Source organism: Equus caballus, chromosome 3, assembly GCF_041296265.1.
Source record: "Equus caballus isolate H_3958 breed thoroughbred chromosome 3, TB-T2T, whole genome shotgun sequence".
NCBI classification, from domain to species: Eukaryota; Metazoa; Chordata; class Mammalia; order Perissodactyla; family Equidae; genus Equus; species Equus caballus.
In genome coordinates this window covers 46,528,736-47,682,168 of record NC_091686.1, presented here as the reverse complement: position 1 = coordinate 47,682,168, position 1,153,433 = coordinate 46,528,736, and the positions used below count along the sequence as shown (strand labels likewise).

Genomic DNA, 1,153,433 nt, shown 5'->3' with positions numbered 1-1,153,433 from the left:
ACATTTACACCATTGAAGTTCAAAATTATTATTGCTATAGTTGGGTCAGTATCTATCATATTCATTATTGTGTTCTATTTGTTGCCCTTGTTTTTGTTCCTATTTTTTTTCTTCTACTCTTTTTCTACCCTAGCAGTTTTAATTGAGCATTTTATACAATTCCATTTTCTCTGCTTTCTTAGCATATTAGTTCTTCCTCTTTTTTACTTCTTTTAGTGGTTGCCCTAGAGTTTGCAATACACATTACAACCAATCGAAGTCTACTTTCACAGTACGCTATACCACTTCACAGTAATGTGAATACCTTATAGTAACAAAATAATCCTAATACCTTCCTCCCTTAGTTTCTATGATTTGTTTCATTCGTTTCACTTATATATAATCATACATAAGTATAGATATGCGTTAGATATATACATAACCATGCATAATCGAGTACATTGTTGCTATTATTTTGAAAAAACTGTTATCTGTTAGATCATATGAGAACAAGAAAAATAAAAGTTTTTATTTTATCTTCACTTATTTCTTCTTGAGTACTCTTCCTTTCTTTATGTAGATCCGAGATTTTGACTCATATTATTTTCCTTCTCTATAAAAAATTTCTTTTAATATTTCTTCCAGGGCAGGTACTGGCAACAAATATCTTCAAATTTTGTTTTTGTGAGAAAGTTTTTGTTTCCCCTTCACTTTTGAAAGATAATTTCACAGGGTACCGAATTCTAGACTGGTGAGGGTTTTTCCTCAACACTTTAAATATTTCACTCCAGTCTCTTCTTGCTTGCATGATTTTTGAGGAAAAATCAGATGCAATTCTTATCTTTGTTCCTCTGTAGATAACTTTTGTTTTTCCTCTGGCTCCTTTCGGGAGTTTTTCTTTTATCTTTTATTTTCTGTAGTTGAAGATGATATGCCCAGGTGTGTCTATTTCCTTTCTCCTCTTGTCTCATGACATAATTAGTCTATCTTGGAAACAAGAGTGAGTATTTACAAGAACCTATTTTGTTGCTGAAATTTTTTCTGGTTGGAATGTATTAATAGTATCTGTGAATTTGGATTGTAAATCTGCATTAGGATTTGTAGTACCAGTAAAGTTGAAGCTGCAGGATTTTGTGCCCTTATATTTTTAATTTTTTATTATTAAATTTTGATTTACGTATAGTAAAATTCACTGTTTATGATTAAAGTTCTATAGATTTTAATAAATACACCACCACTACAGTTATGATACAGATATAACAGTTTCATTTCTCCCATTTGTAGTCAACCCCTTTCCTAGTCCCAAATCCCTGGAAAACACTGATGTGTTCTCATCTCTATAGTTTTACATTTTGGCAAACGCAATATAAATGGAAACATATAATATGTAACCTTTGGATGCTTAACTTCTTTCACTTTGAAAATATATTTGAGCTATGTCCATGTTATTGCATGAATCATTGTTTTATTCATTTTATTGCCAAGTAGACTTCAGTTCTATTGATATATCAAAGTTTGTTTAATCATTCAACAATTGAAAGACAAATGGTTTGTTTTCAGTTTTTGGTAATTAAAGTATAAAGCTGTTATACATTCAGAAACAGGTTTTTGTGTGATTATAAGTTCTCATTTCTCTAGGACCAATACCTAGGAGGAAGATTATTGGGTCATATGGCAAGTGTATGTTTAACCTTACAAGAAACTCCTAAACTGTTCTCCAACGCAGCTGCATCAGTTTACATTCCTACCAGCAAAATATGAGAGTTCCAACTGCTGCACATCCTCACCAATGCTTGCTATTGTAAGATTTTTTTTAGCTATGCTAGTAATATATACCTATATCTTATGTGGTTTTAAGTTGCATTTCCCTCATGACTAATTGTCTTAAGAATATTTTTACAAGCTTATGTGTCATTAAAATATCTTCCTTGGTGCAGTGTATATTCAGATGTTTTCTCAAGTTTTATATTGGGTTATGTTTTTATTGCTTGATTTTTAGACAACGTTGTGTATTCTAGTGCAAGTCCTGTGTCAGAAATGTGGTTTTCAAATATTTTTCCAGCGTTGTGGTTGATCTCTTCATTCTGTCAACAGTTCTTTTCTAGACCAAAAGATCTAAATTTTGATGAAGTCTAATTTGCTGATTTTTCTTTTATGTAACATGCTCCTGGTGTCTTATGAAGGAACTCTGACTAACCCAAGATCATTAAGAATTAATCACCTATGATGTCTTCTAAAAATTCTATAGTTTTACATTTTACATTTAGTCTTGACACGCATTTTGACTTAACTTTTGTAAAAGACGTGAGGTATGTGTTGAAATCTATTTTTTTATATGAATGTCTAATTGTTCCAGCACCATTTATTGAAAAAGCCATCCTTTTCCCATGGAATTGCCTTTCCTCCTTTGTCAGGAATCAGGCATTTGTTTGGGTCTATTTCTGAACTATTTGTTCTAGTCCATTAATTTATGACTCTTTGCCTTAACCAACACGGACATTGTCTTGATTACTGTAGCTTTGTACTAAGTTTTGAAATCAGGTATTGTGAGTATTCCAAATTTATTTGGAAGTGGAAAGAACATGGAGGACTGCACTCAGTGTTTTATGGGCCAGCTCTGGAGGTAGCAGAACTTATATCACTGTCAAAATTTAGTCACATGGCCACATCTAACTGCAAAGGATGCTGGTAAATGCAGGCTAGGTCTATGCAAAGGAGGACGAGGACACAGCTTTGGTAAAACAGCCAGCCAGTTTCTAGAGCAGAGGTCAATCAATATTTTGTTTCATTTTTAGTGATGAGACAGTCAGAATAAGCTAATTTTACTTCAACTCTATCTTTCCAATCTCATCTTTCATTTGCTTTGGAAAAACTTTACTAAACAGTGATACGTCCCTGAGTCTTAACATTTTGTTTTCTCCTATTTCTTCTGCTTTGTTTCTACTTCTCAAAACTCCTACCTATTACTTATAGGTTGCCTCCGATGCCACCTACTAAGGGAGATATTTCTAGATTGCTAATGATATGTATGATTTCTCCTTTCTCTGGACCTCCATAATACTCTATATTAATATTGCTGTGTTTATAAATTTTATTTTCTTCACAATTATTTATATACTGTATGACTTCTACTAGGTTTATAGTCCTTGAAGAAAATGGCCGTAGCTTATAAATATGCCAAATTCATTGCTAACACAAGAATTCAGTAAACACATGTTTTATTGTTAATGGTTCAGCCAAATGGCCTTAACCTTCTTAGTGAATTAAATTGAAGTCATCATAGGGCCAAAGCTCAGATGAAAGAACATCAGAATTCACAAGGCATTTCATCACTATGAAATGCTTCTGTAAGGGTCAAAGTGGCGCTCTCTAACTTATAACCCCCAATTCTGTCAGGGGTTAGGGAAGGTGGCTGGAGAAGAGAACGACAGGGAACTGTTTCCCAAAATCTAGACCTCTGGTCATCGTCATGACCACACATCTTAAAAGATCACAAGTTTGTTGTCGGCAAGGGAAGGAAAGCAATTCATATCTCTATTACTTTCTATTCTTTTTGTCTACCATAGCTCAGTCGGGTTTTTCAAAAGGAGCTGGAGGATGGGGAGGAACAAGAAGGAAAGAATGAAATAAGAAGCATAACCCTGAGCCTAAGGTGATCTGAAATATTCCTTGGCCTATATAAGTCAAATGAATGTCAGAGTAATAACGAAGAGAGAAGCATTTTCTGGCTGCAAATTTCATTAATTAAATTAAGGAGTGCAATTCCATTAATTAATTTAGTCTACAATATTCTAAAAGAACCACAGCATTTTTGTGTCTCATTTCTATTGTAGACGGTTCCTGTCAGCTCTGATTTCCTCCAGGTACCGTTGTGGACCATAGTTTCTATTTCTATTACAGGCAAGTGATGTTCTTAAAAAAGGTTACTTATAAATAGCCATAACAAGTATATCTGTTTCAAGCAATATTACATTTATTCTTTTATTTCTAAGAAACATTAGTATATTTGTTAATATGTACATGTAACATGTTGATGATATTTTTTGTCTTTTCCTCCCAGTTGATTATTCTCCTAGAGATTAATCTTTCCACCTAACCATCACGACCCTAGTCAGAGCTCTTTATCTTGTTGCCTAAGTTACTACAATAGCTTCATAACCCATCTCTTTTCCTCTAATCAATTAGTGACATTATACACATTGTTTCGGAATGTCAACTCACTCTCCTCCTTAAAGTTTCTTCAGAGGCTGACCATTGCCTTGTAGGATAAAATTCCCATTTCCTAGTAAGGATGCCCTTCAAAATTTTCCCTGGGGTTAATTAACCATGGGAATTTTTATCTGTTTTTAACCTGGATCCATAGAGAATTTCAGAAAAGTAACAAATGTTATATTTATGTACAATTTTCTTTTGAGAGCAGTATAATTATTTTTCATCAACTATTCAAATTGGTCCATGGCCTCCCCAAAATTTAAGGTCTGCTGTTCTACAATTTCATCTCTAATTTGCCTCCATCATTTTGTGACTTAGCCTGTTTTCCCATATTGCTATAGCTTCCAAGAATGCCTTTCCCTTCCCCCTTTATGTTTTAACCATACCTCCCCTATACAAAAAAATAAACCCACAAAACAAAGTGACTTCTTAATTACTATACAATCGTCAACCCACAGTTCAGGTACCTCTTGCTTTTTTTGAACTCTTGCTTCCACTCCAACAGATTTAATAGCTTCTCCTGTGAGCTGCTACTGTATTTTTTATACACTTTGTGGTGGGCTGCTTCTAAAGTGGCTTCCAGTGAGTCCTGGCATTCATTCTCCTGTGTAATCCCCTCCCTTTTGTGAACTAAACCTAATTACTTGTTTTAATGAAGATAATACAGTCAAAGGGATGAAATGTCACATCCAGTATTAGGTTATAAAAAGACTCCAACTTCCATCTTGCTAGCCCTTTCTTGCTTTCTCACTTACTCACTCTAATTAAGAAAGCTGCCATGTTGTGGAATGCTCCATCAAGACCGGTTTATGTGGCCAAGAAATACAGCAAACCTCTGGCCAATAGCTCATGAGGAGCCAATTCCCTCAGTCCAACAACCAGAGAGGACCTGACTTCTGCCAATAACCACAGGAGTGAGCCTGGTGGTGGCTTCACCTCCAGGAGAGCCTAGAAACTGTGGCTCCAGCTGTCACTTGATTGCAGTCTGTGAAGGACCACAGTAAAGCCATTCCCAGATTCCTGACCCACAGAAACTTTGAGATAATAAATGTTGCTTTAAGCTACTAAGTTTTGAGGTAATTAATTATTTGACAATAGATCATTGATACACACCATTATTATTTTATTTGCTTGTCAAGGGGAATGTGGCTTAGAGGACAGAAGGTAAGTTTTGGAACTCAACCAAACTGAGGTCAAATTCTACTTGTACCACATTGATAACTGAGTGATTTGGACAAGTTAAAATTAGTTTCCTTATTGATTAAATCTGATACCTATGTTGCATGGTTGTTGTGAAAACTGTGCCCCACAAATAACAGATGCTCAATATTACTGTTGTTATATTATTTGTCTATAAGAGTGACTCTTCTGCTCATGTAGATGATTCTCAAAGGCAGGGACAATTTTTTCATCCACTTTTGTGTCACAGCATTTGGCATATTGTATTCCATAATAAATTTTTAATTTAAAATTAATTAATGAAAAATATGTGTTATAATTACTGCCTCTCTTAAAAGCAAGTGTTCAGAAATATACAGTACTTTGGATTCTTAATTATTTAATGGGCACTGGAGAGGCAAGACATGGACTCCATTTCCTTATATAAAAGTTAAGAGTTTTTACTTTGCAATGCAGCTATTCTTTTTCCTTCATCTTCAAGCAACCATAGTTTTGGTGCTTGTTTTAATGTCAAGATATGTTCATTATTAATTACTTAATGTAACTCCAATCAGTAGTGAAAACAAAACTTTCAAAGCGTGCTTAGGAAGGTAAAGCAAAGAAAAGCCAAGGTAGCATCCATCATTACTGAAATGAAACCCTGTTGTTCTCTTTAATTTCTCTCTCTCTTAGAGTCCACCACTTGTTCAAATAAAATAAATAATATTGTGGATCACACTACTTTGTAATTCCCCAAGAATAAATTTTTTATTGTTTATGAGTTAACAGTAGGTTTTCACATAAAAGCTGTGAATTTTTTTGAACTATTTACCTACCTCCATTCCATATCTCATCTCTTCACATTTTTAAAGGGTGACCCTCCAACTCTCACCCCCTTCTGCATTTGTTCTTAAGTAACAATTCTTATTTCCTCTTGCGTGCCTAAAACTCCTCTCAGACTTAACACATCCCAAAACAAACTCCTGATCTTCTCCACAAATCGCCCAACTCGTCTTCCGTTATCCTCCATCTCAGTTTATGGCAAGTGCTGTGATTCTGCTTACACACTGCAAAACACGTGAGTCATTCCTGATTTGTTTTTGCTCTCACAGTCCACTTTCAATCTTGTTGGCTTTACTCTCAAAACATTTCCAAAATCTGACCATTTCTCACCAACCCAGGTTCAAACACTATGGTCTCTTGCCTGTATTAATGTTCTAGCCTCCCAGCTAATCTCCCTGTGTCTCCCTTGCTTATACCAACCAGGGTGATCTTGCTAAAATCTGTCAGGTGCTATCATTCTGCTGCTCAAAACCCTCCAATGGCACATTCTGTCAGTCATGGTAAAATATCTTAGACATAGATGTCCATTACTTCTTCACCTCATCTCCTGTTGCTCCTTTCCTTGATCTTTCTGCTTCAGTCAGAGGAGCACCCTTCCTGCACTAACACAGCAAAAATACTGTTTGCTCTTTGCTTTGCCTAGAAAGTTCTTTCCCCATTTATTCCTGTTGTCGGTTCTTTCCTTTAAGTCTTGACCCATATGTCTCCTCTGGCCACCCTTTAAAAAATTCCTGCCCCTTCCAGTAGCATTTTCTATCCTCGTCCTTGCTTTATTTTTCTCTATAAAACTTTTCTCTAACATACACTATATTTTGCTTAATTAATTTTTTGTTTATTGTCTATCTTTCCCACCATAATGTAAGCTCTCTGAGGGTAAGTGCTTATGTCTGTCTTGGAAACTTCTGGACGCCTATCATTGGGGAGAGTGCCTGGGACACAGAAGTTGCTCAGTAAATATCTGTTAAAGGAATATATGAATTAATTAGTTAATATAATAAAATATCAGAGTGTTGTCATGACTTTGGTAAGTAAGTTGTTGAACAAATAAATAAAGCCAGGCAAAGACACAATCTATATTTTCTTATCATGCATTCTTTTAAAGATTTTATTTTTTTCCTTTTACTCCCCAAAGCCCCCCAGTACATAGTTGTATATTCTTCGTTGTGGGTCCTTCTAGTTGTGGCTTGTAGGATGCTGCCTCAGCGTGGTTTGATGAGCAGTACCATGTCCGCGCCCAGGATTCGAACCAACGAAACACTGGGACGCCTGCAGCAGAGCGCGAACTTAACCACTCAGCCAAGGGGCCAGCTCCTCAACCATTCTTGTAAATTGTGGCATTATTCTGTTTTCCATCACTCAAAGTATCACATGATGAAATGTAAAACCTCTCTAGTTAACGTGAAATTAGACTCATCTCCCATTGAGAAGAATGGGGGGGGGGGAGGCGGGGAGTGACGAGTAGAAAAAAATACCTCTTTCATTCCTCTAGTAGTTGCAGAACAACTAAGTAATTGGAATAATGATTACTATTAGTTACTCCCTCTCATTGCCAAACCTATCACTATTATAAAATATTCGCACATAACTGGCAACCATAATTGTGAACAGATAATAATTATAGTCCAGAAAAAAAAGACATCACTCAACTACTCCTTCTACCCATTTTGCATAGCCTGAAAAATAGCTCTGAAACATAGTCCTTGACATATAACTGCAAATGATAATCACTCTATCAAAATTTATTGATGTGTCTCCACCAAGTACTCTCTCAAATGGAAGTTAGAGTCACACGGCCCTTCATACTACATTTATTGATACCTGGAGTGTAAATAAATTTGGATATGGTCTGAAGATTCTTTTAATTTTTTTCTATTTTCTTTCCTTTCATTTTCATATGAGCTCTACTTATTTATTTTTGTGCTAGTTCTTGAACAAAATTCCTTTTTGTCTCATACTCAGACTGTTTTCTAGAAGCTATGGGAATGTTCGCAGCACATGTAATTACAGAGGGAAACTACCAAATATCATTTTGGGGAAAACATGCACTGACTTTATCTAATACTTTGTGGGTTTTCTGGGCTCTCTCCTGAGCCTAAAATGGTTAAAAATGAATAAATAAAATTCTCTGGCTGTTCCATGTTGTATGGGAGACTTGGAGGTAACACTGTGTTGGGGACAGGAGCACAGACTCTGGAGACAGCACGCCTGGATTCAAATCCTGACTCTGGCCCTCACTAGATGTGGGACCTTGTACAAGTTATTTATTCTCTCAATGTCTCATTTTCTTTATATGCAAAATGGAGATACTAATATCATCTCCTATATAGTGTTGTGAGAATTACATTAATTAGCACATACAAAGCACTTGGAATAGTACCTAGAATATGTATAAATGCCTGTTCAATAATGTTTGCCATTATTAAAAGGATGCAAACCTTTTTTCACACAAAAGAAGCAGTATACACATACAATCTGTTGAAAAATATAGAATATTCTCTGAGGTACTAATCAATAAGTTGACACAATTCTGGCTAAAGAAGAAAAGAAAGTTTAAAAATATACTATGGAATTTGCCTCTTATTAAGGACTTCCTCTGGAATGGCACCAACAGTGTTATGCAGTGGAGCACACAAATTAAATTCAAATTCTCTATTATACAATTTAAAAATTCATTCATTTTATTCATGCAGGCAATTTATTTTTCAATAATTGTTTATCAAGGGCTTACAATGCTAGGCTCTAGAACAACAAAGATCAAAATACAGCTCCTACACTTAGATGTTTATAGTCCCAGGAAGACATAGATAAATAAACAACAGCCAAAAAAAAGTTAGAGAATACTACAATCAAAATAAACACAGAATTCTAGGAAAATACAGACAGGTCAGGGCATGGTATCCAGTATTCAGAGTGAGGAGCTTTGAGAGAGGCTTCCTGGAGGAGTTGACCCTTGAAGAAAGAATAACAATTCTCCAGGGAGAGGAGGAAGAGAAGTGGAAGCACGTTCTCATGAGATGGAATAGCATGTGCAAATTCTAAGATCAAGAATAAACATAGAGCATTCACAAAACTGAAAATAGGGGGCCGGCCCCATAGCTGAGTGGTTAAGTTCGTGCACTCTGCTGCGGTGGCCCAAGGTTTCGCGGGTTCAGATCCTGGGCGCGGACATGGCACGACTCATCAGGCCATGTTGAGGCGGCATCCCACATGCCACAACTAGAAGGACCTGCAACTAAGATATACAACTATGTATGGGGGTGGGATTTGTGGAGATAAAAAAAAAAAACTGAAAATAGTTCAATATAATACAATTATTGCTTAGAGGGACATAGGTAGAACAAGACAAGAAATGAGTCTAAGAAGATTAAAAAAGGTCAGATAATGATGAGATTTCTTCTAAGGATAGCATGAAGAATTTATGTTTTATCCTGAGTATCAACTAGAGGCAAAGACAAATTAGATTTTGGGTTTAGAAAGGGCATACTCCCCAAAACACGGTAAAGAAACTGACAGCGAGCAATGGGAACTCTGGGAGACCAGCAAAAGCATTCTTGTAGAAATCTAAGTGAGAGAGACTGAAGAAGAATGACTTGTGGGCATTTAAGAAGTCAGTCCACTATGAGCTCAATTCTGCAAACCAGAAAGCTCAAATTCTCCCCAACACCTCCTTCTCCCCACTCCATATCCAGGTCCTCAATAGGTCCTCTAAGCTTTGCTGCCTGCTATGGACTGAATTGTGTCCACCCACCCAGCCCCTCATTCATATTTTGAAGCCCTAACCTGCAGTGTGAAGGTTTTTGCAGGTGAGGCATTTGGGAGGTAATCAGGGTTAGACAAGGTCATGATAGTGAGGTTCTTATGATGGGATTGCAGCCCTTATAAGAAGGGACACCAGAAAGCTTGCTGTCTCTCTCTTTGTACAAGCACAAAGGAGAGGTCATGTGAGCACAGAGCAAGTTGGCTGCCATCTACGTGCCAAGAGAAAAGGTCTCAGAATGAAGATGACCTTGCTGGCACCTTGCTTTTGGACTTCCCAGGCTCCAGAACTGTGAGAAATTCGTTTCTGTTGCTTAAGCCATCCAGTCTATGCCCGATATTCTATGGTATTTTGTTATGGCAGCCCAAGCAGACTAAGACACTTCCTAAATATCTATTAAGTCTCTGTGCTTTGCTCCATTTCCCAATGATATCACCCTGGTCCAAGTTATCACCAGCTCTTCTCTGGACCACTAATACTAGCCTCCTAACTGCTCTACTTTGGGCCTTCCATAACCTACTCTCCTCACTGCAGACAGACTAGTCATTTTGAAATGTAGATGTAACAATGTCACATCATTGCTTAAAATGCATCAAAAGTTCTCCATCTGATAAAAGGAAAACAAAGTTCATTTGACAAGTGTTACTAGGCCCTGCTCCATCTGACTTCTATATATCTCTCAGGCCTATCTCACATCACCTACTGGTGTACAGGCCCTCTCTTGACATTATTTCTTCTTGCCATGGGGCCTTTGATAATGCTGTTCCTCCTCTTTCCTTTTCACTTGATAAGACTTTACTCTGTTTCACTTCTCTGCACAACGTTCACTTCCTTAGGATATATTTCTCTTATATCCCTGAGTTAAACTGTGTAATTTCAGTGAGATGCCCTATTATTCATAACACTCACTATACTTGAAATATTTTGTATATACGCATGCTTACAGGATGAATATTTGTGATTTTTATCCAACACCAGAATCTTAGCTCTATGAGGGGAGGAATTACCCCAATTCTTCCTCCTAGTGCTTGAGCCAGTACCTAGAACAGTGTCTGATATACTATTGGTGTTCAGTGTTTTTTAAATGACAAAGTTTGATGTTTGAAGGAGGAGGAGAGGTCAAGCGTGATGCTAAGCTTTCTGATTTGGGCAGAAGGATTGATGTGAACATAATTATGACTGGAGAGGAATACACAGGTTTGGTGTTAGGAGATAATTAATCTTGCAACATATTGTAGCTGATATGCTTGAAGACATCTGTAATGGACTAAATTGTGTCCCCTCTAAATTCATATGTTGAAGCCCTAACCCCCAAATGATATTTGGAGCTGGGATTTCTGCGAGGTAATTAGTTTTAGATGATGTCATGAGGCTGAGGCCCTCATGATGGAATTAGTGCTCTTATAAGAAGAGACACCAGAGAACTTGCTCTTGTTCTCTGTCCAGGCTATGTGAGGACACAGTGAGAAGGAAGGCAGCCACCTGCAAGCCAGGGAGTGAGCTCTCACCAGAACTTGACCATGCTGGCATCCTGATATTGGACTTCCCAGCCTCCAGAACTGTGACAAATAAGTTTCTATTATTTAAGCCACTCATGTTGGGGGAAGGTCATCAAAAAGACATCACCACCGTTTGACCCATGAACTGGACTCAGGTAATTGACAAAGGCCTTCCCCCCCCCCCACCCCCGTTTTTGGAATGTTCATTCCACTCACCTTCTCCACTCCAGGAAGCTTCCACAGGGATATGGGTTTGAGACAGTAATGTGGTGATGAGGCTATCTGGACTGAATACGTGAGTAAATCCAGTTAAGGCCTCTATATAAAATTTTAATATTTGGAGGGTGAGCATGGAAATCCACTGGTCTTATGGACACTCAAGACAAGCCTTGTAACTAAGTTCCTTGGCTTATTAAACTTGCCACCTACCAATCTGGAGTGGTCCTCTTTCTTAGGTCTCTCTTTACCCTCTGCCTATGGAATCCTGTTTCAGATTGTACCCAGAAAGCTCCTGGGGAGGTTGCATAGTAACAATCCAGTCTGTGGTGCTTGCCATGGCAGCCTGAGCTGACCTATATAACATCTGAGTGAAGGTATCCAGTAAGAAGTTGGATACACGGGCCTGACGCTTAGCAGACAAATATAATTGGACTTTGTAAAAAATGGAAATCTTCAATATATAAATTATAATTGAAACCATGGAAATGAATAATACTGCCTTTCTAATATGCATATGGAATGAGAACAGAAATAGGTGTAGACAGAACCTTGAGTTTCCCTAATATATCAATATTAAAGAGTAAGTAAAAATGTGATGGTCCTGCAAGGAGGACTGAGAAAGAGGGGCCAGAGAAGAGAAGAGGTGTGGAAGGCAAGAAAGAGTACTTCTGAAAGGGGGCCAGAGTCAGTGTCAATGACTGGCAGGGGAAGTGACAGGAAGATTGAAACCCGTAGTTTAGGAAAATGAGAAAGTGACCTGATAGACATTCAGTATAATTACTCAGAAATGTTGAAAGCTCAATTCACATTTTTTATACTAAATTTATGGTGAGAACAATCTAATTGATTATGTGAATTATTTTGCACATGGGCTGAGGATCCTGGATACAGGCACAAAGACAGATATTCAAATTCATCCAGGGTTTGAGGTTTGGCCAAATGTGGTCGACAAAAAGACACAAATGAGGCAGGGAGAGGGCAAGGATATTTCTAAGAGATAGATCGCAGAATCTAGCACAGAATATGAGTGTAGGCAAAGACAAGAAGGGCGTGATGCATCAGGGGAATTGGAGGAATGAACTGACTGGAAGCCCCAAAGAATTTGAAGTATAGATATAGCCGGAACAGAGAAAAGGAAGCAAGAAGGGGAAAAAAGTTTTGGTCAGAGAGTGAAAAGCTTGAATTTAATATTTCAGAAGTGGAGCAGCTTCAGGTTGTGACAAATATGAGGGTATGATGGAAAGACTGTGACTGAGGACTAGTATAATCTTGTTGAAAATGAGAAAGTCAAAAACCAGAGAGCCATAGTTTTGGGATGAACCATGTGTACTGGTTTGAACAATGTCTCCCAAAAATTCATTTCCTCCTAGAGCCTTTGAATGTGACCTTATTTGAAAATAGTCTTTGCAGATAAAATCAAGTTAAGATGAGGCTGTACTGGATCAGTGTGTGTCTTTATACAAAGAGAGAAATTTGGGTATGGAGACACAGAAAAACAGAAAGAAAAGCCACATGAAGATGGAAGCAGAGATGGGAGAGATGCATCGACGAGTCAAAGAGAGCCAAGGATTGATGGCAACCACCAGAAGCTAGAAGAGGCAAGGAGTGATTCTTCCCAAAAGGCTTCGAATAGAGCATGGCCCCCTAGACACCTTGATCTTTGACTTCCAACCTCTGGAATGGTGAGAGAATAAATTTCTGTTGTTTTAAGCCACTCTGTTTGAGGGAATTTGTTATTACAACCTTAGGAAACTAATAGACCATCCTTATAGACATAAAATTTACTCAGTATAATGGCAGGATTGAGATGGAGAAGAGAATTGTGAGTTTGACTCAAAGCTGAGGACCACAGGTTGATGGGCATAAATATAGACTAATGCTTACAGCTTGGTGGTTTACTAAAGAAACTTATGTTGGGTAAGTTGGACATGAGTTTTCAAAACAATTAATTCCATCAAAACCTAGTTTTGGGGTCTCCAAAAACTCAGCAAAGAATTCATTATGGCTTGAATTTATCATTCTAAAAAAATCCTAGTCCAACACAGCAGGACAGTGATTACATTAATTTTCTCCTAAGTTCTCTCCATCTATTTAAAGAAAAGCAGGCTCAGATGATTGGAAAAGCTCTTCTAGCTTCCTGAAAAATTCAGACTCATTAAAATTGATTTGGAAAAGGCAAATCTATATCAAATTTGATGTGCAAATTAAATCTCATATGTCTGGTAAGATCAATTTTACTTTTTAAAAAAAGAAAATAGCTCTTTAAAACTTATGATTATAGAAGTAGTGCGTGATAATGGTAAAAGACTTGTATAGTACTAAAAACAATAAAGAGGAAAGTGATAATTCACTCATAATTTTACTACCTGGAGAAAGCCGCTATTAACAATTCAGTATATATAGTATCATATAACTATCATATGTTTATTTTAACTTTAAATAAATATTGTAACTTTATTATAAAAGTTTCTCAATAAACAATATAGCTTAAATATATTTCCATATTGATACATGCATTATAATTTTAATTGCTACAAAACATTCTGTTATATAAAGAACTATAACTGATTTAGTTAGTGCCCTGAAGATGTTATTTTTCTAAGTATTGTTATTATAAGCATAATTTCAATTAACATTTTGTGTATATATACACTTATATATATTTATAGATTTGCAAATTTATATGTTTACCTGACTATAACCTTAGGAAAAGAATCAATGAAATAGAATTATTGACTCAGAGGATATGTTAGTAAGAATATACTAATCGCTATAACCACCAACCTCAAAATTCAGTGGCTTACCACCATAAAAGGTTTTTCTTGATCATGCAACAGTGGCAAAAATAAAGCAGATCTCCAAATGATGTTTTAGATACTTTGATGTAATATATCCATATGGTCCCCAAATATCAGTTTTACACTTTTTCCTACTTCCCCATTCTCTAAAGAGATATATTCTGAAGCCCCTTCTGGTCCCTGCGTCCAACTTGAAGTCCAGGATATCAGTATGATATGAATGTAGTCTGCTTTACTAGATCCAGATGTAGCTACTTTGGTCTGATGACCTTGAAATAGACCCTCAGCTCCCCCTACACTCAATATACAATAGTGCAGTTGGACAGGGCAACAACAGAAAATCCTATTTGAAAAGGGCAGAGTGGAAGATGTGTAGCAGTCACTGGTATGCAGACATCCAGAAATATCACTAGGCAGGCTTTGTGAAGATTCCTTAACGTGCAGTCTGGGACATTCTTTCATGAGACTATGACTTGGTCGTTGTGTGGAACTTTCTTGTCCAACGGTTATACTCACTGATAAGTTATCTCCCTCTATATTCACTCATGTAGTGGTCTGAGGTGAGCAATGAAGAATATACTCGTCTTAGGTTGTATGGCCTGTTCCTCCTGGTACAGATTCAATATCCTAAACATCATCTTATCATTTGAATGATCAGTGGCTTTCAAGTTTAAGCTCATGATTCCTTTGGCAATAAAATTCTCTCATAAATTTAGTAGATCTCTGTTCTGTTAGCTTCCAGCAAATTCCATGTGCCACTAACCACAACCAAGGCTATCTTTTAGACAAAAAAATATCAAACTCATTTCTTTGCTTCCTCAAACACAGACTGGTCTCTCAACATAGTAGCAATTACTTTGGCCAACTTAAACAATAAGTTGGAAGTCCATATGTTTAATCTGATCTTTACCACAGAAATGATTCATTCTTTTGAGCTTAGAAGATTTACAACATCTTCGAAAGTTTTTTTAATCTTATCTTTGACTGTTTAGGTCTAAAAACTGTAATTAAATAATTTTATTGCTTCAAATCTCTGTACTCTCGAAATTCCTTCTCACATCCTGTCACAAATCAGCCAAGACTTTCTTGAACTTATCACTTTCTTATAACTTGCCAAAGGCAGCCAATAATAACCAACACACATCAACACTCCAATTGTTTCCAACCATTTTCTGTAGAGCTACAAGATCTGTAAGACAAGTCATCTTCCTTCCAAGTTATCCCAGGCAAGAGTTTTACCAGATATTTCACTACTATACAAACTGAATTGCCATTTTCCTAGCCCCTGATGTCAGTTTTCTTGCTGCCAGCCACTTAACCCGATTCCTTATACATTAGGGTTTTGCTATGGCAGTACTATACTTTAAGACACCAAATTGTGTATAAGTCTGTGTTTACTACAAACAACCCCAAATTTTGATGGATTAACACCAAGTATTCATTTTCATTATGCAACTATGCAACATACGGATTCTTTGTCAGCCAGCTGTCCTGAGCGGCTCCCTTTCATGCAGTGAATCAGGCCTTCAGAAACCTTTCAACTCAGTTCCTCTCTTCTCTGGGCCTTCCAGTCCTTTACTGGATTATCCTAATCAACTGGTAGACATGAGTTAGAGAGTGCATAAAAGATCACATATGATATATTTTAGTGGTTAGGATTTAAAATACTATATGTCGCTTCTAACCACTTTCCATTGGCCAAATCTTAGTCATAGGACCATCTAACAGCAGGTCTGATATCCAACAGGAAATCTAGCTAACCCATGAGGAAAAGGAAATTGAGTTTATTGAGTGCTTAGAAGCCTCTAACAAAGTACATTTTGGTACTTGTTACCACAATATCCATTAGAAAGACACCACGTGGCTTTCCTCTCAGCACTGTCTGAGAGTCCCTGCATTTCTCACAATCTCATCAACCTTGCTTCCTGTTAGTAATGTCTTAATACCTGTCATTCTGGAATACAAAGCATGCAATTTCATAATTTTTGTAACTTGCGTTTGATTTTATGTAAGTTTGAATTCTTTATCACTTATTGGTCATCTGTATTTTTGATTTTACCTGTTCATGTTATTTGTGCATTTGGTATTATTAGGCCATTAGACTTAATCAGTGTATGTAAGTCAGTAACTGACCACAGCATGGTGCCGGAAAGCTTGACACCAGAAGCTGCAGAATTAAACACTGAGAAAGAGTCTGGGCCCATGTGTGTTTAGGGAAAGACTTTCCAACATGCCCAAATGCCTCCCTCTGTTACAAGTCAGGGGAATAACTAATGCTGATAATAATTTCCCCAAAAGTGTGTAACAGAGTTCAGAAAAATTTTCCTTTCTAAAATACACACATACATATATTCATGCAAACTTTCCCCACCTCGAATATAAACTTTGATTAGATATAAAATAATCAGGTCAGGAGTCAGGTGACCTGGCACTAGATCATTGTCAGTTGCATCCTGGAAACCTCTTCAGTTTGTCATCCTGTCACCAAGCCTCACCCTCATCCCTCATTCGTATCCCATTTCTCATTCCTAACCCTATTTGTTATTTCTGTTATTCTAAAAATGCTGAGGATATTCATGGTTAGTTTTAGGCCTTAACTGAAAATGGCTGTGTATGTGTTAAAATAACTTGTATTTTTCTAAAAGACTGTCATTAAATTAAGCATCCATTGCAAAAAAAAAATGAGGTTGGAGCCTACACATTGAGGAAGTTCCACAGGCATAGTCAGAAAAATATTTCCCCCATTGTGCATAATGTATATTGCCTCTAGAGTCGGGCGACATGTTTGTATTTTTAAAAATAAAAACACTATCAAAAATTAATGTCATATTTCTATTATTATTGCATATAGTATTTATATAACTAAGTCATTCTTAAGAATTGTTCCAGTCATTAAACTTTGTATGTCTTTCTCAAATGATCCATTTTCAGTCAATATATTCACATAAAGATATTTCAAAAAACAAGAAGTTTATTGGCTGGCCTGATGGTGTAGTGATTAAGTTAAGTTCACGTGCTCTGCTTCACAGGCTCAGGGTTTGCCGGGTCAGATCCCAGGTGTGAACCTACACACTGCTCATCAAGCCATCCTGTGGCAGCATCCCATATATAAAGTAGAGGAAGATAGGCACTGATGTTAGCTCAGGGACAATCTTCCTCACCAAAAAAAAAAAAAAAAAAAAAAAGACATGAAGTTTTACTGAAGTGAACTAATTATTATTGTTACATATTATAAATAGGAACCCCAAAATATGAACTAGCTATTTAAACTGTTTCCTGTTTAAAGATTAGTCCAAACTAGACATATATAGCACATGACTAAGCATGTAACACTTGGATTTTCATTAACATTTACTAAATGTGAACATCCTCAAGGAAAAGGGTGTTATCTTACTGCACTAGGCAAACTCTATCCATATCTGGTCTTCTCCATCACATAAATCCCAGGAGTGTGCAGTAAATTTTGCACTGAAAGTCATTGGAAATTGATTTCTGTGACTTGTCTCACTGTTTTTGATTGAGTATTGGATGAGGTCAGAGTTTTAACTTTTTGTTGAGACCCTGGAATGGAATCATCGTAGGAAATTAATATTATGGATCTGCATTCTGTGGCAGGTACTATGCTTTGTTTTTTTGCTTATTTCTGTCCCAGGCAATATCTCATTAATTCTTCACAACAATTCTGGCAGATAGAGTGTGTTAGGTCAAGTTTTGTTATAAGGAAATTCAGTCTCAGGAAACTCAGGGAACTTAAGAAATGTCCTCAAGGCTACATAGCTAGAAAATAATAATGATTAGGATTTGAATCTATGATCAGCTATCCTAAGACCAGCATCCTTTCCACAAGACTGTAGTGTAATGATCTGAAGGAATAAGAAATAGTATGTATAGGGGCCGGCCCCGTGGCCAAGTGGTTAAGTTTGCATGCTCCCCTTCGGAGGCCCAGGGTTTCACCGGTTCGAATCCTGGGCACAGACATGGCACCGCTCATCAAGCCACGGGGAGGTGGCGTTCCACATGTCACAGCTAGAAGGATCCATAGCTAAAAAAAAAATACACAACTATGTACTGGGGGGCTTTGGGAGAAAAAGGAAAAATAAAATCTTAAAAAAAAAAAGAAATAGTATGTATAATTCTCTTTAACAGAAGTAAGAGGAAAGAGAATTCAAAAATGCTGTGAATTAGAGGTCACACAATAACAATCAATTCTATAAAACATTTCTAAAATGCTCTAACTATATTCAATGTAAAAATATATTTCAAGTTGCCATTTATAATAAATAAAATCTGTTTTATCGTATAATGTTTATACTTATCCATATACTTATCATCTTTTCTTCTACTTTGAATGCACTCTGAATAAATGCAACACAATTTTCATTGTTTAGATTGTTAAAAGTCCCAAATCCTTTAAATATATTTGCAATTCATTTTTTAATTTTTTTTATTGCAGTAATATTGGTTCATAACATTAAATAAATTTCAGGTGCACATTGTAATATATTTTGAATTCTGTGTAGACGACATCAAAGACTAATTACCATCCATCACCACACGCATGTGCTTAATCACCCCTTTTGCAATCCTCCTTGCCCCCTTCCCCTCTGATAACCACCAATCCAATCTCTGTTGCTATGTGTTTGTCCTGGTTTTTATCTTCTACTTATGAGTGAGATCATACAGTATTTGACTTTCTCCCCCTAACTTATTTTACTTAGCATAATACTCTCAAGGTCCATCCATGTTGTCACACATGGCTGGATTTCATCCTTTCTTATGGCTGTGTAGTATTCCATTGTGCATTTATACGACACTTTCTTTATCCGTTTGTCCCTTGCTGGGCACCTAGGTTTCTTCCAAGTCTTAGCTATTGTGAATATTGCTGCAATGAACACAGGGGTGCAGGTATCTTTATGCATTTGTGTTTTCAAGTTCTTTGGATAAATACCCAGCAGTGGAATAGCTGGATCATATGGTAGATCCATCCTTAGTTTTCTGAGGAATCTTCATACTGTTTTCCATAGTGGCTGCACCAGTTGGTACTCCCACTAGCAGTGTACGAGGGTTCCCTTCTCTCCACATCCTCTCCAACACTTGTTTCCAGTCTTGTTAATTATAGCCATTCTGACCTGAGTGAGGTGATATCTCATTGTAGTTTTGATTTGCATTTCCATGATAGTTAATGATGTTGAACATCTTTTCATGTGTCTGTTGCCCATCTGTATATCTTCTTTGGAGATATCTCTTTTCAGATCTTTTGTCCATTTTTTAGTTGGTTTGTTAGTTTTTTGTTGTTGAGATGTATGAGTTCTTCGTATATTTTGGATATTAACCCCTTATGTGAAATATGGTTTGCAGATATCTTCTCCCAATTATTAGGCTGTCTTTTCGTTTTGTTGATGGTTTCCTTTGCTGTGCAGAAGCGGTTTAGTTTAACACAACTCCATTTGTTTGTTTTTTCTATTGTTTCCTTTCCCAAGTCAGATATCGTATTTGAAAAAATGTTTCTAAGACTAATGTCAAAGAATGCACTGCCTATGTTTTCTTTTGGAAGTTTCATGGTTTCAGGTCTTACACTCAAGTCTTTAATCCATTTTGAGTTGACTTTTGTGTATGGTGTAAGATAATGGTCTCCTTTCATTCTTCTGCATGTGGCTGTTCAGTTTCCCCAACACCATTCATTGAAGAGACTTTCCTTTCTCCATTGTATGTTCTTGGCTCCCTTGTCAAAAATTAGTTGTCTGTATATGTATAGGTTTATTTCTGGCCTCTCGATTCTGTTCCATTGATCTGTGTGTCCGTTTTTGCACCAGTACCATGCTGTTTTGGTTACTATAGCTTGGTAGTATATTTTGAAATCAGGGAGTGTGATACCTCCAGCTTTCTTCTTTTTTCACAGGATTGCTTTGGCTATTCTGGCTCTTTTGTTGTTCCCTATAAATTTTAGGACTCTTTATTCTATTTCTATGAAAAATTTTGTTGGAACTTTGATAAGCATTGCAATGAATCTGTAGATTGCTTTAGGAAGTACAGACATTTTAACTATGCTAATTCTTCTAATCCAAGAGCACAGAATATCTTTCCATTTCTTTGTATCATTTTCAATTTCTTTCAACAATGTTTTGTAGTTTTCAGTGTACAGATCTTTCTCCTCTTTGGATAGGTTTACTCCTAAGTATTTTATTCTTTTTGTTACAATTGTAAATGGGATTGTATTCTTAATTTCTCTTTCTGCTACTTTGTTGTTAGTGTAAAAAATGCAACTGATTTTTATATGTTGATTTTGTATCCTGCAATTTTACTATATTCATTTATTATTTCTAAAACTCTTTTAATAGATTGTTTAGGGTTTTCTACATAAAAAATCATGTCATCTGCAAATAATGACAGTTTCACTTCTTCCTTTCCAATTCGGATCCCTTTTATTTCCTTTTCTTCCCTGATTGCTCTGGCTAGTATTTCCAATACTATGTTAAACAAGAGTAGTGAGAGTGGGCATCCTTGTCTGGTCTCTCTTCTTAGAGTTATTGACATTATATAAAAATTTAACTTCACACAGATTTTTTTGAAAATAGAATAACTCTCCTTATTTTAAATTGTTCAACTAAGGCAGAGAAAAAAATCGGTTACTTTTTTAGAAGAGGTTATCAAGTTCTCTTTTGTACCATATTTTTTCCCTGATTTTCTCACTCCTTAAACATTCACTATTTTGTTGTTCAATATAGTCACATCATCCACTACACTGCTTTTCTCATTAGGCTCATCCCAATGGTAAATTGTTCCCTTATTGGTTGAGCTTTTAATTTTCCTTTGTTCCAAACCTCTTAATTGATCTTTTATGCCTTTTCTTGTCATTTCTAAAGGAAAGGAGTGGTCTTGTCCCCTCCATGCTCCTTGTTTGTGGCCCACATGAGTTTTCCTCTATATGGTTTGTGGTGGTGTTAGTGCTGTTGAGCAGATTCCGACTCCTAGTGACCCTGTGTACAGCAGAGCAGAAGGAAACCTGCCTGGTCTTTTTGCACCATCCTCTCACCTTCTGTTGCTATTTCAGACAAGGCTTGACTGCTATTCACAGGGTTTTCATGGCCAATTCCTTTTGGAGTAGGTAGCCATGTCCTTCTTCCTAGTCTGGAAGCTCCGTTGAAACCTGTCCACCATGGGTGATTCTGTTGCTTCAGCATCACAGCAACATGCAGCTGCCACAGAATGACAACTGACAGACAGGTGGTGTGGTTCCTTGGCCGGGAAACAAACTCAGATCATGGCAGTGAGAGCACCGAATCTTGACCACTAGACCCCCAGGGTTGGCTGTGTTGTTTACTTACAGAAAAAATAAATTGTCTGGCATTTAAAACAGGAAATTTATTCCTTTTAATGAAGATGAACCATAACATAACAGTATCATTATATGCGGCAAGCAGAGTAGTTCTAAGTTTAGAACTGCCCTGGAAGAATATCATGGAATTGCTTAGTGGTCCCTTTTGCTTGGCTTTGCTGTACAGTCATTGGTGATGCAGTATCCAGGGTCTGAAGTAAAGTATTAAAAGGAATTTAGTGGCTGGTGCAGACAATGAGAGATGATAAACAGATCTCCTTGATTTTGGAGAGTTCTTGTCTGTTATCTTTTATACATATTTTTCTTCATATAAGGTTCAGAGTTTCTTCAGAACCGAAAGTCTGCCTCTCAAAATGGCCTCTGACTGCCCATCTTTGGTCAATTCAATTATTTGAGAAAAATTGCTAACCACCAACAAACATGTAGGAGTGGGGAGTCATTATTCAGTAGATTTCCTGTAATAGGGCAACAGGAAATCTGGGATTAGCACCAGGAGGCATCAGAGATAAAGAGTTAAGATCATCAAGTGCCTAGACTTCAAGGGAGATAGGCCATTAAGCCTCTGCTTCAGAGGCTGTTCCTTCCCTTTTCCTGCTACCGGAGTGATATCCGTTCTTCAAGGCATAGCTCCAGTTTCGCTTCCCGAAGGAGACTTCAAATCCTTCTTTATTAACATCATTATTGTCATGCTCCTCCATACTTTCTTGTCACACATTTGCCATTTCTATCTGAGGAAACCCTCAGCAGCATTATTTTAGTTGTTTATGTGTCTGATTTACTCACTAGACTGTAGAGGGACTCTCCTGCCGCAATGCCTACATAGAGGAGAAACTCAATAAATGTTGAACTGACCCAAAGCATCAAAGGTGTTGTTTCAATGTGGCCACACTCAAACGCTGACAGAGTAATGTGATGCTGATCCTTAACATCAAAGGTGCTTCCATCTAAACTCTGAACTCTGCCTTAGGGTGGGGGTTTCTGCAATCACTAGGCAGGAGCACACGTGTATGTGCACATGGGCACGTGTTTCTTCTACTTACCAATTATTCTACTGCTATTTTAAGGATTAAATAGGTTGTCTATAAAATACTAAGCAGGTTTTTTTTGGTAAATTTCACAAAGTGAGTGTACTACTTCAAAGGAGTCCCTTAGGGAAACAAAATTTATTCAAATTCACTTGTCTTTGCTCAGAGCATTTTGGAAATGAAACTCCTCTTAAGAATTTGCCTTTGGAATTTACTGTGGAAAAAAATCGTTAACCTCATTACTTTATAGTCACAAGACGTACTTCCTTGGTCCCAAACCTCTGTTCTCTCTTCTTCTTCTCCCTTCCTCTAGCCTAATTTTTTGATGTCAAGTTCTTTTTGTCTTTATTCTCAACTGATTAGAAAACAGCCTGTGAGAGAAGGGTTAGAGTAGAAGGCTCAGGGAAGCCACTGTAAAGCCTGTACGGTGTAGACGAGTCATGAGTGCTAACATTTGCAGGCCATTTATGACGCATCGAGCACCTTGATAAGTGCTCTACATGAATTAACTTGTTTGTTCCTCCCCCAAAGCATATTGTATGCGTACCACCAGGATCCCCATTTGCCACGGTGAAGTAAACTGGGGAAGTTAAGTGTCTTGCCCAAAGTCTTGCAGCTGGGTAAGTGGTAAAATGCAGATGCAGACCCTGTCAGGTTGATCTCAGGACCTGAGGTCTGAGTAACTACTGTAGCTAGTTTAGATGGTTTCAGTGTAATAGAGAGACTAATCAGCATTTCTGTTCTTTTTCATTCCGCACACAACACTATTAGAGTAGTTCAGCTTGAGGTATTTTACCTTCTGTCTTCAGACCACGCTACTCAGGGACAAGCTCCATATCCATTGCTCTCAGTGCTTTTCGCCTTTCAGTTCATATCTTATGCAGTCTATGCTGTGAATGCCATTTGATTACTGGGCAATTAATACTGATTATGACTAAGACCAAAGGACCAAAATGTCCGTTAGATCCCACATTCCCTGATGCGTATGGTCGTGTGCTGAAGTCATAAGGCGTCCATAATAGGAAGATGGGAAGGAAGGATCTTCTTGGGAACAAGGTAACAATCCCAGTGTCAAGATGACTTGTGCTGCCTCTTCTAATAATTTGACTTCCACATTCCTCAGAAAATGATTCAGTGATTATGGTGATAGATTGAGAGGGGACAGAAAAGAGGGAGTAGATTATAAATTTTTTTGTGAGGAATAAGATTTCTTATAATCTTTATCAATATAGGTAAACTGTTGAGACAAACCTAAAACATGATATTTCCAGTATCCTGAGTAACTCATTGACTTGATGAAGAAAATAAAATCTATTCAATTCGATTACTTGCATCATCTTTTAAGATAACTTAATACCGCCTTGGGTTATGATAGCTAAAGAGAAGGGAGCTCCTGGGTATAAAAGGATGCCTTACATAGCACGCAGCTAGAAGACTGATCCTAAGCCTAAGTCCTTTCTATAGTAACCCTCCCTGTGGTCATCCAGATTTTATTCAAAACATTCCCAAAACAACCCATTTTATCTTTCTACAGTTTTGACTTTTAGAATTATTTTCTCTCTCTTAAATCAAAATATATTCCAATCTTGACTATCCAAAAAATACAATTCTTTTTCCATTTGAACGCTGTTTAGATTATTTTAAGGACAGCTACTCAGATGTTCTCCCTAAATCATTTTTTGTTCAGCATAACCATGTGCAGCCATTTTAAATATTTTTTTGTAAATCTCAGTTCTGAGTTCATACAGTGGTCAAATATTTATTGAGAGTCTATTATATACCAGATACTGTTCCAGGAACTCCAATACAGAGGTAAATATGATAGAGAAGCTTCTGTTTCATAAAGCTTATATTCTAGTTAAGGGTGATAGAAAATAAGCATATACACATACATGTACAAACATACGTACACAAGATAGTTTTAGACAGTATAGAAATAGACGGAATACAAAATATAAAACATAGTATTGACATAGACATTGCTAGTACTGTGAGATTAGGTATGTGTGCGTAAGGGAGATATCATTTTGGATAAGGAGTCTTTAGAAAAGTAACATGACATCAGTTTTAAATATTTGGTAAATGGAAACAAATCTAGGGTGAATACATGTAGGGTATAAGGAGGATATTATAGAAAATGATTCAAGGATAAAACCAGGTCAGACCGGGAAGGAGTTTATCATAAATTTTAAGGAGTTTGATGTATGTGCAGTGGAAGCCAGTGGAGAGTCTCAAGCAAGAGAAATATACAATTGACCCATTATTTAAAAAAGAAAACTCAAGTTTCCATAAAGATAATAGACAATGGTGGAGCACAAAAGTGAAAGCAGGAAGCCTACTTTGAGGCAATCGCAATGGGTTAGGAAAGAGATGATACAAACTTGGATTAGGGTAGTGATGGCGGAGATGATGAGAAATAGATAAATTCAAGATATATTTGCAAGTAGATCCAACAAGACTTGCTGATGAATTGCAAGTGAGGGGGGAGACAAGGAGAGGAATAAAAATGGCCTTTGGAATTTGGACCTGACCAGATTCTGGGAGATGGGCAGTGACTGTGACCTTTACTGAGATGCAGAGAAAGGAAACATCCAGAAATGGGGTGTGGGGGAAGGAAGAGTTAAAAGTTCTCTTTGGACCATGCTGCATTTGAGAAGCTTATTAGATATCCAAGTGGAGATACTCAGTGGATAATGAGAGATGCTATGGGATTGAAATGTAAAATTGGGAGTAAGAAACCCATCAGGTGCTCATGAAGTCATGAGATTGATTTAGATCAAAAAGGCGATGTATTAACAGAAAAGAAATAAGACCATGGTCAAAAACCTGGAGACTCCAAGACTTAGAGGACATCCACAGGAAGAGAAACAAGCCATGAAGACAGACTGAGCAGCAGATGAGACAGGAGAAATCATGATTGTGTTATGAAAGCCAAGAGATCAACTTTGCTGAATATTTCTGACAGGTCAATAAAATAAGAACAAAGTACTGAATCTAGGATCTGGAAAGAGATGGAGGTCACTGGTGTTCATGAGAAGAGTCTTTTCTATGAAGTAATGGGGGAAATGCCAGACACCAGCGAGGACAAGAGGGAAAGGAAGGTGATTCATCGTTGGTAGTACATCTTTTTTTCAGGAACTATCACTTCCATAAAGTTTTACTCCAAAGGAGGGTAGAAAAATGTAATGTAGCCGGGCTGGAACTTAGGATCAAGGAAGTTTTTGTTTGCTTTTAATATAAAATTTTTAAACATAAAATGATCAATAAAAAGAGGAACACATGATGATATAGGAAAAAGGGAAACATAATTGCTGAAATAAAGTTCTGAGAAGACAAATGTTATGAAGAATTTAGGACCCAATTGCGGAGTAGGTCACATTTCTAACTATAATATAAGTTTTCTCATCATCATTATCAATGTTTGATATTTTCTTAATATCAGGAAGTATTTATTTCAAATTTTTTTTTGCTAATTCTTAGGCTAAATGCATAGTTAATTACAACATATATGTATCAAAATGTTAAAAATAATTGATTTGTAAAGTACTGGCTAGTTCTAAGGTGATCTCATATATGATATCTAGTCAAATGTTTTTATAAAACCACTTTAACTTCTGAAGGCTACACAATAGAAAATTATTCATTTTAGACTGATTTTAATATTAGAAATTATGAATCAAATAAGAATCTCAGAGGAACAGAGTTCAGAGTTATCATTGTTATTTGGTGGTGGTGGTTGTTTTTCCAAAATCAAGGCAATTCAAAGAAATGTTTTATAGATTCCCTTTTCTTTGAAGAATACACAGGAGGGTAATAACTGATGGGCACAGTTTTTTTATTAGGTGTTTGATGGTTAATTAATGAATTCTCTTTCTAAGTCAGATGCATTTACTCAGTGTATTATTATCCAGCCACAGGGATACATTTTTTTGTTCAATTGCTTCTGGTAGTTGACAATGATCAAAGGTGAAGTATTGGAATTTGCATTTGTCAATGTGCACTGGTCATGTCATGGTCTAACACAGAGCCTGGTATGTGACTAAACATGAGCATGTATGAAGGAAGAGAAGAGAGAACAAGCACACCTAGGGGTGAGAGCTCAGCCCAGGCCTTAGCACTAAGGGCAAATAATGCATTTGATCTTGCTTTATATTTGCTATGGGGACGAGTCATAGGAATAGCAAGGAAACAACACAGAAAATGTTTTTGAGACAGAGTAGTTCTAGAAGACCTCTTCCCACAGCTTATTCTTCTCTCATATTAAACCTCTGAAGTCAACAGTAGAGCCTCCCAGGTAGAAACTACAGCTTTATCAGATGACATAGGAAAACTATCATTTTGCACAGAGAGAGGGGAGGGAGGGGAAAAGTGAGGGAGAGGAGCGGAGGAGCGAACAGGAGAGGAGACAAGAGGAGAAAAGAGGAGAGGAGAGGGGGATGAACACAGAGAAATAGGGACAAAACACTAGGAAAAGGCCAAAACTATTTCTATGCACTTATGACAGTCAATCCCGAATTTCATAAAGAGAAAATCAGACAAAACAGAGGGGATCCAAGACACAGCCTTATGCTAACGACTGAATGATATGAAGCAGAATGGGGCTAAAAATATACATATAAATTTCAGGGCAACACATGGCAAATCAAAGCAAAAATTCATCTAGTTCCAGGGTCCCTGAGAGCAGGCCAACTGAAGGGCCAGTTCAACTAGTTGCTAATGTGGAGAGTTATTGACTGGTTAACCAGATAAACTTGTGGAAGTTTCTTGAAGTTAACTGTACACATTGTTTACTTTTATATGCACTACATGCGAACATTTAAGTTAGAAACTATAGAGATTGGTGCAACTGTCACGTAAATAAGTAAAACCTTATTTCTCTTTCCTACAAAATGTCTGAGGGCCTGCTGTTCAGGGCTAGTTTGAAGGTTCCACATTCCTCTGGGACTTAATTACAAGTGTAAAGGACTTAACAGTTAAATATGAGTGCATTTATAGAATGCTCCTGTGTTCGACCAATTTATGTTTCATTGCTTATCTGAAAAATTTTATCTTGAGATTTAAATATTCTCAAGGTATCAGTACACAGATATTTGTTAGAATTACTGGCCATTATAGAAATCATAATTGACTAATCTTCTATTTTCTGCTCTCCCATTCTCAACATGCAGTTTCCACCTGGTAGTCAGAATTGCTGCTTGACTCTAGCTAACCACGTGGATAGGAGGCCGGCAAACAGGATCCGATCTGACAAAGAGAACTGCACTGTCTTCTTTTCAGCACTCTGACTGGAAGTTAACACAACAATCCCATGTACATTCTACTGAAGAAAATAGAGTTCTAAGGTCACAATTTGTGAGTTTGGGTGGTAGGAAAATATAGTTTATCTTCCAAATTTCTATGTGCTCAAGTGAAGCTCTGAAGGAAGGAGCAGAGTGTGGATACTGGGGGACAGCCAGCAGTTTCTGCTACACAACCACCTATACGTTTGTACGTATATATGACATATACAAAAATACATAATTAACTAGATAGAAATTGGTAAGGAATAAAAGAAGTGGATATAGGCAGATAACTAACACTTGCTGCTATGAAACCATATGTGATATAGGTGTGTATATATTTATGTGTGTATGTATAATCATTCACCCTTTAGTAATGTTTCTGGTACTTTTCTGAGTTTTATTTTATTTAATCCTAAAACCTATTCATGTTTCAGATGAGAAAATTCAGGCTTTGAAAAACTAAGATCTTGCTGAGAATCTTGCAACTTGGCTTTGACTGACTTTAAAATGCATGCTCTTTATTACGATAATGGATGGCTGGATGGGTTGGTACATGGATGGATGAATGGAATTTGAAGAGAGTGAGGATGATGGGAGATGGATGGATGCATAGACAGATCGGTTTATTAGTAGTTAAACTATATGCAAACATTTTTTTTAATTTCCTAGGACTACTGTAACAAAGTACCACAAACTGCGTAGCTTAAAGTAACGGAAATTTATTCTCTCACAATTCTGGAGGCTAGAAGTCCAAAATCAAGATGTTGGCAAGGCTGTCTCCTTCTGGAGGGCTCTGGTGAAGATTTTCTTCCATTCCTCTCTCCTAGCTTCTGGTGGTCTCTGGCAAGCCTCGGCAATCTTTGGCTTCTAGATGCATCACTCCAATCCCTGCCTCCATTCTCACATGCAGTTCTTTCCGGTATTTCTGTCGACTGTGTCCAATTTCCCTCTTCTCATAAGGACACTAGTCATTGTGATGTGGGGTCGGTGAGCCGAGGAGTCGAAAGAAAGATTTCTTAGACTCTCAAGATCTGGCAGTAGTGCTCTTTTATTTAGAGAATAGTGTGGAATAGCATGGGGACAGGACCCATGGGCAGTCAGAGCTTCTGCTGCCGCCGCTTCTGCTGCCCCCGCTGGCATGGGGACAGGGCCCATGGGCAGGCAGAGCAGCTGCTGCTGCCCTCACTGGCATGGGGACAGGACCCATGGGCAGGCAGAGCTGGTGCGTGGGGACAGGACCCACGGGCAGTCAGAGCTCCTGCTGCTGCCCTGAGTTGAGGGTTAGGGCTAATTTTATAAGGCATGGGTACGTGACTTATTTTTACTGGAAAAAAAGAAAAGATGATGTAAAAAGTCATTAAATTATTTCAGAGCAGATGGGGTCTGGTTATTGTGCGGTCATATAACTTTAGATACGAATCTGGCCATATAGATCGGCATGCAGGTGAGGATGCCCTGGGCTTCTCTCCCTGGGGCAGTCCTAATTCATACCATAAAAAAAGTCCACTGGGTCATATAGTTTGGCATGTAGGCCAGGTCACCTTGGGCTTCTCTAGCTGGGGCAGCCTTAATCCACATCAATTGGATTAGGGCTCACTCTCCCAATGTGATCTTATCTTAACTTGACTACATCTGCAAAGATGCTTTTTCCAAATAAGGTCACATTCACAAGTATCAGGAGTTAGGACTTCAGTAGCTTTTTGGTGGACACAAACCTATAACAGAAATATATTTTGATAACGCTTAGGTTGATTTTCAACAAAAATTAACACTGATTATTCATACTGATATTTTGATCTCAATTAATTGCGTTTCTTTCCTAAAATTTGAAAGGAACAATATCCTCAGAATTTGTTTATCTAGAAAAACCTGAACTCAATTAAACAGCTATATTTCCTTTACTCCAGGACCCAGGGAATATCTACTTAATCCTGTCTGATAATGTGAAATCACCTATAAAAAAAGAAAAGTTTAACGTCTGGATATTAGGAAACAAAAAATCCCTTTCTATCTAGATCTATTTGTAACTGCTTAGCCATCTCTAATTTGGTCCCTTTCAATATAAATTAAAATATACCTACATCTTGAGAAATAGTTAAATACTGTTGTTAGTTTTAAGTCAAAATCTAGATAATAGTTATAGGAACAGTCAATGCAGCTAGTATATCCCTCAATGAAAGATCAACTAGAAAAAATCCTAGAACAATTAGAAAAATCACTTTTTGAGTAATGATCTTATATCTCAGTCTTTAAAGCTTAATTCAAAGGCCAAATTCAAATGAGCCCCAGTAGATATCAAAAGCCTGAGATGTAGATGCTGATATCTTAAGCTAAAGTTATATTTGAGAAATCATATGATACATGGTTGTTTGGATCTTGACAGAGAAACATTACAGGATGTACAGTTGAAATTCATTGTGAAAGGTGAGTAGATAATGACATGATTTTTTAAAAAATGATTTAAGCAAAGTTCATCTGTCAGTTGTATGTAGGATGGAGCAGATGGAAGAGAGTGAAGTTAGAACACCTACAAAGCTCTTTGATTCTTCTCTGTGTGAGGTGATCAAACTGGGTTAGAATGTTGACAATGAAAATAAAGTGAAAAGAACTTGGATAAGAGATATCTTGAAAGAAAACTTGATAGAATTTGGTGACTAACAGGATCTTAAAAAGAAGGATTGAGATGAGTCATATATTGTTCAAAATTTGGAGACTGGATGACGAGCTTGAATCAAGACTAAGAGTTTTTCAATAAATACAGTTAACCAAAATGTCACAAGCTAGGAAGAAAAATAATTTACAATATGTTGACTTCCTCTTCATTAGAAATTGGAGAAAAATAGAACATCAGCTCAATCTGTTTTTCTTCTATCTTCAGGTGTCTAAACAAAGCCGATAGCCTCCTGCTATGCTCCTTCAATTTTCCTCTGGTCTATTCCCTCCTCCTTAAAGGACTTTTGGGACAAACGTGAAGCACTAACTGAGTCTAATAGACGTTTGTGTTACAGATCCCACTGTACCTTCAAACCACGTTTTTTCCAAGTGCAATATTGAAACTATCTAAAAGATCAAAGAAGAAAAAAGTGGCAAAGATATTTATAATGGACAGCGATATGATATATCAAAGGAAATATTCACAAAATCTGTTTTACCCCCTAGAGCTTAATCATAAATGGAGAGTTTATAAATTTCACAATTAATTTCTGGTCATGCTATCATAATTTTTTTATTTAGGTAAATTGACTGTAAAGGGTTCCAATGATTATGCTTGAATAATATTATACAAAGGGCATACTTTTATAAAGTCATATATCTTATTTCAGGAGCTTTTAAATTTGTTCTTTTTGTACTGAGATATATTTGAGAGTCACATATTAGCAATTCTTAGGAGAAGTTTGGTTAGTAAATTCCTATATTTTGCACAAAAATTGCATTTCAAACCTGATATATTAAAGTGAATGCTTCTTCTAGGAGTATCTTAATAGGTAATAGAAAACATAATTTGCATAAAGTAGATACCTTTTGGATTTTTCCATGCTTCAGTGTTCATGGTTTCAAGAAGTTTATGCAGCTCTTTGAAATTATTCTTAAAAACTTAGGACATCTTGTTATGCTGTAGTAAATTATATGATTAGCTTTTATAGTTTTATTAAAATGCTGAAAAATGAAAATAAGCAATGATATTTTCTATGAAAGTATTATCAGATCTCTTAAGGAAACAGATCTAGTATTTTGATCAAGACATTTAGTTTTAGAGACTTTGGAGATGGATTTAAGATGATCAAACATTAGATAGTCTTTGCGATATACTAAGGAGATTAAATAATTGTATTTACTTGAAACGTACTAGTCTGTGGAAGTAGTTAGGTCTCATGGTATGAAGCAAAGTTTGCATTAAAATGTCTTCACATCACACACAATGGAGCAGTGCTCATAAAAGTTCATAAAGCTCCGTTTTGTGAAATAAATAGTAAGTGAAGTTCATTTATTTTCAATTATATTATAAAGCAGTAAAACTATTTTGTAGGGCTTTTCTGTGTAGCGTTTTCTTGTATTTATTTGAAACACATGTTGTACACTAGCTAATTTATATAAGGCTGTATTCTAACAGTGACACCCTAACAAAGTGGACTGTGAGGAATTGGGTACTGATTATTCTTAACTCTGACAACACATCAAATACAAGGATACTGTCCAAGTCAATGAGGAATTGCTTGAAGCAAAAATCAAGGAACGTTACCACCTGATTGATTATCTGGCCTAGATCCATGAGTGTTTTGGAAAACAACTTGCTTTTTACTAACAGCATAAATATATTATATCAAGCAGTCATCTGATACTATTTCATGGAGAATGAGAAAGCAATCAGCATATACAAATGAGATTTGTTCACGAATAATTATTTTCAGATGCCTATATAATCTTACTATGCAAAATCTATGTGAGAATTGTAGAATATGGAGAACTGTGTATGTATGATTATGTATGAGCACATGTATGTATGCATGTATCTATCTAGAAAGCTGCCTTGAAAGTTTAAGACCTTACTTGAAGGATGGATTTGAGAACACTGTGAATTTCTAATGATAAAGAACAGATGGGATTGATTGCTAACTCAGTGTGAAACAGGAGGAAAATGCCTGCAGATACTCAAGCCTAGTATGGAACCGCTATTCCAGCCCCAGTAGCCAGGGCTTATCAGGGTGACAGAACCAGGCTGATGAACACAGGCAAAGTTTGTGCAAAAGAAGTGAAATCAGCCTAGTAATTACTTGATTACTGAAAGGAAAATATCACTTCTGGAAGGGGACTTTTTAAATGAACTAAAAAAGAAAGACATACTGGTCTCAGTAGGCTTCAATTAAAAAGTTGCAAGATTTGCTTTACTGGCACTATGAAACGCCCAGTAGTAATTTATGTTCTGGGAGGGCTTTCATACACAAAGTCAGCTCTTTTATTTCTAGACCCCCTAAGTCTCTTAAGAAAAGAAATATGCCAGTCAAATGGCAAATCAAAATCAAATATTCACATAATCCACAGTGGGAAAAATTATTTAAACACCCAGGAATACAGCAAATAGGCAGCTTGGAAATCTTACTCTATTCTACTTAATATATGAGGAAGATAAAAGAGAAAGCAAATTATTATTGTGAAATAATGAAGGACAGAAACATCTTAATTGTCATCTGAGGATGGCTAGAGAATGGACCCTTGACTCATTTTGATACAACATTTTTATCACACTTCAGGTACTTAGAAATGCATTGGATGTAAAAGCCATTATTTGGTTAATGAGATGCTAAGCCACAATTTGCGCTGAAATTGTCCAGTGTTGCTTTTCATTAAAGAGATAATGACTCAGAAGATATTTTAGGTGTTGCTACAAGCTGCTGTTTTCATTCCATTTTTATTTGGCAAATTGGGTCACATTGTATTACAAGAAGATAATCTGACCTATAATATACCCACGTTACCTGATTTTGCAACACAGAAATGATGAAACGTGATAGCCCCTTTGCACCTGGCATGCAGTCTCAGCATAATGCAATGCTGAAACAAGTCAGCAGACCTTTAGGCAATATCCTAAATTTTGCTTTAAGGCACTTTAGTGTATATTAAACTGTGCTCTTGGAAGGCAACATCTGCAACAGTTCAGGATGCTAAAGTAGACGATATCACAAAGTCTGATGGGTTAGGGCTCTTAGATTTCTCTTGAATTTGTTGACATTGCCAACTAGCGGAGAGTGTGCTCTCCGTAGAACTCATTAGCCAGAGGGAGGAAGCACCTGCAGTCACTGAAGTGACTCCAAAAGTAATAGACTTCCTTCAGAAGTAAATATAACCAAGCTTCAGGGCAATTTTCTAAACTGCCAGGCCCCTTGGTACAGAGTCTCGATCTCTCAATCTTCCTCTCAGTACAAAGTATGAGACTATCATGGAGAAAGGCAATTCATAAATGTTTTACTATCATCATACTTCTCATCACAGATGAAGGTATGATGAAATCAGTCACCTTAATTTGGGTAAAAGTGGTAATAAAAACTGCCTCTCAGAACTAAATTGAGTGATATGTCTCTAGGCAGAGCTTGGCCAATTTTTCTGGAAAAGACCAGGTAGTAGATATTTTCAGGTAATGGACTGAACTACTCAACTCTGCCCTTGGAATGTGAAAGCAGACATAGACAATATCTAAATTAATGTATAACTGTGTTACAATCCAACTTTATTTACAAGAACAGGTGGTGGGCCAGACTTGACTCACAGGCTATAGTTTGTTGGCCCCCTCCCTAAAGCCATGTAAAAGTTCATGCCTTGATCCACCAACTTTATGGCTAGGTATGTACCCTAAGGAAAATATTTACAAGAATAATTTTTTAAAAAATATTTTCATCCTAGTGTTCATTGTGATGTTATCCATAGTGCTAAAATTGTAATTGCCTTCATGCTCAAAACAACAAAGAAATAGCCAAGCATAACAAATAGAGGTAACATTATGCATCTGCCCAACTATAATTTTGAAAAATGCATGACAATATCTAAATATTTATATTTTAAATAAATGAAATTAAGTGAAAAATTTAGGCTATAAAAATTTGTACACAGGTGCTGGCCTGGCGGTGTAGTGGTTATATTTGCACGCTCTGCTTTGGCGACCTGGGGTTTGCAGGTTCAGATCCCAGGTGTGGACCTACACACCACTCATCAAGCCATGCTGTGGCTGCATCCCACATATAAAATAGAGGACGATTAACACAGATGTTAGCTCAGGGATAATCTTCCTCACCAAAAAAAAAAAAAAAAAAAAGGTACACATAAGGACAGAAATTGAACATGAACACACATAATCAAAACATTTTAAAAATTCAGAGTGTAAATGAAAGTTAAATTATTCAAAATTCATACATATAAGACAGAGGGAAATCATTGAGATATATCTGTACATTAACTCGGCAGTCTTTTATTGAACATTTCTTATGTGAAAGTCACTGTGCTAGGATTGGGGTAACAGAAATAAATGATGGCCCTCCCCTGAAAGAAACTTACAAACAATGAAATGTGACAGAGAAGATGAAATTATGACATATCCTTTCGTGGATAATGATGAGGAAGACTCTAAGAGAGATGTAACAGCCTGAAGGTCAGGAGGAGAACTTGCCATAAAAGAAGTTAGTAGTTTAGTTTGGCTGGAGCTGTTCAGCGGGTAATGAGGAAAGATGAGGCCCAAGAGGCCAGGTTATGGAGAGTTGGATAGGAGGTGCTAAGGAGTTTAGACTTTATCCAGAAGGAGACAGGGATGAGAGCAGTGGACTGAAGGGACTTAAATTCAAAGACAAATAATCTCTGCAAAAAGAAATAAATTTTGGTAGTAATACAAAGGATCTACTAAGTAAAACAAGGGCAACAGATAGGAAACAATTATAGGAAATATCACAGAAAAGTAGCGTCAGAATATCACTTGAATTCTGGATCTTTCTCTTACTAATTGTGTGACCTGCAGCAAGTTTGCGAGCCTTTCTAAGTCTCTTAGCTGTCATTTGTAAAATTGGTATAGTAACACTTTCCTTGACCTAGCATTGTAAGAATTATGAAAAACAATGTTTTAAAACCATTAGCACAGTACATGTTCTAAAGAATAAACAGGTAACTGGGAGCTGTTAGTACTGATTATTATAACATGGGTTAGAACTGTTGGAGGCTTGAATAAAACCAGTTTGAGAATAATGGAGAAAAAGGGAGCATTGTATAGACAGATTAATGAAGGCCCTGGAAAGGAGAAGGAAAAAGAGATGTCAAAATTAACCTTCTGGAGGATATATACCACTTCCAGGTATATATCCATAGGAAATGAAATCACTGTGTTGAAGAGATATCTGCATTCCTGTGTTCATTGCAACACAATAGCCAAGACATGGAAGCAACCTAAGTGTCCGTTGACCAATGAATGGATAAAGAAAATGCAGTATCTATGTATACAATGCAATAACATCCTAGCTATAAAAAAGAAGGAAATCCTGCCATTTTTGACAAAACGGATGGGGCTTGAAGGCATTATGCTAAGTAAAATAAGTCAAAAAGAAAAAGACAAACACCATATGCTCTCACTTATATATGGAATATAAAAAACTGAACTCACAGAAACAGAGAGTAGAATGATGGTTGCTAGGGTGTGAGGGCTAGGGAAAATGCCAAGATATTGGTCAAACGTACAAAGTTTCAGTTATAAGATGAATAAATTCTGCAGATCTAATGTACAGCAGGGTAGCTATAGTAAACAGTACTGTATTATATACTTGAAAGTTTCTAAGAGAGTAGATCTTAGTCTCACAATGCCAAAAAAGGAAAAGGTAATTATGTGAGGTGATGGATATACGAAAAAAACTTACTATGGTAAGCATTTCACAATATATACATGTACCTATCCTCATGTTGTACACATTAAACTTACGCAATGTTACCTGTCAACTATATCTCAATAAATCAGGAAAAAAGTTGAAAAAAAATTAACCTTCTGGAGGATTATGTCATTAAGCCAGCATGGAATTTTAGGAAAAGGAGCCAGTTTTGTAGTTAGATACTTAAGAATTTGGCTTTCCTTGGAAAGTTATTAAAATATTTGGGGTATAAAAATATTGGCATCTGGCCCAGTACTGCTATGAAAATATAAGAAATATGACTTCCTTGGAGTATACAGAATTTGTAAGACATAATGCTGTGCTAGGCTTATAGGTGTGGGAAAACATGAAGTAAATCAGACAGAGGAGAAGAGATATCTACGTATCTGACTAAAGGAATGCAGTAAAGGTCTGACCTACATTGTTTGTATATGTCCTTTGGACAGAATTTTCTAGTCATCCACTCATGTGTGAAATCCATTTTGGCATGAAAGAGATGGATTTTTTTTAATTATTATTATTTATTTATTTTAATTTTTATTTTTTTCGGATGTACATCATACTTCAAATTCTGTATACATTACATCATGTTCACCACCCGAACACTGATTATAGTGCATCCCCTCACATGTGACCCTAATCACCCCTTTTTCCCTCCCGCCTCCCCCCTTCCCCAATGGTAACCATCAGTCCAATCTCCAATGCTATGTGGTTTTTTTTGTGTCGTTTTTATCTTCTACTTATGAGTGAGATCCTATGGTATATGACTTTCTCCCTCTGACTTATTTCACTGAGCATAAGACCCTCAAGGTCCATCCATGTTGTCACAAACAGCCAGATTTCGTCATTTCTTATGGCTGAGTAGTAGTCCATCGTGTATAAATACCACATCTTCTTTATCCATTCGTCCGTTGATGGGCACCTAGGTTGCTTCCAAGTCTCGGCTATTGTGTATAATGCCGCATTGAACATGGGGTGCAAGTATCTTTATGCCTTTGTGTTTTCAGGTTCTTTGGATAAATACCCAGCAGTGGAATAAGCTGGATCATATGGTAGATCTATCCTTAATTTTCTGAGGATACTCCAAACTGCTTTCCATAGTGGCTGCACCGTTTTGCACTGCCACCAGCAGTGAACAAGTGTTCCCTTCTCTCCACATCCTCTCCAACATTTGTTGTTTCCTGTCTTGTTAATTATAGCCATTCTGACCAGAGTGAGGTGATATCTCATTGTAGTTTTGATTTGCATTTCCCTGATAGCTAATGATGCTGAGCATCTTTTCATATGCCTGTTGGCCATCTGTATATCTTCTTTGGAGAAATCTCTGTTCAGATCTTTTGCCCATTTTCTAATTGGGTTGTTGGTTTTTTTGTTGTTGAGCTGTATGAGATAGCTATTGTTGATGAAAAACTTTGTTATATTTTCTAAGGAGTTCAAAGCAAGTGGAAAATCAAGGAAATAAATTTCTAGTAACAGACCCAATTTGATCCCAATTTGTTTGAATCATTACTATTGATTGGCAATGCTAGTATCCTCCCAGCTTTCAATTCTGTCCCCTTTAGCAGATGTCTCTTTGAGCAGAGATGGCAAGTGGGCACAGCTGCAGCCCCATCTTCCATTTAGTTCTTCCTTCTATCTGGAATGCCTGTCAGTGTTCTTCACCATTGAGCATTTTTTGCTCAATGTATAATTTATCCATAAATAACTTGCTAATTTCGTGTTCTTGTCTATGATGTGGTAGCATGTCAAAGAGGCTTTTTAATCTGTAAACAAATTATGTCTATTGCTTTACCCCTGTCAAGAACTCATTGACTCTCTTGCCTGATGAAAGTTAATTGGTTTGTTAAGCCTGACACTCATCTTTCTTTTTATCAACCCATACTGTTTTTTTCATACTATCCTATACTTGCTTAAGTGCTCTCATATTGGTTTTCATGATCATTGAATCCAATATATTTCTTCTCATTAGAATTACAGTTCTCCTTTCACAGGCTTTGTCTACTGAGCTTCTGTCCATAAGAAGAAACTATCTGGCTGAATTTTGTTCAATTTGATATTTATATTGTATTTTAGCAAATGAATTTGCCCATGTTCTGACTTTGTGAAATTAACATTTGTTAAGTGGAGCACAGGGTGCCAGATGGTGAATCACAGTCGACAACAGACCGCGAGATAAATTGAAATAGAGAAGTTTATTACTCACAGGTCCTGGAGGAGCTACATGGCACACCTCTAGGGGCCACACAGGGAGGTCAAGGCAGAGAGCAGACAGAGACAGCCATAGGATCTGGGGCACATGCCTTTATTAGGGTCTATGGATGGAGTGGTTTGGGGTTCCAGGCTGAGGACAGATTGGCGAATTCATACCAAAAGAATGGGTTTTTGTAAGTTCCATAGGTGTTATCTGAGCACAAGGGAAAGGCCCTGGGAGGCTGAGAAGACTGTTCCTCACAAGGGCTGTTGGGGAGTCATATGAGGAACTTACATTTACTTGTGACTCTCTGGGCTGTTATCTAGGGCGTGCACTTGCATGAGGGGGCTAGTGTCAGTTTAAGGTCCCTGGAGGCTGCTTGGCCATACGAAATGGATGCCATGGCAACAATACCGCGGAGTAACCTAGTTAAACTCTCCACAGCCCAAAAATAGAAAACATGTGATTCAAGACAGTGGTCTCTGTTAAACGATCCAATCACAAATGAATAAAGTTCACATGAAATTAAAAAGTACAATTAAGTACTTATACATCTCTTTCCAATGGAAGAAAAGTAAGACAGGAAGGTTCTGGAATAGCCAATTTCAACTCATATCTTCACATAAGTCATGTGATATCATATTAAATCATTCTCTTCGACGGTGACATCCATTCAACAACAGCACAATCAGAATGTTCCTTTACTGTTCAATTAAGGGGAAAATGTGACTTCTAGATATATATTCTCTTAGTTATTTCACATACTAAAATTATACTTTCTAGACACTATGATTTTTATTAGGCTCTCATTTTAACTTGGTGAAATAGGATACAATATACCATTAATCCAAAAACATGACTTTATGAAGTGATCAAATGTTGAGAAGCTGTATTAAGCTTTCTATCTAGTGTGAATTATATCTGGAAAATGATATTGTAGTCATTTAGAACCAGCAAGCAGACCGAAATAGCATAGAGCAAGTAATAAGTTATGGCTGAAATGGGTAATTCTGAACAATGAAGTAAAATGGAACCATAGAATATGTATTTAATGATTGACAGGAAATCAATGAAGAAGAGACTTGGCCATTTGGCAGCATCCTGAAGCATTATAAATTTTACTAGAAATAGTACAAGGTTAATTCTATCCATTTCATAAATTGTAATTCATATAATCAAATTAATTCAGCATCTACTTAATACAAAACATAATGCTAGTTATTAGGCAGAAGAAGAAATATTTTCTCTGGAAATATTTAGTCTGACCAGAAGATGACCTATGTATGTGGTAAACGCTCTCCAGGAGATGGAGGAAGTTCTGGTTGTTCTGATTCTGACAAGTGGATTTTAGGAGCTCCAGACGTGGGGAGGAGCAACAGCTCATTTGTTGATTTAGCTCCCAAATCTCCTCATAAATTCTAAAAGCATTGTTCTAATAAGTATTCTAGCAACATCTTTTAGACCCATAAAAAGGGCAGACTTGTAGGAGGTGTTTGGCATGAGGAGCTACTGAATTGCCTGGATTGGTAACGTTTAAGGAATGCTGTTAGATCGAGGATGGATGTATTCTTTAAGGAAAGGTCAGGACTTCTGTTTGGAGTACCATAGGGGCTTGTGAAAGCATTACCCCATCTGCCTGGATGAAGTTAGCCAATCCTGTTGGCTAACCCCCTTTGAGTGCATCAACCCTGCATCTATTTAAAAGTGAAAGACAAAGAGAATATATAAGGGAAATGATTACTTAAAATAAGATATGTACCAGTAAAAACAGACTGCCATTGTTAAAATGATGATAAAAATCTATCCAGAGAAAACTGGGGTCAGGTAAAGTGTTGATCCTAAATCGAAAATAACCTGCTCTGAATGACAAGTCCGGAGGTCAGCTGTGACAATGTATCTGAAAGAGAAATTACCCAATATTGAAGTCTTAAACCAGAAACCACAAACTCTGGTCAATTTTCACTCTCAGCAGGACAATTACTGAAAGATAACTCACCTACCTCATTCACAAGAGTTACCAAGTAGAGAGATGATCCTGCGTATGGAACTTGTCTGTGAGTTAAACTCTCCTACCCCTACCCCTACTGGCCGCATAGAGCTGGAAAAGTCTCCCTGTCAGAGGAACCCTCAGCCCCCATCCCACTCTCTTAGGATTAGTGTACACACTGTAGCAGGCCTTCCTGTCTTCCAGTCCTACTCCTGCTTCCTGGCTGACAACAAGCAATCCACAGGACAGGCTGCCCAGAACACGCAACTTCTCTAAGTGCCCAAACTGGGGAGCTGTGGGAAGGGGTCAGGGTTCATCCAAGCTGCTAAAGGATTTCTAACACTGATGAATCAATGCGAATACCCAACTACATGATTTATTAGCCATGCTGATCTTAACAGAATCAGCAAGAACAACTCATTAACTCATTTACAGCACCCCAGAAATTCTCAAACAAGCACATCGAACTTACATATTAATGCAAAATCAAAAAGCGCTCTTTCTTTAGCCTTTTTAAAATTCCGTCTTGAACTTCTGCCATGATGGTCTGTGCCATATCTCAAGGTGGTCTCTATGACCTTGTAACTCCACATCCTTGTAATATAGGGAAAGTGTTAGTGCCACAGACTGCCTTTCGGGGATCCTTGGTGATGACTCTCCTACAGTTCTGTGTTCCACTTTGGTGCAAGTGTGTGTGCTAAATCTACTATCTTGTGTGATCAAAGTTACACACACAAACTGATTACTTTCCAGTATATCTCTTACTCAGCAATTGATGTTAAAATAATCTCTGTGTTTTCTACTGCCATTGTATTTTGCTCTGGTTTTGAAGTTTTCCTCAGATTACTACATGTATACTTTTTTAAATATGCTAATATATTTTCTTGTGAATTTTACTTTATAGTTCAGCTAACCAAAATAGGGGCTAACTCCAAGCATATTCCTTACAGTCTGTCTTAAAAATAAAGGCACAAATCTTAAAATTTTCCCAGTTCCCTCAATAAATTTCCATAGATGTTTATTTGTCAAGAATAATGTCAAAATTTCTTCTCTTGGAAGAGAGTTGGAAATAAGGATTTCTGAGCCCCTTATTTATAACTAGTAGTTTCTAAGATGCTATAATCATTTGGTCTCATGTAAGTGAGTACATGTAAAATCAAGTTATTTTCAGAACAATTTTTAACTAGTTGTATTGGGAAACTTTTTAACTAGTTGTATTAGTGTCACATAGAAATCATATGTGATAAAAATAAAGTTATAAATAAATAATAAACATAGTTATAAATAAAACTTGCAATCAGTTTTTTCTAGTCAACAGTCATATTTTTTTAAATAAACTTTTTTGTTGTAGAATAGTTTTAGATTTACAGAAAAATTGCTATGATAGTACAGAGTTATATATCCCCCCTCACTCTCCCTTATTATTAACATCTTAACTGATATATGTGTTACAACTAATGAACCAACATTGAAACATTATTATTAATAAGTGTCTATACTTTGGATTTCCTTAGTTTTTACCTAACATCCGTTTTCTGTTCCAGAATCCCATCCAGGATACATTATATTTAATTCTCATGTTTCCTAAGCCTCCTCTTGGCTGTGATAAAACATTTTTATTTTTTTACTAATATCCACTTCCCTCTGAATTGCTTTAAAAATGCCCTCCAAAAATATTCTCACTTTAAATATTATGATTATTCCAAAGTGTTAAATTTCCGTAGTTTATCCAGAGAATAAGCTATATCACCTTAAGTAAGAGATATATTGTATATTCCATAGTAAACAATGGTTTTCTTCCTTTTTCTATCTTTATTTTTCCTCTCTCTCTCTTTTATTCATGTTTTTCATTCATTCATTTTTCTTTCTCAAAATATTAATTGACTGCCAACTGTGTGTCACGCACTATTCTATGCTATGGGAATTCATTCAACAACAAACCAGCAGAAAACCAGATTTTAGTGAGTAGAGACAAAATGTAAAAAATAAGCATAATAATTGAATTGCATAGCACTTTAGAAAGTGATAAATTCCATGAAGGAGATAAAATAGTGCAGGGCAAGGAAGACCGGGAGAGGAGTGGTCAAGGTCATCCTCAACTGACATATGAAGAAAGAGCTGAAGGAAGTCAAAGAGTGAGCCATGCAGCTATCTGGTGAAAGAGCATTCTGTGCAGAGGCAAGAGCCAGTGCAAAGGCTCTGAGTCAAGAGCTGCCTGGAGTATGTGAGGAGCAGGTTGCTGGAGCAGGGTGAGCAAAGGGGAAGGAATAGACAATACTGTCAGCAAGATAACAGTGGGCCAACTCTGCTAGATCCTTGAAGGAATTTGTAAGGGCTATAGCTTTCATTCTGAGAAATACTGAGAAGATTTGGAGAGTTTGAGTAAAACTGTTCCATAATCCTGGTAAAACAGAATTGCTCTCACCACTCTGCTCAGCATGGTCTGTAGGAAACAAGAGTGGAAGCTGGACGCATGCTAAGAGGCTCCAGTAGTAATCCAGGCAAGAAGTGGGAGTGCTTGGAACTAGTTGAAGGAGCAGTTTAGGGATGGTCTATTTTGGAAATATTTGAAGGTAGAGCCAAGCCAATTTTCCAATAAATTAGATGTGAGGTATAGAGAAAAGGAAAAGAAGAAGAGGATTCTAAGAATGTGAGTCTAAACAACTGTAGTACAGAGTTGCCATTAATATGGCAAACACTAGAATGGAGCATGTTTGCGGGAGGGCAGAGGGAGGAGCTCAGTTTTGGATACAGTGAACATGAGATGTCTACTAGACATCCAACGGGAGAGATTGAGTAGACAGTTGAATATATCAGTCTGGAGTTCAAGGTAGAGTTACAAATCTAGATATAAATTTGATACTATTATCACATAGATTATATTTAAAGTCACAAGATTTCATGAGTCCCTCAAAAGAGTAAGTGTATAATATGGATAGGTCAAAGTACTAAGGCCCAGGGCCCTCCAAGAACAAGAAGTTTGGAAGACAGAAAGAGCTGCTAGTGAAGCAGGAGGAAAACCCGGTGAAATGGTGTCCTAGAAATAAAGTGAGGAAACAAAGGGCCTCTGGGAAGGGGGAGTGCCCAACAGACGCCATCAACACATTCACAATTTTGAATTGAAGTATTATGAGACAAAGTGAGGACATTGTATATTCACTATAAAAGCTGATTAATACACAGAGGAAAGCATGGGTTTGGGATTCAGACTCATGTAAATACAAACGTCCTCTCAGCCACTGGGAGTGTGCCATGGGCAAGTTGCATTCCCTCTTTAAACCTCGGGTTCTTGAGGAAAGCACATCCTCCAGTCTTCCCCTGAAGCTGTTGGTCAGTTTCCTGTATATCGTCAGGCCACAATAGATGAAAACATTGCTCAACAGCTATTCAGATTTTGCCAATGTTTAACTTTAGCTCTGTATATTTTACTCCAATAAACACAGAACCATATTTATGAGAATTGGGGTCATCTTTAAAAAGTCACACATTTTTGACCCCTTTTTCTTCCTGGCCTGGCCTATGTGTGTGCTCTTTAATTATATCTTGGCTGCAAGTTGATTACAGGGGTCGTATGCAAAAGCAAATGCTCTCTAAGTGCTAAGATGTGCACCTTTGTCTTTGTAACTATCACAGGTGATTTAAAATTCAGTACTTTTATCTCTCTAAATGAATTGGGAGAGAGAAAACTATGGAAACGCATGGCTGAAAAACTGGGGACCACTGGCTACAATTACAAGATGATATACTTTGCAATTGGAAAAGGGTAAGACGGCCCCGGGATCCTGACTTGAGATTCTTAGCAACGGAGGCAGCCAAGAACAGAGCAAACATGAGGAGGGTGCCTTGGGAGACAGGAACTCACTCATGCAAAATAAGCACTTTAATTGCTTGAAGTCACTGCTTGAATTATCAGGTATAATCTGCTGAATTATCAGGTAAGATTTTCAGTTTTATGTCCATACAAAATATTACAACTCACATATTTTCCTCAAACTCAGCACAAAGTAGAAGCTGTCCTGAGTGGAAGAGCAAGTCCTCACCATTCAGGAGCTTAATAAATGATGATTTATCTAAAAAGGAAAAGACCCTCCTCAACCTTAGTGATAATGTAGATTTGGGATTACAGGAATAAATGTCTTGCATGGAGAGAAGGGTGATATCCTTCAAGCAGAAATTGGAGTTGAGTAACAAGCAGGTTAGTGTGGCATTGGTAGCAAACCAAAGAGATAAGAAACTTGGGCTAAGGCAATGGTCAACATTTCATGCAGCAGGGGGAGTCACTCAAGTGGTAGTTAAGGCAAGCAAAGCAGTTAGGCTTCACATGGTTAGGCTTGCAAGAGAAGAACATAAATGGAAATCAAGATTAACCTGCCATCATCGGACCCTGCTTAAAAGAAGGACGTCAAGATATTGGAGCCTCAGTGATTCCACTGATGGGTGCTGATATTTAATTGCTATTTCCTACGCTTCTGAAGATGGGTGTTGGGAAAACCATGTTATGTTAGTGTGAACATTTGTATCAACATCTCACTTTTTCTGCTGAGTCTTTGAAGAAATCACAAAAATCATAAAGCCAACGATCTGTTTCTCTATCTCTAAACAAGACCAGCTAAATTATTTCAGACAAAATGCAAATATATTCTAAAAAGACCTCTAAGTAAACAATTCCATCCTGGGCAACTATGACTTCATGTAACAAAAACTTAACAAATATTGAATGATGAACTGAACACGTTCATAACCAACAAGCTTCAACATCAGGAAATGTTTCCTCATTGCTACCTTAATCTCTCCTACTATATTTCCTCTTATTATTATCCCAGCAAATGTAGAGAATAGTTAGCCATCAATCTCTGTATAATATCTGCTCTGTACATGAAGACTGTTATTAAATTTCCTTCATGATCCTCAGACCCACTTAGCCTTCTCTTCTGTAGGCTAAATAATTCATCTCCCTTTTTTATTTTAGACTCGTCTGAGTTTCTTGCATTAGCCAGGAGGAGAAATGCTGAAGTCACAGGGGATTTTGAATGCAACTTCCTTACATATGTTCAGAGTAATGAGAAAACTGCAGTGGTGTGTGGAGATACCTCTAATATATGATAACTAACAGAAATTTTCAAAGAAATTGCCAACATCTGAATAATTTTATAATTTGAGTTTTCTATAAGGCACAGAAGAAAATGAGGGAGAATAAAAGGTTTGTGCTTAGTCTGTATTCTTAAAATACATGTGCCCCAGTTTCACAGTTCCTTGGAACTCCTAAAATCTTAGGTTCCTACTTAATACCTACTAGTGGGTTCATTCTATAAAATGACAAATGCCTTGGAGTCTTCTTTGTGCGAGTAGATTCTTCTCTGAAGGCTGGAGAAAAGAAAAATGGTTCATAAATTCCTAATGGCCTCAGAGAAAAAAACCTTGAATTCCATTCAGAGAAGTTAAATATAAAGAATGCAAGCTATTTATCAGCCTGACACACAACGTTCAAAGGAGCAAGACATGCAAAGTTTTTAGTCATGAAAAAGTTTTGCTACTGAATTTTGCCCAACATTCTAGTCTTGTATAGTATAATGGAAGGGCACCTTGAGCTGGCTTATGTCATGAAGCAGTAGATTCAAGAGAAGTTAATTGTCTTTTCCTTCAGGAGACTGAGAATAAACTGCTGACATTACCAAACTGGTTGCAAAGTTGAAACACACGATTGGACAGCTACGATTTGGTCGCCCTGTTCTCGTGAAAGAGGGACAGCGTCACATTACAACTTCTCTGAACAATGCCTCAACTACTGAGGATTTAACCTATAATGGGATTTCTTCACTTCTAAATATTTTATTTGAGTCAAATGTAATAGGAATAGCAATCTCATATCCCTTCCAGACATATAAAGATTTCTTGCCTTAAAACTTACGGAGATTACCAGGAGAAGTGTCATCATTACAATAAAATACAAATAATACAACTCAGTCATTCACCCCAACCTAAGTTCTTAATAGTACTCCATTGACCCAAATGGTATGTATGTATCTCAATTTTAGTACTATGCCTTATTTTATAGTGCGATTTAAAGAGTCATACTCAACCAAAGTTTTGAGAGCAAGGGAGGGTCTTGGATTGTGCAGAATTGTCTTTAGTGAGAGACAGAATGGATAACTTGTTGTCTGCAAAGCATGTTGTCCCCAGGGAATGCACACATACTAGTTAATCAAGTGGCAAACAAGACACCCAGGGTTATCTCTTTACCAGCCTATTGCTCCATCAATAATGTACAGACTGTCATTAAGAAGTCATTTCTCCCTTCTGGCCTGAATTTTGAGAGGTGCATCATGTGGGAAAAAATAGGAGTTATAGTGTGAAGACTATGGGTCACACTGTAATCTCAGAAACATGCTGTGCCATTCCGCAGACAGTCCATCAAGATATGTTCCAAGGCATGCATCAGTGCATATAAAAATATATAGGCTGAGACCACCAAACTCATTTCATTAGGACCTTTCAAGGTTAACATAATAATCATGCTTCAGGGCATAAACTGATCACCAGCTGAGCTCAGGAAGACATTTTACTCCTGTAGAAAGACTGTCCCCAGTGGATCACTTGCATTGCATGTACATTGTACCTTTTGCAAATATTTCTGTAGCCATATTAAAATGTCTTTCCTGTCTTTTTCTTCATCTTGTAAATTAAAGCTAAAATTATCAAGCAAAACTGATTTTAAATAATTCCAATCTGAGGCTCTCTTTTTTCTTTTCTTATTTTGGTTGTTGCTTCCTACATTTCCAATAAGTAATACACATGTTTGTGTATGTGTGTGTTCTGTTTACTAACAAGTTTACATGAGAACTCTGTATCAAGATTAATTATAATCATCTCATAATGGAAATTTTATTTGACTAAGGACACCAAAGTACTGTCAGTAGTAGTGTTAGAACTTAACAGTATCTGTTGTCCAGAGGGTGTCTGATGTTCGGCACCAAATGCTGGATACTGCATTAGTGTAGCAGATTTCTGACAGTTGTGGTCACTAACTGTTGAAGAGCGTGAAAGACACAGACAGGATCCCATCACCAGCTCCTGCTGAGGCGCCCTACCCAGAGTGCCAGCAAAGAAGTCCTTCTTGGAATAACATCCTCCAACCCATCCATTACAGAAGCATTGAGTAGGGAGGTGAGGAAATGGAGTCTGGGCTCCACAAAGAGTCAGGCAGCAGAGGGAGGAATACGAGCATCATCAGCGCATCATTCTGTTGCTCTTTCAATAGGATTTGCCTGGAATTTCTTGCTCATCACTTGCTCCTTTTGATAAGTGCCCTCTTCCATCTCAGTTTAGGCCCTGGAGATTATTAGATACACTCAGAAAAAGTGAACCACTCTTAAGCAGGGATTTCTGATCTTCCAGTAATGCTGTCACTGAGAACTCACAGCCCTTACGTTTTCCTTTTAATCATACGAGGAATATCATCCACCTCCTGCAACCTGCAACCTGCTCTTCCATTTTACCCAGCTTGAAAAGTCACCGCGAGCCGCATCGTTAATGACTTAGCAGCAGCGCCTCTCTGCGGAGGCAGTGAAGCGCTGACCCAGACTGCCGGGTTCAGAACCCACCTTCACCACTTAATTAGGCAATTACTTAACTTTTCTTTGCTTCAGTTCCCACCCCCACCCCACCCCCAGCCACATTTGGGGATGCCCCACAAGGGCAGTGTGAGGATTCCCAGAGCTAGTTCAGGACCGTGCCTGGAATGTAGCAGGCGCTCCCTAAGTGTTTGTTGAATAAACACATGTTAAGTGCATAGGTGGACACCTGGCCTGCAGCAAGTTCTCATTTGTGTTTGTACCATTTTTATCATAACTTTATTTTAGAAATCTTGGCCTTATCTGGAGGTGAAGCCACGCAAAAGCTGCCACTCTTCTTAGAAAAATCTGACGTGCAGCGGCTTTGTGACGCACATCAGAAATCCCAGAATCTCCAGTGGGAAAGCACCTCCAGGGAGAGAATGTCAGATCGTCTCAAAGTAATTTACTTAAAATCAATTGGCGTAATGATCAATTTATCTAATGACACATTCATCTAAAAAGTTCATTTATCAAATACAACTTTTCATCTGTACCAAAACAGTGTTAGTTCAGAGGCTTTTTAGGAAACTTTCGTAGTAACTGTTTTACCTACTTCTGAGGGTTTCCTAGGCATTTCACCCAATTAAGACTAAATGCTTCAAGCTTTATAAAGTAGGTGAATAAAACCCGCTATATCTCAAAAACGCTTACAGTGGCATCTGTATATCTATGACAGATTTTAATTGGGAATAGGATTATTAGGCTAATGAGTGGCGGGGGAGGAGAGGTGTACATTAGGAGAATTGGTTTTAGGTGAACACACCTCCAATCTCTTAAAGGGCCGGGGGCGAGTGCAGTGGCATGAGTTTATGCTCCTGTCATTTTGCCGACTTCTTTCTGTGACTAGGTTCAGCTCTGTCACTACCTCCTGCCAGATCTAGTCTGACAGCTTTCAACTTTAGACCCATGACAAATTTCCAGACCTGGGTCTGCTTGCTTACCTTGGTTGGCTTCATGACAAAGGAGCAAGCCTGTATTCTGCACAGATCTGATGTGGCCACAGAAATCCATTTTGCCCTGTCTATGAACTCACAATGTACACACGATTTAATATAACAGCTTCTTTTCATTTTACCTGTTTTGATGATATATGTTTTACGGCACCCATCTCCTCTGATAATAGATATGTTTGTCACAGAAAATAGGAAAGATAATTAAGAGGCAGAGGTATGGGGAGTTTGCCTAAGAAAAGAAAGTATGGGAGAACATTCAAAAGGTATGGGGCACACGTACAATTTCTACACAAAGTAATCCTTCGTTATATGTGAACTCATAGTACCTCTTCTAAAAGCAGCCAACACACTAAACCTTCCTTTGAAATCAGTTTTACTTGCATAGATTCCAGCTCTTACACAGAAGAGTCAGCTCTCTGCTATTGCTACTTCATAAAATTCTACAATTGTCGAAGTGCTACAAAGACAAGGAATTTATGCTTTAATGAAAATGTTTAAATTTTCCTGAACTCAGAGGAAAGTATAGGACATGCTAGGTGCCCGGAGTTTGTTTAAAGTTCTGCCTGCCTGTATAATGATGCTACTGTGTCCGTCACATCATGCAGTAACTAGTAGTGTGGAAACTGACATCTGCCAACCAGTAATGGTGGTCATACCTCACTGCTGCTCCAACTGCTCACAGTCCGGTTCAGCCTGCCACCCTGAGCTCCAGCCAGCTGTCAAGACTGTCACAGCTGCCATCTTATTTACTGCCATAAGCTTTCTTGGCATTGTGGCCCCAGACACTGCTGAGACAGCGCCTGTCATTGGCTGTAAAAGGCACAGGGATGAAAGACTCTGAGGAACCCTGGGAAGGTGCAACATGTTCAAACCACCTGACAGTGGAACCAGTTGGCACTGAGGTCTCTGAGGTTGTTCTTCGTTGACTGATAAGATTGGACAAGGCACAGTAGGCCCTCCAGAACTCCTATACAGAGCTGTTTTAATTGAATGTGTCACTGACAAGGGACAATCACTCGGGCCGTGGCATCTATTCCAAATGAAACAATTGTTTTAAAGTAATTGGTCTGACAAGAAGGCTGGCAGCCATTGAGGATAAGATGCATGTGTTTCTATGAGAAGAGACAGAAAACATGCTCCCTGTAATTTTCATGGCCAAGCTTCTAAACTTTTCCCTTTATTTCTCATGAAACAAGTCCTTTCAAGACCTCTGATCTGAATAAACACTGAACAATTCTAGGGACCCACTTTGCTTTCCATGCTTTTTACACACATAAGAGACTCATTCTCAGCTTGTTTAAATTATCCAGCCCAACAATTTGCAATGGATTTAATAGGAAAAAACTGCAAAGGATTTTTTGTCTCTGAACTTCTTTGCGGATCTCACTATTAGCAACTCCAAATACAAAGCTTACAATTACACAATATAAGACAGAAGGCCAATTACATCAGCTGTTTAGCACAGGTTGAGCCAAATTTCCCCAGTATCTGTGTGGTTCCTCAGGAGATTAGCTGAGTCTGCAAGAGCCAAAGCATCTAAGCAAGTGGTGTTTAGCCATACAACGCACCGATGCAAGAATAGAATATGGAGCATATTAGAGAGAGGAGAAATGATGCGCTCTAACCCACAGTCACTGCATACACTCCAGACAGGATCATGCTCCGTTATAATGATAAAGAAAATCAGCATTGGTATAGTGTTTTCCAAAATATTCCACATGTATTATCTCATTTGATCCTCACAATATTTGAAGTAGGAATTATCTTTAGCAATTTTATATATAGGAGGAATGACTATGCAGTAGAAATTAATATGAAAGAAACAGTTTTGACTCCAAGTTCTCATTTTTCTAACACTGCAATGACTGACTCTGACTTCAACCCTCTTCTATTTTCGTTACAACTGAATATGCCCTTCTTATGAAATCACATCTAGTCTAAAGTTTTAGCTAAAATGTGTAAGTAGAGGAAGGAGAGCAAATTTACTATCCTTCTTCTAATACCTTCTTTTATGAACCAGAGTTTCCATTGTGAGTCACCAGACACATAAACATGCATATTCTTAGCGATATTACACAGGCTTGAAACCCAGATCTGACATCTAATAGCTGGAGGAACTTGGGAAATTTACTTACTTGTCTATGCCTCAGTTTCTTTAGCTATAAAAAGAGGATTCATTTATTCATTCATTCAGCAAGTATTACATACTTACAGTATGTGAGACACTCCCCCAGGCCCTAGGGATATAACAGGGAACAAGCCAAATCAAAGCCCTACTTACATTGCCAGGGAAGATAATCAGTTAACAAGTAAATGATAGATATATTCATTGAGTAGCAATACCTGTAAGGAAGAAGGAGAAAGTTGGTTGGAGGGGAGAGAGTGATGGTAGAAAAAGGAAAAGGATGCTTTCGATAGAATGGTCAGGGAAGGCATCCGTTAGGAGATTACACTTGAACAGAGATGTGTTTATGGGAGGGAATTCTGTAAAGATAATTCCAGGCAGAGGGAAGAACAAGTACAAAAGCCTTGAAGCACATGCCTGTGGATGTTCATGGAAGAGCAAAGAAGTGACCCTAGAGCAGAATGAGAGAAGTGGAGGAGGCAGGTAGATGTTAGGTCAGAGAGATAACCAGTGGTCACTCAGGTAGGGCTCTGATGGTCTTCACAAGGACTTCTGATCTAGGGCTAAGTGTGATGGGAATCAATTGGCCTCTCTTGGGGCCTGGAGATTGTCACTTCAACTGCTGTAGGAAGAATAGGCTGTAGAGAATCAAGGCAAGAGCAGGGACCAGTTAGGAGGTGGTTTCAAGCAATCCCGGAGAGATGATCACAGCTGGAATAGAAGCAGTTACAGAGTTGATGACGAGGAATGATCATATTCTCTAATGATGAATTGCACGCAGGGTTGAAGGGAAAATTAATCAAGGATGATGACATTTGGCCTAAGCAATTTGGTGAAAGGTGGGTCCAATTACTGAGCTGGGACACATAGGGGTGAACAAGTTTTAGGGGACTTAGGAGTACCTGCTTCACAGCTTTAATGTGAAAACTCAGTACAGAGCCTAGTCTGCAATAAGCCCTCAATAAACATTAGGTATTGTTATGATCATTACCATGATCATTATTATTACTAAATAATCAACTCCTGTACATCTTATTTCCTAAATAGCTCTCAGAGGCATACTTTCCCCTCTCTACTCACTGTTGGGCTTCGTTCAAGCCCTTATTATCTTATACTTGGGTTCTTGTAGCAGCCACCTAACTGAGCTTCCTGCCTACACACTGGACTATATTTAATCTATTTTCTTCACTGCAGACAGAGTGATCTTTCTGATATGTAAATCTGATCATGTTTCTTCCTGGCTTAAACACTTCAGTGGCTCTCCAGGACTAGAATGAAGCTGTAACTCCTTAATGATCTAGTTGCTGACTACTTCTCAGCACTACTTTCCTGGTTTTTTAAGACTCCAATAATATCAAAATACCTGTGGTTCCCCTAACATTATGGGTGTTACGTGCCTCCCTGCCTTTGTCCATGTCATTTGCCTTGCCTAGAATAACTTTTAGTCTCAAAGTATTTTGCAAAATTTTATTCTTCTGTTTAAATTCTAATTAGGAATAATCTTTTCCATTGAAGTATTTTGTAAACTCCTGCAGAAAGAGTGGTACTTCATTCTGTCCTGTCTTGTACATAGTTTGCTTACTGTGGATAGTATATTTCTTTTGTGTATCCAGAGTACGCTAACATGGATGTGTATGTGTGTCTCTCCTATACAATTGTGAAGTCCTTGAAGACAAGGATATGTCTTATTTACCTTTGAATGGATATATGTGCACATTGGTTGCACATATATGTACACCTTGATTTTGTAACCTAGCCTCAGTGGTTTGTGAGAAGATGGTTTCTGTTCATTTCCTGGGGTCTGGACATCAGACACGAAAAGGAGAATTAGTGCACCTCTGCAGTCTGATGCCTAAGATCATAGCTACTTCTGAGGGGTTTTAGGGTTTGACAAGACCTCCTTAGTTTATTATGAATTTTCCAATGATGCAATGGGTATTAACACTTGAGTTATGTTAAATTTGAAAACAACTATAAAAATGAAGTAAAAGTGACTGTGGAAATAAGACTTTTTCTTTGCCTATCATGCCTTTTTGATACCTTGCGTATTCATCCTTTGCTCTCATTACTACCCCAAACTATTCAAACCAAACTAGCGTCTTTGTAGATATTTCAAGATCATTTCTGCCGTGGAGCATTTACATTGCTGCTTTGAACACCATTTCCTGTTTGCTGAGACTGTAAGTCTCACACATGCAATTTATGAGTCACTGCTCCCTGGAAGTCTTTACGGTTCGCTCTGGTTTGGATTGATACCTCCCTTCTCTGAGGTTATAACACTATCTGTACAGTTTCTGTTGGCTTCTAAATATGCATGATCTTGTGTTATTTTAGTACTATTCCATTTGTGTATTTGTTCTTTCTCCAAATAGCTCTCAATATCCTCATTTGAAAATACTGGCACGTATCCCTTTTGCATCTCTCAAAGCCCACAGTACAGTTTTGACCTCAGTACAGGTGTTCAATAATAGATGTTGAAGTGAAAAGAAAGATGTGTAAAACGTGATGATCAAACCCATAATTATAATCACTTCAAGCTTACCTTAATGGACTCTTGCGTGATCTCAGATAGAATGTCTTTTTGAAGATCTCAAGGCAAAAGGTAATGAACACTTTATTTCCTTTCACCAACAATCTTATCTAGAAAAATGAACTAAATTAAAACTTAAAATTTGATCATCAGTAGGTTTTTTTGGAGTTAGAAAAGGATATTCTACTTGGAAAAGGAAAGCAAAACTCATTTTCCCTTCAATTTTTCAAGAATAATAAACTCGCAGGTGATGTCTTACTATGCAGGAATTAGGAAGTGGTATAATCAGATCTTCCAATTTCCTTTTTCAAGGAAAATGGGCCTTATCTGAAAATAGCCATAAAAAAATTTATTTATTTTTTTATGTCTTACAAGAACCAACATCACGAGGGCAAAACAAAATGGATCTGAAGACTGGGGGCCTTTCAGGCCCAGACTATCCCACCTCTGTTCTCCAGGAACTGCCAGAGAAACAACTAATCAGATTTAAGAGGGTTAAATGTTAAGTGCTTTCAAGGACCCAGTAAAATTGACGTTATTATGGTAAATCCAGTATATTATTTAACTGCATTCCATCCTTGGTTTTTACTCCTGAAACAGCGTTTTGGGGGGGGGAGATTTGAAAGTATTTCTTCCATTTGCCGCATATTAAAAAGTGAAATAAAGGAATATACACTTTTTATAGTACACTGCCTGTGTAAAATCTGGGTATAGGTTCCTCATCAGATAATTTCACACTGACTTGAGAGCCCCTCCCTCTATTACTTCTTTGTCGAAGAAATTTTAAAAATGAAACCCTGGGACAAAGGGCATTTTAAATGAATTAAAAAGTGTCACAGTTGTTCCAAGCAACCCAGGAAGATGTATAGCAAATTTAACACCCCTTCATGTTATTTTTTCTTAGGATAACCATGGGCAAGTGGTCAGCCTGTCATGACAGAGTCCAATTAAAATTATATATCATTGCAAGTTCTCTTTTCTCTGATGTCAATAATGGAGATCCTTCAGATAACCCTTTGATAGCCACTCCTGGGCATTTTAATTTCCTGACAAATCTATCATCTGAAATTTGCCATCAGGAGTAGTCAGGCTCTGAGCAGTGATAAAATAGCACAAATCCTGGTGCTTCCCTCAGCATTGTAACAAAGACAATCTTTATAGATATTTGCAGCTCTGTATTCTTATAACCTTACCTATGTCTGGGTATCAGAGTACTCTAGGATTGAAATTCAGCCATAGATTTGATAAACTTACGAAGTAATATATGAATCTATGACATCTTAGACCAATATTTCTAAATCTTCAGGATCTCCCTATTCTCTCAAATTCTCATTATGTTGTTATAAATCTCATACATATTTTGACTATGTAAACAATGTGTTTTTATTCCCTCACACAGAAAAGCATAATTTCCTAGAGTATATTGAGAATGAGTGGAGATATTTTGAAGTGGAAGATTTCTAACAGAGATCAAAGCCACAAATTTAAACAGTTAAGAATTTACTGTCTTATATGTGTATTCAATTAAACAAAGCATAATATTTTTTTCTTGGACTGTACAGAAATACTTAGGATCTAAGAGGAGCAAGAGTTTTTTTCATTTTTGAATTGCTAACTTGTTACTTGAAAAATCAAAGTAGAGGCCAATAAATTAATCTAACTTATTTAGAAAAACTAAGCTGGATTAATAGCAGGAATGATGTCAAAATATTTGGGGAAGCTCTTTAGTTTGCTTTTCGATGGTGGTGAGTTGCTATGGAGGACATTAATTGATAAACGAGAGGCTTGACTGTGAGAACTGCAAAGAGCTCAGCAACAAGGAGCAGTGTGCATGCTACATGTTATGGGCAGAATTGTGTCCCCCCTTCCCCAAAATTCATATGTTGCAGTCCTGACCCCCAAGACTTCAGAATGTGACTGTATTTGGAGACAGGGCCTTTTAAGAGGTCATTAAATTAAAACAAAGCCCTTAAAGTGGGCCCTAATCCAATCTGACTGGTGTCCTTATAAGAAGAGGCAATCAGGACACAAAAAAAGATACGAGGGATGGAGCGCACAGAAGAAAGACCCTATGAGGACACAGCAAGAAAGCAGCCATCTGCAAGCCAAGAAGAGAGGTTTCAGAAGAAGCCAGACCTGCTGACATCTTGGATCTAGGACTTCTAGCCTCCAGAACTATGAGAAAATAAATGCCCATGTTTGAGCCGACCATTTTGTGATATTTTGTTACGGCAGCCCTAGCAAACTAATGTACTAGGGAGGATCAAGACTCGTTAGAAATCAATGCAGCGGCGTCCAGAATGGAACTGAGGAAGTGATGTTTATTGGAGAAGTTTCCCTTACTCTATACATTTACCAGCAAAAGTCTGAGCACAGAGAGCAAGTTTGCCTTTGAAGCCCTGTGTCCAAGGACTATAAGCTTGGGTGATATCACACACCAAGCATCCCAGTCTGCATCCTAGGACATAGCAATAAAGGAGGCTCAGGTAATAAATCAGTTCTGGGCTGGCCAGTGGCGCAGCAGTTAAGTTAGCATGTTCCGCTTCTCAGCGGCCCCGGGTTCACTGGTTTGGATCCAGGGTGTGGACATGGTACAACTTGGCAAAAGCCATGCTGTGGTAGGCATCCCACACATAAGGTAGAGGAAGATGGGCACGGATGTCAGCTCAGGGCCAGTCTTCCTCAGCAAAAAGAGGAGGATTAGCAGTAGTTAGCTCATGGCTAATCTTCCTCAAAAAAAAAAAAATCAGTTCTGAAATGAGGCAGGGTGGTGTTCTGTGTCAGCAATTTGTCCATACAGAGAAGGACCTTCTGATATGGGCTGGAGGTAAACTAAGCAGGATTTCAATCTAGGGTCAGAGGATTGGCAGGAATTAGTGAAGTACCAGGTCCCTTAGGCACTGGTTGGGGTTTAGAGCAGGGCCACCATCCTTGGTCACCAGATAGAGTAGAAGGAAGAACGGTAGACCCCAGTGTCATGTGAAGATAGGAAATGCTATAACCCAGAGGCTCAGTGAGCCTCGGCTTCTTCCACTTCACCATTCTCCCTACCAGTACCTCTTAACTGGATGGCCACATGCAAGATAGGGGGACATGGAGTGCTGGTAGAGGGGCAGGGTGTGTTCATGCAGGTGAACAGATTTATGCAACAGTTGGTTAATCATGGTTCAGTCAGAAGATTCTAGGTCTGGTTGAACTGATCTAATCAGGTTAATCATTTTTTCATTCTGACACTCATTTAAATGCCAACATTTATAGAGAAACCACAGTAGCTGAGGCTTCTTTCTGCCACATTTGATCCAGTAATTGATGTTGGCCATAGGGTTGTGGGCAGGATGGCTTAGAAAGGGAGCCTGTACCTCAAGGTAGAACTGGAATGCAGCGAGCTAAAGGGTGACGAACCAGAGGAGTAAAGGCGTGGGTGGCATTTACTTAAGTACAACATATCCACAAATACATGATGCCCTTTTATAATGTGCCCACTTTTACACAGGATTTATTAGTGAATTCACAAAATGTTTAAAACAGAATCTCAAATGTTAGGGAATGATTCTCTCACTTAGCAGAAACATACATTTACATGAAAATATAACCTATATGGCTTCGTGGAAATGGGGAGTATAAATAGTCTTGTAGGTAATCAGGGCACAGAATATTCAATGTAGATTGAGATGTTAACTGTGCCTTACAATTGGGGTATAGTTTGGATTGCCACCAAAGAAAAAGAAAGCATTGAAGCCAGACACCCTGAGAAAAGGTTTTGAATTAGGAGAGTAGTACAGCATATTCTTTAAAACAGAAAATAAATTGACCTTACCTGAGAGAGATGATTAGTTGAAGAGCAAAGGGAATTTGAAGGTGTTCAGTCCCCAAGAAGACTCGGCGGTGAAGAGTGCAATAGGCAGTGCTCTCAAGATCAACAGCCGTGGCAGGAAGAAGGAAGAAGCAGGATTGAGCAAAGGGAGAAACTGGGCTCCGAGGATGTCTCAACAAAGGCCTCAACTGGCCCTAGAGGAAACTCTGAAGCCGAGATGACACTTTGGAGTTGCAGTGAGAGAATGCCATAGTCTTATACTGACCTCTCAATTGAGTGTTGACTTCTGAAAGGAGTGTGATCTTGGAAAAAGCTGATCTCTCCAGTTGAGGGCAATTCCAGAGAGCCCTGACAGTTGGGGGTAATCAGCTGACAGCTGGGAGACTCAGTCTTTGAGCCCTGGAAGGAGATGTGGGCAACATCACGGCATCCACTCCACTCCACTCCTTGTACCTCTCAGATCAATGTCTTTGTATAAGTTTTTGGAATAGATCTTCCAGGACTCTGGTATACCTATTTTCCTTAGGAAAACTTAGAAGAAGAAGATTAATGGATAAACTACAGCCCCCATTGCTCCAGCTTGTTCCGGGACCACAACTGATACTCATATTCTTCCCCCTATAATACATTCTAGATTTTTCTATCCTCAGCTACACTTCAGCTGGTCTAGGTGGCTTACTGGGTAATATGACTGTGATGCTCACCCCTATGGGATCTCAGCCTGTCCTTTTCAGGCTATGGTTTCTACACTAGTCCATTTAGTATTGCAGTTGAGCAAGGAAGTAACAACAGGTACCAAAGTGAATCACTTGGTGCCAAACATTTTCCTTCATCTCTCTTGTGTAACATCAGGCTGATTATTGGGGTCTAGTACTCTTGCTAGGATGGTGACTCCTCTTCTTGCTCTCTGGTATCTTGGCACAAGGAGCCCAAGTCCTCAAGGAAAAGTCACAACTTACAGTTCAATGGATCTCTTGGTCCGTGCCCAAGTGGAGGCATTCTCCCTTCGGAAATCAGACCTTTAATCCCACAAAGCCCAGGACTGCTGGAATGAGAAAGATAAATTTCCCAAGTGAGTTACTGGAAGTGACGGGGAGCAGAATTGCTCCTGCCTCCGGCATTTGGTTCCTAGATCCATAGATTCTGCCTATTGGAGACATAGCACCTTCAGTACACACTGCATCTGGGATGATGGTGCCCCATGCTCACATGGTATTGTTTATAAATTGGTGCTTTAGTTGTGCCTTCAACACACTAGTCCATCACTGTATCAGGCTGGAAACTTCTGGATGGTGTGGTATGTAATGAGAGCTGGCAGTGGGTTTCTGTTCTTAAAACTGGGCAAAGCATCATGCAATTTTATTGGAACAACTGCCCTAAACTCCTAATCATCATACTTAATTGCTTTTTGTTATTCGGATTGAGCCATACCCTTATTGGCTACCATCTGTCTTGCTCCTAAAGGAGCCATGTTCTATCAACCATCTTCATAACTCTCTGTGTGTCAAGCCGCCCCTCCTTCTCCCCTCCACACTATGACCTTGCCACTAATTACAGTAATTGTTTCCACCTAGATTCCATTTGTTAAGCCTCCCCACCTGTCCTCTATTGCTTGGGGGTCTTATCATCCCCATCGCTCTCCAAAAATGCAGTTCTGTAATGGCGTATCCTAACAACCACCTTACCTTAACAGAGAAGGGGCATAACTGAACTTCTTAGTATCGCTGATTCCCTTATCACCAACACATTCCTTATTTTTCTTTGGTAAATAATGAAAACTCCAGGTGCTCCCAAGGAACACAGTCATTGGTGGCATTTCAGACCTTACATAGTATACTCATGCTAAAGGGCTAGAATGCCCTCTTTTCTGAGGCTTTACATCCCTTCTCCTCGGTCTGCTATGACGATTTTGGCATTTCTATGTTACTTTGTGTTGTTACTTGATTCGTTTTCAGTTTCAGTTCTACAAGTGTGTTGCTGAGATCTTTGTTAGGGAGCTAAATCCTATACCCCATGACACTGCACCCATATTGATAACTTATCCAGCTTTATGTTCTTATCCTCCATTGATATATCACCCTCAGAATAAATCCCATGAGTGTCTCCTAGTTCCTACCAGTGCATGTTGCCTAGGTTTTACACCTCCTTGGGAGTAGTTATTTTTCTCCATTAGCAGGCACAGCACTTCCCTAGCTAGAATATGTTGAGACTTAGACCTAATTTTTGTCTTAATGTCTAGGAGTGCAGATAGGAGAGATTCAGAAGGGTTGGGGATGTATGTGTCATATTTTCTTGGATGCAGAGGCCTCTGTGTCTTTCTTAAGCCAGGGGAATCACTAACCCTTAATAAGGAGGAAGGGGCCATTTTGCCAGGATGAGAGTTCAGGAATACGAGGAATTCAGTATTTGAGCACCTCAACACAGGTGTCGCATTCCATGACACTGGGCCCTGACCGTTGGATAGCCAACTTGACTAGGTTTGACATGCAACTTTCTTAGGAGCTCTGCCATACTTATGATTGAGTCCTGGTCTGTAGGTTTTTCTGTCCTCAAGATTAGAAAAGTGAGTGCTTTTTTATATTCTACCAGGAGGACCCTTGACTTGCACACTTAGTTTGAATTCCAAGTTAATCCTCTCAGCTTTTCATTATCCTTTTCCAAAGCATGGATTATGTTTAGCAACACACATCTATCTCCATTATCCTTATAGTTACTACTAATTCCCCATTGTTCTCAAACATCTGATACACTGGCCCTATTAATGCAGTCCCTTCACAGTCTCATCATCCCGGGTCACCACTAGTGAAAGTTTAAGGATTGCATTGGCCACCTTATGCCAGAGGCTGTGTGCACTCTATCTACAACCAGTGATGGAGTCCTCAGAGCTGAAGGATGATCAGCTCCAGATTCCCATCTTAGCATCTGCTTTCTTACACCATTCTTAAGACCACTCATAGAACCAAATGCTGCAAGTTGGGTTCTTCTGGAAGAAGATTCTGAGATGGAGATTATCAAGCAGAAAATTTGTTAGGGCGTACTTTTGGGATCAACACCTAGTACAAGGAAAGGGATAAAGCAGGATTGAGCAAGGAAGAATTTTGTTGTACGTTCCACACAAGACTCAGCTTACCCTCTACGGGAGTTCTGAAGCTGGAATAACCATTTAGATGCAACCTGCTTGTGGCAAGGAGGCCAGACCTTTATACTCACATATTGATCAGTCATTGAGTGTAGTCTGTTTCTGAGAAAGGAATGTAACCTGGGTTGTGGCAGCAGTCTCAACCAGAGGGCAATTTCTGGAGAAGGCTTAAGGATGAGGGCTATTAGCCAGCACCACTCCTGGAAGGTGGTGAAATATGTCTTTTGATCCTAAAGAAGTATCTTGGCAATCAATTATAGTATCCACTACTGAGAAGGTCTAAAAACAGGGAATATTTTATATAGTCATTTTGAATAAAAGTCCTTTCCTCTCCCTACCACTATTCACTTTGTATCACAAAATTTATTCAATGTGACTAAATCTGAGCTATCACATGAAAGAACACGGAATTTATTGAAATTGTAAGAATAGAACCCCATCAATGCTGATTCCTTAGCAATGTATCACAGGTTATATAAAGTCAAGAATTTATGTAGCAAATTTTTTTAAATGTATGATAAACTCATAATTATATAGGCTGCCATGAAAATAAGCAAAAATACCAAAGAGATTGCAATAACTGGAATGAAGGTTGATTGGAACTCAAAGATATAAAAATCTTTCAGAAAACTATACAAGAAGAGAACAAAGAAAATATCTATATAGAAGAGTAGTCCATAGTTGTGTTGTCCACCACACAGAAGTTTCAAAGAGAATAAAACTGCAGGTTATAAAAAAAATTGATTATCTCACGGTAGGATACCACTCCTGACATTGCAAGAATCATATTGGAATACTTGTTATAAACACAGATTCCTGGTCCCACTCCAAGCCGATCCAATTCTCTCAAGTTGTGTGACCTCAAAAGAAAACTCTGAGAAAAGCATTTGAGTGCAAATAATGTATTTGGGAGGGGATCCTAGAAGCAGTGGGAAGGGAGTAAGAAAACGAAACAAAGAAGGAGAGGAAGCCAACAAGTTGCATATTACCAAGGAGGTTACCATTGAGGGTAGCTGGGATTCAGCATTGTTGAACTCTGGAACCATATAAATAGTTGTAAATACTTATCCCCCCCAAAGGGAGAGGAAGTTCCAGCTTCCATTAGTCTTTGTCTGAGGTCTATTTCTAGCAATGTGAATGTTTCATCACTTCTTGTCTGCCACTATGGCCAAGAAAGAGCATCTAGGAGGAGAGTGGCAAGTGCTTACAGTAGGAAGCAGTAAACGTGCTAGAATAGGGAGTCCAGAGTGAATATGGATGGAGCACTGGCAGTGTCTGCCAAACAAACTTCCAGAAGAGGAGGCTTGAATTAGTATTTTTAATAAGATCCTCAGGTAATTCATATGATCATATAAGTTTGCACAGAACTGCTCTATTACATGCTAGTGGAAAGCTACATAAACGTTAGAAATGGCCAACACGAAGGTGTTACCTCCATTGAGAAATAGATAGTCACAAGCTTGGAAGGGCCAAGTGATACAAGACAAATGAACACAACAAACCAACCAAAGGAATTCAAAAGCCACCTAATGAGATAGCACTTTGATGATTAATTTCCAGGTTATGGTAGTGTATTTGGAATTTTGGGAGGCATGCCTATTTAAAAGATGCTTTTGTTATTTGCTTATGTGAGTTTAAAAAGATATATTAAAGTTGATAACAAACTTTTATGCCTACTATCTATTAGGTATTTAATTTCCTGGCAATTTTTCAACACACTCTTAACAGAAAGATACTTTAAGGCAAAAATAATTAAATTGAAGGTTGTCTGAAGTTATGAAGTTAGACTCTTTCAGATGTGAACTGTACCCTCCTTCAATATTCATGATGAGTTTCATGGCCGCATTTGGTGGAGCAGAGTGATACTCTCTAAACTTTAATAAGTGGACTCATCAGCAATGGGAATATATTTGCTGCCCCAAAGATAATTGTGTTCAATCTAAAACCTAAATTATTACAGTGCTACTCCTAACGATGCGTGTTGTAAACTGAGTTTGAAAGTGAAGAAATGTAGGAAGACATCAGATGGTAGATTCATACACTAGGCTAAAAATATTAAAGAATCATTCATATTCACTTTTCTAACTGTGTTTTCTTAGGGTACTTAAAAAACTTCACAGTTTTCATTTTGAGGCTCAAAACAGTACGTTACAAGTGGTGAGCAGTGAACAAACCATGCCCAACCTTATGAGTCAGAGTCAAGAATTTAGATTATACTCTTAAGTGCATTTTTCTCTGTACTATTGAGTGATTTTAAACAAAATATTACACATATTTTTTAAAAAATAGATCACACTCAAGAATTAGAGGCAAGCAAGGATGAAGAGTTAGGAGAATACTGTAGTAATCCAGGCAATAAAGAGAAAAGACTTAGACTAGGGGTGGAATTTGATGAAGCAGAAAGGACAGATTTGAGATAAATGTTTCAGATGGAGTAATAGATCTAATTGGTGAATTGAATGTGGGGACAAGAGTACTTGGATATTTAGAGAGTATTAATAATCTCTGCCATAACTATTATTCAAGAATGAAGGCAAAGTAAAAATATTTTCCAGTTAACAGTGAGTGTTTTCTACCATTACATTCACTGAAGGCTGTTCTAAAAGCTCCATCTTAGAAATATGGAAATTGAACTTCAAAAGCTAGACTGAAATATAGCAAGGAATAATGACTAAAACTTTTGCTAGCATGTGGTAATGTGCATAAAACAATGACAAAATACTGACTAGTCTATAGAATTAGAATAACAAAATAGAATTAAAATACGGAAAAATAATGACCTGAAAAATGTCGAGGGATGAAGAGGGTTAAAGCGTTCTAATTTCCTGTAACTGTTCAAGACGAGGGTTGGGATGTGGATTTATTTCAGACTGTTACATATGCAAACTAAAAATGTGAGTATACGCTAAAAAAATAGGTAATGTATAATTTCCAATCTAGAGAAGACAAAAATCAATAAATCAAAGGGAAAAAAACCCTGATAGCAATGAAGAAGGGGAGAAAAATGTATGGAGATAGCTGGGTAAAAAGGAAGTACAAAATAAAATGGAGGGGCCAGGCCTGTGGCTGAGTGTTTAAGTTCACCAGCTCCACTTCAGTGGCCCAGGGTTTCACTGGGTTGTATCCTGGGCACGGACATAGCACCAGCCACCAAGCCATGCTGATGTGGTGTCCCACATAGCAGAGCCAGAGGACCTACAACTGGAATATCTAACTATGTACTGGTGGGCTTTGGGGAGAAGAACTAAAAAAAGAGAAGAAGATTGGCAACAGATGTTAGCTTAGTTGCCCATCTTTATAAAATAAATATACAAATAAATAAAATGGAAAAATAAATACAATTATGTTCTTAATTGCAATAAGTATAAGTGGATTAAATTCACCAGTTGAAATTCAAAGATTGCAATTTTTTAAAATAATCTAGGTGTATACTTTTTAAATAAGAGACATGCCTATAGCATAATGACAGAGAAGATTTGAAAAAACAGAATGGATAAAATACACTAGGCGTATGCTATCCAGAATGCAGCTGGTGTGGCTATATAAACATCAAATAAATGATATACTAAGATAAAAAACTTATTAGGAATACAATGCTTGTACTAAATGTTGAATGTACTAAATATTGAATGCTTCTTCAAATATATAACATCATAATTCTAAATTTGCACGTACGTAAAATGAATTGATTCATTATATATATAATATTAATTTAAAACATGCATGCTTCTAAGAACATCACTCCAAAATATTGAAAACCAAAGTTAACAGAATTATGAGAAATCAACATGTCAATTCACATAAAATATGAAAAATATTGAAGAATTTGTAGTTTTGGTTCTTGGTGTTAAATTCTTATTTCTCCTTTTTCTACTCGTCTAATGTTGTGCAGAATACCACTTCAAATCTGAGCAGCTTAAAAGGGCAACGTTTATTTTGCTCTTGAATCTGTGGTTTGAGCCGGCTCAGCAGTGATAGCCTGTCTCTGCTCTACTTAGCATCACGTAAGGTGGCTCCAAGTCCACCTGTGATCATCTGAAAGCTTGGTTACTCACATGGCTGTCAGCTGATTTTGTCATTCAGCTGAGACCTTAGCTGTGGCTATTTGTCAGAACACAAATTTTGTGACCACTACATATGGCCTGAAGTTCTTCATGACATGGTGGCTGGGTTCTCAGGGTGACCATTCGTAGAAAAAGAGAACTGGGATATGAGGGAGAGCCAGATAGAAGCTATGTCAGAGTTTATGACCTGGCCTGAAAGTTATAAAGCATCACTGCATTCTGTTTGCCAAGGCAGTCACAAAGAGCTGCCTAATTTAAGCAGAAGGCAAATGGACTCTCTCTCTTGATTGATGAAGTGGCCAGGTTCTAGAAGATCGTATGGGATTTGAAATTTTGTCATTCTCCCTTTTTGAAAAATATGATATGCCATAGCCTTATACCATAAATACATGGCAAAAAAGGAATCTTACCCATTTGACAAATAATTACTTAAACTCAAATGCTTTGCCTACTTCTCTCATTTTAGCATAGGTATCTTGAATAACCAGAGAATTCACTGCCATCTTTACTCACTTCTCTTTTAAAAGGTAAATCAATTTTTGAACTATAAGACTTGTTAAGCCACCTAAAACTTATTATCTAAAGCAATTACCTATTATCAGAAGCACTACTTTCTTCATTGATAGGTGGAAGAAGTTGAAACACTGCAAAAGAGTGGGAAACAAGGCTATTTTATATTACTTTTCATGGACTTTGCTCTGGCTGGAAACAAGAACCCCAGACCAGAAAACAGCTTATGTCAGATTGTGAGATACCCTCCAAAACGCTTACACAAAGTTCCCTAAGGCAAAAAGTTTTTACTTAGTTTCAAAGCCACATTTTTCTTAGTAAATGGGGAAAAAATCAACATACAATTATATATTGAGGCTTTATTAGCAGTGTACCTGAGAAAATCGGTTTTTGTTTGCTCACGTGTTTTGCTTTGCTCGCCCTCCTCTGAGGGATAGCATCGGTAGGTGAGGGCACACATATTCTGATTCATTCCAAGTCATAATCACAGTGATAAGGGCACTATGTGGACATTTGTGTTCCCTCCACAGCGTCCATTGCAGTGTACTCTTAATGCTTAAAAATGATCACAATTATTTCCAAAAAAATTGTTTTGGAAAATGACATACCATGAAAAATATACTAAGAGTACAAAAGATTGGAACAGCACAGTTAACAAGCTTCCACTAAAGGACATAAAATGGACATATCTATTTTCTCTAACTAATGATGTGAGAAATATAAGCACATAGGAAATTTATGATAGCTAGCATTAGCCCATAAAGTGATAAACTATTATCATTTAGTGCATGTTTTCTTAAGTACTTTATAGATTTTGGTGCTATCATAGGTAACTTTTTAATATAAATTTCACTTTATAACTTGATATACAGGAATGTCCTTTTATATATTAATCTTGTACTGGGGAAACTTGCTGAACTCTCATTAATTCTGAGAATATGTCTGGAGGTTCTCTTTGGGTCCATGTGCCCTAGGACTCTGTAGACTTCTGGAAGAGAAAGTAGGGATGTCAGGCTTGTTGGAACCAATTCTGACTTTCTTAGTGGAGGGTGGGCGCTCTGTTGTGGAGTTCTCATTCCCAATGCTTAGATTGGTGACACAGTTTCCAAGCCATCTCCTTGGCCCTCGCCTGCAAAACTCATGTCACAGCCTCAATTCAAGGCTCACACCCCAGTTTTCACATTCTAAATACATTCGATAGGATAACGTTAAGGGTTCTGAATAAGCTCTTATAAAGCAAAGACTGTCACTATATGGAAAACCTCCTTCAGAGGGAAAAATTATCCACTTAGCCACTTAGCCATTTGCCATTAATAAATTGTATTTTAACTCACTCACTCTTAAATTTAATAGATGTAAATACATCACTGACTGGCCTGCCCCATTGCTGAGCGGTTAAGTTTGTCAGGTCGGTTTCAGCAGCCCAGGGTTCGCAGGTTCCGATTCTGGGCATGGACCAATACACTGCTCATCAAGCCATGCTTTGGCAGCATCTCACATAGAAGGACTAGAATGACCTACAACTAGGATATACAACTATATACTGGGGCTTTGGGGAGGAAAAAAATAGAAAGGAAGATTGGCAACAGATGTTAGCTCAAAGTCAATCTTAAAAAAGAAAATCACTGACACATTTAATATTTTTCTTCTCTTGCTTATATTTACTATCATAAATGTCTGTGGAATTCTATCTAGGGATTATATTGAATATGCCCAAATAAGCAAAGCCTATAGTTAAATATTCTGTTTTGGTATCCTGATTCTAAAGTAATATTAAAAATATTCATAGGTGAACTATATACACCTGTTTACTTTGTGAGATTTGAGAGGTGTATTGAAGGCATCCGTCTCTACCTGAAAATATAGTTTTCAGTGGTGAGGACCTAAAATACTACAATACAATCTGAATAATTATTGTTAAAATTTTTAAAAATCAAATAATTCAAGGATATTATGTACCAGGTATTATCTGAAATTGCCCATATTTTAGTCTGCCCTATTATTCTCATAAGTAAATAAACTTAGCCTGAAAAATCAAGCTCATAAAGCATTTCTTATACACGGAGGTAACACAAAACTCATTTGTCAAACAACAGATCTGGTGTTTGGTTCAGAAAATCAGTGGCCCCTAGGTGATCATGTGAAGACTTTTTTAGTTATGAATATCTTATGAGGAATTAGTTAGATTGCTTTCTGACCATGAAACAAAGACCTTGAGGGAATGGGACATTAAATATGGACAAACATCGGTATGTCGGATGATGAAAGAATGTGAAGTCACTGTGAACGCAGTTTGCAAATGGAGAGGGGTGGAGAGTGTGTGCAAGAATCATATGAGGAAATACACTCACACTCACTTTGCCTGAGAGTAGATACTGATTTGAATGCTGAACGAATTAAAACTTTGCTTGATTATCACATTCGTCTATTTTCTTTTAAGCAATTAGATACATTTTCCGGGTCCACAGAATGACTATCAACAATACAGATCTTATTGTGAACTTGTGTAATAATATTTCACAAAAGTTGTTTTTAAATTTAAAATTTGAAGTCCAGAAGGAGGTGATATGTAATAAGATCTTTGTTTGGAAGTCATGAGAGGCCTGAATTCCAGATACAAGTCTAGGGCATGGGGAGAGGAAATATGGTTCTACACTAGTTGGGTAAATGCTAGTTGAATAAATGCCCACAAATAAATAGATAGGTTGGTGCCTTAGTTTTCTCAGTTATAAAACGACACACATAAATTTACCTAATTCTCAGGAGGACTAACAAGTTGGTGAATTTGGGATGTTTGGAGAGTAAATCATATATTCATTCATTCATCAGCCTTATTGAATGCTGATAATTTACCATCACTCGGAAAAAAATGGATGAAGTCTTGGTTTTCATGAAACTCACATTCAGGGTAAACGGAAAAATAGAATAGAATATTCCACGTGGCAACAAGCGTTAAAAAAAAAAAAAGAAAAAGAAAACATGCACCACAAGAAAATTAAATCAGTATGATCTGGGTTTCTATCCTACCTAGGGTAGTCAAGAAATAGTCTCTGACGAGGAGCCAGCTGTGTAGGGATCTGAAGGAAGCAAGCCAGTGATTGAGGTGGTTACCTCGGGAGAAAGTGATCCAGGCAAAGCAATATGCCAGGACAAGAGTCCAAGACAGAAGCACAAGCGGCCTGTGCTGAGACCAGCAAGGATGGCAGCATAGTTGAGAGACGTGAGTGAGGGGAAGAGGAAAGAGAGGTAATGAGGTCCAGAACTCATGGGGTTTTACTCTAAACTACACTGCAAGCCACAGGGGATTGTTCGAAGGAGAGGAATATGATCTTATTTACGTGTTAGCAGGAACACTCAGCTGAGTGGCAAGGGTGGAATCAAGGAAACTGTCCCATTGTGACAGACTAGGTGAGTGATCATCGTGACTTTGAATAGGATGGCAGCAGTGAAGGCAGTGAAACTTGGTCAGCTTTGGGCTCTGTGTCAAAGAGACAGCCAACAGGATTTGCTGTGGATTACATGTGGGACATGAAAGAGTCGAAGATAGTGCCAAAGTTATCATTACATTTTATAACTTAAAATGCTACAAAAAATTTAAAAATAAATAAATGTACAGCCTTAAAGTGCTTTTGTTCTCCCCCGCGTGGTTTGCGTCAGTGGTTCGCAAACATGGGTGTGTGGCAGAATCATTTGGGAAGCTACCAGAGAATCTAGAGGCCCACACATGGATGCAGGAGAGAACCTGCGCCTCGACATTTTTACCAAGTCCCCAGGTGATTGTAGCACAGGCCTGGGTTTAAGAACCACTGATTTAGATAAAGAAAATTTTTTAGGGATATTGACTAATAGCTAAAGCCCCTTTTCAGCAGAAGCCAAAAAACTAGAAATTTATTTCTTTCATTCTGTGACTAGAGACTGTTCTTTATAAGTTATTCAGCAGTTACTGGGTAGAAAATTAATCTTATTAAATTAATCACAGACTGTTTTTTCTTCTTGGCATTTCTTTTTTTGCTTAGATTTATGCCCAGACTGAATAAATTCTCCTGTTTCTCTATTGTATTTGAAAACTGCATTTATTTTTGGTGCCCGTTGCCCGTAACCAGGCAGGTGAGTGTGTAAGTCTCTTACTGTTTCCACACACACTGGAAGGAATATTTGCTGGCACAACAGAACACCGTGCTACTATTTTCTGCTTTGCCACACTCACCCTCTGGCTCTTTGGGGTTTTAAGTTTCACATTGTGCCCTCATTCTTCCAGCAGAGGAAATTGTACCACCCGCAGAGACCATGTTGTGTTTTCAAATCCTAGAAGTAATGCAACAATGGTCATTCCTGGAAATGGCGAAACCCAGAGAGAGGAAAAGAGTTCTTGTATCTGGGTCACCCCAGCTGCTGCTGGCTTAAGGAACAAGCGCAGGAAGCCCCAGACGCTTGGCAACCTGTGGTTTGTACTCAGTTTGTTTTTGCACAGCAGGCTGCCTCTGCGTGGCGGAGAGGGCACCTGATGAGATGCAGTGGAGTGATGGGGACTTCAGGGGAGAGAAGGGAACTTGGAGATAAAATATTGGACAAAAATGCAAATGAAGTAAAGGTAATGGCCAGCATTACCAGGCTCCGTTGCTTTCAATAACACAAATGCTTTCAAGAAGATCAATTCCTAGGACAAGAGAAAGACAGCACAGATACAATCTAATTGACAGAAATGTTATGGGCAACTGATTCTATTATTTTCAAGAGGCTGAATCAAAGAATCTGTTCAAACATAGTCATACCTTGTAATAATGTTCAGAAAGGGAGGATTGCATAGAGGCAAAACTGAATTTAACTTTTTCATGCTCTTTCACATAAATATCTAAAGATGCAAAGTTTCAAAATGGCCTGAAGTATAAACATGATAAATGGAATCCGTGTCATGCTAAATAATTTAATTAACATAGTTGAGACAAAGGAAAAATCAAAAGCGAAATCCTTTCAATTTGATAGTCATCTTTCATTCATTTATCTTTCAAAGATAGTCATCTTGCATTCATTCATCTTTCAAACAAAACCTCTTCCTGAAAATTCATGCATGACCCATATCTGTGGAATTATCCGAAGAGACAGATAGTTCTAAAAACTATTCTAATGGATTTTCATAAACTATTGCATCATATACTGTTTTACTACGTCTCAATATATTGATAGATATTTGTAACACCTTAAACCTGTTGACGCAAACATAAAAGATTTTTTCTTTCATTGTAAAGCCAATTTCCTAAGGTAAAGGTTTTTCTCAATTTTAAACCAGAAAGAGAATAAATTTTAGGAGATTTTTTTTGGCAATGCTCTTCCTAAAGCTATAAATATCTATTTTAAGCAGTAACCAACCAATAAAAAATCCAGGGTTAATATTTTGATTTACATCTCCATTCGTGGTCCAAATAGCCGTGAGAAAACTCATTGAACAACATCTGCATTTTAGTTTCCTTACCTGTTAAATGAGGAGAATAACAGTCCTGCTCTACAAAGTGTGCAGGAGCTTTACGAAGTTCATTGAAACTCTTAGGAGAAATGTGCTTCATAAATGTAGGGTTACTAATTTTTTTTTTAATAATTGAATTAGACATCGCAGAGATTCAGGCACACACTGTACTTGGAAGCCCCTGAAAATAGAACTGGCCTCACCTGTTCCCAGGGATATTAGTGAATCAATACTCTAGCAGCCTGGATTTCTGTTGTCTTTGAAATGAGAAAGCACTTTTTAAAACATGAAGAGCTTAGAGACCGTACAAGTTTGGGCATTGCTATTAAAAATCTCCATCTGTGTTACAGTTGTAGATTGAGGATCGCAGTCACACTGGCTCTGAGAAGAAGCAATTAAACAATTTAAGAATATATTTTGATAAGATCAAGTGAAGCTTATCCAGTTTCCTAAATCCCATACTCAACTAGGCATAACTTTACAGCAGAAAAAATATACTTAAGCTGCTGGCTCAATAAATAATTCCTTTATTTACTAAATGTTTATTATCATTCAAAGCACTTCCTTCTAAAGGAGGTGTTCATAAATTTTTGGAGTCACAGATTCCTTTGAGAATCGAATGAAAACCAAGAATTCTCACTGCCCCACTTCTGCACATGTAAACAAACTCTACCTAGAATTTCAAGAGATCTTCAAACCACCCAGGTGAAGAATTCCTCATCTCCCAAGGGACTAAGGTTAATTCATTCAGAAATCACCTATTGAACATCTACTTTCTTCTCAGAAATGCCCTATGTAATGAAGACACACAGGGAAATAGGCACTGTCCCAAGTCTAGGAGGCGAGATACGCATGTGGGGTAAAACGCGTCTCACCTAATCGTAGAAATGGTTTCATTTGGCTTCACAAAAACAAATAGGAGGTAATTACAATGGTTACTACTATCAAATGTAATTAAATAGGAAATCTAAATATTACTTTAAAAAAGTACGTTATGGCTTATCTTTGATTTAATAGCATTTTTGAGTGCCTACAATATGAAGAGCGCTACACTAGATTCTGTAAGGATACAAACCTAAATACTTTAAGGCTGTCTTTTATTTCCATCCATTTCTATGCTTTCATAATCATGTGTTCTCTCTCACTGAGCACTTGCCTTTGAAAAATGGTATTTTAACACTTGACTGTCTCTTCAGCAAAAGTCATCTTATTGAAATAATAAAACAGACTATATCCTGCTGAGCATGATATTGTGTGAGGAAATAGAGAAGGGGAATAAAGATTTGCTTAACCTGGATGAATGTAAGGAAAAATAAATAAAATGTCGAGAGAAAAGATAAATACCAAAACTTATAGATCAGTGTGTATGTTCTATGCAGGAAAGTCCTTAACAAAGAATGTGACAGTGGTATTCAGATAAGGAAACACAACAGTAAGCCATCCCTCTGTTTGTATTTTATTGTTTCTCATTTGGGAGCCAAGTCATTGGATCACGGGAAGGTAGGTGAGTGGACTGAGGCAGGCAATATAAACAGAGGCAAAATAATGGAGAAGGACCTGTTAGAGGCCCTCTGGGAGTTGTTCACGACGCAAGTGTGCTGCTAGTAGAGAGAGAGAGAGACCCAATAAAACCCTTCTATTTCTGCAACCATTCTTCACCTGGAAAGTAAAGCAAGAAGCACAAATAATAATAATAATAATAAAAGGAAAGGACAGCAGAATAACAATAACCACACACAGTCACTTTGGACCTATTCTGAAACAACAGAATACACTTTAAAAAGCAGTAAAAACAATAAAAATCCAGTCATTGTGAAAAAGGAGAGCCTTAGCTGCAATAAAGGCAGTCAATAAAGAAGCTCTCTCATTTAAACATCAAATGCACATTGTTTTGCAACACCTGTTATTCAGCCATAATAGCTTTCTTAACCTGTCAAAGTGTTTAAGCTGAGGAAAAGAAATGGGCCTCCAGCTGTGCAGTTCTGCGGAGAAAGCCTGTGCGAAGCGATATTAGTTTAATGAAATGTGTACAGATTGTAATTGTGGTAATAAGAGGGCAATTCCCTGAGGTGCAGTAGGAAGGCGGTGAGCTCAGCCAGGCAGAAAACAGAAGCTTGCAGACTGAGGGAGAAAATGTGGCCTGCTCTGGTGAGAGGGCAGGGAGTGAGCCGGAAAGCCCAGGGAAAGGGGGATCCTGCAAGTGTTCTCCCCTGACACTTCTTCAAGAAGGAAGTGAGGTCTACAGGGGGTTAGAACCCTCTCCTGGCCCCACTGCTGACCCAGAGTTAATCTGAATCAGTGTTAACTCTGTGCTGCAGGGAACTCGGGGAAACAGCTCTCAGTCTGTGACAAGATGACAGTGACCTTCCTGAAACTCATATTCAGGGTGAGAGACAATGAATAATCAAAAATAAGGGAGGTGTGAAGGGAGTGAGACAAAAGAAGAAACCAAGACTCACTGCAAATACAAACAAGCATTGCCTTATTGTCTTATTTATCTAGACATCATCCCAGAGTTTACTCTGGAAAGAACCTCCTTTAGCGTCTTCCCGAGAGAAGGAGCCACTTCTGTCAGTGACTTGATAGACAGTCAATCTGTCGTTATTTTAAACTTCCCAAATAACCTAAATGCCCAAAGGTGAGGCATGTATAGCAGGCCACCATAGACCAGGGTTATATTTCTAGCTTTTTTTCTAACTGGCCCTATGCCTTTGGGCAAGTCATAGATCCTCTCTGGATCTCCATTTCTGTATCTGTAAATCCGAGGAAGTCAGTCTAAGCAATTGCTCCGTGTGACCCCTATCAATGGTTTCTTATTATCTAATAACAACAAAGTCCATTTTAATTTTGACTCTCCTCTCCTCCTCAGGACTCATGTCCTGTCTATGTCACTGCAGAATTTTACACGATTATACCAAAATACCAGTGCTTCCTCATATACATGATGTGATTCAATTGTTTTATAACTCCACATGTGGTTTTCCCTCTCTCAAAAACATTATTCGACTGGCCCAATTCTATTTGTTCTATAAGATGAGGTTGAGGCTGCTCTTACTATGTACTCCTGTCTAGGCTGGATGTTCCCTCTGCTCCCCCCACTTTGCTGGGGCTACTCTTTCTCTTCTTTCAATGATCAGTTCAGATGTCACTTCTTTCAGAAAGCCTTCCTTGAGTTCTCAAGTCTGGGCAAAGTGTTCATCCCGCATATTCCAATAGCTTCTTCTGCTACCCACATCATGACATCAATCTGTATTGCAATATCATAGTTACTAGTGTAAAACTCCTTGAGGAAACGTTTATAGGTTTATGTTAGTATCGCTAGAGACTAGTAAATTCCCAGTATCTGATAAACCCACAATGACTATGAGTTGAAGGAATGAATAGGTGGATGGATGGATAAGGCACTAGGAGCAGCTTAGCTGGCACATCCACACAGGGCAAAGGATCCATTATATGTGCTGGCCCAGTATGTTCCCAATGACATAAATCTTCTCCGTGTCTGTGCACCTCACTCACCGGATTATTAACTTCCTTCAAGGCAGGATGCCATCTACCACCTTGCACAACATCTTGATTGCAAAGATGTTTGACAGATACTCTCTGAAGAGCATGTTCACTGCTTGAAAGTTCTGTACAGATTGTATGATAATAAGCCATTTCCCCCAAATTTTTCAATCCTAAAGGAATTTTATCCTGAATGGCAGATATTGATTAGGAAATCATATATCTAACTATCCAATATTTGCCTTCTGTTTCAGAGAGTATACATAAAAAGTTTAGAGGTGGAAAAACAAAAACAAAAAGCAAATATACCACCAGAGTTTAACAAAAATTACCCAGTTTACTTTCCTTCTCCACAGAGGGACTATGGGAGACTACAATTCTTGTCCTCAAAAAATATACAGACTGAGCATTCTTCACGTGCTTTTGGTAACCACTTCTGAATATAAAAATAAACTCATTTAAAGCTTTTTGCAATAAATTTATCTTTTTAATCCATAATATATGCCCAGGAATCACTTTTTGAAGTAAATTAGATTAATCCTTTAATACAATTTACCTGATACAGGTTGAACTCTAGAAATCATCTGTTAAATGATCTTTTCTTCTTCATACTTCAGATGCAGTACAAGATAGCTTAAACTTTAAATTAAAAATTAGGTTCATGTCCTGAATCTCCAACTTTTTGTTGGTTGGCCTGTCTGAACCTCAGGGCCTCTTATGAAAAATCAAATACTAATACATACTCTAATTTCGATTGGGTTCATCCGCCAAAGTTTTATGCAGACCTGACAACTCCACATCCACAGTTGCTTAGGGGCAGACACCTTGAAGTTCTGAGCTAAGAAAAGACGGATTCCCAGATAGCGCCAGGCAAATTCAACCCGGATTCTTACATTGTTTGAAATTTGATATTAGAACAATTTTTTGTGTGTGTGAGGGATTGTCACTGAACTAACATCTGTGCCGGTGCCAGTCTCTCTCTATTTTATGCGGGCTACCACCACAGTGTGACCTGACGAGCAGTGCTAGGTCCACGCCCGTGATCCGAATCTGCAAACCCTGTGCCACTGAAGCAGAGTGCACAAACTTGACCACTACACCACTGGCGGGCCCCTAGAACAAATTTTTAAGCACTCTTTAAGAGTTCAAAGTTATTGGGAACTGAGTATATCCTCTTTTCTCCCTTCATATAATTACTAGGCATTGAAGTCACACAGATATTTAGTTAACTACTCAGAAACCATGGCATGCAGAGCAGCATTAACTATTAATATTAACTAATATTTGCATATAGCATTGTAGTTTGTGCAGCATTTTCATGAACAGTTGCTCACTTAACGTAAGTAAAGCACTTATTACCTATTAAGTGTGCCTAAGATTCAATAAGCCCTCAATAAATGGCAAATTCTCTATAGTTTGATTGTCTTCAACAACTCTTACAAAGAGGAATAGTATTTTTATCCATGGTTTACTAATAGGAAAACTGGCTCAAAAGGCTAAGTGACTCACCTAAGTTTCTAACACTAGGAATTGGCAGGTTAGAACCTGAATTTAGGCGACAATACCAAATTGTGTACCTTTATCATTACTGTACATAATTACCTAATCTACAACCATGGGAGATGACTAAACTGTCAGGGAAAGAGGAGGATATTAGAAGTCCAAAGATTTCACACCTTACTAGTGACTCTATATATCGCAAGTATCACGTACTCTCACCAACACTTTATTACAATTTCCTTTTCAAAATGATGCATTGCTTTGACTCCCATAAGAACTATGTTTTCCTGTGACATTTTCATCACAAGTGTGTCTTGTAGACAATTAAGCTACCATTTGAAGAACACATTCTGTGTGTGAGGCCCTGCAAAGCTAGGAGGTGTGCTATCATCTTCTCATTTCATCTTCACCCCAACCTTAGGTAGTAAATAGTATACCCCTCGCTTACTAGATGAGGAAATCGAGGTTTAGGGTTGCTAATTGACTTGCCAGGTACACACACTTAATGAATAGTAAAGTTAGGACTCTGAGCCAAGTCTCTTTGAGCTGTCATCACCACACTACAGTACCTTGGGGAAATGAAGAAACACGTACAACAGCTTTTTCGTAGAATATTTTTTAGAAATTCTCAGGTTTGTAATATGGTAATGAACAAGGAGCCTCTCCAGATGAGGATACAGAATGCATCATTATTCACATTTCTTTCACAATGGAACTATTTTTTTCAGAAAATTCTGTAGAAATAACATTCTAAATCTGTACACTTTAGAAATTACTTACATGATTTCTAGTAAAACTCCCAATTCTCATATTCTACAGTTTTATCTCTAAATTTACTGATTGGATCTCTCTTCTCTTTTTATCTAGATCTGCTTCTTATCGGAGACCCGTCTCAGATGACTTCATGTGAAATTATGTCATATAAATTCAGAGAGTTGTTGTGTGACAGTCATAAGTGTCATTGCGTGTCAATAATAAAACAAAACAACATGAAGTAAAACTCATTTGTTTCCGAAAGGTAGTCAATATTGTGTAGCTTTAAGCAATATCAGAATAGATTGTATCATCAGTTGGAAAATGAAATCGTCTTTCCTAAGTGCATTTTTAAGATAATGTTCAAATAAATCAAAGAATTTAGCTAGTGTCCCATGAGATGAAACCTGAGCTGAGTTGGTGGGAGAATTCTAGTATCTATCTCCAAACTAAACAAGATCTCTGACCCCAGCTTTGTACTTTTTGTTTATGCCCATATGCTCTTTTTCAGAGAGAAAATTTTGAACCAAATGAAATTCAAGTTGTCCAGCAAGTGGAGATTTTCATCTCCAATTCATCTTCGTTTTAATAATGGGTTAGAGGATTTCTGAGACTTCCCCCAGCTGAGACCTCATCTTGCGGGGTGACAGCATCTTCTTTCATCGTCTGCACTCTTGTCTGATCTGTGATGTCGTGTGGAGCATCATGGTGGCTGGACCCTGACTCACCCTGGCCTGCAGCCAGGTGCACCAGCTGGGGAGCCCACTGAGCAACAAGCTTCAGCGAAAGGCAATTTGGAGGTTAAAAACTTGCCCTTTTTTTTGAGCACAAAATTCACATGAAATTTACCTGAGTAGCAGAGAACCTTTTCTAAATCTAAGACCAGCAAATGGTTCAGAACTGGATCAGTGTTCACTTTGAACATAACAAGATTCTGGGACAATTCTACACATATACTTTATTCTGATTTCTTTTAAAATAAAAATTAAAAGTTACCTTTTTTTCTCTTAATATTAAAACATGAAAGAAACTAACAGGCTGATACATTCTTACTAAAGCTCAAATTATATTTGGGTCATTTGATCTTAGTAAGTTTCTTAAAACAGAGTGCAAATATTGCTTTCCCATTGAATTCTATTTGAGTATTGCAAGGGAAATGATGATTTTTCTCGTGACCTTTGGGGTAGGTTGTATTTTGTGTATGCGGATGGTGGCAGGGTGTTCTCACATGGCTGTCAGCATCAGCTCCCTTCTTTTAGGCCATACTTGGTGATATGGCCAAGGGAAAAGTTCTTCCTAGGGATTAAGCTGACATGACTTTATTCCTACTCTCCTGACATTATTAAAATGTGTCTCCTTCTAAGAAGAAAGCCTGACCTCTGCGAACATCAGGATAAATGAGTTTGAACTTTGGCTGTTTCATCAACTCATCTGTTCCAGTCATCCTGAATTCAGCAGGTAAGTAAGACTCCCCATGGGAAATGCTGCTGCAAGCGTTAGAGTAGTACATATTGCCCAGTATTAAGTAACTGAACTATCTCTACATGTACTTTTTCCTACTCCTTATCATCTTCTTTCATTCAACATTGAACCTCAAGAAGTTCTCTCTTCTCTTATCTCAGCTCCCTCAATAAATAAAGTGAAAGGGATCTTCATAGTTAATATGAATGAGTTTCAGCCAATGTATTATGCTTTCATGGATATTTAGGCCATTTTCCTAATCATGGAAACAAAAATTCCTAGTACCCCATTAAAAGGAACATAAAACCTCATTGGACGGGGTAAAGGTGGAAAATTTTATGGCCTGTGGAAGCAAAATCCCCCAGAATACCTCTCCAAAAGACAATTCTGATCAGGCCAGGGTTGTACTAGAGAAGGGTTTAGTCCTTGCTCTAGGCGTTAAATCAACACACCCTCTGCTTATACAAATGTTTCTCGGTTAAGAGTAAAAGAGTTTGTTTCTGATAGTTTGCAGAATGAGGTCTATTCATAATATCATTTTTGCTGTCAGTATATGTCACCAAGGTGAGAATTGTCTATTTCTATTTTACTTTAGCCTTCAGTTTCAGCAGAAAACTCAAGGAAAAATGTATGAGAGACCTATATTGAAAGGCCTTATTCACTGAGTCTTCTGTGTCGTGCTCTCTGGACCTCTAGAAGTTTGGCAGTGTTTCATTCAAGCTGCTCAAGGTTTAGCATCTATTCATACTACTTTGAAATTGATACAGTCATAGATTTTCCGAAACGACCCACCTGTTAGGTCCAGGACTTTCTACTCCATATCTCAGGTAAAGTAATCAGGACAGCTTCCTTTTCTCTTTTCTGCACTTTATCAAGTGTTTGAAAGTCAAAAAGAAAAAAAAATACAGGATCAATGATATTCTTTTAAAATATGATCTAACTGTTTCTTGCCCACAGAAGAGATATCACAGACTTTCCCAGGGCACTGGCTGTGATGCTAGGTGAAACGGGTTAATGAGTGGATTTGAGGCTGCTTGCCTCCTCCACTCTTCATAACAGAAATTCACTTCCTGTCTTTACATAGATCCCTGCTAACACTTTAAACAGCGTGTTTGTTTCCTTTTAAGCAGAGTACACAAAACCAAGTTCAGTAGTAGCTTTAGTCACCCAGAAGCCAAACAATATTTCAAGAGCTAAAAATAGAAGAATTTTAAGAAGATCTACTAGAAAATATAAAGCATTAACTCTGGCTTTGCCTAGAATACTTTTCAAACATAGGGAACAATATTGGCTATTTGCTGTTATTATCATTGGAGATTTTTGCACCTTGATTTTAATTCATTTTGGTAATATGGCTATCAGTAATATTCCTGGTATAGAAGAATGTTTAATAAACATGGTTGAAGTAAATGGCTATTTAGTAGTTTTAACCCAAACCGAGGCCAAAAGAGTTCTCAGGCACTGATGAGTTCATGAGAAAGCTAATCGTTTTCTCTCCTTTGAAAAAAATCAGGAAGCATGAATATAAAGTTTAAGAGCACAGACTTTGGAGTCAGCTAGACTTTGCCAGTTATTAACCGTTATTTAAGCCCTATGATCCTCAATGTTCCTCTCTCTGAAGTGGGGATAGTAAGGGATGGGTGGAGATGATTCCTGTAACACATAACCTGGCACATAATAAATGCTCAATAAACTATTGATGCTGCGTTGTATTTTCTTAACATTTGCTGAGAGCATAGAAGAGTTCCTCCAAGCTTACTGAAACTGGATAATAGTTCTAGACTCTTAGACTAAAGCTTATTTAAAAACACAGTACCCGATGGATATTCAAAACATTCCTTCAACCTCATACTCTACAAGAGTGAAAGGGAACCATCAGCATGTTAAGGTTCCCTTTTATCCATTTCCTGTACCCTGAACTAAACCTCAGTCCAGGTGTGATTACTGAACAGTGAACAAATTGAGACAGTTCTGCACAGTGATTTTACTGCGTGTCCTATTTTGTAGATGCTATGGTGTTTACATCAAGCAAGGAGAACCATCTCACAATCCCAAGGGAGGATTCTCACCGTGTGGAAGATGGTAGTAATCACAACAATGCCAACCCGCAGAAGTAGGAGCCCACAGGCCTCAGTCCACTGCATCTTCTATTTTTTTTTTCATTGTGGTAACCTTGGTTTATAACATTATATAAATTTTAGGTGTACATCATTATATTTCGATTTCTGTGTAGACTGCATCGTGTTCACCACCCAAAGGCTAATTACCATCCATCACCACACACATGTGCTGTGTCACCGCTTTTGTCATCCTCCTTCTCCCTTTCCCATCTGGGAACCACAAATCTAATCTCTGTATCTATGTGATTGTTTGTTGTTGTTGTTGTTGTTGTTCTTATCTTCTACTTGTGAGTGAGATCATAAGGTATTGGACTTTCCCCATCCGATTTGTTTCACTTAGCATAATACCTTCAAGGTCCATTCATGTTGTCACAAATGGCAAGATTTCATCTTTTTTTATAGCTGAGTAGTATTCCATTGTGTATGTATACCACATCTTCTTAATCCATTCATCCATTGATGAGTACATAGGTTGTTTCCAACTCTTGGCTATTGTGAATAATACTGCAGTGAACATAGGGGTGCATATATCTTTATGCATTCCTGTTTCCATGTTCTTTGGATAAACACCCAGCAGTGGAAGGGCTTGATCATATATTATTTATTTCTATTCCTGTTTTTTTGAGTAATCTCCATTCTGTTTTCCATAGTGGCTGCACCAGTTTACATTCCCACCAGCAGTGTATGAGTCTTCCTTTTATCCACAGCCTCTTCAACACTTGTTATTTCCTGTCTTGTTATAGCCATTCTGACAGATATGAGGCGATATCTCATTGTAGTTTTGATTTGCGTTTCTTTAATAGTTAGTGATGTTGAACATCTTTTCATGTGCCTGTTGGCCATCTGTATATCTTCTTTTGAAAAAAGTCTGTACAGATCTTTTGCCCATTTTTTAATTGGGTTGTTTGTGTTTTTGTTGTTGAGATGTATGCGTTCTTTATATATTTTGGATATTAACCCCTTGTCAGACATATGGTTTGCAAATATATTCTGCCAATTGTTAGGTCATCTTTTCGTTTTGTTGATGGTTTCCTTTGCTGTGCAGAAGATTTTTAATTTGATGTAGTCTGACTTGTTTATCTTGTCTTTTGTTTCCCTTGTCTGGTGAGAAAAAGTATTCGAAAAGATGCTGCTAAGACTGATGTCAAAGAGTGTACTGCCTATATTTTCTTACAGAATTTTTATGGTTTCAGGTTTTACATTCAAGTTGTTATCCATTTTGAGTTAATTGTGTTTGGTATAAGATAATGGACTTTCATTCTTTTGCATGTGGCTGTCCAGTTTTCCCAATACCATTCATTGAAGAGACATTCCTTTCTTTATTGTATGTTCTTGGCTCCCTTGTTGAAAATTAGCTGTCCATAGATAGACGTGTGGATTTATTTCTGTGCTCTCAATTCTGTTCCATTGATCTGTGTGTCTCTTTTTGTTCCAGTTCCATGCTGTTTTGATTACTATAGTTTTGTAGTATATATGGAAGTTGGGGAGAGTGATACCTCCAGCTTTGTTCTTTTTTCTCAGGATTGCCTTGGCTATTCTGGGCCTTCTGTTGTTCCATATAATTTTGGGATTCTTTATTCTATTTCTGTGAAAAATGTCATTGGAACTTTAATAGGGTTTGCATTAAATCTGTAGATTGCTTTAGGAAGTATGAACATTTTAACTATGTTAATTCTTCCAATCCAAGAGCATGGAATATCTTTCCATTTCTATAGGTTTGGAGTCATCAAAGAGAACTCAACACACAACATGCTAGTTGGAACAGGCTTTACTCACAGAGAGGAGAAAAGATACAGCAAAATCAGCGTCTGTATAGTGTACCATCTCCCATGGACAGCAGGTCTCTCCTGATAGCTGGCACAGGGCAGTGGATTGCAACACCCCTCTTGTGCTGCAGGTGAAGACCCCTTTACGGTAGAGGGGGCAGATTTACTGGTAGGAGTGTCCAGTTGCCATATGACACATACATAAGCAATACAAGGAAATTCACAGCATACCCAGAACACAGGGAAGTTTCCTCCTAATAAGAAAGAAGAATCTCGGGCCAAGTCACAGCTCAGCACCTGTCTTCCATATAGGGGAGTGTTCCACATCCAGGGCACTGATTGGGCAATCCCAGAGAGAAGTGGCAGCTTGAGCAATGGCTGCTTTCCCAATAGTTTATTAAAAAAGAAAAGGTGCTGGAAAGACTGGAGTTCTGTGACTTAGAAGTGAAAGTCTTTGTATTAAATCACTGGCCTTTGAACCAATATTCTCCTAGACAAAAAATTCTTATCATCAAATTTTATTTTCTTTCTTTATGATTGTATTTCACTCATCACTGATTGCCCATTTCTCTCTGTTCTCATTAACTGCTTTCTTTATATCCTTTTGCTTATCAGTGCTTCGAGGAAATGTACTCTACAACATGTTTTAACCAGGAACAACTTCATATCTATTGACTCACCAAGCAATCATTAAGAAAGCATAGTATGTGCAAAGAAATGTGCTAGTAATGGGCAAATATACAAGGATAAGCAAGATAAAGTTACTGTCCTTAAAGACCTCACATTTCATAGAGAAAATAGAAAAGTACTCACACCAAAGAATAGCATAAGGCAGATTCTGATAAGTTCCATAAAGTTCTCATCTCCTTGGCTTACAGTAACTGATTTCACAGACTCCATCTTGTCTTGCTTTAATGTATATCTCATCTTGGGGTCATATGGGTCTTAAAACAACAAGATCATTGCTTATCTTAAAATCCTTCAATGGCTGCCTTTTGTTGTCAAACAAAACATCCAACTCCATAGTATGACATTCAATGCTTTTCGTGATTTCATCTCACTTAAGCTCTCCAGTCTCCCTTCTTGTCCTCATCTATTCCATCCCCCACCCCACTTTCTGTTTACTTGTCTCCATTACAGAGATGATGCCCTGTTTATCACTCTATCCTTAGCACCTAGTAGTACCTAGCTCATTGAAGCCAATTGATAAATATTTTCATTAAGGAGAAAAATGATGCATCTTTTAATAATAAATTCCAGGTCCTGGCATAATATTCAGACCAAGATATCCCACAGGTAACTGGAAATGTTGGATTAATGCTTGAGATGGAAACTGACATCCATTGTACAGAGTTATCTGCAGACATATGATCCTTTAAAGTATAGCAATAAACAAAAATCAAAAAAGACAGTTTAAAATAGTGCTAGATGTTGAATTAAAGACAAATAGATTTCTTTATTCTAGCACTTGAAAAAGAATTTAATATACTGTGGTGAATCATCAAGAAGAGGACATAATTTGTAGTATTTTCCAAATTTATTTGTCAAAAGAGCACTATCCTCATGGACCAGGATTGGTTTATAAACATTTTGAAAGAAAGTGAAAGAAAGAGAGAGAAGAAACAAAAGTGATCAGAAAAGTAGAAAGGGAACCAGGTAAATGAAACATCTTGAAAATAAAAGGATCAATTTCAAGAATAAAGTAGTGCTCAATAAATCGAGCTATGTTGGAACGTCAAGGAGGATTTGCATGGCATAAATATTTCTAACAAAATAAAATATAATCAGTTTAGAAGATGAGGTAGGGTGGAAGATAATCAGAAAAGGAAGTGAGTAAAGAGAAGCATCCACAAAAGAGACAGTGTCATAGAGGGCAAAACAGTTGTGGGACTTGAGTTCAGGCATCCTGAATTGTCCTAATGATATGACTGAAGTGAAACCACCACTTTCAGCTTCCAGCTACATGAACCACACCAACTGGGACCAAGAACTCTGAAGTCTTAATTCATTCAGTATGTATAGACACAGCCAAAAATAGGATTCGGATGTTAGTTGTGCCTGTTGGAATTATATAATTGATGGACTGTAGTTCCCAAATTGAGCCTATTTATTAATTTTTGACAGCCTAATTCATTAGAACAGGCACATTGACTATTTAACATTCCAGAATCATTTGCTAAGGGACAAATAACAAATATGACCCCAGAGAGACTGCTGAGGGCCAATATACCTGTGTTTATTTTACATCCCCATTCATTCACCTACTTCCATTCCATTTTGTGCCATGTCTCTGTTTTACTTCACTTTTTCCCTTTGGAAATAGGCTTTTGGTGAGTCTCATTTTATGCTTATTTTCCTCCCTCCTTTTTTTCTCCCTTCTCTCTGACCAAGAAATGTTGTATAGCAGACAGACTCATTCATCTCTGGAACCTTATCTAGGGGCGCACATGTTTCTTTTCTTTGAGGTCAGATTAACTATTCCTTATATGTAACACAAAGAAGAAATATGCATTGGCAGCAAATTCTGCTACAGTAAACCATCATTTCTGTCCACCACGTTAAGCCAATTTAACATGCTTAAACATGCCTTTTGTCATCAACAACAAAAGCAAAAGGCAGCTGAACTCTGCTTAATAAATCATTTTCTGAGGCAGAAAGACTGCTTGGGAAATATGATGCCAGACATTTAAGACTATTCTCTAAAGAGTTTTAGTCATGAGTTCACCCAATTTCCTTATGATTAAAACTGTTTTAACAAAGACATTTAAAAGAGCATGAGGAGTAACTAAATTTAAAAACAAACTGACTAAGTAGTGAGGCAGGGTTTTTACGTGCAAAAAGATTTATTGGATAAATTATTATTCCACAGAGAAGAGTGAGTAATGGGAAGATATTACAGAGATATTTCATGAGAATATGAATTCTAAGAGATGTTAGCTTGTATATTTCCAAAAAACAATCCAAGCCTTCAACCTTTCCCTAGTTGAGTTCCATTTTTATTAATTTAAATAAAATGCATTCATTCACTATTAACAGAGTATATAATAATAAAATTAGTGTGTTTTCTGCAAGAGTACACTGTAAAGCATTTACCATAAAAGACAGAATACCTCAGCAGGAAAAAAAATCAACTTGAAATGCTAACAAAAAAAGAGACAAATTTCTGGAGACTACATGTTCAGCTGAAATGGCCAACTATTATTTGATCATATACACACACAAAGATACTATAATGATTATGGCAGAATCTTGCCAAATGTCGGGGTCTATATTATCACTGCCAAATATTTGAGGTGAGAGCATAAACAGGACTAACTACTCACACTCTTGTATTTAATTTTACTACCCTATGAAAAACATTATGTGGAATGATTCATTCGTTCATGTTAGGTAGCGCCTGCATTCATTTCAGGCAGAACATTTTCAGGTCAGATGATATGTTTAGAAATACATCTTCAGGTAGACTGGGAAGAATTTTTCTGGCCTGATTTTTATCTTCTCCTCCCACCCAGCTGGTATATGACTTTTAGAGCTTGGTTATGCTTCCAAACTGAGCAAACTCAGAGCAAAAAGAAGTAAAAACTTTTGAATACACAGGTGCCACTGTGTGCAGAGTCCCTTGTTGCCATGCCTACTGGTGAATGTAGGGGAGTGACAAACAACCCTGGCCAGATAACATAGTCCTCTCCATTCTCTGAAAATGACATTGTCTCTCAATTAGATGGGTAACATTGCAAAATACCATCGTCCATATGGACAGATCAAGGAAAACTGGGTTGAATGGCTTTTAAGGCAATACAACAAGCTGTGCTTTGAAAAGAACTGTCTATGGCCAGTAGAGACAAGTGGCAAATCTCTGGCTAGTGTATAGCTTGTTACCATCTCTCTACAACATGCTATATTTATATAGATGCTTTAGCCTTAAAATAATTAGGACCTTAATTTAGCTAAATGGACTTATCATACCATGACACTTGTGTGCCAGTTACTGTGCAAAATGTTAAATATTCATTATGTCTCTTTTGTATGAAAACATTGAGCTGATGGAGCAAATTATTTTGCCTGCTCTTTGTGATTGTATTTTTATTAGCTTTATTTAATGGAAAAATGACCACTGGGAAACAACTTGTAAGTCTGAGGTTAGTTCTACTCCAAACAATTAATACTACCCCCAACATCTTTGTCAGAAGATATTTATTGAACACACGCTATTCTACGGGCATTTTTCTACATGCTTTACTGGTTTAACGTTCACAATAAAACCATGAAATATTATTGTCTCCATCTTACAGATGAGAAAACTGGGGCAAAGAGATATTATACATGTGATATCAGGCATGCAGAGGACTTGTATTCTGGCATTCTGGGTGTTCTTAACCACTTTAGTATACATTTTCCCTTAAAACTTTGGAGTAGCTCACTTCTCAGAGAATTTATTGCAAAAATTGATATGAGTTTTTAATAAAATAATGTTGGTAAAAGGAGCATTGTATTCTGAAAAGTGCTATGCAAATGGTGGTGATTTATTTACCCATCCATCCATTCATTTATTCATTTACTGCTTTGTTCTACTAAAAATGAAAGCATCTAAGTCAGTAAAATGCTGTTTTACCGAGTCTCTGCCTTGTTTCAGATGCTAGATTGACTTCTCACTTCCCATCTAGCAGCAAACGGTGAACAATACTGATTACAAACTATTCATTTTAAAATTACAACTTGTTAATCTAAAATTATACCTTGCAAATCCAAGTTTTACATTTACTAGCTCTTTTCTGATCACTTTCTTAGGTACGTTTCAAACACAAATAATTGAAACTTTAAACTGTATATCAATAAGATGCTCAGTTTAAAATGTGTTTTAATTTAACAGCACCTGCCTCAGTTTCTCTCAAATTCTTTATAAAGTTTGGAAAACATACTTTATTCATTAATGTAAATGTAAATATCCCAGAGAAAATAATAACAACTTAAAAGATCAACTGAGTGGGATACCTTATATAATTAAGTACAGTTTAGTCCAGGAATGCACAGATAGTTTAACATCAGGAAATATATCAGTATAACTAATTGCCTCATTATATTAAAAAAAGAAAAAATAATACTCACAGGCAGTAGAAAGGCAATTTTCAAACATTTGCCATTTATTCCTGCTCCACAGAGCAGCCAGATATATCCTTTTAAAACATAAAGCTTAATACATCATTCCTTGGATCAAAAATCTCCACTGGCTTCCCATATACTTAGAGTAAATTTCAAAGCTCTTACCATGTCCTAAGGGGTTTTACATCTGATCCCAAATTATCTCCCTGATTTCATCTCTTAAGATTTTCCATCCCATTTTTTTCCAGATGCTTCTAAGACCCAACACATTGATACCTACCTCAGGGCCCTTGTATTTGAAGTTCTTCTGCCTGAAAACCCTTTCCATTACATTTTCACGTAATTTTGCCTCCTTACATCATTCAAATTTTGCTCAAGTAACACTCCTTAGAGAAGTCTAACTGTGGGAAAGCATTTTCAATCTTTGTCCCCATATCAAGGTACTTCCCAACCCTGCTTTGTTTCCTTTATAACATGCGTATTAATGGGAAATCCTATTGTATATTTATGTACTATTTATATGTTTACCCAAAATAGAACAGTGACTGGCACATGCTAGATGTCTAATAAATATTAGCTGAATGAAGGGGTGAATTCAAACTTTATATGTGCCGTGATAAGGTATGTCCTTAACACCATCAAGAACAATTGAGGCAAATCAGCAGGCAGCATCATATTTAAAGTAAACTTCCATTTGCATATAAAACACCACATAGTCTACATGAGTTTAACTTTGAAGAGGAAGAAAATAAAAACATATATTTATGGAAGAAAAGACTTGTAGAAATGACATCTACATGTTAGCAGTGGAAGCTTTAAGCAGCAGAGCAATTACAGGTTTGCTTTTTTGTTTGTTTACTTTACTTTTATTTATTCTTTTGTTTTATATCTTATTTACAGTGAATTCCTATTATTTTTCTTCATCTGTGTGGTGGTACAGCATATCTGTGTGACAGAGAAACCATTTGGTTGGTGGTGTTGACTGAATGTTTGTGCCCACTGTAGTCGAAAATAATCCATAACCAATCTATAAATGAAAATTTGGGTGAGTTTGTTCTGAGCTTAAATCTGAGGATTATAACCCGGGAGAGTCTTTCCCCAAAGGAACAGAGCACTCCAAAGAAGTGGGGGTATACAGGGTGGTTATATACCCTCAAAGAGTGTTTGGAGAGAGACCCTCCAAGGAAGTAATTAAGGTTAAATGGGGTCAGTAGGGTGGGACCCTGATCCAAAAGGATTAGTGTCCTTAAAAGAAAAGATGCTAGAGAGCTCACTCTCTCTTTCCTCACGCAAACATCGAGGAAAGGCAATGTGAGCACATAGCCAGATGGTGGCCAATTACAAGCCAAGAGAAGAGACCTCAAAATGAAACCTATCCTGCTGGCACCTTGATCTTAGACTTCTAGACTCCAGAACTGTGAGAAAATAAATTTCTGTTGGTTAAGTCACCAGTCTGTGGCACTTTATTACGGCAGCCTGAGCAAACTGACAGTTGGTAAAATGAAAGGAAGAAGCAATCAAGTCGTGATCAAATTCTTCGCTATCAAGTTATATATTGAATTGAAAGACAAGAGCCATATAACCCTTTGACTTTCTGTAATGTTTAAATTCAGAAAAATGCAAGTAATGCATTAGCCCAACTGCTAAATATTAAGCACATGTCTTTGTATGCTACCAGATCCCTTAGGGGTGTAGAATAAAAATCTATATTTTCAGACATACAAATCAGCATTTTATGCTGACACGTAAAACTCTTGTGGACCCCATAACTCAAAAAATCCACTTAAAAGAAATGTTGAAATATTGTTGCTTAAAGATGTTCAATGCAATATCATTTATAATGGCAGTGGCTAAATAAAGTAGTAGTTTAAGGTATGGTCTTACAGTCGCAGTATACAACTAATAAACATCACAGTTAAAGAGCAATGGTATGGAAAATCATTCACAACATGAAAAATAAGGTATTACAGGAGTTAATTTTCTAAAAACTTTTCCATACCGTCAAAATAGAGTTGAAAGAAAGAGCATTATAATATTCTTTTAGATGAGGGATTGTGTTAAGAATTTAGATAATTATTCTCTTTTTTATGATTTTTACAATTTTTAAAATTAGCACAAGCAGACAAGACAACTATAATTTTTTTGAAGGACAGCCTTGCTTCTCATTATAAACTTGAGTAATTTTGAGACATATTAAAGGTTTAAGATTTTGTAAATGAAAATAACATGTGAGAAGAATACATAATGAAATATCTATGTTATGAAGTTTGAGAAGCACAGAAGTAGTGGACAAAGACACAAGGAGAAAAAGTGATACATTTGGCTACTCAAGAAAATGCACTATTTCCTCTTTCCATAAGCCAAAACCTAGCAATTATCTATAATCCTCTTCCACCAATTTATCACTAGGTTTAACCCCCAATTATTTATCAAATTCATTTTTTTCATCTTCAGTTTTTTTCCCACCTATACTGCCTTTTCTCCACTACAGTTTCTACACTGAAGCCATTATCACTTTTTTCAAAATTGATCTTATCCCCACCCCCATCTCTGACCTCAAAATTGTAATGGTTCTTCAAAGATCATAAAATAAAGACAGGCTTTCTTCCCAGTGCTGCATCATCAAATCCTGCCTGCATCCCTTGTGTGGCATTCTTCTTCCTGGTCCAATCATAGTGTCCTTGTTTCAGTCACTCAAAAGTCCCACACAGCCTCCAACCACGGAGATACAAAGAAACTCGTGCCTACCCACATGTTTCAAATCCTGGCTCACTGGGTACTTCACCAAACTTTCCACAGCTGATCAGTAGGCTGTGTTCCCTTAAAATTAGAAGCACTTTTGACAGCATGTGTCTTTCCTTCATGACGATTAGCTTCTAACAACGCATTTGTTTTTGTGATTATTTTATAAATATGGCTCTTCTCTGAACTTTAAGCTCACTAAAGCTCTATGAAATCAAGGACATTACCTGTTTTCACTCTCTATTGTGCCCCCCAGGCCAAGCAAAATGTTTAGCATAAAGTAGGTGATTAGTAAATATTTCCTAAATAAATATTTTCAGAATATTTTAAAACCCTGCAAATCAAAAATAAAATCATTAACATACTCAAGAGATAGAGAAAAGACACAGACAGAAGAAACAGTAAAACTGATCGTTAAATATATAAAAACATAGCCTTTCAAGTCACATTTACAAAAGATATAGCCTGTATTCGCAAAAACTGAAAAAGCTTCGATTAACACCTTATCATCAACAGTGGCATCTCCAGGTATCGCTGTGATAGATCTTTTATTTTCTTTGATTTACTCTTCAGTATTTTCTTGTGTAATTAATATATCAAATGTCCTTCAAAGGATGAAAGGATAAGCAAATTGCAGTATGCACATAAAATGAAATAATTTGCAGCCTTAAAAAAAGAATAAAGTACTGATACAGACTATCACATGGACGAACCACAAAAACGTTATGCTAAGTGAAAGACGCTAGACACAAAAGGTCACATATTGTAGGAGTCCATTTTTATGAAATATTCAGCATAAGTAAATTCACAGAATCAGGAAGTCAACTGGTGGTTGCCAGAGAGTGCGGGGGAGAGCATGAGGAACACAATAAAACAAAGTGCAGTCAAAGGAGATAGGCCTGTGTAAGCATCTATTAATGCTACAGCATTTTAAAAGGTACAAGTTAAATAACATGATTCAAACTAAGTTAAAAAGAATATTTATCATCTCATACAATAAGAAGCTCAGAAGTAGATAAGGTTCCCAGGCTGATAGATTCAGGAGCTGAGTTATGTTAAGAACTCAAGCTTTTAAAATCTGTTATCCTTTGTCAGCTTTCCCTCGACATGGGTTCTCATTGTCCCCAGATTGTTGACAGCATTAAATGAACCATTGTCCTTTGTTCACATCTTGTGAAAGATACAGAGAAACCTCTCACCCAGTCATGGACCGTAACTGGGTAGACACTTCGGACACCTACCGCTGGATGAGTAATGTCACCCAGGCAATGCCATGCCTTCACGGGCCTTGATAAATCAGTTTCTGGCAGCTGGATCAGTTTCCCCTCAGTCATATGGGGGAGAAGTGGATATGTGAACAAAGTCTGAGTGCTCTCACAGATGACAGAGAGGCGAGAAAGAGATGCTAAAGGGAACTAAGACTGCAGCTCCCTTTATTGGCACACATTAGGATGTTAAAAAAACGTAGAAGCAAGCAAAACATGGCAAAATATCTCTAGTCAAGCACAGTAATGTTTGCTTTATGCACATTTTGACTTCTCATAAATTATATATTAAGGGAATACACAAAAATTTTATCCCAGTCCAAATGATAAATATCAACTTTATGTCTTCCTAGATTAACAGACTCATTCGGGGTGAACAATAAAAATTTACATTTTAAAGTATACAGATCTTCTCTGTATGCTACACATTTAATTCAGCCCAGACATCCATGCAGATCTACACAGATAATAAAGTGGAATGTTGAAATGAGCATCCATTTGGTTCAACAACATGGTGCAAATAACCCAATTAAATGCTCCTAACCTCCTTTCACAGCACGTGATAAAATTGAAGCTACTGCAAAGGTTATAAGCTTGTGTCCACTTGTCTCTAATCCGCAAAGGACAGATCTTCTGACTTTACAAAATTAATACAATGGACAAGTGGCAGTATTTACAGTGCATTCACAGTGCAGCTGCACATTATAATCTCAGGAACTCAGAGAACACCAGAAGTCCAAGCAGTGTACTTCAGTATTCTAGTGTATTATACAGTTATGGATTTCCTTTATATGTAATGATATCGATTCCTGAGCATCTAAATTGGGTTGAAAGATACACATAAAAAGAGCTCTTTTTACAAAATTTGCATAGTTGCTCGTGTTGGTGGTTAGATTATTTGTGCAATGTAGTTGCTCTAAATTCTTTACGTCAATTGAGAAATTTGCCCGTTGATGTGAATAGTTGCCACTTTTTCCATTGGTGCATTTGGATCAAATGAAGGAATACTGTTGTCAAAGACAACTTTGAGATTCTAAATAGATCAATAGATCTTGGATTTTCTTGTTGCTGATTTAGGAGGAAAAAAATAGATAGTAGTTTTGACCTTCTCCTCAGGAGTTTTCCCATGTGCACAGATTCTCGACAGATTTCTCAAGGAAACTGTGTTATAGCAAACTCCGAGATTTGGATATGCTCTCAGAGCATCTAACCCTCTCTAGGTCTTTGAAGTTACAGATAGATATCTTCTGACTCTCTACGTAAAGCTTTAACATTAAGCAGGAAAATTTAAAAACAAAAAAGAATGCTTTCATTTGCGAGGACACCTAATTCAAAGAAATTTTCCTTCTTCAGGCATCACTGAGGAGTGGTGTTTCCTTGCTCAATCCACTTGGACCACTAGGTTAGTGAGCTAGTGTCCACAATGCCTCTTCCTACAGTTACATGAAGGGATTCTCTCAGCTTAGTGCTGCATGAGGAATAAAAAAGAAATCCTTAAGAAGGAATGATCTGTCATTTTGGAATGAACTGATTTTCATCTTATGTCACAAAAATACAGAAAACTACAACTACATACATCCATAGTCTCCACATAATTTTGATAAATCTAGAGAAGGAAAAGAATAAATAATCCTGTTGAGTTCTAGGAAATAACCTTAGTATATAGTAATAAACATTTTCATAAATATTCTAGCGAAAGGGATTAATATATTATACAACATATCCTTAGGCAAAAGGTTATTCTCAGCGAATTGAATATTTCTCTGCATTTTTCTGGAAGAGACTCCACTTGCCTTTTATTTTCTCCCTCTTGGGGCCTGCAATTCAAATGTGATGACACTGACGTGATGTCATCATCCTGTGAGCAGAGAGTTAGAATCAAACAAAGCTTCTTTTGTATGAGAAAGTAATAAACTCCTATCTTGTTTATATACTGCTATTTAATAAAATGTACAGCCAAACTTAAACCAACGTATGTAGTAGAGACAAGCAGAGACAGAGGAGAGAAGTGTCCCTGCCTGGGGCACACATGGGCAGTGTCCTTGGAGAGCACGCGGAAAAGACCATATCCACTCTCGGGATGCCACCCTGGAGGTGAGAAATATGCTGAGTAAGAACATTGCTTCTTTTCTTGATGTCTTTTCCTAAAATGATCTTGAAGGCGCAATAACTGGGGTTCATTTGAGTTGTTTCGAACAATAAGACAGAAGCTAATGTCACATCTGTCAGTTTGCCTGTGAAGCAGAGATCAGGTGGTCTTACAGAGTTTTCATCATCATATACTTTGTCCCCAGCGTGCTCAAAAAAGTCAACAAATACCTGTGAATTGGATTTTACTTAATAAAATAGAAGCATATACAAAATGGGAGCATATAGAAAAAAATTCACATATTCAGAAAATTTGACCAATAGAAATGACAAAACAATTTTTTAAAAATAAAGATTAATAAAGAAAAAGCATATTTTATAAACAATTAGAATCATCTTCCAACTGTTTATACAATATAGTTTATGTTAGGTAGGAAATGTTAACAAGCAAACAACAAAATGAAGTAATTCTTAGGATGTTGATTTTATTTTTTTAATTTGCTTGTTGGAATAGATGTTCCTTACATGTTCCTTAAATGCTTATGAGCTAGAATTACTAAACTATATTTTCAGTTGTGAAATATTTTACATTATCTTCACAACAATGCCTCCTCGGAAGTACTATGCATAACTTCAGCAATCACTAAGGAGGTTTTCCTGCTTTGTCTTGCCTTAATTCCATAATATATCCATATTATACATATGTATTTACAAAATCTTCTGTAATAAAAAGAAATAAAAAACAATTGTATGTTTATAAATACACAACAAGCGTGGAAGATTTCACCCTCCTTGGATGGCAGAAACACAGAGTTCAAAGGCACTGATAAAACCAGAAGAGCAATTTGATAAATTGCCAATGCAGTTTGCCTCCCTTCAGTTTTATAAATTTCCTTCTGAATATCTGGAAAGAGACAGTGCAGAAGGGTTTTCAAGGATCATCTTCCAATCGTTTTCCAAATGCCATTTACTTTCTTCCCTAGAACAAAGCTTCGATTCAGAATTGACACGGCCCCCCTGTTTAGATTTGACTTGGATACCTTCACTCTTTAAAGAGCCAGACATCTCATCCCAACAGTTAAGGATGCTGTTTGGAAAGCAGTTGGCAGAGGGGATCCTTCCCCATAGAGTTTTGAGTATGAGGGTCTATCAATGTCACATCTAATTGCTTCAGTGTTTCCCACGATTGATGGTGCTGAAGCCAACAAGTCTATAACATATCTCGTCGTTACAGCTTCCTGACTGTGGGGTTGATTGGTGCACCTGCCCATGTCTGACCAAAGGCCATTCAGATTTGATTTTTCTCTTTCTACTGCTTTTACAGAGTAGAGCTTCCTCCTAACCTGAACATGGTGTCACCTATCATTTAGACAAAACAGATTCATTACAAAATCCATAAAGAAACCAATATGACTAAATTTAAACATAATACACGCAAAAGAAAAACTGATTTTCTCTGTCTGTGACCTACAGGATGGGCATAGACTTAAGCAGTAAGCTGGGAATAACTATAAACTACTCAAACTATAAGGCAGGCAATGACTTTGATGTAATAGCACATCATGGAGTGGCAGTTAAGGAACACACACTGAGAAAAACTACAGCTCTGGTGGGTACAGAATCCGAGAGTCATCAAATTACAGCCTGAGAAGTTCATAAAGATAATTTTATGTAATATCAAATAAGAATGATAATCACTAAGCTCATTCTGTGTTCCTGGTGCTATTACAGACAAGGCAATCCCTTTGGAAGAGAATTGTACTGAGAGCAGTACACTGATGTAACTTAATGGGCAAAGCAACAGAGGTCATTTTCTCCTAGCAGAAGAATAATTGCCTATCAAGACCATATCTTAAAATGTTCAGAGAAGTCACGGTACGGTAAGAGCAAGCACAAATATGTGTGTGTGTCTGTGTGTGTGCAGTGTGTAGAGAACTACAAAATTAGCATCCTATCCCAAGACCAGGCAGCATGTAATTAATGATTTCATACATTTTATTTATTAGCCTCAAATATCTATAGATATAGGTATTTTACTATAAATGTGAACTCTAAAAATATGGCAACTTAGCAGACTACCTGAAATCATTTTCAGCATAAAAATTCAGATTGAACTAGAGTCTTACAATTTTTTCCTTTTTTTGGCTTGCAATTTTGATTTTAACATCAACAATTAATCAACATAACTTATCATGGTCAATTGGCTTTCCGTCCCAAAGGCCATTATATAGGATGGCAGTATGTTCCCTCCTGGAGACTGTGCCAGTTTCACTGTGGAGCAGATGGCAAGTCAACTGGGTTTAGGTGGGTAGTCTAGATAATGCCATATTAAGTGACATCTTTCAGCAGGAAGTCAATTTCATCGGACACTGGTGCCACCTTGACACACCACAAGGCTATCTGCTGCTTTCCATCAGACCTGTTGCCACTGCCACATAAAAGCAGAGAATCTTGGGCAGTCATTGGGGTATTCAAACAGTGCACTCCCAGAGATTTATTACAAAAACACCCCAGCTTCCAGGAGAATTTATGCCCTCTACCTCCAAACAGTGAAGGGAGTACAGTTCTACTCCACATTCTGGAAGAACTATTGGTTTAACAGGTTAGATGCATCTCCTCTACAGCATCAGACACACAAATCACAACTTCTTGTGTGGCTGAAAAAACAGTGATACTATATTCCCTTTGTGCGCTGCAATATAGTTGACACTTTCACAGTAAAATAACAAAAACGCTGATAATGCATAAAACTCCTCATCAGTATTATATTCTTATTAAATGAAAGCATGTCTGACACTCTACTCAGTCTAAACTCAGGTTAAGTTTGGCATGAATTTATACATCCTAAGAATTAGCTTTAAGCAGAAATCATTTTTTCTTCTGCTTTCCTGGAGCTCTGACTTTTATTTGACCTTAGCTCAGCACTTCCGTTTTTATACCAGCACATGAACCCTCACTGGTATTCAGTTCCTCTTAATTGGAATAATGTCTCAGCCAACAAGCAGGTTCCAGTAGGGATCATGTAACTGGCGCAGCCATGGCAGAAACAACACCGTACCCTGCCAACATTCCCGTTTCATCTGTCCTGGGTAACTTTACTGTTGTGCATGATTACGGGCATGAATCTTCTTGCCTGAAAATTATAGTACAAAAGAAGCGACTCTCTGCCTCCAAAATGAGGACTGAAGCTTTAGAATGTGGTGCCTTTGATAGAAAAATTGTAGCCGGGCAATTTACATCTTAGAGCAACGGTACCCACCTTTTTGCCAGATTGTAATCAGTTTTTAAATGGCCTCTATTTTACCAGCTGAGAGAAATACACAGATTGCCTTTCAACAGCATCTTTTAAAATTATTTCAATGCCCAACTATTTCATTATTTTTTTCAAGAAAATAAGCAAGAGTTTCCTTTCTTTCTGTGCTTAACTTTTTGTGATGTCAGTATGAAATGATGGTGAATTGGAGCTTTTGTTTTCTTCTGTCCAGTGCGCCTGAGTTCACATCATAAATCATCAATATTTTTAGGGAAAGAAGAACCAAGTGTTCTCCACTGGCATATTTATTTTGGAGTTAGGTTTAAAATCCATTTCATATATACCTCCCTATTATGACGAGCAGCCAAAATATTTTGTTCAAAGCTCAGCTCTATAGAGCATTGCCTGGTGGCTAGGGCAGATGACAGAAAGTGATAAGCAAAATTTCAGTGGCTCTGTCTCTTGCCGAGGATAGCTATGTGAACCCAGGCAACATGTGCCATGTATCTGTGACTTGTAACATGCCACTCAGGTTGGTCTGTCTTTACGCACAGGCCATGGAAACCATGCTCCCCTGAAAGAAAATGGTTATTTTGGTTTACGAGTTTCCCGATATGTACACCTCCACATTACCCTGCACCCTCAATCAAGACTTGAACTAGATTTGTTCTCTGCTTCTTCGTTTGGCCAAAGGGAGGTTAAGAGAACTTCTCAGGGCAGAGAGATGCAGACACTGTATTAGGCATTCTGTCTACATGGCTGATTTCATTCTCACAACAACCATTCAAAATAGACATCATTAGTTCAGTTTTATAGTTCAGAGAACAGAGACCAAGAAAGTTTAAGTAACTCTACAAGACTCACAATTTACAAGTAAAAACTAAGAGCCAAGATTTGAATCCAGGTCTAAATGATTTCAGAACCATGGTTTTTTCCCCATCAGTGATGGCAAAGCAGTTTTCCATCTCTGTTGCCAACTCCAAATGATTAGCTCTCCGGAAATGTGTTTTAACTTAACCTGAGGTTACGTAAAGGCCCAAGAGGAAAAAGTGCTGGGATCTGTTACTGATGCCTGAGAAAGGGGGGCAGGCAGGTTCTTTGTCACAGATGTTGTGCACTTGACGTGAAACCATTTGGTCTCCCAGTACCAGGCCTGTTCTTTAATCTACAATTTGAAAAACAAGCTTTTGTGCCTCTTCATGTTGCCACTCAGAGCTGAAGTGACACTATAGTGGGCTCTGCTATAACACTTGCTTTGAAAACACAAATTTCTCCCAGTGAGATGGATATATTAAGGACTAACTTGAGCATGATACAGATTTCATGTTTACTTATGCACAATTCATCAGTGAGAAAAGCTATTTGAAGGCAGAAAACGATGCCATGCCGAACCAAGTGTGTTGAGCCACACCTGTCCACAGCTGGCATTGCAGCATCCCAACGGCTTGCAGACACCCCTCCCTTCACCGCTTCACAGTGATGCTCAGCTGCAACTCTTATGGGCCCCTTCCAGATAAACTTCAGGTCTCTGTCAAGGCAGTGTCATATTGAATTACTTATCTATTTCTTAACCATTTAAAATGTGTAAAATTACGCTACCATTTTTGTTAGATTCCTATCTTTTTCTAATTTGTCACTGAAGAAGTTTTTGAGTATTGTGCCTCTAACCCCATTTTCCCCATAAACCCTGTGATCTGGGTTGCGTGTATTGAGAGTTTAGCTAAGCTACTCCACACCACTGCCTCCGTGTCCATTCTGTATGGGAAAGCAGCCTGCAGGGGCCCTGCACTGACACTAGCGCCTCCCTCAAGGGCGCACTCTAAATAACAGTCCATAGAGTCATGAGTGAAGGGAAGTTGCTGGCATGACTCCCCCCACTGCCCTTGGGATGCGCACTCTCCCCTGCCTCCCAGGGCCTTCTGTTTGTGCAGCCCTAAGGGAAGACCCCCCTGAAGCTAACTAAAACTCCACTCTCCTCAGTTTGAATTCACCAATCCAACCTTAGCCCAGGAACCCCAAAGCACTCTGCCCATGGACCCTAATAAAGGCATGGGCCCCAGAGGTCCTGCCGCGTTCTCCACCTGCACCCTGCCTTGACCTCCCCACATGCTCCCTGAGGTGTGCCCTGTACCTCCTCCAGGGCCTGTGAATAATAAACTTCTCTATTTTAATTCTGTTGTGGTCTTTCGTTGAACCACAGTGGTTCACCATCTGATAACCCCCAACGTGGGACTCTACTTAACAAATGGGAATTTAACAGCCACAACAGTGTGCATTTGTAGTGATTTTTAGGAACACGTATGTCTTATTGTGGCAGTACTCACTGTATATGAAATAGGCAGATTACACTTTGAGAAACAGGCGTTAAAAAATATACACCTGGAAAAAATGTAATTGATTCGGTGACAAACCAAAGTTCGGGCAGCAGGAGGAGTCCCCCAAGGACAGGCGACGAAGGGATGTGGATCTGCCTGCTTTTCCTTGTCACTGTGCCCAAGCAATCCTCAACAAAGTTAGGGGTAGATCACTCCTTCATGGAAAAGGTATTTTGATAGCCTAAATTTCAAACAATTTGTCACAGCTACTGTAGAATTTCACTAATGTCCAAATTAGTTTAACATTAGCACATTTTTATTGCTTATCCCTTTAATAAATATTGTTGTCTAAAGTTATTTCAGGCAAGTTCCAATTATACAGCATGTCCTGACTTGCGTGGGCTCAACTATACAAATTCATTTCAGGGGTAAATTCGTAGCACTTTCAAATTTTTCAAGCTCACTTTTGGTGCAGTTCATTTCTCTAATGCCTGTGATAAACCCTGTGTTTAATGAATTAGATTAAAAATGGACATATTCTTGGGTTTAGTTTGCTAGATAGAAATAAACAAATAGAGCACAGTGATTATAAAGATCAAAAAACCAGGACTTGAATTCCTTTGATTCTGTCAATCACTGTGAGCCATTTGGAGCTTTTATGTTGAAAGTGTAAAACAGTGAAAGAAAGGGGAAACTATATGACATATTTTTGTTTGGCAGAGGGAGGGTCCTACCCAAAGATATCCACGTTCCAATCCCTGGGACCTGTGAATTTGTCACCTCAAAAAGGACTTTGCACATGCGGTTAAATCAAGGATCTTGAAACGGGGAGAAAACCATAGATGTAACCACACGGCCTGGAGATGAATATAAATGACACAGGGAGGCAAAGTGTGGGAGGAGCCGTGACAGGAGGAGCAGAGGTTGGAGTGATGTGCCCTCCAGATTTGAAGAAGGAAAAGGGGCAGCTTCTGGAAAGAGGAAAAGATGAGGAAACGGATTCTCCTCCGAGGCTTCCAGAAGGAGCGCAGCCCCGCCAACAGCTTGATTTTAGCCATGGGACTTTTCCCTTCCGGAACTCAAAGATAGCAAATTTGTGGTAATTTGTTACGGCAGCTGTAGAAAACTAGTACCATTCGTTAAGTGCAATTCTAATTCACACATGAAGTATCAATAAATTTTAATAGCTTTAAAATTGAAAGTAATTGTCTTTTTAAATTGCTAGCTGTTTTATTAATAAAAAACAAATCAACCAAATAATGATTATTATTAAATATTACATAATTATTACGCAAAATAAATTTGTCACAGAAAAGAGAGGATGTTAAAGATGTCAAGTATGTAGGTATATCACAAAGCTGATGCTAAAGTACATGAATTCTGTTAGCTCTGCTCCATTCTATCACATTTATATGCTAGCTGCTTTGATTTCTTAATTTTCAGCCTCTACTCCCTCTATATTATCTTTTGCACTTTTAACTCTAACTGACTAAACACAATTTTTAAAAAACTTGTATCAATATACTTATATTACAGGAGGAAAGGGAAAAAAATAATTGCTGCCTTAAAATGAACATTCACTATGATTTCTTGGAAGGCAGAGTCAACACCTTACTCATCCTTCCTCCCAGCATCTAACACAATGTCTGGCATGTAATAGAAAAATCAATAAAGTTTGATTAATAAATGAATAATAAAAGAAAACTTCTGTATTTTGAATGTCCCTGCTACCCAGGTATCGCCTCTATAACTCCTAGGTGTCTTTTAATATTCTGCTTCAAAGCCATATGTTTACCAAAATTTTCCTAGCTACCCTCCACCCAGAACGAATTTCTTTCTTCTCTGAATTTTCATGACCTATTTGTACCACAATAAAGCTCTTATTAGGGCCTGCCACATATTAAATCTAATTACATATGATTTTGTTCCTCTGCTAGATTATCAGCCCTTAATGGTTAAGGCAGCCAGTTTATTCATAGCTGTGGTCACCAAAGAACCTACAGAGTAATTTTCATATGCTACATGATCAATAAACCATTGCTCAATTTAAGTTGAAAGCACCGTCTCATCATTACCTGTTTCATTTCTATCAATTTGTGTTTTGAAAAGTGTAGGAATGTCACATGACTTTACACACACTTTAAAACCCATACATGCAAGATCATACCTTTCCCTCATTACCTTTACTTATTTTATACTATAATGCATCAAAGGATGACATTTCCTCCAGGAAACCGATTCTTTGAGATTTCAGTATGTTACATGTGCTGGTTCATGGCCCTGGATATAAATGAGTTATTTTTCCTTTCCTTACTCAAACTGAACAGTTTAAATGAGTCTCTTTGATGTAAATTCATTTTCAAAACATTTTCTTTCCTCCTATTTCTCTTTCTAAATCCGTACCTTTCCCCTTCCCACATTGTGTTACTGCCTATCATAGCCTTATTCTCTCCATCTAAGTGGCCTGTTGAGGTTTATGGAGACTAAATGGTAATGAATTTAATAAAAGATATGATGTGAAACTGCCTTTGCAATTTAAGAGTGTGTCTCCCAAATTCTTTCCAAAACTAAAATAATCTGGGTAGTCCACCTTAGTTTTCCATATACAAAGGAGGCAGACAGCTGGAGTTTCAGTCAGACTGTCTACACTTCCCTCTGCTTTCAAGACACCCCAAGCTCAAAGCCAGTGATGCTACTACCTGCTTATGGCACTAACATGATTATACCAAAGGGCCTCAGGGAACGGCAGCTTTTCCAAAGTCTGACGAAAAAACAGCAGCAGAACAGCTGTCACAAAGAATAGTGTCCAGCTTGACTCTCTAACATTCCTATCACAAATCATCCACATCACAGTGTCTCAGATAAACCAAGTCCTGGATGTTTCACAAGTAAGTGCTCAAGTTTTAAGAAACAGTAAAGAAGTTTTTAAAGCTAACATAAAAGGAACATTTGAGAAAAATGAATTTGGCTGGAGGATACCGAGGAGAAGATAAATTCTCTCAGATGGGTCTACTCTCTGAAGAAAGAAAGTCTCAGTGAAATACAGAAAAGATATGAGCAACAAATATAAAACCTATACATGTATCTTGTCGTAAAGTTTGTTGTAAATACACACAGTGGTTAAGGGTGTGGTTTCATAGGCTGGTTTCACAGATCCTTCTATAGAATCCTTTATATAAAGATTAATATACTTCACATGACATTCGTAGATATTTTTTCTAACAAAACATTTGAGAAATAAAATATTTTGAGATTTGAGTTGTCTATAAAGGAAACACCACATCTCTCTCCAGTAATATGAATGGGAAGGGAAGTAGTGACTCTTAGAGATAATGGAACAGAGTATGCTTTTAAAATATGGACTGTGGTATGTTGGCGCCAGCTCACACTGGTTCGTGAGTATTAAGGAAATTCTGTAAATATTAAGGAATTCTGTTAGACCATTGGTAACTTAAAATTGTCTACAGGGGAGTTCTTTATACCACAGAAATTATTTGTGCATAATTATTTAGCACACGTTAATATATGGAGCATTATTTAGCCCAGTGTGAGTTATTTCATACACTTGGAAGAAGAAAGTATATATTTAATTCAGATGAGCTTACGTCTCCTTAGCTCTTATTGCAGAGGTTTTACCACACAGATTGATGGCTGTTCTGTAATTGGTATCATCTTATTTCCTGTGCCTCTGTTTCATCTCCTTCACTAGCTTCCACAGACCTCATAGTCAAGAACTATATTTCCTAGTCTATGGTCCTGTCTAAAAGACCTGCATGCACTCCTAGCTGTAAGATTACAGTGAATGCTTAATTGATGTCAAATAATGAGACACATGTTTTTAAAAAGAATTACTAATATTCTCAACAGGCAAATAAATATATTACTTTGTTCGTCTTGAGTCAAAAACAGTTTCTAAAGCAATAATGTTAAGAAAAATGTGTTTTATTATTGTATGAGATATAAGCAGGCAAACTTACCCTGTTCGGTACATAGCATCCTCATTTTACCAGGCCGTTCCTTTGAAGCGAGGCTGATACCATGTCTTTTTGACAATTTTGTATGCTAATCACCAAGGATGGTATTTTGCTATTTTTATCAATAACTATTCATTAAATGACATATTAGCTCTCTCTTAATAGCCACAGCAAGAACAAGAGACCAAAAGTCAAAGTTCTTAAGTTGACCCTGGCCAGTTTCTGTGTTCTTAGTTATAGTTTCTAGTTGCTTACCACTAGATCAGAAAAATACTAACAATATTTGTAAGATGTTTTGTATTCAACATCTCTCCTTTTAGCTTTAATAATCTGTTGATTCTGTTGTTCTTTGTGATGATAGATAATCATATCATCTGAAAATAAGAAATATTTTTCAGTCCGTATATATTTTAGCCAGACCTAAATTGTACAGTTTCAGTGCTAAAGAATGCTATTTTGGGGGCTGGCCTGGTGGTGCAGCGGTTAAGTTCACATGTTCCACTTCGGTGGCCTGGGGTTTGCCGGTCCGGATCCCAGGTGCAGACATGGCACCACTTGGCAAGCCATGCTGTGGCAGGCGTCCCACATATAAAAAGTAGAGGAAGATGGGCACAGATGTTAGCTCAGGGCCAGTCTTCCTCAGGAAAAAGAGGAGGATTGGCGGCAGATGTTGGCTCAGGGCTAATCTTCCTCAAAAAAAAAAAAAAGAATGCTATTTTGTTTCTGATCTTAAAAAATGCATGTAGCATGATGTTCGTTTAAAATGCTTTAGTAAATACCCCTTTTTTATTATAAAATTTATTTTGGACTTTATCACAGATATTGAGGTAATCATAAAATTTTAATAATTTAGACCATTTATGTGTTAAATTGCATTAACACATTTTCTGATGAACCACCTATGCATTCCAGAAATAAATCCTACTGGGTCATAATATATTGATTTTTAATATAGTGTTATAGTTAGTTTTCTAACAGGTCATTTAGGAAATGTCTCTTTTTGAGTTGAGTAGTCCTATAATTTTGTTTTCTCATGTAGACTGTTCAGGCATCCTTAGCTCCCTCAGTATCAAACCCTACATCTTCTTTGCTAATAAAATTCCAATTTATTTCCTAAGAGTTCAAGAATCTTGATTTGTTTAAGCCAACAGTTTTCAAGCCTTTTTTCTCAGGCCCTTTTACACTTTTAAAAAGTACTGAAGACCCCAATGAGCTTTTATTTATGTGGTTTTAGTCTACTGAGAAATGTTAAAACACAAAAATGCGTGAAGATACATTCCATAGCCACCAGAATATTAACATTATGATGATCATGTATCAGGTAGTCTGCAAATTCCACTGGACGCTTGTGAAAACAAATGAGAGTGAAAGAGGCAAGCAACATCTTAGTATTATCACGAAAATAGTTTTGACCTTTTAGAACTCCTGAAAAGGGCGAGTTCCCAGATCACACCTTGGGAACTACTGATCAAAGTAAATCAAAGCAGCTGTGTTCCTGTTTTTCTGACTCTCCCTATAGCCAGGTGCGCCCCTGTGATCTGATTCCACCCAAACAGGAGTTAACGAGGAAGTCAGCTGAGGAGGCTTCTGGGAGAACTCTCATTCACCAGCGAAGAAGAGCAACATGCCTAGCTCTCCATTTCTCCTTTTCTTTGTCTTAAAGGTGGTTGTGCTATGGGGAGCTGCAGTGGCCCACTTCCAGCCACGCAGTCACAAGATGGAACAACTACAAGACGGGTGATATTTTTGTGGAAATTTTGGTGGATATTACATGTTAGATATTGTATATAAAGCTGTCTCGATCTGGAGTCTTTTTGCATAGGATGTCTTCTGATAAGGTTTACCCCTTAAATTCTTACCATTTTAACTTCTTTAGTGGTTTTGATATGTTCGAGTGCTTTATTTCTTCTCATGCGAATTTTGACATATATTTTAGAAGAAATGTTTTCATTTTATCTAGTTTTAAATTCATTGTTGTTAATTTTGTATCATGTTTCTTTGGACCTCGCTATGTCTGGCATGCTTCTTTTAACCTCATTCTGTATCTTTTATTTACATCATTTTCTTTTTTCTTTATTTTTTCTTTCATTTTTTTTTTTTCTGCTGTAGTTGCAATCCCACAGACGTGGGATACTGAAATCGATGTCCGTTTTCCACCGAGGCCCGTGGAGAAGCAAGTGTGTCCAACAGCAGGTTTTTTCAGTTGTCGATAGTAAAACCAATAAGTTATTTTACCAAAGTAAAAACTCGTCACATTTTCAAATCCAGGTTTAGACAAAGTGGTAAAAATATAATTTATACAATTTCACAAACATAAGTTTCATGCTCTTTTTGAATAAGATTTCTGAATACTTAAAAATCTATGTTTAATATTGTTGCATATAAAATGTAGATAGATAGAAGATAGATAGATAGATTGTGTTTTTGTTAGTGCCCCCGAGTTGATCCCGACTCCTAATGGCCCTGCGTATGGCAGAGTGGAGCCCTGCCCAGTCACTTGCTGCCTCCTCTCCCCTTCCGGTGCTCTATCAGACAAAGCTCTGCTGCTGTTCACAGGGTTTTCATGGCCAATTTTTTCAGAAGTGGGTGGCCAGGTTCTCCTTTCTTGTCTGTCTTAGTCTCGAGGCTCCACTGAAACCTGTCCACCGTGGGTGACCCTACTAGTATTTGAAATCCTGGTGGCAGAGCTTTCAGCATCACAGCAACACGCAGCAGCCACTGTATGATAACCAACAGACAGGTGGGGTGGTTCTCTGACCGGGAAATGAACCTGGTCATGGCAGGGAGAGCACTCAATATTAATCACTAGACCACCAAGATAGGTAGATAGATGACAGACAATAAAATTGACTCTGATCTTCCCCGACATAAAATGACAAGAACACCTGTGCAGCTGGGATCATGAAGAAGGAGCTGAACTATCAAGGTGGAGAAATTTCAGCGGGTAGCAAAAGCCACACTACTTCTTATGTAAGCAACAATTCATTGTTAATAAGTTCTGTCAAGCTGGTATTAAAGAATGCATTTCCCTCAAGCAGTCTTTTAGATATGTAAAATCTGATGTTACATCTTGGTTGAAAATCTTACATAAATATAAATGAAGACAGCTCCAAAATCACTTTTATGTATGATGGAATTTTCACTCCAAGTTGCATCTAGCATGTCAAAGTGAATATTTAGATTTAATAATAAATCTAGACACCATACCTTGTAGTGCTTCTGAAATTTTTTCCTGGACAGATTCAAAGGTAACATACACCAACACATGATTATTATTCATGCACAAGTTTTGGGATGGTAGAATGCTACTGAATTGAGAAGTCATTCATTTGCTCTTCCAAAGTCTGAGACAAAATCCAATGTCAAATAACAAGTTTTAAAAGAAATATGGGAGTCACAGCTGAACTTAAGCTCATCCTTCATTTCCAGCCTCTCTTCTTCATCCTATAATTTTAAATCTGTCTCTCCTGATAAATATATTGCAGCATCATGCTTTTGATTTAACATCCAATATGAGAGTCTCTGCTTTTTGACTGTGAAATCTAACCTGCATTTGTTTATTGGAATTATTCTTTCATTGGGATTTATTTTTGACAACTTATTTCGTGTTTTCTTTTTACCTTTTGTTTTTGTTTCTGTTTTCTCCTTTCCTCCCTCCCCTTAGAAATACCATTGTCTTTACTAACAGTTTGAATTATACAATGATTTGGATTCTCCTGATGGTTATTGATAACTTATTAATGCTCAATTTGTGTTTATTCTCCTCTTAGTTGGTTGAGCTATCTCTTCCCATGAAACAAGTATCTTTGCATATTCTCACCTCCTTCTTTTTGTACCCTCCCCTTCCCGTATGCCCACATAAGAATTCTTACTCTCTTCATCTATATTCCAATACCTGGATATTGACATTTTTGAATCAATCTTCCATACCTTAAAAGGCATTCCCATCTTTTTATCCATTCCTAATGATCCTAATGCCTCTGTGACAATTTCACAACCTAATCTCCCAAGTCTTTAACTTATTTTTTGGCTTCATCCATTCTTCTTAGTGCTTTTTTATAAAAACAATAAATTTATTTAGATGTAATGCACATACCATACAATTCACCTTTGTAAAGTATACAATTCTATGGCTTTTAATATGTTCACAGTTGTGCAACCATTGCCACAATCAATGTTAAAACATTTCATCACCCCGAAAAGAAACTCCATACCCATTAGTAGTCACTTTCAATTTCCCTCCAAATCCTCAGCCCTAGGCAACCATTGATGCATTTTCTGCCACTATAGATTCACCTATTCTGGCATTTCATATAAATGTAATCATATATGTGTTTTTTGTGCTTAGCTTCCTTTACTTGGTATAATATTTTCAAGGTTATGTTGTAATATGTATTAATACTTCATTTCTTTGTATCAGTGAATAATATCCCATTGTGTGGGTATACCACATTTTATTTATCCATTCATCAGTTGATAAGCATTTGTGTTATTTCCACTTATTGTCTATTATGAATAATACTGCTATGAAGATTTATGTACAAATTTATTGTGTGGATGTGTTTCTATTTTTCTTGGATATATACCTAGGAGTGAAATTCCTGGGTTATATGCAAACTCCACGTTTAAATGGTCTGCCAGACTCTTTTCCAAAGTGCCTGCACCTTTTACATTCCCACCAGCTAAATATGATGATTCCAATTTCTCCACATCCTTGTCAGCATTTATTATTATCTTTTTGATTATAGCCATCCTAGTGTCTGTGAACTGATTTTAATTTGTGTTTTCCTGATGTTTAATGATATTAAGTATTCTTCACGTGCTTATTGGCCATTTGTATGTCTTCTTTGAAGAAAAGTCTATTTAGATCCTTTGTCCATCTTTTAATTTGGTTATTTGTCTTTGGTTATTGAATTTTAAGAGTTGTTTATGTAGTCTATCACATGTATGGCTTAATAATTAGGTATATGTTTTGCAAATATTTTCTTCCATCCTGTGAGCTGTCTCTTCATTTTTTATGCTGTCCTTTAACATGATAAAAATGAATAAATATTTATTGGATAAATGCATTAACTCATGAACCTATCTAATTATTTCTTTATTTCAATTAATATATTCTCCATTTATAAGCTACTATTTTCTTGTGGGCATATATTCCTCTGGGTGTATTAGCTACATTGACTGGTTATTAGTCACTTAGGGGAAGAGACAAACGTGGCACAGAGATTTTGGCCCTGTTGTGAGGTAGTGTGTGGATATGAGGGACCCATCTCAGGGAAGAGAGTCTCTGCTATTAGAACCTGTTCAGCCACCTCTGGTCCACTCTCCTCCCACACTCCCCTCATAAGGTTACCCTGCCTCAAGCAAAAATTCCCATACCTTGACCAACATGATATTCTTCTTTTAGATTCTATTTTGGTTAAATTTAAAATCAGTATCACAGCTTTTCTTTGAAATGATATTTTCCCAGCATATCTTTTTGATCCCTGGCATCTTTTTTTGCCCTAAGCTGCTTTTCTCAGTTAAACTTACTTAGACAAAGTGAGGAGAAGAAAATTCTCGGGAGATTGCCCACTTTCTTGCTCTGGATACTATCTGCTCTCCTCCTCACCTGGCCCCCAACACCGTACTGATGTTACCCTTTCACTTCTGGGTGGTTCTGCTATGCTACCACTGTTTTTATGTCTCAGAATAGCACAGAAACAGGCAATTATTCCCCCATGGTTAAGTAAGGGAGAGAGAAGGCACAATTCTAAAGCTCTCACCCGGTTTGAGGCATCCAATTCACTTTTGGCCTCAACTCCCAGTGTCTCCATTGCAGATGTGGTCCCAAACGTCTTCTCTATCCTCATTTGTCTCAAGTTATCGAATCTGTCAGTGTCATTTTATTTTCTATTTCTGGTTGGGTGTTTAAGGGGTAAGCCAGCAGCCATGCTAGATCATCTTGTCAGGAATCAAAAGCATTTTTCCTGTTAATTATTTGTAACTGGAAATTTCCTCCTATTTAAAAGATTCTAACTCTGTACCACCAAGCATTTTTGCTACTTTCCCTAAATACTTAATAACATTTAACTAAGACCTAGAAATAAGCTTTAAAATACTGTTTACAAAGATGTCACCAGGGATTCACTGAAGACTTGCAACCTAAAATACTTTTATTAATAATGTAGGAAAGAGAGTAAGCGTGGAAAGGGAGGGCTAGGGAGAAAAATGCAGAGAGAAATAACAAGCTCTTATCAAAGACAGGTTGTGAATAAAATTTTAACTGAAAGTACTATTTTAGGGAAAAAGAAAAAAATTGGGGGAAGTAAGGACAATAGGGCATAAAAGATTTTTAGAGAGGTTGCCCTTTCAATATCCTTCAAATGTTGAATGTTGCCTACCTTGTTTATGCAGAGTTCTAGTTCTTTTACTGCATTTAAACCAAGCCAGACAGTTAATGTCATATAAAAAAAATGAAGCTTATTTCTAATAATTTTTATTTTATAGCTGTTTTAAGAATTCTGTAATCTATAAAAAAGTTTCAGTTAAAGAATAGCTATTTTCTCGTTCAAATTATAAGTAGTATTTTATGAGTTTATTCTTTCTAATATGTTTAATTTGAAAAAGAGGCAAAGACTCCTGAAAAATGAATCCATCTCAGAGAGATTTGGGTTGTTTTCCCTATCTTTCAATGGCATATAGTGTACCTGTCAAGAAATTTCGATGCAATTAATATTGAGATAATAGGGACAGTTCTGTAGAATTATTTATGTACCATGTTCAAAAAGAGAAGAGAGGGATCTGCAAATTAGAACTTCCAGTTGTCTCCCACTATAGTAGATGATAAAGGAGTTTCAGCGTTGTAATTGTGTATTGATAAAATTGACTTAGAAACATTCTGGTGTATACAAACATAAAATTAAATCTCCCTCTTGGTATGACGTACACTTGGCCATTTCTTTACCTACCTACCAAGGCAGAATGATTTTCATTATTGTCAAAATCTTCACGTGGAAGGCACTCATCTTTGGAATCCCTCATATATAATTTCTGTGATTATTTTCGTCTGCCATAATGTGACCTAAGAATTGAAGATAACTTATAATGTGAGCATATTGAATATGGAAACTGTAGGATGTTCCACCCTAAACCACAATCTGTGTCTTTTATTCAAATGACCCCAACTTCTTCTTCTTCTTTTTTTTTTTTTTTTTTTTGAGGAAGATTAGCCCTGAGCTAACTACTGCCAGTCCTCCTAGTTTTTTTTGCTGAGGAAGCCTGGCCCTGAGTTAACATCCATGCCCATCTTCCTGTACTTTATACGTGGGACACCTGCCACAGCATGGCGTGCCTCGTGGTACCATGTCCACACCCGGGATCTGAACTGTAGAACCCCAGGCTGCCGAGAAGCAGAACAAGCAAACTTAACCGCTGTGCCACCTGGCCGGCCCCTGACCCCAACTCCTTAAATCTAATTAACATAGAAGCAAATCTTTACATTTTCCAAAACCATGAAATTATAGTAACATAGAAATTTCAAGTAATCTACACATTAAATTCAAGTTATTTCCCATTCTTTCTACTTCCAGATCTAAACACCAATATAAGCTGGCAATGCTAGTTTGTTAGTTCTTTGTTCATTAACTCAATAAAATGTTTTCATTTAGCCAGAAATTCTTCCAAATTCTAAATATTTGACAATGTATGAGATAGTTAGAAGGTCCCTTTCTCATGGAGCTTACATTTGAATGGGAGCAGCAGACAATTAACAAGGAAATAAATTACTGAGATAATTTCGGATCCTGATTGTTAACAATGTAGAGAAGAAAACAATGGAATGATATGTTGGTGTGGGTAGGCAGTCGGGTGGGTGGCATTAGATAAGATGCTCCAGGAAAGGGCTTTTAAAAAATGAGCTATTGAAACTGGCTCAACACAAGGTTGACATAAGGGAAGCCGTATTGTAGAAAAGAGACCATGTCATAACTTTGAATGACCTCTGACTAACCCAGCTGGATTTGTACCCTCCAGGAGATCCACCTGTTCTATAGATTTTATGATCCCTGCTAGAGCAGATACCTTCCACCTGCAATAAAACTATAACTTCATTCTTTTAAGTTCCGTAGGAATGTGATGACCCCCCAGAGAGTCTATGCTGATAGCCATCATCAATGAAACTGAAAGATCTGGTGTGGCGACTCCCAGTCTGCAACACCGGAGGGTCAATATTCCTAACCCCTCCCCTATAACCCACTGGCGTGTATGACTGCTTCAAGAGTCTGTGCCCCTCTTAAGATGGTTCTTTTGGACATTAGTCGGCCATCTTCCCTCTTGCTAGCAAGCTGTAATAAAATGCCCTTTCTCTGCCACCATCTTGCCTCTTGACGATTGGCTTTTGTCTTGTGGCGAGCAGATCGTGCCCTTTGTGTGGTAACACTATTACAGGTAAGATTTCAATGATAACAAGGAGTCAGCCATGTGGAAATCTGAGGGAAAAACATTCCAAGCAGTCGCAAAGGCAAGAACAACAGAGAAAGAAATCAAAGAAAGCAAACAATTAAACAAAAACTTGAAACATGATTGCGTTCAGTGATTCTCTCTGAGTTCAGTGTTCACTGAAGGCATGACCATATGTGTTTGTTTGGCTGGAGCGATCTGTGTTTATGCTTACTGCCCAAGAACAATTACCCAGAGCTCATTCATTCACTCTTAAAATGTTCTGGTTTCGGGAAGAAATGACGTAGTCACTCTCACTATAAGTCTGAGGTAATTTCTAGCTATTTATAGGACAATATTGGAAATTTTGAATATTAATTTTACTGTACTTAAACAGAACTTGGAAATCTGCTTTCACTCATTACAATCTATTGTCTTAGGAAAATTCTTTGAATTCGGAATAATCCATTTTATCTGTCATCTTTTTCCTGTGATCCTTATACTCTCCTGTTAATTTTCTAGCTAGGTCCTCTAAAGCTGCAAAAAAATGAAAACAAAACCAAATAAAAAAATTCATCTTTAAATGCCTCCATGGTTTCCAAATTAGGTTTCTTTCACTATCATTACTTTCCTGTTAGTCTTTGGAAGGTCCTTGGGAAGTGGGACTATGCAAATAAGAATTATGAATTAGACTTTTGCCATGTTCCTTCATGTGTGATCATCCACGAATTAGATCCCAGTTTCCTGCAATCTACACACAGAAAAGTCCTGTGTGATCTGAAGCCAGTTTGAAGGCTGACACCACAAATCCCCCGGGACTGGATGTAGAACGCAACTAATAGGATCTTTAATTACATCCATCAAAATAACAATTCCTTAAATTCTGTATACTACACTTTAAGAGGAATATGAACATACAGGAAAAAGGTTACTTGCAAAGAGATTTTAAAATATAGTATTTGAAATATTGAAAATATAGTATATAGTGTATGGGAAATACAATGCATGTCTAAACTTTATATATTCTAGATAATAGTCCTTTGTTAAATGTGTGATTTGCAAATATTTTCTCCCAGTCTGTAGCTTGCCTTTTCATTGTCTTAACAAGGTCTTTTGCAGAGCAAATGTTTTTAATTCTCAAGTCCAGTTGATCATTTTTCCCTTTACGGGTTGTACTAAGACTGTGTCTAAGATTTCTTTGTCTAGCCCTAGATCCTAAAAATTCTCCCCTATTTTTTTTTTTTGTGATATAGTTTTACATTTTACAGCTAAGTCTATGGTCCATTTTGAGTTAATTTTTTTATTAAGTTTCCTTTATTTATGTATGTATTTATTTAGCCTGTGAATGTCCCACTGCTGCAGCACCTGTTTTGAAAAACAATCTTTTCTTCAGTGAATTGCTGTTGCACCATTCTCAAGTATCAGTTGGGCATATTTGTGTGGGGCTACTTTGGGACTTTCTGTTCTTTTTCATCTATGTGTCTATTTTTTTTGTCAATATAAGCAGTCTTGATTACTGCATCAAATAATGTCTTCAAATTAGGTGGTGATTCTTCCCACATTATTCTTCTTTTCCAAAATTATCTTATTCTAGTTCTTTTGCTTTCCATACAAACTTTAGAATAATCGTGCCAATATCTACAAGAAACAAGCTCACTGGGATTTTGATAGAAATTGCATGAAACCTGTTTATCAATTTTGGGAGAATTGACATATTTAGTATGTTGAGTCTTCCAATCCACAAACGCAATATGTCTCCCCACTTATTTAGATTTTCTTTGATTTCTTTCATCAGCCTTGTGTAGTTTTCAGCCTACCAGTCCTGTACAAGTTTTCTTAGATTTATACCTAAGTGTTTAATTTTGGAGGCAATTGTAAATGGACTTATGCTATTAATTTTGATGTCCATGTGCTCATTTCTACTTTATGGAAGTAGAACTGATGTTTGTCTTGTTTACTGTGACCCTACTGAACCCCCTTATTAGTTGTAGTTTTTTTGTAGATCCTTTGGAGTTTTCTATGCAGACAATCATGTCATCTGAAAATAGGGACTGTAGTATTCTTTTCCTATCTGTATTATTTTTATTGTCTTTTTTGACTCTCTTACGCTGGCTAGAATGTCCAACATTTTATTGAATAAGAGTGGTGAGAATGGACGTCCTGGCTTGTTCCTGATCTTAAAGGAAAAGCATTCAGGCTTTCACCATTAAGCATAAGGTTAGCTGTAGGAAGTGTTTTTGTTTGCTTGTTTGTTTTGTAGATGTTCATTACCAAGTTGAAGAAGTTTTTCTACATCCTTACTTTTCTGAGAGTTTTTATCATGAATAGGTATTGAATTTTGTCTAATTCTTTTTCTGCATTAATTGATATGATCATGTGATTTTTCATCTTTAGCCTATTGATATGGTGGATTATACTAATTGATTTTTGCATATTGAACCATCATTGCATCTCTGGAATAAATCTCACTTGGTCATGATTTATAATTCTTTTTTTGTATTGCTGGATTCTATTTGCAAATATTTTAAAGAATTTCTGCATTTATTTCCATGAGGGATATTGGTCTGTAGTTTTCTTTTCTTTTTTATACTGTCACTATCTGGTTTTGGTATCAGGGTAAAACTAGCTTCGTAGAATGAATTCCTTTTCTATTTTCTGGAAGAGATTATACAGAATTGTTGTTATTGCCTCTTCAAACTTTGGTAGAATTATCCAGTGAAACCTCTGGGCATAAAGATTTCTATTCGGGAAATGTTTAAATAATGAATTACATTTCCTTATTTATTGGTTATAGAGCTATTCTGCTTTAGCTGTGTCACACAAATTTTAATATATTGTGTTTTTATTTTCATTGAGTTCCATGTGTTTCTTGAGTCTTTGTCTTTGACTCATGGATTATTTACAAGTATGTTTAGTTTCCAAGTGTTTAGAGATTTTCCTATTATCTTTCTGTTACTAACTTCTGGTTTGATTCCATTGTGGTCAGAGAACACATTCTGCATAATTCACGTCTTTTAATTTTGATGAAGTTTGTTTCTAGGTTGACAGCGTCTTCTACTCCAAGTCTGGGATACAAAAGGGAAAAGGAAAATGAAGGGCATTCACCACCACTATGTTCTTCCTCAGGTCTTGAGGTCCCTAGCCAGTCTGCCTTCTTCCGGAAGTGGAAAGTGAGGTCCTGTTTTATCGATGGCAGTTGGTGAGTTATTGGTTGTGTTGGTGGTGGTGATGGTGGTGATTGGTGTAAGGAAGAAGTAAACTATCTGTGTGTATTTGTATTGGCTCACACCACTTAATAAAATTCCTACACAAATTCTATATGTGTTAATAAAAGTTAATTGGAAAACTTCAAAGGATAGCATGTCACAAGAAAACATAGATTAACAGAAAATTACAGGATAGGTTAAGAACTTCCAGAAGTGTAAGTGATTGAAAAAAATCATAAATAGAAATACAGATTAACATCACTAGTATTAAAAAAGTCTTTACTTTCTATAGAAGAAGCATGCAGCATTAAAAGCAAATACTCATGTATATGTGGTGTTTATAAATAATTGTGACAAGAGTAAGATTTGAAAAGATAATTCAAAGGAGCGAAAGCATACACAAAGAATTTCAAGTAATCAAACTCTGAAAATATTTAAAAATAGAAATTAAACAACAATGATTTTCCAAATTATTTTTCTTTTAATATTTATCGTGTCTCATATACACTACACACTATATATCTGATTGGAACTTAAATTAGGCACATTTGATAGGAATTTTATGATAATAATGCAATAATTTCCTTTATGATAAGAAATAGCTATCTAGGTTCTCATTGCTGGAGACCACATTGCCAACATGGCAGTAAACATGCTGACATATTTCCTTCATCATCCATGATTATTTGCAAGTAGATAGTATGGCTGTGTCCTTTCATTTAAACTTCATATTTATTGTTAAGTTAGCTAAAAGATAGTAAAAATTTATATCCCCTTTCTGAATAATCTTTCAGCCACCCTAGTGGTTGGCAAACATTCTCTGAAATGCCAGAAACAAATGTCTTAGGCTTTGTGGGCCACAGGATCTCTGTTGCAACTATTTGACATTGCATTTGTCAGGGAGGAAAAACTTCTCCTCAACCCTCTTAGGTTCAGTCCTGGGGGGCCTGTGAATTAAACTGACAAAAGATAGATTAAAAAAAGAAAGTTTATTCATGTATATTCACAGGAAAGCTCACAAAAAACGTGGCTAAACTAGGTGGTTAGAATTTGAAGTTTATGTACCATCTTAATAGGGGAAGAGGTGGAGTATAAAGAGCATTAATGGGAAAACAATTTACTTTGAGTAAAGATAAATTGGCCCATAGGAGAATAGATGGGAGATATGATAGTTTTGTAATAATTTCTGTTTAGGTGATTTCTTATTGCAGTGCCACCTTCTCATCTCTGTTAATAGGAGACAATCCTCCTTAGTTTTGACACTCTGGGGAGGGGATTCATGACAATTGAATCCTTTTGAGAGGCTCTTCTTTTAGGCAGGTAAGGGGAGTTCAGAAAAAGACTTTTCTTACATCTCTTGACTCTCAAATGTCTTCCACTCAAAATAATCCTTATGCCACAGTGGTATGTTCTGGAGACTTTCACAGTTTTATCATGAAAGCAGTCACAGACAATATGCAAATAAATGGGATCGCCATGTACCAATAAGTCTTTATTTACAAAAACAGGCATCAGCTAGGAGGCCATGGTTGGCAGACCCCAATTCTAGACTTCATAATTTCAGGACACACACATTAAATATAGATAATACAGTTAAGATGAATTTTGTTATCAAAGAATGTGCTTTACTTAATTTCCTGTAGTTAGTTTGTCAAGAGCCTGAAATATTGTATTCCTATAGTACTTAATGCCATTTTCAGAAGAGTGAAAAATAATAGCATATAATGTTTAGAGAATTAGATAATAATTATCTATTTGAAGGAACACGACTTTGAAAACAGATAAACATTGCTCAGATTTCTGGCTCTGCCATTTACTAGTCGTAGGTCCAGGGAAAATAATGTCTCTAAGCCTCGGTTTCTTCATACATAAAAGAGAAAGAATAATATCTGTTTCCTCAAGTTATTGTGAAAATTAAATCAAAAATACATAAAAGGAGTTAGTACTCTCCCTCACATGTAGTAACCTCTAGAAAATTCATGACTAAGTTATTGTTAATAGTTTATTATGTATTATTAAATAGAGTTTTGTTGGACAGACAATGGACAGAAGCGCATTTGGGTGCTGCTAATATTCCCATAATGGATTTGATATTTGCACCTTGAAATGTTCGGTTTTAATGATGATAGTTACCACTTAAATCAACATGCTGTAAATTTCATAACCAGAAACATATCCATATCATTTTATTTTGGATCCTGAACAAAACATTACTCCTCAACCCTTTTAGGTTCAGTACTTAAGATGAAAGTACTGAAATGGTACTGATGAAATCAGCACAGTGATGCCGATTCTTCATGAAATAGGCACAAGTGGCCATCCGAAAGATGCGGAAGAGTCTAAACCAGCGTCACCATAAGGTCAGGAGCCTACATCTTGTGTCCTTTCTCTGCACTTCCTGGCTTTGTGCAGGGTGAGCAGTGACCGAATAAGATGTGTGCACTAAGCAGACTATAATGTGAGGAACAAATTGCTATCAAGCATGGGAGAAGCTGATGACATCACAGACTCAAAACATTCTCTAAAAGTCAAAAATGCTTTATTCATCCTTATCTCTCATCAGGGAGCCTTGACGACCCTAATGACATCTGAGTTTCTTTCAAACCAGTGGCTTTTGGAGAGGGTTGAGAGTTTTTTTTCTTTGAATGGTTCACAGCCCCAATTAGGAACAAAATTAGCCACTATTAGGGGATGGATGATTCCTTTCACAGAAGAATTCTTCTGAGATTATTTGAATTGCAAATATCAAAACCCCTAAAGAAAATGAAGGCAAAATAAATAAATAGTTTGAGTTTTCTTAAGAGCAGCAGTAATTTATTACCAAGCAATTAGCCTTGCAATAAGCTCCTATTTTTCAGTTTAGAATATTTCGGTCAATATTGGAAATGCAATTATGATAAAGGTTGAAGACACAGTGCAATACTCAAATGTTAACCATTTACAAACAATTTGTCTTTAATGACAGACAGGAGAGCATCTAATTACACTCAGCTTTTCAAGAAAGGCTGACTATTTGCCAAACAACACTCCATTTGATTGCCTTTAAAGTGCAGCCCTGGGATGTCAAAGAGAAAATAGGATTTTTGGCTTCAGGTAATTAATTTTCCTGCTGTTCCTTTCTTAGGCCCTAATCAAGGCCCTTTGAAGTCTTCATTACCAATGGGTATTTGTCAAAGCCAAAAAAATAATACAGAGAGCAAGTCCTTCAGATAGCAGTTTCCTTTATCATTGCTCTGTAAAACCTTTGAAATAACTAATGGTGGCCTGAAAGGTACAAAGGGCAAGCTCACTGCCTGAAATGAGGCAAGTCATCCAGCAGGACAGGAGAGGACTGCCAAAGGAAGGAGAGGAACACTGAGACTGAGGAGGAGAGAGAGGGATTATTCGACAGATAGACTCTTTCAACAAGGCTCATTCTTCAAAGCTTTGTGGGAAAGTGTAAAGAAGAAAAATGAAAGTACGAAAAGTAAAGATAAGTGAAAAAAATTAAAGCATATTTTAAAATACATACATGATCATAGGAATTCATTTTTGACTGTGAATGGGCCTATATTTAGCAGCATTTGCCTTGAAATAGGAATAAGGTGAAATCAGTCAAAAGAATTGTCAGCTCCATTTGTCTCAGAGATCACTAGGAGTATTTCTAGCATTTCTTTTTCTCCTAAGAGTCTAGCAAGTACAGAATCTATTCGAAGAGAACTCAGAAGTGCTGCGTCCGTGGACTCTTGATGAGCTGTCTGAATCACGCGCCATTGTGCCTTGGCTTCCCTAAAGCCCCTTCCTTTATTAAGGTGCATGAAGAGACTTTGAATTCCTGATTTACCTTTGTTAAGACTTCTCTACCAAGTTTCTACAGTGTCCTATTTGAGCCAAGTTTTCACAGAGCTGGTAATGAGCTCTCTAATTCTGACACATTTTGGGGTCTCGTATTCTTATATCTTTTTCAGAACATTCAGAAAAGAACAAGCATTAATGGAATACTCACTGTGGGCCACACTGTTATTTTCTTACTTTAACCTCCTAGCTTTTATGAGGGTGAAGAGATAATTTTCATTAGTTAGTCCTCTCTTGGCTTCCATTCCTGGTAACCTAGACTTGGTTTACTTAAGCCATTACATTAACACTCTCCCAACAATGATTTTAACACCCGGTGCAGATATGCTTCTCCCTAGGCAGATATTCTACTCACTAGGCGTAATCCAGACCTTCGAATAAGAGCCTTCCACTTTTCCCAGGGCCTCACTCTGTAACTTATTCCATCTGTAATATGTTCAAAAGATGTCTCTTAAAACTTTCTTCCCTTTTCAGCATGCAAACGCTATACAGTCTCTGCCATTTATAACTGTTAAAAAACAAGACAACAGGCTCAAAATGGAGTCATTTATGCTAAGCCCCGTTGCCATCAAACCAAGACTTGGCTTAATTACAGTTTCAGCTCTCCCAGAAATGGAATCTTAAACCAGTCAATCAGGAATCACCTGATGAGCACTAGTTAGGTGATCCGCTTGTTAGGACCTCTCTTAGGCCATTTTGTTAGGCCATCTTGTTGGCCCTTGTTAGGCCATCTCTTCAAGGAAAGTGACCTTACAAGAGTCAGCCTGCTTTTTGTCAAGTATAACTTCCTTGCTCCCACTCCCTTCTGCCTATAAGAGTCTTTCATTTTGCACAGCTCCTCTGATGTCCTTTCTATCTGCTGGATTATCTAATCTAGCTGCCTGATTTGAATAATTTTTACTCGAATAAATTCTTAAAATGTTCAATATGCCTCAGGTTACCTTTTAACATGATAAATCTTCTTTGATCTTGCATTCTTCTCTAGCCATCAGCTGATCTCTCCTCCCACTAGAAGCCTGTACATCAGAAAGAGTGTGAAACACTCAGTCTAGAGTGCTTCACCTGCCATTTAATTAGCCCATTGAAACCTGATTCTGTCCCTCACTGTCACAGTGATTACAGCTCACATCTTCTGTGACCTCTCAGTCCTAAATCCAATGGAGAGTTTTCATTCCTTGCTTCGGGTGGCCTCGTTGAAACTCTGTAAATATCCTTTCTCTCTTGGGTTCCAAGATCCACTGTCTCGATGTTTTCCTACCTTATGGCATTTCCACAAATCTTGTATTCTATTTTCAGAATGCATCCAGACTCCAACCGCTTCTCACACTAGTTCAAGTCACCATGACCTTTCAAATTGCTTACCGCAATCTCCATCTAACTAGTCCCTTAACATCTACCCTTGCTTGCCCCATGGTGTATTCTCCCACACAGCAGCTAGAGGGACGCTTGAAATCCTTTGTCAGATATTACTCCTCTGCTTGCAACTGACCATCAACAGGCTCACGCAGAGGAAAAGCAAAAATTCTCACAATGGCCTTCATAGCTTACATGAGCTGGTCTCCAGTTACCTCTCTGATCTCATGTCACATATTTCTCCCACTCTTTCACATTATGTAGGCAATACTGGCTCCTTTGCTATTCCAAAAATACACTTTCACCTTAGAACATATTTCCTCTGCCCAATCACTCTACTGTCAGATTATAAATATATATATATATACACACACACACATACATGTATATATGTGTAGATCTGATCTGCACATCTATATACTCATATAGATCCATAAGATCCATATATATGGCTCATTCCTTCATTCCATTCAAATGCTATGGAATGTACCTCATCTGACAACCCCAACTAAAATAACAGTTCCTTGGCCGGCCCAGTGGTGCAGTGGTTAGGTGCGCACATTCCACTTCTGCGGCCCGGGGTTTGCTGGTTCAGATCCCAGGTGCAGACATGGCACTGCGTGGCAAGCCATGCTGTGGTAGGAGTCCCACATACAAAGTAGAGGAAGATGGGCATGGATGTTAGCTCAGGGCCAGTTCTCCTCAGCGAAAAGAGGAGGATTGGCAGCAGAGGTTAGCTCAGGGCTAATCTCCCTCTGAAAAAAAAAAAAAAAAGAACAGTTCCCCTCCAATATTCCCCATCTTCCTATCCCACTTCATTTTTTTTTCACAGCGTCATCCAATGTGTCCTATATTTTGTCTTTTCTCCTCTACCCCAATAGAATGCAATCTCCAGGAGAAGGGACCTTCATTGTATTGTTCACTGCTGTGTCTCTCATACAGGGGATAATGTATAAATGAGGGAATAGATGAATAGATGAATCTGTTATCTTCCACTTTGTATCCTCCAGTCACTATAGAGTCCAGGTAAAAATGTGTTATCACACTTTCATGATTCTAAAGGCAATTTGCTCCCAGCTTGGAACCAAAGGACATTTCATTCCATAAGTTACTATTATCCAGTAACTTGTAAAAACAAGTTCATTCATTTGTTTGTTCACTTCAAGGAGCTTACATTTCAGGTGGATGCCATGTTGGGAGACCCTTCACATCATATAGTACCTTACAGAGCAGAGACAATCTTTAAATATCACACTTGCTTTTATTCTATTGCCTAAACCAATTCCATTTTAGAGAGAACCCTGAGTAACAAAAATAAGACATTAAACATACCAGGTATGTTAGTTTCCTAGCACTGCTCTAACAAAGCGCCACAAACTGGGCAGCTTAAACAACAGAAATTTAGTCTCTCACCGATCTGGGGGCTAAAGGTCTGAAATCAAAATGGTGACAGTGCCCTGCCCCCTCCAAAGCCCCTGGGGAAGGATCTTTCGTTATCTTTTCCAGCTTCTGGTAGCCCCAGGTGTTCCTCGGCTTGTAGCAGCAAAACTCCAATGTTTGCCTCTGTCTTCACGGCCATCTTCCCTCTGTGTCTGTCTATTCTCTTCTTCTAAGGTTACCACTCATATTGGATGAAAGGCCCACCTCACTTCAGCATGATCTCACTTTAATTACATCAGCAACAACCCTATTTCTGAATAAGGCACATTCTAAGGTGCTGGGAGCCGGGACATCAAGATATATTTTGGGGATGCAATTCCACCCATAGCACTAGGGAAATGAAAGCTTGTATTTCCTGCCATGGAAGTTTCTCCTTTATTCATTTCACAGACATTTATTCAGCAATTCTTTTTTGTTAGACACAACGTTAGATTCTGAGCAATAACAATGAATTAGACCTAATTCTCACCTGAAAGGAGATAGAGAAACTGTCAACCTACAAAAACAGAAACCAGTTTAAGAGGCAAAGTGTTTATTTTGGATCAAGAATTGTAATTCAGGGAGCACAGATTCAGGTAGAAACCCAAATAGATCCCCACTAGGGAGTAAAAGTCAGGGGCTTTCAAAGGCAAGGAAGGGGGGATTGTATTACAAACGAGTTTAGTTGGAGTTCGAGGCAGACAGCTAGTCTTGGCTAAATCTTGATTAACTTATTGATCCTACCTTCAGAAAGTCCACAATCATTGGTCTTTGTGAACCAGATGTCAATTCTCCTGCTTACGTCTCAGACAATTTCTTATAAAACAATTGCCATTTTGTTCCAGTCCAAAGGTTTGGCCCAGTCCAGGGTTCAAGACAGCAAAGCAGTTTCTCTGGAAAGGCAGCTCTGACTCCATTTTAAAATGGCTCCACTAAAGTCAATTTTGACATTTTTCCCTTTTGATCAAGATCTTTCTTTGAAAGCATCGCTGATCAACTATTTGAAAGAATTGCTGATCAACTATTGGAAAGCATTGCTGATTAGCCATCAAAACATCGTCAGTCTCTCGTCACCAGGTCAGCTCACTCCCCATATGCCACATCTCATGTAGGAGGGAAAGTGGTTCCCTTAGGAGCCTTAGGCCACATTTAAGCAACAAGAGTGCCAGTGCAGAGAAAAGCCTTACCATGAAGTTCCTTTAAGGGCAAACATCATCTGTAGTTCCTCTAAATTTCTTAGGTGAAAGCTTGTAAGCCTCAGCAATCATTTCCAAGACCATTACACAAGTGGTGTCTTTATAACATTGAGCCATGTAGAAGAAACAAAGTTTTATAACAGCCAGAATTCCTATAATAATAAACCAAATGCTAAGTCCAAATTGGAGAATAGATCTGAATTGGGAGGAAATTCCTGAGGGCAGCCAGCTAAAGAGAGCAAAGAACTACGGGATGTCAATGGGCACTGCACTTAGCCATTTGGCATGTGCTCAACTTCTGTCTTGTTCTGTTTTCACCTTGCCAGAGGTGTTTACCCAAGTTCAACAAGAGCTATTTACAACAGTTATAGATGTTACATCTTAAATCTCTGAAGGTTCAATTGTTTAGGCAAGAAGTTCTAGACACTTAACAAGGAACTAGGGGAGGAATGGCAGAGAGATTGGTAATTAAGTGTACTAAAGGTTTCTCTAGATTCATGTACAGAATGAGGTTTCTGTTGACAAATCCAACAGTCAGAAAGATTTCCCCCTCTTGCAATACATTGGGAGGTGTGGATGAAAGTATTGTCTTTCCAAGAAAGAGAGGGTGAAAATAAAGTAAAAAGGAACAGCAAGTAAAGGGTGTACAGGCCTGGTCTGGATATGTGAGGAAAGCTGTCTGCCTCAGATGTCGGTTGCTTCTTTTCCTAGTCCATTTGATTCGGAGGCCGCCAGCATTTGTACAAGACCAGAAGTCAGGTGGAGCCTTCTTTGACTGTGAGTGTGTCTCCAAGGTTAAATGCCTTCTAGTTCTGCAGCAGTGTCAGTGATCAGGAGAACTTGGTAAGGTCCTTTGCAATGGAGTTGGAGGGCTGTCTTCCTCTGATGATGCTTCTAGAATACTCAGTCACTAGGCTCTAGACTGTGACCAACAGGATCCCTTAATTTGGAATCCTGGAAAGCTTCTTTAACCTGTTGATGATGGGCTTGAGTACAAAATATTAGAGACTTATAGTAGTGGGTCATACTAGCATAAGACAAGAAAGGATCAGCAGAAGGTTATATACCAATAGATGTTGATCTGTTGGTGGCTATCTCATACGAAATGAGTTGATGTTTCCCAAAGAGATGCTGCAAAGAGTCGATGAGACCAAAGACAATACCTTAGGCCAGGGGAATCCAATCTGAAGGTATATAACAAAAACTCAAAAAGAATTAACAGGACAAGGATCTAATATCTACAAAAGCGCAAACATGATTTTTCTCTCTACAATTACCCTAATTTTTTTTTTACCAAATATAATTCAATAAAACTAATTTGTTTATGTTAAAAACTTGGCCTGATTAAATGAAAATAAGAATGCTCACTGAGAGTTTCTGAATTCTAGAGGGATCAGGTAGGGAGAAAAAGTAAATATTTCATCTTAGTTCATAAAGGTATATATTACCAAATTGTTGACAGCTTAAGAGAAAGGATTTCTTTAAATCTGGAAAAACAAAATATTAGAGCATCTTCCTCAGTTCATGTATTCCCATGTAATTAATATTTGTTCTTGTTTTTTGGTTAACAGTTTTATGAAGCAATCAGTTTCTCCGTTCTATAATTTCTCACCTAGTTCAGTTTTATGATCTGAAATTTATCAGAAAACCATATTCTAGAGTTTAGATATCAGAGTCTTGTCCATGAATTTCTCCAAAAGTGAAACATATTTGAAAAAGCATGAGAATAAAACAATAACTAACTGCAAATGACAAAAGATTTAAAATGGAATGGTTAAAGATTTGATTCTAATAAAATTGACAAGGAAATCTGGTTATTTCAATGGCACACATTTTAAGATAGTGGCTAGAGTTATGACTGATAACATTATAACAGGATATATCAGAATTTTAGAAATTTTATATAATTTTTAGAACACATATTAGTAACACTTAGAACACAATATAATCTAAGAAGGTTTATCATCATTTACTTGACAATGCTTCCCATTCAATTTAATATACTTAATAAGTCTAGTTGGTTTAATATTTCCCTTTTTATAGCAAGAGAGAACAAATTCAATGAGAAGTCTTATGATCCACCAGAAATTCTCAGAGTTACTTTCAGATCAGAAGAAAAAAAAGGGTTCGTTTGGGATTTGAATTTTGGGAGATTTGTCAAAAATATCAAAAATTTTTAAAACACTGGATCAAACAGGATCACAGGTCACTGTGAAATAATACTTAGTTATCCTTTTAACAAAAATTACAATTTTGCAAAGACTTTCAGGCAAATACGGAAAGTTAAACAGTTGGGAAAAAACTCAAACCTTAACTTTCACAATAGAGAGGCCTCAACTTTTTAAACATAGGAAATTATTTTGACAAAGCATAGAATTCTTATTTTCTAGGCAGACTACTATTAAAAAGAAATAAGAAAACCTTTTACTATCTCTTCAGAGCAAACCAACAGTTCAAGAAAACTGTCCTTTTAATTGAAAGAAAATCAAATTCTAATTTTGTACCAGCTTACTTTAGATATTAAAACTCACTTAATTAAATTCACCCCAATCTCAGCCAACTTGACCATGCACAAAATTCTTTTCTGACGGTTCCACTTCCATAAACCTTCTATAAGTTTCTCTTTTTGCATTCAGAATTTGTCCTTTCATCTTTCCCATGACCAGTTTTACTTTAAGACAAACTTACTTTCTTAAAAAGATCTCCATTCCTTATATATTCTTTCACTGAAAACGTACATTTTCCTAAAGGATAATTTTTTTTAATGTGGCACAAGAAATGTTTACTAATAGACCTAAACGTCTTTTAGGTTTTCTGTAATAAGAAGCCAAAAGAACATAAACCTATGTTTAATAACTAATATCTAATATTTTATCTTATTTGAAATGATCTAGATACTCAATAGATTTCTATCATTTAATTTAATTTAGCAAAACTCTAAGGTTTCAAGTTGTCAAAAAGGCTTGAGGTTATTTTTAAGTACTTATAACATACACATAATTATTGTTAAAAAGTTTACCCAAAACTTTTTATCTTACTTACATCTATTTCATTTACTTGGTCCCAATAATTATGTTTAGATTAATTACAAAAATTTCATGAGAGTTTAGACAAAGTCAGTCATCAATGTTTTTTAATGCCAACTTTTGTAGCACAGATAATGTAAATTTGTTTGACTTTTAGTAAAACCTAGGTAGAACAAAAATTTTATATTTAATGCTGATAACTCTAAAGATGTTCCTATGTCAATTACCCCAATAAACTTAAATTAGCTTTAATACCGAAGTTTCCTAGATCACACAATCCTGAAATTCATTTGGGTTAGTTTCTGTTATATTTTTGAGAGTTACTCAATTTATATAGTACTTGTTTGTGCTTAAGCCAATTAAACAAAGCTCTCTTTTAAACTAGACTTGATAATACCATCCAGAGGTAGAAAAACATCACATATTTATAACATACATTTATAGACATATGCTAAACACACAGACAGATGCAAACAGAGACCTCATGGCCTCCATTTAAAAAATTTTCCCTGGATTTTTGGTGATGAGTTCTTCCATAGAAGTGTACATCTCCAAAAGCTTCTTTTTCCCTTCAGTCTTAGGAACCAGGGAGGGTCTAGATAACGTTCCTGGAGAGGCTACAAGCTTTTTGAGATGAACAGGGGAGGTTAGTCACTTTTCAAGGACTGACATACCCATCTAATTACATTGTCTTTAATTTGTTTCTTTTCCTCTGGGTACATAGTTTTATTTATCTTAGAGAGGAGGACCTAAAAATATTCCTATCTGGCTCTGAATATCAGCTTTCAATTTGACCAAATTTCTGACCATAAGCTACTAAATCCTTTCAAATATCTTGTCAAGTTTCAGCGGGGACAAACAGCAAACATTTCTGGCAGTATTAAATAGTTCCATTAAATTTTAATTTTAGCTTCCCCTTGGCTGTTTAAGGGAATAACATAGCAGTGTGTCAGAAAATCTCTCAGAGTCTCATTAACTCTGGAAGGGGCCCATAAGGGGCTCTCCTTCCAAAGTAGATATAGGGGTGTCTGTAAAGCCATTAACTTATCAATTTTTATATAGTGTTTTCTTTTAGGTACCTCTTATATCTCAATTATTCATTGTCTATGTGCAACAAAACTTTCAATAAGGCTATTTTGGAATTTTGAAGCCTTTGCTTTAAGTGCACTTAAGTGATCTTCTCTAATTGGAACATTCCTTCTAACAGTCCGTGTAACTGCCTGGAACTGGTAGCAGTTTGGTGAGACTGTAACTACAATTGGGGTGCAATCCACGTTTCTCTCTGACCATATTTTGGGCCCCCAACCTGACAGTTACCAAACCAAGCTCTTAGGACATGAAACAAGCTTAGTAAGATTTTGCTGATTTTTGTAAATATTTATATCTTCTGGGACCATGGTTTTTAAGCAGGTGTGCCAGAAGGTGGTGAGCTTGAGTCTTTAGAAATTAAAGATTGTGTTCAATTTGTCTGGTTCATGCTTCTCAAATCTAGTGTGCAAAAAGACAAGTTTTGGAAGCTCAAAATAGCCCCAAAGTGACCACTGTAATTTTAAATTATCTTTAGTATTGTCACTGCATTGGGGCAAAAATTTACAAGAGGAAGGAGCATAGTTCTTAAATATAAACCCAGCTAGAGTTCCCAAAGGAGGAACTTTTAGAAAATAAAATTCCCATGTTAAAGAAGAGCCAGAAAAAAGGACAAAAAGATGAGATACCTATGGTTGCAAGCCCCAGGTTATTACCTGTGCTTCCAACTCACTGGCTACAGCTGTTTGAACAAACAACACAAAACACAGGATTTGAGCACTCACCAGATAAGGGATAAACCCTCAGATGGCAGCAGCCATAGCCGGCTCAGACAGAGAAACTCTTCCAGAGGGCAATAGCCATAACCCAGCTTGGAGACAACTGACTACTAGTCAATCGACTCCCGATTGGACTGTTGCCCTCAGAATCCCAAAGAGAGGCAAAGACCTCAACCAAAAGGGAGAAAGTTCAGACCCTAAGAGGACTCACGATTGGAGGAGTCAGAGTGCAAGGAAGTGGTGAGCACACAAAGGGACTTGTGTTGGCACCAAACCTGTTTTCAGGGGATGCTGGTCCATGAAGGGGAGATCCCTTCAGTTCCCACTTTGTGACACGATATATCAACTTTCAAAAACAGAAACCAGTTTAAGAGGCAAAGTTTTTACCTGGGATCAAGAATTGCAATTTGGGGAGCATAGATTCAGGTAGAAACCCAAATAGTATTCTGCTAAGGCGTAAAACTTAGGGGCTTTTAAGGGCAAAGAGGGGAAGTTATATTACAAAGAATTTTTTTTTTGGTGAGGAAGATTGGCCCTGAGTTAAGAAGATCATCCCTGAACCAACATCTGTGCCAATCTTCCTCCACTTTGTATGTGGGATACCACCACAGCATGGCTTGACGAGCAGTGTGTAGGTCCCTGTCCTGGATCTGAACCTGCAAACCCCAGGTCACCAAAATAGGAGCATGAGAACTTAACCACTGTACCACCAGGCCAGCTTCTTCCAAAGAATTTTAATTGGAGTTAGAGGCAGAGAGCTAGTCTTGGCTAAACTTTGATTAACTTATTGATTCTATCTTCAGAAAGTCCACAGTCATTGGTCTTTGTGATCAGGATGTCCATTCTCCTGCTGACATCTCAAACAATTGCTTATAAAACAGTTGCCATTTTGCCCCAGTCCAAAGGTTTGGCCCAGACCAGGGTTCAAGTCAGCAGAGCATTTCTCTGGAAAGGCAGCTCTGACTCCATTTTAAAATGGTTCTGATGAGGATTATTTTGTGCTGGTTACTTTTAAAAACTCCAGATGGGAAGGAGGCTCTGAGGAGTGGAATTTACTTGCCCTTTGTTAGGAGACATTTACGTTTGTAAGGGAGATCTCCATCTGTAGGGGTGTCTCCCTCTCTGCACCAGGAGGAAGGGGGGATAACCTTATCTCTAGAAATTCTTAACGGGGAAGGCAAGGACGTAAGTCTGCACAGTGATCTTGCTCTTGTTTATTGTGCTTGTCTGGCAATCTCATGGAACTGACTCCCCCCACCACCAACATCCTTCAGGAAGCATAGGACGTCCTGACTTAATCCGATCTGATTCTTATCTAAAGTTATAGTACCACCCAATAACCAGACCCCACCTGCACTGATACCATTTTAATGACAGTTTTTGCATATTCTTTCCTTTGTCTTGTAAAGAGATAACTCACATATCTATGCCTTAAATTTAGCCCTACCCTCAATCCATGTTGGGAGCTCTTACTGTTCACAGGTCCTGTCCCCATGCTATTCCATACCATTCTCTGAATAAAAGAGCACTACTGCCAGACCTTGAGAGTCCAAGAAATCTTTCTTTCAACTCCTTGACTCACCAAGCCCACATCAGTTCCACTAAAGTTCATTTTGCCAAAACAAATACTTAAAATATTACATTTAAATGTGATACTGGTGGTATGACAGAGTACCATGGCATAGATTAGTATGTGATTAATTCAGTCTGAGACCAGACTAGCCATTACAAAGATAAGTTTTTGAACTTAATAATATTAATGAAGGTATAAGAACTAAGCAGACAGAAAGATCAGAGGAGGCATTCCAAATGTGAGTGCATTCAGTACACATATTGAGCACCCGCTGTGTGCTAAACATAAGAATTAAGTGCTGGCATACAGACATAATTTTTGTTAATTTCTGGGGATAGAGACATTAAATTTTCCTGTCTTGATGGAATATTAATTTAGTAGGGAAGACATAAAAGTAAACAGATAAATGTAGAATGTGATAGGTACTGTGATGAGTTATAAAGGAGCAGAGGAAGTGAAATAATTAGGGTTGAATGCCATGTTAAATGACTTGGCAATATCTTGAAGACTATTACGTAGAGGAGTGACATGATTAGACATTTTGGTAAAATGAAAAGACAGGACTTCTATCAAGCATCCTGTTGAATGAAGAATACTTCAGAGACTGCAGTATCAATCTTCTTTTCATTTTAAGTTCAGATTTTTATATATCTATACCCGTATACCTTTTGCTAGGTGTTGCTTAGATGTTGTGTTTTTTATCACTATCCATAAATTAGCCACCCAGGGTCTAAAACAAACAGATAATAAGAAAGGAATACAAAGGAGGGCCAAGTTTCTATCTTTCTCTTGGGCATCAAGCTATGAAAAAATGGTAAAGAAAAGAAAGTACCAAATCTAAAATTTTTGGTAATGTAAAGTTGAATTTAAATTTTTTCTATGCATTATACGAAATGTAATCTCCTTTTGAATCACTGGATTCTATAGTAAGAAAAAAATTGGGGAAAAATTCTCATTTACCAGAGTCCACAGTTTTTACTAAACACAACATTTTCTCAAGGTTCCTTTTGTCTTAACAGTATCTCAGAAATAACAGTTTTATGAAAATGGACATATATGAAAACTATAAGGAATAAATTTATGTATGCATATGAGTATACAAGTTATAACATTATCTTTTTAAATATATATACATGCCATTCTATAATACATTGACCTCTGGAAGCCACCTAAAAAAATGTCAGAGACAACTTTTGCTATGTTGACAAAAATAATCCATAACCCATCTATAAATGAATATTGGGGTGAATTTATTATGAGCCAGATCTGAAGACTAGCTTAGCCTGGGGTCTTCCTTCCTCAAGGAAGGAAGGGCACCAAAGAAGTGAGGGTGTACAGAGTGATTACATACCATCAAAGAGCATATGTCACATATGATTGAAATGCCCCTTTTACAATAGTCACGAAATTGCTCTGTTGGCACAGCGATTGATGAACACAGCAGGTGGTAGGTCTGCTGTCTCAGTGGACGCAGCAGGTAGCCCGTCTGTTGTCTCAAGCTGGGTGGTCACAGGGTGGGTGCAGTAATCAATTCCTAGCCTAGGGAGAGATGTTTATCCTTAAGGAAATGCCATTGTGGGGGAAGTTTTACCTTTATCTTAAGGCCATTTGTTCTTGTCTTTGGGACATAGCAAATGTTTACAGCAGATATGCAATGCATGCTCAAGGGCCATGTCAGATCTTTTGAAAGAACAAGGTCAGGCCAAATTAGGTTTATACCAAATGGCTTCCTTATGTACTCCTATTGCTTGCCATTTGTTTATCAGCTAAAATTGTTAAGCGTAAACATAAAACCCTGTCTTCAAGGAAAAACTTTTCCTCTACCCTCTTGGGTTGAGTTCTTGGAGACTTGCAAATTAAAATGACAGAAGACAGACTAGCAAGAGGAAATACAGATTTTAATCACCTATGTACATAAGGGAGTTCACTGAGAAATGTGACTCAAAGTGGTGGTTAGCATTTAGGGCATATAGGGGATGGGGAGAAAGACACTTATGGGGAAACTAATTTATAGAAGGGGGCATAGAGAAAGGCACTCACGGTGAAACAAATGACTTTTTGGTAAGATAAATGGCCCCTTAGGAGAACAGACGGGAGAGAGGATAGTTTTGTGACAAGGTCTTTTAGGTGTGCTGCCCACTTGTCATTGTCTCTGGTGATAAAAATCTGTCTTTCCCAGTTGCTCTCAGGGTGGGGGATTTATGACATTTGAGTTCCTTTGGAAGGCTCTGCTTTTAGGCAGATAAGGGATTTCAGGAACTCAAATGCCTTCAGCTCAAAATAATTATTATGCCACAGTGGCATATTCTGGATCCCTCCAACCATAGAACCAAGGAAAGATGGGTACAGGGTCTCAACAGAAAAGCAGAGGCGATAGGATCTTCACTCTGTGCTGAACACATCCTTCTGTGCTCTCACTTTGTAATGAGGTGGCTGCCACATCCAGAAGAGTGTTTAAGAATGGATAGGTTTCACCTCCAAGGTTTAGCTCAGAGAATAACGGGCTGGGAGCTTTTGTTCTTGCCCCTCTCCTTTTTATTTCTCTTTGCTTTTTATAGGGAAGAATAATAAAAAGCTTAAATTAGCCAAGCTCTTCTTTGCCTCAGTTATTTTCTAATTATCTTTGCAGTTAAAAAAAATCTACTCTTGATAGTTAAGGAATTTTGATTCCTTTGGTCTTTGAAATCCAAACACAACAATACAGCCCTTTGCTGTGTAGTAACTAAGGAGACGGGAGCATCAGGTGTGCACAGTGAGCCCCAGAGTCTTGGGTCAGGAGCCGGATGGAGCGCAGGCGCTCACTTGGAGAGTGAGACACTGAAGGGGTAGCCTTCAGCCACTGGGCTGCTGAGCCTGTGCGGGCAGTGGGGAGGGGAAGGTGCTGCACAATCCCTCATTACAGTCCCTCCTCACAGGCTGATTATGACACGACTACTGTCAAACCTCCTTTTAAATTGTCTGTACTAACCACATGTGATGCAAATTGTAATCTGAAGGTTTTTTCTATAAAAATATTAGAAATGCATTTCTCTTTCTTTCATAAAGCAGTGCCGTCTTGCTCTCTACATTTCTATCATAAATTCTGTAGTTTTAGCTTCTGTTCACTTCTATTCTTTTCTATTTTTTACTCACCTTTATATACAGATGAGAGGTTTTAAAGGCATTCTCATTTGCTGAATATAAAAACTGGAGTGTAACCGAAATCCTTAGAAGAGCAAACTCTGTCTACCACGCACCATTACGTCCTACATTGTTTGTGATTACCCTGCTCGAACTTAACAAAAGGCTTTGTTAAAAAGCAAGGGCAAGATCCTACCTTTTTGAAAGAATCTATTAAACAAAACAAAACCCATGAGATGTGAAAAAAAAAAACAACAAAGAAAGAACTATCTGACCCATTTTTAGCATGCTAAAATAAAGCACCAGCACCATCTACCAGGAGATTTCCGACAATGGCAACGGCACAAAGACTTAATCCAAATGGAAAAGACGATCTGAGTCGAACTGTTGGAGTGTCTCAGAGTCTTTAATTAGTTAATTCATTAATTATTGCCCAGTTTAAACTCAAAACACATTCCTTGCATGCAAACATACAAAATACATGTGCGTGTGTGCGTGCACCTACATATACACACTGTAAGATGGGGCATACACAAGCACACATACACACATACACATTCACAATAATGCCATGCACAGGCTAGTCTAAAAGCACACACTGTAGGGAACTTTTCATGCTAAATATGGGGTCTCAGCTTTCTAATAGCAACAAAGGAAATATGATCAATTATAATATTCACAGAGGCCAAGGATTTATAAAACTATTTCAATTAAAGTATTATTTCTATTTGCACAAATCAATAAATAGCCTCACAGAGCCCATGGCTAATCAGAATTGTACTGATTGTATTATCCAGTGTAGCCAGCAAGCCTCTGTGTACTACCATTGCAATAGAGGGGCAGTGACCAAAAGTTAACATCAGAATTACTGAGGGCAGGCATGAATATCCTGGCTGTTGTCACAAATTCTAAAATGTTGATGATTGCAGTCTTCATTTGAGTCCTTTTCAGAAAATAATGCTTTGCAAAAAAAGAGTATATAACACACATAAACATAATTATTTAACTTGTAATCTGGATTAAAAATAAGAAGAATGGAGGGGTTGTTTGTTTTTACAAGCAAAACTTTTTATTATTGGCAATCTACTTCCTTTTTCATCAATCCCCTCTAAATGTCCAATTTACATTTATCTCAGCAAAAAGATACTTTATAAAAATGATCCTTGACCCAGTCTCTTATGCTATCCTGGCCTATGTCAGTGTTTTAAGGATGTGATTTTAAGTGACAAGAAATAGGTGAAAACTCTGAGATCCCAAGCCAAAACATCCTGTTCTCTCTAAGTATGAACTTCCTCTTGTCATAATTGCTGACAGCATTTGGGGAAGATGGGACAATTAGGATGACAACCCAAACAGTTACACTCTGTATAAATGTGCTTGGCTGCTGCGACATCTATTGTGGAGACTGGTTAGAATCAGCATTATTACTTTTAGAGAAAGATCAAAACACAGTCTTTGTTGTCTTACTTTGGTTCTACATTAAAAGCGAGGTATTTTATTCAGCAATTTTCCATCTAGTCGCGACACAATGGGACTCATAACGGGTGATGGACAGGCGGATGATTGAGTTGTTTTTGACATCAGAACTGCTTAGCGGAAGACTTATGGAGCAAAGCGGCCAATAAAACCATCCACAAAGAATAATGGACAGTGATGACAGAGCTATAAGCACAGCAGGAAACATTCTTAGCTCCCTTTCCTGTCATGAGGCTGTGCTTTCCTCTGCATTAGCAGGGGTTGGGTCAACACCTGCAGTATAATGCGTTTTAAATCTCAAACGCAAGATCACCCTGCTCAAGAGAAAAATGTTCTATCAGATTCCGCCTTCAGCTTTGTGGAGCACCTGTGACTGTGTAGCTATCTAACACAACACATAGAGCTAGGCATCACAAGGACAAAATAAGCAAGATTATGACAAATTCTTGGCATCTGGGAATCTCAACTTGTTTACATACAGATATAAAATGATCTAAAAAAACAACAGAGCCTTATTTCTCCGTCAATGTAAACATAGAAAATGTGCTGAGTGAGCACATTTTATTCCTAACTCCTAACTGTAGTTTCATTTCCACCATCGTAATTCCAAGTCATTATTGAAGAGAAGTGGCGAAGAGCAATGGGAGTGCAAGAGAAGTCCTGGCTTGAACTCAGCTGCTGGTACTCTTGGGTGTAACTTGGACACTTGATGAGAAGAAAAGCCTTATTTTACCAGAGACTTAAAATTTCCTGGGAAATAACTCGGGCTTAGAGACACTGACCAATTCTTTTTCTTTGGAGGGCAAGAGCAAAGAGAGTCAGTCATTAAGATTGCCCCAATGGATATGTAGTAAATGGAGCATCCCATGAATAAAAACAAAATTCTGCTTTTCTAAGAAATTGATAAGACCCGGGCAGACCAGACTGTGACATAAGAGCTCGCTGGACTGGTTTAATTTGTCACTTCTTCAAGCAGGTCTAAAACATTTTTGCACTCGATGTATTCTTAATGGGGGCAAGAAGAAATTGATTTTCTCTTTAATATCACTTAAAAAACAGGCTTGCTTATTATTTCATTTCCATTGTCTGAATCAGACCTGGTATTCTGGAAATAGTGTACAAACCATCTCACTTTTTTCTTTGTACATGTTCTTCTTTACACTCCTGTGATTTCCCAAAACTTCTTGGGGGACTCATTAAGCCATTTACTATTTAGACAATAAAAGAAGAAAATTGGTCTCAGTAAACAGCACCATGCCATGTATTATCATTTTTAGGTTTTCAGTTAACTGTGACCACTGGCTTTCAACTAGCCAATGTGTGTGACCTTGCACAAAGAATAAACAAGGCATTGCTGTTGTTGCTGTATTGTGGTGTCATTTGGTTTAGTTTTATTAACTTCCAGCCTATGGCCCAGTCAATTTCACAGAGAGTAACCACCACAATATGCTAGCAATGTTTCATTTCTATTCCATTCCGGGGAGCAGAGCTACACCCTGGCTGGCCTACTCTTTTCTCAGACTCTTCACCAGGATAGAAGTAGCAGTTCTTGGCGCCCTCTGTCTTAGAGCGATCTTTCAAGATGAGAGATCAGTTAGTCCCAAACTTTGCCTTAGAGCACTACCGTGTTAGGGGATATCCTATTCCGTTTTCCCCACGTTTATGTGAGTTTCTTCCTCCAGCTTCTCTCTTCTTCCCTTGGTTCCTCCTCTCCACAGAAAAAGGATTGACTGATCTGGTTGGTGAGATGAGGAAGAGCTGGTGCCCATTGTTCCATTGGTCCATGTTTCTCAACTGGTTAGCAGCCCATGGCCCACGCTCTCTGTCCCTGCCATCCCTGCTCAGTCGGCATGAGACTGTGATTTCCCCTTGCAGCTTATCTGTGGAAACAACCTGCATGTCTGTATTTCTAAAAGGAGTTTTCCAAGATCAGAACTCAGGCAACAGCTATCAGGAAGTCCTTGCACAATCACGAACCCAGGCTGTATTCTGTAACCTGCCTCCACTGACGACAAAGCTGATATTATAGTCTATATTTATCTAGCTCCTGTGTCTATTTTCAAATGACTCTATTCTCAAGGGAAGGGCGAGTGTGTACTATATTGGCTTTGTTTAAACTCTTAACTCACAGTTCCACCACCTCCAAAGCTCCAGGGCACTGTTCCCAGAGAAAACAATGGACCCCCAGCTTCCTAGGACCTCACACAGGGAGGCCAGAACGGGAGAAAAAGGGAGAAATTGTGGATGGCATTTGGCAGCTGATTGAGAATATTTATGAGAATGTGAGAGACATTCCTTGGAAGCTCACAGAAAACTCAGAAGGGAAAATTCAGAAGGAGATGTAGTGAACATATGAGCTGTAGGATCAAAAACAAGTCATTATTATATATGGGATTTCAGACCAGTGAATCCTGGGGAAATGCAGGTTACCTGTGCATATATCCAATAAGTTGTTATAAGCAACTTATTTGTTCAAAGCACTTTATTTTTGGTCAACGTCATTTATTCATAAGAATATATCTGTGAGGTAGACAAGATAACCATACCTTCCCTATTTCACATATAAGAATCTGAGGCTTAGAAGGCTAGAAATTACCCTATATTATATAGCTGGCAAATTAGATATTATATTATATATAGCTGGAGGGATTTAAAAATATACATGTTCTCTAATTTCTAGACTTATCTAGTAATCCATCACTTGAAATTCCTCAAGCCTATAAATTCTCCTTCACATAAATATCTGGACAAAATTTTGCATGGGTACAAAGTTATTTAGATGTAACTGGATTCAAAAATAGAGAAATACTTTGGGGCTTAGTAACTGTGATGGGCAGACATTAAGATGGCCCCTAATGATCCCTGACTCTCGATATTCACACCTTATATAATCGTCTCCTTTTGAGTGTGGATGGCACCTGTGACTTGCCTCTAGCCAACAGAATATGGCAAAGGTGATAGATGTCACTTTTGTCATTATGTTGCATAAGATTGTAGTTTCCATCTTCTAGCAGGGTATCATTATTGGCTCTGTCTCTTTCTGGCTTTAATGACCAAATTGCTGTATGAAAAGATTTACATGGCAAAGAACTGAGGGAGACCTCCAGACAACAGCCAGCAAGGAATTGAATCCTGCCAACAACATGTGAGCTGGGAAGAGGATCTTTCCTCAGTCTAGCCTCTGAGAAGATGCCATGCCTGATGGACACCTTGACTGCAGCCTCGGGAAACCCTAAAGCAGAGGCCTCAGCAAAGCCATGCCCTAATTCCTGACCACAGAAACTGTTAGGAAATAAATATGTATTATTTTAAGCTGCTAAGTTTGTGATAGTTTATTATGCAGCAGTAGATAACTAAAATAGTAATTGATCCATTTCCTTTTCAATAAAGCAAAAGGAATCCTCTTATGGGTAAAAGCTACAAATAGGCCTGACATTACTTTTGTCATCATCATCCTATTTCTTATGCCACCCTCCTTAACTTCCACCAGGTAATATATTCGGTACCTGTGCCTGGTGATCTTGTGCAGCAGACATAGTCATCTTATTGTTATCTCTTACCTCCCTGGCAGAATTTAATGCTCAGTTGTCTACTACCAGGCACTGCAAGGCCAAAATCATTTATTATAGAGTGTTTAAGAATATTTCTGTATTAACAAGTCCTTGTGACATAAACATTAATGGAAAGCATAACTCAATCTCAAGGTACCTTATGGAACATTTATCCTGAATTGCTTTACCAAGGCCTGGAAACAGGTGATCGAAATTCTCCTCGGATGATGTATGTAGCCCATGACTGTTGTGACAGAAGAAGGAAGGGAGGGAAAGAAAAAAAAAAGATATCAACTTTCTTACATTGTTCCCAGGCATTTTCTCACTTAGGGCATCTATTTTATTAAATGTCTTTTATTCCTCTTTTTCCCCATGCAAGTATTGGAAATCAGGAAGAAATTGGTTTAATCATTTTCTGAGAAATCAGCTAAATTCTAATGTTGTTTGATCACACCCAGTTGCAAAAATGTCAAGTGCATTTCCATTTAGAGTGCTTGCTTAAACAGCCGTGCAAATGGGAAACACCCGGAAATCAGCATATATCATGAGAGGGTTTTGAATTTTTTTTCAGTATACACTTGCATTAATCCACTCTGTTACTCTTGAAAATAATGCATTTTTCCAGCACATCATTCCTTAAATGAGGGTGATCCATCACCACTGGAGATTCACCAGTGAGGCGTATTAATAAAAGCAGACAGCTTCAGTTGTGTTTTCTTTGGGATGGTTTGCTCCTTGTGAGTACAACGTTTGGTTGCTTATGCCAAAAATTCAACCCAGATGTTTCTACAACTTTTATTTTCCTCGGTAGGACATTTCCCTACAAACTAGTCTATCACAAGTCTGATTCTACTCTTCATTAACGAGCTATTTATCTCAAAATATTCTATGTGATATACTGGGATGAGATTTTCTCCCGTCTTCTGAAAACTGAAGTATTAAAAAATGCCATAGCAACTGTACTAGACGTCCTACTCTCTGATTAATGCAGAGCTATAATGTGATTAATTATATAATTAATATACATTATGTGATTAATAATATAATGTGATTAATTATATAATGTTTATATATAAACAGAGACTCAGACATTCAAACACGCATTTGAATAGTAATCAGTGAGACTCGTGTAATTTAAACAAATTTCACATTTTTATCACATATTTTTCAAATTTTAAATATTTCTCAATCATTTGCTTCCTGCAAATGGGTAACAATGGGCTATACAGGAGAACCAAATATTTAAATTTGAGTATTTAATTAGATTAAGAATTAGCTAAGTGATGTTTCATGGAATGAAATTATATGGTATTTTTTCTCCTAATCAAAACCTGGTTTTTTTTTCATTCCAAAATGTATATAAGTACATCACATATTTAGAAACACTACTGACTATGCAGTTTAATCTCTAAATCTTGCCTCTGTGTTTTAGAATCTGGACTTTCCATAGAGTAGGGTGAACCCTCCAGCATAGCTACATCTTAGCTTTACTGAAAAGAAGATTTAATCTTCTCATGTTCATTTTGACAACGCCACACTTAAACTAAATATCATGATTTTAAGTTAGTGTCTATGCTTGCCGTGCTGCATCAAATATTCATTCTCCCCAATAATACCGAAAATAAAATTTCGTAATCTATAAATCATCAAATAATCAGTGCACAATTATGTTTATGAAATTTAGAGAAATATAAAAATGTAGCAATAGGATACACAGAAACTCCCTAGAGCTGATCACCTTTTTTGATGTTATTCTCAGTAAATAGACACAAGGGAATTCAATCAAGTAAAAACAGTTGATAATATATGTTAATATGTTGATTAGTCATAGCAATATACTTACATGATAGATCCATGGGGCCATGCATTATCTGAAACATAATTTAGGAAACATTCTCAGTAGAAACTGCTGAGTATCTAATTGCATGAAGTAGCAAAGAGATGGGAAGGGTTTTAAAAGAGAAGAGAATTACCATAAGACCCAAGTTTAAGATCGGGAAGAGTCACATGTCTTCATATAGAGAAAACCTGGCCTAAAGAAAGAAGAGCTACATCCCAACCAGTTGAGGAAGTCAGCACAGAGAAAAATACTCAGAAATGAACTGGAAGTTCCAAAGGCAAACACTGAGGATGAAAAGGAACATGGTGTGGAACAAGGGAGGAGCCTGGGAACAGATAAATGTATATGCTTCATTTTCCTTTATAGCTTCCTGAGTTTGGCTGCGAAGTTCATAGTGTCCCAGAGCACCACAGTTCAAATTTGTAATATAGGAATACTAATTTTTGATCACCAACTGGAGTTAGTATGTAGAAAGTCACAAGTGAGTGTCACTCCCTCCAAAGAAGTAGAGCAACCTGGGTAAGCTACAAAACGGGAGTGTAAAAAAATCAGAGAATTGAGCATGCACAGAAACTAAAATGAACTGAAATGCTGAAAGTTATGAGCGCTTGAGCAGCTGCTTTCATGACTAACAAAGAGATGAGAAGACAAGGAATCTTCCAGAGATAAGGACAAGGCACGCAGAAATCAGACCAACTTTAACGAACTTTCATAGCAGTGTGTAGACCAGTGTGACAGGTGAGAATCACAGGGCACCTCAGCCACAGAGGGAGTCTGCAGCCACACACCAAATCTTTCCCCAAGCATTCACCACAATGGGGCACTCTGAAGCCTGGAGACTGAGCAGGAAAGTTGAGAGAGATACTCCCTAAGGTGCACGGGGCTTTCCCAAGGGCCAAGCAGCCATCCGCTGAAAGCTGGGTCTGGGGAGGCAGTGATGAGAGGACTTCAGAGCACTCTGGGCTTTGCTGGCACTGCAGCAGCATGCCAAAGGCCGGGACAGGGCAGGAGGACAGAGAGAAATCCCCAGAAATCCTGGCCCTTCACCGACTGTACTGCAACAGGCCTCCAAAGCCTGAGGGCTGGGCTGCAGGACAGACAGAGATCTCCCAAGAAGCAGGACCAGAGAACAAAGAGAACTTCCAAATGGCCCAGAAAGCTGGAAGCTGGGTGCAAAAGAAAAAGCTCACCAGACACCCGCCACTGCTCAAATCTGAAGCCTTGCTAAAGGGAGGCATTTCAAGTCAGTTCCTCAGAGTACTTTAAGTCAGTGATGAGCTGCATTTAACTAAAGTGGCAAGAAAACTCAGATGGAGGTCAAATATAGACTAGGCAGATTTAGCCCTCATCACCAATGGCTGACACAAGAAGGATAGCCATTTTCAGCGGTAAATATTGTTTACCTTGGTTTCTTGCATAGAAAGTCTGTCATAAAAACAATAATAATAATAACAGACACAAGGAAATAAGCAATATGACCTTTGGTGAAGAGAGGAAATAATCAATGGAAAAAGAACTAGAATTGGCCACAATGCTGGAATTGTCAGACAGGGACTTTAAAATAGCTACGAGAAATATGCTTAGTAGAAAAGGAGGACAACATGCATGTACAAATGGTGAATTTTAGCACAGAGATGAACACTATAAAAATAAAGAAAATGAAAAATCCATATTTTCATGTATCAGAAATAATTTTTTTCTACGGGAGATTAACAGAAGCCCTAACACAACAGAAGAATCACTGAATTTGAAGACTTGTGGATAGAAACTATCTAAAGTGTAACCCAGAGAGAAAAAAAAAAACACACAGAACACTTGAGATCTGTGGAGCAAATCAAATGCTAACGTATGTGTAATCGAGGTCCAGAAGAAGAGAAAATAGAAAGTGGGCCAGAAGAACGATTTGAAGAGATTATGGCAGCGATTTTTTTCCAATTCGATAAACCATATCAATCCATAGACCGAGAAAGCTCAACAAACCCCAAGCAGCATAAATGCAAAGAAAACCATAGCTGGTTTCATCATAGGCAAACTGATGAAAAGCACATATAAAGAAACAGCTAAAGAAAAAAGAATCACCACATAGAGATATACTGGTAGCTGACTTTTCATCAGAAACAGTGTGGACCAAATATAATCAAATGACATCTTTAAAGTGCTGAACGAAAAACAAGAAAGAACTGTCAAACAAATTCCATATGGAGTGAAAATATTCTTCAAAGATGAAGGCAAAAGAAAGACATTTTCAGACAGACAGAAGCTAAGAAAATTTCTCTCTAGCAGAGCTGTACTGGATGGAATGTTAGTAGATATTCCTCAGTAATCTAGACAATGTGGAAGTCAGATATGCAGAAACAAATGTGGGCACAAGATAGGGTAAAAATATAAGGATAAAATAGCTTTTTACTTTATTTACATACACATATACAAATTTACCTTTAAATGTTTTTACAACATATCGACGTTAAAGCAATACATTTCTAGCATATACAGGTATGCTTTGTTTTATTGTGCTTCACTTTGTTGCACTTTCCAGATACTGCGTTTTTTGCAAATTGAAGGTTTGTGGCAACCCTATGTCGAGCAAGTCTATTGGCGCCATTTTTCCAATAGCATTTGTTCACTTCGTGTCTCTGTGCCGTATTTTGATATTTCAAACTCTTTCATTATTATGATGTTTTTTACGGTGATCAGTGACCTTTGATGTCACTGTTGTAATTGCTTTGGGATGCCACAAACTGTGCCCATAGAGACTGCAAACTGAGTCGATAACTGTTGTATATGTTCCCACTGCTCCACCTGCTGGCCGCTCCCCGCTCTCTCTCCCTGTCCTCCCGCCTCCCTATTACCTGAGACTCCACAATATTGAAATTTAGGCCAGTTAATAACCCTACGATAGCTTCTAAGTGGTCAAGTGAAAGGAAAAGTCATATGTGTCTCACTTTAAATCAAAAGCTAGAAATGATTAAGCTTAGTGAGGAAGGCGTGCTGAAAGCCAAGACAGGCTCAAAGCTAGGCCTCTTGTACCAAATAGTTAGCCAAGTTGTGAATGCAAAGGAAACATTCGTGAAGGAAATTAAAAGTGCTATTTCAGTGAACACAGATATGATAAGAAAGCAGAACAACCTTACTGCTGATATAGAGAAAATTTTAGTGTCTGGATAGAAGACCAAACCAGCCACAACATTCCTTTAAGCCAAAGCCTAATCCAGAGCAAGTCCCTAACTCTCTTCAATTCTGTGAAGGCTGAGAGAGGTGAGGAGGCAGCAGAAAAGTTTGAAGCTGGCAGAGGTTGGTTCATGAGGTTTAAGGAAAGAAGTCATCTCCATAACACTAAAGTGCAAGGGGAAGCAGCAATGGCTGATGTAGAAGCTGCAGCAAGTTCTCCAAAAGATCTAGCTAAGATGATTAATGAAGGTGGCTACGCTAACAACAGATTTTCAATGTACACGAAACAGCCTTCTGTTGGAAGAAGATGCCATCTAGGACTTTCATAGCTGGAGAGCAGGAGTCAACGCCTGGCTTCAAAGCTTCAAAGGACAGACAGACTCTCTTGTTAAGGGTTAACACAGCTGGTGATTTAAGTTGAAGCCACTGCTCATTTACCATTCCAAAAATCCTACGGCCCTTAAGAATTATGCTAAATCTACTCTGCCTGTGCTCTATAAATGGAACAACAAAGCCTGAAGGACAGCACATCTGTTTAAAACATAGTTTACTGAATATTTTAAGCCCACTATTGAGACCTACTGCTCAGAAAAAAAGATTCCTTTCAAAATATTACTGCTCTTTGACAATGCACCTGGTCACTCAAGAGCTCTGATGGAGATGCACAATGAGATTAATGTTGTTTTCATACCTGCTAAGACAGCATCCATTGTGCAGCCCATGCATTAAAGAGTAATTTTAATTTTCAAGTCTTAACATTTAAGAAATACATTTTGTATGTCCATAGCTGCCATATATAGTGATTTATTTGAAGGATCTGGGCAAAGGAGATCGAAAAACTTCTGGAAAGGATTCATCATTCTAGATTAAGAACATTTGTGATTCTTGGAAAGAGGTCAAAATATTAACATTAACAGGAGTTTGGGAGAAATTGATTCCAACTCTCATGGATGACTTTGAGGGGTTCAAGACTTCAGTGGAGGAAACAAGTGCAGATGTGGTGGAAATAGCTAGAAAAATAGAATTAGAAGTGGAGCCTGAAGATGTGACTGAATTGCTGCAATCTCAGGGTAAAACTTTAACAGATGAGGATTTGCTTCTTATGGATGAGCTAACAAAGTGATTTGTTGGTGAAGATACTGTTAAGATTATTGGAATGACAACAAAAGATTCAGAATATTACATAAACTTGCTTGATAAGCCTGTGGCAGGGTTTGAGAGGATTGACTCCAATTTTGAAAGAAGTTCTGCTATGGGTAAAATGCTATCAGACAGCATTGCATGCTATAGAGAAATCGTTCATGACTGAAAGAATCAATCAATGTGGTAAGTTTCATTGTTGCCTTATTTTAAGAAATCATCACAACCAACCCAACCTTCAGCAGCCACCACCCTGATGGGTCAGCAGCTGTCTATAACAAGGCAAGACCCTTCACCAGTAAAAAGGTTACGACTTGCTGAAGGCGCAGATGACAGCATTGTTTAATAATAAAGTATTTTTTAATTAAGGTATGTACATTGCTTTTATAGATATGATGCTATTGCACATTTAATAGACTATAGGATAGTATAAACATAACTTTTACATGCACAGGAAAACCAAAAAATTTGTGTGATTCACTTTATTGTGATACTGGCTTTATTGTAGTGGTCTGGAACCCAACCTGCAATACCTCTGAGGTATGACAGTATAGAAGTAAAATATATTACAATAAGAGCTTGGAATTATACTGTTGTACTTTTTGACATTGTTAATAAAGTAATATAAATAGGAACAAATATGAAGATGATAGACAAAATCAACCATAATATATTAAATTAAAAGGGACTAATCACTCTCCTTAAAAGGCCATTATGTGCTGTTTCCAAGAAACACAGTTTAAATATTAACAAAGATTTTTAAAATAAAAGCATGGAAATACACACTCTGCAACACTAAGCGCAGGGAGCCGTTGTGGCTACACTAACATCAGAGTAAATTTGAAGGCAATGATTTTACTAGAACTAAAGACATTTCATAATGATAAAGAAGTGAATTCACTAAGAAGATCCAGCAATTTTAAATATATAAGTACATAAAAACAAAGCTTTCAAGGACATGAAGCACAACTTACGCACTCAAGGGAGAAATAGGCAAAATTCACACACAGTTGGATAGTTTAAGAACCTTTTCCCAGCGATTGAAAGGACAAGTACATAAAATATTGGTGTCACAGAACAATATCATCAACTAAGCTGGCCTGATTGATATTTGTAGAACATTACACAATAGCTATAGAGACACACTTTTTTATAAGCATATGTAGAATATTCACCAAGAAGGACAATATGCAGGGGCATAAAAGAAGTCTCAGTAAATTTCAAAAGATCAAAATAACACAGAATATTGTTTCTGACCACAATAATATTAATTAGAAATTAATAATAATAAAATGTCAAGAACATCAGAAAATATTTGGAAATAAAAACACAATTTTAAATGGCCCATCGTCTAGATACAAAACTGGATCAGCCTGGCAAACTTCCAGATGCTATCAGGACACAAGATTATGAGTATACAGCTGCATATTGAGTGGACCCCTTTAAGAGCTCAGGAACTGATTAGTCCTTCTAATGTGATATGGAAATGTTCTTTCAGTTTCATGATCTCTGATAACTATCCTACTCACTGGGTCTTGATCAACTCTGTCATTCAGTTCTTTCTGAAATATCTGGAATATTCTTTTATAATGTCTCCAGAACTCCCTATTTTATTCTCCATCCTCAGTAAAACAGTTTAGAGCATTACCAGAATAGTGCAGGAGTCAGAGGTGGCAAATACATTTAGTTCCCCCAGGAGTCTGCAATGCTAAAGTTATCACTCTAACAACGGAAAGTTAGGCTGTGAGAATGAATCTGATTTACTCACATAACTAATTACGCAATGCAGCTATATTTCATAATGTGCTATAGATAATAATCAACATTTATGATAGCTATATGCTGGACATCTCTCCCAGCAGTTGATATAAATTAACTCATTTTATCTCTGTAATAACCAGCGTGTTAGATACAATTATTATACTCATCTACAGTTGAGAAAAATGAAGAGCAATGAGATCAAGTAAATTGTCCAAGGTGACATCACTAAGAAGTAAAATAACAGAGAACTTCATCCTCCTTAACAGCCGCCCGGTAGCCCAATGTATAGATGCACCTTGGTTTATTTAATTTCACATATTGATGAACATTTAAGCTACTTCTACTATTAACAATTGATGTTGCAATAAACATTCTTGTACGTATATTTTTGTATATTTGTCCATAGGATAGTTTCCTAGAATAAATAGACGAGCTACTCTCTAGGAAATTGAGGGGGGTACATATGCATGTATATATATTTTTATACATATATATATATGCATGTATATACATAATAACATAAAAGAAACACAGTTTTTGTTTTCCAAAAGATTATTGGTAACAACATGTATGGAGAAACATATTTTGATGATAAATTTCATATATGCATTTAGATATGTTATACACGTGTGTATATATATTCTTATAAATAGATTTTATACACACACATCTATATATCATGTATTGTGTATGCATCACATGCATGTCACATATATGTATAAATGTATATGTATACAAACACGAAATTTTACATCAAAGTGTATATTTCTCCATGTATACCCTTACCAATAATCTTCGAAAGAAACCCACAAAATTGTGTTTCATTTACTATTAGTGATTTTATGCATCTTTTCATAAAGTTTGTTAGCTAGTGGTTTTTCCTTTCCCACGAATATTTGATCCTGTGTTTACCGATGCTCTGGGGCTACTGTTCCACATTTCTGGTTGAAGTTGGGTAACTATGCTTCCAGGCTACTCAGTGCCCTCAAAAGGAAAGCACATGTTCCCTATAACTCATCTATGGTTGAAACAAAAGTGCCTGAGAGTTGATCTATGTGGGAAGAACACCTGCCTGGAATGCAAGGCGAATAGACACATAAACCCCATGTGAGATGCGCCTGCCTCTATTTGTAATGCAAAGTTTGTTAATAAGAGCCAGCTGTCTTACAGAGCCAGCGAGTTCCTGCTCAGAACATGTTTACTAAATGGCCCTCTAGAAATGACAACCAACCCGGCAAGTATCCTCAAGCTGTTTTTAGATAAGAGAAAAGAAGGAAAAGTGGGGTTAAAGATACAGTTTATTGAACTCCCGCTGAACAACTTCAGGAATCTTTACAATAAATTTAAGGTGGTATTCAATAAAGGAAAAACATAATTCTACTTAGAAATTGCTTTCAAGAACTTATGAAAAGACTAAGCAATTCTTATCGCCCTTAATATTCTTCATTTTTCCTTCATTTGTACCATTCCATCCAAGCAACTTCTAGTCAGTCAGTAATGATGCAGATCTCTTTACTTATTCAAAATATATGTCAATTATCCATTTTTCAATCTCATGCAAAAAGATTTAAAGATAATTATTCCTGGATCTAAAAATGAATGCCTTGAAATGACTTTTTCAAAATATAATCTTACTTTTCCCCTGTGTGTGTGTGTGTGTGTGTGTGTGTGTTTTAAAGCACTTTAGACAAAGAATAACATACATTTTATCTGGAAATATTTAGGAGGACAGTAAGGAGCTTTATTATTCATAGAGGGAAAATTATGAAAGAGAAATTAAAGTTGTTTAATGTATGGATTGGAATTTGGAATATTCTAGAAATAGGGCCTAATTGGAAGAGATCTTTCAGAAGGAATTCATGTGTTAAACTATGTCAACTCAAGCAGCATTTTACTTATTTGGAAGTCACAAATGTTGAATAGTCTAAACCAGTGATTTCCAACCTGTGGAAACTTTGCAGAATCCTATGGATACACAGTTATTGCACAAAATTGAATAAGGTCCAAATGTACACCAAAATGTAGTAAAACAGAGTTGTTACCTTACATTTAAAGACTTCTTGTAAATCAGTCCAAAGAAATGATGGTCCAAAGGAAAAAATAGTGAGCAAATAATACAAATATGGAATCGATTTTATAAAATACCAGGAGCCAGGAGAGAAACACAGATAAACTGAGTAATATATTACAGCCCGTACACCCTGGGGCACTGGGCTCCGAGGTCTGCACATTCAAGTTTAGAGAAGGCCTGGATGACACACAACTCATGAAAGTAAGAAGAACTTACTCATGTCTCCTGAAGAGCCCAGGGCGACATCCCAAATTACGCATTCATTCACTGGAACTCATTTGGAATCTCTCACACCTCACACCAATCATGCTTTCCATCCCAAGTTTCCTTTTTTTCAATTTCCTCCTCTACTGCCTGCTCTTTATCACTTTGTTTTAGCCTCTGAAATCAAGTCCTTTACTCTGGCCTGCACCCTCTCCCTGTATCCTATTTCTTCATTTACAAAATATCCAAGAAGTTAGATTTTCCCCTTGGGGGAAGGGATGGAATTATGGTAGGGAACGAGGCAGAAACATTCACAGACAATGATTCTAGTCTCTATCACGTTTCCCCCATCATTATTTGAAAATGTATGCAAAGAGATGCCCAATATTTAATTGTGCCACTATAAAGCACAAATCCCATTTGCCACATGCCTAGCCCAGAGGGCAGATCTGTTTTCTAAGCCACATGGCTTTATGGGAAGCTAATGGGCAGGCAAAGTTGTCAATGGCTATCTCTGAGGACCCCCTATTGGAATTACTTTTCTTGGTTCTCACCACCCATGGGAACCTGACTTAACAGAAGTCCAACCTCATGTCCCAGATCTGAGCTAACCAAGCATTCCACGTCAGTAGTTTCCTTCGCTGGTGACCAGACTTCAGAGAAACCAGTGGTGTGACAAAACTGGGTCTAAAGAAAAATCCTGGATTCCTGTTTTTTGTGCTTCTGCTACTATAAGAGTTTATCTACTAAGACTATGCACTGGTTCAACTCTAGTTGATTAGACTTTGCTCATATTAAAATAACTGTGGGAGAATTTTGAGTAGATTTAAGAGGGTATGGAAGAGAGGCACAGGGGTGTGAAATACTGTAGAAGCAAAAAGGAAGTTCAGCAATAAAAAATAGAAATTGGCAGCTAACTGGTAAACTTAATGGATTTTGACCATATTAAGAGACATTAAGTGGCTTGCCATAGCATTCAGTAAATATTACTTTAGAGAGTAAATATTACTTTATTGAATAAATATATTTATACCCTGTCACAGCTTAAAAGAAAATCTCTTCTTTTGGAGGGTTGCATGAATAGAATACCCAAATCTTCTGTGAAGGATTTGATGTAATTTTGCTGAGGAGGTAAAAAATAAAGATACTTGTCTTGAAGCCTCATTTAGCCTCATGATTTTATGTATAACTTTATCTTTCTTTATTTATTAGCATGTCTGAGTAACATTCTAGGAACAGATGTTGATTTGTCAGGAATTTTGTAAAGTCTCGAACCAATTTTCAAAGTTGATTTCCATTTGCATTTGTTATCAACTATGAATTTTCTGTATTTGATTTTAAAGCACAATTTTCTAACAAATAGATTATTACAAAAGAAATAATAGTTACGAGTACAGAAAATAACATTTGTTTATCTTTCTGTATCCTTTCTCTAGGATTTTACAGTATTTTAACATGTTAATTATCTCAGAACTCCACCCAATCGCACATGTAGCAAAGAAAATATTGCAAACTCTGTTAATTAGCAACCATCCAAACTATTATAAATTGATTACTCCAGCACCAGGATTTGGCACCCAGTGGGTGTTCAATAAACATTTGTTGAATTTAAATGAATTGATTCAACAAACTTGAATGGAGCCTCCTGTTGTTGTTCATTTCTCTTCACAATCCACATTTTATAAAGAAAGCAACAAATTCACTAAGAAAAGTCATTGTCCCTGAATTCACAAATTCTAGATTTTAAACTTCCTAAAGGCAGTTCTATTTTATTCATCTTTGATTTCTGGCCATCATCAAATGATTGTGTGATTACTTCAACATTTACCTAGGATTCTACATTGGTATTTCCAATACTAACCTTTTATTACAATATTTTAATTGTCACTTTCTCTTGAAAGCATTAGTATGTTTGTGTTACCGTGAATATACACATATCACTGTATAGATAGATATAGTCACAGGCATAGATATATTCAATGTATGTCTTAAAGGTACATATATTAAAGGTACAATCAGAATATTAGACATTACTCTTGAGAAATATTACAAAGACGTGATGATTTCGTGCCTGAGAAGTCCTGCCTTCTGCCTCTGAGGTTATACTATTTGGAAGCTGTTATTTGAACAAAGGTATAATGTGCATATTCTGATATTGATGATCTAAAATATTTTAAATTACTTTTTAAATTTTATCATATTCTACGTCTACAATATCACCTAAGAAAATAATTTTTAATTGGGAAAACAAATTTATGTGCAAAGATATCCATTGATCATTGTTTTTTGATAATGAAAACCTGGAAATATCCAAACTATCTTAAAAAGAGGGTAATATAATTAAATTGGTATAACCTTAAAACAAAATAGCCAGAAAGTATTTTAAGTTACGACTTAGCTGAAAAATGCAAGATTCAACTGATATACATACATATAAAACTAATTTTAAAGTATAGATAGAAACTGATTAGAAAGTAATACAGTTGAACCTTAATAATGGATTATTTTAGTCTTCTTTACACTAGGTTATCTTTTCTTTCCTTTTACATTTCTGTATTAACTACATTTCTATAATTGTTTAGCTTTCAAAATTAAAAATAACTTTAAAATCTTATTATTAAGGAATAATTGGACTACTATTTTTCAATTCCCTTAATAAAATTTCTTCAAATTTCACCTATGCCTAGTAAATTAGCATGCACATCTGCTTGTTCAATCAAGATATAGTGAGCACACTATATATGAGACAATGTGTTAGATGCTGGGGACACAAAGGCCAGGTTTTTCATGTCAGGAATCTCTCCTATGTTACTTTTTGAAATAATGAAAAATGATTTATGTGACAAGATAATTATATTTATTTTGGGGAGTTTTACTAAGATATTAAATGTCGTGTACTATCTTTTTGTGTATGTTGTGGATTAAAAATATACATAAAATTCACAATGAAGTATCAATAAAATGTATTAGCTGCAATTAAGTTCCAAATGATATTTTAGAAGTAAGCCATACTAAAAACAAATGCTACAAAGCACGCTTATACTACCTCTTTCCCCCAAAACAAGAATCAAACTAAAAGACACAAAGAGTTTAAGAAAGAAAAAGACAACAAACCAAAATCCACTTTGGAGTTTAATCCATCCGTGAACTTCTTTCACTGTCTACATTCACTCCTTAAGTCTCATCAGGTTCAGTGGATTACATCTTTAGATTCCCGTCTCCAAATCCAGTACCGCTAGTCTAGATCACTCCCTTGAATTTCAGACATATACCCAGCTCGCTCCTATTCTCTTCACTGGGATATCTAATAGGCATCTCAAACCTAACATGTTCAAACCTGACCTCCTGAGTTTCACCCAAATCTCTTCCTCTTACAGTCTTTCGCTCTATTTTCCCAGAGGTGCCTGCCAAAATCTTGAGAGTCTCCCTTACATTCTCTTCTCCTTTTCTTTTCTTTCACACCCATATCTGATCTATCAGCAAATCCTGGTGGCTCTATCTTCAAAATATTTCCAGAATCTGGCCAGTTCGCTCATCTTCCACTGCTACCCTCACCTGAATCGTGATCTCTCTGTTTCTGTCCCTAGTCACTCCTCATTCTCTTCTCAAAACAGACAGCAGACCTGAGATCTGGTCAAAATCTAAGTCAAATGCCTCGTCACTGTTTAAAACTTTCCACTGCTTTCCCATCCCCATCAGAGTAAAAGCCACAGTCCTCACAAGGCCCCCCAAGGCTCACCATGATTTGCCTCTCCTATCACCTCTGACTTCATCTGCTGTTCACCCTCACTGAGTGCTAGTTCACTCAGCTCGACCACACTGCCCTGACTGCTATTCCTTAAACAACAAGCTCCCATTTCAGGGCATCTGCACTGTGCTGGGTTCTTTCTCTTAATAGCCACAAGACTCACCCCCACTCTTCCTTCTGACCTCCCCTCGGATGTTCCGTCCTCAATAAGACCTTCCCTGGCCACCCTGTCCAAAACTGCAGCCCCACCTCCCGCACTGAAATTCCTTAACCCCCTGCCTGCTTTACTTTCCTACCCAACACCGTCGGCTCCCCAACATAAGCTTCACGAGGGCAGGCATTTTTGTCTGTTTTATTCATTGCTCCATCTCCAGTGCCTAATAGAGATGCTTGGCACATAGTAGATACATAACTAATTTGTTTTTATATTTGTTAAATTAAGCAACAAAATGACCCACGGGATGGTGGTGGTAACTTGGGTAGAAATCTGAGTAGATTCAAAAGAAAGTCTAAAGAAAGAAACATGCGTGTTTAAGAACTGGGAATGTAGCTGAGTGATTTCTCCCATCAAATGGATTAATGGATGGTGAAAATAAATCAGTATTGGCTACTTTGTGTTGTTCCACTTTCTCTACCAACTGGCCTCATTGTAAAACTGGCTCGTATCTTCAGGGACCAAATTGCTTTGGACTGGTCAGTTTCTGGCAATCTTGCCACAACCTGATTACTCTCCCAGCCAACGCGTGAGTTAGAGAGGGGGCTCTTCACAGTATCCGAACATGGGGCTGAAGTTTACAATGTCTTTGAATTTACATAATAGAGAGTTAAATTGCTGCAGAGGATAAACACAATCATTGGAATCGTTTACATTTGCAGTTACTTTGAGCTCGAAATGCTTTTGGAAAAGATATAGTATAATCAATGTTGCAGGATCTAACTTTTTCAGTAATTGGCTAAAGATGGAAACAAATAATTATAAAGTTAGATAATAGAAGTTAAACTTAGTTGTATGCTTCAGCAAGATCACTTGATAGCATTTTTGGACTGTGTTTTATAAAAATCATCTGTTAGATGTAGTAAGCTCAAGCAAACATAAATACAACCCCCTATTTCTATCTCTGAGGCCCAGTGACAATGATTCAGAAATGCCATATTCAGAATATAATTCACAGATAATTATGTTCCATATCTGTAAGGAATCTAGTACATAAATCCTTAAATGAAGCAGTTTAGCGAACTTTAAAAGAATGAACAGCTGAATGGAATTGTAATGATATAATGTAGAAGCATAAAAATTGAAAGAGTATAGTCACCATGTAAATTTCTCCATTTCATATTTATGCTCACTCCTCTATTTATTGTATCATATATCAAACGATTCAGCTTTCTTGGAAACCCATTTTTATAAGAATAGCCCGAGTGATACAGCCATGGGAAATCTGGAGTGGCAACTGAAGGATACATGACCTTCTATACACACCAGATGGCCTTGTATGATTCCTTCAATTGTTTTGAAATGCAAAGAAGCTCTATGGACATCAGTCAAATGGAGGCATTTAAATGTTCACCAACCTAAAGTTTTCTTGGGTGAAGGAGTCTGGATAAATGTGCACATTTGGAAAGCAATGGAGTCCTAGCCTCTGCCACAGCCCTGTAAAATAGCTGGTGTGAGTCATGAATAATCTGGTGAGCTCCCAAACAAAAGCAAACCATGTTGTACCTTGAACCGATCCTTCATCTTGAGTGTCAGATTAAAGTGGTTAATATATCCATTGGTCTTGGAAATATTAATTAATTAATTAATTAATAACTGTTGATCTGACTGGATTTTTAATTTGCCACCAAATTGCCCCCTTCAATCACTTTGCCATGATCTGTAAAAGGCTCTCTGCCTTTTATAGGGTGGTATCTAAAGCTATTGATCACGATGAGATGTATGAAGCATTTGGTATTACCTTGCTTAAAAGACACTTATTTCATAAAGTTCTGATATGTAATTTTCTTCTGTCTGTTACTAATAACTCCTTCAAGTGTACCGTGTGTAACCTTTACGGACTATTCATATTTATCCCTCTATCACGTATTTTTGGCCTTTCTTAATCTCATTCAAGCATATTCTTTTATTAGAGAAATAAAACTTATTAGCTTATTCACAGAGAAAGTCTTTCTTTCTTTATCCTTAAAAATAATTCAGATGTGTAAAATGTTTACAATTGAAAAGCAGTTGTATTTACAAAGCAGCCGTACTCTAGGAAACGCTTGAAGCCAAAGTACGTCTTTGCATGGCATCAATTTCACTCAGAGGTGAATACATAACAAAATTTTATTAAAGCTAATACAATATATTAAGGAGTAGAATTGAAAAGTAACATCCATTTTTCATTTAAAAAAACTGGTAATTCAAAGGAATTTTGTGTTTATGTGGCTGGTCCAGACTGAGCCCCAGAGTCCCAGGGCAACATATCCACATCCTCTGGACCTGGAGACAGACTTAGGGAGAATGTGTGAGACACATCGAACGCCTTACGTTTGCATTTTCAATCATGCTAACAATTGTGTCCGGTAGCAGGGCACACGTTTCACAATCCCATTTTATAGAAGAGGGAGCTGAGGCTGAAAGGAATTCCATGACGTGCCAGAATGATTACTAGGTTTGAGAGCTGGTCCCAGGTCTTTGAATTACAAGTCTGAATCTCTTTCTTGAATTTCATGCTCATTTTAACAATAGTGGTGAAGTACAAAGAATTATAAAGAAAAAGGTTGTGAAAACATAGACAAAAATAGACCTAAACCATCAAATCATGAATGAATTTTCTTCTCCGATTCTAATATATACTTTACCTAATTTATAAAAATTCTATTCAATAAATTTCTCAATGCAATATTTTTAATATGGTTCAATTGCCAAAATGATCTAGTATCTATCTGTATCAAGAAGTATCCATCTATCTGTCTATCTGTCTACCTACCTACCTGTCTAGTTAGCTCTATGTCTACGATGAGTGAAGTCCAAAAATAAAAAGCTAACAGGAAATATTCTCTGACCACAATAATGACTACAATAAAACTGTTCTCTGCAAGACAGCCATGGCCTGGTGTGATATGTATTGGATGCTGTAACATGAACTAAATGCCATATATTAACCAAAGGATCTCAGCAGCATATGCAGCTGTTAATTGGCAAAAATAAATTCAGCTGGTACATGAACCCATACCATGAACCACGAGTTATATTCCCACAGTTTATGTGAAACTGAATGGGGCCCACATGGCATAACAAGATAATGGTTGTTAGAAAAATTGCCCCCTCCACCACCATTTGATTTGTTTGTTTAAGTACTCCCAAGGTTTCATACTTCATGCAGACAAAGTCATTACTTGAAAGGAAATCAGTGAAGAAACAGAAAGAAAAAAATTGTAGAGGAGTTTCAATTATTTTGCAATGTCTCCTAAATAAATAAATATATGTAGAGAGAGATCGGGATTCAGTTCAATGCGATTTTAGAGAAAAATTTACTTAAAATGTGAGCTTTATGTTTGGTGTTTCTTGTAAGATAGAAATTTGTGAAATTGAAGTTTCCAAAAACTTGTGTTATGGATTAATAAAGAATGACTTAAAATGAAATGTGTAATCAGTAAATCTCTTTACAGAGCGTGTATTTTATCAGTTTGACAGGCTGGTTTATGCTACAGATACCATGTAAAGCAGATATTAATTTCGCCTGGATACTAACTTTGACCCTTGCCTGAGAATCAGGAAGATATTTCTTTTTTTAATAAAGATGAAAAATATATAAAATAAGTAATTTGTGTTGTCTCACTTTACTAGATATGCCACATCCGTTCTGTACTTAATTCTCACACACACAAAAATCCTGTTAGAAAGTAGTTTTATCTGCATTTTCTGCAAGAGTAAGTCAAGATTTTCAGCAAACAACTAGCCCCAAAGTGCACATTAGAACTGGTATTTAGTCCCAGGTCTATGTAAATACTCCAAAGTCAGTGCTTTTAACCAAAGCTTACCATATTTACCTCTAAATGAGTGCAGGAATTTAAAAAAAAAAAAAATCGACCCCGGTCTGGTTATCTTTTCATTTTCTAAGCATAGAAAAATAACATAAAATCATGACATCTTTAACTGGGTGTAAGAGACAGCCCCTGAGGTGACCCTAAAGCTCCCTGCCTTCTGGCAAACATGACCTTGCATAATCCCCTCCTTTTGCCTGTGGGTGGAGCCTGTGACTTGTTTCTAACTAACGGAATATGAAAAAGGTGATGGGATGTCACCTCTGTGATTACATTCCAGCATATGAATCTTGCTAGCCAACTTGCTTTAAGCTTCTCCTTGCTGGCTTGATGAAATAAGCAGCTATGTCGAGAAAGCCCGCATGGCAAGGCATCACTGGTGGTCTGTAGGACCTGAAGGCAGCCTCAGATGAGAGCTGACAGCCAGTAAACTGTCAGGGCCTTCAGTCACACAGCCACAAGGAAATGAATTCTGCAACAGCCTGGATGAGCTTAAAAGCAGATACATTCCCGGCTAAGCCGAATGAAACACAGTTCAGCCAACACCTTGATTGCAGCCCTAGTTCATCTTGAGCAGAGAACCCAGTCCTGTGCCAGCACTCCTGACCTTCAGAGACTCTGGGGTAAGAAATGTGTGTTGTTTTAACCACTAAGTTTATGGTAATTTTTTATGGAGCAATAAAAAGCTATCGCTCTGGATGAGGAGCAAGCTTGGCAGGAATATTTCAGAAAGGAAAAGGACATCTCTATTTCAATTCACTTGCATGTGAACCATATCTGTGTGCATTCTCCATCCCTGAGATACTTCCTCTAGACTTTTGGCATTACCTCAGTGATCTTGACCATGAGGCTTGGAGCAAATCCCAAAGTGAATAGCTCTCAGAGTGCCATCAAGTAAAGTGGACAGAAGTCCTGCTTTCTATCCAGTTAAAGTGATTTTATTCTGCAAGTGAGAAATCATCTCCTGAGTCATTATTATTCAACATCAAATATTCAATATTTACCTTGAGATTTTGCTAATGCACCAGGAAAATAATAACAATATTCATTTATTTTTCTTGTTGTCTCTTGGTTTTCTTGGGTGCCCTTTATAAAAAGTCAAGACATGCCCAGGGAAAAAGAACTCAATTTCAGAAACTTTGGAGTTATGTTGCTTAATTTCAAAGACTATCAAACGTCAGGAGACTATCTGAATGGAAAGGTGAAAATGTTTGGAAATGATATCATTTTGGTTGCTGAATAGTGTTTCAGAGAAATTTAGATGTATTTATAAGCACTGCAATATTTCCTGATTTATTATTTGTATAGTTTCTATCACTACCATAAAAGGTTACCACAAATTTATCAGTTTAAACAACACAGATTTATTGTCTCACAGTTCCCTAGGCCAGAAGTCCACTTATCTTGGCTGGCTCATCTACTCTGGGGCCCACAAGGCCAAGACCAAGGTGCCAGCAGGTCTAGGTTTTTTCTGGAGGTTCCAGAAAAGAATCCATTTCCAGATTCTTGTAGATTCCATCCATTGGCCGAGTTCAATTCCATGGGGATGTACTACCAAGGTCCCCGTATCCATGCTGGCTGTTGGCTGAGGGCCGTTCTCAGCTCCTAGAAGCGACAGCGGTCCTGGGCTCGTGACCACCTTCCTCTATCTTCAAAACAAGGAATAGGGGCTCGAGCCCTGCTTGTGTTTCAAATTTCTCTGCCTCATCGATCCACTGCCTTTCTCTTCTGCTGCATCTCCCTGACTACAGCCAGAGAAGTTTCTGTTTTTAAGGCCAGTGTGATTGGATCCAGCACACCTGGATAATCCCCTTGAGAGATCGCCTTCACACCTTGAGAAAGGGCTCCCCTCCCTTTTTCAAGAACTGTAATTGGAATCATGTTGTAGCCGCCCCCGATGCAGGAAGGGTTAATAATCACTGGAAAAGGCTTGCCAACAAACTGTGACCCAGAGGTGAGAAGGCCGGTCAGCCAATGACGGGTAAGACCTCCAGGTGGAGGCAACCTAAGACAGGTGCAGTCGCCTGGGGGCACAGATGGAGACACGATACCGATATCAGGAGCAGGAGGGGCCATTGCCTAGGAGACCTTGCCTGCTCCGAGATAAAAATATACAAGCACAGCAATAATATGATAATATCAAAACAGAGGCCGAGGGAGGGCTCCTTGAGAAATCACTAAGAATTCTTGGCATTTGCTAATTACTTCATCCAGAACAGCTGTGTATGTTTAACAGATGTAAGCTATGTATTTATTGAAACGCTAGTTATAATAAAAGAGTGGCCATCAGCCCTCTCCGCATCTATCCTGGTATGTACATTGGATTGTGACACCGACAGTTCCCTTTGCTATGTAACCATAACATATTGACAGGTTCTGGGGATCAGGTAATGGGCATCTTCGAGGCGCCATTATTCTTCCTTCCACGCTATTCTTCAGATAAGTTAAATTGCAATAGACAGCTATATAGAGCCACAAACATCTTCAAATTGAGGGAAATAGGGTCTTGAAGTTTTCGGTAGTGTAATTTCTATGATCTTTGTTTAGAATTGATCCAATCAGCCTGGAGTAGGGCAAGCAATCTTGATTACACATAATAACAAAATTTCAAAGCAGAAAAGAATATAACTTCTTATATCACTTTCTTTTCTTCCCTGTGTAGAGGCCCATTTGAAAGGCTCTCTGTTGTTAGCAAACTTAATAAACTTTTTATTCTATGTTTTTAGTATCTAGTTGTTTAACAATGACATGTTCTATTTTTCACTCTTTCTCTGAAAGTTTACTACACTGACTCTTTTTTTCAACTGTGATAACAATTACGTAACATAAAATTTTAGCCATTTTTAAGTGTATAATTCAGTGTTATAAAGTACATACACAATGTTGTGTATTGTAGGGGAGAAAGAAATTTTCCTCTACCCTTCTAGGTTCTTCTGGCTGGTCTAAGAATTAAATTGACGTTGGATCGATTATAAGGAGAAAATCAAACAAAGTTAATAACATGTGTACATGGGAGAGAACCAAGAAAACTGAGTACCTTGCCAAAACGGCCAAAGCCACCACTTTGTGTATATACTATCTTACTATCTTACTATATCTTACTATACTATCTTATTATTAAATAAATACTATCTTCAGCTAAAGACAAAAGAGGATATTGGGGGTAGTTGTTTGGGACTTCAAAAGGAAGGAAGGCAATTCACATGGAGATGGAAAAGCAAACATTTGGTAAACAAATGTTTGCCTGCTGTGCAGAGACAATGGGACATGGAGAGGATTCTGTTCTCTAAGCTCTGCCGAGCCTTGCCCACCACACTTAGCCCATATTCTTTGTAGACATCTCTGGTAACAGCTCTGTTCCTGTTACAGGACATTTATCTAAATTCTTTTAGGCAGTTCAAGGGGAGGTAACAAGGAAAACTTTTTGAGTCTTTTGTTTCTCAAACATAACCAGCCTAAAATAATTCTTGTGTTAAAGAAACTCATTTTGCAATGGCAAATTTTGTTCCCCTTTGTTATCCATCACAACTATCTATTTCCAGAAATTTTTCATCATCTCAAATAGAAACTCTGTACCTATTAAGGAATAACTCCTCACTGCCTCCTCCTCCCAGCTCCTGGTAAGAATTTCTGTCCCTAAGAATTTGCCTATTCTAGATACCTGATATAAGTGTAATCATACAATAGTTTTCCTTTGTGTCTAGCTTATTTCAGTAAATATAATGTTTTCAAGGTCCATCCATTTTGTAATGTGTGTCAAAACTTCATTCTTTTTGATTGCTTAATAATATTCCATTGTATATATACCCCACATTTTGTTTATTCAATCGTCTGTTGATGGACACTTGGGTTGCTTCCACCTTTTGGCTTTTGTGAATAATGCTGCTACGAACATGAGTGTACAAATGTATCTTTGAGACCCTGCTTTCAAGTCTTTCAGGTATATACTCAGAAGGGGAATTGCTGGATCATGTGATAATTCTATTTTTTTATTTTTTGAGGACCCACCATACAATTTTCCATAGCAAATGTACCATTTTATATTCCCACAAATTTTTAATTGTGCACAAGGGTTTCAATTTCTCCACATCCTCACCAGCACTTGTTATTTTCGGGGATTGTTGTTGTTGTTTTGTGTGTTCTTTTGATAGCAGCTACCCTATTCAGCATGAGGTGGTATCTTATTGTGGTTTTGATTTGCATTTCCCTTATTATTAGCGATGTTCAGTATCTTTTCATGTGTTTATTAACCATTTGCATATCTTCTTGGGACAAATGTCTATTTAAGTCCTTTGCCCATCGTTTAATTGGGTTGTTTGTTTTTGTTGTCATTAAGTTGTAGTTATTTAGTCTCAATATTAAACTCATATCAGGTGCATGATTTGCAAAAATTTCCTCCCATTCTGTGGGTTGTCTTCACTCTCTTGATAATGTCCTTTGATGCACAAAGGTTTTTAATTTTAATGAAGTTCAATTTATCTATTTTTTCTTTTGTTGCCTGGCTTTTGGTGTCATATTTGAAAAATCATTGCCAAATTCAAGGTCATAAAGGGGCCGGCCCCATGGCATAGTTCTACATGCTCCACGTTGGCAGCCCAGATCCAGATTCCAGGTGTAGATCTACACCACTCATCAGCCATGCAGTGGTGGCAACCCACATACAAAATAGAGGAAGACTGGCACAGCTGTTAGCTCAGGGAAAATCTTCCTGAAGCAAAAAGAGGAAGATTGGCCATTGATATTAGCTCAGGGAAAATCTTCCTCAACAACAACAATAAAAAAATTCAAGGTCAAAGATTTTCCTCTATGCTTTCTTCCCAGTTTTATAGTATTACCTCTCAAACTTAGGTCTTTGATCATTTTGAGTTTTCACTGACTCTTAAGTTTATAGTTTCCTCTTCCATTTTTCAGGATTTCAATTCAGATAGTGAAAAGCGTTGTTAACTTTTTTTTTAAATGACTTGGCAGCAGAAAGTATTTCTCCTCTGTTTTAAGTGGAAATCTAGGAAATGAAAGATATTTGATTGCTTGGTATTTTGTTTTGCTTATTTTAATAAATGTAATATAGAAGGAAGAGATAGATACTTTATAAACTATGACCACTGACCTTTTAAAATGTATGGTTTAAAACTGTACATGTGGGAATCTAAGGAGCTAAATTTTCTTCTGCTCAGTAAGAAAGTTGTTAAATTTGTGTATTTATTATTGTGTAATAAAGGATTTGGGTATTGTCTTTGAATGTTGTCACACTTTGATTCTGAGAGGGTAACACATCCCCGGAAACTGCATTTGGGACTCTCCCAAACTTTGTATCTCTCCTCTGGGCTGGTTCTAGTTTGTATCCTGTTGCTATAATAAAGGTAATTGTAAGCATGGGGCATTCAGTAAGTTCTTTGAGTCTTTCCTGTAAATTATTGAACCTGAAGGGAGTCATGGGAAACCCTGAATTTGTAGCCAACTGGTCAGAATTGACGGTGGCTCTGGGGACCCCCAAACTTGCAGCTGGCACCTGAAGTGAGGGCAGTCTTATGGAGGACTGTACACTTAACCTCGAATTTTGCCAACTCCCAGTACCCATTCTGATAAATACTGTTTGACTAAGAGAATAGCTAGCTCCCTTTGTGCCAGGACGTCTTAGTGCCTTCCTCTGCCTACCCCAAGCAACTGAAATTTCACCCTTAGAAAGAAACAACTGAAAACCAAGTATCTTCAGAGATGGTCTTTAAAATTCAAGTGTGTCTCTGACTGATAACAGATGAAAGTGTTTTTAATCACTCACATCTAAGGCCACTTAATCTATTAGATCAGTAAAAGAAACCTATAATCACAGTGTGAAGGAATAAGAGTTTCAAGAAAGGATAGTAACCTGCGATGATTATCAAGGTTGGGTTTTCATGAGGAGACCCAGAGAGCATCATGTACTCTGGAGATGTAAGTGGAAAAATGAGACTATAAGGAGAAGGGGCAAGATACTGTAAGAGCCAGTGGGAGTGTCCCCAAAGCAAACGATAAACTTCATTATTTTGCCTGGGGCTAACCAGACATTTTGAAATAAAAATCATGAGTCTCAAAATCCTCAGAAGATGCAATGCATATTTGTTTTCCTCTTGCAAAAAAACCTTCCTAAGCTCGTCCCCCCAAGACAGATAACAAGAAAATAGCAGGGCAGTCCCAAGCCATAAACCAACAATGAAACCCAATGACCTTTATTTGTTGTTGTGGACACGTGATGAATTATAGACAAATGAACTGAATAACTGAAGCAGACTCATGCGATCCACCAAAGGGAATTCTGAGTGGTGAAATCCATACACTAAATATTCATTGATCAGAACTTGTAGTTTACCCTCGTACTAAATGTTATAGGGTATTCAAAAGAAAAATCAGATTATCTTCAAGAATCTTATAATTATGTTGGGAAGACATTTCATGTTTTAGTAATAAAGACTGTGCAGTAAAAAAAAATTCATTTTGAACAAGATGAAGAGGATGAACAGGCACAGAAACATGTGAGAGTCACTAGTTCCTTCTGGGTGGGTGTTTCAGGAAAAGTTTTTCATAAGGTTATTTCTGAGAAGGAATTTATAGATAAATAGCAATTTTATAGGCAGATCTTTGCAGGATGTATGTATCAGGTGGACAGAACAAACTGTGGTATGTTTGAAGACCAGAAGGTAGTAGAAGTGTAGATTAAAAACATAGGTTACTAGCAGGGCAGTATCTAGGCACACCAACAGGCAAAGCCAATGACCTTTCTGGAAGTGTGGAGAGGATTAATCAAGGAAGTTCTCCTGTGCCCTCCTAAGTAGATCAGGCTTCATCGGATAGTGGAAGCCAAATAAATGGTTATTGGAAATAGTGATAACACTAAAAATAAAGTAGAACTCTGACTTTGGTGTGGAAGATGATTATATGCGAGTGGGATAGAGGCAGGGAAATAAGGTAGGCGGTTATAATTTTGCTAAATGATGATGAATATTTAATTGATATTATGGGAGCAGGTTGAGGACAGTGGGTGAAAGGGAGAGGAACTGAAGGTATATAAGGATTCTTTCTCAGGTATTGGGTCGATGGTGATGCTACCAAACATGAAGAGGAATATGAAAAAATGATCTTATTATTATTAGGGGAGGGGGTAAGAGGTGTTTTTAATTATTTCTATCTTAACGTGGTGTTTCAGGTATCTATGGAAAATTCAAGTGTACATGTTCATAGAATAGATAGAGATATAAGCATAGAACACAGGAGAAAAACTCCATCCTGATTGACGTCATTGAGAGTCATTATCTTGTTGATGCTAGTTGAAACCCTGGGAGTGGACAGAGTCACTCAAAGAAAGTAGATACAATAAACTGAAGACAGGGAAGGAAATTTAGAAAACCATAATCCTGGGGAACACAAATCCCAAATTAGATGGAACAGACAGAATCCAGTAAAGAAGAGTAATGTGGAGTGCTCTGAAAAGTAGAAAGAAAATAAGGAGAGAGTGGGGCAGCAGCCAAAGGAAAAGCTTTTCACAAAGCAGTGGTGGCCAACAATTCAATCACCACATGAAGATCACATGAGAAAAACACTGAAAATCACCAATTGGGTTTTAGAATTAGAAGGTTATGAGTGACCTTCTGAAATACAGGTTCAGATACCTGCTGAGGGTTAAAGTCTGGCCTCTATGACTTAAAGAAAGAGGAAGTGGAGACATCACGGGCTTCCCAGCTTGTCTGGGGAGGCCAGGGGAAGTAGGCGAGCTTGCTGAAATGGTGTGTGGTGAGAGGCTTCAACAGGTGTATGCTCTAAAGAAAAGGACGCACTGGTAAGTCTGAAGGACATTTTAATGGAAATAAACAACAACGAATGGAAGAGAAAGGAGATGGAGTCAAGGGTTCAAGTGGAGAATTAACCTTTACAATTACTGTAAACTCATGATGGCTGAATGTGAGAAAGAAAGATTACTCTGAACTTGAGGTGTCTGAGAGAACTTCTTGGACATGTCAACGCTTGTGCAGGACCTTGAAGGTAGACCAAAGTGAATGAGAGACGATGCGAGCATTCCAGGCAGGGAAAAAATATGAGCATAGTCACACAAATTTCTCGTCAATTTTAAGAGAAGCTTCATGGTACAAAGATCTAGAGGTACAAAGTAAAACTGAGAAATGGTTTTATTTTTTTCTAGAATTACTTTCCTAAATTAAACTATAAAAGTTTGACAGCCAATGGAATGCACAGAGCATATCACCATGTATTCCAGTGTATAAAAGACTGAGCATCAAAAAGAGATGATATGCCACAAAATATACCACTTAAGCTCACCACATGGAGCCAGGATACCTAGGATTTTTTTCCTTTTATTTTTGCTTGTAGGCTAAATTTGTTTATTTTTGTTATTATAAAAGTGTATAAGTGTGGCATAAAGGCTAATTTAATAAAGATAATTTAAGAAGCAAAATAAAATCATCCATACTATTTCTATCCAGAGATAATACTCATTATAGATAATATCTATACATTTTTTAGGTAAATATCTCTGTAGCCTATGCATTTTTTACATACTTAAGATATTATAAATAGAGACGAATAAAGAGAAAATTCTACTTTAATTGCATGAATTTATAAATTTACAAGTTTCCAATGTCTTCAAAACAGTCTCATAAAATATTTTGAAGTGCTGAAAAACGTACTCTAATATATTTAGCTATTTGCCTATCATTAAATATTCAGCTAGTGTTCATTTTCAAATTTCAGTTGCAAATACTATTTACATGCATAAGTCATTGTATACATTTCGAATTATTATCTTACAATTAGTATCCAGGCATTATGTTACAGAAACAGTGAGTGGAACTGAGACGCCTTATTTTGACAACCAATTTCTTTATTAAACTTCCAAAACATTCTGTTTTACATAATTTAATGAATGACCAAGAACCAAACTCATACCCTCATATACATACACAAGGGGAAGGCAAGCTTTCTCCTTTTGGGGTCTCTTTGATATTGAAATGTTAGAATGAGTTTGTGGGAAATTATTTTGTGATAGCGTTTGGTTTGTTCAGTTGAGCTGAAGGAAAAAAAATAGAATGTTTATACCAGATACCTGGAACAGTGGTGCACAGCCACTGCAATGCATGCAACTGAAATAAAATATGATTTATAATGGCATCTAGAACAAGAAGCGCATTCTATCAAGGAGCATCTGTGGAAGAATGCTTGCCAGGACTCTGAGTCTGGCTGTATCTCCCAAACCCACAGCCAAAACTAATAGAGAGCTTCTTTTTATTCAACAGCTTAATGTAAATCCCATGACCAAAGGTCGTAAGCACTCCTAGGTAAGTAGGTAAGTAGGTAGATAGATAGAAAAATAATTTTATATGTTAACTTGACTAGATTAGCGTGCCCTGTTGTTTGACAATATCAGTCTAGATATTGCTGTGGAGATATTTTTTAAATGTGATTAATATTTAAATCAATAGACTTTGAATAAAATAAATCCTTCCATAAGGGGGGTGGGCCTCATCCAGTCAGTTGAAGGCCTTGAGAGAAAAGGCTGAGGTCCATGTAAAGGAAGACATTCTCCCTCCAGAATGGCTCAGACTCAAGTCTGCTACATCAACTCTTGCTAGGATATAAGGATATATCTATATCTATATCGATATCAATATCTATATCTGTATCATCTATGTCTATATCTACTTATCCTATTCATCCTTTTTGTTCATTTATTAAAATAAATCGTTCTCTATCTATCATCTATCCATCTGTCCTCTATCTATCTATCTATCTATCTATCTATCTATCCATCTATCTACAGTCAAAAGGCTGAGGTTTGAGTCCTGGCTCTACCATTTACAAGTTGTGTGCTCAGAGAAAAGTCTCTTATCCTCTCTGAGTTACAGTTTTGTCATCTATAAAATAGAATCAATAGTAGCTTCTTAGTCCATTTTGCCAGGCTGTTATCAAGATTAATGGCAAAAATAACACAGATAATGGATGCTATTATTTATTGAGCACTAACTATGAGCCGTGAAGCAGTAATTATCTCGAACACATTATGTCATTTAATTTTCAACAAAAACTTTCAAGGTAGATTAATTTCATATACAAAGTCTCAGCTCAGACATTAGTCCGTCAGGGAGAACTTCTTGATTTTCTTACCTAAAATAGCACCCCCTCTATGCAGCTCTCACTCATCTCCCTGTTTAATATATTAGGAGCACTGGTCACAATCCAAGATTTTCTTGCTTAGATGACTTGTTTACTATTTTACTATTAACAGAGAATAGGCTGTCATTTAATACTTGAAAAATGAATGAGTGAATCAATGAATGAATGAAACTTGTTTGGGGGAGATGAAACGTATGTGGTAATTCAACATACATAACCACTAAAAATTTAGAAGTACGAGCTCTAGAGATGGATGCTATTACACTTAACAGTACCGCACAAGCGACAGGGCCTGACAGACTCATCCCCACTCTCTGTGAAGGGGCCTGAAGCTCAGAGCTCCTTCCCTGGTTCCCACCAGAACTGTCCTAGAAACTGAGGGCTGGGAAGTCACACTAAGGAGGAAGATGCACTCCAGGATGGTACTTTCACTCTGTGCAGGACTTACTCTGGAAAAGAGATTTAGTGCATAATGTTGACTTTTGCCCTCCTCCATAATGATTTATCTTTTAATGTACCCCAGTGCTTCAATAATATAGTCCCCGGGGCCTGCTTCTTGGTGTTACAGTCTTGATTTATTTGAAGGACCTAGATGACAAAGAGGATGGCCTCCACCTCTCCGCTAACTGTAGATAGCAGGCTGTACCCCAGAGAGGGGAGGAATTCTAGAAGGTGGTCAGCATTGTCACGAGGGGAGGCCCCAGCGATGCTGGACACATGTGCAAATGCAAAGTAGCCAAGGACCAGCCCCTGCATTTCCCCACCATGGTTGGGGTAAGCCAACCTAAAAACAAAACAAAACAGGGGTTTGAGGAGGGCTGTGAGAAGAGGTGTCTCAACTACGCTTCCTCTGATGGGGAAACTGATCAGACAGGCCATGAATCGCCCAGGTTTACTCACTGGTGACAGAGAAATGTCTAGAACTCTAATAATTCCTTCCACTATATGGCACTTCACTTTTTTATAACAACGAGTATTACAAAGCTTATTCTCAATAAATACATTTGAATAATAAAGAGAAGAAATAATATTTCAGAATACGATAGATGACTCTCTGCATTTGGCAAGACATTCTCTTCCCAAAGCCCTAAATAGGTTATAATTTCAAAACTTTCTTCATGTGGCTCTCTGATGTCCCTCTACTATATTTTCATGCTTCATTTCTTACCCCCCTGAAAAGGTGTTGCTTATTGTCCAGCAGCTATTATAACCAGACATCGCATCTTCCTTTTATTTTTAATTTTTTAGAAATTCTGATAGAGCTGCTCTTAATCTTTGAATGCAAAGTCGTAGTAAAAGTACCACTTTTCCATTTTCCATGCTTAATGCTCTCAAATGTAAGTTGTGAAGGGTACTTTCCACGTGGCTAGTATTTGGTGTCTTATGGGTTGAATTTTGAGATCTCATCCAGCAAAATTAAGCATTACCTGGTAGACTGGCGGTCCTCTTCATTGCGATATTGTCCTTTACAGTTGTACGAATGATTGCTGGATTGGGTCAGACCTTCAGGCTGGACGAGGCGAGCTTAGCTCAGATTGATGTGACACATGCTCCCCCTTCAGTGTTAGAGGGAAGCTTGTGAGCAGTTGGTCTCACAGAGCCGAGTTATTTATATTTGTGATGACAACTCATAATTTCATCAGCTCTTCTTCCCTAAACACATTTATATCCAGAATCCCAGAATTCTTCCTTTCTCTGTTATTTTGTATTGCTTTTGCATTATTTCTTTTGTCATTTTTCACCTCCTGGGCCTTTGCCCTCAACTTGTTCTTTTCATCATTTTTGAACAAAGAATTCACAGAAAGCAAACTTTGTTTTAATGCATAATTGACTTGGTATACTATATTTTTACAAGAGTGTAACAAATGTGGAAGCTGCTACAAAGTGTGCATGGCTTCCCATAGGCCTTAGTTATATATATCTTTTATAAGACAAGATAATTCACTGAAATGAAATTTTTCCCAGCATAACAGTGGGAACAGTAGCCATCTAACTAAGTCTCTCCCTAGGTGAGTGATATCAGGTGAAAACATCTAGATGGGCTCCAGGTAACGTCTAGTCCACTCTTTCTTTAATTTTCATTTATCTTACTTTAAATGCATATGGGAGAGGGAGTACTTATTTGTTGTAGTTTACAGACACCTGTAAAAATGGCCACCAGTGAATGAGTAAAATACGTTCCATAGAATGAAATGGAATGTATAGAAACAGCAACTACCTGCTGTTCCAACATTCCATTCAAATATGTTAATAAATAGTCTGAAACAAGGCAAAAATTATGTATATCCCATGCTCTGTACTAAGAGGAAGATATTTGTAAATAGGGCTGACTCCTGCGAGAATGTGCATATAAAAGTGGACCACGCCTGCATCAATGTTTTCAGGAAATCCTATTACGTCTCCCTTAAGACGTGCCCTGACTGTGACCAGTTCTTACCCACTTCACCGCTATCACCTTGATCCAAAGCACTGTGAACTCACACCCCAGAAAGATCAGTGGCCTAATTTCCTTGCTTTCATCCCTTATCCTTTACATTGTCTTACCAAATCAGCACTTACAGTCATCCTTTTAAAACATAAGTCAAATCAGATCAATCTTCAGCTCAAATGTGGAAGTCTCTGTAACCTCAGGGTCGAAGCCTTACAATGGCCTCAAAAGCCTTACTACATATAGAACCTGCATTCTGATTACTTATCTATCACTGCGTAACAAACCACCCCAAAAGTTAGTGGATGAACAAACTGATCACTTTGTTATTCTCTCCCATGGTTCTGGGGTTGATTGGGCTTAGCCTGGTGGTTCTCTCTCGGGTTCTCTCGTGCACTTAGAGTCCAATGGTGACTGGGCTGGAGTCACCTGACAGGCTTTCCCAATTACAGGTCTGACAACTGGCCAGGCCATCAGTGGTCTGTTAGCTGGAACCTATAAGTAGCCTCTCCACCTGGCTGCACTTCCCACAGCCTGGCAGCCATGCTCCAAGAGCAAGCATCCCAAGGAACCATAGGCAGAAAGTGTGAATTTCTGGAGGTCTGGACCTAGACACTGGCACAGAATAACTATAACCATATTGGCCACTCAGTCACCAGGCCTAGCTTCAAGGCGAAGGGACTGGGCTCTGCTCTCCATGGCAGGAATGTCAAAGAATTTGGGAATTACGTTTTAAAACCACCAAGCTGGTTACTTCTCAGACCTTATCCCTCTGCTTCCTTCCTGGCTCACTCAGTTGTAGCCATGCTCACCTCGTTGCTGTTCCTTGAACACTTGAGGCAGGCCCTTCCTCAAGGCCTTTGCGCTACTGCAGCCTCCACATCCACAAGTGAAAATGCACGCCCCTACACCACACTGTCTAAATTTGGTAGTGTTCCTGACAGCTAAGTCTAAAATTCCCCCCTTGAAGCTATGCTATTTTCTACACTGGATTATTCATTTCTTAAAGAAACTTGATCTTACTCTTCCTTTGGTGTGCTTAATTAATCAAGTCATTACTGAGTACAGAGGGAGTTGAAGGGCCATTAATCATTGATATTTACAATAATGAGTTAAGGATACAAAAATAACCTTGACTCAAAAAACTAAATTATGTTTGGTATTATGTAGTTAGTAAAGCAAGGGATTAATAGTTTAATTTTAGTAAGATTTTCAATAAGGAATATTGATATAAAGAGAAAATTCTAGTTTATTTATGGTTAACCAGAAAATTATTTAAAATATTTATTTTCTTAGATTTCTTTCGGTTCAAGTTTCCACTGAAATAAACACGTAAAGATGTATCACAATAGATGAAAGTTTGTCTTGTGTTTATCTTACGTATACTTGAGTATTATGTTCAGGTTTTTTGCTGGAAAGTGATATGATAGTTTGTTCAAAGATACATTTTATTTTTGCTATCCTAAAAAGTGCCAACAAAATACATTATAAATGGACGGACATTTTCAGACTTTTAACAAGGTAATTGAGAAATGCATGCTTTGGTGAAGAAGTCTAAAACATAGGAGAGTAACATGGTGTTACAAAAGCATCCTTTGATGAACGATGAAGGAGGAAGAGCTCGAACATAATTATGCAATGTCACCCCTCACGTCCAATTAACCGCTAAGTGCTGTCTGTTCAGTCTCTGATCTGTCCTTTCCTCTCCACCTGAGCACCAGCACCTTGAATTATGGCGTCATCATTTTGCAGTCCACCATGGTAATAATTTCCTAAATGGTTTCCAAGACTCCCATCTTGCCCCCTTAAGTTCACTTTTCACATTGTCACTAGGGTACTATTTCTTAGAACAAAGCTGAATCATGCAGTGACACAATTCCTTTCTTAAATCTTTCAATAGCTCTCCATTGGCCTAAGGGAAAGAAAAGTTTAATCCCCAGTGTGACATCTATTCCTTTTATCCCCTGGCCCCTGCTTCCCTGTTCAACTCCACCCCTTCCTCCTGCCTCCACACTCGCCATTCAAAGTCCGGTCGTTCTGAAGCAGTTCCCTGAAAAAGCCATGATTTTCTTACCTGGGAACCTTTAAACTTATAGTTCCTTCTGTCGAAACACCTCTTCACTCTCCTTTCTTCTTCTGTGGGAACGTGTAAAGATGTTACTGTCTGCCTTTTATCCAGTCCTGTCTGTACACGTGAATTGGGAATAGTGAATACAGAAAATTATGAGTGAGTTGGATGGTTCTAGACAAAGTACGACCAAGACCAGGAAGGACTGACTAACATGAGTGGTTACCCTCAGTGTCCAAGTTAAAAGAAGGCCCAACAGTGCTGCACTGGACCATTGAGCCTTGACTAGGCTGAGACTGGATTCATACTCTCTTGCCCTAAAGTGGGAATAAATGAATGTATGTGGTCTCTGGCTTATTGCTAATAAACAAGGCCAAGTGCACATGGGCTCGCTAGGAAATTCTTCTGGCTGCATTGAATTTGTTGCTTATGACTTGGGACCTTATAGCAAGACACAATTGGTGAGCAGTCAAATCTGAGTATTAATATCACCTGCTCCTGGAAGACTTTCCTTACCTCCCCCTGGCCTCTCCTTCCCAGAATACGTCAATGCCCTCCTATGTGTCCATGTTAGCCTGTGCTTATCTCTGTAATAGCACATTGTCAACTCTATTGTAAATTTCTATTTATTAATTTACTTGTTCCACCCACCTGTATGTTCTTTAAAGACAAATACTGTAAATAATTCCCCATCACTTAGCACAATTCCTGACACATAGTGGACTCTGAATTAATAAAATGAATGGTGTCCTGAGACCCTGAGGGACATCAAAGTTTGAGACTGCCAACACAGTATGTTTACCCTCAAATTTCTAGGGGAAAAAAAGAGAAGTGGAGGATAAGACTTTCCTGGATAAGAATACCTCAGTTTACTTGGTAAGAACCTGTGGTTCTAAGATATATGGTAGTATTATGCCATAACTTAGTAGTCAGAGTTGACGTCCTTCCACTATTCCCAATCTCAAAGGAAAAGTGATTAAGTATGATGTTGGCTGTAGGTTTTTCATAAGTGTGCTAAATCACACTGAAGAAGTTTCCTTTCATTTCCCATTAGCTGAAAGTTCTTATGAAAATGGGTGCCAAATTTTATCAAATGTCTGTTCTGATTCGATTGAGTTTAATTTATGATATTTTCTTCCAATGTGGTAATTAAATTGGTAAAATGTTAGTGCTCAACAAACAACATTTCTGAGATAAACTCTGCTTGATCATGGCATCTTATCCTTTTTGTGTATTGCTGTCTATGTTCATAGGTTTCAGATTTGATAACATCTATTGACCTTGATTCAGTTTCACTAAATCTTTCCCCATCTGTGCCGAGACCACATTGGCTCATCAAATGAGTTCTTCACAATTTGTATCACATATTTTCCATCCCTAGGAATCCCATTTAGTTCTTCTCTATAGTTTCCATCTCTCTCCTGTTTCCCTTAAGTTGTTCACCTTTCCTCCAGAACACTTAACATATTTCTCATAGATATTTAAAGTCTTTGTGTGAAAATTCCAACATCTGGGCCATCTCTGAGTCTGATTTTATTGACTCTTTCCCCTTCTGACTAGATGTAATTTTTTTTCTTACTGCTTTGTGTCTTATAAGTTTTCATCACTCTGTGTAAAAAAAAACGAAAAACAATAGGACATTAAAGAAATGTTGTTTGCTGCCTATAAAAGTTTATGTGTTAGGAAAGGCAGTCCCATGCTTACAGTCTTTTGACTCTTCCTCAGGCACATAAGGATGAGCGTTGGGCCTAGAACACTTCCTTACCAAGAGACGAAGAGCCCACACAGTCTGCGCAGGCTTATCACCTTGTGTTGGAATATCTTCCCCCGTTCCCCGTTTCACATTCAGTGGGTGCTCTTTGGTTCCGTTTGAGTGTGTGTGTCATGGGGCACCTGTCCAATCCCACTGCTATACCTGTCCTCCACAGGGAGGTGACAGGTTCCTTCCACTGTAGCACAAGAGGGGTGCACATAGGAGAATTGCCCTGTGTCCACTGCCAGGAGAAACCTACTGACCAAGGGGAACCAAAGTCCACTATAGAATCTGATCGTTCTCTGTCTCTTCTCTATGTAAGTAAAGCATTGTTCCATCCAGTGCTTGTCTGCATTGTGTTTTCCTTGGCAACTCCAATACCAAGATGCTCAGGGCAGAGGCGTTGGACTACTCCTGGTGTTTGGGACAGCAATGATCTTTGCATCCTCCATTTAGCTGGAGTCCTCTCCCGAGATTGGGAACCAGTGCACAGTGTTCTGCTGTACATTATGCTTCTTGTTCTCTGTCTGTTGGTATAGGGGCCTGAGTTAAGGTAATCTGTATTTTATTTTGGTCTAAGCTGTGTTATACTTTTAGTTAGATTCAGTTCACCACTGGCTTCAAATTATTTGAGGGAAAGATCATAATCTTTCCTTCAGAAGAGGTTGTGAGGATAGAAATGTACAGCACCGTTTCTGACAAGAGCATTATGATTTGGGAATGATCTTTGGAGAATGCAATACATTTTTAATGTTTTTACTGTAGAATAGATTTTTATTCTTTAAATGGACTTTTGGTGTTTTAAAAAATAAATCAAAAATCTTTGAGTGAATGTAGTTAAATAAAATTTGTGTGACCAAAGGGTAAAATGTTGTTATGATTACAGTAAGGTAGTGTGGCCACGTGATTTCTTAGGGTGTCTTATGATCTGTCCCAACGCAAAGTTCACAGCAGATTTCAAGCAATGACAGTCTCTTTAGAATAGATGTACCTCTCAAGGCAATTACTTTGAAAAAGGCAATGTACGTGAATCAGTAATTTGTTCTAGCCCAGTGCTTCTCAGCATATAGTGTGTACAAATCACCTGGAGATCTTATTAAAACATAATAGGTAGATCTGAGATGAGGCCTGACATTCAGAATTTCTACTCAGCTCCCAAATGGTGCTAACCCTCGGATTACACCTTGAGTAGCAATGGTTTGGTCTTCTAGCTCTGAAGTCAAAATGCCTGACTCCCCACAATGGTAGCTAGCTTCCAAGATGGCCCTCAGAGATCTATGCCTCCTGGTATTCACCGTTGTGTAGTTAACATTGTACTAGTGTTTTTCTGTGTGACCAAGTAAATACGGCAGAAGTGATGGCACGTCACTTTCAAGATTAGGTTAGTGAAGGCACTGTGGCTTCCGTCTTGGTTTCTCTTTTTCTCAGACCCCCCACTTTCATGAACATCCCTATGGACATCCCTATGGAGAGGCTGACCTGGTGAGGAACTGAGGCCTAATTGACATGCAGAACTAAGCGAGATTCAAAGCAGAGCCTCCAACCCTATAACCTCAGACGCCAATTTAAGTACAACCTCATAAAAGACCCTGAGCTAGACCAACCCAACTAAGCTGCTTCTGGATTCCTGACCTCAGAAACTGTTAAATAGAAAAGCTTTATTATTTTAATTTGGGGAGTAATTTCTTATGGAGTAATAGACAACTAACACAAGTTGCTTAACTTCTCTATTTTAAACTCATTAGTATCAAAGGACTAGATCAGTACTCTTCACTTTGGGTGCTTTAGTGGGTTGAATTGTGTTACTTCCCCTACCCCAAAATATGTTCAGTTCCTAACCCCTGGTACCTGGGAATGTGACCTTATTTGGAAATAGGGTTCTTACAGATGTAATCAAGTTAAGATGAGATCATTCTGGATTAGGGTGGGTTCAAAGTCCAACAACTGGTGTCCTTATAAGGAGAGACATAGAGACAGGGACACACGGGGAAGAAGGCAGTGTAGCGACGGAGGCAGAGACTGAAGTGATGCAGCTACAAGCCAAGGAATGCCAGATTGCCAGCAACCCCCAGAAGCTAGAAAGAGGCAAGAAAGGATTCCTCCCTTTCAGAGCTTTCAGAGGGATCGTGGCTCTGACGATATCTTGATTTTTGGCTTCCAGCCTCCTGAACTGTGACATAATAAATTTCAGTTGTATTAAGCTACCCAGTTTATGGTACCTTTTTATGGCAGCTCTAGGAAACTAATAAAGATGCCCATTAGAATGATCTGTGAAACATCTGAAAATATACATGCCAGCTTCCCACTGCGGACACAGTGAATAAGAATCTCAAATTCTTACCTGGGGTTCAGGTTTACATGTTTTAACTCTCAAATTTATTATAACGCATAGTCAACCTTAAGAATCACTGGAATAGAAGAATTTGAAGTCCTGCTTCTAAAATTCAGTGACGTCAAGTCCTGGTGGACTATTTTAAAAGAAAAAATAATAATGTATTAATTTATAGCCTACTTTGATTATTCATGCAAACACATGAAAGTCATTTGGAATTGTTTGCATGGATACATGCATAAGCCTAATTAACTGTTTTGTACATAGACACTGTCAGTGTTGAGTTGTTCACATCAAATTGTTTGTTTTGGAGTGAATACTAGTTTTAAAGACAGCTACATTTAAATGTTTAATGGTTTATAATTATCCCAAACAAGAACAGCATATGGTTTTGCTCCTGTAAGTGCTCCACGAAGAATGATTGCCTGTATTTTCCTGCATTTTTGAGTTGTGTGATAAAGTAGAAAAGTATCAGGATCTGGCTCTTCAGATTTTGCTAAAATAATTACTGAAAAAAGCTGAACAGATGCTGGATATAAATATATTTCATAAACAGATATGTGGAGACCTGTGGATTCTGGGCACCCCTTGTAGAGATATATGTACGATGGCCTCAATGAAACAATTATTTTGCACTTTTTCAGGTCAGTGCAGTGAGGTGAATCTCTCCTCAAAAAAAACACCATAGCAACATGGAGTCTGAATGTCATAGTTTCATCTGGCAGTAGGAGGGCAAACAAACTCTTATTCCTATATGGCCAGAGACTCAGCAGTTCTAAATTACTTCCAAAATAATTTTCTTCTTCTTTTTCTGTTCTCTACTGGCAGTGCCCAAAACACAGGAAGTAAAATTTCCCAACTGAAAATAGAGATTCTAAAATTTGTTTCTGTGACTTATAAAAGAAGAGGCAATGCCAATAGGGTAGGGCCGCTTGGATCTCAGTACACTTGGCGAGAGCTTGGTGAGAAAGACTGCCACTTCCACTGCATCATCAAGTTTATCCAAGAGAAGGATTAGCTAATTGCCACGTGCCATTACTGGGGAAGTAAATTTAGAACTCCTACCACTGCCACATTCAGAGTAACACAGGTAAAGTAAGGTGAGTGTACACAGAAACATGGAAAAGGATAAGATTAGTTTCTAACATCAGACACCTACCCGAGGGCAACTTTGGATTTCTGGTGATTTCTGCATATTCAGGCAGAAGGAGCCAGCATGCAGCAGAAGATATGATTCACATGTGGGCTTCAATTAAGGCTCTCAAAGAGCAACAAGGGAACTAGACACAGGGGTAGGAAGGTAATTAGAACTTACTCTTAACATTTCTTAATTGCTGACCTTTATCAGGAGCAGATGGTATGTGAGCAGGAATTTTGGGGAACAGCCACCTTGTTGGCATTACCTCTAACTAAGAAGGTTTTCTCAGTTATCAGAACAAACTTTGAAATCATTGTATTTTTCCCAGGTCAATATTAACTCAGAAGGTGTAATGAAGTCTGTTCCCCTTCTGTCTATCATTTACTCTAGCTGCTTCCATCTGTTCTAAGGTAAAAAGATGAACTTTTCAATGATTTTAGTCCAGGCTGCACACTCAGGGGCCCCCAGTGACTCATGAGTGTTATTTCTCACTGGATAACTTTTAGGAGAACACTATCCTAACCACACTATTGAGACAGACCTGGAAGAATGTAAAATGAGCTCTGATATGACAGAAAGCCATTATGTCATAACAAGGGAATTTGTTGGGAATTTGATTCAAAACTACAATGGGACAAAACATTGTTACTTAGAATTCAGCTTGAATGCAATACTGTTGTGGAAGAGGGAAATCATCCCAGGCCAAGACAAGACCCGCGCAGACCCGTTGAAGACATTTGTATACCTCTTCGTGAATACTACTCTTGGCTGACTCTAGGTTAAGACAATAACTCTGCCTAAAGGCCCTTTTCGTAAACGTCCCTGATATGTGTGTCTGTTAAATGCCTCTGATAAATATACCTGGTAGAACATGGTCATTTTGACAGCTTCTCTTTGTATAGAACATTTGTCAGTTACTCTATGGCAGAGATTCTCAAAGTGTGGTCCTCAAACCAAAAGCATCATCATCGCTCAGGAAGTTGTTAGTAAGGCAGATTCTCAGGCCTCACCTCAGAGCCACTGAGTCAGAAATTCTGCAGATGGGGCTCAGAAATCTGTGTTTTAACAAGCTCTCCAGTGTTTCTGATGGAAACTAAAGTTCAAAGCTATGATATTAGGGCTACACACCAGTTACTGGGTGATGTCCTATACCATACAAGAAACTTTATAAGCATCATGCTAGTTAATCATCACAATAATCACGTGATACAAGTTTTGTCATTACCGCTATCATGTAGGTCAAAAATCAAAGGCTTATCAAATGTAAAGTAACTTGATCAAAGCACCAGAGCTAACAAGTGGGAGATAGATTTCTAACCACATTCTGACCAGAATAAAGCTCATACTTTTAACCCTGAAGAATATTCAAGCAGAGATGAGGAAGATAAGATCTTCCCCAATTTTGTGCAGAGATACACTGTAGGCAGCTAGAAAAGTAAACTGTAGGCCCATAGTAGAAAAGGCTACATAAAACCTTTCAAAAACAAGGCACTGGGGGTCAGCAATTGACCCAATGCTGAAAAAAATGACCCCCTAAAAGATGCAAAAACTCCTATATTGAATACAGTAGCTGTACTTCATTTTAAAACATGATTTAAGCCTATGTTAATAATGCTTTCCAAAATCTCAGATGGGAAGCAACTAATCTGACACATAAATAATGTAAGTTATGGTTTTGGAAGTTGTGGCAGGTGGCTCCTGCATTCCATCTTCATTCTACCTAATGACCACAGGAAGGTTTTATGTAGTTTAGCTTCCTTCAGGACCATCTTTAACACATTATATTTCAGTGCTAAACATTCAATAAAAAAAAGTTGATGAGGGTGCTGGCCCTGTGGCTGAGTGGTTAAGTTCGCGGGCTCCACTTGGGCAGCCCAGGGTTTCGCTCCTTCGGATCCTGGGTGTGGACACGGCACCGCTCCTTAGGCCATGCTGAGGCAGCGTCCCACATAGCACAACAGAGGCACTCACAACTAGAATATACAACTACATACTAGGGGGCTTTAGGGAGAAGAAGAAAAAGGAAAAAAAAAAGATTGGCAATAGATGTTAGCTCAGGTGCCAGTCTTTAAAAAGAAAAATTGATGAAAGCATGTAAAAACCAGTTTAGTATTTGTTTTTTGGATTTGTGTCAAGGAAATGTGGAGTATATTATTCAATGCCCCTCCAAGGACCTACATTAAATATAACTTTAGCATGACTTTTCCATAAAGGTGATTCATGGTGAGTCATTAGTTCTGAAAGATTTTAGTGAGTCTTCCAGAAAATATTGTTCTGCTGTTGAGTAGGTCTGCAAATGCTAAATTATACCTAGTAATACTTATATCTTCACTGCGCATCTTAGAAGTTTTAGTGTGCTAATGTGCTTTGTGAATTTCCAAAGAAGTTATAACATGGGTAAAGTTCCCCAATTCGTCAAACCACGAATCTTTTTTAGATGATCATTGTGAGAGAGTGGAGTTCTCTGCAATAAGTGCTAGGACACATTTTTATAATTAAATACCAAGGGAAATCTCTTCCAAAGTGTCATTAAGCTCGATATTTGCCCCATGTTCTGGAACTGAGAGTCAAGTCAGATATGCAGTTGTGCAAAGCAGTAGCATAATGTAGAGGAAAAGCAGGGACTCCAAATCCTGTCTACCAAGGGCTCAAAGGGCAAGGCTACATTTCAGTAGTGGTGGGACTCTAGCAAGATGCACTCTCTGTGTCTCAGTCCCTCAGCTGGAGAATGTCATTTTTTTAATAACAGCAACCTCTTGAAGTTTTTAAATGGCTTAGAAGAGTACCTGGCATATGGTTAAAACTACATGAGCATTTGTTAACTAGCAATTAAACTAACTCTCGTGGCTAATACTGTTGCTTTCTCTTTTGATCCAGCTGCTGCTTGTCAGCATTTATTTCTCTTTTATTAATTTTAAGGTACCCAAGTCACTTGTGGGTGGCGTACCTTCTTGGAATTACATAAATGATATAAGGGCATGTTTCAAAATGAAGCAGCTGGGATAAAAAGGAACTTTCAAAATAAACCTGATCAGTCAGTGTTTCTGAGAACAGTCCAGGGAAGTAAGTGCTCTCGGTTTAACGTGAATATAGTTAATGGAGACCCTCCAGAGGACCCGGCTGGTCATCGGTAGGTGCCAAATTTGTGACACTCCTCTGAACTTAGTATCATCTAACTCCATATGCTCAGACCTTAGTCAGTTTCCCAAGAAAAACTTCCTACTGGGATAAATAGCTATTGTTGGAATATTCTATTCCTTTTAACAGCGTTTTGGTGTATCTTTGTTCTTTTCTGACTTGGAGTAGTGTACATTAATTTCCCAGGGTTTGAACACCGTTAGTGAATTGATAGAAGTGTGTTGATACACTGGAAAGGGTAAGAAGGCGAGCAAATTGCAGAGGAAGCTGCAGCAGAAGCAGTGCCCAGGAGCAGGAGACACGGTCTTGATTGCACTATTGAGTCAGCTCTGCTTGCATTGCTCAGGTTGGCACGGACCCTTGTTGCAGCAGGCTGTGCTTTACAAGTAGATCTGGTGATGAAGTCAGGTTATTTGAAGAAATGGAGAAAAGGTGTTTGCTGTGTAACAAAAGTACAGGTGTGAGACAATAATTAAGTCAAGATGGAGACCAGGTTTGGAGCCTGCCAATATTAATGAAGATTTATTCATTAGTGACATTTGATCAGATCTACTGGGTGGATTCCTAGATTTCATTAGTTAAAGACATGAAGCAGTCTGTCTGATTAGAGAGGGGAAAAACAGTAGGGAGCACCCATAAATTACTACAGCTCAATTAGGGGAAGACAGTTTAGTGAGTGTTTATTACTAGTACAAAGGAAGATTTTCCAATTAAATTAAAAGGTTTTGAAAACAACAGTTATAGGCATAGTGATTTAGACTGATTGCTAGAATAATGTATCCTGAGAAGCTTTATTGATTAAAAGTAAACTGATAAGTTGTGTAGTGTTCATTGTTTATCAGTAGAACCCCTGCTGTGAGGTGCAATTTACCTCATAAGATCAATGAGAGGACTGGTCTAATTTCTTCTCATTCTGAAAATTGATAAGAATATAAAGGGCAGCAAAATCACTGATGAAAATACCAACATGATTTATTCAGGTTAATCATCAAGAAAGTGACATTGCATAAATCACTGGGAATTTGCCTTGCCAGGCTGGGCCCTTCAGGCTGATTTCACTGTCATAAGTTGGGTCAAAGAAAGACAAAAAGAAGCCTTGGATTTAATCAGACAGAGCCTTTAGCCCATTGAGCTGCCATAAGCTATTATAAAACCTAGAAATGGCAAGAAATTAAAGGAAAGTTGCATAGACATATTCTCTGATAGTGACCACTAGAATTTATGACAATAATTTGGTGGGATGAAACCTGGGATGCAGGCTGGCAGTTCATGTGTCTCTTTCTCTTAAAGTATCCATATACTTCCAGGAGTGCTGAGCAAGCTGGAAATCCTCTCCATTAGGCCAAGAGGTCTTGGAGTAAGCACTTCATTGGCCACAAATTACCACTTTCCCACTACGAGTGATTAAATATTGTAGGGGAAGAAGGCATATTTCTCTATCCTCTGGGTCCTTCTTGCTGGTCTAAGAATTAAATAAACATGAGACAGAATAAAAGGAGAAAATTAAAAAAAATTGATAACATGAACACCCGGGAGAAACCCAGGAAAACAGAGTAACTTGCCAAAATGGCCAAAGCCATCAACTTAAATACCGTCTTCAGCTAAAGACAAAGGAGGATGTTGGGGGTAGTGGTTTGGGACTTCAAAGGGGAGGAGGGCAATTCACATCGAGACAGAAAGCAAATGTTTGCCAAACAAATATTTTCCATGCCTTGCAAGGACAATGGGACATGAGAGGGATTTGATCAAATGGGTCTTGCTAGGTTCCTCCTTGTCTACAACACCTAGTTTATTTTATGCTAGAGTTATCTATGGTAATACTTCCTTCCTGGAACAGGCCTTCTATCTTAAACTTTTTTAGGCAGTTAGGAGGAAAGCCAAAATATTTTCCTGAGTCTTTTCATCATAAAAATAAGCCAAAGGGACATGTTTTGGGGTGGCAAATTCTGATCCCCCACAATATGAAAAGAGAGGGAAAAAAAGCAAAGAAATGTCTCTGGATTCTGCAGATGCAAGAAATACTAATGTAGGCTACATGTAGATATCACAATGTATATTACAAAATTTCTGCATAAAGAATGTGATAAACAAATATTTGTTCCTTTAAAACTCTTGTTTTTAAAAAGTAATTTAGAAATGAGAAGTCTCCCTTTTTCATTTCCTTATTAAAGAATTCTGAATTTGTCCTTCTGATAGATTTGCCCTTTGTAGTTCTATTCTTTCTTACTCACTTTTTCTAACTTTGACTTTCCTAACTGAAATTTTGAAGCTAGAAACAGAAGTTTGAAATATCCAAAGGGCAGAATAAGACAACAAACTAGCATTCCATCTGTTATGACATTTAGTATTTGCTTTTCCTGAGAAGCTGCTTAGTGAATCAATCCTGTATTAGCATTAGCTCTTAGCTCACATTATGCACACATATCTATTTCCCCTGAGTCTGGAATCAGGCTGCCTGGTTTGAAGACTTGCACTGCTCTTCCAAGCTGCATGTGTGTGACATGGGACTAGTTTCTTGATGTCTTTAAACCTTGACTTGCTTGTCCATATAGTGGACATAACAGTGTTTAATACATATGATTGTTTAAAAGAATAATTGGGAGAATATATGTGAAATGCTCCCTGCAATAGCTGACATAGGAAGTGCTCAATAAATGTTAATTTTCTTATTTGCATTTTTAAAATTTGTCTATATCTACATTGTATACTGATTTATTGATGTAACATAAGCATGTTCCAATCTTTCACATCATATCTAAAATTTTAAGCATTAAACTAATTTGGACTGTATTTTCCTATATATGAGAGAAAAACATGTACAGAAGCAGAAAATTCACTTTCTCATTGCTTTTAAAGTGAATGTTAATAAGAGAAAAGATGCAACACTAATCTGGCCCACATGCTCAGTGGTTTAGAGGTTACAATAATCTCAAATAAGTCTTTAATATGCTGCTTGAGGAATCAGCATCTTTTGAGGGATCAATCTGGGTAACCAAGTGTACTATGTCACTTTTCACCAACTAAACAATCACTTTAAGCAGACAGAAATCAGTGATCAACAAAAGACATTAGTTTAGCCTGTATTATTTGTATACGAGCAGAAGAAAGGGGTGAAAAAGAGCTATGAACAGAAGCCAGCACAAGATTGAAAGCCAAAGACTCTGACCAGAGATCAGAAAAAAAGGGCCATTATTCAGGCACTAAATACATGAGCAAGGTGCAAAGTGAATGATTGTTTCCTCCTTGTAAACTGTGAGGAAACATGGAACACTCCATTACTGGCCTCCTGGAAGAGTGTATAACCTAGTTGAGCTGGACATCCTACTGAGCACAGCATGTCAACATATTCTCTGGTCTTGCTAGTAATCATTTTTCAGGGAAATAAGTGTCTTGCCGAAGATGGCCTAAGTTTCTCTCTACGAATGACTTCTACCTTCAAATGGAGATATTTTGACTTACAAAATAAAAACAGCACATTAGTTTCATTTCTGGTTCCATGTAAACACCTATTTAGGTTCTCAGACATTGCATAAGATCCAACCAGAACATATTTATGGAGATTTACTCTGTCAGACAGAATGCTGAGTTGTCACTACAGGGGAGGAAGACAAACTCTCTACCCTCTAGGTCCTTTTGCCTGGTCTGAGAATTAAATTGACATTAGACAGAATAACAGGAGAAACTCAAACGAAAATTTACAACATGTATACATTTGAGAAACCCAGGAAAACTGGGTAACTATCAGAATGGCTGAGGTTGTCACCTTAAATGCCATCTTCAGGTAAAGACAAAGGAGGATTTGGGGGGTAGGGGGATTCAGTTATGGGCTTATTATGCAGATTTAAGTCCTTGCCTTGCATTGACGAGAGTTTCTAGAGATAAGGTCATCTCTCTCTTCTTGGTACAGAGAAGGAGATATCTTTACAAATGGAGATTTCCCTTACAAATGAAAATGTCTCTTACAAAGGTTATTTTACTTGGTTTTCAAAGCTTTTCCCCTGTTTCCAATTTTTAAAAAAATAACCAGCCAAAAATAGTCATTATGCCAAAGAGATACATCCTGAGGTGGCATATTCTGATCCCCCACAGTCCTGCCTTTGAAATTTTAAGAAGTTTGATAGTGCAGAAACTGAGTTGGTAGATTGTTCCATTTCACTGTACACATTTCATAGTCTTGATAATAGATCAATCCAGTTAAATTCATTTTAGAAAGCAGTGATGTAGGTGGGCTCCCAAAGCTAGGCCTATATTGTGGAAGCAAGCAATCAGGTATTAAACAGTAAGCATTCCTATGGAAATAAAAAGCAAAACAAGGTTAATGGTTGCACAAATTATAAACCAATTTCTGAGCCCAGGGGACATCAAGAAGAGTTTTAGATGTCAGGGTCAAAGCATCTTTTGCAGCTAGAAATGTCTCTGATGATGTCATTGCGTGTTCAGGTATCCTTTTGAGGGGTTTACATAACAACAAGCATGTTATAATGGTGATCTTTACAAGGTTTATCTCCAGTTATCCAGCTTCAGTTTGCAGGGCTTCAGGAATAAGCATGGTTACAGTTCTCAATGATTTCAGATAAAAATGATGGAAAAAATTGAAAACATTTGGAGATTTGTAGCCAGATATTTTAGGAGACTAGATTTGAGGATCCAGTCCAGTTTTCAGTTTAAAAATAAAAACTTCAAAGACAATTAAAAGAACTAGAATTTAATATTCACAAATGTGTATTATAGTTTTTCCTGAAATATAATTTGCCTCTCTAAAATCACCCTCATTTTTACCAAAGATAGCCAAATTAAGACAACCAGTTGCAAAATAAGTCTACTTTCAATAAATGTGGCCCAGTTATTTACATAAGCACAGCAAAGATCGCAATTGATCATATAGGCTCTTTTAAACCTGCTTCACTGGAACTTTTTATAAGGAATGTCAGATTGAACTTTAGAGGCCGTTCAAGGCCAGGAAAGCCAGGGTCTTATCAGAAAAAGTCTGTAAAACCTAAAGATTTGGGTGAAGTTTTCTCCTCTTGAGGTTTCCCAAAATATTCTGAGGTTTCTTACACCTGCCAGAGAAGTGACCTTCTTTACTTACCTGGTAAAGTTGCTGGAAACTTTGTAAACAAGGTACCAGGCCAATATTTCCTGTTGGCTTTATTTCATAAAGTCCAGTGTATATTTCTCAAAAGATCTCTGGTCATATCTGAGTCTATGCATGTTTATTTCAAATATGACATTCCAGTCAAAGCTGGAAATTTGGTAATATAACCAATGTTTTCAATTGTGTCCTTTTATAAGGAGAACAGATTCTTATTGAACTTATGCAAATAACCATGGTGTCATGAAAATAATACTTACTAAGAGTTTCCAAATTCTGGGGGGATCAAGTAGGGAGCAAAAGATAAATGTTTTAATTCTGTTCACAAAGGTCTAATTTTACTAAATTACCATATGTCATTGTTTGCTTGAGAGAAAAAGATGTCCTTAAACCTGAAAAAACATTTTAAAAAATCAGCAATATTTTAAAGTCATAAAAATTATAATCATCCTCATCAGTTCATTTAGTCTGTGCAATTGATTCTTGATCCTGATCTTCCGTTAACAGTTTTATGAAGTTCTCAGTTTCTCTGTTAGAGTTCTATCATTTCTTACCCAGTTCAATTTTATGATCTGAAAGTTTATCAGAAACCTGCATTCCAGAATAAGTGTCGGAGTTCTTTCCATGAATCTCTCTGAAGATGAAACATATTTTCAAAAGCATCAGAGTAAAACAATAACTGTCTGTAAATGACAAAAGACTCAAAAATGATAATTGACAAAGAAACTTGGTTATTTCTGTGACATACAACACTTTAAGATAATAACTAGAATTGCAAACGATAACCAGGACGGACCAGAATTTTAGGAATGTCATATTATTTTAAAACAATTGCATCAATAACATTTACTCACATAATACCACCTATGGAAGTTTACTATCACTCATCTGACAATGTCTCCCATGTAATTTAACATATAAAATAAGCATAATTAGTATCTTCTTTACAGGAAGAGAGAGAGAGCACAAATTTCTTTGAATAGTCCCAGAGCTAATTGGAAATTCTCTAAGTTTCCTTTTTTTTAAGTCAAAAGAAATATTTTAATTTGAGGGGAAGTTTATAAAAAAAAGTCAGAAAGTTTTAAAACACTTGGTCAAATAGGAAACAATGCTTTTTTACCCATTCAATCAAAGTGACAACAGAACAGTTGGAAAAACGCTTAATAGAGAGACTTCAGCTTTTTGAACATAGGAAATTATTTTAACAAAGCATAGCTTTTCTGTCTTTTAGGTAGACTTACTCAAAAATAAAGAAAGACATTTTATAACCTCTTTATCAAGATCAAAAATTTCAAGAAAATTATCCTTTTGAGAGAGAGAAAAAAACACATCCTAATTTTACATCAGCTTACTTTTGATATTAAAACTTATTCACTCAATTAAATTTATTTTAATCGTAGCCAACTTGACTATGCACAACTCTTTTCTCAGGGTTCCTCATCCACAAGCCTTCTATAACTTTTTTTTTTTTTAACATTCAGAACGTGTCCCATTCCTTTTCTTTCTTTCTTCCTAATAGTTTAGGACAAACGTATCTTTGTTAACAAAAGGAACAAAAATATTTTCATTTTATACCTTCTTTACTGAAAATATATATCATACTTTCCTTGAATACAAACATCTTTTCCTTAATTTTTAGTAGCTTTAATCACATATTAGAATGTTTAGCCTTTAGAAACCTTAATTTCTAAGTAAAACCTAAGTGAGCAATTATACACTTTCTTTTTCATTATATTCTGTGGCTTCACAAATTTATAGACACTTTTTATAATATTTAGAAACACGTAATTTTGTAGTACAATCTTTGAATAAAATACAAGACATATTTACACTTTTTAGTTTCTCTGTAATAGGGTAAACTTAGACATGTTTATCATTTAATGTTTTAGTATTTTATCTTATTTTAAAATGATCTAAATACTTAATGAATTTTTATCATTTAATTTAGCCTAGCAAAACTTCAATGTTTTATGCTACCAAAGAGATTTTAGAAGCTATTTTAAATACACATATCATAAATTATAATTAATGCTAAAAGTTTATCTACAAACTCTTCTCTTATCTAAATTATTTGTTCCCAACAATTATTTTTAGATTACCCACAAAAACTTCATGAGACATTAGACAAAATTAGCTAGCATTTTAAGTTATTATGCTGACAAATTTGTAACAGGGATAACATGAGCTTATTTGACCAGTAAACCCAAGTTGCCTGTCTGTATCATTTCCAATGCCAATAATTCTTAGGATATGCCTATTTTGATCAAACTAACAAATGTACACAAGCTTTCTTTCACCAAAGATTATCTAATATCATGTTAACTTGAAAGACATTTGGGTTGGTTTCTATTATATTTAGAAATAATTTAGGCAAGCACTTACTTTAAGCCAATTAAACAGCCCTCTTAATTTTAACCATACCATCCAGAGGTAAAATATCACACATATATGACACACATATAGACACACATGAACACACAAATAGACACAGAGCCATCAAATTTTTGTCATGAATCAGGTGCAATACAAAACTCACTAGTTTATGAGAAACATTTGAATTTTAAAGAATGGCTTTTAGGTCCTAGAGAAGATAGGAACAGAAAATCTACATCATGCAGGCATAGATAAAATAGTCAAATTTTCTTCAAAATGAAGTTTCTTGGGCATATTTGCCTTATCAGTTTCTAGGGTCTCAGTCTTTTGTCTCAATCAATATCTAGGAGCATTTTGAGAGGAACAGGGGAGTCACTGGGATTGGCAAGTGAACTTTGAACCACTCTCTAGAACCATACCTCCAGCCTTACAGAGATTTGCAAGACAACGAGGGTTGCTTCCAGTTCCCCAAAGAACTGGACTGCAGTCTGCATAACAAAAAGATGTTGACCCACCCTTCCAGGTACATTTTTCCAATTGCTATTTTATATCAGGAAAAAATTTAACTTAAGAGTTGGATCAAAAGATTTTCATGTACTAAAACTTCAGGACAATATATTGTACCTTTAGAAAATCTGCACAAAGCATTTAACAAAGGCACTTTTTTTCCAAGTGTACAATTCAACCCTAGACCAATCTACCTGGGGGGGGGGAGCTTTTATTATCTTTTTTTATTAACACCTGATATTAGCCTCAATTTTTTATCTCATATAGTGTGGGAACAGGCACCATATTTACCTCCCTTTTGAAAGTTTAATTAACACTGTCTGAAGGGCATATTTATATACTGGCTTATAATCAGGCAGAGGAATCATCCCCCAGTGAGACACAATGTCTATTCCCACAATACAGTCAAGTAAAAAGAGATGCAATCACTTCACATGAAGCCTGTAAATATACCAATTTTGCTACAAACTTTTATCTGAATTCTGTCAACTCTTATACCTCTAATCAAAGCTTTCATTAGGACTTAGTGAATAGATCTTGGTCTTATAATTTTGGACAGGGGAAACATTCCCAGCCAGACATAATATCCATCTTTAAATCACATTCAGGAAAAGTTGATATAATCTCTTTATATAAAATTAGTTCAAACACTCCAACCTTTATAATCTTATCAACACTTAGATTTTTACATTTTTTAAATTTAATTGTAGCTCAAATCAGGGTCTTAAGGCTAGTCTTTATTTATTTACTTTTTGGGGGACAATTTCCCTTTTAATCTTGACTTTTCATAGGTACCAATAAAACAATTATGAAGAGAGCTCTCAAAAATTTTTTTCCAATTTAAATGATCCATCTTCTGGCCACATTTATGAGTAGGATCTTAATAACGACTCATACCAGTAAGCTTAAGCATGGACACAAGAGGCATCCCCAAAAGAGATCCAGAAAATTCACTCCTAAAAATAGTCCAAGAAAGCAAAGGCCATTGTTGCATAACAAGTAACGAAGATTGGGATGACAAAGGCCCCTTATGAAAGCAACTGGGACCCCTTATGACAAACTCGCTTGAAAGCCGACAGAGCCAGACAAGGAGAGTATGTCCTGGAACCCCAGTCTACTTGACTGGCCACCAAGATGTGTGCTGGTACATGCATCCTCCAGAAGATAGAGACCAGGAAGGTCACAAAGCCAAGCTCTCAAGGCATAGAACTAGACAAAAGAAAAACACCTCATCTTATATGCACAGTACCAGCTTTAGCTAAGCCTTGGATCTGTCGGACCCAAATACCTAATAGTGAGATGCCGTGGGGTTAGGGATTGTGTGTGTTTTACACAGTACCTCATGATTGCACAGACATTTTCTTGAAGTTGGTGGGGGACCTGTGTTATCTACCTCATTCCGTGACCCAATTTATCCTGACATGGGAGACTTCTGGTGGTAAGCACCCTAATGGCTCTTAACTGCTTGACCCAATGACTGTATTGTTTCTGTTTTCTCTGTATTCAAATCTATGATCCTAAAACCTTTTGTAAGCCACCATTTGTTCAGAGCTGTAAGTGCTGAGCACTTACCATATGTCAGACATCGTGGTGAAGGCTTGACACAGAGAACCTCATCTAATCCTCACAGTCACCCTGACAGTTAGGAGGTGACAGTGTGGATTTGCTCCTTTAATATTTAACCTAATTTCTTCCCAATGTGCCTTCCTGAGCTCAAAGGTGACAAAGCTACACAGCACTTTCTCCAGACTCTTTCCAGCCAAGGTTTCTTTGAATCATTCATATGCATTCATGCAAAATTTGAATCAGAGCTGAGTGAAGTCAAGAGAGATTCAGAAGAGGAGTTGTCCCTCTTCTACTGTGAACCATGTCAGAGATGTCCTGACTCTGGCCTGAGAGATGCATTGGTGATTTCTCCACACAGCTGTAGCCTCCTGATCTCAGCAGCAGCTTCCAGAGTGGGACAGTTCTGCAGTGTGGCTTTGGCATCATTTTTAAAAACTCAGCATGAAGACTATTTTCTTCAGTCTAGCCAATTCTTCCAAAGATCATTTAACATTCTATCGTAACTCTCTCCATGCTTAAACTAGTCAGAGTGGAATATGGTAACTGCAAATGAGCACAAAACTCTATAGGTAAATATATTTCCACTGAACATTTGAGACAGAATAATTAAATGTCCATTAAATCTATACAGATAGTAAGTAATAGTTTAGGATTCAAATCCAGGCAAAACTCTCTGAGACCATGCTTTTAACCACTATGATATAAAGCATGTGCACTTTCACTACTCCATTCTCTCCTTATAAATTCCTTACTGCTGACAAGATGAAGTCCACTTAACATTGCTTGTCATCAAAAGCCATTTTTAGCTTATCCCAAGCTCCTGTCTTGTTTTTTGTTTCTCTCCCAAATCAGTCTACACGCCAGTCATGCTGAAGTTACTGCTGGCCTTGCCCATCTATATTGTTTTTCACCCTAATTCTTTCATCTGGAATTCTTCCCATTCACTTAACTTACTCAAATTCTACCCATTTTTTGGACAATTTATTCCCAAACTATCTATTCCTCTGAAAAACTTATAGTGCATAATGATCTTTTTAAAATTTGTATCACTTACAGTAATCATTTCTTTGATAATTAAACATAGAGTATATATCTCACTTACCACTTTCTTATGTATTGAATTCTTTAACTCGCGTCCATTTTATCTTCATGGGTAGATCAGGAGGTTTTTGATGAATGGGCTTCCTCTTATAGTTTTCTAAATCCTCCTCACCAACATAGATATTCAGGTGACTTGCTTCCTTGCTTCTTGTATTTGTATAATTTTAAGGTGATGGTTTTCAAGCTGTAGCTCTCATGAGAATTCCCCAGAGAGCTTCTGAAAACATAAATTCCTGGGCCCTATCCTTAAAAACTCTTATTATTCAGTAGAGCTAGGATCTGAGAATTTTAATTTTTAACAAGTTCCCAGGTGATATAAATGCTGCTAATCCTGCACTGCATGTTGGCACTGTGGTAAGTAAGACGAATGATAATTTCTATAAAATTCACAAATTCTTTTTACAAATACCATTTTATTTAATCCCCACAATAGCTCTCTTAGATTTCTGTATTATCCCATTTTCAAAACTAAGAAAGCATATATATGAAGTTTAAATGACTCTCCCCAATCACAATGCTAGTAAGTAGCAGAGCCAGATTTGTAACTGAGGCCCACTAAGTCCCAATTCTTTTATTTTCCATGACATGATAATGCCACTATCCTCTGTTGAAACTGGAAAATAATTTACAGTAAATAATTTTTGTTATAATTTTTTATTTCTTGCCATCGTGGAGCTCAGTAGCAAAATTTTCTTGTCATAGGGTAGATGGATTAAATAATCTTTGATTATATGAATTTGATGTCAAGTGAATGAATAAAACAATAGTTCTATACAACTATGATAAAATGAAAACTCTTACAAAAGATCAAGGAAAATGAAAAAGAAGCAAAAAGAAAGCATATATTCATATCTCCCTGCTAGTCCAGAAGATTCTAGAAAATTGCATATATGAGTCAAGACTATTTTGCTTGCAAATGACAGAAACCCAAATCAGAGCAGTTTGATTGAAGCAAAAATGGAAATGTATTGGTCCACAAATCAGAGTTCTTGAGCTTCATTTAGGGCTGTATCTTGGTGCTTAAACAATACTACTAATATTTTCTTTTGCTCCTTAACCATCAGAAATTCTTTCCTCTTGTCTGGAGAGCTTAGATAAGCTATATCGTTATAGTAGTCAGAGGGTCACCAGTATCTCCAGTGATGGATTTTAGTATTTCATAAACCCCTTAGAAGAGAGAGATTGTGTTTCTCCATAGTTTCTGTTAAAGTTGTCTAGCTCACATCTATTGACTCAATTTAACTCAACCTGATTCATATACCACCCCCACCAAGAGCCAAGGATTGTGACACTTTAAAGCACAGAATATCCAACAGAGACAGGGATACTGAAAATGGTTAAAAAGTAATTTTAAAAAATTGGGGAATTATTACCAGGAGGACCCAGAAAGTTTTCCTAAGTAGGCAGAAACAAAAAATGGCTAACAGGCCACTAATATTTGGGTACAAATTATGGGAAAGAGAATATGAATCTGCATATAAGGAAACATTATGTTGGTTTGGGGAGCTGGAAGAGATTAATCATACATGTGGATAAAAGTGTGCTGATTAGACGTTTTTCAAAAAGCCCTTGATGAGCACTATTAATACTAGTCATTTCAAGATTACAAGTATGTTTTTCTAGGAGGTAAGAAACAATAACAACAACAAGAAACATAGGTGGAAATAAAAGGGTGCATCTACTGAGAGAAAAATACTAATACTGGTGTTTCTCAGTTATTAGAACTAGGATTGGTCTTTATGATTGTATTAGCTTTCAAATTATTTTCTCCCTCTTTCCTTGTTAGAAGTTTATGCATTTCTACCGTGTATCATATGACCTGCAGTGCCTTTCTATGGCAAGAGTATACTTCCTGACCTCATAGCACCATGCTAGTGCAAATGAGTTGGTTTGGGCCATCAAATTTGAGTAGGAGTGAGAATGTGCTCATTTTGAGCAGAAGCTGCAAGAGCCTTTGCACACTTTTGTTGCTGCCTACAAACATGGGTTCTTTACCCACCACGTAAGAGGGGCCAAATAAAAACTGGAATGCCAGGCTTATGGCAAGGAAAGTGTTTTTATTTTGGGTGACACCAGCTGGGATATGAGAGTGAGCCTTCAAATTTGTCTCATTTCACCTCATCTCCCTGAAAGAATAGAGGTGAGGGGTTTTAAAGTTTTGTGAGGAATGTGGCTGCTTGTAGAGAGGTGGGGGAGTCACTGGCCTTGCTGGTCAGAGCTTTCCCAGCAGTCTGCATTCGGCCTTGGGAAGCTGCTGCAGGGAGGAGGAGATGATAAGGATTACAGGTGGCTGTACTTGGCTGTGTCTGTCTCCATGGCAGATAGTGGATTCTGGAGCCAGGGAGCAAGCAGGGAAAGAGTGCTTTGGTTTTAACCCCATATATGCTGGGTTTAACGTAAGGGAACTGACATCAGGGCCAGCATCAATTCCCCCCATTTTATGTTTATTTTTTCATCATGAGAGATTTGGGGAAATGACTGATCTAGCTACTTTCTGCTGAATCAGGGCATAGGTTGTTTCTTCTTGTTGAACCAGTCTTTTCATCAGGCAGTGATGCAGGTGGGCTGCCAAAATTAGGCCTGTATTGCATAAGTAAGTAACCAGGTATTTAATAAGAAGCATTTTTAGAGAAACAAAAAGAAAAAACAAGGTTAATGGTTGGAGCAAATTATAAACCAGTTCCTGAGCCCAGGAGTCAGCCAATCAAGATTCCTAGAAGTCAGGGTCAAAGCACCTTTTCCAGTTTAAAATGTCTCTGATGGTGTCATTGGACACTCAAGTAGCTTTCTGAGTGGCTTACACAGCAGCAGGCATGAATCTCTCTTAAGTTTACATCAAGTGCTCCAGCTTCAGTTTTTAGGAAAAAGGGTAGGTTCAGTTCTCAAGGATTCCAAATGAAAATCATGGGAAAAGAATGGAAAATGTTAGTTTGGAGATTTGTTATTTCAGAAGACTAGAAGAATTCAGGATCCAGTACAGTTCACAGATATAAAACAAAAACCACAAAGACAAGTAATGGAACTAGAATCTAATATCCATGAATGTGTATTATAGTCTTTATTGAAACATAATTTTTCTCTCTAAAAGCAGCCTCAATTTTACCAAACATAGCCAAATTAAGACTAACTGGTTGTAAAATAAATTTAGTTTTAGTAAATTTGTCCCAATTATTTACATAAGTACAATAAGAATAGCAATTGATCATATACATTCTTTTAAATCTGCTTTGCGGGAACTTTTTACAAGGAATCTCAGATTGAACTTTAAAGGCCTCTTGAGGCCAGCAAAGCCAGACCAAGAGCTTGTCATTAGATTCAGTCTGCAATACCTACAGATTTGGGTGAATTCTTCTCTTCACGAGGTCCCTAAAATATTGAGGTTCCTTGTACCTGCTGGAGGGAGTTACATTCTTTAGTCAACCTTTCCAGGTCACTGGGAACCCATAAGCAAGGTACCAGGCCAATATTTCCAAGAGACTTTTTATTCCAGAAAGACAATCTTTATTCCTCAAAATCTGTCTTGTCATATCCAAGTCTGTATGTTTCTCTCAAATATGACATTCCAGTCAAAGCCTCGGTGATATAACCAGTGTTTCCAATTGTCTCCTGTTATAAGAAGAATATGTTCTTATTGAACTTATGCAAACAACTATACAGCCATGAAAATAAGAATGCTTACTCTCTAAGAATTTCCAAATTCTGGAGGGATCAGGTAGGGAGAAAAAGATAAATGTTTCAAATTTGTTTACAAATGTACAGTTTCAGCAAATTGCTATAAGTCATAGTTATCAAGAGAAAAGAAGAAAAATTTTTCTTAAATCTGAGAAAACAAAAGACAAAACATTAAAATAATCAGCAATATTTTAAACAAGAAGTCATAAAAATTATAATTATCCTCATCAGTTCATTCAGTCCTGTATAACTGGTTCTTGATTTTAATCTTCTGTGAGCAGGTTTATGAGGTCATCAGTTTTTCCATTAGAGTTCTGCAATTTTTTACCCAGTTTAGTTTTATGATCTGAAAGTTTATCAGAAACCTGTATTCTAGAGTGTTAGAGTCCTATGTATGAATTTTTCTCAAGATGAAACATATTTGTGAAGACATCAGAGTAAAATAACTGTCTGTAAATAGCAAACATTTAAAAATGGTAATTAACAAATACATTTGACCATTTCTATGATGTACAACATTTTGAGATAATAACCAGAATTATGGCTGATAATCAGAACAGAACAGATCATAATATTAGTAATGTACAATTTTTAAAAAATTTATATTAGTAATACTTACCCACATAATATCATAGGTCCCTCAGAAACAATGTTTATTTATACCTTCAACCACGGTGGCAGTTAACGAATTTTAGGCAAATACAGAGAATTAAATAGTTGTAAAAAAAAAACCCTTAGAATCTTTGATTAAGGACCTGATAAAAAACAATATAGGAAATTTATTTTGATAAAACATAAAATCCTTATCCTTCTGGTAGACTACTCAAAGAAAAAAACCTTTTGTAGTCTTTTTTTATCAAGAGTAGACTAAAAGTTTAGGAAAATTACCTTTTTTAAGAAAGAGAAGACCCAGTTTTAATTTTGTACCAGTTTACTTTTGACAATAAAACTTATTTACTTAATTGGATTTACTTTTTAATCTTAGCCAACTTGACCAGGCATAAAACTCCTCAGGGTTTTACCTTTATAAACCTTTTTTCACTTACTTTTTTACATTTAGAATTAGTCCCAGTACTTTAGACAAATTTAACTTTTTGTTTTCAACCCAACAAACAAAAATATTTCCATTCTTTATACCTTCTTATTGAAAACACACATTTTACTTTCCTTGAATACAAAGACTTTTTTCCTTATTAACTTTTAGTAACTTTAATTACATATATTAATTAGAATCTTTAACCCTTGGAAACCTTAATTTCTGAGTAAAAACCAAGTAAGCAATTATAAACAATTTTTACATTAGCATTCTTTTATAGTTTTTAGAATTATGTTACTTTATAGTAATAAAACACGAGGTGTGTATATTAATAGACCCAAACACTTTTTAGTTTGTCTGTAATAAGAAGCCAAAAATAGACAGGCATGTTCAGCAATAATGTTTCAATTTTCCAGCCTATCTGAAAATGACTCAGATACTCAATAGATTTTGTTATTTAACTTAATTTAGTAAAACTATAAAGTTTGTTTCCAAAAAGATTTTGGAAGCTCTTTTTTAAGTACACAGACCATAAAACATTATTATTGTATTTAAAAACTCTTATCCAGTTTTAACAATTGTCTATTAATTACTCTTGAAAACTTCATGTGACATTAAAGCAGTTAACCATTATCTTAAGTTGTCTTAAGTAAACACATCATAACATAATTATTGTTAAAGTTTCTCCAAAAACCTTCATCTTTTACATTTATTTAGTTTACTCCTTCTCAACAACTGTATTTAGATTGTCTACAAAAACCTCATGAAAAGTTATACCAATTCAGTTATTATATTGAGTTACTGATTTTGCTGGTAACTCTTGTAACAGAGTTGACATGAGCTCATTTGACCAGTAAACCCAGGCTATATGTCTGCGTCATAGCCAATGCTGGTACTCTGACGACATGTCTATTTCAAATCAAACCAGCAAACTTACACAGGCTTCTATTTACCACAGATCATTTTATATCATGTTACATAACTTTGTCTTTTAGAAATTTCTGTATATTAATCAAAGACTGCATTCCATGAGGGGAGATTTTGAATCCTCTCTTTTAAGGGTGACCCCTAAGCTGGACTCTTCTGAAACAGAGGCTCCCCAGAAAGGCCATTACAATTCCAAATTGTGTCAAAAGTTTACATATTCTCACTTGCTTAATTTTTAGGTCAGGAATTTCGGGGTTGCTGAAGTGGCAAACCTCAGAGAGAGAAGAGAAAGCAGCAGACTGGCCAGCTGCTGGCAGGTTTGTTTAATTATTTTTTCTTAAAGAAGCAGTAAAGTATTTCCCATTTCATTCTCGAAGCCTCAAAAGATTAAGACAGGCTTCCTATTGTTGTAGCTGGCTTTTTCCATTTGCATATGTCAGTTTGGGTAAACTGAAATTGCCCCATTTTGGCCATTTTAAAGTGAGATCTCCTTTAGCATGTTTAATTAACATCGTCTGAAGGGTGGATTTACGTGCTCTTACCATATCAGGCAGAGGAAATGTTCCCCAGTGAGACATAATGTTTATCCCCACAACATAATCTAAATACAATCAGGCAAAAGACATGTAACTATTTTACATAAACCCCATTTAAACACACCAATTTTTACAAACCTTTATCTTAATTTTTTTAACTCTTATACTTTTAATTATAGCTTATATTAGAATTCCATTAACAAGTTTTGGCATTACGACATGGTGCAGGGGAAGCACTCCCAGTTAAACGTAACACTTATTCCCAAAGAAAACATCCAGGCAAAGTAGACATAAACTTTTCATATAGTATTATCTTAAACACTTTAATCTTTACAGTTTTATTAACCTGAGCAGCCTAACTGTTGCCCCATACAATTGTTGGTCAGGTTTCTTGCTATGATTTCTGCCTCCTGATCTTTTAAATTTTTTCAAAGTGGGGTGAATAGAACAGTTTTGTCTGATCTCCTTTAATGTTGGGGGGCCAATAGAGGGGTCCCTTTAGCCCATCCAACCTTAAGCAGTGTTTCAGTAAAACCTTTGTTTTTACTTTATTTACGTCTGTTCTGTTTATCTCATTTTCCTTTTTAATAACTAGTTAAAGATTTCCATCCTGTTGGGATGAGTCCTGTGACTCTTCCCTTTCTGATTTTTCTTTGTTCACTTAATGTATTCATTAGTATCTGTAACACCACAAGAAGCAGCTGTGACCCCAAGTTTGATTAAGTTTTTAAGACTAGTCATTGTATTTTCCTTTTAATTTGGTCTTTTCATAGGTACCAATAAAGCAGCTGTTTATGACAAGAGCTCTTTAAAAATTTTTCAACTTAAGGATTCATTGGCCGTTTTTTCTCCAGAGTTTAAAGAATATTGTGGCCATGCAGTGTTACAAAAGAAAATCATCCCTTTTACACATTCGCTTATAACTATAATTAGACCATCTACTCAGAATTAACCCCAATGGGCTCTGCTTGGGGACAGACAACTTGTTTCCCTTTCTGACACACAGAGACAGACAGACACACAGATCCAGACACAGGAAAGTCAGACACCAGTGAAGCTGGTTCCCAGATTGAGGGCAGAAAGTCTTACAACCATTCCCACTCCAAATGCACGCCCAGATGGCCCATCTGTGAACAGAAGGGACCCCAGATGGTCCCTTCATGAATGGAAAGGACCCCAGATGACCCCTCCATGAATAGAAAGGACCCCAGATGGCCCTTCCATGAAAAACAGGAACCCCAGATGGCCCCTCCATGAACAGAAAGGACCCCAGAGGAGGGGAAGGAAGTTCACAGGCGTCCCTGAGGCGACTTACTCTATTTCAGAGTCCGTTGACTCCCCAGCATGAAGAATAGACAAACAAATCTAGAACCTGTTTCCTTGCCATAAGAAAATGTGCCTAGGGTCAGCCATGCCCGGCCAGACGGAAAGTACTGGGACAGTCCCTAAGGCAAATCACCCAGGCAGCTGCTGGACTGCTTCCCAGGAAATCCCAGTCAGCCTGGGGCCACAGAGCCACGGGCAAGAATCTCCTGGCTGGTTCGCCAGATTGTTACCGCCTACAAACATAGGTTCTTTACGCACCACACAAGAGGGGCCAAATAACAACCGGAATGCCAGGCTTACAGCAAGGAAAGGGTTTTTGTTTGGGGTAATATCAGCAGAAGATGAGAGTGAGCCCTCAAATTTGTCTCATTTCATCTCATCTCCCCGAAAGAGGGGAGGTGAGGGGTTTTAAAGGTTTGTGAGGAATGTGGCTCCTTGTAGAGGGGCAGGGATGGTCAGTGGCCTTGCTGGTTGGGGCTTTCCCACCAGCCTGTGTTTGGCCTTGGGAGGAGGACGAGATGATAAGGAATCCAGATGGGTGACCTTGGCTGTTTGTCTCTATGGCAGATAGTGCATTCTGGAGCCAGGGAGTAGGCAGGGAATGAGTGCTTTGGTTTTAACCCAGTATATACTGGGTTTAATATAGGGGAACTGATATCTGGGCCAGCATCTCTTTGGTTTGCTCTCCTTTCCTCTATTACAAGAATAGCATGTTCTAGATAGGGACTTCAGGCTCTATTTTTAGCCTGCATTCTGGAATATGGGAGAAAAGTGGGGCAGGAGCAGAATTACTGCAACAGGTATCTGATAAAAAACAGTAAGAAGTTAAGCAAAATAAAACCATTAGAAATCTTTGTTCTTATAGGCTAGTTAAGCTGTTTGGGAGAGTCATTTGTTACAGCAACCTAACCTAGAAAAATGTTGACACAGTCTTAGGTAAATTTTATTGAATAATCTGGAGAAAGGCCTGAATTTTTTTCCCTTCAGTTTGCAGACAACACTAAGCCATTTTGAATTAAAAAAAAGAAAACAAGTAAATTACCTGGGCGTTCGCTAAGTCTCAAGAATTCTGCTAATCGCTTTACCAGCTTTATTTTCAGCATCTCACGTAGTCCTCTCTGAAACCCTATTACAGATATTATGAATCTCTGTGCTGGTAAGGAAACTCACTTGCCCAAGATCACAGGTCTACTACCAGGCAGACCAGACTGACACCGTGGCTTCAGGTGCCTGGCTTTCAAGCATTGATGAATTTTGGAGGGTACAGGTGATACAAAACACATGTATGAAGTGGTAATCCAAACAACAGCAATGGAATTGAGGATCCTAAAAATGTAGAAATTACTCTAGAAAGGGTAAGAAAGAGCACCTGTAATATACCTCTGTAAAAGCAATTGTTACACTATAGACATTGAAAGTGAAAGCTGAAAGGGGATGCGACTGGATCTAAAAAGCCATGAAGAGTGTGAAAAAATTAATATCACCTCAAATATAAATGTCAGACTGTAATGAGTTATTATTTCTTGTTGCTTAGATAAATTTAATTTAGATTTAATAAAATTGTGTTATGCGTTGAATTATGTGTCCCCCGAACCTCAAATTCATATGTTGAAGCTCTAACCCTCAGTACCTCAGAGTGTGACTTTATCTGGAAATAGAGTTGTTGCAGGTGTAATTAGTTAAATTAAGATGATACTGGAATAGGGTGGGCCCCTATCCAACATGACAGGCATCTTTATAAAAAGGAGAAATTTGGACACAGACATGCACACAGAGAAAAATGCCATTGAAACGGGTGGCCAGATAGCCATTAATGATTAGGTGCCTGGTAACTAAAGTTTTTTCTCCAGGCAGTTGTTAACTGTAGCCTTTGGTTATTTGCCCTCCCATTGTTAGCTGGGCTGCTGATTCTTAAAAGTCATGTAAGTAAGCAATACATTATCAGACTCTGACTAGGTTCCTTATAGATAACGTCGCTGATGCTTGGATGGTGGTACCGGGTGCTTAAGTTGTTTTTCAGGAATTGGAACTTGATTCCTTGTCCAGTTCAGGCCCATTGAGACCACTTACCCATCAACTGGGCCTGTACAAATATCCAAGAGATGATCCTTTGACATCATGGGGGCCAAAAACTCCACTCTCAGATCACGCTAATGCCAGCATTTTGTGAACAGGCTTCCCATGAAGAGCCATGAAACTTGACCACACGTGCACAGATCCTCAGTTACCTCACTTCTTACCTCCAGGCATCTCTCCCTACACTTCAGAGCATGCTGCCTCTCTATCCCATGAATATGAATACCCCTAATCGCCATTTTCAGAGAGGTGCATTTGAGACTTGTTCTCCCATTTCCTTTCTTGGCTGCCTTGTGAATAAACCCTTTCTCTGCTACAAACTCATCATCTTGGTGACTGGCCTACTGTGCGGCAGGCAAACAAGCCTGGTTTGGTAGCACCAGGCAAAGATGAAGGCAGAGATGAAGGTGATGCAGCAGAAGCTAATGAAAGCTGAAGAGTGCCACCAAACCACTAGAGAATCAGAACAGATTCCTCCTCACGGCCCTCAGAAGAAACCAATCCAGCCCATGACTTATCTTGGTTTTCTAGCCTCCAGAACCAAGAGACAATGTGTTTCTGTTGTTTAACCCACTCAGTTTCTGGTACTTTGTTACAGCAGCCCAAGAAAAATAATATAAATTGATTATTGACTTAGAAAATAAGTTGTAAACTTAAAGGATACACATCACTTCAAAGTGATAAAAATCAGCTTATCAGTGGGCTAATAATAAGTTCGTATAAATTCATAATTCATAAAGCTACAGTGAGCTGTGAAGGACAATTGTGACATGTTCATGCTTCTAGTCTTTGAGGCTGACTTCGGAGGGAGGACCTGATAGAGAGCATGACATGATTTTAGTTTATTACCTGAAAGGGATAAACATTCAAGGTTACTTCAATAATTATGTATAAAACTGGAAGGGCTTTCTAGATTGAGTTTTTAGTATTTCCCAAGATTGTCTAATATCTCCTTGTAAGTTTTTAGTTACTTTAAAAATGTAGGTACAGGGGGAAGGGCAGAAGTCCTTTGGCCTCATGTGGAAATAGTCCATGCTTTCATGCCCTCTAGCACTCAGCTGAAAATAGTGCCCTGATGGCCTGAGAGAGTTAATTCACATCCCAGATACCTAACATACTCCCTGGAAGTAAATTACTCATTGGCGGGACAAAGTCATTCTTCATTTTAACCATTACTATAGCATTTTATATTGTCAAGTGCTATGTGGTTTGCAATCCTTAAAATCTCCTGATGAAGTAAAGGGGATGACAAATACAATTATGTCTGATTTACAGACTAGGGAACTGGGAATTCAGGCAAGAGACAAAGCCGTCACTGGTGAGGGCCATCCCCGAAGGCAGGAGCTCTGGCCTGGGTCTCCACTTATCACGTGGAACGAAGGAATAAACCTAAGGGATATTAGCTATGCATGCAGCTCTTAGATTTCTTGGAACTTTATCTCCCCAAACAAGCTGATTCTTGGCAGCAGCCATCTGTCAAAGAAACGAAAGTTAGAAATACAAATTGTGTGCAATGTGTTAGAATTTTAGCTATTCAGGATTAAAGATGTCTGCAAAATTAAAATGGAACACACTGTCACTTAAAGTCAAGTCCCCAAAACAGTGTCAGGAGGATTGAGGACACTCTTTACTATTTGCCACTATTTTGACAGGTGAATCCAGTTAAAAGCATCAGTAGCAGCATGTGCAGGGGGCCAGGAAAAACAAAGCTTAGAAAAAATACAAAGAACAAATATCCTATTACTTAGTGTAATTTCATCTAAAAATCCATATTAATTTGAAAAAAAAAACACTATTTCTACTTTTTCACTTAATTATGAGACCAAACCATGACTTGGCATTTATTCCAACTAGCATGTCTCACCTACTCTTGCAGCACATAAATAGCGTTTTTCAAGTTATTGCCTGTAAAACAAAGCTGGGCTTTTTTTTTTTTAAGATTTTATTTTTTTCCTTTTTCTCCCCAAAGCCCCCCAGTACATAGTTGTATATTCTTCATTGTGGGTCCTTCTAGTTGTGGCACGTGGGATGCTGCCTCAGCGTGGCCTGACAAGCAGTGCCATGTCCGTGCCCAGGATTCAAACCAAGGAAACACTGGGCCACCTGCAGCGGAGTGCGAACCCAACCACTCGGCCACGGAGCCAGCCCCCACAAAGCTGGGCTTTTTGTCGTGAGTGTCCTGGGGACCCACTTTCATATTCAAGCCCACAACCTAGGATCCCAGTTCTTGAAAACTGGTAAAAACTTCAAAGTGAAATACCTGAAAGAGCCCTTAAGAATAAATCAACACATGAGTCTCAGCTGGAAGCATGGGTGTTGGCAACAAGATCAGGGTGGCCGGCCAGTCTCTAACTTCTGAAGTTGAATGTTGGACATTTCACATCTGCCTCAAGTTCAATCTAAGATACAAGCAGCAAGAGCCGATGTGATTTCATGGAATTTAACGTTTACTTGCTTTTATTTTATAAAGTTTGAAATGTTCTAACCCATTTTCCTGCTGCCAATCAAGGTCCAGTGTTGCCCTGATGTGGCATTGATTCTAAAATCAATGAGGATGCTGCCAGTGCTTAGAAAGCATGATTGCTCTATCAAAGCAGGCTACCAGGGAGAGATGGCCCTTCTGAGTTGGATCAATTTTTCACAATGAAGTGGAAGAGTTAAGAATCAGTGCTATGACCTATTTATATTGACGTCACTCAGGTTGAGGGCTCCTCTACCACAAAGACTTACAGATGGAAATTCCAATTGGCGGCGACAAGTGTGGAAACAGCTGCCACAAATCTATGACACAGAGTACACCAAAACTTATTTTAGTGATTTGACCATTCAATAAAATGAAGTTGGACTTAATTGTATGATCCAAATCACACTCTTTAATACAATTAGAGAATTTCTTGTTTGGTGGCAAGATCATAGTATCTTCGGAGCTGCATAAATTTCTGACAGACCAAGTAAATTAATTATGATTATACGCTATCACGTGTAATAAATAAGGAAGAGTCCGCACATATTCTTTCACTCAGATTTTAAATAAAATTCCACTCATCACAAAAATTTGAAAGGAAGTTTCTGCTTTAATGAGAAATTAAACTTCAGAAGAATGTACATGATACATATTGTGGGGTATTTTCTTTCATAAATCATTTTTTTTATTGTGGCAAAATTCACATAACACAAAATTCACTATTTTAACTATTTTAAGGAGTACAATTCAGTGGCATTTTATATTCACAACATGAACACTTTCACAACCCATATGGGAACTTCCATACCCATTAAAGTCACTACCCATTCCTCTGCACCCACAAACCCTGACAGCCACTAATCTGCTTTCTGTCTCTACAAATTTGCCTATTCTGGATATTCCATAGAAACAGAATCATACAATATGTGTCCTTTTGTGTCTGGCTTAAACTTTCACTTAGCATAATGTTTTCAGCATTACCCATGCTATAGCATATATCAGTGCTTGGTGCCTTTCTGTGGCTGGATAATGTTCTACTATAGAGACATACCACATTTTGTTTATCTGTCCATCAGCTGATCAACATCTAGGTTGTTTGCATCTTTTTGACTATTCTGAATAGTGCTGCTATGAACATTTATGTACACAGTGTTGTCTGAACATCTGTTCTTACTTCTTTGGAGTATATACCCCAGAAATGGAATAGCTGGGCCACATGGTAATTCTTTGTTTAACTTATTGAAGAACTGACAAACTGTTTTCCACAGTAGCAGCACCATTTTACACACCTACCAGCAATATATGAGTGTTCCAGTTTTTCCATATCTTTACAACATTTGTTATTTACTTTTTTTTGTTTGTTTTGGTGAGGAAGATTCACGCTGAGCTAACATCCATTGCCAATCTTCCTCTTCTTTTGCTTGAGGAAGATTAGCCCCAAGCCAACATCTGTGCCAATCTTCCTCCACTTTTTTCTATGTGGGCTGCCTCCATAGCAGGGCCCATGAGCGGAGCAGGTCTGCACCTGGGATCAGAACCCATGAACCCAGGCCACGAAAGTAGAGTGCACAGAACTTTAACCACATGACCACAGGGTTGGCCCCCATTATTGACTATTTTTATTATTAGTATTATAGTCATCCTCCTGGGTGTTAAGTAGTGTTTCATTGTGTTTTGATTTGTATTTCCCAAATGACAAACATGTTAAGCATCTTTTCATGTACTTGTTGATCATTGGCTATCTTCTTTGGAGAAATGTATATTCAAGTACATCACCCAATTTTTAATTGGGTTGTTTGTCTTTTTGTTGTTGAGTAGTAAGGCTTCTTTACGTATTCTGTATACTAGATTATTTTCATATATGTGATTTGCAAATATTTTCTCCCATTATGTCGTTTGCCTTTTCACTTTCTTGAAAGCGTCCTTTGGTGCACAAATCCTTTTAATTTTGATGAAGTCCAATTCATCTATTTTTTTTCCATTGTTGCTTGTGTTTTTGGTGACAATCAAGAAACCATTGCCAAATCCAAAGTCATGAAGATTTATTTCTGGTTTATTTAGAGTTTTACAGTTTTAGCTCTGACATTTAGTTCTTTGTTCCATTTTGACTTAATTTTTGTATATGGTATGAGAAAAGGGTCCAATTTCATTCTTTTGCATGTGGATATCCAATTGCCCTCGAATCATTTGTTAAAGATACTATTCTTTCCCACCAAATGGTTTGGCATCTTTGTCAAAATAAATTGACTTTAGATGTTTTGGTTTATTTTTAGATTCTCAATTTTATTCCATTAATCCATGTGTCTATCTTTATGTCAATATGACACTCTTTTGATTACTATACTTTTGTAGTAAATTTTGGAATTAAGAAGTGTGAGTGCTCCAAGTTTGTTCTTCCTTTTTAAGAATCTCTTGACTATTCAAGGTCCCTTGCAATTCTACATGAATTTTAGGGTCAGCCCTTCCATTTCTCTTTTTTTAAAAAAAAGCCATTTAGATTTTTGATAGAGATTTCATTAATCTGTATGTTGCTTTGGGGAATAATTCCATTTTAACAATATTATGTCTTCCAAACCAAGAACATGTGATGTCTTTCCATTTATTTAGGTCTCCTTTAATATTTTTTAGAAATGTTTTATAGTTTTCAACATACTAGTCTTGTACCTCCTTGGTTAAATTTATTCCTAAATAGTTCCTTCTTGTTTATGCTATTATCAATGGAATTTTCTTTTTTTTGTTTTATTTTTTAAAGATTAGCACCTAAGCTAACAACCGTTGCCAATCTTTTTTTTTTTTTTTCCTGCTTTATCACCCCAAACCTCCCCGTACATAGTTGTATATCTTAGTTGTGGGTCCTTCCAGTTGTGGCATGTGGGATGCCGCCTCAGCGTGGCCTGATGAGCGGTGCCATGTCGGCGCCCAGGATCCGAACCCTGGGCCGCCGCAGCATAGCTCGTGAACTTAACCACTCAGCCACGGAGCCGGCCCCCTGGAATTATTTTCTTAATTTCCTTTTTGGATTGTTCATTGCTAGCGTACAGAAATACAATTGATTTTTGTGTATTGGTCTTGTATCCTCCAACTTGCTGATTTCAATTCAAAAAGCTATTTTCTATGTTATAATAGCTAGTCAAAAACAGACTAGAGAATATCTAGGTAACTTGGGTGCAATGGCTTACTACAGAGAAACCACTCCACTTTAAAAAACCAAGAGGACTATTTTCTTATCCTCTTTCTATTTTAATTGATATTACAACTGTTATCATATGCCTCTTCCTCAAAATAGTGAATTTAAGATAAACCAGTCTGGCTGTGATCAACATAGTCATAATGTGCACTGGCTTTCAGAATAATGCTTATCTATGTTAACAAAACATTGTTTATCTGGTGGGTAAATAAGAAAACTGCCAGTGCAAAACCCATGAAATACTGAAGAAAGTAAAAACGGAGGCTGGCCTGGTGGTGTAGTGGTTAAGTTTGCACAGTCTACTTCAGCTGCCCAGGGTTCACAGGTTCAGATTTGGGGCACTGACCTACACACTACTCATCAAGCCATGCTGTGGTGGCATCCCACACACAAAATAGAAGATCGGCACAGATGTTAGCTCAAGGACAATCTTCTTCAAGTATAAGCTCCTAGGTTCCTTTTTGCTTTCTTTTTTTTTTCTTTTTTTTGGTGAGGAAGATTGTCCTTGAGCTAAGATCTGTGCCAATCTTCCTCACCAAAAAAGAAAAAACAGAAAGCAAAAAGGAACCTAGGAGCTAAGCAAAGTAGATTTTTAATAAAAAGAAATGGTGAAGAGATATAAAGACCTATTTTAACATTTAAGACTTAATATATTTTTTGTGCAAATTTATCTTAAATAGCACTTTGGTTCTGGTGAGGTCATAGGTTCTCTTTGTCTATTGGTAGAAACCTCATAGTATTTACAGATAAGTTTAAACCAGAGCATCAAAAAGTCTGCCACTACAAAGAAAATAAATACACAAAATTTATGTCAGAAAGGGTTGAGCAAATTTTGTCAGTAAGCAAAAAGGATTTATAAAAAGGAAAAGCTTAGTGATGATAAGGGAGAAGTGACCACGTGCTAGGGAAAGAATCTGGCTCAGAGATAATTCTATGATTAAAAGGGTGGGAATAACTTAATTCTCTAGCCATAAAGAAAAAGAGCTGAAGCAGAAATAGGTTGGCTTGGGGATAAGATTGATCACAAAGGAAAATTTAAGGAGCTAGATGGTTCACGGGCAAATACAGTGGACAAAAACCTGGGGAAGAATCAGATTTCAAATTAACTGCTTAAGGAACAAAACAAGCAATGTGTGGAGAGCTTAAGCAGCAGAATTTGGCACCTGTAAAACCCCTATTTATGTGCTGGGAGAACCCGGGCTCTCCAGGCAGAAGTGTGAAGTAACTGGCCGAAAATATTTCAGGGCAAGCAAAAAAGATAAAGTTTATGGCATCAACGGCATGGCATTTACAGGAATTTGTTTTTAAAGTCCCAGCTTAAATTCCCTTGAGTGGTAGCAGTAAGAGCTGACCAGCGACAGAATAATAGGGAGCCACTCTTTCGAGTTTGCTCTCAGTCTGCTTCGTCATGCTGATCTAATAGTGCTTGAAAGTTCAGGGCAGCGTCCGTCAGTGCAGGAAATGACAGCATTCAAAACTTCAGAGGGCGTTCAGACGTGGAGCTGACCCTTGCCTCCAGCAAGGTCAACATGTGAATATATTGGTTATCTTAAAGCTAAAAATCTAAATTAGCTGGTGATTATTTCCTTTATGAAATAAATAATCCTCCATTTACAAAAATTTTAAACATGACATCTCATCTTGTAATTAAAATGGTTCTAATCTTTTAAAAGATCAATCCCTACAGAGTGTTAGGAGAGCACCTTTTACATTAAGGCGGGGTAAACCCGTGGGGACGTTCACTCTTCCGTGTAGTGGACCTTGTAACCCAGCACCCAGGTTCCTTCCGGTGAAGGACTTACTGCCCAGCTGCTGGAGTGCTCCGGCCAGACAGCTTTGAACTGTCAGCCCCTTCAAGAGGCACTTTGCACAAGGTCACACTCGTTCCTGGGGTGGCCCAACTCAGTGACTGATCTACGCAGCAGTTTAAAGACTAGCCATCTTAGCCCAAATTAGCACAGCTCTGAAAGTCCTTTCTATCTCCAGAGTACCCCAGGGTTGAGCAGGGCTGCTGTGGAGCCTAGATTGCAGCTCAGTTTCTCCCTCTGCTCAGTCAGCTTCCTAGCCCTCCTTTCCATAAATGTTGATCTAAGGGTCTTTTTAAAACATTTTGCATGTTAAACTGCATGCCAGAGACAGTTTCCCAAGGAGCCCAACTGCTAACATTATAGAAAACACATCAAACATGTATGTAAAGCAAAAGTATCCAGATTGTTGAATTACATTATATTTTCAGAGATAATAGAGGACTGAGGGAAAATGATAAAAAATGGGCAGATTTAGATAATATGGAGTAGAGAATTAAGGTTGAAAGTAATACAAACACAGTGGGTAAAGGGAATGTGTGTAAGTACTCTGAATGCCATGCCTTTCCATTTTTTAAAAAAATGAATATTACTGGAAGTAAAAAAGCTATTCCTCTTTCTTGCTTTCATCTATAAGAAAATAGAATTCACCTACACTTTACAGTTCATGAATAAAATAAGGAATAGTAATAAAATTGAAAACGGGCAAAAAGAATGGAAAATTGGAACAGGGAAAAATTCTATGATCATTTTACGGTTAGTTAATCTGTGGCTCTTTTTCTATTTTCACTTCCAACACTGCTCTGTAGACAGATTTTGTTTTTTATTTCACCAAATTAAAATCTGATATTGCATACAATTTTTTTTGTTGACTTTGCATCACAAACATTTGTCGCTGCTCCCAAAAGTACATTTTATTATTTATTTATTAATAACTGAAAGGTTAAACATTAAATTTATTCTTACATAGCCTAAGTAGCTAAATCGAAATTCTAAGTTTGTGGCTCACGCCTATTCTGTTAGTTTTCTAGGGCTGCCAGGAAAAGTACCACAAACTGTGTGGCTTAAATGACAGGAATTTATTGTCTCACAGTTCTGGAGGCTAGAAGTTTGAGATCACGGTGTCGGCAGGGTTGGTCCTTTCTGCGGGCTGTGAGGGAAAATCTGTTGCATGCCTCTCTCCTGGCTTCTGGTAGTTTTCTGGCACTCTTCTGTGTTCCTTAGCTTCTGCTCATCACCCTGAGCTGTTTCCTCTTCACGTGGAGTTCTCTCTGTGTGTACCCACTCAGTGAGAAGTTTCTCCCTTTTATAAGGACAGAGTCATATTGGATTTGGGTCCACCCTAATGATCTGTCTCAACTTGATCATCTGCAAACATCCTATTTCCAAATAAGGTCACTTCCACACGTACTGGGAGTCAGGACTTCAATATCTTTTTAGAGGACACAATTCAACTACATACATATGAAAGCTTCTCTTCATATGTACAAGTAAGTTCTAGTAAGATATGCACATTGAAGGTGGCCTAATATTTCTGATAACATTGCCATAATACGTAGAATATTTAGCCTCAGCAAACAGAAAAGAAAAATACCTTAATTTGCTTAGCTGCATCTCTTATTTTATCATCAATCTGGCCTGGGCAGAATTTATCTTTTTTTTTTTCTCCCCAAAGCCCCAAAGCCCCCCGGTACATAGTTGTATGTTCTTAGTTGTGGGTCCTTCTAGTTGTGGCATGTGGGACACTGCCTCAGCGTGGTTTGATGAGCAGTGCCATGTCCGCGCCCAGGATTCGAACCAACGAAATACTGGGCACCCTGCAGCGGAGTGTGCAAACTTAACCACTCGGCCACAGGGCCAGCCCCCAGAATTTATCTTTTTAAATCAACATGTATTGTCTGATTGACTATTACATGCAAAATATTTTGCTATGCACTTTGGGTGATGTGAAGAGAGACAAGTTGAGGACTTTACTTTTGAAGAGTGTATAGCATTGTACTTATAAGAACATCAAGCACACAAAGACATTTTAAGTCCGCTCTCTGCAATTTAAGAAAACGTTATAGTATACATTTCTGTACAAATTCAGTTTTGTACACTTTTCTTCACTGCAGAATTTGGTTTGTACTCTGAGAGCTGGAAGTTGTGAAAAGTCCTTGAACTTTGTAATTCTATGAATTTATACCACTAATTACATTGAAAATGACTGTAATAGAACAAGACTTTATCAATTGCTAAAGTAAATTTAAAGCATTTTTATTGCTGGATGAAACAATGATCTATTGAACAAAAGTTTCACTTGGTGGTTAACTTCTTTGTTGCTCTGGAATCAGCAGTTCACACTTATTTGACATACATGAAAAATTATCCTTAGGTATTCCTTTCATGACTTTAGTTGAGAGCAAACAGCTTTAGGCACAGGATGTGAGAAAGTAGCCTTTCTTTAGCTAAAAATTTGCTCTGTGATCCCTTAGCAGACAGCATTCTATAAGTTATCATTCTTACATCAAAAACAGAACAATTAATGCTATATTCAATTTGCTTATCTCACTATTCTTTAAAAATCATAAAAATTTAGGCAAGTAAGAACCACTCTCTAAGAAGATGAGTGTAAGTGTCATGTTCCACATAACCCTACAGATTACATAGCTCTCCATTCACTTCAGAAGCAGTTCACAAGAATAAACTCAAAATGAGACAATTCATATTTTTGGAATAGTGTCTTTCTTTTTACAAATCATTTTTCAGCAAGATTTAAGACATATTTAATCATAGGAAGAGAAGATAAGCTTTAGTAATAAACTTATGCTTCCCCTATGATATCATCTGTTAAAAATAATGTTAAATTCAACTTCAAATCTTTTATTATTTGACTGTAGAGAAAAATATATGCATAAATGCCAAGGTAAATTGAAGATAGTTCATCAATAAGATCTACCTCACGTGAAGATAAAATCATAATCCTCAGAGTATATATCATTCTGGATATCTGAATTATCTAGATAGCTAAGTTATAACCTTTGAATACTATCAATTAAAAATTTTAATTATTTTTAACAGACACATTTCTTGAATCTACTATGTACTTCACCATCATGTTAAGTAGAAGATGTTTAATGACACTTTCTTGACACTTTAGTCACTATTATGTAATATCTGTTACTTAATATAGCAAATATGATTTTAGATACAGATGTATAATGAAGAGATTTAGTCCTGAGGGGACCCTGACCAACACATGGGTCTGAAATTTTCTTTCTTGATGTCAGTTTGTTTTGTAATTATCTGTTACCTCATTATAGAAGCTGCCTTATGAAAAATTAATTGGTACCTCACGGACTGATGTTACCTTCTATGTGGTTTTCTAATTGTTCAGAAAAATCGTATTCTTCATTGTGTTAATCACCACCACTCAAAGTTTTGTCTCCAATTGAACATCTTTGGCTCAAAAGTACCCCAAAAATCTTACATTGTTTCTGCTATACTAAGTACCTTATTTTCAAAAGAGCCTAAAGAAAACATACTTCTCACCTTTTCAAGAATTAGGTAAAAAATTTGGAGAGGTAGCTTACAATAATTCAATAGATATATATACAAGAGAGAATTCTGTAGGTAAGATTCCAAGATTTCCTTAGTGCTTGACATTTATTAGAATTTTAGGTATAAGTAATATTAGAGATCATACTTAACCTACATAAATAAATATTATATTCATTAATTACGTGTAAGATTACAAATCAAAAAAGCTTTTGCTATCTTGGGTTTTATAGGTAAGACAGCTTCTAAACTATTTATTTATATTTAATTTCTAAATAAATAGTCTACGTTAAATATGTATAATTTCTCTATATAGATATGTTTTTATTTCTGAGGATTTAATACTAAATCCCAAGAAATGAAAACAGCTCGACACATTTTCTCCAAATTTAGAGATAATCTTTGGGACGATCTGATTTAAAATAAGGAAAAATAGGGCACATAAAATACATTTTCAGCAATCTTGGAGATAAAAACGTAGATAATTGTACAGAACTGCTAAAACTGAGGTACAATACCAGTTTTTAAATAGCTGCTGATTGGGAGAAAAATACTATATTAATTAATACGCCACAGAGCAAGAAACCAAATAATGTCTTTAAAATTGAGCATAGAATTAAGAGCCACAAGGGAAGGTCATTTAAATCATAAAACCTGTTTGCAATTTAGATACTTCCCACACGGGGAACTCGAGGCAACATGCCCTAGTGTGAGGGAGAGCAGGGATTTGTTGTGTCACCATGGTTAATGACAACCCTAGGCAACACAGGGGAGAACTGACCTTGTAAGAATAATAGCAGAAATCTGGAGAGGGCCTATATGATGGATCATCTTGCTCATGAAATCTCTTTTGTAATAACATTTAATATCCTGAATATTAACATATTAAGCAAAGGTTAAGTGGGTCAGTAACACTAAAGGACAAGAGATGATTAAAAAATATTCCTAAACAAAAAAACTGCCTTCTCAGAATGAACTCCATAATTATCAAATTAGAGATGAGATTCCTCAAGAAAACCTAATGTTAAGCGATAGTGATAGTTCAAGTGAAAAAGACGAAAACAAGCTAAAGTAAATAAGAGACTTATTGGATGAAATTATTGAAAGGATCAGTTGGTAGTGGGGGAAGGCTTTTCCAACTACTTCTGTTTTTCCAACTAGTTCTGGTCTAGAAAAATTTAAAACAATTTAAGATTGCAGACATAAGAATTGTCCTATTGAATAATTAATACATTATCTTAAGAGTTGTGACTAGCAACTCTCTCCCACATTCTGGATTTTCACTTTTCCTTCATGAACAGATTTTCAAATTATTTAATATATTATAGAGGAATAGACTCAAGAGGCAGACAATAAAAATCCTTCTATAAAGTTTTATCTTGGAGCCGGCCCCATGGTCGAATGGTTAAGTTCACATGCTCCGCTTCAATGGCCCAGGGTTCACCGGTTTGGATCCTGGGAACAGACCTACACACCACTCATCAAGCCATGCTGTGGTGGCATCCCACATAGAAGAACTAGAATGACCTGCAACTAGGATATACAACTATGTACAGGGGCTTTGAGGAGAATTAAAAGAAAAAAGAGGAGGATTGGCAACAGATGTTAACTCAGGGACAATCTTCCTCACCAGAAAGCAAACAACAAAAAAGTTTTTATCTTTAAAAATTCATGCAAGGATGTGGCAACATATGTAATGCACTTCAAATGCTCTTGGTCATCTGAATTTTCTGAGAGAAGAACTGTATTTTACAGGGTTCACATAACATATAAAAAAGGCAGCTGAGGAAAAAAAAATACTATAGGGATGATAGAAACCTGGGGGATTATGTAGCTAGAGTTTACCATATAAGCAATTAGAGTAAAATGCAGGTTCCAGGGCTCATTCCTGGAGGACAGATCATAGCAGTTGAGAATTGTTAGATGTGTGGAAGTTGTGTTATTTTATCAATGCATCTGGTGATTGTGAAGCAGCATCTTCTATGTTTGAAAAGGACTAATCTAGCACACCAATTCCTTTATTTTATAGCCGTAGAACAAAGAACTAGATGATTAAGTAACTTAGGGTTACATAGCTAGGACATGAGCTCAAGATTTCCTGCAACCATCAGTTCCGCGCTGTTTTCTCAATTCAATTCAATTCATCCAATCCAAATTCATTGACCATTTACTCTGAGTTTTATTGTTCCAATCTTGAATGACTAATTTTAGGTACATTCGTGGAGATATTTTAGATGAAGTTTTCTTAAACCAGAACACACTGAAAGATTTCAGGGTTACTTGAATCCTTTGAAATTATGCTAAGTTTTATTTGCATATCATTTTTCACCAATGAAGTTTCCAAAGCTTTTATCAAAATTTGAAAGAAGTTTATGCTACCTCCCAAAATTAAGAACCGTTGATCCAAATCCTTATCTCTGACTGATGTGTTCTTCAAGATTATGTTAAACCTAGTGCATTAAACTCAAAAGTCTTAGGATTTAATATTTAAGCTTATCTACCTTCCCCAAATATGTAGGCCATTGGAGAGAATTATATGTGTTGCCATAATTTAAACACTTTTTCCTTGCTCTCTCTTTTGAGAGCACATAAAATTCACACGAAGTAAAACATACTGAATATTCCTTTTACAATTTTTATTCTCCACATTTATAATTTCAGAGAACTGAAGAGTAAGAAAATAAGTCAAGTGGATGATACATACACATAATAAAGTCATTTACTTCATTTCAGTATGCCTAGTTTTTGGAAAGTAATTGCATTCTCTAGTTAGAGAATGAGATTCTAAAGTGAAAAAGAAAGGCTTTCATCAAATATCTTTATTCAGAGTTATATTTTATATGGAAACACTAGTAACATATGTTTAGAAAGAATGCAATGAATATATATACTGCTTTTGCAATAGGAAAATTTTTGAGGAAAAAATAGAGAAATGTTTGGCAAGAATAGATTTTTCTATCTCTCTAGGTTAGAAGAGCAATTCTGGTCCTTTGAGTAGCTGATAGAAGACATCATCAAAACGGAATTACTTCTTATGAGAGCACTGTCAGCTGACCTTTATATTAATAGATAATACCTTTGGAATATATCTGTGGGGAAAGCAAAGTTGTTTCTATTAAGTGGTGTCTCTATTGTACTTCTCAACCTAAGCCAAAATATTCTTTCATATTGCTCCTCTAATTATGTTACTTCAAATAAAAAAGATACAAAAATTTCACAAAATATCCTTTTTTTCTAACCAAACTAGGTGTCATTGATATCAAGTAGTTCATATTATGTCAGAACTTTGGTATTTGGATTATTCTAAGGACTCTGCTGGTAACCAAAGCTGGTTAAAAGTGTATATCAAAACATATATTATACCTGCAACTGTTTGGATGTTACATCATCATAATAGTGAATTTAATAAGATTAAGTAATTGATAGAATAGAAAAAAAATAGCAACCAAATAAGCTGTTAAAACTTTCAAAATATTATTTAATATAGTGATTTATCCATTGATGAATACTCTGGGAATAAAGCTCTTTTATAATAAAATTAGTTATAAAATGTACTCGTAACACATAAAAGGCTGTACCAGATTTCATCTTAGGAGAGATATCAAGTTTTTCACTAAGTCATGTATGTGAGACTACACTTGACAACAATATTTTATGTTCATTCCCATTATTACCAGGAACAGTTGAACAAAATGTGGCTTGCTTGACTTAAGGTAAACCTGTGAAGTCCAGAGAATTTGTTCTGGTGACGTCACCCTTGCTATTTGACATTCAGATGGTGATTCCTTCCCCATTTTCAATCATCCAACACTCTTCTGTTATCCTGCTTGCTCCTCCTTCACCCACACACGAGTGGAGCTAACAGCAGCCATTTGAACATGTTAACTCACTCATTTTGCCTTAGAGTTAGTATAGTAGCTCAGCCAAGCATTAAACTTCTCTCAATTTAATTGCGAAATAAAATAGTTTTTTCTGAAAGTTAATTAAAAGAGGGAGCCTCCAAATGACACTATACTTACTGAAATACAAAATAATTCTGAATGCAAATCTGATTTGTTTTCTGAGGTTCTCTGGTGGTAATAAGAGGAGAATGTATAAACAGAAAAGATGGAGTCAGTCTTTTTGTTTGTCTGTAAGAGTAATGTTGAACATGGAGCTAATCTGGCTTTATCTTCTGAAGGTTTATTTTACAGAGGGAGTGGGATGTGAGCGGGCACACATGGGATATGAAAACATTTTTGAATGACTTATTTTTGTATGATATCGTGTAAAAACGATTAAATAATTAAATATATAACTTTAAAATGTTTAGTTTATAATGTGACAATAATAATCTTCAAAGAAGTAAACCTGGAAGTTTAAAAAATAAATAAACATATTTCCTTAAAGAGAATATATAGTTTTAGTAGAATGATGAGTAAATAGTTACATGTCAGGATATATCATGTCTAGGAGGTATTCTTTTTAGTTATAAACGTTCATCAAAGATACGGGATTTCAAGAATTTCTTGTGAGGTAGACATGAAAGAGCTTGCTAAACTATAGTAAAGGAAGAATTTCAGATATGGCAGAGTAACTTGTTTTAGACCAAGTCTCAGAAAAATTAGGAGAATTTATTTCTATTAAAAACTGTTTAAGAGAATGGAGAGCTACACAGACAACCAGGCCTGGTAAGGACCAGGGACCTGGTGAGAAGGATGAGGAGCAACAACATTGAAGTGAGCCGTACATTCCCTTGGAGGACTCTTAGTTCTTAAGCAAGGCCAAAAGGCAGAAAAGACAACCACAAAATGAATGGAAATCTAAGATTTCTGAGATTTCTAAGATTTCTGCTGAGATTTTGCCCTTCTCAAGGCCTATAGAAACAAAGTTTATAGTTCAAGTCCAATACAGCAGGACTTAAAGGGAAAAAATCCTGAAGAAAAGAGAACACTGATGAAATTCTGGCATTGTGTCATCTTTTACCCTTAAGACATCTGCTAAATTTTATTTGATGTAGGGCCAAGAGGCTAAGAAGTAGAGTCAAAGGTAGCAGCTAAAGGTCTGGGCAGATGCACAGAGTGTTTGCAGTTTCACAGGGTGGAGGAAGAAAAAAGGAGAAGGAACTCTAGTGATCATCACTGTCTTCCTGCAATGATCCTAGAATCACAGAAAGGTTACACCCTAGGAACATGTGTGATGGGAATTAGAGCAGCTCTCACAAACATATGAAATCCAGTCTCTGAACAAGCGAAATCCTGCACTAGAAAACGTTGGTTTTCCCCATATTTAAGGTGCCTGAGAGAAAGCAAAAGGATACCTTGTCTGGAGGAATATGCTATGAGACAAAGCATCAAATTACCTCTATAATTTTTCATAAGCTATGACTTATTAGGCATGCTAGGAGATAGAATCAAAAGACAGAAACAAAGAGGATAAATAGATAATATAAGCAGATCTAAGGGAGAATCAGAGTTGGAGTTATCTATTACGGCCTTCAAATTAATGAAGAGTAAAATGCTTAAACAAATTATTGACAAGGTAGATAATCTCACCATATAATTAGGATTTATAAACAATAATCAAATGGAAATTATAGAATTGAAAATATAATAATTTACATTAAGAACTCAATAGACTTCTTTTCAGATTAGACATTTGAAGAAAGGAAAGAAAGGATTAGTGAACCAGAAGAGAGATTGTTAGAAAATATACAGATGGAAGTACAGAAAGAAAGAGGATTTACAACACAGAGAAGAACATCCAAGATACATGAGACACAGTAAAGGGATTTAATACCTGTAATTCAATTTTCAAAATAAGAAGAGAGAAAATATTATAAAAGCAATATTTTAAGAGATAATGGGTGAGAATTTCCCACAACCGATAAAAAGACACCAATCCACACAACCCAGAACGTCAGCAAACACCAAGGAGGATTGGGGTGGGTGGCAGGAAAACCTAGGATCATTAGAGTAAAATTAATTTTTAAAAATGCACAAAGACAATTTGAAAAAGCAGCCAGACAAATAAAAGACACAGTACCTTCAAAGGAAAAACATTCCATCAGAAACCATGGAAGGCAGAAGATAATGCAATGACATCTCTAAAATGCTGAAAGAAAATTAGTGTGAACCTGGAATTCTTTATCCAGGAAAAATATTCCTCAAAAGTGAAGATGAAATAAAAATATTTCCAAAAAGAGTTCATTAGACAGAAATTAATGATCCCAAAGAGAAACACAGAAATGAAAGAAAGAGTGAAGAGCAAGGGATCAAATAAATATGTGGGTAAATCTACATGAATATAACTTAAGAAATGATCGTAATAAGCTCTGTGGGGTCAAAAAAAGATATAGAATTGAAAATTATCACAATTATAGCATAAAAGGTAAGGCTGTAGTTTTAAATTAAGTAGAATAGTTTTTAAATCTTTACATTTTAAAGGAAGTGCTGTATTATTAATAATTAATTGTGATCATGAGCAGAGATAATGGGCTATTGCTCCTTGTCATAACAAAATATATAATAGAAGCAAAAGCACAATGTGTGAAATGGAACTGAAAATAAGACATTATTTTTTAACATAGCTTAATGATGTATCACTATTGCAAAATATGGATGCTCTAGACCAGCACTTTCCAGAAGAAATACAATATGAGCCTATGACCACATTAAAAAAATAAAAATAAACAGATGAAAGTAACCATAGCAGTGTATTTTATCCAACCCAATATATCTGAAATATTATCATTTCAACATGTAATAAATAAAAAATATTATAAATGAGATATTTTACACCTTTTATGTGAAACTAAATCTTTGAAATCTGGTGTGAATTTTAGATTTATGGCACACGCCAATTTGAAATAGCCACATTTCAAGTGCTCAACCATCACGTGTTGCTAGTGGCTACCGTGATGGACAGCAGAGGTTTAGACTGTAGAAAGAAGAGACTCTGATAGCATCTATATGAATTTTATCTATCGCTCCAATAAGTAGTCAAATGGTATATCAGATAATAAAATTTTCTTACTTTAATAAATAATTTTCTGTTTAGAATCCAGTTCCCTAGCAATTAATATAATCTCAGTAAATTTCTGAAATATAATGCCACTTGGTGGTATGGATACTGAAAAGAAAGGAATCTTTGTCTGGAATACAGTAACATCAAATAGTATAAAAGAAAATAAAAGTCAAATCACTGTCACAGCCATTATTATACACTCAGTGTTTAACTCAGTGTTCAATATCTACTAACTGTTTACAAAAGAATCTCTCTTCTTAACGCAAACTTACTTGATTGTACAATTTGGTTAAAAAAGCCTAGGTTTCAATGAGATGTAATCTCACAATAACTGACTAAAGCATGACATTATTTTTTATTTATTTACTTTTTTTGCTGAAGAAGATTCGCCCTGAGCTAACATTTGTGTGAATCTTCCTCCATTTTGCATGTGTATCACCGCCACAGCATGGCTGCCGATGAGTGGTGTAGGCCGCTCTGGGGAACCGACCCAGGGCTGCCGAAGTGCAGCACACCATACTTAACCAGTAGGCCACGGAGCTGGCCCCTATTTTTCAGATTTCTTTATATTAACAAAGATAGGTTAACTAAAAGAAAGCCTGTCTCCTTTACCTCATTAAGGTAACTCTTCTATCTTGGCATTTAAGACAAATGAAAAGCAGACTATAAAAATGAAAATGTAATGGCTATTCGTGACCAGATTAGCACTTATTTCTGGAAGCATGAAGTTTGTGCTCTCCTATAATCTGTTAATTACTCCTTGGGACCATAAACATAACCAATCTCTAGAATACGGACGCAAATGTATTGCTTTGAAGGCAGAAAAAAAATTATCTGACCCAGAGATTCTGTATGACAGTTAATTTATGGATTGTAAAAATGGAGCAACCATATGATTCTGTGACTTACCATTTAGAAGATTCTACTTTGCTTCGTCGGTGTTTTGGTTTGGCTTTTTGTTGTATAGTTGAAGTGTTTTCTGTCTTAATCAGGACAGAATTTGGTAGAGTGACATTAAATGTTCTCTTCAAAACAGAATGTCTTAAAAACGGACTGAGCTGTGGAAATTCAAACCAAGCAATAGTATATTTTAATTATGTCATTCATAAACTTTGAAAAATTATCTTACATAAATCATTACTAAACTCATTAAAGTTTATAACTTACCACTTACCAACACCCTTCATTAATATCTTAAACACTTAGATTCCTAGGGTTAATATCTATAAAAGTACTTTAAAGTGTAAAAAAGTTGCTAGACATGAGGTTAACTAAAGTATGTTTAATAGTTTGGGCAAAAAAAATACATACTTGAGAGAGACCAAAATCTTTTGTGAAAACTTAAACCATTTTTAAGAAGAAATATATAGCTTTTTGCATATATTAATATCAAATAATCTTTATTCTCAAAAGAAATTTTGTTTCCAATGAAGGTAGATATTGATTTCCCAGTGTGCCTTCTCTCAACATTTATCCTTTCAACAAATATTTATTAAATGCATATCATCTGCCCCAAACTATCTTTAGTACTGTGAATATGCAGTAGCAAGACAAAGTCCATTTACATTTACCATTCACATACCAAAGAAAACATTAAGAAAGACAAAAATTGGAAACAACTCTAAAAACTAAAAGAAAACTCCAGTGTCTGATTTTTTAACAGCTGTGAGAAATGTCTACTAAACTTATTGCAAAAAGATGACTGAAAAACAAAATTAGAGGAATTTTCATGCAAACAGTGTTTACTGAGTGCCTCCTGTGTGATAGCAGTCCTAACCTAGTCCTATCAATTCTTAACTTTTTCTTTCATGCCCTTTCCCCAAGAACACTGTACAATAAGATATATGAAGTTGGGAATTGAGATGAGCATTTCTAAGGGCAAATTGTTGACAATACTGCATTCTTTGATTTTTAGTTTTTCATTGTCTGCATGTGATAGAATGAGAGTTCCAGGTGTTGAGTCAGCTTCATGTAGAAAGATAAACATTAGATCTCAGTGCAGATCTGGTCTTGGATGCTTCCAAGGGCTGTGGCCTTTAGAAGATTATCTCCTCTTTCTGAACTTCTGTTTCTTCATTTTTTAAGTGGAGTCAATGCTATCTACCTTATATAGACTTTCTGGGTATTATTAATTGAATTAAAGGATGTAAAGCAGTCTTTGTGCTTGAGAAGCAATACAGCTTAGTGGTTAAAAGCATGGACTTTCCATTGATTGGAATCCAGCCCTTGCTGTTTGCTTTCTGTGTGTCTTTAAGCAACTTACTTCACCTCTCTGTGCTTTGGTTTTCACATTTGGAAAAAGAAGACTATAAAATAATACTTATTTTGTAGTATCATTTTGAGGATTAAATGAGTTAATATGTTTAAAGCATATCAAGCCTGGCATATCAAAACCATTATGTAAGTATCAAATATTATTATCATCTTGTATAGTGTCCCCCAAAAAGTAAATATTATTATCAAGTTACTTAAAAATAAATTTTTATTCTGATAGAGAGGTGTGAAGCAGGGCAGGTGGAATTAACCCTCAGTCTAGGGGTCTGCAAACTGCCGAGAGTTCATTGGGATATATTACTCCAGGAGGATAAAATTAAAAGGAAGATTATTTCCATATCAGAAGACAGAGAGCAGAGTCAGGGCAATTCACATGTCCCACTGTCATAAAATATCAATTTTTCATAGATGTCTTCTTTTAAAAGCATAAACAAACAACCATATTACACAATTTCAATGAATATATTTCAGTCTAAAGGAAAATAACATTAATTTGAATAACAGAATAAGGGAAAACTTCTAATATTTATTTACAATATGAACAAATATAAATTTCAGGAAAAATATAACATAATTAAAAGTAAATAAAACTCAATCATTCAAAAATCTAAAAAGATCATTTTAAATAACTATTGAATTAAAGAGAAATATAAATATAAATACAAGTATTTAGAAAATAATACAAAAGAACAACGAACCAACATTTGCAGAATTTCCCCCAAAGCTGCTGTCATAATCCAAAATGTTTCATGATTTTTTAAAAAACCCTAGGAAAATACCATTTATTCCTCCTTCTTTTCATTATTCATTCCACAAGTGTACATCGAGTGCGTACAACATACCTGGTGCTGTACTAGGGTCCAATGATACAACTGTCAACAAAGAATACTAACTCTACTACCAATAATCAGATAATCATAAAATAAATATAAAATCCAACCATGGTAAGACTGTCAAGAAGAGGTATACAGAGATAAACAGGAAGATTCGACCAAGTGAAGGCGGTCAGAGGCGATCCTCATTAAGGAAGTGGTGATGGAACTGAAACCTGAAGGAGGATAGACCTTAGCCACCAGTGGTGGGGAGCAGATGGGGAAGTACTCCAGTCTCAGACCAACATAAGCAAAGACCCTGGAGCATGTTCTAGTAACTGAAAGAAGACCAGCGGGCCTGGAGGGGCAGAGAGGAAGGGAGGCATCGTGAAGGCGATGCTGTGGAGGTAAACAGACCAAGTGAAGGATTCTAGTCTTGATGATAAAAGTAATGAGAGATCATTGGCATTTATTAAAAAATGGGTGAGACATGATTTTCTGATTTGCTTATTGGAAAGATAATTCATCACCATATTTTGCATTACTGTTTTTATTACACATTGAATATCGTATGTATACTTACCTAATTACTGAAATAATTGTGTATCACTAATTTTAATAGGAATTATTTATTTTTGTTTATTTTGTTAAATAAGAATTACTCAGCAAGAGCTTTTTCAGGTTAGTTACCTTCTGGAAGCAGAGAAGACTCTATAGTGTGAGACACAGAGGAGAAGACTGGGTCAAAGATGAAAATTTGCAGGTTATCTGTAGATATACACCAAGAGATTACAGCATGAGAGAAGAACCCAGGGTCAAGACTTTAGGAACTCCCACGGCCACATATGGGGAAGGACCCTATAAAAGATAAGAAAGTGGAGTAGGTAGAGAGGTAGGAGGAGTATGAGGGTAGCATGTCAGGGAAGGCAACAATGGAAAGTGTACCAGGATTCTAGCACTGTTCAGGAGTCTAATAGTAAGTGGACTGGAAAACGTTCTTCATATGGAGAGAAAAGGAGTACATTAATTAGTTTAGTTGAGGTAAACTCAAGTGAATATAAGCCGGATTGGAGGCAACTGAAAAAGAGAAGTAAGGAAGGACAGCAGGAATCAGAAACTTTTTCAAGAAGTTAGCTTCAAAATAGAAAAGAGAAAGAGAAATAGCTAGAGGTAAATAAAGAGTTTGGAAAAATTGGTTTATATTTTATTTTTTACCTTTTTAACAGAAGAGATTTGAAACTATTTAAGAGACAATGGCAATCATCCTGTAGTTGAGAATGAGATGAGATAACTGATAGTGAAATGTTCCAGAAAATACAGAAAGGATAAAATCCACAGTATAAGACATTTGAAGGTATTAGTGTTAGATAGAACAAAGGAGTGATCTTCTGTTGTAACAGTTAGAAAGGATAAATCCAGATATATATACATTTATGAATGAAATAAAATGTAATTGAAGGAATCTCCATCCGATGCCTTTTTGTTTGTTTTTTCTGTAACTGGCATCAAGTGTTCCTCCTATTCAAATTCCCATGATAACGACCAAGGAAATAGATCATTAGGGAAAATCTGTATTAATGTTGAAAAACAAGGATAGGACATTTATCTAATGAAATTTTCAAAGAAATGCTGCTAGATATAATAGTGATGAAATGGACTGAAGGGAGATTTCAAGGGCCGATTCAAGCTTCCTATTTCCCATCCTCAACCAACTGCCAAGAAAAAATATTGACTTCAGGAAGCTGAAACTTTGCCAATCTTAATCTGGAAATGAGGAAGTAATGTAGTATTATTAGGAGTGAAATACTGAAGTCAACAGCACAGTTCTGAGCGGCCCCTCGTTTTAATCCTGACACAGCACATGGAACAAACTTAGAAATGAGCAAAGCCAACTTTGTTTCTCATAATAGAGCCAGACAAAGCTGAGACATTAGCACATCTAGATTTGGGCACAAGAGGAGTAAACGTAGAGTGGAGGTATCGTGCTTTACAGCAGAGGAAAGAAACGAAACTTCCTGTGTTTATTCACTGTATCAGCTCTCTCCACACCTTTCTCCAAAGGCTTCTGGGTCTGAAAGGGTCTGAAATTGAAGGTCCTCTGAGAAATATTTAGGAGGGTGGGAGATAGTAACAGATATTATAAAAAGAATATAAATCTATAATAGTTAAAATAATGTGGCTCAAGCCCAGAAACAGGTGGTAAATTCCGTGGAAAAACATAGGCATCTAGCATATGGTAAAATTGGCATTTCAAGTCAACTGGAAAAGGACGTACTCAAAGGTCATCAGTACTAGAATAATCAGATTTTGCATGGGTTCATGCAAATTTAAATGTTTAATTTTTTTTTGATGGAACATTATAATATATAGAAGAAAACACAAGTGTATATCAGGTCTAGGATTTTATTTTTAGGAAATCATCTTGATTCTTGACAAACTGGTTACTGAGATGATATATATCTTATTGTTTTATATAATAAGAATACCAATAAAGTCTTTCAAGTTTTCTAGAAAGAACTTCTGATAATGTTTTATAAGTTATTCTCAATATAGGAAAAAATAGAATGCTGCCATAGTCATTTTATAAAGTTAGTTATATGATTCTAAAACATGGCTACTGTTCACTATCAAAAAATATGTGTACTATCCAACTTTAAGACTTCCTGTAAAGCTACAGTAATCAAGATAATGTGGTATTGATGAAAGAACAAATAAAGAGATAAATGAAACAGAATAAAGAGCCCAGAAAAAAATCTGCACGAATAAAGTCAACTGATCTTTGACAAATCAGCAAAGACAATACAATGGAGCAAGGACTGTCTTTTCAACAAATGGTGCTGGAACAAAAGGACATCCAAATGCACAAAAATTATCTAAACATGACCTTACACCCTTCACAAAAATTAAGTAAAATAAACTTAAATGTAAAATGCAAAACCAAAAAATGTCTAGAAGACAACATAGGAGAAAATCTAGATGACCTTGCATTTGGCAATGACTTTTTAGATAGAATACCAAAGGAATGACCCACAAAAGAAATAATTGATAAGCTGGCCTTAATTAAAATTAAAAACTTTTCTTCTGCCAAAGACACTGTCAAGAAAATGAGAAGATAAGCCATAGACTGGGAGAAAATATTTGTAAAATTCATATCTGATAAAGAATTGCTATCCAACACATACAAAGAACTCTTCAAAGTGAACAATCTGATTTAAAAATGGGCAAAAGATCTGAAGAAACGTCTCAGCAGAGAAGATATACATGTAACAAATAAGGATGTGAAAAAATGCTCAACGTCATATGTCACTAGGGAATCGCAAATGAAAACAATGAGATACCACTACATACCTATTTGAATGGCCCAAAACCAAAACACTGACAACACCAAATGCTAGTGAGGTTGTGGAAAAACAGAAACTCATTCATTGCTGGTTAAAATGTAAAATGGTACAGCTACTTTGGAAAAGAGTTTAGTGGTTTCTTACAAAACTAAATTTATTCTTACCATAGAAGCCACAATCCCCCTCCTTGGTATTCACCCAAATAAGAAGAAACCTTACGTCTACAAAAAACCCTACACACAGATATTTATAGCAGCTTTGTTCATAACTGCCCAAACTTGGAAGCAACAAAGATATCCCTCAGTAGGTTAATGGACTAATAAACTGTGGTAAATCCAGACAATGTGGTATTACTCATTGCTAAAAAGAAATCAGCTATCAAGCTAGGAAAAGCCATCAAGGAACCTTAAATGAACATTACTAAGTGAAAGAAGCCAAGCTTAAAAGACAACATACAGTATGATTCCAACTATATGACATTCTGGAAAAGCAAAACTATGGAGACAGTGAAAACGTGAGTGGTTACCAGGGTTTGTGGGAAGGGAGGGATGAATAGGTGGAACATAAAGGATTTTTAGGGCAGTGTAACTAATCTGTGTGATATTACAACAGTGGATACCTGTTATACTTTTGTCCAAACCAATAGAATGTACAACACCAAGAATGAACCCTAATGTTAACTATGAACTTTGAGTGATAATGACGTGTCAATGTGTGTTCACCAATTGTAATAAATGTAACACTGTGGTGAAGAATGTTGATCACGATGGAGGCTGGGGCGGGCAGGGAGTACATGGGAACTTTTGATACCGGTTCAGCACAAACTTGACACAAAGGAAACCATTTTTGTGGAAAGGGAGCCATATTGTGACTACGGATAACCTCTGAGTAATTAGCCCAGCTGGGCATACTCTGGCTTGCATGTAGGCTAGAAAATAATTAACTGAAACATAAAGAAAACTGCATGGATTATGACTTATGACCCCTGCTTAGCTTTATACCTCCCAGCTGTGATGCAATAATAACTGTGTTCTTTTGAGTTCCTTAGAAATGTAGCAACTCCCAGTCTGTGGTGCCAGATGAACAACATTCTTGACCCTCTCCTCCAACGACCCCTGGAGAGATATTCTATACTGGTGTACATCATCAATGACAGCTGAAAGGTCTGGTGTGGCGTGTCCCAGTCTAGAGTGCCAGACGGTGTGGCAGATCCCAGTATAAAGCACTAGATGGTCAACATTCTGGAGCCCCTCCTCTTTAGCCCACTAGCCCTATATAACTGCTTCAAGATTCTGTATTCTATTTAAGACGGTTCTCTAGAACATGAATACACCATCTTCTGATGATCTGGGTTTTTGCTTAATGAAAGTTCTTTCTCCACCACTGTCTTGCTTCTTGAGAGACTGGCTTTGTCTTGTGGCGAGCAGATCGTGCCCTTTGGGTGGCAACATTCTCTGTAATTTCCACTCAGTTTTGGTATAAACATAAAATTACTCTAAAAACAGTCTATTAAAAATTATGTGAGTGCCACCCAGTGGCATTGTGGTTAAATTCATTCATGCCACTTCAGTGACCCAGGGTTCGCTGGTTCAGATTCCAGGCATGGACAAAGACACTGCTCATCAAGTCATGCTGTGGCAGCATCCCACACAGCAAAACTAGAAGGACTTACAACTAGGATATACAACTATGTACAGGGGCTTTTGGGAGGAAAAAAACGATTGGCCCTGTTGCCAATCTTCCTCACCACAAAAAGTATACCTTAAAAAAAAATACCCAGAGGAGAAGGGAATAGACTTTGGAAATATTTAAAAAAAAAATTATGTGGATTGATTCTGAAATTCATCTGAAAGAATAGACAAGAAAAAGTAGATTGGTAAATTTTTTAAAAGAATAATAATGAGAATAACTTTGCCCTGTTATAAGTTAATTTAAATATCCATAATGATTAGAATAGAGACATACTGGTATGCTATTTGGCAGACAGGTTTTTGTGTGGAAACAACTTTTATCAAATTCAAATGTATCTGTGTCCTACATCTTCCATCCTAACCTCATATTTGCCAAATATGATTAATTCATCATCTTTGACTATTTTTAATGTAATTTAATCTCATATTCTTTAATATAAGTTAAATAAAAAATAGGGCATTCACGGTAAATTGTTCAAGAATGCATCTATATATTATCATCACTGAAAATACAAACTTTAAAGCTGAGGATGGTATGCATCATAAAATAAATGATTAAAAATCACTAATACTGCACGTAAATTGCAGAAAGACAATGATAAGTAAGTATATGAACAGACAGCTTACATTTGGAAAAGACTACAAAGCTGGAACCTAAATTAAACATTGTATTAAACTATAGGACATTTGAGAAATGAGGTGATGTTAACAAGAAGCTACAGAGAAAGAAAATTTAATGGCTCAAATAACCAAGATGAAGAGATAACAATGAGCAAAGAACTAAACTTGAACAATCATTACACTGTTGGTGAAAAAATGAAGTGATATGGATGACAGCACATAATCATAAATTCTTAACTGTGCAAAAACATCTTCTAATTAACAACTTGCGTTTTCTTAAATCATATGCAAGTGGGAGAAGTAAAAAGACTACCATCCTTGCAATATAGAAACGAAAACAGTTATTTGTATTCCAAGCATTTTCCACCTGAAGTTAGAATGCATAAGAGATGGCTCTTAAGTGTATTTGACCTGCAATGAAACCCTGTTCAGATTGTAGCTACCAGAATATAAAAGTATCTGAAACTACTTGTCTGCAGCAAAGAGTTGCCTAATGTCCACTTAGACTTTATATTCTGTGTTTTATGGTTTGCAAAACTGATTTAAAATTAATCTGGACTAAAGAACAGTTTATATATGCCATGTCATTGAAATTATGATGCGTATTTGAAATTTGAATTACAATTGAGGTAAAATCAATACAATGTTAAAAGCTGCATGTTTTCTTTCTCAAACTCATAATGAAATAAAAGCTAAAATGACTATATTCTAATCTGCCATGTTTATAGTTTTCATTGAAATTATAAATAATATGGTACATATTCATTATGTGAAATAAAACACACTGCCTAAGACATTTTAGTCTCAATGAGTCATTAGGGTATTTTTATTCGTATGTTTGGTGGGATAGCAACTACTATATTTCTCCTGGGGTGAGGAATGTCTTTTCAAGCCCCCGGGGAATATTAAAAAAACAAAATGCATTACATTGCTCTCTGGCAAAGAAGGATGAGAGGACAATGACCTGATAACCTTTGTATTGCTGATTAGAAGTATGCCTTTAGAAGAGAGAATAAACAAATATTGAAATTAAGTTTACCAAATAAGCTTCAAAAAGGTCCATGTCCTGAAATACAAGAAAGACTGAGGAAGTGTTGTAGATTAAAGAAGATGAAAGGAATAGGGTGATTAAAGGCAATAAATGAGCCCGGATGTAGAGTATTATTACCGCAATTAGAAAAATTAGAATAAGGACTATGTTATAGATAACGGTATTGGAACAAAGTAAAATTTCCAGGATTTGGTCACTGTTTTGCTGTTACATAACAGAATATCTTCGTTGTCAGAAGGTGCATGTTGAAGTGTTTAAAGGTGAAAGATTGTGAGATCTGGTAGATCCACAATATATAATCCCACAATAATATACTCCACCATGATAACAATAATTTGTAAATATGTGTGTATATATATGTGTGAGAGTGAGTATGTAAGAAAGAGAGACAAAGAGAAAGATAAAAAGAGAGAGAAAGAGGACAAATGATACAATATGCTGACAATTGGTGTATCAAAGTTAAAACTTTTCAAAATGTTGAAACAAAATTTAAACTCAAAACATGCCCTCTCCTCTATGACGTCAAGCGTTCCACTGCCTATTAGCTAACATTCTGGTTACAGTTCCTCTTACCCTGGAAGTCGTCTGTCCTCTACTCACTCTCGCTCCATGTGCTGCAAGGACGCCTCTTTGAAACAATATCACCATTGATCTTAGTCTCAGACTTATTTTTCTGCTAGAGATTTGTAAAGTCTATGTTACTGTTGGGTACTGTTGGGTACTGCTGGTTGGGTCCCCCTAATCATCAAGTTTATTTGCATGATCTCCATCCAACACCCTTACAAGTACTGGAAAATAACATAAGTACTGTGTTATTTCTATTGTCTTTCTGTCAGTCTTGTAAAATAGTATGGTCCTTTGATATTTTCATCTTTCAAATAATTAGAGAATGATGGTGAAAGCTTCATTTACTAAATGTATGAGAGAGAGAGAGACAGTGAGACAAAGAGAGAAGGAGAGTGCAGCTAATAACACTTGTTAACAAGTGACCTATATAGTCATTTACACAGTGGTTATACGATACCATGGCATATCCCTCAAAATTAGGTAATAGGTCACTGAATTATGATTTAACTGTAGAGAATTAGCTATAGTATTTGTAGATAGAAGTCTTACTTTCTCCTCTTCTATCAACCCCCACCGCCACATCTACCCACATATCTGCATCTGCATATTTTATCTCTTTACATTCAGTAAGCCTATCCCCGGAAACCCCACTTAAGATTTCCACATTGCTCCCCAAGCCCAAGATTTCATAGCTTCTTTCTTTGCTTTATTGTTTTTCACTTATTACCAACTTGCATATTATATATTTTATTTTGTATCTTGCTTTATTTCTCATCTTAGCTTACTAGAAGTAGTTTTTGTCTGTTTTGTTCTATGGTACTTGCAACTATGCCCAACACAGAGACCTGAGAGGTTTTATGTTTGCTTGCTTGTTTTCTGAGGACTTTAGGTCTTCATTCATTTCTGGAAAATTCTTAGCTAAGACTATTTATGTATCTCTTCTCCATTTTCTTTATTTCCTTTATCTGTATCGGACATATGTTTAATCTTCTTAAATATTCTTGATATGCTCATTTAAGTAAATGTTTACTGAAGTACAACATACATAGAGAAAAATACACAAATAAGCATAATACAATGAATCCTCAAAAAGTGAACATTGCTGTGAAAATAGCACCCAGGTCAAGAAATAAAGCATTGCCAGTCCTCCAGAAGGCTCCCATGTGCCCCCACCCAGTGACAACTGAGAGCCTGCAAGAGTCACAAGCATCCTGACTTCTAATGCCATTATTAGATAAGTTTTGCCTGATTTTGAACTTTACATAAATAGAATCACATAGAGCATCTTTTTGTGTCTGGCTTCATTCATTCAACATTATACTTGTGATGTGGATCCATATGGCTGTGTATGACATTCATTTTCCATTCTCTTTTGTATTCCAGTTTATAAATATACCACAATGTATCTTATCCATTCTACTTCTGATGACCATTTATAGGCTGTTTCCAGATTTTAGCAATTATAAATAGTGCTGCTCGTCATCATTATACATGTCTTTTGGTGCACATATGTAGATATTTCTGTTGGTTATATAGCTAGCAGTGTAACTGTTGGGTCATAAACTATATGTACTTGAAGATTTATAGAATTTATCAAATAGTTTCCCAAAGATTATGACAGTTTCATTTTTCGCCACACCTTTTCTATCACTTGGTTATCTTGTCTTTTGCACTTTATCCATGCTAATGGGAATGAAGTAGTATAATACTGTAATTTGAATTTGGTTATCATTTATGATGAAATTGAGTAATTTTTCATATGTGTATGACCATTTGGATATCCTTTCTTTTTGAAAAAGATTAGCCCTGAGCTAACTACTGCCAATCCTCCTCTTTTTTCTGAGGAAGACTGGCCCTGAGCTAACATCCATGCCAATCTTCCTCTGCTGTATACATGGGACACCTACCACAGCATGGCGTTTTGCCAAGCAGTGCCGTGTCCGCACCCGGGATCCAGGCCGGCAAACCCCGGGCTGCCAAGAAGCAGAACGTGCACGCTTAACCGCTGCGCCACCGGGCCGGCCCTATCCTTTCTTTTTTTAATGTGCCTCTTCAAGTCTTTTGTCCATTTTAAATTGAGCTGTTTGCCTCTTTTTTTCTGTATTTGTAGAAGTTCATTTCTAGACACATGTATCACAAATATCTTTACCATTCTCTGTGACTTGCCTTTTCATTCTTTTGGTGATGTCTGTCAATCAAGACAGTAATATTTTAATGTTAATGTCATCCAATTTATCATTTTTTTATTATCAGCAGTTTTTATGTCCCATTAAAGAAGTATTTGACTAGCTCAAGCTTATGAAGATATCCTCCCCTACCTTCTTTTCTAGAATCTTTACTGTTTTTACTTTGCATTCTTAGATCTACGGTACCTCTGAAATTGATCCTCCTTGTGAAGTAAGATAGCAGTCAAGATTCTTTTTCCCATATGGAAAGCCAGTTGAATGAGCACTGATTACTGATAAGACCAACTCTTCCCACTGTACTACACTGTCATGAAATATGAGCCCGTGAGATGTGCTCTTTTCTTTCATTTGTTTATTTTTATATCAATTCCACACTATTTTACCTACAGAAGCTTTATATAAATCTTGATATTTGGCAGTTAAATCCCTTAGTTATGTTCTTGTTTATAATTGCTTTGGCTATCTATTTCCATATAAATTTTTATATAACTTTAAAAGTCACCCTGTCAATTTCCTCATACACAAACTGCTGAGATTTTTAATTGCGATTACATTGACTTTAAAGGTCAATTTGGAGAAAACTGACATAATTAAAATATTGAGACTTCCAATTTGTAAACATCATAGTCCTTCATTTATCTGAGTCATTCTTAATTTTTCTCAGTAGTTTCTTGTAGTTATAAGTTTAGAGGCCTTGTCCATCTTTCATTCTATTTTTTTGTATGGTATCTTATGTTTTTTGATGTCACTGAAACATTATGTAAAAATTTTGTTTTCTAATCATCTGTTGCTGATATCCATAAGTATAATTTATTTTTGCTCATTGACTTTGCTACATTCATTTATTTATTCATGTGACTTATCTGTAGATTATCTTGGACTTTTAAAATGCATGTTATCAGCACATGATTGCAATTTTATTTCCTCTTTGTAATATTTATGCTTTCAATTTCTTTTTTCCATCATTATGGTATTGACTAAGACTTCCAGTACTAGGTTAAATAGCAGTGGTTATAGATAGTGGATCACAACATACCATCCCCAAATACTCTGCTGTGGCATATTGATTATTTTTAGCTGAAGGCAGCTGAGAGATAGCAGGCACAGGATGGGCTCTCTGCTTTCCCCCTTTCTATGTAAAATCAGGGCATAAATTTCCCACAAGAAAGGTGCCCTTCCTGTACTAAGAAGAGAAGAACATTCTTATCACCAGTGACAGGGAGTTAACTCTGAAATGAATCTGTAAAAGCAAACCTTACTGAAATAATCCTTATCTTCCATTAGTTTTCCCCATATATCTCCTAGTCACATTCCCACAATTTACAGCCCTTAGCCCAAACCTCTTTCTCCTTTGTCTTGTCACATCTTCACAATTTATCAGTCTTTGTTAAATGATATATAAGACCCCAGGTCTAACCACTTCTTTGGGGTTTTCACTTCTTTCAATGAAGCTCCCCATATCACACAAAAAATATTAATATCAAATAAAATTTGTATTCTTTTTCTCCTGTTAATGTCTTTTGTTAGTTTCATTCAAAGGGTCCCCAGCAAGAACATAAGATGGTAGAGAAAAAGTCTGTCCTCTCCCATACTAGCATCCATAGATCATTCCCAATCATAGATGGAAAGCTTCTAATAATTCATCATTAAGTATGGCTTTTAAAGACTATTCAAACTGATTATATAAGTTCACTTCTATGTTTTAATTTGTTAAAAACTTTTACAATAAATGGGTATGAATTTTATCAATTTTTTTCTGATCTATTGAGATGAATTTTTCAACTTTTTTCTATTTGCAAATGTGATAAATTTCAATTTTTCATATTTCTCTCTTGTTACTCTTGCTTTTATGAAATAGTCTCCATGTTTTCAAGAAGTGTTTAAAAATTTTCCATGTCTTTCTTTATCTCTTTGAACTGTATTCTGATTCCTCATATCTACCTATTATGTCTTTCATTCCTCAGTTGAGTACAGAAATTACAATTTTGTTTTAAATGAATTTATGTTTATGTGTATATATAAATTACAGAAATTGTATTAGTGTTTAATAAACATTTTATCTAAGGATAGCTTTAGGTTTGTGGAAAAGTTGCAAAGACAGTACAAAGAGTTCCTGTATACACCACATCTACTTTTGTCTATTTCTATTATGTTACATTAATATGGTATGTTTGTTACAGTTAATGAACCAATATTGATGCATTATTATTTACTACGTCCATATTTTATTCAGATTTCCTTAGTTTTCACCTAATATTCCTTTTTGTTTCAGGATCCCATGTAGGACAGCACATTACATTGGGTAGTCATATCTTTGTATGACTTCATAGTTCATTCCTCTTTATCGCTAAACATTATTCTATTGTATAGATGTATCACAGTTTGTTTTTCCATTCACCTATTGAATGATGTCTTGCTTTCTTCCAGTCTTTGGCAACTATGCATAATGCTGCTATGAACATTTGTGTGCAGGTTTTTCTGTGGACATTAGCTTCAAATCAGTTGGGTAAATACTTAGGAGCATGATTGCTGGATTGTATGGTAAGACTACATTTAGTTTTGTAAGAAACTGTCAAATTATATTCCAAAATAGCTGTAACATTTTATATTCCCACCAGGAATAAATTCTCTTCCTGTCCCTGTTGCCCCACATCCTTACCAGCAATTTGTATTGTCAGTGGCTTGGATTTTAGTAATTTTAATAGGTGAGTAATAAAATCTTATCATGTTAATTTGCATTTCCCTAATGATAAATAATGTTGAGACTATTTTTATACACCTATTTGCCCAGTTGCTATGCCTGATATGTGCCACTACGTAACAGTGGTGATAAATAGTGGGTGAACTGAATTACTTCATAGAATATTTGCAAGGAATCTAAATGCATTATCACTTAGGCGTCTATCAATAATTATAAAAGGTCACATTTCTGTTCACTCCAATACCTATAGCCCTTTTAACACATGTACCCTTTTAAAAAAAGTCGCTATTTTTTTCTGTGCCTCCGTCTTCTTCAGCTGGGATAAAGTTTCAGAACTGCATCAGGCAAAGCCCTTCCCCCTGGGGAGTAGACCTTTATCATGAAGGAGGCTCTTGGCTTGTTTCGCAATGGTTACTCTCCTTGCTGGGTTTAAAGGGGATCTTTCCAGGATCCTCACCAGAAGTACCTGGTGGTAAAGTAACTGGAGAGAAAGCTCATGAAACTGTGGCGGCCCTTAAGCCTGCAGCCCCCAGGACTTTCTCACTCTCAGGCTCATCCATACTCAGCCTCCAGCAATTTGTCCAACTTACCGTCTAAGTTTTCCTGCCAGCTTATGGCTCTAGTGGCTTCTGCCCCAGGTAAGTTGATCTCAGTCACTGTACCTCCCTGGATGTGCCTGTCTCTTCAGATTTCAGAGTGCTGGTTGTCTCTGCAACTTCAGTTTTCAGATGGGTCTAAGAAAAGGCATTGATTTTCGCCTTGTCCAGCTTTTTGTTCTTGTAAAGACAGGAGGGACGATTTCCATGCTCTACATGTATTGGAGCTGAAATCTGAAGCTATGGGTATTTTTAAAATCTGTAAAATCTTTGTGTATGTGTGCTTCCCAGATTTTTCATTCTGGTCTATTAAATCATTTGTTTAATCATATTACTCATATGTATTTTTTAGTCTTTTATCAGATAGCTTTATTGTGTATTGTTCTTGAGTTGTGCTAATTCTCCTATTATTTATGTATGTTTATTCTACCTCATAAAGGTGTGTGATATATTATTGTTAGCTCATTTTCAGGGGTTAGAGAAGAAAACTCTGTTCAAAAACAAAAATAATCCTTCAGAGATGTTTTGTGTTTGCTTTTATAAGATTGCAGGGTTTTAAAATAATTCTTTATATCCATTTATTATCCTACCAAAAGGTAATAGTGGACTTGCACGTATGATTTATGAGAGGCCTATGGTTTAGATTTCTCCTATTAAATACCCAGCCACAACCAACCTCCAGCCCAAGGTTGGAGAGCCCATATCTGGGGGTGAGACTTTTGAGAGTTTATACGGCCATTCTGAGTATGAAACTGATAGAAGTTGGGATTCATCTGCATCAATTTAGTTTCGAAGTATCTAGATGTTTCCTAAACATCTCTCAATGCATTGCTTTATGGGATTTGTCTGTTGTTGCTGCTGCTACTGCTTGCTCTTTTGTGTATGTTGGAATGGTTACACTGTTTATACAATTTGAGGATTTCTCTCAGGGGATCCAAACCTTTCAAAACATGCTTTAGGGCTATTTGGTATGCCATTGTGTGGTTATGTCATATTTTAGCTCAACATTTACTTAATATATATAATTTATATTGTTTTCAGTGTTTCACTTTTAAGATAGATGATTAGACAGAGGATTAATGAGCCAGGAAGAACCAGATTTATAATTTTAAGAGGCCTGATTCATACTGCTGTCTTTTTCGTCATATGCGTCTTGTCATTGTGTATCTAAAAATTTTTGCTAACTTGATTGATATATGTAGTGTCATCTAGTTCTTTTAATTATTTTGCTTTGATTACTAGTCCAGAGGAGTCTAAATTTTACCTTTGCCCAATTAGAGTTGTTTTTGGCTGAGCCTTAGAGTTAAATTGAGCTAAGACAGATCAACAGGAGAAAAGCATGCCAATATATTTAATACAAGTTTTATGTGACATAGAAGCCTTCATAAGGAGGGAAGATCCAAAGAAATGGCAAAACCTACAGGTTTTTATATTAGAGTGAACAAAGACAGGTAATTGAGGGAAAGTAGCTAAATTATGTGGGGAGGCTAATGGAAGATAACTATTTTAACAAGATCTGTTTATATAGAATTCTCTCAGTTTCAACTTCTCCTCCTTGATAATAAGAATGTTACTCTCCTTCTGGTATTTCATCTCCTGCTTTTACAAAAAAGAAGGAAGGCTAGAGTGTTTTTCTTATATTTGCCATTTTTCAAGTTCTTTTAAGTCAAAATAGTCAATATGCCCAGAGTGGCATATTTTGGGGTGGCATGTTCAGAACTCCTTCACTTGTAATGGAAATAACTGTATATTTCTTTTAAGTCTCAGTGGAGAGGTTAAGAGCATGTGCTCTCAAGCTATCTTTCTAACTTTAGAACCAATTGCTGCCTCTTCATAGTTTGGCAAATAGGGGTAAGTGCTTGGTTTCCTTCTCCATCAACAGGAATGAGCAGTTCTTAGAAGAGAGCTGGGCACACAGTAAACGATCCACATCTGTCAGTCATCTGTCCTGTTTGCTAATAAGATTTTTCTATTTCTTTCTGAAGATTTTAAATGCGTGTGTTTATTTTTCATACAAAAGTTTTTACTTTTTCGATGGATCACGTCTATCACATTTGTCTTTAGTGGGGTTCTTCCACTGCTTTTATGGTTATATTAGTCACACCCTCCTAGATTTTAACAAAACATCCAAAAAGTATCGAACAACATAGTAAAAATGTTAAAATAAAAAATAAGCATCTTTAAATAAGTAACAATGAACAAAAAAGGAAACCAGTGATCTTTTTCCATGTCCTTTCAGAAGACTAGATCATAGATTATTTGATGCCATAAATCATGCATTCAACTGTGAAGTGGGACTACCTATAAATTGAGAAATAGTTATAGAGTTTGTTAAAGATATTTGCAATAGACTTTTTAGCACCCATGCTAGTATAGTCAAAACCCACAAATGTGTGAAGAAAAAAAATAGTTAACATTTTAGTGACATTTTTTAAAAGTTCACAACATTCAAAAGAAATATTATAGCTGAGAAATGGAAAATGGCTAAGTTATCTCCGGTATCTGAAAAAGGTCATGAGAATTGCATAGCCATTGAATTTAACCCCATCTTACGGGGAGGACTTAGCTAGACGGTACTTTGACATTATTACAGATGGAGATGGCCAGATTCACTGAATATATTCAAAATCTTCCAGAATAACTATTTCTGGTTTTCACAGCAACTGTAAAAGAGATTTTTCATTTTTTAAATTAAAATGTTGAAGAGTATATGATTGAAAAATACTAAATATTTAAAATTGGTTAAAAGCTTACAAATTCTTAATTTTACCTTACTACAATCAAATAGTCTACTTCTGTTATTCATATAGCAAAAAAATTCCAAAAGCATCATTGTTCACTTACTAATGGCAAAAGTAGAATCACTAGCTTATGATTAACTAAAAGAAGTTTTCAACATTAAAATAAATTATATGTTCACTGGGCTCAAGAATTCATTTTACATTCATATAGTATCCATGTTATAAGAATAATGAAGCATATTAATCATAAAGTGATTTTTAAAACCTATTGAGGGGCCAGCCTGGTGGCATAGTGGTTGGGTTCGTGCACTCTACTTCCACAGCTGGGGTTCACTGGTTTGCATCCCAGGTGCGGACCTACACATCACTCATCAAGCCATGCTGTGGCAGTGCCCCGCATACAAAATAGAGGAAGATTGGCACAGATGTTAGCTCAGGGCCAGTCTTCCTCACCAAAAAAATAAAAATAAAACTTCTTAAAAGGAGACCAGTCTTTTAACTGATTATATTAAAATGGATTTGGAGAAAAAAATAGTGAGAAAGCTGGCAGATAGATAGGTTAAAAAAATGTAGATCATTTTGGTGACTTGGCTAGGAGACAAATGCAAACTTGGAATAGACAAACGCAAACTACTTAGATTGTGATCAAGGAACACTGCCAGGAATTCTATATTAAATAGAAGTCAGCCCATGGTTTAAATGAGAATATGGCTGATGCAGTTATTGAAATTGCTTTGTAATTTTGTTTAAAGTTAGCACTCTGTATGCTGCAGTAAGAACAGATTCTCTACTTGTTAAGGCATCTATCCAGAATATGGCAGACTATGGAGAATAAGCATTATATTACCACTAAGTAAGAAAATGAGGGGATAGGAAAAAGTGGCACTAGCATATTTAAATTATTTTACTATATATCCTCTTAAAGATTAATCCTGTGATTAAATTATACTTTAGCAGCCCATCATTAATTTCTTGTATAAACAATGAAAACTAAACGAAAAGCCTCTACATCTAGATAAATGTAAGACTCTAATAAATTAGTTTGTACATAAAATATTTCTGTCAAACTTTTTTCTTCCATTTAATGGTTTCTTTAAAGTTTTGTGACAGTCACAAATATGTATTTAGTTTTATTAATATTCGAAAGCAGTAATGAAAAGTGATTTCTTTGGATTTTAAAAATTCATATTTATGTCCAACCAAGTTTCTTTTGTTTTACTTTTTTAATTAATCAAGGATAAGCACTCTCTTCTCTTTTCTGATTGACCATCAGGATAAAAGAAAAACTCAAGTGACCTCTGTGCTCTCTGGAAATGAGAACTTAATTGGCTAGGTTGCTATAATGGATGTCATACAGAATGGGAGCCCCTAGAAGAATCAGTCTTCTCTCTTTCTGTGCTTTACACCATGTTTCTCTCTCAAATTCCTAAATATATCACATGCACTACTATATAAAGTTCTATATCTGTAGCCTTTGAGCTTTTTAAAAGAAAAGAAACTTAAAAGTGGTAATAAATAGTTCAAACATTTTCTCCGGAGGTGGTCATTATAAACCTGACCCTAGACTACTAAATTTTTTCCTCTCCCCTATAAACACTGCAGAGCGGCAAATCACCTGCCTCCTGGTTCAGCTGAATCCCATTCCTTTCGCCTTAGGCAGAGAAAGGTCTTCCTCCGGTAAAAGAGCCCTGTGGTAATTTGGCCTATGCATTGGAACTGAGGAAGGAAGAAAAAGATATTTGAGAAAAGTATTTTATTTGGTCAAGCTGCTTTCAGATTTCTCACAGATAACTAAAAAGCACAAACTCCCTTCTCTCTACCATCCAGCTTCTCTTTCCAAACAGAAACAAAAACTATAATGGAACCCACATGAAACCACATACAACCAAAATTCAATACCTTGAAAACGTTGTGGTATTCTGGTCAGGCAATTAAACCAGCTGCCTCTTTTCTAGGAAATGTGCATCAGAAACAAATGGTGGAAATACTCCCATACAGCTAGAAGCATTTTTTTTAAAAAATCAGGCAAATACATATTATTATAATATTCAGGTAGTATTATTAAAAATCTGCCTGTTTATTGGCTTAGAGTGCTCAATTTTCTCTAACAACAACCCAGAACATTTATAAAATTTTAAAAACACATGTTAATATAATATAGTAAGGAACTGAGCTCACTCTAAAGAATTTGGATTTGGAATCACTGTGGTTATTTTCACCTTGTTTTGGGATAAAATGAACCAAAACTGAAAGGATGCAATACTGAATCAAGATGGCCTGTAACATCTGGGAGAGAACGGTGAGGATTCATTGGAAACATTGAGCGGGCTGTCCCTTAGACATGACAGTGATGTGGAGGAAGAAGCCAAATGTAACCGGTAGGGTGTTGCTATGCAGCCACACATCACTTAGTGGTGGGGATACGTTCTGAGAAATCCATCGTCAGGTGATTTAGTCATTGTGCAAACATCACAGAGCATGCTGAAGGGATACAAATTTTGCCACCCCAAAATGTGTCTCTTTAACATGAGGATTATTTTAGGCTGATTATTTTTAAGAAGGAAAAGACTCAAAGTTTTTCTTATCACCTCCCCTTTGACTGCCTAAAAGAATTCAGTTTTAAAAAACCTGTCTTAGAAAGCAAGCTATTGCCTTAGTGCAACCTGAGCTAGGTGGTAGACAGGGAAGAACCTAGAAAAGTTTGTTGGACTCCCCTCTGTGTTCTTCTGCTTCTGTGTGGCCAAACACTTGTTTTTCAAATGTTTGCTCCTCTCCACCTACCTGTGAATTGCCTTCCTTCACTTTGAAGTCCCTGACTCTCCCCACCCCCAATATCTTTCGTCTTTAGCTGAGGATGGTATTAAGGTGAGGGAGGGCTTTGGCCATTTTGATAAGTTACTCCATATTCCTGGGTTTCTCCAACATATACATGTTATTAAACTTTGGTTTGTTTTTTTCCTGTTAATCTGTCTCATATCAATTTAATACTAAGACCAGCTAGAAGAACCTAGAAGGGTAGAGGAAAATTTCTCCTCCCCTACAGTACTCAAACAAGCCTAGATGTGATAGCCTACTATACACCTAGGCTACGTAGTACTAATCATATGAGACAACTGTCACATATGTGGTTCATTGTTGACCAAAACGTTGTTAAGCAGTGCATGACTATAATTCACCAACAGAAAGAATACAGTGGGAGAGCAGAGTCAGGGAGGAAAACACTAGGTTTAGTTCTGGACATTTTGAGTCTGAGATGTCTGAGGGAGAGCTGGGACAATGAAGACAGTAGGCAGTTGTACATGTAAGTCTAGAACTCACAGGGTAAGAGAAGGAAAATTTGTTGTTTCTGACCCATGATTACAAAGGAGAGGAAAATCCAGAGATGCAAGCAAAACCAAATGAAAGAGCAAGTTTAAAGAACCAAAAAGGGAGTCTGGAAAAATGCTGCATAAAGACACAGATCCAGAAGCTAAAATATCGAATCAGGAATCTCTATGTCAGGAAGTCAGGGAGGCAAGAGGCAGTGCAAGTACCCAGAAAAGGTTTCGCTATTTCTTGGCTACTTTTATGTTCTGGTCAGGTCATTGTGCAGAGATCTGACAGAATTTAAGGGAGCAATGAGCAGAAGCACACACAATTAAGGAGATTCTACTTTGAGCATGCCTCATTTCTAGGAGCTACGGGTACACAAAGAAATAGAAATTAACACGTGAGTAAAAAATACCCTTCTATAATAATAGATCCTACTAGAACCATTATATATAATAACCTATAATTGTGGGGGCATTAGGCTTGTAAAATATGTTTTCAATTTATAAAATAAAATGAAAGTAAGATTCAAGACAATTATTTTGTGATTTGGATTCAAGTCTTCTTTCTCAGGAGATAGAGAGTTAACAATAAAATAAAATAAAATAAAATAAAATAAAATACAGAGGCAATGAGATTAGGGAAATATTGTGGATGAATTCTCAAGAGTTGTGTGATTTTAAAACAGAGCTGATTGAGATCCGAGGCACATTTACTTTGCTGATTCGTGCTTCTTTGTCAAAGTTCTTTACTAAACATTCTCTGTGATTTATAATGTGGAAAAAAATTGTTCATTATTTTGCAAAAGAGAATTTGGTATGTTATATATCTTTCCTTTAATATATTATAGTATTTTCAGTATACATTTTGAAACATGTAATTCTTAATATACTTGATTTACCATAAAAAATGCATCTTTATACAATTGTTATACACTATTATATCATGTAGAACATATTGGTCATCACATAGCTTAAACTTTAGTCTCATTTATCCGAGTAAACGTCTCCTGGCCGTAGTCTTTGGTAGAAACAGTAAGAGGAAATAGTAATATTCATGTTATTAAAATAACAGGCTATTCCTGTTATTTCAATGTTTCTTAAATATTCTTCGGAATGATACAAGTCATTGAAGTGATCCCTTCATATGGCATATATTTCACCCACAGCAACATAACTAAAACACTGCCCCGGAGGCCCACAGAGGTTCTGAGAGGCTGTCTGAGGGACTGTCCTGGATGCAGGCTTTAGGGAGCAAAGGAGTGGAGCGTTAGTACAGCCACCGCCCTTCCCCCACAGCAGCTGCAATTCTATCTGTTCATCCTATTTGGCTTCTTATTAAAAAATTCATTTTAAGAGCGTGTTTTGCTGTTGGGGAAAAATGAAAACTAATATTCTAAGAAGAGGTTCATATTAGTTAAGGTTTAATATTGTAAATACAATACCACTTGAATTCGAAGAAAACATTTTCTGAGTGTTTATTGATTTATCTAAGCACTGTTATTTCTTCAGTTTCACATATAATGCAGAACCAACTTTTATAAGGCAAGCAGATCTAGACGTTAAATAAAAAGATTTCTTTCTTCCTTTTGAACTCTCGAGTTATACATGTATAAAATACACAACATACAAAATTTCACAACGGCTGATTTATTTGAGAACATTTATGTGTATATTGAGAGCATATAGTACTTTATAAAACTCAAGCTATTTGGAAAACATATGAAGTCAAGTTGTTTAATTTAATAAATGGCACAACAGAGGATAATGCATTTTTTTTTAAAGATTCGCACCTGAGCTAACATCTGTTGCTAATCTTCTTCTTTTTTTTCTTCTTCTCCCCAAAGCCCCCCAGTTCATAGTAATATATTCTAGCTGCAGGTCCTAATAGTTCTGCTGTGTGGGACGCCACCTCAGCACGACTTCACGAGGGGCTAGATCCGTGCCCAGGATCCAAACTGGCAAAACTGAGTGCCGAAGCTGAGCGTTGAACCTAACCGCTTAGCCACAGGCCCAGCCCCTAATGCGTGTTTAAGAACACTTAGAAAATGATGTAACTGAAATTTGAAATGGTTGAATTTGTTTATGTTTAGACTACATCTAAAAAGATCAGAAGAAAAAAAGTACTCTTTAGGAATAATATGCACCAAAAGACTGACTAACATTGGTTGTCCTTTTGAGACAGGAGATTCTGTAAACTTTCGTGAGGATATTTCCTTTTCTACCAGTGTGTATTTCTATTGCAACGAAAGTAGAATTTAACAAAAGTAAAATGCAGTTCATAACAATTACTATGCCACCCCCAAAACATTTATACATATGTATACACACACAAACCATTTAATATAAAATACACATTCAAAAACACACACATTCTTTGTCGATAGCAAAGGATTATCTAGAAAAAGAGTTGTCTAAAATTGAGACATGATAGAAGAAGATACAGGTTAGTAAATTACTTACACAGACAAATATTTCTTTGTTTTTACTGAGATGTAATTTACATATAACATTATATTAATTTGGTTTCTTAAGTGAAGGAACATGGAAAAGTGGTGGTGGTAGTGGGGGTGGATCATGGACACTGTGGGGGAGGGGTGTTTTCTCACTGGTATTGTTTAGAATTGCTGGCTCATAATGATAAAAATTCAACTGACTTTTAGTAGGTTTGATTATTGTTTTTAAATATTCTACAATATACTTCCCTTATTGCTTGCGTGGAGAACAAACTGTTCCTACCACCCCACCTCTTGGTACACCAGGAACATGCAAGTTATTTAAAGCAGAGGAGAAAGCCTAGCCAACGGACCAGAAGCTTTTATGATTTTAGAGAGAAAAGTCTCAATTAATATATTTTCCTCTTTATTTTATTAAATTTTTATGAAATTATGAAGTAATGAGTGCTCATTGGAATAAATGAAACAGTTGTATTTTTAAAAGTTAATAAACCACTAACTTTTCCCTTAGCAGGTAACAAATAATAACTTTTTCATGTGCATCCATCCATACTTTCTCTTTGCTCAAAAAAATACACATATATAGATTTGTCTCATATGAATATAAGGCATTATATAATATGCACAATTTTTTAACTTGCTTGTTTACATAATGATATATTATGGATATCTCTACAAGTCAATTCATATAGCATTAATTCACCCTCTTAATTAATCTATTTATTCATTTACTCTTTTCGCACACTCTTAGCATAGACACACTGCTATCATTTATTCAAACACTGCTTATGGATAGACGTGAGGGTTGCTTTGAGTGTGCTGCCTACAAAAATATTGAATAGGCATCTTTATAAATAGATCCTTACATATAATTTAATTTTATTTTTTAGGATATTTCCTGAAACATAGCTTTTGTTGGGGCAAATAAATACAAAAATACATCTTTTCCAAACATGTTGCAGCATTGGATGCTTTTATTCTTTCTTACTACTGACAGATATTTGATGAAAATGGTAGCCCATTGTTTTGACACATATTTCTCTGTTAAAGAATTTGAATTTCTTGTTATATTTATTGGTCATTTGCCCTTCCTCCACAGTGAATCACATATTTATATATTTTATCCTTTTATATTATGATTTTTAAGAACTCATTTATTTATTTATTTTTGGTCTACTAAGAATATTCACATTTTAACTAAAATGTATTAAAATGTATATTGAAAAGTTTATAATATAACGCACATATATGTATATGGGTACGTGTCTATGAGTCTTGCTTGAGTTTTCTTTTAACTACTCATCCAAATTCATCTTCTATCACACTCCCCTTCTTGTTCTGTCTGCTTCAGACACTCTTAACTGTTTTGCTCTTCCCAACCATCCCATGGACACTTCGGCCTCAGGGCTTTTGCACTTTTTGAGCCTTCTGAGTAGAAGATGTGTCCCTCAGACTGTCGTCTGTAATGATTCCTCACTGCTCAGATGCCTTTCCTGGAAGGTCCTCTTCAGAGACACTTTTCCTGACCCCTTACCTCAAAGACCAGCCCCACCGCCACCATCAGGCTCATTCCTATGCCCTTGCTTTAATTTCTTTTTCTTTATACCACTTATCACTCCCTAAAAGTGTATATTTATTTGTTTATGTATTTAGTTTCTTTGTCTCTACTATTAGTATGTAAGGCTTAGGAGGCTGGAATCTTAGCCATCTTGCTCATCCCTGCCAGGAACATAATGAGCGTTCAACAAATGTTTGTTGAATCAATAAATGTATGAATAAACATATTACATTCAATTTATAATCTGGTAGATATTTGCATGATGTTTAGTTTTCCTGTAAGGGGCTGTGGCCTGTTTTTCCATATATATGCGGGTTTTGTTTTGTGTCCTACAACATTTTAAAGTTTTATTCTCTGATGTGCTTCTTTTTATTTGATATATTATAGCATCCAGTTTTTTTGCGTCTGTAGTCAAAATTTCCTAAGTTGTTATTTTAACTTTAAGTAATTTTTCTATATATATCTTGTTCTAGTCACTTTGCAATATTCTCTACCAATGCTAATAGTTTTAATACTATTTCTTGTTATCTTTTTGCCATATACTCTTACCATTTTCATCTTTCATTTTAATTTTGTTCTGTTTATTTCACTATTTTTCCATATTGCGTTATTTAGAACCTCTGGAACAAAGTTTAATGGTAGTAGGTATCGCCATCTTCATCCCAATTTTAATGGGAATAAGATGGTGTATAAATATTTAATATTATACTTGCTATCAGGATTTTCTACACAGTTTTAAATTATTTTATTGTGCTATCAAATCCTATTTTAGTCCAGCTTTTGATTGGGAAATGTCTATGAATTTTGAAAACAATTTTGTAGAATCTTTCAAAATAATTATATTGTTCTTATCCTTTAATTTGTTGATGTAATTAATTACATTGAAATATTTTCTAATGTTAAGCCATTCTTTCATACCAGGAATAAACTCTACCTGGTTGTGAATATCATTCTTTAAATTTCTTTATTCAATAAATATTTATTGATCACCTAGTAAACACCTGACACTCTTCCATATGACATCTCTGAATGGAGATAGGTAAAATGAAGACTCAGAACTGACTGTGAGATTTAGCCAGTTTATTTTGTTTTATTTTCAGTATGTGTGTTAGTGATGTCCATGATTGTTTTCTCAAACAGCACATAGCCTACATGGTCAGAGAACAACCTACAACAATTTTAAGTTCTCTTTCCTTGGAAGGTGAAAAGTACCTAGAGTCTTCCATAGTTGTTCGTTGGCTGTACATCTGAATGTACACATGAGTCTGTGTGTGTGTGAGTATGTGTGTATGCTTGTGTATAAGCCCTCAGTAAATATTAACTACATTATTTTGTCATTGTTATTGTTTTTTATAGAAATTGTTACTATTCCTATTTACATATACAAGTCCCATTTGTTCTCTGACACATAGATCATTTATAATGACAACTCATTTTGGATAACCATTTCCCATTTTCAGTTCTGAACTCCTAATTACCTGAATGCCATCAGTTTTGTCGATTTACCTACCATTATCCTCCTAGAAAAATATGTAACAAAATTTTTTACATCATTTTAATCTACCCTCTATCATCAAGTGTTCTTTATAATCCTGTCTTCATTTTTAATGTTTACAACCTCCTCTTTTACTTATCATTATCTACTATTGCTTCTCTATATCCTTTTAAGAAATCTTATGACTAGTTTCCATCAATCCCACAGATATTTGTAAATCACCTATCATATAATAAGAAAAGGCACTTTGAGTAAATAAAGGTGAATCAGACACAGGCATGGCTTGTAAAGAATATGTGGTCTAATAAAAGAGATGGAGCTATCACATAAGTAATAATAAGACAAGGTAGAAATTAATATGTTTATAATACACAGAATGAAAATAAAGATTCAACAGGACAGGTCAGGATTTTTGCCTGGAGTGACAGGCAAGTTGACATTTAAACTGGGCTTTGAAAAATCAATTGTTTTTGTAAACGTAGAGAAGATTAAGCGATACATAAAGTAGAGTGAATGGAACAAGTAAAGTAAATGAGGTGGGAATATTGGGTCAAGTAGTATTGAGAATAGCAAGTACTTTTCTTAAGCAAAAACTTATGAATATGAAATGAACTACTAGGGAGTAATGTTTGAGAAGTACATTAGGATCAAGAAATGGAAAGCTCTGGAGTAAGTGAAGACTTTACTTTTTACAGTGATCTGGTCAGAGTTTTGCTTCAGGTGGATTAAAATGACATGAATTTGAAATACGAATTGGAAAAATTTACAACAGAGGATTGCTATAATTTTCCCATGATAATCTCAGTGACTACCAACTAGCAAGGTAGGATTTGTTTTTCTCTTGATCCCATTTTGTCCTGAGTCTACTAAAGTACTTCAGTATAGTCTCTAAATTATGTAGATCATTGATTTGTTAAATGCCACTCAACATTATTTTCTGTGCTCATTTTGTTATAGTTTAATTTTAGTGAAATTAAATAATTTTATATGTTGATTAGGTTTTCTCTCCTACTAAGATATTCAATCTAATTATGTTATCATGCCTATTACCTAATAATTCAAAGAGCTGATAGCAACCAGGATAACTGCAACAAAATGAGTAAGGAAGAGCTTGCCATAGCAGATCTCTAGACTAATGAAAATCACTAATTTATTAAACTGACTGACAAGTATTCCAATGGTGAGCACAAACTGGAGCCTAGAAACCAAGTCAGATATATATGGAAACTTGGTATATGAAAGACAAGGCATTATAAATAACTGGAGCATGGACACTATGATAATTGTTTATCTACATTAAAAGTAATTGGATCCCTACAACAACAGCTCACAAATATTAGATTTGTTAAATATCTAAATGTAAAAATGAAAACTTTCAAACTATTAGAGGATATATATAGAAGAATATGTGTGTGTGTGTGTACATGTGTATACTTAGGGATACGACATTATTACATAAACAAGAATCAAAAATTAAAAATAATAAAAAATTTCTAATTTTCTGAAGTGCTGATGGTGTGTAGGTCTAGAGGTTTTTATCAACTATAACGTCAAGGGACAAAGCTATTATTCTGAATATACTTCAGAGTGCACTTACCGTGACCACCTTATCCTCATAAAAATGCAGCAGACCATAAACGGTATAAAGTACAAAATCTTCTGTACTATAGGAATAGCATAAGAAGTTCTCAAAGTCTACCGAAAATCTTTCATTAAAAATAACCTCTATAAGGTACTACATAAAGACAAACAGTTTAGTGGATTTTGAATGCTCTTTAGCATCTGGCATTCTGAGATTAAATGCTAGATCTACTACATAGTAGTTGCATAATATAAAGAGCTACAGGATTGAGTTGCATCAATATTTCTTAATTTAAATCCTAAAAGCAATCCATTGATTTTAGACTAACTGAATTTTAGAGTGTTTAGGAAGATTTTAGAATTGGATATCCATGGTCAATATAAATTAATCAAGATGTCCATCACAGATTAAGATAGAATGACATGGACAAAATTTACCCTCTTTTCTCAACTGCTAGAAAACCAGGCAAAATACAAGGAACTGTCTTCAGATATTGGAAAACATGATCCACAGGATTGTGATCTTCAAGAGAAAAGAAACAAACAAGGCGATCCCTATAATTGAACCAGTTTATCTCCTAGAAGCAGTAATGGCCAATATTTTTTCTATATTTGGTGGAAATTATGTCTGTAGATCCAGAATGCTGCACAAATAAACACAGAGCTGAAAAAAACACCTTTGCAAATATGTAATAAAACATATCTAACAAACTAGATAAACTAGTTCTTTGAAAAAAATCAATAAAGTTCATAAACTTCAACACAAATTGATCAAAAACAAAATAGAGAAAAGAAAAAATTGCCTATATAAAAAAAAGAGAACAGCAATACAGATCCTATAGATGTTAAATAGATAATAAGAGAATGTTATAAACAGATAATACAATTGACAATTTACATAATGTAGACAAATTCCATGGAAGAAACAAACCACCAAAGCTCGCTCAAGATGACATGGATAATGTGAGTAGCCCTATATCTATTAAAGAAATTAAATATCTGTGTGAGTCTTTCCCATAAAGAAAACCACAGGCACAGATGGCTTCAGTGTTGAAATGTATCTGACATGTAAGGAAAAAATATTTCAAATTCTACTCAAACTCTTCCAGAAAAAATGAGAGATGGATAAGATGCAAAAATTATGTACCATACAATAAAAAATTGACAATCTGGGCTCCATCAAAAGTTGTTTTAAATGCTCTTCCTAAGAAATTATAAAGAAAAGTAAAAATCACACCACAGCTGGGAAAAAATATTTGAAAAACATATATCTTATTAAGAATTCTAAGCAGAATATGTAAAAAACACCTATAGCTCAATAACAATAAGGCAAAAACCAATTAAAGTGTGACAAAGATTCTATCTTGACAAAACTCTAGCCAGGCTCCTCTGAGCCCTTTCTTGACTAGCCTCGAACTTGGCCTATAAAAACTTGAACAAAACACTAACATGGTTTCTAACAGCTCAAGGCCACATCCGTAACATAACTCTAGCCCTCCTTAAGGTGCCTGCCTAAGAAAATGGATAGAAGAGTTAACTGTTTTGAGCCAGCACTAATGGCCTAGCAGTAAAGTTTAGCACACTCCGCCTTGGTGGCCCAGATTCGGTTCCCAGGCGTGGAACCACACCACTCGTCTGTCGGTAGCCTTGCTGTGGCAGTGGCTCACAGAGAAGAGCTGGAAGCACTTAAAAGTGGAATATACAACTATGTACTGGGGCTTTGGGCAGAAAAAAAAAAAAGAGGGGAAGACTGGCAACAGATGTTACCTCAGAGCGAATCTTTCCCAGAAAAAAAAAAAAAGAAGTGAATTAAAAAAAATCCTTTAAAAAAAAATAGTTTACTGTTTTGAGCGCTAGGCTGCCAAAATAATTTTCTGTTGCCTCCACTCAGCACTTGCAGATCAAGTCCATGTCTCCAGCCTCTGTGGAAGGATAGGAATCTAACTTAGTTAAGTGTGCCAGAAATCGATAGGGGTTTCACATGGACAAACACCCGCCCTGATTTTGTGATTTTTCACTTCCCTGACTCTACTGAGCCCCTGCTTACCTCCCTCCCTAGTCTCTCATTCTCCCTCTGAAACATGCAACTATCCCGGTACAAATAAAGGTGAGTTAGGTTCACGCTGGACTCTTTTCCCTATTGTAATAGCGCATTGCTGATTAAAATCTGTGCTTACCACCTTAATTATGCCTGGCTTTGTTTATCTTTGACTGTAGGCAAACTATTTGAATAGGCATTTCACAGAACATTATAAACAACAAATTAGGATATGGAAAGGTGCCTCCATATTATTAGTCACAGGGAAATGCAAGCTAAATCACACATCTACTACAATAGCTAAAATGAAAACGACAGTATCAAACATCGATGATGACAAGGAGCAGTTGGTACACATCTCTAGCAGGAATGTACAATTTTTCAACCACTGTGGAAATTCTCTGGCAGGCTTCTGTAAAGTTAAATATACACTCACCAATCTCAATCCTACTTATTTACATAAGAGAAATGAAAACATGCTCACATAATGACTTGTACTCAAATATTTATAACTGTTTCAGTCATAATAGTCTAAAACTGGAAGCAACTCTAATGCCTTGTCGATTGTTGAATGAATAAACAAAATATTATATAGCCATATAATGGAATACAACTGAAGCGCAAAAAAGAACAAACTGTTGATTCATTGAGCAGCACAGACGGATCCAAAAACTATTACACTAAGTGAAAGAAACCAGACACAAAAAACCACATATGGTATGATTCCATTTATTCGAATTTCTATAAAAGGAAAAATATAATCTCAGAAATCGCAACAGTGGCTGCTACAGGCAAAGGGTCACTGAAAGGGAACTTACTGTAAAGAAGTGATGAAGGGGGGTTGGGGGGTGAGCAAAATGAGTGAAGGGATCAAAAGGGACAAACTTCCAGTTACAAAATCAATAAGCCATGGGCTGTAATGTACAGCATGGTGACTATAGTTAATAACACTATATTGCATATTGGAAAATTGCTGAAAAAGTAAATCTTAAAAGTCCTCATGATAAGGAAAAAAAATTCTGTTTAATTATGTATGGTGACAGATGTTTACTAGACTTATTGTGGTGATCATTTTGTAATATATATAAATATTGAATCACGATGTTGTACACTTGACACCAATATAATGTTGTATGTCAATTATACCTCAACAAAAATTAATTAATTAATTAGAAGAAGTGATGGAAATGTTTCATTATATGATTTTTGTGTGGTTGTGCACTATTGAAACTCATTGAATTGAACCTTTAAATTCCATTTAAAAATTTTACATAAATCATATCTTAATAAAACTGATTAACAAATAAATTAAATTAATCCTTCTATGATACTTATATCTATTGAAAACCATTATTAGAAAAAAATATTTCATTGATTAAAAGACACCCTTTTTTTAAGTTTTTTTTCACATTTTAACATCTTTAAAACTTGACTGCATCTCACCTGGATTGTTTCTTAAAGTTAGAATGGGAAACATTTTTTCTTTCTTACTTTATGAAAAACAAAAGACTTCTCACCTGATGTCATATTAGAGTCAATGAAATATGGTAACACCAAAAAGTTAAGGGCAGCTAATTCTGCTATGTTGTGGTTATACTATGCGTGTTTCAGAGGAATGGAATACCCTGAGATATATTCAAAACTGCACTATTCCACTAATGGTACACAAGATCACTAATCTTGTAAATGTTTTTAACTACTTAGACAAAAAGCTATATGTGAGCAAAGTGCACTAATTTATAGGACAATTAACTATCAGTATATAAAAGAATATACAGATACAAAATATCACAAGTAATTTGCATTTTAATTATATATTTCAAAATTAGAGAAAATACGGAGTATAATATAATAGAAACTAATGCATTTACCATCCATAATGATCAAGATTGCCTTTTGTTTTGCAGAGGAAGATTCGCCCTGAGCTAACATCAATTGCCAATCCTCCTCTTTTTTTTTTTTGCTGAGGAAAATTAGCCCTGAGCAAACATCTGTACCAATCCTCCTCTATTTTTTTGTATGTGGGACACTGCCACAGCATGGCTGGTGAGTGGAGTAGGTCTGTGCCTGGGATCCAAACCCACAAACCTGGGCCACCAAAGCAGAGCACATGGAACTTTAACCACTTCGCCAGGCCCCCAAATTGCCATTTTTTTAAAGAAAAAAATATACTATTCCATCTTTTCTCTTTTTTCTTCTCTTTCCACAGAAATTGCTATAATCCTGAAGGTGTTACATGTTCTTCACACTCATATTCCTACACTGTGTATTCATAGTATGAAATAACCAAGTTACGGAGCTTAATGCAATGGAATACTGTCTAGCAGAAAAAAATAAGTGAACTAAATCTACATGTATCGATAGACAAAAATCTTGAGAACTTAAATTAGGAGAAAAATCAAGTAATGAATGTATAATAATAACAATACCAAAGTACTTTAGGCTGTTTTCTATATGCTAGTCACTATTCTAAGACTTTACACATAGTAGCTCATTTGATCCTGAACAGAGCCCTAAGATATCCCAGTTTACGTAGGAGGAAAGTGAGGCATGGAAAGATTAAGTCTTTTGCTAAAGCGCAAGCTGCTAGTAGTTTAGTTACACCCAGGCTGTCTGTCCCCAGAACCTGAGGCCTTATCCACTCTGTTGTGTATAAATATAGTATTGACCTAAATTTCTACAACAAACATACAATAGAAATTCTGTCTTACTCAGACAGGAGTGAAGAATAACTGCTTCATGCAGCGAGGAGGATGGGGTGAGGGGAATGGGGAGGCATCCAGCCTTTGAGGAATCCAGACTTACAGCAAACCAGACAGCTTCACAAACACTTCCACGATGTTTGTGGCAACCCTAACTGATCGTAAAAAGAGCACAGAGGATGGCGCAATGTGGATGAGCCAGGCCTGGAAGTGGCAGATGTCATTTCTACCCACACTCCAGGGACTAGAATTCAGTCATTCAGCCAAAGTAACCACATGAGAGCCCCTTTAAACAGCCTGGATTTATGACCTCCCAGTTTTCTCTTTTCTGATGTTACCTCTCCCACTTCCTGAACGCTAGTCAAGGGCAAAAAGAACACGAATAAATGCACTAAAAGGGAAGTAAATATGTAACTAAATCCCATTTATAGAGTAAGAAATTTAGCTAATATAACCTCAATTGGCTTTGCGAATAAACTTTTGATTCTCTTTCTGATTCACTAACCTAAACTTTTTGGATTTGCTTTTCTAATTATGACTCCAGGTTATTGTCTTCATTAATTCATCCTAAATCTATGGTGCGATGTTAACCATGTCTTGGCTGAGCCCTAAATACACAATTTCAAGTTTTCACAGAAAATTATCTTTCACAAATTACTCCAAACCCACCTCAGTTAGTATATCCTTCCCAGAGCGAAGCCTTCATACGCGCAATCTTTGGCTTTTGTCCCCCCGACCCACCCCCAGGTGAAATCAACTTGTTTTCAGCCTTTTGATTCCTCTCCATAAAAACTGAAAGTTCTTGAATAAGTTCTTAAGAAGAAGTTCTTAAGTTCTTAAATAAATTTCCAGCTTCTTTTTACCTCAGCCCCCAACCGCATCAGAAAGCCTACCTCAAATAACCCATTTTTTATTGTTATCAAAGATTTATTTGGTAAAATCTGTGCCCCAAATGCTTTGTGCCTGATGACAGAGTTACAGAGGTGCATGATGCCCTTGAGGAAGTAAGGATTTTAACTTATGGCTAAAAGTGATGCAAGTATGGAAAGCAAGTTAGAGAGGCAGGCAAAGGAGAGCTTCCAAGGCCTCTATATGATGGGAAAGGATGTGAAATTTCTTCTGAAAGCACTGAAGACCCAAAGGGCAATTCGAGTAGGGAGGTGACATGATCAGAGTTGCAAGGAACTCTTAGGCGGCAGTACTGAAGATGAATTCAATTGGGAATGATAATAGAGGCAAACAATTAGAAAATAAGATAGGAAAGGAAATAAACGATGGCTTACGATAAATGGGTAATAGTTGGTACAAATTTTCTGTTAAATATAAGGAATACTTTTCTAACGACTAGTATCTCTGATGGTTAATTTTATGTGTCAACATGATTGGGCCAAGAGTGTCCAGATATTTGGTTAAACATTATTCTAAGTGTGTCTGTGAGGGTGTTTCTGGATGAGATTAACATTTGAATCAGCAGACTGAATAGATTGCCCTACCCAATATGAGTGGGCCTTATCCAATCCATTGAAGGCCTCAATAGAACAAAAAGGTTAAGTAATGGAGTATTCACTCTCTCTGCCTAGTTGCCTTTGAGCTGGGACAATGGTCTTCTCCTGCCTTCAGACTCAGATTGGAACTTACACCATCAGCTCTTATGGTTCTCAGGCCTTTGGACTCAGACTGAAACTATACCATCCACCCTCCTTGGTCTCTAGCTTGCCAACTGCAGATCTTGGGACTTGCCAGCCTCTCCATAATTGTGTGAGTCAATTCCCTATAAAAAAATCTCTTCGTTATTGTATATGCATATATATATATACTTGTGTGAGCGTGTATGTGTGCGTATATAAATATAATATCTTATTAGTTCTGTTTCTCTGTTCTCTGGAGAACTGTGACCAATACAATACAGTATCCAATAATGGAACAATTTACAATAGCAATCTTCTCAGCAATAACAATAGGAAAGTCCTTCATGAGGACTTTGGAGCTATCTTTTTTGAAATATGAACATCAAGGAGGGTGACTCCCTTTCTCCCTGTCCTTTTGGAAGTTTAAGCCTAGGTGTTTGACTCCAAGATGTAATTTCCTACTTGTCTAAAACACGCAAGAAGTTTTGTGTTTCCTTTGGACAAAGACATTTAACACGTATGTAATGAATTGTATCTGCCCAGCTATGTAAAAGGGTAGATTCCTTTTTTTTGCAATCCCTTTAGAGATTGCTGGTGATGCGCATCATAGACTGGTTTAAAGCTCTGCTTTCTTTCTTTCCTATATTTTGTGGAGAGAAATTTCTGGCTTGGCAGATTTTATTTTTAATTATATTTCCCCAACAAGAAGAAAGTATATCTTGTTTAGAACACTAAATGGGATAGGCAATAAGATAGCTATAATTATAATATCTGATGACTGTAAAAGCTCAAAAGATCTATACTAATGTATTATACAATATATTTTGGAAAGTTGTATTTTCCCAATAGTCACAATAAAATTTCCCATTCCTAATCTTCTCCTGCTAAGAAGAATATATCCACACAATATCCAAAGTGCCAATTGTCTTATTTTACCCGCCCATGATAAGATGCACTAAAAGAGGAATTGTTCCATTTTCAAATAGAATTGAGTGAAAACATAAAAGAGCTGATATTTGCTGGGACCAACGATGAAATTGTTTCTCATCTGCAGTCTTCTCCAACAAACAACTATCAAAGTGAAAAAAGTGCAAAGATTGACTCCATAGTGCTGTAAGGGTAACGATCAAATCAAAGGTCTATAAGACCCTTTGTTAAGATGTCAAAAAGATTTAAGAAGGTGTCTTCTAGAGCTCTTCTCTAGACAAATGGGTTCCTAAAAATCCTAAGGGAATATCTCAATCATTCATCTAGGCAAAAAACTTTTAATAAAAGTATCCCACAATGCTCTGAATCAAAACAGAGAGCCAATTATCTCAAAGAGATTTGTGGGTATGGATATGTCAATTGGAGTGAATTTATAATTTGATACATATGAAATCCACAAGATTTTAAAAGAACTTATACATTCATGGGCTGAAAGATACAGACACTTTAAAATAATAGTTACCTCCTCAACTCCAAATTCCTTCAGATAGGTGTCATGCTGAGAAGACTTTTCAGCTGCACACAAAATCCTTTCTTACAGAAAAGGAAGACTTACTCCCTGGGCAGGGTGAAAAGCAACAAAGAAGCATTCCCAGGAAATAGAACCACCCTAATCAAGAAACTCAGAAAATTTGCCTAGCTCAGGGCAGGCCCTGTGGCCAAGTTGTTAAGTTTGCGCACTCCACTTCAGTGGCCCGGGGTTCATCAGTTCAGATCCTGGGTGCAGACCTACACACTGCTCATCAAGCCATGCTGTGGTGGCATCCCACATAGAAGAACTAGAATATCTTACAACTAGGATATATAACTTTGGGGAGAAAAAAAATAAAAGAGGAAGATTGACAACAGATGTTAGCTCAGGGCCAATCTTCCTCATACACACACACACACACACACACACAAAAGTGTTATAAAGCTTTAAAAAAAATTTTACCTAGCTGGACTTTAGAATTACTATGGACCAATGATTTCTATGTGTCTTCTGTTCTCTCTTGCCCTTATGTGTGTTTCTTGAAGCAATCCTGTCCTGTTCTCCCTCATTATATGTTAGATGAAGGAAGAGCAAATTGTCTTTCTTGTAAATCTTTGGATTAAGAGAAGATACATCTGAGGAGCTTCACCTTAGGTACCAGCCCTGAGAAGCACTATCCACAAATTGATACAGTGTAGATGATGAGATGATAGACTTCAAGCCAATGATGTAATGGGATGAGACTTTTGGGGGAGAAGTGAGGATTTTTACTATGGAAAGGATTTGAATATTTGGCTTTTTATAGCCAGAGAACAGATGGTAGTAGACTGCAATTTCAAAGATAGCTACAACAATATTTTTCATCTCTCAAACTTTTCTGCAATGTGATATTATCATTCCTGCATCACAATAATTAAATACATAGGATGATGCAAAATTAAGAAAACATGTATAACACATATTACACTGGCATCCTAAGTCCTAAATTAAACTATACCCACTGTTGACAATATGAATGAGAAAATAAAGAGGATATAAAACAAATATAAAAAAATGTTTTTGATACAGTTAATGAATGACAGTGTTTCCGTTAATCTCTATAACACAAATTTTTAGCACTCACATTTTTCTTGTTTCTGTCAGAGAATAATTGAATACTTACAGATATACAATAAGTGATACACAGATATACAGATATAATACTAATATACAGATATACAATAAGGATTTTAAAAGGCAAAGAAATTGTGACAAACTACATGCTTTATCTGGTTGAGTATTTTTACTTTTTACATGGAATATTTCTTATTCTTTCTTCATTTTTTCTTTACCTTATCATTTGTAATTGTTTATTTCCTTTTTAAAATAGTCTAATTTTATTTATGCATTTCTATTTTTCCTAGCTTCTTATCTCCATGCTTTCCATTAGTCTCACTGTGCTAAAATATGGCATAAAATCTGATACACAAATGCAAAATATCAGTTTTTAATGCTAAAACTTCAAATTGCATAATAATTATTAGGAATGAAATATTAGCCTTAAAGCAACCCACACAAATTTATTTGGTCTATTATTCGTTGATATTGGACAAGCTACTCTTTCTGGGGATTTTTCTAGTATTGTATTTAACGTTTAAATTCCATGAGGCAATATCCTATCTCTTTCTTTGATAGTAGTATACTATGCAGTCAGTGTGAAGAAAATAATTTAGATTTCAAAAACTAGGTAAATGCAGGTAGAAACTATATTAATTATTTGTATTGGCAATGTTCAAAAGAAATTCAGTCTCTCAGCAGTAAAACAATTTATTTTGCCAAATATTATACATTAAATGTTTGAGAATGGGATGTTTAGGACAAAAAAAATAAGGGAACTATAAAGTAAGCAAAATCTTAAGTTTCCATTGAATTCTATCAAGGAGTTTGGTTGGAAAATAACACAGATGAAGTCATTTAATTTATTTAGCTTATTAATGCCAGTATATATCAATAAATAGCTATTGTCCACATGAGCCGAAATATTTGCAGGCTTTTTTTAAAGTTTCACTCTTAGGAGAAAGAGAACTGATTTTTTATGCTCTCTGTAGATTTCATGGACACATTAAATAAATACTCAAAAATGATTAGTGCACACACATCCATGCACATATATGTTGAAAAATCAGACAGCAAATGTGTTTTATAAACTATACATGACTAACATTAATAAAGGCAAATTTCTTCAGTACTGTCATTTTCTAATTTCATTATTCTAAACCTAAAAATATCTTCAAAGAATCTCCTTATATGACCCAAAATGAAGACAGTGTTTCCAATCAGAATATATTGTAAAGAGAAAGCAAAGAATAATTTGCAATTTTTCGTTTGATTTTAACAATTAGAAGTTCTTCCCTATATCAATATAGAGTTTTAGCAGTTGAACAGAATATCTCCCGGCAGACAAAATAGAACTGACTCAGGGAAAAGAATTATTCAATACGCCCCCCAAGACACATGCTGAACTCAGAATTACACAGCATGCTTCTAGTCTCAAAAGATTGTGATTTGCTTTTCAGTCAAATGTTTCCTGCTGCTAGAAAAAAATGTAAGCTTTGTTTCCTGCAAAAGCTTTAACCTGAGAATTACTGCACTGCCATGGTTACCCCCTGAAATATATTGCATAATCTAGAAGGTAGCAAGAAACCATTAGGTCTGGAAAATAAAACGATCTTTCTGTTGGGAAGTCATCCACATGCCCTCTCTGCTTGTGCAGACATCTGTACAGTTGAACACGTTCTCTCAGAAACACCCAGCTCTGGAGGACGTTCCCACTGAGCAGTGCGTGTGTCCCAGCAGCGTGCAAATCATTTCTTTTGTCTAACAATCTCCTACAATACACCTGTGGTGGTTCTTTGACTTTCCTAAAAGGTGAGACTCACCATTGGGCATTCATTTGTCTGCCAAATATTTTTTCAGAAGTTGTTTGTTTTTCTGTTGTTATTCTTTAGATAGAAGGTCACGACTCCATGAGAAGAGAAAGCAACATTTATATTAAAATGTTAAGAAAAATAAAGTAAATTTTCTATATTTAATTTCATCTTTTTCAAAGAAGTAGTAGTTCTTGTGAGTGTTTTACATAGGACAAAAGAAGCATTATTCAAGATGAGTTATACAGGAAAAATAAGCATTATTTAAAATAAAAATGATGAAATAGTTTTGAAATATTCCTTATTTCCATTATTTCCCAAGTGTTAAGGATAATCCAAACAGAAAACCACACATGCAAACCTAAAAAAGCTAGAAATTAATTTAAAAAATCTGTTGATAAACATGACCCTTACCACATGTCCAATTACATCATTTCATTATTGTATCCAAGGGAACTAGTAACTTTATACATGTCAAGTATTTAACTTTATTGTTACAACAAATAAACAAAATATGTAACATTGATATAAATGTGCCACTTAAGTCCTAACACAACAGGAAAAGGCAATACTTCTCTGCCCTATCATATGTCTTCCAAATTATCTTTTAAAATTTGAGGAGTCATCTACCAAAAGAAATCTTCTAATTAATAGAAAAAGATATGTTTATTTTATTTAAAAGTCTTCAATTTTTATAAACATTCATTCTGCTAATTTCTTTCTGTTAGCTAATTAAATAAATTTGGTCTTACACTCAATATAAAATCATTACTTGGAAACTATGATTAAAAGATTGTTATGCTGAGTTAGAACTTTACAAGATTTTAGAAATGTAGAAAATAATAGTCCAAGTATCCATGCCACGTTACTTTGCCTTCTTTTTGCTGCACTCTTAGAGACCTACAGTCTGGTGTGTGTGCTAGGGAAATGCAAATGATTTCAAAATATTGATAAGGAAAAGACAAATTAGCAAGCTGTCACTATGAAATTTTCCATTATTTCCATATTCATGTACATATTTTCCTGATTCCTATATTTTTTCATTATTCCTACGTTTTCTGTGATTTATTCCATTTCTTTTATTGCCTCAATGTAATTTATCAATGCTGAGGCTTAACAAATTGTGAAGGTAACAGCAGCCTGGGAACCAATTCTTCTGACCATGTGCAGGAGGGAGCAGGAAGAAGCTTTATTGACAGCCCTCACTAAGTGAGACCTGGAGAACAGTCAGAATCCCACAGACATGTTCTCTTTCCTGAAAAGAGGGGCATATAATTACTGCATATGTTTGCTAAATGAAGGAATTTTAAGAAAGAAATACTCAGTTTAGTCCCTGCGAGTTCATTGTGGGTTAGGCACTCTCAAACATTTTCATGACTGAAGCAAACCGTGTTACCCATCTTCAAATGATGGACTTTAACTAGCAGAGAACGTGCTCCTGGCAAGTGATGTTGCTTAAGTGGGTGAGGTATTTTGGAAGGTATTTGTCATTTTCACGTAAAGTATTAAAAGAATTTTAATTAAAAGTTCATGTGCTTTAATTTTTATATTATGAAATATGAGATGAACAAACATCTCCTCATAAAGATCTGCTTTAGCATTTAAGACTTTCTTGTTCTTGATTATATGTAATATTGCTGAATGTTGCTCTTATTTAATTATAAAGACTTTTATAAATCATGAAAAAGTGCTTTCATGTATGAAACAAAAGAACAATGTAAAATCATACTGTTTAGGAACATCTTACTTAGAAATTCCCACCATAAAATCTATAACTGGAAAAATAAAAAGCAGCCAGAAAAAAATATATAATGATGGTCTTGAAACTTACAACAAATATCTGCACATGTGAACTAAAGTAAGAAACAAAGAAATAAAGACATGCTAATAGAACAAGTTGTTGATTTATTTTTAAATATTGCTGCATTTTAAAAAGTAACACACAATATATAGAACTCCTGCAAAGATGATTAACAGTATTGAAAATTCTCCCTCCCTTGATATTTAACAAAGTGAAGAAAACTAGTAAAAATAACAATAAGGAATGACATCAGCAGCATGGCAGAGTAACCAGTTTTCTTTGTCTCTCCTCCTTAGAACTACAACTAATTGGACATTCATTGATCAACAAAGGATATCAACACAGCACCTCAGGACACCTGAGAGACGCACGGCCATACATTGCCAGGTGGATGGACTTCCCCCAGGGAAGGAGGTGGAGATAGGTGAAAACACTCCAGCCCCCAGACAGCCTAGTACCTGCAAGTAACTATCTCCTAGCTGACATGCTCATAGCACCACCATGGCACTGAGGGTGGGTATGCGCATTGGCAGCGAGACTGTGGAAATATGTGACTATAGCCCTAAGGACCCCCTGATTGCTCCTTAGTCCAGTGGGAAAATCCATGGTCTCACAGTGGCCAAAGGGAAAGTCTCTGGTTGGCCCTTGTGGAGAGTCCCCACCCTCCAAACACAGAGGCTGAGAGGCCTTGGGGCAGAAGTGGCTTGGCTGGTTGAGCAACCTACCAGCTGCATTAAACACACCCAGCCCTGCTGTGGCCCCAAGGGGGCAAGGGAGCCCTAGTGGGACCGTGTGAGTTGGCAGAGACACCCAGAGCCCCAGTGTGACTGCTCCTTGGTCCAGAGGGAAAATCCAAGGTCCCACACCAGCTGCAGGGAGAGCCTCTACTCAGCCTTAGTGGAGAGGCCCTGCACATGAAGCACAAAGGCTAGGCGACCTAAGAGCAGAAGCAGCGGTGCTGGGTGAGCTAACCACTGGCTGCATTAGGTACCCATAGCTTTGCTGTGGCCTAGATTGGACAAATGAGATCCTGTGGGACCCGATGGTGGCAGAACTGTGAGTCTAGGTGAATTAGCTCCCAGCTGCTGCAAAAGCCCATAAGCCTGCTGCAGATCCTAAGGAGGGAGTGTGTCTAGGCAGTCTGTGAAAGCAGGCACCAGCCACCTAAAGCCCCCTTGTGATTGTTCCCAAAGCTGATGGGAGATCTCACAGGGCCACTGTGATCCTGAGGATGGGCCCAGGCTCAGTCAGACAGCTGATAGGGATCCTAGTTGGTGCAGATTACAGCTGCTGCCCTGCCACCTCCAGTGGAAGCAAGTGGAAGCAGTAACCAAACTTTATCTCTCTGTGGAGTCACAAATACACACTATCAAGCAGTAGAAAATAATACATTAAATTGCCAGAACAGAAGGAAAATGACAAGTACCCAGAAAACAATCCCAAAGACACAGAAATCTACAACCTAAATGACAATGAATTCAAAACGGAAATCATTAAAAACCTTGATGAGTTAAAAGAGAATACAGATAGACAACTCAACGAGTTCAGGAGCTATGTCACAAAAGAGCTTGATACCATAAAGAAGAATCAATATGAAATGTTGGAGATGAAAAAGCAATGGAGGAGATTAAGAAAAATCTGGACTCTCTGAACAGTACGGCTGATAATATAGAGGACAGAATTAGCAATTTGGAGGATAGGAATATAGAAATGCTTCAGATAGGGGAGGAGAGAGAACTAAGACTAAAAAGAAATGAAGAAACTCTCCAAGAAATATATGACTCAAATAGGAAATTCAACATTAAGATTATAGGTATCCCAGAGGGAGAAGAGAAGGAGAGGGGGCAGAAAGCCTGTTCAAAGAAATAATGGCTGAGAACTTCCCAAATCTGGGGAGAGAGATGGAAATCCATGTGACAGAAGCTAATAGATCTCCAAACTTTATCAATGTTAAAAGACCAACCCCAAGGCATATAGTAGTGAAGCTTGCAAAAGTCAATGACAAAGAGAAAATATTAAGGGCAGCAAGGTGGAAGAAAATAACCTACAGGGGCCAGCTCCATGGCTGAGTGGTAAAGTTTGCATGCTCTGCTGCGGTGGCCCAGGGTTTGGATCCTGGGTGCGGACATGGCACCGCTCGTCAGGCCACGTTGAGGCAGTGTCCCACATCTCACAACTAGAAGGACATGCAACTAAGGTATACAACTGTGTACGGAGGGGGTTTGGGGAGATAAAGCAGGAAAAAAAAAAAGATTGGCAACAGCTGTTAGCCCAGGTGCCAATCTTTTTTTTTAAAAAAAGAAAATAACCTACAAAGGAACCCCCATTAGGCTGTCAGCAGATTTCTCAGCAGATACCTTAAGGCTAGGAGAGAGTGGAATGATATATTCAAAACTCTGAAGGACAAAAACTTGCAGCCAGGAATACTCTATCCAGTGAAAATATCCTTCAAATATGATGGAGAAATAAAAACTTTCCCAGATAAAAAAAAGTCAAGAGAGTTCATCGCCACAAGACCTGCCCCCTGAGAAATCCTCAGGAAGACACTCATACCTGAAAGAAAAAAAGGAAAGGGGTACAAAACCCTGAGCAAAGGAGATAAGCAGAAAGACAAAACCAGAAAATTGCAGCTCTCCATCAGAACAGGTTAGCAAATGCTTAAGTCTAACATTAAAGATAAAAGGAAGGGAAACACCAAGAATAAATATAACCTTGTCATTTTAACCACAAACTCACAACACCAGAAAGAAGAAAAAGATCTCATGATAACAACCTAGAAGGGGAAGGGGAAAGGGATGGAATGGCTTAATCTAAGGAAATAACAGGCTATCAGAAAATGAACCATCTCATCTATGAGATGTTTGATACAAACCACATGGTAACCACTAAATAAATAAATAGAATAGAGACACAAATTAAAAATAAAAAGAAAATCAACATAGAAAACTACCTACCTGAATTGGTAATCCAAAATTCATGGGACGAGAGAAAAAGGAAATGCAGGATAACTGGAAAACTAGTGATAAAAAGACAGAATTAGGCCCCCACATTGCAATAATCACTCTAAATGTAAATGGATTGAATTCTCCAATCAAAAGGCACAGAGCAGCAGGATGGATTAAAGAACAAGATCCAATAATATGCTGCCTACAGGAAACACACCTCAGCCCCAAAGACAAACACAGACTCAGAGTGAAGGGATGGAAGACGATACTCCAAGCTAACAGTGAACATAAGAAAGCAGGTGTTGCCATACTTACGTCAGACAAAGTGGTCTTCAAGGCAAAACAGATAAAGAAAGACAGAGGCGAAGTTTAGAATGATAAAATGGACACTCCGCCAAGAAGATATAACACTTATAAATATATATGCACCCAACACAGGAGCACCAAAGTACATAAAGCAACTATGAAGAAAACTAAAAGGAGACATCAACAACAGTACAATAATAGTAGGTCCCCTACTATTACCCCACTAACACCAATGCATAGATCATCCAGACAGAAAGTCAACAGGGCAATTATAGAATTAAATGAAAAATTAGACCAAATGGAATTAATAGATACATATATAACATTCCATCCAGAAATAGCAGATTACACATTCTTCTCAAGTGCACATGGAACATTCTCCAGGATAGACCACATGTTGGGAAACAAAGCAAACCTCAACAAATTTAAGACAATTGAATAATATCAAGCATCATTTCTGACCATAATGCTATGAAACTAGAAATCAATTACAAGAGTAAAGCTGGGAAAGGAGCAAATATGTGGAGATTAAACAACATGCTACTGAACAACCAGTGGATCATCAAACTAATTAAAGGACAAACCAAATATTATCTGGAGACAAAGGAAAATGGAAACACGCCATATCAACTCATTTGGGATGCAGCAAAAGCAGTCCTAAGAGAGAAATTCATTCACAATACAGGCTCACCTCAATAAACAAGAAAAATCTCAGATAAGCAATCTTGAACTACACCTAACAGAACTAGAAAAAGAAGAACAAACAAAGCCCAAATAGAAACAAACAAAACCAAGTAGAAGGAGGGAAATAATAAAAATTAGAGCAGAAAAAAAAATGAAATTGAAACAAAAAAGACAGTAGAAAGGATCAATGAAACAAAGAGCTGGTTCTTTCAGAAAATAAACAAAATTGACAAACCCTTAGCCAGGCTCACTAAGAAAAAAAGAGAGACAACTCAAATAAATAAAATTAGAAGTGAAAGAGGAGAAATCACAACAGATACCACAGAAATACAAAAGATCATAAGAGAATACTATGAAAAATTATATGCCAACAAATTGGACAACTTAGAAGAAATGGATAAATTCTTAGACTCTTACAACCTCCCAAAACTGAATCAGGAAGAAATAGAGACTCTGAATAGACCAATCGCAAGCAAAGATTTTGAAACAGTAACAAAAACCCTCCCCAAAAATAAAAGACCAGGACCAGATGGCTTCTCTTGAGAATTCTACCAAACATTCAAAGAAGATTTAACACCTATCCTTCTCAAACTATTCCAGAAAATTGAGGAAGATGGAGCATTTCCTAACACATTCTACAAAGCCAACATCACTCTGATTCCAAAATCAGACAAGGACAAGAAAAAGAAGGAAAACTACAGACCAATATCACTGATGAACACAGGTGCAAAAATACTCAACAAAATTTTGGCAAACCGAATACAGCAATGCATTAAAAAGATTATACAGCATGACCAAGTGAGATTTATACCAGAGACACAGGAGTGGCTGAACATCCACAAGTCAATCAACTTGATACACCACATTAACAAAATGAGAAACAAAAACCACGTGATCATCTCAATAGATGCAGAGAAAGCATTCTACAAGATCCAACATCCATTTATGATAAAAAAACTCTTAATAAAATGAGTATAGAAGGAAAGTACCTCAACATAATAGAGGCCATATATGACAAACCCACAGCCAACATCATACTCAATGGGGAAAAATTGAACGCCATCCCTCTGAGAACAAGACAGGAACAAGACAAGGGTGTCCACTCTCACCACTCTTATTCAACATTGTACTGGAGGTTTTGGCCAGGGCAATTAGGCAGGAAAAAGAGATAAAAGGAATCCAAACAGGCAATGAAGAAGTGAAACTCTCACTGTTTGCAGATGACATGATATTATATCTAGAAAACCCCAAAGAATCCATTGGAAAACTATTAGAAATAGTCAACAACTCCAGCAAAGTTGCAGGGTATAAAATCAACTTGCATAAATCAGTAACATTTCTATATTCTAATAACGAACTAACAGAAAGAGAACTAGAGAACACAACCCCATTCACAATCGCAACAAAAAGAATAAAATATCTCGGAATAAATTTAACCAAGCAAACGAAAGACCTATACAATGAAAATTACAAGATTTTCCTGAAAGAAATTGATGACAACATAAAAAGATGGAAAGACATTCCATGTATATGGATTAGAAGAATAAACATTAGTTAAAATGTCCATACTACCTAAAGCAATCTACAGATTCAAGGCAATCTCAATCAGAATCCAAATGACATTCTTCACAGAAAGAGAACAAAGAATCCTAAAATTCATATGGGGCAACAAAAGACCCCAAATAGCTAAAGAAATCCTGAGAAAAAAGAACAAAGGTGGAGGCATCACAATCCCTGACTTCAAAACATACTACAAAGCTATAGTAATCAAAACAGCATGGTACTCATACAAAAATAGGCACACAGGTCAATGGAACAGAATTGAAAGCCCAGAAATAAAACCACACATCTATGAATAGCTAATCTTCGACAAAGGAGCTGAGGGCATACAATGCAGAACAGAAAGTCTCTTCAACAAATGGTGTTGGGAAAACTAGACAGCCACATGTAAAAGAATGAAAATTGACCATTCTTTCTCACCATTCACAAAAATAAACTCAAAATGGATCAAAGACTTAAAGGTAAGACCTGAAACCATAAGACTTCTAGAAGAAACTATAGGCAGTACGCTCTTTGACATCAGTCTTAAAAGAATCTTTCCGGACACCATGTCTTCTCAAACAAGGGAAACAATAGAAAGAATAAACAAGTGGTACTTCATAGACTAAAGAGCTTCTACAAGGCAAGGGAAAACAGGATTGAAATAAAAAAAGAACTCACCAATCGGGAAAAAATATTTGCAAATCATATATCTAACAAAGGGTTAATCTCCATAATATATAAAGAGCTCACGCAACTCAACAACAAAAAAATCAAACAACCAAATCAAAAACTGGTCAGGGGAAATGAACAGACATTTCTCCCAAGAAGATATACGGACGGCGAATAGGCACATGAAAAGATGGTCATCATCACTGATCATCAGGGAAATGCAAGTCAAAACTACACTAGGATATCACCTTATACCCGTTAGAATGGCTAAAATAACCAAAACAAAAAATGAAAAATGTTGGAGAGGTTGTGGGGAAAAATGAACCCTGATACACTGCTGGTTGGAATGCAAACTGATGCAGCCACTGTGGAAAACAGTATGGATATTCCCCAAAAAATTAAAAATAGAAATACCATATCAACCAGCCATCCCACTACTGGGTATACATGCAAAGAAGTTGAAATCAGCAATTCAAAAAGTCCCATGCACCCCTATGTTCATTGCAGCATTATTTACATTAGCCAAGATGTGGAAGCAACCTACGTGCCCATCAACCGATGATTGGATAAAGAAGATATGGTATATATGGACAATGGAATACTACTCAGTCATAAAATAGGATAAAATTATCCCATTCACAACAACTTGGATGGACCTTGAGGATACTATGTTAAGTGAAATAAGCCACATAGAGAAAGATATTCTCTGTATGACTCCACTCATATGTGGAAATTAAACACACGGACAAAAAAGAACAGATTAGTGGTTACCACAGGAAAAGGGGGGTGTGGGGGGCACAAAGTATGAAGTGGTGCACCTACAACACGACTGACAAACAATAATGTACAACTGAAATTTCACAAGGTTGTAAACTATCATAATCTCAATAAAAAGTTAAAAAAATGGGCAAAAGACATAAATAGAAATTTCACAAAAGAGGGCTTTCAAATTTTCAATAAATATATTAATATTTTCTCAAAAAAAAAAAACGAAATTCACAAGCAGGACCCAAACTATGAAAGGGATACAATGAAATGTCCAGCCTAAAAAGTAGTAGCCAAAAAAGACCACAGATGATGTCAGTAAGAAAAAGGATCATTCCTTTTCCCCTCTCCCCCAAAAGCCAAGGCTTACGAAACAATGGATATGGAAAATCCCGCAAATCCTCATTAATACTTTCTAATTTTCAGCAAAGCTGACTGGAGTGATTCATCAGCTCTGGGAAAATCAGGATAAATCTAAGAAAGCAAGGAACATCAGCAGAGTGAGAAATACCACCAGGAATTTCCATATTCCAGGATATTATACTGAGTTCTACGTTGATGATCTAAAAACGATGGGAGTGCCACACCTTCAGCTGGGATGAGTGGGCCCTGACATGGCAATTAATAAAACAACAAGAAAAGAACCCAGGTTACACAGCGTGGATTACACTGAGCTGCAGCTGAGGTCTTGCGCTTCCACAGTTCATTCATTCGTTCTTTTATGCATTCATTTAACCATTCTTTATTGACAATCTATTTTGTATTTGGCACTGTTCTAGGCACTGAAGAAATGGCAGTAAGAAAATCAGACAAAAATGTCTAGTTTACAGAATTTACATTATAACAGTGAGAAACAGATATTAAAAACAAATGAATTCCAAATAAGTTTACAGCTTATTAGAATATCATCAATGGTATAGAAAAAAATAAAGGAGAGAAGAGAGAGCAGCCCTTGGGGGAGAGGGGTTCCAGCTTTTAATAGAGTGGTCATGGAGGTCCTCTGTGAGAAGATGACAAGTGAGCAAATACTAGAAGGGAGTGAGGGAGTGAGTCATGTGACAGCAGAAGGTGAGATTCCAGGCAGCAGAACCAGCAGATGCAAAGGCAAGTGTGAGAAACAGCCAGCTAGACAGGGCCACTTACATGGTGTGAGCTGGGTGGAGGTTCATAGGTGTCGAAATAAAAGAGAAATTGGGTTGGAGGTGGAGGTGGTTGCATAGGGACTTATACCATTGTAAGTATTCTGGCTTGGCATAGAATGAGAAGTGAAGCCACGGAGTGTTTTGCACAGAAAAGAGACTTAACCCAACTCATATTTTAATTGGCATATTCTGACTATGGCCTTGAGAATAGACCACAGGAGGAGCAAGGGTAGAAGCAAGGAGATGCATTAGGAAGTTATGTCACCAGTTTAGAGAAAAGAGGATGACTGGTAGAAGAAGAGGTTATAAAAATAAGTTGAAATTTGGATATCCATAGAGAGTAGAGCCAATACGATTTTCTGACTGAATGGATGAGGGTGTGAAAGAGAGGAGGTAAGCCAGAAGTTTGTCTTTGGAAATCTAAATTTTGAAATGTCCATTAGACATCCAAATGGACATAGGATGTTTGGAGTTTAGTGAAGCGCCCTTGACTGGAGGTAAAACACAAGACCTTGTCAACATAAAGATAGCATTTAAAGATGTCACAAGGTTGTGGGATAAAGAGAAGAGGAAGTTGAAAAACAGAGCCTAAGAGCACTCCAAATTTAATAAGTGAGGGAGGTCAGAAGGAACCAGAAAAATAAATTAAAAATGAGGGTCAGTGAGGTAGGATGGGGTCCTGAATGTTAAGTACAGAAGTTTCAAGGAACAAGGAGTGTCAAGTGCTATGTCAAATGCTGCAAACAGGTAAGATGAGGGCTGAGAACTCACCGCTGGATTTAGCCACGTGGCAGTTATTGTTCGCCAGGACAAGAGTGGTTTCTGTGCAGTGCAGAGAGTAAAAGCCTCCTGGGTTCCAGGGAGAATGAGAGGAGAGGTGTTGGGGAGAGTGAGTATAGAAAATGTTGTAAGGGAGTTTGCAGTAAATAGACACAGAGACATATGGAAATGGCTGGAGGGCAGGAGGGGTCAAGGAGGCACTTTAAAAAATGTGATATATAAGAACTCGTTTGTCTGCTGCTGGGATGATCTAGAAGAGAAGAGAAACATTGCTGATGAAGGGGGAGAGGAGAATTCCTAGAGTGATGGCTGTGAGTGAGAAGGGACCTGATCTGGTACCCGCTGAGAGAGGAGGCCTCAGACAGGAGCAGGAAGCATTCGTGAATACTACCAAACACACCAGGGGAGAAGGGGTATAGATCAGAACATTAGCCTTTAAATATAATAACATAGAGAAAATAGTCTTTAGAAAGTGGAAAATGTGTCAAGGATAATTCAGTCACATAAGCCAGAGCAAATATAAGATCTGAACAAAGCTGTCTATTTTAAGATTTTTAAAAAATGAAAGGAAATATTATATGCAAACTCTGCAAATCTACTACAACAGGAAAAAAATAAAAGAAGGAAAAAATTAGAGGTGGGAGAGAAGCAAAAGAAAAAATAAGGAACGAAACATCATATGCAAAATAGAACAAAGAACTTACATGGAACATTATTCCAGGACTAAATGCAGATTCTCATGAACATTTTGAGATACAGAAGAATTTAATAAGAGAAATTAAGAGTCGTTTAAGTGGATAACAAAGATAAGATAAAAGAAAGCAAAATGAATTGAAACATAAGATTTCACAGCTAAGGAAATTCATTGACAGCCAATATATTCAGATTAAATGTATAGATTAGAAACAGCGAGAATCAGAACAAACACAAGAAAAAGTCAAATAAATGACTTCTATATAGGAACTATTTGAGGAAATTAAGAGAAAACAGAAACAGATACTAAAGATTCTCATTGAGAGATGATGATAAGTAGACACATTAAGATGATCAAATATATGGATAACTACTTATTAGAAATCTGGTAAGTGAAATAAAAAGTTTAAGAAATATAACGCAATCACATTTCTCTGACACGAAGAAAGAACTGAATCTGAATATGTTACGTTATACACCAGAAAGAAATTTAAAGAACATTCAGAAATGACACAAATTCTGGTTAAACAATTGTGTATCCACGATAAAGAATTCCTCAGGTATACAGGCAAAAAACGCGAGTTAACTTCAAGGAGAAAAAAATTTAAGGTAGCCTTAAATTTTATCAAGCCTCATTAAATGCCAGAATACAGTGAAACATTCGTCTTCAAATTTCTGGTGGGAAAAAAGTGTGTGAGTGAAGATTATTCCCCAGCAAGTTGCCTTTTGGATATAAAGGCAAATGGCAAATGTTCACACGCATGAGAGAACAGGTGAAAATACCCATGAGTTCATGGATGGCTAAAAAATTAACTATTTAGTTTTGAAATCCAGACAACCAAAATATTATTCAAAAATCAAGAATTGAAATAAAATTTTAAAGGATCTATTCATAGTAAACAAGTGATGGTAAACATTGAATTCATCTGGGGAACTAAGGCAAACCATCTAGAAAATTTAGGGTTGCACAGGGGTCTGTAATATAAACCCTGATCAAGAAAAATAGTATTAGCAACAGAATTGCAAAGTGAGAGGAAAGTGGGAGTCACTACATGCAGATTACATTGAAACACAGAGTTAAAAACATTTCTTTAATAGCTGTTTTCTCCACCACTACACAGTCAATAGCAGGGTTCATGCCTATTTTACTCACCAATATAGGCAGTCTCTCCCCCCCTCCCCCATTGATGCTCAAAGTCTAGATCATGAATTTATTGAAGACAGAAAAGTTGCGATAGTTAATTCTATCATTTTATATTCATTTACAGCTGAAATAATTATTTATAAGGTGACACTTATATACTATTTAGTTACCCAAGGGATAATTCAATTGTAAAAGGCTTATAAATATTTGATTCTTTCCTTTTATGTAGCTAGTTTTCAGGATGATTACTTAGATCTCTGAAATGCTAGAATGGCTCATAGCAGTTCACAGAACAATTGCTAATTTTCAGACTGTCCAACAAGTTTAAAATCAGTCATGGCTGAAGTATTTACACTATAGAAATAGTCAGATGTTATGAACAGACTTATAGATAACATATTAATTAATAATTTACATTTGTTTCTAATGAGGAGACTTCATATTTTTCAATAATGCTTACTTTAAAAATTACTCATTTGAAAACAATTAGAACAGCAGGAGAAAAGAAAACATATTTCAAAAATGTACTACCTCCCTCATCATAATTGTTGCCAATATTCTTGTATTTCTTTATTAGCTTTTAGTATGTATCTTTTCAAAAATTAAAATGAAACTTCTAATTCTGTTTTCCCTACTTTACATCGCAACATGAATATCTCCCTATAAGCAACATTTTAATAAACTAATCCAGTGTAGGGAAATAACAGGGTGCATAATTATCCTGAACTTGTTGAATATTTACATATTTTCAAAATATTCACAATTATACAAAATTATATGAGGAATGTTTTGTGCCCTTTTTTCCTGCCTATTTTCTGGTTACCTCCTTAAAATATATCCTAGAACTTGGGTTATATGGGAAAATAATATTAACTTCTTTAAGATCCTTATTAAATATAACTAAAACCAGTCTATAGTTTATACCCAGTGGATTCTGGTTTTGATGTCAAAATTACACTTATGCATTAAATAAGCTTTGTAGAATTTGGGGAGGGGGAAGAATCTGGGGAAAAAAGAACATCACTGAAAAATAATGAGAAAAATTTTAAAAGCATCCATGGGAAATAATGTGAGAAAACTAATCTCTCATAGTTTTTAAATTCTAAGTTATGGTCCATATAACCAATTATTATATTCAGTAGAAAACAAATTTTTGTTAAACTTGCTGCTCTCCAGGATCTTAAAGTCTGAATCTTCTCTTTTATCAGTCTATACTACCATTTGAAAAACAGGAAAACAACAGCTGAAATCACATACAGTGTGGCAGACTAGTAATGAGAGTGCTTATATGAAATTTACTATGGGATTGTTAAAATGTACAAAAGAAAAAAATACTGCTTGAAGTTTTAGTCAAAGAGAAATCCTTTTGCTTCACTGATAACTGAATGCCAAAAGAAAAGCCTATTATGTACCAGGGACTATTCAATGGCAACTGTAATGTGTTTTGCCTTTCACAATTCTGAAAGGAAGTTACTGCTGTCACCATGATAAAGACAAGGCAACATCAACATTCATAGGAATTAGGTTTGTCCAAAGTAACAGAGCTAAAAAATGGAAGTCAGAAGCCCAAGCACAAAAGGGCAGTGACGAATGTGTATATTCCAGAGGGATTTCCTCATTTAGATCATCGGAGTTGGATCTTCAGCCTACAAGTGGCTAATAAAGAGACTGTACTCGCACACCTCTCCAACCAAAGGTCAAGCCTTCACTAAGGACGAGCCCAAAGACGTGCAAAGGGCCGAAAGGTTGCTTCCTTTTTTTTTCCCCTTTTGGTTTTTCAAACTTTGGAAAAATCTTGGGAGTATTTTAAATGCCTTCCCTCTCCCTAAGCAGCTTTCTTCTCATTTTTATAATGATTACCCTCAGATGCTCTTTGCTCACTAGCACCCCACAATGAACAGCATCAGCAAATACATCATCTTCAAGGCACTTATCTAACCCAGAAGACGAAAATAGAAGTTGATAGTCCTTGACAGAAGAGATTTCTGGGAATAATGGTTATTGAAAGAATAATATTTGGAAAGAAAGGAAAATTACAACAAGAAAGCAAAGAGTGATTCAAGTACAAAGGATGTAGGGTGAGAAAGGCAGATTTAATTGGTTACATGCTGGAAAATGCAAAGGTCCTGAGTTCTTGATGGCCATGTTTCGACTCCTGATTGAAACTGTGCACTGATATTGTTCTAATGAGTTACCCATTGTGAATATGTCATTTCAGCAGATATTTTGAATAATCCACTTTACGTTCTATTCTTCATCTCAAAGTATAAAAATAACCGAACTATGTCAGTACTAGTGCATTGTGCAGCTCCAGGGGGCACACTGTATTCTAACTAAACGGTGCCCCTGGAGGTTGGCAATGAGCAGTCCTACCTTAGACATTTATGTTCATTTTGAAGAGATTTTTATATAAAATTGATTAACTAGTATTTTTACACATATTTTCCCCTTGCTAATAATGTACTTTTAAAGGCAATATGTTCAATGCAGCAAATAAAGTATTTCTTAGCATCTGGACTACACGTTTTCTTCTTCTGTATAGAGTGTTCATTTATTCATCAGACTTTCTTTTTAACCTCTAGCATGTTCCACTCAATTAGAACACAAAAATGAGTAGGATACCCTCATCGTCCTCGAGAAGCATCTTGACTTGAGGCTATCCAGCTTCAAATCACATAACTAATTTGCCTACTTCTGATTAGATGCTCACCAAACTGCCTTTCAATTATAATGCAGTTTCTCACACAGCACCTAGGGAGAGAACATGCTCACTAGAAGACGCGAGTGCCTGGTCTCCTACATAGCTGTATTTCTTGTTGTAAATTTATAGAATGCCATCTTGATTATAATTAGGCTTCCCAAGTAGCTTTCCTTATTTGGTACCTTTAGCAATTGTAGTTCATATTGTAAATTGACCTTTGAGTATTATATATCAGTCTCCTGAGCTTGGTTAACATGAGTCTGCTCATGAATTTTATCTCTCATTAGTGTCCTAGAAAGTAAAATTTCTGAACTAGAATAGCTGAGACTCAGGCCGTGGGTGACGGTAAATTTACTAAGGTGATGCCAGGTTTTAAAACATCTTGGGAGTCACCCAGCTAGGCTTCCCTAGGCAAGCCACCTCTTCCTTTAGATTCATTGAACCAATTACATATTTCCAGTAAACAAGTTAAAATATTAGGTTAAATACTAGGGTTTCTGAACCAATTGCAATTTATGTACACAAAATTGTAGTTCTAAAAATTTTGAGTTATTTCCTCTTAAATATTGTATATTTCTTTTGTGTAACCATATACTTAAAGCACATTTAGTTGACTGTTCCTCCCTGTCCTACCATCTACAATCCTTAGGCCTAGCGACTATTATCTTAAATTCAAAATAAGTGAAATTCTAATTTATATTGTAGTTTTTAAAAACTGTCTATTAATAAGGAGTTATAAGATGAATAAAATATGCAAGTTTGATGCAAGTATGTATTAATTTCTCAACAAATGTTTACTAAGCAGTTATGTTACTTAGTACTTTCAAAGGGCATGGCTGATACAAATATATCCAAATATTATATTAATGTGAATTTACCAAAAGAGTACATTTCTAGCAGTGTTAATAACTAAAAAGAATAAAAACTATTTTTCAAATATATTTCACTGATATTGTTTAGGCATTTACAACTTACAAGCTATAGTTCCTTTAGTCTACTTTATATGTGGGTGCTTTCTAAGCTAAATAACATAAACTATTATAGTTCAAGAACTTAGATTACAGATTACAATTTAAAATACACTTGGTAAATGGGAACTTCTATAATTCTCAATCTATCTTTGCCAGTAGTAATTAGCTATCACAATTATTACCAACCCCAACTTAATCAATCAAATACGAAATAGAGAGGTAAAAACAACTCATAAGAAAATATGCTGAATAGTAAACATAAAATAAGGCTACAAGAATAGTGTCAAAAATATCATCATGAGTGAAATTTTCTAATAAAGTAGAAGTCCTCTCTGGTAGACATTTATGTAGCTGATATAATACTTCCAATTCTCTGCCTTCCAAACACATAGGAGGATTTCGTTACCTTCCTCCTCCAGCCCCACCTGAATTAGTCGAGTCATATGATTCATTCTTGCCAATGAGTTTTAGTGGAAGGGATGTTTATTGAGCATTTAATGGTTGATGTAAGTAAGATCTTACAGAGCATTATTTTCCATCTGGCACAGTGACTGGCGATGCTCAAGATGGTGGGTCCTTTTAGTCTAGGTCCCTAAATAATTACAAAAGAAGAGGCACCTTGGAAACCTGTTACAGATATCTAAAATGTACAAGACATAATCTGTGTTTTTTATGCCAATCAAATATGGGAATTATTTGTTAACACAGCATTTCTTGATATATACATTTCAGATTACATTAAAAAATAGTTCAGATAAATACAGTTTACGTGAAGCACCCCTTAAAAGGAAAAATAGAGTAAAATAATCCAAAAGAAATAGAAATGACAATATTAATATCTGACAAATTGAAGGGCGCAGTCATTAAATTAAAGTTATGCTTCATTTTTCTAAAAGATTAAATCAACAAATATAAAGTACCTTAAACTAGATTTACCTAACAATAGTGTTTCAAGATACATGCAGCAGAAAAAAATGTTAGAAATGCAAGGAGAAATGTAAAAGCCCACTGTCATAGTTGGAGACTTCACATTATTTCCCCAAATTGGACAGAAATTAAATTAAAATTGAAAACATAATGATAATATCAGTTAAGAAAGTTAACAGATATATAGTTTTTGTGTATCAAGAGACAGTGAAAGGAAATTCTGAGTAAATCTAATGGGTTATCACTATAAGTTACCCTGATCTAATGTATGACTCCCTTGTATTTTTAACGTACACAGACACTCACAGCAGGGGATTGGGGTGGAGGGAGATGATTATCTGGAAGAGCTGCAGAAGCAGAAGCAGAGTGAGAAGTAGGGATGGAGATGAAAAGAAGAAAGGAAATTTATCCTCAATAAACGGAAAAAATAGATATTATCTTGAAACAACCATTGAAAGTTTATTAAAGTTAACAATACATTAGAACATACACATAAAAATTCCAATAATTTTTAAATAAAAAAGGAGCAATCATATAGGCCATAGTGTTATCTTTACTGAAAGAAATTTATGAACTAACAACCAAAGTAACTAACGTGACCATGAGACACTATGAGACGCCAGGAGAAAAAATTAAGAGAACAGCCAGGGAGAAAATATTTGCAATATGCATAAAAAGAAAAGGGATAACATCTAAAATATTTAAATAGTGCCCATAAGTCAACTTGAAAAAATAACACATTAGAAAATTGGGAAAAGCTAATAAAGGCCATTCTCAAAAGAAGAGATACAAATGACTAATAGACACATAAATAGACGTTCAACTTCACTGGTAATTAGCAACGTGCTAAAAAAAATAAGAAAAGATATATTTTTCTCATTATACTTGTAAACATCAATGAATTGATATTTTCTATCAATTATCAAATTGTCAAAACTGGTAAAATACTAAAACATTTATAGAGAACAATTTAGTTGTTTCTGTCAAAATTTTTAAATGTGCATATCCTATAATCCAGTCATTTCACCTCTAGCTATCTCTTAGAGATTCACATAAACACAATATTTATGGTTCATGAAGCATCATTCATAAATGTACAAAAAAAAAAAACCACTGGTCACAACCTAAATATCTAACAACAAGCAAATGACTAACTAAATTTGTTATAGTACTGTGCTTATACTATTCCCTAAGCAACCAGAATGAGGAAGGTATTTATCTAGCAATATATCCATCCAGATTTAGTCATAAAAAGATTCCTAAAAATATCAAGTGAAAAAAGTCTGTTCATGAAAAGTATATCAAATATGATCATATTTCTTTTAACTAAACACACTCACAGAGTTCTTTTTTTTGCCTGATGAGATGGCTAATAGCACATACAAACTTCCATAGAAAACTAGATAATAAAAAGATAAAGTAACAAAGAGCTGCTGAGGCAGCAAAGCTTTGAGGGGACAATCTCCCAAGACAAAGCAGCTAACTGAAGTGAACCAACGTTCTCCTGGCCACTTTTCCCTTTAGAAGCACCTGCTCATTCCTGGCACAAAGGGGTTTCAAAGCCAGGAAGCTAATAGCTGCCGAGGCAGGAAGCCAGAGACTTTGAGCAATCTCAAAGAGCTAACATAAGAAAAAATGGAAAGTGGGTCTAGGAAGATACCTAGTGCTTAAAGAGTCAAGATTCCTGAGAGAACAGAGACATGAAAAATTTAGCACAATATTTGACAGTTTTGCTCTGTGGCAATTAATAAATTTGAAAGCTGTTCAGAAAAATGAGTAATGAGCTAAGCAGAAGGTAGCTGCAACACAGAGAAGAGTTGAGACAAGAGTCTCAAATCCTGAGGAACAGCAAGAGCAGGAGACCTATAAAAGCCTCAGTCTGTTAGCTAGGATCTGCAGAAATGTAGGCATGAGCGTGGACCAGACAGAGCCTCATGTTTACAGAGACGGCCTCAGAAATCTCCTCAGGAGCATAGTCACTGAACGGGTTGAGGCAGTCTGCCCTACTTCAGCTGCCTGCATTAGAATACAGTGAATTTTCTCTGGAGAAAGAAAATTTTTATCCAGAGACGCTACAATCTTTTATGTGCAATGTCTGGCATTAATCAAAAATTACTAGGCAGATCCAGAAACAGGATCAACAGTAAAAAAGAGATAATAAAGACAGACAGCTGACAGGGACACGGGGATTACCAGACAGAAACTTCAATGTAGCAATGCTTAATATGTTCAAGAAAAAATGACAAGAAGGAGAAATTTACCAGAAAAGTAGAAATTATGAAAATAGGCAATATATTTTCAAATTATCCATGGGTCAGAAAAAATCAGAATGTAAATTAGATAACATTTTTAATTGAATGATAATGAAAACACAACACATCAACAAAAAAATCAACTCAATATTATTTTTCTATTCAAAATAGTTTGCTGTTTCCCATTTCAATAATTTGTGTCTTTCATTTGACAAGCATTTATATTCTATGTATTTCAAAATTTCAATCCATATTATATAAGTTATTAACAAATTACTTCAAAACAAGATAATATTGGAATAGGAAGAAAGTAGGAAGCTTTATAGAAAGTCCTTAGATCCTGACTTCTGATATATTTGTAATATTGCATTGTTACTCACTAAAGCCTTATGATTTGCTTTCTTTTACTAAATAACTAGTGAATTTTGTTATTTCAATTAACAAAGGGGTTTAGTAGAAAAAAATTCAGTAAGCACAATTTGACTACATGAGAGATAGGAAGTTAAAAAAAATCTACCAATTAATTCCAATTCATGAGAAAATATTAAGAAGCTTCAGATGCAAATTTAAATAATACAGCAAAAGTTTCCATTTAAGTTTTTGAGGAAGATTGGCCCTGAACTAACATCTGTGCCAGTCTTCCTCTATTTTGTATGTGGGTCACCACCACAGTATGGCTTGAGGAGTGATGTGTAGGTCTGCATCTGGAATATGAGCTCATGAACCCTGGGCCACTGAAGCAGAGCATGTGAACTTAATCACTATACTCCTCCACTTAAGTTTTTAAGATGAAATTTTACTCATCCTTATGAGCTTTAGACATCCAATCTATAAAAATCAGAATTGATGCTCTAAGTTTTTATTAGGCTCATAAAACTCTCACAAGAAATTGTAATAGTGTCCTGCCTTAAAATAAACCATAAAGAACAGTGAAGTTTTTCAGTACATTGTTCAGGGAATCATAGAGACTTTCCAAATGAGAAAGATAAGAGTGATAAAGAATAACTTAATGAGGATTTGTGTCTTACAATATAAAAAGAAAATCTAAAAGGAAATGCTTAAGTGTTGACACTAGAAAGTTACTCATAGTACTTGATTGTAAATAAAAATAAATCTGCACTTTGAATATTATGCAATATAAGGGCAAATAAAATACAAAACGCTGCCATTGTTTTCCCCACTTTAGCCATATGTTAAAGAGATAAAGGAGGGCATCCACTTTGAAGAGGGAAAACAGTAGTTTGTGCTTCAGAATTACAAATGACATCATAATAGTGTACTCCAGGTAACAAATGTTATCCAATGGGTTATTAGAATTAATTCTTGAAAATGTAAGCACACTGAAACCTTAACAATGGCTTTACATGTAACATTAAGTACATACTAAGAACAGAGCACTCTGCGAAACCCTGTAAAAGATGCAGAAAAGTGCAAATGCTGTGTTACCAGGGTAAGCTGGTAAACTTGCATCCTTCACACTAAATTATACATCAATAAGGAGAGAGCGTGGATACTGAAAACTTTTACAACAAGCTAATTTAATTATTTCAGGCAACAACTGGTAAGTGCTTTTATTGGGACCACAGAGACTGAAAGAAGGAAACGTGTGAAACATAAGATTCTAAACTTCTAATAATGTGTCCTAGCATGTAAATAACTGCCAATCATTGATTCATTCCATATGTATTCTTCACTTTCCATGCATTCAGACACAATGCTGGGGATACTAACTCTAGAAACCCTACGGTCTAGAGGCAGAGACAGATAAACACAACCAACAAACACAACCAATGTCTCCTACCCCTGCACACACACGGACATGTATATATACACAAGGGTCCATTATTATCAAATGAGAAAAGTGTTATGACAAATACAAGCACAGAGTATTACATGGTTGTGAGAACCCTAGGGAAGAACAACAGCTTCAGATAAGAGTGGGGAACTTCCACTTCTGAAGAGGATCTGGTAAGTTGTAGAAAGCCAATGCTCGCACTGCAACAACTAGCAAAACTAGGAAAATAGATAATTTGAAAAAGTCACATATTTTTTAAGATATTGGAGTGCTGAAGAAACAATAAGGACTAGATAAGCTGGTCAAAAGCTCATAAGGGTCACGGCCAAGGCACACGGATAAAGCAAAGGCGAACTGAGTCTTAACTAAAACTGCAACCCAAGCGTGGTCCTGCTCTGTCCTGGATTGAAGCGACTAGCTTCTCATGGCGAAACCCTTCCTGTTGCAAATAAATTATAGAGCTAAAGCTTTTACAGTTGTTTTATACACAGGGTCTGACATAAAATAAAAAATTACTTGTCATGCAAAGAGGCAGGAAATTGTGACCATCAATCAGAACAAAAAGTAAGCAATAAAGCATATGAATAAAAGATCCAGATTCCCAATTAAGGAAAAGATTGAAAAATTTGAAGGAAAATGAAAAATTTCTGTAAGTAATTGGAATCTATAAAGTAAATATCAAGCAGGCATTTAAAAATTGAAGAAGCACAATATCTGAAATTTAAAGCTAGTGGATAAGGTTAACATTACACTGAACAGAGAAGGTGACAGGATTAGTGAATTAGAAAACAGGTCAATAAAAAAATTTATAAACTGAAACATAGAAGGAGAAAAGCATGGAAAAAAGAAACTAGAGGGCAAGAGACATAAGGGATACAGTGAAGATTTACCATACCTGTAATTAGACTACTCAAAGGAGATGAAAGGGAGATTGTGGCAAAAGTAATCTCTGAACAGATAATGACTAAGAATTTTCCAAAACTGATTAAATGTATCAACCCACATATTCAAGAGACTCAGTGAACTATAAGCAGGATAAATAAAAGGAAGACCATAACCAGCCACATCAAGGTCAAGCTGTTGAAAATGCAAAGACTAAAATAAATTGTAAAAGCAGTAACAATAAAACTGATACCAAATTTATCAATACTAATGTGGAAGTCAGTGGAAAATAGGCTGAGCTCTGAAAGATATTTTAAAAAATATCCAACCTAGATTTTAACCCAGTGATGATATCCTTTAAAGATAAGAGCACAATAAAGATATTTTCAGACAAAGAAAAGACAAGAGAATTAGTCACCAGCTGAGATAAGTGGTTGCAATATAATAAACACACAGGAAGTTTCTCAGACTGAAAGAAAGACGCACGCAGATGGAAAGATGAAACTGAAGGAAGGGATGAAAAGCACTAGAAAGATGACTATGCTGATATATAGAAAAGATATTTACTGTTTAGAATAACAATATTATTTGTGTCTTGTACATACACATCATGGAAAGAAAAATGCCTGACAGCAATAGTATAAGAAGCGGGGACTAAATGAAGCTGGAGGGTTGTGTGGTTGAGCATTGTTTAGGGAATGCTAATGGCACTAACTGAGGCAGGCTCTAACGGATCAAGAATGTATATCGAAATCTCAAGGATAAGCACTGAAAAGGGACACAAGGAAGAAACAAGAGTATGCAACTTATTAAATATAATTAATTAATTATAATTAATATAATTAAAATTAAAGCTCTTCCTTAATAAAGAAAGAGAGAAATAAAACAACAAAACATACATGGAAGAAATAGAAAATATGTAGCAGGATAGTAGGTATAAACACAAATGTATTAGTCAATAAATAAAACTAAAATTACTAAAACTACAATTAAAAGAGAGTGACAGAACAGGTTTAAAAAATAAGATAAAACCACATGCTATTTATAAGAAATATACTTAAAATATGAGAACACAGAGAAGTGCAAGAAAAAAATGGAAAAAGATGTACCACAAAGCATTTATTAAAAGAAAGATGTGTGGCTATATTTATAGCTGATTAAGAAAACTTTAAGGTAAAAATAATTACTGGAGATAAAGGGATAATTCATAACAATAAAAGAATAAATTCAATAAGAAAATAAAACAATCCTTAGTTTCTATTTAACTTATAACAAGATATAAAGTATATAAAGAAAATTTTAACAGAGGAATAAGCAGAAATACATATATCCACAATCATAGTAGGAGATTTTAATGCAGCTCTTTCAGTAACTGGTAGAATAAACAGACAAAAAAATCAGTAACACAACTGAAAATTTGAACATCATGATTAACCAGCTTGACCCAACTGACATATATAAAACATTATGCACAATATCTGCAGAATAGAAATTATTTTTAATTGCACATAGAACATTAACCAAAATGTACCATTTGAGAATGACTTTCCATAAATAGAGAGTAATCATTAAAATAAAAACATCTAGAAAACAAGGCTTTAATGCAATTAACATGCATACCTTGTTAAGCTTTTTTTAATCCTGAGATTTTACAGGAAATAATTAAAAAATTAATGTTATATTAGGAAATCAGATTTGCGCTTTGAAAGCAAACCGGCAACAGTTTGAATCTTGAGTTAGAAGTGTGCAAGACCAAAGATAGCCCATATAGTAGGCCATTGTATTAATCTAGGTGAATAATAAGATTATGAACATGAACTAGGAAGGGAAGTGTAGGCATGGAAAGGTGATACATATTTAAGAGACAGTAAAATTAGAGAATTTCCAGGAGTAACTGATTGGCACCAATAACTAAGATAGGAAAGGGAGGTGGTGGAGCAGATGGAAGGCGAGTGGTGGGAGAAGGTCACTCAAGTTTGAACATGCTGCCTTTGAGGTGCCTAGGAAATCCCCACTTGGAAATGCTTAGCATGAAACCCAATACATAATTTTGAAGTGTGTGAGAAAGATGTGGACTGGATAAACAGCTTGAGATTTATCAGTAGCACAGCCATGATAGTGGTTGGAGCATCTGAGCTCACCAAAGAAAGAGACCGAGAAGAAGAGAGGAGAAAGGCAAGAAGAGGAGAAGATAGGGGAGGAAAGGGAAGAAAAAAGAGGAAAAGGAAGAGAAGGGAAAGATAAAAAGAGAAAGACAGAAGTAGATATGGAGAGAGAAGAGTGTCCTCATGGTTTAAAAATATTCATAATAGTGACCACTCATTGAGGGCTCAGCATGCACCAGACAGCAGAAGAGGCACTTGACTAATTTTTTTCAAAAATTTATCTTTACATCCCTATGAGGTGGATACAATTACCATCTCTATTTCAAAGGAAAAAAAAACAGTTGAGAGAGATTAGGTAATGTGCCCAGAGTAATCCAGACATTAAACAGCAAAATAGGAACAGTAAATCCAGATATTTCTGACGAGTTGCATGAATCCAGCACTCTAGGCTCCAGCACCCACCCAGTCTACGTCCCGGAACTCAGCCAGAACAGGAAGAGTCCCGGCACGGAGGAAGCTGTCACAGCGGCGAATGCTGCAAAAGCAAAATCAAACCAAACAAATAAATAGAAAGTACGAAACAGTGCTTCAAAACATGTTCCTTGGATTGTGCGTTCAAGAGTTCACTGCTGCTCTGGACAATAGCAGTTTCCCCCGATTGGTAGAAGATAGATGCGATAGGCAGAGGCATCATAGAAGGTGCACAGATAAGGACAATAAATTTGGACTCTTCTTTAGACCCTGGCCATGAAGAAAGGAAGACTGAGAGTGTGTCACAGAAGGAAGTTTTTTTGTTGTTGTTCCAAATGTCCCAGAGTCGTGAATAAATCACATGCTGAGGGGAGTGTAAGCAGCTGGAGAGGTTAAAGGAACAGGAGAGAGAAGGAATTGAATGAGGGAGCAGCGAGGAGACAGGCCACAGGGGAGACTGAGGAAGTGGGAGAGCCCGGGGCAGTCATGTCTAGCAGACTGAGATGAAAGCTGTCCTCACATGCAAGGAGAGAGGTTCTTTCTAGGAAGAAAGTGGAGGCCCAACATGTCTATAAAGGAAGAAATCACACCCTGCTATTTTCCTAACACTTCTATTTCTAATGCTAATTCCATCTATTTCCTAACTCCTAACACGTCAATTTTCTTATGGAGGAGAACAAAAGTGAGAAGGATTTTATTAGCAATAAAGATATTTTTTCATTCTGCACATGATTTAGTATGACAAACTAATAGTAAACAAAACTCTAGATCATTCATATTTCTCCTTACAATTTCTTAGTTTCAAAAGTACAGATTTTTATATACTCGGAAATACTATTTGTAGATATTTAAATAAAAGTTCCAGTTCCTTACGCCAGTTGGCTCAAAGGTTTTTTCCAGCCCTCAGTTACCTTGTACTGTTGTCTTCTTTTTTACTACCAAAAATTAGGTGCACAATCAAGTCTGAATTCCTTTAGCTGTAGCTCATCTATCCTTAACATATCATTACCTTGCAAGGTTTCACTTAAGAGATATAATATATATAATTACATATATTCACCTTAATCAATGTGTTTTCTTTCATTAGGAGGCTGGGGAAAGTGGTAACTAACTGGAATATCTTATCTGAAAGTTCACAAAATGTTATGAATAGAAACACCGATGACGATTTTTTAAAACATGCGTGAGTCTTTAAGACCAGGGTCTCAGTGAAATCAAGCTAAGTGCAAAATAATCATAACTTTGGACAAAATAAAAAACGTTTCTGGAAGATGATCTCCCCAAGGTGAATGTGAGGCATGACTAATAAGCACTATGAAGATATACAGTTATAATTAAGTGAACTACAAATCTGTTTTGCTGTGGCGTGGAACACTTTCAGAGATGAAAACCTTACTTGTACGAATTTGCACGCCTGTAAATCATGTCCTTAGTAAATCTATAGGGTTGCATTACTATAAGTAGTTATGGATATTACAAGCAAGTCATTTTTCCTTCTGGCTTTTCAGATTTAAGGTCTCGTATTCAGAAATATATAACCATTTGGGACACAGCATTCTGGAGTTTTTAACAAGATATAAAATTTCATTTTCACAGAAAGACAGCCTCATTGTAAAGACCACATATCAAGTAAATGAGAAAAGACACATACATGTGTTTGTGGGTGCTTGGAGGGGAAAAGCAGAAAAGGGAATTGAAAGAAGAAACAACTGGAAAATAATCACCCCATAAAAAGTCAACCACTGTCTCCAGAGTAGTAAATTATAAGTTGAGGGAGCAATTTGAAACAGGAAGTTAGGATAGAATGCACAGTTTGTAAAGTTAAAATATGGTAAAGTTGCAGTGAGGAATTTTAAAGTAATTTTAATGTATGAAAACATTTTGGAACTATGCCATATTGTTTTTCTTCACTTGCTTCTAAAAAATGCACTATAATACAGAGTATAAAATTTCCTATGAATTCAGCCTGTAATTGCATGTTAGAAAAAATGTTTTTTTTTTTTACAGAGGCAAACTTTATACATATATGTAATTTTTGTTGAAATCTAACTTTAAAATTTTATGTTGAATATTTCTTATATTTTGTTCCAATATTTTAATACTGTATCTTCAGCCTGATTAAAGAAATTATTTCAAAAAGTCACTGTATTTTCAACTACTTAATGAAAACGCAGATGGAATGAGGAGTGGAGGAAAGAAACGACAAATAGCACTGTCCCCCACTGCACCCTGGGAATTTTCAAGCGCTTTAGAGTGTCCCTAATACGCCCCCTGCCTTGTCACTCAGAACGGAATGAAATCCACAAGCTCTGAAGCTGCCTGTTTCTGAGCTCAGCTCATTCTCCACTGAAAAGAGTATTTCTGGTTCATTCAAAATAGCACTTTATTTGCAGTCACTTTTATATGGTTTAGCCTTGAACTTGGAGCTGAATCAGAGTCACAAATTTTAGGGTTGCACGTAATCTTTCATATACTCTAATCGAACTCATTTGTATTATGTGCAAGTTTGAATGTCAGTATCCGTGCTGTGTACCATACTACACCGTTTTATCCTTTCAACAGCTGTTCATATAGAGCAAGTTTTAGGAAATCTGAGACATATGTTCATTTTGCTTGAATAATCCTTTGTGCCATTCCTGTGACACTTATAAAAATCTGCCTTATATTAAGATCATATGGTTTGGCCCTTGAGGAAGCACACATTCCTTTGTACAAAAGTACTGATCAGGCTTTTAATTTGTGCTCTATACTGGACTTCACCTTGGAAGCCACAATGATAAGCAGAATGGGGATGTCCCCTGTTATAATGGAGCTCCCTACAAGAGAGAACACTGGCTCCAACCACAACAGAACAGTATTATAAGCATCTCTGACTGCTGTATAGAGAGCAACACAGGTACATTTTTATCTAAAACTCATAAAATGGATCAGATCATTTAGCCTCGGAACTTTGTATACTCATAGTTTTAAAATATATTTTTTCAGCTTTTAAAATCAAGACATAACTATATTTATATTTATTACACTATTTCTCATAAATGTCTATTTACGAAGCTTATTTCACTTTTCAAATATTTTTCTCTTCAATTATTCTAGGTGTCAAAAAGCTATTAGTTTGACAAACCACATTACCACATCTATTTCTATTAACCACAAAGCAATAACTTATAAGATTCAACCCATGATTAAATTGCAGTTTAAATGTTAACAACTGAATTAATTTTAACATGCTGCTACCTTGTTCGTTTTCCATTCATTGCTACTTTAACAAAAAGAACATCAACTATCTTGTCTTTATAGATTTCTCTCTTATTCAAATAACTGCTTCTCATTTACTAAAATTAAGGTGAATAGTAGAACTGAGTAGATCTGGAACTATACATCAAGGAGAAAGTTTTATAGCTTTAGTATTGCTTACAAATCAATTTCTTAGAGTTGGTTGGCCATTAGAAGCTTTTAAGATTGCCTAGAGCTGTGTCACTCACGGCTGTTTTGACACATTAATGCACTAATGGTGTGTGCAGGCTGACATAACTTCTCTCAAGTTCTATTACAATAATTATCAAGACCCTTCTATGAGACATGCAAAGTTAAGCAAGGTGACAAAGAGTATGTAAATAGTCAAGTATTCCCGGAGGATTCACTTAAAAATTACAGTGAATAATTAAGAAACTATAAAAACACTGAGATAAGAACCGTCTGCTGAGAACCTCATCAGAGGAAACAAACTATGAACAAAAGAGACAGTCGCTTAGAAATGATGGTAGGTACATTTAAGTATTCATTTTATTTTTATAAAACAAGGTTAAAAGTTATGACATAATAACACAAGTCACATATTAAACCCTATGACTTATTGGTAGTTTTATTAAATGAGTACACATGTAAGGAGCATATAATATAGTAAAAATGGAAATGTAATAAAAAATCTCTTCACTATTAGTGGGACCATTCTTCTGTGAAAAATAAAAGCATTAATATAAATTAGTAAATATGATGCACTCAGGAGGAAAAAATTGGCTATTGGCGGTGATACTTAATGATCTGCCTTCTGTAGTCTCCCGCCTTCATTTTAGCACACCCCAGGCTTAAAGAATAAAATTCCTCCATGTAACCTTCCTGTTTTGTTACTTCTGTCAAAAATATTAAATTCTTTTTTATTGTGTATCTTATCACATTAAAACAAAATTTTCACCATCCTGGCTCCCTCCCAGCTCATTCTCAGCAACATTACGTTTTACCTCCAATCTGATGCTAATGTGAGGAAATGACATCAAAACCTTTTAATAGGATTGTTTTGCATCCTCACTTTCCTCTTGTCCTGTGAATGGCCTCACTAGTTGTAGAACCTTGATGCTCCATGGGACAGCAGAACCAAAATTAGAAACATCAAGTTCTTGACTTTTAAAACATTAAAACCAACAAACAAATAAAAATGGTGGTTCAGGCTTCAGACAGAAAAGTCAAAAATAATAAGAACCACAGAGCTGCCAATACAGAAGAGATAGTAAACTAAAAGGTAGAGTATAGAAGAGATAGAGAATTGTGAAGCTTAGAATCAGATCCAGAATAGGGGACGTAACTGCTCTCTTCCCTTGCTTCCTTGGGAGGCATCAAGCTCCAGAAATTCCCCAGAATTTCTTGTCAACAGAAAACAGATTTGAGATAGCTGTGTAAAGGCGTGGGTGAAGAAAAGCCCACTGAGGCTCCCAGAATGCCAGCGAGGCAGAGAAGTGCTGCCAAATTTACCCTATTATAAGAAAGATTAAAAAAATAAAGGAAACAGAGGCAGTAGACACTGACAGGCCCGGATGATCGTAATAAAGGATGTTGCAAAGAAAAGAGGGATCAAATGGAGATGCAGACACCTATGAAAATGCCAGCACAGAGGGATGACCCCAGGTAGGAATACACTAACTCAGGAGATGATAGCTCAGAACAGAAAATAACATTAAAGCAAATATTGCTTTGCAGTTCTAGCCAGCACACTACACAGCTAGGAACTTATATTATTCTAGAAAGAATAGAGAAGAGAAAAAGGGAGAAGCGAGAGAAGAGGGAACAAGAGGTGGAGAGAGGAGAAAGGAGGAATAGATAAATATTTGAATAAACTAGTTGCGAGTTCAGATTCTTGAGTCAGAATGTCAGAGTTCAATTCCCAGTTCTACCATATTTGCTGTGTGACCTCGAGCAAGTTACCTAACTTTTCTGTGCCTAGGTGTCCTTAACTGTAAAATTGGAATAATGATAGTACCTACCTCATAGAGATGCTACAAAATTAAGTGATTCAATGCATATGAAGAGCTTAAAAGGATAAAGGTAAAGCTTTTAAGCAAGTGGAGAGGATATTCTGGCAAAGAACAATGGAATGGTTATGGGTGTCCAAGTAACAAGTAAAAGACAGGTGGTTAAAGTGGAATAATTGTATAGAGAAGAAAAGGAACTGAGTGTGGAGTACTAATAGGAAGTAAGTATCATAGGGCAGGACCAAGACTTGGGCCCAGAGCCTGTGTTCTACACGCAGAGTCTAGTATGAGTAGGTATGTGATCAACGCATGAAGAGATGGACATTGGGGAGTCAATGAAGGCCTTTAAATAGGTGGATTTACATACAAAACACGAGATTTTGGAAGAATAATCTTTCAAAGTTAGATTGAGAATAAGAGATGAGTTTTAAAGAAGTAAATATCATAGAAGTTACAGATATTTTTATAATAATATGTCAAGAACATTGACAAGAATAGTGACACTGAAAATTAAAAGGAATTTCTTATTAGAATCTAAATCAGAAAAAAATAAATATAAAAAAAGATAATGCTATGAAAATCATATACTCCCCAATACTGTAAACTTCCACAGACTAAAAAGAAAAGAAAGAAAAGCAAAGGAATATTTTGTACAACACTTAAGATATTTTTTATAGAGAGATCTAAAATACTTACCCCTATAAATTGTACACTATGGACTAGTGTCCAAGTCAACAGTATGATTCCTTGTACCAATCTCTATTTGTTGACTTTGTATGATTAAGCATGCAAGTCATATAAACTCAAATTCTAACTACCTGTGGATCATCTTACAAGAATAAAAAAATACAAATGTTGAAGTTTTACCATAACATTTAGTCACATGTCACTAAGTTAGACTCATAAATTTCCTCTGTGTATATACTGGTTACAGAATCTTTTCCAGTTCCTGGTCTAGAATATTAAGGAATGCTACCCAATCTGCCAATACAGATTTATCTGTGCCCTGTGGAGATGACAGTATTTCGGAAAAAGTAATTATAACATTTCCACTTCACAGATCTATCATAAAGTTTAATTAATCTTACAGGCACTTACAAGAAACACAAATGCTGTTACTTTTTCTTCTAATAAATTATCTTATACAGAGGATAAAAAGCTATATAAGTGAGTTGTATTTAAATTTAAATTTTATTTTACCTTTTTTTTATCTTACCCTTATTTATTTTATTTACTTGAATTTTTAAAAAGGTTTTTAGAATATGTGCAAACATGAAGTAAAAGAAATAAACTGGTCTTGGTTTGAATAGACAGATAAGTGTGGGGTCAAATTTTGCTTTAAAACAAAGAATCCATTAGGATGTCTGAAAATTAATTCCAGGCTTTTGAAATTTATGCCATTAGATTTTATCTTTTGTAATATTTCATATGTGATATTGCAATACTTACATTCTGATAAAGAAATATATAGTTAGTTCACAGTTTGTTATTATTGTGCATTATTAAACAGCATATTGAAAAGAATAAAACTAAATACATCATTTCTCTGATGCATTCCCTGATCACTGTGGAGTTTGAAATGGTCTCTTTCATCTCTAGATGATCATTAATTTTTGCCTATAGAAATAATAACTCAACACAGGTCAACAAATCCACAGCAGTGAGCCAAAGAATTTTAGGGATTAAAGAACCCTGAGAAGTTGGTTAGGCCAATCCATTAATGTAATGCATTGGAAACCAAGCCTAACACTGTTAAGTAAATTGCCCGGTTTAACACACTTAGAGAAAGAGCTAGGATTAGAAGCAAACTTTTGCAGTACTGCTCCGCTACACCACTCAGGATCATTATGCAGAACTAACAGATGAGCAAATCAATATTCAGAAATGCATTTTGGACATCATGAAATGAAAATGACAGTGAAACTGGTATTAACAACAATAACAAAGACCCATATTTTACACTATTTCAGTATCTTTGGAAGAGCTTTTGAAAAATTAAACTACTATCTCATCTTCAACAGAAATACACATATAATCTAATTTGTTCATAAATAATTTATACCAAAGGTTATATTTAAAAATTGAACCAATATTAACATGCATGCATAAGTAGGCTAGAATAGAATCCTGAAGTTAAAAACACGATGAACTGAAATTCACCTTAAATAAACGTATTTTCCATGTTCAAACTTAATTCATCATTAAAAAAGGTAAGTCCAAAATATCTAATCCAAACATACCTTATTAAAAATGTTTGTTGTAATGAAATATTTACCAGTACTAGTAAACACCAGAGTTAGTTACCTTTCCAATCTAAAGCCTGAACTTTGCTATCTCATGTAATCAAAGAATATAATTTTTTTAAAAACCTGATGCTATCTACATCCACAGGCGGGAAAATAATAAAACTTACTAATTACAAATATCTAATTAGTTGAATAACATTTACACAAATAATTTGATACATTGAGCTGTTATTCAATAATTTGATATTGCTTCTAAAACAGGAAAAGAGTATCAGTGTTAAAAAACACACTCACAGAGTTGCTGGTACTATAGTTAGATTTTCCACATTTTTTCTTCCATTGAGGAATAAAAAGAAAATGCTGCTACTTTGGCATAAACATTACTAGCTTTCTTGTGGTGATAATTTAGGAGATTTCTTTTATAAATATTTAAACTTTTATAATTTCAAGTAGCTAAACATTTTTCCCAACTTCCAGTTTTACAAAGGAATCTGGTGAAAAATCAAACAATCATATAGTAAACTTCGTTGGAATTAATTTTTCCACTGTGCAAGTAATATTCATTTAGCTACTTGATTTCAATATGTTACCATAAAAGGTTTTAATATATACTTACTTTAGGGGTCTCTACTGAGACTTGAGTCATTTATAATGACCCAAATTTCACTAGAGAAACTTGACAAGCCATCCTGCAAGCGATGTGCAGTCTTTGTCTAATCTTAAGTAATAATCTAAGCTCAGAGAAAACGGGTGATTTAAACACACACATGGAGATGCTGGTGAGCTGTCCTACATATGGACAACGGAAAGGTTTAAATTAGACTGGCAGAAGTTTGCGTTGGACAGTTGAAGAATAAATGAAATAGTAGTATGGCCTGGAGGCATTTTAAGTTTAAGGATAATTGTTAACCATCTCTACTGAATAATTTAAACAATCTTAGGACTCAAGGCAGACACTTGGAAAGAATAACCATTCGTAAGTCTTTTCAGCTATGATATTACAATTTTAATTTCTTAAAATACCATATACTATTGTACCACCTAAGATGTTTGTCACACGTGAATGGAAGAGTTTCCTCCATTATAGTTAAGTAGCTCCTTAAAGAAGCCAGCTAGGCAAGCAATTTAAAATGTCATGCTGCTTTAAAGTTGCAACTTTAATGGAATGCAAAGCATTTTTATCCACTGTATAAATAGCACATGGTATTTGACATTTTCCTACTATTTTATGGCTTTAGATACATACCCTGAAATTTTCAGAACAAAAATTTAGTTCAATATTCTAGAAGAGTGGAGAGGTTATGCAGGAGCTTTGGTATAAGATAGATTTGAATTGTAATATAAGCTCTGCTACTTACCAACTGGAGAAATATTTTAAACTCAGTCTCATTTTCATCATCTATTAGAATAGAGGCCACATCTACACTTCATGAGGTAGTTATAAAGATTAAGTAAAAAATTATTATATAACAGGCTGGACAGCACACATGATAGATACTCAGTAAAGAAAAGTTCTCTTATTTTAATATACTTCCCATATCCTTTCAAGATGGGCTATGTAAAATTAATTTTGATTATAAGCAAGTTAATAATAATAAATGATGTATGGACAATCAACAAATTTGTTTATTAGACTTGACAGTCTTCAAAGGAATGATTGTTTACTAGAAAAATAATGTATAATACTAAGTAACAGTATAACTTACTAGGTAATTATTTGATTTTCCACCAGATTCCACTGTAAAACTGGAGAAGTACAGAAATTATTGTTTAACATAGAGAAAAAAATTATTGGTCAGTGAGTTTGTCCTCTCTAGGCTGAGGTAATTCTCTTATTTCACCCAACACCAAACTATGTCATTCACTCAACATTCATTTATTTAGCACCTACTACATGGCAGTCACTACACTAGGTGTTGGCAGTACAGTGATAAACACACAGAATCAGATCCTGGGGGATGGGACTTACAGAAAGGTGAGACAGACGAGAGGAAATTAATCATAATAATGAGTACATAATTAAAACTCAAATAAGACATCATAGCCTGTAAAGGAGGAATCAGACCTGGGTTCAGGAGACAGGGAAGACTTTCTGAATGAAGGGGCCCTTGCTGATCAAGCATCCAACAAAACACGAAAGTTTTGGTGACAGGAGTAGACAACGGAGACTCCAGGTCAACAGCACGGCATACTAGAAAAGTTGAACTATAGTAAAATACCTAAACAGAGATCAATTTGCTTCACAATATAAAAGCTAGCAAAATGTGGAGCAAACGAAATTAAGATAATCTTGGCCACCAACTGTTTAATGTGCCCATTAGCATTTCTCTCTAGTAAAATTACTTCGGTAAATCCCTAAATTTATCACTGTGACTGTGCCAGACTTGTTTCTTTTTGGTTGGTGGTCTCAACTTTATAACACAGAGTAAACAAACCTGCAAATTTTTGTAGCGCTAATTTAATTTTCTTGAGAGTAAATTTCAAAATTTCTTTGTTGAGCAAGATCCATTTGGTCTTACATTGGTGTGATTCTTTTTCTCAAATTACAGGCAGCTCGCTGTTTTATCTTCCTCAATTTATTACAGCCTTCTGTTCACATTAACAGTGCCTTCCTTCTCACTGTTTTGTCAAAACTCAAAAGATCAGCAATGCTCTTTCCATAGGCATCATATTCTGCTGGGATTCCCAGAAGCCAGTCCATTATTATTTGTTTAAGGAAGGACTACGTCCCTCATCCTACAGCAATCCTCTCTCCCGGAGCATTATCTTCTGAGATTCTTCCTAGCGAGATCTTGTCTCTCCCTCTGGGTTTCTCTCTGGAAAAATTTTGTGCAGCCAATCACTGGACTTCTAAACTGAAGCAAGCTAACATTCTGAGAATCACAGACTGATTCCTCAAACTGAGAATTTTTAAAAATTTTTCTTAAATAGAGGCCTGTGTTCATGTCTCTTTTTTTTTTCATGAATTCAACTTCAGTACCTCTTGCTGAGAGAAACAGCAAGCTGACTTTCAAATTACAGACTTATCTTTGTACAGAATATGCACATTACATAAAAATTAACTATTTAACAATTAAAAACAAACTATATTTCATTAGAGATCTTTCTACATTCTCTAAAACCACATTATTGAAATGATCCATTTCTCTCTAAGTTACCAGAGTGGTCCTTTGAAAATATTATTTACAAAAGGATGAAAATTTGAGCCACACTTTTATTTTGCAAATTGTACCATGATATGCTTTAGAAAACTCAACCATAAATATTAAACTCAGCTGTGCATTTACATGAAATATTTATTTTTATTTAATATAACTTACTGCCACTTGAAAATATCAAATTTTCACTGTTTTTTAAAAACTTGCAATTGCAATAGAATTTACACATTGAAAATATTTTTAGTCAAAGGATCATCACTTACATCTATTGGGAGAGTTACAATAGGTATTTTAAAGATGGCCGTTTTCAATAGCCAACTCATCTATAAATCTTTTTTTCTTGCAATAGGGTGGTTACATTTAAGCTCATGTTGGTTTAAAAATAACGTGTACATTTTGATGACTATGACTTAGGTATAAATAACTGTAGCAAAAATGAATTATAACTGATATTTGATTTATGATAAAAAGATACAAAACAATAAAACTTTTTCAAAGACATATGAAGTATGTCTTTTGGATAGACATACTTCGATAAAAATAAAGTGAATGGGGGGCTGACCTAGAAGCATAGTGGTTCAGTTTCCATGCTCTTCCACATCCTGGGGTTTGCGGGTTTGGATCCCAGGTGTGGACCTACACACTTCCTGTCAGGCCACAGTTGGTGCCATCCCACATATAAAATAGAGGAAGACTGGCACAGATGTTGGCTCAGGGCTAATCTTCCTCACCCAGCCCCAAACACACACAAAAAATGAATGGCTAGCAACTAGTAACAGACTAGTTCTACCTAAGTAAACAGCTAAAAAGTGGAAAAAATATGAAGCTACTGTTTGCAGACATTGGAAAATAGCCTAAACAGGAATGTGACACTTGAGAGAAAGGAAACAAGTCTACCCTTGTAATTATCTGGCTTTCTGTCTGGAGGCATTACTGAACTCCAGCACAAAGAGGAAAAACCCAAGTAGAGCATGGTGGGCTCACTGAGCTTCGGACACTGACAATGCAGTTAGAGAGTCTGAGGCAGCTAGAATTTGAGCGTCTGAGGATTGGAGAGGGGAGAGCTATGGAGAGTAAAAGTTCCAAACCTCTGCAAATGAGTTGCCTTGAGTCTTCCTCTAAATAGTAATGTGTGCATGCATATGGTCATACTCCATAAACATGGGCAAAAACTACCAGAAGAGAATTATTTAGAAGCTATAACTTGAACAGCTCCCAGAGGTCGCCAAGGTTTAAGAGAAGTTTAAGTTCAGACAAGCCAGAGTGTAGAGACTTTGTTGAACACCTGGGGCATTTGGTAGAATACAGAAGGGTTGTGCCTCAGTAGTAGGAACAGTACCCTTAGAGAAAAGGCTATTCTAACCTAAAAAGGGCTTCAAAAATCCTCAAAAAAAATCCAGCTGATCCACAAGTAAATTAGCTGCTTGCCAGAATAAACCAACATATTGAAGAAAAGCAATAATATCAATGTATTAAGTAACAACAGTCACAATGCTCAGTATCCAAACAAAAGTCACTATACATGTGTATAAGCAAGAAAATTTGGTCCATAATGTGGGGAAAAATCAGCCCACAGAAATTAACCCAGGAATGTCTAAGTTGACGAATTTGGCACACAAGGACATTGAAAGAGCTATTATAAGTGTATTCAGAGATCTAAAGAAAACATAAATATAATGAGGAGTCCAAGAAAAAGGAAAGTCAGACAATATTTGAATAATTGATGGCCATGTTTTTATAATTTTGATTTAAAAATGTAAAATATAAAATCCCAGATAAAAGAACTCAAGAAATTATAATCAGGTTAAACACAAAGACACTGCAAAAGAAAAGATCGGTGACATGAAGACAGGACAACACAAATTTCTCAAATGAAGCCCAAAGAGAAAAAAAAAGATGGTGAAAAACAACAGCTCCAGTGACACATATAGCAATGTCCAGCAGTCTAACATAAATGTAACTGTAACCTCAGATGGAAAAGCGAGGGGGGGAGCATAAAAATATTTGAATAAAAAATAGCTGAAAATTTCCAATTTTCATGAAATGTAAAAGCTGACCTAAGAAGTCCAACAAACTTGAAGCAAGATGAACATAAAACAATACCAAGGTTCATAATAATAATTGTAAACAATATAAAACAGAATATCTGAAATCAGAGAAAAAAGGGCACATCGTGTACATCAGAACAAGAACAGCCATCAACTTTAGAACAGAAACAATACAAACCAGAGATAATGGAACCGCATCTTTACAGTGTCAAATGTCAGAGGTTTTCTGTGCTTGGGCAAGCAAGGGGAACAGACTGCAAAGGAGCATTTTGGAATATTTTAACATGTTATATTTGATTAGAATAGTGGTTGCAGGAGTGTTTATATTTGTCAAAACTTATCAAACTGCATATTTAAAATGTTTTTTATTGTATACAAATTATACCTCAATGAAATTAATTTAAAAATAAGGAAGATAACATGGAAAAATGTAATTTGATAAATTAAGAAATACATTTACATTCAATAAAAAGTTTGATATTCTAGGAGAGTATAAATATTAAGTTGAAGATATGAGTTTATCCTCCCACTAATTATTTTATTTATTCACTCTATGAATAGCAGTATGAGTTCCTAACATGCACTGTTCTGATTCTTTACATAATTATCTCTATTTCTAAATTCTATAAGAAAGTATGCTCAATAAGATGGGTAGTTATAAAAAGTCCAAATAATTCTTGAATTTTGCCAAACATACATTTGTTTTTACTATTATGATGTGTACTTAAACATATGCCTTCCCTAGAAAAACTGAACTTACTTTCTTATCCACTGTTTTAGTATCATAAGCATATTCAAATAAATCTAAACTAGAATGAGCATATTTTTGTATAACAAATCAGTTCTATCACTCCTTTACGTTATGTTCCATTTTCTGCCTGCCCTGTAAGGAGAACAATTAATCTATATTACATTTCAACATGTCTTCAAGAAGATCTCTTTCCACTTAGTTTTCTTAATTTGAGGAAAGCAAACTTTTATTTTGGTTATGTGGTAACAGAGCAGTTTATTTCATCTTCTTTTTGAATACTGCTTTAAATTATCAATTAGGGGGAAAAACGTATGCTTGGTTTTCCTTGAAAGGATTCAGTCATGATACTAAAAAGATCCAAGAAACAGAATTTCTTTAAAAGTGCAGGGAATACAATCCTGATTTTGTTGGTAGTAAAATAAATCAAATAAACTAATGTATTTCAAATTCTTTTATAAGTCATATGAAAATTTTAGCTGCAAATTAGATAATACTACAAATTTAAGAACTCTGACAATATAAAAAATATATTTTGAACTCTGAAATTTCAACTCACTAAAATCACTAAATACACTTCTATTAGATAAAGTAACTGCATTATTACTACTTGATTAAAATAATATAAAAGTCTCTAAAACCACAGTGCTTGAATTTTCATGCCAAAAATTATATATGAAATTATTAAGAAATACCTAAATAATATTTCCTAATAAATCTGAATTCTAAAAATTGTTAGATTTTTTTGTAAATTCTTTCTTATCTAAATATTGAAAGAGTAAAGAGTAAAGTGTAGTTCAATGAATGAGGCACTTACTCTATCTGTCAATTTGAGTTCTACATATAAAATATTCTACATTTTTTTGGTTTTTTCATATATGTAGACATATTTTATATACAATATATATGTAGATATATTTTATATATTGTATATAAAATAGGTAAATATTTTATATGTAGTACCCAAATTAGTGGATGGAGTGAGTCATTCATTGAACTGTGTATTAAAATATTATATCTTATAATAATATATAATACATGTATATGTATAATATATAATATATATATTATATATATCTGTTCTTATCAATCTTAAGTACTAGTGGGGGGATAATCAAATAAATTAATTAATAAAGCAAATAAACTATTACAGATCGTAATTAATACCATGAATAAAATATTATAGGGTGACATAATAAAGGCTACTTTAGATTGGGTTCAAAGGAAAAGTCTCTCTGAGGAATTCATAGTTGAGCAGAGACACTGAAGACATGAAGGAGGGTAGTCCTTAAAGATGGTGAGATAGGAGGCTTGTAAACTTTCCTCCTTCCATGGGCACACCGAATAAACAGCTACACATGGAGCAATTTCCTCTGGAAGAAATCCAGAAACTAGCTAAGAAACTCCTACACATTAGATGAATGAGAAAATATCCACACAGAAATGGGCAGGCAAGGCTAAGACATACTCTCACCATAAACCTCATCCCCAGCACAGCACCATATAACTGGGAGGGAACTCTCAACTCTCAGCTTCTTTCTGAAAAGCAAAGAGTTTGAACCCCACATCTAGCACCCCAACTTTAAAGACTCCTACCCAAGAGATAGGACCCCAAACACCTATCTGTGAAAGCCAGTGGGGCGTGAGTCCATGAGACCCACAGACCATAGCAAATGAAGAAGTAGTTAATGGAAACAGGCACTCTCTGTGGCTATCACCCCAGGGCTCAGTGAGAGAGGGCAAGCAAAACATGCCCATCTCCCAGTCTTTCCCTGAATACGGTCTACTTGCATGCTTTAAAAGCTGCTGCTTGAAGGTCAGGTTTCTAATCTAGCACGCATCTAGGAGCTGACTGTGATCCTCACCTGAGAACAGCAAAGCCAGTGGACACCTCCCTCACCCTCTCTCTCATACCTGTCCCAAGTCACCCGTATCTCCCTGGAAGGAATTTACACAAACTTCTTCTCCCCAGCTTTTGCAGATGCTGCCCAAGGGACAGGTTCCCAGATTGTCTAGCTCTTGTAGCCACCAGGGCTTCCATGTAGGAATCCCGTAAGACTGTAGCAAGCAAAGAAGTTCTTAATAGGCTCAAGAGCACCCCATCCCCTCGACACACACACACACACACACACACACACACACACACATATAGATATACTCCTAGGCCCAGCACAGTGGGAAAAGGCACAAACACTCATCTTCCAGTTTCCCTCAGGAAGAGCCTAACTACATACTTTCCCAGCTGTTGCCTGAGGCTCCAGATTCCAACTGCCTGCATCTAGGTGCTGACGGTGATCCACCCTTTTGGCACACCCTCAAACTACTGGGAGGCCCTGAGAACAAAGGAGGAGGATTGGACAATCATAAAGGTTTGAGAGACAACCAGGAGCACAGGCTGAGCTGATTGATGAGGTTCATCTCCTATACAAGACCACTCTGTCAAGACTAGGAGAGGTGGCTGTTTTACCTAATTCACAGAAACCAACACAAAGAGTCAAGGAAAATGAAGGAACAAAAGAACATGTTCTAAATAAAAGAACAAGATAAAAACCACAGAAACTGACCTTAATGAAATGGAGACTCATAGTGAATCAAAATAATGCTCACTAAGTTCAGGAGAACAATCCATGGACAAAGTAAGAATTTCAACAAAAAGATAGAAAATAATAAAAAGTACCAAACAGAAATTACAGAGCTGAAGAATCTAATAACTGAACTTAAAAATTCAATAGAGGAGTTCAACAGCAGACTAAAAGAAACAGAAGAAAAGATCAGTGAACTTGAGGACAGAGCAGCGGAGTTCCTTCAATCAGAGGAGCAAAAATGGAAAAGAGTAATGACAGCTTAAAGGACTGATGGAATACCCTCATTATGTGTACTATAAGGGTCCCAGCAGGAGAAAGGATGGAAAAAGGGGCAGAAAGCTAACTCAAAGAAATAATGGCTGAAAACTTCCCTAACTAGAGAAAGAAATAGACCTCCAGATCCTTTTGTATGGAAGCACAAAAGACCCCGAATAGCCAAAGCAATCTTGATAAAGAAGAACAAAGCTGGAGGCATCATAATTCCTGATTTTATACCATATTACAAAGCTTTAGTAATCAAAACAATATGTATTGGCACAAAAACAGATACGTAGACAAATGAAACACAATAGAGAGCCCAGCAATAAATCCATGCATATACGGTCAATTAATTTACAACAAAGGAGCCAAAAATACACAATGGGGAAAGCATAGTTTCTCTAATAAACGTTGTTGGGAAAATTGGACAGCCACATGCACAAAACAGAAACTGAACCCCTCCCTATCTCCTACCTTACACAAAACTCAACTCAGTCTTGAACGTAAGACTTGAAACCATAAAACTCCTAGAAGAAAACATAGTGGGTAAGCTCTTTTACATTGGTTTTGTAATGATGTTTTGGATTTGACCAAAAGCAAAGGCAAGAAAAACGAAAATAAACAAGTGGGACCACATCAAAATAAAAAGTTTCTGAAAGGGTAACCTACAGAACGAGAGAAAATGTTTGTAAATTATATATCTGATGAAGAGTTCATATCCAAAATATATAAATAACTCATACAACTCGACAGCAAAATAATAATCTGACTAAAAAATGGGCAAAGCACCTGAATAGACATTTTTCCAAAGAAGGTATACGAATGTCCACAGGTACATGAAAAGACACTCAATATCAGTAATCATTAGGGAAATGCAAATCAAAACTGCAAGGAGGTATCACCTCACACTGCTAGAATGGCTATCATCAAAAAGATGAGATAAATGCTGATGAGGATGTGGAGAAAAGGGAACTCTTATGAAGTATTGGTGGGATTGTAAATTGGTACAGCACTATGGAAAACAGTATGGAGGTTCCTCAAAAAATTAAAAATAGAACTACTATATGATTTAGCAATTCCACTTCCAGGAATATATCTGAATGGAATGAAAATACTATGCCAAAGAGATATCTGCACTCCTATGTTCATAGCAGCGTTATTAACAATAGTCAAGACATGGAAGCAACTTAAGTGTCCATCATTGGACAAATGGATAAAGAAGATGTGTTATTCTATATACAATGGAATATTATTCAGCCATAAAAAGAGAGAAATCCTGCCATTTGCAATAACATGGATGGACCTTGAGGGCTTTATGCTAACTGAAATAAGTCAGACAGAGAAAAACAAAGACTGTATGATATCACTTACATGTGGAATCTAAAAAAGCTGAACTCATAGAAACACAGGTTAGAATGGTGGTTGCCAGGTGCTGCGGAGGTGGGTACAACGGGGAGATAAGATATTGGTTAAAGAGTATAATCTTCCACTTGTAAGTTGAATAAGTTTTGGGCATTTAATGCACAGCTTAGTGATTATAGTTAAGAACACTGTATTGCATGCTTCAAAGTTGCTAAGAGAGTAGATCTTACATGTTCTCCCCACAAAAAAGAAATTCTAATTATGTGGCATGATGGAGCTGTTAGCTCATGCTATGGTGGTAATCATTTTGCAATATATAAATGTATCAAATTGACACATCATATACCTTATACTTACACGGCGTGTTAAGTCAATTACATCTCTATAAAACTGGGGGGGGAAATAAAGAAAAGGAGAGAAGTTTAAAAAAAACAAAAAGACATAAAGGAGACAGCTTGCAAAGTTCTTGGGATGAGCCTATGGGGGAGCGATAATAACTAGAAGAAAACCATTCAAAAGTCATTGTGGCTGAAACATACCAAGTGAAGAAGAGAATAATCCAAAACTAGGTAGGAGCCAAATTATGTAGAGGCTCGAAACACATGTTGAGAAGATTGAATATTATTCTAAAGTGCAGCTTCCCTTCTGAAGAGGAACATAGACAACATGGATGGCATAGCCCTGTGTCTACACAAAAGACACACCCAAGAAGTTTCCCATCATGGCGCCCAAGTGTCTTAAACGTCTCCTAGTTTAATATGAATTATCTGCCTACACAGAACATCCCTGGAAAAGATAGAAGGTGTCCTTGTTCACCTTCTCTTCTTGAGGGTAGTAGGTCCAGTTCTTCATGCATAGTCATCTGTCCCTATCCTTTGTTTTCCTAGAGGGTCCATTGAATTCTCATGTAAACATATTTCCTAGAAGTTCACTCTGGAACACAAGTCAGGTTTAAGACTCTTCATTAATAGACACTAATAAACCCCACGTCAATGGTCTAGGGCTTTCTTATACCACTTGAGGCATAGGTGTCTGGAAAAGAAATTTAGTGTACAAAAGGAGAAACTTCCTTTGGCAGACATATGTGGAAAGAAATCAATCAACGTTTCTGACTTATTAAAGAGAGGGACTGACTGCTGACAGCTTAGAAATGCATCTGTGAAAAGAGAAAGTCATGTGAGTCTGCAGAGTCAACTTTCCTACCTACAGTAGCTTCTGCTTCAACACTGAGAATACAGTTTCAATGTAGTAATAAACATAATGCTTAAAGGGTTTTTAGAAGTCGTATAGTCCTAAGTACTAATAAGTGTATAATTTATTAATGCCAGCTAACTATACAAGCCTTCATTTTGCCTGATATTTTTGTCTTTTTTATTTAGGTTACTCTATTGGTCGGCAAAATTCCAATAAGAGAAAATGTCCTGCCTAGATTTTTGTGATAATCAAAATTATACATGAATTACTAAAGCCACCATTTCTTTCATGGTTTCTGGTACACAAGATTTATGTAATTTTATTTTGTAAAATAATAAATTGAGTTTATGAACCTTAATCTTGATCCAATCTTCTTGAGATCGTAAGTAAAGTCTTCTAAAGGTTATCAAATTTTAGTAAAAATCACCAGAGGAGGCTCATTAAACACAGAGAGGGTTGGTACCAGCAGATCCTGGCAGCGCTCAAACAGATGTGGGATTAGCAGCGCCCCTGATCTATATGGTCTACTGCCCACACACTAGTATACTATAAGGGCAAACACTTCCAAAAGAGACAAAACTGAAAGGCCTTTTTGCCCAATCATAAGGTAATTCAATTTCTCTAAAAGGGAACTCTGCAAAGATGTCACAATAATCTTAAGTTAAAATTAAACATATTTTAAAATAACTTCCTAACAAATTTAACTAAGCAAATATACTTCATCAGAAAATAAATTTAAAAACAGAGCTCTATGAATAAAAAATTATAAAGCTATAACTCCAATTAATTACAAGTCAGTATCTCGGAACGCGTGGTCTCAGAACTAAAGGAACCTACAGAGCCACCCATAAAAGTATAGGGTTAAGATTCAGATAACATTACCACCGAGTCGTAGAGCTTTTCAGATTACATCTTTAGTCTATTGTGCTTTATTGTGGGATTCACAGGTTGAAAGAAGGTTAGGATAAACAGATTAATTTTTAAAAGGACAACGGGAATAGTAGAGCTATCTTCAAATATTCAGAGGACATTGATAAAGGAAACTCAGCAGCCTATGAACCGCTGTAGAGAACCAGAAAATCTGAAGAAAGCTATGAGGAGGGAATTGTGTAATATACACAGACTGCAGCAATTAGAGCTGTCCCATGAAACATCAGGAATCAAACACAGGCTGCAGAACAATCTGTCAGGAGAGGGGTTCTGGACATAGGTGTGATGTTATACTTGACCCTCATTTTCCCTTTCGAATCTGTAATCACAGTGATTTTCAGTCAACAAAATAAAAAAATAAAGGTACCAAAAATAAAGCAGTATTCTTTGCAAAGTAGCAATCCAAAAATAATAGGCATATCCTTTAGATTAAAGGAGAATTGAATTTTATAGTCATATTTTTAAAACCTCACGTGACCATAAACCTCCATTAGCTTATGGAAGGAAGACTATCTAACAAAGGCCTATATCCTCACAAACGTATATCTTAAAACAAAACTCAACACTTAGATTTCCAAATTCCAAATCTTTTCTACAAAGCGGTATGGGGCAGCAATGTAGTTTTCACTGAATATTTGCATAGAGTTATGAAAAAGAAGATACATTACCAAGTACAGAATAAACAATTTAATGATAGTTAATGATATTTCTCTTGTTTGCAAAAAAAATCCCTCTCTACTCCCAGCCTCCATGCCTCCCTCTTTCCACCCTTCCCAGCAGCTTCTAAAGTTTCTCAGGCTTGAGTCTCTCCCTCCACCTACTTATACTTCTATATATATTTTTTTGGTTTTCAGTGACGAACTATTTAACTAAATCCTAATTCCCTTGATGTTGCAACTCCAAAATTATTACTTAGCACCGTTCTGATGGGTATGAAAGGCCATTGAATGCAGAATGACTCGGAAATCCTCAGTATGACTTGTAAATAACAAATACTCTCTCTTGCTTCAATTTATTTTTTATTTCATTTATGAGCATAATTATGGTATGTATTAAATGTAAATTCACTTTTTAAAAATATTTAGTTATTTTGCATACAACTCAATTTTCTCTCTATATCAATATATATCTATATATCTCTAGTTAAAAAGCAGGCTTCCACTTAAGCTTTTGGGTTTAACTCAAAATCCACATATTCATTGGGATTGGGACTTTTGAGATAGACAATAAACTACAAAATATGAGTAGAATGGTAATAAGTTTACCAACTAAAATGCAAAGTATATATTTAAAAACGCATGCTTACTTACAGTATTTTTACATTGGGGCAAATGGTTATATATTGTGGAATCACAATCTCAACTTAAACTCTGTTATTTACAAAGACAGTATTTTTTATCTGAGTTTTCACGATAAAAGTTAAAACTAAGCGGTTCTAAAAAATATACAAGAAAAATGAAGACCAGGCAATTTCCAAGAAGCCAGAATATTACAAAAGCAGGAAATGAACAAGGCTTTTGAAATGTGCCGACACATTAAAGGCTGTGAAACACATGAGCAACACCTCACAGAGACGCCCCCGTTGACCAACATGAGCCAGGCTCCTCTGAGTCTTCTTTTTGACTAGGCCCCGACCTTGGGCTCTGTCTTGGCCCACTTTGTTCGGTTTTAGCAAGAGACCTGCTGACTCGGTTTGGTTAAGTCCCCCACTCCTGGTATGTTATCACTCTGGATATCTGACCAAATTCCTCATCCACCACTCTCAATTATCTGATCACTCTGGTCTGCCTTCAACAAAAACCCTATTAAGTTAGTCTAGGAAAAATCCCCCTAGTCTCATGCTTCCTCCCAGTAATTCTCCATTCCCTGACCCCTATCGCGCTACTTGGCTATAAATCTCCGCTTGTCCCTGTTGTATTTGGAATTGAGCTCAATCTCGCTCCCCTACTAAAAAGCCCATTGCAGTAGTCCCTCTTGAATAGGTCTTCATTACCGTCTTCCACAAGCGTAATGAATAATTTTATCTTGAACACACCAGGATAAAGGAGACATAGTGCCTAATCTCTACTTAAATCTTTCTAAAAATTATAATAGGAAGTTAAACATAATGTCCTAGATAAAAACTTCTGTCAGGAAAGGATCATTTATATTCAGCATATAGTTCAGTGCCTGGTGGAAAAACAGGCACACCATAGATACTGCAAAGCCTACATCTAGGTAAAGTGGTAAATGCTAGAGGAGAGAAGGGAGTTGTAGAAGAAACAAAATCTATAGCCGGAAATAAATAACATGCGATTGTTTTCTTACAGGGCAGTGTTTCTTAAATTGCGGTCTATAGAGTGCTTCTCAAATTTCAATGACAAACAACATCTAAGAGTATTGTTAAAATTTCAGATTCTGATTCAGCGCCCTGCAAAAAGGTCTGAGATTCTGCATTTCTAACAGACTCCTAAGTGACGCTGATTCTTCTAATCCTTGGACAAGACTTTGAGAAGCAAAGCTTAGACAACTGGGGTTCATCTAAGCTTTTTCTTAAAAGGGTAAAGTGAGTCAGCCAAACCACACCTGATTCTGTTTCAGCAGATCCAAGGGGAAGCATAGGAATCTACATTTACAACATTCTCCCCCAGTTATTCTCTACAAATTCTAAAATTTTGGAAGCACTGGCTCATAAAAAAGAGCTGAAGAGGATTTGGGAATAGGTTTGCTACCTATAAACAACTGCCTTTTTTACACAGCGCTCCCAGGAGCTTTACACTTTAAGGATGTCCTTGATGTTAACTTTCACAGGATTTTATATGAATAAAAATGTTAAGCAATGAGACTGCAAAATCACTTACTCAGATCCCGCTACCCCCCTGGGGATGGCAGAAAGCCATTAAAAACAAGTTAAGTGGTAGAAATTGAGTGGAAATAAGTTTGAAATCCTCAGGAAGCAAATAGGTTAATTAGCAAGGTTAGTCTAGGATCCAGAACTCTGTCTCCTACTCAACACTTTTGTTAATAATCTGGAAAAGAAGGTGAAGTTTTAAAAATCTGCAGAAAAAATATATTTTAATTTTCTTGAGATTAGGGAAATTGGTTGAATTCCCAAAGACCTAACAATATAGGGTAATTAAGAAACACAAAGGTTGATAAAATCAATTTAAAACATACAAAGGCAAGGCTCATTTGAAAAATAAATTCAGATCACCCATACACATTGACGAGCTCAGAACTAAATGTAATTTTCTTAGGAATAAGATTTATGTATCTCTTTGTCCAATTCAATGAAGACATTTGTTCACTGCCTAGAGACAATAAAAATGGAATGAGGTATTAAACCATATTAAAAGAGGCCAGAATTAGGACACATATATTATAATACCTCAATTTATGAATCAATAACATCTCTTTATCTTAATAGTACTATGGTAGTCATCTTAGTCATATCATCTTTAGGAGGTTGTGCGAAAAAAATGGAGAACCAGAAAGCAATGAGAAGCTATTATACTTACAAGGAAAATGAGGCACTCTTTATGATAAAAGATTAAAGGATACATTTAGTTTAGAAAGGGAAAATTAAAAGGATATGTAATAGCATATAAATTAATGAATACTAATGGAAAAACCAATTGGACTCTCTAATTTACCTATATTTCTAAAGACCATTTGCTAGTAATAGAAAAAATATAATCTAACAATATCAGGAGGTAGACAAATATTACAAATGAAGAGTTTATTTGTTCTTAACAATGTCCTTCTATGAAAAATCCATTGTAAAGCGTATTGTATTATCTAGCTAAATAAAATGACAAAATAAGATTAGCAGACTTGTTCAAAAATAATGGCTTATAGCTACATCTGAAGATGAAATGCAGTATATTAAATAATATGATCAGTTAGAAGTGGATACAAAATTTCTCCTTTGACTGTTTCTATACTTTGTAGTATAGAGCAGGAAAAGAAAGTGGAAGGAAGAAAAGATTGTTGTTTCAACCTGACAAGCAAGATGGATCTAATTATTTGCATCTAACGTTTCTAAAAACCAAAACTTTTAAAAATCCATTTACCAATTCTTATAAAGAAATAGATTTAAAATTAAGTGGATGTCATTGAAAAAGCCTAAATCAAGAGACTATAATCACTCATTCACTAAATAACACCTATTATATGCCAGTAATTGTGCTAAATGCTGGAAATAAACTGATGAGCAGGAAAGACATTGTCCCTGACTTCACCAAGCCAACCCTGTAGGCAGTTATACTTCAGTGTGAGAAGTGGTACAACAGAGGAAATAAATGAGTATATGATGATATAGGAACATATAGAAGATAGACTCAATCCAATTTAGGGTATCAGGTAAAGCTTTCTGGATCACCTGATTCCTAATATGGGGAACTAAAAGATATTATTCAGGTGAAGGGCAGCAGGGCTAGTATGTTCAACAGAATCCATTTGTGGTACATTCTTACAAATGAAAGCAGCTCAGTATATCCAAAGTAAAATGAGAAGGGAAAAGAGGCTAGGGAGATAAACCAAGACCTGGTCATGCATGCTATGATAAGAGTTTAGATTTTATCCTGAGAGAGATAAGAAACTCTCAAGTGGTTTTAAAGCAGTAGAAATGAATAATTAAATTCTTACTTTAGAAAGGACTCTGGCTGTAATGTGGAGCATAGACTATGGGTGAGGGATGATGAGAAAGACTGAACGCTGGGAGTTGATACAGTTTCTATGGAATAGATGATTATGGGCAGGTATTGACATTGAGAATTAAAAGGAGCAGAGAAATTAGGGAAATACTTAGTAGGTAGAATCAGTAAGTTTCTAACTGATTGAATGGAGAATCCACAGTGAGGAAAAAGGACAGAAGCTTCCAGGTTCAAGGCTGGTACTATTTTCTCAGACAGGAAAACCAAAGCAGAAGATAAATTGGGGGTAGGAGGGTGTAGAAATACACCAAGTTAGAGTTGCCTCCAAGTATTCCAACTGAGATGTCAGTAGGCAGTTAAATATGTGGTACTAGAAGTCAAGCCAGAAAGTTCTTTGAATGTGAACATTAGCTGTATAATGAAGGATGGCACCACAAAATATGCCACTTTGGTATAAGGATTATTTTGAGTTAAAGGCAAATGAGAAGAAGCAGATACAAGAAAAACTCCCTGCCTTCTCCCTATTTGCCTAAAAGCAGGACATATATTTTCAAAGATGTCTCTTCTCCCCTCTCTACCAGGAAGGACAAATGCTAATCACCAGAGACAGCTTTAGACCCCATCAGCCTGGAGAGAGCACCAGAGGAATCTACACAACAAACTTACTAACTAGCCTTTATCTACTATTAGTTTCCCTCCATATACATACTTTCTCACATCTTGTCACTCTTGGAAGCTTAAAACTGCTTTCCTTTGTCCTACTGTTTCTCCACAAATTTATTGTTATTGGTTGATAATGCTATATAAACCTGAATTGTAAGCCACTGATTTGAGTTAACTCATTTTTCCCTGGTTATCTTCCACGTGTTCATGAGGTAGACATGTCAATAAACTCCCATTTTTTTTTCTCTTGTTAAATGGTCTTTTGTTATAGGGGACCCAGCTGAGAAGTTAGAAGGGAAGAAGGAAAATTATTTTTTCCTCCCTTACAATACAAGTCTGGATGGACTATCCCTGAGAAAATATATAAAATGGGAAGAGAAATGAACATAGAAAAGACCTCTGAGATATATCAACCTTTACAACATGTGGTGGAAAAGGAGACTAAGAAAAGAAAGCCAAATAGATAGGAGGAAAATTAGCAAAGCATAAGGTTGATGTCATGGAGGTAAAGGAAAAAAAATAATAGAGGGAGCATCAAAATTGCCAAAGTTATCGAGAGACAAGTTAATGTCTCTCTACTAAAATGCCAGCTCCACTGGGTAGTTATCTGATCTGTTTTGTCCATCACTACATCTCCAAAGAACTAAACCATGGAGCCAGCCTGGTGGCTCAGCGGTTAAGCGCATACGTTCCGCTTCGGCGGCCAGGGGTTCGCCAGTTCAGATCCCAGGTACGGACACAGCACTGCTTGGCAAGCCATGCTGTGGTAGGCGTCCCGCATATAAAGTAGAGGAAGATGGGCATGGATGTTAGCTCAGGGCCAGTCTTCCTCAGCAACGAGAGGATTGGCAGCAAACGTTAGCTCAGGGACAATCTTCCTCTAAAAAAAAAAAAACCAAAAGCTGAACCTAAGAGAGTAAGCATTTGCTTATGATTAAAGAAGAAAGTCCTCATCATTATTTAGTGGTCTTTACTAAATTTGGAGTCCATATTTTATTTTACATTATTGATTTATGCCTTGAATCCTTACTGTGGTAGTAGGGAAACTTTTTTACAAAGGAAAATGATTTATGCATGTGTTTAGAATTTGAAGACACTTTTTGTTTCTAAATAGAAAAAAAACCACTTCACAAAGCTGATGATATTAAAAGAAACCCGATATGTTAGACATGATTTCATAATTATTTTTTATTTACAAAATCTGAGATTGTGTTGTACTTTATTGACAATTTTATTAAAAAATAATCATGTATTAAAATTTTCCTACTATGCCAGATTATAAAAAGTATTTCAGTTTAAAACTAGTCTTTTTGATTGGGAGACTTTATTGTAGTTGTACTATGTCCACCACTATAATGTTGAACGAGGTACTAGCATGGTACCCCAGTTCTATTATCAGATTCTGAGAAACCTCTGCTCCTATTAAAAACAGCATATAAAGGAGAGTCCAATTGATGAATAAACACGTGAAAAGGGCCTGTGGCAAGAGGGGCATGATGTCTTTAGAAAAACAGAAAGGGAGATTGTTTGGATGGAGTGCAAAAGACAGGATGTTAGAGGGGGGAAGGTGAGCTCAGAACCACTAGAAGTCGGTGCTGTTTAAAGAGAATTGCCACTCTGGGCCAACTGACTTTGAGAGCTTATGAGACACCTGACCTATGACTATACTCAAGATATGAAGTGGAGTAAATAGGGTTCAGATATGGTGTTATGAGTGGCTTTTGTAGGGAGCAGATCAGGGTACCAATTTCATTATACTGTTTACCAACTTGTGGCCTTGGGATATCACTTAGCCCAGCTAATGTCTCTATCCGTAAAGTTAGAATAAGGTAGACATTACACCATTGTTGTGAGAACTAAAGGAAATAATATATTTATTATATACATTCAATTCATTAGCACAATGCCTAGAGCTAGTAAAAACTCAGCGATAGTGAGAATGGCAATGTAATTTTTCTCTGACCTGCCCAAATTTAATTTTATTATATCTAAGTGGATGAAAGTCGCTTCAAAATATTTTGATCTGTCTTGTCATAAATAGCTTTCGAAGCCTGGAAATAAAGAAATAGCATTGGATTTGGAGTGTGAATACATAGGTTCAAGTCCTAGCATGTCTCTTACTAGTATATATTAATGTAGTGGGTTGAATTATGCCCTCTCTCCCCCCAAAAAAGATATCTCCACTCAGAACGTGTGAATGTGACCTTATTTCGAAAAAGGGTCTTTTCTGAGATAGTTAAATTAAGGATATTGAGATGAGATCATCCTGGGTTAGGGTGGGCCCTAAATCCAAGGATAAGGGCCCTAGTAAGAGAAGGCCATGGAGAGACAAAGAAGACCATGTGACAAGAGAGGCAGATGCTGGAGTTACGCCTCCACAAGTCAAGGAATTCCTGGAGCTACCAGAAGATGGAAGAGGCAAGAAAGGGTTCTCCCCTAGGGCTCTCACAGGGAGCATGGCTCAGCTGACACGTTGATCTCAGACCTTTGGTCTCCAGAACTGTCAAAGATAAATTTACGTTATTTTAAGCCACCAAGTGAGTGGTAATTTATTATGGCAGCCCTTGGAAACTAATACAGTGTATTTATGGCTTTGAACAAGTAGTTTAACCTAGGCAAACTTCTAATTCCTTCTCTGTAAAACAGTAAAGTTATACCGTCACATGGGGTTGTTGTGTTGATTAAACGGTATGATGTATATAAAAGCATTTTTAAACTATGAAGTACTACTCAGGCCTACATGCTTATTATGTTTTCTAATCTGTGGTATGAGGTCTTTAATAAATGTTTTGGCTTGAAAGATGTTTCAAAAAAGAAGAAAAAAGAAAGAATGGCATGTTAATATTTATAATATAGTGGAGGAAAGCTGTCATATGCCTAAGAAATAAGTAAAGAAAAAAGAAACATAAAAATTTTGATCTTACAATTAAAAACAGTGGCATATGTGAAGCAAAAAAGGGTAGAGAATAACGAAGATGTCCTTCAGTGGGTGAATGGATAAACCACCATGGTATCCAGACAATGGAATAACATTTAGCACTAAAGGGATCAGCTACTGAGCCATGAAAAGACATGGAGGAAACTTAAATGCATATTAATACACGAAAGCAGCCAATCTGAAAGGGCTACATGTTGTATGATCCCGAATATATGACATTCTGGAAAAGGCAAAACTAGGGAGACAATGAAAGATCAGCGGTTGCCAGAGGTTGGAGGGGAGAGAAATGGACAGGTGGAGCAGAGAAGATTTTAGGGCAGTGAAACTACTTCTTATGATACTATAATGGTAGATAAGTGTCATTACACGTTAATCCAAACCTACAGAACGTACAACACTGAGTGAAACCTAAGGTAAACTATGGACTTTGGATGGTAATGAGTCAGTGTAGGTTCTTTCCTGGTAACAAATGCACCACCTGGTGGGGGATGTTGATAACGGGAGAGGTATGCATGTGTGGGGCAGGGGGTATATGGAAATCTGCGTACCTTCTGCCCAACATTGCTGTGAAGCTAAAAGTACTCTAAAAAGTAAAATGTATTGTTTTAATAATAATAAATGTAATAGAAATAATAAGATTAAATAATAAAATTTATTATTTTATGATGATCATTTCACAATGCATATAAATATCAAAGCATTATGTTGTACACCTAAAACTAATATAATGTTCTATTTTAATTATACTTTAATAAAAAATAAACTTTATTAAAAACAAAACAAAAGCTAAAAAAATGATTATAAATAAATTAAAAGAAAAAAGGGTTACAGAGGACAGTGGCTTATAATATGGAACAGGCTAGTTTAGGAAAATCTTATGCTAGTTCTATATTTATTTGCCACCATGTATGGAATATCATAATGCTAATAATTGTAATTACTTGTGTTGTTAATGCTATCCACAATGAATATAGAAAAGAAGAATGTATCCTTTATGATTTCTAAAAGGGAAGTCAGTTCACTTTCAAATTAATAAAATTCCAAGTGCTCTCTGATTGCAGAATATAAGTAGTAAATGAAGCAATTTTTTAACAGTATCATTTGTACTAAGCTCTATCTTTGTGTAGCAGAGCTTTCAATTTGTTCAGACCATCTACACAACTAAATACAACATTGTACCATTTCTGAGTTTTTCACTTATAATTTCTTCTTAGAAAGTGGCCTCATAATCTCTTCTGATGAAGATTTGCTGTTGATTTTTGCAGTTTGCATTAGACTAAAACAAATTTCGATCTCTACTGAGTATCTCCATAGGAGACCTAAATTCTAGCCTCTGCTCTTTCATTAACAGCTGTATGGCTACAGTTATTATGTAAATTATAATTTCAAAATGAGGAGCTCCTACCTATGTACCTGGACAAAATAACACTTATTATTACCACAAAAATTCTTTTTCTAGCTATTTGACAGTTGACAAGTATGTAAATATTGGGTTCAGGGAAACATTCAAGCCGGTACCTAGAGTTGGTGGGTCCCTCACATCAGAGTTACTTGCTTATGGACACTTTCACTACCAGTTATAGACTGAGGTACCTCTTACTGTCCACATTAGATGAATTTAAGAAAAGACTAAAAGCTGAAAGGACTAATCAATGTTTCATGATATTATCTAGATTCTTAATACCTCAGGAAACTAGGATGACGAGATGATACAAACAATGTGAAATTCAATGGGAATAAATATAAAGACGTGTTTTTAAAGAATACAAATAGAACATAATAAGTATCTAATTAATTTAGTTTGTGTTAAAAAGATTTGCAGATTATCTACAAGCCCTACTGGTGCCAAGAATGTAGTGGGACTGGCATGAAAGAAATCTAATCTTAGGTGACATAAATAGAAGAAACATACTGTATAGCCAGTATTCAAACCAAGACTGCCTGTATTCCATTTTATTTGTACAGCTCAGACCATATCAGGGTGAACTTAGGCAAATTACTTCACCTCTCTGGGTCTCAGTTTCTTTATCTGTAAAACATGTATAATAAAAGCACTTACCACATACAGTTGTTATGAGAAGTGGATGAACACATAAGAAACACTTAGAATAGTTCTTGCATAGAATAAGCACTAAAACAAGTGTTTATAAGATAAAGAAATATATTGGCAACTAGAATCCTAATGGTATGGAAAATGATGGGACAGTGATTAATTTTCCTAGCCAATTGGTGCTCACTACTGTCCCTTCCTTGTCACATTTTGGCCAGCTCTGATCCTGACTTCCAAGTAATCCTGCTTTTCTGTGACTAGATATCATGTCAAAGGAAAGACCAATTGTTAAGTTATCAAAATGTGATTTTCCTGCTACTGAGTTCTTTTTAGAAGTAGTAATTCTAGAAAAAGAATTTAAGATATACATTAGAGAAAACCATAGATACCTGTTAAAATTTGGGATATTTTTTAGAGTGTAGATTTTTTAAATCCATGAAAAACATACAGAGAAACATACTTTTAGAAACAAACTCTAATGCAGAGAAGAACAATGAATATTGAGTTTTCAGCTATTAACACTAACATTGGAGCAAATATGAGAACACACTTGTTTCAAGTTCTCAAAAGCATGCTAGCAGTTGCTTTCCAGGATAGTGAAATCATTCTATTTGCCACTACTAATATCTGGACCCTGAGTCTCAGACTTGAGAAAGGTCTAGTCATGATATGAGTTACATTTTAAAGCAAATCAAACCAGACTGATACGCTTAACTCTTAATCATTTTCCATTAGAGTAATAACTTGCAATCATAAGGCTCTTTTCCATGGATCCTTTTTCTGAATAATCTACCTCTGTTAAAGAAGTAGATGGCAATGCTCCTCTTTATAGTTCTCAAGTGCATCTCTAATTTTCTCTGTTGTGGAAGCAGTTAATGGCTAATCTCTTTCTCTACGAGATGAATGCTAATAGCAAGCGTCTGTGAGATAAGTGACTAAATCCTAAATGAGTGGTTTTGTTGAAAACATTCCAAATCATGGCAGAAAATGAAACTGTTTTTGTTTTTTTCTACTTTCTGCCATATTGGTGTATCGTGGACATTTCATTTTTGTTACAAAATAATACATTGCTGCAAATGCTTAGGAAAACAATCACCAAACTAATATAGATACAGTGAAGACAAGCCATTCCTTTTTCATCATGATCAAATATTACTCAGTTTCTTCATGTGACACTGAGGTATAGGCTATATGGTTTTATGAATATAGGCTCTAAACTATTCAAACTGTCAATACACTCTAGGATCTCTTTTATTTAAAGATCATTACCACGTCTCCTCTTTAATTACAAATCGTCGGTGCTATGTTTTTAGGAAAAAGGATTCTGGGTATATTTGAAAGAACACTGGACTGGGTGTCAAATAACTGGCTTCAGACTCACTCTGCTACTCAAGATCTGTGATATCTTAGGAAAATCCCTGCAGCTCTCTTGAATCTCTCACCTCTGTAAGACCATGCTGTCTCAGCCGAACATCTTCCTGGTCAACAGCAGGCAGCTCTGACCAAATATCGGCTTAGCCCCCTCTCCTGGGTCTGGTTTATTCTGCCTTTGAGCCAGTCTATTCCACAGTTGCAAGCCAAACCTCATGAGAATGACAATATTTTTCTCAGTCCTGGCTCAATCTCATTATCAACCTCAAGGCTTAGGTTATTGAGAACCTTGTGGCAGGAGATAGTTCATGCCTTCAAGTTCAATCTCAACTCCCTACTTCCTAACAATCTGAGTCCTAGATTTAATTTCTTACCATTATCTTTATCTCTCCTAAAATGTCATTATAAACAACTTCTACTAAGTCTCCAACTGCTTTAGTTTCATTTTCCCATTCTTAAATCTAAGCTTCTTCTCTGTCTTATTTTCTAGTTACTTCTCAATGAAGTGAAATGAGTACAGAAATTTTTGAGCTAAGGATAATATTCAAATATAAATCTATGTGTCCTAGAATTTTAGGAGTGGAAAATAGGAAGAGACTAAGACTCCAATGCTAATACTACTATCAGATATGCTTATATGCTTATGCTAGATATGCTACCACAACTTGAGCATTCAAAGAGCTTCTATTTTTAGAGATTGCATCACTTTTCTTTAAATTAGCTTGGTTTCAAACTGTCTTTCATTTCATTTTTTCTCATTAGAAGACATTGGCTAGGAGATATGATGCAACAGGTAGGATCTCCCCAAATCTCAGTCTACCTAAGGGACTAAAATTCCTATAAGATTAATTACGCCATTAGGTTTTCTTCCCTGTGAAAGCACTGCAAAAAGAATGATGGTGAGAGGGAGGTGGAGAACACTAATATATCTGCCATTAATACATTATATTATAATATTAATATTATTTTTTAACCTAAAAAGTAACTCAGAACAGTTATTTATGATTATGCTATCATAAGAGTAAGAAGAAAGATAGTTCCAGAGATTAATTAAATTGTAAGATCAACATTACTAACTGATGTTCACTATATGCCAAGAATTCAATATGTACCAGATTCTGCCTACATAGAAGCCTGGAAGCAGGAAGTACAGGACAGATTGGGAGCAGCAGGAGAAAAGACTCCTAGAAACAGGTGGGTAAGATAGAAACCTGACACTGAAGATGGGAGACAACAAAGACAAATTCTTGCTCTGGCTAAGTCATTCTTATCACTCCATCAGCTACATCTACTAATCATTCCACAAAGGTTTTTATCACGCCATATTTTTTAAACATAACACACATCCTTTTCCTGAACATTATAAGGTGTGATAGTCTTATCTTGCTTCAGATGCCAGCATGATTTTTAAACCCCCCTAAAATGAGCGGAGTTATTATTAGGTGTGTCTTAAAATAGCTGTCTTGAGCAATAAAAATATTTTTATGGAAATTGGTAATATCTCTTACATACATCAGCAGAAATAAAGAGATTTTATCACATAACTATTAGACAAAGCACTCTTCATTTACTAAAAGATAAGCAAGAAAGTAGTCATTAGAGCAAATGATGAAGTTAGGTTTACATCAGTAATGCAGGGAATTAACTATATTTGATGTTATTGGAGGAGAATAAACTATTTCCCTAACCATAATCATCTTGATCCAATTCCATCCTTCAGAAATTTTAATTTATCTAACTTATAAGAAAATGTGTTAAACAAAGGCACTTCACAATATTGGTGCAATTTGCATGAAATGCACTAGAGAAAATTACCTAATACAATTTTCTAAGCCATTTAGTATCACGGACTTGGTACTAAAAGGAGAAAATTGCATTTTATGATTTGTAGGCTGTTGAAAACATCACACACCTGAATTCACACAATCTACATATTTTTATGCAGTTCCCTCAACAAAAAACCAAGTCTTTAATAAGCCAGAACACTAACTTGGAAATTTTACTGCATTAAACTGAAACAGAAAGCTAAGACATCTAGCTCTATTTGAGAAACAAACAGTAACTACAAAAACACTATAATCATTTCCATCCCACTTTTGAAATAGAATTACAAGTCTCTTCTTGTCTCTATAGTTATTTTTTTGTAAGACTGAAGGAATAAAAACATTAAAACAGGGACTGAAAAAACATGTGTATATATTTTATACTGTTCATACTTCAGTGAATCCAAGTTACTGAATAAAACGCCCAAAGAGAGAAGACCTATACACAAAAAAGCATATTAACTTCTCTTTTTAAAAAGTACTCATACTTTATTAGGAGGTCTGTGCCACTATAAAACTAAATTATATAAACTAGACAAAGTTACTCATTTAGAAAATGAATCTTGTAAGGAAGGCCTCTTGATTTGTGATTCCCTAGTTGGTTATCAGAGAGAGAGAGGGAGTCGAAATAAACGAAGCACTTGATATTTGGAATTATGATAAATAATAAAAGTTTCTCAGAATTTTTCAAATGAGATGAACAGATTGGCTATGATTTATATCTTATCTTCATCATGACAAGGCACATAAAACAGACACAATAAAACACTGTAAAGAGGATTATTCCTGATATTCTTCTGTGTGATGGTCTGCAAACATGGCAGGTCATGTGTCAACTTAGACACCCCAACACTGACTCATTTTGCCAGAGACAATAGAATAGAAAACATCACCTTAACCTCAACATCAGAAAGAGAAATAAGACAGCAGAAAAGACACAAGGGATGACACAGATTTCTCAGGCAAGAGCAGGAGCTGCAGGGCCAGGCAAACAGACAAAAGTCCTTCCTGAGGTTAACTAACACAGGCAGCAATCATTGTGCAGGACAGACTGGAGCAAAGGAGGCAAAGACTCTGTAGAAATCAATGTATAAAGACTGTGCTTAAAGTGACCTTTGAGCAATTGCATTAGCAAGGACTGAGAATTTCTTGCAAATAGAATAAGGATCCTGAAATTAGAGATATCAACACCAAGGAAGAAAGACACAGAAACAGGAGCAAAGTAATATACACAAAAGAGGAATCTAGATTAAAACAGAATACAGACTACTTCCTAAACCAAACTAAGCCTTTCTTACATTTCTTAGCAGGGAGTAATTGCTACTTTACATTAGAACCCTACAGTATATCTTTTAGAGTGACTGCATATATCTGTGCCTGAGGTAGCCATATGATAAAATCCATACGGTGTCATATGCACTGTCATTCCCTGGTATGGATTCAGGTGATTGCAACAAATATAGTCTATTAATTAATAAAAGTGAGAATTAACATGCCAATCTGGGAAATGTTACTTACAGATTTATGGATCATATAAATCTTACCTGATAATTAATCAAAATCCCAGACTCTGGGGGGAAAAACAGTAGGCAGCCTTCTAAGATGGCCCTAATGATCCCTACCTACTTGTATTCACATGGTTGTGTAGTCCCTTCACTTGAGTGTGGGAGGGACCTAGGAAAAAGGTGATGGGATACCACTTTTGAAAATATGTTTCAAAATGTCTGTGACATCCATCTTGCTCACACTCTGTCTCTGGCTCTTCTTGCTCATACCTCTGAGGGAAGCCAGCTGCTCCATAGAGACCCACATGACAAGGAACTGAGGCCAGCCTCCAGCCAACAGCCAGGGAGCCACTGAGGCCTCAGTCCAACAGCCCATCAAGAAGTAAATTCTACCAACAGGAAGTGGCACCCTTTCCAGTTGAGACAACTGGATGCAGCCTAGCAAAAGAGCCTAAGCCAGAGAACCGAGCTAAGCCTCACTCAGATTCCTGAACCAAAGACACTGTGAGATAATAAACGTTGCTTTAAACCACTAAATGTTGGAGTAATCACTTAAGCAACAATAGATTAGTAATAAAATATCACTCTTTAAAGAATTCTGTCTTAACCAGATTTATATCTTTGTGGTTGCGTCACATAGCCACTAAAGTTGAAGCAAATGCCTGAACAAGTAAAAATGGTACCTTTATTATTGCTAGATTTGGAATAAACTATATTAAAGCTACTGAGCAATGAGCGTCTGACCTCCATAAAGGTTGTCTTTTTTTTTTTTTTCCTATAAATTTGTGTTACATTATCAGTAGTCATTTTAACAATGAGATTTTCTTTATTTTTTTTCTTGGGACATCTACTTAATAAAAATGAGAGAAGAGGGGAAATCAGCTACTTTAAAGAAAAAGAAAAATCTAGAGGTTAAAACTATTATTTAAGCATTGCCAAAGACTAACGATTCTTAGAAAATTAGGAATTAAATATATAAATGAAATAATATGTTTAAAACAATAAAGCCTATTTTTATTTCATTCAAAATTTAATTAAATGTTTTGAGAATATAATAAACAATCAAAAACATATTTTACATCTAAATCGAGCACTTTCATTTTTACTGCTGGTAGAAGTGCTGTGCACTTACTTGCAGTAGCTTATTGCCTAGACTCACAATCACGTGATAGAGCCTAAGCCGAGTAGAGGTCAGGCATTCCCCCTAGAAGGGATGGAAGAAGGTCCCCAGTGCCTCTGTTCACCGCTGAAACTGTTGCAAACCCCCTGCTCATCTACAATCCTTGCTTGTTCTTTATTTGTCCTCTGAAAACTGCACGAGCTGTTCAGCTTCAGCTGACTTCCTGGCTGCTGCGACTATTCTAAAGTGTGACCTTGCTGACCTCTGTCCTAACTGTCTGATTTCCAAAACTTAAGTTATTCTGTGCTGATTACTGTACCGTATTTAACCTTCAATCCTGTCTCTAGTCTGGAGCGTTGACTGACTCAGTTTCAGCTCGCCTGAGTTACCTCACCCGTTTCTATTCTACGCCACCTGTAGCTCCTATCGCACTTTTGACCAAAAGAGCAAAATATTTTCATAAGCACTTTATTGCTCAACAACAAATAATTAATAAACATAAGGTAAGGGCCTTCCTTATGCAAAGCATTTTCCTTGCCTTTTCTAATTTCCTTGCCTCTTCCTCTTGCATAATATCTAAAGGGCATCAGCTCCCATGCTCCGGGCCTCACCAGCTGACGTCCTCCCAGCCTGCCGCTTCCAGTGCTGAGCCCCGGGTAACTCACTCCGCAAGGTATGGTGCAGTGGGAGTTGTTTGGTCTTGGAGGCAGACAAGCCTGAGTTAAATTTTAACTTTAACACTTTGGAATTATAAGATCTTGGGAAAGTTATTCAATTTCTTAATTATGAAAGAAAACCTCTCTCTGCTGAGATATTACTAAGAAAATGGGCCTAAATACAAAGTCTAATGTGCTCTTTCATCAACCACATTGTAAAATTTTGTGTACAGCCAAGAAGTCATCCCTCATTTCCTTCTTGGAGTGCTAAACGTGTTTAGACAAGAAAAATGACCCTTACGCGACGACGGACCTGAGGTATTGCGGACTGAGGCTCCAGCCCTTTCAAAGAGCGAGAGTTAGGCCACTTTGGAGTCCTGAGGGGATATTTAAAGGAGAAGCCTTCAAAGATGCTCGAGCCACAGAAAGTGTGTCCATCTTTACTCCAGCACTGGACTGAGGGATGAGCGTGCACTGTTGGAGCCATTGCTCCACACCCCCCTTTCGTCCACCTACAGGAGAGAAGGTAACTGCCACAGGCCCAAAACAAAGCAAAACCAAACAAAATAAGAAGTCATGACTCCAGGGAGGAGAAGATCTGGCAGCCTGGAATCAGACAGGAGGAAGATCAGAGGCCCCTCTCAAGCCCGGGGCTCAGAGAAGACGACATCTTGCACGGTAAAATGGTGGGGGCAAGGGGAGAACACTGGAATTTCAAAATGGTAATTCATAATTTTATTTAAAAATTCCATAAAATTAAATCAATCCTTATTTGGTTTATCAGGCTGGAAATCACACTATTTTTATGGCCCCAAATCCCAAAACAATAGTTTACTTTAAGGTAGTTATAATTTATATACCCTATATATATATAGTTTTCAAAATAAAACTATACTGAGAAACCATTTCTCAAGCACCAGATTAGAAAAATCTAAATCCTGGACAATGTCCTCTATTGGTTAGGCTTTGGGGAAACAGGCACTCTCATACATTGCTGGTGAGAATGCATGTTTCTGCAACCCCAAAATAGGGGAATTTACCAATATTTAATAAAACTATACATGCATTTGCCCTTTTCCCCAGTAATCTGACTTCTAAAAATTTTATCCTGGAGATAGTAGGCCAACTATAAGAAAAATGTACACTAAAATTTTAAGGCCTAAGGGATGGTGTGATGTATGCACCTATTCTCAAATGGTTCAGAAAACGTTGTGCTATTATTGCAATTTTACTGTAAGTGTAAAAATATTTCAAAATAAAAGGTTAAAAATTCAGTATAACACTAAGTTAGTTAGGCCAAAATCACATATCAACAACATAAAATGAACTTCTGGCATTGTAGAATATATTTGAAATGCAATTAAAAGAATTTTAATTATTTTTATTACCAAAAATATTAATATAACTTACCAAAAGTTTGACACAATACTGCAGGGACAACTTCTCACCAATATCAGCTGCGAGTTAGTTTTGTTACTGCACATACGTGAAACTTACTAAGTGACAGCTTCTAACCGAAGCTGGGGGAGAACAAGTATCTTTTGGCTTGTTCGGCAAGTATATGTATGATGTTATTACCGAGTTGTTACTTGATTAGTAACTGACCAAAGTGTACACCCATGCTTTTTTCAACTCTTGGACTTGACCCCCACACTGGTGAGGCAGATTAAGTGAAATAATATCTCAAACTGAACTGGGGTTTTTTTTGGAATTTTAGCCCTGAGCTAACATCTGCCACCAATCCTCCTCTTTTTTGCTGAGGAAGACTGGCCCTGAGCTAACATCCGTGCCCATGTTCCTCAACTTTATATGTGGGACGCCTGCCACAGCATGGCTTGACAAGCGATGTATATTTCTGCACCCAGGATCCAAACCAGCGAACCCCAGGCCGCTGAAGTGGAACGTGTGAACTCAACCACTGTACCACTGGCTGGCCCTCAAATTGAAGTTTTGTGCATTGCTGGAATAAATTCTTCCTGAACATTTTCAAGGTTATCATCAGACTCTTGTCCTCAATCATAATTCTTATTTTGAACACTTTTGCACATGCTTTCTTTTTTACACCATACTTGTCCCTATTTTAGTTTTCCTTGCATGCACATTTTCAATATGACCCTGGAGGCTAATGGCAGGAGGACACACGGAGAGCGTATCATGGAACCAATACCTGTGCTCTCACGGCACTGCCATCTGGTTAACATCTTCCCTGATTTCCATCAAACTATTTTCTCTGCCAGTAACCACTGCTTGTTAATCACTCTTGCTACCCGGGATTTGATAAGATTTTTTTTTTCAAGCAATAGCTTGAAAATGTTTTTTTTTTCACACGCAATATCTATTATTATATCTCAGTAGCACCTCCAATAAAAACAGCTTCCGAACTCTTTTAAGCCATGACAGAATTTCAAAATATGAAACATATTCTAAATTACATCTTCTATGTTTTCCTCTATTTGACAATGAATCTTTGGATATTAGCATAAAGGCAAATGGTGCGCCTTGTCTGTGCTAATGATCGTGTCCTTTGGAAACCTGCACGATGCTAGTCACGGCCAAGTTCAAGGATGTCAGATACAATTTTGAAATAAGAATTAGTCTATTCTATCTTCCAAAGTTTAAGATCTGAACTTAAAGCTGAATAGCATATTTTGGCTGAATACCAAAACAGAATCCAAACTTCCATTCATTTCTAGTCTACGAGGATGTCAAAGTTTTGAGAAACATGCTTCCAATAAATGTGGAAAATGAGCAAACATGGTTAGTGTTAGAGATAATAATTGTTCATAAATTTTAAATACTATTAATCAAATTCATATGTAAATGAGGTTAAAACAAATTCAGTGGGCTTTTAAACAAGTTTTATCCCACTTATAGTTAGGTATTTGATCTTTAATACTACAAAAACCCGCAGGGCAATTTGTAACTGTTCAGTCAGAAGCCTAGTTTGTTTTCTCCTCTCTGCAGTCTTTCGGTAAAAATGGCTCAGATATTTGCTAAGTCTGAATACAAATGTGAAATTTCAGCCTTCCATGTGGGTAATTTTTAATTTCCTTCTTTACTTTGAGTTTCTGAATTCCTTCTATTTCTGTAATTCTTTCTAATTTCTATAGCAAATTGCTTTTATAATTTGAACAAACCCATACACATTATGCAAAAATTTATTTTGATGAAATACAAATTGCTCTACATATTTTGAAATAGAAGCAGTAGCTAATATAATTTTTAAAATATGGTCTAAAACTCAACAGCATATTCATCCACCCAATTTGCACAAGTAATCATTAGACCAATATTGGTAATTCCATCAGATGCCTGAAGTCAAATAAAACATGAGATAGCTTTAAATCAGGACGTGGGGAATCTGAAAAGGAGTGGAGGAAAAAGTCGGAGTGCTAGTTGTGAAGGCTACAGGGCAGAAACAAGGCTTTATTATGTACTTATTAATATCATGATAATTATTTTAAAATTATAATTTAAATAAAAGGATTTAAATACAAACAAAACTAAAAGCTCTGAACATTCAATTACTATTTTCTGCATTCTACTGTTAGGGAATAAAAGACAATTTAAAACTTATTGATAACTCAAAACTTATATAAACAAATAAATGATTTTTAAAATGCCCTCAACATCCCGTGTCCATACATACTCATTATTGTTTTCATGTACCGGAAACATGGCTTAAGCAGAAATTGTATGACCTTATGAGCTAAGTGAACTACGTTTTAGTTTTCACCCTAACAAGTGAAGAGTAGCAGAATACGCCACCCCAAAATATGCCAGGGTGGCATAAGAATTATTTTGGGCCAAAGGCACTTGGAAAACAACAATGCAAAAAGGGTACCCTGACTTCCGCTATTCTTCCCAGAAGCAGGAGATAAGACTCCCATGTGAAAAATGCCCTCCCTAAACCAAGAGGACAAGGACATTCTTATCACCAGAGATGAGGAGTGAAGGCTGAGAGAAAGCTGTACAGACAAACCTTGTTAAAATAACACTTCTTTCTCTTCCTCATACATTTAGTTACTTTTCCACAATTACTACTCTCTGTTCAGCATAGTATATAAGTACATAGGCCTACGTAGCGTTTGGGTCTTCATTTTCCTGCAAACACTCCCCTGTACATATAAAATTATTAAACAAAATGTATATACTTTTCTTCTGTCAATTTGTCTCATTTCAACTTAATTCTCAGACCTAGCCAAAGACCCTAAGAGGATAGAGGAAAAGTTTTGCATCCCCTTAAAAAGTAAATGTTTTTTTGAGCTTGCCAAACATCATTAACACCACTAGGCCTCATTTTTTTCATCAATAAAAGAAAAAGTTAGAGTTAAGCCAGCATTTCCCAATTTCTGACAAATTTAATGGCTGAAAATAACACAAGTAATCTTATAGTTCTGTAGGTCCAATGTCCAAGATAGGTCTCACTGGGCTAAAATTAAAGTGTCAGTGTGGATACGCTCATTTCTGGAGGTGCTAGAGGAAAATCTACTTCCCCGTGTTTTCCAGGTTCTAGAGGCTGCCTGTAGCCCCTGGCCCATGGTCCCCTTCCTTCATCTTCAAAGCTGTCAGTGTTAAATTTCTCTTCTTCCATCTTCACATCTCTTTATCTGACCAAAGCTGGGAAAGGTTTTCTGCTTTTAAAAAGTCATGTGATTATTTTATGCACATCTAGATAATACAGAATAATCTCCTCCCCTCAAGGCCTTCAACTTTGTTTTGCCATATAAGGAAACATAGTTACAATTTCTGGGGATTAGAATATGGACATTGACGAGGGGCCACTATTCTGCCTGTGACATGGCACTTCATAAAACTGCATTTTAAGAACATGATTATTAACCTGTGGGAACAAAGCATTACGTGGTCAAATAAGCTTGTGAAATCCTCTACTAAAAGTGTCACTTTTGGGGACCAGCCCGAGGCGCAGTGCTTAAGTTCCCACACTCCACTTCACGGGCCCTGGGTTGGCCAGTTTGGATCCTGGGCGTGGACCTACATACGGCTCATCAAGCCATGCTGTGGCAGGCAGCCCACATATAATATAGAGGAAGATGGGCACTGATGTTAGCTCAGGGCCAATCTTCTTCAGCAAAAAGAGGAGGATTAATGGCAGATATTAGCTCAGGGCTAATCTTTCTCAAAAAATATGTCACTTTTGGAGAGTCAAAGTATACATTACTATTCTAAGAACTCTAAAAAGTCTCCAAAGTATTTTTAAAATTTTCTTTAATAATCGTTATATATATTTTCACATCTATTAACCTGGGAATGTTTTCTCTTAACACTATTTGTAAAGTACTTAACTAGAATATCTTGTTTGTTTCAGCAAAAATAGTCTATGATATATGAACTCAATGATAATCATGGATATTCAAATTCATGACCCCAAAGATGTTAAAAGTCCTCAAGAAAATAAATAAAGGCACAATATGTGTACAACTACAGATATGTATTCATTTCTCAGGAATTCATTGGAATTACAAATTGGCAAGAAAGACCATAGAGACATCACACCTCCTGTTAGAAAACTTCTCAAGCTAGTTTGCTAAAGAAAGGGAATTTAAAGCAAGTAAGGCGACTAAATAGGGGAGTAGATCCAGCACCTTGGCAAGGCATTTCCTTAGTCGCTACTCTCCTAACAAGCTCACAGTTGCTTAGTGACCCTGTCTGCAAGATAGGAACCTGAAAGACAGGACACTAGCTTAAATCCTATTCCCTAAAAAGTCTTTTCTACAAGCAAAATCTCAGACTCTTCTGGGATGTGAATGAAACTCAGCATCAGAAAAGCTTCATGCTTTTCTGTGTCCCCATATCTCAGCCTTCAGTTTTGCCACATAACAGCAAGCCAGTTTCCCTGCAATTTTCAACAAAAGTTGAAACAAAAAGGAGTTTCTAGCAAATGCTTACTTCATCAGAAATTCTAATCATGACAGCAGTCTTTCTTCCTCCAGCGATACAAAATTGAACTTACCTATAGTTAGCGCCTAGCTACTCGGTACTAGGGTCATAGCTACGGCATAGCCATGGCCTCCGCTGGCTAGGAACTGAACACTAAAACCCTGGGGAGACAGACGTTAAGAGTTAAGAATTTAGATGTTTTCCTATTCATTTAGCATCAAATGAACAGTATCTGTGTTACCAAAGAAATAAAATACTCATCTGTTTCAGCCAAGAATTCAGGATTAAGTGAGAAGAGAACATCCACAATAAATAATCACTATGTAATCTTTAAACTGCATGTGTCTTCTAGACAAAAGTATAATCCACTTCTGCAAAGAACTTTCATGCATTTTTAATAAGTTGACAGTAATGATCATTAGTTATGGCTATTAAATTATATTTGAATGTGTCCAACATTGATTTCCTATTAATAGAAAAGCACATATTAAGATACTCCAGAGTTTCATATTACATACATAAATACACACACACATACACACTCCGAAAATACAAAATATTGCCTACGTGAGTTAAAATATTAACTATGTTTACTATATCCTATTCAGGAAAAAATACCAACTAATACATTTTTTCTTTTGGGTACTAATATATGGCTCTTGAAAATTGAAAGTAAAATGTTACAATTGAGCTAACAAAAGCTTTAATCTTAACACCTTAGAAAAGATTTAATCCTAGGATTTGAAATATGTCCAGGTAGTAGTTTGGGAGTAAATAACACGTATATCTTTCCTTTTTCTTTGAAAGATTTTTGTGCTGCTAAATGTATTACTTCATTTTATAAGCTCTACTTTTATTTATACTCCATTTTAAAATAATTATAAGTTTAAGAGGGGATTAAAATTGAACATTTCTGGGAAAACTTCAAATTATGGCCTTTCATCTCCTAAGTAGGAAGCTGGGACCTATCTACCGCCCCCTTTACAAAAGAAACAACTTTCCGATTACTTTAACTCAGCTAGTTACTTGCATAGATCATTCTTTTGCTGTCCTTTCAAGTGCACCACACGAAGGAGATTATAGTCATTAAGCTCAGGCTTTGGTGTTCGATAATGGAGCTTGATTTTCTCTCATTTAATGAGATTTACACAAATTTGCAGACTAGTTGGGGTAAACTGCCTAATTAAACAACCAATTATATTTCATAATTGACCAAATCTTTTATTGAAACCACTATTCCCTATAAGTCATTATAGATTTACACATATGCAGCCATCAAAATTGAGTATTATGTATGAATACTTTATTTATCTATCATCAATTATAAATATCCAGTCAGTAAGATCGGGCAAAAAGATATAGTGAAAGAAAGTTTGGACTGACTGCATTCACAACCTTTAGTAAATATTAGTAAGTAACTACCACCTTTAGGAGTTAGTGTAGTAAGTATATTAACTTTTTCAATGGGTATTTAGTACACAGGTGTGTAATAAACTACACAAATAACCAAAGTCAAAATAATGCTGTTCCACATAACAAACTATTACCCTGTAAAATAATATAAGAATTATGCAACTGTTCAGCAGCAGTCAATGAAGACACTCATTACCTGCATCTGGTCTGCGATAGAGTCACATGATAGTATTCACTCACTTATTTTAGAGGATGCCCTATGAGAATCCCCAGGTGACACACACATGTAATTTGTACAGTACAAGCTATAATGATTATCTAATATAATCATTGATATATCATTAATGTAATCACCAATACAGAACAAGCTATAAAGATTATCTGATAGACCGTTACTTAGAACAGATATTGTACACCTATCTCTAATTGAAATTTACAATATTCTTCTACCTATTTACGTGACAGTTTAAGAAGGACCAATCTCTGATGGTTTCCTACATAGATAATTAGAAGCCATGATAAAAATTTCTCTTTTTCTCTGTGCGTGTTCCTCTGTGTGTCTCTCTCTATCTGTCCATCTGTCTCTCTCTCTTTCTCTCTCTCTCTCTCACACAGACACACACACACACACAAACACGTAGAGTCAATTAAATTCCTTAAGAAATTCTACTTTAATTACTAACTAAGAATAAGTGCTTCCAGATAACTACAAACTGTCTGAGAGGAAAAGGAAAGTCTATGAATGTAATCCTACTCTATACCAGGTAAGAAAATCATAATTTGATGGGGTTTGAGTCAGTTGATAAACACTTTATTCTCACTACTTCTTCAGATAGGGTGACGGAGGGTCTGATTTATTATGTGAAATATAATTAGATTTTCATAGAGATATGGTTATTTCAAATAAGCATCAAAGATCATTTTCATGCCTATATTGTAAACATATGCTTCTTTAGCATTTTCCTATGAGTAAATATCATTGTCATTTTTCTTTTTTCAGTGCTTTTGCTGTTCTTTCATTTTTTGTTTTTTTGCTTCATTGAGCTATAATTGACATGTAAATTGGGTAACTTTAAGTGTACGATATGTTGATTTGATACACTTATATGTTGCAAAATAATTACCACCATAGTGTTTGTCAACACCTCCATCACATCATACAATTACCATTTCTTTTCTGTGGCGAAGACATTTAAGATCTACTCTCTTAGAAACTTGCAAGTTTCTAAGAAAATATTATAAACTATAATCACCATGCTGTACATTAGATCCCTACATATTTTTGTCTTATAACTAGATGTTTGCACCCTTTGATGGACATTTTCCCATTTCCCCCACACCCCAGGCCCTGGCATAGAGGAAAAGCTGTCAACCTTGCACCGCTGAGTATGATGTTACCTGTCAGCTTGTCATATATGCCTTTATTATGTGGAGGTATGTTCCTTCTATACCAAATTTGTTGGGCATTTTTATCATGACGGGATGTTCTATTTTGTCTAATCTATTTTTCAAATCAGAAGAAATAAAATCATAAACAGTTTTGATTAAAAACTGTTAGTGATTAAAAGTTAAGCTTTTCTTGTTATTCACTTTATTAACTTTGGGTGTGATTGTGATGGTGGTTAATTTTTCACTTTTACAATCTAGAGCTCTGCTGTGCAACAGAGTAGACTCTAGCCACATGTAGCTATTTAAATATAAATTAAACAAAATTAAATAAAATTCAAAATTCATTCCTTCGTTCACACTAACCACAGTTTAATCACTCATTTGGTAGATAATATGGAACATCTCCATTATCTCAGAGAGTCTTTTGCACAGTGCTGCTCGAGACATACCACAAAGAGTGCAAAGAGCATATGATTGGGCGATCAGTGTTCTGAAGTGATGTGGCCAACATTCAAACCCAGGCCTCCCTCTAGAGTCTCTGCTTTTTCCACTGCCCCAGGCATTTGGCAACCAATACTACCCATTAGCCAAAGATACTCTGGTCAACAATGCAGTTTCCGTCGAATTTATAAATGTATAGTAGTGATAAACAGTTATATAAAAATTATATTTGGCCCAACTCACAGAAAATAATGCAGAAATATTTTAAAAGCAAATCAGACAATACAAACATAGGTTAATATATACTTAGCTAATAAAGATGATAGTTTCATATAAGTCTAGACTCAGCCTACTTTCAAGAACAATTTGGAATTAATTATACTGTAAAGTCTAAATACCTAGCATCTTATCAGAACATTGTAATTTAATTCATCAATTACTTTTTAAATTTAATTTTGCAGTTCACTAAGTAGAAAATAATTATTGTAATATGGTAAAAGACAAATGGAAAATGTCTGAGTCAGTTTGGGCTGCTATAACAAAAGTATCTTAGATTGGGTAGCTTAAAAAACAAACGTTTATTTCTCATAGCTCTGGAGGCTAGCAAGTCTAAGATCAAGGTGCTGGCTTTTGGGTTCCTGGTGAGAGTCCTTCTCCTGGTTTGCAGAGGGAAACCTTCTTGTTGTGTCCTCGCTTTCTCTTCTTAAAAGGGCACTAACCCCATTCAGAAGGGTTCTAACCTCATGAGCTAATTACCTCCCAAGGCCTCATCTCCAAATACCATCAAACTGGGATTAGGGCTTCAACATAGGCATTTTGTGAGGACACAAACATTGTCGACAGCCAGAAAAGGCAACCGTATGCCCTGAAACAAAATCCTTGTCTTTTTTATAAAAAATAGCTCTAATGTGTTTATAAAATTATTCAGAAATGGGATTATTTTCTAAAATGGGAACATTTTGAAGGAGCCAAAATTCCAAAGAATTGTAATTGTACTGTAGTCGATCTGATCTGGAATTCCTCATACTGTCTTTCCAGCCCGGTCATGAAGTCCTCATTTCCTAAATCTGGTAGCTTTGAGAATCTTTCCAGATACCATAATGGGAAGGTAATTATATACCATTTATTCTGTTCCCATTTATGATTATTTCTTCTTTGGCCTTATTATTTGATAACTGTTTTAAGTAGAACTTTAGACCATAAAGTAATTTTCTTCTTGCCTAGGATCTGTAGCTACAATTGACACTGGTTCCTGGAACCGTAGCCTCTGTCCCAACCCCACTTCTTATATTCAGGATCCTCCCTCACTATGTAAGGAGTCAGACACTGGCTTAGAACAAACGCTTTCTCCAGGTGTTTCCTAAACCACAAATTGTAAGACCTGTAGAATGCGCATGTACCTACTCAGTGCATTTGTCAAATTGCGAGTTGAATTAGAAAATCAATTTAGCAGATAAATAAGCTTGAAAAATAGTAAACATCAGAGTGCAACATGCGAAAATTTTGTTTTAGTTGCAAATTCCATGGCAAATGATAGTGAATGAAGACAAAAGTGAGCCAATCCAATAAGAAATAGAGGATATTGTTTCACCATTACAATAAAAATTCACTCATTAATGTTTTTCTTGCATCTGTTAATTATACTCATCATTGTCTTTTTCTCTGTCATTAATTTATGTTCTCATCAGTCATCAATAGGTCTATTTTTCTAACAATAATTAAATCTCATGATTTCTCAGGAAGGAATGTTTTTAATACATTATAGGCAAGGAAAAGCCCAAATAAAAATATAATATTTGTAACTGAGTAAAAGATAGAGTCTAGAATGATAAACTGATTGGTGGCACAATTACACCTTTAGCTATTACTGAAAGCATCCAAATGCCAGTAAAAACCCTAAAGTCTATCTGAATATGAATTTTAGGTTAACTGGATCACTATCAGGCTCTGTACTATTTACACTGCAGCATGGAGATAAATGAGGTCACTGATATGCAAACTGCTGACACAAACTGGGAGAAAAGAAGTCTACAAAGTGACAAGTATTATCAAGAATATGACAATCTTAGGGCCTGGTAGCCTAGTGGCTAAATTCACATACTCCACTTCAGTGGCCTGGGGTTTACAGGTTCAGCTCCTGGGCACAGACCTAGCACTCTTGTCAAGCCATGCTGTGGTGGCATCTCACATAAAATGGAGGAAGATTGGCACAGATGTTAGCTCAGCAACAATCTTCCTCACCAAACAAACCAAAAAAAAGAATACGACACTCTCCAGGCCAGCCCCATGGCCAAGTGGTTAAAGTTTCGTGCATTCTGCTTTGGTGGCCCAGATTCACAGGTTTGGATCCCGGGTGCAGACCTCTACTCTACTCATCAGCCATGCTGTGGAGTCATCCCACATACAAAGTAGAGGAAGACTGGCACAGATGTTAGCTCAGGACTAATCTTCCTCCAAGCCAAAAAAAAAGAGGAAGATTGGCAATGGATGTCAGCTCAGGGTGAATCTTTCTCACCAAAAAAAAAAAGATAAAGAAAGAACGAATCTGACAGTCTCCTGATGATTTTGAGACACTATAGTATGTTTATCAGTGAAACATCCCTGGGAATATATTTTTTGCATAAACATGAAATTCTTCATGCTATTGATGAAAATTCTGTTACATCGTTACTGGTGATACTACTTTTTAAGCCCTTATCATTTGCCAACTTATAAGCAAATGTAGATCTGATGATTTAGGTTGTCATCTTGCCAAGGCTGCAGACAGAGTTACAGGCAATTTCTCCCACTAGAAGAAGAGATTTAATGTCCTAAAGGCCAGTTTCACAGTGGCCAACTACCAGCTTCACTCTATTATCAGCTACAAAAACTTTTAAAGTAGCAGTAGAAAGAGGTCTTTCTAGGGTCACTCAGAACAAGCTGAAGGAATAGCAACTATATATTATTGCTCAGTTGAAAGGCCCTTTACAATGTTGGAGTAAACTGCAGAACTAGTCTAGGCATAATGCAGGTATTAACAGATAAAAGTTGACAGAACCTCTTGTAAAAAAATAACAACATTGAGCCTTCATTTTACAAATTCGGGGAACGTTTTGCTTAAGCAAAACAAAGAAGCCAAATCAAACAAATGGGCAAAAATTTTGCTTAAGAAGTATTTTTGCTTAACCAAGAGTCCCTACTGTTTTCACATGAACTAACTAATAGGAAACTATTCTAGGAGAAGGACTGGCTCTTAAAGCCAGCCTCAGAGTGCAGGCAGAATTATCCCCAGTGCCATAGGCCATTTAGGGCTATTTCACTGGAGAAAAAGAAACAAAGCATGGCGTGTTCTAGCCAGAGGGATCAGAGAAGCAAAACACAACACACTGTCTCTTAATATCAGGAAAAAAGCTAAGGACGCCTGCTCTCACCTCTTCTGTTCAACACTTTGCTAGAAGTTCTAGCTAGTGCAATCAGGCCAGAAAAAGGAATGAACAGCATCTATAATGGAAAGAAAGACGTTAAACTTTCTTAATTCACAGAAGGCATCTCATGTATGCAGAAAATCTTGTGAAATTTATAAGAAAAGTTACTGGAACTAACAAATGAGTTTAGTAGAACTGCAGGACACAAGATCAATATACAAAAGTCAATTGCCTTTCTATATACAAGCAATGAACAATCAAAAATTAAAATTTCTTTAAATATAATTTATAACAGCATTAAAAATATGAAATACTTAGGAGCCATTACAACAAAAGATGTACAATATCTATAGACTAAAATGTTTTGTAAAACATTATTGAGAGAAATTAAAGACAAGCTAAATAGTGCAGAGTCATATCATGTTCGTCAGGTGAAAGAGTCAACGTTGTTCAGATGGCGATTCTTCCCAAACAGAACTATAGATCCAACACAGTCTCAGTCAAAAACCAAGCAGGACTTTTTAAAAGTAGAAACTGAGCAACTGATTTTAAAATTTGCATGGGATGAAAAGGATTTGAAATAGCCAAAACAAGTCTGTGAAAGAAAAAATTTGGAGAACTGCTTGATTCACAACTTACTATAAGGCTGCATCCATTAAGACAGTGCGGCGCTGGCTCCACATAGTCAGAGAGGTCAGATAACGGCTACAGTGAGTTTAGAAACTGACCGACAACTGATTCTGTCAAAGGTCAAAAGGCAGTTCAGTGGAAAAGGACAGTCTTTTGACAAATGGTACTGGAATAACTGGATAAAATACTCAATAAAATGAACTTCAGCTTATAGCTCATATCATATAAAAAAATTAAGCCAAAATATATCCTAGACATAAATGTAAAACCTAAAACTATAAAACTTACAGAAGACACATAGGAGAATAGCTTTTTGTCCTTGGGTTAAGCGAAGATTTCTTAGATATGACACCAAAAATATAATATGTAAAGAGATATTGACTTTAACATAATTAGGAACTTCTTTTTGAATGGCCTTATCAAGAAATGAAAAAGATAAGTCACAAATTGTAAAAAAAAAATTCATAAAACATATCTAATAAAGTACTCCTATTCAGAATATATAAGAAACTCTCAGAACACAATAATAAAAGTCTCTTTGTCCCTGTGGGTCTGAGACTCTCCTCTCTCACCCCTGACACTAGAGTATGAAGGCATAACCAGTTAGAAGGAACCATCCGCAAAATGCAGATCAGACTGGGAAGCCTTTTTGTTGCCAATAAGCTGAGACTACCCTCTCCCTCTAAGAGACAAAGGATCGCCAGTGAACACCATCAAGGGGATCAGTCAAGAGCTCTATTAATATTAAGTGACCAGGGGAAGTGCTCTCATTTACCACCAGCACTGAGATTCATCTCACCAGACAGAAATGCCAAGGTAGATGGGACGGCACTGGCAAAAGAGATCTAGTCACTACCAGCAGCCCACAGAGAAAGCCTTCTTGACACTGTGGGTCTGAGATGCCCCTTTCTAGCACACCTAAAAGTACTAATGTGGCCAAGGGGCACTGGTAGGGAATATGTCATCCCAAGTACCCCGACTGGGAAGTGTTATAGATCTCTCGCAGACAGGGTAACTGTGCCACCTAAAGGGAGCATCTTTATTTGCACATGCCTGAGATCTCCCACCCTCTGAGAGAAAACTATAGCCCAGTCTACGAAACACTTTCTGCCTCCTCGGGCAGCATCAGAAGGGACCAGTAGGAGCACAAGTGGTACTAGCTAAACTGAAAATATCACCATAACACTGTGAAGTTTCTAAAAATTCAACTGTCTTTAGAACCATAACCCTCAAAACCAGGTCAGGAACTGTGGGCGAAACCTAAGCGGGGTGACTGCTTGCTAAAATTAAAGATTTAAATAAGACCCAGGCAAAACATAAAAAATATAATAATAAGCAAAATGTCTAGGATACAACAAAAAATCATCCATCATCCCAGAAACCAAAATAATCACAACCTTAAAGAGAAAAGACTGATGCCAAATTGAGATAAACTAGATGCTGGAATTATCTGACAAGGATTTTAAGGGAGCCAACATAAGCATTGATCAAAAATGAATTACAAATTGGCTTAAAACAAATAAAAAAATCTCTGCAAATAAATTATTAAAAAGGACCAAATGGAAGTTATAGAACTGTAAAATTCACTATGGACTCAGTAGTAGAGTGGAGATGACACAGGATAGAGTCAGTGAAACTGGTGTCAGAGCAATAGAATTCATCAAATCCAGGCAGCAGGGAAAAGATACCAAAAAGCATGAACAGAGCCTGGGGGGCATAAGGCACCTGAGGGAAATATGAAAGTGCCCAAGAATTGGCACAATATTTTTCAAGTGCTGAACGAACTGTCAACATAAATTCTATACTTAGCAAAACTATCCTTCAAGAATGAAAGGGAAATAAAGACTTTCTCAGATGGAGGAAAACTAAGAATTTGTTGCTAGCCAACATACTCTTAAGCGTCAAGTAAATGAACTTCTGCAATAACAAAAGGATCTTAGAACATCAGCAAGGAAAGAGAAACTAGAGAAAAAGAAGAAATATAAATATGTTCAGTAGACTCTCCTTTTCCTCATGAGTTTTGTAAATTATATTGGATGATTAAAACAAAAATTATAATAGAAAGGATACAGATTTTGCACCCTTATTATGTATGGCACTTGTCGATGTGGCCATATAGAGAATTTGTTTTTTGAGGAAGATCAGTCCTGAGCTAACTGCTGCCATCCTCCTCTTTTATCTGAGGAAGCCTGGCTCTGAGCTAACATCTGTGCCTGTCTTCCTCTACTTTATATGTGGGCGCCTACCACAGCATGGTTTGCCAAGCAGTGCCATGTCTGCACCTGAGATCCAGCAAACCCCAGGCCACCATAGCAGAATGTGCGCACTTAACCACTCTGCCACTGGGCCGGCCTCTAGAGAATGTTTATTGTCTCCTCCTAGTAAAACATAAGTCTCTAGAGAACTGAGTGCATAATTCATTCATCATGATATCACTGTACTATCTTTCAGAATTATTAGCACATATTGTTATTCAATAAATATAAATTAAATGGATGAATGAAATGCAGAATAGAATTTGTTTACCATCACCCTCTCTCTTCCTCTAAATACGAGGTAAATACTTAAAGTATTAAAATGATTATTATGAAAGCATTGAAAATGTGACTTACTAACAAATACTACCATCTATAATTAGGTGCCTAATTAATTAGTCAAATTATTTTGCACCAACAGGTTTCTTTGTGTTATGCTATTTTTAAGAAAACATTCAACAATGTTCCATGATATATGGCTTTATAACTTCTTGGGAACTGAAGAAGTACAAAGAGGATGTTAAAGAAATTACAAAAATATCCAAAATTTCAAAAGAGTAAGAACCTTCATTTTATCGTAAAGGCTCCCTTCTCCCATAGCCAAATTCAATGACATAGGTAACATTAAGAATCAATGTGGGTAACATAACAGTATACAAATCCTGTGGCCTTATTTTTAACTGATGGTGTTTTTGATGGAGGTCAGTGACCCCAAGTTTCCATTCTGAGATCTGGAGAAGATTGGAGGCATTTTCTAGAATAGTCCTTGTAGCCGTAAGATGTCATAAATTTCTGTCTCATATTTCCCACATCCAACCTAAGCCCCCACCCTCTATTCCTATATATCTAGCCCGCACACCGCAGAATATGAAATGTAGTAGGTGTTGGTTTTCTAAAAGAATCTTCAGGATCTTGAGGAACTACATATTAGGACTCATCCTGACCCTCCTTAACACTGAGGGAATTCCTGATGGCTGTGTACAGCAGTAAATTTATAGGGATACCTAAACGTAAATGAAAACAAATGTAATAGTCCTATTCACCTTTAGGGAGTTTTAAAGATGGTTGTGATATTAAGAGGAGATGGATCTAAGATCTCCTTTCTCAAATCAGGTAATCAAATGTATGGTATTACAAATAGTAATATGACACAAGAGGAATGTGTGTAAGAAATAAATCAGGACCAGGTTCCCCAGAAGCTTGATAAATTTGATAAAAATTAAATACTTCAATATATGAAAAATACCACAAATGCAATTGAATAACTTAAATTATTTCAGGAAAGCTTATGTTTCTCAAATATGAGAGCCGTATGAGTTTTTTCATTAATTTATGAAGGGCTCATATATCCACTAAGAAGGTGATAAACTATGCTAGTAGAAACCAGGTACAGGATATGAATAACTACTTATTAGACCAAAAAATATAATTCAACAATGAATATATGAAAAAAGTACTCCATCTTCATTATAACAAGGAAATGTAAAAGGTATCATTTCACCATTCCAACTGACAAATTTAAAAAGTTTGATGATATTTACTGCAAGCAAGGGTGTGTTGGAAAGCGTTCACACCATCGGTAAGAATATAAATTGGAGCACCATTTCTGGAAAATAATTTAGCAATATTTTTGAGAGTTGAAACAAACATCCCTTTTGACCCAGAAAACCCACAACATGGAATTTACCTTACAGATATTGACTATCAAAGTTTTTCAAGATATTATTAAAAAGACATCTTTTGCAAAACTCCCAATAGTAAAAGTACTAAGAACAATTAAAAGTGTCCAACAATAATAGTAAAAACAAAAAACTACAGTTAACACTTGCTACCCACTCTTTTTGACACTACCCACTCTTCTTAGCACTTAATTTGCATAATTTTACCTAACCCGCACAAAAATATTGGGATATTATGCCTATTTTAAAAGATGGAAAACACAAACAGGAGGCATTCTTGACCAAGTTTCCACAGGTAGGAAGTGGTAAAAGTAGGATGTAAGCCCTTGCAGTCTGATTACAGAGTGCCTACTCTTAAAGAATACTATACAGTTAAGAATAGAAGGTAGTTATGTATGTGTTAATATGAAAAGATCATCAAGAGAAAAAAGAATGTGTAAACTAAATGAAGAGTATGCTCTCAAGTGTATTAGTGTAGGTGTGTGTAATTATATATAGATTTTATTTTCTGAAAAGAATCACAGAAATAATTTAATAATTGACTAGTTAACTTTGAATTATGTACATGTATTGTTTTTATTTAGAAACATCAATAGCCATTATATAAGAAAATTATGACCTATTTTCACTAACATCTTTGTAGTTTTATATATTAAAAACACATAAATGATATATTTTACAGCAATGAAAGCAATGTTAATAATAATAATCTATGAATCGATGATTTTTAAGCTAACATCATTAAATTCACTCATTCATATTTAATTTAATCATTCATTCATTAAGTAAATATTTATTAAGCACTTAACCATATAAACAATATTCTAGGTCAGAGTTGAAAAGTTCTGAAAAGGTTAGCCTTTGTGAATCATAAGGTCTTGGTCACGACTACTCAGCTCTGCCTTTGTACTGCAAACACGCAGTAGACAATGTATATAAAAATTACTATTGCTGTTCTTCAATAAAACTTTATTTACAAAAAGATGCATCAGACCAGATTTGGCCCATGGACTACAGGTTGCCAACTCCTGTTCCAGGTGATTATATTTAGTGTCTCTGAGTGTCCTGAGCCTACAAATACCAGAAATATGTATAATTATAATAAACACATGTCCATATAATTCATCTTTGCCTACTGCACACACACACGCAAACAAACAGTAAAAGAACCATAAGAGGTTATGCCTAACTCAAGTATAAGATGAAGATGTAATATGAAATGATGTAAAAATTAATAATATCAATGATTATATACTCAACCGATACTAAAAGATGAGAATTTAGAGGAGAAAACATGATGCAGCTTAATTCTCAGATTTTGCATAAGGAAAGTAGAGGATTAACTGAAAAGCAAATTAATTGCTGTCTGGATTTACATTAAAATGCATCAAGAAAATAAGCCGCTGCTATTTTGGGATAAGTAAAAGCCACCACATATCAAAACCAGGAGGCAAAATACTTCACTGCGGGATTACATTGAGTCTGCATCTGGGATACTCACTCTAGTTGCAGCCCTCAGCATCAGAAACACACAGAAGAACCCTGCAGGCTATTTGTAGAACAGCATTAAAAATAGGTCAAAGACAGAAAAAACTGATTTTAGTTGATGAAATAAATTTGCAACTAACACATAATTGTATAACAGTAAAGAAATTTAAAACTAAAGAGAGAGCAGATCCATTTATCAGAATTTTAAAAGAATTTAAATGAAATTAAAACATTTCTATTTTACAAATTGATTTCCACTAACAAACTCTGGAATTTGGAAGCAGACCAGAAAAAAATAGTTGAATACATAACAGAAGGGTATAACATGGCAGCAAAGCATGAATATTTGCTGCTCCATTTTCCCTAACTTTAATCAGTTTACATAATAATGAAGATGAAGTTATATAATCTTATCCCCATGTGATTCAGCCCATAAACTGACTTGCCTGATTTTTGAAACAAGAGGAAAGAAGGTTTTAGCAGCTTGGAAAATTTTGTAGTTATAAATATATGGTACACTTTTTGGATAACCCAGTTCTTCCACAGATCATCACACTTGAGGATGAAAAATGATGTGAAATACGAGATAAGGTGATACAATTCTGAACAACATACTTTTATTTCTTTCAAGCACATGTTGTACCCTAGTCTGCCATGGTTCACTGCAACCAAATTGGTTTCTCTTCCTGTATCAGTATCCAAATCATGGTTCTCTCAGAGGCATCAACTAACCTTCTCATTAATCCTGTGAATGTCATCAGTCAGGATGCTGGTGGCTAATCCACGTTGCCTTCTCATAGGATGTGTATTAAGATTTCCAGAATATTATTTGTTGCAAGCAATAAGAAATGCTTTAAAATATGCTTTCAGCTAGATGAAATATATCTGTACTTTTCAATAATTCCCTAACCACACTATTCCTTTGATATAAAATTTAGAGAAATATCTGTCTTTGTATCATTTTTGTGATTAAATAAAATGTTTAAACTCAAACCTGAATTATATAAAAGGAAATATATTAAAATATACTTTTCTAATAAGCAAATTTCATTGAATAAAACTTCAGAAGAAATAGTAATCAAAAAGGGCAATAGAAAAACAATAATCGTTCTAATAAGTATAATTAATCCTTAAATAACATAAAAATAGATAAAACTTTTAAATTACAATATTGGGACTTGAGAACCCCAATTAATCTCAGCAGTTCTTTTCGATTTATTAACTAAGAGAATATTTTTATCTACTATTAAAATCTAACAAATGAAAAACAAAATATTAGAATGTTTATTTAGAAAGTATGCTTCATTAAAGCTAATTATTTAGTAGGACAATGAAATGATTATATACATATCTTTTCTATACATAAATTCATGCCAATATATTTTATGAAGTTTCAATTCATCAAGCTCAAGTAATTAATTCAAACATATAAAGTTTACTGTTACTGTGGGCATAATTTGGAATTTTTAATCAAACTTTTCTCTTTTTTGATATTAAAATATATGCTAATTGAACAAAGTTAAGAATTTAACTCAATAAAACAAATGTTTATCAAATACTCCCTATGTGCCAAACATGCTAGGTGCTGGAATATAAACGTGAAAAATAAAGTCCTTTCTTCAAAGTGCTTAAAATCAAATACTCTAAGACCAACACATAAATAGCTATAAAGCAAAAAAGTGCAAATATTTTGAAAGCGTTCAGGTAAATACGGATCTCCAATGAGGTGAATGCCTGGTTCACATTTGCTGAGGGCTCGGAAAGTTTCAGCATATTTGAAGTGGGCTTTGAAGGCTGGATGGGATTTCTACAGAAGGAGGTGTGTAGAGAGGACACTCTACGTGGATGGCACAGCATGAGCAAAGGAATGAGTCTGTGACTAGAAGATATATTGACACATACACCCCGCACCCCCAAAAATAGCTAAAGGACAAGTATGCATATGGATAGTGGGGAAAAAATTCAAAAATCAGGGTTGGAGTATTTTTATACATTTCCTAAAACCCAAGATGAAAAACTTGGACTTGGTTTAAGGAGCAATAGAAATTAGGAAGCAATTTTGGACACAGTTAACCTGAATGGGTGCAAAGGATGGATAAATTAGAATGCAGAGAGATTTTAGGCAAAGATTAATTTGGAGGTTATTTAAATAATCCAGAAAAGCGAGGATAACAACCTGAACCATGTGGCAGTCGAAGAAATGGGAGGGAAAGAATGACGTGAGAAATGCTGTCAAAGTAGAATCTAGAACATTTAGCAGCTGGTTTGATTAGGGCTGGGTGTGGAATGGATGAGATGAAGCCAAAATTGATCTTAAGATTTCTGTTGGCATCATTATTCCAGTTGTTCTGGGAACTTCAAAATAATGTGCCTTTGTCTCCTTGTGCATGTGTTCTCGTTCGCTTTTCCTCTCATTGCACCAGGACCTTGGTAGACCTTTTCAACCTGGAGATCAAGTCTTTAAATCCCGGAAGAAATATTCACATTAATTCTTCGATAAATTTCTTACCTTAATTTGCTCTGGTCACTCTTTCTGGGACTCCTGTTAGTTAGATATTTGGTCTCCCAGATTTCCTTATGTGCTTTTTGTGAATTGTTCAAAAAGTAAAAATTCTCGTGAAGATGGCTTTTATAAATTCTTCTAAAAGATTTAAATTAGGCCTTTCAAAATAAACATTTAATCTATCCAGAATTGAGTTTTGCACATGCATGTTGTAAAGATCCAATTTCTTTTTTTCCTATATTATTCATTTTTTTCTGGAACAAGTTTCAAAAAGTCCATCTTTCCCCCAAAGATCTTGAAGGCCACATCTCTGATATGTCAAATTTCTATAAAAATTTGTCTATTTTGAAGTATTCTATTCTGTTCTACTGATCTATGTCTTTCTCTCTACAGCAATATCACAATGATTTAATTACTATAGTACTATAAAATCTTATGTGGTGCAGGAATTCCCCTGCAATATTCTCCCTTGAGAGTGTCTTATATATTCTTTACTATTTCAGATAAATTTCAAACAATCTTGTCAAGTTCCTGGAGAAATTCTTTTTTTAAAGTCACTAAATTTAAAGAAGTTGGGAGAATTCAATCATGAGAAGCTTACTATTCATGAACGTGGTACCTTTCTCCATTTATTTAGGTCATTCTAACATCTTTTTTTATACTTCTTTTGTTAGATTTACTTCTATGTACCTTGTTTATATTGTCATTTTCATAGTAACTTTTAAATTATTTTACATTTTCTAATCACTGCTGGTATATAGAAATGTGATCACTTTTTGTATAATGATCTCATGACTGGAGGGTCATCTCAAATTCTCTTATGAATTTTACTATTTGCTGATAGTTATTTTATTTTGTTCTATGTTAACAATATCATCTTCAAATAATGCCAATTTTTGACACTTTTTCATTTTATTAATTTTCTATGCATCTATCACTAATGTTTCCCACATGTTCCATCAAATCCAATGCCTATTGATCTCATTTTCCAAACTCTAAAATGCGTCTGATAACCTTATCAGTCATAGTTTTTGTTCTTTAAAATTTCATCTATCCTTCTGCTTCCATCTTTATTAATCCATTCCATACCAATCTTTATCCACACTTCTCCCCCTTTTCTTATTGTTCAAGAGAGGGCCCCCATTATTCTCTTAAATAGGATGGACATATGAGACATTCTTGTATTTTTCTGAATTTGAATGAAATGCTTCTAAGATTATAACGTTGAATAGAATGTTCGTCCTGTGTTTTGGGTAAATACTCTTAATTAGATTAATGGAATTTCCAGCTATTATTAGTTTCCTAGAAGTTTTTGCTGAGGATGAGTAAGACTGCCCAATTCCAATGGGTGGGTTTTTTCCCCACATATCCAAGTAATTCTCTGATACAAGCTGGATATCCTACAATTCAACTCGATTCTGACACTATCTACCTGGAGATAGCATCAGATCCCACAGGTTAAGGGCTCAATCCTACAAGAATGCCTTCCCCACACACTTCAGATGCTAATTCTAAGTCCAGATTGTCACCTGTGCTTCTGACCAACTGGCTACAGATTGAAGATTCCAAGACCTCCTCCTTGGGTTCAGTTAATTACCTAGGGCAGCTCTCAGAACTCAGAGAAATATTTCACTCACTAGATTACTGGTTTATTATAAAAGGTTATAACTCAGGAACAGCCAGTTGGAAGAGATGGGGAAAAGGCACAGGGCTTCCATGCCCTCTCCTAGCTTGCCAGTCTACCCCAATCTCCAAGTGTTCACCAACCCAGAAGCCCTCAGAACCCTGTCTTTTTTGGTTTTTATGGAGGCTTCCCTACACAGGCATGATTGATTAAATCATTAGCCATTAGTGATTGAACTCAATCTCCAGTCCCTCTCCATTCCCAGAGGTCTGGGGGTGGGACTAAAAGTTCCAACCCCTAACCACAAGACAGATTCTCCAGCCCTTATCCTTAGTTGTTTTCCAGAAGTCACCTCTCCTCCTTAACATAGAAAAGACCCTTTGTGGCTCTCATCACTTAGGAAATTCCAAGGGTTTTAGGAGTTCTCTGCCAGGAATGGGGTGGAAAACCAAATATATATATTTCTTACTATAAATCACAATATCACAATGAGCATTGAGTTTCAGGGAACACATTGTCATTGCTGATTTTTTTTTGGATCTGATGTGATTGTCCCATGGTTTTATCCTTTCATATGCTAACATATTAATTATATTAATATTTTCTAAATTTCCATTATCTTAGTCCTTATGGGTATGACATTTTATTTCTTTATTGCATAGTGGAATTTTGGAAGGGAGACAGGTTAAACACACATGATCAATTTGCCATTTTCAACCAGAAATCCAGGGATAGTATGTATAAAATAAGGACTCAGACAAAGCAACAGGAAAAGACTAAGACTCTAAAAATCAAATGTATACTTGACAAGCACAGAGAGTTTACAAGAGACTAGCAAACATTTGGGGTAAAGTTTAACTTCACAGTTATTTTTAAAATGAATATCACTAAAACGATTGTTAAAATTAGCATCTTTTTATCTATCAAATTAGAAAATATTCTTTTTTAACCATTAGAAGATATATTGACAATGTAGTGCCTTACACACTCCGAATGGGAGTGTAAACTGACATAATATTTTTGAAAGTCAGTTTGGCAATGTATGTCTAAATCACTCATTGCAATTCTAAAAATCAAGCAAAGGAATCAGTCTTAACGATAAAAAACCCTTACGCACAAAGATGTTCAATGTAGTGTTATCGCTAAAACCAAACATTGATCATAAATTAGATGTTCAACCTTATTAGAAGGTAAAATGTAAGCCAAACATCAGAGAATACAAAAAATATTGAACAGTGTGGCTTGTGCAATAATGTTTGGGTTTATTCAATTGAAAGAAAAAAACACTTTTCCTCACATCATGAAGTCATTAAGTATACACAGGAAGATATATTTTTTTAGATCTATCTATCCCTATAGCTATCTATCTGTTTATATCATATATATGTGTGTGTATATATATGTATATATACACACTATAATTTTTAATTATACAACAGCTGGAAATTTTAATGGATAATATGATCTTCATTATATAAAAAAGTGTGGAAAAAAAGAAGAGAAGACTATACAGTGAAATATAGAGCTCTTTGCCTCTGAGTGATAAGATGATAGAAGATTTGTTCTCTTTTGCTATATTACTGTCCTATTGAAAAATGTCCATATGAAATGAATATTACTTTTGTAATCACAAAGTAAACTTTAAGAAAATATAAGTCTTATAGAGCAGTAAGCAAACTCGTTTATTATTTTAGGGTGAAAGAACATACACACTTTATGTGTTTATGTGAAGAAACACAATTTGATATAGAAATATTACATTATATGTTTCAAATCACCATTTTAGAGATTTGTGTCCTGGGAAGGCACTTTATTAGAAAATGTCTGAAAAACTGGCCAATGAAAAGGGCTGGTGACCCCCATCTTTAAAATTATTAAATAAGAATAGTGACTCGTTCCACTCTAACCAACCATTAATGATGACTGATATGCTACTATATCATAATTAGATGGAATGGAATCACAATTTTACACTGGGCTAATAATAACCTATCCAACTTACCATGTATTCAAAGTGAGTCAATGCTTGACCATAAAATGGCAAATATTTCTTTGGATGTGTATATTACCTAGAAGAAACTGGCTTCCAGAAATATTTAACAAAACTTCAAATATCTTAGCAATGACTTTGAAATTCCATAAATTATCTGACCACAAGAATGAAAACAGAGTAAAATAATAGAAAATGAATTTTTTGGTGAATTTTGATTTAGATTTTGATCCATAGAGTCAAAAGGAAAAAAGCTAGAAAAAAATTACAGATCTCTTTATTAAAAGTATTATTGCCAAAGAAAATCTGAAAATAAAGACAAAGTCAGTTGTAGCACAGGTAATGGATTTTGAGGGAAAAGCTTATATTTTTGGATGATGAAATAATCATGTCCATTCAATTCTTAGGAAAGGAGCTTTACTATGTTACATTGATCAAAGCAAAACCAAAGTTTCTTTACGACCTGGAAAATTATAAAACCAGCCATGTAGTTTGCTCTCATCTTTAAAAAGACCTAAAAAGAAGGGATGCTTCTTGACTATTAAAGACCCTAAGAGTTGTAACCTAAGGACACTTGAGTGACTTGAATATCAAAACTTGATTACCAAAACAATCTTCTACCCTCTATATACAAAATATAAAGGAGCTGCCATGTTATTAAAGTGTGACCACAGTATTCATAAATTTCTTTATAGGAGTCCTAGTTATAGGTACTACATAAAAAGTTCTTGTGCAGCAGACAAGTTGGATATCAAAACTTGTTATTTTTGCTTTGTAACAGGCATTACTACACACGAGGGGCAACGGAACTAAATTGACACATAAATTGACAAGCAAAGTACAAATGGGAAAGAAAAGCAACAGGGTTTCAAGATAGTCATAGAATAGTTTTCTTTTTTCCTTGAATTTCTCAAAAACTCATGTTTCATGTTCACTGAGGTGTATGGATGGTAGAATGACCTGTGTCCACCCCTCTATTGGTGAATATACCACAAGATCTGAAAAATCAGGACTAAGGCAGGGAAGATAAGCCGAAGTATTCCTCTCCCTCCTTCTTTCCTTTACACATTTTGGGTAAGAGAAGGCTTTAATTCTATTTCTTTTGAGCAGTTTCAAACCTCCATGGTACATTCCTAATCAAAAAAACTCGAAGAAGTAAGAAGAGGAGTAGAAACGAATATGCTTTGACATGGAAATAGAAAATAACCCAGTGACACAAAATAGGTTTCAGAAATGGATTAAATTAAATGTAATAATCACATAACATGAAAAATATGGGGAAATGGCTGTTTACTAATGTCTTAGCATAACTCTCTATATATCTCTATATATCCCAAAGAAAAATAATTTTTACCTCAAACTACACAAAAAACATGACCTTCCTATGAAGCAAAGGTATAACAACAATCTACTAATTTGAAACAATCAAGAAAATATTTTTATACCTTTGGAATGAAACATGCCTTATTAAAGAAAGAAAACCCAGGAACCATGATGTAATATATATGTAGATTTAAATATAGACCATTTAAATATTTATGAATGTAAAAGACACCGTAAACAAACAAAGAGGACCAGAATGAATCAAAATGAAGACATAAGAATAAATGCTATATATCTATTATATGATGAGCTCCTTATCATTTGTATAGTCAAAAACAAAGAAATAAAAAGTGGGCAAAGATATTCATGTAACTTTTTAGAAGAGGAAATGCAAATAAGTAATATACAAAACACAAAACTTCAGGAAAATGTAAATTCAAGCAAGGAGTTTCCTCTTTTTACTTGACTGGACAAAATTTAAAAATTGATAATATCTAATGCTAGTATTATTGTGGGGAAATGGGCATTTTTATGTATTTTTGGTGAATATATAAATTCATACCACTTGTTTGCAAAGTGTCGGAGCCATCTCTATTGAAATTAAAAACATGCATACATTTTGTATCAGTAGTTTCACTTTAAGAAACTAACCCATCAAGATTAAACACTAGCCTGTAAGTTGGATGTTCTCTGTACACTCTAAGCTTTTGTTATTTTTATCAATAACAAAAATATGGAGGCAACCTGAGTGACCAAAAATAAGCAAATGACTGAATAAATTTCGAATATTTACATTATAAATACATATAAATAGTATACAGTTATTTAAAAAATGTGTAACGTTATGGAAAAATGTTTATGATATATTGTTAAGTGAAAAAATTCAAGAGGTTTTGATATTTTAGGAAATGTAAATCATAAATAAAGGAAAAAAGAAAATAGAAATACATAATCTAACCCAGACATAATCAATATTATAATTTTGTTATAGTTCTTATTAGTTTATCAAGTTCAAAGTTTACCTTAAATTAATTTTAAAGGATGCATCAAAGGACACATCAACAGAGTGAATAAGCAGCCTATATGGAACAGAATAGAGAGCCCAGAAATAGCTCTCCATAAATATAGTCAACTGATCTTTGAGAAAGGACCGAAGACACTACGATGAGGCAAAGGTAGTCTGTTCAACAAATGATGCTGGAACAATCGGACATCCACATGCAAAATAATTAGTCTAGACACAGACCTCACACCCTTCACAAAAATTAATTCAAAATGCATAATAAACCTAAATATAAAACTTAAAACTATAAAACTAAAAGATAGCATAGAAGAAAACTGAGGTGGCCTTGGGTATAGTGATGTCTTTTTGGGTATGACACATGCATGAAAGAAAAAACTGATTAGCTGGACTTCACTAAAATTAAAAACAACAGCTTTGTAAAAGGCAATGTCAAGAGAATGAGAAATCAGGCCACAGACTGAGAGAAAATATTTTCAAAAGACACATCTGATAAAGGACTGTTATCCAAAATATACAAGGAACTCTTAAAACTCAACAATAAGAAAATAAACAACTCGCTTTAGAAATGGACCAACGATCTTAACAGACACCTCACTAAAGAAGACAAGCAGGAACCAAATAAGCATATGGAAAAGGTGCTCCACATCATATGTCATCAAGGAAATGCAAATAAAAACAACAACAACATGCCACTGCACACCTATTAGAATGGCCAAAAGCTGACAATATCAAATGCTGGTGAGGATGTATTTGAATAAAATATGTTGCCACTTACTGTTAACAATTAAATTAATATTTTGGAAATGAACCATGATTTGGAAGTGTTGTATAGAGGTATTGTTTTTTCACAGTAAATTACCAATGATAATATGAAAATTAAATAATCACAGTATGTGTAAGTAGAATCATCGTGATTCCTACACTGTAATCAGATATTGTATTTATGAACTTCAATATCTACTAGCTAATTTAGACGTTTATCAGAGGCAAATCAGAGATTTCAATTTTATTTGTATTATTACCAAAAAAAAAGAAAACTGAAGTCCATGCTAAAAAAAGAAAGACAGACTCCGGTACAAGTTCCTCAATCTCATCTGAAAACATTCCACAAGGAATCATTTGAAAAACTAGTTCACAGCTATGGCAATTTCATTGCTGTGCATTTTATATGCATCATAAAGTCTCCTCCTATGGAATTTTTAGATCTAATTTTCATTGCTAGATAAGAACTGAAAGACAAATTACTTTCAAGCAGCAGCTCAGCTCTATTCACCTTCTTCAGAATAATTTCAAATGATCTAAGACCTTCCAGAATACAGAATGTTGATGATGTCTCTTTTTAAATGTTCACTCTTCCCATCCTGGAGGCAGTATGGTATTCTGAGTTCGTGATCTCAGTGCATGACCTCTGACTGCACCATAGTATGTGTTCTTAAGAGTAGCAGTGCTCTCAAGATGGACACTATTCTCTAAATACTGTTAAATAGCCTTCTTTTCAAGTAAGTTTTGTTTATTTTACTTAAATTCTTAAATGATGCCCTTACTGAATATGAATATGCCCAGCGAGCACTTAGGAGCCGGCTCTCTAGGGCTGCACATTTTCTGCAAACCCCGTAAATGGAACTGTCTATGAGGGAGCTTCATTATGCCTCAAATAGAGAAAGTATAAAAACATTTTATTGGGAAAAAGCATAAAAATATAGGTTAAGGTCAGAGATACAAAGTCTGTGGCTATTTTCTCTTACGCATGTGCTTCAACAAGAGGACAGATTAAATATAATACCTTTGATTCATTCACTGGCTGGCTTTATTTCTGGCATAGCAATTTTTGTGAAACTTATTCTTTAAATCACAATTTACTATTGTATTATTTATAATGCAATATTGAGTCCAAATGAATTATTAAATAAAGATTGTGACAATTTATTTAACTTCAAAAGTCTTTATATCATTTTTCCTTTCACCTTTGAAAATATGTGTTTTTATTCTTTACAGAATTAGAACAAAGAACCCTAAAATTTATATGGGGCAACAAAAGACCCCGAATTGCTAAAGCAATCCTGGGTAAAAAGAACAAAACGGGACGCATCACAATCCCTGACTTCAAAACATACTACAAAGCTACAGTAATCAAAACAGCATGGTACTGGTACAAAAACAGGTGCACAGATCAATGGAACAGAATTGAAAGACCAGAAATAAAACCACACATCTATGGACAGCTTATCTTTGACAAAGGAGCTGAGGGCATACAATGGAGAAAAGAAAGTCTTTTCAACAAATGGTGCTGGGAAAACTGGAAAGCCATATGTAAAAGAATGAAGATTGACCATTCTTTTTCACCATTCACTGAAATAGACTCAAAATGGATCAAAGACCTAAAGGTGAGACTTGAAACCATAAGGCTTCTGGAAGAAAACGTAGGCAGTACACTCTTTGACATCAGTATTAAAAGGACCTTTTCAGACACCGTGTCTTCTCAGAGAAGGGAAACAATAGAAAGAATAAACAAATGGGACTTCATCAGACTAAAGAGCTTCTTCAAGGCAAATGAAAACAGGATTGAAACAAAAAAACAACCCACTAACTGGGAAAAAATATTTGCAAGTCATATATCTGACAAAGGCTTAATATCCATAATATATAAAGAACTCACACAACTCAACAACAAAAAATCAAACAACCCGATCAAAAAATGGGCTGGAGACATGAACAGACATTTCTCCAAAGAAGATATATGGATGGCCAATAGGCACATGAAAAGATGCTCATCATCGCTGATCATCAGGGAAATGCAAATCAAAACTATGCTAAGATATCACCTTACACCCATTAGAATGACAAAAATATCTAAATCTAATAGTAACAAATGTTGGAGAGGTTGTGGAGAGAATAGAACCCTCATACACTGCTGGTGGGAATGCAAACTAGTGCAGCCACTATGGAAAACAGTATGGAGATTCCTCCAAAAATTAAAAATAGAACTACCATACGATCCAGCTATTCCACTACTGGGTATCTATCCAAAGAGCTTGAAGTCAGCAATTCCAAAAGTCCTATGCACCCCAATGTTCACTGCAGCATTATTTACAATAGCCAAGACATGGAAGCAACCTAAGTGCCCATCAACAGATGAATGGATAAAGAAGTTGTGGTATATATATACAATGGAATACTATTCAGCTGCAAAACAGAACAAAATCATCCCATTTGTAACAACATGGATGGACCTTGAGGGAATTATGTTAAGTGAAATAAGCCAGTTAGAGAAGGATAATCTCTGTATGACTCCACTCATATGAGGAATTTAAAAATGTGGACAAAGAGAACAGACTAGTGGCTACCAGGGGAAAGGTGGGGTGGGGGGTGGGCACAAACGGTGAAATGGTGCACCTACAACATGAATGGCAAACATTAATGTACAACTGAAATCACACAAGATTGTAACCTATCATTAACTCAATAAAAAAAAAAGAAAATATGTGTTTTTAGGTACTTGAATTTTATCAGAAGATTCCATTCTTTCTGTTATGCCTATAATTCCAGAAGCATAGTTTACAAAGATAGTCCTAAGAGAAACAAGAAACTATTGTGCAACTTTTAAAATTAAATTTCAAGAGTACTGGCACTTATGGGCTAAAATTAATATCACAAATAATGATACAGAACTGCAGTCATCCTCCTTCTACGTAATAAAATAATAAGAACAAAACAAAGAAGTATTTATAGCAAAAACAGTTATGGATTTCTGGTTTTGCTTTCAACAGAAAGGAGTCTTTACTGAGTAACTTCACTGAGATTTTCAAGGTGCTGATTTTGCCCACAATTTGATACACATATTTGACAAATGTACATCAGCTACTGCAATGAGGCAGCAGCAGTAACAGCAGCAATCATACAATCAGCTGCTGCTACTGCTACAGACAAGTGCCTCCAAGCATTTTACCATAGCATGTTCTCTCTCTCTCCTTAGCAGCCCAGATTACATAGGTGGTGGGGATTGGGGAGTGCATGTGGGGGAATTCTTCCTAGCACATTTTAGATAGGAAAAATTTGCAAGAGTAGTGATGAAGAACTTGTTTCATGGCTCTTGGATTTACCACCCAAATCAAGGCTCCTAGAAGGCATCAGAGAAGGGAGAAGAGAAAATTGGTGGAAAGAGTTGTCCCTATACTATGACTCTCCACCCCACCCATTTAGGTGGGATGAGTACGATAAATCGTTTTAACAAGTCTAGAAAGGGAACATTGCAGAAACCACTCAAAGATTTTTGAAATGCTTTCCCTGAACTAATTAGACTTCTGCCTAAGATATTGGGCTTGGCCTATACTGCCTGGCTTTGAAGGGGCTAGAAATGCCTGAGTTTTCCTCATAAATCAGGTTCATGTTAAAAGAGAGGGAAAAGTAAATTGAAGTTGTCTTGAATGCTGACTACTGGAGCCACCTAGAATGGCAATAGGACAGCAGCAGAAAGAGTCTAGAGGTTAACCAGCGGCTGCAGAGGAGAATCAGTGGACCGCCCAAAATACATAGGTATCTGCCTGGATGAAGAAAATAGAGAAAGGTCCAAGAGAGAACTTCCAGATCCACAAAAGAGTACGGGAGATTAAGTTTTATACATCTGTCAGCCCAGAGGTCTTGAAGCCAAGCTATTATCCGGTTCAGATAAGAACTGTTCAACTCAACCTCTTTACCTTCACCCTATTCCCCATCCCTGTGAAGTCCAAAACCACAGCTAGAAGGTGGGACAGGAGAGGAAACAAAGAAGCTCAAAGCAGATGAAAAGAGATGTCAACCACGCTGGTCTCTTTCATACTGCAGGTTCAAGCTGGAGAAAGGGAGGGAAAAAAAATTGCAACCAAGTGAATTTCACAGTTTGTGGATTATAAATGGAACTGGGATATTTTAATTACTTATCTGAGACTTGTTTCAGGATGCAGTGACTACACTATAGCACTGTGTCTATTTTATAAAGGTGGGCAGAAAAGTCATGAGCCTGCTTGAGTTTTTAACTAAGGGCAAGAGAATATTGCCCCTGATTAAAGTTTGAAGGAATGGTAAAAGACAAAAGCCATGCATTGTGCTCACTCAGCACAATGTAAAACGTTAGTTACATGTGCATCTTGGTTTGCCTATTAGCCAGTGAAAATAGGAAATATTCCTTAGTATCTTAGATGGGAACTTCCCAGGGTAGTGTCTGATATGCCCTTCCAGGTCATTTGGTCATCCCCAAATCAATTGCTCTGGCCCAGGGATTGTCGTACTCTGACCAGGCATGGATCAGATTCACATTTATTCAGGAAAAGGGGCTCTGTTGCCATAAGAAAGCTGGACGAAGCGAAAGACAGCAAAGGCGGCAAGTGTCCATTTGGATAAACATCATCGTGATATCTTGAGTGTGTAGGTGAGTAGCTGGATGCTCAAGAGTTTTTCTACAGTTAGCATGGAAAGAAAAGATATCATACCCCATTCCTATGGTCTTGCTTCTACTTTCTTCTAGTGAAATGTTTGCGATGACTTATAAAAAGTGCATTTAATAAAATTACTTATAATTTTCATATTTTTCTAAATTAAAATTAAAGTTTTTCTCTACTATCAAGGGATCTCTAAAAATTTAGGGGAGCAGGAGTATAATTCAGATTATATCACATTACAATTTATATTTGAATTAACCTTATGTACATCTTGAATTCATTTCATAACCAAATGTTTGTCTTCTGTCCCTAAGTTGGTTTATATTAAAGATCATAAATAATTTTTTCCATCATGATTCATCGTTGAAAAATGTACATGCAAGACATACATATGCCGTATTGATGTTACATATGTATATACATACATAACAGAACTACTAACAGAGCACCAAGAAAACTTCCTTCAATTGAAAAAAATAATTTCCTGATGAGGTTAAAATGTTGGCTAGCTAGGAGGTCCTCATTTTTCTTCTCCAATTTTCTCACAGAAAGATATTAAAAACTAAGAAAAAAAACAAAGCCAACAAAGCACTGAAAATCAGGATAAATGGCCCCGCATCTGCCCAACTCCAGAGGGAATTTCTAGTAACTAAAGGTTAGATGGAGGCATTAGGTGGAATCATTTAGGAGAAGGTAATAAATTATGTCCATCAAACTTTAATGCATATTTCTACCTCAGAGACACGGTACCATCACGGAGGACAGCAAAAAAAGTCATTGAGTAGGAACAGTTTTCTAAGCAACTCAAAGCCATTCTCTGTTGCCCTCCACTGCTACAGCTGGGACTACAAATGCAATAATCAACAGATCCCATGACACAACTGGACTAGAAATAAGAAATTATACCTCAGAAAGAAGTCAGTAGCAAAGGGAGAGGAAAGCAGGAATAACCGTGGGATGAAAGCATATTCTCTGGGCTGTTGTTTTTATGATTGCTTCAGGTTATTCTAAAATCAATTTCTATCTACACAATGACATAGCTGACCAGGCAGTGAAAGCAGGAGTCCCAGTCCAGCATAGCTCATTAGATTAACAACTAAATAGCAAAGAACCTTTTAATTCTAGGCCTGGCAGGAAAATTCTAATAGCAACCAGGTTATTAGTGCAATAGGGGACGAGGTATCAGTGTATTCGATGACTATGAGTATGACTCTTTTCATTAAACGGTGAACACAAAAACAAGAACACGCCAATTATAAAACAAAAGAAGAGGAAAAATGCAACTGGGTCACAGGAATGAAAATATTCTTCTTGAATAACATGACCTATAGTGAATAAACATAAACTTCAGAAATCAGAAAGGTGAAATGTTTCTGCATTTATAAGATAATACTATTTACAGATCTACACTGATACATTTTAAAATTTAAATAGAATGTTTTCTGGGAAAAAACAAATTGTTAGACAAAATTCAAAAATTCATGAAAGAATTTTTTAAGAATTGTCATGGAATTTCTGCCTTTAAAAGGCTCTTAGCTCAGAAGAATTTCAACTATGAATGTTTTTAGTCTTTCAAATAACAGGTAAAGTACAAGCTCAGTAAATTTATTCATCCACTATTACCTACTATGTGATGCTAGGCTGCTGGGCGCTAAGAATAAAGTGGTGGGCAAGAAAATCATGGTCCCTGCCCTCATGGAGCTTGCAATCCAGTGCGTAGAGAGACCACAGATCAAGAGTACAGAAAAGATAGAAAACTTTAAATGTCTTCACTTGTAAAACCATGATGCAAAAACCTGATGATACTAAAACACACACACATGAATAGATAAAACTCATCTATAGAGGTTCTAAATTAAGAAAGAAAACACTAATAAACAATAACTAGGCTTTCATAATAAAATGCTATAATATGAGGAAGTTTGGTTTACTCCAGTATTAAAGTTTTGATATAATATTAGAAAATATATTAAATAGGTCAAAAATGGAAAGCCATGTATTTAGTTAAATAGATAGCAAAGTATTACTTCTGGCAAAATTAAATACACAAAAGCAATGAATAGAATAGACTAGAATTTTCTAAAATTCTCTAGAATTTTCAGAAAATAAGGAGTCAAGAAGTAATAATGTAGAAACTGGGCATTTCAAAAAATAGAATAAATTAATCTAACATAGTGTACAATAAAGTTGACATTTTAAATCAGTGAGGAAATAATTAGTCAATAATTAGTTATGAGACTATCAGTTATTTATTATCAAAAAGAAAGTTAAATCTTTACTTACCAATAGAAAACACAATAAATTTCAGAAGGGTTATAGTTAAATGTAAAAAAATGAATAATATTAAAAATGGAAGAAAACATAAAAGAATATGTACTGAATTTCAGGTTATGTTTTTCATAAGAACAAAAGTAGAGGAAGCACTCACAAAGAATAAGAGTGAATCTCTGAAATTATGTACATCATACATTGCAAATCAAGGTAAAATGCAAATAACTTATCGAATATTTGCAAAATATACGACAGGAAATGTTGCAATATGCTTAATATATCTGAAGGCCTTTAAAATCAAGAAAAGAATAACTGTAAGATACCAACTGAAAAATGGTACTAATGCAGGACTCGACACTTCACACTCAAAAAAATAAAACTGATTAATAAATATTCAAGAGTATCATTGTGATTATTTATCAAATTTGATAAACTATAAGATATATTTTCTTTGTCAATCAAACTGATAAAGTAAAACAAAAGAGAAAACAGAATTTTCAGCAACAATGAAGATATTGTGAAACAGAACAATTCATTTACTGCTGGCCGGAGTGCAGTTGGTATAACCATTCTAGAAAATACTTTGGCAATATATGTAAATTACTTTGTAAATACTCAGACTGTTGGCACTACATTCTCAAGTAAGCTGTACTAAGGAAACAAATGCTTCTGAATTTTTGGTGTCCTCTCTCTTCAGCCAGTGCTTGGAGAAAGAGTGATGAACCCACATGGGAAAGGTTGTATGGTCTGGGTCTGAAAGTGGCCTTACATCATCTCCTACCACCTCTTACCTCCTACTGCTCTAGCCAGAAGTCAGTCACGTGGCTACATCTAACTACAAGGGAGGCTGGGGAACATGGCCCAGGATGTGCCCAGGAAGGCACATCTAAAACATTCTAACAGATTTTAATGAACACAAATGAAAATTTGCCACACCATCTTTCTCATTACAAATAGTCAAGAATAGATGCAAATAGATCCAAATAGATAAAGAAACAAAAAATAATGGGAGAAATAAAACTCTAAAGTAACAATGATTGGTTGTTTTGTGATACTTGAAGTATCCTTGTTTTTCATGACCTTGAGAGTTTCGAAGAACGCCAGTCAGGTATTTTGTAGAATGCCCTTCAGAATGGGATTGCATGACGTTGTTCTCATGATTAGACTGGAGTTATGGGTTTGGGGAAAGAACACCAAAAAGGTGAAATGCCCTTCTCATCACACCACATCAGAAAGTACGTGATACCTACCACCAAGGATACGATTCTTGATCACTTGGTTAAGGTAGTGTTTGCCAGGTTTCTTTACTATAAAGTTACTATTTTTCCCTTTCTGTACTTTATTCTTTGGAAGTGAATTACTAAATCCAGCCAACACTCAAGTAAGTGTGTGTGTGTGTGTGTGTGTGTGTGTATGTGTGTGTTGGGGGGAGGGGCAAAAGGGATTATATTCCCCCTCTTGGAGGGGAGAGTACCTACATAGATTATTTAAAGTTTTTCTCTAAGTAAGATTTGTCCCTTCTTCTTCATTTATTCAATCATTAAATTATGTCAGTATGGACTCACGTGTATTAATTTTATACTCTGGGTTATAATCCAGAATGACGTTATTGATTTTATTGCTCAAATTACTCCAGTTTCGGTCTTTGGGATAGCCCTGCCTTTTTATTTTTTCAGCACTTTCTTACTTTCTGGCACCATAAGGCATTCCACTCTCTTGTTGTATTTTCCCCTGCCCCTGTACTAGAATCATTTTCCGAGGAGCTTCAGTTTCTTTTATTGAAAAATGGCAGCATTTAGAAACCAAGATCTGGATCCTAGCCTGACTGCATTTACAGCTACAATTAATTAATGCATGTTGCTGGTGATTATGGTGACATACAATGCAACATCCAGGATGGTGAATTGGTATGAAATGAATGTGTTGTGTGTGTGCATGTATGTATATATATATATATATATATATATATATATATATATATATGTAAAGAATCAATCCTTGATTTGACAATATATTGGTAATTCCTTTGATATAGTAAAATTACCTCATTTACTATTCTTTCTTGTTCACTATTTTAATTATAATCCCTTTCAAATCCTTAACCTTATCATGGTACACCATGTAATAGATAAAATATATTTTTTATTAACATACTGATCGCTTGCAGCTAGATATTAACGAAATGTTGGAATAGCTAGTGAATTATATAATGACATGCTCTGTACCACTGAGCTGGCAAGAAAAAGATGCTTAACATCCTTCAGTAGTCAGATAAAATCCACACATTCTATGTGCAGTTTTAACAGAAGATAATATAAAGGTGAGAGCTTTTGGAAAACCATGGAAAATATGAAGGTCCCTTAAAAAGTCGTAGTAATTAAAATACTCATTCAATGTTTTGTTTTTGGGAAAATTCCATATTATTTCCTATATCCTTTTAGTGAGATTAGAAAGAAAAATATATTAAGTGATACAGCCTCAATTAGCAAGGAAAGGCATGGGATCAACACTTTCTGAACTTTTTATTTTCTCTTCCTACTAAGATTTGGATTTTTATAGTCCTATTTTCACAGGCAAACTAGCAATAAACACTAACTATCCATAAAAAATTTTTATAAATAACATGATTTTCCACCTGTCTAGCCAAAGAATGCTTTCAAGTCTACTTTTAAGTTTCCTTTCCATTATTCATAACATTCTCTTGGAGACTAGGAAATCATTTTTATTTTATTATTGTTTTTGTCTTTTTCTATTTGGCATTATTGATTTGTTTCTACTCCATTTATTCCTGAGCACAGACTGCATGAGGACTGATTGTTTAATTTGTTGTTTGTCAAAAAAATCACTAGTGGTGATATAAGTACGGCTTGGGAACAGCACTTGCTAACTTGGGCTCAACTATGTGTTACCACAAAATTCCTTGCAAAAAAAACAAAAAAGACTTTAAATTTGTACAATAACGGAGGTTACTTTTTCGAGAATTATGTCTTAGTAAAAGCTTGACCAGTTTATGTCAATTCATACGTGTCCTTTGAAGACTTATTAATTATAAAATGAGCAAAAGGTAAGAGGGATCTTATTTGCAGGAAAAGAAGGGGCATACCACTTTAAATGAGTGAAGCTTGAAAACATGATTAATACAACTAATAAATCCTATCAAATTTCCTCAGACTAAAATAATTTAAGTACAATATTGTTTTAAAATATTGGTGTATGAAGCTCACTAGACAAATTAGTTCATGTTCACTTTGTAACAAAAAGTGAAGGATAGAGAAATTATTTAGATAAAATGTACACACTATCTTAATTTAAATATACATATTTTTTAATTTTAAATACCTTTATTAAAATATTATTATATTTTGTAATGATAGGGACAGGGACTCTCATTAATGAGTTTCTAAATCGTAAGGTAGAAGGTATATCAAACTTTGAGGATATCACATGAACTCATAAAACTTTATTCTGGTCGCAGTAAGATAGATCTTCAATAGATCTACTTTCAATTTTGTGATGTTATAAAAATGTAACATAGATACACAATTAAAAAAAATAAACCCAACTTTTTCATGAATACATGAGAATAAATTGTCAATAATGAATAGTTTTATCCTAGTAGAATTTTCTTGGAATTATCTTAATTTTTGTTACATCAATTTCTATTAGCATAATTACAGGCTAATTAAAGAAATTCACTGGGTTTATTTAAATAGGTTTAGAGCTTAATTGGAAAAATTCAGGAAAATAATAGTGAGTGGCTACTTCCTCTCTAACATTCTGCCTTCCCTGCCCCCTCCCTCCACATTCTGTGACTCAGAGACTATTTGGATAGGTCATCTGTTTTAAGTGGATCCACAAAAATACCTATTTGGTCTTTTCATAATCTTTTAAAAGATATATTTAGAATTTTTAATTTTTTTTCTATTTAGGTGAATTTTTTTATTTTTTTATTGGGGTAACATTGGTTTATAACATTATATACATTTCAGGTGTATATCATTATATTTAGATTGCTGTGTAGATTACATCATGTTCACCACCCAAAGACTAATTACCATCCATCACCACACACACATGTGTAATCACCCCTTTCGTCCTCCTCCATCCCCCCTTTCCCTCTGGTAACCACCAATCCAATCTCTGTCTTAGTGCATTTGTTTGCTGTTGTCTTTATCTTCTACTTATGAGTGAGATCATATGATATTTGACTTTCTCCGTCTGGCTTATTTCACTCAGCATAATACCCTCAAGGTCCATCCATGTTGTCACAAATGACTTGGATTTCATCATTTCTTATGGCTGAGTGGTATTCCATTGTGCCTATATACCACATCTTCATCCATTCATCCCTTGATGGGCACCTGGGTTGCTTCCGAGTCTTGGCTATTGTGAATAATGCTGCAATGAACATAGGAGTGCAGGTATCTTTACACATTTGTGTTTCCTCTTCTTTGGATACATACCCAGCAGTGGAATAACAGGATCATTTGATAGTTCTATTCTTAATTTTTTGAGGGATCACCATACTGTTTTCATAGTGGCTGCACCAGTTTGCACTCCCACGAGCAGTGTATAAGGGTTCCCTTCTCTCCACATCCTCTCAAACACTTGTTGTTTCCTGTCTTATTAATAATAGCCATTCTGACAGGTGTGCGATGATAGCTCATTGTAGTTTTGATTTGCATTTCCCTGATAGTTAATAATATTGGACATCTTTTCATGTGCTGTTGGCCATCTGTATATCTTCTCTGGAAAAATGTCTGTTCAGATATTTTGCCCATTTTTTAATCGGGTTGTTAGGTTTTCGTTGTTGAGATGTATGAGTTTTTTGTATATTTTGGATATTAACCCCTTATCAAATATATAGTTTGCAAATATCTTCTCCCAATTGTTAGGTTGTCTTTTCATTTTGTTGATGGTTTCCTTTGCTGTACAGAAGCTTTTAGTTTGATGTAGTCCCATTTGTTTACTTTTTCTATTGTTTCCCTTGCCCGGTCTGACATGGTACTTGAAAAGATGCTGCTAAGATCAATGTCGAAGAGTGTACTGCCTATGTTTTCTTGTAGAAGTTTCATGGTTTCAGGTCCTACACCCAATCTTTAATCCATTTTGAGTGTAATTGCATATGATGTAAGGTAATGGTCTACCTTCATTCTTTTGCATGTGGCTGTCCAGGTTTCCCAACACCATTTGTTGAAGAGACACTCCTCTCTCCATTATATGTTCTCGGCTCACTTGTTGAAAATTAGCTGTCCACAAATGTGCGGGTTTATTTCTGGGCTCTCGATTCTGTTCTGTTAATCTCTGTATCTGTTTTTCATGCCAGTACCATGCTGTTTTGGTTCCTATGGCTTTGTACAGAGTGTAATACCTCCAGCTTTGTTCTTTTTTCTCAGGGTTCCTTTGGTTATGCAGGGTCTTTTGTTGTTCCATATAAATTTTAGGATTCTTAGTTCTATTTCTGTGAAAAGTGTGGTTGGAACTTTGACAGGGATTGCATTAAATCTGTAGATTGGCTTAGGAAGTATGGACATTTTAACTATGTTAACTCTTCCAATCCAAGAACACAGAATATCTTTCCATTTCTTTGTGTCTTCTTCGATTTCTTTCAACAATGTTTTATAGTTTTCTGTGTACAGATCTTTCACCTCTTTGGTTAAGTTTATTTCTAGGTATTTTATTCTTTTTGTTGCAATAGTAAATGGGATTGTATTCCTAATTTCTCTTTCTGCTACTTCATTGTTAATGTATAGAAACGCAACTGATTTTTGTATGTTGATTTTGTATCCTGCAACTTTACCACATTCATTTATTACATCTAAAATTCTTTTGGTGGATTCTTGAGGGTTTTCTATGTGTAAAATTAAGTCATCTGCAAACAGTGACAGTTTTACTTCTTTCTTTCCCACTTAGATCCTTTTAGTTTCTTTTTCTTGCCTGATTGCTCTGGGTAGAACTTTCAACAATATGTTAAATAAGAGTGGTGAAAGTGGGCATCCTTGTCTGGTTCCTCTTCTTAGAGGGATAGATTTCAGTTTTTCTCCATTGAGAATGATATTAGCTGTGGGTTTGTCATATCTGGCCTTTATTATGTGGAGGTATTTTCCTTATATATGCATTTTACTTAGAGTTTTTTATCACAAATGGATGCTGTATCTTGTCAAATGCTTTCTCTGCATCTATTGAGATACTCATGTGATTTTCATTCTTCATTTTGTTAATCATGTTGATTGGTTTGCAGATGTTGAACCATCCCTGCATCCCTGGAATAAATCCCACTTGATCATGGTGTATGGTCTTTTTAACATATTGCATTTGATTTTCTAGTATTTTGTTGAGGATCTTTGCATCGATGTTCATCAGTGATGTTGGCCTGTAATTTTCTCTTTTTGTGTTGTCCTTGTCTGGTTTTGGTATCAAGATAATGTTGGCTTCGTAGAATGAGTTAGGAAGCCTCCCCTCCTTTTCAATATTTTGGAAGAGTTTGAAAAGGATAGGTATTCAGTCTTCATTGAATGTTTGGTAGAATTCACCAGGGAAGCCATCTGGTCCTGGACTTTTGTTTTGGGGGAGGTTTTTTATTACTGTTTCGATCTCCTTACTGGTGATTGGTCTATTCAAATTCTCTACTTCTTCTTGATTCAGTTTTGGAAGTTTGTATGATTCTAGGAATTTATCCATTTCTTCTAGGTTATCCAATTTTTGGCATAAAGCTTTTCAGCGTATTCTCTTATAATCTTTTCGGTGTTTGAACTGTCCACTGTAATTTCTCCTCTTTCATTTCTGATTTTATTTATTTGAGCCTTCCTTCTTTTTTTCTTGGTGAGTCTAGCTAAATGTTTATCATTTTTGTTTACCTTTTCAAAGAACCAGCTCTTGGTTTCATTGATTTTTTTCTATTGTTTTTTCAGTCTCTATAACATTTATTTCTGCTGTGATTTTTATTATTTCCTTCCTTCCACTGATTTAGGGTTTTACTAGTTCTTCTTTTTCCAGTTCCTTTCCAGCTCCAATGTTAGATAGTTTATTTGGGATTTTTCTTGTTTGTTGAGGTAGGCCTGTATTGCTATAAACTTGCCTCTTAGAACTGCTTTTGCTGTATCTGTAAGTTTTGGTGTGTTGTATTTTCATTCACATTTGTGTCTGGGTATTTTTTTATTTCTCCTTTGTTTTCTTCATTGACCCAATCGTTTTCAGTAGTATTTTGCTTAATTTCCACATATTTGTGGCTATTCTGATTTTCTTCCTGTAGTTGACTTCTAGTTTCATACTATTGTGGTCAGAAAAGATGCTTGGTATTATTTCAATCTTCTTAAATTTATTGAGACTTGTTTTGTGGCCTAGTATGTTATCAATCCTGGAAAATGTTCCATGAGCATTTGAAAAGAATATGTATTCTGCCATTTCTGGATGAAATGTTCTACATATATCTACTAAGTCTATTTGGTCTAATGTGCTGTTTAAGGCCAATGTTTCCTTATTGATTTTCTGTTTGGATGATCTATCCATTGGTGTAGGTGGAGTGTTAAAGTCCCCTACTATTATTGTTACTGTCTATTTCTCCTTTTATGTCTGTTAATAATTGCTTTATATATTTAGGTGCTCCTATGTTGGGTGCATAGATATTTACAATTGCTATATCCTCTTTTTAACTTTATCATTATGTAGTGCCCATCTTTGTCTCGTTACAATTTTTGTTTTAAAGTCCATTTCATCAGATCCAAGTATTGGTACCCCAGCTTTCTTTTCATTGACATTGACATGGAGTATCTTTTTCTATCCTTTCACTTTCAGTTTGTAAATGTCTTTAGGTCTGAAGTGTATCTCTGTATGCAGCATATACATGGGTTTTGTTTATTTAGCCAATCAGCTACCCTATGGTTTTTGATTACAGCATTTAGTCCATTGACATTTAAAGTAGCTATTGATAAGTATGTACTTATTGCCATTTTGTTACTTTTTTCCAAGATGTTTTAGTACCTCTTCTCTGTGCCTTTCTAGTTCTCTTGCTCTCTTCTCTTGTGGTTTGATGTCTTTCTTTAGCATTATGTTTGGGTTCTTTTCTCTTAATTTTTTGTGTTTTTATTATAGGTTTCTGGTTTGTGATTACCATGAGATTCATAAATAAATATATGTTTAAACTAACTTAATGAAAGCAAGAATTTTTGTTCATTTTGTTGAGAGCTATATCCCCAATACCTGGCAATAAATAGGTGCACAAATAAATAAATATAGCGCAGTAAGAAGTATCTTTATCCCCAAGCTTAGATAAGAAAAATATAGTACATATTTGTTAATCAATTTATTATTATGATTTAATTTTCTGACTTTATGATCTCATATGAAAAACACTAGGTATCAGATTGGAAATGATTTACTCTTGTGGCCAAGGTTAGTTATTGAAATCACTGACCTCTTCAGAATACATAAAAGGGACTTATATTCCACAGAATTGCAAGGGTACTTTTCTGGAAGATTCACTTGCATTGAAAACTTTTTTTTGTTTTTACTTAAATTATATGTTTAAGGTATACGGCATTAGTCGATTTGACGGAGATTATTTAGAAGTAAAATAGAGATAACTTCTCTCACCAAAATGTCTTTTTCTCTCACTAATTGGAGAATCAGACAGAGTGAGGATATGCCATATTGGTAGTAATAACAAGATACACAGAATGTTCCCTTCCATTCTTTGAGCCATGTAAGTCCCTTTAAGTGTTAAAGCAAGTCAGCCTAGGAAAGGAGCATTGTGAGTTAGAGACAAGCAGTGGATTTAGTCCAGGTAGTATTAAGAAAGAGTGTTGGAGTAAGAGGGAGATATGCATATTGGAAATTATGGAAATCTATATTAGATTATGAAGACCCCACATCATAGTTTATAAGGATGGTGGTTAGATAGCTTTCTTTTATCATTCAGTTTTCTCTAATTAGTATTACTAGCAAGTAATTTTAGTATAAAAATTCAGACTCACTTACGAAACCCAGGCAAGTAACCCTAAGGAACTGCAGCAGAATATATTTTCCAAAGAGCAGCCAACATGTTCTTCTGTAATGTGACCTTGCTGTTCCTCCATCAAGAATTGAAGTCTAATTCCCCTGCCCTTGAACCTGGGTTGGCTTTTGTGACTTGCCTTACTAATAGAATGTGGCAGAAGGGGTATTTTGGCACTTTCAAGTCTAGGTCATAGCAGCCTGCAGCTTGCTTGTGGGTCTCTTAGGATGCCTCTTTTGGGGAAGCTCCCTCTGAGAACCCAACTGCCATGCTGGGAGAGGCCAGCATCAACTTCCAGTCATGAGAGTGATCCTTCCTGGATATCCAGCTCAGTCATGCCTTTAGCTGATGCCAGCTCCAGCTCACATCATAGTGCAACTCAATGGGAGACTCCAATTGAGAAGTGCCCAGCTGAACCCAGTCAACCCACAGAACCATGAGACAAAAAAATTTTGTTTTAAGCCATAAAACATTTTGGTCTTTTGATATATAGCAACAGATAATACAGCAGGAACAAAGCGCTTTTAACTCATTAAGATTTCAGGGTATGAGAAACCTGGAATAAATGAGATTTTTCAGGATAGCAGCTCATTCAGAGAACAGTTCATCCATAAAAATTTTAATATCATCCAAATGAGTGACCTGAGTATAAACTCATGATTACGAGATGGACTGTATTTTTCAATAGAATGTTGATTTCTTGTTAAGTAAGTGGTTTGCATTCACTATAAGGAGCTTTCTTCCTAGAAGCAATTTGAAGACTCGTGCTGTAACAGTGGCTGTTTTACTGTGTGTTTTATATTTTCATTTGTTGTTAGGTAAGTGGAATAGCAGCGATGGCACTCATCACTAGTAAACCTTTTATTATTATAAGCTGCTACTCGACACCCATCAACAGAGTGATGCTAGATACAAGTGGGGCTTAAATTTCTATCTTCATACATACGAGAGATGTAGAACATAGCTTAATGAATCCTTACTAAATTATTTACAATCATCAGTTCAAAAGTGACATGTAACTTGACACAAGCCCTAACTAGGGAGCCTTCTGTTCTCATTTTCTTATTCCTTCCCCTGATTACAGATATTCCTTCTTACCGGTTGTGGGTACCCATCTCCCTCCTATTGAGGATGAGAGTGAGTACTGAAGACTGCCTAAAAAGCTGTTTTTGTATAAAGAACAGCATCACCTCACTGCTATCTCTGTTCGAATAGTGGTTAATGGATGGGATAAGGAAAATAATGAAAGAGTGTTTATATGTGTATTTGATGCTTATTAGCATCTTAGTAGCATCTGATTATCTCAAAACTCAAATAGAAAACCCTCTCATTTTGTCCAAGAGGAAATACAGAGAAGCAGTACCTGGACATCACTTCAAAATTCTATCTGGAGGCTTTGCTACAAAACTTCATGAAGTTATCCAACCTTAAATTTAGAAGGCTTACTCATTTGCATATGCCAATATATATGAAAGGATAACACAAGAAGATATTAGATAATTAGGAAGATAAGAGAGCAAAAGAGAAATTTGTTATTTATTATTGACCATAGATTGAGACAACTTGCCCCTGGCTAAAAAAATTCTTCTTCCAAATAGGTTCAGATATAGATTTTCCCGAAGAATTTATTTTTGTTTACTATTATCCCTAGAAATGTTAAAGGTAAAAGCTATTCATCTCAAAGGCAACAATTATCTGAAAAGTCTTTTTTAAGTAGTATCTATATATGGACCTTACAAAAGATGCTGTGAAAGATTAAAAAAAGAAAAAGTAGGACATGCTCTCTGTCCTCACTAAGATTACAGAAGAAATCAGAGGACAAAGGTGAGTTGAACTAAATAAATACTAAAGATGGACAGATCAAAAGTTATAGTGCTATATCCACTACAGTCTTTTAAATAGGAATCAAGGCTGGTTTAAGGCATAGGCTTCAGAATGCTGGAGGAGACAATCCACCACAGGCCCCGAGGATTCCTGCACATTCTTGCTGGGAAGGCAAAGAATGCAAGGCCCTGATCACTCTCTACCTGGTCCATTTTCCAGGATTTTTGTTCTTTTTGTTCTTTTTTTGAAGGGAGCAACAGTGAGGGATGAAGAAACATCTCTTCCCCAAAACAGCTTTGCTTCCACTCACTACAAAAGCAGTGAATCTCCCAAGCCCTGGTTCTCTCTCCTGTAACACAGCCCACAGTATATGCAAGCATCTATCATGGGCCCTCTAGAGCTCCCATGTGTAGCCATCAGATACAATACAGGATGTCCTGTCAAATTTGAATTTTCGATAAACAATGGATTTTTTCATGTGTCTCAAATATTGCATGGCACATATGTACAATTAAAAAATATTTATTTAACTAAAATTCAAATTTAACTGGGTATCTTGTATTTTTTATCAGCTAAATTTGGGAAGCCTATCTCCATGGTAGACGGAGAACATGGGAACCAGCAAAAACAAATATGATGCTCTGGTGCCTGCTTTTGCTGTGAGTAACAAAGGCCTTTGATGCTGACCCAGGAGTCTCATGTCTTTTCCTGGCATCTGTGGTACATTAACAGGCTAACATGTTACCTGGCAAGTATGGAAAAAGCTGAGATTCTGAAAAGTTCCTGACCCAGAGAAAGAGCTTTGTTTGGACCTGTCCATTTTATTAATCTATAGCTAAGCAGAGGAAAGGCAGGTGCTTTTCTAGGCAGGGAAACTGAACCAAAATGGAGCACTTTTGGAGAAAAAAGAAAATAAAATTGCACATTCAGAAAAAATGAGGTTATAGAAGGCGTTAAAATTGTTGAGAAACAATTCTCTAAGATCCCTTCACTTCTTATAGGCAGAGGCACTGGTTTTTTGTTTTAACTAACTTTTCAAGGATGTTTATAGAGTGAACAGCCTTGAAAGATACAGCATATCCTTCCAGAGCAAAGGGCAAATTTGTTTACTCTTCAGTGTAATAAAGATAACGTCTCCTTCTTGTGCAAAGTTCAAGCAGGCTCACTCTATCTTGTAAAATATTCAAATTCCCTAAATTTGATATTCCTTTCATGTAACGCAGCACACTGCATATGTGGGCTTCGCCTGGCCTTCATACCACCTAAAGGAATCGGGCCTTGGGGAAGCGATGCAAATGCTGATGCTCTTGTGCTGCTATTGCTGCAAGTAATGAAAGGTCTATGTCTCAGAACTAAGTGTCGCATATCTTCTTCCAGCATCCATGAACTCCGGCAGGCTAACTTGTTAGCTGGCAGGTAGAATAAAATATCAAACTCTTCACAGTTCTTAAGATTGTAGAGAGTTTTAAAGTTTTGAAGAATTTATACGTGATGTGATAGTCACTGGAGGACTATTATATGTTTTGGCTTGAGGACTGACTGGACGAAGATGATATTTTGACATGATCCCTATGCTCTTCCTCGCCTCAAGAACCTTCCTAAATACTGTTTCTCTGGCTGGAACAATGCTACCCTATCCTATTAGTCCCAATACACAAAATGCACCCCCTCACACACACACACACATATATACTTTCTCGGCTGAATATTTCTCCTTCAGTAACTGTCAGCCATTCCAAGAAGCCTTATGTGACCCCTTCAAGTTCTGCTCTTCTGTCCTTCCTAAATACTCCTAAAGTTCCTTGTACTTTTCACGTCAGAGTCTGCATCACATTGCTGTAATTTCCTTTTAAGCTCCTTAAAAGCAGGTTTTGAAGTTGCATTCTCAATGCTTAGGATGATAACTGGCATACAAAATAGTCTTAATATTTGTTGAAAGAAGAGTTTTAGAAGTTACAGAAAAATTCCCTTCATTGTGGTATGTTTGGCTTAATTTTCAAGATTATTTTTCACCACTAATTGAAAATTATGCAGCACCATGAAAACTTATTGAGTGAGAAAAGACATGGCCCTAATATTTTGGTTTCTCATTCTATTTCCAGAAAGCTTCTCCTTATTTAGTTGGCTCATTGTAAGACTTGAAAGATGTCCTTTCTATTATCAAGAATTATTTATAGTGGCTAATTTAAGTGCATATAATTTTTCCACTAAAGATGGAATTAAAATATAGTTATTAGAATAATTATGGAGAAGTAGTGGAAGAAGCCCATTCGAGATGGGTAAACACAAAGAAATATAGGTTCTATGGACCGAATTGTGTCTTCCTCAAATTCATATTTGGAAGCCCTAACCCCCAATGAGACTGCATTTAGAAATGGGCTCTTTAGGTGGTAATTAATGTTAAATGAAGTCATAAGGGTGGGGCCCTAAATTGATAGTACTGTTGTCTTTATAAGAAAAGGAAGAGAGAGAGATCACTCCCTTTACCTCCACGTGCATGCTTGAGAAAAAGACCACATGAAGACATAGTGAGAAGGTGGCCATCTGCAAAGGAGGAGGAGAGCTCTCACCTGAATCTGAACTAGCTGGAACCTTAATCTTGCACTTCTAGCCTCCAGAATTGAATAAAATGAATTTCTGTTGTTTAAGTCATGCAATCTGTGGCATTTTGTTAAGGCAGCCCGAGCAAACTAGTACAGCAGACACCTTAGAAAATGCAGCTTGATAGCTTTTAATAGGCAACATAACAATACTGGCAGATATACTTGAATGAATTTGGCTATAATAAACAGGGTTTTTATGATTAAATCAAAATGATTGCAACCGAGAATTTCTATCATTGCACCATTTAGAGGTGAATGGATGCAAGCTATCCACCAGAATCTGTTCTTCCTTTCTTCTTGGGCACAGGCTGTGACTGCATTTCCCAGTCTCTCTTGTTGATAAATGTGGTCCACATGTCCATGCTCTCTCTGATGAAATATAAATGGCAAAGACGTATGCAGGGAGGACTCTGGCTCTGGACCTGTGCTCCCCTTCCCATTAGCTGGAACGAAGATGACTGAGTGATGACTGTGACTCCATGGAGCAAGCCTCCCAGTGGCCTGAAATGTTAACCTTGAAGCCAGTTGCATACACCCTCTAGACACCCTTATCCAAATCTTTCCCACAGATATTACTGATCCTGGGTGAAAAGATGATTTTATAATACTGGGAAAGTGAGTTCTTATCATCTATATTTACATTCTTAAAGTTGAATGGCAAAGTATCCTTAACTGCTGGGAAAAGTTCATCTTTATTTGTAGGGTCCGAGGTTAATTATATGGTCAAAGTAGCCATTCCCAAATGCACAATTTATTTGAAATCTCATAAATGTTATTCTCCACTCCATAATATATTTATCTTTGGCTTAACATAAAATAATGTTTTAGATTACTATTAAAAAATTATTTTAAATATTCTTTTTCCAAATATCATTAAATAAAATTGACCTAGATATGCCAAAATGATCCTGGCTCTAGCTAGCCCTTATTGAATTACTTGCAGTTCCAACAACATACATTATGCTCTTTAACACTTTATACTTTCTATTCTTATCTGAAATATACTCTCCTCTTTATCAGTATCACAAACTTCTACATATCCTTCAAGGCTTGGAAACTATCACCTCCTTTGTGGAGTCTTCCTTAACTCTCTCCTGCTCCCACCTAAACAGAATGGTGTCTTCCAAATCTGGCACACATCACCCTTTGTACACACCTCTGCTATGTCATAATTTATGCTGGCGAATAGTCAGGACACAGATGTCTCCTTTTTAATTACGACTATTTCCAGAATAAGTTGAGTCTCATTCATTTCGGAATTTCCAAAAATATTCTAAGACCCACTGAGGATCTCAGTATTTCAAAATATATTTATTTATTTGTAATCAAAGATGTTGGGTTCCTCTTCCTCCTCTTCTTCCTCCTCCTCCTCTTTCATTTTATTTCATAGTTTTAATTTACAAATTTAGATTTATAAAGTTCAAAAAATGAGTATTTGTTAAATTGAAAAGCCCATGCTTGGGGAATTTAAGAACATATCCAGGTATCCACTACTCAGTCAAAACATAGAAGGAATCCACTCAATATTCTAGGGGTTAACGTTTCATCCCTTGAGATGCATTGCACAGCCCTATTCAATATGGAATTTTAAAAATATGGAAAATATTTGTTTTAGTAAGGCATCTGGTGTACCAAAATTGTTGTAAAACATGAAATTAGAAAGTAGCTTTTCTATGCTAACTCATTTATTTAAACTAGCACACTTAACCTACATATGCTAAACTAGAAAGAAAAGCATTGATCTGAGGAGAGTTATACATTTCTGAAACTCTTAGGTAAGATAGTGTATAGAACATAATATAAAGCATCTTGAGGGGTTTTCTTGTACATATATACTGACAGACATTCTATAATTAGCCAAATATTTACAAAAATAGGTTTCCTCTCTCTTTTTATGTCCCATAATAAAATGTTTAAAGGACAAAATTATTTATACGTACATCCATCAATGTTGTTTTCTATGCAGTGTGTAGAAGAGTCAGAGAAAGATTATTCTTTGAGGACTTTTGTATTAAAAGGCATTGCTCCTGATTTTAGCAGGATTATCAATAAGGATCTGGTCAGGTTCAATAAGACATTTTAAAACCTCCTTTTTAAGCAGGATGACAAATTGCATGCATGGGTCTATTTTCCACTAACCATTTTAGCAGCTCAAAAACAAAGCTGTGCCAGAGTGAATAATTTAAACTACATAGTTCTGGTTAACAAGTTAGATCTTCACAAACGTTCTTAGTGAATATTACCAAAACATACATTTAACGTTTACAGGAGGGGAAATCAAATATACATCCCCATTTGTGTTTCTTACTTTTCAGTAATAATACTCTAACATTTTATTAAATGTTTGTGCCAGACACCGTGCTTAGTACTTCATATGCATTACCATATTTCATCAATTCTACAAAAATTATTTTTCATATTTTAATATCTTTGAAATACATCAGTTTTATCTTACAATCACTGTTAGACCGATACCAGAATTCAGTTATGACTGTCTGTACATGCCTGAACTTGGCTGTCATTCCTAGCGGCATGACTGGATAATCGAAATCCCGCAGTCAACAAATCATCCAAGGACCATAGTTAAACTTGTAGTATATTTTTTGTTCTTAGTATATAAAATAATGGTGCAATTTACAGTACTCTCACTCATGGCCAAATTGCCTCCAGATTAATTTTTTGCTAAAAAATAGGATCTGTATTTCATCCTGATGGGCAGCAATCCCAATTGCTCATCATTTCTTAAAGTAATAGTCTCATACAAAGCTTTCCAAAGAAAAGACTTTGGAAATACTTTGTTTCCAACTAGACATTTATATCTTTAAATATCAAAATGTTATCTGATTTTGCTCTCTCACATTTACGTATAAATTTTAGCTCAGTACATTAGCCATCATAAATATGTATAGCATAGGGTGCAAAAGCATTTAAAAAATGAATTTAGAGACAGAAGATCTTAATAGTAATAATAATAAGCCTTAAAACGCCATCAATAACATGCGATATTTAAAGAATCAAATAATTATTTTAAAATGCAAATTTTACATAAGAAAGCAAACTATGAAGATAGTGTGTTAGTAAAAATCTGAGCAAAGGGCACATATAATCACTGACTCTCATTAATAATGCAAAAGAGAAAGGTTTTTATAAATCATTTTTGTTACTTGAATATATTGTGGTAAATGGTGAGATAAAAAAATGGATTCAAAGAAAAAAATATGCTATAGAAAGTTCAACAGAGGTGTGTGGAGTCCTTGAGAAGCAAAATAACAAACATAATAGGAAAGATTGGCTTTGCTCTAACACTTCGTTATAAATCTTGAACATACACCTTAAGAATGCCAGTAACAGAAAAAATAATTTCAAGAATGATCTAAGCCAATACAGTAAATTCATGAGCACATTAATTTGCACAAGGAGATATTCCATATACTAGTTGAATGAATGTCTGAAACAGTGGAAGGGTTACAAGGAACTAATCTTGCAAAGAATACACATTTGGCTATAAAATAACTTCATCTGTAGGATCTGAAAGCAGCAGCAACATTTTAAAACATGACAGGAGTAATGGCATGAAAGGAATTAGGACTGCCAAATAAACAAGATGGGAATAATCAACATGGCCAAAACAAAAGGAAATTTTGTAAGCGAAATGAAATTTGCAAAAGCACAGAAACTTTGGAAAGCTCTATGTGAAGCTGATGTGCCTATTAATCCATAGACAATGTCAAACTGTTAATCAGACAATGAATCAATCTTCCCTGACATTAATTGAGTTGTGAAGTAAATTAATAATTATCTACATATTAAGCACCAGCTGTTAGTCTATAATCCATATAAATATGAGAACATTTTCCAGCACAAAACTAGTTCAATTTATCAATGCAAAAAAATAATAGAACTCATTGGTTAATTTCAAGAACACAAAACGATGCAGTGAGATATGCAAGTTTTACTTCAGAACCACAAAATAATGCTCAGACCCACCCAAGATGGAAAACACCAAGGACCCTATTTGAATTGCTTTGCTTTCCTCTTAGTGTTGCTCTTGAGCCTGAAATAAAATAATTGTAGTTATTTTACTACACAGCAATCCATCTCAAGACAACACCCGAAGCAACTTTAGCTACTGTCACACAACTGCCGTGATGTTAAATCACAGTTAGCTACAATCCAGCAGAGACAGAGGCAGTTTAATTTTTTTTAAATGACATAAACTACCACAAAATATGTTGAAAACTGACTCTACTTCTTGGCTCAATGTTATATTCTTCTGATTTTTCATTGTTAATTATAGGAAATAACTTATTTAGCATCTCATTATTTATGTATACATTTAAATCACAATTACATCTTGCTCATACATTTTATCAGAACATTAATTTGAAACATTAAATATAAATAAAACACATTTGTCATTCAGCAAAAATAAATATTAGCTTTCCCTATAAAACTAATGGATTGAAAGCAGAAAGATCAAAATAATTAAGAATATTGTAAAAATATTAGAGTTACGAGAGAGCGCTTATTAGAGGAGGTCTTTCTTATTTGAACTCTAAGGAGAGTAATAATTTTTGCCCCATTAATCCTAAAAAAATCCTACAAAATGCAAGAAAAAATAACATTATGAAATTGATTCAAAAAAAGGCCATGTCTCCAGAATTAACAGACTACATGATGAGTATGAAAAATTAAACATGAAACACTTATAAAATCAACTATATAAAAACAATGATGCAGAATGTGACAGAATGTTTGTGCTTTTGTGATCAAGCAAGAGGCAAAGACTTTTTGGACTACACTCTCGATTTATTTAAAAATTGTAAAAATGACTGAAAATGACAGCAAGATAGAAAGACACATATTTATGTATATATTGTTTCTAAAACCAAAACATTGCTTGCCTTTTTTTAATTGGTTTTCTATTACAGTGGGAAAAAATATATCTTATTAAATCTGAGCAATCAAAAATAGAGAAGAAAAGTATTACACAGTCACTATTTTAATATGATTATTTCCTTTACAGAGAAGGGAAAATATTATTCAATATCAAATTCAGAGCAACAAAATGGGTTTAGAAATATTCAAGTGTCATAACTTGTTTAAATTTCCATCACACAGTGAGAAATATTTCTCAAAGATACTCAGACACATTTACCAAGTGACCTGAACAATGCTTCCAAGACCTCATATCAATCCTGATGTTAAATTTAGCTTTACAGCATTGAAAAAATAAATTTATGCATTAAAAAAGCTAGAGAATTAAAAATATATTCTGCAATTTTACAGCACTCAAATGATAAAATATTTAAAGATCTTTATAGTTTTTAGATAATCTTCAGGTTAGTTGAAATTAAAAGAATACTCTGTATGTTTATATTTGAAAAATGATTTTTAAATTTTAAAGATTCTTGTCCTTGATTGAATACTGAAGAAACGTAAAGCAGAAAGTTTCTGTACAAAGTTATTGCACACTAAGTGCTCTCACAGCCACCATATTAAAGGAACAAAGGCCGAGAATGTCACCTGGTCTGGGAAGAATGTTTTTGCTAGATTGTGCCAGGTTGGTTGAGTTGTCAGAATAAGATAAATGGAGCTGAGCTGTACCATTAACCTGTGACATTTCTGACAGTGCAAGGCTGTGTGCTGTGAGAAGAGAAGACTATTTTTTTCTTTGCTATTCCTCAATTTATAATAGAAATAAGAAATGATAGATGAAATGTTTTAATGAAAGACAGAAACAGATCAGAGGAAGCCTATCTTGAATAATAGATGCTTTGCATTATATATAAAAGCACATCCCAAAATCAGAATATATTAATAAATATATCACATAATTTTTGTCTGTATTTAAAGGAGATAAACATTAAAATTGACCTCATTTTTATCTAGCCATTTAAGAACAACAAAATCTATCTTTCTTTATTGACAGCTTGACTTGTACTTCTATCAAAAAAAGTCAATTAAAACTAAGTCATCACTTTTATGAGAATAAATCCCATTCCATTCTTAAAAGCACTATTAAGCTTAAAATATGCAAGCAACAGTAACTTTTTTTGTTTTCAGGTTTACTAAAATTTCACAGAAACTTTAACATGCTTATAGATTTTTATTTCTGAGTTTCCCACTGGCATGGGAAAAGTAAAATGGATAGATGATGGCTATATTTTGGAAAGATGAACTAGGAAGATACAATAAAAACTAAATACCAGTTAGTGGTTATAATAAGAGTAAAAAAATCTAATAAACTCATGAGTTAGTACTGAAATTTACTCATAATTTGGGGATAAAATCTAATTACCTAACATGATTCTATGTCTTACTTACATGTGTCAACAAAATGACCTTTTTATTGTCCTGCATCCTTGCTCTGAAATGCAACGCATACATAAAAAATTCAGTTTTCAAGGACCTGAATGTCACACATTTATTGACCCGTAGGAACCAATATCTTTTATAAAGTCATATCATAACTAATATGAGCCAACAAAAACTGCTGTACTAGTCACTGCGCTAAAGAATGATAATATGAAGATGCAGAGAAATTCAGAGATTGTGCTCAATGTGCCCAAGTCTAGGAAGCAATGTAGAAATGGCATCAATGCCTATATCAATAATATAGTGCTGAAAAGCTGGAGTGATGAGAAGGAAATATCAGCGATTCATTCAACAATTTGTTAGATGTTTACTATATGCCAGGCACTGTTCTAATTATATTTAAAAGGGGATGGATAGATAGATGGTCAAATAGGTAGGTAGGTAGGTAGATAGATAAATAGGTACAGAGACATGAATAATTTCCCCAAATATTTAAGAAACTAAGATTATTAATAATATTTAAGAAAATATGATTATTAATGCTATAATTATATATCACAATCTTTAAATCATGTTGCATACATATAGATTTGTCACGTGAAATGAGTGATCTTTTTAACAAGTACAGATTTTATTATGCTCCTATACATTATTAAGTAATTCCTGTGATCTCTCAGTTTTCAAGACCAAATGTTACATTCTTTTTTATTGTAATTTTAAAATTTTATTTAGAATCTGCTGTGGCAATTCATCTTATTAGTTTTTCTATTTTATGAATTATTCGATGATCTCACTCTTTTATATTCTGGGTTTGTATTATTATCACTTTTCTAGATTTACCTGGTCATCACATTGAGAATTTTAATTATGGACTGTTAATGTATGATTTTAAGAATAATTATCAGTGTTAGAATATAGAAACTGCTTATACTCCAACATAGCTCTTTAACTTTCTATTTTATCTCTCAGGAAAATCATGCTGCTTTTTCCCTGTTGGCCTCTAACAACACATGATGATGTTTGTTTCTTAAAACTTTCTCTTTTTTTTCCTTCTCCCTCACTCAGCTTTATTGAGGTATAATTGACAAATAAAAATTGTACATATTTACAGTGTGCAACATGGTTTGATAGACACACACACTGTGAAATGATTACCAGAACGTGTTAACACATCCATCACCTCACATAGTTTAACTTTCTGTGTGTGTGTGGTGAGAACATTTAAGACCTACTCTCAGCAAATTTCAACCCTACCATACAGTGTTAATAACTGTAGTCACCATGCTGTACATTAGATCACCAGAACTTATTCATGTTACAACTGAAAATTTGTACCCTTTGACCAATCTCTCTCCATTTTCCCCATCACCACCCCAACTCCCAGCAACCACCATTCTACTCTCTGTTTCTGTGATTTTGACTTTTTTACATTCCACATATAAATGAGATCATACAGTGTTTGTCATTTTGTCTAGCTTATTTTGCATAATGTCCTCCAGCCTCACCCATGTTGTTGCAAATAGCAGGATTTACTTTTTAAGGCTGAAAATATTCCACGGTGTGTATCTCTCTCTTTCTCTCTCCATAAATATACATATATACATATATACTTTTTGTATTCCATTGTGTATATATGTATATCTCACATTTTCTTTGTCTATTCTTTCATTGACAATTAGTTGTTGCCGTATCTTGGATATTGTCAATGACATGGCAATGAATGTGGGTGTTCAGACATCTTTTCAAGCTCCTGATTTCATTTCCTTTGGATATACACCCAGAAGTGGACCACATGGTGTTCTATTTTTATTATTACATAACGGCTATACCAATTTACATTCCCACCAAGAGTGCATCCTTGCTAGCACTTGCTATTTCTTGCCTCTTGATAAAAGCCATTCTAACAGGTGTGAGGTGATATTCCACTGTGGTTTTGATTTGCATTTCCCTGGTGCTTAGTGATGTTGAGCAGCTTTTCACATATCTGTTGGCCATTTGTATGTCTTCTTCAGAAAAATGTCTAATCATGTCTTTTGCCCATTTTTTAATCAGGTTGTTTGATTTTTGTTATTGAGTTGTATGAGTTTATACATATTTTAGGATATTAACCCCTTATCAGATATATGGTTTACAAACATTTCTTCCATTCTATGGATTGTCTTTTACTTTCATTGTTTCCTTTGTTATGCAGAAGCTTTTTAGTTTAATGTAGTCCCACTTATTTATTTTCACATTTGTTGCCTGTACTTTTGGTGTCATACCCAAAAATTCATGGCCAAGATCAATGTCAAGGAATTTTTTTTTATGTTTTCCTCTAGGGGTTTTACAGTTTTAGGCATTACATTTAAGTCTTTAATCCATTTTGAGTTAATTATTGTTTATGATGTAACATAAGGGTCAATTTCATTCTTTTGCATGTGAATATTGAGTTTTCCCAACATCATTTATTGAAGAGACTATCCTTTCCCTATTGTGTATTCTTGGCCCCCTTGTCAAAGATTAGTTGACCTATGTGGGGGTTTATTTCCAGACTGTCAGTTCTGTTCCATTTGTCTATGCATATGTTTTTACGCCAGTACCACACTGTTTTGATTACTATAGCTTTATAGCATATTTTGAATTCAGGTATGTGATGCCTGCAGCTTTGTTCCTCTTTCTCAAGATTGCTTTGGCTATTTGCGGCCTTTTGTGGCCCCAGATGAATTTTAGGATTATTTTCTCTATTTATGTGAAAAATGTCATTGAGATTTTGATAGGGATTGTATGAAATTTGTAGATCACTTTGGGTAGTATGGACATTTTAACAATATTAATTCTTCTGATCCATGAATATGGGATATCTTTCCATTTATTTGTATCTTCTTCAATTTTTTTATCAATGTATTACAGTTTTTAGCATACAGATCTTTCACCTCCTTTGTTAAATTTATTCTAAAGTGTTTTATTATTTTAATGCTATTGTAAATGGGATTGTTTTCCCAATTTCATTTTCAGAGTTTATTGTTTGTGTATAGAAACACAACTGATTTTTGTGTGTTAACTTTGTATTGTGCAACTTTAGTGAATTCATTTATTACTTTTAACAGGTTTTTTGTGGAGTCTTTTGGGTTTTCGATATATAAGATCATGTCATCTGCAAACAGAGACATAGAGGAAAAGCATTTAGCTTTTCACCATTGAAGACAATGTTAGTTGTGGGCTTGCCATACATGACCTTTATTATGCTGAAGTACCTTTCTTCTATATCTAGTTTATTTTTTATCATGAAAGTTTAGTTTTATCAAATGCTTTTTCTACATCTATTGGGATGATCATATGTAAATCAAATAACAGGAACAATAAATAGTGAAAGTTGGGAAGAAATATAGTAAAGAAAATAGTTTAAAAGCAAATTTGAGAGTCAACATCAGACTAAGTAGCATGCAATGCAATAAACACGGCACAAGAGTTCAGTTTTGTAAAAGAGGTAATCTTATCATCAATATATAACATATATGTGAAACCCACATCTGTGAAAACCTACATCGTAAATAAAGTGAAATACTGGCATCTTTCCCTCTAAAACTGGAAGAAAGTCAAAGATGTTAGCTCTTACTATTTCTATTTAATATTGTACTGGAGGTGATAACTAGTGTAATAAGGAAGAAAAAAGAAACAAAAGGCAGGGGCCGGCTACGTGGCCAAGTGCTTAAGTTCGCACGCTCTGCTGCGGCGGCCCAGGGTTCGGATCCTGGACGTGGACATGGCACCGCTCATCAGGCCACGTTGAGGCGGCGTCCCACATCCCACAACTAGAAGGACCTGCAACTAGGATATGCAACTGTGTATGGGGTGGGGGGTTGGGGAGATAAAGCAGGGGAAAAAAAAAAGATTGGCAACAGTTGTTAGCCCAGGTGCCAATCTTTAAAACAGAAAAAAAAAAAAAAGATTTACAATTCCAGAAACAAAAACAAAAAAAACAAAAGGCATAACACACTCAAAGTGAGAAGTAATTCTTCTCTTTTAGCAAACAACGTTAGTATCAATATATAAAAATCCAAGGAATATACTAAGCAACAGCTAGAACTAACAAGTTAATTTAGTAAGATTGTAAGGTTCAAAATCAACGTACACAAATACACCGTATTTCTGTATATTATCGGAAAAGAAGTGAAAATAAAATAATTCTACTTATATTTGATATTAATCATATGAATCAATCTTTCAGAATTCATGATGCATCATAGCACCTGAGTTTTTGTACACACACATGAAGAAATATATGAATATTCATGTGTGTTCATTATTTATCAGTTCTAGTTAGTATTTCTATTATATATTTAAACAGAACATCTTGGAACTAATATAAAGGGAACACATAGGGAAATACTTCTAGCTAATTTTATAATTCATTATAACTTTTACTATTATTCATTTCATCTTATCATAGATCATGACAGCAGAGCAGTTACATAAGGAGATTTTTTTTTAAAAAAATCTAAAATTCAACTTCTTTCTACTTTTATGTCCAAATAAGCAAAATGAAAGAAATTTTGAACACACATACAAATATCATATAGTACTATGATAACAAAGGAAATTTACTGAAGTCTTCTAAACAATTCATTATATTGCTTTATTTCTTATTTTCCTCCTAAATAAGCAATGTTTGTTAAAGGATGAAATGATGCCTACTAAACATCTTTCCCTTTAAATCTTTCTTTATAATTCACTTTCCTCAATATGTGGAAGTTAACATGACATAGGAAAGTTACAGGCATAATCTTTTTGAACAAAGTATGGACAATTCAGAATGCAGACACAACCTTAATTCTCTATTTCTGAATTGCTGAACTTAAAAATGAAAATATCACAGAATAAATAAAATATAAGAAAATCCATGTTACATATATGTCTTTCTTCCTATGATATACAATTATATCTTAGGTGACATTGTAATATATTAATTGAAATTTTAGGAAAGAATTAAACAATCAAAACAAGGGAAGAGAAAATTAAACCTCAAATAATAATTGTCAAATAAATTCAAAAAAACTTAACAAGAGCAGAACTTTTCAGAATCAAGGGATTATTTATCACCACTTTGAAAACTGCTTGGACTAGTGTAGTAATGAATATTTGATGAATGAATCAATCAATCAAATCGTGCAATTGCACCCTCTTCCTTGAAATTGATGAAAATCACTCTTCATTCATGCATTATTCAACAGATATTCACTGAATGCCTGTCTTGTGCCGGAAATACTAGAACGTGACCTCACGGAGCTTATAGTCTAGTATAAAATTTAATGACATAATTTTAAAAGAGGAATTTGTTTGATTTGAATACAAAAACTGTTAAAGAAATTACCAAAATTATCTCAATTCTCTACTGATGCTATTTAAATTACTAATGGAAAATCTCTTTGGTTCTGCTCTTACATTTCATGAAATGGTTTTTTTTAAACTCTTTACATGCACTTTAGACATTAACAGCTTTTTCATTGTATAGCTACATTTTTAGTCACATAACAGTTTCCTGGATCATATATCTACTTCCATCTAAGTAATTCAAAATACAGCAATTTTTGAAACAAATTTTGGTACTGTTATGGCAAAGTTTATCCTAAGCCACACATACTTATCTGTATATCATAGCACAATGCAGTGTTTTCTTCATTCATTCCTCACTCGTATAAGTAATCTTAACAATATAAACATTTAAGAGTTTAGTTCTTTAAATTACTTTAAATGGTTGTTTGCAACAATATTAAACATACAGTGGTGAAGTCATACACCAGATATATTTACTAAGTTAATGTAAGATTTCTTTGCCTCTTTTTTTATGGAGCTCTTTCAGTTGACTTTTATAGCATACACACTTAGCAGCGATTAAAGCTGTATTAGACTAACATATCCGTTCCAAACAGGATTTTGTTTCAAGACTGGCTGATACTATAAAAGAATTTAAGACGACTCCCTCTATTCCAAAGATAATTTTGGTAAAATTCACTTTATTTCCAGCTGTATTTACTTTTCTAACAATACTTACAGGCTGAAAACTGGGCCACACAAAACGAGAATCACCAGGAAATTAGATATATTGAATTTACCTCAATTTGTATTGAAATCTACTATTGTAGATGAATATCTTTAAAAAGTGTTTTTCCATATTTCCAATCTCAAGGATTTTAACATCTAAAAATCTAAATTTTAACTGACATACTAGTTCATGTCCTGCCACCCTGCGATTTAAGAGGACGAAATTTAAAGAGGATGGGATGGTTATTTGATGTGACCTTTGATCTTGTGATTTTCAAAAACCTTTGAAATATAAATATAACTTCAGCAAAATCTTTCATTTTAACATGGCATGTGCATACATTATCTAACATGGCAAGTGCATACATTATCTAAGAGAAGTAACTGCCTCACATATTTGTTTTGACAATAAAATGAGAAAATGTTTCTAAACCATCTGTAACACATAAGGCATCAGGGTACATTAGTTCCTTTCCCTTTCAAAGAAAATAAAGAAGAAACTGTCATGAAAACTCATGAAGAAAATAAGCATTCTATATGCCCTGCCTCAGTGCTTTTGACAAAAGGATTAACTTTTCTTAGTCACTAGCCCACGAAATAAGCACCTTAAAAGGAACAAACGGGCATTCCATAAAGGGATTACTTTCTCTGACAAACTGTCTGGACGTCGCGCTGGAAGAATGCGTATTATTGAATCAACTAGTTGATATGTCCTACCTTTTCATACCAAACGGAAAGAATCAGAAGGGAAGCAAACATCACGAGGGCCTGACCCCTTGTGAGGCCCTGCGGGTTAACCCTGACCCTCAGGAGACACGGACAGGACAGCATCTATTTTCCAAGGAAGCAGCGCTCTCTCCGCAGGGCCGCGGGGCGTTCAGGCACCGGAAGAGCCGCCAGAGCGTAATTAACAAAAGCGGAATATGTTTTTTATATTCTAGTTTTCTAAAGCCTCTTTATGCTGAACCTTTGGTCAAGACAGGTAAACTTACTTTGCTTCCCTTCTCTCAAGCAGATCTCTCAAGATTTAGACATTAAAGCTTTTGGTCAGTGACATTAGATTTTGGACGAAGTGCTGTCATCTTTTGTTCTCCACAATGGCATGTTTAAAATTGGATAAAGTGAACAAGCAAACTGCATGGCTCAGCAGGGTCGGAAAAGTCACAGGGACTGCAATGTGCTTTTTCTCATATCCTACATGTACAATTATGTAATTTCTCTGATAACTTTAAAAAGTAGCCTTCATCAAATATTATTTAGAGTATAATATGGGGGTTATAAATAAACTGTTGCCTCTTTAAGCAATCCAAAAGGACATAAAAGGCAGATGGAGAGCTGAATGTGGCCTATTGTTTTATATAGCTATGGTTTGAAAAAAAATCCCCACCCACAAGAAAAAGCCTCTGCTCCCTGGCAGCTGTTGAATAGAGTGGGCTGAAAGCATCTTGCTAGAAAAACAAAGAAACCAGCAGCACAATAATGTGAGTTTAGCTATGTAGTCTTCTTCAAATGAAGGACTTGAAACTTGGATTTTAAAGATAGAGTTCATGAAATAATATCATCAAGCCTTTTTATTTTGCTATTGATTTCCAACTAAGCTGCAGCTATCAGTTTCAAATACTCTAGCATTCTTAGGCTTCGCTAGCTGCATTTTCACGTCCGCCATGCGGCATGTGAATGTGGCTTGTTTAGTTAGTTTTGTGATATAATTAATAGGCATTGTCAGAGACTCCCATTTCTGATCATGGGAGGTTGGCAACGCTTTGTTGCTTTCATTCCAGGCTCTGAGAAATTGGCCAGATGGTATGTCCTACCAAACTACAATGTGGAAGACATCCTTCTTTAGCATACTCTCAAATCCTATTTGGCCAACTTCATGACTCCTGCAGAAGTTCAATTAGTTACAGTTTTAATTAATTTGGTATAGGTACATAGATTTTTTTCTGGACTCACTCTAAAATTCCATTGAGGTAAAAATGATTAGTGTAAGTAATTTAATTTTTTCTTCTATATTTGGCCTAATGAGGAGGCAACAGAAGATTCTGGAAAAAAAGTGTTTCCACTATACATAGATTCCATTCCAAGCCCTGCCACAAACAGACTTGTTGAGCCCAGAGATGCATTTCACTCTCTCTGGGTCTCAGTTCCTTCATCTCTGTGATGAGGCACTGGGCTGAATCATCTGATCTCTTCTCACTGGAAAAGTCAATGGTTCTGTGAGTCCTATGTGTAATCAATCACAAATTTTATGCTGCTGAAAGCTGACCCTTGCTTAGCTTTCACAAATTAAAAAATGTGTGGTTTTGAAGATCTGTGAGAGTCCTTGAAGTTCTATGACAAGTGGCAATTTTTATTTTGCTGAGGAACAAATTTTGTTTGCACACACTGCAAGCTTACATGCAGGAAAGAGTCAGATTTATTATAACAAAATCCAGACCTCCACCCACCATTTGTATCTCAATGAAATCTCACGTTATCTTCTTGTTACCAGCCTCAGTAAGACTCCAAAGGGGTCACTTATTTTTTTCTTTTTTTGGTATATCTTATTTCATTTTAGGGAGAAAATTTATAAGGTAATATATTCTATTACTTTGAAAAACTAGTCTTTTAGGGGCTGGCCCGGTGGCGCAGAGGTTAAGTTCGCACGTTCTGCTTCTGGGAAGCCCAGGGTTCGCCGGTTTGGATCCCGGGTGCAGACATGGCACCACTTGGCAAAAACCATGCTGTGGTAGGCGTCCCACACATAAAGTAGAGGAAGACGGGCATGGATGTTAGCTCAGGGCCAGGCTTCCTCAGAAAAAAGAGGAGGATTGGCAGTAGTTAGCTCAGGGCTAATCTTCCTCAAAAAAAAAAAAAAATAGAAAAACTAGTCTTTTATATAAAACTTGAATAACACATGAAAATTAACTGATCATAGTCTATATTGGAAACAGGAAACATAAGGACCTTTGAAAAAGTCCCATGTGCCTCCATACTTTCTATTATATCAGCATTTCCTAACTTGTCCATCTTAAGCACTCACAGATTCCAAAAGCTTTGATGCTTTATGTAAATCAATATATGCATATGCTGTTTAAAATATATTCATGTTTAGTCTCTAAATTAAAAGAATTCCATATATTCTGAAACTGTTTAATAAGCGACATAAATTATGTTGCAAATTATCCTAATAATTTCAAAGTCATTTATTGAGCTTTAGAAATGCTTGGTGTAATCTTTCATTTGGTATATCACTAAGTCATACCTCTGTCTAACCCACAATTTGACATAGAGAACTACATCAAATTTTTCTAACAATTTCTCCTGTTTAATTGATGGTCATCAGGTATCTTAATAAGTAGTGAATTTCTCTTCAGATCAACAATGTTCATAGTGTTGACTTTTACCTCAGCTACCATTAAATTAATAGCAAATACATTTAAATATTCCCTAGCCCATGTCTGAGATCCTTATAGATTCAATTTTCTGTTATAAACTAAAACATGACAATAATAAATCTGAATCGCATATTTAAAAGTATTAGACTAATCCTTCAGGTCAGGTGAGAGGCGGCATAAAGTGGTGTTTAAGAACATGGGCATGTCGCCAGGCTGTCCAAGTTAGAATCCTGCCTCTGCCATTTAAGTTTTAAATAAGCTTGCAGTGCCTTAGTTTCCGTGCCTGTTGAAGGAGGAAGACTCACTTGTGCTGTAATGGTGTCTGGCCCTTGATTTATTGTTAATATTGATGCTATTAATGCCTGTGACTAGCTGTCAGGGAGTGAATTAAATAGAGGTGATATTTAACTGAGAAGGTTGAAAACAAGGATTTGCATTCTTGGCATCTCCTGACCCCATATTACTCTCACAGACTTCTTCCATGTTCTGCTTCTTCCTCCTTTCTAAAACTCCCCACTCTGCTAGAAGACAGTAATCCTTGGGCTTTGCCTAAGGCTGCCCCAATTACCCCATCTATGGGGTAGATAGGCTCTACCAGAGATGGCTCTCTCCATTTCTGTCTGCTTTCTCAAAGTCCTACAGAGGCTACAGACTACCCAAGCACTATTTGACAATGGCTGAGGGAGGACCAGTGGTGGGTGACTACAAACGCATGGAGACAGATGGACACTGAGCATTTGTCCTTCAAGATGCTACTACTGCTTCTAACACTGACCTTTCCTTCTGGCATTTGGGCCTGCTCTGGGCAGAGGGAAACAGGAGTGCATGAGCCAGTCCAAGAGCTGCAATGAGTGCAGTGAGCCACGTGGCAGTCTAGCAGACTGGCTGGGGCCAGTGTGGTGGCTCTAAATCATGACTACTCTGAGGTCCCTGTAACATGGGACGTAGGATGGACAGGGACAAGGGAATATCCTTGAGGATTACTAGGTGGGGAGCCCATCTTGTTGCCTAAGGGCTGATCTGATAGTTTGGCCAGTGATGGCATTGACCAATGATAACAGCTGCCAACCTTAGAGAAGACGCAGAATCCTAAAGGTCCACCTTAATCCTTTAGTTGCTGGGGAGGTCTGAAGTGGTTTCAGGAGAGGTCTGGGGCAACTGGGTGGCAAAGGTCCTATCAAGGAGGAGTTGGAGAGAAAGGCTAGTTATCACCAGGTATAGTCATATTTTAACAACTAGTAAAGCCATCCCGATGTATGTTGGCTAAATACCAGTCCTAACTAGACTAACAGTGGAATTTCCACTATTTCCCCATCTGAGGCATGGACTAGTAGTCTGCTGCAATATGGGCACCTCAAAGAATCACAATGCTGGTATCTATCTGTCTTCAAATATAGCTTGGTACACAGAAGGTACTCAATAGATATTTACTGAATGAATGAATGTACCTATAGAAAGATCTCTTTCCTTGTCTTACCTTCCCAAAAAAGTTTGGACCACTTACTCTCAGTGATTATTTGAATAGATGTTATGCTTGAGGTGTGTTGAACACTCTCTTATCAACAGTGTAATAGAGAACTAGTGAAATGAGCATAGGCTTTGAAATCAGATACATCATAATTCAAATTCCAGTTTTGTTCCTACAATCTTAAGTGATAATGGACAAATCATTCCTGTTCTATGAGACTGGAAGACAATAACACTCATTTTATAATTATTAAAAATAATGTCTACTTTACAAGGCTGTTAGGAGATTAAGGAAATGTATTTAAAGTATATGTATCTAGTACCTGGAAAAAAATAAATAATAAGTAGTACCTGTTATTGTTGGTGCATATTGGTGTTGTTATTAACAAACTGCATTAGACTGTCAGCCTTCCCCTGTCTGGGGAAAGAAGTCTTAATATTCAGGTCTATCTCCCATGACTTCATCTAGCTAAATTCTCATTTCTTTTCCATCCACACATCCAGGTGATAAGTTTGCTGCAGACTTAGAACTGAAGCCTGTTTGTCTAACAATAATTCAGAACACAGTACTTGACAACTCTTTTTCACACTAAAATCTAGATGTAATTACATAATTCTGCACTAATTGTCAGGAAAATGCTTGCATTCTGATGCACACCCTGCTGCTCTGCCAAGCACCATGACCATTCTTATCACTGAAGAGTGTTAACACTTATCTTAATTATGTGTACACCTCTCTACAAGTCAGATCATTGTTTCACGCTGTGGACCTGTGAACCCAGACTACAGGTTAAAAGCTTCAGGTAAAGGTTCTTTTGTTTGTAGAATCATATTAACACTTATTGGGAAAACAGATATTCTAACACTCAGCTTTGCAAAGCATTTCTCTATCTCTAGGTCTTGAACTGGCTTGAATTTGAAATGGTCTTAACTATCACAGGCCACTTTTAGGACAAAATAATAGTTCAAAAGATTTTTACTTTTGATTCGATTTGACTGAGGGCTTCAGGGGTATGGCAAAGGGACATATTATCAAAGATGGAAGATTAGTCTCTAGCTACAGGAGATGGAAGTAGCCCAGGGAGTCACGGCACTTTGCCTGCAGGTGGATGGGCCACCACTGGAGGGGTGAAGAAACTGAATGCAGGTGTTTGAGCACATGATTGGGAGCAGACATTCAGATCTCTGTTATGAGAAAGGGACTTACTCAAGGTAACCAACTGAAATTAAAGATGGTTCTAACAGCCATGCTCAGTTGTATCTCAGTGTCATTTCCTCCTTCAAGAGAAGAAAGGAAAACAAAAGAAACCATGTATGGTGTGTGTATGTGAAATACTGTAAGAAAAGCACAAGATACTCCCATCATTTCTTGCGAAGAATGAAAGTAAAGTTACAGAGCCCCTAAAACCACTCCAATTTTTAAATCCTGCCTATGTCAATGACTTTCTGGTGTATGTGTGATTCCGGATGGACAAGTATAGTTTCCCAACACGAAGCAGAAATTATTGTTTACATCTCCTTACTTATAAAACAAAAGATTTCTAAATCTAAAATTACGAAGAAAATTCATCAATGAAAGAGAAAGCATTCTTATAAATGCTCAGCATCAGAGCATTAACACGTTAAATCACTATTATAAATCACCATTATCAATCTAAAATATAAAATAGCTCCAAACTTAATATCACGAGGAAAAGTTTTCATGAATTATGTTGCTATAATTTATGTCATTAGGCTACCTGGAGCATTTAAAATTAAAATCATCAAGGTAGTATTTGAGTTGAATACAAATTCTAAAGGATGTATACAAATGCTTGAAAAAGAAAATTTAAACATCAGAATGGTAATACATTTTGTTCAGGGAAATATATTTTAGACTTTGTTGTAACTTCTTTATTTTCTAACTAGCAAAAAAAGCACAGTTTTCCTCTCTTTTATCATTTTATAGGTAGTGCTTGAAAGCAAAGTAGACAGGTGATAAAACAGTCAAAGATGAAATGTAATTAGAGGAAAACTGATGAAGGTTGCATGAACTAAGAGTAGTCTGAATCTTAAAAGTAAATGAAGAAATGGAAGGTTAACATCATTTAAAAGAATTTTCGACATTTTTAAAAACATTGGTTGTTACATAATGTGAAATACATTTGAAGTTGCTTCACTGACTCTTAGTAAATTCATAGGAAATTACTCTTGCCATATGAAAGGGTTCACATTTTATGAATATAGTTATGCTAAAAATATCTTGAGTGAAATTTTTGGTAATGCTTATTAACATGAATTGCATTGCCTGACATATAATAAAAACAAGTGTATAATCTTGAACACATAAATGGATTCTCCGATGGTCATATTACTATCACAAATTTGCACAAGCTTAAATAGTTTTCATCTAAAAGCCTTGAGATATCATTTATGATCGTTTTATGGGGTTTATGACAAATATGTCCAGTTACACATTGTAATGAAGAAAGTGAAGCATAGAAAGACTGCTAAAATTGCCAGCATGTCCTCTACCATGGCCCACAAGGAGACTGCTTTGTCAATCTTTTACCAATAGACAAATTAAATTTTTTAAAAAAACAAGATTTTCTTATCATTCCATTTTGTAACTATTCTCTAACTTGTAAGGAGAAACATGAAAATTTGATGAAACTTTAAACAAAACTAAAAATAAAAATGGTCTTTCTCTGTATAAAGTGCACCTTTAGCATCAGCCCTCTGTGTCACTGACCACTGAATGCTCCACTCAGGGTTAAAAAACTAAGAGAAAAGTACTGGAAATTGATAGTACATGTTCTATCAGGAACAAAAATGCTACAGTTTCATACTTATTCATAAACTAATTATATTAGAATGTATGATATCTTGTAAAATGAAATATTTTTTAATTTTTTTAACTTATGTGTTTTACCCAAGAATTATAGATTAATTTCCCTACTTCATTCTAAGCTCTGCCCATTGGGAAAATAATCAGAAATAAAATTAAATCCATGCTTAAAGGATAGTAGAAGGCCATGGAAAAGATAATGCATATAAAAATAAAATAATAAAATACAACAGTAGAAATTATTCTATCATTAAAATTTTAATAAATGATAGGACAATAAATTGTTACATAAGAGCCAGAGAACATTAAAAACCAAAAAAATTATCAAAGTTGAGATCAGCCATAACTAAGCAGATTATTCAAATTTTCCTGATGCTACTAAGGTTATCCTTAAACCAAGATGGACTAAAATGATCATCACTTGCTAGAATTTATTGGGTCCTAAGAGAAAACTTTTTGTCCAAATTAACGCAATGATGCTTCATACACCTTTAGTAGAAGACCAAAACTTTTTCACAGTGAGAGTTAAATTTAAATAAGTAAACCAAAGTAGTGACGTTGGTAATGCAGTAACTTAAATCCACAATGTGATATACGTGTGTGTGTGTGTGTGTGTGTTTAACATCAGATTCACTCCTGAATGCAGGTTTTGACTCGGGTATTAAGAAACCACACAGCAGCACAGAATGGAAAGAGAAGGGAAGTGGGCTTGAGTATCCAGTTTTGTTAGTTAACAACATGGTCAAAGGCAAGTTTTGATTTCAAATAACATAATGTCTCAATGAATAGTATTGGTAAAAATAGTTACTAATATGGAAAAAAAAGTAACTTTGACTCTACCTTTCCCATCTTCCACCAAAATTCAAAATGAAAAGTAATAAAGAGTAGTAACAAAGGATCAAGAGGAGGTTTTCGCATTTTAGAGTGGGGTAAAAAAAAAAGTAAATATGGTTCTGAAGTCAAAAATTATAAAGGAAACAAATGGATACCATTCACCTAACAAAAATGCAAAATTTCTCTCTGAGAAAACACTATAAAAAAACCCACAAACTAGAAAGGCATCTATAAGCTATGTAACCGACAAATTCTTATATTATTGATAATTTAAAAGTTGTTGCAATTAAGGACAAGTAGAACTCCTGTCTGAGAATGGTGTTCAGTGTCCCCAAGCTGATACTAAGAATTCACATGTGAATAATTTCTGTGGGAAGTGCTGGGAGCTATAGCAGGAGAGGGGGAAAGTGAGACCAGGAAAAAAAGACAGCTAATAAAGGGAGCATTATCAGAGCAGTGACTACTGTGGACGACAATAGCTTAATCCTACAGGGAAATGATGTAGAACACAGACCTCAGAATTATAAATGCAAGGGGTGAGCCAACGCAACTCCTCCAGCCGTTGGTGCCAGGCCCTAAAGAGCATTAATTCTCTGACATTTGTGTCCACTATGTTGCAGGTCAGAGTGGCCTCTGTTGCTTTGGAGAATGTCCTCAAAGAAACAGATGCAGATACTGGCAGCTGGAAGTTGGCTGGCACTCACTGGCATGGTTATTCTCAAGAGAAATGGCAGAGTTTCTATGACCTCTGCTACAAGGAGCAAACAATAGTAATTCTACTTAAAATGAACTGGTAGTTAACATTAAAAATATACAAATGTTTGATAGTCACAAAAAATAAACATCAACTTCATTAGTAATCAAGTAACAAAATTTTAAAATATTTAGATTTTGCATGTTAAAATTATATGTTTATGAAGTCAAGTCATTATGCTGTACATCTTAAACTTATATATCACAGCATGTCAATTACATCTCAATAAAACTGGGAAAATGTTAAAAAATAATTTTTCTAAAAGATTGATTTTTCTATAATGTGAGAAAAATACTCACTGACACGTTGGTGGGAACGCAATTGACAAAGATTTATAGAAAATCATAAGCCAATACGTTTCACAATGTTTGATGTACCTTGACTCAATAGTTCCACGTCCAGACCATCCTATTTACAACTGCAACTCTGCCTTTCGACATGCTTCCTTTTTCTCCATAGTACACATCACTGTTTATTACATATCATTATTTATTTATTTTTACTGTTTTTCACCTTCACTAGACTGTATGTCACAGGAGGGCAGGGTCTTTTGTCTGCTTTATTTATCACCACCTAGACTTGAGAAGAGTGGCTTGCAATGAAGACATAGTCAATAAAACTTGTTGAATGAATGATTTATGGTTTTCCATGAATAGACCATTAGACAACAATAGAAAAACTAATCACAAAGATATTTAAGTGAAGTTTATCTTGATGTGGTTTATAATAGGGAAAAAACAGAAATAACATAATGACCAAAGGAAGGTGCTGTTTACGTAATACACACATATATTACACAACTTAAAAATGATAACATGCATGTATATTTTTGACATGGAAAACTGGGCCTGATATACCATTAAGTTAAAAACACAGTTTGCCAAACAGCATATTCAGTGTGACTTTGCATAAACATATATTTTTAGACTAAATCTAAATCTGAAATAATATACAGGGAAATAGTAACTCTGGTAGATAGAATTCACAAGTTGATTCACTATTCACAGCTGATCTTTCAATATTTTTTACTATGAATTTTATATAGTATGAGCTTTAAATAATAATGAATTATAAAGCAGTTTTTGTTGTGAAAGCGTTGAATCTGATATAGAAAGCCTATAGCAGTTAAAAGGCTGTATCTTTAATTTATACAAAGTAGTGAATTGACCAAACATCAGAGACAAACTCGAAAATGACCAAACGTTTGTATATTTTATGTTATGATACCAACTTGGAAATTCTTTATGTACCCTAGACTTGTACGTTAGAGTTGCTGGAGTGATGCATGAGGTCTAAACTAGTTTTACTAAATAAACCTCTCTAATGAGATATATTTATGTGTGTTTGGTAGAAAAAAATAAAACCACTAAAATTATAGTTGTTCTTTTTTACTTTTTCAGAGATCTGATAGAAATATTAAACCAAAATGTAACTTTTCACTTCAGTTAGTATCTTGATTCATATTAATGTCAATTTCTTACATACATACTTTTGATGCAATAGAGAAAATAAAATCCCAAGGGAAAAAGATATTTCCATATCTTGTTTGTTTATCAAGATCAAAAATATATAAAACCATTATAACTATATTTTAATAATGCCTAGAATATCAAATAAGACTCTTGGTATTCACTTGAAACAGCTGGCAGAAGTGTTTAATTTCCTTCTTCAATTTTTGTTTGTTTTTTTGTGAGGAAGATTGTCACTGAGCTAATATCTGTGCCAATCTTCCTCTATTTTATGTGGGACACTGCCACAGCATGGCTTGATGAGTGGTCCTAGGTCTGTGCCCAGGATCCGAACCTGCAAACCCCAGGCCACTGAAGCAGAGCACGCGAACTTAACCATTAGCCCACCAGGCCAGCCCTCCTACTTCAATTTTAATAGCACATCCATAACTGATGTCGCTGCAATATTGTAAACCAGTTTTTTTTAAAGAGCAGAAATTATGCTATATTCTTCATGTCAATGTAGTCTCTTAATCCCTTGTCATATTTTAACAGAATAAGTTAAAAAATACATTTTTAAGACCAAATAGTTATAGAAAACTAGATCTTAATTTAGGGTACATGTTTTCTCTAGTTACTAAGTAACATTTATTGTTATTTCATATTTTTTAAGATGACCTATTTGGTGGCAATCACAAAAGCTATACAAAGGTATATCTTAAAATATTACAAGATCAGCTGTCTTTAGGTGTTGGTTGCAGTAACTGCATATTAAAAATCCTCAGGACTATGCATATAACCCGCAGGAACCACCTCTGCCTGATGCCCTGTGCTTAGAGGCCTTGCATATCACAAACTCACAAAGATGAATACCTTAAAGAATGAGTGGGTGTCCTGGCCACTGGGATGCAGTGCTCAGTACTGGCACCGACGAGATTACAAACCCACTTTTATGACTAACACCATTTACCCCAGGGAAGCACTTCACATCTCGTTCCCTATGTCCTCCAAAATAAAAGGCGGCTCCATCCAAATGCCATGAAGTTTTGTGGTATGTGCTCCTGTGTCAACACAGGACATAGACGTATTTTAAAGGGAGGAGACAATTTACTTAAGTAAGAAAGGAGAAAAATTAACTAAAGGATCTAAAAAATTAGATCCTTCCTCTCAGGACAAATGCAATAAAGTTTTTAGCTTTATTGAGTTATAATTGGCAAATGACACTTTTTATACTTAAGTTATAAAATTGATGCTTTGATATATCTATACATTGTGAATTGATGGCCACAATCAAGCTAATTAACATATCCATCACTTCACATAGTTACCATTTTCTTTGTGTGTGTGTGTGTGTGTGTGTGTGTAGTGAGAATGCTTACAATTTATCCTCTTAGCAAATTTCAAGTATATAATACAGCATTATTACCAACAGTCACCATAGTGTTCCTTAGAACTACAGAACTTATTTATCTTGCATAACTGAAACTTTGTACTCTTTGATCAACATCTCCCCCCTTCCCCTAGCTCCCAACCCATAACAACCACCATTCTATTCTCTGCTTTTATGAGTTTAACTATTTTAGATTCCACATGTGAGTGAGATCCTACAGTGTTGTCTTTTCCGTGCCTGGCTTATTTTACTTAGCATAATGTCCACCAGGTTGATCCATGTTGTTACAAATGGCAGGATTTCCTTCTGCTTCAACGCTGAATAATATTTTATTGTACATATATTCCAAATTTCTTTATTCATTCACCTGTTGATGGCTATTTAGGTTGTTTCCATATCTGAGCTATTGTGAATAATGCTGCAATGAGTCCAGAAAACTCTTTGAGACACTGACTTCATTTACTTTAAAAATATACCCAGAAGGGGGATTTATGGATTATATGATAGTTCTATTTTTAATTTTTGAGGAATCTCCATGTTTTTCTTCATAATGGCTGTACCAATGTACGTTTCCATCAATAGCATGCAAGGGCTCCCTTTTCTCAACATCCTCACCAACACTTCTTATCTTTTGTCTTTTAGATAATAGCCATTATAACAGGTATGAGATGATATCCAATTGTGGTTTTGATTTGCATTCCCTGACGATTAGTGATGTTGAGCACCTTTTCATATATCTGTTGCCCATTGCTATGTCTTCTTTTGAGAAATGTCTATTCAGGTCCTTTGATCATTATTTTTTATTGGGTTATTTGACCTTTTTGCTATTGAGTTGTAGGAGTTCTTTATATATTTTGGATATTAACTTCTTATCAGATACGGTTTGCAAATATTTCTCCCATTCTGTAGGTTGCCTGTTCACTCTGTTGATTGTCTTCTTTGCCGTGCAGAAAATTTTTAGTTTGATGGAGTCCCACTCGTTTATTTTGGCTTTTGTTGCCTATGCTTTTGGTGTCATATGCAAAAAATCATTGCCAAGACAAACATCAAGAGCTTTTTCTCTATGTTTTCTTCTATTAGTTTTACAGTTTAAAATATTGTGTTTAAGTCTTTAACCCATTTTCAGTTGACTTTTGTATATGGTGAGAGATGAGTTCAAATTCATTCTTCTGCATGTGATTGTCCAGTTTTCCAAACCCTATTTATTGAAGAGACTAACATTCCCCCATTGTCAAAGATACCACAAGAAAGGAAAACTACTGGCCAATATCCCTGATGAATATAGATGCAAAAATCCACAACAAAGTACTAGCAAACTGAACCCAACAGCACATTACAAGGATTAAATACTTGACCAAGTGCGATTCATCCCTGAGATGCAAGGATGATTCAGTATATGCAAATCAATCAATGTTATGGACCACATTAACAGAATGAAGATAAAAATCACATGATTATCTCAATAGATGGAGAAAAAGAGTTCGATCATTCAACATCCATTTATGATAAAAACTCTCAACAAAATAGTTATAGAAGGAACTTACCTCAACACAATAAAGGCCATATATAAAAAGTCCACATCTAATATTATATTCAATGAGGAAAAACTGAAAGCTTCCCCTGTAAGATCTGGTACAAGGCAATGATGTTCACTCTCACCACTTCTTTTCAATTTAGTACTGGAGTCCTAGCCAGAACAATTAGAAAAAAAGAAAAAGAAAAGACATCCAAATCAAAAAGGAAGAGAGAAAATTATCTGTTTGTCAATGACATGATCATTTATATAGAAAACCCTAAGACTTAACAACAAGCTGTTAAAACTAATAAATGAATTCAGTAAAATTACAAGATACAAATCAGCACACAGAAATCAGTGCTGATTTTATATGCTAACAACAAACTCCAAAAAGAAAATTAAGAATACAATCCCATTCACAAAAGTAACAAAAAGAATAAAATACTTAGAAATAAACTTAACCAAAGAGGTGAAAGATTTGTACACAGAAAATTATAAAACACTGATGAAGGAATCTAAAGAAGAGACATCTCATGCGCATAGACTAGAGGAATAACGTTGTTAAAATGTCCATGCTACCCAAAGTGCAATCTCTATCAAAATCCCAACGGAATTCTTTACCAGAAATGGGAAAAAACAATCCTAAATTCGTATGGAACCACAGAAGACTATGAATAGCCAAAGCAATCTTGAGCAAGAAGAACAAAGCTGGAGGCATCACACTTCCTGATTTCAACATATATTACAAAGCTACAGTAAGCAAAACAGTATGGCATTAGCATAAAAACAGACACATCAACCAAAAGAACAGATTAGAGAGCCCAGAAATAAATCCATGCATTTACAGTCATCTGATTTTCACAGGAACACAGATGCAGTGGTGTTTTACATAGCAAGACATCATTTCCCAGTGGCACAGGGCATCCTTTTTTCTCTTTTCTCTTTATGTACCACAAATTGGCATGTTCATCACAATAGCTGCAGGTTACATGGCGGCCTAGGAACATTTCAGAGTACTAATAATTCATATTACTCTTCAGTATGTGTATATGTGACATACCAGGCATGCAGCATGAAATTATTTCTGTATATTGGAAACTAGATTGATATTGAATGCTGGAATTATGTATAGTTTCATTTTTATAAAAATGTTTAATAAGATTTAATTGGATTTTCAGATTATTAAATAAAAATCCTAACTCTATATAGTAAATTAAAATTTTTGATATTTGTTAGTTATGCTGTATTTGTCCTTTAATTTTAATAACAAAATTTTTGTAAGTAAAATAACTGTTAATTTTAATAATTTAAAATTTTAGAAGAAAAACATTTTTTAAAACATACAAGAAAAATAACTTTAACTATTTTACCCTTAATTTAAAATTTTGAAAATATATAAGCGTATTTGGTATGCTTTTTAACAAATAACATTTATTTTAAAATCCTAATTTAAATCATTACTGCCAATGGAATAAAATTATGTGAAATATCTTGGTTATAACAGCATAATTAGTGATCTTACTGAAATGAAAATAAGAAAAATAAATTTAATGGAATAAAGGTGTACTGATTTTGAATTTTGTATGCCTTTATTTTATACTCACGCAAACTCTGCTGGCCATTATCAGTTCACTTAGATAGGCATAGTAATGAAATTCAGTCATTTTTGATATTTGCCAACTCCAAAATATAAAAACTATAGCTTTACACATACTTTTCTTAATTTTGTTATTATAAAGTGTACCTTTTAAGGCAGGATGACAGAACATATTGTATTTAAAAGTTTATTAGCTTGACGTACAACTTGAAAACATTCGGAAATAAGGAGTGTAGGCTCCATTTGTAGCATTGTCCAAGAGTCACTTTGGGACGGGCCTGCAAACCCTGGTCCCAGGCGGTGAGCTCCCTCCTGTTTCATCTCGTTTTGCATTTGCTCAAGAGTCAACCTATGCCTAATCCCTGAGTATTAGGTCACGACAGTGGTTTATCTGCAGATTTTAGCTTTACCACATTATTTGATGTGAACTCAGTCAAAATATTACTTCAGCCCATCCAGTTTTACAGTCACTTATTTTCATTGTATGCCATGAAAGCTGATTTGTACCTAAAACTTGTCAACTATGTCACGTGTAAGGGGATTGTTATTTAAAGGCACAACCTCTAAAGCAAACTAACTAAAACAATGAAAACCTCATCTATGAACACATCTATAAACACCCATTAGTTTTCATTTTATTTTCATGTAGCAGAGCAAGGAGGCACCATGTTAACTGCTGCATATTGTGGGGGAAATGTGGCAAAAAATTCTTCTTCTTCAGAAGATGAAACTCACACAAAATGATGAAATTCTACAGGAAGAACACACATGATCTGTTTATTTTTTCCTTTTCAAGATGGATAATTCCATGATGATGGATTATTCTAAAAATCCAAAGATTTTATCACATTTCATATACAGACATGCTTTCCAACAATTAGAATGCCAATATTTTGAGACTGTAAACAGAAGATATCTGTTATAAAGTGCTTTGATTGTTGAGTCAATACTAAATACGCTATATGCCTGCAATCTTAAATTGGGGATTTTATTTTTAAGGAAACATGTACAGTAAATTTCACCCGTTGTTTTCAATATATGTCACTAATAACTTTACAACACTAGCTCCAAATACATTAAGTTGAATTGAAAACAACTGAGAGAAGCAAGAGAGAGCAGAATCATCCATGCTTGTGCCAATACCCAGAAAATACTGTCACATGCTAGTAAAGAAACAGTACAGCCTGGTAAACCACAGGGGAATGGGGCATAGGTGAGAGGACAAGTCCTCGAAATAGACCCCTGAGCCACCTTTCATGGCGGGGGAAGTTGTAGAATTACTTTACCAGCTGTTTTACCAAAAGAAAGTCTAGTCTTTTCATAGAGTTTGGACTAGAAAAGAGTATCTCAGCAGTAGTTGTACTTCCTGGGCAAGGAGAGACGTGCCAACAGAGACCGGGTACCAGGCTTGACTAAGAGAATATCGACATTAATGGGACACTCTGCACTTCAAGGAGCACTTGACCAGTAGACTGTGCAGAGAATTGCTTCTTCTAAGAAATTAACTTTTCTTTAAAAGATCACTAGACAAGATATTATTCCATATAGAAATATATGTATGGAAATATATACCAATTTAAATTTTAAATTAGCAGAGACTATTGTAGCCAAAGGGAGTACTAAGGAAATCTACACAAACATCCACAAGTAAATGCCTACGCTGCAGGAATAGCATTTTAAGACCATAAACCCTGGAGTTGTCTGTCCCCGTTACCCCTGCTGCCCTGTGCATCCTCCCTACTCACCTGACGAGGCATTCACAGCGCCTTAGGGGAGGAACAACCCAGCAGAAAAACAATGAATTAATAAATATTGAAAGAAATTATCTGTTTTAACTTCTGCAATAAATACTGATAGACATAACTCACATAAAGCAAAGCTCTTTGATGTCCTCAATAGCTGTTAAGACTGTAAAGTGGTTCTGTGACCAAAATGTTTGAGAATTACAGCTAGGAACCAAGTTGGTTCCACATCTCTGCTGAGGGGAACCGAAGAGGGCTGTTAGAGAACTTCCTTCACGGGGGCCCCATGGCCGAGTGGTTAGGTTCATGTATTCCACTGCAGTGGCCCAGGGTTTCGCCGGTTCTGATCCTGGGCGCGGACATGGCACTGCTCATCAGGCCATGTTGAGGTGGCATCCCACATGCCACAACTAGAGGGACCCACAACTAAAGTCTATTTAACTATGCACTTTGGGGGTTTGGGGAGAAAAAGCAAAGAAAAAAAAAAAGAAGATTGGCAACAGTATGTTAGCTCAAGTGCCAGTCTTTAAAAAGAAAAAAAATTTAAAAATTCAGATTCATTAATCATTTATATATTTACAACATACAACAAGTACCTTCAGTATACGTGTGCCGTTGTAATTGTTATTCAGTTTGGATTGCACATACGCAGTTGTTCGTAACTACTGCAAACCATTTAGACAGAATCTCAGCTTAATCCAAGGGTCTTACTACTTCCTTTACAAAAGTAGACTAGCTGCCTACAGAACTGGGGAGGCATCTGCTGCATAAAAAGACACGGAGCTGTCTCGTGTAGGATGACTCTCACACGGCAGTTAGCTCTAACACACTCTCGGGCTTTACGTCAGCTCATGAAGCTCGCTGGAAAGCTTGGGAATGAATGACCTTTTTATTTTTGAAGTAGCTATTCCAGATAAAGCTTTATCTGCACAATAAGGAGAGGAAAAGAAAAGTGCTTTGGCCTACCACATATACCTTACAGGTTTTAATGCCTATTCAGTGATAATTATATCACTAAATGACTATTTTTGGCTTCTGAACAGTTTACCTAGAGTGCTGGACGTGACTCCCTTTTGGTTACATAATAAATAGTAAGTAGGGGAAAAAATGTTGCCAAAGCCTAGCTGACCTAGTGCACACACATTTACAAGAATTGGAAAAGTACGTATAGCACAGTACTGCATGTTCTGTTAAATTGAGACAGAACACATCTATCATATCCCAACAACAATTCATCATAAAATGGTTCCTTTTGGCCTTTGACCAGTAATTTGGACTTGATCCTCCTAAGGGAGTGGAGCATTTGTAGATAAGGCTCCATATTATATTGATGGATCTATTAAATTAGGTTTTGCCTTGTAAGCTATCGAGCAATTGAGCTGCTGAGATTCCAGCCCCCTTGGCAAGAGCTTCTGTGTACTTCATCACACACAACTACCAGAACTAGAACACTGCAGCGGTCCTATCGAATTAAACAGGAATGTGATGCACGGTATTATGGCCTTCTTGAACTCTTCCCAGCACGGCTGAAAAAGGGTGTCCTTTATTCATACTTATTTCATGAAATACATCTACTGAATAACTGCAACATTCCCAGATCTGGGGATATTACTATACCTGTTCAATCCGCAGACAGGGCAAGTAAGATCTAGTTAAAAGATTTATTGAGCACTTAATGTGGGTCAGGCATAGTGCCAAGTGTTTTACATGAATTTTCTCACCTGATCCCAAGAAAAACATTGGTAAGGGGGTTAGTATCGTCATCCCTGTTTTAGAGATGAGGAAATGGAGATTCAAAAAGATTAAATGAATTGCTTTAAACCACATAGTTAGTAAATGGAAGAGGCTAGGTTGTTATTTTTTTCAATTACAGTTATTTCGTAGATTAACCAATGTACAAATTAATTCATTAGTCACATCCTGACTAGGGGGACTCATTTGGCTTAGAGGTTCTCATTGCTGGTAAGAACCCTGAAGCACACTTGGCCAAGCTACTGAAAATAAAAACACACACTTTTGGATGGAAAGATTATTCTCTGAAACATATTCAAAATGACTTAAACACCAATCTATAGTTAAAATGATGAAAGAAATCCTCGATGAAATCTACTTTTAGCTAGCACAAATACAGCAGTGACTCCGTGGTTAATATGGATTCATTCTTGACAGCTTAGAGAACAATTCATAATAATAGAGAGAGTTTAGTGTAGCGAAAGCAAAACAAAACAAATACAAACACAGGCTTCAGACTAGATACACCTGGCTTTGCTGCTTATGAGCTGTGTAAATCTGAGCAAGTTACTTAACCTCTCAGTTTCCTCATCAATAAAATGAGGATCCCAGTACCCGAATGTCATGGATGTTGTTAGGATTAGTGTTGTGTACTACGGGGATTGTGACATGAATCTTCACAATCCATTCCCATCATATTCTCTCATGTGAATTATATCAAAATAAGGCATTTTGCTGTCTGGGGCTGAGAATTTGTATGTAAAGAAAAGAAAAAGCCAGAATTTCAATAAAGTTGGGAATACTGAATTAGAAGACGCAGGGTACCTGTTATCAAATGTTCTTTAAAATGGACATGAAAGGGGTGAAGCCTAAATTCTCTGTACTTCTTACAATCTTAATACCTAAAACAGGAACGCTATCCACAACGTGTACTTTTAGTGAAAAGTTATATTAATGTTGGGGAAAAAAATATCCAACATGAATAAGAAAGGAAAAAAACAAACTTCTCAATACTAGGTTTGTGCCCAGACTTTACTTTTCCTAGTCTCTGCCACTTTTCCTAGGCCTGGTCTACCCGGAAAGGGTTTGGGAAGCAGTGGCCCGGAGTAGTGGACTAGAAACCCTGAATCCGGGGCTGCTGAGGAGATGCCAGTGCAGTGCAGCTCTGGGATCCTGGAGAGGTCAGCGGGGTCCGAGGTGGTTCTTCTGTGAAAGGAGAGCTTGGCCTATTTGCATTAATTCCGCAGTCTCTACCAGCTATGAAATCCAATAACTGTATACTTCTAATTTCAGTAACTGTCACCAAACAGGTTTCAGTTGGAGATAAGTGAAAAGTGGCTACGAAAGCATTTGAAGGGGATTCCAAAATATTCCCCACAAACAAGTACATTACTTGGCATATAAAAATCAAACCCACTTGTTCATAACAATTTTTAGGTATATTTTAAATAAAATATAATGAACTATACTAGGTGAAAATAAAATATAAGACAAAATTACATATTGTTAGAGTACCTATATAAGTGTAAGGTGTGATAAACCAATGAAATTGGAATTTTGATTTATATTATAGCTTGTGGAACTAGCTTCATCAGTTTATATTCATATGATTAATGTATTTTGGTATATGACAACTAGATTTCATCAGTTTATTTAGAAAATTCTGCAAATATTTGCTGAGTACCTAAATACACTGGGCACTATGCTAGCTACAAGAAAGGATCAGTGGTTAACTATTTCACATTTTAATGTGGATGGATATTAATAGCATGAACTAGCATAAGTTCTGCAAAGGAAAAGTTAAAGCTGAAATGTGAAAAATTAACATAGAGTCTGAGACAGATTGTGGATTTAGGAAGGCTTCTTTGAGGAAAGGACTTAATATATTTAAGTTGAGAATTGTGAATAAGAAGTTCCCAAAAGGGGGCCAGGCTGGCCCAGTGGCCAAGTGGTTAATTTCACATGCTCCACTTTGGCAGCCTGGGGTTCACCGGTTCAGATCCTGGGCATGGACCTAGCGCTGCTTATCATGCCATGCTGAGGTGGCGTCCCACATAGCACAACCAGAGGGACCTACAGCTAGAATATACAACTGTGTACTGGGGGATTTTGAGGAGAAGGAGAAAAAAAAGGCTGGCAACAGATGTTAGCTCAGGGCCAATCTTTAAAAATAAAAAATAAGTTGCCAAAAAAAAAGGAGAAGGAATCTGAAAAGGCTACATACTGTGTAATTCCAACTATGTGACATTCTGGGGAAAGCAAAATTCTGGAGACAATAAAAAGATGAGTGGCTGACAGGAGTTAGAAGGGAGGAGAGATGAAGGCAGAGCACCGAAGATGTTCAGGGCAGTGAAACTACTCTGTAGGATACTGTAATGGGGCCACATGTGGTTGTCTGAAAAAGGAAGGAAACAATTAGCCAAGAATAAAGAAACAGCTATCCCACATTCAAATTTCTAAATATAACTTGAGACAGCAATATATTAGAGGAGAAAGTAAATTAAATAGTGAAGAATAAAAGAAAAAAATAGACCTTAAATCGTCACAACATTAAAAGTGAAGAAAAATTAATTTATAGGACAAGCAAGAAGAACAAACTGACAAAACAATAACATTGGCATAATGAATTTTCTTCATTTTCATTTTACAAAATATCTGCTCTGAGGAACATAATTTTACTGAGCTACTTTACTGGTATTTGACAATTTTGAGCTCACAGGTTTATTTGAGAGCCTGATAGAAGCTAAATACTAATTGAAATATGTAATATTTCACTTTTAATTTCATGGACTCCTAAAAATACACAGATCACTGACTAAGGATCACTCATGAAGTTACAAATAAAAATTTTCTTTTTATAAGTTCAAAAATGATTTAACTTTCAAATTTTGAATTGTCACTTTGTTTTCAGTGGAATGGTATTTAGGTTTTAAAATGCTAGAATAACTAGAGTGCAGATCTGCAGGAAGGTAAACCTACTATGGTTTACTAACTTTTCACGCGGTCATTTTTTAGAATGCATTCATACAAATGTTCTGTCGTTGTAAATCACACCAAACGGGATCATAAATGTGTCCATCTTGCAGCACTATTGGGAGTATAAACTGAGATAAGGTAGGAGAAGTCTTTAGAAATATAAACCCAGGCTTTAAAATCTGAGATAGTGTACCAGAGAAATAAAAAGAAAATTGACAAAAGTAAATAAATTTTTAACAAATAATTACAGATATCAGTGAACTAATTTAAAATAGTGTGGCTTAAATCATTAATTTAATCAACAAAAGTATCCTAAACTTTTTTATAAGAGGGAATAAAAACTATGGTGTCACAATTTTAAATACTGTGTTTTTACAAGAGAAAAAGTAAACTTTTCCTTTCATAAAAGGGCTTTCTTCTCCAACTGTTACAAGACAACCTCTTATAGCTACATTTAAAATTCCAGAAAAGAATATATACTGAAAAGCTTAAGATGTCTTTAACCCTAACGCTGAAAATAATCACCATTAAAAAAATTACAAATCTTTGTCAACGCCAAAAATAGCTCTGTATTATTGGCCCTTTTCTGGAAGCTATTCATTAAATCTGAGCGGTGGTCGTCTTCTTCCTCTGGACCTGCTGATTCCTGGAACATATCGTTTAATGCCATTCCAAACAGCAGCCAAAAGAGACAAAACTGAAACAGTAAGAAAACCCTTGAAATGTGGTGAATTTTTACTCTTAAAATTTGCCACTAATTCCATAGTTAATAATCAAAATCACCATGTTATTACTTAATTTAAATTACAGATGACATAATGCATCCTGGATGCTAAATTTCCTGATGCTGTTATTAAATAGTATACCATGAATTAAATTGTTATTTATATGTGTGAGTACATTTGATGCGACAGTAAGTAAATATACGTAAGGCTTAGTATATTCAGATGAAACAATGGGAAGTAATAGTAATTTTTATTGTTATTTGACATATATATAATTTATTAAGAACCACTTTATAGCATTCATTTTTCCAACTTTTTCATACTTTATCTCACTATCTTCATAAAAACCCTAAATGCAGCTGTAATTATTATTCCCACTTCATAAATAATAAACCTGCACGGAGAAAGCTTAAGTATTGTCTAAAGTCACTCAGCTAAGCAGTGGAAGTACTAGGATTCAAGCTTAAAGTCTGTCTGATTCCAAAGCCCATGCTTTTAACCACTAAGCGCATTGCCTTCCACAAGGAGAATGAAATTAATGAGAATGTAATATGTGCCAGACACTTCATATTTTTTCTCAGTTTTAGAGATGAAGAAATTCACAGACGTTCAGTTACTTATAACCGTTAAAGTTCCAGAGTTCTTTCTCTACGTCCCAGTGTTTCTCAAAGTATGCTCTGTGGACTACCCATATCAAAGTCACGAGATGCTATTTTAAAAGTTAGATTCTTGAATTTTAGATCCAGAGACACAGATCTGATACATCTGGAGCAAGGCACTTTTAACAAGTTCCCCTGTGAGGTATTCCAGAGCTCTCAAGAGTGTGTGCATGTGTGTGTTTAAGTGTATCTTTCTGACGAGAAGCTTTCTAGTTTTTCATTTCAGTATCTCCTACGAGAGAATGAGATATTCATAGTCTGGCAAAAAAAAGGTGAAATGTAGTCTCTAGAACATGCAATGTTAACATGAGACTCTCTCATTGATTCACATTCAGGACAAAGAATAGAGACTTAAATAATACTTCCTTTTAAGAAATGCCTTTTAAGTTTTTTGACGTTAAAGTATCACTAAGTAAGATTTACAGAAATGAGGATAATAGGACGCCCAAATATTCCTTACATTTGGTTTATGAAACTCAGAAATCTAGAGTTTTAGATGTATCTGTTCTTCCATAGAAAATCTACCCTCAAAAATGTTGTTTACAAAATCAGAAAAGAAACAAAGCCACTTTAGGAACATATAATATTTGGCATTTATTATGTACTTACTATAGGCCAGGCATTGTACTAAGCCTTGTGAATTAGGTAAATTATTATCTCTGTTTTATAGATGAGAAACCTGACATTTAGAATGGTTAACTAACCTGAGGAAGATGATAAAGATAGTAAGTATTAGAGTTGATACTGAAACTCAGACTATTTGATTCCAAAGGCCTGAATTATGCCAGCTCCATTCCATCACCACCACCTCCAACATCACCACCACCACCATCATCATCACCACCACCACCACTGTACTACCATCAACACCATCACTCCCACCATCACCATGACCACCACCACCTCATCTTTTGCCTCAACCTGTGTTTCTGAAGAAGCCAGTTTCCAGAGCCCAGCTGGAGTGGTGGGAGTTGTGGTGAGGATAGAGCGTTAACATTCAAAATATATACCCCAGAACTACTGAATCAGAATCGTCCATAATGGCAACCAAAATTATATACTTTAACACACTCCCCAGGCAATTCTTACACAAAGTAAAATGAAAGAACCACTATGATTTGCAATAGTGCTTCAACGTATATGGGAATATTTCAATTATTAAAATACTTCAACAAATATTTTAAGGCAACAAAAATATAAATAGAAGGGTAAATTGGATAATATTTTAAACATATATGCAGTTGCTTACCCTTTTATATTGTGTGGCATTTGAAACAGCACGATCTAGTGCAATTTTCAAGCAAGTGTATACTAAGACTTTAGTGTAAAAATCAATTAGGTTTATAAGGAATAAATGATTCCCAAAGTACTGATCTATTTCCATAATTTAGTACAAAAAAAGTGATGCAATATAGATTGACTTTCAAAATTTTGTATTTGCACTTGCTGTTAAGGCATGTTAATGAGAGAGCTTTATTAGGTAAAACAGTATCACACTTTGACATGGCACAGGAAAAACTTAGATTAATAGATTTTTTTCAAACTTCTATTCTTAACATTTATTTGCATCATATAACTACATGCCAAACCAAGCATAACATGGGAATTTTGACACTATCATACTTCATACAAGGACATTTCAAGTAAAGAAAACTTGGAAAATGATGGCTGATGTCTACATTTCACCATCCTCTCATTACTCTCCACGGTTCCCCAGATTAGCCATTTGAAACTAATTCATTAATTACTTAATAATTGTGCACATGTGCTCAAAGATATAATGGCAAGATTGTTCTCTATAACATTTTTTACGGAAAGGGGAAAAAAAGTAAAACCAACCTATTTGCCCCTCACTAAAAGAATAGAAAACAGTGGTTTATTCATACAACAGAATCAGCAATTAAAATTGATTTTGAAAATCTACATGTTTTTACATGGATACATCTCAAAAAATCTTGAGTCAAAAGAGCCAGATGCAAAAGTTTACACAGGGTATGAGTCAATTTGTGTAAAAAATCAAATATGTAAAAGGGTAACATATAATGGATATTTGGGGACTGATTTAAGAATAAGGAAGAGGGTATCAGGCGGAAAAAGTAGGCAAGGCATTCAAGGAAGTAGTCAAAACCTTAGTGAAGGAAGAGAGACACAGATATATACATCATATAATAGGAATAGGCAGCAGTTCTCCATAAGAAATTTTCAGTAAATGAGACTGGAAAGACAGACAGTGGCCAGACTGTGAAACATCCTGATGGCTGCGCTAAGGAATTTGGACTTAGGTCAGAAATGGAGAGTCAGAAAAGCGATTTAATAGGAGGATGAAATGATCAGATCTATGCCTTGGGAAGATAACAGCGACCATCAGATGGAGAGGTTGGTAACATGATTAGGGGCCTGTTGGAATAATCCAGGTAAACGATAGTAAGTGACTCTCTCTGAGAATAGAAAGAATGGCATGAATTTAAGAGTAGTTGTGGACATCAAATTCACAGGTTTACAAATTCACAGAATTGAGGAATGAGAAGGGAAGAAAGAAGATGAAAGATGACATCAAGATTTCTACTTTGAAGTAAAGGGTGGGATTTAACAGGGCAAGCAGAATGCATTCCCAGCAAGTCTGCTAGGAGATCTTAGTAGAAGACTGGAAATATGTACCCAATTCTCATGAGAAAAGGGGAATTATAAAAATTACGTTAAGTTACATAAAACTGAGAATGAAATCAGGGTACCTGTGAAGAAAACAGGATAGGACATAACTCTGGCAAACATCTGTAGACAGACATTGAAGCAGCAGACAAAAAAGGAGGAGACGCAGACAGAAAGCATGATCAGAGAGGTGAAAGAAAACCAGGAGGAAGACTGGATTCAGAAACAAAGGGAAGAAAATGCGTATTTGGCAGATAAAAGAGACTAGCTAAACGTATTTTAAGGATCTTTCCAGACATTTTAAGGGCTATCTACGTGGAATTTCAGTTAAGAAAATATTTCACAAACTCTAACCTAACTAGTCAACAAAAAAATATACTCTCACGTATGTTGGTTCATGAACTCTTAAAGGTCACCAGGATGTCATAGGTTATGGTCTCATGAGCAGCATATTAAAGGTCTGAAGGAGGTAACGAATAATGCTTCTATTAAAGACATAATCTTGCAGAGTCAAACACGGAAGTAGAGTTTGGAGAATGATAAACAAACAGAAATATACTGATCAAACTTAGTTTTGACTTATATCATCACTGATGGTCTACTTAATTCTCATTGTAACTTTTCCTTTGGAAGCTTAAGTCATTATAATGCTAATGAGACTATACATATTAAAAGAGTTATAGTAAAGCAACTCTACACGTGCAGTAGTCAAATTTAATATACAAAAAATTGAATGTATTCTTAACACGTGGAAGGCTTCTCATTGTAGATAAGTGCTATGAAAAGTACATTTTTTATTATTTTCAAATCCTAAAAATGCAGAGGGAAAAGATACCCTCTATAACATTGAAAAACAAATCCTTTACAAGAAAAACAAACAATTGAATTGTTGGTAACATTTTCTGATGAATAATAATGTTCTAATCTTAGGGATTCATTTTAAAAAAATGTTTGACATATATTTATATTATGGTACATATGTGTCACCTCTATGGTTTCTTACAGTGATTTTCTCAATAAATTCCCAGATGGACAATATTGATTAATTGATACATAATTATAAAATAAGCCTAAATATATAATTAAAATCAAACATATTTCTAGCAGTTCCTGAAAGACTCAATTTTCAAACAGTTGTTAAAAAGGAATCCAAGTGGTTAGTCACGATTGGCACATTCATTTCTTTTGCTCAAGTATTTAAATAGTTCACTCAAATGATCTATATGATATAGTATCTCTTGAAACAGAACTTTGAAACTCTTTCTCAATCTAAACAGCGCAACTAGAGAAAGCAAGTAAGTAACACAACGAGCTTTAGACTACAAAGCACTCTTCCGCAGCAGATTGAGAGCTCACATTACACTATGTTCTCTTCCTCTCACAAATTTATTCTTGACCTTGCCTATTATTACATAAGAAACCACTGCTGAGAATTGCAGTTAACCCAGCTATGAAACTTTAATATCATCTTCCCTTGTTACAAGTGGTGCGATTTTCTGTCATTACCAAGATAGCCTAGATTGAGATATGAAGGCAGATGCACTGACACATTAGATAACCACATCCTGTTGAAAGGACACAGGAGTAGTTTCAAAGGAGGGGAAAGAAGCTTCACAACAGGTCCCATGTCATGTCATCAATTATAGACCTGTCACACTAATGACTAAGGAAATGCAGGGAGCAGTGACAATGGGAACATTCATCTTGCTCCTCTCTGGGAAAGGTGCACCTGTATCCCAGCGCACTCTGTCTTCTGCTACCTCCCGCCTCCCTCACTTTTGTTCTCCATGACAGTGAATGTGATGGTAAGAACGTGGCCTATCTATCATCCTTTCTTCCTGAAAGGCACCTTGACTGTGGTTAATGTCTGTAATAAGACCAAACAATAGATACCATACCCCAAGCTCTGATATTCAGCTTCTCTGAAAATGGGCTCAAGTGAGGCAAAAAAGGATCGAAAGACTGCCCTGGAAAGGCAAGTATTTTTGTACCATCTCACTTAATTTACTCCTCTGGCTCATGTCATATTTATCTACCAATATTCAGGTAGAAAATGTGACTAGAAAGTAACTGAATTTCTTGTGTGGATTATACAAACAACAGTAGTATATGGTAAGTACACATTCTACATACTGACAAACTTCGATAAGCAGGCCTTGTATTTATCAATAATATGTTTTATTTTGAACTGCATGTTGCCAGTGCTACACGACATTAAAGAAAGAATGTTTTTAAGCAAAAAAAAAAAAAAAATGAGAAAGGTATTCTTCATAATATTAAAAAAGAAAAACTTAGCCAGCAGCTATTGTTGCTGCTCGTACTACTATTACTACTGTTACTACTACTTACTACCGCCATTGCTACTCCTTCCATTGCTGCTGCTGCTGCTCCTATAGCTACATGCCAGGCTCTGTAAGGCACTTTCAATTATTTTAATTTCCACAGAAAACTTAAGCAGTAGCTTGTCATTACCTCCATTTTACAGAATAAGAAACTGAGTCTGAAAGAAGTTAAATTATTTGCACAACTAGTAACTCTAAAGTCTTCTCTTTTATCAGTATTAGGAATGTGAGGGAGTATAAAAATTAATGCAACCTGTTTCTAGCAAGTAAGAACCTTACAACACAGTAAATGGAGTAAGTGATATAAAATACATCTACAAATAGCCATGACATAGGATAATAATTTAATGAAAGTTTGAAGAAGAGTATAAAAATGTAGAGAGTCAAAGGAAAGGAATTTTAGGGGCAGATCTCAGGAGAACATAACTGAATTCATCTAAAGGAGGTCAGTAAGCATTTGAATTGCCTGGATAAAGAAGAGAGTTTTCTCTAGTCACAGGAAGTCAAGTAATAATGGTGTGTGTAAGACACTAAAAGACTTTCACATTAAAATCCATTGGTGGGGGTGGGGGAAGCAACATGTTACTGGGTTCTGTGTGCTAGTGTTTAAATCCAGGAAATCACTGCTTTTTCGAACCTCCCCAGTTACCTGTATATTTGCAGCAGCTTATGAACCTGAACCTGAGCAAAAACCTGCACTGTGTACAACACATCTTCACGTCTGAGAAAAACTCACTCTTGTGATGCTTTTCAAAAGTGAGTGGATTAGAGTCACTAGGTTTATTGCAGGTGAGCCTGTAGGGAAAAAACCCTGATGCATTCTATCTAGCAAGCAAACCCAAGCCACTTGTATAGGAAGATTGTAGGAAAAAATGCCAGTGATATCACTGACGCTACAAGTTGATACTACAAGTGTGGTAGGTAAAGTTAGCTTCCAGTGAACAACACAATCTACAATTTAAATCAGAAAGGCAGGTTTTGCACAACAAACATTTTAACATGCAATCTTCTATAATTAATATTTATAGTTTCACAGTCACAAGTCAACAGCCCTTGCGACTTCAAAAAATAAATGATTCAATATTACTGGACAGATCTTTGGCCTTCATAGCCAATAGATTTAAAGAAAAGTTCAAATTTATGATAACCAGATAAAAAATAAACATATTTAACTTAAATATTTTGGTAACTGCTATATAAATATTTGTAATCTTTTCTTTGTCAAAACAGATGTAATGACTTGCTCAGGGCTTCTCTTAAAGTGCCCCTGAGTCCCCATTCTTTCAAGAGTGTTCATTAAACTGTCAACTGAGGCTTGCAGCCTCTGGCTTCAGTTATATTTTCTACCAGGATTAAATTAAAGAATATGAGGCTTTATATTGTTTTTCTTTCCATATTGGCAGGGTCCCATAACTAAGTATCAAAAGAATTAAAGTGCAGAAACATATAAGATTTCTTCTATCACATTCTATCTCTTTACTGTAGTATATAAAACATTTCTGGCATTTTGTAATACATACACACACATTTTAAGTGTATTTTTCTGTGATTGGTTTATAGCATCTGAATGAAATCTCTCATTTTGTGTTTTAAATTTAAATTTGCTGAAAAGATGATTTAGTTCATCATAAATTAAAAATGTCAAGTAGTTTATCACAAAATTACTCAAAACCACCAGGATCTAACGTTGGCCCAAAGGGTTAGCACAATTTATGCGTAATGTAATGTATCTTGATTAAATCATTCAAGGCTGGGCTAAAATAGATATTCATCTCAAAACTTTCTGTTGACAGACTTAGCCACTCACTAGTGATCTCTGAACTTCTCCCTTCTCTGAACTTCTCTGATGCTTATCATTCATACCATTCTTTTTTTTTTTTAATGTTATGCTAATGTCTTTGCTAGGATAGGTCCTGTCTCTCTAACCAGACCGCAAGTCTCTTTGAGAACAAGAGTGCCTTATTTTTCATAACCCCAGTTGTAGATAGTAACAGGTCATTCACATAACAGAGGTTTAGGAAATGTTTTCTTGAGAATTAATGATTATAAAAAAAGAGAAGAAAGAGGAGGAGGAGAAGGGAAGGGGCAGAAGCAGACATTTAGGAAATGCTTTATTATAGGGATATTGAAAATTCAAAAGGTGATTCCTAATACTCAGAACATGGGAAAGTAGGACTCGCATTGGTTATTTCTGAAAGCTGATATAATACAGAAGCAAATTGGCCAAAATAGCCCAAACTGCTAAAGCGATAGTCATATGTTGCTTGGGTATGTTTATTCCACATATAATTTTCTGGAGCCCAAATGGAGTTATTCCCCCTGTAAACAGAGTAGCATAATGAGAAAGACGATGCCACATCCTCTGCAGTCAACTCCTTCAACATGTCTCGAGTTCTAGAGCGGGTGAGCACTCCATTTTCCCTGACTTCAGATGACCAATTCCGTCCTGTAACACAGTCTGCCTTAAACTGCAAAGCACTGCATTGCTGCTGATGGCATTCAAGAGATTACCCAAAGCAGGTATTCATTCATTCCCATATTTGAAACATTTATTTTTCCAATAGTTTTTATCTAAATCCTGAATTTAAAATAGTGTATGAAACAAAGTTCTCAACTTATTAATGATAATACATTTAGGGGGAATAGGGGGGTGCAAGAGAAAGCATTAGATTCAAGTAAATAAATCTAGTTTTACCCTCGGCACTGCCACTAACCAACCATTATGACCTAAAGTCAAGTCACTCAACCTCCTCGACTGCCCCAACTACAAACTGACAGCATTGAAGTGTACATTCTCCAATGTTTCTATGAATCTGAGTTTCTATGATTTTATGAACTAATTATATTTTCAAGCCTAGGAGCAACTTGGTGAAAATTCAAGGCCTGCCACCTTTATGAAAGTTCTGGGGATCCACTAAGCTGGTGCAAAGAAAAGTAAAAAACAGCCCCATAGGCCCTATCATTAAGAAAGAGACGCCCATCTTGGCCGGCCTCTTTGGAGTTCGGGGCAACATAGTCTACATTTGGATGTGCCACCCTGCACGACTTGTGAAGTCGCATCTCCTTGAGAGTGTCAAGAATAAGAAAAGGCTTTCTAGCTGAAGCCACAGTATTTCTTCTTCATTCTATTATGTTTGTCTCTCTGTGTAGGTGTGTTTGTTTGTGTTTGTGTATGTTGCATAAATTAAACCAGTTTCCTTCTAAGCATCACTTCTGGGTACCTTCTTGGCACTATGGAGGCTACAAACTTAAAGAGAACATTTATCAGACTTCTTTACAGCTGGAGTTCTGGATATAAATTGGGTCCCAACAATTAAATGCACACAGGAGGGATGGTAGGAATATTGAAGTAGAGGCCGTTACTTTTCGCTTAGCTCTTAGGGCAGACATAGTTGATATATGGAGTTTTCTGATGCCGTAACCCAACGTCCAGTCAGTAGCTCTATGTCTGTCAAATGGCAGTTACAGATTTAGTGTAGCTACCTATCAGTATTCCAGACAACAGTCACTAGTTCCATGGATGTGGAGAGAAATGTGTGGCAGCAGCCTCAGCTCCCCTGCTGGACGGTACCAGCTGTTCTGCAAGTGATTTCTGGAAGCCCAGCTCAGAGTTCCCTTCACCAACTTTTCCAACAATGTCATAAGCACCTTATTCCCTGCATTGTTATTTTTTGCCAAAACAAATGGATTTCCTTTTCTACATCTAACCTGGTATGACACACAAACATTTTAATGCCAATACTAATAAACCGTAGGAAGCCGAGGAAGGAAGGAGGCAAGGAAGGAAAGAAAGAAGGAAGGAAAGGAGATAGGGAGGGAGGGAGGGAAGGGAATGGGAGATAGAATGCACTAGATTAAAAGGCAGTAAACCTCAATCCTTGTTTCAGCACTGCTACTAATTTATTAATGTGACTTTGCCAGGTCATTTAAACTTTCCAGACCTCAGTGTCTCAACATAAAATGACAGCATTGGAGGATGTAGTCTCAAAGCTTTCCACAAATTCTAAAATTCTATGTATTGATAAATTAAAGTTAAATCATTAACTGTGCTGCCACAAAGTTCTTAAATCCTAAGGCAAATGACTTGTTTCCCTTATAACGAGAACAAAAGAAAATCTGCTTTTGTAAACTCTCTGATAGTTTCTCTCATATCTTAGTAGTTTCACCAGAAAGCAAGAACAGGCAGTGCTGCTTTGAATAAAGAGAGAGTTCCTCATATAAACAACTTTCTGAATTAGATAGCTATTTCAATTCAAATCCTTAATAAATTTAGATTACTAGATTTCCATGGTTTTTTTCTCAAAATTAAAAGTATGAGGTAAAAAAAATTTGTTCTTGAAAGTCAATTACTGAAGCATTTTAGTCAACATGAATGCAGTTGTAAAGCACTGCCCCTTACAGACAGTCGGGCACGATCTGCTCATAAGCCATAAAATGCTCTTTGCAACTGAAGACTGTTACCTACTTAGTAAATATGCTTTACAGGAGCTAAAATAGTTTGATGTATTGAACAGTTGAGTAGTATGACATGGCATTTACTGTTTTTTAATAACTCTACCATTTTCTTAGCAGATGATGCAGAACCAATTATAGCTATTATAACAATTTAATCATGAAAAACAAAGATGACTAGGTTGCAATAGCCTAATTTCCAATAGTTTACTAGGCCAGATTTAATAGTTGCCTTCAACACTTGTGAGCATGCCCCTGTATTCTTCAAAAGATAGTATGGCAGAGACTGCTAATTGGTTTTACTATCGCAATTTTTATCTGGGCCCCTTACAGCTGGCAGTGGCCATGTATCTATAAGCCCTGGTTATTAAAAAGTAAAGAAAACTGTTATCCAATTACAAAAGTAACTTTTTGTGGCAAATTTGGGGGGTATTTCCTTCAGAAGGAGAGAGGATACCCTTGTTCCTGGTGACTTCATGGAGCCTCTATATGAGCCCTAGACTGCCTACCTCTTTTACATGAAAGAGAAAGAAATTTCTAGAGTTATTTTGGGTTTTCTTTTATATGTAGCTGAGTCTACTCTTAAGCAACACAGGCATTTTTAAGATTAGCAGATTGTTTTGGTTCTCATTAAAATTATATGGATAAAATTTCTTAAAGAATCATAAAAAATCAATATTTACACCATTAGATATTATATTTCGGAAAAAAACATATAACTGCTCCTTTAAATTTTTTGTGGATGTTATGATTTATGTGTGAATTTACTAGGAGAAAAAAATAGTAATTGGAAATGCTAGATATTGCAGGAAGTATACACCTCAACAAAAATATCCAAAGTTCATTTTAATCATACATATTTAATGTATAACTTAGAATTCATAATTATAATGAATTACTTTTTTCCATTTTTTTAATTTGAACCACTAAGAAATAATGCTAGTAGTGAATATATACAGCTAATTAATAACTGTACACTAAATTAAAAATTTCTCTGCTAACATATAAACTAGAGAAAGATCCACTTAAGAGGAATAAAGTCAACACATAAACATTTTGAAATGATTTATATGCAAGTACAACAGAATTCAAATTGAATATTTCCCAGTAGATTAGGTTATACATACAAAAATGTCTTGGTTTTTAAAGCTAATGATTAAAACAAACCAAATACAAACAATGTAATCAACACTTCCCCTGTGCCAGGCAGCATAAACAATTTTTCAATAACCCTTAAAATATCCTACCAAATAGGTCCTAATATCAGCCCCATTTTAAAGATGAGGAACCTGGGGCTCAGTGCTCAAATTCTCTGGATATGAGTGAAGAGGGGAGCGGATGGAAGAGCCAGTGGAGTTCCTATGTCTGTCTTATCAAAAAGTTGAACTCCTAATGATTAGACCGTGCTACCTACAAAGACGTCAATGATAAGACGTAATATGTATAGTTTTCCCTTTATGCCTTCCCCACCTCCAAGATCATCTTGCATTTAGCTTATAGATAGATAGTAACTGTAAGCACAACTATAATAGGAATTTGGCTTTAACAAACTTACCTAGTAAAGTTTCATTTGCTTTAAGAATTCATAAAAATCTATGATTTCTGATTTTGCTCAAACATATATTTGCATTACTCATTGTTAGGATGTTGGCATCTGCATTTTAATTCAAACTGGTTATTTTCTACTTGTATCTGCATATGCAGTAACATAATAACTATTACAACTGTATTTCCTGGAGAAATATAGACCCAAAGAGAAACACATTAGTGCTGATGGAAGTGAAAAGGTCTAAGAAAATGATCATTCTTAACTGGAAAATAGAACTTTTGAATAATGTATAGAACGCTGAATTGAACAGGGGCTCTGACCTCTGATGTGAATAGGTTCATTTTATGTTCTATATAGAAACAGGAAAAGGAAAACTATTAAAATGTTTCAGGAAGTGTTCCAGCCAGTGCAAAAAGTATCATTTATGGGAGCAATTATATGCTATGGTGGATATATGCACTGGTGGCTATCAGTGAAGCTTGATTTGATAACCATATTAGTAGCCCTGAATACAGTAAATTTTGTTTTCTTAAATTAAGTGTAACTGATGTCACTAGGTTCTCTGGATATTCATAAAGTGGCATTCTAAGTTTAGGATTTAATTTTTAAAGTCTCCATTTTTATAGAAAATGATAGCATACAACCCTTTCCCCTGTTTCCAGTGTACTGGAACAGATTGTATAAGTAACTCAGTGCTTTACAAAAGGCATGACTTTCTTAAAAATCAAATCAGAAGCCAAACCTTTACTAGTTATCATCTCCATTTCAGAAAATCAACTTATGTGTTGAAACAGCCTTATATGGGAATTATTTAAAAGAGATTTCTAGGTGTGTAAGAGTTGCTCTAATATTATTTGCTTAATGTATTTGTCCTGTTTACTTTCCTGTTTAATTTCTTTTGTGATATAACAGTACAATCACATAGTGCTCTGCAGCACGATTACCAATTTAGCATTGCAGACAGTATTGGTTGTACTGATATAATCAACTTTCTCTTTTTTTTTTGGCTAACTTCTGAATATTTTATTACCATTATCATTGCCTCTTTAACATGAGATTTTTAAGCATGCTTTGTTGAGATTGCCTTACTTTTTTTTAACTTGTGTTTTTTATTGCAGTAACATTGGTTTATAATATTAGATAACTTTCAAGTGTACATCATAATATATTTCAAACTCTGTGTAGATTACATCATGTTCACCACCCAAAGACTAATTGCAATCCATCCCCTCACACATGGGCCTAATGACCCCTTTTGGCCTCCTCCCTTCCCACTTCCCCTCTGGTAACTACTAATACAATCTCTGTGGCTACATGTTTGTTTGTCATTGTTTTTATCTTCTACTTATGAGTAAGATCATACAATATTTGACTTTCTCCCTCTGACTTATTTCATTTAGCATAATACCCTCAACGTCCATCCATGTTGTCACAAATGGCCGGATTTCATCATTTCTTATTGCTAAGTAGTATTTCATTGTATATATATATATATATATATATCTCATAGCTTCTTTTTACCCTTCTGTCCTTTGAAGGGCACCTAGGTTCCTTCCAAGTCTTGGCTATTGTGAATAATGCTGCAGTGAACATAGGGGTGCAAATATCTTTATGCGTTTGTGTTTTCAAGTTCTTTGGATAAATACCCAGCAGTAGAATAGCTGGATCATATGGTAGATCGATTCTTAATTTTCTGAGGAAACACCATACGGTTTCCCATAGTGGCTGCACCAGTTTGCACTCCCACCAGCAGTGAACAAGGGTTCCCTTCTCTCCACATCTTCACTTCATTTCCCTGATAGTTAATGATGTTGAACATCTTTCCATGTGCCTGTTGGCCATCTGTATATCTTCTTTGGAGAAATCTCTGTTCAGATCTTTTGCCCATTTTTTAATTGGGTTGTTAGTTTTTTTTGTTGTTGAGATGTATGAGTTTTTTGTATATTTTGGATATTAAGCCCTCATCTGATAGATGGTTTGCAAATATCTGCTCCCAATTGTTAGGTTGTCTTTACATTTTGTTGATGGTTTCCTTTGCTGTGCAGCAGCTTTTTAGTTTGATGTAGTCCCATTTGTTTGTTTTTTCTATTGTTTCCCTTGCCCAGTCAGACAGGGTACGTGAAAAAATGCTGCTAAGACTGATGTCGCAGAGTGTACTGCCTATGTTTTCTTCGAGCAGTTTCATGGTTTCAGATCTTACATTCAAGTCTTTAATCCATTTTGAGTTGACTTTGTGCATAGTGTAAGATAATGGTCTAGTTTCCTACTTTTCTATGTGGCTGTACAGTTTTCCCAACACCATTTATTGAAAAGACTCTCCTTTCTCCATTGTATTTTCTTGGCTCCCTTGTCAAAAATTAACTGTCCATATATGTGTAGGTTTATTTCTGGGGTCTTGATTCTGTTCCATTGATCTGTGTGTCTGTTTTTGTGCCAGTACCATGCTGTTGTGCTTGCTATAGCTTTGTGGTATATTTTGAAATCAGGGAGTGTGATACCTCCAGCTTTGTTCTTTTTTCTCAGGATTCCTTTGGGTATTCAGGGTCTTTTGTTGTTCCATATAAATTTTAGGATTCTTTGTCTATTTCTGTGAAAAATGTTGTTGGAACTTTGATAGGGAGTGTATTGACTCTATAGATTGCTTTAAGAAGTATGGACATTTTAACTATGTTAATTCTTCCAAGCCAAGAGCACCAAATATCTTTCCATTTCTTTGTGTCTTCAATTTCTTTGACAATGTTTTATAGCTATCAGTGTACAGATCTTTCACCTTTTGATTAAGTTTATGACTAGGTATTTTATTATTTTTCTTGCAATAGTAAATGGGATTTTATTCCTATTTTTTCTTTCTGCTACTTCATTGTTAATGTATAGAAACGCAATTGATTTTTGTATGTTGATTTTGTATCCTGAAACTTTACCGTATTGGTTTATTATATCTAAAAGTTTTTTGGTGGATTCTTGAAGGTTTTCTGTATATAAAATGATGTCATCTGCAAACAGTGACAGTTTTACTACTTTCTTTCCTATTTGGTCCTTTTTATTTCTTTCTCTTGCCTTATTGCTCTGAGTAGGACTTCTAACACTATTTTAAATAAGAGCGGTGAGAGTGGGCATCCTTGTCTGCTTCCTGTTCTTAGAGGCATAGCTTTCAGTTTTTCTCCATTGAGAATGATATTAGCTGTGGGTTTGTCATATATGGCCTTTATTATATTGAGGTATTTTCCTTCTATGCATTTTATTTAGAGTTTTTATCATAAATGGATGCTGTATCTTGTCAAATGCTTTCTTTGCATCTATTGAGATGATCATGTGATTTTTATTCTTCATTTTGTTAATCACGTTGATTGATTTGAAGATGCTGAACCATACCTGCTTCTCTGGAATAAATCCCACTTGATCATAGTGTATGATCTTTTTAATGTATTGTATTCGATTTGCTAGTATTTTGTTGAGGATCTTTGCAGCAATGTTCATCACTGATATTGGCCTGTAGTTTTCCTTTTTTGTGTTGTCCTTCTATGGTTTTGGTATTAAGGTAATGTTGGCTTCGTAGAATGAGTTAGGAAGTTTCCCCTCCTCTTCAATTTTTGGAAGAGTTTGAGAAGGATAGGTATTAAGCCTTCTTTGAATGTTTGGTAGAATTCACCAAGGAAGCCATCTGGTACTGGACTTTTATTTTTTGGGAGGTTTTTAATTACCGTTTCAATCTCCTTACTGTTAATTGGTGTATTCAAATTCTCTATTTCTTCTTGATTCAGTTTTGGAAGGTTGTATGATTCTATGAATTCATCCATTTTTTCTAGATTATCCAATTTGTTGGTGTATAGTTTTTCACAGTATTCTCTTATAATGTTTGTATTTCTGAGGTGTTCATTGTAATTTCTCCTCTTTCACTTCTTATTTTATTTATTTGAGCCTTCTCTTTTTATCTTTGTGATTCTAGTTCAAAGTTTGTCATTTTTGTTTACCTATTCAAAGAACCAGTCCTTGGTTTCATTGATCTTTTCTATTGTTTTTTTGGTCTCTATTCCAGTTATTTCATTTATGATTTTTATTATTTCCTTCCTTCTACTGATTTTTGGCTTTATTTGTTCTTCTTCTTCCAGTTCCTTTTGGTGCACTGTTAGATTGTTTATTTGGGATTTTTCTTCTTTGTTGAGGTATGCCTGAATTGCTATAAACTTCCCTTTTAGAATTGCTTCTGCTGTATCCCATAGATTTTGGCACATCGTAATTTCATTTTCATTTGTCTCCAGGTTTTTTTTTTAATTTCTCCTTTGATTTCTTCATTGACCCAATCATTATTCAGTAGCATTTTGTTTACTCTCCATATGTTCGTGACTTTTCTGATTTTCTTCCTGTAGTTGATTTCTAGTTTCATACCATTGTGGTCAGAAAAGATGCTTGGTATTATTTTGATGTGTGTAAATTTATTGAGACTTGCTTTGTGGCCTAATATGCGATCGATCCTGGAGAATATTCCACGAGAATATGAAAAGAATATGTATTCTGTGGTTTTGGATGTAATCTTCTATATATATCTACTAAGTCCACCTGGTCTAATGTGTCATTTAAGGTCAATGTTTCTTTATTGATCATCTGTTTGGAGGATCTATCTGTTGGTGTAAGTGGAGTGTGACAGTCCCCTATTATTATTGTGTTACTGTCTATTTCTCCTTTTATGTCTGTTAATAATTGCTTTATATATTTAGATGCTCCTATGTTGGGTGCATAGATATTTACAAGTGTTACAACCTCTTGTTGGGTTGTTCTTTTTATCATTATGTAGGGCCCTTCTTTGTCTCTTGTTACACTTTTTGTTTTATAGTCTATCTTGTCTGACATAAACATTGCTTCTCCTGCTTTCTTTTCTTTGCCATTTGCATGGAGTATCTTTGTCCATCCTTTCACTTTTAGTTTGTGAGTGTCTTTAGATCTGAAGTGTGTCTCTTGAGGGAACATATATATGTGTCTTGTCTTTTTATTCAATTGGCCACCCTTTGCCTTTTGATTGGAGCATTTGTTCCATTGACATTTAAATTGGATATTGATAAATATGTATCTATTGCAATTTTGCTACTTTCTTCTTGGTGTTTTGGTAGTTCTTCTCTTCCTTTCTTCTTCTCTTGCTCTCTTCTCTTGTGGTTTGATGGCTTTCCTTAGTAATATGTTTAATATCCTTCCTCTTATTTATTTGTTTATTTATTATAGATTTCTGATTTGTGATTACCATGAGGTTCATATAAAATATTCTATGTATATAGCATCTATATTGAGTTGATAATTTCTTAGTTTGAACTCGTTTTAAAAGCTCTACTCTTTTACTCCCCTTCTCCCACATTTTATGTTTTTGAAATCATATCTAATCACTTATTTTGTGTGTGTCTACCCATTACCCTCTTATCATTGAAATAGGTAATTTTAGTACTTTTGTCTTTTGACCTTCATATTATCTTCACAGGTGGTTGATCTGCTACCTTTATTGTACTTTTGCCTTTACCAGTGATTTGATTGCCTGGGTTTTTTTTTTTTTTTTTTTTTGATAATTTTCTTATTCATATTTGCGTTGTTCTCTTTCCCACTTATATAAGTCCCTCAGCATTTCTTGTAGAACTGGCTTCTTGGTGGTAAACTCCTTTAATTTTTGCTAGCCTGGGAAACTCTTTCTCTCTCCTTCCATTCTGAATGATAACTTTGCCAGCTAGAGTAGTCTTGGCTTTGGGTTTTTTCCTCTCAGCACTTTAAATATGTCATGCCACTCTCTTCTGGCCTGTAGGGTTTTGGCTTAAAAGTCCACTGATAGCCTTTTGGGCTTTCCTTTGTATATCACTTGCTGCCCTTCTTTTGCAGATTTTAGGATTGCAGTTGAGTGAGGCTGGTCCCAGGCATGGAAGCACCCAATTGTTTCAGGCTTTGGAAGGCAGGGCCAATCCCCTTTGTAGCTGTTTGTGAAGTACAGGTTGTCTACCATTGATAAGCCCAAACCCCAAAGGGTTCACACACACCATCAATATAGTCCTGGCCCATGCACACTTCCCAACCCCCTGGAGTGTACCCAATTGTTCCACTGCAGAGGCCCCCATCCTCTCCACAATGCCCCCACAATTCACCTGCTCCTCATGCAGGCCCTGCCCCACAGAAGCGGACACATTTGCCTGCCTACAGGAGATTGAGGGACCCAGTCTATGCAGGTCCAAAAGTTTCCCAAGGGTTTGCTGTTGTGTGGGGCAATCCCTACAGAGGGTTGCCTACCCCCTGGCTGAGCTGGATTAAATCTGTGCTCTAGTAGGTGTGGCAGACACCTGGGCTAACCGGCCCAGGGAAGAACTCCAATGGTGTCTGCCAGGGTCTGTGTCACCACATGTGTATTAGGTCGCAGCAATGGCTGTCATCAATGTCTCCAGAGGTCTCACCTCTCACCAAGATTCATCCAAAGCCTATCAAGTGAGTCTCTTTTCACCAAAGGACTGTGCACCTTTCTTTCTGGTAATTTTAGGTTGCTTTCTGAAACAGGTGAAATTGCGTATGGGCTTCTTAAGAGCCAGCTTTTTTTTGGCTTATTGCGGTTAATAGCCAGTGAAGCCAAATATTATGACACTTGTCTCAGTTGTGCTGAGTCTGAAAGATGCTTTTAGTGATAACGTGCCCTCACTCAGGTCCTCACTCCTCCAGGGAGGGCTGTGTACCTTACGGTGGCTCCTCCCTGGTCAACTGTGAAGGTCTACAGCCTGCAAAGTTAGATTTTTTTCTCTCCAAAAGGAATTTCTTCCTCTTCCACCTCAGTCAGGACTGTCCCTTGTTGTTGTTCACTTAGTGAACTTAGTTACTAGCAAAATTTAGTTAGTAACTAAGTCAGTGAATCTTCACAACAAATATAAAGAAAACACTATTAGTGTATCCATCATCATTATCTGATGAGAAAATAGAAGCACAGAAATTAAATGACTTGCCCAAAGTCATACAGGTTTATGTAGTTATTCAGATTTGAATACAGGAATTATAGCTTGAGTCTTGGTACAAATCATTACTTTGTAATGCCTCTTAATTTTACAATAAGAAAATAAAAACTGAATTATACAAAAAAGCAACTGACAATGGACCACAGTAGTGGGGACCATGGCAAACTGGAGAAAACATAATTCACTGAAAGGGGCAGCTGCTAAGTAGCTCCAGCCAATTGTTGCCATATAGAAACATGTTGAGTCAAAATTTCATTTAACCTACATACAAGCCAATAAGTTAGCCAGTTACCATTCCCTAAGTAGGAAATGAAAAAAATCAACAAAAAATCTTCTGAAACTAGTAAGTGCTTGTAGCAAGGTTGCAAGATACAAAATTTATATACGAGTCAATTGCTTTCCTATATATGACGAGTGAACAATTGGAATTAGAAATTAAAAACACAATGTTATTTACATTAGCATCCAAAAATATGAAATATTTAGGTATAAATCTAACATGTGTACAAGATCTGTATGAGGAAAACTATAAATTCTGATGAAAGAAATCAAAGCTGATATAAATTAAAGAAGAAATATTCCAAGTTAATGGATAGAAAAACAATACTATTAAGATGTCAATTCTTCCAAAATGATCTATAGATTCAGAGCCATCCCAATCATTTTGTGAATATCAAAAAACTGACCCTAAAGTTTATAAGAAAAGGCAAAAGACTCAGAAGAGCCTAGACAATACTGAAGAAAAACAAAGTCAGAGGACTAACACTACCAGACTTCAAGACTAACTATAATGCTACAGTGATCAAGATATTGGCAAAAGAACAAACAAAACAATGGAACAGAATGCGGAGCCCAGAAATAGACCACACAAATATAGTCTACTGATTTTTGGCAAAGGAGTAAAGGCAACTCAATGGAGAAAGGCTAGTCTTTTCAACAAGTGATGCTGGAACAAGTAGACATGCAAAAAAAATAATCTTGACAGAGACTTTATACCTTTTACGAAAACTAACTCAAAATAAATCATAAGGGCCAGCCTGGTGGTGCAGTGGTTGGGTGTGCATGTTTCGCTTTGGTGGCCCGGGGTTCACTGTTCACATCCCGGTTGCAGACATGGCACTGCTTGGCAAGCCATGCTGTGGCAGGCGTCCCACATATAAAGTAGAGGACAATGGCCACAGATGTTAGCTCAGGGCCAGGCTTCCTCAGAAGAAAGAGGAGGATTGGTGGCAGATGCTAGCTCAGGGCTAATCTTGCTCAAAGAAAAAAAATAGATCATAGGTCTCAATGAGAAACATAAAACTATACAAATTCTAGAAGACAATATAGGAGAAAAATCTAGGTGACCTTGCATTTGGCAATGATTTTACATAGAACAGCAACAGCACAACTCATGAGAAAAACTGATAATTTGGACTTCATTAAAATTAAAAACTTCTTCTCTGTGAAATATAGTATTAGGAGAACAAAATGACAAGCCATAGACTGGGAAAATATCTCTGCAAAACACGTATCTAATAATGGACGTGTATCTAAAATATACAAAGAAACTCAACAATTACAAAAAGATTACAAAATGGGCAAAAGATCTAAACAGACACCTCACCAAAGAAGAGATACATATAGAAAATAGGTATATGAAAAGATTCTCAAAATCATATATCATTAGAAAATTGCAAATTAAAACAAAATGGGATACTGCTACACACCTATTAGAATGGCTAAAATCCAAAACACTGACAACACCAAATGCTGACAAGAATGTAGAGCAACAGAAATTAATTCATTGCTGGTGGGAATGAAAAATGGCACAGCCACTTTAGAAGTCAGTTGGACAGTTTCTTACAAAGCTAAATATAGCGTTGTCTTATGATCCAGTAATCTCACTTCTATTTACCCAAATGTGTTGAAAACTTATGTCCACACAAAAACCCACACAAAAATGTTTATAGCAAGTTGATTCACACTTCCCAAAAGAAGCCAAAAGTAACCAAGATGTCCTTCAATAGATGAGTAGATAAATATGGAACATCCATACAATGGAGATGGGTATACAGTGATAAAAACAAATGAGCTATCAAGCTATGAAAAGAAATGGAGAAATCTTACATGCATATTATATTTTTTTAGCTCATTAACTCTTTACATATTGAAAAAGACAGGCTAGAATAACTCTAAGGAACCAAATGTCAGATGAAGACAAATGCCGCAATCTTCAAGTATTTGCCCCACTCCTTAGGACACTGAAAGTTGATTAGAAGTTTTCTGGGCATAGTGGGGGCTTGTCAATCTAATCTTGTGCTGAGGATGATATGGCTCAGCCATTTCATTAGCAAAACCTTGATGTCAATATCTTTAAGTTGCTTTTCTTTTTTCTTTTTCTTTAGGATTGATCTGTTCTTCAAAGAAGACTCTTCCATTCTGCTACCTAGAAGTTAGAATCCTGGATGCCAAACTTCTAGAAGTAAGCTGGGGGAAGAAGTCTGGTGGTCTCAAGATGCTGTGAATATTTAGTCGCTTAATCCCTTCCCTTATTTTGTACATGACTCCTTCCCTTTTAATTTTGATGTTAAATTCATTGATTAGCAAATAATATTTTTATTTCCTTGATGATTTTTAAATTATGATTTTAAGTCTTTTTTTAGTAGCTAAGGATGTTTTTTCCCCCAGAAGATGAAATATGTCAGAGTGGTAAAGGCATTACACTTAGTTTTATAAACTGATATTTAATTTTTCTCTAAAATTATCTTATATGGCTAATTTTCCAAATGGAAATTTTTATTTTCTCTCAAATTATATACTTCACATTTTAATATGCTTTCTAATTTAAGTCCAAGATAAAGAGAACAAATGAAAGTATATGCACAGAATCTTAAGATTCCCAACCCTTTCCCTCCACGTGTCTATGTGGAGTGGGAGAGGAATTTGGGGATGTCTGGTTCTTAAAAAATTAGTAGTGACAAAGTCAGGATTAAAAAGGGATCATTTGAATATACTACAACATGTATATCACATGCAAAGAAAAGAATTTGGTATATGTTCTGAAATTATTTTTTATTAAACCCCAATCTTTTAAATTATACACTTCAATTTTTTTATGCCCCAACTCCACTGTGAATACCTACAGACTAACCTATTCACTTATGCTTTACAGTACATAGCTTAATTCCTTGCATGCTATAGATGTTCAATGAAAGAATAAAATCAGAGAGTATATTAAAGAATTACATTAGGTAATATTCCAGTACCCTTCAAGTCTCAAAGTGTATAATCTAAAAGCAATCTTCATATAATATGCACACACCCATTAAGTTGTTCAAGTTATCAATCTACTACTTCTGGGTTTAACTTGTAACAATTATTCAAATATTAGGATATAATTTGAGTAAATATTCATTTAAAACCAAATGAAGAAAATCTTTAATAAATTTCTAAAAGTTAGTTTAGCCAAATTAGGATAATTAAGAATTTTGAAAATCTGCCACCTGAATCAAGTTAAGTAGATTATATAAAATATAATTAGAATTATAAATGTTCATCAAAGATCTTAAATATAATTAAGTTCAGCTACGGCAAGCGCACATTAAGAAAATAAATGTATAAATAGAAAAATGGTAGATTTCTAATAAAATAAAACAATTCAGTGTTTTCTTAAAAATGACAATGATGCCAAGGGTTTTAATAAGACAACATAAGATCTTAGTTATGTCTAATAGGTATCAGATTATTTAAAAATGCAGGCCATATACGTTTCTGATCTTTCAGCAGTCAATTGACATTATTGAATTTATAGAAAAAAGATGGTAATATTCTTACAGATTAGTGAAGATAAGGATTTACTATTACAGCATAAACTGGCACCATATTTACTAATTCAACAAATAATCATTAACTATTTATCATACACTAGGAAATCTAATCTAAGATCTTTCATTCTGGACAGAGATCAGAAAGATATATACAGGGGCCAGCCCGCTGCAGCGGTTAAGTATGCACATTCTGCTTCGGCGGCCTGGGGTTCGCCGGTTCAGATCCTGGGTGCGGACATGGCACCGCTTGGCACGCCATGCTGTGGTAGGCGTCCCACATATAAAGTAGAGGAAGGTGAGCATGGATGTTAGCTCAGGGCCAGTCTTCCTCAGAAAAAAGAGGAGGATTGGCAGTAGTTATCTCAGGGCTAATCTTCCTAAAAAAAAAAAAAGAAAGAAAGATATATATACATATATATATCTCTCAGATTTTTAGGGATTGATGAAAAAGAAATCAATTTTATCAACTCATCTATTTTCTGCTATGGAAATAAACATAATTTTAAAGCTTAACTGCTTGTTCATCCAGCACTGAGCACTATATTTTACTCACAAAAAGAGCTAAATAAACAGCTTTTACATGTAATTGAATATTTTGCCTGATGCCAGTTGTACTTTTCTAGTCGATCTTTTTTGGCCACCACAAAGGAAACAAAATAATATTGAGAGTGAAGCAGCTGAAGATTTAAAATAAATGACATAAAACTTTTTGTATTCTCAAAAAGTGCTATCTCCCTCTTCCATCTTATCATCAAGAAACTAATAAATATTTCAAACAAAATTAAAGCAGTATGTGTCACACACAGAAAAAGGTGCTATTTAAAACTGTCATGTATATCTGAGAAAGTACATTTAGGAGATTTACTTCTCTCTTTTCTCCTCTCTCTCAAGTGTCAATGTTTATTTATTATTGCAAGGGGAAAATGTTGCAATAATTGATGGTGGTTATGATACTTGCTATTTTATAAACAAAAACAATTAGTTATTTTCAAATAGGGTAGGAGATAGTTTATACAGATATTAAACTACATTTGCTATAAAAGTTTTCTCCTTTTTGGACCAAAAAAGGAAAATATATTAATAATATAAGGCACAATAACAGACATTAAATGACAACACAATTCAATTGTAGAAATGATGGGAACACTAGCATTCATAATATTAAACAAAATAACTTTTAAGAACTGTTTTTAGTTTTTAACCATTTAATTCCAGCTAAGACAAGTGTCTCAAGAGAAAGTCTTACTTGGAAATTCTTCAGTTTTCATGAAAATAAGTTAAAAAGAGAATTCAGATTGTCAGCTTCAACATTTTAAAATTTTACAAGGAGATAAAACTTCAAAACCATGTGTACCTTCTCTCCATAATTCTATTTATTTTGCATAATATAATACCCAAAAGAAACTTTCAATTTTTCTTTAGTCTTAAACTTAGAAACATTTTCTCTAATATCTTCATTAATATTTTACAGTTTGAGGGGGCTTAAAACTAATTTTACACTTCAAGTATATTTAAATCAATAAAGCAGTTACTGAAGCAATAGTACGTTTTCTAGGCCAGCACTTTTAAAATATAGCTTCCAATAATTAGGAATACAAAAGTAGCACTTTGCTTTTATAAGGTGAATATTATCAACATCTTTTTCCCCAGTAAACTAGAGTAATTGATTTTTTTTTTACATTTTACTGACAACAGCTACTCAGAATGACTTACATATTTCAGATTCATGATAATTAAGTTTGAGCTATCATATCAGAGTCAATTATGAAGAAATTAATGTTTACCAGGACACAAAAATGGACTATCTTACAAGATTTTAAAATCATTGATACAGGAGGTAGCCAAAAGGTGGCCTACTCTAGTCCTCAGGGCAAAAATTTGAAATCTATTTGGACAAGTCAGGACTAATTAGACTACCAACAGTAGTCAATAGGTTGTCGTATTTACGTAAAAATCAAAGACCATTCTGGATATGTAATGATTATACAAACTGACATGGATAGTCTGTTCTATGGTCCAATATTCTTAACCAATGTTGAGGAAACTGATCGCTTAACATTTCTCTCCATAAACTATCTGGTGAGCAGAAAGCTCACTCTGAAGGAAGAAAGAATTTAGAGTACCCTAGGTACCTTAGCTTGTCTAAACAACCCTGGCTGAATATAGGGGGCATTAGTTTTTACATGTGGCTATTCGTTTATATGATCCTATTAATATTTCTTTCTTCTAACGTCTTCTAGAGCTAAGAAAGAAAAAGAAAGATCAAGGCAAATAACATAGCTTGGGACTCTGAAAAACTGAGTGAAAGAATATATTTTTTTGTAGCCATACCCCCTGCTCTTCAAGAGTAGAACAATTGAACATGAACATAAACAGTCAATATCAATTGCCCCAGGAATGACTAGGTCAACATCAATGGCAGAATCAGTGAAGATGAAACATTACTGCACAAAGTGCCAACATGCTGTCAAAATGCAATTAGTGCAATAACGGCTAAGGGAGGGAGCACACTGAACCTTGAGGGGCATCATCCTAGGAACTGGGTGGTATCAGGAGAAAAAGAGAGCCAGAGGGTGTATGTTTTGGCATTTGTCAGTAAATGATTTTTTTTGACTGTCAAAGAGAACACGAGACTCATCTCTAACTCTTAGAGAAGATAATATTGGATATTTCTAATGATTTTGCTGGTAGGAATTCAAAGCAAAGATGATTGTCCTTACTACCTTTATTATTATTGATTCTCTTCTAACAATGATTCTAATCCAAACCCCAACTTATAAATGCTATGGCCTGATAAACCAAACTTTATATTTTAGGAGAATATGAAAATAAAAATATGAGTTATTATGATAACCGAAGATAAGAACTAGGTAACTGTTTATAAAATATCCTTGGTTACAAACATGGTTATTTATGAAGAAGTTAAAGTTGCAATACTATTTTGCACAGATAATGAAACTTCTACATTGCAATCAGAACAACAGAATAGAAAAATACATAACTTTCATTTGGGTAAGAGTTTTTTCCTGCCCTCATTGATAAAGCTTAAATTATGTTTCAAGAAAAAGCACTTTTTTGGTAAGAAAAATAGTCATGGCTTGAATAAGTTTTTAGCATCTGAAACATGCAAAAAAGGTGAATATATTTTAATGTCACTCATTAAAATAACACTTTCAAATTAAAACTAGTTTAAATAGATGTGAAACTGTTTCCTTTTTACTCTCCCTATTTTTGGTATTGTTACGTTCAAATCATCACCCAGTGCCATTGCAAAAATTACATATTTCATCCATCTTTTTGACAACAGTATTCCATTGTGTACATGTAAAATATCACATGTTCTTTCCCAGTTTAAAAAATATTTTAGACAGGTAATTGCATAACTAATTTCTGTGTTAAATCAAGTATGTATACACACACACACACACAGGTAAGCAATGGCTTAGTAAAGGGGTTTGCAGTAATGACAATTAGCATGACCGGAGCATTGCCTTATGGGGTAAGAATTGGGATTCCCTGCTCTTTCTCTGAATTATTACTAGTTAAAGGTATTCTTTTGGTAAAAAAGCAGCAATTCTTAAACTTATTATTTTGGAGGTGGTGAGTTACAGTTATCTTTGATGGTATTATGAAAACTATTCAAATATGCAAATATATTTTAAATATACAAATATATGAGCACACAATATTTTGCTTCTTTTGAAGGGTTTGGGGACTTCATGAAAATGATCCATAATATGTAATCACCCTGACAATCTTTCTAAGTTAAAATCAGTCCTTAAGGTCCAAAGATGCATCTCTATTCCAATATCATAACTAGTAACGTGATTAACCTGGAATCCTCTCAGGTCATTAGAGCAGATCATACCTCTGATAGGCATCTCAAGGCCTAATATTATAGCTGAAAATAGATTTCCTGGGACAGACCTTACAAGTCTCCCAAAACTTAGTAACTTAGGAAGTTCAGGGAAATAGCAAGAGTTCTGTAAGCAGAAATGAAGGAGACAATTAAACTAAGGTTATAGTCCACGGAGAGTCAGAAACCTTTTTTTGGAATGGCAAATGACAGGTAGCTTTCAAGCATTCACGTTTGGTTTTTAAGTAATGTGCCATGATCTTTACAACTGAAGTGCAAAACTGATTTCTAAAAGCAAAAGTTTAAATCACATTTCCAAGAATATGAAATACTGTCCCACAAACTTTAAAACTAAGGTATAAAACTGGGGTTTTTTTTAAAGCAGAAGTTTAAGTCACACTTTAAAATAAATATGTTTTATAGTCACAACAAAATATTTTCTACAAAGATAATATGAGCATTTAGAAATGAACTTAGGAACTAATTTTCATCTAACATCAAAAAACTATATACTTTAAATCAACCATTATCACTATTTATTAGCAATTTATCAAAAAAAGAAAGAAAAATAATTTTTTCACTTAATTTATATTTATATATAACAGTATATCTCTACTGAGAAATCTTGAGTGTCTACTTATACTTAAGAGGAAAAAACAAAAACTCTGCATATTGTTTAATATACTTTCTGATCTAATACTGTCTATAAATCTAATATCATCCCATCCATTTTATATTTTAATAATAACTTAATAAAAGCTTGCTAAGCATGTTCTAGTCTCTAGTGTCTCTTTAAGTTTGTATATATTCTTCCTTTTGCCTATAACATGCTCCCTTGGCTTGTCCAAATAGAAAACTCTCATTAATCTCATATTTCACATAAAATGCTTTCTGAAACTTTCCTGACTCCATTTGACTGACTTTGGGATTTTTTACCCCACCCATGTTAGTACCCTTCACCTATTCCCAATACAATAATTATTTTATTATAATTTTAAAAATATGTGTATATATATATACATGTATATATATATACTTCTTCCCCTTACCTGAGTGCTACATATTTGAGGACAGATATTTTTCATTTTTGAATTCTCAGAACCTAGATCAGACTAGGTTCATATTTATAAACTAGAAATAAATGAATATAGCCTTGAAATAAAAGTAATAGCAATAATAACCATAATTTATGGATCCAACTATTTGTCAAATATTGCAATAAATGCTGTTTGGGGGTACATTTTTCAGACTATGTTTGTAGCAGATTCTTATTTTTATATCTGAGCTATTAAATGATTGAAGTGAGATTTATACTAAGTTTTCTCTTAATCCAATGAATCTACCTTTTCTCTACAATTGTAGTTTTAAATTTTTTTCCACTTTAAGCAGTGGAACTCTTTCTCTAGTGTACTTTTATGCAAATTTATAATATATTAAACATAGAAAATGGAGCTGCTCCAGTTGAAGCAGATAATGGAGGTCTAGACACTTACATACTTGGCATCCTTTCATCTCTTGTAAGCGGCCTCGTGGAACAAATATAGACACTTTAATGCCCTAGAAAATGTTTTCAATACTTCTGATCTTATACAATCTTATTCCAATTTATTTACTGTTGAGATTATATGTAGGTAATTTCCTATATTAAAAAATAATCTGGATAGCAGGTTCTAAAGCAGTCTTCTCAGCTTTCTTCTACAATATCTACAAAGTCCTCCCAAAACTTGAAAAACTTCTGATAATAATAGAAGCCTCATTTGTCAGAATATGAGACAAAAATATACTAAGATCAAGATGACTAGAGTTCATCTGAGACTAACAATTGATATCTAACATATATTTTATCTAGTAATAATGAACAAAAGCAAAGAAAGAAATGATTTGGAAATATTTTCTTGCATCAAATGTTATATCCTGTAGTTGAACTTCTGATTATAAGACTGAAATGGTAAATCTATGACTCTCCCTTCCAATGTCCTTATAGTTTTTTTTTTTGAGAAATCCAGAGAAATACTCTTCTTTCATTATATTAGCAAGTCAAAGAAAGCTAAAATATAAAAAGCAAGAGTAGAACTTTAGAGGCCGACCCAGTGGCCTAGTGGTTGAGTTCAGTGCACTCCACTTTGGTGGCCCAGGTGCAGACCTACTCATCAGTGCCCATGCTGTGGTGGCAACCCACATACAAAACAGAGGAAGATTGGCACAGATGTCAGCTCAGGGCAAATCTTCCTCAGCAAAAAATAAATAAATAAAAAATTAGAACTTTAAATGCATATTGCTAAGTGAAAGAAGCCAATCTGAAAAAAGCTATATACTGTATGATTTCAACTACATGACATTTTTGAAAAGGCAAAACTATGAAGATAATAAAATGATCAGAGGTTGCCAGAGGGTAGGGAGATAAATAGACAGAGCACAAAGTTTTTTGCTATAGTGAAAATATTCTGTATGATATTATAACGATGGATATATGTCACTATACATTTGTCCAAACTCATAGAACATGCAACAGCCAGAGTGAACCCCAAGGTAAACTATGGACTTTGAGTTGTTATGATGTGTCAGTGTTGGTTCATTTTTGGTAAAAAAAAAAAAAAAAAAAAAAAAAAAACGAAAAAGAAAATGTACCATTCTGGTGAGTGATATTGATAATGGGAGAGGCTATGCATATGTTGGGGAAGGGAGTATATGGGAAATCTTTTCTATTACAATTATGTTGTAAATCTAAAACTGCTCTTAAAAAATAAAGTATTTTTTTCAAAAAAAGCAAGAATACAAGTAAAAATTAAAGTTTAAAAAATATCTAACTAGTAACACAGCATGGGGGAAAAAAGTTAAAATCCATTTAAAAATTGAGCAAATATATCTATTGAGTCCCTACTATATGCCAGGCACTGTTCTAAGAACCAGAAATAAACTGGTGAGAAAAACAGAAAAAAAAATGCCATCATGAAGAACTTGTAGAAGATAAAGGAGCAAGACATGCAGGTACTGGGGGATAAGTATTCAAGGCACTGGGAACAATCAAGGCAGAATCTGTGAGGTGGGAATGTGCCAGGCTTGCACAGGAGACCTGAACTGAACAAAAGAGAGGGTATATGATAGAAAACAAGAGCAGAGAAGAAAGAGTTGATTGGAGAGTATTTTACAGGGTCTGGTAGACTGTTATAATGGCACTCTGAGAAAAGCGGGAATGATTCAAGTTTTTTTTGAGCAGAGAAGTGAGAGGATCCAACTTACATTTCAACCAGTTCATTCTGGCTGTTGTGCTGAAAAATAGATTGTAGTAGCACAGATGCAGTAAGAATAATTAGAGGTTATTGAAATAATCAAGGAGATGATGCGGCTTGAAAAAGAGTAATAATAATAGAGATGGTGGATAATAGAATCTGAAAATATTTTAAAGGTAGAAGCTCTTCTAATAATTAAAGCTAGATGTGAATGTAGCTTGGTCCATAGTGGTAGCAATAATCAAATTATTTTACAGGAAGACCCAACAAGACATCCCTATGAATGGGTTACGTGTTGCAAAATAAAGAGAAGAATTAAAGAACACTCTAAGGTTTCTGACCTGAATAATTATTAAGATGCTGTGCCTAAGAATGGGAAAACTGAATAGTGTAAGCTTTGGATGTGGCATCCAAGGGGAGATAATTACTCGGAAGTTTCATAGATAGATCTGGAGTTCAGGAGGGTATTCTAGACTAGAAATATAAATTCGAGAATTGTTTGTATTAAGATATGGAGGGTCACCAGTATTAAAAGAGATGAGGACTAGATGAGATCACCAAAATAATGTCAGAGAAGATATCCAAAAATGAAGCTCCTACATTTATAAATCAGGAGACGAAAGACAAACAAAGTAGACTGAGAAGGAGTAGCTAATGAGATAGGAAGATAACCACAGAGAATGGCAGTCTGGAAGCACAGTTGGGAATAACGGAAAAGCTTCCAAGAAGGAAGAATCCATTACATTGAATGTTGCTGTTAGGACAAATAAGATGAAGATCTTCATCACAGGATTCACCACAGGATTTAGCAATAAAATTATCAAAGTCATTGGTGAGCAATTTTTGTGGAGTAGTTAGGGAGAAAGTCTCATAGACGTCAGATTAAGAGAGAAGAGATATGTGAGTAGGAGCAAGGTGGTGGAATAGGAAGCCCTGGACTCTCCTTTCTCCCACAGATACACCAATTCAAGAGCAACACATACACCAATTCCCTCGGTTAGAAATCCAGAAACCAGTTGAGGGGGTCCTGCAACCCTGGTGAGTGAGAAATCAGCTTCATCAAAACTGATAGGAAAAGCAGAGACAGCTTCTTGCCATAATCCCTACTCATGGCACAGTGCCATACAATCAAGAGGAAAACCCCAAGCTCCCAAATTCTCCCTGAGGAGCAAAGGAGTTGGAACACACATCTAGTATCCCAACTTCTCTGTGTGCTACAAGAGAGATTGGATTCAATCTCGCCTGTATTGGAGAGCTGAAACGGCCCAATGTATACGAAGTGTCCTGGGGACTACAGGGAACAAAACTGTGGTTAGACCAAATGTGCAAGGGCTTGCCACAGCTGCTCCCCCAGCTCAGCACAACATGAGCTGCTGATGAACCCCAGCTCCCATCTTCTCCCTGAGGAAGAATTGAGAAGTGCTCCAACTTTTCCAGAAGCTAACCAAAGGGCTGGGTCTGTCTTTCTTGCCTTGGTGCACTAATAGGACCTGGCATACTTGAGTTGCCTGGGAGCTAGTGACAACAAAGACAACACTTAATCTAGCACACAGGTAGTTGCCAGAACCCTTCATCCCAGCTTAGTGCAGAGTGAACAGGCTAAAAACTATAGGCCTCAACTTATCCCCGAGGAGAAAAAGAAACAGGGCATTTAATGATTCAACTTCTCTGCAGGTTGCCCAAGGAACTGGGATCTGTCTCACTTATCTCTGAGCACTGATGGGATCCAGCATATTCTAGATGCCTGGAGGCTGCTAAGAACAAAGAACATGGGCTGGACTAGCGTGAAGGTTTGTGAGGTCTCCAGAATCTCTGCATAGGTTTATTAATGAGGGTCTTCTCCCGTAAGAGGCTAGGAGTGGAGACTGGGAGAGGTGGCTGTGTTGTTTAACGTTCAAACAGCAATGTAGAGAGTCAAGGAAAATGAAAACATAAAAATTTATTCCAAACAAAGAAACAAGATAAATTTTCAGAAACTGACCCTAAGGAAATGGAGATATATGATTTACCTGCCAGAGTATTCAAAATAACCATCATAAAGATGCTCACCAAGGTCAGCATTTGAACAATGCATAAACAAAGTGAAAATTTCAACAAGGAGTTAGAAAATATAAAAAAGTACCATATAGAAATCACGGAGCTGAAGATTATAACAATTGAACTCAAAAAATTCACTAGAGGGTTTCAACATCAGCCTAGATGAAGCAGAAGACAGGAATACAAACTGAAAGATAGGTCATTGGAAATTAATCAGAGGAGCAAAAAGAAAAAAAAGAATTAAAAAAGTGAAGAAAGCCTAAGAAACTTATGAGACACCTTCAAGAGGACCAAATAAGCATTATGAGAGTTTCACAAGAAGACAGGGAAAGTACCAGAAGCTTATTCAAAGAAATAATGGCTAAAAATGTCTCAAATCTGGGGAAGGAAATGGAAATCCAGATTCAGAGAGAGCAAAAAGTCCCCGCAGAAATGAATCCAGGGGCAGGCCCTGTGACTGAGTGGTTTAGTTCGCGCACTCCCCTTGGGCGGCCCAGGGTTTCACTGGTTCAGATCCTGGGCGCAGAGATGGGACCGCTCATCAGGTCACGTTGAGGTGGCGTCCCGTATAGCACAATCAGAGGCACTCACACTAGAATACACGACTATGTACTTGGGGGCTTTGGGGAAAAGAAGAAAACAAACAAAAATAGATTGGCAACAGATGTTAGTGCAGGTGCCAATCTTTAAAAAAAAAAAAGAATCCAAAAAGATCCACTTTACATTTGTCCTTCAGTATCCATGGGGGATTGGTTTCAGGACCCTCCACAGATACCAAAATCCATGGATGCTCAAGTCCCTTATATAAAAGGGCACAGTATTTGCATATAACCTATAATCATCCTCCTGCATACTTTAAATCATCTCTAGATTACTTGTAATAACTAATACAATGTAAATGTTGTGTAAATAGTTGTTATACTATACTGTTTAGTGAATAATGATGAGAAAAAACGTCTGTACCTGTTCAGTACAAACGCAACTATCATAGGCCTTTCGATCCACAGTTAGTTGCATCTGTGTGTGTGGAACCCACACGGAGAGCTAATGGTATAATCAAATCATCAGGAGTCAAACGCAAAGAGAATTTTGAAAGCAGTAAGAAAAAAGTGACTTGTCACCTATAAGAGAACCCTTACAAACTATCAGTGGAATTTTCAGCAGAAACCTTACAGATCAGAAGGGAGTAGGATGATATGTTTAAAGAGCTGGAAGAAAAAAACTGGTGATATTTTGGTGGAAAATATGGTGACACAGAAGAGCCCAGCTTCCCCATCTCCCCTGAAAGATCAATGATTGGACAGCTATCCATGAACAAAAACAGCTCTGGGAGAACTCTGGAGTCCACTTAGGAAGTTTTAGCAACACAGTGGAACAAGAAAACTGAGAATAATTGCACAAGAAGAGAGGGAACACAACCAAATTTTGCCTGCATCATCCCAGACCCCAAGAGGCATTGTTTCGAGACAAGAATGAACTTTCCAGCTAGAAAGAGCTCTACTTGGCAGGAAAGGAAGAGCAGGGTGAATGACCAGCTTGTCCAGCCTCTCAGGGTACTGCAGGGAGGTCTCATTGTGGTTTCACCCCACCCAGACTGGCAAAGCTGAGATGTACAGAGCAGGCTGGAAGCAAGGAAGAGAGTCAGAGGCTATTAGCAGACATGCAGCAGGAACAATTTTGGTCCACAGGCCACAATTTTTTTGAGCAGACAAACTCAGCAGATTTCGCCACCAAAACACCAACAGCCAGCACAGTCACTATGGACCCCTCACAGATCTCTCCAGCTTTTACCACACAGATATTTGTGTCCACTGATACCAAACGCTTGGTATCAAGTGGAAGGAGTCCCTCCTTCTCCCTCTGCCCACCTAACTGCCCCTATCAGAGCCCAGGAACCACACTGGCAGCCATCCAAGGTTTCGGTGACTGTGCAAGTGTAAGATGACAGCCACCTGAATCCCTCCCGTACCCCACCAGAGCCCAGGAGTCACATCCACAGTCAGCTTTGGCTTCTGCAGCTGTACTAGATTAAGATGCCAACCTAGGTCCCCCCTAGCCAACCCACACCACTGTGCCCACAATCAGGGCTAGCCCTACCAGCTGTGCACCTGCGTGTCCCTGGCATGACAGTGGTTATCAGTCTCTAGAGTAGCAAGGATATCTGCCGTGATATTGCACAGCCATGGGTGAGCATGCAATAGCCAGTGTCCCCACAGCTTTTTGTGGGCCTAGATCAAGCCCTTCTTTCTCTCACCAGCCAATACTACTGCACCTACCTGTAGCTATCCCCTTCAGCTGCACATCTGCACTATCCCAGATGGGCCACCGTCACTGGATTCCACTGCAGTGTGCATCCCTTGGGGAAGACTGTGCTGCCACAGGAGAGCATGCTGACAGCCAGGGCCTTCACAGCTGCCAGTGAGTCCATAGTTGGCCCCAGCACTGGTTACCTACCATAGCCCCCCAGTCACTACACGTGTCTGTGACTGGCCCCTACCACTATATAACCACATGCAGCTGGCCCCTGCAGCTGAGTGTGTATGCACCACTGGCTCCAGCCACCACTCCTGCTTACAATCATCCTTAGTTGCTAGACTGGAGGTTCTGTTGAGAACCACAATAGCCCCTGTAGCCACTGCAGACCCCCAACAATGCTTGCCAAGAGCCACACAGTTGTCAATGCTATGGACCCAAGTGGCCTGACCTCAAGAGACATCATGTCCTCCTTGACCTGGTGCCACCACACACTCCTGCACCTGGGGCCCTGCACCACTAGACCCAGGGTCACAACACAATCCAGCATGCTGCCACCCACAGGTAAAAGGCTCTCCTTACCAAAATCAGTCCACTATGTCTGGAAAAGGTGACTTCTTCAAATGTGCAAACAGCTATGGAAGGCTACAGGAATTACAAACAATCAGGGAAATGTGTCTCTACCAAAGGAATACTGTAAACCTCCTGTAACTGACCTCAGAGAAATGGAGATCCAGGAATTACTCCACAAATATTTCAAAATAATTGATCTTCACATGCTCAGAGAGCTACAAGAAACCACAGACAATTTAACGACATCAGGAAAACAATGCAAGAACAAAATATGAAATTCAGCAGAGATAGAAAATATTAAAATAAAAAAAGGAATTTGGGTGCAGAAAAATACAATGACTGAACTGAAGAATTCAATAGAGAGCTTCAACAGCAGACTTGAACAAGCAGAAGAGAGAATCAGTGATCAAGAAGGCAGATCAATTGAAATTATACAATTAGAGGAACAGCAACAACAAAAAGAATGAAAAGGAATGAAGAAAGCCTATGGTACTCATGGGATACCATCAAAAGAAATAATGTATGCAACATTGGAGTCCCAGAAGGAGAAACGGGTAGAAACCTTGTTTAAAGAAATAATGGCTGAGAACTTCCCAAACCTGGAGAGAGATTTTTTAAAAGACAGAATTTTAAAAACAGCAAGAGGAAAAAGTTTCTCTCAAACAAGATAACTACCACAAGTCTATTAGAGGATTTCTCAGCACAGACCTTGCAATCCAGGAGAGAATGGAATGATATATTCAAAATGCTAAAAAAAAGAAACTGCCAACCAAGAATGCTTTACCCAACAAAGTTGTCCTTCAGAATGGAAGGTCAAACAAAGATTTCCCTGGTAAACAAAGCAGAGAGAATTCACCACCATTAAACCTGCCTTACAAGAAATGCTTAACGGAGTTCTTTAAGCTGAAACAAAAGAATGCTAACTAGTAGCATGAAAATATAAGACATAACTAGTAAAGGTAAGTATATAGTCAAATTCAGAATACTCTATTACTGTAATATGGTAGTACGTTAGTCATTTAACTCTAGTATTACGGTTAAAGGACAAAAGTATTAAAAGTAACCATAGCTACAATAATTTTTTAATGAATACACAGTGTAAAAAGAAGTAAATTGTGACACCAAAAACACACATTGTGGACGAGTAAAAGTGTAGCGTTTTTGTATACAATAGAAGTAAGTCGTTACCAGCTTAAAATAGACTATAATGCCTATAAGATATTTTATGTAAGCCAAATGGTAACCACAAAGAAAAAAAACCTACATTAGATACACAAAAGAGAGAAGAGAATCAAAGTATATCACTATGGAAAATCATCAATTCACAAAGAAAGACAGCAAGACAGAAAGAAAGGAACAAGAGAACTAAAACAGCCAGGAAACAATTAATAAGATATCATTAGTAAGTCCTCACCTATCAAAAATTATGTTTACTGTAACTGGATGAAATTTTCCAGTTTAAAGGCATAGACTAGTTGGATAGACCAAAAAAACAAGACTCAACTATAGGCTGCCTACAAAAGACTCACTTCAACCTTAAGGACATATATAGGCTCAAAGTGAAGAGATAGAAAAAGACACTCCATGCAAACAGAAACCAAAAGAGAGCAGGGGTAGCTATACTTATATCAGATAAAATAGAATTTAAGTAAAAAATGGTAAAAAAAAAAAAAAAGAAGGTCATTATATAATGATAATGGGATTATTATTAGATCATTATATAATGATAAAGGATTAATTCATCAAGAAGATATAACAATTGTAAATATATATGCACTCAACATTAGAACACCTAAGTGTATTAAGCAAGCACTAACAGATCTGAAGGGAGAATTGACAACAATACAATAATACAATAATAGTAGGGGACTTCAATACTCTATTTTCAAAAAGAGACAGATTATCCATACAGAAAATCAGTAAGGAAACATAGGACTTAAACTACAACTTCAAACGAATGGACCTAACAGACATACACAGAACATTCCATTCAACAGCTGCAGAATACATTCTTCTCAAGCACACACGGAACAGTCTATAGGATAGATCATATGTTAGGTCACAAAACAAGCCTCAGCAAATGTAATAATATTGAAATCATACCAAATATCTTTTTTGACCACAACGGTATGAAACTAGAAATAGATAACAGGGGAACTGGAAAATTCTCAAATATGCCGAAATTAAACAACACGCTCCTTAACAACCAAAAGGTCAAAGAAGAAATGAAAAGGAAAGTCAAAAATTATCTTGAAACAAATGAAAATGGAAACAAAACATACCAAAACTTATAAGATGTAGTGAAAGTTGTTCTAAGAGGGAAATTTATAAGAATAAATGCCTACATTAAGAAAAAAGAAAGGTCACAAATAAACTAACATTACATCTTATGGAACTAGGAAAAGAAGAACAAACTCTGCCCAATGTTAGCAGAAAGGAAGGAGAGAAAAAAGATCAGAGCAGAAATAAATAACACATAAACCAGAAAAACAATAGAAAAGATTAGCAAAACAAGAGCTGGTTTTTCTAAAAGATAAAATTGGCAAAACTTTAGCTAGACTAAGGAAAAGAGAGAAAATATTCTAATAAATAAAATCATAAATGAAAGAGGAGACATTACCAATGACACCACACAAAAGATCATAAGAGATTACTGTGAACAATTATACACCAAAAAATTGAATAAGCTAGAAGAAATGGATAAATGCCTAGAAACATACAACCTATCAAGACTGAACCATAAAGAATAGAAAATCTGAACAAATGACTAAGTAGACTGAAGCGGTAATCAAAAACCTCCCAACAAACAAAAGTCCAGAACCAGATGGCTTTCCTGGTGAATTCTACCAAAGATTTAAAATATTAATGCCAATCCTTTTCAAACAATTCCAAAAAACTGAAGAGAATGAAATGCTTCCAAACTTATTTTACAAGGCCGGCATTACCCTGATATCAAAGCTAGATAAGCATACTACAAGAAGAGAAAACTACAGGCCAATATCTATGATGAATATAGATGCAAAATGCCTCAAAAAAATACGAGCAAACCAAGTTCAACATTAACTTAAAAGAATCATGTACCATGAGCAAGTGAGATTTAGTCCTTGGATGCAAAGATGGTTCAACATATGCAAATCAATAAAAGCAATACACCACATTAATACAATGAAAGATAAAAGCCATATGAGCTTCTCAATAGATGCAGAAAAAGCATTTGAAAAAAATTCAACATCCTTTCCTCATAAAAATTCTCAACAAATTGGGCACAGAATGAATTTACCTCAACATAATAAAGTCCATATATGACAAGCCTACAGTTAGTACCATATTCAATAGTGAAAAGTTAAAAGCTTTCCCACTAAGATAAGGACAAAGACAAGGATGTCCACTCTAACCACTTGTATTTAAAATAGTGCTGGAAGTCCCAACCAGAGCAACTAAGCAAGAAAAAAACAGTCATCAAATTGGAAAGGAAGGAGTAAAATTATCTCTGTTTGAAGGTGATAAGACATTATATATAGATAATCCTAAAGATGCCACAGAATAATTGTTAGCAATAATAAATGAATTCAATAAAGTTGCAGGATACAAAATGAACATACAAAAATAAGTTACATGTCTATGCATTAACAACAAACTATCTGAAGAAGTAAAGAAAACAATCACATTTATTACAGCATTAAAAATAATAAAATACTTAGGGATAAATGTAACCAAGGAAGTAAAAGATCTATACTTGCAAAATTATAAGACATTGATGAAAGAAATTGAAGAAGACACAAATAAATGGTAAGATGTCCTGTGTCCGTGGATTGGAAGAATTAATAATATTAAAATGTCCACACTACCTAAAGTCATCTATTGATTGAATGCAATCCTTAACAAAATTCCAATGGCAGTTTTCACAGAAATAGAAAAAATAATCCTAAAATTTGTATGGAACCAGAGAAGATCCTGAGTAGCCAAAGCAATCCTGAGAAAGAACAACAAAGCTGCAAGCATAAGACTTTCTGATTTCACACTATATTCCAAAGCTATAGTAATCAAAACAGCGTGGTTCTGGCATAAATACAGATACACAGAACAATGGAACAGAATTCAGAGCCCAGAAATAAAACTCTTGCATATATTGCCAACTAATCTTTGACAAGGGTGCCAAGAATACACGATGGGAAAGGACAGTCTCTTCAATAAACAGTGTTGGGAAAACTGGATATCTAAATGCAAAAAAATCTAAATAGATCCCTCTCTTACACTACTTACAAAAATTAACTCAAAATGAATTAGAGACTTAAACCTAATACCTGAAACCACAAAACTCCTAAAAGAAAATGTAGGGGTAAAAATCCTTGACATTGGTCTTGGTAATGATTTTTTTGGTATGACACCAAAAATGTAAGCAAAAATAAACAAGTGGGACTATGTCAATCTAAAATGCTTCTGCACAGCAAGAGAAACAATTGACAAAATGAAAAGGGACCCAAGAATGGGAGAAAATATTGGCAAACCATCTAACTCATAAGGGGTTAATATCCAAAATATAAAAGGAACTCATACAACTCCAGAGCAAAAAAACAATCTGGTTAAAAAATGGGCAGAGGACTTGAATAGACATTTTTACAAAGAAGACATACAGATGGCCAAAGGGACATGAAAAATGCTCAACATCACTAATCAATCATCAGAGAAATGCAAGTCAAAACCACAATGAGATATCACCTCACCCCTGTTAGAAAGGCTATCATCAAAAACACAAGAGATTACAAATGTTGGCAAGGATGTGAAGAAAAGGGAACCCTTGTGCACTGTTGGTGGGAATGTAAATTGGTATACCTATTATGGAAAACATATAGAAGTTCTCAAAAAATTTAAAATAGAACTATCATATGATCCAGCAATCTCAGTACTGTGTATACAGTGGAAGGAAATGAATCACTAGCTCAAAAAGACATCTGTATCCCCATTTCATTGCAGTATTATTTACAATAGCCAAGATGTGGAAACAACCTAATTGTCCATCAAGGATGGATGGACCAAAAAAGATGTGGTATGTATATACAATGGAATATTATTCAGCCATAAAAAAGAAGGAATCCTGCCATTTGCAACAATATAAATGGAGCTTGAGGACATTATGCTAAGCGAAATAAGTCAGACAGGGAAAAACAAATATTGTATGTTCTCACATATGTGGAATCTAAAAAAGTTGAACTCATAGAAATAAAGAGTAGAATGGTTGTTTCCAGGGACTAGAGGGTAGGGGAGATGTAGACAGTTTGTGTAAAGGGTACAAAATTTTAGTTAGAAGATGAATAAAGTCTGGAGATCTAATATACAGCATGGTGACTATAGTAACGCACACACAAAAGAAAATTATGTGAGGTGATGGAAGTGTTAACAGACCTTACTGTAGTAATCATTTTTAATATATATGTGCACAAAATCATCACATTATACACCTTAAATCTACACAACGTTATATGTCAATTATATCTCAACAAAGTAGAAAAAATTATATTAAAAAATAAATTTGTATTATTGAATTTCAATTAATTTCAGTAGAATTTGCTTTTTTAAAAAGAGGTATACTTAAAATTTCCTGCAATACTTAAGTAAAGATTTTTTTTAATTTATTGAAGTTTCTTTAATCTAGTTTTTTATTACTCTTACATAATAATTGTCAATTTTAAATTCCAGAAAATAACGTGGAACCTTATCTAATCCTTACAAATGCATGCTTTTGGCCAGAAGAGTTACTTGACAAGAAAATGTGAATCAATCAATAAAACCTACTGCTATTTTAAAAGAATATGTACATATTCTTCTCACTGAGAACTAAATCGATAAGTAAATCTTTATTTCTAGATAAAGATTAGTGATTTAATCCTAGGAAGAAAATCTTAGTATTATCCATTTTGTTAATTTATATTTTATATATTTTTATATATTTTATATATTATTGATATTTATATATCAATAAACATTTATTGATCTACTACTATGTGCCAGATTCTGTGGTTGAAACCCTAATAATATAAAACTACATAAGTCCCTGCCTTCATGGAGCTCAGAATATACTTTAGGGAGGTCTTGATTGGAACCATAAATAAGCTTTTGTCTATTAATAAATCTTTTAAAATTGCACGCACAGTTTTATATTATAAGCATACCTACATTTTCTCCCTAAGAAAAGAACCCCTAGTTTTCATTAGATATTTGAAAGTCTCTGCAATAGTGAATGAATAAATATCAACAACTAGAAGGAGCAAAAGAGACAAAGAGATTAGCTTGTAATTGAAATATTATGGGCAAAGTAAGATACATTCCGACTTCCGACGGCAACTCTGACAAAAAAAAAGAGGAGAAAACTAATTCTGCCTGGGAAACTTGAGAGAGAGTTCATAAAAGAATGAAAATGGCAAGGAGCTTTTACAGATGTGGGTGTGTAGCTTCAGAGAGCTATGCTTATTATAAAATACATTGTAAAGACCACCAGCACTGGACAGTTTCAAATCCAGTGAGGATATGAGACACTACAAAACCTATAGCCATCCCGAGGCAGGCCCCATGGTATAGTGGTTAAGTCCAGCATGCCCAGCTTCAGCAGGCCGGTGTGCAGTTTGGGATCCCAGGTGGGGACATACACATTCATCAGCTACACTGTCGTGGTGACCCACATACGAAATAGAGGAAGACTGACATAGATGTCAGCTCAGGGCTAATCTTCCTCAAGCAAAAAAAAAGAGGAAGATTGATAACAGAAGTTAGCTCAGACAAATCTTCCTCACCAAAGAAAAACACCAAACCTATAACCAACTTGATGGCAGAGGTCATACATGTTTAAGTACTTTTCACATAGAACCCAATCCTACAGTCTTAAAACAATGTTATAATTTCTAGAATCATCTTTTTCTGTAAAAAAAAAGTAAAATTTTTAAGGCAAACGTTCTTAAAAGTCACGAACTTAAATCTATCAAACTCAATAGAGAAAGAGTGAAGCATCAAATAAAAAAACTAAGAGCAAGCTATAATAAAGGAATGAAGTAATTTATCAACTATCATCTTAAAAATAACTTTTCCTTTAAAGAAGGAAAATTATGGAAGAAAATTATTTGTTCAAAAAAGATTTTCAATTATTAAAGGAAACGAATGGTGTTAGGAAGACAAAAAAAATTACAGACTCAGTTCTCAACAGAAAAGTTACCTTGCAGTGCATTACATATAGAATATAATAGTTTAAAATTTCAGTTAACATGTTAATAAATATCATTATTAAATTCATAAATGTTTTCTCCTGACACAGAAAATAATTATCCATAATAAATGACTATGAGGAAGTGTGTGTGTGTGTGTATATATATATATATATATATATATATATGAAACGTGAAATTTTGATGAAAGAAAAAAGAAGAGTATCTTTAAATCCTAGCAAGACTAGTGGGTGCATCTTCTATGACAAATGTACCACAAAATGAAAAAGGATAAGATCATATTTACTGACATTTATTATTTCTTGACACCATTAAAATCAGTTTTGAAAGGGAGGGGGGAAAGCATTCAGCTAATATGATCAGACTCATCATATGATAAGGCTTAATACGATCAGACTAGGAACGGCTATAATACCTAACTTATCAAGACTAATAGCTTACTGATCAACACTTGCTTCCAGACCCTTCCTCACCGTGCCCAATAATTCAAAGTAAGCATGTCATAAACTCTGCCAAATCCCAACCAGTTCCCCATTTATAAGAGTCGCCTTACATCACACAGCTCAGGTCCTAAACACTATAAATATCCTCCTTGGACTTCCACCTTCTGAAACACTACTAGGACTCTGTCTAGCAGATGCTCCCTTTCTGAAGGAAGTCTAAGAAATGAGCTTTGCTTAATCAGAAGGCTTTAGCAGCGGTCTTCTGGGGGAACCAACAGCCTACAAATAACATAACAAGTCTTTCATTATTCTTTTGCTTTCCTTTTTCTTCTTTTTATGAATCTGATTTAGAAAGAATGCTGAAAAATTATTTATATTATGACATTTTAAATAAGTAGAAAAGTATATATTAAATAAACATAAGATTGTCATTAACCCAAAAAAGAACATTCACTGTGGTTTGCACTAAGTACTAGCTTTTAAATTAATTGCTATAAGCCACTATGAAATATTTCACTCTCAGTAGGTAGTAGTGGAGGAACTGGGGAGTTATTTCATCCCAAATGGGGAATTAGGGCCTATTGTGAACACAATTTCTAAAACCCTGCAGGTTTATTTAAACTTTCTTTTTACAATCAGAAGGCCCACAGCTTAAATGAGTCCTTTATTTATTATGAAGCTAACATACAGCATCTACGTTTATTATAAGAAAATGAAAGGTCAATACTTGATTTTACTGGATCCACAGGGCTTTCTTCTGAGTCCTCTAATAAATTCATGATTTCAATAAATACTTGGAGATTTCAATTTGTGTATATAAACAAGCAAATATTTAAAGTTGCAGGGATATAAAAAACTTACACATATTAATGCTGTAGAGGACATTTATAGAGAAATAAATTGTTAATAATTCTTAAGTTCTTAAACAATTCTTTAAAAAAAGTTAGAATATGTCTTCAAAAAAGCCTTCCTTAGCCAAAATATTTTGATTAGTCAGTAACATTGAGAAAACATATGGAAAGGACTTTAATGTAGATATTTTCAAGTACTTTCTGGATGTTATTCTATTCTTGTGTTATTGATAAAAGAGAAATATCAATGACAAACCTCATATGTCGCTGGACCAGGAGTAATCTCTTTGGAATCTTTAAAACGTTTTGATGCTTTAAAAAATAAGGGTATGGAGCAAGATTTCTGTAAAACAGGATTGTATGTTGCAGGCCCTAAGAGAAAACAAATGTAAAAATAATAAGTATATTTTTAAATTGCTGATGTCTGTCACATGGATCTTATTCTTAGATTCATGCTTTGAACGTTTAAATTTAGCATCAAACAATCTTGGGCTCATTCCTTTTGGATGCTTAAAATCATTCAGTTCAGGGCTTTAAAATATGATAAGCATATAATAGTGACATCTGTTTATCTGATAATTAATGTAATAGAGAAGTAATTTCCAAAAAAAGAAAATAATACCCCCTAGAGACATATACATACATCATGAATAAAAATACCCAAGTCTCTGATTTACTAAATATTCATTCATATGTTCAATTAAAGAGGTAGTGGCTGAACTGCACTTGGAAATACAAATAAGATTTAAAGAAGCATAAAAGTGGTTTAACAGCACTCTGGACACTATACATGACAGAGGCCAAGGTACAAAAACGGAATTTACATGAAATAAATGGGTATAGTAAACAGGTTGGTTGAATGGAACAGGGCCTAATTCTAAATAATAATTTCGTACCAGAGGCAATAGGCTTCAAATTGTATTATAAAATGTCCTAAAATTCCACAGAGGTGCCCAGGGGACAATGTGTAGATGAAGCCCAATAGAAGAGGCTTGAATTATTTTCATTCAAAACAATTGTAGATTTAACTGTTTTATTTGTTTGGGTCCCATGTAAGATTTTATTTAACCAAAGTTGTCTACTAATTTAAAAAAAAAAAAAAAGCTTTTGAAAACCACTTCCATAGTTAGTGGGTAACTCTTCAAGGTTTTAAACTAAAGGAAATTCATAAAGAAAGAGATAGTTTAAAAATAAATTCTGGCCGTAATTTGTAGGATGGGATGACTTGAAGATGGTCTGTTTCAGGAACACTAACAAGGAGAGTTTACTACCATTGGTTAAAGGAAAGGAAGGACAACTCAGAATATTTTCTAAGAGACACAACAAACATTTAGTACGTATAGTGATTGGAGGAAGATAAAAATGAATAGTGGCTATGGAAAAGGTACAACTGTGACAGAAATAAGGAAACACAGAAGGGAAAAATCACTGGAGAGGAACATGATGCATTTGACTTCAAACCACTTATGTTTGAAGAGATGGTAGGATATCCAAATAGAAATGTCCAGAGGACAATTGTAGATATATAACTGAAGCTCACGAGAAAGCCGGCCTGGAGAAAAGGATATGGTTATTCATGTAGAGGCAATAACTGAGGTTTCTCTAAGTGAAAGAGCGTGGAGAGAGAAAAGTAAATAACTGAGGATGAAACTTGGAGGGATGCGTAGAGGAGGGAAGGAGAGGCATCAAAGAAGGAAATGGTCTAGGGAGTAGAATCTGGCTGGTACAACACCATAGAGAGAAAATAGGGAGAGGTTATTTTTCTCCAATCACATGTTAACCAATACTTATTAAGTGTCTGTCACATGCCAAGCCTTCCATTTCAAGAGTGTTAGAGGTCTATTACATTAAATATTTCCAGAGGAGACTTACAGGGCAGTCACTGTAGAGCATGTGGAATGTAACTTTAGAAGAGTGGCGATGAATGAAACTACATTAGAGGGCATTAAGGAGATACTGTGTAGGGAGAGGAAATAAAAACTTTGAGTATAGAATGTTGACAGTGAACATAAACAGTGAAATAGTAAGATATAAAGGTATTAATAGAAAACAAAATTAATGCCTCTATCTCCCTAGTACACATGCAATTCAAAGTCATCTACTTCAAAGAATAGATTTCTATTGATGTTTTAAAATCTAAAATATTTTAGAATTGATAGGTTCATATAAAATGTTTTTAATATTTTAGCTTCATTAACATAGGACACTTCAAAATTTAAAATAAAAGATGACATTTGGCTCTAGTCCAATTATTCTAATATCAAGTCAGTTAATAGGATAGATAGCCAAAGTTACAAAGCTCTTGTGGACTGAATGTTTGCATTCCTCCAAAATTCGTATTTTGAAACCCTAATCTCCAATGTGATGGTACTTGGAGATGGGGCCTTTGAGAGGTAATTAGATCACAAGGGCAGAGACCTGGTGATGGGATTAGTGTCCTTATAAGAAGAGACCTGAGAGAACTTATTTTCTCTCTGTCTCTGTGCTGTGTGAGGATACAGCAAGATGCCTATCTGCAAACCAGGAAGAGAGCCCTCACTAGGAATTGAATCGGCCACACCTTGGCACCTTAATCTTGAACTTTCCAGACTACAGAACTGTGAGAAATAAATTTCATTCGTTTAAGCCACCCAGTCTATGGTATTTTTACTATAGCAGCTCGAATTAAGACAGAAGCTAATACGTTTTGATCTACCAAGTGACAAGTGAAGTGTTTAGCACATACCATCTTACTATAAAACAAAAGCATGCATGACTTTAGAATAACATAATTTATATTTATAGTGCAGAGAAATAATGTAGATATACACCTAACATCTTTACAGACAGACTTTCATACACAAACTAAACTATGCACGGAAAAACGTACCAGTTACTGCAGAATCCAGAAAAGAACATAAACTATCATCAGGAACTGTGTGAATAATTCCACAGTCAATTAATTGAAAATTGCTACTTTCCCCATAAAGATTTATAAAGGTTAACGCAACAGGTAAGGCTATTATCCCAACACTATTGTAACGGTAAGTTTCATTTTCAATTATGAAGAAATATAGTCTATTCCCTGCCTTTACCATCATGCTACAGCAACTGATAAATATTTACATTCACGGTTATAACTCATTAAAAAAATAAAATATTCAAATGTAGTCATAGTGGATTTCCTTTTATTGGAATTTCTTTGAGGAGCATTAAATGAAGCAACCCTTCTCTTAATACGCATCTTGCTGCATTTTAACACTTAGCCCGCTTTAAGCTAAAGAGCATTGCAAAAAAGGTTTATTGCACTTAATCTTAAAATATATTTCCAATTACATATGCTACTGCTTATATGATAGGGGTCAAAGATTTACATTGCTTCACCAGCTCTGATTCATAGCTGGATTATGCAGAAACTACTATCTATTTATTTACCAAAATGCCGCACTTTAATCACAGGTCGTGGAGGAAGAAAACTTCTCATTCCAAATCAAACACCTATGAAAAGTCTGCCTGAATTGTGACTACTATATAATGGGAAATTCAAGAGTAGGTGATTCTTATAATTACATATTTTCCAGCCCTGTGCCAACTCACTCTCCATGAAATGTCAACCGATGCTACAGGGCAAAAATGGGAGAGAACAGGAACAATGAGTAATTTAAAATAAAATCATTTTGGTACATTAGAGTGGACTCAGAAATAACTATTTCTATAAATAAAAAGTGTAAAATCTCAGATTAGAAAATGGCTGTCTTCATAATGAGCCAAAATTTTAAACCATGTAGCAAATTTTGCTTATTAATATCGAGTCCTTTTTTCATGAGAAGGTGACAGAAAACTACCGAAAAGTAAATATGCCATGTATGATCATATCTTTAGAAATTAAAAAGCATCTAGGAACTTGTTCATTGAAATGGACTGCATGGCTTTAAAATGTCATTTAGAGAGTTTAGAGTTTTATGGAACAGATTTTCTCTCACTGATTACTCTTCAGCTCTGTGAATAAAATAATAGCAAAGACAAAAGATTAGTATACAAGGAAGTATTATCATCTATATCAAAGGCACATTTAGCTTTAACGTTCTTCTCCTGCTTCTAAGACTCAATTTGATTAAATGGCACTTCAGATTATGACCACAGAACTGCACAGTCTATTAAATTGAGCTTATAGGTGATGAGAAAAAACTGAGTCCCAATAATGCATAAACTTTAAAATTTCCACGTACGTTTTACCATCCTGTTATTTTCTCTGTCCAAAACCAAAATGGGTATTACATGTTTTAAGAAATAAGATCTTAAATACTTAAGGATGATATCTTAAAGTTACTACAGAGTGCCTAAGAAATATTGCCAACACAGTCCCTAAGAAATGGACTATTATAATGCACTCCAACTTAAGTAGGCTGAGGACTACATCACTGGAGTCTACCTAAATCATCCACCTGTTAAAACATGTGTTCCTAGCCTTGATTAAGCAGTAGAGCTATCACTCTTACGACATATAAATACAAAATCACATGAATTTGGCTTGACTAAAATGTATCTTCAGGCAGAAATGTCTGTTTATCTGTGTACCTCTAAGTACATACTTACCAAAATGTACATCCATAAACCCTAGCAAATGAAGTCTTTGCTCCTATAAAAAAATACTTGCACTCTCGGATAGCGTAAGTACACTGTACAAATTTGAATGACTTTCACCAGTCTTGTAACTGTGGGTATAACACACTTCCTTTATGAATTATAGGATCCAACTGGAAGGAAGGATGATCATCTTTCACCTATTACCCCTCTGAGTACGTAGTATAAAATATGTACCACATGAATGGTTTTTATTGATGAATGAATAACATTATCAAATAATCAAAAAATATGAAGTTGTCTTCAAGGTAAATAAAATACCTCATAGTTGGCCTGATAATATTAGTAGCAAATTTTCCTTTCATAACTGAATTTTGGGTTTTATATTCCACTGTTCATTTTAAAGGTCTGGAGCCAGAATGCCAAGGAAATTATCTAAGCAAAAGAGTAGAATAAGTCTCAACATATATTCCAAGTCCTCCTAGGTCACCATCATTATTTTAACACTAAATTAGGGCTGAATTAGTATGGTATTCCCTCTTAAGACTGGCACTTATCCCTGTGAATATTGTATATAAAAATCAGGATAATGCTATTTGTCTTCGTAAAATACGCCATTCATAGATCAAGTTAAGCAGACTTCTTTAAATACAAATACCAACTTTATTTTTAAAATAATTAAAACATTTGATTAATATTAATCAAGCTAAATTCTTTAAGAAATCTATAGTAAATAAGCTATGATTTAAAGCAAATTTTTTAAATGGCTAATTTTTACCATTTTAATTGAGAGTATTTGGCATTTTCTTAACTTGCAAAAAATTGTTAGGCTCCTAAGTGTGTTGGATTTGAATCTTTCTTTGAACAGGTCTGCTGCAATAAAGCTAGACTCACACAGTTCAGAGTTTTCTGAAAGAGCCTCCAGGATTTATACAGTGACAAGCCAATTAAACGAAGGTTAATACTTTCACTTGCGACTTAAATGAATAAATTCTGCATCTTAAAACAAACATATTTCATAGATTAAACAAATGATAGAATGTTTTTCATGCTTTGATATGCAAATATTTTGTTTACATTCATCAGAGATTAAACAAAAATTATTAGGTTAACCATTGAATATCTCAGAAATTCTTGCTCATTTTCAGTAAATCTATATATAGATTTAAATCTAAATAAGATTTTATTCTTCATCTTACCAGTGTTGTCCATTCACTCTGTTCCTGTGATCACATTACATAAATATTCTCTGCTCATTTCCATACATTCCTGGAATAATAGCAGCCCACTATGAGAATTCAGCAGGATTCGTCCCCTGCAAGTCTTCTCGTCAACTACCTCTAGTTAATTTTAACCAAGACTGATAACAGCGGGATTTGTTAATATTAATAATGTTTATTTCCAGATAGTTAAGGCTTTCCTCATCTGGCTTCAATACCCATGACCCACAGGGCCATTCACAGCCCTTCCACAGCTTGGGATAGGATTCTCCACTGGCCTCTGGGTAACTTGTTCTATGGTTTGAAATATCAAGACTGAAAAGCAAAGAGGACCATATTCAGCACCATATATTTAAAGCTAATTTTCTTAAAGTGTAGTCCATAGACCACAGGCCTCAGAATCTCCCAGATTAGTGTTAGAACCTAGATTCCTTGGACTCATGCCAAAATAATATTCTCTGAAAGTGTAACCAAGAAACCACAATTTTAACAAAACCTATTGCTTTAGACCTCTAAATGGTAACAATTTAGTATGTAGTTATTCTCAAATATATTTAAACATTAAGTCTTTTTTCCCTCATATAATCTCAAGAATCAGTGACCCAAAGGAACCTTCTGAAATTATGGGCGAGACAATCATATTTCCTCTAGAATATATCTGAATTTCCTACATCTCTGTGCCTGCCAATGGTGGAGACTCAATCAATGCTTGTTGAACTGAACTGAGCCAAACCAAGGAAGGAAGAGTCAACTTATGAGTCAATTAGAATCTACCCCTGTGATTTTAAGCACTTTACACATTCTCTTTTCATTTTACTTTCTTTTTCAGTGATTGTCTATGGAAAAATGGATACTTTGAAGTCATATTTCTATTTGTAATGTGAAAATGACATTAAGATGATATAGCACATAAATGTTTGTAAATCCGTGTAGAACCGTTATTGCCCGAGAGTAAGATATTAGTAGGAGATAGGCATATTAAGATGGGAAAGAGGCTTACTCTTCAGTGCATATCCTTCAACACATGGGCATGTGTCCCACAATTTCAGTTTGGGACCAAATGTGCTAAACTTATTTCATGATCTTGCAAGATGCGATTCTGTGAAGTATAAGCATATTCTCATCTTTATTTTAATCTCTTATTTTCCAGAATAAATCTTAAACCAAAATTCAAATTCAAGCTTTCTCTATACTAGCCATGTGACTTTCGCAAATTTTCTAAATCCTAAATTTTAGTTTCCTCCTTTAGAAAAGAGGGATAAGTGGCCCAGAAAACTCTGACAAAGTCACACAATGAGTAAGGACCAAATTATTCAATCATTTTTAATCCTTGGAACAACTCTGAGAGAAAAGAAAGGAAAAGGAAATTATTTAAATTTTACAGGAAACTGAGTTAATAGCTGAGCTGTGACTGCCTCTATGGTTTTAACAACTCTTTCGCTTCTTCACACTGCCTTCTTAATCGTCTTCAGCTGTCGCCAGCACCTTCAAAAAGCGTCCAATTTGCCAAACAAATATCATGTTAATTAAGGGAGAATGTTGTGCTCTTACCTGAACAGGACATTTCCCTAACAGAAGAATGTGGTCTAGGAAATGGGATAAATTGAGGGCTATATGATAAAGTTGGGCATTTTGTTCCTGGATTATTAACTCATTAGCATACTAAAAGTGGATGGAATTTTGGTTTTACCTCTATACTTTTACATTTCTAATAAGTACATACACATTTAAGGAAAATAAAATGTTACAGTTCTGAAAATCAAGTTGTCGTCAAATCTCCATATTGTCACACTGCTAGTTGTCAAGGCTGCCACACACCACTACTTTCTAAACCTGTTATAAACAAACCATTTTTTAAATATCTAGAGTTAAATGCTATTTTCCTAGAAACCAAGTAGCACTAAGCCTCATCTTTTGGTGAAGGCTGCCTCTCTGTGGCAGAATGTAACACATCATGTTCTCTGAGGGACAATTTTCTTTCTCTTTTTTAACTGGTAGAAAAGATCTGTATAATATTCAAAAATACGTAGATTTAAATGCAGTGTTTTTACCACTTCTTTCAGGATATTTTTGGTTCCATGTCTGGAAAGGTCTTTGGACACTAAGGAACCACCTCACTCACCTAGGCAAGCATGTATAACAAGAGATGAAAATAGTATTTATGCAAGTAACAGAAATCAAGTAAAATAGAATTGCTCAAATGCAATGATCATGTTTGCTGTTTTTTTTGAAAGCTGAAGTCATTATTCACTTTACACTGAGTGACCTCTGCTGGTTAGAAAGACACATTAATAGACATTCTATCTACCAGAAAGCAGCTGTTATCTCAATTTCCCGAAAGATACTTAAAAATACCAAGTGTGCCACAGGATGATGCCTCCTATTCACTTAAAGAACAACAATACAGGAACATATCCTATTTCAAACACTGAAAGTCAAGAAGCAAATACCAAATGGATGTCGTTAAAAAACATCATTCTTTCTCCGATAATGACCACTGTTAGTTAAAATGAAAGTAGGCTCAAAAGATCTTATTATAAGACATATTTAGGAAGGACATATGTTCCATAATAACAATTCTTTTAAGATTTGGTACTTTTAACCATATGATACCTGAAAGATTAGCATTTGCACATTTTTAACTGAAAGAAACAAAATATCTCTCCATTGTAAAAATGTGACTTGTATCTCAAAAATAAAGTACTTATTTAATTCAGCAATATAGTCACAGAAATGATATTTACCTTCTCTAATACAGAACATTGCTATCTTACCAGAAACAGTAAAAACTAATTAGGAAAAAACACCCAGAGAGTCATAGTGAACATTTCAATAACTAGTATCAAGCTGCTTTATTTTTGTTTTTGTTTTCATTTGAACCATAGGTATACCAAAAAGTACCACTAAGAAAACTGTGCAGATTCTTCTTTTTTTCAAAATGATTTTAATAAAGGTCAATACCAATAAAAACATCTAAGGAAAGTTGCCTGCCAAAATTTTAGATCAAGAAAATTATTACAAATTTGGATTGCTAATTATTGCACTATCCCCAACCCCCCCTTTTTTTTTTCCTGTTTAACAATGTCCAGGGGGGAAAAAAGAAACATATTTGGTCTCTGCTTCAGCAAATTCCGAGATCTATTTATATGCAAATAAGCTACCCATTATTAGTATGAGAAGAGACGTGCATAAAGAGAGAAATAAATTATCACTAGAAACCATTAATGAAATCTATTTCAAAACAACATTTTACAAGAGCCCTCACTCTTGTAATATTTGTTTAAGCCTCGAGGAGAAATGATGAGTTCTACACTTAGACGAAACCTGATATTACACCACTTCCCATGCCAATTTGTTTTGTAAAATGCATGTATCCTTTCCTTTGAAATGACTTGATAATTGTTACTCCAATGAGTCTTTTTAGAGAAGTTTATCAGTGAAGTTAAAGTCCTATGTGTTTGTCACAGAAATGCCAGATTTTTAGGGGAGTTTATTTTTGCTCTGTTACAATAATTGTCATTCCCTGAGGTTTAAAAACATTAACATTGATTTTTATACTCTAATAGTAGTAATGTAAAAATAAATGAGTTTTAAGAAGAAGGAACATGAGTCTCTCTGGAATAAGTTGTATTTCTATGGAGAAAAATCAAATAAGCAATAATCAATAGAGACTATAAAATAACTTGATATGCTTTGCCCATTTCCTCTTTGGGTTTCTTCTTTTGATCTTCCCAATTCCTAAATTCCTTCTTTAGTCCGGATTTGAGTCTCTGTCAGTTCTAAACATTGCAGATATCTTCTTCCTTCTGACATCTACTTACCTTTGCCTAGGTGTCCAATGTTGAACCAACGTCCTTAACTGTGGTGTAATCAAGCTCATACAATTTTTTGCTTTATGGTTCTTTCTTTTGAAGTTTTCATTAAGAAGTCTTTCTTCTCTTTTTAGGTCGCAGTGGTATTCTCCAGCATTTTCTTCTATTAACTTTGTAATGTTACCTTTTTATTTAGGTCTTTAACTGATGTGGAGTCCATCACTGTATGTGGTATTTTGTAAGGATCAAACCTTATTTTTCTTTAGTTAGTGTGTCCACTTTCTCAGTATGACCTACTAAATTTTTCCTTTATCCATTGATTTATGGTGACATTCTTATAATAAATTGTCTTCATATATGCATGGATCTCTCTCTGAGCTTTTTTCTTTGTTTTAATATCCATTTATCTTATTTTTGTGCCAAAATCACAGTGTTTTTATTAATATAGTTCTGCGATATGTCTTAACAAATGGGATGGGAATTTCTTCCCTTCCTCTACTCTTCTTTTTTTTCAGTTATTCATGTGTCTTTAGTTTTTTCATAAATTTTAGTGTGTTTATCAATTTCTTCAAAAAGTCCAACTGGAATCTTAAGTGCGATTACGTTTATAGATTAAAATATGGAAAATTGCTATCTTTCTTATGTAAAGCCATCTCATTCAAGAGCCTAGAATTAGCTCTTCATTTATTCAGACTATTATCAGAGTCCATTAACAGAATTTAAAAATTCTCTTTATGGAAAGCTTTTGTCTTTTTAGTTAATTCCTAGAAACTCCATTCCTTTTGGGAGTTGTACTTACTTTTATAATTTTTTTATACATGATCACTGCTAGTATAGAGAAACGTTACTGATTATATACATCATTCTTATACCTAGCAAGTGTGCTGAATTTTCTTACTAGTTCTAATGGTTTCTGGATTGTTAAAAATTATTTTGCTCTATGATACTATAATCTGAAATTAAAGATAGTTTAATCTCTTTTCTTTCAATCTTTCCATTTCTTCTGTGTTCTTAGGTATCCTATCCTTAGGTATTGGTGTGACCCACCTACTTTGTTAAGAAGGTATGGTAATAGTGAATATCCTTGTCTTCCTTCCTTTAAGAATAATGTTTAGTATAGGTTTTAGGTTTATAAGCTTTAGCAAGTTAAGAAATTTGCTTGCATTGATAGTTTTCTGGGTTTTTGCATTTTAAACACAAATATGTAAATTTAATTAAGATCTTCTTTCTGCAGCTCTTTATTAAAGTACTTGTTAAAACAGTACAGTATAGAAAAATGAAAACACTTTGGAATGCACTGTTACCAAAACTCCTCTTGTCTCTGTCCCTGTTGATTCACCTTTGCTGTTAGATTTATCTCTGCTCAGATTGAGATGCAGTGTTCTTTTGCCCATCACCCTCTACTATCCTCCAGGCTGGCATTTAAGAGCAAGTGCGCATGGAAGTGAGAACGAGGTCTAACAGTGGGAAGCCAGCCGCTCTACATCCTCATCCTAAAGCAAAGCCCGCCCTTCAACATCTACCCCCCTCTGCACATTGGAACTGCTGTTAAAAGCGAGAAGAAGCAAATAGCACCACTTACATTGGCGCACCCAGAGAGCACCCAAATGGAGAGTCTTTGTAAAATATGCAAAGGGACATGGAAGACCAGCTGACATACAAGAGCTAGCAGCATGAAAGACAAAGACCAAAATACATAGAAAAACTGACCCTAGAGGAAAAAGAGATTGTTTAGGGAAAAAATAGAACATTAAAAATTAAATAAATAATATGCTAAAATACATTTACAATAACATTGCATCTATAAAACAAAGAACAATCAGAGAACAAAAATGGATTCTAAGAACTGTTGGGATAGAAAATTCAATGAGACAAGAAAAATAACTAAAAAAAACTTGCAGAATATAGAACAAAAGAATGAAAAAAAGAAAGAGAGAGAGAATATGGTAGAAAGGCAAAGAGACTTTTTGTAAAAAACCATCTGGTAGGTCCCAAATCCAGCATTTCCAGACAGAGAAAATAGAAAATGCTGAGAGGAAATTATGAAACCAATTCTAGATGTCTGGAAAAGGACAGAATTCTTCAAATGTAAAAGGACCCTACAAAATGTAAAGAGCCTGAGTGCAGCAATTGATAAGGATACTAAGCCACAGATACATCATTGTGAAATTGTGGAATATTGAGAATAAAAAGAAAATCTTAAATGTTTCTACAGAAAGAAAAACAAGTCATCTACAAAGCAAAAAAATTCGAAATGCCATATGACTGCATTTGAATTAGCAAAACTGGATATTAGAAGACAACGGAGCAAAATAAGACAATGTAAGAGAAAAATGAAGACACTTTGAAATACAAAGTCCTGCCACCACTTTGATAAAATGAAAGTCTGGGACAAATATACATCAATCCTAGAGGGAAACCGACGCAAACAAAAAGAGGAGGTCAGTGGAGCTCTCAGAAAGAAGTTAAGTAGGTTAAAAAAAAAAAGTGTTATGACACTTCGGATAAAATGATAACCAACTCAAAAAAAAAGATAATTTGCATGATTCCAATTATATGAGGTAACTTGTTGTTAGTGCAGTATAATCCAGATTCTGACTCCTAGCGACCTTGTGTACAGCAGAGCGGAACACTGCCCAGTCTTTTTGCACCATCCTCTCATCTTCCTGTGCTGTACCCGACAATGTTCCACTGCTATTCAGGGGTTTTTTGTTTTTGTTTTTGTTTTTTAAAGATTTTATTTTTCCTTTTTCTCCCCAAAGCCCCCCAGTACATAGTTGTGTATTTTTAGTTGTAGGTCCTTCTAGTTGTGGCATGTGGGATGTCGCCTCAGCATGGCTTGATGAGTGGTGCCATGTCTGTGCCCAGTGTTCAAACCAGCAAAACCCTGGGCTGCAGAAGCAGAGGACACAAACTTAACCACTCAGCCACGGGGCCTGGCCCCTTATTCAGGCCAATTTCTGGGGGAGTGGGTGGCCAGGTCCTTCTTCCTAGTGTGTCTAGTCTGGAAGTTCCACTGAAACCTGTTCACCATGGGTGACCTGCTGGTATTTGAAATACCAGTGGCCTCACTTTCAGCATCACAGCAACAGGTAGCCGCCCAGTATGACAACCAACAGACGGATGGTATGGTACCCTGACGGGAAAATGACCCGCACGCTGTGGTGAGAGTGCTGACTCTTAAGCACTGGACAACCAGGGCTGGCTGTATGAGGTATATACTGTAGTCAGATTCTTAGAGACAGAAAGTAGAATGGCGGTTGCCAGGGACTGGCAGAGTTCTTTAATGGGTAGAGTTTCACGTTTTGCGAGATGAAAAGAGTTCTGCGGATGGATGCTGGTGATGATAGCACAACAATGTAAATGTACTTAATACCACTGAACTATACACATAAAATGGTTAAGATGGTAGATTTTATTATGTGCATTTTACCATAATTTTTCAAAGATAATTTAAAATTCCAGATAACTGTATAAGAAAGCTATGGTCTAAATAAGAAGCTAATCAAAATGCGGTAAAATTTAAGCAATTAATGGAATGCAGAAGAGAAAACCCACGTGATTTTAATGACAAGAATATTTGAGAAACCTAAAGACCACGGCATTGGAACCACAGAAAGAAAATTCATCCTCACATTCCACTTGCTTCATCACTGAGTAACTTAAAAAGTTTGACTCTGGTAATGTCAAAGTCTGCTCTTTTTCTCTATGCTATTGTATACAATTTGGTTTGCTATCATGTGTATGTATTATACACACACACACATCCCTGTGGCTTTTCTTTCTAAAACTATATGTTCTGCAGAGATAGAGAATTTTAAAAGGAGAGAATTATGCTTCAGGCTGAAATATCTGAGTCTTTAAATATATTTGAAATTCACAAAGTCATCAGAAGGAATAGGTAAAAATTAAATACATAATTATCTATAGTAAAATATCACTGAAATGGTAAAATTGTGTCAATAAATATCTTAGGCATATACTGTGTGTGTATATATATATATATTTATACTTTAAGGATGTGTCTATCTCCTGGTTCCACATTAGCTTTACATTTACCCTTTTACATATTTAGGTTCCTTCACAAATCATTTAGAAATTTAAATAAAATATCTTTCATATGAATGTGATTTTCTATAATTAATTTTCCAGCATGGGCTTTGTTGTGTTTCAGTGAAAATGTGAGACATTTGCTAAATGGACAGGCTAAAGCCAGGAAAATATGATAATGTCTATTTTATCTTTTGTCAAACTTGCAAAAAACTGAAACTCTTGCTTTTCTAAGCATTGAAACACTACTTCTCCCAGGTTTTTTCTACAGAATTGAAGTTTTTACAGAGTGTCAGTTCCTGTCACACGTATAAAGTGTTCTGTCAAGTAAACTTGGGGAAAGTTGGATTACACAAGTTCAAAACAGGTTTCCTTATCACAGGTCCCAGCAGAGCCTGTGACTCTGACTCACATGGAACAAAGGAGCAATAACGCGTGCATGTCCCCCAACACATGTCCCCTCGATCTTCTCATGGAGCTAGTATTTGTGGGACACACTTTGGCAAATTTTAATTTCCAGGATAGCCACCATAGTTCCCCAATTTCTAGTGTCATTTTCAATGTACTAATTCTGAAATTGTAGTTTAAATCTTAGCTATGGTGCTGGTTAAAAAGCACAAATGAATGCAGAGACAAATTCATAATGAAGATATTTTTCCTATTGTTATTAAAAAATTCAAAATAAGTTATAGGTAAATTGTTCACATTAAAAGGCCATTTATATCATCTTTGGTCTTGGATGTTAGGAAACTGTGCTTCTCGGTTTGCATAATCAGACATCTTCAGTCATGTGTATTATTATCTAGTCAGACGATGGCTTTGTCAGTTTCAGCAGATAGTATCTTCGAATAACCATAAAGTATGATCCAAAGAATTACATCAATAGTGGGTGGTATTCTCCATAATTGGTCACAGCTGCAAAAACATATTCATCTATATTCTCTTCAACCCCGCTGTCCTTTAACTCCAAAAAGAAAAAAAATCTTAGAAGTATAGTGTCTATAGTCTGTCTGAAATTTGTATGACAGAATTATTACATGGTATAGGGAAAGCAAATATGGGCAATCAGAGAAATGAGATACCTTGAGGTCAAGAAATACATTTATTCACAAATATTGGTAAAAAAAAAAAAAAGCCCTTCCCATTGATGACATTTTTTACTTTTAATAGTATTTTTTAAATTTCATAGGAGGCAAAAGAAAAGACATCTAAATAGGAGGAAATTGTTTGGCTTTAGGTTGAAGAAATCTTATGTAGAAGTATTTTTCAAGTTGTTATTATCATGACAATTTACTCACTTCCTCTCCCATATGCCCAGAAGAATTTATTCAGGATCCTCACAGAGCAAATTTCAGGATCCAATCTTGGTGAAAGACTTATTTGACCCAGGAAACAGAGTCACTTTAAATCTGAGCACACCTGTTGAAGCAGCTGCCTAGAGCTGAGAAAAAAAGTTAATAACGGAAAATCTCAGGTGGAGTTACACAACCTACTTGACCAAATTGAACAAACCTCTCAGCGGACCCTATGGAAAGGTGACAGTAGTGTTAGACTACAGAAAATACCATCCAAAACACAAGCAAGCAAAATAAAATACCTTATCCCTAGAAATATCTTCTAGAGAACTTTTTATCAAGATATCTGTGCGACTTGCATGTTTCAAAAGAAATCTGTGTGAGTGAGCGTGTGTGTGTGTGTGAGTGAAAAAGGGACAGAGACGGAGAGAGAATTCTTGGGGCTAACTGAGGAAAGAGAAAATAGTCTATAACTTTAGAACTTAAAATCCTCATCTCATTTCTAGGACTTGTGCCCTTAGGGAAAATCTGGAAAGAAAACACCTGTTATCAAGATTCTGTGGAAGCCTTGATGGACACTGGTAGACTATGGGGAAGAAGAGATGACTTTTGCTATCTTTCAAAGTTAGAGAATGAATATAACTTGTGTCACCACAGTTCCTTTTATTTTGATGAAGCTACCTGGATGGGTGATTTAGTTGGAACTTCAGAATTAATTTTGTCAAACATTACTGAAATAGAAATGTGTTGGAAACGTATCAGACATGTCCTGTGTGATAATGCTGTGCCTCTGCAGACTCTGACTTTTGGAGGAGGAGCCCTTCCCCTCCTCTATGATCAGGAGCTTGGAACACTGAACAAGGTGGATGAGGTGGACTGGAACTAGCGTGCAGATGGAAGATACAAAACCAGGCTGCCTCCAACACCATAAACCCTCCTAGGGAGCGCAGCAGAGAGGAATTTAGGTAAAGGCCACAGGACAAATACTAAAGAAATCAGACAAGACTGATAAAATTTATCACAAACATCTAGAAACAAGCATTCATAAAGCCAATTCATCTTAAAGTGGCTTTTGTTTCAGGCATGGATAGAAAGAGAGATAGTAAGGAAAGCTATCCTTTTTTTAAAAAAGTTTTACTTTGTTTTGTTTCTTTTTAAGGTATGCATTCCAGAGTATCAAGAGCTAAGGATCACATTTTGGTTGCACCGGGAACAATAGTTATCTTAGATTGATGTTGTCCAAAAGGTTAGTTTATTATCCTCCACACCTAGTATTATGTGTTTGTACAGCGTGGTTGCTTTTTTTTTTTTTTGAGGAAGATTAGCCCTGAGATAACTACTACCAATCCTCCTCTTTTTGCTGAGGAAGACTGGCCCTAAGCTAACATCCATGCCCATCTTCCTCTACTTTACACGTGGGATGCCTACCACAGCATGGTTTTTGCCAAGTGGTGCCATGTCCGCACCCGGGATCCAAACTGGCGAACCCTGGGCCGCCAAAGCGGAACCTGTGAACTTAACTGCTGTACCACCAGGCCGGCCCCACAGAGTGGTTGCTTTTAAATATTATCAGGGCAAACAAAGGGATCAGATCAGATTAAACATACTCAGTTCCAAGCTTTGAAGAAATGTTTACATCTTGACCATTGTCTCATTTACACAGACTTCCTCTTATTTATACAACTAAAGAAATCTAAATTTTAAATCATGATATGACTAAATCATAACTACACAAAGGTTGAATCACCTATTAATAGTTGATCTTTCATACTATATTCTGGAGGGCTAATCTGTAGAAACTGAAGTTAAGGAAGATTGTCATATGTTGGATCTTCTGTTGAATAAAGTTCTAATTCACTTAGCATCTTGGTGCTACAGGGATACAAAGAGGAAAAATAACCAGGTTTTACCCCAAAGAAATTCCAGTAGAGTGGAAAGGGAAATAAGACAAATCCACATATGCCTATATTGTAGGATAGAATAAGGTAAGTACTATTAGCTCTATGGGGCTCTGAAAGAGTGAGAGATTTCTTCTGGTTGGCAGAATCAGAAAAAGCTTCACAAAAGAACACTCTTGAGATAGGTCTATAAAATGAAGAGAATTTTGTTAAATAGGTATGAGCTATTCCTAGATGAAGGTAACAGCATAAACGAAATCTTTCATAGCAAAGCATAAGGCATGGTTTGGGAACTGAATAGTATAATTTCATTAGATGATACAGTAGAAGAACAAAACAAAGTGGAAGATGAGGAATAGAAAAGAAATGACTGGAATGAAAAGTTTAGGGCCATAATACATAAGTTGAAGCCTTTGCATGTATGTAATCATCAACAGTAAGCCGTGAAATGTTGGTGAGCTTTGGAATGGTATGATCAGAACTGTGTTTTATGAGATCCTTGAACCACTCATCTTTCCATATACATGAGAAAAATTAAAATGGCTTCTGAGATTATAGTATTTTTTTCTGTCACATTATTTCCTATACAAAATATAAGACAGGGCAATCAATCCATACTACTCAGAATATGTAATATGTACTATTCTAAGTAGTGCAGAATCATCTGTGACAAGAATAGACCCTAGGTAATTATTCTGTGGCCTTATCTTGATAGAAAATGGCTCTTTAATTTTTGGGGGGGAGATAGAGAAGAGAAGAGGAATAATAGTATCGCCGTATTCATGTATATTAAATTACCACAAATACTGTTTTAATTTTATTAAACATTTACCAAAATGGTCTATTTTTCACTTTAATAATAGTTTTGATTGTTTGAGCTGATTATTACTATATTCAGAAAATTAAATCAAATTATAAAGTACAAATGGAAGGCAATAGTAAACTCCTTTTTCTTCTTTACCAAAGAGCAAGTCAATGCTTTTAAAGGTGTTACTCCAGTCACCTATGAGAGTTCTATTCTTCCTAGTTACGTTGAACTGGTACTTCCAGAAATAGTTCCTTATAAAAATCGCCTATTCAGTCAATCTAAAAGCAAGCTACCAATGGTTTAAGAAGAGATTCAAGAAATGTGCCTGCAATATGGTATAATTTATGAACTTGTATTGACACTTCAAAACTAGGGCCTAAGCCAAAACTGCTTTCAGGCAAATTGAAGTCCTCTTTACCTTCTCTTTCAGAGCACATTGTACAAAAATAAGAATAAAATTGTATAGAAAAACGTGTCCTTAATTGGTCCAATAAATCAAATTCACATCAGTAAAAAGCAATTATGGCATATTTAATTTTATTCCTTTTTAAATCAATCTATAAAATTATGTGTTAATCTCTGTACAAAAGATATTTTTTAAAACTAAAGGGGTTTTTTTTCTTTTTCATTTTCCCCTTAATCTATTGATTTTATGAAATCATCTCATGTATTCACAAGGCCATTAAACTATGATACAATTATAAAATATCATAGCTTTATATATCGTACTAAGCATTTTTTACCATGAAAGATCTTTAGTAAAATTAATACTGTCATAAATAAGATGCCAGAAAAGGTGTACCTTAAAATCTATGGGAAAACACATTAGAATTTGGCAAAACCTTGGTGAACAAAACAGTCTTCTGCTGATTTATGTGGGACTATATTGTTCAATGAACCTAGATTAAAATCAGTTAAGAAAACTTGGGGAAAACTCATATCATATGTGCGTATGATTTTATCCTTACAAAATATTACTGAGTCAATTAAATAGCCGTTAAGAGTAACAAAATGAAGGTTCTCCAAATTACATTGCAATTCAATACGTGTTTGAAAAATAAAGAGTTAATCTTAACATCTGGATTTCTAATCTTCTACATAAGATGTAGTATGAGAAGAATACAGTCATTTGAGCTAATTTATCTTTTGGGCTTAAGTTCCTCATCTTTTTCTTTAAAAGTTCTTGGATGCTCCAATTGCCCATTTCCATGTAATGTTACAACCTTTACTTCAGGTTTAGTTTTCTTTATACAGATGGTCATTCGATAATGATAGATGAAGTGTGGCCGAATAAAAAGTTACAAAATAGACACACTCGTGAGAATTATAGACAGAATCATTAAGCCTTCAATATATTCTATTACACTGTACCCACATAACCATATCAATTTGTGTCTTAGGCATACTAAATCAAAGGACACCATGAAAAACGTTTAAAAACAAAACTATATATAATAACTTGGCTGAAATGATATTCATTCATATTTATATTTAAAGCTAAAAGTACTAAAAAATTATTTGTTCCAGGCTTTACCCAATGGGATTCTCTCTGCGATATACAGTCACAGATTGCTTATCAATGGGGACACGTTCTGAGAAATGCCTCGTTAGGTGATTTCGTCATTGTGTGAACACAAAGAATGTGCTGAAGGGGAACAAAATTTGCCACCCCAAAATTTGTCTCTTTAACATGAGGACTATTTTAAGCTAACTATTTTTAAGGAACAAAAGACTCATAAAGTTTTCCTTGTTACCTCCCCTTAACTGCCTAAAAGAATTCAGATTTAAAAACACGTCTCAGGAAGCAAGTTATCACCTTAGCATAATATGAACTAGGTGGTAGACAGGGAGGAACCTAGAAAAGCCTGTTTGTGGGGCTCCCCTCTGTGTTCTTCTGTTTCTGTGCGGCCAAGCACTTGTTTTCCAAACATTTGCTCTTTTTCACCTCTTCGAATTACCTTCCTTCCCTTTTAAGTTCCTGACTCTCCCCACCTCCAAAATTTTCTTTTGTATTTAAGGTGAGGGCTTGGCCATTTTGGTGAGTTACTAAATTCTCCTGGGTTTCTCCCACGTATACATGTTATGAGACTATTGCTTGTATTTTTCCTGTTAATCTGTCTCATGTCAGTTGAACTCTTAGACCAGCCAGAAGAACTTAGAAGGGTAGAGGAAAATCTTTTCCGTCCCTACAGTATCCACACAAACATAGATGGGATAACCTACTACACATCTAGTCTGTATGGTACTAATCTTATGGGACTACTGTCTTATATGACCGTCACTGGCAGAAATGTCACTATGCAGTGCATGACTGTACTTGCAATGTGATTACCAAACTTAACGGTTGAAGTTTTCTAGTAACTTCTCTTGTTGGCAGCAACAAAAGGGACAAAACTTTATCCATAAGGAAAAATACTGAGAAGTAGCTTAATTTCAGCCATAGAGCACATAAAAAAGACCAAAGCCCTGGGTCATGATTGCGTCAGGATTTAATAGATAGTGGATAATATTGTGAGATAAGATCATATCCAAAATCTAGTTAGCGAAATCATAAAGCTATTAATAACCACTAGTGGGATAGAAAGAAAGGTTTTAAAAGGCTTAAACAAATTATACTGACAGCATTGTTGGTATCTTTTTAAACTTGTGTTTACCTAGTATGGCAAAGGGCACAGCAGAATCAGTTCTCTCCACACCTCTACAATATCTCACAAATTATCACAGTAACGGGGAACTCATAAGCTCCTCAAACACTCCATTTCATCTTCGGATTACTGTGTCTATTGGGCCTTTCCCTGTTGCTATTTTCAGAGGTCTGTTATTCTCTAACTATACTGGATTGCCTGATCTTGAGATGCACACATAACTGTACTTGCCAACACGCTTTGAGCACTTTCGTGTGCCTGCCATTAAACTAAGCACTTGAGTCAGTTAGGGATGCTTTGTCCACAAGCAACAGAAACCTCACCTGTTGGCTTAAACAGATGGGTGATTATTTCTCTCACATAACAAGAAGTCTTGAGTTAGATGGCTTCTACTGATAGTTCGATCACCCAATAATGTCAGAGTAGATATGTACATGATTCTATCAGCTGTTCTCTCATGTTGACAAGATAGCTGCCACAGCTTAGTTCTCGCATCTGTCTCTAATCTCATCCCTCACTTCTCTTCCCCTCATTCCTTTCAGTCCTACTGACCTCTTTGTTTGACATGTTTCCATATCAGGGTCTTCGTACTACCAGCTCTCTCTGCTGGAATACTCTTTCCCCAGTTATTCACATAGCTCACATCCTCGCTTCCTGAAGATTTCTGCTTGAAAGTTACCTTCAGCAAAGCCTATCCTGATCACTTAGTTATTACGGCTACCCACTCCCTCCCAGCATTCTCACTGCCACTACCCTGTTTTGATTCCATAGCATTTATCACCTTCTCAGAGGCTATACTATTTATTTATTTTTAAATGTCTGTCTCCCCAGCAAGCTCCATGAGAGTAGGGCTTTTTGTCTGTTTTATTCAGCAATAGATCCCTATACCTAGAACAGTGCCTGGCGCATAGTAGGTGCTCCACAAACATATGTTAAACACATGGATGAGTCTATTTTTAAGTATGGAAAAATAGGGAAAAGATAGCATGAACAATTTTTCTGTTTTTGTATAAAAAGCGAAACCTTTTACAGAAATAGCCCAAAAGACTTCTCCTCAGGTTTCATTGCCAAAACTGGATTACATAATCAAACCTAGCCGGAAGAAAGGATGAAAAAAACAGTATCTAGCTTTTGCAGCCTCCAGAGTGGACAGAGAAAGGGATAAGGGGAACTGGGGAAGGAAATAAATGTGATGTCACCCAACCAACAGAATCTGCCAGGCACTGTAATATATCATTTCAGCTAAGCTTCAAAACCTCACAGTAGGGACCTTTATTATATCTGTTGACTGAATGAGTAGAAGTTAAGGTTATTAAGCAACTTGCCCAAAGTCCCAAAACTGTTAAGCATGGCAATGTTGGAGTTTTAATCCATGTTGTAAAATTCCTAACTACATACTCTTAATCATAAAGCATATAACTTAATTTCTGTCCGTGTTTCTTAGTGTGCCTTCCTTCATATCCTTTGTACTTGAAATTTTTACAAATTTGAGGACCTTTCTTTGTCAATTCTGTGGCCATGCTGGTATGCTAAAATTACTTTCCCTTTTCTTCTTTACTGGGATCATTTTCAATTTCATACTTGTACATTCTTTGACGTATTGCTTTCCTCATGAGATGTTCTGTCTTTTAGGATTTCATGAAGCCTCTATTTTCTTATGTTACGTGCTGTCTAATTTTACTTTAAAACAAAGAATGCATTTTTACATGGAAATTTACAGAAATGGAAATATAAATTTAGAAGCAGGGCAGGAAGTCTTGGTTGCTTGTTCAACAGCCATTACTTGTTCTTCAGCCTTGCTTGGAGATTCTTTATTTTATTCAGATGTTGGCATATCTATTCACTTCCTGGGTCCCTCATGACCCAAGGAAATAAACTTGATTAGTTCTACTTAATGTTTCCCAGTGAATGTTTACATACAGTCATGTTTCGAAATCATGGCTAATATTGCCCAAGGGAAATTCTTATGGGAAAGTTTAGAGAAGTCTTATCCTTTTCAAAAAAGTTACACAAATTAGGGCCTCCCCCATTCCTATGTTTGTTCATTGTCATATGAGAAGGTTGTGTCTGGAGCTGCTGCAGCCTCCTGCAACCATGAAGTGAAAGGCCTCTCAGTTCACAGGTCAGAAAGAAGGAAAGCACTTGTAGCCTTGACTCTTGTTGCTGAATCACCTGAAACTGAAAGGAGAAACCTAGAGTATTACTACTAAACAGGGGGAGATAAACTCTTAATAAATATGGAATGTTAAAATATGCCTCATAGCTTTAATGTGAGTGTTATTATTTGGCCATTGTCCATACAATTCAACGAAATGGAGTGTTATTAAAGTACACTGTGGATCCAGATATTAGAACAGTAAGTTAGAAAAAACAGAAAGGTTAGTGCATTGAAGAAAAAGTTGAATTGCTCAGTGACTTACTAATACTAGCTCAAAGCTTTCCTCACGAGACTAATTTAACTTCTGATTTGCGAAAGATTCTGATTATAAAATTCAGGGAACAAAAAGGGAAGGGGAGGGAAATAGTACTTCTTGACCACATAGATCAAGAGTTAGCAAGCTTTTCCTGTAAAGGACTAAATAGTAAATATATGGTCTCTGTTGCGACTACTCAACTCAGTCATGTAGCACAAAAGCCACCATAGACAAGTGGTAAACGAATGAGCATGACTGTGTTCCAATAAAACTTTTATTTTTGGACACTGAGATTTGAGTTTCATATAATTTGGCACAAAATTGTCTTCTTATTTTGATTTTTTTCTTTTTCAAACACCTAAAAATACAAAATGATCTTAAGCTCATGGACCATACAAAAGTAGCTGGATTTGGTTTGCAGGCCTTAGTTTGTTCAACCCTGGAGTAAAAACAAGAATTCTAGTAACCCAATTTGTTTCTATCTACTTCCTCACTACCGTGAAAAGAAGTCTAAGTCCATAAATCCCGAGGGCTGTGGGAAAGTCTGTTTTGGATGTCTACACTCTTCTCCAGGGAGGGCTCTTATATAAAGAAGAAGTTCCCAATCAGCTGCCAGAGGATTCATGACAAGGGACTTCAAATCAATGTGTGCATCAAACAATGTCTAGAAACAGAGTAAATAAAATCATTCATACAATCACGTGAAAAAAAGGCAAGGATCTTCCATGCTTCTTAGCCCTACTTATATTATCTTGCTTCACTCAAACCTACAAATTTGGAAGCTTTGAGCCATGATAAAGCTGAAGAGGTAAGCACCTTTACCCTTTATATCTTTATTTATTATACTAGTTACAGAGTGTAAGTCCCCACTACTTTTTCTTATTAATATCATTACATGAGTGGCTTCTATTCACCCATTATTCACCATTTTATTCTGTATATTTTGCTAACTAACCATATTAGGAAAAATATCTATACTAAAGTAGTAAAATCAATATTGTAAGAATTTACCAGCTTAAGAAACAGCTCAGTCTGAATTAATGAAAATTATAAACGAAATAGAATAATTTAAATAAACGTGTTTTATTATTTTATTGATGTATAGGTAGGCCTAAGTAAAAAACTTTTGGGTGATTTATTTTAAATAGGGTGACCATGCATCGCAGATAGCCGAGGATAATGCCAAATTAGTACCCTTGTCCTGTGTGTAACTATTTACAGTGGCCCATTTCATTCTGAGAAATATACCCATGTGAAAAGCAAATTATATGGCTGCCATACCTTTAGGAAACATATGAGACTATTTGGTAGTCTATAACTGTTAATTTTATATTCCAAAATTCTAGGAAGAAGTCTAATTCTGATGTTTGTTCTTTCTGCAGAAATGACATATTAATTACTTGTGTGATTTTTAATTGTGGGTTGTGAACTCATGTTCAGTAGGGTTTATTTCTGAGACTCTTGCGAGGACTGGCTAGGGGGTCATTACCTCCAAACAGGTTTTACTTCTGCCATGCACCCTAGGGATGGTACAACCCTGGACTACTTTGTGTGTTATTTTCTCAGGTTGAAGTCTTCTAAAATCATAAAGGTTGTATAATACAAATGCTAAACTTGAGCAAAGACAGATTTACAAATATGAATTATCAGGGAAGAATGTTTTTTTAATTCAAGCCAAAACAAAATGCTTTCTTATAGTTTTTGTTTGCTGGTATATTGGATATGTTTTTTCCAGCCCACCCTTTAACTGATAGGGTAGCCCCCAGAAAATCCTGGCTCTGTGTGTAGGTATCAGTTTCTACCCACTAGTCCCTAATCTAAATCCTCTCCTTCATGTGGTTATCAAAACACCAGCCCCCCACCTTCCACAACGCAGTCAAAGCATTAATAACTTTATTACCCAAGAGATGAGACTTCTTGAAAGCTCTTGATTTCTCGAAATCTCAGCTCTGCATTTCAAAGGATGTTTGCCATATCTTATGCAGCATTTCTTTAGGGTGGGAGGATTTTCAAAATGTCTAATTTTCCATATTTCCAGAAACCAAATGGAATGGGGAGTGGGGAAGAAAAGAGTGAAACTAGCAAAGCATAGTTTGAAGATGTAGAAAGAAAACAAAAAGAATGAATGCAATTGATGTTAAGGAGGGAGAAATTTTCAAGAAAGACCTGACCAACTAATGGACACAGCAACAACAAGAAAGAAGAAACATGAGAAATAGAACATTAGTTTTATATAAAAGACTGTTAGGAACTTGAAAAAGTAATTTCAGAGCAATATTTCAGGTGGTGACACGAGAAATATAAACCTTATTTATTTGAAGAAATTAGCTGATAATAGAAACATAGGATAGTCTCTCAAGGTAGGGAACACTTCATTAATGGGATCATTGTACAGATTAAATAAAATAATTCATGTAAGTCCTAAGCATGGTACTCTGTAGACATTTAATAATCATAGTTACTTTATCTAGTCCCTTCCCTTCTTCCATGAGAAAGTAATACAAATACTCTAAGATTTATACAAATCTTAATAAATCTAAATGATTTATACAAATACATATACTATAAGACGCTATCAGGCAGGAACTTTAGAAATAGAATTCACAGATATGAACTACTATGCAGGAAAGGGTGAACTCTGCAGGCCTGGGTTGCTCAAAACCTACAAATTTCCAAGAAAGGCCTGTCTTATGTGATTGAACCCAAATAAAAACTCTGGACATCAAGGCTCAAGTTTCCTTGGTTGACAACATTTCCCACATGCTGTCACACATGACTGCTATGAAATCAGGTACATCCATGTGACCCCACTGGAATAGGACACTTGGGACCTCGTGCCTACTTTCTCCTGGACTCTGTCTCATGTGCCTTTTCTCTTTGCGGATTTTAATTTGTATCATTTCATTGTAATAAACAATAATTGTAAATATAACAATATAACAGTTTTTCTGATTCCTGGGAGTTCTTCCAGTGAGTCATCAACCACGGGAGTAGTCTTGTGGAACCCCAACACAACTACAAAACAGTTTCATAGGATTCCTAAAGTTATCATGACCATGCAACTAATTTTCAAAATGGACATACTATACTTTTTAGAGTGAAATGAGGCACTGTTGATAGTTACACACAGCATAAGATGGAGGATAAGGGTCACCTTAAGCTCACTTCTACTAAGAAATTTCTATCATACATGAAAACAGAGAAAAACAATTCAGTAAGGAATTAGATGTTTTAGGGGGAAGGCCAAAAGTTTGGAAAAGCCACAGTGAACAGTATCACTAAGTCAAACAGATAAATATAACTGAATTGCCAAATAGCAGTCAAGGCCTAATTGTATTTATGAGCATCAATGTGGACTAGCTCACATATGCCCTACAACTGTAAGTTTATTCCAGGGGTTTTCTTCAGTAAAGAAACTGAAGAAAAGGAAAGAAGATGATGAGGATAACTTCGAATTCTCACCCAGTTACTAAATCCTGTCAAGTGCCCTTAGATTTTCTCTCAGATCTCTTTCTGTGCATACATATTACCATCTTCCAATTTTGGGTCCCTAACACCTTACCAATAACACTACAATACTCTAGAAGCCCAAGTTCTAATAAAATCAAAAACTCTTTTATTATATGCTTTAATTACAAAGTGGTACATGCTCTTTATATTTACAAAGTATAAAAATATTAAAAACAATGAATAAATTACTTCCTATACAAAACCCCTTAGGATTTTGCTGCATTTACTTCCATTCCTTTTAAAGTGGATAATATTCATTATTAACACACAGTTTGTTTTAATTTTTTAATAGGATCATATTCTACAGAAATTTGTATGTACTTTTTCTTCAATTAATATTTTATTAAAGGCATCTTATCAGCAGATCCTAAGTGTACTTTAGGAGCATGTCCTTTAAATGATTTTATTACATTCCATCATAAAGAAACATTTAACCCCTTCGTTTTACAGATGGGAAATCTGAAGCTTAGAGAGATTGTGACTTCCCAAAAGTCACAGAGCTAGTCACATTAGATTTAGAATGAGAAAAATCATTTCTCCAGATTTCTTGTTTAATATTTTCTGACTTAACTTTAATCCTCCAACATAGTGCTGCTCATTTAATCTTCCTAAAATATTGATTATATCATTCATCTCTCTGCTTTATAGCGCTGGCTCCCAACTTATAGAGGAAAATATCCAAACTTTTACCCGGGTATTCAAGACCATTTAAAATCTAGCTTTACAACACTTTCCATGTCCTTATCCCATACCACTTCACATTAATCATCTGCTGACATTTAGTCTGTATCACTACCCTAGAATACAGCATGCTAATTACAGAATGCAAGATTTATGTACCTTGTTTCCCTTACCAAGATTTAATTTTCTCTTTTCTCATATATCCAAATACTAGAATCCTTCAGGGTTCTATTCAAATCCTGTATCCTTTATAAAGCCTTTTCCAACCACTCTAACTCTAATTTCTTGGTTCTTTGAATTCCTAAAACCTCTTTTTATATGGATAGCAGAGTGTCTTCCTATTAGATGTAAATTATCTCATTTATTCATCGGCATGTCAATCACCCCTGCAATGCAAAAGAAAAGTACTCAGTCATACTGACTAGACTCACTCTGAATTCATGAACACAAACTTCAGATGGGTTCCTTTTTCAAAAAAATTTCATTGTGGTAAAATATACATAGCGTAATATTAACAATTTTAACCATTTGAAAGAGCACAATTTGGTATCACTAAATACCTTCACAATGTTGTGTAACCATCACCACTATCTCTGCCCAACAAAACTCTGTACCCATTAAATAATAATTCCCCCTTCTACTCTCTCCCCAACAAGTGGTAATCTCTATTCTACTTTCGAACCATGAATTTGCCTATTCTAGGTACCTCATAAAAGTAGAATTACAGTCATGCACCATACAACAACATTTCGGTCAATGACAAAAGGCATATATGATGGTGGTTCCATAAGATTAGTACTGTATGTCCTAGGTGTGTAATAGGCTATTTCATCTAGGTTTGTGTAAGTACACTCTATCATGCTCACACAATGACAAAATTGCCTAGTGACACATTTCTCAGAATGTATCCCCATCATACAATATTTGTCCATCTGTGTCTGGCTTATTTCACAAAGCAGGATGTTTTCAAGATCCATTCATGTTGTAGCATATACCAAAATTTAATTCCCTTTTATGGCTCAATAATATTCCATTGGGTGTATATAACACATTGTGTTTAACTACTCATCTATTGATGGACACTTGGCTTGCTTCTACCTTTTTGGCTATGAACATTGGTGTTCAAATATCTGTTTGAATCTCTGCATTCAATTCTTTTGGATATATACCTAGGAGTGGAATTGCTGGGGCATATGTTTAACCATTTGTGAAACCACAAATCTATGTTCCACAGCAGCTGCACCATTTTATATTCCCACTATCAATACACAGGGTCCCAATTTCACCAACACTTCTGATTTGCTGGGCTGTATTTTTTTCTTTTGAATTATGGGCAGGATTTTATTCATCAAGAAGAGCTGGAGCTGGATGTTGCTTTATAAAAAGCTGAATTGTTGGGGGGTCGGCCTGGTGATGCAGCAGTTAAGTTCACACATTCCTCCTCGGCGGACTGGGGTTCACCAGCCCTGGATCCCAGGTGAAGACAGATGCACTGCCTGTCAAGCCATGCTCTGGCAGGCTTCCCAAATATAAAAAGTAGAGGAAGATGGGCGCAGATGTTAGCCCAGGGCCAGTCTTCCTCAGCAAACAGAGAAGGATTGGCAGCAGATGTCAGCTCAAGGCCAGTCTTCCTCAAAAAAAATTTTTTAAAAAGCTGAATTGTGAGTATCTCTAAATTTGATTTTTTACTAATCCCACTGAATTTTTTTTTACTTTTTATTAAGATTATGATAGTTTACAACCTTGTGAAATTTCAGTTGTACATTATTGTTTGTCAGTCATGTTGTAGGTGCACCACTTCACCCTTTGTGTCCACCCCCTACACCCCCTTTCCCCTGGTAACCACTAATCTATTATCTTTGTCTGCATGTTTAACTTCCACATATGAGTGGAGTCATACAGAGATTGTCTTTCTCTATCTGGCTTATTTCACTTAACATAATACCCTCAAGGTCCATCCATGTTGTTGTGAATGGGACGATTTTATCCTTTTTTATGGCTGAGTGGTATTCCACTGTGTAGATATATAGATATATCTATATATATACTGTATCTTCTTTATCCAATCATCAGTTGATGGGCACTTAGGTTTAATTGGCTGGGTTTTTTGATTATAGCCATTTTAGTAGGTGTGAAGTGGTATTTCATTGTGCTTTTGATTTTCATTTCCCTGAAGTTGAGAACTTTTCATGTGCTCATTGGCTGCCTGTATATCTACACTGGAGAAATGTCTATTTAAGAACTTTGCCCATTTTTTTAATTGGCTTCTTTGTTTATTGTTATTGAGTTTTAGGAGATTACATATATATATGTGTATATATATATACACACATACACATATATACATGTGTACATATGTGTATGCATATATATAAATCCATCATCAGATAAATGATTTGCAAACATTTTCTTCCATCCAATAGGTTGTCTTCTTGCTTTCTTAATAGTATCCTTTGAAGTGCAAAAGTTCTTAAATTTAATGAAGTCCATCTATATATTTTTTCTTCTTTTACCTGTGCTTTTGGTGTCATTCCATGAAATCACCACCAAATCTGACGTCATGAAGATTTTCCTTAATATTTTCTTCTAAGAGTTTCATAATTTTAACTCTTCTTTAATCCATTGTGAACTAATTTTTGTATATGTCACAAGGCAAGGGTCCAACTTCTCTCTTCTGCATGTGAATATCCAGTTTTCCCAGCACTATTTACTGAACAGACTGTCTTTGCCCCATTGAATGGTCTTGGCACTCTTGTCAAAAATCAATTTGATCATATATGTGAGGGTTTATTTCTGGGTTCTCCATGTCACTGGTCTAAATATGTCTATATCATATTATTTTAATCATGGTAGATTTGTTGTATGTTTTAAAGAAAAGAAATTTGAGTCCTCCAGCTTTATTCTTCTTTTTCAAGGTTGTTTTGGTCTTTCAGGGCCCCTTGCAATTCCTTATGAATCTGAGGACGGGCTTTTCCATTTCTGCCAAAAAGGCTGTTAAAAAGATCATGTTGATTCTGTAGATCACTTTGAGTAGTACTGACATCATAACAATGTTAAGCCTTCCTATTTATGAACACAGACGAAAGCTTAAAGTCTTCTCAGGTCTTTTCTGAGCCTGAGTCTTTCCCAGGGCATGTGCAGTGGCTTCTAAATCCCTTGTATGCAGCTGTTTTTGAATGTCCAAAAAATAACCAGGTTCTGTCCTTTTAAATCTCCTGGAAGTTGCTTTAGCTGGTAGAGATTAAAACAATGGTGACTTGCCTGTGTGCACCAAAATGATCAGAAAGAGCAATACACAATCAGAACTCAGAGCCCCAGTATTTGAAATGTAGGAGCCTTATTGCCTACCCTGGCTCTAGCAACCTAAGCCAGACACATGGGTTGCCCTCTCCACAGCTGCCTGCTATCAGATGGGGTGTGGAGGTTCGGTAGTTACTGAAGGCTGATATGGACAGATATCAAGAGCAATTTACCCGTCAAGTTTTCCCCTGGACACTGCAGTGTTCAAACAGACTCCAGAGTTCCAAAATAGGCACTTGAGTTTCTGTCAGTACAATTGTTTTCTAGGCGGAGAGACAGATTTCTGGCACTTCTTACTCCACTATCTTCCCTGACTTCACTCCTCATCAGCCATCCCAGACTTCTCTCCCAATCCTCAGACTCAGATATTTAATTCTCACCTAACGCTGCCATTCAATGATACTATTTCTGTCTGTTCTGTGTAGTCTCTCACTCCTAAATGACTATTTCATAACTTCTCTCATCCAATCTTCACTCTCATCCAATTACATTACTTTCTATATCACAGAAAATTAAAGCAATCAGAGGAGCCTTCCACACATACCCATTTCCATCTGCCCCAAAACCAGCATTTGCACATACATCCTATTCTCCCCTGTCTGTTATCATAGATCCATACTCAAGGCCATGAATGTCAGGAGATGAGAATCATTGAGGCCATCTTAAACACCTGCTCACTACATTCATGACACAGGAACATCCTGTGGTTAGTTTTGCTGACCATATTTTTGGAAGGGGTGACTGAGGTTACTGAGGTCAAATTAAGCAATTAAGGTTTCTGCATATCTTCAAACATCAAAAAAACATTTTTTGTGGCAAATTTCTGGGCAAAAGGATATACATTTTCGCTTTTATAATTTTCATTCATCTAATAAATACCTAATAAATACTAGTCTACCTATAGCTTCTCAACTATAAAATATTTTTAAAATCTAGCAGAAAATGGTACTCCAGGTCTATTAGTCATTCAAGCATGTCCTCTAATAATATAACTGCAATCAGAGTGTAACGTATAAAACTGAAAAACATTCTACCTGAATTACTGGTTCATGGAAAGCAATATAATAGTTCAAAGGAGGACAATTCTGCTCGTATTGCATGCTCTAGTATTCTTTTCTACGGTAAGGATTTATCAGTATTCACTCTACAACTGAGTTATCCTTATTTACTCTGACGTACGCCTACTTTCCACAGACATATAGCATTTTCTTTTCCATAGTGGTATAAATTGCCCATTTCCTTAAGAAAAAATAAAGATATACTTTATATTGCCTTCATTTCTCTTCATTTTTATTTGATATGTTTATAAAATATTTGGCTCTCCAGAATAGACTTGGACTGGCCCGGTGGCATTCCGCTTCTCGGCGGCCCGGGGTTCGCTGGTTCGGATCCCGGGTGAGGACATGGCACCCTTTGGCAAAAGCCATGCTGTGGTAGGTGTCCCACATATAAAGTAGAGGAAGATGGGCATGGATGTTAGCCCTGGCCCAGTATTCCTCAGCAAAAAGAGGAGGATTGGCAGTAGTTAGCTGAGGGCTAATCTTCCTCAAAAAAAAAAAAAAAAGAATAGACTGGCACTGTATATGTATCTAAATTTGACCAATACTTTTTTAAACAAAGATAGCTGAAATTTTATATTAATTTATATTTTCTGGGCTCCTTGAATATGCTGCAGACTGGTCAAAAGCTCTAAGTTTATTTTCTCAGAAAATGATCGTCTATGAAAGATGCATAAAATCCATCCTGTTTCTATGGCTTCCTATCTTCATGCCATGTTCTTTGGTTTTAAATGTTAAAAAGTCCTTGGAAAAAAGACTTAGGAAACAGCCTGGTGAGAGATGCTCTAAAGATGTAAAGTAAATATTCATGACACTTGGCATCGGATTCATATGAGGAATGAAAAACTTAGTCCAGGACATGGGTCAGTCTTCATATCTGTGGCTCCTATTGGACCAACCAACATTGCCTGAGTATATTTCTGATCATTTCTAATCAGATTTTTTTCTTTCTCTTCTCCTCTCCATTCTCTTTTCTCTCCCTCGGTTTTATAAACTTTTTTTTTTTCTCTCTCTCTCTCTTTCCTCTCTCCCCACAAGAGTTATTTCAAATCTTCCCACCTGTTGAAGGACATAATGAATCATTCATTATGTTCTGCCTTGGCATGTTGTAATGCTTTATTATTGAGAAATCATTACATAGACAAAATTATTAAAAGTGCAAAAGAAGTATTCCCTCCTACATTCTTTATAGATTGTCCTAATTAACTGTACCTTTCAAAAAATGATTTTTCCTCCTATTTCAAGGAGAAATTAGTGTCTCTTAGGAGGAATTCCCTGAATTCCTTGTTCACTCCTTGCATTCCAAGAAGCATAGGAGCATTTCCACTATTTCTATTTTCTTCCTTTTAATTTCAGTAGAAGAAAAGTGATAGCAGATCATGAGAAAAAAGTTTAAAATATTTGTTAAAATCTACATATATCTGGTTAAATCTTTATGAGCTCATCACATGGCCTTCCTTTTGAGAAAAAAGTTTAAAATATTTGTTAAAATCTACATATATCTGGTTAAATCTTTATGAGCTCATCACATGGCCTTCCTTTTCTATTATCCTATTCTCTTTGGGCCGCTGCACTCCTCTTTGCTACAGCGAGGGGCTAGGAAATAATCCAGACAGCAAGCTACTATTATTGATTGTAACCCAAACCAATCATTTGTAACAGCCACTATAAGAATGCACTCTACCATTTCAAGGCCCTTGGACTTTCCTCCAAGCAGTGAAAACACCAGGTAAAAGATGTGAGAAAACATGAATTCACAGATATTTTCTCTAATTGCACTGGCTACAGCCATATCACATATAATATCCATGAAGTTGAAAACTTGGTACAGGCCCTTTTATTTATAATTCAAGTCCATCTCTTCATTATCTCCTCCTTTCATCTTTTCTTCATAACAAAAACCCTTTGAAAACTCCTCCCTGACCTTCCTCCCAAGTGAAGTTAATTGTATCACAAGCAGCTCTTCTCTTAATTAAGCTTACCCGAGCACAGATGCATTTCCTCATTTTATCATCACCAACACTAGGACAAGGCGCTCTGGTTGGCAATCAGGTGAATGCTATGCTCCGTGAGATTGAGTCTCAAGCACAATATGAGCTTAACTCAGGTTTGTGGTTACAAGAAAGTAAACACTTTGCAAAGTAAGTCCTTCTTGAAATATTCTTTATGACACTCAACACCTTCTAGAATTCAAGTTAACGTTTACTATTTTTACACCTAAATTTAATTTATATATCCCTAAGACCAAAAAAAGCTCTTCTGATTAATATTAACAACACTTGAGACTAAAACCTCCAATAGCTCAAAAATATCAAGTTTCTAAACAAATGTATTCACGCATTCTTAGTGGTCAGTGAGTTCACCCTGTTTCTCTGTAGTGTGTGTTTTCCTTGTCATTTTCTTGTACTCATTTAATAGGGGTGTAGACAGAAGTCAATAGGTTGAATAAGTTGTGAGGTTAACATCTGTGGTTATATCATTGGTCTTATACTACCCCCAATTTACCATGTAAAATTAAGAGTAAGACACTTAATTTCTCTGACACTCAATTACCTTCAATGAAGAAAAATATATATACATTACAAAGTTATTGGTAAATGTTGCTAAATGAGATAAATTGTAAAAATCTAAATAATTTTAATTAAAATTTCCATAGTTTTTATTTTCATACATTATTTGAAGGTGTCAGTCTGGGCTTTAGGAGTTCTGAATTACTGGCTTTCAGTCTTTTTAATAAGAATTAAAATGATATATTAAGAGGTAGTGGCAGATATTTCAGGAAAAAAAGGATTTCAGTTTATCAGAGCATCTAAGAAGGCCATCGTGTGACAATAGAGAGATCCTACAGGGTGATCTGCAAGGAAAGTGTAAAAAAGGAAGTAAAAGACTACTAGAAAATGAAAGACACTTGGTTTTATTTTGCTCTGGCATTCTTGACAAGAAAGGGATGAAGAACCCAATAAATTAAAGAGAAGGAAATTTTGGGTGGAAAACATAAAAAGGACTTAGCAAGATGGCAGAAAGCTGAGAAGGATACACCTGCTGGGGAAGGGCATTGTAAAAGACTCAGGAAAAATGGATATGTAATATTTTACATTTAAATTGTTTGCTGATGAGAAAGACAAAATACACTGGACAATTAAGTAGATATTTTATTCAAGCTATTGCAGAAAGAATGTTATTAATGAGAAATGTCTCAAAGAAAAGGAAGGGACCTGAAGTTTTATAGAGGCAGGTAAACAAGAGTCATCCATGAGTCTTATAGGAGTCATGAGAATAGAGATTGGTCTCATACTGGACGATGTGAGGGCAGGGTGGTCCTTTACCCTTAGCCTTTAACCAGAACAGAAAAGGGTGGGGAATTTCTTCAGCTTCTGGAGGTCAGAAATCCAAAAATGGATCTCAATGGACTAAAATTAGGAGGTCTCCAGGGCTGCATTCCTTTCTGGAAGCTCTGGGGAGAATCCATTTTCTTGCCTTCTCTAGCTTCCAGAGGTTACCCACATTGCTTGGCTCAAGACCCCTTCAATCTTCAAAGCCAGCAATGGCAGTTGAGTCTCTCAGAATGTCATCACTCTGACTCTCCTGCTTCCTTCTTGCATTTATAAGGATGCTTGTGATTACATTGGACCCCCTTAAAAACTCCAGGATAATCTCCCCATCCCAAAATCAGCGAATTAGTAACCTGAAACCTTAATTATCCCTGCCACATGTTACAGGTTGAATTGTGTCACCCAAAAAGAGATGTTGAAGTTCCAACTCCCAGTACCTCAGAATGTGACCTTACCCGGAAATAGGATTGTTGCAGCTTAGTTAAAACGAGCTCACATCGGAGTAGCGTGGGCTTTTAATCCAATACAACTGGTGTTCTAAAAAGGGGGCAGACATACAGAATAAGATGGCCATGTGACTGTGTAGGCACAGACTGGAGTGATGCATCTACGAGACAAGGAACACCAGCTTGCCAGCAAACACCAGAAGCCAGAAGAGGCAATGAAGGATTCTCCTCTACAGGTTCCAAAGGAACATGGCCTCCTGCTGACAGCTTTATGGAAACTTCCTGCCTCCAGAGCTGTGAGACAATAAACTTCTGTTGTTTGAAGGCATCTAGTTTGTAGTCCTCTGTTATGGCACTCTAGCAAACTAATACAACATGTAACAAAAGATGTTCACAGGTTCTGAGAATTAGGACATGGACATCTTAGGGGGAGGTATTATTCTGCCCACCACAATCAGTGGGGAAAGGATAAAAATAGAATATACTTGCCCTCTAATTAAGAAAGAACAAGATAAGTTGCTTTTTGAAAAAATGGAAATGATGTTCTTTTTTCCTTCTAATTTACATAGTATCCTGAGGCTTTTATCTTCCTGGAACCTCTATTAAGAATTCCGGATCACTTAGCAACAATTTTTAACCACTGCTTTTTTGCTGATTTTACTATTAAGTGAATTAATGCTTACCTAATATATGTGGCTACTTTAAATTCCGTTTAGGAAAACACACAATGTAAATAAAAAATGCATAGCCAAAGTATAGACTAGTCTGACAGAGCCTAAGTAAATTGAGAGAAAAAAATCTGTGCTAGCTCAGTGTCCTTGAATTTTAAAAAAGGAAAAAACAGTTTTGACATTCAATTTTTGGAGGTTATTTTTTATACTGCGGTCTTTTGTGGTAAAAGCATTTAACATGGGGCTGGCCTCGTGGCCGAGTGGTTAAGTTCGCATGCTCCGCTGCAGGGGGCCCAGTGTTTCGCTGGTTCGAATCCTGGGCACAGACATGGCACTGCTCATCAGACCACGCTGAGGCAGCGTCCCACATGCCACAACTAGGAGGACCCACAACGAAGAATATACAACTATGTACTGGGGGCCTTTGGGGAGAAAAAGAAAAACAATAAAATCTTTAAAAATAAATAAATAAATAAATAAAAGCATTTAACATGAGATTTACTCTTTTAACAAATTTTTAAGTGTATAATACATTCTTGTTGATTGTAGGTACAATGTCGTACAGCACATCACTAAAGCTTATTCATCGTGCTTAAATGAAACTTTAGGCCATTGGTTAGTAACTCCCAGTCCCTAGAAACCATCATTCCACTCTGATTCTATGAATTTGACTATTTTAGCTACCTCACATAAGCGAGAACACACTGTATTTGTCCTTCCATGACTAGCTTATTTCACTTAGCATAATGTCCTCAAGCCCCATCCAGATGTCCCATAATGCAGAATTTTCTTCTTTTTTAAGGCCGAATAGTGTTCTATTGTATGTATACACCACATTTTCTTTATCCATTCATTTGTCAAAGTACATTTGGGTTGTTTCCACATCTTGGTTATGGTGAATAGTTCTACAATGAAAATGGGAATGCTAAAATTTCTTTGGGATTCTGATTTCAACTTTTTTTTTTACAAATACCCAGAAGTGGGATTGCTGGATCTTATGGTAGTTCTATTTTTAATTCTTTGAGGAACCTCCAGATTGTTTTCCCTCGTGGCTGCACCATTTTGCATTCCCACCAACAGTGTGCAACAGTTTCAAGTTTTGCACATCCTCATCAACACTTGTCTTTTTGATAACAATAATCCTGACAGGTGTGAGGTGATAACTCACTGCGGTTTTGAATTGCATTTTCCTGATGACTAGTGACACAGAGCATTTTTTCATATGTCTGTTGTATGTTGTCTTTTTCATGTGTCTTTTTCATTTTTTATATGTCTTTTGTATGTGTTGTATGTGTATGTTTCATATGTCATTTGAATGTCTTCTTTGAAGCAATGTCTATTCAAGTCCTTAGTCCATCTTTTAATCAGGTTATTTGTTTTTTGGCTATTGGATTGCGGGAGTTCCTTATACATTTTGGAGATTAATCTCTTATCAGATATATGGTTTTCAAATATTTTCTTCCATTCCATAGGTTGCCTTTTCACTGTTTCCTTTGCTATGCAGAAGCTTGGGAGGTTTTAAAGACATATTTAAATCTTCATTCAGTGCAGTTAGTGTCTAACAACGCTTTTAGCGGTGGCAGGATTTCTTTCCGTTTTCTTATTTTGAAAGAAATATATATTTCCAAAGATCTTTTAACCTCACAGAAGCTGAATGACTCATTTCGTATTTTTTCATTCTGTCAGATTTATCTTTCTCCTTCTTAATAGAGTAGGATTAACACATTTGTCTTTTGAGATAAGGCACATTCTGTGCTGTTCCCTAGTGACCAATCTTTATAGGAACATTAGGTTCAGACCTGGGCTGCCCATACAACTAGTAACTGATAACAGAAGGGACAGGAAAATGTGAATGGAGACAGCTAAAAATATGACAGCTTTTGGCCTTATAGGAAGCTTTCTCCCTATGGAAAGGATCTCATTTGCCTTATAGATGTGCACACATTAACAAATATGAACACTTACTTCAATTACAAGTATCATAGCTAAAATGCCTCAGGAAAAAAAGTATACAGAGAAAATCTTATTTTACAACAGCAATGGAAAAGAAAATCAAAGCTATTGCTTCTCTCCGATTTGAAAAATATTTTATATTAAATTCAAGACTAAATACATACTTTAAGTATTCCAAATTAAAAACAAAAAAAATGCCTCAAGACAAAAAAAACAGAACGAGTCATTCAAGAACTTTTCGATTTCTTGTGAAATATTTTCATTTCCTTAGCTATCATTATCAGATTATGAAAAGATATTATTTCTAAAATCATATGGCTAAAAAAGAACACTGCATTCTAGTTTTTGCATAAATGTTAATGTCTCCTTTCTCTCATATTCAAAGCTTCCTGATTAAATCTTGTTAACATTCTCTCAATCTTGACTCTCAGAAGACCTAATTACAAATAAAATAATCTATGTCATATTTTCAAAATGAAAAAATGTACACAAATCTTAATACTAGAAACTAATAAAAGCTCCCTACCCCAAGAAGGAAATGAAAACCAGTATACAGTTCTCTACATAGTGTTAGCTACTTGTATAGCATATGGTGATAAGTGGTAAGTTTAAACCTGCTGCCCTAACTCCTGAATCTCAGAGTTTAGAAAACAAGAGACTAACCATTTTACATACAGTGATAGGCTAAAATTCTGTAAAACGAGACATGATTTAAATTCAATGACAAGGATTTCAAAATAAAGCTTTCGAGTTTATTTAAATATCAATCAATTCTACATATTTCTATTGTATGGTTTACTGGATGTCAGGCCAAAGCTTTATGAGATGGCATGTAATTAAAGACCTACAAGTAGGGTGTCCAAACATCTCAGTTTGACCAGTCTCATTTTATGTCTGTTGTCTAGATATTATTAATGGAGTCCCCTTCACTCTTAAAGACCTCTTAGATGAGCAATATTATATGGTCACCCTATCCCAAGGAATTAAATCAGGAAAACTAAGCCCCAAATAAGTTCTAAAAATGTTTTAAGTTATCTTTATACTTAAAAAAATAAAAAATACATAAGTAAGATAGACACATTCTTTGCATCTAGTGATTTACTGATAGTATATCACGACTTACTGATAGCAGAGCTCTACGTTGGCTTCAACTCTAAGCTGGCTTTCTTATCTCACCTCGGCATATTTTGAGTAATTGAAAAATGCAGGAAAAGGTTGATAATAAGGAGAAGAGAAATCCAAATGGCAATGCACCTATCTGCTCAGAAATCCAAATTTAAGAAATTCAAGTCTACTGGTTTGGATGTATTATAGCCCAGGAATGCAAGGCAACTTGAACTTTAGATTATGGGAGCATTCCAATGATCTAGGAGGAAACGCAAAGAATGTAAGAGGTGTGAGGAGGTGAAAATAGTTTAACGTGGTTCCAATTGTTTTTCCTCATTGGAACAGGGTAGATTCTATAAACAAGAGATCAGCGCTGCTCAGTTTTCTATTCTGCAGAATAGTGAGCCGTAAATATGGTCTACCCAGACTTTATCAAGGCACTTAATAATGTCTTTCACTGTATCAATGCATAAAAGGTGGATAATTTTTTATCTGAATATAGTGACTTCACCTTTAGCTACTCCATATACCATATCGTGCCTCTCATAAGAATCAACCCAGACAAAAGCACACCTATTCCAGGCAATTACTGAGACAAAGCCAGGTTACACTCCACCTTCAGCCCTCCCTCTTTGACCTCAGTTGTTGTTCTTGTTTTTAATACCTATAGGAATTATGTCTTATTGAACTCAGCTTCAAAATCTATTTCAGGGTCTTGTTCCCCTAACACAGTCACCTCTGGCATTCTAGAGAGGCACTTCCTCGTGTACCTCCAGCCCCATAGAGTGAACCCATGACCAGCCCTTCTAGGAAAGAGAATTCACTCTGTATGATATTATACAAGTGTTGCTGATTAATTATCAGCATTAGCCAAAATGGATATTTCTGTTGACTTTCTTAACATCTTGGGCTCAACATTTTTATCTTTATCTTAGATGATGATACTGAAGTTACATTTTTCAATGCATACTGATTAACATTAAACATTTTTAATAGTCTGCAAGGCCTATATGATTTGGCCCATGCCTATTTTTCCACTCTTGTTTTGTACCACCCTTCCCTAATCTACATTTTAGCCACGCTTCCTTTTTTAAAGTTCTTTGAATGTGCTATGCATATAACATGGTGGTGCCTTTGCCTGGATCACTTTTCAAGCCCAATCTCTACAACACACTGCACACATACACAGAGAGTGAATTTTATAGACCTCAGCTCAGTTGGTACTTAACTGGGGTGGCGGCCCCTAGCCTGAAGACTAGGACAGACTCCCTCTTAACACTCTCTCACACTATCCTTTACTTTTATTCACAGCCTTTACTTCACTTTGCACTTATAAAATATTTGTATAATAGCTGATGATCTCCTCTTCTAGAGTATAAGACATATTGGGTCAGAGACTGTATGAATTTTGCAAACTGTTGCATCTGCCATATTCGGTACAGTGCCCTAGTACAAAGCAAATACACCATAAATAATTGTTCTTTTGGAGGTTAAAGGACAAAAGGCTGGAAGGTTAGAGAATACATTGGATGAGAGAATTAGTACCCAAAACCATCTTGGTAGGTTGGAAAGGTAAGCTACATCACAAATGAAATACAGCAGGAATAAATTTTAGGTCCCGTAGTTAAGATCAAAGAAACAAGTGTACAGGAACATGTCTGTTTTTTTCTTTCTACCATCTCACTTGCTCCTCTCCACAACAGAAAAGTTGTGTTGATTGGCATGATGGAGAGAACCTAAATTCCTTGGAGTCTCATTAACCAGGGAACAAGGCCACGGCACTGGAAAAACATTTGAACCTCTCGTACTTTCTCTTTTTCTTTGTTTCTTAGACAAGCTGCATCCAGACCAAAGGGTGCCAGACAATAAGTGGAAAATGGTAAATTTAAACATATCATTCATCCTCCACGTAGACTATGCGGGACCCTGTCATAGTCTCCAACTTAGTTTAATATTTTAAGTTCTGATACTTTATTATAATTCTCAGTTTCTGTCCTATATTTGTGCTCAATTGACTAAGCATGGAGGATATAGCTAACAAGTACATATACCATGGTACATATCCCAGGAATTTTTTAGAATGGTCATGATGACCAGCCATGATCAATAACACAGATCTATTCAATATGATTGCTGAAGATACACTGGAATCTTGAACTGAATAAAGAATGCAGAATCTAGAACAAGAAAAATAATAAGCAGATTCTATTCAGAACTGCTCAGAACACTCCTGGTATATTGTCTAATCTTAGGAACTTCATTTTAAGTGATATACTGAGAAACGACATATTTTGAGGCTGTTAGAGATTGTATTGTCATCCATAACTGTTTGCTGTCCTTCCTGTGAGAGGCTTACAGACCCCTGCCCTTTGCTATGTGACTTAGAGTACATCCCAGTGGGAGATGTATGTTTTCCTGCTCTATCAATGTTAGTTTTGGGTATGTGACTTGCTTTAGCTAAAAAAAAATAAAATAAAATAAAAGAGTAAAAGCAGAATATGAGTGAAAGATAAATGCCAATTCTGAGCAAATTTTATGCTTTTTCCTCTATTAAAAGATTCTCATATTTTAGGGCTGCTCCTTCAGCTTGAGTCCTAAAATGAAGATATATGGAGAAGAACTTCAGCAAATACACAGTTGACCTACTATGTGGGTGAGAAATAAACCTTCATTGTTGTAACCACTAAGATTATAAGATTGTTTGTTAACACAGCAAAGCCTAGAGAAAGTTGACTAATAGTGTCAGAAAACCTGAATAATTTAAAACTTTGAAACCATTTGATATTAGAAATAGTTGAAACTTGGATGTTCCATCCACTGAAGAAAAAATGTAGAGAGACATTGTAGCACTCTAAATTTTTAATGAGTGGTCAAATATAAGAGTAGTAGAACAGTTTTAAGTGTTCTTACAGGGTCAACAGGACCAATAACTGGAAACTTTAGAGAAACCCATTGCAGCTGAATATTAGAATTTTCTAATGTGCAGAAGTGGTTAAAAATGAAATTGGCATTTTTAGGACACTTGGAAAGTTTCCTCACATTGGGAGGTTCAAATAGCTCATTACATTTAGTTGGGAAGATTCTAAATATCAGTTGGATTGATAGACTATACGGCCTCTTTTTAAACAAAATACAAAATTTATAACAAAATACATGAGACTCGAATCCACCTTTCTCCAAAGACATTTTCCATTATGTGTTGGGTTTTTTCCCTTCATTCTGTTCTTGTTCAATCACTATGAGCAGTAATTGTTAAAGAGAGGAAATATTTCTTTCAAATAAGTCATATGCTTCCAAAATTAATAGAGAAAGACTGGGGGTAGCAGTCAAATATGAGAAACTAATATCTTTCACAAAGATTTAGATTAAATATTTAATATAACGTAATTGAATTTTTAATTAAAATAGGGAATCACAAATACAAAATTGCTTTTGATCCTAAATATTATTCCAAAATAAAAGTCTTACTAATGAGTACACAGAGATTTACGAAATGATCTTCCATTTTCTGTATGCGGAATATGGTTTCTACTTCACTTATGAGTCTATGGTACATTTGTAGGCATTAGCATGACAACAGGACATATGATGATTTTAATTTTTCCATACAATATAAGATTTGACAAATTAATGAATTTTAATATCAAAATGAAACAACTTTGGAATTAAAAGTTAAAGAATTATATCTTCAGAACAATGTTTATGCTTGCTTTTATAAGAAAAATAACTATCAAATAAGTTTTCTTTTGGTACTTGTTTTGGTCAAACAAATAAATTCAAAGCCATCTTAAATAATTAAAATGTTAAACTGTGCCTGCCAACATCTGTTTCTTCTATCTTTTCTAGTTAGTTTTTATATTTAATTTTAGTTATCATAAGATATAATGTTCAATTTTATCACATACTGTAATTTTTTTCCAGTAGGCAGTACATAATTAATGTGTTCATTAAATTTCAATCATAGATTCAAAATAACTATAAGAAACAGTACTTTGAAAGTGTGAAAAAGATCTTACTATCACATCAGAGATCTCAAAATATTCAGCATGAGCAACTATGATACATTTTTGGACACTCATAAGAAAACTTTCTTTCGGCCTCAAATTTAGGAGTTCAGTGATTTTATGACCTAAGGGGAAATGAAAAGCAGCTGTTGATAATTTGAGAAAGAGGCTTTATGGTGTTTCTCCATTACTAACTATGTTTGTCTTTTTTTTCTATTAAAATGTTGACAACCAAGTACAATGAATTCTTTTAATCAGTTTTTCCATTTCATACCTATAACACACTCATAAAGAGGTGCAGGAGCTGAACCAGGGAAAGTTTCGCTTTATTTTCCCTTCTCCTAGCTAAATTTTGTGGAAGGTTTTATCATTTATCCTCAATGATTTTCATTTCATTTGGTAGGAAACAATTATTTTGGAAGAGCCTGAGTGTCTGTGACAATTAAACAAGACAGCATGTTTTAATGAGAAACTGGAGCTTCTATTAGAGTTAGAATTTTACAGTATTTGCTACACTTAACTACAAATGGAAGTAAGGAAATAAATCTTACATAATTTATGTTTCTGTGCAGTTTGTTACTAATATTTAGCATTTATAAGATTGCAATTTGGGGAGCAATTTTCCCTAAAATTAATTATTTGCCTTGTCTCCAAAATTAGGAGATAGCTTTATATAATGAGCATTTGAATAATATGTTAATCAGTTCCTCCATATTATACTTATAATAAGTCCACAAACGAGTTAGTTTTATTAGGCCTTTTCCTAGAAAACTGGCATTTTTGAGAAAAGCTCAAAGGAGGTTAAAAGAGAGGCAAGTAATGAGAAGAGTAAATGAGAAATAATGAAGATAAAACATAGAGGCAATCCCTGGATTCCAGGCTTATACAAATGACTTGCCAGGCTAATGAAAATTTTAAACACACAACGCAAACAGAGGCTTGAAGTGGGTGGGCGCACACAATGAGGCTTGGTCTCTTCCACCTTTGCCAATAATAGAACATGCCTGAGCTAACCTGCTGGAGAATGAGAGCCACCTGGAGCAAACCTGAATTGCCCCAGGTGCCCCGAGAATGGCAGTCTAGATCAGCCAATAGCCAGCTGACTCCCAGAGGTGCGAGAGCCCAGCCAAGATCAGCTGAGCCTCCATGTCAACTGCTAGCTGTCCCCGGAGCAATAAACAATCAGCACCCAGTTTTAGAGGAGCTTGTAACACAGCAAAAGTAAAAGAAAAATGCCAGATGACTTGTGATTATTAGGTGCAAATTATGTATATTCTAAAGTACCACTGGTACTCTAACTAGAATAAAATGGACCTAATATTACACTTAAACACTAAAGAATCCTACCCTCACAAAATGAGAGGCAAAGAAAATAATCTTATTTTGAAATATGCTTTTTAAAAATATGTATTCTTATACTGTCATAAATTTGATCATATTTATTCACATGTGTATTAGAAATTCTGAGAGACAATATGTTTTAGTTAAAAATCATGTATGGGCTTTGGTTACAGACAGGCTTGAATTCAAATCCTATCTCTGCCATTTATTACTATGTGTTTATTATTATTAGCTGTTTATTTATTGTTGCCATGGGGAAATTATCTAAACTTTCTGTGCTCCAGTCTTCTGTCTGCAAATTGGGATTTGATATTACTCTATAAGATTAATACTGAGGCTTGAATGAAATATTACAGGCAACCAATTTATTCACTAATTCCGTCATTAATTAATTCATTCAACAACTATTTATTGAGCATCTACCACATGCCAGGCACCGTTTTAAGTGCTGAGGATATGGCTGTGAACTAACTACATAAAGTGTCGCCCATATGGAGTTGACATTCTAGAGGCAGCAGGCTGATAATAGACAAATCAACATGTAAATATTAAATAAGTGACATAAAGTACCACAGATAAAACAAAATGGGGTGAAGGGGACTGTGAACTGAGTAGGGGGTCGTAAGGAAACACTTCATTGCAAGTTCAGATCTGAGCAGAGGCCTGAAGAGGAAGAAGTGAGCCATGTGGGTGTTTGGAGGAAGAATGTTACAAGATAGAGCTCACTTGGCAAGTTCAAGGAACTGCCATGTGTCCAGAGCATAGTGAGCAAAGGAGAGGGAACAAGGAGGAGTTTAGAGAGGTAGCATTAGCATTAGAGGAGAAGAAAAGTTGTTGGCGTCTGGATATATTTCAAAGCTGGAGTCCACAGGACTTGCTGATGGATTGGATTTTGGATTGAGAGTACCTGAAAAGTTAAGGATGAAGCTTCTAGTCTCAGAACCATGGAGAATGGAAGTGCCATTCTTGAGATGAGGAAGACAAAGATCAGAATGCAGAAGGAGGAGAAGGATGGATCAGGCATTTGGTTTGGGGTATGCTTTTTCCTTTTCGTTTGTATTCAGATTTGTTTTTAAGAGGACTACTAAGCACCCAAGAAGAAACGCTGAACAGGCACTTGGATATACAAGCCTGGAGTTCAGGAGAGAAATGTAGGCTGGATACACAAATTTGGAAGCGGAACAATAAGAGTAGAAGTGCCCTAAAGTTCAGCTTCAGCTTTGGTTTTGAGGTAAATTCTGTTATTCCACTTTGGAAAAGTAGAATACTGAATGTTGGCATTATTGCTGGTACTTGAGATCATGGACGTTACCATCAGATCCTGTCAGCATCACAACTATAATAAAAACAAAGCATGCAGTATCAACGTCAGGCCAATCAGGAGTATTTAAAGCACACGGTGGTTTAAACAAGGAAAGCTGACTATAAAGAATTTCTAACTATGATAAAAAGAGTAATTCTAAGACATAAGAAAACTCTATACTGTGCCCTAGGACTAACGGAGAGTACTCCAGGAAGGACAAACATGCGTAGGGGGCCCTCTGTCCTAAGGTTGGAGTTCAAACCTATTTAGAGAAGGTATGATTCAGCCTACTGGATGATAAATAAGTAAGTCTGCTGGTTTTCCCAGTCCAGAGCTGGTCTGTAATTAGTGGGTAAGCAGGAAGCATCTCTCTGGGATGCAGGAAGGGTCAGGAGTGGGGAACAGGTGGGAGATAGGTGAGTATAGCCAGGCACGTGAACGTGTAAAGGGAATGGGGGTTCCGATGCAGCAGATGGCTTGGAGTGCATGGTGTCTGTGATGAGTCACTGCCAATAGCCAGCACACAGATCTGCAGAACAAATAGAGGATAGGGCGCAGACTAATCTCAACAGCAGGACTGGGCGCATGGATGTGCCCAGGGAATAGGAGCCCTGGTGTTGCAGGAAGCCTGGAGCACAGAGTGTCCATGTCAGGAGGGCCGTAGCACAAAGACCATAGGAAACAAACCTGGGGTGGGTTATAAGCAAGGAGGAAAGGGATGCCAGTGTGGGCAGGAGGGCTGGAGAGGGTGGTATCCATGTTTAGAGGATTACAGGAAAGTGAGCACCAGGACTGACATGGGCTTCGAGGTTAATGAGGGCCTCTGCATTCTGGGAGGATGCTGCAGCCGACACCACCAGATGTCTTCCCACCCATACTGCTGACCCACCACACAGCAACCAGAAACAGCAGGAGAGCCCCTTCCTCCTGCAACATTCCTTCAGCACCCTCTACTGAGAAAGCTCAACATCATACTCATCGTAAAGGGGAAATGCTTAAAGGGATTCCATTCCATCCATTTGCACAGCATGTATTACAGGGTGAGTTTGAAGCTGAGAGGCAATAAATCGATAACTGGCATACACGTCATTCCATAAGAAATTCCTTTACACAAAGCACAGCATGGTTATATTTTTGCTGAAAATGATTAAGTTCACAGTGAAGAACAGGATCCAAATCAGGGTGTCTGCTGTTGTCTGTCATCTTACTGGTTCCCTCAACTCTCTCTTGGAGTTACTTTGCTCACTCTAACAGTTAGGATAAAATTCGGGTGAACATAACTGAAAACCTAAGAGAATCTTGACTCTGGAATCTCTTCTTTATTAACCAATGATTCATGTTGTTTAATATTATGATGATATTATAAAGAAAAAACAACATGAAATATTCTTTCTAGTTCAAATGATTTGACTCATATATTCAATTGGCAATGATTAAAGAGAACTATACAGTTAGTTAACAAATAATCTAGGAATGAATCCTTGTTTAATTGCATTATGGATGTACTTATTGAACTATATATTTCCTTAGAGAAAAAAAATGAATGATTATATATCCTGTTATATTGTTTATATCTATATCCATATCTATAATAGATCTACTGAGAAAGAGAAGGAAATATGAGTATATATATATATATAATTTTTTCCAAGAAAGTCTATAGTGGGGGCGAAAGGCCATTGGATTAAATATTTGGAAAACTAGATTTTAGTCTCAGCTCTTTCTTTCACAAGCCAGGTAATGGTCTGAACATCCCTTAACCCGTGGGCTCTCACAGTTCTGATCTGTCATCAGAGATTAGATCAGATGATACATACAGTCCTGTCTAACTTAAGGATTCTACAATTCCCTGAAATATAAAGATGTGCCCGAAGCCTTTATCCTGCATAGATGAAATTCATAAGAGTCATCTCTATTTTTCTTACACTTTGATCAAAGATGACTTAAAACTGATAAAAGCAATTTGTTCAATTTTTCATCATGACAAGACATTTCATCGGCTGTGATCTACATGCCTATCAAATGCAACTTCTGACTTAATAGATCATCAGTTACACTCATAACTACCATAAAGTGCTTATCAATGAAAATTTATTACAGTTCCTTCCATCCCATCCCTGTTTATAACTTTAGCCCCAATAATACATATGGGCCTTAGCAAGACTGTCCTATAAAATGTGAACTAATTTTATAAATATTTCAAATAACACATTTGAAGGAATGTGTACAGCCAACTTTTCTAACAGTAGGTCATTAAAAGATTAGTTTTTAAATATGAGTGATTAACTTTCTTCCCCAAATGCTTATAGTTGAACTTTGTACCACAGAAAGCAATTGAGATAGCTCAGTGATGATATTTATAATATTACTCTCAATAAATAGCAGAGAGAGATACACAAGATGGGGAAATTGTGCTCCTTATTATGTCATTTCATGCAATCAGTTACAAGAACTACTAAAACATAAGATAACATTACAATAGAGAATAATATTTTATTTTTCAAAACCATAAATATCATTGCTAAACAACAAAGGGGAAATGGATGAGAAGTCTTATGTGAATTATATCTATAAATTCTGACAAAATTATTCTAATTTAATCTTTCTGTATTGCTTTGAAAAGACAATCATCTTTAAAAATGTTTTTTAATGAACTCTGCCTGAGATGCTTTTGAAATTTCTGATCAAAGATAAAAGACAATATTTTGCATGTGAAAAGATAGAGGCACTACAAAGTTCTTATAATTTGCTGTAACTTGCCTAGATAACAAAAATATGTATCTTTTAAAATACAAGCAGCATAATTTTACTAGTCTTGAAAGTCGGCAATAATTGTTGTACTAAATCATGTAATATTTTCCAGTAAGAGTTTCTTTAATTAAAGAAATTAGATGAAAATAAAGTTTGGTATATATTTAAAAATTGTTCTTCTAGAAGTACATATAACCCTAAACAGAAGGCAATTTCAGGCCAGTTGTCTGTTATAATATAAAAATTTAATACATCAGAGCATCGTGTAATAAACAGCCTGTTTCTATGAGAGGATATCTCCTTAAAGTGTACTACCACAGATACTCTTATCACCATGAAAACAATGATTTTAAGTCATTGTACAAGTTTTCCCAAGTATTTTTCAAGTTATACTATAATTTGTAATAAATATAATTTTATAGGTTTGTGTTCATACAAATGAAGATGTGGATGACTGGAATAAGAGAATGGATCTCTTTAAAAAAAGGTTTGTGTTCAAATGTTAGGGTGCTTATGACAGAAAGATAAATGTGAAGGAGAAAGTGGGAAAAGGGTAAAAACAAAATATGTGTATCAGGGTTAAAAAAACAAAACCCACAAGAATAAAACAAAAACAACAACTTTTTCCTCACCTGGCACCAGGCTTCTCTTAGGAAGAAAACTGCTTTACATTAGAAAAGTACCTTGATTAGCTGCTTGGTGGTGGGAAGGGAGAATTCAGTGGGCATAATCTTTATGGAGACAGTAAAACAAACACAGTAAAATTCAATTTGATAATGTTTTGTTAAGGATTTTTGTGTCTGTGTTGGTGAGGGACACTGATTTGCAGTTTTTTATATGTAATGTATCTGTATGGCTTTATTATCCAGGATATGCTGTGCTCATAAAAAAAGATAATTAATAATAATTCCCGTCTCTTCCATTTTCTAGAAAACTTTCTGTAGGATCATTATTTTTTGTTCCTTAAATGTTTGTTTTCTTGTCAGAAAGTTTTTAATTAAGAATTAGATTTCCCTAGTAAATATAAAACCGAACTATTCACATTTTCTATTTCTTCTTGAGACAGTTTTGGTAATTTATGTCTTTCAAGAAATTTATCCATTTCAGGGGCTGGCTCCCTGGCCGAGTGGTTAAGTTCGCACGCTCCGCTGCGGCGGCCCAGGGTTCGGATCCTGGGCACAGACATGGCACTGCTGGTCAGCCCACGTTGAGGCGGCATCCCACATCCCACAACTAAAAGGACCTGCAACTAAGATATACAACTGTGTACATGCGGGGTTTGGGGAGATAAAGCAGAAAAAAAAAAGAAAAGATTGGCAACACTTGTTAGCCCAGGTGCCAATCTTTAAAAAAAAAAAGAAATTTATCATTTCATCTAAGTTGTCAAATTTTTTGGCATAAAGTTTTTCATAATATTTTATTATTATCCTGTTAATGTGTGGAGAATATGTAAGATGTCCACCTTTTAATTTCTGATGTTACATAGTATTTTTTTAATTCAATTTAAAAATTTTATTGCTAGTATACAGAAATATGGTTAGCTTTTGTTGTATATCCATTGTATCTTCTTAATGTGTCTTTTTTTATCTTGATGAGCCTACCTAAAGGTCTATCAATCATTAATTTTTTAAAATAACTATTTTTTGTCTAATTATTCATTGTCTTTTTTTATGTTCCATTGAATTTCAAACCTTTTTTATTTTCTAATATAAACATTAAAAACAGCTGATTGCAGTACGGTATATGAGAAAAATCACTGATTTTGGAGTCAAGATAGACCTGGGTTCTAATCTTGATGCTGCTAGTTACTATTTTACTATTTTCTTAGTTACTTTATTAATAAAATGGAGAAGATGATACCTGTCTCATAGTACTATTGAAAGAATTCAAAGAAGTAAGAGGTATGCCGAGCTCCTTGGTTGTTTTGATTATGGAATTCAAATAAAATGTGTCACATGTAAAACCACAATATTCATATATCAATTATCTTCATTCTTATAGTAATTAAAATGTGATGAAAAAGATATCATAACTCATACAGCATTCACAATATAGAGGTATTTCATGACTAAAGCATAAAATATTCCAAAGTCAAACATTAAAAAATTAAGGATAATTTCAGTCTCCTATTTTAAGGTTACTTGGTTTCCATTAACTAGGGAAAATCATTTTACAATTCTTATATTCTCTTATTTAATCCACATTCTGCACTATCACTACGTCTGTCAGTGATCAAATGTAAGCACTATATACTCACATATAGTGAGTATTTTATTAATTTTCAAATTCTCAAAATATGGATTATTATTTAAGAACTATTTATATAAAATTAAAATTAAGCCTCACAATCTTCTGGTGAACAGATGAAAATTTTTACAGAATTTTTCAATGGATTTTTAACTGTCAGAATTTCCTAATGTGTTTCTCTTGTAAACCCCTGCTCTAAGGATTAATATGTAAAATGTTAGCCAATCTACGACACCTGGATGAAACAGGCTGGGCCTATACTCATTATACTAAGAAACTGGACTTTGCAAGGACATAAGCTTATTTTTTTCTCTTTCCTTTCCAATTTCCCTTCTTGCTAATCTTCTCTTACTTCTAAATATGTGCAAATTTCAGGGCACTAGCGAGATGATTGATTGCCCACTTAAGGGGCAGAACCCTAACCATGAAAGTCAGGCTTACCTGAGAAGTTTAAAAAGAAAAATAAAATAGTAGTCTGCCTTTAAAGTAATGTATGACTTTACATTTGTTTCTCTGACTGTTCGTTTAATTTCTGTCACTCCCACTGGAGTGTAAGCTCCTCTGAGGCAGGGATCTTGTCTACTTTTGCTCATCATTATGTTCTAGCACCTAAGAGAGCACCCCAGGAACACAGTGTTTAATGCATTTTTGGGCTAAATAAATGAATTAACTAATTAACTAAAATTAATGAGTATCTCTCTCTCTCCCTCTTTTCCAAAATAATCAGTTATGGAGAAAAAAATTAAATTTCCCTTTAAACTCACTTTTTCTAGCACAACTGAAAATTTGCTCCAAAAAAAATAAAAACAAAAACATAGAAACCTATCATCCAGGTAGTTTGGTTAACTAAGCTATTCTGCAGACTTTGACAAAAGTCTATAGTCTATAAGAGATTCTTATGACCCACGACAAGGAATAAAGACATCCCATTTTTGTCTTCTTATCTCTAACTCCTACAGTTTTCTGACTAAGTTTGTAAAATGTTCCACAGAAAAGGATTTGGGACAAAAAAAATAAAGAAAAACACTAAGAAGATTGATTACTGGAGATCCTCAGAGACATAAGTCTCACTTAAGGTGCAGGGTGATAGATAGAAGCTCTTCGATTAAGTAAATGTCTCTCTCTGACACTCTGATGGATGGTGTGAAATACAGTAACTGGGGTTACAGAGCAAGTTTTCAACCTCAACTTTGGAAACATGGCTGCAATTTTTATCTGTACGCATACAAAATTAAAGTGATAAAGGGAACCAAGACATTAGGGAACTAAGGTTCTTAATGAACGAAAGGTTCAGAGTTTGCTTTTATTTTACACGTCTTTCTAAATACATTCTCTGCTGCTGTGTGACGCTCCGTACTGCTTATGCCCGCTGCTTTTCACTTAGGTAAGAATAGCACTAACCCATACACAGCTGGGTGTGTTTTCTGATGGATTTCAAAAAGTGATGATTTATATTGCCTTCTCCAGACTCCAGCCCAGAGCCCCGTGTGACTCAGTTGTCTTTACCTGGAGAAAGTTTAGTGGAAGCAAAGGGAGGATCTATCGTGTTCAAGGAACGGAATTTTCATCTATGTAAAAGGAACTGAACTTCAAAGGAATTTAGCTGGTGATTTGGGCTCATTAACACAGATTTTAATCAAATGTGCTAGATTTCCTAAGCAGCTAGATTTCCCCAGGCCCGCTGCTGCAGAAATTGTATCATCTCCCAATTTTTTTGCTTTATGACGTATAATTAACAAATAAAACTTATATATATTTAAGGTGTACAACATGATGGTTTGATTGATGTATGCATTGTGAAATAATTACCACAACCAAGCTAATTAACACATGCATTGCCTCACATAGTTACCTTTTTTTTTTTGGTTTGGTGAAAACATTTAACATGTACTCTCTGAGCAAACTGTGTGATGCCTCCAGCTTTGTTCTTCTTTCTCAAGATTGCTTTGACTATTCAGGGTCTTTCAGGGTTCCAAACAAATTTTAGAATTGTTTTCTCTGTCTGTGAACATGCCATCGAAATTTTGATAGGGATTGCACTGAACTGTAGATCACTTTGAGTAGTATGGACATTTTCACAATATTAATGCTTCCAATCCAAGAACACATGGTATCTTTCCATCATTTGTGTCTTCTTCAATTACTTTCATCAATATCTTAAAGTTTTCAGTGTAAAGATCTTGGTTAAATTAATTCCTAACTATTTTACTGTTTTTGATGCTATTGTAAATGAAATTTTTTCTTAATTTCTTTTTCAGATAATTCAGTTTAATTTTTTTTTTTTTTTTTGAGGAAGATTAGCCCTGAGCTAACTACTGCCAGTCCTCCTCTTTTTGCTGAGGAAGCCTGGCCCTGAGCTAACATCGTGCCCATCTTCCTCTACTTTATATGTGGGACGCCTACCACAGCATGGCGTGCCAAGCAATGCCATGTCCACACCCGGGATCCGAACCGGCGAACACCGGGCCGCCGAGAAGCAGAACGTGCGAACTTAACCGCTGCGCCACCAGGCTGGCCCCCAGTTTAATTTTTTAAATAAAGTTTTTCAGTGTTTGCAAGTCAACTACATATCCTAGAATGTGCAGCTTCTTCCACCATAGTCATTGTCTTAAGAAAGAAAAAGAGAGTTAAAAACATAACTAACGTAAACAGATAGAAAGGGATGCAGAGATAAAATTCAGCAAGAACAAGTGAGAGTTTCCTCTATCATTCAATTCATTTTGTATGAAGAGATTTCTATCCTTTTCAGAGGTCTCCTATTTTAGAACAAAAATATTGCCAATTGTATTAGTTTTCTATTGCTGCTGTAAGAATTTACCACAAATTTGGTAGCTTAGAACGATACAAATTAACTATCTTACAGTTCTCTAGATCAGAATCTGGGCTGGGCTTGTTTCTCTGCCTCTGTCTTACAAAGCCAAAAAAGAAAGTGTCTGCAGGACTGCATTCCCTTCTGGAGGCTACAGAAGAGAATCTGTTTCAAGAAACATTCAGGTTTTTGCCAGAATTCAGTTCCATACAGAATTCAGCCCCTGTTTCCTTGCTGGCTGGTGACTAGGAGTCATCCTCATCTTCTAGAGGCTGCCCACATTGCTTCGCTCAAGGACCCCTCCTCTATCTTCAAGTCTAGCAAAGGCAAAGTAGCATCGTCACATTTGAACTCTCTCCTCTTCCTGTCTCTTCTGCTGCATCTCACTCTCACTGACTCTTCTGCCTTCCTCTTCTGATTTTAAGGGCCCACCTGTAGAATCCAAGAGAATCTCCCTATTTTAAGGTCAGTTGATTAGCAACTTTTAATTCTATCTGTAAAATCCCTTTGCCATGTCACATTAACATATATTCACAGGCTCTGGAGGTTAAGACAGAAGTATCTTGAAGCGGTGGGGGTGGGGGATGAGGAGGCATTATCCTGTCTACAAAATTTATGATTAATGACAATTAATTATTCAGGCTTCATAATATTCTAAATATAGCAGTTACTCAAATTCTGCCAAACTTTTGCATACTCTCGAAGTAATCCATAAGTACAGTTTATGCTCCTACTCTGAAAAAGCAAAGCAGACCTTTGAAGGTGTGTTTTCATTATTTTTTACTGACATAAGTTCACCCCAATTTGTATTTAATAAAACCTTGTGGCTGAGATATAAGAACTGTTCTGAACAGGTGCAGTGAGATGGAAAACTGTCTTTCTGAACTTTTTCCTACACTAAAACAAAAATTCACGATATAGTTCAAACAGATAGGAATTGTTACAGTGTCTGAAACCATGTACTCTGCAATGAATTTAATTTAATCTTCACAAAATAACTTGACTGGAAAACACAGTTCAGGAGGCCATGCTGAACAATGAATTTCATTTATAGAGAAATAAAATGGCTAAGAGTACAACTATTATCTCTACTTCATACACTGTACCGATGGCATGATTTTACGTAATGCCATTTTTCTGCCTAGCACTGAAAGCAATTTTAAAGTTGTCAAAGTCAAAAATACTTTAGAATACAAACAATTTCTATAAAATATAGTTTATCACATTGAAGTCTCAAGTTGATAGTTTCCTTGCAAATTTTTTACAAATATAGTAATCTTGTTTTTTATCAGATCTAATTAACAAAGATTACGCAAACCTCAATACCTCTATTATTATCAGGATTATGAATCACATAAACAGAATTTTTGTGAAGTTATTGAGATAGTAATCATATAAAAACCTATTTTTGCAAGATGACCTCAATAATCAGCAGCCCAGTTTATTTTGCAAATATACGTATTATGATGCATTTCATAAATAATTGTGTGAACTCCAATTTTGAAAATAGATATTTATACAAAATCTACAACTTTACTTACCAATACTAATCTTTAAAAATAAAACTAAATTCATATTTCACATTGCATTTCGAGAAAGAGAATTAGTTTGCTAGTTGTGTGAAATGTATATGTCATAAAATTCACCTAGTCCAGAGACATCATAGCAACAATGAATAGCTTACAGTACTATCATAGTGAGTAGGGATAGGATAACAACTCTAAAACTGATAGAGTTACTAAACAGCTGAAAATATCTCCCAAACAATAGCAAAAAGGAATTTAGTGAATTTAGGTTTAAGATGCAAACTCTAGAAATGAAATATATATATATAATTTTTAAATTATTGTATAGCCATTCAAAAAATAAAACAGAATACACAGTAGACTAGAGGCATGAAAAATTCTTGAGAGACTGAAAGTAGATAAGATTGAAGAAAATCTCAGTCCACAGCATGCACTGAAGGAGCAACAAGCATACAGGACAGAACTCAGGGAGAACTGACAGGGCTATGTGAGGTACCTGAGCAAGAACAATTAGACACAACCACTTCCCTCTCCCAAGGAGCCACATAAGTATCTGTCCTCTGCTGGGGCATGCGGATGGGGAGGTGAGAACAGAGAAGAAGTAGAAACCTTGGACAGAGACACAGGAGAGTGTTCTCAGATGGCAAGTGATACAAAGTATGTGAAGGCCAAATATCAAAGTACTCCATTTATTGGCATATATTAGCTATCTTTCCTTCTTACTGGAAACAGTTCAGAAAGCAAGCCCTAACAGCAGAGCCATACTGGCGCATACACACTCTAGAGTCTAACAATTGTGTGACCACGTGTCCTCGTTTTCCCAGGAGTTTGCTCTATGCCTGTACTTCTGGTGTCCCATTCAATTTAGCATTTATTTTGAAAATAGTGGACAAGTTTGAGTGACACATCATACAAATGCTCTATCTAGCAAGAAATCTCAGTTACAAAGTTGAGCACAGAATTAAATACTGACAAACATTTAAAGGGACATTTAAAAAAACCTCAAATCATATCAAAGAAACAAAGTGAAAAGAGCATTCAGAATCATAGTCTAAAATCAGAATATTAATGTCTTAAGAGAGATAAGCCAAAAAATGTAAAATACTAGAAAATGTGGGATCAAATAAAAACAGACATTTATGAAAACTACAAATAGAGATAGAAATAACTTCTAGGATTGTAGAACAAAAACATAAATGCCTGGCTTGAACAGGAGAATGAATAGATTTTGCATTTGAGTGAGCCAGAAAATGGGCCAAATTATTCTCTTAAGAACTTACAACAAAGGCATAAAGAGATAGAAGACAGTGAAAGAAAAAGTGATCTGGAGGCTAGAATTTTCAATATTAGCTAGCAAAGAAAGAAACAACAACAACAACAAAATATATACAGAAGGCTGGGGAGGCAATATGGGAAGAAATAATTGCTTGGAATTTCTGAGAATGAGAGAAAGGCATATGAACCCAGACTGAGAGGACCAAGCTAGATCCAAGAAGAACAAATAAAACAAACAAGCAAAAAGAAAAAGTCTCATATTTATTCAAGTTAATGAAAATTAAAGACAAAGAAAAATTCATAAATGATTACAACAAAAGGAAAAAAGTTACATTGACAGAAGAATGCTCAATATCAGCATGAGATGCAAGAAGACCACCAAGTAATGTGAAGAACAAAGAGATCTCAAAAAGAGGTAGAGGAAAGACAGATTACCTAAAAAGAGATGACAATTAATTTGAGCGCTGCATTGTCAGCTGTGACAATGGAAGCTTGAAGTCAGTGCAATGACTCTCTAAAGTGCTAAGAGAAATTAAATATCAAATAGAATGATACAGCTAGTAAAACTATATTGCACGAATAAGGATAGAATTAAGATATTTTTATATTTTATTAAAAGGTAAATTTGTTCAAAATTAAACTCCTGATAATCTCTCCAGAATCATCACCTCTTACATTTGTTTTCATCTCAGTTAACGGCAAATCTCCTCTGCTAGTTGTTTGAGCCTAAAACCTCTAAGTCACCATTGGCTTTCTCACAGCCTACATCCGCACCACTGGCATATCCTATCAGCTTTGCCTTAAAAAAATACCTAGACTGTGACACTTCTCACACCCTCACCGCCAACACTCTGATCCAAGCCACCATCATCTCTCACTGATAAGCCAATAGCTTATTAATTGCTTCTACTCTTGCTCTTCTCCTGTCTCTCATGTACAGCAACCAGAGAGAGTGGGCTAAAATAGGTCAGGTCATATCAACTGTCTATTCAAAACCCTCTACTAGCCTCCCCTCTCACTGTGAAGCAGGACACACCAAGCCACATATCATGTGGATATACACTACATCTCTGGGCACATCTGCTAATCTCCAAATAATTCTTTCTGCATAAGCTTAATGGCTTCCTTGCTGTATCTTGAACTTGCCAGGCCCTCTTGTAGAATCTGTTCCCTCTGTCTGCAATGCTTTTTTGTAGATACCTTCATATTCCCCCAGTTCCTTCTGGTCTTGATTCAAAATTCACCTTCCCAGTAAGGCTTTCCTTGACTACCCTATCTAAAATTCATATCACTTTTTCAGCCTTCTTTTTTCTGCTACATAATGTAACATACTACATACTATATATTTTATGTTTTATCTTACTGATTGCCTGTTCCCTTTCCTAGAATTTTAGCCCCATGAGACCAGAGAATTTTGTATGTATTACTTCACACCCAACACACAATATGTACTGATCAGAATGAATGAATGAGTAAATGAGAGCATTTATCACTAAAAGTCTGTCACTAAAGGGATTTCTAAAAGATATACTTCAAGAAGAAGGAAAATGACCCCAGAAGGAAAGTCGGATATGTAAAAAGGAAATAAAGAAAATAATAAATATGGATGAATCTAAACAGTAATTTATTGCATAAGACAATTTGTAAGGTAAAAGACAAGTAAACAAAACTAAAGCATTGTTCAGGATAGCAAAGATCTTCATGAAAACTAAACCTTATTAAGTAAGTGTTCATGTAGCAACACCAAGGGCATTTACCAAAAGAGCAAAAACCAAGCATATAGCTTCCAAACCAGTAAAGACGAAACAGAGGTGGGAGTGGATGATGATGAAAAGGCCTTGACTTGTTTCAAGAAAAGGCAAGAAAGAAAGAAAACAAAGAAATATAAAAAGTGGAAAACAACAGAAAATAGAAATTTTATAACCCAATTATCAAAACAAAATCCATCTATTTCCTGAATATGTTAAAAACAAAAGGATTCACTAAAAACAGATGGTCAGAGAATAGTTGAAAGTAAAAGGATGAAGAATGATATACCAAATTCTAAGCAAAAGCAAACAAAAACAGGCTGATATAGCTAAAAAGCATGAGTAAAGATAAACAGGGTCATTATAACATGATAAAAGGCTCAGTTCAACAGAAGGCTATAATTTGTAGTCACCTAAATGTATTAATTCAAAAATTATTAGGTAAAAATTAAACAGACCATGACAAGTAACTGTAAAATACATCATTACAGTGGGAATTTTTGACACACCACTTAAAGTAATTAATACAGTAAGCAAAATACAGAAGATACAAAAAATTCAGTTAATAAGCTTGATTTAGCATACATCTACAGAGCATTATATCCAACTACTGGCAAAGACACGTTATTTTCAAATGTAAATAGAACATTTACAAAAATACTAAGTATTCTGCTATAAATCAAGTCTTAAGAGATTTCATAAAACAGGCAGTAAGTAGATCACATTTCTTGACTACAAAATGTATGATTTACTTAATAATCAATTACCAAGAAACTATCTACTTTTTAATAAGGTTGAAAACAGTTGGAAAATTTAAACACAATGTCAAATAACTTAGAGGTCAAAGGAGATATGATAATGTAAATTAAAATATATTCAGAACTAAATGATATTGAAAACAATGTAAACAAAGAGAAGTAGCAAAAATGAACAAATAAATAAATGTTGCTTTATGACACTATGATTCTTAAATTGTTTGTTTATAAATAGAGCAACAGCCAATTAAAAACTTCCCCAATCTTTTATCTTGAAGCCAGAAAGGAACAAACAAAGTCTGATAACAAAGACTGACAAAGAAAATCCAAGAAAGAAATATTACAGCCTAACTTCATTCATAAATATATGTGCAACATTCCTTGAGATGATATTGTAGATCTAACTGTGAAAAGCAAAGCAATAAAGTTTCTATTAAAAAAATTATTTAAGAACTTTGATAGGGAAAGAATTCTTAAACAAGATGCTAAAAGCAAGAACTGTTAGGAAAAGACAAATAAATCTGATATTAAAATTAAGAAGTTATGTTCATTAATAGAAATCATTAAGAAATTGAAAGACAAATCACAGAGGAGACAATATTTACAATATGTGTACTATCCAATATAGCCATAAAATATTAAGAACTACTACAAATCAACAATAAAAATAATCTAACAGATAAATAAGTGAGAGACTTGAAAAGGCACATTATAAGAGGATATTCAAATGGCAAAAAAATATGAAAAATTATTGCACTTTATTAGTCATCAGTAAAATGCAAGGCAAAGCCCCAGTGAAACATTCCTAAACCAGAGCGGCTGAAGTCAGAGACTGACAATATCATGTGTTGATGAGACTGTGGAGCAACAGCAACTCTCACACATTACTGGTGCAAATATAAATCACTATCTCCACTTGGAAAAATTGTTGGCAAGATCTGATAAAACCGAACATACACAGACCCTATGACCCAGGAATTCTACCCCTAAGTACATAATCAAGAGAAAAGTACATTTATGTGCACCAAGAAACATCTACAAGAATGTTCACTGTAACAGTATTCATAATAGCACTAAACTGAAAACAATCCAAATTTCCATCAGCAGTAAAATGGATAAAGAAATTGTAATGCATTCTTACATTGAGAATGAACTAATTATTGCTACTGGCAACAACATGGATGACCGCCCACGAATTACAAGGCTGAGTAAAGAAGGCAGACACAAAACACTACACACCATATTACTCAATTTATATATAAGTTGAAAAAATCAGCAAAAGCAAACTAATGGTGACAGAAGCCAGAATAGTGGTTCCTTTGGGATGGCAGTAGTGACCAGGAGAGAGTGAGGGGAAGGGTTGGGGGTGCTTGTAACGTTCTATTTCTTCATCTTGATAATGGTTACATGGTGGTTCACTTTATAAAAATGCATTGAGATATACACAAATAATTTGTGCACTTTAATGTTTTAGAGGTAAAAAATGTTTTTTTTATTTTAAAAACTGTATAGCGTGGAGGTGGTTGATTGTAATAATAGGTAAAGCCACAGGGTTTCATTGTCTCTTGGAAACACAAATTCTGATCTTTTCTGTCACTGCTTTGTAATATATTTATGATAAAAAACTACATATACGATTCCAAAGATGGTAAGAGATGGATACATTGAACTACGTTGGTACAATTTAGCTTTATGTATTAAAAGAAGGCTTTTAAAATATATTTTCAACATGCTAAAATTTCTTAGAACTTCAGATTTCACTACATTTCCTCAAAATGCAAATCACTCTGTGCACATATAATCTCAAGTTTAGACAATGAACCCTTCTAACCATGTAGAATAATGTTTTAAGAGAACTGTAATGTATTCAGGTAGCCAATGCTGACTCCACAAAGTACGCTACAAAAAATCAATTTTTATCACTTGAAATCTATTGCAATTAGAGAGCAATGCCAAGTCGCTGACACACTAATGGGTTTCAAAAAGAACAAAGAAACTGCTAAGTGTTTTAATTGAAATGCAGTTCCAATCACTATAACAAATAGGATGATATGAGTTTTCTGTAAAGCTACCATATAAAACTATCATGTCATATAGTGCTGAGTTTTAGGAAATTTGCAGCATCGTCTAGATACACTTTAGACAACAATCATCCTACATTGAACTATTTCAAAACTTTATTAATCTTCTAATATAAAAAGAGTTGTTTTCCTGTGTTCCAAGTGTGCGAATTTTAATTTAATCTTAGAACAGTAGTGTAGCATTTCAAGGAAGATCTGCTCTACAAAATTGGTCATGGCTTGCTTGAAACGAATATTATATCTGACTGAAACGTATTTTCATGTATTAAACCACAACTCTATACAACGTGGAAATTATTAAACTTAAACTAGAAACTAGGTTTTCTGATTCCTGGGGTGTTAAATTAAGAGTTGCAAAATCATAATTTCTGACCACAAAAGTTGTAATAAGTGTACATAAAAAGTAAAATCACTTCAAGAATATCACAATCCAGGTTTCATATATACCCTTAACCTTGCCTTCTTGCTATTTAATTAACAACATTTTACCCTTTGATTCTCCTAATTTCTAGGATTATATTTCTTGGGCTTAGAAGGAACATCTCCCTCCCCTACAAACACACATTTCTACACTTTGCTATCATTCAACACGGTCAAGAAAATTGATCTTCCTCCTTATCCTCCCACCTTTCCTTCCTTCCTTCCTACACCTCTACTCCAATCCTAATGCTAATAGCACATTCTCAACAAAACCCTTTCACTTGGAGTAGTATTTCAAGAAGTAGCACAACTGTGCCTGGTGCATCAAGGTTTCTTTCAACCAACAATGTAGAAGCTATGGTGAATACATCAACCAGACACAAATCTAGGGGAGTAGTTTGGCCAGTGTGACAGTTGGGCGCTATTCGGAATTAAAATTACAACAGAATGGAGCTCACATTAAAATCTCCCCAAAATTTATTTCTTTTTTTCTTTCTCTTTTAAGATTCACTTCCCCATAGGTATACTGGCGAAGGCAGTACGGAGATTGTCTCCCATTCTTTTTTCATTTTTCCACAGCATGGTGGGCCCTTCATCAGCTCTCAGGTTTGTAGGCTTTGGGGGAGGTGCAGTGAGGAGTTATTGTTTAATGAGTATAGAGTTTCAGTTTCACAAGATGAAAAGAGTTCTGAAAAGGGATGGTGGTGATGGTTGCAGAACATTATGAATGTTTTAACACCACAGCACCGTACATTTAAAAATGGTTAAGAGGGCCAGGTGTGGCATAGTGGTTAAGTTCTTGTGCTCTGCTTTGGTGGCCCAGGTGTTTACGGGTTCGGATCTTGGGTGCAGACCTACACACTGCTCATCAAGCCATGCTGTGGTGGCATCCCACATACAAAATGGAGGAAGACTGGCACAGATGTTAGCTCAGGGCCAATGTTCCTCACACACAAAAAAAAGGTTAAGATGATCAATTTTATGTTATGTGTATTTAACCACAACAAAAGAAAGAAAACAAAACAAAACAAAAGGACTAAGTAACCAGTGTACTAACAGATACTGTTCCAATCCATTAAAATGAGTACAGTTAAATCTCCACTTGGCATCAGTATCATCCCATCCTTTGTAGCCTTTAACTCTAGAGATGACGTTTCTTTCTTTTCCAAGGATGAAGTCCTTGAGGGCATTCACTCTAATAAAAACTAGTTCCATCAATAATAAAAATCTGATCTGAGGTAAAGAATCAAGGTTTATCTTGGGCAAGGTGGTGCAGTTAATACAAAGAGAAATGTCTCTGCAACCTCGTTATCTGTTCCTTTAGCTTCCTTAAAATCTTAACATAGTGAAAAGTGTAGCAAGTTAGTGACCACAAGCACTAGGAAGGCACAACTGTGCATTGTTTAGCTTATTTTTCTTAAGATAGTCATATATTGCTAAGTCTTCATCTTTAATCATAAGAAAGCTTGCTATTGGTTGCTTCAAAACAACTGCATATGAGCCAAGACAACTTTTGAGTTTTACTGACTTCTTTGCCCTATTCTGAAATAGCATATGAGCTAATTCACATTAACGAAACATGCACTGAAGTAGAATAAACTGTATGATTTTTCATCACCAAATAATATCCCATTGACTTGATTCTCTGTATTATGTCAAATATTCTATCCTTATTAGTTTGTTTCCAATGTCTTTCTATATTACAGATAATATTGTACTTAGCTTTTATTTTCTTCCATTGATTTAATTTGAGAAAAATAATATAATTCAGATTTTCACCAATCATCGACTTTCATTCTCAACATTAATTTGTTTAACACACTTATTGCCTCATTTAAAAAGTAATATGTAAATTTGTTTATACATTTTTAATATTTCCTTCTGCCTAATGATTTTCCACTTTTGCCTCTAAACTCCTGGGAGCAAACAATATGTTTGTTTTACTTCCTTTAGTACCACAACCCTATGTGAAAAACAATTCTGAAATCTTTTAGACATAATCAGCATTATGAGTAGCCAATAGAGTCCCAGCTAGGCAGACTGTCTCAAGTTGATCATTTAGAGATATACTGCAAATTGCAGAAAAAAAGATATATGATAACTAAAATTAAGAATTTATTATATTGTTCAAACAGCAGATTATATCCAGAAGAAAGAATTAGTAAACTAGAAGAGAAGGCTAAAGAAAATACCCATATGGTGCATGGAGAAACTAAAGGATAGAAATGAAGAAGAGATTATAAAAGAAAACAAAAAGGATATGTTTAACTAGAGTTGAAAAAGAAGGAGTAGAAGAAGGAAGAACAGTATAAGAAAAAAGAGAAGGAGGAAAGAAAGAGTTAAAAAGACAATATTTGAAGATTATGACAGAACTTTACAAAACTGGAAAAAAAAAAAAAGACATTAAGGTACAAATTCAAGAAGCAGTATACAAACCTGTTAGGATAAATAGACAGAAAAGCATATCTAGGTACATCACAGTAAAATTGCTGAAAATCAAAGACAAGAAGAACATTTCAAAAGTACCTTGAGAAGAAATACATATTATCTTCAAAGAAGCCATACTTGGACAATATTTAGACGTTTCTCAATTCTACCCAGAAATAATGGAAACCAAATTAAAATTGAATAATATTTTTAAAGTGCTGAACAATGACTGCTAACATAGAATTTTAATCAAAAAATATATTTTTAAATATTTTGGACACACAAAAAAGAACAGAGAATTATCCACCAGGAGATCTACTCTAAAAGTAATACTTAAGAATATACTTCAGACAGAAGGTAAATGATCATAGATGGCATTTTGAATGAAAAGAAAATAGACAGATGAAATCATAAATGTGTAAGTGGAAAAATTTATATAACAATTGACCACCTGTATAAAACAAAAAGAATGTCTTTGATTTTAAGGTATTAGTGAATACCAGTCCATGAAAATAATGGCAAAAAATGTGGAAAAGGGTAAATGTGATTGAAATATTCTAGTGTTCTTGCATCATCTAGGAATAAGATAAAAATATCAATTGACACTTCACTTTAACGAATTAAGGTTGTGATATCCATTAAAATTTTCAAAAAGAGTATAATTTCCAAGCAAATAAAAAAAGATTTTAAAACAACTTTTTAAAATACTCAGTTCATAAAGGCAAGAAACAATAAGAAAGAAAAGGTGAGAAGGCAGGATGAAACAGAAAGTACTTAGAAAGTAGAAGATTTAAATTCATATACATCAGTAAAAATATTAAATGTGAATTTATTTTAAAACTCTCATTAAAAGATAAAGATTTTAAAATTGAATTTAAAAAGCAAAAATTATTTACACAGAAACAACAAAAACATAAGGATGCAGAAAAGTTTAAAGTAAAAGGATAAAAAATGACATATCAAAAAACACTAAACCAAAGAAAGCTTGTATAATTTCTCTAATATCAGAATGTACACATGCACAGACACACTCTCAAGTGGAAAAAGAAGTAAACACTAAATATAGAGATACTTAAAACTTCCTTTGTCAGGAAGTTAAAATAATTAATAACAGTCTCAAAAAATATAAAGCAAAAATTGACTGAGCTACTAGGAAACCCAAAATCTTAGTGGCAGATTTTAAAATACTTCTCTTAGTAAGACAGAACATAAGAAGATAAATGTTTTTAAAATGCAGAAGATTAGACAACATAATTGGAAAATAAAAAGCATCTAAACTGATAATTTAAAATTTAAAATTTGCTGAGTGAAATATAGGAAAAGAAAATAAACACAAAAATTAAATAATGAAAACCTTTTAACCAGCACTAAGATGAAGATATCTCTAATCTCATATACATAGAAACCAAAGATACAATGGGATTGAAAGAAGGAAGGACTATAGGAATGGATTTTGGTAACAGATGGCAGTATATGTCCACTATAATTGAGCAAACTAAGTGTGGTAAGCAGAATTCTAAAGATATCACCCCAAGATTTCCATCCCTTGGTGATCCAATCAACCACTAATCTATCTACTACCAGGAAGGGAGTTTTGTAGATGTAATTGAAGTCTAGTCAATTCACTTCAAAATATGGAAATTGGATGAACCTGACCCAATGAGGTGAGTTTTTTTAAGGTAAAGGGTTTTCTCTGGCTAGTGGAAGATGAAGAGTTCAGAGATTTGCCTCAGATTGCACCCTTGCTTGGCTTCCAACCCTTCCCACTCCTGTTTCTCAAAATCCTTTACCAGCTTCCCAGAGAAGAACTTCCTTAATAAATCATTTACTGATGGATCCTTATCTCAGTGTCTGCTTCTGGGGGATGTAACTTAGTACATAAAGCTTCTTGGTGCTGCTTCAGTTTTGTCTTAAGGCCCAAGGTAGCAAAACAAAGGGAATACATAGGAACACTTTCATTTTGTTAGCTTAGGCTAGAACTTACACACATGGGTAAGAATTCCTTAATCAATAACTAGAAAATAACTCAAAATTAGAGAGGACTTAAAATACCATATGAAGTAATCCCATATCAGATGACGTCTGTGACACTGTGAAATGGTAAATGCTAATTCACCTGAATCAGACTCTGAGTGGCTTGTTAAAAATGTAGATCCTGCTCTACCTTCCATCCTAGTGACTTACTCATGGGAGGAGAATGGTGTCTACAACAACTCTTTGCAGCATTTTTATCACATTTTGCTCCCTGAAGTAATACTGCTTGGATCTAGAGTCTCACAAAGTTGCTTTTAAATATTTCTGGAAACTTCTGGCTACCAGTCTTTATGCAAGATCTTACCATATCTTTCATGAAAATTCTATCTCTGGCTCCCTCTCTAGTCTTAAGAACTAAAACCCTGTCCAAGAAGCATATTTGAGAACAGAGGCAATATCATACATTCCATTCTCTTCTGCTTTTCTTCTAACCCTCTTCTCCGCCTAATTCTTCCTTCGTCTGTCACTATAAATAGACTTCCTAAACACACAAAGGAATTCAAAAGAAACCAGGAAATGAAGATGATGTCTACACTTATAATTGCATCAGGGGTCCGCTTGTCATCCTCAAAAGCTCTGCTATCTAAGGTCAAGTTGACTACTGTCTTGGGATTGACTTAGCTCATACTCTTCATGGAGTCTCTATCTTATGCCTGATCCAGGTTTATAGGTTCTGAAATGATTCCATTATTTACCTAGGAATATAAAAGCCCCAAGGAATGGGAGTGGATTCATGCTAACCAAACTCATAACTGAAGGATTTATAAACTCAATGTCAATTTATTAATTAAAACAAAGAGGTATACTTAGCAGAAAATAGTAATTAAAAAGCACACGCCCATGTGTCAACTGCCTATATTTGAATCCCAGCTATATACTACCTTAGAACTATTTGACCTTAGGCAAGTACATAACCTCTCTAAGAATTGGTTACCTTTTCTGTAAAGTGCAATAAATTATAGGGCTGTGAGGATTAAATTAGTTAATGTATATAACACTTTGCAAAGTGTCTGCTGGCACAATGAAGTGCCTGATAAATTATTGTTCTTGCTAATAATGATCTCTATTCAAGACCTATTACTATAAATGACATTAGTGATGAAAACGGAATTAGACCTATGTCATATAGGTCATGATAAAATCTTAAGAATTAGTAATGATTTTCTTCAGAAAAAACATTCCTAAAATTTGAAATACTGATAATATCTGATACCACTGGCCCTTGCATTATTCTCTGCAAATCCAAATGTTCTTCCTAAATCAAATTACCTCATTACAGTCAATTACAGTTTGTATTACTGCATTTTAAACTGCTGCTTCCTCATTATCTAGAGAATGACTAGACTTTAGATACAGTAGAGGGCTTGAAGTTTCTCAAGCCCAGCTTCCCACTCTCTGCAGAAATCTATTCCAAAGCATTGCTGGCAGTTAAATCACCCAGCTCACGCTTAGATGACTCCAACAAGAAGGAGCCTCCCAACTGCTGAGACAACTTCTTCCACTGAAAGGCAAGCTACAATTTTCTTAGAGTTCCCTAGAATTTTCACACATTTTCGCTAAGACAATTTGATTAGCTTCATTCATATTTGAAGGTTAGGATTAAAGCTATGTCTTCTTTAAGAATTACATCTACCTAAGAGTATACATACATTTATAAAACAGTTATTTCTCTTTGAAGTAACCATAAAATTTAATAAGAAAAATATATTTATTATTTTATTGGTACAGATGAAATGTCAAAAATTTTAAAAGATATAGTACTTTAAATTACTACAAATTTATATGCAATTATAAACTCATATGATGTGTAACACTTTTAGATTCCATGAGAATTTGCCACTGTGTACCTTCCTAGTTTGTTAACATAATACAAACTGTGCATGTTCAGTGCTTTGTAATCTTACTTTCTGTGTTTAAGAAACTTGTATTAAGAGCTGCTCTTCTCCCAGGAGATATCTGCACTCCCATGTTTAGACTTTAGATATGGTAAAGTCCAAACAAAATATTTATGAACAAAGTTTATGAACAAAATAAAGATAATCATTTATTTTGTTCATAAATCTGCAACTTGTGCATGACTCAGAGAGAGAGGCCCATCTCAGCTCTACAGGGTGTCAGCTGGGGCAGCTGGACTGGAAGCTGGAGGTTCTACTTCTACTTCCACTCAGTTACACAGCTGGCTGTTGGCTGGGAGCTCCACTAGGACCAAAGACTAGGGCCTTCCCGTCTCTTCATGGGCCTCCCCTGGTTGTCCGGCTTTTGCACAGCACGGTGACTAAGTTCAAGAATGGGCATTCTGAGAGGACCATCTTGAAATGCATGAAATTTTTATGATTTAGCTTCAGAAGTCACATAGCAGCACTTTTGCAGTACTCTATTTGTCAAGCAGTACCAAAAGTCCACCAGGGAACCGGAAATAAACTCCAATACTCGATGAGAGCAGTGTCAACACTGCATTCTGTGAAGAACATATATAGGATGGGACATATTGTGGCAAATAACTTTGAAAAACACAATCTGCCACAGTCCACTCTCTGGCCACAACATTTCACATTTCTCTCACATGCAAAATACAAGCAACCCCTCTGAAGACTCTCAAATTTCATCCCATTATGGCACTAACTCAAAGTCCAGGGTCTTGTCATCTAATTCCAATTCAGATGTGGATGAGACTCCTATGTTGTGGTTCTTCTGGTACAGCTCTTCGAATACTGTTCCTCTTGATCTAAAGACCTTGAACCAAGGAAACAAATTATCTGCCACACACATATTCTACAGACTAACGGTAGAACAGGCATAGGATAAATGCTATAAACACATCTTTTCAAAAGGGAGAAAAACAGGAGAAACATAGCAGTCACAGGATCATAGCATTTCAAATCCAGCTAGGCACATGTTGTCAGTTCATAGATTCGGTAGGGTTCAGTCCTACTTCGAGGAGTTGTCAATATGTTTCATGACTCCACTCTGTGGGTTCTTGGTTCTGTCCTCTAAGTCATCCCTCCTTTTCCATAAAAAGTAGCCCATGTTTGCAACTAGGTAGTTTTATTCAGCCAACTTCCTACCTATAGAAATTTGAAAGTCCAAAGGCCTCTTTTTATTTTATATACTGTGTCTATCCCTCTTAGTTCAAGTTGATATAATTATTTAAAAATTGGTGTGGGCTTTTTGTTTTATCAATTTATAATTAACTCCATTATACGATGCCACACCCACAAGATGTCTGAGATAAGCTCTTCTCTATATATTATCTCTCTATAAAATCTATACATTTTCAGTTATTCTTTACATCTTATCTTCCATCTCAATAAATGAACCAAGTCCATTGTCTGCTTTAAGGCTACCACTCTACCTTAGGCTTTGATTCTATCACCCTTATGTTCTAAAATATTATGCATCAGTTCTTCCCCTCCCCCCACCTTGCATATTCAATCTCTCCTTCCCAAATAAAGCTTTCCCTATATTCTTCAAAGATTCTTTAGTATGCAAAAAGTGAATAACTCAGAAAATTAGTAACCTGTACTGGATAGGATAATTTTACCCATAATATATACTTATTAATAAATATAATCATTTTCAAATTATGTATAAATAAGGAGAATTTACTTATAATATATAAAAAGTGTCCAAAGAAGCAAAATAACTTGAGATGGAAAACTAATGAAGTTAGCTCATTTCCAATAATAAAATTTCCATAATTTTTAATAAAGATATAGAATCAACAAATCCCCAAAACTGATCTGATCAGCTTTTGCCTATACTCAGAATTATCTTGCATTTTAACAGCCTAGAAGCATTTCTGAAAGCTATGGAAAAACAACAAAAAAACTACATATTTATTGCAATAGGTTAACAGCTCTCAGCAAGAGGAATGAACTGCATTTTGATAAACTCTGTAGTATTTCTGAAGTATAAGATTACAAGCCACTGAGAAAATAGAATAATTAGTTTTCACACTACACTGATTTTTATATGAAGGTATTGCTTATGTTTATTGAAAAAGGAACAAAACTACCTCCATGGGATATGTTCAATTAACTTCTAAGATAAATTGTATTTGCTTCCTAAAATAATTTCCTGTGGGGATGTGACACAGAAATCACAGTATTATTTTCATGAGAAATGATGTATACTTTCTATATAAAACAAGTCTTGGTACCTGTTACGTACGTTCAGCCTACAAATGTTGTCTTATATGCTATGTATTGCTGAGTCTATCATTCATTTAAATATTTGATTTTAATAAAAATTGTGCTTTAAAGCTCAATTGTCTCTATTTAAAAACCTTAGAATAATTTTTCCTTACTATAAAGCAGTGTATGCTCATATAGAGAAAACAATTAAAAAATTGAAAAGCAAAACAAAATCTTTAACAAGGCTAAGGTTGTTACTCACATATTACTGTCTCAGTGAGGCCTTCTCTGATAATATTATTTGAAGCTGATGCACAAAACACTCCGAACTCCCAATCCTCCTTTTCACTATTATTTTTCTCCACAGCATTTTAACTACCTGGTATTCATTCTTTGTTTTCTTTTTTCTCTTCCTTTCTTTCTTCCTTTCCTTCTCTCCTTCCTTCTTTCTTTCTTTCCTTCTTTTGTTCTCTTTTTCTCTCTTTCTTTCATCTATCACTCTATTGACCTATTTCTTCATTCATTTATTCAATGTCTCTTACACCTGAAATTAAGCTCTATGGAACAATAATGTTCATATTTTGTTCACTGCTGTATCACCAGTCCCTGGAACAGTGCTTAATACATTAAAGGCTCTTGGTGCATATTCGTTAAATGATTGATCAAACGAATCCTATCTTGTTACCAGGTTTAAAAAATATATACCATTTTAACATTTTTCATAGGACTCTATTCAGGTGATGTATTAGAATTAACTAAACTCCATTTTTCTTTCATTTAGGACATTTAAACCTTTTTGTTATTAGTGTTCTTTGAAAAATATGCTTCATGCTTAAATTTGGAGTATATCATCGTTTCTTTAGGGTAATCCCAGAAGTAGAATTTTAGGACTAAATGGCATGTATAGTTGAAACATTCTGCCAGTCTACCCTTGAGAATCACTGATATCAATTTATACTTCTACCACAACATATAATCCCCAATTTTCCACACTCTCAATATTTTCATTCATTTTCTTTTTAAATTTGCTGAGTTTTTCCCTTCTCTAAATGTCCAAAAACAGGTCAATATGAGAGATAAAGTAATGTTTAAGTCCTTTTCCACTTCAGAATTTTACTGTACCTGAGCTAGACCAATCACAAAGTCATTTACATATCCATGAATTAAAACTTGGGGCAATAAGAGTAGATTGCTTTACAATGAGATACACCTCATTTAATAAGTTCTTCATTAAATGACTCTAATTTGTTTTTATTGGTTACACAACATTTAACGGCATATAGTATACTGATTGCAAATATACTATTTCCCTCTTTAATTCAGACTAATGAAAATTAGTTTTATCCTTCTTAAATATATGCAGTCAAAGAAAAGATTTCATTTATGAATGAAACAAAGCCACTTCCATATTGTTAATAAAAGTTCTAAAACAATTTGAAATAAATACATGGCTATAAAATGTTTAGTGATTGAATGAATGTCCTATAAGTTTGAGTCCCACGAGAAAAATATTATTCATATCAACCAAACTCATAATTCATAATATATCATTTATCAACCTCAGTTATTAACAGTTTTACCTACAAATGTAAGATATCTAGTAATCAATTTTAATTTGCCAATTATTCTGTTTATAGGTAGAAAGATAACAATATACATGTTCTTTAAGTTTTATAAGGCAAAACAATCAATTCTTCATAGTAAAGTCATGACTCAATAACAAATATGCATATCACGCTCTATAAACTAATTCAAACAATCTTATAGTTATATTTATGTGTATATGTATATACACACATAATAACAAAAAATAATTTTATCTGGCTTATAAAGAATTTGACATACAACCCAGAAAAGTCCTTCCCATTGGTATTAAGGTATAAGAAAATTACCAATGTTTAAATGACAACAGGGTTATAAAACCACTTTTTTATTATTTTATTTCTTAGAAGATGTAATATTAAAGGATATCATTCATAAGATAAACATTAACACAAAGCATATAACCAATAGAACTATCATCACTCTAACTTTTGATTATATAACGATGATTTTTTTTTAAAAATCAAAAGACTTAACATATCACTCATCCCCAGCAAAAGTCAGAAGGTATCAAGAATTGTAAATATAAAGGGGCTATTCTCATTTTAGAGAAAAAAGCCATATTAGTTGGTCTATATAAAAAAAGAATCAAGAATTCTTTGTCATATTGATCAATAAAAAACCTAAGTAAAAATTAACAAAAAATGAAGAATCTATTTAGAGAGTTGATAGCATCACACCTAAATATCTATTCCTTGATTAGATCAATGTAACAAAGCTCGGACAAATAGAAATTAATCTTCAATTACCAAAATGAAGCATGGATATTAATCAAATTGATACTGGTTGCCTATTAAACCTATGTTAGAGGCATATTTTAGACTGTATACCTTAAGATCGAAGATTAAATTTAAAAGAATGAACAATTATATCATTACAACAATATCTACACAGGTCAGAGGAAATAAAATTTTAAATATCATGGCATCAGATAACAGCTTCAGGAATCTATATTTTTTTCCTAATGTGTTGATTATAGAGGCGTGTGGGATTTCTGCTGTAATTTCTTTGAAGTAGTGACTACTTTAAGATGCAGGATGGAAAATTTGATGGATTACTGGTTTAATCAATATGATAAACTCTTAATTTAGGAAGCTAGCTACTCTGCAGTTGTAATAGTGACTTTGACAGTCACTATGTCTTTGACTTCCAAATAATAACTGTCTTCATAATGAAGATATTGCCCTTTCCCAAATTCTTTCAGAAGCTAGTGTTGGCTTGACATTAAGAAGAAACATGTTTCATATTATAATAAAATTTTGTACTTCTAAGAAGCTTCAGAGGTTCTGAAAATGACTTTGAAATATAGTCTTATTAATCTTTAGTATTCTCATGAGAGCTAAGTAGGTGGCAAATATTATCTCAATTTTGTAAAATAGAAACTAATGAAACAATTAGTGAATTTACTTACCCTAGGCTAATATTGAAGCAAAGAAAAGTCACAGTGCAATCCTGGCACTCAACTGAAATTCTTATTATTCATTCCATCTTCCTCTTTTTGCTTGAGGAAGATTGTCACTGAGCTAACATCTGTGCCAATCTTCCTCTATTTTTATGTGGGACACTGCCACAGCATGGCTTGACAAGCAGTGCTAGGTCCACGGCCAGGACCCAAACCTGCGAACCCCAGGTTGCTGAAGCAGAGCACTCAAATTTAACCACTACGCCACCAGACCGCATCTACAATAATTTTTATGGAGAGTAGAGAGAAAAAAATCTTCAGAAAATATGAAGATCAACATAATCCCCTTCAAGAGCCTCTGAAATGGCTATTTGTAATTTGAATGATTGTGTTGGTGATGGTGACAGTGATAGTAACAGAACTTCAAAGAATTAATTTCCCTGCACCACTTCTGAGTGACCACACACTGAGTGTGGTCAGAGAGACACTAAACGTGCTTGAATTGTACTTTATAACAAAACTAAAACCTGACGAAATCAACCATGGTAGAATAACTCAAAAAAAAGAAAATAAGAAAAGTTAAGTTTTGACTCAAAACAGACCTTTCAGTTGACAATATGCTTGATTCTTGAAAGACAATAAAAGACAAAGCAAGCCTCTGTGGATCTCAGGGTCTGCAGGTATTCTGATTTGCTTGACAGGTTGTATTCTCCTGCTTTGGTTTTTCATTAAAAACTGTTGAAAGAGTTTCTCCATTTTGTGTTCTTTTTTCCTCTTCATATTCTCATAAAGATTCATTACAACAGTTTGGTTATCTAGTGTCAACAAATTTGTAAATTACTGCTGAAAACCATTGTTCCTATTCTCTATCTGGTTTTCCTGTGTGAAATAACATACTTACCAATTTACCTTTATTGCCAGAGAAAGTTGCTGCATCCATTTTTAGTCCAAGAACACTATCACCAGTAGGTGAACTAATCCCAATTTTAAAAGTCAAAATTATTTTTGGAATTTTAACCCCCCCAAATAAATGTTTATATTTTCATATAGCTTCTTTCTTGATACTTGAGAAAAATTACAATGATTCCATGAGACATGCATGATGTGTAACTTGTCCATGACTGATCTTCCAAACCAGGGTAGAGTGCCTTTCTCCTCCAGCAGCTCTAGCATGTTAAGAGTGTGAGGTTTTTCTCCAATGGAAGATGACTTCATCAGCTTTAGTAAAATTGGTAAGATTGTCTTTGGTAAAATTAAAAGTCATAAAACTCCAAACAAATCATCTTACCGTTGAAAAAAGTCTAACAACTTTCATGGAATAAGTGAGGAGTTTTTTTTGCCCTACACACTTAAAAGAGGCTTGGTAAATGTAAATGTATGTTTACAATCATCTATTTTAATACGCCAATCTTAGATTTTTTTTTCCCCATAGCCGTAAAAGGAGAGTCCATACTTACCTGGCCCATCAGTCATTGTGTCCAGGCCACGAGGAGTTGTGCTAAGAAAGGAGGCATGTTTTATTTTAGCCATGAAACTACGAGGTGGCATGTATTTATGTTGAATTTGGGACATCTCATAGGATTTTTGAACATCATAGCTGCCTGGTGCTGGAATTTCCTGAAAAAATTTCAAAGGATGAGCACAAACATATCTTACATAGAAAATACCCAAGAAAATATAGTATAAATGTTCACACTAAGCAATGGAATAAGTAGAAAAATATGAAAATTTTCTGTAATAAATCATTAAAAATAGAAATTTAAAAGAGTTTCCCTAAATCTATGCCCTCCTAATTACAGTGTAAATTCACTTGTCAAAATTTAAGGTAAAATAAACAGAATTATGAAATTTAGGTCCACATTCTGAAAAAATAATAGCCTTCATTATATAGATCCAACTCTCATTTTCAAATTTCATATAAGATTGAGAGAAACGATTGCTTTCATAAGCAGCAAAACTATTCCTGCTTTACTGTTCTATGTGAGCATACTGTATTCTACAAGTGAGTCCGCTCATTTCAATTTTTAATAGATTCCAATTAAGTTAAAAGGCTTCCCCTTTCATCATTTATGGCTCTTTATATGCTCCACAGTTACATTAACAATTTTAATCAACATAAACCACATGGATATTAATAACTACAATAATAATTCCAAACTAAATTAAACATAAAATATCACATATCTGTTGCACAATTAATGACATAAACCATTAGCTAATCATCTCAAGGAAAATTTTTTAAAATTTGTTTTCCTCAAATTATTTTAAAATATAACATATCGTATATAACATATCTGTTTATGCGTATTATGTATAAAGACCAAACTTTTTAAGTTTTAATGATTTTCTTGTAGGCAGGAGACTATTGTGATTAAGGGTGTAGACTCTGGCACTAGACTTCTTGGGATCCAAATATCAACTCCTTACTTCCTGTGGGACCCTAGGCAAGCCGCTTAACCCCTGTCATCCTCAGTTTCCTCATCTGCAAGTGGGGAAAATGAGAGTATTTATGTCATATGTCAGGGCTGTTGTGAGGAGTAAATGAATTAAAACAAGTAAAATATTTAAATTGGTACCTGATTCTATAAAAGCGTTAGCTAATCTTACTATTCTACAAAAGCTAATTTCAATGCAAAAAACAAGACTGAACAATCAGGATTTGGGCTAATAGGGAAGTATTTTAATGTTTCAAATAAGTCAAACAAATCTGGATACTGAGAAAGCATACTTTTGAAGTCCATCTAGGAGCCGTACTTTATAAAACATACTTTCTCTTGTTTCTTATATTCCTATCATCACCCTCACGCATATGCCAACAACATTATCTTCCATTTCCAAAGGATTGCTAAATATGGTAAGAGTACAATCATGAGTAGGAGAGGAGATTCTTACACAAAACCCCATATTTCTGGTTTAAGTCCTGAGTCAAGCACTAAATGTCACAATGGATAAGTCAACTAAAAAACCTTAGCAGTTGTTTTCTTCTTGCCTGCATCGAGTATATTTTCTAAGGATAGGCCGAGGAGAAGCGATAATAGCAGTAATTCCAAAGATGACTTTTGGATCTTTTTGGACTGCTTCTGTGGTATGTGAAAGGAAAGTACAAGAGAGTGCTAAAGCACAGACATTGTGAGTGCACAATATACCCCGACTATTTAGAGAAGTTTTGCAAAGTTCTTCATGGTCCCTACTATACATTTTCATTTTCTTATGAGAAGCTATTACTGTTCCTGTTTCCTTAACACCCCGCTTGGTGTCACCATCTATTCTTTCTTCCAGTGCCTAGCCTAGATGTGACTGATGGATTTGGCTACTGCCACACAGGAAACTTTTATTTTTTTAAATGCCTTGAAGCAAAGGTAAGAAACTGCGTCAGTGATCAGTTTTCTTTGACAATAGTGTGTTCCCACCTAGGAAAGTTCATCAAACTAGTTATCCTAAATTTCGATAGATTCACTGGCTTCTCTACCAAGTGAAAATATACTACCCTTGTTCATGACCACCTCTTCTTACAGCATATTTATGCCTCTCTGAAAACTTATTCCCTGCTTGTATCCGTTATTGATATTTCTGAGCTCTTCCTACTCATCTTCAATTCTCATTTCATCTGACAAAGCGGTTAATATTTTAAGTAAATTTCCTAGGCTAATGATTAGTAAGACAAATCTGAAATCCCGTCTGGCAGCGCTAAACAATATCGGTATATAGTACATAAACCTGATTTCAGGAGAATAGAGTATGTATAGATAAGATCATCAAATCTCTGTTGATGATCATTTACACATCACAGAAAACAGGAAAGGCACACGATGAGTGGATATAATAGACATTTCTCATGTCCCCTCCCCTCCGTTTTTTTAAACCCAGTATTTGATCTTGTTCCTGTGTTTCGGGAATTCCACATGTTCTACAGCAGGATCTGAGTCCCAGCACAAAAGCTAAAAATGTCAATAATAATTGAAAATAATAATACATAATTGTACAATAATAATTCTAAACTAAAATCTTCCTGGTATATTTTTTAGCTAGGACATGAATCTAGGACATAGGCTTACATGCCAGCCTTTGAACTGGCAGCCAGTTATTCAAAGAAACACAGAGCATTAAAAAGTCCACTCTAGTGAGGGGACTGGCAGTGTAAGCAGCTATGTCCAGCTCCCAGAGGCAACAGGAGAAGAACAAACTGAAAGAGGCAACTAGAGACTGACGAAAAATGTCTTAAAATGTCTGATGAAATAAAAGCCATGCCTCAGTGCAAATTGAAGGTAAGTCTAAGGTTTCCTGACTTCATGTGGAAAACCAGAGCCCAACCTGAAAATGACATAAATAATCATAGAACTGAAATAATTGATGTATGCAAAATTCTTAGAATGGTATCTGATACATAGCAAGCACTGGCGTTTGCTTTCATTGCCATGATCATCATCATCAGTATTATTTCTGTTAGGTGTGGGACCACATGTAACCCTCAGTGATATCGTCCTGGTCTGAAGAGAGATGCCAAGTGGATATTTAAAAAGAAAGTCCCTAGTATTTTAGGCCCCAAAAAACAACAAAAAAATCAAAAGTAATTAAGTTGTTGGGAATCACATGAAGACAGTGTCCCATGCATTAAAAAAGAAAAAAAGTCACTAGTTTCAACCAACTTCAAAGGAAAGCAGGTCACCTGTTTACGTTTTGGAAAAACCATTTCACATATTTTGTGATTTGATTCTATGCTATGCAAGTTGAAGTCCCTGCAAATCGCCCCATCTTCAGTACCCCTGCATTAACCACTTAGAACCCAAGGCTAGCTGACCCATAGCCACAGAGACCAGCTCTTGATTTCATCTAAATTCACAATTCTTCCCATCCTTGTTCCCTGTCATTTTAACATGTAAAATTGTATATACCCTCTGACCTGGGACTTGTTAAGTTGCATGTATGCTCTTCCAAAACTCTGATGACCAAACACCCACAGTTAAACACTTTGGCCCCAGCAAGGAATAGAGCATTCAGTCCCTGAGCTGTCTTCCAAGCTGCAACACACTGCAAATGAGGGCTGAACTTGAATTCTAGTCTCAGAATAAATTTTTCTTTACCAAGCTATGCTGGAAAATTTGGGGATGTCTTTATTTCAGATTCATTTTTTAACGATAGTTTCATTGGATATAGACTTCTTGGTTGACTTCTTTTCTGTCAGCATTTTGAATATGTCATCTCACTGATTCCTGGCCTCCACTGTTTCTGATGAGAAGTTCACAGTGAATCCTATCGATTCCACTGAATGCAATCAATTGTTTTTGCTGTCAAGGTGTTCTCTTTGTTTTTGGTTTTCAGCAGTTTGACTATGATGTGTGTAAGTCTGGGTTCTCTTTGTATTTATCCTACTTGCATTTCATTGAGGTTCCTACATTTGTATATTCATGTTTTTCATTAATACTTGGAAAATTTCGGCTACTATTTCTTCAAATGTCTTTCTCTGCCCCTTTCTTTCTCATCTGTCCTTTGGGACTCCATTACGTATACATTGTAATATGTGACACTGACCCAGAGGACTCTGAAACCGCTCATTTTGTTCAATCTTTTTCTCTTTGTTTTTCAGATTCAATGATTTCCATTAAGCTACCTTTTAGTTCACTGATACTGTCTTCTGTCATCTCAAATCTGCTGTTGAGTCCAGTTGGTGAATTTTTCATTACATTATTATCCTTTACAACTTCAGAATTCGTTTTGGGTTCTTTTGTTTGCTGGCTTGCTTATTTGTTTCTATTTTTCTATTGAGATTCTCTCTTGGTTAACTATCAGCATATTTCAATTTCATTATTTAAACATAAATCCCATTAATTCCTTGAAAATATTTATAATAGCTGTTTTGAAGTCTTCATCTGCTAAAGACAATGTCTAGTCTTAACCTGAGTAAGTTTCTCTTGATTGCTTTTTCCCCTGAGTTTACATATTTGTATATCTAATAAGTTTTCATTGAAAACTCGACATTTTTTCATAATATAGCAACTCTGGATTCTGTTTCTCCTTAGTGAAGGTTGTCCATTTCACTTAGGTTTTCAAATGTATTAAAAATTAATTGTATGTTCATTGCTTCTAGAATGTGGAGTGGTGTCCTTCTTTACCTTTTTGATACTTATTATGTACGTCATTTTTTCTTGATCAGTAACATCACTGGATGGTCAACTTTATTCTGTCTTTTAAGGATAGATCTAACAGATAAATAGAATAGAAGAGGTTTATCTTTACTTTTGAATTTGCATGTTTCTCCTGTAATTATATCCATATTAGCTTTGCATATAGGTGGAACTGTGCACACAAATTTAAAATTATCATATTATTCTGGTAAATCAAACTATTAATATTTTGAATAATGGTGACCGTTTATTTCTAAATTGCTTTCTGTCTTAACGTATTTTATTTGTAATTAAAATAGCTACTTCCACCAATGAGTAGGTTTTCGTAAACTATTGTTACCTTTCCAAAATGGTAAAATGTTAAAATAATATTTTTAAAGATATCAGAGATCTGTGGGAGCAAAGAGGTCTTTTTGTACTAAATTCTAAAAAGGGAAGAGCCCTTCCTATGTGAGTTGACACTGTAAGCTGCTTTCTTCCATATGGGCATTTCCCAAGTCAGGGGAAGAGCTAAAGACTAGGTTTGTTACAGGCAGACAGATTATGCTAAGGGAAAGAGAAACTAGTGGAACTTTTGAAGGTTGCATAGTCTAACATGAAAGACTGAAGACCAGGGGAACCCAAATCCATCATTGGCTCTTTGCTATGGAATATGTGCTGAGTTCTAGAGCAGATCCAAGAAGAGCAGTCTGGGCTGGAGAGACAGAGTAAAACCTGTAGTCCAGTGATGTTTAGGAACCAAAGTCACACTGGATCAAGGAACGGCAACAAACACAAACTTCTTCTTCAAGATATTTGGCGAATTTTCAACCTGATTGGGTAGGAAGTTAAAGGATAAAGCTGAAAACTTGTGCAGGGTAGAACTTGCAAGGAGGAAGAAAAACAAATCCTCAGCCTCTCAGTCAAAAACCCAGAAGGGCAACGTGAAAGAGGGTGCAGAGCCAAAAAGACAGAGTGGAATCTCAGTCCTGTCATGCTTAGCAGACAAGCTCTCACTAGAATGAGCCCACAGCAATATCCAACAGATCTAACAGCAGTAGCTATGTAACAGAAATTCATACTCTAGTGTTAAAATTCTAGGCAATTAAACCAGAACTACTCCTTTCAAGTAATGAAATAAATGTTCTTCCATTTCTGTTTCTAGTGATACATATATGTATAAATAAACTACTAGGTAGCACAATACAATAAAAAAATCACTCACTAACTATGATTTGGGCTAAAATGAGCTTTAAGTTTTTGAGCAACTTGTTCTAGCTGTTATTTCACAGCTAGGTATATTCTAGTCTAAAATTTTATTTTAAAAGCCAAATATATAATTATTAAGAAGTCATTGGAACTTCTTTTATAATGAAGCTTTTCATATCAGTGAAGTGACTTGAGAAGTCCTTAATGAAACTTTCAATCAAAGCTTTGAATTAAAGTCTTTAATCAAACATAAATGCTGAAAAATGCATAGGCCATAAATGTAGTGAAGCTTGTCTGAATATGCAGAAAACTTTGATTAAAGCAATTTACCAACATGCTTATCCAAGTTGCTTAATTTTGGCTTTACAGAGAAGAAAGGCATTTCAGATGATAATCAAATTATCTTTGTTTTGCCTATTGCAAATTAAAGTTACAAACATTCACCCCTGCCATTTTTCAGCTTTCCTAATATTCATCATTCTAAACACATGCCTCTTTAAATACATTACTTAGAAAAGAATAAGTGCTATTTTAGAAAGAGAAATATTTTAATATAGATATGAAATTATAATGTTAATAGTAAGTGATAGGCAAAAATAGAAAATATTGATTTCATTTTCTGTATTCTCCTGGCACACTAGAAAAGACCCTTTATCCTCATGCTGTTTTATGAGAGGAACTAGAATTGTCACTATACCATGACACTTCAAGGCTCAGTAAAGAAGAACAGAAAGTGCTAGTTCATGAAATCATGTAAGCAATAAAACCACTGATTTCACCAACATAGCATTATGCAATTCACACTTGAATCACAAATTTCCAGCTGTTTGCTGACATTTCCGCTTCATTATTCTCAGGTAGCCTTAAAATAAAACTCACATCTTCCCTTCCCCAACTGCCCAACCAACTATCCTTTCTCACCTGCCTACAAGAATCCTTATTTAACCAGGACTGAAAATAGAAAGCTGGCCTGCACTTTTCTTCACCTTTATCTACCATATCTAAAAATCATCAAAGTTAAATCCACTGTAACTTCTCTCACTTTATCCCTTTCTTTCCTTTACTACCAGAAAGATCCCGGTAGAAGTTTTAAAATGCTGCTTGACAACTGTACTGACTGCGCCTTTAATCTTTAGGTCTTCCAGTCTCAAACCTTCTGCCTCCCAGTAGCAAATAAGCTATTGTAATAAAACGTAACAGAAATCTGCTGGAAACGTTCATTGGCTCCTGAGTGCCAACGGGGAAAAAAAATCAAAAAATTCTCCTTGGCATTCAAAGCCTTTTTAAATTTGAAGGCAAATTTACAGTTGTAAAACCCAGTTCAAGTAGAACCCCTTCCATGAAGCATTCTTGATCACCTTACGAGAAGTGATATCCTTCACTTTTCAATTCTTCTATTACTTATTGTTTATATAAACATAAAAACATATAAATAGCACATTAAAGAAATATATCATATTTATTTGAATGTTTCTTTCTTTCTTTGTCAACACAAGAGCAGAAAGAGGATAAAGCCATCTGATGAGAAGGAAGGCACTGTTTCTTCAGATAAGATTATGCGGAATATTTACCTCATATTTGCAGATTAATTTTTTACCCTACATATTTCCAGATTAATTTTTCTTTTATTCTCTCAAATTAAAGAAGACTGACAATAAGAATCCAGAAGCATAGAGGCTCCACAATAACGCTGGGCACCTAGGCCCTTTCATGCTTTCTGCTGTACCACACTTAGCCTGCGACCCTCATCCTTATGTTCTCAAGACAGTGACCAACCTCCTGATGTAGCATTCTCATTTCAAAAATGAAGGGAAAGGACAAAAGGCAAAAAATTATGTTTAACAGCTGAAACAGACTTCACTGAGGAACTTTCCTGAAAGCCCAATCCAGTAACTTTCTTTCCACGCATTAGTTAAAACCACCCTGCAGCTATAAGGAAACTTGAAAAAAGGAGTTGTTTTATCTGAACATGTTATTCTTCTAAACAAAATTGGGTTCTGATGGTAAGAAATGAAAAGAGAATAAATATGGGATAGGCAACTGGTAATTTCAGTCAAAGTAGCTCTCCGACTTTGAGGGCACTAGAACTGTAAAAATTAACTTGCTTCTAGACTGCTTTCCAGGGTATTAGACGATCTCTATTCAAAAACTATTTCGGCCCATGGCTTACTGGCTTTGTTCTCTAATTCCTGCTCATCCTTTGGGTCTCAGATCTTCCCTTAATGCAGCTCTGTCAGATCTCCTGTGATACACTTCCAGAACACACAGCTCTGAACTGTGCCGCAGTTGTTACACCTGCAGTTAAACGAGTTTTCAATGACTTGTTTAATATCACTCATTTACGTAGGTATGTAAGCTTCTAGAAGGTTCAGAAAGCATTTGTCTTGTTCATCATTGTATCATCAGTGATGGCAAGTGCCTTGCACACAGTAAGGGATCAATGAATATTTTTTAACCAATGAGTGGATATATGAGCTAATGAATGAATGAATGAATGAATCTATCAGTATCTTTCTACCTCAAAGCCTTCGCTACCATGTTTGGCCCTATCGCAGAGTTTCCCCATAACAGTAGGGCTGACATTGTGCCTTGAAAGCATTTTCAAACCCCACAGTGCTTAAATTTGCCTCACATAGAAGCAGTTCTACATTAAATATATGTTGTGTAAAGACTGTTCAAGCACTGCTTTCCCTAAGGATTTTCCTATTTCTAATAAAGACGGATGTAATTTATAATCTCAGCGATGATGTGAAAGTATGGATACATCTATTCAAACTGATTAAGGACTAACTTTCACAAAATCATTACAGTGTGTCTCCAGGTAGTTAAATTTGATTAATATTTTATGTGAGATGCATTTCTTTCTCTGTGCTATCAAAAAAGTAGACTTTTACTTTTGATGCTTGAACTTTTCAGGACCACCTTTGACACTGACTTTATAGAAAATATGTATATCTCAGCAGATTAAAATAAAACACATGAACAGAAATGGCCGATATAACCTTTCTCTTCTTGTAAATGCTAATACTTCTGAGACAGAAAAAAGCATAGATTATTGCCAGTTATAATAGCTCTAATTGACGTGATATCATTTCTTCAGAGTTTTATCAACTCAATACAAATCCCAAAGTTAATTCTTTTGTAAGTTGAATGCGAAAAGGAGGAAAGTTAATAAGCGGTTCTTAAAAAAAGAATATAATTGCTCCCAGAGCCAGTTGGACAGATTTGGATACAGCACTAAAATCATCTTGATAAACTTAGAAAACTTAGAAGAGGTAAATTTTGAGTGTGACTTTTGAGGGATGTGTGAATTTGAATAGCAGAGTTGTGAAAATTGTTCATTAATCCTAGAAAAATTTTCCAAGTAAGATTCTAATCAATTTGTTGTGTTCAAACTTTTTGAAATCAAATGACCCCTACTATCCTCTACTTACGTCCACTATGGCAAGAATTACTCCTTACATGAAAAGAAGGATCACTTCAAGATAGTACAACTGAAATATCACAGAACTTTAAGCCAGAACTGCTGGGTTCTATTCATAACCTTATTGTTAGTCTCAAGAAGGCCTTCAAGTACCTCATCCACTCATCAGACCCCCTCCCACCATGCTGTGTGCTAAAGGTTATCTTCAGAAATATTTAGTGGGTCACCCTGCAGGAGATGTGTCTTTTTCTTTTCTCTTCTTCCTATGAAATTGGCATGGAGATGAGTCATAGAACTACTCACATTTGGAAGTTGCCTCTACCATGGTAAGCAAAGAGCAGGCAGAATGATGCAGGCTTGCTTTCCGTAAGCTATAAATATCTTAGCATCCCAAATTTGAACTGGGTTTTGCAATTGTAAATTTGCCTTAAAATTTAAAAAGACTTCAAAAATAATTATGGTTATATCTAGACACAGAGGCGTAGAGTTGATGACAGAGAGGAAGAAACTATTAAAAAGACAGGGAGGAGAGAAAACAAGGTGTTTAAGACCAATGAGTTATGGAAGGACAGGAAATGAACACGGTCTAGACAGAGAGAGGGATGGGGAGCTCTGGTGATGATAACCACGCACAAGAATAACTGTTTTCCATTTTACGACAGAGATTGCAGATCTCAATAGCAAAAGGCAAATTGTCCATTTGGAATGAAGGAAACCTAATTATTCTCCCCTAATATTCCTATAAATATCTTTTCTTTTGACTGAAATATATTTTAAATACCTCATCTTCTTCCAGATTTATGATGCCTATGTGACACTAAAAAATTCTTCAAATTGGGGCTGGCCCCGTGGCCGAGTGGTTGTTTGCGCGCTCCACTGCAGGCGGCCCAGTGTTTCATTGGTTCGAATCCTGGGCGTGGACATGACACTGCTCATCAAACCACGCTGAGGCAGTGTCCCACATGCCACAACTAGAAGGACCCACAACGAAGAATATACAACTATGTACTGGGGGGCTTTGGGGAGAAAAAGGAAAAGAATAAAATCTTTAAAAAAAAAATTCTTCAAATTAGCTTATATATGGAGTCAAATTTAATAGCACACTTTTCAGTGACACTAAGTGTTTGTTAACTGAATAGATAAAGAAACAAAAGCAGAATAAAACAGAAAATGAAAGGGCTTCAAAGATCTTATCACTGTTTTCCAGAGTCATCAAGAAAATGATCATCTAAAATAAAAAAGGTAATGTCCTTATTTCTTCCTTTCCTTTGCTTTGAAGAATTTGGTATACTGCTTCCCCTGTACTATAAACAAAATGCTACTTAAATGATAGTTTTTAAATGTTGCACTATTTCACTATTGGTCTATCAGCCCAACAAAAATCTACTGAGTCTTTACTAAGTGCTGGTGTTAGTGTCGACCAGTAGTAGAGGCTATGGACTCTGAAGCTGTGTCGTCTGGGTTCAGCTGTGGCTCAATATTTCTGCTAACCATATGGCCATGGATAACTCTTATGTCTCAATTTCCTTGTCCATAAAATGGGTATGATAATAATAGTTCTCACCTCTGATAGTTGTTGTAAGGATTAAAGGAGTTAATATACGTGCAACTCAGAGAGCCAGGCACACAGGTGAGTACTACTTCAATTTCAGTTATGATTATACATACTCTTGATAAATATGAGTTAACTAATAGATTAGATATTTGGATAGTACTTGATTTTTTTCCCAAATAACTACTTTTCCGAAATTACAAGTACTATTTGAAAGTAATATACTCTTCAATGTCAGAAATAAATTAATTTTAGAACATGCAGTTTAAAAAATTATCAGTACATCTGTTGCAAATGACAAAATGCACAAAGACTGACATAGAATTGTAACTTGATTATGGGCTAAACATAACTTAACAAATATCTTTATGAGACGTGAAAAAAACAAAACTCAGCATAGAGGCCTCTATCATTTATTAACAGTATTGAAGAAATATCATGCCAAAAAAAACTTATTTTAACCTTTTCTATGTATTCCAGAGAAATGAACCAATTTTTTTTAAAACCTTAATAATCAACCAACTGAAATGTCTTTGTTACAGTTATTTGGAATTACATTTCAACATATTGAAGAAAATGTAAATTTTCTAGCCCTAGGTTCTGGTATTGTAAAACAAATATTTTCAATATCCTAAAGATATGACTACCCTGAGAAACACAAATTTCTGATTTATAAAAATAGTCTATATAAATGTCTGTAAAATAAAAGTGAAAGTCAACTAAGCATGCACAAAAGCATGTGAAAAAGAAGACGTGTAAGAAAGAAAGAAAAGTTCATAGTTTCAGTTTAGAAGAGCATCTAATTCACATCTCTCATGAAGCCACTCCAAATTTGCCAGGGAACTCATGGCAAACACAGAACAAAAAGAAAAACGCAATAAAAAAGCAAAATGAAATGAACAAAAAGAGCCAATAAACCAGAAGTAAAGAGGAATATCTGATATTGAAATCCTTTAGTCCTGAAGGGCAAACAAAAATTGGCATAAAATACTTTGTTCACCTGAAATACATAATATCAATTCGCATAAAAAGAGAGAAGATTTGCATCCTGCATCCCCTGTCTGTTCCTGGCTCAGAGACCCAAGATCTACATCGCACAGATCACTGGGCCGGTGTAGATGATCTTTGACGCAATCAGGTATTGTTCTCTTTTCCCTTCCCATCACTACAGTCCTGCATTTTAAATAACATTCTCCTTGTAAAAATTTGAAGTATAAAGGAGAAAAGAACCAATCTGCACAGTCCCATCCGCCAAAAGTGGCTCCTGTATTATTCTACTCCGTTACTTTAACCAGCCTTTACTGATGACCATCTAACTCATTTCCACCTCTGCATTGTTATACAGAAGGACACAATAAATGAAAACATACGAATATTGTATACACTTCTGGGCAAATGTCAATAAGATAAATTCCTGAAAAGTTCAATTGTTAAGCCAAGGGATATGTGCAATTTAACTTTTGGTTGAAATTATCAAGTAGCTTCAGAGAGGTTTTTATCAATTTAAACTCTTCCAATCATATATCTATTTCTCCTACCCTTGCCAACACTGAGTATTGTCTTTTTAAAATCTCATAAATGAGAAAAAATTTTGCTTTTTTTAAATTTATATTTCTCTTAATTTCAAGTGAATTTGAGCATCTTTTCATGTATTTATTAGATTTCTATAGCTAATTTTCTAATTGAATTCTTCATCTTTTTTTCTTTCTTGTTTTACAAACTCTTCTTGTATATTAAGGGAATAGACTTTATCTTCCACATGTGCCTAAAATATTATTCTTAGTTTATAATTTTTCTTCTGCCTTCCTTTATAGCACTTGTCTTATAATTTGGAAATTTTAAGAGTTTTGTTTATTTTTAATAAGGTGTTTTGTAGTAAGTTTTTATTAGTTTTGCTATCGAAAGTGTTTAAGTCTTTGAAGTCACAATTATCCGATTTTTCCTTTATGATTCCCCCATTTCATGCTTTGTTCAAAAAGTCCTTTGGAATCAAAGATTTTTCTAATCCAAATTTTTTTTCCAAAGATTGGCGCCTGAGCTAACATCTGTTGCCAATCTTCTTTTTCTCCTTCTTCTCCTCCCCTCCCCCTCCTCCTCCTCCCCTCCTCCTCCCCTGCCCCTCCCCCTCCTCCTTCTCTTTCTCCTTCTTCTTCTTCTTCTTTCCCTCCCAAAGCCCCTCAGTACATAGTTGTATATTCTAGCTGTAGGTCCTTCTAGTTCTGCTACATGGGACACCACCTCAGCATGGCTTGATGAGTGGTGCTAGGTCCGTGCCCAGGATCTGAACCAGTGAAACCTGGGCTGCCAAAGTGGAGTGCACAAACTTAACCACTCGGCCACGGGGCCAGCCCCAAATCCAATTCTTTTAATTTAACGTTTAAATCTCTAATCAATTTAAACTTTGTTTTATAGGAAAAGTAATCAACCTATATTTCTGTAACTATTTGAAATCTGTCACTCAGATTATAGAGAATAGGAGAACCAGCCATAGAACACAGATTTGTAGGAAGACCCATCATGAAAGTAAAACATGATAGTCAGGGATAGAAAGAAAATATTCAAATAGTAGTGATACCAGCTCAACAGGAGTTTGGCACAAGGGAAGCTATACTGTAGGAAGGAAGCTATATTGTAACTATGGATAAGCTCTAAGTAGCTCACCCAGGTGGACACACTTTGGGTTGCACATAGGATAGACAATAAATAACTGAAACAAAGAAAACTGCGTGCATCATGATTTCTGACCCTTGCTTAGCTATATACCTCCCAGCTGCAATAAGACAATAACTTTGTTCTTTAGAGTTCCTTAGGAATGTGGTGACCCTGACAGAAATTCTTTGGTGGCACCCATCATCAATGACAGCTGAAAAGGCCTGGTGTGGGGACCCCCAGTCTATAGCACCAGATGGTCAACATTCCTGACATCCTCCTCTATAGCCCACTGGCCAAATATAACTGCTTCAAGATTCTGTCTTCCCCTTAAGATAGTCATTTGAGACATTACTCCACCATCTTTCGATTAGCTAGCTCATTGCTTAATAAAAGCCCTTTCTCTAGGACCATCTTGCCTCTTAATGAATTGGCTTTTGTATCATGGCAAGGAGATTGGGCCCTTTGTGTGGTGACAGTAGTACTTAGCACTGTTGTCTTCCATGAACTCCATGGGTTCAAAGTGCTGGAAAAATAGGCTGGGAGTGGATGGAGATGGAGGGAATTCAATCCAGCAGAATTGTTCTAGATGAATACCTACTAGACAGTGAAAATTGGTCAAAGATATATACAAATCAACTTGAACAGGAGCTGTGGATTAGCTGATCTACTATCACTCAGTTCGATAGGGAGCAGGGTTAAAAGAAAGCCACAACCCTATATAAACTGGAGTTTAGATTGTTTTACCCTTGTTTGAGGATATTTAAAATATATGGCAGTATGTGAGTTTCATAGAGCAGTATGAGGACTGTGAAAAATCTTTGTTATGTTATTCTCTGTCCTTTTTCAACTGTTTGAAATATTTCCTAAAGCAAAGATTTAAAATGGTGAGTGAAAAAAGAACATAAGAACTAATATAAATGTATTTATTTAGCTAGTTTCAAGAAGATAAGGGCCTTATTACTACAAAAAGAAAAGACTCAATAGAATAAACCTGAAGGAAAAGATCAATTAATGTCTAACTAAAAATTTAAGACTTTTACATGTAGATTATTGCAAAAAACTTAAACAATAAATTCCAATTAGCAATTAACTATTCTTAGCAGCATAGTTGTTGTTAATGGATTCTTCTCTGTAACAGATGAATATCTCTTAGAAAGCAATAAGAAAAATAGAAATTCTACAATAGAAAATGAAAAAGGCATAAATGGCTGATTTTCAAACAAAAAATAAAATTAGCGAATAAATAAAAATCAATGATTAATTAAAAATTAAAATAATGAAAATTGAATATTTACTGGGAATACACCAAGGTGGCAACATGGGAGGCTCCTGATCTCCCCTCTCCGCAAGCACACCAAACGTACAGCTACACTCAGAACAATTCCCTCTGATCTCTTAACTAGATCCAGAAACTAGCTGAGTGATTCCACACATCAGTGGAGTGAGAAAATACCCAAATAAAACAGGTAGGAAAGGCTGAGACATACTCTCCATAAATTCCACTCCCAGCACAGCACCAAACAATCAGGAGGATGCTCCCAAGTCCTCGCTTCTCTCTGAGGAGTGAAGGGTTTAGAACCCACATCTAGCATCCCAAATTTTAAGACTCCCACCAGAAGGAAGGGCTCCCAAAACACCCAACTCTGAAAGCCAATAGGCTTGTGTCCAGAAGACCCACAAGACTACAGCAAACAAAGAAGCAACTGTTAACGGGTACAGAACTCCCTACAGTTAACCCCCAATGGCTCAGCACAGAGGGAGCGGGTAAAATCACCCGCCTCCCAGCCTTCCTATGAAAGAAATTTATCTGCACACTTTAAAAGCTGCTGCCTGAGGGCCAGGCTGCTAATTCAGCAGGCACTAGAGGGTGGCTGTGATTCTCCCCCAGAACTCAGGGAAGCCAGTGGACAAGACTTCCGCTTTCTCCCTCCTGCCCACTCCAAATCACCAGTACAAACATATGTCCATGGATGTCAGGGCACAAAGCACTATCTTGCATTCTTTATTTCATTACATAACACTAAAAACCGAGGTGAATTCCTTTTAAAAATTATCGAGAATATCACTTCAACATATAAATTATGTATTCTGAAACTTTTGGTCATTCTATTACAAGATTCATTATTAAAAATAAAATATGAGTTTTTTGAATCTTTGAATATAATTCTGATTCCAATCAGTGTTTGACTAAAACTAATATATTTATAAACAATATTTATATATTGAATTTAGAGATTAGGTTTTCAAGACATTTCTAAAGACCTAATATTGGCAAACAACGTGATTTTTTTTTCAGAATGAAATGAAAGTGCTCAATTCTTAATACTCTTAGTATTCCCATTACTTCTCTATTCCTCCCCTCCCTTCTTCCAAAAGTTAGTAAAAACAACTGCCTTTGCCCTTTTTTTCCAAGCAACATATTTAATCTAATATTACAAAACATATTACACTCTGAAAAGCTTTTAAGCCAAACAATATAATATCTAAAATCTTTGGAAATTTGGTTATTTGGGGCAAATTAAATAATGTTTTCATACTAATCATTTTTAATGTATACCATTAAAAGCTGGACAATACAAATTAAAGCTGATATACAGTGCCACTTGAATGCGCAGGAAAGCTCTAATCAAACAGCACAATGTGACATTCTTAAATACGACCTGCAAGGTTGCAGAAAAATCTAATAATTAATACATTATATCTCCTACTCTCAATTTTATGAATGTGCTTTATTCTCTGTTTTATTAAGTATGAAAAACTGTCTCTGCTTTGATTTTTTTAAATCAATAAAGTTAATAAAGACATTTACTTCTCAGTATCTGCATTTCCTGATCATTTCTGCATTTTCAGCACTCATCTAGTTCAAATAATGGTGCCACATTCATCAGTGATTACATCATCATTTAATAATGCTCCTAAGCATCAAAAAATACTCATAGTATAATTATACAGTGTGCGTTTTTTTATATATGAAACACAGAAGAAAATCAAATTACATTTTAGATGAGCAGGGAAGTGTGAGTATGAATTAGAATCAAAATACATGCTCCTTATTCTCTCTGTCAAATTTAAAACATTTATTAATTTAAACAGATTAAGTCAAATTATTTCTTAGGGATATTAAACAAATTTAGTATGAAAAATGAGGATCTGATTTTGTGGACTAACGTATTAGTTTTCTAATGCTGTGTAACAAATTGACACAAACTTAGTGGCTCACAGGTCTGTAGGTTAGAAATCTGGGGTGGGCATGGCTAGGTTCTGTTCTCAGGGTATCACAAGCCTAAAATCAAGTTGTCAGCTGGGCTGGGCTCTTAACCTGGAAGCTCAGAAGAATCTACTACCAAGCTAATTCAGGTTGTTGGGAAAATCCAGCACCTTGCAGCTGTAGGTCTGAAGTCCTTATTTCCATGCTGTCCATGATCTGGGGGCCTCTCTCTGCTCCCAGAGACTGTCCACACTCCTTTTCACGTGGCTGTCTCCATCTTCAAAGGAGCTATGACCTATCCAGTCCTACTCGCAGTTCTAATTTCCCTGGCTTCTCCTTCTGCCTCTAGTTGGAGAAAGCTCTCCACTCTTAAAGGCTCATGTGATTACACTGGATCCACCTAGATAATCCAGAATCATCTCTCTATTTTAAGGTCAACTGTGCCATGTATCATAATTTAATCATAGGAGTGATAATTCATCACGTTCACAAATTCCAGGGATTGGGATGTAACATCTTTGGGAGACATTTAAACAATTCTGCCTATCACAACTAATAAATCAAATTGCATTATGCAATGAACAGAAGATTGTTTATAAAGTGAAAACAACCACTGTCTATTAATAGTTAATATATCTTGAGAGACTAACATTCAGTAACTGAGGTAAAAACATCTTTACAAACTGCCACTTAATAATGGGTTTATAAGTATTAACTTAATGTCCCAATATTATTTAATTTTATATTCAAGTAGCCGAGGATTCACTGAAAATCTATTATCATATAAAGTTATTCTGTCACCATTCTTACAGCTATAAACAGCAAGATATTTGAAATTATAAAAATATTATTGTTCATTAACGGTTGGGAAAAACTGTAGAGTACCTAGATTCCTGCTTTCCATCTTATCGGAAGTGTAGATGCAGTAATGATAGATATTGATGCTCCAGGGCGCTGTGGGAATATGACTACAAAATCCACAGAACTGCTATCACATTAAAATCAGAAGATCCCATCTATGGTAGTCTTTGATTCTGGCATTATTTCCTCTACATAATAAATGGAATAGATATCTTTTATTTCTTTGATAGGAGTTTTTGCTACCTTTTAAGTTATTTTCTTATGATAAGGATAATATGTTATCATTAAAGAAAATCATTTATACTTGCATGTTACCACTCCCTCTAGGTTTACTGTCCTTCTTAATGAAGTACATTGTTTAATAGATCCTTCAGAAAGGATCTGTTAGGGTAAATTCTTTATTTTTGAAAAATATATTTGTCTTCTCGTTCTTTGAGGATATTATCCCATTGTCTTCTGGCTTATTTTTGGTACTGAAAATTATGTTGTTGGGCTAATTATCTTTCTTTGGTATGTGTCACATGGACTATAGGATGACTCATTGACATTTTTTTCAACTTCCTTCTGCTCTTTTGTATTTTGGAAACTACAAAGCCGAAAACTGTACTTCCTGGAAACTCTCACAGCTACCAATGCAAATATGATTTGTTTTTGCCATTCAAATGCATTTGTTTAAGCTTCAATTTGGAACTGAGTTATGTGAAAGGAGAGATAGGGCATGAGGAATTCTTAGCTGGGGAGAATATTTCAGAGGTAGTGTGCCTTAAACTGACAGTTATAGCAAGGCAAAATGGCTTGAGCATGTGGCTTCCTGATCAAGCAGCAGGAGCTAGTTCTAGGGCCAACAGCTAGAGTGGCTACTCCCATTTAGGAAGGTAAATCCCTAACTGTGCAGGAGCGGCAGTTTACATGGTAGCCTAGTACTGAGGTATAATTTTGGATCCATTGCTGGAAGTACAGTCTAGAATCTGTTTATTGGTCCTCCTAACATTGATATAAACCACCAATATGCTGTAGTAAAATTGTTTCTAGGGGCCAGCCCGATGGCATAGTAGTTAAGTTAGCGTGCTCTGCTTCAGTGGCCCAGGATTCACAGGTATGGATCCTGGGAGCAGACCTAGCACCGCTTGTCAAGCCACACTGTGGCAGCATCCCACATAAAACAGAGGAAGATTGGCACACATGTTAGTCAGCGACAATCTTCCTCAAGCAAAAAGAGGAAGACTGGCAACAGATGTTAGCTCAGGGCCAATCTTCCTCACAAAAAAACAAACAAAAAACTGTTTCTGTTTAAATTATCTAGAGAGTTCTATTTTCTCCACAACTGTATATAGTCTTTTATCTTTCTCTGCTTTTTCAGATAACCTTTTCTTTGGAATTCTGCTGTCTCACAATGATGCATCTAGGTATGTATTTATTTTTTATTTATCCTTGTTAGAATTTGATTCAGCTCCCTGAATCCGAGAATTCACATTTCATTTATATTGGAAAAATGTCAGCTATGACCTCTTCAGAAATTCTCTCTCCCAAATTCTCTCCATTAACTCTTTGTGGAATTCCTATTAGATGCGTTCTGGGAATTCTCATTCTTTTCTCCTAATCTCTCTATTATATTTTCCAACTAGTTATCTCTTTAGTAGTTTGGGCGAATTCTGTAGATCTGTCATCCAGTACACTAATTCTCTCCTTAATGGTTTATCAGTTTTAGCTATTTTTCTACTACATGTAACAGAAGCCCTATTACAGTGTTGGTCAAATAGGAATTCATTTTTATCACATAAAATGACATCTGAAAGTTGGTAGCCCAGGCAGCTTTACAATAGTATCAGTGCCCAAGCTTTTCCTGCCTTCTACTCTGCCAACTCATGAAAATGAGCCACATGATCGCCTTATGATAGCAAATTGGATGCTTCATCTCACTCCTCCTGTTTGCTTTTCAGGCAATAAACAACAGTGACAAAGAGGAAGGAAATCATCAATAGCTCTTCAGCCAGAACAATATCACATTTTATCCATAGCTATAAAGATGCTGAGAAATGTACTTTTTTTTTTAATGGTCATATTGTCAATCCAAAAAAAACAGAGATTCTGATAAAAAGGAAGAAAGGGAGAATGGATATTGGGAAAGCAACTGGAAGTGCCTGCCACATACACCTATTGAGCTTTTTAAAAAATTATCTTAATTACCACATATTTTTATTCTCGTTCTACTTGATTTCTTTTCAATATGCCTGTTCTTTTTTCATAGTGTCTTATCTTACATTTGAGTTCCTTCACTTATGCCTTTAACCATTTAAAATAAGTTTTAAAGCTTTTGCATGATGCTTTTCTTCTTGAAGTTCACAGCCGCCTATCCCTGCAATTTGTTGCGCCATTTGAATTCTATTTATGGTGGATTATTCCCTTATTGATATTGTAATTATGGGCTGTGAGTTTAGCTTTAGCAAAGCTTTATCTGCGGAAATCTTGGTCACTAGGCCTAACACCATGTCCCTTTAGGGCAATTTTATATTTTTCTCACAGGAACTCTACTGTGGAGACAATTTTTGTATTGATTTCTTTGCATAGGGATTCCCAGACACTGGGGGCAGTTACATTAAGATCATAAATCTGTGTGAGGCATAGGATTGTGGTTAGAATTCTCAGAGAAGTTACATTAAGATCATAAATCTGTGTGAGGCATAGGATTGTGGTTAGAATTCTCAGAGAAGTTATTTTTAATTTTTCAAGCTCAGATGCCAACAAAAAAGATTTCTTATCAAATTCTTTAGTTGGCTGGTGCATTTTTCTGGTCTGCTGTTTTGTGGAGTGTATACTCCTCAATTTTCTAGCTTTGTGCTGTCTCATTTCCAACTGCTCATCTCATACAGCTCCAAGGCCACATCTTTTTTGTCGTCATAGCGGTTAGAATGCATAACCCCTCTGCTCTCTCAAAACTCCAGGCTACACACAGTACTAGACTGTGTGCTTACCGAAAGTTTTTATTAATTGCCTTATTCCTTCTTATTCATGATAAATATCCTTACTTTCTAAAAGGTTATCTTTAAGATGCTTGTTATAATTTACCAAACATTTCAAAGCTTTTGTTACAAGAGAGTTTCACGCTATCTAATCTGACATTATGCCAGAACTAGAAATCCTTTGATATAGTTTTCAACATTAATTAGTTTTGTGGTTTTGTATCTTGATCATGTGATTATATGAAAAATGTGCCTATGGTCAGCAGATCTTACTGCCAGGAACCAAGACAGTTTAAGGAGTTCGTGAGTTCTTCTACTTGATTTTTTATTGATGAGTTTAATTGTTAAAAGTGTTACCAAATCCCTAATACTCTCAGTTTATAAACAAAATACCTTAATACTATTTTCAAAAAATTACAAATAGTAAATTAGGATAGAATGAATAAATATATTCTATATTATTAAATTAGTTTGAAATTTTAGAACTAAAATTAGTTCTAAAATGCCCTCAGGCCCATCTTTATTTATTAATGAAAAATACTAGGAAACAGAGGGCTAAGTTACTTGCTCTACTCAGGACAGCACTGTGAGTTGTGTGGAGCCCAGGTGGACTAAATATTTAGTGAGCCAAGAAAGCAAGTATTGTGATGAATTTTTTAAAAGATAAGCTTTTGATATTTTTAAGGCATTTATATATTTTCTTAATATTTACTTAGATTAGGTATTGAACACAGTATATGAGACGACATGGAGAAGCAAACCCCCGATTAGCAGGGTGCAGCCTTCTTTTTCATCCCGAATGTCTCATCTGTGGCCCTAAATTTGCAAAACTCCACTCAGCAGCCATACTCCTGTAGTTAACCAGCCTCCCCAACTTTAGAAAGTAATTTTGTCACCATCTATTATTACTCAAACATAACCCTTAGAAGGACTGACCCTCTCTCTAATACCAGAAAGCTAATCACCCAGCATCCAGTCATTTCCTCAGAGGATTTCAGATAAACATAATTTTAAGTTGCTTTTCATATCTAATAATGATTTAAGGACCTCAAATATTTATCTCCAAGTTGTAAGCCAACTTTCCCACAAATAATATGACTTTGCTTCACATTATTGCTAATCAGTGGCACTGTGAGGACAAGAACCCAGATCTTCCACTTGCAGGTCAGTGTTCTATATAATACATCTTCCCCAATCATTTAGAAATCTGCTCAGGCACTTCTTTGCACCCAGCATACAATAATTTCCCCTCATCGTGTAACTTGCATCATCATAGTAATCTGATTTATTACACCATCAAATAGACGATCTTCTGCCACATGTTCTCTTAATATCACCATGTCCTATTCTCAAGGATTAAAATGACTTTCCCCAGAAAACTGACCACTATGTATGTTCTTGATTAAATGTACACAGCTTTAGGGATATCTAAGTAAAAAGGCCTGGCAGGAAAAAAGAAAACTCTTTTCTACTCATTTTCAAGTAAGTGGGGCTCATTTCTCATTAAAAGGAGAAAAAGAAGAAGAATGTGTTCAATTTAAAGCACTGTTATTTATTCTGAGATATACTAAACCACCAAGCCTATCCACAAAATGAGCAGGAGCTCAGTCTACATCTTTACAACTAAAAAAAAGAAGAGAAAATAATAATCAAAATACTAGCTAATAAATGCGTCCCCCCAATCAAACACACACACGCACACACACATACACACACAAAGCAGAAGAAAACTATAACAAAAAATTCCAAACTGAATTAAATTTCCTCAATAAAGCTTTTGGAGATAAAAATTATTGAACACAATTTAAAAAATTAAGAATACAAGTTAATGAAAGATAAAAGAAAGAAAATAAAAGTTGATTTTACTTAGGAAACAAATAGAAGGAAAAAGGTATAACCATCTAAGAAGAAAAGACTAAGTTATAAAGTAAGCAGGGCAAGGAAGAATAGTTCACATAAAAATTTCCTAAGCATTGAAGAAAATCAGGTAATACTGTTACTTATTAGAAATCGATATGAAGATGGGTTTAACTCACCCAAGATATAGCAGGTAAAACTTTAACAAAATTCCTTATAAACATATTTAGAATATGTAATAGTAGATCTAAGACTAAAACAAAGTAGAAATAACACAATTGAATAATGGCAGGAAGAGCGAGACGGACAAGAAAAACTAGAAGAAACTCATTGATTGCTATACAGGTTATAGATGGTAGTCAAAGGATATCATTAAAAACTGCAAATCTCTTAGTAAAAGGATAAAAAAGAAAATGAGACTAAGAGAATTTTCTAGAGGTTTAAGAACAAAAGTAATAACTGCAACAAAAATACAAATATTTCTAAAAAACAATGTTGAGGAAAAAATACAGTAAATGTAACATAATATATAGTAATTATAACAAAGTCTTATAATGGAGTAAAGACTTCATATATTACTCATAGCAGTAAACGTGAATGGACTTAACTCACTTATTAAAATAAAATGATTTTCAAATTGGGTAACAAAACAACCAACCAACAACTATTTGCTTTGTATAAGACGAACATAAAAGAAAGTAATTCAAAAAGTCTAAAAGAACAATGAAATGGGAAAAGATAAAGGTATACCAGGCAAACATAAATAATAAAAGAGAAGGAGTTATGATTATAATATGAGATAAATTAGGATTCAAGCCAAATGCATTAATTGTTATGGAGAACACTTTCAATGTTAAAAAATGCAATTAACTTTGAAGATATCAAAGTCATGGCTACTATGCTCCAGATGAAACAGCAACAACAATTATAAAACAAAAACTACAGGTGATGTGAGAATAAACAGATGGAAGCACACTAATTATATGAGAAAACATGAAAATACATGATCAGTTTAAGACAGTCAAACCTGTTGACTAATGGATTCCTGTTTTATTCTATGGGTTACAATTCATAACTGTCATTATTTATTTTGATGCTCAAATTATCCGAGATTTAGCCAATGGGAGCAATTTCAAGCTCAGTCTTGCGTCCTTTTCACATGTTCTAATCATTTTCTTAGTGTGCGTTAGTTTTTTGTTTTTTTTGAGGAAGATCAGCCCTGAGCTAACTGCAGCCAATCTTCCTCTCTTTGCTGAGGAAGACTGGCCCTGAGCTAACATCTGTGCCCATCTTCCTCTACTTTATATGTGGGATGCCTACCACAGCGTGGCTTGCCACGCGGTGCCATATCCACACCCGGGATCTGAACCAGTGAACTCGGGCCGCCAAAGAGGAAAGGGCGAACTCAACCGCTGCACCACTGGGCCAGGCACGCATTAGTTTTTAACAGAGCAAGATATTCCTGCCCCTGCCCTGTTATCAGCCATTCCTCTAGGGATCTCTGGCACCTCTGAGAGAGAAAAGGTTTTTAGAAATCAAGATCTGAGAACTAAGTGTGCTCATTACTACTAGGGCCCTTTCAGCAGACAGAGCTAGGGGAAAAAAAAATGCACATATACATGTATACATGTACGAATACCTCCATGTGAATATCTATATCCATATATATTTCTCTATATACAAAAATGATGGGTTCAGGGGCTGGCCCCGTGGCCGAGTGGTTAAGTTCGCGCGCTCCGCTGCAGGCGGCCCAGTGTTTCGTTGGTTCGAATCCTGGGCGTGGACATGGCACTGCTCATCAAACCACGCTGAGGCAGCGTCCCACATACCACAACTAGAATGACCCACAACGAAGAATATACAAATATGTACCGGGGTGCTTTGGGGAGAAAAAGGGAAAAAATAAAAAAAATCTTTAAAAAAAAAAAAAAGTGATGGGTTCATAATGATACCTCCAATTCCAACTTAATTCTACAGAGTACATTCTGGTCTTCCTCCTTTCCATGCTTGTAACTCCCTTCTCCAACAGTGAGAAACACAGTCCTCATTATTCTCAATGTATTCATTCATTCATTTACTCCTAGATTACACAGAAAGTAGTTTTAATATTGCTAACCTAAACCACTGGGAAAACCAGAGCTACTAAATACAGTTCAGGATTTGTTTAGTTCTTTTTGCCTTTAGTCTGAAAGCATTGTATTCAAAATTTACTTGGATTACTACTAATAATATTTTTTAAATTGCTGGGAAATTATAACAACAGAAAGCACTACTGAACACATGAGATTTCTCTTATATGTGTCTTCTTTTTTTAAGGAGTAATGCTATACAATACGACAAAGATATCATACCAGATAGAAGGAAGAGCGTGTCCTGTCATGCCTTTTCTTTCTTTTCAAACTGCTCAAAAATACCCTACTACCAAGATTCCTATATCCTTATCCCAATTTATTTTCTCAGGGACAAAAACAGAAATAAAATCATTCTACTCTAGCAATCTTCCATGTTTGAGTTAGAGATATTTTTACCTCTTGCAAAACTAAAATTCCAGTTAGTAACTTAACACATTAATTCTGTTACACACATTGAACCTTTGAATCTAGAAATAGCCCTGGGCTCTACTAAGTTCACAGTACCTTTGAAAGTTTCTATTACTGGAGCATGCCAGGAAAATTGAAAGAAAAAGTAAAAGTATTTTTCCTAAATTATTTTTCTCTAATTATATAATTAAAATAAAATAATGGATAATCAGAAAGGTAGATAATAAAAGAGAAGCTTAGAGACATTAAAATAATCAACCTCTTTTTCAGTGAAGAATTTTACATCAAAATGGAGTAAAACTGGATATCAAAAGTAAACTCTATTCTCTCATCAACACAAAATAAAGGGATCATTTTAAAACTTGAACAGGTGAAATGAAAATTAGTTATTTAAAATTCCACTGGAAACACTTTAGGGAACCCATTATTCCCTGGGGTTACCAATTTATGCAATGATCATCTTAATGACTTATTTTTGTTTGTTATTAATATGCTTTTCTCTGTATTTTTCTGACATATATCAATTTGTCTTATTTACCTATGTATTTTTTTTGCAACTTTGTTAATGTCTACTTGACATACAGTAAAGTTTACATATTTAAAGTGTATAATTTGATAAGTTTTGGCATGTCACATGCATGAAACAATCACGACAATCAGGATAATAAACTTTTTACACCCACAAAAGTTTCCTTATGTGATCTTTTATAAGCCACTCACCTTCCACCCACATACACACGTACACACTGGTGTGCTTTCTGTGACTATACATTAGTTTCCTTTTTCTAGCATTTTATATGAATGGAATCATACATTATGTAATATTTTGTTTCTGGCTTCCTTCACTCAGCATAATGATTTTGAGATTCATCATGTTCTTGAGTATATCCATATTTCACTTATTTTAATTGCTGAGTAGTATTCCACTGTACGGATATACTAGTCTGTTGATTATTCACTAGTTAATAAACATTTGAGTTGTTTCCAGTTTTTGGTTAACAACACTGCCATAAACATTCACATATATGCCTCTCATTTCTTTTAAATAAATATCTAGTAGAATGTCTCAGTCAATGGTAGGTGAATTTTAAACTTTTGGACTTTTGAAAAACTGCTCAACTGCTTTCCAATGCGGTTGTACATGATTATCTCTTTACATACTCATATTGCAACTACATCCCTCTTTACATATATTTTTCTCTGAAGGCCAAAAGTCTGAAATATTGGACTAAGAAAAAGATGAGAGCTTAATAACATTTAAGCAAAAAGAAAAGAGAAAAAATTGGGGATTCATCATGACATTAAATTACATGTAGAACATACATATGAATGGATACTATTTTTTAAAAATTACGTTCCTCAGAATTTTTTTAAAGGCATTAATTCTACTTTTGGCTGAAGTTCTTTCAGAGAGAAGCTCAGGGCTATCTTTGTATCCCAAATGCTATCACAGTGATCGGAACACAGCTAGATCATAAGAGTGTTTTATCAGAATCAGAATCATGAACTTTGATGAGCTAGTATGGGAGATAAATGGACAGAAAGTATAATAGCACATAAAATATTAAGAATTTATAAGGTAAAATATTTCATGCCACAATCGGACTCTAATTTTTCTTACTGTTATTTCCCAGCATTAGGTCTTCAGATCAACATTGTTTGTCTTTCTTTCATTTCAGTCTTGCAAATATACAACCAAATATTATTAAAAGATTTGAGATGTGGAATACTAAAAGATAGTGACAACTGAAAAAAATAAATAAAACAAGGACACTTTGAGAAACAACCTTACATACAAGATAAAGAGGGAAATTACATAGGAATGAAAGTATAAAGTTAACTTCATTAAAAATTTAGCTGGTACACAGTTCATCTATTTCACTGTGGCAAGCCATCAAAATAATTATGATTCCGCGAAAGCAATCTAATCTCAGGCGAATGCTAAAAAGTCTGTCTTCCAATTAGCACATTAGTGAGGCTTGCCTAATTAAATCAATTGAGCACCAGTAGAATAAAAGCCCCCTAAGTGGGCGCTATGAGACTCATATGAAGACACAGATGTAACCTAGTATTTACAATGCACATTAGGAAATTGTTGGCAAATGTTTAATACGTGATTTTTTTTCTTTGTATACAGCAAATCAAAGGTCTAGGAAAGGTCTTAAACCCTAGTGAAATGCTCAAATGTGCAAATTCAGATTTTAAAAATCTACGCTGTTAATGCTTCTTTTATAATCAAGCAATGATGTCTTAAAACCATATTTCTAGAATTGGATGTGGGACCATAAAAATGGGTTAAATTAATTTTCTATATATAAATGCCACATTAGAAGGTAATTAGAAAGTCCTCAGAGACATTTATCATTAAACTACCTGCTGCTTCCTTTGTTTTCTACTGTTTAGGGAACTGCTTCACTTTTCTTTGAGCATCTTTTCCATACTAATCATTACACACATTTAAAAGTTAAGGGTATCTTACTGAATGTAAGTTCTAAAATATCTTTTTAGAAAACTGTTTTGAAAGTTTTCAAGAGAAGATAAAACAATTAATAGAATGCATAAAATCTCATTTTTCCTCTTAATTACTACTATTTAAATATTTCATAAAAGCTTGCATTTTATATAGACGAGAATAATGAAAGTGTTTACTTTCTGCAAAGAGACTCCTGGGTGCTCTTTGCCTGGTAATGAGCAAGAGAGAACAGAAAAACTGTGGACTAGGACACAGTGGCATTTGAATAAAATGTTTTCATAAAAGATCTTTGCATTTTGTGACATCAGATTCACTGAGAGCCTCCATTTCTATAGATATAGTTAAAAAGAGAAGAACAAGGACAAACAAGCAGAGTTGGCAAAAGAGCAATTAGTAAAGACAGAGAAAGTATGCCCAAACAAACAGAAAAAGCACAGACAAAAGAAGATTGTCTCCATACAGCAGCAAAAATGGATCTATTTCATTTGGAAGCAGCATAGTATAGAAAATAAAGCTTTGAGAAAAGAATCAGGATTCCTGATTTCTAATTCCGGGTTTGTTACAATATAACTGAAACACTAAGAAAGTCCAAAACTCAAATACTCCTACAGCAAAAATGACCTTGGCAGGTCAGAAGTTATGTCCCTTAAAAACCGATCATGTATGAGGTAGGTAAGGAGTTGACATCACTGGATACAGAGTTTATAAGAAATGCAAACTACCTGCGTGAGCTAAAGTACAGTATTGTTCTTTTCCAAATGTTTTGGTGTTTTTGCACACTGGAAAGGAAAGCCTTCAGGGAGAAGAGAGAATGCTCAAGTTGAGAAACAGGATGAAACAACAACACACTTAAGAATAAGCATGGAGTAAGGCCACCAAGACTTCATTACCAGTTCAGAAGAATGCCAGCCATTTTTTGTTAAAACAATTTTAATATTTGACAGCTTAAAATGTCCTTTCTTTATTGCTGCTATCTTCAACCTGTTTTCCTATAAGAAATTATCCTTAATAAGGCAATGGTCTATTTCCGATTTTAAGGAAAAAAAACGAAAAGCAAAACTGTCAAAAGAGTGGAGCTGAACTCAGCTTAAAGGCCCAGGAAATAAGCATGTAAATAAAAGTAAAGAAAAAACAAATGAGATCTAGTGCCCTGGGCCTGCTAAAATCCAGAAAGGAGAGCAAAGTAGGTGGGATCAAGTCCACGAAGAAGCCCTTTGTCTTAAAAATTAAAAGACAAAACACAAAGCTGTCCCTTTGACAGAGGTCATATAAGCCAACCTTCTCCTTTTGCAAAAAATCTCTTTGCAATATTTTCTATAAGTCACTTAACTGTCTTGCCCCTTAATTTTCTCATTTCTTTCTCTTTTTTTTAATTGAGGTAACATTGGTGTATAACATTATATAAGTTTCAGGTATATATCATTATATTTCAACTTCTGTAAGGACTACATCATTTTCACCACCAAAAGTCTGGGTGCCATCCATCACCGTACAAATGTCCCCCTTTACCCCTTGCCCCTCCCCCCAACTCCCTTTCCCTCTGGTAACCACCAAACTGTTCTCTGTATCTATGTATCTGTTTCTTTATCTTCCATATATAAGTGAAGTCATACGGTAATTGTTATACAGTAATTGTCTTCCTTATTTCTTGTCTGACAATTTCGCTTAGCATAATATCCTCAAGGTCCATCCATGTTGTCACAAATAGCAAGATTTCACTTTTTTATGGCTGAATAGTATTCCATCACATGTGTGTGTATATTATTTATACATATATAAGAAGATATATATATAAAATATATATATATATATTTATACTCACACACACATCTTCTTTACCCATTCATCCATGGAAGGTACTTAGGTTCCAAGTCTTGGCTGCAATGAACATACAGATACATACATCTTTTTTAATTAGTATTTTTTTATATCCTTTGGATAAATACCCAGAAGTGGAATAGCTGGATCACATGGTAGTCATATTTTTAATTTTTTGAGGAACCTCCATACTGTTTTCCATATAGTGGCTGCACCAAGTTACATCCCTACCAGCAGTGTATGAGGGTTCTCTTTTCTCTACATCCTCTCCAACACTTGCTATTTCCTATCTTTTTAATAATAGCCATTCTGACAGGCATAAGGTGATATCTCATTGTAATTTTGATTTGCAGTTCCCTGATAATTGGTGATGTTGAACATCTTTTCATGCACCTGATAGTAATCTGCATATCTTCTTTGGAAAAAAGTTTGTTCATATCCTCTGCCCATTTTTTGATTGGGCTGTTTGTTTTTTTGTTGTTGAGTTGTATGAGTTATTTATATATTTTGGATATTAATCCCTTATTGGATATATGATTTGCAAATATCTTTTCCCAATTCATAAGTTGTCTTTTCATTTTGTTGATGATTTCCTTTGCTGTGAAGAAGCTTTTTAGCTTGATGTAGTCCAATTATTTATTTTTTCTTTTGTTTCTCTTGCCTGAGGAGACATATTCAAAAAGACGCTGCTAAAACCAATGTCAAGCGTACTGCCTATGTTTCTTCTGGGTGTTTTCTGGTTTCAGGTCTTACATTCAAGTCTTTAATCCATTTTGAGCTAATTTTTGTGTATGGTGTAAGATAATGCTCTACTTTCATTTTTTTGCATGTGGCTGTCCAGTCTTCCCAGCACCAATTATTGAAGAGATTTTCCTTTTTCCATTGTATGTTCTTGGCTCCCTTGTCGAAAAGTAGCTGTCCGTAGATGTGTGGGTTTATTTCTGGGCTCTCAATTCTGTTCCATTGATCTGTGTACCTGTTTTTCTACCAGTACCCTGCTGTTTTGATTACTATAACTTTGCAACATACTTTGAAATCAGGGAGTATGATATCTCCAGCTTTGTTCCTTTTTCTCAGAATTGCCTTGGCTATTCAGGGTCTTTCATTGTTCCATATAAATTTTTTGTTCTATTTCCTTGAAAAATGTTGGGATTTGATAGGGATTGCATTGAATCTGTAGATTGCTTTTGGTAACATGGACATGTTAACTATGCTAATTCTTCCAATCCATGAGCATGTAATGTCTTTCCATTTCTTTGTGTCTTCTTCAATTTCCTTCAATTTCTTAGAGTTTTTATTCTTAGTACAATAAGGTTAATTTTAAAAAATTAAAAAGAAATGAAGTAAGGAAAGTATTCAAGGCAAAATGACAAAAATACGAAAGAGTCAAAGGTCAACGTGCATTTATGAAGAAAACAACCAAACAAGTGGAACAGAATACACACTAGTACACACTAGTACCTATAATTCAAGAAAACCTTCTTAGGAAAAAAACAAAGATTTAAAACTACATATGTAAAGGGCACAGTACTTACCTGAGAAAATCTTCCCAGAGTGGATAAAATCAAAGTGTATTTGAGTAAAATTACTGAACTTTATAAAAAAGAAAAGAAATATCTCAGACATCCAGGCAAAAAGACCAAATCACTTAAAAGGAAACAAAAATAAGACTTTATCAGACTTTTCAACAGCAATGCTTTATGCCAATAGGAAAGAATATCATATTTAAGATAGTTAAGGAAAGAACTTGTAAGCCAAAGATTTTAAATGCAGCCAAAGCCATTTTCAAGTAGAAATGTTACAGAAAATTTGTTATCAACATGCCAAAACTCAGGGCATAATGTTCCCATGAGCACTTTCTGATGGATCTACTAAAGAATGAGCTTCAAAAAGCCAAAATGAATGGAGAGACATGGACATATGGACAGATGGAGACTTGTAAATACATATTTCTGAAGAACTAATTCTAAAGGACCATTTTAGGGGAAAGACTATATCTCTTTTATTCTCCACATCCAACTACTTAAGTCTTCTTGATCTAATTCTTGAGTCTAACCACTTTTCTCTTCCTCCATTGCCACTAATTTGGTTTAGGTCACATTCATCTTTTTTTGGATCAGAGCAATGACCTCTTGTGGTAGGCAGAATGGTTCCCCAAAGATAATCATGCCCTAATCCCTAAAATTTGTGACTATGTTACATTACATAGCAAAAGAGACTGCATATTTAATTAAGGTTATAGACCTTAAAATAGGGAGATTATCCTGGATCATTGTGCGGGCTAGTCACACGAACTCTTAGCAGACAGCTTTCTCCAAGTGGTGTCAGAAGTCAAGGAGACTTGAAATGTGAGGAGAATTCCACGTCCTACTGCTGATTTAAAGATGAAGTAGGTCACATGAGAAGGAACATAGCTGGTCTTAAGGGAGATGAGAGAGGCTCTCCCGGCTGACAGCCAGCAAGGAAATAGGGACTCCACCCTATACCTGCAAGGAACTGAGTTCTGTCAACAGCCTGAAGGAGCTGGGAAACAGATTCTTCCTCAGAATCTCAAAAGGAACATAGCTCTGCCAACAGCTTACTTGATTTTGGCTTTAGGAGACCCTAAGCAAAGAACCAGCTGCGCTATGCTGCACGTGGACTTCTGAGCCACGGAAACTGTGGGATAATAAATGAGTGATTTTTAAGCTGCTAAATTTGTTGTAATTTGTTGTAGCAGTTTTAGAAACTAATACATTTCCTTACTGGTCATGTCGATTCCTGTGTATCCCACTCCAACTCATTCTCTACTCGACTCCCAGAGTAATCTTTCTAGAATATGAATCTATTTTTGTCATTCATCTGCTTAAAACCACCGCTGAAATCTCACTGCCTTCTAAATAAAGTTCCAATTCTCAATAAAGTTCTAACTCCAGTGCACGGCCATACAAGACCCTTGTTGGATAGTATCAGTTTACTCTGCCAGCCTACTCACTCCCTATTATCTCCTCAGGCTCTCTGCTCTAAATATTCTGAATTATTTTTGTTCCAAAAGATTGCAAGACAAAGGAGCCTTTGTACACGCTAAACACTGTGTGAAAGACCCTTCTTTTCATTCAGCTCACTCAGTCTTCAGGACTCAGATTAAATATTACTGAATCCCCTCAGGATGGGCTAGGTAGTCTGCCTATGTTTACTCCTATCAGAGTGCCTGTCATTATTTATTGCAAAATTGCCAAGATTTTTCAATTTCCCCCACTAACCTGCAAGATACAGGATAGGAGATCTGGTGTCATATTCTTCAAAGTAGTTCAAGCAATGCTTGCCATAAAAAAGAAAATGGAAGGTAGAATTTTAAACAATTTTGAAATATATTAGAGGATAGGAGGAAAGTTAAAGTAATAAGCAACAATTAAATGCATTCTTAATTGTTCTAGATTGGTGGTATAATTTCTTCTACCTTCATAATATTTAAGAATACTGTATTTTTAGTACTTTGAAATTACTTCGAGTTTACTCTAAATTTGAATTTACTTCAAAATGTTTTCCCCTAGGAGTATCTCTGAAAAAAAATATCATTTTTTGGTTAGGCATCCTTTCCTAAGTACAAAACATAAAATGTGTGATCTCATTTCAGTTTTCTCAAAAGAGCAGTCTATTTCTAGCTAACTTTTTTCCTAAAGCCTCTCAACCCAGGAATTGTCACAGTGCTCCCAGTGAGTTCCCATGGGAACGCCAAATGTTTCCCACCACAGCACAGATCAGGTCCATCATGAATGCCAGGACAAGACCACTGAGAGTGATTAACGGGTGAAGGCACTGCTATCATATCCGAAAACCAGAGGACAATACAGAGCATTACCATTCACGAGATTTGCCAACACTAAATTTTAAAAATACGTTAATTATTTTTTAAAAGAGTAAAAGCATACTAGCAGAAGATCAAGTCCTTATGATTTTCTTGGAGGCCAAGACTTGTCAAACACTGTGCCAAAAAAAAATATTTGACCTTAAATAATATAAAGAAATCCAAAATAAGAATGTTAAAATTAGCTTAAAAGGCTAATGATATTCTATATAAAGATAAGGAAACTTTAATATTACTCTGTCTTCCTTGTACTCATGCAGATCAATGAATAAAAACATTGATATAAGCATACCTTCTTCATGGATTCATCGCAAAAGGCTGCAAGTCAAATCACCGGGCTCTGCCTTGATTCTCTCAGAGTAACTGTACACTAACGTTCATTGAACTGATTATTCACTGACTTAGGAATAAGGCTACTACACAGTTAGCAACTCTGATTCAATGCACTCTCACAGGGAACAGAGAAAACGAGGGTACTCTCAAAGGACAGAGAACTTTTACTGAAGGCCCATGCCAGTTTCTGATTCAGATGAGGAATGTGATATAGATAACACCAGCTTATTTGCTGCTATCTGAATCGCTCACATTTCTGTACTTGTGAAGATAATAGCAGAATTCAAATACTAACTGCTACAATATCATGCTGATTTTCATTAAATTTGGCAAAAGGGTGCTCAGCATGGAAATATTTAACTACTTTCAAACCATATGACTAAAAATGTTCTATTTATAGCTTTTATGTTTGATTTTAATTTTTTAATACTGGCACTCACTAAACTCTAGAAAATTAAAGTCAGCCAATGATTCCACTACAAAATATTTCTTTTCAAATGTTCATGCCTAAATGATACAAAGATCCTTTAACAAAAATACATGAACTTTAGATGAACGTATTACACAAAATAAAAAATTAAATTATTGCCTCACAAATATTACAAACACAAATAATTTTTAAAGTACATTAATCACATAAACAAAAGACTGTATTATTGATAACTCCAAAATAATGTCTATAGAAGTCAAATTTCTTGATCTTTATTGTACAATGGATCCCCAAATCTTCCAAACCCCATCATGTTCTAATTTATAAAGAGTATTGTTTTATCTTTACTAAGTTTACAGACGAACTGGTTGAGAGGACTTAGGAGATTAAAGTAAGGCAGCAAAACTTCAAAACTACTTGGACAAAGTCTCTATTAATGCTGCTAAACTTAATTCAGATACAAGTGACCATCTGTTAAAACCATCATCCATCTTTCAAATTGCAAGACACTTCAATTTGTTATGAATAGCCCAAATAGATTTCCTAAATTAAGGTGGAAATTAGGTACCTGATATCCACACTGGATCTGATAAAAGAAAACACTGACACATAATATGGACAACATAAGTGCAAAAAAAGAAAATTGTACTTTATAATCAAAATTATTTAGTTGACACTTTACAAAGCTATACCTTTAGTACTTGCAATCTTTGCCTCTACCAGGAAGGTAATGAATAGAAGGCAGTCATCCAAATCAAGCCTTGGCCAATTTAAGTACTTGATGATACCATTTTGTCTGGAAAATACTTTAATTTGCATCAAGTGCATATGACAACATCTCTCCTCAACTTCTAGCCTAAAGGTTGTGGTTTCACGAGTAAATTAATAATGTATGCCCCAACCTGTCTTCACACGATGCCTGACTCAAGTTAGCCCTCAATCTCCAGCTGCAGCACTGGCTCTTAGTCCAAATCAATGATGGTAAATGTATTTTGAGATTCTGTTTGGAATTCCTGGACTGTATTTTCTCTGACCAAGAGATCCTAGATGCTAGACAACATGTTTATAGTTTACGTGTGGGAGGTCTGCCAGGCCAATCCATGACTTTCAAAGTTATACTGCATGCATCCAACTGATATAAACAACAACGCTTCCAAAGACCTAAGGCCACTGGAGGCAGCCAATGAAAGGAGTGATAGCAAGTGTGACCATATGCTATGGAAAACAATACATTGACTCAAGAAGGTTCTACACAAGTTGCCGCAAATAATAATAATAACAATAACAATAGCAACAACACAATACTTTTTTTGACTGCTACAATACTTTTCACATATCTTAACATGATTGTTCTGGATTTCACAATATTTATTATTACTATTATTAGCAGTAGGATGAGTATTAATATTAGTATTATTGGCATGGTATCCAATTTAAATAACATGGCAGAATGGCAGAATATCAGATAGAAGTGAAAAAAATCCAGTTTCCAAATTTCTCATTTCAAAAAATTCAGATTGTATGTAGTATATTCCTCTTCTTGTGATATGCCTGTAATTTTGCTTTAGTGACACTTTTTGACCAGCGAAAACAAACAGTTTTGCTGATCATGATGTGAACATAAGAAGATTACAAAATAGGAGGCTAAATAAGTTAAGCAGGATCACAAAGTTCAAAATCGATGATTTCCAGGATTTGTCACTGTCAGACTTACTATTTTTACTATACTTACCTCATTTACAGCAGTTATTCTTTTGTACTTTCACAGTTTTATTGAGGTACAATTGACATACAATAATTGCACATATTCAAAACATACAACTTGATAATTTTGACAGATGTATACAATCATGAAACCTTCACAATAATCAAGATAATGAATAAACCCATCACCCCCCAAAATTTTATTGTGACCTTTGTAATCTCTGCCTCGTACCTTTCTTCACAATATTCAGCTATGGGTGATCACTGCTCTACTTGCTGTCATTTCAGATTAATCTGCATTTTATAGAATTCCATATAAATGGAATCACACAATGTAAAGAGTATACTATGTACTCCTTTTTGGTCTGGATTCTTCCACCCAGCATATTACGTGACTCAGCATAAATACTGTATTCATCTATATTGTTCTGTGTATCAATAATTCATTCCTTCTTATTGCTGAGGGAAAAGGGTCTGTAGTTCTGTTTCCATTGTATAGATATACCACAACGTCTTTATCCACTCATCAATTGATAGATGTTTAAGTTGTTTACAGGTTTTGACTATTACAAGTAAAATTAATATGAACATTTGTGTAGAAGTCTTTTATGGATATATGCTTTATTTTCTCTTGGGTAAATATTCAGAAGTAGAATGGTTGGAAGATACGGTAGCTACATGTTAAAATTTTTAATAAACTGTGAAACTTATTTCCAAAGTGGCTATACAATTTTACATTCTGACCAGCAGCATATGGGATTTCCAGTTCCTCCACATCCACACCACTTGGCATGGTCAATATTTTTAATTTTAGACAACTTAACAAGAGTGTAGTGATAGTGTGTAGTGTGATTTCTCCAGTCCCTCAAGTGGTTTTTCAGGCCCTTAATATACCTGATAATAAATCCCTTTTGCTAAAAGAGCTAAAGTAGTTTCTATTGTCAGCAACTGAAGTCTAGCCAATACATCTTGATATCAAAAGCAGTACCTGGGGGCCGGCCCGGTGGCACAGCGGTTAAGTTCACACATTCTGCTTCAGTGGCCCAGGGTTCGCCAGTTCAGATCCTGGGTGCAGACCTATGCACTGCATGTCAAGCCACGCTGTGGCAGGAGTCCCACATATAAAATAAAGGAAGATGGGCACGGATGTTAGCTCAGGGCCAGTCTTCCTCAGCAAAAAAAAGGAGGATTGGCAGCAGATGTCAGCTCAGGGCTAATCTTCCTCAAAAAAAAAAAAAAGTCAGTAGCTGTATGAAGGGCGAGAATAAGAAGTTAAAGATGGGGTAACAATGATTTAGAGGGGGCAATCATTTCTAAAAGAGCAAAAATCTGGAAATAAGCATAATCCCAAAGGCCCAGGAATATCAGAACTGTGAAAGGGAAGATCAGAAGGGTGAAATAGCCAATGAAAATTTTATTAGGAAATATGTCATCTCTGTAGAGCTAAAGAGGGAAGGTTACAAGAAGGCAAGGATTATGAGTTGTCTAAAAACATAACTGAACAAGATCCCAGTGTAAGGCCATAGCAGTAGGATTAAGTTTAGAGTGGGAATAAGATAAAATAGGAATGATTGATAGAATTGAATAAAATGTGGATAATCTAAATACATTTAAGAGTAAGATCTATCAGTGCAGACAATTCTGACAGTTACAAACTCCAGGGGGACCGGGTCATAGAAGGGCCCTCACAATATTGAGGCTTAACTCCAGGAGCTCCATCAGATTCCCACAGTAAATATCAGAGAAAAATCCCCTTGGGCTTCCTGCAGGAAAAGGGGAAAAGGAACCAATTTGAAATATGTCAGAGCACTCTCTTCTTCTTAAGAAGCTTGCCCTCAGGGGAAACCAGTGAATCAGAGTTGACCTGCTGGAATATTATCAAAGCCTAACTAACCTATCGCTGGATGCAAAAATGATAAAACTGAGGCTGTCCCACTTTGGGCACATCATGAGAAGCCAGGATTCTCTACAAAGGACAATAATGCTAGGAAAAGTAGAAGGCAGTGAGAAAAGAGGAAGACCAAATATAAGATGGATTAACTCCACAAAGGAAGCCATGGGCATGAGTCCACAGGAGTTGAGGAGAGCTGTTGAGGACAGGGCATCGTGGACATCACTCGTTCATAGGATCGCCAGGAGTTGAAGCCGACTTGACTGCATGTAACGCACACACACAACTGACCTAGGGAAAGGAAATACCCAACTCCAGCCCACTCTAGTCAGCCTGTGCTACCTAAGAGAAGAGAAAAAACTGAGAAACACCTGTGAAGTTCACAGCCCAGAGGCACAGGCTCACTAAAAGAATGAGACCTAATCATAGGACTATAGAACGCTTCCCCTCCCCTGACACCTCACCACATTACTAAAGGCCTATCCACAGCAGTTCCTTTTACCCTGTACATAATGCCCATTATAAAAAAAAAATTACAAGGCAAAAAACAGAATTTGAAGAGATAGAGCAAGCATCACAAACAGACATGGCAGGGATGTGACAAATTATCAGATGAGGAATTTAAAATGATGATTAATATGCTAAAGGCTTTAATGGATAAAATAAATAGCATAGAAGAACAGATAGGCAATATAAGCAGAGAGGTGGAAATCCTAAGAACGAACCCAAAAGAAATGATAGAGCTGAAACACGCTGTAACAGAAATGAAGAATGTCTTTGATGGGCTTATTAGTAGACTGAACACAGCTGAGGAAAGAATCTCAGAGCTAGAGGATGTACCAACAGAAACCTCAAAAACTGAAAAGTAAAGAAAGCAGACTGAAAAAAAACAGAACAGAATATCCAGGGACCGTGGGACAACTACAAAAGGTGTAACAAATGTATAATGGGAATACCAAAAAGAGAAGCAAGAGAGAAAGGAACAAAAGAAATATTTGATACAATAATGACTGAGAATTTCCCCAAGTTAATTTCCCCAAGACACCAAAGCACAGATTCAGGAAGCTCAGAGAATACCAAGCAGGCAAATTGCCAAAAAGAAACCTATCCCTAGACAAATCCTTTTCAAATTACAGATAATCAAAGATAAAAAATCCTGAAAAAAGCCAGAGGAAATAAAACAACCTACCTATATAGGAACGAAGATAAGAATTACACCCAACTTCTCTTCAGAAACCATGCAAACAAGAAGAGTAGAGCGAAATATTTAAAGTGTTCAGATGAAAAACCACCAACCTAGAATAGTGTATTCTGAGAAATCATCCTTCAAAAGTGAAAGAGAAATAGACTTTCTCAGACAAACAAAAATTGAGGGAATTTGTTGCCAGTAAGTCTGCTTTGCAAGAAACATTAAAAGAATTTCGTTAGAGAGAAGGAAAATAATACAGGTCAGAAACCGGGATCTACATAAAGAAAGGAAGAATCTCAAAGAAAGAATAAGTGAAGGTAAACTAAAAACTTTTTTTCTTTTTTTTTTTTTTCTGAGGAAGATTTGCCCTGAGCTAACATCCAGGCCAACCTTCCTCTACTTTTTAGTATGCAGGCTACAGCACAGCATGGCTGCTAACAGACCAGTTTAGGTCCACACCCAGGTACTGAACCCAGGCCACGGAAGTGGAGCACGCTGAACTTAACCACTAGGCCACCGGGGCTGGCCCCATTTTTCTTACTCTTAATTGATCTAATAGATTAAAGTTTGTTCAAAATAATAATAACAATGTATTCAATTAAGTGTGCTTAATGTATTTCATATATATATACATGCTTACATATGCTTATATATAAGTGAAATGAATGACAGCAATGACACAATGGACAGGAGGAAGAAATGATACAATGGACAGGAGGAATAATTTGGAATTTGCTTTTGACCTTAAAAATAAATCCTTGATCTGACAAAACTTAAATCTTGCCTTTCCAGGTGCTAAAAAAATTCAAGCAAATGTTGGCATGTTATTTAGAAATAAAGAAAAATAAATTGGATTAATAATAAGCCAACACAACTCAAGAAAACCTCTTGTAATAACTCATGGAAAACAGCATAAAACTTAACCAGTCCAGCTTTACACGTGAGCACTAGTTTGGATTTTATGTAACTCACTTGAGGTTTTCAAGAAACTAGTAACAGTTTTCCGTAATCACAGTCCTCCCCACCCCTACCCTTTCCGCGTGTCAGCATTCAGCTTAAAGGGAGTATGTGATTGCATAAAACTGGCTTCTCTGAATAGCTTCTGACTATTTTCAAAAAACATAAAAATAAAAGTATTTTTAAAAGATTTCTTTGACTACCTCAGACTTCCAAGTATCTCAGGCGCAATAGAAACTCAGAAGAAAACACACTTTCAAAGCTATCTGAGACTCTCTTCATTCAACCTAATTTCTAAACCTATTCAACATATAATAAATTGGAGCTGGTTCTAAAAGAAATTTTTAAGTAAATGAGATTAGGAATCACCCTATAGACTTCCAAACAAGCATTTCCTTCTCATCTGTGGTCTATTTGTAATAATCTGCTAATTTTATATATCACATAACAACCAACTTTCAAACTTGTTTAGGATTCCCAGTGTTCCAAGAGGGAGACATTGAACTGGCACATCTTTAAAATAACTTGCCCAGATAGATTGTTAATCCTCTCCGTCAAAATAATTAATAAAATAACTGTGATTATAAAGATTTCCGATAAGTCGCGTTTTTACTTTCCATGCTTTCTTTTAGATGCCACGTGAAGAATATATACAAATGTGATCTGCTCCATCCCAGAGCTTATATTCTAAAACAGTCACTATCGAAGTCTGGTACATGGTATATGTAACTACACAACAATGTCTTTACACACAGAAAATCCACAGCAAGAGTGCAGCTAACAATAAACTGACACTTATATAGAGAATTTCTCTTTGGGTATTTTAGGCCACATAATATATGTCTGGATTTCTGAAACCCCTGCTATTTCTCTTAAAATAATGATTAAAAAAATTATAAACCCATAAGATCTTTAGTACATGAGAAAGTTACATAGTGCCCCACAGGAGGCAACAACAACAACAGAAAACATATAACTCTGAAGGGCTAAACAAACAGTCTGCAGATTCACTCCAGGTCAAACAGCTGAGAATTGTTCTGTGGTGCGGTGGCCGGTGAAGGGAGGTTTCACAAAGACTCAGGCTTTCTCTAACAAAAGCTATAAAGAGAGAAAAGTCTCCAGAGAATTCTAACCACAAAACTGTTGAAGGACTTCTTAAACTACTGCATGAAAGATTGTTAAATTAACCATTCTCCCCTAGAGAGACTGATATGCTACCCAAGAAAAGGAAGAACACAAAACAGTGTTTAGTCTGTGGAAACCAAGTGTCACAGTGACATTCTTACAGGAAATGTTCTACTCTAAAATGACTATTAACTGTTATATATCACAAATTTGAAAAAGGAAATAACTTTTTCCTCTTCATTTGAGGTCATATTTTCTAGGCATCAAATAAGTATAGAAAATAAGATCATTTTAATAAGTTGATGTAATCCCTACTTTAAAAAGGATATTCTTATTTTCATAAATAGAGCCTAAGCAATGTGAATTAAAATTGTATTAAAACGATATTTAACATTTTATAAATCAGGAATACCATAAATTATATATGATGTAATTTACTGTGGCAAACTACTATGTTTAAATTGATTACTTAATCTCATTTTGGGCTCATAACTAGTTTATCTGTATAAGAACATCAGTTTTTTAAATGAATACATAAACAGACTTTCATAAAAGAAACATATAAGAAACTCAAGCAACTGGAAGGTAGACACACACACCAAATTCTCATTGCTACAAATGTTAGGGGAGATCTTTGCATAAAAACTGGCATTTTACAAACAGTAATAGCTCAGGCCAGCCCCATGGTTGAGTGGTTAAAGTTCTGCATGCTCTGCTTCAGTGGCCTGGGTTCGTAGGTTCAGATGCCAGGCACAGACCTACTCCACTCATCAGCCATGCTGTGGAGGCATCTCTCATATAAAATAGAGGAAGACTGGCACAGATGTTAACTCAGGGTTAATCTTCCTCAAGCAAAAAAAGAGGAAGATTGGCAACAGATGTTAGCTCAAGGCAAATCTTCCTCACCAAAAAAACAAAAACAAAATAGTAATAGCTCTCTCACTTTGTGTTACCATATTCCATTTAAGATCAATCTGATCTGAACTGAATAATGAATAATATGTTGTTATTTTGTGGAAGTTATTAACTTATTGCTTATTGTTTTGTGTGGAAATTTACATTGGGTATAAATTTCAGTCCTATCTGAAAACCAAAAATATATCTTCCTCTTATTCATTTTCTTACTATAAAGAGAAAAATATCTTATGGGATGGAAAAAGAACATAAAGATTCACATGCACTCCATTATTCAGTCTTGTTTTTGGTGAAGAGGATGCATTTTCTGGATTGGAATTACCTAAACCTCCAAAGAAAGAATAATCTTAATAATAATAGAACAATATTTCATTTGAATGGAAAGAACAGTGAACTTAACTACGAAACCAGAGAAACACTTAAGCAACATGAGATCAGAAACCATCACATCTGTCTTTTTTCACTAGATCAAGCACTTCCCCAGCTACCTGGTATGTACGGAGTGGAGGCTTCCTCTGCCTGAACAACATTCTCACTCCCATGGTCCCCACCCCAATGCTCCTCACTGTTAGAAGTCATCCAGATAAATCCCACTCAAGTGTCAACCTTTCTGTAAAATGTTCTCTACCAAAGCACTTACTACACTCCATCGCAATCTTCGTGCAATAAAATATAGAGGTATACCATGGATTTTGGAATCAGGTAGGAGTTCAAGTTCGAGTTCCTCCCTAAAAAAACCAGAACCTCCAAAAGAGTGTGATTAGGAGGATTCGATAAGAAAATACCACTGGTGGCAAGACAAAATGTTTCATTTTTGGAGGTTTACAGCTTAACCTTCTCCTCTGACCATAACATTCAGATACCACCTGCTTAGCTTCTCCCAGGCAGAAAGGACAACCACCTCCACTCCCCAGTAGACTGCACGTGGCAGGAGCATCACGTAGCCACAAGTATGACTGATACGGAGGGTGCTGGTGAAAGAGAATTCTCCTGGGAGTAGAAGGATGAGTGGGATTATATAAAGAATTACAATAAACTACTTATTTGGAGCCACAAGAACAGAGACACAAAAAAGGATCAAAATGTATTTTTGGACTGAACTACGTTGACTAACATACAACTCATATTGAACCATTTGGTAATCAAAATATAGACTGCATCTAACATAGAAATACAAAATATAGCAACTTAAGTAAAATAGAAGCTTATTTCTCTTTCATTTAAAATATTTCTAGGGGTGGGTAATCCAGTGCAGCTACGGCACTCCTCAAAGCTGTCAGGGATCCAGGTTCTTCCAGCTCACGGCTCTGCTATCCCTCGATGAGGCCCTTAAACTCATTGTCTAAGAAATGGAAAAGAAAAAGTCTCCTTCTCTCTTCTAAGAAATTTCTTAGAACGAATAACTCAATGCTATCTGTCAGTGAAATATAAGGAAGGAGTCTATTTTACAAAAGAGAAAACTGGGCTTACAGTTACTGAGTGGATTTAATTTACCTTTCATTGGCCAGAACTTATCCTTGACTACATCTAGCTACAAATGGTGCATAATTGCTTCAAAAGAGTCAGGGTCCTGCTAATAAGGAGGAGAGGAAGAATGGCTGTTGAGGGAGGCAGACGGCAGTCTCTGCCACACATGTGTTACACTGTTCTGAGCCCCCTAAAATATACCATTTATAAATATGGAAACTCAAGATGAAAGGTCTTGTATCAGTAACAGAAATGGTGAAAGTCAGTGGAGTACAAAACAGAGAAGGCAAGAAAGGGAAACAAAATATGTCTTTTTTTTCCTTGTCAGTAAAAACAAAGTAGTTATTCAATTATATGGAGTATAAAGGTCTATGTGTTTAAAAACAAAAATATAGCATATTTTGCAGAAACTTAAGTTCCTAAAAGTCCTGCCTATGTAATTATGAAAGATGAACCACATTCTAGAAGGTTTCTTTAATGAATAAATCCAATTCTAAATATGATTTGATTTTTTAAATTTACTTTTCATATATCTTTTCTGTAGCATATATGATTCAAAAATTACTTGCTAAATATTTATTAATATGTGTCATGTTTAAAAGATGAATTTAAGCTGGTAAATTCCTTCATAAAAATATGATTTTCTCTCAAAACACTTATCTATGAAAAAATAAAATGTGGTACAATTGCCCATTGTACTACACAGAAAACAGGCCGTTCAAACCAAAGCAGCTGCTTCTGACTTCTAGTTTCAAAAACAGAATAAAATTTACTTTCTAAAATAATTTACTTCCTAAGATAAGAATTCCCTCCTGTCAACTTAGCCTGTAACTTCGCCTGCCAGCACCTCTCTCCTCCTGATCGTCTCTAAGAGGTTCAACGTCTCCCTCCTCATTTCACTTATCTCAGGATTCCCAATTAACTGCTCTACCCAAAGTCTTAACTGTACCCTTCAGCTGCCAGCTTACATTAAGTAATGCTCAATGGGATCCTCAGTCCTCTCTCTGCCTACTAGTTTGAACTGAAGTCCTCCTTGACCCAAATGTATGTAGTTCAGGAAACTTGCACCGATTTTCCCTGTTCAGAGGCCTAGGTGTCAACAACAGACAACAACATTTAGCCTGGGGCTACCAAACGAGAGCAGCTAAGAGAAAGAAGTGGATCTCTAAAAAAAACAAAACAAAACAAAACAAAATGAAGTTCAGTGGCCAAGAAAAATTCCAAAAAGTAGCAAGAATATTTGATGTCACTTGCACTCTTAATTTTGTTTCTCAGTTTTATGTTTTTCAGCCACCCTGTGAATTTTTTAAATAAACATGACCAAATGCTAAACAAGGAAATCATGCAAATCAAACAGAAAATAAGTATATGGTACTTATTTCAAAAATCAGATCAGGGGCCAGCCCCATGGCCAAGTGATGAACATTCTGCGAAGTCTGCTTTGGCGGCCCAGGTTCACTGGTTTGGACCCCAGGTGCAGACCTACTCCACTCATCAGCCATGCTGTGGAGGCATCCCACATGCAAAATAGAGGAATACTGGCACGGACGTTTGCTCAGGGCTAATCTTCCTCAAGCAAAAAAAGAGGAAGATAGGCAACAGATGTTAGCTCAGGGTGAATCTTCCTCACCAAAAAAACAAAAAGAAATCAGATCAATACTGGGCTTAAGTTATGACCCAAAAGAAAATGCAGTTCTGATATACAGTTAAGCAATTGAAATCAAGTCTGATGGTGCTGACCCAGTAGCAAATAAGATGCTGTACCATCCTGCCAGTAAAACATAAAAGACGGGTTTGTTACTAAAATATCACCTTTAAAGTACCTAATCTACACACAAAATACTCCAAAGGAAATAAAAAGGCAATCTCTATCTGTAAAGTAAAAAGAAAAAAGTTATAAGTCAAGCCTCAGATTATATAATCTTTCAAGAGATATAGTCATCTCTACGACAAAGTATTTTATTTCTATCCAACTGAAAAGATCTTGGAGTACGTACGTCTAGTTCTGTATATACTTCATTAACTATCCAATTTGAAATAGGAGTATTTATATAAAGCCATAATTATATCTTCTTAATATGGCTTAACGTGTTCTTATCTCATTGCAATGGTTTGCACCATTCCCTTTTTTCCAACTTTCCTAACAAACTGAACTTGATAGTTGTTAGACTTTTTTTAACAAGTCCTAGGCCCAGACTCTGAGATTTTGGTATAGGAGTTTTGTACTGATATTTTTCATACTAACGTTCCTTGCTAAATTTTCTAATGAAATCCCTTTTCTTTGTGTATCAGTGAGGTTGATTTTATATAACAGAAAAAGAAACACAAATGGACTTAATAAAGAAAATTATGGGCTTATATTACTGAAAAGTCTAGAACAATGGTTCTCAACTCTGTCTGCATGTTAGAATCACCTGCAGAGGTTTGTTTAAAAATGTTCTTGCCCAGATCCTAATGCACCCTCCATAGAAATGATGCTTTAAATGGTCTTTGGTGCTCCAGACACTTATATATATCTATATTTTTTTTTCACAGGTTCCCAGGTAAGGTCCAACGTCTACACAGGGTTAAATACCACTGCTTTATAAGAAGGGTTGGTTTCAGATGTGACTTAAAGAGGATTTCAATTCTATTTCTCTCTGGTTCTCTAAGCCCTGTGATCTTCCATGTGTCAACTCCTCCTGCAGACAGGTTTTCTTCACGATAGAATAATGGCAGCTACGATCTTACATCCATATGTTACACAATATAGAAGACAAAGCTTCTTTTTCTTCGACCATAGAACACAATCCTAGGCTATTCTCTGGGCCAACTTGGCTCCTATTCGCACCTGAACTAATCACTGCAGCAGGAGAGAGAACTGTGCTAAGTACCATAATTGACCTAGACCAAGTAACATAAAACTAACAAAAAATTTCATGTCTGGAACTTGAAACCTATAACATTCTAACTGAAGCAAAAGCATCGACTACCTCCTAAGAATGCCTATATAACTCAGGACACACATGAAAAACCACAGAAAAACCTCAAGTAAATTAGTGTCAAAGTAAAGGAGGACAGATGCTGCAGATGTTTGATTTGCAAAATGCATTATATAACAAGGTAGGGATGATGGAAAATTTTTTAAAAACCTTTGGGTGATATGGCTACAAAATCAATGCCGCTAATCTTTTCAAAAGTTACAATGGATAGCCACTGAATGTAAATTACCCATAACTTTACATTTATTCCTATATTAAAATTATTAATTTGAGAGTTGAATTATATGACATCTTTAGTAACATATTCCTCATAACAAATGAAAGATCCCTATATTTTTTTTTTTAAAGATTTTATTTTTTTCCTTTTTCGCCCCAAAGCCCCCCGGTACATAGTTGTATATTCTTTGTTGTGGGTCCTTCTAGTTGTGGCATGTGGGACGCTGCCTCAGCGTGGCCTGATGAGCTGTGCCATGTCCGCGCCCAGGACTCGAACCAACGAAACACTGGGCCGCCTGCAGCGGAGCGCGAGAACTTAACCACTCGGCCACGGGGCCAGCCCCCGAAAGATCCCTATATTTTATAGTCATTAAATAATGAAAGTCAAAATGCTTTATGTCATAAGATATTTATGATAATGTCTTGATTGAAGAAAACAAAAGACAAAAAAGCTATATTATTATAATGAGCGAAAAATTCACTAAAACATTAACAATTGCTACTGTTAGTTAACAGAACTGTATTAATTTCTTTTCTTGTTTCTCCTTTTCTGTCTTCAAAAGTTTCTTCAATTATGTATTACTCATAAATTAAAAAAAACTTTAACAGACCAGTAAGTTGTCTCAATTACAGAATCAGTGGAAATACCAGGGAAATAAAACTTTTTAAAAGTCCCTCACTTGATTCTAAAGTTTGAACTTCCTGATTTTTCTTTTCCAGGAATTGAATGTTTAATCATGAAATCTGTGTGAATGTTCCTTGTATTAAGGTCACTGGTATGATATTCTAATGCTTACAATACATGCAAAAATACCAATAACTGGAATTTTTTCACATAAAGTCACATTTCCACACACCCTAGGAAACCACCATCTATCCCTTGCTTAAAATAATCTCCATGGTGAGGCGTTTAGTTTTTCATGAGACTGTCTGCTCTGTAATTAAAATTCTTTAATTATTAAGTTGAAAACACCTTGAGTGCAATGATGGCATCATATACTTATCAAAATGCAAATAAATGGAAATTTTAAAGTTCAGAAAAGATATGGGGCAGGAGAGAAACAGTGAGCAAAAGCTGGCACTTTTTATAATTGAATTACATTTTTACACTTAAAAAAATTCAGTTATCTGTGTAATGGAAAATGAAAGGAAAGGAGAGAATTATTTCAAAAGGATACATTCAAGAGTTAAAAATAATCTTCATCAAACTTTCTCATTTTGTTTTGATTTTGCAAAAACAGACAACATTAAAAGGAAAAAAAATAAATCCACATTGTAAATGCAAGATTTTAAAACAATTCTTTGTTGCAAACAAGCAGATATAGAATAAGCAGACAAAACTTAAGAATATGAAAGATCTGAATAACACAATTAACAAATTTCAGAGGATTGACATTTAGAGCACTGCACCCAGTAACAGCAGAATACACAGCCTTTTCAAGTATACATGGAACATTTACCAAAATGTGTCATATGATAGTCTATAAAACAAGTCTCAATAAATTTTTTCAGGATTTAAATCATACAGACTATATGTTTGACCACAGTGAAATAAGCCAGGAATCCAGAAAAAGACAATAAAAAGCAAATCCATAAATGTTTGGAAATTAAGCAATACAATTCTAAAAGCCCATTGAGCCAAAGAACAAATTATAATGGAAATTATAAAATATTTTAAAGTAAATGATAATGAAAATATGATGTATCAAAATGTGTGGAATGCAGCTAACATGGGGTTTACAGGGAAATTTATGGAGAAGAATAGTTATAAATCAAATATCTAAGCATTCAATTAAGAATCTAGAAAAAGAAGAGCAAACTAAGCCTAAATAATGTGGAAAAATAAAATCATAAAGATAGCAAGAAAAATAAACATAGAATAGAAAATCAAGAAAGCCACAAAATGGTTATTTGAAAAGATCAATATAATTGATAAAATATCTAGCAAGACTGACCAAGAAAAAGAGAGAAAAAAACTATGTTACCATTATAATGAATAAAAAAGCAGGCATCAATTATACATCCTAGAGATATTTAGAAATAACAAGAAGATATTATGAACAAATTTATGCAAATATTTAATAAAATTTAAATAGAGTGGGGAAAAAACTGGCACAAGAAAAAAATAGAAAAATAGTAGATTCCCTAAATCTACTAAAGGAATTTAATTGGTTATAAAAAACTATCTCAAAAAATTCTAGGCTCAAACGGTTTCTCCAGTGACTTCAAGAAACATTTCAGAAAAATGCCAATCTAAGACTGGCACAAATTCTTTCAGAAAATGAGGAAAGAGGCAACATTTACCAACTTAATTTATGAGTTAACCATAACCATGATATTGAAGCCTGACAACGAAATTACTGAAAAGAAAATGAAAGACCAATCTATCCCATGAATACAGAAACAAAAGTCCTAAATAAAGCATTAGCAAGTAAAGTGCTGTGACCTATAAAGAGGATACTACACCATGAATAGATAAGGTTATTCAATATTTGCTAAAATGGATTCAATTCCATTGAAAAAGGAATCAATGTAATTTACTACATGAAGAGAATAAAGAAGAAAAATTGTGAATATCCCAATAGATGTAAAACATATTTAATAATATTTAATACATATTCCCAATATAAACTCTTAGCAAATTAAAAATAGAAGAGGAATTCTCTGTTTCTCTGTATGATGATTATTTTTTAAATTACTGCTCATATTATACAATATAGCAAAATATGGATATGTTCTCACAGGTGTTCATTCTCACCAGTTTTATTCAACACTCTACTGGTGCCAGTGCCAACACACTAAAACATAATCACCATTATCATCATAAAATGCATAGAGATTGCAAAGTCATTTCCATAGATTATATGATTTTATATGTAACTAATCTGAAATAAACTACACATAAACTATTAAAATAAATAAGTGAATTTGGCAGCATCCTTGAATATAAGGTCAATATTCAATAATGCATTTCCAAATTCTAGAACAAACAACTAGAAAATAAAATTTTTTAAAAATACACTTGTACTTTAGCACTAGGAAAAAAAAATCAAATACAGGAGTTTTAGCTCCAGTTAAGATGGAGTAAACACAATCCACCTTGCCTCTCCCACTGAATCTACCTTAAAAACCTTAGAGAGAATACACAGAACACCATCTGAAAACTGTGGAAACTAAATAGGGGGCTTACAGTTCCAGACAAAATAGAACAAGCACATTCCACCTTAATCCTGCAAATTCCGACTAAAACCCTGGGTCAAACAGAGCTATCAGAAGGCCCTGAAAGGTGGAGCGAGTAAAGTGGGCCTTCTAAGAGCCTCAGGACTCAAGAGAAGACCTGGCAGTTAATTCTCTAATATTGTTTCTCCTCCTATACATCCTAGCCTAGACACTGCAAATGCCAACCAATGCAGAAGAAAAAGAAGCCTTTTCTGTCTAGCCAAAGAACCAGGAAGAAGAAATCCCTGCAGGACCTGACTATACACACTCTATTCCACAGAAACACCACAAAATAATGTGCGCCCTGCCCCTTCCCCTCCAGGTGTTGTGGAGATCCTGGGACAGAGCACTCTTGACCATCTATGTGCTGCACTAAAGAGGTCATTCCTCTCCCACTCCCCACCTGGTGCTGCAGAAACTATAGGGCAGAGCCTTGTCAATCAACCCCACCCTGCACTAAGCAAATGACAACAAAAAGGCAGCACCTCACCTCCTCCCAGCTAGCAGTGGCAGGAGGGGGCTAGATTACAGAAAATGGGGAGGTAAAGAAAGGAATTGCTTAAATCTGCATATGAAGTCCTGGGCACACTCCCAAATGGCTCATAGGTGAGACCACAATCAACAAAGCAAAAGCTCTAAGAACTGAAATATCATGTGGAATACTGTCCAGGTTCCTAATTAGCCACCGGGTAGCATACAAACAAGATGGAACAGAATAGCACTGCAAAGATTTTAAATACTAAATTGACACTTGAAACATAGCCCACAAAAGTGGTCCAGGTGTATTCTCTAAAAACAAATAAGTTGACTTTCTGCTAAAATAGTAGATTTAAGTAGGAACCAGAATTTCATAACATAATACTGAAAATGTCCAGGACACAATCCAAAATTACTCATCACACCAAGGAAAAAGAAAATTTAAACTCTAATGAGAAAGGACAATCAATAGATGACAATACCAAAATGGAACAGATGCAGGAACTATTTGACAAGGATTTTAAAGCAAATATACAAAAGTATCAACAAGCAATTATAACATTCATGAAACAAATAGAAAATCAGAAACTCTTAGTAAGAACATAAATCATACAATGCAAAACTAAATAATAATTTTAGAATGGAAAATACAATAACAAATTTTAAAAACCTCACTGGATGAGCTAAATGGCAGAATGGAGATTACAAAGGAAAGAATCAGTGAACTCAAAGACAAATCAATAGAATTACCCCTTCAGAACAACAGAGAGTGTGTGGCCCTGTGGGCAGTGGGGCTTGCCAGCTGCAGTAGATTTGTGCTTCTCAAACAGCCCCATAGGGGATCAGCCCCAACTTCCAAGGCTTGAAACAATTGGGTGCTCCCATGCCTGAGGCCAGCACCACTTAGCTGAAATCCTGAGAGAGCTGAGAACACTGCAGGCCAGAGGTCTACAGCAATTGTAAGCCCCTGAGCATAGCAACCAGCCACACTGGGGGACTCCTCACTTAACAGAAAAACTCGAACAGAAATGTGCTATTGGAACTTGCAGTCAACCATACTGGGGCTCACCATACCTGACAAAGTGACTGAAGGGTTCATAGGAGCCACACACAGCTGAGCATTACAACCAGAGGGTCAGGGGGACAGCCTAGCCTCTCCAAGCACCTGCAGCAAGAGCAACCCTGCCACAACAGAAGGTCACATGTAGCCCACACAGGGGACACACATGGAACCTTTGGAACTGGTGACAAGAGGAAAGCAAACTGCAGGGCCTCATAAGGCATCTCTTACATAAGGCCACTTCTCCAAGATCAAGAGACATAGCTAACCTACCTAACACATAGATGTAACTACAGAGAAAGAGGCAAAATGAGGATACAAAGGAATACACTCCAAGTAAGGGAACAGGACAAAACCCCAGAAAAAGAACTGAACAAAACAGAGATAAACAATCTACCTGACAAAGAGTTCACACAAACAGCATAAGGATGCTCACTGATATTGGGAGAAGAATGGATGAAATCAGTGAGAACTTCAACAAAGAATTGGAAAATACAAAAAAGAACCGATCAGAAATGAAAGAAACAATACAATAAATGAGAAATTCACCAGAGGGACTCAAAAGCAGAGTAGATGATACAGAAGAATGGATCGTCAAGCTGGACAAAAGACTAGAGGAAATCACTCAAGCTGAACAATTAAAAGGAAAAAGAATTCAAAAGAATGAGGGCAGTCTAAGGGACCTCTAGGACAACATCAAGTTCACTAACATCTGGATTATAGGTGTCCCAGAAGCAGAAGAGAGAGACAACGGGGCAGAGAACCTATTTGAAGAAATAATAGCTGAAAACGTTCTTAACCTAAGGAAAGAAACAGACATCCTGGTATAGGAAGCACAGAGAGCAACAAACAAGATAAACCCAAAGAGGCCCACACCAAGACAAATTATAATTAAAATATCAAGTAACAATAAAGAAAGAATCCTAAAAGCTGCAAGAGAAAGGCAACAAGTTACATACAAAGGAAACCCCATAAGGCTATCAGCTCACTTATCAGACAAAATCTTACAGGCTAGAAGGGAGTGGCACAATATATTTAAAGTGATAAAGGAAAAAACCTACAGCCAAGAATACTCTACTTGGCAAGGTTATCACTCAGAATTGAGGGAGAGATGAAGAGTTTCCCAGACAAGCAAAAACTAAAGGAGTTTATCACCAAGGTACCAGCCTTACAAGAAATGCTAAAGGGACTTATTTAAGTGGGGAAAAAAAAGACCACAAATCAGAATAAGAAAATTATCCCCCAAAAAAGCAATAAAAACACTGGTAAAGGCAAATAAACAGTAAAGGTAGCAGATCAACCACCTATGAAGCTACTATGAAGGTCAAATGACAAAAGTACTAAAATTATCTATTTCCATGATAAAAGGGTAGTAGAGACACATGGAAAACTAAAATGTAAGAAGAGGGGAGTAAACAAGTAGAGCTTTTAGCAAGAGGTCAAACTAAAGAAACTAACGACTTAATATAGATTGCTATATACATAGGTTATTATATATGTACTTCATGGTAATCACAAACCAGAAACCTATGATAAGTAACACAAAAAATTAAGAGAAAGGAATCCAAACACAATACTAAAGAAAGTCGTCAAACCATAAGGGATGAGAGCAAGATAAAAAGAAAGGAACAGAGAAGAACTACTCAAACACCTAGAAAAAAGGTAACAAAATAGCAATAAGTACATTCTTATCAATAGCTACTTTAAATGTCAACAGAGTAAATCAAAAGGCATAGGGTGGCCAAGTGGATAAAAAAAACAAGACATATATATATTCTGCATACAAGAGACAAACTTCAGATCTAAAGACACACATAAACTGAAAGTGAAGGGATGGAAAAAGATACTCCATGCAAATGGCAATGAAAAGAAAGCTGAGGTAGCAATATTCATGTCACACAAAACAGACTTTAAAACAAAAACTGTAACAAGAGAAAAAGAAGGGCAGTACACAATGATAAAGGAGATAGTACAAGGATACAACACTTGTAAATATCTATGTACCCAAGATAGGAGCACCTAAATATACAAAGCAATTAATAACAGACATAAAAGAAGAAAGAGACTGTAACACAATAATAGTAGGGGACTTTAACACTCCACTTTCATCAATGGATAGATCCTCCAAACAGAAGATCAATAAGGAAACACTGGCCTTAAATGACACATTAGACCAGATTGACAAAGTAGATATACATAGAATATTCCATCCAAAAACAGCAAAATACACATTCTTTTCAAATGCACATGGGTTCTCTAGGACAGATCACATATTAGGTCACAAAATAAGTCTCAATAAATTTAAGAAGATCAAAATAATACCAAGCATTTTTTCTGACTACAATGGTATGAAACTATAAATCTACTAAAGGAAAAAAAGCAGAAAAGCCACAAATTTGTGAATATTAAACAAAATGCTACTGAACAATGATAGGGTCAAGGGAAATCAAAGGAGAAATCAAAAAAGACCTGGAGACAACTGAAAATGAAAATACAACATGTCAAAATTTATGGGATATGCCAAAAGTGGTTCTAAGAGGGAAGTTTATAGCAATACAGGCCAACCTCAAGAAACAAGAAAAATCTCAAATGAACAATCTAACGGTGGCCTAAAGGAACTGGAGAAGAGGAACAAATAAAGCCCAAAATTGGTAGAAGGAAGGAAATAGTAAAAATCAGAGAAGAAATAAATGAAATAGAGACTAAAATAACAACAGAAAAGATCAATGAAACTAAGAGCTGGTTCTTTGAAAAGATAAACAAAATTGACAAACCTTTGGCTAGACTCACCACGAAAAAAAAGAGAGAAGGCTCAAATAAATAAAATCAGAAATGAAAGGGAAGAAATTACAATGGATACCTCAGAAATATAAAGATTAAAGGAGAATACTATGAAAAGCTATATACCAACGAATTGGATAATTTAGAAAACTGGATAAATTCTTAGAATCATACAACCTTCCAAAACTGAACCAAGAAGAAATAGAGAATTTGAAGAGACCAATTACCAGAAAGGGAATCAAAACAGTAATCAAAAACCTCCCAAAAAATAAATGACCAGGACGACACGGCTTCCCTAGTGAATTCTACCAAACATTCAAAGAAGACTTAATAACTATCCTTCTCAAATTCTTTCAAAAAATTGAAGAGGAGTGGAAGCTTCCTAACTCATGCTATGAATTTTGTCTGATATAAGAATTGCAACACTGCTTTCTTTTGCTTGCTGTTAGCTTGAAGTATTGTCTTCCACCCCTTCACTCTGAGCCTGTGTTTGTCCTTGGGGCTGAGGTGTGTTTCCTGGAGGCAACAAATTGTTGGATCTTGTTCTTTAATCCATTTTCCCACTCTGTGCCTTTTTATTGGAGAGTTCAATCCGTTTACATTGAGGGTGATTATTGATGCATGTGGACTTAATGCTGTCAATCTGTCACTCATTATCTGGTTTTCCTGCATTACCTTTTTTTCTCGTCCTCTGAGCTTTGGCCTACCCATTGACTACTGCAATTTCTTATGCTTGGTTTCTTAGATTTTTCCTTATTTATGTTTTGTGGCTCTGTTCTGTTTTTTAGTTTAGTGGCTACCCTGAAGTTTGTGTTTAGAATCTCATGTATAATATAGTCTATTCTCTGGTGGTCTCTTAGTTACTTGGCCTAGACTGACTTAGTCCCTTTGCTCTTCCCCTCCTAAATTATTATTTTCATTTCTTATTCCAACTCGTTTTATGAGTTTGTAGTTAGAGTGATAAGATCGTCTTTGCTTTGGTAGTTTCCTTACCTTTATCCTAATGCTATAGTTGAATATTTGCTATCCTATTCTGGTTCTATCTATCTGTCTCCTTACTCTGTGGTTTGTGACCCCTTACTCCCTTTTTTCTTTTTTTCAGGTATGAGAGCCTTCCTGAGGATTTCTTGTAGTGGAGGACTTTTGGTTACAAATTCCCTCAACTTTTGTTTGTCTGGAAAAGATTTAATTTCTCCCACATATCTGAAGGATATGCTTGCTGGATAGAGTATTCTTGGCTGAAGATTTTTATCCTTTAAAGTTTTGAATACATCACTCCATTCTCTCCTAGCTTGTAAGATTTCTGTAGAGAAATCCACTGAAAGTCTGATAGGAGTTCCTTTGTAGGTTATTTTCTTCTCTCTTGCTTCCCTGAGTATTCTTTCTTTGTCTTTCATTTTTGCCATTTTTACTACTATATGCCTTGCAGTAGGTCTTTTTACACTGACAAATCTAGAAGATCTGAAAGCTTCCTCTACACAGATTTCTCCCTCATTCCCTAGATTTGGGAAGTTCTCTTCTATAATTTCATTAAGCACACTTTCTGCTCCATTTTCCTTTTCCACGTTCTTGGGAATTCCTATGATCCTTAAATTCTTTCTCTTCATTGAATCCACAATATCTCGGAGATTTTCCTCATTCTTTTTAATTCTTAGTTCTCTTTCTTCCTCTGTCTGGAGCCATTCAGCCTCTCTTCGATTATGCTAATTTGCTCCTCTAAGATGTCTACACGGGCATTCAGGGAATCCGTATTCTGTTTTATCTGGTCCATTGTGTTTTTCATCTCTAGTAATTCTGTTTGGTTCTTCTTTATCATTTCAATCTCTTTTGTGAAGTAACTCCAGAACTTGTTGGCTTGTTTCTCTATCTTTCACTCTACCTCATTGAGTTTTTTGATAATAGCTACTCTGAACTCATTTTCACTTAGTTTACCTATTTCCAAGTCCTCAGGACTTAATTTTGTGTTTTTATTGCTTTCCTTCTGATCTGGAGCTTTTATAAATTGCTGGATGGTAGAGGAGCGGTTTTTGCGCATGATGGTAGCATTTGGTTGCAGTTACAGCCTGTCGCCACCAGATGGGGGTCGAGAGCTGCATGTTCTGAGCTCTCTGGCTTCAGGTGAGATGGCAGCACTCAGCACGATTTGCCAGTGGGGAGGGGCAGTTTCTCTCACGCGCTGATCTGAATTCAGATCAGCTCTGTTCTCTGGTCTCCCGGGGCCCTGGCCTGATGGGGTCCCCACACACAGAAGCTTTCCCCCATCAGTGGGTTTCCACTGCACTGGCGGACTGGCGGCGGGAGTCCTGGATGATCCCCCAGTGGCACGGCCCCTCCCCCGCTCCTTCCCTCACTCGTGGCAGCGATCCCAGTCTGTAGGGGAGGGAGCAAAATTCTCTCCTACCCCATTCCAGCTCCTCCAAGGGCAGCTCCAGCCTCTCCTTTCTCTGTCATCTTACTCTGTAGGTCTCTGACGGTCTCGGCATTAGGGGTCATTGGTTGAAATTCAGTTTTTCCATTTCTTTGGTTTTATTTTGGAGGGGAGACATTCCAAGGTCAGCTCACCCAGCCCTTTTGCTCCGCCTCCTCTCCCCTTTTCCTAAGAAGCTTTTTAAGCCAGGGCTGAGAAACACTGGCCTGACCAGTTGGCATATAATTTTGGATTTACTAGCAAGTAGAGAAATCTAGTTGTAATAATGATCCAATAATACAATTCTAAAGAAGAAAGGGGCACCTTTATCATAAAGCTTGAAGAAGCTAATAGATTCTAATAAACAACTCTTTTAGAAAAATAAATTCACACTAGTATGTACCTTCCAAAAATACTGACAACACATTAGATATCTTGTAATGCTGTTAAAAATAAGTTGCATCCTGAAGGGAATTTGTGCGATTTAAGCTCCATGGAAAATCCAAAAAGTCATGACAGAAACAGGAACAGGAAATGAAAAATGATAAAGAGGTGTCCTGGGAAGTTAACAAATGTGCCTTTTTTCTTCATTTCTCTCAATCCACTAAATTAAGAACAAACTCAAAGTTTACTTCCTTCAAAAAGTTTATCTGCCTAAGTTCATCACTTGAGTTGGGTTTTACAATACTTAAATGCTATTTGTCTGGAATTAGAGCAAATGAAGAAGTTACAAGAATTATTTGGGTTTAAATGCATTAAAATTAAAAATACTAATTAGAAATCCAAATGGAGATATCAGATAGGCAGTGGGACATATGTCTAAGGTCAAGAAAGAGGATGGGTTGTAGACATTAATGACCTACAGTCTCTTTGAACTATAGAAGAGCTTCTACTTCTTGATGGTGTACTGACAGGAACATAGCTTTAAACTCTCAATTAACATTACAGTGCATGATAACAGGTAATTCCAAGTGTTTAATATTCCAAAATGTCATTAATTTTAGACCATACATGGACACATTAGGAATTACATAATAAAAATCCTCATTCAATATAGGGGCATCATCACGTTTTTAAATGTAACAAATTTCATACAGAATTAATGGGTAACTTTAAAATTTTTAGTGTATACACAAAACCAAAATTTTTCTGTACAATCTCATGCTAATTTTGAAATTTAAGTGTGAATATTTTAAATTCAATAAGCAAATTTAAATGAGCGAGTTGAAAAATTTTAGCATTTAGAATAATATTTTTAGTTTGCCTCCTGATTTTGAGTGCTTATCTTAATTAAAAATAACAAAATTATAATTGCAAATCTTGAGGATGTTTAAGCTCAAATCATAACTATACTCTTAGAACAAATACTAAAAATAAAATCTTCAAAATTTATAACAGTTATAAGATCTAGACCTACACATGCAAGACAACCAATTCTTTAAAATGCTTTATCTGGACTGGATATACACAATACTTGATACTAACAAGCAAGAACACCTCCCTCTATAGAGTTGTTTCCAGAGTAATCTTTATCTGAGAGCAAATTCTTATCTCAAGTTAAATGCTCATCCTGTATTTCTAGAAATTACTTTTAAGGCAAACACAACTAATCTGAGGATTCTCTGAACCCCAATTAGAACCACTGTAATGGTGGCTCACCATCATTCTAAAAAAGAAGTAGCACTCCGACCTAACCTAAAGAAAGTATAGATAGGACAGGTCACCAGGAAAACAAAGGGTTAAATCAAGAAGGGATTTTGGAAATAGGAGAACAAATTGAGAAAATCTGAACACACATCCAACACTGGGAAACAATTAATGACTTTCATATTTTTTCCATTTTTATGTAAGAGCAAGACTTAACTGGCTAAGGAAAATAAAAAGCATAATGATGAAAAGTTAAAATAATATACATGGCAGCATTTTAAAATAAATAAAATAAGTTTAAGATTTTAAAAGTGTATTCATATTCAGGTAAAGATACATCTAACAAGCTATACTAATACAGAGGATAGAAATAACCTCAAACAGCCTTGGATCTCAGAAAACCTAGGCGCAAAAACACCACAACTGGACTAGGTGCAAGGTACAACATAAAAGACAAACCCACTCTCTAAACTTTCATGTAGACAATATCAAGTGTTTCTTTTAGATTACATATCAATTTGACAAGGATCTCATCTCTTTTTTAGGCTCATTAAATATTTCATAATTACATCTATTCTTCCTTTGTAGTAGGTAATGCTCATGGGAAGAAAGAGGAGCCTCTGATTTGCATTCTTCCTTAAATGTAAAAGTACATGCTGAGGACCTACTATGTAGCTAGCATGATACCAAACCAGGAAGGGCAACAATGAAGACAGAATCTCCACCTTTAAGAAAGAAATAATCTGTTAAGATATGCATCTATAAAGAAAGTAAAAACCAACTTTATTGCAATATTCTTAAATAAATGTATGACAGAGTGGTCCAAAGTGAAATTAATATTTTACAAAAGATATTCTTGAGCAATGATATTCACAAAAGCCTTTGTAGAGGAGTAAGAAAGAAAAATTACTAAACTCCTATTATAAAATAGTGCATCTTTTCTATCAAAAAGTAACTTTCCTATTAAAAAGAAAAATTCAAATATTAGTTCATAAAAATAGATTTCAAAACACTTGAAAATAATTGTCAGAGATAATGAGGATGCTCCAAATAAAGTTAAATCTGCAGCTCCTGATGAATTCTCATGATATTGAGAGAGCCAGCAGATGAAATAGCGTGAACTGTCACAAATATTTCAATGCATTAAAAAAAAAGACCTCTACAAATATCACAAAGTGATGATGGGTCATTCCTTTCCCATCACACAAAAAATTGACCACATGCCAATCCATAAAGAAATAATTGAGTGTATTCTATTTCCATAATGGAAGTAAGCTTGAAAATAATAACAAATAATTAGAGAAAACAGCCAACATCGTGGAAATTAAACAGTATTCTTCTAAAAAAAGAAAAAGTGTGAATTAAAGAATGTTTTGAACTAAAAGAAAATATTTTTAAATATAACAAAATGTGTGGAATACAGCTAAAGCAGTGTATGAAGAAACTTATTGCTTCAAAAATAAATACAATCAAAAAGAAGAGAAGCTGAAAATCATTGACTTAGCTTCATTTCAAGAAACTAAAAAAAGGAGAAAAATCAAACCTAAGGAAAGCACAAAGGAAGAAATTATAAAGATAATCAATGAAAGAGAAAATAAAAACATAATAGAGGAAATCAACAAAGTCAAAAGTTTTTAAAAAATTATAAATATTGATAAACCCCTAGTAAAACTGATTACAGGAAAAAGAAAGGAAGGAAGGGAGGGAGTAAGAGAAGGAAAACACACATTCCCAATATCAGAGGGAAAGGCAGTGGCATCACTATAGATCTCACAGACAAAACAAAAAAAGGGAATATTATGATTAACTTTAAGCAAATATATTTGACAATTATAAGAAATGGATATATTTCCCTACAAGTTGAATTAATAAAAGTAGACAATGGGAGAAATATAAAATATAAATAGGCCAATATCTATTAAGGTGTTTAAAATGTAGGTTTTATTATTATTTAGGTATGTAAAGGCCAATAGATCTGAAGATAATTGCCATTGAAAAGAGAGCTTGTTGTTCTCACACATCTCAAGTGGAGGGAGCATGTCACACCATAGGGGACCATACAGAAAGGCACCATGGTTGGTCAGGAGACAGAAGTGAGCAGAAAATATGGGTGAGAGCCTTTACTGGGATTTCCACAGGAAGGAACAAGTGATGTAGGGTGTGCAGGCTTGGGATTGGCTAGTTCAAATGATTTCAGCAGGCTCTGGGGCATGGGAGACTGTCCTTAGTTGTCTGGTACCTGGCCCCGGGTGATTAGAGCAGGAGAATATTGGCCCTGAGTGTGAGGGAGAGGGAGGTGGTTGGTGGCCTGAGCTCTGGATGGGTTAGTTTGTATAGGGAAAGCATATTTGCAGGAGAGTCATTTGCTATCTCTAGTAATAGGCTAACCCTGGAAGGGGCAGTCTCTCCAGGGTCAACAAGGCCCCACATGCCAAAGCATCAGAAACACACAGTTAATACATAAGGGAATTGAATCCTTTCTTAAAAACCTTCCCACAAATAAAATCTCAGGTCCACAAGCTCTAACAGTAAAATCTTATAAACATTTAGGCAAGGACAACTCAGTCTTGCAAAATAAATAAATAAATAAACTCTTTGAGAGAAGAGGGGAAAAAAGAGCATACTTTCTTTTAAGAACTCAGCATAACCTTGACTCCAAAACCTAAAAATGGTCATTACAAGAAAGAACCTCATTTGTCTTCCCTGCCAATAATTCTTTTGCTAACACTGCCCTCCCTGGACTTATAGAATGGCTTATTTACTGTTACAGTATTCTAGACAACATTATTTCTGATCAAGGAACACATTTCACCGCAAAAGAAATGTAGCAATGGCTTGTGCCCATAGAATTCACTGGGTCTCACACACCCTCCTCTCTTAAAAGCAGTTGACCTAAAAGAACAACAGCAGGGCCTGCTGAAAACTCAATCACGGTGCCAGTTGAGAGACAAGGCCTTGAAAGGACATGGTTCAAACACACATAATATATTATACATCAAGTACCTCTTCTCATTATTTCACCTTGTAAGTACACTCACAAAATTTTTGCCTCTTTTCCCCATAACTTTGACTCTACTTGTTTATAAGCATTCCAAGAGAGGAATGCTTCCACTTAGAGAGACAACTCTGATTCTACAGAATTGAAAGTTAAGATTGTCAACTAGCACTTTGGGTACTTGTGCCACTAAAACAAAGTAGAGGTTACTCTACTGACTGGGGTGACTTGTGACAATTAACAGGTGGAATCTGAGTTGCTGCCACACAGTGACGGCAGAAAAAACTCCATCAGGACGTTCTCTAGGATTCCTCTTAATATTTCTATCTCCCATACTAAGAATCGATGGGAAATTATATCAACCAAAAAAAGGAAAGATCACTGAGGATTCATCCTTCAGACAAAAACCCTTGAACAGCTGACCTCCTGGTTGAGGGCAAAGGAAACATGGAGAGGATGATAGAAGAAATAAGCCAGAAATATCATCTACAACCTTGGACCAGTTAAGAAATAAGGACTGTGGCAGCTACTTCTGTGTGTGTGGGTGTGTTCGTGTGTGCGCATGTGCGCACGTTAACTATTTTCATTTTCCCTCTTCTCCTTCTCCTTTTTACTTTCTAAAAGTTTTATAAGGAATTAACAATATATGATTTAGTATTCAAGTAACAATTAACAATTGTAAATTAAAAACTTGTAACAGTATTTAGATAACGAAATATTTAGATGGACTATGACTAAACTTGCCCAGAGATGAAGATAATCATTATTGGAAACTTGTGTCTCCTCATTTTGAAGAGTGAGAAAACTTTCATTATACAAACGATGGTTGTATCATATTACACAGAAACATAGATTTGTTTGAAATATTATGTGAAAGTTCAAATACTAATAGAAAGATGTCTATGGATGCTGAGTAGTCAAAGGGGTAAAACGTACCCAATTTTAAGATCCTGTCCCAGCTCCAAACCTGGGAATCTGCAAACCATATTCACGCTCTGTCAACAGTTTGGGCCGGGCCAACAGGAGATGTTAGAAGACGTTTGAAAGGCTAGTGGAAGGAGAGATTTCTTCCCATGGATCTGCTTCTTCATTCAAAAAGCAGCAGTTCTTTCCCACAGTAGCAACTGAATCTAGTTGGAATTTTTCAAACATGTTTCTGATGAGTTTTTTCTCATGTCCCTCTGTACTGTTTCAAACATCACAACATGAGTACTTCTCCCCATTATCTCTCTTCTTTATACTTCTCCTCACATCTCTGCCCTTTTTCCTTTCCCCTCTTTTTCTATTTTTCCACCAAGGTCATTTTAACTTATATGAACCTGTTCGAGTTTTCTATATTTGTTCCCTGCGTACTTGTGATGATACTAATATAATGTTACTCAGTAACTACATTCTAAGTTTATGTGATAGAAAAATGCCTTTTCCTTTAGACATTTTAATAATACAATAGAACTATTGTTTGCCCCTAAAAATGCCAACAGAAGGACCAATAGTACATATTTTTGATATAATGGCGACCAGATACTCAAAAACTTAATATTCTGAATCAGTCAAAAGATGACAGTGTTAACCCCGTCAGTGAGATCCGATTCTGGAAATGAATCCTGTATTTCAGGCTATAGTTTTCTTCATCAGGGGAGGTAATTTTGAAAAGAGACATGAATTCCTAAACATTTAAATATACTGAAACAAGGTTTATTCCTCATGAATATGTATGTCCTAAGTAAGATAATTAGACATTTAAAATCAATCTCCAAATGTCATGTTCCATTAGTCATGAATTTATTATAAAGAGCTTTTAATGATACTAATGTCATCATTATGCCATACGTAGGGTTGCGTATGTAGTCATATTGGCAGCAAGGACTTAAATAAAGGAGTTAAAGTCTTGATTAATCATCTCCCTATCACTTTTATCATATTTTCTCCCTTTTAATCCCCACATAAGCTACAAAACAATGACAGGTTGATACGAAATGTAGAAATCACATTGGGACGCATTTCACAAATGTAGCATAATTTAAGTCTCAGAGACTATGTAGACCGTCAGTCATTTTGCTGTTTTGCATTTTAAATAAACATGGCCCCTTCAAAATTAGGACAGATTTCACTTTCAAAACACATGAAGCTGCAAAATTTTTTTTATTAAAGAGTAAAGATAAAATCACTTCTTCATGAAGTTATTATTTACTTCTGAGAGTTATGGCGGGGAATTAAAAATAACTAATCTCACTTGCAGAATTGCATTCTTCCCACAATCTGTATAAAGTACTGACAGCCATCACACGCAACCAAAAAGCAGGCTGCTAGAATCTGGTTTATCACAGTGCATCTTGCTCAGCAGTTGAATATTTCTCACTATGCTTTCTCTGCTTCGATGAAAATGGCATCCAGCAGCACTTGCTCTTGCTGTTTGCATATCAAACCCATTTTCTGAACTGACGAAGTTGGACAATTAAATGAAAAATTTATAGACTTTAAAACGTAATGGAAGTACAGGAAGTATGTAATTGCACTGTGACCAATTCATTCTTCAGTGTGTCAGAAATCATTTGCCTAAAATCCTTGCATTGATGGGCCTGCAGTAAGAAAATTCATTTTAATGTGCTCTCCTCCACCAATGGTTGGGTGAATGATAAGACATCAACAAGGAAACTAACCAACTAACAAAATAAACTCTAAAAACTATGCAAAAATCTAAGAACTTTCTATAAATATTTCAATGAGAAATTACAAGCAAAGAAAGATTGAGGGCAATAGAATATAGTTTTTAGTCAGAATAACTTTGACCCTTATGAAATAGTTCAGCTGAAATTCATTTCTAATATATTTTCACTATCTTCAGGGTCCGAGGGTCTGTGTCCCAGGCCCAGGAAATATTTCTTTTGAGCTCCTAAGACACTAGCACCAGCTGAGCTGCTCACTTCAGAGGTCTGAATCCAAGAGACAAAAGGTCTCTCCAAGCTTTTCAAGTTTTAATAATTCCCTTTGTTTCCCAAGGCCTAGGAGTGGTGGCACTGCCCATGTTACTACTTCTATGATACTTCAGTGTTCCCTCTTTGCCTTTTCAGTTCTCCAACAACCACAATTCCTTAGATTATCTCAAAATAGCTAATGCAGTGCTGTCTCCTGACTAGACCTTGACTTATATAGGTCTTCTCTGCCTAAATAAACCATTATAACTTTTCTATCCGCAGCAGCCACCCAGTATAGGGGAAGGAGGGTCTTACTCTAGCACCCTCCCAGGCTTTCAGGCCTAAAGTGGAATTCAGACTTCATCATCTCTGGGATTTCTTAACCCAAGTCTCTGTTCATCCTACCACTATTATGCAACCCCCAACCTTACCAGAGGGCACCCACAACGTGGGAGAGCATGCACCAGGCCTCACACTCAAATCTCAACTCCCTTGCTCTGCTACCTTTCTCTATCCTTCTCCATCCTTTTAATTCAGGAAGGGCTTCTCATTCACTGTAGCAGGAAACTTCCCTTACCCTGCAATTTTCCTATTTTCTTTCTTATAGTAATATTCTTATGTTTCTGCCATCACCATTAGAACACACCCCAGCTATCCCACTGGCCCCAAAAGTTACCCCAGTGAAATGGCAGTACAAATCCGAGTTTCCCCAGCAAATGGCAGCTGAAGGAAACTTCACTAGGTGACCCGCAGACTTGCAAGTAAGTAATAAATGCTTTTTGTTGTACGCTACTAAGATTTTGAATTTGTTTATTATTCTGAAATAGCTAATTAGTACAAAATTTGGACCTCTTATCCAACCTCTAGTTCTAAAATATTTAAAGGAAAGTGGAAATTAGAAAACACTTTTCATTCTTCTTAAAACTCCATTATAAAGCCATGGCCCCCATAACTATTGTCTCTGAAACAAGCTTCAAAGATGTTTCCAAAGTCAAAAGCTGAACTTTTCTCCTTTCTGTCTCTGCATTCCTGACATAGCGATACCATACAAGACAAAGGGTGAATGTCACTCACAAGGAAGTGTGAAAAGAAAAAAGACATTATCAGATTTCAATACAGGCTCTTCACTAATAGTATAGAATGATGAAAAGAGAGCATAAGCTTTGGTAGAGAGACTGACTTAGCTCTGAGCCATAACCCTGCCATTTACAGTCTTTATAGCTAATTTACTTCTAGCTTACAAGGAGTAACACAACGAAATAAGTGTTCCAAGCAATAAAACGCTTAGTTCTCACTATGACCCTATCAGGTTATCCCTATTTAGTTTAATATTCCTTTTTAATAATTGAGGAAACTGAGATTTAGAGAAGTTGCCTAAGCTCACACGTCTGGAAAGTGAAGAAGAGATTAGAAAAACCTGTCTCTGCTTCCAAAGCTTTTGCTCTTCAACTTTAACCTATTCAGGGATGATATTCAAAATATTTAACAACTCAACTTAATAAAAATTAATACACAAATAAACATATAAATCAAAATTTACTTTTAAAATTCCCTTCACTCTCAACTCTATGTATTATAAAACTGTTTATCAAGGATAGAGGTAGTAGGGCAAACTGTTTGCCAAATAATCCTAAAAATTTCATCATTCGTTAATTTTTAGAAAACGTTAGTATAATGTTTTGTGATATTTTTTTATACCAATTGCCACTAGCCAAATGATGCCCTTTTCTGAGACATGAACTGACCTAAGAAAGTATATCAAATTCTTTCAGTGACCTTCCCACTAAATTGCTAGTCATTAGTTAGTTTTTAGTCTCTCAATAACTAGAGAAAAATTATTAACTTCAATATTATTTATGATGCTGAATCTTCTATCAGTTTCTGCTAAATAGAGGTTGCATTTATACCTTATAATAACATCTGAGATATTTACAGTCATATCCCGTTCATTTTAAATCCTAAAAATGATTTATTATACTGTCATATTTATTTTAGTCGAGCCTAATTCCTCAAGTCAGAGGACAGCAACACAAAAAGACCCTTAAGAGAGTGGACTCTGTTGCTGGACTGCCTTGGTTTGAATTCTGACCCTGCCATTTAAACTTGAAACTCTGTGCCTCAGTTTCTTCACTTTTAAAGATGACCATAATTATAGTACTCAAATGAATTAATACACATTTGGAATGGTGCCTGGCATAGAACAAGCACTATATAAGCATTAGCCTTCATTTTTATTAATAAAATTAATTTCATTAATATCTATGACAGACAGGTGTTTTGTGTTTTTTAACAATTCACCTCATTAAATGAAGGTGAAATGTAACAGATTTCCAGGGGCGACTCCCCTAACACATTCAGAACCAAAAAGTTCAACACAGACAATCTGCCTTTAAATCCTCTGATGGGAAGAAGGGTAAATTGATTTGCACTTCACTCCTAACCTACACAGGTTGCCCTTTGGAGTTTTAACTGTATTCATGAATCTTCTTTGAGACGACCCACTGTGACAGAGTCTAGGCTTTGTTTCATTCCCTGGAGGCCTCTGAGGCTATAAAAATTAAAACTCAATGTCATCTGGTTTGGCAAATGTCCTCAGAGTGAGTTACCCTCAGTGCTCTGCACGTGACTCTGGGTTCCTCCTTGATTTAGCGTTCAGCCTGTGTACTCCTTATTCCTTTCTAAGTCTCAAAAGCATTCATGAACATGTTTTGTTTCTATTTTATCTAGAATTTTGGTTGTTTGCAGAGAATGGGTCAGTCCAAGTTCCAGTACATCACAATCCCATTCCAAATGCACACCCACTAACTCACAAGTACTATTTTATTTTTATTTTAAAATAATATCTTCACATCATACTTATACTGTAATTTGCCAACTTTTGACTTCTTTTAACTCTGCAGTATGAAATAAGAAATTTGGCACATTTTACTGCCTCCCAAACTTTCATCTCTTGATTTTATTATTTCATTATTGATATTAAGGCTTCTAATATTTATATTTATAATATTATAATTAAGTCCTCTGCAATTTGTACAGATTGATTTAAAATCAATCAATATTAAAAGAGAACTTAGAATACCATGATTATTTTCTGTTGAACTTATTAGTGTGGCCAAATACATAGAGAAGTAAATGAAATTCTGTCACGAAACCTCTGACTCTTGAAGAACGTCCCACGCGTGAGCTAAAAATGCCTTCTTCATTAACGTATTTTCACTTTACTTCATCCGCGAAATGCTCAGTTTCTGTTCTTCTCTCTGTTTGAGTCACCTTCTTGTTTTCCTTTTTCATTTTGCTGGAGCATCTTCACATACGAGGAAGAAGAGGAACTAAACCTTCTGAGCTCTTGAGTGTCATAAAATTATTTCTTTGCTTCATTTAATTGAAATTTGGGGTAGAGGCAGTATTTCATATCCAAAATTATCATCCATCAGCTCCTAGCGCTGACATGTTGCTAATGCTGCTGAAAAAGCATTGTTATCAGGATGTTTCTCCTCCCTTTGTAGGTGACCCAGTTATTTTTCTCTATGGAAGCTTCAAGGGAATTTTTATTTCTAGCCTTCTGAATATGCAAAAGAATGTGAAAAGAATTATGCCTTTTAAAATTCACCCTCCTTGGTATTTTGTTGAGTTCTTCTAATTGAAGACTTATATCTTTATGCAGCTCAGGATAACTTACTATTTTTTATATATAGCAAATACTCCCAACTATGATTTCAGCATTCTGCTTCTGGAATGCCTAACAAAAAAGTGTTTGGCTTGTGTCTAGCTTCCACTTATCATATTTTCAATCTCTTTGTCTTTTTATATTTAACTAAAGCTTATGTTGTAGTTTTGGATTTTTAAAAATTATTTTACTAGGTTCTTGTAAAGGAAGGGAAATGTATATGTATGTTCTTTCATATGAAACCAGAAATCTGGGGTTTTTAATATTTTATGTGAAACTTATGTAAATGTTGAAAATTAAACTATACTCCCTCCTTCAAGATTGCAGCATATCAATATACATAAATTTTAAATATGTAAGAGGTAAATTTTCTAGCACTTTTATTTGAAGTGAAAATGATAAAATTAATTCCATTATTTCATAAGCTTGAGCTCAATAATTTAGATATATCCTTAGATACATGTTATACACCCACATGTTAAAGGGTAATCTCATTTGCAGAAGAGATTCAAAACCCAAAGTGTTCTATGTGATTAAACTTCTTTTGCTTCTTGGGCAAGTAGAGTCCCATCCAATACTTTTAATTGCAAGTATTTCATGCCAAAAGAAGACACTTCTAAAAAGGAGTTTCCAGATCCAGTGAGAGACAAAGTTAAAAGAGAAAAATGTAAATTAAGTAAAAGCAATCGGTAGAGCAACTCATCTTCCTGTGGAGCAGAGCTCCATCTTTTTTCACTACAAACATTACGTTTACATATGCATTCCTACAGGTACCTTCAGAGATCTGCATTGTTTTTTCCCTAGTAGCTATAATATTGTGATGGAAATAACTATGAATCCATGCCAAATATTATTAAGCTTCACAGTTTTATATTAGTAATAAATTACTTATGATATACTTCACAGTGGATCCCAAGGTGTATACCATGACTCACTTGAGAGACACAACACAACCCTAAAATTCCTCAAGGTGAAGAAAACATCTATTAAAACAACACATTTATTTTACAATTTTGAGACTCTCTTACATGTAAAGAACACTGCTAGATGATTTTAAACTGTCTTTTGAACGCATAGCTACAAAAAATCTCATAGAACCTGATGCTAATTTTGGCCCCCTCTGTTAGAGTCAGTCAGTTAAGGTCTCAGAAAAAAAGAAGTCCATTCCTGAATTGCTCTCACCAAACTAGTAAAGTAAATTAGTAAAGTAAGAAATTTGTACTTTCTTTAAATTAGTTCATCCTAATCTTGTACTAGTTATTTCACCATTGAAAACATTATAAACCAACTCTTGGATTGGGTGCCTAGTAGAATTTTATTTCATCAAGGAATGCTACATCTCTGGTTGATTGGCTACATTTTAAAACCTGGTTGATGATGCTGTTCTGGTACTTTGTTATTAATGATTTATAATGACAGTCCAATTTCTATAAATATTTATTTTAACAATATCTGTATACACAAGTCTAACTTTTTAACTATGACTTTCACTTTAATCTTTTAGTAAATTTAATCTGAATAAAATAGTCAAATATTCATTTTTAAGTTTCATCTGCTTTATTTGTTTCAATCTATTCAATATTAGCTATTTATAAAAAAATGGAAATTCAGTTAGAAAAATTCATATCAACACAGTTTAAAATACAGATTAACAGGGATTAAACAAACTGCTGAAGAGTCTTAGGTTTCAAGATAGATTCAGACTGAAAAGGGAAAAACGTTACACTTACAGGTAAATTCAGTTGACCCTAAAGTAAAGCTTCCAATTCATACACAACACAAGTTCAGTTTTCCTGTATGTCCTAAGGATGAATGCTCTCTGACCCTAAAGGAAATGTTCCTTGTAATATTCTCCCACAGACCAATGCTGGACTTCTGTTTAGCTTCAAAAATTTTGTTGAACTTTAAAAATATGGAAGTACCATACAAGCCAAAGATGTTACAGCAGGCTACCAGGTACCTCTTTCTGGTCCTAATACAATGTTTAAGTTAGGCAGTCTCCTCCAAGATTCCTAGATTAGAAATAAGTTTGATTATAGAGGAGTCTTCTTACCATATCTGATAGTTTAATAATTCTTTCCGTTCTTGACAAGAAAGCAGCACATCGGTTAGTCAAGTTACGTGGTTCATCAGAAATTCCACTGACCTGTGAATTCCAAAAGGCACATTTAAAAAAAGGAGTATATCATTTATTTTTGTCAATACAAGTGATCCAATAAATAATAAGTTTGCAATGAAGCTCATCAATATTGTTCTGTCATTTAATAGAGATAGACATATATTCATAAAAGAAAAAATTTTTAAATGGGATATAGAAGTAAGAGAGTTTAAGTCAATGAGATATTAAAATGCAAAAAGAGTTGATTATGTGAGCCTCTAGAAAGTAAGATGGATCTGCATACATTATTTAAACATATTACAGGCAAGTTACTAGCTATAATCTAATGTCAAATTCATACCTCAATTCTTTTACTGTTTCATAACCAGCAAGTTGTAATCTCAATAATATATATTTGGCCAATTATATAGCATTATTTGCTAATATTTAATTATTAATGTGTGACATAAAAATCTATTAACAATAACTATTCAAATTATGTGGAATCTTGGATTAATAAATTTTCTAAGCAAAATGATCCATAGTCTCTTAAATATCATAACTCCTTATATGCATTGAACATGTAAATTAATAGGCTAGAGGTAGCTAGTAATCTGAAAATTTAATTAGCAATTAACTAACCCTTAAGTTATTATACTCTTTGATTTGTCATACAATTTAGCCATTTGTATTCATTTAATAATTTGTATAACCAGCAGTAACATTCTTCGTATATACAAAAAGGATGAGGATTTATTTTCCCAGTTTTACACACTTCACTGTGTTTTATATTTCCAAATTTGATATTCATATTTAGTACTTCAGAATTTGATACCTAGTAGAATAATTACGGATCTCTTTATTTGTTCATTTTGAGGAACATTAGTCCACTAAAACATCCGTCTCTCACATCTTTGGAACTAGGTGCATCTTTGGAACTATGTGCCTCTCTACCCTATATGCTGAAGTTGGTGCTTCTCCACGCTTTTCCTCATGATATTATCCCCACCAGTCACTCAAAAAAAAAAAGAAAAAAGATTTTATCACCTTCAAAAACAGAAAAACCACACTTCATATCTTGTAGAAATGTGAAAGCTTTCAAATATAGATTATCTGAGCCAGAATTATTATTTCATGTGATTTTTATATTGAAGTTTAAAATATTTCCTTTTATAATAACTTTATTATTATCATGTATGTGGTATTAGAAATTATGACATGAAGCATTTTTCAATTTTTACTGTTTAGGGTTAGAAGTTTTAAGCTCAAGAAATGAATTACTCATTGGATGACTTTGGCTTTTGAGGAAGTGAGTAGTTTATAGACCACATTTTTACCAAAATAATTAAAAATAAATCCAGGCAAAATATAACAAAACCCAATTTTTGAAGCCCTCATAGAGTTGTAGCTGCTTCCAGCTCTGTGAGTTGTCAGCATAGACAAGGGGGCTAAGATTCTGAAGAGGGCAGAACCTCTGAAAGGTGAGCTGTCAATCTACAGGTGCTTTCTCCCTGGGGGCATTTGCTGATAACAAGCAATAGAGAAAGAATCTGGGGTTAGACTTGGCAGAGAGCTGCTGTTAAAGAACTAAGAAACAGGTTTATTGTGGTCTTGTTGGACCAGAAAGACAAAAGTGAAGATTTGAGGAGCCTGAAAACAAAACTCTGTTTCCCCATCAAGAGGTTTGCAAGGGAATGAGGGGCAGGGCGATGCTAAAAATCTAAGCCAAAACTCTGAAACACAGAGGCATTAAAGATTTAGAGTTCAGAACCTGACAGAGAAAGGGGTCTTGAACACATCAGGGCTCATAGTTGAAATCCCTAGAGGACTACATTAAAGAAAATGAACAGGACCAGCCCCATGGCTGAGTGGTTAAGTTTGCGCGCTCCACTTCGGTGGCCTGGGGTTTCACTGGTTCAAATCCTGGGCACAGACACGGCACCGCTCATCAAGCTATGCTGAGGCAGCATCCCACATAGCACAACTAGAAGAAACCACAACTAGAACATACAACTATGTACTGGGGGGATTTGGGGAGAAGAAGAAAAAAAAGAAAACGAACAAACCAGAGATAAACTAAGCCCTAGAAAAACTGTAATCACCACAATCCATGATTGGAATAAGACAACAACATTTAGAATCCCTATATCATGCACAATATCTGGCATCCTATTAAAATTCTAGGGCATTGCAAGGGAAACAAGAGAAAAAATAAACAAATGGGCCTACATCAGACTAAAGAGCTTCTGCAAGGCCAAGGGAACCAGGAACAAAAATGAAAAGACAATCCACCAACTGGGAGAAAATATTTGCAAAACATATATCTGACAAGGGGTTAATCTCCAAAATATATAAAGAACTCACACAACTCAACAACAAAAAAATAAACAACCCAATCAAAAACTGGGCACAGGATATGAACAGACATTTTTCCAAAGAAGATATACAGATGACCAAAAAGTACATGAAAGATGTTCAACATGACTAATCATTGCAGAAATGCAAATCAAAACTACAATGAGATATCATCTTACATCCATTAGAAAGCCTACAATTCCCAAAACAAAAAACAACAAATGTTGGAGAAGATGTGGAGAAAAGGGAACCCTCATACACTGCTGGTAGGAATGCAAACTGGTGTAGCCACTATGGATAACAGCATGGAGATCTCTCAAAAAATTAAAAGTAGAAATACCATACAACCCAGCCATCCCATTACTCAGTACTTATCCAAACAACTTGAAATCAACAATTCAAAGAGACTTATGCGCTGCTATGTTCATTGCAGCCTTATTCACAATAGTCAAGACATAGAAGCAACCCAAGTGCCCATCAACAGATGAATGGATAAAGAAGTTTTGGTGTATATATATACAATGGAATACTACTCAGCCCAAATCATCCCATTTGTAACAACATAGATGGACCTTGGGGGTATGATGTTAAGCGAAATAACCCAGACAGAGAAAGACAAACACCATATGATTTCACACATATGTGGAAGATAAACAAACAGGTGGACAAAGAGAACAGATTAGTTGTTACCAGAGGGGAAGGGGGTTGGGAGCTGCATAAAGGGGCACATATATATGGTGACTGACAAATAATAAAGTAACTTAAATTTCACAATGTTATAGACTATTATGACCCCAATAAAATAAAATAAAATAAATTATGGGACATGCCAAAGACAGACGTGCATGATCAAAATCAAGATAAAAAAATAATAGAAAATAACAACAGACTGATAGGTAATCCAGATATTGGAGTTAATAGGCAGGACTTTAAAATAACTGTGATTAATGTGTTCAGGAGAACAGAAAGGAAATATTGAAAAGAATACTTGAAAACATAGAGAATTCCTTCTGAGAAGTGAAATCTTTAAGAAAGAATTAAATAGGCATTCCAGAACTGAAAATTAGAATATCTGAAATTAAGAATTCCAGAGATCAATTTAATAGCATTTGAAACACAGCTGAAAGAAAGATTAGTGAATTGAAAGACAGCTCTGTAGAAAATATCTAAACTGAAGCACAAAGAGAAAAGAGACATAATACAGAGGGGTTATAAGAGATGTTTGAGGCATGGTGAATAAGTGTAACATAGATTTAGTAGAGTTCCAGAGAGATAAGCAGGAAAAAAATGTGACAGAAAAAATATATGAGGATTTAATAGTCAAGAATTACGTAAAACTGATAAAAGATATCAACCCAAAGATTTAAAGGTTCTGCAAACTTCAGGCAAATAAATATAAAGAAAGTCACAACTTTGACATATCAAAGACAAAGACAAAAAAAACATACAATTGCTTTCAAAGAGGAAACGAATCTCAAAAGAAATGACAGAAGGCTAAAACAATGGAATGACACCTTTACAGTGCTGAAAGAGAATAACTGCCAACCTAAAAATCTATATCCCCCCGAAATTTAAAAAGAACAAAATAAAGACATTTTCAGACAAAACCTACAGTAATTAATCATCAACAGACCTGGACCAGGATAAAGACTAAAGGGAGTTTTTCAGGCAGAAGAAAAATGATTTCATATGGAAATAGAGAAATGCAGAAGGAAATGAAGCACAATAGAAAGGATAAATGTCTGAGTAAATACAAATAAATACCGACTGCACAAAACAATAATATTCAACATGTTGTAAATATATGTAAACTTAAAATGTATGACAATAATTAAACAAAAACAGGAGATAGAAAAACAGAGCTAAAATGTTCTTAGCACTACTGGGAAAGTAGTAAAAGTAAACCTTTTATTGGACTGCAGAAAGTAAAGGATGCATATTGTAATTTTGATGGCAACCACTAAAAGAATAGTAAAACCATGTATAACTAAAAATGCAATAGAGGTAGATGAAATGGAATAATATAAAATATTTAATTAATTCAAAAGAGAAGGTGAAGTAAGAAAAAATGCTAAAACAAGTGGGCCTATAGAATCTATTAAATAATATGGTTATTATACACACAAATATATCAGTAATCCATTAAATGTAAGTGGATTAATATTGCAGCTAAATACAAAGTTTACCAGACTGAATTTTTCAAACTCAGATGTATTTAGGGTGTATCTTTCACTCTTGACTATAGTTTGTCAAATTTTATGTAAACTACCAGAGTCTGAGTTATAACTACAGGCAGTTTTTAATTGTTAATAACAATAACAAAACTTATTGAGTCCTTACTATGTTCCAGAAATTATTTAAAGTATTTCACATATATTGATTCATTTAGTATTCACAATAATGCTTTGAGGTACATACTATCATGATCTCCGTTTTATTAAGGTATAAAGAATTCAAATAATTTACACAAGGTCAGTGCCCGAGCAGGATAATATCCTCAAGCACTCTGACACCAGAGATCACACTCACAATCTCTGAGTGATACTGTCTCAATGTCTGCAGTGGACAATAAAGCCTATTCATAATGAGGGCTTTTAAAAAGATTTCTGGCAACTTAAATTTTAGCAATTCTTTTTATGTAAATGCCAGGTTACTCAGAATAATGAACTTCTAGTACTTTTAAACAAAATACAACAAGAACATTCTAAAAACTACCAACACTCATGATTTATTTAAAATATGTTTACATCAGCACTTAAAGATGGTTAAGATAAATTTAATGTTATGTTTTACCACATTGAAAATATATATACTTAGATTGTATGAACTATAAAAGTTAAAGAAAAGATACATGTCAAAGGTTGACAGAAAGAAACAAAATAAAAATCTAGAAATCTAGAAAACCTAGCAATCTAGAAAAATTAAGATGTTTTAGAGTGTGTATAGGCATGTTAAACTTGTTCTTACTTTAGCATCTCAATAATAAACTGGTGAACTTAACAGAAAATAAAGTGACAGAAACCAGAGAACTGTCTTGAGGAGACTGTTAGATGCACTACGGGGGCCCGTGGGAGCAAAAAATAATAAAAGGAAAATGTCTATAAGTGAAGGATATATAGATGTAAGAACCATGATGGGTCTGAGAGTTTTACCTACTTCAAGCTAACAAGTTCACCTGGCACAGTTTCACTGATGCTGGCAGAAGACAGGAGACTCCTGATCAGAGACAAAAGACCTTGGAACCATGCTGTAACATAAAGCAGGAGCATCAGCATGCTTGCCTCAGTCCTTCTTGCTCTCAGGTCCTAATGAGGACAAGGCAGATGGGGCAAAATGGATCCTGTACATGCAGTAGGCTTTGTTTCAGGAGAAAAATCACAAGTTTAGAGAACCTGAATCTTTTATAATGAGAAGCAAGCACGTCTGCCCTCTGCTTGAGAGGAAGACACTCTCTCTGTCTTCCAAAGCTATTTGCTATGCAATCATCCTTGAAAAGACAGCCCTAAACAAAGATGTGCAGAAACACAAAACATGGAGAATTCCCTCTTAATAAGGAAAAAGAAAAGTAGATTTTTACACAGGAAACAACTACTTTAAGAATGTTTACATGGAAAACAAATCTCTGAAAAAATGTTTCAATAAAAATTAGAAACCTGAAAAAAATTGATGTCTAAAAATATAAAAATTAATCCCATAAACATAAATTTTATGTATAATAAGACATAAAAGAGTTAATGCATCAGTAATTCAGGACATCAAATTTCAAAGTCGTTACATAACAATTCTCATCTTCAAATTTTTAAGCATACTTTTTTCTAGTTTGTTTTATTTTGTTTTCATTGTTACTACTGTTTGTTCTCATCTTAAAATCGCACTATTTATCTTAAAACTGTACTAAACCGAAATCTAGTACTTAATTCCACTGAATTGAAATCTGAAACTCTATAGTCACCTATTGGTCTTGACTGTACGTCTTATGGCACAGAACTCATTTGCATATTACAAAACTTTCAGTTGTAAAACCAGTTGTCTGGTTTATTCTCCCTAAGTTCCAAGTTCTTTATATTAAATGTCTTCATTTCTGTCAAATGTTCTTTATGTGACATGGTTTTAACTTGTGTGCCTTCACCATACTGATAACCCTCCCCTGAACACATTCCAATTTGTCTAGATTCCTTTTAAATTGTGACATCTAAAAGCAAAAAGAAAACAAAACAGAGGCCGGCCCAGTGGTGCAGCGGTTAAGTGTGCATGTTCCGCTTCAGAGGGCTGGGGTTCGCCAGTTCGGATCCCAGGTGCAGACATGGCACTGCTTGGCAAGCCATGCTGTGGTAGGCCTCTCACATATAAAGTAGAGGAAGATGGGCACAGATGTTAGCTCAGGGCCAGTCTTCCTAGGCAAAAAGAGGAGGCTAGGCAGTAGATGTTAGCTCAGGGCTGATCTTCCTCAAAAATAAAAACAAAACAAAATTCTCCAGGTAGGTATGGCTAACAAGTTCTCTCATTGTAGCTACACAACTCTAGAGTCCACTCAAAATACAATAGGGGTATTCTAGATGCTGACATTATCAAAATGAAAAAAAATAAATTTCCTTGCACCTACGGGCTAACATCTAGGAGGGGACACAGATACATGATCAAATATAGTGTGATACATGCAATCACTGAGGATATACAAAACATAGTGATAGAAGAGAGGAGGAGTAGTGGGGTGAGAGCATGGAGAAAATGTGATCAATGAAAGATTTCCAAGGAAGGTGACATACGAACAATGTTTTGAAGAATGAATAGAAACTTTCTAGGAGTATTGGTCATATATTCTGCCCCATATCATGAAAAAGATTTTAGCAAATGCTTGAGAGAAAACAATTTGTTAATGGTGGCTGAAAAGGCAGTGAAGAAATTACTGGAGGCTTAAAAAGGGGGATTCCCTGTTAATTAGTAATTGAACGATTAACAAAAATGTCACGTTTAGTTACTTAATTTGACTCAACACAGGAGACCTCGCTTGGCCTGGCATGGACAAGACTGACAGGTTGATAGCTCTTTCTCTGTTCCATAGGTGGTAGAGTGTGGCCATTCTTAGTTGGTAGAGCCATTTGTCGGGCTAGTTCTGATAACAAACAAGACTCAGGCATGCTAACTAGTTATGGAACCTCCAAGCAGTGGTATCCTCCAACTTCTCAGAGGGACAAGTGCTGTTCAGCCACCCAAGGTTTAAGCAAATAACAGGTCTGGGCTGCCCTTAGATGTCCCGGTTTGCAGGCACTACACTAACTGGCTGAGTGTGGCCTATCCTGAGAATGCAGCTTCAGGTAACCCTTTGAACCCCATTCATGATGGGAATCTGGGATTACAATTATTCCCAAAGAACACAGAATTTCCATTAAGGGCCATAAGCTTGTGTTGATTGGTTTAATAAGGCCCTCAGCTCAAACCTCCAGGTCGGTTTACACTGAAAGGCAGAGCACTGAGAAGACAGTCCAATCAGACTATCTAGAGGAAGTAGAAGTTGTAACAAGGTTCCTATAGACGAACCTGCAGAAGGATCATTAATGAGCCTCAGTTCCTGAAGGGACAAAAGAACACTGAGTCTCCTGTCCTCCCAATGCATGACAACAATTACTCAATGACACGATGTATTGTATGTATTTAAGGAACTTCAAATACAGTTAAAGCTAAGAGAGTGAGAAGCAAGAATGAAGGGAAACTATGGCAGCAGTGATGTGAGGCTGGAGAGCCAGACAGACACCATAAAGGATATTGTACTTAGACTTCTTCCTTAGGGAATGGATGACCTCAAGTTCAGAGCTGAGAAAGTTTGAGGAAAGGGAAATTACGGCAGTAATGAGAGAGGAGCTTAAAGAACTAGGCAGACACCAGATTATGAAAAAGCTGTTGTTCTTAGCCTTAAACTTCTTCCAATATCTGATAGAAGGCACAGCGTTTTAGGCAAAGGGAGCTTCTTAAAAGACAGTGCCATGATATGACATGTTTCAGAGAGACACTACTTCTAACCATGTAGACACAATTGCATTTTTCTCAGCTTTACTGTAGCCTTAACTCACTCCTTAAATTTTACCCATATATTGCTGTAAACTATTTCTTCCTCAGACTCTTGGGCCATTGTTTACTTGTATTAGAATGCATTCAACAAAATTTGGGAAATTCTAGGTTTCCTATACAGATTATAGCTTCTTCCAGATTAAATAATGCTCAGCTTTCTAGCCTGCTAGGTTTATCTAGTGAACAAAGTCTTCCAGGGAATAACTCCAGCTTTCCAACTATCTCCATTAGGTGACATATGGAATTCATCTAATCTTACATTCAAATTATTTAATAATGTTAACATAATAATGTTAGACATGGACGAGAACCCATGATTCTTCAGTATGCATTAGTTGATGCCGAAGACCATGAAATACTAAGAGCTGGCAAGAATAAACAGGAAGGAGAAATCTCAAGACAAAGGAAAGAAATTTGAGGAATGAGAAGCAAGCCTATAATTAGGTTATAAGTTCTGATAATATTATTTCTATCTCCTATGCCATCCTTCATATTATACTGCATTGAGAGAAACTAGAAACTGGACACCTATATGGAAATATGACTTCGAAGATCTTTGTCAAACCCTGTTTCTCTGAGTCAGGTTTGGGCAGGGTCTTTTCTGATACCCATGGCACTGAAATATCATGTATCAATAAAATCCCTCAGGAATCTACCAGCTTAAGTGAGCTCTGCCCTCTATAGAATTAAGTTATATCAGATATTAAAAGGGCTATTATTACAACAAAGTAGACAAAAGATAAAGTTTGCTTTTATCCCTATTGAATTTCTCGTTAGTTTTAATTATCAGATATTCTCTCAAGTATTATATGATTTCATAACCAAAAGTTCTTTATTACATCCAAGGAAGTGGTAGAAATGTTGAATAAGACAGAGGTAAGAACAAAGCTACATAATATTGCCATAGACTTCTCTTTAGGCTGAAAATAATACTGTCATAGTTAATCAACCAGTTATAAATCAAATTAACTGAACTATAATCCAATACACATTTTCACACGTCCATATGAATACAGCTACCTGTTAAAACTACACTGAAATCTACATGAACAACACACCCGCTAAATTTCACATCAGTAAGGGAAATCGATTGCATAATTTAGAATCAGATTTCATGAAATATCAAAATCTCAAAAGGCCTTTAAGATAACACAAAATTAATGAATACATGCTAAATTCTTTGGTAATAAAACTAACAACAATTATTTTTTAAATGTATCCATGATATTCTTTTTTTCCCCCCACCTTTATTGAGGTAAAATTGACGAATAAAAATTGTATATATTTGCAGTATCCAACATGATGATTTTATACATGTACATTGTGAAATTATTACCACAATTAAGCTAATTAACATGTCCATAACCTTAAATGGTTCTCATTTTTTGTGTGTGGTGAGAACATTTAAGATGTACTCTCTCAGCAAATTTCAAGTATACAATACGATATTATTAACTATAGTCACCACACTATACACTAGATCTCCAGAACTTATTCATCCTGCATAATTGAAACTTTGTAATCTTTGACCAACATCTCCCCCTTTTTCTTACCCACCCCAGCCCCTGGCAACCACCATTCTACTCTCTGCTTCCATGTGTTCGATTTTTTTTAGATTTCACATATAAATGAGAAAATACAGTATTTGTCTTCCTGCATCTGGCTGATTTGATTTAGCATAACGTTCTTCAGGTTGATCCCTGTTGTAGCAAATGGCAGGATTTCACTCTTTTTTAAGGCTGAATAGTATTTCACTGTATATGTGCACACACACACACACACACACACACACACACGACATGTTCTTTATACATTCATCTGCCTGTGGACACACGGGTTGATTCCATCTCTCAGCTATCGTGAATAGTGCTGCGATAAACATGGCACTGCAGATGTCTCTTAGAGGTACTAACTTCATTTCCTTTGGATATATAATCAGAACTCAGATTGCTGGATCAGACGGTAGTTCTATTTTTAATCTTTTGAGGAACCTCCACACTGTTTTCCACAGTGGCTGTACCAATTTACATTGCTAACAACCGTGTACAAGGGTTCCTTTTTCTCCACATCCCCACCAACACTTGTTATCTCGTGTCTTTTTGAGAATAGCTATTCTGATAGGTATGAGGTGATATCTCATTCTGGTGTTGCTTTGCATTTCCCTGGTGATTAGTGATGTTGAGCATTTTCTCACATACCTGTTGGCCATTTGTATGCCTTCTATTGAGAAATGTGTATTCAGATCCTTTGCTCATTTTTAATTGGATCATTCATTTTCTTGTTATTGAATTGAGTTCCTTATATATTTTGAGTAATAACCCCTTATCAGATGCATGATTTGTAAATATTTTCTACCATTCACTCTGTCGACTGTTTACTGTGCAGAAGCTTTTTAGTTTGATGCAATCCAATGTGTCTATTTTTGCTTTTGTTGCCTATGCTCTTGAGGTTAGATATAAAAAATTATTGCCCAGACCAATCTCAAGAAGCTTCTTCTCTATGTTTTCTTTTAGTAGTTGTACAGTTTTAAGTCTTACATTTAAGTCTCTAATCCATCTTGAGTTGATTTCTTTAATATGGTATGCAGTAAAAGTCCAATTTCATTCTTCTGCATGTGAACATCCAAGAATACAATCTCATTTACAGTAGCATAAAAAATACATAGTAATAAATTTAACTAAGAAAGTGAAAGGTCTGTATACTGAAAACTATAGAACATTGATGAAAGAAATTGAAGAAGCTACAAATAAATGTCAAGCTGTACCATGTTCATGAATTGGAAGAGTTAATATTGTGAAAATGTCCATACTACCTAAAGTGATTCTGTTCCATTGGACTATATGTCTGTTTTTATGCTAGTATAATGTTGTTTTTATTACAATAAGTTTGTAGTAAATTTTGAAATCAGGTAGTGTGATTTCTCCAGCTTGGTTATTTTTGCTTAAGATTGCTTTGGCTTTTGGGGGTCTTTTGTGGTTTCATATGAATTTTAGGATTTTATTCTTAATTTCTTTTTCAGATAGTTTGTTGTAGTATATAAAAACACTACTGGTTTTGGAATGTTGATTTTATATCCTGAAACTTTACTGACAAACAACAATTTAAAATTTGCCAGAATTTTTCACTTTGTATAATTTTAACAATTTTTGTTTAAATAAGAAAAACCTTTATTCACTTCCATTTTTCTGTTATGCTGACAAATCTGCAACATCTCTGAAAGATTACTGATGATATTTTACAGCTGTTCTTTCATTACAATGAAAGGCACTTCAGCTACACCTGACGTTTTTAACTAATTTAAAGCACTAAGGTGCTCGCTTGAGCAGCACATAAATTACAACCGGAACAACACAGAGAGTGGCATCCTGCACAAAGAAAACACACAAATTTGTGAAGCATTTCATTAAAAGCAATTTTTTAAACCACTAGGGTATTCTTACATTACCATGATAAGCATCTTAGGATACAATTTCCTATAAACCATGTGTGTTCCACCCTTTCTGGGTTGAAAACAATTTTCTCGGATAGAAAAGATAAATCCAACTCAGTGTCTCTACCATCCCTATACCACCTACCCCGCCTACAGAGTTCCTATATCATCCTAGCAATTATTTTGCCAAACCAAACTTATACGAAGTCATTTTAACTTTCTTCAGTATTTTTTACAATACATGGTTCTTCTCTTTAAGGTGCCTGGATTACACTCCGATTACAGTCCTGGACTACAGTCCCAAGCCTCTCTCTTGTATTCATTTATCCAATTATCATTTCCTGAGTATCTACTAAAGGATAAACACCATTTTTTTAATGTTTTGTACACGTCCTTTTATGATTTGACAACTATGTTCAAACATCCCCAATGTTTAACTTCTGTTTATATTATTTATAGAATATCTGCCTATTTTATCTATATTTTCCAGCCTAATTTTTAGGTACTTTTACTTTTCCATTGTATATTCTTTTAAGTTCCCTGAAATTCTTCAGGAATGAGAAAGAATGAATAATAAATATGTACACACAGTAAAATGTCCTTTTAAAATCTGAGCTCTAAAATGTTTAATGTGTAGCAAAACTTCATTGTCAGAATTTTACTCATGAGTGTGTTCCTGTCAATCCTTTTAGGCAAATTTCCCTCTTAGAGTCTCTGGGCTTAGCAACATTTCTTGTTTTCTGCTGATCATTTTGAAATATGGATTTAATAAGTTCCATGTATATGTCTAACGATGTCCAGAAACTCTTCTTTGAGAATTCTAAACTGTAAAATAGCATTTAGTCAAAATTAATCTCAGAAAAGGAGTTCCTCTCATAGCTTCCACTACCTTCTGTGAAGGGAAGTTGTCAGCAAATCAAAAACACATAGAATGTTCTGCTTTCAATGAAATGAGAAATCCAACAAAAGCCTTTTCTATTTACCCACATAATTATCATATTTGATACTCAGCATTGCTTTATATAGATCCAGATTCCATCTGGCAACATTTTTCTCTGCCTAGAGGACTTCCTTTAACATTTCTTATACTGCAGGTCTCTTAGGGCTGAATATTTCAGCTTTTGTATACTTGAAAAGGCCTTCATTTTTTTATTGAGGTAAAGTGACATACAACATTATATCAATGTCAGGTGTACAACATAATGATCAATATTTGTATGTATTGTGAAATGATCAGCACAATAAGTCCAGTTAACATCCACCACCATACAGAATTACAGACTTTTCCTGTGATGAGAACCTTCAGATTTACTCTCTTAGCAACTTTCAAATATGCAATACACTTATTATTAACTATAGTCACCATGCTATACATTACATCTCTATGACTGACTTATTTGACAATTTGAAGTTTGTAGAAAAGCTCTTTATTTCATTTTCATTTCTGAAAGATATTTTAGCGTGCTATAGAACTATAGGTTGACAATTGTTTTCTTTCAATACTTTAAAGATGTCACACTGCTGTCTTCTGACTTGCAGTAGTTCCAACAAGAAATGTACTGTCATTTTTAATTTCATTCCTTTTAATGCTATGTATCCTTTTTATCTGGCTGCTTTTAAGAATTTTTTTCTTTTTTACCATTTTAGTCAATTTGATTATAATGTGCCTTGGCATAGTTTCCTTGATGTCTCGTGTGTTGTGGATTTGTTGAGCTTCATGGTTATATGGGTTTCCAGTTCTCATCAAAGTCTGGAAAGTTTCAGTCACTATTTCTTAAAACATTTTATATGCTCCCTTGCTCTTTCTTTGCCTTCAAGGATTCCAATTACACCTATATTAGGCCACTTTAATTTGTCCCATAGTTCACTGATACTTTATTAACTTTTTTTGTCCTTCTTCTCACTGTTTCATTTTAGACAGTTTCTATTTCTGTCTCAGGTTTACTAATCTTTTCTTCTGAACTGTCTAATATGCTGTTAATTACAAACAGTGTACTTTTTTCAAATGTTATATTTGCCATCTCCAGAACTTGAATTTGTGTCTTTTTATTTGTACCATTTCTCTACTTAAAATGATCAACATTTCTTCTACCTTCTTGAATGTATGGAATATAGTTATAGTAATTGTTTAATTTCCTTTTATGCTAATTCTATTATCTGTGTAATTTATGGGTCTCTTACTATTGACTTTTTTTTCTTTTTTTCTGGGTTGCATTTTCCTGCTTCTTTGTATACCTAGTAATTTTTTATTGAATGCCACACTCTGTGAATTTTACCTTGTAGAGTGCTGGATATTTTTTAATTCCTTTGCATATCTTTGAGCTTTGTTCTGGGATGCAGAATTTCAATAAGGCAAAAATATATATACAAAAGATGAAATGATTGGAAAAAAAAGAAACTGTCATTCACAGACAGCATAATTGTGCTTGACGGAAATTTTTAAAAACTAATAATAAATCAGTAGAATTAATCATTTAATTTAGCAAGAATAATTAGCAAGCAATTAATCATTTAATTTAGCAATAATGGATCATTGATAAAGCAAATCTTTAACAAAGACTGTTACATTTCTTCATACCAATAACAGAAAGCTAACACATAAAAATATGTAAAAGATGCCATTTACAATAGAATTTAAAAAAAATCAGACACCAAGGAATAAAACTAATAAAGATGTGTAAGACTTCTACACAAAAATTATAAAACCATAAACAGCATTTAAAGTAGACCTAATTTAAAGAAGACCTAAACTTACTCTCAGAAAATAGTGGAGCAATGTTAAAATGAAGATAAGTTTTTAAAGAAGTACATATGAAACCCTCAAAGAAATAAAGAATAAGATCCATTTAAAAAAAATAAATTACAAGCATAGCTGTGAACCAAATTAGTTTTTATTCTTATGCCATAGTTATCATATATAAAAATTTTAAGGGGCTAGCCTGGTGGCATAGTGGTTAAGTTCGTGCACTCTGCTTCAGCAGCCTGGGGTTCACAGATTCGGAACCTGGGCATGGACCTACACACCGCTCATCAAGCCATGCTCTGGCAGCATCCCACATACAAAACAGAGGAAGATGGGCACAGATGTTAGCTCAGCAACAATCTTCCTCAAGCAAAAAGAGGAAGATTGGCAACAGATGTTAGCTAATGGCCAATCTTCCTCACCAAAAAAAAAATATATAAAATAAAAATTTTTAACAAGAGTATGGCTTATAATAATGAGGTATACATATCACATGTAATTTTTTAAAAAACTCTAAAGTCTTAGTACTAGATATAAAGAATATAATTTTGGTATTCACAGATTACCTGATAATCAGCAGGCCCGGGAGTAGTAAAATCTTCTTCTTGAACCAGGAACAAAGTCCGAGGAACAGAAGAACCAAATGCACCTTTCTTTTGTTTCTTCAAGCAGGTATTGCTCAAGTTGTCAATTATAGTATTGTTCAGATTATAAAACCCAGGACCTAAAATTATGAGAATGTCGTATGTGAAAACAAACATGTTTTTAATTCTTTAAAAGTGAGTAATTTTAAGTTGAGTATTTTTTTAAAGAAATTCTTATATATTGCTGGCAAGAATGTAAGAAGGGGAATTCTTGATGCCAAAAAGTATTGAAAAGTTGATGTAGCAACATTAAAAATCAATTTGAAAAAAAAAATCACCTATCATCTAATCTTCCTATCATAGCAGTTATTTTAGTTTTTATCTTTTACCTTTTAGTCACATTTATAACCAGAAATATTTTCTACAGTTGCAATCTGAGTGAATAATGTTTCTCTTTTTTCATTCAAAATAATACAACTTCCTATGCAATTGAAAAAAGTTTTTATCAAGACATTCAAATATTTGAAACAAATATTTGTACATGTCGTATAATTCAGTATTTTAAAATAAATCAGTTCCATGAGCAGCAATATCCATAAAATGCAATATGATATACTTGAAAGCACCGTTGACGTGGTTGTACTCATGTTTTCTGTAATATACTAAATTAACTCTGCAACTAAATAGGTATAGAACGTCACTTAAACCTCATTTGTTTTTCTGGACCCCAAGTCCCTTGTCTGAAGATAACAGCCATTGACTAAATGAGTGCTACTCAAAATGTGGCCTGTGGACTGCTGCCTGTCCAAAAACAACCTACAAGAGAAGGAGCTTACAACTAAATGTAAATGGACTATTTCTCTAAGCATTGTGTAACTAGTCTTTCTCTAAGAAGGAAGGTGTTGATTTACATTCTGCTGCATCTCCCTTCTCACAATAGGCAGGAAACAGTTGACAAATGGGCACTTTTTTATAGCAAGAGGCTAGATGATATTTTAGTTTCTTCCCGGATTAAAAGGGATCAAGTCATTCTATATTATCAAATCCTCTGTACTCCTGACACATATAAAGTGTTTCTCAAAGAAGCTGCCCACAAACTCCAATTTTTCCAACATTCCAGTTCTAAAGTCTGTTCCCCTTCTCTGCTAAAAATTCTGTTGTACTAACTCTCAGAAAACCTAAATGCTGATACGTTTTATTCCTGCCATCTTCCAACATTCCTCCACTGATAAAGTTTACAAAAAAGGTAAATAGAAAGCACAATGAAAACTATTTGAACCATCCGTTAAGGTACTTAAAAGATAAGTATCTCAGACGTCTCTCTTTTAGCATGAGAGGACAACACAACACATTACAGGTGAGCTTAAGTACTTAAATATAGGGACTTCAAGGTGTGTACATCTCATGTACTACTCCGTTAAGATTCTATTTGAAAAGCCATCATATAATTCATTCACATTAGAGGTTTTTTATATTCATTTTTCAGTTACTATGTGTATAAATTCCCAGGAACCCCAGAACTAGATAGTTTAGGGATGCCTTCTAACAGTAACCTGTAACAGCTCTGAGCCATATATTAGGTGGTCAAATCTGTTCTATGACTGATTGATGAGTCCAATTCATTACAATACCCTAATGTCTACAAGAAAAGAAAAAAAATTCCATGAAGACCATTCTCACTAATTCTTAACATATGTCAGATTGAGGATTATGATTTTAGAGGTCATCATAATTGAAATTTATCCTTCACAAATAAACTAACCTTTGGGGAATTTATAACACTTTATTTGTAATACATTGGACTATCAAACTGAAAACAAGACCAAATCTTAAGGCAAGTGGGTCACTCAATAAATTCATATTTATAAATAATTTGTATTTCAGATTCATGGTAAACGCTGCGGGGAATGGCTCATCTCGGATAGTGCCAAACACCTCTTAATTACCTCTCCAGAACGGCAGTCTTAGAATAGTCAGACTTCTACACAGAGGCTCGGGCCTCCAAGACCAAGTGTTTCAACAGGCTCAGGTGTACGCTGTAAAGCTTATGACTTTGACTGAGAAGTGCTACATATCAGCTCCACTTGACACTATTGGTCACGAAAACCACCACACTAGCCAAGATTGAAGGAGAGAAGAACAAGCCTGAACCTCTCAATGGCATGAGCAGTAAATAATTTTGCACCAGGAGTACAATATTACGATAACAAGTTACTATACCAAAACTTGTAGCAATGATTTGGGATCAGGCAGTGGGGCAGAAGCTGAAACAACTCAACACTTAGAGAAAGGGCCTTGAGGAGATAGTTGGTGATGCCTTAAAGGTCAGTCATGAAAGAAGATAACTTGTAGTATGCAACGGCAGAAATTTTAGCAAAACCAATGCTTGGGATAATGAAGAAAATACCTAAATAAATTAATGGGTTCTAGCTAAGGAAATATCTAGGCTGAACATCAAAAGTGCCAACTAATTGTTTTTTAGCTGAGTTAGAGAAGGCATGGATGGAAAAAGAGGAGCTGTTCAGTTTTCAAGAAAAATTTATAGAAAATAAAAAGAAATCAAGATTTTCTGGGTTTGAAAGTAAAACCGTTTTTCATCCCCAGTCTCTCCATACAGCAAAAAGCTCTCAAAGTGAGAAATGGCCTGAGGGCACAGACCAAATCCAGGGTTTCACCCTAAGACCTTTGTTAAGACTCAGAAAGGTTTAAGATGGTACCTCATAGAATCTGTCAGTTAAAGAAAAGGGGCTCTAAGAATTTCAAGGCCATACGTCATAGACCCACTTGGCTAGACAACAGTGCTCCTAAGAATCTAAAAGTATTGAAACACAGCAGCACCAAAGGTGACCCAAAATAGACAAGGGTTTTTCTAAGAAGTCTAATTAAGTGTGGCTTTTGTCCAGTGTATTCGATTATAAATTCATACAGTAAGGAATCTATAAAGTTTTTATAAGGAATTGTACCAACTTAGAATGAAAAGGACAACAGTGCAAAATGAAAAGAGGCTTGTAGACTCCCACTATAGACTCTATGGGCAGGAAGCAGGCTGAGAAAGCTCCCACTGCAAACAAAGCCTATTTCTTATAGAAAAGGAAAGATGATTCAAAGGATGGAACCAAGAGACCAAAAGTAGAACAAAGGAACGTGGAAACTCATTCCCAGGGAGCCCAGCTGGGCCCTAATCAAGGAAATGGCAACACATGCCCAGTTGTATTTCAGAATTGCTGTAGGCCTGTGATTGCTATGGGCCTCCAGTTTTCCTCTTTTCTGAACAAGGGTCCCTAGTATGTCTTTTCTCTCTCCCTCCATTGTGTGTTGGATGTGTAGAGCAGATAACTTTCGTATCTTTAGTTCACAGCTCTGCCAGTAGAGAGGAGTCAAACTCAAGAAGCTGATGTTGAAGTACCACGCCCAAGAATTCTCACCTACACCTATACTAGACTTAGATAACAAGATCCTGGACTTCAAGGTAATACCATAATTGCATAAGACTTTGGAGGCCTTGAGAAGGCATATAGGAAAATTTTCTGGCCAGAGGGTAGTCTATAGTAGATTAAAGATGGCCACAAATTCTTTGCTACCAGTGTCATTGAGAGATAAAGCTTCATGTTCTTCTGTTCAATATGTGCCGCCCTGAGTGACTTGATTGACTAACAGAATGTGGCAAAAGTGATGTCCTGGGATTTCTGAGGTTAGGCCATAAGAAACCTTTCAGCATCCTGCCAGGTCTTGTGGAGCCCTGAGCTACCATGTTAAAAGACCAACTACCCTGGTGCAGCACTGCTGGAGCTGTGCATGCACCCTGAATGACAGTCCCCCCTGAGCTCTGCCTTCTAGCCACCCCACAAATAATGAGATAGAATACAGAAGTCTGTTTTTGTAAGCCACTAAGCTTGTTATGCAGCTAAACAGAACTATGTGTTAGCAATTATGTAAGTTATTTTGTGCTATATTCTTAGCTCAGTATACTAGAATACCCACTGAGAATACTAGAATATGTGATTGGACGTCCCCAAAACAAAATTTTAACAAAACTGAGTGTCACAAGTTATGTTACTGGTAGTGACCATATAGTTGATATATTATATATGCTCATCTAAGAGAAAAGTAGGAAATTTACTGAATAAAGGTAAACAATAGAAAGTTATAGTTACGATATGTGACGTTAAATTGAAATCTTACTAAAATTGTAGGTTATTTTTATTTATCTGCATGTAGTGTGTGGTCAATGCTCAAAACAAAAGTTGACTTAAAATGACAACATGAACCATAGAACAAAAACAAAGTACTTTCTGGTGTATCCACCTTGTTAAGAATATTAGGTTACATAAAGCCAAAGAGTAGAAATATATGGATCGGGCCGTCCCTGCGGCTGAGTGGTTAAGTTAGCGTGCTCTGCTTCGGCAGCCCAGTTTCCCAGTTTGGATCCTGGGCATGGACATGGCACTGCTCATCAGGCCATGCTGAGGCTGCATTCCACATAGCAGAGCCAGAAGGACATAGCTATGTACTGGGAGGCTTTGGGGAGAAGAAGAAAAGAAAAAAAAAAAAAGATTGGCAACAGATGTTAGCTCAAGGACAATCTTTGGGAAAAAAAAAAGAAATACATGGATTAATTGCTAACCTGGCATTTCTTCTATCCTAGAATTCTGTGTGAATCAAGCAGCACTTTGACCAAATGGGGTATTTTTCAGTCCTGGTATTTTCTTCAAGGACTCGAAAGCAGTTCGAGATTCATCATATGTGCCAGGAGCTGGAGTGATTGATTTGATAGGTACAAATCTCTAATGAAGAACAGGAAAACACGCCAGTGAGAAAATATCGTACATTTTGATACTTCGCGAGTTAAAAGCTGCCTTCTTAGAAATATAACATCTGGAGTTTAATTTATTTCTTAATGGAGTGAAGAAAATGTAGATGAATTAAGATCTTGTACCTATCAAAATGTAAAATATATGGCTTTTAGTAAAATCATCTATATATTAATACAGTAATGCACTATATACTTTAGTAAGCCAGATAGACTTTTCAAAGGAAATTATCTCAATAGAAGATTCTAGATGATAGTGTATGGATAATCTCCAAATTTAAAATATTCTGCAGGTTAAGATAATAAATAAAAAAACTACATGATTTAACATGGTTTCTTCTATGTAATAAAATTACACAAATTGACAAAGTTCCTCAACATACATATTTAATTACCTCAACAGTATCATTTAATACTTTAAGAAAAAATCTTAGATTCAAGTGGTATTTAAATCAAATTTAATTTATAGTATTAAGCTTATTATATTATAAACTTACGATACTAAGTTTACTTATAAACTTACAATATTTAACTTATTAATATTAAATATATATGTATCTATATGTATAACTATGGACTCATAAATATAGCATTGTATAATCTTATTTTTTAACTTTTATTTGGAATTAATTTCAAATTTACAGCAAAGTTGTATGAATAAAAATAATACAGAAAATGCCTGTAGAATGTTTCCCCAGATTCACCTATTGTTAACATGTTACATCATTTGCTTCTCTCGTCTCCCCTCTGTCTCTGTCTCTCCCTTTCTCTCTGTTTGTATGTTTGTCCCTCCCTCTCTCTGTCTCGCTCTATACACACACATACACACACACACACACACACACACACACATAGAACCAGTTAATGGAAAGCTACATACATCATGGTCCTTTACCCCTAAATACTTTGGTATGCATTTGCTAAAAATAGGGATATTTTCTTACATATCCACAGTACAGTTATCAACTCCAGGAAGTGTATCAATGATATAATACTTTTATCTAACCCACCATCCATATACCAAATCTGTCAGCTGATCTAATAATGCCTCTGCTGCATGTTTCCCCTCCGGTACATAATCTCGTCTAGGGTCAGATATTGCTTTTAGCCTCCTTCAACAAGGCGCACTTCCACAGCCTTCCTTTGTGTTTCGTGACTTTGGAAGAATATAGCACACCTCTTTCGTATAATAGAACCTTCCGTAGTTGGGGCTTCTCTGATGCTTCCTTATGACTACATTCAGGTTACGCATTTCAGGACAGAATACTAAGTAAGCGATGTTGTGGCTTTCTCAGTGTATCATATCTGGAGACACATGATGTCCTCTGGACCTCATAAGAGATTTTAATTTTGATCAAATCCAACACTTCCTCTACGTTTATCAGTAAGCACTCTGCATTATACTGTAAGCAAGAGCCCTCCCTTCATCCCCAATTATTTACTTCATGACCTATCCATCTATTTATTATCCATATGGACTCATGAATGCCAGTTTTAATGATTTATAATTAACTACTCTGCTTTTGTTACCAGTAAGGAGCCTCTTAAGTTGGTTCATACAACCCTATGATATGTCTCATCTTTTTTTTGAGACTTTTCTTACTTTCTCACACAACAAGATGTTACAGGTTCATCTTCCACATACTCTTCCCAGTCCCTGCTCCTTGGCTCATTTAGCAGATAGAGCTAGGATATATACCTATATATCTATATCTATACATACACACACACATATACGTAGAGACACATACACATATATACATATATACATTAGAAATCATGATAAATTCACATCAAAACTTTCAATTCAAATTCAATTCAAATACGGGGTCCTTTCTCACCTCCTCCAATCATATGTGTAGTATCTTCTTCCACAGTGAAAACCCTGGCTCACACTATTGACTTTTTGCCCAACCTTGTAGTACATCTGATATAGTTTCATGATCGTTTCCCCCATACCATTACAATAAACCAACCCACTGAAAAACACTTAGAATTTATTTGCAATTCTTGCCCTCACTATCACTCTCTCCATCCTATTCAAGATCGACCTAGTCAAACACTGTGGATGCCTGGATCATTCTTTCTTTTCTTCTCCCTCACTGTGGTTAAGAGTATTCATTTGGAATACAATGATTCATTTGTTTACATTTGCTTTCAGTTTTAGGGTTTTTTTTAAAACCCTTGCCATTCTTATTGATTTATTTTTATTTTTATATTTGAATATATAGAACATTGATATGCTTCCAAAAGACAAATACATATTTTAAAAAGTATACTCAAAGAAATGTTTCTCTCATTTCCCTTCCACTCCATGGATGCTGCACCACTGAGGTGAAAAGTCCAAATTTATAATATTTGCTGATTTCTGTGATATAAATACACCATGATGGTGGCTAATTTCACACTACCATCATAACATCAGCCAACACGCAAAACTGGAAAAATTAAAAATTGGCTCTCGCAGGCCAGCAGAAATGAACTGCAGCATATTACAGCTTCCACTGCATCTCTCCTCACCAGCCCTGCAGGTAACCAACTTTATTGTTTTCTGGTTTATCCTTAATGTGTTTATACAAAGATAAGTGGTTATGTATATGTTTCCTTATTTTCCCTCCTTTCTTATACAAAAGTTAGTATGTTATACATGCCCTTTTGCAGTTTAGAAAGTAGGTAAATCTTAACACTACCAAAAAACAATTTATTACTGGAAGTGCCAAAAAGGACTCTCTCAATTTTTCTCCTAGATACTATCTTCTTATTTAGATGCTGAGTACAATATTTTAAAAATTATAATACTCAACCTTGGTTGTGTATAGAATTACCTGAGGAGTTAAGAAAAAATACTGATACTTGGCCCCTATTTTGGACCAAATGAATCAATCCTTGGAAGACAGGGAAGAAGACACCTGGGCATCAGAATGTATTAAAATTCCCCAGACATTTCTCATATGCAGCAACAGCAGGGAACCATTGTTATAAAGGAAATCTTATGTTTTAAAAATTCATAGTTGAAGACATAAGGAAATTCAATGCATTTAGATAAAATAACAGACAATTCCTTAAATCAATAACCAAAATAAGTATCCCAGAAACATAACCTGTCTTTATTCCTATAAACCAAAAACTATGTGTTTTAAGTCCACCCTGTTAATCATATTATTGCTTTTTCCATCATAGTCTTTAACATACCCGTTCATATTCATCTAAACACTCACTACCTATAGCGAGCAGTCCTGTTGGTTTTAACTCCTCCATATCTTTCACCCCAGAACCGTTATTATTTTCTTCATCATCCCCTTAAACAAAACTGATATCATATTATTTTCCATTTCTGAAAATATATTTCAAATATTATAATTGGTTCCAACTGATGTCAAATTAGGACTATAAATCAGGTGAACAGAAATAGCATAAAAACTGAGAGTTCTAGTTGTAAAAATTGTATTTTTAATAATCAAGGGCATACAAACACAATATCCTGTTCCCACGAATCCGTTTTGTGTAGCACCTTAAGTACCATCAAGTGGCTCAAGGAAGAAACCTGGTATTCATTCTTGATTCTTCCTAATCCCTCAACACAATGTCTAACCCATTAAAAAGTCATGTTAATTATATCTCCAAAATATACCTGCAATCTATTTACCTGTCTCCAAGGAGATGCTTCCTAAGTACGATGAAACCAAAGTAGTCACCCGTAGTCATTTGAAGGTTAATAACCTTCCAAGTTAAAAAAGATAATCATAGCTGTACATAGTACAGTTGGATAAATATCGTAACTACTTTGATCTAGAGGCTACCACGTTGTAAAGTATTATAATTTTCTTGCTCTAGAAATATCTTAGATACTTTCAAGTCCCCTAGTATATATCTTAGAGAATTTGAAATGGTGACTGTGAAACAGACTCTTGCATCACTAATAAGGGCCCCAGTGGCAGTTGTAGACATAACCCATGACCAGGCTCCACAGGGAGCTTTCAGAACATTCTCAGAAAGACAGCCATGTCCTCACAGATTTCACGTAAACGCTCCACACATTCATTGGCAAAATAGATTTAAAAACTCAGACTAAAATCTCTTATAAGCTAAACGGAACTTTCACATATGCAAATTTGCTTAACAGAAAATGTTTAACAGATGGTTTCAATTCAAATATTTATATTGCATATTATTGTTAATATTGTAATCTTATTTCATTTCATTTCATCCACATTTTTCAGCAATATGATTTGCCTAGGCCACGTCTGTTTCCAATTTGCTTAAATATCACTTTTCTTTTTAACATCTCCCCAAACACTACTGGATTGGTTGCTGGCTTCACATTATACCCATTATATTCTACGTATGATAATAACTATAGAACATTACCTGGGACTGAGAAAGAAAAGCAGGTGATGGATCATTTACATTTGATGTCATACTTTCAGTCTTCTGAAATTGACTTTTAATGTCATATTTTCCAGGCCCTGGTACTCCCTAAATTACAGAAAGAAAAAAATACATCTTCTCATTAAGAACGCATCTATAGCCCCTAAGGGAATCGTTGACGAAATATCTGAACCAAAGCTGCAGGATTTTTAAGCAACTTCCTATATATTACCAAAGCACTTCATTAAAAGGCAAGCCAGAACAAACTTCTTGAGAGCAACCGAAAAAAGGAAATTTTCCTTAGCAAAGCTTTCCAGGAACCTGAAAACACACTACTTGAAACTTTGCTGCCCTCTACTGATAGAGCTTAGAAAAAATTATCCAGCTCTTCACATGATTAAATGCTACAGTGAATAAAAGTGGCTTCTATATTTCTTCCATTTAAATGTATACAACCAGTTCTTCTCTAAAAAAAAATATATATATATATATATATATATATATATATATATATATATATATATATATTGCTGTCTTTTCAAATTTCCATGAATGGATAGACTGTTTCCAACAAATAAGCCTCAGAATATATTTTAACTACAAATATTAGAAGATGTAAGACATTAAGCTTTTAACTAGATACTTGACAATAGACAAAAATTAATTCAGTCAATACTAGGATTGATGTTTTTGTTATCTTATGAAACAATCTAAATATATATCAATAAGTGCTACTTATTCATCACCAAATATTTTAATTACCTTGATAAAGTATCTTTCATAGTATAAAAAATGTTAGATTCAAATCTTCTGCTTCATATATAGCTGTCCTACTTTTCTTTAGTTGAAAGAATGACTTCTTGATTTATGAATTAAGTACTTGGCTTATAACTCGGATGTACAATAAAATCATATCAGCAAATCTTCTTATCTCCATCACTCTAATATGTCCCAATCCAACCACTTCTCTCCACCTCCATAAATATACAAGCATCTGACCAAGACACCATCTGTACCTGGATTACTGTGAAATCTTCTTAACTGTCCCTGCTTCCACCCTTATCCACCTTCAGTCTGTTTTCAGCACAGCAGCTAGTGATGGATCCAGTTAAGACCCTGAGTCAAACTGCATCACTCCCTTTCTCCAACTCAGCCAATGGCTTCCAATCTCACTTTGAGCAAAAACCAAGGTCTTTAATACGACATGCATTTCACTCCCAGACACTCTATTACCACTCTAACTTCATCTCCTACTACTCTCCCCTCTCCATTCACTCTGTTTCTCAAAAAGATCAGGATATATCCACCTCAGGACCTTTGCACTTGCCATTATCTTTGCTCAGAATGTTCTCCTAGAAGCTCCAGGGCTCACTCCTTCATTTCACTCAAGTAACTACTCAATGTCTCCTTCTCAATGAGTCATTTCCAGGCCACTCAATCTAAAATTTCATTGCCTTCCCCAAACAATTCCAGTCCCCTTTCCTACCCGTTTTTTAACCTGATCACTTTTTATGATCCCAAATACAATTTTCTGCTATGTTGTCAGCTCCAAGAGGGCAGTTATTTTTTTCTGTTTTGTTTGCTGCTGTATCTGTAGAGCATAGCAGAGTACCTGGAGCCCAACAAGTGCTCGGTGAATATCTGCCAGAAGAATGGATGGATGGACAAATGCATGCACTGAGTCCTACATTTTCACAGGCCGTATAACAAATTTGGACATATGTTCCTCTGGGAAATAATGCAGCTCCACATAAGAACATTAGCCATTTCTAATTACAGTAAAATATCTTAAACCCCACATATTAAAAATAATAATTTGAAAAAATTACCTTAGGAGAAATTTTTATGCAGAAGTACCTCTTTTTATAATAGATTAGATTCTAAAAATTTATGCAAAGGTCTACGTTATCTTAAATGAACAAATCTATGCTATCAGGGTGGCTGGCAGAAAAGATACTTTGGCTATGGCATGTAAGATTATTTTTATCTATGAACTTGTAGTAAGTTAAGTTTCTACATAATTCTGTTTATATGAACCCACGAAGTAGGTATGAAATATAGAAATATGGAGAGCATGACTTCAAATACACAATGTTAACCTATTTTCTTGAACTTTACAGATATGCATCTTCTCCCAGTACAGGGAGGTATGGTGAAAAATAATCCGCCACTAATGAACTGGGATTACTTTCCCACTATTTCCAACAGTGGTATAAGTGATCATTACTATGGATCACAGGGAAAAGATTAAGCGTGAATAATGAGACCAGTGAATATACTTAGTCTTGGGAACTACTGTGCATAAAAGCAGAAATGAAATTTTGACCCCTTCAATGAATACTTCCTTTTCCTTTTCTTCTGTTTTTTCATAAAGTTCCTAATGTTACTGAACTTTGCTTCACCAAAATATGATAGAACAGTAAAATTAGGTTCCTTGCTTCTAAAAAGTTAGGCTTAGGATTTAATAAGCCAATTAAAAATAAGCTCCAAAATCAGATTGTGAGACAGTGACCGCTGAAGGGCAGGTCTCCGTTTATGACAATATAAAAGCGAAAAGACTGAGGAGATCAAACCTCAGGCACAGGCTGAAAATGCTGTGATGTTTATCTCGCTTTTTCAAATTGTGATCAACAAACCACATGCATTGATATCACCCTACTAAATACATAGCACCACCCCCACCCGGTGTCTCACCTGAGATCTAGCAAATCAGAATCTTGTGGTATCCAGGAATCGACACGTTTAACAGGCCTCACAGGTGATTCTCACGCACAATTAAGAACCACAGCTCAGCACAAAAGGGGTCACTACTGCAGCTTCTTCTGCTAAGCACATCCACCCTAAGGAAGAAGGCTCAGATCTCGAGGGCATTCTGCCCTAGGAACAGAGGTTAAAGATTATTGGGGCAGTTGTTTATGGCATCTTCTCATGTGTAACCTAATAAAAATGGGCCTCTTTCTTTAAAAACTGATGTATAATCATCCATTTGTTCAGATGGTTGCAGGGATGGGGGACTGGGGAAAGCCACACGGTTTCACCTTTACTCCTCAAACGTGGAGCCATCGTCAGAGACGATTATTTTCTCTAAAATTACTAAAAGCTTACTACATGCAAAGCACTGATATATAGTAATAAATAAAGTGGGGGCTCTGCTTTTGAGAAGCTCACCCTGGATCAGTGGTTCTCAACCCAGGCTGCACAAGAAGATCACCTGGGGCACTTTCAAAACTAACAAGGCTTCTTTCCACCTCATTCAAATTAAGGCCGATGGAAATGATACTCAGGCATTATGAACATTTCAAAAAATTTTAAAAGCTTCCTGGCTGATTCTAATGTGTAGTTTAAATCAGTTTAAAACTCCCACTGCCAGGCCTCACCCAGGTGCAATCCCCTTCTATCGGTTCTGTGGCCACCCTTGTTTCTGAGAGTTTCAGTCTCCTTCACGTAAACAAGGACTGCAGTGTGACCAGGTTGCCACGTATTTCTTTCAGCTCACATTCCACCATTTTAACCTCTGCAATCATATCTTTAATTTTCAATTCTCTTCTTATTTTCTAAATCTTTATCCACACCTGCATTATCCTCCATCTTTCTATGGATATTAATTACAATTTTAATTATTTATAATTCTGTTCCACTGTCTGTTTCCTTGGAGTGTCACTGATGTTGGGTTGTTTGTTTTTGTTTCATGTTGAAGGGTTTCCTCAAATGTCTGGGGATACCCTCCTCCTCCTTCATATCTAAGAGTGAGCCACTAAAGTTGATTGAAAATTTCATACCCGGATAGATGTGACTCGAAACCTATGGCACTTCATTATGCCGTGATGGAATCACCACTCAGCCTTTGTGTTAGCGGGCCTCCAAATGTCAGGCTTTTCTCAAGTCTGGCTGACAATTTAGGTGAGTGGAAAAGATACCTGGAACTCTCTCCCCATTCTGTATGGAAACCTTTCATTTACACTCTCCATTTTCTTCCTGTCTCATTTTCAATTATGAAAAATTTAAAACACACCAAAAAATATAGAGAATAGTATAAGAAATTCCCATATACTCAACAGCCAGGATCCATAATCTTCAACTCATGTCCAAATTTGTTTCCTAATTCTACCAACTCCCCCAGTTCTCACTCCAGTGACGTAGAGGCAAATCCAAAATATCATATGATTTCATCAACAAATACTTCAGAATGTATCTCCAAAAAACAGGGGACTCTTTTTTGACATAACCACAACACCATTTTTCTATCTTAAGAAAAATGAACAATGATTTCTCATTCCTTAATTATTCAGAGTTCAAATTTTTGTGACTGCCTCAAATTTATGTTTATTAGATATGTCTATATTAAATATAAAAATATATAAATTTTATATGTTTGTGTCTTTTAATCAGAATCCAATTAAAGTCCATAGTTATACATAGTCAATATGTTTTTAAGTCTCTTGTAATCCATAGGTTTCTTCTCGTCACTTTTTTGTCCTTTGAATTTTTTTGTTGAAGAAGCTAAGTTTTTTGTCCAATTTTTTAAGAGTTTCTAACAGTTTGTATTTTTTTTTATTTAATATCTATGTATTTCCTGTCCCTTGTACTTTCTGTAAACTGGCAGTTTGATATAAAGGCTTAATCAGATTCCAATTCAATTTTCTTTTCTTGACAAGATTATTTCACAGGTGGTGCTATATACTTCCACCAGGAGGCACATATAATAGTTGATTCTCTCTCACTCTGCTATGTTACTGTAGTGGCCATTAATGATTACTGACTAGATCTAGTAATTCATCAGAGGTTCCAAAATGATGATATGATAATTCTATAATCCTTTCTCATTTATTGGCTGAAATAATTCTATAAAGAGAGACTTTCTCATCAACTATTTGGTTACCCTAAGGTATAGTTCATATAGGAAAAGCAAAATAAATGCTTGGGAGTTTTTTTCCCTTTTATTTACCACTTTCAAAGTACCAAGTTGGACTCTTGCATCTTCCAACACTAATCAATGATTTTTCAAATTCTAAACTCATAGATTTAAATATATTTGAATTATCTCAACCCATTGGAGTTGCATTGCTCACTGAAATTTTTATCCCATCTTTGGTCAGTGAGAACCTATCTGAATGAGCCCCTGAGACCTTTTGACATGACCCCAGCAGTGTTTCATAGCTTACTTGCTTTCTGGTATGACAAGACGCTTCAAGTTCATCATATACCTTCCTGCTCCAGACCTGAGATAAGCCATTTCTCCAAGGAGCTCTGATTCTTTTTAGTGGTAATGGTATTTAGAGACCCCATTCTGGACTAGAAATATCCTCCATTTTCGTTACGTCATCTCACCCTCTTCCTCTTCTATATCAGGGTTCCCAAGTCCAGACTCCCTCATTCAATTTCTCCACCAACAGACCTCACATCTTCTCCTGGAGTGGGGATGAGGAAGTCACCTCACTATAAGAGGCTGTGCTTCTTATCCAGATTATCACCCACCCTGCTGTTCTCAGTCCCACCTGCCACCTTCCAAAGAAGTTGATATTCCTGGGCTTTCTGAAGGTCCTGTAATGTGCACTGGCTTTCTGGTTGGCATCCCTCTCTGCAGGCATTTACATAGCAGCTTTTTCCATTCTACCATTTTACATTTGCCCATCAGCTTTTGCATTTACTATTGGCCCATCAGTTTTCCATCTTTGAAAACTGAAGACATCTTTTATCTATTATCAATTCCTCTCCCATTGTCTTTGTATTTGTAGTACTGTGCCTTTCTTATACTTTTACTTATTTAGTGAGGCCTTGGGAGTGTTATGGGCTGAATTGTGTCCCCCCAAAATTCATATGTTGAAGTACCAACCCCCAGTACCTCAGAATGGAACCATATTTGGAGATAAGGTCTTTAAAGAGATAATTAAATTAAAATGAGGCCTTCAGGTTGGGCTCTAATTCAGTCAGACTGGTGTCTCTATGAGAAGAGGAAATTTAGACACAGACATAAGCATGCATAGAGGAAAGGCCATGTGAAGACATGGGAAGAAGACAGCCATTTACAAGCCAAGGAGAGAGACCTCAGAAGAAATCACCGCCAAAACCTTGATCATGGGCTTCTGGCCTCCAGAACTGGGAGGAAATAAACGTCTTGTTTCAGCCACCTAGACAGTGGTACTTTGTTATGACAGTCCTAGAAAACTAATAGAGGTAGGAAGCTAAGCTACAAGCATGGGTTCAATCTACCTTGTTCAACCAGAAGTCCTTCTATCTCTTTCTACCAAAACTACCAAATATAAAGAATTTCATGAAGCTAGGAATGTAGTAGAAAATATAATAATGGTACCAGCAAAGTCTAAGAGCTTTGGTGGAAGTAATTTTGAGAAGGAAAAAGTCAGCCTTGCCACACTTTTGACACATAATAGTTCAATATTAATTGAATAGATGGGACTATAAAGATTAATGAATACCATCCATAACTCTTCACTTTTCTGCATCTCTCTTTCAAATACAGAAGATACTTTTCACAATCTGATATTTGCACAGAACACAACTGTATACATATAGCACCTGAAACTATGCCTGGACTTAAATTGATTATTCAAATATAGCACTCAAAATAAAAAATACTAAAACTGAGGAAATTATAATGATTACCAAATGAGGTTTTGTGTGGTAAGATACAGAGAGAAGTTTAATTTTAAGACTTTCATTTGTTTCTATACACTTTAGTTCCACATATAATTTACTTGTTGCTTGTTCTTCAGTATAATTTTAACTAAGTGGCCTCATCCTAAAGCTATATCCTAATATATCCAACCTATAATGCAATGACATTGCAGAAAGGCTGTAGAGGGGGGAAAATGTTTAAAGTTTTTTTTATTAGCATCATCCAGGTACCACAAAAAGGCTTTATTTTAGTTTAGAGGCTTTTCTTACTCATTCTAGAAAACTCTCACTTCTGCAATCAACACTTACTTAGACAATGTTTTTATTCTCCTTATCCGTGATGCTTCTTTCAAATAAAATGAAGAAACATTAATTCCCTATATTTACTGAGCACCACTGTCTGGCAGGCACTATATTTGATCCTATTCTTATGTTATCTTTAATCCTTAAAAGTCCTGCAAGATATACATTTCTCAAGTTTGCCCAATGGTGAAAATAAGATCCATAGAGATTAAGTAACTTTACCTCTAACACAACTAGTAGGAGCACAAATCAAACTGAGGTCTGACTAATTACAAAGCCCTTCTTCTTTTTACAAGGAGTGTTACAAAAGTGCAATATTGCAGATCATGACAAAACTGACTGAAAAAATATTACATTTTCATTACCTATTATATAGTAACATGTCCTGTTTCGTATTTTATAAAAAAATTCCTTTGGTTATCCATTCATTCTTTTTACAAATATTTATTGAATTGCCTAATATGTGTCAGATTTGTGCTGGGTTCTTGGATGGATACAAGACAGAGCTCTGCCCTCATGAAGTGAAATTCCCATGACAGAGACAAACAGCCACCAGATAAATAAACTAATTACAAATTACAATTAGTACCATGAAGTACACAAAGTACCAGGATAGAAAGTAACAGTGAAAGGTAGACAGGAAAGACCATTTATGCTGAAAGCTAAACACGAGAAGGAACTCATCTTGGGAAGAATGGATGGAATAGCATTCCTATTATAGAAAAGCATATGCAAAGATCATGGGAAAATTGGTCAGAACAACATTTCTGGAAGCGTGAAAAGCATGTGCAAAGGCCCTGAGGAAGGAGTTTATATCTAGGAGAACTGCTGGGTCACATGGTAATACTATCTTCAGCTTGTTGAGGAAACTCCAAACTGTTTTGCCTAGAGGCTACACCATTTCACATTCCCACAGCAGTGCACAAGGCTTCCAATTTCTCTCATCTTCATCAACACTTGTTATTTTCCTTTTTTAATTAAAGTCATCCTAGTTGATGTGAAGTGTATCTTGTGGTGATTTTGATTTGCATTTCCCTAATGACTAATGATATTGGATATCTTTTCATGTGTTTATTGGGCATTTGTATATCTTCTTTGGAGAAATGTCTATTCAAATCTTTTGCTCATTTTTTAATTGGGTTGTTTGTCTTTTTGTTGCCAGATAACATTTTAAGAAGACAAATCTGACTGCCTATGAAGCTTAAAGAACAGAGTAAGATTGGAAGTGGAGATAGTTAGAAAGCTATTTCAGAAGTCCAGGCAAGATACTGCTTTCTGGCTTTCTTTGACTAAAGAGTAGTTGTGGTGATGATAATACAATAAGTATGACAACAAAAATAATAATAGTCATGATAGATGTCTATAAAGATGGCCACCAAAAATTCCTCCTATCCCTATAAGCCCACGCCTTACTTCCCATCAGAAGGTGGAGCCTTCTTTAGACAAAGAGAATACAGTGGAAGTGACATAGTGCCACCTCTGAGCGTAGGCCTGAAGGACATGTTCCCCGTTTGCACTCTCAGAGCCCTGAGCCTCAGTGCAAGCCCAACTACCTGGAAGGCAAGCGAGGCCCAACCAGCTTCCAGCCATTACAGCCAATCCAGCTGAGGTGTCACACATATGAATGAAAGCATCTTGGATATTCTGGAATGCAGCCAGATGAGTGACCCTAGCTGATACCATATGGATCAGAAAAACTATGCAACCAAGCCCAGTAAACCCTTATCCCTGGTCAAGGTAGGAAACTACTGATTAATAGCCTTGTTTTCAATTATGACTCCTCTGAGTTTCAGAATGGTTTGTATAAGCTTGTTAGGATTGTTCATTGATAACAGTAAGATTGATGATTTGCACCTGGCCTCGGGGGAACTCCTGCAGCTCTACTGTTGGTGCTGGTTATGCAACGGACTATGCCTCTGTGACCAGCAGAGTACAAGAAACACTGGCAAGGCTCCATTTTGTGCTCCCAGGTTCTGAGATGTCCATGCATGTGTCAGTGCTTCCTGATCCAACACAGAAAGCATGTCCTGCTATGGCCCCTTGCAGCCTTTGACTACAAAGAATATCCTTACTTTAATGCTCTTGCTATTTATATTCTTTTCCTGTAATAAACTATAGATTTAAGCATTGTCATTTTGGGCACTAAGTCTACTTTAGCAATCAAACCTATCTGCCACTAATAGTGTAATCATAAAAAGTAACAAATGTTTGTTGTTTTAAGGCACTACATTTTAGGGTTATTGGCTATGCAGCAGTAGATGACAGAAACAACAGCCAACATTTACTAAGCACATACTATTTTTCAGGCACTATTTCAATTCTCAGATAAGGAAACTGTCGCAAAGAAATTGTTATTTTTAAAAGCAACATAGCTTATAAGTAGCTGATACAGATATTCTTGGTTGCTAGCACACTACCAATTTCCAATCTCCCTTTCCACAGCCATGACCCAAATAGGAGTGGCCATGTGACACAGTCCTGGCTAACGAATGTAAGCAACTGTCAGAGAAAATAGAAGAAGCCAGAGCAGGGTTGAAAGAAAGGCAAGTTCCATTTTGAAATGTTAGTTGTGTAGTTCCTGTAAAACTTCAAGGCAGAGAAGTCATATAGACAGTAATTCATGGTAGACTAGAGCCCAGTGGAGAGTTCAGGATGTAAACATCCATTAGAAGTGACCTGTGTATTTGGAAATGATCAAAATATATAGGTCATACCTGAAGCCATGAAACTAAATGTGGTTTCTAGAGGAATTGGTAGAGAAAGAAGAGAAAGAGCTAAGAATATTATGTAATATTTATGTGATTCTCAGTTTTATATTAATTTTAATACTATATTCTTAATATAACTAATCTTTTTTAATGATCCATATGAATTTATGAATCATTCTAATCTTTAGACTTTATCCTAACAATTTTTAAGTCATTTACTATATTCTTCAGCTAATATCAAGACTGAATATTTTGGTAAAACTTATGACTATTCCATTTTCCGGAGCTAATGAAAATGTATATTTATTCTAATCCCTAAAAATAAAATGATACCCAACATCCTTTTTATATTGTCATCTTATAATAAGAAGAAAAAAATTTATAAGCAACTTATAGTGAAAGTTTGCAGCTTAAAATATTTTCAGTATGCTTATATCAACACAATTTTTGCTATATGATTACACTTGGCACTATCTCCTTAATAAAAGAAAATAGCCTCTTCATTTAAAATTGAATATATTTAATAAGTATACCCCAGATATAGTTAACTCTTAAAGTGACTCAGTCATAATGACTGGTTGGACAGAGCAATATATAACTTTGACTTGAGAGGGTAGAAAAAAACATGTGTCTATTATGTTCATTTTCATAATTGCAACATAAATTTTGGTTCATTTAGCGAGCATAATGCATTCTTTCCTTTAGATCTCAGCAAACAACCCTGCTGTATGTGCTTTTTTAAAGAACTAACTAAATTTAAACAGAACTAAAGCAAATAAACATGGCAAGGAAAAGTAAGTGAACAAAAAAGATTTGAAAAGTAACTTTGTGTTAATCAATAGCATTCCAAATGTCACTGGGCCTCAGACACAGCACTTAGGTTGTACACTATTGTCCATGTAGGCAAGTATAGCAGGAGAGGCAGAATTCAAATGTAAGCTACTAGGTTTGACTATATATACTGCTGCTTTGAAGTAAAGGGTTTCATGCAGTTCCAACCATTCCAACATGACATTGAGTAAAACTGATAAAAAGCTACTTAGATTCCTCAATATATCTGCTGAAATAACAGTTCATGTCAACACTAGTATTAGTAATTCAACTGAGTCAAAAATTTAATATAGCAAAACTGAAGCCACACTGCCAAGTTCTGAGCTAGAGTAAATATGAGCAAATGTGACTTTCCTGAAAAATCTCACCACAATGACCAAGAATTATATGAGTTTTGTGCTAAAAGATTTTTCACCAAGAGGAAACATACACAAATAGCTTACACAGTTTCCCTGTAATTACTATATCCTATACAGTGGATTATCTAGTAGCAGTCAAGATTTATAAGGCCTATTTTGGTAAATTAGTGCTATGTAAATGTTCAGAGTTCATTAACATTTATTACTGTGCAATGAAACATGAACTTCTCCATAGAGTTACTTAATATGAGTGTATTCTTCCTGCTCTTTGCAAATCCAAATTCCTCTTTTTAAAGGGAAAAAAAAAAACACCTAATGAATAATATAGAAACAATTGAACACATCCAAATGAAATACTCTTAATGTTATAAATCTTAAATGAAGCTAAAGGACCTGTTTAGATTAATTGATATTACACTCAAAAGGAGGGAAAATTCAAATGCCTACTGGGGCCAGGCGGGCAAGTAACTGTTGAATGGAAAATGGTGCACTGGAGATCACTCACCCTCACCCCCAGCGGCAGCATTTAATCAGCCCCAACTGATTATTGTTAGGTTAGGGTTTTTTTTCATTTTTAAGAAAAGCTGAAAATCTGGATTTGTATATGAAATTCTACAAGATACAAACGTTGGTAACTAATTCAAATTTGTATTACAATGAATTGGTCGTAATCCACTTATGGATTAAATTCAGCCCACTGGCCACTAGATTCCACACTCTGCTTTTAGTCTATCTTATTCTAAGTATAAATATATTAAGAACATACCTCCCTATATAAATTCCTGCATATACCTCCAGATCTTGCAAAATCAAAGTCCAAAAGAGGTCTGATAAATAAGGTGGAGTTTTCTATGCCTACTGGTAGAATCATCATGATGAAATTATAATGTTCATAATTACAATATTGCAGAGACTCAGTCTTTACACACACCGATAGTATGGAAACTAGGATTGCCTAGGTCTGAAGTATTCTCTGAAATTCTGTGTAGAAAAAGAGCCCAGTTACTCATATTACCTTAAGTAGATTATTGTAGAGATCAGACTAGTGAGTCACATCAAATCCATTGCCTGATAACATGAAGAGACCGATTTTGTCTTCACAATTTTCATTGTTTTGAGACAGATAATCTAACTTCTCATTATATTCAAAAGTTAGTGAACACAATAAATTAGAATTTTCCATACTCCTCTAAGAAGTGTATGGGGCACATGTTGGTGGCAATCAGAAAATGAAGTATAAAAGTAGGCTCAGTTGGACAGATTTATAGACACCCCTGAGTAGACTAAGGTTGTAGACCAAGTCATCAAGTAATGAAAGTACCAGAATAAAAACTTTCTCTGATTCTGTGTGATGGAATGTCAATATGTATTTCATATAGATGGAGGGCCAAGAAGATGATGGGGGAAATGCTGATTCCCTAAATTGAAGATACTTGTGATTACCTAAGAGCACTTAAACAAACAAAGACTTTAACACTCCAGATGAAAGATATTCTTCGTCCATAGCTTCAATAGCAACGTTTCTTAAAGTTTGGCACCTACACTCTCCTTAATGGGAAATCAGTGTGCATGAAGAGCACCAATTTTAGGTAATTTTTTTTAAAATGTATCAATTTTCTTGATTAAAAAAATTGCCATCATATTTTTTAAGTTAGCAATAAAATAAGTTTTATTTCAATGAGAAGAATAATATTATTTGTGGTCTTTCATCAAGGCGTCTTTAAGCAACTCAGTGGTGGATAGCTTAACTTCATTCAGGTTGTATTTGCAATTGATTTCTCACGCTAGCTTCTACTAAATTAGAAATTTTAAATTCAGAATCATAGATCATTGTAAATGGCACCGTTGAGGGGCTGCCAGATAAGTCTGGATATTCATATTAAATACAAATGGCCCAGAAATTATGGAGAGATGTCTCATGAAGACTACTTTCAGCACTCTAATAGATGATAACTTCTAACATTTCATAGCCAAAAGCTGGAAGGTTAGATGTTTCAACTTGGAAGATAACAGTAAGTATATTTCTAATGCACTCTTGTTTTCAGTTCTGGAAATTATTTCTTCATGCTCTGTTGCAGAATTTGGATGTGGTTTATATATTAGCTAAATAATACATCATCAGTTTCTTTCTCCAAAGACTAAAAAAGACATTGAGCTGGGAAAAACTCCAAATGTCAGTCTCAAGCTATTTGTATTGCAGTTTGTCTTAAAAAATCCTGAGAAAATATCCTCAACATTAAAAAACATAGTATTTTGGCTTGGAAGTGCTAAGTTCAGACCACTCCAGATACTAAGATATGACAATTGAAAAGACCACATGAAATCATAATGGACTTGACTGGCATTAAATTTATACTTTAGTTCAATAGCTCATATGATTTTCTGTCCCCTCATCAACATTCTTACTTCAGTGTGATCAAACAGTTGTATCCATCATACATTTCTTCATTTTCCATACGTAAAATACACATATACACTGACTGAAATTTGAATATATCATACTTTCTATTGCAAATCCAATTTAAAATCAGAAAGCACACAATTGATTATCAACCATTTTCTATGAACAAAGCAGAGTATGGATTGCCACTCAGGCGCACTCTCTCTTATTTACATAACACTCTTCCATGCTGTGAATAGGGTTGGTGCTATGCACTGCTGATCCCAACGCAAGTTTTCAAGTCTACAAGTCCCATAAAATTAAATCAAAGAAACATCACTCTACCTTTGCTTGAATTTTCAAAGGTAAATATAACTAACTGTTGCCAAATTCTTCCCCACATATATTTGTGGCACACAAAGCAAGGGTTAATTCATATTCTGCAAGTCAGTAGTTTAACACAAGTATAAACCAAAATATCTACACATGTTTGTACAGATATTACTACACGTTTATAGGTTCTCTTGTACACATATGGCACTGTTACTACATGACATTTGATTGTCTCATTTAATGAAGGAATTTCACTTTTACTGTGCTTTCTCTCAGCATAATTATTATCATTGACTTTTCAGCTTGTTTTATAAGAATATCAGGTACAAATGCATTTGACCACAAATATCAACAAACCCAATGTTGCCTTTAAAAATAAACTTTTATTTGCTTCATAAAGAAGAAGTCCAGAAATAGGCTATTTAAGCATTGATTCAGTGGCCCAACAACATCAGTACCCAAGTCATTGGGACTCTCTTGAACATTTTCTAATTTTGCTACAACATGGTCATAAAATGATTACTGCAAATTCATTTACTCCATCTATGTTTTAGAAAGTATAAGAAGAAAAAGGGCAAAGAGCAAAGAGGCCGTCCTTTATTACTAGGAGGTTATTTTACAGCTGAGTCTTTAATTAAGAGTATTCAGTTGGACTTCAACTGAATTTGAGGATTAATTAATATAGCTGGCAAGCAATTGACACAATGACTACCGGAATTGTATGCTTGGCAGGATTATGTGTCCTTGCCTTTTCCAGCTCCTAAAAGCTGGCCCCATGCCTTGGCTTGTGGCCCTGCATCATTCCAACCTCTGTTTCCACCATTACTTGCCTTCTCTCCCTCTGTTTCTGTTGTCACATTGCCTTCTCTGACTGACACTCTTCTGGTCCTCTTATAAGGATCCTTGTGATTACATTGGGCCCATCTGAATAATCCAGGATAATATCTCTATACCAAGATCCTTAACTTAACCTCATCTGAAAAGTCTCTTTTACCATGGTAGGTAACACATTCACAGGTTCCAGGGAGTAAGACTTGGACATCTTTGCGGATACATTACTGTTTCTATCACAGTCAGCCCTCTGGTCCCCAAAGATTCACATCCATCCCACACTCGAAATGCACTCACCCCATCCCAACATCTCTCCAAAAGCCTCAACCCATTACAGCAGCAACTCAAAGTGTGAAATCTCATCAACTCAAAAGTCCCAAATTGCATCATCTAAATCATATAAATCAGGTTGGATGAGATTCTGGATATATTTCACCTGGGGCAAAATTCCTCTCTACCTGTGGGCCTATGAAACTAGAAAACGAGTATCAGTCCCCAAAATATGTGACACAATCATAGGACACCAAACATAGACATTCTCATTTAAAAAAGGAGAAAACAGAAGAAGAAAGGGAGTCACTCATTCCAAGCAATTTCAAAGTCCTGTCAGGCAACCTCCACAAGGTCTCAAGCCCCAAGAATAATCCTTTGTGGCTCACAGCTTCGCCCTCGCCCTCAGAGTCAATCCTTCCTTTTCATGAAGGATAACATGTGCTTGCAGCTCGGTAGTTTTATCAGCCTGTCCCTACCCTTAGAATTCTGGCATCCACAGCTTTCTTTCACTTCTCCTTCTCTTGTCCCTTTTAGTCCAAGCTGGCATTGTTGTAAAATTCTCATGAACCTTGTGAGTCTCCTGTGTCTGGCACAGGGATTCGCTCCACTTGTATTTCCTAGATTACTCCATCCCTTTTCTAGGCTTCTGCTGAGATGGCTGAAGGGATCCATCAGTCACAGCCCTCTCTGTGCCTAAATACTCGGATCCTTCCACAGCACTAGCAAAAGACTGTTCAGCCACAACCTTGGCTTTCTCTCCAGAGCATGCTTTCCTGTCAGTGAATCTCCCCATTTTAGCATCTTTTTCAATCTGGATATTCAAGGCTGAATATTTTCCAAATCATCTCATCCTGGTTCCTTTGGCTTAAGAGTTCTTCCCTCAATTTATCTTTTTCTCTCACATTTTACTGTAAGTAACAAGAAGAAAACTAAGTGTAGCTTCAACACTTTGCTTGTAAATCTCTTCATCCAAACATCCAAGAACATCCCTTACAAATTCTACTTTCCACATAGTTGTATAAGACACAATTTAGCTAAGCTTTCTGCCACTATATAACAAGGATTCCCTTTCTTACAGTTCCCAATAACATGTTCCACATTTTCTTCTGATCCCTCACTAGCAGTGCCTTTAGTGTCCATATTTTGACCAACAGTCTGTTTATGATGATTTAGGTATTCTCTAAAATGATACAGGTTTTTCCTACCACGCTTTTTACTTCCTTCTGAACCCTTGTCAGAAGATTATTTAATAGTCATATTTCTACTATCGTTCCATTCAGAGCAATCCAAGATCATTTTATCATGCTTCTCAAAATTCTTCCAGCCTCTTCCCATTACCCAATTCCAAAGCCACTTCCACATTTTAAGGTATTTGTTACAGCAGCACCCTACTTCCAGGTACCAAAATCTATATGAATTTCCTATTGTGCTCTAACAAATTATAACAAACTTAGTAGCTGAAATACACACATTTATTATGTTACAATTCTGGAGGTCAAAAGTCCTAAAATCAAGGTGTTGACAGGGCTGCATTCCTTCTGGAAACTACAGAGAAGAATTTGTTTCCTTGCCTTTCCAGTCTTTAGTGGTTGCCCATGTTCCTTGGTTCATAGCCCTATATTACTCCAACCTCTGCTTCCATCATCCCCTCACCTTCTCTGACTCTGACTTTTCCGCATCCCTCTTACAGACCCTTGTGATTACTTTAGGTCTGCCCAGACAACCAGTATAATCTCCACATCTCAAGATCCTTAATTATATCTGCAAAGGTCTTTTACCATGTAAGATAACATATTCATAGGTTCTGGAAATTAGAACATGGGTACTTTTAGGGGGTTACTATTGTGCCTACCACACAAGGCTTACCTCCTTGGGCCTCTTTTCTCCCCTAGTCATATCTTGCTTGGTAAATTTTTACTGCCTTGTTAGTGCTTCTATATTCAAGCAGACTTTTTTTTTTTCTTTTTTTGAGGAAGATCAGCCCTGAGCTAACTGCTGCTAATCCTCTTCTTTTTGCTGAGGAAGCCTGGCCCTGAGCTAACATCCGTGCCCATCTTCCTCTACTTATATGTGGGACGCCTACCACAGCATGGTGTGCCAAGCGGTGCCATGACCGCACCCAGGATCTGAACCGGCGAACCCCAGGCAGCAGAGAAGCAGAATGTGAGAACTTAACCGCTGTGCCACCCGGCCGCCCCAAGATTTTTTTAATTCATTTTTCTAATTGTCCTTAACTAGAGGGTCCATCTGATTACCTAGTCTTGGTGTATTTTCTTAGTAAATTGTATTTTCAGAGAACTGCCCAAAAAGTTCAGTACCTCAAGATTCCTATCATTAAAAACATTTTACTTGTTTTAGCTTTTTAATTTTATTCAGGCTGGATTAAACAAGTTTGTGCTTCTAAATTTTAATTCTAGAGTGCTATGATCTTTGCATATATTCATTTAATTTACTTCTCAATCACTATGGCCTTAAAATTTATTATCCCCCATGTACAAATGAGAAATCTAAGCAATAAATAGATTGAATAACTTGTCCAGGTTACATGGCTGGCAAGGAGCAAAAAAAAAAGGAATCAAACTTTTCAGAGTTATTAATAAATTTATCTTATTTTTTAAAACAGATATTTTGAAACTTAGAAGTTCGTATTTTCTTGTGGATAATAGATGTTACAGAATTTTATTTCACCTATGTCCATATCCAGTCTTTGTTATTTCCTTTCTTTGTTTTGGGTTTAATTTGCTCTTCTTTTTTATATTTCTTACAGGTATAAGAAGATTTCATTGATTTTACCCATCTTCTTTTCTAATATAAAAATTAACTCAATATATTATCCACTAAGTACTGTTAGCAACATCCCACAAATATTTATAGGCTGTGTTTCCAGCTCAAAATATTTTCTAATTCTCCCCATGATTTCTTCTTTCACCCAAGGTTTATTTAGAAGTGTGTTGTTTAATTTCCAGATATAAGACAGTTTTCCAGATATCTTTATGTGATTGGTTTTTGGTTAAATCTGTTATGATTAAAGAGCATACTATTATTTCAATATTTTTAAATCTATTGAAACTTGTTTTATTGCCTATAATATGGTCTATCTTGGTGAATGCCCTATGCGCACTTGGAAATATATTTATTGTACTATTTTTAGGTCCTGCATTCTACAAATGTCTAATAGGCCAAGATGGCTGTTCAAGTATTCTATAAACTCACTGATGTTTTGTGCCTTTGTTCTATCAGTTATTGAGACCAGAGTGGTGACATTTCTGGCTAAAATTGTAGATTTCTCTCTTTCGGCATTCTATTCTGTCAGTTTTTGCTTCATGTATTCTGAACCTCTGTTTATACATGCACGCACATTTAAGATCACTGTGTCCTCTTGATGACCTCTTTCTTTTTCATTAAGAAATGTCCCTCCTATCTCTGATAATATTCCTTGTTCTCTTATCTACTTTGATACAGCCACTACAGCATTTTCTATTGGTGTTTGCATGGTATATCATTTTCCATTCTTTTACTTTTAACCTATGTGTAACTATATATTCAAAGTGCGTTTTTTAGAGATAGCATAGTTGTTTCTTGCTTTTATATCCCATATTACAATCTCTGCATTTTAATTGAAATGTTTAGAACATTTTCATTTAAAATAATTATTGATGTGTTGATAATATTATTGATACATGCATTTTTTTCCTATATTCTCTATTTGTACCGTCCATCCTTTAGCATTTTTTCTCCTTTCCTGCCTTCTTTTGGATTAGTTGAATATTTTTAATGATTCTATTTTATCTCAACCACTGTCGTATCAGCTACACTCCTTCAGTTTCTTTTTAGTGGTTGCTCTAGATATATTTAACATCACCATCTACCTTTAAATAATAGTATGCAGTACATGTATAGTGTAAGAATCTTACATCAGTATACTTCAGTTTTCTTCGTTCCTTCCTTTGAGTTATTATTGTCATACATTTGCTTCTATGTATGTCATAAATCCCCTAAATGTTATGATTAAGTTATGCTTTAGACAGTTGATTATATTTTAAAGAGATTAAAAATTTGAAACATTATTCATATTGATTATGTATTTGGCATTTCTGGTACAGAATGTGTCAGTGTCAAAGGAATCTGAGCAAATGCCAATTACTTGTATCTTCTAGACATGCCTGAATCTGGTCTCATATACCATTTCCACTTCATTATACATTACTGCTGCACACTCCAAACCTTATGGCTATTTGGTTAGAAGATACCCAGTTCATGATGGTGAGCTTAGGCTACATGGTCATCTAATGCCCTGTGATTAGGCATTCAATTTCTATCGAGGCCCAGTAGCAAGCCAGAGCTGTTTTCTCATACAGAAAACAGTTATCTGCAGAAGAGGACATAGAAGTGCTCCAAAATCCTAGAGGTGTGTACTCTTATTCACATATCCATCTTTCACATTGTAAGGGATATCTTGACGTGATCCAAACCCCAAACAGTTCATTGAGGTAGGAGGCCCCTGAAACTTCATGGGGTTTAGCTTCTACTGTCTGGTTTGTATATGTTTTCCTAAGGCAAATAAGGTTCTTCTTACTCCCTGCTCATCAAATATAATCAACTTAGTGCCATCAATACAGTGGACCATGTTGTTTTGCTCCAGTAAAGACGCTATATGTGGAACAGCAGATGCAACCTGCATCATGACCTGATTAAGTAAATCTGCGAACAAACTGTGCCCTCTATCAGTCTAACTTCAGCTAAGACTCCTTCTATCACCTGACCACCATACCCTCCACCTTGACTATAGGACCACAGTGGCCTTTTAAGCCCCCAGGAATTAGTATCAACTCAAAGCCAGAAACTAGTATTCCCTACAGTGTCCTTTTCCCTAGGGTATTCAAGCAATGGGGCCCAGGTAGAAGCCTTGAAGGAGGATTTATAGTATATACCTGAGGCAATGTTGTTGAGTCCTTCCTCAAGAGGAGATCTGAGGCACCTCCTTCAGTTGTAAGTGCATCATAATCTTCCCCGGTGATAGCTCAATTAATTGTGATGCCACTTCATGCTATGAATTAATATTATACCATTTCCCATTACAAGGAAATCAACACTGTGCTCAAGCCTAAGGGTATAGCCAAACCAATCTCCAAATCTCATCTTTGATGGTAGATCTTTTGGGAGCTCCTTGAGGTATCAATTCTGGATTGGTCAGGGTCCAGTCAAGAGACAGAAGCCATGTTAGTAATTTGAACAGGGAAGATTTAGTATAAAGAATTATCAACTAGTAGAAGATAGTCATCCACTAAAAGTAGTAAAAAAGGACTCTACGGAAGACAGTAATTGCTAATGGAAGAAGCATTTACTACCTCTAGGATTGAGGAAGAGTAAACACGGAAGGAACTAAGAATTTGCAAGAAGGCAACTTCCACAAACTAGGGCTGGATTCTGACCTAACTGAAGAGAGTGTGGCTGCAGTAAACTGAGCTTGGGAGTGGAAAAGTATACCTGGGTGGAAAAGTATATTTCTGGTGAGAAGGTAAATTAATACAACCTCTGTGAAGGGCAACTTGGAATATCCTTTTAAACAGCAATTCTAAATTTAGGAATTATCCTACAGATAAAATTATACATATGTGAAGGAGGAAATACAAGGTTATTAATTTCAGAATTGTTTGAAATAGTAAAAGACTAAAATCAACATGATTCTGCATCAGTACGGAACTGGCAAAGTAAATCACGATACACAAATACGATGCAATGCTATACAGCTTTTTAAAAGAGGATATTCTTTGTGAACTGATATGAAAATATCTGTATTTATTGTTAAATTTTTAAGACAAGCTTCAGAAGAGCATCTAGAGTCTGCTACCATTTTCCATAAAAACAAACACAAAAAAAGTAAAAATGTGTTTTTGTATTACTGGTATGTGCATAAAATTTTTCAAGAAGTGGACACTGGAAATTAATGTAATGGTTTACTTATTGGGGTGGCTTTTGAGATATGGACACAGATGGGAAAGTCATGGAAAGTAGACCTTTCACTACGTGCATTTTAAAATATGTATTGATTTTGACCATGTCAAATGTATTGCTCATCAAAAATTTTAATTTAAATTATTTTTATAAAGAAGTTAGAGGGAAATTTAACAATGTAATGAGCTCAAAGTTTAAAAAAATTAATGTAAGAAAAATATTTGAGATGATCAAAAACCCAAAAGCTGGTTCTTTGCAAAGATTCATGAAACAGATTTTTAATAACTTTTTGAGAAGCAAAAAATAAGGGTAGAAATAAATAATTTTAAGAATAAAAGAATGCAACACAATTAAAAATATATTGTTTCCTTAGCCATAAAAGAATATAGCAAACTTTAAGCCATAATATTTTTTTTAAGATTTTATTTTTTCCTTTTTTATCCCCAAAGCCCCCCAGTACATAGTTGTATGTTCTTAGTTGTGGGTCCTTCTAGTTGTGGCATGTGGGACGCTGCCTCAGCGTGGCTTGATGAGCAGTGCCATGTCAGCGCCCAGGATTCGAACCAACGAAACACTGGGCCGCCTGCAGCGGAGCAGGCGAACTTAACCACTCGGCCACGGGGCCAGCCCCTAAGCCATAATATTTTTAATCTTAACTAAAATGGACAATGTTATGTAAACTAGAATTAACAACATTAGCTCAAAAATAGAAAACCTGAATAAATTCATACGGATTAGAGAAACTGAATATGCAAAATCTCCCCTACAAAGAGATATTAAGGCCCAGGTAGTTATGTAAATAATTTCTACTAAGACCTCAGGAAATAAATTTTCCTTTTTAATGCTAACTTTTTCAGAGTGGTAAAAGAGGGAAAACTTGTAAAACCTTCATACCAAAATAAAAAGAGCGCACAAGAAAAGCATATAACAACCCCACTTATAACACGGAAGCAAACAGAACAGTAAACTTTAAAAGTAATAATATGTAATGAATGCAAGAAAATCTATCCACATAATCCATGGCATTAACTAATTAAAAGAGAAAAATCTTATAATAATCTTAACATATATATATAAATTAATAAATTTCAATATCCATTCATGATTTTTTAAAAGTTAGTAAAATAAGGATAGAAGTATATTACGCCAACCTAATAAAAGCTATCTACCAAAACCTACAGCAAACATCATACTTAAAAGTAAAATTTTATAAGCATTTCTACTTATTAGAAAGACATAGATGTCTATCACTGATACTAATCAACATAGTGTGTCTCAATGAATGTAATAAAAGAAAAGGAAAAAATGAAGGAAGGAAGGAAAGAATGGGGGGAAGAAGAGAGGTAAGGAGAATGGAAGATTGGAAAAAAATGTCAGTTATTATTTTAAAAATTGAAGAGAATCCATCTATAGAAAAACCACAGCAATTAAACAGAGCTGCTGGATCCAAGAACAAAATATATAAGTTAACACTGTTCCTACATATCAACAATAATTCTTTAGAGAATATAGTAAAAAGTTTTGAAAAATGATATATTTGCAATAAAAAATAAAATAAAAGCTTACATGGTATCTAGGAATAAATTTAACAAAGATGTACAAGACTTTCATGGAGAAATTAGTGAGTATTACAAAAGGAGATAAAAGTAGTCTTAAGTAAATGGAGATATGTACCACCATTTTAGATGAAAAGATTAGATAATAAAGTTTTAAAATATATCCCAAATTATTCACAATATTAAATTCAATTAACATCCCAAGGAAGATTCTGGGCTTTTTTAGATGGATATGAATAGATTCCAAAATCTATATGGAAAATCAGATGTCTAAGAATAGCCAAGAAAAATCTGATGTTAGAATTAAAGGTGAAAGTAGTATAGGAGATCTTATTCCATCAGACACAAGATTTTTTTAAGCTGTATAATTAAAAATAGTGTGATATTGGTCTAAGATTAGAAACAGATGACTAGAACCCAATAGAGATCTCAGAAATAGACACTATATATGCATATAGATAGTATACATACATAGAGTATATATTGGTACACATGCTATATGATATATACTGTATACATATTATTCACTATATATATTATACATATATAAAATGCTGTAGTGAACGTACATATACTATTACAATATATATGATAGAAATAGCATTACAAACCAGTGGAAAACAGAGCACATAATCCAGAAATATTTTGATAACTGCCTTTAAACATGAAAAAAAAGAGACTACTTCAAAACCACCTCCACACACAAATGCATTCCAGATAAATTAAAAATATTATGAAGACAACATTAATAAAATATAAAATAGCCTTATTTCAACAGGGGAGAAGAAACGATTTCTTAGAAAAGATACCAAAAAATATATAATCTGTCAATAAAAAAAATCACATCTATGAACAAAGTTAAAAAGACGAGCTAAGGACTAGAGGATACTTGTAGCACATCTAAAAGATGTTAGGATTGGTATCCACAATGTGTAACCACTGCCTACAAAGAATAAGAACAGGAAATTCATAGAAGAGGAAACAGAAACAACAAATAAATATAAGAGAATATATCCACTTACATAATAATCATGGAAACAGAACTTGAAAAGATTCGCATACCTATCACACTGAAATCAGAAAATACTAAGTATTGGTGAGGATGTCGTGAAAACAGAAAACTCTTAACCCAAAGTTAAAAGGGTAAATCAGCACAACCACTTTGGAAAGAAATTTGGTAACGTTCAATAAAGCTGAAAGTGCCTTACAAACCAGAAACTGCTGTCTGGTTACATACCCATGTGTACCAAGACCCAGAGGCAAAGATGTTTACTGCAACATTATTTGTATTAGCAAAAGATTAGAATCAAACTAAATGTATCAATATGTATACCAGTAAATAAACTGTGCTGGTCACACAATAGAATACCATACTGAAGTAGAATGGATTAAACAGATCCACTTATATAAATGTGAATAAATCCCCTAAGATGTGGATAAAAAAAGTTGAAAAACATGTAAAGTATGATAGTATTTATGTAACTTTCTAAATAGTTACTTATCAGTCAACATACTGGAAAAACATAAAAAATATACTGGAAGATATACACTAAATTCATGATGAGAGTGCCATTTATGAAAAAAGAAAAAAAGTGAGCATGAAATGGAAAACAAAGGGGACTCTAGCTTTATGTATTGTATTTTAAAAAACAACCAAATTACAGTAATGCAACAGTTATTTTTTTTCATGTTCATAATTGTTTAGGGATATTCCTTTTGAAGAACAACTTTTCTTATTTGTATTTTGATTCTTTGGAGTAAGTTGTATAAAAATGTGAAGGGCAAAATTAAACATGTGAGTGACCTGTGCTTTTTGTACCCTGATGAAACGTCAAGAACAGTAGTTCTCATAGGCTAGTTGGCTGGTAAGTTTCCCTGACAGCTTGTTAGGCTAGACAAAAGGCCTGAGACTCACCTTCACCAAGAATTTCCAATTTCTTATAACAAAATGATAACAAAGAACTGGGGAAAAAATAAAGTAGTATAAAACTCCATGTACGTTAGCAGATTTAAAGGATTTATTCTCCTTTAATCCACAAAATATCATCAGAATAGCTGTGAAAAATGTCACTTATTTTGATGACAACATGCAATTGGTGACCAGCTCTTAAACCTTCACAAGAACCCCACACTTTGAGAATCCCTTTCTTAGAGTATTGATACACAGCATCCCATGTGCTTTAATATTCTGGTTTCCTTTTTTTTTCAGTAAGGAAGATTTGCCCTGAGCTAACATTCATTGCCAATGTTCCTCCCTTTTCGCTTGAGGAAGATTAGCCCTGAACTAACACCCTTGCCAATCCTCTATTTCGTATGTGGGATGCCTCCACAGCATGGGTGATGAGTGGAGTAGGTCCACACCCAGGATCTGAACCTGCAAACCCTGGCTGCCAAAGCGGAGCACACAGAACTTTAACCACTGGGCCACAGGGCCGGCCCCCAATATTCTGGTTTCTGTAGACACTTCCAGAAGGGACTTAACTCTACAAGAGCCATTAACAATCACTATACAAAACCTTTAAGAGTCAATCCCTAAGACACCTACAAAAGCAAATAATACAAAATTGAAATTAGAGCAAAATCAATACAGGTCCTTTGACTTTAGGCTTTTATTAAATATCTGTGTCATAAGGTAGTTTTTCCTCCAATTTCCTTCTATACATTGGTTCAGACAGCTAATCATTTTATCTTCGTCCTTCATATGAACTTCATGAATTGTCTCGAGACATAATCATGGAAGCATTGATTCGTTTCTTTTGGCAACATTTTGTGATAAATACACTGTTCATTCCCCTGAAAGCTAAGGATATATAAATCTTATGTATATACCTTATTTTATCAAGTAAGCAAAGATATATATCTGATTTTTCAGATACTTTAATCGGAAAGTTCATTTGTTGAATGATACACTCTCAACACATGAACTACTGCAGACTTTTTAATCAGTCCTGAACTTCACTGCAGTTCTATTTGGAGCTTTGATCATGATTGTGCACATTCACACTTGTGATTTAGAATTTCTCTAAATTATTTAGACAGCTAATTTCAGATAAAATGTATTATTCACTTGTTTGGTTTATCCTGAAGCCTCTAACTTGTAGCTAAATGCTTTCTCTAATCTCTTTGAGATACGTTCTTTATAAATAAACTAATTTTTTGGAATATAGAGGAAACATATCACAGTTCCAGAACACAAATTTTTTAAGATATAAATAGCTTAGGTTATGCTCCTATTTTCACTTTTCACCATTCCTTCATGATCATTATGTTTTCATAAGTTTCATGTAAAACAGTTGATATTCAACAGGAAATCAAATCAAAATGTGTAACCCCATTCAACAGGGTACAAAAAAGCACAGGTGTTACTCACACGTTTGATTTTGACCTTCACATTTTTAGACAATTTTACTCCAAAGAATCAAAATACAAATAAGAAAAGTTGTTCTTCAAAAGGAACATCCCTAAACAATTATGACTATGAAGAAAAATAACTTTTGCATTACTATAATTTAGATAATTGTGAGAAAAATTAATCAGCATAAGGGTTTATTTTATTAAATATTATTAAATGTGATATTATTAATAAATAAGATTATTTATTATTATTAAATGTGATCTCTCTAGCTACTTAGATCTCAAAACTCTCTGATAAATCAACTTTATTTTATCTGATAAAAGTTTTAACTCAATAATTTTACTAAAAAACTTTTACTAACCTTAGTAAATTTTAAATCTACTATAAAATGAAATTCTTATAACCAAGATCCATTTTGGAACCTATCCAGAAGCTGTTAATTATTGAAAATATTACCAAATCATTAACTCTGAAAACAATGAAGATAATAACGCTTTGGTGCATACCATTCAGCAATTCTATCATAATTTTCCTTTGGTGGAATTCTTTTCACAATGTTTCAGTAAATTACAAATTTAGTCATAAGATAAGGAATTAACAATTACCATAACTGGCATATAGAAAGTGTTTAATAAATGTTTTCTATAACAATTATGCGCAAAATGTAGTAAAAAGTTTCTGTAGCCTACAGCTAAGACATGGCTAAATGGAGAGCTGTGTCTGGGAACTGTGCTGAGGTAGAAGAAGCTGGGACTGGACTGGACCACAAAGGCCTAGGAGAGGACTGGATCACAGAAACCTGAAACGGCCAATCAGAGAATCCCGGAGCCAAGACTGTAGCCTGAAAACAGTGTCAAATAAGGGACACAAATAGGACTACTCATATAATTTTGAGGTACAGAAAATGTAGTATTGCTTGTTCAAAAAGTATTAAGAATTTCAAGACTATAACAGTAGAGCATTAAACTAAGCGTGGGGTCCTTCTAAGTGTGAGGTTCTGTACAATTGCACTGGTTGCACACCCATGAAGCTTGCCTTGAGCACAAAAACATATGGTAATTCTATAAATAGGAGAATAAATAAAGAGGTCAGAAATCAGAAATAGGATCAGCTCAGAGTTCATTACATGCAACAAGTCAGGTTAAGTAGTTCAGGTCTAAGTCTGTGAAGGACAAGAGAGTGCTGAGAACAAGCAAGAGCTGAAGGCCTATTTTTATATGACACTAGCTATGCAGCAAAAGATCACCTGCTATGGCTTTACCCCATGGAATATCCAATATAATCCAGGCATGTTTGCTCTGGGATGTAAATTTACATAAATGCCCTTAGTAACCATATTCCTTTCCCCAGATTATCCAGTAAAATTAGTTTTCATGGCATAAGGCGTCCAGGGCATCTTGTAGTATATCTCAACTCCCTATTCTTGATTCTATCAAATATCCAAGTAGAGATGTTGAAAACGCAGTTAAATAAAAATATCTACAATAGGGGTGATGGGCTTGAGATAGAAATTTGAAAGTAATTAGCACATCAAAGGTACCTAAAGCCACGGAACTGAATGAGATCTTTGCTAAAAAATGTAGTGGTATAGAGGCAAGGCACAGTCTAAAAAGCTGAGCACAGAAAGGAAAAGTGGACATGAATGGACAAAGGAGCTGAAAGAAATGGTGATATGATGCACAGTTATGACTGAAATTCAGAATGAGATTATAGAATGAGAGAACTATAAATACTTAATGAGGATACCGTCACTTTGGGTTTCTCAGTATATGATGACTCTTGTAACTAGCATATTTCTTGCAGAAACTCTAGAAGCCATACCTACAAAGTTGTTATGAGAAATATTGGCTCAAAGGAGACAAGAGGCTTTAAACCAGGGAGGATCTTGCACCCACACACTGTGACTCTTCTCTTGCACCTGAGCTGTCCCCTTGTGAGACTGCTACAACTCCCTCAGAAGGCAAATACTTGATGCTGGCCTGCTGCTAAGCTTTCTGTCTTGTATTCTTCTTAGTAGACTGATTTAAAGCATGACAATATGGGATAGACCTATCAACCTTTGATCCAAGTGTCCAAGGAACTCTGAGAGAAAAAGGATTGGGAGGAGGAAGAGATTTTAAAAAAATAATTATGAGGAGGGAGACGATAATGAGATATTGATGCTTGGGTGGAGGATCTTATTTACCTTAGTCAGACAGCAAAAGTTCTAAAACATATGATAGAAGGTAAGTCTTCTGCTTGCAGGAGCAAATAAAGATCAGAGTGAATCCAGATTTGTGCTAAGAGGAAAAACTGCTGACTCCCATAGTTGTCCATGAAATGGACCTAGTCAGAAACCCAGCCACAGGTGGGTCATAAGTAACAATGGCTACTGACATTTGTATGTGTCAGCCAGCGAAGTAAGGCAAGACTACAAGGTGACCCTACTTAACCAATATCTTCCACTGCCTTGTTATGATTACCAATAAAAATAAAGAAACTTCATAAAGTACCTTCTACAATCACTGAGTGTTTTTAAAAGCCCAAGCCAAGAGGATAAAGTAAAATCTTGACCATGATGTCAGACTGCCTAGATCCCCAGATTTACTGATGGTATACTTTTGAAATATACTACCAAAAATGGAAAGGATGTGTTTATAAAAAGGACATAAAAATATCACTGTACTATGTTTCGTTTACTAAACACTATCACGTATTTTTCCCTGTTGTAAATTTACCTCTGATTTATAGAATTAAAAGATGCATTGAGCCCAATAAACTAACTGGTCAAAAGAATATTCCAATTGATTAGGGTAAAAAGTGAACATTAATGCCCCCACTGAATAATGCAAATACTGGTGGTCATAAAATGTGCTGATTGTCTTCTTCTATGTGAAGGTTGTTAACCAAAGGACAGGGAGCAGACTGTGGGCAAAAGATTAATAAAACCCTTCCCCTTTGCTAGTCCTTTTCCTTTCATAACCTGAAAAGAGAATATGTCCACTGAGTTGCTAGGCAATATTACTTAAAGTAAAATGCCCCTTGATTGGTAAGAAGTATCTGTACCTGGAAAACTATGGAAATCTATGGAAAATCTATGGAAAGCCATAGATTTATTTATCCTTTGTAGCTGGCGTGCCCCTTGTGGGGATCCTAGAAGCTATGCCTATGGAGTAGTTACAAGAGATACTGGTTCCTGTGGGGCATGAGACTTTTAATCCTGGGGAAATATCACACCCGCCTGATATGTACCAAATCTTCTTGCACCTGAGCCATGATTCCATGTGACTGCTAAAAGGACTCCTATAGAAGAATTCCTGACAGTTTTGGCAGGCAAGCTGTGGTTCTTGTCCTATTTCCTTCTAAATAGACCCTGCCAAGTATGGCCAAGATAGTTTTGTGAATCTGAATGTTTAGCTGAACCCAAGAACAGAGTATTCAAAGCCCAAGACACTATCCTGACTGGCCATCAATCTTCAAGAGAAATCTAAAAGACAGATTTCTATTTGGAAGAGTCTAAAAGAGAATGCTCCAAAACTAGGACACGACATAAGGCCCTTGATTTGCTGCAATATGTTTGGAGAGGCTATGGAAGGAAATAATAGGGCAGTAACAGCTAAGGCTAGAGTTGGCTGAGATAGAGAAGTAAATAATCTTTATTAAGTCACAGACGAATGAACAAGAATAAAATCATAACCCCGATGGGGAAGAAGTCAAGAAAATTCTAAAGTTGTAACTTCTAAATCTACTTTATTCCTAACACATCCCATGTATTTCTGTATGTTTCAAGGCATGGCATAGATACAGAGTTACCAAATGTCTCAACTTGTCACAGTAAGTATTGGAAGGGGATCAGATGGTCCCCTATGGCAGTGCCATAGTATAGGTGAACAGATACTGACTCTGATTTCACCTGCTGAGGATTACAAGTGGCTAGGTTAAACAGCAAATGCCACCCCCACCAGTCTTACTTTACCTTTCACCCCTTTGCTTGCTAAAGAAATATGGTGGCTATAAAGCCACAAAGTTCTCCATAAAGAAGAAATCCAAAATGGAAATGGCTTTGGAGGAAATAGAAATAGAGATCCCTAACCACCAGATGTGGATGACTGATATGCATACAAAAATGATGGAAAAATCAAGCCATTTCATATGACACAGGCTTACTTTCTATCACGACTCCAAAGTATATTCTTCAGAGTTTCTTCCAGACTTCAAGCAACATTTTCACAAAAACCTGAAGCTCATATGGAATATTCCATTAAGTATGGAACAGTACATGTGGAAATTATATATATGGAAAGTTATCATTTGGGGATCTTCCTATAAAAACTTGCCCCCAATAAAAAAAAGTTCAATGTATCTATTTCTCTTCCGAAGGAATGAAAAAAAAAACTAAGGGGCAGAGGCAATAGGGTCTTTTACATGTCTTGAGTAATGAGAATAAGGTACAACCTTGCTTCTTCCATTAAATACTGAGTTAGTCATTATAAAAGCATCTACAATCATTTAACTTTCACAGTTTAAGCAAACAATTCATAGGGGGAAGAATTGCATCTGCATACTAGTCCTAACAAGGTTACCAACATCTTCCCAATAACACACATCTGAAGGCAGATTTTTTTTGGGGGGGGGGGGGGGGCGAGGAGTGAGGAAGAGTGACCCTGAGCCAATCCTCCTCTATTTTGCATGTGGGACATGACCACAGCATGGCCTGATGAGCAGAGTGTAGGTCTGTGCCCAGGACCCAAACCTGCGAACCCTAGGCCACTGAAGCAGAGTGTGCCAACTTAACCACTATACCACCAGGCCAGCCCCAGATTTTTTAAAAAAGGAAAAATAAAATCATCATCAAGAACCAGGATTCAGAGAAAATACATAATCAAAATCTATAAGGAATTTACACATGCTATAAGTCACAGACACAGAGATGAAAGAAATGAGGATGAGTTCAATACTTCCCTATTATGCCCCTTTGCTAAGATTCATGAACCAAAAATGTAGGTAAGAATCTTTCTGCTGGGTCTGTACTACTTTTGAGGCACCAGAGCACTACCCCACCCCAGCTTTCTCCATTCACTACACATCTCTTTCTTTGTCCATTGAGCGACAAGTCTCAAAAAATGTAAATAATATGGGTTCTCGTCAAGATGGTGCTGTGAGCAGATGTTGAACTCACTTCCTCCCACAAACACAACCAGGTTACAACAATTTTAGGAAGAATCACCCTGGATTGAAAACTGAAAACTGGATAAAAAGAACCCCCACAACAAGGGACAGTCCTGACGAAAGCAGAAGAGGCAGTAACTCCGGCCAGAGAGGGAAAAACCACCTTTGGGAGCAGCAGAGCTTCTCAGCTGGCCAGGCGGGAGCCAACCTAAGGTACACAGCCCTCCCTGGAGGAGAGAGGTCCAGAGCAGGGGCAATACTGCTATAACCATCCTTCGGACTCAGCCCAGCTGAGAGGGGTGTCTTACTGTCTGGCTTTGCTGGCTATTAACTGCAGCGAAGACACCCCGGAAAAGCTATCAGCTGAAAGCCAAAAAGATCCGGGTCTTAAAGGGCCCACGGACAAACTCACTCATTGCAGCAACCTAAAATCACCAGAGAGAAGGCTGACTGTCCTTTGGTAAAACGAGACTCACCTGGTGGGCTCTGGGGGCATCTTGGCGAGAGGAGGATCCTCTCCGGAGACTGAGACATTGGAGGGGGCTGTTGTTCTGAGCTGGTCCAGGCGTGCTGATAGGGACACAAGTGGGGGCCACTGAGGTGTGTCCCTTGGGCTGTTAGCCCAGGGGTCTGACACACCCACTAGAGCACAGATTTAATCCAGTTCAGCCAGGGCAGGCAACCCGCCCTAGGGACTGGCCCCACCTAACAGCAAGCCCTCAGGCTACTTTTCAGCCTGCATTGACTGAGTGCCTTGATCCTCTACAGGCAGGCAAAGGTGTCTGCCTCTGTGGGGCAGGGCTTGTGTGAGGACCAGGTGAACTGTGGGGGGCACTGGGGCAGAGGAGGGGGCCTCTGCAGTGTGGCGGTGGGGTAAGCTCCAGGGGGTTGAGAAGTGCGCACGGACCAGGACTGTGCTGACAGTGTATGTGGTCCAGAGGGGGGTGAGGCTTATCAGCGGCAGAAGACTTGTGTTTCACAAATAGCCATAAAAAGGATCACCCCCACCTTCCAAAGCCTGAAACAACTGAGTGTCTCCATGCCAAGGGCTAGCCCTACTCAGCTGCACTCCTAAGAGAACTGACATCAGCCTTGTTGGCCTCAGGCCTATCACAACTGTACGCCCCTGAGCCTAGCAACCAGCTACACTCGGTACCAACCCAATTAAGAGGACAATTGCAATAAGAGTATGCTAATAGCCGGGACAAAGATGGCGGAGTGAGTGGTCTTCTTCGTCTCTCCCCCGTCGAATCTACAACTAATTGGACATTCACTGATTAGCAAAGGATATCCAGATAGCATCTCAAGATGCCTAAGAGTCTCGTGCTACTATACATCAGAAGGCGGACAGACTTCCCCCCGGGAGGAGGTGGAAATAGGTGAAAACTCTCTGACCCCCGACCCCCGGACAGCCTAGTTCCTGCAGGAGGCTCTCTTCCAGCAGACTCCCCCATAGCATCACCACACACCAAGGACAGGAGTGTGCACTCACCAGTGGAGCGACAGTGGAAATAGGTGACAACAGCCCTACTCAAGCCCCCCGTGATTACACCTAAGCCCAGGGGGAATCCCCAGGGTCCCACACCCACCAGCAGGGAAGGCCTCCGCTTGGCATTAGCAGGGAGGCCCCGCCCAGAATCCAGAATAAAGGGAAGCTCCTGGCAGGCAGATTCCCCTGCATGGCACCAGACCGCAAGCTGCTGCTGGCCCCACGGTCTCCGGCCCACAGGTCGGTGCAGGGGGCGCCCGGATTTCCCATGGATGTGCTTGGGGACACAGTTGGAGGTCCAATGCCTGGCTCTGAGGCCCGGGGGAGGCTCCGGGGTCCCCCACCTCCCCAGCAGGGAAAGCCTCTGCTCGCTGTGAGCAGGGAGGCCCTGCCCAGATTCCAGAACAAAGGGAAGCTCCCGGCAGGTGGATTCCCCGGCATGGCACCAGACCATAAGCTGCTGCTGGGCCCACGGTCTCCAGCACACGGGTAGGTGCAGGGGGTGTCCGGACTTCCTGTGGATGTCCTTGGGGACACGGTTGGAGGTCCAGTGCCCAGCTCTGTGGCCCGGGGGGAGGCTCCAGGGTCCTGCAACCCCCCAGCAGGGAAAGCCTCTGCTCACCATTAGCTGGGAGGCCCCATCCAGAATCCAGAACAAAGGGAAGCTCCCAGCGGGCGAATTCCCTGGCACTGCACCAGACCACCAGCTGCTGCTGGGCCCACAGTCTCTGGCGCACGGGTCAGTGCAGGGGGTGCCCGGACTTCCCGTGGACATGCTTGGGGACTGGGTGGAGCTCCAACACCAGGCTCTGCGGCCTGGGGGGACACTCCATGGTCCTGCCCCCCCCCCCAGCAGGGAGGGCCTCTGCTTGCCATTGGCAGAGAGGCCCCGCCCAGCATTCAGAACACCAGGAAGTTCCCTAGAGCAGAATTCCCCACAAGGCAGCAGCTTACAAGCCACCGCCAGGCCCACAGACTCTGGCCGTGTCCCAGAGGAAGCAAGGGGCTCTCAGAGATCCCATGAGAGTGGAATGGGGCAGAGTGGAGCTCTGGTGAAACAGCTATGTAGCCCAGTGGGGAACTCCAGGTTCCTACAGCAGCCTTAGCGAAAGCCTCTGCACAGCACTAGTGGAGAGGTCCCGACTGGCAATCGCAAGGCGGGAAGGCCCTGGGGCAAAAGTAGCACAGCTAGGTGAGCTAACGACAGACTGCAGAAGATACCCATAGCTCTGCTGGGACCTATAGTGGACAAGTGTGATCTTGTGGGCTCTGTTAGGGACAAAGCAGCGATTATAGGTGATCCTTCCCCTGGCTGCTGTGAAAGCCCACAACACCACTGCAGACCACAAGGAGGAAGCGCGTCTAAGTGGGCTGCAACAGTAGGCACCAGCAGCCTGAGGCCCCCTTGCAATTGCCCCCACAACCAATGAGGGACCGCACAGGACCACTGTGACTACGAGGAGGGGTCCAGGTCCAGTCAGTAACAGCTGACAGGGTTCCTGGTTGGTGCAGTCTAAACAGCTGCCCCCCACACACACACCAGTCGCAACAAGTGGTAGCAGCAACTAAACTCTATCTCTATGCAGAGGCACAAATCCATGCCATCAAGCAGTATGAAAAAATATATTAAATCTCCAGAATAGAAGGAAAATGATAAGCACCCAGAAAACAATCCCAAAGAGAATGAAATCTATAACCTAAATGATGATGATTTCAAAACTGCCATTATTAAAAAACTCAACGAGTTAAAAGAGAATTCAGATAGACAACTCAATGAGTTCAGGAGCTATGTCACAAAAGAGCTTGACACTATAAAGAAGAACCAATTAGAAATACTGGAGATGAAGAACACAATGGAGGAGATTAAGAAAAGTCTGGACTCTCTAAACAGTAGGGTCGATAACATGGAGGACAGAATTAGCAATTTGGAGGATAGGAATATAGAAATGCTGCAGACAGAGGAGGAGAGAGAACTGAGACTAAAAAGAAATAAAGAAACTCTCCGAGAATTATCCAACTCAATTAGGAGATGCAACATAAGGATTATAGGTATACCAGAGGGAGAAGAGAAGGAGAAGGGGGCAGAAGGCCTGTTCAAAGAAATAATAGCTGGGAACTTTCCAAACTTGGGAAGAGAGATGGAACTCCATGGGACAGAAGCCAATAGATCTCCAAACTTTATTAACGCAAGAAGACCAACCCCAAGGCATATAGTAGTGAAACTAGCAAAAGTCAATGGCAAAGAGAAAATACTAAGGGCAGCCAGGCAGAAGAAAAAAACTTACAAAGGAAACCCCATAAGGCTATCAGCAGATTTCTCAGGAGAGACCTTACAGGCTAGAAGAGCTTGGAATGAAATATTCAAAACTCTGAAGGACAAAAACCTGCAGCCAGGAATACTCTACCCAGCGAAGATATCCTTCAAATATGATGGAGAAATAAAAACTTTCCCAGATAAACAAAAGTTAAGGGAGTTCATCACCACAAAACCTCCTCTTCAAGAAATGCTCAGGAAGAACCTCATTCCTGAAAAATGAAAAAAAAGGAAAGGGGTTACAAAATCGAGAACAAAGGAGATAAGCAGAAGGACAATAACACAAAGTAACAGCTCTCCATCAGGACAAAATGCAAAAGAACTGGAAAACAAGTGATAAAATGGCAACAGTAGGCCCCCATCACGTTTCAATAATCACTCTAAACGTGAATGGATTGAACTCTCCAATCAAAAGGCACAGAGTGGCAGGATGGATCAAGGAACAAGATCCAACAGTATGCTGCCTCCAGGAAACACACCTCAGCCCCAAAGACAAACACAGACTCAAAGTGAAGGGATGGAAGACAATACTCCAAGCTAATAATGAACAAAAGAAAGCAGGTGTTGCCATACTTATATCAGACAAAGTAGACTTCAAAGCAAAACAGATAAAGAAAGACAAAGGGGGCAGTATATAATGATAAAAGGGACGCTCCACCAAGATGACATAACACTTATAAATATATACGCACCTAACACAGGAGCACCAAAATTCATAAAGAAACTATTAACAAAACTGAAAGGAGACATCAACAGCAATACAATAATAGTAGGGGACCTCAACACCCCATTAAGACCAATGGACAGATCATCCAGACAGAAAATCAACAAGGAAATTATAGAATTAAATGAAAAATTAGATCAGATGGACCTAATAGATATGTATAGGACACTTCATCCAAAAACATTAGGTTACACATTCTTCTCAAGCGCGCATAGAACATTCTCAAGGATAGACCTCATATCTTGGGAAACAAAGCAAGCATCAATAAGTTTAAGAGGGTCTGATCATAATGCTATGAAACTAGAAATCAACTACAAGAATAAAGCTGGGAAAGGGCCAAAAATGTGGAGACTAAACAACATGCTACTGAACAAACAATGGATTATTGAAGAAATTAAAGAAGAAATCAAATATTATCTGGAGACAAATGAGAATGAAAACACACCGTACAAAATGATTTGGGACGCAGCAAAGGCAGTCCTAAGAGGGAAATTCATTGCAATACAGGCTCACCTCAATAAGCAAGAAAAATCTTACATAAACAGCCTCAAATGACATCTAACAGAATTAGAAAAAGAAGAACAAACAAAGCCCAAAGTCAGTAGAAGGAGGAAAATAATAAAAATTAGAGCAGAAATAAATGATATTGACACAAAAAAGACAGTAGAAAGGATCAATGAAACAAAGAGTTGGTTCTTCGAAAAAATTAACAAAATTGACAAACCCTTAGCCAGACTCACTAAAAAAAAAAAGAGAGCGAAGTCTCAAATAAATAAAATTAGAAACGAGAGAGGAGAAATCACAACAGATATCAAAGAAATACAAAGGATCATAAGAGAATACTATGAAAAACTATATGCCAACAAATTCAACAACCTAGAAGAAATGGATAAATTCCTAGACTCATACAACCTACCCAAACTGAATCAGGAAGAAATAGAGAATCTGAATAGACCAATCACAAGTAAAGAAATAGAAACAGTAATCAAAAACCTCCCCAAAAATAAGAGTCCAGGACCAGATGGCTTCTCTGGAGAATTCTACCAAACATTCAAAGAAGATTTAATACCTATCCTCCTCAAACTATTCCAGAAAATAGAGGAAGATGGAGCACTCCCTAATACATTCTATGAAGCCAGCATCACCTTGATCCCCAAACCTGACAAGGACAACACAAAGAAGGAAAACTACAGGCCAATATCACTGATGAACATAGATGCAAAAATCCTCAACAAAATTTTGGCAAACCGAACACAGCAATACATCAAAAAGATTATACACCATGATCAAGTGGGATTTATACCAGGGACACAGGGATGGTTCAACATCCTCAAGTCAATCAACCTGATTCACTACATTAACACAATGAGAAACAAAAACCACATGATCATCTCAATAGATGCAGAGAAAGCATTCGACAAGATCCAACATCCATTTATGATAAAAACCCTCAATAAAATAGATATATAAGGAAAGTACCTCAACATAATAAAGGCCATATATGACAAACCCACAGCCAACATCATACTCAAGGGACAAAAACTGAAACCCATCCCTCTCAGAACAGGAACAAGACAAGGGTGCCTACTTTCACCACTCTTATTCAACATAGCACTGGAGGTTTTGGTCAGAGCAGTTCAGCAAGAAAAAGAAATAAAAGGAATCCAAATAGGCAACAAAGAAGTAAAACTCTCGCTGTTTGCAGACAACATGATCTTATATATAGAAAACCCCAAAGAATCCACAGAAAAACTATTAGAAACAATCAACAACTACAGCAAAGTTGCAGGGTATAAAATCAACATACATAAATCAGTAGCATTTCTATATGCTAACAATGAACTAACAGAAAAAGATCTCAAGAACTCAATCTCATTCATGATCGCAATAAAAAGAATAAAATACCTTGGGACAAATTTAACCAAGGAAGTGAAAGATCTATACAACGAAAACTACAAGACCTTCTTGAAAGAAATCGATGACGACATAAAGAGATGGAAAGACATTCCATGCACATGGATTGGAAGAATAAACATAGTTAACATGTCCATACTACCTAAAGCAATCTACAGATTCAACACTATCCCAATCAGAATTCCAATGTCATTCTTTACAGAAATTGAACAAAGAATCCTAAAATTCATATGGGGCAACAAAAGACCCCGAATTGCTAAAGCAATCCTGAGAAAGAAGAACAAAGCTGGAGGCATCACAATCCCTGACTTCAAAACATACTACAAAGCTACAGTAATCAAAACAGCATGGTACTGGTACAAAAACAGATGCACAGACCAATGGGACACAACTGAAAGCCCAGAAATAAAACCACACATCTATGGACAGCTAATCTTTGACAAAGGAGCTGAGGGCCTACAATGGAGGAAAGAAAGTCTCTTCAACAAATGGTGCTGGGAAAACTGGACAGCCACATGTAAAAGAATGAAAATCAACCATTCTTTTTCACCATTTACTAAAATAAACTCAAAATGGATCAAAGACCTAAAGATTAGGCCTGAAACAATAAGTCTTCTAGAAGAGAATATCCACAGTACACTCTTTGACATCAGCTTCAAAAGAATCTTTTCGGACACCATAACCCCTCACGTGAGGGAAACAATAGAAAGAATAAACAAATGGGACTTCACCAGACTAGAGCTTCTTCAAGGCAAGGGAAAACAGGATTGAAACAAAAAAACAGCCCACTAATTGGGAAAAAATATTCACAAGTTATTTATCTGACAAAGGGTTAATCTCCATAATATACAAAGAACTCACACAACTCAACAATAAAAAATCAAACAACCCAATTACAAAATGGGCAGGGGACATGAACAGACATTTCTCCAAAGAAGATATAAGGATGGCCAATAGACACATGAAAAGATGTTCATCATCGCTAATCATCAGGGAAATGCAAATCAAAACTACACTAAGATATCACCTTACACCCGTTAGATTGGCAAAAATATCCAAAACCAAGAGTGACAAATGTTGGAGAGGCTGTGGGGAAAAGGGAACCCTCATACACTGTTGGTGGGAATGCAAACCGGTGCAGCCACTATGGAAAACAGTATGGAGATTCCTCAAAAAGTTAAGAATAGAAATACCTTATGACCCAGCCATCCCACTACTGGGTATCTATCCTAAGAACCTGAAATCAGCAATTCCAAAAGTTCCATGCACCCCTATGTTCATCGCAGCATTATTCACAATAGCCAAGTCATGTAACCAACCTAAGTGCCCAGCAACTGATGACTGGATAAAGAAGACGTGGTATATATATACAACGGAATACTACTAAGCCATACAAAGGACAAAGTTGTCCCATTCACAACAACATGGATAGACCTTGAGGGTATTATGTTGAGTGAAATAAGCCAGACAGAGAAAGATGAACCCTGTATGACTCCACTCATAGGTGGTAGTTAACATATGGACAAAGAGAACTGATTGGTGGTTGCCAGGGGAAAGGGGGGTGGGGGGAGGGCACTAGGGGTGAAGTGGTGTACCCACAACATGACTAATAATGATGTACAACTGTAATTTCACAAGGATGTTAACTTTCATAACCTTAATTAAAAAAGTGTAAATAATATGGCTAGGGAATGTAATATTCTGAGATGTAAAGGTCCCTCAAGTAAAGATGTTTTAAAAGCCCTGTTAATCACAGGTGCTGGAGATTGCTATTTTACGTGTATTCCATCCATTTAGACTGTCAATAAATTTCTATTAAATTTTCTTCACTCGTGGGTAGAATTAAAAAAGATGTCATTTTATACTTACATTTGATAATCAGAGAAATGATGATTTTAAAATTTCTTTTGAAAACTTGAAAGCAATTATGAACAGGATTAAAAACAACAAATGCATATATTTGTCTGAAGAAAAGGTTGATTCTTTCTCCTCACCTATAGGATGTAACTTATTGAATCCTTTAAACTTTCCACCAAGTTAACTGATTATAAGCCAAATATCAAATGGAGATGTGCTTCAATACAGAAAAAAAAATCCTGCTGTCCATAGACAGGTAGTTCTATCTTCCCCTGCAAATATAATCTCAAATCTCTGCTGCAAGTGGCACTCCCTACTGTTGACTCAGCCATAATCAGAAAGCTGCCTTTGCTTCAAGCCCACCTGAATGTTTTTGCCTTGAATTTTACTTTGTAGGAAATAAATTGGCCACTCAGATTTTATTTTATATTCCCATTTGCCTGACATATCCTTGTCCATCCCTTCATTTTTAATAATTATATACCTTTGTGTGTGTGTGCCTCTTATAAATATGATTTTATCTTTTTATTATAATCCAAAGTCTTTGCCTTTTATAGGAGAGTTTAAACCATTTATATTTATTTCCATAATAGAATAAATTAATTCTGTTATCTATTTCCAATTTGCAAGCAATTCAAGTTTGTACCATAGCAAATAATGGCCTTTTCCTCACTTTGAATGTGGTTGTAGCTTCGAACCAATGATGGCCTTCAAATTTTCACTCTCCACAGAAATTATAAAAATTAAATTCCCTATGTATTGGAGTCAGGAACAAAGATACATAATCCATCCAGCATGTACAAATGTAGCTACTCTCAAATCCTGCTCTAGTTATGTTGCAGATCAGAAACAACATCATAAAGAGCCAGAGGGTGACTATGGCTTCTGTAGTGAAACCATCCAAAATCAACAGCTTCACTTCTCAATTGTAAAACTGTTGCAAACTAATATTCTATCATTTATCATTGTATCCTTTCTTGTAAACTCCACGGAAATAAAGAGTCTGACTCTGTTTATTGATGTCTGACTGCCGACAGCTTTTAAAGCATCACCTCCTCCTCTTCCCCTCTGCCTACATCTGGGCAAGCTGATAAGAAAGCTGGTGTGCTCCCTCCCCTGGTACCAGCAGGAGTTTCAAGTCCTACCAGTATGTAAGGACCCTGAGCTCAGCCCCACCAACTAACCACAATAAAAACCCCCAGCCAATTGATTCAAAATTAAGTAGAAAAATCTGATTAAACAAAAAAATTATAAAAAATTATAATCATAAAATTATAAAAAAGGCATTCCCATTAAAAACAGAATTGAACGCCAGATACCACCATTATCATTTACTATTGTCCTTAACTTTTGTCCAAGGCAGCAAAATAGAAAACCAAATATAATGCTGACAAAGGCAGGAGCCAAATTACCATTTTGATGACGTGATTATATATATAGAAGAACTAAGAGAATTATTTGAAAATCTCTTAGAATTAAGAAAAAGAGTTTTGTAAGGAGCCCACTTACTGAGTAACTATTTTAAATAAAATCTGTTTTCTATACCGCTTATAGCCAGTTAGAAGTTCTTTTTTTTTTCACTTAAAAAACTGTTTTATTTGTACCAGGAGGGTACAACGCTTATAAACATCATTATTACAAGTGTTTATAAACAATTCTCTAATAACATCACAGAAGAGCTATCACATCCATTCCCTGAAATAACACACTTCCGAAAGTTAGAAGGTCTCATAATAATAGAGATATGATTCCTTCTGCAATACCCCCGCCCTGTATTAGCTCTAGCCAGTGCTGGTGGTCTAGCGATTAAGGTCGGGTGCTCTCACCACCGTGGTTCATTACCCCACCAGCGAACCACAGCACTCCACCTGTCAGTTGTCATCTCCTGGCGGCTGCGGGTTGCCGTGATGCTGAAAGCTCTGCCATCAGGATTTCAAACACCAGCAGGTCACCCCTGGTGGACAGATTTCAGTGGCGCTTTCAGACTAAGACAGACTAAGAAAGAGGACCTGGCCACCCACCTCCTAAAAAATTTGCCATGAAAACCCTGTGAACAGCAGTGGAGCACTGTCTGATAGAGCGCCAGAAGTGAGACGAGGGTGCAAGACAGGCACGGTTCTGGTCTGCGCGCACAGGGTCGAGAGGAGTAGGAATCCACTCCGACAGCACTAACAACAATGAGCAATCTCAACAGCTCAGGAATCGACCCTAGTGTGTATAAGAATTTAATACATGATAAATAAGCATCGCAAACTAATAGATTATTCAAAATGGACTTCCGTTTGAATTATCCAAAAGCAGAGACACTCTTTTCTCACTATCCTTAAACAAGAGACTGTGAGGCTATTAAGCGTAACAGCCATTTCACCACTGTTAGGGAAAATCCTGTCTGAATAAAACAAATATAGAAGAGATTCCCAGAAGCAAAAGAGAGAAACCAAGTATTGATGACATCACTAGAGCCTGAGCCAGACCTACACTAAAATGTACCAATAAATCCCCTTTATATTTAACACAGATTGAGTTTGGTTTACTATTGCCAGACACACCTACCAAGAAAAGCACATACCTATAAGAAACATACAAAGTAAACAAATAGATATTTGAATAATTCCATCCAACAATATAAATAAGTCAGAGATGCCCTTACCACCAAACTTTCATTTCAACAATACTGAGATACTCTGCCTAAATAGCTGCCCAATATCTAGGCTATTTCTGCTATTTAGTCACAAGGCAATAGAGTTTAAATACAGACGCATTCAGAAGACCACTATTAGTTATGCTGTCGACTTGTACTATTACACTCTATGTTTAAGCTGCATGTTTTTATAGCTGCGACTTTATCAGTCTGAGTGAATTTGCAAATATATGTATGCATGTTTTAATTTGGATATCTATCTGCAGTTTAGTACTGTATTATAGCGTGTTCTGTAAGTAAAGAGAAGTTGATATATCTTTCCGTTTATTTAACGTTTTCTACTGGATTATGCTATGACTCAAACATAACTCCACAGTACCCTCAGAGTCTTCAACCACTTAACAATAAAATAGTATGTATTTGAATATATTTATCAAAGCTGTAGGAAGTTTATTTCATATGTCAAAAATATAATATTTTTAATATAATGAAATATATCACCTATGTAAATATTTAAATGGTTTTAGTGGCTAACAATTTTTAAAAATTACACATCTGATGGAAAATGTAATCCAACCTAACTCTTACAAAAGGCAAATTGAGTATGATATATAGAATGTCTTAATGAGAAGTTACTTGTCAAATTTTAAGGAGAAAGCCACACTTTAATATTTGCTCCATTTGCAAAAGAGCTTATGTCACATTCCTTTACCCATATCTAACAAGGAAATATATCTTCATCTGTAGGAACACTGACAAAAAGCAGCAGAAACGGCAGCAAATATAGGCCCTTTCTACTAGACCAACTATTAATGCTACCATTCATGAATCAGGAAGATGTAATATTCATAAATCACCTTCACAATTCAGTGAATAACATGTACTCAAATTGCCTAATTCATTCTCTCTACCAATAACTGTACAAGTGATGGCTTTATTTATTCCCAAGCTTATTATTTCTGACAAGCAATATCAGTTACAGTTACATATTATACCATTAAATGTATAATGTGGATTCAAAAACAAGAAGAAATTACATTATTTTTGTAAGGGTTTAGCATGTTTGGATGCCAGAAGGCTCAAGATCCAAACATGCCTCATCAATGAGAGCAACACATCGAGGAAATGCTTCCCTCTCACCTCTCTGCTTTTCAGGAATCAAAACAACCAGTCTAGTTCGCTGAGTCAAACATTCTCCTCATATAAAAACACTTATACAACAGGACATTAAAACTGCTTATTGGCTATCATATAGAGAGAGGCTGGCTTTCTTCAAAGGCAGTCTGGAACTGTATTGCAGACAAATGCTTCATAAAAGTCTGAATTCCACAACGAAAACATTTAAGAAATTATTTTGACCTGAAGTAAACTTATAGCAGAATTGTTGATATAGATCCTATAATATTCAATTTTTAAAAAATTTCAATCAAATGAGCCAACACAGTAATTTAGCTATTAAAAATAATTAATTAAATGATTTGACATTTTGAATAGTGTTACTTATTATTATACATCTGAAAGCAAGAGGGCCTGTACTCATGCCATTAAAGTAAGTTAATGTCTTAATTGTCTTTCAGCCAGTAATATCAAAAAGACTTGGCTCCTTCATGAAGTTGGAGAAGCATGAAAGGAGGGCAATGTCAATATATAAAATATGTTCAACGTATTATTTTATATCTTAAAAGCATCCATATCCAGATAATCTATTATTTGTGCTACACTATTTAGGTATAAAGTTAAAGAGACAATGGATAGGGCTAATATGTTTTTGAAAGATTTTCAACAATGAGTGCTGAAACAAAAGGGGTTTCCTGAGAAACCCGCATCTTTCAACTGAGATTTTGTGGAGGAAGCCTTACTAGTGCTATGCTTCACTGTGTTTTATGGAAAAGAATCCTTCTATCCCTAAGCGTGTAACGTATTTTTTCTATCAACATCCAAAATCCCATCTGCCATTTATTATCAAAGTTAGAGAAAAACAAAAACAGTTTTTAAATTTTTCACTTCTCTGATAAAAGTTTTCCTTATGGTGTACTCTAGAAGACCCAGGTTGTCTAAACTTAATCTTAATTTCACAATAAGGTGTTGATTTTATAAAGTAATTCACAACCTTCTGCACACTTACGTGCTGGTGCATCTAGAAACACCTAGGCTATGCTCCTCTGACTGGCCCCTGCCCCTTGCCACCACAGGGCCTTTGATGTGCCCTCTGCCTGGAGGGCACTCTCTTGACGTCTTCCCCTAATTTATGTCTTCTGATCTCACCCCAACCCTCATTTTTAAAGGAGAGACTTCCGTTCCTGACCTCCACAACTAGGTCAAATTCCTTTATTTAAACTCTCAAAACCCTGAGGACCTCTCCTCCCTAGCTCTGTTTCTGTGACTTTTTTTTGCTAGACTGGCTATAAAAGCACTGAGGAGAGAGACTACACATACTTTTGCTCACCACTGTATCTCCAAGGTTAGCAGAGAACATGGCATATGGTAGAAGCCTATTAAATACAAGTTGAATAAACTATTAAATGAAGCACAAGTATTTGAAAATGGCCATTATTCTGAATGGCTCCTAATATTAAAATGAACCAAAGTCAAGAAAAGAAAACTATTTTGTCCCATAAACATGCATTGGATTTTCTGAATCCAGACTCAAACATGAATTCCAAAAGTTGTGTGTGGGAGTATAAGAACAGTGACAACCTCTATATGCTACTGCATTTCAGAATACGAATGGGCACCAAACTTTTTTTTTCTTGGTGAGGAAGATTGGCCCCAAGCTAACATCTATTGCCAATCTTCCTCCTTTTGTTTTCTCCCCAAAGCCCTAGCACATAGTTGTATATCCTAGTTGTAAGTCCTTATAGTTCTTCTATGTGGGATTCCACCACAGCATGGCTTGATGAGTGGTGTGTAGGTCCGTGCCTAGGATGTGAACCAGCAAACCCTGGGCCACCAAGGCAGAGCATGAAACTTAACCACTACGCCACCAGGCCAGCCCCCAAACATTTTTAAATTAAAGAAAAATAATTAAAAATATATGTGCAAAGATACGAATGTTTGTTCATTCTACTGTAATTGCTCATCTATATGATCACCATAGAATGGTACCAACCACCATTTTTTTGAAACACTTGTATTGTGATACTTTATTTTTCACCATAGGAGAATTTAGTGTTCCACATACATAAATTTTCTATATAATTGAAAAGCATTCTTCAAATAATTTAGCTTTTTTAACTTAAGCATTTTAGCTATTGAGTAATAATTGTCTCAGAAATAACTGATATGTGAACTCTTCTGCCACAAGAAGTAGCTCTAGGAAGTTATTATAATTCCTGTGTATGTTATTTATGAAGTTTTGCCTTCTCCCTATCTCTCCCCAGTCTGCCCCTAAGCAGCTCTTTTAACCTGCTATGGGTTGGGATACCATAGCAAAAAGTTCATCGACAGATGCCTCAAGTAAGGGCAATAAGTTCTAAAGGTCTCTCGGAGTGAAATTTAGCATGAAATTTATTGGCTAAAAACATTTGGTGTTTATCAGAACAGAGTCTGACTTCGAGCTGTTGGGAGACAATTCTCCATGAATCTCTCACATTTCCACACAACCAGACATTAACAGTCAATTTGCTCCAGGACTATGTTTTCCAGAAGGTCTGTATAAGCAGATGGCCCTGGGAAGATGAAGACTGTGACTTCTGGAGCAAATTTATTTACATTCCCATAAAGTAAATACAAAGACACCCCTCTCCTGAAGAGACATTCAAGGGTAATAAAGATAAAAATGCCTGCCTCCATTTTCTGTGGTAGAACTGCTAAATTCCAGGTTAATGAAGACAATCTGTCTCTCAAGGTACGGACGGGCAGGGTTGCCAGCAGCTCTCATATGAGATCAGAGTCTACTAATGTCAGGGTTTCTTGCCCGATATTTGGCGGGTAATGCACCCCAACTGTGTGTGCAGGCAAACCCAGGCCCTATTCAAGTTGCCCTACGAGGATAGGAGATCAGGGACCAGAGCCAAGATGTTACTCCTGCTCTAAGTATTAAGCTGTCTAAACCCATTTACTCACTGTCTCCTCCCAAGCCGAATCTATGGAAGAGTAGCAAGTCAAGCGAGCAGCTGTCACCACACTACTGCTTAGAAACTGCTTGACTGCTTGACAGTAGCTGCACCACTTACCAGTTGTGTGATGTTGAATAAGCTATTTAATCTCTCTTCATCTCAAGTGATCTCATTTGTAAAATGTATATAACAATTAGCTCAAAAGATTGTTGTGAAGAGTGACTGCTGTATGAAAGCAGGTAGATACAATGCCTAGACAAAATATGGTGGTTATTGTTGATATTATTATTAATATTATTTATTTATTCATTTATTCACTTATTTGTGCTGTTTAAGGAGCTTTTTATACTTATTTTCAGATTTCTTACTATGTTTCACACTGTTAATATTGCTAGATAAAAGGAATATTCAAATTTTTTCCATTTGTCCTTTCTTAAACATTAAAGATGGAACACATTTAAAAATCATTTCTCTTACCTCTTTGTAATTCACTCATAGAATTTAATATGCACATTCTAATTCAACTAATATGTATTGAGTATACATACATGACAGACACTATGCTAGAATTTTCTTTTTTTTTCCAAAGATTGGCACCTGAGCTAACATCTATTGCCAATCTTCTTTTTTTTTTCCTTCTTCTCAAAGCCCCCCACTATATAGTTGTATACTGTAGTTGTGAGTGCCTCTGGTTATGCTAGAATTTTCTTATCTTATAGTATCAGTACATATTTAGTACTCATTCAAAATATCCTAGCAATGTTCATAACACTTATGAGTCAATAAATAACTGATATTAAAACAACAATAAAATAAAGAATAAAATACAAAACAAAATTTGATAATGCATATTTTAAAGCATTATTGCTTTGTTATAGGCACATTGCAAATATATTTCAAGTAAAATTTGGAAGACCACATAAATCACTGCCTAAAACAGAGAATATCAACTTCTAAAATAGAGGTAAAAGAGAGGAATATCAGAATCACTGGTAAAGCTCTTTCAAACAATATAAATCCCCTCCCGTCAGACACATGCTCCTAGAAAATTCTGACTTCTATTTTGTAGGTGCTAGGAGTCTATACAGAGTGTTCTCCCACCTCCCACTGAAAACCACTGACCGAAAAGGTAACCTACTTACTGAAATTACTTTGCCTGTTTTAACTCTTGAGATTTTTTTTTATTAAAATGTAATTGATGATGAAAATATCTTTACTTCACCTTCATTTTTTGAAGGATATTTTCTCCAGGTAGAAAATGCTAAGTTGGCAGCTATTTTCTTTCATAACTTTAATATCATTCCCTTGTCTTCTGGCTTCCCATCATTTCGCTGAATAATCATCCGCAAGTTATGTTTGCTCCTTTGAGAGTACTGTGTCTTTTTCTTTGTCCACATTTAAGAATTCCTCTTTTGTATTTAGTTTCCAACAATTTTAACATACTGTGCCTTGATGTGGTTTACTTTGTGTTTATTCTGCTCGAGGTTTATAGAGCTTCTTGAATCTATGGGTTGATGTCTTTTGCCATTTTTAGACATTTTTCATCTAGTATCTCTTCATATAGTGCTTCTGCCCCATTTTCTTCTTCCCCTCCTTCTGGGACTCCAGTTACAAACGTGCTTCATATGTCTCTTGTACTCTTTTCTGTACCTTCTATCCTTTTAGTTTTTAGGTCTGAATTTTTCTACTCAACTAGCCCCCAAGTTTACTAATCCTCTCTTCTGCTCTAGGATTAGTAAAAAGACAGAGGTCTTTAGTTCTAATCTTCTGTCAAACCCATCAATTGAGTTCTTAATTTCATGTAATGTATTTTTAGTACTAAAATCCCCATTTGACTTTTTTTTATAAACTTGGTTCTCTTAAATTCTCCATCTCATTCCTTATTCTTGAGCACATTAATACAGTTATTTTGAATCTGAGAAGTCAAATATCTTGATCAACATCAACAGGTCTGATGTCCTCTTGGGTTGTAATTGAATACTGGACATTACATATGGAAAAATGTATAAACTCTGAATGATGTAATCTTTCTCCAGAGAGGATTTACCGTTCTTGTGTTTTGCAGTTAAACAGAGGCAGATCATCTTGAGTCAATCAGGGATTGAGAAATTTTCATGCTGAGTTCAAATCTTTGTGGAAGTTGATCTATTTCCTATTTGCTCTTATTCCTGAAAATCTGGAGTGTTTACCAGGAACCCTCTTTCCGGCTAGTACCTATCTCTATTTTCTGTCTCCCTAGCATGCTGAGACTGCCAAATCTAGGCTACATTTTTAGCTTCCACTTTCTACTTGGATTCTTGACTCTCTGCCTGCACATCTTAGAAATCAACAAACGCCTCAGGGAGAAAAGTAGCACAGAATGCCAGGATTGCTTTTCCATGGTTCCCTTTACTCAGTACTCTTGGCTCCTCAAGCATTGACTACCTTGGTACTCCTGGACTTCAATTTTTTTGTTTCCCCACCCTTGTGAGACTGATGAAAGATTTTACCAGCTATTTCTGCTTAGCATCTCTGCCTTTCTTCCTATTGCCACTTACAAATCAAAAGATGCCTTGATGGAAAAAGTTCCAGAGAATGTCAGGTTAACCTCAATGCATTTCTCTTTCTCTCTGGAATCTTCATCTCATAAGTCCTATCTCCTTTGGTTGCTCTGTGCTGCCTTCAGGTATTTGGCAATCATATAATTTATCCAGCTTCTATAATTGTTCTCAGCAGGATATTTAGTCTGATACAAGCTTCACCAGTATAGCCAGAAACAGAAGTCTTCACTATTCTTTTTAACTTTGCTTTTTAAACATATGGCTAAATAATATTAAATGACAAGGAAAAAAATGTCATGTAACAATAAAATCCAAACTCAATAATAGAAATGTATTCTGTAGATTATGAAAAAAAAGCCCCTCTATCCTTCAGAACAGCTCATAAAGTTTTATATTTTTCTCAGAGTTTAACTATGAAGTTTGAAACCCTTGAGGGCACTTGTAAAATCTTCAAGAAGGAAAGATCATATAACTTGAAAAGGCATTAAAGAAACAAATGAATGGTAAAGCATCCAAATAATTCAATGTGAAAAACTGAAAGTGAGAACTAGAAACCCAAAAGAAAGTACAATTTGTAAGAGAGAAGTCTTTTAAATTTTTATTAAAATTGATTTAACATTAATCTCATAAATAGCTTACTGTTTTCTGGCTCATATTTTTAATCACAATTGAAAATGTAAATATGTTTGTTTCCATATGAAAATTTGATGCAAATTCAAGTAAGAAGATGCTTCTTAAACATAATTTTGAAATTTGTAGAGATTTCAGAAGCAAATGTTGAAATTGGCCATGTGTGATTTTTGACATTAAAAGCAGTTATGGGTTTTTCAAAGGTTTATGTCTTTGCCTAAGATTGCCATTTCAAACTAGTTAGTCCTCGTGTTCACTGCTGACAGTATAATGTTGGAAGACATTTGATATAAGAGTTGCAAATGCCAGCAATATCTCTAAAGGTCACTATAATTTTAACAGGTATAGTTAGAAAACCTATTCTCATTCCCAATTACGATTTTACTGTATAGTTAAAGACATGATACAATTATACTTTATTAACTAAAAAATAGTTCTATTAAAAGTTGCATATACATTAAAACACTCAACTTTATAATACATATGGTAATAGAATTTTTGCTACTAAGCATTAGCCAACATACGTAACAGACTCTCTGATCTAGGCATTTAATCAATAAACAAAATGATTTATTTATAACTTCAAAGACCATACAGTCATAGTTCCCAAAGTTTGTTCCAGTGACGCCTAGGAGTCCCTGACATCCTTTCAGGGAATCCTCAAGATCAAAATTATTTTTTTTAAAGTGATGATTTATTTATTTATTTATTTATTTATTTATTTAATTTATTTATTTATTGAGGAAGATTAGCCCTGAGCTAACTGCTGCCAATCCTCCTCTTTTTGCTGAGTAAGACTGGCCCTGAGCTAACATCCGTGCCCATCTTCCTCTACTTTATATGCGGGACGCCTACCACAGCATGGCTTGCCAAGCAGTGCCATGTCCATACCCAGGATCCGAACTGGCGAACCCCAGGCCACGGAAGTGGAATGTGCACACTTAACTGCTGCACCACTGGGCTGGCCCCAAAATTATATTTATAGTAATACTGTTTTTAGTCCATTTGGGCTGGTATAACAAATTACCATAAACTGGGTAGCTTAAACAACAGAAGCTTATTTCTCTCAGTTCCAGAGACAGAAGTCCAAGACTACTGAGGGCGTGCTTCCTGGTTCAGAGATGGCCATTTTCTCACATGCTAGAAGTAATAAGGGAGCTGTCTGGGTCTCTTTTATAAGGGCATGTATCTCATTCATGAGGGCATACCCTCATCACGTCCCAAAGGCCCCATCTCTAAATACCATCATGCTGGGGATTAAGTCTCAACATATAAATTTCGGAAAGACACATACAGTCTGTAGGAAATACTAAAATTTTGTTTACCTATGTGACTCTTGCTCTCTCATGCACACTTGTATATTCATGTATTTGAAATATTTCTCAGCTTCAATTTCTAATACAAGTATCAAGAGATATAACCTACATAAATAAAAGTCCATTAAGGTCTTCAATCATTTTAAGAATGTAAAGTCCTGAGAGCACAAATTTTGAGAACCTGTGCCCCACAACCTAAATGATAAATTAAGAAAGAAAATGATCAGACAAAAAAGTATTGCTATATTTATAGAACTATTTTTTAAAACATCACACAAGATAAACATAGTAAAAAAATTAATTTTACATGTTGTATTGATGAATCCTAAAAGTCTAAGTGTGCCAATGAAACACAATAAAAGATAAATCAGAAAGCAAAATTCACCAATATTATTCAAAATATTCCTACTCTCACAGGATGTTATGGACTGAATTTTGTCCCCCCAAAATTCATATGTGGAAGCCCTAACCTCCCAGTGTGACCATACTTGAAGACAGGGCCTTTAAAGAGGTAATTAGGATAAAGGAAGTCATAAGGGTAGGGCCCTGATCCAATAGGACTGGTGTCCTTATAAGAAGATGGAGAGACAGCAGGGAAGCACATGCACAAAGAAAAGGCCATAGGAAGTCACAGCAGGAAGGTGAACATTCTTAGGCCAAGGACGGAGTTCTCAGAAGAAACCAAAGCTGCCAACACCTTGATCTTGGAATTCTAGCATCCAGAACTGTCAGAAAATACATTTCTATTACTTAAGCCACCCGCTCTATAGTACTTTGTTATGGCACCCCTAGCAAACTAGCACACAGGACTAAAGTTTTACACGTTGTTCTAGTGACCTTCAGTAACTTTTAGCTATTCCAGTGAGAATCACAGTGGTCGAAGAAAGACATTGTGCAAGTGCCCCACACATATTCCTAATTCTTTTGCTCTCTTTGCTCCCTTGGAAACTTGTAACTTAATACAAGGACAGTTTTCCTGAAATGAAATAAAATTTATCTCAGACCACAGAGCTTCAATGTCATCTCAGATATGATCTTTAAAAATCTTTTTTTCTCTCCCCAATTGTAAAGTAAGTTGATCACTAAAAAAAAAACAAAAAACCTCATGAAGAAAACATATCCTTTTTAACAAAAAGTAGGACACTGTATTTCTAGTATACTCTCATTTGACTCCTTAGGCAAAGAATATCTTCTAAGAATATTATAAAGGGAAAGCTAGCCTACAATTATTATTATTATTATCACTTAGAAGCCATCATAATATGTTTCCCTTAGAAACTTGCGTGAAAGAAACCAAATTCTTCACTAGCCAGTCAATAAGATTTAAGGAAAAATTAATTATTAGAATTGCTAAGTATTCCAATTCCCCAAGGCCCTAGCCTCCAGATTTCTAAAAAAAGAACACCAGATTTAAAATACTGCTTTACAGTATTACGTGAAGAGTAACCATTTCATAAGATAGTTTTCCTGATTCAGAATTCTAAGTATACACAGGTAGCCTGCATTTGTGGTCACCCTGACCATCAATGAACAAAGGCCTCTCAGTAGATAAAGAAGAGAAGCAGGAGTGCAATGATAAATGTGGACCGTCAACATCTTCCCACCATTTACCCCAGGACAACACGGAGAGTGGAATTAATCTGTCCTTACCAAAGTGCTTGCTGCTGCTGAAAGAAAGAGTCTCTTTAAAGATATTGTTCAATACTAAAATTGTACATTTTAAGACCACAAACATGATTTCCTTTTATTTAAATCAGTTACATGGATCTCTAAGCTTTTAACATCTTAAATTTGGAATTTAATATCATATGTTATAAGGTATTATCTTACTTGAACTTTATTAGATAAATGGAAAGAAATCTTAAACTACACTATTTATGATGTAAAAGCATATCAATAATAGCCACATCTATTACATATTATGTTTCTACTGAAGTCTTTCAATATACTATTAAATTCAAATAATCTAAATAAAAATTTATCAACTTATGCCTAATTTACAATTAAGTTATATCCTAGCTTTTACAGATGTTCACAATAGTTACACTTTAAATATACACGTAAATAATTTCCCTCTCCTCCAAAATAATATTTTGGCATAAACTGTTTACAAATATGAATCCACATGGGCAGCTCTTCGGTTAAAACTAGCTTAATATATCACCATTACTCAAAATATTTTGCTCCCACCCTAGTAGGCAAATGTGGATATGTGTCCTGTATAGGATGACTTTGTACGTCCTCCAGGTAGGCCCAGAGGGCAATGTTGGCAATAACGACCCATCTGTTCACTACTGGCAACTAACAAACTTCTAATGAAGACAGATGTGGGTCACCCTGTACAAGCAGGCTGCAGGGTGTTAATGAATCCACCTAATGGTCACTACCTGCCACTCTTTGCTGATTTATGACCTAAAAGGTTGAGTTTGAAAAGCAAAGGTGAGTATTTCACGTACTCATTAGTCTTATCAGAACACCGCTTGCACTTTCCCTTACATACTCCCTCTTTACTACTGTCTTTACCAATTCTTAGAATATATTACTATTATGTATAAGACTCAGTCTTTTAAAATAACATTGCTAGCACTTTTGAGAAATTAATTCCTCCTAAATTCTCTACTTATGGACTCATAAGGTATCAACTCCATATTGTGACACAGCAATGCTATATATATGATACACAAAAGGTAATATTTTCCTATGTCGTAAAACTCTTGAGGTACACTTCTTTATAACTTTATCATCAATATAAATCTCTCTAAAATGTTATCTTTTAAAATATTATTGTCAACCCTGCTTTGATATAAAATTATTTTACTCTAGATTACAAAAAGATGTTAACTTATAAAGATCAATTCATGATATATTTATATACCCATAAAAAATGTATAGAGATGGTCATTTTACTTTCTGAAAGATGCTGTGGGTAACACTCAAGAATCATAATTTATAAAGTTGTTATTCAGAATGAAATCTGTATTATGTTATATTTAAACTCTTTAAAAATTTTAATGCAACCATAAATTGGTTCTTAGAAAAAATAGTGCATATAAAAAGAAATACATGCAATTAAAAAGGGAAAATACAACTTTAAAAATGTGCATATTATATGTCTAAATAAAACTATGAGAAATATTGTTTAATGTAAAGTAATTGTTTAAATCAAGTTTGAAAGAATTTCTATAGTTTATAAACTATATTGCTATAAATTTCACTTTCTATATAGAAATTTAAAACAACCTGTTGTTGCTTCAGTCACAAATGGAGTATTTATTCTTATAGCAAATCAGTTTACTAGAGGGAGAACCATAATTGACCTTCATTGAGATTATCCGGCAATCTTTAACAGTTATGATTCATATGTGAACACATATATACAAAATATACATACACACCCACACGCCACCCCAATAGCTACTCTTAGAGAGCAAAGATGTTTCTTTTAGGCAAACCAATCTAAAATACCCAATAAAAAGTTCACATAAATTTTTTAAAAGAAAAAGAGAATAGGACCACTCAATTTAAAATTAGGTAAATTCAAAGTATAATTCTAAAACAGCAACAGCATAAGCACCTGATGAAATACAGAAAATACTAGTTTTATTCATATAAAGGCAGTGATACAGGTATCACAATTTCTATCCTCAAAAACAGTGTACAAAGATGAATTACAGTAGCTGTTTCTGTCACTCAATCTTAGGGTATTACACTAGAAATTAGATATGGATTTCATTCCAAAAGTAACAATGAATGTACGTCATACGTTCAATGCAATAAGTGCCTTCACATGCATTATCTCATTTCTTATGCAATCCTGGGAAGTAGGAATTATCATAACTTCCATTTTGTAAATAAAAAAGCTCACAGAAATTAAGTTACTTTTCAGCATCCACACTTAATAGTAAGAGATGGAGCAAAATTTCATATTCATATTTTCTAGTTTATAATCCCCATGATCTTGCTTTTCTACACTTCAAAGTTCAAAGTGAGGTCTATGGATTTACACCATAAACATACCTTGCTTGATAGCAACACTTCACTTAGCTAGAGGCCATTTATTCAGCTAACACAGATATATGAAACAGCTAAACATCAGATAAGGGGCCAGCCCTGTGGCCGAGTGGTTAAGTTCACACGCTCCACTTCGGTGGCCCAGAGTTTCACTGGTTCGGATCCTGGGTGTGGACATGGCACTGCTCGTCAGGCCATGCTGAGGCAGCGTCCCACATACCACAACTAGAAGGACCTAGAACTAAAATATACAACTATGTACCAGGGGTCTTTGGGGAGAAGAAAAGTAAATAAATAAACACCAGATAAAAGCAAAAGATAGCTATGTGTAAGAAATATCCATAGGCAAAAAATTAAGATTGTAGGGTTTTTTCATAGTCAAGTACCTGGGATCTTCATTCAACTCTTGTTTGTTTATATTGTATTTCCTAACCTAACAATATTTTAGTGATCCAAGCCACATATAATCCATCCCAAAAAAATGAAAACCAGGGTCTCTACCAAAAATCACAAATTTAATGGCAGGCTTAGCATGTGATCTAATTGACAGGGTTGAGAACAGGGAAGCTACAGAAAGTGTAGAGAGGGCATGCTATCAGAAACAGTCAAGGCACTGGAATATCAGAACAAAGGAACAGATCTGAGAGCAATCTAATTCTGCCAAGTCTCTTTCCAATCCAAAGCTGCTCTGAATGACCCACCCAGACTTGCCTTGGCTCTTGGTCTGCAATATCTTCAAGATTCCTCCTGACACCTTCCAACACACAGCGCCCCATATCACACAGCCCCCTGTACCACCAACCTCTGCCCTCTTCTCTAGCTAGGGTAAGACATGAGCTTCATGGGGTATAGTGATGGAAGGTGCTGACAACGCCCAGAGTTCGCCAGGAATGAAGGTCCATCCTGATGTATGCGGGATTCCAGTTTAAAATCAGATGTTCTACTTTACTTCTGATATCGACCCTGATATCAGTTTCGCCACATTAAACCCAGCATATATGGGGTTAAAACCAAAACACTCATTCCCTGCTTACTATCTGGCTTCCTGGCTCAGAATCCACTATCCTCCATGGAGACGGACACCGTCAAGGACAAGCACCTGGATTATCTCCTCCCCTCAAAGAGATACAGGCTGGTGGGAAAGCTGCTGACCAGCAAGGTCACAGGCTTCCTCCTCTCTGCAAGTGTCTCAAGGCCAAAGACAGGCTGGGGGGACAGCTCAGACCAGCAAGGCCATATGCTCCCCCTCCCCTACCTAAAACCCCAAATAAAAACCCTTCCTTTTAGCTTTTCGAGGAGTTTGGGATTTCAGCGTTAGCTGCCTTCTCTCCTTGCTCAGTGCTGTGCAAAAATAAAATTCCTACTTTCTTCCACCACAGCCGGTGTCAGAGATTGGCTTGCTGTGCAACGGGTGAGCGAACTCACTTCAGGTTCAGTATCATTTCCACTATCACTGACTTAGGGTAATAGAATGTTTGATGGATTTACTGACCAGGAAAGTATACTCTCTTGGAGCTGGCAGTGGAAAGCCATTAATGACAGAGAAGAGTTGAAGAAATTTTCATTCAGCCCCCATAATGTCAGGACAGAATCGAAACCTTTTGTTTTCCTAGGACAATCCTCTAAAGCCCAGAAATCCCAAATCATTATAAACTACATTATTTCAAGATAAATTGGTGAATCTGTAAGCTGAGGACTATTTGCAATCCCAAGAGATCTTAAATATCTTCCAACTACTCAGTGAAGGGAGTGGGATGTATTATGGCTCAGAGATTTTATGCACAGGGGTGTATACAGATAGAAGTGAAGATGTAGCAGGGCATCAACAAAGGAGGCCCATTCCAAATGATAAACAGAGTCAGAAACATTGAAAAATAGGTTGGTATGTTTGTGCTTTTGAAAAAAGGAGGTGAAGTGCAAGTTCACTGGAACGATACATAGTCTAGCGTTTAAGACATTATGCCCATCTTTAAAACATACAGCTAGCAGTGTACAAAAATGGGCCTCAACATGTTCACACCATTCATGATCTCTGTACTGACTCTTTGCCTAAACCATCTCTCATTATGTTCACCAATCTATTATTGATCTTCCTAGATTCAGAGCTGTTTCCTGACTTTCCTACTTACAAGCTAACCCCACTCTTCAGAATTGATAATCAGCTACCTCTGAACTTTCCCTGCCTTCCTTATCTACATTTAAGATGCTTCCTTGGCCAGCATCTTATGTCTTTGCCCTGGCTCTCAAGGCTGCTGCCCTCTGCCAGGGCCCCTCGCTCTGATTTATCTTAGAGGGAAGATCAGAAAACTAGTACCACAGACAAGACCCAGGGATGCAGTATTTCCTAACTGCAATATTGAAGAAACTTGTACCTGGTCTCCCTTCTGTCCGTTTATCCCCTATTCAGGTCCACCCTTAATACTGCCAAACATTTCCTAAATAAATCAAATCAGGTCGCTCCCTTGATAAACTCCTCATTGACTTCTTTTTACCTATACAGTAAAGTGCAGAGTCCTTAGATTCTATCACAATACAAACTATATCCCACATAAATCTACACCATTTCTATTGCCACTATTACTTCTTCCACTCTTCCACTCTTGCCCTCTTCATTCAGTGTCCCTACAAGCAGAATATCATGTTACTCCCATACATAACAATCTTTACTGCCCTAAGAATAAATGTCAAACTTCCTATCAAGGACTTTAAACCTTGTCTAATCTAGCTTCCACCTACCTCCCAAACATCCTCCTGTACCAGTCTCCTTTCTCACTGAGCTCCAGCTCCACTGGCCTTCTTTCAAATCCTGCTCATCCCCCTCTGAGAATTTTCACACATGCAACAATGGTTCTTGAACACTGAAAATTTGAAAAATAATAAATCTTATGCAAATTTAAATCCTGGTGAAAAGATAACTTTAGAATTAACTATTTAGATGAGTATTTAGGAATATCAGATTTGTTCCTTTCCAAATCATTGATATAAATATTACATAGATACAAACGTCCCTTTACTGTGAATAGGCCAAGCAGATCTTCAGTGGCATGTAATCCTTTTATTCATAGAAATTTCTGGAAAATATGAAATAATATACTACTATAATAGGAAAAATACCCAAGATTGACTAGTAGAAAAAGATTCTGGAAAAATAACTTTGAAAAGCAAATGCTCATGGTGTATTTAATTCAAATATCTAACAGATTTATCAATCACTCATCAAATACACAATATGACAGTCAACCGAAGGACTGTTCCAAGAAGTGGGGACACCACAGTGAACAAAACAACAAAAATCCTTGCCCTCTCACAGCTTACATTCCAGTAAGCTATACATATCATGCCATTTACATACACTATAATATAATTTACAAGTAATATAAAGCACTCATTTTAAATGTACGTTCCTATGAGTTTTGACCATAATCAAGATATAGAATGTTTCTATCACTCCCAAAAAGTTTCATTGTGCCACTTCCCAGACAATCCTTCCACCCTAGGCCACAGGCAATAGCTAATTTGTTTTATGTTACATAGATTGGATTTTTCTTTTCCATAGTTTTATATAAATGGAATCATACAGTATTTATTTTTTAATATCTGGTTTCTTTTGCTCAGGAGACTGTTTTTGAGATTTACCATGAGGTTTTGTGAATGAGTCATTCTATGGGTAGTTCTTTCTATTGTTAAATAGTATTACATTGTATGAATATCCACAATTTATCTTTTCATTCACCTATTGATGAACATTTGGGTTGTTCCCAGTTTGAGGAATATTCAAAATAATGAATAAAGCTGCTATGAAAATATGTGCCTAAGTATTTGGTGAATATATGTATTCATTTATCTTATATAAATATCTAGGAATGGAGTTTCTGAATCACACAGTATGCATATTTTCACTTTATAAGAAACCATAAAAAATTTTGCAAAGTGGGTTTATTATTTTACATTCTGACAAGCAAAGTATGAAGAGTTCCAGTCCTGCATATTGCCACAGCACTTGATATTGTCAGTCTTTTCAATTTTAGCCATTCAAAAGAGGGGACATTGGTATGTCATTTTGGCTTTAGTTTGCATTTCGTTAATGAACAATGATTTAGAGCAGCTTTCTTGTGCTTATTTGCCATTCTTATGACTTCTTTTGTAAAATGCCAGTTCAAATCTTTTGCTCATTTTTTGAGTCCTTAGGGTTATTATTATTGAGTTGTAATATATATATTATATATATTATATATATATATTACAATAGAATATATATATTCTAGATGCAATTATTTTGTCAGATAGATGTATTGCAAATACTTTCTCCCAGAATGGGCTTGCCTTTTCATTTTCTTAACAGTGACCCAATAAGCAGAGTATTTCATTGTGATGAAGTCCAATTTATCACTTTTTTCCTTTTATAGTTCATACTTTTTTGTCCTATCTGAAAAACATCTTCCTATCCCAGAGTTGTAAAGATTTTCTCCCATATTTTTTCTTTCATAAATTTTATAGTTTAACTTTTACATTTACGTCTATGATCCATCTTGAGTTAATTTTTGTACATGGCATGAGGTATGACTCAAGTTTTGAGTTTTTTCACATGAATACCTACTTGTTATGGCACCACTTGTTGAGAAGACTTTGAATTCCCTTTGAATTATTTTGGCACCTTTTTCAAATATCAATTGACCATATACGCATGGATCTATTTCTGGACTCTCTAATCTTTACTATTAATCTATGCGTCTATCCTAATGCTAATACCATACTGTCTGGATTGGCACAACTTTATTGCAAATCTTGAAATCAGGTAGTCTAAGTCTGCCAATTTTGTTCTTTTTCAATATTGTTTTGGCTACTCTAGGTCCTTTCAATTTCCCTATAAATTTTAGAATCAACATGTCCATTTTTACAAAAAAAAAATATGCTAGGATTTGGGGTTGATGTTATTCTGTCGAATCTGTAGATCAACTTGGGGAGAACTGACATCTTAATAATATTGAGACTTTCAATCCATAAACATAGCATATCTCAACATTTTCAGGTCTTTTTTAAATCCTCTGAGCAATGTTTGCAATTTTAGTATACAAGTCTTATTTATATTTTGATAAATTTATTCCTAAGTATTTTATGTTCTGAGGTGCTACTTTACGTAGTGTTTTTATTTCAATTTTTAATTTTTCACTGTTAGAAAATTGAAATGCAATTTATTGTTTTATATTGACTCTGTATTGTGTGATGTTGCTACACTCACTTATTAATTCTAGTAAGTTTTTTTCTAAGCACTCATAATAATTTATTTCACTAGATTAAAGAAAAAAAGGAATAGAAGGAAATGATTCTGTACTTGGGTTCATCAGGGGTGTTAAAATTATCAAATCAACAGAAATTGATCAATTATAATCAATGGTTATCACAATTCTCATATTTCTTTTATAAATATTTTGTCCCAGTATAATGACAAAATAATTTGGGGGCAAGGGTAGGCAAATGGCTTAGATGAACACAGACAAACCTTAAAAAACTGGAAAAATCCAAGTATATCACTTTGACTCAGTTAAGTTAAATGAATGCATATTAGTAGGGTACAATCCAAAGGAAAAATTTTACACATAGTACTGTGGAAAATAATAATAAGTTATTTATTGAGTATTACGTAATTATCACCATAATAAGCACTATAGTAAGCACATTCCCTGTACTGTTTAAATTAAGTCTCACAACAAACTATGAGATACTCTCCATTTTACAGAAGAGCCTCATAACAGTTAAATAATTTGCTCAAAGGCCCACAACTAACAAACATTCGAGCAGAACTCAAACCTAAATCTGAATTCCATAAAGTTCATACTATAGATTTTCAGTGTTTGCAGCTTTAAACCAAAGGTTGCAGGAAAGACATTTTTAAAAAATACAAAATAGCAAGAAAGAACTCTGTTTTTTAATATTAACAATAATAAGATTTAGCAAATCGAAAGACTTATAAGTCACAATAAAAATTATCTTTCGTTTCATTTTTTTAAAAAACATAGAGACCTATATCACTATGTAATCTTTCACTACGTGAATCCAAATATTTAAATAAAGACTTGCCAAACATCTTACCCAAAATTCAATACTTAAATAGAAACTTGCTATAATGAATCTGCAGGTGCATGCCAGCCAAAAATGTGCCCAGCAGAAATCCAGGCAGAGGATAGAGGGCGGGTTGCAGTCCCTCTCAGCTGCTGTCATGATGAGATCACGGCTAGTGCTGTTCAAGCGCAGTACTGCACCGCGCTCATCTGATCACTCTCCCCACTCCCGCATGCCGCCCCTGGTCCCCAGCCCCAGCACTTCACTGAGCACAGATTTTGCTTCTGCCAGGTGGCTGAGCATACAATGAACCCAGACAAGGCACACACTTTTAGTATCTATAACATACTATTTCACTGTTTATTCACATTACAGAACATGATTTTTGCAAATTAAAAAGTATCATCCGTTATAGAACAGTATCATTGCCGACTGCACACAAACACACTATTGAGATCAATAAATGCTTTTTAAAAATTAAGTTACTGGTGTTTTAAAAGCCTTGCAGAAATCTTTGAGTGATTGTTATATAGATGCTTAAGTGTGTTTTGTTTGGGAAATTGACATAGGATTTTGCATGAGCTAGATGTACTATTTTTTGCCACTTTAACAGAATGCAGGTTCCTGATACCCCAAAATTTGTTATCCAACATGTTTTCAGGAATGCATTAGATTTGAAGAAGTGAGTTCTGTATAAATGTCAGAATAAACAATCTGAAAAAGTTTCCCATGTCTTCCTGCTTACAAATGACTATTACAATTTATATGGAATCTGGGCATTGCCAGCTTGCATTAAAAGCTCTCCATGATTTCCATCTTCAGGCTTCCCTCAGTACTCACTGAGATGATCCCACTGGCCAGCTAGATTAGTCTGCAGCTGCATACATGTTATGTTTTCTACTTCTACTCAAAATGCCCTCATCTGCTACTCTCCATCAATCTGTTGTCCAATATTTCCTGTAAGAGCTAGCTCAATATAGTTTTATTCCTTCATCCAATAATTCTTTTAATCTACTCTGTGTTGGGGATTTAAAATCAATAAGACATAATCCCTGACCTCAAGAATGACATGGTCTGGTGGCAGAAATAGACAGTGATGATATAAGTGCCATGACTGAGGTACACATTGAGTACCAGGAGTTAAAACTCAAAGAACAGGTAGGAGTCAGCCAAGTGACAAAGGGGCATTCCAGGGGAAAGACTGAAGGTAGTTCTATCCAACTAAAGTCTGGGATGAATATAGAAGAATTGTGAAATGTGCAATTGGAGAAGTAGTTAAGGGTCATGTTATAACAGTCTTGTATGTCATAAGTTTTAAAGCCCATCTCACTCAGTATATCCCTGTATTTCACACACACTATTTTTAACCCTCATAGATTTATGTCATTCATTCATTTGTTCAGCAAATGTTAGAGGAAACAGCATATATTTTCTCTAATTGTTTCCTCTATGTGATTTGTGTCTCCAGTTAGAAGGAAAATAAAAACCAGGTTTTCTTTTTAACTTCTTAAGTCCTAAGGCAACTAGTATAACGCAAACCACACAATAGTCACTTCAATAAATGCTTCTTGAACTGAAATATTAATAACAATTATCAGATTATTAAAAATCACTTTCAAAGTGGTTATTAAATTACTCAGGTTATTAAAAATCAGCTTTTATTTTGGCAATAATCCTAAATTACCAAAAGGTAAATAACACATGCAGAGAATTATAATGGAAAGAACTATAAAGTCTCTTCTTTAAGAAAAAAAACAAAACAAACTCTAGCTATTCAGTAAGAGCTCTTCTCTCTCTGCCTTACATTTTAGGCAAGCTCCCTGAAAGAGTGAGCTTTATTCTATCCCGTCTATATTCACTGGGTCCTCTTCTTTACCATCTGTCCATTCTTCCGTCCACTGCCATCTTGCTATCTTCAACCCAGTCAATCAGAAGTGCTTTGCTAAAGTAACCATTGACCTCAAATTTCTGCATATTCTAAAGATTTAGAAGAAAAAATATTTAGGCTTAGAATGGGAAAATAATTTGCCCATGGTCACACAACTAGTACGCAATGGAGCAAGAAATTTCAGCGTGATTCCAAAGCCTGAACTCTTTACCACTAAACCACGATTAAGTCCAAGAATATTCATATATTTTATACAGTTCTTAAGTTTTACCATGAATGAGTATGACATCAGTATATAAAATCTCACTAATAATAGTACAAACTATTTATAATTAGACTTGAAGATATCAGATGGTCTTCCAAAGGACATTAAATCACTATTTAAGCAATAAATAAATGTTTGCAACCTCTTCTCCACTCATTTTCTCACACATAATTTTGTCCATTTATCTTTTAATGATTCAGTCCTTTACTCCCATCTTTCTTAACACATTGTTTTTCCTCTTTGAAACCTATAATTTAAAATTTTGAGGAGTGAGTTTGGAAGATGGCGGCATAGGAGGTTCCTGAACCCATCTCCTCCACAGACACAACAAACCTATAACTACCTGTGGAAGAATTTCGTCTGAGATAGATCTGGAAACTGGATACAAAGAACCTCCACAAAAAGGGACAACACAGACGGGGTGGAAGAGGCAGAGATACAGCCCCGTTGAGGAAAAAAACACACCTGTGGCGACTCACAGCTGGAAGTGATCTCAAAGGTACACTGCTTTTCCCAGAGGAGTGGAGGATTTGAGCTCCACATTGTGCACTTCAGTCCTTAGATCGAGCACAAGAGATCCCATAATACCCAGCATTGCTGGCTTTGAAAACCAAGGCGGAATATGCCTAGGAAAACTACAGACTTCGGGCAAAGAAAAACCTGTACATTAAGGGCCCATACACAGACTCACTCAACACAAAAACCAACATGGAAACACTAAAGAGAAAAGTGCATAGACCATTGGTAAAAGAGACCCACTAAGCTTGAAGCACATCCCCAGGAGGCAGGAGGTAGCTGGGCCCACCCTCCATGGACTGAGACACTGATGGCAGTAATTATTGTAGCTACTTCAATTGCTCTGACACAGAGGCTGAAAGGCCCCTCTGGAATGCTTCTTCTAGCCTGATAGCGCAGGGATCTGCCCTGCCCACTAGAGAACCAAGGCAATCGAGCACAGTCAGCTGAGCAGCAGGCAGCTCAGCTCAGGAACAGGCTCTGTCCACCATTAAGCCTGCAGCAGACTTGTGAGCCTGCAGCCAACTTGTCCCACCAAGCATCACAAACAGCCACACAGGGGACCTACCCCACCTACCAATGCCTGAAACGGCTGTGCACTGCTGCACCTGGAACCTGCCTCACCCAAAAGTGAGCTAACAACAGCTGCATGCCACATATCTAACCTCACTTGAAGCCTGCCCCACCCACCAATGCACAGGCAACCAAGTGCCGCAGGGAGCTGCATCGGGGGCCTGCAGCAATTGTGTGCCCCCAGGCCTAGCAACCAGCCACACTGGAGGCCTGACTCACTTAGCAACAAAACTACAGTAGTTGCGTGCTATCAGACCTTGCAGCCAGCCATTCCGGGGAGATTGCCCCACCCAATTAAGGGCCCAGAGCAGCCATATATGGCTGATCCTTGGGGCCAGCCTAGCCGACTTGTGCACCTGCAGCAATAACAACCCATGACAACAGAAAGGCACAGACAGCCCACACAGGGAACACCTTCAGAGCATTTGGCAGGAATCTGAATAGATGGATCACTCATAAGGAGATCAAAACAGTAATCAAAAACCTCCCAAAAAGCAAAACTCCAGGAGCAGACAGCTATCCTGGTGAATTCTACCAAACATTCAAAGTAGATTTAATTGCCATCCTTCTCAAACTATCCCAAAATATTTAAGAGCGGGGGGATGCTTCCTAACTTGTGCTATGAAGCCAACATTACCCTCATACCAAAACCAGAAAAGGACACCACACACAGAAAAATTACAGGCCAATATTACTGATGAACATCAATGCAAAAATCCTCAACAAAATATGAGCAAATCAAATACAACAATACATTAAAAAGATCCTACACCATGATCAAGTAGGATTTATTCCAGAGATGCAAGGACGGATCAACATTCACAAATCAATCAGTGTGACACATCACACTAACAAAATGAAGAATAAAAATCACATGATCATCTCAACAGATGCAGAGAAAACATTTGACAAAATATAGCATCCATTTGTGGTCAAAAACTCTGAATAAAATGGGTATAGAAGGAAAGTACCTCAACATAATAAAGGCCATATCTGACAAAGCCACAACTAACATCATACTCAACAGTGAAAAACTGAAAGCTATCTTTCTAAGAACAGGAACAAGACAAGAATGCCTACTGTCATCACTCTTATTTAACAGTATTAGAAATCCTAGCCAAAACAATTAGGCAAGAAAAATTAATAAAAAGGATACAAATTGGAAAGGAAGAAGTAAAACCATCACTATTTGTAGATGACATGATTTTATATATAGAAAGCCATGAAGAATCCACCAAAAAACTATTAGGAATAATAAATGAATACAGTGAACTTAGAAGGTACATATTAGTTGTGTTTCATATACTAACAACAAAATAGCAGAAAGAGAAATCAAGAATACAATCCCATTTACAATTGCCACAAAAAGAATAAAATACCTAGGAACAAATTTAACCAAAGAGGTAAAAGACCTGTACACTGAAAACTATGAAACATTGTTGAAAGAAATCAAAGAAGACAAAGAAATGGAAAAATATTCTGTGCTCATGGATTGAAGAATTAACATAGTTAAAATGTCCATACTGCCTAAAGCAATCTACAGATTTAATGCAATCTCCATCAAAACCTCCAATGACATTTGTCACAGAAATAGAATAAAGAATCCTAAAATTTATATGGAACAATGAAAGACCCCTAACAGCCAAAGCAAGCCTGAGACAAAAGAACAAGCTGGAGGCATCACACTCCCTGATTTCAAAGTATACTACAAAGCTGTGGGAATCGAAGCAGCATGGTACTGGTACAAAAAAGATACACAGGCCAATGGAATAGAATTGAGAGCCCAGAAATAAACCCAAACATTCATGGACAGCGAATTTTTGACACAGGAGCCAAGAACATACAATGGAGAAAGGAAAGTCTCTTTAATAAATGGTGCTGGGGAAACTGGACAGCCACACGCAAAAAAATGGAAGAAGACAATTACCTTACACCATACATAAAATTAACCCAAAATGGATTAAAGACTTCAATGTAAGACCTGAAACCATAAAACTCCTAGAAGAAGATATAGGCAGTATGCTCTTTGACATTAGTCTTAGGAGTATCTTTTCTTTTGGCTGAGGAAGATTCGTCCTAAACTAACATCTGTTGCCAATCTTCTTTTTGTATGTGAGCCACTGCCACAGCATGACCACTGACAGACGAGCGGTGTAGGTCTGCACGTGGGAATCAAACCCAGACCGCTGAAGCGGAGTACACCAAACTTAACCCCTAGCCCACCGTGGCTGGCCCTAGGAGTATCTTTTTGAGTACCATGACTCCTCAGGCAAAGGAAACAAAAGAAAAAATAAATGAGACTACATCAAACTAAAAAGCTTCTGCACAGCAAAAGAAACCATGAGTGAAACAAAAAGACAACCCACCAACTGGAAGAAAATATTTGTTAATCATATATCCAACAAGGGGTTAACTTCCAAATGTATAAAGAACTCATAAAATTCAACCAAAAAAAACAAACAACTTGATTAAAAAGTGGGCCGAGGATCTGAACAGACATTTTTCCAAAGAAGACATTAGATAGCCAATAGGCACATGAAAAGATGTTCAACATGACTAATTATTATAGAAATGCAAATAAAACTACAATGAGCTATCACCTCATGCCCATCAGAATGTCCATTATTAAAAAGGCAAGAAATAACAAGTGTTGGAGAGGATGTGGAGAAAAGGGAACCCTCATACACTGCTGGTGATAATGTAAGCTGTTACAGCCACTATGGAAAACAGTGTGGAGATTCCTCAAAAAAACTAAGAAGAGATCTACCATATGACCCAGCTATTCCACTTCTGAGTATTTATCCAAAGAACATGAAAACACTAATTCAAAAAGATATATGCACTCATATGTTCATTGCAGCATTATTCGCAACAGCCAAGACTTGGAAACAACGTAAGGGCCCATCAAGGGAGGAATGGACAAAGAAGATGTGGTATATATGTATACACAATGGAATACTACTCAGCCATAAAAAAAGATGAAATCTTGCCATTTGTAACAACATGGATGGACTTTGAGGGCATTATGCTAAGTGAAGCAAGTCATACAGACAAAGCCAAATATTGTATGATTTCACTCACTTGTGGAAGGTAGAAACAACAACAAACAAACACGTAGACACAGAGAATAGACTGGTGGTTAACATGGGGCAAGGGGGTGGGGGGATGGTGAGAGGATTAAAAGGGCCCATGTGTACAGTGATGGACGGCTTTAGACTGTGGGTGGTGAATATGAAGAAGTCTACACAGATATCGAAATATAATAATGAACACCAGAAATTTATATAATGTTATAAACGATTGTTACCTTGATAAGAAGTTAATTAAATAAAAAATAAACATTGGAACAGTTTTCTTAGAAAATAAAAAAAGTGAGCACTCAGACTTTTGGATACAGTAAACATAACACAAATAACTAATTTATGTTTGGGGGAGGAAAACACATTGAATTGTGTGCAAGTCTTCTTAAATCTTTGTTTATCCTCAAATTCAAGCTTCAAAAATTAATCACATAAGGCTACCTAGTATTTCTGCCTCATGTCCTTATTATTAATCTTTTAAGCATATTTTTACTTATTTGAAACTATACCTTTCTACTTGAGATCTACTTAAGATTAGTAAATTACTTTCAGGTAATCTTCTACTAATCCAGAGAAAAATATAGTTTATAAATTACACCTTTAAAATATGACATTTAAAACTCTAATAATTTTGATAAATTAGAGAAATGATAGCTCTATAATTTAGTTTGCAACCAGAATTTACATTTTAAAATCCGTAGTTACAAGTTATTTCCATTTGGCAGAACTTCCAAAAAACTAAAACTTACAACTTAAGTTTGCTCAGGCGAACTACAAGGCAAATTTTCAAATCTTGCCATATAATTTTTAAACATTTGTTTTAATGAATGTGGGAAATGAATGAATAAATAAGGTTTTATGTCAATAAAGATCCAAAGTATTGGTGCCACCTAGTGAAATTTTACTCAATTTTTTAACTGACAGCTAATACAGCAACTTCATAAATTACATATTACCCAATCAAAGAACTTCCATAGGTACAACTGTTAAATGTTTTTGTATATTAAAGATGTCATTATTGTTAAGGAAGATACTAAAAAGAATTTTCATTGCTGAAGGCAAAACATATTCCTGTGGAAAATATTCAAGTTGAATAAAAAAGTTAATATCTGTGTTTTTTAACAGAAGTTCTCAGCAGAGCAGAATGCCATAACATATTCAAAAGATGTATTGAAACAACATTGTATATACAACAGAATTAAATGGATCTCAAGGATATGATAAATGAAAGAACAATCACTCATTAAAATATTATATTCATATTATTACATATTATATTTTGTTGTCCCATCAGAAAATGCTTAAATCCAAAGACACTAGAGCACTTACTTGTTTAATTACTTTACTGCTTTAAAACTTATTCTTCTAAGGCAATAGGATAAATGGGAGGAAAGAGAAAACCTAAGAATTCTTTCTCTAAATTCAAATTTTAACATAAAACTGCTGGTTTTTCAGATCCGTAATCAATTCATTCAAAAAAGCGTTATGAAACATTATGCATCTCACTCCACTAACTATAGGTATACCCAAAAACAAGCAGAATAAAAAAATCTTGTCCTGTAAGAAGAATGGTTTAATTGGGAGATAAGATAAACATATTTTTTTAAAAGATTCCATACACAAGAAATAATGCTACTCAAATTAATCATAAGTTCAGACAAAAGCAAATCAAACTTACAGAACTCTTACAAATCAATAATATAAAGACAAATAATTCAATTTTTAAATGGTCAAAGGTTCTGACTAGACATCTCTCTAAAGAAAATATAAAAATGGCCAATAAGTGCATGAAAAGATAGTCAACACCATTAGCCTTTGGGGAAATGCAAATCAAACCCACAATGATATACCACTTCACACCCACTAGGATGGCTTTAATCAAAAAGACAAATAATAGCAATTGTTGCAAAGATGTGGAGAAATTGGCATTTTTGTACTTTGGTGATCATAATAAAACAGTGCAGCTGCTTTGTAAAACAGTTCCACACAAAGTTAAATATAGGGTTATGATATTATCCAGAAATTCCACTCCCAGGTATACACCCAAGAGAAATGAAACATACATCCATACAGACGTGTACATAAATGTTCATAGCAGAATTATTCTTATGCCCAGTATTATTATGCTTTTGTTTAGCATATTGGTATAGTTATTATTTTTATTCTTAGCCAAAAAGTGTAAACAAACCAGATGTCCATCAGCTGATAAATGGATAAACAAAATGTGGTATATCCATACAATGGAATATTATTCAGCCTTAAAAAGACATGAAATATTGATACCTGCCACAACTTGGAAAACATTATGCCAAGGACAAGTATTGTTATGATTCCATTTATAAGAAATATCCAGATAGGCAAATCTACAGAAACACAAAGTAGATTAGTGGTTGCCTAGAGCTGAGAAGACTGGGGAGAAAAGGGAACAACGGCTAAATTGGGCGAGTTAAATATTCTAAAATTGATTGTGGTCATGGATGCACAACACTGGGAATACCCTAAACCATTCAATTATATACTTTAAATGGATATATATGAATTATATCTCAATAAAGCTTTTTTTAAAGAACAAAGTAAACTTCTAAATTTAAAAAGAAGTACACTTGGAGGCAAACTTTAAATGACATGAAAAAAAGATGAACACTGAGAAACAAATCTGAAAAGACTACATTCCCTCTTCTAGCACGAGTGGTAATTTCCCCCTTATAGGGAGGTAAAGGGAAAGGAACGCTCTAGATTAGCCAAACCAAGAGGGTTCAGAGAAAAAGCTTTGTAAAGATGTGAAAACAAGACAACCATAGAGGGAAGCCAAAGTCTAATAAGCCAAAAAGAGGAGTTTCAAAGCATCAATACAAGCCAGAAATCTGAGGGACATCCAGGGAAACAAGAGAAAGAGCAATGGGCTCCATATAAGTAAAGAGCATTCCAAGATGGTTTGAAGGAATCACTACCTATAACTAACTTTTGTGTACCATCTACTGTAGGAGCCAGTGCATCAACTGAATTTAAAAAGCCAAGATGGGCTGGCCCGGTGGCATAGTGGTTAAGTTCACACATTCCACTTCAATGGCCCAGGGTTTGCCGGTTCAGATCCCGGGTACGGACATGGCACCACTTGGCAAGCCATGCTGTGGTAGGTGTCCCACATATAAAGTAGAGGAAGATGGACATGGATGTTAGCTCAGGGCCAGTCTTCCTCAGAAAAAAGTTGAGGATTGGCAGCAGATGTTAGCTCAGGGCTAATCTTCCTCAAAAAAAAAAAAAAAAAGCCAAGAAATGGAGAGAAGCTATTCAGCCTATTCCACATTAACCAATGTTCCCCAAGTCCTTTACCAACTTCCCCAAGTCCTACTTCTTTCAACTGCTCTTAATGTGTGGGTGAGGTACTCCAAAGTGTTGTTTTCCTGGCACATTTTTAAAGTTGGTCACTTCTTGCTCTTTTTCCCAACCCAGGGCCCCAAGATTAAGATATTTCTCCAGTCTGTTTACTAGTTACTTTCTTTGTTCATGACAGCTATTGAAAACTCTGCAGCACTCCGCTACTAAAACCCCTCCCCATATTCTCATTTCTATTCATCTGCATTTGGGCAGCTGAGGCTATAAAGGATATACAGAACGATATCCAGGCAATTCCCTGACATTATCTAGAGTCAAGGATCAAGCATTAAGACAAAAGAAGAAAATACCATCAGAAAGGCCATTTCCCATGCATTTTCTCCCCTTGTCTAAAGAAAGATCTCATGCATAAGAGAGTGGGAAGAAAAGCAAAAGATCTTAGATACGCGTTTGAGAATGGGCCCTGAGTTTACACTACCCCTTCCTAAGGCTAAGTGCTAAATTGAGGGGTGGGCGGGAGTGATATATCCCACACAAGTCTGTGACTCTGAAGGAAAACCTATGCCTCATTTCCTAGGTGGCAGCTAGGAAAGTGGCAAACTATAGGTTTCTCCAAGCTGCACCCAAGCCCAGCATGATGCAAGAGCAGGAGAGCAGCAAGGACTCTGAGAGCTTCCTAAGCAGACAGAACTGAGAAAATTTTACAATCTTTTTATCACCTGGTCACTAAATATATCTCCACCTCAGCTACCTATAAGCACATTTTGAGAGTTTAGCTAAACTACTCTACCCCGCAGCCTCCACATCCATTCTGTGTGGCCAAGCGGCCTGCAGGGGCCCTGCACTGACACCAGCCCCTCCCTCGAGGGCGCACCCTAGATAACAGTCCATAGAATCATAAGTGAAGGGAAGTTGCTGGCATGACTCCTCCCACTGCCCTTGGGATGCGCACTCTCCCCTGCCTCCCAGGGCCTTCCACTTGTGCAGCCCTAAGGGAAGACCCCCCTGAAGCTAACTAAAACTCCACTCTTTTCAGTTTGAATTCACCAATCTGACCTTAGGCCAGGAACCCCAAAGCACTCTGCACATGGACCCTAATAAAGGCATGGGCCCCAGAGGTCCTGCCGTGTTCTCCGCCTGCACCCTGCCTTGACCTCCCCACATGCTCCCTGAGGTGCGCCCTGTACCTCCTCCAGGACCAGTGAGTAATTAAAAACAACATTTCTGGGGCCGGGCCGGTGGCACGTTCCACTTCGGTGGCCCAGGGTTTGCCGGTTCGGATCCCGAGTGCAGACATGGCACCGCTTGGTAAAGCCATGCTGTGGTAGGCGTCCCACATATAAAGTAGAGGAAGATGGGCATGGATGTTAGCTCAGAGCCAGTCTTCCCCAGCAAAAAGAGGATGGTTGGCAGCAGTTAGCTCAGGGCTAACCTTCCTCAAAAAAAAAAAAAAAAAAAGAAACCACAAAATTTCTTCCCCACGAAATTGAAACCTAAAGCTTACCCTCAGTGACCATAACCAACCATCCTTTCACCTCTTTTATTTCCTCTCTCCTACATACCTCTGTTGACCCTCATTTTTATCTTCCAGTTCTCAATTCTTCCATATTCTTACATCCCATCAAGCCCCTTCTGATTTCTTTTATCCCCTGACATTGATTCCATGGGTAGCCATTCAGGCCTTGAAAATCCTGATTTTCTCAAACCCTCACCATTTCACCATATCTATAGCTTCAATCCCTAACAATGTGTAGCCACACAATCCAGGTTCCTGCTCTTGCCCCCAGATTGAAAATAACAAGCTTTTGCTGAACACTATCAAATGGGACCTTTTTCTGTTGACCTGCAGCTATTTTATTTGTCTCAATTTAACTCCTTGTCACAGTCCCCACAGTGTACATTCATTCTTCTCAAGTGTTGAACACCTACCTCTATCACCCTCTGGAGAGGTATGTTTTGCATATGTCACCAAAATGATACACGCCATCCAAATAAAATTACTGAATCAATCTCCTATACTTAATCTTAATATTTCTCTTTCAGGGGTCAGCAAACTATAGCCTATGAGCCAAATGCAGCCTAATGATCATTAGAGATTACCATTCATCATTATGTAAGAAGAGAATTTGGAGTTTAGGAAATGGAAAAGAGTCTATCTTCCCTCATTACCTCAAAATTTGAAATAAAAATTTCTACATCTAAGAAACAAATTTTTGCTATTACAAAAAAGCATTGAGAAATGTGTGTATAATTATGATCCTTTTTTTTCAACTAGTTCAATTTAACTCCTCATTACTTTTACTATTTATAAGATAAATAAATAAAAAGTTATTCTTTAAATTTTATTTCTCTAGTTTCAGGATGCTGTCACGGAAAAAGTTGTGGGAAAAAGTCTTCATTTTGAACAAAACATTTATTAGTTTTATATTATATCAAATATGAAGAAAATTCTACTTTAATTCACATTATCTACTTTAATTAAAAATGTTCTTCGATACCTCAATATTCTTGTTTTATCAAAATTGTTTTCACAGAGTTGATTTTTGAAGGAAAAAGAGGCAAACTGCAGATAGTTACAAGAGACAAGCCCCTGGGTAAACACAATATTTTGTTTAAAACTTGTATTTTAAAGTATGTTTATGTAATTAGAATTAAACTACCCTTAAATGTGGCCAAATCTAAACTGTGCAATAGATTTCACTAGTAAAGGACACAAGAAGAAGAAATCAAATCTTCAGCTCTTAACAGTGTTCACATCTTCCAACACCCACTCCCCCAACACACCAAGACGTGTACTATAATCACCCATTATCTTTTAGAGTTTTTCCACATGTACCAAATAACAGGATAAGCGATAGGATAATACTGAGGTAATATTTTGGTATATAATTTATAATAATTGTAAATGAAAAAATACAAGAGGAAAGCAAAATGGTAGTGGTATATATTTAAGTTGGACAATTTGATCATTTGATATACATAAATATTGTGAAATAATCACCACAATCAAGTAACTAATATATCCATCGCTTCAGATAGTTATCATTTTCATTTCCTTTTTACTGTTGATGTAAGATACTTCCATACCTATTTTGTTTAGAGTTTTAACCATGAACAGGCATTGAACTTTGTCAAATGCTTTTTCTGCATCTACTGAGATGATCACGTGGAGTTTTTTCTTTCATTTTGTTAATGTGTTGTATCATGTTGACTGATTTGTGTATGTTGAACCATCCTTGCATCCCTGGGATAAATCCCAATTGGCCATGGTATATGATTCTTTTAATGTGCTGTTAATTCAGTTTGCTAATATTTTATTAAGGAGTTTGCATCAATATTCATCAGGGATACTGGCCTGTAGTTTTCCTTTCTTGGAGTGTCTTTGCCTGGTTATAGCATCAGGTGATGCTGGCCTCATATAATGAGTTTGAAAGTGTTCCCTCTTCTATTTTCTAGAAGAATTTAAGAAGGATTGATATTAATTCTTCTTTGAATATTTGATAGAATTCATCCATGAAGACATTAGGTCCAGGCTTTTCTTTGTCAGGATATTTTTTATTATTGATTCAATCTCTTTGCTATTGGTCTGCTCAGGCTTCCTATTTATTTCTGATTCAGTTTTGGTAGGTTGCACGTTTCTAGAAATTTATTCATTTCTTGTAGGCTCTCCAGTTTGTTGGCACATAGTTGTTCATAATAGTCCCTTATAATCTTTTTTATTTCTGAGGCATCCAATGTAATGTCTACTCTTTCATTTGATTTTATTTATTTGAGTATTCTTTCGCTTGTTCTCAGTGTGTATAATGGTTTGTCAATTTTGTTTACCTTTCTTTTTGTTTCTTATCTGTTTTATTCAGACAAGAATAAAATCTTTTTGTTTCTTTTCATTTATCTTTCCTGTTTTATTCAGTTTTTTCTTTTTTATTTTTGGTTGTTCTCTATTTCATGTATTTCTGCTCTAATCTTGATTATTTCCTCCCTTTGGCTAACTCTTGGCTTAGTTTGTTCTTGTTTTTCTAGTTCCTCATGGTGTAAAGCTGGGTTATTTATTTGAGATATTTCTTCTGTTTTAATGTAGGCATTATTCACTATACACATCCTTCTTAAAACTGCTTTTGCTGCAACCCATAAGTTTTGGTATGTTGTGTTTTCATTTCCATTTGTTTTGAGATATCTTTTATCTTCCTTTTGATTCCCTCTTTGACGAATTTTTAAGAAAGTGTTGTTTAGTTTCCACATATTTGTGAATTTTCCCATTTTCTTGCTGTCATTGATTCTATTTTTATTCCATTGTGTCACAAAAGATATTTGGAATGATTTTGATATTCTTAAATTTGTTAAGTCTTGTCTTTTGACCTAACAAGCAGTCTATCTTGGAAAATATTCAGTGTGCACTTGAGTAGAATGTGTGTTCTTCTGCTGTTGGGTAGAAATTTCTGCACAGGTCAGTTAGATTCATTTGCTCTATAATGTTGTTCAAGTCAGTTGTTCCTGTATTGATTTTCTGTCTGGATGTCCTATCCATTATTGAAAGTGAGTCATTATAGTCCCCCACTATTTTGTATTGCTGTCAATTCTGCCTTAAGGTCAGTCAATATTTGTTTTATATATTTACGTGTTCTCATATTGAGTGCATATATAATTGTTATATCTTTCTGTTGAATTGACCCCTTTATCATCATCCATTGACCTTCCTTGTCCCTAGACACAGTTTTAAACTTAAATCCTATTTTGTCTGCTATAAGTATAGCCACCCTTGCTTTCTTTTAGTCACCATTTGCATGAAATATCTTTTTTCATGTCTTCACTTTGGACCTATGTGTGTCTTTAATTTTAAAGTGAGTCTCTTATAAGCAACATATCGTTGGATCTCATCTTTTTTTATCCATTCAGCCACTCTAGGCCTTTTTATTGGTGAGTTTAATGCATTTACATTTAAGGTAGTTATTGATAAGTGAGGACTTACCACTGCCACTTTTTAAAATTGTCTTCTTTTTATCTTGTGGTTGTTTTGTCCCTCTCTTTCTCTCTCACTGTCTTCCTTTGTAATTTGATGATTTTTGTAGTGATTTGCTTTGGGTTTTTTCTTTTTATCTTTTGTGTATTATAGGTTTTTTCATGGTTCACTCAAAGGTTCTATAAAATATCTTGTAGTTAGAACCTTCTACTTCAACTTGATAACAACTTAACTTCAATCACATGCAAAAACAGTAACATTTACTACCCCGACATACACACACACTGTATTCTTGTAGACACAGTTTGCTTCTTTTTACATTATATGCCATTAAAAAATATGTTTACCTATTGACTTTTAAAGTAATTTACACACCATCTTTACTGTGTTATGTTAATGTGTATATGTCTATATATTTACCTTTACTTATAAGATTTATGTTTTCCTATATTTTCACATTGCTATTTAGCATGTTTTCATTTCAGTTTGAAGAAATCACTTAAGCATATCTTGTAAGGCGGGCCTAGTAGTGACAAATTCCCTCACTTATTGTTTGTCTGGGAAAGATATTATCTCTCCTTCATTTTTAAATAATAATATTTCCAGGTATAGTACTCTTATACTATAAGAATTTTTTTCTTTCAGTACTTTGAAAATATCTTCTACTGGCCTCAAGTTTCCTGCTGAGAAATCCACTTATATTTTTATGGGGGGACTGCAGGAGGAGGGGGTCCTTACATGTGATAAATCACTTTTCTCTTGCTGCATTCAAAATTCTCTGTTGTTGACTTTTTAAAATTTTATGATAATCTGTCTCAGTGTAATCTTCTTTGGGTTGATCTTGTTTCTGGATCTTTGAGCTTCATAAATATGTATGTCCATTTCCCTCCAAAGATTTGGGAAGTTTTAAGCCATCATTTCTTTCTGCCCCTTTCTCTCTCTCTTTGCCTTCTGAGACTCCCAAAATGCATATATTGGGTTCTCTAATCATGTCCAATAAATCCAGCAGACTTTCTTCACTCTTTTTCATTCATTTATCTTTTTCTTCTCTGACTGGATAATTTCACAAGACCTCTCTTTGAGTTCACAGATTCTGTCTTCTACTTGATTGAATCTACTCTAGAAACTCTCTATGGCATCTTTCATTTCATTTATTGTACTCTTCAGCTTCAGAACTTCTGTTTAGTTCTTTTTCAAGATTTTCATCTCTGTTAACTTTCTCATTTTATTCCTGTACTGTTATCCTGATTTCATTGAGTTGTCTACCTTTGTTCTCTTGTAGCTCACTGAGCTTCCTTGAAACAATAATTTCAAATTCATTGACAGGCAATTAATAGATCCTCATTTCTTTGAGGCCAGTTACTGGAAAATTACTGTGTTCCTTTGGCAGTGTCATCTTCCCTTGATTTTTTTGTGTTTCTTATAGCCTTGCATTGATGTTTTCACATTTTAGGGAGCAGTCACCTCTTCCAGACTTCATGGACTGGCTTCAGTGGGAAAAGAACTACGAGTGGTTGTGAGGGTACCAGATGAGTGGGATGCAGTGGCTCCAGCTCTAGGGGGACAGGGGACCACAGAGGAAGCTCTTGCTTTAAGAAGGGTGCAAAAGTATACACTCCATGAATCTCTAATACCTAATGTCAATGTCATCAAAGATTGCAGAGTTGTTTAGCAGCTAAGGATAGAGGTGTCCACAGTGGCACCAAGGGCTATTGGGGTCCTTAGTGTCAAAATCTGCTGCAGTCCTCCTGTTCTCCTTTTCCCCATAGGAGGAAGTCATAGCCAAAGGGATCCCTCTTGGAGTTGGGTCCAGTGCAGAAGCATACTCACTGCAGTGTTCATGTTGGTATCTAAGATGTGGGCACATACGTAGCCACCACAGAGATAGGGTCCTGGGTGTGTGCATGGTTGCAAGTGGTGGGTGGCAACTCCAGCCCTGGAGTCCAGCAGCTGTGGTGGCTTCTTCTCAAGGGCAGGCAAGCGGCATGGACTCCACGCAGCTCCATCAGCTGAGTTAAGCTTACAAGACTTCAGGAATCCTCAGTAGTGAAAGTTTCAGATGTCCATGGTGGTGACAAGGGCTGCCAGGGTCCTCTCACTCCCCTTTCCCAAGTTGGGGAAGATCACACAGGTGGGATCCATCTTGGCATTAAACTATAATGGACTGAGGGATGGCATGATGCAGGTAAAATGCCTCCCACACTTTTCCATGTGGTCTTGTTCAGTTTTGAGCTCCTCAGGGTTCCCGTAGCTTCCTTGCTGTACTTCAGAGCTCTCCCAGACCTATTTTCATCAGTATGTAGTTCTTTCTTGGTTGTTATTGTTTTTTATGAGGGGATAAGTGTTGGGATTCTTAGTTCCCCATCTTGCTAATATTACTTTCAGAAAATATTTTATGTTTAAAAAATTCATTTCCTGACTTCCAGTTTCCACTTCTACATGTAGGGAACTTGGATGTTGCCACTCCTCCCTAACAAGTAAAAATCTGAACAGAATGAAAAATCTAACTCTTCTTAGATCCGCAAGAGAGCAGAGGACACAGGGCAAACTTCCATCCCCAAAATTGGAGAGACAGACAGGCAAATACAGGGAGTTACAGCTTGTCAAAACAGAGACTCACAAGTAGAAACCACTGTGCAAACCAGTGCTGGGGTAGAAAAATCTGAACTGTAATTGAAGAATTGCTGGAGGCTCAGGGCAAACAAGTCTGAGAGTTAAAAACTCCAGGGGCCCAGTCACAGGGGAGGGCCCCACAATACTGATTTACATCCAGGAGCTCAACTAGGTTCTCACAGTAAATACTGAAGAAAAATCGCCTCATGATTCTGGAAGGGGAAAAGGAAAGGGACCATTTTGAAATATGCCAGAGCACTCTGTTTTTCTTAACAAGGCCTGCTTTCAAGAGAATCTAAGTAACTAGAGCCTAACCTGGAGGAATATTATCAGCACCTAACAGTCCTGGGAAGGGAAATACCCAACTCCAGTCACCTCTAGCCTTCCACATAGAATAAGAGAAATATCCAACTCAAGCCCACAGTAGCCAACCTATCCCACCTAAGGGGGGAGAAAAAACTGAGAAACACTTGTGAAGTTCACAGTCCAGAGGCATAGGCTCACTAAAGGACTGGACTATAGACTGCTTCCCCTCCCCATACCTTACTGCCACATCACTAAAGGCACATTTACAGCAGTTCGTTTACCTGATACACCACATCAAGTGCTATAGATTGAATGTTTGTGGCCCCCAAAATTCATGTTTAAACTAATTCCCATTGTAATGGTATTTGGAGGTGGCACATTTGGGAGGTGATTAACTCATGAGGGCAGAGCTCTCATGAATGGGATTAGTGGCCTTATGAAAAAAAAAAACACCCAAGAAAGTTCCCTTGCCCATTGCACTCTGTAAAGACACAGCAAAAAGATGACCATGTATGAACCAGGAGGTGGGCCCTCAACAGACACTGAATCTGCTGGCACTGCGATCTTGAACTTTCCAGAGTCCCAGAACTATAAGGAATAAATTTCTCTTGTTTATAAGCCACCCAGTCTGTGGTATTATGCTTTAGCAACCCAAGAAGACTAAGACATACAGTTATCAAAAAAAAAATTATGATGAATACTAAAAGGCAAAAAGTTAGAAGAGACAGAGCAAGCATTGGAACCAAGGATGGGAGAGGTGGTAAATTCATGAGATCTGGAACTGAAAACAAGTAAGATCAATATGCTAAGGGCTCTAATGGATAAAGAAGAAAGGATGAGCAATGTAAGCAGAAGACGAAAATCCTAAGAAAGAACCAAAAAGAAACACTTGAGATCAAAAACATAAAAGAAATGAAGAATGCCTTTGTAGGTTTATTAGTAGACTGGACATGGCTGAGGAAAGAATCTCTGAGTTGGAAGCTATCTCCAAAACTTAAACCTCCAAAACTGAAAAACAAACAGGAAAAAGACTGAAAAAAGCAAACAGAATATCCAAAGACTGTGGGACAACTACAAAAGATATAACATATGCATAATGGAAATACCAGAAGAAGAAAGAGGGAAAGGAACAGAAGAAATATTTGAAACAATAATGACTGAGAATTTCCCCAAAATTTATGTCAGACACCAAACCACAGATCCAGGATGGCCAGTGCCAAAAAATAAGGAAAATGCCCAAAAATCTACACTTAGCCATACCCTCTTCAAACTACAGAAAATAAAAGATAAAGAAAAAAATCCTGAAAGAAGACAGAGGGAAAAAACACTTTACCTAAAGAGGAACAAAGAATTACATCAGAATTCTCCAAAGAAACTCTGCAAGCAAGAAAGGAGCGGAGTGAAACACTTAAAGTGTTGAGATGAAAAAAAAAAAAAAACCTAGAATTCCATACTCTGTAAAATTATACTTTAAAAGTGAAAGAGGAATAAAGACTTTCTCAGACAGACAAAAATTGAGGGAATTTGTTGCCAGTAGATCTACCTTGGACAAAATGTTAAAAGAAGTTCCTCAGAGAGAAGGAAAATAATATAGCTCAGAAATTCAGATCTGCATCAAGGCAGGAATAAGCAAAGGTAAAATAAAAATTTTTATTTGTGTTATTCTTAATTGATCTAACATATAACAGTTTGCTCAAAATAATAATAGCAACAATATATTCAATTATGTATGCTTATGTACATATCATATATTTATATGTTGATGTATGCTTATATATAAGTGAAATGAATGACAGGAATGATGCAGACAACAGAGGGTGGAATTAGGATTATTTTGTTATTACAAGGTATCACACTACCTGCAAGGTGGTATAGTATTATCTGAAAGTGGACAAGGATTAGTTGTAAAAGAATATTGAAAACTAGCACAAACACTTAAAAAGTAAAGAAAGAAGTATAGCTACAAGCCAAGAAAGGAGAGAAAATTTAATCTTATTAAATGTTTTAATTAAAGCCACAAAAGATAGAAAAAGGAAAAAACAGGAACAAAGAACAAGGGCATCAAATACAAAGCAGTAACAAAAGTGGTAGACATTCATCCAACTATATCAATAATTACTAAATATCATTGACATAAATGTACCACTTAAAAGACAGAGATTACCAGAGTGGATCAAAAAACAAGCCCCGCTAGATAAGACTTGTATATAGTAGTCGTGCTGTCTACAAGAATCTCACTTTAAATATAAAGATACATATAGATTAAAAGTAAATGGGGGAGTGACATCAGCATGATGGCGAAGTGAACTTGCATAGGGATTCTCTCCCCTGCAACATACAATGAAAAAGGTCATCCATGCTCCAACACAGGACATCCTAACACAACACAAAAAACATCGGAGAGACATACAGCCATACAAGGGAGGGCAGAGAGGCTGGAGCCCCCCTTGGAGGAGCTGGAATGGGGTAAGAGAGAACTTCACTCACTCCCCTAAAGACTGTGATCCATGACCACAGGAGGCTCCAAGAGGGAAGGAACAGGGGAAGGGACATTCATTCACAGGAACATCAAGGACCCCTAAGGGCCCATGCAGCCTAGAGGGAAAAACTCAATCTGGACGAGAGATTTCATGGGGGGTGACATCATCAAGCCAACACCCCAGGAGAGGGGATCGTGAGAGAAAAGCAAGAAAGCCCAGAGTGAACAAAGGAAAAAGCACCCCTCCCCGCATGCACCCCACAGACCACAGCCTGGGATTTTGGCTGAAGGCGGAGGGCTCAGAATATGAAGCTCTTGACCTCCACCCAGTGGTAACAGTCGGTAAGTGCAACCAAATAATATCAGGATGTGTAAGAACCAAACCACCTCCTCTAGCAATATCAAACACTGTATCAAATCTCCAGACCAGAGAGAAAATGACAAGTATCCAGAATTCAGTCCTGAGGACACAGAAATATGTAATATAAATGACAATGAATTCAAAATAGCTATCATCAAATAACTCAACGAGGTAAAAGAGAATGTAGAGAAACAATTCAACAAGTTCAGGAGCTATTTCACAAAAGAGATTGAAACTATAAAGAAGAATCAGCCAGAAATATTGAAAGACACAATGGAAGAGTTGAAACCAAAACAATGATTCCCTGAATGCTCAAGTGGACATCATAAAGCAGTGTATCAGCATAATAGAAGATAGACATGTTGAAATGCTCCAGACAGAGGAGGAGAGAGAACTAAGAATAAAAAGAAATGAAGAAAGTCTCTGAGAAATATCCGACCCAATTACAAAAAGCAACATAAGAATGATAGGTATTCAAGAAGGAGAAGAGAAGGAAAATGGAGCAGAAAGTGTGTTCAAAGAAATGATAGCAGAGAACTTCCCAAACCTAGGGAAAGAGAGGGAAATCTGTGTGGAAGAGGCTTCCAGATCTCCTAGATACGTCAATGTAAAAAGACCTACTGCAAGACGTCTAGTAGTGAAACTGGAAAAAATGAATGACAAAGAAAGAATACTCAGGGCAGCAAGACAGAAGAAAATAACCTACAAAGGAATCCCTATTAGGCTTTCAGCAGATTTCTCTGCAGAAACCTTACAAGCTAGGAGAGAATGGAATAACATATTCAAATCTTTGAAAGACAAAAATTTCCAGCCAAAAATACTCTATCCAGCAAAAATATCCTTCAGATATAATAGAGAAATAAAAGCTTTCACAGACAAACAAAAGCTACAGGAGTTCATAGCCACAAGACCCCCCTAGAAGAAATCCTCAAGAAGGTCCTCATACCTGGAAAAAAAAATAGGGAGAAAGGGGTTACAAAGCACAGAGTAAGGAGATAAATAGGTAGACAGAATCGCAACAGGATAGCAAATATGCAAGTACAGCATTAAAGATAATAGGGAAGGAAAATACCAAAAACAAAGATAATCTTGTCAGTTTAACCACACACTCACAACACAAGATGGAATAAAATGTGAGAAAAACAACTTAGGGGAGGAGGAGTAAAGAGACTGAATCGGTTTAGACTAAGGAAATAAGAGTCCATCAAAAATGGACTATCTTATACACGAGATTCTGAATATAAACCTCATTGTAACCACTAAACAAAAAAGCAGAACAGAGACACAAATAATAAATAAGGAGAAGACAAAGAAACACATCATAAAAAACTACAGAATTCAAGGGGTAGACCAAAACACACAGGATGAGAAATAAAGGAAATGAAGGAGAACCAGAAAATGAGTGATAAAATGATAGCATTAAGCCCTCATACATCAATAATCGCCCTAAATGTAAATGGATTAAATTCTCCAATGAAAAGACACAGAGTAGCAAGATGGATTAAAGAACAAGACCCAACAACATGCTGCCTCCAGGAAACACATCTCAGCTCCAAAGGCAAACATAGCTTCAGAGTGAAGTGGTGGAAGATGATACTGCAAGCTAATGGCAAATAAAAGAAAGCAGGTGTCCCAATACTTATATAAGACAAAGTAGACTTCAAGATAAGGCAGGTAAAGAGAGACAAAGAGGGGCAGTATATAATGACCAAAAGAACACTCCATCAGGAAGATATAACACTTATGAATATCTATGTACCCAACACAAGAGCACCAAAGTTCACAAAGCAACTATTAACAAACATAAAAGAAGATATTAAAAATAACACAATAATAGTAGGGGACCTCAACACCTCAGTCACATTAATGGATAGACCATCCAGACAGAAAATCAACATGGAAACAGTGCAACTAAATGAAAAGCTAACCCAGATGGACTTAATAGACATACATAGAACACTCCATCCCAAAACAGCGGAATACACATTCTTCTCAATGCACACAGACATTCTCAAGGATAGACCATATGTTTGGAAACAAGGCAAGCCTCAATAAACTTAAGAAAATTGAAATAATAACAAGCATCTTTCCTGATCACAATGCTATAAAGCTACAAATTAATTACAAGAAAAAAGCTGAGAAAGGGACAAAGATGTGGAGACTAAACAACATGCTATTGAACAAGCAATGGATCATTGAAGAAATTAAAGGAGAAATCAAAAAATATTTGGAAACAAATGAAAATGGTAACATATCATACCAACTCAAATGGCATGCATCAAAAGCCATATTAAGAGGGAAGTTCATTGCAATACAGGCACACCTTAACGAACAAGAAAAATCCCAAATAAGCAATCTCAATTACACCTAACTGAATTACAAAAAGAACAAACAAAGCCCAAAGTCAGCAGAAGGAGACAAAGAATAAAAGTCAGAGCAGAAATAAATGCTATTGAAACAAAAAAGGCAGTATAAAGGATCAATGAAACGAACAGCTGGTTCTTTGAGAAGATAAGAAAAATTGTCAAACCCCTAGCCAGACTGACAAAAAAAGACAGAGAGAGAAACCTCAGAAAAACAAAATTAGAAATGAAAGAGGAGAAATAACAATGGACACCACAGAAATACAATGGATTATAAGAGAATACTATAAAAAAATTTCATGCCAACAAAATAGATAAGCTAGAGGAAATGGATAAATTCTTAGACTCATACAACCTCCCAAAGCTGAACCAAGAAGAAACAGACAAATCTGAATAGACCAATCACAAGGAAAGAGATTGAAACAGTAATCAAAAGCATGCCAAAGAATAAAACCCCAGGACCAGATGGCTTCCCTGGGGAATTCTACCAAACTTTCAGAGAGGATTTAATACCTATCCTGCTCAAGCTATTCCAAAAAATTATGGAAGGTGGAACACTTCCTAACACATTCTATGAGGCCAACATCACTCTGATACCAAAGCCTGACAAGGACAACACGAAAAAGGAAAACTACAGGTCAATATCACTGATAAACCTAGATACAAAAATCCTCAACAAAATTTTGGCAAACCGAATTCAGCAATACATCAAAAAGATCATACATCATGATCAAGTGGGATTTATACCAGGGACACAGGGATGGTTCAACATCTGCAAATCAATCAATGTGATATACCACATCAATGAATTGAGGAATAAAAACCATATGATCATCTCAATTGACCCAGAGAAAGCATTTGACAAGATTCAACAGGCATTTATGATAAAAACTCTTAACAAAATAGGGATAGAAGTAAATTACCTCAACATAATAAAGGCCATATATGACAAACCCACAGCCAACATCATACTCAATGGGCAAAAACTGAGCGCCATCCCCATGAGAACTGGAACAAGACAAGGATGCCCACTATCACCACTCTTATTCAACATAGTACTAGAGATTTTTGCCAGAGCAATTAGGCAAGAGAAAGGAATAAAGGGAATCCGAATAAGGAGTGAAGAAGTGAAACTCTCACTGTTTGCAAATGACATGATCTTATATGTTGAAAACCCCAAAGAATCCATCAGAAAAATAACAGAAATAATTAACAACTACAGTAAAGTTGCAGGGTACAGAATCAAGTTACAAAAATCAGTTGCTTTTCTATACTCCAACAATGAACTTACAGAAAGAGAACTCAAGAATACAATTCCATTTAAAATCACAACTAAAAGAATAAAGTACCTAGGAATAAATTTAATCAAGCAAGACTTATACAATGAAAGCTATAAGACGTTACTGAAAGAAATTGATAATGACATAAAGAGATGGAAAGAGATTCTATGCACATGGATTGGAAGAATAAACATACTTAAAATGTCCATACTACCCAAAGCAATCTACAGATTCAATGCAATCCCAATCAGAATCCCAATGACATTCTTCATGGAAATAAAACAAAGAATCCTAAAATTCATATGGGGCAACCAAAGACCCCAAATTGCTAAGGCAATCCTGAGAATAAAAGAACAAAGCTGGAGGCATCAAAATCCCTGACTTCAAAATGTACTACAAAGCCATAGTGATCAAAACAGCATGGTACTGGTACAAAAACAGGCACACAGATCAATGGAAGAGAACTGAAAGCCCAGAAATAAAACTGCACATTTATGCACAGCTCATCTTCCACGAAGGTGCCAAGAACATACAATGGAGAAAAGATAGTCTCTTCAATAAATGGTGTTGGGAAAATCACGTGCAAAAGAACAAAAGTAGACCACTATCGCATGCCATATACAAAAATAAACGCAAAATGGATCAAAGACTTGAAGTCCTGAAACCATAAAACTCCTGGAAGACAATATAGGTAGTACACTCTTTGACATCAAACTTAAAAGGATCTTATCAAATACCACCTCTTCTCAGACAAGGGAAACAAAAGAAAAATAGAAACAAGTTGGAGTTCAACAGACTGAAGAGCTTCTGCAAGGCAAAAGAAACTAGGATCAAAACAAAGAGACAACCCACCAATCAGGAGATAATATTTGCAAATAATATGTCTGACAAGGGGTTAATCTCCATAATATATAAGGAACTCACACAACTGAACAATAAAAAAAAGAACAGCCTGATCAAAAGATGGGCAGAGGATATGAAGAGACATTTTTCCACAGAAGATATACAGATGGCCAATAAACACATGAAAAGATGTTCAACATCACTAATCATCAGGGAAATGCAAATCAAAATTACACTAAGATCCCACCTTATGCCTGTTAAAATGGCTATAATCACTGAGACTAAAAATAAGAAATGTTGGGGAGGGTGTAGAGAAAAGGGAACCCTCATACACTGCTGGTGGGAATGCAAACTGGTGCAGCCAATATGGAAAACAGTATGGAGATTCCTCAAAAAACTAAAAATAGAACTACCATACGACCCAGCTATCCCACTACTGGATATCTACCCAAACAACTTGAAATCAACAATCCAAAGTAACATATACATCCCTATGTTCTTTGCAGCACTATTCACAATAGCCAAGACATGGAAACAATCCAAGTGCTCATCAACTGATTGGATAAAGAAGATGTGGTATATATATACAATGGAATACTACTCAGCCACCAACAAGACAAATCCATCCCATTTGCAACAACATGGAAGGACCTGGAGGGAATTATGCTAACTGAAATACGCCAGACTGAGAAAGACAAACGCCAGATGATTTCACTCATATGCAGAATATGAACAAACACATGGACAAAGAAAACAGTTCAGTGGTAACCAGGGGAAGTGGGGTGGGGGGTGGGCATAGAGGGTGAAGGGGAGCACTGATGTGGTGACAGTCAAGAAATAATGTACAACTGAAATCTCACACTGATAGAAACTATTATGAACTCGATAAAAAATTTTTAAAAAGTAAATGGATGGAGAAAAATATACCATGCTAACACTAATCAAAAGAAAGCAAAACTAGTCATATTAATTTCATACAGAGCCGACTTTAAAGCAAGGAAAGTTATCAGGCATAAAGAAGATAATTACTTAAGGATAAAGGGGTCAATTCTCCAAAAAGGCATAACAATTCTTAACGTATATGCGCCCAGCAGAGCAGCAAACTATATCAGGCAAAAACTAATAGAACTGCATGGAAAAGCAGATGAATGCACTACCACAGTTGGAGATTTCAAGACCCCCTCTCAAAAATCGACAGACTAGCAGGCATAAAATCAGTAAAGACATAGTTGGACTCAATAACACCATCAATCAACTAGATACAGTTTACATCATTTATATCATTGAAAGTACAGATGAGAATCTAAGTTTCCACCTTAGGAAAACAAAGAAGAGCAAATTAAATCCAAAATAAGCAGAAGAAAAGAAATAGTAAGAATTAGAACAGAAATTGAAAATAAGAACTAAATAGAGAAAATCAACAGAATCAAATGCTGGTTCTTTGAAAAGATCAATAAAATCTGTTAATCTCTAGCCATGCAAACTAAAAAAAACCAAAGAGGACACAGGTTACTAATATCGGAAATAAAGGAGGGGACGTCACTACAATCACGTAGACATTAAAATGATAATAAATGAATACTTTGAAAATCTCTGTGCTCATACATTTGATAACCTAGATGAAATGTATCAATTCCCTGAAACACTCAATCTGCCAAACTCACACACGAAGAAACAGATGGTCCGAATAGGCCTCTATCTATTAAAGAAATTCAATCAATAATTAATAACCTTCCAAAACAGAAACTGCCAGGCCTAGACAGGTCCACTGGTGGATTCTACCAAATATTTAAGGAAGAAATTATACCAATTCTCTTCAATCTCTTTCAGAGGATAGAAGCAGAGAGCATACATCCCAACTCATTCTGAGGCCAGCATTACCCTAACACCAAAAGGAGGCAAAGATGCTACAAGAAAACTACAGACCAATATCTCTCATGATTCTAAATTAACACTTTTTATGCTGTTTTAGATTTATAATTGTTATTCTATGAAAACAATTGTATTATATTATTCTGTTATTTTGTCTTTTTCTAATATTTCTATAAATAATTTTTTTATTGCTGCTTAATACTCAGGGGAAGACTAAGGAAATCAAATGCAGAGAACATTCTTATTGAAATAGTCATTGATTTTTTAACTGAGAATCATTTATCCTTACTCTAAATGTATCCATTTTAAATTTTGTAATCCTATAATACACAAGTTTTTAAGTTTAAATATAATAATACGCTGAAGGGAAGAAGATCCAAGGCTTTATTTTTCTACAAGTCCCAAAGGAGTAAACTGAAATGTAGCAACCAAAAAATATATTTAATGGAATTGGAGGTTTTATGTTAATAAATATACACTATCCAGAACAAGGAAGATGAAAATCTTACCACGTACTAAGCAGACTACACCAAGAATATTATGCTTAGTTCTAGTATCATATTTTTTAAAAAGAGAGAGAGAGCTTCACAAACTGAAGAAGATCCCTAGATAATGTCAAAGGAAAATAAGTTATCTTGAAGTTAAATAATGAGAATAGTCAAAGATATTTACAACATTTATCATTATTAGAAAAGATTAAAAAAGGGATTGAAAAGATTAAAAAAGGGATAGGAAAAAGGAGAATAAGTAGACAGCAGGCAGGTACATTTTGGTCAGTTTAAGAAGGGAATTGTAAGAAACAGAGTTGTCCACTACTGAAACAAGAAACCTTAGGGTTAGTGAGCCCTTTATCACAAGAGGTGTTAGCAGAGACAGTCATCACTCAATCGAGGTTTGAAGTACTGCTGCTTCCACCATATTCGTTGAGTGACAATTAGCCACCAGTCACAGTAGATCTAAGAGTACTCTAACCTTGTGATATGAGTCAATGAGCTTAACCTCTAGAATGTAGATGAAATAGCTACTTTTCAACTTACCTTTTTTTCCTCCTGCAATATTATTACTTCATAAAGTCGTGGGAGAGATAAGCAATAATTTTGCTGTTGATCTCTCTTGATGTTAATATTTTCATAATGTGGTGTCTTTTTCCTTTAGAAAATTCAGAAAGAAATTGAGGAACTCTCAAGGATTCAAATATATAAATGTTTATATAAGCAAAGAATATTTTTACACCATTTCCTGCTTAAAAAATATGCAATAATACGATCATCTGGGTATGTCAAACCAAAATATTCTAAACTTTGTAAAATGCATTCATTTATGTTGTTTAGTTCTGCATTTTCCAATTCAGAGAACTATAACAAATCTATTCTAATAAGGACAGCAAAAAAGAAAACAGGATGTTGGATTTATGTCATGAGTTTAAACAAAAAGCCACCAAAAAAATGTTTCCTGTCTACTCTGGGGCCGGCCCGATGGTACAGCAGTTTCGCACGTTCTACTTCAGCGGCCTGGGGTTTGCTGGTGTGGACCTATGCATTGCTTGTCAAGCCATGCTGTGGTAGGAGTCCCACACATAAAACAGAGGAAGATGGGCACAGATGTCAGCTCAGTCTTCCTCAGCAAAAAAGAGAAGGATTGGCAGCAGATGTTAGCTCAGGGCTAATCTTCCTCAAAAAAAAAAAAGTTTCCTGTGTATTCCGTTTACCATAAAAAGCCTTTTAAATTTCAAATCCCTTGGTATTTCAACTATTACCAAAATAAGAGGAAAATAGTCCTATGCTATTTATATCATAAAACAATCAGTAAAAGGGCATAAAGAAAGATCTTTGAAAATGAAAAAGAAGCTTATTTTCATTGATATTTACATGACCTCACGAAAATAAGAAAATAAACAGTGATTAAGAGTGCAAGCTTTGGGGGCCAGTCAGGTGGCAGAGTAGTTAAGTTCACACATTCCGCTTCAGGGGCCTGGGGTTCGCCTGTTCGGATCCTGGGTGCAGACATGGCACCACTTGTCAAGCCACGCTGTGGTAGGTGTCCCACATATAAAGTAGAGGAAGATGGGCACGGATATTAGCTCAGGGCAAGTCATCCTCAGCAAAAAGAGGAGGATTGGCAGCAGATGTTAGCTCAGGGCTAATCTTCCTCAAAAAAAAGAAAGTGCAAGCTTTGGAGTCAGGCAACCTGACATGAATCCTAGCATTGCTACCTCCTGTGGGACCTTACACAAATCACCCAACTTCTCTAAGCTTCAGATTAGATTCTTCACCTGATTGGAAATAGTAATAACCAATTCTCCAGGTTGTAATGATTAATGTAGACAATATATGTGAAGTGTTTAGTGCCACACATGGCCCATAAAAAGTACATAATAACTGTTAGCTATCATTATTACAAGAATTATATTTAAATAGGTTATGCTGACTATACTATTTTTTCTATTCCTTAAACAGAATTTCAAAAAAATCTCATATTAAACATTTTTAATGAACATAAGCAGATTAAAAAACAGATAATAAAAAAACAGGAAAACAAATGCTTGTTACATAATTGCTATTATTTTCTTTGTTTGACAATGCTACGATTTAAATATGCATTTAATATCTTACTTCACTGTTAAATGCTGACTTCACTGATTTTTTTTCACATAAAATTCAACAAATGAACATGTTTTCAAAACCCCAAATAGTTTAATGGATAACAAATTTATATTTGCGATATCAGAAGGGGCACGTATCATTTAGGTCTGCGTCTTTCCCAAAAAGTGACCTGAAAGCTGCATTTTCCATTTACAGTGGCCAAGTACCTGCACTTTTATACCACAGCAAAACTCCCAGAATAATTCTGACTCAACCAATAAGATAAAAAGTCAAAAAAAAAATGGTAGAAAATGTTAACTGCCAGACAGAACCGAGACAACTCCAAATAAAAGGTACAGTGAAGGCACCAAAACCAAAGAGCGGACAAATTCCGGCGATGCTGACAGAGTGAAGCAGTCTGGGATGCCATCTCTATGGACACATTCCTACAGGCAAAAGTGAAAATACAAGGAGAGGAAGAGAAGAAACAAGAGAAACAATAAAGATCAAGGAGAAAGTAATATTAAAAAAATAGGAGGAGAATGGGAGTGCGACAGGGTTGGAGAAGTACACAGTACTGTTAGGAAAACACTACCAGGCAAAATCAGAGCAACACGATTAGATGGAGTCTTGGTAATGCTCGAGGTACTTCGTCAGAAGTGCAGTGGAAGGGATGGAAAACAATCATCACAGAGCTATATGCCTTAAAAAAGGTTAATTTTGCTTTATGTTAATCAAACCTCAATAAAACCGACAGGCAGGCAGACAGGCAGATAGACAGAGACAAACTGACAGATAAGCAAAGCAGCCAAACTAAAAGAAGAAAAGGATAAGATGAGAATACTAAATAACATACGCCAAGGGGATGAGCAGAGTTAGAGCATTTGATAGACTTTGTTCTGTTCATAAGAAAGACAAAGATACTGTTTTAGATCCCATTGAGCTAAATCCACATGTTAAAGTTCTAGTGTAAGTAATAAAAGAATAAAAATTCAAGGTGTATCTCCCATATTAGGGAAGTGAAAAAATGAAAAGGACTCTAGAATAGAGTATAAATTCCCCCAAACAAGGACCACGTTTTATTCTTTTCATTTTCAGTTACTAAATTTAGTACCCCACACAAGCACGAATTGAAATGTTCAACAAATGAACAGCAGCAAGCAGCAAGCAAGAGCCTAAGCTATGTCACTGCTGGTGTACAGAGGTGTCTGGATCTGTCTAGCAAACTAACTGGATAGGTAATCACTGTGGGTCTTCTCACAAGAAAACTCATCCTATGAGAGAGAATCAGGCAGATAAGCTGGACCCTGTTAAAAAAAAAATTAATCATGGGGCTGGCCCCGTGGCCGAGTGGTTAAGTTCGCGCACTCCGCAGCTGGTGGCCCAGTGTTTCGTTAGTTCGAATCCTGGGCACGGACATGGCACTGCTCATCAAACCACGCTGAGGCAGCGTCCCACATGCCACAACTAGAAGAACCCACAACGAAGAATACACAACTATGTACTGGGGGGCTTTGGGGAGAAAAAGGAAAAAATAAAATCTTTTAAAAAAAAAATTAATCATGAAAAGCAGTGGTAGATCTTGAGGACAACATGGTATTTGTTACTCAATTTTGCCTTTCATGGATTCATGTCTAAGGCTTTACTGTAGGAGAAGGAGAAAATAAAGATAGAAGAGTTATTATGCCAGAAATATATTTCCTAGTTAAACTTCATAAATATTACCTCCAACCTAATGTTATAGTTCTGACACACACTAACTGAGAATGCCTTCTAAATCCATCCTGTAGTCAGAAAAATGGATACCAGAGCCAGGGACAAGATGGAGAATCCTGGGTCACCCTGTTTTATATTTTCTCTGATCTTTTGTCTATTGTATAATCAAAGACAGTACATTTTAGTACTTTATACATGGGCTGTATAATCGAACAGCCTCAGTTAAAGTCTAACTTTGCCACTTAAGAGCCACACGATCTTGAATATGTTATCTTCTTTGACCCTTGCATTTTCACTGATAAAATAGCTATAACAATAGTAATTACACAGGAACTTGCGAAAATTAAATAGGTAATACACGTGAAGCAGGTCGCACAGGATCTGGCTCACAAAAAAAGCAACAGTTTTCATACAGGTTACTCCAAAATAAAATTCCTCTTGGAGTTTTTCATACTGATTTTTTCTTCATAACAGCATAACCTAGTCTAAATTATTAGAATACTTTATAGTCAAGAACTACATTAAAGGTATACTATTCTTTTTTACTTACTGGACTATATCATACTGTCCAGGACCAGGCCCTGACTTTATGGGTAACTCTAGTCTTCCCAAAGAGTTGCCAAAATGTATCCCCTTGTATTTCAAAGTTGCATTGGAAAAATCCTGAAAAAAAAAAAAAAGTGAAGATGAGACATAGTTTAAATAAGTCATGAAACAATGTTTAACTTTACTTAAGTCTGAAATAGGGATAGCCTTAGTCAAGGAGGTTCCACTGGAAAATGCTAGTCTTCCCTGATATATCTCAAGCTAAGTCATCACCGCTGTGCCCCATCCCACTCCTGAGTCGGCCAAGATTCCCAGGAAGTGCCTGTAGTTCCAGCATATCCTCCACCAATATGAACAGCTTTGCTCTTGGCAGTAATTCAGCGATCTAACACCTTAAGGGCAACGAAAATAAGCTCCTCATCATTTACAAAAGGGAGGGAGGCAGAACTGTATGATTTAGGGAATGGGAAAGCCATGGCTTAATTAAATAGAAATTAAATTCAAATTCAAACATCACCAGCAAATACTAGATAACTTCTAATTACCTGCTATTTAAAACTATAACATATTCATGTAACATTTTTAAAGAGTAAGAAATACATAACAATAAATTAAAAACTACCCCCAATTCATTTTATTGTTAATGCTAGAGGTCAGGATCAACCTTTCATGACAAAGAAATTTTTGTGACATGAGAAATCAACAATCATCTTTCCTTTACATTCACTATAACAAATGTCAAAATTAAGCATGACCCATTAAAACGTTTACTTTAGACAAGTTAAAGCACCTGGCTTCATTGGAAGCTAATAAAACAATAAAGTCTAATACAAGAACAGTAGCCTCTTACAGGAATTCTCTTCTGTTGACCTAATAGATTCTAAATTGAGCAATCATTTAAGAATTGTTTAAAATTCTTTTTTAAAATCTCATTTTTTAACTGATAGTAAAAGGTAAACTCTAGTCTCTTTAACTTATTTTTTAATTCACATTTGTAAAAATATAGTTTTAAAATAAGCTTGGATTATTAAAACAATTCTGAATAAAATCCCCATAACATAAATTTATAGTTCAACTACATAAAACAGTGTATCAGTTGTTCTAGGTGACTATTACTATTCTAGAACAGTAGAAACAATCTCTCTCAATTACCATTAAAATAATATTAATAAAATAAATAGTAATATTAGTAATTAAAAAGCATAGTTCCAGTTTAAAGTGTTGAATCAACTCCACATCTGCCCCACTCCCACCAAAATTTCAAAGGAAGTGTATAAAATAGACACAAATTATCAGTGCTACAAACTAAGAGGCAGTATCATTCACATTCCAAAACTTCAAGGAATTTCTGGAAAATATCGCACAGCAGAGACAAGAACCAGAAAAAGACCTCACTGCATACAAAAAAAAAAAAAGAAACCCTCAACTGAACCCTGTTAATGTCCCCAGAAAGGCAGAAATTGGAGATAAGGATGGACTCTCGGGTAGTGAGTAGGGAGCAATTCTCAAAACTACTAACAAGCTTGGAGATTTGCACTAGTGCCATTAAATAAAGTGATTAATGAGAACACTAATACCCACTCTATTCTTGGTATGAATGATTGAAAACAAATTGGAAGCACTGCCACTGACCCCTAATGAGGCCAGACTCTAGTTAGAGAGACACTGCTCCAGAAAGCTTTGGGATGCACAAAATCCAAAAAGAAGCTGGTACAGCACTAAAATTCCCTACTATGGGAAAATGCCTTTTACTATCTATAGCTTACCACCCAACAACTAGCCCTTAGATATTATAAAATACAAACACAATAAAACTAAACTTTCCATTCTACACCCACCTGATCTTAAAGAATCAAACAGGGGCCAACACAACCTCTGACAGAACTTTGATGTTTGCGTGAAGTGAAATGGGACCTTCATTTAATCTTTTTTCATAGATGCAATCTCATAGAGAAATTGATTTATAATGTTTCTAAAGCTTCCCCCTGCTTTGACTTTAGTAAATTCCCTTGCTTGGGGTAGTGGAGGATGCTGGAGCTGAGAATGGAGAAACAAGGAGTTACCAGCTATTCCAAGTAAGATTTAGACATGTTTGGGAATGTCTGGTGAACTAACAGAGCAAATCAAGCAGAAGGTGAATGTGAAAACTTACCCTACGAGAAGCAGCTAATCATGATGACCCTCACCCAGTGAGAAAATCTTAGTGTCAAAAGCGTGGCAATACTAATAGCCAAGTATTTTCTGTTGACTGAATCTGCCTCCTAATAGACAGTCCCCACTGGATGTCAGCCTGTGTCCTATAGAGTGCAAAGGTGTTATGATAAAAATCTAAAAGACCTGTTTCATTAAAACACTGGTAAAATTTAGCGCTACTTTTAGACCCATCTAATACAGTATAAGACAAAGAAAGAAGAGCATTACCCCCCTCACTCCACCCCAGCTCATCACACAGCTTTAGCTGTGATCAAGCACATAGGTGGAAATTCCCAGCAGAGAGCACCATCTGGCAGAGACTGAAGTGCCTGGTGGAGCAGTAGCTGTCTCAGTGGAGACAGACTTGTTCAGGAGGATGGCTGAGATGGCCCCTGAGGAATTCTAGAAACACCTGGGAAGGGGAACTTGGCCAAAGGCTGGAGGTCCTGTACATCAATAGGAGGAGATAACATACATACATTTGAGTTATTAACATAATTATGACTCTCTTTAGTACCTACAATCCAACGAAGCCCAGGAAAATCTGCTATATAAATAAAAAGCATTAATCTTTATTTCCACTAGGAATATTTCCAGCACTGTAAGTGGTCTCAATGTGTTTAGATTATTTATATGAGGATCCTTTCTAGTGAATTATAACAAAAACAGCAGAGCGATATTTTCCCCTCTTCACTATGGACATTCAGCTTTAACATATGAAGCTACAACACTATAAAGCACTATATCAAAATAAGATATTATTATTATTATTGTCGTCTAGTTGATACATGATTCCTAAGCCCAGACCCTTGTCAATCCTAGAAGAAACAGAGCTATGAATAAAAATTGAAAGAGCTCTCCCACCAATTTCTACAACACATCAGGTGTACACTGCTTTGGCATCCCTCAGTATAACACAGAAGGAAATGAGGCAGTCAGATCATCCAAAGGCTTTGAGTCTGAGGGTGTAAAGACAAATGTTCTAACACCTCGCAGAATAGCACAGAAAAATGGCGCAGCCTGACATGGCAGGCAGAGCAGTGTATGGTATAGAGGAGTAGGGGAAGAAACACGGCATCCACTAGAGCAGCCAAAAGCACCCTGTGCCTTTGGGTCGGTGGCAACTCCAAAGACTGCTGCCCCCTATAGCGCTTCTGGAAAAGAAAGGATGCTAAGCCACACAGCAATTTCTCCTGGTAAAGTAAGTGTTCTGGGCTGTCTTTCAAATGGAATTACCTAATAGAGCCATGGGTTTTAAAGTATACATACAGTTTTGATGGTAGGAAGAGCAAACTTTCTCATTTGTGTTGTACTCTATTTTTTCTAAGAAATGAAGCAGAATTTCATAATTCGGCAGACTTTAGGCATAATAAGCAGTGAAGTATACAAATGTAGAACTTTGTTCTTATATAATAGCCATATTAGATATGTTAGATATTTTATATATTTCAGGAAGTATATCTAGTACATTGATTTACTATAGCTTATATATTTGTAAAAAAAATCAATATTTTAAAACAGAATATTCTGATAAATCATCTTTTACATCGCATTTTTATAGCCTAAAAAATACATGTTATGGTTTCATATTAATCCTTTTAACACAGCATTTCAGGACCTTGAGCAGAACTATGTCCAAGAAGCTTCCTTCAGGTTAATTTATATTGTTGTGATTTTTGTGGTTCAACTGCTTAACAATTCTTAAGGTAATCCAGTAGAAGGAAAGATTATACATATACATACACACAGACCATTCAAAGACATTAGCTAAATCCTTTTCCTATGTATACACTAAAGTTCATTGCATTTAAACCATGTGAGTTGACAACTTAACTACTAACTTCTGCAGTACTCAGGTAAGGGCTCAATCAGAAACCTAATTTAAAACGCTTTTAAAAATACAGACAGAAAATGAAGAAGAAATTGATGCACTCAGCTCAAAATCACACTCTCTTTATATCAAGGAGTGTTGACAATACCAACTTCAAGGTCACTGTCAACTTGAAAAGTCATTAGCAAATAAAATATGACAATTCAAGCAAACTCAGCATGGAGTGGCATTATTTTATATGAATGTTGACAATGAAATGAATGAAGAAGGGGCTATGCAACTTCCCCCCATGTATTTTCTATAATTAAGGATGGAAACAGAATTTATGAAGTCCCAAAGTGCACCAATTCAAACACTAATGGACTGCTTTCCAGTGTGGCAGCACGCATGCAGTTCCTAGCAGGTTATCATAGAAATATGTCAGTGTCATAATTCCAACCACAAACTGCTTGTGAAATCCACCTCTGAAAAGTAGATTTCTAATGGTTACCTGAGCTCTTCTAAAAAACGGAGAAGGACGCTAAATTCTGTAATTCAAAATGTTACACAAGATAATACAGAAAGAGAATTTCTCTTTACAGATTAAATATAGCTAAAACTTATTTGTTGGCTAGAGTCTTATACAATTCAATTTCAGAGTTGCTTCTATCTTGAAGCTATAAAAGATACGTCCAGCAGTTGTTATTCACCAATTCAGGGAAGAACAACAATAATTACTCATCTATTTGATTATCTACTTAATTTTCTAGTAAAATTCACATTCGGAAACTGAGCCCACATATAGTATTATCTCAAAAAGCAGCTGAAGATATATATAGAAATATCAGAAATTTAGATGATATTTGAATTAATGTTACTATAGTATCAATTTCACAGTATTCTGTGAAGAACTTGTGTTTTTTTTCTGCAGGAAAAACAAGAAAATAAAGTCTTCAGCTACTAAGCTTTGATACTCTATCTCTAATTCTCCCAAATTCAAGATGGAGATTTCAAAAATACTGCAATTCAATTCAAATTAAACTTATTGAATCATCTTGAGTATTAAGAACTATGTCTTTAATTTATATGTAAATCTATATTTTTACATGTTTTCTTAAATTATATCTAGATTTTTATTCTAATAAATACAAATTGGATTGACTCAATAATAACTAAAGTAGGTCATCAAATAAACTGGACCTATTAAAATCGTGGAATAAGTTTCCTTCTTGTTTCCTTCTTCTAGGAATAATAATTTATCAAGAAAGAAATCAAATTTTATATGTCAAAGAAACGTTTATTCATATATGAAAAAGGTTTTGTACATCTAGGGAAGCTTAGAGGCACTATTCTGGCCTTCTAATAGATGATATATTATTCCAAAACAAAGAAATAGTATACATAAAAAATGTAATTTTAAAACAAGAATAACATTTTGAGATTTAAGTTAAGAGTTATCAGAGAACTGTTTAAGCTAAGGCCAAGGATCTGACTACTGTGAAAAAAGAAAATACTAGTTTCAACACATTAAACCAACGTTCTTTCCCAGGATATTTTGGATAAGGAAGCTTAGCACAAAGAGCTTAAGCAACTTGGCCAAGGACAAGTAACTATTAAATGGTGAAGCCAAGAAACAAATGCAGGCAGTCTAGCCCCATTACACCACCTCCCACAACTTTCCTTTATCTTGGACAAACTACACTGACACCAGACCAGAGGACTTCCATTAATTTCACTGTAATTTTTACAGAATTTATCTCCATTGTTCTTCTAAGGATATCTTACTCAAATATCTAAGACACTGGTAATGTCTGTTGATGATGAATAAATATTGTGATATTAACAGTATGATGGGACAGTCAAGGCCTGGAAAACCAGATACAGCACAGAGAGGGGGAGCAAAATACTCTTGGGACAAAAGACGCTACAGCCAGAAAGAAACAGGAATTCTCAAGGTAAGAACAGAAGACATATCTATAACTTACAATATCCTTACTCTTCATTTTACCAGAGGTAACCTGGTTCTTCATAAGTTTTATAGCATGAAGCAGTCCATCAGGTCTTAAACTATCTGTATTTGAACATAAAATGTATCATTTCTAGTATGTTCCACAATCAACAGGAATCTAAAGGAGGAGTTACAAACCAAAAATAAAATAATACTGGCTTATGTATTTACCTTTACCTTTGTTCTTTATTTCTTTGTGTGGATTTGAGCTATTGTTTAATGACCTTTCATTTCAGCCTGAAGAACTCCCTTTAGTATTTATTTTAGGGGGTGTACTAGAGATAAATTCTATCAGTTCCTGGTTATCCAGGAATGTCTCAATTTTGCCTCCATTTTCAAAGAATAGTTTTGCTGATTACAGAATTCTTGATAGGCAGTCTTCTTTTTTCAGCACTTCGAACATATCATCCCATTGCCTTCTGGCCTCCATGGTCCCTGGTAAGCTAGCTGTTAATCTTATTAGGAATTCCTTGTCACTTCTCTTGCTGCTTTCAAGATTTCTTTGTCTTTTTCTTTCAATAGTTTGACTGTGATGTGTCTAAGTGTGCATATCTTTTCAATTATACTACTTAGAATTCACTGAGCCTCTTATATCTGTAGATTAATGTTTTTCATCAGATTTGGGATGTTTTCAGCCATTATTTCCTCAAATATTCTCTCTGACTCTTTCTTTTTCTTCTCTCCTTCTAGGATTCTCATTATGCATATGTTGGTACACTTGATGGTGCCCCACAATTATCTGAGGTTACGTTTATTTTCTTCCTTCTTTTTTCCTTCTGCTCATCAGACTGCATATCAATTGACTTGTCTTCAAGTTTGCTAATTCTGTCTTTTGCCAGTTCAAAACCATTATTGAATCCCTCTAGTGAATTTTTCATTTCCATCATTGTACTTTTCTATTCCGGAATTTCTACTTGCTTTTTTTTCCCTATAATTTCTGTATCTTTATTGATATTCTGTATTTGGTGAGACACTGTTCTTATATTTTCCTTTAGTTCTAGTTATACATAGCTATACATAGTTTCCTTTCCTACTGTGAATATACTTAAAACAGCTTATTTAAAGACCATCTAATAAGTCCAACACCCTGGCTTCCTCAAGAATAGTTTCTGAGATTATTAGGAAGATGGTGGTGTAGGCAGACTCTGAACTCACTTCCTCCCACAGACATAACCAATTTACAAAGATTCGTGGAACAATTACCCCTGAGAGAAAACTGAAAACCAGATAAAAAGAACCCCTGCAACAAGGCTCAGTCCTGACTGAGGTGGAAGAAGCAGAAATTCCTTTCTGAAGAGGAAAAAAGCCATTTTTGCAAGTCGCAGCACTTCATAGCCAGTTGGGAGCAATCCTAAGGTATGTAGCCTTCCCTGGAGGAGCCAGGGACCTGAGCAGGGGAGTGTTACTGCTATAAGCATCCTTTGGACTCAGCACAACCAAGACAAGTGTCATAATATCTGGCTTTGCTGGCTACTAACAACAATGGGGAACACCCCCAGAAAAGCTATCAGACATAAGGGGGGGGTGGTAAGCTGGCTCTAAAAGGGCCTATGCACAAATTCACCCATTTTGCAAAGCAACCTAAAATGACAAGAAAAAAAGGTGCACAGTCCTTTGGCGAAAAAACACTCACCTGGTAGGCTCTGAGTGCATCGTGGTGAGATGGGAGACCTCTCCAGGGACTGAGACATTGGTGGCAGCCATTACTGTGACCTAGTACAGGCGTGCTGACACAGAGGCAGGCAGACAGATGCCATTGGAGTTCTTCCTCCAGCCTGTTAGCCCAGGGTCTGCCCCAATTTAGCACCAATTTAATCCATCTCAGCCAGGGTGGGAAGCTTGCCCTAGGGACTGGCCCCACCCAATGGAAAACCCTCAGGCAACTTGTGGGCTACATAGGCTGGGTGTCTGGATCCTCTGCAGCCAGGTGAGCGAGTCTACCTCTGTGGGTCAGGGCACGCATGAGGAGCAGGTAGAGTGAGTGGGGCATTGGTGGAGTGTGTGGGGCCTCTGCAGTGGGGTGACTGGGTCCACTTCACTGGGTCATGACATGTGCAAGGGGCAGGACTGCATTTACGGTGTGTGTGGCCCTGTGGGTCATGGGGTTTATCAGCTGCAGAAGACTAGTACTTCTTAAACAGCCACATAGGGGATCGGCCCCACCTTCCAAAGCCTGAAACAATTGGATGCTCCCATTCCAGGGGCCAGCCCAACTCAGCTGAAATAGTGAGAGAGCTAACAACAGCCTCACAGGCCAGAGGCCTAAAGCAATAGTAAGCTCCTGAGCCTAGCAACCAGCCATGTTGAGGGCCTACTGACTTAACAGGAAAATTTCAACAGGAATGTGCTATTAGACCTTTCAGCCAACTGTGCTCAGGCTCCCCACACTCAATAAAGTGACTGAAGGCTTCACAGCAGCCACACGCAGCTGAAGATTACAACCAGCCAGCCAGGGGAACAGCCTAGCCTCCCTGGGCACCTGCAGCAAGAGCAACCCTGCCACAAAAGATGGACACATGTAGCCCACACAGGAATCACTCTCAGACCATTTGGAACTGGTGACAAGAGAGAAGGACACTGCTGGGCCTCATGAGGCATCTCTTACATAAGGACACCTCTCCAAGATCAGAAGACCCACCTAATACATATATATAAGCACAGAGAAAGAATCAAAATAAGGAGGCGAAGGAATACATTCCAAGTAAGGGAATGGGACAAAACCCCAGAAAAAGGACTAAATGAAACAGAAACAATCTACCTCATAAAGAGTTCAAACAAAAACTCAAAAGTATGCTCACTGATCTTGGGAGAAGAATGGATGAATTCAGTGAGAACATCAACAAAGAACTGGAAAACAAAAAAGAATCAATCAGAAATGAAGAATACAATACTAGAAACAAAAAAATTCACTAGAGGGACTCAATAGCAGTGTAGATGATACAGAAGAATGGATCAGTGAGCTGGATTAAAGACTAGAGGAAATCACCCAGCCTGAAGAGATAAAAGAAAAAAGAATTAAAAAGGACAAGAACAGTCTAAGGGACCTCTGGGACAACAGCAAGCATGCTAACATTCCTATTATAAGAGTCTCAGAAGGAGAAGAGAGAGACAAATGGGCAGAGAACTAATTTGAAGAAATAATGGCTGAAAACTTTCCTAACGTAAGGAAGGAAACAGACATACAGATATAGGAAGCACAAAGAGCACCACACAAGATAAACCCAAAGAGGCCAAACTAAGACACATTATATTTAAATGTTAAAAATTAAAAATAAAGAGAGAATTCTAAAAGTCCCAAGAAAAAGGCAACAAATAACATACAAAGGAAACTCGATGAGGCTAATAGGTGACTTCTCAGCAGAAACCATACAGGCTAGAAGGGAGCAGCACAATATATTTAAAGTGCTGAAAGGAAAAAATCTACAGCCAAGAATACTCTAGCCAGCAAGGTTATCATTCAGAATGGAAGGAGACATAAAGAATTTCCCAGATAAGCAAAAATCAAAGGAATTTATCACCAAGAAACTGGGTTAACAAGAAATGCTAAAGGGACTTATTTAAGTGGGAAAGAGAAGACCACAAATAGGAATAAGAAAATTATCAAAAAGAAAAAAGGCAATAAAATCACTGGTAAAGTCAAAAATACAGTAAAGTTAGCAGATCAACCACCTATGAAGATACTATGAAGGCCAGAAGACAAAAGTACTAAAATTACCTATTTCAATGATAAGAGGGTAATGGATACACACACACAAAAAGGGGTTAGATATGATATCAAAAACATAAAATGTGAGAGGAGAGTAGTAAAAGAGTAGAGCTTTTAGAAAGAGGTCAAACTAAAGAGAATATCAACTTAATATAGATTGCTATATAAGTAGGTTATTCTATATAAACCTCATGGTAATCACAAACCAGAAATCTATAATTAATATACAAAAAATTAAGAGAAAGGAAACCAAACATAAATACTAAAGAAAACCATCAAATCACAAAGGAAGAGAGCAAGAGAAGAAGAAAGGAACAGAGAAGAACTACTAAAACACCCAGAAAAAAAGTAACAAAATGACAATTAGAACATAGCTACTTTAAATGTCAACAGACTAAATGCTCCAATCAAAAGGCATAGGGTGGTCGATTGGATAAATACACAAGACCCATATATATGATGAATACAAGAGGCACATTTCAGTCCTACAGACACTCATAACCTGAAAATGAAGGGATGGAAAAAGATACTTGATGCAAATGGAAATGAAAAGAAAGCAGGGGTAGCAATACTTCTGTTAGACAAAATAGACTTTAAAACAACAACTGTAACGAGACAAAGAAAGGCACTACATAACGATAAAGGGAACAATCCAACAAGAGGATATAACTATTGTAAATAACAATTGGGTCAATGAAGGAAAAAAGAGAGAAGGCTCAAACAAATAAAATAAGAAATGAAAGCGGAGAAATTACAACAGATACCTCAGAAATACAAAAGATTATAAGAGAATACTATGAAAAGCTATATGCCAAAAATTGGATATTCTACAAGAAATGGATAAATTCTTAGAATTACATAACCTTCCAAAACTGAACCAAGAAGAAATAGAGAATTTGAACAGACCAATCACCAGTAAGGAGAGCAAAACAGTAATTAAAAATCTCCCCAAAAATGAGAGTCCAGGACCAGAGGACTTTCCTTGTGAATTCTACCAAACATTCAAAGAAGACTTAATACCTATACTTCTCAAACTCTTCCAAAAAATTGAAGAGGAGGGGAGGCTTCCAACTCATGCTATGAAGCCAACATTACCCTGATACCAAAACCAGACAAGGACAATACAAAAAAAGAAAATTACAGGCCAATATCACTGATGAACATCGATGTAAAAATCCTCAACAAAATACTAGCAAATCAAATACAACATATTAATACAACAGTACATTAATCAAATACAACAATACATGGTGATCATATACCATGACCAAGTGGGATTTATTCCAGGGATGTAGAGATGGTTCAACATCTGCAAAGTAATCAACATGATACACCACATTAACCAAACAAAGAGTAAAAATCATATGATCGTCTCAATAGATGCAGAGAAAGCATTTGATAAGATACAGCATCCATTTATGATTAAAAACTCCAAATAAAATGGGTATAGAAGGAAATTACCTCAACATAATAAAGCCCATATAGGACAAACCCACAGCAAATATCATTCTCAATGGAGAAAAACTGAAAGCTATCCCTCTAAGAACAGGAACCAGACAAGGATGCCCACTGTCACCACTCTTATTTAACATAGTATCGGAAGTCCTAGCCAGAACAATCAGGCAAGTTTACAAGTCAGCTTGCCTTCACTTCCTGCTTATGTAGAGCCTCAAAGTCACCTAGAGGCGAGAGCTTTGCACCTTTCTCAAGTCTGTTTTTTGCAGTGATGGGTTAGCAATTATGAGACTATTTTCAGTGTTTTATAGGATTAAGCAAATAAGTAAATATATTGAGGATAATGGGAATGAGGTTTCTCATTGTGAAAGAAGGGAGTTCAAATATGGAAAAGGAGAGACTAGAACAAATCTGTGGTGTAGGATTAGAATTGTAGGTATCAGTATAAACTCAAAGTTTTCAATAGACAGATAGACAAGAAATAAGTATAAATTTCTAACTCTGTCCAGTGAGTTGGCCTGGAAGCGACGACACCTCAGTAGCAATGCATGCACCTAGTGAACTGAACTTGTTTTGAAATACCATTCTCCACGAAATGGAAGTAGGGCTTCTTGAAAAAAGGGCTGATTCCAAGGCTGGGGCAAGGAAAAAAGTCAGGTAACCCTGGAATATCTTATTGTGCCAGAAGGTAAGGAAATGCTCAAAGAATGAACAGGATATGTCAGAAAGACAAAAGCAGCAGCTTGAAAGGGCTCCCAAGGGTCAAATCTGAGGTAATTTAAACCTCAATAAATAATGAGAGTAATAAATAATAACTCCTTGAGTAAAACAGGAATTCATGAATACATAAATGGGCAAGAAGATAAAACTCTCCTTTATAGTAAAGTGTCAACAATAAATGTTAATGAAAACATGGGTTTAGAAAACCACCAAAGACATACGCTACAAAATAAATAGCCTGTACTCTTCAACGAAAAGTCAAGGTTACAAAAAACAAACAAAGACTGAAGAACTGTTCCAAATTAAAGGAATCTAAGGAAACATGATAACTAAATGCAACAATATAATACCAGATTGGACTCTGAACCAAATTTTTTTGTTTTTAAAGGATATCATTGTGATAATTAGAAATATTTTTAAAGATCTGTAAATTAGATAATAGTCTACATAAATGAAAATTTCCTGAGTTTGATCATTGCATTGTGGTTATAAAAGAGAATGTCTTCGTCTTAGGAAACTTACATTGAAGTATTTAGGGGTAAAGGGGCACCATGTCTGAAACATATTCTCAAATTGCTTAATAAAAATAATAATATAAACATGTAGAAAGAAACAATGATAAAGCAAACATGATAAAGTGTTAACTGCAGAATCTGAGTGAAAGGTATATGGGAATTCTTTGTATTATTCTTACAACTTTTCTATCAGTTTGAAACTATTTTGAAATTTAAAATTACTTTTTAAAAAAGAGACTTACTGACTGGGAACAATGAATGAATTAGATCTAACATATCCATACAGTTAAATCTGGAGAATATAACATCAAGTAAAATAGCAAGCAACTTACGTATCAGATAATACCATTTACTTAAATTTTTAGATCACATAATATATATCGTTATTCATGAATGTAATAAAAATTTAGTGTTTACTTTGGAAAAGGGAAAAGAATGGAGGGAGGGAAACTGGGTAGGGTAATAATTGTAATAATGTATTTATTTTAAAATATAGCTAACTCAAGTGTGATAAGATTCTAATACGTGTTACATGTGATGGCACGTACATAGGTATCTGTTATTATGTTTCTACTATTCAATGTGTAATTATATAAATTACAATAAAAATTTTAAGAAAAAACTCTTAACAATTCAAAGAATCTAAGACTCCAAAATGCCCCAGTATTCCTATTGCTGCAAGCTAAATGGTTTCTGAAGGTGCTTGAGCCTAAGTGCAAAGATAGAGACACATAGAAATAAAAAGTTGAGTATAGGGCGAGAAGGTCAAGTCAAATCCTGAGAAAATCTATTCTTTCCCCAAGGTTTCTCTTGAGCTGCTCCTTAAGTCTACATATAATTTTTGCCATTTTCCTCACCAGGATTACTTCTTTCAGATCTCATAAAAGTATAAAAGACAACAGGTACAAAGCATTATGTACTTAAATCAGACATACTATCTACATTCATACATAACTCATACATTTCAACCTGCTGAAAGAAATTTTGACTCAACTCTGGCCAGGTTTGAAATTTAAAACCTGGATGAGATGGATCTATTATATTATGTTTTATATTTTAATCAGAGAGAAGCTCCTTATCTTTCTTACAATCATCTGTGAAAGAAATAATGCTTATACTATAAGATTCAAATTCTTTTATAAATAAAATGCTCTTTTTCTCTTTCAAACTCAGGCAAAGAATATCTATGTATTGCATACGATTATACATTGCAGCAGACACGTCTAGGAAATTAAACTGCTTCCTCTTCCTCCTACCTACAGTTAGACCATATTTCTACATTTCCCAGCCCCCTCGGCAGTTAAGTGTGTCCACGTGACTGAGCTTTAACTCCCAGGTCTGGCCTACAAAAATCTCCTGCTAGCAATCCTCCATCCTCTTTCGCCTTCTGCCAGCTGGATACAAATGACACCAGGGCCCTCGGGGACGACAGGAACATGCATGGAACACGCCTGTGTCCCTGAATCTCTACATGGAGGAAAGTCTCTTATCAACAAGGAACAACCATATGAATGACAAAAAAAGAATGTTGTTGTATTAGGCCACTGAGATTTGGGGGACTCTTTGTTACCACAGTTAGTGTTACATTAACTGAAACATGCATAATCCTAAACAATCTCCCAATTGTCAATATGAAATGCATTATACTCACAAATTGAGGTTTGTAGTAGGCTGGACCTAGCGTGCTGTCACTAGCAGGTGGAAAATGTTTTATAATACTGCCATCCTCCTTAATATGATAACCATATGACTGTCCACAAGAAGGAATTGAAGGAACATAAACACTTCTAGAAACTGTAGGTGCCCTGGAAATTTTCTGTAAGGAAACATTTTATACGATTTACTCAAAGGCAAGAGAAGGAATGAAGAACCAAACATTTAAAATTTACTAAAAGGCAACTATTAAATATTGACTTACTGAGTTTCATAATATAAACCAAAAATGTTTGTTTTATCAAACTAATTTATTTATTTACTTGGAGGGTTTTTTGGTGAGAAAGATTGGCCCTGAACTAACATCTCTTGCCAATCTTCCTTTTTTTGCTTGAGTAAGATTGACAATGAGCTAACAGCTGTGGCAGCCTCCCTCTATTTTGTATATGGGATGCTGCCATAGCATGGCTTGATGAGTAGTGTGTAGGTCCACGCCCATGGGATGTGAACCTGCAAACCCCGGGCCACCAAAGTGGAACGCAAGAACTTAGCCACCAGGCCAACCTCTCTATAAAACTAATTTAAAAGAGTGAATTCAAGTCTCACCTCATCATATAAACCAAGATTATATATACCATTACTATTGAAGCCACCTGAAGAGGCAAGGAGTCTCTCTCACTCGGCTCAGTTATTTATCTTGCTTAGTAAAGCAAGTATTACTGATTTTAAAAACAGGCATTCATTACTACAGTTACATCAACAATCAGCAGTTCAAAGAGGCTACTTGTGCTTTCTTATCACAGTGTCTGCCGAGCAAAATCAAATTTTATATTTTTCTGTAACATTTCCTGGCTTCCTTCCTTCCCAGTTCCTGACTTATCTCCATATTACTGGTGCACTGCATAAATATCCTAGTTATGCAAACTATGTGGCAAGGAAAATGTCTATACTGACAAAAGGAAATAAAAAACATAAAATATAAAATTGACTTTATGTATATGCAGCTATTTAAGTTATGTGAAATTACATATGTGTAGAAAGTCATATGCATACATGACTTAATACTGAAAGGAGCTGTGCAAAAATTAACAGAATTATCAACATAAGAGTCAGAAATTTTAGGGTGATTATCCTTTCTTCAAAATTTCCTTTAATGTAAAATATCTTATAATTTAAATAAAAACAGGAAGGAGTAACATACGTTAGAAATACTAGCATAAAATATATCAAATAAAATAACACACTTAAAAGATTTAGTTATCCAGAAAATTATTTATTAAGGATATATTGATCCTCTGTAGTTTCTGAATAAACAAATAAATGCTAGAGTTGAGTACACTCACGCCCAATACACAGTTATGTTATAAACACACCATCCCTGGCAGAATCTTACCTTTTTTATCATCAGAGACAACTATTAAGTAGTTTCAGGATACTTCAGAGACTGATTACCAAATTAAAAAAGGAAAGTATTGAATGGTTTCCCCTCCATTCACTGCTTCCAAAAATTATTTGCACAATGTCAAGACTCTCCAAAATATAGCCCCTGCCTCTTTCTCCATCCTCTATTTTTGCTATAGATCCTGTACTCCAAGTATTCCAAAGAACTGAACACACCACGCTATTAAATACTCACTGTCTTTATTCACGTGGTTTTTCTCTGCCTGGAGCGGTTTTTCCCATTCTTTTTAACTAGTTAGCGAATCCTCCTTCAGGATCCAGTTTGATTGTGATATCTCCATTCCCTCCAAAAGCTCTCCACTATGGGCTACTAGTGAACATTTTATTATGATATATGTTTATTAAAATAGCACTTCATCAACTGTTTCATGCTGAATTTCATTCATTACTTCCCTGTTAAAATTACAGATCCAAGGGAGCAGTCACTTGTCTTCTATGTATTATCAGAGCCTAGCATCCTGTCTGGTACACAAAATGACTCAAAAAATGTCTGAGGGTCAGCCTCGATGGCCTAGTGGTTAAAGTTCAGTGTGCTCTGCTTCGGCAGCCCAGGTTCAGTTCCCAGGCAGGGAACCACACCACTCCTCTGTTAGGGGCCATGCTGTGGCAGCAGCTCACATTAAAAAAAAAAAAAAAAAAAAAAAGGAAGATTGGCAACAGATGTTAGCTCAGGGCAAATCTTCCTCAGCAAAAAGAAAAATGTCTGAGAAACCCTTGCATGAGTAAATAAATATTTACTTTGTCCCCACACATGAAATAGCTGATATTTAAATACACTTATAAACCTTAACCTCATTGTCATTGCACTGACATTATTCAACTGAGTACTTAGCCCTAAAATATCCTCCTAAACCACAAACTGATTAAAATTTAATTAATATGAGCTATGTGAAGGAGTTACAGAAAAAGAAAAGGGAACCACTCTAAATAAACCATGCCCCAAATCTGCTAGATTATATTATTTATTTCAAAGGGGTAGGCCTTTGGTATAAAAATTATTCATTATACAACACAAACCTACCCTTTTAAACATATCACCTGCTAGTCTCCTACACAGATTCTTAGCTCCAGTCAAAATAATTTCATTGTCCTCCACAAGATCCCACTTCTCTATCTTCACTCATGTAGCTCTCCTTGCCTGGAATGCATACTCTAACCCTAGTTTTCAAGGCCAGCCTCCTCTATAAACCCTCTACCAAGTACACTCCCATAATGCAGTAGTCCTCCTTTAAATTCCTATGGCATTTAATTGCATGCTCATTCATTTAGTACCTGTCACATTTCATCTTGCATTAGTAGTAATCTATATATCTCTCACCCACCTAAATTTTAGGCTTTTTTATTTCAGGAATCATTTTTTAAATTTCACGGTATTATTAACAGTAGTTAACACAGATTTTCCTCTCTATACATATAGGTAAACCACTCAGGTGGTTTTTAAAATCTCCCTTACTTTTGGTTCACCATAGACACTGGAAATATTTATAGATTTATCAAAAGCCAAAATGAAGTCAGATGTTTATACAGTTTAAAACTAAAGTTTATAAACATCAAGTACTCATTTAATTATAAAATAACTACAATGTGGATAGTAATAAACCTACTAATTTTTATAGTAAGCCTTTTTAAATGTACTTATCACATAAGACATTAAATCTTTTCTGTTTTATTTTAACTAAAAGAAATGTAATTACAAGCATAATTTAAAACAGCAACGTACTGAGTGAAGATGCTCTTTAGCCTCTAGTGCTTTTCTGTTCACAATATCTAACGTTCCGGGAAAGGACTGATCATAGCTTGCTGGTCCTGGACCATCTGAAATAAACTTCTTAAAACGTTTCTCCCGGTTTTGTAAACTATGGCCTCCTTTTATGTGATACTAAATTAGAGGAAAAACATTATGAAATAATTAAAAGCAGCACTTTAATACCTATTTGATGAATATTACATATTAATATGAACAAATAGTTTCAAATCCCAACCTGAGATAGTTAAAGCTCTTGACTGAAGACATAGTTCTAGCAAAAGAGGATAATAAGAGAAGACGACAATTACAGCTGTCAATTTTAACTCTGAACTCAAACTAAAATTTATCATCCTTAGAGAATGCTAAGAGAATGCAAAACTCAGTTTTAAAACAGGAATCAGAGGCAAAGGAATCTCCAAAACTGTAGAGTAAGAATAAAGAGAGTATGTATATAGGCCCCTGGAGAATTTGTACCTCTGAAACAAGCTAAAAATGCCAGCACTCATGCTGCAAGCTAAAAGAAAACCTTCCAAGCTTGTTTAGGATTAATTATTTTCATCAGTAACATTTTGGTCATTTCCAGGGACATTGATGTAGGCTTACTGGCAACAGCTTGGTTTTATGCATGAGTTTTAAACATTGTTTATTGCAGAGAAGGCACTAGGAGGAATCTTCCATGCCTCTCCATGCCACACATTTGGATTTTCTAGAATCAGAAAATTATCAATCAGCTAACAGCCAATTAATTCAGATGAAATTCCATCACACTAGTTTCAACAAACAGTCACGGTGCAGTCATTTCAAAGATGATTCATAGTAATAGTGGTTGGCATCTGATTGATCAGATAAGTTTTTTTAAATTTATTGATTTACTGCAGACCTTTTCACATGCTGTGTACACGTCAGCTGTTCACAATCACTATTAACTGAGCCTATCTCTAGTTTGCATCTTATTCAGCTGCATTCAGCTTTTAAGAAATACACAAAAGAGGTCTGCTTTCAAAACACGAGTCAAATTATATTCTTAGATAACCAGTTCACCACTTTATTACTGCTTTAAATAGATCACAATCCCCATGTTTAAAGAGTTGGGATCTTTAATAATAGACTTTAATGATTTTGCAAAAACATTAACATTACAAGCCAGATAAAAGTACAATCATGTGAGGGCCAGCCCCATGGCATAGTGGTGGGGATTAGTGCATTCTGCTTTGGTGGCCCGGATTCCTGGGTTCGGATCCTGGGCATAGACCTGCACCACTCATCAGTCATGCTGTGGTGGCGACCCACATGTAAAGTGGAGGAGGACTGGCACAGATGTTAGCTCAGGGCTAATCTTCCTCAGCAAAAAAAAAAAAGTAAAATCCTGTGAAAAGAGAAGACCTCCTCAAATTTTGATTCTTTGAAAGCAATTACCATAGACTCCATGATCTTACATTTTAAACTGCAATTTGAATTTATACTGAATACTTCAACTAGAAGACAGTAAAATCAATCTAATCTAATTTTTTTAAACTGGTACAAATTAACCAGGATTTTTTTTTCAGATTATTCATATTTTCATAATCACCAATTCTACTGACCTTACAAGAGGTTAGAAAAGCAATTGCCATATGTCAAATAAATGACCCAAAAATTATATTACCAAGTAATTATACATTTTATATGAAAACCTGTGAGAAAGTGGTCTTACTACTTCTTGAGTACTGCACTTTGTCTGTATGCTATGGTTATTGGATGAGTTATTACATTGTCAGCAACCTCCCAAGATTATAGGAGGCAGAGTCTCACCTGCAGGGTGAGGCCATGCACTGTATCACACATAATATTCTGTCATTCAGCTGTAGTGAGGTGTACCTCTCAGATCAAAAATCAAACCTAATTTGGACACCTATTCCCAGGCCTAGGTAATGAGAAGTACGAAACAAACTATTATCTGGACCCAGGGAGGAGATCCTCACATCTAGAACCATTCTCATGCAGCAAGGAATAAGGCGGTACCTGCCATGCAGAGACAGGTCAGAAAGTGGAAGAGAATAGAACTAGAAAACATAGGTGAAATTTGTACTGACCCTTTGGAGTGGGAATCACCCTAGGAAACAAAATATGGACAGAACAAGGGATGTGACTTAACAGGCTAATTATCTATCAAAGGGTCAGAAGACCACACTGTCAACTTGATTCTTCTGCTTCTTTTACTTTCTTTTTTTTAAAGATTTTATTTTTCCTTTTTCGCTTCAAAGTCCCCGGGTACATAGTTGTGTATTTTTAGTTGTTGGTCCTTCTAGTTGTGCATGTGCGATGCCGCCTCAGCATGGGCTAATGAGCGGTGCCATGTCTGCACCCAGGATCCGAACCGGTGAAACCCTGGGCGGCGGAAGCAGAACGCACATACTTAACCACTCAGCCCCGGGGCTGACCCCTCTTTTATTTTCTTAATTTCCTTTATGTTATTTTCTACTAAGCAAACTTCCTTTTGAAAAAAAATTAGCATGCTTCATATATGCTAAAAGAAACAAAGGAAAAGCAATTTGGCCTATAATTGAGCAAAAGCTGTAAAGGCAAAAAGTATACCCCACCCCGACCCCCAACTTTGGAATAGTGGTGACAACCATGATCGAAGTGAAATGACCATAAGAGAAGGACCAAATTGGGGACACAGTTTCAACTCCCAAATGTCCTGCTTTTATGCTGTGTTTCACAGTGGAGGTGCCTCTCAGAACTTCAACTCACACTTTCGGTTTTTTAAAACTTCATTTGAAGTCTCCAAATGGTATTTACTAAGGAATTGCTGATAGAAAGCAACATTTCAACCTATGATTCCGAAAGAAAAGTATAAAAGTAAATTGCTAAAGACTGGCATTAATTATCAATAAGATCATCCCTTTAATTATTATCCAATATATTAATTATTTACAGAATTAATATGTAAACTATGTCACATTACAAACATGCTTCCTAATTCAGGCATTTAAAACGAAACGGACTTTATTTTTTAAACTGTGATAAATTCACATTTCTTGAACTCTACAAGTTCTGCAAGACTTTAGCCTAAAACTACAAAAAAAAAATCAACAGCAATTAAGTAAATAAGTCATAAGCCATGTTTTAAACCAAGGAAATAAATCTTTCCTTGCATTTGTCTATAGTTTTAAGAAGAAAAGTAAAGAATACTAGGACTCTTTTTCTTAGATCACTATTACACACCAAAAAAAAAGCATATTTCCTAATTTCTTATTCTTAAAATCTGAGAAAGATATCCAATTTGGAATAAAATAAAATTTTATCTAAATTGTACTTTATATCATTTTACATGTGGAATTGACTAAAATCAGTATTAACATAAAATAACATTCCAGTATCCTGATACTTGTCATATTTAAAAGTTTGAAATCTACGTATTGTGTATTTTAATACATTACCCTCTTGGAATACTGGAGTTACATACCAGTCTTCATAAAGAACTACTGGTAGAACTAGCAGCCAATACACCCATAATATGCAGGTCTGTGGGCCATGGAGTGGAAGCAGGAGTGACACTTCTAACGATTACATCGAATGACCTATTATCAAATTTTTGCTTTTTGTCCTCTAGGCTCTAGTATTCTGGAAGTTTTAAGACCCCAGGGATGAGCAATTGATATCCCACTGAATTGGAAGTCAAAACCATCAACTGGCCATTTCAAGCTCTTTATGACACAAAGCAGAAAGCAAAATAAAGAGATTAACATATTGGCTGAGGTGATTAAGCCTAACCAGGACTGAAAAACAGAACTAATAAGAGCTAAGAGGATTGCAGTGGGGTACGACACAGGGACATCCTGCAGAGATTTCTCACACTATAACACCCAAGGAAAATGCTAAGAGCAAGTTTATTCAAAGGGTTGAGAAGCAAGCCTGAGAACCAAGAGCTCAGATCCCTTAGAACTGAAGGTTTTGGTCACCCCACCAAGCTAAGAACTCCACCAGATGAAGTAAGTCTTTGTTGAAGAGATGGGGAACATGGAATGACTAATGGAAAATCTTAAGCTACCTATAGCCTCACAATCAGTTACAGAAATAGAATAAGTCCCCACCTCTATTTCCTTGCTTCCCACGTCACCTTCTTTCATTTTCCCTCTCTTTTTTCCCCCTTTTATTATAAAACAGCAACACCAATAATAGTTGAAATGTATGCTAACTATAGTCAGGCACTATCCTAAATGTTTATTAACATATTTAATCCTTAGAAACATATTTAATCCTACAAAGTTATTACCCCTATTTAACAGATGAGGAAACTAAGGACCAAAGAGATTAAGGCGATAAGATTAAGTCTCACAGCTAGTAAGTGGCAGAGAATAATTTTGAATCTAGGTAGTCTAGCTCCAGAGTCCACACTCCTAACCACTTCTTTATAATATCTCATGTTATATTTACCATTTAATCCATAGGTCACAGAATAATGAAAGAGGAATGTGAAGGAACATGAGAAGAACTGGCCTTAATCCAGGATTCATTTGATAATGACACTGTAATATCATCTCTGAATGCAGTAACTAGACATTAGTTTGGGTCCTTCTGGGAAGGTATATGTTAAAATTATACATCAAATAACTGCATTTTTTAAATTACATATATGGGAAGAAGAATTGTGTGTGTGTATGTGTGTGTGTGTGTGTTGTGTGCATGAGAGAGAAGAGAGCCAGGAAGTTAAAGGGTGAAATGTAATGGAAATCTATTGTCTGTTGTTTTTATTTGTCCAGCATCCCTTCTATTATCTGCTCGTAACAGCATATTCACCACCCTTGGGACAATCAAACCTCCACCATACTTTGCAATTTTAAAGGACCTTCCAAACACAGAATTCCCTATCCCAGGAACCACAGGTGTGGGTCTATAATGAAACTGGAGCAAACAGATTCTCCCTACCAGGAATTTTAATCTTGAGTAGTGTCACACACAAAAAATGGAAGGAAGTTGTATAAATGGGTTATTTAATGGCAGCTCACTATTGAATGGTGCAGAAGTTCTTACTACTGAAATATCTGGTATTGCCTTAGTCCTGTCCTTCCACAAGACCTGTTGATTCAATTCTTCCTTCAAGTCTATGAGCTACCCCAGTACCTTTCCTAAAAATCTTTTATTGTAAACCTAGCATCTGTTGTAAAAATCTATTCTATTGGTTGCAACCAAAAAACTCCAACAGATAGAATGGTTGCTATTATTAATTCAAGAAGTCTAATGCAAAAATTAAGGCATCAATGACTATATCTGGGCCTCCAACAGGGGAGATAAAGGTCTGCTAGGGTTATCAGTAGTCATTATGTATGAATGCAAAACTTATGTGAAAGAGTAAAGATGATGTTCATGACTATGAAGATATTGGAGTTACAGCCACTGTTTCTGAACACGAATGGACCATCAAAGATATTCTTGTCACAGACTCGAGACTGTAGTGACATAGGAGACAGATGAGACAATGGCAATAGCTATAGCTTTAGAGTATGGCACACAAACCAATTCCTATTGCCATCCTCTTCTACATATCTTGAACATTTGCATAACTTCATGGGCCATATTTCATTCAATAATCCTATTCTCCCATTCAAGAATCTCAAGGACCATGAAGGATGTAACAATGTTTCATGTCTTATAGAATATATAGAATAATGAAGAACCCTAATGAGACAACCATCATTGAACACATTTATTTTCTTATTCTAATTACAAAATATAGATTGAAAGTAGAAAGAAGATGATGCCAAGGAAAAATAAAAGTTGACAAATGACGTGTTAGTCTATTAGAGGACGAAAGCATGATTTTTATTAACTCAGACAATTATAACTATTATAAACTTACCTGTGCTTCTGAAACATTATAGTGTCCTGGACCTGGAACAGCTTTCTCAGTGTTAGAGGGAACAGTAAAAGAGCTGTCTCTGGCAGCCAAAGAAAGGAATGGGGCATAGCCACCTATAAAAGTAAAATCATATCATTGGTAGATAAGATAGGATTTCAATGATTTCAGAGAAAAAGCACTCAAAATATATAAAATCATTTAGTAACCTCAATTGCTGAGACTATATTATCAGAACGAATGGCTAGCCACAGAAGCTGTTGCATTTTTGAAGTTCTGATATAAGAGCAGAATTTTTATTAATATATCTTAAATATAAGAACCTATAGAACTGGACTTACTGAACAACAGAAAAAATACCTAAAGAAAATTTAAAAGAAAATAAAAGTCTTTTTTTTCTTCTAAGCATATTTGGTTGGGATGAAAATGGCAGTTATATTTAGCTGATAAAATATTTTCAACCTCAGAAGACCACTGTCTCATACTTGGGAAGAACATCTATTGTTTGCAGAGAATGCATATATAAATTTGTAGAAGGCCTGGACAGAAATAATTTAAAGTGAGTTTACAGCAAGTCATTAATAATATCTCCTTGATTTGCTACATAGTTGGCACTCTAAATATTTCTTGATTGCTTGACCCCAAACAAAGGTTTACAAACCCAAGATACAAATTTCTTTGGAACAGGCAATCATAAGATTAGATAAACTTAGCAGATAAATTTAGTAGACAGACAGTGTGCCGACAGACTGATAGACGATTTCAAGAAATGTATCAAGCAAATGAGTATAGTTTAAGCAACACAGATGTTGAAGAAGAGATGGGAAAGAACATAGCAGCTATATTCAATAGGTAATAAAAGAATGAAAGTGAGGACTCAAAACTTGTGAGAATCATGTACACTAAAGGAAAATGTCTGCTACTGTGAGAATTTATGGTGATAATTAGTATAGTTTAAAATCTTGCTAATCTGGACTAACAATAAATGGTACTCTTTTTAAAACTAGAAATAATGTGTTTCTTTTAAGGCCCACTTACATTAAAATGCAACTGAAATTAAGAATTATTTGTGTTAGGTATTACAGCATAAAAGAGGTGGATAAAACACAGACCTTACTCTTAAAAAGCAACAATCTACTGAAGCATTAAAAGCACTAAAATAATTTTAAACAAGGAAAAATATTTCAAGTGCCAAAATGCCAGAAGGTCAAAAAGAGTAGAAATTCTCATCCACACTGAGGTGGTCATAAAAAGCTTCATAACTGTGCTAAAACTCTGGGTGTTAATTTAGTGACTGATGGTTTGAACTGGCTGTACCAGAGCAAAAAAAAAAAAAAAAGCACCTTTAGATAGTAACAAAGACAACAAGAACAGAAATCCTCAAAAGGAGGCCAAGGCTCATTTGAAAGGCAAGGATTGTCCAGGAGAGTTGAGAAACCCAGGACACCAGTGAAGTGTTCCAAATCAGGGTACATAACCAGAGAAGAAACAGATTCCATTCAAAACACACACACAGGCGCACACAAACCAAGTACAGATTATGTACAACTAACAGAAAGTCTTTCCAAGAAGCAGGAAAATATGTCTAACAAACAGGAGAAAAGCCAATGAAAAGAAACAGATGTAGAAATGGGAAGATGGAATCAGCACACAAGAACATCAAAGTATCTATTATAATATTCTTCCTATGTTCTACCAGATAGAATAAAGGTGAATATAATGAGGAGATAAAGGGAAGATAAAAAAAAAAAGACCCAAATCAAACTTCTGAAATGAGAAGTACACTGGATGGGATTAACAACAAATTCTATGTGGGTAAATAAAAGATATTTTTTCTCAATTCTTAATCCATTTAAAAAATAACTGTTTAAAGCAAACATAATTTCAATTCACTGTGGCATTATAGCATATGTAGAAGTAAAATATATGGCCACAATAGCACAAAGGATGAGATGGGGGAAATGGAAGCACACTGTTGTAAGGCTCATATACCGTACGTGAAGTGGTACGATATTATTTGAAGGTAGACTTTGATAAGTTAGAGAGGTATGTTATAAACCCTCGTGCAACCACTAAAAAATAAAACAAAGAGGCGTACCTAGTGAACCAATGGTGGACATAAAAATAGAACCACTTCTAAAAAAACACTCAACTCATTGGACGAAGGCAGGGAAAAAGAAAAGAGAAACAAAGAACAGATGAGATAAATAGAAAACAAATAGCAAGAGAGTAAATTTAAATACAACAATATCAATAATTAAATGGAAAAGTTCTAAACACCCTCAATTAAAAGGCAGAGATTGTCGGATTGGATTAAAAAGCAAGACCCAACGTTATGCTATCTACAGGAAATCCTCTTAAAACATAAAGACACAGAGGTTAAAAATGAAAGGATGAAAAAAGATATACCATGCATCTATGAATCAAAGAAAGCTGGAGTGACTCTATGAAAATCAGATAAAGCCGATTTGAGAACAAGGAACACCAGGGATAAGAGAGACATTTCATTATGACAAAGGGGTTATTTCATCAAGAGGATTTAATAATCCATAAAGAAAAGCAAGGAAGCGATTGCCATAAAAATCAAAACAGTGCCTACCTGTAGAGAAGGAAAGAGTTATGATTAGAAAGGGAAATTTAGCAACCTTATATTTCTTCACTTGAGTATTCATTTTTAATGAATTTATATTTATATTTTATGCAGTTTTATGCAAAAGTTTTCATCTCACAATTAAAGGTATTTTTTTGTAATTTAGTTTCATATAGACAATAAGGTAATATGAGTTAGATATGAAAACTGAGAAAGCTCAAGTCAGGCGAGTTCTGAGGCAGCTGTCATCACAACATGACAGAGATTATAACTGAATCTACCTAAACAGACATAAAATTAATTGCAAAATAATGAAATTCATATAAAAATGGAAAAAAACACACAATAGTGCCATGTATGCATGAAAGCCAGTACTCTAAAATCTTCATTGAAGTTTTCCAAAATTAATTATATAGAAATTTTCAGCAATAGGCTAAAAGTTTATATGAAATATTGACCTCAAGTAAAACCTCAAGAAAATTAAAGTGTTTCTACTGATAAGCTTCACGAGAGAAGGGATTTTTCTGTTTTATCTAATGTTTACAGTTAGGGTGACAAACTGTCCTAGTTTTCCCAGGACAAAGGACTTTTAATGCTAAAACCAGGAGATTCCCAAATAAACGAGGATGGTTGGTCATCCCACCATATTAAATAATATATAGTGCCCTGCATATTAAATAATAAATATGGAATTAATAGGTGATATTCTAAACTACACCTTTAGCCATTCAGTCAACAATACTGAATGCTTTATTATGTGTCAGAAAGAGGCAGTGAGGGCACACTAATGAGTAAGCTAAAACCATGGCTCAAATAGTGGGGAAGCTAGACTTACAGACAAATAATTACATTACAAACAGTGCTGCCAATAATTAAGGTATAAAACATAGGAGAAGAGGGTTCTGGGGAATTAGGGTTGGAGCGTAAGAAGTTTGATTTGGGCCATATGGATACATTGACATATGAAGTGCCAATTACGAATGATAAATCAAACTGTCAGGTAGAAAGAAGAAATTAAGAATACGGGAGAGGAAAAGATTTGAGAAGAAAGAAGTAAGCTCATTTTGTGCTACATTGAGTTTGAGGTGCTAACAGCAGAAGATAAATCAAACTGACATGAAGCAATAAAAGTCAGTCCATTCTGAGAGAAGGCGGGCAGCACGTGATTAAATGACAAGTTCTGTAGTCACAGCTACAGCCACAAAACAAAGAGGGCATTCTTCACGTAACAGCAATTAACGAGATCTTTGAAACATGTACTCATCTTCAGGAAGATCAACATACAGAGTAATAATATGCATATTGTTTACTTAAACAAATAAAGACAGATTGCATTCTCTGAGGTGATCTCCCTAAATTCTGATTGGCTAATGAGACAGAATCATTATTGTTGGCAGAAACACAGGGGCATGAGCACGAGACCATGGACAGCTCATCTTCTTCGGCAAATAAAGCTAACCAGAAGATAATCTTCTGGGGGAGAGAAAGCTTTCTCCCACATCAAAGAAGAAATCTGGGAAAGAATATATTTAGGAGCTGGTGTCACCTCGCTTAGATAACTAATATAGAACCAATATAGATAACTTATATACAGCTAATGTGGGGTGCCATTCATTATGTAAATCAAGCTCAAAAAGCAGTGAAATACTCCTTAGCACAATAATGCCAGGAGCAGTCACATTATTAAAAGGACTGTGTTTTTGTCATATTTTACTAGGTTGACTGTCTCTAGGGAAAATTTGCTTTGATGAGTTAAGATATGCTTGCTCCTCAAATAACTATGACAAAATCAGGAACAGCTCTCACTAATCTAGAACTGGAAGATCCATTATCTCCCCCACTCATGAAATCAAGGCAGCTCAGTCCCACCCCTTTCAGGCTGCAAATCCTGGGTGGAAAAGAATCTGATCAAATTGCCAAAAGCAGAGGCAATGAAGTTTGCAAATTAGGGTGGAAAGAATTTCCTGAGGAATATGTGGAAACAAGACAGTGGAGGATTGACCAAATCCGCTACAGTAAGAGGACAGTGGTAATTAGGAGAAAGGTTAGAATAATGAGCATCTGCATCCTTCTTTTGAAGATCTAGGACTCTAAAGTCCTCTCCTCTTGTGTAGTTCAAGGTAACAAGCAAGCTATACAAAGTCCCAATATCTGCTCTTCCTACATCACACTCTGTAAAAACTACCTGACCATTAACTGAAATAATTGTTTACACCTCTGCATAGTCCAGTATGTTACTGGTCTTAGGAGTAAGGCAGAACGTACCTAGGAAAGGAACAGTAGCTACTTTTAAATTATCTTGCCAGGGAATCCATTACAGAAATGACTAAAGAGACACTTGTACCTCTATCCATTATCAGGATGTCACTGCTGAGTAGTGCTAAAACAGGGATCTATAAGAGGCAGCTGCTCAAAGTTCTCAAGCATGGAATTTCCTAGTCTCCTTCGTAGGTGAACAAGGCACAATCCGATAAAACAATAAAAGAAGGGCCTTGCAACACCCTACTTACTGCTCTCTAAGCAGAGTTCACACAAGTCATGTTATGAGAGTTTTTAATTTTGCTATGTGTAGCTCGTTAGACTTTTTAACTTTATTTCAAGAATTACTTTGTTATTTTTTTTAAAATTAAGCACTTATGCGTTATGGTATTGAGCTTAAAACTGAGAATAACAGAGTAAAGATCATGGTTATCGCTCTCAAGAAGCTCACATTTTAGTGCAGCAACCAGAGAAACTAACAGGTAATTACAATATAGTAAATGAAAGAGTCATTGAGGAGTCAAAGAAGGAAAATTTGAAAAAGAGTGGAGTCAGAGAACAACTTCACTTTACCTAAGTCTCAAAGATTAAGTAAGAATTAGCCAAGTGAGAAAGGAAGAGAGAGCATACTCAGCAAAGCTATCAGCAGGTACAAAGCCATGAACTTATAGAAAACACAAAGTCAGAATTGCCAATACATAGGTTAAATGTTGGTGGAGGTGTGGTTGCCTAAAAAGACCAGGTAAAGTGGGAGACCAGGTCAGGAATCAGATCGTGAAGAATCTTACGCACCATGTTAAGAAGTTCAGATTTTAACCTTAGAGTTTAAAAAAACAACATAATTATACATGCTTCAAACAACATGTTTAAAAGAAAACCATAATTTTATCTTAGAAAGATCATGTTAGCCATAAAATAGAAATTGGATTGGAGAGTGAAATAAAGAGAAATCAGTAATATTGGTTTATTTCAGAACAGAAATCATGAGGCTTGAACCAAGTGAAGGGTAGTTAAAGGAAGAATAGGGACCAATTTTAGAGATACTGAAAAGACAGAATCAATAGGTCTTAATGATCAATGGGAGTGGTCAGTAAGAGAACAAAGAGTCTAGAACAAGTCCAAAGCCTAACGTTTATAATTGACTGATAGGGAATTTTTTTCAAAGGGGCCTGTAATAGTGCAGAAAATGATGAGTTCAGACACTTGGAATTTCAGAGGCCAGAGACCACCCAGATAGAGATTTCCCAAAAAGTAACTGGCGATGTTGAAAGCCTTAAGATTAGAAGAAAGCTCATCTTAGAGATATAACTCACCTATATGCCTAATGACTGTCTTCTGGGAGTCAGCAGAATCAGAATATGCACAGTAGTTGAAGCTATGGATCTGAATGAGAAAGTGCACACGAGAAAAGCCACAAGCAAAGGATGGAAAGTACAAGACATAAACATTTAAAAGGTGTTTAGAAAAAATAAAAAACTTTAAAGACTATGAAGGATTTGTTGGAGAGGGGAAAAAATGATTCCCTGATTCAGCATTTAACAAATGTTTATTAGGTTCTAACCATTTATCAGGAACTGTGTCAAGACAGCAATTTGGAGAAAAACACAAGCAAAAATGATGACGTTACAGAAACCAGGGGAAGAAATAGTTCTAAAAAGAGGGTGGTCAGTTGTGTCAAAATTAAAAAAGGATTGAAAAGTATCATAAGTGTAAGCATTTGGGGTGGTTGTCGGTGGCTAGTAAATTGTTAGGGAGTTAATGTTTCTAACAACTCAACTGCATCAAATAAAGACATAATAAGCTCCAAGAATACTAATATCAATATCAGATGCTGAAAAGCAGTAAAATTCAAGATTAAAACAATGACAAATGACAAATTCGTACTCCCAAAGAAACCTAAATTAGGTATTAGGCTTAATAACCTAATCTGACCAGCCATGTCAGAGTGATGGATCCTGGCCTTTGTTTAAAAATAGTGTAGGAATAGGGAAAAGGCAGGTTAACAAGGGAAAAACTATAATTTGGATGGTATTAAGTTCCGCAAAATCATCAGATTAGGAAAAGCAGAAAACAAACTGGAAATATTTATTAAAAGTTTCCCCAAAGTCACTAACTGCAAACAAATGCGGAGAGCAAATAATCATTTAAATTACCCATCCCCACTCCATCTCTCAAGAGTGTAGCTTTTCTTTACAGAAAATGAGATAAAGGGCCCTCACTAAGCATGTTCAAAGCGAAATGGGTATAGTCAGATAGGAAGCATCTATCTGAAAAAATACATAGCACTATCTTTAAATGATATTGCAAAATAAAAACATGAGTTACATCCTAGTAAATAAATGTTTCTCTGGCTAATGGTAGAAATAGGCATGTGAGGCAGACAGGTTTACAAAGAAGAGACAGTAGGCGGTAAGAAGTACACAGGACTTGGAGACTCGTAGTCAAGAGGAAGGAAATCCTAGATCGAATGTGTTCCATTGAAAGTATGATGTAGACGACCACTGTAGAATCAAAAGTCCTAGCCATAGGCTCACTGACCTTGTGAAACAGGAGAAATGATTTTACCAGTTATCACCTGTAAACTAAGGACAGGACGTCCCCTGCCTGCTTCATGTTTCATTGTATTTATGAAGTGGTGCTATTACGTTTAATTCGCAGGCACACGGAAGCGGGCAGGCTGTAGGTGAGGTGCCTGTCACAGAAGGCTCGCCTCTCCCTGCACCTTACCTGTTGCCTGCTGCTTCAGGAAAGGTACCTGGTAGGACCCAGGCCCCACGTGATCCTCAGTGCTGCCACCTTTCGCCAATCTGAGCCAGCGAGGAGCCCGATCATACATAATGGAGGCGCGGGTGGCTGAAAAGGGGTAAAATCGGGCGGCTAGAGGGGGTGTGGAGCAAAAGGAATCAGACAGTGCGAGAAGGCGGGGGCAGAACTTCCATACACGGAGGAGCCAGCAGAGGGGCTGCCTCCCCACCCGCTCATTGGTGTCAGATTTCCCTCAGGTCGATTTCTAACCCCATGGTAAAGCGGCAGGGAGCGCGACCAGACATAAGACACCCCACACGACGATGTAACTATGCCCTAGCCGAGAGCTGAGGCAGGGCTCCTAACGAGACTAAAGAACAGGGGCCCGCCCCTGTGCTTCCGGCCCTGACTCCGCCCACTTCCCCCCGCCCCGGAAGTCTCTGGGAAGGAGAGGGATGGTGCTTCCGGGCCGAGGTCTCGGAGTGTGAGTGCGGAGCTTTGAGACGGCTCGCGCGCCCCGCCCGGACCTCTGGCGTCGTGTAGGACAGGGCAGCCCGAGCCGTGTTTCTTTCTGTGGGTCCTGCTGTAGGTCCCGGTCTCGTCAGAAAACCTCGAGGAAACGCATGAGCAGGGGTTAGGGCTAGCCTGACCGTGATTCATCTCCCCTATAAATCAGCCAGGGCGGCAGGCAAGAGCCCGGCAAGAACCGTGTAAGAACAGAACGATCTAGCGCGAACGGCGCCTGCGCCCCGCAGAGGAGGAGCGCCTCGGACTCTGCCCGGTGTCCGCCCGCGCTGTGCGAAGAGAGCAGCGTGTGCCGGCGACAGGGAGCGGGCGGGGGGCCTCGAGCTGCCGCTGGGGTCGGGCCTCGCCGTGGGTGGCGCCCTGCCGCCCTCCAGACCGTGGGGCCCTTAGCCTTAGGCGAAGGAGCTCGGATTCTGCGGAGGCCTGGAGGAGTCTGTCGGAAGCCACCTCGGGGTTGTCTCGAGCTGTTCTTTCAGCAGGAATCTGATCATGCTTGAAGGCTTACCCGAATCCTGCTTTGACCATGCCTTCCCCTGAATCAGCCACGTTACTTTAACTTGTTCCCGCTATAACTTCTTACAGTGTGTATGCTCTGTGGAACACAGTTTAATACTCAATGCTGTGGGTCATTTATTGTGGCTTAATCGTTCCAGGTATGTTAGAATGATCTCTATACAAGGCCACGTGCTTCTCAAGAATACGTCTGTAATGCCTTTTTTCCCTGCTCAATAACCAGCTGAATAACTTTTGGTCGCTTAGAAAATACTTATTGGCATATAGTATAGATTCAGTACCCTGCTAGGTTCTGGGGATACAGAGGTGTAAGGCCCCATCCTCAGGCTTTCTATAGCTAAGGGAGAAGACCGTGTATAATCCATAACAGAAGGGGACAAGAGAGATGTACAAAATGATAAAACAACAAATGTTGCAGTACTTTGGAAACCTCTTCCTGCTAAGAAAGGAGACGCTGATCAGTGATCTTTCTCCCTGACTGCAATTCTTGCATTCTTCAGAAGCCCTCGTGTTTAAACCTTGTCCCCAGTGGCCACAGTTACCCGCTGAGATCTGGAGGAGGTTCATTGTTAGACTTTAGATATAGTGTGAAGGAAAGAGCCATAGAGCTAGAAGGATAAAAGTCTGTGTGCTTTGGAGGATGGTCCAGCGGTGCCTGTAAATTAGCCGGCTCTTGGACATTCCTTAAGAACATTATTTGCCCTCGACCCGAACAAAAATGTAAACCCAGGAAGCAAATTCAGGTCCAGGCCATGTTTGCTGCAGGCACTGGGGCAGACTCGCACGTCCCCCTCTCGGCTCTTGTCTGGAACGGCCTAGAGTACTCTTTGCGGGGGTAGATTGGGCTTTGACATTGGGAATGGAAGTGGTCAAGCAGGCTTTATCTGCTGTGTGGTTTGCTCTTTGGCCAGTGAGCCTGACCCGACTCAGACAAGAGGCGTTCTTCACAGGTCGTGTCCCAGCTCATTTATAGATGTCTAAAGGGGGGTTTGTGACCTTCGCTCCTTTGTGCCGGCTGGGAATACAGAGTTTATCTTGCCTGCCTCCTCGTTGCAATCCTTTCCTCAAGGACCGGGTGGGGAGGGGTAGCTGATCAATGGCAGGACGGAGTGTTTCTGGGACTTGTGGCCAGATCCTACCTAAATATCACACCACTGAGATACGACCTCTACACTCTTCATAACTTTGTAATGCTTGGTCTCTCAGAATTCTGCATTCTTAACAAAAAGTCCTTCAATAAGTTTTTGGTGTTAAAGTCCCTACCCTGTTTCCGCCATCACTGCGGCTGTTCTCTCCCTCAGTCCCAGCTATTATTTTCCTCTTGTGGTTCAGTAACCAGAATGGTACACAGTATTTCAGAATCGGAAAGTATTTTTAAATGAGAACGGTAAGTCATTTTCACCGTCTCATTGTGGTAAATATTACTTTAATAGTTTAGAATGAGTGTGCTGCTAAAAAATTAAAAACATATTAACTCAGGATTATAAATACATATGAACACAAAATAAAGAATTTGATTCAGGATTGCATTCCTCAATTCCTGAAAAATAGTTTTGTTTTGTTTTTTGTTTTTTTTTTTTTTTGAGGAAGATTAGCCCTGAGCTAACTGCTGCCAATCCTCCTCTTTTTGCTGAGGAAGACTGGCCCTGAGCTAACATCAGTGCCCATGTTCCTCTACTTTATATGTGGGACGCCTACCACAGCATGGCTTGCCAAGCAGTGCCATGTCCGCACCCGGGATCCGAACCAGCAAACCGCAGGCCACCAAAGTGGAACATGCGAACTTAACCACTGCGCCACCAGGCTTGCCCCCTGACAAGTAGTTTTAATGCTAATGTTTAATGCCAGTTCTAATGTGGTTACACTATATGACCATTTCCACAGTATTAGTAAGAAGAAATGGAACCTGTTTGAACTAAGATTTATTTGACTACAAAATTTGAGTTTTTTCCATTTCTCCATGTTGGCTCCCACTAGAATAAACTTTAAAATGGAGCTTAAGTCAAATTAGTTCTTTATCGAATATTTTCACAGCAATAAAGAATTCTGTAGTCATCAATTTTTCTTTATAACATTTTGAGGATTAAATAGATAACAACATATGATATCTAGAGTATCACATGAGGGGTGGGAATTCTGCCTTAAAGAGCATTATATACCTTATAAGTATTAGAAAACTGAATTGATTTTGAAATATTTCTACAACTCATCCTTACTGATTTTCCATTGTTGTGCTTTTAAAAAATAAAAATAAGGTAATGGTAATAAACCATTTGACATTTATAAAAGTCAACCAAATATACCTTATCAATGTTATTAAAGATCCCATTTGTAAAGTGATATGCATTCAAGTTAAAACGGTAAAATTTTATATTTATATAACGATTTGAAGCTTACAAAATATATTTTACATTCAGTATTTTGTTTAATATACATTTGTGTTTCTCTAAACTATAGGATTAATATGACTCTGAAATCATCAAATTTCATGGAATGTGTTTTAAAAATTATACCATATTATCAGGGACCACCTGACTTTTTTTTCACTTACATTTATTGAGCACCTACTATGTGCAAGCACTGTGTGAAGCACTTTACATGAATACTGTAAATCATTTCTCACATAACCCATGAGGTAGGTTCTGTTTAATATCTCTATCTAATAATATGTTGAGGCTTAGGGCTATTAAATTTCTTGTCCAGTGTCACATAGTTAATGAATGATGAAGTTGGATTTAAAGCTAGTTAGTTTGACTCTGGAAACTGTTTTCAGAGCCATTATAGGGGAAATGCCCCCAACTGTGCTCTACTTCCACATCCAATAATTTTTTTCTCCCTTCTTGTTTGAGTTTGGCTGCATGTTTACATATTTGTCTAAAAAAGAAAGACTAGAGGTAGTCTTTCAGGGGCAGCATGGTGGCTCTTTGATGGCAGGGAACCAATCTGCTCTATCATGCTGCTCCGTATCTTGATGAGTGGCTTCCATTCTTTAGATCACCTCATGGTCCAAAAATTATCTGCTGGAGTTCCAGCCATTATAAACAGTAGGAAGGAAAATAAAATTATGCCCTTCTCCTTTTCAAGGAGTTTATCCAGAAGTAACACACAAAATATATGCTTACATTTCATTGGCCCAAACTATGTCACATCTGCAGCACTATAGCACATCTAGCTATAAAGAAGGCTGGGAAACATAGCTAAATTGTGGGTGCCAGGTTCTATTACTAAAGAGAAGGGAGTCAGTGTAAAGAAAAGCACCTCTCACTTTCTTCTGCAATCACCCTTTTGGGAAACCTTCCCCTCCCTTGGTGTCCAAGGTTCCCCACTTTCCAGGTTCTCATTCTACTTTCTCTTGACAGCACCTACTTTCTCCTCTAACCTTTGTTTCTTTGTCATTTTTCTTACTTCTCCCATCCTCTTCTCTCTTTCTCATAAATCATGAATCCTCTTTGAGATTCATGCATTTCCAAGTGTCTGCTTAACACCTAAATATAAGTAAGTGATTCACCAATACTTCAAATTAAATATTCTCAAACCTTAATACATTTTTTCTCTGGGAAGCTTGACCATCCTGCTGATGTCCTATTTCTGTTCAGAAGAAAAACATCTTCCCATACATAAAGCTTGAAACCTCTTTTCAACCTTCTTAGTTCTCGTTTTGCTCCCACATCCAAACAGCTGCCAAGTTCTATTGTTTCTACCTCTGGGATCTTTCTGAAATCCACCCCTCACCCCGTTCTTGCTGTCATCTTGTGGGTACTCTCAACCCTGCTGATCTGGTCTATTCTACTATCTCAACTGGAATTCCTTTTGCAATCTTTCTGTTACAGTTTATCCCACATAGTGCAGTTAGTTAATCTTCCCACATATGATTTTGAGAATGTTACTCTCCTGCTCAGAAATCTCCTATTGCTTACTGAATAAGTTGGGCATTGGGTGTTTCAAACAGCCAATCTACCTTTCAATTCCTGTACCTTCCAATACTCCCATTCACACAAGTTATATTTTGGTCAAATAAACCTTGCCCTTTCCATCTATATGCATTTGTTCAAGACTTTATTTCTGCCTGGAAATACCCTCCCTCAACTTCTTATCCATGAATGCTAAACTCCAGAGAGCGTCATTTTTTAATTCCTCACCACGTTTAGCACAGCACGTTTCAAAGAGTACATTTTTACTGTTTGTTGAGTTAATGTTTAAAACAATAGCAAAATATAAACTGAAACACCATCCATGCAATATTATTTTTGATAGCAGCTTAGTAATTTACATTTGATGAGAAATAACCGATTCTTTAAAATGTTATAGAACAACAAAGCTACTCATTCAGAAAAAGAACAAACCACACTTACAATAATTAATCCATCTCCTAAGTTTTCACAATCATCCACATTTGGGGATAGTTTCTGTTAGCTTTTTAAAAACTATTGTTCTGTCAGATAGAAGGACACAAAGAGACCGACGGGAAAATTTTGGGAATTAAGGAAAGCAGCTTTTTAGAGGTAGTACCAAGAAGACAGAGTTCTCTACTTGTTAGAGTATATTAAGCATGTCTGTGCTAGAAAGCACATGGATACTAGTTAAATACCAGTTATTAATATGAAGATATAGGAGGTCATATGTCTAAGTAGAAACTGAATCAACAGAATTAGAAGATAAGCCACAGGCTAAGAGAAAATATTTGCAAAAGACACATCTGATAAAGGACTGTTATCCAAAATAAAGAACTCTTAAAACTCAACAATAAGAAAAAAATCTAATTTACAAATGGGCAAAATACCTGAACGCTTCACCAAAGAAGATAAACAGATGGCAAATAAACATACAGAAAAGATGTTCCACATCATTTGTCATCAGGGAAATGTAAATTAAGGCAACAATGAGATACCACTTGTATTATTCAGGGTTCTCCAGAGAAACTGAACCAATATTATAGAGAGAGAGAGAGAGATAAGAGGAGATTTGTTATAGGAGTTGATTCACATGTTTATGAAGGCGAAAAAGTCCCGCAATCTGTTATCTGCAAGCTGGAGAACCAGGAAAGCTGCTGACATAATTCAGTTCGAGTCCAAAGGCCTGAGAACAAGGGACGTCAATGTTATTACTCTAAGTCCAAGGTCAGAGGCCTGAGAACTGGGCCACAGGTGTAAGTTCCAGAGTCCAAAGGCCCAAGAACTAGGAGCTCTGATGTCCAAGGGCAGGAGAAGATGGACATCCAAGCTCAAGAAGAGAGACAGAGATTTTATCTTTCTTTTGCTTTTTTGTTCCATTCAGGCCCCCAATGGGTTGGATGCTGCCTGCCCACATTGGTGAGGACAAATCTTTACTCAGTCTATTGAATCAAATGCTAATCTTTTCTAGAAACACTCCTACAGACACACCCAAAAATAATGTTTTATCAGCTTTCTGGGAATTCCATAAGCCCATCAAGCTGACACATAAAATTAACCAGCACACCACTACACACCTATTAGAATGGCCAGAACACTGAGTACACCAAATGCTGACAAGGATGTGGAGCAACAGGAATGCTCATGCATTACTAGTGGGAATACAGAATGGTATAGCCACTTTGGAAGACAGTTTGGCAGTTTCTCACAAAATTAAACATACTCTTATCATACAATAGCAATCACATTCCTTGGCATTTCCCCAAGGGAGCTGAAAACATGTCCACACAAAAACCTGCACACTGATGTTTATAGCAGCTTTATTCATAACTGCCAAAACTTCAAGCAACCAAGACATCCTTCAGTAAGTGAATGGATAAACTGTGGTACATCTAGATAATGGTATATTATTCAGCACTAAAAAGAAGTGAACTATCAAGCCATGAAAAGACATGAGGAACTTTAAATGCATATGACTAAGTGAAAAAAGCCAATCTGAAAAGGCTACATACTGTATGATTTCAACTATATGACATTCTAGAAATAGCAAAACTATGAAGACAATAAGAAGATTGGCTGTTGTCAGTGGCAGGGTAGGGAGGAGAGATGAATAGGTGGAGTACAGAGAATTTTTAGGACAGTGGAAATACTCCATATTACAATATAGCTATATGTCATTATACATTTGTCCAAATCCATAGAAAGTACAAGACCAAGAGTGAACCCTAAGTAAACCATGGACTTTGGGTAATTCTGATGTGTCATAACTGTGAGACAAAATGTAGCTTCATACTTGGTAAAAAATGGACCATTCTGGTGAATGATGTTGATAATTGGAGAGGCTATTCATGTGTGAGGGAAACTCTATACCTTCCTCTGAATTTTTGTTGTAAAACTAAAATTCTCTAAAAAAGTAAAGTCTTTTTTTTATAAAAAGGACATGAGAAAAACAAATAAAAAATATTGATAGAGAATCAGCTGAGGATATGCATTTACTCTATTATACTGTCATTATGATTCTTACAAGTGTAGGAGGATGCTCAATAAATATTTATTACATTAAATTGAATTTCCAGGCAGTCCAGTGAAATAACGTAGTTTCAAAAAATTAATTGAAAGAATAAATCTTACATAGGGAGTCTGGGAATTTAGTAGCATAAATGTGGCCTCTTTCCCCTCCACTACCAACTTTAATATATCTTACACTCTCCTGAGTAAAACCATTTCTGAGGCCTCTGCACAGCCTGGTACAGGTGCAGCCTTGGGCTCTGTGAATATTCCAGTAGGGAAAAGGGAGGAGGGCTTCCTTCCACATGGGATAGTCATCACCTTCCACCACTTTCAAGGCTTCTATCACTGAGGGTGCCACCTGACCCTGTTAAGCTAACAAATAAAGATATAATACATCCACTATGATATTCAGAGAGAGGAAGATCTTATCAAAATAAATAGAATTCATAACATGAAACAAAGTTGCTAGAGGAGACAGATGACAGCCAGGAAAATAATAAGAGCACTTGAGAAGTTTCAAGTAGACAGGAAACAGATTCTGAAGCTAAACATATGATTTCCCAGCTGAACACTTAAGTAGATTAATTGAAGGAAAAGTTAGTCATTGTTGAGACCCAAGTTATCTTGGAAGACCAAATGGAAGAAATACGTCAACACAGAGAACACAAAATACAAAAACACAGAAATCTAGAGGAAGAGATAAGAGGCTTGGAAGATAGATGCACAAGAACTAATATGCAAGTAATAGGCATTCTAAAATCAGAAAAGGTAATTGGAAGAGCAGAGGAGGGAAAGGTAAGAAGAAAGAAAAAGAAAAAGAAAAAAAAGTCGTGAGAACAAGATCTAAGTCTTCAGATTAAAAGGACTAAGATTGAGTTGGAATTTATGAGAAATGACATACTGATACCGAGCCTGAAGTGAGTTCGCTCACCCGTTGCACAGCAAGCCAATCTCTGACACCGGGCGTGGTGGAAGAAAGTAGCAATTTTATTTTTGCACAGCACTGAGCAAGGAGAGAGGGCAGCTAATGCTGAAATCCCAAACTCCCCGAAAAGCTAAAAGGAAGGGTTTTTATTTGGGGTTTTAGGTAGGGGAGAGGGAGCATATGGCCTTGCTGGTCAGAGCTTTCCCATCAGCCTGTCTTTGGCCTTGAGACTCTTGGAGAGAGGAGGAAGCCTGTGACCTTGCTGGTCAGCAGCTTTCCCACCAGCCTGTATCTCTTTGCAGGGAGGAGATAATCCAGGTGCTTGTCCTTGACAGTGTCTGCATGGAGGATAGTGGATTCTGGAGCCGGGAAGCCAGAGAGTAAGCAGGGAATGAGTGTTTTGGTTTTAACCCCATATATGCTGGATTTAATGTGGGGAACCTGATATCAGGGTCAGTATCGATACATCTAGACATATCTGAAAAATTCTTGTAGAAGTTAAGAGACAGAATAAGTTACCTATAAAGAGAATGAACCAGAATGAAATCAGAGTTTTCATCTCAACATGTTAAGGTAGTAGACAAAGGAAAAACATATGCAAACTACTAAAAACAAAGAGGGTGGAAACCAAAGGAGCCCATACCCAGTAATAATTTTGTTCATCTGTCAGGGCACAAGTAAGACATTGTGTATATGTGAGAATTTAGAAGAACTATTTTTTTTATTTTTTTAGAAAGTACTATTTATTATTTACATACACCAAATAAAGAGGCTCATGAAATCACTCGAACCAAAAAAGATTCATATAAATTCCTAACATTAGTATAAATATAAAAACATTTATATAAATGGCTTATATGAAAAGCCTCAAGGTAGAACACAATAAAGAAGAGAGGAAATAGTATTGGTCGATGAACATTTTCTGTAAATATACCATAGATTATACTTAAATATTAAAATGCAGTAACAGACTGACCAAATATATGTAAAATATGTTCTAAGTTAAAGACTCTAGAAACTATGAAGACATAGTAGATGAAAAACTAATACTAGTCTGACAAATTATATAGAAAAAGCTAGGAATGGGGAGAGCTGGAGGAAGAGGTGACACAAAGCATTCCAAAGGTCCTGGCTATTGGGGAAGAGAAGAGAAGAGAATAAAGAAAATGAAAACATTCTAAAGGCTTGGAGAGTGACTAAGGTAATGTCTAATAGAATGTCTCAGTAACAAAAGTAACGATCTTATTTTCAAGTAATAGTAAAGGAATATGTATCTGATTTGGAACACAAGAAAGGAGAGAGAACCAACAGTAGAGTGGAAATCTAGCAATAGGACTTTCACACTAACGACAACCAAAAAGTGGAATGAGTGATCACTAGATTAAGCCAGCATAAACGAGTAAAAGGAAAAGAAAGAACAATGTCATATAAATGATATGTTAAAAAGAGGAATTAAAATCAAGCATATGAATCATTGCACTAAGTATAAAGCATTAAATTCTCCCATTAAAGACAGATTGTCTGGTTGGGTTCTTTAAAAATCACAAATAGATGCTGTTTACAAGACTGACTAAAACACATTAAGAATAAAGGAATGAGACAAATGATACCGGAGAAATTCGAGCAATATTGAAGCAAGGTAACAGACTATGGGGAATTTAAGGTCAAGAGTACCAAACAAGATCAAGAAAGAAATCAGATGGTGATAAAAACCAAGTTTATATATGCTGTACACCTTAAACTTATACAGTGCTGCATGTCAATTATATCTCAACAAAACTGGGGGGGAACAAGTTTATGAAGACGATACAACAATAAGAAAACCATGCATCAGATATAATAGGTGCTATATAAAGCAAAAGCTGTTAAAAATGCAAGGAGACTTGATCAAAGTACAATTATAGTGAATACTTCAGTGCATCTCTTTCAGAATTGGATAGGTCATATAGATGGAAAACAAGTCATGAATAATAAAATCATTAGACTTGATACACAAAATCTTCCATTTGATCACGAAGAAACCTTAACAAATTTTAAAATATAAAATTATCACAAAATGCTAAGTCCTTTATCTAGACACTCCCTCCCTAAAGAAGAAGGAGCATTCCTTAAATGTTGAGCTGCACAAAGTGACCTCCTCTCAAAGAGGAGGAAGTATTGGAATAGGGGAAAAAGAGTAACTTTACAGTGGAAAAACCTGACAAACACACCACAGCCAGGTAAGCAAAATTAACATCAACTGTGATGAGTTATGTTAATGGTATGTACCTTTGCTAGGATGTGATGAAAATAGCACTTTGCCCCTATTATCTTCCTCCCCAAAACTCATAACCACAGTCTAACCTTGAGGAAAACAAACGTTAGACAAATGTCAGTTGAGGGGAATTCTACAAAATACCTGAGCAGTACTCCTCAAAACTGTCATTGTCATCAAAAACAAAAAAAGTCTCAGAAACTGTCACAGCCAAAAGGAACCTGAGGAGACATCACAACTAATGCAATGTAGTATCCTAGATGGGATCCTGGAATAGAAAAAGGATGCTAGGTAAAAACTAAAGAAATCCAAATAAAGTACAGATTAGTACATACTGATGTATCAATATTGGCTCATTAATTACAGCAAATAGATCCTGCTAATATAAGATGTTAATAAGGGAAACCGGGCGCAGGATATAGATGGGCTATCTCTGTACCTCAAGATTTTTCTGGAAATCTAAAACTGTTTGAAAATAAAAAGTTTATTTGAAAAAACAGGCATGAATACTAGATGGAAATCACAGTTAAGTCCTATGTAGCCTAAAAAAAGATAATTCCAATATCATTTAAAATATTCCATGTCATAGATAAGGATAGAATCCTCTCATTTCATTTCATGAAACCAGTATAAATTTAATACCAAAAGATGATCAAGATTCTACCAAAAAAGAATATACACTTAATCTCTATGATAAATATATATTCAAAAATTCTAATGAAATAATGGCAAACAGCATCTAGCAATGCTCTTAAAGGATAATACGTTAAGACCAAGTAGGTAAATTCTTTGATTACAAGAATGATTCCATTTCAGAAACATAATTCTCTACATTAACAAATCAGAGAAAGTAAGATATGTTCACATTAATAGATGCAGAAAAGGCATTTGATAATATCAAAGAACAATTCTTTTTTTTCTTTCTTGAGGAAGATTAGCCCTGAGCTAACATCTACTGCCAATCCTCCTCTTTTTGCTGAGGAAGCCTGGCCCTGAGCTAACATCCATGCCCATCTTCCTCTACTTTATACGCGGGACGCCTGCCACAGCAGGGCTTGACAAGCGGTGCCATGTCCGCACAAGGGATTCAGACCCACGAACCCTGGGCTGCCAAAGCGGAACACGTGAACTTAACTGCTGCGCCACCGGGCCAGCCCTCAAACAGCAATGCTAACAAAAGTTCTGACTACCAGCAACTTACTGCTCAATTTATTAAAAAAATAGAATTTACCCCATATTGTACATTTAGAAAAATAAGTTCTGGACGTTTTAGGATGTAAAAATTGAAACAATAAAATTCACGTGTAAAAATCTAGAAAATTGTATGTATGGGCTAGCTTCTTAACTCTAGAGATGGAAACTTGAAGAGAAAAGGTAGCTATTATTTGGCATCAAAATTTAAAACTTTTATGTAACATAAAATGTCATAAATAAAAATCAATACATAGATAAGCAACAACATTGGAAAAAGTATTTGCAATATAGAACAAAAAGAAGCTTAACATCTATGCTATATTGTAAAGTCATAAAAATGATCAGAAAGAGAAAAAAAAACCTAGTAGAAAAATTGAAAAAGACATAAAGAGGAAATTCACAGAGAGATCAATTCAAATAGACAAAATACACATCCAAGCCCACTATTAGTGAGGAAATGCATATCAGGGTCACAATGAAATAACACTTTTTTACCCACCGGAATGGCAAACATTTAAAAGACCAATAAAATATATTTTCTGGGAGGATGAAAAATATGTAACTTCATAATGGAGAGTGGAAATGTGAATTATCACTTTTTTAGAAAGCTATCTGTGAATATCCCAAGAAAAACAAATACACTATCATAAAATGATATACATACACACACACTTATATCCATATATTTTATGTTTGCATTGTGTAAAATGTCAACAAAAGAAAGAAACAAATGAAATACCTATTAGTAAAGGGAATGACTGACTAAATCACTTCACCATAAAATACTATGCACAGATATTAAATATTGAATTCAAGTCGTTCCAGTAACTTGGTATGATTTCTGTGAGGTATTGTTGAGAAGAGCAAGATTCGGAAAAACGTATTTTGTTTTTAAAAAACACCATTTTTTTAAAAAAACACTATTTTTTAAAAACAAGGATTTACCAAAATAAACAAATAAAACACACTTCTATACATCGTAAATGTACATAAGCATATATACTTATGTATATGATTATATAAGCATGGAGAAAATATGGAAGAATGAATGCTAGGCCATGAATGGATTACCTAAAATGGGGAGAAAATGTGGGTGAAGGAGGGAAAGAGTGAGGAGGGAATAAACAATGGTCCCGTTTATTCATCGTTTATAAAATGGAGGAAATGCTTTAGGATTATTTAACAAAATTTAATATGCGAAACTTTGGTTGAAAGAGACAAAACAGAGAAAGAAAGCAGGCAGAGCTGTGAAATGTTTGTGTTGTTTCAATGCCGTGAATGAGGTAAAGCAAGAACAGGGTGAGAAGTAAATCAGGTAGAGTTCGCAGTAAAGGCTGCAACACGGGCATACACCATTCGGGCTCCTTTGGGAAATAGGCATCACCCCACCTGATTCACACCATGATGAGAAAAATCCAATGCCAAATGAGGTAAATAGTTATCGGAGGCTGAGCCACATGTGATCTAGTGAGGCCCATCATAGGGGAAGACGTGGGCAGGCAAATGGGAGAGGTTTTCCCACAAAATGTAAGATGGGGAAGGGAATAATTTAAGTAATGTAAAAATGGGTTGAATGAAGTTTGCACGCTTACAAGTTTTTCAGGAAGGGACAGATACATTTCTCTTACTAACGCTGACCAAAATCCGTGTACATAATAGATCACCTGCCTGGAAGCAGTGGCAACTGCTGGTTCCTCTGACGTCCCACGGAAACTGGTCTGAGATCAAGGCAAATGAAGGCCGCTGATGCTTGGGTTAGTCTCCCTTTCTTTATCATGGGTAACTCTGGGTGCAGTCCTCGTAGAGTGGGTAGTGCCAGTTAACAGTTTACTGGCAATATGCTTTCAATGATGTGAAAATAAGGAAAACTAAAGTAAGTAAAATAAAGAGTAAATGAAAAAATCTTCTTAAAATATGGTGTGTGCTTTGAAAAGATTGGAAATCAGTAAATTTGACGTTTCTCATCCTGTAAATTCAGTATATTAAAAATGGAAAGTATGTGGTATTCAGGTCCAAATCTCATGTGGCTCAACTTATAAATTATTGATTAAAAATTTAACAACATATTTACATAGGATTTTTAAAAACCTCCTGTCTTGCATAATGGTCCCACAGGAGCTTATTATAATTTTAGAAGATTCTCAATTGTTAGAATTCTGTCTCAGCGTCGTACAGTATCTTACTAAATATATGTAGCTTGATCCTTCTGTTCTATCTGCAGACCATAGTAAACAAATTTGCAGTTCTCACTGTTTATGTCTGCTGACTACCGTCTAAGTACTTTAAAAGTAATTATTTTCACTATTATTCAGCCTTAAAAAGGAAGGCAATCCTGTCACATACTACAACATGGATGAACATTGAGGACACTATGCTAAGTGAAACAAGCCAGTCACAAAAAGACAAACACTGTATGAAGTATCTAAAGTAGTCAAATTCACAGACACAGAAAGAAGAAGGGTGATTGCCACGGGCTAGCAGCGGGGGAAACGGAGAGTTATTTAATAGGTATTGGGTTTCAGTTTGGCTAGATGGAAAAGTTCTGGATCCCTTGCACAATGATGTGAATACACTGTACACTTAAAAATGGTTAAGACAGTCAGTTTTATGTTTTTTTTACCACAATTAAAAATAAAATAATTGCCTTAAGTTACTCGAGTGTTTCTGAAATCTCAAATGTGTTTGATGAAATATACCTTCTTTTCATGGTTATAAAATAAAGGATTTGTTAACAATATGTCTTTATCTGGGTAAAGGAAAATTCTACAGAAGCCCAGTGAATAAGGTAACAAGTATTTATTAATTGCCTACTATGAACAAGACATTAAGAAGTCTGCAAATATTTTATACATACATGTATAACTATAGATTATATAGACATAGAAATAGACTTGTTGACACAAGTCCTAAAAACATAAGTTAAATAGCAACTCATGATACAAAAAATGTCAAGAAACGGGCCGGCCTGGTGGCGCAGAGGTTAAGTGCCCACATTCCGCTTTGGCAACCCGGGGTTTGCCGGTTTCCATCCTGGGTGTGGACATGGCACTGCTTGACCTTTTCTTTGCTTCTACCCCCACCTTTTTTGTTTAACATATGAAAATTAAGTCTCCAACAGTAATCAAGTAATCCCAAATTCACACAAACCCAAACCTGGATAAATGTGACTCCAAAGCTTTCTGTCCATTAATTTCACCTACTAGTACACTAAAATATAAGGAAGGGGAGAAGAACCTTCAAGCTCCAATCTTCAAGATCCTCCCTCCGTTCCATCACCAATCAGCAAGCCTCATATCTAGTGGTCTTCAGTCTCACCTTCTTCTTATTCCTACTCCCTGCTAATACACACACTCCACAAAGAATGTTACATACTAGATGTGGTAAACAAATCTTAGGAAATGCTCAGAATGACCATGCTGCTTCCGGGGGATTGGCTGGAATTGTTTCCTGTGCCGGGAATATGCTCTTCCAGTAGCATGTGTCCTAACTTTATTTTCATTTTTATAGTCATATGCCTTATCTGTAATATTTAGGGGCTGGAAAAATAGATTTCTAGACTCATTTTTTATCTGTAACGTTTAAGATTCTGGGAACTGAAAAATAAATTTTTTTTTAAATTACAGGTTTTTTTTCAGTAAAGGGCACTAGATGGCACAATTTCACCAATTTGTTCTAATAAAGTCATTCGTCCTCATTAATTCACAAATAAAACAATTTATAAACAGTTACACCTAAATAATTTAACAGGAAATCTATATAACACTAAAGACAAAAGTTCTTGAGAACATAATACTTCCAATATACCATGTTTTATGTCCTTATTTATGAACACGGTAACCAGGATTCCAGCGATGGATGAATAATTTAAGTCACCCAAAGAAAATAGCAGTCTTACTATAGTGAAATACATCAAAAACTTATTGATGTTAAACCTTCATTTCTATCAAATATTACTAATATATAATAAAACTCTATAATCCAATAAAGTGAACTGGTGATTCCATTGACTGTAAATGCCTAAAATCAGGTACTAAACAGACTAAGAGTTCAAAGGTCTGAATTTTTCTTACTTCACTGTTTGCTTTGAGCTACTTATACATAATGAGGACTTTAGTTTCCTCATGCTTAAAAATGAGAAAGTTCATCTAGAAATAATAGAAAATGATTAAGGTCTACTCTATTTAGCATCCAGATGACTTTTATTTTCTAAAAGTACCCGTATTTACAGCAAAAGTCCTAGATCTATCTAGTTTTTACACTATCAATTTATTTCCTGGAATTATTTATCGTTCAGAAAGTTTATCAGCTCTTGAGTTACAGCGTGACATACAAGACACATCAGCCAAACAAGCAGAATGCACACCTCACCTGGACCATCTCCCAACCCTGGCTTAGGTTCCTGGAGAAGTCTTGCCTAATTATATAGGGAATACTCCTGCCAGGTGGTGCAGTCAACTGTGGTACGTCCTTGCTTAAGAGATTCTAATAAAGAAATGTCTCTACTTAGATACTTTGCCTAATGAAAAGTTCTCCTCTTTGGAGGAAAGTCATGGTCTTGGTCAAAGGGAACAGCTTCTAGAGGTCATATACAAAGAGAGGAGTAGGGAAAATGACATCTACCTTTCTAGTTAGAGTGTCCAAATCTACACTAGATTATTAACAGAGTGACATGCCATATAGCCAGATTACCCTTACATCCCAACAAACTAGACACAGCAGGGTAGCGGATGGGCTGAGGGGGTGAGAGAACAGGAAGTTGGACATTTCCTAGAGAGGTAACTCTTAAAGCAACACTAGAGATACTTGAAAGTTAATGAGTCCGTAAACAGCGCATTAATGGTAATGCTAAGTGGACAGTGATTTCATATAGAAAGTTGTTCCAGGCATCTAAGGTGACTTACCTATAACAGCTGAACCAATATCAGCTCCATATCTGCCAAATTCCACTACATGTTTTACATAAAGACCTGTAAGAAATTCAAATTTGTAGCCATAATGCTGTTGCCAACCATCAGCTCACGTTAGTCAGCAGTCTCTTTTTAAGGTAGTTTACCATGATAGGATGGAAAAACAGACTCTGCTCTTTTTGTTCTCAAATGCTAAGCTCCACTTCAAAAAGTTTCTCTTCCTCTCTCCCCTTAAACAATGTTTAACTGATATCCTAACCAACATGTAGTACGCATTATGATAAATAAGGAAGAAAATAGAGTACTAATAAGATTATAGTGTTCTTTGTAAGAAAAAAATATATATTGTAAAGAGAATATATGAACCCATTTGGCACTTCTCAAGAGAAGCATTATAATGTGAGTACACAATGGACATTATAGTTTATTTCCCAATGCATCCACACCATCCCACAAGATGATCTGAGCAAATTGTGGTAATTCATTCCCCTTAACAATGATTAGCTCAGGAAAGAGTATATGACTAAGTGTGGCTGTTGTAGGCATAATTCTAAAATGGCTCCCCAAGATTTCTCACCCTCATCCCTGAAACCAGTGAATATGATGACATGTCACTTTCATGACTATGTTCTGCTATTTGGCACAGTTGGTTTTAAGATAGGGAGATTATCTAGGTGGGCCTAATCTAATCACACAAGCCCTAAAAAGCAGAGATGGAAGAAAGGAAAGTCAGAGAGATTCAAAGCCATGAAGGATTCAAGGGAACCACTTGATGAGGACTGTAGGCAGCACCAAGGAGCTGAGATCAAACCCCAGCTGATAGCCAGCAAGGAAACAGGAACCTCAGTCGTACAACCACAGGAAAGTGGATTTTGTGAACAACCTGAATGAGCTTGGAAGTGAATTCTTCCTCATATCCTCCAGAAAGAAGTCCAGCCGTCTTCACCTGGGCTTTAGCCCTGCAAGGCCCTAAATGGAGAACCCAGTAGAGCCCTCTCAGACTTCTGTCCAACAGAACTGTGAGATTATAAATGAGTGTTGTTTTAAGCTACTAAGCTTGTGGTGATTTGTTATGACAGCAATAGAAAACTAATACAGTGGCCAAGGAGTTGTACAATGTAGTCTGCTAGAGGTTCTGGGGAAATTCTATGAAAGAGCCACAGAACAAATGGCATCTCTTCTTTGTTTGAATGCTGCTGTCTCTGGACCTAATGGCTACAGCTGACTTGTGGATATACAGGATTATGTTGATGGAATTCCTAAAACTAAATCACCCTTACAAGCACAGAATAAACCTATTTGGTGATAATGTATAGGACATAAGCATATTAGAAAGTGAAGCAAACATAGATCCTCATGCTCTGAAGAGATTAACCCTGGAGCCCACTCTACCTCTGGAATAACTGATATATGAGATAATAGATTTCTTTATTGTTTAAAGCAGTTTGAGTCATGGTTTCTATTAGAGACAAAATATTTTAACTGATAGATTTACTAATATAAAACTAGTATAGTTACATCTAGAGACACAGCATTAGGTAAAAAAACACTGGACATTGACATGAGAGACTTGAGATAACATATATCCAGCTGCAGTTATATATTTATTTAATTTCTCACACATTTAAGAAAGTATATAATTTTCTCCCCTTTTTAATCCACATATCTAATGCAATGGGAAAAATTCAGAAGGAGAAGATTATATGGAAGATATCTCTGTGATGACATAAAAAAATTCTATCTAATACCAATACATAATGGTTGAGACATTTAAAGTTTGGTCAGTGTAGGGGAGGAAGACATTTCCTCTACCCTCTCTGGGTTCGTCTGGCCGGAGAACAAATTAAATTCACATGAGACAGAATAGAAGGAGAAAATTAAACAAAGCTTTATCTAAAATCTGGGGACCATGGTCTGGGACCTTTTTTCTCGAAGGAAGAAAGGGCACTGAAGAAGTGGGGTGCACAGAATGGTTATATACCCCCAAACAGGATGTTTCACATAGGATTGAAATGTCCCTTTTACAATAGTCACGAGACTGCTCTGTCGGCACAGCGATTGATGGAAACAACAGATAGGTCTGCTGTCTCGGTGAACACAGCAGGGTGGCAGGTCTGTTGTCTCAAGCTGGGTGGTCACAGGTGAACTGGGTGGTCACAGGTGAGTGCAGCAATCAGTTCCTAGCCTAAGGAAATATGCTTAACCTTAAGGAAATGCCAATGGGGGCGGGGGGAGTCAGTTACAGGAGGTTACCAGACAAGCACAATAAACAAATGCAGATTTAAGTCCTTGTCTTCCCCATTGATTAAGAGTTTCTAGAGATAAGGTCATCTCCCCTTCCTCCTGGTACAGAGGGGGAGATGTCTTTACAGATGGAGATCTCCTTTACAATGTAAATCTTTCTTAACAAAGGGCAAGCAAGTTCCACTCCTCAGAGCCTCCCTCCCCATCCCAGTTTATCAAAGCAACTAACCCCAAATAATCCCCACGCCAAAGACATATTTTGGGGTGGCCAATGCCAGTCCCCCACATCAACAAAAGAGATGCTTTATTTTCATAATATGAAATACCAAAACATCACCAATACTCAAAAATTTGTAACTTAAGAACTAGTTAGTTATGTAAATATGAATACAAGAGAGATTTGAAAGTTGGTATATGAGAGATAATTAAAACCATGTTAATGGTCACCCAATATGAGAGGACAAAAAGAGAAAAGCAGTGCCTGAAGACAGAAGAACCCTCAGAAGCAACCAAGACTAAAGATCTGTAGGCAAAAGACAAGGAGCCTATGAAGAAAAATAATAAAATTGGTTGGGCATATGTGATTAGAATCAGAATAAATAATGTCAGGGAAGCCAAGAGCATGGAGGACAGAGCTTTGAAAACTGCTTGTCCAACAATCAGAAGTAGAGAAGAGATTCAGTAAGATACAGATTGAAAAGGTTCCACTGACTTTGGCAATTTTAATGTATTACTTTACTTCGGTAAAGATAATTTCAGTCATGGGGTGAAGAGGGTGGGGGATAAGCAGAAGCCAGATTGCCTTGGGTTGAGCAGTGGGAGGGGCACTTCATCTTATGAGACAGCAGGGAAGGAAATAAGGATGAATGCAGATGTTTATCACAATGGAAATATGCAAATGTGAGCACATGGAAATAATATCACAGCAGGGTACCTAAGCTCAAGTGAAATAATTACAAGGAAGAACAATGCTTAAGAGATTTCCTAGAACACCATCTTACACAATCAAAATAACTATTGATGTCCGGGATAAGGCACCAATCTCAAATGCAGATATAAGTAAAACATTAATTTACTTTCTGCAATTGTCAGTACAGAGTGCTATGGTGGGTGGTCTCAAAAGAATTTGGATATTGGGTAAATAAGATTGTCCTCAAGAGTTAAACTATGTACATGTAACTGATTTGTAAGCAAAGTCACCTGAAATACAGAATTCCTGCCAAGTCAAGTCTGCAAGATTTGACTGCCTTATTGAATATATTAACATAGCTAGTGAAAGAATGTGTCCATAAAAAAGGGAAGGAGGTATTGATTGGCTATGTAAGTACAGTAAAAGGGAATCATCCAGGCAAACCCAACCAAACATAGGGATGAGTGTGTTTGTCCTGCTGGCAGGGCTGTTCCCATTGGGAAAACCAATAGAGAAAATATACATACAGAAATTATTATAATTCAACCTATCGAGTCCCATGGGAATTAAGAGGAAAAGGAGATGACTTCTAACTGATCAATGACGTATGAGGCTTGAAGCAGGGAGGAAGAAAATAAAGGTTGTCAGGTGTACGGAAGAATTTGCCACTGTTCTATAATTTTTTCCTTTCTGTCCATGTTTTGTTTTCCTAACCAAGATATCAAGTTCTTTCTTGTCAAGGACTCATAGTAAGATTGTAAGGAAAAAGAAACTCTCAACATCACTTGCTCTAGAGTGGGATTACAATTAAACTCCAACAGGTTTAGCAGCAAATAGGCAGAATATGCTCTTTCCCATGACCTTATGGGAATTTCTGTCAACTTGCCCCTTCATGTGGAATAGTATCAAAGCTCTTCTGATTTTCACAGCAGGCTTACAAAGTAGACACGGCTGATGTCATTATTACTATTTAAGGGTGAGATTTTGAGGCCATGGAAAGAAGTAGCAAGAGATTCAGTCAAGGTTATACTACTTACGAGGATCAAAGACCTAAAACCAACGTAGGGGAGGATCATCTTCATTGACTGGATAAATATTTGTTGAGAACCTCTAGAGTGCTGGATCTCGTCCTGGGCACTGGAGAAACAGAGACAAGATGCCATCCTTAGTTCAAGGATACGGCAACCTAGTGCAGGAGTGGGCAATATACAGCCTCCAGGCCAAACCCAGTCCACTGCCTGTTTTTGTAAATAAAGTTTTATTGTAATAGCCACATTCATTCATTTTTATATTGTCAGTGACAGCTTTCCAGCTACAACAGCAGGGTTGGATAACTGCAACAGAAACCATAGAGCCTGCAAAGCCTGAAATATTTACAATTTGGCTCTTTACAGAAAAAGTCTGACAATCCCTGGTTTAATGACGTTTTGCTTGCTTACTTCATAGAAATGACGTCTGTTATTTTTATTTATTTTTTAAAGTATTGATGTTATTAACTTTAGTGATAAATTTTTTACTTTTTAAAAAATAATTTCAAATGTACAGAAAAATGATACGAAGAGTAGAAAAATCTCCCACGTCTTTCACTCAGATACACCAATTATTCATATTTTGCCACATTTGCTTTCTCACGTTTTCTCTCTCTCTGTATATCTATATACATATATATTAGAATTTTTCTGGACTATTTGAAATAAAATTTCAGACATCATGCCCCTTTACCCTTAAATACTTCAGTGTATATTTCCTAAGAAGAGAATTCACTGACATAACCACAATAAAATAACCAAAATCAGGAAACTTAACCTTGAACAATATTATCTAATCTATAGAACTTCATTTAAATTTTTCCAGTTGTTCTAATAATGTCTTTTGTAGCAAAAAAAAAAAAAAATTTGGTCCAGGATCCAATCTGTGTCACACTTTACATTTAGTGTTTGTGTGTCTTCTGCCTCCTTTAATCTGGAATGATTCATCAGCCTTTCATGATATTGATATTTTTGAAGAGTCCAGGCCAGTTATACGTCCCTCGCTTTGGAGTCATCTGATGATTTCTCAGGATTCGATTCAGGTTACGCGTTTGGGGCAGGATACTATAAAAGCCATACTGTGTTCTTACCAGTATTTCACATCAGAAGGCACATGATGTTGATTTTTCCCACTGTTGGTGATGTTAACTTTGATCCCTTTGTTAAGATGATGTTTGCCAAGTTTCTCCATTATGAAATTACTAGTTTTCCTTTTTTAATTAATTGGTAATTTGTGATTCGATACTTTGAGACAACGTAGATATCCTATTCTTTATCAATGGGATAGCTTTAGCACCCATTGGTGATTCATACTTGATCAATCATCACCTAAGAACAGATTTTTGACTTTTTATTGGAGAGGAATGAGTTAAAGAGGCAATGGGCAGGGACTTGGGCTCATAGTACATTATCTGTCTCTAATAGACAGTTGAGCTGAGAACATCAGGTACCCTTCAGACCAAAAATGAGAATTAACCTGGAGATTTTAAAGGAAGCAAAAATTTCAAATATGTTAGAACCTGCTGCTATAATAGCTATATGGCCAATAGTGAGAAGAAGCCCACACGCTAGTTTAGAATAATTCACTAAATAGTTGAACTCTACCTGAAAGAAAAACTCACATATACATCCCTAGTGGCTATTCCTCAGGTAAATCAAAGAAAACAGAAAGAAATATAAAGACCAAACGTTTAGCTTAAAATGCCGTTAGCCTTAAACTTTATCAAAAAGGAAAACAAGGCGACCGCAGGTCTAGGGCCAGGATGAGCTCAACCCAGGTTGAGAAGGGGCTCATCAGTGGTTTATGCTCAGTGAGAAAAGGAGGATGTTGTAGATGAGGGAAAATCTCTTCCTCTAATCATCTTAGTTTCTTCAGCTGAAGTCCTTCAAATTATACCGGCCAAAGAAAAATTAATAATAATGGAGCCGGCCCCGTGGCCGAGTGCTTAAGTTCACCTGCTCTGCTGCAGTGGCCCAGGGTTTTGCTGGTTCTGATCTTGGGCGTAGACATGGCACGGCTCGTCAGGCCATGTTGAGGCTGTGTCCCACGTACCACAACTAGAAGGACCTGCAACTAGGATATACAACTATGTACGGGGGGGATTTGGGGACATACAGCAGAAAAAAAGAAAAGATTGGCAACAATTCTTATCTCAGGTGCCAATCTTTAAAAAAATAATAAAAATTAATAAGAGAGAAACAAACAGGAGGTTATTAACATGTGCATTGAGCATATACATATGGGAGCACTTCATGATGAGTAACCCAAGTGGATGGCTAGAACTTGAGCTTAAATAATGACAAAGGAAAAGGAGTTTGGGGCTTTGGGACAGGGGAGGCAAGTTATGTGAAAGTGACCGGGAAAAGTATGGTAAACAGGGGTTGTTTAGTAAGGCTTGTTATGCGGATTTAGGTTGGTGCCTTCTCCATCGATGAGTTGAGAGTCCTCCTCTTCTCAGTAGGAGAAAGGGAGACTTCTCTACAAATAAAAATTTCCTTTATAAATGTAATTTCCTTTACAAAAAGACAACTTGTGTTCAGTTTTTAAGGCTTTTCCTGCATCTACTGATTCTCGGTGGCCTTTAGCTCAAAATAATACATATGCCAAAGAGGCATATTTTGGGGTGGCATATTCTGGTAGCCTTCAATATGTAGAAGAGACTAGGAATTCTACTGATTCTTGCAGTAGTGAGACCCAGAATCCATCTCAAGCTGTCAGAACCTAGTTCTGATAATAGTGTTGGATGTTCTTTACTCTTTCTCTCCATCATATGGACAGCAGAGAACATGCCTACAGGGCTTCTTTAGGTCATACCCAGCATGTTAGGCAGAGCCTGGGGCTAGAAAGCAACAAAGAATTGACAGAAATGAGAAGACTTCAAGAAATTTTAGGGATAATTATTACTAGAAGGTTTTTGTTCCATTTATTTTTATTGTGGTAAAATGCATATAACATAAAATTTACCATCTTAAACATTTTGGGGATTTGGGTGAGGAAGATTGTCCCTGAACTAACAGCTGTTGCCAATCTTCTTCTATTTTGTATGTGGGATGCCACCACAACATGGCTTGATGAGTGGTGTGTAGGTCCACAACTGAGATCTGAATCTGTGAACCCCAGGCCACTGAAGTGTAGCATGTGAACTTAACCACTATGCCACCAGGCCAGCCCCCCATCTTAACCATTTTTAAATGTATACTTCAGTGGCATTAAATACATTCATAATGTTGTACAACCATCACCACTATCTATCTCCATAATACTTTTCATCTTGTAAAACTGAAACTCTGTACTCATTAAACAATAACTCCCAATTTGCCCCACCCCCCAGCCCCTAGAAACCACCATTCTACCTTCTATCTCTATGATTTTGACTACTCTAAGTACCTCATACGAGTGGAATTGTATAATATTGTCTTTTTATGGCTGACTTATTTTACTTAGCAGAATGTCCTCAAAGTTCATCCATGTTGTAGCATATATCAGAATTTCCTTCCTTTTTAAGGATGAATGATATTTCATGTATGTGTGTACCACATTTTGCTTATCCATTCATCAGTTGGTGGACACTTGGGTTGCTTCCACATTTTAGCTATTGTGAATATTGCTACTATGAATAAGGGTATAAAAATATATCTTCAAAATCCTTTCAATTTGGGGGGGTATATACCTAGAAGCGGAATTGCTGGATCATATGGTAATTCTATTTTTAACTTTTTGAGGAACCATCATGCTGTTTCCACAGCAGCTGTACCATGTGCACAAGGATTCCAATTACTCTACATCCTAATAGCCATCATAATGGATGTGAGATGGGACAGTGTTGCAATTTTGATTTTTTTCCCTAATAATTGGTGATGTTGAGCATCTTTTCATATGCTTATTGGCCATTTGTATGTCTTCCTTGGCGAAATGTCTATTCAAATCCTTGCTCATTTCTTAATTAGGTTGTTTGAGTTTTTATCATTGAGTTTTTGGAGTCTTCTATATGTTTCAAATATTAATCCCTTATCATATATATGACTTCCAAATGTTTTCTCCCATTCTGTGGGTTGCTTTTTTCACTCTATTGATATTGTCTTGTGATGCACAAAGCTTTTTAATTTTCATGAAGTTCAATTTGTCTATTTTTTCTTTTGTTTCCTCTGCCTTTGGTGTCATATCCAAGAAATCATTGCTAAATCCAATGTTGTAAAGTTTTTGCCCTATGTTTTCTTCTAAGAGTTTTCTAGTTTAGGTTTTATATTTAGATCTTTGTATATGATGTTAACTTTTGTATATGATGTTAGATAAGGATCCATCTTCATTCTTTGGCACATGGATATCCAGTTTTCCCAGCACCATTTGTTGAAAATATTGTCCTTCTCCATTGAATGGTCTTGGCTCTCTTGGCAAAAATTATTTGGCTGTAAATTAAAGAGTTTATTTCTGCATTCTCTATTCTATTCCATTGATCAATGTGTCTGTCTTTATGCCAGTACAATTATTTTGATTACTGTCACTTTATGTTAAGATTTGAAATCAGGAAAATGTGAGACCTCCAACTTCATTCTCCTTTTTCAGGATTGTTTTGGCTATTTGGGTCGTTGAGATTCCATATGAATTTTAGGATGGGTTTTTTTACTTCCGCTAAAAAAACATTGCTGGGATTTTGATAAGGATTGCATGGAATCTGTAGATCACTTTTGGTGGTATTGACATCTTAACAATGTGTCTTCCAATCCATGAACATGGGATGTGTTTCTATTTATTTACGTCTACTTTAATTTCTTTCAGCAGTATTTTGTAGTTTTCATTGTGCAAATCTTTCACATTCTTGGTTAAGTTAATTCCTAAGTATTTTATTCTTTTTGATATCATTGTAAATGGAATTGCTTTCATAATTTCCTCTTCAGATTGTTCATTGTTAGTGTATAAACATGCAACTTATTTTTGTGTGTTGACATTGTATCCTGCTGCTTTTCTGAATTCACTTATTAGTTCTAACAGTTTTTTGTGGAATCTTTAGAGCCTTCTACATATAAGTTCATATCATCTGTGAACAAAGATAATTTTACTTCTTCCTTTCCAAAGTGGATACTTTTTATTTCTTTTTCTTGCCTAATTCCTTTGGCTAGAACTTTCAGTACAATTACTCATAGTTTTAAAGAATTTCTGTAACTTCATAAATTCCCCATTGCTTGTTGTAAGGCTTAAGTTATTTCTTTGTTTTGTTTTGTTTTGTTTTTTGGTCTTTGCAGTTAATCAAGCAATCTTAAGAGTTGGAGACAGTGCTGGAGGCGAGGGGGGAATGATAAACATATTTCAAATACTGAGTATAACCATCAATCAAAGGATACACTCACATGGATTCAGGAAAGCTCAAGTATGCATGGATTTTTCTGCATTGATCTATTTGACCACACCCATACAGTCACTTAGTAATTCTGTATACAGGAGCATTATATTTAAAAACAACTCATAGAATGAGAATTAACATTCACTAAGTGCATAATCTATGATTTCGCACTCTCTAATCCTTAGAATAATCGTGTGAAGTTTTTATTTACGAAAGAGAAAACTAAAATTCAAAAAAATTGGTGAGAAATATGTGACTTATAAGTTACAGGGCTAAGATAAAAGCCCAGTCCTGATTCCAGAATCCTTTTCACAGTGTTACAGTACTTACATATTACATTCATACTGGCAAGTACTTGTTTGACAACAACAGAAGAAAAGGAAAAGACTAAGGTCAAATGGTTGGTAGAGGAATTTTAAAATGCTATTTGCACATCTTTCAAATTTGAGTTTGGGTTGCAAAAATTTTTGGTCCATGGAAGTAAATTGTTCAGCATATCACTGCAATAGCTATCAGATACTACTAATAGTTATGTCTAGCTACTACTACTGTAGAACATCCAGTAGCTTCTTTTGAGTAAAGGCATTTAAAAAGGGAAGAAATTCATTTGAGTGAATTCCTAAAAGCTATACAGCTATCAAACTTGCGCTAACTACACAGATACAAAAACTGAAGAATATAAAAATAATTTAAAATAACACATGCTATGGTGATGGGATTGTGGATAATTTCACTTTCTTTTAACAAAAGTCCCTTGTTGCTATTATCTTTGCTTATTTTACAATAAATAAACATGATGAAGAAAAATACTTCAATGCAGTTTGCTTATGGATTCTTCTAGCCTCCTTAAAAAAAATTTCTCTCTGAGCCTTAGAACTCATTGAATTCTGGATGAATTGACTCCATTACTTAGAATTAATTTTTGGACTCTTTATAACACAAATCTTTTGGTCTATGCTGAGTCAGTAAATTCTGTCTCCCAGGCAACTTTGTGTAAATCAAAGCTGAAGGTCAGACCAAAGTTAATGCGTTACCTTAAAGTAAAGATTGCCTTGCACTTCAATTGGTGCTATTTGGTTTTGTATGTTTAAATGTCCCTATTACCATTGTTGGTTAATTCTAGATGGCTAAATTAAATTCTCATATATTTAAGGTCTAAAGCACTTTATGAAAGAAAAATTAAATTTTAAAAATTAAGCAAATTAAACAAAATAATTAATCGTCATAAATTTTTATTTTCATTAGTAATGAAAGACATTGAAATCCAACAATGAGACAACGTTGCTCACTTATCAAATGAGCAAATTTAGAAAACAATACCCAGTACCAGTAAGGGTACAGAGAAATGTTTTCTGTTTTGGCTACTGTTTCTACAGCCTCCTAATTCAGATCCTAATTATCTCCTGGCTGGACAACCTCCATAACTCCCTTCCAATTAGTTTGCCTGATCTCAGTCTTATATTTCTTAAATCCAGTCTCCACACTGCAGCCTGAGAAATCTACTTAAAATATAATTCTAACCATATTACTGGTTGTGTTTCTCAACCTGTCGTTTTCTAAAGTAGAATAGTTAATGATGCATCTGTAAAGAAATAGCTAAATGCATGGTTGCAGTTCAATTTTGCCGTGGTTAGTACAGACAATGCAAAACTCACTAAGTCCAAGATTTGTTCCTCTGACAGCCACAGGAAGCCAAATGGGAATTATCATGTTGCTTAGTAAGCATGGAATTAAAATAGAGACATGAGTAATGCAATTCAATGGCTAAAGGAATCAGGTTAAAGAAGCCTGGCGCTCTCACCTCCCCAGCCATTTTCATCAGTCTGAGCGTTCTCTGCCTGGACAGGCTTGGATGGACATCAGCAACTTTTCATTTTGGAGTTCCATATCCTCTACTCCAAATAGAACTTAACTTTTTGTTTATGCAGAGGTGGTAAAAATTTTCCTCTACCCTCTTAGAGTCTCCAGCTAGGCCTGAGGATTAAACTGAGATAAGACAGATTAATAGAAGAAAAGCATACAAGTTTTATTTTCATATGTACATGAGAGTCTTCACTGGGAAATGAAGACTCAGAAAGCAGTTAGGCCTAAGTGCTTAGGTACTAGGTTGAACAAAGTGTAGTAATTGTGGAAAAGTATCTAAAATGTATGAGGAGACTAAAGGAAGATGAGAGTTATTTTAACCAGGTTTGTTTATAGAGATTCTTCTCAGCCTTGATGCCCTGTCTCTGGTGATAAGAATGTTCTTCCCTCCAGGTGCAGAAAGGGCATCTTTGTGTGGGAGTCTTCTCTCTTGTTTTCAAGAAGAAAAGGGAAGTCATGGTGCCTTTCTCACACCTGTTGTTTTTCAAGTATCTTTAGCTCAAAATAGTCAATATGCCAAGTCAGCATATTTTGGGAGGGCATGTCCTGAACCCCTTCATTTATCTTGTCTCTCTAAATAAGGTATGATATCAATGTTTAGGGTTTTACTTATTAAACTTTGATCCCATTCCAGACTTGCCTGTCAAGATTGCATCTAAGTTGTTGTGATTAGAGTTTGAGGAATTCTCAAACTCTTTGGTCCTGCACTTCTACAGTCTCCACGTTTATTTCTTCAAGTCACTAATTTAAGCAAATACTAGAGTACCTACTCTATGCAAAGCACTGTTTGATGTTCTGGGGATAACCTATGACCTAGGCAGACACTCTTCCTGTTTTTAAAAAGTGCCATAAGACAGCTTTCCCAGAAGGCAGTCTTACTTTTCTTATTGTTAAGTTCTTGAGTGGTCTCTCACTGGTGTTACTATTTCCAAAAATAGGTCATTCAGAAGCTTGCTAAAAACTTTAATCATTTTGTATCGTAAACAATCACCTCCCAATTATCTATCGCACATTGGCTTTTCTTAAAATGTGGCACTGAGGATGATCCTAAGTTTCCCATTCCCCTTGAACTTAACAGTAGATCATTTCAGAGAACATGTAGAATAATAGGCTCTGCCTTTAATTCATGGTAAAGGATTCGAATTAGGGGCACAGAGTTTTAAAGCTGTCATTAAATTGTTTCCTTACATTGACATACTGCTCTCGTTCTTCCATCGCTTGACAGTGTTGAACTTTTGTCCTTGTACCCTTTTGTGTTCCAGGAAACAGCCAACCACAAAACACAATCCTGGCCTCACATATTCCAAGATGTCTCTATCCTTCCTCATAACTCCCATATGGCAGATGACTCCCTTGTTTATCTTCCTCTAAAAAGCCCCAGGCCGCTCCCGTTCCTTTGAGATATTCCTCATTAATAAAAGTTCTCTCTATTGCATTCGTCCAAATAAAATCATCTCCTTAATCGCCCAGTGCACTTTGTCTTCCACACATCAGATCATAATGCTCAATGCTGCCTTAACACAAAATTCACTGGGTTTCTATGAGAGTTAAATGAGTTAATAGAGCACTTTGAATGGTGTCAGACATCTAGTATGTGTTCAACAACATATTATCTGTAATACCTATATTATCTATAATTATTATTATTATTTACTTGTATTAGCTCCTAATCAGTTAGAGAAAAAATATTCAAACTGTTAAAGAAAAAATTATTCATGACACTTGTTGAAGACAGTAAGGCAGACTTTATTCAAAGCGGGCCATTGCAACATGTGGAGGGACCACTGCAATGGGGTCTGGCAGTGGGGAGTGAGATTGGGCTCAACTCCCAGTACAGCATGGGCAAGTGGAGATTTACAGCCAAGGAGCAGTAGGCAGTAGAGTGAGCACCTTTCCTTCCAATCTCATCGTTTGAAATGTATATACTCAGTCTAAATCCCCTCACCCACTTCACAGCATTACAGCTCTCATCCAGCAGAGACCTCTTCCTTCTTCAATACCTTCAGCCTACAAGAGTACATTCTTCCTCTACACCAAAAAGCTTCACATCCTAAGGTAACTGAACAGTTCCCTTAGTCCCTATTTCTTTCCTTCCTTGACTCTGTGGACATCCATCTCCATCCCATCCGCCAGGCACCTGCAGAACCTGTGCTTTGATCTTCTCCTCATCACAATGAGAAACTCTCAAATTCTTTAAATCAGAAATCCCTCCTTTTTAACAGAATTTCTTTTTTACATGGCACATTTCCACTTTTTACTTTCATCACAATTTCATTTACCTTCCCCTTGCTCAGGTTAAAAATTACCTCCTTGTCTCCCAAGACTCTCTTCAGACTTCAGTGTGTCAGGGATGTGTTCAGCTTCAGGGAAGAGAAACTCCAACTAAAAGGAGCTTAAGTCAGAATTCTCTGAGAGCTGAAAATTGTTCAAAGTAAGCTGAGATAATGGTCACTTGGTCTTTGGAGTAGGCACTTAAGATGTCAGAGATTGTCTCCAGTCCTAGGCAGCTTTGTCTACCTGCCTACATGTAGACTATGAATACTGTCATTTCCTTATGTGCCAAGACATGGAAAAGGATGGGAAGCACTGGCTTAAAGGAATGGAGGTTTACCGTCTCACCTGACGCAAGTCCCAAGATAGGTAGCCCCAGGCTGGTGCTATGACTCAACAAGGCCATTGGACACCGAGGCTCTTTCTACTTTCTTGGTCTACCATCCTTATCATGCTATCATTTGTCCTCTTACTTGTTGCCTCATGGTACCAAGAGGCATCAGTGCCTCTAAGCATCAAAACCACAAACCAGACAAAAAGAATATAGGAGAAGTAGTGGCACCAAATCACATTTGCTTATATTTATTGGCCAGAACCATGTCATGTGGCCACTTTAGTTTCAAGAGAGGCTGCAGGATTGCATGTTTAGGCTTTACAGCTGCTGTAGTAGAATCAGATAAGAAAACACAGGGAAGTGGGTGGAATGGGTGTTATGTGAGCCAATCTATAATATCTGACACACCAAGATGGCAATATTTAATACAGTCATCTCTTGCAGAAGTTCAATACCGTAGACTTTCCTAACCGTGCAGAGACCCATGTTATCTCACCCAACCCTGAATGTCCCGAGTGTCTGCTTCTAGTCTCTTATTGAAAGCAGGATGTGCTGGAGGAAGAATGAGGCCAATCTAATAATTAATTCACACTCTCCAGTTGAAATCTGACCCTTGTTGCAGCTCAGCTTTTCTAACACAATCCTATTTATGGTTATTATGGATCATTTTTTTTTTTTTTTTGAGGAAGATTTGCCCTGAGCTAACATCTGTGGACAATATTCCTCTTTTTTTCTGTTTTTTTTTTTTTTTTTTTTTTTGCTTGGGGAGGATTAACCTTCAGCTAACATGTGTGCTAATCTTCCTCTATTTTGTATGTGGGTTGCTGCCACAGCGTGATTTGACGAGTGGTGTAGGTTTGCACCCTGGATACAAACCCGCAAACCCAGGCCACCCAAGCAGAGTGTGCAGAACTTTAACCACTCGGCCAAGGGCCTGGCCCCTACAGATGTTTCTTTTAAATGTCCATCCTTTTTCTTCATAGGAATGAAAATAATACTAAAACTGTCTTGTGTCATATCTCGTGTTATATAGTAGGTTAAAATCCCCTTTATGCTATTAAGACAAATAGAAAAAGCAGAAAGAGGAGTGGGGCCAGGTCAGGAACCCATTCAAGTTGCAAAAGCATCAAGATCTAGGAGAGGGCTATTGTGAAAACTGAAGTTGAAAGGGACCATCAAGATTGCAGCTGTTATTTGGCAACAATGTGAAGAGGCAGGGACAGAAATTAGAAAGGCTTGCACTGTGCACTACACTCAGATAGTGCTATGCGGACTGCATTATATTTCAACCCACATTATGCTCTAACCTGGTCTCCTCTGAAGGTTCTGATCCTGCCTCCAAGAATGTGCCATGAGTGTCCTTCAAGTCACAGCACTCTGAACCCACCACATGACAGATTAATTCAACTGATTACCTCTCCTCTAGTTTCTCCTAAGTTTCTATTTCTTTCCTTGGCATTTCACTTTGTTTCAATCCTTCATTTCTAATTATTCTCAGAATAACCCCACTCAGATGTTTATGATCTGCACAGGAACATTATAGTGATATCTGGAGCAAAATGAAAAGAAAATCACCTGCCCTACTCTCCGATGGGTTAAGTTCCAGGTTTACAGCCGTAAGCTGCGAGACCTTCACGCACGGACTACAGGAGGGAGAAAGGTTCAGGATACCTCAAGCTAGAGCTACAACGGGATTTTGACACCTTGGTTTAGAAGAGCAGGAGCTGAAAAAATTGCCATTTCAAAGCTGCCAGTAGTTTTTGTTTCACAAAAACATGTAAGCGTATTTGAGAGAAATAGCCCCTTTGTTCAGAGTAAACCACTTGAATTTTTTGTTATGTAACTAACTATACAGCAAAGACTACAATTTTTTTTTTTAAAAAAAGGTTTTGTTTAATTATGTAAAAGATTGCTCACTTTGTGGACGAGTTGAATTTCCACAGATTTGGTTCCCTTGAGTGGATTTGTCCCCTGAGATTAAGAATTCTGTATGCCTGAAAGGCTTGCTTTTTTGGGGCAATGTGAGTTGAGGACATTGCCGGTAGGAGATAAGGACCTGAGGGCCAGAGGTTGAAGGCACTGCTTATGTAAGACACAATCCGAGCCCTGGACGTGAACAATGCTGCTTTCAGCTCCAGATAGTGAAGTGTGACACAGAGTCGAGGAGGCAGCCTTCTCTGCCCAGAGTCTTTCATCGACTACCACCCTGAGGAAAGTCAGCTTCTAGAACCTCAGACCTGGAAACAGCAGTCAGTGCCTCCTGCTGTCTCTCTCTGTCTCTCTGCCTCTCTCTATCCCATATCTTTCTGCATCTCTAATTCTGCTATCTCTCTGGTGGTTTTATTATTTCCTGCTACAAAAAGACATTCACCTCAAGACGAGAAATAGGACCACTGGCATCTATTTTCACAAACCGCAAACATTTGTGTTCAAAAGTAAAGTTTACTTGCTATCTCCATCTAGAACATTCTTGGTGAAATACCGTGATTTGGATCTCAGCAGAGGAGGAAATATTCTGATTGACCTGATCTGAGCCACATGCCCAGGGATACAAGCTTTGCCTCTAGAAGAAGGTGTGATGGGAGTTGGCCAGTAATCTGACTGGAGGACTTGGCAGTTAAAAACGATAAGATTTATTTCCCAACTCTGGACATATATCCACTCCTTCAGAGCGCCATCTGTGCTGCGTGGTACTCTCAGACAAGCCCTTAAGGAAAGAGAGAAGAGATGTGTTGTCCAAATGCTTGAAGACCAGAACTAAGAAGGGCACCTGAATATTTGTGAGTGAAGGAATGAATGAAGATCCTGAATGCGTTATCTCCCAAACCTTCCCCATCATCCACTCTGCTTACTCTTTCCTTTTCTTCATATAGTGAGGCCGTCTATGGCAGGGGATCCAGGTAAAAGGAATGGTCTTATCTGCCCTGAGTCGTGACTGGATAATAGCGGAAGAGTTGGAGGGATACAATTCATCTTCAACAACATGAACTTGAACCACTTAATCCCCGTAAGTCTGTGAAGAAGGAATCTAAGATCTTGGATTTTTAAATGTGTGAATCCGTCAGCATGAGTGTGATCAACTTTAAACTGCCTATAGGACCAGAACAGACTCTTAATATTTACCATTTTTATTGAAAAATATCAAGAAAATTAATTTTTATAGATAGGGAAAACAGTTTGAGTCTGTAACAGTAATATAAGTGCAATTATTAACAGAATTGTTTACCACAGATTGCTAATTATCATTCAGCAAACAACAATTAGGCATTGTCACTAAATTGTGTCAAATTTACTTTGCAAATTCTTTCTTTTCTGTTTTATTGAGATATAATTGACTTATAATATTGCATTGGTGTAAGGTGTGCAACATATTGATTTCATATATGTACATTTTGTGAATTGATGACCACAATAGTTTGGTTAACATCCGTTACCTCATATAGTTATAAATTTTTGTGTGTGTAATGAGAACTTTTAAGATTTACTCTTTTAGCAATTTTCAACTTTCAAATATACAACGCAGTATTGCTAACTATAGGTATCATGCTGTATATTACTTCCCCAGAATTTATTTATCTTATACCTGGAAGTTTGTACCTTTTGACCACCTTCACCCATTTCCTCCACCCCTCACGGGAGATTTTGGCCTGTAATTTTTCCTTTCTTGTGGTGTCTGTGTCTGGTTTTGGTATCAGAGTAATGCTGGCCTTGTAAGATAAGTTGGAAGTGTCCTCTGCTCTTCTATTTTTTGGAAGAGTTTGAGAAGGATTAGTATTAATTCTTTAAATGATTGGTAGAATTCACCAGTGAAGTCATGTGATCCTGGACCTTTCTCCCTGGGGAGGTTTTTGATTGTTGATTCAATCTCTTTACTAGTAATTGGTCCGTTCAGATTTTCTATTTCTTTATGATTCAGTCGTGGTAGGTTGTCTGTTTCTAGGAATTTATCCATTTCTTCTAGGTTGTCCAATTTGTTGGCACATAATTGTCCATGGTAGTCTCTTATGTCCTTTTCATTAAGGGCTGTTTCTGAAGTTTTATCTTCTTCTTTTGTTTGGAGCATTATTCCTGTTTCTTCATTTTCCTTGACTCTCTGTGTTTGTTTCTGTGCATTATGTAGGGGAGGAAGACAATTTCTCTACCCTCTAGGTCCTTCCAGCTGACATGAGACAGAATAACAGGAGAAAATAAAACAAAGTTTAATAACATGTACACAAGGGAGAAGCCCAGGAAAACTGAAGTAACGTGCCAGAATGGCCGAAGCTGCCACCTTAAACACCATCTCCAGCTAAAGACAAAGGAGGATGTTGGGGGTAGTGGTTTGGGTCTTCAAGGAAGAGGAAGGCAATTCACATGGAGATGGAAAAGCCAACATTTCTTAAACAAGTGTTTGCTGGGCCACCTATAGACAGTGCGACCAGAGAGAGAACTTTGACAAAAAAAAAGTGGGCTTCCTGGTGCCTTGTTATCACACCTACTTTACCTTATGCTATAGTTGTCTTATAGTATTAGCTCCTTCCTGGGGTGAGTCTTCTATCTTAAATTCTTTCGGGCAGTTAGCGGAAGGTCAAAGTTTCTTTCAGAGTCTTTTGTTCTTAAAAATAATCAAGCCAAAGAGACATATTTTGGGGTGGCCAATTCTGATTCCCCACAATTACATGAAATAGCCACCTCTCCCAGTCTTGACCAAGTGGTCTTATGTAGCAGATGAACCTAACCATTCAAGCCAACCAAAGCTCTTGGTTGTCTCTCAAACTGCTGTGCTTGTACAAGCCACATTTTTTGCTCTTGGTGGCTCCTAGTAGTTGAGGGTGTGCCGAGATTTGTCAGTGTCTCAAAGGGGGGGATCTCAGTCAGCACCTGGATGCGGGTTGTTTGGAAGCCAGACCCTCAGCAGCAGCATTTAAAGTGCGCAAATAGGCCTCTTTCAGGCAAAGACTGGGAGATGGGGTTTCTGTCTGTTCCTTCTGCACTGAGCCCTGGGGAGGTAGCCACAGCAAGTCCTCGTGAGCATGCCAAAAACTATTTCTTTGTTTGCTGTAGCCCTGTGAGGCTCATAGATGCAAGCCCCGTTGATTTTCAGAGCTAGGTGTCCTGGGGAGCTGTCTCTCAGGTGGAAGTTCTAAAAGCTGGGATGCTAGATGTTGAGTCCAAACCCTTTGCTCCTCAAGGAGAAGCTGGAGTTGTGAGTCCCCTCCCAATTGTGTGCTGCTATGCCAGGGGTGGGGTTTGTGTCAAGATTGTGTCTCAGTCTCTCCTATCCATTTTGAAGTGGGTATCTTCTTGTTCACACAATGTATAGAAGTCACTCAGCCAGTTCCAGATTTCTTTCAGAGAGAATTGCTCAGTGTGTAGCTGTAGATTCAGTGTGTCTGTGGAGGAGATGAGTTCAGAAGCCTCCTTTATCATTGTCTTGGCCAGAATGCTTCTGTAAATTCTATGTGCTTGTGATGCTCCGTTCTGAAATCTTGTTTGCCAACATTTGTGGTTCATGTTTCATGGTCATTTTGATTCAGATCAAGGCTGCCCCAGGGAGAGAAGCCCAAGGTGTCCTGCCCTACATACCGATCTATATCATCCTCCAGGAAGCGTAGGACATCCTGACCTGATCCAATCTGATTCTTCTCTGAAGTTATAGGACGACCTGACCTGATCCAATCTGATTCTTCTCTGAAGTTATAGGACCACCTGATAGCCAGGCCCCACCTACACTGATACCATTTCAACGACTTTTTTACATAATCTTTCCTTTGTCTCATAAAGCAATAACTCACATACCTATGCCTTATAAATTTAGCCCTACCCTCAACCCATGTTTGCAGCTCTTCACTGCCCATAGGTCCTGCCCCCATGCTACTCCATGCTATTCTCTGAATAAAAGAGCACAGCTGCCAGACCTTGAGAGTCCAAAAAATCTTTCTTTCAACTCCTTGGCTCACCAAGCCCACATCATTTCTTCTCGTGGCCCGTACGGGGATCTTGCTTCATCGGCTTGTTAGCTTAAGTTCTGGTAAGTGCTTTTCTTCCTTGTGCCTTTCTCTTTTTCAAGGATAGATCTAAATTCACTTCTCCATTGGGAACTTTCTCGTACAGCTGTATGAATTCACGTTTGCTGGCCATAGCTACTCCATGGGGCAAACCATGGCATTCAGCCTTAACAGAATCAGTACCTTAAGCCTGAGGGTGATGAAGAAGGAATTAATCCATTCCTTCCTCACCCTATCTCTAATATATAAATTTTACATGGGCGTAGGTGGACCACTTAAGCCATTAGGACAATCACCAATCTCCAAGACTCCCAAGGCAGGTTTCTTTTCCTAAGGCTGGATTGGAGTCCCTCCCTATGGCTCCTGACCACACTCTGAACTACGGGAAAGTCCCAATTGGGACTCTGGTTCAAGGAAAGTACCACACTCTAACCATTGGTTGAGTATAGGAACCCCTTCTTGGGAGAACAGCTCCAGGAGGCATTTGGGGAGAATGTCCCTGAGACTGGTAGAAAATTCTTCACTGTTTTTCTCTATTCTTTTATCTCTGGGGCCACTCACCAGGCATCTATTACTGCCAGGCATACTAGGGAAGATATACAAGGGATGAAATGCAGGGGGATGCCCCCATCACCCCTTGCTATAGGAACCCCACAGGAGGAACAATGGGTAGGACACTGCCCTAGGTTCAGGGGGGATTTTCAAGGTAATGGACCCTTTTCTTTCATCTCTCTTGAACTTACAGTGGCCATTTTGGTTTCCTTTTGAGCTTTGCAACTGGGAAACAAAGAAATCGTTAAAGAGTCAAAGACTCCACCCCTGGGAGCCCCTACTCTGGTTTCCGGGCCTGATCACCCCAGTGACCCCAAGTGGGGTGCCCTCTCTTGGTGGTTGACTTGTTGGGTATTTTATGTGCCTACTGAGTCAGTTCTGAGGATAGGAGACCTGTGATTCATTCTGTGAACTCTCTGTCCTGCTGGTGTTGTGTGCTCTGGCACAGGAACTGTTGTGTGACCCTTATCTTGATAACCCTTGGGAAGAGGCCATGAGGGCAAGTCCTGATCTCTTCTTTTCCTTTCTTTGTTTCATTTGTCACCTCCTCTGTTGTCACCAAGTTGAGGTTAAGTTCAAGCTGGACCTGAGAAGAGCCTGGACCTTCTGTAAAATTGAAAATTTGAAACTTTTGCCAGAGACTTAACTCTCAACCATGACGCTGGGAGCCCCAGTCCCCAGCCAGCTCCAGGCCTCCTTCCTTTGCTCGCCTTGTGCTGGCTCAGTGACTAAGTGCCCCAGCTGAGCAGGACTTGACTAAACCTTATAACTATATTGATGCCCACAGTCAGACTCTGCACCCTTCTCTGGCCAGCTGTCAGTTGGACACCAGCTTTACCACCATGGGGAAGGCCCCAAGCATCTCCAGAAACTCACTCCTTGGGTGCATTCTAACTAATTGTTGAAACACTTTCAATTGGATGGCTTATGCCCCAGAAACCCCATCTGGGAGAAAACTTGAGGGGTTTCTCTGTGCCTTTTTGATGTAGTTGGATGGGTAGATCAAGCTTTAATGTCATCTGAGTTACAATCCAGTTTCTGGGAAATCAAGAGCAGCTGTCCTTGGAAAATGTTTTTAAGGCTGGAAAAGCAGCTCTAGAGGTATTTCAGGTTCCACCCATTTCCCTTATCTCAAAGAGCTTGCAAACCCTCCAGGGACTACCTAGCCCATCACTAATTCTTAAGACTGAAGGGGGAAAAATGGCCATAAGTGTGCCCTTCCCAAAAAATCCAGCATCTTGACTGTCTCCTCCACAAATATTGGTAAAAAGGCTTAAAACAAAATTTGGATTCATAACTAGGGAGCTTTATGTTACTGTACCTGATTCATGGCAGTAATTTTAAAACAATAGCTGTGAGACTCTGTGTATGTGTGTCTATATGTATGTTACATATGTGTGATATTTTACCTCTGGATGGTATGGCCAAAATTAAGAGCTGTGTTTAATTGGCTTAAAGTAAATGCTTACATAAATTCTAGGTGTAGTAGAAATTAACCCAGTGTCCTTTAACTTAACATGATATAGATTAATCTTTGGTAGATGAAAGCTTGTTTAAGTTTGTTGGCTTGATTGAAATAAGCATGTCCTCAGAGTTGTCAGTATTTGGATATGATGCAGGCATGCAGCCTGGGTTTACTAGTCAAATAAGCTCTGTTGTCTGTTAGAAATTTGTCAGCAAAATAATAGCTTTAAATGATAGCTACGGGCCAGCCAGGTGGCACAGCAGTTAAGTTTGCACGTTCCACTTCTCAGTGGCCTGGGGTTTGCCGTTTCGGATCCCAGGTGCAGACATGGCACCACTTGGCAAAAGCCATGTTGCAGTAGGCATCCCACATATAAAATGGAGGAAGATGGGCATGGACGTTAGCTCAGGGCCAGTCTTCCTCAGCAAAAAGAGGAGGATTGGCAGTAGTTAGCTCAGTGCTAATCTTCCTCAAAAAAAAAGATAGCTAATTTTTGTCTAATATCTCATGAGTTTTTCATGGGTAATCCGAACATAATTGTTGGAAACAAATGATTTAAGTAGATAAAAATGGGTAAGAGTTTGTGGGTAATTATGTTTTATGCTTAGTATACTTGGGGGAAAAAACAGCTTCCAAATTCTTTTTGGTAATTTAAAACTTTAGAGTTTTGCCAAGTTAATGTAAATGATAAAAATCTGTTGAGTATCTGGGTCATTTTTGGATCAGATAGGAGACTGAAACATTATTGCTGAACATATCTAAGTCATCTGCTTTTGGCTTCTTATTGCAGAGAGGCTAAAGGATGTTTGGGTCTATTAGTAAACATGCCAGTGTTTCATTGCTGTGAAGTAAAATGTTCCTAGAAATTATGAAAAGTCTTTTGAATGCTGATGTAAAAGGTGGTTCATAATTGCTTAGTTTTTTAGTTTTTACTAGGGTCTGTAAGGGTTAAAAAATCTAATTAATATATGTAATTAAAGCTACTGGAAATTAATAAGGAAAGCAGCACTGTATTCAAGGAAAGTAAAGTGTATGTTTTCAGTGAACAGGGTATAAAGAATGGAAATATTTTTGTTTCTTGGGTTAAGAGTAATAAATTTGTCCTAAAGCACTAGAAGAGAAGAAAGAAAGCATGGGACAAATTCTGAAAGTAAAAGAGAAAGTTGTAGAAGGTTTCTGAAAGAAAAATTCAGAAAGGAGTTTTATGCATGGTCAAGTTGGCTAAGATTAAAGTAAATCCAATTAAGTAAATGAGTTTTAATGTTAAAAATAAGCTGATACAAAAATTAAAATTTGGTTTTCTCTCAAAGGATAATTTTCTTGAACTTTTGGCCTGCTCTAACTCTACCTAAAAGACAGAAAATCTGTTTTGGTAAAATAATTTCCTATGTTCACAAGTACTAAGGTCTCTCTGTTAAGATTTTTTGACTGTTTCTGTTGTCATTTTGAATAGATACCTGAGCATTGTTTTGCAGGGAGTGTTGCTTCCTATCTGAACAAGTGTTTTAAAACTTTTTGATATTTTTGACAAGCTTCTCCCTCAAAAAAATATTCAAGTCCTGAATAAAGGCTTTCTTTTGACCTGGTAGAAGGAAGAAAATTTCTCTGAGGATTTTCAGAGGGCCCCTGAGACTTCTCAAAGAAATTTGCTCTCTCTTCCTATAAGGAGGAAAATACTAGACAAATTAGCCTTTATTTGGTCTATTAAACTACATGGGAAGCATTGTCAAATAAGTGATGATAAACTTTCTTAGGTGGTATTAAATAAGTGAATGCTACTGATATAGGTATTTTGAAATTATATAACATTCCTAAAATTCTGATCTGTCCTGGTTGCCAGTCATAATTCTAGTTATTATCTTGAAGTGTTGTATGTCACAGAAGTAGCCAAGTTTCTTTGTCAATTGTCCTTTTGAGTCTTTTGTCATTTGCAGATAGTTGCTATTTTACTCTGATGCTTTTTGCTTTTGCAAATATGTTTCATTTTCACAGAAATTCATGAAAAGGACTCTGGCACTTCCTCTAGAGTACAGGTTTCTGATAAACTTTCAGATCATAAAACTGAAATAGGTAAGAAATTATAGAATACTAACAGAGAAACTGATGACTTCATAAATCTGCTAACAGAAGATTCAGATCAAGAATCAATCATACAGGACTGTAGGAACTGATGAGGATGGTTATAACTTTTTATGACTTTTACTTGAAATATTGTTACTTTTTTTATGTGGTTTTTTTTCTCTCAGATTTAAGGAAATCTTTTTCTCTTTTCTCTTATGCTAACTATAACTTATAGGAATTTGGTGAAATTATACTTTTATGAGCAGAACTGAAACATTTACCTTTTTCTCCCTACTTGATCCCTCCGGAATTTAGAAGCTTAGTGAGTGAGTGAGTATGGTTATTTTAAGCCAATATAGTTATTTGCATGAGTTCAGTCCTGTTCTCCTTATAACAGGACACATTTAGAAACATTAGTTATCTTACCAAGGCTTTGACTGGAATGTCATATTTGAGGGAAACATGCACACTCAGATATGACAAGACAGCCTTTGAGGAATAAGGTTGACTTTCTAGGATAAAACCACTTGGAAATATTGGCCTGGTACCTTGTTTACAGAGATTCCAGCAATCTTACCTGGTAAATAAGGAATTCTCACATATCTGGCAGATGTAAGGAACCTCAAAATATTTGGGGAGACCTCAAAAAGAGAGGAATCCACCAAAAGCTGCAGGTGTTGCAGGCAAAATCTGATAGCAAGTCCTTGGCTGGGCTTTTCTGGCCTTGAGAGGACTTTAAAGTTCAATCTGAGATTCCCCATAAAAAAAATTCCAGTAGAGTAGATTTAAAAGAGCCTATGTGATCAATTTCCATTCTTGCTGCACTTACGTAAATAATTGGACCAAGTTTTATTGAAGCTACACTTCTTTTGCAAACCAATTAATCTTAATTTGACTATCTCTTGTAAAAATAAGGGTGATTTTAGAGAGAAAAATTATGTTTCAGTAGAAGCTATAGTACACATTCATGGATATTAGATTCTAGCTCTTCTCTTCTACAAAGTTCATCTATTACTAATCATAATGTCTCCTTGTGGCCATCTGTCTCTGACACTTGGGAGCTCCCTGGCCACATTCAAACCTCCTCCTTCAATTCTACTGCCCAAATACTGCCTAAATTTGCCTGCCACAGATGGAGCACAAACAAGGAGTTCTTAAGGTAAAGTTCCCAACCTATCAATACACACAGGATGGACTATATCAAATTTGGGACAAATATATTTGGTTCACTGCTACTAGTGGTCAACTCAGTCAAAAGGCCACTCTATGTTGGGAAGAAACCAATCACACTTTTGTGATATGTGGCCTAATAGCACCCGACCTATGGGACACCTTCCCCATTACATATGTTCTCATATCATAACCTTAAAAAATACTGATTGGTTTGAGACTGACTGGGATAGATGGCCCAGCACACTTTGGTTAGCCCATAATCACACTCAGTGTATATGTGGCTCCAACTTACAGCCTTGGCTGCCACCTAGATGGATTGGATGATGCACCCTAGGCTTTGTCTGGATGCAAGGTAGAACTACATTTACCATATCTCCTCCTGATATCCCTACCCAACCCCCAACAATGCTGGATCTCTTCTGTCTTCCACTGGTATGATCACCTTGCCTCAATTTTCCTTCCCCAATTAGGAATTGAAAGTGTCGTCTGGCACATGGAAGCCCTAAACAAATTTCCTATCTGATATGAGTCACCAAATTAAATCCATGTCTGATCCTAACCTCTCCCTAAATGATTGGTTGGACTCCTGGTCAGGTCCAGGTCTCTGTTCTACTATCAAAGCTTTATTCATTGAGTTAATTATATTGCTTGCATTTCTTATTATAATTTGTTGCCTATTTCATTGTTTGTCTCCCACATGTCAACAAAGTTTTGCCTCCTGGACCACTTCTCATCAAACGATTCTCTCATCTCCAGAGGATCTGTGCATCTTGTCAGCTTTGGACTCTGTGTGCACAAACTTCGGGTCCACAATAAAGCTATTTCCATTGTTTAGGAGAAAACAGAAAGTTTAAAGATTTGTTTTTGTAAGTTGTACAAAAATATCCCTGACATTAAAATGCCTGCTTCAAATAATCATGTCAAAATATTCTTACCAAATATATAACTTTGGGCATATACTCTCTAAGTTTCAATTAACTTATCCACACAATACGGACATTTAGTCAACTCTCAAAGTTACTGTAAAATTCAAATGAAATAGTGTATACAAAACATTTAGCACAGTGCTCACTAAATGGTAGCTTTTATTGTTAGTACTTATTGTTAGATACATGGTAGATGATGTAAAATAGCCCTTTTAATTAACTATATGACTTATTGATTTTGCTTAGCTATATCTTTTATATTAGCTCATTTCAACTGGGAATTTACTATGCAACATGAGCCATGCTAAATGTCTTATCTCAAAATAACCCATAAAGTAGGTATATTATTATCTGCATTTTACAGATGAAAAAACTGCAGCTTAGGGGAGTTAAGGAAATTGCCCCAGATTATATAGCTAGGATGTGGCAAGGCTTGAATTCAGATCCAGGCAGTTTAGCTGAAAGTTTTCACCCTTAACTAGTCTGCTACAACACAAATCTGAAATTCTTCCATTTTAAAATTACGAAAATATTATTAGTCTGACTACAAATCAATTCATCTAAGAAATTACTTCGGCTATTTTGATCTCTGATTCTAGCAAAAAAAATTGTAGAATCGGCTGAAAAAATTTTGAATAACATCCAAAAATTAAAACCTTGTCTTCGCAGTTTTTCCTAATGATATCACCCTGGTTGAGAGTGCTGCACTGAGTCATTTCTGAAAATTCAACTCTAAATGCCCGGACAAGTATGGGTTTATACTTTTTATAAATATATAAAACTGCAAGGTTTTCAAGTTAATTCATGTATTGGTTACAATTTGGCTTGGGCGGTCTAGAAAACTAACAATGCTATGAAAAAGAATCAAGCAATCTGTAACAGAAGAGCAATATAAATAAATACTCTTTCTCAGATACTATCCTGGCATAACTAATTGTATTAACTGCTCACATGACTCCATTCATAAGTACAAAATTAATAAAATGAGAAGAGAATAATGAATTTTTAGTTTTAAAAATACTAATTGAAATCATTATATAAAGTTTATAAGTTATCATAGCTGAACCTGAAAAGACTATATTAACTGACAAAATACATTGATAAAAACTTTGGGCAATTTTATAGCAAGTATCTCTCCAAGGCTACTGTGTTTACCAACACAAATAAATTAAGGTCAGTAAAAGTTAAAGGATGCATAATAGCTTCCTGCTGGCTACCAGAGAAGGCAGAATAGTATGAGAAATGATTGTTTGAAGTGTTTGTGAAGTACAGAGGCACACAGAGAAGGAGAGGATTATATGTGGAGTTCAGTCATAAAAGGTTTGGATAGGATATAACAGAATACAGCTTTGAAAGATAACTAGAAAGAACTTTTTCAGATGATTTCCACAAAGAAAAGCATTCCAGGTAGAGGGACTAATATGAGGAAAACCACAAAGAGTATAAAACAATAGGGTAATTTTGAGGAATCACATGCTTTTCAACACTCCTGAATTTGAAGAAAGAAATGAATTAGATGTTAGTGGTGAATCAGGTGATTATGGAGGATCTTATCTGCCGTACTTGTAGTTTGAACTTTATCCGAAGTCAATGGGGAGACATTGAAAGAGATATCAGTGAAGCAATGTGGTCATCTGACATTTTAAATCGAATCATTTCCATCACTGATGGAAGATGCTTGTACCACTATGAAATATCTTTCTTTGCTTCCAATAATACATCTTGTATTAAAATCTATTTTGATATTAGTATAACTATACCAGTTTTATTTTTATTAGAGTTTGCATGGTCTAAACTGTTTAACCATTTTACCTTCAACTTTTCTGCATCCTTATATTTAAAATGTTTCCTTTGTAACATATAGGTAGGGACTTTCTTCCCTATCTGACAATCTTAGTCTTTAATTAGAATATTAATCCATTTATATTTAATGTCATTTTACTAATATAACTATTTGCCTTCTATTTGTCCCATCTGTTCTATATTCCTTTTCTTCTTCACATTCTTTTACTCTTTTGAATTGGTTGAGTAATTTTTACTGTTCATCCTCCTCCTCCTCCCCACTATTAGCATATTAGTTATACACTTTTTAACTATTATTTTGGGATTACTCTACAGCAGGGTTTCTCAACCATGTTATGATTGACATTTTGGACTGAATAATTCTTTATGCGGCGGAGGGGTTGTTCTGTGTATATTATAGGATGCTTAGCAGCATCCATGGCTTCTACCCCCTAGATACCAAAAGCACCACCCACCCTCCCACAATCATGACAATCAAAATGTCTTCAGATATTGTCAAATATCCCCTGTGGGGTAAAGTCTCTCCTCTTGGGAACCACGGCTCTAGAGCTGAGCTGTCCACCATGTTAGCAAGCAGCCACATCTGGGCACTTGAAATGTGGCCTGTCCAAATTGAGATGTGCTGTCAGGATGAAATATTCACCAGATTTTGAAGACTTACTATGATTTAAAAAACCTCTCGTTAATAATTTTTATATTGATTTATTATATCTTAGATATATTGAGTTAGAAATATATATTAGTCTAATTAATTTCATCTATTACTTTTTGCTTTCTTAAAATATAACTGCTAGAATTTGAAGAATTACTTATGCGATTCTTTTTTGTGGCTTGCATTGTATTTCTATGGACAAAACTTCTCTAGAGATTATGGCATACATCCTTCACTTATTAGAGTTTATTATAAATTAGAACTTCTACAAATCATCAGACAATACAAGGGCTTTAAAATACTTTCACTCTGTTAAAACTGCTTCTTCCCTCCTTTTGTACTATTGCTGTAAAGCATTTTAATTTTAGATATTATAAATATCATTTGACATTACTATTATTATTTTATACAGTTACTATTAACCCATATTTGACCCTTTCTGTTGCTATTTACTGCTTCCTGCATTTCCATGCTTCTGTTTAGGATCATTTCTTTCTGAATGAAGCACTCCCTTTATTATTTCTTTTAATGCACACCTACTGTTGCTTATTTCTCCCAAATTTTTGTTTTTCTGAAAATGTCTTTCATTACCATAATGATACAGTAATTAATCATTATATGAATTCATGTAAATTCATGTATGTATACATTCATGTACACACAACCTAGATCAAGCACTCTAGAAGCATTTCCAGCACTCTAGGAAACTCCATTCTGCTCTCCTAATCAACATTTCCCCAAGGGTAATACTATCCTGACCTTCATAATCATAAATTAGTTTTGCCTGCTTTTGATCTTCAAATAAATGGACTTATACAATATGTACCATTTTGTGCCTGGTTTCTTTTGCACAACATCGTGTCTATAAGATTCACCTCTTTTGTTGCATGTAGCAATTTTATGAATAATATTCCATTGTATAACATGCCACAGTTGGTTTTTCCATTATTATATTTATGTGGATTTGGGTTATTTACAGATGATTGAGATTATGAATAAAGCTGCTACGAACATTCTCGTACATGCACTTGGTAAACATAAGCACTCATTATATTAGGAATGAAATTGCTGAGTCATATGGTAGACCATATAATAGATACCATTAAACAAATTTCCAAAGTGCTATTGCTTGCTATTTCCATCATTTCTGTAGAGAAGTCTTACTGTTACTTCTTTAAAGAGAAGTTTTTTTCCTTCTGGCTGCTTCTAAGATTTTCCGTTTGTATTTCACTTTCAGCAGTTTCACTAATAATGTGCCTAGATATGGTTTTAATTGAATTGTCTTGCATGGAATTCATAAGCTTCTTGATTCTGTGACTTAACAGCTTTCATAAATGTTAGAAAATTTAGGTCATCATCTCTTCAGATATTGCTTTTGCTCATTCACTCTCCTCTCCTTCTAGGACTCACATTACACATGCATTAGAACATCTTACCGTGCCCCAGATTTCTCTTATGACCTTTTCTGCATTTCCTATCTCTTTTTCTCACCATAATTCAACCTGGACAATGTGTTCTGATCTTTCTTCTGGTTTATCAACCATCTCTTCAGCCATATCTAATCGACTATTAAGCCCATTGAAGAAGTTTTTATTCTAGTTATTATAACTTTCAGTTCTAGAATTTCAAAAGAACTTTTTATAGAGTCCAGTTTTCTGTTGAAATTTCTATCTTTTCATCTTTTTTCTTGAACACATTAGTTGACAATTCTTTTAAAGTCCAAGTGCAATAAATACAATATATGGAACTCTGTGGGTTTGTTCCTTTTATCTGTTTTTTTCCTCTCTCTCGGGTTGTGTTCATTTAGTTCTATGTCTTGGTATATCTATAATTTTTCACTAAATACTGCTTGTGTTTGAAAATATGTAGTGATAACTTGAAGCTCTGGATGATGCTTTCTTTCTCCAGAGAATATTTACCCTTTCTATTCCCTGTAGACTGTTAGAATATGAATAGATCACCTGCATACATTCTGGAGTTGTACACCAATTCAAAGCTGAGTTTCAGGTTTGTGATAGCTCTATATTTTCAGTTTGTACTATTTTTAGGGCATATTCCTTCATGGAATAAATGTAACCAAAGAGGTGAAAGATCTATACACTGAAACTATAAGAAATTATTGAAAGAAATCAAAGAAGACATAAAGAAATGGAAAGATATTCCATGCTAATGGATTAGAAGAATAAAGATAGTTAAAATGTCCATATTACCTAGAGCAATCTACAGATTCAATGCAATCCCAGTCAGAATCCCTATGACATTCTTCACAGAAATAGAACAAAGAATCCTAAAACTTATATGGAACAACAAAAGACCCAAAATAGCCAAAGCAAACTTGAGAAAAAAGAACAAAGCTGGAGGCGTAACAATCCTAGACTTCAAAATACACTACAGAGCTATAGTAACCAAAACAGCATGGTACTGGCAGAAAACAGACACACGGATCAGTGGAACAGAATTGAAAGCCCGGAAATAAAACCACACATCTATGGACAGTTAATCTTTGACAAAGGAGCCAAGAATATACAATACAGACAGGAAAGTCTCTTCAGTAAATGGTGTTGGGAAAACTGGACAGCCACATACAAAAGAATGAAAGTAGACCATTACCCTAGACCATACACAAAAATCAACTCAAAATGAATTAAAGATTTGAATGTAAGACTTGAAATCAGAAAACTCCTAGAAGAAAATATAGGCAGTACACTCTTTGACATTAGTCTTACCAGCAACTTTTCGAATACCATGTCTACTCAGGCAAGGGAAACAAAAGAAAAAATAAATAAATGGGACTACATCAGACTAAAAACCTTCTGATAGGCCAAAGAAATCATGAGGAAAATGAAAAGACAACCCACAAACTGGGAGAAAATATTTGTAAGTCATACATCTGACAAGGGGTTAATTTCCAAAATATATAAAGAACTCATAAAACTCAACAACAGAAAGCAACGAACCCCATCAAAAAATGGGCAGAGGATATGAACAGACGTTTTTCCAAAGAAGATATACAGATGGCCAACAAACACATGAAAAGATGTCCAACATCACTAATTATTAGGGAAATGCACATCAAAACTACGAGATATCACTTTACACTTGTTAGAATGGGTATAATTAACAAGACAAAAAATAGCATATGTTGGAGAGGATTTGGAGAAAAGGGAACCCTCATATGCTGCTGGTGGCAATGTAAACTGGTGCAGCTACTGTGGAAAACAGTATGGAGATTTCTCAAAAAATTAAAAGTAGAAATACCATATTACCATACGATCCAGCTATCCCACTACTGGGTATTTATCTGAAGAACTTGAAATCTACAATTCAAAAATATTTATGCACTCCTGTGTTCATTGCAGCATTATTCACAATAGCCAAGACATGGAAGCAACCCAAGTGCCCTTCAACTGATGAGTGGATAAAGAAGATGTGGTATATATATGTAATGGACTACTACTCACCCAGAAAAAAGACAAAATTGTCCCATTTGCAATGACATGGATGGACCTTGACTGTATTATGTTAAGTGAAATTAGCCAGAGAAAGACAAACACTGTGTGATTCGCTCATATGTGGAAGATAAACAAACACATGGACAAAGAGAACAGATTAGTGGTTATCAGAGGGGAAGGGGGTTGGGGAGTGGATGAAAGGAGTAAAGGGACACATATGTATGGTGATGGATAAAAATTAGACTACTAGGGGTGAGCACAAAGCAGTCTATACAGAAACTGATAAATAATAATGTGCACCTGAAATTACACAATGTTATAAACCATTATGACCACAATAAAATAATTGAAAAAAAAAAGATACTGCTAAGACTCATGTCAAAGAGCATACTGACTATGTTTTTTTCTAGGATTTTCATGGTTTCAGGTCTTACATTCAAGTCTTTAATCCATTTTGAGTTTGTGTGTGGTGTAAGACAGTGGTCTAATTTCATTCTTTCACACATTGCTGTCCAGTTTTCCCAATACCATTTATTGAAGAGACTTTCCTTTCTCCGTTGTATGTTCTCAGCTCCCCTGTCAAAACTTAACTGTTCATAAATATGTGGGCTTATTTGTGGGCTCTCAATGCTGTTCCATTGATCTGTGAATCTGTTTTTCTGCCAGTACCATGCTGTTTTCATCACTATAGCTTTGTAGTATACTTTGAAATCAGGGAGTGTGATGCCTTCAGCTTTGTTCTTTTTTCTCAGTCTTGCTTTGGCTATTCTGGGTCTTTTTTTGTTCCATGTAAATTTTAGGATTCTTTGTTCTATTTCTGTGAAAAGTGTCATTGGAGTTTTGATAAGGATTGCATTGAATCTGTAGATTGCTTTAGGATGTATGGACATTTTAACTATGTTAATTTTTCCAATCCATGAGCATGGAATATCTTTCCATTTCATTGTCATCTTCAATTTCTTTCAGTAATGCTTTATAGTTTGCAGTGTATACATCTTTCACCTCTTTGGTTAAATTTATTCCTGGGTATTTTATTCTTTTTGTTGCAATTGTAAATGGAATTATATTTTTTATTTCTCTTTCTGTTAATTCATTGTTAGTGTATAGAAACACACCTGATTTTTGTATGTTTCTTTTTACCCTGCAACTTTATTTATTTTTTATGATTTCTAATAGTTTTTTCGTGGCTTTGTTAGGGTTTTCTATATATAAAATCATGTCATATGCAAATAGTGACAGTTTTATTTCTTCCTTACCAATTTGAATCCCTTTTATTTTTTTTCTTGCCTAATTGCTTTCATTAGGACTTCCGATACTGTGTTAAATAAGAGTGGCAAAAATAGGCATATTTGTCTTGTCCCTGTTCTTAGAGGCATAGTGTTCAGTTTTTCACTGTTGAGTATGATGCTAGCTGTGAGTTTGTCATATATGGCCTTTATTATGTTGAGGTACTTTCCTTCTATTCCCATTTTATTCAGAATTTTTATCATAAATGGGTGCTGAGTCTCGTTGAATGTTTTCTCTGCATGTATTGAGACAATCATGTAATTTTTAATCTTTGTTTTGTTGATGTGGTGTATCATGTTGATTGTTTTGTGAATGTTGGACAATCCTCACAACCCTGGAATAAATTCCACTTGATCATGGTGTATGATCCTTTTAATGTATCATTATATTCAATTTGCTAACATTTTGTTGATGATTTTTCCATCTATGTTCATCAACAATATTGTCCTGTAATTTGTGTGTGTGTATTGTCCTTGTCTGGCTTTGGGATCAGGGTAATGTGGCCTCATAAAATGTGTTAGGAAGCGTCCCATCCTCTTCAATTTTTGGGAAGAGTGAGAAAATAGGTGTTGAATCTTCTTTGAATATTTGATATGATTCACCAGGAAGATGTTGGTCCTTGATTTTTGTTTTTAGGGAGATTTTTAATTACTATTTTGATCACCTTAATAGTGATCGGTCTGTTCAGATTCTCATTTCTTCTTGATTCAGTTTTGGAAGGTTGTATAATTCTAAGAATTTATCCATTTCTTCTAGGTTATCCAATTTTTTGGCATATCGCTTTTCATAATATTCTTTTGCAAGTCTTTGTATTTCTGTTGTAATTTCTCCTCTTTCATTTCTGATTTTATTTATTAGAGCCTTCTTTCTTTTTTTTCTTAGTGAGTCTAGCTAAAGGTTTGTCAATCTTAGCTTTTCAAAGAACCAGCTCTTAGTTTCATTGATCTTTTCTATTGTCTTTTTAGTCTTTATTTCATTTATTTTTGCTCTGATCTTTAATATTTTCTTTATTCTGCTGATATTTGGCTTCATTTGTTCTTCTTTTTATAGTTCCTTTAGGTATAATGTTAGATTGTTTATTTGAGATTTTTCTTGTTGCTTGGGGTTGGCCTGTATGACTATAAACTTCCATCTTACTACTGCCTTTGCTGTATCACACAGATTTTGGTATGTTGTATTTTCATTTTCGTTTGTCTCCAGGTAGTTTTTCATTTTTCCTTTGACTCAGTAGTTGTTCAGCAACATTTTTTTTAATCTCCACATATCCGTGACTTTTGCCATTTTATTCTTGTATTTGATTTGTGGTTTCATGGCATTGTGGTCAGAAAAGATGCTTGATATTATTTTAATCTTCTTAAATTTATTGAGGCTTGTGGCCTAATATGTGATCTATCCTGGAGAATGTTCCATGTGTGTTTGAAAAGAATGTGTATTCTGCAGTTTTTAGATGGAATGTTCTGTATATATATATCAAGTCTGCTAGTCTAATTTGTCATTTAAGGCCAATGTTTCCCTATTGATCTTCTGTCTGGATGATCTATCCATTGATGTAAGGAGTGTGTTAAAGTACCCTATATTATTGTGTTACTGTCAATTTCTCCTTCTATGTCTGTTAATATTTGCCTTATGTATTTAGGTGCTCCTATATTGGGCACATGGATATTTACAAGTGTTATATCCTTTTGTTGGATTGTTTCCTTTATCATTATGTAATGCCCTTCTTTGTCTCTTGTTACAGTTTTTGTGTTAAAGTTTATTCTGTCTGACGTAAGTATTACCATCCCAGCTTTCTTTTCATTTCCATTTGCATGGAACATCTTTTTCTACCCCTTAATTTTCATTCTGTGAGTGTCTTTAGATCTGAAGTGTGTCTCTTGTATCCAGCATATAAATACATGGGTCTTTTTTTTTTACCCATTCTGCCACCCTATTTTTTTTTTTAAAGATTGGCACCTGAGCTAACATCTGTTACCAATCTTTTTTTTTTTCATTCTTCTTCCCAAAGCCCCTCAATACATAGTTGTATATTCTAGTTGTACATCCTTCTGGTTGTGCTGTGTGGGACACCACCTCAGCATGGCCTGATAAGCAGCGCCATGTCCATGCCCAGGATCCGAACCAGGGAAACCCTGGGCTGCAGAAGCGGAGTGAGCAAACTTAACCACTCGGTCACAGGGCCGGCCCCCCATCCTATGTGTTTTGATTGAGCATTGAGTCCATTTATATTTAAAGTAACTTTTGATAGATGTGTACTTATCACTATTTTGTTACTTTTCTTTTGGAATTTTTGTAGTTTTTTTCTCTTCCTTTCTTCTTTTGTTGCTCTCTTCCCTTGTGATTTGATGACTTTCTTTGGTATTATGTTTAAGTTCCTTTCTCTTTACTTTTTGCATATTTATTATAGATTTTTGGGTTTTGCTTACCATGAGGTTCATATATAATAACCTATATACACAACAATCTATATTAGGTTGATGGTCTCTTAAGTCTGACCTCATACTAAAAGCCTTGCACTTTAATCCCCTCTACCACCATGTTTTATGTTTTTAACATCATATTTTACCTATTTGGATTTTGTGTCTCCCTTACACTCTTATTGTAGATATAGATGATTTTGGTATCTTTGCCTTTGACTTCATACTAGCTTTACATTTAGTTGATTCACTACCTGTATTATATATTTGCCTTTAAAAGTGATATTTTTTCTTTGATAATTTTCTTATTTCTTTTTGTGACCTTTCTTTTCCATTTAAAGAATTTCCAATAACATTTCTTGTAAGGCCAGTTTAGTGGTGATGAACTCCTTTAGTTTTTGCTTGTCTGGAAAACTCTCTTCCTCTTCATCCTGAATGATAACCTTGCTGAGTTGAGTATTCTTGGTTGCATGTCTTTTCCTTTCAGCACTTTGAATAAATTGTGCCACTCCCTTATGTGCTATAAGGTTTCTGCTGAAAAGTCGGCTGATAGCCTTACAGAGTTTCCTTTTTCTCTTGCAACTTTTAAGATTCTCTCTTTATCTTTAATTCTTAGCATTTTAATTATAATGTGTCTTGGTGTGGTCCCCTTTGGGTTCATCTTGTTTGTTGTTCTCTGTGTTTCCTATACCTGGATGTCTGTTTCCTTCCTCAGGTTACAGAAGTTTTCAGCTATTATTTCTTAAAATAAGTCCCATTGTCTCCCTATTCTCCTTCTGAGCACTTATAATGCGAATGTTAGTGTAGTTCATGCTGTCCCAGAGGTCCCTTAAACCATCCTCATTCTTTTAAATTCTTTTTTATTTTTTCTGTTCAGCTTGTGTGATTTTCTCTACTCTGTCGTCCAGATCACTGATCCATTCCTCTGTGTCATCTAATTTGCTGTTGATCCCCTCTGGTGAAGTTTTCATTTCAGTTATTGTATTCTTCAGCTCTGATTAGTTTTTTGTTATATTTTTCTAATTCTTTGTTGATGTCCTCAACATTTTTCTCCCAAGTTTAGTGAGCATCCTTATGACCATTAGTTTGTACTCTTTACCCAGTAGACTGTTTATCTCTGTTTATTTTAGTTCTTTTTCTGAGGATTTGTTCTGTTCTTTTATTTGGAACATATGACTTTGTTGTCTCATTTTGCCTACTTCTCTGTGCTTATTTCTATGTATTAGTTAGATCAGCTATGTCTCCTGATCTTGGAAATGTGGTTTTATGTAGGAGACGTCTTTGGGACCCAGCAGCATGCTCTCTGCTTGTTACCTATGCCAAATGCTCCAGGGGTCTCCCCTGTGTGGACTGCATGTGTCCTTCTGTTGTGGTGGAGCCACAATTGCTGTGGATGTACAGGAAGGCTTTGCTGGCCCCCAATGCAGCTGGGTATGGGGCCCAGTGGTGCAGCTGTCCCTAGCTTGCTCTTGGGTGGGGCATGCCTCAGGTTCTGGCTGGCTATGCAGCCGGTTGTACACAACTTCCTCAGGCATGCTAGTGGACAGGGGCACAAGTGGGTGGGGCAGGCCCACGGTGAAGCAGCATGCAACTGTTGCAGCTGCATTAATGGGTGGGCCAGGTCCCTGCAGTGGGATGCCTGCATTGCCTGGCTATGCTCGATTGCCTCAGGTGTTCTTGTGGGCGAGGCAGGCCCTTGCACTAGTGGGCTAGAGGGAAGATTCCAAATGGTGCCTGCCAGTGTCTGTGTCAGCATAGCTAAACTAGGTCACAAAAATGGCTGCCGCCAGTGTCTCAGTCTATGGGTGGGGGGTTGGTGCCAAGCTATCTCCTGCCTCTCCAGGATGTCCTCTGAGTTTAGTGAGTCTCTTTTACCAATGGACTATCACTTTTCTATCTGGTGTTTTTGTTCTGGTTTCTGGGTTGAGTGAGTCTTGAGTCTGTGGGGCCTTTAATAGCAAGTTTCCCTTTCCCTGAAGTTATATAGCTTTCCTGGGTGTATTCCCCATCAGTTTTGCAAGTCAGGTGTTTTCTGGGCTTGTCTCTCTTGTGCTGGATCTAAGGGCTGGGGTGCCTAACATGGCCCTCAGAGTCCTCACTCCTCTGGGAAAAGCTCTATACCTTTGAGATCACTCCCGACCATGAAGAGCCACAGTGGGGGTTAGTCTTCTCCTCAGCAGGACTGTATCTCTGTCTCCTCCACCCCTGTCAGTTTCATCCCTTATTATGGAGGTTCTTTTCATCCAGTTTCCGGGTCTCTCTCAGAGGAAATTTTCCCATAGGGAGTTATACGTTTGTTGTGTCCATGGGAGAAGGTGAGCTCAGGATCCTCCTATGCCACCATCTTCCAAAACTCCAGCCATTGCTTTCCCTTTGATTTCTAATGCTCTCATTCTACCCCACTCACAATCAGCAAATGCCTGGCTGGGATAAGCAGCACAGACTGCCAGGATCATCTCAGTTGCCTTCTCTCCACTATCTTAGTTCCTGGGTTCCTAGTTCCTAGTTGCCTAGGTCTCTGATGATTCCAAACCAATTTTTAATTTTACTCAGCCTTTTAAAAGCTTTTGAGGGGGGCAGGAAGGTAAATCTGATACAAGTTAGTCCATCTTGTTAGAAGTAAAAATCCTCGAGATCTATTTCTGTGAAGCATGTCTGTAAGGAAGTAAAAGTCAGAGGAGAAAGACTAGTAAGGAGATAATGAAAATCTGAACTACTGAACTTTTTTTTCTATTTGAGATAAAGACAAAGAGGCAAATTAAAGGTATATTTTACAAGGTAAAAGTACTAGGATTTAGTGATTGGATAGGTAAAAATGATTCAGAAAAGCAAGAAAGGAATAAGGGTGCTTAGCTGATGGACAGTGTTGTCACTAACTGAACAGGGCACAAAGACGATAAAACAGGACTGAGGAAGTCACAATGGAAAAGGAACTGGTTAAGAGGAAGAGATAATAAATTCTGTTTTGATCATGTTTAAGGTGTTTGTGGATCTGCTAAACAGAGATAACCACTAAGCAACTGGATTTGGGGAGAGAGGTTTGGCCTATTGATACAAATGTGTAAGTTATCTGAATATAAGTGGTGGTTAACATTAGGAGGTCAGAGGCAATCATGTAGGTAGTTTTGTATGCAGAATAAATGGACAAGGCTTAAGACATAACCGTGGAGAACTCAGATATTTAAGATGAAAGAGGTAAATAAATATCTGTTTAGTATATGTTTCAAATAATTATATATAAAAATAGCTAAGTAGCCCAAGCAAAGAACCATCAATCCTTTCTTTTTTTCAATTATTCCACAAAAAGTCATTTCTTCCAAATGGTAAGTCCTTGGTAATCTTTCCTCATATAGTTCTAAATCAAGAAAACTAGCATTTTGGCAGGTCCATGGGGAAGCCATAGGTCATATATTTTGGTAGATTCATGTATCTGGAACACAGCAAAAAAATGAGGAAGATATAAAGGAAACAAAGGTAGCATATAGAATTTCAAGGTAGAGTTGATCTGGTATTACTGTTTAGAAAGTAGCCTCTGAAGTAAGACTACAGCCTGCAAAATCTGACTGCCCAAATTTGCATCCTGCCTTTTCCACTTACCAGTTGTCTGACATTGGGAAAGTTGCATAATCGCTCAAAGCCTCAGTTTTCTGATTGATAAAATGAAAATAATAGCAGCACCTATTCCACTGGGTTGCTATGACAACGCAATGAAATAATACGTGTAAAGTGCTTAGCACAGTGTTAGGCATATAATAAACTATATATAAATATGAAAAGTTATCTAACTTCAGATCAATTAAATTACTGGTACGCACATTCAAATCACTATTGGACTCAAGTTTAAAACACCTCTTCCCTTGGGGCAAGCCCAGTGACCGAGTGTTTAAGTTCATGCGCTGGGCTTTGGCAGCCAAGGGTTTTGCTAGTTCGAATCTTGGGTGTGGACATAGCATCACTCATCAGGCCATGCTGAGGTGGCGTCCCACATGCCACAAGTAGAAGGACCCACAACTAAAAAAAATATACAATTATATACTAGGGGGATTTGGGGAGAAAAAGCAGGAAAAAAAATAAAGATTGGCAACAGTTGTTAGCTCAGGTGCCAATCTTAAAAACAAAAAACAAAAACTCCTTTTCCTTCTGTCTAAATGCCAGGGGAAATCTAGTTGCGACATTTTTCACCACTTTGATTAGCAAAACTGATTCAACTCTAAATGTTTCCTTTTTCCATATGTTGCCTCCAAAAATAAAAATAAAGGAACTTCCCACATAGAATGATCATCTGTTTATCAAAGTATATGAGTGGCTATGTTGCTTGTTTGAATGGCCTTTGCACGTGTGAGGGAAGTAATGTACACCCTCCAAACTAGAGGAAAGTTATATTATCTAAAATAACTTATATAAAACTGTATACTATATTTATCAGGTTTGGGGCCACAGTGTCTCATACTGACAAAGATCTAGGTACTGCTCCTTTTTAAATTCCACATGACTGGACTACTTCTGGGAAATTAATTCTCCTAAACCAAGAATAAAATTTGTATTTGGCCAAGATGACAACTTCTCTCTTGAAACCAATGAACTTTAATGATTCAAAAGCTAAATGCTTGCTATTTCATCTAAAGATGATAAACAAGTTTATATCCAGTACTGACTAATGGAAGCAATGATATTACTTTCCTTTGCCTTCAGAGATTTTTTTTAACATTTTTCACCTCTAAAACTGTCTCCGCCTGAATGTGCTTAGTTAATGTGCACTAATGTATTCAGAAAACATTCTTTTTTCTTCAAGAAATCTACTTTACCTGTGTGCATGGAAGAGAAGAAATTTGTTTACTCATTTTCCTTCTATTTTGCAAATTGGAAGTTGAGAAAATGAGTAGCAACCTTGTGTTGTCAAGACTCTTTCAATGGTAGGTGGTAGAAATACAATACGAATTATTCAGGACTCAACAAATGTGTTGGCCAAGTAACTACAATGTGCGGGGATGGTACTGGCTGAGACACAACGAAATCGAGTTTCAAACTGCATCTTCACAGTCAACACTATTACCATCCTCATTGTTCTGTCTGTGCCTCTTTCTCTATTTCTTTCATCTCTCTGAGAAAAAAGCAGTATTTGTTTTCTTGTTGCTGCTTTAGCAAATTACCACAACCTTAAAGGCTTAAAACAACACACATTTATCCTCTTAAAGTTCTGCACATCAGAAATCCAAAATAAGTCTTGCAGGGCTAAAATGAAGGTATAGTCAGGGATAATTCTTCTCGGAGGTCCCAGGGAGAATCTATTCCTTGCTGTGTTGGCTAATTTTATGTGTCAACTTGACTAGGCCAGGGGGTACCCAGATATTTGTTTAAACATTATCCTGGGTGTGTATGTGAAGGTGCTTCTGGATGAGATTAACATTTGAATCTGTAGACTGAGCAATGCACATTGCCTTCACCAATGTGGGCGGGCCTCATTCAGTCCACTGAAGGCCTAAATAGAACACAAAGGCACAGTAAGGAAAAATTCATTCTCTCTGCCTGCCTTCAAGATGGGACATTGGTCTTCCCCTGCCTTCAGACTCAAACTCAAACTACAACTTACACCATCCGATCTCTTGGGAGTCCAGGTTGTCAACTGAAAATCTTGGGAATTCTCAGCCTTCATAACCACATAAGCCAATTCCTTTTAATAAATCTCTTTATTTTTTTTTTTCTGTTTCTCTAGAGAACTCAGGCTAATGCACTTGCTCCCTCCAGCTTCCAGGGGTTGCCAGCCTTCCTGGGTTTGTGGCCACATCGCTCTATTCTCTGTCTCCATGGTTACTTTGCTTTCTACTCACTCTGATCTCCTACCTCCCTCTTACAATGACTCTTGTGATTACTTCAGGCCCAACCAAAATGAAATATCCAGATAATTCAGGATAATCTGCTCATCTCAAGATCTTAACTTAATCATATATGCAAAATCTCTTTTACTGTGAAACATATTCACAGTTGTAGAAATCTAGACATCAACATTTTGGGGTGGGGGGGCACTATTTAGTCAAACAATGAGAGGATGTCTTATTCACTAACTCTAGCAAAAAATTTCTAGGAGGAACTCTTATCAGCCCAGCTTGGGTAACATGCCCATTTCTAGGTCAATCACCAAAGAGATGTCAAGGATTGGTCAGCCAAATTTGCACGTCCACTCCTCCTTAGGCATGGAATGAAAATGCTGTGACAAGGGTCCCACCAGGTCCATAGGAATTTGGAGAAGGATGGCTCCTCAAAACAGTGGTTGTTATTACCAAAAGAAGAGAGAAGGAATAGTGAGTAGGCAAAAACAAAAAAAAATAAAACACAGCAGATGCCCACTGCACATTCCTGTTTGAACCACACTGTCAACACTCTTTGGTAACAACACTAGGATTGTTCTTATTTGATTCTATGTGTGAGAGCGTGCACTTGTCTATATGTTTTTGATTTGAACAATAAAAAGCAACAAATAAGAGTGTGAGATTTAGAGTCATTCAAACCTGGACTTATAGCCTGACTCTATCTCTTCTGGCTGTGTAACATTAGACATACTATTGAAATCTCCTGATTTTCAGTTTCCTCAAGGTAAAATAAAGTAGTTGCTTACTATATCAGACATGGATCTTTTTCATATTTTCTGCCTACCCTGCCAATATGATAAAGATGAAGACATCTTTATCATACTGGAATATTTCCAGTTTTAAGAGTCTTGCCTCCATAAGTTAGAATCCAGAAAATGAAATTCCCAGCCTCTCTTCCAGCTGGGCCTAGGGACATGGCAGTGGCTTTGGCTTCTCCACTCAGACTCACACACATCAGAATTTGACTGGTAAGTGAACAAGGGGAAGGAGGCTCCAGTCAGAATCCATTTTTGCTGGCGTGGGAGTCAACAAAGCTGTTTCTTTCCATGGTGGCAGCAACAGTGTATGCACTTTCTCAGTCATTTCCAGGTCAAGTTCCTGACACAGCAGCAGCCTAGGGAGGAGCTGGGAACTGGCAGAACCTTCCCTAATTCTCTGTACAGCAGCAAGAGAAGCAGCAGTTTCCTCTTTGGGCCAACCGTGCCGTGTGGTTTTCAGAATTGTTCCCAGAAGTATAACTTCAAATCTAGTTCTCTGGGCCTCCCAAAAAATTCTGTGAGCCAAACAATAGCCTTTTAATAAACTTCCTTTCCTGCTTAATCAGCTGAAGAGAATGAGCTTCAGTTGCTTGACATTAAGGGTGATGACTGATATAGCTACCTAAGAGGGTTGGTGCTATAATTAAACAGAATAAGAGATTGTCACATAATTTGGCTTCCTCAATTTGCCGGCTACCTAGCATGGTCTTCCAAACACGCTATCTGCACCCAAGCTCTCTTTTCAAGGTCAGATTTTGAGGGAAGCCAAGGAAGACAGACCGTCTAAGTGGAAGCCCAAACTCAGGAAAATAGTATACATTGACTTTGAACATTTCAGATAAAAAGAGGCATTTAGGGGCCAGCCCGGTGATGTAGTGGTTAGGTTTGTGCGCTCCACTTTGGCAGCCTGGGGTTTGCAGGTTCAGATCCCGGGCACAGACCTGGCACTGCTTGTCAGGCCATGCTGTGGTGGCATCTCACATGGCGTGGAAGAAGATTGGCACAGATGTTTGCTCAGTAACAATCTCCCTCAGGCAAAAAGAGGAAGATTGGCAGCAGATGTTAGCTCAGGGCCAATCCTCCTCACACAAAACAATAAAGGCATTTAAAACGGAAATTCCAAAGTAGATGCCTCCACCACTGTTTTCTTCAAAGTGCTAAAAATGTTGAATTTTATTTTTTAAATTTTGGGATCATTCCCATGACTTTCTAAGCCATTAATGTATCTGGCATACATTAGTTATTTTCCACAAAAATGTGGCAAAATTCCCTAAAAGGAATAGTCTTTTTAGTGTATCAAGTCATCTTTTTGTTTAACCTGGAGGTAAAAGTTTAATATGTGTTTGCACTGAAAATAGTTTTGAAATTTGAGAATGCATTTAAAAGAACAAGATTAATATTCTATAAGATTCTACAGGTTGGAATGTAGTTTACAAGAAAAACTAATTACTTTTACAGAGTAGTTGAAAACCTTAGATGTAGAATATGTGAATGATTTTCATCTGAACAAATTAACAGAATTGATTCATCTTTCTTGCAAAGTGATCCAGTTACATTCAGTCAGGGAACATTCACAATGTTTGGGCTCAATGTTTCTGGAAATTCAAAAAATAAAAAATAATACTAGAGCACATTTTCCCTGCAGGCTCTAACTTGAAAATTCAGTTAAGATTTATTGATAGAAGACTGCACCAGCTAAAATATATTATCCTAATTTAGGAATCAATAAGCATTTCTGTGATTTTCACGCACTATAAATTATATACTTTAATTTATGCCTACCTGATGTCCAAACATGTTGGCAAATGAGATGCCTAGAGCAATGCGTGGGGATAGAATATCATTCTGTTAACGTTGAGAAGAGGTGGAATTTGTATTCTAATCATAACAGAGCTTATGGGACCTGTTTTAACAACTTGCATACTAGCCTCATTATATTTATGTAGTGTCCCTTCTGTCTCTGTCTTTTACACCTGGCTGATCCACCTACACGCCATCAAGATAAACTGAAAGGACCGAGAGAAGCTTGAGGTAATTTCCTCCACACTTGCCCATTTCTCTCTCTCAAAACTCAGACCTCCCCCTGGCCTGCTTTGAGTTTTGGGAGGCTGCATGTGTAACAGAGTTCCAGGTGAGGCTGACTGTAAGACACTGAGTGACAAGCTGGCAGGATTTCTTGGTTTAGGTACCTGTAGCCGGCCCCGCAGAGATCTTTGTTTTGCTCCTAGTTATGTAAGATGTTCAGGCACCTGTTCTCTTGGGGGCAAGTCTCATAACCTGGTGTTTTTCCTCAAGACTTCTTGGTATACAGGGCTTGCGAAATTTGCATAGTGATGAAGAAGCCACTTGGGAAAAAATGAATCAGGATCTGAACAACTTCCCTTTTGAGGTTTAACATTGTTAGAAATTTTCTGACAGATTGGTATGGTTCTGTCCAAGATTTTTCATTGGAAAATAGCCCCAAGGGCTTTGAAGTAGAACTCTCCCTCAGTGATTTGTGCTTAAGACCCAGCCAAGTCAAGAACCTAGGTGTCTAAGATAAATGGTTTTGATCAAAGCACATGTGAGAAACAGGAAGCTACTCCAGTAGCTTCCAATAATGGCCTAGCACATTACTGGTTTGGGGGATCAATAGTGGATGTGTGCAAAAGTGTAAACTTGAAGCCTAACTATAATATAACTGTCCAGGGCTGACGAGACCTGGGCAAGAAAGAGGATCATCACAATGGTAGGCAGGTGTTCCTCAGACTGTGCAGAACACCTGCTCAGTAGAGACACCAAGTACAATAACAAAAAGTCTCCGGTGCTAAAGGCCTCGATAGACTTTTTGGTGCTCTCTCGTCACTTGTTTTGCTGAACTGACCATTGTGGACAGTTTGCTGTGGGGAGGCCACAGGAAGCAGACATGGGGGTTTCTGCAATTATGAGAACGAGATATGCCAAGCTGATAAATTAAGTTGTGGTTTCCAGCTCTGGTTACTCCTAGAGTTGTGGCAGCTGCCATCTACTCCAGTGTTTCTGGGTATAAGCTACATATTTTGTAGAACTTAGATCTCAGTTCTATCTTTTCTATGGGAATGTAAAACTTAAGCATAAAAATATAGTTGATAAATTTATTTTTAAATATCCACTCAAAATATATATATATAACTCAAATATATAAATATAACTCAAAATGTTAGGAAAGAGTAAAAGAACAAAGAGAACAGTAGATGGATTTATAATAGCCTGTTTTACAAATTTCAAAGCATTTAAGCAAACAGTGGGGAGTGGCTAACTGAGAAGGATGCTGAGGTAGTGGAGTGATTGAGTGATCAGAGAAAGCCATTCTCAGTTTTAGATGGAGAGATGGCAAATAGGAGAAGACTGAGACAAAAAAAGACCAAATATAGCCCAGAAATTGAAGCTGTTTCTTCACTCTATACTTTTAAATCACATTCACACTTCCACTCCTTATGTGGCTGGCACGTAATGAAACACCAAACCTTTGGACAAAAGCATGTTAGAAAACAAAATGAGAGAAAGCATCTCATTTATAAAATCAGATTTAAAAAATAAAATACTTAGTAGTTAACTTAAAAAGAAAAATATAATATTTACTTGGGAAAAATCAAGGGTTATAAAAAAATGACTAGAAACTTTCAACTGGTATAAGACGACTCCATAATATAAACACAAAAATTCTTCCAAAGTTTGATAGGTTAGTTCAATGTCATCCCAAATGAAATCCCAAAGAGGTTTCTTCTTTTCTTTTTAAACTTGCAAAAATAATACTAGATGTCACCTATAAAAATAAATGTACGAGTTGAACCAGAATATTTCTGAAAAAGAAGATTAATACGGAAAGAATATACCTACCAGGTATTAATATATATATAAAGCTTCAACATCAAGGAATGTTATTACTAGCCAAAGAACAGACAGATCTGTGAAACAAAGATAATTCAGATATAAACCCCAAAACAAATAGGAATGTAGTACATAGTAAATATATCTTTTCAAATCATTGAGGGAAAAAATGTATTATTCAATCAATGATATTGGAACAAGTAGGCTAGCAATTTAGAAAGATCTCAAAATAAAGTCCAGATACATAAATATTTAATTGTAAAAATGAAATCATAAAACAACTAAAAGAAAAGTTGAGAGAATTTTTTTTTACAATTTTAGAGTAGGAAACTATTTATAGGAAGACTGAAAATCCAGAAGTCATTATGAAATAGATTAACACATATGAGTACATAAAAACTAAGAGCACCTGCAGGATAAAAGCAAATGCTACAAATGAAGACAAAATACAACCAAGTAACTGGAGAAAAAACTATTTGCAACATATGACAATAAAGTTCTAATTTCTTTAACGAACAAATAACACTTGTTAATCAATAAGAAAAAGGTAGCCAAAAAGACAAAAATTGACATAGGGTATAGGCTTACAAATCAATTTAAAATATTTTATTTAACAAAGAAATGATGCAGGCACAAAACAAAGTCTCCTTCACACGTCTTAATTCTGGCAGGTAGGCCTGATGCTCAGCCTCAACCCTTGGACGACCATCCCAGTTGCTACTATGACTTATGCCAGATCTGATTGCTCAATACCCATACCTTTTCCAGTTGTTAAATATTTTAAATATCATCTCTGCTAATAGGAGATTGACAGACAACAAGCCAATAAAAACATCTCAGAGTTTCTCAACCTCTGCAGTATTGACATTTGGACAAGACAGTTCTTTGTGTTGGGGCTGTCCTGTGTATTGCAGGATATTTAACATCTCCGGCCTCTACCCACTAGATGCCAGGAGTAGCAGCTCCTCCTCTCCAGCTGTGAAAACCAAAATTGTTTCTAGACATTGTCAAATACCCCTCCCCCTGTTGACAACCACTAATAGATATAATATGCCAGGAAGAGTGTTATAGAGAAAAATAAATTTGGGTTGTGAGAGACAGAACAGAGAGAGGCATGTGCTACTTTCAATAAGGTGGAAAGATAAGAGTTCTCTGAAAAGATGACATTTGAGCAGCAACCTGAAGTGAGTGAACCATTCTGCTACAGAGGGAAGAGAATTCCAGGCAGAAGGAACAGTAAGAGCAAAGACCTTGAAACATGAGCATCTCTGGCGTGGTTGAGGAACAGCAAGAAAGCCACAGCAGTTGGAGCAGAGTGCAAGCAAGAGGGGTTGGTAGATGGGGTCAGAGAGGAAGCCAGGAGCCAGATCTTCTACGGTCTTGTAGGCCTTGGTAAGACTTTCAAATGTGACTTTGGATAAAATGGAAAACCACAAGAGGGTTTTGAGAGAAGACTGATATGATCTATCTTCTGTTAACAGAAAAGAATGAATAAAAATAGCTAAGAATCTTATGAAAAAATAATCTACCGCAGTTGTAACTAATTCAAAGGACTTTAAAAAATTGATAGAGCATTTTTTTCACCTAGGATATTAGCAAAGATTAAAAAGTTGAAACATCCAGCGATGGTGAATCTTTAAGGAAATAGGCACTTTTCTCTGCTTTTAATGAATGTAAATTGGTACAACTTCTTTGAAGGACAATTTGCCAATACCTATTAAAATCTAAAAATTGATGCAATAACTGCATTTAAAAGGAACTTAATATACAGAATTACTCCACAAATGTGCAAAAACATATTATAAAATTACTTCTTGCAGCATTGTTTGCAATACTAGAAACTTAGCATTTTCCTCAGTGTTCAGTAACGCTGGGCTGGTTGTATAAATTACAGCAAATCCAAGTAACAGAAACTGTGCAGCGATCAGAAAGTTTAAGGTAGATCTATATAAACTGATAGGGAAAGCTCTCCAAAATATATTGTTAGTCTAAAAGAAAAACCTAAATAGAAAAGCAGCCTATCATATGATTCGTCTGATATTTAAAAGAAGTAAAACGGCATATGTGTATCTGCTTTATGCATATTCATTTTCTCTATACCTGATCCCAGTGAACTAGTTTGTTCCCTATACTTTTCCCTGAACATCACAAAAGGTGATTTTTAATGAATGGTTCCTTTTGCTTGAATGTGTAATTTTTAGAACTTTCTTTCGTAGATTTATATTGGGGGAGTCTGCCCTTTTAATGTATTACATTCCTTAAATTTAAATTTTAATGTAATTTCACTATAAATATAATAATAATTCTAAAAGTAGAAATTCTATGTATGGAAATATTAGTGTATAGATAGAAAATTCCTGAGACATAAGAAACTGCTAACAATGTTTTATTCTGGAGAGTGGAACTGGAATTGAATGGAGTAGGAGATTTTACATTTCATCTTATACCTCTATGTACTCATTTAAGTTTTTTATCATGTGCATATTTTCTATAATATTAATAATAACTTGAATTAAAACGAAATAATAAAATCTTCTAGAACACCAGTGCCATTCCAAGACCAGTCTCTACACCAGTGGCTTTGAACTCCTGTCTCCTGGGCCTATCTCCCATTCCTCATCTAGGATTACCTCTTAGAAATGACAACAGATTTGGTTTTCCTGTTTTTTATTCTCAGCTCTCTGGCTCCATTTGCATTTGGTCTGGCTCCTGTTCCTCCTAGCACTCCAGGTAACCATCTCGTGTGATTTAACTTGTGGTCCATCTGTTCGCTTGTTTGGCACCCAAACCTGGTCTTCCATGAGAGAAGGTCAGTCCAAAGTTTGATGCACTTCCAAGTACAAGAAACATGATCACTTAGGAAAAGATGCTGAAAAAATATATAGTGCTATTTAATAGAAGTCAACTTCATTAAGATGCTCAATAATTCTATCATAGTCAATTTAAAGATAACTGGTTGCTATTGTTGTCGTGCTTTTATTACGAAACTGAAAATTTATTATGGATTTTATATGGTTTAGGGCTGTGTGAACAAATGCACACCTAGCTCAGAAGATTTACTCACACCATACAACAAACATAACAATTACAAAATAGTGCATGAAACTGGTAATATCTTCCTAACTGGCCTTCAGTGGGCCCGTTTTTGTGCAGAGAATATATGGGAATAGTTTCAGACTGACTTGGGGCCATACCTATTTTGCAAGGGAGAATTTCTTATCTGTCTGTTAACCAACCGACCCCTCATGGTTTGTTTCCTCTCACCATTCTTAAACCCACTTTCCTGGCCATTGCTCCCACCTCTCAAGTCTAGGTTGAGTGCTTTTCATTTCTGCTACTATGATAGGTTACCCTGAGTTGTTAACTTGTAACCAATAATAAATGATGGCATTCCTGACATTTTCACAAGCAATAAAACAATGTATTTAGGTGTACCTGTCAATTTTTTTATGTCCAAACTCATTTCATGCTTTTTCTAACCTTTATTTTTTGACCCTTATATCTAACATCTATTTCTAAGCAGAGTTTTCTAGATAGAAACTTCCTGATTTGTTGACATCTTCTGGCTGAATAACTGCCAGATTCCCATTTGGCCTTTATACTTTCTTCAGCTCCAAGCAGATAAACACCAAAGGGGAAGAAAAAACAGCTATTCAGAACCAGCCTAAATAGCATATGTTTTTTTTCCTACTCTGCCAATGTCAGTAGTGGCTTTGCAGTTCCAGTTAATAAATGTGGTTTGCTGCAGCCAAAACACAGTGATTATTTTTTCACTGATTATATTAAGATAGTATTAAAATGATTATTCAGGTACCCTACTCTTTAAGGACAGATGAGATTCTGTAAAACTGTCTGAAAAACTAACTTGATGAAATCCTATTTGATATTTTAATTATAGAATTGGAGATACTACAATGGAAAACAAATTCTCCAATTGCCTGAGTCAAAAGCTTTCCGGAAAGAGAAGATTGCTATGGTGATCATTGTTGTGGTTTGCCGGGAACCGTCAGATAACAGCATTCCACACCATCATTGCACCTGGCCATGGGTTCTTTTTGCCTCAGGTTTTTGAACATTCAGACAGAGCTTAGCCGTGCCTCCCCTACTTCCTGATGGACCCTTTCATTATTTCCTTCCATTACAAAACCTTGGGAATTTCTGTTTTGCCAGAGTATGTCCTGGTTCTACATAGAATTCTCCTACCTCTGATGCTTTTAAAATGTGCTTGTGGATCTGCACAGATAGGTGACTAACACATGGTATATTACTCCCGAAAATTTAACTTCAAGTAATGTTAGTAACCTATTTTATCGATTTCGTAATTTCAACTTGGAAATATAATATATTGATAATGAATGATATCTACTATGAATAATATTTCATACATAATAAACCTCACTATTAATGTAGAAAGTATGAGATATTAGCAACAGAACTTTAATTAATATTCAACCAGCCTCAGAGGCACTGCTGCCACTTCTTATGTGAAGATCTATTGTATCTGAGATGTAAAAGGAAAAGACTGAAATTTTACTTGCTAGCATAATAATTATTGGGAATTTATAACAATGCTGTATAAGTCTTCAAAATATGATTACATGAGAAATTAAGATAGTTTTGTTTTAAAAATAGGCTCTTAAATTTAAGATACATGCTTTTGCAATATGGATGGAAAGTTTCTTGAAATCTAATTTTAATTACCTGCTTTGTAATGTATATATGATCAAATATAATAATTGATGATTACTAATAAAAAGGTAACATCAGTTTTTTGCTTATTTAAGTTACATTATCAGCTCTGAAAAGAATAATTCCTTTCAATTATTACATTACATTTAGTTTTTCTTTTCAAGTACCCTTATAAAATAGAGTCTGTAAAGCTAAAAACAGAAGCAAAAACATAATTTTGAGCCAGATCTTTTCCTTCTATATGCCTCATGTATGTTCTCCTTGTAGAAATTCCTTTGAAGCGGTGACAGGCCAAAGGATAGAAAAGGGAATCAATAGAGAGAAATCAAAATCTCACCACAGATTTAATATTATTGTAAAGTCAACTCACCAACTTCAGAAGAACAGTGATAGGAAGTGGTGAGAAAAGAGATCAGACAGAATAAGTAAACAGGTTTGAATGAAAGGCTGGGAAACTCAGCTTTAATTCTACAAGGAAAAGAAAGACGGAGAAATTTCCTGATCAGGGGATTGACACAATAAAAAGTTCTTGGCAAAGATTAATCTGTGACTCTGTCACAAATTAAAAGGAATCAAAAGAGATGGGAAACAAAAAGATAGAGGCACCCGGTTATGGTCATCTTGACCAGAGGCCCTGACCGCCTGCGGCAAAGTGTTGCTAAGCAGAGGCAGACAGCATTTAAGAAATATTACAAAGAAGAAATAGGCCGAGCTTTGGACTGATGGGTATGGGTGACAAATGAGAGGGAAAGATAAGAGACTCCCAGGCAATAGGCTTATTAGTGCAGCAAAGTTAACAAATATTTTTTATGTAAAGACATCTTTTTAAGAAAGTCATAGCCACCTAGAGGATAGTAGTTGTAATTTAAAAATCCAATGATGGAGAGAAATACATAATAACAAACTGCCATTAACTCAATAATGCTTTCTGATGAAATTGTACTTTATGAATCATAATAGTCATATGTCTGTTCACATCGTGCACTGTCTGTCTCTTCTGTATAATGACGTTGACATCAAAGTTACCTAGGAGTTGTGCAGTACACAACCTACCCTACTGTACATCGTAGCTGTGGCTATAGTATCTACACATCTTTGGAAACAGTTGAGCAAAACTTGAGGAAACCCACTTATTCAGTTCTCAGATACTCCCTGTTCAAAGTGGCTTCAGGGATGTTTTACAAGCCCTCTTTATTCTCCAGGGGAGAGTCATACACAGATTGGCCTCCATTAGGAGGAGGAGAAACAGGAGGATTATATTGTTGCAAAGAGTGATATGAAAGTTCACAGAAGGAAGAACTCTTCTCCTCACCAACTCTCTAGTCTCTCTGCTTTCTAAGATAAAGAGGACTAAGAATTACCTACCAGACAACATTAGTTTCCCATGGCTGCTATAAAAAGAAAATGCCACAAACTTGGTGACTTCAAACAACAGGAATTTTTCCTTTCACAGGTTTGGATGTCAGAATCCCAAACTCAAGGTGTCAGTAGGATCACACTCCCTCTGAAGGCTCTAGGGCAGAATCCTTGCCTGCCTCTTCCAGCTTCTTGTGAGTCCTGGCAATCTTTGGCATCCCTTGTCTTGTAGCTCCATCATTCCAATCTCTGCCTCCCTCTTCACATGGCCTTCTCTGCGCATCTCTGTGCGTCTTCACTGCTTCTGATAAAGATACCTGTCACTGGACTTAGGGCCCTCTCTAACTCGGTATGACCTTATCTCAAGAGCCATAACCAATTGCATCTGCAAAGACCCTATTTCTAACAAGGTTACATTCTGAGGTTCTGGGTGGTCGGGAATTTTCAGCGAACACTCTCTAACCTACTATGTAAACCCAAGTAAAAACCTAACTATTTCACAGGCATGCTGTCACATCTCTTAAAGAAAATATAGCATTTTTACAGTAGCTGAGTTTTGCAAAGGTAAAGAAGCAGTATGTTCTGATTCTGAAGCTCAAATAGGAAAATAGCCTCAAGGCTACACTAGGAGTGGGTTAAAGCAAAATGTTTTGATGGAACAAAACAGCACATAGCATTAAAGAAAAGACAAGGTCTCCAGGCTCCAGCTTGACCCTCTTGGGAACACAGCCTTCCCTTGGGTGGTGATTTCCACGCACGCCTTCCCTTCCCTACTTGTGAGAGATGCGCCCTGCTTTCATTTCACTATGAAAGAAGCAGATGAAGGAAAGAAGATAGGACATGATTCCGCAGGCTTGTTATCTGACTTTCTTTTCATAAAACAAAAACCTTTTATTTCACGAACTGATGTTTAAATTGTACAATTAGTCCCTATCTTGATCTTTCCTTTTTTTTCTCTAGTTCTGCATATTCATTCATTTAAGCCTAATTGGAGTATTTTATTTTATCTAAAACATTCTGATTGTTTACTAACGTGGAATAGAATGTGTGGGATTTTTAAAATAGTTTATAATTCTTTTTGAAGTTTCTGTAAAATTGTAGATTTTTAAAAATTCATCACAATATTTTCCTAACATGAATTCTTTATCTGCTTCAAAAAAATAGGAAAGAAGTAATGTGAGAAAGGATTTTAGATCTAAAAAACTATCTTCTCGCTCTTTGTTGCTTTCACATTTTCATGTAGAAAATTAAAGGAAAAATTATATCATTGTAGGAATTCAGTAACCTTTTCCTGTATAAAACTAAATTTGTTCTCCTGTCTAAATAAGAACAGGAGAAGTATGTTTAGCCAGAATAATAGGGGCTGATGGTGAAGAGATGAGTAAAACCCTGCCTCTGCTACTGAAGTGCCAAACAAACTAGTGTTAAAGAAATAATCACAATACGCTGCAAGGCACTCTACAGGGTGGCACTTACATGTTGCTATGACATTATGGGAGACAAGTCGGTCGGGGAAGGCTTCATTGGGAGATGACATTTGAGCTAAATCTGGAAGGATAAGAAAGATTTTGCGAGGCAGAGAATAAATTGGAGAAGGATGTTCTAGGCAAAATAAACAGCTGTGCTAACTCATGGAATATGTTGTGTTCAGAAAATGTTAAGAAACACATTGTGTCTAAAGAATAGGGTTTGTGTAGCAGATGGAATATAGCAGGAAATGAGAATAAGATGATAAAGCAGATTGTGATCAGGTTATGACGTGCTTTGTCCATGTTGTAAGGATAATATTTTACAAATACTAAACCAATGCATTTTAATGTCTCCTTTATAGCATGTTTCCTTATATTCTTGCACTTCTAAATCAAGCCATGAGGCTTATCATGCCATGGTAGGGAAATCCTATAAAATAAAGTGGGCTTTGACTAGCTTTAATTCTCAAGGCAAACTTTTTTATTTTTTGGAAGAAGATTAGCCCTGAGCAAACATCTGCTGCCAATCCTCCTCTTTTTGCTGAGGAAGACTGGCCCTGAGCTAACATCCGTGCCCATCTTCCTCTACTTTATATGTGGGATGCCTACCACAGCATGGTTTACCAAGCAGTGCCATGTCCGCACCCGGGATCCGAACCGGCAAACCCCGGGCCACCGAAGCAGAAACGTGCAAACTTAACCGCTACACCACCAGACCTGTGCCTCTGATGAAGTGATTTTTGACTTGAGCCCTGAATAGTGAGAAGGAGGCAGCACAAGCAGATCTGAGGGAATAGCTGAAGTGCTCTAGAGCACTGTGAATGAGGAGGACAGTGGCAGGAGATGAAGTCAGAGTGGGAGGCTGAAGGAAAAGTATAGGGCCTTGTAGGCCATGTAGAGAGTTTGGATTTTGTTCTGATTACAATGGGGAATCAGTGAACGGTTGCATGAGGGCACTGACATCATCTGATTGACCCATTAGAAAGATAATTCTGGGTGCTGTGTGAAGGCTGAACTATAAAAGTGAAAACAGGGAGGCTCGTCAGGGAGTGACTTTTGTAGTTAAAATGAGAGATGACAGAAGCTTCATTATAACAGTGCAGATAATGAACATTGCTGGATTTGGCATAAAATTTGGAAGTTAGAGCCCATAGGTCTTGCTGATGGGGCTGCTTGGAATGTGAGGCAAAGGGAGGAATGGAGGCTGTTGGTTTGAGAACTGGGGTACAGCGGCCATTTCTGATGTGGAGAAGGTTTGGTGGGAGATGAGTGGATTTGGGGAGAGGTGGAATTAAGAGTCTTGTCTCAGCGATGTTAAGTTTGAGATGCCAATTAGACATCCACGTGGAGATAGCAAGTTGAGAGATGATACACGAGCCCAGAGCAGGACAATTTAGAGTTGTAGATGAGAGATCAGTCTACAGGTTACCTGCAGTGTACAGACGGTATTTAAAGCCAAGGGGCAGAATGAGCTCACCTAGATGGGGAGCAAGAAACACCTCCCTCACTACCACAAGGTCCTGTGAGCAGCACCACCTTCTCTTCCCAGCCCAGAGACTCAGAGAGTAATAGTAGAGGGAGAAGAAATTTGAGAGACTGGGCATCCTATAAAAAACTACACGTTTATCTAAAGGGATATTTAAAATTATTTCACTGAATTACATTTATAGGTTCAAATTTTAGATTTTCTTTTACCCACTACACAGTGAGAGCTTATCAAATCAGTCCTAGAGAAAATAAATTCCATTTTCTTTGATCACCTGAGCACAGTGTGAATAAATCTGAGATCTTGCTTCATATGTAATTTTAAACCCAACAAATCTTACTATAAACAAATATTTGTTCCTGTTACTTCCTGAAATGAAATTCATGGATAATAGAACTGACCTACACATGGCTTCAAACAATCAATATAATATTTAATGTCATATGTAAGAGAAATAAGAGGAAAGTAATTTCTAATAAAATAATATGTACTTCCATATGTCAACACCCAGGCACAACTACACTGGGAAACAGAAAGTAGTCAGATGCTGGCATCTATATAGGGACTCACCATAAAAGTGACAGCCACAACGTGGACGCATTTTTGGCAACTCAGATACCCCAAGCAGCATCCTCCACGAGTGACATGATTCTCCAAAATGGCGAACAACTTCTGCAAAGTTCCAAACAAAACTAAGTACGTACTTCCCTCAATTTACCATACTTACCTTCCTGTAAAACTTGTGTTTAAATCTTACATAGGTTTTCCACTTGTATGAATTTCTCAGGAGACATTTAAAAGTTGTGCAGGACATGAAATAATTCTTTATTAAGAAAGACTATCTATGCGTCTAGCCTGCCTGGTCCCTGTCCAATAAAAGCCAGTAGTACTCCCAATCCTTGTGACAACCAAAAACGCACCCACAAATTTGCAATATCCCTACTACTACTGCCTAGTACTCATTGCAGTACTACTCCCATTGAGGACCACCCTTTAAGTGATATGACTATTTTTAGTTAATAGAGAGCCAATGAAAAATTATAAGCAGAAAGGTGTTCCACACCAGTGTTTTGGCAGATATATCTAATGTCACTGTACAGATTGAAATGGCTAGCAATTAGTGACTAAGAGTTCCATTAAGTGGCTGTTGAAATATTTCAGATAGCAGATAATAAAAGCCTCAAGTAAGATCATGGCATTATGAAGGGAGAAGAAGAATCAGAATCTAGAGACAGTCTAAAGCAAAATGAAAAAATTCAAAGGTCAATTAAACATAGATTGGGGAATAGAGAGGAATGGAGGATGGCTCTGAGCTTTCTAATTTGGGAGACCAGATAAGTGATAATGCCATTGGCCATATTAATGAATACAGGAAGAAAAGTAGATTTGAAAGACAAGTGGGGAGAAGATAAGTTAAATTGCATTTCATGAACATACAGCTTGAAGAAGCTGCAGGGCATTTTTGCTTTCAGTCAATATATTACCATTAATTCATGTAACTAGTATGTATTGACTAGCATCTATGCGCCTGTCACTGGGTTTGCAACAGTGAGTGAGACAGTCATGCTCTCTGCCCTCAAGGAATCTACCATCTAATAAGAAAGAAAGATATTTCAACTAATAATTATCCACGTAACTATCTAATTATAACTACAGTTAGTGCAGTTGTGATAAATGCAATAATGAGTTTGTCATCCAATGAAAAGTTGACCTAATTAGTCTGGACAATGGGGAGATGGCGCCTGCCTGAGAGCTCCAGCCACTTTTAGGCCCTCCAGTTTCTCAACCATACTCCTTTGCATTGCTCTGCACTGCCAGGGTATGACACTGGTTGAGAATCATCGAGAAACCTGTTGTTCAATTTCCTCAGCTGCTGTCTTCTTGTGGTCTCTGACCTAGGCCTGCAACCTTTACTATTTATCTTGACTTTCATGTGAGAATACCCACAATTGAACTCATTGGGAAAAAAAACAAAGCAAATCATTTTTCCCTATCTAAATCCAGACTTCTTCTTACCAAACACCTCTAACACTTGGTCAAGCTGTGAGAGCAGCTAACATTCTTGAAGTCTCATATATATGCATGGAGCTGGCTCCTCACACCTGTGTCCCTAGGCCAGAAAATTGTCAGGTACACTTGGAAATGTCTACCTGCCTCTCATTGTCACCTTTCCCACCATCCTCATAAAACCCCACCTCCACTTCCCTGATTCATACGGGCAGCCTACAAGAAAGCTGGTTCTTTCAGAAACTGACTGAGAGCAACAATCTCTATGAGGCTAGTAAAGCAAAAGGCCAATCCAACAACATGGCAGAGCAGTTGCAGCAAAATCAGCAGGTCCTCAGCCAGAATCCTTGAGTGTCTGTGGCAGCACACAGAACGGCGAGATTACCTGACCTCCCCAGACCCCAAAGTGTCTCCATCCCAAGGGAATCCCTCCTCGCTTACACCTTGTGAAGAGAAGCTGGTGTAGCAATTTCTCAAATGAGATAAAGTTTCAGCTATTATCAGAATAAAAGGGGAAGGTGTTACATAAAGTGGAATTTGATGAGTTATAAGACTCTGTGGATGAAATGTTTCTTCTTAAAATCTGGCCAACTGATGTTCATGATAGCTATCTTCAAATCACCCAGTATTGAATTGGCCAGAAGTCATAACATCAGTACAGGGGAAATGTGAAAGATTTTCCATGTTTTGTAATTTTCAGTGCAAAACTATTTTAAATATAATTTTAATAAATAAGTCACTACCACTTTCTAAGTCATGGTTTGAAAAATCGACATTTGTGTGAACTTCAGAATTTTGCCCCAGACCCAAACCATAGTTAACACATGCACACATCCTATGTTTTTTTAAATAGAACAAATCTAAAATATTGTAATCCAGGCCACAGTGGAAGCAAAAATTTTAACATCTATCTGTATTTTAAAAACATCTTCTCAGATCTAAAAGATCAGGAATTCATAAAGCCCCAATCATCATCCAAACACATGGTAGCTCTGTTAAGAAAACCTAGGTGATTAGAACATTGATGGAAACTTATTAATTAAATCGGAGTGCTTCTAGAAAGAGGGCAGTCGTGCATCTGTAATATGCTTTTTTTTTAAAAAGTTTTTTTTTTCCTTTTTCTCCCCAAAGCCCCCCAGTACATAGTTGTATATTCTTCGTTGTGGGTTCTTCTAGTTGTGGCATGTGAGACGCTGCCTCAGCATGGTTTGATGAGCAGTGCCATGTCCACGCCCAGGATTCGAACCAATGAAACACTGGGCCGCATGCAGCGGAGTGCGCGAACTTAACCAATCGGCCATGGGGCCAGCCCCTGTAATATGCTGTTTTACTATCATCATTGACAACTGGAAAACTATAGACACGGGTATCTCTTTGTAGAGCAGACAGTGTCTGTGGAATATCTATAGGAGAGTGATTCATTTGTGCTGCCATCTAACTAGAAAATTGTGGAAAATTATGTAGTAAAATACTCCAAATAGTTTTAACAAACAGAAATAATATAATGTATATGTGATTGCACAAATAGATAAGCACAAGTCATTATTATTATATTTTAGTTACAGTTCCAATGAAAATAGAATCAGTTGCATTTCTGATATCATAGTTAGGTGTGACTTTTTAAGGTTTCTCTTTCAGGTACTAAAAATGATGACTTTGGAAAATATTGAACCATCTTGATAACTGGGGTCAGAGAAGAGATGGTGATAAATAGATTCAAATCTTAGGGCAATTATTCAAACAAAATACATATAAATAATGAAGTCTCACTTAGCTATAATCTCTTTGGGAGCCTCTTTTCAAATTCAGATATGAGAACCTGGAAAACACAGCTGATGCAATATTCTGAAAAATACTCCTGGGAAAAGAACATCTACAAAACAGGCATATCAAATGAATAGTGTTCAAGAATTTCAACCAAAATAGCAATGCTAAAAGAACAATATAGGATCATGAAAGTAAAATTATTTCGCATTATCATTTTAAATTATTCTCTCTGTTTAGGGACTGCAGTAATTACTTTCAAGAATATATCCCTTATATGAAACTTGAAAGCTATAGTTATTTTGTCTATCTTGGTTTAAAAAAGAGTACTCCTTCATGATAGCATTTGATTTAATTTGAGTAATAAGACCAAAAACCTCCCCCCAAAAGCATGATATTATTTAAATAGCTCCCTCTTTGGCCACAGCAACCTGAAAAATATTAAGGCAAGTTTAATGTTCATAATAAATCCCACAGGATTTGAGAATATTTTTATGACTATGAAGATGAAAGTTCCTATGAGAAACATTTACATTTTGCCACTGCATAAAAAGCAAAGCAAATTGCAAATGAGGCAGAGAGAACTTAATTAAAAAGCATTTTACCAAATTTTACTTCTTGAGTACCTACCAAACCATTGTGATAATATTCTCATTGACTAGTTGACATGGAAAAAGCCTTTTTAATTTTTAATTTTAAGTAATTTTCTAAAAGGATAAATGATCCTCACCATAATCTTGGTTTACAGTTTAAAATGTTAATATATGATAATTAGGCTACCTTCTGAATTACTAGCAGAAAGTAATCCCTGTGATATTTATTTTTGTATTATAACGTGCCCAATGGAAAAAAAATAGTTCTATGAATTTAGCAAGATACAAAAAGTTATGACAATTTCTGTAATTCAATTCTTATGCATTATTCAGTACTTATATGCTACCTTTTGCACCGATATGGATAGCAACCTTACGAAGAGTATTTACAAAGTTTAGAATCCTTGATAGGACAGGAAGGACTCTTACAAGTTACCTAGCATAAAATCTACAATAAGACATTTGTTTCTGAATTATAAAATCAAGCATGTTCAAAGTAAAAGAAAAAATCATACATTTGGTATCCATTCAAACTTCTGTTGACTGTACTATGTCTCTGCCCACTTCTAATTTTTTGTTGAGTTGGTTGCCCTTTTCCCACTGATTTAAAAGCTCTTTGTATATTAGACACTGGCCCTTTGTTTAGCAAAAGTGTCACAAAATTTTTTTCTAGTTTGCCATTTATTGATTGTCGTTTGCTATATTTGAGATGATTTTTCCAAACAAATGTTTATAGAGTAACTTTAGAATTCTTCACTTAGTGACTTCTAATTTTCGTGATGTTCTTTAAAATGTCTACCTCACTCACTCATGTATTCTCCTTATATATTTATGATTTTGTTTAATAAAACTTGTCTTTGACCTAGCCGTTTCGATTTTGTTAAGAGTAAAGTAGATAGCCCTATTTCTGATTTCCCAAGTGGCTAGCCATTTACTTCATTATCATCTATAATCTCTTTTTCCCTCTGACTTGAAATGCTACCACCTTCTGTGGTAGACAGAATAATGATTCTCCAAACGTATCCGTGTCCTAATCCCCAAAACTTGTGAGTCAGTTAGGTTACATGGCAAAGGGAAATTAAGGTTGCAGAGAGAATTAAAAATGCTAATCAGATGAATTTGTGATGTAGAGATTATCCTGCATTATCTAGGTGGGTCCAAAGTAATCACGAGGGTGTTGTAAGTGGAAGAGAGAGGCAGAAGAGTCAGTCAGAGAGAGATCTGAAGATGCCACACTGCTGGCCTTGAAGATGGAGGAAGGGACCTTATCCATCTTCAAGAAGGCAGCTTCTAGAATAATGCAGGCAGCTTCCAGAAGATGGAAAAGGCAAGGAAATGGATTCTCTCCCAGAGCCTCCAAAAGGAATGCAGGGCTTCTAACACCTTGGTTTTAGCCCCATGAGACCCATTTTAGACTTCAGAACTCCAGAACTATAAGATAATAAATTTGTGTTGTTTTAAGTCAATTTGTTTGCGGCAATTTGTTACAGCAGCACTAGAAAACGAATATGCCTTATTTTACAAGCAAAGAAGTAGAGAGTTAAAGCAACATTAATTTTCTAACTGATGGCAAATTTTGGTTAATAAAAAGGGCTCCTTATTTTTAGGCCTAAGAGCTAAAACTCTTATATTTATAAATAAGGAAAATTAATAAAGGAATGAGGAGAAAACTAAAACTTAAAAATATAGCACAAATAATTGAAAGGTTGAACTATAAACAACATGAGTAAAAGAAGGTAATTACTACACAGTCCAATAGTATGGAGACTTATGGCGGATTACCCTAAGGACTGGGCAATCAATTCTTCTAACTTTAGAATATAGTTTTTATGAATGTACTTAAAATTTTTAGAATTTCTAGAGCCACACAAACGAGTAGCCACAATAATGATGGCATAAAATAAAGCTTTTACTTATAAGAAGCTATGAAACTTATGAGAAGATTATGCAGCCTCCCTGTCTACCCAATGTGTAATTTCCTTTCCGCACAAAGGTTGGACAGAACAACTTCTCATATAGCAAAAAGTCTGGTTTAAGCAGAGAGAACCTTTGCAGCTGTGCTTTCTCATCTCATCCTTTTCTGGTGTAAAGCAAGCATGAAGCATTAGGCTTTCAAAGAGTGTTGAGAGATTTACAGTCAAGATGACACTGTAAGTTAAGGCTTTCATGTACTCAAGTAGCACCAAAAATGAATCAGGAATACATAAAAACATTAAGAAAGAAAACCAAAAAGACCCACTCAGGCTCAAACACAACCTGAATCTCCGTGGATGAGAAGTAGAAGGGCAATGCTACAAGCTATGCTGGACTCTAAACCCAAAAACAAGCACTGGGGGCTGAAATGTGATTTCTGAAGGTGCACAGGGCAGAAAATGTGCCATGCAACATGGAGGACTGAAACCACATGCACTGATCAAAGCTAGGGCCTAGGGGGGAACTCACCTCCTCAAAGGAAAACGAAAAAAAATTGTGTACGTGCTGCTTTGGCCAGAGTCTAGATGGAGCTTCAGGCCTGAGCAGAGAGAGCAACAGGCACAGCTCCCAACTATGAAGAAAGCAAATCATTAGCTGGGTTGATGAACAAACCTGCAATATTGCCAAATCAACATGTAGCAAGGACTCCAAATTAACATTGTAAAACTGGATTTTGGCCTGGGGATCTGGGCAGAGGCAACCACACAACCGCCAGACAAGCAGGGGTGAGGACAGAGGTAGAGAGAGTGAGAGAGAAATGCAAAGTAACTTCCAAAATACACACATTTGTGTGTGTGTGTGTGTGTGTCTGTCCAAGAATAACAGCAATAAAATCACTAATCAGAGGAATCCATCCCAGATGAAATTAAGTTAGAGAACAGTCTAACAGAGATACTAAAATAAATGTTTAGCAAGTTCATTGATATAAATGAAGGCATAGTTTTCTTTAAAAAAAAAGAAAAATAAATTTGAAACAAAAGGACATAAAAATAAAAGAAAAACAGATAAACATAGGAATCATTGAACTTGTAGAAATTAAAAATAAAGCTATTGAGATTTTTAAAACTCAATAGATGGAATAAAACTCTAGATAGGATATAACGGATACAAAGAGAGAATTAGCAAAGACAATATTTAAAACATCACCAAATCGTACTTGTATGATGAGATACAAGTACACACTACTAGAACGGTTAAAATATGAGAGCAACTAGAACTCTCCCGCATTGTTGGAAGGAATGTAAAACTAGACAACCGCTTTGGAAAATATCTTTGTGATTTCTTATAAAGTAAAATAAACACTTCCCATATGAACCAGCAATCACATTCCTAATTATTCACCTAAAAGAAATGAAAGCATATGTTTACACAAATTTCTATAAGAGGATGTTTATAGAAGACCTATTTATAATAGCCCCCCAACTGGAAGCAACTCAAATATTCATCAACTGATGAACAGTGAATGGATAGACAAGCTGTGGACCAGCCATACGATGGAATACAATCCAGCAACAAAAAGACACAAAATACTAACACATGCAACAACATAGATAAACCTCCAAACCATCACACTAAGTGATAGAAATCAAACACAAAATTCTGTACAATTCCATTTATATAACATTCTGAAAAATGGCAAATCCATAGAGACCATAATCAGATCATTGTCAGACACTGGAGATGGAGGGTAGAATAACAAGGGGCATGAAGGAAGTTTCCAGGTTAGTGGAAGTTTCTATATTATTGAGCTGCACACATAAAAAGAGTGAACTTCACTGTATGTAAAATGCACCTCAATGAACTTGAATTTAAAAAAAAAGAATGAAGAAAATATATTCAAAGCTAACAAAGAGAGAAAAGGAACACATTTGAACTTACAGCAGGCCTCTCATCAACAATAATAGGCAACAGAAGGCAATGAAGTAATAGCTTTAAAGCACTGAGGAAAAATAATTGTCAATCTGAAATTTATATTCAGTCAAACTATCATTCAAGAGTGAGGCAACACAATTACATTTCAGATACACAAGAACTAAGAGACAACACTACTTATGGATTCTCACTAAAAGAACTAATAAAGGATTTTTTCAGCAATAAGTAAAATAAAACCAGTAGGGATGCATGAGATTTTTTAAACGGTATATTAAAAATTAATGAAAATAAACTTAATTAGTACTGACTTGTAAAAAGCTCACACTTTTGTATTAAAAAAAGTCAAACAATCATAAGATCAGAGAGTATAATAATGGATAAATTGAAGCATGCTAAGATCATTTTTATGTTTGGAGAAGAATAGAAACACCAAATAACTTAAAATCTGCAAAAAAAAAAAAAAAGTATAAAGTATTATACTGAAAATACAAGGATTACAACCAAAAGACAAAATATATAATCAGTAGTAAATGACTCAGCAGACAAAAAGGGGAGAATAGAAAACTTTTGGACCAAAAAAAGGCAGAAAAAACTTTTAAAGCCACAGAAAAAGAATGGTAGGCATAAAATATAAAATAAAATGGTAAGCATCAGTGCAAATATACCAGAAATAGTAATAAATGAGATTATCAGGCAGGATAACACAACTAAATACCGTTCTATGCTGCTAATAATACATACACAACAGTTGAAAATAAAAGATAAAGATAGCTTATGCAAATGCCAGCTAAAGAAAGTTACTTTAGCAATATAATACTTGAAAAAAAAAAAGAACAGTTCAAGAGAATGAGAAGACAAGCCGTATCCTGGGAGAAAAATATTTTCAAAAGACTGATAAGAACTGTCATCCAAAATATACAAAGATATACAATATAAAACTCAACAATAAGAAAACAAACAAACCAGTTATAACATGGACGAAAGACCTGAACAGACACCTTACCAAAGATGACAAATAAAAATGGCAAGCAGTAGGATATATTGGAGCATATGAGGAAGCCATTGGGTGTAAACCTAATTCGGCCTGACTTTGTTTTTCCAAAAGAGCCTGACTGGCCATTGAGCACGCATTGTATATCTGCTTTAAACATTTCCTATGGCAAGAACAAAGGCCCTTGAGATAAAGGTGCAACTTCCCCCAACATTGGCACTTCCTTAAGGATAAGCATCTTTCCTTAGACTAGGAACTGATTGCTGTGCTCACCTGTGACCACCCAGCTGAGACAACAGACCTGCCACCCTGCTGTGTCCACTGAGACAGCAGACCTACTACCTGCTGTGTCCATCAATTGCTGTGCTGACAGAGCAGTCTTGTGATTATTGCAAAAGGGACATTTCAATCATATGTGAAACATCCTCTTTGAGGGTATATAACCACTCTGTACACCCCACTTCTTTGGTGCCCTTTCTTCCTTCAGGAAGAAAGGCCCCAGGCCATGGTCCTCACATTTTGGCTCAGAATAAACTCACCCAAATTTTCATTTATAGATTGGTTATGGATTATTTTCAACGACAAAGATATACAGATAACAAATATACATATTAAAAGATGCTCCACTATGTCACTAGGGAATAGTAAATTAAAATGATAATAAGATACCACTACACACCTATTAGAATGGCCAAAATCCAAAACACTGAAAAGACCACATGCTTGCTGGAGAGGATGTGGAGCAACAGGAACTCTCATACATTGCTGGTGGGAATGCAAAATAGTACAGTCACTTTGGTAGATACTTTTGGAAGTTTAGGGATTTCTCACAAACCTATATATATTCTTACCACGTGATCCAGCCATCGTGCTCCTTGGTATTTACCCAAAAGAGCTGAAAATTTACGTCTATACAAAAACCTACACATGGATGTTTATGGCAGCTTTATTCATAATTTCCAAATCTTGTAAGCAACAGAGATATACTTCAGTAGGTGAATGGATAAACTGAGGTACATCCAAACAATGGAATGTTATTCAACACTAAAAAGAAATGAACTATGAAGCCATGAAAAGACACAGAGGAACCTGAAATAACATATGACTAAGTGAAATAAAATAATCTGAAAAGGCTACTTACTGTATGGTTCTAACTATACGACTTTTTCAAAAAGGCAAAACTATGGACACAATAAAAAGTTCAGTGATTTCTGGAAGTAAGAGGGGGCAGAGATGAATGCACAGAGCACAGAGAATTTTTAGGGTAATGAAAATACTCTGATTTTAGAATGATGGACATACGTCCTTATACATTATACATACATTATACTTTTGTCCAAACCCACAGAATGTACAACAGCAAGGATGAACCCTAAGCTAAACTATGAAGTTTGAGTGATTATGACATGAAAATGTAGGCTCATCCTTGGTAAAAAATGTACCATTCTGGTGAGTGATGTTGATAACAGGGGAGGTTATGCGTGTGTGGGGAAGGTGGTATATGCAAAATCTCTGTACTTTCCTCTCAATTTTGTTGTAAACATAAAACTGCTCTAAGAAAAAATAAAGCTTAAAAAAAAGATGTAATATCTGGACATGTTTATAGGACTAGCTTGGCTTCAGACTCCCTACTTAGTTCCTGTTTGTGTAACTTCCCAGATTGATTCTCCTTTCTTTCTTTCTAGAGATTCTGAGGGGTATCCAATATCCTTTACTAAAATCCTCTCCTGCTGATGCCTAGCAGAGCTGGGGTTATCACTTACAACTAAGAACTCCGACTGATATGGTTCTGAGGTCCAATCTAACTGGAAAGTAAAGAAAGAGTTCATCATATAACTGCTGTTGAGAAACAAAGACTGTGCCCTTGGACTGCATTGTTGGAAATCTGAGCATGGTAGCACAGGTAAGAGTGTGAAGAATTAAGAGTACTTCTACTTACACTGATACTCTACTGAAACTTCTCTCTCTGTGATTTTTTTACCACTAAATCTAATGACCTCTGTTCTCTTCTCAAGGTTGATCTATGACATATTTGACACTGTTGACCACTCCCTCTGTCTTGAAGTTCTATTATCCCTTGACAGAGAGCATTCCAAGGACAGAGATTGAGCAGTATTATCCTTGTATTCCCAGCACATTGCACTCTGCTTGACACATGGCACTCAATGAGACTTCAATGAATGAATGAATGAATACATACTGTATTTTTAACTATGACTAAAGGAGAGAGCCTAAATAAATAAAGCACATAGGAAATTTTGGTTGAAAAAGTAACAATAACTCATTTTGAGTGTTTTGAGCCCATTTTTATTATAGAGACTAATAATGGCATGTAAGCAAACAGTGGATTAATGCAAAAAATAAGACCAAGTTGTCTTATAACTAAAACATATCAATGGGATTCATCTACTTATGAATATATGTTGATTTGTCAATTAAATTGGAGCATAAAAAGATAATGAAGGAGCCACAAAAACTGCATGTGTTGTCAAGATCCCAAGGAATATCAAAAGGCCTGTGGACATTCAGTTAATCATATAGGTCTTTACCTCAGCAAAACCAAAAGTGTCCTTGCTGGTTTAACAATACCATCTCATTTTTTGGGTCTTCAAAGATCCCCAGATTGATGTTTACCACACCTAGATCAAGCTCTGAAAATAAAAGGGATTTTTACCTGGACAAAACTGAACCAGCTCTGTAGGGGATTTGTAGGTAAATAATACTTATATCAAGATGAAACATGCCCAACCTAACAGATATCAGTCTTATGGACATTGATTGATCAGGAACTGAGGTCAGAAAACTTTAGCCTATGGACCAAATCCAGCCCCTCATGTTTTTGCAAATAAAGTTTTATTGGAACACAGCCATGTCCATTTTTCATGTATTGTCTCTGGCTGCTTTTGCTCTACAACAGCAAAGCTGAGTAGTTGGGACAGAAATAGTATGGCCAACAAAGGGCCTAAAATATTTACTGTCTGGCCCTTTATAGAAAAAGTTTGCTGATCTCTGATCATGAATATGTACAGAAAGCAGAGAGGTCTAATTTAGATTTCTAGACCTGTACAAAAAGACCCTGAAAATGGGAATTCTTTCTACTCCAACATCAGAGCTGAAGCTTCTCCCTCATCCCCCCCTCATAATCTCCCCACTCCCACTTCATTATTATCAGGGCTTACAACTGTGGACAGTTTATCGTAATTAAACCTTGTGATTAAAAACTCTGGTATAGCAGAATTCCACCTCCTATTATCCTAATTCTTTTTTCTAAGTTCTCACATTGTTCTCACTTTTTCAAAAATGATGGTCTTCTGTTTATGGACAGTTTTTCTCCTTCCGACAACTCTCGATCAATCTGTTTCTCTGCTCCTATTTTCCCTCAAATATCTTAAATGTAATACTTCCTTATGTATATGTTCTTAGCACTACTTTCTTCCAGCTCCACACTTGCTCATGAATCATTTATCTGCTTCCATAGCCTTCATCATCATTCTGTGCAGTGAATTCCCTCTCGCTTTGACCTTTCCTTTAAACCTCACACCTGCATTTCCAAATGCTGTACATCTTCATGTGGGTGTGTTGCTTTCCTACTCACACTTGTCTGGTTTGACATCTAAATCATTATCTTTGCCCACAAAAACAAGTCATAAACTACACACAAAAATAGTGCAGCTATTCATTGTTTATATTCCCTAACTCAGATCATTGCATCACTCTCCTACTGGTTGCCAAAGCTGGAAACAAGGAAACCCTCTCAACCATCTCCTCTAACCAAACGTAAAGTTCTGAAGTTTCTTGAGTTTAAAATGTATTTAGAAATCGGGGGTCTCCTCCATGATATTTCCATCATTCTATTTTATATCCTCATCATCAAGTAACTTTAAAATAGTTGCAATCTGTGTTCCTGTCTTTGGTTAACTATTTCTCTAAGTCATCCTTATATTGTTCCCAGATTTATCACAAACCTGATCCTAGAACATCTCTGTTCAAAAATCTTCAAGATTCCTCATTGACCCACAAAGCAAAAATGTTTGTTGTGGCATACAAGGCTAATCATACCCTGAGCTACCCTTTCAGGTTTATTTTGAACTAAACCTCACAACGAAACTTAAACTCTAATAACATTGGATTATTTTCTATTTTCCAGACATATCTGTGGCATAAGAGTTGAGCCATTCTCCCCATGCACCCTCCTACACTGACCATCCTAAATGCACTTGAAGAACAATAGGTAGGTGGTCATAGTTTGGCTGATAATTAGATTTGAGTTTGCTGAGAACCCTATGCAAGCTGGCTAGAGAAGAGGGAAGGGGAAAAAGAGGACTGAGCAGAGTGGTTCAAAAGGCTGCTGAAGAGATTCTGAGGAAGAAATAAAGCAATTATAAGAAAGAGAGAAACTTTGCAGAAGGAGCAGAGTTTTAGGCTATTTTGCTCTGTGACTCTCTCCTCTGTTTTCTCAATAAATATTTAGTAAGTCTATATTTCTAAACAGTAGTCTCACAGTTGGATTTATTTAAGGGCTAAAACTGAGTGGCCTGATCTGAAGAAGTACATGAGGTGAGTCCAAGAAGAGCTTGGATTCCATTTACCTGTGTATGTTTGCTTCCACCTTTCTACTGGAATTTTCCCTGAAGACATGAAGCATGTTTTATAGTAACTGATCTCTGTTTATGCTATCGATTTGAATTCAGTCCATCTCTAACCTGTATTTCTCTTATAATTTCTATTTTAATACTATCTCTGTGTTCTATTCTCCCAATCTTTCATAGCATAATCAGCTGGACAAATGAATTGGCTTTGTTCCACAATCTTATCTCTTACATAATCCTATCATTGTCACCTGCAAGGTATATGCTCAGAAGAGCTTCTTGAGCCTATTCATTCATTCTCTGAGTCAGAAGTCTAAAGTTATTAAGATTCTTTAGAAAACAGCTTTTCCATTAGACATCTTTCCCACTACCAAACAATTGTTGTTAGATATGGCCCCTTCTTCCATTAAATAGCGTTAGATATGCAACATTTTTGATGAGGCTCATGCTATTCTATCTTAAAGCTTTCTCTTCCAATACACTAAATTAGAGCATACAATTGATGCTTAAAAGAAAATTATGTCAGACACTGTTCTAACAGTGCCAGTTGACAAGAAAGACAAAATCCTTCTTCTCATTGTTATATTCTAGTGCAGAGAGAAAACCAATAAAACAAGAAAATATCATATATCATCATATAATCATAAAATATCATATATCAAATATGATAATAAGGCTATGAAGAAAACAAAACAAAGTGATGTAAGGGAGTGACTGACTACTTTAGATTTGTCTGTGCATTATAAAAATGAGGCAACTGAGTTCCTCTGAGATATTTGAGCTGTGACCTGAGTGACAAGAAGGAAGCAGTCACAGAAGTATCTGAGGAAAGAGCATCCCTGGCTGAGGGAGCAGCTAGTTCAATGGCTCTGAGGCAGGAATGCACTTGGAATGTTCAGGAAATAGAAAGAAAGTGGAAGGGAGACAGGGGTTTAAAATGGTGACAAAGATGCAAGCATGGGATGGATCACACGAGGCCTTGTAAGCAAGGGTAAGGAGTTTGGATTTTCTTCTAAGTGAGGTAGCAAGTTTGGGGAAGGGTTTAAGCAGAGGAGTGATGGATCTGTGTTACATTTTATGATTATGACTCTAGCTGCTGTGTGAAGAATAGATTATAAGTCATCAAGAGAAAAAGTAGAAGGCTCTTAAAGAAGTCTAGGCATGAGAAAACAGTGGCTTCGACCAGAGTGGTGTAATGGAGGTAGAAGTGGACAGATGTGAAATATGTTTTGAAAGAAGGAAGAATCAGATGAATTGGATGGGGGAGCAGGAGCAGAGGGACAGAGAGAGAAAGGGAAGACTCAACAATGACTTCTAGGTTCTTGGTTTAAACAAAATGAGATGGTAATGATTAGGGAAGGAACAGACTAGGGACAGAAGAATGATCAAAATTTCTCTCCTCCACACCAAATTTGAAATGTTTATAAGACATGCAGGAGGAAATATCATTGTAGGTAGCCGGATATACAAGTCTGGAACTCGGTGTCAAGATCAGAGATGACATACAGTATCAGGACTAAATGAAGACATTCAAGGAGAGAGTGTAGAGGAGAGAAGAGAAGAGAAAGTAGGGAAGAGAAGAGAGCCAGCCAATATTTAAAGGTGAGCAGAGGAGAAGGAGCCCCTGAGTTATGAAGAAAAGCAGAATATGAACTCTTCTTCCCCACTGAGTTCCAGGCTCCTACATCCAATGCCTATTTTATAATCAATCCCAAACAACCAACCAAATATCCTTTCCCTATTTTACTGTATGAAGAAATTCCAGAATTTGCCTGCAAGCCACTGGTCCAATGTGGTTATTTGTTCTAAGAAGACAAATGTTTCCAATGACTTCTGTCTTTTGGCTGGTTCTTCTGCTGCTGCAAACCACCCACGAGTCATCTGTGAACTCAGCATCCCCTGTTACCTGACCTCAGCATCTGGATGCTCATGCTTTTCCCTGATAGCACAAGTCCTGTTGTGCTTTTTGTTTTGAGGGGACTTCTGTGTTTTGTTTTTGCTTTTAGCATTTTGTGCCTGATTAAATTCCATCTCAGTAACTGAAGAGCTTCTTAAGAGAAGTATTTTAAATAGAAAACCTGGCCAATATCTTAATCTTCCCATCAACTATAAGTGTAATCTTTGGTAAATCCTTGAAACTCATTTACCTCACTTCTAAAATATACGCCAAAAGTTATGGGGAAAATATTAAGTGAATGAGTGAGTTAATGAATGTATATAATATAGTCCTGAAGACCAGGAGTTGGATCAGATCTCTTTACCATCTAGAGGTCTTGTCAAACACTAATGGTGTCTATTCTCTCTGATTGGGTGGTTAAGAACCTTGAGTGAGAAAAATAAACTACTGGTGTCAATTTTTTCACCCTTCTCTCTCCTCCCCAATTTCTGTCTTTCAATGTACAAGTCGTTGTTATAACCGCTGTCTGGATATAGTTGGTGCTTAATAGTTGTATTACAGTGAGACTTTTTGGCATGAATCCTCTACCACACCAAGTGTTGCCAGAAGGAGTAGTAACCCCAAAGGCACTGTTTTACTTAGGACCACATTGTTAGAACCAAGAGTTCCTCCTCTTTATCCCATTCAAAGAATATGATTTCCAAAGTGGGATGTGCAAAACAAAACGGGGAGCAAGAATAAAATATTAGACTTGACCCTTAGATTTATTTTGTATCTAAAAAATGTGAAAGGATTGATGTTTTTCTAATCTTTAATGTCCTGACTGGCACTGCTGTCATCACTTGCTCCACAGTCAAACACACAGCATATAAAGTAGGCCCAGTAGGGCTGGTTTGGAGGAGATCATAAGGTGATTTTCTCCTGTGTATTACACTGTACCATCGTTTATGTGCTACACAGAGTGTTGTCAACAAGGTTAACTTTTATAAAATAAGATCTTTAAGACAACAGTAGAGCCTTTGTAATATTTTGTAATAAGACAAGGGCTGACCAGGAAAATCTCAGTAACCAGTTATCTCAGCAGCCAGTTTGCTGGTTATCTCGTAGAAAGGATTGTCCAACTAAGAGCTGAGTAACAGAGATCTTTAAAATTAACTTGACAAGTGAGCCCAATTTGCTGACCTTTTCTATGAATATGTGACTGTCAGATATATTCGAAAAAAATACTCTTAATCAATTTCTTCCAGGTAAATGTGACATTTTTAACAGTGAAGGAGAGAGTAACTGCTGCTCAGACGTTTCCGCTATGGAGAGTGCATTTTTAAAATAGGTACTTAGAAATGGTCCATCGTTATGCAATTTTGTTGCTGAAAACAATTTAAATGTAAAACCCTAATATCTGCACACTTAAAAACTTGGAAATAAAGCTTTTTAAACTCTTTTTTAAGATCTTCCAAATGAGTAGTGTTAATGGGTTTTTAACCCATTTCTTAAAAATACAAAAATGCAATAATTTCTGAATAGTTTGCAAGAACAATTGACTGATATTGCGGATGATATATGTCTGTCAGCTGAATTTCAACAAAACTCCTTGCATAATTGGGGAAGGGATTGAAAAATGAGTATCGTGATTTAGCAAGCACAGCTACTGGTGCACTTCTTCCATCTGGCTGTGCTTACTTTTATGAGATAGCTCTTCCAGCTAAAATCACCGTTCAAAGCAACATGGGAATAAGCTGAACTTAGAACCAGACCTCTGAGCCACTATATCACAGGGTATTAAACCAAGATTTTTTACATTGTTGAGGAATTGTCAACCAAATTACTCTCACAAGAAAGGGCAAAGAGGTTGTTGAACCATTGATGAACAGAATAAAATAATATGAAAACTATTATTTTATCTTTTTTTCTCTCATCAGTCTTAATTTCCATTTTCTATTTGTTATACAAAGTACATATTAGAGTATAACATTATTAAACATATATAATTAATAACTATGTAATTATAATGTAGCCAGCCCTGGTGGTTTAGTGGTTAAGAGTTGGCCTTCTCACTGCTGTGGCCTGGGTTCAGTTCCCAATCAGGGAACCACACCACCTGCCTGTCAGTTGTCATACTGTGGTGGCTGTGTGTTGCTGTAATGCTGAAAACTATGCCACCAGTATGTCAAATACCAGCAGGGTCACCCATGGTGGACAGGTTTCAGCAGAGCTTCCAGACTAAGACAGACCAGGAAGAAGGACCTTGGCCACCCACTTCCAAAAAAACTGGCCATGAAAACCTTATGAATAACAGCAGAGTATCTGTCTGATAGAGCACCAGAAGGTGAGGGGAGGGTGCAAAAAGACTGGGCAGGGTTCTGCTCTACACAGGGTCACTAGGAGTCAGAATCAGCTCACAGCAGTAACAACAATAAAATTATAATGTGTGAGGAATGTTTAGAATTTTTAGTTAAGGGTGCATAATCAAAAGGAAATTTGAAGATCACTGCTTTAGTAGAATTAGTCCCATCATGCCTCAAATTCCTGTTTACCTCAACCACTTTTGGAAGTACAAGTCCTCCATCATCCATTACAACCTGCTCTTCCATTCCCGTATTTCTCTGTAATCTTCTAAACTGATTGAATGCCACTCCCATCTCAACCTTTCAACTCTGCCCTCTAAAAAGCGTGGGTCCGGGTTAACAAACTTCCTAAGGTAGCTGGTCTCCATTGGTGGCTCCCAATGGATCACATCCCCTGGCATGGTTTATTAAGTAGAAATTGGTAACGAAACCCTCTGTTACATTCTTAATCTTCTGGAAATTTTCCCTTCCATCCCTTTGTCTGAAAACTGACTTTCCAGTTGAGTACATTTTACCCTAGAGCCCTCTCAAGCGACATCTGCTTTTTCCCTCACATCCACCTACTACAGGGCCAATAGATAGAGCAGATATTCTTCTTGCTCCCCACTGTCCTCCTGCAGTGACCTCTGCTCTCTGGAAGCTCATGCCATCTGGCTATATCCCTCTCTAAATCACGTTGTTGCCATTTGCTGACCTCCTGGCCATTCCTCTTTCCTGACAGATAACCTAGCCCCAGGCTCACACTCCACTCCTACTTTTGTCATCATGCTCTGTGATTTTAACATCCATGTGAATGACTTAGCCTATAACCCCCCCTCTCAGTTCCTTGACTTCCTAACTTTTCCTCTACCCCTTTTCAGCCACTTGCTCCCAAGGTCATACCCTAGAACTTATAAACTGAACCACCTCTGAAATACAAATATAAATTTCAAATATCTGACCCTTTTAGCTCACACGTGCTGTTAACTGCACTGAAACCGTTCTTCGGCCACATCAGAATCTCTAATAAACAATGAAATGTTGAAGAAAGTAACACAATCAGGCTGATATATTATATTTTTAATGGATAATTACAAATCTTACATGGACATTCAACATTGCCCAGCAATACTACTTAATTTCTGCATTAGGTCTTCATTCAGTTTTGGACACAACTACTTTGTTCTGTCTCTTCTCTTGTCAAATCTCCTGTCTCCCCTGCCCTTCCTTTTATCCTCCATTAATGATGTCCCCTCATGCTTCATAAACAAAATAGAAGACACTCAATGAAAAGTCTCCATCCTCCTGACATCAAATCTTCCAACCTGCCTTTATCTGTATATTCACTCCTGTTATGGGGGTTCATTTCAGGTGTCTGTCTCTCAGGTCCATCACTCCACTAGAGCTCTGGATCCCATCCCCTCTTGCCTTCCCAAAGGTTTTATACATCCCGTTATTCTGTCTACTTTGCATCAGCAATAGATCATTCACTTCAGGGTAAAAACAAAAAATCTTTTAAAATCCCAAATGCCCCTCATTATGACATTTCTCTGCTCACCTCCACAGTAAAACTTCCTTAAAAAACGTACACAAGCTGGGGCCGGCCCCATGGCTTAGTGGTTAAGTTTGCGCGCTCCCAGGGTTTGCCAGTTCAGATCCTGGGTCCGGGCATGGCACTGCTCATCAGGCCATGGTGAGGTGGCATCCCACATAGCACAACGAGAGGCACTCACAGCTAGAATATACAATGTGTGCTGGGAGGCTTTGGGGAGAAGAAACGGAAAAAGAAGAAGAAGAAGAAGAAGATTGGCAACAGTTGTTAGCTCAGGTGCCAATCTTAAAAAAAAAATGTATACAAGCAATCACGCACTGGTCCTTCTTCAAACTCTAAATCTGGCTTTGCTTTCCAGTATTCACGAAAACTATTCTTGCAGAATCACTGGCAATCTTCTCGTTATCAAACCCAAGGAATATGATTGTGTTGCCATCTTATTTCTCTCTCAGTTTTCCCTATTTGAATATGTGGCACCACCATCCATCCAGTCACTTAAGCAGAAATCTCAGCTTTAATTAGCCTTAATACTTAGCCTTAATTCCTCCTTGACTCTCTACCCTAAATCTAATTCATCAGCAAGTCCAGTCTTTCTACCTCTAGACCTCTAATCCTCTGAGTTTTCACCATCTCCACTACAACTACCCTGTTGAAAGCCACATCATCTCAGATTTGTCATCAGCAGCTCTCCCCATTTCCGCTTGTCTCCACAGCAGCCAAAGTGATCTTTCCAAATTGTAAATCAAACTGCTGAAAACCTTTCAATGCTTTTCCTTTGTACTTAGAATGAAATTTAAACTCTGTATCATGGCCTATAAGACCCACCTGATGGGAGTATAAGAGTAGTATTTATTTCCCTCCTCCATACATTCCGTAGAGAGGAGAGAACTTTCCAGGAGAAAACAGGAAGAAAATCGTGGAAATTTTATGGGTCTCTCTCAGCAACTTCCCCCTCCACTCCCATCCCTTAGAACACCTTTCCTTCCCTGAGAGGAAGAAGGAATTATCTCACTGGTGAGATGGGGAACGGGAACTGAGAATGTGTGGCTCAGAGATTTCTTGGGGTCTTTCTTTCAGAATGGCTTAATTTTCGTCTGTGCTTTAGTAAATAGCCTGCCCCTGGAGGGAAAGCCTGCAGTTCAGCTCTGCTTGGGACAATAGGGGAGGTAGATTTCTTCAGGGTGATGACAGTGGGAGGAGTACTAGGAGGTCCATTTGGCTGTATTCTCCCATCAGCAGGATCAGTAATGTAGCTGCTATTTTAACCTCCATCTAATCTGACTCCTGAGTCTCACTTGGTTTTAAATTCTGGAATAACACTCAGGGCTTTTATTTATTGGCACCCATTAAAAACTCAAATTCTGCACTATTTGACTTTTCACTACCTCTGCAGCTCCATTTTTTGCCACTCTCCCTTGGTTACTAGGCTTCAATTACTCTGGCCTTCTTTTCATTTCCTGAAACATAGCCACAATATTCCTGCCTCAGGATCTTTGCACTTACAGCTCCCTCTGCCTGAAAAGTTCCTCCTTTGGCTTTTTGCATGATCTGCTTCTTATCTTCAGCCCTCAGATTAATTATCATGTCCCAAGAGTGGCCTTCTTACATAAAGTTATTTCCCCAGTGCCATTTTTGTCTGTCATAGCTCTTGATCTGCTTCCATCACAGTAGTTAGACACTTCTTTGTTTGTTTACTTATTTGCTTGTTTGTCCTCCTCATTCAAATGTGCTGAATGAGGGAACAAGTGTTTATTGTTCACTTTTGTATCCCCAAGCCTTAGCTCACAGTAGGCTAGGACTAACCCAGCCCTGGTGGTCTAATGGTTAAGATCTGGTGCTTTCACTTCCACGGCCCAGGTTCAGTTCCCAGTCAGGGAACCACCCCACCTCACCTGTTAATTGTCAGACTGTGGTGGCTGGGTGTTGCTGTGATGCTGAAAGCTATGCCACTGGTATGTCAAATACCAGCAGGGTCACTCATGGCGGACAGGTTTCAGTGGAGCTCCCAGACTAAGACAGATTAGAAGTGGGTGGAAGTGGCCACCCACTTCCAAAAGAATTGGCCATGAAAACTCTGTGACTAGCAGTGGAGCACTGTCTGATGTGGCGCTGGAAGGTGAGAGGATGGAGCAAAAAGACCAGGCAGGGTTCCCATTTGCGTACACAGGGTCACCAGAGGTTGGAAATCAACTCAATGGCACTAACAACAAAGGTTAGTAATAAGTACTTGCTGAATAAATGAATGACTGTGGAAATAGCAATTTAGACTATCTGGCTTGCTGACTTGATAATTACAAAGTGTTAATTCCAATTAATTTCCACATTAATCTTTCATATTCCTATAATTGTTTTGTCCCCAGAAAACTGGAAATTGGCTTGTTCACCATAAAAACTAGGTTGCAAAAATGCAAATGCTTTAGAGAGATGATTACTTCAATACAGGAGTCAACTTAATCAATGATGTTTACTGAAACTTACACATATAGAATTATTACTAAGTTCTAGGAAGGAAAGAAGGTTATGAAAAAGTTGATCTGGATAGGAATCTGGAAAGACAAAAATGTATATCTATGAAATGATTAAAAGACACATATAAAATTAAAAGTAGGAAAAGTCTGTTTTCTAGCATGATTAGAGAACTACTTAATACATTTATCAAGTATACTCCCATGTGCATATCACATGTGTATCATCTATACATATAGGTTCTTACCAATTTTCATAAACTTAATAGAACAAAATAAATTTAATATTAACTACTGAGGCATGCAGAATAATGCCTTCCTACCCCCACACTGTCCATGTCCAAGTCCCTGGAACCTGTGAATGTTACCTTACATGGCAAAAGGGATTTTGCAGATATGATTAAATTAAAGATCATGAGATGGGAAGATTATCCTGGATTATCCCAATGGGCCCAATAGAATCATGAGGGTCCTTATAAGGGAAAGAAAGAGGCAGGAGAGTGAGAGGAGGGGATGTGATTGCTGACTGGTACGGCCAAACAAGCCAAGGAATGTGGGCAGCCTCTAGACTCCAGAAAAGGCAAGGAAGCAGATTCTCCTCTGGGGCCTCCAGAGGGACTGCAGCCCTGCAGACACGGTGATCTTAGCTCAGAGAGCTCCATTTTGACTTCTGACCCCAGAATTGTAAGATAATAAATCTGTATTGTTTTAAGCCAATAATTGTATGGTAGTTTGCTACAACAGCCATAGGAAACTAATACAAGTACATTAAGCAAACTTTATTCAGTCTTTAATACTTCCGAATCTTGTAGCCCCTCAGGAACATCATTATGAGAATCCGCTATTAATGAACTGTAGGTGAACAGACACGCTGGCTAATGAGGCTTTTCTATTCAGCAGTCTGAATGAGCCCGTTTTTATTACAGAAGCTTTATAAGCACTAAGAATTGCTTAATCAGGGTTGGGTGAGATTAAATTAGGATATGTCTCCTTAAGGAGGTCTTTAGGTGAACTTTAAAGGAGATAGAAGAGGCCCCCTGAAAAGGAGATGGTGGAGACTTCAAGAGGATCTGGAAAAATCCTAAGAGCAGGGAAAATGGGCAGTTACTGGCAATTTGAGCTACACGTAAGTATATGAAGGAAGGAAGAACTAATCAGAACTCCTCTTTTGAATTATTTTATTTTTTTTATCTAAAAGGCTACTCTTAAAATGTTTATATATGTTTCACAAGAGGAAAGGTTGGTTATAAGCCTATAGGCATCGATTACTTGATTAGCTTTGTTAACTCTGAAAAGAAAATCATTCCTAGATAGAAACTGAACCATTGCCAGGTAATCTTGACAGTGTGGAGAAGCAGGTAAGATAAAATACAGATGTTTCTTTCTTATGCAGTGTCATGGTGGAGGTGAGGTCAGAGATGAGGAAGCAAGTTTATAGAAGGCAATGTGACGAAATGGAAGGGGATCATGGACGTTGAAATCAAATAAACCTGGTTCAAATTCCAGCTCTATCTTTTACTGGTCATATGACATTAGGCAAATTAATTTTAATATTTTGATTCTCCATTTCCTTATCTATAAAATACCTAACTCATGCGGTTTTATTAGATGTTAATATTACATGAGCGTTTCTGACACATAATCCCGAGAGTATCAGACTAATTTCAGTTTGCTCCCCAGTTTTGCCTTAGGCCAGTGCAGGGTAGGAGGCATGGAATGTTTTAAGACTTAAAGGATTTCTCTAGCAAGTCTATGAGGATGTGTACACGCAGGTAGGTGGGGTGGAGAGTGAAGATAATTTTAGTTAGTAGAACTAAATGTCTCTATCAGAACCAAGTACCATGAGCAAATATCCCTTAAATTTGAAAGACTATTATGTTTTCTCCCCTTGACAGACATATTATCACTTACAATTTCTACAGAGAAGAAATTTGAGAGTCAGAGACAAAGTGAACTGCCCAGAAAGACAAAATTCACTGCCACAGAGGTAGAGGTGGACTGGCATTCAGCATTCTTGTGTCTTGAACTCTCCTTCCCTCTACAGTAATGTTCTCAACCATCCGGACTCCTGGTGTTCTCAAGCCACCCATTTCTCTTACTTTGGCAAAACTTCCTCATTATTATGAAACGTGAAAGATAAAAATGAGGTGAGAAAACTCAGTAAGGTGTCTGTAAACTGAGATCTCATTCTTAGCTGCTATTTCACTAACGAACCTTTTAAGAACTGAGTTAAATTTGAAGTCTAGAGGAAGAAAAGTAAACAAAGTTTACCCTTACTTATCAAATTGACTAAAAACATAAAAATATAAAAAATCCCTGTATGTTAGGATTTAGAATCCTGGATGCATAGCAAGCTTCTAAATCCCCTTTTAATGCAATAGAGTGGCAAAGTCAATTGAAATTCAAATAGGCTAAATATTGGGTGAGCCCTGGTGGCCTAGTGGTTAAGTTCGGTGTGCTCTGCTTCAGTGGCCCAGATTGGTTCCCAGGTGCATAACCACATAACTCGTCTGTCAGTAACCACGCTGTGGTGGCAGCTCACACACAAAAAGAGGAAGATTGGCAACAGATGTTAGCTCAGGGTGAATCTTCCTCAGCAAAAGAAGAAGACTGGCAACAGACATTAGCTCTGGGCAAACCTTTTTCAGCAAAAAAAAGGGCGAAATTTTATTTCAAGAACAACTGAGCCTATATCCTAATCAAAAGCAGCTTTGCTAAATAGTCATAATTAAATATTATAGTAATGCAAAGATTCTGTCTTTTATACTTGTAAGTTTCAAAGAAGCAGGAGCAAAAAAATAATAAAGACAAAGAAACTCTTGCTTCAAATAAAGATATTTTATATAACAGCATTGTTTTTTAATGTTTATATCACACAAGATATAAAGTATTTTCCCTCAACACATTTATCTTCATACTATAGCAGTGAGGATTTGAGTTAGAGAGGCTTAGATTTTACTTCTGCTTCCTTTATTTATTAGCTGTAATTTCTAAGTTAAATTATTTAACCTCTTTGAACCGGTTTCATAATTTGTGAAGCTGAGATAATAATACTTCACACATAGTTCTGTTATAAAATTTAACATAAACAATACTACCCAACATTAATCATTCACCAAGCCAATACCACTTCCTCAATAGTTCTCGGGACTGCCCATTACTCTCTCCTCACTCCTTGTGTTTTAGTTCAACTCACACCTGGAATATTACAACAGTCTCCTGACACTCTCCCAGCCTCCAGTCTAGACCTCATTCTTAGCCACTTTCCGTTTTGCAACTACTAAAATATAAATTTAACTATGTCATTTTCAAACTTAAAACCTTCCAATGGCTCCCTGCTGCCCTCAGGATAATGTCCAATACCTTACTTCAGCCATCAAGGCCCTACAAGATTTGATCTCTCTTAATTGTCCACTTTTGTCTCATGACTTTTCCGCTTTCCCCATATCTTTGCATAGCTCACTCTAGCCGTGAACTCTTGCAGGTCCCTCAAAGATTCAAACTCTTGTCTCTAGGCCCATATGCAGAAAGGCTACTGCTTGGTTGACTTCTATTCATCCTTCAGGTCTCTGCTTAACTGGCTTCTTATCCAGGAGGCTTTCCATGGTAGGGTTCAATGTCCTACCTACATTCTTCCACACTACCCCATCTTGGCAATGATAGCACAGTATTTTAACTATTTACTTGTCTGTTTCTACCACTGTACTCCTTGAGGGCTAAAACTATATTCACCCTTGTGTACCTGATTTCTAGAAAGAATGGCACATGCTCTAAATAAATATTACCTTCTTTAACCTCCTACTTATTTTTTTTGCCTCTATACTGTTTTCACCATGTTATTCCATTTCTCAGAAACTTTCAATGGCTCCCTATTTCCTACCTTATCAAGTTTAAATTCCTTTGCTTGGCTTATTTAGCCCCTCACAATCTGTCCCTCATACTAAATTTCCAATCTTCTTATCCAATATGCCCAAATATGTGCCCTTTCTTTTGGTCTTATGAATATAACATATCTGTGCCTTAGCTCATGCTGTTTCTTTCTCGTGGAATAGGTTCCTTTCTTCCCACCATCTCTCCAAAAAATTCTACCCACCCATATCCTCTCCTTATGAAGCCATCTTTGACTTCTTTGGCTAATTTTCTTTAAATGTTAGCACTCACAAACTTAGGAGACTTTCCAATAGGAAGAGACTTTAAAAATAGACTGGTCCTACTCTTGTTTTGACTGATAGGTACCTATAGCTATCTCTTATAGCACCTTGCACGGTGCTGAGCTCAGAAGAGATGCTTGACAACTACTTGTCTGATTTTGAAGTGTTTTGTCCCATTCAAAAAAATGTATACAATCTAGGTATACACTTGTTTGCAATATGTAGACATTAATCAGTTTGAGGTGATAAACTATGAAAAAAGAAAACTTAGATTTCATAAGATTTAGAAAATGGTTAATATATTAAGTAAATTAGGTGTAGGGGGATAGGGTTACAGTGAGCTAGGGGTTAAGACATTTTGGTTGCTCAACCTGGACTAGGCTAAACTAGCTGAGCCCTTTTAAAAATAAAGACTTTAGACAGAAGACTGCTCACTGCCAAATCATTTTTTATTGCTGCAAAGTTCAGTTAACTACTCCATTGAGATTCCCTTAAATGATATTCAGAACATCATGGTGAAGAAGAGGCAATCAGCTCCCTATTATTCTTTTAAAGAACAGTCTCTCTCTTCTCTTTCTACTTCCTCTTGCCCTGCCCCCCGCCCCCAATACATTTCCTTTAGAGAATCTAAATCACCTTCTAACCTCTGTAAGGTTACATGCATCAATGAGGTAAGTTATGTTATAAACCTTGCCAAAATGTACTGCTTCTGATCCTTTCTAATAAACATTTTCCTTGATACTTGCACCCTACAATAGCTGTTTGGCTAATCATAGGCCAATTTGCAACAGTAACTTGTTATTCAAATAAGTCTGTGATACTTTATGAATATATTTTCTAGATAGAATTTGAAAACATCTGCATTGGGCCAGAATTTCCTCCTTCATTTTGTAGCAGGCTAATCAAGTCCTGAACTTTGCCTAACATGGAGCATGGGCACTAGATTTATTTCTAGAAAACTCTTTTGACAACAGGTGAATATTTTCCAGCTATTTATGTGACCAATGACTAGAAGTATCATCAAAGCAAGTTTTCTAATATATATGCTTTTTGAGTGTGGGGGCCATAGTTTGTTTTATCCCTAGTGCCTATTATAGTGCCTGATACATAGTCGCTGCTCAGTAAATCTGTCTTGACTGAATGAGTGAATAAACTAGTACAAAGACTAGACTCCACCCAGTAGAGGACTCATAGTTTAAGATCGAAGCAACACAGATAGCAGCTGTCATCATCATCACTATAAACATTAATTACATAATTTTACTTGGGGCACTAGAGTTTACAAAAAGAATATTAATAAGAATCTTGCTCTCTTTCAGGATAAAAACTCTGAAAGAATAAAGACTTTCATTGATACAACAAAATTTTCCCCCCTTTTTCTCCCCAAAGCCTCCCAGTACATAGTTGTATATTCTTAGTTGTGGGTCCTTCTGGTTGTGCTATGTGGGATGCCACCTCAGCATGGCTTGATGAGCGGTGCCATGTCCATGCTCAGGATCCCAACCTGAAACCCTGGGTGAAACCCTGGGCCGCTGCAGGGGAGTGCATGAACTTAATCATTTGGCCACGGGGCTGCCCCAATACAACAAATTTTTATTGAGCACTTGCCATGTGCTAGCATTGTTCTGGCCCTGGAAATATAATGGCAAATAAGGCAGACAAAAATCACTGCCCTTGGGGAGCTTAAATTTAAAAGGGGGTGATAGCCAATAAGCAAAATGTATATTACCTCTGTGATAAGTGCTAAGGAAAAAATAAAGTAGGGAAGTGGAGATAGGAAGTGGGAGTGTTGAAATTTTAGATAAAATGGTTAGGGAAGGCTTCACGCAGGTAACTTTTAAATAAAAGATGAAGAAAGTAAAGATACGAAAAAAATGTTATATTCCTATAATAGGAGAAGAAAGGGGAGGGGCGGGGAACTAATGTTGTGTGACGGGGTAGGCGTTACAGGGGTTGGTCTACGTCTGCATGTAGCAGCTGGTATTGGGTCTCACTGCTGTTGCACACCTGTGCATGGGAACTCACTGTACGCTGTATGCCTGGACAGTCCTGTGGTTTTAACGGGTAGGAAGGCTGCGAGGACGGCTTGTGGATTCAAGCAGAACAAAAAAGGCACTTAATCTAGCGTCACGTGGGAGGTCACAAAACTGCTTCAGCTGCTTTTGCTAGCTTCGACTCATATATGCAAATGAAAGATAGAAGATGCCCTCAGAAATTATTGTAATACACAATTAGAAAAGGAAGTAGCAGGAAAAGTGAAACAAGCGAATGTGAGAATCCGAAAGAGATTAACAAAGATTAAGAAAGAGAAAGAGGGACAAAACACAAGGAGCAGCAATACAAAGGTCCCAGGGTGGTCTTTGGGAGAGGTCAAAAATGAACATGGAACATGTTAGGCATGTGCATGTGCGTGTAGCTCGCGTTGGTATACATTATGGACTGAACTGTGTCCTCTGCAAATTCACCTGTTGAAGTCCTAACTCCCAGTATCTCAGAATGTGACCTTATTTGGAAGTAGGGTCATTGCAGATGTAACTAAAGATAAGGTCACTAGAGGATTTGGGGCCCTAATCTGACTGGTGTCCTTATAAAAAAGGAAAATCTGAACAGACATGCTGCGTGAGGTTGGAGTTATGCTACCACAAGCCAAAGGCCTACCAGCAGCTCGGAGGGACCTGCGAGAGACCCTTCCTTCCTGCCTTCAGAGGCAGCGCGGCCCTGCCAACACTTGAATCTCAGACTTTTGGCCTCTAGAACTGTCAAACAATCCATTTCTGTTGTTCCAAGCCACCCAATTGGTGGTACTTTGTCACACAGCTTACACAGCAGCTGTGGAGGGTTATTTTGAGGCGAACGGGAAGAGAGTTCTTATATCACAGCAGGGAAGGCGGGTAGCAGAAGAGCGAGGTGGCTGTCTCGTGCATCAGCAATGTCTAACAGCTTCCACTTCTGTAGTTAAACTGTATTTTCCTGTTTTACCAAACCTTTCTTATTAATCATCGTGTTTCATTTTTGTCTTAGAAAAATCACATGAAATCTGCTCTCGGCTTAACAAATAACAAGGCCCATTCTAACCTGTGTGCTTCTGGCATCAGTCACACAAACGGAAACTGATCTGACTGTAAGAAGGGGCCAAGGATGAAGGAGCGAAAAGAGCGCCTTTTCTCAACACTGGTTTGAAAGTAAAAGTTGAAAGGGGAAAGACGCCTGACTCAGCGCTCCGGCAACCCCCTGCCGGGCTGTGCTGCTGACCGCGCCCCTCGCCCAGCAGGACTGCGGCTGCGGCTGCCCCGGGAGCGACCCGGCTCCGCAGCCCAGCTACGGGGTCAGCGCGAGAGCAGCACGCCGAGAGCCGGCGGGCTGCCTCCGGCCCCTCCCCGGCAGAGGCCCCAGGAGCGCCTCCGCCTCGCGCGCATGCCCAGCCGGAGGGCGCCCGCGGAGCCGCGCGCCCGGCCCGGATCCCCGCAGCCGGCGCAGCCGCGCCTCCCTCTCCCGCCGCGTCCGGGAGCAGAGGCCGGCCCCTCCCCACAGGGTGGAGCCCGGGCCGGGGGCAGCCGTGCAGCGGCGGGTGGGGCGTCCTTGGAACGGAGGGCGGGGCACGGCCCTCCCTGAGGAGGCCCGGGCAGGCCTGCTTCTGAAGTGGCCACAGCCGGGACAGCGTGAACTGCCCACCGACACGACGCACCCTCCCCGCGGCCACCTCCCTGTCAGTGCCCGGCGGGCCCAGGCTGCTCTGAGGACGGGCGTCCTGCGGCAGCAGCTCCGCGAGGAGCCGCCTCTCGCCTCCGCCGCGGGGCTTCGAGTTGGTGTGTCCACTCTGCCTCCCCAGCACCTCCCGCTTTGGGAGATTCGCGCCTGAGCAGCGGCTTGTCCTGTAAGAACGCCCGCCTGTTCTCAGGGTGCGGGTCGGCAGGGTCGGGGTGACGCCTGGGGCCACCGGACGGGAGCAGACAGGGCTCGGGGCGCCCGCGTCCCGCCCCTCAGGCGGTCGCCAGCCGCTCCTCCGCGGGGCCGCGGCCGGACCGTAGACACGCCCACTCGCACGCTCCGCTTCCCCGGCCGCCGGCGCGAGGCACTGAGCATGCTCGGGAGGTGGGCGGGGCGCTCCGGGCGCGTCGGGGCGGGCGCTGCTCAGGCCGGCTCGGCGCCTCCGCCGCCCGCCCGCCCACCCGCCCACCCGCCCGATCGAGCCGCGCCCGCCGCAGGCTGCGCCCGCCCGCCCCGCCCCGCCCCGCCCCGCCCCCCGCCGCTCGTCCCCGCCGCGGCCGCGCCGCCTGCAGCAGCAGCAGCAGAAGCAGCAGCAGCAGCTGCTCCTCCCCGGCGGCCGCCCCCCGCGGGTCCCTCCCTGGCTGCGGGAAAGTCGGAGGTGGAGGGAGGACACGGGCTGCGCCGCCCGCGCCGGAGACCTTCGCCTCGCCCCGCCGGCTCCTCACCCTCTGGGTGAACATGGGTAAGTCATCTTTCTTCCCCCGTCATCGCCTGACATTTTCCTCTCTCTCGGTGTGTTGCAGGGGGGGAAGCATTTCTCGCGCAAAGTTGCCGGATTTCTCAAACCCACGGGTACGAGACGGCGGCTCTTCCTGGGGAGAGTCGGCGCACGCGGATCGCGCGCCCGGTCCGCGGGCCGGAGGGTCCGGGGCGCGGGTGGGGTCGGGCCGCGGGCGCCGCGCCGCCTCCCGTCCTCCATTCTCCCTGCGCGCCGGTGCCCGGCCGCGGAGCCGGCCCGCGGCTCCCTCGCTGCCCCGCCGCCTCCCGAGGCCGCCCGCGGGAGGGACCGCTGCGCGGAACTTCCCACCAGGGCCACCTGGCCCCGTCGTGGGGACTGCTCGTCCCGGGCGGCAAGTGTGAGCAAGTAGTTTGCGAGGGCGATCTTACAACCTGCACGGAAATCATTTGCGTTGGGGGAGAGCGGGCAGCCTCGCGGTGACAGGATGGCTTGTCAGAGGCCACGAGGAACGCGAGGAGGGATGCAGAGAGCCGCTGGCTGTCGAGGGAGCGTTGGCCGACTACAGGGTGCGACATTCCCGTGCTCAGCCCGCTTTCTTGGGTCCTTCGCCTGTCTGCTGTGGCAGGAAACGGCACCCTCTGACACAGTACCCAACTTACATGTTAGTTACTCTTTCCCAGCTTCCCCTGCCTAAATGTGCATCATCTGATTTTAGTTCCTTTGCATTTATAGTTAAGAGGTTGGTTTGGAGGAGATATTTAAATGCAAGTATGTATTATAAAACTACGTATAATTTATCCTAAAATGTTTTCATAATATATTGCTTAACTGTTAAGTTCAGTAATTACAGAAATATCTTATTAATTCTGTAATGTAATTAAAAGCCGGAAGTTTTTTTTAAATACTAGCAATTTGGAATTCCGTACTTCTACCTTCCGCGGTTTGCTTCCACTCTTGTCTATCATAATTTCCTCGTTTTAAAATGTGCTTCACTGGCGTCTGTCAGCTCGGGCTTTTCCCACCCCTTCTGTGCAAGTTATTTTAAGCTTGAGATGAGTGGTCCTTTCATCTGTCAATACAGTGTTCAGCTCGTCCTGAGTTAGGTCATGGCAACTCAGAATCTTGAAGGAAGTATCTAAAGCTGGAAATGGTGTCGATGGAGCTTACTTGAAAAGCAGACGCTTCAAGCTCTGATTCAAACCTTTGGCCATTTGTTGAGAAGAGGCTAGAGCTGCGGGAGGAGGTGGTATATATGAAAAATGAATCCAGGGCCCTGAATTCTATTTTCAGTTCAGTTTTTTCCCCCTTTTTAATGTACTTTTGGTATGCTGAACAAATTTCTGTAAAAATTGGATGGCCCATTGGTCTGTACCTAGCCTTTCTCTAAGAGTAGAATTTTAAAAAATACTAATTCAAGTTATTGGACACATTGTATCTTTCCCTTGAACATACAAAAATTTTCTTCTTAATTATAGGCCGTAAGTTTGGCTGGTAAAATACATTTCCCCATGCTTTAAAGTGAGCTAAAAAAATCTATTTAACTAAAATTTTAACTTTCATGTTGAATCAGTACATTTTCAGTAGGAAAAAATCCAATTCTGTTGCAATATTAGTGAGTAAAAATACTTCTAATGAGATTATTTACTTAAAAATAATTAATCTTGAAAATCTTGAATGTTCCTGCTTGATTTCAGAAAAAGGCCAAATAGAAACCCATCTCTCATTTGAAGCTTCTCAGATACACTCTGATTAAATTAATCTCTCCTCACAGCTCTCTATCTGTACCTTGTTGGAAGCTTTTTAGCACTTACATAATCTGTCTTATAATGGAGTTGTTTATGTGTGTGTGTTGTGCATTTAATCGTGAGTTCCAGAAGATGAACATTATGTCAGGTTAAGTTTTGAGTTCCCCACCGTGCTTTCCACATAGTAGGGATTCAGTAGATCTTTGGTGAATTACTTGTTGAACTTAAAACCTGTCTATTATTTTCAGCTTGCGAACCTGAAAGTATGGGCTCTGAACAAACGTTTGGGTTGGTAGTTGCAGTGGAGGCGTGGAGAAGCAGGAACAGAGAAGTATAATTATGCTATGACTACTCTTCTCTCTAAAAAAAAGTTGGGTTGTCTCCGAGGTATGGGTTTTGGGGCAGCCTCCAGGCAAGCTATTTCCTTCTGCACTGCTGTTTTCAATGGTAAGGCGGGTTAGTGTGTGATCAGTAGGAACACAGAATAATGTAAAATTGAAACCTTGGAAAGCAATTTTATATTCTGAGCCAAGGAAGTTATTATAACAATTCATATATACATAAGGGGTATACTGACTAACGGTAGGAAAAAAATCACATTTTAATGGCTTTTGAAGAAATAAATAAGGTGATTTTTTAAAAAAGATATTCTTCTGGCAATGATTTTTCTTCATAAGAAAGTGAAGGAAACTTCCTGTATAATCTTATGGACCATGGCTATTATTTTATGTATATTTTTATTATAAATTCAACATATATTTATTGAGTATCAATCATGTGCACTATACTGTGGGAGGACAAAGATGAATAAGACATTCATATTTCAAGTTACTTCTTATTTTAATAGGGATATGACACATACACAGATAACTATAATAGAAATGAAGTACAAGTGATATAAAAGACTTTTTACATATATTATAGATTCAGAGGCTGGAGAGAAGGTTTTAGAAAAATGATATTTGAACCAAAGATTGGTTAAACTTCTGAAAGGTAGAAATGAATAGAGACTGTTAATCAGGATGGGAGTTGGGGGAGAGACATAAATGAAAATAGAGACCATTCAAGGAGTTTCAGGATATAATTAAATAGCCATGTTGTCTGGAGCAAAGGGTATGGAAATAGTGGGTGACAGAGATGAAAAAGTATGAATAGATAAGGACTAGATAGCAGAGGACCTTAAATGACAAGCTGAAGAAGTTATTGGACTTGTCTATTAAGAGACTATTAAACATTTTCGGAGTTAAGTGATGGATCACATCTGTGGTTTAGGAAAATTAATCTCTCAGTTGAGTGTAGGATGAATTAGATGATAAATTAGAGAATATTTCAGTTAGAGGAAAGGAATGGGATGATTTGACCCTGAAAAAGAAGTAGGTAGGAGTGAAAGACTAGAATTGTTGTATGGTTGGTTTTAAGAAAGAGTGTGGATGGTCAGTAGTGGCTGTTGCTTCAGAGCACAGACAAGGACTGAGAAAAATCTCCAAGTTGATGTGGTTTGGTTAGTATATTACTTAGTATACTTTCGAAAAAGCACTTTAAGAAGTATGGTAGACGTGGAGGTACTTGTAAAGGCGAAGAGGATAATGAGTAAGGACTTCACTCCGTATAGTCATGCTGTATTCCCTGCTGTGTTTAAAGATCTTTAAGTAAGCATAGGTTTCTTTAAACATTTTTAAAATGTTGCACTTTACATGGAATGACATGTTATTTTCTTGCCTGAGAATAATTTGTAATCTCACCATAGTGCTTCACATTTCTTTGACATTCCATTTTTTTATGTCCTTATGACTTAGTACAGTACACTTTTTATTGTTGCGATATCTGTCATGCACAGTGAGTTTAGAAATGGTTTTCTAATTTTACATGGCATTTTTCATAAAGAATACTCATTACTGATAAATGCTTTTATCACTTTTTATTTACTATTAGTCTTTGTGAATTTGGAATTATATGTATGCCTCTAATTATACTTTTAATTCCTGGAGTTTTCTTTTTCTCTGTAAATATGTATCAGTATTATTGATAAGTCTTCTTTTTTTTCCTTGTATTGCTAGGTCTAGGAATGGTTTCATGGATAAATAGTAAAAAATAGCACTTTTACTTGCTCTTTGCAAGTCAAGGTAGAGCACTAAAATATTTTTGTAAGCTAGTAATCACTAAAATTTATTATTTTAAAGGAGCATAGATGTTAGATTGACTAGTTGAATAATTTTTCTTATTGTTGGCATTATATCTATTTTGTATATACCCATTGTTTTTCATATGGGACAAGGGCTAAACTCGTTATCTTTAGTAGAGTCATATTCTGAAGTCTATAGTACTACTGTTTGGAAAGTGGTAATAGGCTTACTTCATTTTAGGAACCATAGGGAGTTTTTACTTTCATAGTGCACTCTTAGAGCTTGTAGGTGCCTTTGGAGAAGTGGCGTGATTACTCTCTCCAGTGATTCCAGATCATCTGAATATGAACTTGGCAATTCTGGAGTTATTGGTGGCACCGCAAAAGCCATAAGAATTACTTAAATTTTTTTAATACCCACTCATAGAGATCAGGAGGAATGGAGAAGGAAGATCCACTCCTTTGGGAACTCCATGTTAATTTTAGATAACCAATGTTCAGATAACTGATAAGGAAAAAATTTAATTTAAAATACTTTCCTAGAGGTTTAACTTGGCAGAGAGAAGAGCAATAATAAATGAAGATATCAGATTAGGTTATTAAGTCTGTTTTGGTTCTCAAAATTCTGTGATTCTTTTAAACTGTGAAATATCTTCAGTATCATTGATGTCTTAAATATGTTATAATCATCCCTTAATAACTTGTTTTTATTTGATGTTCAAAGGTAATATCTACTTAAGGTAGCAACTTCAGGATTTGAACCAACTTGTTAGCTTTGTCTAAATAGATGGCCTGAAATACCGTTACCCATGCTGGCTAAGATATGGGTGCTGGATTCAAATTACAGAGTACTGTAATTCTCTCAGTTCATAATTTGTACAAGTCTTGTTGCTAGAAGCATTCCAGGAGTTAAAACTGAGAATTAGGATAGTGATCAACGGAAGTAGTTAAATTGAGCTCCTAGCCATGATTGGCTGTACTTATAAACTCCAAAGTCTTGATTTTTTTGTTCACAATATGAATTTTTTCCAGATGGGCTCAGTATCTGCCCTCTCCTCTCAGGGCTGTTTTTGCTCACTCTTGTCCGTGTTTATAGCTTCACTTAATATCTATATGCTGTTGGTCTCTAAATATATATGTATATATATGGGCCATATCTTTGTGTCTAGTAGATTATTAGATACTCTATATTCATAGTTAATTCCAACTTGTTAAGTTCAAAACTGAATTCATTGTGTAATTTGTAATAATGGTAACCCATATGTGCTGGTAAATGTTAAACCAAAAGCCCATCTCCCAAAATGCCCTGATTTGTTGTGGTTCTTGATTTCCTATGAATACATAGTTAGGAAGAGAGGCGATGAAGCATACCATTATGAGGTATATTCACCATATAGGCATAATAAGCTCATGAGCACACATAATAGTAAAATATAATAAAGTAATTAAGTAGTGATGATTTTTGAGTATTAATATGTTTGTTTTAATATAACATATTTAATTTTAAGTGTATATATTTAATTTTCAATAATGGCTATTTTATTAACTACCCCATAAAATTCCTGAAAATTTAATAATCATATCACATGAGCTGGTACAATGGAACTCCAGTCTCCTATTGAATTAGTAATTACCATTTATTAAGAATTATTGGTGTCAGTTATGTTTAGCTTTACTTTTTTTTCATATTTTTAAAATTTAATTTTAATCCTTTTAACAATTCTATGAAGTGGGTGACACTATCTGCATTTTACTGACTTAAAGAATTAAATAATTTATCCAAGGGGACAGAACTAAGTTTCTAAAATCCTGTTTTAGAGCAGTGGTTCTCAAACTTTACCTTGTAGAGGAATCACCCAGAGAGCTTGTTCAAAAAATCCTCGGCACCCCCTCAGAAATTCTGATTCAGTAGGTGTAGGGTGGGCCAATAATTTGTGTTGTCAAGACATTCCTGGATGCTGCTGCACTTTGAATAGCACCACCACAGAGCAGAGGTCTGCAAACTTGTTACATAAAGGACCAGATGGAAAGTATTTTAGGCTTTGCAGGCCAAGAGGCAAAATCAAAGGTATTACATAAATAAAGAGAAAGTACATATGATGAGAGAAATGTCCACAAATTTTTTATTGACAAAATTCAAAATATAACATTAATTGAACATAGTTTATTGTAACACAAGTCTACTAATGAAAAGATTGTAATTCTTCTTTTGAGATAGCATTTCACTTAATTGGGATTCAGATTTACCCTGTCATCGAAATTGATTCCAGGTGTTCATTTGTTAATGCAGATTTGTAATGTGATTTTATGGATTTTGTTTTTGAAACATGATTGGAGACAGATAGGTACTGCCAAATACTGCTGTCAGTCCTTGGGCACGTGATTTTAATGAGCATATTCACTGTATGGAAGCCGTTTATAGAATTCTTTTAGATTCTTCTCTTGATATTTGCCCCTTAGTATGCTGCTACATTGCAGATTAACCACTTCCAATTGAAAGTTAGGTGGAAGTTCCTCAGTTGTATAGGTAAATGGATTTTGATATATGGAAGTTTCTTTTGCACTTGCAGTGAGGTCAGCAAAACACTGATAGAACTGTAGTTTGATCTTGCAAAATATATCTTTTGCAAATTTGTGTATGCATAGAGATCTTCTTGTTTTAACTTTTGATAGCACAAGAAGTGTATAAAGCAGATTGATTACTACTTGTGATTTGAACAATATTGTCAAAATGACCTAACAGTATAGGTTTTGCATATAAGCACTTTTTTGCCTTGATTTTCAGGTCGAATTCTAGAAAACATTATCAAATCTGCAGCAAAATCTAACTTCCAAAGCCATTCATTGTTTGATAAGAGTGGTTGAAGGCATTTTTTTTTGCTCAGAAATTTCCGTCTCACCCTTGAGCTCAAAAAATCACAGTAAAACTGTACAACTGCTAAGCCATTAAACTGCTGTGTGTTTAGGCAAATCAGGATATTCAACTTCTATTTCTTATCAAAGTGCACAGAACTGATGATGGTTACATCTGTGAGAGAGAATGAAGTTGATACTCCTAGTTCAGTAATACATAATAGTTTAAAATATTTTCCCTATAAAATGCCTACTAATGAATACATAATAAAGAACCATAGGCTTTAAACGCTTTACCTTTTCACAAATTTGGTAAGTTTGCTCAACTAAGCCTTTTTCTGTTCCTCACATGTTTTTACCACTGTCACTTGTAACACATCTTAGCGGATTCCTCTTCAGGTTGTACTGATTTGATGTTTTCTCAACTTTGAAAATATTCTTGCCTGTTGTTATTCTTTGCAGACTCTTCATAGAAGCTAATTCTTAAGTCAGTTCGTACTCAGCATTGATTTTTCGAAAATAACACATATCGCTAATATCTGTCAACTCATCAAGAATCAAGGAAAACCTCTCAAAATCATTTGCCTTGTTTTTTAATTGAATATTGATGTTGCTCCCTGTGTCCTCACCTCTTCAAGTAGCTATTCTCCCTGCACTGAAGGCTCTTAAACAAGTTTGGTTTTCCCCCTCTGAAAATATTTCTTTGGTTGCTGTGGTCAGAATATGGTTTAGTTGACTCACCATGAATAAACAGCTTTCCCTGGTTAACAAAAGAGCCACTCAGAAACTTACTTTATTTGCAGCTTCATTTTCATTTTTTATTTTTGTGAAGAAATTCTACTGTGATGAGATACTTCATTTTTATTTTCTAATTTCTCTGATGATTATTTTCCTATGAATTGTGAATATGAGGAATGCTTTGTCTGGTAATATAGGTGTGTGTTGTATTTCTGTGGCATGGCTGTGATCTCATGGTATGATACAGTAGTTTGCCATCTAATTCAATAACAAAATAATCCACACACTACTTTACGTACCTTAAAAGCATGACATTTGAAAGTACACTTTTCTCTTCTTGTTTTGACATTATGGTCAAAATGAAATGTTGTGGTATGACAATACACATGGTACTTAAAACACTGGACAGTCATAACTGTGTCACTGCAAATTGTAGTGTCATCAGGCAGCAGTGTAAAGTGATGACCATACCACATATGGTTTCTGTGTCAGCTATTCAACTCGGCCGTTGTCCTGTGGACACACTACAGACAATACATAAAGGAATGAGTTGTGTTCTGGTAAATATTTATGGATACTGAAATTTGAATTTCATATAATTTGCACGCCATGAAATGTGTTCTTCTTTTGCTTTTATTCAACCATTTATAAATGTAAAAATCATTTTTACCGTGGGTTGTACAAAATAGGCAATGGGCTATAGTTTGCCAACTCCTGCTGTAGAGTAGTACCATGCTAACTCACCTTTCCCCAAGACTTTTTCTCTCTGTTAATTCCCTAGCTCAGTGAATGGAATCACCATCCATCCAGTGAACCATTCCTAAAATCCAGTGTCATTCTACTTCCAGTATCCATTGGATTCCCTAAGTTCTAACAGTTCTACCTCCTTGAATCAATCCTCTCCTCTTTTCTCCACTGTAAACATGTCAGTTCAGGCCTTTATCAACTCTTCTTGAGACCGTTTCACCACTCTGTTGTAACAGCTGTTCTTTCCTCCAGCATTCCCTCTCTTACCCAGTTTTCACATGCTCCTGGAGTACTCTTTCTAAAATGTGAATCTGATAATTTCCTCCTTAGATTTTTTTTTGGTTTTTAAGGAAGGTTAGCCCTGAGCTAACATACACCACCAGCCTTCTGTTTTTGCTAAGGAAGATTGGCCCTGAGCTAACATCTGTGCCCATCTTCCTCTACTTTGTATGTGGGATGCCTGCCACAGCATGGCTCTGTAAGTGGTACATAGGTCTGCACCTGGGATCCAAACCAGCAAACTCCAGGCCACAGAAGCAGAGTACATGAACTTAACTGCTATGCCACTGGGCCAGCCCCTCGATATTTTTTCCAACACACATAGCAGGGTTCTCAAACTCAAATGAAACGATATGATTAAAGAGGGCTAAATGGTTATCTATGACACAGATGCACTATTTTATGCATAGTAAATCTAAAGGAATATTTTTTATTTCCATAAAGATGTAGGCTTTCTCTCATTTTTCTTGAAAAATATCTCTTTTTGTCTTCCATTTTCTCACTTTTGATAAAAAAACGAAGCTTAGAAAAATATTTCTCTACTATAATAAAACAGCGATGAAAGCATGATGAATGGCACTAACACTGGGCCTCAGTGTCGGGATACAGGAGGAAAGGGTGGGACTGTGGCAAACTAGAGAGTCCGTGCCGGCCTGAAAGAGGAACTACCTACTCAACTCCAGCCAGTTTTACCATGTAACAATGTGGACCTAAGGAAGCCAGGGTTTTGGACTTTCAGAAGAAATCGGAGATTAGATTTGTGTCTGAATACTTCAGATTGTTGGTTTTTGGAATTCTGAAACCCAGGGCCCCACACCGTGACCTCATGGTTCTGTCTCTTCCTGTCCAGATGAGAGGGCTGAGGGCCCGTGAAGTTAAGAGGCATGCTCAAGTGTACACACTTAGGGGCAGTGGCCACTCTAGAATCTTGATTTCCTAATTCCCAGACTAGTGTTCTATTCATTATACAAGGCCAGCTCCAGTTTGTTAACGGAAAAAAAAGCACACACACACCCTCACATACATGGACAAGCTGTACCAAGGACTCATTCAAGTAAATGGGTTAGTGGAAAACTGTTCACTTTTTCTGACATTTCTACACTAGGGTCCAGGCCCACATCTCCTCATTCCTGTACTACTGAGACCATTTCTTAGTTGGCCTCTCTGATACTAGACTCTGTGCTCTCCAATCTTCTCTCCATACCATGACCAGATTAATCCTTTTTAAAAGATACTACATCGATTATGTCATTCTCCTACTTAAGAATCTGATATTGCTTCAGATGCGTATCATATTAAGTCTAAACTCTGCTTAGCTTTCAAGATCCATAGAAATCTGCTGCCTCTCTCGTATTTCTCACTGCTCTGGAATACATCGTCCTTTGATAATCTCACTGTCCTCTAAATGTTCTTCATCAGTGATAACACTTGTACATCTTTGTTCATGTTATTCCTCCTTCTAGAATAACTTCTTTTCTCCTCTCTTCTTACTCATTCTCCTTAGTCTAGCTCATGAAGACTAGTTCTGACCTCTCATACTGACATCTCATTTCTCTGGACACCTCTCACTTCTTGGACTCCTAATAACATATTCAATAATATAATTTTGGTCACTCAATGTTTCATATTTCTGGTTGGCATTCAGTAAATACTTGTTTGTTCATGTCAAAGAGTCACTACAGATTCAGCTCAGTCTTCTACTCCTAATTTAACATCATTATCCTATAGTCATGATAGGCATGTATATAATAGAGCTTGCAAACAAGCAGCCCATGGGCTAAATATACTCTGCAGATGAACTTTGTTAGAGAAATTTTAGAAATTGGAATTAGTTGTCAATATTTAAGTATAAGGAAATTCCTGATAAAAATCTGCTATACCAACTTTTCTTGAAAAATTAAAAATTAGCATCCCTGAGCCTGCATTCCTATTGGTGACAATCAATGATAGTTGTCCTTTAGGCAGAGTATGAAGTCCCCAGTTCATTACTTCTTTCTATATCTTGAATCCTACAAATTTCACTCATTAACGCTCTAAATATTTGGCTCTTGGAGGAATTTGAATTTGCAATCTCTGAGATTTCTGTTAAAGCTTTTTTTTTTTGGTGAGGAAGATTGGCCCTAAGCTAAAATCTGTTGCCAGTCTTCCTCTTTTTGCTTGAGGAAGATTGTCAGTGAGCTAACATCTGTGCCAGTCGTCTTCTGTTTTGTGTGTGGGATGCTGCCACAGCATGGCTTGATGAGCAGTGTGTAGGTCCACACCCAGGATCTGAACCTGTGACCCCAGGCCACTGAAGCTGAGCCTGTGAACTTAACCACTTCATGACTGGGCCAGCCCCTGTTAAAAATGGTGGCAAAATTGAACTTATATTACTTTTTGAAAATTAATAGATTTATTTTAAAATTAAGAAATTATTGTGAAAATTATATCATACAACTAGTCAAGAGCAAAGTTAACTACCTGTGGTATATTGGTCATCAATCATGGTTAAAATGAATTTTCAATTGATCAGAAAGATATAAGAAATCAAAGAGATAGCGGATAGAATCTCTGCTCTTCCATAAATTAATTGTGTAGTATAGCCTTTGGCAAGTTACTTAAGCTCTTTAAATCCTCATTTCATGTATATCCTTAAAATATTATTATTATTGAATAGGAACCAAAGAATAGATTTTAGATAAAAATGAAAGTTGGGGGAGACCATTTCGTAGGGAACTAATACAAATTATAATATGGAAATCTTCAAGCTCAGTTACCTAACAAAGACTTACCAGCTCAAAAACCAGGATCTGTTATAGTTTTCCCTTTTTTTTTTTTGTCCCTCAAACATTAAATACACTTTGTGGGTGAAATGGTGGCATGGCATTTAAAAAAGTCATCAAGGTGCAATACGGCCACTAGATTGTTTCTAGAGAATGTTATTTTCTTGTATGTTAGAAAGCATTTTCTAACATAGAAAAATTACAGAAAATTGTTTTAAATAATTATGTAAAAAAGAATTACGTAAAACCTATAATTTTAATTAATTTAAAACAATTTAAATTAATTAAAATTATTTTTAAAAATTATGTATTAAAGAATTACATAAAATAATTTCAGATAACTAGTAAGTTCCCCTAATTTATAGGTGGGAGTTTTGTTTTTCATAGTTAGGAAAAAAGTTTGTATTTTAACAAAAAATTGCTTTCAAAACTGTAAGAAACCCACACCATCTAAGATTTTTTTTGTAACAAATTTGTTGTTTTAAAAACTATTTCCTTTAAGTCTTATGAAAAATATTTCCCTTGGAAGATTCAAGTAACTCCATTATGAAAGATGAGACTGATCATTATAAAAAAGTAAAGCTTACATTGATATATTTATGCTTCACAGAAATATAAATATTGGTTTGTCTTTAAATTATAACATATATTTGGCCTCAAAAATAAAATCAGTTGGAATAAAAACAGAAAATATATATGAGCTGATTAACTTAATTTCCTTTTAGTTGCAAGAATGCACTTTTGGGGAGGGTGGTGGTAAGCTCCAAGGAGAAATAACTTCCACTCTGTCTTCTTTCTGGCTGTTGTATGGTTTGTACAATGCCCCGTGAGTCAGAGCAGAAGCCCGAGACCACCATATTAGGCATTCCAGAAAGAGACAAAATAAGTAGTGCAAGTAGTCACATTTTCTACTTGTGAAAAGCTTAACCCCTAACTGCTAGATAAAGCATAATATGAAAGAAATGAATAACAGAAACAGATAAGGCCGTAATTTAATGATTCTTGAAAGACAAACACACAGACCCCTAAGAATTTAAATGAGAGCATAGATCATGTTTACCTTTTCAGCACCTAGTACAGCTTCTTTGGAATATACAAGTGCTTATTATTTATAGTGATCTGGAAAGTTTTCCTAGAATGTGTTTACCTATTCAATGAAAATACACTTACTGAAAGCTTCCAAATTCGACTTTCTCATCTATTAAAATAGAGATAATAATAACACCTATTTCACAAAGTAGTTATAAATATTACATAAAATAATAACCATATACATTTTAATTTCTATTTCCAAAGCTGAAAATACAATCATTTTGGGGAAACTTTGTCTTGTATGCAGAGTTAAAACCAATCAAAGGATATAATGCTGTTTGTTGTATTATTTTAACCAAATCACGTAGTGAATATTGTTATTGTAGCAGATGATATTTTCCAGAGATTGCCACAACGTGTCTCTTGCCCCACATATTCTTCTAGAACTTGCCACTCCTCATTCAGACTTGAAGAGTTCTCTTCTTGTTGAATCTGAGCATGCTTGTGACTCACTTATGACCGATACGATGCCACAGAAGTAATGGTGTGTGGTTTCCCAGGTTCGGTAGTAAAAGGCAGTGCTGCTTTCACCTTGTTGGTTGAACACTGGCCTGCTTGGAGCTCTAAGCAGTCTGAGGCCCTGCAGTTGCCATGCTGTGAAGAAACCAAGCCACATGAAGAGGTCTCAGGTCTCAAGTGGGCGGTCCTAGCTTTCAAGTCCTTCCAGGCCAGTCACCAGACATGGAGTGAATGAACCATGGACAATTCAGATGATGCCAGCCCCGGCCAATCACTCCAGAGATGCCCTAGCCTCTGCCCCCAAAGCGAGGCTCCAGACCTTGTGAGTAGAGAGGAGCCGTCCTCAGTTTGCCCTTTGTGAATTCCTGGGTCACAGAATCTGTGAGCACAATAAAGTGGCTTTTGTTTTATGCCAGTAAGTTTGGGGTGGTTTGTTATGTAACAATTATAATTGGAACAGTTATAAAGCCTGAAAGATACATTGTCTCAGTAAGAAACAGTTTACTATGAAAACTCTTCAAAGTGGGAACTACCTGGTGAATAAATGTATACTGAGTTTTTCTTTCATTTCAAATGAAGATAGCCTAACAGTTATTTTGTCTAGTAAGAGAATTTTTTCTGGTAAGTAGCATGCCCCTCTGGTTTCTTTCATTGTTCTTTAGTTGACATTAGTTCCCTTGAAGAAATATTTGTTGACTGTCTTAGCTGCCAGAAAAGAAACATGCATGTTTAGACAATGTGGTAGTTTTCGTGATAGCTGAATGGTAAACTTCACCTGTTTGGCTAATAAAAAATGTCAGTCAGTACTCTTAAGTTTAATAAGGATGGTTGCCACTAAAATTTATGTATTTCTTTTCAAAACACAATAGCCTAATAAATCCTCCTAGTAACAAGGGAGCATCTGTAGTAGTCTCTCCAAATGAAAATTTAGTTCTTCTACCTGATATTAATTTTAATATTATTCTTGTAATAATAACCTCATATTAGTATATTTGGCAAAATTATTTTGAATCTGTATCTTTCCTATCACTCTTTGGAAGACAGTGGGTTTTTTAAGCTTCTTACCACTGAATGAAAGAATACTTTGTCATACAATTACCAGGGGATTTCAGTTATATAATGGTATAATGATTTTCTAAAATAATATAGTAATTCTAATAATAATGGGTACTTTTTATTAAGATCAGTACCATGAAAAAGGTAATCAGTACTGTAGGAACATTTGGATTGTTTGTGCTTTAAATTTTGTGTGTGTGTAAATATAAATAATTGCATATACACACAGAATGCTTCTGGAAGGTTACATAAGAAAATGTTAACGTCGATTGCTTTTGGGAGTGAACTGGGATGTGTAAAGATAATTCCCACTAAATTGAAATAACTAAAAACTGTTTTCTGTGCCGTGAGATCTGTGTTGTATTCATCTTTGTATCTTTAGCAGCAAGTGCAGTGTTTGGTGCTTGGTAGGCGCTGAGTTCATATTGCTGATGAATGGAAGTTTGAGATTATCTTCTTAACTTATTATTCACCTTATAGATAGCATCCATGATCTATAGATTATGATATTGTTCACTGAAAGAGCTGATATTCTTAGTCTTTTCTCACATAACTCATTTTTCTAAGAAAGCTATTTATATATCTGTGTCAGTGTGGTCCAATCAGAAGACGTACCACATAGTGTTAAGTTTATATGTATATATAGATATTCTGGCAGGAAACATGAGGTCTGTAGGTCATAGAATAGAGTTTATTTCTCATAGAGCATTTTAGTGCTGGTTACCCTGCACATATGGCAAGGTTGCACCACAGGAGGGGAACCCTAAAATTATGACCCTGAAAGCTTATATAGAGTGGCTGGCACATCTGCCATCCATGATGTGCAGGTACACACACCCCTTATCTGTACTCTGGAATTAAACGTATCTTCCCTGGGAAGGGGAAAGGCATCTCTAGGTTTCTTACCCTAAATGTAAGCTAAAAGCAGATCTCTGGAAAGAAGAGGGGAATTTTTTATGATCCAATAATGTCTCCAGGGAGGCAGACTTATCTTTGTTATCACTTATCAATTTCCTTTGCTCAGAAGGCCCCAGCTGTGCAGGAATGCCAAGAAATCCAGGGAGAATTGTCTCCCAACACACAGTAATTTAAACAGGGGACATGTAGTGTAAAAATTGTTAATCAGTAATAGGAGGGGTAGATAGCAAACTCTAAAAGGTAATCTAGGCTTGGGGAGTATATCTGAGGAAGGATAGACTTCTTGGAAGGGTGGATTCTCATTGAAAGATGTAGTTTCAGTGGTCTGGGTGGCATAGAAGTTCACTGGGTTGCCCAGGCCAGAGTTGGTTTATGGTCACCAGACCTGCAGGAAGAACTCTTTGGAGAGCAAGCATGGGGGCATACAGACAGGTGGGCATGCAGAGAAAGTTGGGCACCACTACATGCACTGCTGGAACTGGGATCTGGAGGGGCCCCCGTCTCCTGGGACTCAGCCACTTCTCATCACAGTTTGGGCTAGAGTGGCTTTGAATGGCCAGCCCGATAGGGCTTCCGGCATGCACACTTCCAGGGCTTAGAAGATGGTGTAGGAAACAGTGACCTGGGCTAGGACACAGACTTCAGTTGTCCAGGGCTCTTGTGTGCAGTGCTGCTTTCTCAGTTAAGAGCTGTAGGAAATGTATGGTGAAAGCTGTGACTTGCAAACATACGGCACTGGGGAAAATCGTGCAGGCCGAGCAGGAAGGAGAGCACTTTCCTCTGCAGTGCTACTTATTGTTCTCAACAGATAAAGCTTGTGTCATGCTATCTGGCAAAGGAAAAATATTTAAAGGGCCCAGATTCACTTTTACAGATCAGCAATAAGGGTGAATTTGGAGCTGAGAGACAGTTGATAAGTGACTTAATGTCTCTTTATCCTATTGCTTAAATTTTATTCCTTTTAAACTCATGGTGCATGATAGCTTTAAATAAGGATATTATCATGCTTTCTGTTTTATTTATTTAATTTCTATCTAAATTCTTTTTTATCTTGACTCTGAAGTTTCTTTTGTTTTCCATAGCAGTATCCTGGGAAAATATTTCCTTTGTGGGTTCATAAATGGTAGTTCAGACACTATCATTTTTGTTAGATTTTTAAAATTCTTAATGTATTCCTTAATATTATGCCTTGTTAAACTCGTCTGTCACATTTATGAGTACTTGTGTATATGTCATTTTTCTCTGGTCAGCATTTTATTACCCAGAAAAGTTGATGTTGCCTAAAAATTTATAAATTTCAGTGCGTAATATCTCTTCCTTGTATTTTACTAGATTACTAAGTGAGACTATTTGCTTTGCACCAATCTGAATGAAATACTTCTTTATATATTTCTCCAGCTAAAGAAACTTCCCTTTATGTAGGTCTTTTATGTCAGTCTTTAATCTAGTTCTCTGTTATTACAAAGCATTTTAAAGCGGGGTCTTTACTTCTTTTTCCCTCTTTATATTTGATTAGTCACAGCTTTAAGTATGTTCTGGTGAGGAATCTTGCTCAAGACTATTTGAAAGCCTGAGGAGATAGCCCCAAACGCTTCTGCTTATCTACCATATATATAGCCTTTAAAAGTTCCCGTACATTTAAGCAGAATTTCCTCATATTGAAATTATATTATCTGTCTCTTGTCTGATCTTTCTCCCCTGTCAGACATATCCTAGAGTCTAGGGCAGAGCTTGGAGGCAGACTATCTTTTACTCTTGAATCTAAGTGCCAGGAGCCAGAGCCTTGTAGGCACACACTTGAGTAGTATGCTGGAGGAGTGGAAGGTCACAACTAAGATGGTAAGTCCTAGATCAGTGCACTAATCTAATGGACTAAATGGAGTACGAAAGACTGGAGATAAATAAAATGGGGCTTGAAAAACTGGGAAATACAGGACAATAGAGTAAACTGATAAAACATTGTTCTGGAAGGATTCTGGCGATAGAATACAGATACTGTGTGGACTCAGGTTGGTTGATAGGCACACACTAGGTATAAGGAGCTGGAGCAGGACAAATACAGTTCAAGTAGTTATGTTTAGAGAGTCTCTCTTCTATATGAACTCAACTTACTTGTACATAAGTGAAGTTTGAAAGTATATAGTTTCCACTTTCTGGCATCTTCTGGAACTCTTGTGCATAGAGATCATTCCAGCAGTTCTTCAACACAGAAGCTGTAATGACAGATTACACATTTTCACCAACGTCATTCTAGTATAATTCTTGGGTATCTTTTAAATTCTTTGACAAATGCCATCAAGCTTTGTTGATTTATATACATTGATTTTCTAATGTGGCTTACAATATCCTGGTTCTTGAGCACTGTTTGGTATGATAGTATCTTAAATCTTTCCATTAGGGGATTGTTGAGGAGAAGATATCACCTGAATATTTTTCTTGGTCAATTCTGGAACAAAGAATTAATTAAGCCTGGATCTCAGTATGAATCACTATCTAATAAAAAAAAGCTGATGTATTATCTTACTAGCAATTTGTGTCATGTTATTTGCTAAAGCTCTATTTGATGGCTGTAAAACTGAAATATTTCTTGAACTCTAGATAACTCTAACTCTAAAGGTCTTTTGGCATTGTGTGAAATAAAATTTTGCAAACTGTATCTTTCTCTTATTCATTATGGTTTAATATTGTAGTTATGAAGCTCATCTATCAGACTCTTGACCCTCTAATCAAACATGACAAGTAAGACTATAGTGTCTCTGGTTCAAACTGAAATAGACTTTAATTCCGTTTAAGAATGAATGAAAAGTGACTGCTCAAAAAGTTTTTATCTGATTTCAAAAATAATTAGCAAGAGAAGAAAACTTACAGTGAAATGTAGTCATTGTTTCCAATATAGCCCATCTTAATAAAAATATTTCTTAATCATGGCAATCTGCACCATAATTTGTAGTAAAAGATACAAGTGCAAGTAACTCAGAAAGTAAGGTAGGTCTTCAGGATTTATTAAGTCTCCACTATAGAGAGCAGTGTAAGTATCCTAGAAGAATTTTCTGTCCTATAAGAATTTCCCATCTAATAGTAGAGTAAACTAAAAGTGTTTTATAAACCCAGGACTATAAAACTAGCAAAATGAAAAATACAGAAAAAATTGAACTGTACAATAGTCTACAAAAATAATTTCTTAGTTAAATAGATTTTTGAACTTGATTATGAAGTTAAATTTTGGAATTCAACCACTTCGCATCTAGTTCAAACTGCTTAATGTGTAGAAGGAGTTGATTAAATTCATCTAAATCCTTATATTTTTGTGAACTCTTAAGTTAGCGTTCTTGTCTCAAGTGAGGGGAGAAGTGGTGTGAGATGTGCAATTATAATCATCTTGTGGAGTGAAAGAGATGTGTCGAGTGGATAGATGTGTGAATAACTGGCAAACGGTTGCAGAGTTATAGTGTCACTGCAACTTGGAGAACCGTGTTGGGAGGGAAGCCTGTGTGTGTGAATAGGTAAGGCTACATGTTAAAGTACTTAATGAATTAACGTAGGAGTTAGGAGTGTAAAATTGATGAAATTTATTTTGGAGTTCTTTCATTAAATAGGAGGACAGTTTGTATGTCTTCATTTTGTTTCTCTTGAAATATTGCAAATTTTTCTAAATCTCCAAGTGCTGCCTGAATTGCCCTTGAAAATAAATATTGCAATATATTGCAATTCATGCACTTTGAACAGTTACATTTTTGCTCAGATATCTCTTTTCCAAGTCAAGTGTGTATGTGTTCACTAAATATTTAGTATTTAGGTAGATTCCTGTTAGATTGTGCTTCTGTGGAACTTAATCTTGGAAACTAATTTAAAGAAAATGGCCCATTTACATTAACTTCATATTCTCTTTAATTTTCAAGTTCTTTATTCTGTGACTAAAGAATAAGTATGAAGATAGCAGTAAATGATTACATTTTAAATCTTTTTCTAAGTTCTCAGTTTTTTTTCTAGTTGATATTTTGACCCCAGGCATCTATAGTATTGGCAATAATGATTAAGAACTTTTTTTTAAGATTGGCACCTGAGCTAACAACTGTTGCCAATCTTCTTTTTTTTTTCCTGCTTTTTTTTTCCTCCCCAAATCCCACCGGACATAGTCGTAAAAGTTTTTTAGTTGTGGGTCCTTCTAGTTGTGGCATTTGGGATGCCACCTCACCATGGCCTAATGAGTGGTGTCATGTCCGCGCCCGGGATCTGAACCCTGAGCCGCTGAAGCGGAGCACGTGAACTTAACCACTTGCCACAGGGCTGGCCCTGATTAAGAACTTTTAATCATGACCTTTTCTACTTAACCTTTTTTAGCTTACCGAGGAATAATTCCATGTTTCTTCTGGTTTTGTTGTGTGTATGTGCGTTTGTTTGAGTATATCTCCCCACCCTCAGAGAGTCATGGAGGATGCAATGGTATTAAGAGCAGAAGAGAAAGTTTTCTGTATTGCATTTTAATCTTAAGAAAGTTAACTTAGTTTGCCATGAAATGACAGGGTTTGAAACTATTTTCTCGTTTGATCCTGTCTTAGAAATGGGTATAAACATTAGAATAGAGCGGATAATATGATCTGTATTTACTAATTATGTAATTGTATGTGTAGAAAACTCAGGAGAATTTAAAAAAACACTTTTTTTGTTTGTTTTTTCTTAAAGATTGGCACCTGAGCTAACATCTGTTGCCAATTTTTTTTTCTTTCTTATCCCCAAATCCCCCCAGTACATAATTGTATATTCTAGTTGTAGGTCCTTGTAGTTGTGGCATGTGGGACGCCACCTCAACATGGCCTGATAAGCAGTGCCGTGTCCGTGTCCAGGATCCGAACTGGTGAAATCCTGGGCCACAGAAACAGAGCATGTGAACTTAACCACTCGGCCTCAGGGCAAGCCCCCAAAAAACCACTGTTTAATTTCATATTAATAAGAGAATTTGGCTAAATATGTAATAATTATATGAAATCACTCTTTTCTACTTTAGGCGTAAACATCTACACATGGTAATGGGAAAAATTATTCAATTCTCACTAATGGCAAAATTTTAAAATATGTTGAAATAAATTTAACAGTAAACAAGATCTACATAAAGTAGAAAACTTTACTGAGAGACCCAAAACAAGATCAGAATTATGCATACATTTAGTAGAAGGGAAAACTTACAGTGTAAGAATGCAAATTAAAATATAAATGTAATATAATTCCAGTTATAAACTCAGGAGGGTTTTTATTCGTTCATTCATTCAGTTTGGAGTGATTAGATGAAATGATCTTAAAAATCTTACAAAAGAAAAAATCTGAGAGAGTAGCCAAGAAAACTGAAAAAGAGCCTAGTGGCAGAACTAGCCTTATCAGAATCAGAATATTAGATACAGCCAGTGTAATTACATCAATAGGGTGTTAGTATGAGAATAGACAAAGGTCATTTGAAAAAAGAGAGACTTCAGAAATACATTTCTGTATATAAAAGACAAAGGTGGTAGTTTAATTCTGTGGGAAAAGGATGGAGTATTAAAAACTAGTCCTGAAACAAGAAAATAAAAGTAAACCCCAATCTTAGGCTATATATGAAAATAAATTGCAGTGAATCAAAGACTTAAATAAAAACTAAAATAACCATAATATTCTAAGAAAATTGAGGCATTTACTGGGAACCCAAGAGACCTTCTTAACCATGGCTTGGAAATCCAGATGCTATAAAAAGAAAATTAGCAAAAAAATACATAAACAAAATCAGTAGATTAATGATAGATTTGGGGAAACAAAGGTACATGGATGACAAACAGAAGGTTAATGTCTATACTGTACAATAAGAACAAGACCAGCAAACTTACTTGAACACTATGCAAAGGATATGAATAAACATTTCACAGGGAAGCAAATTCAAATAGCCAAAAAATATGAAAAGATGCTGATGTTTACAGTGGTTCAAGAAATGCAGATTAAAATAACAGTTGCAGTTTACTCTAAACCCATCAGACTATCAAGAAATAGAGAGATATCAATATTTATTGTTAGCCAGGTTATTGGGAAAAGAATACTCTCAACACATAGCTGGAGGAATGGTGAAATCTTTCATCCTTTTTGGAACACTATTGGCAACATCTGTTATAGTTAAAACACCAGCAGTCCCATTCCTGGGAGCCTATCCTGTGAAACTAAAAGTACTGTGTACATACAGATATGCTTATTGCACTGTTGTTATCAATGGCCAAAATGAAATACAACACAAGAAATAAAGTGAAATTTATGTGTACAGGAATGGTTTTCATAAATTGTGGTATATCTATAATACGGAGTATGGCACACTTATTTAAAAGCATGAGTTTGAGCTATACACATTGACTTGCAGTAATTTACAAGAATTATTGAGAAAGTCAAGATGCAAAAAAGTGTGTATAATATGATCCCATTTTTGTTAACAAAGTTCCCAAAACTTGCTGTATAGGTCTATACGTGATTATGTGAGTATGGAAAAAAACATGAAAGCTTACAAAACTTAGGTTGTTGACATGTGAACTGAGAGGTTGATGGAGGGGCAGGGAAGAGAAGACCAAGCAAAACAGGAAAAGATGTTATCCTTATGCATTTTAACTAAACTTCCTGTGTGTGTATAAAGAAATTAAATAACATTGAAAAAAGAAAATTGAAACTAGATGATGGTTTTGTTTATTTTATAGGTCACAACTGGTGAGTACCGTTAAATTCTATTCAACAGTTATTTATTGAATAACTACTGTGTACAAGACAACATGGTGCATGTAGTAAGTAATACAACTATGACGGAGTTATTAATAATTGTTATACTAACAATCATCAACAGTGGTTGATTGCTTAATATGTACTGGGGCCTATTCTAAGAGCATATGTGTGTAAACTCATTTAATCCTCACAACAACTTGATGAGATAATTGTTGTTCTCACCTGCATTTTATATGTGACATTTTATATAGGAGAAGACAAATAAAATAAAAAACTTGCATAGCTTTATACAGTTTAAGTGGTAGAGCCAGGGTTTGAACCCAGACAGACTGACTCCAGAGGCTGCACTGTTAATCATTAAAATATGCTGCCTACTCTGTCCATGAATTGCTTGGTTATGGTGAAACAATGGCAATATAGAAAACAATGAAATCAGTGCCATCACTCAGGTACGAACAAAATATGGGCACCTAGAAAAGGAAGGAATTGATCTGCCTGTAAGAATACAGATTTTACATAGGAATCATTATGATTTAGTTGACTCTGCAAAGTAAGTAGTCATTCTGTAGATGGAGAAGGCACAGAAAGGCATTTTAGACAGGAAGAATTTAATTAGCACAATTGTAAAAATGGAGGTGTGCCTGGGAAAAAGCCCGTAATCTAGTAGGACTATTGTGTGAGGAAGTAATAAGAGATGGAGGCTAATAATATTAGCGGAGGCTGTTGGTTTTCATGCAAGGTATTCTGAACTTCAGGCAATAATAAACCACTGAGTATTTTTGAAAGAGTAGTGATATGCTCTGGGAAGAACATGTGTCTGAGGTTTCTAGTCTGGATGAATGGAGATTGAGAAGTTGGACTCAGGTTCCATAAGACTCATCTTCATGTAGCTCATTTTAGCATTAATAAGAAAATTAGAGAATTTAAGATTTATTCGAAAAGGGGGAATGATAATAACCAGAGGGGACTTAAATCTTTTGTTGGGCTTTAAGTTGTCAACTAGCAAAAATGCATTAAAACAAAGAATGAAACAATATTTTTTTAAGAAGCTTTGTTTTTTTTTTTCCTCTCACGGGTAGTATAGTTTAATAGAAGATGCAGTCGACTATTTTGTTAAAAAGTTCTTGGTTTTAGACCTGGCTCAGGATTAACTCTGTAAAGATACATTAAACAAAAAAATAAAATAGAAAACTTAATTACAAGATACTAAAGCTGAAAATATTACAATTTTTAAATATAGTACTTTTCATTGTCATACTAGTTAAAACAATCAGTTCCTCCTGCTTTACTAGACAAGCTTTTAAAAACAGTTTCATTCTGTCAGATGCTAAGACCTTTAGATAGGTGAAATATAATATTCAGGAGAGATTGTTATTATTTATGGCTCCCTAAACCAGATGCCCCAAATTGACTTAATGCCATTCATTTTGAGATGAATTTGAAATTCTTCCAGTCATGCATTGGCTACGTTCTAAGTGCTGGAAAAGCATGTTAGTACAAAAATAATTTTTCTTTTCATTTGGTGTGTGTAATAGCTTTGCTACTAGATATTTATGTGAACATTGTATTCGCTTCAATGGCAGGAAATTCTTAATCTCTCTCTTTTTTAAGAATATTGCTGTTACTCAGTGGCTGTATATTTAGAAAATACTGAGTGCCATTTAAAGGAGGATAAACAGTTCTTGAAGCTTTACAAGCCCTGTTACCAGTATTTGTCTCCAAATGAGTTTTATCATCAATAATGGTATAGTCTAGTCATCCAGAGAGATAACAAACACCTATCTATCAATTCCATCCACTCTTCTACTAGTATATAGTAGTAGAAATTGATAGAATTAACATTTTAAAATATATATTTTTAGATCCTATAAACTTGAAACGAAAGGTACCATTTCTAGATAATATCTGTGAGATAAACTCTTAAAATTATGCTACCATGAATAGCATAAAGAATTTCAGGATTTACCAGCTTAATATGACACGGTCTTAAATATTAAGACTGGCCCTTTGGGACAGTCTTTGCTCACAGTCAATTACAGTCATGTGCCACATAATGACATTTTGGTCAATGACAGACTGCATATATGACAGTGGTCCTATAAGATTAGCTAGGTGTTAGTAGGCTATACCATCTAGGTTTGTGTAAGTATAGTATGTGATGTTCGCACAATGATGAAATCACCCAATGACAAATTTCTCAGAACATATGCCCCCCATTCAGTGATGCATCACTGTATATTCTTTGGTGATGGTGATTATCTTAAGCACTTTTATAGTCAAGTTATTTGAATATAAAAATCGCCACACCTTTCTCATCAGTTTTTCTTAGATTGGTATTAGGGAAATGATGAACTGAGAGCTGTAAAACTTTAGGTCGTATTGAAACTCTTTCTTTGCAGTACACACTTCAAGATCAGTAAATTGAGTTTCTGGCTTATAGAAGAGAGATTGGTGCATAGCGAGCCTCTGGTGCCTAATGGTATACAGGATTATAAGAGAAAAGAAAAGGCTTGGCAAGGTTGTTTGACAGTTCTAGCAGGAAAGCATAGCTGTCTTTATGTCTTTATATCTTTAACAAGGGCTTCCAAGAGGAAACACTTGGAATGATAGCTGGCGTGCTCATTAGGGTTATTGGAAGTTGTGGTGAGATTTTATCCAAACGTAACAAGGCCTAAAAAGTAGCAATTCTTTACATTGATAGGTAGATAGCTGGGTGGATAAAGGAAGTTATCTGCCCATCTGGATACAGGAAGGAAGGACAGAAAGGAAGCCTGCATATCATTCCAATACTCTGGTGGACGTGTGTATATTACTCAGGAAGAGAAAAAGCTTCTGGGCAAAACTGAGGTCACACTAACGTTGAAGGGGCAGATAGGGAAGATGACCAAGCACCAATGTTCAGAGACTCGTTTTTTGAAGTCAAGAGAAGGTGTATCAAAAAGGAAAAAGAGTCTATTGTTGCAAACATTTCAAGTAAGAAGATTTAGAAAAATCCACTGGATTTGTCAAGATATCATATAAGTCCTTAGCCAGAGTAATTTTGATAGAGTTTTAGAGGACTTGGATAGATTATAGTTTTAAGAGTGATTAAGTGGTTAAGAAGTAAGAGATGAAGGATTAATGACCAAAGTCAACTTTACTTTAACTCTTTCAAGATGTCATATTTTCTTTCACAAGACAAGCTAGACACTGCTATTGTATAGGAAAGAAATTATTCTTTTAAGAAAAAAATTTGGTTATTAATACTTCTAAGTACTGAAACGTCCCATGAAAATTATCAATCTCTACTTACTGCCCCACTATCAGCCAGAGACTGACAAGTTTTCTATTAGAGCAATTTCAGTGTCTTAAATCTTAGGTAAATATAAAATACAGAAATCTGGATTTACACAAAACGTTTGTATGGTAAGGATTTACTACTGAGATGTACTGTCATGGTTTGAAGGAGTCCAAAAATAATATGCTTTGTTCCTTACTCAAGTTCAAAATCACTGGAGAAATAAGCAAATGAGTCCTCTGATGGAGTTCAAAACAACTGCTTTACAATTGATAAAGTCTAGAGTGAAGGACAAGGCTTATTTGTATAGTCACAAAGGGAGTGCTAATACTAATCTTGTCACTCTTGCACTGGGCAGCCAAAGATATAGAGGAGCAGAAAATTCTTGCCCCTTCTAAAAGATCAGGAACCCAGAGGGGGCTGGACCATGCAGATCCAGTTCTTCTTTTTCGACTCTTAACTAGATAACTCATTCCTTTCGTGGAGAATGGAGGTGGTGGTGGGCAGTTGTCAAGTGAGGAAGCAGAAATGACCAGAAGTGTCACTGTAATAAAAATCCCTCCATAAGGAAGCTTGAGGCCAGGGAGAAAGGAGATCCTGCCCCCATCATTTTATTTTCCAACATGGTCTTTTAAATTGAAGTATAATGCACACAAACTGAAGTGCACGGATTTTAATGTACAGTTTAATGAGCTCTGACAAATGTATGTACTCATGTAATCGCTATTCCAATCAAGATACGGAACTTTCTAACCCTATTTTATAAGCTGATTCACAGTAAGATTTCTTTAAGTACTAACTTGTTAGTTCATTTAAAATGCTTAAAATCATACTCAATCTGTAGTAATTCTGTTGACAGCTTTGGCTTCTCTGGATGAACAATTTAATGAAATTTCCCTCAAAAGATCTCATCATTAATAGGCATATACATTCCTTTGGAGAGACTGAATGATTTTTTACTGATTAGAAATCTTTTGAAAGTGGGATGCTCTATGTAGTTTTTAGTTATATATTTTATATTCTCAAATACTTAAATTGGCCTCATTCATCTCTTCCTATCTTCAAATATAAGATCTTGTATTCATATTTCTGGTAATATGGAGTACATAGTAGGTGCTTATCAGGTAACATTTCCCTTCCCTTCCCTCTTGACTTACGTTGGCTCTTAAGTATATGATACAAAAGATGTTAACTAGACAGCTTTCTGCAAATAAGGAATTCATTCCTTTCTTTACTCAGTTAATTTAACAATGTTTACTGGTACCTCCTATGTGCCAAATGATAGGTATAGTGCAATGACTATAGTTAACAAGGTGCCCCTTACAGTTATAGTAGGGGAGCATATATTAACAATTAAATGAAAAATATAATTAAAAATTGTGAATAGTGCTCTGAAGGATGGATGCAGTGATAGAGAATAACCCTGGAGGGGTAAGGAAGAGGTGACTTAAATAGAATGGGCGAGGATGGTCTCTGGGGTGGTGACATCTAGGCTGAGACATGATGAGAAGGGGATGTCAAGCAAGAAGCACTGGGGATGGGATGAAGGAAGGGAAAGAATTTAAAAAGACCCAGATGCCAGTATAGGTAGTACTAAATAAGCCAACTGCTTTTATTGCTTGTTGACTGATAGTTTCGATGAATTGCTATAATTTCATTTATATTGTCATTTTTTTCTCAGTGATATACTTATTACTTTTAGTATTATGAACTTAGATATTGTGCTTTACTCATACTTTATTTGAGAAAAATCAACTTAAAATATGCTTAATAAAACTTAACAGGCATATCTGAGATATGATGCCCTACAGCTTCTTTTTAGTTTATAGAAGAGGAGATATGTATGGATATAGCCTTTTCTTTAGGAAAAAAATCAACTTCTCAAAACTATTTAGTCCCTCTTAAGAAAATAAATGTTAACCTTGGTTGTGAATGATAACCTGGACTTTTATTAGTAAAGTGTAGGTTTAGGATTGCTAGATTAGTCACAGGAGGTACTAGGCATCACAGGGGCACGTTAGTATTATTTGATGTAAATTTTAAGTTCACTTTTTCCAGGGTTGATATGGAAAGTAAATTATATCTCATTTTATAATGTAAAGTACATTATATCTCATTTTATAACAGGGGATTCCATCGTATTTTTAGAACTGTCATGAGTTGGCAATGTGCAAAACTCTATTAAAATGTATACCTTACTTGGAAGTAAGAAAATGCCCAAAATTCTAATACTTAGAGAAGTGATCTCGGGTCCTCGGTGTCCTATAGGGCGTACGTGAGGTCAAAACTATTTGTACAGTACCATCAAGACATTATTTGTCTTTTTCACCGTGTTGACATTTGTACTGACAAGAGTGCAAAAGCAATTGTGAATTAAAAAACTACTGGTGCTTTGGTATGCATGATTCAGGGTAGTAGTAGTTATCATATTCTTCACCATCACGTACTTAAAGTATAAAAAGAATACCAGGTGCACTTAAGAATGTCCATGGTGAAGCAGGAAAAAAACATCTTTTTAAATCTCAACCTTTGTGTACACATTTTAAAAATATTCTGTGTGATGAAATGGGAAGTCCACATAAAACACTTTGATTGCATTTGCGAAGTCTGGTGGTTGTTTTGAGGAGAAGCGCTTGTGCCATTGTTTGAGTTGAGAGTGGACCGAGGTACTTTTTTTTTCCACGGAATAACGTTTTTTATTTGAAAGAACTGACAGACATACTGGTTTTTCATATTTAGCAGACATTTGCTCACAAATGAATGAGATTAATTTGTCATTTAAGGGAAACAACTGACAGTATTTGTTGCTGGTGATAAGTTTTTAAGAGAAAATTAGAATTTTGGAAAACTTTTCACCTTGAGCTTGACAGCTTCCCAGTACTTAAAGAATCTTTTAATAAGATTAGTGATGATATTAACAAATATGATATCTTGAAATAGTACAATGAAATGTGTCAATATTTGGAAGACATGCATATCTCCATGACCTAAATTTTTAATGACCAATGAATGTATTATTGATAGATATGTTGCATGCATAAAAGATTCAAAGTGCAAATATTCAAAATTCAATTGATTTTAATGCAACAGTTGGAAACCCTTATTGATATTGTTTCAGATTTCACATGGCAACTAACCTTTAAAAAATTACCACTTTTCAAGTTCAGTGTAGTATCAAAGAATATCCATGATTATCTGAAAAGGCTATTAAGTAAAATATTCTCCTGTTTTCCAATTATGTTTGTATGTGTGAGGCTCAGTTTTGTTCGTCTACTCAACCAACACAACAGACTACAAAAGGTTGAGTACAGAAGCAGAGGTGAGAATCCAGTTATCTTTTGTTAAGATGGGTATTACAGAGATTTGTACATATGTAGAACATTGCCACTCTTTTCAATAAGTTTTTTTGTTTTTGAAATATAGTTATTTTTTGTTAAAAATATTATGTTAACAGGTAGTAGTTTTATAATTGTTAGTTTTAAATGAATTACTAAAATCTTTAAAATTCTCAGTTTTAATTTTTAGCATGTTAAATATCAATAGAAATAATTGATACACAAAAGCTCTTTGGATCCCTGAATAATTTTTGATAGTATAAAGAGATTTTGACAATCTGTGGTCTAGAGGAATCCACATATAATTTAGGGGGAGAGCATAGCTTTATAATCCAAAATATACATGTTTTGGCTTAAAGCAATACTTTGATTTGAAGTGTTTTTCAAATGGCAGTGTTAAAGTAGGTTTCATAGTCATCAGACTTTGTATTATTTTAAGTCATAATATTTTGAAACTTCTGTAAACCTTCATTTTCATTTTATGTCTTTGAAATATGACAGAGGAAGCCAAAAATGAAACAAAATATTATTTCCAAAGCTATATAATTTTTTTGTGGACCTTTAGTTTTTGTCAATTAGTTGTGGCTGGTTTCCTATACAAGCTAAATAGGGTATAGAAATGCTGGAAAAGATGCTCTGTGACAATCTGTGAAATATCTCTGGTATGGTATGTCTACAGAAAGAATATTTCATATCTGAGTTAAATGGATAAAAATGTTACTTAAAAAATTTGTAATAATACAGTCCATTGCTGGTTTGGAATGTACGTGGAAGTTAATTCACTATAATGAGAGCCCTTTGCCTATTATTGGTAACTGTTTATCATGTAACCTGTAATGCTCATATGGTTAGTGAGATTTCTGATTTCTCTTTTTTCATAAGCAGATAATCTCAGTGATACCTTGAAGAAGCTGAAAATAACAGCTGTTGACAGAACTGAGGATAGTTTAGAAGGATGCTTGGATTGTCTGCTTCAAGCCCTGGCTCAAAATAGTAAGTTTCATTATGTTTACTCAAGTGCCAAACCAAAAAATCAAATCAGCAGTCATTCAGAAATTGGTATGTAGTTTAGCACATAACTTGCGTTCACATAACTTGAATTCTTTTGAATCCTGACGCTGAATACCGAGGTTGTTTTACATGTTCCGCACTCCTACCCCACCTCCTCACCCCCAAGCTTCTGAAAGCCAAGTTGATAGGCAGAAGAAGGAAGAAATTGATAGTGGTGATGACATTAATTCCAGTCTCAGAGAGAGGCCATTATTTCATTCCTAACAGATAAGCACCACAGTTCTTTTTCTTAACACCTACATTTATTCTTTAACAAAACACTGTGTGTTTCTATGTGGGGCGACTGGAGACGAGAAACAGAGGAGCTTAAACACTTAAAATTTTTTCTGAGATCTTATGGTCACCTTTTAAATAATTTTACTTTAAAATAATGTGTATGCTTAGATTTAATTGGGAAGAACCATCAGCGGTCATCCAAAAATCCCTTAAAATTGAGGTAAGACTTGATCTTTGGTGGTGTGGTAAGTAATACTAGAGATAAAAATGATACAGCTCTTCTCTGACTAACACAGTGTATTGTTGCATTTGATCCATCATATTTCTATTCATTAATTTCTGTATTATCACAATGAATAGACAGGTACAGAATGATTTTTATTTGTTCCCTTAGTTCTGCTTGGTCATGCTATGGCTTGTGCTATACTTATTTTTAATTATGCCATTATCTTGTCCTGGGACTAATTATGTGGCTGACAAAGAATTCAGGAGAAAGTATATATTGTTACAGTTTCAATTTCAAGCACTCAGAGATGTATGTGTTATTTCTTTTTTACTTTTTAGTAAAATGTGATTAGAAAATCCAAAATAATTGACTGCAATGCTCTTCATCAAAAAGCACATTTTAAAGCTGGCTTTGGAAATTCATTTTCAGTAATTCTCTTTGCTTTTGAGATTGTAACTCTGTCAAGCTATTTAATCTTAGAAATAACAGAGAAAGGGGTTTAAAAGAGTTCAATAAGAGTATCTGGATAAGGCTCACAATGTCAAAGAAAAAGAAGGCAAAAGGAGAGTGTCTAAGGCTGTGCTATCCAATGTAGTAGATACATGTGGCTATTTAAATTTAATAATTAAATTTAAAATTTATGTCATCTGCAAAGAGTGACAGTTTCACTTCTTCTTTTCCAATGTGGATCCCTTTTATTTCTTTTTCTTGCCTGATTGCTCTGGCTAGGACTTCCAATACTATGTTAAATAAGAGTGGTGACAGTGGCCATCCTTGTCTGGTTCCTGTTCTTAGGGGGATAGCTTTCAGTTTTTCTCCATTGAGAATGATATTTGCTGTGGGTTTGTCATATATGGCCTTTATTATGTTGAGGTATTTTCCTTCTATACCCAATTTATTTAGAGTTTTTATCATAAATGGATGCTGTATCTTGTCAAATGCTTTCTCTGCATCTATTGAGATGATCATGTGATTTTTATTCTTCATTTTGTTAATGTGGTGTATCACGTTGATAGATTTGCGAATGTTGAACCATCCCTGCATCCCTGGAATGAAACCCACTTGATCATGATGTATGATCTTTTTAATGTATTGTTGTATTCGATTTGCTAGTATTTTGTTGAGGATTTTGCATCGATGTTCATCAGTGATATTGGCCTGTAATTTTCTTTTTTTGTGTTGTCCTTGTCTGGTTTTAGAATCAGGATAATGTTTGCTTCGTAGAAGGAGTTAGGAAGCCTCCCCTCCTCTTCAATTTTTTGGAAGAGTTTGACAAGGATAGGTATTAAGTCTTCTTTGAATGTTTGGTAGAATTCACCAGGGAAGCCATCTGGTCCTGCACTTTTATTTTTTGGGAGGTTTTTAATTCCTGTTTCGATCTCCTTACTGGTGATCAGTCTATTCAAATTTTCTACATCTTCTTGGTCCACTTTTGGAAGGTTGTATGTTTCTAAGAATTTATCCATTTCTTCTAGATTATCCAATTTGTTGGCATATAGCTTTTCATAGTATTCTCTTATTATCTTTTGTATTTCTGAGGTGTCTGTTGTAATCTCTCCTCTTCGTTTCTGATTTTAATTATTTGAGCCTTCTCTCTTTTTTTCTTGGTGAGTCTAGCTAAGGGTTTGTCAATTTTGTTTATCTTTTCGAAGAACCAGCTCTTGGTTTCATTAATTTTTTCTATTTTTTTAGTCTCTATTTCATTTATTTCTGCTTTGCAGATGACATGATTTTGTACCTAGAAAACCCTAAAGAGTCCACTAAAAAACTTTTAGAAATAATAAAGGAATACAGTCAAGTTGCGGGATACAAAATCAATGTACAAAAATCCATTGCATTTCTATACACTAACAACGAAGTAGCAGAAAGAGAAATTAAGAATACAATCCCATTTACAATTGCAACAAAAAGAATAAAATACCTAGGAATAAACTTAACGAAAGAGGTGAAAGATCTGTACACCGAAAACTATAAAACATTGTTGAAAGAAATCAAAGAAGACACAAAGAAATGCAAAGATATTCCATGCTCTTGGATTGGAAGAATTAACGTTGTTAAAATGTCCATACTTCCTAAAGCAATCTATAGATTCAACTCAATCCCTATCAAAGTTCCAACAACATTTTTTACAGAAGTAGAACAAAGAATCCTAAAATTTATCTGGAACAGCAAAAGACCCCGAATAGCCAAAGGATTCCTGAGAAAAAAGAACAAAGCTGGAGGTATCACACTCCCCGATTTCAAATTATGCTACAAAGCCATAGTAACCAAAACAGCATGGTACTGGCACAAAAACAGACACACAGATCAATGGAACAAAACTGAGAGCCCAGAAGTAAACCCATACGTTTATGGACAGCTAATATTCAACAAGGGAGCCAAGAGCATACGATGGAGAAAGGAGAGTCTCTTCAATAAACCGTGTTGGGAAAACTGGACAGCCATATGCAAAAGAATGAAAGTAGACCATTCCCTTACACCATGCAAAAAAATCAACTCAAAATGGATTAAAGACTTGAATGTAAGATCTGAAACCATGAGACTTCTAGAAGAAAACATAGGCAGTACGCTCTATGACATTGGTCTTAGCAGCATATTTTCAAGTCCCATGTCTGACTGGGCAAGGGAAACAAAAGAAAAAATGAACAAATGGGATTACATCAAACTAAAAAGTTTCTGCACAGCAAAGGAAACCTCAACAAAATGAAAAGACAACCTAACAATTGGGAGAAGATATTTGCAAACCACATATCAGATAAGGGGTTAATATCCAAAATATACAAAGAACTCATACAGCTCAACAACAAAAAAACCAACAATCCAATTAGAAAATGGGCAAAAGATGTGAACAGAGATTTCTCCAAAGAAGATATACAGATGGCCAACAGGCATATGAAAAGATGGTCAACATCATTAGCTATCAGGGAAATGCAAATCAAAACTACAATGAGGTATCACCTCACTCCAGTCAGAATGGTTATAATTAACAAGACAGGAAACAACAAATGTTGTTGAGGGTGTGGAGAGAAGGGACCCCTTCTTCACTGCTGGTAGCAGTGCAAACTGGTGCAGCCACTATGGAAAGCAGTTTGGAGTATCCTCAGAAAATTAAGGATAGATCTACCATATGATCCAGCTATTCCACTGCTGGGTATTTAGCCAAAGAACTTGAAAACACAAAGGCATAAAGATACTTGCACCCCTATGTTCATTGCAGCATTATACACAATAGCCAAGACTTGGAAGCAACCTAGGTGCCCATCAAGGGACGAATGGATAAAGAAGATGTGGTATTTATACACGATGGACTACTACTCAGCCGTAAGAAATGACGAAATCAGGCCATTTGTGACAACATGGTTGGACTTGAGGGTATTATGCTGAGTGAAATAAGTCAGAGGGAGAAAGTCAAATACCGTATGATCTCACTCATAAGTAGAAGATAAAAACGACAAAAAAAAAATACATAGCATTGGAGATTGAACTGGTGGTTATCATTGGGGAAGGGGGGAAGGGAAAGGGCAAAAGGGGTGATTAGGGTCACATGTGAGGGGATGCACTATAATTAGTGTTCGGATGGTGAACATGATGTAATGTATCCAGAATTTGAAATATGGTGTACATCCGAAAAAAATAAAAATTTAAAAAATTTAAAAAATTTTTAAAAAATTAAAAAAAATTTAAAATTCAATTTCTTAGTCTTACTTTTTCAGTAGCCATATTTGGCTAGTGACTACCTTATTGGGGCTCAGAGAATAAACCATTTCTGTGATCACAGAAAGTTCTTTAGACAGCTGACTAGAGGTCGCGAGGACTGGAAAGAACTGTGTGGTGAACCTGATAGTTACACGTGCCTATACAGGCAGATTTACCCCATCGTGTCATTAGTCTAAGTAAATTGAGCATCTCAAGTTCATTTTTTTGAGGAGTTGTTTTATTCTAATTTTTATTTTTCAGTGGCCCAGTTTTCTCTCTGTGTTAGAAAAAAGTAGAATTTTCTAAATGGACCATTTGTTCAGGAGCTGGAGGACATGGAGGCAATGTCCTTGTTGTATCTGAAGAGTTGCTCAGCCCTCTCCTGGAAAGACTGGTGAGAGAGAGATGAAGAAGAGAAATGAAAAAAGGAAGCAAAAGTTTATAACATTTTAAAGAACAGATTCAAGAAATGTTGAGATGTGTATAATTGTTGGATTAAATTTCAGGCCCGTTGTGGACTTACTCATTGAAAATGGTCTTGAAATTGTCTATCATAAAATGTTAAGGCCAAATAGTCACAAGATGTTAAAAAAAAAAACACAACAAATTCTACCAATTTAACTATTGACTCCCCAGGAAGGGAACAAAAGGGATATGTTGTTTTAAGAATCTGTAACAAAATTCATGTGTCCTCACATCTAACTCTATTGACACAAGAGAATTTTTTTTTTTGAGGAAGATTAGCCCTGAGTAACATCTGCTGCCAATCCTCCTCTTTTTGCTGAGGAAGACTGGTCCTGAGCTAACATCCGTGCCCATCTTCCTCTATTTTATGTGGGATGCGTGCCACAGCATGGCTTGCCAAGCATTCAAACCAGTGAACCCTGGGCCACCCAAGCAGAACATGCGAACTTAACTGCTGCGCCACCAGGCCAGCCCCGACACAAGAGAATTTGACATAGGAAGAGGGAGTTCATGTAGATGTTCAGTCTTTGACTTGACTGCTGTCTGTCATTGATTGGGCAGCTACTGTGTACTCAGCACTGGACCTGGGGCTATGTCTTTTATCTAATTTGATCTTTCCTGTAATCCCATGAGTGGGTATTATCATCACCACTTAAAGGATAAAGAAACAGACTCTATAAGGTTGCCGGTCTTGCTCTGGCAGAATCCAGCATTTTGATTTGAACTCAGTTTACAAAATAAAAAACCACATTCTGAGTAAAGTGCAGCTTTTTGCTGAGTTTATGGAATGTGAAAGTATTTCCCAAAGCTAGGTTTTAGTATTGTATCACAAATTTTTGCTTTTTCTTTAAAATTGTTTCAAATTGGTATTATTAAAGAGGAGGATGATATATAAACCTTCTTTTCCCTTGAGCTATAGACTGATATATTTATTTTATAAGTATTGATTAACATATTTTATAAAATTAGCATCTGCCTTTTAAACAGCAAAAACTAAAAAAAATACCAATAAGATGTTTATTTTTTACAGTTGTTCTTATATCTCTGAATAAAGTGATTGATCCATGGCTACTTCTATCCTCTTAAAGGTAAAATTATAAAACATTTAACTTAGGTGAATCAATACTGACTTTTTTTACACAGAGACCTTCTAGTTTCATAATTCTTCCTTAGTGCCAAGTGTTTTAACTAAAAATACCACTCTTTGCATGAGAATTGCACCTGATCAAGAAAGAATGATTTCTCTCTTCTCTACAAGTATAAAATGGTAATATCTGCAATAGGAATCTAAACTTAAAGTTTTGTTTTACAGTCTACTAACCTGCCATTGGGAACAACATTGCTGAAAGGAAATTATGCTTTAAAATTTTATACAGAATATAGTGTATTTGAATTCTATATTATAAATGATTGTAATCTGAAATTAGAATTTTTACTTTAATGTATGACTTCAGAGTGGTTTTCTTTCTTAATTTTTTTGGTAACATTATATATAGGGTATGTGTCAGAATTTTAAAAGATAAATTTTGAATACTTACTGGATTTTTGGAAAACTTTTTTTTATTGAGGTCATAATAGTTCATAGTGTGAAATTTCAGTCATACTTTATTATTTGTCAGTCACCATATATATGTACCCCTTTACCCCTTTGCCCACACCTAAACCCCGTTCCCCTATGGTAATAACTAATCTGTTCTCTTTATCCATGTATTTGTTCATCTTCCACACATGAGTGAAATCATATGGTGTTTGTCTTTGGCTTATTTCACTTAACATAATACCCTCAAGTTCCATCCATGTGATTGCAAATGGGACATATGTGTTTTTTTTATGGCTGAGTAGTATTCCATTGTATATTTGTACACCACATTTTCTTTATCCATTCATCAGTCAGTTGGTACTTGGGTTGCTTCCTTGTCTTGGCTATTGTGAATAGTGCTGCAGTGAACATAGGAGTGCATAAGTCTCTTTGAATTGTAGATTTCCAGTTCTTTGGTTAAATACCCAGTGGTGGGATAGCTATGTCATATGGTATTTCTATTTTTAACTATTTGAGAAATCTCCACACTGCTTTCCATAGTGGCTGTACTAGTTTCCATTCCCACCAGCAGCAGTGTATGAGGGTTCCCTTTTCTCCACATCCTCTCCAACATTTGTTGTCTTTTGTGTTGGTAATTATAGCCATTCTAACAGGTGTAAGGTGATAGCTCATTGTAGTTTTGATTTGCATTTCCCTGATGATTGGTGATGTTGAACATCTTTTCATGTGCCTATTGGCCATCTGTATATCTTCTTTGGAAAAATGTCTGTTCATATCCTCTGCCCATTTTTTGATTGGGTTGTTTGTTTATTTGTTGTTTAGTTGTATGAGTTGTTTATATATTTTTGAAATTAACCCGTTGTCGGATATATGATTTGCAAATATTTTCTTCCAGTTGATGGGTTGTCTTTGTTTTGTTCCTGGTTTCTGCTGTCTTGCAGAAGCTCTTTAGTCTGATGATGTCTCATTTGTTTATTTTTTCTTTTGTTTCCTTTGTCTGAGTACACATGGTATTCGAAAAGATTTTCTAAGACTGATGAGAAAGAGTGTACTGCCTATATTTTCTTCTAGGAGTTTTATGGTTTCACATTTTATGTTCGTCTTTAATCCATTTTAAATTAATTTTTTGTATTGCAAAAGATAATGGTCTACTTTCATTCTTTTGCATTTGGCTGTCCAGTTTTCCCAACACCATTTATTGAAGAGACTTTGCTTTCTCCATTGTTTGTTCTTAGCTCCTTTGTCAAGGATTAGCTGTCCATGGATATGTGGTTTTATTTCTGGGCTTTCAATTCTGTTTCATTCATCTGTGTGTCTGCTTTTGTACCAGTATCATGCTGTTTTGATTACTATAGCTTTTTGTAGTATATTTTGAAGTCAGAGTTTGTGATGTCACCAGCTTTCTTCTTTTTTCTCTGTATTTCTTTAGCTATTTGAGGTCTTTTGTTTCCCCATATGAATTTTAAGATTCTTTGTTCTAATTCCATGAAGAATGTCATTGGGATTCTGATTGGGGTTGCACTGAATCTGTAGATTGCTTTAGGGAATATGGACATTTTTACTATGTTTATTCTTCCAATCCGTGTGCATGAAATATGTTTCTATTTCTTTATGTCATCATCGATTTCTTTCAATGTCATATAGTTTTCATTGTGTAGGTCTTTCACCTCCATGGTTAAATTTATTCCTAGATATTTTATTCTTTTCATGGTGATTGTAAATGAGATTGCATTCATGAATTCTCTTTCTGTTAGTTTGTTATTAGAGTATAGAGATGCACCTGATTTTTGTAAGTTGATTTTGTACCCTGAAACATTGTTGTAATGGTTGATTATTTCTAATAGTTTTCTGATGGATTTTTAGGGTTTTCTGGATATAAAATCATGTTGTCTGCAAACAGTGACAGTTTCACTTCTTCCTTGCCAATTTGGATACCTTTTATTTCTTTTTCTTGCCCAGTTGCTCTGGCCAACACCTTCAGTACTATGTTGAATAAGGGTGGTGAGAATGGGCACCTTTGTCTTCTTCCTGTTCTCAGAAGGATGGCTTTCAGTTTTTCCCTCTTGAGTATGATGTTGGCTGTGGGTTTGTCGTATATGGCCTTTATTATGTTGATGTACTTTCCTTTTATACCCATTTTATTGAGAATTTTTAGCATAAATGGATGTTGGATCTTGTCAGATGCTTTCTCTGCATCTATGGAGATGATCATGTGGTTTTTATTCCTTATTTGGTTAATATGGTGTATCATATTGATTGATTTGTGGATATTGAACCATCCCTGTGTCCCTGGTATAAATCCCACTTGATCATGTTGTATGATCCTTTTGATGTATTGCTGTGTTCAGTTTGCCAATATTTTGTTGAGGATTTTTGCATCTGTGTTCATCAGCAATATTGGGCTGTGATTTTCATTCCTCTTTTTTTTTTTTTTTTTGAGGAAGATTAGCCCTGAGCTAACTGCGGCCAATCCTCTTTTTGCTGAGGAACACTGGCCCTGAGCTAACATCCATGCCCACCTTCCTCTACTTTATATATGGGATGCCTACCACAGCATGGCTTTCGCCAAGCGGTGTTATGTCTGCACCCGGGATCCGAATCAGTGAACCCCGGGCTGCCGAGAAGCAGAACGTGAGAACTTAACTGCTGTGCCACCGGGCTGGCCCCTGTAATTTTCATTCTTTATGATTTCTGTGTCTGGCTTTGGGATTGGTGTGATGTTATATTAGGAAGTGTTCTGTTGTCTTCAGTTTTTTGGAAGCGTTTGAGGAAGATAAATATTAAATCTTTTTTGACTGTTTGGTAGAATTCTCCAGAGAAGCCATCTGGTCCTACACTTTTATTTTTTGGAAGGTTTTTGATTACTGTTTCAATCTCCTTACTTGAGATGGATCTGTTCAGATTCTCTATTTCTTGTGGATTCAGTTTTGGGAGGTTGTATGAATCTAAGAATTTATCCATTTCTTGTAGATTGTCAAGATTGTTGGCATATAGATTTTCATAGTATTCTCTTATAATCCTTTGTATTTCTGTGGTATCTGTTTTGACTTCTCCTCTTTAATCTCTAATTTTATTTATTTGAGCCTTCTTCTTTTTTTCATAGTTAGTCTGGCTAAGGGTTTGTCACTTTTGTTTATCTTCTTAAAGAACCAGCTCTTTGTTTCATTGATCCTTGGACTGTTTTTTTGTTTTCAATTTCATTTATTCCTGCTCTAATTTTTATTATTTCCCTCTTCTGCTGACTTTGGGCTTTGTTTGTTCTTCTTTTTCTAATTCTGTTAGGTGTCATTTAAGATTGCTTATTTGCAATTTTTCTTGTTTGTTAAGGTAGACCTGTATTGCTATGAATTTCCCTCTTAGGACAGCTTTTGCTGCATCCCATATGAGTTGGTATGGTGTATTTTCATTTTCATTTGTCTCCAGATTTTTTTTTTAAGATTTCTTTATTTTTCCTTTTTCTCCCAAAGCCTCCTGGTACCTGGTTGTGTATTTTTAGTTGTGGGTCCCTCTAGTTGTGGCATGTGGGATGCCACCTCAGCATGGCTTAATGCGTGGTGCCATGTCCATGCCCAGGATTCGAACTGGCAAAACCCTAGACCGCTGAAGCAGTGTGTGTGAACTTAACCTTTTGGCCATGGGGCTGGCCCCTCCAGATATTTTTTGATTTCTCCTTTAATTTCTTCAGTGATCCATTAGTTGTTTAGTGTCCACATATTTGTCACTTTCTCAGCTTTTTTCATATAGCTAATTTCTAGTTTCATAACATTATGGTCAGAAAAGATGCTTAATATGATTTCAGTCTTCTTAAATTTATTGAGGTTTGCTTTGTTTCCCAACGTATGGTCTGTCTTTGAGAACGTCCCATGTGCACTTGAGAAGAATGTGTATTCTGCTGTTTTGGGACAGAGTGTTCTATATATGTCTCTTAAGTCCATCTGGTGTAGTGTTTCATTTAGTTCCACTATTTCCTGTTGACTTTCTGTCTGGATGATCTATCCATTGATGTAAGCGGGGTGTTAAGGTTCCCTACTATTATTGTGTTGCTGTTAATATCTCCTTTTAGGTGAGTTAATAGTTGCTTTATCTACTTTGGTGCTCCTGGGTTAGGTGCATATATATTTATAAGCGTTATGTCCTCTTGGTGGCATGTCCCTTTTATCATTATATACTGCCCCTCTTTGTTTCTCATTGCCTTTTTTATCTTGAAGTCTACTTTGTCTGATACAAGTATGGCAACATCTGCTTTCTTTTGTTTGCCATTAGCTTGGAGTATCATCTTCCATCCTTTTACTCTATGTCTGTGTTTGTCTTTAGAGCTGAGATTTGTTCCCTGGAGGCAGCATACTGCTGGGTCTTTTTTTTTGTTTTAGTCCATCCAGACACTCTGTGACATTTGAGTGGAGAAATCAAGTCATTTACATTTAGAGTGATTACTGATATAGGAGGGCTTACTGCTGCCATTTTATCACTTGTTTTCTGGTTGTTCTGGATTTCCTTTGTTTCTCATCCTGTGTATTTCAGACTGCCAATTCAGTTTACTGTTTCTCTATGATGGTTTTTTCACTTTTGCCTTTATTTATCATTTGTGTCTCTGTTCTCATTTTTTGTCTAGTGGTTACCATCAGGTTTGTATCAAAGATCCTATAGATGAGATAGTCTGTTTTCTGATAGCCTGTTATTTTCTTATTCTCAGCAAATTCCATCCCTTTCCTCTTTCTCATCTAAGTTATTGTTGTCACAGCTTATTCCATTTGTGTTGTGAGTTTGTGGTTAAAATGAAGTGATTATATTTATTCTTGATGTTTTCCTTCCCTTTAGAATTATAATTAAGTGTTTGGTAATCTGTTCTGATAGAGAGCTGCAGTTTTCTCATTTTGTCTGCCTATTTATCTCCTTGCTCAAGGCTTTGTAAACCCTTTCTTTCCTTTTTTTTCAGATATGAGGGCCTTTTTGATTATTTCTTGTAGGGTGCGTCTTGTGGTGATGAACTCCCTCAGCTTTGGTTTATCTGGGAAAGTTTTTATTTCTCCATCATATCTGAAGGATATTTTTACTGGATAGAGTATTCTTGGCTGAAGGTTTTTGTCTTTCAGAATTTTGAATATGTCCTTCCACTGTCTCCCAGCCTGTAAGGTTTCTGCTGAGAAATCCACGGAACACCTCATAGGGATTCCTTTGTAGGTTATTTTCTTCTTCCTTGCTGCCCTTAATGTTTTTTCTTTGTCATTGATTTTTGCCAGTTTTACTAATATGTGCCTTGGAGAAGGTCTTTTTACACTGATATAATTAGGAGTTCTATTGGCTTCTTTTACTTGTAATTTCAGCTCCTTCCCAAAGTTTGGGAAGTTCTCAGCTATTATTTCTTTGAACGAGCTCCCTGCTCATTTCTCCCTTCTCCCTATGGAATACCTGTAATCTTATGGTGCATTTCCTAAGTGAGTCGGGTAATCCTTGGAGAATTTCTTCATTTCTTTTTAGTCTTAGTTCTCTCTCCTCCCCCATCTGAAGCATTTCAATATTTCTATCCTCTAAATTGTTAATTCTTCCTCCACAATATCAGCTCTGTTATTTAAGACTCCAGATTTTTCTTTATCTGCCTCATTGTGTTTTTTGTCTCCAACATTTCTAATCTTTTTTCTTTATGGTTTCAATCTCTTGTGAAGAATTCTCTCTTTTCATTAATTTTACTCCTGATTTCGTTGACCTATCTCTCTAAGTTTTATTGTAACTCATTGAGTTTTTTAACGATAGCTATTTTGAATTCTCTGTCATTTAGATTGTAAACTTCTGTGCCTTCAGGATTGATTTCTGGGTGTATGTCTTTTTCCTTTGGGTCTGGAGTATTAATATAAGTGTTCATAGTATTTGATGGGGGATGGATTTGTACCTTTGCATAGTGATAGTAGTTGGTCGCAGATTCTACCTGCCGCCACTTTGGTATGGGGTCAGGAGCTTTGCATTCTGAGCCCACCGTGATCCCTCTCAGCTCAGCTATGCCTGTCTGATCTTGGGCCAGTCCTTGGGACAGCAGCAGCCCTGTAGGCTCTCCCACCAAATGAGAAAGCAATCAGGCAGGGCTCGTGGCAGTTGGGAACCTGTTCACTCATGCATGTAGATCTGCCGCCATCTCCCTCTAGGTCACACCAGCTATTGTGCTTGGTGGGCGGGGCCTCCCCAATCCATCTGAATCTGGGGTACTCGCTGTGACCGTGGTAGCACTGTGGGCTCTCCCACCGGATGGGAAAGTGATCATGCAGGAGCTCAGGGCTGACGTCACCTGTTCCTGAAGTCACACCAAGGCGTGCTCCCACCCTTGGGGTCACAGCAGTGCTGTCTGTGCTGCAGCCAGGAGAGCATTTGCATGTGTGCACAGGGCTCTCGGGGGGCTGGAGATTGCTCACCTTTCTCCAGCACCTCCCTGGGGGTAGTGCATCCACCATTGTATAGCTTTGTGGGTCCTGTAGGTGTCCTCTTGTGCTATGTGAGTATCCTCCATTGATCAATGAATGTCCATTTAGTTGTAGTTCAAAGGGGGAGAGATAAAGGGAACAGCTCACTCTGCCATGTTGCTGACATCAGTCCTGGAAAACATTTTATTTCAGCAAGCATTTTGTGTAAATCTCTGATCTAAATTAAGATAGAAGCATTTATTCACTCGTATAAATACTTCACATCTCAGTTTTAAAATGTTTTTAGTAAATATATGAAAGCTACCAGCCAAGAAATCAGCCTCTGTTTATTCTGGTCTCTGTTGATTCAGAGAATAGTTAGAAGATTCTCAGTAAATTCTTGTTGAATTGTAGTATGATCACTCTTTTTCATGCTTATTTGAAAATTTAAAACCGGAGGCCACCTATTTTCATCCCTAAACACTAAGACAGGAATTGTCCTTAGAGAGTATGACATCTAAATCACCTTGCAAGACAAACTACTAGCATAAATCAAAGGCCCAAAGAGAAGAAAAATTAGCAGTCTGCTCATAGTAAAAGTTCTCTTCTGTAGCAAGAACAGTGGGACCATGTCTCTCTCGTTGCTGGGGGAACCATAAAACAATGCCGGCATGGTCACAACACACCCTTAAATTCTTTTCCTGAAGGATTAGGCTGTTTTCCTCTGTCTTATTGCCTCATTTACCGTTGTGCTTCAACTTTGTTTAGTTAATTGCGTGTTGACAATTCCTATTTCACATGAGTCACGTAATTGTTTGTTTTCTATAGAACAACCCTGTGAGAGAACACCAGTTTGTCTTTAAAGAAACAAGTATTTAGTATTAGTTCCACATTCCTAACCTTATATCATAATACGTATCTACTTGTTGAATTCTTAGGTTATTTCTTAGCCCTTGTTATTTATTTTATTTGTTATATTGATTTTTGGCTCCCTTCTAGGTTATGATCCCAAGCATACCAAATTATGTATACAAGCTGCTAATGTGGGTTACTCTACAAATCTCGTGTAACAGTAAAACCTTTTTTTACTGTCACGTTTTTTGTTGTCATTTGCTTTTAGCCTGCTTTATGCCTTTAATATTCCTCAACAGAGTTAGAGTCAGGTTCCAAAATTATTTACTAAATAAGAGACTTTAAAACTTATTATCAACTGTTTTTCAATAGCTATGTTAAATCTACACTCCCTGAACATGAAAGATTGCTGCTGTTTTAGTAGAAATAAAAAATTATTTTACTTAATTCTTTCATAGTAATATATAGATTTCACTTTTTTACCCTTAGTTATCAAATGCATTGCAGAAGTGATATGTTTCCATTGCAAGCTGAATTCATTTTGTTGTTCACCTCCTTTACATATTTTTGTATTATGTGGCCATTTTAGTTTTTGTGTCCAGCATCCATGAGGGCTTATGACTAGTGCTAATGATAAATTACCAAAGGTTCAGCTTTTACTAAATAAAGATAGTGTTTAAAGAATAGTGAAGACTAGACTAAACTAGAGAAAGTGGTCAACTAAAAAGAAATTAACAATTTGTGATGAATTGAGACTCCTGGATTGCCATAGAATACTGGTGGCCACCTAAATCTGAATTTTTTCATACATTCTCTAAAAACCTCTACAGATCAATAAAGAGATCAAATAAAACCAAGTATATAACCTATGCTGGGGAGATAGACTAAGAACTTCAAAGTTTTGGGGAGAGAAATAAATATCCACATCTAGCCTACTCAGCTTCAGAGCCCATTATAGAGAGAGTTCAGTGAAGACTGCAGAGACTGCATGGAGATGAAGACGGGGTAATGGGTTGAACCAGGAGCCCAGGGGTGAGAGAACACAATTAACATTGCCTTTAGAAAGAAAGAGTCCTGCCTTGGTGGGAAAATTCTAAGATCTGCTCTTAGATTCAATTAGAGCATTGGCTATTGGGAATCAGTCGGAGGAGACTTGAAAGTACATAGGACCCTGGGCAGCAGATCAGGAGGGTGCCACTTTGGGGATGAGATTGTTCTGCCTGGTAGACTTGGTGGTGAGGAGAAAGAAGGAAGTAAGAGGGGGAAATTAAATGTTCTGTAGAAATAAGAAAGCCATAAGATTAGAAGACATACTAATAACCCCCTGTGGTTTAAATTCAGAAGAGGGAGCTTTTGAACTAAGAAACCTAAATATTCGTCCCAAATCTTTATCCTTACTGCATACAACTTTTATTGCTAGTTAAGGGAAATAAAAGTTATACACCAAATAGGAAATTGCAGATGATTTCTATACAAAGGTGTTACAAGAAACAAAGCAGAAAATAAAAGTCAACGTTTTAGCTATTAAAAGTTTTCCTTGTAAACCAGCCATGAAGTAGTTGTCAATAATGGAACTCCATGACCTGTATTAAACATCCTTAAGGCTTTGCAGAGATGAAAAGAAAAATATCCTGAAGTAAGAAATTCAGAAACTTGGGACCAAAGTGGATAAGTACCAGGAAGACATGAAATATGAGTTCAGTAGAAGAAATTGAAGAAAAAGACAGAATCATTTTAGAAATTAAAACTAAATTACAAGGTACCAAGGAAGAAAAGAGGTGACTGCAAGTTTAATAAGGAGCATTGAGGAAAATGGTCAGAAGAATGAAGATAAAATAAAGGGTCAGAGAGAAAATGATTGATATAGGAAATAGGCAGAAAGACCCAATATACATGCACTTGGAGTTCTCAAGGAAAAAAACAAAACAATGAAACAGAGCTGATATTTAAAACTATCAACTTTTCTGAAGTAAAGAAAGACCAGAATCTACATGTTAAAAGGACCCACCATGTACTTGCAAAAATTGACCTGGAATGGTCAACTCAAAGACATAGTCTAGTAAAACTTTTAGACTTTAAAGGTAAAAGTAAGTACAAAGGAAAAACCCTCAGGGCCTCCAAAAGGATCAAGTTATTAAAAAAGGAAAGAAAATCAAATTGCCATCAGACTTCTCAATAACAATATACAAAGCAATTTAATATTAGAGTACAACTCAAGGAGTAAGAATTTTATATTGAGCCAAGGTGCTCAGTAAGTATCAAGGCTATAGAAAATCACTTTTAAACATGGAAGAACCCAGGGAACTCTATACTCATTAACCTTCTAGAGGAATCTTCTAAATTCTTGCTGTCCAGTACAGCATCCATTCTCTGACATGGCTATTGAGCGTTTGAAATGAGGCTAGTCTGAATTTTGCTATGCTTTAATTGTAAAATACATAGTAGATTTCCAAGACTTAGTACCAAAAAAAGTAAAATATGTCATCAACAGTTTTTAAAGTATTGATTGCATATTGAATCTCATTTTTTAAATTTTGTAGGATATTTATAAATACTTGATTTCTGTTGCAGGTTTAGAGGCCATCATTTCTTCGTGATGGTGGCTGATCAAAGTAGGTTTAAGAGTTGGGCCAACCTGTGTGTGATATGATGGAAAACGCAGCTTAGAAACAAAATCATTGTCATCATCAATAAAATATAATTGGGTTATTCTGTGTAAGAGGGGACATTTAAAAAAGAAGACATTTAAAATAATGAACCTTAAGTTCATTATTCTAGGGTTAGAATAAGGAAGAGGCAGCATTAAATGGTCCAAGATATATTCTGTCTGCTTAGTCAGAAGCAGAAAGAAGAGGATAGGGTATACCTAAGTATACTCATATCTAGGAGTTTGCAGAAAAGGGACCACGGAAAGACTTGAATCTGATTGGAGGAATGAGAAAGACCATCTTGAAATCTCTCACAGGCCACGAGATTAATAACAGAAGCGTGATATAACTGTGATAGTGGCTGCTGTCTGCCCTTTGATATGTGCTTGTAGTGGTATACTTCATAAGACGCATAAAAGCTCTCATGTGCAGACCCCAGAGGGGATAGGCCTCCATGGTTATTTGTAGTTTGTGATTGAGACATTGGCAGAGGATCTGGGTTTTCTAATAGTAACTAATAAATGCCACTATTTTTGCTTCTTAAGTTTGCTAAATTTGAAAAACTGATGTTCCTAACAGAGAGTAAATGTGATTTGAAATGATGCTGTGTGCCAAATATATACTGAAAAAGATCTCCCGGTCCTCAATATTTATAGTACCAGTACTGACTTATTATCACTAAGGACTACACTTTAAGTTATTGTTGAGGGAAAAGTGATGGGTTTGTGCTTCTGCATCTTCTTAACATTCTTTTCCAGCAGAGTTCCATGTAACTCTGCAACTGTAGCTACTGTGGGTCTTCTGTGGCTATGCACTAAATGATGTCAACTGGCTTCTTTAATCAAGTAGGCACTAACCCAGTATGTCCTGAATGTGCCAAAGAATATGAGGCATGTAAATTGAACTTCTAATTGGTATAACGCATTTGAAGTGAAATGATAATATTATTAAATGATAATATTATTATCTGAATAAGAATTTTATATTCTCAACAGAAAGGTGTAGTTTGATATTTAAAGGAAAATGTGTTAAAATAATAGATTGATTAAATTAATCTGTTTTCAGTGTTTTTGCTGTGATTATAGATGTTTGAGCCTGATATTAATGGTATGGGCAGTGTCATACTTCTTTTTATCTCCTACAGTACTTGATATTCCATGGCAGTGTGTTTCCTCCAGAAAGGTCTAAATGCATTCACTTTTACCTCTTGTAATTCAGATTTCTTGGTACCCATTTGGCGTTGTAAAACCAAGATTAAAGTTTCACCATTAGGTAGACTTTGCAATCTATAAATGAGATATTTTGGTAAATAATAAAAATTTAATCAGTCATTATTTTTCCTAATGAAAGCTTCCATATAGAATATATATATTCTTGTTATTATTATAATTTGATTTTGTTATGTTCTGTAACTTATTTTGATATATGGTATAAGGTGAGGATCTAATTTTATTTTTTCCTAGACAATCACTTTTCCCAAAACCATGTATCATTTAATCTGTTCCTTATTGGTTAATTATGCTCCTTTCATCATATAATAACTACTCAATTTATAATCTGGCCAATTTTGGGGTTGTATTCTCTTCCATTAATCTATCATTGTATTGTAACCATGCTATTTTAATTATGGTAGCTTTATGGAGGAAGTTTCTCTTTATAAATCTCTTTCAAAAAGTTTTTATTTCCAGGGTTTGTTAAAGTAGAGAAGTTTTGGAAATATTTTGTCACATTCCTGAAAAATTCTAATGGAATTGGGATAGGGTTTAAATTAATTTGGAAAGAATTGACAATTTCTCAATATTTTTCTGTCAATCTAAGCACGTAGGTTATATCTTCTATTCAAGTCTTCTTTTTATGTCTCAGTAAGATTATGTAGTTTGATTCATATGCTTTCTATCCATATCTTACTTAAAGTATTCCTATACATTTTTAATTTTTTTGGCTGTTGTTCTAAATGGATTTTTTCATATCATAATGATTTCTAAGTGATTATTGTTGGAGATCAATTTGAAAGCTAGATTGGTTTATATATATATTTTTTCTCTTTAAGTTATTTTTAAAGTATACTGTTTCTCAGGTTTAATCTTGGTCCTGTTTGGAGCCTAAACAGATCTCTTAGACTATGTCTCCAGTTTGGTTTTTTTTTTGGTGAGGAAGATTGGCCCTGAACTAACATCTGTGCCAATCTTCCTCTTTTTGCTTGAGGAAGATGGTCCCTGAGCTAACATCTGTGCCAGTCTTTCTCTATTTTTTGCATATGGGACTCTGCCACAGCATTGCTTGATGAGCAGTGTGTAGGTCTGCACCTGGGATCCAAACCTAGTAACCCTGGGCTGCCAAAGTGGGGCATGCAAACTTATCTACTGTGCCACTGGGCTGGCCCTTGATTTTTATATTTTTGTTTGTATTCAACTACCTTATGAACTGACTTATTAGTTACATTTTTAGCTAGTTCTCTTGGTTTTTGTAATCAGAACATATACAAAGTGATGTTTGTTTCCTCTTTGCCTTGTGACTATAGCTGACTTACCGTGTTGCCTTGAACTTCCAGCAAAATAGTAAATAACAATGCTATGAGTACTGTCTTATTTTGGTTTCTTATAGTAATGGCAGCCCTTCTAATGCTTCACCATCCAATAAAACACCTCTTGATTTAATTTTAAAGTCCTTTTTCATGTTAAGAAAATAGTTTTAATTAAAGAATGATTTTTTTTTAGAAAATCAAGAACGGGTACCTTTAAACAATAAATCCTTAGCCTAATCAATTAGTATTTAAAATAGCAAATATCCACCATTTTTATTATTTCAAAGTTTGTAATAAAATTGTTTGTTGGGAGCATTAATACTAGAGGAAGTTTTTCTTGAGACTGGAGAGTGCAGCATAGTTTTAGAATCTCAGAGTCAAGGTCTTTTAGTATACTAGTGAGGTTCTGTATAATTTATATCTTCCTTTGTATATTCAGGGACAAATTTACCTAATGAGAATTAGTACCTGAAGAATAATTAAGATTAATAATATGGATTATACACTTTAGAATGAATGATTATTAAATGGTCTGATAAACGTTATAGGAAATTTCTCAGTTCAGTAATATATAGCCTCCAAAGGTTCAGAAGTACAGTTGGTAAAGCGTTGCTTTTGCTGCCAGAAAATTGTCTGTTTACAGTTACAAGGTCATATCATATTAGCCTTTGAATTATATCCAAAGCTATAAATTTAGGTTTTAACTTTTTTAAGTATATTACTCAACCCTGAAAATGTGAACCTGCTTATAATTTTGCTTATAATTTTTCTTATTTTATTTTAATATAGTTTATATAGATTCCGCTTAGTAAATTTGTAATGTTATATGAATTTTGGTATTTCTTTAATGAAATATGAATATAAATTCTTTTATAAATTAAAATAATTGTTTTAAATACTTAGCATTTAAAGACAGTTTTAAAAGTTTCTAACCTTGGCTTAGAGGGAAAAAGAAACACTAGCCAGAAAAGTAGGTAATTGAAGTGAATTCTTCTCCCTTTGGAGGTTTGATTTTGTCTGAATCTTAATTCACACAAATGTATAGTTTATCCATTATGTTAAAACTGAAAGAGATGTCATAGCAAGGGAATATGTTTTATACTGAGTTAATAAAAAAAAGCAGTTGTTTCATTTTTCATTGTTACTCATTTATTACTTACTGCAATTTTCAATTTTTCTTATGAATATATGTGAATATTAACAATCAACTGCAAAGTTGTTGAAATAGGAAAATAGATGTTCTTTGAGAATTAGAGGGGCCGGCCCCGAGGCCAAGTGGTTGAGTTCACATGCTCTGCTTCGGCGGTCCAGGGTTTCGCTGGTTCGGATCCTGGGCGTGGACATGGCACCACTCGTCAGGCCATGGTGAGGTGGTGTGCCACATGCCACAACTAGAAGGACCCGCAACTAAAACACACAACTATATACTGGGGGGACTTGGGGAGAAAAAAAGCAGAAAAAAAAAGATGATTGGCAACAGTTGTTAGCTCAGCTACCCGTCTTTAAAATGAAAAAAAAAGAATTAGAGACAAGATAGAGAGTAATTAAAGTAATTAAAAATTAAAGACAAATTAGAGAGTAAAAGATTAACTCTTTGCTTGAAGTAGTCGAAGTAAGGAAGAATAACCAGGAAATGGAAAAGGTCCCAACTTAAGAAAGAATTTTTTTTTTAAGAAGCACATTAAAACAGAGTTGAAAAAATTTAGGCTAAGTTAGAAATCCATATTCTTAACTGAAAGTAAGATACTGTGTTATTTTCTGTTTGCTGTACAATAAGATCTTGATGAAAAATACTAAGTCCAAAAGTATATGCCATAGTTGTAACTATGTGTAGTTCATGGTCATTTTATTCTCTCATAACAAGTCATTAGTAACTGAGGAAATGTGAATATTTCATGTTTTTAGTAAGGTAGAGTTTAGGTAGAATTTTTTAGGGTAATATTCATATAATGGGCCGTATAATGCAGAGACTCTTTATTCTCTAATTTTTAAAAAAATTAGTAGTATTCGATGCCTTCTGTTATCAGATACATTCTCTTGGAAATTTGGGCTGTTTTACTTACAAAACAAACAATGCTTTGTATAATTCTTTAAGCTTTAAGAAAGCTAGCACATTTTGGTAGAGTGGAAGTCATATTTTTTCTGACTCTAGTTATACAGGGCTGTTGGAGCAATAGTAGAGAATACTGTGTGAAATTTCATGACCCTATACATCACTTACTCATGTGTAGAGTAAAGGAAAGGTCCACTTATTAAATGTAGGTGGACTCATTAGAATATTTGTAGGGTATTCAAGTACAGTTGAGTTCATACTGCCATGATACATCATACTGCTTTGGTTAAACATTAAATACCTAGTTTAAAGTTAGATTTGGAACATTTTGTACAGTCATATCATACTTTGATGAGGTGAAGATTTAGACTGCACATCTCCCCATCTTCAAGTCTCATTCGTTCATATATTCAACACTGAGTATTTATTTAGTATGTCTCAAACATTGTGCCATTTCCTAAAAATGGCAGAAATTTAGTTCCTGCCCTCAAAAGCTCATTATTTTGTGGTGGAGACTGATAAGTAAATGTTAAATTATAATTATCATAATTAATGCTGTAATAGAAGTATATTCAATGTCTGATGGGAGTACATATATTTACTGACCTTAAAGAAAGTTAAAAATAGCTATGTCAAATCAAAGGGGAATAATCATAAAAGAATGAAAGGCCATAGGAAATTATCTGACTCCAGTACTTAAATCAACTTTTTGAGACTATCAACTATCTGTGTGGCATGTTTGTGTTTTTACTTGGAAATATTTGTTAAAAAGGATAAGGTAATCCTGTTTTCTAGGAGTAGTGGTATATTAGGATTCTCTAGAGAAATAGAACCAATAGAATATGTGTGTGTATGCTATGTATGATATATGGTATGTATATATGAAAGAGTTATTTATATTAAGGACTTGGCTCAGTTATGGAGCCTAGCAAGTGCAAACTGCAGAGTGGGCTGGCAGGTTGGAAACGCAGGGAAGAGCTGATGTTGCTGTTCAAGTCAGAAGGTGGTCTGCTGGCAGAATTCCCTCTTGTTCTTGGTAGGGGGATTGGGGATGGATGTGGGGCAGTAGGGGGAGGGAATTAAGGAGGTCAGTCTTTTGTTTGATTTACGCCTTCAACTGAGTGGCTGAGGTCCACCCACATCATGAGGGGAATCTTTACTCAAAGTGTAGAGATTTAAATGTTAATCTCATCCAAAAACATCCTCACAGAAACGTTCAGAATAATGTTTGACCAACTATCTGGGCACTGTGGCCCAGCTAAGTTAACACATAAAAGTAACCATCACAAATGAAATACGTATTCCACTGAAGTATCAAAATGGATTGTGTGGCATAATAGTTATGTGCTGAGATAACTGCTAGTGAGGAGTGATGCCGTTAGTGTTAGAACTTTCCACACAAGAATCTATAATTGATTTTACTGAGGTTTTTTGTGACCTATTTTTTAATATTCACTGTGATAAACCCCAAAATGAGGCTCCAAAAGGCAGAGTAATGAGGACTTTTTTAGAGACATATGGATTCAAAGTCTAGATGTTAGCACACAGTGTTCTGTGAGGTGAGTTCATTTTAGATGCTTATAATTTTCTCTTCCCGTAGTTAAGTGTTAGGCATCTTTTCTCATTGTACTAAAGGAGCAAAGTTTTCATTTGGCTCATAACTTAGTTATGGATTGATCATCTTTTCTTTCTGTTGTGTGCAGGTGGGAGGGATAATATACAGGCAAGGTAATTTTCTACCATGATTTCGAAGGTTTAAAGAACCTTTTTGCATATGTTTGCTTTTGAAAAAATATAATCTAAAACCTGATTAGCTTAATGCAAAGTGAAAAGTTTAGTCTCTGTGTGAGCCTAGTGATTGGTAATTCTACAAAAAAACTTCCATTCTTGATGAGAGAGTTCTTAAAATATAAGACAGTCTCATAAGCTCAATCCTCTTTTCTGTTAGAAGTAAACTACTACAACATCAATAAATGTAACTCAATTGCTCCATCTTTAGTATTCTATAACAGTTTATATATGTAACTATTCGAACTTATTTCAGTATATATTAATTATTTGTCTATGCCTTTTTCATTTATTCAGTTATAAAGTCTTTAAGGGCAGGGCACTTCTATTCAGCTAGCATTAATTGGGTACCACCAGGCATTAATTGGTACCTTGCCCTGGAGAGTTTGGATAGACAAGTAACAGGTAAGTTTTAATACAGTATGATATATTATATAATAGAGGCGATTACAAAGTGTTGGAGAAACAGAGCTGTATTCAACTCATAGTTGTAAGAGTCTTTCAAAGTGTCACAGAGGGACTGACATTTCACCTGGGTCATGATGGATAAATAGGTTTTTTATAGGTGTACTCTTATCCTTCTCTTTCTAAATGCCTTTTCTTCAAACCTTGGATAATACCAACTATCTACCTTTTCCACTTCTCAATTCTGGTAACCTTCAGCTGCTGGCAAAAAAAAAATAAATAAATCACCCAGTGGTACAGAATGTTGCTGTCACAAATTTAGGGTCTCTGGTCTCAACTGGTAATGCTTTTACACAATCCTTCTTTGTAGAATGTATTTTTTTTACATTTCTGCTTAGAGTATGCTTTACTGTCCTTCAAAACTCAGCTCAAATGTTACCTTGTTTATGGAAATTTCTATGATCTTCAAGGAGCTGTGATTGCCTCCCACTATAGGTTATATGTAACCTCCATGATGGTATAGGTCACATTGAATTGTGGTAATTTATTAACCTCTCTTTTCTCTTAGTAGACAGCTCTCTGAGGATATGATTTCTATCCTCTTTATCTTATATTGCCAGCGTAGTAGGGACTCAGTAAAAATACATTTTCCTTGCATGATCTCATCTACTCAGTTCTTCAACTGCTAAATAGGTTCTAACAACTTGAAAATAATTACACTGTATGTGAGTATTGGGGAAGGGGGGTGAGTTTGATAGGCAGGATCAGGAAATGCTGGATTTTGAAATCACAGCCTACTTTACCCAGACGATGTGAGAGCCCAAGGATTGTGGGGAAAACATCCCAAGCAGGGGAATCAACACATACAACGTCACAGCGGTGGGGAAAAACCTAGTTCAATTAGAAACCGAAAAGTTTTCTATGGCTAGCAAAAAGCGTATATTCAGGGAAGGGGCAAGAGATGATAACTGGAAAGGGAACAAGGGGTCAGATTATGAAAGGACTTTTATGCTTTAGTCTTAGTCTGCTTGGGCTGCTGTAACAAAATACTCTAGACTGGGTGGCATTTCTCACAGTTCTGGAGGCTGGGAAGTCCGAGATCAAGACACTGGTAGATTTAGTGTCTGGTCAGGTCTGCTTCCTGATTCATAGACAGCTGTCTTTTCGCTGGAACCTCACATGGTGGAAGAATCGAGGCATCTCTCTGGGATCTCTTTTGAAAGATCACTAATCCTACCCATGAGGACTCTGCTGTTATGACCTAATGACGTCCCAAACACCCCACTTCTCCTTATGCTATCACATTGGAGGGTAGGTTTCAACATATGAATTTGGGGGACACACAATCATTCAGTCTATAGCACCATGCTAAGGAGAACCATTGGAAGCAAATAAAAATCAGATTTGTGTTTTTAAAAGATGGCTATGCTGGCAGATTGAAAGAAGGGTAGATGGATAGCCAAGAAGAAAGAGGAGGGGGCCATATGTTTCACAGAGACAGGCGTTAAGGATAGTTAACATCATGGGTAAGTTTAGGTGTGAAGGAACAAAATATTTTCACTCTGAATTACCGGGAAAGGTTATCTGTTGACAGTGATGGAGAATATAGTGTATAGAGAGAGTAAATGTTTAGAATTACTGGCTTAGGAAATGTGAAAGGGAGATGACTAGGGATAAATAAAAGGATGGCTGAACAATGTTGAAGGTCCAATTAAGATTTTAAAATGTGAAATTGTAATGGTACTAGCTAACGTCTTTAATAACATAACACATTTTTAAATTGGAGAATGGGAAAAAGTATATGGCAGGATTGAATGACAGTGAAATAGATAAGGTTTTAGGAAACTGAAGTAATACTAGAATTACTGAAATCACTGTTCATTTTATTGAGACTAAGTAGGGATGAAATGAATCTCAGAGAGGGCTGATAGATTGGCAAAGAAGGAAGAGTTGAAGGAATAGAGGTTTCAATGAGGTCAAAATATGTTTACTAATAAGGAAATAAAATACAGGATAGAATAGAAAACTGTAATCTGAAAGTGATGTCCAAATTTAAGCTTTCAACCGTGAAGCAGTTCTACGTGATAATGCTGCCCTGGGTATGACTGTGTGGTGGTTTGGTAAACAGTAGTGGAGAATTATGCCGTTTATTAAAGTCAAGGAATGTAAGGCCAAATTGTTAACCACTTCGTGTAGATTCATAGTTGTTCATAACCATTCGAAAGAAAGTTACTATATTAACGCACTGACTCGGCATTAAATACTTAGTAAGTAGTACCAACCATGTGCTAGGCAAACCGCTAACAAGACACATACCTTGTCCTCAAAGAGTTTATAGTTTAGTGAAGGAGACAGACAAGTACCGAAGCAGTTTTAATATCTTGATAAAAATCCTACAATAGACAATATACAGAGGCACCACCAAATCTAGTCTAGGCTTCCATCTGCCTAATCTTCACGATCATTCATTGTTCTAGAACCTCATTTCCCCCAGAGAACTATCATTTTCTACAGTCTATTCTTTTGTAGGTCCATACTAAGATGGAAGGTATCAGAGACCAAGCCAGACCAGGCAAGATATTCACCCAGGATGGCTAGAATCAGGGTTCAAGAATATAGTCAGAGATCAAAGCGGAAGTAACAGCACAGAGCATGAAGTATGTTATCATCACTAGGGTACTTGCCAACAATGTCTCTCTCGCCACCCCATACTCACAATTTCTGTGACCACTTAAGTTTCCATGATAGCTTGGAGAATAAAGAAACTAGTTCGACTTACGGAATCTTGCGGACATCAAAAACTCTTTGCCAAATGCAATATCTCAAAATGGTCTTCCACTTCAGGCCCATCCTCACAAGCTGTTAGCTGGAATCCTTCTCCAGAGACCTCCCTTGAAGTGCTCTCAAGAACTCTTCAACTCTTTTCCTCACTTTCTATCCCAAGACCCAGAACTTGGAACTTGAGTTGGTATTTTCTTAGGTTAAAAATATCTTTTCTAAACCATTCGTCCTCTAGCTTCGATCAAAACCAACTTCTCTCTTTTCAGCCTCTACCATCTGGTGACATTCTACTTGCCCCATTTTCATCACTAGTATTTTAACGACCCTCAAGTACACTGGAGCTTGCTCTCAGGTTTTCTCGCCTCTCCAATTCCTGCTATCATCCTGAACAACCTAGGCCACTGAAGCAGAGTGCTCATACTTAACCATTACACCACTGGGCTGGCCCCCTGCCCTCTTTCGTTTCTTGACTCCATACATCCTTTTCTTTCCTGCATCTCATGTTTCTTTTATTTGCTTAAAATCCTTATTGGGGGAAAAAGGTTCTCAACAGTCAGAAAGAAATACTTTTTTATTCATCCCCTCCCCCCAACACATACACTTTATATATTTCCATTTTCTTTTAGAAACATTAATTTCTCATTTATCCGGCCTTTAGTTTAATCCTCTTATACTCAGCATATTCCTCTTATGTGTTTTAAACCTGCTTCACTTTCTCTATACTCAGTTCCCTTTCTCTCCTTCCATTGCTGCCTTCATTTATCTATTTCAAAATGCTATACATCCCTTTATCATTCAATTGTCTTACTTTAGTTCTGACTCCCACAAAATATGTTAAATAAAAATATTTTTCACATAATAAATTGAATCTGGTCAGGGTATTGTCATCACCATATGTCTTCCAAGTAACAGTTGTGGTAGGAAGAACACTGGACTAGGGATCTGAAAAACTGGCTTCTTTTTCCTTTTCCAGTACAATCTTATCATATGACTTTATTTCTGATATGAAGAAAACACGACCTATCATGCCTATCTCACATGACTATTTTAAAAGTGAAGAGATAATATATTTGAAAATGCTTTGAAATTTTTTGAAAATGTTCTCAATATAAATTTAAGATACAGAGTTATGGTAGTTAGATATCATTAAAAAGATTGAACGGCTTTTATTCATGTGAGTCTGAGTAGGAATTAGCCAAAGTGGTGGTGAGGGGGGTGGCATTTCAGAGAAGAAACGTGCAGGAAGGAGATATGAAATAAAATGATTAACTTGCATTACTCTTAGTAATTTATATGGCTAGAGTGTAGCATGTCAATGGGGCAGTATCAGGAGATGGGGTTGGGAAATATCATGGATGTGCTTGAATGTTTAATTAAAAGTTATGGAAGATCATTGAGAGATTTAAAGTAGGGGAGTGACATATAATTTGCATTTCCAGAAGTTTATTTTACTATGGTAGGTGTGGGGGGTCTGGACTTAGGGAGAGTCTTGAGGAGGCTGTTGCATTTAATAAAGGTCAGAACTGAGAACTTGAAGTAACATGAGTGTAGAGAGGAAGGGATAGATGCAAAAGATGCCAGTGAGATGGAATCTGTGTTCTGATAAAATGTGGGGCGTAGATAGGCATTCACTCAAAGAGAAACATTTATAATCATTCTAGGGCTTCTGGCTTAGATGGTTCCCTGCCGTTCACTGAGAGAGAGGCTGGAATGAATTTAAAGGAAAGGGTAAATTTGATTTGGGGAATGTGAAATTTGCAGTATTTATGGTATATCCAAGTGCAAATGCATTGTTTTCAGTTAGATAAAAGGAGGGAGGATTTGGGACTTGTCTGTGTGGTAGTAAGTGATTTGGATTTGGATCAGATAGCCCAGGCACAGGGCCCGGTCTCTTGTTACACCAATTCTAAGAATCTGCCCCTTGAGAAATACATTGTTCCCCAGAGGCAAGGATACCCATGGCCCTTCGAGTCACATTCTTGGTCCCTGCAGATAACCCCACATCTGAGTCTTCCCTTCACAGTCTGTTGTAAGGGTCCCTTGGACATGTAATAGAAAGACACCAGTTCTTTGTTGTTCCCATAACTCTAAGGAAAACTGCCTTTTTTATTACTCTAAAACAATACTATCAGTCTAATCCAAATATATTTTTAATCTAATAGAGTCATAATAATAGCAGTCATTATTTTTGCTTTTCTAACTTGGAATTTGCTGTAAATTGATTGTCAAATGCTTTGCATTAGTTCATCCTCATGAAGCCTATGTGCTGAGATAACATCATCAGTTCAGCTTCTGTGATAGCGTACCTGAAAACCCCCTCTTGGTGTTTAACTGGTAAAGCCAATTATTTTAGTGCATCTTCTTGGCAGCTTCGTTGGAACTTTAATCTTTCTCAAGCCATATCTTAAATTATGAATTCCTTCCCATGCTACCTACTCCCTCCCTTTGACTAGGTTATTGGCCTTGAGAAGTTCCGTGAGTTGTGCTTTAGCTTCTCCTCCCCATATGGCACTGGACTCTCCTCTCAAGTTCCTCTGATCTGATTGCCTGGGTTTCTTTTTCTGTCACTGGCAGTTTTATAACTGAGCTGCCTCCTTGCCACCAGAGGTCAGGTGGAGTGTGGACGTAGGACTGCAGGGGCAGAATGAGGGCCACCGTGATGGACGTGACTCCTGCGGTAGCTCCCACAGGTGTTATTTTAGGGTAGAAATTGCCCTTCATATATGAGTTCTCCAAAACTCAAGGACTGCCAGCCACGTATAATTTGTAGGTATACTCACACATTTTTATGACTGCACCTAAATGTGAAGGGGAGAAAGATGAATTGATTCCTGCAGACATTTAAAAGGAGTGTAGTTAAAATGTCAGTAGTACTGTAACTAAAAATAATGAAAAGTCTGCCCTTTTTTTAGGGCTCCTGATAACAGTGCATGATTTTTTTATAAGTAGCCATTGATTTAGACCTACAAACACCGATGGCCGGCTGCTTCCTAATGCTTTTTTAAAATCATTTCAAGGGTGCTCACAGATGTCTGAGAACATCTTTTAGTTCATAGATAAATATACATTTTGAGATGCAGTAGAATGCCAGTGCGGAAAGTATATATGAAATGAGGATGAAACTTTGTAAGTATTTGTCGGACAGTGGCATTTTAGTGATAAGCAGTATTTGGTCCTTATGTTTTTATGCCAAAGGAAGGAAGGTAATTCCAGCTGCTTAATTTAGATTCTAAATCTATATAGAAATCCACATGCTAGCAGGTGAATAGAGTTCTTGTTAGATTTTCGTAAAAATCAGGTTTATATGACAAACCAGATTATATGTTTCCCCTTTATTTCTCTGACAGTAGCATTAAGAAATAACTATTCCCAAATTCTTGATTTATCTTAGTACAGCTGTTCTCCCAACTCCTTGAATTGTGATCCGTGGAAAGAAGTCTCATCAGAGTGCGAGAGTTTTGTATTGTTTCGTTTCTTTGTCCCCCTTGCCCTGGCAGTTCAGCTCTGATATAAGGCCCTCTTCAGCTGTAGTTAACGTGGACATGCACGGGTGATTTTGTGGGTGACTGCGCGCCTCCACACACACAAATGCCTCAGCGTCACATCTACTCGTGACTCATGCCTTATGCCAGCCTCTTGCTGTCCTCCCAGCACCAGCAGATGGTGGGACGAGACCCCTGGGGTGTTCTGCCCCAGTGTTCTAAGGTTGTGCATCTTCCAGTAGCAATGGTCAGAAAAGGAAGGATTTTAACACGGCAAATTGAGTTCAGCTCTTTTTTGGCTTCTTGCTAAAAAGAATGTTAATTAATGGAAATTTGGTGTCAGATTTTTAGGTGGTACCTTAGAAACTTGTTTTTTAGTCCAAGAAACAAAACAAAAGCAAAAAGACACATTGTATTTTCTAAATGGGCTTGCTGAAAGGCCGGCTGCTGTGTTCATGTCCTCTCGTGTGTACTTTACATTTATAATGATCTGAATTGTAAGTAACACAAGTGACAGCATACAAAAGGTCAGGCTTCATCTGTTTATGCTTAAGTAAGTTTTCTGTTCAAAAAAATAATACCAATGGATGCCAGGTGACACACAGGTTGGTTTGTTAGTGGGTAGAATCTGAAGTTGCTGTTAATGCTCTGTGATTAGTATGATTGATGACTTTAGACAAGTTTACTTCATCTGTCTGGGCTTCTGTTTCTTCACCTAATAAATAAGATTGCTTTAAATTACCTCCGAAATATCCTTTTATTATAGTACATAATATGTAAGAAATAAAATAGTATTAGCTGTATGAAAATGTACTAGTCTTATGGTAGGAAAAGGGAATGCACGGTTGGAGTTTCAGCCTTGAATAATCTTGGTTACCTGAACTATAGTACTAATGTATTAGATAAACAAACGTATACACACACATATATATAACTAATTGCTGATGACTTTTTTTAAGATGATAAATCCATGGAAATACAGTTTTCCATATAATTTTCTGTTGCTTCAGCCATTCAACAATTCTAGCTTCTTCTGATGATGCTAAGGAGTGTTACACTTCTTTAACCCAGAATCCTGGGTAGTCAAGGGTGCACGGAACAGTGGTTTTTCACTTTATTGACTGGAACCTGTGATTAGAAATACGTTTTGCATACAGTAGGTGTACACATACAGATTACATAAGCATGTGCATACACATAATTTAAACCAAAGTTTCACTAACAGTGTTTTACCTTACTATGGACAAAATTTCTTTTCTTTTCTTTTGTCGTCGTTGTAGATGTTGTTAATTCTGTTTCTCTTTTTAAGAAATTGCTGGTTCACCAAATTTTTCACCAAATCACTTTTCGAGTTCCTGATGAATTGGGACCCACAGTTTGAAAAATACTGCCTTGAGCAATCAGCACTTACTATAAGAAATACATTATTTATTTTTTGTAGATTTTCTCAAATTATTCTATTAAAAATTATTTTCCTACTCTCTATTGATTATATCAGCTGCCATGTACTTATCAAGAAATTGCTGGAGTTCTCTCTTATTTGTGTGTATATCCAGAGGATGGAAAGGATATGGAATCGCTAATCATAGGAACATTTAAATTGAGTGTTTTAGTAAGCCTTATAGCACTCTATCTTTAAACACATGCCGTTCCTCTTCATTGTTCAGAATCAAATAGTAATTTTAAGTTTTATTTCTTTGAGCTTTTATTTCCATCATCATTCCAGGTGTTCTTATTTTCTTTTATTTTATCAGTAACAGATGCATGAAGTGGCTTGGTTTCCTAGAGAGGCTCTTTATTTGTGTTTTAACAAAGAAGGACGGAAAGAAATAGGGGCCTCTTGAATTTCTGTCTCACCAATAGTGTTCTGAATACCGTGGCTTTATTGCTGTTTTCTCTTTTCCCTCTTTGTTATAAGTAGTTTGAATGAATGGTATGGAAAACATAGTGGTTATAGGGAACTATATAGTCTCTTTTATCACTCCATGTAAAATGATATGAGGTGAGTTTGTTCCTTATTTAATTGCCATTTATTTTTTTAAAAATTCCTATAGCATTGTAGGAAACCATAAAATTTAATATAAAATAACATACTGTTAAGAATTCGTAAGGGAAATCGAAAAATAGCATTCCTACTCTGAATAGACAGGGTTGGATCTAGCATTGAAAGGTAAGTGTGGAATGCAGATGGTATATTCAGAAAGGATTCCTTTATAATCTGACTGTCAGTAGACAAAAGATTGTATTACAAAGCGTTTTGTGCAAATAAAAACTTAAGATAAAAGCAGCTTGTGGAACTAAAGGTAATTTAATATAGATGCATACATTTGAATGTATACTGAACTAATTTCCATTATAGATAGTGAAAATTCTGGAAGGATTTCTTTTAAATAAAGTGTCAGTGTTAATGTTGAAGATTTTCATTGAGGCTCTTGTATGTATCTCTTTCAGATATGGAAACAAGTGAAAAAATCCAAGGAAGTGGAATACTTCAACTGTTCGCAAGTCTCTTGATCCCACAGTCTGCCTGCACAGCCAAAGTAGCTAACATCATAGCAGAAGTAGCCAAAAATGGTGAGGTTTTCCTCAGGAACTTTTCTGCTGGGAACATCTTCAGTTTTACACCTTACTTGTCAGTATGTTTTATTAATTTATGTTTTAATTTTGTAGATTAGATATTTTTTACTTTGTATTTCTCTTTTCTTTGACTTTTTTCCATGTAATTGTTTAAAATGACTATAGTTAGTCATTCTATTCATTTGTTTCCCATTTACTATTCCGTGCCCTCCGAGTGGAATTGAAGGAAAGCGCTCTTAGTCGCAACTGCACGTGTATCTTTTATTACTTTGGTTATAGGATTCTTGAGCTTTCCACTGAGTCCTTTGTCTTCATTGTCACAGTTGAGTTTACCTTTTTCAAAGTATATGTTGATTTCTGTTATACCCAGATAAACTCACTATTTTTTTTCAGCCTGGTTTATCCTACTGATATTGGCACTTGACTGTAACAGTACAGTTGGAATATATGTTCTGTTCTGAATTCACTTTCATGGGAAACATTTATTTCTTAAGTTTCCATGTAAGAATACTCTGGAAAAACAACAATGACAGTAAAGCTTAGATTATGTAATGGCTAATCCATCCCATTGTGTATGGTCTTCCCAGTGAGAGATTCTTTGGAAGAATTTTATTGTAGCAGAAATGTTTGCACATGATTTTAATTCAGTCAGTTTGAGAAAAACAATGACCTCTTAAAGCAGGTTTTAAGCATAAGGAAAGGCCATACTAAATGTAATACCTTTAGTGTGCCTCAGTTTGTCAAAGTGTGATATTATTTTTACGGCCTTTGTTTTAGTAAGTTGTATATATTATACTTTATGTAGAAGAAACGTAAAACTTCTGGCTTCAATCTTACATAGTTAATTTTATACAATGTGTAATCGCTATGGCAGGTGGCATTAAAGTACCAGTGTTTGTTTTGGGCCCAGTAAAACAACTTGTTCATATATGTGTTACCAAAAGGAAAATTGCCATGACAATTTTTCATTTATTCAGAGGTTCTCAAATGTCTTTCAAGTTCCAATGAAGTTCTTTGCTGGTAAATCATTTTCTGGTTCTTGACTGAAAACTGGCCACCTATTGTTTGTATGTCATATCTGAGCTATTGTAATTATATAATCACTCTGCGGTGCTTTGGTCGAGCTAGTCGTAAATGTTCAGAGCTTTCCTGGTGGTCTGGGAGTATTTAGTGTTCTTTAAGCAGATTTGAATTGCTCTGAATAGATGGTGACTACCTTGGACAGCAGAGAACTCCTGAAGCAGATCCAGGTCGAAAATGTAACTCCTCCAGACATTGTTTGTTAACCTGGACCAAACATTGTCTGGGTCATCTTAGATGCAAAGCAGCTTGACTTTTAGGATCAAGTAGTTTATTTTTTAGCTCATTAGAATCACAGTATAGATTTCCAGAGATCAATTTTTATCTTAAAACTTTTTTTCTTAAGAAAGAGCACACACATTGTAGCATAGATTCAGAAATTTAGGATGTATTTTTGTGAAATGGATTGCCATTCCTATATGAGCTTACTTAATGACATCAGTCCTCATAACACTTGTCACACTTCATGAGACCTCTGCTGCTAGAGGTTGCTTCTAGCAATACTCTAGTAGATGACAGCTGAGTTCTTAAGACATCATAGAAATTTTAGCATTTATACTTCTAATCAGAGGCTCGTTGATGGCATATCACTAACCTCTACTGGTTAAAATAAATGAGATACATTTAAATGGTTGTTTATTACTTAATCACCACATTGTTTTTTGGCGGTGTTTTTTGGTGAGGAAGATTGTCCCTGAGCTAACATCTGTGCCAGTCTTCCTCTATTCTGTATGTGGGGTGCCGCCACAGTGTGGCTTGAGGAGCAGTGTGTAGGTCCGCACCCAGGATCTGAACCAGCAAACTCTGGGCTGTGGAAATAGAGCATGTGAAATTAACCATTGTGCCACCGGACCGGCCCCCACCACATTGTTTTTTTAAGTGACTGTCTGAGAAAGTGGATTAGAGTCTCTTTTTAAAAAAAATACCTATCTTCAGAAATGCAGTGTGACCCAACAGAGTATATTAATTGGGCTTATATTTCTTCTTGTTAGAAACTTGGCAATGAGAAAGATTGTATGAACCAGAGGAAAAAAGAGATCATTAGTTGATTTGTTCATCTTCATTCTGCTGTACACCTTATATAACTACAGAGGAAAAAAATTATCATATACTTCTTGTATTTGGATTAGTCATAAAATATAATTATGTTTAAATTTTCACATACAGAAAAAAATCTAAAAATCAACATACTTGACTATATGCTGATGTTCAAAATCCAGAGGATTAGTAAGAAGTTCCATGGGTAAGTTTAATGTAGGAGCATAATGTAGGACCATAAATTACAGTAAAATATTTTGATACCTTTTAAATAAGGTATTCCCCTATATAATAGATTCAAGACTGATTTGAGGCAAAATCAGCAAGATGGGAAGTATCTATGACTATTGCCTCCTTTACAAAATTGTACTCTCAAGGTATCTAATATTAGTATAAATTCGTAAAACCAGGTGCTATTGTGTGTGTACATTGTCCCAGGTGTTAGGTACATTATTTCAAATTCTCTTAATGACCCCATATGAGATAGGTTATTTTATGCACGGGAGAAACCAGTGAATTAAATATCTTGCCTGTCTGCACACAGCGAGTTGGTGGTAAAGCTGGGGTTTACGTTTCCCGTTGCTGCCTCGTTTCGCCCCCTTCAGTAGCTGAGATTGTAGGAGAGCAGTGCAAAGTCTGCTGGCGGTCTGAGTGCAGGGATTGCAGCGGACCTGAAAGCTTAGGCTGGAGACTGAAGCTGAAAATGTGTAAAAGCAGACAAAAGTGGAGCCACTTTACATCTGTTTTCTATTCCTCTGAAGTCATGGTTCCCTGCCTTGGACCAGCAGCATCAGAATCACCAGGAACTTGTTAGATGCAAATTCTTGGACCCTCTCACCCAGACCTGCTGAGTGAGGGACTCTGGAGTAGGGCCCAGCCATCTGTTTTAACAAGTCGTTCAGGTGATTCTGATGCCTATAAAGCTTGGGAACCAAATCTCAGTCTAAAGTAATATGGGATCAGTAGTTGGATCAACATTACGCTTTATTCCCCCAACTGTACTTTATCAGATTGCTAAAGTATTTATCAAGCTTTTCCACTTAAATTGCTCTTAAAGCAAAAGTGAGTGTACACTCAGGATGAACTAGGGAGAGCACCACTGGAAACATGGAAGTCTCCTGTTTTGTCTTGTAAATTTATCTATTTTAATTTTCCCCTCTGCTCCATAACAAGTATATGTTTATCGTAGTATAAAATATATATGTGCATAGAAAAATCATTGAGTAAAATTGGTACTCAAAAAAAATGCACCATGTTGTCAAGTAGCTTAAAGTATACCTTGACACTCGGTGTTGGAAGCTTAACCCGTCATTTTGTAAGAATCAGTTACACTTATCAGTATTATCTTTTATTAAAAAAAGACAGTACAGAATATGAATGAAAAATGTTAGCTCAACAACTCACGTATAAAAGTCACTCATTCTTTTATATTCATGCCTCATAGTTTTGCTTGTTCTTCTAAAGAAAAATCTAAAAACCAAGAGTTATTTATAAAGAGGTATTAGAGAAATTCAAAACTCTGAATATGCCATACTATTTATCTAACAGACTTTAAGGTAGACTCTAGCACTCAGTGTTTTTATTTGGCTTACGGAGTCAACAGAAAGTTTTAATAAAATAGATTTACTTCCTTCAGGTAGTTGAAAATGGGAAAAGTACATATAAATCAGGTTTTTAATATTTGATAAGTAGATATGTAAAAAGTGGATTTTATGAATCTCTATGTGAAAGGAAAGTAATTTTATTTTGTGGTTTTCATCACAGCTTGTACTTTATGATGCTGCTAAATGAATATGTAATTCGAGTAGGTTTGGGAAAGTAAAAGTAAAAAAAAAGGAATTAACGCTGGATTTAGAAATTTAGAAACAAGGATTTAGAAAGAAATAGAAATGTTCAATCAACAAGCATTTATTGACTATTTTGCTGCAATCAAAGGAAAAAGAATATTACTTTTAAGTAGAAATCAGCTTTATATTACTAAATTTGAGTTGATACTGAGATAGAGCAATACCCATTCCTTAGGCCTCTATTTTGAATTTCTACATTGAAGTCCACACATTATGTAAAAAACAAAATGAATTCTATCTTGTATAGACATGCATATCCACATACCAATCATACAGATACTTAATAGTTTCTGCCTTCTATTTCCTAGTGGCTTCCACTGACTTTAGTTTCTACTCACTCATTCTGTATATATCTTTGTGTCAGCCTCCCCTGTCAGTCCTTCCCTCCACCTGCCAAGAGCTTTTCAGTTTCTGTCTGGAGTTCAAATTGCCAAGAGAGAGGATCTGATTTTTTTTTTTTTTTTTTAGTTCATCTCTATTGTCCTGTTTAGCAGATCTTTCAAACCAGACCATCTGGTAGCCTGCGTATAGGCTGGACTCAAGTCAGAGTCCAGCCAGCTGTGATCAGGTGACAGGCTCATGTGCTGTGAACTGGGGATCCATGTAGTGGGAGCCCCTTCGAAGAAGGATGACCATCCCAGCCATTCTATACCCTCTCCAATATAATATACATATAATCTTTTAAACATATTCCTGATAAATTCCTAGTATATTTTTACATATATCCATCTGAAGCATGTAACTTCATGGCTTTAAAACTAGCTAAAGAGAGCCACATTCCTCACTTAAAAAGCAAATTGACTGAAAGGCAAAAGGTTTAGAAGGAATTTCCTTTCTCCAGGGACTGGCATTCTTGCCCTTACATTGACTGAAAGCTGAGGAATATACTAGTTTTGTTTTGTCTTTATATACTTAAAAAAAAATTGAGATATAATTGACATACACATTGTGTATGTTTAAGGTGTTATTTATATGCTTTTGAATAAAAAACACTTCAGAACAGTTTTGTTTCCACAATTTTTCTCAAAGTCTTTACCCTTTATCATTTCAAGAATACCTGAAGCTGTTGATATAGCATCAAAATTTTGAAAGATAGGTTGGTATCATACAGACAATTAGAACATAAAAGGAAAGAAAAATAGTAATTCATCAGTGTCATCATTACCTGAAGAATAGCAACAATAAAACAAACAAAACAATAAGATAAAACAGGAGGTTCCATTTGTGAAATGAGTGCAAATCAGACTATTCCTAAGTTTATTACTTTATTAGTCATTAAAATGATCCCACTGTTGGAAACTAAGGTTGGGAGAGATGAAAAGGATAGTGATTATCTGTCTTTAATTTGATTAATTTGAGCTGGTGACATATTTATTTAAGATTTGAAATCTACCAAGATTCTAAAGTAACCATTAATTTAAGAGGTAGACAGATAGATTGGTGTGTCATCTCCTGCAGATGGTCATTGAATTCATGGAAGTATGTGGCATAATTTGCTTTCCTAATAGGTGATGGGATACCTCATACTATTGAATTAAAAAAAGAATATCAATGATAAACTTAAAGGTTAGTTTTAGAGGTAGGAAGTACTCTTAATTTTGGAAGTTTAAATTTTAGAAGGTTTTCAATAATATAGTGGTAAGTAAGTAAGAGATACAGGAATGCAATCCTTTATTTAGGTAGAGGAATATTTTTGTGACTTAATAGCTATGTTAGGGGGAAAAGAAGGTATTTCAAAAGTAATGGCTCACACAACAGCCCTATATGATGTGCTCTAAGAATTTGAAAATGAAGGGAAAGAGGAGAATTGCTGATGAGGGTACTTGTGGAACAAACTAAGGAGTAGACCCCCTTGAAAGTGAGAGTGAAAAGATAGCGATTTTTTAGTAAGATGGGTTGTAGGTTGAGGAATTCAATCTTTGTTGACTGACTTTATTGACCAGAGCATCCTTACGTAAGTCATGATGTCTAAAATGATGATTCTAATATTGGTTATTGGAGAACTTTCATTAATTAGATATCTTCATTATCCTTAAATTTTATAGTAGTCCCCCATGAGATACGGTAAAAAAGTTTATCTAATCATGACTGCAGTGGTATCATTGCGAATCAATAAATTGAGAATGGTATACTATAAAGCTAAGAAAAAAATGAGTTTGAAGTATAAAAAAGCTTAACATTTGGTACTTTAGACCTATGAATGCATAGGTAGAACAGCAAATGTGAGTGATCCATAAAATAGATTTTAATAAAGAGTATGAATGAAGATAAGGAGTAGATGGTTTCACTAGGTCTTCCAATTGAAAGAGACCTATTATTTTTAATGATTCACTTTAACCTTTTTAAACATTTTATATTTTGTCTTTTTAGAGAACATATAGTGAAAAATTCTGCAGTTTGATGGCTTAGTTTATAACTGTAGTAATTTAACTATCAGGCTCATGGGAAGAACATTGCCAATGTTTCCATCATCACATGTTGCTTTCCTAGCACATCCAGTTATTATAAGAAGACAGTGATAAATTAAGTATAATGAAAGTTAATTAAAACTCCTTTTGGTTTATGGCAGAAACTATCAGCAAAGAAAAGTACGACTCCATTCATTTTTGCATACTTGTTTCATGAAGGATTTAAAAGGGTTGTAAACAGTACTTTTGAACAGAAATGTACTCTTCAAATGGTAAACCACCTTAACCATTTTAATATTAGGTATTTATTTTATTAAGGAAACTGATTTATGTAATTGTGAATCTTTAGATTTTTAATTAAATATGTCTCTTATTTTCAGAATTTATGCGAATTCCGTGTGTGGATGCTGGATTGATTTCACCACTGGTGCAGCTGCTAAATAGCAAAGACCAGGAAGTGCTGCTTCAAACGGGCAGGGCTCTAGGAAACATATGTTATGATAGCCGTAAGTGTTGACATATCAGTGCTACGCTTATCAACTTTTGTTTAAGAATTATGATTTTCAGACTAATTCCACTTTTAGTGTTAACACTGTCTTTGCTAGGCTGACTAAGGCACTAACATGGGCCAATATGACTTAGCACTGCTTATTTAGCAGAACCAATGGAAATTTGGGCCATAGTATTCTTAACTAAGAAGTTACAGGAAATGAATTTTCTCTGCTATCACAGGTGATATTTTCAGAGGAAAGTAATTCAATTTCTAAGAAATTGAGGCTTTTAATTTTAGGAAAAAAAATATATATCTTTTCTATTAGGTTTTATTGAAGTACTATCTCTCAATGAGATATGGACACAGTTTTTTAAAGTTTCTCAGTCTGTCCAAATACATTTTTAATTAGTTACAATTCAATAAAACCATTCATAAAAACCATTATCTTCTCAAAAGCTAGATTGGCCTACTGCATCTGCATTAACTCCATTCCTATTTGTCATAATGTCATTGTCATCCTCACCACTTTCTATAATACACTGTTCTACTAGGAAAAAAGAAAGCAAGAACTTGGGTATGGGTATATTACAAAAATTTTATATTTTCTACTTCTCCTTCCCACATACATGTAAACAAAATACAGAAAAATCTTGAGTATGTTTAATTTAGTTAGGCTTATCCTGATTTTCCTTAGATTTCAATTTTCTGAGCCAAAAGCACGTATTTTAATATTTACCTTTAAAGTCTCCTAGGAATTTACTTCTATTTATACAACTGGGATAACTTTTATAGTTTATTTTCCCCATTGAGTTTATACACAAAAGACATAACCCTTTTATAAAAGGCAATGTTTCGAAAAGTGATTTGGGCATAAAAGCCAGATAGAAAAAAAGGTCGTAAATATATTCATTTAGTATATTCCTATAATAAAAGAAAGAAAGGTAAAAAAGATTGAAACTACAGCTTTTGGTTATAACTTGTCTGTAGCAGTAGTGGTAAAGCTAGCCTCATTTATTCTCCTTTCCTTCCTTTTTCTGGAACATTATATATTATGTCTGAGGACATGAACGTCTTAATATGAATTTTAACTTACAGTTTCCAGTTCCTAGTACAGATTATAAATTTATCTGTCTGTTCCTTCATTGCAGTTCTTTTTATCTTAGGGTATTACCTTTATTTACAAAATTCTAGTGCTTTATGTTTATAGCTTTGCATTTTCATATTTAGGATTTTTATTAAACACCATAGTTTCTAATGTTAGCTTTTAAGAATGAACCATTTAATGTGTATTTTGTATGATTAATTTTAACAACATATTTTAAAAAGACCTGTGCAGAGTAAAAGTCAAAGATTTATGGCATGCATTTGGAGAGCATGGATCATTACTGTTTTTATTCTGTCCTCCTTCTGTGTTTATTACTAGAATTTAAGGCTATCAAAAGTATTCTTTTATCCTTGTTCAGTTTAGTTATTCTTGAATTACGCATTGTTTGAATGTAGGAAATGTTATCTGTTTTGAGTACTTTTGTCCTGAAGTTTTACTTAATATTGGCACAATAGAAGAAACACCCATAGTGATGTATTGCCTCGTACTGCTATGATTTTTATGGGCACAAGGTAATTTTATTTCCTGTGTACTCCAAAGAACCTTGAAGTCAGGGAAATAAATGTCTAGTTAATAAGATGATTATTTTGATGAAACTGAAGCCCATTATTATAGTATTTATCGCATGCTTTTATTCTGTTCTTACGAGTATACAGTATTAAGTCTGTGTATATGCTTTAGGCTATGAAGTTAATTTTTTTGTTTCATTTATTTATAAATATTTATAACTACTTTATCCTATTTAATTCAGTGGAAATTATAGTTAAGTGGAAAATTAAGCATAGTGAATACGGGCTATTTTTTATACTTTTAAGCCTTCTTTAAGGAAAATGAAGTTAGTAGTCTTAACAATGAATAAATATAAGAAGTGGTTTGTTACCATAAATCATATGATGAAGTGTGTTCATTGCAACATGCTGTCCCATGCATGTGATTTCCATAAGACTGTATGCTTTCTTATCCTTTTACTTGAAATTAAATCTCTGTGAACTTCTCAGTGATTTCTCCAGAATAATTGTAGGAAAGTACAGAACCTTTATTTGAATTACAAAAATGCTATAAAAGTCCGTAAATGTGATGCTGTATGGTTGATTTGTGGATTTACTTGAAATGCATTTCTCGTTATATTTTATGACAATTGGGAGTTTGAAAAAACCAAGAAATCAGGTTTCTCTTTTTAAAAAAGTATTGAATAGCTTCTATTTTAATTAATTAACATTCTTCCCTCTCAAGAATGTAATGCTTCATTCTTAAAGGGAGAGTAGAAAACTATACATGACAGCCTTGTAAATACAAGGAATCTTTCTCTTAGAAATAACACATTTTAAAATTCACATTTGTGTTTCATCAAACTCAACTGTTGAACTAATCAGTTTCCTTATGTTTTGTAAATGTGCTCCAAATGAATAGTTTTTTTAGTATGGGTAGAATGATTCTAGGCTTAGAATAGATAGGAAAGCCAATGTATACTGAAAGTATTATAAGGAATGCACTATTAGAGATAAATTTTGAGAAATGTGTGTATGTTTTATAGGTGTTTTTAGTTTGACACTTAAAAAATAAAGCATTTGGTAGCATATTTCAGTTAAGATAGTTTAGTTGAAAGGAGAAGAGCTCCAACTATAAAAAGAATTAGACTTAGCATAAAATCCATGGAAATCTTTTGAAAAAAGTGGGCCAGATTTCAGTTTTACCAGCTTTGACAGTGCCCATTTTAGGGACTCTTCCTGATGGAAGGAAACTCTCTTATGTAACCCTAACATCAGGTAACAGGCTGATAAAACTGCTAAATGGGACGGAGGGGGCTTTGTAGCTGACAAAACTTTGAATCCCAGTCTCTCTTGCATATAGATATGAAAGAATCAGTGGGTGGGAACAGTGTTATTTAAAACACCTGGTCTTTTTTCTGTTCTTCCACAGAGCCTCCAAGGCACTTCAGTTGTGGATTTCTCTTTTGAAGTATCCAGACTTCTGATATAGGCAACATTTTAAAACTCTTTTGCCCTTTAACTTTGCCAAAATAACTCTATGAGAGGTTTGACATCTTTTAGATCAAAGAAAAGAGATAAATTGTATTTCGATTAGGAAAGAAATCAGCAAAGCCGTGATGGGATATGCTAGGGAGTGTCATTTTAAAGAAAGAAGTAGTACCAAATTTCAGAAATGATACCTTTGGCCTGTTTGATTACACATTCCTCTCAAAGATGACATGGGGAAAAAATAAATTCTTTTTTTCTCCTTATCTGGCCATCTCGGTGGTATTCCCTTGTTTCAATGATTAGTTTTGTTCACATAGCTGTGCTCATTTTAAATGGCTGATATACTTAAGTGGCCTTATAGTATTGAGAGCTTCAGGTTAAATTCCCACCCTGTGTTTATAATTCATGGGGATAAATTGGTGATTGGAGACTAAGTTTTATGTTTGCAGATGTCAGTGTTTGTGGTCAGGAAGTAATTGATATCGGATATACTGTTTAGAAATTATTTAGTAGAGGCTAGAAGAAAATGATAACACAAAATTAAATATTTGTGCCTTTTTATATACCAAAGAAAGAATAATGTACAATTCAAATTAATATATATTAAAATTAAACAGCTATGTTCTTTACAGAAATAAAATTAATGCTTGTTATTATATAGTTAGTCCTACTATTGAAAGGATGCACACTTAAGAAGCTTATATGATATGCTATCTTACATGATATAAAGTAAATTGGGTTCTTGCTTACTGATAAAAAAATATTCAAAATGAGGTAGTAATCAGGCTTGCCAAAGCCAGTGTTTATGAAGTGAAATAAATATTGTTTACTTCATTGACTTAAAGTGTAAATGGAAAGGATGCCCAAATACACACATGGACCTATTTGTATATTAATGATTCTAACTATGCTACACTATTTTTATGTAAAAGATGAGGAAAGAATTCATTGTTCTGAATACGAATGCTGAAAAATAATTAGCAATAGTTCTATAATATTTTGTAGTTTAAATTGGTTAAATAGGTATAGGCATGCTTTGAAATTGCCTAAATAGTCAAAGTATATTTGTAGCAGTTATATTCAACAGGGAACTATTTATGCTGGTGTTTAAAATAAAAGTTTATTTCAGTGATATAAATTAGGTTATTTGATTAATTATGTTATTAAAGGGTTTTGCATGTCTATATATTTACCCTACTCTTTTTCAGTATTCAGTTTTGGAGTAAAATAGAATTATCAGCCAGTAACTATAGAAATAAGATTCTTCAGCTTTCATCAATCTGTTTTGTTTTGTGAATGGGTTTATTATCAAAGCACATCATATATATAAGCATAAACAATGATATGCAACTGCTGCTTGTAGAGACAGAAATTATGGCTATTATCACATGAAAATACTCCATTGTAAAGATGTCCTAAATATATAGTTGGAAATGGATGTTTTGTAACACTGTCATCATAAGATCTGAAAAAGATTTATGCCATTAAGGAGCTTTTAGTATGGTGGAGAAGATAAAGTGCACAAAGGAACACAAACTTGTGGACAAGTTTGTAGTGTGTATATAGTATACATTTAAATATGTGGGTTTTGATCAGAATAAAAGTAAATGGATCACTGGAGTAGAAATTGGAGCCATTTTTTAGAAATTAAGCAAATAGTGCATTGCTTATAAAAAGTATATAGTTCATTTTAAAATTAATATAATTATAAATAAGTGAAATTTTAATATGCCCCCTGGACGGCAAATATTGCAGGTAGGATTTCCTGCCTACCTACAGGAAGTTGATTTGTAGGATTTCCAGTTCTACCATTTACTAAGTTGTCATTTAATCTTCTGAATTCTAGTTTCCTCATTGGTAAAGTGGACTTGTGTGGATTAAATAAGCTTTATATATAGATGTACAATATAAATTATGAACTGCTATACAAAGAAAATACATAGCACTTACGTATGATCATTTGTCGTGGTCAGTTTGGGCTGCTATAACAAAATACCACAGACTGGTGGGTTAAACAGCCAATGTTTATTTATCACAGTTCTGGAGGCTGGAAAACCCAAAGCAGATCAAGGCTCCAGTAGATTCAGTGTCTGGTGAGGACACTCTTCCTGATTTGCCCACATTCTTTTTCTTGTTGTGTCCTCACATGCAGAGAGAGAAGTCTGAGAGGAAGCAAGCTTTCCTGTCTCTTATAAACGCACTAATCCCATTGATGAGCATTCTACCTACGTGACCTGAATGCCTCCTAATACCGTCACATCAGGGATTAAGATATCAGTATATGAATTTGGGGGGATACATTCAGTCCATAACATTATTTCTAAAAAGTATGCTGTGACATAATGTAATACATGGACTAATTTACACAAGATATTGAAAATAGAGATATAAAGGCGAGAAGCCACATAAGGAGAGGCAAAGATAAATCTAGTAAGAATCAAGGATAATATACTTTCTATAATGAACACTAATTTAATTTGAGCTTCTTGGCAGCCAAGGTGAAAAGAAAACTTGATATTCTATCTAATTTTATTTTATGTTAAAGAGGAATATTCTAGTTCTTCAATCAAAGAAAAAAATTGAGACAAATGCTAGAAGAGATTTATCATCAGTATATTATTAGCTCCCTAGATGATCCTGTACACATCCCTCTTAAAACATGCGAAGGATATTGGCCAGCATTAGAGGCAGCATCTTCAATAATAGTTCTACAAAAATTGCCCAAATATTCTTCATGATTGTTTCTTGTGCCAAATCTTCAACAGAATCCAAGAAATAATGCTAAGTTCTTTAGAAAAGGTAGTTCTGTTTGGGCAGAATAGTCCAAATATGTTGTTTTTTGGTAGTTGAACTTGTTTCAAGCATATAACTTAAAAACTTGAAGAAGTTTTGACTTGAATATGTTTCCTAGTTTATTTTAAACCAAAATACAGTTCTACCATGCATTCATTATACCTGTTCAATTTCTATGTTGTATAATGCATCCAAATTCTATTTTCTGAGACCAAAAACTATGCTTATCTTTGATTTTTAAGCCTGTTGCCAGTTTGATAAAAAGCTGATATGCATGAAAGTGAATATTTTAAAATACCACATATTGATGGTGGTTACATGAATCTATATATGTGATGAAATTGCTTAGAACTGTACATGCCCACCCCCATATACAAGTACGTATAAAAACTGATGAAATCTGAATAAGGTCTGTAGATTGTGTCAATTGTCAGTTTCCTGTTTGGGATTTTGTACTACAGTTACATAAATTGAAGCAAGCTGGATGAAGGGTACATGGGACCTTTCTGTACTTATTTATTTATTTATTTATTTTTGCAACTTCCTGTGAGCCTCTAATTATTTCAAAATAAAAAGTTTAAAAAACTCCTCCACAGATCCAAGAAGCATACTATTCTCTCTTTTATGGGAAATGACTTTGTTTCTTTGAGTCCTACTTGAGGGGTTAGGGAGAAAAAATAGGTATAATATAAATACATACTTACACATATATACACATCCATATAAAATTTTAAAGTGTGACCTACAACAATAATTTTTTTACTGGATTTGTGCAATTAAAGCAGAAGACAAAATTGCTAATTTTTTCTCCCTCCAAATTTGGCTTGCAGGAAAAAAAAATCAAAAAGCTGTCAGCCTCAAAATAAGATTTAGGGAGAGAGAATTTGTACTTTTGAGACCTTAATCAGAACACATAATCAGCAGGCCTTAACTTACTAGCTTCTGTCTTCTGCACAACCCATAATGATAGGTTAAACATTAGCATTCCTAGTCTCAGGAGAATTTCTATGTTGGGCCACAAGCCTCTACTTCAGGTGCGATTTCTCATCAGTCAGGATCAGCCTATAAGCAGTTTATAGTTTACCTTTGTTCTAGAAAACCAAAGCAATTAATGTGAGGGGGCAAATGGTTTTGCTGATAATCACTTCTGTTTGATTGTCTAAGTATGTCTCATATATTTAAAGAAGTTATAGTGCATTGAAGGTAATGCATATCAATATCAATACGTATATCAATAAGTAAAAAAACAAGACACTATGCGATAAATGCTGTGTGAAGAAGATACACAATATAATGCTAGGAGGGAGCTCATTTGTGTTTGAGCTCTTCTAGTGGTGTTTCTGTGGAAGAAAGCATTAAAAATCTGCATAGGATTTGGACCTGTGGAGAAAGGGTTAAAGATTTTTCAGGAGCCCAGAAAAGCGTTTTAAAAGGTAGATAATATAGTCAAGAGATATGTCTGGAACACAGATTGGAGAATGGCTTGTACAGTGGGGAGCCATTGAAGGTATTTGAGGAAAAAAGTTGAATTCAAATTTATACCATAGAAAAAATGAATTTGAAAGAAGTGTACATTCTAAGATAGGCAGTCATTCTTAACAAGAAGTATGCATCTGAAACACTTAGGGAATGTTTTCAAAATACATTGTCTTGGCCACACCTGGAACTGTTATATTAGTCTCTGAGGCTAGAATCCAGCCTATCATGTCTATTCTGCAAAAGCTCCCTAACTGATTCTGGTGCACATTCCTACTTACAAACCGTTGGACAGTGGACCAGATGAAGAATAACCAGTTAGAAGGGTATTGTTTCTTTTCAAATTTGAAAGACAAATGAAAGGAAGAATGGGAAGTAAGAGGAGAGAGAGAGAGAGAGAGTATGTGAGAGAGAAAGAGAGAGAGAGAGAATCCAAGAAGATAGCTAAGAGGGAGGAGTCCATGAATCCAAAATTTGAATCTGAATAACAACAACAACAGAAATAGTGAGATCTCCACCAGGTGGATATGTTTGGAGCCCTGTTGAACTTGAAGTGCTATTGTCACATTCAGGTGACAGAGACTTGGAATTCATGGACCTAAAAGTGATGGTTGACCCATGGGAATAGAAGAAATGTTTAAAAGAGAACAGCTACATTTAGGGTATAGAAGAAATGAAGGAGCTTGTGAAGAAGCACTGAAAGATTCAAAGAAAACAAGTTTATTGTCATGGATTCTAAAGAGTTGGGTGGTACAGTGTCAAGTACTGCCAAAAAAAGAAATGCTGAATTGGGAAGATTTGATCAACAGACGCTCATGTTTTAAAAAACATCTTTAATTTGAGTCTTGTGGAGAGAGAAGTCAAATTTCAAGGGCTGTGGTGAGTCATGAGGAAATGAACAGGAGAGTGTGAACTTTCTGGAAGTTTAATGAGAAAAGAAGAGACAGTAGTAGTTTGAGGGAAGGGGACCACATTATGAGAGTGATATAGAGGAGTGCTGACAGGAACGGATTTGTTGGGCTCGGACCCTATGGACCAGGAGAGTAAATCTCCTAGAGGAGATAATTGATAGAGAAAGATTACAGGTGAAAAAAGAAGAACTGAAATCACGAACGCAGGTAAACAGGGTTGGTATTAGAACGAGAAAGGACATTTCTGCCTTAAAGAAAAATGACAGAAGCTAGGTGAACATATAAAAAACACTACCTTAAAGGTAGTAAAGAGGGCAGTCAAAAGAGTGTTTCTAGCATGGCCTCTGTCTTCCCAGTAAAGTGAGTCTGTTAATAAAAGTCACTGGCAAGGTGATGGTGGGAAACTTGTGGTGTTGGGGAAGAGTTCAGAATTGGGACTGTGGGGTATGTTATAAACAGTCATGAAGATCTAATTTTTTAAATAGCCAAGTGGTAGTGGAGGTTTACTGTGGTTAGAAATCTTGATTTTGCATTAATTTGTTAATGTGTATCATGCACTTAAAATGTGTGTAGGCTAAGGAGTTATGTTGCTCTTTGATGTATGGACAGGAAAGAGCCACTGAAAATAACTTGAAATTGATATTTTCAGTTTCGTGGAAGCATATAGTTTGGGTTGGAATGGAAGAGAGGTGAGGCAGAGATATCAGGAAGCCATTACAGTAGGCCAGGTGTGATACGGTAAATACAGACTGGAGCAGAGAGAATGATGTTAAAATATGAAGTAAGATAGGATCTTTTGTTATCAATTTGTTTGGTTCTTGCAAAGTACGGCACCATGTTTAAGCAATGTTAAATTCTTAACTAGCCCTTCAGATAGTTTATACTTTGAGGAACTGTGATCTTTCCATTTCTGTACTTGGTATCACATTCAAATCCCTCTTGTTTATTAAAATGGCATTTAAAAATCTAAGATTCTATAAAATTTTTACCTTAATAAAAATTGTAGGACAAAGAACACATTATATAGCTGCTTTTTTGCAATGCTTGATTAATTCCAAGTACTATGTTATGAAAAAGCCAATGCCTTGTTAAAGAGACAGAATAATAGTTTTCAAATAGTTGTTACCAGTTTTATAGATATGAAAGTGGAGGTAACGTGAGGGAGGATTGCACATGGCAGAAATATTAGGCGATTTTTCTTGACTTCAAGAAGTCATATGTGGTTGCCAAATTAATTTCTTTCTTTTTCTTGGAAGAAGATTAACCTTGAGCTAACATCCGTGCACGTGTTCCTCTACTTTATATATGGGAGGCCTGCCACAGTGTGACTTGATAAGTGGTGCATAAGTCTGCACCAGGGATCCAAACCGGCGAACTCTGGGCCACCAAAGCGGAGCGCGCAAACTTAACCGCTACGCCACAGGACCAGCCCTGCCAGATTAATATTTTTTGTCCCTTGGAATATCAGGTTCCCTCCTAGTCTCTGCGTCAAGCCTGAAGGGCCTTTGGAATTTTCCTCTCCTGATTAACAAGTCTTAGATAGTGTAGGGAAAGTCTAATTATAAACCTCTGCAAAAATAAGTTTTGCGGGGGTTTTTTGGTATTTGTGTTTAAATCTTTTTTTCCCCTCTTACTTTTACTACCCTAATTTCACCTGTTAAAGATGAAGTCAGAGTTTGAACACGTTAAACATACCATTTCTAGTCTCCTTATTGAAACTCTGTCATTACATATTATCCTCTGTTCTTCTTATGTTTTGTTCTTATTTTTCTATTTTTCTTCTTTATAAGCAAGCTGAAGTACTGAGAAGTTTCTCTGTTTTTAATCAAAGTTGTCCCTGCTACAAGTTGAGGGTATTTCCTCTGGCTGGGAGGGAATACAAAAGATAAATACTATTTAAAGGTGAATAATTCCCATGCTTCTTGCTAAGTGGAATTAACGTTTGTACCTTTTGAGAAACTGTGCTGTTAGTTCAAGTTAAATTCTACATTATAACTATGTATGTGTATGCATACATATACCCACATATATATACATATATAGACACACATGTCTGTATATATATCTAGCATAATTTCATTAACTATGTATATGTATGCATACATATACCCACATATATATACATATATAGACACACATGTCTGTATATATATCTAGCATAATTTCATTAAAGTATGAAATACTTTGATACAAAACCATCTCTTATATTTAAAATAACTGGAATAAAATTTAATTTTGATCTTCAGCAATTGGACTAATAAATTGGAGCAATAAATTATTTACATTGTTACCTGAATGCTGTTCAGAAGTCACTTAAGGTAATTTTATGGAAATAATAAAATGTAATAAATTACTTTATAATTTGTATACTACAGATACTCAATCTTTTGCTAATAAAATGTTAATATAGAAATATTAAAATATAGAAAGTAACTTCAGTGATTCTGTAGCAAATGTGTGGTGATTTATGCATGCTTTATTATTCTATAAGAACTTTTTGAAAAAAGTAGAATCGTCAAACAATTTTGACTGATATGAGCAATCTCTTGGACTATAGAAATTAATACTAATATTAGCAGACGCACCAAAACTATGTCCATCAAACGCCATGCTATGACCTAATTTTAAACTGCACCTGTGAATCTAGTGCTTTCCTCTCCTGATCCAGCATTATAACCGTAAATATATAAATATACTTGAAATTTTCCTGTATAAAGGCAAAATTTAAACCTGAATATAATACTGTGCCACAAAATTGCAAGCTTTATGCCTCTTTTTTTGGTATATGAGTACTTAACGGTCATGGTGATTTTTTCTTCATGACTCGTTTTTGTAATTTCACCGACGTAATATTTATAGCTTTTGCTTTTATGTCTAGTCTTTCATGCATTTTACCTGCACCTGAATCATGAATAAGATGGTTTTTGAACTCAGAAAAGATGTTGATGGGTTCAAATTTTTCATTTGAATGCTTAAAACATATTTGAATATAACTAAGTTACATAATAGGAATTCACCACTTTGGCAAAATTATAGGCGGAAATGTAAGTATCAGAATTTAATTTTTTTCCTTAGTAGAGTTCATAAGTATCTTTTGACTTTATCTTGAAAAGTAGTATGTCTATTTACCATTACCCTGCTCCAGGAAAATAAAATAGCACTTGGAAAAATTAAAAGGCAGTGTATTTAAGAAGAATACAAAAAATCTTTTATAATCATGCACATCAGAATAGCCAATATGTCTGACTTAAGAAATATGATACTATTCTTATGAATTAGGTCCTTGCTACCAACTTTTTTTTCACGCACCCACAACAGAAATAAGATTATAGTTTTTGCAGGCTACCAGCTTTTTGTAGTATGAAGACCCTCTTTTTAACACCAACAATAATCCTTCTCCCCCTACCTTTGAGGATATAGCTCACATACAGTAATGATTATACTTATGAAATTTATTTATTAGGAAAATACATTTATACCATGTAGATTCAAAGGCTAGAATTTCTATTTTGGAGAGCAATCTTTTTTTCATTTGCAAAATGTTTAGTTTAAATCCAGTATTATGATGCTGAAGATTGCACATCAAAAGAGAAATGCCATGATAGTGAAACAATAAACCAAGATTTAACCTGTTGAATCTTTCTTTTAATCAGCCTCCTTATGACATAGGAAAAAATTTATCTCTACTAAGTGAGATTAGAATTAGAAACATGACTTTATGTCATTGAAGATATCTGTTTATGTTCCTGCCTATAAAAAGTTTGAGTACCTACACCATGGGTCTTAGGATCTGAGTGGCTTTTTTTCAGTAGTGATGGTGAGTAAATCCCAGGAAATTCTCACTCTGTGCCTTTGTATTCTTGTGTGTATGTATATGCACCAAATATTTTAATCAACAAGTATTGATTGAGCCCACTGAGTTCAGGTCACTAGGCCAGGTGTTGGGGATCATAGGAGAAAATAAGAGTGAGAAATCCCTATCCTTGTGGGGCTTTCACAAGAGATAGATAATAAACAACTCAATTCTACAAAAATAAGATATTTACAGATTGTGATCATTGATGTCAAGGAAATAAACAAGGCGATACAATAGAGAGTATCTAAAGGTGAAGAAAGTTCTCTCTGAGGATGTTATTTGAGCTGAGGTCTGAAAAATGAGAATGAACTAGCTATTTAAAGAGAAGGGGGGAAATATTCCTTATAGAAGTGTAGCAATTGCAAAGTCCTGAGTGAGAAAAGAACTTGGTGTGTTCAAAGAAGAGAAAAGAGACCAAGGTATATGAGATGCAGTGAATGGGGAAAGTGTCCAATAAAGTGGAAGAAGTAAACAAGACCTAGATCATAGAGAGCCTTGTGGATCCTCCTAGAGTAATGAGAGGTTATCAAAAGGGATCTGATTTGGATTTAAAAACATCGCTCTTGGAGCTGCATGGAGAGTGGATTGAGAAGAATTGAAGTTAAAAGTTAAGAATGGAAGCTTGGGGACCAACTATAAGACTTTGGAGTGGTCCAGGCAAGAAATAATGGTGACATGGAGTAGGATTATAGTAGTGAGGATGGAGGGCATCAGAAGAATTCAGTATTTAGAGTGGTGGGTGGATTGGGATTGAGGGTAAGGGAGAAAGCAAGAGTGACTCCTAGGTTTGGGGCCTGAGCAACTGGATAGTGGATAGGGCAGTTTACAGAATAGAAAAGAACAGAGGTTGTTTTTTAATGTTTTTCTGAGTTTTGTTGTTATTGCTGCTTGTTTTGTTTTACTTTGTTTTCTTGAGGACAGTAATAAGTCTGAGATTCTTAATAGAGATATGCAAGAGGAAATGACAGGTGGGCAATTTCTGTGTTTTTATATTATACATTTTTGGGAGAAACATTCAAAAAGTTTAAATAATCTTTCGCATTTAGCAGAATGCTCAGATGTTACTTGGATAGTATATGTAGATTAAAGGAACCATGAGAAATTGGAAAACTGAAGGGAATAAAGCCACCTAGAATTAATAAAATCTCTTAAATGAAGGGACTTTTAGAAGTCGTCTAATCCACCCCTTCCAAATTTTACACACAAGGAAACTAAGGGCTGAGAGTTCAAGTGACTTTTCAGGATCAGCAGCTGAATTGGTGATCGTGTTGAACTAAAGTCTTTGTCTGTAGTTCATTGTCTCTGTAAGTACTATATTTGAGGAAGTTATCATGTTCATAAATACATAAATACTTTATTAAATACTTTCATGCTACAGTAGTAATAGTTCAGCTCTTAGAATTGCAGATGGAGGAATATGTTCTAAGAATTTTACCAAAAGCTAATCCTAAACGAACGTTTTGTTTAATCTGTTATGAATCACAAAAATAAACTTCACTTAACTGAAAAAAGATGGAGTGATGAAGGAAAAGCTTTTTAAATTTTTCCAAATTTGAAAACTTTATGTAAAAAAGTGTGTGTATAAACGTGCTTCACCATGTTTGATCCTTTATTCTTGTCACTTTCTGTATGTAGAGGAGTGTATGAAATACTGACTCCTCTTTTTATTCATTGGGAAATGAAGGACATTTTGATTTTATCAGGATTATCAGTAAAACTAAGAAAATCCAGCTAAAAATCTGAGAGCTTTATTCTCAATAAACCAGCTAGATAACGTACGTTTGCCCTTCAAGTTTTCAAACAGATGTCTGTTGCTCTGTATTGTTTCCTCTGCACACAAGATGTATAGATAATAAAAATTAAAAGGTATACTGTCCTTTACTAATTTTCTTGAATAAATTCTTTCTTTCTTGGAATAAAGAATGATAGAAAGAAATTTATACACCTTACATATTTTTAATAAATATTTTAAATTCAATTTTTTTAACTTTTACTGATCGATATACCCTTTTAAGTTTTTCTAATTTATTTGCATAGCAAAGTGAGCTTTTCTATTTAGTAGCTCTCTAACTTAAAATTTTTCTCATACTGTGATTTAAACGAAATAAATTGGGATTTAAAGCAGCAAGACCATAGTAATGTGTCAAATAAGCAGCAAAACAAGTTCTTCAGTGACCTGAAAAACCTTAAAATAAGCAGTGAGAAGAAGATAAAGAGCAGAACCAGGTTCTTTCCTTTGGACAGCTTGTCATTTGAGTGAACACCAGGTGATGGTTAGGTTTTTTCCCTCTCTCTCTTCCACATAATATAGTATGGGTCAGTTAAGTATTTAATATATGATATTTGTATCACCTAATCTCTGTTGATCATATCAATATTATGTGGTACTTTAATAAAGAAAAGAAAGAAATGGAAATAGGCCAAATTATTTCTTTCAGATTGGTATATATTTCAGGAAGTCATAACCGAATGAAAATCATGGGCAATTTTTAAAAAAATAATTTGATGTTAAAATTTATTGACTGACAAACAAGCCCCCAGGTGGAACTATTTAATGATTTCCCAGAGTGGGATCAATTACATCATCTTACGTGAAGCTCTAGTTGCCTTTTTCCTCTCACAGTTCTGAACTGCTACAACATAATTCCTTAATAGTCATTTCTAGAATTTTATTTCTTTTAGCCCTGAATTTTTTTCTCATTTTGTGATTTGATTATTTATTATAAAATTAATTAGAAAAGTTATACATTAAAATTAGTTTCATAGATAGGGGCTGGCCCCGTGGCCGAGTGGTTGAGTTCACGCACTCTGCTGCAGGCGGCCCAGTGTTTCGTTGGTTCGAATCCTGGGTGCAGACATGGCACTGCTCGTTAAGCCACGCTGAGGCGGCGTCCCATATGCCACAACTAGAAGGACCCACAACAAAGAATATACAGCTATGTACCGGGGGGCTTTGGGGAGAAAAAGGAAAAAAATAAAATCTTTAAAAAAAAAATTAGTTTCATAGATTGGGGCTGATGATTTTCTGTAATGGCTGAATTGATTTGGGGCAGGGAAAAGCACTGTGCTTGCCTAGTTATGAAGCAGTTAAGGTTTCATTTCAATTTGATATGCATTTATTTAAGTACCTCTTATATGCTTAAAATACATTGTCCTTTTGAGAATTTCCCGTTTTTATAGCATTTGAGAACTTCTTAAATATAACTTGTTGTTGACATCAAATTTTTCTTTTAGGTGTAGTCGTGCTCAACAACTTCTCATAAATGGACACCTGCTCTAAGTACCACTCACAAACATATGCCTACTATAACATCCAGCTATTCCATTCCTAGATATTTGCCCAAAGACTTGTACATCAACATTAAATGCAGCTGTATTCACAATAGCCCCAAACTAGAAACAATCCAAATGTCTGTCAATATAGATGAATATATTAAAAAAAATAATGATGCATCCATACCATGTAGTACTCTTCAGCAATAGAGAAGAATAAATAACTTACATATCTAACACTGTGGATGAATCTTAAAATTATTAGGTTGAGTTAAAGCAGTTAGACCTAAAAGAATATGCACTCTATGAATCCATGTATATAAAGTGAAAACTAGTCTATAGTGACAGAAAACAGTGGTTGTCTGGAGCCAGAGGTGGAAGGAGAGATGGCCTGCAAAGGGACAAGAGGAATCTTTTGATCGTGATGAAATGTTTGGTGTGTTGATTGTGTTGGTGATTTTTAGGGTATACAGAACTGTCAAAACTCATCAGTTATACATTTTAAATCTATGTAGCTTATTATCCATAAATTTTTTCTCAGTAGAATTAGTAAGGAAGGGAATCCAATCAGAATCTAAACAAAAAAGGACACACTTTTTTTTTTCTTTTTATACACGTAATAAATGCCAGTAAGAGCTTGAAAGGCATCTGCAAAACATGACCATTAATCTTTTTCTGACTCCTCTAGGTGAAACTAATTTTTTATTTATGCTTCCATTGTACCCTGAAAACTTAATTTTATTTACTGGTTAAATTTTTTCCTTCATACTTTTCTCTTCTTAACTGTGAATTAATCTTTTTATTCCCAAAATCTCGCTCAGTATATGAAACGTCATAGGTACCCCCAAAAAGTTTTGATAAACAAAGGTAGGAGAATGAATTCTAATTTGGTCACAGGTCTTGAAATACCTTGATTAAATTGATTATGCAGTGCATGTCATTAATCAGTACTTTAAGGAAATATTACTCCTGTTAAATAGGGTGTAACTTGGATTACAGGTGAGCTAGCGAAAATACTTTTACTGTATATATCTACCTGTTGTTATAGATTCATAATTTATAGATCTTAGTGAATATACTTATATTTACCATGAAAATTTAATTTCTGTGAAGTTTCATATAAACCTCCTTTCTTCTCTTTCTTCTGTCTGTTCCTCCAGAAGAAGTATCTGTTCTCTTCTCTGTGCTTGCATAACACCCTGTAAAAAACTGTGTTAAAGCTGTTGTTCTGTTTGCTGCTCTGTCTTCCTCACTGGAATAGAAACTCTGTGAAAGCAAGGCCTTCTTATATTCCTGTTTATGTCCACTGTGCCTGACGCAAAGGCTAAGTTAACATTTAATAATCACCTATTCTGTGATTGAATGTGTCAATCTTCCTAGTTCTGTCAGCTTTTATTTCATAAATTGTGAAGGTCTGTTGATGGGTGCTTACACATTTAGGATTGTTATATCTTCTTAAGGTCATTTAATGTCCTGCTTTATCCCTGGTAATATTGCTTGTTCTCTCATCTACTATGTCTGACAATATAGACACACAAATTTTCCTTTGTTTGGTATTTGTGTGATAGATCTTTTACCATTCTTTTATTTTAACTTGAATATCCTTGTAGTTAAAGTGAGTTATTTTAGATAGCATGTTTGAGTCCTACTTTTTTGTCTAATCTGACCATCTCTTCATTTTAAGTGAGAGTTTTAGACCATATGTATTTAACGTGACTTTTATATGGTTGGCTTGAAATCTGCCATCTTCCTAGTTGTTTTCTGATTGTCCAAACTATTCTTTTTTCCTGTTTCTGTCTCGTTCTACCTTCTTTTGGATAAATTGGGTGATTTTTATTTCTCCCACTTTTTTCCCCCATTATTGGCTTACTAGTTATACCTCTTTTTAATTTTTTAGGGGATTGCCCTGTGGTTTGCAGTATATATCTTTAACTTATCACAGTTTACCTTCAAATATTATATCACATCATATATAGTTTAATAACCTTACAACTGTATACTTCCAATTCCTCCTTCCCATTCTTTGTGCTATTATTGCCAAATATTTTGTCTTTACGTATGTTAGAAGCTACAAAATATATTATTCTTAGGTTAGACAGTCAATTATCTTTAAAAGTAGGAGGAAAACTGTTTTTTATATTTACTTTCATTTTTATCATTTTCAGCGTTCTTTATTTCTTTGGGTAGATCCAAATTTTTGTCTGGTATTACACACCTTCTGCCTGAAAAACTTTTGTTAACATTTTTTGTATAACAGATTTGCTGTCCGTGGGTTCTCTTGGCTTTTATTTGTTTGAAAAATCCTTTACTTCACTTTAACTATTGAAAGATATTTTCACTGGGTAATAGAATTCTGGGTTGACAGTTTTTTCTTTCAGTACTTTAAAGATGTTATTCCATTGCCTTCTAGCTTGCATTGTTTTGGACAAAAAGTCTGCTCTATTTCTTATTTTTGCTATTCTAAGTATAAATGTTTCTTTTTTTCCTCTGGCTGCCTTCAAGAGATTCTCCTTTTCTTTAAAGTTTTAGAAGTTTGGCTGTTTGGTTGTATTTTTTTTTTGTTTGCTTTTCTTGGGGTTCCCTAAACTTCATAGATGTGTAGCATGATGTCTTTTATTACTTTTGGAAAATTCTCAGCCGTTAACTCTTAATATTTCTTCTACCCTGTTGTCTATCTCTTCTTCTTCTGGAATTTCAATTACACTTACGTTAGACCATTTGCTATTTTCTCTTAGCTCTTAAGTGCTCTGGGTTTTCCCCTACTCTTTTGTCTCTTTATGTTTTAGTTTTTATAGTCATTTGATCTAAAAGTTCACTGAGTCTTCTTCGTTTTCTTGATTCTACTGTTCAGCCTCTTAAAATAATTTTTCATCTTTGATATTGTGTTTTTCATTTCTAGCATCTCCATTTAACTCTTTATGGTTCCCATTTCTCTGCAAAATTCCATATCTCTTCATGAATATTATTCATCTTTTCCAGTAGGTCCTTTAATATATTAATCATAGTTATTTTAAAGTCTCATCTGATACTTCTAACATCTGGGTTAACTCAGTCTTGTTCTGATGTTTGATTTATCTTTTGACAGTGGGTTATTTTTTCTTCCTTTTTAATGCATCTCTTAATTTTTTTTATTGAATGGTGAACATTGTAGAAAAATAGTAGAGATTGAGATTAATATCTCAAGATAGATTGAGTATTTAATCCTTGGAAATAAGCGCACTTCCTTTTATTTCAGGTGGTTAGTAAGCGGTAGAAGTCCAAGAAGTCTAGTCAGAAGTTGAGCTGGGTTCATGTTTTGCTGTTGCTAACTTTACTTCAGTGCTGTAGGGTTGAAATTTTTTTAATAGTGGGCTTTTCTTACCTTGTGCCTAGAGTAGGGATGCTGGAGGACTTATTTTAGTGTTCCTTCTTTCTCTTCAGCTTTTAGCCATTCATGCAAGCCGGTACCACAAAGGGATTCTCTCCATACTCTTACTCCTCTCCTAACAGTAGACTGTAGTTGGCAAGCACCATGCAGAGCATCAATCACTATTATTTTTAGTTTGTGGAACAAAAACCCATTTCTAAACATTTTGTTGCTAAATAGAAAAAATTCAAGGACAGTAGATTAACTAATGAGGAAAAAGACTGTATTTTTCCACTGTTTGTGCCCATATCATAGTTTGCTACATGTATATTGCCTATTGATTAAACAATTCTTATATTAATTAAACTGATATATATTATTCTTAGTGATCTGAAAACCATAATTTCTGTGAGATATATCAAATCTGAATATATAGTAAAGGCTTAGTTAAATGTCAAATACTCACTTAAAAAAATGAAGCTAGGATATTTCATGTTGTTTATGTGGAAGAATATATTAGTTGCCCACGGATGCTGTAACAAAGTACTACAAACTGGATAGCTTAAAACAACAGAAACTTACTATTTTATGGTTGTGCAGGCTGTAAATCCAAAATTAAGGTGTCAGCAGGGCCCTGCTCCCTCTGGAACCTGTGGGCAAGGAGGCCTTTTTTGCCTCTTCCTAGCTTCTAGTGGCCTCAGGAATTCCTTGGCTTGTGGCAGAAAATTCTAGTCTCTGCCTCTGTCTTCATGTGGCTGTCTTCTCCCTTTTTGTTTTTATATCTTCACAGAGCATTCTCCTTTCTGCATCGCTCTCCTCTTATAAGGTTACCAGTCGTATTGGAGTAAAGACCCACCCTACTAAGCATGACCTTATCTTAACTAATCACATCTGCAATGAACCTTTTTCTAAATAAAGCCACATTCTGAGGTACTAGGACATATATTTTGAGGGGGACACAGCTCGAATCATAATAAGCAAGAATAACGTCTGTGTCTCAAAATCATACTCCTACATCAGTAACATTATCTCATACAGATAAAGATGTTAAATTACTGAATCTGAAAGACAGGCTAAGAATATATTCATCAGTAAATCTCCGTCATGAGTTTGTGTTTTAACTTTTTAGGAAGAATTTTGATATTTGATTCCTTTCAGTTCAGTTAAATTTAAAGATAGGAACCAGCTTTTTTTTTTTTTTTTTCTTTTTTAAGATTTTATTTTTCCTTTTGCTCCCCAAAGCCCCCCGGTACATAGTTGTATATTCTTCGTTGTGGGTCTTTCTAGTTGTGGCATGTGGGATGCTGCCTCAGCGTGGTCTGATGAGCCGTGCCATGTCCGCGCCCAGGATTCGAACCAACGAAACACTGGGCCGCCTGCAGCGGAGCGCACAAACTTAACCACTCGGCCACGGGGCCAGCCCCACAACCAGCTTTTTTTAAAGTAACATTTTAATGAAAATATTTACAAATTCATCCCATTTGCTGCTTATCTGGAACATTCTTTACACAGAATTCTGGTAAAATTAAGTAATTGAATCATTTCCTTAACTCAGCGATGGCATAGTTTGAGGATTTTCAGTAATATTTTTCATTTAACTAAGACATCTGAATTTCATAACATGTGGCTGGCATAGCCTGAGAACTAATTGGCTCTTTGAAGTATCTAGGAGTCTAGTCTCAGTTATCAGTGTGGTATTGACTAAAAAGACTCAGAGTAGTATTTGTGTCCTTACATTTAAAATGAGGCTAATTTATGTTGTCTATTGTTTTGAAATCCTTTCTCAGAATACATTATACATGTTCAAATTTTATCATAACAAAGTATTTGTTCTTAGAGGTTAAGAAGTGGCATAGCAGTGGAGTCTGAAGGAAAAACCATGAGTAACTTGGTTAAAGTAAATTTTATTGTGGCACCTTTGTAATTCTATCACTTTTTGCAAACTAATACTGGTAAGGACTTAAGTTATAATTGTTTTGACTTTAAGTATCTATTCTGAATCACTTTCCTTTTCACTAAGAAAGAGCACATCAAAAACTATTATTATTTCTAGACAGCATAATTTTTTAGAACTCAGCAGAAAAAAATGCAGAACTCATCTTTCCAGCTTAGCTTGAAAAAAGAATTTCTGATTTATTTGCCATAAGTCTTTATAGTTTCTAGTAATAGCTACTTGGGAAAAGTAAAAGTATCTGAACTATAATGATTAATGATTGGAAAACTAAAACAGCAAGGTTTGAGGTTTTGGGTTTCTTTCCCATTAAAAACAACTGCACACAGCATGTATTAAGTACTTCCTGTGTTCAAAACATGGGCACAGTAGAAATAGAAATGGGTAAGAGAGTGTCCGAGCTAAGAAGAGGAGCAGTCTTTTGCTCCTGCTTCTGCCTTTTCCAGATCAGGAAACTGACATCAACAGAGGTTCAGAGGCTTTCTTGTGGTCAAACTTATCAAAACCCCAAATTTAGAAACCTTATTACAGTTACTTGATAAGTCATTACTTCAGTGATATTACAATTTTTCTAATATTAAAAATTTTTTCCTTACCTTATTGAAATTATTCACATTTCAAAATTTTCATAACAAAGAAATTCTAATTCCCATTCTGACAAGCAAGACTAGTCTTAGGATTTCATCATTAAATGTTCTTTCCATTCAGCTCCTAAGAGACCTTAGCTTATGACATGTCTACAGTTTTTTTTATCTTGAAGAACGAAGTCTTACCTTCTGTTGCAAATAAATTGTCTCCCTTTCTTTTCTTTACTCTTAATTAGCTACAACTGAACTTAAATTACAGTATGAGACACTGAAAGTTATTGGGAAAAGATGCATATAATCCTGCACCTGGAGAGGGTAGAAAAGTGAGGAAGATTGTATCTGATGTCTTCTGTGTTCTCGGTGAAATTGGAAGCCTCGTTTCTGTTATGAATGCAGGAGTTGGGAAAGGGAGGAACTTTAGAAAGTTGTGACTCTGGAGGGTTTGCCGTAGGTAATGTGACAGTGATGTGTGAAAAGATTATGCAGCACAGTTTAAGGGCTTGTCCATGTGTATAAGGCCTATAATTTTACAAAGTTAAAGATTGTGTAATTAGTTCCTTCTTTGTGGTGCTTCTAAATACTATTTAAAGCACATTCTTCAGGAGTTTTAGAAATCTCTCACTCTCAGAATAGGTCTCAATGAATCGATTTGTGACTCTCCATGAGTTTTGATATGGATATGAAAATTGTGTTATTGTCCGATGCCTTAACCAGTTATATGTGAAATAGATTTTGGCTATTGACTTCTCTCTGTTTAGGGTGCATTTTGGGAAGCTATTGTGTAATAGATTGGTCTTAATATTTGTTAAGTTCATAGATACTCTAAAAAGATTTTGGGGGGAAGGATACCAAAGAACTTTTCAGAAATGAATCTTCAAAAATAGATTTCAATTGATAATAAGACAGTGCTATCATCTTGCTGAACTGAATGGCAAAGGTATTTCAATATACCGTTTTTTAGTGTTTAGTGAGGGAATGTTGAATTAGAATTCACATTTCCCAAGCATTCTTCAGAATGCTGATATTGAATCATAATTTCTTTAAGCAAAGTCTGCGTTGAAATATAACAAAAAAGAAAAATGGTTTATAATTTATCTTCTTAATTCACTTATAGTATTATCTCTAAAGTACATTTACAGTAAAAATCATTTGTATCTAGCTGCTCAGAGCCTTAGCTTTCATTTGGCCATCAGTAACCTTAAAAAGCCTCAGTAGCTTTGCGCTCTGTACTATCTTTAATTATGCCAAGCACTCCAGGACTTACTGTAGTGTGTGTGCAGCCTGTGCACAGCCAGCATCATTAATTAACACCTGCAGGGCGTTATGTGCAGGATGCTTTTATAGAAACAGAAAGTGAGGCAGTGCACAAATCCATGACACTTTAGAATGTTAAAAGTGGATTCCTTTTATTTGCTAAAACTTCTTTGAAAACACGAAAGATAATTTATTCAACAGTGTCTCCACGCATACTTTTCTCATGTTTCTCATTATTAATTTTTAACAAAATTTAGATGAAATTTTCTTGTTAGTATGATTACCTCCTGCTCTTTATTTCTCTGATGGACTCATAATTTTCTGAGGTGCTGCATCATCATCATCACCATAGTAACCATTCCTGATGTCACAAAGGATTATTACTTCTGGTGGGAAGTAAGTAGTATGAGCAGATGGATGCATAAGGAACCAAGATCCTGTTATTGTACAGATAATTAGATGGTGGGAGAAAAACTAATATCAAATATGTATGTAGGCATAATTCATTTAAAACATTTTAAATTTGTATGTGATCCAGAGAAGTTCTGAAAAGAAATATGAGAAAGGTGATGTTTAAACCACAAAAGTAGAATGTAGCATAAAATTATAGACTTTTACATTGTAAAAATATAAATAAATATTTGGAAAACTAATTTCAGAAAAAATTTGCTATTTCGGATTATGAGTTTCTTTTACATCATGAGCTTTTCTCCTGGGACCTCCTTTCATTTTATTTGTTGTCAAAAGAAGTAAAAATGACTTATTTATAATGAAAAGAGAAAGGGAGCTGATAATTGAGTTCTTACTCCATTCCAGATACTGACTGCATCAGGGCTTCCATTTATCTCAGTTAATTCTTGCCTTACCCTCAGGAGATAGAGGAATTATTATCTTCATTTTATAACTGATGAAATGGAAATTCCTAAAGTTTAGGTAGCTAATTGTCTGAGTTAACACAGCTGGGAAGTAGCAGGGCTGAAATTGTTTAAATCAAGTTCGGATGCCAAAGTTCTTCCTCCAATTCTATGCTGACTTCCATTTTTCCTGTTTAGTCTTTTCAAAGATTTGAGCCTTCTAAATTTTCTTTTGGGGAAGCTGATTATGATAGAAATGATAAAAATAATGTATTTGCTGATGTTATTATAAGGCTTTTCTATAAGCATGAATATTAAAAAGTTCCAGAATTGCACCTTTCCAGTTTGTAGTAGCTACTTGGCTCTCCTTCCACTTTTTTCTTTCAAATTCTAATATCTATATATCCATTTATCTCTCTCCTTCTCTCCCTCCCTCCTTAACTGGAACTACTGTGGTGCTTTTTTTTCTCATGTGCATGCTGTATGTTCTTGATACTAAATTAACTGCCTTATTGAGTGTACAGAAAAGTGGACTGTCAGTAAAGACCTGCTCCTGGAATAGGTTCAGCCTCACCCATCAGATTGCCTAAACTTTAAAAACTGGATAATCCCCGAGTGGTGGTGAAGAGGTGAAACAACAAGGACTCTCACACACTGCTGGAGAGAGTGTACACTGCCTTTGGGAAACTGTTTGTCATTATCTAGAAAGTGGAAGATACGCAGACTCTGTGAACCAACAAGATTGTCTACGCATTGTAAATAATAGTCCAAACCTAGGAACAACCCAAATAGTAGTCAGCAAAAGAATAGACAAATAATTGTGATGTGTTCATACCAGGAATATTACACAGCAGGGAAGCATGTAACAGGGGGTGAATTTCACAAACTTAATGTTGAATGTAAGAAGGTAGGCACAAAAGAATAAATACAACATGATTCCATTTAAATGTCAAAAAACAAGCAAAACTAAACTATATTATCATGGTTAAAACAGAAAGAAAAGCAAGCAAGTGATTTTCATTCACATTCTCATATTCTTTCTCTCACACACACACACAACTTATATAGCAGCAACAATGATAAAGATATGGCCTTAGTTTCAGTTCTTTAGAAAAATGAAAATCTTTCATTCACTGACTAACTTCATAGCTATCATTCCTTTGTGAGTCATTTCTCTTATTGATCCTTCTTTTATGCTTCTGCAGCTACACTATCCAGTATAGCAGTCATCAGCCAGACTGGCTATTGAGTAGTTGAAATGTGGCTAGTCTGAACTGACGTGTAATTGTAAGTGTAAAATACACTCTGGTTTCAAAGATTTATTACAAAAAAGAGGATGTAAAATATTTCATTAATAATTTGTGTATTGATTGCATGTTGGGATGATCATATTTTAGATATGTTAGATTGAATAAAATAGATTACTAAAATTAATTTTTCACCTGTTTCTTTTTGCATTTTTAATGTGGCTGCTCGTAAATTTAAGTTACATATGTGGCTCACTTTTGTGGCTCTCGTATTCCTATTGGACAATACTGTTCTAGAATCTATCATATTTTATATAACGAAGTCAGATTTAGAAAGGGATTTTCTTTCTTTCATCTCTTTCAATTCCTATGTTTAAGAGTTAGAAAGTATTCTAAAGCTGTTCATGTGTTCCAACAGCTGAATGACATCTGTTCTATGTAATCTCAATGTACACGTAACAGAAAATGTATTTGACGGTTGTTTAACTGCTGGTTGTAATGTGGAAGTATATTGGTGTGCTCTAGAATAGAAAGAATAAGGAAAAATGAAACGCAAATTACCAATAAACAAAAAAGGGATCATGCTTATGCACTATAGAAAATGCCATTAAAAAAATCCTAGTACTAACACTTGAGAATTACATAGTATGACCTAGAATTATCCTGTACCGCAGACAGTCTTCCCTGATAATAGCTAACTGAAAACCACTCATAGGAAGATATATTTAATGGTTTCGAAGCTGACCAAACAAAAATATTCCAGTGGAATATCACTTAGTTCCTATTTTTTTCTCTTAAGCAGAATTGTCATTTGCGAAATAGGAGGTGAAATTTTCATATCATAGTCATAAACTCCTAGAACCCAGAGAAGTTCTTTTAAAAAGCTCCTATATGATGTCAATGAGAATAATCTTTGTTCTCTTAAAAAGTTATTGTCTCTTTTTCCCATCCCACCCCCATTTCCATGTTTATTTGTTTTGTTTTTCTAAAAAGACATTTAATGCCCTGCTTACGTCTGTTTCTACTTACTCACTAAATAAGGAATAACACTGTTATGTTTTGTATTTGGAATTGTAAGCTACATTTATTTTTTCTTTTATTTTTAATGTAACTCTTTGTTTTACAGATGAGGGCAGAAGTGCAGTTGACCAAGCAGGTGGTGCACAGATTGTAATTGACCATTTAAGGTCACTGTGCAGTATAACAGATCCCGCCAATGAGAAGCTCTTGACTGTCTTTTGTGGCATGCTGATGAACTATAGCAATGAGAATGGTAAACAAAATTGAAAACTTGCTTTATCTCTGGGGGAAAAAATTAAAATCATCATTACTATAGTACAAACCAAAAATATTTAAAAAAATTATGGACAAAGAATTCGTAAGTGGCATATAAAATCAACATTTATCCAACATTAAATTACGTTTCAAAAATATAAAATGGTCTAATTTACTAAGTGGGACTCGTTTTTGAAGAGTTGCCCATGTTAATACCAAAAATAAAAAACAACATAATGGTATGGTTCAAGATTTCTTGCTATGAACATTTTAAAAATAAACAATATTAAAATATCTTCATGTTAATTTGCATTAATACTAGGAGTAGCTTTAAAACGTAAACACTGTCTATATAAGTAAAATGATTTTATCTAAATGCTAGATTACTTGTAAGAATAAAAAAAGTCTTTTAATAAAATCGGGCCTTAGAAAAATAAAGTTCAGAGCAATTGCAGATGTCTGAAATACTTGTAAACAGAAATTTCTTTTCTCTGTAAAACATTCTTAGAACGTAGCAACAGATGACATGTCAGCAATTTTCAGATAGCTTCTGTGGTTTGTTAATTAAATTAACATAAATACAGTGATATGAAACCTTCACTATACTATGAAATGTCACAAAAAATTCATTTATTTATCGTCTTACGTGAATTACTGCATGGATCAAACATTCAAACTCTGGTAGGTTCCTAGAACACAGAGAAGATCTTTCTGTGGTGTGTTCCATGATGGCATTTTAATTTGTAGTCATTGGCAGAGACATATTTTATTTGTGCATTGAACATGTAATATTGTATTCTTTATTTTCAGGTTCATGTGTTCTAGAAACACATGGCCCTTTAGGCATACTTTTCATCTTTTCACTTTTGGTAGTCATGGGTGCAAAGAAATATTCTCAATAATTAAATGAAGAAAAGATAAACATTGATGACAAATGGCTGTTGACATTTGGCCATGGTGTTAGGGACAATAGCAAATGGTGGGGGCTGTGGCAAATTGAAGAGAGCAAATTGAAGAGGCTATACCATCTAGGTTTGTGTTAATCTACTCTATGATGTTTGCACAATGACGAAATTGCCTAACAATGCATTTCTTAGAACATGTCCCCGTCGTTAAGTGACTCATGACTTCACTCTCCTCTATCCAGTTGTTTCTATATGGGAATTTGGCCAAATACTGCCAGATCCTTTCATTTGAAGGTGGATAAAACCTGAAAATCTAGCTTTTCAAGTGACATCTAATTTTTTTTTTTTTAGTGAGGAAGATTGGCCCTGAGCTAATATCTGTTGCCAGTCTTCCTCCTTTTTTTTTTTCTCCCCAAAGCCCCAGTGTATAGTTGTATATCCTGGTTGTAGGTCGTTCTAGTTCCTCTGTGTGGGATCCTGCCACAGCATGGCTTGATAAGCCACGCCCAGGATCTGAACAAGCAAGCCCTGGGCCACCAAAGCAGAGCTTGAAAACTTAACCAGCTGGCCACAGGGCCGGCCCCAACATCTGATTTTTAAATGTTGGATTACATTTGCTTTCTTAGCACTGTACAAACTAAATAGAATGTGTCCTCAGGTCACATCCTGTCCAAGGGACACCCGTTTAAACCTCAGAATTAAAATTATCCATAATAATAATAAAAAAATAGTTTTTATTCATCAAATGATTTGCTGTTAAACTCGAGCTAATACCAAATAATAGTCCTTATAGAGTCAATTATCTCTATTTTTCTTGCCTTCTAGTGGAATCATTTTTGAAGAGAAATGTCCTAAATATGAACAGGAGTAACAGAAATGACAGAGTCTGGGCAATCTACAAAATGAACAGCTAGTTCTTAAATAATTGAAATTTGGCCATAATATACGTTATGTATCTGAATTGCATTAAGAAATTATTGGCCAATTGTTCATGTTGCTTCCTTTCTCTTCAACTTCGTTTAGACTTGGACACCTGAGAAAGCAGGCCAGGAGCTAGTGGGAGAATGGTTTAGAAAGATAAATGAAGGAAACTAGTCATGAAGTTATTATAGCAGCTTTGGATATCAAAGAATTAGTCTTGTTATGCATCTAAACTAGTTTGTTCTTTGAGGATGCTCTTGTTCAAAAACCTGTGCAAAAGAGTATGAAATGGTCACTTGGTCTTCAAAACCATCGCTAATTCTACTCCAGAGAAGACTGTGCTTGAGTCCCTGTAATAGGATATCACAGTATGTGGAGAAGTGTACCGAGAACGTAATGTTTCACAACATGCAGAGCGCATGGTCTAAATGCATAATCTATTACTTTTGGAAAGCTACCTTTTTTTGCTGGTGTGCAAGTATTCCCAAGAAGTAACTTAGATACTTTGGAAGGTAATATTAACTTTTCTCAGAACATTATTGGAGCAGCGGTGTTTTTGTTCCACTATTCTAAAGCTGCACTTTGAATGCAGTTTTCAAAACTTATTAGATAAAACAGAAGCGAGGTTATCCTTAGTATTTTAAACAAACAAATGCTGAACTTGTAGCTGTCTTCTTCCCTCTACTTCCTTTTACATGTGTCTGTCATGGGGATCATAGTTGGAAGTGATTCTTTTTCTCCATAACACTGTTTAGCTTAAATTATATCCTTTTTTTGTTTCGCGTAATTATTAAGCTGCTTTGTTGTTGTGTCAGTTATTTACTTGCTCTTTTCTTTAAAAAATGTGTTTAAAGACTTTCCAGCTTAAATATTAGGTTTTCTTGGCTAACTTCTAGTCATTTGGTATTGTTCCTGTCCGCCTAGACGAGTCACTGAGACCAAAAAACAATGGAGCTTTTTGAACCTCAGGAGGCACTTTTTATTAGCACAGATAAATAAGGTCCCTTTTTATGTGTATTTACTGTTGAATTTCAGTACGCAGGCCTCTGCTGGTTCCTGAGTGGAACAGTTGAGGGATAAATGCCTCCTTGTTACCATAGCAGAAAAATTAACTCTACCCTTGGAGCTAATAACTTAAGCCTTATTCATAGTTAGGGAGTTATTCTTGAGCTCCATAGATGAGATTTTTATCTCATTAGTTTCTTGGATATCTTTTTTCCTAGCTTTGGTTACTCAATGCGAAAACATCGCAGTGAAGACTGAAAATTTTGTTCAGCTATCCAGCTTCTTTCAAGTATAACACCATTTTAGCATATAATAGGAGTTTGGAAAATGTTTGTTGATTGACTTTTCTGTATACTAAGTACTGTCTAAAATTTCTTTTATTAACAAATCAACTGGGAGGAACGTTTGTTACTGGAATGCATTTTCTTCATTGTATAAGTTAGAAGCATTATAACTCTTGCCCACTGTATTAGTTGATGTTCCCTATTCACATACACGCCAGTAGCTGAAGGTGGCATTGAAAACATGCTGATGGTAACAGTACTGGATCTGTGGTTAAAAATGTACCAGGGTGCTCCACAAACTTGGTGAAGCTGCATATGTATCCTTGAAAGTTAATTGCAATCTGAATAGAAACAAACCAGTAATCTAAAGCAAAGCACCAGAATAATTTAACACTTGGTTGAGGAGTCTGTTGGTGGTCACCATTTTTATTATATTATGAGTAACCCTGATTAATCAATAAATATCTCTTGGAAAACTGTAATGGAGAGTTTAATTTTTTTTTCTTAATACACCTATGGAAGAGACGCAGAATACAGGGAAAAGTCTATTACAACTCTAAAGAAAATTATTAATTATGATAACATTAAAGCAAAGACTAAAGTTACTTATTTTACATAAGCTATGTCGTAAGAGAAAAAAGTAGAGGAAATAAACATGCCATCAAAAAAGGAAAAATTAGGTTTCTTCTAAAATGAGTAACATAATATACACATTCTTTGACTGGCTTTTTCATGTGACCTGTATCATATATGATATATATGTATATGTGTAAACATAATATATGTATATATATGATTTTTACAAATAGAGTTAATTTTTCTCCAATATCTTAATAACTGCCTGTTATTGAAAGATTAATTTCTGGTTTTTTTGTTGTCCCTGAAATCCCTCTGGGATGCCCTCATGACAGTTCTCACTGTTATCTGCTGTGTGAACTTAGAATAACTGAATGATGGTCGAAGGGAGCCATCTGTGCAATTTAGGAAATGCAACTCATGGGGTATGTTACTGGAGCATAACAATTGAATTTAAGTATTAAGACTGGTACTACTTAGATTCAGTTGTTTAAAATAGCCCTGTAAAGTATTTTCTCTCTTCTAATTTAAAGGTCACTTAATATGTAATTAATTTTAGCTGCAGCTTTCATTTCAACCAATAGCAACAGTTTCACAATTCTAATCATACTGTTCATTTTCCTAGTGAACTCAGTCCAGTAACTTGGCTTACTTGATTTTTGCTTATACCTAAAATAGGAAGAATAGAAATTAATAAGGAATAATCCTGATTAAAAAAGTCATTTGGCCTGAGCACTTGTTTTTCCTTATGTTTTGGTATTACTTTATTACAAGTAAGAAAGAACACTTTCTAGATCTTGGATGTTTAGAAAAGGACTTTCTTTGTGTGAGTGAGGAACTATTTCCAAAGTTTCCTCACTACAGTACAAGCTAATTAATTCCACATATTTTCTAAATACTACAAACTTTTTGCCTAAGGAAAAAAACACAACATTTAAAATTTAAAATTTTCTCCTTGCAATTGATTTTCCTTTTTTTCTTAATTGCATTAATTTTTCAATATATTATTTTCAGTGTATTTTCTGTTCATTTTTTTCCCTGTTTATAAAGGCATGAGGGATGTACTTTTAAGTTCACATGGTTTGAAGCCAAGTCTGTTAAATTAAAGTACTCTGGGGTGTTAACATGTGTTGAAAACTTTTATTCTGCAACTGAGATTTTAGGCTTTAAAAAAAAAAAGTTGGAATTCTTTCTTTCCTAACCGTTATTCTCTTTGTGAGAAGATTTCTGAATTTTCCCTGTCAGTTTGCTGAAGCAGGCTGCATTCGTGAAGTTCTGCTACAGATGTCGTTTAAACAAGTTGCTTCACTGAAGGGCAGAGCACTTAGTTGTTCTTGTGGCTCCTGCTAAGTCTGCCTATTAATTGACCGGTTAATCTAGGTTAGGTTTTCATCATAATCCTCCTAAGCGGTTACTATAATAATGCTGTTATTTAATGGACAGGCTAAGAATTTGGTTTTTAGTAGCGATGTACCAAATGCACATTTTGGTTTAGTTCCACATGGTCAAGTATTGACGTTAATATTCAGCTTTGACCATTATAGAATGAACTTCTGAATGCAAGAATCTGAAATTTTATCACAAAAAAATGAAATAGTTGTATTTTTTTTTGTTAATGATTTAGAGTTTGGCCTCATATTGCAGAAATAACACTTTCTCAGCATTGTCAGTTTTCTAGGTTGTTCCTGTGATCATGCTAGTGCGTTTAGCACTGTGGTACTAAATAGATACCCAGTTTTAACTGAGGACAGTAGGGTAACAGTATGTTTGGGTTCCTCATTCTCTAACATGTTTTTCTTTCTTTCTTTGCGTTTATGTCGGGATTGAAGATGAGTAATCATAGATGTTACTGAATATTGTTTTTGAGATTTTCCTTATAGTGAAAAGTTGAGGTGGCAGAGTTGGCTTTCTGATTTTAACTCATCTTCACAACATTTAAAGAATTCCCAAATTGGCCTTTTTTTTGAAAGACTCATGGCTTGAATGGAGTTAAATAACTGAAAATTAAAACGGCTTCTAACATTTATTTTATAAATTCTAACGAGAATAATCTAACCTCTGTTTTTCTGCCTTGATTTAATTCTTACATTTGAATGGTTTTCACCATCATTAGTTATTGCCACATTTTAATATTGCAATGTAAATATACATTTACATTTCAACAGACTGATGGAATTTCAACATATAAAGCACATAGGGGTATTTTTCTCTGTACATAGAATGCTTACCGGTGTTTGAAAATGAATATTTTCAAAGTAACAGTGAAACTGAAAGAGCAGGCCTTGTTTTATTATTAATGTTACTGCACTGGTTGAAATATGATGGTATCAAGCATGTGATTATTGACCATGCACAAGTTTGTAGGTGCCAGAAATGGTAATGAAGTAGGCATTCAGGTGTAAAGCCTTCTGGGAGCTGAGGCTAAAACCAGAGACGAATAATGGGTTTTGGCCAAATATTGGTGCATCTTTAATTTAGACCACTTAAAGTATCCATTCAGAGAGAAACTCAAGGCAGAAAAGTATCGTGTATAAATTAACTTGCATAAAAATTTGTAATCCTGTTTTCTAACTGCAAGTAAAATTCAGTTAACACCAAACTGCCTATATTTTATTTACTGAAAAAATTTTAAATTAAACACTTTGAAAAATGGGTATTGGCTAGAAATCAGAAATCTTTTGGTTGTGTAGATGTATCTTCTTAACACAGTTGGTATGTTGCAAGTAACTTTCATGTAGTTTTAAAGTGTAAAAACTTACTTAATCATAGTACTGTTCTAGAGTAACTAATAATGTTTGTATTTTTAAAGCCAGTAAATCCTTTTGTAAAACAAAAAATTTTTGTGTTTTTAAACCCATTTGTTTGTAAGCTATACATGTTTTGATGTAAATTAACCTGGCATTTAGCTTAATTTGCCATATAAAAATTTAGGCTTAAATTTAGACTTACTGTAGGTGTGCCCTTTCAGCAATGCCATGTGAGAGCAGAGACTGGATTTGTTTCTCCCAGTTAGAGCTGCTTAAGCTGCCAGTAGTCCTGTCCTCTTCTAAAAACAAAACGAAACAAGTTTTTACCTTCAAAAGACCAATTTCTTTCTGAGATGAAAATACAGAGTTTTCTTTAATAAGAGTAGACATACCTGTAGAAATTTCCCTTGTTGCAGTATCCACTATAACAAGAGTTGATCTGTAGGAAATAATTTAACCTGGAGTGAGTCTAGGGGAAAAAATTGTCTACTAGACTAAAACATAATCACTGCAGCTGTCATCGGATTGAGAACAGTAAATCGGTAGGCCTCCTATGAATGATAAAGCATTTTTCCTTCCTCTTGTGATTTTTGCTTTGGGGTTTTTGTTGTTGCTTTTGTTTTACGTTATACTCATTCATGTAATTTTGTCATTTATGTTTAGAACTTTTACAAAAGGGAAATTTTGCTCTGTAGACACTCTTTTATTTTCAGAACCCAGAAAAAAACTTTGAAATTCTCTTTTCCATTTTTCATTGTTAACTTGTAGAAAGCAAGAAATATATAAATGTATTGTTTTAATCCTCCGATATTCTCAGTACTAATGAATCTTGATTCTTTTTTTTCCCTTTGAAATTTCTATTTGTCATTGAAATGTATAAGCTGGGCCTTAAATTATAGGGGTAATCTGGGTGCAGAACGTTTAATGCATGTTTTGTGTAGAGGGGTTTTAAAATAATTGATTTGAAGTTAATTTTAAACACGTGAATATTTTTAGTTTTATATGCTCAACACTAGGTTTGGAATACAAGTTCCCTGCTTTCCTGATCAATCAACAAAAAGTTACTAAGTAATAAATAACTGAATAGGATGTCCTTACTTGTACCTGCAGATGTGTACGTATAGTTTTTAACCACCAGTCGTGCTCTTGGTAACAGTATTTAAGTCAGTAAACAGTTCAATACTATAATTGAGCTACAACTTGCTTAAACTTGCAAGTTCTACTTCACAGTTACATCATTTCTAATTTTAATTTTTATATCCTTTTTTGGAAATATAGATGTGCCATTAGTCAAGGCAATTTTCTTCAGTCTTTATTATGCCAAAATGGTTTTTACCCAATTTTTATTAGAATTTCTCATCAAGATTTATATTTGCTTGTTTTTATTGTTTAAACTGTATATAATTCATTTGACTGTAGAGAGAGTTTTTATACAAACCTATAATAGATAGAATATTGTACTCTTATACTATGAATAATATACATACTAATGTAGAGACTGTGTATTTTGAATTGTCTGTGTCTTATTTTGAAACAGTTTCATCAAGTCCTGTTTGGCAAAAAGCTTAATAAATTTATAACATTGTCTATAAGGGCCTTTTCTTAGGAATAAGGTAAACATGCATTATAATTTTCTTAAGAAACATATTCTTTTTAGTAATTGATCAGCATAACTTCAATTTACTGGAATTCTTGGCATACTTTTCTGGACCTATAATCTATCTATGCCAATGTTTTTAAACATTAAACTTAAAACTCAGGGGGAAAAAGGTTCTTCAACTTGAGATCTTCTCTCCAGATCTCCATTCTTTGGAGTTTCCATGAGTGTGACCTGAAGAACTTGGAACCATTGAAATTCAAATGTAGGTAGGTAAGTGTTCACACCAGCGCATGCGTTGATTGCCTTATATCTCTTTGTATATGCATCTGTATTGCACCCCCTCAGTGCCTTTCTTCCTCTTCCTCCCCATAGATCATGTAGGGCCTGTGTCATCTTGATATTATGTAATTTTTGTAATTCTGTATTTTGGTCAATATTTGTCTGTAATGTGTGTCAGGAGCAGTTGTTAAGTCTTCAGACGTTTATGACATTGTGCTGTCTAAAGACTGTCTTTCACACATAAGTGTTTGCTGTGTACAGGCCTGGGTTGCATTTTTGTGAATTGTGTTTGTTGAGCTTATAAGCATTCCCTTGGAATTGCTGGTATTCATTGAAGGATGCAAAAAAATCTCAGTCTTGCATTGTTTCTCTTACTCTCTCAAATGTATCTAGAGAATGTGAACTATTTCTTGTTCTAGGAATTTCTTCCAGTTAGTTTTTGATTGATAAGTCATACTCCTGATACCATTCATGATATAGCATAAGAGTCAGCTACTATCCTTTAAAGTCCGTTCATAAGCTTTTCTAAGGCAAGAAGAAAAAGTGATTAAACTTATTAATCTATTTGCTTCCAGCGAGCGAGAAGAATTAATACTAATTTATTCTACACAAACAAAACCTCTACTTAACCACCCCCCCAAAAAAAACCTATTTATTATAACATACTAAATTGTTACTGAAATAGGCAAACAGACCAAATCATGGCATATTCTCGTAGGTTAACGAGGGTTTCTACTCAAATAAGTAAAATGAGATGTTCAAATGCTTCATTAATTGTAATTTTGCTCAAAATATCTGAGCACCAAAATGTAGGATTCCTACCATGCTTTTAATTTTTCTTTTTTTTTCTGTTATCACATCTGCCAAGCACAGCACTGAATTTCAGAATCTCTTCTCCATGTTTTTTTCCCCATCTCCTATAAAAATTAGGTAATCCTTTGGCAGTGGTTCTTAAATTTTTAGTCTCAGGACTCTTGGATGCTTATATATTACTGAAGACCTCAGAAGAATGTTTGTCTATATATATGGTTTTTTCTATCAATATTTACTGTATTGAAATTAAAATGGAGACAATTTTTTAAATTATTTAGTATTACATTTAAAAAAAAAACCCATTATATGTTAACATAATATTTTTATGAAAAATAACTTTTCAAAGTTAAGAAAATTGCTGAGAAGAATCACATTTATTTTGCGTGATAGTGAAGAATATGATGACTTCTGATACAGTTTGGTGCCACTGACTGGGTTCGTAATAAAGCCCAGCAATTTTACCCACCATTGTCTTTACCCCATCAGTGCAAAGGTCAATACAGTGAAAAAGGCAAATAAAATCTTGGTATTTTTATGAAAGTAGTTTTTACTTTATGATCTTCTGAAAGGGTTTTGGGGACCCCACTTTGAGAACCATGTTCTAGGATGCCTGCTTTTCTTGAAATGAAAATTTGTATCAACCTATTTGAGTAAAGGTTTTTTCCTCTTCTGGGCCTTTAATATCCAAGGAGAATGACTTTTCTGCAATTGGTAGGAACAGACATTAGAGTTATTTGATTATAATTTCTTGTGTGTGTTAGCATCATACAAGAGGATATAAAAGAAAGCACCAAAGTGGTCCAAAATTAGTCTGTCCAATGGATGACTATATATTTCTCTTTACTTGTGTGTGGTATATGTGTTGTATGTGAGTACACAATTAATTTGGCTCCTGGATAGCTTTAAGACACATTTCACGAAGCAGTGTAATTTTCATAGATGATGCCGATTCACACCACATGCCATTAGGCTATGCTACTTTTTCTCCTGATCTACCACAATTTAGAATATTACTGCTTCAAGTTTTATGCCACAGATTGTATGAAACTCTGCAACATTTCTTAACTTTGTGTCCCTTTTCCCTGGAACCAAAATTCATAATATTGTACAAGTGGTCCGAGAAAGTGGTAGGATGCCAAGTTAGGAGAACAGGAAGATCTTCTAAGTGGGATTCTCCTGTTGAGCTATCTCCTTCATGAAATCTGTTGTTCCTCTGATGTCCCTGGACTGTTGGGTTTTTATAGTTTGCACCAACAGTACTGAGGGGGTGTGTGATGCTTACATATATGCAGACATATCGTAGATTTTGACTCACACTCAATGCATGCGCTAGTGCTCACGCTTACGTACCTGAAATTTAATGATTCAACAGCTCGGCAGTATTTGAAGAGGTAGTCAAAATGAATAAATAAACAAAGTTAAAAATACTGCCAAAGAACAAGGATCTGCAAAGGTGATCCAATAATAAGGAACTCTATCTGCTGGTAAGTAATCAAAATAATTCCTAACTTGGAAAGCTTCTTGGTACATGATCACTATAACTACTATAACATAATATAAGATTCTGCCAATAGAATACATAGGTATAATACTATACCCTATAACGTAAGTATTTGCCTATAAATATATGAATCATGCATTAATTGCTGAATTGTATAGAAAAAAATCAAAAGCATAAAAACAAATCATTTAGTTCAATATATTCTTTTTTTATATTCTTTTATTTCTATCTTCTTTTAGAACAGATTCACAATTACATTGCAGAAGTTGAATTTTTTATACTATTTGAACTCTAAATGTAAACTTCCCTTTTTCTCAGGCCTGTACTGTATCTTGTTTTGGTAATAGGCCCCTTTCTAGTATAGATGGGCCCCCACAACTAAACCAGATTATGTTTGTAATTACCCAAGCATCAGTTTTCAGGGCCGATAGCCTCTGTTGGCTATCTCCTCATTCTTCAGTCTAATAGCAGGAAAAATTGACTACAGAGACCACCAGGCAAGTAATCACCTGGTGTGTGAGACAGCTCAACCCTGCCTTTATGTTCTTTTCTGATAATCACCCAGCCAACTCTATATCTCTAGGTTAGGAACTATAAAGAGTGATGAAGAGGTTAGTAGGCAAACTGTCGAGGGATGCATGCTATGAGGAGAATGTGTTTTGTAAGAAACAGGTTTTTAACTTTAGATTCCCAATAAGTAACTTAAAAGAATTTGGAGAAAATTGTTAGCTTGAAATGGCATATAAGTTTTTAAAAAGAAAAAATTTCGAAAGCATTCCTATATCTTTGGCTGAACCTGTTATTAACAGTAATAGTATTTGCATAGGCATGTGAGTGTTCATGTCTTTCTTCTTAGCTTATTCTGAGAGGCAGTACTTTTGGTTTTCATTTTGGTTTATTCACCTTCAACTTTGCTGCAGGTATTTGATTGTTCATGAAGAGCCGTTGTGGAAATTCAAGGCATATGAAATTTAAAACCAGGTTTTAAAGTAGTTTCTTAGAAAATGAAGGCAAACAATGAGGATAAAGACATATTGACCTCATTCTTTTCATCTCTCAAGCCAAATTTTCCTTTCTTTACTAAGATGATTGTCACTATTATTAAAACTTTGAAAAGAAAAATATTTTTAAGTAACCCATTCATTTCCTTGTGAAAACTACTTTCCTTTCTAGCAGTCATCAAAGAACATTCTGCTGCAAATAATCAAAGAATGATTTTTGTGTATTATATACTTTAAATTCTTTATTGTGAAGCAATTGTTTTTAAGGGATTCTAAGATTTTTGTCTTCTCTCTTGGTCTCTATTAAACTTGCTTTATTTCTTAATGCTTTTCATATACTCTGATTTCCTATAATGCAAGTGTTACTTTGTCTTTTCACTTAAAACCCAATGCTAATGTTTAATTATTTAATCTTATTTAAAGTCTGTTCTGTAAAGATATAATACCCTGTTCTTTAAAAGAATAATGATTTGATGTATTATTTGAATTATTTTCATTTCTAAATTTCTTTTAATGACTGAAAAGATTCAAAACTCAACTCTTCTGAACTAATGTCTTAAAAATTTTCAAGACAATTATATGAATGAACTTAATCTTGCTTTACTGTAGTTGAAATAGTAGTAGTTTGCAATAAGAAGAATAAGAGCTGGTTTCTTCTTACTAATATCCATTTGGTACATAAACACTTTTTTTTGTTTGTTTGTTTTTACAGATTCCCTTCAAGCTCAGCTTATCAATATGGGTGTTATTCCTACCTTAGTGAAATTATTGGGCATCCACTGCCAAAATGCAGCTCTTACAGAAATGTGTCTTGTTGCATTTGGCAATTTAGCAGAGCTTGGTAAGTCCTAGTTATGAACTACAAACGTAATTAACTTATTAATGTACTTAAATTTTCCTTTAGATGTTAACAACCTGGAAATACACTTAGATTATATTAGGGTTTTTTTTGAAGCATTGTAGACATTTGCTTCAATATTAAAGTAGATCCAATTATATCTTATGATTGTAGCTGCTTTGCTTCCCTGTTTTATGTATTAAGGTTTAAAGTTTACATTTGTATATTATTTGATAGAGTTGAACATTTAAAATGATCTCCACTTCACTTTAGTATTCTTACATTAGGAATGTTCTTGAAATCAAGTATTTCTAAGGCAAAAATAAAAGACTTCATAATTTATTACATTTTTATATAAATTATTTGCTTATCAAGTGAAAAGGAATCTAGCAGACCAAGGTTCTTCTGCCTCATTTTGCAAAATCCCTAAAAATGATAGGGGACTTTTTCATAAGATTGTATTTATAACAACATTAGAAAAAAATGTGCAAAATCCTTGAAAATCAGAAGGCACACAGAAACAGACTGATGCTGGAAACAGCCCAGACATAACAGAGAAGAAGAATGATGACCCCAGCACCCCATCTCTTTTCCCTGCTTTGTTTTCCTCTGTGTCATGTATAGTATCCTTTCTTCTTTCTCTCCTTCCTTCCTGTGATTCTTGATAGAAAGTTACAGCTCTTGGTCTGAATCTACCCCACAACCATGGTCATAATAAATTGTTTATTATGGGAACAGTGAAACCAAATGTTGTTTTGTCATAGCTAAATATAATAGCTACAACAAATAAATAAATCAATTCTGTTAATTATCCTCATTTTATATATAAATAAACAGAAGCACCAGGAGTCTGACCTTAAATTTTTTAACTGAAAGCTCATGTCCTTACACACATTGAACCTTGATGTCAGTACTTTACTTTTGCTTTGACTTCAAGGTAAGGGAACAGGGATTATTTATCAGAGTTAATTTTGAAAAGTCCTTCTTATTCAATAGATCGTCTCCTGGTGTTTGTGAATGTTTCTTGTCTTCTCTCCTCCTTTGCTTTTCTTCTTTTTAATACTGGCTCATTATTTCCACAATTCAAGTGAGACCAAGAATGAAAGAACATTCATTTACTGTTTCACAAGTTATTATTTTCCATTATTAAAATGGAATGTAGGAGTTTGTGTTTAGTATAGTTCATAGAAATAAAACAGAAGTCATGTTATATAATCCCTGATAATGTCATAATCTTTGTCACAGAAAGATAAACGCCATTTAATTTGAGTTGCCTGTGTTAAGGTATCTGGATGTCTTTGGGAGGTTGCATAGACCACTTCAATTCAGCCTCACCTTCCCGGTCTATAGTAAAAGACGGATATAAACCCAATTTAGTTCAACCCAATTTTATACTCTATTCCCAGCTGTTACTGCCTTTACCCCATTTGGAGGGAAAAGGATCAAAGAGAAATACTCCTTTATTTACTAAGACTTCTAGAGTTTATATCATGAGTCTTTTATGCCCACGTAATAGCTAGGTTATGCATCAACACTGAAATAGAACATTTATGCCCCCCAATTTTTTCTCTTTTTCCTTTTTCAGTTCTGGCTTTAAACTTTTTCTCTTTTCACTGTTGGCTTTATTGCCCATGAGTTAACAAATCATATAGTATTATTTTTATTGACACAGGTAAATATCAAGTTCATATCACACACTTCTGAATATGACGTATTACTAAATGCTAGAGTTACTTTTTGTCGAAATTTTTTAATAAAAATGTTAAATAGGAATTCTGTGGTTTTGCTCACTAAAGATATCTAATAGCTTAAAGACAAGATATAAAGTAATTTAAGAAGTGCAATTTATTTCAGAATTGGAGGCAGAAAAGTAAAATGCAACTCTGCATTTTTGTTGTTCTCTTTGAGTCCTAGTTTATGTGCACATATAATTTTTGTATAGTCACAATTTTCTCATGCGTTTGCATCTTATTTAACATTATGAATTGAGCAGAATGGCATTTTCCACCTATTTATTTGGCTCCAAAATCTTTTATAAGTAAAATTTTCTGCTTCCAATACTAGTATTTTGGGGGAAGAGATGTTAGGATGAAAACTTGCACTTAATTTCACTCCCTTTTGGAAGCCAACTAAAACTGCAGTAAAGGGATTCTTTTTTAAAGGTGTAAATCCTCGGGGCCAGCCCGGTGGCGCAGCAGTTAAGTTCGCACATTCTGCTTCTTGGCAGCCCAGGGTTCGAGGGTTCAGATCCCAGGTGCGGACATGGCACCACTTGGCACGCCATACTGTGGCAGGCGTCCCACATATAAAGTAGAGGAAGATGGGCATGGATGTTAGCTCAGGGCCAGGCTTCCTCAGCAAAAGGAGGAGGACTGGCAGTAGTTAGCTCAGGGCTAATCTTCTTCAAAAAAAATAATAAAAATAAAAAAATAAAGGTGTAAATCCTCAAGGAAGTGGTTGGGGAGGAGGAGAGGGCAGAACACCAAACATTTTAGGACCTGGGAAGCAACAGCTCACTTAGCAAAACTCTGAAATCTAAAGTCTGGATTGGAAAGCCAAGAACTAACCAGTTTGCTTTTCGGAATCTTCAAAAGCCTCAGGATTTGTTGGCATAAAGATTTCTAAACGCTCTTTCCCTTTCCACACTTTATGGTAGCTACCCCTCCTCATCTAAGTAGAAGACTATTTATTCTGTGGAGGGACTAAAAATAGAGTGTTTGTAGACTGGGGAGGAGAGACTAAGTTAAAGTAAGAAGTGCCAAGTACCATTCCAAAAACAGATTGAGTGAAAGTAGATAGACCTAATGGTGAGAACCCCAATGTGGGTAGTGTGTTTGTCCTCCAGAACATAGACTTCAAGATGCCTACGTTGGGTTTTCTCTGCAAAAGGGCCTTTGACCACCCTACGGAGAATCTTGCACTCAGCAACACCTGTCATGCTTTAGCTCCTAGTCAGTTTCTAAATCCCAGTTCTTAATCAATGCCAGACACCCAGAGAGGGAAGGATGGCCTCTCACACGCAAGATGATGAAGGAAATAAATAGGAAAAGGCAAATTGGAGGAAATAGAAACTATGCAGGGTAGGAAAAAACCAAACATCCTCAGATAAATGAGAAAAAATAGTGTAAGCACAAAACTAGAACAAGATGCTATTTTTAAAGAAAAGGAACAGAACAAAAAAGTTTGAACATTAAAAACACAATAGCTAAAATGAAAGACAATAAAATGTTTGGAGAGAGATTTGCAGAAGTAAAGCAAAAAACAAGGAAATGGAAAATGGAAGAGAAAATATAGATAGAGGATCAGATGAAGAGTTCTAGACAGAGATAAACAGGAGGAAGTTGCCAAATAGCTCAAGTATCACAGAACTAAAGAATACAATTTTCCAGATTGGAAGGGTCTATCAAATGCCTACCCTAATGGATAAAAATAAACCTAGATCATGGCACATCAATGTGAAATTTTAGAATAATGGGGACAAAGAGAACATCTTACAAACTTCCAAAGAGAGAGAAAAAAGAATTACATACAAAAGATGTACATCAGTAGACATCAGATGTCTCAAAACAACACTGGCAACCAGAAGAAAATGGAGTATCGCCTTCAAAAATTTGAGGGAAAATTATTTCCAATATAGAATTCTATACCCAAATGATCAGTCAAGTGTGAGGTTACAGTAATGACATTGTCAAACATGCAAGTCTCAGAAAATTGATATTCTACATAGCTTTCCTCTGGAAGCCACTGGAAGATGTGTTCTACCAAAACAAGGGATTTAAATTAAGAAAGAACGTGGGCCGGCTCCATGGCCGAGTGGTTAAGTTCGTGCACTCCACTGCGGCAGCCCAGGGTTCAGATCCTAGGCGCGGACATGGCACTGCTCCTCAGGCCGCATTGAGGTGGCCTCCCACATCCCACAACTAGAAGGACCTGCAACTAAGATACACAACTATGTACAGGGGGGTTTGAGGAGATAAAGCAGAAAAAAAAAAAAAGATTGGCAACAGTTGTTAGCTCAGGTGCCAATCTTTAAGGAAAAAAAAAAATTAATTAAGAAAGAAGACTACATAGAAATCAGGAAACAAGAGATCTAACAGGAAAACAGGAATTCCTAGTAGTGTGGTGACATGAGAGCCCCAAATGGCTTATTTTCAAAGAGCAACCAGTCTAGATTGAAACAAGTCAGAAGGCTCCTGGAGTTAGGGTGAATACTTACACTGAGAAGATGGAAAGTGTGGTAGAGACAGGAGAAAAAGAAAGCTAATGCCTCATCTTTCATAGTGATGAGTCAATAAAAAATACCTAAAACTAGGGGCTAGCCGTGTGGCCGAGTGGTTAAGTTCACACGCTCTGCTTCAGTGACCCACGGTTTCATGAGTTTGGATCCCAGGCACGGACCTAGCACCACTCATCAAGCCATGCTCAAGTGGCGTCCCAGATAGTAGAACTAGAAGGACCTACAACTAGAATATACAACTATGTACTGGGGGGTTTTGGGGAGCAGAAGAAAGAAAAAAAAAGGATTAGCAACAGATGTTAGCTCAGGGCCAATCTTTAAAAAAAACCTAAAACTAAAAAATTAAAAAGTGGCAATACAAATATGTTATTTAAAGATATGGAGGTAAAAACCATAGAATTAACTAAAAGGGCTTTATGTGCTTGCTTCTGAGGAAGAAGAAATGGAGAGGGGACTGGATTCTTCTGGGAATATAAGTATTAGGACTAACTTATGTATGATTTTGATAAGAATAAACCCTTAAAAAATGAAGCTTCTTGTGAAAGGTCTGTTAAGGGTCCATGAGATTTAATTCAAATATAGTGTCAAAATCATACTTCATGCTGTCTTTTCTCTGTATCCACCTGCAGAATAAGTACAGATTTTGTTCTTTAATCCCTGTATTAATCATAGTGGATTGTTTCCTTGTGCTGGCAAATGGCCTGAATTACTTAGCAGCAGTGATTTAGTTTCAGTTTAATAAGTGTTTGAGGGAATAGAATATGGATTGGAAAAGAGAGTAAGAGCAAATAACTAGGTAAGTGACAGTGTCTATCTGCTTTACCTATGATTTTCTGAAATTCTGAAATTCATTCCATTTGAAGAGTTTTCTGAAGCAGAAGAGCAACCAACAATGTACAGGAGTTAAATGATCCCTATTTACATCAGACTAACCTCCTCTTAGGGTAAGGTGTGGTGACATTCGTAGAATGTGATCTCTGAGGGTTTAAGTAACTTACTGAAAAAGACACTCCACCCCTCTTCCCTTTTAGGCACTAACCAAGTCATACTTATGAGTCTTGCAATGGGTTTTCATCATTTTGGCATAGATCTAGTACATGTGCCAAAAGCAGTATTACAGTAGAGTAAATCAAAACTGTGTTAAGCCATATTAAAATTTGTGTCTCTCCTTTCTCTTTTAAGTTTGAATTTACAATATTTTTTAATAACTGACAGAGATTTACCAGAAACTTGAGAGCAGAACCCAGCTCTTGTATTTGTTTACTTGTTCATTCAGTCACACAGTCCTTCAATCAGTAAACACCTGCTGTGTACTGGGCACTATACCGTACACTCTCCCTGTGGTAGTTAAAATAATATACACTGTGCCTGCCCTCAAGGAGCTTATAGCTGTGTATGAGATGGAAATATACATTTTCAATAAATTTACAAGTAAATAAGCATATAATTATAAATTAGGATAATTACTAGTATGAGAAAATAATGCAATGAGGTGAGGGACTAATTTAATTAGAAGCTTAGACTCTGGATGGGAAAGAGCATTTTCAGACAGTCAAGATTTCAAAATGTTTACCTCCTATACACAGTATATGGTAGCTTTCTAGGAAGCTGCTGGATGATGCTTCCACCAAGACAAAACAAGCAAAGGTGAAAGGATGTAGATAATAGAGTAACCTAGTACAGGAAGGAGAAGAAGGGATTCATCAAGATAATGATAAAGAGAAATTCCAGGATTTCAGCTGTGCCTCTAAAACAGAGAAGAAACAAATCTAGATTGGGTTTGGTTACAATTCTCTGAAAGAAACTTCCAGATAAATTAATAGGATATCTGATGCAGCAAAAGAAATTGAGGAAAGAAATGAAATGGATTTCAGGTATATTTTGGAGGCAGAATGGTAGACCTTAGCAGTTCATTGGATGTAGAGTTGAGTGAGAAGCAGCAAGCAATGACTTCCAGATTTCTGCCTGCATGGATGGAGTGTTCATTTACCAAGTTACAGAAGTCTGGAGGAAGAACAGATTTCAGAGTAATATCAGAAGTCCATTTTAGACGTTGAGTTTGGATGCTAAAGAGATATTCAAATAGAGATGCCATATAGCCAGTTATATAAGTACCCTGGAGTCCAGAAGAGGGCTAGAGATAGAATTGTGTGACTATCAACACAAGGTGCTGTTTTGATGCTATGAAAGAGAATTAGATTGCGTAGGGTGAGAGGAAGGACCAAAAAGGTAAGAAACCAAAGGATAAAGTCCCAAGGAACTGGAATTTATAGAGTTCTGGTGGAAGAGGAGGAGCAAGCAAAGGAGACTGCAGAATGTAGACGGGGCCAAAACTAGTTTGAAGTGGGTTTAGGAAGGCATGTGAGTTGAGAAAGTAGAGACAGTGTATGTAGACAAAGCTGTCAAGAAACTTGATTGTGAAAGTGAACAGAGATTGGATGGTAGTTGAAGAAAAGTGGAGTAGAGGGAAGATGTTGGTTTTTAATAATTGCTTTTTAATTTGAGAAATATTAAAGCATATTTAAATGCTCATGGTGAGGCTCTAGAGTGACGAGGGGATAGTGGAAATGCTGAAGAGGCAAGAGGGAATGAGACCCCGAGTACATGTGAAGAATTGACCCGTAATAGTAGGCATGTCAGGGCCAAGGCAAAAGCATACCACTTTCATGGTACAAAGATAAGATAAGTCAGCTTTTAATTCAGCCACGTAAAATGCAGTCTATTATGAGTAATTTTTCTTCTTTGACTAAAAGCCCTGAAACTATGAATATATAATTTAGTAATTTTATTGTCACTATGGTTACCTATATGTTATGCTAGTGAACATTTTTTTATAGCCTTGAATATAATTGGATCAGAACATTTTCTTTAAAGCCTTAGACATTTTCTCTTTTCAGGGGCATTAAAAAATAAATTTGATTGTTCCTGCAGTAAAGAGTGTTTGTATTTATGAGGAATGGTATAAAATGACCAAGTATTGAAAGTAAACAGAAAACAATTTCTGGGTGTAATTTTGTTTGCTTACTCTGAATTTTCCCCTTTTTTGCAGAGTCGAGTAAAGAACAGTTTGCCAGTACAAATATTGCTGAAGAGCTGGTAAAACTCTTCAAGAAACAAATAGAACATGATAAGAGGGAAATGATTTTTGAAGTTCTTGCTCCATTGGCAGAAAATGGTGAGAAAATAAATGTGCCTCTTGATTTTTGATCATGTAGGCTTTTTCTAATATTATTTAATTGCCAGCTATTTAACTCAAAACGCTTCTCTGTTTTATTAATGATGTGATGAATTTTATTTTTGGTATCTCTAACTTCAGCTACATTGTCTACTCCATAACTATATCTACATCGGCCCAAACTACTTTCCAGGTTCCTTTGATTTTAAAATCTTGGCAAAGATGGTTCTGTAGCTTGTACTTTCTTATGTACAGTGTGGAAAAGGCAGTGGAGAGACTGAACTCCTTTTATGTACCCTTTCAAGGCAAAGGGGGTAAAAGTTGGAGTCCCAGGCCTGCCATCAGTGTGGACACTGGTAAACTACTCCTACCTTTGGGCAAAAAATCTTAAGGGATACACCCTAGGAATGAGAGTCAACCAGAGCAAGCAAACCATCCCATATAAATAATTTTTCAAATACAGTGTGTAGCACATAATCAAAGAGGACCAGACACATGAGGAGACAAGACATTGTGAGCAAGAACCAGCACAAAGAACAGGCAACAGCAGCAAATCTCCAGATACTGGAAATATTAGACTTTGACTCAAAACAGGTATGCTTATTATGTTCAAAGAGTTAAAAGCAAACTTGAAAAATTTAGAAGGAAACTAAAAACTATAAAAAGTGACATAGCAGATTTGAAAAAGAAACAATTGGAAATTCCTGGATTGAAAAATGCAACTAAAATTAAGAACTTAATGGATGAGTTTAATGGCATATTAAGTATAGTTGAGTTAGAGAACCAGTGAACTGGAAGATAGATTGGAAGAAATTCAGAATGAAATGTAAAGAGAAAGAAAAGAACCCGTATACATAAAAGAGAAGAAGAGGTACAGAGGATAAAATGAGAAGTTCTCATAGTACATTTTTTGGAGTCCCAGGAAGGGTGAGGGATACAGAGGGCAGAGGCAATATTTAAAGAAATTTTGGCAGAGAATTTACCGGAAATTATGAAAAATACCAAAGATTCAAGAAGCAAAGTGAATCTGAAACATGATAAAAAGAAATCTACATCTAGATACATCATATTAAAATTGCAGAAAATCAGTGACAAAAATTTTAAAAGTAGCCAGGAAAAAAACACGATCTTAAAAAGGACAACAGTTTGTCTGACAGCTAACTTTCCAGAGCAACAGGAAAGTCCGAACAATGAAACAGCATCTTCTATGTGCTGAAAGAAAATACGCGCCAACCTGGTATTCTAAACCCAGGAAAATGCCCTTCAAAACTCAAGGCAAAACAGAGATATTTTCAGGTTAAAAACTGAGAAAGTGCACCACCAGTATACCCTCACTAAAGTAAATTATAAAGGGTGTTTGTGAAATAGAAGGGAAATTATTCCAGGAGGAAGGTTATAGATACAAGGGAGAATAAAAAGAGGGAAAAAAAACTAGCAAATATGTAGGTAAATCTCATGAACATTGAAAATATAAATAATAAAAACAATTTATTGTGAAGTTTAAAATGTATATGTATATAATTTAAAATATACCACAAAATGAGTATATAAACCTGGATGAAGTTAAAGGAGTTAAAAACTCCCAAGAAGGGCTGGCCCAATGGCCCAGCAGTTAAGTTCACATGTTCTGCTTCAGCGGCCTGGGGTTGGCTGGTTTGGATCCCAGAGATGGACCTACACACTGCTTGTCAAGCCGTGCTGTGGTGGGCGTCCCACATGTAAAGTAGAGGAAGATGGGCACAGATGTTAGCTCAGGGCCAGTCTTCCTCGGCAAAAAGAGGAGAATTGGCAGCAGATGTTAGCTCAGGGCTAATCTTCCTGAAAAAAAAAAGTCCCAAGACCCTTACATTGTCTGAAAGACAGTACTATTAGATTCTGATTATTCAATAATCTCAACTTTTAAGGTGGCCATTAAATAATGTTTAAAAACAACATGTAACAACCAAACTAATGGGAGGATTTATGAAAAGTTTTTTTTTAAATACCCCATCAATCAAAATAACAGGAGAGGGAAAAAAAGGGGAACATAGAACAGGGGTACAAATAGGACATAAAAAATATGCTAGGTGTGGGGGCCGGCCCTGTGGCCTAGTGGTTAAAGCTCGTGTGCTCTGCTTTGGCTGCCTGGGTGTTTGAAGTTTCGTATCCTGGGTGTGGACCTACACCACTCATCAGCCATGCTGTGGTGACATCCCACATATAAAGTAGAGGAAGGTCAGCACAGATGTTAGCTCAGGCCTAATCTTCCTCAAGCAAAAAAGAGGAGGATTAGTAACAGAATGTTAGCTCAGGGCTAATCTTCCTCAGCAAAAAAAAAAAAAAAAAAAACAGATTTATGACAGTATTTCAGTAATTACATTAACTATATGTGGCCTAAATGCTTTAGGCCAGTTCTAAAAGACCAGTTGCAGACTGAATTTTAAAAAGCCAAATATACTTTTTAAGACAAATAAAACTTAAGTACCAGGAGATTTAAAAGGTTGAGAATAGGAAAATTGAAAAATACATCATTCAAACCTAAAGAAGGCTGAGGTAGCTACATTAATATCAGATAAAATATACTTTAAAATTAAAAGATGTGCTAGAGATAAGTTGACTATTTAAGAACAAAAGGTCCAATTCACCTGGAAGCTATAAAAATTATACATTACCCCAAAAATATGAAGCAAAAATGTTCAGGACTATGAAGAGAAATAGACAAATCCGCAAAAATCATGGGAGATTGTAATACCTCTTTCAGTAATCTGTAGAACAAGCAGATTCAAAACAATAGGGATAGAAAATGGGAATCCCATGCTTAAGAAAACTGATGTAGTGGACACATTTTAGAACACTCCACCCAGCCTCAGAGCCCGTTCTTTTCAAGTACACATGAAACATTTAAAAACCTGTATACTTTCCATGACAGAAGATTCAACGAATTTCAAAGGATTGCAGTCTTAGACTATGTTCTCTGACCTAAGTAAATGGTCTAGTACCTGATAATAAAAAGATAACTAGGAAGTCTCTGTAAGTTTAGATATCAGGAAATACACTTCCAATACCTCAGAGATCAAAAAAGAATCAAAGAAGAATGATGGAAATTAGAATTTTTTTGCTTTAAATGAATGTATTAGAAAAGGAAAAAAAGCTAAAATCAGTGAGCTCAGTATTCATCTCAGGAATTGAGGGGATAAAAACGTAAACCCAAAGAAGAAGGAATATTGCTGTTAATACAACAGAAAATATGTAATGCAGTATAAGCATACACTCGTCAATATTGTGTCTGAGAAGATTTAATAAAACTGATCAATCCCTAGTAAGGTTAATCGGGAAAGAAAGAGAAGGCACAACCAAAATCAAGAATGTAAAAGAGGATTTCACTGTAGATCTTATTAAGAGAATGTTGTGAACAATTTGATACCAATACATTGTAAAGTATAGGTGGCAGAAGAAGAAATTGAAAAGCTGAGTAATCTTAAATTCTTCTGGAGAATAGGAAAAACAAATATCAATCTATTTTATGAGGCTAATATAACCTTTATACCAAATACCAGCAAAAACAATACAGTCATGGACCATGTAATGATGTTTTGGTCAATGACAAATCGCATATACCATGGTGGTCCCATAAAATTGTAGTGGAGCTAAAAAATTCCTATCATCTGGTGGCATCTGAGCTATCATAGCACAGTGCATTACTCACGAGTTTGTGGTGATGCTGTGTAAACAAACCTATTGAGCTGCCGGTCATATAAAAGTATAGCTCATACAATTATGTACAGTACATAATACTTGGTAATAAACAACTGCGTGACTGGTTTATGTATTTACTATACTTTTTATTGTTATTTTAGAGTGTACTCTTTCTACTTATTAAAACAAGTTCACTGTAAAACAGTGTGCCATGTTACACCAGCAGCAGCCTCATACATCCCGTGTTTACCGCATCTCTTGATCGCATCATTTTCTCTTGTGCTTGATTTAATCTTGTGTTGTTTTGTTCCTCGTGGCCCGTAACCATACAAAATCTACTGCTAATGTTGCCAGTAAGTGGCCACATTGAGTGTTGACCTGGAAACAAAATTAAAAGTGATTAACGGCTGTAAAGGTGGAAAAGCAGTGATGGTATTGTTCGCCAGTCAGGCATGTCTTATTGCACCACACCCATCATCTTGAAGAACAAGAACAAAGTGATGGAAGCTGTTAAAGGATCTGCTTCACTGAAAGCAATGAGACTAACAAAAATTCGAGAAGGACATCTATCAGACCTGGAGAAACTTCTAATGACCTGGATTGAAGACCAGACACAGAAGGGTATCCTTCTGAGCACCTTGACGATCACGCCAAAGCAAAAAGTTTACAATGGTGAAAGAAAAGGCTGGACCCAACTACCATGTTGAATTTACTGCTAGCTCTCGGTGGTTTAAACGATTCAAGAATCCTTATTCAGGGTCTGGCCCTGTGGCTGAGTTGTTAAGTTCGCGAGCTCGGCTTCAGCAGCCCGGGGTTTTGCTGGTTCGGATCCTGGGCGTGGACATGGCACTGCTCATCACGCCATGTTGAGGCAGCATCCCACATGCCACAACTAGAAGGACCTACAACTAAAATATACAACTATGTACTGGGGGGCTTTGGAGAGAAAAAGCAGGGGAAAAAAAAGGATTGGAAACAGTTGTTAGCTCAGGTGCCAATCTTAAAAAAAAAAAAAAAAAATCGTTATTCATTACATAACCTGAAAGTGAGTGGTGAGTCTGCGAGTGCTGATGTGAAGGCAGCTGGAGAATTTTTGGAAACTCTACATAAGCTGATAGTGGAGGAGAATTACTTGCCAGAGCAAATATTCAGTATGGATGAAACTTCCCTGTTCTGAAAACAGATGCCTGAAAGGAGTTTCATCCATAAGGAGGCCAAGACAATGCCAGGTTTCAAGGCTTCTAAGGACAGGATAACAGTCTTGCTTGTGGGGCAGTGTCACAGGCTACAAACTGAAACCCTTTGTGATCTGGCACAGTGAGAACCCCAGGGCCTTCAAGCACATCAGTAACCTCACACTGTCAGTGCACTACAGGAGCAGTAAGAAGTCATAGATGACCCAGCTCCTCTTCCAAGATGCCCTCCTGAATTGCTGTGCCAGCGAAATGGAGAAGTACTGTTTGGAGGATAACATGCCTTTCAAGATTTTGCTTATTGTTGATAACGCTCCTGGACATCCTCCTTTTATTGGTGATCTTCATCCCAATTTCAAAGTGGTGTTTCTCCTTCCAACACCTCCTCCGTCATCCTACCTGTGGATCCAGGAGTTAGAGCAGCTTTTAAGGCCTTAGTAGGCCTAAGTCCTAAGGAGGACTTTTCCCAGGCTGTTGCTGCAACTGAGGAGGACACTAATGAAATTCTAGAAAGATTACAACATCTGTGACTACATCAAAAGCCTTGCTTAAATTTGGGGTGATGTCAACAAGGAGTATATGAATGGCGTCTGGAAGAAGACACTCAAGAGGTTTGTCCATGACTTCCAAGGATTTGCCAAGGATGAGGAGGTTGCAGAAATGAACAAGGCTGTGGTTGAGATGGAAACAACTTTAACCTGGGTATGGGTGAGGATGACATTGAGGCACTCTTAAAGGTGGTTCTTGAGGAATTGACTAATGAGGAGTTGGAACTGGAACAGGAACATATAGCTGAAGAAGCGGCAGGAGAAAAGGAAATTACAGGACGAGAAAAAGAACCTGCAAGAAAATTCACTGTGAAGGATTTAGCAGAAGCTTTTGCAGACCTCAACAAGCTCCTTAAAAAGTTTGAAAACATGGACCCCAACACTGAAAGGTTTCCACTAATAGAGAGGAATGTTCAGGGTGCATTATCTGCTTACAAGCAAATCTAAGTTGGAAAAAAGAAAGAAACCAAGCAAACCACCATGGACATGTTTCTGAAAAGAGTGGTACCCCCTCAAGAAGAGCCTCAGGCAGATCCTTCAGGAGGTGTTCCAGAAGAAGGCATTGTTATCATAGGAGGTGACAGCTCCATGTGTGTTATTGTCCCTGAAGACCTTCCAGTGGGACCAGATGTGGAGGTGGAGGACAGTGATATTGGTGATCCTGACCTAGGCCTAGGCTAATGTGTGCGCTTGTGTCTTAGTTTTTAGCAAAAAAGTTTAAAAAGTAAAAAAAAGAAAAATTTTAAAAATAGAAGAAATCTCATAGAACAAGGATATAAAGAAACTATTTTTGTACAGCTGTACAATGTGTTTGTTTTAAGCTGTTACTAAAAAAGTCAAAAAGTTAAAATTAAAAAGTTTATGAATAAAAAATTTACAGTAAGCTAAAGTTAATTTATTATTGAAGAAAGAAAAATATTTTCTTATAAATTTAGTGTAGCCTAAGTGTTTATAAAGTCTACGGTAGTGTCCAGTGATGTCCTAGGCCTTCACATGACTCACCACTCACTCACTGGCTCCCTCAGAGCAGCTTCCAGTACTGAAAGCTCCATTCGTGGTAAGTACCCTATACAGGTGTGCCATTTTTTATCTTTTATACCGTATTTTTATTGTACCATTTCAGTGTTTAGTTATGTTTAGATGCACAAATATTTACCATTGTATTACAATTGTCTGCAGTGTTCAGTCCAATAATATGCTGCACAGGTTTGTAGCCCAGGAGCAACAGGCTGCACCCTACGGCCCAGGTGTGTAGTAAGCTGTACCATCATGTATAGAGTGTAAGTGCACTCTCTGATGTTCGCACAATGGCGAAATTGCCTAACGAAGCATTTCTCAGAAAGTATCCTTGTCGTTAAGTGACACATGACTGTATAAGAATGAAAATTAAAAGCCAGTTTCACCATGAACATAGATATAAAATTCCCCTTCAAATTTTAGCAAACCAAATCCAGTAATATATTTAAAAATTAACATGCCGAATTGGATTTATTCTGAAAATGCAAAGCAGTTTGATATTCAAAATGCAATCAGTATAACTCATCACATTAAAACTTATTAAAGGGGAAAAATCATATGATCTTCTCAGATTCAGGAAAAGCATTCGATAAGTTTAACCATCCATTTCTGATTTTTAAAAACTCTTTGCAAACCAGCACTAGAAGAGAATGAAAAGGATATATACTAGAAGCCTACAAAAAACCTCATACTCAATGGTTAAACAAAAAACATTTCTTTTGAGATTGGGAATAAGAAGGATCATCCCCACTTCTATTCATTATTGTGTTGTAGGAACTATTCAGTGCAGTAGAGTAAGAAAGAAAAGATATAGGAAAGAAATAAAACTATCATTATTCATAGATGATATGATTATGTATGTCAAAAAACCAAAAGAATCTATCGATCAATTTTTTTCATTAATCAGAATTTAGTTAAGTTGCTAGCCAAAAGAAACAAACAAAAAACCAGAAGCATTGTATTTCTGTATACCAGCAAAAAAATTAGAAATGCATTTTTAAAAATTCATTGTCTACCATAGTATAAAAAATTAAGTACTTAAGAATGGACTAATAAAAGATATGTAAGATCTCCGGCAGAAAACTGTATAAAATCATCAAGAGAAATTAAAGAAGACCTAAATAAATGGAAAGCTATGTCACTTTCTAGACTGGAAACCTCAATGTTGTAATGATGTTTTGTCTCCCCATATCAGTCTGTAGACTCAGTGCAATTCTAACCAAAAGACCAGGAATAGCCAAGATACCGAAAAAGAGAACAAGGCAGCAGAACTGGTTTTACTGCATAACAATAATAAAACTTTTATCCTGATAAAACTATAGTAATTAAAAGACCTTTTGGTATTGGTGCAAGGATGGACAAGAAGACCAATGGAACAGGATAGCCCAGAAACAAATGGATACATTAATAGATGTTTGTTTTATTAGGAAATGAAAAAAGATGCCACTGAAAAACAATATGGAAAAGACAGTCTTTTCAATAAACAGTGCTTAGAATGGAAAAAAATACAATTGGAGACACACCTACACACTCCCACTTCATACTATATAAAAAATTCATTTCAGATAGATTATTGACCTCAGTGTGAAAGTTAAAATCAGAAAGTTTATCTTAAAATATAAGATACTAATATTTTCATGGCCTTGGAATACAGGAAGTTTTCTTAAGCCACAAAAAGCAGTAACCATAAAGGAAAAGATTGATAAATTTGGTTATTTTAAAACTATAAATTTCCATTCCTTGAAAGGCATCGTTAAGAATGAAAATCAAGACAGTGGGTGAGAAGAAGATATTTACAACACATATAACCAGTGGAGGGTTCATGTGTACAATATATAACAACTGCCATAAATCCTTAAGAAAAATGTGGAAAACCCAGTGGGAAAATGTGCAAAAGATTTGAATAGGCACTTGACAAAAGATAAAATCCAAATGGCTAATAAACACATGAAAATACACTCACCTCATTAGTAATCAGGGAATGCAAAATAAAGCTGCAATAAAATACCACTGTGTACCCACCAGAAAGTCTGATAATACCAGTGTTGATGAAAGTGTGGAGTACCGAAACTCTCTGTAAGTGCTGGGGGGAGTGTAAATTGGTACCTTGCGGAGAACAGTAACTGCTGAGTTGGAGATATGCATACCCTGTGATCCAGCAATTCCACTGGATTCCAGAAAGTTGTGTACATGTGCACTAGGAGCCATTGCAGGAATGTTCATAACAGCATTATTTTTAAATACATATACATACATATATACATACGTATATGTGAACGATGGTGATAAAGATGGATGCCCTTGGGCAGAATGGTGTCGGCAAATGTGTGCCGTGTATATATATGATTACAGTCAGACTGTGAGAGGAGAGATCTGTAAACTTTAATCTTGACACATTTTAAATTTTCTAAATGCCTTAGGTCTTATTCTTCAGAGAGAAATTTGTTTTTCATCCCATTTAGTGATTTGAGCAAATGAAATTTTTTTGTGACCTTCAGTCCATTTTATACCTGTAAACTTCCTTGCAGTATTTGAAAATGTGTTTTTATTTCTTATTTCTGTTTTCTCTTCTCCCACCTTCACCTCCGTCTGTTTCATAATTGTTCAGTGGATTGAATGATACCTTTGAAAACTTGTTTCTGGTCTATCCTTGGCATAGTATATCATCTTGGTTTTCCTGGTGTGCAAAGGAGAGTGATTCCAGCATTTAAATTGGAATTTGTATAACTCAAGGTTTTTAGTATTTTTAAGGTTTTTTCATTATGGCCCTTAATTCTCATCACCGCACATTTCTAGCCCTGGCATTCTGTAACCAGGGAAACACCCTACTTTCAACATGGCACAGTGCAAGTGTACCTTTAAAAACAAAATTACAGGTCGAATATTCTGTGTATTCCAAGATAATATTCTAAAGAAAATCAGTGGTCTTGGTGATAGGAAAAACTAAATTTTTTCACATTAAAATTGCCTGAAAGAAAAAGTCTTAAGTATAAAAAAAAAAATCTGTTTCTCCCAAATAATAAGCTGAAACTGCCATTGCTGTAGATGTGGAAACATACAGTTTAGGGAAACCAATGACTCAAATAAAATCCAACTGAAAAATAAAATTTAAATTTAAAATCTCTGCGTAGCAAATCTATTTCTGAGGATAGTTGATTAGCATTTTTGTTAAGCAGTATCAAAAACACACAAAGGATTTAGGTAGGCCAGTTCAGGTTAAAATACAAAGATGAAGGAGGTGTAAGATCTGCTCTAATGAGGGAGGCAGATCTGGAGGCAAATATAAAATCTTCAATAAAATAAGTTCTGTAATGAAAGATGTTTAAGATAGTAGGGGTATAAGCAAAATTGATTTGATAGGCAAGTAGAGTATGCTCTGAAGATAATTTTTAAAAATATAATGAAGATGTAAATTCTGTCTCTAAAATTCCTTATTTTGTTGGTTATCCATCAGAAAGCTTGAAAGTTATTTTTTCTTTCAAGTTTTATTATGAAAATTTTAAAACTTATTCATATGTAGAGAGAATATAACATAATGAACCACCGTGTACCCATCACCCCAGAAAGTTTCAAATTAGTGAAAACCTGAAGCCCTTTTTAAAAACATAACTTTAAAGTTTAGAAAGTTATAGGTTTATTAACTGCCTTAGAAAGATAACATCTATACAAATCTGAATCCAAATAAACTTGTGATGTAGTTTGAAATTCACTAATAGCTCTTTACTTTTCAATAACTTTGTATTCAAACTCCATTAGTGGATATATTTTAACTTTATATAACAGGTGTGTGTGTTTTATTTTAAACTGTGTGAGATATTTTATAGTATTGGCTTTTAAACATGAGCATTATACTTAGAGTAACACTGGAGTGATATTACTTGCCTTCAGAGCTGAGAATTAGTTTGTTTAGGTGCTGCCTGATGTTGTGAAAGGTGACGTAATTTCAAGTGGAAAAATGAAATAAAGCTTTTGTGTGTTTAAGCTGCAGTGTCGGATACTTTTAAAACTCAACTCTTCAAAGGTGTGTTATCTAAATCATGCATTCTCTTGCTTCCTTATAATTCTTTATAATTGATTGCTTATACTAGAATTCCTGTTTCATCTCAAATTTTGGTTATTTTGTTCACATTATTCTTTAGATGCTATTAAACTACAGCTGGTTGAAGCAGGCCTGGTAGAATGTCTACTGGAAATTGTTCAGCAGAAAGTGGATAGTGACAAAGAAGATGATATTGCTGAGCTCAAAACTGCTTCAGATCTAATGGTTTTATTACTTCTTGGAGGTGAGTTGTAATTTATGCCCACCAAAGAACACGATTGTCAGATTTTTAAAATTTTACTGTCTCTTTTTTAAACACTATATTAGGCATTTTACCTTTTTTTTTTAATCTCGTTTAATCCTGTTGGTGTGATGATTTTGAAACCCTAAGCACATCATGGAGAGAACTAGAGATAATGAACCTGGAAAAGAGGAGTCTTCACTATCTTACCATATTTAAAGAGCTGTCATATAGAAGAGACAGCTTTGCCACCTGAGGACTAAAAGCTAGATGGCTAATTGGGACTTAGACTAGAAAAATTCTAAACTGTCTTGTCCAGTCTCTACTAAAGTTTATGATAAAAAGTCATGACTTTTCCTTTTGTGAAGGATGTAGTTTCCCAGTTAGATATTTGCTTAGAAATATGGATTTATTACTCCTAATTTATTACTCCTCTTACCTGTTTGTTTTGTTTACCTCCAGATGAATCCATGCAGAAATTATTTGAAGGAGGAAAAGGTAATGTGTTTCAAAGGGTGTTGTCCTGGATTCCATCAAATAACCACCAACTACAGCTTGCTGGAGCATTAGCAATTGCAAATTTTGCCAGAAATGGTAAGCATCCTTTTTCATCCTTTTGAATTAGACCATCCTTTTTAAATCAGATCTTATATTTTTTTTAATTTTTGCTTTGCTTTACATTTACTAAAGCTGGAACAGTTCAGAAGTGTACGTAGTGTGTATGTGTACTGCTACCTTAATTTTTCAGAGATCTGAAATACTTAGAGTCACTTTCCTAGCAAATTACATATTTTATGCAATTCAACTAAGTTCTGTTAGTTTAAAGATCATAAACAGTGATTGTGAAGTTCTTTTGAGTATTCTGCACTTCAGAGATTGTAAACTTGAGTCCCATTCTAATATACACCTGATTTGGAAGGATATGATCTCTTGCCTGGTGAGTTTATGTTGGATTTAGTAATCTGAGTATTCATTGTAGGGTTATTGTGCCTCAACTTATACTTTTATGCCTACAGAACTTGTGTGGGTAATCCTCTGGTTCAGGGTAGAACATTTAATTTAATTAATTTAATAATACTTCAGAGGCATCAGACCTCCCTGGTTACTTCTGAAGTCTGCCACTCCTGCTGTTCTGTCTAGAAACTCATTCTTATACTGTGTCTAGGAAATATGGGTAATTTTTGGTTTTAGTTTGATTTCGTTCTAATATGAAGTTGTTATATTATAATGGATGACTTATTCCATTTTTACTCCCTTCTTTTTGAGGACTGTCATTAGCTCCTTGATGGAATTAAGCTGGCAAAATATTGATAATTGTTATACCTAAACATAGGGTAAATAGTGTTCATTATAATATTCTCTCTGATTTATAGATGTTTCAAAAATTCTGTCATTGGAAAAGAATTTAAGTATCAGCCGTAATGACAAAATGTAGAGTACTGTCACAGCATCCTTGGTGGAATGCAGGCGTACTTAACTACAAGTGAAGACTATGGGTGGACATTTCAAGCATGTGGTTTCTACTTATTCATCTTCTGATACATGATCAGACTCTAAGCTAGAGATTTTTCTGATTTTTAAAATGTTATCTATTTTAGGAAGTTTGTCATCAGACTTCTCACTCAGTAAACAAAATAGTCTATAAATATGATGGGAGAAAGAGTTGGAATTCATTTTATTTTCCTCTATCTCCATTTTCCCTAATGTAGATAATGGGCAGGCATCGGTATTACAAAATATTTATAGATATTTGTAAAGAGGAAGAAAAAATATGCTTTTGTTTCATTCAGATGGAAATTGCATCCATATGGTAGACAATGGGATTGTAGAAAAGCTCATGGATTTACTGGGCAGACATGTGGAAGAGGGAAACGTAACCGTGCAGCATGCAGCACTCAGCGCCCTCCGGAACCTGGCCATACCAGGTAAGACCTGAGAGGGCTGCAACTGTGTAAGAAATAAAATCTGTCGTTTTGAGAAGATATTTGCTTTATGTGATTTGTGGACCTCCCCTGATCAAGAAAAGAAGAAAAGTAGTCTTCAGAGTGTTTACATTTTTCTTACTAGTAAGTAGAATCATATGCTAACTAAGTTCTCTGAAACTATACAAGCATCATCTTTGCCTCTGTTCAGATTGTTCAAATATTCTGTTCTATTACCTTTTGCAAACTCCTAGATTTTCATCATATTGTATAGTTAAGGTAAGTTAATGGTGTCAATTAAAGAGTCCCCTAAAGAATGACTTCTAATGGTGTTTTTCCCTACAAGCAGACATAGAATTTTTAAAAATATCCTTAATGTATCTTTTCGGATTAAAGGCTTTTGAGCCAGGAAATCACATTATCATGAGAAGTAATACAGAAGTTACTTAAAACTATTCTTTTGTTTTACTTTCTAAAAATAAACTTCTGATTAGGTGACATAGTATAATTATATGCAATCAGTTTGGTTCATATAGCAGATTAATATTGTTTATTAATGTCTGTAACATCTATATTAACACAGGTGGATCAAGGACAGAGGTAAAAAGAAACATTTATTAAAGTTGAAGGATTGCGGTTTTTTTGTAAATAAGGCAACAGTGTCAGATTTCCTTTACAAATTATTTAAGTGTTTTGAGGTTAGGTTTAAAAGCCAGTAAGTATGATTTAATATGTTATACTCCTTTAGACAAACAGGAGACTTATCCCCCAGCACCCCCTCCCTCCAATCCCATTCTTAAAATTCAAAATTTTATATGTTTCATATAAAATTTATATAAATTAAATAAAAAATATAACATAGGGCCTTAAAGATAATAAGCCACTCAATAAATGTGTATTGAATTGAATGATTATTATCAAGAATTGTAACATCATTTTAACCATAGTCTCTTTTTTTTCTTTCTCTCTAGTTGTAAATAAAGCAAAGATGTTATCAGCTGGGGTCACAGAGGCAGTTTTGAAATTCCTTAAGTCTGAAATGCCCCCAGTTCAATTCAAACTTCTGGGAACATTAAGAATGTTAATAGATGCACAAGGTAAAAGAAATGCTTTCCCAAGGTACATAGTTGGTATGATAGTCTTAATGTGCCTCTAGTTGAAAAACGACTTGTTTTTAGCTTTCAGAATTATGTAATCATAAAGATTAATAGCAAATAAAAGGTAAGAAGAGACTGGTTTTGGAATCTCATTCATTAATTACCATGCTGTTGTTATAATTGACTTTAAATGGAAATTACATCGCATCTTTCTTTATTAGTACATATAATCCTGGTTTTAGGTTGATTTATTAGCAGTTCCTCAGGGGTTTTTATGTTTTAGCATTCCGTTCCCATTTTTACCTTGTCTTCAAAATCATCATGTTTCAATACAATGACAGTCAAAATCTTTTAAAACTGATTTTGCAAACAGATCATTTTTCTGTTTAGAAAAATGGCAGTGAAAACCACTCCTTGCAGTGAGTTATGTTTATTTGCTTATTTCTGAATTCTAAACCTTTCTCTGTATTGATTCCTTAGAGTCCTTCTAAAAACCCATTACAGTTTGCCAGAGTACTAGTGGACTCCAGGCGGAATCCAAAGAGTATGTGGTTGTTTATTTTTGTATTTTGTGTGAAGGTCTACAACTTGATAGAAAAACCAGATCGTCCATCAGATATGGAGTATTTGCAGTTCTCACTTTATTAAAATTATGGTTTTTAGACATATAATTTTCCTTCACACTCATCCATCTTTACCGCTTATTTCAGTGGAGTGCCCATCAGTGATTGATTCTTTTGTGGTTTGCCTTCCTTCTTACAGCAGAAGCTGCTGAACAACTGGGAAAGAATGTTAAGTTAGTAGAGCGTTTGGTGGAATGGTGTGAAGCCAAAGATCACGCAGGTGTGATGGGGGAGTCGAACAGACTGCTCTCTGCTCTCATACGACACAGTAAATCAAAAGTAAGTTCCAGAGGAAACCCGTCACCAGGGAACATTTGAGTGGCCTTTTTGGAAACCCAGTATCATAGACCCTACATCAAAAAGCTTGCGTTTTTATGTATTTATGTATAAATTAATTACAATTCTGGAAAAATATTAATTAATTAACAATTCTGGAAAAATAATTAAAGATTGAGCTTTTTTATTTAGTTCTGTTCCATAATAGTTAAGAGTAAGGCTTTGGAATCAGAGATGAGTCCAAACTTTATCTCTGCTATTTATTGGTCAAGTGTCTTCACATCTCAGTATTTTTTTTTTTTTTTTTGAGGAAGATTAGCCCTGAGCTAACATCTTCTGCCAATCCTCCTCTTTTTGCTGAGGAAGACTGGCCCTGAACTAACATCCGTGCCCATCTTCCTCTACTTTTTATATGTGGGACACCTGCCACAGCATGGCTTGCTGAGCGGTGCCATGTCCGCACCTAGGATCGGAACCGGCAAACCCCGGGCCTCCAAAGTGGAGCATGCAAACTTAACCACTGTGCTGCCAGGCTGGCCCCCACATCTCAGTATCTTAATATATAAAAACTACTGTAATACCTACCTGAAAGTGTTGTAAGGATGATTCAATGGAATCACGTATACAAAGTGCTCAGTTGGTGCCTGGGACATAGTAAGTACTCAGTAAATAGAAGGTTCTGTTGCTGCTGTTACATTTACCACCGCCACCACCATCACCAGCACAGTGTCCAACATCTGTGTGCCAGCCACTGCCCAAGCTGGCTACTGATCTTTAAAAAGAAATAGTATCTAGGTAATATGTGGTGCCCAGAACTCACAGAGTTGGATGAAATCCATTCTCATGGCAGTGTCCAGCCTAGTATGTGTCTGGCACTTGGCAGATCACCTATAAATATTTGTTAAGTGAATGAATAAAAGAATGAACAAATGACCTATTTTAAAGATCACAGGGGTGGGAGCCCAGGCCAGCAGTTCATTGGCTGATTTAGTATCTGGACTATATACCTTTTATTTTGTTAGAACCTCTTTTCTAAGGAGAGCCTTCTGACCACTTTGCTTCTGTATAACTTCAGTAGAGTAGTGATTATACATGAGAAGAAAGACAGTTTAGAACTAAAATCCACCGGATATTTTCATTTCTTTATAGAAAAGATTAAAAGACCATGGCAAGAGAAAAAACTTAAAGATATTCCTTGATTTGTGTAAATCTCTTTCATATAAATAATTTACTTCACCATAATAGCTGTTCCAGCTGGTTGGCCACAGGAATGTTCTTTCCCATCATATGTGACTTCTTGGCATCTTTCCCTTGCACAAAGCAGCTGTTAACCAGGACCTTCCTGTTACTTGTCTCACCCAGAGCAGCCTGGAAGCCCATGCACTTTCACTGACACCAATACAGGACCAAGTAGTATGTTGGCAAGATAGACAGTATCAAGAAGAAATAGCAAACTGCCCTCCTGTGGTTCCCCTTTACCTTTCTCCATCGTAACTGCTGTGTCAGGCCCATTCGTTCATTTAACAGTTAAGTTTTCAGTACTTGCAGTATAAAAATTATAAAATATAGTGTTACTTGCTAGAATTGACTGTCCAGTATGGGGACAGATATATAAAAACAGCATTAAAGCCACATGCGCCATTTAGGTGTAACTTAGAGGAAAGACAGACCAACTTTGTCTGGGTGTCACAGGAGGGGTGATGTTTTAGAGGGTAACCAGAATCTCTCGTGAGAAGGTGAAGAGAAAGGATGGAAGGGCCTTTCAGGCAAAGACAACAGTGTGTACGAAAGCACAGAAATCTAAAACAACATAGTGAGAGAGGGAGACTACCAGTGAAGCAGTATTGCTGGAGCGCAGAGTGTAAAGACAGCGGCCAGAGAGGAGGAGGATTGGGGACGCTCTTTTGATGAATAATATTCCAAGTTAAGGCATATCGATTTGATTCTGTAGAGAATTAGGGAGCTCTTAGAGAATTTTTAAGCATCAGGGTGCCATTATTTGGTTTTCATTTAGAAAGATGACTTCAGGTCTCAATGGGGGCAGGGAAAACAGAAAGTTATTGTAAAAGTATACATGAGAGATGCTGAAGGCCTGAATTAAGATATTGAGTTGAGCAATTCGTAATGCTGATATTCAACCATTTTTGACACACAGAAACAAATTTCATGTGGTTCAACCTCATAGCAGTGAGGATGGAAAAGAAAAGAAGGATTTGAGAAAGTTATATCCGGTAGAACTGATAGAATTCAACAGTAGGATGAAAGGAGAAAGGTTTTTTCCAAGAGAAGTTTTCCAGTTATCTCCAAAGAGATAATTCCAAGTTGTGACTTGGCACCAGGTGGGGTAGTTGTGCCATTCATCAAAATAAGAGACAATAGGACGAAGTACAGCTGACACTTCCTAACTGGCTTATCCCCAACTCACTCTCCCTTAATTTTTGAAGTCTTTACCCTTAATCCTTTGCTCTACTTCATGAGAATTCTTACCAATGGTTTAGATCTAGGCAAACTGTATTGTTTTAATTAGATTACACAAACAGAGACCTTTTTTGGCATCTGAATTTGGAACTCTCAGATAAATTCCTGTTACATGTGGTGGTCAGGCCAATGAAGCCCTGCTTAATCCATAATATATACCTTCAGTTCAGTAGAAATTAACAGATTTATATAACCAGACCACTAGTGGACACAAAAGTGAGTCCATGGGAAGATGCTTTCCAGCTTTCTAAATAACCAAATTGTGGAACCAAAACTATTCAAATGCTATAATATTAAATTGAGATTTGAGGGTTTTGAGGCTTTTCTGTGAATTTATCATAGATTTCCTTTTCCCTCATCTAACTGCCCACCTCCCCCTCCCCCCCCCCCAAAAAGAAGTTTTTGAGTATCCATTAAGCATCCGTTACCAATGTAGGTTCTTTGAAAAGACAAGAGAAATATGGCATGGTACCTTTCTAGGGGTGTGCGTGTGTGTAGAAAAAACAATTTGAAATGATATAGGATTACAACTTTATGGTCACATTATACCTTTAGGTTTACAATTCAGTACCAAATAGGCTGTTTTTTCCTTTATGTATCTTTCCTACAATTGAGAGTATACCGCTGCTAAGCAGCAATAGTTGCCAAGCAGCAAGCTTGATTCACATACTTTAATGATCAGAATACAAGCTGTGTTCTTTGTGAGAGCTCCAGATTAGAAGTATCAATTTAAATTATTTTTTAATTTAGCAAACGTTAAAGTGGAGTCAGTGATTCCTTTTGAGCAGCAGTTCTCAAAATATGTTCCATCAAATAATAACCCCAAGAAATGTTCCACAAAGCAAAAGGGTTGTATGGTCAGATTAGTTAAGGAAATAGTGCATTTGCTTTCCTCACCTTTGGAGTTCGTAGCACACATTTGTACTACTCTAAAGAAATCTCCTTAACTTTATTTAATCCACTGGTTCCTAACTCTTTGACAGTGGCTCTTTTTTTCAAGTGGCCTCTATTAACATTCCACTGGACATACTTTGGAAAAGGCTGCTCTGTAATAAGCTTTTAAAATAATTAAACACTAGGTACCCATTTATTACACTCCTATAGATCCTTAGCCAACTGTTGTGAGTTACAGCTCTCTCCTTGTGTTATTTTTGAACTTTGAAGATCCTACTCCTTATAAAGTCACCCTGAATTCTATCTTAGAGTCCAACCCTCCGAGGGTTTGCACTGACTCAGGGTTCCACACTGTGCTCATCATCTCGGCCATACACGGTGGATTCCTGCACTTACGGCAATAGGTACATGCACATCTTCCCTTGAAAGAGTGCCCTCGGCTAGGACTCCTGACCAGTGAGCTGGACTTTGTAACTGGAGATAGCAAAAACAGAAAGATGAATACAGTTTGCCTCCACACTAGGGATACGAATTCCCTCCTGTCAGAGTAGGCACTTTTCTTTACCCTTCAAGAATAAAACATTCTTCATCAGTTATCAAGCTAAAAACTTGTTTAAACAAACATATTTAGTCATTCACTCATTCATGCAGCAAACATTTAATTCAATCTAACACTGAGAAGTAGGCTTTGCCAATACAAAGTTGAGAAGAAAAGTTTTTGTTGGGTGCTTCAGTCGATACACCAGCTTGTAGTCTTATAAATGGATTATCTCGAATTCAAGCCTATCTCAAAACATTCCATTGTCATCAACATTATTATACAGTTTTCAACAAAGTCTTTACCTGGATTTGTCTCAATAATTAACAGCAAATTGACCATAAATGCTAAATACGTGAGATTGTTTGCATAGATAATTTGCCTTGGTTATTATGTATGTACCAAAATTTGGTTTTCCTTAAGAAAACTCCTTGAGAAATAGGATTGTGAAATAATACTTTCAAACTTAGTAAAGCATTATAAAATATCTCCACAATTTTTAGAGACTTTGCAGAGACATCTAGGATTTAAAAGGATTGCCCAGAGAAGTGTCTCACTATATGTTACTACAGTTTCCTTATTATCAATGAAAGAGTTTCAGAAAGCTTAAAGTCTCTGCGTTAATTTCAGATGAGTATTGGTTAAAATGATTTGTAATTTTCTGAACCTTCTCCATGAAGTAGTGCTATTTTCCGTTTTTTTAAGATATCTTGAAGTTAAAAATCCATTCAGAGAGCCTCCTCAAATCCCCTTCAGTGACTTCCCACACATGGCGCTGGGCAACTCAGCACATAGACTTCTGCATAGATCACACAGACCAGTCAAACAGCCTGGGTTTAAGGCTTGCCTTTTTACCACTTAATCACTGACCTTGGGCAAATTTCTTAACTTAATCTGAGCTTCAGTTTCTTCATCTATAAACTGGAGATAAGATCTAGCTAATGTGACTTTCTATGAGGATAAAAATGAGCTCATATCTCTAAGCTACCCAGTACAATCCAGTGTATAGTCGTTCCATAAAGGTAGCTATCAGTATTATTAATTCTTTTTTGTCATATGATGCAAGTACAAGGCTTCATTTGTCTTTCGTCTGCCATTCTATCAGGCAGAGCAACTCCATAGAGTACTATTTAATAAGCATTTATTGAAGCAGGAGAAAAGAGAGCAGGCATTTTAAAAGGAAATACTCAGATATCTGTTCTGGAAAGAACCCATGCTTAGACTTAGTGGGTCATGGGGCCATTCATTCCTGATGTACAGATTTCCTTCATTCATTCCTTGCCCTTCCTTCCACTACAGTGGACTTTTCAGGGTGAATCACAAATTAGAGGATGAAACGACAGTCCAGGAACCTTCCTTGGGTTGACTACATGTGTATGTATGAATCTCTGTGGTCTTTGTAACTCAGTAATCTCCTTTGTGATTTTTATAAAATGCCTTACTAATTTTAAGAATTTTATACCAGTTTCAAATAAACTGCCACTGAGTAAGCAGTATATTGGGTGGCTTCCTTTTTAATAGAAAAGGCTCTAAAAGATAGTTTCTCACTAGGAGTTGTTGGGAAAAGTCATTAGTCACTAGAACACAGCTACCGTAGAAACTCAGTACTTTGTCTCCGTTGATTTAGAATGTTTGATCACTAAACAAGTTTGGGCTCAAAACAAAGATACTGTCTATAAATAGTTTTCTTGAAAGTTTATGCAAGATGGAAGCATGAAGGAAACCCTTTTTCAAGTACTTTAGCAAATTAATTTGAAAAATATTCCTAATTCAGTTAGTTTTGTACCTTTGAAGCTAACTTGCACAAGCTACTTAAAATATTCAGCACTTACTTCAAATTACTAAAAATGGTGAAAAGTAGCAAAGAAAATTACTTTAACAATATTCTATAATTGAGACTTTCCACTAAATCATATTTAATACAAAAGCTTTTAGGCAGCAAAACCCTGGGATGAGGGGCCAGCCCTGTGGCCAAGTGGTTAAGTTCACACACTCTACTTTGGCGGCCCAGGGTTTCACCGGTTTGGATCCTAGGTGTGGACATGGCACTGCTCAGCAAGCCACACTGAGGCAGCATCCCACATGCCACAACTAGAAGGACCCACAACTAAAATATACGGCTACGTACCGGGGGGATTGGGGGAGAAAAAGCGAAAAACAAAAACCCTGGGATGAAAACAAAAGTGGGTACTAGAAATAAATGTGACCATTTTTTTCATTTAACCTTTGCCATAGTCTTCTGTATGCTTTTCATGTAATAACTTTTTAATTATCACAAAAACCTGTGAGATGTAATTACACTTACATTATCCTAACATTATAAATAAAGTCACTGAGATGTGGAGAGGTTCAATAATTTGCTCAAAGTCAGGGTTGGCGCTGGCATTTACTCAATTTAGAGCCCATTGCCTCCTCTGCCATTGGAGGGGACAGAGCTGTGGGCATCATGAGAAATGAAGGAGACAGAGAATTTTAAGTTCTGCTCAAGTCCCTTTGTATATAAACCAGTTTTGTGAGATGCAACAAAGGGGTAAAAGCTAAAAAAAATTAAAAAGCTTTGCTCAGAGCATCTGAAGAGCAACTACGTGGTGCTAAAATAAAAATTTGAAAAGAAGAACTCTTTTTTACTATTCTAAGTTTTACTCTTTTGTTGATCCCATGGTAAGTCAACATTTGGGGCAATGGCACTTTTATTTCTTTCACTTTGGTAGCTTGTGGGACTCTCTGTTCCTTGATATGAACTGCAATGGTCTTTTTCATTTAGGGAATTTAAATTGTCATCTTTTGATGAATTTATTTAAAGCTAAAAGCTTTTTCACTTTGTTCTGTGAAGGAAAAAAATTATTCTTAAATGTAATGATTCATACAGGACACTGTCAGAAAACCACTCAACAATGAATTGACTGATTATAATGCAGTTTTTTACATTTGAAATTAATGTTTATAATTCTGTGGTATTTATTTATTGTAGGATGTAATTAAAACCATTGTACAGAGTGGTGGCATCAAGCATCTAGTTACCATGGCAACCAGTGAACATGTAATAATGCAGAATGAAGCCCTTGTTGCTTTGGCACTAATAGCAGCTTTAGAACTGGGTAAGTAACCTGGTGACAAACTTATTTTCTCCTGTTTTTATCTGGCATGAAGGCAAGCACAGGAGTGGAATGGAAGTCAGACAGAACCTTGACTAGAAGTGTTTTGCCAGTGTGTGTCTGTACCTATATCTGAGTGTATGGAAAATGATTTTCAACAGATTGTCACCACAGCTCTCTCTTTTGGTTGTACTTTTGGTAACATTTTTAGGGCAGTGCTTTAAGGTTGGTTTGACTGTTACATGTTATCTCAATTACAGGCACTTAGAGAATACAGAAACGTTTTCAGCAGGGCTCATGGAGAAATGGAACAATGTTTACAACACAACAGCAGGTTTAGAGTTTGCTGCTTTTCCAGGGACCCAGACCTCCTCTTCCATCTCTGCTCTTGATGTGCTTCTCTCTATCACCATGGTTTCTACTGCTTTGTAGCGTTACCTTCAGTCTAAGTTAGCACCTTTTATATCACTCTTCTGTGTGTTTTACATTCACAATTCCCCAAAAGCAGAGTTTAAATAATTTGGTGAGTTTCTGTCTAGCATATAGCATTCCTGTTTGTCTGAATTCTTCATGAGAAGCTAGGTCATTGGCATCTAGCTTCCGGGTAGCAACCTTTGTCTCAGGAACCAATCTCCAATACAGTCAGCTGGGGACAATCAGAGTCACATGGCCCTTGCCTTACAAAGGAGGTCTGTAGACTCAGTGGGTATGTCCTGTCCAGTTCAAAGCCATTGGGGTAAATGCTGTTAACTGATCACCTCTTAATCCCCACTGATGATTTACATCCATAATTCTCACACTGGGACAAGTGGACCCACCAGCCTCTATCCCAGGAAGGAGAAACCAAAAGATAACCATAGTGTATCTTCCTCCAGGGTCACATTTACTGAGATTTGGGGTATGAGAGATTTCAACATTTGTCCTCTGAAAGGGTTGTGAATTTTAAAACCATTTATAATTTTTTAAAAATCATACATATAAGTAGGTTGTAACATTTTCTTGAATTTTCAAGATAAACAACCTCAAGAAAATGTATGCTTACTCTCAGTGACTTCGGGCTATAGTTAGAGATGCTGTGGAGGGTAATTCGAGTCCTACCTAGCCTGTGATTTCCCACATGGTTTGGGTAGATTATGTGAGTCAATCCAGAAGTCCAGACACCTTCAAGACCAGCTGGGGTAAGTGGGGTGACATTAATATGAAACTGGGTTCATGACCTGATTTAAAATATCTTGAAGTGATGGAACAATTTCAGAATATCTTTGACCTCCCAGCATGGGGTGAATCTGGTTTTGTGCCAGTATCTTCCAAACAAGCTGTAATTTTGCCAGCCTTTTCCTGAGTCTAGTCACCTTACCATAGAACCATATAAAATGACAATACATACTTTTTTTTTATTGTTAATCTAGTGTTTCCCAGCTTCCTTTAGTTTAAGATATAAAAATAAGCCCATGCTATCTTTTTAATATACAACACACTTTGAAAACAGTATTTTTCCAGTCTTGTTTCCTTATAGGCTATTTGATATTATGAAGGAATTATCATTATAAATTGTTTGTATGACAATAGTATTAAAGCAACATTTTTAAGAGTTCTTATCATTTTTTTAAGATAATTGTAGATTCACATGCAGTTGTAAAAAATAATACACAGAGGTCTCTTGTATTCTTTTCCCAGTTTCTCCCAATGGTAACATTTTGACAAACTATAAATAGTATAGTATTTCAGCCTTTGATATAATTTATCTGTCTTCTTCAGATTTCCCCAGTTTTGCTTGTACTCATTTGTGTGTGTGTAAAGTTCTGTATAGTTTTATCACGTGTAAGTTTGTGTATTGACCACCACAATCAAGATACTGGACAGTGCTGCCACCAGGGATCCCTCGGTTTATCACCACATTCACCTGCTTCCTACCCCTACTTCCTGCCCGGCTTCTAATCCCTGAGAACCACTAATCTGCCCTTCATCTCTAAAAGTTTCTCATTTCAAAAATGTTATAGAAATGGAATCATATAGTATGTGTGTGACCTTTTGGGATTGGCTTCTTTTGCTCAGCATAATTTCCTAAAGAGTCATCTAGTTTGTTTTGTGTACCAATAGTTCATTCCTTTTTATTGCTGAACAATATTCCATGGTATGTAAGTACTATAATTTGTTTAACCATTCACCTGTTGAAGGACGTCTTGGCTGATTCCAGTTTGAGCTTTAAAAAATAAAGCTGCTATGAACATTCATGTATAGGTTTTTATGTGAACATAAATATTCATTTCTCTGGATAAATGCCTAGGAGTACAATTGCTATGTTGTATGGTAACTGCATGTTTAATTTTTTGAAAAACTGTCAAACTGTTTTCCAGAGTGGCTATACCATGTTACATTCCCACCAGCACTGTATAAGTGATCTAGTTGTCTGTGCACCCTCACCAACATTTGGTGTTGTCACTGTTTTTTATTTTAGCCATTCGGATAGCTGTGTAGTAGTATCATTGTGGTTTACTTTCCATTTTTCTAATGGTATTGATATTGAATATCTTTTCATGTGCTGATTTCCCATCTGTATATATTCTTAGGTGAAATGCCTATTTATATCATTTGCTCATTTTCTAACTTTTTTTAACTATTGAGTTTTTGAGAATTCTTTATATTTTCTAAAAGTTTTATAGTTTTACATTTTACGCTTAAGTCTGTCATCCATTTTGGGTTAATATCTGTGTCCAATCAGGGTACCCTTTTTGTCTATGGATGTCTAATTGCCAGCAGCATTTGGTAAAGAAGCTATCTTTCCTCCACTGAATTGATTTTGTACCTTTGTCAAAAATCAGTTGAGCATATTTATGTAGGTCTATTTCTGGGATCCTCTTTTCAATTTCTTTGATCTATATGTCTGTCTCTCCACCAATGTCACACTGTCTTGATTACTGTAGCTGTATCGTGAGCCTTAATATCAGGTAGAGGAATTCCTCCCACTTTATTCTTCTTTATCAAGATTGTCTACCTCTTCTAGGGCCTGTGGCTTTCCACATAAATTTTAGTATAAGCTTATATTTTTTTCTATTAAAAAATCCTGCTGGGCTGGTCCAGTGGCACAGCAGTTAGGTTCTCACGTTCCGCTTTGGCAGCCCAGGTTTCACTGGTTCGGGTCCCAGGTGCAGACATGGCAGCACTTTGGCAAGCCATGCTGTGGTAGACATCCCACGTATAAAGTAGAGGAAGATGGGCACGGATGTTGGCTCGGGGCCAGTTTCCTCAGCAAAGGGAGGAGGATTGGCAGCAGATGTTAACTCAGGGCTAAGCTTCCACAAAAAAAAAATCCTCCTGAGATTTTGATAGGAATTGCATTAGGAGACCTTATCTCTTAAAGATACATACTGAAATACATATGGAGGAAATTGTGATTTATAGGATTTTCTCCAAAATAATTTGATGGGTGAGAGTAGGTGAATGAGACTAAAGATAGATGAAACAAGATTGGCCATAATAATTTTTGAAGAGAGTGACAGTACCTAGTATATCATTATGCCATCTTTTTTGCTTTTATACGTTTAACATTTTCCATAATAATGGTTTTTAATTGCCTCATATTAAAAGGAATGTTTCAATATTGAATTTTAAACCTAGATTCCTGAAATGTCTGCTGAAATTTAGCTATGTCTACTCTTTTAACTAGGTCTGGACTTAGTATTATATATCTAGGTCATTATTATTTATCAGTCTTTTTGGAAGGGACATGGTCATTTTCACAAGAAAGAAACAGTGTTTAGCCAGATTGTACCAGGTTCATCCACAGTGGATATAACTGATACTTTGTTTCATATTCTAGGCACTGCTGAGAAAGATCTAGAAAGTGCTAAACTTGTACAGATTTTACACAAACTGCTAGCAGATGAGAGAAGTGCTCCTGAAATCAAATATAATTCCATGGTCCTGATCTGTGCTCTTATGGGATCTGGTAAGTATTTTTTCCATCATTTGATGTCCATGGTTGACATTAAACCGTATGGTTGACATTAAATATTAAATATAAAATAATAGTAAATGGTGGCTTTGGGTGTAAAAAGCACTAGAAATTAGTTTATGGACAATACAGGGTTACTTTTACATTAAAAATATTCTCCAAAGATTCTTATTATAAGTATTATATAGCAAATATAGGCAAAATCACTGTTAAAAAATTAATACCTAGAAGTTTAATTAACCCTAAAATTTTATTTTATATAAAGAACAAGTTCTGATTTTGTATGCCATGATATTAACTAAAGAATTGATTCAAAAAATCATTGGCATATCTTGGTATATGTTCCATGGACACTTGCAAAGAATACTAATTCTGCTATTATTGAGTGGAATGTTCTTTAAATGTCAATTAGATCTTTTTGTTTGGTACTGGTAGTGGTAGTTTTCTTGCTGATTTTATGACTAATTGTTCTGTCAATTGTTTAGAGAAGGGTGTTGAAGTCTCCAACTATAATTGTGGATTTGTCTAAATCTCCTTTCAGTTCTATCAGTTTTTGCTTCACATATTTTGCAGCTCTGTTGGTGAGTACACACACCTTTAGGATTGCTGTGCCTTCCTGGTTGATTGACCTTTCTGTCATTATGTAATGTTCTTCTCTGTCTCTGGTAATTCTTTTGCTCTGAAGTCTACTTTATCTGATATTAATATATCTATCTACTCCAACTTTCTTTTGAATAATATTCACATGATCTTTTTTCACCTTTTTAGTTTCAATCTGCTATACTGTTAGATTTGAAGTGTAAACAGCATATCATTGGGTCATGTTTTTTTAATCTACTGTCAGTTTCTTTTAATTAGGGTATTTTAGGCCATTTATATTAAATGTAATAACTGATGTGTTATGGCTTAAGTCTGCAGTTTTATTTTTTGTTTTCTGTTTGTTTCTTGTTTCTGTTTTCTTTTTGCTGACTTTCTGTGGATTGCTTGAAGATTTTTTTTTATTCCAATTACTCTCCCTCACTTATAATATAATTGTCTCAAATGTTTCCTCTGTATACATTTAGAGCCACATTAGACAGTGTTATAAGTTTTGTTTTCCACCATCAAACATAATTCAGAAAACTCTCAAGAGAGAAGGAAAGTCTATTGCTTTTATCTACATCTTTGCTGTCTGTTGTTCTTCCTTCCTGATGTTCCAAGATTCTTTTTTTAAAAAATTTCCTTTCTGTGTTTTGGAACAGTTTGTGAAGGATTGATATTAATTCTTTAAATGTTTGGTAGAATTCACCAGTGAATCCATCTGGTCCTGGACTTTGTGTTTGTTGTCGGGGTGGCCACAGAGGGAGCAGGGTTTGACTATTGACTCAATCTCCTTACTAGTAATCAGTCTGTTCAGATTTTCTATTTCTTCATGATTCAGTCTTGGTAAGTTGTATGTTTCTAGGAATTTATCCATTTCTTCTATGTTGTCCAATTTTTTGGCATACACTTTTTCATAGTTGGGTCTCTTATGATCCTTTTTTGTCTGTGGTATCAGTTGCAACATCTCCTTTCATTTCTGATTTTATTTATTTGAGTCCTCTCTCTTTTTTTCTTGGTGAATCTAGCTAAAGGGTTGTTAATTTTGTTTATCTTGTCAGCAAACCAGCTCTTAGTTTCATTGATCTTTTTTATTGGTTTTTTAGTTTCTATTTCATTTATTTCCACTTTCCTTACTTCTGATAACTGTGGGCTTCATTTGTTCTTCTTTTTCTAGCTCCTTGAAATGTAAAATTAGGTTATTTGAGATCTTTCTTGTTTCTTGATGTTGAGATTTATCACTGTTAACTTCCTTCTTAGAACTACTTTTGCTGCATCTCATAAGTTTTGGTATGTTGTATTTCCATTTTCATTTGTCTCAAGAAATTTTTTGATTTCTCTTTTGATTGCATCTTTGACCCATTAGCTTTTCAGTAGCATGTTTTTTAATTTCCACATATTTGTGAATTTTCCAGTTTTCTTCTTGTAATTGATTTCTAGTTTCATACCATTGTGGTCAGAAAAGATGCTTGATATGGTCTCATTCATCTTAAATGTATTAAGACTTCTTTTGTGGTCTAACATATGATCTGTCCTGGAGTGTGCTTGAGAAGAAGGTGTATCCTGATGGTTTTGGATGGAATGTTGGGTATATGTCTGTTAAGTCCATCTGGTCTAATGTGTCATTTAAGGCCAATGTTTTCTTGTTGATTTTTCTATCTGGATGATCTATCCATTGATGAAAGTGGAGAATTAAAGTCTCCTACTAATAGGTGCTCCTATCTTGTGTGCATAAATATTTACACAGAAGATAGACTTCTTGTTGGATTGACCCCTTTATCATTGTATAAGACCTTCTGTGCCTTTTACTACCATCTTTGTCTTAAAGTCTATTTTATCTAATATACATATAGTTATCCTTGCATTCTTTTGGTTTCCATTTGTGTGTAATATCTTTTGCCATCCCTTCATTTATAGTCTGTGTATCCTTACATCCGAAGTGAATCTCTTGTAGGCAGCATATAGATGGGTCTTGTTTTTTTTATCCATTCAGCCAATCTGTGTCTTTTGATTGGAGAATTTAGTCCATTTACATTTAAAATAATTTTTGATAGGTATGTACTTATTGCCATTTTGTTAATTGTTTTCTGGCTGTTTTATAATTCCTTTGTTCCCTCTCTTGCTCTCTTCCTTTGTGCATTGATGATTTTCTGTAGTGGTATGCTTATATTCCTTTCTCTTTATTTTTTGTGTAGGTTTTTGTTTTGTGATTACCATGAGGCTTACATAAAAAATACTTATGTTTATAACAATCTCTTTTAAGTTGCTGATAAATGTTAAGTTTAAATGCATTCTAAAGGTCTACATTTACACCCCCCCCCCCATGTTTTATGTTTTGTTTTGTTTTAATTTTGTTTTTTGTTGTTGTTTTCTGAGGAAGATTCACCGTTAGCTAACTCTGTGCCAGTCTTCCTCTATTTTGTATGTGGGTTGCCGCCACAGCATGGCTGCCAATGAATAGTGTAAGTCTATGCCCAGGAACTGAACCCAGGCCACTGAAGCGAAGCGCACCAAACTTGACCACTAGGCCATGGGGCAGCCCCTGTTTTATGTTTTTGGTGTCACAATTTACATCTTTTTATCTTATGTGTTCATTAACAAATTATTGTAGTTATTTTCACTACTTTTGTCTTTCAACCTTCTTACTAGCTTTATAAGTGATTAACCCACCACCTTTACATTATATTATTCTAAATTTTGCTATATATTTAGCTTTACCAGTGAGATTTATACTTTCATATGTTTTCCTGTTACTTATTAGCACCTTCATTTCAGCATAAAGAAGTGCCTATAATCTTTCTTGTGAGACCAGTCTAGGGGTGATGAACTCCTTTAGTTTTTGTTTGTACAGAAAATTCTTTATCTCTCCATTGTGTCTGAAAGACAACTTTGCTAGATAGAGTATTCTTGGTTGGCAGTTTTTTCTTTCAGCACTTTGAATATATCGCACCACTCCCTTCTAGCCTGCCATGTTTCTGCTGGTAGTCTTATGAGGGTTTTCCTTTGTACCTAATTTGTTTTTCTCTTGCTGCTTTTAAGATTCTCTCATCTTTAACTTTTGACACTTTAATTATAATGTGTCTTGGTGTAGGGTCTCTTTGGGTTCATCTTATTTGGAAATCTTTGGGCTTCCTAGATCTAGATGTCTCTTCCCTTTCCCAGATTAGGGATGTTTTCTGCTCCTTTCTCTCTCTTGGATCCTTCTGGGACACACATAAAATGAATGTTGGTCCACTTGATGTTGTCCCAAAAGACCCTTAAGCTATCTTCTCTCTCTTCGTTCTTTTTGGCACTCTGATTGGGTGAGTTCCACTGCCCTTTCTTCAAGTTCATTGATCCTGTCTTCTGCTTCATCTAGTCTGCTGTTGAGCCCCTCTATTGTATTTTTCAGTTCAATTCTACAGTTTTGTGACTTCTATTTGATACTTTCTTATATTTTCTATCTCTGTGGAAATTCTCACTTTGTTCATCCATTCTTCCAAGCTCAGTGAGCATCTTTATGACCATCATTTTGAACTCTTTATCAGGTAAATCACTTATCTCCATTTTATTGAGGCCTTTTTCTGAGGTTTGATCTTGTTCTTACTCTTAGAACATGTTCCTTTGTTTCTTCATTTTTCTTGACTCTGTTAGTTTCTATGCATTAGAGGAAGCAGCCAGCTCTCCCAGTCTTGAAGTAGTGGCCTTGTGTAGGAGATGAACCTTATCATTTAACCCTGCCATAGCTCCTGGTTGTCTCACAAACCTTTCTGATCATCCAAGCAGTCTTATTTTATTTTTAATGGCTCCCAGTAATTGAGGGTGTGCCAAGACCTGTCAGTGTCCCAAAGAGGTGATCTCAGTCAGCACCTAGAATCAGGCTGATTGGAAGCCAGACCCTCAGCCTGCAGCTTTTAAAGTGTGCAAATATACCTCTTTCAGCAAATAGACCTCTTTCAGGGGAAGACAGGGAGTTGGGCATTTCTGTCTTCTCCCTCTGAGCTGAGCCCTAAACTGTTTCTTTCTTTGCTACCATCCCTTTGAACCTGTGAACATGAGCCTTGCTGGCCACAAGAGCCAGGCTATTAAGGGGTGTGTCCTCTGGGCCCCAGACTTGTACAGTAGCACCTGTACAAGTTTCTCAGAGACACCATCAACCTGGGGCAGGGCAGAGGGAGAGAAGGAAGATGGCACCCACTGTCCTCCCTGGTCTCTGGAGAGGATTACAATTAGCCCCTAGATGTGTGTTTTATTAGAAGCCCACCACTCAGGCCACAGCTATGAAGATAAGCTAATAGGCCTCTTTCACAAGACTTGGCACCTCAGTCTGTTGCCTCTCTGCTGTGCCTTGGGGGTGGTAGCCAGTAAAGAGATCTTTTTCCATTTGTTAGAGTCCTGTAGGACCTGCAGGCATAAGCCCTGCTGGCCACCAGAGCCAGGTGATCTAGAGATGTCCCCTGGGCAGCACCACATGAGCATCCTTTCTGGGGGAAACTGGAGACCTAAAGGGAGTCAGGGAGAGCACACAGATGGCGTCTGCTGGCCTTCGCCTTTGAAGACTGTTTCAGCAGCCCCCTAGATGTGTGTTAAATTAGATGTCTGCCCCTCAGGCCGATGCTTTAAGATAAGCAGATAAGCCTCTTTCACAGAAATTCTAGGCACTTTTCAGTTGGCTGCCTCTTTGCTGAGACCTGGAATTAGTGAGTCCACGTACATGAACCCTTTCAAAGCTGTTTCTCAATTCACCATAGCCTTAGGGGTCTCGTGGACGCAAGCCCCATTGGCTTTCAAAGCTAGATATCTTGGGGGCTTGTCTCTCAGGTGCAAGTCTTAAAAGTTGGGGTACCAGGTGTGGGATTCAAACACCTCACTCCTTAGGAAGAAGCTCAGGGTTGTGAGTTCCTCCTGATTGTGGTTGCCAAGCTGGTGGTGGGGTTTATGGCGAGATTGTGTCTCAGCCTCTCCTATTTGCTTCAGTGTGGGTTTTTTTCTCGTAAGCCCGATGTGTAGGAGTTGCTCAGCTAGTTTCGGGGCTTTTTTCAGAGGAAATTGTTCCATATGTAGCTGTAGATTCAGTGTGTCTGTGGGAGGAGGTAAGTTCAGGAACCTCCTACGTCACCTTCTTGAACCAAAACCCGTTCTTCTCTTTCAAGATTGTTTTGGATATTCAGAGTTCCTTGAGATACCATGTGAATTTTAGCATGGATTTTTCTGTTTCTACTAAAAACACTGATTCTAGTTTTATACTTCAGTCTTATCAAAATGAACACATCAGTTTGAGGAATGCTGATTGCATAAACTCATGTTTCAGACCTCAGTCTTCCCATATAGCAGTTCCCAGAGTCTTAAGAGGAGTCCTGTATTTTCCTGTAATTGAGGTTACAGTAGAGAAAAAAAAGCCAGAAAGAGGAAGATAGGAAATATAAAAGGGAGTCTAGTGTCACAGAAATTTATTAAAAGATTGTTGAAACCTTTTCATCTGCCACAAAATTAATTTGAAACACATCTAAGATTTTTCTGTAAGTCATTGGACTTCATATTTGACCTGATGATAGGGTTAGTGGTCTATAACTGAACCTTGAGATCATAGAATGAGCTGTGTTTAATTATAACTCATTACCCTAATCAACCTTAGACTGTAGAACTTAGCATCTGATTTATCTTTATATAAATGTGACAAGTAAAGGATCTTTGATTTTTTTTATTATAACACATCCCTAAAGAAGACATTTCTAGGCTACTCCTATGTCTTTTTCCTGAATTGTTCCTAATTTTAAATCTCATGCAAATAAACATTTTGGGGGTATGTTTCGGATGGATTTTACAGTAAGATTAGAACAACCTAACAGAAGCATATCTGTTACCTTGTTTTTGTCTTCCAGAATCTCTACACAAGGAAGTACAGGATTTGGCCTTTCTAGATGTCATATCCAAACTTCGCAGTCATGAGAACAAAAGTGTCGCCCAGCAGGCCTCTCTCACAGAGCAGAGACTTACTGTGGAAAGCTGAGAGTGGCCTCTCCCCGGTACATGGCATCATCCCATCGCTCACTGCCCCTTTGTCCTCCATCCCACTGCCTCTTCTGCTTCATTCTCTACCATGTCACTGTGCATGCGTGTAATGTTCCAATACCAATTGAAGAACTGCTGTAGGTACCTGCCCAATAAGATTTCTAAACCCATAGTTAGTGTGAACATGAATTTGTCAAAAACAAGTCTCCACCCATAACTGTTCTCTTGTATTCCCATTGCTTGAGCTACATTAAGTAGAATGTGCATGTTGTAGTCCTATGATGATGTAAACTGGGTACTACATAATGACTTGCTCCTCACACTTGGTAAACTACATAATAATGTACTGGTAAATTAGAAACAAACAAGAATGCAGCAGGATCTGTCTAGGTTATTAAAGATGGAATTGAATAGTAAAAACAGCTCCATTTTTTGGTGCTTGGGAAGCACAGTGACCAAAAAACTGTATGGCTGCTCCTTCATTAGTCTTACCTACTAATGTCAAACCCATGGTACCTAAAATTAAATAAAGTCCAATGCTCTCACTCTTTACTTTATGGTTTCTCCTTCTTCCTAACTGTGTAGATCCTTGAAACTGCCACAAACTTGGCAAGACTTCCTGAGGTTTTTGATTTCCTATTTAATTGGCTGTCATCAGTATTCTGATGTTGAAAACGTTTATAGTTTTCAGCTTGAAACTAAAGGATTGAAGGATCTCTATTACACTAGTGCATCTTGTTTTTTGCCTGTATTTTAGATTCTGATATATGTACAATTTCACCTGAGCACTTCTTCCATCAATTAATCAGCATTGTCCAACATTTGTCTTTAAAAGTTACTTAGCATTTGTTTTCAACTGAGGAAATTGAGTATAGCTCAGTGGAGAATGGATTTTTTTTACTGTTTTTCATCATTCAGCTTGAAAGCAAGAAGTTTCATCTGTCATAGTCCTTTTGAATCTTATATTAGAACTAGCAGGACGTAGGAAAAAAGATTAAGAAATAAGTTTGTCTAGACTAAAGAAAGGAAGCAAGTTATAGAATCCATAGTCATCAGTCCAGTTCCTCCTGCAGATGGCCTCCTGCCAACAGCTTTTAGAGTCTCCCGCCTGCACTGCACTCAGAGCTGCAGTAGATCTCAAAGGCTATCAGAAAAGGGGACAGCTCCAAGACTCAAGAGATGAGAAGACCCCCTTGGCGAAATATAGTGTACTTTTCACTGCCACTACCACCTCCAAATGGGTTTTTAGAGCTTTAAAACACAATCTTTGTAAATTAATCAAAACATCTCTGGCATACCTGCCTTCTCCCCGTGCCCAAGTTTGACAAACACCAGCTGAAGGTGAGATGGGCTCCAAGCTGGAAGGACTGCAGGACAGTAGAATGGGCTGCCAGGGTGACAGAAGCTCTTTCCTCTCCAACATGAGATACTGAACATTCTATAGGGTGATCGAAGTTGGACTTTGAAACAGCTGTAATTCAAGAAATTAACACCCCAGTGGAGGTAAAGAACCTCTGATGTCCAAGACAGGGACCATTCTTGTGCGTGTTTATGCTATACTTCCTGTAAGAATGAGCTTGTTTATTGTCTTCTCCTGGGCTGGACAGTGGACTATATTTTATTATAGGTTTTGAAAGACACCTGTAATGTTGTGTAATAGGCTGTCCATATTAATAACTAAATAAATAGTATATGAAACTGTAATGGCATCATTTGGTGGTTTGTATATTTTACTTCTGTTCTTCCAGCTCCTGGAACAGTACTGCCCATTGTTGGTGCTCAATAAGTATTTGTTGAATGAATTCCTACTTCCATGAAACTTCTAGACTGCCTGAACTAATTCTAGATAGATTGATAGAAAAATTGAGATTTAGATATTTGTCTGACTTCAGATTTTTTTTTTTTTTTTTTTTTTTTTTTTTTTTTTTGATAGTGGGATCTGTCCCTAGAACAGAGGCTTCCAAAAATCATAGATTTGAGAGAAGCCACCATCTGGGTCTTTGCCAGCAGTCAGTCGTCTGATATGCTAGGAACTCTCGTCTCCAGCAAAACAAAGTGCGGTTCAAATCCCCATTTGTTCTGCCCAGAGAGCAGAAGGCTGTGCCCGTAGGACAGGGGCCCACCAAACTAGGTGGTGAAGTGCCGTACCACGGCAGTGGGTGGCAGTCTACAGACAGGACCGTCCCTATCTCCCACCACTGAATCTCGGTTCTAGAGGCCACCTTTAAATTAGTTCGCTGCCCACCAAGAGTGCATTCTAAGGGAGAGGATGGGAGGGGCTGTGACTCAGTTGTCACCTTGTGCCAGGACAAGAGCATCAATAGAAAGCACAGAGACCAGGAATTCAAGGGAAAAAGATGTCTCTGAGATAACTGTAGGGCCCTCCTCCCCTCCCAGTGCCCTTAGCTCCTTGGAATCTTGCTAACCTTTACCCACCCAGACTATAACCTCACTGTGCTCAAAGCAAAACTGATTAAGTGCTGGCCCATAATCTAGTGTTTTCCTTGATAAAACATGTTTTGAGTGTACTATCTGATAACAATGGAGATATGGAACAAAATTTTTCAGTTCTAAAATGATTTTCTCTTGGATGGAACAAAATACAGCTCTTGGTAATGTAAGCATTAGTGTGAAGTGTTCTGATAAACCCTGCATGTGGAGATTTCAGAAACACATGCTCTTTGGTATCATTAGGAGTTGCTATTATCTAATTCTGCTGAACATAAGGGGTGAAGATGTCTATTACTTAGGTGAGCATTAGCCTTTGTATCCAGCTGTTACTAGAATTGGTGAGCTCAAAAGCTACTTCCTAGCTCTAGGAAGCCATAACATTTGAATTACATAAGTGTCTATTAAAAAGCACTTAATCATATTGCAGATGAATCTTCATAACTGTAACCAAGAAAATTGAGGGGTTTTTTTCTCACAGATGTGCTCTCTTTACATACATACGTAGTTGTGCCATGTAGCTTCATAGGTTTGTTTTATAGGTGTGTCTGACTGAAATGTTGCAGTAACTGTCTTTTAAACATATGGTAAGTGGAAAGAATAAGGTCTTTGGACACTGATCTGTAGTCACATCCTGGTTCTGTTACTTACTGGCTGTATGACCTTTGCCAAGAGAACTCTCTGGGCCTGTTCTCTCATCGATATGACAAGTTTAATAAGCCCTACTTCTCAGGATTTTTTTGACAATTGAAACTTAAAAGTTGAAGGTAAGGTTGCATGGAAGTATGATATTTTATGGCCTAAACTACACTCCCCTCTTCCACCTTCAGGATTCCCCGCTAAAGGAATTCAAAGAACAACAGCCACATGGGAGACAGTGTGTCAGTTAAGAGTTTGAGGAGCACCCCATTATCCTCAGTGCGGAATCCTCAATCCTCGTGCTTCCGTGCCCTGAAACGAAGGTGGCCGGGTCTGCAGGGCAGACCTGGAATGCGGGTCCCCACGATAGCGCTTCCTCTTCCTGTCTCAGACTCTTATCTGCAAAGTGGGGATAACAGTGGTAGCTCAGCAATCTTAGCATTTATTAATATTACTAGGTCAATAGAAATAAAGCTGTAGTACTACGAGTTTTTCCTCAGTATGAAATCAAAACAATCCCCCTTCTCTTTTTCAATGCTGCCCAATGATTTATCAGTATGTATAAAGTACACCTTTTTAATGTACATATCTGTTCATGTATGTGCCTTTTTCTTAAACAGAAATGCTGTGTGTTTTGCATGACAGCTTACGGTAGCTATGCTCTGAACCTGGGATAGAATCCCCCTGTGATGGCCTAGGTGTCATTATGCTTCTTGACTAGACAGGCAGAGTCCCTCTTATGTTGGAGGTTTCCAAGGGTAAGCCGTTCCTTGTACGTCATGAATGCTCAGCTACAGTATTTGAAGGAAAAAATGAGCCTTGTGTAGAATTTATGCTCCTTTCTAAGTTTGTCTCATTTCTTATTCTTCCCTTCGTAGCTGACTCTTAAAAGTCCATTATCTATTTCCTTATCCTCACTGTGTTTCTTCCCAGAAAACAAAACAAAACTTTTTAGCTGTGGCCACAGAGATTCTCATCTAATAACATTTCAAAAGATAATACACACCTGACTATTTATAACCTTGGATAAGGAACTTAATATAGTGACCATTTATATACTGGAACCAATGACAATCCGACCGACCTTAAGCCAGGTAGGTACTGATGTGTGTGGTTCTCCTGACATTTGTTCCCTTGGTCCCTGGTTTTCCTACCAACTGATATCACATTTGTCAGAGAGAAATGGAGTGTCTCCCACCTCCTAAGCACACAGAGGGGTCAAGATGATGTCAAGAGCAGTGCCCTCTGCTCACAGCAACCACTGGTTCCTCTGGTCCCACGTAGTCGAAGCCACTCTCAGGGAGGACGACTGGAGCAAGCAGGGTGGCTGAGATGGGGCAGTGGGGGCTCAGGTGGGAAGCGACTGGAAGCAAATGCCCTCCACAACTACAGCCTAAAAAGCAAACTTGGCTCTCACCTTTGCCCCACCTCAGAACACGTTCCTGGGACTTGCCTGTGGCTCGGCGGCCGTGGTCTGGCTGGCGAGCACATGTGCTGTCTTACTTTAGTCTGCTTAACCACGTAGAGTTAAAACCACATCCAGTGGCGTGTAGCACTTCATGGTGTTTAGTTGGTGTTGGTCACCTACAAAGGGCATGTGTAGAGAGACTTTTCTCATTCAGGATTAGGTTTTTAAAGAAAGTAACTAGCTAGAGTTTTTTTTATCTTCATCGAGAAAGTGTAAAGCCTAGTCCTGTCATTTTGTGAAGCCTCTTAGAGTCAGGTTTGGAATTTCTTTTAATTAAATATTTTTAAAGATCTTTATTAGATTTTTGTTGTCTTAGAAAAAATTTTAAAGCCTTAACCCAGACTTCCAGTATATAAACTTTAAATGTAACAATAGATCTTTAAAAAATATATGTAATTTATTTTCAAGTATAATTAAGAGACATTACTTACTATTGCAGTAGATATTTTGTTATTCCTTGATCCCAGAAATCCTAAAGAATCCTGAAGGAAGGAGACTCGGTCTGTACCCTCAGATTACTCACAAAAATAAATTCCTATATGAATGCCCACTTTGAATTTTATAGCCACACCTACTTTAAAATAGGCCGCCTCTCTAGCCAAATTATGTTTTTGTGGGTTGGTTTGTTTTTAAGAAACTGCCGTGTAGGAAGGGTGCCAAGCCTGCGGGAAGCTGGCTGCGCGCCTGCCCGTGGGTGTCCATGCACGCCCATGAAAAGCCCCTCTCCTCCAAGGACAGCTCACACTGTTCTTCCAAGGTCAGCTTCGCGGCACCACCAGGACCAGAGGTCAGCCACCTCTGACCTTGTCCTCTCTTCAGGGATATTCTGCTCAGCTTCTTGGTGCTCGGTCCCTCCCCATGTCTGGCATAGGTACATCAAATACCTATGGTGGCTTAGACGCTGTGAAGGAGGGGAGGGTTGAATGCCACTCTGAGATAATGGAAAGGCATGTAGATTGCAAGCCAAACCAGAAGACAAAGAGCTGCAACGCGCCCTAATCAGGGTGAGCACTGGGGAGGAAACATTAACCAGAGTCGCTTTGATTTCCTCCCATCTCTGCAGGAACCCATAATAGTCCCTAATTTTTATTGGCGCCAACCATCAGTAGACAATTACTTCAGCCTCCCTTTTTTAAGGTTCTAGAATGCAACCCACTCCCCGTGATGCTTCTCCTAAAAGGACTGACTTTTTTGTGCAGGTAAGAAAAGTAGAGGCGGTGCTAATGACTCATACTCCACTCTTTCCACCCACACCCCTCACCCCCACTGCCCAGCAGGAGTGAGAGGAAGTGACCCCCCCGAGTGACCGTCGTGCTTCAGAACCTCACAGTTAGGCCTGCTGAATCCTCTGCTTCCCCTCTCTCACCACCCCACTGCCCCCGTCGGGGTGATGGTGAGATGCTGCGCCTTCCCCGGAACCACGAGAAGTGGGAGCAACATGTGCACTCCTAAGAAAGGAGAGATTACCGTCCTTGGGGGTGTTTGAATCTGGCAGTCCCTTCTCTGTAAAAGGCAGCCTTTGTGAACCTGTGACTAATGTCTGATGCAGTTTCAGAATGACGCTCTGGCATGCTCTCCCACGCAGCTGCCCTGTGTGCGTGTTTGACATAGTTGAAGTGTTACACCACGTGTTGCTACATCCTCTTCTCCCCACTTACACATAAGCGTTTTTCCACATTACCAAGAACTTTATTTCATAAACTTCATTTTAATGACTTTATAATCTTCAATTATATGGATGTACCATAACTTACTTAACCATTTTCCCACAGCTAGACATTAAAAATGTATTTTGTGTTTTGGGAAACAAACCCCAAATACTAAGTTGTGAGCATCTGCAGCTGCTAGGGTAGTTCCTCAACTAAACACTATCTGACCTGTCGACGCCTCTTCTTTCTGCCCCTAAGCCTAAATCAAAAGCCCCGCTCCCTTCTTCAGGGATGCTTATCAATTTCTCAGTGTAGCCTCTTTGCACTCTTCCTGATCCACCCACACTTTCCTCGCCTCCTTGACACTCTGCTCCTGCCAAGCCGTCTCTAGTCTCCTAAGGGGACCCACTGCAAGACAGAGGAGGGGTCGCAAGGGCCGGGTGGCAGCACCGGCTCCTGGGCGTCCAGGCGTTAAATCAGTTACACCCACTCACTGTTTACCAACACCCCCGCCTTGGCAAATGGCCCGGAGCACGCCTCCTAAAAGGAAACGCAAACACCCCGGAAGCACCCCTGGAGCTGCTGTTCAGCTGCCTGGAGTCTAACTGCCTCAGCACTGTCGTCAGCCGCTACCAGCGCTTTGGCACATCTGACCGGGCCTGCGAACCACCGCCACCCTCCGGCGCCACTCCCGCGGAGAGGGAGCGCCTCTGCTTCGAGAGTCCTCATCTAACACTCTCATGTGCTAACCCCTTCCTTCTTCTGCAGCCCAGAGATGGCAAACTGAGGGCCCTCAGACAGCTTTTTTGGTCCACATGGTATTTTGGGAAAAAAAAGAAAGGGGGGGAGGGAATGAACACCTTGTAAACATTTAAAATTTGGATGGCTTTGCATAAAAATCTAGTTCTCTGACGTTTCTTCTAAAATGGGGAGATCTGGCAGTCGGGGACTGCACTCCAAGAGAGCAGCGTGTGGCTGTGGCCCCCTTAGCAGGGCGTGCATCTCCAGCCTGTCAGAGGCCCCCTGGCCCGCCTCCCCGGCCCCCTGAGGTCCACAGCCCCTGGAGGCCTGTGTGTCTGTGACCCTCATGCGCAGTCGGCCTGCTTCCAGAGCAGGAGTAAGGGGAGCAGGTTTTGGGGGAGAGAAGCAGCACTATGGGAAAAGCCCTGTGTGCAAACTTGCACTGTTTTTATCCCCTCAGAGAAAAGGCTTGACATTCTGAGGGACATGGACAGCTGCAGGCCATGCCCAGCCTGCACCCCCTCGATCCTGCTAACAGGAGGGTGCTGGTGCTGACCTTCCTGTCCCCTCAGAGGGCCAGCAGTGCCCTGTGGTGACTGCAGGAATTTAGAAAGTCCCTTCGTAGCTGGGTCAGGAATGCAGCCCTTCTCCTGAGGCCAAAAGTAGCCTTGCCATCCCTTTTATCCCATGAGTCAGGAGCTCTTAGGCAATGGGGGGGCCCTGCTAGCCCAAGCTTATTACACTCTGCATTGAGGAGGTCTCCCTGTGGAGAATTCCAGCCCTTGCCAACTCCCAGGATAACCGGTCAGCCACAATTTCCTCTACAGCCAACCCCTCAGAAATGAGTCTCCTCCTTTTAAATGGCTCATACAGTCAGGAATTTCCATCCACTCTCAGCCAAGCTCCCCGAGAAGAGGAAGACCCTGCTCCTAAAGGCTTCACTGACATCGCGTACCAAGGAAAGCATGTTCCCACATACCCCAGAGTGGGTAAGCCCCAAGGGTGGTAACTCTCCGTGCCTCAGACCACCGAGGATCGCACAGACCAGGAGCGAAAATATGCAACAGCTCGGGAACGGTTGTCACACCTTTTCTCTGGAGGTGACTAACCCGGACCAAAAAAACACCAGAGCTCCCCAAATCTCTGCCGTGTTGGAAGTGGAATATCTTATCAATAAGAGACCCAGACAGACAAACAAACATGCCTCCAGTTTCTGAGAAAATGAGGCAGAGCATGCAGAAGCAAGAGGGAGGAGAAACCAGTCACAACTCAGGAGAGCCCTACCGTGCGAACATCTGCAAAGCCAGGGCGTGGAGGCCAGCGGGCCTGGGCGAGGGCCACGCTGTAGGACAACAGATAAAGAATAAAAAGATATTTTGTCTCTGGCAGATGCTGTGAGTTATTTATCCAGGATCCAGCTCCCTCTTCTTCCTTGTTAAAAGAACCCCAATTTCATTCAGGGGAACAACGTGCCAAGGTTTAAAAACTCCAATTTCCCAGCTTTCCACCTGGCATTACAGTTCTATGGAAGTCCCCAGGAAGGGCATCCCTTGGTGCATAAAAAGGCTAGAAGGCCTTAGGCCTTTGCCCTTCACTTTTTCCTGCCTCAGATGTTGATATGGGCCCTGGAAGCACAGCAGCCCTCTTGCAACCAAGAGGTACAAACAGGAGGGTCAGGAGGATGAAGGCCTGTGCGTTAAAGACAGTTGAGCAGAAAGGTGAAAAGAGCCTGGGTCCTCAGTAGCATCGATGCACTGGAGGGCCAGGCCCACACTAAGAAACCCCATACAGCGCATGAGACACACAAACCCCTAGAGCAAGGGTTTCTGTTATTTGGAGCAGAATGAAATCATGATTCACAAGGCTAGTCATTAAAGCATCAAAACCTCCTGGAACAGCTTGTTCTGCTTATGGGCCATGGCCACAGAGCTCACAAAGACAAAACGACTGGGGCTACGAGCTTTAACCTTCAACGTTCAGAAAAACCCCAGATGACGTGAGTTGCTGACCCAGCAGCCTTCCTCACTACATAAGGATTTATTAAGCACTTGCTGTGTACCTCAGGCCCCATAGTGGGGCTATGGCTAGAACGAGAAGATAGACATGGTCCATTGAGGGAGGAGATGAGAAACATATTAATCTATTCTATTAAGTAGACAAGCAAGGGTGTTAACCGAGGTACCAACAGTACAGGGGTTCTGTGGAGATGACTCTGGGCTCCCTGGGCATCCTTGGGCAGAGGGCACATGTGAAAGATGGGTGGAAGCAAGAGATAAGGCAGGAAAGATAGAGCAGACCAGATGCAGAGGCCACCTTAGACATTTTAACTTTTTATCATGTATGAAAAACCAGCCTTTAAAAACAGAGGATAGGCATTTGCTTTGTGTTTTGTTCTAGAACCAGAACTCTTGCCAATAGAAGAGAGAAAGACTAATAGCAGGGGAATTGTGATGAGTTCCTAACATTGGGAGACAACTCTCCGTGGGTGTCTTGTGTCTCTATTCTTCTGTGAAGAGACAGCGTCTGTCTCAAACTCTCTCATCAAGGACGTTTACAGAGCAAACAGCTTTGTGAGACAGAGATGGTGTCTCCCTCTGGGGGCAGAGGGCAGGTTTTTGTACTGTGCAGGGTGATAAAGATAATGCATCCTCAGGGCAGGAGTCGGCCAGGATTGCTGTCTAAGACTGAGGGTTTCCTAAGCTCAGGCTTCCTCAGCTGGGCCATAAGCCCACTGTGTGGGTAGTATCCCTCTGAGTCACTGTCCTCCTTGGGACTAGGTGCAAGAAAAACTACTGCAAACATGAAACTCGTGCCACCTGCAGGGCTGGGAGTAATCAAGTCCTCTGTCTCTGACCCAGGAGTGTCAAGCCTCCTTGCGGCATCGGCGAGACTGTGGCAGGCTAACTTGTTAGCCTGCAAGGAGGGTGAAATCTCAGAGCCTTCCCAGATCTCAGTGATTAAATGAGGACTAGAGAGAGAGAAAAGGTCTCAGATATATTTGCGGGTTGGAGATTGGAATCAAAGATGATTCTGAAGCGTCTGAGTTGGGTGACTGGGCAGAAGACAGTGGTGATGTTAACTGAGAAGAGGAACAAAGGAGGAGAAGCAGGTTCCTGTGAAAGAACAATGAGCTGGCTTTGATGTGTTGGGTGTGAGGTGCTTAGGGGATCTTGAGGAGGAGACGTCTAGTGGGCAGGTCCTCGTTCCAGCTGAGCCTCGACTACAGGGGATGCTCCAGAAACAAACTGAGCCCCTCAGCCTGCAGTGCTGCCCTTCAGCACTTCCTGAGCTCACACACTGTTGTGTCCCATCAGGGTCCCCAGGAGACACCAACAGCAGACCTCCTAAAACAAACAGACAAACAGAAGTTAGAGAATCAACCCTCTGGAGCTGGAGCCGGAGCCTGGGCATCTGAATTCTTTAAAGCTCCAGAGGGGACTTTCTCCTGCAGCCAGAGTGGGAAGCATTGGCCTATTAGAACCAAGACATCGAACTCTCCTGGAAGTCCTCAGAGACAGCCCGACCTGGTCAAAGCAAAAGGCCATCTTCCTCTTTGGACAAGCAGGCAGCCACTTGCTGCATCAGTACCCCAGGAATATTATTCAGCTTCCATCCTTTGTGAGGCCACTGAGTTCTGACCAAGGGACCAATTATCACTTGCCAAGTAAACCACCGCACGTAGAGCAAGCAGACTTCTTGAGCTACGCAACTCCAGGTGTGGTGTAAGTTAGACTTTATCTCCCAGAATAGTCAGACCCTTCTGCCGCCCTAAGCTACCTGGAATTCTGCTTGACACACCCTCTGGGGAAATCATAGGGATACACTCATGCCTGCTCAGTCTTACTGGGCACAGCCTCAGATAAAACCATCCCCCACCACATCCTGTCCCCAGCCCCCTGATGAAAAGCCCAGACATCGCAAGCCTCTTGCCAATAGTCTGGGGCCTTGAGCTCCTAGAGAAGGCAAAGGGCAGGGCTGTACCCCTGGTAAGCACGTAGCCTTCTCCTTTATCTTTCTCTGGGTCCTTACAGCCTTCCCACATGATGACTCATGACTTCCTCTTGTCTTGGAAAGGCTGGTCTCCCTTTCCCCTGCAGAACACCTGAAGGGTAGCCATCTAGTCCAGCGCGTACGCTCCTGCTACCATGTGGACCTAAACTCATGCGATTCATGAGAATCTCACTTCAATCTGGCAAGCCCACAATCTTAGCTTAAACTTGGTCCCACGTCTTGGCAACATAGCCATTCAAAGAAACGGTTGGTTCAGAAATCCTTCAAGCCTGGGAGAAACTCAGAACTTATCAGCAAAATAATTCCTTCCAAGGTTGACTGTGCACCCGCATTCGCCTTCCCTGTTTGATAGTTAAATGGGATTGGGGGCCGGGGGGAGATGGAGACACCCGGGAGGGTTAGGCATTTGCTGTACTCAGGACACAGGTCTGAGCTCATCCAGATGTGGCTGACAGCTTCCAGGGTCAGTTCATCTTTGAAAAAACCATCTTACGGGGAAGTAGAGAGAGTTCTACTTTACAAAATAGAAGTCCATCCTTCAGGTGAGCTGTACTCTCCATCCAGGAAGAAGGTTATTCTCACTCTCTTCTGACATGCTCAAAGGAGCAGCCTGGGCTGGGTGCTGGAGACAGAGAGTTAACACCACAGGCAATTCCATGGAAAAAGACGCCACTCAAGTTAGTTCAAGTGTGACGAGTTCTTCAAAAGAGAATGTCACAGGAGCACAGCTTGGTGGAGTGGAGAGGGGCTGAGTTCTGAGAGGACCTCCCTGAGAAAGCCGTTCTGGGTGAGGTCTGAGGCATGAATAGGGTTGGGGGCCGAAGAGTATTTCTACCCTTTTCATCTTTGCAAGAACCCCATGGTGTAGGCAGTACCATGCACATCTTACAAGGGAGGGCGTGAAGATGGGGGACAGTGACTCGTCTGTGCATCTGAGGCCACACCACAAGAAGGGCTTTTTCACTGATTCACTCATTGCACAAAATCCTTTAGGTATGGCGGGTGACCAGCCTCCTAGAGTCTTCACAGGGACCGAGGCACTAAGGGATACGCATCAGTGTCTAGTTTGACTCTCATTCTTTCCACACTGGAGTCCATACAGGATAACATCTCCTAAAGCCTTTCCTCTGCCCTGTGGCGGAATGAGTCAGCCCTGTCTTACTCTTTGTATGTTTTAATCCCTCTCTTCCCTCTCTCACCCTAGAAATTAGTAGAATGTTTGATATATGCGAGGCTCCATAAACATGTGTTGAGAGGCAGCATCAGCAGTTGTTCAAGGGAGCACTGAGAGCATCCGTAGAAATTAAACTAGGACTTGAAGCCAGAGGCCCTGAGACGATCTTTCCTACAAAGGCCTCACACACCCTGGAGAGTCATCTTATTCACGCTTGCCCACTCCGGGGGGTGCAGAGAGGGCGGCTCTGCCTTCTAACTTCTCCACAGTAATTCGGTTTGTCCCTCCATCATGACACATTCTGCTTTGTGGAGTAACTGGCATCCTAATACTTTTATTAGGTTAACAAAAATGCTAATCTGGAGTATTAAGGCATTAATAAGATTCTTCCTCTTTTGACTTTGGGTGCAAACCTTGACAAAATTAACAATCTCCATTTTAAAATTTAAATGTCAAGGATAAGGTATTAATTTTGTACAGCTTTAAATACACCTTAACTGTACAGGTGTCACAAATCAGATGTCTTTAATCGTTTGATCCAATCATTCCACTCTTAAGAATCTATGTGCAAAATATAAGACATGTATCAGAAAGTTCTCTGCAACTTTACAAATTGGGAAGAGCCTAAATTTCTAATCCTGCTGGATTGATTAAGTTACAGTTGATACACACCAGCAGTTCCCAACGTTTTTGTCTCAGGATCCCTTTACTGAATGGTTGAGGCTCCTGAAGTGCTTTTGTTTAAGTGGGTAGTTTCTACAAATATTTACTATATTAGAAATTAAAAAGGAGAAACGGTTACAACACAGAATAAAAAGCACACATTCCAGTACCGGCAGCGTGAGGACGTCACCACGTCGTCTCGTCTCTGAGAAACTCCACTGTACTCTCAGCAGGAATGACGACAAGAAAATGAGGTCTCAGTGGTCGTATGAAAGAACCATGACCTTGTGAACTGTGAGAAGGACTCAGAGACCCCAAAGGTCCCTGGCCCACGTTGTGAGAACCCATGATCTATACAATCCAATACTATGTGACCATATTTTTATTTTATAAAGTATTCACTGATACTGAAAATGTTCTGTTTTGAAAAAAGCAGACTACAAAACAGTATGAACAGCATTGCTCAATTTAAAACAAACAAAAAAAGTAATGGAGAGAAACACACTAATATAGTACCAGACTAGACCTCTAGATGGTGAAAATGTTATTTCTTTTTCTGTGTTTTCTGCATTGACTTTTTCTTTTGTAATCAGAATAAAAGGTATTTAACAAACATACAGAAATTACCTATTTACCATCCCCCTGTATTTTTATTCCCAGACTTGAAAATTTCAACTTAGTAGATACCACCTAGAAATGTCAGTGATAAGGTATGTTTTGTTTTGTTTTGTTTTGTTTAAAGATTTTATTTTTTTCCTTTTTCTCCCCAAAGGCCCCTGGTACATAGTTGTATATTCTTCATTGTGGGTCCTTCTAGTTGTGGCATGTGGGACGCTGCCTCAGCGTGGTTTGATGAGCAGTGCCATGTCCGCGACCAGGATTCGAACCAATGAAACACTGGGCCGCCTGCAGCGGAGCACGTGAACTTAACCACTCGTCCACTGGGCCAGCCCCTAAGGCATTAGTTTTGTTCAGCTCTAAACAAGGCCTCCCTGGGCTTGTCCTTGCCTCTCAGAGTGGGGTCTGCAGATGACATCAGTGCCACCTGCAGTCTGCTGCAGCCGTGGCCTCTCAGCCCCACTCGAGACCCGCTACATCAGACCCAGGTGATTTCAGGTGAGTTAAGGTGACCCAGGAGAGTCATGTACAGTAAAGTGTGAGAAACCCTGGTGGCACATTAGAATTACCTGCGAGCTTAAAAGAGGGGAGTGCAGACGGGCTGCATAGTGGGTTTTTTGGGTTTTGGGTTTGGTTTGGCTTTTTTGATGCTCCCAGGTGATTCTCACGTGCATCTGTTGCTGAGAACTACTGCTCTACTGCGAGGCCTGGCTTCAGCTGAAAAAGAGCAAGATTGTCACCTCCAGCCTCCACCTGCGTCAATGCAATGCCCCCCCCGCAACGTGTTAGTGGCCTCCCTGCCAGCTCCCAGGTCATGCATAGAAACTTCACAGGGACAGTGGGACTAGATGGAGGCGACAGTTGGGTTCTAGAGCAAGAAGAAAACGTCTGCCCTGCCGCCCCGCGAGGCTCTAAGGCCATCGGATTGGCGGGTTTGTAAAGTTGCAGTGACTTCCGAGAGGGCATGGGGCGTTGCAACTGTTAGTCTATTTGCCTTCTGCAAAATCCTTTGATAGACAATTCTGGCAAACTTTTTGGAATGATTTTTAAAACAGTCCTATCAAATGGCAGTGGTTTAGTACCTGCAGGCACTGTCCAGCTTTACCAAAAGTTCCACTTTGCATCCATCACCTCCTCATTCCAGAATGAGGTGGCTACTGCTCACTCACTTACGAACCAATCCTTCAGCCCGTTTCTGAGGGCCTGCACGCGCCAGGGTCGCGGCCACCGCTGCAGGACTCTCTGTACTGGACCTTCTGCTCAGCAGCTCTTCCCTGTGCTACTCCAGTCTGGAAGGCCTGGGGCCTCCCCTGCCTGGAATGCGTTCCCCTCTCTCCCCAGGGCCCAGGCCAAGCCTCTCTTCCTGCTCAGCCCTCCTTCCACTCCAGGGGGTTTTCCTACCTTAGCTGCCGCCTCCGAAGACGTCAGCTTAGCTCTCTAGGGAGCCTAAACTTTCCGCGCCTGGCGGGGCTTTCTCCCCTTTGCTTCACATTTCCTCAAAAATGGACGCAGAGCGCTGCCAGCACAGGGCCCGGCACACGATGAGCTTCCAGTAAGTGCGACCCGTCCCCGCAGCGGACAGACAGGCTCGCAGCAGGGAGCCGGGAGCTAGCGGGCTATTTGGGCACCAAGAAACAAGACTCAAGGAAGCACACATCCTGCAAATACGGCTATTTTATTCATCAGACTTTAATCACCCTAACAAGTCGTATGTAAGATTTACTTCAAATAAATACAGATCGCAGCACCACCTTTTTCAATCATAGCCTAATAAAGCATGCCTTACTTTCAAAATGTCCCGCAAAACGTGTCAAGACTGCGTTCAAGAGCTTAGAGCAGATCCAGAGGGCAGGGAGCCTCCACTCCCTGGTGAGGGGCGCATGCACAATACCCACACCGCAGCCAGGAGCCGCGCGGCCTCAGAGCCACCTGCCCTGTCCAGCCCGGGAACCAGCCGCAGGCCGTGACCTCTCCAGGGCTGCCGGGACAAAGTACCACACAGCGGCGGCTGAAACTGCGGAATTCATTCTCACAATTCTTGAGAGTAAAGGCCCAAATTCAGGTGTGGGCAGGGCTATCCCTGGGGAGGCTCTGAAGGGGACGCTTTGTGCCTCCTTCCCGGCCCCGGGGCTGTGCTGGCGTCTCTGGCATTGCGCGGCCTGCAGGCCCATCACCCATCTCCGCGTTCGTGTTCACATAGCCCTCTCCCTGCGCGCGCGCCTGTGTCCAAATTCCCCTTTTTGTAAGACCCACCCTACTCCAGCACGACCTCATCTTAACTAATTACACCTGCAACGACCCCATTTCCAAACAAGGTCACATTCTGAGGTGTGGGGGGTTAGGACTTCAACATACGAATTTTTGGAAGGCACAATTCAACCCCTCACAAACTCCTAGAACACCAGTTATAGTCAGTGACCCCGACCACCGCACCACCCTACCTCTCTCACCACCTTTCAAATCAAGGTTGCAGATTCTCAGATCAAAGCAAACTCCAGGTGACTCACATGGGTGCTTTCAGAGGAAACAAGAGGAACGTTCCATTCGCTGTTTCAGGACAGTTGCTTGTTTTGAAGAGGAATTGAGATGAAAATCAGCACTCTAGGGCCTTGGGGGCACTAACCGTTGGGGGTCCGGTTGAGAGCGGGCTGCACCCAGGGAAAGTGTAGACGGTCAGCGCGCCCCTCCCCCCAAGGGGCATCTTGACGAGGCAGCGCCTCCTGTCCGGCGGATCAGCAGTTTCAGACTGTCACCACCTCTTCCATAAAGCGGGTCTGCGTCTTGGCAGGGGACACGGCCCAGCTCGTCGTGCGCGCACTCGGCTGCGGGACCCTATAAAGCCCCGGCAGCAACACCGGGACGCAGGTAGTGAAGGGAGCCTAAACGCCTTGTTCCCAAACTTTCCAAAACTAGCTATGTCGTTTTCCGGAGTGTGTACAAGGAACAAAACACCCTCCCACCCTAAGCACGCAACACACAGCTGTCTACCCTCAAGTTTCCCCAAAGCGCGAGTACCTCTGAGCAGGGCAAGGGCTCCAGCCCCGCAGGGACCACTCCCACTCCAGTCAATTGTTCCACATGATCACCACTAGAGGGCAGGCCATCAAAACGTTCCTGCTCAAACCAGCTGCCCTGCAAGAGCGAAAACGAACCCATGGTGCTAGGTTCCAGATTTAAACGACGGCTCTCCAGTCGGCCTTCTCCAGCACAGAATGCGACCACACATTCAGTGAAGACAACGACGTGGAAAGCGCTGTTGTTCGCAAGCTACTGCTTTCTTTTCCGACGATATTTTCACAGTGTAAAGCCCATGAACGCACCTGCTCTTCCTTCAGGTTCTCTGCGGTTGGGAGATGGTAGAAGTGCAGGAATAAATTGCACTGGCCAGTGCAGGTCCTGAGGCGTTTGGTTTGGGTTAATAGACAACAGAAGGGGACTAACTTAAGCATCCTCCCATTGGTGCCAAGCTTACAAGAGAACCACTCAGCAGGAACACTCCAGAGGAAGCTGTATTTAATTCCTCAAATTAAAGAAGCCCTAAAAACTAAGTTTATAAACTTAACCTTTGATGCAAGCTCCTCCAAAAAAAAAGAGAAAAGTCTCAAGTCTAAGGATGGCTTTAGTCTCTGCTGAGTGGCTGCTCTTCTCTGCTCCCTGCCCGCAGGCAGATAGGTTTGCCCATCTGTTGTCATGCATAGATTTCCTGTAGATTTCATCGGGGCGCCCTGATACGGCCTAAGGTGGTGTATTTCCAGCAAACGCTGCGCTTTCCCTCCCGTTGGAAGACTAGGCTTCTCATCTGGAGAGGGCAGCACCTGGAAACAGCCATGGCCTCACTGCAGAGCGCCGGCCGCGAAACCCTGCTGGCCAGTGTGCACGGAGGGGCTCCAGCTCTTCCTCGGAGAAGGGGCTTCGTGGCATCAACGACAGAGCTGCGGCGGGCAGCCAGGACACGGCTCGGCTCCTCCGCTCCCCAGGGCTGCGGGTCCAGCCAGCCGCAAGCGGGCACCAGTGAGCGCGGGGGCCGCGACTCCTCCCCCCTGCCCAGCAAGGAGAAGCCCAGACACACTTTTCGGAAGACGCCTGAGGGGAGGAGGCAGGGGACCTGCAGCAGGAAGAGAGCTGAAGAAAGTCGAGGTTTATTCCATCGTAGAAGAAAGAGGAAGAAAACAAAGTAAAGGCACTTCTTTTTCAAGTGCTTCATGACATGAAATTCCACTTTTTAATTCCTGAGTTCATCTTTCAAAACTGTACTAGATTTCTTTAAATCATAGAGGCAAAAACGTTTGTGGTAACTGGTGGAACAATAGAGATAAATAAAGACCAATTTAATATCCTTCACGGTCTGCCTTCTACACAGGGAAGCAGCCGCCGCAGCCCCGAGTCCTGCCCACGCAGCGCCCTTCACTGCTGAGCTGCGGGCCTCTCCTGCGCGGCCAGGACGGCCCGGCCAGGAAAACGGGAGCAGGGATCTCCGGTCACCACTGACACATTTGCTTAAGTAACATTTTGGTCTCAAATATCCAAGGGATTGAGGCAAACTGTTGCTCAAACAAGTCTTGGGCCATCGTGTCTGTCAGGGTCCGAGAAGACTACACAAACCTTACATTTTGCTTTCATTTGATCTTCGAAAAAAGCCTTTAATAGTTTTCAAGACAGAAGTCTTCTTCTGCAGTGAGAATTCACAGTGAAAGGACATCTAAGTCGGTGTTTCTCACATAATGGCTTTTAAGGTTCTTGCTCTAAGGCACTACTAGCAATTATTTTTTAGACAAAGGTTGTGAATATTACCAAGATTTACCTCAGTCCACCAATCCTAAACCTCACTGCGCATTCCATTTTCAATGAGAGCTGCTTACAAACACAGGCTCTGGCTCCCCATTCCGGAATGGCTAGGCACAAGGCCTGATGATCTGTCTACCTGGTCCCCACGTGCCTGTGACCAACACACAGGGACCTCAGGGCCAGAGATTTCCTACGTACCCAGCTCTGCCCGTCTCTCAGCAGTCTGCGGCCAGCAGCACCAAGGGACCCGTCTACCCCACCCCCCGCATCGGATCAGGGCTCTGCTTCTCCGGGTGCACTTCCAAGACCAGGAGCAACAGCAGCGCCTGGGAAGTTGTCAGAAAGGCACATTCTCGAGCCCCCCAGACCCGCCAAATGAGAAATGCTGGGGTCGAGGCAACACAGTCATGTGTGTTTCAACAAGCCATCCAGATGATTCCGAGGCACCTCGGGTTTGAGAAGCACTGGATTAGAGAATTTCACAATTTCACGAGAGAAGCACTGAAGAAAGACATAACTCCGTGTAAGGTGGAACCAAGTTTATTAATGGCAGCCTTTATCACAACCACTCTTGAGTGTAAAAAATAAAGGGTGATTGACTGAACTTCGGAACTCACTTGCACTTGCTGTTTGGCCTTTCACGGGATGTGCCAAAGGGCGGGAATCTGGCCTGATGCTGAATCAACCGGTCAGCTGGAGTTCACTGGAGAATGAGGCAATAAACAAAAAAGACAAGAGTGCCAATTGAAGAGCTCCAGTCTTCTCCATGTGGGAATGACCTGACAGAATGACAACTGTGGAGGGGGCAGACATGAAATAATCTTACAGCCGGAATATGGAATGATCATCTCTAACTCTACAGAGATAGAAAAATACACACATGCAGAGTCATACACACACCCAAACTCTGGAGATGAGATTTTCAAAGAATTTTTGTTCTTTCTCTGAGCAGACTGACACATTCATCAGCCACAGCAATGCAACATGGGGCTGAAATGGAAAACCTTGCCAAATTTCCACAAAGTATGCTAGCTGGCTGCCCAATTATGTGTTGGCAAATGTGTCATCACCGTAAAATATGCCTGTGGTTTTCCCAGCATTCCACAGACCAGTATCTCCTCCCCAGGAGAGTCATCCCAGTAGACACCCACTGGATTAAAATCTGGGGGCAAAACTCCTCCCTCCCACATGGAGTGGGGGCAGGGCGGGTGGCAGCACCTGGAAGTGGTTTCCCACCTAGTGTCACAGAACACTTGCCCATCAATGCACCCCCCCTCCAGAGTATTTGTGCTTTGCTACCATCCTGATGGTGAGTCAGCAGTAGGAGACCAGAAGGAGCTCGGGCCATGCACTCTTTCCTTTTTTTAAAATAAAAACAAACTAAAACCAGAAAAAGGAGAAACAACAATTAGAAGCTTTTTGATTGTGTCAGTACTGTTTCAGAACTGGGTTTAATTCCATTCAGAGAAAGAGGGGGAGGCTGCAGAAGAGGCCACGAGGATAGATACGGTAAAGGGGCTGCTGAGTCCATGGAAGCATTTGCGATGGCACGGCTGGTCCCTTCCCACCTGGAGGACACGCTACCCCAGTGGAGGCCGTGGACCTATGAAATGAACACCGACCAGAGAGCTGTATAAGTGTTTGTAGGACAGACGGCAGGAACAGGAGCTGGCGGATTCGGAGTCACAGGTCATGCAGGGAGATTATACAAAAAAAAATCATGTTCAAGCTGAGTAAGAAAACACTAAAATTTAACAGAACCTGTATCATAGCTTTCACTTTTGAGAGATTTAAAAAAAAAAAAAAAAAAACCCACAACAAAACGAAACCAAACCAAACCCCAGAGTATTCCAGTTTCCAGAGAATGCAGCAACTGGTTTGGTGGGCTGGGGTGCGGGGGTCTTCAACTGTCAGCCCTTCATTAACCTCATCTTCTTGGATTCCATTGATAAAGCTCAGGCCTACTCAGGAAAAAGCTCTGTCCTGTTAAAAGTCCGCATCATGAAGCGTTCCATCGCCCTTGCTCAGTGCACACGGAAAGCGTTAAGTTCCTATGAGGAGACACTCCAGGAGAGACCAGACGTGCCCCCGAGTTACTTGCTGAATGCCATCACAAGATCTGAACCCAAAGACAAGCTGTCTTCTTCTTGCGATGATAGTTGTGACAGGTCCTTGAAATGTACAGTGAAGGGATGCCAGACCCCGCGGCCTCCCAGGGAAGGGGCTGGGTTTTAGAGAAGCCGCACTTCTTTAGCCATGAGCAGAAGGCAGTCCCTTCGAGGTGTGATGGAGAGCATAGCTGCCTCTCCAGCCCTCCGATGACCCAAGTAGAGAAGAAGACTGTTTTCCACAAATTCAAGAACATCTGGGCCCCCTCCCTCCCTTTTCTCTTTTTTGGTAAGTATCCAACCATCCATAAATTCATGGCTACAGCAGAGATTCATGGCACAATGACTTTCATACTGGTTTTTGTTTTTTATTCTGTCAGTGAGCAGCATTTCCCAGTCTGACCCCTCAAACAAGTTCTTGGCAGCTCCATCAGGTGGGACTGCAGGATCCCTCTGCGAGTAGGGTCTGTGTGGCGCAGAGTCAGCTGGGCACGCTGGAGGGCGTGGGGCTGGCTCTGTCCAGTGTCTTGCGGAAGCTGTTGCAGGGCCCTACCAGCTAGCCCTGACAGCTTCAATATCACTAACCAAGTTCTGGGCCAGGCATATCCCGAAAATCTGAGAAAGGAAGGAAAAGAGAGAGAGACAGTGAAACTCTTAACTTCATTAGGCTTTTCCTTAGCCAATGAATCCCATTTCTCTTTTATTTTTAAAATTGGGATATAATTCATATACTGTAAAATTCATCCTTTTAAAGTGTGTGATTTGGTGGTTTTTAGTATATTCACAAGGATGTGCAACTATCACCACTATCTAATTCCAGAACATTTTCATTACCCTAAAAATAAATTCTGTACCCATTAGCAATCATTCCCATCTCTACAGCCCTGGTAAACAATAATCTACTCTCTGTCTCAATGGATTTGCCTGTTCTGGACATTTCATATAAATGGAATCATAGAATATGTGGTCTTTCGTGTCAGTTTGCTTTCATGTAGCAAAACATTTTTAAGGTGCATCCATGTGGTAGCATGTACCAGTAGTTCAATCCTTTTGATGGCTTGAATAATATTCCATTATACGGATAAACCATATTTTGTTTATCCATTCATTGGTTGATGGACATTTGTACTGTTTCCATTTTTTGGCTATTATGATAGTGCTGCTATGAACATCTGTGTACAAGTTCTTGGTTGAATATATGTTTTCAATTCTTTTGTACCTCTCTAGGAGGAGAATTATGGGATCATATGGTAACTCTGTTTAGCTTTCTGAGGAACTACCAAACTTTTCTCCAAAGAGGCTGCATCATTTTCATTCCCTTCAGCAATCTACAAGGGCTCCAATTTCTCCACATCCTCGTGGACTCTTGTTATTGTCTTCCTTTTTAATTATATCCATCCTAATGTGTGTGAAGTGGATCTCATCATGATTTTGATTCGAATTTCCCTAACAACTAATGATGCTGAACAACTTTTCATGTGATTATTAGCTATCTGTACCTTCTTTGAAGAAATGTCTATTCAAATCCTTTGCCCATCTTTAAACTGGGTTTGTCTTTTTACTGAGTTGTTCTTTGTATATTCTAGATACTAGATCCTTATCAGATACAATGATTTGCAAATATTTTCTCCCATTTTGTGGGCTGTGTTTTTACTTTCTTGATAGTATCGTTTTTAGCAAAGAAGTTTTTAATTTTGATGAAGTCCATTACTGTGCTCTTTCTTTGGTTGCTTGTGGTTTGGTGTCATAGCTAAGAAAACACTGCCTAATCCAAGGTCACAAATATTTACACCTATACTTTCTTCTAAGAGTTTTATAGCTTTAGCTCTTACATTTAGATGTTTGATCTATTATGAGTTAATTTTTGTATATGGTGTGAGGCAGGGGTCCAAATTCATTTTTGCATATAAATATCTACTTAGTCCAGTACCACTTGTTGAAAAGATTATTCTTTCCCTATTGAATGGTCTCAGTTCCCTTGTCATAAATCAACAGACCACAGATGTATGGATTTATTTCTGGACTTTCAATTCTATTCCACTAATCTATATGTCCAATCTTATTCCGGTATGTACTGTCTTGGTTACTGTAGCTTTGTAGTAAGTCTGAAACTGAGAAGTGTGAATTCTCCAAACTTTGTTCTTTTTCAAGTTTGTTTTGCTATTCTGGGTCCCCTGCATTTTCATATGAATTTTAGGATCAGCTTTTTCATTTTTTGCAAAAAAGGCAGTTGGAATTTTGACAGAGATTTCATTGAATCTATAGATCAATTTGAGGAGCACTGCCACCTTAACAATATAATCCTCAGTCTTCCAATCCATGAATCCGGGATGGCTTTTCATTTATTTAGGTGTTTAATTTCTCTCAACCATTGTGCCCCACGGTGACCCTCCAATAAAAGTATCACGTCGCCATACGATGAAAACCCCAGCTCTTGGGACTGCCCAGGAGGAAAAGTGGGTGCTCCCTTATCTCACTAGCACTTTGTCAAGGTGGTCCAGAGACAGCAAGGGGCACAGCGTGTCTGTGAAACTCCAAAAAGCTTTAACCTTCATACTGGGATCTACTTCTGATCGTTCCTGTCTGCCCCAGCTGTCACAGTGCAGTATAAGTGAGGCCATGGAAACACTGGAATGCCAGCAGGCAACTACTGACCCAATCAACTTCTCCATCTTGAAAAGGAAAAAAGTTTTCCTAAAGTATTCCAGGATGGTGGCATCTAAAATCAGAGCTTTGATGAAATCCAAACCAAGTAGTTTAGGTCTTTTTCCCAGCCCTCCTAACTGTGGAGTCTTAAAAACTGTGACATTAAGGTGATTAAGCAAAGCTCCTGTCCCAGCGAGGGCTCTCCCAGGGCACTGTTTCCCTGTGACATCATCCACAGAGGAGCCTTGTCTTACCTGTAGCAATGCAATGCCTATGAAAATACCAGCCACGATGGTTAAATTGTCCTGCAACCACTTCTCAAACTGGGGCACACAGCCTTTCGTGTAGATTACAATCTGCTGATCAACTTCCTTCACAAGGGAAGAGGAGAGCACAGCGTCACCACGCAAGTTCAAAAGCTCCTCCAACACCCTTTGTGCTAAGCAACAAGAGGAGATCCCACTTACTGGTTTTTGCCTGGCATCATAGCCACACTGAGTGTTGATGACATCTTCCTGATGGAGAAAGAAAACAGAAAAGTGAAATTCAGTCTTGTTAGAAAGCCCAGCTAGGAATCAGCAGAAGATCGCTGGTTTTGTGTCAGTAATAAAACGTGTACTTGGGCATGCAGCTGTCCCAGGCACCATGTGAAACACTTTTATCCCTTGTAATTATTATGACAATGCTCATAAGCAGATATTAAAATGAGTCTTCTTTTCCAAATGAGGAAAACTGAGGCTCAGGAAATATCAGAAAGGATCGCGAACCCATGACGCAGGAGGTTGGGGGGTCAAAGCTGATGACCTCGAGATGCTTATGGGGTTTGGGGAACTGGAGACAGAGATAAAAACCACGGTTAAAGGGCACAAGGACTGTCTTCATTTACACTCTTTTAGGGGGACATCTACTTCCCAATCTGTATACTCCTGTATTATTTAAATGGTTTTTCAATGAGAATGTATTACTTAATTAAAAACAAAACAAAGCCCTGACCACACATTACATAGACAAAGTGTGATGGCTTCTGAGAATCTTCAGAAAGGACAGGAGCTGGAGACAGAGCACAGAGTATATGTGCTGCCAGCGTGATGCTGCCTGAGTGGGCACTGCCCTCACAGGGGAGGGAGAAACGGGCCCGTGGGAGAGGTTGGCCCTCCGGGGGAGGTCTGCGGGCTCAGAGCATGGTCCTTACTGACTCTTAGTCTCCTTCAGACGGAGAGTAACAGCCAGGATGACCCCCTCATGGGCAGCCTGCAGGGAAGTTCTGCTTTGCCACCCCCAGACCAGGCCCCACACCCTCCACCTCACAGGGGGACCCGGGCCCACTCAGCCCTGCTCCATGGGGGGAAGGGCGGGTCTGGGTGAGGACCTTGGGGACTGCCAGGCCAGAGCGAGGCTGGAGTCTAGAAGACACGAAAGCAGGAGCAACTCCTCACATTTCTCCTTCTAACACTCAATTCTGGCTTTAAACTTACAACAGAAGAGTGGCATTTCAAGTCACTCTATATGCCAGGCACATGATTTGACCCAAAATACAATCAAACTTGTGGTAAAAGCAAGTGGCTTATGAACAGATTTTATACTTTTTCTTTTTTTAAATAAAATACAAACCATAGTCATGGTGGTCATTCTGACCGAGCGAGGGGGCAGCTGCGGTCTCCCTACAGGGTAGTCTAGGTCCATCTTGTCCCAAACTCTTCTCCTCGTTCTAATATTCCCCCAGAACTAGGCCGGGAAGAGGCGGGTTGTGGCCCCGCACCATGCAGAGGGCCCTCAGACACGCGTCCTCCCAGAAGCAGGAGGACCAGGCCCTCCAGGCCGCTGTGGGGAAGCTCAGCTCCACCGCACCCAGCAGTGGGGGCCTGGGAAGTTCCTTCACCTCTGCGGCCTTGACTCTACCTGGAAAGGGAAGGTGACGGTGGTGTCTGCCGGTAGGAACGTTCCAAAGTTAAATGAGCCAACACACAAAAATGCCTAGACTAGGAACCAGCATGTAGCACTAAATTAACGTCGGCGAATATGACTCCTCCTAGGGAGATCCGAGCACTACACCCCTACAGGAGGTACAATTAGGAAGAAGCGGGAAGGAAGAGGTTTCAAGAACGAAATCGCTCTGCTCATGCCACACACACGTGGAGCAGGCGGCGGCGTGCTGGCATTCACTTACCGCGGGGTCTTTAGTGCAGCAGGAGAAGGGCACGCCGCACCGCTCTCGACTTGCGTTGGAATCTGTGCAATTGAAGTAAATATTTAGGTTCCAATCATCAGCTCCAAAAGCCCCACAGCACTGCCACTAGAGCAAACAGGAGAGAATCAGCACATGTCGACTTGGAGGCGACCGGGCGCCTACGCTTACACCCGCCAAACCACCAACGCCCAGCTTTGCCAGCTCTAACCATCTCTTCTGTCTCAGAACTTATTTTTAACCAAACTGAACCTGAAAGGCCCCTCTAAAAGCTTCCGAAGTTATTGAGGCCGACGGCTCCTAAGGATGTGCTCCATGAGATTAAAATGACTGACGAGACCAGCGGGGTTAGGTGGAAGAAGGGAGAGCAGGAGTAGCTCAGTAGGGCTCAGTTGCGAGATCTGTTTGGCGTGGGTACACAAGCGAATATTCTAGAAGGATCAACAAGACTAAAACAGTAGTAGTGTCTGAAGCAGGCAACTGGGGTTGTGGGTAGGATCTCTAGAGGCTAACCTTTTTAAAATTTGATCTCTACACCTTAAAGGTTTTTTAAAAACCCGCTTTATTGAGGTATAATTTACATATAATAAAGTGCACGTACTTAAAGTGTACAATTTGCTAAGACATGACGTATGTATACATCGAGAAACCACCACCAGAGTCAATAGAGTGAACACATCCCTTACCTCCAAAAGTTTCAGAGGCTTACATTTCATTATCTGTGTCTATTCTGAATTTTTTTTAAACAAGAGCATGTATTTACATTTCCAACTTAAAACATTCAATCATCGAATTAAAACATAATAAAACGAGCTGTTAAATTCAGTGGGTCTTAAACAGGCCCTGATTCAAGGGCAGCCCCACAACCCACCCAGCCCCCGTCTCTCCCCCGGGTGGGCTAGCTCTGCTTCTCCGAGCTAAACAAACATCAAGCCTTGGCCATTTTAAGACTTTCAGGACAATAGCTACTTCCAAACACTAAATTCCATGACAGAAAAATAAAATCACATGAAACAACAGTATATCCATATAGAGCAGACAGCATTTCAAGAGAATGTGTTTCCACATGTTCTTCCAACTCAGCTCCTCCCCCGATGGCTGGGGTTGTGCATCTCGAGGTTTGCCTACAAAGCCCCATCAGATCTGCCATGCAAACTAGTCAGCAATAATACCCGGCAAGGTGTGAGCTTGCATCCATTATGACCTAACAGAACAGTGAAGTCGGTTGAGGAGAGGAAACAGGGCTTAATTTCACACCTGAGGTACAGCTTACTCCAGGACAGTCGTTGCTGCCAGTGAACAAAACTAATACAACTCAGCTCACTTCTGACTGCCTAACGAGGGTCACCCTCATGGCAATGGCCCACCAGCCCTCTCCTCCCTTTATCAAAAGGGACCCCAGCTTATTCTGGAAAACTGTCCAACCAAAAGATGGTTGTTGGTCCCTTGGGCTTCTGTATGCCCTTGAGTCCTGCCATATGCATTAATGTCACAGACACCGCTGTCCAGGTCTGCTCAGCTTATCCAGTTTTTCAGTGCAAGCAAATAAAGACCTGTCTGTTTGTAGGACAACTCCGTAAGCCTAATATAAAACTGTTCACATCATTAGAGTGTCATAATATCCCCATGAGTTAAACAGCAGCTATTATTATTTCCATTTTACTATTGAGGAAATAGGTCACTGTCCTATTAGCACAAGGCTGAGCTAATCAGATTTTGGCGCTAGATCTGTATCTTCTGACCCCTTGTTTCTGCCATCTTGCATTGTGAGCGGATCAGGGCATCTGCTACGTGGTCTGCATCCCAGGGGCCGTCACAGAGGATGTTCAGAAGCCTGCGCGGAAGGGGGCTCTACTGCACCGACTCTTCACTTGTCAGAGGCCACCAGGGCTCAGCACTTTATCGACTGGCCATTTTAACTGCATGTGCCATAATAATGTTTGGGCTTATTTTAGGAACTTTGTGCACAAATATTCTATTGATAGCATATTACTATGAGCTGCGAAGGATGGAGGAAGACCAAAAGGAGGGCAAAGGAACAAGAAAGAATCCACATTTGACATCAAATAAAATGTTAAACCCGTAGCAAAACAATATTCTTCAAACGTTGACAGGAAAGGGCAACTGTGACTCTAGGCTTTTTGCTCAAGAGGTTTCTTCTTTGTTCTTCTACCTTAGTAGAAATTGAGATAAATGAAAATAGGACATTTCCATTTAGGGTACAGATCATGTAAGTCATAGAGCAAGTCAGAAAATAATAATTAGACAAGCAAACAAACAAAAAAACATGCAGGAAAATCAGAGGTAGGTTCCAGCTGGCAGACGCAGAAGCCAGAAGGGGTGTTCATTGGGGTCATCCTTCTGAGAAAGCTTTCAACTTGAAATAAACCAAATTTAAACTTACGTATTCCTGGGTGAAGTCTATGAGGTTTTGCAAATCAATGTCATCCCTGTAGGCTCTGATGTTGTTGTTTATAAAGAAATACAGCTGGTCTTTGATCCAGTCTTTGAAAACAAATGCCAGAACCCCGGCAGTGAGCTCCAGGAAGAAAATAATTCCCAGGAACACAGAAAACTAAGACAAAAGACACACACACAGACAACAGTTATAAGGGTTATTTTGATCATACATAGTTAAATGGTTCCTTCTAAAAAGGTCTGTAATTACCTTGGGTTGTTACACACGTCCAAAGCAGATAATCTTCAGTTTCTTAAGATTCATTAATAGAATATTACACTCTAAGAAAGGATTTTTAAAAATCATTTCATAATCACATTTTAGGGGCTCTGGTGCTCCATGTGGTAATTAACCAACAAAGGCCATAAGCAAACATGGGTAATAGAAGTTTCTCATTAGACCCACAGCAAGGCCTACTGAATTTCTCCTGATTAATGCACTGCCAGACACTTGAACAACGACCTGCCCCTACCTCTAGTAAGCTTTTGTAATGTCGAAACATAAATTATCCCAGTATTTTAAGATCGCTTGTCATTTATTACTGTGGCCTTGATTCTGTATGCAACATATTCCCTTTTTGGATTCAGACACTGTTTTAATTTCCCTTGGCATCTGCTATACAAAGTAAAATAGCACATGTGTTCATCTTAGATGAAGAGTTCTAAGAGGAAGGTAGGGCATGACTGTACCATGAAAATAATTTCCCATCCTGAAAGCAGATGAAGCCACTGGGTTGAGGTCTTTCTTGGAATGCTGGTTCTGCTGGCTTTCCTTTGAGAAACACCAGTCTTGGAATATTTTAAATAACAACATGCAACCAAAGGAAGACTTTCAGCTAAGGCAGACAACAAGAGGCTGGAGACCATGGGTAACATGGTAATTGCCCACAAATCTGGGGAAATTTCCCTTCCATCTAGAAGACTCAGAATAGCCTCATCTTAGTCATATTAACACACTGCTCATGCCCACAGTTCTTTCCACTTCCTACCACCCCCACAATCTTACCCTTTTCAAATTTTTTTGCTCAAAGAGATTATGAGAAATGAGGCTGTGAAGGATCAGAGGGTAAACTGCAGGCAAACTTCTGGTGACAACGACAGAAAGGGTGACACGGGGGCCACACCTGCTCAGCAGAGCTCCTGAGGGCTGCAGGACAATGTTGGTGGTTGAGGCGGCAGAGGGGGCTAAAGCTGTCTACTGTCTCTGTCTTCAGCAAGTAGCCACCACGCAGCCACCAAGAGAGACAGGTACCAGGGAGGGGTGCAAAGGAAACTACACAGTGACTTACCAAAATAAAACACACAAAAAAATGTTTATGCATTCAGCAAAAATCTACTGAATCACCCACAACAGATCAGGCCCTGGACTAGGTGGGCTTGGCAGAAGCAAAGATGAGTCAGACCATACTCCTGCCTCTAAAGACCTCCCATTTTATGCGATTTGGAGGTGGCGGTAGGAGAGAGCAGTGGAGTGGGGCCATTTCACATTAGATGTCAGTGTGTCTGACAGGGTTTATCCAGGATGCCTAGTGCACTTCTGGAAGGGTAGGCACAAGGGGAAGGGTGGAAGGAAGAAATAAGTGCCTGGCAAAGTCTGGAACCCCAAGGTTTAGGCCCCAATTCTAGACCCTCCAGCTGAGCCCCCCAGGTTCCACTGAGCTCCTGGTTGTCTGTCCTTGATGAATTCACTAGAAATAGAACCTACACAGTTCTTAATTATCATCAGTGATACCAATAATTCCAAAGTAAGCTTTCCTCAATCTAGAAAAAGGGACAGAAAAACAATCATATTGATGAGGATTTTTAGGCTGCTTAATTTTAAAACGGTTTATGATGAGGATTTTTAGGCTGGTTACTTTTAAAACTGCAGATGAGAAGCAGGCCCCGAGGACTGGAATTTTGCTTGCCCTTTTGAGACATTTGCGTTTGTGAAGGAAGGGGGGGATGACCTTGTAGGGACCTGAAATTGGCCACCCCAGGATATGTCTCTTTGGCATCCGGATTGTTTGGGGCTGATTGCTTTTGATGGGCTGGGACAGGGAAGGAGGCTCTGGGGAATGGAACTTGCCCTTGTTGGGACACATTTACATTTGTAAGGTAAATCTCTACCTGTAAAACGTGCCTCCCTCTCTGTACCAGGAAGAAGAGGAGAGATGACCTTGTCCCTAGAAACTCTTAATGGGGAAGGCAAGAACTTAAGTTGGTTGCTGTCTGGCAATCTCATGTAACTGATTTAGGGTGGTGGCTTCTGACCTTTACTTAATCCGATTTGATTCTTGTCTAAAAGTCATGGGATCACCCAACGACCAGACCCCACCTGCACTGATACCATTTTAACTTTTTTCCATGTTCTTTCCTTTGTCTTCGTAAAGAGATGACTCACATACCTATGCCTTAAATTTAGCCCTAACCCACAACTCGGGGCAGCAGCAGGAGCTCTGCCTGCCCGTGGGTCCTGTCTCCAAGCACCAGCTCTGCCTGCCCATGGGTCCTGTCCCCATGCCAGCGGGGGCAGCAGAAGCGGCGGCAGCAGAAGCTCTGACTGCCCATGGGCCCTGTCCCCATGCTATTCCACACTATTCTCTAAATAAAAGAGCACTACTGCCAGATCTTGAGAGTCCAAGAAATCTTTCTTTCAACTCCTCGGCTCACCGACCCCACATCAATATCACTTCTACTCAATGTCTACCCCATAGTATAGTAGAATCCCCTATCCTTTATTAGGAGCCACACTCTACACGTGAACAGGACAGTTATCTCACTACAGAAATGAGATCACAGCCCACGTGCCTACACACAGTGCACCGAGACAGAAGGCACACAAAGGTTTTAGTTAGATTTTGTTCTCACCTCCATAAGGTTGGGCAAGTTCACCATCCAGTTACCCTGGCAAATTTTCTCATAATGTTACAGAATGTACATATCAAAAATTGAGTCCAAATTAAATTCTTATCAAATATTTGGCAGAAATCCACATGCTATGGGCCCTGTGAGCTAATTTTCCCCATTTCCAAAGGTGCAGAGACTGACTCAGCGGCCTCCTTCTGGGCCTCAGCCAAGCAGGAAGCTCCTTTCCATTTCACAGCATCTCAGCTCTCAGACTCGCACCAGCAACCCTCCTGTCCCATGGCCTCAGAGCCTCGGGCTGTCTGGAGGCATGCTGACATTGACTTCCTACTTATTTCCTAGTTCCTGCTCAAAGAATATTTTGGGCCAGTTTTTATTGTTTGTACAAAATGGAGAGACAGGCCATTTTAAATATTCTCCAAGATTTAAAAAAGCCAAGAAGCAACACAATTCTCTTCATTTCCAACATGGGACTTTATAAATTAAGGCGCTCACTTTATAAGGCACTTTCAATTTATAAATGGGATTTAAAGAAATGTGTATATTTCTGCCAGTTCAGTTAACTCTGGTATCTTCAACTACACAAATAATAAACTACGTTAAAGGGACTACCCTCATAAACGAAACCATCTTCAAGTGAATCCTAGTAAAGGGGATCCCACACTTTGGGGCACGGAGGCTAAACCAGATAAAAAAGTGGCAACCGCTAAGTATGCTCTGGGGCCCACTGAGGCTACAGAAAAGCTGAGTGAGGTGAGCTCAAGCCCTCAGAAGGATCTCATGCCAAGAAGACTGGTGAGATGGCGGTCATGACAAGCCTCCAGAATGTGGCGTGAGCCAGAGCTGCCCAAATTTGCCAGGGGCCTCCCAGGGGGACAGTGTGTGTGCAGTGAGCCTGCTCTTCTGAGGGCTATTGGAGAAAAGATGCCAGAGGATGACGTGGCAGACGTGCTGGGGAGGAGAATCACAGACGCAGGGCTGTCGGGCGTGGCTCTGCGTTATGTTCCTGTTTTAAATGAAAACGTCCCCAGAGGATGTTGTATCAGCAGAGGTTGAGAATGATTCTGGGATATTACATTAATACTGTTCTCTAGAAGTCCCACTGTCTTCCCTCACGATAGGAGGGTGGGGTTTTTTTTAAATTCTTTTTCTGTTCTTGGAAATGGGTGTGGACACTGCTGTGTCGAGGCTGGGATCCAGACGCGCACCAGAACGCCAGGCTCCAGGCCGACAGGCACACTGGGCTGACCTGTGGCTACACTCGCCAAACCTCTTTCAGACACGTACATGTGCGCATACGCCATTTTGTTCTCCTTTGGAAGGAATCTCCAAAGGAGAGGCTTTTACTTTTAATACTTATCTACCCCCTGGTAAAAGTCCTTCTCCAAAAATATTCATACTAACAGTGATCACACCTAACACCCTGCAAGGGACCTAAAAACTAGGCTGGTCATGCAAAAGTCAGACTCTGTACTGGCAGAGAACAAGGGAGATTTGTCTTTTCCTGTTTCTCCATATTCACCAAAACCTTCTGCTTACCAGATTTATCTGGGCAAGCCACAGCTACTGTGCTTTGTCTAGTTTCTCTAAACCAATTACCTGAAAAGCTTCTACCATGTGCTTAGAAGAGGGGCCAAAGTCACTTAAAAGAAGTCAACTCTGTCTAGAGACCTACCTTAGTCCTGAAGGTATTTAGGGATTGGAATTCAAAGTCGTGATATCCACATACAAAATCCCCACCTTTCGTATGGGATATCCATACAAAACATCCCAGGGGGTGGGGTGGGACTTACTTTATCAAGGAGGCAGGGGTGTGTGCAGGGGGAGAATCTGGAGAGCTCTCCTGGGAGAGAAGCACCGCAGGCCATCTCTGCCGGCCTTGGGCGTGGCTCACTCTTGCCTACAGACCGGGTTCCTCCTGCTGTGAGACAGGAGCCTGGCTCTCAGCCTGAGCGCAGAGCGCGATACTTACGAACTTGAGAAGGAAGGTGTTTTCCCGAAGAGCTCCGATGCAGCCTGCGAATCCCAGGATGAACATGACTCCTCCCACCACAAGGAAGAGCCAGACGGGGTCGAAGCCGCCGAGGTCCGTGATGGAAGAGATGTTGGACAGCACCCCCTGGGCGTGGAGAGAACACACAGACACCGGGTGCAGGGTCAGTTCCCAACAGGAAAAGATGACTACAGTTGTCTTTCCCCTCTGGGAGAAAAACCTCAGAAGTAATCCCATTATTAGGCATGATTAATACTCAAGACACACCGCAAAAAATAAAACAAAACAGAAACAAAAAATGACTTTCTTTCTAGGCTCTAGATACGTTCCTATTTTTAGTAAAACTACACGAAGCAAAGAAATGACCCTAAGAAACTGTCATTAGACCCTGTACAGAGAAGATGTGGATGTTACCTTTGCTTTCTCTGTCCCCAAATTAAGTGGTCTTGAGTAAAAAACAGGTGTGAAGGACAAACACAGTGCCCAGCACCCAGGGAGAGGGGTCCCGGTGAGTTCCGGGGCACACAGGTGTCAGACAGCGCCTGTTCCAAGCGCGGGGCACTTGTCAGGCAACAGGCGGAGCAGGATGCTGAGCGCTAACACAGCAGCCACTCCAGCCGCAAGCCCCAAAAAGTCCTCCAGGGAAAAACTGCACCTCAGCATCCCTCCTTGAGCTTCACGGAGACGCTGTCAGGCTCAGATCCCCAGCCCCACAGGTGGTTTGTGCTGGCGGTTGTTCCACATCGAGTTATTAGAGGTATTTCCTTACCACCTTTTTATAAGAACTGGGATTTAACTGATTTACAAATCTAAGGTTACTCCCTGGTTTTCAACCCTTTATTCTCCTGCCAAAGGAACCCAGAGTAATCTCATTTCTCCGCAAACAATGCCACTTCTTTATTGAAATCCTTTTCTCCTTAAGTGTGATACCACATCAAATACCACCCAGAACCTATGCTGGAAATCATGAGATTTGTTTCTCTGAAATGCAAGGTACATATTTACTATTCTATTATTTTGAATACTATTATTTTGAAACTGGATGTATGTGAGCCTTACAAACCCAATATCATCAATATTTTATTTTCTTATCTTATTAAACTTGCTTTGAATTCTCAAAATACCCCCAGAGGATCAGGGTATAGCTTGCTCTAAAGTCTTAATATTAAATAACTTGTTTTCAAAGCACTCCCAACAATCTGGAAGAACAGAAAGTATTCATTTCATGTTATACTTAAGGAAAATGGAACCCAGAGAGGTTTGGAGACTTGCTGGAGGTCACACAGCTATTGATTTTTTGGAACCAGAATAGAATGTCCTCTTTAGTACTCTTTCCCCACCAAGCAGAAGCCATGTACTTGTTTCCCAGCGCTTCCCAGTCAGCACTAATCAACATCGGAGTTTTAAGTTTTAACCCCTTTTAAGGTTGCAGGAACTTTTGGACAAGAGTATTTTGTTCGTTAGGTTTTTGTTTCTTTTCGGAGGGCATAAGCTTAAGAATGATACTGGATAATAATAATAGAACATATATGAAGAATAAAGCACTCTTAAAATGCACAACTTCAACCCTACGAGAAAGGCCCAGGGTTTGAATAAAGCCCCAGATGAAGGGTGGAGATTATGAAAGCAGTTAGGGGCGTAGGGTGTTTCCACCAACCTCCGGGGCGACATCACAAGAGGCAACCACGGCCCTCATGAGGCTGCTTAGACTGATGGTTTGATCCAATCTTGTGGTTCTTGGATTTCCAAGCTCTGAACTATGAATACTCCAGGGGGAAAAAGGAAAATACAAAAATACTGCAGCCAATTCTCCACCTACACAAACAATGCTGAGAAAACAACTGTCAGAGGAGGCAGCCAGAGTCCACGCGACAGCAGTGAGGGTCCAGCGTCGGAATGACCTCCCCCTGCAGAATGCCTCTAAACACGGTGTCACACTGAAAGTCTTAATGTTCTCGACCTGCTCAGCCAGGGGAAGAGAGGACTTTGAGGGTACATGATAATATACTTCAGATTTTAAATGTTAACTTAATTATGGGAGAAGTAGACTAAAAAGAAGCAGCAGCAGAGTTGGAAGTGACAGGAAGAGGTGTCCGTTCTGCATAAAGAGGCCTTTCCAACACCAGTGGGTCTCCAGCAAGGGATCAGAGAAGGCTGCCCAAGGAACGTGGCTTCCCCTCAGCGGGGAGCCGAAGCTGTGGCCTCCACAGCAGCGCCCCAGGAGGGCCTCCCAAATGGGACGGGAAAGCAGGACTTAATGACCCTTAGGTTCCTTCCAACCTTAAGACTATTCTGTGACTTCACCCACTTTTCACAGGCTTTTTATTTGTGATTCACCCTCAAGTCCGAGCAGAGATCAGATTGTTCCCAAACACTCCTCCAGGGCCCACGGCTTTAGAGGAAGAGCTCCCTGGATAAGGGGACAGTTAACTGGGCAGCTCTGGGGAAGCCAGCCAGCCAACATGCACACCTGAGCCTGGAATACCAAGTACTCCCTCCCCAACAGGCAAAACGGGACGATCCTAACTGGCAGCAGGTCCTGGGTCGTCTGTCCTCTCTGGGTTTAATTTCGAGGATGAAAATTTGGCGTCTCAGACAAACTCATTTTCTTACTTTTTACTCTCCCCAGCCTGCAGGGGCAGTTTTAATTGAGAGGCCTTCCACTGTTTCCATGGAAACGACAACCGCCTGGGGGCTTAGCAGGACTGCAGATTCTACTCATTTAATCCTAAATTCTGGCAAAAGACAGGACTGGAGACAGACTCTGAGAGCTTGTGGGAAATAATGTTCTGTAAAGTATGGAAAATACTAACAAGAACTTTATTTTTAACGCATTCAGAATATACTTAGATAGTTATCAGTTGAAAACTAACTCAAATCTCACAACACAAAGTGTGGAAGTCAACGCCCAGTGCCCAGCTGTCTTTCCCTTGGGATTAGAACTATCACCTAGATGGAGAGGAGAAAAGACTTACTCTTCCACCTGTGCAGCATTCCCAAATGGTCACCCAGGAGCAGCCTGACTGCTTGTGACTGCACAGGGATCACGGAGGAGCCGAGCAAATCCTGGCGGCAAAGATTCTGAATTACGAAAGTGATGGGGAGTTGACAGTTCGGCCTTCTGTTGTCTTAAAGACGGGGCCTCTCACTGGACTCCTTAATTCTGTTCAGTTCAATGTGACAAATGATTAAGGAGCACCAGAACACGCCTGCTGAAGAATAATTAGAATCAAAGCTTGTCATTGAGAAGCAGCTGGGAGAAGAAAAAGCTAAGACTACAGTTAAGTCTGCCAAGTGAGTGAAAATAGACGTTCAGACTCAGGGTAGATCCTCAGGAAGGCGCAAGAGCACGGGCGGACACCTGGCCTTGTGGGAACCTGTGCGCACCGCCTCTGCCACACCCACCCCCGGAGCCCCTCAGAGCCGGCAGTTCTCACGTGATCCCACCGCCCCAGTCAGAGCTGGGAAGGCTGCATTTCTCTCCTTGGATGCCAGGATTTAGACCAGGCCTCTCTCTCTAGAGGCTGAGGCTGTAAAATGCCCAGCTCTGGAGCCACATGTGGTATGTTTTTCACCACTTGGAGAAAGTCAGCCCGCAGTGAGAAGCAGAAAGCCAGTGCTTAGCGAGAAACTAATAGTAAGGGTAGGGAGGGAAAACCCCAACAGTACAATAATCGCAGGCCCGGCCGTGGGCTCTGTGAGTCACTCCAGGATCCTCAGAGGACATCCCCTTGACTGCACAAGCTGGGTCTGCACTTGCAACTGAGGAGCCCGCACAAGACAACAAGAGCTGTGAGTAAACAATGCTTTAGTTTCAGTGCATACACACACAGGACCAGGACTAAAGCTCACACTCTATGCTGGGAAATGGGGTGGGGTGGGGTGGGGAGCAGACAAGGCATAGAGGAAAGTGTTGGATTTAATATGGTTCCTTCACTCGGCTGGCTGATACTTCCAGGCAACACAGGAATTAAGCCAGTGTCAACAGCTCTGCTTCAGGTGGACTCACCATCAATTCAGTATCATTAACGAAACGATCAGTTCTAGATAGAACTTTTAGGTACTTGTCTACGTCTCTGACAAATAATACTTACATGATTTACATTCTAATTCTCCATGTAAACCTGAATGGTCAGTCCTTGGCTTTAAATACCAACTCTTTATAGCTCAAACTGATTGAAAAATATATATAGAAAATGTCATCTGGCCACTCTGCTGTACTCAGAACTGCTGCTTCTGCTAGACGTGTGCACCCAGAGTCTGGCACTGCAACCCAGTCCTCAGTCCTCTCCTTCTCCTGCCTGGACCCTGTGGGCAAGGCCCAGAGTAACAGACATCAAGGGCATTGGACCTGGTGGATCAAGTCAGGAAACACCATCCTCTGAATCTAACTGGAAGGAGGCTAAGTGGATGAGAAGCAGAGCAATTAGCCACATGTGCTCATTCCTGCAGCCATTTGTCTTGGTTGACATGGAAGCGGAATTTGAACAGCAGCAGCAGAGACAGAATGGGAAAGAATGAGAATAAGAGAGACAGAGACCAAGACCGTAGGTTGCAAGAAACATATATTCAAGAGCACAGACTCAAGAATATAGGAGGATTTCCTACACATATACTCCTTGTTGTACATTAAGATTATATTAACAAAAACTGACATAATGAACATGCCTGAGAATTCTTCACAGTCACACCACATGTTCCTGTATCTATATTTTTATGACCCGAGTCATCTTCTCTAAGTCTACAGCTGTTGCTGCAGCAGAGGCAAAAACAAATTGGCCATAACAAAAGTACTGCTATAAAGACAAAATGAATACAGCCAATTTAAAAAGTTGAAAGAAACAAATATATTCAGCAAATTAGCCCTTCCATAGATTGGCTTTTGGACAACTAGCTCTTGACATGTCAATTTGGAGCCTTTACAAGATGATCCTCCAGTGAAAATGGGCGATTTCCATTATCCACGAGGTACTGGACAGTCTCTCTCAGAACTTAGCAAGGAGACCAGTATGTGTCTAAAAACAAATAAGACACATTAATGGAATGTGTCTGAGGCAATGCCATTATAACAGAAGTTTAGAGAGCCAATACACAAAAAACGTATTGATGTGCGTCCATCACGGTAAAAGGGAGACTGATATTCCAGCCATTTAGACAAGCCCGCTCTAGAGTGTGGCAGAGAGCATTCCATCCCACACAAACCATCCTTTACAGGACTCAAGCACACCTGGCTCACCTACAGCTTCCCCTGGAATCCAGACAAACAGACAGAGGGTGGCCCGAACAAGGGCTCGAGGTGGGGCAGACAGACAGACAGGACACTATAATACAGACACCTTGTCTTAAAGCGCATTTCCACTACTTACTACCTGTGTGATCTTGGGCAAGTTACTAAACCTGCCTAAGCCTCGATTTCCTCATCAGTGAAATGGCACTCTACATCATAAGGGATTATGAGGATGAAAGAAAGAATCCAAGTGAATCCAAATACTAGGCTAAGTGCTTGGCACATAATAAGCATTCAATCAAAGTTTGTCACCATCGTCACTATCATCACATTGATATTAGACCAAGAGGCAGACATCAGATGCTACAGAAGCACAGAGGACGGGTGTCTAACTCAACCACACTAGAGAGGAGTCTGTTTTGCTCTGGCACTTGCGCTGCTGACTCCCTAAGAAACGCCTTGGCAGCACCCAATGATCGTGCCTAACGGAGGTGGCAGTAACTGACTTGTCAATCAGATCTTCTGTCTTGGGGAATTGGAAGTCACCTAAAAGACACTCAGAGCAAAGGCAGAAGGGATAAGCCAGGAGCAAGCAAAATCCAAGAGCAGGCAGAGGCCATGAGTGGGTGGAAGCTAAGAGTACCCAGAAGCGGTGCAGTGGAGAAGAGAGATGCGAGAAGTCAGTCAACAAGGCCGAGCAATCAGCAGCCATGTCGCCAAGAGGGCAGCACCCTGAACCAGGGACAAGGACGCCTCTGCTGCCAGGGGGCTGACTGGGTACTCTGGTCACGAACTCACTGCTCCCGAGTGAGCTTCCAGTTACTGAACCATGTCCTATTCCCCGTGAGATCTTTTCCTTCAACAGTTTGAAGAACACTGTACATCTCAGCAAGGATGTGAAAAATGAGCGCATCTCCCCTCCACCTCCAGGTCCTCAGCAGCACCTCATTCATTCAACTCTCGCTGGAACTTAAGCAGCTTCTCCTCTGGTTCTGCAACAATGGCGTATGTTCTGAGTATAACTGCTTCTTCTTGGAAGAGGCTTCTGCACACGTGTGGGAATGAAAAGGCAAACAAAGCTCCAGAAGGGTCCAAACCAACAAACCTCAGGAGCGTCTGTGGTTTCCCCACCACCAGCACAGGACGGCCTCGGCGCCACCTGGCAAGCTGCAATTCCCTCTCTCTCAACTCACACAGAAAAGAAATGCAAAAACAGCATTAATAAGCCCCAAAGGCCTGGGACTCCTCTGCTTTGGCATATACAAGCACATTCCTTCCAACTGCTGGATGGGAAACAGAGAGACAGGCATACGGAATGTGCACCCAAAGCCAGGCCAGATGGACCCCTTCGAGATTTATGAGACTGGGTCCTGATTCTCCCACCCCTCCCTAAACCAGCCCCTAGTGGGGTGGAACCGGTAACAGCTTTCCTAGAGTAAAAGGGAGGGAAGCATTCCCCTGCTGGAGAAAGAATGGCAAAGTAGAGCATTTCAAAGAAAACGAGCTATGCAGAGAGGGGTGGTCCTGGAGAGTTGGAGATGTGGTTTTAAATCCACATCTAATGTCCATAGGAAGACCAAGCTGGGAACATAGGGCCACAGGGAAACGTGCCTCGTAAAGATTCAGCAGAGATCCTCAAAGAATGTTACAGGGCAAAGCCGCTCTGCCAAACCCAAAACATCCATCTGTCTAAGGAATTGCTGCAGAGTCCAGAGAGAGGACTCGGAACGAGAAGAAGTGGGAGCTCGCTGGGCCCAACCCAGGAAGGTGGAAGGGCACAGGGGCAGCGTCACTCACAGCCCAGCAAACGGATGCAGAGGTAAAGGAAGACGAGCGACTTTCCAGGCGTGTGCTTTCCCATTTTTTCTGGTCAATAAAGGTCATCAGTGAGATTCAAGTAATCCTTTCTTGCAGATAATAAATGGCCATGACCTGCTTTCGTGCAGAGGAAGGGAAGAAGGGCAGTCACTTTCAGGTCTCCATTAAATCCTGCAGTCAAGTGGGGGGTGGGGGGAGCCTACTGCGCCAAGTCCCCTCCCCTGGCACCGCTCTCGGGCCAGGAAACCACCATCCCCACCAGGGTGGGAGTGACTGCCTCTCCGAACGTGGAAACAGCCACATGCAAAAGGGTCACTTTTCAGAAATCCAGCACCTTCCCAGCCACTCCCCAGATATTTTCACATGCATGTTCAGAAGACAGGAGACACACTCAGGAATATTCCTGGTTTAAGTAGCAAGTTTAAACTGAAACATGCACTAGAGGCTCTGATCGTGGTGCCCGCAAACCAAAGTAAAAACATCCCGAAGTCTCGAGGCGGGTGTTCAGGGCCTCACCGAGCGACCCGGGCACCGATGTTTATGCGCCCGAATCTGCATCCCTGAGCAATCGCTCCCAATGAAGTTTAGAGGGACGGCGAAAGAGAAATGCTAATTTCTCAAACTCTCTCTCACACCTGTTGAACATCCTGGTTACAGCCCGCCAGACCACACACTAACTTTCCACAGGCTTCGCAGGCCGCTCGGTTCTCAGGTGTCCGCTACGACAGAGAACCCGGGGATTAGCAGATAACCGAGGAAGAGAGACGTGGACAAACGTAGGCATTTGTCAGTAAAACGAAATCTTCCAGGAAGGATTCCCAGCGTCTCCGAACTGCGTCCTTGAAGCGGGCTCAGGGCCGAGGGCCTCTTCTGCTCAGGTTATGTGCTCCCAGCCCTGAGTCATGGATGCTCACGCCTGAGCTCGCGTCCCGGGAAAGGGGGAGTCTCCCAAGGCGAGCCCACCGGACGACTGCGACAGGCAGGCCCGGAGGGTGTGAAGGGAGCAGACGACCAAGGACAGAGGTCAGGAGGCCTCCAGGGGATGAGTCCCTTGTCCCGGGGGCGGGGAGAAAGCGCAGGCCCAGCCGCTCCGACGCCGCGCTCCTGCTCCAGCGCGTCCGTCCCAGGAGGAAGAGGAGGGGACAGAGGGACCGGTCGGGGCCAGCTCCCCGTGTGACGCCTCTGGGCCTCAGTCTCCTCACCTCTGAAGCAGGAAGTCATCCTCAAACTTTACCCCGAGGGGTCCAGAGATCACGGAAGTAAAAACGAAGCCTCTTCACGGAGTCCTACAATGTGTACCGCTCTGCGCGCCTTCTCACTGTGTGTCGGTCACAGATGCCTCCCGGGCGTGCAGGTGTGGGAGGCGCCAGACTGAGGGGGAAAGATGAGACAGGCTCCTGCCCTCAAGGGGCCTTCAGGCCAGACAAGCTGTCCTGTTACACCCTCCAGTGCTGGTCAGCAGGGGACACACACACACACACACACAGACACACACACCCCGACCGCGGGAAGCGGGGCTCTCTGGGACCAGGGAGGGCACTGCTCCTGCTCCCCACCCCACTGAGCCCATCACTGCCATGGTCAGTACTGAGCAGAGCTGCTTGTCCCACCTAAACCGAAGACATAAGCACAAGCATTGGGCAAAGTGGAAAAGGAAAGATACCCTCATTTTTCCACGAAATGAGACTAAAGTTTTCTGATATCCAGGCTTAATGGATTTGCTGTTCCTAACAGTGTACCACCATCATATCAGACACCAGAAACCACATGTAATTTTACTCCTTTTCTGCTGTAAGAACTGTTATGCTCTATATGCCAACTAGAGACCTGAGGCCACGGCTGGAGCGATACAGCCGGGGTTTAAAAGGATGCTCTCCCCATTCATCTTTCATGCATTCTTTTACAAGCAGTACTTCCTGAACACCTACTATGTGCTAGTTAATGTTCCAGTACTGAGGTGGAGCAGTAAACGAAAGTTCCTTGGGTAGAGAAAAAGTCCTTGTTAGTGCAGAAGTGCTAAGTCCTATGAAAACACATAGGGGCAAACCACAGGGGAAGGGAAGGAAGGGCTGGGGGATGGGGTAACAGTGGCTACTCTAAATAGGCCAGGAAAGCCTGTGGACAAAGGTGACATTTGAGCAGAGAGCAGGGAGTAAAGGAAAACACTGATGTGGGTCTCTGGGGGAGAGCGCACCAGTCAGGGGGAGAGCAGGTGCAAAGGCCCTGGGGTGGTAGGTCTATTTGAGATGCTGGAGGAACAGCAAGATGGTGAGCAGGTGCTAGGGCACAGTGGGGGAGGGCACAGTATGGGAACTACGGTCCCAAAAGTAATGGAGCGGCATCTACGTCTTTGAGTGAGATGGCAGGCTCAGTGGAGGATCTGTCTCACATTTTAAAAGGATCACTCAGCTGCTGTGTGGCGATGGGCCTGGGGTGGGAGTGGGGCTCAAGAGCAGAGGCAGGGGAATGAGGGAAGGCTTCTGCACCACGGCAGGTAAGATGTGGTGGCAGCCTAGACTAGGGAGTGATGACAGAGGCATGAGAAGAAACCAGATTCGCAGTACAGTTTCAAGCTAGACTGATGGTATTTGCTGATGGACCCAATGTGGCGTGGGAAGCAAAGAAAGGCGTCAAGGATACGGAGCAAGCGGAAGGACGGAGCTGCCGTTTACTGCAATTGGGAAGAGCCAGTGTGAGGGGGGATTCAGGAGTGCTGCTTTGGATCACTAAGGTTCAGAAGCCCGCTGAGCATGTTAGTGGAGATGCTGGGCTGGCTACTGGCTATAAGGAGTCTGGAGTTGCGATGAGGTCGGGACCAAAGAGTTAAATGTGAAAGTCATCAGTGATAGATGGGGTTTAAAATCCCAAGCCTGGATGAGACCTCCTAGGGCAGGGGTAACGAGGCAGAAGAGGTCGCAAGACCAAGCCTGGAGCACTGCAAAATTTAGAGGTCATGGAAGCGAGCTGGAATGAGCAAAGGAGTGTGAGAAGGGCACATCGGGGCTATGTGATATCCTGGAAGCCAAGTGAGGAAAGTGCTTCTAGAAGGGAGGAGTGATAAACCCAGCCTTAGTCCCTGCCTCGCTGATAAGAGTTTCTGAGTACCTGCATGAGAAAACGATGTGCTCCGGGAGCCAGAATGGACTCAATAAGAAAGTGCCACGGGGCCAGCCTAGTGGTTGGGTTCGCGCTCCGCTGCAGGCGGCCCAGTGTTTCGTTGGTTCGAATCCTGGGTGCAGACATGGCACTGCTCATGGGGCCACGCTGGGGCAGCGTCCCATATGCCACAGCTAGAAGGACCCACAACAGAGAATATACAACTATGTACCGGGCGGCTTTCGGGAGTAAAAGGAAAAAAATGAAATCTTTAAAAAAATAAATAAATAAATAAGAAAGTGCCAGGTTCAAGGAAGTCCCTAGGCTGGTTAACCAGAGATGAAGTGGAGGATTTAGTCTATCTACAAAGACAAGATGCAGCAAACCAGTCTGATGTAACGACAAGTAGATGGATTAGAAACTGCTTAAGTGATGACACCCAAGGGCACACATAAGTAAATGAATGTCAACCCCAAAGGAAAACTCAAGTGACATATCACTGGGTTCTGTCCTTGGGCTGCTCAACATATCAGTGACAACTAAACTTGACTGCAATCAGAACAATCTAGGGGGTTTGCTAAAACAGAGCATTCCAAGGTCCACCCCAGACCTGCTGAGTCAGAATTACCCAGGTGGCACTGGGGCCAGGAGCTAAAGGCAGGCCTGAGTTAGAAGAAGGAATTGAGGGAGGAGCTTGGTCAAACATACAGCAAAAACCACGCTGCGTGGAACAGGGAACCTGCTGGACGCCAGCCTCAGGCTGCAGTGTAGTCTTGGCAGGTAGAGAAGTGAGCAGAACCCTAACTGGGCGAGTGTGGACTCTTCACTGGACTCTGAAGACCAGCCGATGTGAGGTGGACAGATCTAGTTGGATCTGAGAGCACCTGGGGACTCCCAGTGGTCAACATGTCACCTCCAGTTGCACTGATAGCAGACAAGGGGAGAGGAGACATAACCTGGCCATACCCTCCACACCCCTAAAGCATCCTCTCAGTGGTCAGAAGACACACAGAGTGAGGTCAGAGGAGCATGAACAAGATGGAGAGGGGACTCCAGCCTCGGAGAAGCAGAGGTTTGGCCTGGAAACTCAGAAGGAACCACACCATGGCCACCTCAAGAACTAATATGGAGGAGGACTTATTTTCTGGGATCCAGCAGGGTAGATCCATAATCAGTGAATGAAAACTAGTAGGACATGATTCTAATTTGGTAGAAGGAAGGTCTTCCTAGTAGTAAGAGAAACCCAAAGAGACAGAATTGGTGAGCACTTTGCCACAGGAATTGTTAAATTTACATACACTCCAAATTAGCATTTATTGTATTATTTTATGTATGTAAGTATATATTTTATACACCCTTTCTCGAATGTAAATTCCCTGAGGAAACACATCCCCAGAGTCCAGCACAAGCCCTGTCCCGGGCTGTGCGCTCAATAAGTGTCACCCGAATGAATGAGCTGATTATAGCTGGATGCTGCCAAGCTTGCTGTAGACTGATTCCTGCTACATAATTGTTAACGTTCCTCCTAAAACAGCAGATCCTATGATTTCTGAAAAACTGCACACAAACCAGTTTCCCCTGGAGAGACACTCATCCTTTGCATCTTCACAGTTGATTTGGAATTCAGATAAAATGAATTAATTATTATGTCTAATATTCAACCATAATGTTGTAAAGCTCAGCCTGGTATGAAGGAAGCGTGAGGCGTACCCTGTTTGCCTCCACTGTTTCTGCACTTCACATAAGAACGTGTGCATGTCAGCACATCTCATGGGGTCTACTGATGCACGGGCTGGGGTTGTGGGCCCAGCAAGCATGTGCTGCTCACTGCCCTTGCCAGCTGTGGTTCACCTCGGAACATCATCCCATCACAGGCCTGGTCTAGCTTAGAAGTTAACCCGAAGGGGCTCGACAGAGCAGCCTTTGCAGTTACCAAGGCAACTGACATGCATCACATCCTCCTTAAGAGACCCCAAAACAAAGCCAATTCTCTGGTCCACGGGTGAGAGCCTGGAACTCTCCTAAAATTTGAGGCAGCTTTCAAAGTCACCATTCTGCTCTTGTCCCCATGTAGGAGTGGACACACTGTAGTAATGAATCCAGGAAAGGGGCCATGTCTCCAGCGAGCATTTACGTTATACCAGGAACCGTGTCTCATTTGATCCTCACAGCAACCTAGGAGGTGATGTTAGTGTCTCCACTGCACAAACAAGGAAAGGGTATCTCAGAGAAGTTAATGCAGTTGCCCAAAGTCACTCAGACGGTAAATGGGGGAGGCAATATTTGCACTCAGGTCTGTTCAACCCCAAAGTTGTACTCTTTTTCCACACAGCAACCAGAGCGATCTTAAAACACAGCCAGAGCAGGACACTCCCTTATCACGATGCTGTGGTGACTTCCTCTCACTCACCTTCTGCAGGACCCTGCCTGCTCTGGCTTCTGCCTGCCTCTCTTGCCACATCCCTACTTCTTCTTGCTCTTGCTCTCTCCCTTCCAGTCCTACTGGTCTTCTTCCTGCCCCTTGGAATCTCCAAGTCCCTGACTCAGGGCCACCACACCTGCTATTCCTTCTGCCTGGAATGATGTTCCCCCAGTGCTCTGCAGATCCCTCTTACTGCATGCAGGTCTCTGCTCCAATGCCACCTCCTCAGGGCGGCTGTTCCCAACCCCTCTACCTAAGAGAGATCACCCCCCCACTAGCCATCACCCTGTACCTCATATGCTTCTCGGCAGCACTCCACAGTACCTGGATGCATATCCTTGGCTAGTTAACTGCTTGCCCTCAGCACGCCCATGGGAATGCACACTCCACAGGGGAGGGACTCCCCGTCATTCACTGCCACGTCCCCACCCCAGGCCCAGATGCGAAGCAAGTGCGCACCAAACTGGGCTACTGCGTGTCGTTTACTCTCTACTACCGCCACGTGGGTGACCTCGGCCGAGGGCTGTCAGCTCTCCAGAGAAACTGTCCATTTACTGCGAGTGGCCCTGACAAACGAGGGACTGTTGTTTCGTCCCCCCGAAGCCCGTTCATCCCTGCCCTGAGACCTGTAGAATACAGCCCGTTTGAGAAGTCTCTGATTTTACCAGAGAAGAGCCATTTGAGGCAACTGACAAAACAAAAAGATAATTATATTTCAAAGGGAAAAAAACCTTCAAAACAACCCATTGTCTGTTTACTGCTAGAATTGACAATTAGTTCATTTAGAGCCTTCCAGCATCTTTTCAAAGCAGACAGAAATGGGCTCTTATTGAAGGACAGTCATAAAAAGCTGTGTTATCTGGAACTGAGCCAACCAGAGGGCTCCTAAAGGTGAGATTTCTGAGACTCCACCAATACACATCTCCAGGCTTACAAGGGATCAGCAGAAGCTAATCATAATCCAAAAGAAGGCAGGATTCAACATAGAAGTTTCTAGAGATGAAAGCGCCTCTGTTTTGGGAACTTGATTCATCTCCCTTCATATATAACCACGGTCCTGCCTCATAATGTGCTGGAAGATGGCTCATTTTCCATAAAACATTTTACATTCTGTAGAAGTACTTGGTAAATAAACAGAAGGTGGTTCAGTTTCCAAACTCAGGATTTACTTGGACCCTTACGTGATGCAGTCTATCTGAACATGGTTTTATTTGTGGAAATTCCTCCTGGCATCTGAGGGGCTTTGTCTGCGGGACTTTTCATCTTCTCCCCTTTCTTAGCACATCTATAACAGTTCAAAGGAACGCTTGACTTCAGGCATGGTCAGGCTCAGAGGGCAAAATACCAAAGAGATAATCTTCTGGGAAAATTTAAGCTAACTTCTTAGTTTACTACTTTTAACCAATCCACATACTCCCTCACTCTCACACAGTGGAGATAATAAAGCTTCACTATGTAGCCAAATACCAGTATAGATAAAATGCTGCCAACGATTTCACTTCCAAAGAGGGAAGAAAAAAGTTGGTATTCATTTTCGAATTCTAGTGCTTGGCCTCAGGAGGGGAAGTTGTAGAGAAACAACGAGAAGGTGCGGATGGGAAGTAAAGCGGAGCAGTGGACACAGAGCAGTGGTGTCACGAGTGTGTTACTTAGAGGAAAAACTGCCCAGAACACTGTATCTTCACTGTAGCCGAGAAGATGCGACTCCATATTTCTGGATTTTTCCTTTTCCTATACTATATTTGATCATAACTTCTGAATATTCCTTAACACTTCCCATCAGCAGACAAGATTCACGTTCTTGAGCACTAATGATAGGGTTATCTCATGCTGACACATGAATTACGTCCAGCTTCCTTCATGCCACATGCTAACAGCTTATCACATAATGCTCACACCAAAAAGTCATTTTTATGGCTTGAGTATTCTTCCAAAGAGTTTAAGAAGTAAAAGAGAAAACAGGCTACAGGTGGTGTAGTGATATCGATAAGCGTTACTGAAATTCTCATGCCCGAGTGACGGAGTGTGCCATGGGAACACGTAGCTCTGGTAACCGACAAAATTCCAACACACGCTCTCCATTACGCACGTGTGTTGTTACTTCTGTCATTATTCTGATGTGGTGATCAATTTAGGCTCCTTTCCTAGAGACTCTGAAATATGACGTTATCTACCAAGAATACTTTCTAGAGCCATGTTTCTTTGTACTTTTGCAGTTGTGAAAGAGGAAAAAGAGACGACATACAACATAATGTGCAGCCTCTAACAACCAGAATGTGTGCATTTTCATGAGATTCAACTTACTTTTTCATTCCATGCCCACAGTCCAATTCCAAGAAATGCTATTCCCAAAAACTGAAAGAAAGAGAGAGAGCAGCATAAGTATAAGGCAAACACCATGTTTTTACTAATACAAATAAAGAAAGTTTTCAATCAATTCTTTTGTCGCTTTACCTGGCTAAGAAACAGTTTTCTGTAAAACCTGAGTAACAGTCTTTAACAGGAAAAGAAATACCATAATCCCCTTGATGAAAGTTATTACAGCATTATTAAGGTTGAGGACATGCAGGTGCTTAGAATTCACTCAGATTATGAAGAATAATAATTAGGTAGCATCTTGAGTAAAATGGAAGTCATCAGTAATGCTGAATGCTGCCTAAAAGGCAGGTAAAAGGGCAGGAGAGGAAACAGTGAGCTCCCATAAACCCGAGCCCCACATTCCCTCAGAAACGGATGACCAGGAGCATGAATTTAGAAGAGTGGGTGATTCTCTCTTCCCCATCAAGCATTAGAGATGGGCTGGTCAGAGAGCGCACGCAGAAGCCCTGTGGTCCCTCAGCAAGATTTCACTACTCCTTCAGAAGGTAACATGAATCTTTTCAAGTCCAGCGTGACCCAAAGAAAATTCCTGGATTCTTCTGTTTTTCAGAAATTTAGATTACTTATACTGTGGTTGAGAAGGCTTCCGTTGACTCGGCCTGGTCTCGACTCAGTGCCATAACTTCACATATAACACAGAGCACACAAATAACACGCGAGCCAGAGTGAAAGGAGCGCAGAAAGATGCACTCGGCCCCAGCACAGGGCGCCTCTCATCCACGCCCACATTTCTCCCAGTGCTGTCCATCAGATGCGCCGAGTACAGGAGGGGAGCAACTGGTAACCAGGGGACTTCCCATTTTAATCAGTTCTCACTGTACTCCATCTGCTCCAAGATACACATTTTTCCCCCACATTTTAACATCTCTGAAATCGGGATGTGTCTTAAAATCGATGGTATCTCATAGTTTGTTTTTTTCCTTGATTGCTTCTAAAATAATGTGTCTTATCAGGGCGTCACAGGTTTGATGACACACTGCATAGGGCTGTCCACCCATGGAGAGCTCAGTGATCAGGACTGGGTGTAACTCGCCTTGAGGAAAGATACTTCTTATTCCTCATCTTTATTATCAACATCAACTGTGAATTTCCTTTCCAAACACTGACGTGAGGAGAGTGCGGGCAGGCTGACGAGCAGTTTCAGCCCCACGGCAGCAGCACACATTGCTTATTCTGCTAACATCTTGATTAAGTTAAATGTCAGGAGAGCTGTTCACTGAGAGTGCTGCGCAGAGAACACGAGAGTGAGGCTGGTGATTCCTTCCCCTCTCGGGGAAACCTAAGGACTATCCCCTGGCGAGGCCTCCACCATCCAAGTGGGGAGGCACTGACACTTTGTAGGCCACGGATAATAAACCCAACAGGGGCTGGGCAAACAGCAGGAGCACAGGGAAAAGGGGGCCTGAGAAAACACACGACTGAGGGCTCTGAAGATGTGGCAGTGCTTTAAAAAGGGGAACCTCCCAAATCTCCTGACAAGTCCCTGGCGTTCTAGTGAGATGATGTACCAGACGTTCTGGGCCCCTAGAGAGAAGCTTCAGCATGTCCTGGATTTGGCACAAACTGAAGGCCCCTTTCTTCCTACCCTGGCTCTTAGAGGTTTGAAAAGCATTTAGGATGATTTCTTGTTTTCAACATCCCAGCCGAAGATGTTGGGTCAGCCCCTCTACTGCCCTGGCCAGAGAGCTGTCTCACTCTGCGGTTCCGATCTGAAACAACGGATGCACCAGTCCCCTGAACGACTCAGAGGGACTTCGGACTCTGCATACAGGAATAAAAGAATTCAGCACATTACTCCCATGTTCGCAGGGCTCGGCACAACAGGGTAACAAGGGACAAGTGCACACAAAGGACCCCAGCAGACCTGCAGGTCATGGAGCGCCTGGCTTCACACAAATGAAACGCCTACCTTTCGGATGCCTGAGCTCCTGGGGGACAAACATGCGGTCACCTCCCTGATGCAGTATTCAGTCCTGTGTCACCACAGCAACGGGGGGATGGTGTGGCAGAGGACACTGAGGGCAGCTGGCCCTCCTGGTGGACGTGTTACTGCTGGGCCCTGCCTGATCGCTAACGTTGACTTCTCTTCTTCCTTGCCAGGCACTGTGCTCATTGCTTGGTGTGCAGTGTCTCTCTACAGCTTCTCAAGAATTTTATTTTGAATAGTCACTACGATTAACCCCACTTTAAGAAGGAGAAAGATGAGGCTGAGAGAGTTAATTTGCTCAGAGGCACACAGTTTCTAAGAGGAGGAGCACGGATTTGAACCAAGATGAGCCTAACATCAACTCAGAACTTCCCATTTTCCCCCATGGGTCAAAAAGTTGATGCAATTAGGTTAGAATTACATGGGATATGACGAGGACGTGAAATATTCCTCCCCCAGCAAGCAAAGGGAGTTGAGGAGGTAAAAAAGAAATAAAACCTTGCCTTCACCTAAGAGCCAGTGTAGAGCAGAAGCTCCCCACGCTGGTGTCAGCAGCGGAAGGAGAAGAGAAAATTCAATGGTGGGTCAGCGTTCTCTTCTTTGTATGAAGTTCTCCTCTCTCCTGGCACTTTGAAAAACCTGTTTCCTTCACAAACCACGTAAACAGATTGGAAACCAATGGTTTTCCACAAAAAGGAGAGGGGAAAAAAACGGAATTTAAAGAAGTCACGCAGACGATTTCCTTTATAATCTTGCTCCAGTGTTTCCTGCTTTCAGTGTGACTTTCCAAACAAGGGTTTAAAGATTGGGAGAAACAACACTGAATGTGAAGTGAAGGAAAACACTCGATACCTAAGCAAGTGGAGAGGGGCAGGGGCCTCTGCCTGCACATACCTGCGGGGCTACACCACTGGCACAGGGCCTCCCCATTCCTCTCAGCCCATGTGTTTTGTTTTAAAATCAAGCTGTTCCAGCTCCAAATAATTACACAGAGAAGAGCCAAAAGCCAGAGCCAGGCACACCGCCCTTGAGGTGCACTATTTCCCCTTCCCGCCTCCCGAAGAAAGATGACCATAAACCAGCAAACTGACCTCATTCCGAAACCCAGGGACCACCCGAGGGGAGCGGCCAAGAGCACTGAAGTCAACAGATCTGAGCTGTCTTCCCATGAAGCAAAAACTGCAAGCACGCAGGACAAATGTCTGTCCACCCAATTTTGATATTTTACAGGGAATAACAATAACTTTGCCAGCATTTGTTGAACATTGAGTATGAACTAGGTACTGTGTTTTATATGAATTGACAAGAACCACACTGCTTGATACAGCAGCCACTAGCCAATGAGCATGTGAAACGTGGCTAGTTCAAACTGAGATGTGCTGGTAAGTGCAGAATATACACTGGGTTTTAAAGACTTAATATGAATACAAAGAATTAAAATATCTCATTGATAGCTGTTTTATTATTGCTTACATGTTGAAATGATAATACTTAGGATATACTGGGTTAAAATGTATTCAAATTAATTTCACTTATTTGATTCCACTTTTTAAATATAACTGCTGGAACATTTCAATTACACATGTGGCTTGCACTATATTACTATTGGACAAAGTACCCACAACAATCCCAGGCAGTAGGTACAATCCTGTCCCCATTTTCTACTGAGGAAATAGAAACTTAGAAACCTTAAGTAATTCTCCTAGGATCACATAGGTGCCTGAGCTGGGCTGCTCAGGAAATCTGACTTCTCAACTCAACCTCAAAACTACGTTAGTACTTTCCTGATGAGCATAAAATGTTTGTCCGGCCAAAGAAGGGATAGAGATTTATACTGAAACTCTTGTCCTAAGACTCAAAATAGCTCCTTTAATTTCTAGGCGTTCAAGGCACAGGTCTGTCTTCCCGACTGAGCGTGAGAATGGCACTAGGTGGACACTGAGGGAGTGGCGCACTGATGGGAGCCCACCAGGCTCGGCAGAACAAGAGCCAGCAGAGCGGATCTTCAGGAAAAGCTGGGAGGGAAATGGCCCTAGGATGTGACCAGGTGACTGGGGTCTCTGCCCGGAGGGACACATCGCCCCCTTTTCTCTGAGGCCTACGAATGGAAGATCTCTTCCTCCATCTGTTGTTTTAGTCCATGCTGAGCCTCCAACGTCTTGGAAATGGACCAGTACTCCATTCTAACTGGTATAAAAATAGATACTTCAAGAAGCCATTCATCCATCTACAATCTTCAACTCATATTCCTGAGTTCTTACTTTGTTCTAGGTACTACTTTTGTCTTGTGATAAATGAAGATAAGAAAACAGATACAGGGGCCAGCCCACAGTGAGCTTACAGTCCAGCAAGAGAGAGAGGGACTTTAATCAAATGATCAAAGTGTAACATACAAATCACCCTTGATGGTGCCATAACGGAGAAGAAAGTAAGGCTAATAGAGAGTATATAGAGGGGTATTTGACCCAGAAACTGGTCCAGGAAGCCTTCTCTAAGTAAGGGATGTAGGAACTGGTGTCCGAAAGATGAGAAGATGTTAACTGGCAAAGCAAAGAAGGGTGTTTCAGGCAGAGGGAAGAGAATGTGCACAGACCCTGTGGTGAGAGGAGCAGAGCAAGTAAAACCGTCTATAAGGTGGCTGGTATGGCTGGTACACAGGGAATGGGGGACAAGGGGAATTTACGGCAGGTCTGCAGTGAGACATGCAAGCATGGACCAGCCCATGCAGGCCCTGTAAGCCACATCAAGGAATTCAGTCATTGCCCTAAGAGTGAGAAGAAGCCAGGTAAAGGCCCTCTGTGTGTGGCGGGCTGGGATGGGGTGAGGAGGCAAGCCTTTATCCGATTTGGTCTTTGGAAACAGAACAACCTGGGCTGCAGAAAGGATCAGAGAGAGTCCAGAGTAGACAGACAGGGACCAGAAGGAGGCAGCTTTGGTCATGCAGACGAGACCTGCTCAGGTCCTGGACTGAAATGTGATGAAGCAGCAGATGGAAGTGAGACTATTTAGAAGTAAAGCTGACATCTTCGTGATGACTGCGTATGGTGAGGGGCCAAGGGTGAAGGAGAGGGGAGTCTTCGGGATAATGTTATGTTTCTGGCATCTTCTACACGGAGACCATGGCTCTTCAGGATTCATCTAATGTCCTCTCTGACAGAAATAACTCTCGGGTGCCAATTTCATAACCAGCTTGAGATCTAGTGGCATTTCTGAAGAACAGTTTTCTTTTATGTGTATTTTGGCTGCTATGTGAATTTGCTTTGAAGGAAAGTTCAGCTTCTATACTTTTAAAAAATAAACTCTTTAAAATCTATGTACATGCCCACCACCACGCACTCCTTTTGCTCATAAAAGGAAGCAGTTATGTAGAGGTCTACATTCAAGTTCACAGGCAGCTCTTAAGTTGACACCTTGAATCCTCTTTGCTTAAAAAATACCAATTACGTCAATGCCTCTGCCCAGCATCCTGTGAACAGACTCATATAACAATGCAGCAAGGTAAACACGACAGAGGAAAATAAAATCACATCTGTCTTCTCACCTCACTGGGAACCTCACAAACATCATCCTAAATAATAACGGAGGGATTGTCATCCCTTCCCCATTCTGATAAAATTTTTTAAAAAATTTTACGCTCTGCCTGAATGAACAGGAGAGATGCACTGAGAACATTTGGCACAGAAGAGAGAAAACAGAAAGAGTGCCATTAGGAAAGATGTATTTTCCTAAAACTGCAACACAGGCACTTTTTGTTAGACGTTTTCTGACACTTTAACGCACCAGTTCTGGGTGGGGTACAGCGCTCCATACAAGTGAGCTAAATGCTTACGTTAACAAAACACCTGCTTGTCTTTACAGAGCGGGGGCTGACCTGGGGAATAAAAAGCCTCGAGGCATAATTCTTGCCACGTCAAAGGAGTAAGCATGGGCCAGTGGAAAATTCAATACACAGAAAGTCAATCCCAATTTTGCCACTGGGACCTGGTGTCCCAGTCTGTACATTCCAACTGCCCGGAATCCTCAGGATAAGACGGCAGGACAGATAAGTCTCGAACTCGTAAACAGGACATTCCCCATCCGAGCCGGGGCCAACTTCTCACACTTCACTTCTCCCCAAAAACACAGCCTGCTGACCCCCGCTCGGGCGCTCCATGGTTCTGTGATCTCGGGAAAGGCTCTTCACTCATTCAATACACATTTACTGAGCATCTACTATGAGCCAGGCAGCCCTCCAGGGACTCTGGATAAATCAGGAAACAAAACAGACAAAAGTGCCTGTTCTTATGGGGCTGACATTCTAGTCGGGGTGTGTGGGGAGGGAAGAGCAATAAAAAGAAACATAAATGAGTAGATTACACAGACTTAGAAGATAAGAAGCACTGTGGGAAAGGAGGCCAGCATAAGGGGACTGAAATGTGGCGCAAGGTGGAGGGGGTGCTGTAATATTAAGCTGGATTGGACAAAGTGAGTCTCCATTAAGAAGGCTACGCAGGCAAAAACACGAAGGACAGGGAGGAATTGACTGGCTGACATTGGGGAAGAGTGTTCCAGGCAAAGGAGCAGCTGGCCGAGGCCCTAAGGCAGAGGGTACAGGCAGGTCGGAGGACCAGCCAGCCGAGGGCCGGAGAGCACAAGGCAGCAGGTAGCCACAGCCAGGCTGGGGTGGGCTTTGAAGGCAGGGTGATGGCTGGGGTTTGTCTTTGGAGAGAAAAAGAACCACTGGAGGGTTTCCTGACTCCCTAAAGCCCCATGGTCCTCATCTGCCATGTAGAGAGACTAAAGGCACCTAAGGAAATGCACAAAACAACAGTAGGGGCCAATGTGACAACGTGAGGGCTGGGTGAGATTCAAAGAGCCATCACGGGTACCTGGCATAATCCTGCATATTAGTTCCTCCCCCTTCCTCAGGCATTTCTCTGCCCACCTCCTCTCTCCAGACCTATGATGCGTCAATATGAAACCCTGCTTCAACTCTTGCCTCCTCCGAGTATGAGAAAGAATCCTCGTGCTCAGAGATCAGGGCCCTCTCTCTTCTGAACTTCTGCACCACTTGCTGCCTGTGCCCTATTTGACATTTACACACACAGAGGACTGTAAAGGAGTGACATGACCTGAGCTCAGACAAGAGAAGCGATAGGGGCTGTGCTCACCAGACAGCAGGTGCCCATGTCAGAAGGCAGCAGCACCTGTCCTCCAACTCACCGTCTCCCTCTTGGTACCCGCTGGAGCATCCTTCTGAGAACCATGTACACAGTTTCTTTCAAAAGAAACTAACAAATTCTAGTCAGAACACTGAGATCATATTTAATTCCAAATCTTTTCTATATCTTATCTTAGCAATCTGATTCAGGAATTCTGGGTATGATCAGACCCAGAATTTAAAAACCTATTAATTTTTAAATCCAACATTAAAATAAGTTTCTTCCCATTAGGGCTTCTTGATGCATCTTCCCTCTCCCTAACCTTATGTCTACTTGTTTTTGAATTATATCCTGTGTAAATGGGTTTTGCTTTCATTATAGCCACTTTTTAATGGACAATCCTTTTGGAAGAATGTGGGTTATAAATTATAACCAGTGTTGATTTGGGCAGCTGCTCAATCTACACCCTCCCTTTCTGAACACTGGCCCCACCCTCAAGGGTGGGCCCCTGCAGCCATGTCTGCAAAGGAAGGTCCACTCCCACTCTACGCTCTCTAGACTGATGAGTTGACGAAGGTGAGACATGTGACTCAGGAAGTACCATTCCACTAAACACTATGCTGAACCAGAGACTGCCTTCCCCAGGAATCCAGTATTGGACGTGGTGATTTTTGTCAGCCTCAGTCTCCCTTATGCTAGAACAGACTGGGGTTGCTGTGGAGAAAGCAAGCAAAGAAAGCAGAAGAGAGACCACAGTAACTTCTGTCCCCGACGGCTCTCTGCTCCTTAGCCCAGGACCCTCGGCCCCAATTCCTGGTCCTGTGGTCCCCACCATGCCCCTGGGCATATACATATCCCCCTCCTATCTTAGTTCAAGCTACTTTGGGGGCAGTTACTTGCAACCAAGAGGGTCCTGAGACACAAATAAGAGATCAGATTAATTTCCTTCATGCTTAGTCCTGTGACAAGCTCACTGTTAACGATAAAATGTGCAGAACAGGCACGAGGCTGAAGGTGCTCCAGAGACCAATAATGATCTGGCAGAGGGCGGCGTTCCTTTCCAAGTAACTGAGTAGAAACGCTGGTGGTTCTGAACTACAGGGTCAGCTGTTGTCACTCAGCATGTGAAGGAACACATAATTCGGCCACACTTCCACCTGAAGCTGCCCTCTGCTTGCCTGTGGAATTTTGGAAGCAGAAGAAACGGTTCCCAAAGCGATCAGGCACAGCAGAGCCTGGGAAAGGGCTGGAGCTCTCCAGTTCCCAAGCGTTGTGGCCCTGGGTGCTCTCCTCCTGTCTCCCAGAGAGGACAGAAGAGCGCTCTGCCCCTGAACTTTCGCCACACCAGAAGGCCAGGACACCCTTGAAGAAATGTCCACAGTCTTGTTTGGCAGCTCCTTTGTTAGAGTTTGGAGCTTAACATTCTGGCGAGAACTAGTAATCTGAGACGGTAAGGGAGAGAAAAGGGGAAGGCTCTGCAGGCAATAACACCTATATTCTCCTTGGAAATTGTGCAGGCAATGCAGACACGCAGAAAGGAATGTGAGGGATTACGCTATGCAATTTTGGATGAAAACATGGAGGCTGCAAGTTTACAGCCCGCTAATCTTTGTCTCCGTAAAAGCAAGGCTCACACCGCCTGGGCTCTTCCATCTGTAACGCTCTGATTAGATAAAACCCAAGTGAAGAACATACCAGAGAGATGTTGTGAAGGCTGAGGAGGACTGGGGGATAACTTGAGTATTTCAAACCGTAGGCATGAGAAATGAATCAGTTATCTGTAGACCAACACCAGCCCTTGTGGAATAAGCTCCTGCTGTTTGCGTTAAACAGCCAAGTAGCGAGCTTCTGCGAACGGCAGCTTTGCAAGGTTAGTGCTCCCAAAGTACACTGCTTTTGTGTTGAAACACCTTAATGTTTTAAACACCATCTTAAGCAAGATTTAAGGGTTAATGCAAATAAAAATTAAAACAGGATTCTTCTTTTTTAAAGCACAAGTAGGATTATATAATTCCACTCATTTAGTGACCATTTTCAATATTACTGGGCACTGTGGGAGGGGCCAGGGACAGAAAGGCCTCCTTATAGAGCTAAGGGTCTAGAGGCAGCGGGCGGGAAACAAGTAAAACCACAACTCACGCACAGGGAACAGGGCCTTCCCAGAAACACGCCGCTAGGCGAGGACCGGGTCACTGCGGGGCCAGAGGACACATCCTAGGAAGGGACACTTGAACTGTATCTTAACGGGAAGGAGAGAGGAAGACCATGTTCTGCAGAGGAAGCACCTTGTGCAAAAGGATGGAAGCCTGGAACAGCATGTCCCTCAGGAGCCGCGGCCCCGCCAGGGCTGGAGGGGGCAGCCGGGCCACAGGCAGCACTTCTTGCGGCAGCAGTGGCCGCCAGGAACTTGTCAGAAGTGCAAATTCTCAGGCAGTCCACATGTGACATCAGACACTGGGAGTGGGGCCCGGCAAGCCCTGTCTTACCTGCACTCCAGGCCACTGTGCTACACGGCACAGCTTGAGAACCTCAGGGCTGGCGGCTGCTCAGCAGGGCCTCATCACCATGGGCTGTGTGTTGTGGGTACCGAGGCACCATGGGAAGCCAACTGAGGACTCTAAGCAAAACAGTGATGGAACCAGATTTGCATTTTAGAAAAAGCATTCCAGTACAGTCCGGAGAATGAACTGAAGGGAGGCGAGACTGCAGGCAGGAGACTAGTGGGGAGGCTCCAGCAGCAATCCTGCGACGTTGACCCCAGCCCACAAAGGCAGAGGCAGTGGCAGGAGGATGAAGACAGAAGAGAATGTTAAAGAGGAGACTCTCAGGGTCGTGGTGACAGGAGCACAGGGTGTAAGGCAAAGACCACAGTTCCCTGAACCCGAATGCCTGGGTCTGAATCCTAAATATGTGACTTTGGGCAGGGCACTTGATCTCCCTGGTCCTTAGTTTCCAAATCTGTAAAACAGGGATATTAATTTCCACAAAAACATAAGTTCCACAGAGTAGGGATTTTTGTCTGTTCAGTTCATTCTGTATCCCCCAAACTTAGAACAATACGTGCTTCACAGTAGGTCCTTAATAAATATCTGTTGAATGAATGAGTGAATTACTCATTACTCATGGGAGATGAGAAATTTAGAAATTTAGAAATGGGAATCTAAGAAAATTCCCAGACTTTAGCTTAAAGCAGCTTGGTAGGCTGTGGTGTCGTTTTTGAAGTTAGGAATACTGGTAGGGGAGAATATTTTAGGAGAAAGATCAATTTTAGAGTTCAGTTGTAGACAAGTTACCACTCAGATGAATGTCGGGCACACATGGCCATGAGCCTGGACAGCAAGGTGGCTCCAGAGCCAAACTTAGGGTAGAACTCAGGCTCCACCACTTTCTAATTGTGTGACCTTGGACAAACAATTTAGCCTCTCAGTTCTCTGTTTCTTCTTCTATAAAATACAGAGAACAGCAGTATCCATCCCACAGGGTCACTGGGAAGACTGGGTGAGACAATGCACACAATGTGCTTTGCAAGGTGCCTGGCACGGAGAACAAGCTCAGTAAATAACCATTACTGTGGTTATTGTTAAGTCCATATAATGAGTCTGCAGAGAAGAGAAGAGGACCAAGGCATTGTCCTGAGAACACCAAGATTTATGGTGAGGTGCACAGAGGAGGGGAGAAGGGAGCCTGCAGAGAAGTTGACAGAGGGGCAGCAGGAAACCAGGAGAGGGAGGGGTCACTGGAGCCACAGAGGGAGAGGCCTTTACCTGTGAGTACAGTTTAAGTCAGGGAGAGAAAGGGGTTGGAACAGCAGAGATTGCTTTGATCAATTAAATGGAAATTAAAACACAGAGCAGCAACAAGAAAGCATTAAAGAAAGCAGCTTCTCTTAATTCAAACTGGTCTCTGACTCCAGACACCACTGGCACCACCACCAAACAAGTCCCCCATGGTGTGGCTGAGCAAGACTCAACATTAGTTGAGAGGGATGGCAACGACCAAAAGGGAACTCAAGTCCAGACTGGGGTCACCTCCCTAATGGCCAGTAATATCCTTTGCCTTGTGTAGGAGACGAAAGGCAGACAGAGTTACGCAGTGTGTCTCAAAGACCAACAGACTGGGTGTCAGGAAACCCGAGCTGCAGTGACAACCTGAACGTTAACCAGCTGTGCCATCTTAGCCAAGTCACTGAATAACAATCTCTTCAAGCGTAAATGGTTAGTAACACCTGCCCCAACTACAAAGGACTATGGTGACCCAACGCTAGTGAAGGAAAGACAATTTGAAAAGGATATGCTATATAGATACTTGATGCAATTAAAATATCACATTGGACCCATCTGTTAAAATAACAGAGTGAGACAGGCGCTGTAGCTACTTGCTATGTCATCCGGGACACATGCCACCCTTAAAAATCAGCACTCATTAGTTGTCGTGGAATCTGAACTTATTTGGCGTCTGTTTCCAGAGTACCTTGTGTAGGGAGATAATTTTCTTGTGTTTCTGCGCTTGTTATGAGGGAGAAATTGAATGGAATTACAAGAGAGTCATTTGTTACAGACTATTCAAGGAAATTTGTGTAGCAGACAGCCTTGGAAGATACAGTGTTTCCTTACAGAGATCCTGCAAAGGATCAGGCAGGCTTACTGCCCACTATAAAAGTTTTCGGTTCCCTAAACTCAGGGTTCCCCTCCTATGACACAACTCATTACACATACAGGTGTCAACCGGCCCTCTCTACATCACCCTATGGAAATCGGGACTCAGGGAAAGAATGAGAAAAATATTGATACTACCAGTGTGAGCAGCTCCTAGTCCTGCTGAGATTAATAAAGTCCTATGTCTCTGACCTGGGAGTCTGGCGTCTCCGTGGCAGGGTAACACACTGGCTGACAGGTAGGGCAAAATCTCAGACTCGTCACAGTTCTTCACATTTAGTATTACTGTTTTACACAAGAGGAGTTGGTGTTTCCCTCCCACCCAAGAGCTCATGGTTTGCTCTCCTCTGCTCTGCCCTGTCGGAAATCAGCTCAGAGCTGAGAAAGCAGAGGAGATGTTGTCAGAGCTATTTCTGGTACATTTTTTTTTTAACCTAATGCAAATACTCTCTGTGCCTATGTGTGCGTGTGTTTTTAAATTTTATTTTTTTAATTTTTTGTGGATAAAATCTACTTTCTTTTCTAAGAAACATAATGACATTCATATGTTTTCTGGGGAAAAAGTGACTGTTACTAAACAGACGTTTTGCTATAGTCAGTGTATAAGTCTTTCATTTAAAAATGTTCTCATTTAAGTGTAAATATTAAAAACAGTCCTAAGAAATAACTGCGTATTTCAGGTAAATTTTAGTAACCATTGTGCCTTAGTTAGAAATAACTGTTAAAGAAAACCAGGAGAACGTAACTTCAATTCTTCGGACATTATACAGAATGAGCGGAGTGGCGGTGCCTACCTAACCGGCCCGTGGTGTGTTCACGTGCACACACACACCCTATTTAGGCAAAGCCACTACAGAAAACTATATCTGGAGTACACTGACTTCTTGTTAGATTCCGAATGTCCTCCTTAAAATGAAATCTCATTAATAACATTAGTAACAAAGGCATCCAAAAAATCATCTTTGAGAACCTCAAGTTCACCTTAAAATGAGAACTGTATTTTCTCCTGGTGGACCTTTTGAAATGCTAAATTTTGAGAGAAACATGCCACATCCTAGCAATGCCATGCAGCCTTCTTAACAGCTATCACAGAAGTTCTAATTCTGATCAAATCAAGCAAGCACAAAAAGAATGATGGCAGGTACCTTCATTTTAAGCTCTTTTTCACATTTCCATACTCTTGTTTAAAATCCCCTTAATATTTTTACTAGATTGAATATAAAGCATCAGAAGGATGACGTCAATCCAAACCTAGAACAGCTTGAGAGATGAATGCAGGATACAAGGAGCACACCAGGAGATGCAGATCCATTGATTATCCTGTGAAAGAAGGGCTGGAGGCAATCAGTCCTTTGTTGTGGGTGACAAATAAACCTGCACATGAATGCTCTATACACTGAGGCATCTTTGATCGGTCTTCCTGGCTCAGTGACTCACAAAGGGTGGGGAGGGGCACATCTGAAAACAAAAGGGCAGCCTGACGCACCATTTAGTTACTTATTCTGTATGTTCAGCTCAGTTTTTCCTCTTTCCAACTTTTCATGACACTATAAAAAGAAATGGAATGGAGTCTTTTCACCAAGAAATTGAGCACTGCATACTAAGGAGAAAGTATTGGCTTAACCCAGAATCCACATGAGCCACAAAATATCAACCTGCTCTCTCTAGTTACGGATTTTTAACAGGGGAAATGGGTTTTGACAAATCACTCTTTTACATAACAGTTTATTACACAGACTCTTGGAAATTAATTTACATACAGGACAAACTGTAGCCAAACCATTCAGTTTCAGGACGGAAGGCTGGGCTCTCAACAAGCTCTGCCTGGGAAACCATCCATGTGTGTGCACTCTGGAATTTTCCTTTTCTATTAGACTGCTTGGAAGTGTCTCAAGATGAACAACAGTGTGAGTGATGTATGAATAAGCTGCACTTATTTTCTCTGGTTCAAAAATGCCCACAACTTTTCATTCTCTGAACAAAAGCTGCATGATATTAAAATCATTTGAAGACATAAAACAATGCGCTAGAGATCAACGCGCTTCTAAAATGATCTATCCAAATGAGTGTAAAAAGTCAAAATGGAAGTAGGAATTACATCTTTAAGACTATTGATAATTTCCTCAAGTTAAAAGGGATAGTATAAATGTACCGTATGAATTATGACTAGTAAACAGTCAAATGACGATGGCCTTTGGTGACAAAGGTTCAAAATGGGCCCTAGCATTTACTAGATGTGACCCTGGACAAGATGACAGGCTCAATTTTCTCACCTGCAAATGGAAGCAGTAATAGCATCCACACAGGACTGATGCGAGAATTAATGGGTTAAGGTATGTGTTTTGTGTATAGTATGCACTCAGTAAACACACCATTGTTGCAATTAAAAATGTCATGGAAAAGTCTCTTCCTTAAGCATAAGATAGGCCCACTTTGCAGATAACAAAAAGCACTTATCATGTCATCTGTGCATTAGTCAATTAATCTAGCATATTTCTTACCAGAACTGACATAGTATATACCATGGGAAAAAAAGATTACAAAGAGGATTTTAAATCTTCCTTTTTTTTCTTTTGCAAGAAACTTCTTTTCATTTTCAATATAAGATTTCATTTAAAGCTGTTTAACCAGAGAGGGTGGCCATGGGAAAGTAAACCGCTGACAGCATATATTAGGTTCACATGAATTTATGGAGGTAGCAGAGTGCTGATGAAAAATAAGCTGGCTGACAGCCTGCAGTTTGCCCCGAGCCTGAGCCAGCGGGGAAGTTTCATGCAACAGGATTAGTGAATGAGGAGACCCTGGGTGATTCGTTAGTGCTCCATGCCAGTCCCACCAGACGGGGCGCAGCCAGGAGCCTGATCTTAACCTCCTCATCTCAAAACTGGCTTCCACGTGAACATGACTTTGTCAAGCACTTTAAATACTGAAGGAAGATTTTCTCCAAATCTCTTTTAAGACAAATCCCGCCTCCTTTGACACACACTTCAGCTCCGGTAACTGGCAGACTGGATGGGAAAGAACCTAAATAAGGAAACTTGTCTGCAAATTCTCTGAGCACTGACTTAAACTCAACTCATTTCATAAGGCCCTATAAGTGTTTGATGCTCAAAAGAGAAAATCTGCCTATAGATGAACAGATTTACTACAAAAATTTGAAGGTCCATCAGCCTCTTTAAAAAGAAGATCATTCATGAAAACTGTGTCACTACTAGAGTCTATCATGCAGTTATCAGTGTGGCTTTATCTTTTTACTGTTTGCTTCATGAGATGTTAATTTGTTCTTCATATATAATTTCCTAGATATTTCTGATGTGTAATTTATCCCTGTATTGACAGATATGACTATGTCTAGATTTGTTAGTTCCTATAGCTGCACGAGCATTTCTCTGGTATCTATTACTACTTTGATCAAGCTTCTTAAATTAGATTTAAAAGAGAAAGAAATAAGTTTCCTAAATTAAATCAGTTCCTTTAAATGAGGTCAACCTTTGGGTAGATAATTTGTGTAAACATAAAATGGGTCCTGTACGCCTCTACGTCTCATCATTAGTCTGGATCTCAAAACTGGGTTCCAGATGTGAGGTACGGTGTGTAGTCAAGATATAAATATTCTATTCCGGTCTACATCATATTTTTTCATTGTAGATGAAACGCCCTACCTGGATAATAAAATACTGTATATAAATACTATCACATACAGGATCTATAGAGCAGTGTATACACACATGGAAACATATCTAAATGTCTTTGCTACAAAATGCAGGTCTCATGGGCTAAAATCATTACCTGTTACATGCTGCAAAGGCCGAGGTTTAAAGATATCACTGTGTTTAATCAGAGAGGAGGCTGCTACGGATCTTTGCTCATACACTGTTGGAGCTGAAATGAGCCTCTGAGATCCAGCAAAGCCATGTTAGGAAACAGGAAACTGAGAATCTCCATTCAGAAGCTGGAATCCCAACCCCAACTTAATATTGTTCTCTAGATACGCAAGGAATCCAAGGCACCCCAAGACATGAAAACATCGGATCTAGGCAGTGGTCATGGCCACAGCTCCCCGCTCCCAAGGGCCCACACACAAACTCCCAATTTTAAGGCTTTCAAGTGTCAGCACAAAGGTAGTGAAGCATCCAAGAGGCCATGCAATTTCTTCACACACCTCAGAGGGCCTCAGCGGGCAGGGCACTGTACTACACGCACAGGCTGACCAATGATCACAGGGACCAGGCTCTGAAGGCACTCACCATCTAGTCACAAAGTTATAAATCAATAATTAACATAAAAGCCAGGGGCCAGCCCCGTGGCCGAGTGGTTAAGTTCACGAGCTTCACTTCGACGGCCCAGGGTTTCGCTGGTTTGGATCCTGGGTGTGGACCTAGCAACGCCCATCAAGCCACGCTGAGGCAGCATCACACATGCCACAACTAGAAGGGCCCACAACTAAAATATACAACTATGTAATGGGAGGCTTTGGGGAGAAGAAGGAAAAATTAACAAGAAGAAGAAAATACAGACAATAATAAACATAAAAAAAAATAAAAGCCAATTTGCAGGGAATGCCATATATGAGATTAAGAAAAAGTGATGAGTTCAGAGAAGGCCACCAGACGCCAAGATGAAGGAAGATTTCATGATGGGGTTAAGGGTCTAGAGGGAGGGGTAGAGGTTCTCCATGCAAGAAATGGAGATGGAGGGCCTTCTGGATCAGTGTTTTCAACCAGAGGGACTGAAAACCTGCTGATATCAGTTTAATGGGTCAAGACCAGCATTTTCTTCCTCAATGAAACAGAACAGAATGTATTTCACGTGGCAAGATGATACTGCTTCATGAAACTTTTGTTTCATACATAAAAGGTACTTCACACTGAGAGTCAAAATGTCTTTCATATTGAGGGTCAAAAAGTTTGAAAGTGACTGTTTTATTTTATGGAAATCGAAGAATGAAGTTGTCTGTCTGGCTGGAAAGAATAGGTCAGTTATGAGGTCGTTCCAGGCCAGCCTGTGGAGGGTCTAGAACACAGCATCAAAGAATTTGAATTTTACACTGTGGGGGCAGAGAGGTCATTTTGGGTTTTAGCTTTTCATTTTTTTTTTTTTTTTTAAAGATTTTATTTTTTCCTTTTTTCTCCCCAAAGCCCCCCGGTACATAGTTGTGTATTCTTCGTTGTGGGTTCTTCTAGTTGTGGCATGTGGGACGCTGCCTCAGCGTGGTCTGATAAGCAGTGCCATGTCCGCGCCCAGGATTCGAACCGACGAAACACTGGGCCGCCTGCAGCGGAGCGCGCGAACTTAACCACTCGGCCACGGGGCCAGCCCCATCATCTTTTTAAAGTTTTATTGGCATCTACTGTGCTTAGTATCTCATGCACATGATCTCACTTAATTGTAACAACCATCCTTTGAAGTGAGTATTATCATCTCCATAGTGGAGGAGGAAAGTGAGAATCAGACAGATTATATAACCAGCCCAGAAAATGAAGCCAGGTCTTTCGACTTCAAAGTTCATGACGTTTAAAAAGAAACAAAACAAAAATGATCAGAGCTGAGCTTTAGGAATATTAATCTTGCACCTTCCAACAGCTAAAGTGAATAGACTTTAGACAACTATATTATTAGAGGAGTTTCTTTTGATCAATTTCAGAATTTAAGATCAATTTAAACAAATACACTCCAACTCCTAGGCAAAAATCACACCAAAACCAACAGACAAAACTGCTCTTTCTTAATGACTCCTAGAGTGGAGTGAAAGTTCTTATTTCTCAACAGCCACACTGCTATCCCTTTCACTTGATTCTGCAGCAATGAAGCTAATGACTGTTATCACCTGAAAAATGCTTTGAAGAAAATGCCAGGCAGGTGCAAATGCAGAAGCCTGCCTAAAGCAGAAATGCTAACATAAAGGGACTAACCCACTGCTTCCCTCAGCCTCTCTCTAGCAGCCCTGTTCTCACACCCAGCGGCTCTGTCTGATCCCACCCACCTCCGGGAACCACAGTGAGGACTGAGGATGTCATCTGTGAGCAGCATGGAGCTCCCGGGGCAAGAAAGGCCGAGAAAGCCCAACATTATCACTGGGGGTCTGAGAGCATGCTGACAGCTGACTTCCCAATATAAAAAGGTGAACAAGAAGTAACAGTAGATAGAATCGTGGTGTATCTAATTTAAGGGGAAAAAAGTAAGAATTTGGAAGTGGCTATTTCTGATGAAGAGAATATGGAAGATATGAGCACTGAGCAACGACAGGTGGAAATACTCTTCCCCCTTTCTTCTAAAACCAGACACAATAAGAAGAATCAAGGAAGCTCCTCCACAGAGCCAGAATAACCCAGCTGCCCAGCGCTCAGAGAACCCAGCAGGGCAAAAGCGTTCCTCTGTCCCGTCTGTGAGCTGCACCGAGAGACGTGTACTGAGTGCCCAGCACGTCAGAAAACCCGCGGTGCACAGGACTTCTCTCTGTACACTATCGATGATCAAGTTGATGTTCTTGACTGACGCATGGACCCTCTTTAAAAGAAGAAACTTACTCTCAATGTTGACTTGTTTAATATTTAAGGAATATTAAAATATTCCTTAAATGTGCAGCAGCAGAAACTGTATGTAATATAAAATCCCCAATACATTTATAAACCAACCACAAACACTATCAAACCAACAGAACTCAAACTAGCCACAATAACTAAATGTAACAGATGATGTTTTTTGCTGTCACTAAAACACTGATGTGGCATCCAGCCTGGTTCTATATTTAATCTGTTTTAGTATTTTCACTTTCCTCAACGTTTACATAGAGAATGCTTGTTTACATAACTACGTCGAACAAAACAGCAAAACACCTAGAGGCCAGACTGGCATGGTCAGATCTCACAGTTAACCCAAAGTCAGCCAATTATGATGAGGTGTCAAATGACAACTCCACAAAGCTCCCTTACTCACTTCAGAGGGGCCACCATGGCATTATTGAAATTTGCATTTCTCCCAGCTTTACTGAGGTCTAATTGATGAAGAAAAATTGTATACATTTAAAACGTACAATGTGATGTTTCGATATACTATACATTGTGAAATGATTATCCCAATCAAGCTAATTAACATATCCATCACCTCAGAGGGTTACCATTCTTTGTGTGTGCTGAGAATACTTAAGATCTACTCTCTCAGCAAGTTTCAAGTATACTATGGAGTGCTATGAACTACAGTACCACGCTGTACATTAGATCTCTAGGACTCAGTCATCCCACATAACTGAAACTTTGCACCCTTTGACCAGCACCTCCCCTCTTCTCCCACCCTCTCAGCCTCTAGCAAACACCATTCTACTCTCTGCCTTTACCAGTCTGACTTTTTTAGTTCCACATACAAATGAGATCATGCATTCAATAGGAGTCTAATCCATCACTGTGAACGTGAGAAAGACATTTTTTCCAATGTGTATTTACCAGCTATGTTTACTACCAATGAACTATATTGCAAGGTCACAGATGATGGCTGGACCTGTGCACTCTCCTGCTGGAAACGGGAGTGTGGTATTGCCTGCTCCCAGTTTGGTACAACCATACTGCAAATCTCTTCTCACTGATCTCATTCAGTCTTCACAATTACCCTGGGGAAAAATGTACTGTATCCACATTTAACAGATGAGCAAACAGTTAACTTACTCACCCAAGGTCACACAGAGTGATAGTGGTGGAGTCAGGATGCGAAACCAGGAAGCCTTACTCCAGACCCCAAGCTCTAAACCACAGATGCCTCTTGACCACTGTGATGGCCACATGACCCCCATCCACATCCGCACACTGAGAACAACCCACACATCAGGCACCGCCCTCACATCCAGGCACTCGCTCACACTGCGGTGGAGCACAGGATCTGGAAGACGCTAGTATTTTAAACTGCCTACTAGACATCTCCATTTGGTTATTCTGCATTCAACTAAGACAGGTGCCCTCAAAGATCAAAGACAGCAGAGGCTTTTCCTGCAAACTGATAAGGGCTAATTTAGGATTCAAAACAGTAGTTATCACAACTACTTCTCAAAAGGAAAATCTGCCAGATGCGGGCAGTGAGTTAAAATGATACGCCTGTTATAAGTGAAAACAAGAGCTAACATTTATTCGCGTCCTTAAAATGGACCTTATGCAGTTAAGCACGTCACTCCTATTGCCTCATTCACGTCTCACAACCACCCTCTGAGGTAAACACTATTAACACCTTCACTTTGCAAGTGTAGGAGTTGAGCTCAAAAGACTCCAGCGACCTGGGCTGCAGGGGGCACCCAGGTATCGGACTCCAGAACCTCGACCCACTCTCCAGCACGGCTGGGAGGAGACCTGCTGGCAACGTCCGTGCCGCCTCACTCCTCAGAACTCGGGACGCCTGCAACCAGTTTCATCTGTAACCTACTTGTCCTATTTGGTTGGTCAAGAGAGATTCTGCCACAAAACAAGAGACCTATAATAATTCAGAACCTTTTGGCTTTGAGACCAAAAACTACTGTGATCCTAAGAAGAATCACTAACTAAGCCTATTAAGATTTTGAGTACATTCAAACAGAGAGAGATTCACCCTGCGCTGGAAGCACAAAACGCAGCTTTGGTCAGAAAGCTACGCCACCATTTCTGCGGCCTCCACCCTCGACTGGGAGTCAGTTCCTCAATGTGAGCACCGAGTCTCGGCATGGTACCTGGCAGGGAAAGGACTGCTGACAGACCACCGTGAACCTCCAGTGAGGCCCACTCTGCTGCTGTCCACCCAGCCATCTCCCCACTAGCTGGGCAGACGTGATGGCTCCATGCTGCCAGGGGCTGACAAGGCCACTGGGACCAGGGCGACTGAGTTCCAAGGAAGACAGGGTTCATGAGCACATTCTGAGAAACGGTCTGGGATGCCCAGGGATGAAAGGCCCCTTGACACTGAGAGACAGCGATAAGAGTTCCCTCGTGTTGGTCACCAGCCTGTGCCAGGGACTACAGGCGCCTTCTACATAGTAATGATTGCCAGCAGCCTGTCAAGTAGATAATGCTATCCCCTCACTGGACAAATGAGGAAACCGAGGCTCAGAGGCAACACAGCTCTAGGCAGCAGCTTGGGGCCAGAGCCCCCTAAACCCATGGCTGTTTCCACTTTCCCAGATGCACCCTCCACTCAATCTGCATTCCTGCTCTCAAGGTCAAAAGAAGGAGACAGGATGGGTATCGGACTTGGGAAGAAAGGAATGGGTGCCAATCCAAGGCAGAGATGTTTAGAACCAACAAAGATCCTAGAGATCATCTAGTCTTTTCATTTACGGATTAAACTAAAAAAGTTATTAGATTCCCATGGAATTATACTTTTTTATTTTAAACTAGAATTACTGAACCCTTGCTACATACCAGAAACAGTCCTAGTACCTTTAAATACACTTTCTAGTTTAATCCTCCCCACAACCCCATTAGGTAGGCACCCCATTTTACAGATGAGGAAACTCAGGTGTAAGGAGGTTATGTAACTAATTGAAGATCTTTCTGCTGCCAAACCCTGTGTTCCCCACAAACCCCTTACCGCCCTCCCAGCAAGCTACTGAACTAGCCCACCTGCAGGTCTCCAGCACTCTCCCTGCCAGGAGGTGGCAAGGGCCCCACATGGAGGTCCGTGACAAGCCTAACTATGGCTTCCATCCACAGCCACAGCGCTCTGAATTCACCCGAAATGAAAGACTGGCTGGTCGTCCTGGTTTTGCTCCATTTTGTTGGAGGCATGGCTCCCCATGGAGAGATGTTGGCGTTTACCTTCTCCCAGGCTCTGAGGTGGGTTAGCTAGATTCCAGCTGACAGCAGGACAAAAGGGGACGTGTGACCCCTGTGAGGGGATCAGCTCAATGTCCCAAGATCAGGGCCTGGGGGACCCTGGTGCCTGAGATGCTGGATCACGTCACTGCCTGGCACAGCTTTTTCTAGATGAGCCTTCACAGAAGGCTCGAGTTCTCCACTCTCGTAGGGGGACCACATCTGGATCCAGCATAGGAACAGACCTTTCCAAGGCTACAGAGCTCCAGGCCTGACAGGGAGGACGTTTAAAGGGCTCTGGAGCCAAGTGTTTATTTTGAAAATGGAGCAACGTCCTAACAATGAATTTGGACACTTCACCTTTCAGGGTCCAGCCAAGGAGCAGGAGTAGTTACGTCGTGGCTGTCCTGCCTGCTATCCACCCTTGGCCACCAACAGGTCTGGCCTGGGATGGAGAAATCCATGGGCTTCCTCTGGCTGAGGGAGGCAAGATGGGGAGACCACACCTCCTTAGTTGGCCAGAGGGTCCACGTGATAGGCAGGGAGGGGCTGAGGACCACTAAGCTGACCTGAAGCTGGGTCTGGGCTATTCCTCTGATATCTAAGATCCACAGCTGTATGACGGCTGCCACCTGAGGCTCAAAGTCAGCAGACACACGGTCATAAACATTAGGTTCAAGTCACTTTGGAAAATTGATTCAGTTTTCCCCCAGTTCTTTGGTATGCACGTACTACCATTAGTGAGATATCAGCTTTTATTGAATGCCTGACACAGGACTTCCTTCAAAATTAATATTTTATGTTACTTTGTGTCAGCTTATGTTGAAATATTTATCAACATGTCCTGTGACTGCCTGTGCAAGAATTTATTCAAATTTATTCCATTTCACTGTTTGTTTTGTGCCAATTTTTACTGATAAATTTCCTTTGACTGCGTGTACTATAAAAGAATTCACTCAAATTTATTTGATATTACAGTTGGCTTTTGCATTACCATTATTCTCCAAAATACTACAGAGGTATGTGCTTTTCTTTTTTAAACGGTGTGCATGTGTGATATAAAAACATCACCTGTCTATAAATGTGTTGCATCACCTACTCTGTACCCACGCATTTCTTATATTATCTATATGACTTAATAGGCCAGAGGGGGATGCAGAATATTATTGCTGACCAGATGTTATGAGTTCCTACTGGATCGCAGCATGCTGTTTTTGCATAAACAAAATGCCTTCCCCGAAGAAACACTTCTTAAGTCACTTCCAATACATTTATGATTGAAGTACTTCCATCTTTTTCCTCAAAAGATTATTTGTAAAGATTACAATATCTCTTACAAATCTCTGCTTCTTATACTGTATCCAAAGAGCAGAGTGAAGGGGTCCAGAGCCAGGAGTCTCTCCCAGATTTCAGCCTGAACTGAGTCCTACACTCCTTATCCCATCTCAGGGGCAGTGGTACCTTAGGTTCCCCGAAACACAAATGACCTCAGGACCCAGGTGCATCCAGACGCTTCCATGCACTCTATCACCATCACTTCCCTCTTGCCCAAACCACACACATCTTGACATGGCAGACTTAGAGTAACAATCAGAAAGTTTCTCTAGGGTGAGAGAGCAATAAACAGTTTGTTGAGGCATTCATCCCTCAACACTGCATTCCCCTCAGATTTTTTTTTCCTGGTGATCTTCTGTATTTTGTAATACTCTTGGAGGAAAAAACCAAACAAACAACTGTGGGTAAAAATTTATGCAACTTATTCTAACAAAATTTTAATTTACAAGCCTCCAATGACCCCACCTCCTGGTAGTCACACCCTTGTGCAGTCCCCTTTTACAACATTAGATCTGGGTTGGTTGCATGACCAGCAGAACACAACAGGAGTGATGGAATGTCGTTTCTAAGATGAGCTTGTAAAAGATTCTGGCTTCTGTCTTGGTCAGTCTCTTGCGCAAGTTCTCTCTCTCAGATCCACATGGCACTGAAGGAGGCCATGTTGTGGGCATCTGTATGGAGAGGCCCACGTGGCAAGAACCGAACCTCCTGCCTGCACCCACGTGAACGAGCTTGAAAGCAGACCCTCCAGCTCCAGTCGAATCTTCAGTTAACTGCTGCCTCCCCTCACAGCTTGACTATAACTTCCCGAGAGAACTACCCAGCCATGCGACTCCCAGATTCCTGACTCTCTGATCATGGGAGGGAGTAAAAGTTTGTTACATCAAGCTGCTAAGTGGTGGGGTAATTTGTTACACAGCAAGAGATAATACACACAGACTTTCATATTTGTCCTTGAGCTTTCCTCAAAGTTTCTACTATAAACATGAGTTACTTTTGTAAAGAGAAATCTAAAGTAATGTTTTAAAGAGCTTCATCCTGTAAAAGATTATGTGAGTGTGACTTCTGCCCAAAGCTGGAATGGGCTGTCTAAGATGGTGAGTTCCCTTCTTTCTTACGTCTCTCAATCCTGGGCTGAAAACCAGGCGGCACAGGCTCGAGGGAGACGCTGCACAGCAGATGTGAGCATGGACAACGATGTTGAAATCAAATCCTTCTACCCTAAGAGTCTGCGGATGCTCAAGCACTGCCAACCTGTCTGCTTTCCCTCCTCCAGACAGGCTCAAAAATATCCATCCAGGATGAAATTTCACTCACAAAACAGAAGGATTACTACCCAAATATTATGATCAACTGCTTCTGGAGTTGAGGACTGAGGAACGATGTAGATTTAAAGTAAAGAGATATTTAGCGTTAGCTTTAGGAACTCCTAGCCAAGAGAAACCTCTTGTTAAACAACCGTACAAGATGAACAAGTGCCCTGCCCTCTGGGGCGGCCCGAGGCGGCAGAAGACCACAGGCCTCGGCTTCAACAAGCCTAGTTCTCAACCAGACTCCATTTCTTCCCAGCTGTGTAATTTTGGATAAGTCATTTTACCTCTGAAGCTCAGCTTCCTCACCTGTAAAATAATGATAACATCATCTGCCTTGTAGGTACTCAGCTGGCCTCACTCCTTCCTTCTCCAGACGGGGTGGAGAAAACCACATCCCTGGGCGCTTTCCAGTCCTGAGAGTCTCGAGATAGGCAGACGTGGATGCAACAACACTAAGCTGTTCATATCCACCAACCTCCCTCCTCTCCTGGCAAACTCGGAGACTCGCTCCTGAACGCTTCTCTCAGGAAGATGATACACCGTACGCATCCTTTTCTTCTGGGAAAAACGTAGAATAAGCCAGGAAACTAAATCTCAGGAAGAACATGCCACTCACTAGTTGGGTGCTTGTAAAGCAAATCGCCTCACCCCTCTGGGCCTTGAGTACCCTGGCAGGCCATGTGGGGGATGGGATAAATGATTATGGAGGTCATTTCTACCTCTAAAAGACTATGTCCTCCTTTTAGGGCGCCATGCAGAGTATTGTAGATGTCTTTATGTGTTGCGATGGGATTTCTGTCTAAGGACAGATGCCTCTACACAGTCTCACTCGCTCTCTCCCTGCTCTCAATTTACCTCCATGTAAAATGCTCTCACTTCCCGCTGCAAAACATATTGATGAAAGCCCGAGGCAGGGTGAATGCTGGCAGCTTGCAAGCTCCTCTTCAGCAAAGCTCTTAACCTCTCTGTGCGTCATTTTCCTCGTCTGTGAGAAAGCAATAACGGTGTCTCACCTGATAGGGGTTCTTCAAAGATTAAACAAGTCGATGTCTGTAAAGAGCTTGGAACACACAGTAAGTCCGAGGGAAGTGTAGCGACTGGTGGTCACAGTGCCAACACACCTGCTCACATTTGCTCACATTTGCTCCCACCAATGGAGCCCTGTGCTTACGCCAGGTGAGCTGTGTTGCCTGTCAAAGCTTTTTGTGCCAATTGTGTTTGCTTTGCATTTATACCATCCAAGCACCAAGTAAAAGCAATTAAATATGAATATCAAAAAAGAGTCATTTCTATAAAAACTAAGTTCAATGCCTTGTAAAGACTCAGGGAAGGCAAACCACAGAAGAAGTCTGCTGTTAAGTGTAGAAGAAACAACTTCCAGGAAAATTCTGGAAAGATCTTGAACATAGATTACTTTGTAAGTATTGCTAAATTCTAGATCCACCTTAAAGAAATGTAAATGGAAGCTGTGGCCCATAAATTACATATAAGAAAAGTATTTCAGTCAGAGGATCCTTCCTCAAGGAAAAGGCTGAGGGCCAACATCAGTACATTTTGGGGACTCGAAATTTTACAGCAAGTGACAGGCCACTGTGAGAAAAATATCAGGTAGCCATGTGTACAGTACTAGCTGGAAAAGAACAAAATCCTAATCAACATGTTGCTTACCAATTACGTTTTCACTTAATGTTTAAGGTATGTGTCATTTTTCACGTATCCGCACCATTTTAACTGGCTCCTCAGGTTAACCAACTACCAGCCCGAAGCAGCATGACAACAGGGTTTATCTCTGTGTCATGTGTTTGCACACAAGTGGACGTGCCCGATGGGTTACAAAGCTCCAACCAGATGATATATGTAAACCACATCTGTCCTTCGCCAGGTATTTAATATACTTAGGTAACATATATACACATACACATACATATAAATTTACACATAAAAATCTTGAGACTTCAAGAAGTTTTTAATGTCTTTAGGGAATTTCCTAGTTTTCCCCCCAAATAATACATACTTTGGGAATAAGTGAATCCCTATCTTTGTCTATACATGGCCTTCACATTTGGTTTATCCATCCTGTACACTTATAAAATATTAGAGCACAATATTGGGCTTAAAAATAAAGTTGTGGAAAAAATGGGCAGAAGACTTGAATAGACATTCCTCCAAAGAAGATATACAAAAGGCTAATAAGCACATGAAAGGATGCTCAACATCACTAGTCATTAGGGACATGCAAATCAAAACCAGAATGAGGGGCCGGCCCGTGGCCCAGTGGTTGAGTTTGCGTGCTCCACTTCGGCAGCCCAGGGTTTCACCAGTTCAGATCCTGGGCGCAGACCTAGCGCCACTCATGAAGCCACGCTGAGGTGGTGTTCCACATAGCAGAACCAGAAGGACCTACAACTAGAATATACAACTGTGTATTGAGGAGCTTTGGGAAGAAGAAGAAAAGAAGACTGGCAACAGATGTTAGCTCAGGTGCCAATCTTTAAAAAAAAATCCCACAATGAGATACCACCTCACACCCATGAGGATGACTACTATCAAAAAAACAGAAAGCCACAAGTGTTGATGAGGATGTGGAGAAATTGAAACCCTTGTGCACTGCTGGTGGGAATGTAAAATGGTACAGCTGCTGTGGAAAACAGTATAGTGGTTCCCTAAAAAATTAAAAATAGAATTACCATATGACCCAGCAATTCCACTTCTGGGTATATACTCCAAAGAATTGAAAGCAGGGTCTCAAAGAGACATTTGTACACTCATGTTCATTGCAGCATTATTCACAATAGCTAAAACATGGAAGCAACCCAAGTGTCCATCAGTGGACAAATGGATAAGCAAAATGTGGTCTATACACATAATGAAATATTACTCAGCCTTAAAAAGGAAGGGAATTCTGCAATATGCAACCACATGGATGAACCTGAGGACATTATGCTAAGTGAAGTAAAACAGTCACAAAAAGATAACTACCGTTATGAGTCCATTCATATGAAGTACTTAGGATAGTCAAAATCATAAAAACAGAAAGTATAATGGCGGTTGCCAGGGGCTGGGGGGAGGAGAGAACGGGGAGTTATAGTTTAATAGGTGTAGAGTTTCAGTTTTACAAGATGAAGAGAGTTATGGGGATGGATGGTGGTGATGGCTGCACAACAATGTGAATGTATGCAACACCACTGAACGGTAAACCTAAAAAATGGTTAAAATGGTAAATTTTATGTGTATTTTAACATAATAAAAAATAAAGGAGTGCTTACCTTGTTTCTAATTTAATTAGTAGGCTGAACATATTTTGCACATGGCAGAGGAAAGGCTCCGGGGCATGACCTCAACTTTGCTGGCTCCAGGCCCATAATTCTTTTAACCCACCTGGCACACACAGTTCACCATCTGGACTCCCTCCTGAAACCAAAGTGCCCAATGTCTACCACCCCATCTGTGTCCGTGTGCGTGCATGTGTGCGCACGTGCACAAGCACATGTACAGGGCAAGTCATGGGCTCTCCAATGACTCAGAGACCCAACCTCACAGAGTCTGGTAAATCAGTGATGCTCATTCACAGCCAAAGGAAGAAAAAGCGCTGCGTGGCACAGGGCTGACCCTCAGATCGGCCAGACCACACAATGAAAGGCAGTGATCGCCAAGGAGGTGGGCTGTCACATCTCTGTATTTGGTCGTTTGTAATGAGTGCAATAAGTGCTAAAAGCTTGGGAAAGCAGATTAGAGAGGGAGGCATAAAATAAGGCAGAAGGAAATGAGGACTTTTAAGTGGCAACAAAAAAGATGGGGTGGCTGAAAAAGCACCTCTGTTGGCAGTGATCAGAAAGGAAGGGATGGCTCATCTGCAAACAGAGCTGTACCAGAAGAGTGGAGGTGAGATGTGGTTTGGAATAAAAAGCACCTAAGTGTCAACACTCCTCTCAGGTGGATTATTCCAAGACCGTCTCTCACGCAGAAAGTCTTGTGTTCGAGAAGGAGCCGGGAGGCGCGTGGTGGACACCTGCTGTGATCCCCCCAGGCAGCACCCATTCTTCCCGTGGTTTGAGTGGGGTTGAGCCCACAGGGGAGGTACCTGACCCAGGGTGGGTGCTACTGCCTCCTTTGCTCACAGACCGAGGTGGCAGAGGGTCAGGAAGGGGGACTTGAGTCCATCAGAGTCAATACCCCTCAGAGGCAGCACTCAGTTGAAACCAGCAGAAAAGCGGCTTTCTCTCTGTGCCAGGGGAACACAAAACTAGAGCAGCCGGCGGCTGTTTCTGCCACTGCTTGGGGCAAGCTTGCCTGAAAATGAAGCCAACACGGAAAGGAAGAGCAAGAAGTGAAGAGAAAGACATTTTTGACATCGTCAGAGCAGCTGGATATTGGCCAGCGCCTAAAGCAATACCCCAGACTTTTCCATTATGTGATTCAGTAATGTCCTGTTTCTGTTTAAGATGGTGTGATAGGAGTTTTGTCACTTTAATTGAAATTAGTCTTAACTCAAGGTGTAAATGGCTGAAGTATATTGTTTCCATTTAACCACACTGTTTACAATCCATGCTTTAGAGCATAGATATTATCTGTACACATAAGCCACATACTCTTACTGGGCTCAATATAAGTTATTCAAAAGGGCAGAAAGAAAATGCAATCCAGCTGGGGATACATGTAAAATTAAGACATATTAACAACATTTACAGCAAACATTTGTTAAAAGTTATCATGTGCTTATGCTAAATGCTTTATATAACTCACCCTCATTTTGACGTAAGTATTCTTGTTATCTCTATTTTAAATATGGAGAAACTAACTCAGAGAGGTTAAGAAACCTGCCCAGCACCAGAGACAAATGGTGGTGTCACAAAGCCAAGAATGACAGGCGCACTCTGCCTAGAGCACTCGCTCTGAACCACGTGCTCTGTGGCCTACTGAATGCCACTGGTGCTGCCAACACCACAGCTTGGTTCTGCAACACGAGGGGCCCAGTGCCCCGGGGTGCCCTGAGCCAGCCCTACAACAGTGATACACAGAGTGTCCCTCAGAGAGATGGCTTTCCAACTGCAGGCAGCCCACCGTGAGCGGGTCAGGAAACTGAGTCAGTGAGTGGAGACCAGCAGTATTCCCCCATGGAACAGAGAAGACTGGATCAGAGTACAGTGTATGCTACAAGGGTAGATCTGCTTTGCAAAACCTTAGTTAGATCCATCTACACATTTACCTATGTATACCCTGGGTCATGATGCAAAATGTATATTATTGTAGATCATTGTCAAGAAAGTTTTAAGGCTGCTAACGTAGAGCAAAAGGCTCTGCGCATGCTGGCTACAAAGTCAACTAAGCCAGGATTCTCATGGTCACAGGTGTGGAGAGAGGCAGACACTCAAACCAAACAGCCTCAAGGTATGAGGGACACGAGAAGTGACCCACACTGCAATACATTCTCACACGGAATCCTTTAAGCTAATCCGCTTGACTCCCTAGGAGAACTTTTTTCCTTAACTAAGTATTAGCGGCTATGAATCCTTTCACAAAGCCCTCAATATCTGATGTTTATGGAGTAATTCAAAACCGGAGAGAGTGATGCCAGTGAGGTTAAAACAGAACGTGCTGCACAAAACAAAGGAGGTTTGCGCAGCAGAGCGCACGAGGCCACAGCTCCCGGCGGCACCACAGGCGCGAGGCTCAAGTTTGGACTCCCCAGGACAACTGAGTCTGGGGGGAAGAATCAGAGCGGACAAGCGTAACAGCAGCCCTGACGGGGTTAAAAGAAGTGCCAGGCTCCCTCTCCCTCCTGCCTTCTGGGCCGTTCCCAGTGTGAAGCAGCACAGAGAGATGCCAGTCCACATCTGAGCGACACACTCCCACCAGGCTTCCTGGCTCCCCTCCTGGCCCAGGAAAGGACGCTTCTTAAACTTTTATTAAACTGTTGTCATAAATTGCTTATGAGAGCAAAGTAGCATGTTTTATCACTTTCCCTTTACTTCCAAGTAACAGGAGGTGGGCCTGTGCCTGCTGCACAGCGCCGAGCTGAAATCAGCGGGCAGCACACCTCCAGTCACTAACCATTGCACTGGCAGTGCCCGTTTCTTTACAGGCTCATCCAGAAGACATTTCGTTCCAACCTTGTACAGACTGGATTTGTTAACATAAGTTAACAATGCATCCTGAAGCTTAAATTCCTTGGTGTTTCTCCAAAGTTGCATCACTGTAAAAAAATGTAGAAGGCTCAGTCCCTCATCTTAACAAAACTACTGTGATGAAACAATGGTAGAAAAAAGAAATTCATACACATTATATGCTAAATCATGTTGCACCAGCTAAAGGTTTAATGAGAATTGGACTTTACTCTTCATTGATCTCTGTATTGGACATCCTGCTTAGAGTCTGTTTCCTTTCTTCTGGTTACACCATTTTGATCTTTGCTGGGGCAACACACTGCTGCTCTAGGGCAAAATGGGAGGGATATGACGCCACTCCGGTAATCACAGCCTTCCTTCTTGCCACAATGATTGGTATGGGAATAGCAAGTGCTCAAAACTAGTTCAATGAGACTCAATACTGGCACTTCTGCTCGAGCATTTGGAAAAACTCTCATTTTCTGGAGTTATTAAACTGGCGAGAAAGATGCCAGGAGCTGCTGGTGGCCATCTTGAAACTGTATGGAGATACCCTGAGAAGGAAGTCAACCCAAGAGAAAGCCAAGCCAAGAAATGGACAAGAAAACCCTTATGACGTGGTTTGGTCACTGGATACAGCTGTGGCTCTTTTCAAGTATGTGAGCTAATAAGCCCCAACCTCACACAGTACATCAATCACCACAGCAAGTTCGGGTTCTGCACTTCCATCCCTTCCTTATAACCAGTTCACCTCTCTAGGAGCACCCGGAATTTACTAAGTTGTTATACAACATGAAAGATTTAAAATGACCCATTTATCGTTACTTTACTTGATGTCAGTACAACGCTAGTCAACAAAACAATGGTCTTTATTTATTTAAAGGCATATATTTGCAACATTTTATTTAATACATATTTATGTTAAAAACTTCGTGAGCTAGCATCTTAAAATGGAACAGTAAACAAAACATGTTGCTAGGTAACACTACTAGTGTAAAATTATCTGATTTGTTGTCTAAAAGTATTAGAGCAAATTGTACAAAAGATGAAACAATATGATAGCATTTTAGGACAAAACTAAATTTCCAAGAGGATAAAAAAACACTAAAGTCCCAGGCTAAATGTTAAAAAGCACCATAAAGGAAGTGAACACAAGAACGTTAAGCGGGAGACAGTTTAAAAATTGTTATCCCTAGGTGGCGGCATTACAGAAAATTAGAACAAGAAGAATCATCTGTCTTTCCCAAATCGTCCATTCAGATCATATTTTCTTGATATTGGGAAAAAATGGAGCTTTAAAAAATAAAAGACAAGATAATGACGCAGGTTGAAAATAATGGCATGCTTCTCCTTCAAAATGTCTTAAGAACGGATTTACTGTATTAAAAAATTATTCACATGCTTTTACTGAAAGAACCCTGAAAAGGCAAAATAGGCATTTATGTATTTTCAAGTATACTTCCAGAAAGTTTCTTAGAACACCAGATCATCGGGTCAAAATGACTAAACACCAGTTTGAGCAAGACCACACCAAACCAAATTTCAGAATTCAGCTAGTTCTTCTCCAAAAGTCTCCAAAAGAAAATGTCAAAAGTATTTTTGGTAATGTGTTAAATGCTAACAAGGTCTTGCAATCAACAGGTTTTTCTCAAAGTGTAACTTCAATTCCATTTTATACTTGATCCGTTCAAAAGCCAAATTTACCTTGCATTATAAAAAGACACATCTTGGGGCCGGCTCCGTGGCCGAGTGGTTAAGTTCGCGTGCTCCGCTGCGGCGGCCCAGGGTTCGGATCTGGGCGCGGACATGGCACCGTTCGTCAGGCCACATTGAGGCGGCGTCCCACATCCCACAACTAGAAGGACCTGCAACTAAGATACACAACTATGTACAGGGGCGGTTGGGGGAGATAAAGCAGGAAAAAAAAAAAAAGATTGGCAACAGTTGTTAGCCCAGGTGCCAGTCTTTAAAAGAAAAAAAATAAAAAATAAAAAAATAAAAAGACACATCTTGTCCCAACTCCCCAAAAGGATATAAGATATGAGGTTATGTAACTGCCTTCTAACTTTTTAGCTGTGTTTTTAAAAATTTGAAACCCATCTTGATTTGAAACATGAGCCTACTCATTCTAAAAGTCTTGCTATGATTGAGCGAAGCTCCGTGTCTCATACGCTGTGTGTTCACAGCATGAACCATTGTGGAGAAAGCGTATTAAAAAGTTCTCATTTCACATTACGAATCCATAACCTAATGTACTAATTATACTCATTCGTTTACTGAACATCCACAAATGCCACTGTACACAATAATCATTAAAATTCACTATGGAATAATAACTTTAAGATCTCATCTTGAACACAAAGCTATTTGAAATCACTATATTATCTTTAATTTATTTCTAGCTTAAATTTGGTTAAATGCCCCTGCAGGCTTTTTAATATAAGACTCAATGTAATGAGGCAACAAAACGCTAAAATATTCCATTACCATAGAAAACATAAACTCTGTTAACATGCATAAATTCCCAATGAAAACAAAAGTTTCAGCTTGAACCTAAAGGACAGGTACACAAATATTATGAGAAAGCCTCCACTGGAAGCACAACTCTTGCTTTCTAAAGAAAAGACTCTGGGAATACAAATATGTGTTCTATTTACCAGATAATACCATGTACGTGTTCATGGTGAAGGCTGGGGGGAAGACGTGGCATTATTACGAAATCCCACAGAAAATTACCCTGTGTACTGCTGGAAACGCTGGGCATAGGATGTTCATAAAAGAAACAGCCTGAGAAAACCAGAAGTTTCCCCAAAGCAAGTCCCTGAAATCCCACTGGACCATACACAAAAGGGAGTGATGGTGGGGTGAGCTATACCTCCAGCAGCCCTAAAGCAATGGCTCCCAATGGCACTGGGCATGTTCACTTGTTTATCTGGAAGCTGGCTACACAGCTATGTTCAATTTGTGAAACTCCATCAATAGGAGCACATTTTTGTAGGCACATCATCCTCCCTGACCCATGAGAGTCCTCCCATTCTTCTTCCTACCACCTCTCCCATTTCTCTTCACACCATCCTCTCCAGTCACGGGGGCCTACTGTCTAGTCCTTGACCACACCTTACCCTCGTGCTAATGGAATCTCTTCCTTCTTCCCTTTACGAGGATGGGTTCTTCTTGTCACTCGTCATTTCTCCTCAGAGAAGGCTTTTCTGCCCACCCTGGCTAGCCTTTACTGCATCACCTGTTTATTTCCCCTTCACCTCACTTAGCACATCCTGAAATGCTTTTAATTATATTTGTAGTTGTCTTTCAGTTGTTTCCCCTACTAGAAGGTGTGCTCCATGAGAATGGAGACTGTGTACATCTCATCCACATGTGCTTCCCCAGCACAGGGCCTTGCACACAGTAGGTGTTAAAAACAAACTGGCAGAATGAAAAAATGATATTCCACATCAGAAGAAATTTATTGCAGGTATTAAGCTAAAAGGTAGACGTAAACAAGCAATTGAAAATTAAGAATTACTTTGAACTGAGATAGAATAAAAACTATTTCAGACGGCTTTCATGTACCTTGCTTTCCTCACCTCCATCATAAGCATCATCGCAACGCTGATGGAAAAACAACGAACTAACAGCATCTCAGTAACCTAACCTGCCATTTTAACTAAAAAAGATCTACCGCACCGTGAGGACCTTATTAGGGAAGAAAGCAATCCTATTAATTCATTTTTTTTCTTCCTGTAAAAAGACCAGAAAATCACTTCCAGCATTTGCACTCACATGTTTACACACACCCCTCTGGCAGGAATGGCTCTCCAGCACTGGACTATGACCCAACCCACCGGGGACTTCATAATCCTCACACACAGCCTTGGCCTGAGACACAGAGAAACTTTATGCCAAATTTGTGGGTGGGAAAGCCAGTCTCTCCTTCCTGCAGAAGGATGTGCAGATGATTATTACACAACTTGAGGATGGCCCATGCCTTCCTGTCCCAGGAAGCTCCCAGAGGCCCCCTAATTGCCTCTTATTCATCAGAGCAGCGGGTCTCAGGCTCGCTCAGAGGATGCGGCACCTGGAAGCCCTGCTGCCCACTGAGGAAAAACATGAAATGTTGAAATGCTTTATTTCTTCTTCTGAACCAGGAACAATTTTTCTGGCAGAAAAGGACGTATATGAATGCCATGTTAAAACCACAGCCTCATCTCTTGCATCCTCAACAAAATAACCGAGAGACAGTTATTGAACCAACTGGCTGTATGAGTTTTTCAGGTCATAGTCCTTTGCTACTCATTCATTCATTCATTCCCGTCTCCTGATACTCACAAACGAGGTAGCTAGAGCCACAGGTTTAAGAAAAGTTGACAGGGAAAAACTTGAAACTGAAAAACTTACTTCTATTGACACATTTTTTTTCTTCTGTGGATAGGGACAGGCCATTATTCATTTTTAGCAATAAAACTGCTGGGTTGGAGGAGTGTCTGTGAACTGCTGCCTTAAGGGAGGTCTTCTCCTCAAGTCCAATTACATCATTCTTTGCCAAAGACAAAGAAAATACATATATAAGATCTTTAAAAATCTTTTTAATCTTTAAAAATCTTTATTTATACACAAAGATTATATATAAGGAAATATATTTCCATATTTGGAAGAAATTTCCAATTCTCACCAAGTTTACACTTATCAAAAAGTAAAACGGCTGTTTTTAAATAATAAATTTGTTAAAAATTATACCAACATTTTGAAAGAATCAAGAAGCAGAATGATCTCTACAACCACATTTTGTTATAATGTGCATGAATGTTAAGTATAAAATAATTTGAAAGTTGACTACATAATGAATCTTTAAGATTTATATATATATACTCTTACTGGGAGTGACAGATAATTCATAGACAAGAAAGGATGTTTTTGATAGTAATGCCCTTACAATACATAAAGATGTTAAAATAGAACGTTTTATCATATTAACACTTTTCTAAACAGGGTACACACTCAACAATTATATATACAGTACAAACAGGTCTGTGGTCTCCAAAAATGACACTAATGCAACTGAAGCAGAAGAAAACACACAAACAGGATTAAATCTTGACACAAAGAAGAAGGGGCAGAATCTGGAACGTCTGGCACGCTACTGAGAACAAACACCGGCAGCAATACAAATGCTACAGTCTCAGATCCAGGCTGGGTGGCTCCAGTCTGGGAAGCTGATTTTTCCCTCTTAATTAGAACTAAATGTCTAACAGAACAAGTCTGTAGGTAACAAAAATGATTACAACAGGAACTGTTCTACCGTAATCCAAGTAGTTTTTAAAGTCACACACTTAGGGGCATAACTCTCTATTCCTTAAGTGTGAGCTGTGCATAGTGACTTCCTTGCAAAGAGCACAGTGTGGAAAAGAGGGTGGAAAAGTACCTCTACAGCGGATAAGCCTGGCACACCCTCCATCAGGTAGGTGAGCAAGCCCACACCAACAGTCCTAAGTCATGTTGGTAGTAGCAGGTACCCCCCGACAGGACAAATACGGCACTTTATCTCTGTGGTCTTTTCCCAAAACCAATAACCCCAGTCTAATGATGAGAAAAACATCAGACATATCCTAATTGAGAAGCAGTCTCAAAGCAGTACAAAATACATGAAGAGTACTCCTTAAAAACACCAAGGTCATCAAAAACAAAGAAAGTCTGAGAAACCGTCACACACACAAGAGGAGGCTAAGAAATTAGATGATTATATGTAATGTGGTATCCTAGATGAGATCCTGGAATAGAAAAGGAGATTAGGTAAAAACTAAGGACATCTGAATAAAGTACAGACTTTAGTTAACAATAATGTATTGATATTGATTCATTAATTGTAACAAATGTACCATACTAACACATAAGATGTTAATAATGGGAAACTCAGTGTGGGGTAAAAAGGAACTCTGCTACCTTTGGAAATTTTTGTATCAAAAACTATTCTAGGGGCCGGCCCCATGGCCGAGTGGTTAAGTTTGTGCACTTGGTTTCAGCAGCCCAGGGTTTCGCTGGTTCGGATCCTGGGGGCAGACATGGCACTGCTCAGGCCATGCTGAGGTGGCATCCCACATGCCACAACTAGAAGGACCCACAACTAAAAAAAATATACAACTATGTACCAGGGGGCTTTGGGGAGAAAAAGGAAAAACAAAATCTTTGAAAAGAAAAAAAACTATTCTAAAAAATACAGTTTATATTAAAAACTATGAGTTTGATGTTTCAGTTTCCATATACCCATAGATAAGGCAGAAATGTGTCCACGAAAGTTCTGTCCATCTTTAAAATTTGTTTTCATTGTTGTTCAGAAGGTTAATGTTCTAGGTCAAATTAAAACAAATGAGATTCTAACGAAATCATCCAAAAACGGAAGTCTAAGATGAGCTCATTCTTGTCTGCTCCCCTCTTAGGCAGCAGTGTACCTCTTACATTATTAAATTGGACTGGCATCTCCTTACTTCCTGCACAATTTACATGCATGGCCCCTCCCAGAACTGCCCAAAGTGTTTTCTGTGGACTGCCAGTCCCATAGAACCATGACAGAGAAGAGTTAAGAGGTGGGTGCGTGTTGGGCAAGTTCTGTGCCATAATGTCTTGGCAAGCTCAGTAACGTCAAGATAAAACATTTCCTTATAGGTGAGCTTCTTACGGTCTTTAATTCAAATGTGCACAGTGAAGAGGATGATATTTTGCATTATTCCCAAACTCCTTTGACCAGAACACTTTTATGGTGGGGTGGGGGAAGGGGGGCATCTCCAGGGACGGGGCTTTATGGTACACTTTTGAGAAACCCAGCTCTGCACGCAGTGGCCAAGCCTCCAGAGGAGGGGACGTGCCAGCTCCTGTGAAAGCCTTCTCTGCAGGGCCCCTGCCCCGGGCACCCGGTACGCCCGGCTCCATGACACCGGGAAGGCATCAGTCCCACAGCATTCACCACTATGTATTATTTTTAGTTACTGAAACATATGGATTTCTATCTGACTTTTTCACTTTTCTGTCTAAGCTTACAATTAAAAAGTTGGGGGGTGGTTATCACATGTGCTTTCATCTGGGAGGAGGAGAAGCTTACAGAGAGTGTACTTTCTCATCGCTATGCGTCCCCTGCAGATATGATTACCGACTTCAACTTGGAAGGAAGAGCCATAGTACTTGGGGGATATTTCTTCAGAAACTGTGGGTCCGTCACTGCAGACAAGAACAGCATCTCTCTCAGCAGGCAATCTGTTCCCTTCTAAGCTGATCCTCTGATGACTTAATAAGAACAGCTGAAGAGCTGTGAACAGTGATATAGCGTGAACATGAAAACTTTTCTACTTAAATTTATTTATTCTTTAATTTCTTCATTGGACAGGATGATTTTATTTTTAAAAAGTCAAGTAAGCATATAGATGTGAGTTTTACATGGTACTCCAAAACACTAATTAGATTTAATAAACGTTGAAAGGAACCGTCTCTGTTGCCAGCAATTCTGACCAGTTAGGATGCCGCAGTCAGAGTGGAACAGAGCGGTCACGGGCCACGGCTGAGGAAGCAGGGGTTTAATCACCCAAACTTTCCAGCTGCCAAGTCCCTGCACAGGACACGAGAATCTACCTTAGGATCCTCTTTGGGTTTGGGGCTATCTTATTGACCAAACACCCCCTTTAAAACAGCAGTTTGAAAGGCGGCTATCAAAAATTAAAGCTATGTTTGTCCTAGAGAACTGAGCATAAGAAATCCAAAAGAAAAAAAAATTTCTATAAAATTTCATGCTACAATACTATAATCTTAAGCCATTGAAAAATTAAACACATTTCGCATTTTATTGGAATGTAAGACTAGAAAACTAGAAAGCTCAAAAAAGAAAAAAGGCTTGAAAAAGTCTTTTTAAAGTAAAGAACAATTAAAACCCATGTTTTACGTTGCCCCTGGATCTCAAGCTTCTGGCTGGCAAAGTCGGTCCACACTGAGGTTATTAAGTGGAAAGTTTTTGGAGTTGCAGAGACATGAGGGCAAACGGCTGTGCACGGCTGTGCACGGCTGCCAGCGACGCGCACGGCACCCAGGGGACGGCGCATGGCACCCAGGGGACGGCGCACGGCACCCCCGGGACTTCCCGCGGCGCAGCCCGCAGATCTGCCCCAGCCAGGCGGGCTCTGGAGGCTCTGGATTAACAAGCAGAGTATTTCAAAGTGCCTTTGAAGGTGTTTTTGGCTTTGTTTTTTCTAACACCTCAACACTGCAGAAGGGAGCTTCTGAATTCTGATAGTTTCCGCTTTTTCTCGCTTCCACTGTAGCCCTCCGTGTTTCTGATCACCTGCTCCCACTGGCCAGCCTCCGAGCAGAACGGGGTCGCTGGAAACCCACGAGGGCGAGCCCATCTGACTGCGAACAGGCCAGAGTCTGAGAGACGGCCAGGGTTTCCAGACTGTCACTCCGAAGGCAAAGGAAAGCTTCGCCCCTCTCCTCAGAGCAGGCCCCAGGCAGGACAGGGGCACCCGCCCGCCCCGTGCGGGCCTCAGCACGGCCTCCTGTGCAACCTCCCAGCGCCCTGTGGGCTGGGTACCGCGGGTGACCCCACTTTAATAAGGATGAGGCGGAATCGGCCTGGAGAGAGGACCCCCCAGGAGTGGCGGAGCAGCATTCTAACCCAGGCCTCCCTGCCCCAAACCTGTCATCTGGCTCGCACGGTCCCTTCCCTGAATCCAGTGCAGCAACACAGGCGGAAGCGAGCACACAGCTCCGCAGAGACCGGAGGACAATGCCCCGCGTGCTGGACGGCAGACGGGCAGCGCCGCTCTGGTAAAACTCCCCGCAGGCCAGGCTCTCCCTTCCCCGCTCTGAAATGTGCAATCTTAAAGGATAAGTTGAAACATAACACAAACGGCAAAACACGACCAGATATGCAACATGATGCTGCTGGCAGCGATGGTCTAACGGGGTGGTGTTACAATGAGGGAGACAATTTTATATCTATCTTTACTCATTCCTGTCCTTACCCAGAAAGGAAGGAGATTTACAAATATGAGTAAAAATAGGATAATAAATTGATGAACAGGAGTTCACAAGAGCTTAGGCCTTTATATATGCTAAACTATTACACGCTATTTTCTTGAACACTGTTTTAAGCATTTTTACTATCATTAGATACTGATTTTGCTTAAATTACTTGAATAACCACTAGTTGGAAATACTTAAAAACACAATATGTAGGCCCCGAAAGTTTTTCTGCATTTGCAAAAAGAGTAACACAGACAAGCCATCATGACATTCTTTAGCTCCTGTATCTTCAGACAGAACCCGAACAGTCAGACGCTCTGCAAATTAAGGCTAAATTTTCACAATTGGTAGAAAGTAGAAATTTGAGTCAACCAACTGTTACAGCCGTCAGAACACAAAAAGTTTCCATTGTTTTTTCCTGAGTGTACAGGGAGCTGACTGTATCGAGCTGTTTTTGTTTCTCCTCCTGAGATGTCACTTCTCTGAAGAATTTCCAACAACATACAAGCAATCCTTTCAAAGACAAGCATTCCCTAAAAATAATATGAATCTTTTTCTAATCCAAAACATTGTAAGGTGGAAAAAGCAATTTTCTGAGCAGAAACATATTTCCATTTGTCCCCAAGTAAATTCTAAATTCTAATCAGATTTAGTCCAAATGCCACTTAATGACTCCATGTTCCAGCCCAGATAGCAAGACACACTGCTAACTTGCCGTTTGGTGACAAATGCCTCTTTATTCCAGTGTCCCCCAGTGGTGGTATTATTAGCAATGGAGAGAGTGACTTAGAGGCCGACTTGTTCAAAGACTAAAGATTTCCATCCAAGCTTTTCCCATGATCTGCAAAGCATTTCACTGAGATTATCATAATTTCCTAAAACTGAGTAACATATTTACTAGAGGGAGATTTTCTAAGTATGCTGTTAATGAATTTTTTTCAATCCACAAACATATATTTGAATACTTCTAAATGTTAATAAGCACAAGAGAAAGTTGAAAGAGATATTCAGTGGACTACATGCTCCAGGAGGGCAGGGGCCCACAGACCCGTTCAGCAGGAGTCGCCGAGGCCTGCCCAGCACAAGGCACTGCTACCAAATCCTTGCCTTCAAGGAGTTCCTAACCCTTGAAATGCCAGGCACTACTCTAGGCTCGGCAGACACAGCGGCAGGCAAAGCAACCCTCGGCCCTCAGGGCACTTGTGTTCCAGTGGGCTGGGATGGGGAGGTGAGGGAGAAAAAGACAACAAACCAAAACTATGTACATATAAAATATAATGTGAGAGACAGGAGCTCTAAAGAAAAAAAGAGCAGAGTAATAAGGGGTAGGGCAGCTTTTCTAGACTGGGTGGCCTTACACTTGGCAGATCTTCTAGATGAGACTGAGATTTAAATGAAGCAAGACAGCAAGCCTTGCAAATATTTGGGATGAACGTTCCAAACAAAGAGAACCAACTAATATGTAGGCAACTAATGATAACACAATTTGCAACCAGTATAATGAGGCCTGTGGCTGGGTTTGCCAGCTGTCTACCAGAACCCCAGCTCCTCTGCCTGGCACCCAGTGGGACCACATGTCTCAGCTGCCCTTGCAGTCAGGGGAGGCCTGGGGACTTGTCTTTGCATGTGAGAGAAGAGGTATGCGCCACTTCCGAGGCAGACATGGCTGCTCCATGCACTCTTTTCTCCCGTCCACGTGAAGTACAGCACGACGGGGTCAGCAGAGCCACAGGGACAGGGCCTGGGGCCCTGCGTCCCGCACGGAGGACAGCCAGGCACTGAGCAAGCATGCAGCAAGGCATTAACAAAACTGTCTGCTAGACTGAGTGCCCTGAGGACAAGGATCAGGTGTTTTTCGTCCCCATATCCCTAGAACCCGGCACAACTCCTGGAGACCGGCAGGTGCTCAGTGGTAGTTGAATAAATGCTACTGAAACAGTGAAAACAGCAGTTAGCTCTGTTAAAAGGTAATTGAGGAAAGGAATCTGCGAGGGTTCACAATGAGGCCATTTTTAAGAACAGAGTAAGTGGCTTCTAAGCAATGGGTTGGGGTGGGGGTAGATATTCTTGGCAGAGGAAAGAACATGACAAAGAGAGGAAGAAAATACGTGAGACACTTGAGGGACATGCTCCAGAAGAATGTCTGTAACCTTTCATTCAGTAAACATTTATTAAGCACCTATGATGTGCCAGGCACTGCTGAGGTGCTGAGGGCACAAAGCCTGGGAAGGCAGGCCCTGCTGGAGGGGAATCTTGAGTACAGGATGCAAAGAGGACATAAAAAGGAGAGTGTGAACTCTACTGGGGGTCGCGACACCGGAGCCAAGTCCTGAAATGCCAGCAGACACTGTCCAGGCAGAGTAGCCATTGCACGCATTCCAGAGAAGAGGGTGAGCCAGGCATGGCGAGCTCATAGGACTGCAGGTAGCTCAGGCCTCCAGACAGCAAGCTGCAGGAGGGCCGGCCTGTGTGTGCTTCGGTGCTGGATCTCTGGCGCCTGGATCGGGGCCTGCACTTGGCAGACGGGCATGCCTGAAGAATCGGTGGAAGGGTAAGGCCAGAAATAAGGCTGGAGAGGAGGCAGGGCTGGATAGGGGAAGGAATCAGAAAGCCCTGATGGGGACAAGAGCAGATCTGCATTTCATAAGAGCACTCCGGTTGAAAGGTGCCTGAAGGGCTGTAATAGCAGAGGAGATCCTCAGGGGTGACTGTGAAGCCAGGCCCCAGGCGAAAGGAGACGACATCTGAAATAAGATAAGAGAGGAGAGGGGGCAGAATGAAAACCACAGGATTCCAGAGGTGTACAGGGAGGACTCAGAGGGCTTGTGATGATTTTATAGAGAGGGAGGGAAGCAGCGTCTAGGTGACTCCCAAATTTAAGGAAGAGCAAGTTTGGAGAAAACAACAGGAAACCAATTTTGCGCAGGTTACATCTGGAACACTTGAGGGGTTTCAAGGAGGAAATGTCCCAAAGGCAGTTGGACAGGCAGGCATGCTGCTGCAGGAAAGGTCGGGACTGAGGTCAACAGTAGAAGAAGCAGCCGCATTCAGGGATAACTAACATCACAGGAATGAATGAAACTGCTCAAACGTGACCGCCACATACTGTTGCACAAATTGTGCCCTGTACAACCCCTGGCTCCAGCTGCCCTGGGTCTCTGCAGTTTTGTACAGTTATTACGGCGCATTTCTGGCAGATAACTGTAATGTACCTGCAGGAGAGGGCATCTTTTTCTAATTCATCGAAGAGATTGTATAGATGAGCAACAGGTTTGCCAAAAGAGCTGCCCCAGAACAAGCAGAGGTGAGAGGAAGGAAAGAGGAGAAAAAGGGAGAAGGTAGGGGAGAAAAGGGACAAAGTCAGTCCATTTCTGTCTAGGCTTCATTTCAACGCTGGTCTATAAAAATCTTCTATATCCTCTCCATTGAAGATCACAACCATTCTATTAACCCTAACGCTCTCATGGTCTCAACAGAGTCTGTCGCTATGGGGCATGTCAGGAGTTTCCTGAAAACGACCCTCCCCTGCTCTCGCATGGAGATCTCGGCCGTCTTCCTTCGGACTCACAGGCTCCAGGGCTCCATTTTCTTTGTATGACAACAACGATGATCATGAAGCATCGTCCCCGCTCACACACATCCACACCTGCCTATAGCAGTTACAATCCTCCGGCCTTCAAGCGACTGGAATAAAAACCACTCAAGTCATTTTCAAATGGCTTTTCCAAACTAGAAATAAACATAAGCAACTGCATACCTGTAACGGCACAGAACGCTGAGTTTCTGTATCAAGACGCACCATGTCCAACTAGCGGTTCTGAAATGGGCGTGATTTTGCTTCTCCACCAAGGGACATTTGACAACATCTGAAATCATTTTTGGTGGTCACAATAGGGGGACAAAGGTGGGGGTTTCCACTGGCATACAGTGGGTAGAGGCCAGGGACGCTGCTAAACATCCCACAATGCACAGGACAGCCCCCACCACAAAGAATTAGCTGGCCCAAAATGTCAGTTGTGTCCAAGTTGAAAAAACCTGTGTTCAACTATAGGCTGTTGAGGCTTAGGATCAGTAAGTCCTTCTTGACACACAGCAGATGTTCAACCATATTTGATCAGACAAAATTAAATGGAAGACAGTTACCACACCACACTGAAAAAATGGGCAACAATTGCAGTAATTTTTCCTCCTTTTGCTGTCACTGCTTTCCTTCAGGCTCCCAAGTCAAATTACAAAGAAGTCAATAAGAAGTGTTAGAAACCTAAATGACACATACAGTTTAAGTGCTTTTCTTTTTTTTTTTTCCTGAGGAAGATTAGCCCTGAGCTAACATCTGCCGCCAATCCTCCTCTTTTTGCTAAGGAAGACTGGCCCTGAGCTAACATCCATGCCCATCTTCCTCTACTTTATATGTGGGATGCCACCACAGCATGGCTTGACAAGCAGTGCCATGTCCGCACCCAGGATCCAAACCGGCGAACCCTGGGCTGGTTCGCAGAACATGCGAACTTAACCAGTGCACCACTGGGCTGGCCCCCAGTTTAAGTGCTTTCTGATAAAGTAAATCCTACAGTTTCTATCAAATTCTTGTAGAATATACTAAATTTCTTCCCCAAACAAATAAAATCTTTGGAAAAAATCTCTTCCTACATAAAATTCCATTATTATTTTCCAAGAGTCACATAGATAAAAACAATAATGGTCTACCATGAAATACAAGCAAAAACGCTTCTTGATCATTGTCCTACATATTGAGAAATGCAATTCTGGCAGTTAATTTAGATCAACGAGAAAAGGAAACAATGAAATAAAAGCGGAAGCTAAGCACAGGTGATCTAGGCTAATCTCATTGAGTCCTTCCATCCCATCACTAAGTCCCACACCTCACCTCGATAGCCATTCATCTGTTTTCTCAAAATTTAAATGAGAGTAAAAACGTTCACACATTTTGTAATGAGGCATCTGGTTTAACTTAGGCCATTTGCTCGGGTCCTGACACCAAAACTGACTGTGTTCCTAATTTTTAAGGTTCCACTTTCATTTCCACTATAACTAAACGAGAAAGAACAAAAGCTTTGTCTTTCAAAAACCCTAGATGATCGTGTCCCTGCCCTTCTTGGAAAGAGAGTCAGGCTGTCGCTTTCCCAAACTGGCACCTTCAGCAACTGAAGCCTTTTGTCCCCATTGTGGAGACAATGGCTCCCTTAAGCGTCAGAGGCCCCAGGAAAGCCACCACCGCTGGAGGGGTTTCCATGGGACATAAATCACTCGCCCACGACCTGCCACTTGCTAACCTGCTGCTCATGAACCTTGGACCCTGCACAATACGGCTCGTCATGTCCTTTGCAGCCCTTTACGGCAGCTGGGAACAAGGGGACTGCCTGCTTGCATAGACAGAGGATATTTTTCCTTTCTGACACTTAGGTTGTTTTTCCCCTTGTACAGTGAAATTTTTTAATAAAAATCACAGGCACAATTCCCACATGCTAATTAAGTTTTAAAATACTTATATACTTGCATGTTTATGTAACCACTGAGCATTTTAATAGGATTTGCGAAATATATTTATCTGATCATTTCCTAATATATCTCCATGTGGACCAGATCCCCTGCTCTTATGATTCTGATTGAGAACTTCTGCAACTTTTCATCCCCTTTTTGGGTACTTAAAGGATTAAGGGAGATACAAACACACAGTGAACCCCACATTTCCTGGCTGAGAAATTTTTCCCCATATATGGATTTCCTAAAATCACTTAGTCCTCCTGAAACAGAATTGCTCAAACGAACATTGAGTAAAGATACTGTTGTTGACGTGACATCATTCCTATACACCTAATTCCATTGCTCTGCAGCAAACTCGGCCTGCTCTAAGGTAGGAAACTTGTCACTTCCTATAGGGACTGAGGTTGTCTGCTGCTTTGTAGCCCTTAACACAAGCAGTCGAGGCCCCAGGGCCTGTTTGAAAGTCACACAAGCAACATCTCTGCTGAGTGACTCGCAGCTGCCCACCGTCAGCTGGGGACCTGTGTTCTCTCCTTTCCTACTGGCCTGGGCCACACGCCCACCTGCATGCCCAGCTTGGGCATGAACAGACGCCCTACAGTGCAGCAGTCCCATCACAAAAACACTACCCTCTGTGAGTCGGGTTACACCAAAGGCTCTCCAGGCACGAGATCACAAAGTGATTTAATACAAGCGTGGATAAAAAGCCAAGTGCAATTTAGAAGCTGAAAGGAAACACAAGAGAAAGTTATTTGGCTTTAGCGAGAAGAGAAGGAAATAGGCAGAGAGCATCTTGGACCCACCTGGGCAGGAAACAAGAGATGAGGGCAACAGCAGTCTGCTCGGTCTGTTATAGGGGAATGGTAAAGAATGGTTTCCCTTACTCCGGCTCCTGAGATGACAAGGGCTTATAAACTGTGCTAATAACTCAAAACTCTTTTTAGGGTCTGGAGAAGTGAGCAGCACTCAACATAACTGAGCAGAGGAAGAGCTGTGAGTGCTGGTTGTGCCAATAACAAAATGAAGCCCCAGCATTTTTCTGAAAGTGGCTGGAAATCAGCCTTTGACCCAGCACAGAAAACCTTGGGGGGAAAAAAATCAGTCTAAACAAATGTCATAGGAAACAAACACGTATTAATGAAAAGACCTTTGCATCAGAAAAAGAGGGCAGTAGGGATGTATGCTGACAACCTTGAGAATAATGCCAAAGGCCACAGCCAAAACATGTGATTCCAACGTCAGGCCAGAGCCCAGCTGGAGCCGCCATGGGAAAGAAAGATGCCATACAGAGGAGAAACCCAGGGCCAGCACCGGGTGAAGTGGGTGACGAATTGGTGCGAAGGCACCACAAGCGGCAGGCTTGTTCTCTCCTGCCTGAGGATGTAAGCTCTCAGTGGCTTTTACTCTGGAGCCTGGAGGCTGGGGAGGCAGACAGGCGGCATATGTACAGCTGAGCTTTGCTCTGGGGCAGCCAGGAGGCATCATCACCAGCACAGCAGGGGAAACAGAGATGCAGCCTCCAGGACAGGGGACTCGGGGGTGTGTGGCCATGGGCAGAGGCAGAGCACGGAGGGCAGGAGATGCAAAGTCGAATGCAGCACATCCCCCGGGGCCAGCAGCCACGCCTGAGCCTGGAGAGGAGGAGTCCAACACTGTGGTCCATTGTGGCAGAAACAGCTGCGCTGCAGCCGCTCGGCCAAGTGCAGGAACGTCTGCCGACGTCTTCAAGAGGGCGCAGGCTCCTGAGCAGAGCAGAAACAGAGCTGCGCCCAGGGTCTTGCTGGCCAGCTCTCGCACAGGGGCATTCAATAAGCGATCGTGTAACTGGCTTAAGTGTCCTCCTCCCGCCCCACAGACCAAAATCCATCAACCAGAACTGATGGGCTTCTCGTGGCCTGTGACGCCTGTGAGGATGCAGATGGATGAAAAATCGTTTTGCCCTCAAAGGACTTATTGTCATCGAGGCCAGATGTTTTTTTCCCAAACTGTGGGTGGCCTTCCATAGTAGATATTCAAAATCAATTAAATGGGTCAAAACCAGCATTGTTTTTAACACACACACACCCAAAAGAACAGAAGAGAGAGTTCTCGTGGAACTTTTGATTCAAATGTGTGTGCTCACTACCACCAAGTCATGATGTTAAAACATACTCCTTACTGTGGGTCAAATTAAAAATAAGTTTGAAAGTAGCTGATCTATTGAGGAAGACAGAAACATCTAGCCATTTACTAAGGACTTTCACACACACTATTTTATGGAACCATCGAGAAACCCCACGAGGCAACTGTCATTATTACACCCATTTTTTCAGCAACTCAGAGAGGTTACCCAACTTGTTCAAAGCAGCGCAGCAGAGCCTGGGTATAATCCCAGATGGATCTGACTCCAGTACATGCTCAAGTACCACAGGAGTTGAGGATGAGGATGAGCAGAGAGGGCTGGAGAGGAAGGCAAGGAGAGAGATGGTGCAACCCAAAAGGGGCAGGAAAGGTGGGTAGGTCTTGGCTGGGACAGAGGGTCAGAGATGCAGAAATGAGCTGAGCTAGTTTGGGGTGAGTCAAGAGTCCAGCCTGACATAGCAGCGGCACTGAATTAAAGGAGTGGGCAGACCAGGCAGCCCCCATCAGTCCTGAGACTTTGGGCACAAACACTAACCTCTTTGAGCTTTACTTTCCTCATCTGTCAAATGGGGATAATAACTGTTCCTACTTCAAAGAAGACTAAGTGAAACAAGGTGTGTAAAGCGCTCGTGCTCACCATATGACAGCTTAAGAAGACGTCACCCCACCCATGCCAATCCTGCTCCAGAGAGCAATGCACACACACCACTTTACTCGGCCCTGACAACAATCTAGGAGACAAGACAAAGTTTTCGAGCTCAGGAGACTCCAGCAGAGACACAGAATGACGTGCACTGCAGCCTGTGCTCCGGGCCGCTATGCAACAGGGAGAAGAGCAGGTAATAAGGCTGACAGCTCCGCGAGCTGACCGAAGGTCTCGAGGGCTGAGCGGAGAAACGGAGACTTGCACCAGCAAGAGCCAGGGAGTTTCAAAGGTTTTCGAGGAAAAGAGCTATGGGGTGGGGGGTGTCAGGTAATATAAGGCTCCCAAATTAGGAAAATAAAGCTGCTCTTGCAGCTAAACTTTAAAAGTCAAGACATGCAAAGGCCTCCTACAGAAACAGCTCCAAGGCCTGCAAAAGTCTAAGTATTCAATCTTGGGGCAAGAACGTCAATCAGATGGGGCCTGGTCACACCTGAGAGTGGAGAAAAGTAGAGACATAAAGAGAACCACAGTGGCCTGGCCACCCAAGCATCAGCAAGAGCAAGCCGCAGGCAACATCCTTAGTCCTTCAAGGGTTCAGGAGCTGCTGGCATGCGCAGGCCCCTGTGGAGCAGGATGCAGGCAGCTGGAGCCGGCTCCCTTCCAGTGTTCCCACTGGCAAGTCTCCTGACTGTGAAATGGACACCTCGGACTTAACCTGATGCCATTGGACACTTAACTCCTCTTTGTTTTTATTCCATACTGGCCAACTAAGCATCTGATTGTGATGTGGTTTCCCACACAGGCCTGGCTACAGGGAGACACTGTGTACTGGCTGTTCCCACACTCGAATCCCAGGCCATGAAATGGAAATAGAAACAATTCTATTCTCATTTTAAATCGGAAAGATGTCAATCTGCTTTTATATATCCACTTCCCGAACCCAGTTAACACGATGGAGAGGTGAACTCTCGTAATGCTCATCAATCCATTTCCGAGCCTATAGAGCTGAGGGCCACCAAGGGATCAAGGACGTCCACTAGAATACACTGCTCTGCAAAACTTGCTGGGAAAACACACTTTGAGCATCTACGGGGTGATCTACCGGAGGGAGGATGGAGGAAGCCGGGTCAGGCTGCAGCAGGGCGGCCGGGGGAGCAAGGGGGACTCGCGTCAGCAAAGCCAGCTTGCAAGCCACAGATGTCAGGTGACCAAAAGTATAAACTAGAGTAGAGGCAACAGAAAGGGAGAAAAAAAGAGAAAACTACAAGAGAAAGTTGAGGGGGTAAAAGAGATGCAAAGATGACTAAGATTTCAGTTTCAGGGACTCAGAGTGGGGGCCCCACCTCTAAAACACAGGGAGTTTACTGAACATGGATTTCTCTAGAGATGTTCATTCGAGATGACACTATAGCAGCTCTGTCCAATCTGATGACTGATTGGGACCATATGCTATTCATTACATTGCTGGTCACTCTCTGCATTCCACAAAGATATACTGAGTGTTTACAATACGGCAGATATTACTCCATCAGTCCCCGGGGATCCCTGCCTTCAAAAAGCTGACAGTCTAGTGTTGTTGACAGATAGGTTAATTTACTACTATAGTAAATAGAGGTGCAATGATGGAGGAATGCACAGAGCACAATGTACAGAGGACAGGAATTATGGGGGTATGGACAGAGTACAACGCACATGTACAGAGGACAGGAATTACGGGCGTATGCACAGAGTACAACGCACATGTACAGAGGACAGGAATTATGGGCGTATGCACAGAGTACAACGCACATGTACAGAGGACAGGAATGTACAGGGAGAATGCACAGAGCACAATGCACATGTACAGAGGACAGGAATGTACCGGGTGCATGCACAGAGTACAATGTACATGTACAGAGGACAGGAATTATGGGGGTATGCACAGAGCACAATGTACATGTACAGAGGACAGGAATTATGGGAGTATGCACAGAGTATAATGCACATGTACAGAGGACAGGAATGTACCGGGAGAATGCACAGAGTACAATATACATGTACAGAGGACAGGAATTATGGGAGTATGCACAGAGTATAATGCACATGTACAGAGGACAGGAGTGTACAGGGAGAATGCACAGAGCACAATGCACATGTACAGAGGACAGGAATGCACTGGGTGCATGCACAGAGTACAATGTACATGTACAGAGGACAGGAATGTACGGGGGGCATGCACAGAGCACAATGTACATGTACAGAGGACAGGAATGTACAAGGAGAATGCACAGAGTACAATGCACAGACACAGAGGGCAGCAATGTACCGGGGGCATGCACAAGGTACAGGGAACACCTAAAATAATGAATACTGTGGGGGAGAGAACCAAACTTTTTCAGCCAAATGAGATAAATCATTTTTAAAGAGAAGAATCAATGTTATTACCTTCTTTAATTTCTGATTCTGTGGACATGCTGATTTTAAATCAGACATCAAATCACCTAATTTTACTTCCTTTCATCGTATAAGTAGTGAAAAAGAAATAGCAAGAAGACTGGAAAATACGATCATAGCTGAGAGACTGCAGCAATGTGACAGAGATTCACAATAATAAAACAGAGGTAGACCCAGCTGTATGGAAGCCCATGAAGAGGCCAACATCTAATATTCTGGCCAAAACCAAAACCGTGAGGCAGCCTACGTAAAGACAACACACTCATCTGGTTTCATCATCTGGGACAAAATTCCCAAACTGCAACTCATATTAGCAATTTAATTTCCCATTCACTGAAAATGTAAGAGTTCACAAAATCTCAGAGTTGATAAGGCAAAATTAGAAAGCAAGACAATTCCAGGATTGTTTATCATGCAACCAAACAGACTTTTCCAAAAGAGTAATAATGTCAAGTGTATAAAACAAAGAAAATATTCTAAGGCCACCAAAAAATTAGAAATTTTGGAAAGACATAGGATCTTCCTCAATCACCAGGACACGGCAGGGAGCTAAGCACACTGAATGACAGACATGAAAAGCGCGAGACAGAGATCAAAACGCAGCAAGAAAGAGAGTGTTGGTGAGAGCTCACACCTCCTGCCAACACCGTTTCCCCCACCCCCAGCCTCCACCACAGCCTTAGTATACTGTACTAGCCTCGTGGGCAGAAGAGTAAGACGGAAGGTTTGGGAACAAGCATCTCCACTAGCCATTCTCAAAACTGCACTGTCTGCTGCTCTTACTGACCATTCTTACTGAGATGAATTTTTTGGTTGTCCCACTGGCCAACACTAAGGAACACCATAGGAAGCTGTTCTAAAAACTCTTTATTCTATTTACCGTCAGGACTTCGCCAAAGCTGTTTCCCACTTTATCACATAGTATCCATTTTATCAGGTCCTATGACTTTCCTAAGAAGTAGCATGTACTTTGTAACATGAGGCTGAACATGTTTCTCTTTTTGCACTGGCTAATAGGAAGCTCAGAAAACATGTGCAGGTCACTTTCAGCAAATTCAATTGCTCTCCAATATAAAAGCATTACTTGTATCCCTTTTCCCTTTACACATTCTCCTGATTTACTTAAAACAATAAACAGAAACGTATAATAGCTAATAGAAAAAATTTATTGAGTGTTTATTATTAGACATTCTAATGTCATGGCCTATCTACATGTCCCCTACCTTATGACTCCTTAAACCATAAGTATTCTTTAATATATATGCTAAATTCTATATATTTAGATTTTATATACTTAAGCATATTAAAATTTGTTTTTGGAAAGGTTAGGGTATGAAGAGACTGATGAGCGAACTGATAGATGGGTGGAGAAACAGATCAGTATCGCACATTTCTGTGGGGCTTTTCAACCAAATCATGGAGACCGGGCACTAATGATGGCGAACGGCTGAGGATGCGCGAGGTAGGACTTGGGACGTCCTGGGCTGCAGACCGGAGACTCTACATGGACGGCAGCTGTAGCTATGCTGGGCAACACAGAATAAGCAATACAAAAGCTTCCACACCCTGCGGTAGGAAGGCCACCTCCCACTGCAGCATCTGATCCGTACCCCCAATTCGCCGTGTTTATAGGGCATATCCAAACCCTAACTGCAAACTCCAGCCCTTTGCAGGCTCAGAAGAAAAACCCCCGGATACGGAAAGACACAAGGCAGTGTCTGAACGCGCTGAGAGCCAGGGCAGCCCAGGCCAAGGGCAGCCGCACGCACGGAGCGGGGCGGAGGAAGCATCCACACGAGGCCACCTTCCCCCTCGTACTCGACCTGGACCAGGTCAAGGCGCTGTCATCTCTCCACTCGTTCTTCCTCTCCATCTTTCTCCACACAGCACACACACGCAGCGGAGCTGGCCTGTGTGCAGGGGGTTCCTGGCGACACCTGACAGCAGGTGCCCTGAGAATCGGGCTCTCGGCCGCAGCCAGGCTCAACGCGACAAACCACACGCAGTGTTCCTTCCTGCAGGTCGCTCCGGCTTCTGCCCACGGTCCTCGTTCTAAGAGGTTCTTGCAGGCTTGGTTACCCGGCCTTCAAACCGGAGACTCGTTACAACGCACCGAATAGAGACAAGGATAGAGCTGCCCCGACAGAAGTGCCCCGCGCCCAGGAGCCGCCGCCGTCTTGCGGAGTCTGCAGCTGCCCCGGCGGGCCCGGGCGGCCGGGAGCAGGCCCAGCAGGGGTGCCGGGCGCGGCCCAGCAGGCTTCCTCTCGCGGGCAGGGCGGCTACCTTCCAAAGCTGTGACGTTCTCACTATTAATAAAACATTAACACACCACCACCAAACTAAGAACTTCACTCTACAATTTTCCTTCAGATAATTAAAAATCTATCTACTATAAACATGGATATACATCATACCGTGTCCAAACCCACAGAATGTCAACACCAAGCGTGAACCCCAAGGTAAACCACGGAGTTCGGGTGATCAGGTACAGCGACGCAGCCTCATCCTTGGCGCCAAATGTCCCACTCCAGTGGGCGACGTCAGTGATGCGGTGGCCGTGCACGTGTGGGTCAGGGGCACGTGGGACCGCTCCGTGCCTTCCTCTCAATTTTACTGTAAACCTAACCGTGCACTGAAAAGTACAGTTTTTAAAAATAATGATAAAACGAAAACAAAATGCACCTGCTATGGACTGTGAGGCTTAGGAAAGCTGACACTGAGCAGGGGTCCCCGTGATTAAGGGGCTGGGAGCGAGGACAGATGGCCTGAAGCCATAACAAGGACTCGGCGCGCCGCGGGCAGAACCTGCGCCTCCCGGGCGGGCCGGAGCGAGGCGAGCCCGGGCGCCCACAGCTCTGTCGCGGACAGTTCGCTGCGGCGCTCCACGAGCATGCACCAGCGGCACCCCACGCACTGCGGACTCCGCGGCGCGGGCAGACGCCACAGTCAGCGCAGGGGACCGCCACGCAAAGGCCCGACAGGCTGCGAGCCGGGCGCCGGCGCACGCGGAGAGGGGCGCAGGGCGCGGGCGCGCGGAGAGGAAGAGCGCATGGGTTGGGGAGGCCGGCGCGCGGGAGGGGTGGCGGACGCGCGGAGGTGGAGGGGCGGGCACGCGGAGGGGGGCGAAGGCCGAGGGCGAAGGCCAGGGTCACGCGCAGAGGGGGAGGGTCCAAGGAGCTGTAATCAGTCAACCAGCGACGTCAGCAAATCTGGAACTGCTGCCTGTGCCGGCACTGTCCCAGGGGCCGCGGCCACAGCAGAGAACAGCCTCAGAGCCTGCCCTCAGGAAGCCCACATTCGGAGGAGACGTAAAACAGAAATATACTTAAGTAAAAACCAGTAGGATGTCAGATGACTGAAAACCGTGGCGAAGAGGACTGCAGCGGGGAGGGGGCGAGGCGCGCCGGGACACACTCGACAGCGAGGCGCACCCGGGCAGGCTCGGTGGAGGGGCCCCTCTCCACGGCCCCCTCGGGTCCGGCAGGACGCCTCAGGGGACAACCAAGACTTCAGGAAGAGCGCCATTCCCGGCGACCCCGAGAACAATGCTGTGTTGAACGCGGAAACCCCGCAGCCCCCAGAAAGCTAACTGTGAAAACGCAGCTGCAGCGCAAGCCGAGGTTTTCCTGTGCCACCTCTTTCAACTTCTTTGCTTCCTTTTTTCCTTTAGCCACTAAAATGAATCTGGAGACGAAGAGAAGTTGTAAATACCCTCCCTCACGGGTACCTTGTCCCCGCTCACCTGGACCATGTTTCCCTGGTGTGACAATAAACAGCCAGGCTGTCTCACTCCCGAGGGGCAGAGTGTCACAATCGCACCGTTTGCTTGAAGAATCTCGCCCACCACGTAATTAGCCTAGAGGTCACCATCTGTCTCCAAGTCCTCATAAAACCGACCATATGTTGTTTTCATCAACGGCTAAACTAGAGCCACACACACTCCTCCCCAAGAAAAAGGCTACAAACCCATTTTCCTCCGGTGGAAGGGCTTTTGGGGGACACTTAGCTCTCTATTACCACCACATTTTTTTTTAATTTTTATTTTCTTCTGTTCCTGCTTTGTCCATGTCTACCAATCCAAACAACCGTACCAATTCCTAGAAATGTCTGAAAGGCTTTTCCAGGAGACCTTGGGCGAACAGGCTTGGAGCCCCAGAATTCCAGCCAGTTCTGGGCTCGAACCCCGACCTGAGGAGAAATGCACACGAGCAAATGTCCCCGCAAACGAGTCTTCCTGTCTCCCCGCCCGCTGCACTGGGCAGTCCCCGTCATCAAACAGCAACTGTGCGTCAGAGGGACTCCGCTCCAAAGTCAGCGGCAACTATCAACGGATTTACATCATCATTTGAAACATGCAAAAGCTGTCATCTAATTCTATTTTGATTTATAAGGGCAAGAATTCCCAAACTTGGCGTTGCTGTTCTTCTCCTTCTATGACTAAACAATCTTTAATAAGAAGCAGCAGTACAAAATGTTACAGATTTTAGTTTGGTTTAGTTGATTTTTAAGCTCAATATGAATAAAAATTATCCAAAAAATGTGTCCCTGCTTTAAAGTTCTACGGCAGGGAACACTAAAGCTAAAGGTAAGAAGGTTTGAGTCTCTGGAAGAAGTGGGTCATTACCACCACTGCTGAGGTCCCAAGAAACCAGTTCACCCACCGACCTCCCTTGCAGCACGACAAATTCATCCTGCCCAGAGTCTCCAGGGTCAAGAGCAAACTTTATTTACAAAACTGGCCACAATTTCGTCATTTAAAAAAAGGCCAAGAGTTTCCTACGAGGCTAATGATTCCATTTGGCCTGGGAAAGTATTTGTTGAAGTGAACGGTGCAAAGAAGAGAAATTTTAACTTTGTAGATCTCTTGACTCATTAATCTGTAAGTTAACCTCTGTCACCAAAATAATCAACCTCTTAGACCTTTAAAGGTTTCGCACATCGTATTTCACCTACTTACTGAACTTGAGCTGCATTTCTTTTTTCTAAACTTAGGAACTGTTAACCCTGGGCAGGGTTCCTCCTCACAGAGGAGAGATTTTGTTAAAGGCTACCTTCCCATCTGCGCCAAGATGGTTTACCTTACTTACATGCATGTAAGACTAATTCTCATGAGATTGTTATCCCTCAGAGATCTTGAACATTCTCCCAGGGACCCCTTTAACTTAAGGTATTTCAGGACTAGATCTTATGACTGTTTCGAGTCTAAGAGGGTTGTCAATTGTTAGCCATTCATCAAGTGCCCCATCAAGATTTCTCCCCCTCGGGGGCGGGCTCCGTGGCCGAGTGGTTAACTTCGCGCGCTCTGCTGCGGCGGCCCATGGTTCGGATCCTGGGCGCGGACATGGCACTGCTCGTCAGGCCACGCTGAGGCAGCATCCCACATCCCACAACTAGAAGGACCTGCAACTAAGATATACAACTGTGTAAAGGGGGGTTTAGGGGCATAAAGCAGGAAAAAAAAAAAAAAAGAAGATTGGCAACAGTTGTTAGCTCAGGTGCCAATCTTTAAGAAAAAAAGATTTCTCCCCCTCCTCCCATGCCAATGTCCCAGCGAGTCAGAATTAAAAGAAACAGTAGTCAGGGGCTGGCCCCATGGCACAGTGGTTAAGTTCGGTGCATGCTGCTTTGATGGGCCTGGGTCCACAGGTTCAGATCTGGGGCGTGGACATACACCAGTCAGCCTCACTGTGGTGGCGACTCACATATAAAATAGATGAAGATTGGCACAGATGTTAGCTCAGAGCTCATCTTCTTCAGCAAAAAAAAAAAAGAAAGAAAGAAAGAAAAAAGAAACAGTAGCGTGATCTAAGCACAGAGAGACAGAGGTAGCTCCCAGTTCTGCCACTGCCTCATACCTTACTTTCAGCACTGGCTTCATCTTTTCTAAAATATGAATGCCACTTCTCAGCCAGGGTAACTATGAATATTATGTGAAAGCAGGAAGGGTGCCTAGCAAGAAGCCTGACCCCAATGGACACACAACAAATGACAATGTTACTGAAGTTAGAGATTCTTGTGTCCAGCAAAGCCTACTTTTTGTAATCCAGCTAAAATGGTCTTTGCCCACTTTCCAAAGCATTCAACTCCATCTAAATAAAAAGAGTACCATGAAGATTAAGAGTTAGCTGAGTGAAGAGGACAGGGCTGAATGTTCTGGACCAGAGGAGAAGCATAGGGCACGCAGGAGCTGAGAGGCGCAAGCAGTGCCAGGCTGGAGCATCGAGTGCCGAGTGGAGAGGGACAAAGCCAGGCTCACCAAAGCCACGGGGCAGAGCTTACAAATCCCCTTTTCAAAGACTATCTAGCAACACAGGGAAAAGCTCACTATTTGTAGTATTTTTTCAAACTGAAAAAATAAAGTATAAAATATGAAAAGGTGTGGATACATATATACAAATATTTGGAAGAAAAAACATGGAAAATGATTTTTAAATATAGAGATTGCAGTGATAATCACTACACACTCTATTTATATACAGATTTCCTCAATTTGGGGGATGATTCGAACACACGGCACACATCTATAATGGGGATGGGGTGCGTTTGTTGTTAAGGAGGAAAGAGCCCACGTCAGTCTCCCTCCCAGTGAGACTGAGACACGCTAATCTCTCCGATCAATCGAGGCTCTTCAGTACGCGTGTCTCTGAGACGTCTGGAAGCCCCAGTGACCCACGCCCGAGCTCCTCATCTTCTTCTCCTTGTCCTTACTAGGAGTCCGTGATCACTTGCTGGGTGATTGTATCACCCAGAGCCATTGGGGTTTATCCACGGGTTTCTTCAGGTTGAAAAGGAGGATCAGGAATAATATCAAACTCTTACCTATCTCAGCTGATGAAAAAAATGTCCTTATGGTCTAACATCTTTCTTTCTAAATAATCAGCACCTTGCACAATATCCACACAATATTCTGGGAACTTTTTCTCTCCCATTAGAAACTACAATATCAAGCTTGAATGTTGTATCCAACGTCATCCCAATCTATCTGTCTTGAAAGAAAAGACAGGTTATCTCATTTCTGCTCTGTCTCTGAAGGGCCACTGTATTCTCTCACCTTCTGGATATCCACATCATTCACAAAATGACTCTTAAAAAGTCAAACAGCACTAATTATTCCTTTCTCCCTCAATTTATGTGCACATATATACTTTCCAATGTCATTACACTTTCAAATTATTCAATTTACTCAAGATCAACCTGTAATGCTACAAAAGTTACTTAAAGTTGTACTGCCAAGTCTGCAATCACCACGAATTTTGCCTTTTCTTAAAAAGGTAAATAGAAGTAACAGCTGCACATGAAACAAATTAGATGATCTGAATACACTGATTATCTTTGATTATCTAGACATTCTGATTCAAAAAATGTCATGACTAACAATGATGTGTTTTTCCAGCAATAAGTCTTCTATCCCAGCATTCACGGAGATAGAAAACAATTGTTTTATATTCTGCTTTAAAATAAAAACCAAAATCTAAAACTCAATTAAAAAATAAATTCATCTTCTGTCTTTTTCACAATGTTATTAACACAGAAGAGAGAAGTGGTGTCATCCCCACTTATCCACCACAGTGCTCACACATTTTATTTAAGTGTTGTGAAGTACCTGAAACTTCTCATCCAAAAGTTACTGATGTACTGAATTTAAAATGTTTACTGCCCTTAAAACTTTCCAAGAGGGGCCAGCCCAGTGTCACAGCGGTTTAGTTTGCACATTCCGCTTCGGCAGCCCAGGGTTCACTGGTTCGGATCTCAGGTGTGGACATGGCATCACTTGTCAAGCCATGCTGTGGCAGCTGTCCCACATATAAAGTAGAGGAAGATGGGCACGGATGTAGCTCAGGGCCAGTCTTCCTCAGCAAAAAGAGGAGGATTGGCAGGAGATGTCAGCTCAGGGCTAATCTTCCTCCAAAAAGAAAAAGAAAAAATTTCCAAGAGACTTGCCAACCAGAGTCCTTAATTTTTTCCCCCCTGAAACTCCAAGTCCCCTCACCATGTAGCTTCTCCCAGCCCAAAGGTCTCTGCTGGTATAAAACATCTACATTTCCCTCGAAGTATTGCTCCAAAATTGACCTCCGATGCATTACGTGATCATGACCTACCATTACGCAGGTGACGTGATTTGCCAAAATCCTTCTTGCCTGTGGGTGGCATTGGGCTCTGTTTATCCGGGGCGTGTACTACACCCAGTCACTGCTGTTTATCACATCCGACAGGAGTGTTAGGATGACAGACAGCAGACACGAGGAAGACTAAGGAAAACGGGAAGGCCCGGGAGAAGGAAGAGAAGTAATGTCACCTGGCCCTTAGGAGCCCGTCTGCCTCAACTCAAGCCCAGCTCCACTAGAACTGACTGTGTCAACTTTGAGCGGCTTCACCATTTTGAGAATCAGTTCCCAGCGCTAGAAAGGGAGATGCTCATACAGCTAATTCTTAAGGTGTTTGTGAAGATAAAAAAAAATAATCAAAAGCGGTAACTGCTGCAGCCCTCCGTGCAATGCCTGGTCCACGGTAAACAATCATCATTAGCTATTTTCAGAGACCTGTGTACCAACTCAGGAACTAAGAATGCCCTGAGAGATTCAAGATGATTAATTATACCTTTTTGAGGAGCTGGCTGCATTCCATCAGATCACAAGATTTAACGCACATCTTGTTTTCTGGCACTTGTTAATTCTGGAGAGTTAATTAGAAAATGAAATTCACTTCAGGACAGAAATGCAACAGCTATGCAGGGTTAATCAATTATGCAAAGCTGTGTGGTCTGGAGGCAGCCCCAGGCCCCACTGAACCTCCCCTGAGACCTGAACTTGGAACAGGAGCCGGAAACCCCATCACCTTCATCCCTGCAGAGCCACCCCACCTGTGAAGGAGGGGCACTCACTCCCCTCAGATGCCTACACTTCAAGAGGAAATAATCCTGGAATTATACTCACTTTATCTCCTCAAAAATGACTTCTCCTCTTAGCTCTTTCCCAAATAATAGCCCTGGACTTTTTTCCCTTCCTTCCACCAGTGTTTATTAGCATTTATTATAAGCCAAACTCAGTGCTGGGCTTTGGGGAGAGGATGCAAACAGAACAGTCACAGGCCCCACCCTTTCTGAAAGCTGAGAAGAGTTACCCTTTATTTAGGAAACCCACACCCAGCGGATTTGAGTTTTTCAGCATTCACTGCAGTGGCCTGTGGAGCTATGTGGAACAGACAGGACCGCGGAGCTGGAGGATGAAGCAAGCACTGACTGAAGGGTCCTCAGGGCCTACTGCATCCAACGGAGAAACAAAACTATGCCTCCACCCATACCGGAACATTCTTCCCAGCTCTGCCCTGAGTGAGGGAACGCGCTCTTTGTATGTACCGGCTCGGCTATGGAAGAAAGAGCAAATGGTTTCTGGTGCCCTTCTCTCAGGGGGCAGTGCCACCTCCTTCCTTCCAGACCCACACAAGCTCTCACCCCATCCCCAGTCCTCCTCTGACCACTTCAGGAATCCTTTCCTCTAACCTGAGTATGGCACTTCCTTAAGGCACACCACCCCCGAGGCACAGCAGCTGAAAGCTTCTGGAGGGTAAGGGGGGTCGCTTTTCACCTGTGTACGCCCCTTAGCACCCACCACACTGCCCCGTGTTCTCTCCCCCATAAATATCCCCGATGTGGCTACGAACGTCGAGGAGTAAGGACACAGGTGCTGGGTGAAGTAAGCGGGGCGGTAGGCAGCTGGCCTCCACACAAAGCTGCTGAAGCAGAACCGCTGCGGCCCCGGCTCCCAGAAGGGGCACTGTCAACTGCCACACAACACCCACCCGGTTCTGCATTCCCAGGGCGCCCACGCTGGTCCTGTCCCTCCACGCTCCCGGCTTCCTCCTGGCCTTCTCCAGCATCCTCACACAAGTTCCTCCTCCTGCGTCAGAACCCCCGTACACTCAGAGGACAGAACAGACTCTCAGCTGCACAGGCCTTGGCCGAGTGTGGCACTTCACTCAGACCAGGAGCAAGTGAAATGTCTGCAGCCCTGGACCAAGGAACGACCTGAGGAAGGTTAATACCACGCCAAGCACCTGTGCGGAAAGGAGTCATGGCTCGTTCAAAAAGAGACAGAGGGAGAGTGCAGAGGAAAAGAAGGTTTAACCAAAGCCCAGAGCTCCAGTTTCTGTTAAATTTTATTTTGTTAACCATTTCTTTGAAATAACATTGTTAATAGTTTTCCCACTAAAACTCTAAGATAACACAAGGACGAGAAAACTGCATTACAAGAACAGACGCGGACACTCCAGCTCTGCCCCAGCTCTGCCTCCCCACGGCCGAGCCAGCCCTCCAGAAGCCTCTCCAACCCGGCCATCTCACACAGTGGGGGGCAGTGCGGAGGCTCATCTGTGGAAAGCAAATCCCCCAGGTTACGTTTATTCAAGTCACAGCTACATAAACAATATGAAGGACATGAGGAAAAAGCAACAGAAAACCAGCAAATAATTTGGTGGCAATTTTTTTTTTTTTTAACATTGGTACCTGAACTAACAACTGTTGCCAATCTTCTTTTTTTTTCCCTTTTTCTCCCCCAACCCCCCAGTACATAGTTGCATATTCTTAGTTGTGGGTCCTTCTAGTTGTGGCATGTGGGATGCCGCCTCAACATGGCCTGATGAGCAGTGCCATGTCTGCGCCCAGGATCCAAACCGGCAAAACCCTGGGCTGCAGAAGGTGGAGCGCACGAACTTTACCACTCAGCCATGGGGCGGGCCCCTGGTTGCAATTATTATGTGAAATTTTCTGTGAGAATTTATGTGAAAATTTTCACACATTTGTATTTCGATGCCAAAGATTTTTTTTTTAAATATACAGATCCAAAAGGATGTTTAAATCATCCTTTAAAAGAATTTATATGCATATATGATGGTTGGCTAGGATATCTGCTTTGTGACATTTTAACAGTATATGACAGCATTTTTTTCCATTAGTAATTCTCTCCAGGTTTTTGTCGAGAAAAAAAACTTTCACTATGTGCCTGGAGAAAACAGAAATACCAGTTGAAACAAAAATTTCCTTTACTCTCTTTAAGAAAAATAAGCTCTTGCCTATCACAATTGTAAACATACACATTTAGATGTAGGTTTTACATGCAGAAGTCTGAGAGATTATTGTAGGTGGTGACCGCCTGCTAGGGTCCGGTGAGTGCAAGTGGGGGCAGATGATGCTGGCCGCACAGACAAGCCCACCTGACCCCACAAAACAGTGCACAGAAATATCACCTGACCCTCACTGCTGGGTTCCAGCAAGGCCGAGCATCCAGCTGACCTCTTTTACTCTGATGCAAACTGTGGAAAGATTTCGAAGGTCAAATTATCCTGTGCTCAGACTTCGGGGCAGGCTGGCAGCCCCCTTGTGCTTCAGCCTTCCTGCACAGAGTAGTCGGGGAGAGCACAGCCACCCAACCTGGAGAAGCTGCCCGGAGCCAAGTCAGGGAGAGGAGGAGAGCAAACACCAGCACACCAAGACGGTGGCCATAAAGGCCAAGATGAGTAACACTGGAGGACGAACAATTAAAAGAAAACTAGAAATAATGTCTGTAATTCCTTTGTGAATAAATTGAGTTATTTGATTTTAAAGCGAAACCACAGAATTTTTAATACTGTAATAGGAAAGCCTATTTTTCAATTGAAAACAGGAGAAACCTGCCAGTGAAGAACATTGACAATGTCAGTCAGCTGAGACAGGTAGAGAAAGGACTTCCTCTCTGTTGCCTGGGCAGGACTGCGGAGGAGGACAAGGCCAGCCTCATCTCATTCCTGGAGGTTTTCTCCAGCGGTAACTTCTGTGGAGCACAAGAGACTCCAGCTAGATCTCTTTCTCTTCTCCTCCACTCCCTCCTACTGGGGTCAAAGTTACTCACTTCAATCTGGTAGCACAGCCCATCATTAGAAACCCCAGAGCTAAGAAAATGCACCTGGAACAACTGGTTGGGCCTGAGAGGCCCCCCACACTTTGATATACAGCCAAGTACTCATTTGGGGGAACTCCTCCTGATTTGGCTCTCATTTGCTAAGATTTGTGCAGAATAAATGATGACCAAAAAGATATTTTAATAACAGAAACATGGACACTACAGAGAGGAGAAAGCCTTTCTGAGAACATGGGGAAGCCCCAGTTGAGGGCTGGTGGCGTGTCCGGAACATCGTTCTTGCTGATTCACCTCGGAACGCCATCATTTGTCTCTGTTTTACCTGTGTAACCAAGTTGATTATCACTGCAGATGTGAAAATGTGTAATCAGAGTCAGGAAAGCTGAAAATCACCCTCAGGAAATTCTACACCTAGCCCTTTCTAAACGCACCTGCCTTCTGTGCGACTCAGTGCTTTTCTCCTAGCTCTTCTATCTTCATCTTTACTGCTAATCCCTCTGTAGGGTATTAATTACTCTGTCACAATTACATTACTCCACAAACAAGGTCAAGACAATACAATAAAGTCCAAAATGGATTAACTTTGTATTTATTGTATTAACTTAATATATTGTAATTGCATCATTAGCGCATATTTTGCTGCACATTAAAAAGAAAAAGGTAATTCCTTCCCTTTGTCTTCAGCTCCACTGACCTTCTGATTTTTTTAAAAAACAGTAGAAATATTTCCAAGTAACCTGTACAGCCACTAATTTGCCTATAAATCTTGGTTTTTTCTAAGAGACTCACTGCATGAAACCAAATTACACTATTTTTCATAAGACTAACCAGAAGTTGAGGTCACCCGGGGGCCCAGCAGGGAGAAACTCAGGTGCCAACCATGACGTCCAGCCCTGACTGATTACCACTAGGATCTGGTGCAAAATGTGATGCTGTTAGGACAAAATTCATGCAGATCTGCACGGAAAACAAATGCACACGACACGTGCACTAATAAAGAAAACAAGATGGAAAAGCACGCAGAAAAGAGTTGTTTTCAGTTTTGATAGTAAGCGGAGGAAGGCAGTCACGACGTGCTGACTTGCACACACAGACCTGACCAGAAGCCTCATCGACAAGAAACTCACCATGATCTCAACAGTCAGCTTAAAATCACAAGTCTTATGGCAAATAATTCCGCAGTACAATTTTTTGAGGAGTTCTTCAAGCCCCTTGTAAAATGAAGCCCAAAATATCTTTCCACTTGCTTATTTTCCACATCACTAAAATTGAAAGATGAAATCACACTCTGTTCTTCATCCATGCCTCCCCAGCACTGATCCCACTACCCTGTAATCACAGGTCCCCCTCGGGGAACTGCCCGCTCCCTGAAGGCAGGGGTTGTGCTGGCTGTACTGAATCAAAGCACTAGTGACTGGAATGAAGAGAAATGTGCACGGTACCCACAAAAGATGTAAAGTAACTACCATTCCTTGCGAATTCCCTATGTAAGACAAAAGCGAAACACACTCCCCGGCACTGTACACAAAGAGTGGGCAGATCTACTTGCACCCGGAACACAGTGTTGTGTTCACCCAGAAACCACCACCTCCTACTCTCACCATCCCCCAACCCTAACCGACATTCAAGTTGTCAGCTGAAGTAATACAGGCAAGGTGGGTTGGGAGTCTACGTATGGATTCCTTTCATTTAACCAGTTTGGTCCTAGATTCTCACTTTTATTCTTGACACTCCACTACAATTTTCCTTCATTTTGTCTCCCCTTTAGTGCCCAGTGAGATTCCATTTTAATGATTAAAAGGAAGAAGAAAATTAGTACCACGGTCTTGACGAATTTTCAACTTGTTAAAAGGGGAGGGGGTGTTGTGTGAAGGCAAGAGCTGGTGGGCTCACACAGCAGGGAGCGCCGCATGAAACGCCTAATCCATCACCTAGCCATGACCTTGTCCACGCTGCTGATCTCACGGCATGAGTGTCCTCAGCAGCAATATGGCAATATGTGACTGGACCACCCTCCCACAGTTGTTAAGGCAAACCAGTGAGAGAATGTAGATAACGTGCCCAGCAGGGAGCCTGTTTAATGACGGTGTCATAGTAGATTACACCTGCTATTGCTATTCTCCACTGCTTCAGCACTCCCTTTCCCATCCGACCTCCACTGCACAGTCACTAGGTCTTTGTGGTATTTACACCATACAGACCCTGGAATTCTGCCATACTTGCCCTGGCTCCCTCCCCACCCCCTCCTTCCGATCTCAAACAACCCCTGAGCCAAAGGGCATGGGACCCGCTAGACCCTCTGGCACCAGAGCTTGTTCTGAGGAAAATGAGAGGTGAGACCTTACAGAGACCTTCTGAATTATTCTTGTTTTAATAAGGATGCTTGAACTACTGCCACCTTCCGAAAAAAATTATTCAACTCTTCACATTAAATGTAAGCAGTCAAAATGCCCCTCTCTTTATTTAAAATTTTCCAGCTACTGAACTAGCATATATGCCTAAGTGTTACTGAGGCCAGGGAGTATGTACAGAACTCAACTCTGCTTCCCAAGCACCTTCCCAGTACTTAGTATTTAATACAGCTCAGTAGCTGCTGAATGAATGAATGAACAGATAACTAGCAGGTAAGAAAGCAGATTTACAAATGAGGAATGAACACACAAAAGTACCTCCAAAGGTATTATACACAGTTCCTACTCTTACCTGCAGACTTTCCAGTTCAAAGTCATGATCAGAATTCCGTACTACATTGAAAAAACAATTTCCTAGTTAAAAGTCTCTTTTCAAAGATTCTGTGATGGCCTCGGGCTAACTTATTCTTGTCCCAAGTTTTCAAGAAGAAAAGCCTAAAGAACATTTTGTCTCCTCATGCTGTAGGGCCATCGGCACTGCGAAGCATGGTAGAGGGGACTGCAGAAAAGACGGAGGCAGCAAGAGACTCAAATGCGTCTTAAATGGCACATTTCAACCGATGTTGAAAGAGCTGTAGATCTGGAGTCAAGAAATCTGATTTTTAGTCCAGTCTCTGCCCCAACCACACGTGTGCCTTGGGCAATCTATGTCACCTCTCTGGGCACCAATCTCCTCAACGACAACCTGAGACACTGTAGAAAAGTGTGAGGGTTCCTTGCTGCACCATGATATGCAGGCTACCTATTCAGCTTGGCAGATGGGCCAGTTTTGCTCTCTGGCTGCCCACTAAATCCTATTTTTAAATCTTACTTCTCAGTCTCCTGAGAAAGTTGGCCTGAGAAAATAAGACACCATGAAAAAATCTGCAAGAACCAGTGCAATCAAAGCAGTGAGAGTAGAGACTCCCGAATGGCAGGTCTGGAATCCAATGTCAGTGCACAGCTGGTGCTCCTGGGCCAGTGCTCCCAAGGCACCAGGACAGTTCTTCTTTAAAAGCGGTCTCAAGTTCTAAGAGGCCATACTATTATTTTCTTTTCAAATCTAGGTAAAACCACTTCCAATTAATTTAAAAGGAGTATTCTGGAAATACTACAAGAATAAATCTCTCTCACTTTTCCTCCTTCCTCTCTCTTTTCTACTAACAACTGAAGACATTTTGGAAAATCCAACTTTTTCCCATTATCTGCCTTCTCAGTGTGAAGAAACCGTACTGCAGATTTGCAAAAGGGCTCATGCAATTTCTGAGCCAGGGCATCGTTTCCAAGGTAACAACTAAAGAAAAAAAAGCTCAGATAAGTCTAGTACATTTAATATGTAGATGAAGTAGGTCACTCAGCAGTATTTCACAAATAGGCAAGAAGATAGATTAAAGCCTTCTATTCTTTCTTCTGCATTTATACTAGGAGGAATTTATTCGGGGCTTTTACAACAGACATAATGATTCTCCTTTGGCAATGTGGTTTCCAAAACACAAAACTCCAAAGACAGTTTGTTACAGTTAATCAAGCGAAAAGCAGCTTCTGTTGAGAAAGTCTAAACGGAGAAAGGAAAGGCGCTCCTCCAGCACTGAGTCTCATTCTAGACACTTGTCTCTGCAGTTCCCTCACAGATCCCAGACAATGGCGCAGCACATGCACCCCTGCCAACTCTGCACACAACAGGCGGTTAGAAGTCCCATTCTGATCTTCCCACCAAGCCAGGAGCATGACAAGAAACTCACAGTTCCCGAGTTGGAGGAGCGATTTTGGCTCCCAGATGGGAAAGGGGAGCCAAGGAGGTGGTGCTGTGTCCTGCCCTGGACAAAGGCAGGGGATTGAATGTGCTGGCAGCTGGGAGGCAGAGGGGGCCAAAAGCCAAGGGTGAGGGGCTGAGGGAGGACAGCTCTTCCTTTGACGGAGATCCTCCCAGGCCAGCATGCAGCGCCGCCACCAGGCATGCCAACGGCTGCTTCTCAGCCTGCCTTCAGAAAAGCGAAAGAAGCCAAAGAAAGTGCGGGGCAGTGGGATGGGTCAATTCCGAACACTGCAGTAACGGGAACAAAGAGATGCTCTAGAGGGACATGGGCAGAGACGATGAAGACACATTTGTGTGCACTAGCGATCCAATTAGAGAGCCCTGCTTGGCACAGGCAGAGTGAGGTTCTGCAGGGCTACAGAGCCCTGTAGCACAGGGACACCACAATTCCTAGTGTTTGTAGTTGCAGACAAAGGCCTGTTGTGTTTCCCAGAGAGCCATGCTGCCCATGTGTCTCACACCTTCCAGAGAGGCCTGCTAATTAGTCTCCTCCTCAGCTGCCTGCCTTCTCCTCAGCTCCATGAAGAGTAAACATATCTTCTACTCTCAAGGAGGTGGGCAGGAGTGGGGGAGACACGGCAAGTCAGCAACAGCACTCCTCCCGTCCAGACCTCACTGAGCAAGGCACACACGCCATCTCCACACAGCGGGGTCCACGAGGCCCAGCCACCTCCAAGGCTGCTAATAACCATCAGCCCCTTGGGCACTTCCCTGAAGGCCTTCCCTACACTTCCCACCCTGTCCTTTTACTTTGAGTTCTTAAACGGAACCCATGGCACCCGTCTTCCCGCCAAGCACAGGCCTGTACTGTCTATTCTGCAAACTGGATTTTCCGTGTCCCTCTTTTGAGAGTTCTTTCATTTTCCCATTTTGTAAAATGGTTGTGTCTCAGAAAGCTAAAAAGGAATTAACTTCATCACGGCCTGCAAGATGAAAAAATAAAATAAAGAGGCATTAGGCTTCAAGACATCACTGAGTTTTTTAAATGAGCCAACTGTGCCAATGTCACATGAGTGGGGTGACCGGTAACACAGCCTGCAGAGGATCATAAATCTGTTTCTACCATATGTCTCACTACATAAAGAAAGGGCAGTGCTGGGTGTTAACTTCAATTTTTTTTTTAAGTTAACAACGCTTTTCTGTTTCTGAGTCTGTCACTTCCGAAAAAGGAATTCTAAAACGACCATTGCCTGCTTTTTAAAGAATCTCTTCTCTCTTCCCATAGGTCCTTCAACTTATTTTCACTCACTATTTGTAAAAATCTTCCAGTTTTCCCATTTTCCCAATGCTGGAAAGTAAAGGACAAAGACAGTGACATTAAAGAATGGAAAAGGAAGCCAAGGTAGGTCCAGTGAGGGTCTCCACAGAGATGAGCGTGCCCTGCGGCGCAATGACCGTCCTGGGAGCCTCACCAGGGGATCTAAGCTCTACAGTTCTTTGTGTGCTCCCGGAAGGCCACAAATGTTGTTTCTCTGATGTGAGCACTGAAATAACATGACTGAGTTCACATTTAATAACATCTTACATTTGTGTAGTGCTTTGTTTAATGTGTCTTCATTTATAAGGTGTCATTACAAACGTCACATTTATTTTTTGATAAAAACCCTAGAAGGTTGGGTGCAAAATAAGCTACTATCACATTCTACACATGAGAAAATGAGGCCCAGAACACGTAAGAGGCCTGGAAAATGATACAGCACAGCTAGAAAGTGGCTGTCTTGTGACTAGATGCCACTCCAGTGACCCCGCATCCAGTGCTCCTTCTGCAACACCTCCCCCTCCACGCTCTCCACGTGGGAGGGACATTCACCTCGGACTGGTCCACGCAGGAAACGAGGTTTACCTTATCCTTAATACCAGACAAGTGTAGGCCACCACACTGTGAACTCCTGCACAACAAACACTGGTGAGCCAACTGACACGGGCATATTTTTGCATTATAATATTTCTTATGGGTCAATTAATCCCCTAGAACCAAGACCAACCCTGGCCCGAAGGCACCATTGACACCCCTGCAATGTGGGTGTTTAACAGCCAAATCACTGGCCTGACTTAGAGAAGAGGCCGGAAATACTCCCAGGGCTTTCATTTAAGGGCTCTGATGGTGGCTCCAACAGACAAAGGAAGGAGAGAGTGGGCAATTACCAGGGAATTTAATTCCCTATAAACACCAATTTGGAGTAATTGACAAGAGGGTGAGGGGCGCCTTTCCATCCCCCTCGCAGGACTTCTTTACATTAGCTGGATAACTGCTTCCGATCTCCAACTGCCTAGACCCACGGCTGGGGACTGGCACATCATCCACGTACAGACTACCAGAATCAGGCTCAGAACGGAAATCCCAATAATAGAACGAAGCTTTTTACAAATACTTCACCATGGCACGAAAATTTTCATTTCCTTGCGCTGAGTGTGCTTCTCTGACCAAAGTGTAAAATGTTAGAGCAAAATGCCAACGCACCCAGCTGGTGCTGCAGTGTCAGCTGAGCCGTATCGAGGAAACGCTGCCACAGGAGGTGGCTCTTTCCCCTTTCCTTCTTTTTCTTTTTGGAATCTGCTGAGTTACTTCAATAGCACACCCAGCTCCACTCAGTCCCAACTCCTCTCTCCTGCACTGCAATCACAAGCAAGGAGCCTCCAGCGATCAGATCTACTCTCGGCATCCCAGCCTGCCGTGAGCAACTCCAGCCACGTCGCCGCCCTTTCTGAAGGGAAGGCACACGACACAGACCAGGACGTGAAGATGCACCACCTCTGCTTCAAAGGGTACCACGTGTTAACAAAAACTCACACTCTTCTCCCCTCATTCTCATCAGTCCAGCACTTTGTGAAATGAGAATGGTGCTCCTGGACGTACAGGTATATGCAACACAGACCAGAGCCAGGACGCTGCCCTCAAAGCAAGGAAAGCAACTCAGGTTTACCTGGTGCCTACTATGTGCCAGGCACAGTCACTTCTTCCATCTCCTCTAATTTCCCAGAAAACTCTGAAGTGCATATCCCCATTTTACAGATGAGGAAACTGAGGCTCAAGAGATGAATTAACTTCCCAAGGCCACAGTGCTGGCCACTGTCATGACTTGAACATGGGTCAAACTCCAGTTCTAGTGCAATTTCCACTCATTACCTACACCAGGCCCCTCAAGGGTGAAGTGGTTCCTTTAGCCTTACCAGCATTAAGAAAGAATGCAGCCAATCTTGAAGAAAGCTTACAACTGTCTGTGATCTACTCTGCTTCTACCAGGATAGGAACTTTAGGCCATAAACGGTCCAGCAACGCAGCTGGACTTGGTCTTGGACTCCAGCATACGTTCCAGATGAACAGACCACCCCCTTGAAAATGCAACAACTCATCCCTAAACCACTTCAACTCACATTTTACCTGCCAAATATACAAGATACTGATTTCTTCAAACACTTAATTCCCTTTAATTTGGGTTTCATCAAATTTAGGTTTACCTTGACAAGACAACAGCTCTGAAATTTTGAGATCTTAAACTATGAGTTCTTCGAATAGCTGACTCTCCAAATAACCATCCCTCGACACAGAAACCTGAAAGGGCAAGAAGGACATACATTTGGGGTAACTCATTAAGCTCAAACACCCGTGTGTGCACCAAGTAGGACATCAACTTCCGTAGCTCTGCTTCAGTGACGGCCCATCAGAAACCAGGAACGTGGCCCTGCCAGGCTTCTCCTCTGTTCTATGCGTTTCCTCTTAATTTCAGGCATATAAGAGAGGATCTGTTTTTCTAAGTTCTAAGGCAGGAGCAACAGGAACTGAAGAGTTATTGAACGTAAAAGAAGCAGGACAAGAGGAAAATGTGCCAGAAAATAATCCTGTGCTGTTGTCATTTATACTCCTTAAACAATAAAAGTGCAAAGTTTGCCAAAGACCTACAGGAAAATCCTGTTAAAACATACGCTTTAAAAAGTCTCCAAAAGCTTTCTAAAAGTAGCACATAATCCAGAAGGCTATTTATAAAGAAGCAAAATGGAACAATAATATAAAACTATGGATAATCCTCAATTTTTCACAGATTACAATCTAAAGTTATTTTTAAATTGGTTTTTTAAACTTGAAAAGTAATCTCTATAGAAACAAGGTCATAATGAGTAGTAATATTTGTAAGAAATGTTTTTTTAACAAACAAAAAATCAACTCAGGTGTAATTTACTTAAACTATACTCACTTTGAATGTACACTTAAGTGTGTTTTGACAAGTGTATACACCATGTAATCAGCCCACAGTCAAGACACAGAATGTTCCCACAGCCCCCAAAACATTCCCTTGTTAATCCCCCCACGCTGAGCCCCAGACAACCTCGCCCTGCTTTCTGTGCGCACAGACCAGTGTGCCTGCTGCAGAACTCCACACAAAGGGATTCCTAGAGTCGGTTCTCTGCCCGGGTCTCAGTGCCTTGACTCAGCGCAATGTTTCTGTGACTCGCGCACGTTGCCCTGCATACCCGGAGCTGAGCGGTCTCCCACTGCTTAGACATACCACAACTAGTTTAACCATCTGCTGGGGGACGGATAATTGGGTTGTTTCCAGTTTGGGGCTATTATGAATAATGCGGCTATGAACATTCACACACGTCTTCTTGTGAACACTTGTTTTAATGGTCCTGGGTAACTGCTACATGGTTTTCCAAAATGATTCTACCATTTTACACTCTAATTAACGGGAAAGTTTAAAAGCCGACCCACAAATGTCTTTCCAGTCTTCTGTGCGCCTGACGCTCCCCACTGGGCTGGCAAAAAGGAGGCCTGTGGTCTAAATGTTGTTAAGAAGACTTTCCTCCCCGTTTTTTATTAGCAAAACTAGAAGCACTGGCCCATTTCAAAATTTCTTTTGGGCAAAGCCCCATTCATGCACCTGTCTGTCTCACGCGCCCATCTGCACAGACGCCGAGGTGCCCACAGCCCTCATACTAACTCTAAGTCCCTGATGAGACTGCAGAGCGGGCCCGCCTCCCTCCCAAAGTGGGTCATTTGCCAACGCTACATTCTTCTCCTTTCCTTCCCCTCCCCCTACAAATCACAACTTCTGCCCCTCTGTTTAATTACTCATGTTTAGGAATTAGGAAGGCAATCTGATTAAACGGACCTTTGTATGAAGGACTAGCAACCCCTTTAAATGAAGATGTTCAAACAAGGTTAGAGACGGCTGCCTCTAGAATTCTACAATACCGCTCTTATTCCCAGTGAGTCCCTGGCACGGATGGCATACAGCAACACAGTAAAGTGAAGTGGAATAACGGGAGGTGGGTGTACGAGGCAAGGCAAGGGAAGACCTACGCTTCATTTTAGGATAGGAAGTTCACTGTGTTTACAGGCTACACCTGTCTAGTCACATTCTGCGTCCCCCAAAGTTACCTCTGCTTTTCAGTTTCTTTCCTTCTTCTATACTTCTGAACTCATAAATTCTCAGAAAGTCTCAGGTCCTTTTTCACATTAGAACCCATAGTAATGACAGCATGGTGGTGGCAAGAGGATGTCACATAAGCTGGATGCTACCAGCCATACTAGAAGATGATCTTTAATACTCACTTTGCTACTAGTGCCTCTAGACGTCACCCTATCAGGCACTTTGCTCTACGGCATTCTCGACCCTAGGAATAAACACACACCCTTTGCTGGAGGATCCCCCTCATACCATTGACATCATGTGTTTTCACGATGTCGCTGAAGGACCTATTGTAACATGGCCCTATTGTAAAAGATCAGATTTCAGAAACTCAAGCACAAAAGCAATTTTACTACCAAGACAAGTCTGTGTCAGCAGATTTTGAGCCTAAAACTATTATTAGCTGCCAGCTCACACAAGGGCATGGAAGAAAAACACAATCAGCGCCTGTAAGACATCAGTGCCACTGTGGTTTTGTCTTCTACTATCTCAACTCTCATGAATAAAGTTACCCAGAAAGCTTAGACATCAGCCAGGAAATGGACAGAGCACTTCCGGCTTGTGCAGCCGTCTCAGAGTTCTAGTGGAACAGAACTGTTTCAATTAAAGGATACAATGTGAATGTGCAAAGGAGTCCAACTGAATTTGGCAGGCTGGCCCTGTGGCAGGTTACACACAGCCCTCCCTCACAACGGAAAAGAGAAGTGACGCCCACTTCGGCTCCTCAGCACTTCTTATCTTATTCCTCTGCCCCTCACTCTGGGGCTGGAAACCAGCTCCAGCCGTCAGAGAACAGAAAAGCCACGAAAGCCCCCTAATCACCTCCGAGCCACACAGACTCCGTGGCAGCCCAGTCCTAACAGGCACTTGAAAACAATTACTTGCTTGAATTTCTGGAATTACTTGGTCATTCTGAACCACCACTCTGTTCGCCTGCCATTTCCTTTTCCCTGTCTGACGCTCACTTAGCCTCTGGAGCAGTGTGAACATGGGGTGAGCTAGGATGAAGGAGAGAGAATATTAGTGCCTTCAATCACCCAGCACTGCAGCGAGGGCTCGGCGCTGCGCGTCGGTGCTGCCGCAGCACCAGGCCGACTCCTCACCGTCACTCCAGGAAGAGTGCACAGGGCTCTCCACGTCACCCATCACTGACTTCAAAGATGTTCAATTCTCCGGACCAAACAAGCAAAAAAACAGGTTATTGTAGTCAATTCCCGGGCTTCATGAAGATTTCTCTCCAGAAAAATGAATGCTTTGTAATGCTAAGCAGATTCGTAGACTGAAAACTGTTCTGACATCTCCTCATCAAAATGACAGAGTCACTGCCTCTCTGACAACCAGGCCGTTCTGGAACTGAAAAGCTGGGATGAGTCAGCAATGAATCGTCATATAAAACAGCTAACACGACATGAGATGTATTAACAGAAATAAGGCCCGTAACGACTCTGCAGCAACCTCCCTCCCACGGTCCAGGCGGGGCTGGGATTGGTACTTGAACACCATATGTAGCCGAGCTTCCGGTTTTCAAGATATGTGAACAAACTGGAACAAGCCCGGGAGGCTTATGTTTAGAGAAAGACAAGTTCCCAAATGTGCACAGAAATTTTCAACTATCCTCAAAACCCAAAAGGAGGGAAACAGAAAAGAGAATATTTATTGAGCAGATACTATGTTCCTAGGCCTCTTTATAAGAGTCTTCATTTAATCTCTAACACAACCCTAAAAACCAGGTTTCGCGTCTTTTGTAGAAATGTGGAAACCAAGGCTCGAAGACATGAAGCGGTGTGCCCAGGACAGCTGCCAGGATTCCTCCACCCTCTCTCCTGCCCAGGCTTCTCCTTACAACATCCAACACTACTGGCACTTCAAACTCTGCACACCCAAATGAATTCACTTCTCATTTGCTCCACATTTTAAATATTTTACATATATATAAAACATAAAGTAGTTTAAATAAATATGTCCATGAAAGAAGACAATTCATCATGGTTTAACAATCAATAATAGCAGATTATTACTTATGCTTCTTCTCTCGCCCTCTCTCTGGTGTTTGTTTGTTAAAACAAAGAACTATTTCAGAAAGTCTGGTGGTCTACTGACATCATCATAAACCCTACGGTTTGAAAGAGTCAAACAAACATTGTAATGTAACCTTGAAGCAGTAACTGGATTATCAGCCTGTCAGGGAAAAAATATGCCAATTATCAAGCAACGACTTGGCTAAAGTTTAATTGTGGGGGCCCTAATTAATTCACTGGAAAGAATGTTGCATCACCCCTCCAAAGTCAGTGCCCAAAGTGCCCTGGGGACGGCGCCAGGAGGCATGGCTGGAGCAGGGGAGGGGAGCAGACGACCCTCTGCCCCTCCCACCTCACCCCGCCCCAGCGCACCTCACCGCGCTCTCCGCATCATTTGTCTGAGCCTTTGCCCCAAAGGATGCCCAGAAGACAACAAACAATTTTTAAGCAAAATATTCTACAGGATACTGCAGCTAATTTATAAGGTCAATTTAAAAATGCCTGTTGACACAGCCTTTAAACAGCTCCACCCCAAATGTCAATCCCTGCAAATAACCTCAGGAGGAGCCACTTTTAATGACTTCTAAACAATCCAAAAATGGAGAAGTACATGTGGCTTTTTAAAATTTGCCCATTTAGAGTTAACTTGTGCATATCCAGGACTGCCCAGGAGAACCACCGGCCACCGTGAAATACACACCTCCCAGCAGCTCTTCTCCGCTGTGTGGACGTCTCGGAGCTGCCCTCACACGCAGCAGCTGCAGTCACTCTGGCCCTTTGACGCATCTGGCACATTTCTCCCAAAGGGCACTGAACACACGTCTCTCTGTACAGCAGCCCCGGCTGCTCTGGGCAATCAGGACCATCTAAAGTCACGCATATCAGAAGAACCTACATTTTACATCAACCACCGTAAACTCTCCGAATCGAGTGAAAATCTGCCGAACCACTTTCATGTGTGTTACTGATGCAGTAACACACAGACCAAAAGAGCTCGATTTTACTTCTGCAGACTACGTGCACCCTTGAAACAGTCTTTGCCACATAAAGCAACTCAACACGCCCACTTCTAACTTGACCCTATTCTGAAACATTCACACTTGCTTTGCACTTTCAAAAGAAAACCAGACAAACACCAAACACTCAGGCCACAAACCTTCCGAAACAGCGTTAGGTTCTCCTCACGGCTGCTCCAGGGAAGATAGGAAACTTCTCTCTGCACTGCACACTCTCTCTGGACAAAAACGTAATGAAGACAGAGGTGGAGAGAGAATTCTTAAAAACTATGTAACTGTTCAAATATTCTCCACTGCCCACCTCATTCTCCACCTCTCACCCCAGACCAAACACCATTATCAAGGAGATATATTCTGACATATTTATGTGTTGGGATACTTGTTTTCAGTTTTCTAAAACAACGTAAGAGCTATTCCTAGCAATGGCTTCGTAAGAAAGCTTACACAACTATTGAACACATATTGAACACAAAACATCTTCTTTTTTATTCCTAAATTTTCATGACTATTTTTTAAGGAGGAAAAAGAGCAGAAAAAGAAAGCCTTGCAGTTTGGTAAAGAAATGTAATTTGATTCTAAAGTCTTTACTGTGGTTCTCATTCCAAATTAAAAAATACATTTTCAACCGTACGAAGCGTTTATAAAAAGTCACACGGTGAACGTGCTTTGCAGGAAGGTGAAAGAAACCATTCTTGGTCAAGTGGCAGCTGCCTTCCCGCAGCTCAGCGCCCTGAGGTGGGGGCCTCCACCCCAGCAGATACTCTGGTCAGGATCCCGAATTTCCACAGCAGAGGCTCATCGCTGAGCCGGTGGTCCTGAGGGAAGGGGCACTGACCTCCTCACCATTCCTGCTCTGGGCAGTTCCAAAGAGCGCGCTCCCGCACCGTGGGCTGCTACAGTTCCTGGCAGCTACACAACCGACTTCTCAGAAAGATGGGGAGAGAGCTCAAAGAACCCTAGAACCCTACGTGTGGATGCCGTCAGCTCGGTACCCCACACGAGGACTTTCACTAAGAGCTATGCTGAAGTGGAGAGCAGTCGCAAGAAAAGCATTTCCACGCATGTGGTGAAAGTGAAGAGGACAGCACGGGCATGGAGACATGCCATAAAATCTTAGGTGAGACACTTTCTGAGGTTAAGGTCTATTGAAATAATTTTCTTTCTTTAATTAAGAAAAAATTCCAATACCCACCATGTTTCTCTTTTTACCTTGGTTTCCAGGAAGCTGAGATTTAAATGTAATGCTCATTTTCAATAACTTCACTAGTCTAAGTTATTTGGTATAATTATTTCCCCCTTTGTCTAGGCAGTTTTTATCTTTTATTTGTATTTTATCAGTTCTATTGTCTACATATACATTTTGTTACAACCTTTCTTAAATACTTTTTGCCTGCAATTAGAGCACACAGTTTAGAAATAAAACCTTGTAATGCCTTAAATAAAATTTATATGCACTGTATCTAGCACTTCATTTTTTGAGAAATCTTCAGAAAAAGTTTAACTTTGGAACCTTATCCATTATAGCATAACATGCCAGAAAGAAGCTTCTAGAGTGTGAATGAACCAAAAAAGAAAAGAACCTGTTTGAATCGGCAGGATTCTCTACTACATTACCCCTCCCCCAACACAGAGAAACACACCTGAGAGGAATCCTTCGCTTCCTTTCAGTCAGTTGAATTCGTTTAGGATTCTGATTTCAAAAAGCCATGGAACTTCTCCCCCAGAAAAACATGCGCCCTCACATACACACACACAACGTCTGACACATAATTTTAAGGCATTCGCAGACTCCGGCCCCGCCTGGGTTCCTCCTGCTGTGGAGACAGCAGGGAAGACGGTAAGGCTCCACTGCAGGAGCAACCTGTAGCCCCTCCTCACCTAAGACGCCCATCGGCGCAGCTGCACATGCAGCTACTGGCTCCTAGCGCGCTGCCCCCGTCCCCAGTGAGTCACCACCAAGAGGACCAGCCTTCTGAGGCAGTCCAGAGTCCTAACACTGAAGAGGGACAGTGGAAGAACGAAGTCCAGGTCTCCTGACCTCAAAGGAACTCCACGGATTTCCACCATCTCTCCTATTAAGAGGCAGAATGCTTCTCTCCAGAAAAAAAAATCTATACTTCCCACTGTTATACAGGAGGAAGCATTACATAAAGGCAGTGCCCTATTTCTAACCACAAAAAAAATCACACAGTGCTTCCTTCATCAGTCTCCCCCCCCAACATTTCTCTCTAATTTGAATTTTTTTGAGGACTTTTTCCACTAAGTCCAAAACCTTCTTAGCAATGACTCAACAACGGATGTTTGATTCTTCTTTTCTCCACCACTCCCTTTAAATTCTTTTCTGTTGCTCCCCTGGATAAAATTGCAGTTATCAATAAATGCTACTCATTCCTGTTTATTGAGCACAGAATCTCTTATCATAAATCAAGGCTCCTATCACTCCCTTGTGTAAGACTGAAATTTAGATGGTTTTATGTAGCAAATTAGGATTAGACTAGGAAACCACAACAGTCTTGAGGATACTAAAAGAAATGGATGCCAAAAAAGAAAAAGCAACCAACAGTAGACAGTCCACCTAGAGAGGATTTTCAACCTGAGTCATAATATTAAAATCAACTAAAAAAACAAGAAAAAAAAGAAAGAAATACTACTGCCTGAGCTCCATCCACGACTAATTAGCCCCAAACTGCCGGCAGTGGGATGTGGATACTGGATTTTCCAAAGCTCCCTGTTACTCCACAGGGCAGCCAGAGCAGAGACACACCCAGCCCAGCCCAGTTCCCAAGGGCAGCCGGGGCGGGCGAGGGCAGGGCAAAGCAGAGATCGTGGCTGGAATGCTAGAGAGAAATCAGACCCGTCTCCATGTGTTTCTTTTTGGTCTTCCCAAGAAGACAAAACCACCCAAGCTGGGTGTTTGCAGGTAGCCCAGTCTCTGAGCAAGAGTGGTGACAGCCAGTGCCCACGCGGCATGGGGGGGGGTGGCCAAAGTGGGGTGGGGGGGGTGAAGAACGCTCCTCATGAGCATGGCCCCCACCCCAGTCTCCACCCTCTCAGGCTGGGTGCAGGTCTACTCTAGTCTACGCAGGTTGCAAGTTTTTCTTTGATTCAAGGGTGTAGTAAAGGACGACGTTGCCAGGGGCAATTTATCACTACCACCACCTCTCACTTCAGAGGGTTCCTAATGCCCCAAACTCCCCCTTCTTGCATGGTCAAGGCAGAATTTGTCTCCTACCTTAACAGGGCAGGAAGGCCCCAGCCCCCTGGAACACAGCCTGGGACAGCCCAGAGGAGACAGAGCTGAGCCTGAGGGAAGGGGAGCCTGGGAACCAGCTGGAACTGGAGGGTTCTGAGCAGAAGGGGAGGACAGAGAAGTCAGAGGCTGACTGATTCCTGCGGTTTCAGGAGCACCTTGCCTTCATGTAAGAAGGAGGGCCCCAATGCGTCAGACTAATAGGATTCGCAGAGTCATCAGCCCAGCTGCTGTACAGGAAAAGCCCCAGGCCCCACAGCCCTCACTCTTCTCCAGCTCCACTCCTTTGCTATCAGCAGCAAAAAGCTTTCTTTTAAAACTTGATGACAGGTAAGCCAACTTCCTTCTTGCTTGGGGTTCAAAATTAGCTACAGAAGCGAGCAGGGCTGGCCCAGGCCACACACAGCAGCTGCGCAACACGAACTTGTTGCGAATGAAGTGGACCCCAAGAGCACAGCCACCCGCACGTGCGAAAAGCAATCCGAGAAATTTAGAGCTGCAGGAGAAGCATCACAAAATGTTCTGCGTAGCCCTCCAGTGTGCATCTTCACTGGCTAACCGCTCACCTAGCGTCCCCTTGTGTCACGTCAAGGAGGGATGAGGAGCACCGTGGTAAACAGGCCCCAGCTTCCCCCCTTGCTCCCTGTAGCATTAAGGCCCGCTATTTGTAACCAGGCTATTTGCACGTGACAGACTATATTTCTCGAAGCTAGGCACGCTCCTACGACTATAAGTGACATACGACATGACTCGAAGTGATGTGTCAACTTTGGGGTCACCTTCTCAAAGACACAGTCACTGGCACCACTGCTGAGACATGGTGACGAGTGGGGCCACCTGAGCCAGGTGTGGAAGGAGGCAGAGCCACCCTCCAGACCTCACTGCTCACCTGTGGACTGTGTTCCGAGGGCCACTTTACTCGAGAGTGTCCTTGTCACAGGAGACTAAGCCATGCCCTCACTAATTCCAGGAAGCAGAGAACTCATTGTCTAGCCTGACTCCAACCTTTAATTTGTTTGGGGTAAGCCACTTAACCTCCCCCTTCCGCAGCTTCCTCCTCATAAACTGGGGAGAAAAGCACCTGCTCAATCTTATTCAGAAGAATCAATACAATATTAAAGCACAAATGCCTTGGACAGTGACATGAGGCAGCCTCCGTGGATGACGGTGATGTAACTACAGTCCAGAAAGTGCTGCCCCAGAAGGAAACTAGGTCTAGCTTGAGTTCAGGTTAGACCAGAGTACTACTATTTTTGACAACCGGCTAAAATGAGGTTGCATTTAAAATAAAATGAGGTTATATTTAAAATGAAAATATTTAAAAATATGTCAAATACTTACAAATATGATTTGTATGTATTGATTACACTAATATGTCCATTAAAACCAGTAACAACAGGAGAGAAAGAAAAAAGAGGCGGCCCGGTCTAGTATCCAGAAGACTAAACTATGCTTCTACTCATATCTCACCAGGCAAGGCAGGAAGGCAGGGTCCACAGCTCACTGAGGTTTCTCCCAGGCAGGGCCACTGCCAGCCCTCGTGGCCACTCTAGGGGATTTCAGAAATGGGCTTGGCTTGGTAAATTGCTTCCATGAGAAATAAAAAAAGATACTCCCTTCCTCCGAACTGACTCATCTCCACGGCCTTGAGGATGGACAGTGGGCTACATTTCAGTGGATTGAGCCTCGCTTACCCCTCAGCCAGGGGCTCCCGTGCGGAAGAACACCTCACAACTGCACCTTTCCCAAATCGGGAGAACATGTGGCATTAGGATCAATAATGTAGTTGTACCTAATGTTTCCTGGGAATCCTAATTCTAGAGAGAAACCACTACCTGTCAGTTTCCTGCACTGGAAACTGAGGTATACTCCATTCTAAAGAACAGCTACATGAACTCTCTTTCCCATCTCCCTTCCATGCTTTCAAAAAAAAAAAAAGAAAGAAAAGCTGTAAGCATGACAAAGACAGGCTGGAGGGGAAGGCTCAGAGCCCAGGACTCCAGGTAGATGACAGTGAACACTGAATGAAAAGGCCAGAAGACAATGGCCAAGCGTCAAGGGATTTGCCAGAACAATGGTGCATCCTTCAATTAAATTCTTTTGCTTAACCTAATCTTTCAGTTCTTGTAATGTTCTCAAGTGAAATCCATTTACAACTCTCAAAACAAAGCCCACAGACACCCTAGAATTTGCTTAGCAGACCTAACAGTGACACCACTGTACCTGGAAAGGACCCCTTGGCCTTTAAAGGGACATTGTGACCAGTCATTTTGTAAGCACAATGCCATGGGAATGCAGAGTAGACTCAGCTGACCCTGCCCTCTCCCAGGAACACACTCCTCTCTCCCGCCCACTCTCCCCTACAAGGCCCGCACTCAGCTCTTCCGGCTCACGAGCCCTTTCCCCCTCAGGGACTTCCACACGCTGACCCTCCACCTGAACACTCTGGGCCCTCTCCTCAGGGCTGGTTGTCCCCACCCGCCCCCCAGTTCTGCTGCAGTGTCACCCCCTCAGGAGGCCGCCCCACCACCTAAACTGTGTTCTTCTTATCATTCTCCTTTTTTTAAAAAAAAAAATTGGCACCTGAAGTAACATCTGTTGCCAATCTTCTTTCTTTTCTTTTCTGCTTTTTCTCCCCAAAGCCCCCCAGTATATAGTTGTATATTTTAGTTGTGGGTCCTTCTAGTTGTGGCGTGTGGGACACCACCTCAGCATGGCCCAATGAGCGGTGCCATGTCCGCACCCAGGATCCGAACCGCAAAACCCTGGGCCGCTGAAGCAGAGGGCAAGAACTTAACCACTCAGCCACGGGCCGACCCCTCATTCTCTTTCACCGCCCCCTGTGCTTTGTTTTTCTCTCCACAGCACTTACCACATTTGTAAAATTTTTTTCCTGTAGTATTTATGTATTTATTACCTGGCGCCGTCATAGATGTAAATGCCAAGAAGTCAAGAATCATTTCTGTTTTGTTCACCATTTTATAGCCGGCTCAGTGACAGCTGCCAAGCTCAGTGGGTATTTACTGAAGGAAGGAAGGAGGGCGGAAGACACATTAGAATCAAAAGGACAGTGACGGCCCAGTGCGGAGGACTACGTCACCCCAGGCCTGGCTGGGCCCAGGATCTGTATTTCCTCTGAAGTCCCATAGGTAACTGAGATGCACAATGCCCTACTGTGAGGTGTACTAACTGACATTTCTCAGGCAAACTAAGAGAATGAAATACCAACTCAATCGTTCTACAGGAAAGAAGTCTAAAGAAAAATTTACAGCAATGCCACAATCTCTGAGAAGCACAACCGCTCTGTAAAGCAGCGGGCCTGCCAACGGGGCCTACGCTCTGCTCTCAGAGCATCTCCAGATATGCTGACCGTACCATAAACCATGGTAATGAAACCAACCGAGAACACTGCAGTTTCAATAAGCACACAGAAGGGGTGTTTTCTGAATGAACAAGAATCCACACGTACTAGGCTAGTTTACAACAGTTGCGGCCATTTTACCCACAATCCTGCACTCTCTAATCATGCAAATGTGGCCTTTGCAAAACACCAAGGTCCAAAATCCCTTCCCTCATAATGTAACAGGGTCCCACATTGCTTACTTCAATATCTGTTAACACGCCAATCTTTCCCCATGAAATTTTCTAGTCCCTATTGTTAGACATCAAATCTTTGGCCAAACAACAACAAAAATGGTGACTGATGCAATCCAGTCCTGCCTAAGACGCCTCTTGGTGGTGGTTACAGCATAAATTATTAGAGGTTGACAGAGAGAAACCGGGGCGGAGGGGTGGGCAGGTTCATGAATTTAAAATGCATGGTCACTGTCACTACTGAACACCAGTTATTTCATTTCAAAGTTCCCCCAACAATGACTCGAGCTGCATTTTCAGACTGCTTTCCCATTTTATCCCTCCCTAAGCACAACCAATTATGTCTTCCACCCTGCGTCTAGCTGACTAAATGGCTCCTTGCATCTCTTTATCCGCTCCTTATTTCTGGAACTGTTTTTCTCATAGAGCTGTTCATGTTGAACTTTACCAAAACAGCCAACTGCCTAAACAATTATTTGATTTCTAAGAAAGTATTTTAGCAGTAACTTGATATCTCAAAGTGCAGATGAGTTTTACGGTCCTCACAGTTTTCAAAAGTCATTTGGTGTCATTCATCTGTAATTCACAAGAGTAGACGCCGAGAAATGAGCTGAGCTGCCTAAAACTTTAGAAATCTCATGACTAAATCAGACTTTGATTTGAGGGCCTTACTCTTCAGTCTTATAAGTCAGACTCCCAGGCTCCCCATCGTCAATTCAGCCACAAGCCTGCCACACACGCAGCACTTGCTAAGGAAAAAGGTCCCAGGCTGTGCCGTGTAGCACGGGGGCAAGGTTTTCTATATCACATGATGGCCCCACTCCCTGGCGACGGGACTGGGCGGTGGGCACAGGACCCAGGACAGCCAAGGCAAAGACGGCTCAGCAGGGCCCTTCAGAGGTCCAGAGGCTGGGGCCACTCTCAATTTTAACACTCCCAGTTATGTCAAAAATAAAGAAATGCCAAGATATTTTAATGCCTACATTGAACAAATTAACATTTCTAACACCCAAACACTTATGACTAATTATGCTCTTCATAAGATAGTTAAAACATTTATAAAACATATTAATTCACAGCGCACTACAGGCAGAATGTCTGTTAATGAGAAACAAATTTAAATTTGGATGATGAATGCCATCTTCTTTCAATCTTGCCAGCTTGTCTCTGTGACTGAATGTTTAAGTCCATGTGGAGATAATACTAATGGAATAAATTTGAGGCCCTTCATGAATGTGAGCCCAGGCTAAATGGCCTTGTCTTCAACGACTGCCACCATCATCCCCAACAACACAACACAGACCATGCCTGCCGGCCAACAACAGACGACCAAGTATTTAATTAAAAGTTCTACTTAAACAGAGATGGTGGTAATTATCTTGACCCATGCAAAGTCTTCCTAGCAGGTCACAAGAAGGAAATAGTAGTCACAAACTCTGCTGCTGACATCCTCAAGGTTGCCTTGGATCTATAACAGCCTGTCAACGCAGTCGCTGTGAGGCCCGGCCATGGGACACAGTTAGCATCCTTAGATATTCCTGAGGTTCCCAGCTCCCTTGCCACATATAATCTGAATGATAACCCCTGCTACAGAGTTTTTGTGCATTGGGACCAGGAGAGCGTAATGCCACAACTTTCCTGAAAATTCTTGAGAGGCTGCCCCTGCGCAAAATTTACCTAAGCCTGAAAACCTCAGGGGCAAAGAGAACACAGTACTTTTCCACCTCACTTAGCAAATCGTCCCACCTTCGTGGTTTTCGTTGCCCTTTCTTTCTAATCATTTTGTTCTCAATCCCAGTTTCTCTCTTCACTAAGAAAGTCCAGTGTTTAACTCTTGTTGTTTCCAGATTCTCAGATGCAGAAATATCCTAACAGTGCTTCTAAGGGGAAGAAAAACTCTACACTAAACATACGCATTGATTCATAGACTCACTAGGATTTCAGACATGTTTTTAAAAGTTAATATCTTAGAATGAAGAAAATAAGGGAAGTGTGTCTACTTCAATTAGGGAGAAGAGGTGGAATTAAAGCTGAAAGGGCCAAGTTCGGCTGGCAGCGGAGTCCTAGGAAATGTCATAAACGGCATTTGGCAGCTACAGCAGGGCAAGAGGTAGCACAACGAGATTCAAAAGGAAGCAAGACAAAGATGCTGGAATTCCCTTCAGACAATGCACATGCGATCTCGAGAATGCTTCCAATTTCCCAGAGCTCTGCAGAAGAACCTTAGCCAAACACCAGGCAGACTGGCAAGGCCTTTCTGGCAGCACCTTCGCCTCACGAAGGTCTCTTAGTTCCCTATCAACACACCCCACTTGGCTCTTGCTTCTCTCGCAGCCCCTGGAATCTCTCCCTCCTCAGAACTGCGCCTCTAGCTCCCTCTTACAAATGAGAAGGCTCAGAGGAAAAGGAATCGTGGAGGAGGAAGGAAGAAGTGACTGCCCACAAAGAACACTTCCAGGGCCTGAGTTGGCTCCTGAGAAGCAGCTCGGGTTTTCACAGCCCACACTGAAGAGGAAACCCGAAGCTCTGGGAATGCATTCTATCCCGAAATAATTCTTTGGAACATGGATTGTTGGCATTTCAGGACCTACCAGGTCAGAGGAGAGTTAATGTGAAGGACCTGTACCTCAGGTCACTGACAAGCAGTACTAAAGAAACCAGCTGGATCTGATGCCCAAGAGGCACTAGGGATGTCGAGATGAAGGAAGCACAGCCTCCGCTCTCACTGGGTCTAGCTGCGCAGCCTCAGACACATGATGAAACCTTCTGGGTTGAGTCTCCTCCACTCAACCTGAAGGGGTTGACCAGATGGCCTCCACTGCCACTGCGATAATGTGTTTCTGTGACTCACCACTGTGCTTTCCACACTTGATCTTCCAACGGCAGGTGCAACCAGGACTATGTCAACAACAAATGGGACAGGTCACTTCCAGGCTGCAAACAAAGATAAAATGCGGGTCCCTCTCTCCATAAAATAATGATCCAGACTCTAATTTCCAAATTCTTGCATACTAGATAAGGGGAAGCACCACCTGAATCTTTAAGAAAGAATTCAAGAGCAAAAGAAAGGGTGTAGGGTTCACTTTGTAGAGAAATAAATTTGTGGAGCACGCTATTCAAAGAAGCAAATACCAAAATACATTAACAGATACATGAAATGATTTAATCAGAGTTGGACATTAAAGGTCATCTCATGCCTACCACATCATCTAGTCTGGCCTCTTCATTTCATAGATAAGGAAAGTTAGGCACAGAGTGATTAAGTAATTTGCCCAAGGACACCCAGCCAGTGAGAGGCAGGCCAAGCACTAGAACTCAGCCAAGGATGATTTACTTATTCCAAAAGGTATCACAGGATGTTAGCAAAGTCCAGGATAAGTTTCTGGTCTTTGGAGGCTAATGTCAAAGAGGACAGCCAAGCCCTCCCACAAAGCATCGCTTACTGCTCCACAAGAGCCAGAACACCGGGCTGATCAGTGTGGGGCGCACATATCCTTGGCTCCCACATTCACAATTTCCATCCATGCCAAAGGTGGCACAAGTCCCACAGGCACAGTAGCTGACACTCCTTCTAAAACAGGCCAACAGCTCCAAAGAGGTTACGACCTTCTCAGATTCCAGGCCAGGTTTCCCACCTCGTTGTTGTTATTGTACCACACACAATCGCCTCATGAAACCACCAATGCTGCCATGCCAGCCCACCAACTGCGCAGCAGCAGCTGCCCCAAAGACATCCCGGGACCTCACTTCCTGTTCTGGCAATCAAGCCTACATCCGTGCCAGTTCAGGGGCTGGCCCATCGTTTTCAAAGCTTAGAGCTGGACAGCACCCAGATATCCAAGAAACCATCTGTTACAGAACCCCCTCCTCCAACTTCACTCCACAGCAGACCACAGCATGGGCCCCCATCCCTGCTTCACAAGCAGGCAGCGTTCTGCATGAGGACACGGAGCTCTCACAGGCGTCCGTGGAGCGGCGCCTGCCCACGCTGGCCCTGCCCAGAACAGGGGCGATCACTTTCCAGTCAGATATCCTGAAACAAACACCTCCATGGAATCTGATGTCAGAAAAACGCAGAAAAACATATCCAGTTTTCTAAACTTCTAGAATTTTGAACCATTTCTCCATTTCAATCGATATTTATTTATTCTTTAACAGACACTTTTCAAAGCAAAAGTCCCAAGTATTAAAGACGAGGTAGGAACAACCATACTAACAATATACTAATATTCCAGACCTAAAACAGCATAAACTTACTTTCTAATTAAAAGCAAAACCAGAATAAAATGGAGCATTCTTTGAAAGCCACTCCAATGTTACTATATTTAAATTCCAAGTAAACCCATGCAGTCACACCTGTAGGATAACAGTCATAATAACCAACGTGACTGAGCATTCACTGTGTGCCAGCCTGCATGAGGACCTTTCTACGTATGCCCTCACTACCTTCTTCTAACACCTCTATTACTATGTTGCCCCATTTTTAAGTGAAAGGGGCATATGGAGGGTAACTAAGTTGCCTAAGGTCACATCAATAAAACGTGGCAGGGTCAAAGTTCAAACCTAGGTTCACACTACATCAAAGCCGGTACTCCACATGCCTTGGGGTCTTTGGTGTGTAGAAGCACAAACTAAAACTGCATTTTAATTTACTGCATCACATCCCTCTGCATTCTAAGAGGTTCTGTGTAAATGACCGCCCTGAAAATTTACAGGCAAGGAGGGAAAGCGGCGCTCATCTACAAGTCCGCAGCACAGATGTCAAGCAGCTGTGCAGGGGCAGACGAACCGAACCGGGCGCCTGACAAGGTTACATGCACGTCTGTCTCAGACTTGAAATTTTTAAAAGAAATGAGGAGCTGAGGAGATGGGAAGGAGAATCTCATTCTAAATTCTGCAGAGAATGTTAAATAAACATGATCAGCCCAAAACGGCTCTGATAAAGTCAGTGTGTTAAAAATAGAAACCTACATCCCTTACTACCTTCCTTTCTTCACCCAACAAGCACAGAAATCCATGTGCACACACACAAACCTTATTAGTATTAGCCGATTTGAACCTTACATTTTTAATTCTGTTTATTCTCTTTTGAGGAATTCATTCAGCAAACACTTGGCTTCACTTACACTCACGTTGCCATGCTTTACTGCGGGCGTCAGCATGACGGGTAGGAGCCCTTGGGTAGCAGCTTGCAGACGTCTCACGCAGTATCAGTAGTCACAAGGCAGCCACAGATTTGCTGCTGAACAACTGAAATCGTGAGGAAGAAACAATAAAGCCACAGACCATTGGGCACACTTACTAGTGATCACGCTTGGATCCGCTGCACAAGCTTGTGATGTTTATGATATAAGCGAACACGTTTTCTAATTCTCCCCAGTCAAGTTTCATTTCACCAAGTCTTACCAAGCCCCTCTCACATGCCAGCCACCATGCTGGATGCCGAGAATACGACGGTGAGCAAAACAGGCTTACTGCCTAGTTGGAAAGGCAGAAATTAAGCCAATAATGACACAAAGGAGTGAGTGGTTTACCAAGGAGCACCGTGAAGAACACAGATTGATGAGTATGGTAGCAGTTTTTAAACACAGCCGCAAATTCTGATATTCCTCCTACTGAGAGGTGAGGACCATGTCCCCTCCTTGTGACCCTGGGTGGGCTATGCAAGCTTCAACCACTAGAGCAGGGTGGAAGTGATGCCATGTGACTTCCAAAGCCAGGTCCTAGAGACCATGCAGCTTCTTGCTTCTCTTTAGTTGCTGGAATGCTCACTCTAGGAGCCCTGAACTGCCCTGTGGGAAGTCTGACTACCCGGAGGCCGCCCTGCTGTGAGGAGGTCTAAGCCCCATGAGGAACCCTGGGGAGGGGCTCTGGTCAAGTCCCAGCTGAGCCTAGTCTTGGAGTCATCCCAGTCCAGGCACCAGACACACCAGTGTAGACGCTCCCAGAGGACTCCAGCCCCCAGCTATTCTAATCTTCCCAGCTGAGGCTCCACACATCACAGAGGAGAGACAAGCTACCTTCGGTGTATCTGAATTCCTGACCCACAGAATCCAAGAGCACAACAGAATGGCTGTCGTCTAGCACCAGGAAGTTTTGGAGTGCTGTGCCACAGAGCGGTAGATAACCAAATCAGAGGGGGTGTACGACAGCAGAGGCTGTCTTCTCCCGGGAGGTCATCCAGAACTCTCCATGGAAGAAACACAGAGCTGAGCTCTGAAGGAGGAAAAGGCTGCCAACAAATGGAAGAAAGGGAATAGCAAAAAAGGAAGAAATGTAGCTGCAGGCACAGGCCCAGGGTCAGAGGCAGCACGGCTGGCCCAGGAACGAAGGCAGCTGGCCAGAGCACAGAGTGAGGGACCAGCAAACAGGCTGCCAAGCAGACAGGGGCCACGTCATGCTCAGAGCTTTGGTCTCTCGCTGACAGCAGTCAGAAGTTCCTGGAGGGTTGGTTTTCGGTTTCGTTTTAATTGAGGTAAAATTCACATACATGAAAGTCACTTTCATGGGTTAATCACATCCCCCCAAAATTCCTATGAAGTCAAAGCAGTACCACAAAATGTGACCTTATCTGCAAAGAGGGTCAGTACCGAGATAATTAATTAAGATAAGGTAATTAAGGTAGGCTCTAATCCAATAGGACCGTGTCCTTATAAAAAGGGGAAATTGGACACAGACACGCACACAGGGAGAGCGTCATGTGAAGATGAAGGCAGAGATTGGGGTGATGGGTCTACCAGCCAGAGAAAGCAAGAAGCTCAGGCAATGGCCTGGACCAGAGCCCTCCCCACAGCCCTCAGAGGGCTCGACTCCGCCCACACCTGAGCTCAGACCAGGGGCCTCCAGAACCAGGAGACAATACACGTCTGCTTTTTACATCACTTGGTTGGTGGTAGTTTGTCACAGCAGCCCGGGGAACTGATACAGTCACTATGTGAACCATTTTAAACTGTGCAATTGAGTGATTTTCAGTATCTTCAAAATATAGTGCAGCAATTACCACTATCTAATTCTAGAACATTTTCATATCCCAAAAGGAATTCCTGTTCCCTTCTCCCCCGTAGCACCATTAATCTGCTTTCTGTCACTGTGGACTTGCCCATTCTGGACATTTCACATAAATGGAATCATACTATATGCAGCCTTCTGTGTCTTGCTTCTTTCACTTTGCGTGTGTTCCAGGTTCATCCATGTTGCAGCACGAATCAGAACTTCACTCCTCTACACAGCTGAATAACGTTCCGTAGTAGGTATACATCACATTTTATGTATCCATCTATCAGACAGACATTTGAGTTGTTTCCACTTTTTGGCTATTATGAATAACATTGCTGTCGAACATTCCTGGACACATTTTATGTGAACATCTGTTTCCAATTCTCTTGGACATATATCTAGGAGTGGAATTGCTGGGTCACATGGACTCTATGCTTAACTTTTTGAGAAACACCAAAGTCTTTCCCACAGCAGCTGTACCATTTTCGTTCCCATAAGTAATGTCTGAGGGTTCTCCGGAAAGTTTAAAGCAAATGGGGTAAATGTGAGAATTACTCTGAAAAAAATAATAGGAACAAGCTTCAGTGAAAGAACATGAGTTAGTTTTGGATCAATGGTTCTGACATGCCTTTTCAGACATTCGAGTAGAAATGTCAGGGAGGAGAGGCTCAGAAAGAGGTTGGTAGGTTCTGCAGTTGAACTCTGAGCCCCAGCAGCCGTGGGCGTGGATGAGACTCCTCAAGAGAAAGCACAGCAGAAAAAGAGAGGCTTGGTCACAACTTGTAGGAGCTCTGATTGAACAGCAGGGTCAAGGAAAATGGGTCTATAAAATGGAGTGTGATAAATAAAATGTAACAAAACTATTAAATTGGTGGAATAAGAAAGAAGAAGGTGACTGAGCAAAGACAAAAGAGACTCATCAAATTGTAATAAGAAACTGATCTAAAAAGGGTCTAAATTCTGACACTTTAACAAAGAAGATAAGCACCATTTTCTTTCTTTCCACATTATCTTTTTCTTTTTTTTTGTAAGGGGGCATGGTGGTGGAGAGGAATGGTTTTAGTTCCCTCAGTATGATGCATAAGAGGTTAAACTACTTGACCTTTTATCAGAACTGGTGAATAAATGCTTTTTAGTCTGGACATCAAACCTATCTAACCTAAAAAAGGCCTCCCATGGGAGCCGCGTGGAGAGAATCTGGTTATGTACTTAACAAGCTCCCATTGTTTCATCAAAGCCTCGAAAGCCGGGGAGGACTGCTGGACACCACTTCAAAGAATCACTAAGGAATCAACAGTGATGACAACAGCAGAATAATCGTCCCTACACACCCTGCCCGCCAGCCAGCAGGTATTTAATTACAGAGGCAAATCAAAAGATGAGTATTGTAAGAATAAACCTATAATAACATCTTCTGTCCCATTGCAAAATTATAGTTTATTTTGTTCCTCAGAAGCCGTAGTTCCAGAAATTATAAAACTGTCTTTACATATCAGTCAAAAGTGTAGTTAATCCTTTCAGGTCCACATTGCAAGGAACTGAACTTTAACTTTGTAATTATGAGAACAAAGGACTCTTGGGGTTAAATAAACACTGCCTTTAGGAGCGCAGAGGAACCAGCCTGGCCCAGGCCGGGCCTCTCTGGATACAGACTGTGCCCTTGGTCAGCCTTCTACTCTGGGGACCCAGAACATTACACAAAATTGGAAAATGCAAAACTGCATTACAACGTATCACCTTATTTGAATAAAACACACAGACAACCCCATGTTCACTCTACATTCACATTCTTTGAAAGGTTTAAAATCATCCATTGACAGAAGAAGTGTCTTCCCAAAGCAAGTTTGGAAATTAGATATTTAAGGTAAGCCTGTGTCAGGCAGAAATCTAATTCACATTAGGACCCTAAAAGACATCTTCTTTTGCTTTATATGAAAACTATGAAATTGGTTCCAGTTAAAATACCAAATTGCATCACATTGGGAAAAGCAATGAAATCACTGTATTAGCCACAATCGGCCACATATGCTGCTTTTTGTGCCTAGTACTTGACAGAGATGTTATTCCAAAGGTATTAGTATCTCTGTTTTACAGACAAAAGTCCTGAGGTGCAGAAGCTCCAAATTTTGCCTTGAGTGAGAGAGAATTGAAATACAAACTTTTTTTTTTCCAACCACACTGCTAGGACTGCCTCTGCCACACTACGCCTTCCGAGACCCACTGTGGGACTTCTTAGAACATCACTGCTGAGCACAGATGTAACGGCCACGCAAGGATGAGAAAATAAAACCAGAAATGAAAGATGGCGATCTCCCAGAGGAAAAAATAATTACTTAGTAAGTTCTACAAGAAGTTATTGATTTAATTTAGTGTGTTGTTGTTGTTGGGGGGGGTATAAAAAGTTTAGATCTGGGGAGTAATATTGTTGTTTCAGACACAGGGAGTAATAAAACAGCAAATGTGATAAAACACAGTTTCCCAGAGTACATAAGAAAAGTCCTCTGAATGCCCCTGGCTCAGGGAATCTGTCTGATGATGGCACTTGGAGAAATTGTAAGAGCAGTAACTAATGCTAATTAGTACTTAATGGGGCAGAGCCACAAACATTAACTTATTCATTAATTTCACCACACGTCCCTGAAGCAAGTAGGAGCATCCCTTTTATAGACAAAAAAAAAGCCGATGCTACAAAAGTGATGACAACCAACTTCCAGAAAGTGTTGGTCACAAATACAAAGGACAAACATCCACTTATGACTTTAAATTTCTTGTACATACAGAGGCATGAATGAGTTTATTTTTAGACACAACCGATAACGACACACCCCAAAACAGGAAGCATTGAAAATCTGTAGTATTCCAGAAGGCAAAATATGACTTGAAAGCACTGACATATAACAATGATGATAACAACAACAATAATAATAGGAGAGAGAGGAGGAGAAAAAAACCAGTAACTGTTGAATGCTTGGACCCGACTCTAAGTCCCTTATGAGCATTGACTCTCAATCTTCACAGTAAGCTTGTGAGGTAGTGCTATTACCTCCCTCCTATGAGGAAACTGAGGCATGGCTGTGGCCCAGAGTCACGCTGAGAGTTAAGAGCCGGACTCAGAGCCAGTCTGGCTCCAAAGTCCATGCTCTTGACCAGACACTAGACCGTTAAACAAGGCACAACTTGTTTTCAAGTTCAACCCAGGATTACCCATGCAAGATTGAACTGACTTCACCAAGGAGAAGAAACAAAAGTCCCTTAATGCTCTGCATTTCCCAGTTTCCAGAGCTCCTCTCACACCCATCCCGTGGAACTCGGGTGCAACAAAACGCCAAGCCAGATCTGGCCCACTCCGGCTCTAAAATACTCACTTGTATCTAAAATGCTCATTCATATATTTAATGGCTTCATCCAACCTACTCCCTGGATCCCATTTCCTCTTGAATACATTTAATAGCTTCTTTGTGAATGAATCCTATTAGTAGCATTTATTCATGCCTTCTGAAACCACGTGTTTAGAGGCAGGAAAATAGCATGTCAGCGTATTATGTTTATTTCATAAAATACACATCTTCTCTTAAAAAAATAGTTTTGCCTAGTTAGATCTTTATATACCAGATAAGTTGTAAGAGAAGATTTATACTACCATATATTTTTTTAAAGTTGAGTAATATGTTTATAAAAAAATTAAGCAATGAGTGGAAGCACTTCACATCTAAGTATCTCTAAAGGATTTTCCATAAACCAAGTACTCACTCATTCCGAAATCACTTGTCACTGCATTTATCAATCTGTGGTTCAAGGACCATCCACATGAGAATCACCCGGGGTGGCTGTTAACAAGTGAGGTGAGACCTAATGAATTCCAGTTTCCAAGTGAAGAGATCTGCATCACTCCCCAGCAGCCCATGTAAGTCCCGTGGATGCTAAGGTTGAGAACCACGGAGTCCCTTCCACATGCCACAGAGGACAAACATGGGTGCAAAGAGCTTCTCACAGCACCTTCATCGCCTCCCTGCTTCCACCCTTCTCCCTATCCCCACACACCTGCTATTCTCTACACAACAGGGGGTTCCTTTTTAAGGCATAGGTCAGGTCATGTCCCTTCTCTGCGCGAAACCCTCCAAGAGCTTCTCGTGTCCCTCCAGGGCCACAGCTCTGACTGATCTCCCACTTTGCCTTTCCAACCACGCTCCCCCCCACCCCCCACCGTGCTGCCTCTGCCACCCCTGGCCAGGCAGAGGTGAAGCCCCGTGCCCCAGAGGCTCCCTCTGCCTGGACTGCTGCCTCACTTCCCTGGAAGTCGTCCTCTAGAATCACCTTCATGGGGGGCCTTTCCCGCCACCTCCCTCCTCTTTCCTGCTGGTGGTGATCCTCTTGAGCACGTCTCACTATCTGACATATCTGCGAGTTTATGTATGCATCTCCTTAGCTATCTGTTACCCTCAGTAAAAGGGAAGCTTCATAAAAAGCAGAAATTTTTTGTCTGTTTTGTTCTTAAATCTATCCCACTTTGCACACAGAAGTCAAGAAGTATTTACTGGTTGAATGAATGAATATCATAAATGCTACAATAAAAGTATTGATGGAGTGTTGTAGGAATCTAGAGGAAAGAGCAGCCAGTTCCTCCTGGAGCAGCCCACCTCTCCTCACAAAGGATAACATACGCTGGGTTGAAGGACGACTAGAGAACACCCTCTAAGAAAAGGAAGGATATTCTACAGAACAACTGGCCTTGCATCTCCAAAAACGTCAACCTCATGAGAGACAAGGAAAGACGGAGGCCGAAGGCGACTAGAAAGACATGAAGGGCGGGTGCGACGCAGGATCCTGACTCGCATCCTTCTGCTCTGAAGGAATTATTGGGAAAACTGGAGAAGTTCAAACGGAGTCTATAGGTAAAGGTATATAGGAGTTCTTTTTTAGTGTTCTTACAACTTTCCTATAAGTTAGGAAGAACTTCTTCTTCGAAAGAAGAAAGGGGGCCAGGAGATCACAAAAGGAACTACAGGGGCCGGCCCGGTGGCGCAGTGGTTAAGTTCGCACGTTCCGCTTCTCAGCGGCCCGGGGTTCGCTGGTTCGGATCCCGGGTGCGGACATGGCACCGCTCGGCACACCATGCTTTGGCAGGCGTCCCACATATAAAGTAGAGGAAGATGGGCACGGATGTTAGCTCAGGGCCAGGCTTCCTCAGCAAAAAGAGGAGGACTGGCAGTAGTTAGCTGAGGGCTAATCTTCCTCAAAAAAACAAACAAACAAACAAAAAAAGGAACTAGAATTATATGAGTAAACATAAAGCATTAAATAATCTGTGAACAAAACACCCAATGAATAAAATAGGAGGAAAAAAGGATTATTTCTTCCAAATGTTTCTATTCCCCTTGCTCCCTCATTCTTCCAAGAAAAACTCTGGGCCTATATCATCTTGGCTTAAAGTCAGCCCAAATATGGTCATTTTTCTTTAAGTGTAATGCAAATAAACCCGCTGGATTACAGTGGAAATCCAGCGTGCCGCAGGACATCCGTCTGTACAAACTCTGCAGTAAATGACATCTCTCTTCTCCCTACAGAGTGGGAGCTTGATCCTCATGAATCGCTGTAACTCAAAACATACTTTTATATAAAAATAATGATGGGGTTGGAAACAGAAAAAGTCAATCTTTGGACTGGATTGCTGTTGTGAGCCAAAGAGAATGATTAAATATAAAACAAGGAGGGAAAAAACCTCAGCAATAGCACTGGGTTATGAAGAAACAGATTGACACAGATTTTTTGAAGCTGGAAGTTAGAGGCAACATGCCTAGAATTTAGATACCAGTGTGAAGGACTGAGCACTGTTCCAAGCATCTACAGCTCCCCTGACAGGTCAAATCTCATCATAACAAACACCACAGCCATAAGAATCTATGAGCAGCCCAGAGTGTGCATAGCTAATGGCCTCCTTAACTTGAGCAGTATATGACAGCTAACAGTGATACCAAAGTACAAACACACAAAACAAAGGCACTGAGTGATTACTCACTGCCCAAAGGCTCATCAGAAGCCCTGATCTTCCATAATAAGGCACAGGGCTATTTTTCAAAGCAGAGGAGAAAATTAGCTCACATACTCTTCTGAGGGATACATCCATGCACTGCACAACCAAAACGTCAACTGGCAAATGAGGCAGGAGTTTAATGCCAAAGCAGGGGCGACCATCGACAGACACAGAGCAACTTCCAAATCTCCTACTCTCCTCTGTATGTGGGCTCCATCACGCTCACTGGTATTGGTTTGTTTTAATTTGAATTTTATTCCAAAGCAGTGAAGTTGAGAGATTTCTCATTTACAAAATGTTGGGTTCCAACTTCTCCTGGCAAACGGTTAGATCTGGCAACACAGGCACATATTCTCTTGTGAACCATCAGCCAGAGGAAAGCAGCTCCCCCTACACAGGGCAGACGCATGGCTGACCCTTAACCACACTCCCTATCACTCCCTATTGCATTCCCACCTCTCACCTTTCATGGCTTGTTTTCTGCCCTCTAAGCACAGGAATCTGCAACCCCAGCTTTAAAAAAAACAGAAACAACAAAACACCCAACTTGCTAGGATACCAATACTGAGCTGTATCTTATACATCCTATTCTAGGAAGACTTCAGAGAAAAAGCATAAGTTACTTTCTTTTTGTGCTGTGGAGTCGATTCCGACTCGTAGTGACCCCGTGTACAGCAGAGCAGACCCTGCACTGGTCTTTCTACACCATCCTCTGCCCTTCCAGTGCTCTAGCAGACAATGCCCTGCTATTATTCATAGGGTTTTCACGGCCAATTTTTTTGGAAGTGGGTGGCCAGGCCCTTCTTCCTAGTCTGTCTTAGTCTGGAAGCTCCACTGAAGCCTGTCCACCAGGGGTGACCTTCTGGTGTTTGAAATCCTGGTGGCAGATCTGTCAGCATCACAGCAACTTGCAGCCGCCACAGTCTGACAACCAACAGATGGGTGGTGTGGTTCCCTGACCGGGAAACAAACCTGGGCCCCAGGAATGAGAGTGCCGAATCCTAACCACTAACCCACTAAAGTTAATATTTTTATGTATAAATTACATTCACGTTTTTCAAAAGGCATTCTCACGAGCATCACTGGCCACGAGGCAAAGTTTATCACTTTTAACTGAAATCACTTTGCTTCGGAAACTGTAATGCTTTGAAAGTCTCTTAGCTCAACAAAACATGAAGCTGTTTTAGAAGCCACCTAAATGAGTTCTAAACTACCCAAAGTTATGTATATTTTACAATTAAAAAAGAAAAAAAATTATCATAAACACACATATACTGTAATGGAAACAATTAACATAATTGCCGTAAACTGTCAAAGAATGAACACTACAACCTCTTTTTGAGTATCTCCCAGTCTTCCAGTTGCACTCTCTACTACATGTAATCAGAACGTCTTCAGTCCCAGAGGGACTATTTGTGGGCACACAACCACGCCCATGGCAGGGCACATAGCTCTCTGTGCCTCAACGTCCTCACCAGCACAGTGTGAAGAACAGTGCGGACACCTCACGGGGTCCCTGGGGTGATTAAACGAGTTAATACATACCAGCAGCATGTCCCCGCACCTGCCACGTCACAAGCACCGTGTAAGAATTAAATGAAACAATCACTATTGCCCAGCATATTACTTGATACACGGACATAAACTGCTGATAACTTACATTCTCTTGTCAGAAATATCCTCATCTCTGCCCTGGTTTGCAGAGTGAAACATTGTCTGTCTGACAGTTTTCTACCCAAAGCACATTCCATTATTATCAATTTAAGTTACTGCCACATCTCAAAAGTCATTAACAAAAGTGGCGATTTCTCAAATGGTTTATGGTCAACCACTCTAAGAAGTACTTAATAGTGAAGAATTAGCTCTAAGCTGGTATCCAAGAGATAGAGATTTATCGAAACAATTATCAGGTTTAAAGAATAAAATCCCCAGGCAGTAAAAATGCAGCATTCAAAAAAACTCAATGTAGGGAAAGACAAGCATGACCGCTAAAGGTAGAGCCTATTAGTGAATGAATGAATTAAAGAATGAATGAATTAAAGAATAAATAAAGGAACATCAAATCACTGATATGCTACTGACCACAAACTTGTGCTTTCCTAAAAAATAATCAGACAACTGCTTACACTTCAGAGTCACTGCTGAACTCACTCATAGAGCCAGGCAACAACTATGTATAAAAACACTCAAGCAGCCTTCCCCCAATGCTTGCTGTACGTACTGGTCGAATCTGTGCTCCACGTGGACGGGGTGGTCCCTGCCCTCACTGAGTTTAACTATCTAGTTGGGGGACAAAATTAACAGAGTTAAGCTAAGTGGTAACCTGAGTATCGGCGATACAAGTTCAAAGCGGGGGCACACCCAGGTAGGCTGCAAGTGCCCTCAGAGGGAATGGGAACAGAAAAAAGACAAAGGAGAAGGCCCAGAGAAACAGCACTGTAGCTCTCACAGTCCACTAGGCCCATATGCAGCAGGGCAGGTAGCACACGGCTCAGCTCTGCATCCTAGCAAGGTGGGGGGGGGGGGGGGGGGAGGGGGTTGTTGTTCTTGGGGAAAAAAAATAACAGCAAGGGTCAGCACATCCCTAACCCGCCTTCAAAACTCACAGCAACACGGCCTCCTCTAAGGCATTCCCTGACCACTCCACCCTCGGGGCACACACTACTTCCTTTGTATGTATTGATTTATAGGTCTTTCCTCCACTGGACCAAGAGCCCCAAAGTCCAAGAATTATCTGAAACCATGTTGAGCTGCGGTCCCAGACCGGCATGCTCAGTAATCATCCATGGATTAAATTAGTAACGGGGAGGACCCCTCAGCCAGGGGAAAGTTTCCATACACACAGCTGGGGGCGCGAGGCTGCGCGCACAACCAGAAAAGGCAGCGCCCATGGAAGCCAAGGCCAAGCATCCGCGCATCGCGGCTTCTAAGTGTGAGGGAGAGCCTCTGTCCTCCAGGGTCTTAGAGTCCCCTTAGATCACAAAACGTGTCCTGAGAAGGCGTTTAAGCGCTCTATGGAGACAAGTCATCCATTTTCAGGAATATGAAGACCTTCTCCCCTTAAAATGAGGGGTAGTGGTTTTCAAAGGCCCTGCGGGGCTAGACTTCAGGATGACACCACTGGTGCTCAGCACAAACGGCTGACAAGAGTTCACTGGGTCATACCAAGGAAGGGAATTAACTGACTCATAAATCTCATACACTCCTGCTTTTGCTCACTGACTGAGAAACTGCCATCTGGAAGGCTCAGCAGATGAAAGGCATTACCACGGTTCTGCTGGAATATTTCTGGGAGGCAGAGAACACAAGACGCCAGAACTTTACAAAAAAAAAAAACCACATAATCCTGATTACCTCATTTCACCTTTCTTTTCAGCCAATCCAAACGCAGCCTGTTGTAGATCGTTAACTATTAGAGAAACCTTGCAAAGGCTCTGCTGAATCACCGACTGGGAAAAGCTCCTCGGGGTTTCTGGAGCTGTGGAAGGCACACCTGCACTCTCCTCTGGGTTTCTGTGTCTGTTTTGTCCTCAGGCATCTCTCACGACTGCCCAGCTGAGCGTCTTGCTCAGCTGTTGGACCCCACAGGGGACATGAAGGAACCCACCATGCCAAACCAAGCCTCAGCCAACGGCTGCTCAGCAGCCAGGCCTGAGGGGGGCTTTTGCTATTGCTGTTTTGTGACCTCAGGCTATGGAGTCTGATAAAAATTATCTTCAGACTAGTGTCACAAAAAGCCCTTTTCCCTTGAAGGGGCCAGTAATTTGAAAGTGTCTTGCAAAGCCTGTTCTTGCTCCTTCTTCAGAGCCTTCCCTGAGGCAGGCGCCTGTCGGCCCCAAGTCAGAAAGGAGGAGACTGAGTCTCTGGGGCCCTGGGCCATAACAGGCCTGACACACCAGCGCCTCACGCTGCTGTTTAGATGTTTTTTTAACTCCACAAGATCACTTGGCACTGCCCGCATCGCTTTCCTTGAGTCTACAGATGGGCAGGGAAAGTGAAGCACAGATGACCCCTTGGCCCCCACCAGGTTCCCCCAACACACTGCCAACTGGAGACTTGCTCACCCTAGAACGAGGACAGCAAGGACTGTGTTTGCTGGCCAAAAAGGCGAAAGCATCCTCAACACCTTCCTGTCAAAAGTCTGTCAGCCTCCGACTGGAAGAAGTACCCACCCGGTGCCAGCCCCGGTTTATTTTCCATTTCTGTAACAGCCCTGACACCTCCCACTATCATATTCTAAAATCCCAGGTGCACAGAGAACATTCTTACCTCTTCAAAATGTTAAAAACACGCACATCTGTGATGCTGCCAGAGTTTCAAGAACATAAATTATCTTCAGTCAGAACCAGAATTTAGCAACAGCAGGCCCCCCCCCCACCCCCCCCGCAACACTGCACCCGGCTCCCTGCCCAGGAGCTTGACCACAGAACCCTTCACCGGAGCAACTGAACATCCCTGGGCTTTAAACGGGATCACTATACATGCCATCATCCAAAATGAGTAATTCTGAAAGTGAAAAGGGACACTATTAATCACAACATGGGGACTCCAGACATAAACCAAAAGTGTTGCAGAAAACCAAGACCTAGTGAGTACTTCAGAGACCTGACCCTGGGTGCTGAGGTTACCATCAATGTCGCCGTGATAAATGGATGGCCCTACCCTCTTGAAGCTAAACGACCAATGCAGAATACAGACAATCAAGTCATCACCAAATAAGCAATAATGATCTAGCCTAATTATGACAGGTGCTCAGAAGGAAAAGTCCTGGGTGGTGTGACAGAATATTCCAAGGCTTAAACTGATTTAAGGAGGAATCCCACGCACTCAGGGAATAACATGCGTAAAGACTCTGACGTAGTAAGGAATTCCAGGAAGAAGAAGGCCAGAAAGCTGGAGTGGGAGGAGAGGAAGAGAAGGAGGAGGGGGTAAGGCCTCCCCATCCCGAGTGGCCCCTGGAGGAGGAGGAGACAGGGAGGGCTTCAGGCTACCCCAAGTGCAGCGGGAAGCCGTGGAGGTCACTCGTAGCATGGGAGTATCATGATCAGACAGACGTGGGACAGGACCATTTGGCAGAGGGTTAAAAATGGACCACAGGGAAGAAAGCAGAAAGGCAGAGAGACAGCAGGAGGCCAGTGCAGCCAGGAGGACGGAGGCTCGGACCAGAGCAATGGTTGTGCAGAGGGACTAACGAGGGCAGATGTGAAAGAGATTGAGAGGTAATATCCAAAGACCCTGGTGATGATGAGAAGGTTGTCAAGACTCCAGCTCAGCCAGAAAAAAAAGGACCTGAACAGAAGACAGCAAAGCCAGCTCCCTAAACAACCCTCAGTTGTCATCTTGTTCACACAGCCTCAAAAATCCCTTGTAGCATAATATTAAAATGAAATGCCAACACTAAACTACCCTAACACAGTTCTCCCTTCTTCACAAACCAATGGGTCCTTCATCAATCTAAACAAGACAGATTCACCCAAACAATTCAGTATTCTCAGTGTTTGCCATGACCTGTTCAGTTATGTGACCCAATAATGCAACCGAAGATGAAGTTTTATTAGAGTTCTGAATGACACAGGAAGTGTGCTTCTCATCTTTAGAGAAGGTATTCAAATCTCAAATCCTTTCTAGGATTGAAAATCTGTAAATCACGTCTGGTCCCCATTTATTTCTTCAATGAACAATTTTGTTTTTAAACAGAATTCAAAATGATTGCTAGTTATCCTTTGAGAGAATCTGATCAATAAATGGAAAGTCATTTAGGTTAAAATGACCACACCACCCCATATCACTACCCCAAAGACTGGATTTTCATGAAGTATATCACAAATAGAAAATTGAACGGTGTCCAGCCTCTTCGATATGTCAAGCCAAAAGTTCCTGTGCACTTAAGTTAAAGTGATCAATCAGAGTAAAAATTATTAACTTATATTTGTATCATATCCTTGCAAAGTGACCTTGACAGCACAAGCAGACAAATATGCATCTGAGTATCAAGATTTGTCACAAGGACTCATGTGGTAGAGTGATGGAGCTCCTCCATAATGCCACCTTGATGACAGATGGGTGACAAAGGGTCTTTTGCCTTGCCCTACATAAGCCAACAAAGGAAAAATGCCTGGGACCAAAGTGGATTCTAGCATATGAGGTTTCCCTATCTGAGAGTGCCACAGCCCAGATTTTCCAGAAAAGTTTTCATTTGAAATATTCATATACTGTCAACTGATATGCATATATGTGCATTTTTTTCCTTCTTGAGTAATTGTATTATTTGCAATATACCAAATTCATTAAATGTGGTTTAATTTGTATGCTATTATAAAATGTTCAATATAAAAGAGTACACAAATAGAGATAAAATCCCTTTTTAGATGCTTTGTCTCAATTTGAATTTTTAAAAATATATAGTCATCACTATATTTACCAGCCATACCACAACTCACTCAAAAAAAGGATCCCAAAAAGTATCCAGGAAACACAAAGGGAGGTATGCGGCTCTGGGAGGAAAGATATTATCCTGGCACAGAAAACGGTGTCAGAGACAAATCTCTACAGATGAAGACCAAAACAGAGGTGGAGAGAATTAAAGGATTAAAGGGATATAAACCCAACGGGAGGGGGCGGGAGAAGAGACAAAAGATGCCCATTCTTGGGAAAGTCCTCTAGGTTTGAACTAAAATGGATCACAGAAGCCAGGATGACAGGCAACTGGGACTTCCTCCAGAGCCAGGCTCACTGACCTTTCAGGGAGAGAGGTGAAAGGGAAGGACGCACAAGAGGAGAGAAAACCAAGTGTAACAGGCATTTTCCATCACCCCAACTCTCCACCGTCAGCCCCCAACTCCTACACCACCACGTCTTTCCACATCAGAGGCGGGGAGAACAAAATTAGATCATATTTGGCTAATGCTTTACAGTTAACTAAGCACTCTCACATTTTCCCATTTAGTCATTCATGCATTCAAAACAATTTACGGAATGCCTTCTAGGATCCAGGCCCTGTCAAGACCTGGGATAAAACCCTACTCAGGTCCCGTCACACAAGGGCCTCAAAGACCAGTGGGAAATGGGTCCCCTAACTGAATCAGCACCAAAGACGACCTCTGTGGCAAGCACCCTATGGAGATGCAGTTCCAACAACATAACCCCTACATGAGGGAGGGCTTTATTGACTGATGTCCTTATCTTTTCACCATTGTTTAAAATGGTTCCAATGGTGGACCTAGCTAGGGAGAATATAATCTATAGGATTCCACAGCTTGTAAAACTCACAATTTAATAGCCAGCTTGTATTTTAACCATTTAAACCCACCTTTGATTTATCCTTTAGAAAACAGACAATTTGCTGTGAATCAAAGATCATCAGGTGGAAAATAGGGTGTAAAAAAGGAAAAAAGAGACTACAAAACAGATTGCCCAGAGCCACTCAAACTGAAAAAGGCTGTGTGCCAGGCTGGCACTCCTTAGCTAAGAGCATTCCACAGCTCCTCTCTATATACGCCATCCAACCGGCCAGAAGAAAAAAATCTATAAACTGCTTTTCAGTTTTATAATAGATTCTGGTGTATTTTTGATGATTTTTAAAATATTTCTGAAAAAAGAACCATAAGGAATAGATGCTAAAGGAGTAAGTGGGTAAATGACAGGGTGGGGTGGGAGGAAGTTTAGCAAAGAGTTCCCAAAGGGTGTAATTCTGGAACCAACTCTTTTAAGAACAACTGCAGCAGCCCTGAGCTAAAGTGCTTTGCACTCATGACCTCTTTATTCTTTACAATTTTTTACGGCAGATACCTTATCTACTAGATAGACAGAGACAGCAGAAACAGAGGTAAGTACAAATTTACTGAGTCAGGAAACATAAATAAGTTCACGATTCACCAGTTCCCACTGGGTGATGGGAAGAGGACCAGGTGACACCTGTATACACAGCAGATTGCATCACAGCAGAGGACTCCTGAATGTAGGGAACCTGAACATTTTATAATGGACATCAAATACGCCTACCTCTGCTCCACGCAGGTATGGCTGGGGAACAGAATATGGATGTGGGAGGTGAGAAATAGGCCAAGTCCCTACAACAGAGTTTGGTTTTAATCCTGTCCAAATTAAGAGCCATTTACATATTTAAATCAGGGCAGTGTGACACAATCAGATTTGCCACTAGGGAAATTTCCCTGCAGTAGAGAGAGGAGAATGGAGTCTTGGGGAAGGAAGGCAGTACTACAATAATGCAAATGAGAAAAAGTACTGACCTGAACCAAGGCAGAGACAGGTGGTGGAAAGGAGAGTGAGAGAGCACACTGACCAACTTAAGACTGAGCAAGCATTAGTCCTTGCAGTACTGTGCAGGGTCCGAGATTTTATCCTGCGTAGAAGCTAACAAGTTGGCCTACCACAATTTCATGGATGCTGGCAGAAGACATGAAACTCCTGGGTCAGAGACAAAGGACAATCTATTACTCACAGAAATAGCAGTATCCACAGTATCAGCATTTGCACCAGTTTCCTGAGCAACAATTCCCGCAGGACAATGCAAAGAGAACTCACACAAGTGAACTGCACTACAAGAGAAGACCCCTGAACTTAGGGAACCCAAATATTTTTTTCATGGACATCTATCTTCCAGAGCTTTTCACTATAGAAACATCCTTGAAGAGCTAGTCCAGAACAAAGGCAGCCAGTACCTCCGCTCCCAAGATGTGCAGAAACATGAGAAATCTATGGAGAACTGTTTCCTCATATACTCACTTTACCTATGAGGAAACTAAGACTCAAAAAGCTTAATGAGCAAGGGTAAAACAGCTAGAAAATAACAGCAGTGGGATTCAAACCCAGACCTGTGATGCCAAGTCCCACTGCCTTCCACTGTGTGAAATGCTATTACACAAAACACAGTGACTTCTGCTAGGGCCAGGGAGTCCGGAAGTGATGAAGAGGTCCTGAAGGTTCACAGCTCATGGCTAGGGAACAAGGAGCATCCTAGGGGCTGGTATCTGCCTAGCTATGAGGACAGAGGATTTCCTTGGACTACAGTTCTCAAAACTCAAATGGTGGAACAGAACTAGGCTGTTGCAAAAGGTAACAGTGGTGCATCTCTGCGTGGTGGGGGAGAGTTCCATTCCCAAACCTTTTGTTAGCCCCTTCCTAAATCCACCCTGAAAATTTTAAGTTTTATATGAGAATGCATTAAGAACAGTAAAGAAAAGTGTATATGTTAATACTCGGTCTTTATTTCCTAAAATCACTTGCAGAGGTATGCAATGAAAATAACTTTCCATATAAAAATGATCTCTATTAATCTGTGCATTTAAACTAGCTAACACCTCATATAAAGAAACTGAAAAAAATTTGGTTGGCAGCCTGTTTATTTTGATAATATACTAGATTCAAAAGTCAAAGGTAGCTGCAAACAGATTTACTTCACAAACAGGGGTTAATTATTTTGAAGATAAGTGATCAGGCTTCTTCATTTATTAACAGAAGTGAACAAATGGTTTACTTGGCTTCAAAGGTACAATAACAGAAGTTCAGCAACTGCAGGTCTCCTTGGGCCCAGTGGGGCCCAGCTGGAGAGCAGACCCTGGTCTAAGGTTTCTTGGCCCAGTCTGCAAGGTCCTGAGACATCTGAGCAGTCGTTGTCAAAGCGAGGAGCCCTCCCTCTTCACGGGGAGCTCCTGGCTCCCCAAGAGAAGCGCCAACCTCACCACCCTCACCACCACCAGTTCCTCTTCAAGGGGCGAAAGGAACAGGTGGTACTTATCACACTAACAAATGTCTGAACCATTCAACTGAAAAGAATCACCCAATTTATGTGCCACTTCTTTAAACCTTTGGGCAACTGCCCGATGCACACAGAGCTGCCACACTACACAAGTCCAGGGAGCATCATGCACATCCCACGGAGTATGCAGTTCACAACCTGTGTCACTACATCCAGTGGTGGCCCTCAGGGATGGGGGGGGTCACTGCCATAGATATTTCCCCACTAAAATCCACTTCCTGATCCATGAATTTTTTCCTGAATCCCTAGATTCCAGCAGTCATCATGGATCTCAACTGATGGGTGCAGGCAGTTAATAATTTCCACATATTCTTAAACAGATAAAAAACATTTAGAATTTGGTTCAACTAAATGCCAATAAGATTTACACAAGAAACAAGAGGAATGGGGTTTCAACATCTCATACATTTTAGCCCTGAGAGTCCTCTCTCCATCTAGCACCTGGATGTCAGGCCTAATTACCACACAGACATATTACTCTTTTGACAGGAGAAGGAGCAAATACTTATTGCAAATAACAAGTTAATACACTTTTATAGATACACTACAAAAAAAATTGTTCTGAATGAATGTTCTAACTTGGCTTTCATCAGCTGCACAACTCTTAATTATAAATGCTTCTCTAAACCTCCTAAGCCAGCTTGGAGGTGATCTCAGTATCATTCTCCAACAGGCTGGTTAACTGATTGCTTGAAAGCAATTCATTCTACAGATGTCAATAAGCACGCCTTCTCCAGTGCAACTCAGCAGAGCCAGGTTGTTTCTGAAATGGGGTCTCCCACCCCTTCTTAGCTCTGGTCCACTGCACTGGCCTGGACTTTCCAACTCTGTCTCTTCTTTCAAGGCCAGATGTCTGAAAATCTCTGCATCTTGACCCTGACTGTGTCTGCTGGGCTGTCTAGGCTTCTAACACTCTGTGCTCTCCTCCCACTGCCAGCAATAATCCTGGATTCTGTTGCTCTGCACTCTTGAAATCAACCATCCAGATGCGTCAGTTTTATATCTCATCTAACCCAAGATACAACAATTGTTGGTAAAGATGGTTGGTCTCTCTAAGTTCCCTGGAGTCATACTGACAGTGGCACAGATACCACGTGCCTGAGAAGCCCTCATCAGGTCTTAGAAACTTGAGAAGCTCTGAGGAGCCACCCACCACCACCTTCCTAACCACAGCGTTTGTAGGTTAGACCCAGGTGATTATGTTCCAAACAGGGTACTTCTGAACACACTGAACTGGTTACATAGTCGACTTATACACAATACACCTGTGTCTGGCCATGATTTGCTTTTACCCAACTCAGAGGGTAATAAATAAGGCTCTACTGTTTCATGGGAGCTGGCAGAAGACATGAGACTCCTGGGTCAGAAACAAAGGACTTTATTATTCACAGCAGACAGCAGGAGCATCATGCTTGTGTCAGTTCTCCTTGCCCCCAAAGTCCAATGGCAGTGGTGCTGAGGGGCCCAGAGGGAAGCTGCACATGCTGCTTGATGTCTGCATCACAGCTGAGGAAGCTGGGCCTGGGAAACCTGCTGCTTTACAATAAGCAGTAAGTGAGACTGTTCTTTGTTCCCGAGAGAGACATTACCTCATCCTTCAAGGTTGCTCACTGCTACACAACCCTAAGCAATGGCCCAGCTAAAGAGCGTTCTTAGCGCACCCAGCAAGACAGGTACAAGAGACCCATGGAGGAGCGTCTCCCAACGACCTGTGTATATTCCTAAACTTAGATGATTATTCTTAGGGGGTTCATGGTCCCGGAAAATCCTCCACATGAACGCCCCCTACACTCTTCAGGTCACAGATCACAAAAGCAGCAGCGTATGCCCCTCACTGGAAAGGTATTTTGAAACACTGCATAACTTAATCGTTTAGTCCAATAGCACAGTCTGGGATCCCCCCAAGAAGACCCTTCCCTCGACACAGCGGCCCCACCAGCCTCTGCTTCTCTTCCTCTCTGTTTCACCTCCTCCACCTCTGAAAACTTATCTATGTTTAGAAATACACAAGAAGGCAAAATAAAAACGAAGGAAGAGAAGCCACTTAGAACAGCTCAGAAAATGAAAGACAGACAAAATTCCACTTGGCAAACGCTCACACTCTGAAAGACACTAACTTTGGGGAGGGAGGCAGATTCCTTTTACTTTAACATCCAGGATTTTGCAGACTTATATTTTCTACTTCCCATAGAGTGAAAAATTTTAAATGCCAGATTCCTTAAAGTTCAACAGCCCATAAAACACTGTTTGTTATAAAAACTTGTAAGTGTGTAAACATAAATTCAATTAGAAATTTGTAAATACGGTCAGAATTACCTATTAATAAATTAAAACAACTTCAGAAACATATCTACTTGTGCATAACAGATTTTTGCAGAGGGGCCCAGACAGATGTTAATTTTGTTCCTAAGCTGAGAAAATTACTTTAGATTCAACTAACTTATTTCAATTAATAATTATTGGATACCTGCTGTATTTTAGGTATTTTTCTAGGCACATTTCTATGTTATTTTATTGCAACTGTAATGTTCTGCATAAACTACCATTTAAAAAAAAAAAAACCAGGTAAGTGTGTGGCCTCAAAATGACCCTCTAGGCAAGACATGAGAAATGCTGGCATTTGCGATACAGAAACAGAGGGCTGATCAGGTCATGCCCTGCGGAGAGCTGCAGCTAAACATGAGAGGAAATGAGGGTCAGGACAGAGGGAACGGAGCAGCTGCCCTGCCTGGAAAACTCTCTGACAGATCCAGCTGCCAAGGAAAGCATACAAATAAAATCTCTTCCAGAGTGGGCGAAGGACAAAAGGAAACGAAGCTTGGTGTGAGAGGAAAGTTCTATCACACAGAGTACACGTCCCTAACAAGGAAAGTTGAGGTTCCTGGACACGGCCAACACCTTCCCGGTGATAATACACCTGTCCTGAGTAGTCACCTACTCCACACTGGATCACACGGCCGGCACTCACTGAGCACTCACCCCTCCCAGGTACCATGCTCAGGCTCGTGGGTGCACCAGCTTACTGAATCCTTACAATTATCCTAGAGACAGGCACTACTGTCACCCACTTTTGGCCCAAAAGGAACAGTTCAGAGTGCTCAAGTAACTGTTCAAGGTCACACAGCTTGGAAGAGTCAAGGCCAATATCTGACGCCAGTCGTCTCACTCTTACCCATCATCTTCAATGCTGCAATATTCTCTGCCTAGCGTGGGGCCAGGAAGGGGCAATAGTTAAATTACAGAAATAAAGAGTCAATATCCCCTTTTCTTTTTAATATCATCTTATACTATCTGGAGCTTATCAGTGCAAAACAAACAAGATAAATTCCATCGGTATCTGCACTCAGGAACAAAGAAAAAAACAAATAGGACATATGTGAATTCGTAAGTTCATCATCACAGAATCTTCCAACACCTAACAGCTTCTTTAAACGAAATATGAACAGTATTAGACAGGACAAAGAATTTCAAATAATACCTATGCCATCAAGCTTAATCTATTCAACATGCAACTTTATGTGCGAATTAATTGGAAGCCTTTGCGATTCTGCTAACTTAAAAGCCACATATGGAATCCATATGAAGCAGGAGTTTTTGAGTCTGCTCATTCCAAAGCACAAGAGTAATACATAATAAATAACCTTAATACTTACTCAACAAAAGCAAGGTTGATGTTAATCAAAATGACTGCGCCGAAACTGTTTAATAGAAACAAACGGAATCAAAGCGCTGGGACCTGGAGCTTGGGCAATGCAGCGTGCACGGCCCCCAGACAGCACAGGCCAACGCCGACTTCATCCGAGTTCGACGCACAAATGGTAAACACATGTCTTCTCCACCGTCCGCTGCAAGCGTAAACTCCTTCACGCCTTCCCGTCTGCCCGGCCACCACCCCCACACGGGAGGCCGGACGGTCCCAGCCCACTGCGAAGTCAACTCCCACAGCAGCGGCTGTGCCTGTTTTATAAACTGGGGGCTTTGCTTAGAACCTAGGGGGACTCCACTACTAAGAGGGGGAAAAGGTGGGGAAGGGAGGTAATAAGTTTTAAGGTCCCTTTCAACACACAAATCCTAAGATTATATAATCAGGGCTGCAAAAGACCACTAAAGGATAGTTCCGGTACTTGGGCACTAAAAAGACCTACCAAAGAAGTGAATTAATATTTGCACAGCCATTCCTGTTCAAAATAATTTCCAACTTCTGTTCTTTCATCCACAGGTTAACCTTCTTAAAGAGTGAGAAAGAGACTTCGCTGCCCTAGAAGCACAGAGCCCTGTCTTCTCAATTTAGAATTCAAATCCCAGAGAGAAGAGAGTGGCGAAGGGGGAAATTCAACAGAAAGGACGCTTAAAATTTGAAAGCTGCATTTTGAAAGGTTCTTAGCAACAATTAATGATCCGTTGGTGCCTCCAGCTAAGATGCAGTAATTTCATAGTTCAAAGAGTTTATTTTCTAGTCTTCATCTAAGAACCAAAAATACAATAATAACCTCTTTTTTTCTGCTTATGTCTTAGATACTAAAGCTGATCTCTGGTTTTTATTTTTAACTTAAAAAAAGTTTCATTTAGTTTGCATATTTAAAGTATACCATGATAAGGAAATTTTAGTCTTTTATCACAAATGAAATTGTTTAGAGGTCATATGGCGATTTAGGTAGTTTATGTTTCTCCAAAGAAAGCATATACCTCCTCACACATGCAAAAAAATTCCAAGGATCAATATTTAATATGCATGAAGGATATATATTGATAACATATATTTTAAAAATCCAAGGATATATATCAATATTTAAATGGAAAATAAATGTATTTCACAAAATATAAAAAATTTTTCAATCCTCTTTTTGGTGACCCCAATCCATTCATTTCTAAAATATTGATTCTGGGGGCTGGCCCCGTGGCCGAGTGGTTAAGTTCGCGCGCTCCGCTGCAGGCGGCCCAGTGTTTCGTTGGTTCGAATCCTGGGCGTGGACATGGCACTGCTCGTCAGACCACGCTGAGGCAGCGTCCCACATGCCACAACTAGAAGGACCCACAACGAAGAATATACAACTATGTACTGGGGGGCTTTGGGGAGAAAAAGGAAAAAAATAAAATCTTTAAAAAATAAAAATAAAAAAATAAAAATAAAAAATAAAATATTGATTCTGCATCTTAAAAAAAGATGAGTAAAACACTATTTTCAATCTTTTATGCATTTGTTTCAAATCCTCACTGGAGAGCAACTTTAAAATTCTCAAAGCATTTAGTAAGAATATTAGGGATTATTAAATCCTGCAGACTCAGGAAAAAAATTAAAATACCACATATAATTATTTCATCTAGCCATCTCTTCAATTTCTTTCAAAAATCAACAGACGAAACTAAAAGAACTGGGACCAAAAAAAGGCTATTTTCTCTAGGATTTCGGTTATGGGATTAAAAAAAAATACTAAGTAGCATTTCTCACATGAGCTGCCATGAGGGCAGCGGCTGCCCGTCCCCAGGTAAGCAGGCACCAATGATGAAAGAGTCGCTCAGAGAGCGCCCAGCTCCGCTTTTCTGTCTACCTAAAAACGTCATGTTGAAAAACATTTAAAGCTAAGAGCCTGGTGTTTTTTTACTTTTTGTTTTTCAGTTACTTAACGCTGTACCTCCTTCCATTTAAAAGCCCAGGGCTTCTCAAATGCCTACAGCAGATTTATTGATTTTTTTTTTTCGGTTATGTGAAATTGATGTTTATTCACAAGGTATCTGTTCTGTATGTTGAAACACTTATTCTAAGTGTTATCCTGAGGAGGGAAATGCTGGGGAAGTCAGAAGAAATCCTTAAGAGCCAACGATGGAAAAGCACATTTTTCCTTCACAAAGTTAAGTCGCTGAGGTTGCTGAGTTCAAATCCTTCTAAGTGATGACGACTGAAACTCTCAAATGGTTTTTTTATTTGTTTGTCTTGGGTGTTTGTTCACTGCTCTCAGAGCATTTGACCAGGAGTCTCCACTTGTAATACAACTAAGCCAAAAGAAAGTAGTATTGGGACCATGGTGAATTTCTTTTCCTTAAAAAAAGGTATATTAATGTTGCTGTATTATTGTTACAATAGAAAAGCATAAAGAAAAAGTGCCCTATTCTAAAAAAAATGCATCAAATAAATGGACTCCTTCCAAAATTGAACATAATCAATAGTACTTGAAGAGGAGACGGAGCAGAGGAAGAAACTCACTGAGACAGATTTCCTAAATATGAAGGTTGACGTCCTGTTGGCCCGAGATATGATTTTCCAAAGCATTTTCCTTTTTCTACCTAAGGGGCAACCAGTCCCTGGGCCTGGGGTCAGTAACGTTCCAGAAACGGGGGATGTCCCTCTGCTTTCTCCCCTGATAGGAAAGAAAACCTGGAGTCAGCAAAAATTTAAACACATCTCCAACCATTTTACCTCTAGAGATTCACCCATCTCACTCAGAGGTTCCAGCTTATAAATGCACGCCTCCCTGCAAATTACTTAAAAGCAGTGTTCCCCAAAGTGCGATTCTCTGGTGACCCGGGGTGCCAGCGGTGACAATTTAGAACACAGCATTAAATAACCTTGAACGAGAAAGTCGTTGCCTTGTCAACTCTCTTTTAATCCTCTGGTCTAGTCAAGGAGAAAGGTTCTGTCTGATGCCAGGACGTCGAACCCTTTGTACACCTGTTAACCTCCACTGTCACAAAGGATGACATGCCTCTGACTCGGCCCTGCCAGCAGGGCACCAACAGCTACCTAGGAGTTAATAAGATACATTATTGTCATCGCATGCATTTGAATAGTGCTATTTCTCAAGTTTTCTTTTTCAATAAATGTATTTAAGGTTTAAAAATGGAGCCAATTTAAAAGAAAAGAAGAAGTCTGAAATGGTCTAGATCCTTGCAACTCAAAATGAGATCAGTAGACCAGCAATTTCAGCCTCACCTAGGAGCTATGACAGGTGCCAGACCTTCGGTCCCCTCACACCTACTGAATCAGAATCTGCATCTTAAATAAGATCCCCTTGTGAACTGCATGCACGTTAAAATCTGAGAAACTCTGGGGTGGCACAGGAGTTTGTCCAAAACCATGCGGGCAGTTTGCAAATGACTGACCTCTCGGAAACGGGCTAGAGGAGGTCAGGAGGACAAGGAGGCAACTTCAGTGCTCTCCCAATGGGGACTCAGAGACCATCAATGGAGAGTGAGATCAGCGAGTGGATGTAAACCAGCAGTGCTGGCGGTGTTGTGGGTAAGCTAAAATTATTTTCCATACACTCCTGTGATATCCTGTCATGCTACGTGGATCATTCTTTTTCACCAATGAATACTATAGTAAAAATTCTGCTTAACCCTCCCCTTCCTCCCTTCTCTTCCTGCTTCAAGGGCTGGGGTTTTCTGCACACCTTCTGCATGGAATGCAGGACAAGGCTCCTTGCACCTACTACGTTAGCATGCTCTGGCCTTTTCTCAGAGTTGAGCCCAGTTAAAGGGAAGTTTATGCTTGGAAATAGGACAGCCTGGGTCTTCTGTGTCAGCTGACAGTACTGGAGGCAAAGAGCACAGCTTTCAGTGCATTAATGCCCCAGAGGAGACGCCAGGCGGCCACTCATTCACCACGATGGGTGGCTCCTTCAGTCAAGGACCGAGGTGGCTCAGGCCAAATCCTAGCTCTGCACCACTGGGAAGGACACACAAGGGGAAAACCCAAGCCATCTGTATCACTGACTTGACATTCACCTTCACAACCTAAAGAATTTGTCTGAAATACACAGAGGAAAACAACCACCAAAATATGCAGGACTTACAACACTGTAGAAGCTTAAAATATATAGTTACAGCCATCCAGATATTTCCAGAATATCCAGACTTAACGGATGTTGATAAAACGTTTCTGTTTCCCCTGGTGTTAGGCCTAACACCAGAGCTCAGCATCAGAAACTCAACCTCCCTGTACAAAACGCTAATATGAGACAGTTCGGTTTGGCAAAGAAAATGAAGAGTGATTCTAACGGAGTAAAGAAAAATGGGAAAATTAACAACAAACAATAGACACGAATTCATGGTCTGGTATCCATGATAAGAATTACATGCCATTCATTACAATGAAAAGAACACTGTGAACATTTGTTAGATCTTTTTTTCCCTTCAGTTATTTTGAGAATGTACTTATGTAGGCAGAACATTACAGAGAACAAAAATATACGTTACAATGTAAGATTATTTTAATGGTTCTGAAAGAAGTTAAGAAAAACAAAATAAATTATGGGTGTTGAGGAAAATAGAGTAATAATTGCTAATACCTATTGAGTATCCCAAGCAGTTTTTACATATTAACTCCTCTAATCCTCATGACTCTGAGAGGATGTTAGGTCTTGACACTATTATTAATGACGTCCATTAATACTACTAAGAACGCCATTTTGCAGATGAAGAGGAGACCACCGCAAGGTGAGTAAGTAACCTGTCTAAGGTCACAGCCTGGGAAGGGAGCTGGGTAAGAATCCAGACAGCCTTGAAGCCCAACCTCCTTAGCGCCAGACTCTTCTGCCGGCCAACCCGGCGCGCTAGAATGCCCACGTCAGGATGGACCCTCTATCTCTCTAATCCTGTACCCTATAAAGAATCTTTCCAAAAGGTCAATGGCTGTGGAGTCTTCATCAGTTAGGGGGCTGCGCCATACTGATATGACTATACCTTAAAACACGAAAACTAAGTTTTGGCACTAAATGCTTCACCGGTGATTAGAACCACTTACTTGGCAGAATTGTTTTTAGGCTGCTTCGGGGGAAATATTAACAGTTGGGGGAAATTTTTGTTGGAACATTATACTCGGAGAAATGCTTAAGTCAAGTATTCCTCTTTTATTAGGACTACTTAATTAAGTACAAAGCATTAAAATAGCTGGCCTGAATATTTATTAGAGTACCAGCTGTTCCCTCCAGATTTTTAGAAATTCCAGCCTTAGTGCCAAGGATAATTTAGAAAAAAAATTCAACAAGTAGAAAGAGCTCTATGTCTTGTAATACTTATCTAAGTAGTAAATAGCGGCTGGAAGAGGTATAGAACATCACCATGCCTGTTCAATGAGGGGAGCCAAAATGCTTTGCCATCTAATTCCAAAGACTACTTTTTTTTTTTTAAGATTGGCACCTGCGCTAACATTTGTTGCCAATCTTTTTTTTTTTCCTTCTTCTCCCCAAAGCCCCCTGGTACACAGTCGTATATTCTAGTTGTGAGCACCTCTGGTTGTACTATGTGGGACGCCACCTCAACATGACCTGATGAGCGGTACCATGTCCGCGCCCAGGACCCGAACCAGCGAAACCCTGGGCTGCTGAAGCAGAGGGTGCAAACTTAACCACTTGGCCACGGGGCCGGCCCCCCAAATACTACTTTGTTATTGAGGTTGGTGACTACGGTACTTAAAAATTAAACCTTGCATTTCATAATTAATGATCCTTTACATACATGCAGGTGACATCACAATGCTAACCACAGGGTTCATACACCATTCTGGGTTGGTTGGTTTGTCAGGAGTGGTGGTCACTATGCCCCAGTAAAATATTTCAGAGAAATAATTTAGACTTTTATTCAAAATTTTATTTCTTTCAAAAGATTTCCATTTTAGGAGCATAGCCATAATCAAATACCTAAATTATTTTTGATGGGGGTAGGGGAAAGAAAGAAGTCAAGAAAATAATGGGAAAAAAAAAAAGTACCCACAACATGACTAACAAAAATGTACAACTGAAATCTCACAAGGTTGTAATCTATCATAACATTAATAAAAAATATATATATATTTAAAAAAAGAAAATAATGGGAAAATTCATTATGCATAGTCTGACCTTTCTATGTTGAAATTTTTCTTTCTAAAGAAAACTGACAAACGTCAGGGTTGGGTCTCTATGTTTGCTTTATTGTCAGCTCTTTGTGGTGGTGCCGCAAATTTGGATATGAGAGAAGCAATGTCCCTGTCATAGCATTACAGCAGAGAGAATACAAGAAACTGCCCGGGTGATGTGGAAGACAGCCCCCCGCCCCACAAGCGAGGGTACCCAGCGCACCAGAGGAAGCCCGCAAACAGCGGTTGAGAGGAAGAGCGCCTTGGACCGGGAGGCTGACTTCTGAAGGCAGGATGCTGTGCTGTCCAGCGTGAGTGGCTAGACCCAGTCCACTGCACTGACGTGTACAGGACAGCAAGGGCAAAGGAAGAGAATGCCTGATTCTTCGTTACTCCTGTTGAGCAAATGACCAGCTTCTAGCCATACACGAAGCTAATTTTTAGCACTCTAATTACAACACAAGAAGTTCTGTTTAGCAGAGATTTTCTCATTTTGTTTTTAGGGCTTTCAGCTTTAAAAATAAACTGCATTTTTGGATTAATAAAAAATTCCATGAGGGATAAAATAGGCCACATTTTTTTTTTTTTTCTCATAAGCCAAGAACACTAGCATCACGTGCTGGTGAAATCAGCACCCTCTGGTCCCAGCTCTTGACCACCCCCTCCCAGGTCCCCCCATGTCCCCTCCATTGAGCAAGGGGGAGAGATGCCACATCTTCCAGAGAAAAAACAAGCCACAGCGTCTCAGCCTCAGCTGGGTATCAGAAGCACCTGCAGGGACTTTAAAAAACAAAACACTAATACCAGGGCCCCACCGGGACCTACTGAGTCAGAGCCCCTGGTGGGAAGACTGAAATGTGCTAACGGCTTACTAATTATGCTGCTACATCCATAAAGGGGTGAATATCAACTAATCCTACAGAAGTCACCCTGGTTAGTGAGACGCACTTCCTACACATGAAGAGATTCATACAGAGGAGAAAAACCTGTACAAGGAGTCATTTTTTTTAGGACATGCCTTGACCACCAAGATTCAGAAACATCTCAAGGCTGGAATGGTGGTGTTCAATTGTTTGTTTAAGCAACAGACCCCTTTTTTCAAGCAAAATCCTTCAATCCTTCATGGTACCCCAAAATATCAAACCTAAAGGCTGAGCTTCTCTGAGGGAAAGGGAGGTCTCAGACAAGCCCACTCAGGCCCGGGTGCTCCTGAAGGGAGCCTAGGGCTGCCGGCAGCACAGCTGCAAAACCACGGGGCCAGAATGGATAAGTACACAGTACTACCTCTAAATTAAATAGTTAACTGGGGGTTAGGGCTTCTGATTAGCACTTAGCCCAGGAAGACGGGTTTAACAGAAGTTCACTTGAAAAAGAGGTGAAGGTTTCAAGTCACTGGAAATTCAGCGTGAGCCAACAATGATCTCTGGCTGCCAGGAAGAGCCTGTGCAGTCTACCTGGGTTAATAACTAATATTTGTATTGAGAGATTTACCTTTTACAAAGCACTTTCACACGCAGGGTCTCATTTAATACTACTGCGTAACAACTCCACAGCTATGGGAATTATTTCCCCGTATTTTAGATGAGCACCTCAGGAAATAATTGGTGAGAGTTACTCAAGGTGAATCCGGGCCGTAGCAGAGGCTTCTGCCTGCACGTCCAGCGTGGCTGAGGGACATAGTGGGGAGTTCGAGAGTAGCGGTCCACCGCTCTCTGGATGGCTGGAACCGCCTGTGAAAATGTGTTCCATTCTGGTTGCCACATTAACACAGGTGTGTCCAAAGGGGGCCACAGGCAGAGTCCCACGACCAGGGCAAAGAGTAATCTGGAAATAGTATATGATGAACACATGGAGGAAGTAGGAGCTTTTAAAGATGGAAAACAAAAGATGTAGGAATGACATAATGGCTATTTTTAAATAATGAAGGGCTATGGAGAAGGGAGATGAGTCTTATTTTGCATCACTCAGGAGTAACCTAGGCCCCTCCCTTCTTCCTGAAAAATGGAGTCCTGAAGCCACCAGAGGGGACCAAGCAAGGGAGGCCTCTGTGCAGGCGCAGGTATGGGAGGATACTGTGAAGCCCAGAGCAGGGCATCAGAGCCTGATCAGATGAGAAGGGTATCCACTAGGTGTGGGGCTGTGGTACAGCATGTTGGACCACCAGCAGGTAAGGACGGCAGCCACGTGAGGGGCAGGGGCCGCCGTGGAAGACTGGCTACAGACAGGGAGATTTATCAAATAAGTAAATTGTTAAGACTAATGGGAGCCAGGAATCTTGCTGTCAAAGAAGGTAGTTACACATAAGGAAAAGGGAAAAACCTAGACTAAACCCTGTGGTATCAGACAGGGATTTGAGGTTTCACTGCGAACTCGTGGTTTTCAAAATATACAGACAGATATAGAAATACAATGTAAATGTGCATATGTGTGCATATATGTATATACATACACATATTTCATAGTCTGTCCACTGAGAAGACAGGGGTGGTGACACCCTCACAGCAATGAGCACACACAGTGACCAGATCTGGGCTTCTAAATACCATTCTCCACTCAAAGGAACCAGGGCTCCTTGGAGAAACGGCTGATACAGAAGATGAGACTGGTAAATTACAAGATGAGCTTGGAACAACTTGTCCTGCCAGAAAGTGAGGAAGTGCTCAAAGAATGATGGGTGTTAGAAGAGCACAGGAGGCAGCCTGGAAAGACAGCCACTGACTGGCCAAACCTGGGACCAATCGGAACACCAAAGTCAGTAATGAGAGTAACAGTTTAATTAAAACACGCTGAAAAAAAAAGAGACCATAGGTTCTTACTGATGTAAATTTGTTAATAGACTGAAAATTTGATGAAGAGGGGCTGTTTACATAGTTTCAAAGTAACTTGCCACAAAATATGAATAAGTTACAAAAGTGAAAAGAATAACTTTGTGGTGGAGAAGCTTGGCAGACAACACTTTAACCCAGTGACCATCACCAGTAGCGGGGCAGACAGCAATCAGAGCCACCTGACAGGATGCAATGAGAAGAACACAGTGCCATTTCTGCAATTTTCCTGCCAAAGATGCACAGGCTGAATCTGAGAACGAGGAAATGGCAGACAAACACAAATTGAAGGACATTCTACAAAATAACTGGTTTACAACCTTCAAAAGCGTCAACATCCTGACAGAGAAGGACTGAGAGAGACTAAAAAGATGGAAGTAAATGTAATGCGGAGTTCTGAACTGAATCCTTTCGCTTGAAAGACATGATTGGAACAACTGGGAAACTTGAACGAGGCCTAAGATTTAGATGGTGGTAATGCATCGGTGGTAATTTCCTGGCTTTGGTGGCTGTTCTGTGGTATCTAGGAGAATATCCTACTTTACAGGAAATATACACTGAAGTGTTGACATCATAGCCATCATGATGGCAACTTTTTCTCAAATGATTCAGGATAAAAACAAATTGTACCACTTACAACTTTTCTGGAGGTTTGAGATTGCTGCAAAATAAAAATTAAAAATCAACAACAATAAATTAGGAGGATGGAAGTTAAGGGAAGTAGATTTGCTCTAGTTTGAGGATAGATGAAACTCTCTGACGATTAAAGTTATAGAAAAACAGATCCATCCTTAGGAGGGTAGGCAGGACGTTACAGAGAAGATGCCTCACGGACTAGGAAGTTAGCGGAGATGACGCCTACATACTTTCCAATGATTTAATAATCTGTTCATTCAACAAACATTTATTAAACACCTACTGTGTTTCAGACAGTGTGCTAGACACTGAGCTTATGAAAATGACTGAGAGACAGCCCCTGCGGTTGAGGCCCTTACCGTCCAGTGAAGTTGATGATTTGGAAGTCTGAAGTCAGAATTTTAAGACAGTCATCAGCATTACATATAGAAAGAAGCAAGTGACTCAAGAACATTGTCTTTAACACTCCAACTTTCATTTATGAATTTTCAATCAACTACACAATAGTTTATTATTCTATCATATTCTTTAGCAACATTTCATCCTAACTTTTTTGTGCTTGCGGGTGGTGTTAATTGAGGCATATGCAAAAACTTTATCACTTTTCAATTATGAACAGATGTAAGTGACTTACTTGATGTTTTATTTTAGAATAATAAGCATCTTCTAAAATAAGTTCCAAATGAGAAGCTAGGCCTATAGTTTGTGGAAGAGATTTAATATTCCAAAAGTAAACCTTGACATATTCTTCAACACCTCAAAAGTCACTCCACATCTCTGGACTCCAATTTCTTCATCTGTCACAAAGATGTCGTTAACACGCTTGTAAGATGCTTTGAAATGCTTAGAAGAAAGACATCGTAATTATAAAGCTATGTTAAAATACAGTTTGCTTTCACCTTTTGCCAGGGACTAACTATCACTGTGGACATATTAAGACAGAGAGATCCATCTAAAAGAGCTCACCTTGGCAATTTTTTTGGTGAGTGGAACATTATTTGGTTTTCCAACTTTCCCCCTTGGTTTCATTTCGTTCTTCCAGGCACGTCCTCAAGGGAGCATGCTTCAGAGCCTTCTCACCAACCCAAGAAGGAGTGGCCAGACCAAGCAAGTCAGTGTTCAGTTGCTTTCCCCACTGAGGTCTGTACACCTTTCTTATACTTTTCCTATACAACACTTTCATAACCATATTTAGCTTTCTTCCTACCATCTCCCTGTAATTCAAAAGGCAATTTAAACTCCCATATGGTTGCCATCGAAGCTAACAGATGTCTAGCAAATTAAAACAAAAATTATGACTTATAAACCACTGATGTATCATCATTCCAGAATATCTTACAACTTATAGTGAATCATAAGATGAGGCTTCCTACTTGATGCCCCCCAAGGTTCCTTAAATCTCTCTCCTCTCTGAATTTAAGCCCTGTGGAAATAAATTAGATGCAACATTCTGCCATCAACCCTGGATAAACCTCCACTTAAAGACACATGTAATATTTGAAAGCACACCAAAGAGAAATTTGGCCTCAAGTATCCAAGGCTTTCTGATCCTTGTACAGCAAAGAGAAGAGAAAAACGACGTGCTTCTCCCAAGTCATTCAAGGCTTCCACTGATCCATGGGGCTTTTTTTTAATAAGTCATGATTAAATCTACTGAATCCATTCTCCTGATCTCCTTGACAAATCTTAAGGGTATCATCATTACCTCGTAGTAATGATACCAACGTACCAGGCTAAGGTATTCTAGAAGGTCTAAAGCCCAGGATGGAACTAGTAAGAAATCTGTAGACAATGACACTAATCATATTCACCATTTGTTAAATAGTGAGGCATTGTGCTGGGTAATACATTATCTCATTGAATCCTTGAATCTACAACTCCATTAGATAACCTTATCTTTCCATTAGAAACAAGATATCAAGGCTTAGTGCAGCAGACTCTATTTTCCAAAGATGGCCACAACTCACACGACCTTGACACTTGTCCATCCAAAAACGGAATCTCTTCCTTCACCCCTTTGAAACTGAGCAGGCTCCATGCATGCTTTAACCAGTGGAATAGATGACAGTGACACTGACCAGCTCACGGTGTAGCCTTAACTGGCTTCTTCTTCCCATCTCAGAGACAGGAAGAAGCCACATGTAGGTGCTCCAAGACAACAACCCTGGCTGAGCTCTCAGCAAGCGTCAACTGCCACTCATGTGAGTGCACCATCTTCGGCATCCCACCCCAATGAGCCTTGAGATAACTCTAGCCCCAGCCACGCATCACTGCAACTGCATGAGAGGTCCCAAGTGCAAATTGCCCAGATGAGCCTGGTCAAATCACAGAACTGTGAGATACAATAATAAAATTGTGTTTTAAACCACTAAGTTTTGGGGTTGCTATGTAGCAACAGATAACCAGAATAATGAGGTCAATTTACTTGCCCAGGAACAGTTAAGTATTAGAGTCAGAATACAAAAGGGTCCAGAGGAAAACATCTATTAATCGTGGGTGATGGAATGTGGGGGTTCAGTACCCAAAAGAAGCAACTTTAAAACAAAACTCTCTTTCTCTTCCCTCCTCCACGCCAAAGCAGCCTCAGGGTTTTCCAAGAAACATCCTAGTATGGTGACACCCTCAATAAAATCAATTCCCTTTTGGCTTGAGCTCTTCCAATATAAAATAGGAAAAATGAGGTTTTCCCTACCACTCCGTGATAACTAATGAGAAAGGAATCTGTACACGATGTTGACTGTTACTCAGAATATCATTATAACTGTTATATAAAAGGATTCAGATTTTACACACGAAGCTGTAACTCTAATAATAAAGATATATTTAATGACTCATAGGACTACATTCAAGAGTCACAGTGGGGACAGGGAAGAATGCATACTATATCAACAAGTGAAGAAGCCAAGAAATTAGGGAAAGATTTTTTTTTTTTAACAAAAGGATCTTTGAGGAAGAAATGAAGTAATAAAATTGATATTCAGACAAGTCTCAGTAAGAGAAAAAGTCTGTAATTTAACAAGTAACCCAATATACGCTACTTTCATTATACATTAGTACCCATCTCTTGTATTTTTCTTCTGCAGCATAGCGGAACTTGACAGACTCATTCTTTTTCAGAACTAAAACGAACTCATCTAAGTCCTGCATTCTAACAGCTGAGAAACAGAGGCCCGGGGCAGTGACCCAAGCAGCAAGTAGTCAAGCTACTCCTTAGGAAGAGAACCAAACTCTCAGTGCTGCTGCTACCACATTTTCAGTTTTATTTATCAGAAGTTTACCTCCAAATGTCTTCAATGTACTTCAAATGTGTTCTAGCATTTATCTCACAGCGTGAAAATGAAAGATTAGGAAGCCATGCTCTCAGTTGTCAACCTCTTCTTCATAACTAGCTAGGAGTAGCAGCTCCCGCTGGCAGTCACGGCAGACAGCAGAGGTGTGCAACTTCATGGAGGCAGGCTGCCAAGTCACTGACCCTAGTTCTTCAGTCACTAACATCTTAGAATTACTTGGTCAAATATCATGGCTGCCTTCCTGCTGATCACCTCTAGAGACCATGGTACTGACAAACTGGGAGATTTAAACATGAGGTAATTTTGAGGCAGATGGCAGGATGAAAGGTATGAGGGGGTATCTGAGCGGAAGGCTTGAGGCATGGAAAGGAGGGACAGAGTGTGTAGAAAACAGAGTGAGAGAAGGGTCCTTCTGACAAAGGCACCCATGTACAATTCTGCTTGGGGCAGCTGGTTTAGTTCCACAGCCCACATCTGCCTTCAGGCTTCCCATAAAATGCCCTGCAGAGATGAAGTCCTTCCCATCAGACAAGATGTGGCTCTATTCTGGAACTCTCTACGCAAGAACTTTGCAAATCTTTGAAGGATTCCACCATTCCAGAGGTTTTGCTACAACCTAATCCACAAAAAATACTAAATTTACCTCTGTATGTTCTACAAAACTACACCAAACTGTCAGGGAAACAGGCCCAAATCCCTTTATTTCTTTTCCGCCTCCTGTTATGAAACTGCAGAGAAAGCCCCCGGGTGCTTTTGGTTGCTTGGCAGCTGAAATGTGCAGCTTTTGGAAGGTTCCAGTAGAACCCAGAGACCTGGACTCACCACCCCAACAAGGTCCAGTCCCAAGGTGGTCATCCCTGACTCTCGAAGTCACCAAGTTTCGAGTTCAGATCAAATCAAAACACCTCGCTCAGGTATGTGAGTACCCACCGCTTTTGAACACGTCCAGCAGGGCTGAAGAAAGAGACAGGGAAGGAACACAACTGCTTCTTCCTATATTTGTAGCCGTGTTTAATTGCCGGGCGGGGGGGGGGGGGGGGGGGGGGGGGGCAGGTGACCGCCAACAGGAATTGTGTACAATCACTGGCAAAATACTGCCTGTGAATGGATATGATATTTATTCACGTGACCCCTCATCTTTATCAGCCCTGAGGACAGATGACAAGCAGACACAGAAAGTGGTCTCCCCGGGCTGGCTCCGTGGCCGAGCGGTTAAGTTCCAGTGCTCTGCTTCTGGGGCCCAGGGTTTCACCGCTTAGGGTCCTGGGCACAGACATGGCACCGCTCATCAGGCCATGTTGAGGCAGCATCCCACATGCCACAACTAGAAGGACCCACAACTAAAAATATACAACTGTGTACTGGGGGGCTTTGGGGAGAAAAGGGAAAAATAAAATCTTTAAAAAAAAAAAAGGAAAGTGGTCTCCAATCCCTTCCATTTCCTTTTGCAAAATACTCCTATAGAAAACAGAAAATAAAAATGAAATCGCCTGCTGGTACATGTGCAGTAGAAGAAAAATAATATAAAGAGCTGTATTGACGACGATTCTCATAGATGTATATGTTTGCAGCAAATAGCCAAAATTAAAGGAAAATCAAAATAAATACACCCTGTGTTCAGACTGCTGCGGATTATTATTGATCCCACCGTTGGATTATTACCTCACACTGAACCTACACTGAACAGGAACTTGGAGTACCTCTCCTGACAGCCACCATCTTTACTTTCCATGGGGGGGGGGGGGTGCCCAGTAAGGAAGAGGATGGGACGGGATTGGCAGGAAAAAGGACACGGTCTTTGGACCAACGTTTTCCCCTGTCCTAGTGAACTCTTTGTCTGGTTGCTGAACACGTTTGTGAGATCAAGGAAAAGAATCGAAACAAAACAAAAGAAGATGCGTCCCAGCCTAATTACGATAGGCGCCCAGCACATTGCGGTGCCAGCTGAGCGTGGTTTCAATCTTGCGTTCAAGCATCTGCTCTCTCGGTACCCCCAATAAAACGTGTCTCGCACGCCCTCCCCCCTGCATATCTCCAAGGGTTCCCCCGAACAGCCTGCTCTCTGTCACTCCCTAGAAAAAGAAGGACGTGAGGCACGAACACATTGAAACATATGTTGCCAGTGACTTGTAATTATCCTGACAATAATACACATATAGAAACAAATCCTCCACCCCACAAGCCCACTGACCAGTCCATTATGCAAAAGAAGCGCTTTCCAGCAGAAACGGAAGAGCTTGCAGGAAGCGTTATTTACGTGCACATTACAGAACCATATACCACTGCATCTGCATCCTACACAAAGCCCGAGATGGTGCAAGAAGATACACGCTGAGCACGGCACAGACCAGCCGCGGCAACACGGAGCCAAGCCCTCGTCCAATCAGATCGTGGTTAGAAGGTGGACCTCAGGGTCGGCTCTGCCCGATTAGCCTTCCCGATTATGACACCACGCTCTGCCCAACATCCATACCCCACCGGGAGCAAACCTAATTCGCGTGGTTGCTTATTTCTCAAACTGCCGAGCCCTTTCTTTCATCCGTATCCCTGCTATTCGTCCCTTAAAAAGCCACCCCAAGGCCTAGGTGCCCCTTTTCCGGCTCGGTTTTTCTTTTTACCTTTTCCCATTCCTAGAAAGGATTGAATGTTTCTCTTTCCAACGCGCAAGATGGAAAAGCGGAAGGCAAATGCTTCTTCTTGCTCCGGCAGGCGCCGGAGGGGCTGCGAAAAGTAAAGGCAGCGAGCAACGTGGGGGGAATCGTCCCGAATCGATCGGCCACAATAGTTGAAATCCCAGAAGCGCTCCAACTTACCCAAAATATGACATTGAAGCCAAATATGAAATATTTGATGCAACAACTGACTTCAGGACCCTTGTAGTGCTTCCCGGACATCCTCTGGGTTCATGAAGACACTTGCCCCGGCAGCCCGAGTTTGGAGCCCGGGAGCACCGTTGCTCGGAGCAGCCCGGCGGGGAGCGGGGGCTCGGGGGCGCCGCAGCGCGGCGGCCCGGGCTGAGCCGCGCGGGGACCGGCCGGCGGAGAGCGGCTCCCGCGCCTCCAGCCCTTTGCGCGCCGAGGCCGCCGGAGCCGGGTGGCCGCGAGCGGGCGGGGCAGCCGCGCGCTGGGAGCCCGGAGCCTCGCCGCAGCTGGCCCCGAGCACAAGGCGAGCGCCCGCGTCCGTCCGCCAGGCGATCTGTCCGTCGGCCCGTCTCCGAGCTTCGGGCAAGCGCGGCGGCCGCAGATGCTGGCGGACTCGCTCCTCACCCACCCGCCCGCTCGCCTGCTGGCGCGCGTCCTCCCACCCCTAGCTCCGCCCGCCGCTCGCTCCGCCCGCTCGGCTGGCGGCTCCTCCGCCCGCTCCGCCCGCAGCTCCGCCCGCCGCCCGCCGCCCGAGCCCCGGCGAGGCGCGCGCGCGCACGGGCTCGGGAGCTCCCGGGCGACCGGGCCACCACGTAGCTGCGGCACCTCCTCCCTCCGCCGCTCTCCCGCTCTCTTTCGCCCCGCCCCGACCCAGAGCGCCGCCGACCCCCGAGCGCTGCGGCGGGGTAGGTCGGAGGACCGCCGGCGGAAAGGAGGAGGGGCGCCCTGGGGGCACGCCGCCTGGGAGCAGCTTGGCGGAGGCACGGGGATCGATGAGCCCTGGTCCCTCTCAGCCGCCGGCAAGGAAAAGAGAGGCGGGAAATAGGGGCAGCGAATCAGAGGATTGCAAAGAATAGTCTCCCGAATCCCACTGTGCCTCCAACCCAACCGCCCCACCTGCCGGAGAAATGAGCTTCATCCGAGAACGTGGACGAGGAAGGAGAGATGGCCCAAAGGAGTCCTGACCGGGATCAGATCCTCGCCCTGGGGTCTGCTGCAGCAACGCAAACCCGGACGGCACATGCGCCCGCCCACGAGACGGAATACGCCAAAGGAGCTTGCCTGGTTCCTAACTCCAAGAAGGAATCCAGGAATCCGAATTGGGCTTACAGAGCGTGAACCATGGAGCTTTAGACCTCCGGGGAAGGACAGAGCGCGAGGCTGGAAGTCGTTTCAGAGCCCTGCCTGAGAAGACGTGCCCGTCAGTTGCGTCTCCGCCCTCCTCCTGGAGCTCTTCCGTAGGTGCTGGCAAGCAGCTATCAGTATTTCGTGGAAGGAGAATGAAGAATCGCTCGGAACTGTGTGGAAACGTCTATGGGAATTTTTTTAAAGCTTCTA

At 37.5% G+C, this 1,153,433-nt stretch overlaps 3 protein-coding genes across 17 annotated transcripts; 1 reads left to right on the top strand and 2 right to left on the bottom strand.

The window, feature by feature from the left end:
• Positions 1-211,505: 211,505 nt before the first annotated feature.
• STPG2 (sperm tail PG-rich repeat containing 2) lies at positions 211,506-733,323 on the bottom strand. Its single transcript, XM_023637683.2, is given in 14 exon segments — positions 211,506-211,973; positions 216,799-216,947; positions 442,738-442,853; positions 516,560-516,719; positions 586,034-586,126; positions 601,239-601,396; positions 605,881-606,040; positions 610,435-610,542; positions 698,423-698,534; positions 702,234-702,346; positions 716,288-716,452; positions 719,471-719,629; positions 725,340-725,452; positions 732,913-733,323. Coding segments are annotated over 14 exon segments (1,716 nt in total). The 5' UTR covers positions 733,022-733,323; the 3' UTR covers positions 211,506-211,972.
• Positions 733,324-834,993: 101,670 nt separating this feature from the next.
• On the top strand, positions 834,994-982,849 carry RAP1GDS1 (Rap1 GTPase-GDP dissociation stimulator 1). Of its 13 annotated transcripts, none has more exons than XM_023637679.2 (15): positions 834,994-835,513; positions 864,502-864,609; positions 896,204-896,326; positions 903,083-903,208; positions 928,954-929,100; positions 941,447-941,575; positions 948,859-948,984; positions 959,557-959,700; positions 960,160-960,291; positions 961,488-961,622; positions 962,591-962,716; positions 963,479-963,618; positions 970,497-970,623; positions 974,441-974,569; positions 981,016-982,849. In XM_023637679.2, the coding sequence occupies exons 1-15, from the start codon at positions 835,510-835,512 to the stop codon at positions 981,141-981,143; spliced, it is 1,824 nt and encodes a 607-aa protein (XP_023493447.1). In that variant the 5' UTR covers positions 834,994-835,509; the 3' UTR covers positions 981,144-982,849. The 13 variants fall into 13 exon arrangements, with proteins under 13 accessions (XP_023493447.1, XP_070119500.1, XP_070119503.1 ...); XM_070263399.1 differs by having other exon boundaries at positions 835,147-835,513; positions 963,482-963,618; XM_070263406.1 differs by having other exon boundaries at positions 835,302-835,513; positions 896,204-896,384; positions 963,482-963,618.
• A 17,016-nt stretch (positions 982,850-999,865) lies between these two features.
• TSPAN5 (tetraspanin 5) lies at positions 999,866-1,152,552 on the bottom strand. Of its 3 annotated transcripts, none has more exons than XM_001914831.6 (8): positions 1,152,048-1,152,552; positions 1,028,445-1,028,495; positions 1,013,557-1,013,703; positions 1,008,685-1,008,855; positions 1,006,263-1,006,388; positions 1,004,563-1,004,610; positions 1,004,350-1,004,466; positions 999,866-1,002,064 (listed from the first exon to the last, which is right to left on the bottom strand). In XM_001914831.6, the coding sequence occupies exons 1-8, from the start codon at positions 1,152,126-1,152,128 to the stop codon at positions 1,001,999-1,002,001; spliced, it is 807 nt and encodes a 268-aa protein (XP_001914866.1). In that variant the 5' UTR covers positions 1,152,129-1,152,552; the 3' UTR covers positions 999,866-1,001,998. The 3 variants fall into 3 exon arrangements, with proteins under 3 accessions (XP_001914866.1, XP_070119499.1, XP_023493444.1); XM_070263398.1 differs by lacking the exon at positions 1,152,048-1,152,552 and adding an exon at positions 1,082,206-1,082,256; XM_023637676.2 differs by lacking the exon at positions 1,028,445-1,028,495 and having other exon boundaries at positions 1,152,048-1,152,469.
• Positions 1,152,553-1,153,433: the final 881 nt, after the last annotated feature.

Bases quoted from the DNA above. Each gene is read 5' to 3' on its own strand.
- RAP1GDS1 (XM_023637678.2), top strand. The intron at 929,101-941,446 runs GTAAACAAAATT...TTGTTTTTACAG, and splicing joins GAACTATAGCAATGAGAATG to ATTCCCTTCAAGCTCAGCTT. The intron at 960,292-961,487 runs GTAAGCATCCTT...TGTTTCATTCAG, and splicing joins TGCAAATTTTGCCAGAAATG to ATGGAAATTGCATCCATATG.
- TSPAN5 (XM_001914831.6), bottom strand. From the start codon at position 1,152,128: ATGTCCGGGAAGCACTACAAGGGTCCTGAAGTCAGTTGTTGCATCAAA. The intron at 1,008,856-1,013,556 runs GTAAGTATCGCG...CTTTTGTCTTAG, and splicing joins ACACCTTCCTTCTCAAGTTC to TTTTCTGTGTTCCTGGGAAT. The intron at 1,002,065-1,004,349 runs GTAAGACAAGGC...TTCCTTTCTCAG, and splicing joins TAGGCATTGCATTGCTACAG to ATTTTCGGGATATGCCTGGC.